Below are 1,153,433 nucleotides of genomic sequence, written 5' to 3'. Positions count from 1 at the left end.
TCAACTTTAATAAAAAAAATTGTTGCTTCTCAGCTGTCAATATCAGGAAGGACTTTTGTAACTGTAGCAATTATCTATCACGATGGTCCTTCAACAACATCAGGACATTACACAGCTTATTTAAAGTCTAAAAACGGCTGGTCATTCTGCAACGATTCTGTTGTAACTTTCAAAAAAAAATTGCCGTTTGACCTTAAAAATTCTTACCTGGTGTTTTTAAAACCAAAATTTTAATGAAAGAATCTCGGGATTTCCTCTGAGGAATTGCAAAAGGTTCATCAAGTAGAGGGAATGTAAGTCTGCAATGCTGTCTAGATTATTGGTCCAAAACTTTTAATTATAATGTCGATTTAAAAATCCAACTATATAAACCTGATGCAAGTAAGTCTGCTTCATAGTAAGCAGTATCAGTGTCATAGGAAAAGGAGAACATGAGTGAGAAAGAAGGGTAAGATATTAGTAGTCCAGGATTGTGAAAATAATCTTAAATGTTTTCTTTTTGAAAGTTGCGAAAATAGAAAATGACGGGATTTGATTGGAAGAATTACAAGAGTTGTGAATCGCTGCAACATGATTTGGCCAAGTGGAAACATGTGGTAGAATGTGAGAAGTCTTTTCTTGTATGTAACATATTTTTCAAAACGATGGAGGTTTTCTTTCAGAAAGTGGCGGGCTGAAAATATTTACAGCACAACAGAGTGGACGCTGTTCATAGGACATCCTTCGACGTCATTGAAAGTAAGTTAATTTTAAGGAGTTTTGAATTCAGATTTCTTAGGTTGAATGGGTTTTTTAAACACAATCATTTTGATTGTGGTTTTTTTCCCCGCTGTTACATGATGAATACCTTCAAGTCACTGATTTAAGTGAAATTTGATACATTCTGAGAACAGCAAAAATAAACCATTTAACATGTATAATTAATGTTCTGCTTTTTGTACTTATGATATACATTTAGAAATGTGAGGTAGATATGGAGAAACTGAGTCTTCTGTAAGTGTCAAAGGTAATGCTTACAGTGCAGTACTTCTGGGTACTGTTTTCTTAAAAAAAACTGAATATACCTCACCTCAAAGAAACCTCTTGAAAGAACACATCTTATTTGCATCCTGAAACAATCATTTACAATGTTAGACACAATTTTATGATGGCTTTACATCTCTTTTGCGCTGCTATTGCATCACTATTGTGAGACATCAGCAATGCAAAAGAAGCACCATGTTCCAAAATAGGCCTCACTTCATCAGCATGAAGATACTGTTTGTTTAAAATAAATATCTTTAGGATTGTGTAGGGGACGTAGAGAAGCAGAGGCTTCTGTAAGTGTCAAAGTTGTTGAAAAACTGTTTCTTCTTGAACCTTTTACCTTCTTTTTTCTAATTTTTAAATACATGTTTTAATATTTTTGGAAATGTTTGTTCTCTCTTTTACAGATTGAAAGTACGAAAAAATATTTTTAAAAGTTAACAAGAATTATAAGGTAAATGTTTTCTACTCTTTTTACCCGCAATGCACTGTTGATGATGTCACTGACCATGTCATGAATGATGTAATAAGAGGACATGACTTACTTCATTGGTAGGCCTTCACATGTATTATCTCCTCTGTATTCTTCAACAAGCGTAAAATTGATATGCAACCCTGAGTAGGCCTCACCTTAAACAAACCTCAGGAGACACCACACCTTATCGTCATCCTGAATTAATTATTTAAAATGTTAGGGACAGATTTATGATATATGTATGTATATTTTGCGCCACTGTGCGTCAGTTTTGTGACACAGTAGCGGTGCAAAAGATATGTTATGAGGCGTCGAAATTACAAATTGATGCATTTAGGCAAATGTGTCATGCTGTTTTAAAACCGTGCCACATGAAACCGATGCAGCACTGATGAAAAAGATGCACCATGTTGCAAGACAGGCCTCACAAGGAGTCATATGTATCAAGCTAATTAGAATACTTTGGCGACATATTTCTGCTGATAAAAAAAGCAAAACTTTTATTGCCTATGTTGATGATATGGCTCTATGTTATTTACATTTCTTTGCTGTTTCAATTAATCTTTTTCAGTTATTTCTTCTTTTCTGTTTTCTATTTTTTCTCTCAGTTATTCCACATGTTTTAATCTTATTTTGAACATTCACTCACATTCTCCAAGAAACTCTTCTTTGTTATTGTTCTACTCTCTTTTTTTTCTTTCACTTCCTTATCCATTTTGTTTTTCACAATTATACCCTCTTCCATCTTTTCTTCGTTAAATAGATCTATTAAACAGTATCTCTGGTTTACTCCCTATAGCTGTCTTTCTTTTAACATTACTCTCTGTTTACTTCCCTTATACTAACTCTTCTTTTTTTTAAAAAAAAAATTTTTGGTTCGCTTCTAGTTCGCGAACCGGGCAGCTAACTGGAAAGCGAACCAAAAGAAATAGAGCTTGCCAGAGTGCTAAACATTCTAGCAATTTTATTTGAAAGGGGAGGTAGTTCTGAAAAGAACTTTTTTTTATGTTTTTGTTGTTTTATTATTTTTTTTTCTAAACATTTTTTGATTTTTTTGTATTTTTTGCACAGTTTTATATATATTTTTTTTTTTGATGGAGGGGAAACAACAAAAAACAGGCATTGAAAAAGGCTCAACAGGAGCAAAAAAAAAATTACTGTTTGGGTGGGTTAGGGCAATTGTGATTCTCGTAAGCAATGTTCATTAAGTTTACGCTCATGTTCCCACATGAAAGCAATGCCCCACAATACAAGCAGGTTAGCTTCATGTGTTTGAAGTTCTTTTGAATGTTTGGCACGGTTTCCTGTGCCTCTCCTCCAGTCAGAGAGATATGCAAGGTTGACCTGGCCACAGGAGTTGTTGGGGGATTATCCTGCAGGTCACGCAACTCTGCACGGCTGTAGTTGAGTGGATGCCACCTGGTCATATGGCGATGCATGGTATAGTTTCCCATGCTATATTTTTTTTCAGTGCCTCTTGATAGCCTTTTTTTACAGATAAGACAGGTGGCATATTTTGCATTGACTTTCTTCTCCCCTCGAGGGATTGAAAAAAACTGCCAGATAAAACTAGTTTTCCGACGGGAAACACAGGGCAACTCCTGTAAGAACTCTTGTTCTTCTCTCTCCTCTTCTTCAAGTTCATCCTCTTCCTCCTCCTCTGTGTTGGCAATGAACCGAGATGATGGTCCTCTCTTCTCATGAGGAGGTGAAGGTGGTGGTGGGGGTGCACCAGCTGAAGCAAGTACAGAAGCCATTGCTCAATTATAGGTAAATGGTCTTTCTCTCACCAAGATGAAAGTCAGAGTGAGGAAAGAAGGAGGGGTTTTCATCATTTGGGAAAAGCAAAAGTTATAAACCAATGAAAAGTGTTAATTTTAGATCACATGACCTAGTATTACATCATTAGGAAACCAAAAGTGAAATGAACCAATGAAAAGTTTTATTAACAAGTCACATGACCTGTTCCGCTCACGTTACGCGGTGCGCGCCGCGTCCCGGATCGTTTCCGGTTCGCGGTCCGGAGCACTTCTGGGAGCCCTAACGCGGCGCGTCATAAGACGCATTACGCGACAAAGTGATACGTCGCGCTTCCGCAAAACGTCACAGTTGCGCAAACGAAACGTTTACCGGTTCGCGGACTAGGTCGCGGCATCAAGATGAGCTAATGGAAAGCTTCCCAGTTCGCGAATCGAAAGCGAAGCAAAAAAATATTTTAAAAAAATTATTAATAAACATCTAAAATATATTTTTGGATTTAAAGAAGAATACATTTTACAGCTTCAGATGTTAGCTTTTAAAAAACCAATCAAATTCACTGAACAAACCATAGGTTATAGACCATATATAGTTAGGAATTAGCATTTACAAAACCAATGAAATTCACTGAAAAAACCATAGGTTATAGACCATATATAGTTAGGAATTAGCATTTACAAAACCTTGAAAATTCACTGAAAAAACCATAGGTTATAGACCATATATAGTTAGGAATTAGCATTTACAAAACCTTAATTTACTCGCACAAAACCATTGAAATTCGCATATATAGTTAGTTGCGCTAACTATATATCGCGCACCCGCAATCCACTGCTGATGATGTCACATATTACATCATTCATGACATGGTCAGTGACATCACTGATGACATCACTGATGACATCTCAAATGACATCACTGATGACATCACTGATGACATCTCATTTGACATTACTTATCACATCACTGATGACATCATTCATGTGATTATACGATGAACCTCTTCAGACTCTGATATAACCTTAGATACACTCAGTGTAAACAGACACTCACAGACTGTCACTCATCCATGGAGTTACTCACACACCTAGTCAGTCATGCAAAGAATCAATCACACGTCCATTTCCTCAACTATACAGTTATACACACCTTACTTATTCGAACATATACTAACACATATTTACTCTTTTATACAATCCCTGATACAAGTTCACAATGATCCATACAGCCACTCACACATTCACTGGCTCTTATGCACAGTAATTTATATATGTGAACTCTCACATGTACTGTGTTTTACATATGTACTTACTTTGACATGTAGCACTGAGATATCCATTCACTCACCAATACACTCGTACACAGTCAACCACCCATACAGCTGTTTCAACATGCAGTTTTGAACCCATAGATCTAGTGAATAAACTGTTCACACATGTATGCACAGAGTCACACACCTCCCAGCCACCCCCACACACACACTCACTCTCCCATACAAATACTTGGACAACCAATCAATAACCCATACAGTTACTCATATAGCTACTGATCAACACATGCAGCAGTTTGTAGAACAACAGATATAATGATGCACAAATTAAGACAGTTTAGTCACTAACCCATGCACTCAGTGAGACACATTTAATCACTCTCTCATACAGTCAGTCATGCACCTACTAAATCCTTCATCCAGACACTTATACATCCACTCATTCTTCAATATGTAAGACATATGTTAACTTTACAGAAACATACAAACACTGGATGATGTCATCAGTGATGTCATCAGTGATGTCACTGACCATGTCATGAATGATGTAATATGTGACATCATCAGCAGTGGATTGCGGGTGCGCGATATATAGTTAGCGCAACTAACTATATATGCGAATTTCAATGGTTTTGTGCGAGTAAATTAAGGTTTTGTAAATGCTAATTCCTAACTATATATGGTCTATAACCTATGGTTTTTTCAGTGAATATATATATATATGTATGTATACATATATAATATGTATACATACATATATATATATATATATATATATATATATATATATATATATATATATATATATATATATATATATATATATATATATATATTCACTGAAAAAACCATAGGTTTCACACCAGTTATAGTTAGGAATTAGCATTTAAAAAACCTATTAAATTCACTGACAAAACCAGTTATAGTTAGCTGGAAATTTTACTGATATAAAACCAATGAAATTCCACGTTATAGTTAGTTGGACTCACTATAACTTGCGCGTGCAATGCACTGCTGATGACGTCACATATTACATCACTCATGACATGGTCAGTGACATCACTCATGACATCACTGATGACACCATCCAGTGAATATGTGTCTTTCTGAAAAATAAATATTAGTGAGTAATGTTTAAATGTTTAAATATATATATTAGTGTTTCACTTTGTGTATAAGTGGCTACATGTGTTGGTAAGTAGCTACATGCGTATGTATATGGGTTATTAGATGTTTCTCTTAGTATCAGTATGAGTATCTATATGGTTTGGTGGGGGTATTACTTAGCACATAGATGCATGAGTGACTGACTCTCTGTTTGTATGTGTTGTGAAGACAGCATATGTGCAGGACTGTATGGGTGGATGAGTGTGTATATGTGTTTGTTAGTGAGTGAATGACTGTCTCACTAGTGTCTTTATCAGTAACTACATATGTTTTAATCTAGTATATGTGAATATTGATGTATATAAGTGAGTATATGTGAGAGTAAGAGATTGTAAGAGTTCCTGTTTAAATAAGTATGTGTTTCTATAAGTGATTGTTTAAGAGAATAAATATGTGTAATTTTCAATACAAGTAAGGTGGAAGTGTGTGTATAACTCTATATTCAAATAAATGGATGTTCAATAGTTTATTTGCACGTGTGAGTATGTGTGTGAGTAACTTTTGGATGACTGTCGGTGTGTAACAGGATGTATAGGTGTATCACTTCATATGATGAGTGAGTATATGTATGAGTGACTAAATAGAACTGTTGGTGAATGACTGGATGTGCATATAGATGGTGGAATTACTGAATTGCTTGTTGTAACTGATATGGGTATCTCAATTTTTTTTTAAATGTCAGTTTCTATTTTTGAATATGTGTTTCAAGGGTTACATTACAGTGAAAGGAGGTCTGTCACTATGTCACAAGGATGGTGTCATCAGTGATGTCATGAGTGATGTCACTGACCATGTCATGAGTGATGTAATATGTGACGTCATCAGCAGTGCATTGCACGCGCAAGTTATAGTGAGTCCAACTAACTATAACGTGGAATTTCATTGGTTTTATATCAGTAAAATTTCCAGCTAACTATAACTGGTTTTGTCAGTGAATTTAATAGGTTTTTTAAATGCTAATTCCTAACTATAACTGGTGTGAAACCTATGTTTTTTTCAGTGAATTTCAAAGGTTTTTTAAATGCTAATTCCTAACTATAACTGGTGTGAAACCTGTGGTTTTTTCAGTGAATTTCAAAGGTTTTTTTAATGCTAATTCCTAACTATATAAGACCTGAAAGCCCACCAGGAATCTCCAGTATGCGCCAGGGGACTGCATTGCAGAGAGGTGTAATGAAGCCACAACCCTTTTTACACCTCTCTGCAACGCAGCCCCCGTGCATGTTTGAAGAGGGGAAACTAATTCCCCCTGCATACTGGGGGCCCCTGGGGGCCAATTAGCCCACCTGGAACCTCCAGTATGCGCCTGGGGCTGCATTGCAGAGGTGTAATGAGACTATGCCCCTTGTTACACCTCTCTGCAACGCAGCCCACTGCCGCGTTTGCAGAGGGGGAACTAATTCCCCTTGCATACTGGGGGTCCCTGAGGTCAACTAGTCCACCAGGAGCCTCCAGTATGCGCGAGGGAGCTGCATTGCAGAGAAGTGTAATGAGACCACACCCTTGTTACACCTCTCTGCAATGCAGGCCACTGGCGCCTTTGCAGAGGGGGGACTAATTCCCCTTGCATACTGGGGGTCCCTGGATCATATCTGCCCAAACACCGATATTCCGAACGATTGTAAATGACTTTTCTTGAGAAACATTTGGATTTGGATTATCATGTCCTATACTTTGGAATTTTTGAAAGACTGACTTTGAGGATGCTATAAATTACTCAAGTCTGCCCGAATTGTGTGGGTAAAATTGATACCTAGTCACTTTTAATAAGAATATACTTATGTCTCGTCTAACATTTGGAAGAAATATCTAGTTATATGACAACGGGATACCGACATAACTTGAAGGAAATAAGAACGCCCTGAAGAAGTTCTGTTGTACAGAACGAAACGTTTCGGCTGGCTGTGGTACATAAACTTAAGGAAAATAAAAGCATTTGAATATACACCAAGAATCAGCGCTTCAATAAGTACTCTAAGTGATATGATTTGATTGGACTCATTGTGAAAGTGGTGCTGTGCCAAACTTTGGAATATTCTCCACTACTCTCTACTACTTACTCTCTCCCACTCTCTACTACTCACTCTCTACTGCTCTCTACTACTCACTCTACTACTTACTCTCTACTACTCTCTACTACTCAGTCTCTACTACTCACTCTCTACTACTCTCTACTACTCACTCTACTATTCACTCTACTACTCTCTACTACTCACTCTGCTACTCTCTCTACTGCTCTCTACTACTCTCTACTACTCACTCTCTACTCTCTATTACTCACTCTCTACTCTCTACCTCTCTACCTCTCTACCTCTACACCTCTACCTCTCTACCTCTCTCTACACGCACACATATAGACATATATGCATATATATATATGTGCATATGCATTTATATATATGTATGTGTATGTATAAAAAAAACAACTAAACATTTTTTTTTCTAATCAGCTACTTTTAAAACTGTCATTCTTTTTCCCCATGGTATGCTCCCCGGTACGCTCCCCGGTGCGCGTACCGGGCGCTCCACCCGCGAAAATCAAAAAAAAAATATTTTTTTTTTTGCCCCGTGGGGCCCTTTTATGGCCCCCACATCAAACCTAGGGGGTCAAGGGGGGTCTACTCTGCCCCATTATGGTCATTTCCCCCTTTGTTTTGGCCACCTCTTGTGTCTCGATCCTACCGAGACACAAGATTTACACCTCATTTTCATAAGTGAGCAGGATAGACTACTCATGATCCCCTAGAAATTCTCAGGGAGTGCTTAAAAGATCTGTTTCTCCTTTCCAGACAGACTATGTTATGAATTCCATATACCACAAAAACATACAATAACAACATGCAAGATATCTACAGAGGAGATGGTGTACATTAAATGAAAGTCTCTGCATTGGTACCTACATGTAGGTACTTACATAAAATAAAAAAAAACAATTAATAAACATACAATTTTTTAAAGTGATTATTTTTCCATAGTACCCTCCTTGGAGCGCTTCCCGGTGCGCGCACCGGGCGCTCCCCCCGCGAAAAACGCAAAAAAAAAAATTTTTTTGGAGGCCCCGCGGGGCCCTTTAATGACCCCCATATCAAACCTAGGGGGTCAGGGGGGGTCTACCCTGCCCCCTTATGGTCAATTCCACCCTTTGTTTTTGCCACCTCTTATGACTAGATTTTACCGATAGACAAGATGGCGGCCGCTCCGGACTGTTTAGAATGTTTACAGACAACTGAGAGCCAATCAGCTTTCTGCGCGCAAGTCGCGTGTCGCGCCGGGAGCGCTCACCGGTGCGCGCACCGGAGAGCGCCTATAGATATATATATTTTTTTGAACGTTAATTTCTCAAAATCCACTGAAGCACATATCTTGAGACATAGCAAAGGCACATCGGGCTACCAGTCCCTACAATTTTGCCAAGTTTGGTGGAAATCCATTCAGCCGTTCGGGCTAAAAGTGAAATCGACCGCCCTATGGAAATTAACATGGGGAAAACGCGTTTTGGGACCCCCCTTTTATCTCGGCCCCCGCTTAACGTATCCCCCCCAAACTTTCAGGGAAGGACCGGAACCCCGCGAGGCCATTTTCAGGAAATTTTCAGGCAGATTCGTCAACCGGCGCCAAAGTTATTCCAAATAGAATTTTCAGATTTAACATTGAAAAAAATCCTAACTATAACTACCTACTGGCGACCGCCAGTAGGTAATATATATATATATATATATATATATATATACATACACATATAGGTCAAAACAATACCCTTGCAGGCATAGAGTGATGCATAAATTATGCAAAAAAGAAGGAGAGAACTCTGGGTAGTTCCCAAGTTTAGGTGGAAGGCAGCTTCTGTATAGAGCACCCTCAACACCTGCGACACTCTAAATTTGCTCACCTCAAATGTCTGCTTTTCTATCAAACTTTTTAAGCATAGCATTAGCACAGTCCTAGCCACACTGAGATGGAAATGGACCAAGTCGTTTGCCATTTGTATAGCAAAGTCATTAAGAATAGGATTAGCAAAGTGCTATCCACGCCAAGTTGTAAAATGACAAAAGCCATTTATCACTCCAGGCACAATATTACACCTTTGAATTGGTAAATACCATCCAAGCCAACCTAAAATGAATAAAAGCAACCCCTGACACGTGTTTCGCTGTCACCACAGCTCTTCAGAGAGGTTTAACTTTGCCCAGACACAAGGGAGCACCCAGTATAAGTCAAAACAATACCCTTGCAGGCATAGAGTGATGCCTGAATAATTCAAAAAAGAATGAGAGAACTCTGGGTAGTTCCCAAGTTTAGGTGGAAGGCAGCTCCTGTATAGAGCACCCTCAACACCAGCAACACTCTAAATTTGCTCACCTCAAATGTCTGCTTTTCTATCAAAGTTTTTAAGCATAGGATTAGCACAGTGCTATCCACACCGAGATAAAAATGGACAAAGTCTTTTGCCATTTGTACAGCAAAGTCTTTAAGCATATGTATATTTGTATGCCAGATGATTATCAAAACAGTGGTAAATTACACATTTTTTACAGCTCACAATGGTGGGTTGAGGGTTGAAACTAGAGACAAGTATAAAAATCTTTGCTCGCATTGTGGCCTAGAGGGCTTTTGCAGTCCAATTCTACAATGTACCTTGTTTCCAGTGCTCGTAAGATGGCCTCCCTGTTGCCTCCCTTTCTAAGGGGGGAAACAGCATCTATCACAGAGTACTGTAACAGCTGACTTTTGTTTTCATGCTTCTCTTTAAAGTGTTGTGCGACTTGGTACGCGGCGTCACTGGTGTTGATGGCCCTAATGTGCTGGAGTATCCATTTGTGAACCTGCAACTTGGTGCTACCAATATATTGCAGGCCACACGGACACTCCAGCACAGACACCGCAAACTCAGTCTTACATGTCAACTGTTTGCTGATAGTACGAGGAATATTAGAAAAAGGAGTAGTGTACTCATTCCGGCTGACCCCGTGCTTGCAGGCTTTACAAGTGGAACACTTTCTAAAGCCCTTACTGGCCTGCAACCATGAAGTATTTGCTGCCACCTCAGGACTTGATTTAACCAAAGCCTTGCTCATAGAGCGAGCTTTCCTGAAGGCTACTTCGGGTTTACCTGACATCAACTCCCACCAAACTACAATTTCTATTAATGATCTTGCGTAGAGCTTGATGCTGCCTGTTATATGTCTAAATAAACCTGGTAGGCTGGATGTTTGTGTTGGGGCCTGCTGCCCAAGTTCTCTTGTATATTAGAGCGTCCTTCCTCGAAATGAGATTGGCATTTCTGATAGCATTGTCTACTGCAGTAGCAGTATACCCTCTAGCTAGGAATCGTACTTTGCTGGCCTCTTGTGCTTGTAGGCATTGCAAGTCCATGCTGCAGATGGGTCTGATCCGCAGCATCTCACCGTAGGGGATACTGTGTATCAGATGCGCCGGATGGTGACTCTTGGCATGCAGCACCGTGTTTCCTGCCGTGGGTTTCCTGTACAAAACTGTCTCTAGTTTATCGTTTTCAGCGACAATTTCCACATCTAAAAAGTAAACACTTTTCTGGCTAATGTTGAAGGTGAAAGCAGGATTAAATGCATTGTGATTAATCAGATCAATGAAATCCACAGCCTGCTGTTTGCTACCTCGCCATATTAAAAATATCTTGTCTATATATCTATACCAATGCATAATGTGTTCAACACAGCTATTGTGAAACGTACCATGGAGGACCTGCTCCTCCCAGCAGCCCATATGCAAACAGGCATAACTGGGAGAAAAGCAGGCCCCCATAGCAACACCCCTGCTCTGTTGGAAATATTGGTTGTTGAACATAAAGAAGTTATTATTCAAACAGTAGGGGATCATGGCTAGCAACATCTTGTTATGCTCAGACATTTTGATAGGTCTGTTACCCAAGTAATACTGAACCGCCCTCAGACCGTCAAGGTGGTGAAGGCTAGTATATTAGGATGAAACATCCAAATTTATTAGCCAACAGTCTGAGTCCCATGTTGCAGAATTGAGTTTCCTCAAAAAGTCACCAGAGTCCTGTATGTAGGATGGCAAGGCACTGACAAACTCCTGAAGAAACAAATCTATATACATGGTCATATTTTCCAAAAGCCCACTGCGTGCAGAAATAATTGGTCTGCCTGGGGGTTTCGCAGGGTTCTTGTGGACCTTTGGAATAAGGTAGAAGATGGGAATTACTGAATGTTCATTTTTAAGGAACTTAAATTCGTCCTGACTCAAAAACCCCGAACTTCGCCAACCCATCAGTTGTGTGTAATTAATCCGCTTGTGCTTTTCTAACTGAGCTGGCATCACACCGCTAGTAACACAGCAAATCATTCAACTGGAGGTAGGCCTCTTCCATGTATAGAGAGCGTGGCCACAGAACAACATTGCACCCTTTACCTGATTGACGGATTATGATGTTGTTGTCCGCTTGTAATTTTTTGACCAAGTTGGCATAGCAGTTGTTTTGTGCTGAATATTCGTGTTTTTCTTTCAATGTTGTTACATAAAGATCTTTGATCCCCTTGATGGCCAGTTCATGAAAGATATAAATATTATCATGCAGCATTAGAGGGGTAAAGTTAGACTTGGGTTTATATTTGGTGTTTCCTGGAGTGTTTAAAACCAAAAGTTCTTCTGAAAAGCCTGAACTCAGGATTTAATTGCGCATTGCTTTGAAATCCTGTATTATTTCCAGATTGTTAACATTCAGGCCAGGTAGAGTGTTAGCTGTTGGTGTCTTATTGGATCTGGGCTGGAATTTGTTGAAAAGAAAATGTTTCTGTAGCTTCAATTTGCGGATGTTTTTAAAAAGATCAATCCTGGTCTTTGCATAATTGAAGTCACTCGCTGGACTATAAGATAGTCCCAGCGAAAGAGTTTGTAGTTCTGCAGTGGTGAGAGCAACATTGGTGAGATTAATAACAGAGGACTCACTTGGATTGGGGCTTGATTTTTCTAGAGCTGGACTTCTTTTGATTCCACCTTTTGTTGGAATCATTCTTTTTATTTGGTTTTTCGTTTGGAGCCAGCTTTGCGGCTCTGGCGTCGGTTTTTGTTGTTGCTTTTGTGTCGCTCTGCTTGGGCCTTCTGGGACGCAGAGTGTAGCGCCTGTCCTGGTGCAGGCAGTCCACCTCCTGTGCCAGCGAAAACCTGGTGAACCCCAATCGGGGGTCATTTCTACTTGCCTCTGTATCCGATTCACTATCGGGCAAAGAGCTTAAATCAGAAGCAGATGATAACAGATGTGATGCTGATGCAGAGTTGTACTGGCCAAAACTGCTGGAGGGTCTAGACGAGTTTTGGATGCTTTAATGGCATCAAATTTCCTTGCGAAGGTGAAGATTCGACCCTGTTGGTAGTCCGTTTTGTCGCGTTGAAATTTGAACACCTTCCTCTTTTGATTACTTCCTCCTCCTTACGCAAATTGACCCACATCTCTTCTCTAAGTTTCGCACACTCAGCCGCTGCCCCTGGATCCAAGGCGTCTATCTCACAGTTAAGTTCCTCAACTTGTGCCTGTAACGCTGCCCAGTCACTCTCCGCATATTTGACTAAAATAGTGACCAATCTGTGTGAGGAATCTAAGTTACATTCCGCCCACTCTCTGAGCATATTGGGGTCCGGTAACTCATAACTGGGTGCCAGCATGATCCTTAACCCGCGGGGAATCCGTCCCACCTCCAGGTATCTGTTCAGAGAACGTTGTTCCCACCATTTTGCTTGCTCTCTTTTCATGAGCTTTTCCAGCTGTTTAAATTTGTTGCGTGTGTTTGAACCCCCCTCACGCACAGTCTCTGAATGCGTAATAGAATTAGACTCCCCAGCCGGGGAATCATCAAATAAATAAAGGGCCGACTTCTCCATGCTTCTTAAAGCATCTGCCGACATGGCGCTTGATGATAAAACACAAATGCGTACTCACAGGACCTGTGGACAGCTGCCGGAATGGCCCTGTCCGATGTCCGCAAACTCCTTCTCTGGACAATCTGCATACAGCACACTCCCTCCGCAGTGAGTATCTGGCAAATGCAAAGGCATCCGTCTCACAGCTCCGGTCTCGTTCTCAGGAGCAAAGAAGCTTGGAGCGGTCCGGGGGCTAGAGCAGTTACTCCGTACTGAAGTCAAAGTGAACTTCCGGAACACCGAAAGTGATAGCTTCCTGCAGCTCTGCCACACGTTGAAGGAGGGGTCGGCTCAGTAACCAGAGAAGCAGAACTGGTTGAAGAAATGCTAGGAGACTCGTTTCTAGAATCCCGAAGACCCCTCGTGCCCGGGACTTCACAGGAAAGAAGCGAAAGCCGACCCAGATATGCAGGTGAGAAATTCTTCTTTATTAAATTTTAAAGCAGCCTGCCAGCATAACGTTTCGGCCTACCCAGAGGCCTTGGTCACACAACGCCAAATCAGAAGCAAGCAACATTTAAAGTGCAGAGTGCAAAGGAAGCTAACACGTAATTGGATGTCACTACAAACAGCAGCATGGGCAGTGAAAAAATACTCACGGGTTCACAACTGCAGAGAACTCCATGGAAATAGGTACATTTACACATAAGAGCAAGCCATTGTAAAAAAAAGAGCATAAAAGCATACCTTTAAAATACATGACTTAATGGATAAATACATGAATAAATTCATTATTTAAACAACATATCCTCTCTGTGCAAATTTAATGCAACTGTGCAAATAAAGCAATGTGCAATAAATAAAACCCCAGTGGGTTAATTTCCAACTAAACCCCTAATCTGTAGTTATAGGGGCAGCTGTGCCCATCTGATGTTCTAGTGGTAGACAAACAAATAATGGTGCAGAATGTGCAAAATAGATAAAAACCGTGTAAATGAGAAATCATTATGTAAAAAAAACCAGATCCAATGTTAAAAAAACATTATAATCAGTGGGAGGGGAGACCACACCATTGAACAACCCAAAGTCAGATGATTGTCAAAACAGTGGGAAATTACACATTTTTTACAGCTCAGAATGGTGGGTTGAGGGTTGAAACTAGAGACAAGTATAAAAATCTTCGCTCGCGTTGAGGCCTACAGGGGTCTTGCAGTCCAATTCTACAATGTACCTTGTTTCCAGTGCTCGTAAGATGGCCTCCCTGTTTCCTCCCCTTCTAAGGGGGAAAACAGCATCTATCACAAAGAACTGTAACAGCTGACTTTTGTTTTCATGCTCCTCTTTAAAGTGTTGTGCGACTGGGTATGCGGCGTCACTGGTGTTGATGGCCCTAATGTGCTGGAGTATCCGTTTGTGAACCTGAAACCTGGTGCTACCAATATATTGCAGGCCACACAGACACTCCAGCACATACACCGCAAACTCAGTCTTTCATGTCAGCTGTTTGCTGAGAGTATGAGGAATATCAGAAAAGGGAGTAGTGTACTTAGTTATTATTCAAACAGTAGGCGATCAGGTCTAGCACAATCTTTTTATGCTCAGACATTTAGATAGGTCTGTTACCCAAGTAATACTGAACAGCCCTCAGACAGTCAAGGTGGTGAATGCTAGTATATGAGTATGAAACATCCAAAATTCTTAGCCATACATATGTGACCTCTCATATTACATCACTAATGACATGGTCAGTGACATCGCTCATGACATTTCAAATCACACAAGATGATGAAATATTCACCCCAGTCACAGATCTGGGTTTAATCCATCGTTATTTTGCTCATACGGCCATATGCAAATTAGTCTTGACCCTGTGCCTCATGGGAACAGTCCAGACCGAAATGCCAAGCCATGTCTTCCCGGAACCGAAATCAAGCATCCTAGGACCGGTTTCTGGCTATCAGCCTTCATCAGCCAGGATAGCTTGACTCCAGTGGCTTGATGAGCACGGGACCCACGTCTGGGCACATCATTCCCACATAGGCTCAACAGCAAAACACACAAGATGATCTATGGAATGTTGCACAATGGCAAAACATTCACCCCCAGTCACAGATCTGGGTTTAATCCATCATTATTTTGCTCACCAAGCCACATCAGTTCAGACATGGCCATATGCAAATCAGTGTTGACCCTGTGCCTCATGGGAACAGTCCAGACCGAACTGCCAAGCCATGTCCTCCCTGGACCGGAATCATGCATCCTAGGACCGGTTTTTGGTTTCAGCCTTCATCAGCCAGGATAGCTTGACTCCAGTGGCTTAGTGAGCACGGGACCCACGTCTGGGCATACACTTCCCACATAGGGTGAACAGCATAAAACACAAGATGATGGACGGAATGTTGCACAATGGCAAAACATTCACCTCCAGTCACAGATCTGGGTTTAATCCATTGTTATTTTGCTCATCAAGCCACCCCAGTTCAGACATGGCCATATGCAAATCAGTGTTGACCCTGTGCCTCATGGGAACAGTCCAGACCGAACTGGCAAGCCATGTCCTCCCTGGACCAGAATCAAGAATCCTAGGACCTGTTTCTAGCTATCAGCCTTCATCAGCCAGGATAGCTTGACTCCAGTGGCTTAGTGAGCAGGGGACCCACGTCTGGGCATACCCTTCCAACATATGGTGAACAGCAAAAAACACAAGATGATGGACGGAACGTTGCACAATGGCAAAACATTCACCCCAGTCACAGATCTGGGTTTAATCCATTGTTATTTTGCTCATCAAGCCACCCCAGTTCAGACATGGCCATATGCAAATCTCCAGATCCCAGATCTCTGTACTGGGGTGAATGTATTAACGCTCCGTCTTACTTTTAAAGCCATTCACAAACAAGGGCCGAAGTTCCTCCAAGAGCAGCTTTAAACTTACCGTCCGACCAGACAATTAGGATCAATGACGCTACATCAACTAGTGGTACCACGCACAAGGTCGGTCACCTGGGGAGACAGACGCTTTACGGTGACAGCAGCCAGACTCTGGAACTCCCTGCCATTAACAATCAGATCGAGTCAATCCCTTCTCCAATTCACAAAATTGTTGAAGACGTGGTTGTTCAACCAGTAATGAGTCTGTTGTCACCCTTTAATGACAGGATGTCACTTTCTTAGGGACTCTAATTGAAATCTCGGCGCCAAGATGCCCATGGGCATACGTATGTGCTTTACAAATTGTAATAATAAATAAATAAATGTATGACATTGTTCAGCATTCTGCCCATCAACTGTTGTTTTTGCATTTGTCACCCCGTGTCGGATGGGTATGCTCAGACGTGAGTCCCGTGCTCTCCACACCACTGGAGTCAAGCTATCCTGGCCGATGACGGCTGAAAGCCAGAAACCGGTCCTAGGATGCTTGATTCCGGTCCAGGGAAGACATAGCTTGGCAGTTCGGGCTGGACTGTTCCCATGAGGCACATGGTCAAGGCTGATTTGCATATGGCCATGTCTGAACTGGGGTGGTGTGGAGTGCAAAAAAACGATGGATTTAGGCCCAGATCTCTGTACTGGGGTGAATGTATGACGTTGTTCTGCATTCTGTCCATCAACTGTTGTTTTTGCATTTGTCACCTCGAGTGGGACGGGTATGCTCAGATGTGAGTCCCGTGCTCTCCACACCACTGGAGTCAAGCTATCCTGGCTGATGACGGCTGATAGCCAGAAACCGGTCCTAGGATGCTTGATTCCGGTCCAGAATGAATGAATGAATGAATGAATGATTATAGCCTTGTATAGCGCAACTTTGACCGAAGGCGTCAAGGCGCTGAAGATGGAAAGAAAAGCTGAGTGTGATAAGAGGAGGAATGCAGGCTAGAGGTAGGCTTCCCTGAAGAGCCAGGTCTTCAAGGCCTTCTGGAACTGAGAATGAGAGGATTGATCCCTAAGTTCCGCAGGAAGGGCGTTCCACATCCTTGGGACAAGGGAGAAGAAAGCTCTCCCGTCCCATCTTGCCTTTAGAGTTCTGGGAACAGCAAGAAGGTTTTTGTTCGCTGAGCGAAGGACCCTACCGGGGACATAGAGGGACACAAGGGAACTGATGTCTTCTGCCCCGAGCCCATGAAGGGCACGATGAGTGAGGCACAAGGCCTTGAAGTCAATCCTGGCTTGCATGGGGAGCCAGTGCAGATCTTTCCTAATGGCTGAGCCTGATGAATGCCTAAGAGCGTCAACAACGAACCTTGCAGCGAGTTTTGCACAATTTGGACACGCTGGACAAGTTGTTTGGTAATTCCCAAATAAAGTACATTACAATAGTCCAGGCGGGAGGCTATGAGGGCTACCGTGACCTGTTAATGGGCTTCGATTGACAGGTAATGTGCGATTTCCTTAGGATTCGCAGAACCCCGCAGCAGGTTGAGGCCATCCTGCTGACCTGCTTGTCGAAGGAAAGCGAGGAGTCAAAGATAACGCCCAGATTCCGAGCAGACTGAGTGGGTGTGGGGCAGGCACCGAGAGCAGAGGGCCACCAGTCCGCAGACCAAGTCTCCAGCTTTCCTCCAAAAATGATCACCTCAGTTTTTTCCCCATTAAGTTTGAGGTAGTTTCTTACCATCCACTCCGCGACTGCCGTCATACAGGCTTTAAAATTAAGGGCAGTGATGTCAGCGGTATGTGAGATGGAAACCATTATCTGGGTGTCGTCAGCGTAGGATACGACTTCCAGACCAAAGGAAGACATGGCAGTTCGGGCTGGACTGTTCCCATGAGGCACAGGGTCAAGGCTGATTTGCATATGGCCATGTCTGAACTGGTGTGGTGTGGAGTGCAAAAAAACGATGGGTTTAGGCCCAGATCTCTGTACTGGGGTGAATGTATGACATTGTTCTGCATTCTGTCCATCAATTATTGTTTTTGCATTTGTAACCCCGAGTAGGACGGGTATGCTCAGACGTGAGTCCTGTGCTCTCCACAACACTGGAGTCAAGCTCTCCTGGCTGATAGCCAGAAACCGGTCCTAGGATGCTTGATTCTGGTCCAGGGAAGACATGGCTTGGCAGTTTGGGCTAGACTGGGTCCATGAGGCACAGGGTCAAGGTTGATTTGCATATGGCCATGTCTGAACTGGGGTGGTGTGGAGGGCAAAAAAACGATGGATTTAGGCCCAGATCTCTGTAATGGGGTGAATGTATGACATTGTTCTGCATTCTGTCCATCAACTGTTATTTTTGCATTTGTCACCCTGAGTCGAATGGGAATGCTCAGACGTGAGTCCCGTGCTCTCCACACCACTGGAGTCAAGCTATCCTGGCCGATGACGGCTGATAGCCAGAAACCGGTCCTAGGATGCTTGATTCCGATCCAGGGAAGACATGGCTTGGCAGTTCTGACTGGACTGTTCCCATGAGGCACAGGGTCAAGGCTGATTTGCATATGGCCATATCTGAACTGGGGTGGTGTGGAGTGCTAAAAAACGATGGATTTAGGCCCAGATCTCTGTACTGGGGTGAATGTATGACATTGTTCTGCATTCTGTCCATCAACTGTTGTTTTTGCACATGACATCTCAAATGGCATGAATGATGACATCACTGATGACGTCTCAACTTAAATAACTGATGACATCATACAGAGAACCACTCACACACCCACTTAGACCCCAATACAAGATCTCATACACCCACTCCCACACAGCCAGTGAAATGCCCTTTTGATGACCCATAAAAACGCTCACAACTCACTGGTTGATAGAACCACTTACACATCAACTCACCCTTAAAGCCACTAAAGCAACCAGTAACTTGAATATACAGCCACTCATGTACCAACTCAATGACCAAGATAGTAACTCACACATCCAATCTTATAGATTTACATACCCAGACATGCACCCATATTGCAACTCACAAACTAAATCAGTCACCCATATAGCTACTCACTCACCCATACAGTCACTCACCATACAGTTACCCACACACCCATTCACTTACTCATTCATATACTAACACATGTAATCTCATCTATACAGTGACTGATACATGCACATACTCTCCCATATAACCTCTCTCACACTAAGTTACTCACCCATACAGCCAGTCACACACTCATTCACTCACCCATATGGCCACTCACACACTCATTTACCCTCTCAATCACCCATACATATGAATATATACCTGTGCAGTCACCCATACAGCCACTCAAGCACCATCTCATTCACCATTTACAACCACCGACACACCTGCACACTCACCCATACAGTCACTCATTCACCCGCTACTTCACCCTGCCAGCCACTTACACACCCACTCGCTCACCTATAGAGTTATTCACACAGCCACTAATTACTAATACACCCAAAGACTCACCCGCTCACTCACCCATACAAAAACGTACATACCCAGTCACTCATGTATACAGTCTGTCAAATACACATTCATTCTTCCATACACCACTTACCCACTCATGCCCACATACAGACACTCCCACAGCTACTTACCTTAGTATATGTGTTTGAAACCCAATTTTCTTTTATAAAATAGACACAATCACTGGATGATGTAATCGGTGATATCATTAGTGATGTCATTTGAGATGTCATCAGTGATGTAATATGTGTATTCATAAGCAGTGATTTGCGGGGGCATTAGTGTTATAGTTAGCTCACCTAACTATAACTGCTGAATTTCTCTTTTTTGTACAAGTGAAGTGTGAGCCTAACTGCAACATCCCTGTAACCTTTGTTTTTTTCCAGTGACTTTCTAAGATTTTTTAAATTCTATTTTCTAACTATAATGCCCCTGTAACCTTTGTTTTTTTTCAGTGAATTTTATGGTATTTAAATGAAGTGGTAGGTTGTTGACAGAACCTCCCTATTGCTAGGCCTGCTAGCCAACCTCCTCCATTGTTCCTCGTTTATAGTACAAGTGAAAAAAGACTCAATAGGTACTGTGGCAAAAATAAAGGAGAAAGTAGTAAAAACCTGGTAAAAGCAATGAGAAAGTACATAAAATAATACAAAAATAGCAAAGAAAAAGCATTAATAATGAGGAAAAAGGAGAAAGTATTCAACTAAATAGAGTAGAAAGACTAAATGCAAAGCAGTGACAATAAGGGCAGAATATGAAGCAGCAAAATACATTCTTTTGGATAAAAAAAGAATATTGTATTTTTAATTTACACATAGCTATTATTACTGTATTTTTTCTGAGTTTTATAATCTTTTAGGATCCGCAGATTTCCCATGGAGCCATTGATTGACCATGGACAGTTCTCTATGTTTTTTGTTTGATCACGTGTTGTAAAGGAGTCCATGGATACCAATCCCAGATTTTCCGATTCCTTAAAAAATTATTTTAGGGATATAGGAGCTTCCAAATTAAATTATATCATGAGGGAGAACATGTTTCAAACATTCTAAAAATTTTTTTTTTTTTTCCCTGTACAAATTAGTTGTTTTAACATTGCAACGAATCCGCAGATCTGCAACGCGATCCACAGATTTGCGCATTGTTAAAAAGAAAAGCTTCATTCCTATTGGCCAATTATCAACCACATCCAACTTTTTCATAATACCACACCCAATACTATTACTGTTAGAATGTCTCTTGTTGGAGAAAGGTGCAAGCCTTTTCCTAAAAAGAAAATATGTCAGAAGGCAATCCTCCAGCTGCATGTATACAGCCAGAGCAGAAAGGTGATCCAGAGGAAGATGTGTCATCAAGAAAGGAGAGTGATGTTTGGGTCTGGTTTACAGAGTCACCAGGAGAGAAAAAGGTGTCTGCTCACTATGGACAATGTAAGCTGTGTGGAAAGTATCTTTCCAGAGGGACTCTCAAGAACTACAGTTATCATGGATGTGGAAAAATGTGAAGACCAACCATGAACGTGCTTGTTTGGCAATGATGAAAGAGAAAGCCACTACTTCAATCCATGCTTGTCTATCAACTTCTGGCCTTGGACAAACCTGCAGGAACATTATTATAGCAGCAACCTGCAGTGAACTTAAACCCATGGTTATTCACGGTTGCAACTGACAAGAACTACTGGTAAAGAAATATGATGACATCATAACCATGTTAGAGAAGGTGAAGATTCATCATTGTTAATATTTCTCACTGTTCAAAAACAGTACTATTAATCAGTATGAAACTATTTCCCATACAATTTCTTTGTTTCCAGTTTTTTGCATTCAATATAGTATTTTTTATAAAAAAAAGAGAAATAGTTGGCTATCAAAACAGATAAAATAAAGATAAAATAAAATAAAAATCTTGTTAGAACCGCTAGAGCTGGTTCTGTCTCATTAGTATTATGTGCCTCTGTATTTCAGTGTGTGCACTAGTAAGTAGTTGGATGCATTAGTGCACAAATGAGTGTGTGTCTGGGTGCATCAGTGTACCTATGAGTATATAGATGAGTGTTTCAGTGAATGCATGAGTATCTACTTGAGTGTGTTTGTGAATGTATTCCTGTGTGCCTGGTTCTGTCGGTGCATGTATGAATGTGTGCCTGAGTGGGTCATTTTATGTATAAATCTGTACCTGGATGTGTCAGTGTATGGATGTGCGCCCAGCTGTGTTAGTATATGAATACGTTTGTGACTGGGTATGTCAGCATATGAATCCGTGTGTATCTCTGGGGCGCGGCTAAGCCAGCAATGGAGTCGGACGTGCTCATGTAGAGCTCCGTCGCAAGCTCCTATTCCTGGCCTTATAGATCCGGTAAAAGACCTACGGAAGAGGTCTCTAACCTCCAAGCGTTTCCTGGGAGCAGAACCAAGGCTCCTGTATTACGGCGAGCAGCGGGGGTCGCGGGTACTCGAGGCGTGCCTCCCAGTCTTCGGAGCCGCTCAGCAGACATCCATGACCCTAGACGCAACACATCACGCTCCGCCCCCTAGGCCTAGACCTGTGGAGCAGCTCCCTACTACGTGCATCAGCCGTCTTTGCCGTGGCCAGCGTGCATGGCAGCCGCATTTCTTTGATATCGGTGATCGTCTATGAGGAGGAGCAGCACGAATGGAGTGGATCTCCCCACTGACGATGCATCTCATATGCTGGTGTGCTGAACCGAGATGCGGCCTTTGACTCTGAATGCCACTTGTTGAGTATCTCCCCCGTGTGGTATGAAGCACGCTCTATTAGCTCCTGAAGGCAGAGAGAAGGGGTTTGGATAAGAGGACACGGCAAAACGAACAGTGAGTACCAATGGTGCAGTGGTAGTGCCACCTGGAGACATTGGCGAGGGAGCACAGGGGTAAGCTCAAACTTGAGGTGCAGACCCTACCGACACGCAGTCCTTTTGCTTAGGAGGAGGCTCCCTGTTCCGACAGCCGCGAACCCATTAACGCGCTGCCCTGCATGTCCGCCTCGCCCTGTCTCGCCGGGGGCTTGCTTCCGGAGACTGTGGGGCAGATGCAATACACGGCAGCCACTGTGTGGAGTGTGGTGAGTGAGTGACGCTGACTTGTGGACACACGGAGTGCCTGACTAGAGAGGAGTGTGCTCCGGGGAGGGAGGAATTGTGAGGAACGGACAGTGGAGATTTCCCTTTCCCCGCGACATCTACGGTGCCGACCAAACTGAACTTTCCAATACCAGCATACGCCACACTGCGGTAGTGCCTTGCCTGCTTCCCAGAGACACAGGGATGCCCCATGTAGCGTGGGGGGCCCACGAAGATAGACACCGGGGGTACAGTGGCCCCACCCCCGCAGACCCAGGCCAGGCAGACAAGATGGCGGGCATGGAAACAGTGGATCCGATGTTGCATAAGCTAAATGCATTGTTGGTGGCAGTTGAAAAACTTGGGGATACCATGAACTAGATTCGCACCTCCCTTGAAGGTAAAATAGACAAAGTGGCAGTTGACCTTACATTGCTCCACGCAGACCACCGAAAACTTGCGACCACACCACATCTGCCGAGGAGATCATTGCTGATGTCTCTCCATGAGTAACCACAGCGGAGAAGCAAATCCAGAGTCTTCTGGACCGAGTGGGATTTCTGGAAGAAAGGGCCGAGGATGCAGAGGCCACACCCGACGCAACAATATACGAGTGGTGGGCCTACCGGAGGGGACTGAGGGGAGAGACGCGTAGCTTATACTTAACAATTGCTTCGCTCGCTACTTCCCTGGGAAACCCTCTCTCCATACTATGTTGTTGAACAGGCGCACAGGGTGCCTGCCAGGCGTCCCCCATTGGGCTCTAACACGCGACCACTCTTAATTTGCCTGCTGAATTACATAGACAGACATGCAGTGCTCCAGGGAATCAGGAAACTACAGGAGGTGCAAGTAGATAACCACAGAGTCATGTTCTTCCCAGACTACACAGTTGAGGTCCAGAGACACCGTTATTTGTACATGGCTGTGAAACTGCGATCTTCGACAATGTGACCTCAAGTACTCGCTGCTGTTCCCGGCGAAGCTTAGGGTGATCACGAATGGAAAGACTAATTTCTTCACAACCTTAGAGGGGGCAGAAGAATGGCTAGACACTTTCGACTCCTCTGGGAATGGTGCTCCCTCTGCCGGCTGGAGGGAGTTGGCCCCGAAGCTTCTTCGCGACATTGCCACAGGGTACAGAAGAAGCCTCAATCCCTAGTCTCTCAGACTCCCGGCCCAGTCCTGGACCTGATCCTGAGCGATCAGCGACAGCTCTACAGGTGGTTGGGGACATCAGCGGGGCACACAAATTAGAGACCAACTCGACCTCCGACCAGCAAGGGACGCCAAGTGATGATGATCTATCGGACAGTTTTCTTGCCTCACAGAACTCCTGTGATCTGCCCCAGATCACCACACAGACTTCCAAGGACATTGACTGAACTCTGGACTCTCTATTGCTTTTCTCTCATGTTTTCTGCTAATCTGACAATGGACAATGTCCCCCGACACGCAAGTATAATGAACACTGCAATTGGATTGTGCACTGCGTTCCCTGACTTATGCTGTCAGGCTTGCATTGTGGTGCTGATGCTATGACTGTGGGTGGGATGCCGGGGTCACGCCGCTCGATCAATCCCGGGACACCTGGGCGAGGTGCCCTTATGGCCCCTGCCCCCAGGTGAATATTGAATATGATATTGAGGTAGTGACCCTATCATGGGCGCACTTGGCCAGGGCAGAGGGGTAACTATCGGAGACAACTCTCCAGCTACTAACGCATTGCATATTGCTGTGCATACTAGTCCCACCAGACGTTGGCTGTATGCTACTTTTGCTTCATGTTTGGGCAGTTGCCTGTTGAACACTCGCCCTTTGGAATTTTTTATTACACATGCTTTGATTGTTTGTTATGCCATCTCTTATGCAACACAGCACGCTGACCGAACTGTTGGCTCGCGTGCCTGCGCAGACTCTACACATACGTTTACCAACACCCCACTGTCTCCCCCCATTCCTGGGCTTGGCAAGGCCCTATGCGCTACTGACTCTCATTCGTCAAGGCACTGATAAGGATAGGATCCTGGAACATGCGAGGTATATAGAACCCATCACAACAATATCTCATTTACTCATATCTGAAATGCCACCACATACAAATAGCACTCCTTCGAGAGACACATTTGCAGAAACCTGAAGTAGCACGACTACACAGAGACTGGGGGGACAATTGTACGCTACAGGTTTCTTGGCATATGCACGGGCGTTCTGGTGTGGGTAAGACCCGGAACACCCTTTCGGGTGGTGGACAGAGGGCAGGTACGTCATTGTTAAACGTGTCCTAGATGGTAGACCGGTGATTCTTGCCTCGCTATATGCACCCAACACTGAACAAGCAGCTTATCTTAAACTCATTTCCCACAAACTGGCCGCATGACATGATACCCCCGTGATATTAGGCGGTGACTATAATAGTGTACTAGACATCTCAATGGACTGTTCCTTTCCTACTTTGCCTGGCACAGCCATACATACTGCCATGAAAGCATTAAATAACTGGACTACGCAATGGGACTTGTCAGACACTTGGCGACACCGTAACCTGTGATATTCGGGGGCGCGCGGCCTTCATGTGGGCCTGGAACGCTTTATGCTATCCAATGATCTCTTATCCTGTATCTCTGGGTCAAACTATATGGGATGTACGCACTCAGATCATAATGCGGATGTGGTGGAGCTGGAGTGGGAAGGTGGGATAACGCCAATTCCTATCTGGCGCCTCCAATCAGATGTCCTGCTAGATGCACCCTTCCGGTACTTATTGGCCACCACCGTAGCACAATATTTTGACGAAAATGCAGGCACAGCCTCATTGCCACTGCTGAAGTGGGACTCTCTAAAGGTATAAAGGTAGTTGTACAGGGGCATTTTTGGGGGGCGCAGGTGGGTATAAGAGTGCAACTGGGGAAGAGCTCACCAAGTTAGAGACACAGTTGGCATCCAGTGAGCAGGAAGCCGATGAGGGTTCCCAGAGACAGCTCGACTGTCACAGGGCAGTACATACCCGACTTATGGAACGGTTACGATGTCTTAAATATGCTGCACACTCGGCACGGACACATCACATGGGGGACAAATCGGAGAAAATGCTCATGTGGCTTATTCGCCAGGATGTATCGCCGGCTCCTGTAGCATGGTACGCACGGCACAAGGGGGTATAGCATACACACAGCGGTAGATACATGATGAGTTTGAGGCACATTATCAGGACCTATACAAATCTCGCATTCAGGTAACACCCACGGAGCTGCAACTCTACCTTGCCACATCCTACACATGCCTAAAAAGAGGAACTAAATGATCCCCTCCTCTCGGAGGAAGTTCGGGACTGCATATTCTCACTATCCAATGGGAAATCGCCGGGACCAGATGGTCCACCAACTGAATTTTACAAGGCCTATGCACATATACTGGTACCGCAGCTGTTGAAAGTGTATGAGAATGCGATTGATGAATCTACACTTGCTGACACATGAAACAAAGCTCTGATGGTGTCTCTACTCAAACCCGATAAGAACCTTGAATCCCTGGCTCTTATCGCCATTTAGCGCTTTTTAATATGGACTACAAGATTTTTGCATCAATACTTGCAAAACGTCTCTCGTCCATAGTAAAAACGTTGGTGCACCCAGATCAGAACGATTTTGTTCCCGCTAGGAGTACCTCACTCAACATTCGTAGGCTCTTCTGGGTACAGCATTATGCGCTACACACGTGACCCCACTCTGGCTGCCTGGTGCTGGACCTAGAGAAGGCCTTTGATTCTTTGGAATGACCCTAGCGTCAATCCTCCATAAATCCAATCTTGGAGACCATTATATAAGTATGGTTCAACTGTTATATCAACGACCCATTGTTCGGGTTAGGACTGGCAAATTAATCTCAGACCCCATTCGAGTAAGGTGAGGGGCACGCCAGGGTTATTCCCTGTCCCTGTCACACTTTTCCCTAGCCATGGAACCGCTAGCGATGATGCTCCGCAACATCAGCGAAGCGTGGGGATTTGAGTTAGGAGACAGTATACATACCGTTTCTCTTTACGCTGATGGCCTGTATTGTATATACATGACATCAATGACATCCCTACATCTATTGCAGATATGCTTAGGGCTTTTGAAGAAGTGTCCGGTCTTCAGGTTAACTGGACCAAATCAGGGGTTTATCCCTTTATCACAGATGCAGTCGAAACAGACGTTCTTCTCGGTGACTCTCCCCTCCCGTGATACTCCACCACAATCCGCTCTCTTGGCATCTTTGTATACAAGACACCTGATGATTTATTAGAAGGGAATTTAACAAGAGCAATTTCACCTGTCAGGGCCCAGATACAGTTCTGGAAATCGCTGAATGTCTTGAGCCGGATTACTTTGATCAAGATGATCGTCCTTCCAAAACTACTATACCATTTCTCGAATCTCCCGATCTATGTCCCGACCAAGAATTTCCACGAGATGGAACGCATGTTCCGTGACCTAATCTGGAACAAAGGCAGACCTCGAGTCGCCCTGTGGAAACTCTATTCCCCCGCCAGTCAGGGAGGTTTGGCAGTCCCTAATATGTAGCGGCCCAGTCACAATGGATGACAAAGTGGCTGAGTGGCAAAGGTCTGGAAGACACGAAAACACTGAAGCAGCCCTGGGCCCAATGCCAAATCTACCACCTTTTCCATCCCGTAGCCAAACCCCCACGGCCCTCCCAATTGCATTTAGCACTGGCGCACAAATGCTACAGGCGGAGCCTACATATTACCCGTGCAACACTCCTGTACGCTCCGATACTACCACTCCTAGGGACGCCCAGAGGGAGGACGGGTACCTCCGAGGAGGCTTCTACAGGATGCAGTAGTTGTAGATACCCTGGGGGACTTGTATTTGGATGGTGCACTAAATATTTTTGATGCCCTAGCAAGAGACAGCGGTTTACCGGCAGGGCAGTTTCGAATGCACGCTTCCCTGATTAGGACCCTATCGACCTCTTGGGGGGCTCTGATGATACATCTGCTACTACAATACTTGCATGTAATGGGGGCGGGATCGCACATAGAGCACTGGCTAGTGGCAGCTCTCCTCACGCAAACACTGAAACCGATGCTAAGTCTCTGCACCAGCTGGGAAGAAGATAGGGGCACACCTTGGATGGAAAAGAAATGGAGTGCTATTCTGGCCAGCTCTTTGTGTATCCCAAGGAGCTCCAAATTCAAACTGATACAAATGTACATTATACAAAGAGCCTACCTTTCACCCAACAACATAAACAGATATTTCAACATAGCCACATCTGCATGCCCCCGGTGCAAGCAACTTAATGCAAACTTGCTTCACCTGCTATGGTCCTGCACCTCCTTACAATTTTATTGGCAAGAAGTTGCCGCGGCACTTGCACTCTGCACTGAAACATCCCAGCCGCACACATGGGAAGTAAGCATATTATGACTTTATGTTAGGTCTAAGAAAAACAAAGTCATGTCACGGTTCCGAGATCTGGGGCGGATAGTAGCGAAGCGCTTAATCACGAAGAGGTGGAAACATAATACACCCCCGGAAATGGTCAGTTGGGAAAGGTCACTTCTGATATGGGCGCATGTGGAAAGTACAACACTACACAGGAAGGAAACAGCGGGGCTCCGCAAGTATCCCATAGCACAGCACTGGGACACCGTACTCATGGCCTTCAAGAGTGGGGGAGGTGGAAACGAAGTAGGTGCTTCACTCGCCAGTACATACGACAACCTCTGGCGGTACCGAGCCTTGAGGCACTAGATATCCATAGACAGTATTACGTCCTATGCTGCAATACATCTGCGACCCTAGTCCACTGCTGAGAGTCTCCCCTCTAATCTCCAACCCAGTTGACCCTGGATAACAGAGGTCTCTAACGCCTTAATGAGTCCCAAAGCTGCCCTGGCGAGCCACCGTAATGTCCAGTTTGAGACACATATTTGAGTGCCTTGTAATGCTATGCATATCCTTTTCGTTCTACCTAGATGGCAGTTCCTTTATTTCATTACTAGTTTTGAGGTTTGATTGACATATGTCTTATTGGCCTACTCCTTATTCTCTGCACAATCTCTCAGTATACTGTTGGCTGTGATACCAGTTCATAACTCCCATATATACTGCCGATTTACACCATATTTTGCAGATGCCTGGCTCAATTAGCCGTGTTTACAATGTTTTGGCCATTACAATTCGCAGGTTGGGAACTGAAGTGCACAAATGGTAACAGGAAGTAGCATGCACCGTTTTGTAAATATAGGCCACCTGCGAGGATAAGTGAGCACTATTGTGTCTGTATTTATATTTATGTAACCAGTTACAGACATGTCAATTGTTTTCATAATGTTAATTCGCATATGCAGATGTGATGCCTCAGATATTCCTGACCTGTTACAAAATTTAAGAAAAACAATAAAGATATTTAAACAAAAAAAATGAAGCAGTGTGTGTCTGGATGTATCAGCGTAGGAATAAGTGTCTGCCTGGGTGCTAGTACATGTACCAGTATGTGCCAGGATGTGTCAGTGTATACATTAGTATGTACCTGGGTGTGTTAGCGTCTGTATTAGTGTGTGCCTGGGTGTGCCAGTGTATGCATTATTGAGTCCATAAGTGTGTCAGTGTATGCACTGAGTGTGTGACTGGATGTCTCAGTGTATGCATCAGTATGTCTCTGGTGTGTCAGTGTATGAATCAGTGTGTGCCTGGGTTTGTTAGTGTATGTGTTAGAACCGGCTGTCTCTAGTTGGCAGAGGTATGCACTTCTGGCAAATAGGGACACTCCTTTTCTAGTCAAGGCAAGGGGATCACACCCTTCGATAACCCCTGCTCACCCCCTCGGTAGCTTGGCAGAGCAGAACAGGCTTATCTCAGAGGCTGTGCGTTAAGCAATTATGACCACATACAGTAACACAGTGAATACGCTACAAATGGACACGACACCGTAGTATTATAAAAATAAGTATTTTTATATAAGGCTTAGCACAAGACCAAAATAACGGCAAAACTGTACACAATCGGAATAAATACGTTCGGGAAGGAAAAAGGATAGTTCAAAGGTAGTTTCTTCTTTAGCACAAAAGTCTTTTAGTATCAAGCAAATCTTCTTCTTGGAAACACAGTTCTTAGCAACAGGGTAACTCACACGGGAGCTACACAACGTCGAGGCAAAGATAATCCACAGGTTCGGCGTCGACCGCGAGGAGCGCTACGTCGGGCCTGGAGTCACACGGACCCCCAACAACACAGTACCTTAGGAAAATGAAGCACACGATGATCGACGGCGTCGGGCAATCCGGCGTCGCGTCTTCGGTGTCGATCAGGCCTCAGCAGGCGTCGTCGATGATGCGGTTGCACAGAGTGAGCAGCGCTCACGGCGTCGAAGGGCACACAGGTGATGCGATCAGCAGCGGCGCAGACACGAGGTCCTCTGGAGCTAGAGCCGTACTCCCACTCACTGGCGTTGCTGCTGGCGTCGGTCGGGCCCAGCGTCCGGTCGTCGTGATTGCTGGTCCTTTCAGAGGTGCTGGATTCACACTTCCAGCAAATAGCACTTTTAGCAGATGAAGTCCTTTAGCCCTGTGACTTCAGCAGGAGACTGGCACTCTTCCAGTCCTTGGAGATTTTCTTAGCAAGCGTGAGAGTACACACACAGTTCCTCTCTCCTGGTTCCTTGGCAAAAATAAAGAAGCACTGCAGGATTCCCCCAACAACAGCACACGGGCAGAAGGGGTAGGCAGTCCTTGAGATCAGCAGGCCTCTTGTCCTTGGTTACAGGGTTCCTTGTCTGAAGTGATCTGATTTCCTAGTTCAGGGGTCCTTCTCTTATACCCCTTTTCGTCTTTGATCCCTTTGTCTATGCCGGGGGTTTCCCAACATCCTGGGTCTGTGGTGGGTGGAGCTAGGCAGTAGCACCTGGCCTATTCATTGAGCCGGGCCGGGTCCTCAGACGCCCCGCAGGAGGCGGAGCCAGCATTGATACTGGCAGGAGCAGAGCTATCGCCCTCCTGGCAGGAGGTGGGGCTAGGATCGTCCATGGCAGGCACAGAGCCATCAGTCGCTTGGCAGGAGGTGGAGCCAGCATTGTATCAGGCAAGGCAGGCTATCAACAACTACTCTCCCCCTACTCTCAACGTAAATGTCCCACTCATCCCACACTGACTCATCCAGACCTCTTGGAGCCACCCAGCTCCTGTCACACACACGCAAGACCAGCAGAGACCAGATATGGTTAGGCAAGAAAATAGACACTTTCTAAAAGTACTATTTTCGAACCCAGAGTCCAAAAACCATCCACACCAACGGATGCGTAATTAAACCCCGAGTTCAGGGATACCAAACTCGACATTGCACCGTACTCTCCGAGCCAGCTAGGATCATAGCATTAATAATCCCGGCGGCCCATTCTAATCAATGGAGAGCAGGCTACCTCGCAATAGTGAAGCACGAAGATGGCGGTACTTCACTATCAGGACATGCCAACTTGGTCAGGCGTGTCCTACCTTACACTTACAATGCACCCTGCCCACGGGCCTACCATAGGGGTGACTAACATGAAGTTAAGGGAAGGTTGGAGGGGCTGGCAAGTAGGTATACTTGCGCAGCCTGCGTGACAGTACAAGACTGCACGTGGGTCTCGCAATGACCGACCCGTAGACATCCTTTTACGAAGCCGCTTCTGTGGGTGGCACAACACGTGCTGCAAGCCCACGAGCGGCATTTGTATTTACAAGCCCCGGCACTCCTGGTGCGCTAGACTAGGGACTGACAGTAAACCAAATAAGCCAAACATGGATACAATAGATACATCATTTTAACATAGGGAGCACTTGCGCTATGGCACTGATCAGCAGTGACACGGCGCCCAAAGCATATACCAGCAAAACATCGTAAAAAAGTAGAGGCAGACAGAAAAAATGGAGGAGAGACTCAAGCCAATGATGTCAGGTCTAACACGTGTCCCCTCCAGCTGAAATGTGGGGAGAACTACCCTTGACCTAGGGAGTCCTCATCACTAAGGCGGAAAAATCTGGACAGACCATCAGCATTGGCGTGATCTGTACCAGGGCGGTGTTCCACCGTAAAGTCCATCCCCTGTAGAGAAATGGACCACCTCAACAGTTTCGGATTCTCACCGCTCATCTGCATCAACCATCTGAGGGGCCTGTGGTCTGTCTGAACCCGGAAGTGAGTCCCAAACAGGTAGGGTCTTAGCTTCTTCAGCGCCCAGACCACAGCAAATGCTTCTCTCTCTATCGCACTCCACCTCGTTTCCCTGGGAAGTAACCTCCTACTGATGAAGGCTACAGGCAAGTCTCGGCCCTCTTCATTCACCTGAGCTAGAACAGCCCCCACGCCATGCTCTGAAGCGTCCGTCTGAACAATGAATTCTTTCGAAAAGTCGGGTGCTTGGAGTATAGGTGCTGTGCACATTGCAGTTTTCAGGGTGTCAAAGGCCGTTTGACATGCATCAGTCCAGATCACGTTTCGTGGCTGCTTCCTGGAAGTCAGCGAAGTCAAGGGGTGCACAATGTTGCTGTAATCCTTGACAAACCTCCTGTAATAACCCGTGAGTCCTAAGAAGGCTCTCACCTGCGTTTGGGTTTTGGGCGGTGCCCAAGCCAGGATGGTATCAATCTTGGGTTGCAGGGGGGCCACCTTACCGCTCCCTACTTGGTGCCCCAAGTACACCACAGAACCCTGCCCAATCTGGCACTTACTGGCTTTGATTGTGAGGCCTGCTCCGCGCAGGGCCAACAACACTTCCTGGAGGTGGCGCAAGTGTTCCTCCCAGCTGGCGCTGAACACTGCGATGTCGTCCAGGTAGGCGGCACTGAATTCCTCCAGTCCAGCCAAGACCTGGTTGACCAACCTCTGGAAGGTGGCAGGGGCATTCTTCATCCCAAAGGGCATTACCCGGAACTGGTATAGCCCATCTGGTGTGGAGAATGCTGACCTCTCCTTTGCCCCATCAGTCAAGGCGATCTGCCAGTACCCAGACGTTAAATCAAACGTACTAAGGTACCGGGCAGCCCCCAACCGATCGATGAGCTCATCAGCTCTGGGGATGGGGTGCGTGTCAGTCTTCGTGACTGAATTGAGCCCTCGGTAGTCCACGCAGAACCGGAGTTCCGGTGAAGCACCAGGCGCTGCAGCCTTCGGGATCAAGACCACTGGGCTGGCCCAAGGACTGCTAGAGGACTCAATCACCCCTAACGCGAACATTTTGGAGACCTCCTCCTTAATGTACGCTCGGACCTTGTCAGTCACCCTGTAAGCCTTGTGCTTCACAGGAGGGCTGTCTCCGGTGTCAACGTCATGGACACACCAATGCGTGACACCCGGAACCAAGGAAAACAGATCCGGGAATTGCCCCAACAGTTGGTGACAATCCTGTTTCTGCTCAAGGGTCAGTGTGTCAGAGAGGACCACACCATCCACTGACCCGTCTTGCTCTTTAGCACACAGGAGGTCAGGAAGAGGCTCACTCTCCTCCTCCATTCCATCATCTGTAGCTAGGAGCATGCCCACTTCGGACCTTTCTAAGTGGGGCTTCAAACGGTTGACATGCAGGACCCGCAAGGGGTTCCTGGGAGATTTCAAGTCCACCAAGTAGGTGACATCGCTCTTCTTCTCCACAACCTTAAACGGTCCAGTCCACCTGTCCTTGAGCGCACAAGGTTCCACAGGGGACATGACCCACACTTCCTGACCAGGCTGAAGCTCTACCAGAGTGGCATTCCGGTCGTACCAACGCTTCATCTCCTCCTGGCTGGCCACCAGATTTGCCTGAGCAAGTTCTCTGAAGCGCTGAGTCTGGTTCCGAAAGGCCAGCATGTAGCTGTATACATCCTGGGGAGGTTTCCTGGGAGATTGCTCCCAGCCTTCCTTGACCAGACTCAAAGGTCCTCTTACCGGGTGACCGTATAAGAGCTCAAAGGGGCTGAACCCTAGAGCCTTCTGCGGCACCTCACGGTAAGCAAACAACAGGCATGGCAAGAGGACGTTCCATTTCCGCCTCATTGGTTCTTCAAGACCCATAATCATGCCTTTCAGGGTCCGGTTGAATCTCTCAACCAGCCCATTTCCTTGAGGGTGGTAAGGAGTGGTGAACTTGTAGGTTACCCCACACTCCTTCCACAGAGACTTCATATAGTTCGAAATGAAGTTGGTGCCTTCGTCGGACACCACCTCTCTGGGGAACCCCATCCGGGAGAAAACACCCATCAGTGCTCGTCCCACCACGGGGGCCGTCACTGTTCGGAGAGGGATGGCCTCCGGGTACCTCGTGGCATGGTCCACCAAGACCAGGATGAACCTGTTGCCCAGGGCTGTCTTGGGGTCCAGGGGCCCAACAATGTCAATACCCACCCGGTCAAAGGGGGTGCTGACCACTGGAAAAGGTTGGAGGGGAGCCTTCTGCTTCCTTCCGCTTTTCCCACTTGCCTGGCAAGTGCGACAAGTCTTGCAATGGATGTCTACATCCCTACGCATCTGAGGCCAATAAAAATGGGTGACAAGCCTGTCATAGGTCTTGTCCTGCCCCAGATGTCCAGCTAACGGAACGTCATGAGCCAAACCCAGTAGGAAGGCTCTGAAGCGCTGGGGTACCACCAGCACACGGGCTGACCCAGGCTCAGCAGCCTTAGGCTCGCTATACAGGAGGTCGTTCTCCCAGTACACAAAATGTGACCCTGACTGATCACCTGAGGATTGGGCTGAGGCCTGCTGCCTCATGCCCACAAGAGAAGGGCACACCTTCTGTTCCGCACAGAATTCCTCCCTGGAAGGACCACCATCCTGCTGCCAGTGGGTCAGCTCGGGCAGATCTCCCAGTTCGGCAATTTGTTCCCCTGTGGGCTCCAGGGCATCCCCCTCAGGGTCTACCTCCTCCTGGACCACGGGAACTACGGGGGCCGGTTTCCCGCGCCTCCTGCCTCTTCTCTTCACAGCTGGGTCCTGGGCCGTACTTTCAGGCTCCGGGACCCCATCAACACCCTTACTCGCTGTCATGGATCGAGTGGTTGCACACACCCACTCTGGCACACCCAACATTTTCAAGTGCGCCGCTCTCTCCACCTTAGCCCAAGGGGAGTCTTCTAAATCATTGCCCAGGAGACAATCGACAGGCATGGCGGGCCTCACATCAACCTGAAGAGTACCTGAAACTCCCCCCCATTCAAAGGAAACCTGAGCCACCTCACACTCTTTCTGGGAGTTATCGGCAGCTATCACGGGGTAGAATGCGTGGGGAACCACCTGCTCTCTGGACACCAAGTGACACTTGACAGCTGTCACACTCACTCCGGTGTCTCTGAGAGCTTCCACTCTATGGCCATTAATGGTCACCCACTGCCTATATTTACTAGTGTTACTAGGCAGAGGGGGTGGAGGGACCATTTGCATGTCTCCTAGCGAGACCAGGGACATTTCTGCGGGACCCCTCCCACCATGGACAACCATCTCCTCCCCTCCCAAGGCTACACTTGCCAACTGACGAGGGGGTGCACGCGGCGGTGCATTTGAATCCTTTTTGGGAAACTGGGGGTCATAAAACCGGTGTCCCACATGCCCACAACCGTAGCAGGTTAGGGGGCCCCTATGAACAGGTTTACCCGTCGGGGCCCCTGACTTCTTCTCAGGGGGAGGCTGGGAACCTTTCCCTTGGTTCCCTTGGGGATTACTTTGGGGCCCTTTCTGAGACTCCTTCTGTTTACCCTTGTCCCCCCCACTCTTCTGCTGGGGACCCTGCCCACCTTTGGCTGAGTCTCCCACTGGACCCTTGTGGACCCTGGTACTGACCCAGCGGTCCGCCTCCTCAGCAAGTTTTCTAGGGTTAGATATCTTGCTATCAATCAGGTGCTGGCGCAGCTCTGGAAAACAGTTATTAGACAAGTGCTCCCAAGCAAACAAATCATAAAGAGCTTCATAACTTTCCACTTTGCTGCCCTTTACCCAACCATCCATGGCTCTGCAAAAATAAGACACATATTCTACCCACGTCGTACCAGGCAACTTCTTACATTCTCTAAAAGCTTGTCTGTACTGTTCGGGGGTTAAGCCATATCGCAACATTAAAGCATCTTTCATATGAGCATACGACATCCTATCCGCAACAGGCATGTCTAACAGGGTATCTCTTCCCTCATTCACAAAGCGACCCCACAACCCCGCTCCCCAATTCTTCTCAGGGACCTGGTGGGCCAACAATGCTAACTCATATGCTTTAAACCATTGACCAATATCTTCATTCTTATTGTAATCTTTGATCACATCTTTCGGGAAGTAAAACTTACTTTCTGCAGGCTCAGATGGAATGCTGCCACCAGAGGGATTCAACTCTAACCTTTTAGCTTGGATATCCAGTTCCCTCAACCTGGCTTCACGCTCCAAAGCTAACTTCTCTCGTTCAAACTCCAACTTTTTGATCTCTAAATCAGCTTCCCTTCTACCTCTTGCATTTTCTAACTCCAACTGCCCATTTATTTTTAGCCTTGCCATCTCCATGTTGTAAGCTCGCTCTTTCGCCCTTTCTTCTCTTTCTTCAGGGGAAAGACCTTTGGAGGAAACACTGCTTCCGGGAGAGGGCACAGGTCCATTCACTGGCACCTCCTCATCCCCTTCCTCTGTGGGTACCACCACCACATCAGAGGGATTTCTGGACTCCCACCAGGCCTGCAATGCTTTATAAAAATCATCTTTTCTCGAGAGGCCGGTGGTAGGAACTTTAAACTGGTCGCAAAAGTTTTTCAGCTCATCTTTCTTGTATTTCTTTAGCTTACTCCTCTCGAACTCCTCCACAACAACGATAGCAGGGGCAGTGACTCCGTTGTCATTCATGGTCAAAACTGGCAGTGTTCAGAAAATCAAGTTTCAGAAAAGCGGAGAACAAAAATAGGATCCTTCCGAATCAGATTGTGACTGCGCTATGGTCTGCTTTCACTACGTAGCGCACACTAATCACTGTACATGGGTCATAAATGCAAAGTCCAAATCCTCACCGCTGACCCACCAATGTTAGAACCGGCTGTCTCTAGTTGGCAGAGGTATGCACTTCTGGCAAATAGGGACACTCCTTTTCTAGTCAGGGCAAGGGGATCACACCCTTCTATAACCCCTGCTCACCCCCTCGGTAGCTTGGCAGAGCAGAACAGGCTTATCTCAGAGGCTGTGCGTTAAGCAATTATGACCACATACAGTAACACAGTGAATACGCTACAAATGGACACGACACCGTAGTATTATAAAAATAAGTATTTTTATATAAGGCTTAGCACAAGACCAAAATAACGGCAAAACTGTACACAATCGGAATAAATACGTTCGGGAAGGAAAAAGGATAGTTCAAAGGTAGTTTCTTCTTTAGCACAAAAGTCTTTTAGTATCAAGCACATCTTCTTCTTGGAAACACAGTTCTTAGCAACAGGGTAACTCACACGGGAGCTACACAACGTCGAGGCAAAGATAATCCACAGGTTCGGCGTCGACCGCGAGGAGCGCTACGTCGGGCCTGGAGTCACACGGACCCCCTACAACACAGTAATTTAGGAAAATGAAGCACACGATGATCGACGGCGTCGGGCAATCCGGCGTCGCGTCTTCGGTGTCGATCAGGCCTCAGCAGGCGTCGTCGATGATGCGGTTGCACAGAGTGAGCAGCGCTCACGGCGTCGAAGGGCACACAGGTGATGCGATCAGCAGCGGCGCAGACACGAGGTCCTCTGGAGCTAGAGCCGTACTCCCACTCACTGGCGTTGCTGCTGGCGTCGGTCGGGCCCAGCGTCCGGTCGTCGTGATTGCTGGTCCTTTCAGAGGTGCTGGATTCACACTTCCAGCAAATAGCACTTTTAGCAGATGAAGTCCTTTAGCCCTGTGACTTCAGCAGGAGACTGGCACTCTTCCAGTCCTTGGAGATTTTCTTAGCAAGCGTGAGAGTACACACACAGTTCCTCTCTCCTGGTTCCTTGGCAAAAATAAAGAAGCACTGCAGGATTCCCCCAACAACAGCACACGGGCAGAAGGGGTAGGCAGTCCTTTAGATCAGCAGGCCTCTTGTCCTTGGTTACAGGGTTCCTGGTCAGAAGTGATCTGATTTCCTAGTTCAGGGGTCCTTCTCTTATACCCCTTTTCGTCTTTGATCCCAAGAAAGAGGAAAAGGACCAAACCACTGCAAACCCCTCTTGACGGAAGAGAGGAAGAAGACGCTACCTTCCCTGACAGGACCCCGAAAGAACCATTTTGTTTTGTTTTTAGTGGACAAACCATCCTGACATTATTTGTTATTCCTAATAAAACTCGCATATATTCACGCTAGTGTCCTTCCTTGCTTCTCACCGCACAAATCGTGGTGTCAGAAGTGGGAAATTGTTACGCCTCCACTAAGGATTACAGTCATGAAGAATCTGATCCAGCAGTTGATACGTGCCCTGGAGAAGCTGGAGTGGCTTGTAGAGAAGCAAATGTCCTCTGCCCAAGCTGATAGGGAGATGTTTAAAGCCTCTTTAAGAAACCAGGCGGAGAACTTGCAAAAGGTCGTAGATGACTGGTTACAATTGTCTGCTCATTCGCAAACCCGTGCTGGGATGAGCCTAATGTGTCACTGCAGAAATGCCAGCCCAGTGAAGACCCAGATGCATTCCTACTAAACTTTGAGAGGGTGGCCAGAGGATCAGATTGGCCCTAAACCAAATGGACCTTTTTTCTGGTCCCTCTTCTTACTGAAGAAGCACAGGCTGCCTATCAGTTAGTCAATTCTAATGGGGACACTCCATGTAACGAGATAAGGGATAACATTCTGGTCCATTTGAGACTTGGCGCAGAAACCTACAGGGTGTGGTTTAGAAAAGAACGGGAACACCCACGGATAACCCAAAGACCCTGTTCTTCAAACTGAAGACTGCGGCTGACAAGTGGTTGAAACCACAAACCAGCACCAAAAAAGAGATCATGTCTTTGATCTATTTGGAACAATTTGTGGAAGCCTTTCCCTTCCCCATCCAATGGTGGCTTAAACAGCATACACACCTGACGGTCGAACAGGGTGTAGAAATGGCCACATTTATTACAGACCCCAACCTCGTTCCTTACCTTGGGATTCCGAGAGAACCACAAGCCCATCAGGACCACCTGTGAAAAAATGAGGAAAAAAAACAGAGACCTGTACTAGAACCCGTGAAGCCCCGTACCTATCGTCCTGATCCAATTTTTGCCAAGGGTCCTCAGTGTTTTGAGCGTGGTGAGTGGGGCCATATCGCCAGGACATGTTCCTGCAAAAAAAAACCAGGACGAACCTATGGACATAAGCTGTATACGCCATTCCTTATATTATACCGAAGAAATGGGACCCGGCTTTTATGTAGGTGTGCTTGTGGAGGGCGCAACCGTAAGAGCATTATTGAATTCAGGCTGTCGCCAATCTGTTATACTTCAGTCTAGTAGGTCCGTTAACCATCCTAACCAGAGACACAGTGCCTATCAGATGCGCCCATGAGGACATCCGTGTTTATCCTCTAGTCCAACTTCCTATTTCTCTACCCAATGGGCAGGTCCTACAAGCCAAACTAGGGGTATTGCCCTCTCTCCCTGAACAAATGATTCTAGGACAGGACAGCCCAACCTTTTTGACCCTGTTGAGGGACAAAGTGCAACCGACAAAACCTCAAGGCCTTGTTCGTCCATCCCTTCTCACCCAAGCCCCCTGGCTCTCGGACAGATATTTTAGGCTCAGCCAAAAACATGATCCTACCCTTCGGGCCGCATGGGAACATGCCTGACTGACTGATCACACACCAAACCCCAAATAGCCATTTATTCTGGTGACAAACAAGCTCCTATACAGGGTTGGGAACCCTGGAGATCCCCTGCAACTGGTAGTTCCCCAGACTTTTCAAGAAAGGTCTTATTTTACACACACTTGCATCTCTTGGCAGGACACAGAGGGGCCCAAATGACTACCCAAATGTTGTTGCAAACTTTTATTGGCCTGGTATCTTCTCACACGTCACTAAGTTTTGTCATGAGTGCGAGTTGTGATCAAAGAAAAACCCTTAAACCTCCAGCTGTTCCCTTACAACCACTTCTGGTTGTCGGTCAACCATTCAAAAGGGTGGGCATGGATCTCATCGGGTCCTTGCCCCGAACCAAGAAGGGCAATCTCTATGCCTTAGTTAGCGTAAATTACACCACAGGGTATCCTGAGGCTTTGCCTTTGCGGGCCCCCACTACTCTAAACATTAGTAACAGAGTGCTAGAACTGTTCTCCTGGGTTGGTTTCCCCCGTGAAATCTTCACGGACCAGGGAACCCCCTTTGTTTCAAAGTTAGTGGCACAGATCTGCAAATCCTTAAACATATCCCACATCAAAACATTAGTTTACCACCCACAAACAGATGACTTATGTGAGCGCTACAACGCTACCCTGAAGCTAACCTTAAAAAAACGATTGCGTGTTGAAGGTGATGCAGCGCTACTCCAGAAATATTTTCTATAACCATATCACCTTTCCTTGTAGTACCAAATCATACATCTACTCATCAGTGGGGCCCATAACACTGTGAATTACTCACATGACACTTTCATCCTACTTCATGGATCAGTGAAATTCAAAGGAGTGTTGCTGTATCATAGTGGAGCATCTAAATCAAAAACTAAATATTTATACTATTTACACCTGCAGTTTAAATGAGTTTTACCATGGTTTTATTTAACACAACATTTATTTAGACACACCACGATTATGGTCGACAAATCTGCTAGTAAAAAATTAGGCGTAGGAAAATACAAGACCAGCTTAATTCTCCATTTATCTAACTTTTATTAAAAGCATGTTTAGCACGTCTAACAGTTAATTCGCTGTATTTCTTTCTTTATTGAAAAGTAACTTTAAAGAGGAAATTTTATCTCAAACAGTTATATTCATTTTATTTCAAAGATTCAGAAAGTAGACATTTTTATTTAGATTTCAGAACATAGGTATTAGCAAAAGAAAGATAGTTCCCAAAATTCATTTTCTCCTGACTTCCCTAACTAATAACCTCAACTCAAGATTCAGTCCTCATTCAAAATAATAGGAACATTATTAAAGCATCTTACATCACAGGAAAATCAACATTCCGACAGCATCTCAGGAGGAAATCGAAAAGGAGTTTTTTCCTAAGTAAAATCAGGGGTTTTTATACACTATTTCACTAACTTTACTATCTAAAAAGTAACTGTCAGTATAAACTCAGATCTTGATTGGACACATTCGAGGGTGGATGGGCATCACCTCATCATTCTAATATCCAGCTTATGCAGCTTCAGCAGAAATCTTTTGTCTTTATTAGCGTCCGACACAGTCACGTCCGCAATTTGCAAGTTTAGACTTTATTCCCACGCTGTACAATAGTGACATCCATTTCTTTTTGGCAGTCATCTGTATTTTCAGGGCATGTCTTCCTTGAACCTCTTTCGTTCAGGCACAGGCAGATCACATTCAATCTCGGTCTCAGCCGCGCATGCGCATTATCTTTCACTGTCACAGTGATCGTAAACCTCCATGTTTTGGTAGGCCTCACGAGCCAGAATGGGAACTATCATAGAAACAAATACAAATAAATGTTAATTATTGAAATATAACCCTTCTGTTCCCCCCCATACTAAGGTTTGCCTGTTAATTATTACCTAGCAAATAAGCAACACATATGCGAATTATACTCACTTATCCTTCGGTTTCTGCCACAAACGCATGCACAAAAAGCACATTTCTGCCGCTTTTGATTAATTTGAAGTTTTGCATTATTACATATCACGACAACAACATTAATTAGTCAGTTATATTGTTGCCATACAAGCAGATTGGTATTCCCACGTGCATTTGTGTGTGCATACTATACTACGTTGGTTAATTTTCCAAACTCACACAATTAATAAAGGTTACAGTTATGAGGAAATGACTTCACAAGAGGTATACAACATTTTGTTTCTCCTGCTCGCTCCATCAAAGGCAAGGAATGGGACATGCTCCTTCCTCTGGCCTTTTACGTCATCAGAAGCCAAACCAGATTGGGGTGCTCCCCTTTCAAGCTCCTCTATCGAAAAGAACCCCGTAGCCTACTAGAGATAACAAAAGAAGTGTAGGAACAAGAGAAGTAAGAGGAAGCAAAATCTTTCCTTGACTATACCTGAAGCCTACATTCCAGATTACATAAAATAAGAGAATTTGCAGACGCCAATTCAGAACATGCCCAAAGAAAGCAACAAGTATTCTATGATAAGAGAAATAAGTGGAGACATTTAAAAGTATGGGCTTGGATCCTGGTCCTTATGCCTTCTACACTGGCAAAGGCGAAATCGGAATGGCAAGGCCCTTACAAAGTTGTGAACAAAGTAGAGTTCATTTCATATTGCATCCAACTCACTCCTCAAAGCACACAACTATACCATTTAAACCTTCTAAAACAATGGTTAGGCTCCCTCCCCAAGGACCTTAATACCAGTATCCCATTACCGTACCCCCATTCCACACTAAAGCAGCTGGTTATTAACCATGAGCTGACACCAGTTCAGGAGAAATCCCTAATGGACACTCTACGCCCTTTTGCTTCCCTGTTTTCCGACCTCCCTGGGTGGACCTATATGGCAGAACATTCTATTGTTACCCAGCCAGGAAAAAACGATAAAACAAAAGCCCTATTGTATCCCTGCTGCCCGGAGGGAGGCGATAAAACAGGAGGTCGAAAACATGATCACCTTTGGTGTGATAAAACCCTCCCGAAGCGAGTGGTCCTCACCGATTGTGTTAGTGGACTGGGATATAGACTCCCAAATTCAGTGGGAGCATTGTCTCCCAATAGATTGGAACCAGGCTAAAGCTAACTCAATGCATCCTTGTCCAAACCTGATTTTTGTCAGCAAATGTTTGCTTAGCCAGGTGACGGGCCGGACTGGGGACACAAACCAGCCCTGGCAATTCAGTTGGAATGGCCCAGGGAGGGGGTGAACTAGTGAGAAGCCCTTTTTCTGCTTTCGTTGCAGTTAGCCGATATTGCAGCACTGCTGTAAAATTGTCCCCAAGTAACAAAAATGGCGCCACCACTCAAAAACTGCCTCTACCCTTCCGGCCCACCGGGAAAATACCCGGTGCCCACTACGGCCTGTCCAACCCTGGCAGGCTATCTCTCTTAAACTCGCCCCACCACTTCTGTTGTGGCCGACTCAATGTCTGTGTTTGCACAATTAGACCCATGCAAGTACACTATGGATCAGCATTGGAAGCAACGCCAAATAAAATTGTTTTCCTTTAGGAACCAGCCAAACTTAAGATTATTAAGGGTGGTGAACACAGTTCGGTCATCCCCGATCAGAGGCAGCACAAGTTCTTAGTCAATGGCAGGGTCTGCCGGTGACTGTCTAATCTGAAATACTGGGGACTTGATTTTGTGTCTATGCTCAATCGTCAGACTTATGATCCATCTTTGAAAAGTATGAATAGGTTTGAATGTGTATACTTAATCTTAACCCCCTATTCTTCTTTTTCCCTTACTTGGTTCTACTTCTTATTCTTCTTGTTATCACCCTTTCTTTCAACTTTTTCTTTTTACTATATAGGAAAAAAATAACCTATTTTAGGTGGGGTGGGGGCGTCTGAGGCAGGCAGAGGCCCCGGTAAAGAATCCACAGCACTGTTACTCCATCTGACAGCACAAAAGTGGGATGATTCCTTTCCTTAGACACAGGGGTGGGAGACAAAGGGGATAGGACTATTTGTCAGATGCGTGATTAGTCCACAGGAGTCGATGATGGTCATACTGCCCCACCACCGCAACCGTCGCCCAAAAATGTATTCTGGGTAATGCCTCAAGCAGGAGGGAAAGTGGAAGTGGAACGAAAAAGAGAGACAGTCTCTGCTTGATGGTGTTGAGTCTTTCTTCACTTATGGTCTATATGGTGTCTTCTTTTGATTTGACCCTGCATAGAAAATACTATGGACAAACATGCAACTAATGCTAATTCAAACAACAATATTCTTTTAGTTCAGATAGGAAAAACCAATGACTTTTACACTGTAGACCCTAGGCCGTTGCTTCTCTCTTGTGAATGATTTTAGTATTGCTTATACAGCATCTGCATAGGGAACAAGACCATGTTACAACATTTAATCTGACTCTCTATAACTCTACAGTCCTTATATAAATATATATATATTTTTTTTTATGCTTTGTCCTAAATCACCTTTTTGCTGCACTTTTAATGTCTTTATAATTCCACTAGTATTTTGTTCGGTATTGAAAATATGGTGCTCTATTTGAAGTTCCTGATAGGGTTATAGCTATTATTGTGCTGACTAACCTTATTTACTTTTCGCATGAATATTCTCTTCAGAAAAACTTCCTATAAAAGTACTTTCAAAGATTCTCTTAGACTAGTCGCCGTACCTTGTTTGTTTTTAGGAATAGACTCTGAAGTTACCGCTAATCTGGAACATGAATATTTCCTCACTGACGGTTGAAGCTACAGGAATGAATTCTCGAGTACTCGTTTTTGGCTTCTGTGGTTTTCTCCCACGTTGCACATGGTTTGAAATCTCTGGCTTCAGTGGTTGAATACGCTGACTGAAAAGAGGCTGAACGCGCCTCACTATTCTGACTAAGATTTCGACAAAAAATATGTGCTGAGGGGAGACACTTGTTCCTCGCATATGGCTACAGTTGAAGTGCGCAGTTCCTTCTTGGAACGTGCACATCAAGCTCAGTGCTGGTCACGTGACATGAAACACTAGACCGCCAACCTGAGTTTGGTCGATCTCTTCATACACTGCCATTTTCCTTACTTGAGTCCTTAATACATTTCAAGCATTGTTTCAAAAAGTGCTTTGTCACTGAATATCTTTTTTTCCAACGTGGATACTTGATCCATTTCTTTAAATGTTTGTTCATTTTACAGCTATGCTCTCAGTGTGTGTGGTTGCCGAGGTAGTCTTGACACTATTGCTCAAAGTTTGCTTGTTGGTGCTTCAGTTTGGGGGTCACTAGGTGTAAAAAAGAGCCAAAGTGGTAATAATATGTTATTTGAAAGGGCAGCTTGCTATGGCAGACACTTGAGAAGTTACCACAGGATAGCTTTATTGAGCACTTATTAACTGTTGTCATGGATCGATTGAAAATTATGGGTTGGAATGTTGATGGCCTGAGTCGCCCTATGAAGCCTAAATTGTTATGAGAGGAGATTATGTTGTACAAACTGTAATTAGTATTAACCCTGGGCAAAGCACTATACTGCTCTTGCGTAGTTTGCGAAGTTTGCGCTACTTTGCACTACGCAAACTGCACGTAGCACAGTGCAAACACACATAGCGTAGCTTAGTGCAGCGGTCATTTTTTGCTTGCTCACGGTCCTCAAAGTCAAGTTGGCGACCGTGAGCAGGCAAAATGACATCCCCGCGAGACTTTTTCCTCGTTCACGTTGCCGATCGCGACCGTGGAAAATAAACCTACCGGCGAGATTCTCAACGCGGGGAGGTCAGGTTTCTCATTGCGAGTGGTCGCGTATGCTCGCGACCGCTCGCGATGAGAAACTACCAGTCCGCGTTGAGAAAGCTGCCGCTCGAGTAAAAATGTACTCGAGTGGCAGTAAAAGACAGCTCGCACTGTGCAAGATGCCATTTTCAATGAGTGCGGACAAGCATCCGGCACTGTGCAATCATTGCGAACAGGGTACTACGCAGTTCGGGTAGTGCTACGCGTAGCTCGCTGAGTGCGAAGTGCACTTCACGTAGCTACGCGTAGCACTACTTCGCGAACTACCTCCAGGGTTAATTAGTATGCCTAACAGAAACAAGTGTTTTCCTTTTTGATAGTCAGAACAGTTTAATTAAACATTCAATTAGCATAAAAGGATACTTTTTATTGTGGCTTTTTGGTTATGAAACTGTTAAATGTACTTTGCAGTCTGCTTCTATACGTGGGGTTACTATAATGCTGGTCAGGCACTCTGAGGTTAAGGTTCCCAAAACTGCAGCTGACCGAAGGAGGAGGTGGGCGATTGCTCACCTCTCACTGGGAGGTCAGAAGTATGGTATCTGTACAGTATATGGTCCAAATTGTGATGATCCATGGATGTTTGATTCTCTATGCTTTAAATTGTTGGGCTGGTTGGGGGATTGAATATTAGTGGGCAATTTTTATTACGTTATAGACTATGGGTTGGAGTCTAGTAATCGAGCTGCTCATCCTTGCATGACAAAAACAGAAGCATCTATCTTAGAAGTTGCCCGTCTGCACGGGTTGATTGATGTTTGACTGGCTTTATGATAAGCCAGTTTATGCCTTCTAAACTTCCCCACCTAAGCAATATTCAAGAATACATTTGATTTTTGCCGAGCACCAGCTGGTGCAAGGTGCTAGAATTGAGGTGTGCCCCAGGATTACTACAGTCCATAACCCAATACTCCTTTCTCTTCAGATAGATACCTGCAGAAAGGAAAACCATCATTTCACTTTCCCACATCATATTCTCTAAATTTTTGATTATTGAACTTATATGCCTAGACTATAGTTCATGAGGTGAAATATTGGAACAGCCCTCTGCCCTCTGCAGGTCATATGGGATGCAATGAAAATGTCCATAGGTGAAATAACGCTGCAGTTCATCTTGAACAAAAAAAACAAGGCTATGCTTGAAGGTGCTATTTAGGTGCTGTAGCAAATAGTGGAGCTAGAGCATTGGCATACACAAACAATTTTAGCTGGAGATCGGGGAGCAAGCTATATATTTGGAGCTGATTGAGTACCGGGGTTTCTAAGATGGGGGGCTTAGGGAAAAGCCACTTCTAGTTTTCCTAAAAACAAAGTTCTTCTGTATGAAAACAGTGAAAATGTGGGCCAAATATTAGCCTACCAGATCTCGGATATAAGATCGATATGTGTGATTAGTAGTATTGAAAGTAGTGATGGAGTCCTGTACACTACCATCCTCCACCCAGGCTATTGCAGAGCAGTTTGCATTGTTTACCTAGAAGTGCATAGTCGGACACAATGAATTAATTGGTCAGATCTCCTGCGATACCTACAGGAGTGCACACTTCCTCATTTAGAAGCTAAGCTGGTGTCTGTACTGGAGAAAGAAATGTCTGAGCTAGCAGTTGATTCTCCTATTAAAACTCCGGAAAGGTGGCTGGTAAAGACACTATCCTGCTTGAATTCTACAAAGTATTTATGGGCATCATGCCACCAGAATTCATTAACTTAATAAGGCATATTGATGGAGGGGGAGAGATTCCTGCCTCATGGAATCCCACTAACATAGCTGTGTTTTTAAAGAAGGCTAAGCCACCAGAGAATTGGGGCTTCTATTGATCTGTTTCTTTGATTAATTTGTACACAAAGGTATTCGTAAAAATATTAGCATTCCGATTGGCGCCTTTAATGGAGAGCCTAGTGCTGCCTCAACAAAATGGCTTTGTACCGGGTAGGGACACCATACGTCATACCAGCATGGCTATTGAGACATTTGATGTGGCTGTAAAGATGGCTAAAAGGGTTGGTATGATCTTATTAGATGCTGAGAAGACGTACGACCGGATCATATGGGAATACCTATGGGCAACAATGGGGGCTTGTGATATTGGTGGCAGGTTTACCAAGTGTTTATAATCCCTCTATAGGAATCCTAGGGCTAAGCTGGTGCCAGGCGAGAATAGTTCTCTTCCGTTCCAGATCTTTATGGCCAGCAGACAGGGATGCTTGCTCTCCCCCCTCTTATTTGCATCATATATCGAGCCATACTTTTGGTCCCTCCTTTTAAATCAGGGAATTCAGCCCTTGATATCCAAAAGCTGTGAGCTTAAAGTCACAGTCCAAGCTGACAACATTGCTATTTTCATGACAAATGCTTCAACTGCTTTTAGGTTATTAACAGAGGAGGCTAACAGGTTTCGAGCATTCTCCGAATACAAATTAAACCTGGCCAAAATGTACTAGTTAATTATACGACTAAGGTTCCAGTTCTGGGTGCTGTAGCAACAGCTACTTATTTAGGGGTTAAGCTAAATGCTCAGGTCGATGACATTATCAAATTCAGTTATGAACCTTTACTGCAGTCAGTAATTGTTGCACTGCAGTTGTGGAATTGGCTTCCTGTCACCATACTTGAACGTTGTAATATTATAAAGATTAATATTCTCCCCAAATGTCTTTACTTGTTTCATGATAATCTCTTTGAGAGTTGTGGAATCCATTTTTAAATGCCAGGAAAGTGTTATTAGTAGTTTGATATGGTAGTGTAGATGGGCCAGGTGGGATATTCAGCTTCTGACACTCCTGTTTAAGCAAGGCGGGCTTCAGCTACCTGACTTTAAACTTTATTTCTGGGCAGCTTTCCCTGTCCGAATATGTAAACTACTAACGGGGTAAGATCCAGACTCATTTATTTTGGGCTACCAGTTGGCTCTTGACCTTGATACTAGGTTCTTCTTGTACAAGCTCGTGGATTGCAGTTACTACACGCGTGTCCGATTTAAGATTCACTGAAACATTGCTTGCATACGGGGGAAATCTGTAGTAGGTATTCCTTAGCCACTTCGCACATATATTAGCCACTTTGGGGTAACAGAGGTATTTCATGCCTCAGTGGGTATTGCCTGGACAAGACTAGGAGTGGAAACAGTAGTGTAGTTAGTTGACCTCAACGGCTTTTGTTCATTTGCCTCCCTACAGACTTTTTTGATCTCCCCCATCAGTTCTTTTTTTTTAAATATTTACAGTTGCTGGACTGCTTTCTCTGTGATTGTAGGGAGTTAATAGATTTAGAGGAATCTGACATTTTGTTTTATTTGTGCAGGGTACCCAGGAAAGCTTTAATTAGTGCATTATACCAGAGGTTTTTCATTCATAGCACTGATGATAGTCTGCTACCTGTGGCCAATTGGAGTAGGATGCTTACTTCAGAAATCCTGTCAGGTGAAATTCAGAATGCTCGGGAGACCGTAGACTATTCTGTCCATTCTGTAAGCTTAAAGTTGCAGCAGTTTAAGACTGCCTGTATCCTATACTATACCACTGAGTGGATCTCAAAACGGAACATGAATTATGGCTCAGACAAGATCCAATGCCCAAAATATGGTTGACGGCAGCTGACATTGTACATATGTTTGCCCTGCATAGTCCAATTGGTAATATCTTGTTCCAGTGGTGGAATCCAGATGTCTAACATGGAGATCATGCTGGGCTGTAAAAGTGAGCACAATTGTAGCTACAGGCTATTGAGTTCCATCATAAGGATCTCCGCCTGGCTTTGCATAGCCAGGTCATGAATATCTTCTTCGTCCTCGAAGGTGGCCGAGTGGTGGGCAATTATCTGCCAAATATATGAGTGTGAGCTCCCTAGGACTAGGGGTCCCAAAGCTGCTATTAGATGATTTCAAAGAACCTGGCTCTGTCTCAATTGGGATTAATTGGGATTTAAAAAAAAGATTGCAAATGCTTGTTCAACAATTTGTTTATGATAATCCTGTCCTGTCTTAGTTTGTATGGTTTAATGTTTATGACTGCTGTAGATTGATTATAAGCAAGTATTACTGATTCTTTGGGTATGATTAGGTGGAAATAAAAAATACAACACACAAAAAAGGTAAGTTAGGGTCAGAGGCCAAAATTTAAAGACTAACTGGAATATGCAGCCCCAAACTGACTTGTACATACAAAATATACTCCAGCGTCTTAAAAATAAGAGAACAAAAAGTGGAAGTTCCTACTGAGAATCAAAATTGTGAAATGGCAAATAGACATAAAAATGTATGTATATGGATTCCCATCATTCACCAAACCTGGTGATCAGCTTCATCATTTGGGTATCCTTTGATGTGCAAAATGACAGACTAGCTCTATGAACATCAGAGCTTACGAATGTCATAAAGGTATATTTACCAAGATGAGCAAGATAGAATATGTGGGACCATGATTTTTTGAAAGATTTTTTAAATGCAGTGAAAAATAGTGGGGTGCAAAAATATAAAATTGGTGCGTGAACAGACTAACAATATTTATTCGTGTCAGTCACGATCATGGATTAAAAACGTGAGTGCCAGGACTAGTTTTAACAAATAGCTGTCCTAAGCAGAGGTGGTCAACATGTTTCAGCACTTTAAGGCAAGAGATTAAGCCATGTGCTTTCGTCAGGACCTGAAAAAAACAAAAATACAATTACTACTATTTACAATACATCAAAAAAGGATTGAGTACAGCATCTCACAATCCCGATTTCCTCTTGATATCTTCAATTTTCTGAAAACATAAATAAAATGAAAAAAAAACACAAAACACATGTGATTCTTAGAAAAGAACAACCAAATAGTCCTCTCATAATATGTGGCCACAAAGCGTTATGCCATCATATATGCCCCTGAATAGTACAAAACTCCATCTTACCTTTGTAATATGGAAGACAAAACCTCATCCCACCTGGCAACGGCTTAGGATATAGGAGGCACCGCTCTAAAAAGAAGAATACACCAAACTAAAATTCTTGTGGTGTATCAGACTTTTACATTAAAATCAGTAACAATTGTCCACAGCACACACGCACAAAACCAGCTAGGAATTAGATACACTCACATTGTGTTTGTATAGTTTGACACTGATGATGGTGGGTAAAGACAGAACCCAAGGATTTCTAAATGCAATATGCTCAAGAGCATACTCTGCAACTATATATGTGCAGAGGGTTCAGTCAGATGAGCCTCAACTGATGGGGTACACTTTAGGGGAAAAGTGCTGTTTTTTCTTTATGAACAGGCAAACTGTGTTCCCCACAATACATTGACCCCTTAGATCTTGTACTGCCAATGCATTAGAAAACAAGCTACTATGGTGATCTACGATCTCGTATCACCTTTCATGAGTCATAGATCTTAGTAATGAAGGAAAAACTATATCAACCCCTTGTCTCTGGGCAATATATGTAAATAGGGTCAAGCTGTCTCAAAAGCTACACTGTCTCGTGTGTTATACAGACTAGCATTTCTAATCTGCCCCCGTAGTTCCAGCATGCGCGGCGTTTTAACCAAAGTTTCCCAACACATATAAAGTGAAACCTTTGCCTACCTTTCCGTCGGTACCTCAGACGGTCAGCAGAGCCGTCGGGGAGGTACCGAACGGATGGGCGACCGTAGTTTAATGTCCTGCGCACCTACGGCAGTCTTCCGGGTCCCGATCAGAGATCTCGCGATACCGCGAGACTCTGATCGGAACTATAAAAAAGATGGGAAATGGAGTACAGGTTTGGCCCTTGAAGGTAGGGGCTTGTTGAACACAGTATGTACACAAAATTTATACATAATGAGAAGACATGGGTTTGATAAATAGTCTTTCACTAATCTACCTGTCAAATAGATATCTCGAAATATCCCGAGTATTAATGGTCGTGTCCAGAATTACCAAGACCTATGGGATATGTAGTTCATGGAATCCGAATCTCTATAAAATAATTATGGAATATTGACCTCAACTCTTCATTCTTTCTTGACACCTCATTCTTTTTTTTTGATAATGTGTATCAATGATGAAATCAGTTTAAGGTAATGCCCAGATGTAATAAAGACATTACTGATTTTGCATTGCACACAGCTTTTAAAACAACAGAAAGGTTTATAGCGATGACCAAGGAATAGAGTCATTCAATCCATTTGTGTCACTTTTGAGTCTAAAAACCCAGCGCTGTTCTCTGAGGAACAGGAATTTGGCGATGTCAGTGACATGCTGAGGGATGTAGGGTTGTTCTAAAATAGTCCATGTCATATCCTCAGGTTTATGGTTCAGTTCTAGAAAATGGGCAGTTAATCTCCTGGCTTGTTTTTTGCACCTTATGGTGCTCATGTGTTCCATAATGCGCAGATTAACCTTGCGTGCCGTCATGCCCACATAGTAAAGTTTGCAGGGGCAGGAAATAAGATAAACCACTCGCTGGCTATTACAGTTGGTCATCTTCTTCTGTACCCATGGGCGTTCAGTGCCTATGTCAACTGTCTTAGATTTCTTTGTCATGGGACACACCTTGCAGGTGCCACAAGGGAAATGACCCTGTAGGTTCGGAGTGCCCCAGATGGTATCTTGTGTAGCTGCTTCGATGGCGCGTGGCCTCGTGTGTACCAGCTTGTCTCGTAGATTGCTATTTCTTTTGAAAGCAAAGAGAGGGAGGGGCAGGTTATCACCTTCAACATTGAGAATTTTCCAGTTCTTCAGAATAGATTTTTTTACATTGTTGGACACCGTTGAAAATGTATTTACAAATTTCAACCTCTGAGGCAAGGTCTGTTTGGTATTAACCTCGAGTAGACTCTCTCGATTGTTATTGCTGGCCTGTTTGACCGCTTGCCTAACAACTTTCTTCGGATAGTTTCTCTCTATTAAATTAGCTGTCAGAGTTTTAGTATGTTTGTGAAAGCTCTCTTTAGTGGAGCAGTTTCTCCGGATACGGAGAAACTGCCCATAAGGCAAGTTATCCCTGAGGGCTACAGGGTGGTGGCTATTGTAGCTCAACAGGGAGTTCCTTGCCATGGGTTTAGTATACAGTTCAGTTTCAAGGGCCTCAGGCGAGGCCGTAATCAGAAGGTCCAGAAAGGGCAGTGTATGTTTATCCATCTCTACTGTGAACCTCAAGAAGTTATTCCTGCCATCTAGCCACATAAGGAACTCGTTCACACTTGCAATGTCCCCTCTCCAGACAACCAAGATATCATCAATATATCGCCTCCAAAGGCGGATGGAGTTGCGATAGGGGTTGTTCTGATTGAGGACATGTTCTTACTCGAACACGTGGACATAGAGATTCGCCATGCTGGGAGCAAAAATGCTCCCCATGCTCGTACCAGATGTTTGGAGGTAGATGGTATCCCCGAATTTAAAGAAATTTTCTTTCATGGCTATTTGTGCACACGCCATGATGAAGTGTGGCGGTGTTATAGAATCTAAGTTGCGTTGTGACAACAAAATATTCACAGAATCGAGAGTCTCGTCCTGTGGGATTGAGGTGTAGAGGGACTCTACATCGAATGACACAAGTATGTCTGTCTCATAGTTATATTCGATGTCAGGGATGAGCCTGAGGACGTCTTTAGTGTCCTGAAGGAAGGTAGGCGTTTCCTTCACCATGGGATTTAAAAAGAAGTCAACAAACATGGAGAGGAGTTCTAGTAAGGACCCAATCCCTGATATGATCGGTCGTCCCAAAGGTGGTCGATTTGGTTTATGAACCTTGGGGAGGACATAAAAATAAGGCATAACAGGTTTGTTAGTGACGAGAAATTTGGCTTCATGTGCTGTTATCATGCTGGGCTGTAAAAGTGAGCACAATACTAGCTACAGGCTATTGAGTTCCATCATAAGGATCTCCGCCTGGCTTTGCATAGCCAGGTCATGAATATTTCCTTCGTCCTCGAAGGTGGCTGAGTGGTGGGCAATTATCTGCCAAATATATGAGTGTGAGATCCCTAGGACTAGGGGTCCCAAAGCTGCTATTAGATGATTTCAAAGAACCTGGCTCTGTCTCAATTGGGATTCATTGGGATTTAAAAAAAAGATTGCAAATGCTTGTTCAGCAATTTGTTTATGATTATCCCGTCCTGTCTTAGTTTGTATGGTTTAATGTTTATGACTGCTGTAGATTGATTATAAGCAAGTATTACTGATTCTTTGGGTATGATTAGGTGGAAATAAAAAATAAACATAAAAACAGGTGGGTGTGTAATAATGCACCCCCACAGCATGTCAGTGAACACACACTCTTATGGGTGCCTATCTCAGAATTCTCTCCCACATGATGTCAGGACAGACACACCTACGAGTGTGTGTCTAAAGGACCCCCCTACACACAACATGTCTGTGCAGTCACCCATTGATGCTTGACTCAGAATGCGCTCCCACAATATGTCAGTACAGTCACACATCAATGAGTGCCTGCTTTGGAATGGGGCTTGGGGGACAGCCAATGGAGGAGCTATCCCCCCCAGACGATTTGGGCGAGGTGCTATAATCCAAGAGGAGTGTACTCACCTCGGGCTTTGTGTGGTAGGGCTGTTTTTGCGGTGCCAGGCACCATTTTGCCATTAGATGATACAGTGGAGTCAGGAATTTCGATTTTGGGAATTCGGTTTTGGGGATGGACCCAAGGGTTATGAAGGTGATGCGGCTGCTCAAGAGGCAGGCCGGATGGCCCCCCTAGCTACTGGCGCAGAGGTGGGCGAGCAGAGTAGAGGGAGTTCATGGCCTGAGCACTGCACTTTAGATGAAGGTGCTAGCTTGCTCGGCGCAGCATGCAAAAATTCTCTAAAACGGGTAGGTGGGGGCTCGACGAGGCGGAGGAGGAGGGGTCCTGGTGAACAGTAGCTGTGGCTGGGTGGGTTGAGGGGGTTTACAGCACCTGGATGCAGGTGTGGCCTGTGCAGTGACCCCTATCTTACAGGGAGGAGCGCGGGGGAGGGGTGGTTAGTAGGAGAGGAGAAGGGGGAAGGAAAGTGCTGCAAGTGACACTTGGGGGCAGGTGAGTCCATATTGGCCTTGCCAGCCAGGCAGGTTGATGATGGGGCAACAGGAGAAAAAAGAGGCAGACATGAAACAGGAATGGCACAGTTTTAAAAGGGGTGAGAGGCGAGGGCATGCAAGGTGTTACAGAGGGGAGATGGAAGGGGACAAGGGAAGGAGCAATGCATGGGAGTGGTCAGGAGGCAGCAGATGTCAGAAATGAGTGGGGGAGTCCCCATTGGACAGTCCGGTTTCTGCATTGGAGCGGGCCTTGCTCGTATGGAGCGCTGAGGAGGAAGCCAGTGTGGGTGATGTTGGAGAGGGGGAGGAGGCAGAAGAATTGGGGGACACTTTTACATTTAGAGAAGGCCTGTGAGTCCCATTAATTGATATGAGTGGAAGGCAGTGGGTAGGGTGGTCACAAGATCGGTGAAAAGGCCACTCAGCGTGGAGGTGGGGGAACGGACAGGAGAGGGGAAGAGTAGGGGGTCTACAGCCAGGGATAAGGGGCAATGTGGGACTGAGGTGGAGCTGCAGGGTGTAGGCGATACAGAGGTCACTGGAGAGGTGGAGGGAAGTCAGAGGCGATGGGTGTGGGTGGAGGAGATTAATGAAGAGGTGGATGGGAGTTCCAGTATACTGGGCATAACATATATGGTGATTCGCTTCCAGGGCAGGTCCTCAGCTTGGAACTGGGAGAGTCTAGTGTAGTTCACATATCCCGTGCAGGAGAGAAGATATGGTCCAGGGTGGCCGACCTGACGGCATAATTGGACCGCGGGGTAACAATGCAAGGAAGGTCTGGCGGGGCATCTTTGGCATCGCAACGGTCAAGGTCTACGGTGGCCTCCCAGGAAAGCAAAGAGCAGCAGGGACAGCGGAATTGATGGTGCATATAGTGGGAGAGGTGTGGCGCCGCGGCACAGGGTGAGTCCGGAATCTGGGGATCACGGTTCGATCCCCGGGGCCGGCGGCAGATTTGCCCAGCACCATGTGACTCTGGGCAATAGCTTGCTTAATCTTCCCGACGGCCCACAGCACCTAGAGACCCTAACAGGTGATGGTTCGCGCTTTACAAATGTGGATTATTATTATTATTATTATTATTATTATTATTATTATTATTATTATTATTATTATTATTTAGGATGATGAAATTCCAAGCACAAGAGGTCTGCAGATGGGCTACATGGATGTGGGAGAATGATTGGTGCTTGATTATGAGAGGGATGAGTTGGAAGAAGGGGATCTGGTTGAGATGCTGGATGAGAGGCAAGTGAAACAAAGGGGTGGACATGACAATCAAGTTGTTATGAGTGTGCTGCAGGAGCCAGTACATGGGACGGCAGTGAAGATGGCAAGAGGGAAGTCTGCGGATGACAGATGACTGGTGTGCCTACAATCTTTCGTGCAGAAGGCAACCTTGAGGCCAGGTAAGAAAGGGATGGCAGCAGGGCGGCCTTTGATGGTTTCCACAGGGATGGGAAGTGAAGGAGATGAACAGAGAGTAGGGAGGCAGGGGTGGCTACGGCAAGGGCCATATGTCAAAAACAAGCAGATTGGGACAGAGAAAATACTGCAACAATCCGGAATAAAGAAGGGCAAAATAAAAAAATGGATGGGGGAGAAGAAGAAAAGAAGGGTGAGAATAAAGTTAAGATGGCAGGGTCAGGTAAACAAAATGATACAGCTGGAGGACAAGGATAAGGACAAAAAAGAAAACCGATAATTGAAGGTCAAGAAATTGCCATATATGGGAATAATGAAGACTTGGGGTCCATTTGATTGGCCCTACCAAAGAGAGAATTTAAAAAGGAGAATACATGGAACTTTTTAAACTTTTTCACAGAGAGGTGAGCGTGAAGGAGGGGGTCCAAAGAAAACAAATATATATTGGCTAAGCAGCCAAGGTTCCCAGTAACAACTGAAAATTGAACGGCTACATTTTTTACTTATGCCAGTGTATACTGTAAGAAATTTCCAAGGACATACGGTACCTTGTTTAAATACATGGATTTTATACAGAAGGCACACATAGAATTCAGGGGCTATGCATGGGTCAGGTGTGATGTAGAATTTCATGCAAGGTTGGTGAAGAATGTATAAGGGCAATGGAGGGAGTTGGACAACAATCTCTGGTTACACAGAATGGGTCCAGGGCCTCAAGGAGGGGTGGGGATAGCAGAATGGGGGCAACCAGGGCAAGGTGTGCATGTTGGACTTTCATAAGAGGATTCTGTAACAGAGAGTACTGTACATTTAGACATGACGCGGCGCAGCACCCAATCATACGTAGCATGGGTTATTCCAGAGGAGCGCAAAGAATGCAGTGAGGGTTGTGGCAGTCACAGGTTCAGCAAGGCGAGCACAGTGGGGTGCAAGGACTCGCAGGAAAAGGCTCCTACTCCAATTAAGGTGCACAGACTGGAATACTGGCTACAGTGTCATGAGAAATGAGAGGATGCCACTTTACTGCTGGATGGTTTTAAAAAGGGTTTAGGCAAGGATGTACAGGTCCTTGATGCTGGCAATTAGGGGAAAAATTAAGCCCGCGAACGGAGCATACTGAAGTAGTAAGGGAGAAATAGGGTAGGGAAGTGAGAGTGGGACAAATGGTGGGCACCTTTGAAGTATGGTTGCTGGAATCACTGATAGTGTTACCTATTAGAGTTGTACCCAAAAGAGAGAAGGACTGGATCAGATTAATACAGCATCTACCTTGGCATGAGGGTCTGTCAGTAAACAACTACACTTCAGAGGACTTCACTTCTGTGTCGTACGCAACAGTAGATGTAGCAATTGACTTGGTGAACAAGGTGGGGACAGGTGTGTTGATGGCTAGAAATGACATAAAATCAGCCTTTAGATTGCTGCCAATGCACCTGAATGACTTTGATATGTTAGGAATCCAATTTGAAGGCAGATGGTAGGTGGACAAAGCATTGACGATGGGATGCTCCATATCTTGTGCATTGTTCGAGACATTTAGTTCCTTTTTACAGTGGCTGTTTACATTTCGTACAAGACACACTGCAGTGACACATTACCTTGATGATTTCTCTTTTGCTGGATATTCTGGTTCAGTGTTCTGCCAACAGATGTTGGACAGTTTTAAGGAGCACATGGGACATGTCAGGGATCCCTCAGCGGACGACAAGGCAGCAGGCCCACAGACAGCATTGAGATTTCTGGGATTTAGATTAATAGGGTGAGGGTGAAAACGAGGCTTCCAGATGACAAGAAAAGGGCGATGATGACACTGATTGACACTGAGGCTGATAGATTTATCACTGCTGCATCATAGACTGAGATTGAAGGCCGGGGTGAAGAAGGATTTGAGAATGCGGTTGGCCTTTCAGTGACATTTCAATGGAATGTCAATGGTGGGGTTTAGGGTCAAGGCTGAATGGAGGATGCACATTTTTTAAATGCTGCAGGAGGTCTGGGATTTGTTCTTCATTGCAAGGAACATTGGGGCACAGAACATTGACCAGAGGAATGGCTGAATGGAAGACAAGAATAGCCTTTTTGGAATTCCTTTCATCAGTGGTAGCATTGACACTATGGAGTGACAATTTGGCTACCAGAAAAGTGCTATTTAATGTGGAGAACATGGCAGTGGTGTATATAGTCAACAGACAGTTGGCTAAAGATACAAAGGTGTAGAACAGTTGAGAGCATTTGTGCTAGGATGCTTGAAAGGAAATGTTGTCTTCAAGGCACGCGTGTACTGGGAATGTATAACAGCATTGCAGATGCTTTGTTTCATTCTCAGTGGCAGAGATTCTGTGGTCTAGGTTCAGGTGCAGATGAGACAGGAAAACTGATGTCAGCCGAGCTGTGGCAGACAGGAGACAGATGAAGCTGCAATTGATAGTGGGCTTCTTTGAACATTCGACAGGACAGGTATACAGGCAAATGTAAAGGGAGTTTTTGCACTCTGGGGCAAGTAGAACAACACAGACAGAGGCTTGACTCTGACATGAGAATGTGGTTAACATTATGATGGACATGATTGGAAAGGATGGTCAAAGGTGACAATTGCAGGAAAGTTGGCAGCTACTGCTTCAGAAGTAGGTACGCCCCATGGGCAGGAGAACTGGGTAAACGGACCATATAAGCATGGGCGCGGGAACGAGGCGCTGGATGTCTTAAGAGAAGGCCATTGCTGTGGACAGTAATGCTAAGTGTTTTGTTAATACTGAGGATGGTTGGGGGGCGGAACTTGCCGGCGTCCATGAAAGACGTGTGAGCGCTGACCTCCTCGCCTGAGCCCCTTTAATATTCGACAAAGCTATCCTTTTGGCACAAGGCTGGCCATAGAAATTGCGGGTATCGCTTCAGCTGCCCCCAGAGCTGGTGGGGGCACCTTCCCCGGTCGAAATCGGTTGTGGTTTCGCTCAGCTGGCCGGCGGAGGTTGACGTGACGGACCAGGCCGCAATCCACGGACTATCCTGAGGGGCTGCCCGACCTGCGTCACGCTGCGTGCGGCGTGTGGTGCCAGTGAGGACTCGGTCTGCCAGATTGCCGACTATCCTGTGGTTCCTCCTGAGTGACTTGAACCTGCGCTTTGGATAGTGGACGCGATCGCACGGCTCCTGGAGGGGTGTTAACTGTGACCCAACTGCAGTGCTCCGGAGAGGCCCGGGAACCCCGCGGCGGGAAACTATATCCTCCAGAAAACAGTTGGCGGAGGACACTTCCACCTTGGACTCCTTGGGGGCTGGCGTGGCACAGTGGCCGGGAGGTGTGCTGGTACTTTTCCCGGGTCATTAGTGAGATTTACACAGTTGTGCGCGCCTGGTGGCTGGCATCGTCGTCCCCCTGGACCCACCCGTAACTAGCTGCGTGCGGCTGCCATTTTGGCTTACATTTTTTGCTACGCAACAACTTGCTCAACGGAGTTCGCTCCCCAGGTGCCCCCATTACACCACGCCGGCACTGACTGGGGTGCCTCGTCAGCGTCCTGTAGGCGACGCTATGGGGGAAGGGCGACAGAAACCAACCCAAACTTTCGTTCGAGCAGCGGAAGACGAAGGGTGCTGAAGGGGCGCCTCCAGAGACCTCGACGCAGGCTGCTGATAGCTCGCTGTGCGCGGACATCCGCGAAATGCTCTGCACTATGGAAAAGGGCTTGCAGGACAGTATGTCAGCGATTGGCACGAAAATTGACGCTCTGTCCTTCAGGATGGACCGCATGTCAGAGAGGGTGGACAAACATGCTGAGCGGCTGGATATGGCGGAGCGGCGGCTGACGGAGGCGGAGGAGGCCCAGACGGAATGGGATAAGGATCGAAAGCAGTTTAGCCGCCTGCTCCAGGTTATACAAGACAAGACGGAGGACCTGGAAGCACGCTCACGGCGCTCCAACGTCCGCATCACGGGTGTGGCGGAATCTACCAATACTGGCAAGATGGAGCTGTTTGTGGAGAAGTTACTCCGCACGCTGCTGGGGGAGGAAGTCTTCTCCCCCATGTTCATCGTCGAGAGGGCCCATCGTACCCTGGGACCGAAGCCGCAACCTGGCCTTCCACCGCAGCCGATCATTGCAAAGCTTTTGAACTACAGGTACCGCGACTTGGCACTGCGGCTGGCGAGGGAGAAAGGGGATCTACAGTTTGAGGGCATGAACATCTCCCTCTACCCTGACTTCACGGCGAGAGTGCAGGAGGAAAGGAAGCGCTTTGCCCCGTATAAAAAGCAGATGAGAGACCTGGGGCTAGACTATGCCATGTTGTACCCAGCGAGACTCAGGATCAACAAGCAGGGGCAATCGCATTTTTTCACGGACCCAGCGGACCTGAAAAAATCTCTTAAGGAATGGGCCAAGGAACAACGTAACAGCCCGAGGGGTCAACGTGCAGACGAGGAGGAGGCCGCCTCTATGGACGGCCAGGGGTGACCCGCCCTATGACCCTGTACCCGGCTTGGCTAAGTCTCCAGTGCTGGTTGTGTTACAACTTCAGGTCCGATGAACTTCTTATTTGACTTTGCGGAGTGTGGTTATTGCTGCTTGGGACATGCTGCTGGGATGTGATATTACTGTGGTTTATTGATTGCCTTTCGTATTGGGGGGGTGCTACCCTAGGACAGTGGGACTTGTTATCCGTCACTCTGCTTTTGCTTGGGCTGGGGGGGGGTGCCGAACGATACCAGGGGGTAAGGTGGGGGAGCTACTGAGGTATTTGTGTCTGGCTGGGAACCTCTGCCCCTACGCTTTCGGCTCTTGACTCTCCAGAGGGTCTTTGGGTTTGTAGTGTGTTGTGTCGGGGAGGGTCCGGGGCGGGTAGTGACGTGCTCTGTCTGACCAGGTTGGGGTTGGTCGGCTGTGGGTGGGTGGACGTTTGTCCTGTTCTTCTGTTGTTGCTCATGCATTGTGGGAAGTTTGGGGACTGTTGGGAGGGGGGTCTGTTTGAGCCAACTACTGGAGTGTGTCCGATGTACCGTCTGCTCTACTCTGATAAGCTATCTGCCTTACTATGTCGAATGTTGAGACTCTAGGGCCGGAGAGCGGCCCATGCTCTCTGCAATTGCTATCATGGAATGTGAGAGGGCTTAACGACTTTCGTAAACTTCGGAAGGTCCTGGCCTACTTGCAGCGGCACCAGATTGATCTTGCCTTGCTGCAGGAAACCCACCTGCCTTTGTCCAGTCCCATGTTGCAGACGAGGGGTCTTGGGAACGCTTGTGTCGCTGCGGGGTTCACCACGCATGCTAGAGGGGTGATCACCTGGGCTAATCCTAAATCTCAGTTGTCGCTACGGCAGGTAGCTGTGGACCCGGAGGGTCGGTATGTGATTGCTCGTTGTGTTGGGAAAGGTCATGATTTGTTGCTGGTAAATGTGTATGGCCCCAACTACGACTCACCTGTTTTCTATGCCTCGCTAGCGCACAGCTGTAGGCAGTATGCGGGCTCTAGGATGCTGTGGGGGGGGGACTTCAATTTAGTGTTGAACCCAGAATTAGACAGGTCGGCGGGCCCCCCCAGGTCCCCGGCTGCCTCGGCACTGCTCCTGTTAACAGAATTCGTGAGGCTTGACCTGCTGGATGTGTGGCGCCATAGGCACTTATTCACGGGGATCCTGGCATCCCACATGTGAAATTGGAACGCCTCTTTGCAGACCCTATCCCTCTCCCGGCCACGATATGCTATCCAGCCGATCGTAGGGTCGGTAACTTGGACTGCCACGAACCACGCTTGGCATGCAATGGTTCGCTCCCGAGAGAGCGTACTGCTGTACTCATCCCTACTCCGAGCGGAGTGGGCAGTATGGTTGGCCCCGCTGACGGAGAATGGCGTCCTGAAAGCGTTGCGAGAGTTGGGCATTGTCACGGTGGGAGATCTCTTCTTAAATGGCAATATGAAGACGTCGCAGCAGGCCCTCCAGTCCTGCCCTGGGGCGACGCTATTACATAGCTTCCAGTACCATAGGGTCCGTAGAGCGGCGCTGGTAACACTGGGTCCGGAATTGGCGGAGCCGCAGGAAGTGCCTGAGCTCACGTATGTAATCAAGACCCCCTCTTCCCGTAAATTGATCACGGCTCTTAAGAAACTGGGTGATGGGCATCGGCAGTGCCCCCCCTGCAGGGCCCGATTGGCCTGGCAAGCCGATCTTCAGACTTCTATCTCGGACAAGATGTGGTGTTATTGCTGCGCGAACACTAGGAAAATTTCACTTAACAGTAGGCACCGCCTAATTCACTTTAAGTACCTACAGCGGGTATATTACACGCCTGACAGGCTGCACAGGTACAGGCTGCGGGAGTCGGCGGAATGTGAGCGCTGCCACTTCCCCACGGCTGATTTTCTCCATATGTCCTGGACTTGTCCTCATATCCATAAGTTTTGGGTAGAGGTCTTCGCGGACCTCAGCTCTATCCTGAGTGTGGAGATTTTGCCCTGCCCGGCGCTGGCATTGCTGGGTTTCTCCAAGCCGCTGCCGGTGGCATTGAGGTGGCTTACTGATATGGCGTTGCTGATGGCCAAGCGTCTGGTTGCGTTGTGCTGGATGAGGGGGCCGGTTCCTACGAAGAAGCGCTGGGAGGCGGAATTGCTTTACTGTTGCACGCAGTCGGAGGTGTACAGTGAACTGCTTCCACCGAAGAGTCGCCCCAAGAAATTCTGGGGTTTGTTAAAGGCGTTCCAGAGCGCGCAGGGGGACAGTGAGTCAGATCCTGAGGGGGAGGAGTTGGATGAGCTGCAGGAGAGTGGGGTGGCGGTGGTTGACTTTGAGGAGAATTGTGGTTGAGTGTTCCTGTGCTGACGGTGGGTGGGGGATCCCGCCTAAGTCTTGACTGTGCTAGGTGCTGGGTGGATGCTTGTGACGGCGGTTCTGGGTGGTGGTTGGCGTAGTCCCTCTCGAACTTTGCTCCGCTCCAATGGGCCCTTGGGTCAGTAGCTATGGATCTTGAGTTTGACTGTGGACGTGGTGTTTGGTGGGAATGGGTGAGTGGACACGGGTTTAGGTAGTCTGGCTAGTTCGTAGGGTGGGGGTCTTGTTTTTGGGTGGGTTTTTAGTGGTTTACTACACCTTTTCCTTTTTTCCCTACCAAGAGACTTTATCCTTAGGTCTTCAAGAAGTTGGTTCAATATGTATATACTGACCGTACTACCTCTGCACACCGAACTGCGATATGGAGTGTCATCACCAACGCCACTGGTTGAACTTTATTTTGTCATATTAAGGTCAGTCATCAACTGCTTCCATGATTCGACATTATTTCACATTTCTTTTCCTACCTCCGATGCGCCGCCAGGCCTCCGGGTTGTTGGTGCCGTGGCTGTGTGTGTTACCTCTACTCAGGGATCTGGGTAGGACCTACTACTGCCGCCGGCCTCCGGGTTGTAGGTAATAACGGCTGTGTGCATGATTTAAAGGTGTAATAAAGTACAAATTTAACAAAAAAAAAATACTGAGCATGGTTTGAAGTAAACATGAAGTGCTGCTATTTTTAGCATTGACATCATGTTTTTTGGTGCCTTTTTGGTATTGGAATTGTTGGGGGATAAGGGTATTGAAGGAGGAGATGAGTGACGAGTCAGTGGTGATATCATTAATGAAATCCAAGATGCATCAAATGGAAAAGGGTCGAAGGTACATTGGGTTTCCTAGTATAACTTCTCTTTTGGTGCCACAGGCTGGGACAGCAGGCGCAGAGTATGTTGGGTCAGGTGTACGTGCTTATGGATGGGGAGGATTTGACAGCTTATCAGTTGCTGGCAGTACTTCCAAATACACAAGGAAAAATGGGCTGTCAGCTGCAGGGTAGGGACACATTCATTTAGAATAGGGGCAGCAACTGAGTCAGGAAAAAGGGGTTGGCCCAGGGAAAGAATAATGCGTCTGGCGAGGTGGTCATGAGGTAGACCATAACTGTTTCTACATCCTTTGTAGATTCCGACCCTGGCTCGCAAAACACTGTGGTTTGAAAATATAGATAGTGGGACATTCTTGTAAAATGGGTGGAAATGCAGTCTGCAAGGAGAACTTTCGGGGAACATTTGGGTTTTGGGGGGCATGGGATAAAGGCAGAATGGCATGGAAAAGGGGGCATGCGGTGGAAGGTATTGTTGTCAATTTATTTTGAACAGGCTTCTAGGGAGCGAAGGATGATTGGATGTGTTAACCATTCACTTAGGTAAAAATGACTTGATGCTTGAAAAAAGATTGGGGATTGGTGACCTGATGAAGGAGGGCCTCCGGGAAATAAAGCGTCTTTGGGCTGGTATGTTTTTTATGCGGACAGAGCCGATACCTAAGAGTGTGTGGAGGGGTATGTTTTGCCCAGGGGCCATTAACAAAGCAAGGAAGAAATTGAACAGGGAATTAGAAGGTTTTGCAGGAAAGAAGTGGTAGGCCTCATTGTGCATCCAGAATGGTGGTTTGAGATGGGGCAATTTGTGGGAGAAAACGGGATGCATTTTTTGTTGAAGGGAATGGACCTATATCTGATGCAGTTGTGTGAAGCCTTTGCAGAAGCAGTAGAAACTTAGTTACGGGAAGGGATGTAACTAAACAGTTTGTGACAAAAAAGGGGGATAGGTGGGCAGAAAAACTTTTGAGGAGTTTTCTGGTTGGCAGTTTGCCCACAGGTTTTATGTGGTTGAATTGGTTGTATTGCTGTTGAGGTGGGAGAAACAGTTAGGGGGGCGGGTAAGTGTACAGTTGCAAAAGCTAAGAAATTAAGGTTTACAGTTGGATGAAATAAGGTTAGCTCAGGTTGTAGAATACAGATATAGTGAAAGGTGTTCAAGCTGAGGGGAACTGTGGGGAGGGAGACCAATTAAGACGTGGTGGTTAGAATTGTCATTAGGTGGGCATTTATGTGTAATGAGATTGTAAGTTTTGTAAGGCAAATTGCCTAGAAATGTTTAGGTTGTTGTTGTGCACCTGCTTCTTAACCCCTTCGGTGCTCATGGCACGGTGCTCGTGTGCTCATGACGAGCTGAGCTCGCCATGACCACACCCAAGATCATTATGGCCCAGCACAGGAGAGGAATATCCTGCACAGCCAAGGTGAGCTCGTCATGAGCCTCGAGGCTCCGGTGCTCATGACGAGCTCAGCTTGTCATGGCCCGTGGAACGCTCACACGCGGGGATAATTCCTCCGCTGTGCTGAACGTTCCACGGAGCCAATGCACCTGTGACGAGTCGAGCTCATCATGAGCACAGGAGCACTGTAGGTCATGACTGGCTCAGCTCGTCATGAACATGCGGGCGCTGTGCGCGCCTCCCCTTCCCCCCAGCACAGCGGGGGATTAACCCCTCAGCGAAGGGGTTAAAGCGCCCTTTTCCACAGTCCGGCCCAGATTCACGATTGTCTGGCATTGGGTTACGTTTACTCTTTAACTCTAACCCCACGCTAAACCTTTTAAGAGATTATCAAACCAAGGCTAATTGGTAATAGCGTTGGTTTGTATAGGAAAGTGACGCAAAACATTGCAAAATGCTGCTTTGCATTAATTTGTGTCATGGGGGCTGTACATGCGTGTTTCCATGCAATCACCCATGCCTTTTGATGCTAAACACTATCTTCCAACATTAGTAGGCAGGGTTTAGTGACAAAAATGAACTCCGCCGGAAAGCAGGCATTAAAAGGAGAACTGTTTTCATTTCTTCTGTTTCTTCCGACTCTGCGTGCATGCTGCACTGTGTAGCACATATACAAAGTAGAAAACCTTTAAGGTATTTTGTACAGGAAGGGTACCCTTCCTGTACATGATCTATAGTAGGCTCAGGCACGCACCTTTGCACTATGGCGCTAAGGTATGTGCCTGGCGCACAGCAGCTGAGATGAGCTCCGGAGCTAGGGAGAGGGGAGAAGAGAGCCATATCTCTGCGTATAAGGTGATCTCCTGCTCTCTCTCCCTTTCACGCAGCGCAGCCTCTTTGCGGTCTACACTGCGTTCCTTGATTTGTTTCAGAATCTGGGCCTTCAAGATGTCAGGGTCTGTGCTGTGCCCTGTTGCCCAATGCACTCTCACAGCAGTCAGCATAGTCACACGCCTATGAATGCCTGTCAGCTTTTGGCGTGTGTCTCAGAGTGCACCCCCATAAGTGTCTTACGAATTTTTGCCATGCACCTTGATGAGTTTCACATTTGAGTAACTGCAATTGTTACATTTTGGAGAACCAGTGTGGCAATTATGTGACTTTGTTCCAAGATTGTTTTGGTATATTCATCTTAGCGCTAAAATCAACACACTGGCCTCAGTAGTTAGTATTTTTTTAATTGTTCATCCACTTAGTCATGTTGTGCAAGCTCTTCACCTCTTGTCTGATGAAAAGTGAAGCGTAACTCTTCCGGTCTGCCATCAGTAAATAAAAACTGTGAAATAAAATGACATAATTAAGAGAATATCAACCAAACCAAATTACTGATTTCAGCATTTTAACATTGTAGGTGTAGTGGTAATAATAACGTCCGTTTGGGTCGAGCTGACTATTCTGTTGCCATTTTTCAAGAAGATAAAGAAACCTTATGCGACACTTTTCATATGTAATACAACAAATCGAGCTGGCGTCGGAATTGTGAATAAACAAAAATAATAGTAACTGCCTGTCACATGGATCGCAAATCTCTTTAGTGTGTCAGGGCTATCGCAAAGCTTTCTGTGGGAAGCACAGTACTTGAGTTGATAAGTCTGCAGCGCCATCTAGCGGTAAATTTGCTTAACGCACATAAGTACACGAACTACCTTCATACAATCAGTACACAATCCTGTTCGGAGGATGACAATAATGTAGAACTGCCCAGTTATGAAGACCACACACAGAAAAAGAAAAAGAAACTAAAAGAGAAACACTTGAGAAGAGAAGCTGGGCTCAAGGCCCCTGAAAACTTGGCATCTGATGAAATGGCTGTTGAAGAATATGATTTTACAGAAACACGACCAGAGCAAAAGAAGAAGAAAGCAAACAAGTCTAAAAACTAAGGAACAATCGGTATCAAGGAAAGATCCACAGGGCGCTTTCTTGGGGAATGTGAAACCCTTAAAAGGACATAATGAATGGGCCATCATCAGTCATTCCATTGTCCTGTATAATTCGCACATATGACTAGTTGGACACAAGCTTCATGCCAGTAGGACCCAAAGGTTTGTTTAACGGAGGCAGTGGCACCTATCGTGCGACTGGTACCTTCAAGCCCCACATTTACCATGAAGCTTGGTCATCTTACAAGATTTGATTTGTTTAAAGCTGGTGGGAGGTAGAAATATTGCACAACACAGCCCCACTACTGGGCCCTGGCCTATGTTGAAATTCCTTACTAGTTTTAGCCCATTCTCTCCTTTTATATGAACAATAACTTAAAAAATCTGAAAGACTATATATATATATTTTTTTTTTCACAGGTACTGAATACATTATTCTCAATAATCACATTCAATGTTCAAAACAGGTATGCATAAACATTTCATGTTCAGAAATATATGTACTAACCGGTACAGGGAAGATGCAAACCCGCAGAATGATGAATGTGGTTTTTGGTAACACTGGCACGTTTTTATTATAAAATTCCCCCTTGTATGCACACGACAGTAATAAGGAGTAGAACAGACATAACCAGTACGAATGTAGTAGGTTGTATCCTTGGTTTCTACTGTAATGTCATAGCAAAATAACAATAAGGGGAATAGCACTGTACTCACGAATGTAGATTATGTGTTGGGTATGGTTGTTATTTTATTGGTATCACTAATTATCACATAATTTGACACATTCACATAAATATAATTCACCTTACACTCATCCCCTATGTAAAAGCGCTCATGCCCTGACCCTACCACCACCATTCACTATTATTTACTTTCCACACTACGGTCAGATTATGAGGGGAGCTCTCCTCAATTGATATACTCAGTACGGACCCACTAAACGTAGGACCCTACTGATTTTTAGTGCCTTATCATAGCGATAACCCATGGGAGCTCCTTTTAATCATCATCATTATATTTTCGGGACTACAGTCTCGAACCCCGTAACGGCACTTACGAAACTACACTTCCCAGTAGGCTTGGCGCCCGTTTGGTTGTTCCTGGGATAAGCTCGTTTTGATTGTTTAGCGGACTATAATTCCATACCTGACGGGTGTCGCATCACACACAAAAAACATTACACGGGACCACACAAGGGAAGATACCTGTGCTATATATATTGATGGGTTTCTGGCCACATTGATCTATGGCGGGCACTTTAAGAACTACATCTCCCCGTTGGCACTGCGCCGGGGGTAGTTCCCAATCATACCTATCTGACCAAACTCGGAACTACAACTCCCGAGAGGCAATGTGGTTTTTGCCAAACGATACATGCTCCAACACACCGACTGCTCTATACTCACTGTACATATATTTCTGAACATGAAATGTTTATGCATACCTGTTTTGAACATTGAATGTGATTATTGAGAATAATGTATTCAGAACAGTGTTTTCTTTATGTTTATGAGCATCGACACCAATGTTGGACTATAAGTTTGGCAAAATACAATATGGTGGTTACTTGAAAAAGGCTTACGCCGAAACGCGTCGTCCTTGGTTAAAGAGTGCACAATAAAGGATTTGTGCAAGATCCCCTGGTGTGCCGTCTCTGTGTCCTTTCAAGAGGTGGGATCCAGTACCTGTGAAAAATTGAGGTAGCGGCTGCTGCTACCGACGGCATCAACGTTGGTTTGGTCGAGGATCGTTCGAGCAGCATTTTGAACGTCATATATATATATATATATATATATATATATATATATATATATATATATATATATATATATATCACACATTTTATTTCATCTTGGATTCATTAAGGATGTCTGCTGTTTCTGTATTTTTTCATGCAGGAAATGGAAGGAAGTACATGCACGAGAAAGTGAAAAAGGGGTGTTGAACAGGAAAGATTGTAGGAGAGAAAAAGGCCATAAATGTCTAACAGAGAGCCAAAATCATTGTTTTTACTCATTTTTCTGACACTGCTAACAGGCCTTGACAAAGCCAATTGGTTTGACTTGTTTTTTGTGCATCCTGAAACGAAGTGCAACCCCAAGAGGTCACACGCAGAGACACATGTAGGTAAGTGTCATTTATTGCAACTCAGCCATTAACTGACTCTATAACTGCCGGACTTACCAATCTTTGTTACTTAGTAGCAACACAGATTCTTAGATGAAGTCTTTTGATGTGTAGTCCACATTAGGATACATGACAAATCTCCATTCTTTACAAACAACAAAAATATACATTTTAAATCACAATTAGCATCTTACATTGTATATGAAATAAATTAATCGCAAACCCATGAATAATAATAAAAATGCCCTGCAAAGTAAAATGGATAAGACATATATGCTGACATATGTATTAAGAAAAACCTTCCCCTAATCACTGACATATACTTCTAAATAGAAAGGACTTCTATGTATTCTAGCACCTTTCTTTATCGACCCCGCACCATTCATCAGTGGACCTCTATTTTGTTCACACCCTTCATTTTCCTCCCTCACATGTTCCCTTACATTGTTTCCAGACCCATCAAAATTGAGCACTACCACTCGACTTTTGTTCTAAATGTTGCCACCATCTGTTCTGATGGCATTCCAAACAATTTGCGACCATTTGGGAATTGGTAAACGGTGACCCTTGAGCACACCACACAGGAGATCTTATTTTCACCTATTCACCAATCCTAACATTAACTTCTTTGACACTCTTTTTAAAATCAAAATAGACTTCCCTCCTGTGTTGTAAGTAAATCTCACACATTCTCCAGGAATCCACACCCTGTTATTTCACACCTTTCCCCCCGATCATCCAACCAGGACATAACACAGTATTGGGAGTCTTCACCCTTGAATAATTCGAAGGGATTTTTTCCCCTGTAAGAATGCTTGGTCATACAATATGCAGTGATTGTACCTTTTTGCTCCTCCCTTCCTCCAGCCAAGACTATTTTTTGGCCAGTTGAATACCCTCTTTCAAAGTCCTAATAAAACTCTGGACAGCACCATTTGTTTTCAGGTGATAATCAAACTTGTTTTGTGAAGAATGTAAACAAAATGGATGTTAGTTGTTTGAGAGAATACACTTAGGAAAACTCTTTCTCTTAAACATCTCCTCCAAATCACACCAGAGCAGGTAATATCTTGTACACACACCGCTTCCACCCACCTTTCCAGCAAAACTATCATATAAGGTGTATGATGCTCACCTCTAAGTGATCAAACAATATCTATAACAACTTCTTTCCATGGGTAATGAGGTGGTTGTATGCACACCGGGGGTATCTGCCATGTAGTTAGAACGTTATCACTGTCCTTACGTTCTTCACACCTACGGACCGCCCTTTTTACCTAAAAATCGATACTGTGCCTTCTGAAATCTGCACTTATCCTCTATTTGGTCTTGATTATGCATAAATGTCCGAGATGAGCTTGTTTTACCAATGTACCTCTTGAATAAGGTGGTAACCAACCGAATGCCTCCTAATAGCATGTTTCTGTCCACCGGTAACTCATTCCGATTCATAATCTGTGGTTTGTCCAATGACCCAAAATGATCATCCTTACACGCTGTTACTGATGGAGCAAGGATTCAAGAAAATGAAACTTGCTCGGATCAATCTCTCATTAACAAGTACTAACCACTAGAATAGAAAAGAAATGAAAAATAACATGCGCACAACATTCACATATGGGGAAAAGAGTTTTAAGCACGCTTAAATAACAAAGAATAATTTGCAACTTGGCCGAATCCCGCATGAAACCGAAAAACGCTTTTGCGCATGTGCAAACCAGAACTACGTAAATAACATTGTGATTAACCCATTTGAGAGGGAAAACTCTCACGCATGCGCAAGAGTTACTAACTGTAGGTCTTGAGGCACTGCATGCCTGGCATATGCTTGCCTGAACTTTAAAAGAAGATGTTGCTGCTAATGCTTTTGATTAAAGAAAGAAAATATATCATGGGATAGAGTAGAAATGGGTAGTGAACAGTGATGATCACATATTTGAGAAATTAACATCTGTTTGTGATTCCTTTATTAATAGAGTACGTTTGGGCCTGATGTGTTAAGCCAAGGGAAAAGATGGCGGTGGAAACGTAAAACAAGCTGAGTCTGCGCACCAGAGTTATGATGTGACCCGCTGACCGGACTGTTGACAGGCTGCCAAGAGCCAAGGACAAGCTACTGTGTAAACACTATCCTCGATCGCAGAATCCTATTGAAGAATTGTTTAAATTGATACAACCAATGCATGGGAAAATAATAAGGCAGAATAATAAATGAGCTAAAGGAGAAATGTATTTATAAACAAAGAAATTAGTTAAGAAATTGAGTATGACAGCATGAGGTGATGACAACTCCCCTACCCTTGTCCAATCACAGTCTTTGATCCACTGATATTTGCAACTTTTAAGGGTGGGACAAGCAGAAATGAAGGGTGCTGCTTAGTGCGATGTGCTTTTAGTGCTGTTAGTGCTGCTGGAGATTGCTGTTATTTGCTGAGAAAGGTGTGGGCGAGAGCTGCTGCTGGAAGAAGAGAACAGACTGGGAAGATTCATTCCTGAAAGTCAACCTGATTAGATTGAGGATTGTGGAAGAATATCGAGGAGGGAGAGAGAGTAAGAGAGGGGTGCACTCCGGTGCGTCTTGTCTTATAGTCTTTGCCCCCTGGTTCTTAATCAGGAGACCTTCACCAGTCCTTTGTTTGGGTTTCCTGTTTCACCATTGGGTAATTATTATTCTGTCTTAAATTTGCATATCTTTTGCAAATGTATGATTTATTATGTCTTTTGTCTCTTCATCTATCCACTCTCAATACATTAAATTGTTGAATGAGTTTGTGAATTGAATGTACTTGATAGATGAATTTTCTCTCCCATGAAAGTTGATGGAGTTTGCACTGTGAATTTGTACAAATGAGCGTTCACTTCTGACTGGGCTCCAGGACTTTCTGGTGTGACTTTAGTTCGCACACCCACCTCCAGGGTCTGTGAACCTAGTGAGTGCCGCCTTTGAAATTCCAACTCGCAGAATTGCTGACATTGCGCATTCTCTTTGGTGGTGAATAGACCTAACCAAGTCTTTCCCCACTGTTGAAAGGGGCCTTGCACCACCTCTGAGTAAAGATGCCATTTGTGATCCATCATGCACCTGTGGCTGAGTTTGTCCGCCCTAGCGTTCAGTTAACCTACCAGGTGTTGAACCACCAGGGATATGCCCTGATGTTCCAGCCATGTCCAGAGGCAAAGGGCCTCTTGAAATAGAGTCCAGAACCCTACCCGCCCGGTTTGTTGCAGTACCCCATGGCAATGGTGTTGTCCATGAACACCTGCACTACTCTTCCCCAGACAGAGGGAAGGAATGCTTTGAGTGCAAGACGAATCACTCGAAGCTCCAGAAAATTGATGTTGAGCCCGGACTCCGCCGGAGACTAGATGCCTCTGATCTCTGCCTTTCTCATGTGGCCAACCCATCCCAGAAGGGATACATATGTCACCACAGTGTGCTCTGGTTCAGGAAGGGAGAGGGATCTGCTGTTGACCCAATCCTGGTGCGTTAGCCACCACTGCAATTGCCGTGCAGTGCCCTACAAGATCTGGATGCAACCAGACAGATTCTCCTGATGCTGCACCCACTGGAACTTTAAGTCCCACTGCAGAGCCCGCATATGCTACCTGGCATGATCTACCAGCAGGATGCAGGAGGCCATGAGGCCTAGCAGCCTCAGGGTCATCTGACCGAAACATGGGATAGAGGCTGAAAAATCGGAATCATAGCCCGAATATCTCGGACTCACTGTTTGGGAGGATAGACCCCAAACTGCGTTGTGTCCAGAACCGCTCTGATGAAGAGGAGCTTCTGAGAGGGAATCAGGTGTGACTTCGGCATGTTGATGGAAAACCCCAGCAAATGCAGGATGTCAGCTGTAGTCTGGAGGTGGAAGACGATAGCCTGGGGTGAGCCCACCTTCAACAGCCAGCCGTCGAGATAGGAGAAGACTTGAACCCCTGATCTGCGCAGATCAGGGGCCACTGCCAACATTTTTGTGAATACCCGAGGGGCACTTGTAAGGCCAAAGGGGAGCACAGTAAACTGAAAATGCTCATGGTCTACTGTGAACCACAGGTAGTGCCAGTGGGCCGAAAGACGGGCATATGAAAGTAAGCATCTTGCAAGTCCAACGCTACCATCAAGTCTCCAGGGTCGAGTGCAGACAGGACCTGAGAGAGCGTCAACATTTTGAACTTCTTCTTCCGGAGGAAGCGATTGATGTTCCCGAGATCCAAAATACGACACAGGCCTTTGTCCTTCTTGGGCACCAGAAAGTAGTGGAAATAGTAACCACAACCTATTTCTGGGACAGGAACGGGCATGATTGATTCCTTGACAGAGAGTGCCAAAACTTCCTGATGGAGAAGGGCCAGATGATCCTCTGACATGCAATGGTACTGAGGTGGCATGGATGTAGGGGCAGTCTCGAAGGGGAGGGAGTAGCCCCTTCGGACTATCTGCAAAACCCACCTGTCCGACGTGATGGTGCGCCAGTGGGGGAGGTGATGGTAAATCCTGCAGCCCATTGGCATTTGGCGGCCCTGAAAGGTCAGACTAGGAGGGTTTGGAGGCTGCTACAAAAGGAGCTGTGGTGGACTGGCCAGCCCGCTGGCCCCCAGAACCATGGCAGTGGTTTCCACATCCCTGGCCGCGCTGGGGCTGGACAGCTTGCACCAGCCTGTGGTCCTGGAGGGAACATGGTGGGACACCCCTTCCGTAGCCACAAAAGGCACACTGCGCAGGGCGGGTGGTGGCAAGGCCCAAGGACCTGGCCATAGCTTGAGAGTCCGTAAAGCGCTCTAGCGCATTGTCTGCCTTGTCGCCGAAAAGGCGACGGCCATTAAAGGACATGTCCATAAAAGTGGATTGGACATCCCCCGAAAAACCAGTCAACCTCAACCAGGCGTAGCGTCGCAGGGCTACTGATGTGGAAATCGGCCTGCCTAGTGAGTCAGTGGTATCCAGCCCACAGCTGATAGTAAACTTCACTGCGTCTCTCCATTCGGTGACTAAGTGGGAGAGCACGGCCGGGGCCTCCTCCGGGCACTGTGGCAGCATTTGCGCTACCGTATCTTATACAGAGTGGGTGTAGCGGCCCAACAGACTGGCTGTGTTTACCGGCCGCAGATCAAGCTAGAGGAAGAAAACATCTTCTACCCAAGGTTGTCCAGCTTTTTGGATTCCCTATCGGGTGGTGCATTAGGGACTGCGTCTTTGGATGTGGAGGCTTGGACCATCAAGCTCTCAGGGGTGGGGTGTTGGGAGAGGAAAGTGGCCGGGCTGTGGTGTCGAGCAATCATCCTGTCCACAAGAGTCCCTGTGTTGGGCCTGGACCAGGTGCCCAAAAGGACGTCTGTGAGTGCTTCATTAAATGGCAGCAGGGGCTCCGAAGAGTTCACTACCGGTTGAACACCTCCATCAGGAGGTTAGTCCTGATATTTATGTCCTCAACTTTGCAGGCAAAACACATCAATTATATATATATATATATATATATATTTCACACATTTTATTTAATCTTGGATTCATTAAGGATGTCTGCTGTTTCTGTATTTTTTCATGCAGGAAATGGAAGGAAGTACATGCAAGAGAAAGTGAAAAAGGGATGTTGAACAGGAAAGATTGTAGGAGAGAAAAAGGCCATAAATGTCTAACAGAGAGCCAAAATCATTGTTTTTACTCATTTTTCTGACACTGCTAACAGGCCTTGACAAAGCCAATTGGTTTGACTTATTTTTTGTGCATCCTGAAACGAAGTGCAACCCCAAGAGGTCACACTCAGAGACACAAGTAGGTAAGTGTCATTTATTGCAACTCAGCCATCAACTGACTCTATAAATGCCGGACTTACCAATCTTTGTTACTTAGTAGCAACACAGATTCTTATAAGGAGTCTTTTGATATGCAGTCCACATTAGGATACATCACACATCTCCATTCTTTACAAACAACAAAAATGTTCATTTTAAATCACAATTAGCATCTTCCATTGTATATGAAATAAATGAATCGCAAACTCATGAATAATAATAAAAATGCCCTGTATAGTAAAATGGATAAGACATATATGCTGACATATGTATTAAGAAAAACCTTCCCCTAATCACTGACATATACTTCTAAATAGAAAGGACTTCTATGTATACTAGCACTTTTCTTTATCGACCCCGCACCATTCATCAGTGGACCTCTATTTTGTTCACACCCTTCATTTTTCTCCTTCACATGTTCCCTTACAGTGTTTCCAGACCCATCAAAATTGAGAACTACCACTCGACTTTTATTCTAAATCTTGCCACCATCTGTTCTGATGGCATTCCTAAACACTTTGCGACCATTTGGGCATTGATAAACGGTGACCCCTGAGCACACCATACAGGAGATCTTATTTACACCTATTCACCAACCCTAACATTAACTTCTTTGACACTCTTTTTAAAATCAAAATAGACTTCCCTCCTGTGTTGTAAGTAAATCTCACACATTCTCCAGGAATCCACACCCTGTTATTTCACACCTTTCCCCCCGATCATCCAACCAGGACATAACACAGTATTGGGAGTCTTCACCCTTGAATAATTCAAAGGGATATTTTCCCCTGTAAGAATGCTTGGTCATACAATATGCAGTGATTGTACCTTTTTGCTCCTCCCTTCCTCCAGCCAAGACTATTTTTTGGCCAGTTGAATACCCTCTTTCAAAGTCCTAATAAAACTCTGGACAGCACCATTTGTTTTCAGGTGATAATCAAACTTGTTTTGTGAAGAATGTAAACAAAATGGATGTTAGTTGTTTGAGAGAATACACTTAGGAAAACTCTTTCTCTTAAACACCTCCTCCAAATCACACCAGAGCAGGTAATATCTTGTACACACACCGCTTCCACCCACCTTTCCAGCTAAACTATCATATAAGGTGTATGATGCACACCTCTAAGTGATCAAACAATATCTATAACAACTTCTTTCCATGGGTAATGAGGTGGTTGCATGCACACCCGGGGTATCTGCCATGTAGTTAGACATTATCACTCTCCTTACATTCTTCACACCTATGGACCGCCCTTTTTACCTAAATATCCATACCTTGCCATCAGAAATCTGCACACAACCTCTATTTGGTCTTGATTATGCATAAATGTCCGAGATGAGCTTGTGTTACCAATGTACCTCTTGAACTAAGGGGGTAACCAACCGAATGCCTCTTAATAGCATGTTTCTGTCCACCGGCAACTCATTCCTATTCATAATCTATGGTTTGTCCAATGAGCCAAAATGATCGCCCTTACACGCTGTTACTGATGGAGCAAGGATTCAAGAAGATGAAACTTGCTCGGATCAATCTCTCATTAACAAGTACTAACCACTAGAATAGAAAAGAAATGAAAAATAACATGCGCACAACATTCACATATGGGGAAAAGAGTTTTAAGCACGCTTAAATAACAAAGAATAATTTACAATGTGGCCGAATCCCGCATGAAACCGAAAAACGCTTTTGCGCATGTGCAAACCAGAACTACGTAAATAACATTGTGATTAACCCATTTGAGAGGGAAAACTCTCACGCATGCGCAAGAGTTACTAACTGTAGGTCTTGAGGCACTGCATGCCTGGCATATGCTTGCCTGAACTTTAAAAGAAGATGTTGCTGCTAATGCTTTTGATTAAAGAAAGAAAATATATCATGGGATAGAGTAGAAAGGGGTAGTGAACAGTGATGATCACATATTTGAGAAATTAACATCTGTTTGTGATTCCTTTATTAATAGAGTACGTTTGGGCCTGATGTGTTAAGCCAAGGGAAAAGATGGCGGTGGAAACGTAAAACAAGCTGAGTCTGCGCACCAGAGTTATGATGTGACTCGCTGACCGGACTGTTGACAGGCTGCCAAGAGCCAAGGACAAGCTACTGTGTAAACACTATCCTCGATCGCAGAATCCTATTGAAGAATTGTTTAAATTGATACAACCAATGCATGGGAAAATAATAAGGCAGAATAATAAATGAGCTAAAGGAGAAATGTATTTCTAAACAAAGAAATTAGTTAAGAAATTGAGTATGACAGCATGAGGTGATGACAACTCCCCTACCCTTGTCCAATCACAGTCTTTGATCCACTGATATTTGCAACTTTTAAGGGTGGGACAAGCAGAAATGAAGGGTGCTGCTTAGTGCGATGTGCTTTTAGTGCTGTTAGTGCTGCTGGAGATTGCTGTTATTTGCTGAGAAAGGTGTGGGCGAGAGCTGCTGCTGGAAGAAGAGAACAGACTGGGAAGATTCATTCCTGAAAGTCAACCTGATTAGATTGAGGATTGCGGAAGAATATCGAGGAGAGAGAGAAAGACAGGGGTGCACTCCGGTGCGTCTTGTCTTATAGTCTTTGCCCCCTGGTTCTTAATCAGGAGACCTTCACCAGTCCTTTGTTTGGGTTTCCTGTTTCACCATTGGGTAATTATTATTCTGTCTTAAATTTGCATATCTTTTGCTAATGTATGATTTATTATGTCTTTTGTCTCTTCATCTATCCACTCTAAATACATTAAATTGTTGAATGAGTTTGTGAATTGAATGTACTTGATAGATGAATTTTCTCTCCCATGAAAGTTGATGGAGTTTGCACTGTGAATTTGTACAAATGAGCGTTCACTTCTGACTGGGCTCCAGGACTTTCTGGTGTGACCTTGGTTCGCACACCCACCTCCAGGGTCTGTGAACCTAGTGAGTGCCGCCTTTGAAATTCCAACTCGCAGAATTGCTGACATTGCGCATTCTCTTTGGTGGTGAATAGACCTAACCAAGTCTTTCCCCACTGTTGAAAGGGGCCTTGCACCACCTCTGAGTAAAGATGCCATTTGTGATCCATCATGCACCTGTGGCTGAGTTTGTCCGCCCTAGCGTTCAGTTAACCTACCAGGTGTTGAACCACCAGGGATATGCCCTGATGTTCCAGCCATGTCCAGAGGCAAAGGGCCTCTTGAAATAGAGTCCAGAACCCTACCCGCCCGGTTTGTTGCAGTACCCCATGGCAATGGTGTTGTCCATGAACACCTGCACTACTCTTCCCCAGACAGAGGGAAGGAATGCTTTGAGTGCAAGACGAATCACCCGAAGCTCCAGAAAATTGATGTTGAGCCCGGACTCCGCCGGAGACTAGAGGCCTCTGATCTCTTGCCTTTCCCATGTGGCCAACCCATCCCAGAAGGGATGCATATGTCACCACAGTGTGCTCTGGTTCAGGAAGGGAGAGGGATCTGCTGTTGACCCAATCCTGGTGCGTTAGCCACCACTGCAATTGCCGTGCAGTGCCCTACAAGATCTGGATGCAACCAGACAGATTCTCCTGATGCTGCACCCACTGGAACTTTAAGTCCCACTGCAGAGCCCGCATATGCTACCTGGCATGATCTACCAGCAGGATGCAGGAGGCCATGAGGCCTAGCAGCCTCAGGGTCATCTGACCGATAGAGGCTGAAAAATCGGAATCATAGCCCGAATATCTCGGACTCACTGTTTGGGAGGATAGACCCCAAACTGCGTTGTGTCCAGAACCGCTCTGATGAAGAGGAGCTTCTGAGAGGGAATCAGGTGTGACTTCGGCATGTTGATGGAAAACCCCAGCAAATGCAGGATGTCAGCTGTAGTCTGGAGGTGGAAGACGATAGCCTGGGGTGAGCCCACCTTCAACAGCCAGCCGTCGAGATAGGAGAAGACTTGAACCCCTGATCTGCGCAGATCAGGGGCCACTGCCAACATTTTTGTGAATACCCGAGGGGCACTTGTAAGGCCAAAGGGGAGCACAGTAAACTGAAAATGCTCATGGTCTACTGTGAACCACAGGTAGTGCCAGTGGGCCGAAAGACGGGCATATGAAAGTAAGCATCTTGCAAGTCCAACGCTACCATCAAGTCTCCAGGGTCGAGTGCAGACAGGACCTGAGAGGGCGTCAACATTTTGAACTTCTTCTTCCGGAGGAAGCGATTGATGTTCCCGAGATCCAAAATACGACACAGGCCTTTGTCCTTCTTGGGCACCAGAAAGTAGTGGGAATAGTAACCACAACCTATTTCTGGGACAGGAACGCGCATGATGGATTCCTTGACAGAGAGTGCCAAAACTTCCTGATGGAGAAGGGCCAGATGATCCTCTGACATGCAATGGTACTGAGGTGGCATGGATGTAGGGGCAGTCTCGAAGGGGAGGGAGTAGCCCCTTCGGACTATCTGCAAAACCCACCTGTCCGACGTGATGGTGCGCCAGTGGGGGAGGTGATGGTAAATCCTGCAGCCCATTGGCATTTGGCGGCCCTGAAAGGTCAGACTAGGAGGGTTTGGAGGCTGCTACAAAAGGAGCTGTGGTGGACTGGCCAGCCCGCTGGCCCCCAGAACCATGGCAGTGGTTTCCACATCCCTGGCCGCGCTGGGGCTGGACAGCTTGCACCAGCCTGTGGTCCTGGAGGGAACATGGTGGGACACCCCTTCCGTAGCCACAAAAGGCACACTGCGCAGGGCGGGTGGTGGCAAGGCCCAAGGACCTGGCCATAGCTTGAGAGTCCGTAAAGCGCTCTAGCGCATTGTCTGCCTTGTCGCCGAAAAGGCGACGGCCATTAAAGGACATGTCCATAAAAGTGGATTGGACATCCCCCGAAAAACCAGTCAACCTCAACCAGGCGTAGCGTCGCAGGGCTACTGATGTGGAAATCGGCCTGCCTAGTGAGTCAGTGGTATCCAGCCCACAGCTGATAGTAAACTTCACTGCGTCTCTCCATTCGGTGACTAAGTGGGAGAGCACGGCCGGGGCCTCCTCCGGGCACTGTGGCAGCATTTGCGCTACCGTATCTTATACAGAGTGGGTGTAGCGGCCCAACAGAATGGCTGTGTTTACCGGCCGCAGATCAAGCTAGAGGAAGAAAACATCTTCTACCCAAGGTTGTCCAGCTTTTTGGATTCCCTATCGGGTGGTGCATTAGGGACTGCGTCTTTGGATGTGGAGGCTTGGACCATCAAGCTCTCAGGGGTGGGGTGTTGGGAGAAGAAAGTGGCCGGGCTGTGGTGTCGAGCAATCATCCTGTCCACAAGAGTCCCTGTGTTGGGCCTGGACCAGGTGCCCAAAAGGACGTCTGTGAGTGCTTCATTAAATGGCAGCAGGGGCTCCGAAGAGTTCACTACCGGTTGAACACCTCCATCAGGAGGTTAGTCCTGACAGCTACCGTAGGTAGCTCGAGGAGGAGAGCCTCAGCCGCCCTATGAAACACCACTGTGTTTGACAGTCCCTCCTCCGTAGCGACTGTAGGAGGAGACAACATGCCAAGGTCTGGGGAGGTATCCAGACCACTGACTTCCCCCAGGTCCTCTCGCTAGTCCGGTTCATAACCTAGCTGGTTAGTTAAAAAGCCCCAGCCCCTCCCAGTCCTCCTCACCCTATTCTGTCTCCCAATTTGGTCTCAAAGAGCCAGGGTAGATCAGGGCACAAAAGTACGCATTGGCGTCGGATCCAGTGTTGGTCGATGCTGGTCACGCTCCGTGTCTACCTTGAGGTGGAGGCCGGGGTTGACGTTGGCTGGGGACACAGCCGACGCCGGTTGCGGATGTGATGCCAGAGGATTCGGCACCGGAGGAGGTGTTAAGAGGTCGACCGGCACCTATCCGGAACCAGGCCTGGGTCCAAGAAGACCCTGCGATGCTGAGGCCGGAGCCGCTGGCGTTGAAAGGCCCAGGGCCCCCAACCAAGGCCGCATGGCCTGAAGGCACACCAACGGAGTCGGGCTGCCCAAAGATGGCATGCATCTCTTTGTAGAAAGCTTGAAGCTGGGCAGGAGTCACTCCGGGTCCCGGGAAGGGAGAGAAGCCCGGAGCCGACCCTGCAGGCTATGCACGCGGATCCGCAGGAGGGGCACCACAACTGCAACCCTCATCGCATTGGCCAACGGATGGAGAGAAGTCAAACTAGCGACAATGCTTCTTCGACTTCTTCTTGTGCTATGAATTACCTGACCCGAGTGCGAATATTTGGAAGAAGAATGGTGTTGGCTCTGCGATCGGTCCCTCGACCTAATACACGACCGGGACCTCGAATGGCGCAGAGCCAACTGCTGGGCCTCGATTTGCTTTCCGGAATGCTCCTGCAAAGACTTCGGGTCATGGTCCGGCAGTCAGAGCACGACATTGGATTGTGGTCACGTTCCAGGCAGTAGAGGCACCTGCGGTGTGGATCCGTCACCAACATCAGTCGGTTTCAGGAACTGCAAGCCTTGAAGCCAGTTATCCCTCGTGCACCAGGAGTCGATGGACTCAAAAAAGGAAGTCAACAAAAGTCGAGAAGAAATAAGTCAAAAAGTAACTGGAGGTACCGCTCTCTCCGGATCTGGGCTTCTTGGTGCAAAAAAAAAAAAGAACTGACGTCAGCGTGTGAGGGTGGTGTCTACGTAGCTACCACAATGTCATCCCAGCGACCACGATGCCGACGATTAATGCAGAGTCGACCAATGCCACCTTCCGATGCGCAGGGGTACTGCTGATGAAAAAACTATCCGGATCCAGTCTGACGCCGGGGGGAATATTCTAAGGTAAGGAATCTATAACTACCTGTTTCTTTCAGATATTTGTTTTAACATAACTCTGTTCCTCATAACATCTGTGCTTTCCAAATCTCCACAAACCATCTTGCTAGCAAACCAATCAGGTGGCAATGTAGACCTCACTTCTCTGCCTCTAAGAGCTTTAAAAGGTGTAATACCCATAGTGGAATTGGGTGTGGTCAAATATGCCCAAACATTGGTGTGAAGAAAAGAAGGGACATCCAAATTTGATGTGACTATTTTCAAAATGCTATTGGCCCTTTCTACTAAACCATTGGAAGCTGGAGTGTAAAGGGCAACCTATGTTTTTCCAAAAATTCTTTCACTTGTCTTGAGACAAAATGTGCACCTTTATCGGTGGCAATATTACATGGTACACCTTCAATAGAAAATACTTCACTTAAGAAAGTTATCACTGTAGCCGAATCTGTTGTTTCAACAAAAGAGTAATAAATCCACTTTGCAAAATAGTTCATAAGCACTATTAAAAATCTACGGTCTCTGGGTAACAAAATAAATGGACCAGCAGAGTCCAAGGCCACCTTAACCCAAACCTTCTCTGGAAGTGGGACAGGGAATCATGGTTTTGAAGTGGACTGCCAATGTTTGCCAGAGCCAATACATTAAGGGTATTTGCCAATAAACAATACCACTTGTTCATCCAATCCTAGTCACTGAAAAATCTGTCTCAGTCTCTTATAAGTAAATGGCTGAAACCCCCATATGACCTTCATGGGAAAACTTGACTTGATGATCTTATTTCTAAGACTATAAGGTGGAACAAACATACCATTACATAGGCATGAATCACTTTCACACGATCATTCCATGGCTACTTGACAAAAGCTTCGCATTTCTGGATCTAAACATTTCTCTGAAGGCCAACCTGTTTAGATGTAAAAAAAAACGTTTTGTCACTTGCCATGGCCATTGCACAGTCATTTTCCAGAATATAACAATTACAAGCAGCAGCAGCATCAATTAAAGCAACAAGGCATTCTGTCTCTGTTTCTCCTATGGGTTCTGTAGACACTGTTAGTGGTAAACGTGATTGGCAATCTGCACGAACATTTCTGCCACCATGAATGTGATTGACTGTTATGTTATATTCCTGCAGTTTAGAAATTAAGCAAACCAAACGAGCAGATGCCTTGCCCAGACCATTACCACTTAATAAGTAGACAAGAGGTTTATGATCAGTGTAGGTATCGAATGCTGTACCCAATATGTAAGTCTTGAACTTTTGAACAACCCAACACATACCAGAGCTTACCTCTTGATGGTACTGTAATTGCTGTCAGTGTCTGACAGTGTTCTGGATGCAAAAGCAATAGTGTGCTCCTCATTATTTACCATTGACCGAATACAGCCCCTAAGCCTTGCATTCACAGAAATGGAGGATTTTCTAGACGGCACAAAATCATCCAAAGATGGGGCATTGAAGGCCAGATTTTTTATGTTTTCGAATGCAACATGTTCAGTCATTCCAGACAAATGTTATACCTTTTTTTAAGGAGGGATCATAAAGGTTGTACCGTTAAAACATAACCTAGTACAAACATGGTGTAGTATTTGCATGACCCCAGAAATTAGTGTAACACATCCTTATCACAAGGTGGCAGAGCGTTCTTAATAGCTTCAATGTTGCAACATTTATTTTTTATACCTTTACTGGAGACTGCATGACCTAGGTATTCCATCTCTTGCAATAGAATGTGCCACTGGATTCAACCTAGCCTGGCTAAAGAAGGGTGACATACCCTGAGACCAGTCCCAGGATGCTTGTTTCCAATCCAGGGAGGACTTGGCCTGGCAGTTCGGTCTGGACTGTTCCCATGAGGCACAGGGTCAAGACTGATTTGCATATGGCTGGATCCAAACTGAGGTAGCGTAATGGGCAAAAGAACGATGGATTTAACCCAGATCTTTTGACTTGGGGAGAATGTTTGCCTTGTCAGCATTCCGTCCATCATTTGTTTGCTGTAACACAAAGTCACCTCTCAGCCTACAATAATCACTTATTAAGGCATCTCCATGTTGAGTTGTTTCTCCTTCAGGGACAGCATCCCATCCTCATCTCCAGTGAAATGAAGTGGCACCCTAAGAAGAAGGAAAATATTGAACACCTCAGCCATCAACTGACTCTATACCTGCCAGTCTTACCATTCTATGTTCCCTAGCAGCAACAGAGATTATAGACTGAATATTATGATGTACAGTCCACATTACCGTCATATTCTTTATTCAGCAAATGCTACCATAAAAGTACACACAGATACAGGTCACATAAAAACGTTAAAACAATCAACTAGATAAAATCCTTAAACCCATGATACAAATAATCTTATATAACAACTTAATCCCAAAAAAAAATTACTAGTCATGGAATTTCCCAGTGCAGCTGGAGCCATTAGCTTGTACTTCTGGGTTCCAGTACCACCTCATTAGGGAGGGTCAATAAATTAGAGGATGGGGCTAAAATTGTATACGGGTCATGTTACCAACAACAATAGACAATGCAGTAGAGTTCTCAGGGCTCAACACTACCCTGACCGATTCTCCATACTCCCATTAAAAAGCGGGACAGACCGAACATGGTCAAGGATGTTGTGTTGGTTCTGAGGATTCTGGAGACAACCCTAAAGTTCTTAATCCCCATACTCTGACAGAGTGGAAGTATCCACTTCTTTGTGTTGGTTGAATAGTGCTGACAGAAAAATATGTGATTAATACATTCTTTCGCCTGCGGACAAAAGGGGCAGGTCTGGTTTGGATGGCTGTCATGAAGCCTCCAGTTAGCAGTGAACGTGCGCAGTGGTAAAATCTTAAATCAAATTTGATGTGCAGTGATTTTTGCCAATGGGGGTTCAAAGGAGTCCCTATATTTTTCCATATGGACATTACCTATGAATTTCAAGAAGGCTAGTGTCAAAGTGCCCAAACTCCTATCCCTACTCAATTCTCCATCTAAATACCTCTGGTATCTTCCCTTAAGTGTAGCCTTTGAAATACAGTTCTATGCTCCCTGGTTAGTTCACATAGGGCTGTATTGTGAGTGGTGGGTGTTTGGACTAGATCCAGTCGTAATGGCAGGAGCGTGGTAGGGATGTTCGTCAATGATCGTATACATTGGTTCTCGCTCACATTTAGTGCAGTGACCTTCTTATGTCTCGACAGTTCTCCCCATCCGCCTAATGCTTGCTAGTTAAAAATGTGGAAGGCTGAGATACAGGTCAAAATCTGGAGCCCTTAGACCCCCTCAAACGATCCACAAGAGCAAGTTAAAGCTTGAACACTATGCCCCCTGCATAATTTTCGAGCTTCCACTTACTCTTGTGGATCTGAGCGGACCAGCCAAAATTATCCGTCAGAATAAGGCCCAAATACTCAAAGGTGCAGACACTCTCAAGGGGAGCACATAGATTTGGGTGGGTTGTATGGCTGGGATTAAAAACAGCGAGGCTCGGGCATCATGATTGCACTTCTCTAATTGGGCTACCAGATCATTATTATATACTAGGAACAGGGCTGGGGCAAGATCACAGCCCTGCCTTACCCCCTTGTGACTGGTATTGATGTTGTTAGCTCCTCGTGTTTGCCATATCTGACCTTTGCATAATTATTTTGTTGTAGCCTCCTGATAACATCTACTAGATAACTTGGGGTGCCCTGTTCCATTAAGACTTTGAATAGAACCTCCCTTGGCACAAGGTTGAAGGCAGTGCAGAGGTCAACAAAGACTACATAAAACCAACCACCTCCCAGAACAACATACTTCCAGTATACAAGTTAAAGTCAAAAAACTTAGTCAATGGTACTGGTGTCTGGTCTGAACCCTGCTTGCAAGGGGCTTAAAAGACCTGCGCCCTCATCCTACTCACACAGCCTATCCAACAGTATACAACAGAAAAACTTTTGGGAACTGTCAATAAGGCTGATTGGCCAAAAAGTAGATGGCTTGAGCTGTGAGCCATTCTTGTAAATTGGTATGATCTTGGCCCCTGCCCAGGTGGGGGGAGGGGGAGTGGTTAAGCCTTCCAGAATACAATTAAAATACTTAGCAAAGCATGAGCCCCAAATTACCTTATCTGCCTTAAAGAGGTCCACATGCAACTTTGTCGAAACCCAGTGCTTTAGTAGCCTTCCTTACAGTAATTAGGGGACATTTGAGCATGGTTGGTTCAGACAGAGCTTCCCTGTTTAGCTCTTTCTCCACACTGCGGGACTCCACTGTCATACCATTGGGGCCCTCAGTACTATCAGAACGGGTCTTTGCTTGCCATTGACCCCCCCCCCCCATAGTACAGACCCGAAAAATGGTTGACCCATGCTGCTGCTAAAATGTAAGAGATTTAGTAAAGCAGCTGAATGCGGAGTCCTACCAGCCAGGGTGTGCCAAAGCAGCTTATGATCTTTCAACTTCACGTTATTCAGCAGGACTCCCCATTTCTCTTCCTCATAATCTCATTTAGTGCTGCCTAGCAAGTCTTTATAAGAGGCTCTTGCTTCCTTAACTAAATCCCTCTTGCTGCTCCTGATGGCCTTTAACAATGTTTTACCGGCAGCCCTACAAGTTTTGGTATACCATAGAGCCACTTTAGCCTTTCTAGGGAGGGACCTAGACTCTAAAATAAAAAAGTCTTTAAATGTGCAAAACATAGAACTGTGGATTATAGCAAGATCACCCCATGGGGAGCCTGTCAATTCATTCCCCACCATTGTAGCACTGCTTACAGAGCCGTAACAAGAGCCTAAGAACTTTGCTTTTGAATGAACGCTGTTGAGGCAATAACACTCCTCCCCAGACTTTGGCGGTAACTCGAGGGGCCAAGCCTCCTAATAAATGATTGATTGGCACTAGAGGAGGCATTAAGCCCCAATGAACGAAGAGTGAGGTCCAGGGCATTATGGTCACAATCTTGCTGCTGTACCCTGCTGATTAAACGTAGCCTTCCCCTCCTTATCTGATAGCGTTCTCCCATTGCATGCTCTCAAACTATTGCCAAGGACAAAAGTAATCAGCTGCATAACAGCAGCTGACCACCTCCTAATTGGGGGTAGGGTAAGAGCAGGTATTGACCATAGTTCATCTTCTTCTCTGCTAATGGGACCAGACCCTGCATCAATTGGTTCAAAGCAATAATTAAAGTCCCCCATTACAATTTTAAGTGCAGCAGGTGGGAGAGGTGCCAGATTGCCGCTAACTAGGTCAATAACTGTTAGGTTGACCTTGTGGTTATCAGTCCCACAATAAAAATTATGCAAAATTGCAAGTGTGATAATGATCCATGTCGCCAAGCCCCCTGATGGTCGGCTTCTCCTGCATGAAGGGCTGGTTGATCAAAGCCGACAAACCTAGTTCAAACTAAGGAACCTGTTGCCCAGGTCTCGTGAAAAGCACAGATTTCCAACTGGACAACCAAGCTTATTCATCAAACCTGCAATGTTCCAGGATAAAAGTTTGTCATTTTCCACTGGGGCGATGGAGAAGATACTTGCCTGGAAGGCACTAGTTTTATCGTGAACCAGTAAATCAGGACCTTTGGCTGCAATGGGATCAATCATTCTTCCCCCCTGCTAGGGGGTAGCAAGCATCATTAGTGCCCTATGATACGACTGCAACAATGTTATCTCTTGTATCTATGACTTTGTCATTTAAGTTGCTCATTGCCCGACCCATCGCTTGGACTGGCACGAGTCAGTTGGCATCCAATCTAAATACAGGCATGAACCTATTTTAGGTCATGACGGGAAAGGCATCCCCCATGTTCTCTCTTTGTAGCTGCGGCCTCAAACCACTGGACTGAGCACGTCTATAAAAAAAGCATAAAGGGACAAAGCCAATGGCTGAACTTGTAGCCCAATGTCTGTGACCTTATTGAATCAGTGATAGTGTCATACTTGGATGCCTGCAATTTATGACCACACAGTCCCCTTCTATGGTTTTGGATGAGTGGTGTATGAATCTAATCCTTCACACCAACACAATGTTGTAGATCTTGTGCATAAAAAAAGTCAACATTATGGACAAACCAGTGGCAGACTTTGTTCTTGAGCTCTGTATCGTTCTCTTCTTTGTCATGTGCTAAGGTAGATACTCCCTCTAAGACTGCCAAATATGCGCAGCAGTCAGGTGAAAGGGACAGATAGTACAAGGAGCCCCTTCTATGTGGCTGCAGCTTTTGTTCCTGTGGAGGTGGCCTATCCCCACCCACGTCCCTTACGTCCGGTGGAAATTTCCTCCCCAAATCCTCATCTCCTTCTGCACTGCAAATTGCTAGGGCTAGTGTTATATCGCCTGGAGCCAAAGTTGAAGGAATAACATCACTGGCACAGGATTACACTGACAGCACATGGTTCGGCTTCATATGGTCATTTTTTGCGATACTGCATGGGCCCACTTCTGCGGACACTTGACTTAGTATTGGGGATGAAGATAAAGGGGCCAGTAGGGTCTCCAATTTCAATGTTAGGGACATTAGGGCTCCCCAGGTCTCTTCTAGTGCACGTATCCTGTCTACTAGAGGTGCAATCACAGCTTCCACGATCTGCTCAACTTTGACAATGACCTCACCACAGCCCACGTTAGTGGTCGCGTCACTGCCGGTTGGGTTGGTGGTCGGTGTCAGCTCTGTCACTGGTATAACCTGATCCATCTGCCTGTAGGACCGGGTGTGGGGGTGGTTATTGGGGTGGGCGTAAGTTCTTGGTTTTTTGGCCAGCTCATTAGCCACTTGCTTAATTTTCCTTTTTTTACTAACCACCCCATCACCCGAGCTAGTGGACAGATTCTGAACGATGTGTGTCGGCGGTTCACTGCCCAGGTCCAACGGAGAGTCTACTCCTATGAGGTCAGAACTTGGTGGCAGATCAGGTACACTAGGGCTTGGGCATGTCCCCTCACAGAGTACATCAGACTGGTTACACAACGATTGAGGCCCTCTCAGAAGAGGTAAATTCTGCCCTGTTTCTATATACAACGATAGATGCCTCTCCAGTAAGTCTATCTCCCTCGCAACAACATTCCCAGCTCATACCAGGAAAGCATCCAAGGTGGCATTACTCCTGGGTGGAACATTAGTACTATCCTATTCCCTGCCTATTTTGCACTTTCCTACAGTCATATGTGAATGAGGGCAATGTTAGGGCAGTAAATCCCCAGGCAGTGATCCCACAAAACACCTTCGCCTGACAAACATCTCAGCCCGACAATCACACGAGAAATGATGCGGCGATACAGAAAATGCAGACAATAGAGGTGAGATGATCAGTGGCAAGCAATAGCAGACGCACAGCACAACAAGCAGTGGTGATGATCAACTTACTTCCCACTGGTCTGGCTGGAGCATCTACCCATACAGGTGAAGTCAATGATGGCGTGATGGAGTGAAGCAAGTTGGAGAAGCAAACTAGGAATTTATCTGAGAATTACTGTGGCATGTGGCACTCTGCACCACTCTGCAGCACTGTGGCTGCCCCACGTGCCTGTCATTCCACTGCCTCACCACCCTGCTATATACTAGTATCTACCTGCCTTAATGAGCGAGCCGGGTACAGTGATGGAGGACAGGTGGACCAGCAGACAAAAAGGCAGCCAGCAATAATACCTCCAGTGATGCAACATTGGCCTTGACTGAACCTCACTGCACTGAAATAGCATGCTCTGGTTGTAGAAAAACCCTGAAATGCACAGTGGTAAGGACTAGCACCACGTGAAAGTACTTCCGGGGTGAAAGCAGCAACCAATCCCTCAAATAGCCCCATCGACCGTCCATGAGACTCCCTTCTTCTCACCACACACTCCAGCTCCCGATTAAGTGTGGGCTGGCACGGCTCGGTGCGACGTCGGGGGAGGGCAAGACATAACACAAACCTGTTACAATGTGATATGTCTGGATGCAATAAGTAATAGCTCAAAGAGAGGCACCAAAATAATCGTCAGGTGGTGCACTATAGGAAGAAAAGGATTTTAGAGGACATGTTTAAAAGCCAGAAGCCAAGGTGACAACCAGGGTGGGATTCAGAATAGCATTCATCAAAACGTTTAATTCCTCACATATTGCTTCCAGCAAGTAGGCATGCCAAACTCTCTGTAGGATGCTTTGGGGAAAGAAAAAACACTTTAGAAAAATGCCAATAAATGATTCATGTTACAGCACAAGCAGCCAAATGTATTAAATACAAATTTTTAAGTTTCATAGATGTGTCTGAAGAGAATTTAATGAAAAAATCAACCTCGTCAGTGTCTGGCTCAATAACTAGAATCTTTATTTGTGTGCAGCAGGACATTGTTTATGTCGTAATAGGAGAAGTGTGCCACTTTCTTGCTCCAGTATGCTTTCACTGCTAGGAGAGTAGAGGATCCTTTGCACATCTTCCCTGACAGTAGCTTCCACCACCCAAAGGTTTTGCTTGCTTCACTTGTATTCTGCTTTTGGAATGGGAATATACCCTTCAAGGTTCAGAAGAGCTTGTACCCCTTCCCTGAGTTCCTTATACAGTAAGTTTCTGGATTTCTACACATACTCATAACAAACATGCATGCTCTCTGTGGTTATCATGGGTAATGGTTAGAGACCCTGAGCAGAGCTCCATGGTACAGTCTATCACCAATAAGTGCATCCATCCATTTGGAGAGGCACCTCTGCCATCTTCCCGGGCTAGAGAAGGTCGGCTGTGTTGCCAGCAATATGATTGTAGTGGAAGAGCTTTTTGATGGGGAATGCAGGCCTCTGCTCCCTTCCCGTTTTCCCATACTGGTGTGGTGAAGACAGGCATGTGTAGTGGTCAGGTAGGGAAGGGCCTCTCTGTCATGCTGCTCTAGTATGTTGCTGCCATGAGACCATGGGAAGAGGAGCCAGCCAGATCAGTTGTATAGAGGTTACCCATAATCCCCATGAAAACAGACACACTGGATGTGGAAGGGGAAATAGGAAGTTCGTGGATGGAGGTCGGACGTATAGGAAAGAAGCTCCTATATGTACTACAGTTACATGATATGCAGCTCAGGGAGCATTTTATGATAGAAAGAATTCAAAAGAACCTGTCAAGTCCCATCATTCAGGACACCACAGCTGATGACAAAATAAGTAAGACGATTCGCGTGCAGCAGGCAGTGTGGAACCAACCAACAGAAAAGACATGCACTCAGCTCAGAATGAGCATGATGGTGATGGAGGACTGCTGCCAATTGAAACTCAAAAGAAAGAGGCAAGTGCACAGGAAATATCCACAGACATCAGCACATATGCATATAAAGTGAAAAAGAGAGCGACTGCTCAAAGCAACCATAGACAAGGTAGCCGAAGAGTGTACAGAAGGCAGCACACAAGCATCTAAACAAAGACAGCAGGACCATGCTAACTAATTTTAAAAAATCTGCTTTGTCTTACTGCTTGCTTTAGAGCAAATGACTGTTGACGAGCAACACACAAAGTGAGAAGACATACTCATTCAAGCAGCATACAAGCGTGACCATGTCTACGTGTTTTGTCTCTTCCAAGTGCTGATTGTGGCAATCCAAATGAAGTGAGCACATCTACAAGTTTTCAAAGAGACACACCAGCGTAATAACTATATGACCCCAAAGAATGTGAAAGGGCAGAAACAACCCAGTGCATGAAGCAATTAAAGAAGAACAAGATATATTGTCCAACCAAGGCCCTAGAGAAATAGTGAAACAAACAATTAAAGAATACTAATTGAACCTTAGGAAAATAAATAGATTAAGACAGCTAGCCCAAAGCCAAGGCTGGGAATTCAAAAGCAGTCAAGAAAGCTAAGCCGACGCCAGCCAAACCCAAAGCAGCCAAGCCTAAAGCAAAAGAAGAAAAAGAGCATCTAAGAAGTAGTAAAGGCTCACACCTAGACTGGGGCAACACCAGTCAACACCTCGAATCACCCTCAACTGGCAGCTCAATTCAGTGACAACAAAGCCCTATCCTGAAGACAGTCTGATTTGCTCCAATGTCCTCAACTGAGGAAGAACTAGAGCCTAGAAGACATCGGAGAACTGTCGCACATAAATGATCAAGCAGAAACTCAAGCAAAGAAAATTGAAGCAGAAAAGCCAAAGAAGTGAGAAAAAGCTTTCTGGCTACAAATCCATGCATGCAGAAAACCAACCAAAGACATGATCACTTTGCTAAATGGGGAGCAAACATTGGCCAAGGTGGACCTCAACAAAGGGTATCATCAATTGGATCTACATGAAGACTCACAATGCATTACGACTTTAATCATTCACTTAGGAAACTTTCAATACTTTCAACTCCGCTTTGAAGTATCGTTGGGAACGGAGATATTACAGGTAGCCATTTCAAGTGCCATCAGCACAGTTGTAAATACACTGAACTACAGCAACAGTATACTGGTACTTGGAACATCATATGAGGAACAGGACCACTTTCCCTAGCAAGTGTGCAAAGCACTAAGAAGAGTAAACCTAACACTGAATGTGAACAAGTGTGAATTTCACAAAATGCCGCTCAAATTCTACTGACATGTCTTTTCAAACAAAGCAATGTGACAAGACCCAGTCAAAGTTAAGGCCCTCAAAGACACCACTGCCCCCAAAGGCATTAGAGAAATCAGATCCTTCCAGGGAATGGCAGCTACTGCACCAGATACTCAAAGACTATACCACCATCAGGAATGCACTGAGAGAACTCAATCAATCAATCAAACAAGCTTTATTCGATTTTAGGCATATAAAATCATAAAAGCAAGCAATTAAAAACATTTCATATTTTTTTATAAAAAATACATATGTAAATATAGATAAATACAAAAGGCATAAAACAGTTCATTTAGCTATAACTAGCTTTGGTACATAAAAATACAGAATGTTTGGGAGCTATACTTGTACTAATCCCTTGAAGGTCTAAACATTTAGGTGTTTCCTTACTCTCAATATACATTTTAGGAAGCCCGACATTGTACCAATGCAATAAAAGTTTTCGAACATCTGTAAATACATAAAAGCAGGGCGACATTGTCTCCATCCTCCCTGTTTTAAGGTAGAACTCACCAAGGAAGGGTACAGGTTCGAGTGGACTTCGACCTGTGGCAAAGCCTTTCAGGAGAGTCAGTGGCACCAACATGTCTTATTGTGACCCTGCACTGTGCACCAAAATAAGAGTATATGCCTGCCCTGTGGGTCTGGAAGCCATACTGGTGGAAAATCGCATAGGGTGTGACAGGAGACAAATCGTGTCCTATGCCAGCAGCAGTCCTTCATATGTCAGTTGTAGGAAAGTCCCTTTTTTGCATGGTTTCCCCAATTATTATGTAATTCACAAAGGAGCTAAGAGGGAAATAAGGGTACCTATGGGATAGCCCTCCACTCAACAGACGTCAATATCAAAAAAAATCCCTGTACCCTGGACATTAGCATTCATCTAATAGGCATCCAATTACTATTTTCTGGAAAAAACTATACTATTTAGATCCAGTCTTGCACCCTCTCTAAATGTAGTTGGGTATATTCTATATCTGCCTAGCTGTCCAAATCAAACCATTGTTTGTAGCTAAAAAGGGAGATTCCGAATGGAATTCAACTCGACACATCCCCAGATGTCTGCTCAACTGAAACAGCACATCCACCCACACTTAAAAATAAATAGAGTGAAAAATGTGTGGTAAAAAAGAATGACACCTCACGGGCGAACAACCCTCGGGGCACTTGGCAGATGTTACCAGTTTACAGCCCCTTTCTCATCATCGGTTGCCATTCCTTTTCAAAGTAAGATGAAGGAAAAGAGTGTCCAAAACAAAACCATACGGTGTTGTGAAAAAGGACAGGTCCAAATCAAAGAGCTCAAGGAATCGCTCCCTGATGTGACATCAAAAGTGATTAAAATCAGCAGACACACCAATAGTACACCTTTATTAATAGATCTGGTGTGTACTGATGAAATAAAAAGGCTGGTAGCTTAACGTCACATACCAATACCTGTAGCCAACATGTTTCACTGCCGTATGCACTTTATGGCAGATTCATCAGAGCTCACCACTCGGTCACTGCACCAGTGTTGGACATCATCATTATGGGAACTGTCGACTTGAAAACACAGCCTTAGTTAAAACCACCTACGAACCAAACTCCTAGCATTCATCATATGTTTGCATACTATTCGTATAGAAAAAGACCAATTACCCTTGTACAGCCACGTCCTCTCGTACCAGCTAGCAAGGGATAGCTCTCTACCCTACTGTCGATCGTCGCATCAATCTAGAAGTAATAAACACGTTGTCACACATGTTGAGCGTTGTTATACTGCAAACGCATTAATTTTTAGCCTGTTGCATGATGCACTTTGACTAGGTGTGCCCTGGGTCCCTGACAATCAGGTTTCCAGGGCCTGTGTTCTTTCCCTAAGCTGTTCCATTATACCCACAATTGGCTTATCTCTGGCCACAGGTAAACCCCTTGTTAAAGGTACCATGGGTACCAAGGGCACTTTGACAAGGGAAGGCCTCTAAGGGCTGCATCACCTATTGTGCCACCCTTAGGGGGCCTGCAATGTAACACCCATTCACTGCCATTGCAAGCTGCGTGTTTTGGTGCAGAGAAAAGTGAAGAGTCAACATGGCACACATCCCTTTGTGCCATGTCCAAAATCCACTGACTGTGGCCGAGGTAAGCCACCCCTGTGCACTAGACTATCGGTGAGGGTATAGTTGGATGAGCACTGTACCCCTACATTGTCTAAATTCATTCTTAGACATTTAAGTGCAGTAAAGCCATAAACAGTATATGGTCTAGGAGTTGGTCATTACGAATTCCCCAGCTCCATAACGGCTTTACTGGACATTGGGAAGTTTGGTAGCAATCATCTCAGCACATTAAACCCACACTGATGCCAGTGTGGGATTTAATGTAAAATGCACACAGATGGTATCTTAGAGATACTCCTGAAAAACGACCACCCATGCTGTGGTTTCAGAATGGCTGCCAGCAATTTGCCACCACCAGACAGGTTTGGTGACCCCTGGGTAGAGAGTCGACGCTCTTTGGGTCCAGAAACAAAGCCCATCCTGGGGGGAGGTGTCATGCCTCCTCCCCCAGGATGGGCTGGGTCTACAAAAGGGGTGCTTTAAAGGCCTGACACCTTTGTAAGCTGTCCCTGCCTTATGCTGCCCCCAGCAACTGGCTCCCACTGGTGCTGACCCCGACATTTTGGCAGGAGAATCAGAGGTAAAACCAAGTTAGGAGGAGAGGTGTGTCGACCTTTGCCAACCCCACCCCTCAAGTGGGGGATGCGAGGTGAAGCACACATCTCAGTCCCCTCCATCTTGAAGATAAGGGGACCCAGCCAATTAGGAAGAGGCTCATGCCCCCTTCCCACTGTGGTGTGCCATAATACTGGATGCACCCACCCCAAGAAAGGGACCCATTGGTCCCAACCTGCTCACTCCTGTAAACAAACCTATGATTAGTATTATGGGGCAACCCGAAACCTTGTCTCCTCACATTTGAAGAAGAAATAAGAACAGAAGAGCCATGCTGACCCAGGAATAAGAGGACACTAACTGCTTTGGCCCAAGCCCTACCGGCCTGCCCCAATTCTGACCTGTTTACAGCAGAAACCCCGGCGTGTCCAGAAGCTATCAGCTTCCCAGAGCCCGGAGGACCTGCCCTGCACCCACCTTACAGACTCTGTCTCCTGTGAGCAAAGGATTTCCCTAAAGACTCACCCACAGAATCCAGATCCAGGCGGCTCAACGATTTTGCACCACTCTGCACCTGACACCCATGGGCCGAGTTTGAAAGGCCCAACACCAAGCAGAGGTCTACCAAATGATCCTGACCTGGGGTCTGGTGATCCCCGACCTCCCTCAAGCTTCAAATTGATGCCTGCAGCCTCAACCTGAAGGGCCCCTCTGACCGCGACCGAAACTGGTAAGAATACCTAACGCCAAAAGACACCCCGATGCCCCACAATCTTGGATGGCCCAACCGACAGTGTCCAGGCATCTCCCAAGAACCCAACTTACCTCTCCAGCTAATGGTTGCCTTCAGGTATTCTCACTGCCCGAGTTTTTAACATCTTTTCCGAACCGAAGATCTCCATTGAAATCCACAGGGTCCCCGATGTCACCTTGGCACTCTTCACCCGGCTGCCCCTGTGCTGCTGGTGGTGCAGATCCTGTGCAGTTTGTTGGCCCCTGCGGTGTAGATCCTAACCCCAGGACCTTTGCTCCCATACCCGTGTGGCTTGTTAGTAAGCGGCCCCTGACCCAAGGCTCCCTTAGCCCCATTGGCTAACATTAAGCCCCTGCACTCTGCACTCGGCCGTCCCAGTGCCGATGGTGGTGCAACTTGAGTGCCTAACTGAATCTTGGGAAATCTTAGTTCTAACTCCCAAAAACTATTCTTGCAGGCAGTTTACTTACCTGCAAACCGGTAACCTTCTTTTTCCCATAGGAACTAATATTGTGATGTTTTGTTCCTAAAAATGTTCTGTCTCTGGCAGAACTTTTGTATGGAAGAAAAGTAACTATATTGCAAACCTAAAGAAGTCTTACTTGCCTTGTATTGTAGGATCTAAGGTGTGGTACCTAGGCGTACCACCCTAACTAGTCAATGTAATCCAAAAGTAATCAAATTAAGGAGACCTTTATGAGCAGAGCAGTAGCTTGTCGCACAAACTAATCAGATTATGGAGCACATTTCCAAGATGGTATGAAAATATGTGTAAAGAAAATAGAGCTTTGCTGTGTTTTACATGGTGTTGTGTATGAAACAATAGAGGACAGATCATTGACTTGTTCAGTTGTCGACTGCTCTTGTAAATACATATAATTGTGTGTACAGTAAAACCAATAAAGATATGTTTTTAAAAAAAGTAATTTTTGTGTAAGTCAAACTGTTTGTAAAGCATATACAAACCTGTAACAATTGCAAATCCATTCCCAATTGCTTTACCGCATAAAGTTTTACAATTGCAAGTGCATTTTACCTACCTGGACCAAGTCCTGCTTGGTTCTAGGAATAAAACATAAGTATAATTTTTTTTATACTTACCTAATTGGTCTGGATTCTGTCTCTGAATGTATGCCATCAGCCTTGATTGAGTGAATACAATAAATGCTTAACACACTCATCCTGATAAACCTAACTGCTCGCCCACACTACCACAAAGAGAGCTGTTAGTATTTGTCTAATTCAGCCTCTGCTATACCTCTGGAGACTCCCTGGACTCTGTGCACATTATACCTTACTTTTGTATACTATATACAGAGCTAGCTTCCTACATTGGTGGATCAGCGGTGGGGTGTAAAGCCTTGCATTTATTGGCCTAACTTAGTCAACCCCTGATCACATGACAAAAATCCCAAAATTGACTTTAGTACAACTCATTTTTTGAACTTACTATTTTGCAAATTTCTAAAAGTTTTATTAGGGCCTTGTATTAAGCCCCTGTAATATTTTTCAGAAATTAAATGTCACTGAAGTTAGGGAAGGAAGTACTTAGAATTGATGAAGGTTTAGTAAAACAATGAGCAACCCAGAGAAGATGGCTGAGGAGCTCAACCTCACCCATTACTCTAACCTAGAGGTTAGAGAGTTAAGGCTTCTCTGTATAGCTAAGCAAATAAGAAGTGGGTCCAACCCTACCATAATGCAACGCCAGGAGTTCCTGGCAGGGTATGCAAAGGTCTACCCCACTGCTGAATGTGAGGGCCTTCAGGAGTATGAGGAGAGCAGTAAGGGTGATGAGGTCTTAAATCACCCACCTCAACTACTTAAGAGGAAGGGAACGTTGTGCCCTACCCTTCAAACCCAAGGAGCACATGGCCTAGATCCTACAGAGGTAGGGATAACTCTGTACCAGTCAGTGAGGCCTTCATTTAGGAGGACAACCTTTTAGTAAGGTTGACCAAAAGGCTAGAGCTTGAGACTGGGCTCCTAGCTCTGGAAAAAGAGAGAACAGAGATGGGCCTAGGACCATTCAGTGGTGGCAGTAATTTAAAAACCCAAGAAAAAGAAGGATCCTATGATCTTAAAATCCCCAATAGGACTGTCCCTAAATTTGAGGATGGTGATGATATCACCAAGTAGTTCACAGCCTTTGAGAGGGCTTGTGAGGCCAGAAAAGTGAGGAAGACTCACTTGGGGAACTCCTTTGGTAAGTGTTCTCTGGTAAGTGTAGAGACAGGCTCCTGACCCTTACTGGGGCAGAAGCAGAGTCTTATGAACTCATGAAAGGCACCATGATTTAGGGATTTAGACTTACTACTGAGGAGTACAGAATCAAATTCAGGGGAACTCAGAAATCTCAGTCAGTCCTGGGTAGAATTTGTAGACTACTCAGTAAAGACACTAGGTTGAAGGTTGACTGGAAGTAAAATGCTGAAATATGAGGAACTCTATAATTTATTCATGAAGGAACACATTTTAAGTAACTGCTTCAATGAAAAGTTGCATCATTATCTGGTACACCTAGGTCCAATTTATGCCCAATAATTGGTGAAAGAAGGTAGAACACTGGGTCATGACAAGGGTGACCAAGACAACCACTGGGTGTGACCAAAGAAAAGAGATTAGAAAACCTTTCCAGGTGAAAGAGGGTGAGAAGTCCAAAGATAAAAGACAAGAGTCTTCTGAAGGCCCCCCAAATTCCTTTCCAGTGATGTGGGCCCACAGACTCTTCCCAGCTCCCTCGTGGGTATAGGGGGACAAATCTTGATCCGGCTAAAGCCTGGTGTTTCTATTGTAACAAGAAGGGACACCAGATTAGAGATCCTGCCTGTCACAACAAACCAGCTCTTAGTCCCCCTTGAGTTTCTACTGGTGTGGCAACTCTCCAGATGGGATCAATAGTGTGCCCTGAGCAAATCATGGTTCACACTGGGGCAGTTTAAGTTTCTGAAGGGGGGGAGGGGTAGCCACTTGGTGTCTAGCCCCCTGATTTAAAGAAATTCCTGCAGTACACCTTAGTGAATTGGACTAAGATAGAAGCCATAAGAGATACCGGTGCCAGCATCACCACAGCGAAAGACACACTGGTTTCCCCAGAGCAATACCTGAGTGGAAAAACGTATCCAGTTACCAATGCTGACATTGTTAACACTAACCATGCCATGGCTATGGTGCCATTATATGGGGGAAGGGGGGTTGCTGGCCTGAAACAGGTAGTAGTCTCTCCCAAACCCCACAGCCGCCTGTCTGCTTGGAAATGATCTGGAAACCTCAGCATGGGCTGAGGTAGAAAGAAAGACACATGCAACCATGCTGCAGATCCTTGCGATTGTGTGTGTGAAGTCAAGAGCACAATGCCTAGAACAGGGTGGCAAAGTAGAGTTGGAGCCCGAAATGATGGCCCAACCTCCCAAGAGAAAAGGTAGGAAGACTAGTAAACAGCTTCCACATAGCACAAGGATCAGGACCCCTCTCCTCAGGAAAAGAACTTGTCAGCCCCACAGGGAACTGAGCCCATGGAGCTTGAACCTTATGAGGTACAGCTTCTGGGCCAAAGGCACGCTTCAAGAGTTGGGCAGTGTCTGCCCCACTCTAGAAGGCCTGAGGCAGCAAGCTGCTGCACAGGAACAGGGGGTGTTAGTGGCTCCCACTAGGTCTATTGGGAGGAAGGGCTCCTGAACAATGAGGCCAGAGGCCCCACCCTGATGCCCATAGGAGAGTGGTAGTGCCTCAGTTGTATAGAAAGTGTATACTCGCACTAGCCCAAGACTTTCCCCTAGCTGGACATCTGAGTCAGACAAAAACTTGGGAAAGACATGTTACCCACTTCTATTGGCCACAAATGTCCCAAAATGTGAAGGAGGTTATAAGCTCATGTGGTACCTGTCAAGCCAGTAGCAAGACAGGAGGACACCAAAAGGCCCTCTTAATTCCACTGCCAGTGGTTGGGGTTCCCTTTGAGAGGGTAGGTGTGGACATAGTGGGTTCACTTGAGCCTCCCACTGCCTCAGGTAACAAATTCATACTGGAGGTAATGAATCATGGCACCAGGTTTCCTGAAGCCATTCCCCTGTGGACTACCACAGCCCCTATAGTAGCCAAGGCCCTCATTGGTGTCTTCACCAGGGTAGGGTTTCCTAAGGAGGTAGCATCAGACAGAGTTTCCAACTTCATGTGTGCATACTTAAAACACATGTGGGATGAGTGTGGAGTGATCAATAAGTTGACAACACCTTACCACCGACAAACCAATGGCCTTATTGAGAGATTCAACAAGCCATTACAACGCATGTTGTTAGAGATACATAAAAGTGCCATTACACTTCGAACCATTACAACGCATAGCAATACAATAAATACTATTACAACACATAATAATTATACCATGTTAAATGTGTTCATATACTACGTGCGAAAACAGTAAACTAAATATTGAAACAAAAATACTTTCCAATTTCTTTTTTAGTTAAAATATTTTGACATATGCATAAACTTTTAGGAATTTAAAAAAACGTGTGAATTCATTACAAAAAACAGCATATATAAACAAATATAAAAACGTGATGTCTTTCCACTATTTCCAATAAAACATCCTAGTCATTATCAACTCTAGAAAAAATGGGATCCTTCCGCCATTTCCACTACATCTGCCTAACCACCATCTATCTAAAATGGCTGTCATTCTGAAGGAGTCATTGGAGGTGTGTGCAATAGTACTCATCCCATTCCACAAGCAGAGCGGTTACTCTTGGGGACACTGTTGGAAGGACCACAGAGCATAACTACTCTGCCTCTGACATGGAGATTGAGGTTTGAGAAAACATAAATCAAATGAAAGAACTTGCATCCACCTCAAATGAACCCTGTGGTGCAGTTTTGAGGGAGGTATCCAAACACATTCCTATGCATGTAGGAAGTTGTATGCCCACAATCCCAAACCTAAACAGAATTATACAGTGAAAAAAAACAGGCAGGTAACCATCCTCGTGTAACACCCCAAACAAACTCTGATATTAACATTCCTCCTGAACTGTCACTGTTACAAATGAAACCTTTCTTTTGCATGACAACAAAAACCCTATAAAAAACAATACTGATCTTTGGCAAACCTTGTAACCTTGTAAAATTGGAGACTTGTGATATTGGTATGATGGATGGGACGTTTAAATCCTCAAAGCATCAATTCACCCAAATATACACCAGTCACGCCTATATTAATAACACTGTAGTTCCCTTAGTGTACAGTTTACTCCCTGATACGCAAACCTCAACTTACGGTGAATTTTAACAATGCTAAAATCAATGATTAACACCATAACCAAAATGTATCCCAAAACCCAAATTCATGGATTGTTTTTCACTTTTTACAGGCGTATTGGTAAAAAAATCTAAAAACATCCTTAGTTGAGGATACATATCAGACAGTAAACTGCAATCTGAATTAGAAAAAACTAACTGTCTTGTGATTTGTTCCTTCTGACTGTGGGGATGAATACTACACATCAATTACTGAATGTGACTATTTTACTACAAATGGAGACAAATTCGGCACTGCACTAAATTACTTTGAGGACACATGGATTGGCCATCTGAGCAGGTCGGGTCGCAGGAGGGATCGAAGGTTACACAACCTGCTTAGAGGGAGGAGCAAAGACCAATAATGCCATAAATGGATGGCACAATTCCTTCAATAAATCAATCGGAATACCTCACTCAAACTTTTATAATTTCTTGGAAATGTTGAAGTAGTAGCAAAGTTCCAAAGAAATGAGAACAGCGCAATCATTGACTGGTAGTCTGATACCACGAATTTCCAAAATAACATTAGAAATGTCCAAGAGACTATTTGGACAAATTCAATAATGTTCATTGATGGGGGGGCCGTGGCTAGCAGCCTAAGGAAATGGCTGCTGCCTAAGAGAGGCTCCGTGACCTACCGGACATCCCCATTAATCCGAAGAATAATCGGCAGCGTATAGCCCCAAAAAGCAGTGAATAAGGCGTCAGAACCAACTGGGCACCAGCAGAGCCTGTCTTGAGCCCCAGATGCTGAATAACAGAGGAATTACGTTGAGGTGAAGAGACGCGGCCTGTGACAAGCGCTCCGGCCAGGTCTCAAGTATAACTGTTCATGAGCAGTGTGGGGCCAGAGGGACCAGGTCCCATCGATTAGCTGTGGGGCGCTAACTGAAGTAGCGCTCCCCGGCTTTGCCCTGCAGGAGACGGACCAGGCCACCGTGTGTGGTCGTCCTGCACAAGTTACTCCTGGTGAAAAGGGAGAGCACTGGTGACACTGTGTGTGCTGGTTGCCAAGAGCGGGCTCCGGAGTGAAATACCCCGAGGTGGTGATTATTGCCTTTGCAACCCATGAAGCCATAGAACTACTTGGCACGCCCATATTGTGCAGGACTGCCCTGAAGCCTGTATACTAACCCGCTAAGGAGCCCCCAGCAGCAGGGATCACGTAAATATTTCCGTGAATATACCTGCATATACATAAACTACGGCGCTTGAGGTAACAAGAGGACAGCGCTGCACCGACAGATATCGGAAGACAGTCTGTGTGCGTAAAGATCTATATGGGCTCCTACTAGATGACCTTGGGGTACAACTCCCTTGTTGAGATAACGACAGTCGGGCACATCGAAGTGACGTGGCCATGTGGGCCCTCTGCAGGTACAGCAATCGGATAGTACTGCAGGCGGTTGGAGGTAAGAAACCCGAAAGGCTGCGTGTGACTAATCATCGCACAGGCAGACATTGGTGACTACTACCACCTACCCACGTCGCACCGCATGACATACCTGCAGATTTGCCGCAATGGGGGTGTCGGGCCAGGGCAGCACACAAGACCCAAAATTAGACAAACATGCCTGCAATAAAGATCCACGGGAACGGTCAGAACAAGACACTAAACGTGTAGTGACCCCCCGGCCCCAGAACCAGCAGAGATCACACTGCAGGACATTATGACTAGACTGAACAATGTTCACACATCCTTAGATTCCCGCATAGGAGCGGCCTCCATGGAAATCGCATTAATCCGAGCAGACTTTAAGAAAATGACCATGAGGGTGATGGAGGACGAAGCAATAACAGCAAGCCTCTCCACGGATACGACCGCTCTTTAATGTCAAATACGTCAACTGGAAGCAGAAAACAAACTTATGGCTGCCAAGCTTGATAATCAAGAAAGGTCGCTCAAGAAGCAATAATGTCAGAAATTTTGGAGTACCGGAGGGAAGGGGGTGTCCGGAACTGAAACTGTTTGTTGAAGACCTCATCAGCAGGGCCGGACTGGGAACTGAAAGCAGCCCTGGCAAATTTTGCAAGACCAGCCCCCGTCCGGTGCGTAGCAGACCAGCCCCCGTCCAGCGCGTAGCATGACGAAGAGGGCAAGAATTCATTCACTCCAACCACCACAGTCCTACTAGGCCCCAGGCATGCCTGCCTGCAAAGGAGGACTAACACGGATAACACAGGGATGACCATTTAGGCCTTCAGGGTGCAGCATTAAGCATGAACTCAAGAGTATTGGAATTGGATTTAAATAGCACTTATTGCCCCTACAAGGTGTTGAGAGGTTTTACAGAAAGGAGTCCGCCCGTCTGGAAAGCAGGGTTAGTGGTTAATGCAGTAGTTATTGAATAAGGTTCATTCTTAGGGAGCAACCAGGGACGTCAGACTTTCTCACAGCATAAGCAAAGTGAAGAACAAAAGAACATTCACTTTTTTTTTTTTAATAGGGTGCATAAGGAGAGCAAAACACTTTTCGAACACGGAGTATACATTTGGAGCAGGCAGTAGCAATTGAGGGTACTCACACATTCCCTGAAACCCATGCTGCCCATCACAGCCCTGGCAACATTCTTGCAAGCATTCCTCACACTGAACAGGTATAACATGAGCAGCAGCAGAAGGTACACACACACACACACACATCCACTTACCATGACGATGTGCATACCATCAAGACACATATATGTTGAATTGAGAATAGTAATATGCACTTACCTAGGTTATGTTGGCGATATAGAGCTAGGGAACGTTCTTCCGTCTACATACTTGTAGGTCGCAATTAGTAACTCTATACTGTATTAGAACATCTATTATGTCTATCATCAGCAAGCAACCCCACACTGCAGACCAGAGCTAATATTAGCAAAAGACACCCTGAGCTGCGCATTAGAACTACTGTGCATTGCGCTAGAATCAGCATCAAATATCCTGCAACGCTCGATAGAAATAGCAACAGCATAGGATACCTGCTCTCTGCATTACAACTAGTACCAGCATCAAATACTCTGCAATGTGCTTTAGAGCTGGTACCAGAAAGAGATACTCACTATGTATCAGAACTATTTTCAGGATCAAATGCCCCACACTGTGCATTAGAACTAGCAAGCATCAGTAATAGATACCCAATGAGCGGTGCTGGTTGTAGGGGCGGAAAGGCTGGGCTCCCCGTGGAGGGCAAGCTTTCTGACCGACGGCGACGACAAGACTATGTACCTGATAAGTTATAACCTCAGTCTCGGGCCGAGACAGGCCTGAGCTGAGCCGAGAGTTTATAACTCAATCAGGTACAAGTCAGTCACGTCCACTGCCACCAGGGCCTGGCCACGTAGCGCTGGAGGAGCAAGCAGCGCAGCTTCTTTACTTTCTCGGGGGGCCGGGCAGAAATTAAAACTGACTGACTCACTCACCTCACTCAGGCGTCGGCCTGCTGTCCAGTGTCTGCTGACTGCTGTTGGTGGGGTCGGTCAGTGTCGGTCACGGACGGTGGCACAGGTCCTGTGGCAGACACAGGGGGGTCGGGCTAGGCCTAGGCGGCGCCTGGCCGGCGCTAGTATCCTCATATTTTAAATCAGTGTTTATTAAATGGTAAATGTACTTTAGCCATTTACCAAAAGTATGCCACGTACAAGTACAAAACAGCGTACTAATTCGCAGTGGAGAAAAAAACGACTTAATTAAAGCATAGCAACGAATGAGCAGATGGGAAACATTCATATATTGCACGGGAGTACCTTTGTTGAATCATTCAACAAAGGTACTCCCGTGCAATATATTTGGAGGTTCGAACATTCCCCAAATTATCCGGAGCGAGTGAACTGCTTTTAAAACCAAAAATCTTTCAAGCTTTCCAGGTCAATGCACAGCACGAGTAATTCATTCAGATCCCAGAATCCAAAAACAAACAAAAAACCCGGACAGAGCGAATGAAGGGACTGGGAAACAGGAAACATCCGAAAAAACATTAATATGAATTTTATGGTGACATTTCACTCCACTCTACAGTTTGTTTGCAGGGGTCCGCGATGTGCTGAGCGTGTAAATCGAAATGCACTGCAGTAATGGGCCATTAAATTCTGCTGCTGGCGCATTAAACAATTACTGATAAGCTATGCCCACCTCTGTCGCAGCAGCAGGCCTCTCCTCAGAAGAAGCTCGGAAGGCTGTGGTGCGTGAGGACGTAGTAGTAGCCAGTCCACTGCCTGTATGTAGCCAGCCACTAGAATAAAATTAATTTATGGGCCTGGCGGGACTCCGACTCCGTGCGCACCGACTGCAGACTGCTCCTCTCGTCAAGCCACAGTGCCGCACCCTAGAGAGACGCGCCGCGCGCAGACGCGGCAGAGGAGGGGGCAGGCATAATTCTGCGCGCTGCGCACAGACACCTCCCCCTTCCTCCTCCATTTGTTTATGTACTGTTAGGTAACGGTTACGGACCCGGTTGCAACTTGCACACTGCACATACAATCAGGCTTGCAGCGCTTGCTGGGGGGGGGGGGGGGGTGTTCGTGCAGGCCTGCATGCATAGAGTCAGACATGATTGATGTGCGAGTGCGACTGCGAGTGCGTGCCCCTGCCCTGAACAAAGTGAGTGAGTGACGCACGCTGCCGGGGGCAAAATCGGCCCCCAGACACAAAACCGGCCCCCCTTTCGGAAACCGGCCCCCAAAACCCTCCAGCCGACCGGGGGATTGCCCGGTGCCCGGACTCACCAGTCCGGGCCTGCATCAGGAACCAGTTGCAGCCACAGGGACTGTCCAACTACTTCTAGTGGAAAGGGCCCACTGAGTACCGGGTGGCAGGCCCAGACCTGGGCCTCCCTAGGTCTATACTTGCCCGCATCTTCAACTTTCGGGCTGCGATGGGATCCTGCAGACGGCCCGAGTTGCTCCACCGGTATGTCTTAAGAACTACAGTGACATTCTTTCCAGACTACACGGCAGTGGTGACGAAACAACGATGCAGCTTCCTTGAAGTAAAAAAGCAACTGAGAAGCTGTGAACTAAAGTATTTAGTGCAATTCCCAGCAAAGCTGAGAGTGGAGGCTGACGGAAAGACCTGGTTCTTTGCAACACAGGAGGAAGCTTGCGACTGGTTGGAGGGATGACGCCGGGCCCCGGGCTCCGGAAGGACAGGCAGGAAACAACAACAGCAAATACTGGACACGACATCATCAGAATCGACAGAGTTAAGTTCAACAGAGGACTCAACGCCGGCGATGGCTAAAGAATGAAGACATGTTTCGGCCACTGAATTTCAGGACTGGGAGTAAATAATGTGACAACATTAACGACTGACAAACACGCAGGACCATTGACACTATTACAAGAGGTAAATGCAGAAGATGTAACTTACTGTGAACTTTGAGACACCTGACGCTTCTCTGCTACAAGATTTACTATATACTGTTACTGTAAAGCAGCCACTGAACTACGTTCTGAACATGGGGATGTTTTGTTGCGGTCATTGGACCATTCTCCCCCTAAATGCAAGTATAGGTTTATGGGAATTAAGCACTCTGCGAAGTTGGGGTGGCGGTTAGTTCTATGTCCGTCATGCAGGGAGGCAGGGAGGTGGGTGGGGGGGGGGAGGAGAAAATTACATGATTCGTTTTTTTGTTTGTCACAAGTTGACGATGCATATACAGAGCTTCCGCACAGTGCACCTAACACAATATCCTGCTCACTCTCATTCTTGCATTGCAGTAAATGCAAAAACAACAACACCGGCTGATTTATCAAACACAACGTCCATGACTCATAATACGGACGGCCCTCCTCTCTATTTTGTTGAATGTAAATGGCCTCTGTGACAAAATAAAGAGATAACTGGTCTAACAATATCTCAAAAGACAAGGACAAGCGGTAGCCCTGATTCAGGAGTCACACTCAGTGGGTTCAGCTTGTAAGGCTCTCAGCAGGTGGGGGTTTAAGATGGTGGCACATTCCGAATTCACCATCGGCTCACAAGGGTAGGGTGTCTTGGTTTGAAAGCACTTCCTACTTATTATTACCAGGTCCTGGAGAGAAAATCCGGGTCAATTCAGAGCAATATCATGTCAATGGGAGAGACGTGCATATAATATAGTCTCAGTATACATCCCGCCGGCATTACATCAGATAGCTTTACAGCCCTCTGTAACTTTCTACTTGCACTTACACAGGGAGAACTAATGATAGGGTGTGACTTCAACACTACATTAGATGATACTATAGACCGTAAACCCCCTAAGGACTGACGAGGTGCAAACCCCCGCCTAGCGGAGTTCCTAGACGCACTTTGTCTCATAGATGTCTGGAGGTCACGATTCCCACAGTAACCGCAGTACACCTTCCACTCCGGGGCACACAATAGTCTTTCCAGAATATAATATATACTCACATCAGCAGATGGCCTGGAAAGGATAGTAGAAATCTCACACCTACCCTGGGGTATCTCCGATCACTCCCCTGTTTTGGTCAAGTGTGCATCCCCCGTCCTGGAACGATGTTGCATGTCCCCCACTTACCCCGGATTTCTTAAAAACCCAGGGATCTGGAAACCATGCAACAGTATTTCGCTGAAAATGAACACTCAGTAACATCCCCAATAATCTTATGGTAAGCATATAAGACAGTACTGTGAGGCCAGGCATTGTCACTAATTACAGGTCATAAAAAGGAAAAATTAAAACAGCTAGAGGCCCTGGAGAGGAAGTTGGTACAGGCTGAGGAAGAACATTCTTTAGACCCTAATGACACCACGGTTCATAAGATAATTTTGAAAAAGCAGGGGTATAGAGACTATATGTGGGAAGAAGCAAAAGCTAAGCTCACGGCCACTCAGCACCACATTTATGAAGTACGGGACAAGGCGAGCAGGCTCCTGGCCTGGTTAGATAAACGTGAACAAGCTAGCCGCTGGGTGGCACAATTGCGTTTAGACTCCAGAGCTACCATCACTGCCCCGCAACAGAGAGCAAACACTCCGTTACAAAAAGGTGTAAACCCCCGACAGCCACTGCCATGCTTCAGGAAACTTTAATGTTTCTCAATGATATACGGATGCCCATGCTTACACCTGACGACATCCAAGCACTAGAAGAAGTCTTTACAGCAGAAGTACGGACACTAGCCATAGGTACTATACAGTCTGGGAAAGCTCTAGGACATAATGGCAAACCGATTGAACTATACAAGAGAGCGGCAACCAAGCTTGCGCCACACCTGCTTAAAATGTATGAAGCCAGCCTAGAGGCAGGAGAAATTCCCAGGGATCAGCGACTAACGACCATAGTGGCAATTCATAAACCAGGCAAGCTACCACAGGACTGCACATCTTACCGGCCAATAGCTCTGCTAAATGCAGAAGCCAAAATACTAGCAAAACCAAACCTCACAATGGATGTACCAATGTGTGGTACATCCAGGCCAGGCTGGATTAATGCTGGGCCGTACTACGGCACTCAATCTAAGGTGCCTGCATAGCATAATGACACGCATACCCTTCATCCAAGAGGACGCGGCCATTCTATCCTTAGATGTACGTATGGCCTTTGATTTGGTCGAATGCCCCATCCTTTTTGCAATCCTTAGACACTTAGATTTTGGCCCCAAGCTCCTTGCCTGGGTCCAGTTATTGCATACAAAACCTCGAGCGCACGTTGCAGCAAATGGGCTGATTTCGGCTGAATTCCCTCTGGGTCGTGAAACAACACAGGGTTGCCCCTTGTCGCCGCTATTTTTCGCCCTTGTGACGGAGCCACTGGTGGCATGGATATTAAGGGATCCGATCATTTGTGGGTTCAAGTGGACGGAGGGGTGGGAAGACCACATTTCTTTATACGTGGACGGCATTCTGCTTTACATGGCATCCCCCAGCCGTTCACTCAGCAAGTATATGGCAGATTCAAGGATACACTATCAATTGGAAAAAACTCTTATGTGTACTGAGTGGTCCCCCCTGCGTCTACCAAAGGGTTGCACGATACAGATTATAGAAGATAGTTTTAAGTACCTGGGACTCCATATTACACCCCAGCTCACAGTGTTTATTGAAAAAATCTCCTGGAGCCCTTAAAAAGGCTCCACCGTGAAGTCAAACATTGGCAATCGCTACCATTGACGCTGCTGGGTAGAGCCGCTCTCTTCAAGATGATGCCACTCCCTAGATATTTATACACCCTACAGAATACCCCATTCCTGGTCCCTCCCACCTAATTTAAAGCAATTGAAGCAGAAGTAAGTAATCTTCTCTGTGACAGGAAACCTGCCGGCATAGCAATGCACAAATTGGTGAAAGGCTGGTACCACAGCGGAATGGCCTTCCCAAATATAAAGGCGTACTACTGGGCTTCCCAGCTAATTGTTATTCATCAGTGGCTACATGCCCCACAAGAGGAACCTGCACTCCACATGGATAAATATATCCTGGGAGACAAAGGTATTGTGGCAGCACTCTATAATAAATCCCGAAAGTCAACTCTCAAGGAACCAACCGCACACACAGTACAAATTGGGTTTACTGCGCTACGCACCCTTGGTTGGGAGGTAGTTTTAACAAAATCCACACCACTGTGAAAAACAAAAAGGTTAGGTAGACTTTGCAATAGTAAAGGTTTCAGGCAATGGGACTTGATAGGTATCTCAAAAATAGAAGATCTCTGGAGCAAGGGAGAAGTTATTACATTTGACCAGCTTCGAGAACAGTATGGGCTGGAGTCAACAGAATTTTCGCTACACGCAGATCAAACATGCACTCACACAGACTATCCCATCGGGCACTGTGATCCTAGAAGCTTCACCATTAGAAGACAGGCTCCAGATGGAACAAATGGATAAAAAAGCCATTTCCCTAACCTATCACAAGATTATCAATAATCATCCAGACCCCACACAACCGATGTAGGGGAACTGGATGAGACAGATTAGCAGGAGGCACTGACATCCCCTTGGGAGGTGGCAATGCCATCCAAATTAAAATTAGTGCAGTTAAAAATAATTCCCCAAATCTATTACACAAGAATAACTATGTTTAGAATGGGAAAATTGATAGCCCACTCTGTTTGCATCAGTGCGAGGCACCCAGTACTTTTTACCATACATTGTGGGAATTCATGGAGATCGAACTATACTGGGGAGCGGTTATGCGAACCATTTCACAAGTTAGCGGAGCCAGCATCTTACAGGAACCCAAGAGATTCCTCTTCAATATTTGGGAACCGACAGATCTCAAACACACGGCTCAAGACTGGGCAACGCTAGGTATGATGTTGGCCAAACGCAACATTGTGAGGCACTGGGGAGCGCAAACAGTTCCAACCCACCGTCAGTGGTGTAGTGATATGGATGGTGCAATGATAGCAGAGAAAGTGCTATATGTACATAGAGGGTGCCCCAAGAAATGGACGCGGGTATGGGGAATATGCAACAACTACAGGGAAAATACCTCCAACTCTACTGTGACAGGGCTGATATAACCATGCTGATGGTTACTAGTGAGGATCAGGAGACAGAGAGTGAACTTCTCCATTACCTCCTCTCTTATATCCTCGAAGATGGGTCAGTAGATGGAGTTGTCTATTCAGATACCCTCTTTGCCCAACGGAAAGCTGGTGGCAGACAAATTCTGCAACGGTATGCACAGCTCTTTTCCTTGGCCAGACTCCCTGGTGTACCCATGATGTGTACACTGAAGATAGCTTGCCTGTCAAAACCAAAGTCTGACCAAGTTAAGGAAAGCATCAAAGCTGAGGTCAGCAAGATACTGGAGTTGGGGTCATTGAGCCATCTGAGAATCCATGGGACAGCCCAGTGGTCCTAGTCCCCAAACCTAACTCACAGGATGGAAAAAGAGAAATTAGTTTTTGTGTGGACTACAGAGGCCTCAATGCTGTCACTAAGACGGATGTACGCCCCATCCCCAGAGATGATGAATTGGTAGATAAGTTAGGGGCAGCCAAATACCTAAGTACCGCTGACTTAACTGCAGGGTACTGGCAGATTGGCATGGCCTCTGGAGCAAAAGGCAAGACAGCATTCTCCACACTCGATGGGCACTTCCAGTTCCCTGTGACGCCCTTTGGTCTAAAGAATACCCCTGCCACCTTCCAGAGGTTGGTGAAACAAGTCCTTACTGGGTTGGAAGGCTTTAGTGCAGCTTATATTGATGATATTGGTGTGTTTAGCTCTTCCTAGCAGGATCACTTGGCCCGCCTAGGAAAGATTTTACAGGTCCTGCAAACTGCAGGCTTAACTATCAAGGTATTCAAGTGTCAGATAGGACAGGGAACTATTATATACCTTGTAGGTGTGAGGTTCCGTGACAATTGTCAGTGATGTTTTCGACTCGCACGAATATGGTCGAGTCTAGTATCTATGAACCGCAAATGACGAGTTTAGTAAGTGTGCGCAGTTTCGCTGTGCTAAACTTAAACCGTTCGTTCGTTACGTGGGTTTTTCATCTGTACCCACGGGTTCCATCTTAGATACGGCATCCATTTTGTCTCTTGCCCTCAAGTAGCCAGCGAACGGACGCTGTCCGTTTCGCGACCCTGGGACTCCCAAGCGGAAGACACATGTTCTTTGAAAGTGTCTTTATGACGAGGGGGTTGCTGCTGTAAGGCAGATGACGCCGCTCGAGGCTCATCTTGCCGCACGGGCTTATTGTCTCAGCCGTGCATCTCATTAGGCACGTCCCTTTGATGCCTGTATCTCGTGCTTCTCGACACTCCCCTTTTACACCCTTTTCCGATCTCCCTACTGTCTCCGTCTTCCTCTGCACCTGTCTTCGTTCCTATTTCGATCTACTTTACTGCTGATTGGAATTTGCTAATGGTGGGAAGATGGGTTTTTACAGTTGGGAACCGCCAAATGTTTCCGCACTTATGTTCCGGACCTTGTGTGTTTCAAAGTGACCAAAGCGACCCCTCTGAGAGCAACTTGTGGGAACCAGGTTGTAAACTATTGTGTATCATGTTATCCTATGGGTAAAAACTGTATAAAAGGAGCGATCCACAAATACAATTTGAAGCAGTCTCCCCGAACTACACTCGATGTACTTCCTGTGACTTCTGTGTTCCCTGCAGTAAATAAACCTTGACTCTTTGACGCCGAAGGAAGTGTCCCGTGTCTCTGTGACTTGTACGCCGGAGCAGGTTACCCACGAAGGTTTCAGGTGTTGTGCCCTGGCACCGCTGGGTCCAAAAGAACCCAGTTCCTTCAGTTGGCGCCCAACGTGGGGCTGCATCAGTGGTACCGGTCCAAGCCCGACGATCGTGAGGAACTTCGTGTGAAATCTCCGAGGGAAGGTGCACCCCGCTTCATCGATCCTGTTGTCGAAATAAGTGGCCCGAAGACTTTTCCCGCGAAGATTCCCGCCTCCTAACGGCTGCGACGGACTGCTGCCCTGACTGTAGACCTGTTTTGGCGCCTGGCGTAGACCTTGGTATAGCGAGACGATTGACGGGCCTTCCTGAGGACGCCATTGATCTTTGAGTTAAGTATTTGTGGGTCGCTCCCAGAGTTCTTGGTTGTAGACACTTTAGCGAGTGTCTTTGTTGTAAACACTTTAGCGAGTGTTTTTGTTGTAGACACTTTAGCGGGTGTCTTTGTTGTACACGCTGTGTGAGTGTTTTTGTCGGTGACACTTTGCTAGCGTACTTTGTTGTTGTTGTATTTGTTTGACGACTGCAGCCGCCAAAAACCGAGGGTTTTGTTCTTTGCTGGGACTTGGTAAATCCCGAAATCCCGTAACCCTTGAAGTTTGTGAAACTCGGCTAGTGTGCAAGATGCCTGGTCGTAGTACTTTGTTCAGTTGCTTTAGACCTTGTGGTGCGGATTCCCTGCTGGAGGACTCGTGTCCGATACCTCCGGTTGGAACTCCTACTTATGATTTATATAGCAAACATGGGCTAGGCCCGATTGCTTTTAACGATTATTGGATGAAATATACAAAGAAAGACGGCGATCTTCGTTGGCCACCTCACGGTAGCTTCGAAGCGTCGATCTTAGATAATTTGGAAATAAAGTTGTTCGAACGTAAATCTAGGCCGGCCATGTTTGATGCCTTTCGGTTCTGGCGCAAAGAAGCCCGACAGAAAGAGATCAGACAAAATAAACGTAGTCAGCGAGATACTGTTGCTGCTATAGTGAAGAAAGCTGAGCAGTTTCAGCGTGATAAGGAGGATAAGGATAAGGAAGTGTTTGAGAGATTACAGCGTATGTCCATAGACAAATGCTATCCTGCTTTGCCTACGGAGTCGGATAAGAAGGAAGAGGCAGTTGAGGATTCTTTAATGTCCTATCTTATGAAGTCGCCACCTCCGTACGTACAGGGTACCGTGGCTCCTGTGGTCCCTGCCGTACCTGTTCTTCCACCTGTTATTCCTCCACCAGTTCCTCAACCTGCACCCGCTCTTCCGCCTGTTCCTGCCCCTTTGCCTATTTCTATTCCTACTGCTCCTCCGCTTCCACATACTCCTGTTCCCGCTACTGCTCCTGTGTTGTTAACCCCTGTTGCTGTTAATGTCTCTACTCCTTCTCTTGTTAGTCCTGTGTCTTATTCTTCTCCCTCTACTCGTAATCGTGATTCTCCCCTTGCGACAAACTTCTTCCAGTCGCTCGGACCTGTTTTTGGGTCTGCTGGTTCTGATGGTCCTCAGAGACGTAGCCAGCTTCCTGGTAATAGAGAACGTGTTGCGCTATACAATATGGCGATGGGTTGGATGATAAACCCTGTTAGAAATCCACCACGTGTTGTCCTCGAAACGTTTGATCAATTCAACATACCTACTCAGAGATATGTGTTTGACGAAATGTGCAAGTTCCTTCATGATCAGATAGTGGCCGTTGCGCCTGACGAGGTGCTGTCCGCCCTGTCCGAACTTCGGCTTCAGTTCGCAAGTGGACTGATAGTCGACACTAATGTCCGACGTGCTATTGAGCGGTTGCTATCTCTTCGTCCCGCTCCTATTCCTCATGCATTGTTCGTTGAGGACATTGAGAAAGGAGATGGGTCTGGCCAATATCCTATGCGTGAAGTTCCGCCAGTTTGGATACCCGCTGATAATACTAATGTTAATGCTCCAGTGGCGGCACATTTCCAGAGAGTGTGGATACACCTCCCTTGGAAACGATCGGAAGTGCTTCAGGTGAAACAAACTTTGCCCGATCCTCGCAAAAATCCTGCTGGGTATTACAAGGAATTATCGCAGCTCGTAGACGCTACGATAATGAATCTTGCCGATATCGACATGTTGTTCGGTAATATCGTACCACAACCGGTATGGGCGAAGATTCGTCACCAAGATCACGCAAATGAATTAGGTGGCGATTGGAATGCCATTACAGCGGCAGACGCTGGACAAGTGGCTGCTACTAAACCCGATCAGTTGATTGAACTTCTTCCCCAACGAATCATTACATTAATGAAAACGCTTATGCCAGCTATGAGGGTAAATTGGGACAAGTTGTCAGCCTGTAAGCAGAAGAAAGATGAGAGTGTTTCCGATTTCTTTACGAGGTTTGAGGAAGCATTCATTGATCATAGTGGACAGGATATGGGTACTGAGGGTGGACAGAGGTTGTTTGTAGATAAATTCGTATCAAACTTATTGCCCGACTTGAGCCATAAATTAAAGAATTCAGAGAGTGCGTGGGCTGTCTCTACCTCAGCTCAGATATTGGCTACGGCACAATATTACGAGAATAGAGAAAAAGAGGAAAATGACCGTGCTGATAAGAAGACGAAAGAGCTAAAAACTAAAGTGTTGTTACAACAAGCGTATCCGCCGCGTTCTAATCAGAATGCGCCTCAGCAGAATAGATCGCAGTCGCAATCGAATCGATCGCAGTCGCGTAATGATTCCTCTTTCCAAAGATCTTCGTTAGGGTACAATCAATGTGCTTATTGTAGACAGGAGGGACACATTAAATTCAATTGTCCTGCTTTAAATGACCGTAGTGGTGGTAATTCGTCTAGAGGAGGTCGTGGTGGTTCACAGAACGCATCACGTGGTAGAGGTCGTGGTGCTCAGAACGATCGCTCTGACCATTCATCAAATTCTAATAACTGTTTCGATCAACGTGGATCATCGCAAGGACGATCTGCGCAGTACAATGTAGACGATTATTATGTCGAACAGGGAACTGACGATAGTAATTACTAGGACAGCCAAAGACATGGAGAGGGAGTGGTATCAGTTCCGGTTGATCAGAGAGGGCCTTACGTCGCAGTTGCTACATCGGGCGTCGTTGAGCCTTTTCTGTTGGACACTGGTGCAGCGAAAAGTTCTATCATCCATTCGAAACTCCCTGGCGCACCTTTGTCTGGCTTAACAAATGTTTCCGTTGGATTTTCTGGCGCCCCCGTTAGCAATCCAGTTTCGCGCCCTTTGCCCCTTAAAATTGGGCCTCGTGAGCTCGAAGCTCCATTGATTTTGTCTACTGGTTGTGGTGAAAATCTTTTGGGTCTGGATCTGCTTAAACGTTTGTATGCAACTTTGTATTGTTCTCCTGCGGGTGTAAAGCTTACGTTAGGAGAGAGAGTAGTCTCTCCCATGTACTTGTCTCTTGATAAGCTTCCACCGGAATTGGATTCTCTTCCCGCGTCTTTGTGGGCGACGGGTCCAAATGACGTGGGCCTACTTGATATCTCCCCTTATGTTGTTCAGTTGAAATCTAATGTGCGATTGCCACGTATTCCCCAATACCGTATCTCCCTTGATGGTGAACGAGCTTTGTTAGCGATCATTTATGACTTGATCGAGAAAGATGTCATTGAAGAAACTCGGGGAAACGTGTGCAATAGTCCTGTACTGCCCATTCTTAAACGCACTGATCCTACCAAACCGCCTGTTTATCGTTTTGTTATCGATTTACGGGAGGTAAATAAAATTGTGGTTCCTCAATTCCCTGTTGTGCCTGACATCACGGCGCTACTGACTCTGATTCCAGCTACTGCTTCATGGTTTTCGGTGATTGATTTGAAAAATGCGTTTTTCAGCATCCCGATTGCCGAAGAGAGTAGGGACCTTTTCGGTTTCTCTCTTGGTGGACGTAGCTTCCGGTTCAAACGCGCTCCTCAGGGCTACTGTGAAAGTCCATCGATTTACAGTCAAGCTTTGAAGGGTCAACTAGATGCGTTTAGGTTGCCGGTTGGTGCGGCTTTAATCCAATACGTTGATGACCTATTGGTGGCTGCCGATACTCAGGACATTTGCAAAATTGCTACAGTGTCGCTGCTGCAACATCTCTGTGAGTTAAATCACAAGGTGTCACCTTCTAAACTCCAATATTGTTGTCAAGAAGTAACCTACCTAGGTCACTTATTGTCAAAGGAGGGAAGGAGATTGACCCCAGAGAGAATTGCAGCGATTGCGCGCATGACTGTGCCACAAACCCAAAGAGATGTGCGTGCCTTTCTAGGTATCACGTCGTACTGCAGGCAGTGGATTCCTAATTTTTCATTGCTAGCGAAACCATTGGTGGCTCTTACGTGCAAGGATGTTTCGACTCCTTTACCATGGACGGAAGAATGTCAGAAAAGTTTTTCTGAATTACGTGATTCATTGTGTTCGGCTCCTGTGTTAGGTACCCCTGATTACAGTAAACCGTTCACGTTATATGTTCACGAGAGGGAAGGTTGTGCTTTGAGTGTTCTAACACAACCTTTTGGTGGTAAACAACGTCCATGTGCATATTTTTCCTCGACCTTAGACCCAGTAGCTAGAGCATTGCCGAGTTGTTTGAGAGCAACTGCGGCAGCTGCGGTCTCCATCCGACAATCAGCAGGATTGGTCATGGATAATATGCTTACGGTGATGGTTCCGCATGCAGTCGATACTCTTTTGAATCGTATGAAAACTCAGCACTTGACGAGTGCGAGGTTATCTGGGTACGAATTGACGCTTTTGGCAAGCCACATTCAGATAAAACGTTGTAATGTCCTAAATCCGGCAACTTTGTTACCAATTAGTGCAGAGTCAGATGAAGTAGCAGAACATGACTGTTACTTGCGGACAGAAGAGGAAACAAAAGGTCGTGTGGACCTTAAAAACACCCCATTGGAAGACCCGGATGGCACCCTGTATGTGGATGGGTCATGTTTTAAGTTGCCAAATGGTGATGTGACTACTGCTTATGCTGTGGTGACATTGAATACTGTTGTTGAGACTGCGAGATTGAATCAGAATTCTGCCCAAGCTGCAGAGCTGATTGCTCTCACTAGAGCATGTGTATTAGCAAAAGGTAAACGTGTGAATGTGTACACCGATAGTCAGTATGCTTTCGGTGTAGCGCATAGTTTTGGACGGTTGTGGAGAGAGCGTGGTTTCTTGACGTCGCATGGCACGAAAATACAGCATGGCCAGCTTGTGAACGATCTTTTGGATGCATTGACTTTGCCTGCTCAAATTGCAATTGTTAAGTGTAGTGCGCATCGTAAAGTGACGGATGATGTTGGTCGTGGTAATGCGTTTGCAGATGAGATTGCTAAGGAGACTGCTCGGAACCTTAGCACTCGAATGTATGTGACGAGTTCGGTTAGGTGGCCTACAGAATCAAGTATGTGTGAAAATACTATAGAGAGTGTGAAAGCAATTCAGAATGAGGCCACCGACACTGAAAAGATGAAGTGGAAAGAAAGTACGGGAAGGTTGGATGTGAGTGGTTGCTGGATTGATTTGTCGGATCAGAAAAGATGGATGTTGCCTGATGCGTATGTACTGGCCGTTGTGCAAATGGCACATGGGTTAGCACATATTAGCGCGAAAGGTATTTGCAAGTTGCTGGCTGATGTGTGGAAGAATGATGGAATTACTAAGTGTGCTGAACGTTTGGTGAAGAATTGTATGGTGTGTATAATGTACAATCCTGGCAAAGGAACCCCAACTCCTCCTGGCAGTTTTGCTCCTCCTTCGTATCCCTTTGAGGTGATCCAATTGGACTTCGTCCATATGGAGCGATGCAATAACCTGAAATATGTTTTGGTTGTGGTTTGCGCATTCTCCCGATGGATTGAGGCCTATCCCCTCAAAGACAATACTGCTTTGTCTACTGCGAAAATCCTACTGAAGGAATACTTTCCTCGGTATGGAATGCCTAGAGTCGTGTGGTCAGATAACGGAAGTGAGTTTGTTGGAAGTGTGATGAAGAGTGTGTGTAAGGGCCTTGGAATCAATCAGAAATTCCATAGCGCCAATCATCCTCAGTCAGCTGGATTGGTTGAAGGGTACAATGGCACCCTTAAACTAAAATTAGCAAAGATTCAAGCTACGACTGGACTTTCGTGGCCTGATGCTTTGCCCCTAGCATTACTGTCAACTAGGGCGACTGTACACTCCCGAATAGGGCTTAGTCCCTATGAAATAGTGTTCGGCCGTCCTGCGAATGTGTGGGGGGTTCCTAGGCCAGGAATATTCTCTGATCTTGAGTTTCCGATGTTGATCGATTACTTACATGACTTGACTGCTAAACTGAGGTTAATTCATCAACAGGTTTACGACGCCTTGCCGACGCAGACGGAGGGTCCAGGCCACCAGCTCCAGCCCGGGAACTGGGTGGTTACTCGTAACTTTTCACGAAAAAACAATCTGGACCCCCGATTCACCGGACCTTACCAGGTGCTCCTGGCCACGAGGACTGCCGTTCGTCTTGAGGGGCGGAAAAATTGGGTACATGCTACCCATTGTAAGCGAGTCCCTATTCCTTTGCCGGCAGACCCGTGGATAAGGAAAGGCATCGCGTCAACAGAAACAGAAACATTGCCGGCGTTTGTACCTTTTAGCGACGCACAGCTTGTTGGAGAACACTCGGCGCAGCAGAAAGCCACTGTTGAACATTTGTCAGCAAAAGACTCAAGACCAGATCAACGAACTGATCAGCAGGACGCTGTCTCTTCAACAGATCCTTTGTTCGACGAGCAGACACGTCCAGGGAAACATCGATATTCTTTGCGATCTCACACTAAGGACAAATAAATTTGCTTGCTTTGCTGAGATTGATAACTGCAATATCCTCGTTTCCCATGATCAATTTTGAACATTCATATCATTGAAAGTTTTTGTATATATATATCAAGCTTCTTCCTTGTATCTTTTTCCTTCCACAGCTGAGAAATATTGTGCTAAATAAATACATGTTGTGTATTGAGGGCCGTAGGGCCGCGCGCGTACTTCCTTCTGGACAGTAGGTCTTGACGCTAGGTTAAAGACCGTCGGTTCCTAGGAACTCCTGGGGATTGACTATTGCTGCACAGAACGAAGTGTGTCAAGAAACGTTGCGGACGGTCGTAGGGAAATGGCATTTTCGAAGCTGAATGATTTGGAAGGAGCTCAGGCGTATAGAGTCAAGCTGCAGAAACTTAGTCGTACGAAATGTTTTGTATCCCAATTGTTTGTTTTGTTTTTGACTGCTTCTGCATTTTTGGCGGGTGGGGTGTATTACACTATGTCTTACGTTTTCCTTGCTCCTCCTACTCCTACTCCTTACCCTAACCTTACTTCTACTGCTTCTCCTCATTCCTTTCACATGTTACCAGAACACGAACAGGCTAGACGTGTAGAATTCCGCAATAATTCCTTTATCCAGCTCCTCCATCAGCATCAGTTAGTGGTTAACACTACTAATTGTTGGGTGTGTGGGTTGATGCCACATACTACGGGTAAGGGAATTCCATATCTGGTGTTACCGTATAGTTCCCAAGGGTCAGCTCGAGCATTCCAAACAATGTTTCGAAGCGCACTGGGTTTCCACCCCACGCAAGAACAACGTTCCCCCAACTTTGGTCCTACCTCGTATCAGAGGCTGCTATCGATGGCTATAGAGGATATGGAAGATGAGATCCATGATCCTTTTCTTATCCCTAAAGAAGAGGTACAAGCTTATAGGGTCCTAAGTAGAGGGGAATATAGTATGTTCACTAATGAAAAGCAGCTTAAAAGCTCGTCTCCAATATGGGTCGTACCCCACACTGGTAATCTTTGTCTTGTGGGTCGTGGCTCGCAAGCCTCACTTGGAGCAAGTGCTTGCACTGAAAGTTACGTCCTGCCAATGTCCCCGTCCCCTGTGTTTCTGGCCGCCAAGGGTACATACTTTATCTGTCATGATCGTGCATACACATGGTTGCCCGCAGACTTCATGGGCTCATGTTTCGTTGCAAATCTGTTGCCTCCGACGTTTACTGTAGATGCCGATTATCATAAGACTAGAGTTGTACGAGGCGTAATTAGCGAAGAGGATACTGCCGGTCAAGAGGCAGGAGACTTTTTCAAGGGTTTCCTCCCGTTTTGGGGACCTATGGTTAATAGTAGGAACCTGAGACATTTGACTCGAGTGGTAGAATCGACAGCTAATATTACTGCCAGTGCCCTTGGTAATATCACCACAGAACTTCAGGCGGAGAGACTTATGACATTACAAAACCGTATGGTTTTAGATGTTGTCCTAGCAGATCGTGGTGGGGTGTGTAAAGTGATCCATTCGAGCTGTTGCATTTTCATTCCAGATAATGCTCCTACTGTCTATCAAGCCATCTCGAAGTTGCATAAGATCTCCGAATCCATACACGTGGATGTAGGGGATTGGACGCTACTTGGTTGGTTTTGGGGCCTGGTGTCGGCTTGGGGTTGGAAGATTCTGACGATCATCGGGGTTGTGGTAGTGTTCCTGTTCACGTGTTGCCTTTGTGTGCAGTGTGGTCTTGCCTTATGTGGCCTCTGTGCTACAACGTGTATGAGACAACCATCTGTTACCAAGGGGACTCGATCGGACAGAGCTATGCTACAACGACATCTTGATGGTCTGATGAATATCGAGTATGATTCCGACTAGTGCTTGCCTACATGAGGGCAAAAGGAGCGTCTGAGGTTCCGTGACAATTGTCAGTGATGTTTTCGACTCGCACGAATATGGTCGAGTCTAGTATCTATGAACCGCAAATGACGAGTTTAGTAAGTGTGCGCAGTTTCGCTGTGCTAAACTTAAACCGTTCGTTCGTTACGTGGGTTTTTCATCTGTACCCACGGGTTCCATCTTAGATACGGCATCCATTTTGTCTCTTGCCCTCAAGTAGCCAGCGAACGGACGCTGTCCGTTTCGCGACCCTGGGACTCCCAAGCGGAAGACACATGTTCTTTGAAAGTGTCTTTATGACGAGGGGGTTGCTGCTGTAAGGCAGATGACGCCGCTCGAGGCTCATCTTGCCGCACGGGCTTATTGTCTCAGCCGTGCATCTCATTAGGCACGTCCCTTTGATGCCTGTATCTCGTGCTTCTCGACACTCCCCTTTTACACCCTTTTCCGATCTCCCTACTGTCTCCGTCTTCCTCTGCACCTGTCTTCGTTCCTATTTCGATCTACTTTACTGCTGATTGGAATTTGCTAATGGTGGGAAGATGGGTTTTTACAGTTGGGAACCGCCAAATGTTTCCGCACTTATGTTCCGGACCTTGTGTGTTTCAAAGTGACCAAAGCGACCCCTCTGAGAGCAACTTGTGGGAACCAGGTTGTAAACTATTGTGTATCATGTTATCCTATGGGTAAAAACTGTATAAAAGGAGCGATCCACAAATACAATTTGAAGCAGTCTCCCCGAACTACACTCGATGTACTTCCTGTGACTTCTGTGTTCCCTGCAGTAAATAAACCTTGACTCTTTGACGCCGAAGGAAGTGTCCCGTGTCTCTGTGACTTGTACGCCGGAGCAGGTTACCCACGAAGGTTTCAGGTGTTGTGCCCTGGCACCGCTGGGTCCAAAAGAACCCAGTTCCTTCAGGTGGAGGCCAGGTTCAACCACTACAGCTCAAAATACAAACCATTCTGGATTGTGAAGCTCCAACTACCCGAACATAAGTCAGGGCATTCTTTAGCTTGACTGGAATTACAGGAGTTTTGTGAAGAACTCACCTCCAACAAGACGTCCAAGAAAGGTAAGTGGGCAGTTGGCTGCCAAAAGGCGTTTGACACCCTAAAAGAGGAGTTGTGCTCAGAACCTATTCTCAAGGCTTCAGATTACTCCAAGCAGTTCATTGTGTGGACTGATGCCTCTGAGCTAGGGATAGGAGCAGTCCTAACCAAGACAAATGATGATGGACAAGACCAACCTGTTGCTTTCATAAGCAGAAGGCTACTCCCCAGGGAGCAGTGTTGGAGTGCCATTGAGAAGGAAGCCTTTGCTGTGGTTTAGTCCTTGAAGCAGCTGAGACCATACCTGTTTGGTACTCAGTTCCTAGTTCAAACTGACCACAGAACTCTCAGGTGGCTAATGCAGATGAAAAGAGACAATCCAGAACTTTTGAGGTGGTCCACCTCCCTACAGGGAATGGACTTCATAGTGGAATATAGACATGGGACTGCCCATGCCAATGCAGATAGCCTTTCCAGATGTTTCCACTTAGACTATGAAGAGCCTCTTAGGAAAGGTTAGTCTCATCCTCTTTCTTTTGGGGGAGGTGTGCAGGAAAGTGCCCATATTGCATGGCTATCCCCCACTATTTGCCTGACACAAAATGCACTTTGACTTGGTGTGCCCTTGGTCCTTGCCAATAAAGTTCCCAGGACCTGTGTTCTTTCCCAAAGCTGTACCTTCGTACCCACAATTGGCTGGCTCATCTCTGGCCTCCGGTAAGCCTCTTGTGAAAGGTAGAATGGGCACGAAGGGTACCAATGGCACCGTGACAAGGGAAGGCCTCTACGGGTTGCAGTACCCATTGTGCCACCCTAAGGGGTCCGCACCATAACACCCACACACTGCCATTACAGGCAGCGTGTTTTGGTGCAGAGGAAAGTTATGTTATGTTATGTTATTTAATTTTTTATATAGCGCACGGATGCCACAGCGAAGTGGCGTCCCGGCGCTTTGGAAAGTTGATAACACAACACATCAGAGGAGATAAAAAGACGAGGGCCTAAATTGTGGAAAAAAGAAAAGTTTTAAGTGCCTTCCTGAAAGGGAGCAAGTCAGGGATGGAGCGAAGAGAAGCTGACAGAGAGTTCCAAAGGGCTGCTGCCAACACTGAGAAAGAGCGTCCGCCCATCCTAGATTTTTTGAAACGTGGCACAATGGCAAGATTGGATCCGGCGGAGCGAAGAGCTCTGGCAGGGACATAGTGCTGAATAGTCTGTGCAAGAATAGGAGGGGAGGCTGATTTGAGAATTTTAAAAGTTAAGCAAAGAGCTTTAAACTTAATTCTCTGCCCCACCGGCAACCAATGGAGATCTTGAATAGTCCGACGAGCCGAAACAAACTACGGGAGGCCAACAAGCATCCTCGCTGCCGCGTTCTGGACTCTCTGAAGGCGGGATAGCTCGGCCTGGTTCAGGCCCAGAAACAGGGAGCTGGCATAGTCCAGCCTGGTAAGAACCAGAGCTTGGACAATAATCTGTCTGGTCTCCGCATCGAAGAACTTAAAAATTGGTCGAAGACCTTGCAGAGTACCAAAACAGGTGCCAGCCACACGTTTTGTGTGTGAGGTGAAAGAGAGCTTGTTGTCGAACCACACCCCGAGATTTCTAACCTCCATCACGGGGGAAGGAACGGGCCAAGATCAGAAGGCCACCACTGATCTCCCCATAATCCACTTTCCCTACCAAAAATAATGACCTCAGTTTTAGAGGCATTCAGTTGGAGCCGATTGTTCGCCATCCAGCCTGCCACAGCTTTTAAAGCTGACTGGAAAGTGGGGGCATCCATGTTGGAGTCGCCATTAAGTGCCACCGCCAGCTGCGTGTCATCGGCGTATGACACCAAGGAGAGACCAAAACTATGGGCTACCTCCGCTAATGGCTGAACATATAAGTTAAACAAGGTAGGGCTAAGGGCCGACCCTTGAGGGACACCCTGAAGTATGGGGCGAGAAGCAGAAACAAAAGGAGGTGTGGAGACCTTGAAGGCTCGGTCCTTAAGAAAGGAACGAAACCACTCGAGTGCCACCTCTCCAACTCCTGCCTCCATCAGACGGTGTAAAAGAATCTGGTGGGACACCGTATCGAAGGCGGCACTGAGATCCAAAAGGATCAGTGCCGCCGTCTGACCCAGGTCCAACAGGTTCCAGATGTGCTCCACCACAGCCAGAAGAGCAGTTTCAGTGCTATGACCTGCACGAAACCCATTTTGGGAATTATCCAATATATTCGCTTCCTGCAGGTGAGATGATAAAATAGCGTTAGCATGTGCTTCTGCTAGTTTGGCTGGCCAGGGGAGAAGGGAGATGGGTCGATAGTGTTCAGGCTTGGTAGGGTCGAGGGCGGGTTTTTTGAGAATTGGAATAACCGTCGCCTGTTTCCAAGCCTTAGGAACACTGCCCGTACTGAAGGACAAATTAATAAGGTCATGCAAAACAGGATAACAGCATTCAGCAGATTCCCTGAATTGAAAGGGTCTCATGGGGTCGTCCGGGGAGCCAGATTTGACTTTTGTCGTTAAGGCTAGAAACTCATCTAAAGTCGGACTGGGAATGATCAATAGTGGTTTATGAACCAGTGTCGTAGAGCTTTCCTCCGCAATGGGAAGTTGAGAGAATGATCTATAGATAGCCTCCACCTTTTCGATAAAAAACGAGGCTAAATCCTCACAGTGTGTCATAGAAGGTTGGGGAGCAGCAGTATCAATCCTTTTGCTAGTAAGGTCCTTACACACCCTAAAGATGACCTTAGTGGGGTTTGTGCTGTTCTTTATCTCCGGAGAGTAAAAAGCAGCCCTAGCCGCGCAAATGGCCCGATGATACACTCTAGTGCAAGCCCTATAGGCTGCCTTGAGGTCAGTATCATAGGTTTTGCGCCACGCGCGTTCAGCTTTTTTGCAGGAGATTTTGAGTTTTTTAAGGGATTCATCATACCAGGGGCTGGAAGGACTAGATCTAGTCTTACTCCACTTAGCCGGAATAAGCAAATCTAATGAGTGATTTAGCCACTCACAGAAGCTGTCATAGCCGCGAGAAACTTCAATAGGAGGTAGAGGATGAAATTTCATCAATAGCTGATGGAAATGCTCTAAATTTAAGTTTCTCCAGGGGCGTTTGAAACTGGCTGGGGGGTTATTTTTGGGAGAGAAAAGAGTAGTTATGATGCGAAATTCAATCAGATGATGGTCCGTCCATGCCATAGGTCTGGGATGGAACACTGAGATATTCGTTGCAAGATTTGTCAGAACGGGGTCTAATAAATGGCCGCCTGTGTGAGTTGGTGATTGTACCATTTGGATCAGTTGGAACGCTTCGAGATCCGCTAACAAGCTATGGACCGAGTTAGAAAATGGGATATCCATATGCATGTTGAGGTCGCCAATGATCGAAAAATTGGCAGTTTTTAAAGCTAAGGAGGAAATCACCTCCGGGAGGCTTTGACGAAAGGCGGCGTCAGGACCAGGAGGCCTATAAATTAGTAGTCCCGTGAAGGTGAAATGGGGATTCACTGAGATGTTGAAAAGAGCACTCTCACAACCAGCTATGGTGATAGGTTTCCAAATGCAGGGGTAGCAAGTTTTTACTGCAACTGCAATACCTCCACCTCTAGCCTTACGAGGGAGAGAGTGCAAAGTGTAGCCCACGGGGAGGGCTAGATTAATGACCTCCATGGACTGATCATGCAGCCAAGTTTCTGTAAAGAAAAAGATATCCGGATTATCATCAGTGATCAGGGAGTAGACTTCTTGGGAGTGACAAGACAATGATCTAACATTCAAGTGCATGACTTTAAGAGTCGATTGATTAACTGTGCCTGTGATATCAGCTGATAGATTGTCAGTTGAGGGCCTCGACTGGAGGTTCATACTACGCAGGGGCATAGGAAGTTTAAAAGGACAAGTGGGGCACTGAAAGGGTCCACTAAGAGGATCCAAGGAGCCAAGACGGCAGTCACATACCTGGCGACGCAGTGAACGCAAGTTCTCAGCAGATATCATCCTGAGAAGTCCAGAGTCCCCTGCCCTAGCCCTGCCTTAGCGCTGACGGGTGCAGACGGGCAGACTCTGGCTCGACTCAGGCGCGAGTCAGGCGCTACCGCTGCGCGTCACCGCTGCGCGACGGAAGTGAGCTTTATATGCCGCCTCACCTGGGCTCCAAACGGAGCACTAGAGCGCTGCTACAAGTGGCGCGCTAAGAACCAGCACCTCCAATATGGCGGCCAAGCGTCACCAGTAAGGGAGGCAAAGAACACGAAGAGCACGAAGAACTCCGCTCTAGAAGCGGTGGGGGGCCCAATTTACAGTGCAAGTCTGTGGACAATGTGCTCAAATTTAAAACCAGAGGTAAGCATTCGAGTAAATTAAAATACACAAAAACGATTAACTTTTAAAAAACACTAGCGCTACAAGCATGTAATGCAAAATGTCACAGAGCGCCTCAGTAAATGCGCGTTAGTCTTTCCTAAGGTCGAGCTGCTCTAAACGCTCGCCTTATATGCCGCCTCACCTGGGCTCCAAACGGAGCACTAGAGCGCTGCTACAAGTGGCGCGCTAAGAACCAGCACCTCCAATATGGCGGCCAAGCGTCACCAGTAAGGGAGGCAAAGAACACGAAGAGCACGAAGAACTCCGCTCTAGAAGCGGTGGGGGGACCAATTTACAGTGCAAGTCTGTGGACAATGTGCTCAAATTTAAAACCAGAGGTAAGCATTCGAGTAAATTAAAATACACAAAAACGATTAACTTTTAAAAAACACTAGCGCTACAAGCATGTAATGCAAAATGTCACAGAGCGCCTCAGTAAATGCGCGTTAGTCTTTCCTAAGGTCGAGCTGCTCTAAACGCTCGCCTTATATGCCGCCTCACCTGGGCTCCAAATGGAGCACTAGAGCGCTGCTACAAGTGGCGCGCTAAGAACCAGCACCTCCAATATGGCGGCCAAGCGTCACCAGTAAGGGAGGCAAAGAACACGAAGAGCACGAAGAACTCCGCTCTAGAAGCGGTGGGGGGCCCAATTTAAGTGAAGTGAAGAGTCAATTTGGCACACCTCCCTGTGTGCCATTCCTGAAATTCAATTCCTGTGGCCTAGGTAAGCCACCCCTCTGGCTGGTTGCAATAGACCACAGGTGAGGGTACAGTGCATGAGCACTGTACCCCTACAGACGGCATCTTAGAGATGCCCCCTGAAAAATGACCAGCCCGGGTGTGGTTCCAGAATGGCTGCCTGCCATTTGCGATCACCAGACAGGTTTCTAGACCCCTGGGTAGAGAGCATCTGCTCTCTAGGTCCAGAAGCAGAGCACATCCTGGGTAGAGGTGTCAAGCCGCCTCCCCTAGGATAGGCTGGGTCCACGAAGGGGAAGCTTCAAAGGCCTGCCACCTTTGTAAACTGGCCCGACCTTTTGCTGCCCCAGTAACTGGCTCCCACCCGTTCTGATCCCCACTTTGGGCGGGAGGATCGGTGGGAAAACCCAGTTAGGAGGAGAGGTGTGTCCACCTTTGCCAACCCCACCCCTCAGGTGGGGGAGGCGAGGTGAACTACACATCTCAGTCTCCTCTTGTAAATGCATATAGTTGTGTGTACCGTAAAACCAATGAAGATATGTTTTTTTTTAAAAAGTACTTTCCATGTAATTTAAACTGTTTTTAAGCATATACAAACCTGTAACGATTGCAAATCCATTCCCAATTGCTTTACCTTGTAAGGTTTTACAACTGCAAGTACATTTTGCCTATCTGTACCGAGTCCTGCTTGGTTCTAGAAATGATACGTAAGTATACCTTTTTTATACTTACCTAATTGTCTCTGAGTGTGTGCCATCAGCCTTGATTGAATGAATACAATACATGCTTAACACACCCTAACTGCTCGCCAACACTTCCACAAAGAGAGCAGTTAGTACTTGTCTAATTTAGCCTCTGCCCTACCTTTGGAGACCCTCTGGACCCTGTGCACACTATACTTTACTTTGTTATAGTATATACAGAGCCATCTTCCATCATCAGTGGCATCATACTTGCAAGCTGAGAAAGAGAGGATAGCAGTTGTTTGGACATGCAGACGTTTTTGTCTATGGCAGGGTTCTCCAAAGTCAGTCCTAGATGTTTTGCATATACCCATTTAGATAAATATAGTTATCCTAAAAATCTGGCATGGATCTGTCCCTCCAGGATGAACTTTGGAGAACCCTTGTCTATGGGAAACACTTTACCATTGTGACTGACTACAAAGTGCTGTTGACGATCTTCAGCAATCCCAGGCAAAGTTGTCACTGCGAATCGAAAGGTGGGGAATCTGAACACAAGAATACTCATACACCATTGCCTACAAGCCTTAGAAGGAAACAACTCTGCTGACTACAAGTCAGGACACCCTACTACATCCAGGTAATGGACCACATCCCTGGCAGCAAAGAACTTCAACTTTATCTTGAACCAAGCAGTTCTGCCATTGATGTAACTGCAATCTAATGAGGATGCCACCAGATGGACTCAATGCTCACTGAGGCCAAAAGAAGAAGTTGGCAAGGGGAATGGCACAAGGGAGTGTGTCACAGATAACTAAAGGCCTTTCAGTTAGTAAATGAGGAATTAACGTCAACCTCCCAAGGAATCCTGTAAAGGACATCCAAATAATAATCATAACACTTCAAAGACAAGTGGTTGACGTAGCCAACATAGGCCTCTTAGGGATTATTTCCACCAAAAGGGTGCTCAAAGGGTGAGTGTGGTTCCCAAGGTTAGAAGAGATAATAGGAGCGATGCGAAGGGACTGTCATCGGTGCCAGCTACTCAGTGAGAGAACCAAACCTCCACTCCTGCAAATGTCTCTACTACTGAAGGGCATCTGATGCAACATTGCCTTAGAGTTATTTGGCCCATACCAATCGGTCACATAAATATTAGTATTAATGGATGAATACTCCCAATTCCCATAGCCAAGCAAATCACGTCCACGAGCACAAAGGTGGTACTCCAAATCCTAGATGGTACATTTGCAGAATTTGGAGTGCCAGAAATAGTCAAAACCAACAACATATCCCTATTCAATTGCCAACTTCACTCATTAGCTAGACTTTCAACATCAAAAGAAAACCCCACTATGACCATAGGCAAATGGCATGATTTAGTGGTTCATGCAGACTCGGAAGAAAACCCTGAAACAAGCTGAAGGCGATCACCGGCCATTACAACAGGCCGCCGCATAGCACCACAGGTCAATGTACAGCTATGCTTGTGTTTGGATGAGAACGTATCACAAGAATACCCAATAGGAATCATGAGAAAACAAAAGCTGATTTGGTAGTGTGGAGGAGAGATGGAAACATTAAAAAGAAGATGAAGACATACGCAGATTCCAAGCAAAGAGCCTGGGGCACAGAGGTTAAAGTAAGATTAAAGTAGGTGAATGGGTCTTGGTGATACAACACTGTTGGCACTAAGCAGATTCTGAATATGAGATGACGCCACTTCAAGTGACAGAGATAAAAGGAACCATAATGACAGCTGAGACTGGATACAAACAACCCAAAAAGTCCCACCAGCTCGAACCATATCACTATCAAGAGCAGGAGGAAGAGCATACACCAGGACACATGAAGTCAGACAGTGAGTGACAGGAGCAGAATCATTAGGAGGAGGAGTCACTAAGTGTGAGACAGTGATCCAAAGTAAGTCAAAAAAGCAACCTCGACTCACTCTAGAGTCATAAAGGGATCACCTGAGATGGTTTCATTCAGGTGTGGGGAGGTGTAATATCGCTGTAAGATGTCGCTGCCATGAGATCTTGGAAAAAGAAACGGATCAAGCAAACAGTCGAGAGGTTGCAACCTTTAACCTCCACGAGAATGAACAAAACAGATGTTGGAGGGAAAAAGGAATTTGAGGACAGGATCTCAGTTTCAGGTTGGCATATTGACTAAGTCCTTGGTGCCAGAGGGTCCAGAAGGCCATTTCCGGGCCATGTTCCGGAAATAAGTCAAGAAAACATATCAAAAGGACACCAGTGGACACATTTGGAGAAAATAGCCTCTGCCTGCCCAGTGGCCCTGGACCTATTTTAAACATCTAGTCAGCCATGATAACAAAGCAACAAGGGAAATGGAAAATGCAAACTCTGAAAACCTCAAACTGACGGACATAGCTATCATTAGTGCAGCAAGACCATTTGCTTGCAGCCTTGTGGTTTAAGAGCCTCACAACACCCAATTGAAAGTACGCTTTTACTAACCTGTGGTGTATTAGTTAGACATATTTCCTTCTTTGTATTCGAACAAATGGCAGTCTTGCTACACCACTGCCAAAACCGCTGTGTCCCTAAGAATTAGACAAAAGCAATAATAATATTGTGATTGAGCCATGTATAGAGGCTCTCAGCTGCCTGTGGACCAACGGCCAACACAAACAGCCGAATGGGAATATTAATGTTGTTGTAAGCCCAACCCTGATCTCACACAAAGATAAGCTACACGAAAGTCAAAAGAGGCACTAAATACAGGGGGTGAACGGTCTATAATCACAGGTCTCTATAGCTCAGGAGAGGATGATAAATCAGTTCCTAGATTGGCAAATGTGAAGCAACAAAAATTAGTGTCATATGCACCTGTGCAAGAGTTTTGACTTTCTTTGGCCCCTTCAAGCAATATTTCCATGGTGTGACAAATGTGTGCTGGCCGCAGGAATGGTTGAAAGGCAGCTAGAAAGCTAAGAAAAGTTGAGGAAGAGAAAAGGATCCATCTGAGAGGCATCTATTCCCCAGCAAGACAGAGCAGTTAAATATATCAATTCAGTTAGGGAAAACTCCTGCATCTTACCCTAGCCTAAACTCTACCCCACCCCATACCACTATTAGCCACACCTAATTCATCCCAGCATACATCACCAACATACATTTCTGTCAAGGAACAGATCGAACCAAGCACTAACCTCTTTTATAGAGACAGGTTTCCTTATAGAAGGGATGTGGTTCCTAGCTCCACCTTCAAAAAGTCTGGGACATCTGAATACAAGACAAACATGAAACCTTCTGAGAATAGGATACGGAAAGGTGGCAATTAGGGATGCTCTTGCTGACTGCTGTTCTTCACTCAGGAGTCTTGCCGAAAATCTAAAGAAAAAACATAATGGGAAGGCGGGTAGAGTATCGGGTCCTAAGGGATTTAGTGCAAACCAAATTTTCTGTCCTCTGTTAAGAGCACCAATATTTATAAACTATACACAATCATAGTTAGTCTCCGTTGAAAAAGTTATAGGTGCATTAGCATTATGTTCTGACACATGCCCGTGCAGCCAAAACAATATAGCAGGGTCTCAGCTCTCTCTGGCAGGTAGGTCCCAACTCTTCAAAGGGAATTTTAATATGTTACATTTTTCATAGTCTTCAGAATATATTTATGTGCAAAGTACTTTCAGTGTTCATGAATGAATGAAGATGAACACATCATAAATTACTTTGGATTGAATTTATTAATTCCTTATTTAAAGTTCCACATTAGTCTTTCATGATAGCCCACACTGGTTGAATACTCAATGGATGTGCACCTTATTCTTACTTCATCAGGAGTATATGCAAATACTCTAACATTTTTAAAGAGTATTAACATTGTGAGACACTTATATAATAAAGGACACACAATGTTATGTCCTGCTTGATACTAAATGTATTCACCTCTGTAGTATGCTTGAGATATATAATCTTTATTTCTCTAACCCAAGTTACACATTCATTATTGATCATTAAAAACTGTTTTCCCTTGCTCATAAAAGCTGAATCCATCTCTTAACTCATTACTCATTTGTATAATCACATCGGTGGTAGCAAAAATGCATGTGCAACACACTTGGTCTTAAGCTGTTTAGGTTTCTGAAAACTACTACGGGTAAAACCTATCTTGATAACGCTTAGGCCTTTCACATATTTAATCACTCAAAGCTACATGCCTCTCAGACAAACCAAATCCTAAACCTAATCCATTCATCCCATAAGGCTGCATTAGTTAACTACGGAGTTAACTTGTCCAAATAAAAGTGTTTCTGGTTATTTACTTGTATTTTGGGTAGCTTTGTCTCAATAAGCTTGGCTTTTTATCTATGGCATGGTTTTGTTTGGTCTGTCCAAACATTAAGGTTGAGTTCCATGGGTCTTCTTATGACTTAGGTTTGTCTGTCTCAAACTAGAATTAAAGGCCTGATTACAATGCTGGTCCACTATGGTGGAAGCAGGATCAACCGACTAGAAGTTGACAGTCCCGCTACCAGGATTACGATGCGACCACCTTCACAGTTGTCGCAATGTGAATATTTTCTATTGCAGCTTGTGCTGCGGGCTGCTGTACACGCCTAGTAGGAAATAAACACATTTAAAGCATCCCTGCACTATGTGCCAGGCACCATGTATAGCTTTCCAAATGGGGCAGGAATGTTTAGGGAGGGTACCATAGGTGCCCCCCATGGCCCATAGCGGGGGTAAGGAGACCTACTAGGGGCCCCCAAAGTCACTTTCCGCCTGCCTTTTCATGGTGGGTGAACTGCCATGAAAGGGCAGGTGGAAAGAGATATTGTAATCCGTACGGTGGAGCCTGAGCAAGCACCGCCCTTATTGTAGGGATTACTGACCCTCCGATGCGCTCCTTGAACCTGTCGGAAGTGTGGAGGAGGATACCTCCTCATCGTAATGTGGCGGGTGGAACACAGGGGCCGATGTCAGTGGGTCCTCCACTGACAAACCGTCGGTGTTGGACTCCCAAATATTTTAATCAGGTCCTCAGTTTCAAAGGTCTACTTATGACTTGGGTTGAGTTATCCCCACAAAGGTAATAAAGTTCTGACTCTTTTTTGCTATGTCATCCCCCAAAGTGGTGAACAGTTATATTATCTTTAGCTCTTTGTCTTTTTACATTGCCTTTTAAATGCCAGTGCGGCACCACATATGTCAGGAACTTATGGAGAGCAGACTATTGATCTCACGGGGTATTTTACATCTGATATCAAGTTCAAGACAAACTCTATCCATGAGCAAGTGTATGTTCCTGTGAAAGGAGATACGGTTTTGAGTTTGCCTCATCAGAGAGATCTAGGGGTGATACTTGGTCCTAATTCTTCTATCCCTGTCAGAATCAAAGAGAAATGTATTAAGGAGATCCAACTGTGCCCAGTACAGGAACTCCGGGATCAACAGAATGACGATACTACAAGTTACTGTGAGGCATTGCCTAAAGTTTTCAGTGAGAAAATGGGGTGCCTAAAGGGTTATGTGCATCAGATAAAAATAAAACAAGTGGCAATACCTGTGGCTGCAATGATACGCTCCATCCCCATCTCCATGAGAGATGCAGTAAAAAGTGAAATCAAGAGGTTGTGTGAGGAAGGAATAAGTGAACCTGTTGAGAGCACTGAATTGGTTGTGCCCATTGTAGTGGGGACACAGGTTGTTTGTGGATTTGACACCTCTCAACAGGTGTGTAATTAGTGGTCATTTTTTCTCTGCCTATCACATAATTATATCAGGATCCTTTAGCTTAATGCAGTGACTGAGTTCTTTATCAAAGAGATCATTTGATATCAAAATCAACCATGCTCCAGAATCAAAAAAAGATTCTACATTCAAATCCCGAACCAGAACCTTATCTTTGGGATACTTCTTCACACTGTCCTTTGTATGCACAGACAAAGTGCAATCGTCTATTAGCTTTCACTGGTTCAGAAGAAGTGTTTTTGAATGAGGTACAACACTTCGCAAAATGCCTCCTTTTATTGCAATTCTTTTGTGTGTTATTCCATGCAGCACATTTTGGAAATGAAGCAAAGTGCCCTGGGTCACCACAACGATAGCACATTTCTTTGAATTTCCCAAGTTGAAGCTGCATTTGTGCTCTTACTTTCTTCCTTGCCTTTGCTTTCACCCTACTTCACATCTACTTTGCTGACAGCAATATTCTTGCCCTTATCAAGTTCCTCAACACAGGCTAAAGCATGCTCAATGTTCAAAACCAAAAAAAGCCTAAACAGCACACCCTTATATTAATTCATCAGTCCAACATTAATATAAGTTGATTAACAAACACAAAAAACATGTAATTATTGGTATATATGAATCTGAAGAAGTCAATACAATCAATAGTCTTCGTGTCCAACAGAAAATTCAAACCCAATCAATTTTTCACAGATTCTTGTCTTTATTTGTTTAAAAAGGATTCCCAGCATAAGACCTAGCCGACACGTGTTTCGTCTGTACTCAGACTTTTTCAAGGCTGGAAAAGTAGATATATACAATAAATATAACATATAAAAACACAGTAGTTGTCCCATTTACAAAATGTAAAAGGCTGTTGATGTCCCAATCTATTATTGAGTAGAGCCATTACAATAAATTCAATTCACATTTAAATAAATACTTGCAAAAAGCCTCAACAATCTTATTGCAAGAACCACTTCAGCTATAAGCAATACTATATACCAAGAACATGCATGAAGTGGAGAAAAAGGACAGATAGAAATGATCCCATTAAGAATAACAGAATAGATCAATGAAACGATTTGTGTTTAATTTAGCCCAAGTGCTCACAGGATAAATGCTCACGAAATGCACACACATAAGTAGAGTGTTTTCAAAGATCAAAGGAAGTAAGTGATATCAGTAGATACCGTAGTTGCCCCTATACCTCATGCCACTTCGAGATTAAGTGTTGGAAGAAAAGCCCATAGACCCAGCTGAAGGTCCAAAGTAAAAAAGCAAAACCCAGCAATCAACAATTTCAAATGTTGATAATTGCTAGTCACAAAGATGATTAGAGGAACATCAAGTCGGGCCTGGTGTGGAATGGCTGTAGAAACCAGTCAATCTAATAAAAACGTATGTAAATAAGAAATACAGCCACATACAGAATCGTGTGATGCAAGGACCAAGGTTTAAAGTGGACGTGAACATATAGATAAGGACCACCATGTGTTAAAAAACTCACCATGATGGACCTGCCTATCAAAATTACAATAGAGGAATTATAACACACTTCCACAGACCTGCGATATGGGTGCACCTAGACAGTATTAACATAGAACCACTTACATGTTCACGTCCACTTTAAACCTTGGTCCTTGCATCACACAATTCTGTATGTGGCTGTATTTATTATTTACTTACGTTTTTTTACCATTAGATTGCATATACAACACGGTGATGCAGCACACGTAATGTAAATTGTTTTATTTATTTAATATTTACCTTACTCCTGTCCGTCATATGTTGGATTCCAATACACCCCCCCCCCCTTGCTCCTCCCCCGGCCCGTCTCACCACCCGGCAGCATTCCCACGGCGAGCGGCCACTGCTCAGCTCACTATCCTCATCTTTCAAATCTGGGAGGTTTTCAAGCATTTCTTGCCCCTTACACCCCTAAAAGTGTAACAACAGAGAAGTTTTCCTCTAACTAGAGAGACCAGCCTGACAAACTCTGGAATAGTGTAGAAATGTTATTTTCCATTTGGACCAAACACTCAGTGGTTCACTAGGGGCAGGAAGAAAAAACAGATGTGGAAAAACATTCTGCATGATAGGTTGAACAATAGGATGAACATATTTATTATTTATTTATTTATTTTAAGTATTTGTATAGCGCAGCTGATACCTTGCAGGCTTCCTGGCGCTGGAGAATACTCTACTGAGGAGAAACCAAAGTAAATAGCGAGCGGCAAGATTTAGGGGAATAACCAGGTCTTGATCCGTTTCCGAAAGGGAAGGAGTTGTGAGATTTGGCGTATGTCGATGGGCAGACTGTTCCATAATTTAGCCGCTGCGACCCTGAATGATCTGCCCCCGGTTCTGGCTTTGTTGTATCTGGGCACTTTTACCAGACAGGCCGAGGACGATCGCAGGGCTCTGGTCGGAGTGTACCACAGTAACAGAGCTTGCAGAGGTCTGGGCCCGAGTCCATGCAGAGCCTTAAAGACAATGCTGCTTCAAAGGTAGTCAATGTAGCTCTGCTAGGGCCGCTGTGGCCGAAGATCTCCTCGTCCAACCGAGAGCTAGCTTGGCAGCGGCTGACTGAATTCTTTGAAGCCGGTCTAGCAGCGTAACTGGAGACTCAAGAAGCAATGCGTTACAATAGTTGAGGCGACTGAGAATAGTGCACCTGACTATCAGCGCCCGAGCTTGTGCTGGGAGGAGTGGCATAATTTTACGCAGGGAACGTAGAAGAGCTGAGCAGGTCCCCACTGTTTTAGCGACCTGGGTTTACATACTCAGCTTGTTATTGAGCATGGCTCCCAAGTTGCGGACCGAGGTAACTGGCTGTGGTTTGTCCCTTGTTTCTGGAGGCCAGAAATCGCTCGGGAACTGGCGAGGTATGTTGTTACCAGCGCAAAACAGAACCTCTGTTTTGGAGGAGTTAAATTGTAGGGAGTTCCTGAGCAACCACCCAGCCGTCTCTCTTAGGCAGTCGTGGAAGGAAGTTAAGGGGATGGAGTCTTCTCCCTCCCAGGAGAGAATGAGCTGGGTGTCGTCAGCATAGTTGATCGTTTTTATCCTGAACGACTTAATTAACGTGATCAAAGGTTTGAGATACACGTTAAAAAGGATGGGACTGATGGAGGAGCCCTGGGGAACTCCCTGGGGCACAGGTGCAAATGCGGATTGGAATGGGGGAAGGGAGACAGCCTGTCTCCTGTCCCGCAGATAGGAATGAAACCATAGCAGAGCCGTGCCATCCACACCTGCCTCACCGAGTCATAGATATAACAGCACTCTTAGAATAAAAGGACGAAAATTATTTAAATTGTCACCCACTGTACAATATACATCCAGAGATTAAAGGCGTGCCTATTGCCACGGTGATGTGGTAGTTCAAAGCATCGCTTCTGGGCCAGAGATTGTTAAGAAAATACCTCAGAAAATTCTCATGATTGGTAGATAGGTGCTCAAGTGGGGTGGCAGTAGTCCAAGAACGATCAGATAATTGACACACATTAATGAAAATGTGTTTTAGGAAGCAAAGAGCTACAGTGGGCATATGGTTCTTTATGGGCCTCTTCTGTCAATAAACAAAAACTTATGATTAACACTGTAACAGAACACAACATCAATTGAAGAGCAAGCAGGAGAAAGGACAAATGAAAGATGAAAGATGAGAAAATGGAAAGGTGAAATGAAGGGTGAAAGGATGGATGGATGGATGTGTGGATAAATGTGTGGGCAGATGGATGAGTGAGTAAAAGTATGAATGAATGGTGAATGGATGTCGGATTAAAGGGTTGGATGCGTGGATGAAAGGATGAGTGAATGAATAGCAGAGTGGATGGATGAATTGGTGGATGAATAAATGATGGATGGAAGAATGGCACGGTGGATGGATGGAAGCATAGCACGGTGGATGGATGGTCCCAGTGAATGAATGGATGGAGGAATGAATGATGGGTAAAAAGACTGAATGAAAGAATGAATGTATGACAGAATGTAAAGGTGAAATATTGGATATGAGTGGGTGAATGGGAGGGTAAAAGGAGGAATGATAGATGCTTGGATGGAAGAGTGCTCTTCTGGGGAGGGTCGGCTCACTTGCCTTGTTTGCTTGATGCCATCTGAAGTTTAGGTCAAAGTAAGGGGTATTTACATGTTTTAGGCTTTTCCTGTCCTTGGTATGTTGTAGAAATCTGAGTTAGGGTTAGTAGAGAGCTCAGCAGATTCACCTCTTTGGCTGAAATGTGAGTTTTTAAAATGCAGTGAATGTGGTTCTAAACAAACATTTTTTTTTGCCTGAGACCAATGTAACCCTGTTTATTACTGTTTTAAAAGTGCAGAAGATTCCCAGCTTGACGAAAGGGAATGATTCAAGCATGTGAATCCATGAAAGATCCAATGCTTGTCCCCAAAACTGAGTGTTGGTGTCCATCTGCAGCACCTGTACTGTGGACACCTCATTTCAATAATATGTTAGAAAATCACCATAGGACTGTAACTAAAAATGGCACAGCAAAAATGGTTCATGTCCTGCACACACTGGTTTATACCATGCTTTTTGTTTATGGATTGACTGCGTTAAGTCGATTTGAAACTGACTTTTAATGTTTAACACAAATGTTTTTGTTTAGTAACAATTTTGTTCTGCCTCCCTTACACAAAAATATACCAGAATCGAAGAGGCTCAGAGAAGTATCTTTCAAATTCGTCTAACTGTGAGGATGGCATAGAAACATGCATTAGGTAAGAAGTCAGTCTATCCAGGTAGGTATATTAGTGTTTGTAGAAAATAAATTGTGACATACTTTGTAATGCACCCTTTAGGGTTTAAAAAAACACAGAACACCAGGACTGCAATAAATCACAGAACACTAATGCCATTATAGTTTTGTCTCACTTCAAGGAATACTCAAGGAAGTTGCAAAACATCAATGGTTCCCAATCCACTCGGTTTTCCTTTTTTTAGGTCGAGGACCGTAGGCTGCGCTTGCGCAGTTCGGTCCGAAGATTTTAGGTCTTCTAGTTAGGGGGCTTGAACCTGCCCCTCTTCTCCATTGGCTGGCTTCCTAAACGGAGGCCAGCCATTGGAGGAGAGGGGAGTCACTTGTGGGACACCCCCGCGCTGCACGGCCACCAGCTGCTGCGTGTGCCCCTTGCCTGCCCTCTGCCTCGCTGCTGCCTCGTTTGCCGGTTGCCGGCTGCCTCCGCTGCGGTTGTTTTTGCCCTTGTTTTGTCGAGAATTTGTGCCTGTTTTGTTTAATTTTCATTTTTCCCTTGTTTTGTCGATAATTTGTGCCTGTTTACTTTTATTTCATTTTCCCCGTGTTTTGGCTTTCCTTCCTTGTTGTCCGCCTACCTCGCCGCCCTCCGCCCTCCCTTCCCGCCACCGCCGCTTTCCCCGCCCCTTTTTCTATTCTGTACCCTCCCCGCTCCCGCCTCCCAGCTGCTCCGCCCACCCGCGCACTTCGCCTTAAATGGCGACCGTGCGAACGCGCAGCGGTCACGCGCAGTGGGCGCGCCGATTGTGCGCCGAAGGCGCGCCAAAGGTAAGCCCGTCTACGCCCGTCCGCGCCTGGATCGCGCCCAGTGCCAGGACCCCTGGCCCACGAGGACCCCGACCGACCCGCCTGACGTACTCCGCCGCCACCCTCACCGCTCTCAACACCGGCCGACTCCCAGAATGCCATCAAGCCACTCCACGACGTACCCACGGACCTTTCAGCTGCCACGCCTGCAAGTTCACCTGCATCCGGACCAGCCTCACACCAGCACCCACCAAGCCGAACACCAGCAGCACCCACCTCAAGTGCATCCTGCTCAACACCTGCTCCGTCCACAGACACGCCATCGAACTCTGGAACCTCCTAGACGCCACAGCCCCTGACGTTGCCTTCCTCACGGAGACCTGGATGAACGCCTCTTCAGCTCCCGACATCGCCATCGCCATCCCAGAGGGCTACAAGATCGTCCGGAGGGACCGAAACGCCAACCAGATGGGAGGAGGCATCGCCATCATCCACAGGAGCACCATCCGTCTCACGACCAGCACCGACAACACCCTGACCAGCGCCGAACACCTGCATTTCCAGATCCACACAAACCCGAACACCACCCTCAGAGGCACCCTGATCTACCGACCCCCTGGACCACGCACGCAATTCAGCGAGGACATCGCCGACTTCGTCAGCCCGCATGCCCTCCCCTCCGCTGACTACATCCTCCTGGGAGACCTCAACTTCCACCTGGAGAACAACAACGACCGCAACACCAGCACCCTGCTCGACAACCTCGCCAACCTGGGACTCAAGCAACTGGTGTCCACCCCCACCCACCTCGCCGGACACACACTCGACGCAGTCTTCTCTTCCAGCACAGACATCGACTTCAGCCACGCCACAGAGCTTCAATGGACGGACCACAGCTGCGTCCACTTCACCTTCAAGAGAACGACGACCCACCAACACCAGCAACAGGCCGCCCGCAGAAGCTGGAACAAGATCACAGCAGACCAGCTCGCCACCTCCCTGAGCCAGCACCCTCCTGCCAGCTCAGCGAACCCCAGCCAGGCCGCCGACAACCTCACGAAGTGGATCAGCAACTGCGCGGACGAACTCGCCCCACTGAGGACCCCGCCTAGCAGACCCGGCAGCAAGAAAGCCCCATGGTTCACCGACGAACTCAAGAGCTCCAAGAAGAACTGCCGAGCCCTCGAGAAAGTCTGGAGAAGGGAACCGACACCGGACAACAGGACCTCCTTCAAACTTGCCACCTGGAAACACCACCAGCTGATCCGCGCCGCCAAGAAAACAGCATTCAAGGACCGGTTGGACAACAACGCACACAACTGCAAGGAACTCTTCAACATTGTGAAAGAGCTTTCCAACCCCAGCGCAGGAAACAACGACATCACCCCATCGCAAGACCTCTGCAACTCCCTCGCTTCATACTTCCACAACAAGATCGCGGACATACACAACAGCTTCAACAACCAACCAACGCACACCATGACCGAGCAACCACCCCCCACCACCACCCTCCACGCCTGGACCCCGATCAGCACCGAAGACACCATCCGCACGATGAACTCCATCCACTCCGGATCACCGACCGACCCCTGCCCTCACCACGTCTTCAACAAGGCCGATGCTGTCATCGCACCCCACCTGCGAGACATCATCAACACATCCTTCGACACCACCATCTTCCCTGAGAGCTGGAAACACGCCGAACTCAGCGCTCTACTCAAGAAACCAACAGCGGACCCCACCGACCTCAAGAATTACCGCCCCATCTCGCTCCTCCCGTTTCCAGCCAAAGTCATCGAGAAGACCGTCAACAAGCAGATGGCCGCTTTCCTCGAGACGAACGGATCCCTCGACCCCTCACAGTCCGGCTTCCGAGCCAACCACAGCACCGAGACCGCCCTCATCGCCGCCACCGATGACATCCGAGCCCTGATGGACAATGGAGAAACAGCGGCCCTCATCCTCCTAGACCTCTCCGCAGCATTCGACACGGTCTGCCACCGCACCCTAGTACGGCGCCTCAGCAACATCGGAATCCAGGACAAGGCGCTGGAATGGATCATCTCCTTCCTCGACGGAAGAACACAGAGAGTCCGCCTACCACCGTACAAGTCAGAGGCCTCCGAAGTCATCTGCGGCGTCCCCCAAGGATCATCTCTGAGCCCCACCCTCTTCAACGTCTACATGAGCCCCCTCGCGGCCATCGTACGCAAACACAACCTCAGCATAATCTCCTACGCCGACGACACCCAGCTGATCCTCTCCCTGACCAACGACCCCGCCGCCGCCAGAGCCAACCTGTACGAAGGGATGAAAGAGGTAGCCGAGTGGATGACGACCAGCCGCCTGAAACTGAACTCGGACAAGACGGAGGTCCTCATCCTGGGCTCCTCACCCTCCGCCTGGGACGACTCCTGGTGGCCTCCCGCCCTGGGCACCGCACCCAAACCGACAGACCATGCACGCAACCTGGGCTTCATCCTGGACCCCTCCCTCTCCATGACCAGGCAAGTCAACAACGTCTCCTCGGCGTGCTTCAACATCCTACGCATGCTACGGAAGATCTTCTGGTGGATCCCCACCGAGACCAGGAAGACCGTCACCCAGGCCCTCGTCACCAGCCGACTGGACTACGGCAATGCCCTCTACGCCGGTACCACCGCCAAGCTCCAGAAGAGACTCCAGCGGATCCAGAACGCCTCAGCCAGACTCATCCTCGACATCCCACGAACCAGCCACATCTCCGGACATCTGAGAGACCTTCACTGGCTCCCCGTCAACAAAAGAATCACCTTCCGCCTCCTCACCCACGCACACAAAGCCCTGCACGACCAAGGCCCGAGCTACCTCAAAAGCCGAGTCAACTTCTACGCTCCCAAACGCCACCTCCGATCAGCCAACCACGCCCTCGCCGCCGTCCCCCGCATCTGAAGAGCGACTACAGGAGGAAGGTCCTTCTCCTACCTGGCCGCCAAGACCTGGAACTCCCTCCCGACCGACCTGCGCCTGACCCAAGACCACCTCTCCTTCAGGAAGAAGCTGAAGACCTGGCTGTTCGAGCAGTAGCGGCACCCCCCCCCCCCCCCAGCGCCTTGAGACCCTACGGGTATGTAGCGCGCTTTATAAGTGTCACTGATTGATTGATTGATTGGTTTAAGCCCCGTCTTTTTCAGATTCGGGGCGTGTTTTTTGCGTTCTTTCTATCTGTGACGTCATCCGTCACTCCGCAAAAAACACGCCCCCGAATCCGAGCTTAATATGAAGCTGTGATCAAAGTGTTTACCTATGAGCACGGGCACTTATGTAATTTTGCTTCCGCTGTGTCTTACACTTCAAAAGAACTGAAAGTGTGTTATTTTGATTAAACTTCCTGCTGCCGCGACATTTTTTAGCAAAACTTTTTTCATGGCATTCATTTGTAGCAAGCAAGGGGGAGAAAGTGATTTGCCCTGAATCCCAGGATGTTCAGCCTACGCCCAAGGTCCGGAGCCGGCAAATCTGGCCATTAAGCCACATCCTGTCTTAGTTCTGTAATGCCAGGCAGAGCAGAGAGCGAGAGAGGGTGCTTGTACCTGGCTTAGATGCTTGCTATGTTGGGCCGGTCAGTGTTTTAGGGTATAACTTACGGAGACACGTCCTTAGCCGTGGGCTGCATGCAGGATACTGCTAAGCTACCAGCTCCTGTTTAACAGGCGCGCACCCACGCACTATACCACTGTTGGTGGTCGGAGGCAGTGTGCTAGCTGAAATTAAGATATTTTGCTTAAACATCCTACGGCCTCGTCAAGTATCAGAAGGACTTTTATGTGATCAAAAAGATTACCTGTGAGCATGGGAATTTATGTAATTTTGATTCCGCCATGTCTTACACTTCAAAAGATCTGAACGTGTGTTATTTTGCAAAAACATCCTGCGGCCGTGGAATTTATCAGCAATACTTCTTCATGACACATTCATTTGTAGCAAGCAAGGGGCAAGTAAGTAATTTGGCCGGAATCACAGGGTATTCAGCCTACGCCCAAGGTCCGGAGCCGGCAAATCTGGCCGTTAAGCCACATCCTATCTAGGTTCTGTAATTCGAGGTAGAGCAGAGAGCACGACCGCGTCAATTATCAGAAATATTTAAATGTAATCAAAGTGTTTACCTATGAGCACGGGCCCGGATGTAATTTAGTTTCCGCCCTTTCTTACACTTCAAAGGATCTGAAAGTGTGTTATTTTGCAAAAACATCCTGCGGCCGTGGAATTTATCAGCAATACTTCTTCATGACACATTCATTTGTAGCAAGCAAGAGGGGAGTAAGTGATTTCTACGGAATCACAGGGTGTTCAGCCTACGCCCAAGGTCCGAAGCCGGCAAATCTGGCCGTTAAGCCACATCCTATCTAGGTTCTGTAATGCGAGGCAGTGCAGAGAGCACGGCCGCGTCAATTATCACAGACACTAAAAGTATGTAAGTTGGCTTCCGACGTGCCCGTCTACCCAGGGGGAGAGTCTACTCTGGGTACAGCCTATTCTACGGTGCAGTCTACCCTGTGGGAGAGTCTACTCGAGTACATCCTACTCTATGGTGCAGTCTACCCAGGGGGAGAGGCTGCTCAGGGTACAGCCGACCCTATGGTGCAGTCTACCCTGGGGGAGAGTCTGTTCGGGGTATAGCCCACTCTAGGGTGTGTGGCTCTGTATGTGTGTGGCTCTGTGTGTGTGTGTGTGTGTGGCTCTCTGTGTGTGGCTGTGTGTGTGGCTCTGTGTGTGTGGCTCTCTGTGTGTATGTGGCTCTGTGTGTCTGTGTGTGTGTGTGTCTTTGTGTGTGTGTGGGTCTGTGTGTGTGTGGGGGGGTCTCTGTGTGTGTCTCTGTGTGTGGGGGGGCTCTGTATGTGTGCGTGTGTGTGGGGGGTGTCTCTCTGTGTGTCTCTGTGTGTGTGGGGCTCTGTATGTGTGTGTGGCTGTGTGTGTGTGGCTGTGTGTGTGGCTCTGTGTGGCTGTGGCTCTGTGTGGATAGCTTTTTGTGTAGGTGGCTCTATGTGTGGGTGGCTCGGTCTGTGTGAGGGTGGCACTGTGTGGGTGGCTCTATGTGAATGACTCTGTGTGGGTGGCTCTGTATGTGTGTGTGGCTCTGTGTGGGTGTAAATGCAATAGGTCATGCATTTGCGAGCGATTAAGCTATTGACATTGTAACTGACAATGCCATTTATTTAACGATTAAGCTATTGGCAATGTAAATGACAATGCTATTTATTTATGATTTTAAAAAAAAGTCATGAGCAATGCCAATAGCTCTACCTTTAATAATGCTGAGACCATTGCATTGTAAATGCTTGTTCAATATGGCCCTTTGAACAAGCAGAAAATGAAGATTAAAATGAAAAAGAAAAAAGAAGCAGAAAGAGAAAATAGATAGAACAGAAATGAAAGGAAGAGAAAAACGCGAAAACGATATTTAAACTAGAAATAAAAACAAAAAGGAGATAAAAAAGAGCATTAAAAAGAATGTTAGAAAATTTGAGAAAGAAAGAATGCATGAAAGAATGAATAACCCAAAGAAAAAGAACAGCGAGACGGATTTAGCAGCAGTCTCTTCCTTGGCATCTGTATTCGGCCGTCATATTTACCATCATAATTATGTAACAATTACATGTCAATAACAAATACCAGCCATGACAATGACTCTTCAGAAAAGGTAATCAGTCTCACCACGAGATAATTTTTTTTAGCCATAATTCACATAATTCTACGTGCATTTTTATGTCAAATGGGGAACTTGTCAATTTTAAAGAATATTCGAAAGGTCTTTCCTATAAGAGCAGATGCACTCTGGCTGTTGGGCTCATATGCTTACACTCATTCCTGTTTGCACACTTTTAGTCTGTCCTTTAGTAAAATACTAGTTGTATTGAAGCTCGGTGAACGTTCAGCTTAAGCCGAGATAAAATGTGTAATTTCTCCTTAATTTGGGGCATATACGGTAGCTACGCTCTCTCTGCACGCGTGGCATGACGCACCTAGTCAGAGGCGATGAATATGTAGCGCGCGCCCAGCCCCACAAAGAGCTTGTGTGAATCGCACCTAGTAGGGCCGCCTCGTGCGTCCGCACAAAGAACCGCCGATGAAAGAGCCCGAAGCTAATGACTTGGTCTTAAATTGTCCTGTGTCTGGGCCTCTGACAAGTCAGCTGTGACATTTCTATTAGGGATGCTGAAAGGCCGCTGCAGGCTTTTTAAACGAAAATCAATTTGTTCTGACCTCCGTCCCCCGGCTGCAGGGCTTCTGTTGATCAGCGTTTCATGGCCGCCACCGGTGTGCTCAATTACACCACCAATCAGACCCAGCGGGTTCACTGGGGGCACCTGCCTTCTCCTCTTTCTTTTCAAAAGGGTCCCATTTATTGCATATGCAGCACAATGAGAAAGCTTTCCGTAGATGTCAATGATGAAGCAGATAAACTGCTGAATACTTAGTTTGGACATAACACTGTTTTTGACACCTTTTGAGAGAAAACGACAAACATGAACAACCTGTGCTCACTATATGTTGGAGAATAATGACAATCACATCATGAAAATAATTGGTTACTGCATCGTAAAAACATGCAGATGAAACTGCGCGTTGGATAACAGATTGATGCTTACTAAACTGCAATGGTGTTGGATAACAGGTTCATGTTTACTAAATGGTCTATTGTTTAAGGTAGACTAGAAAACGTGAAGGTGAAAACTCATGTTATAGAGATTTTATTAAACATTCCACCTTTAAATAATGATATATATGAAGATTTAACGAAGCTAAATGCAAATAAGATAACACTATGGGGCATATTCTCAAGGAACTATCGCCGAGTTATCTGCAGTTTATCGCAGCCAAACTCACAATAAATGTATCACTCCATTCACAAGCAGGTGCTAACAGCCGACTTCACCAGTTTACCCGCGATAGGAGCAGCAAAAAACATTGCTACAGATGACCCCGACAACTATCGCTAATGAGTTGCAAAGTAGGCGTTCTCGTGCCAAAAGCTGCAACAACATGACTCCGCAACATTCTCAACGACCAGCCAGATCAGCGAAAATACCACAAAACATGCAATACGACGTGTTAGCAGTAGGAAACTAACACCTGCTCTGACCTGGTGCAAAGTCGGTCGACAGCCTGCGACACAAAATGGAGCCCAGCCCAGAGCCACACCTGAAGAACAACAGATGCCATGGATCAATTGATCATGCAGCTCGGACACCCAAGAGGGCCACAACACCCACCGCCACCACCCACAGGACCACACCCCACCCACTCCCCCGGGTCCCACCCCGGGCACCCCCCACATTCCCTGGACCAAGACACTGCACATCAACGGCACAAAAACATGAACAAAAGCACCCGCCTGATGTCGCACAATTGCAACATTCACCAAACATGTGAGCACTGAAATCCTGATTCATTCCTTCACTATTGAAAGACCAAACAAAATGTCACATTCTATTTTGGCCCCAAACAACTATTTTGAAGAGTCGTGGCAGGGCATTCCTGAACAATCTGTGACTCACAGCCTGCAAGACAATATCCAAGATATGAAGGTGTGTCAGGCACTCATCAAAGGACAGGGAGAGAGAAAGAGAGAGAGAAAGAGAGAGAGAAAGAAAGAAAGAAAGAAAGAAAGAAAGAAAGAAAGAAAGAAAGAAAGAAAGAAAGAAAGAAAGAAAGAAAGAAAGAAAGAAAGAAAGCGAGAGAGAGAGAGAGAGAGAGAGAGAGAGAGAGAGAGAGAGAGAGAGACTAAACAAGGAGTACAAGGCCAATCGGGCCCTTGGCTCATGCAAACATGCCAACAGCTGCGTGTGTCTAGAAATTTGTGCTCCCCAAATCACAGGTCTGGCATCAAAGTCAGCACAAAGGCCACATCACATTTAAGAAATGCAAGCAGTAATCAGACTAAAATTAGGTATGAAAGCTCCTTTGTCTCAACACACAAGGCGAAGGCCATCCAAACCCCCACCTTGGTCCTGAATGCGGCTGGCACACCCTGCGTGAGATACCATACCAGCCTCCAACGACTCCCACACCACGAACTGCGCTAATGAAAAACCAACATGCCCACACCCCACACACACTTGTCCCTGACCTACACCTGCCAGGGATGCTCTTGACACATTGGTTAAAAATTACCCATACGTCCAAACGTTGCACACACATACGACTCATTGCCCAGAGCTGTGGCATATCGTCCACCGAACTGCAACCCGTCTGAGGAGTGCAGTGCTACGAGTCCAACAAACGCAATGGCAGACATTCCTGGGTACATGCACAACCCCGTCATGTGGAACTGTATTGTGCAGGAATGCTGCATCAGTTGGGATCCCTGTCAATGGCAGTGTTGCAAATCAGTTTCCGTCTAAATTTCAGTATTGCCTAGGTCACCTGCGTCCAGCCCTGGTTCCATTGTCGATAATGAACATTCGAGTGGCCCATGGAGGTCTGCCTATCCAACGCAACGGTAGCTCAATTGGATTATGACCTGACAGTGCGCCCTCTGTTGGTCCACGAACAGAAATGTCACCGGGATAGGAGTGCATGTATTGTATTGTATTGTATGGCACACTTGTAAAGCGCAGCTGTTACCCAACGGGTATCCTGGCGCTGATCTTTGGCATATGTGCTGGCAGTTGTGCATGGGTGATTGCACAACTCCTCGTGTGCAGTGACCACATTGAGGCGCTTCTCTATTGGGCTGTGTTGCAGATTGGGGAAACAGCATGGACTGAGCACATCTGCCCGGACCAGTTAATGGATTGGATCACCCTGGTGTTCCTTGAACCCGACAACAACGTACTATTGGAACACATTGCCCATGAAGCTGCACTGGAATTCATGGACAAGTAACTAGGTTCCTGCAGCCACATCGAATTGTCACCCACAGCACAAATCCCAACAACTTGTTGCATCGTGAGGAATGCTCACATATCCCACCACAACAGTTGACATGTCTGCCTTCATCTGGACTCTGAATGCATGTGCGTGGAACTCCGCGTGTGTACACACACCTATGCAAGGTGCTGCATTTCAATGGTCGGAGCAGAACAGCATCGTCCTGCAACGTTACCAATTTAGACATACTGCTGGGGGGAGAGTACACGCATGGCAATGCAGATCAACATGTGACCTTGTCAAACCCTTTCACCTGATCACTGTCAGCAGAGCAGACAGTCGGCGCAGTCCGGAAGCCGATCACTATGCAGACCCCATGGCCTGAGAGTCTTGTCCCCTCACACAGGGCAATAGGCTGATGCCAAACATCACATAACTCGTCTAGCAAGGCAAGGTGGGCTTAGTCCTTTGCCACCCGTAATGATTTCCTGTACATTTTTGACTCCCCTTTTCTTGCACCTCAACATGTTCCCATGCTGTGTGTAAGTGTCATAAGCATGTCCCTGCATGTTGTAGGCATTGCCTTGTCCGTACTGATACACACATGCCAATAAAGTCTACGCAACTTCACTGGTGTTTAACTGTGATGAGTGTTGATTAGATTGACAAATCGTGTGCCACAAAGAGCATCGTACCTACACAGGGAGGGACTGACTGACCATGTACAATGGGGGTGGGTCCCTTTTGGCAACTCCACCTCTGTGAGCCAGACATTGTTTTGGGATAGTTGCTGGCAGACCTGTGCATATACATGTCTTCAGCAATGTGAGTATGGTGTCCAACCTCTGACCATGTGGAACAATGTTATAAATCAAAACAGAATGTGTCCACATAGATGTGTGTGAGTAGGTATGCGAAGTTAAGTTCTGTTGTCACATGTGATGTAGGACACCACTTCTGGCCTGCTACCGATTTGATCATTCCTACACACAGCCCCATTCAATACATGGACATGTGCCTACATTGGGGGGGTTGCGAGATTGTTGTTAATGTGCAATGAGGACACAGCTAGTACTCACCTTCACAGTCATCCAATTGGCCATGTGGCTCAGGGTTAAACATGCGCATTGATTTCATTTACCAGGGTGTACTTTCTTGTGCAATCATTGTCCCTACATCCATTCATACTTTCATACTTGATTGAACATAGTCATGACACATCTGTGTGATTTTGAATGTTTTATTCACATTCTGGTGAATTCTGGAGCTGGAGCTGTACGTGGCCATGCCAAGCCCACATTACATGGAATCCCAGGGGTGGGCCAACAAGAGTCCTTTGGGGATTGAAAAGTGATTTGGAAGAGGGAGAGTGCAGACTGCAGCAGGATTACTGTGTATTTGTCAACCAGTGAAGATATGGCAGTCCATGTCGGGGTCCAGGTGTATGTCGCAGAGTGTTCCGGAGGTCAGTGGAAGGTGTTGTCCCAGGGCATGATGCATAGGGCAGAACCAGGCAGGGACAGGCCATATGGCGGGGATGGATGCTACTACCTCCTTCCTCACACAGTAATTACCATCCACATCTTACTCCTCTGATACTTCTTCTGAGTCTGGTGTGTCCGGTGTGTATGGCAGTGTAATGGCTGCATCACTGTGTGCCACTGACACGTCAGGGTGCGAAAGTGATAGGGCTGCATCACTGTGTGCTACTGACACATCAGGAGTCAGAGATCTGTGTGTCAAAGTTCACGTTGCAGTTATCTTAGACAGGCTCAGTGGCAGCAATGGCAAGATAATGAACTGCAAGGCATGATAGATCCCAGCTACATCTTGCTGGTGTTCAGCCGTGGCAGCCATACTTCCAGCCTGCATCTGCTCCATGGGCTCCATTGTCCTGAGCATCTGTGCCACCTCTGTGCTGTCATCGCTGGTGCCTGTCTTACTAGTATCCGAGTAATGGCCCCAGCAATGTCAGCCAAGTATTGTCGGGGAGCATGGGTCGGACAGTGGGTGTCTGTTAGGGACTGTAAGTGGTCCCTGATGGGACTCAGACACCCACATATGACATCGAGTTTGGCTGCCATGAGCTCGAAACCCACCCACAGCTGATCAACCAACTCCACCTGGCAACCCAACACTCGGCATTGAAATTCCATGTGTTGTTCGTGGGGTTCCGGGGAGACAGCCGTGGTGGTGTGTGTTTCCTGCTGTGTGGTCTCTGCAGGTGGTGGGGTCACCTCGAGGCAGCTGGGCTGCCCTGCTCCTAGGGTTGTGGTGCCGAGGCTGTCCATTATGAGTTGGAAGGTGTCTGAACATATGTGCAGGTTGTCCTCTTCATCATCACTGATAGGATTTGTGGTCTGCTCTGCAGTAAATGTTGATTGTCCCTCCGCAATGTTTAGGGAAGATGCAGGTTAACAGAGTTTCCCATGTATGTTTACGCTTTGCAGATGTTTACATACAGACTGCATGACAAAGTACATTGTGACTGTTTTGGTGGAGCTGGCTATTTGATGGCAGACAGTGGTATTTTCGACTACATGACGGATGTGTGGTAGTACCTTTACATTATCATCACACAGTGTCAGGCAATGGCAGATGTGAGTTGCCAGTTACTACGCACAAGCGGAACCTGTTGTGACCTCTGTCCTGTGGTGAAGGTGTTGCACTTTGTACCACATTGCCGTCATTGTTGATGTTCTATGATTGCTATGTATGTGTGCTGTATTGTGGGTGAGTAAACCCCTGCAGTTCTGATTTCGTGGACCCTTATCCCTTTGAGGCAGTGTGCCTTTGAATTGTGTGCTTTTCGGGGGCTGAAATGTGTGTGACTTGGGTCATTTGTGCTCTTGGACAGATTTTGTGGCCTTGTGAATTGTTTGTCTGCTGCGTGTATTGGATGGCATGGGTTGTGGGTGCACGTAGATATGTCAGAGTGTGACCTGCTCCTTCACGGATGTGCATGTGTGCCATTGTGCCCACCTTCTCCCGTCCCCCCAGTCCCTGGTCGTTAATCTCCCTGTTGCTGTTGGGTCAGGTCATATCGAGCTGTGTCCAGACCCCTAACTCCTGCCACCGTCTCCATACTGGTGACTGTGGCCACCATTTCCTCCAGCTCATCCAGCATCTCTTGTGATGCAGGACTCCCACCTCCAGTCGCCGTTGCTGCCTTCCTGTTGGCAGCGAGTTTCTGTTTGGTCTGGCTTTGCACGTCATACCAGCGTCTCTTCACCTCCTCCATTGACCTCCTCGACACTCCGGCTGCATTGATGTTGGTGACAATGGTCTGCCATATTTCCGTTTGCGTTGCCAGTGCCGCAGTGAAGGTGACAAACAGTTGTTGATAGTGTTCTATCACCTCCGTGACGATGATCCGATCTTCCAGAGGACTGAACCCAGTCTTCCTCTTCTCCTTGCCCGTCCATGAACATGGGGTTCCATGCTGGTCCTCCGTCGGGCTTGTGGGGTTCGGCTTGTCCTCTGCACTCAGTCCGGGTGCATCCATGGTGCTACGCAGTTTGAATTGATGTGTTTATTTTTTTTTGCTTTTATAGTGCATTTTACCGCATGACGTGGGAATGGCAGGCCTGTCGCTGGTTTTCGCTGATTTTGGTATCGCGCTTTGGGGCATCGCAACTTTTTGGGCGTTCGTGTTTCACATTTTTTGTTTGTCTTGTTGATCTTTACGCGGTCATTTGGCACGTTATCACGCTATTATCGCATGATGCCGCTGGGTTGGGAATTGGGTGTTAAGACGGTGTTATTTTCTTGTGATAGACTGCAATATGCAAAGTTGCATTATGCTAAATTTGCGAAGGTTAACACACGTTCTTGAGAATATGCCCCCTAGAATGTTATTGAAGAGTTTTAGGTTTCAACTCTATCTTTACTCATTTTAAAGTGTGCACCAACCGAGAAGTGGTGATGCACGTTTATAATAATTCCAATTACTTTGAAACTTCTACAGAATAATTTTTATGAACGTACTAATAGGGATTACTAGAAACAATATTGATTTCTTATACTTTGAAATGATTTTGCACGTTATTTTAAAAATATAGTAATATGTCATAATTACACATGCTAATTACAATTAAACTAAATTGCTTTATGAGTGAAAATGAGTTTAAAATTCTATAAGGATCTCAAGACTCTAAATGGAATTAATATTTCCATTATTTTATATTCAATATTTCATAAACTGAATTCAATTTAGACCTGCATTTTCTTTCTCATGCTTCATTCTTTTCTCATAGACAGACTCTGCAAACTTGCATTGGGAGACACAACTATGTTTTAGAGAAAGAGTTCCCATGGACATACTATGACTACTTACTACTAGTTTGCCACTTTAGGAACATCTGCAGTGAGAAACTGTCCTCATGAACCCACTCATGTGCCTTTGCTAGAAGACTATTGTTCACAACTTGCATTTTTGAATGCTTCGACTGCTTAAATGATGATCACTACCTTTTCCCCATAAAATGTGTCTTATTTATGCCGCCTGACAATCATCCTATATGGACTGAGTGGTCTGACCGGATAAGGTCACTCAGGAGGTGTCACCCTGGAACCTGTGAATTAATATACAGTGCCCGACAAAACAATTGCAGAGCTGCTATTGGAGACTCTTACCTTCTCTTTAGAGATCTTGATCTTTTGCGGAGTCTTTTGGCTGACACTTATGCTGTTTAAGTCCTTCCTGGACTTCTTTCCCTCTTGGCAGAGAATCTTTGAGCTGATACGATTCATGCCTGTTCCTGAACTTATCCTCTAGAACTCAGGTAATTAATGTCTCGAAAAAGATTCATTTGATTATTTTGCACTCCTGAATTCAAATGCCTGATAGTGATGTATTTACTCATTACATTTATTGATACCATCTACCATCCTTAAAACCCTGTTTCCATCTTTCTATGAATTGTCCCCAATAATTGAATGTGCATTCCAATTGAGTATTAATGAGGGATGGGAATTAGGATAGAGAGGTCTCTGGTCAATAGATCCTAATGTTATTATTTTGCATAGCTGTAACTGAATTATTGGTTTACATGATTCCATTTTGACTGAATTTCTTGAGGAGACTTAGTCTAGCCGTGATTATTCTGTGCTTGTACAGTTTAGTCTTGAGAGTTATATATATATATGAATTTATTCACTAGTCTGTAGTTCAGTTACACAATTCCTTGTGCTCACTGAATAACTGGATTGGACTCCCTATATCTGACCCCTCTCAGCATGGTTCAAAGTTCCATCGGAGGACTAAGTAAATGACTCTATGGTGTAGCATAAGAAGATAAAGTGAGGTATAAGTAAATAGGCCCGGTGCTACAGCATCAGTAGTATCATTTTCACTATACTGTCAAATGGCTCGTTCAAAAACTGTGCTCCTCTTCGTCCTTCTAAATTATTTTAGCAGGTGCAAGTTGCACAACACAAATATGGCTTTTCTTGACACTGTATCTACAAATGGTTACAGAGACTGTTTTACATTCCAGACAAAATGGCCATATCATCAACCTGTGCATTATATGCGAAATCATGCATATATCACCCTCTTAACATTTTCTAAAATGCTATGATGATTATATGAAATTTACATAATGAAAAAATAAAGTTTTGACCTGGTATCTTGTGTAACATTTCTAGGTAAGGGTATACCGTAAGAGACCATAGGAGGTTCAATAAGACATTTTGTGCTCGAACAGTCTAAAGTGGGGACAAATCATGAGGCATTTCACATTATGCGAAATAAAATACAGTTTGAAAACGTGAAATTAAAAAATTATGCGAGATTATGCCCATGCAATGAAACACCAAACCCAGGGCCAAATGACATTTTATTTGTTTTAGAAAGAACTCCTCTGTGATGGACCCCTACGTGGCAAATAGATGTGCACCAATGCCCTGAGTGTCTAACTTCAAGTGAAACTGGTCTCCTCACTGTTATTTTGGCCCTAGTGACCTGCCCAGTGTAAAGAATGGTGGAGGTGGGGGACGCCAAGCATGCCCTTATGATACTGGACTATTGTCCTTGCCCAGGGTGTAACACAAAGATATGATGGCAGCATACTGTGTTTTAGGATTTGTAGTGTGACCAGACCTTTTTCTATGCGACAGTGTGATCTACTGACCATTCTCATGTTACTCTCTGCTGACATCAAGGGTGCATGAGGAGCGCAAGTACAGTGAGCATACAATACATTTGTGGTAGCAGGACTGAAAACTGAAGCAGATAGAATCCATTTTGGACGACCCTGCTTTAGTATGCATGAGTTAATGAATTAATCCAGCGGAGGCCGCTCCTTCTCTCACATGGCGGCTAAGACCTGGAGCTGTCTCCCCCTCCACCTCAGAGCCTCACACTCGCTCCAGCAGTTCATGAAGGACCTCAAGACCTGGATGTTAAACCAATAGGAACAGGCAGCTAGATCCCGCAACATGATCCCACAGCTCCTCGATGCACTCACCGGTGAATTAGCCGCGCTCTACAAATCCTGATTGATTTCTTGAGTCCATTGAATCCTAATTATCATAATACAGCAGCATTTCTAAAAAGAAAAGGTTAAAAATAGAAACATGAAGTTACTTTTAAAAGGACAACCAGCTTTTGTGTGTTGGTGTTTGCGTTCAACTTCATAAAACTAATGCTTAACAACTATGCAATTATCTCCATGTGATAGTGCAAGGTCTGCATTGATATGGTTCATGTGCATATCTGGGCCAGTGCCTTCCTTTCGTTTGATTTGAAACTGCTGGAATCACATCCACAAGTTGTGTGTATGGTTTAATTTCTTCTTTTGACTTTTTAACTCATTTTGTACAATACGTTTGTCATATGACTCCAGGGTGCATCCAGCATGGCTAGTCTGTACAAATGCACAGTCATCCTTTGCTTGTGAATTTAAAGTGAGTTGATTTTTTTTTTAATAGATGGGAATTTAATGCCGGTTTTGATGCAAGTTTCCACCATTTGATGATTAGTTCTAAATCTCCTGTGGCACTACATAGTGGAGTTGACCACAGGTTTTTGTCAGACATATTGTCTTAAACCCCAACTTAAACGATGTTTCAGATTTTTGAGTAATGCATATCTGAAGTTACAACAGAACTTTAGAAAAGCAGCAGCCAGTTGATACACAGAGAAACTCAGGCGAACAAAACGACACTGCAAGCACCGGCGGTCAAGAGGAGAATGAGCTAAGATGCTGCAGCCAAAAATCAACTTCAAATCCACCACCAGGTCAGGAATACCAAGGGCACAGCACTCCCAGACTGTGTTGACACCAGCACTAACAGAATCAAGGAAATAGACACTGATGTCAAAGACTTCACTTCGCCTTCAGCTGCTCTAGCAGCAGCATCCCCTCACAAGACCTCTGCAACAAACTTGCTGGATTATTCAGCAACAAGATTTGCAACTTCGACCCTCAAGCTAACCATCATAACTCTACTTCCCATTCCACCAGAGAGATGGAACATGATTGCGTGTTCAGCCATCACTATGAATGAGACTGGCACCACCATGAATACCATCTACTAAGGAGCCCAGTTGGACCTCTGGCCTCCTACACCTTCAGCCACCTTCCCAAGTTCCTGGAACACACTGTGGTCATGCCCCACTCCAGAAACCCATGGACCCAGACACACTGTCCAGCTGGAGACCGATCACCCTCCTACCTCACCTGAACAAGTTTCTAGAGAAGGTCATTAACAGATGGCTCACCAACGTCCAGCTCCTCAATGCCATGCAGTCTGGTTTTCAATTACAGTACTGAAACAGCACTCATCACCAGTTCAGGTGACATCCATCTGATCCTGGATAGAGAATATCAGACTTGACCTCTCCGCAGCATGTAACGTGGTTTTCACACCCCATCCTCTTCAGTTGACTCCGTGAGATTAGCAACCAAAGACCCGCTCTCCACTGGTTCTTCTCCTTCTTGACTCACAAAACACAAGTTGTCAGCCCTGCACTATACTCTTCAGCAGAAACCTGCAAACTTATCTGGGGAGTGCACCAAGGTACATCTCTCAGCCCTAACCGTTTAGGATGCCTACAAGACCCCCTCACCAATGTTATCTGCACACTCGACATCAATATCCTCACCAACAATGCACAAGTCATACTCTCTCTCGTTCAAACCCCTCCCCCCATTACTCGGAACAAGTTCACTGCATGCATGACTGAAGTCGCAAGCTGGAATAATGCTAGATGTCTCAAGCTCAAAACTGACAAGAATCTTTGGCAAGAACACATCACCATAGGACTTCAACAGTTGCCGGCCAAACACAGACCCAGTCCCACCTCTGCACCCACAGCAGAAACTTTGGGATCATCACTGACAGAAAGATTAACATCACTGCACAAGTCAACGCGGACACTGCATCCTGCTTTCACACACTGAAAATGTTGAGAATGATCTTCAAATAGATACCAAGTAACATCTGAAAAACTATCACTCAATCCCACATCACACTCCACACCAAGATCACCAAGCAACTCACCAAAAGACTACAAACCATCAGCAACTTGGCATCCAGACTCATCCTCAACCTCCCACGAACAACACATCACACCACACCACAGGGAGCCCCGCTGGCTCTCGATACACAAACACGCTCAGTACAAACTCCTTACTCGCACATTTAAGGCACTACACATTATAGGTCCGCCTACCTGAACAGTGGCATCACCTTCTACCAGCCATCCAGACACCAACTCTGTTCTGGACTCCTATTTAAACACATCCTGCTCATACACAGAACCAGATCTGGAGACTGACTTTCTTGTACATCGCTCCTAAAGCATGGAACAAAGTCCGACCCTACAACAAAACTTCCACATTTCTTCTCGAGTTCTACAAGCAGCTGAAGACCTAGCTCCTTGAGTAAACATGGTCAGGCTAACGCGCTTGCTTAGCGTATGGTTAACACCCCCCCTGGGTGATAGTGCACTCTACAAATATACATAACAAAGCATAACAGCCATAATCTGGTGTTGCCACTGCCGATGGAGGACGAAGCAAGGTCACCACTCACATGGAACCCAGTCAGCCTAGGAATACTGCAACAACCGAAGACATACTATCAAGGACAAATCAAGAGGGCCACCAGAGCCCAGTCTCCACTCTCACCATCTGCAAAGCTATCTAGCAGATAAGGCTTGCCTTAACTCGATGATGAAACAAAGGGGCTACAACTCCAGCCGAAGAATCAAGCATGTGGACTTCAGACTTTCTGCCCAAATTAACATCAGGGTTAAAGACTACTGAACCAAGTTAAGCATCTAAACCCATTAGGGTCACATTTAAGTAACCTGAACCTGTGCCTACCTAATTCATGCATCTGAATAGAGTACTGGAGACTGGGACTATAGTCACCAAGTTCGCCAGGGTGAAGAGAGCACTATTAAAGGTGGGCGTATGGTTAATGGAATTAGTAAACAGGAGTACCACCCTGTATTCGCTAATCCGATTGAATTGTGCATTACCTAGTTCTGCTGTGTAATTAAACAATTTAATTTTACATAAAAGAGCAGCACTGGGTTGAACATTAATTGACAGTTGGCTTCTGACCTCATGCCACCCACATTACCTCCCTCAGAAGCCTGTGACTGCTCACCCTCGCTACCCCTTGAGAGTCCAGTACGAAACAGCTTGTACCGGGTCGTGTTTGCAATGCGGTAGTAGGATGGGCCCCAGGATACTAGTGGCAAAAGACCACGCCCACCACGGCTAGAGCGCAGTAGTCCCTGTCTGATCTGTTCCCCATGCGTGTGACACACATCTTGACACATAGGGGGTCATTAGGATGGAGGATTTTCCGCATCCTCCGGGCCGGCGGAAGCCACCGCCGGCCCGGAGGATGCGGAAAATCCTCTGCAGACCCACCAGGACCCACCGCCACATTAGGATGGCTGGTGGGTCATGGTTTAGGTCCGCAGCTTTTCCGCCGCGGCTGGCTTACAACCGCGGCAGAAAAGCACTAAAATGGTGAAGGTGTCTCTTAGACACCTTCAGCCAGATTAGGATGTGCATGGAAACATGCTTTTCCGCGGCGGCTTTTCCGCCGTGGAAAAGCATGTGTAACTGCACTGCAGGGGCCCATTGCGGGCCCCCTAGGTGTAGTGGGGGGTGCACATGGGGGGTACCTATGGTACCCCCCTGCATTTGCGTGCACAATGCAGCAGGCACCGCGCGGTGCCTGCCGCTTTGTGCACGCAAATGCTGTGCATGCATTTTTAACATTGCTGCGGGTGCAGCTTGAAGCTCCACCCGCAGCAATGTTAAAAATAGAGGATGTGACCGCCACCCTGGCGGTCACATCCTAATCTGCACAGAGGGAACGCCGCAGCCCATGCGGACGTTCCCTCATGCTCTGGGGTCGCGGACGGACTCAAGTCCGTCCGCGATCCTAATGACCCCCTTACTCTTCTTTGTACTTAGATGTTCAGGAAACATTAGTTTGATGCATTTCTTGTAAAGTGTTAGTCATTGCTGTGTGACTCGAGGCTGATTACTCTGTTTATAGGAAACATGTAAAAAAAAATCATCTTTACGTCAAGCTGGCGAGCTAGGGCACAGTCCGGGCACCATTCGTTACATTTTCAAATCATGTTCAGTAATTCAAAAGTTACGTTTCCTTCACCATTTATTTTCTTTAAACTTTTTATTATTCCATCACAACATTTTTAAATATTGTTTGTCCTGTATTTTCCAAAGGCGAACATTCAGCAGCGGTTGCTACAAAATGGGCTAATGGGGGCAACGGCAGAGGAAGGGGAAGGGAACTAAAAATACATTAAAAAAAAAAATCCACTTACCTGGATGGAGCTGCCCGCTGCCTTTCCTCCATCCTCTCGTCCTCTTTCCGGCTTCTGTGGAAGCAGGAAGCAACCAGTTTTCCCAAAGCCAAACACAACGCTGCAATGCAGGGTTGTGATTGGTCTGAGAGCCGTGGTTCGGTGCTCAGACCGGGTATGGGACTCTGGGCATGTCCTCCCTCCAGGCTGTAATGCAGCCTGGGTGTGGAAGATGCAAACTGTGCATGAATGTTTGGCTGGCTCAAGATACATCATTTATCACTTTTAAATGGTACTTTCAGACACATCATTCCATGGAAAAAATCTTCAAGCAAGTCATTATGCATTTCAACCAACCTGCTCTTTATCTTCAGGGAGGGGACAGGACAGTGGTCCCGACAGGCCATTGGGCGTTTTATGGAACTTATCTTTCGTGAATTTGCAAATACAATGAATGTATAACAAAGATCTACTTGAAAGTGATAATAGTTTGCACCTTGGAAATTCCAGTCAAACAATATTTAAAAATCAAAAAAGTTATGACAGGATACAAAAAATACAATTTAATCCACAAAATTGAAGAGAAAAATTAGTGTGGCCTGATTAAACTCTTTTCCACTTGAATGCCTACCTATGCTTGGTTGAATTAACCCTGACCACGCATTGCACCAGTAATGCATGCAGCCCCTTGACAAAATTCAAGGTCATCAGCAGCCAGAACGTCAGCTGAAGGGGCACAAGTTGTGAAAGATTTGCGTCTTCTGATTAGGAAGTGAAGATCCAGTTTGAATAGAACAGAAGTTCCACAGCTCTGTGTACCAGGTCTGTATGGCCCATACAACTGTTACTAGATTAGTGGCACATGGGCCAGTCTTTATCTTAAGCAGGAGGTTTTGGAATCAGGGTAAAGGGTGAAAAAGCATAATCAAATATATTGAACCAGTATATCAAAAATGGTTCCCCCTACATTTCTTGGCAATAGCTAGACTTTGTAAATAATCAACATATAGGGTCCTGCAAAGTGACACATAGATACCACTGCAATGTTCCCCATCACTTCATTAGTTTATGCTACCCCCCACTTGTGAGAATGTTTGTTCATTCTCTGTCATTTGTGACAGAGGGAGGGAAACTGATTAACAAAGAGTGAACTCATGTCCTTTAGCGCCATAACCGTAAGAGTAAAGCCTCTTTTGACACTAAAGGCTTCCTTGTTCTACCTTGTTTTTGTACTTAGAAGATCATGGTCATGCTCTCTGTTCATATTGTGACCTGATACTTTTGCTCATGTTGAAGAAAGGCTTTGAGAGCCGTCCTCGATGCCCTGGCAACACCAGGCTTGCATTTTACCCATGGAGAGCCCTGCTACAGTTCAATTGAATATTCCTCCAAAATGGTACTGGAGTTGTCTGTTGTAAGGAAACACTGCAGTTCCTGTACATGCAATAACTGACCTTATACGGTGCATGTTTTGCCATGTCTCTACACTAGGGCTTTCTTTAGGATTTGTGTCTTGTACCATATTTTCCCAATGTCCTTTAGATTGAGTCACCAGTGTGGTAGGAGGATGATGAATGATGACAAGCAACTCTTCTTTGCATCGTTGCCTACATGATCAGCTGAATGGAATGTGCCAGTCCCATGTCTGCTCCACTCTTTGTGAAGGGATGTGCATTGGATGTGGTAATTTGTAATTTTGTAAAGGAACTTATAGAGTGCCGGACTCACCCCTGAAGGGGTATCTCCAGGCTACAGAGACAACAATGTACAGGTTCAGCTCAAATCAGTCCCAGAATAATTCAGTCTTCAGGAGTTTCCTGAATCGGAGAAGACTAGAACATTTGCGCAGTTCCTCAGGAAGAGTATTCCAATATTTTGGAGCAAGATAAGCGAGGTACTGCCTCCTGCTGGTAGTTTCCTGTAGCGGGGGACTACAAGCAGCCCTTTCCCTATGGATCTAAGAAGCCTACTCGAATGGTAGGGTTTATTTTTGTCTGCCAAATAGCTGGGATATCTGCCATGAAGTGATTTATGTACTAGGAAGCAGAGTTTAAATTTAATTCTCTGTCGAATCGGCAGCAAGTGAGGCTGTCTCAGCAGAGGCATAGAAGAGGTACACGGGGAATTTTGAGAGCCAGACATGCGGCTACATTCTGGACAATCTGCATTCTATTCAAAAGTGATTCGTTTGCAGATGCTAGAAGAGCATTGCAATAATCAAATCGGCCAATACCCAAAGCCTGAATCAAGGTGCAGCGAATTGATAAGGCCAACCAGTGAAACACTTTGCGCAAGAGTCTCAGAGTGTGGTAGCAAGTCCCTATTGTAGTCATGACTTGATCTTTCATGGAGAAAGAGTTATCCAAACGGACCCTTGGTTGAATTGCCCGCTTGGTTGAGCTTTCTCAAATTCTTATGGTACGAGGTGAGAGCTTTTTTAAAATTAAGTTTCTCCATTTCTGTATGTGTTTTGTGCCAAAGTTTCCCCAGGTTTCTGCATTTAGATTTTTCATTACGTAAGTCCTGGGTGTACCAAGCTTCATAGTGTTAATGACTATTAGTTTGTTATAATTTTATGGGGGCAAGAGTATTTATCACTGTGGTTAAAGCCTCATTACAGACCCTACGCTTTTTTTCAATGTCCATATGCTCATCAAATGTAGGGGGCTCAAAGTTTTTGTTAAAGGAGTCACAAGTTACTCTATACCATTGTCTTTTATGATTGTGTTGGTAGTATGCAGGGGCTTGAGTACTAAAACAGTCCTGAATCTGAAATGGAATCAAAGAATGGTCAGACCAAGTCACAGGGCGGGTGGGTACACAAATATATAGGGTGAGTTAGTGAGCAAGATGTCCAACGTGTGACCTGCCGAATGGTTAGGGCCTGTATTGATCTTTACAAGGCCCAATGCCTCCACGTTGGCAAGGAAACTAGCTGTATCTGGTAGGAGAGAAGAATTACTTCTAACTGTTGAGCATCAAGCCTAGGTATATACCATCTGCATTGTAGTTTGCATGAGGCTTTGGCCTGTAAAATTGAATGGGATTGGTTTACGTGAATGGTTACATCTGAGTCTCACTCATGGTGCAGGAAGCGCAGGATATGGAGCAGAACAGAGTGCGCTCGGTTTATTGAAATCGAACGCAGGCGATAAGTGGGTGGAGGTGCAGCAGCCACGTTGAGAAAGGACACTCACTGCAATCAAGCCTTGGGCAAGGGGCCAGAGTAATACTGTTCCAAAGGGCTTCAATAAGGTAATTATGCTGCAATAAGAGATCCTAATTGTGCTGACGGTATGGATGCAGATCTTTGAAACAGATATGATGATGAACCAGTCCTTTATTGGAACAGTAACAAAAGTTCTCCAAAGCGGACCAACGAAAAGCACCTCCAATTTCCAAAGTCCCATAAAATATTAACTTGTCTTGTGCTGTACAACCTCCAAGACCTGCTGTGGTTCGGTCCCACTGGAATCCCAGATAGAAAGTTTAAAGAAATGCGGAGGCAGCACCAACTTGAAGTAATTCGCAAGAGACCACAAGTAATTCAAAAAATGTTTTTCTTTTTCTTTTCGTTTTTTCAATGTGCAGAGGACAGCCAACGCGTTTCGCTCCCCAACCAAGGGAGCTTCGTCAGGCCAGAGTCAATATATATGTCTCCACTGTCAATACAGCTAAGTTGAAAAGATGCTGTGCCACTATAATGGTCCAAGGAGCACACACTACGAGTGAATTCAAAATTACACGACCATATCCAAAACCAGAGGGGCCGCTAAGAATGTAGAACAAATCCAAGGTTGTAAGAGTATCCTCATTCGACTAGTTTAGAGGTCAGAAACATAGTATCGAATGGCAATAACAATGTACAAAAAGAGCAGTCCTTGATAAGCAGCAAACGCGCACGAACTTAATAAAGTCACACAAACGTGCCGGACCCCGTTGGAAAGTACCAAAAACCTTATTGGAACAGACAGCGGCTAACTAAGGTGAGAACACTGTGATAAGGGGTGCCGCTCGCAGTGGTGTTTTCGTGCATTGCTGGGACCCTTGCTGATTGCCTGGCCAGAGGGAGCAACCACAATCACCTGAGCCCCTCCCTCCGCCGCCCTTTGCTTATATTTTTGGTAACACCCCTCCGCTTCGCGGGGCGTGCGCCGGGCGGGCCCATTTGAGCCCGTTCGAGAACGGGACGGGGCCACCCCCTTTCATCTACAACTACCTTACTGTCAAGGTTAGTTCCTATTCACCACGGTTGATTGTGCGGATTGACTCCTTGTTCTTGTTTTATAAGGACAACAGCATCTGTCACAAGGAGTAGCTGCTTCAATTATATCTTGTAATGGCTTCCTCGAAAGTGGGAAAGGGTAGAAAGTCTATCCCTTGTGAGTCGATAGTAGGGACCTTGGTCCAGTTCCTCAATAGGGCATCCTCTGTGCTCGCACATGAAATAGCAATAACAGAAAGGAGGTTATCTATGGATCCCGCCTTTGACAAACGCTCGTCTCTGGGGCGTTTGGCTAAGGCACTAACGCTAAATCGGCTGGGAACTAATGCTACTGCCTCCCTGGGCGACCACGGCGAGGGTCGCCAACAAGTACAAATAGAAAGCGCACCCTCTGATCTTCCAGCCAATGTGGATATTGCACCTATTGTCCAACGTGTTTCCATTCAAGATCCTGACCCTCAGGGTTCACCCATACCTAGACTGCAAACTCGATCTGCTAGCAGCTCTAAAGTGGGAGCTAAAGTTGCTGCTACAGTTCTAAAAGGAAGCGTGGAGGAGCCCCCGCATACAGCAGGAAAGCAAAAATCCTGAAACGCAGTAACATGGGGGAAGGTCCATTATCTACAACTACCAGTAGTCCAGTCCCAGAAAAAGCGCTTACTCGCCCACCGACCCCTGATGCCGTCTGCTTTTCGGAGCTCGGAGAAGACTTTTGGGTTAAAATGGAAAATATTTTCACCAAGTCATGCCTTCCTCTTCATGACAGACTGAACGTCATAGAAAGCAGACTTTCGCCTTTCGAACAATTGTTTGCGGCAGCGCAGTTGGGGGAGGGCGGCTCACAAGCAATTGTTGGTATAGACACTATTGAAAGACCAATAAGGTCTGAGAACTTGGTTTGTCATCTTCCTGTCCTGACTGAAATGAACAACCTTGCTGATACATCTCCCCCAAACGTCTCTGTCAGTGATCATCTAGTTTTACCCAGTGCTAGTACTGTGAATAACAACTTAGTAACGAGTGGAGCCAATGCGACTGAGGGGGGTAGAGGGTCAGAAAATTCACAGCTCCCACCTAGTAGTAGTACCATCATTTATGGCCCAGTCTTAGAATATAAACGTTTAGATCTCCCTCCTGAGTCTGTTCCGTACGTGATGGTTCTCACAGGGGTTCCAGGTCTGCAACAGGGTAAAAGGGAAGACTATGGTGACCTTAAAAACAAATGTATCCATTGGCTGAACACCAACAGGCCACTACCCCCATACGTATCCAGCGAAATTCTTTTTGATCGACGCGTGGGCTGGGTGGGGCCTCGGGTAAAAAATATAAGGGGAGACGGTGTTGTAGTCAATTTCAGGAACAGTCGGGTGGTAGGTTATATCTGCAACTGGGCCACAGTACTCCTTAGAACACAAATCCCATCCCTCCCCTAACATATTTCTATCCTGCTTCCCTTAGCGATTCTAGAGGCGGCCAGCCTTAGGTGAATGGTGATACTTTGGGTTATGGGGTACAGGTTGAGCATGCTGTTTGGAAGGGAGCGAACACCTACACCTTTAGAAGCGATTTGCTCCCTCTGAGCAATAGATATAGTGTTTTAGACCAAATAGACTCACGGCCAAAGAGTGCTCTATCCCCTTCCCCCCACACTGATGCGCAGGGACTCTTAGTAGCCAGAGAAGGCCTGGAGTCAAATGTCTGCTCCATTAATCCATCTAGCTCTCAGGGAGGTGGGCTAGTTAGGGAAGCTACTAGGTGCCTGGGTAGGGGGGCTAGGGGGGTAGTGTCTGGAGTGTCTTTATCAACTATCCAGGAGGATACTAGCGGTGTTGCTTCCCTGTTGGAAGATGGAAGAAATATGATAGGGTGTCACTGGTGAAGGGGCCAAATTCCAGTGGGAATGGGAATTCGACAGATGTCCTGCTTGTTAGGGACGACATCCACAATATAGCACAGATGGAAATTGTGGGGAGGAAGCCCAATAAAACTATCAAAATTCTCTGCTGGAATGTAGCTGGGGTTAAGAATAAACTGTTGGGGAGGAGCTACGTCAGCAAGCAAGATGGCTGCTTAGGCTCCCGGCTCCGCTGACCTCCGTAACCCGCCACGATATCCTGTATATTATCCTGACTTTACTCCTAGTCTCTGTGTGCATGAACTGTTCCGCACTCCGATGGTGAAATCCGGAAACTTTTATCGGCTTGTTTGATGAAGTTTCATCGAGTTGAAGTTTGCGGCCTACTCCAGCGGTGAAGCCGGGGCCTGGAGTACTTTCACAGCCGGGCTGTAGTGCAACAACATCGGTCAGGAGAATCGGGCTGGGTCCGGTCGACCGGAGTGGAGGCTCTAATTCAGCCCGAATTTGGCAGCGATCGTTTTCATTGCTCAGCATCGACCGAGGGGTGAGTCTGCTTGCTGCTGGCTGCCGGTGGGGGCCCCCGTCCCGCGGACTCGGTTTGCGCCCGCCGGGGTTCGGTGGTTCGGGGTCTCTGGCCTGCGGCCTTAACTGGGTTGACCGTGGCGGCAGACAAAGACTGGTCACCCTTCGCATTTGCACGTTCGTGGTCCTGTCTGTCCCCCCCGAGGATGCCAGATTCACCCGTGGAGGTGATTGTGACTGATATTCGGCATGAGAATATGGATGGAACGGTGCATGAGCCATCGCTGAGGTCAATACTGGCAGAACTTTGGGCATTTCGCACAAATGTGGATACTTTGTTGAGCAAGTTGGACACGCGCCTATCTGAGATGCTCCTGGTGGAACCAGGCCCAGCCTTATTTTTGGAACAGGAATCTGCAGCCATTCATACCACGGCCATTTTGACTCCGTGCGAGAACCCCGTGAGGAAAGTCAAGTCAAGTCAAGTCAATAGATTTATATAGCGCGCTACATACCCAGAGGGTCTCAAGGCGCTTGAAGAAGGGTGGGGAGTTACTTGTCAAATATCTATGTTTTGAGTTGCTTTCTGAATGCTAGGTGGTTCTGAGTAAGGCGAAGGTGCGTGGGAAGTGAGTTCCAAGTTTTAGCTGCTAGGTAGGAGAAGGATCTACCTCCCATGGTGGTTTTGTTGATGCGAGGTACAGTGGCAAGGGCTTGGTTGGAGGATCGTAGCTGGCGGGAGGGGGTGTAGAAGGATAGTCGTGTGTTGAGGCATTCGGGTCCTATTTCGTAGAGTGCTTTGTGTGCGTGGGTTAGGAGCCGGAAAGTAATCCTCTTATTGACGGGGAGCCAGTGGAGGTTTTTCAGGTGATCAGAGATGTGTTCTTTACGCGGGATGTCTAATATGAGCCTGGCTGAGGCGTTCTGGATGCGTTGTAGTTTTTTCTGGAGTTTTGCAGTGATGCCGGCGTAGAGGGTGTTTCCGTAGTCCAGTCGGCTTGTGACCAGAGCGTGGGTGACTGTTTTTCTAGTTTCGGTAGGGATCCAGCGAAATGTTTTTTTGAGCATGCGAAGAATGTTGAAGCAAGATGAAGAAACGGCGTTGACTTGTCTGTTCCTCGAGAGTGAGGCATCCAGGATGACGCCCAGGTTCCGTGCGTGGTCCGTCGGGATGGGTGCTTTTCCAAGGGCCTCTGGCCACCAAGAGTCGTCCCAGGCGGAGGGGGAGGTACCTAAGATGAGGACTTCTGTTTTGTCTGAGTTCAGTTTCAGACGGCTGTGCTTCATCCATTCGGCTACTTCTTTCATTCCTTCGTGTAGGTTGGTTTTGGCCGTGTTAGGGTCTCTGGTGAGTGATAGGATCAGTTGAGTGTCGTCGGCGTAGGAGATGATGTTGAGGTTATGTTGGCGTGCGATGGCCGCGAGGGGGCTCATGTAAACGTTGAAGAGGGTGGGACTGAGTGAGGAACCTTGGGGTACGCCGCAGATGACTTCAGTGGCCTCTGATTTGAATGGTGGAAGGCGGACTCTCTGCGTTCTTCCGGAGAGGAACGAGGTGATCCATTCCAGTGCTTTTCCTTGGATTCCGATGTTTTTGAGGCGCTGTAGAAGGGTGCTATGGCAGACCGTGTCGAAGGCTGCGGAGAGGTCGAGGAGGATGAGGGCGACTGTGTCTCCATTGTCCAGTAAAGTTTGAATGTCGTCTGTTGCTGCGATGAGGGCGGTTTCGGTGCTGTGCTTGGCTCGGAAGCCGGATTGTGAAGAGTCGAGGGATTTGTTGGTTTCGAGGAATGCGGCGAGCTGGTTGTTGATAGCTTTCTCGATGACTTTGGCCGGGAAAGGAAGGAGTGAGATAGGGCGATAGTTTTTGAGTTCGGTGGGGTCAGCTGTGGGTTTCTTCAGGAGGGCGCTGAGTTCGGCATGTTTCCAGCTTTCCGGGAAGGTTGCGGAGTTGAGGGAGCAGTTGATGACATCTCGTTGGTGCGGTGCAATAATGGAGTCTGCTTTGTTAAAGATGTGGTGAGGGCAAGGGTCTGTGGGGGATCCTGAATGGATAGAGTTCATCAGACGGATGGTGTCCTCAGTGGAGATTGGCTTCCAGTCATTGAGGATGTTCAGGGGGGGTGGGGGTCCTGAAGTGGATTGGGTGGGTTGGTCTCCGGGTTGGTTGTCGAAGCTGTTGTGGATGTCTGCAATTTTGTTGTGGAAGAATGAGGCTAGGGAGTCGCAGAGGGCTTGAGAGGGGGTGATGTCGTTGGAGTTGGCTGAGGGGTTGGTAAATTCCTTGACGATGTTGAATAATTCCTTGCTGTTGTGAGCGTTGTTATCTAGACGGTCCTTGAAGGCTGTTTTCTTGGCGTTTCGGATTAGTTGGTGGTGTATGCGGGTGGCGTTTTTGAAGGCGTCTTTGGTGCTGGTGGTTGGGTCTTTTTTCCAGGCCTTCTCGAGGGAGCGACAGAGTTTCTTGGATTTCTTAAGGTCATCGTTGAACCAGGAGGCCTTCTTACTGCCTGGTTTTATTTGTCGTTTTTTCAGTGGTGCTAGGGTGTCGGCGCTGTTGGATAACCATTGGGTGAGGTTGGTGGCTGCTTGGTCTGGGTTTGAGGAGTGGGCGGGTGGGTTTTGAAGAAGCGATGAGGAGATCTGGTCGATGGTGATTTTGTTCCAGTTTCTTTGCAGAGTGGGATGGTGGTGGTTGTTGGATGTGGGCTTGTTGTAGGTGAAGTGAACGCAGCTGTGGTCAGTCCAAAGGAGAGCTGTGGTGTGGCTGAAGGAGACATGTTTGCTGGAGGTGAAGATAGGGTCGAGTGTGTGACCTGCGATGTGGGTGGAGGTAGAGACAAGTTGTTTAAGTCCGAGGTTTGCGAGGTTGTCCAAAAGGGTGGTGGTGTTGCGGTCGTTGTTCTTTTCAAGGTGAAAGTTGAGGTCTCCCAAAAGGATGTAGTCCTCGGAGGGGAGTGCGTGTGGGGTGATGAAGTCCGTGATGTCTTCACTAAATTGTGCGCGGGGTCCTGGTGGCCTGTAAAGGAGGGTGCCTCTGAGTGTGGTCTTGGGGTCGATGTGGATCTGGAAGTGAAGGTGTTCAGAGTTGGCGAGATTGACGTCTGAGCTGGTTGAGATGCGGATGGATTTCTTATGGACGATAGCGATGCCTCCTCCTGTGTGTCCGGTACGGTCCTTGCGAATGATCTTATAGCCTTCCGGGATGGCAATGGTGAAGTCTGGGGCTGATGAGGCATTCATCCATGTTTCTGTTAGGAAGGCGACGTCCGGAGAGATGGTGTTGAGTAGATTCCAGAGGTCGATGGCGTGTCTGTGGACCGAGCGGGTGTTGAGCAGGATGCATTGTAGGTGGTTGGGATCGGATATCTGTTGTGTGTTCGTAGATGAGGAGTTGTTATTGGTGCCGTCGAACTTGCAGGAGTAGCAGGAAAAGGGTCCATGGGTGTGTCCAGGAGCGGCTTGGACGCAGATGGGGGAGCGGCCAGGGTTAAGGGCTAGGAGGGTGGTGGCATCGTACGTAATGCGGGAGGGCTGGGCAATGCGAGGGCCAGGGGGTCTGGCGCTGGGCGCGGTCCAGGCGCGGACGGGCGTAGACGGGCTTACCTTTGGCGCACCTTCGGCGCGAATGGGGCGCGATCGCTGCGCGTGAACGCTGCGCGTACAGACATCAGTCATATATGGATAGTGGAGGGGGAGGGGCGAGGGCGGAGCAGCTGGGAGGCGGGAGGCGGGGTGGATATCCGGGGAGGGAAGGCTAAACAGCAACAAGAAACTAGACAAGATGGCAGTCGGCCAAATCCTATGCAGAGATAGGGGCACAGAGTATTAATGACACGCTAAGATACTGTAAATGGGCACAAACAATCAAAATATTGAAATGCAAGGCAATGCACACAAAGCTCAGCGTTGCAGCACACTATGGAAGGCAAGCGCTGTGTTATTATGCTAATTGCTACAATTGGGACTAGCGCAACGCAGCAAAACAAACTTCACAACAACTGAGGTGGTGGAGCGCTATGAAAATAATTACTTAGAATCGGGCGCTATGTGAGTAAATGAATATAATCGGGTGCAGCTCAAAGCAGCTTAAGGCAGGAAATAATTAATAAAAATCGAGCGCTATGTGAGTAAATGAATACAATCGGGTGCAGCTCAGAGCAGCTTAAGGCAGGAAATAATTAATAAAAATCGGGCGCTATGTAACTAAATAGTTGAAATTGGGCGCTGTGGGAGTTAATAATTAGAATCGGGTGCAGCTCAGAGCAGCTCGAGGCAGGTCACAATACCGCACTGAGGTCGGGGTGGCAGCTTGAAAAGGAGCGACCGCTTCTGACGAGTCAGGACGGTCACAGAGGTCTCGTGGAGAGACCGAGCCTGACGAACTGTGGGAGGGCGGAGCAGCTGGGAGGCGGGAGGCGGGGTGGATATCCGGGGAGGGAAGGCTAAACAACAACAAGAAACTAGACAAGATGGCAGTCGGCCAAATCCTATGCAGAGATAGGGGCACAGAGTATTAATGACACGCTAAGATACTGTAAATGGGCACAAACAATCAAAATATTGCAATGCAAGGCAATGCACACAAAGCTCAGCGTTACAGCACACTATGGAAGGCAAGCGCTGTGTTATTATGCTAATTGCTACAATTGGGACTAGCGCTACGCAGCAAAATAAAACTTCACAACAACTGAGGTGGTGGAGCGCTATGAAAATAATTACTTAGAATCGGGCGCTATGGGAGTAAATGAATATAATCGGGTGCAGCTCAAAGCAGCTTAAGGCAGGAAATAATTAATAAAAATCGAGCGCTATGTGAGTAAATGAATACAATCGGGTGCAGCTCAGAGCAGCTTAAGGCAGGAAATAATTAATAAAAATCGGGCGCTATGTAACTAAATAGTTGAAATTGGGCGCTGTGGGAGTTAATAATTAGAATCGGGTGCAGCTCAGAGCAGCTCGAGGCAGGTCACAATACCGCACTGAGGTCGGGGAGGCAGCTTGAAAAGGAGCGACCGCTTCTGACGAGTCAGGACGGTCACAGAGGTCTCGTGGAGAGACCGAGCCTGACGAACTGTGGGAGGGCGGAGCAGCTGGGAGGCGGGAGGCGGGGTGGATATCCGGGGAGGGAAGGCTAAACAACAACAAGAAACTAGACAAGATGGCAGTCGGCCAAATCCTATGCAGAGATAGGGGCACAGAGTATTAATGACACGCTAAGATACTGTAAATGGGCACAAACAATCAAAATATTGAAATGCAAGGCAATGCACACAAAGCTCAGCGTTACAGCACACTATGGAAGGCAAGCGCTGTGTTATTATGCTAATTGCTACAATTGGGACTAGCGCTACGCAGCAAAACAAACTTCACAACAACTGAGGTGGTGGAGCGCTATGAAAATAATTACTTAGAATCGGGCGCTATGTGAGTAAATGAATTTAATCGGGTGCAGCTCAAAGCAGCTTAAGGCAGGAAATAATTAATAAAAATCGAGCGCTATGTGAGTAAATGAATACAATCGGGTGCAGCTCAGAGCAGCTTAAGGCAGGAAATAATTAATAAAAATCGGGCGCTATGTAACTAAATAGTTGAAATTGGGCGCTGTGGGAGTTAATAATTAGAATCGGGTGCAGCTCAGAGCAGCTCGAGGCAGGTCACAATACCGCACTGAGGTCGGGGAGGCAGCTTGAAAAGGAGCGACCGCTTCTGACGAGTCAGGACGGTCACAGAGGTCTCGTGGAGAGACCGAGCCTGACGAACTGTGGGAGGGCGGAGCAGCTGGGAGGCGGGAGGCGGGGTGGATATCCGGGGAGGGAAGGCTAAACAACAACAAGAAACTAGACAAGATGGCAGTCGGCCAAATCCTATGCAGAGATAGGGGCACAGAGTATTAATGACACGCTAAGATACTGTAAATGGGCACAAACAATCAAAATATTGAAATGCAAGGCAATGCACACAAAGCTCAGCGTTACAGCACACTATGGAAGGCAAGCGCTGTGTTATTATGCTAATTGCTACAATTGGGACTAGCGCTACGCAGCAAAACAAACTTCACAACAACTGAGGTGGTGGAGCGCTATGAAAATAATTACTTAGAATCGGGCGCTATGTGAGTAAATGAATATAATCGGGTGCAGCTCAAAGCAGCTTAAGGCAGGAAATAATTAATAAAAATCGGGCGCTATGTAACTAAATAGTTGAAATTGGGCGCTGTGGGAGTTAATAATTAGAATCGGGTGCAGCTCAGAGCAGCTCGAGGCAGGTCACAATACCGCACTGAGGTCGGGGAGGCAGCTTGAAAAGGAGCGACCGCTCGGATGGTGCCCTGGGAGACGGTGTTCCCGAGGATGTCATGGTATTGCTAAACCTTCCACCACCACCGGCTTTGGAGATATCGTCAGGCGTTCCCCTCCCGTAGACTTTTGTTTGTGACTTTCCATTCATTTTGTGGTCATCTTCTCCTTTCCTGGTGACGCTACGACTCCTGTGCAAGACACATTGGGACTGTTCAACTAGGAGGGAGAGTTCGTCTGCGTCTACAGTTCCTGTGGACTCACTGCTTGCCGGTAGCCATGGGCTGATTTCTGATGACTCTCTTCTTTATTGCTTCTTTGTGTGCCTTTGGGTCTCGCTGGGAGGGGTTCGTGTTCTGGTTCGGAAGGGCCAAGGTTAAGATCGACTGGGTCGGGAAGGGTTAGCGTGGCTTTCACAAGTGTTGGACCTGCAACTGTTTGCTCTAAGAGGCTGGGCGGTGTCTCACGGTACCCTCTAATTTCTTCTATATTGTTGTCATAAACTTGTCTTTTAGTGATAGGGGGTAGCTGTTTCAGGCGGGGGTCTAAAGGGGCTGGGAGCACACATGGATATGCCCTCCTCCGTTCTTTCTCCTATCTTTGGGGTTTTAGTTATTAGGGGCGACAGGCACGCTGCTAGTGGGGTCAGGCTGTAGCCATTTGCAGGGGTGCAGGGTGAGGGGCTGGAGGTTTTTTTTTTTCCTTTTTTATTTTCCATGGCCTTTCTTTCTTTCTCTCTCTTTTCTTAAAGGATCAGTATAGCTACAAATCATTCGGATTCTTATCGTGTGCTTGTATTTCGTGCCTATGCTCTTATGATATCCTGATTCCTGGGTGGGCAGGCTTTGAGTACTGGCGCAACATGGAATGTATATTGTGTGTTCTTTTGTACCGATCTATATGCTCTGGCAGCAATTCTCCATTATAGTGGTTATTACATGCATATCCTGTTTCTTACCCTGTCCCCCGTATTCTGTTTGATTGTATGGCACCTGATCCTCTCTTATAAAATATAAAATGAAACCTCTGTCTCATCCTGGAACCCAGTTGTGCATTCTAATACAAGTTTTATCCTGAATCGCTGCCGGACCTTTGGGTTGTCGGCTGATGAGCTGTGTCATACTGTGATATCGGAGATTTTAATTGGTCTAGCGGCCGGCCCCCGTGGTTGTAGGCCCATACTTGTATTATTACTGAATGCTACAATAAAGGTTTTTCAAAAAAAAAATAATAAACTGTTGTGTCCAGACTGGGGATCATTCATGGAAAATTGTGATGTATGTCTATTCCAGGAAACGTGGGCCCTGGAGGATATCCAGAGGAGAGGGTTCTCTACCTTTAGCATATTGGCAACAACGAAGGGTAGGGGTAGACCCTCGAGGGGACTAAGCATCTGGGTGGGTATCCACCTGGGTGCTAATGCAGTGCAGATTCCAACTTGCTCTCCTGACGTGCAGTGCGTCCTCCTAACACTTACAGAAATTAGACAAACTGCCTTAATAAATATCTACTCACGGCCCTCACAGAGTGGGTAGGAGTCTGGAGTCATTGACCAGCTTAGACAGTTCCTTCTAACCCTTGACCCAGCAGTTACTCTAATAGTGGGAGGCGACTTCAACTGCTAGTTCGAGCCCCTTTCTGATGTAAGCATAGACGGCCCAGACGAAGAGGATCAGTACTGGTATATTCCGGAACCACAGATTCCGGTAGTTAGAGCATGGACACCGTTGGTCCTCCAAATTAACTCTCTAATGCTTGTGGCCTCTCTTAGGGCCTGCAATGGGAGAACCAAATCGGATAGACCTGGCCGAATGACTTTTAACAGAGAAGGGCAAAACTCCATTCTGGACTATATCTTGGTGGAACCTCGAACCTGGGATATGATCTAGGATTTCCAGATTCTTTCTAGGAAAGATAGCGATCATAACCCTCTTGTTATGATGCTTAAACCAGGGAGTCTGGGGTTGCTTAACCCAAATTCTGAGCCTAACTCATTAGATCCACCGCTCATGTTAACCAACAACAGGCGGAGAGTCAAATGGCCACATATACGGGGTTCGCCTAAAAAACGTACTAAAATATATCAAAGGGTCTTGCCTCACTTAAGAGATATGGGAGAGGCGGAGGTAATTGCCTCATACCCAGGATCAGAGGATAAGCCTCTGGGAATACATAAACAGCTAATCTTGGAACTCTCCGATGTGTTCCAGCAAGAAGGAAGCAAAAAGGTAAAACCAGTCTCAGTCCTCCCATGGTACAATGCTAAATGCAGGAAAGCAAAAAAAGACTTGATACTTGCGGTAAAAATAAAGGACAAGACAAGGATAAAGCATTGTCGGCTTTTGTATAGGCAGGTCACCCTAAAACAAAAGAAAGAGTTGGAAGCTGATAACTGGGAAGATCTCAGAATTGCACTTATGACCAAAGATTCAAAATTATTTTGGACAATTGTTAGTTGTGGGAGCAGAGAGGGCAAAATGGCAACGGAACCAAAAATAGCTGCGACAGCCTGGGAAGCTCACTTCGGAATTCTGTATGCATACTCGAGCGACGAAGGCCCTGTAACTCCCATCCCAGGCCTCCTCCACGAGCATCGACTGGAGGGGGTCTGTGAGATTACCTCCTTGGAGGTAGAGGTTGCTATTTCAAAAGAAGTTCCCAACAAGGCGCCTGGCTTGGATAAACTACCGGGGGGACTTATTTCGGTCCGAACCAGAAATATGGGTTCCATATCTACGTGTCCTTTTTAATGCCATACTAAAAGGAATGGATCCTCCAGATACTTGGCGCGGTGCCGAAATAGTTCCTATTTATAAAAAAGGCTGTCCTCTCAAACCGTCCAACTACAGGCCCATTAGCCTGATTGACGTTACCCAAAAATTGATGTGACAAATCTTTCTAGATAGAGTACAGAGTTGGATGGAGGAAAATGCGATTTTAACCCCCTATCAGGCTGGTTTTAGGTTGAGTACTTTGACTGTCGACCAGATCTTTAGACTCCTGGTTATATACTGGAAAACGGTAATCGTGGAGGGTGGCAGCCTCTGCACTATTTTCGTTGACCTGCGGTCAGCGTTTGACCTGGTCCCCAGGGACAAATTGTGGAGGGTACTATTAGAAGTTGGGTTACCCTTATATCTCTTGAATGTACTGGTTAGGCTCCATACTGGTACGTACGCGCAGGTTAGGTGTGGGAAGCACAGCGTATTGTCAGCCCGATTCCCTGTGAACCAGGGGATGCGCCAGGGGTGTGTCCTGGCCCCCACCCTTTTCAGCCTATACGTTAATAGGCTTATTAACCACCTCCATGGAGTTAAGGACATTGATGCCCGAGGCTAGTTACAGGTAGGGTGCCCGCTTTGATGTTCGCGGACAACACTTTGTTGTTGTCTAAGACATCAACGGGCATCCAACGAACCTTGGATGGTTTCGCTGACTTTTGTGCAACTAGGGGCCTGGAGATAAACTTAGATAAAATTAAGTTTATGATTTTTAACCCTCCCAGGCATGCACGTCCAAATCCCCTTCTGGGTGGAATCCCACTGGAGCGAGTTAAGACCTCCGAATATTTGGGTATTACCCTGGGAGAACACTTGGAATGGGACACCCAGTTAGCCAAGGCAGCACTTAAGTTTACTAAAGTAGTGGGGGGGGGGGGATCCAGAAACTCCATAGAGGGTCTGAGTTCAAGCCCCCTGCTCCTGTTATTGAAATTTATAACTTGCAGGCCCGATTGGCCGCTCTCTATGGGGCCGAACTGCGGGGGCAGCAAAAATCCACTAACCTTGCGAATGTAGAACATGCATTTTTGAGGAATTTACTGGGTCTCCCAATGAGCACTCCACTTGTACCCCTTCGCATGGATCTAGGTCTACTCCCTATTGAGGAGGAAATGGCACTACGCCCGTTAATGTACTGGAGAAGACTATGGTCTGTGCCTGAATTGGTCTGCTATAAGAATGAATTCTGGGAAATTTGGGATGTTTTGAAAAGCAAGAAAATCTCGTGGTTATCCCACATCAAGGCTACTAGTATCAAGATTGGCCTACCGGAACTTTGGAAAACCCTGATGTAGCCTTCCCAGTGTTAGCTAAGACCGACTGGCTTCCCAGTTCAGGGATCACAATCTAGCAACCCTCCATGCGAGTTCTGAAAGGGGGAGACTGACTATTGAGTTTCTCCAAGTTAAAGTAGAGTATAAAAAGGAAGAATTTTTAGATCTGATCTACCCTTCTCTAGCAAGAAAACTATATATGCAATTTAGGTTGGGTACACTTCCACTAAGGGTGTTCACTTGCAAATGGGACAGAAATAAGAGCTCTGATTGCCCAGCCTGTGAATATCACCTGGAAAATGAAACTCACGTCCTTTTTTTCTGTCCAGCGTATCTAGCAGTACGCAAACGCTGGGTGATACCTATTTGTAGAAATCTAGGCTCCCGCCAGTGTGTCCAAGCATTCAGGGTCCTAAAGTATGACACGCACCCTGCTATCATCTTTACTGTCTCGCGTTTTTTGAATGGAATGTGGCACAAAAGTAGGAAGTTTATTGATTAAGCAATCGGGCACTAGGAACTATTCTGTTTTAAACTGTAATGAAATACTTCGATAAAGAACTAAAATGTTTAGTCAGGTTTTAAGCTACTGGTTGGAGTTATAGTTTTAAAGTTCTAATTATGTGTATTTTTATGATGTGTTTGAATACGAATTTGTATTGGTATTTATTAGTTTAATTGCTGCTATGTGTGTATTTTATCATGTACTTTTATAGTCCATTGAGATCGGAATAAAGTTATCGAAGTTAAAGATAAGGGGTGTGCTGGAGGGGAACCGAAGAAGAACCTGAACAAGCATGTGGCCCTGCAAGCAAGACTGTCGACCATTGTCAAAAAGGTGTCAGTAAGTTCCTGAAGATCATGGTGTGACATACATGGGCTACGATTATGGCAGATTACAGCCATAATTAGATACTCGTGACCCGGTTTTTCATTTGCTTCCTGAGATTTGGTTGATACTTTGATTGCATCTATACCCATATCCTGGGTTAGCGTCTTGTGTATATATCACTGGATTGGACTACGCCCTGAAGAAGCCCGACTGGGTGAAATGCGTTGGCTGTTTTGTGTAACCAACATGTATAAAAACAAGTGATGAAGTAAAAAGAAATTTGACCGCGCAAAGAAATACTTGGTCTCGGTCATCCGGATTCTGTTGCTTTATGGACTTTTCCAATTATTATGCTCAATTGTCTCTATTCGTGTGCCTCTCTATTTGTGTGCAAAAGAAACAATTGATGGACGGAATGCAAACATCCACCCCCAGTCACAAGGATCTGGGTTTAATCCATCATTCGTTTGCTCACCACACCACCCCAGTTTTGACCCTGTTCCTTGTGGGAACAGTCCAGCCCGAACTGCCAAGCCGGGTCCTCCCTGGACCAGAACATGCATCCTGGGACCGGTTTCAGGGCATCACTCTTCATCAGCCAGGTTAGCTTGAATCCAGTGGTGTAGTGAGCACGGGACCCACGTCTGGGCATACCCTTCCCACTGAGGGCGACATATGCAAAAGAAACAATTGATGGACGGAATGCTGGACAAAGCAAACATTCACCCCCAGTCACAAGAATCTGGGTTTAATCCATCATTTTTTAGCTCACCATACCACCCTAGTTTGGACCCAGCCATATAAATCGCCTGACAGTTCGGGCTGAACTGTTCACATTGGGCACAGGGTCAAGACTAATTTGCATATGGCTGGGTCCAAACTGGAATGGCGAGCAAAAAAACGATGGAATTAGGCCCAGATCTCTGTACTGGGGTGAATGTATGACATTGTTCTGCATTCTGTCCATCAATAGTTCTTTTTGCATTTGTCACTCCAAGTGGGACGGGTATGCTCAGACGTGGGTCCCGTGCTCTCCATGCCACTGGAATCAAGCTATCCAGGCTGAAGAGGGATGAAACCCCAAAACCGGTCCTATGATGCTTGTTTCTAGTCCAGGGAGGACCTGGCTTGGCAGTTCGGGGTTGGACTGTTCCCATTGGGCACAGGGTCAAGACTGATTTGCATATGGCTGGGTCCAAACTGGAATGGCATGATGAGCAAAAAAACTATGGATTTAGGCCCAGATCTCAGTACTGGTCTGAATGTATGACATTGTTCTGCATTCTGTCCATCAATAGTTCTTTATGCATTTCTCTATATTTGTGTCAGAATGTTTTATTGAGGACCACTAACGGTGGCTGGTTCGGAGAGATGGGCACTGTTTTGGAGACAAGAAAAGACATAGCAAATTTGTAGTATATTTAGTGAACACAGGTAGCAGTGCATCAAGCTAGACACCCTGCCATCGTGTATCAGTTTGTTTCGGTTCTTGATAAGTCAATTGTCCAATTGAAAACCTGATAGCCAATGATCATAACCCACAAAAACTGCCAGCGCTGAGAGTCGGTGGGAATGTGAAAGTATGAGTCCTACAGATCTATTAATGCTAGGAAGTTGCCCTGGTCTATGTATTGTAAGATGTTCTGCAGAGGGACCATCATTAGACCATGCTTCTTGAGGAACTTGATTATCTTCCTGAGGTACAAGATGAGATGGGTTCAATTCCTGGCTCGGCGGGGTCTTGAGTCCTAAAATGTCCATGGACTCGACAATTCTCGCTCTGGTGCCTGCTCGATTCACGGGTTCACACTCTGCGTCTCTGGGCAATAGCTTGCTTAATCTCCACAACGGCCCCTCGCGGCGGGATGCCTGGCTTTCACCTTGCGGATACCCTGCCGGGGTTATCTCACAGGGGAATACCAGGACGGTTTCCCTAAGCAAGCGCTTAGAAACCGCTCAGTGATTTGCGCTATATAAATTCCTGTACATTTACATTTACATTTACATGGGTCGATCATGAAGGATTAAGCGTCAAAGTATCTGTTTCTTAAACCTTGGTCCACTATCTTGATGGTGTTTTTAACAGTAACTTGGATCTTGCCTTGCACTGCATGCAAATGCTGGTGGTGTTTATTTTTTAGTGATTTTAGAGACACTCAATGGACAAACTACAGTGAAGAGCTTAACTAGATACTGTCTAGACCCCAATTCTCTGAATAAATGTCCTGTCTCTTTAGTAAATGTTTCTGAATTTTTCCCCCCACTGGCAACATTAATCAGGGACGAAGACAATGAGATATTAGATGCACTGACCCTGCTCCAAAAAGAGGCGGATGGGGCAACTCTCTTATTCTGGGTAGGCACGCCTTACTAATTACTGTAAGGCATTTGGCATTAGGTAGAGGGCTGGCATGTCCGAGAGGATCCTTACTGCCTATGTGGGTGAAAAATACCAGGCTATTGATCTCCTCGGTATGTACTTATATCTGCCTCTTGCAAGAGGACTAATTGAATCCAAAAAGCATGCCTAATGGCTTTATGCCTTATAGGGCATCATTCATGCTCTTGCAAAACTAGCTCTAGCCATTAGAGGGCATGTACAATATTTCAATTGGACCTTGGGCCTGAAGGATGTACTCCTCAGCCAGCAATACCACCTAAGCTCAATCCATGCTAGCCAGCTAATAAAAACGGGTGATTTCAGCATCCATGGAGGTGTCAATAACGGAAGAGGAGGAGTGCTTCCCTTGCTTTATGATGGGTTCTGGTTGATTCTTGATTTTTTTCATGAGAGAAGCACACATGATGCAAATGTCAGTTATACTTGGAGAGAATATTTGTGTTTGTTTCTTAAAGGTTGCCTCAAAGGTGTTCAATCTTTTGAACATAGTATCACTACATTATCATATCAGGCAGGATAAACTATGAACAGCAATACAGGATTTCTGAGAATTTCTCTGCTGTGCCTGAGAGGACTGATTGCTCGAGGCAAGCTGCACTGTGAAGTGTTTGTTGACTTGTATTTTTTGCCCCGTTATTGTGGACTGTTGCATGCTGAGCTCGTCATAGAGAGGAGACTCTTCAACCAAGAATGATACTGGATGGCAATAGCATTTTTTCATTTCCCTAACTTGTCATTGAAGGCAAGTAGAAAATAAGGTTTTAAAAAAATATATTTTTATTAACAATCAAAGTCGACTTGACAAGCATTGAAAAAGTACACCTAATTCGAGTCTAGAGCCATCATAAGCATACATAAATAGGTGAATGTGGCTAACAACAATGACTATTGTGTAAGTTTGTCATCTGACACAGGATCAAGGGCGGGGAGCACAGATACTCCCACGGTATTAGTTTCATTTGTTCCATATCAACAATCTGTTTGGGCGCCACCCTACTCAGCTGGCATCTCTCCGCTAAAAGTTGGAGTGCCTCAGGGCTCAGGTTTGAGCTCCACTCTTTTTAATATTGATATTTCACCTCTGGCTGCTGTAGCGGAGAATCTTGGGGCCAAGGTTCTGACCTACGCGGACGATACACAATTGTTGTTTACTTATGAAAAAGATGTGCCGTTTAATGAAGGACAGATATATTTATGTCTGAAGACTGTTTGACTGGTTTCGGCAGAACCAATTATCTTGCAATTCCGCCAAGACCAAAATTATGTTTTTCTGACATAGCCTGGATGATGAATGGCGGAACTGGTGGCCTCAGGACCAACTGGCCCCTTCCAGCCCTGTCACTACTGTTTAAAATCTTGGAGTTATGCTGGATTCTGATTTTTCTATGAAGTCACAGGTGCAGGCTGTGGCTGGTACATGCTTCAGGCTGTTAAAAATGATGAGAAATTTCCTCCCATTACTGCCACTGGCCAATAGAAAGACGGTGGTCCAAGCCTTGATAATATCGAGATTGGACTACGGGAATGTGCTGTATTTAGGAATCCCAAAGTACTTATTGAACAGACTTCAGGTTGTCCAGAATTTGGCCTCCAGAGCAATTTCTATGGTCGGGCCTAGAACACACATGACAAGCCACTTGAGATCACTTCACTGGCTATCAGTCAAACACAGAGTTGAGTTCAAATCTCTGGTGTTAGCCTTTAAGGCGTTGCACAACAGTGGGGCACAGTACATCCGAAAAAGAATTATTCCTTACATTCCAGCTAGGATCTTGAGGTCATTACCCAATATTTGTTGTTAATACCTAAATTCTGTAGGGTAAGGAAGGGGAGGCGCTCCTTCCAGGTGGTAGTGAGTAGCCTATGGAACTCGCTACCTCTACCCTTGAGACAAGAAACTGAACTCTTGAGCTTCAGACGCCAACTTAAGACCTGGCTGTTTCAGCAATAATGGGATCTAGGTAGGAGTGGTGAATTATCGGTGTTGCTCTTTCCAGGGTCTTTTTTCCTTAGCGCCAGGACACTCCTTGGAGTAGCCGCACGCTTGTACACATGCCCCATAACATTAACATATAGAGGACCATTTCTTGGGACATCCCAGGAGATTATAGACCATCTTTTCCCTGAACAAACACCAGTCCATGTAATTATTCCAGGAGTCCACCCTGGGTGAGTCCCCCGCACCCCACAGCTATGCAATGTTTCATTTGGCTATCATCTGTACCAGCGTAGCCCAGAGTTTGTTCCTGCTATTGAGGTCAGTGGGTTCCTAAATATTCAAAAAACACCTTTTGGCCTCTGGTCGTATGGTTACCCCCGAAACATGACTCATACACTTGTGCACTTGTGACCAGTAGGACTGGATAAGGGGGAATTCCCAAAGAATGTGCATGAATGAGCCAAGCTGCCCACATCCACGTCTACAGCTGCCCTCTTCTACCTTTCCCATTTTAACCAGGGTTGGGCCAGAGACAGACTTGGTGGAGGGTCTTTAGCTGGACCAGGCGCAGACTGGAAGAGATTGCAACCTCCCTCGATGAGGCCAGGGCCTCCTGCCACTCCTCGTCATCTATCCCTAGTTGGTCTCCCTCCCAGCGGCTCCTCAAGAGCATCAGAGGATCTGGAGTGTTGTTAATCAGTTTTTTATAGTCAATGATGTAACTCCATCCGGCAGGTAACAGTCCAAGAGTCTGTCCTCTAAAGGCAAAGCGTCAGGGAGGGGGGTGTCTTTGGGTAGGTTAGACTGTAATGCATGCCTAATTTGCAGATGTGGAAGAGCTCCGAATCTGCAAGCTCGTGGCTCTGCTGCAGGACGGAGAACGGTATCATCGCACCATTTTTCCAAAGGTCTCCACTAGTGGAGATTCCGATCAGGTCCCACTTGTCAAACCCTTTTGTGGTGCCCAGTGTGTCCAAACGTCCATAGTCCAATAGAGGGGTAGCCAGAGTGAATTTTGTTTCTCACCCCATGCTCCTGTTGGCAACATGCCAGATTGCCACTGAGTGCTTGGTCGGTCCCGTGAGATGAAATCTCTGTGGACTGGAGTAGAGAGCTCGGTAGTAAGTGCCTCCCGGTAACAACGACATGTCCATTCTGTATGACGTGTCATCCCCTTGTCTATACATACAGTGGTTGATGGCTGCCAGATGTGCGGCCCAGGAGTATCGTTTTATATCTGGTAAACTAGTACCCTGTCATACCAGCCCAGGACCAACTTCTGTAGCGCTATGCGCGGCCGTCCGTCCCATAGCAGATCTCTCTGCAGACTCTCAATCTCGCCAAAGTATCTGGCTGGAACTAAATCAAGGGAGTTTTGTAGAGCGTACAGAAAATGCAGCAGTGACATAATTTTGAATAATGCAGCCCTGCCTAATAGCGAGAGCGGAAGTTTCTTCCTTGTGGTGATATCACGTTTTAGTCTATTGAGTGGGGGGGGGGGGGGGGGGGGGGTAGATTGCGCTCCTATCGGAGCCGGAGGTCTGCTGTGATAAAGATGCCCAGGTAGCGGAAGCCCTCCTTTGCTATTTGTATGGGACAATCATGGGGTAAGTGGGAGGGATCGCCGCTGAGGACATACAGGAGGGACTTACCCCAGTTAATCATGTATCCAGAATATCTCCCGAAGACGATAAAGATGCCGAGCATGACTCGAAGGGACGGCTTGGGGGAGGCCAGTAATAAGAGGGTGTCATCTGTGTATAGCGAGATGCGGTCCTCCCATCCCACCGCCCACTTGAGTCCATGGATGGAGGGATTCCAACCGATCCACACCGCTAGGGGCTCTACGGAGAGGGCGAAAAGGAGAGGCAAAAGGAGACATCCCTGACGGGCCCTCCGGCCCAGGCAAAAGACGTCCGATTTTTATTATTTACTGCCACTTGCGCCAGATTCTCAGAATACAGGAGCCGTACCAAACGGACGTAGCCCATCTTTGTCAGGACAGCGATGAGATAAGACCACTCTATTGTGTCGAACGCCATGGAGGCATCCAATGACATCACCACTGCTCCTTCTCGAATTGTGTTAAGTCTTCCCAGGACACAGTGAAGGCACCGGAGGTTCAACGCCATATTACGATGGGGCATAAAACCCGATTGATGTGGGTGTATCAGCTTACAGATCACTCGGATGAGGCGGCTGGCTAATTCTTTGGCTAGGGTTCGGCGTTTAGTAAGGAGATAGGGCTGTAAGAGGAGCATTGATTCCTGGGTTTCTACTCCCTATGGATCGTTACTATTGTGGCTATTCGCTGGTCGTACAGTAGGAGCCCCTTCTTTCGATTCTCATTGAACATAGAGCGTAGGTGGGGAGCAACAGCATCTGGCTTCTGTTTGTAGAGCTCAATTGGTAGTTCATTGGGGCCTGGGGCCTTGCCAGGGCGAAGGCCCCGGATAGTTTGTGCCAGCTCATCATCCATGAGGGCACCATCGAGTGCATCCCTTTTGTCAGGAGTGAGCGTTGGCATCTGAATATCCCTGAGTAGCCCTTCCGAGTCAGCAACTGAGAGAGCCGAGGTCGAGCTGTACACAGAGCTGTAGTAGGCGGCAAAAACATTTTAGATTGCTTGTGGGTCAGTCACTGTCAGCCCCTTCTCGTCTGTCAATTCAGGGACCAGCCGTTTGGCCACTTCTTTTTTTATCCAACCAGGCCAACAGTTTACTGGCCTTGTCCCCAAGGTTATACAGCCTACCGGCTTTCTCATTTCATAGTGTTTTGGACAAGACTGTGGCAATGCTTCTATACTCATCTCGTTTGAGCTGCAAGGTGTGGAGCTTCTCTGGTGCAAAGTCCTGCGCCTCAGTTTTCTCAAGGCGGAGAATTTCACTCTCCACCTGCACTAGTTCTTTCTGCTTATCCTTCCGAGTCCCAGCAATCGCGGGCAGGGCCTACCCCCTGAGCACTGTCTTAAACGCTTCCCACAGGGCCTGTGCAGACTGGACCGCGCCCTCGCTGTTGCGAAAGTACTTAACAATAGTCTGGAGGAGTGTTTTCTTAACAGCTGGATTACGGAGGTACTAGGGGTTGATAGGCGCAACCCTTCCAACCTACCCCTACCCCACGACCAGATGTGCCCAGAGCAGAGAGTGATCCGATATACCCCTTGCCATGTGCCTAGCCTCCTGCACTTCCGCGATCTGGGCTGCAGGGGTCAACAGATAGTCAATACGGGAGAGGCTTCCATGTGCCTCAAAATAAAATGTATGTTGGAGGGCGTCCAGGTGGAATGTGTGTCAAACATCCACCAATGCCAATGCATACAGAAAGTCGGGGAGCCACCTCTGCGAAGATGTAGTCTCCTGTGGGGGGTGGTGGTCTAGAAGCCCCAAGACCACAGAGTTAAAGTCTCCATCCATTACCAAACGACCTTCAGGGAATGAGAGTAAGAGCACACCCAGATCTTTGAACGTCAGGCTCTGAAGTCCCGGGGGGACATACACTGACAATAGAGTAAGGGATGAACCCTCCCAACGTCTGGACACTGCCGCATATCGCCCCATATCAACAACCGATGTGCGCAGCACAGCTAGTGGAAAAGATTTTTTGATCATAGCTACTCCCCGAGACCCAGTTGTGAACCCAGAGTGTGTTACCAGTCTATAGCCCCATCTGTCCAGCACTTTGCAGGAGTTGCCAACCAGGTGTGTCTCCTGGAGGAGCACCACCTCAGGGGAATGCGGTTTGACATGTTGCAGGACTCTGCTGCATTGTCCCAGACCATTTACGTTCCAGCTTAACAGTCTAAAGTGTCCACGACGGTGGGTCCCCAGCATTACAGAAAGAGTTCATACCTATTTTCTCCAGCTCGAAGAATTGACCAGTCATTGTGTGTAGATAAAGAACAAAAAAAACCAAACTAAAATCCCCCATTTCAACTCAACATCCCCCCACCCTGCTCCCCTGCACTCTGGACCTAAAACTGCAGAGTGCCTGTCACCCGGACTGGTAACTTACTGTAGTTTAACTTGGGGGGCGGAGGCAGTTTCCACGTGAACCCTCCCCTGGACAATAAGAACAATTAGGCTCCTATTTTAGATTTGCAAACTGATAGAACTATGCATTTTCAATACAGTTCCCCATTTAGTAAGAACGAGCCCCCACCCGGGACTCTCCAGGCCCAGAACCTTCGAGCATAGGCCCAACCATCACTTCAAGATTCTCAGTACATCATGCATGTCACAGTTTGGAGACAGTCGGAGACGAAGGGCAGCTTGCGGGCACTCATCTGTGGGCATTATGCTCCTCCGCCCCTCTCCAGCCCTCAAGCCAGTCTCCAGCGACTTCCAGATGATCAAAGAAGTAAAGGCTACCATCCTCCTCAATGCGGAGCCGAGCTGGGAAAAACATTGCATATTTAACCCCCCTATCCCGGAGCTTCTTCTTGACTGCCAAAAATGATTGTCTCTGTTTCTGCACATTGAGGAAAAAATCCAGGAAGAAGGAGATATCAGAGTTCTCATAGAGGAGTGGCGGGCATTCCTGGCGGCCTGAAGGATTACATCTTGATCACTGAAATGTAATAATCTGGCGAATATCGGCCGGGGCGGTGCTCCAGACTCTGGCCTCCCACCCGGGACTCTGTGTGACCTTTCGACTATGAAGAACTTGGACAGTCCCTTGGGCCGGAGGTGCAGAAGGATAAGATCTTCCACAAAAAGATCTGCCGCCTGCCCTTCCATTTTCTCTGGGACCCCGATGATGCGCACGTTGTTGCAATGGGTGCGCCCTTATAGTTGTCCAGCTTCTCCCCAGTCTGGCACAATCAAAGATCCTCGCAGCCGGTGCTAGTGGGACCACGCACCCCCCGGCTGGGGAGTCATGTGTCCTGGAAGAGTCTCTGAGGGAGATGGCAGCGGAGGTCAAGGGCGGGGCTGCCCACCCACTCACCGCACTCAGCCCTGCTGGGTCTGAAGCTACAGAGCCCTATCGGCAACTTGACTGGAGGCGCTCACCTTGTTCCTGCACTGGTGTGTGCACTGGCCTCCCGATGCCGCTAGCACCTCCCCAGCTCCGCTGCCTGAGAGGTTTTGACGTGCTCCGCAGAACACTGCTCCACTTCACTCCGGGCCGGGCGCAGGCCGCAACCACGGCTTTGCATTGGGGGCGGGTCTCCAGCCCAAGTTGCCACGCGCAGTCACTCGCACCTCAGCCCTCGGCAGGGGAAGGCCGATTGGACCTCAATCGGCTTCACTACGACCTATGTGCTGCCCAAGCCTTCGTCGCACACAGGGGTGGTGGCAGCGAGGGTATTTGCGTTTTCCTAACGCAGGTAGAGCCGGATTGTTGTAGCGGATAGTTAGGAGAAAGTCACGGGTGCCGGAGCTCCTCTAGCCCGTGGCCATTTCGCTTTAAGGCTTGGCCACACCCCAAAAAAAAAAAGGTTTTTGAGCCATTGCCAAGTCAATTCTTCTGAGAAGGGCTTGCCCACAAAATTCCATATTATTGAGTGGAGAGCCACTTGATGCTGGATCAGACAAAGCATCTTTCGGTTCCACTTAAACACCAAGAGACTGATGTACCAAGCAATTCTGTCGTTACAAAGGTGAAATTTGAGCCTTTGCAGCTATAAAATATGTTTCTAAATGTAAAAAGCACAAATTGCGATTAGGTAACATGTTACTGAATCACAATTTAGGTTTTAGAATAAATACAGAATTGGTATTTGGAAGCAGCGTGTAAAGGGCGTCCGTTCCATATACAGATTCTTAAGCTTATCTATTCATATTTTGCAACCAAAATCCAGCTGCAAAACAGTTTTTTACCACCAAATCAAAAGTGGTGGTAAGCATTCGCAAATGGGAAGGGCTCGCCAAGAGGCACCTTCCCCTTTGTGAATGTCAAAAAAACAATTTTTTAACGAGCAGGCAGTGGTCCTTGGGACAACTGCTCCTCATAAAAAATATTTATGAAAGTATTTGTTTTCTATTTTAAATGCTTCCAATTTTTTGGGGGGAAAACGGGGTGCATTAAATAAAAAAGATTGCTTTATTTAAAACCTATCACAGACACAGTGGTCTGCTGACCCCAGCAGGCCACAATGCCTGTGACTTTAACCAATCATAGAGGTTCTCAATTTCTGACCTAACTCATGCAAAAAAATGAGGTATGTCGAATTTTAACCCACTACGATCAGTATTTTCCAAACCAACCTATTAATACAAAGGTTGGTTCACAAAATACCAATGCATTCAGCAGAAGTCAGTGTGCAAATTGCACCCATTTCTACCAAATCCATTTTAATGCATTCCTAATAAGAAATCGCAAAATGCAAATGATTATTTGATGCTATTTATTATTTCTTAAAAGTAATCTAAGTATATCAGTCCCTATATTCATTAGCAGTGTCCAGGACTACTGAGGACCATTACCTTGGGCATCATCGTGGTTTTCTTCTTTTTCCTCTCCAGCTTCTTCTCTCAACTTCACAGTCAGAACCGGTGTCCACTAGCAAGTATTACTCTTGTGTGTTTGTGGAAGGGGGCGGGTCAAGACTGGAGTAGGCTTTGTTGGAACCTACAGTATAGGAGGAGTAGACTGTTATTATATCAGAAATGTTCCAGTAGGGAAAATCAGTGGTAGGACCCCTGCATTATATTCTTTATAAAGTCAAAGAACTCTGCCTGGTACTTGGACCATCGGTAGTAGAGAAAAAGACTCATGTTCATAAGTGATGTAATTGCTCCACCTGCTATTTCTTCTTGTCAGTATAACCTTCTGCGAGGAAATGTAAATTGAGATTATGGGGCATGGTTGCCCCATCCTTCTGACTTCTTCCTCCTAGGCTCCTTTGCTAAAGATATGTATTTGCTCCCACTTTACCTCTTCTTATTTCTCTGCTGCTTCTTCAACCCACTCCTAGGAGGGAGGCTCCCCTAATTTTTGGGCTCAAGGCAGTGGCATTATGGTCATTAGAGACGCTTATAGTCTCTGAAACAGGATGGTTGGTCTAATAAGCATTCCCAGAAGTGATGTTGGGACTGGCATCAATAATGTCCCACCAGTAACAATGCAGTTGTCTACAAAGAAATGTGTAGTGTGGTTTTGTCGACAAGAAAGTCTTTATCGAAAATGGCAGCAGTGTTTTTTAATAACTCATGAAAAGATTGTTTTGTCAATTAGGATATTGACAACATCAGCACATTCACACGGACTAGAGGTGCCTTCTTGTGCCTTCAACGTGGCAGAGATGGTAATCGGTACTCTGAGTACCTAGAGGAGGTGAAGAGGGTTTTTCAAGTGACAAAAGTGACACAGGCGTAACTTCCACAAATAAGATCTACCCCGCGCTACAGTGCTCATCAGCTCCCGTTTTCTCTTCTTGGTGGACCCTGATGTGTAACGCCACAAGGGTAGGTTAGAGATACTATGCGCCAACTATTCTCATGAGGAAGCCGGCTAAATAGTGAAGACAGGGCACCCACCCCTCAAGGTATCAGATGAAAGTGTCTTGCAAATGTCAATATTTTGTGATCTGTGGTTGGGCTGCCAGCAGCAGATGCATTGAGAAAGTGGGTTTTCAGTAATATTCTTTTTTGCCCAACATGTAGAATTGGCTTTAAAGAGATACTTCTTAGAGATGTGAACCAAACAGAAGAATCAGGTTCAGCATGGATGAACTCTGAAGGTGAAATGATAGATGTTTACTTCTTCTTAAAAAAGGAGTGGGGGAGGGGTTGAGTGGATGACGAAACACGCAGTTCCAGGAAAAAGGAATGTGAACAAAAAAACACACATGCTGTCAAGTGAGAGAAAACCTTCTGAGGATCCATTCTTGGGCTTGGTATGTATTCTGAGCTATGGAAGGCCCTGGGAGGTAGTATGCTAAAAGTTCTCCACCTCACTGACCAGCGTTTGGGTTCTGCAAAGAGGTAAATAGCTTCAAAAGGTGTAACAAAAGTTTATGTACACTGCTGTCCTAGCACTTATAGAGGATTCCCAGGCCTGTCAAAGGGGGCTAAATCAAGCATTTGCACCTAAGTAATATCCAGTGAGGTAGAATAATATATTCTGAAACATCATAAAAGTGTTGTGCAGTCACAACACTGGCTTGACATTCACCTCTATATTACAACTGCTGTAACGGTGTTGAACTTCTACTCAATTCACCCTGCCCCCCACCCAGCCTCGAAACCACCCCCCCCCCCCGCCCTCAGCGCCCCCACCGCCCACCAGCTATGTCTTGACTGCTCATCAATATCTACATTGAAAGTCATGTCAGATAAGTTTGTAATCCATAATGCAGTTAAAATCGCCCATTATAATGAGTCCCCCCTCCCAATTCAAACGTTCTACGTTCAGATCGTCAAAAACCTTAGGTTCGTCCTTATTTGAACCAGAAACCACATAAAACGTATTTCTGATTTTCAATACTTACCTGGGCAATAGCCCATCTGCCATACTTATCGCAAGCAGTTTTCATAGTTTCCGCCCTAAGTCGTTTGTCTTTAAGGATGGCGACAACTCCAATAGAAGCCCCGAAAGCAGAGCAAATTATAGTATCATATCCCATTTGACCTAGCAGTTTTTTATCCTTTTAAGCGATATGTGTTTCAGATAATAGAACGAAGTGCGGGTTATGCAATCTTAACTCTTCCGACACTAAGCGTCTCTTGCTTTTACTGTTTAACCCCGCAACATTCCAAGCTAAGCATCTTAATTTATACATTCAGAAAAACAAAACAGAGAAGGCATAATTAACCAAGTGGAATGTTTCTGTTCCTGAGCAACAAAAAGCTGTATATCTTCGTTCATACTTTTATTTCCCTTTATCGCATGTCTTCCCATCAGATTGAAAATACATTTTTTTATATTTTTATCCCCCAAACTCCCTGCGGAGAACTGAACCCCCCCTCAACCCCCCTGTCTCCCACCCACCAAGGGGAGAGACCACCCTTCCGCCTCTGCTGCTGCTGAAAAGGCAGCGCCTGAAGTGGTGCGCCTGGTGCAAGCCCTACCCCACTTGACAAAATATTCTAGACGCTACTAAAGAAGGAGAGAGAAAGAGAAAAAAAAGAGGAAGAATCCTAATCCCCCAGAAATTATGTCTTAATCTCCCTTATCTGCAATGCCAGCCTAGTAGTTCAGCCTCTTTAATTAATATAGCTAACGCCAAGCTCAGGTTAGATTAGATAACGCCAGCTCAGCTTCTTTTATATCAGTGAAAAAATAAGTGTGGCTACCTTTAATAACCTTAAGGCGGGCAGGTTCCTGAAGGAAAACTTGCCATTCAATAGATTTAAATGGGTCAATTAGTTTGCGCAGTTGCCATCGTCTGTCCATGGTGGCTTGTCTAAGGTCCGAAAGAACAAAAAGGGAGAAGTTCTCTATAGCTACAGGCGAATTAGGGCGTGCTTTTTGCCAAACAGCCTGTCTTAAAAAAAATTACTGAAACAGATAAGAAAAGGACGAGGAAATGTACTCTCTTTGTTTCTTTGGACTAAAGGTAGGCGGTGTGCTCGCTGAATTTGGGAATCCCAATCCCAGTCGGCTAAATCTGGGAAGGCTTTTTGGTAATAAGTTAACAAGAAAGGCCCTCGGGTCGGACCCTTCGGACCCCTCCGGTACTCCGAAAAGTCTTAAGTTTGATCTTCTCTGCCGGTTTTCCAAGTCTTCAACTTTTAGTTGCAGCGAGATCATCTGAGTGTCATGTTGGATCGCTACAGTATTGATGTGGGTTGCCACCTCCTCTACATTCACCACCCGCTGTTGTAGGTCTTCGATATTCTGCGAGGCCCCTCCAAGTTTTGAGGTTAATTCATGTAAGGAGGACTGTAATTTATTGTTATCTTCCCGAAGCTGAATATAATGTTCTTGTGCCTCTAAACGTTGGTTGGTTAAAGTTTGTAGTATAATGTCCAGGGAGAGGTGTACGTCTCCTGTACATGTTCATGTTCCTGAGGGATATTTGCTAATTTAACAGAAGTCACAGAGGTCGCAGATGTTAATGGAACGGGCGGTAGAAACATTTGAGGTGGTGTTATTAGCGGTTATACCATAGATGTTTGATGCGCTTTTGAGTGTACTTTCAAGTGTAGCTGTCGTCCGGGTAGAGATAGTCAGCGCCGAATCGTTAAGTGTTAAGCTTGGTGACCCCTCGGGCTCCAACACAGACACAGCTTCCTGGTCGAGTGAAGCAGTTGTTATATCAGTACCAGCTTTAGAGATATCGAACTAATTCTCCGAGGGAACAGGGCAGCCTAAAGTAGGTTCGGAATCTGTGGGGCTAGTGCCTGACAACCTTAAGGTCATACTTTTCACAAGTCCTTTTGCCTCAATCCATTTTCTGAGAGGGCTTTTGTCAATAAAGACTTTCCTGGCGTCGCAGTGTTGCTTGTGATCAACCGGTTGGGAGCAATACCTACTTTCCCCCCTTTTTTGCCCTTAGGCTTTTTTTTACCTTTGTGCCTTCTATCTGCCAAAAGTTTCGCTGTGCTATCAGCAGAATCGACCGTCTCTTCCTCCACCTCCTCTTGGTACTCTTCACAAGAGCCTAAATCAGCTCTCTCCTCCACACCCATGGCAATATTGTGGCACAGACCAGACCCATCACCCACCTCTAGGGTAGATGGTCCAGTTTCGTCTGCGAGAAAAATAGTGTCCCGTCCCGAGCCAATAGCAAGTGGCACCTCCAAAGAACCCAAGTCTGAGTTTCCCAACCTCTCAGCATCAGAGGCCACATCAAATGTCCCATCATTTGTATTTTAAGTTATGTTTATGTTTCTATTACCCTCCAGATCCTTTCTGGCCACAACCAGTGCATCTGTAGAATCTACGGTGAACAAACTCTTGAGGGGTTTGTCTGTTGACGGCATAATCAGGCCTGCAACATTGTTAACAATCTGAGATTCTTCAGTAACTTCTGTAATAGCTGTGATAGCAGTTACTTTTGTAGCCATAGCTGGTATGTCTAGCATTGTGTCTGAAGCCGCCAATTCTAACGGGGTGGTTAAGCTGCCCGTTTCACCCCTTTTCACAAGTCCAGACCAAGTCCTGAAGCCCCCAGTTTAGCGGCATTCTTTGCGGTACTTTCCTCCCCGAGGAACACCCCGTAGCAGTCAGCATAGGTGGACGGAGCAAGGGCGTACCCACCGGTATCTGATCAGACCCCTTGGTTACCGTAGCCGCGGAAGTCTCTGCTGTTTCTGATGCCGTGTTTCTCACTCCGGTCTCCACCCCCAAGAAAGCCACAGAAGCCGTAGAAGAAACTGCTGAGGTTGCGATCGCTGTCGTTGTCGTAGAAGCTTCCGTCCCTCCGGGCGGAGGGATGGAACCAACTGCTAACTGGAACCACACACCGTACTAAGTTTATGAGACGCCCTGGACGCAAGGCGTTACCTCAGCTGCACCCGTAAATTTACTGAACAGAACAATTTTCGCTATAAAAATAAGGTTGTGCACAAATCGAACATTATTATTTGTTGTCGTAGAAGCCACAGCTGCCACTGCCGATGCAGTCCCCGAGACATTTTTGGTGTTGCGGGTGGATCGTGGAGGATTCTTCGGCGACATTCTCCGCTCTCCCAGCGCACGGGCAATAGGCTGCAGGCAGTACCAGCCAAACCCCGAGCCAGTGAGCAATCCGTGAATCGATTGCCGGATGACCCGTGAGTGGCCCAGTAACAGCCGGAGCATCAGGTGGAGGGAAGATTTCACCGCTGTTCTGGTAAGTTTCTTGGCGCTCAGATATCTCTTTATCAGCCTTTTTTTCTGTAGTTTTGATCACATATGCAGGCTCTCCGAACTTGAGCGTCTGTAACTCGACTCAATTCATTAGTTCTCATCAGAGGTGGGGAGCGTCCAGGTTAGCTACCACTCGGCGGCGTCCTCATTCCGCCATCTTGAACCCGCCCGATAATGGGCGATTTTAACTGCATTATGGATTACAAACAAGATACCACCAGGCACGGGAGTTTTCAACGGATGCACAAAACCAGGGCTTCCATCCTAGATATCTGCCGTATTCATAACATTAAAGATGCTTGGCGTTACATACATTTAAACACTGCTGGGTACACATATTACTCTGCACCTCACAAATCATGTTCCCGTTTGGATATGGGTCTAGCTAATGATAATTTACTGAACACTAGCTCTATGGAGGTGTGTCCCCGAATCTCTTCGGACCATAACCCGATAATGCTGATATTTTCCACTCCACATAATCGACCTCGCCTCAGATCATTCTCCTTTCCAAGATATATAGTATCAGATTCTGTTTTTATAGCTGAACTTAAAATCCATCTTAATACCTTTATTGAATTTAACCAGAATTCCACCACATGTACCATGGTCTGGGACGCCTGTAAAGCAAGTTTTCAGGGGTTTACACAGGATTATGTGTTCAGACAAAATTTGGATCATCGCAAAATGAATGAATCACTAATCTCCAGTATTGCCGAACAAGAAATATTGCTCGCTACAGCTTTACGGCTAAATCCATCTGCAGTAGCTGAAATAAGTCTGAAATAAGGGAAACTGAAAGCAGACACGAAGGCAAAACTCTTTCAAAAAAACAATTCCAACTTACATAAATTTAGAATTGCGCAATATGAGAGAGGGGATAAAATCGGCAAAATCCTTGCCTACAAGGTTGCAGAGGACAGAGCTAGCACTCTGATCACTAATATTCGAGGATCTGATGATATGCTATATGACCAGCCGACTGATATACTAGAACAATTTGTGGACTTCTATAGCTCCTTGTATACCCCGGAGTCTTCTCCATGTGTTGACATAATACGGGGCTATCTGGATGAGAATGCGATAAATATTGGTAATTTCTCACAAATGGACCAACTTTCGGAAGATATTACCGGACAAGAGCTTAGCCAGGCTATTGCTTCTCTACCTGCTGGGAAGGCCGCAGGGGAAGATACTATCCCTATCGAGATTTATAAAATCTGTTTAGAGGAACTGTCACCTCTACTACTACAAGTCATACAGTCTATTGGGGTAACTAGAAAAGCTCCCAATTCATGGAACAGGGCTAAAATATTTTTTTTTCTTAAAAAGGGCAAACCAAAGGAGGATAGGGGGTCATACAGACCCATCTCTCTGATTAACACTGATGCAAAAATATTTGCAAAAATTCTAGCAACCAGGTTGGCTCCCCTTATGCCTAAAATAGTCAACCCGCAACAGCATGGGTTTGTGATTGGGAGGGATACCACCACTCACGTTAATATGGCCATAACGGCGTTTGATGTGGCAGGGACGGAATCCACCTCACTCGGTATGATCTTGCTGGATGCCGAAAAGCCTTTCGAGCGAGTGGGGTGGGATTATCTCTGGTGTGTCATGACAAAGATGGGGCTCGGGGGGCAATTCGTTAAAGGGGATACGGGCGCTATATGATAATCCTACAGCTTGTATTAGCTATGGAGGGCTGACCTCCTCAGATTTTACCATCTTACGTGGCACCCGCCAAGGCTGCCTCATATCACCTCTATTATTTGCCCTTTCTTTGAAACCATTCCTATATGCTCTTCAGGGACAGCCCCGAATTGCGCCTTTTAGATCCGGCTCACAGACACTGAAAATTACGGCGTACGCCGTCGATATTGCCATCTATTCTTCTGATGTTATAGAGGCCCGACAAGGGATTACTATAGAGGCTTGTACATTTGGAAAAGTTTCCGGCTACAAGCTTAATATAAATAAAACTCAAATTTTAGCTAATTATGCACCAACGGCGGTAGTTCCAGAGATTTGTAAAGTCACCACTTACCTTGGCGTAAAGATCACTTCCAAAATAAGAGAAATTAATCATATTATTACAATGAGCTAATTAAATCTACCACTCTGCTACTAAAAAAATATGGCACAGACTCCCCTTGAACTTATTTGGCAGAATCAACCTAATCAAAATGAAGGTTTTACCTAAATTTCTTTATCTCTTTCGTTCAATCCCATTAGCACTGAATAATCTTTTTTTTAAGCAATTAGATGGAATCTTCAGCAGCTTCATATGGGGATTTCCAAAAGCTCGAAGATCGTTGGCACTGTTAAAAAACAGCTTGGATAAGAGTGGTCTCAACTGCCCTGAAGTCAAATTATATTTCTGGGCCTCGTTTGTTAAGCGTCTCCAGTCTCTACTCAATAGTGAAGACCCGTTTTTTTTCTCCATTTATTTATGTTAAAATCTGATTCAAATATGTTTTTGTTTCGAGTCAGTGACCCCAACTATTTCAAGAGAGTGAAATTTAAGACTGCTAGGGATGCAATTAAGATTTGGTCCAATATATTAGTATACTGTAAGACTACTTTTTACCACCCGAAATTACAGCTTTAGGGTAATCCGGGTTTACCTGGGGTTTTTAATGACGGTATAGCCCTTAGATGGTCTGCTCAGGGTATCAATGTTTTGGGTGACTTGTATGGCGCACTTGTGTTCTTAGATTTTCATACACTGAAAATATTGTATGACCTGCCGGAAACAATGAGATTTAAATATTTACAGATATACGACTTTTTGATACAGAAAAATACAATTTATGAAATCTTAGATTGCGATATCTGGAACGGTCTATATGCATCCAAAAATAAGTCGACTATAAGTGAAGCTTACAGGTGTCTTAGTGCTTTCAAAACGGATGACTGTTTAAAATTAGCAGAGAAATGGAGCAGTAAAATGGGTTTAAATATAACATTCAAGCAGATATCCAGCTCTTTCTCCAATAATAATAATTCCGTACGATCATCAAGTTTAAGGCTGCAACAGTTTAGAACTACATGCATGTTGTATTATACACCGGAAAGGATCTCCAAGTGGTCTCTTAATAATACTTATTGCGATTGTACTAAGTGCCCCAAATGTCAAGTTGTAGCAGCAGACTTGGAACATATGCTGTTTTCTTGCCCAGCCTTAAAGGAATTTTGGGCGGAATTACACAAAGTTTTTGAAATTAAAGAGATTCACCTACCACCTATTACCGCTTTAACAGTACTATTGGATATACATCCTGTTTCTTTGCCTCGGTCAGCACTAGATACGATTCTTTTTTCTTGTGCAAAATTAACACTAGCCAGAGCCTGGATCTCTCCCAAAACTCCTAATATTGGAGACTGGTGGTTATTAGTAAACAAAATTTACTCTATGGAGCTGTCTTTGGAAAAACTCAGAGGTGCCAGGTCACTAGGAAAATTTGGAAATATCTGGGGTGACTGTATCTAACTACTTTCTCTTTGTAATGGGTCTTCAGCTAACCGCAAACCTTGCAATATTCCTGCTGTTTTATTTCTAGTATGAATAATACGAATTGTGTTTTCTGTGTTCCATCTGTGTACTAAGTGGAATATGAAATATGTTCTCGAAATTACTTATACTTATTTTTGTAAACTTTGTCTTTCTTTATTGTATGTGTACTGGTATATTTTCCTCATCAGTTTGTCAATAAAAAAACATTTTTAAAAAAAAGAAAGTCATGTCAGATTAGTTGTCAACTTTCGCCATAGACCAAGTACTTAAAATCATAGCTAGCAGGAAATATCGGTGCTCTCCCCCACGTAGTACATATTTGCCCTAGGATTTCAAGGACAGAGAAAAAACAAGCAGAAGCTGGAAAAAAGCCTAAATACACATAAACAAAAGATTACGGGTATTCAAATAAATACAGTCGAATCAGCACTAAACTTTGGGCTTAGAATCTTTTCCTATGTGTGGCTGGTTAAGTGCATGGAATGTAAGCATTATAATGTTAGTATCATTGTATCATTGTTTACATGCTGCTTCTTTTCATCCCATTCCTTTCCATTCCCTCCCTGACCCATGATAACGTGTATTTTATTTTAAAAAAATAGCCCGTCAACTCTCGAAAAACACAAGCATGACTCAAGAAACGCCTCACATATGCAGTATGCGTGAACATACAATGAGAAAAGTAACAGGTACGAAGACACTCATACAACAGGTCTAAAATTCTATTTCGGACTCTTAATAATTGAAACATTGGACTGATGCCAACACTCACTTCGAGGCAGAGAATCCATGCTGGTCCCAGCTGTTCAGGCCCTTACTGATAACATAGGCCTTTTGTTTGAGCCTCAACAGAAGGAAAAAAAATAATAAGTGGGCCCACTTTGAGCCCGGTTCCAACCCAAAAGCCCACCTAACATTCCCGATGATGGGACCTGCATACGTCAATCTAAAAAAGTAAACACCAGGCATAAACTAAACAAGCATAGGAATAAACACAACATGCTCACACGTTTATAATATCAAAATATAGCAATTTATTCAAGACACTGAATATGATGTTCAATTCTGTCTTTGAAACAGGCGAGTTACAACACACTAGGCAGATTAAGACAAAAGGGCGGGGGGAGTAAATCGGAGGGGGTGTGTAGGAGAAAACTGAACACTTTATCCAAATGAAAATTGGGAATTTCTGAAATTAGAACTGCTTCTGGCTGAAAGTCTGACACAGACAATAAAAAACGCATTTACCAGAATGCAAAAAGTTCATGTTTTTTGGGGGCAGGTGGGGCACACACAAAAAAGCAAAAACTGAAAAAATAAAACAAAGCGGAACCTTACATTTGACGAAGTGCACTTCACTTGGCATTAAACTTAACCACATTTTAAGATATTAAAATAAAACTCCAAAGATGAAAGGTGTGTTTAACTATCAATACTTCCCACTCACCAATACGAATTCTGGGACTTAGGACTTTTGTTTTTAAGAATTGCTCTTGTTCCGGACTCACAAAATATCATAGCAGTAATGGTCTCTTTAAATAAAAATGCAAAAACAAAACAAATACATAGGTAACTACACATATAGTTTGACTTAGCATTGGTTTTAAAATCAGGGAATCCGAATGACAAGCCCACTGATTCGTAAACTCAGTGTAGTATACATCTAATATAGAAGGGAAGAGTCATTTTGAGACACCAATGGACTTAAAACCCAGGGAAAAACATTACCAGCACATTTTTTATTGTAAATTTTGTCTTGGAATCTCAGCCTTTCATATGTAAGGTAAGTCAGAGAAATCATGTTTGGGATGACATGGTGGTTCTAATTTGAGGACTCCATCTTATTTTAACAAAAAGTTTCTTCCATCCTTCCAGGACTGAAAAATCTGCTACCAATCATTAGCTTTTCCTGTATTGACCATTTACTTTTAAAGTTTTCTTCCCCAAAGATTATTGGACAGTATAGGAACTGGGGTTTCTGAAGCACTACAAAGACCATGGACATGGATGAAATATATCGCAAACCATAGAAGCATGACTTTGCTGCGTTCAACTCTGTTTTTCTGCTATCGCCAACTCAACTGCACCATGTCATTATGCCTGAACTCAGAGGGAAACTGCGGACTTCAGCACACAATGTCAAGTTCATGATCAGAGCGTGAGAGGACAGGAAAATATTCTGTATCTATAATCATTAACCATTGACTCCCATAATACATTTGCTGCACTATGGTATGTCTGGATTGGTGATGCAAACTATCAGTCTGAGAATGATAGGAGAAACACTCACATGTTGCAACGAACATTTCAGCCCAATACTGACTGATTCAATTTAAGTTCCCCCGCAGAGATTATTATATACAAGCTTGTCTATTCATGGGAAGGGGGGGAGACGATGACGTGCCATGGCTTGGTTCCTTCGCCGCATGTGTTACTTTGCTTCATAACACCTGGGAATGTCTGCTTATCCAGGTGTTATGAAGAAAAGTCCTGGCTATTATTGCACGAGTACTGGGTTGGCCAACCCCATCCAACTCAAAAGAATTCTTTAATATATCTGTGAAGACACCAACAATAACCTGTATGTGAAACCACTGTTATAACTGTATCTGTGTATGTATGTGTATATAATATACCATGATACAGCTAAACATTGGAGAACTACCAATCCCTTCTCTTTATGAGGTTGCATACAGTGTATGAACAAATGTATGTTCCTTGAAAGACTAATATCAAAAGTTCGATAGTGTAAACGTACGCTTTGTGGTCCTTGGAAAAAAGATTCTCAGATGGACTGATCCTTGGATGAGATAACACGAGGGCAAGAATTACACCTACCAAGTCCCAATTGTATTTATTCCTGCGAGAATTACCTGTAATTGTCACTCATACTAGTCAAGAACGTGAAGAGATTTATTCTTTGTAATATCTGATATGCGTGCATGGTATTTTCTACTTTTGTGTTTCCATTCTAAAAACTGATAAACACATTTATACAAAAACAAAAAACATACAAGCAGTATTGACCTGGGACACCCTGGATTTTTAAATTGTGAACGAAAATACGTGTGAAAGGAGCCATTATTTTCAGGCCAGATAATGCAAAGAACAAAAACAAAACGTCAGAAGCCATAAGAGACAAATGGCTGGAGAAGACTCCAACGAACTTGTAGCTAGTCAGGGATTGGCCCTTCTCACCTATGTTCAGCTCTTCACGACAATAGCCCCCAAGGATATGAACGCGACTCATGATAATTAGTACATCAGGTTTAAGCCTTATTCACAGACAAAGGTCATGGAAAGTGGCACTGCTCACTGCACAGCCTACTGCATGATTTAAAAAAAAAAACACGAACTTAGCCCTGCTCAAATGTACTCGCAGGTACCAGCTTTCCATTCACCTGACAGCAACTACCACAATGGTCAAAGGTTTGGGGGAAAACATTTGGGTGGCCAAGGAGCTTAGCATCCAAATACAACATGAGAATGATCTGAAGAAACTGCTTTTAAATGTCCCGCTCATACCTCAAGAGGCAGCCACTTGTAGAATTCATGATGGGTTTTGTGGCTCCTCTTTACTTGGAATACCGGTGTGGCATTCATCTGTGACATTTCAGCTAAGACCTCTGATTGAAGAAAAAAGTACCCTGGAAACAACCACACTTGTGTGTAATGTTTGCACTTCTAGGGGCCACAGCAGTAAAGCTGCCTTCGCTCAGGACAGAATCCCAACCCTAAATAAAGGATTCTGTGAAAGTGGACATACATAATTATATATAAAAAGAGAACCTAACTTGAAAAGGATTTGGCACGAGTATTATCCATGTGATGGAAGTAGCTGAAGTTTCAAGAAATGTGGAGCGGTTTCTCGAGCAAACTTGTAATACAACTCTTCTTTTAAGCCTCTAAGACTCACTCAAGGAACACCTAGTCACGGAGAGTCAAACACCTGCAGCGATTTCTTCCTTCCGTTTATAAGTCAATTTTTAACCACTCCATCCTATGTATCTAACATAGAGCTGGCTTCAAACTAATTTCACAAATTTCGCAAGCAATTGATAAGTCATCCACTACAGGATAGCCCTCCAGAGGAGAATCCTTCAGCAGAATCCTTGTTGAGGTCAGTGGATTCTACACTTGCGTACTAGTCAATTCACCACAAATCGGCAGACGTGCTATTACTGCCAATTCTGAATCAGCTCCTATGACTTGTTTAAGTGAACATGGACACCTCTGAGTATAATAAATCTAATTTCACATGTGTGGTATGCAAATGCACTCACTCCGATGAACAGACTTGCTATGCAGATACTAGCGGATAGTATTGTCAAAAAAACAGGTAGAAAGTCAATTTCTCAGTCGCATATCCGAGTGCACATTAACATGTCCTGCCTACACAGGAGTACCTTCTGTGTCTGTGGAAACCTCACACAGGAATCTGGGCAAAGCAATAAGGTGCAAGAAGAGTCCTGTCTACATACCATTTTTCTCTATCACATACCAAAATATTTTTTTTCTGTCCAAAATGTGACTGATCAGTGGATTTTGCAAGTCTACGTAGGAGGAGGAGGATAGAAGAACACTCTAGAACAAGAATTGACTGAGCCTGTGGAAGTTACAATGAGAAAAATACTATAGTTTCTGTTTGTGACGTTAAAACAGTTAATGAAAAGCAACGTCTGGTGGATCCGAAGGAGAAGGAGGGGTGCATCAAAGCCTGTAGTCAGAGAAGTTTTTTTTGCCACTGATTAAGTCCTAGATAATCTTGCGAGAGTCCTCTGGGACATAAAGAGGTCTAGAACGAAACAGGATAGATTTCCTTGATGGTTGTGTTTATTCATTTGATGATCGTGCAATGGAGTTAAAAATGGAGACCACGTCTCTATGTAGAAGGCAAAGCACAAGATATAAGAACTGCTGACCCCTCACCTTTATCTTCGCATCAAGTAGTCTCAATAAGCTGGACATTTCTGGTGTGTAAAGAGTGGCACAGTTTAAAGGCCTCGGGAAAATAATGGTTTGCAACTAATCATTTATCAATGGGAGAATGTCTGGATACAAAACACGCTTTGCAGTTATAATGGGAAATTTTGCTAATAAGGGCGGGGCCTCAGCTCTGAGGAGAAATGCCCTGTCCCAGCCCACTTTGCAGTTAAGAAGCCAGTCTTAACTTTGCCTAGTATACCGGTGCCCATCACATGAGATAATTTCAGAAGATAAACCCTTTTTAGTTGGAGATCTTCTTTCCACAAGATTACGGACATGGACTATGCAAGACACAAACTCATGTACCTTTTGGAGTGTCAATTAAAGCTATAATCCACCCAGTGCCCTCTACCAAGCCATGAGGTGTTTCAAAAACATTAAAACTATGTTTTACAATTTTTTCTGGTACCCTAAATGACCCCCCCTGATAAAATCTGACCTTCACATTCCTAGAGAGAAAACGGTGTTGCTGAGATCTCACACATGATAAATTGTCATGGAACTGAACCACTTATTTATTACAACCTGTTTTTAGCCTGATTGCAAAAGACTTCGACTTAGTGAGCATGCAGAACAAAAATGTCCTGCACAGCATAGATGAGGACTAACCAGCATTAACTCATCCAGCTGGTTGGCCCTTAGAAACAGCATGGGATCTCTCGTCATAGCCAGCTTTTTACATTGATGAAAAATCCTCTACTGGACTGGAGAGACTGATCATGAAAGGGGCTGAGTTAGCTGTCAATGGAATAGGCAGTTTAGTACAAAATGCGCATGTCCAAAATAAATCGTGCCTGGTGCAAAGATCAAGAGCAGCTTACCAGCCTCAAACAACTGCAAGAATGGAAGCCTGCCAAAAAAGGCATTTGTTGAAATAAATAGAAACCAACACATCAAAAAGGTTTTAGTCAATATCGGATTAAAAAAATAAACTTCGTTATATGAGAAAAATTGAGCAGAATATCTGATCTGATGTCAAAAATGTGAAACAAGTAAAAAGAGATTTTGGATTACCACCAATATGCAGACTGAGAAATAGTCAACGAGGCATAGCCACACCACACCACTGATTTGGATGGACAATTGCTATATAGCGTATCAGTTTTAATCACAGACTTGTGCTCACAGATGCACATTTTTTAGAGGTGCAGCCAAATTTCAATTTGCATGCTACTACACTTTCTTCTTCATGCAGCGGAGTATGCAAAAGAAGTAAAGAATGCTACCCTATTGAAAGGTATTGGTGAGGCTTGGGTAGGGAGACAAACAGATGGACCTCTGCTCCACAGTAAGGCCTAATTCTCCACGGTTGTTTTTCATCACTAGAAGCTCATGTGCAAGATGAAAGAAGGTATGTCTGCATTCGTTAGGCTGGGGTATGTCTTTTCTCTGGCACTGACATCATGTTATCGACTTGTGAAACAAGGTGCGAGCTGTCATGTGAATCAATTTAGTCCCATCTGCCTTTTTGAATGCACCTTATGGAGCTCTCTGGTTTAAAGTAAGCTATTCAACCCAAAATGTACGTTACCAAGACAAATAAAGGGTTCTTAATGCCCCAGAAATTCAAAAAGTTTGAACAGATTGAAAGCAGAACAAATATGCAATTACAATAAAGAAAACGTATAAATATGTTCGATGCCACCACTTATGGGTCAGAAGAACATTTAGGTCTTGAGTTTTGGCCCTTACATATTTACTGGGCAATGACAAAAGATCATCTTTATGAGGAACTTTTAGGGCAAATACTAATTAGGTTTTCAAACATCTCCACCTCTTATTATTACAGGCCCTCTACCATAACACACACTTTTTGGTACTACAGACAAAGGAACCTTTAATAAAAAAAAATCAAGGGTATACTATTTAATTGATATCTTTGACACAGGCCTAATTGTATCTGCCATTTTGGAACATTATCCATTGAAAGGAATCTTCCATTTTGGAATCTTGCATTTTGAGAGGTATTTACTTTTTGAGCCCTCACTGGCATCCAGTTTAATAGGACTTCATGAAAGAAGCTGAACTTGGGACATTTAAGTATGGCCTTTAGTACCTGGATGGTTTATTTGGGTTGTGCCTTCAACTCAATTCCTTTACGTTTGGTTAAACCAAACACTGTTTTTCCAGCAACCTTCTTTATTTATCAGTTATGGCTAAATTCACAGCCTTACAACATGAAGCCAGTCTAGTAGGTGCCTATTAAGTTAAAATGCTAAAATCAGCCTTGCTCCAAGGCACTTGCGGGTTGTGATCACTCCATAAACTGCTGCAAAGACTTCCTATTGCTTCCCCATTTAAAAAGTACTTTTAACCTACGAGTCGCTACATAGTGAGGTTACAATGAAAGTCCTCAAACTGCTAAACCTTGTCAATGTTTGCTGAATTTTTACAAAAGAGACAAGAGCTGCATCTTCAGTGTGGTTCCCCACATTCCACAATGTGTTAGACCTTTAGAACATAGCTTTAAACATAAAAAATATTTAGTTTTTCAAAAAATACAATGGGATCACTATTTTAAAGTTCATATTTTTCTGTAAAAAGCTTAGCTAGCACTGCATTCTTTCATAGAGCACTTGTTACACAATATGCTGAAAGTGCTGTCGAGGTGCTAAAATCTGAACGATGGCTATTAAAAATCAGAGGGTGAGAATTTGGGGGAAGGAACAGGTGAGGGTTAGGTTGAAGAGGCAAAGAGGAAGCACTCTGTCAAAATTCTGTTGTCAACATAGCTCCTTCTATTGCAGACTTTATAAGCAATTTATCAGTACAATATTAAAGCCTACTGTATTTGAGGCCACCACATTCTCATAGAAAAAGAAAAAAACATGGAACAATAAGTAGTCTAAAAAGTGTTGTGATTACAAAGTCACATATTCCAACAGTACAAAGTGAGCTTGAAAAGTCCTTTGGGATGTCAAGTGTAGTGTCCACATTATAAAGAGAAAAAGAAATAGAAAGCACAAACAGGGAGAGGTTTCCCTTTTGGTTTATCACAGCGTTGTTTTTCTTTTTTTTTCTTTTTTATATTTTTTATTTTCGTTTTTCTTCTTTTTATTTGGCACAGCTACTTAGGCTGTCATAGTGAGCGAGCAAGTTCTGCCATAAGAAACCAAAAAAGTGCAATTTCTGAAGATGATGCATTTCCGGCTTCAAAGTTAGAGCGTGGTCCAAGGTGGTGTCATTCCCACCCCTGTGAAATGACTTGTAGTCTATTTTAATTTTTTTTGTTGTCACCTCCATAAAGATCATGAACAAAATACTTTAGGTTTCTCTGCAATAGACAGAAAATTGAATTGTACATTCTGACTTAGTCAGGTTTGTACGATTCTGGGAGGCTAGCAAAAGTTGAATGTCTAATCCCACACACACTGATGTGGTCCATCTTTGAACATCTTGAAGAAAAGTTCCATTGTCACTTCCGCAAATCAAGAACACAAACCTAAAAGAAGAGAAAAGGAACAATTATACATTTGTTAAAAGAATGTTTCTTCACACTTTTTAACAGATACGTGTTGTTGACTAACTGTAATGAAGCAGCACTCTTAATTATAAGGAAATGCCCCTTTCCAATCATGTTCCTGGAACACAGAGCATTACAATAAGTAGTGTTTTGTCAGAGGAGAAGCCACTCATACTGGATCCAAATTCAATTTATCCATCAATATCTTGGCTGATGGTGTGCTACAGTAGCTGCTAACTCCATTCTGTGTTTCTTAATTGCGGTAGTAGTAGTGTGTTTGCTTTATACCATTTTTTGCTGGGATTAGTTATTTCCAACCTACGATGAAGAATCCATGAAGGGAAAACTTAGATGCTGGATCATGTTGATAAACAAATCCTATGTTTAAATGCACCCTACTTGGACGTGCCTATACATCTGTGGTACAGGCTATGATTTCTATTAACCTACGTCCTAGATCAGAAAATGAAATGTCTCAAGTGTACACAGCCAGCTGATTTGAAGTGGTCAGCAGTGGGGGGGTAAATTAAAGCTTTACATTTTTCATGAAAGGAATTCTGAGTAAGGATGCAAAACAGTAAGGGCCTAATTACGAGCCTGGTGGTGGTAAGGCGGTGGCGGTCCATTCTCCACCGTACCGGAGATCCGACCACCCTATTACGACTTGGGCAGTCAGATCATAATTGGACCGCCGTTAACTGGTGGGGGTGCGGCGTTCAGGGGCTATGTAATATGCAGGTGGTGCTACTGCAGAACCACAATATATATTACAAGTTTCAGGACTGCCAGGGGTTTCATGGAGGTCTTTCCTCCACGAAAATGCAGGTGGGCTGAAACAAAGGGAGCCCTACAGGGCCCGCTGTGCTCCCTCAGCCAGGGGATGCATGCAGGACGGCACAACATGTGCCCCCTTCAGTGCATGCACCCAGGTTTCTGAACAGCATAGACTTTCAAGTCCATACAGTGCTGGAACCCAGTTTGGTGTTCCCATTGCGGAGCCTCTTTCAAAGGCACCGCCACCTTTGAAAGACACATTGTAGCAGAATCGCCACCCCGCCCACTCGCCAGCTAACAAAATTGTCTGTAATCTGGTGGGCGGGCGGCAGCAACCTTCAGCGGAGCGGTGGCACAGAGGTTGGCACCACTGCTCCTACAAAAGTTGTAATTAGGCCCGGAGTGATCACGTGTGGAAGTTTAAATATTTGTGTTGAGAAAACTGACCTTAGTGAAAATTCCCGGTGTGAACTCCACTTGCGTAAGTTGTGTTTTATAATACAGCCATTAGTGATCCCAGCTCATCAGGCCAGACCATCAGAAACAGCCCATACCTCCAAAGGCTATGCATGTGCCATGTCGAGCTGTAGCCTGTGATACTACGTCCAATGTTAAAGCTTTTTCTCCCTAGCAAAGCTAGTACTGCACATTCATTGTGTAGGATATAAACCAAAGTATAATTTACCAAAGATTAATTCCGAGATGCAAAGGTCACAGAGACACAGTCTCAACAATGCATTATCTGCGAATTGTGAGGAAAAGAGGGCATCACAGTCACATTACCCTAGTCCTAGTGGGACCACAAGTACACTCGTCAATGATTTGTTATCACTCATGTGGTATCAAAGTATTCAACGGTTACTGCTTTTGCTTGTTAAGTTGGTAAGCATTCGTATTGTGGAAGGTCTTCATGAGGGACAGCTTACACCATGTGAACAACATGTAAGGCACTCCAAGTAACAGACTAATATCCACCACTGAAATTACCTCATATTTCATCATATTAATTCACCACTAATCCTTTATAGGCTTCCAGAATGCGTCAACAAGTGATAAATAAATATAAACCTTTGTCTTCCTCTATCCTTCTGCTATCATTCCAAATCCAAATAGCTGAATAACCTATCCACCACTTAAAAAGTACTTGCGGAGGAGGAGCCAAGATGGCGGCGGAGACGGACGTGTAGTCGCCCGGCTCCCCGAGCCTGTGATTCCTGCGCCACTACCCTGATCTTAATCCTGCCACGGCGCTACTGCGGGAGGACGAGAGAAACGCGCTGTTGCCGGGGGTGTTTCCCCGGTGTCCCTACCGGCCCGCTAGCTGATGAAATCGAGGTGCTGACGCGATCGCCATTACCGAGCCCTGAGACCGGACCCAGTGTTGCTTTGTTCTGCCGGGGACGGCTTGATCCCCTGAGGGTCGACGGCGGAGCAACTCTGTTATCTCTTCCCCGCTGGCCTGGTGGCTGTGACGGCGCCTGCATTAGCCCCCCTCCACTGGACAGTGTGCTTAGACCGATTGTGGGTCTAGATTGACGTCCCTCCTCAGTGCGGTGCCGAGGTGAGTCGCGCTTCTCCTTTCCTGGCCGGCACGGACCTGGCCGCTTTGGTTTGCTTTTGTGCTTCTCCCTGTTGGTGCCCGCGCGAGGGGGACTCTTGTGTGTCGTCACTTGACGGTGGCTGGCCCGCGTTCCGCTGAGGACGCATTTACACTGTCCGGTGAGGGATTCGCCAAGGGGACCGGTGAGCTCATTAGGGTGCCTAACATGGCGGCTGCTCCCTCTACAGAACTGGCGGACGGCATCTCGGCTCCCGACTGGACTGCCCCGCACAGTCTCGAGAGAAATGTGGAACATTTTGGTGCACCCAGGATTGTAGATACAATGGAACACCAGCCTGCTTTAACCTATGCCTCCGTTATTGCCGCGATTTCCGACTTGAGGGCGGACTGGCGCAAGTGTTTCCAAGCGCTTGGGGCAAAGTTGGATGAAGTTGCTATTGGATCGGGGAGTGTTCTGGATGTCGGCTCTTCTTGTTGCACCGATCAGCCCCCCCTCTGCATCGACAGCGACACATTGTTTCCGCGGAACTGTACAATGGAGCAGCTTTCACACAGTGCTTACTCCAATGGACCGTCGTCAGCTTCTCCTGTGGAGGCTACACTGTTTCCCATCCTGCCACAGTTAACGCAGTCGGATACTGTATCGCTGTGTTTGTTCAAGGCTCCGCTGGCACTGCAACTGTTTTCGTTGACTATGAATGTCACGCATGGTGCGCACTCACTGTGTTATTTTTTGCTACCCCAGGCTGACATTGGAACGGTTTGTTTATGGTTTGCCATCAATGTATGGGACAGGCGGGGTCCATTTTGTGCTTGGGGAACTTTGTCTTGTCGAGGGCGGCCATCTTACCCCTTTGTCCATGCGGGGGCGGGACCATTTTCTAGGCCATGCTCAGGGGGACGATTGAGATCCGGCCAGGGTTAGGGAGGTCCTCTCCTGTGTACTGTGACTGAAGGCGGAGTGGGGACCCGGGTTGGGACGCTTCCTCAACGCGCGCTGTTGCGCTGTGGAATATCTCTCCTTATTTTCTTTAGTTCATGAAGATCCTGGTTTCATCGTTCTGTGAAGGGTGGGGGTATTCAGTGGCCGGGGAGCACGGGAGACTCAGTACTTGGCCCTCATCGAATATTTTGTTGTTAATTGTGGCAATTCCTAATGTGGGGTGGGGGTGGGCACGTCCTATTGTATACTTCACTGAGGGGGTGGTCTTTCATGTGCTGACCCGGTAACCTGGCTGTGATTACTCCTGTTCCCCCCCCTTTTTTTTGATTGTATGCCTACCGAATTCATTGCTCTGCATGGCGTAGGGGTTGCATGGGGCTGGAGGGTCCGGGAGATTCGATCTTGGGTGGGCTCCTCCCCGCCTTCCCTTTTCTCTTTGGGAGTGGTAGAAGGGTTTATTCTTTTTTCCTCCCTATATTTCAAGTGTTAACTTCCCTTTTCTTTCTTTCATCTTCCTTCTCTCTCCCTTCCTTTCTTGGTCTATATTTCGGGTTCTTTACTGGGCGACAGACACACTGCGGGGGGGGGGGGTAGGCCGTAGCCTCCGCATTGGTGTAGGGTGGGGGGTTAGATTTAGGTTTCATCATTTCATTTCTATGGGCCTTATTTTTTCTAATTTTCTGCGCTTTCTTACCTTGTTTCTGTCTTGGGTCCGCGATAGGGGTTAGCAGGGAGTGGGTGGCGCTGTGGGTGGGGCGTAAATACTGACTGACGTTCTTGTTGTTTCCTTTACGCCGCCACATTGCCCGGGGTGTTAAATTTCATTGTGGTTCCATTGATGATGCTGCCTGCTCATGTTGTGAAGCTAATGTACGGACTCAATTCTCCTACGTTCCTATTCTTCACTGCTTATATTTTGACCGAAAAAAAACTTTTATAAAATTAACCTTCACTGCTCCTTTTCCTCGGCGACATAATTCCATTCTGTGCCATGTCCATTGATAGTTGCTAAATCACCTGATGACGCTGGGGAACCGTATTGCTTGCACTTGTGCTTCAAATGTATCGCGGCCGGCCTGACGGTTGTGAGCCCGTATTTGTCTTACTTATGCACAATAAAGGTTTTCCAAAAATTTTAAAAAAAGTACTTGCATGTTTCACTATACTAATTCAACACTAATCCTCTATGGGTCCTGGAGTAGCGTGCTACCCGCTGAAAAAGCGCTTCGACGCTCGTCAGGGGTAGTAAGCGCTATATAAATGCAATTACAATCGAATACAATACAATACAGGGGCTGCAATACAGGCATGTAGCACATACAAATGGCTGCAGAGATGGAGTTCTGGTGTCCCTTGGTGTTCCACAATTTTGCATTCACAGCTGTCAGCAAACAAATTAGTCATTGAATCCTCTCGTATGATTGAGGGTTGAATTTTTGTGAATCTCCGAAACGACTCTATGCACTGGGCTCTTTGATGCAAGACTCTGGCAATGCGTGAATTTAACATTTTTAATCAATTATGTGAGGCTTTTACACAGAAGTAAAATGTCCTAAATTCATAAGCACTATCTGCTAGCACTGAGCTGCAATAATAAAGCAGGACTTACTTAACTTCAAAATTCACAGCATTAATTTAAACTGCAGAATCAGATTTAAGTTTTTTTGTTTTTTTTTCCCAAATACTAGTGGATTGATAGACCAGGCGTGCGGATCATTCCTCGTACTGAGCAAACTGTTTAAAGGCCAGGACAACCAAACATTACAATGGGCAATGTCCCCGTACCTACCATAATAATGTGAAAGGTAACCAATTCTATAGCAAACTGCATTTGCTAATCACTTGAAAAACGGTACCTATAGTTGCTCAACTGAATGGTAGTCATTTTCCTGACTTAGGATAACCAGAATGCTGTGCCTGTCGTATCATGGCTAATCCTGCAAAGGAATGTGTCTTTTTCAGTCATAAACATCCCCTTCTTTACTGTGAAAATAAAGGCAAACCCCAAGCATTCGCAATTGTTTCTCGCAGTCGACAAAAAAGCTAGGACTACTCAGGGGTCAACGCAGCTTCCTAAAAAAAAACAGTATCATAACTAATGTGAAAGCATCAGTGCTTTTGTTCTATGATGACTTGTAGAGGATGATTCATAATTTAACTCATAATTTTTGTCACCATAATCCATAACTTACAATTGATGTCCTTTAAGCAGCACTGATGAATTAAACAAACGTTGAACTAACCTGCAATTCAATGATGTTGCAGCCATTTTAATTAAGCTTTTAAAAACGTTTAACAAGCATTTGCAATGCAATAGGTCTCACAATTTTCGGGATTTTGATCTATTAGATTAACCGTTTCTAAAGAAAGGTCTGCAACCGCTATCAAAGTGAAAATGTGGTATTGGGCGCTTTTACCAAAGAAAGCATTTGTTTGTCAAGTTGACAAACAAGTGCTTTTTTTTGTAACAGCGTCTGTGAAAGCTAACATGGCGCACTAAATGTGCTGAATGTTGCAAGAAAGCATGTAGTGCCTGCAGTAGGAGAAACTCATTCAAGAAAATAGTACTTACAGACTAAATAAGATGTACCGTGTAACAACTGAAGTAAAAGGGCCAGTCGTCATAGGAAGTTCCAAATGAAGACAAGGCGATACTAAGGCGGGACTAACAAGCCAATTATTTAGAAGCTAGCATTTAGGAGGGACAATGATAAGTCAATGTCAAATCTGGGCGGAGAGTGGGCGGGGCTTCAAGTACATACTCGAATACAGCATGCCTCGCAGAGCAGCGCATGCGCTGTCCAGGCTCGACTTAACAAGCACCATGCAATATTAGTCTTACCTTGGTGCAGGAAAGGGTTGCCCCATGTTTTTTTCCATCCTAATTTAACTGTACTTTTATATACAGTTTGTGGCAGGGGGTTCTCCCGTTTGTTTAGATACACATCAAAGTGTGTGTGTAATATCAAAACCAAATATTCAAGTAGAAAGAATGATCACAGGCCAGACACATGCCTTTTTTGCGGCCCATGTGCAATACTTAAGTTTGCACCTGAAACACTCTAAGACATGCTGAACAAGTATATGCAACTACCACCATCAATAAGTGAGTTACTATCTGCAGAAACCGTTTTGCAACATGACCTATATTACAGGCTCACGTCGCTTAGTTAGATTGAAAATGTTGCTTTTCTCTATGTTTTTAAATAGTGGACGTCATCAAAGATCTTGTCAACAATGAGACACACCTAAGATGTTGAATGTGTATTTAAATGCTATGCATATACTATAAAATAATGTTGGTCCTCACTGCACCTATGTTAGAGGTTAGAACCTTCCTACATACTTAAAACACCACATGCCCTGCCTGTGTCTCTGCTGCTGATGTTCAATGAGTACAGTAATGTTTTATAACTGTGGGTGCAGAACTTCAGGCCTTTACTCTGGATAAGCCCAGTAAACGTTGTTATGTTAATTTCTAGAGCACACCCAATCACCTGTGAGGGTATCCAGGCACAGCGTGGGGGGAGGCCTGAGGTGGGAGGAGGAGATCATGCCTGTTTCGTCTGGAACAGCCATGTCTCGAGGTTCTTTCGGAAGTCCCTGAGGGAGGGGGAGGTTCTAAGGTGTTTCTGGCGTGTGGTCAAAATGGGTCAGTGGTACCTTTTTTAGTGTGTTTTGGGACCTGCCCTTAACTCCAATCCTTGTACAAGAAATGGGGTTGTGTCCGTCACTGTAGCCGGGTAGGACAACGTTAACTTTAGAAAATGAGGAACCCGGTCACTGTTTATTTCTACCACTTTTTATTTTGAGCAGGAAAACACCCTGTGGTAATTAATCCTTCGGTGATGAATACACTTTTTTATTTAGGAATACAATTTGCAACACTTTTTTGTGATCTTTTTCAGAAACAGTCTGAGGTTTGTTCGTTGCCATACAAAAAAACATAAATTTACATATTTTCTGAAAACACTTTTTACAATACATACACAATTGAATTAAATTAATCTGTTGAACAAAAACATTTACCACAAAACAACATTTGTGTTAAGCTCCTAGATAGTACCCTACCAACTAATTCTACTACCAGGCCTACGTGATCCTGATTTCATCTGATTTAAGCCTGGTATCGCAAAGGACTAAACTTAGTATACATTCTTCATTCGCAAAGGACTAAACTTAGTATACATTCTTCATTCTATTGCATTCAAAAGAACTTTCTAAGGCCTTTGCGCAGACTGTATTCGTGTTTACGACGAATGTGCCAAAGCTGACGCATTTCCAAGCCTGTGTCTCATTTAGCGGGCCTTTCTTCAGGGCTTATAGTTGGGTACCTGTATAAAAATAGGGGGGGATACTTTAGTGTGGGGTCTTCAAGTATTGCGTCACTGGAAGGGGGTTGTTCACAATTGTTTTTTACCTTCCTGCGTTGTGTGTACAAGTCTGTTCTAGTACATTCAGACTCTTGACTGGCGTTTTGCTTTGTTCTGTAAAATAGAACACAGAAATTGTATCTGTTTTCTGTATTGGGGACATTATGTCACAGGGTTTTGTTTGTGAATCGCTCACAGTGTAACTTACATTTTTATGGTTTCAGTTGCTACATGTCGTCTGATCTACGCTTTCGCGTCTCTGTGTGAGGTGGCTCACCGAGTTCTGAAACATTAAACCAGAACTGGTTTAAACTGATGAATCTAATTGTTTATTAGAGTCTACAAAGAATTTTTCTAAGGGTGGCTATTACTTACTTGAAGAATTCCGTGTGCTGGCGGGACGCCGAACTATCATTTAAGGAAGGGCGTCACCTTTTCTTTTCATCTGTTTTGCCGCATGCACTGTGGAATTTAATAAAATGATCGAGTTAGCGAACTTGTTTACCGCGAAGCGAGGTATATTATTTTCTATCTCTGCTTCGGGTGAGTCATTACCTGTATTGCCCGTCGTAAACACGAATACACTCTGCGCAAAGGCCTTAGAAAGTTCTTTTGAATGCAATAGAATGAAGAATGTAGACTAAGTTTAGTCCTTTGCGATACCAGGCTTAAATCAGATGAAATCAGGATCACGTAGGCCTGGTAGTAGAATTAGTTGGTAGGGTACTATCTTGGAGCTTAACACAAATGTTTTTTTGTGGTAAATGTTTTTGTTCAACAGATTAATTTAATTCAATTGTGTATGTATTGTAAAAAGTATTTTCAGTAAATATGTAAAATTTATGTTTTTTTGTACGGCAACGAACAAACCTCAGACTGTTTCTGAAAAAGATCACAAAAAAGTGTTCGAAATTATATTCCTAAATAAAAAAGTGTATATATCACCCAAGGATTAATTACCTCAGGGTGTTTTTCTGGTCAAAATAAAAAGTGGCAGAAATAAACAGTGACCGGGTTCCTCATTTTCTAAACTTAACTCCAATCCAGCATATTTGAAAAATGTTAAATGTACGGTTAGATCCATCTGGCAATATTAAGCCTTGAGTTTGTCATGCCCGGCCACAGAGCTCTCAACAAACCCCTTCTACTGCCCAAGTCAAAGTGTTATATCTTTGTGAACATGGTGCATTGGGTAAAAAGTGACTAGGGATGTGCGAGGGTGAGGAGCAAGCTAGGCTTCAGATCTCTAAAATGGGTTACCCATTTGTGGTGTGCCAGAAACAGAGGCACTTGTTGGACTGCACCCAAGCATGTTGTCGGTCACCTTGGAGGAGGTGAAGCCACAGCTCTAAAGAGGAAAGCATTGGGACTGTGCCTTTGGTGAGGTCAGGCGTCCTCTTAGAAGTATAAAGAATATGCAAGACCTCAAAGGAAACACCTGCCTGGTTGCGGCTCTGAGGAAAACCCTACAGCAGGGAATCCATTTCCTGAAGCAATGACAGAGAAAGGCGACTCACAGAAAGCAAGCGGCTCAACATGAGGGAGTGAGGTGACTGAGCGAGAGGGGTTAGGGCAATGATCAGTGGGCAGAAGCAGGACTGTACTGAGAGATGACCCGCTAAGAGTGGCGTACAGGTCTCCCCATAATAATATCAGCCTGAGATCTACCACTGAATAGATACCAGTGCTGAGATTCGTTCACATATGAATGAGAAGAGGATTATTTTCCCATCTAGCATCACCATAGCATCTTGGCGTGGTGTGCTGGTACATGCAGTGTAGTCTACCACCATTCCCCATGATATTGAGAAATATGCCGTTCACACTTGGAAGAGGGGTCTGAATCTGGTGACTCACTCTAGTCCTCTGTCGATGCTCTGTAATTCAAAAACACATTCTTAGAGTGCACAGTATGTTGCCTGACACCAGTGGCATTTCATGCTGCGTCATCTGAGAGTGGAAGTGCAGACTCCAGACCTTTAGCTGTTGGGAATCCACATAACTGAGACTGATCTCAATTCTAACACATTGTGGGGCTCTCATTAAACATTTAAGGCCCTTGTGAAACTCTAACTCCAAGGAGCAAGCCCCCCTAACACAAAGGGCATGCATGCAGCAGAGTAACTCGCCATGCAATGCACGAGCCGAGATACTGCCATCTCTTGCCATAATAGCGGCCCCTGATACAAAATCCAATGCTAGTCAACACACTATGAGAGAATTCTCATCTCTACTAGTGAAAAAACCCATAGAGATGGCCTCACTCAATTCAGACGTATGTTTAGTGATGAGCATAGCCAACAATGTCCAAAATGTTTAGAATATGGTCAACCATTTAGAAGTGAAGAGAGACAAAAGCAGATCAATCTGTGGAATAAAAAAATACAACTACTCGAAGATACAAAGACCCTGCTGCACATCTGAGAGGACCCTTTCGAAAATAGATCTTTCCAATTTGGACAATCTGCATATCCATGGAATAGCAGTGGCTTTCAAAAGTTGAGGATCGTGAGGTGGTCGACAGAATTTCAAACTCTGATGAGCATGAGCTACAACTAGATTGCACCCATCAGAGCCTACACAGTGTACTAAACAAAGACAGAGGCATATTTATGAGTGTGCAAGTTAAGGAATACAGGACAAGACAGGATTTGGACGTCAGAAACACAAGTGTAGGAATACTTCAACACACGTTTCATTCAATCGTAGCCAAATGTCACAACATTAAAGAAATCATAGCACACCACTGGAAGGAAAACATCCAATACAGATGGGGTTTGCCCTTTAGGCTTGCCTTCAAACTTGGCGACACCACCCTCGTGACCACCAGGAAGAAAGGAGGTACAGATCATGCTAGGTGTGATGAAAGGATTTTAATGGCACACCTCTCCACGAAGAAGCTCATAGCTACAAGACAAGGATTCAGAACTAAGCAAGACCCAAACTCACTTGTACTGAACAGCCGTAAAATGGATGTAGTAATGGAAGCAAGAAAAGGAGCTTGAACTTGTATCTTGAGTGCAAGAGGTCTCAGCATGGTATATTGAACAAACTGGAGTGATAATATGAATGATTCTTCAATAGAGGGCAGGCTGCATTCGTTATCACTCTCCTGACCTTGCCTGGTTAAGTGGTCTTCTAACACGCACTACTGGACCCTCTGATTTCCATTCAATAATAACTTTTCAGTTCTATGAATATTTGGAGGGGAGTGGTGGTGTTGCAATCTAACCTTTATGCATCTTTCATGACTACGAGTCACTATTGCAGGTAACACAATACCTACTAGAACATCTTCCCACAGTAACAAACACATTGCTTGGGTATCCCTATACACTGTGAATCCTGAGAGGCATGCTTGGGGGGAGGGGAGGAGGGTTATGATAGTAAACAGATGCTAACTTTATAAAACCTGAATTGATATAGACACGGTTGAGAACTTTATGGACTTATGTTTCTTGAAAATATACTTTTTGTTATCTTTAATGTTACAGATAAATTAGAAAAATCATGTCCTCATGAAGGCTCTTATCTCAAAACGTGTCAGTGACCGCTCAGATTGTTCATTGAGGAAACAATGTATAATTTTCTTTAAAATCAGAATACAATGGAATTATTTATATTTATAAATTAACAAATAAAAAACATTGCCATCTTAAAAGACTCTAAGAAATGGATTGTACTGCCATCCATCTATAAGGTGTGCAGTACTACTGGAGGAGACACCTTATATCTATGTTCCATATATTCAAATACCCTGGAGGGCAGGGATTTTCAAAAATGGCACACTTAAAATCAATATATAAAACCTAATGGAATGCAAGTCACAGAATCATAGGTACTAGGTATGCCTAGTGGCCTCATGTGCCACCCCAAGTACCCTCCGACAGTAATCTTTATTGAGTAGTACCGTCAAATTAGAGAACATTCAAAAACAGGTAAGGACAATCTATTTTCACATGGTATGGAGAGCAGTGCCTCTTGCATCAGCAAACTATGGCACCGAACGCCTTCATTCGCATTGATTCTGAAAAGTACAGACATCTCATCAATGAGGGTAAAGTCTGACCAAGAATATGAGGGGATTAAATACTCAGCCTAAGGGGTTGTTACACCAGGAGATGCTCAAAGTTTCTCACTTAGCACTGAATCGTGAGATGCACAGCTTTCAAAGTGGCACAAATCAATGAAAGTCAATTAATTTCTAAGAATTACGCAATCCAAATTTCACTTGAACTACACTTCTCCAATGGCGATTGGGCTGCATTCGTTTGAGCCCTCCACTCGTTTTTTATTATGAGCCCTCATATCACACACGCAGGTGAATTGTGACCACACATACTGAGAGTGAGCAGAATGTGCTTTCAATTATCTGTGACAAAAGTAAATTAGCAATGGCCTTGAAGACACCACAGATTTTTCGGGTGGTTTGTATTTAGCTAATAAAGAAGATATTTAGAGCGCAGGTTTATTCTTTAGCCCACTCCAGCACACTGCAGCTTGACCAATGTCAATGTGCAGACTGTTCTTTTCAAATTGTTATTCTGTCTTCATCTGCTTCTGTACAGCGCTCTGATACCAGAGCTGACTAGCCGCATCAAAAAAGAAAATCATAAAAATGTATAATAAACACATATAGAAAGGGAGAGGTGTGGCGCCGCCGCTAGGGCGAATGACTCCGGAATCTGGGGATCGCGGTTCGATCCCCGGCACCGGCGGCAGATCAGCCCAGCACCACGTGACTCTGGGCAATAGCTTTCTTAATCTTCCCGACGGCCCCCAGCGCCTAGAGACCCTTACGGGTGATTGTGCGCTTTACAAATGTGGACTATAAAGGTAGAGCGGGAGGCCAATTATTTGAATGTGGCACTAATCCAGGAGCACTGCTTCAGCATGGACTTGGTCAATGTATTTTTAGATTAGATGTTTTTAGCGCACTTAGATGCCATCAATGTAAGCCTGTAATGTGACTTGAAATGCTCATTCTTAACCATGAGAAACAGTAGAGTTTATTTACTCCAATGAAAAAGTACCTGCATAGGAAAGTGCATAAGATACCCTTTTCCGGATTGGTGGTCAATGCATTCAGCTGAGGGAATCAAGGTATTAGAGCTTATCATGCTCAACTTTAAGGTTTGGGAATGTCTTCGTCCAGAGGAGGGACTGAATAAGTCAGGAACTATTGGAAGGCAGGTGTCAGTCAATGAACACCACCAGAGGGCATAAATCTTGCCTTCTTTCTGGAATTTAGTCACTCGCATTAGAAGAGCATCGAAAATCTTGGTTTCAAAGCAGGAACATCTTTGTACCCTGGTTTCCATCTGAAAACAGGAGGAAGAGGTGGCCCTTTAAAAGGTGCCGGAGCGCCTCACTTTGTAAAGACTATTGAAGGCTTCATTTCTATTTCAGTGAAACCTTTAAGAAGCCCAATAGCACATGTAGAACCACGCCTCAGTCCTGGTGAGACAATCGCCAACTGCACCAGACAATGTGAGTATACACCAGGAAATAGGTTCTTCAACACATACAATGCATACTTATTATTGTGGGAATGTGAAGAGATGTATGAATGTGGCCTGGTATCGCTAGATATCCAGGACTCTAACGCGCACAACTATGTGAAGAGAGGCAAAAAGGTCTGAGAGGCCTTACCCTTAGGCGCAATGCAAGGATCTCCGTGTTGGGAGGGGTTTCTACTGCACCAGCGATAGCTCATGAGTGAAACAGTTGTATCATTGGTAAAGAGTGACATCTCAATAGCAGCAACTCCAGCAAACCCTAGCAGATCAGGAATTTCCAGTATTCCTAAATCCAACTTTTCGTATATAAAGCCATCAATCAAACCCCACGGCTCACACAATTTAATACAAGACTTCACTCATTTTTTTTCTAGACAGACTTCAAACTTCTTTCAAAAAGGTTGGGTTCTGCTAGGTGACTCTATTGAGTCACTATGATTCTTTTCATGTTCCTCAGCCCCCTTCTTCTTTGATAGCACTGTACCCTCTCTTGTTCCTTCTCTTCCAGCAGTTTCTGTAGAAAAGTCCCACTTCTCCAATTTTGCAATGGGCAGAAGTACTGGAACCTTCAGGATCAATACATTTTCAACTGCCATGTGTGTCATCAGATATTTCTGAACCATAACAGCCTGATGGCACAACAAAAAGCGTAAGTAAAGCATTGCTTCCACCACCAGTGGTCACAAAAGTGGCATTTAAATCCAATTATAACATTGAATGTTGAGCGCTTCGTTGAAGACAATGGAGTGCTCCAGGCTTCTAATGGCTGGTAGAAGCCTGGAGAGCAACATTCCAATGCTTTTTTTTCAATTTCACAGCCGCCACAGCCCGGGAGGATTTAAACTCGCTTGGGCTCAGAGAAGCCATTTCTTTTTTTTTTAGAAAATAGAACATTCTGCCCTCTAGAGGCGGAATATTTGAATAGCTTTAGAGCCCTCCATGGCGGACTCTACTGTACCGCAAGACGGCAAATCATTATTACTTCTCAGTACATTGGCACCCGCAAACATTCAAATATTGCAAGATCCATAACAACATTTTCTACGAATACTAACTGAAGTCCAGAGAAACACAAGTGAGCAATAATGCTTACCGAGCCGTCTGATGCGCTTGCTCCCACTTTATCTCCTCTAGCGTTCCAGCAAACTTCAAATATTCCTCCAGTGCCTCTGTAGCTGTGTACTAAAGCTCCATTCTGAAACGAAAGACCAGCTTTAGTCAGTAACTCCTGATTTCATCATGTATTTTTTCATTATTACCTGGTTGACAGAATACAAATATGGAGTAGAACACGTTCAAAGGAGCATGGAGAAGAAGCTCAAACTCGGAGGACAAACAAGCTTGACTCCTGGGAGGATGACTATTGTTTTACTGTCACAGGAGAAAATGAAACACTCAAGTTCAGAAAAAGTTGGAGGTCTATAATTAGATCTAAAGCACTGGCAAAGCGAACAGGCCCAGTTTTAATGTGGCAACAAAAGTAAACACTGGCCTTCACAATTGCTGGTTACATTTGTTGCAGCTACAATTGCTGTTTATCAATTGAAGCCTGCCCTATTGGACTTTGACATGCTGGAAACTGTAGCAAAAATGATAGCTTTCTGGATAAAATGCACATTGATGATAAAGAATTTAACATGACAGAGTGTGATGAGACACAATATAGTCCATCATGCATTACAATTCATGAACTTTCTTTCTATAAGGTGGAATGATAAAGAAATAACCAATAATATGTGCGACTAAAACTCCTCTCGATGGAGTCAAGGCCAACTCTTTGTATGTATTAAAGACCTGGCAATAATACGTAAAGCACACAGGTGCACTGTCAAGCCTGTCCTAAACAAGAGGACATGTTGATTTTTGGGACAGAACTCAGGCTCAGGTGCTTAGGCCGTCGCCTGCAGTGCCACTTGCTAGGGGCAGGTTGGATGTCAACTTCACCATCTTACCTGCACTGTCCAGAGTGAGACCTGCAATTATATTTTATTCTTTCTAAACTATTCAGTAAATCTGCTCTTTGTTGTCGTCAACTGAACTAATCTCACATGGCCATACACTTCAACAAAATAATTTTCAATATTTTCTGAATTCAAACACTTAGCATTTTGCATACTTGCTGAATGAACTGCTAGCTCTTAGGTTCACTTACAATACCTGCTGTCTTGAAAAAAGTGTGTGTTTTGTTTTTCATGTAACATATTCACAGCTGCCAAGTAAGACACATTCAGTCAGTTCTGCTTTTTAACCAACAGAACTTTGAATGCTGGGATTTTAATCCAAAAGTTTATAAAGACATAAGTTAAAACGCAAGCCCCAGAATTCAAAGTCGAGCTGGCTAAAAAGTGAGGTGTGGCCAAAATATTCCCATTTCGCATGGGTCTCTTAAGCGGGAAAGTAAAAAATAATGTATTGCTGGCTGACTGATGATTCACGTCACATCATGGATATCTACGCTTAATTCTGAAGTATCACATTCATTTGAACATAACTTTTCACTGAAGTGTACTGGAGACTGAAAGAAATCCGGGCATTCGATTGGTTGAGGGCTCCAATAAATAATATAGGTGATGGGGTTAAGACTTAGAGAGGCCTTTACCCAGAAGACCATGTGTAGCCGCCAACTCAGTTTTCAATCTCAGTAAGACAGCTGCACGAGTAAGTGTCTGGTGCAAAGGTCTCCACATAACCACCAGAAAAATTGTGGTTGAACCCTAAAAATGAGACCCACTGTCAACCCTTGGTTTATCTGAGATGATCTTTAACTTCGATGTAAAACAGTCCACTGAGACCCCATATAGTGGTGCCTTCAAATCCTAATTGGTCAATGGGTTTAAAATGTACCTCTTCGCCTCCCAAAATATCCTTGCTGTAGTGCCCCCCCCCTCCACAAAAAAACACATTGGAAAGCAGTCTCTAAATTCTAGACAGTTTTCACTGATGTTTTTGGCCTAGTGTGCCTAAGCAATGCACCATATGCATTAACTATCCCACATTTAATAGGTGAAGAACCTTCCTGTTCAGTGGTTTTTAAATCTCCTCTGGTTTTGCCAAAGCAGCTGCCATAATTTGTACAATATATGCTATTGGCACATGCAAATCAAAGAGGTGGGGCTGAAATAAAATGTGCATTGTTTACAGCACAAGTTACTTGGGATGGTCCTTTGCCATAAAAAAAAACATATTCTGCTCGTACCACCAACCCTCTTTATAAATAGACTGAAATGAAGGTTTTCCATGCAGTGGGTTGCAGACCAAATCACCTTAATATAATCTACTTCATGTGGAAAAAAATAGCCTACTCGAAATTAAAAACGAAAAACAGACAAATCATAGATTTTAACAAAGTAATCAAGATTTGCTACCACCTCAGGGTGAAAGTTTACAATCGAAATTGCACCCACCAATGATAAATAGGTAGCAGGAGCATGATGTTTTTACCACACCTTTTTTCCGTAGAAAAGGCAGAGTAACAGAGTGACTGTATTCTATGGGGAAGGCACACACTATCTAGACGTTTTCTTGGGTGTTTATTTCCATGCTCCCATGTGTTGCTGTCTAGATATCTACTACCTGTGCATGTACTACAAGCTGTGTTAAATGAACTATTTCCTATGGTTCAATTTCATGCGTGGTCGCCACAATTCGCGACATATTCCCCACGACCCTCCTCCCCCGCCCCACTGTCAGAGCCTCAGCCACTCTATCTTCGCTCCTAGTATCTTTCAGGTGTAATTCTTCAGCTAGTGCATAGTCAAGTACATCTCTTTGCTAGTCACTTTCCTTAGCACCTCGAGGTAGCAAACAGCTGACATCTATGCATCACTCTGTCAGCATTAGGCCCAGAGTTGCCAACTTATTGCGGATTTTTCCATTCTTAGGATTTTTTTTTTATAATTCCCCTGAAGGCAGCCGCGGCCGGTGCAGGTAAGAGCGGTGGGGCAGGGTTGGGGGTGGGGAGGAGGGGGCTGGGGGGTATTCGACAGACGATCATGAGGGAAAATTAAATAAATAATTAATTTTTCCTCGCTGTCATCGTCTGAAGAAAGCAATACGGCTCTTACCTGTACGGGCCGCTGTTGCCTGAAGGCACTGTTTAAGAGAGACCTCCATCCTGATACCTGTTACCCTTCTATACCATCGCTTCCCAATAATATTTTACTACCCCACAGTGTGAGAGATTTCGCGCAGCAAAGCTAGCACATTATGCATGTATTTATTTGCTTTGTAGCATGGGTGTGCGACAGACTCCTATTCTGCTCCGAGTACCATGAAGAAAAGATGAAGTAGGAGGGAGCTGAAAGTGGCCTAGAATAGTAAATATGATTCATAGTACAAGGCAGAAAGGCAAGGCTCTTCCTTGAATATTTCTGCAATGGGATATGTTTTAAGCATGCTCGTTTTAGGTAGGGCACCCATTTTTAACCTATCTGTGATTAACACATTTCAAGGTGTGAAACATATGCTGGTTTCAACATAGAAACGTCAAAAGAAGGTAGGCAAATACAGTAAAAACTGTTGATTCTGCTAAAAAGAAAATCCTGGAGTGCCATCCTTTTGCCGCTTATAATTTCATGATCAAGATTATCCTACTGCTGAATCAATACAAAGTTAATAACCATGGCCCAAAACCCTCCTGCTTTTACGAAACTACACCTGTTGATCACAGTTGCTGCCGGCATGGTTCGTGGGGGGGGTCCGAGGGTCAAGCGGGGAGGGGGGGTCGCGCAGAGAGGTTGCGTGGGGGAATGGAGCAGTTTAATTTAATAATTAAAAAAAATATTTTTAAATGTACCTTTCCGCTGGCTGGGTCCCACGTCTTTCTATGCTTCATCTCTTCTGCTCTCCTGCCTCAGGTCAGGATCAGGTAGCAGACGCAGACAGCCAGGCTCCCTCCCCTAAGCCAATCACAAGGCTGCAAGCAGCATTGTGATTGGTCAGGATGTCGCCCAGCCAGGGGCTTATGGGCCATTTTCTCTATGCAGGCTGAGGCGGGAGACTGCGCATGCCTGGATTGTGTGGCCCCAGGGGGCGGACAATCAGTCTTAGTGCACTAGGGACTGGGCAGGCACACCACTCCTCCCCTGCCCTGCTGGCAGAGCAGCAGCCCCCACCTGCCCACCCGCAAACAAATATAAAATGGTAGTCACTGCACAGCGAGAAAGTAGGGGTGACGCTCATCCGCACTAGTGGGAGCCATCCCTGGTTGAGCAATGTCTCAAAAGCGGAGTTGAGGCAAGGCTTGATCAGAGAGTTAATATTAATCAGTGCAAATGCAAAAAAAACACTGTGCAACATATTCCCAGAGTGACCATAGAGATAGATTTTGAAATCTTAGACTGGTACTGAAATGGAGTATGTTGCATAGTACAAAATCAGGGTCAAAAGCTCTCACGTCCTTTTCAAAACTGTTCAGAACTATTCAGGAGATATCCTCTAGCAACCTGAACATGGGAATGTAATCAATGTCTTTTATATTATGGTATACTGCTCGTCACTTTTAAATGCTTAGTGGTTTGGACCTTATACAAGATTCATGCTTTGGTGATAGTTTGAGATGGTGGGATTGTTTAGGGTAGGGTTAGGAATTCAGGAGATAGGAAGGGTAACAACTGGGTCTTAAAAAGAGGAAAGATGGTGTACAAAATTGAGAGGATGGTGAAGGACAATGGGAGGAGGATTGTAAATATTTGCTTTAATCACTTTCAAATCAGCTTTGGCACAGTAATGAGAATGAGCAGATGTGTTCTTACCTGAGTGTTCCATATATGAACACATTTATCAAATGACCCACTAGCCAGGTACTTCCCATCAGGACTAAACGCAACACTGTAGACTGGTTCTTGATGTTTAGTTAATGTATGGATACAAACTCCTCGTTCAACATCCCATAGCCGGACAGTGGAATCAAACGAAGCACTAGGAGAGAGACATACATCAGATGAGACACACTGCTGATTTCAAGAATACAAACTTTCATTTTCACATGTGGTTTTTGGAATTTCGTGAAATTGCAATCATAACTTTTTAAAACAAAACAAAATATGCAGAGTTCACTTTACCTGTGGATTAAAGGAAGGCCAGCTTGCTGCTCTATAATGGCCTAATATTTTGTTAGTCTGGCAGTAGTAAAGAAACTAGTTACTTACCTGTTACAATAGTTGCAGCATGGCACTCAAGATTCACATGCTGTGCATTATTCCACCATGATCTAACTCTTGGGTCCATCCATTTCCTCTACAGTAAAAAGGGTTTTTACTGATGTGCCAATCATAGACTAACTCAGTATGACTCAGTAGGAGGTTAACCGTAAGCCCACGATGCCCCTTTATGAGTTGCATTTAAGATTGGTTTGACAATCAACTAGAACTGAGCAAAGACATCCCTAAATCATTGAAAATAATACCTAAACCCACAGCATGTAGAGCTACAGTGAACAAAGGTGTTGGCTCTATGAGATGGTGTTGTCGTTGATGAAAATGTGCACAGCGTGTGATCTACTGAAGAAATAAGGATCAATGAAATTTTTATTTTGTAAACGTGTAAAAAAGTAAAATTGTACAACTACTGTGAGTGGGGAATGTAGGATGGTGTTAGTACGCTTTTCTCAGGATCTCTGGATCAGGAAAGGTAAATGTTAAGAAGCTGGCCTGGTGCATGATGTCCACTAATGTAAGTGGGCACCTTGCACCAGTCCACACAACCTGTATGGTGATTTAGGAGGTCTTGGACAACCTTAGAAAGCTATCCAAGTGGTAGCTGTGGAGAGCAGCCTTCAGGCTTAGTCTTGAATGAGTGTAAAGCAGCTTGTTTTACCAGAATGCAATCTTATAGCATAGATTAAATTAAAAAGAGCCACACAAAGTATTTATAACAACAACATAACATGTGTATTTGTAAAGCGCACGTTCACCACTACGGGTATCTTGGCGCTGAATAACAGATGTTTGTTGTTACCCAACTCAATGGTACTCATTTTATCGACCTCAGTTGGATGAAAGGCTGAGTGGAACCGTCGGGATTTGAACCTGTGACCATGAGGTCAAACACAGGCCCCTGGAGTAGATGTATCAGTCCACTGAGCCACGAGACCAGGCATATTTATGAAAATATGTATTTATTATATAACACTATCTAGTATGTTACAGTAGCTCCCACACGGAGATAGTCACAAAGCACACAATACCGTAGCAATTAAGTCACAGTAAATAGCACTAATACACAGTGGGCCCCAGGGGGACCAAACCTAATACTAAGAAAGTGGTATTAGAACCACGACCCAAGTCAGGACGATGTCGGGATGACGTAGAATTGTTGGGGACCCACAGCACAACCCAAGGTAAGTAGATAGGGTCCCCACGGAGAGTGTGTGAACACGGCCGCAGTCTACGTGCAAGTCGAGGCTGGATTTGTAAAGATTAGGGACCCTTCCCAGTGGACTCTGAAGAAACCCCTTGGTAGACAAAAGGTTGGAGAGGCATCCAACCCATGGATACTATGGTACCCAAGTTACCTATCCCAGGAAAGCCGGGTGCATAGGTGTGAAGTGGTGTTGGAGACAACAGTCAATCCCAATGGAGGACTTCAGGAAAGTGCCGCTGCTGGAAGAGGAGAAAGTGTCCAGAGGAATCCAAACGTGGATTCATGAAGAGGAGTACCTGTAAGCAGAGGGGACAGAGTCTATGTCACTCAGGGGTGACCAGGAGACTTAGAAGAGGAATGCCCTCGGATGTCGGGTGCTTTAGGGAAGATGTCAATGAACTTGACTCTGCAGTTGTGAGGACCAGGTGACGCTGAGGAAGACCAGGACCCCGTATATGAGCTGTCCCACAAAGGATGTCAAGTGCTGATGGGTCGGTGTCCAGCGGGAGCACCAACAAGCCTTGGCAAATGCAACCCACCCAGGAAGTTGAGAATTTGCAACGCTGGAACCAGCAAGGTCCAGGGGACTCGCCGCAAGCAGAGGAGTCAGAGCAGGCCCCAAGCCATCAGGGGATCAGAAGGAAAACAAAGGTGACCCTTCAAATGGTCACGAGAGGACCTCGAGCAGCTCACCAAAAGGAGCAGGCCACAGTGCCCACAAGGCGTGTGGCTGAAGATCTTGGTGGAAAAAGTTGCAGGAGATTGGAGCTACTTGAAGCCCAATGCACTTGTCGCAAAGTTGCCAACAAGCATTTGCACTTGCAAAAGTATGCGGTGCACAGGGGTTCGGTTAATGCAGTCCCAATGAGGGATTCTGACCTCAAACTTGGTGAGAGGGCAGCTCAGAACTCGAGGGGCGTAGAAAACCACCACCTGTGTTGTTGAACCCTTCAGAGTATGCAGGAGCTCAGGATCAGCAGACCGGTCAACAGTGTTGAGGTGCCTGTAAATGCAAGGAAGGGACTCCTTCACTTCAAGGGAGATTTCTTCAGGTGTCTTGGATGATCCACAGGACCCACACGGATCCTGTATGGTGCACAGACAATGCAGCAGACTGGAAGGGAGATGAATTCAAGCGCAAACTAAGTCCAGAGTGCCCAGATGGTATAAGTGCAGTGGTTTCAGTTCTGAATCTTATCCCACGATGAATATAAAGACCTACACCCAGGTAAGCCCTTAAGTAACCTACGGAAAGGGTTGGGAAGATTCAGGGGACCCTCCCGGGGGAGGGTCTGGACTTGGAGTGACTCATGTCCTTTGTCCAGTTTCACGCCAGAGCAGGCGCCAATGGCACCCAGGACTGGTTTAAACTGAACTGTGCACAGGGACAACAAATGTGCTCTGCATGCAGACTTTCTGGCACTGGCAAGCGCACCCATCCAGCCTTAGTACACTAAATCAAGTCTGGGAGGTGATCACACCTCCCTGTGACAGGATGCCTATTGTTCCACCTTCCTCTGCTCGAACTTGGCTCAGCAGCAGCAGAAATGTGTCTCTGGTTGGCAGCAACTATTCTGTGCTGTCCGGGTCAAGAAGGCTGGTACCAGGAACTCTTTAAAGGAGGGCTCTCCCAGTGCTTGGAAGCATACATCCCACACCATTTACGGTGTGGGGTTATGATTACAACATGTTTGATACCACACAATAGGATTTGTTGCAGCTGATTTTGAGATGGTCATTGTGTGATTACGCAGTGCCCCTCTATATAGTAAATGGCTGCTTCACTGATAAACCGGGAGCATGGACTCCGTAGGCTGAAGGGGTGTCCTGCTCATGCAAGGGCACCCTCTCACTTAGAACCAAGCACCCTGCCTTTAGGATTATAAAGGCCTACTATAGGGGCGCCTTATAGTTTTAAGTGCAGTGACCTTTAGATATAGTAAACCTGTATCTTTAGTAAGTGGTGTATGCACCAATTTACACAGGCTGCAATGGCAAGCCTGTAGTTCAATTTTGAATGGTCTCTCATGGGTGGCATAATACATGCTGCAGCCCATGTGAGACCTTTGGGGTGCCTATGCTCGGGGTGCCTATGCCCTGGGTACATGGGTATCCTACACTAGGGATTGACAAGGGTACCCCAGTACCAACCGGAGATGTACCTAAGTACTGAACACTACAATTTTGGGAGACAGCAGGTAGACATGGGCCCTGATTAGCAGGATCCCAGTTAGACTAGTCCAAAACAGCATCACATCCCAAGCAAAAATTGGGGGTTACCATAAGAAGCAGATCATACTTTCCTACAGTAAATATGTGCAACAGTTTATCAATTTGGAGGAAGGCTAAATAGTCATCCAAAAACTACTATGATGTTTACCAAAGTACAGGAACCTTCCACACACTGTGGTATCCTGGCTGCAAGCTTGGTGTTACTTTTTATATATTGTGCAATTGCCTGTGTTATTTAATGTAATAATTATGTTTTACGCCACAACTGGAAAGAGGACAAATGGAAGAAAAAAACAGAAGAATAGTAAAGATACAAATAATGTAAGAACCTACTAGCTTAAAGAGAAAGGGGTAGAATTAAGGTGCAAAAGTTAAATCTCGTAGCTAAATGGAATACTTATGTGGTCCACCTGAGTAAGTACCCGTGATTACGCTTTAATCCTCTGCTTCCTTTGTGAATAAAGAGACCATTGTTAACTTGTACCACAATTTTCGAGAGAAACATCACAATACTTAACATCCAACTTGTTCTTATCATCCCACCTGAATCAGGCCTGTCACATGACCAAGTAAAGATAAAAAATCAATTTATCTTATACCAAGCAAATACCCACAGTCATTCTGATTCTCATTTTAAACGTGCTTATTTCAGGCAAACCACCAACTATCATTACTAAGATGGCCTCCCCCACTGGCCCAGACATTCTGTCAACAAGTTCTTTAAGGGCTTCCATTAAAATACAGGAGGCGTCTGAAAGAGTGAGAATGTGTCCCAGGCATGCAGTGACTGTACCACAGAAATGGAGGGGCTTGTGACAGAAGAGACTAGCTTTATTCTGCCCACCTCTAAATTTGTGAACAAGAGAAGTCAGCAGCTGGGCCCACAGAAGTGCAAAAAGAACATATGATGGACGGAATGCTGAATCAATCGAACATTCACCCCTGTCACAGATCTGGGTTAAATCCATTGTTTTTGTGCCCGCCACGCCTTTCCAGTTTAGACCCAGCCATATGCAAATTAGTCTTGATCCGATTCCCCATGGGAACAGTCCAGCCTGAATTGCCAAGCCAGGTCCTCCCTGGACCAGGAACAAGCATCCTAGGACCGGTTTTGGGGTTTCACCCCTCATCAGCCAGGATAGCTTGTATCTGGTGGCATAGCGAGTTGGACTATTCCCATAAGGAACATGGTCAAGACAGATTTGCATATGGCTGGGTCCAAACTGGGGTGGCGTGGTGAGCAAAAGAAAGATGGATTAAACCCAGATCTTTGTCACTGGGGGTGAATGTTTGTATTGTTCAGCATTCCGTCCATCAATTGTTCCTTTTGCATTTGGGACCCATAGAAAGGCAGACAAAATTTGCCCGGAATTTTCTCTTTTAGCTTATCATACCTTTATGTTATTATGACTTTTTCTTTCCTGCTAACAGTACAGGGAGATTTTGCATGGAAGAGCCTGTTAAGTGGGGACTGGCAGATGCAACCGTTTTAAGTATTTCCCAAAGGACAAAGGGAATGTTGTGGAGGCTTAAGGGCTTTGCTTGTAAAGTCGACTTAGTGGGATCTGCTCGTCAATGGGGTCTGACATTATTCCTTCAAGAGATCAGGGGAAGTTTGGCATAAAACATGCTTTGATGAAAAGGGTTCCGCAGAAGCACTGAGTTTAGATCGAGCTGTACTTTAGATTGTGCATTTAGTGCAAGCTTGTTCGAGTGGCAGGAAATGGGGTGTGTATGTATAATCATATGCCGTTGACCAAACATTTCACTGCAAAACATTGGTTGAGACAGAAATATGTATACTTCAACTTTAGATAGTATTTGGGTACACACGCATAATGTCAGTACTGTGTGGATAAAAGGTATAATTTGTAACAGGATGGCTTGTCACCCGCTGCAATGGTGGTGGTTTGAACACAACGGCAAACTATTAAATAGAAAGAGTATTCGGCTGGATAGTGTCAACCGCTTTCCATGTAGGCTATGCAAATCAGTCTGGTGATCCTCAGGTTTTAGGAGGCAGAGTTTGCTAACAGTGACATGGTTTTGCAGAAGACCTTGAGATAGAGCTTTTCGGTGTTAGTGATTCAAATCTCATATTGTAGGTTTCATCTACTTTTCCAATTCCAATTGTCCAACTTTTGCTAAGATTGTCTTAAGCTTAACCTGAAAACAAACTTGTGGCTACACCAACAAGTGCCAGAAGAGGCCTGATGCTTTTCATCCACAACTAACAAGTGTGGTCTAACATTTTGGACTGTCACAAACCCTGTGTGTACGTGGTCTTGTATTTATATACACAGTTGGTGTAGCTATGCTGGGGCTAATAAAACATTGTTTAAGTGAATATTATCTAAAACTAGAAGCACCTCTTTTACCTTGCTAGCATGATGCCGGAGTTTGGATTACCAGTCCCAGGGCCTGTAGGACTCCACTTGATTGTATAAATCTCTTTGCTGTGTGCCTGAAGATCATGCACACAAGTATCTTGCTTCATACTCCATATCTGAAAAACAGCACAAAATAAATTTGCAAGACCCCTATTTTTCCAGTTTTTCCATAATGGACCAGTCAGCAACCATGTACGAAACTAATTTCACCAGTCTCACGACGGAGAGAAACACTACATGATGGATGTATATACTTAGTGGTTCTTAATCTTTGAGAATTCCTACACTAGCATTGTTTACCACTGTTTTACCTTGTCAGAGATAGACCCTAAAGATCACACCCCCTCTTCACAGAAATGAAATCCCACCCAAAAGCATTGGCTAAAATAATTGTGCTTGCAGCATTCATTTAAGCCATATCTTGAATATGGGTGAGTAAGATCCTGTCTGTACAGCAATCATTCTAAAACAAAGCATCTGCTTTAACAGCATACGTTTAACAGCCGGTATTCATAATACTACATTGCTTGATTGCAATAAGTGATCAACTTCAAAGTGGCTTAGTATAAAAACCTTCCCAGCAGCAGGTAAAGGTAAACAGAACAGAAAAAAAAACATAAGACGTGATTACGGTGAATGACTGCATGAGGCATGTTTGTTTTTTTACATCTTCCCCTTTATAAAATGTCAATAATACAACAACTATTCTTCCTTGGAAAGCAGGCAAATAAAAATAAGTGGAATTGTCAGCATCACAAAGAGCTAGAATATGCTTTGTGTAGGAAATTAAAGATGGCAAAGCACATGCTAGAAGAACCATCGTCTGCTGAGAAATACAATATTGGAAACAGATTATCTTTATTACATCATACAAATCATACAAGTAGAAGGCACCCAGGAAATGCAGACTTAAGCAGAGGTAACATTTCCATATCCCTATATCATTAACTTGTTCAACAGCATCCTCTGCCCAGAAACAGTGAATGTTATAATAAGTAAACCAGAACTAAAACACAGTTTAATGTGGATTTGTTTTGATATAGAGCTAAGAACAGTCATTTTTCCAATTAGACAAAGCAAGTGGTGTTTTTTTTAAATGTTTACTGTAATCAACAGTGTAATCGTGAAGTATATCAAATCGCTGTCGTCAAGGTAAAGTTAAACAGTCTCTCTACCACATGCAGCCTGGTCCTTTAATTATTATTCACAGTACACACTGGCCAGTCACAGCACTTCTGTACATGGAGGTGAAGGGAGGAAGGAACTGGAGTACACATGTTAGATGCAAAGAAAGCGCATCACACATCTTGCTCCAAAACAGTTAATGTGTTACAGGATCAGACTGCCCATAATGTGGGCACAAGCAGGCATTTTTCATCATGGTGCCAAATGCGAATCGTTTCTTGCTCTCCTAAAAAACAAACACACAAGACCATCGCACTGAATGGCTCATTTTTAGCTTCCACAATGTTCGCTCCTGCTACCAAATGAAGCTGGATACCTGATATGGTTCTATTTATAAATTTCTATATATTCAGGTATTTGCAATCAAAATATTGCAAGTACCATAATGGGCAGAAAGACACAGGACTGGATGTACCACAGACGGCGTATTGGCCAATGTGACACCTCTCTGCCATCACCTTGCCACCCCTACTGCACAACAAATGGTGTCCCATGGTATTCTTCACACCACAGCACACAGAGCCACACTACATGGGCCCACACACAGCACATCTTACAGTGCTTCCTTAATGCACGGTGACAGAGGCAGGGCGGGACTGGGAACCCAGAGCAGCACAGGCAAATTTGATCAGACCATCCCCTATACAGTGCATAGAGAGCGAACAGAGCCTGTGAGCATGACCCCTGCAAGAGGAGTCGAGGGGGGGGGGGGGGGGGGCTCCCTCAAGAAAATGTGGGGGGGGGGGAGGCAAACATAGTGCATTTTACAACACATTCTTCATTACATATTCAAAAGTATTAACTTTTAAAGTATAGTAAATGATGCCCTTTACAACGCACAAGGATGCCCAGCCAGATATTCTTACTCAGAACACCAAAAAGAAAGGCTGTCCAGAGAACAGAATAACACCTCAGGCTCCACAAAGGTACTTCAACCTACACTCCCTTGAGGCACATCACCGTCTGTGCCCTGATGCACAAAGCCTGTACTTCACCTGATAAACACCACCCTGTGTCCTCTACTGCAAACAGATAAGCAGGACTGTTGGTTGGTGAAGTAAAACTGGAATACTTCATTTCAAAGACTATATATAAAACACTACATAATGTGTATTTATTTGTAAAGCGCATGTTCACCCATGGGTATCGTGGCACTGAATAAAAAATATTTATTATTACCCAACTCGATGGTACTCATTTTATCGACCTCAGAAGGATGAAAGGCTGAGGGGACGTGTTGGGATTTGAACCTATGACCATGAGGCCGATCATCAGCTTATACAATGGAAGCATTAGATCACTAAGCCATCAGGCCCAGAAATGGAATTCCTATTTATACTATGTAAAAATATATAAATAAAAATAAATAGTGTTTAAAGTACTACCCTGGAACCCATTACCTGGCTGTGAGCAAGGGACACGACCTTTGGCCATGCTCTATGTTCAACCCCAATGACCTCAATGTCAAGCAGGCTGTGGACAATTTACCTGTCGTCCCCTTATAGTGGGTGCACTGTGATCTGTATAAGCCCAGTAGACAAGGTGCACGTCCTAACTTTTATCTAGGTCACGCACTCAGCACCCCTTCCTCAAAAGCACAATGGGCTAAACCACTGCCATTGGCTATATGCTCTTGCCAAAGGTTCTGGCTGTGGTTGGTTTGCACTTGTATGTATTTGCTGGACATGCCCAATATGCTCTGTCTCCTAGCCCTTAATAGCCATTCTCAGTAAATCATTTTAGATACCTGATGTTGTTCAAGGCCCAGTCTGTGGACCAAAAGTCATCACATTCAGTAGGGACTTGCGAGCTTTGCTCTGTTCACAAACCTAACCTAATTAAAATATGTATTTTTGTATGAATGTGTTTGAACAGCTTTTGATTGTATTTTTTTTGTGAGAGCAACTATAGTGGATCTAATCATTTCTTTTTTGGGACATCACGTCATCCGACGTCAGGAAACTTCATTTCAAACCTATGACTGATAGAAAGACAAAGACCCCCTTAATGAACTGCCATATCATGTAATGGTGAAGGACGTTCAATCTAAAACAGGTAACCAGATTCCGGGTCTTTTGCAAACCTTCCTGATGTTCATAAACAGTACAATGCATGACGGGAAAAAGTTCTGTCCGCCAATTAGATACTTTTTACATTGTCGCTCAAATTCTGAACGCTTGACAACTATCTGTAAACCTTTCGGTCAGAAGTATATCTTCAAATATAAATAACAAAATGTTATATTTTCACAACAACAAACTACTGAACGGATTGATATGAACTTTGAAAAGAACACACAAGAATGTTTCTCTTCGAATCCCTAATTTGCCATTCCATTTTTTCATGCCGATTGCAAAACTTCATATAGGAATTAACATGGCAAAATCACGTTTTCAGACTGCCCACTAACTTTTTTCTCCCCCACACTTCTGCCGAACTGCTTCAAAGATCTACCAAATGTTACTTTGTTTTGGAACTTTCGACACAACTGTCCAGGTTATCATCAAGTAAAACATATTTTCTCATAGATTGGTCCAACAATGTATCAGTCAGCCCAAGTGGTGACTTTTGCCCCTGTTAAAGCATTTAAATCAACTTCAGCTCATTTATTACGGATGTCTATAAATAGAAAAACACGATTCATTCTTTTTCGCTTCTACCTGCAAAATACTGGACTATACTACCTGTTGTTAACTCTATCAGAGCACAATTACATATACTTTTTATTATTATTATTACATTAAATGTATAAGGCGCTCAGCTACTTGGAGGTTTCCCGGCACCATAGGACCAAATGCAACAGAGAGAGCCACATCTACAAGTTGAATAGCCAGATTTTAAGGCCTTTGCGAAAGATCTTATGGCTGGTTTCATGCCGAAGAGATAAAGGTAGCGAGTTCCACAATACAGGGGCCAGATAGAAAAAGGATTGCCCGCCCATACGTGAGAGTTTAAACCTTGGAACTTGAAATTTGGCTTGCGATGAAGAGCGAAGCGAACGCGTTGTAAGATAAGACTGGACTAAGGAACATAGATGCAGTGGTGCTATGCCCTGTTTGATTTTGTGAATATAGCATAGGGCCTTAAATTTGGTCCGGTTCTCTATCCTAAGCCAGTGAAGATCCCGGAGAGCACCTGAGATGGACGATGATTTAGGCACATGGGAAAGCATTCCAGCCGTGAAGTTCGGACCCACTTGTAATTTGCAAACTATCTCCTTGTTGGCTCCTATATACAGGACGTTACCATAGTCCAGCCTAGACATGATCAAGGCTTAGATCACGTTTTTTTTTGGGTGGGACCAGGCAACAACTAAAGTATTTTACGGAGCCATTTTAAGATGGTAAAACAAGTTGATGCAGTCTTGACTACTTGCTGTCTCATAGACAGCTGATTGTCGATCATCATGCCTAGATTGCGTGCAGCTTGCACCGGGGTAGGGGTAGTTTGCCCATTTCTGGCGGCCAATGAAGTGGGCCCCAGAGATCTTTATTTTTCCCCAGGATAAGAACCTCCGTATTTTCATCATTTAACTTAGGCCAGTTTGTATGCATCCAGCTAGCTTTGTTTTGCAGCCCTATCTATAGAGATGACACAGCAGAGGGTTTGTTGGAGGAAAGAGAAAAGAGAAGCTGGGTGTCATGTGCATAAGAAAAGATTGACAAGCCAGCTTCGTCCGCAATAATAGCTAGAGGGCTGACATAGAGATTGAATAGCACCGGGCTAAGAATTGAGCCCGGTGGTACTCCATACGAAAATGTATAGGGCTTGGAGCTGGCAGTAGGCGAAACTCTGTTTCTTTATCTAATCTAGAGCTGAGCAGACTATCCCAATGGACTGGAGTACATTTAAAAGAACTAAGTGAGACACCGTATAAAAAGCGGCACTCAAATCCAATAAAATGAGTGCCATGGTTTCCCCTTCTGCATAAAAATTGTCTTCAATCACGACAGGCTTCCAATTCTCCTTTCTCTTGGTGTTGTTGGGCCCTAGTCCCACACGGTAATGTAAAGACTACACAGACAAAGCATATGGAGTTACTGCAACTGGCCACGAGCATATGCGCTCGGGCCCTTTTGTTAAATGGATCACCTGACTGGTGGCAGCTGTTTTGGGTGGGTGTAAGCTCTGCCCCTAGGGAGGGGCTGCTACATGGGGTGTGCTGCAGGACACTACTTTCCTCCCAAAATCCAAATGAAAGCACAAGTCCAACCTGTGGAAACAAAACAAACTGGATACCATTCAGTCCATCAGCCTCTAGAGTCAATCAGCAGGAAAGAAAAGAAATGTCGATGGATGAAATTGGCTGCACTGGAACATCTTCACTCGGATTCATATTTTAACCTGGTGTTAGATAAGACGCGAGCACTGGGGCAAAGAAGTCTCAGATCTTCAAGCAGCATACCCACTGGAGTCATGTCCATGGAGAATAGACTTGGTCCACCCAGCTGGTGTGCAGGATAGTTTGTGGTTAGTGTCAAACTTTCCAAACGAGTGCATCAGGAGCGTTGTTGGAGACTGTTGGGAATCTTGCCTTGGTGATGCTGCTTGACTCTCTGAAGACAGTCTTTTTGTGCTGCAACCTGTAGCAGCCTCATCTCTGACACCCTATTACCTCCTGGAATCTGTGAGTGAAACTGTGTCAAGTCCATCTCTCACACTAGTAGCGGGCCCTTGCATGGGTTGGCACAGGACTGCATGTGGTCTGTGCTGGAGCTGTGCGAGTGCCCCATCTGCAGGCCTGTAGAGAAGCCAGTGCGTAGTCCTTCCCATAACGGCAGGGGTACATGGGTCATAGTCAAGATGAGCTCCAACCACCAGAATCAGGATGCAGACGAGGTGAGCAAGTAGTCACTGGTCAAATGATTCTTCGGAGTGTCCTTGGCACTACTTGCTTGTTGGTATAAGGATGGTGCTAGACTCCACTCTGGTTGTTTGATGCTCTATGAGTGGTCGTGGAGACGCAGTACACAAGGCCTGCGTGATGAGGTTGCCAGTCATGCGATGAGTTTGTACAACAGGTGGTGACACTTTTAATGGATGTAGGCCTTTTTTCTTGAGTCATCAACAACTTGGATTGATGGTGGCCAGGTGCTTACATCTAATCTTTGTGGAGGCATTTGCATCTTTTAACCTGGATGCTCTGGGTAGCTGAGCCATCGATTACTGGTTCTGGACCGTTGCACTGGGAAACGTGGAGCAGATACGTGTAGCTTACTTTTGGTTCTTTTGCTGGGCTGCTGTCATGTCGTACTCTTTTCACCTCTGTGGCTTGCTTGTGCGTCTTGATGCACTGTGTCAGCAGTTTGAGTCTTCTCCAGCGTACTTTTCAGGTCTGGTAATATTCTGGATCTCTTGGCCTGGCTGTTCCCCTGCTTTGCCTCTGCTAGTCTGTAAGCTCTGTGCCTTGTAGCATGCTGCACCTCTAGTCAGGACTTGGCCTCTGTTGTGGACTGTTCATGCCACCTCTAAGCAGAGCAAGTATAGTTTCTCTTTTTATTCTCCCAGCCTCTCTGTACACATACTGGAGATGAAGCACTTTTACTTTGCTGATGAATTGATGTAGTATCGCTACTCACCAGTGGGGAATGCAATGCCCCAGCAATACAGTCTGTGGAAGGCTGTAGGTTGGAGGCAGTAGAGCTCTTATTTATGTGAGTGCATAGCCCAGGTGCGTTTCTTTCCTCACCTGGTTCTCCTGGCATTGTGGGCTAGTCAGATTGTGCACTCTAGTGGTGAGCTGTGGGTGTAACGCTATCTTTGTGACTGAGCGCAGTTGGCTCAGGGATATGCTGTGAGGTGTGGAGGGCCTATCTTTGCTGTGAAACCTCTTCATGCATTGGGTTGACAGTGCCCAGGTGTGTCTGTCTTGCATGCACACTGCACTGGCTCGAGCACCCAACTTTCCAGGAATACTCCCACCCAGAAGAGCGGCTGTAGGATGGCCAGCCAGCTTATGTGCTTGACGGATAGTCTCCTACCTTGCAGAGCCAGAGTTCACCCATTGCTTGCTCCTCACATTCAGAGGTTTATTTGCTGGTGCTCTAGGGTGCCACAGGAAAAGAAATAGTCTAGTCTCTTCTCCTCCAAGAGGTGGTGCAGATGGCCACCCGGAGGTGTGCGCGGCACTCTCCAAATTCTGTCAAGGCATTTCTTCTGGTTCACACCTATGGGGCACCACTTCCCCAGGTGAGCATGTGCTGCTCCTGGTCCTTCATTTCTCTTTTTTCTTTTCTTATTGTAAGGCACATGTGCCCTTTAGTGGGCAGTGTCCACCACTGCACTGTACTTTGCCACACGAGCGTGGTCATCCCAGAGTTTTTTCTACACATACAGGGGTACGACCTGTGCAGATAGTCTCTGCTTTCTCAGGGCTGGGCATGTTCCTTCATGCCTCACAATGTGCTGACTCCCTTCAATGCACAGCAGTGGCAGGGTCCCGATACCGGGGTAGAAATGGGATCGGCCCATTCCACTTAGTGCCTGCTGACTCTGCCTGGGATGTCTCCTCCACTGAACCACAGATGCAGCTCACTATTTCACCAGAGTAAGTGAGGACAGGCAGGGTAGGGAAAAACACTTGTGACAGCACACCAGCAAAACTAGGAGCGGCTTCACAGTGGTGCTGCAGCTCAACATCCTTTTTTCCCCTCAAAGCCTTCAGCATAGTGCTGCTCGTCTCTGCCTCCTCAGGGTGCCCTGTCTGAAGAATCAGGCCCAGGCTCACGCTTTTACACACTTGGCGAGGCTAAACAGCAGAGTGGTCACACTAGGCAGATAGCAGCTGGAGCAGCGGGGTGAGTGTTGGAAATGGCCCTTTTTGCAGGGTTATCCCCAAACATTTTGCTTCTTCCTCCCTTATTTTTCCCGATCTGTGGTTGTTGGCTACAGGACTCTGGGCACTTTACTACTTCTGATCAGTGCTGAAGTGCATATACTCTCTGTATAAATTGTTATTGTGATTGATTATCCATGATTGGCAGATTTGTCTCATCACTAGGTCTCTAGTAAAGTGCACTGAGTGTGCCAGGGCTGGTGATTCAAGTGCTACTAGTGGGCCAGCAGCACTGATTGTGCCACCCACATGAGTAGCCCTAAAATGGTGTCTAAGGCCTGCCACTGCCGTGCCTGTGTGCAGTTGCTTACTGCCATACTGACCTTACCAGTGTCCCCACTGGCCAGGCCTAAACCCTTCCCTTTCTGTACACATTGGACACCCCTATGGAAGGCCCAAGGACCCCCCTAGGCAGGGTGCAGTGTATGTGAAAGGTAAAGCATGTACTAGTGTGGGTGATATGCTCTGATAGTGAAATACTGCCAATTTTGTTTTTCACTATTGGAAGGCTAGCTTGCCCATAGGCTAGAATGGGGAATGCTGTGTATAATGTTTACCTGCATATCTTCCCATAGGAGCAAGATCGAAAATTAAAGTTTGGTATCCCTGAACTTCGAATTTGATAACCCATCTTTTAGGACGCATGGTTTTTAAATCCTGTGTTTGAAAACAGCACTTTTAGAAAGTGGCACTAGGCAGATAGCAGTAGGAGCAGCGGGTGAGGGTGATTAACAGTCCCTTTATCTCCCTAGGCTGGCACACGGGGCCATATGTATCATTAATGGAAATAGCAATTACCTAATTGCAATTCTCTGCAAATAACAATTAGGCAGTAGCTATTCCTAATGAATGAAACTCAATGAGTTTCATTTTGTGACTACTGGGTAGCTACAGAGTCGCAAATTGACCTTCCTCATGAATATTAAGGAGGAAGGTCGCAATTTGCGACCCGTTAGGAATTGCTAAATTCACAGGGATAGTGGCCTGCTGAGTTCAGCAGACCACCAGGTCTGTAATTGCTTTTAAACAAAGCAATCATTCTTTAAAAAATGCAGCCAAATTTCATTGAAGGAAAACGGGTTGCATTTAAGGAAGAAAAATGAAAACGGTTTCTATTAATTTTTTAAGAGCAGGCAGTAGTTTGTAGCATCACTGCCTGCTCTGCAAAAAAAAAAAATTCCCCACCATTTCCAAAGAGGACCTTTCCATTTGCGAACGGGTTACCACCTTCTTGAAGTAGGTGGTAAAATATGAATGTTTTGCAACAGCATTTCAGTCGCAAAACATCCTTACATACCGCTGCGATTTGGTATTAGGAGGGAATGCCCTAAATACGCCCCTTCCTAAAACCGAATCGGTATGTTTTCGCAATTCCAAATTGCGTTTCGGCAGCATGTTACTGAATGGCAAATTGGAATTCATGCATACCAAAATGCATTTTACCAGTTGCGAACGGCACGACTGCAACCGGTAAAATGCATGATACACATGACCCGCAGTTCCTCGCCTTTACTCCTTCAAGGCGTGATGGAAAACCCTGCATGATTGGGATGTGGCAACAGTCCTGCTCCAGCCCCCCTTCTCACTCAGGGCACTTTTCACTGTGACAGAGCAGCAGGTGGGGTCAGACCCCCCGTCGCCAATGTAATATTTTTTAGTTCTAGGTCCGCATGGAAATGTAAAGACAAGACAGAAACTGCATATGTTGTTACTGCAAATGGACACTAGAATGTGGGTCTGGAACCATTTATTATTAGGGTCCAGGACTCGTGATGACGTGCACCTTGGGAAAGTCTGCTACATGACGTGTCCTGCAGGAGACTAAAGCTGTATCTCTATCAGTAATCAATCAAATATTGTATTCATTTATTGTTGAAGAACTATATGTATGCATAACATTTGTTACTTAGGTAATGATTTAGATTACCTAATAATGATACCAGCAGTTCACAATTACTGGTGCGTCTATAATTTTCTAAATAAAAATTACCTAAAGGTAAAATTATTTTTTCCAATCAAATAGTGAAACAAATAAAATAAATTCTGTTATTCAGTTTAAATGGAGATGTACATTTTAAAGATTACCACTGGAGGGCAGCAAAGTCATACAATCACTACTGGAGAGCAACAAAGTCATACAGATGTTACTCTACGTTTCAGTTGAAATACTTTCGAACTTGGCACTAACCTCAACATTTATAGCAGTGACACTTGCTTCATTTTCACGTGCAATCAACCTTTTCCCCCCTGGGTGCAGGAAAGAGGGACATACTGTCTAGGGTGATAGAAGATCTGGATGCAAGGCAAAGCAGCTTCCAGGAGTCGTGAAATTGTTAAAATATCAATTACAAGATAATATGACCATTTAGTAGCAGTTTCCAATTATAAGGTATTCAAATAAGGAAATAAGAAGGACCATTACTGTTGACAAATTAACCATGTGAGAGCGTCGATGTAAACTTAACTGAATAACAAACCATAAATATGATAACTACCAAAGATATGGAAAGCCAATCTTGTTTTCTAAACAGGGTTTTTGACTTATCAGCACAAAACTTTCCAAAGTAGAAAAAAGTTTCATAGAGAGTCGTCGGGGGCTGATGGTAATGTAATATATATATATGAGAAAGATGGGTTAAAAACATGGACATTAAAACCGGACCCGAGTGAAAAGGGTTTGAATCAGTACTTCTAAGTCCAGTAAGCAGTTTGTAACAGAAAAATCGTGCATTGTGGGTAAAAAGCACAGACTATAAAATTGTTTGAAGTACTGCACCGGGTTTTTGCTGTGTCTCCCCATTTCCCCTGAAGAAATTGCATGAGGCAATGAAACGTGTTGGGAAGCTTTAAAATGAACTGGGGCTGTGATCGTGTTTTAGTGCAATAATAAAAGGAATGTTTCCTATCCTTGCAGAGTGGCGTTCTCATGATCCGGGGCACTTTTGGATGATATATATATATATATATATATATATATAATTTCCCATTTCCTATTTTAACTCCCATTAGATTCTTTGCTCTCTGCTACAGGAAAAATAAAATCTCACTCTCTCTCTTCCCTTCCAACCCCCCTTTAACCCCATGGTTCACAAGCCCCGAGTCAAGGTCCATGAACCAACTGCCAAGGGCTGAAGGACTTCCGTTGGTTCATGAACGTTGTATCAGGTCTGCAAAACCTAGAAGAGGTCCAGTACTGGCCAATGAGTCTGTAAGAGTCACAAACCTAGATTGGGGTTCCTCAAGCAGGATTTGTTGTCAGGAATGGACTGAGCATAGGCACTAAGGTCAAAGTAAGCAGCACAAAGCCAAATTTTGTGTGCTGGTTGTTGGCAGTCTGATGGAGATTGGAAGCTGGGCCTGGCCATATGCTCCTGCCATCCACTGGGGAATGCCATGCACAGGGGGATGGCCAGCAAAGAAGTGCTGGGCACAGGGCTTGGCTGCAGGCCAGAAATTGCAGCTAACCCCGATGTGCACAGGTAAAGACTGTGCACTGGGGAAGGGGGCAGGGGGACGTGTGGCCTTGGCCGTGCTTAGCGTGAGGATGGACGCGGGCCCAGTCCTGAAACCAAACCCTTTCCCCTTACTGCACACAAACCATGCAGAACAGGGGGTTGGGCACACGGCCTGTGTTTCAATTTAGGTAAGGCCGAACTACTCACTTTGTCTAAGGGTCAGAACACCAATATATAAAAATTGGGCCGTTTGCCTTTATGAAGAGGTCAGGATACCCTGACCCTCCATTTCAGAATAAAGGGCCTTCACTGTCTTTCTCAAAAAAAGGACCAATAATTAAAATGAAATGTATTTGTGTTGATTCACACAGTGCAATGTTTTATAAAAATCAGTGTAAAAAATGTAATTAAGTTGAATGGCTCTGGGAGGGAGGCCGTGTGCCCCCTTTCCATTTTTTTAAAGGTGTAGGCCCGGGGGTTGAGAGGACCATACACCCCCTTCCCTTTATGATAATGGCGGCCCGGGGATGAGGCCTTTGGGGACTCTTTGAGGCCTTTAAGTTGTACTCGGCCCTGGGGGGGGGGGGGGGGGGGGGGGGGGGGTGCCCCATGACCTTTCCAGGCTCGGGGAGGGAGGTCGTGAGCCACTCTCCCGTTTTTTTATAATGTAGGCCCCTAGGGGATAAACTTCAACGTTTTTTCAGTTTAGTTATATATGGTTTGAATGGGCCATGGGTGCCACTCCCTGTACAATGGTATTATATAGCAAATCACACACTATTGCACCAACATATATTGTTTATGCCACTGCATTTCTTTCCATGCCTTAAACATTTTTATTTTTTAAACAAGATAAAGGAGGTTACATTTGTGAAGTAAGGAGAGATCATTTAAGCCTTGTAACTATTAGGAGAGTTGTTTCCCTATGTGAAGTAATTACAATTTGCAATTTTTCAGGCAGGGAATATATTTTTTTGTACTTTTTTGTCTTCTAAGTTCAGAAAAAAATTTATTAAAGTAATTTCAGACAAAATAAGCATAATACACCAGAAAAAACATATTACATAGTAATGAATTCGAATATTTTTAAGAAAAAGAAAAGTATACAGAATGTCTTGTGCATGGAACGTAATCTCTGCACTGTGCCAATAAATTTGCTAATGTTTGTTCAACGGTACAGCATCTCTAAATAGTGTCTTATTGGCCAAATTAATTTCACATCCATAGTATATGTGTGTGTGTAGATGTGTATATATATATAGATATATATACACACACACACACACACACACACACACTCCATACATCATGTGTAACTACGTAAGATGGGCCTACAGTGCCATTGAGGATTTCTGGTTGTGGCGTATTTCTGCCGGCGCAAGTGATGGAAACCAACACTCATTTTTGTGGACTGGGACTACATCATCTGACTTTCATCCAGAGAAAGAAAGACAAAAAAGGAGGTAAATATATATAGGAAAACAATGATAAAGGGAGAAAGGATGGATGAAAAAAATCCTTCCAGAGTGAGAAGAAGAGCCAGTAAGTGTACGGTGGCGAAAGAAAGAGGAATAGGGTGGGACCTAGACTGTGTGTCCCTTTATTCACCAACCTCGGCATTCAGCATAGCAAGCAGCGGGCTCTTCAGAAAGAACTTTGGGCCCCTGCACTTAATTTACTTCAGTAGGTACTAATACGTTTAAAGGATTGTATTTTGTTAGTCTTCAACGCTTTCGCGTGTGCTTGTTGCAATACTGTTCAAATCGCACACAATTAAACCCCGCTACGTGACAGCTTCTCTAGCATATTTTGTTATGACCGCCAGCCTAATGAATGCATTGAAAACTTGAGCATTCATGCAGTCAAAGTGTGAGTTGAATATTACAAGCAGCAGCTGCACAGCCTCTAACTTATGCATTCAAATTATATTGTGGCTGCGCCATGACAAGGAGGACCCGTGATGCGCTGACATTACGTGAAGCGTTCAAATAAAAGAAGAGTCGCCCTTTCAGGCCAAAAGGGACAGGACAGAGTCTACAAAGGACAAAAGGTTTCCCTTCTGTGCTGCTGCAATCTATGTGGAACCCACACTTTTATCTCAACAACCCAGTAATAATGTATCAAACATAAATGTAAATCAAATTAAAATTACTATGTCTCCTTTTTTGAAAAAAATGTAAAATCCAAATATTTGTACTCATCCAGATTTAAATAGTGATCAATATAAAAAAATTACATTAAAAGATTCAATAAACAATTTTTTAAGATTTCAGTGTATTAGCGAAATTAAAAACGATATATATATATATATATATATATATATATATATATATATATATATATATATATATACATATACATATAAATATATATAAGAAATCTAATTCTAAATTTACACATCATGCTGTCATGTTTTCATTCATCCTTCTATTAATACGGTCTTCCTTATTGTCTCTTATCATCCGACTTGTCCTAACACAGCACAAATACCAAATAAAGACAAAAGCAAAAATAACCTATCTATATGAAAATCAACATTTTTAAGAACAATAGCTATCACAATATCTGTCACTGGGAAACGACCTAGGGCAATTACTAACTTAAGAAGTGGCAGACAAGAAGGAGAGGAGGGAACTTCACTGGAAAGGATGAGCTGAAGTGCAAAAACGACACAAAATAAAGATACCAACATACTTTAGAAATATACTTAATACAGTTCTTAAACACATGCTCAACCACAAAGGAAAGAGAAATCCCAATCAAGCCAGGAGGCTCAATTTATTCACCTTTAATGTCATGTCGTCCGAGCAGGATGCCAGCAGCATGCCAGAGGGGTCCCACTTTATGGCATTTACCTCATTCTGAAACATAAAAAAAAAGTCTATTTATACACAAACGAGGGCGCTAAACGAAGTGTAATCTAGCAGATAACCAACAGAGGGCGCGAGGGGCACACTTTTGACTGCACTGCATTTTAGACAAACATGGAGTCGGCGTTTCTGTAAATGTAACTCTGCCGACTATTTCAATTCAGCCCCAGGCGACTCTAGTCAGTCATTCACCAGTCACATAAATAAACCAAACATATGATCCGATGGTATAAATTATGTTGTGTGGGCACGGGGTAAGCTGCGACGGCAGCAGGCTGGGTAAGGCGAGGGGGATGGAACTACGTGGGCAGTGGGCACACACGAGGCTGAAACTCCGTCGGATAGCAGTGTTTTTGAATTCTAATCCATTGCTACTATTTAAGGCTCCGGTGGTGCATTTAAAATGTGCAAATTCACACATGAGGTAATGGTAACAAGTACTCGGTATTTTAAGTGTTCAACATTCGGTGTGCTGCCATCACGGGTAAATTACACGTGCAAGTAAAACGACAGAGAAAACATGGTTGCCAACAGAACAGCACAGCCCATACATTTATAAAAAAAGAATAACCAGCACATAATGCAAAGAAAAACTTTTTATATTGCAAAATATACGACATTGGAATATTCTTTTGAGTTAAATAATGTGATTCAAATTTAGACAATGTATGTATGAGATAAAGATAACCAGCATCTCAATATACTTCTCAAGTAAACCAGAAACAATATACATAGGTGAGTGGGAAGAGGCGCAGTGAATATTCAAGTAGGATCTGTTTCAGAGCTCGTGACAATGAAAGTTCGCTTGTATGGGCCCGACATCTGTAAGTTTATTAGAATAGAAGTCAGTCAGCTGGGGCCCACAGCTCTCAAGTTGCTCTCTAGGGCAGTGGTTCTTAACTTTTCGATTTCTGGACCCTCACTTAATCATTACTGGAATAAGGGCCCCCTCTATTGAATCATTACTGGAAACCAGTGATCACATCTTAAGCAATGTTGATTACCTGACCCCAAAATTACGGAAACAAGCAGTCATCAAACAAATGTTGAAATATTTTCTTGAAAAACAGATACATATTTTTTTAAATTAACATTTTAATTTTACTGGAAAGGCTTTTCTAAATTCAACTGGGGTCAGCTATCATTCATACCATATTCTCATTTATGCACTTGCACTGCTCCCACAAATCAATCTGAAGATACCAACTTAATTTTTAGGCTCCAGTTTCTAATTCCTTCATATATACAGAATGCTTCAACATTTAGCTTCTTTATTTAGACTGTATTCATCTATTAATAATATTTTATTTTGTAAGCTGTCTCATCCCTTCATAGTAGGCATCGTGGACCCCAGGATCCTGGACGCAGGTTAAGAACCGCTACAGTAAGGGATCGGGCTCTGCCGGTTTGGATTTGCTCTAGTGTGTGGAGCAATTTTTGTTCCACCACTGCATAGAGAGGGGGGGGGGATACAGTCTTCCCAGTGGGTGGAGATGTGTTAGATAGCAATCAATGTAAGTAGGTCAAGAGGTTTTTAAGAAAATAGTGCTCAGATGCTGTAATTAAAGCCTACTGAGCAACAGCACACGTAACAGGGGGTGTCGCCATGGGAGGTTACAAAATGAGTCCAGACGGTACAAAGGAGGGACTACTAAGCATTTTGCCCAATGAACAACCACAGTTTACAATGGACAATGACACAAGCCAATGGAACATGTGGGCAGATAGTGGGTGGAGCTTCTAGTCCCTACCTCAAAAGAGCATGCCTCGCAGAGCAGCACATGCGCTGCCCAAGCTCGACCCAGAAAATCTCACTGTGGGAGGAGATGGTGGGGTCTGCAGGATGTGCGGCTGGTCCTACAGCGCGATTACTCTCACAAGCTAAGAGGGGTTTCATAGGAGCCAGGGTCATGGGAGGCATGAGCGTTGTGACAAACACTTCCACAGCGCCACTCTACACTCAGCCATACCCCCAGCCCCCCACCCAATAAAGACAAACGTTTCCAAGCCTGCTACTGTCTTCGACACCGAAGCTGTAAACCCACTCAGTGCTGGGGTTTCCAGCTCACGTTGTCTCCCACTGTGTGGAATCAGCTCTTCATCAGCAGACCACTTTCAACTGAGATAATAACATGCAACACGCTGTCACATCCTGTGAGTTGGCAGGGCCAGACTGGCTACCGGGCCTTTCTAAGTAAAGAATGGAAAAACATTTGGTTTTAAAGGACCCATCAACATGAATAAGCTCCCTAGGCAGTAAAATCGGGGCCCAGTTTGGCCGCTGACCAAAACACCCAGTAGCCAAGTCCGGCCCTGTTGGCAGGCCTGTGTTTGGGCACGCAGTTAAACGGGCAAACTCCAAGGGGTAGATGTATCGAGCTTTTTTCTTGCGAATCGCAAAATAGCAGCGTTTGCGACAAGAAAAACGGGAAATGAGATGTATCAGGCAAAATGTTTGCAATATTAAGGATTCCTTAACAATGCGCAACCATTTCAGAAATCACAAATTGCGATTTCTTAAATGCTATGTATGAAACATTTCATTTTAGCGAATTTTGGCTAAGAAATCGCACATTACCACCAACTTGTAGTTGGTGGTAATTTGCGAATTCTTTTACAAATGCACTTTATGCAATTTGTAAAGGTGCCATGTGACGCTCATACATGCCCTTAGGGCAGGTATGTGCGCCATATGCGCACACATGTCATTTTCAGGGGTGCAGCAGGGTGTCCTTGAGACACCCCTGCACCCTTGAAATTATTCTCAATTTGCGATTAGTAAATTGCGAATCGCAAATTGAGAATAATTTCACATTCATTCCTATGGGCCTCCTGGCCCATATAAATGAATGGGAAATTATTCCTTATTTGCGATTAGCAAATTGCTAATCGCAAATAAGGAATTTTAGGAAATAGCAAAAAAATTGCGATATTCTACATACATGCCATTTTGCTATTCCCAAATAGAGATTCCTTAAAACTCGCTATTTGGAAATCGCAAAAGGGTATGTTGATACATCTAGCCCCAAATGACTTAAAATTTGCACCTGCCATGACTCTCCAGAAAGCCGATTAGCTGACAATACTTTGCCAGTGTTCCAGTGAGAGCCCACCAGTGATTTTTTATTTATGCCACTTTACAACGACTGCATGAACCGCTCAGCAAACAAAAAAATGGGTCACTTGCATAAAATACATTATAGAGTAAACCTGGGTTTGATGTAAAGTGCAAGGCCTTTATGTTTAACATGCATGCATTGTGACAGGAAGCCAGCACATCTGAGCTGAATCAAATGCTAGTCATGCTCTCCAGCTGGATGAAACCAGCCTGGGTCACTTACTGTGTGTCCTTGAAATGTTTTCACTGGGCGGTCAGCTCCGAGCCGGCACACATGGATGCACATGTCAGTACTGCAGGATGCGAAGGTAGTGTTGTTCTGCCAGTCCACGTCCAGGGCCGGGGCTGTAAGAGCAAGATCAGACGGGGGTCCCCCCTCAGGTTACAAACCTTGTTTACCTGCATACACCACAGCCAAAACTAGGCCAGTGACTGGAAATGAAAGCTTTTCAGCAAATCAAACGACCCTGCTCATTACCCGTCTGCTCTGATTCGCTCTTTTACCCAACCCCTCTCCCCCTCCCATCTCACTCTCCCTCACCTCACCCCCTTCTATAGCTCTAATTTCAACTCCCCCTGTCCCTTCTACTATTCCTCTTTTCCTTGCCCCATCACTCATGTAACGCAATGTTTTTATCTTTTTTTATTTTTCTATTCACTGTCAATGATATATTGTTTCTTAATATGATCATGTTTATCACTATGTAAAGCGCTCTGATACTCTTGGGTCCAGCAGCACTATATAAAACCTTATAAATAAATAAATAAACATTTTATTTACACAGGTGTCGCGAGAAGGGAACAGCACAGTGGGAAACGGCGTTTCCTGATTACATTTTAATTGACCAGTATAACTGCAATTTCTGCAGAAGCAGTCTTTTATGAATGAATAGTCAGCTGGTTCTTGCTCTCTGTGCCATGCAACACTTTATTGTCACTGAACTGTATATTTGGAAATGTATATAAAGCATGAACCTACCTGTAAAGACACTGGGTGGGGACGCAGGGAGGAGCATCAAGGAGTGGAGAGCTAGCACATGCAGGTAGGACCAGGGGGTTTACCAGGTGGAAGGGCTATACTTCAAATGCTTGAAAAAGACTGTCACCACTTCCTTTCAGAAGTAAGTACGTAATGGCTCTTTCCTGCATTACGGTGGCTAGGGAGTTACAGATTGAATGTCAACTCTGGAATCAATTGGGCGGGGGGATACCCCTGCACAGATCTAATATATGTTCCAGGGAATCTTAAACACAACCTATACTTGCTTGTTTCAGGAATCTAGCCAGCTCTCCCGACCATGGTAATCCCTCAAACTGCAAACCCACTTCACCAGTAAAGTCCAGCCTGATTTATGTTGCAATATCTCATGCCTAGCCTAGAAAGACAATTTAAAAGGTATTCTTTGTTTTTGATTTCACTAATATTGCATGGAATTTAGAGGCTTAGTTAGAGCTTGGCAGAAAGGTTACTCTGTAAAGAACTTAATGGATTTGGTGCCTACTGTAATATAGGTGCATTATAGTAACTAGTACTCTAAACACAGAGGTCAGGACATCCACTACGCCTTTGACCAGGTAACCTGCCAGCCAAACTGTAACCCCCAGGTAACCTGCCCGCCAAACTGTAACCCCCAGGTAACCTGCCCGCCAAACTGTAACCCCCAGGTAACCTGCCCGCCAAACTGTAACCCCCAGGTAACCTGCCCACCAAACTGTAACCCCCGACAGGTAAGCCTTGCCACTAGTTTGGAGGCTTAACAGTAGATACCTGAAAAGAGTTCTGAGAACTAGATGCTTTGGTTGGTTGATACTGTTTAATCAACAATTTCCGGTATCCTGGTGATCTGCGACAAAGGCAAAACTTTAAATTTGTCTCTGACCCCTTTAGTTGGTGCAGATCTTTGAAAATCTGGCATATGTGACATTTACGAGGAAGAGCTTTGATTTCCAAAGCTGCTGTGTCATGAAGAATCTGTAGCTTATTACAATTCTGCCAAGCGGTCCCAAGAAGAACGGCATTTATATCCTTTCTTTTGCACACATTCTTTGATTAGCAATAATACAATTTTCGGATCCAGACAGGAAATAATAAGCCTATTTTAGAAGTGTTAGATGATAATTAGATGAATAAATCATTGAATTTACTTGTTAATCAAGGGACAGCGATCTGGGACTTCCACTCACCTAGGAAAATGTCCAAAGTTTTGCTCTTGCCCTTCGCAAATTGGTATTTATTCAAGTTTGTATTTGTTTTTAATGTTTGTTTGATAAATTCAATATCCTTCTTGATATTGTTGGTGATTGGAAAGACCACCTCGTTGTCAAGACTGCCCAAGCAAACTCAACAGGACATGAAGAGGCATGACTTATATATTAGCCTCTTCAGTGCGGCTCGAATTTTCGCGCTGTGCTGACGATTCGAAAAACGGGTGTGGTCATGACGGAACGGTTCCGTCATCAGCACAGCCCAACCGACGCTGATGACGGAACCGTTCCGCCATAAGCATCGAAGAGGTTAAAGAAGAGAGCAGGTAAACAACATGTCTAAGAATCTTCCAACTAGAATAGTCTTCTCCGCTGTCTCTTAGTTCCTACTATTCACTCCTGCTGCTTTTTGTTAAGAATGAGGAGTACCATCTACCCAGTACATACTACGTGCTGCCTTGCATCCAAACATTTTATTAGGATTCAGCAGTTAGGATGTCGAAAGCAGGTGATAAGTCCAAAAGCATTAAGAATGCTGGCTCTTAATTATTTAGAATGGTAGACAAATTTGTCAGAATGCCAAGAACACCAAGAATGTTCAGAAAATGTTGGGGGTTTACCCAAATGACCCTCCTCTACCTGGGTAAGGAACACTATACTCGTAAATACACAAGGTGGTAAGGAGGAATCCATATATATCAATCTTTTTCAAAAGGGGACTATTAATTCCCATTAATTACAATTGAATGCAGGATTACATATTTTAAGTATTGTAATCCGGAATTACTTCATCCTGTTTTGCAACGCTATTTTCAAATGCACAATATATACATATATATATACACAAACGCCCCCCTCCAGTGCAAGCTAGGCCATGGACTGCTGCCAGGTGCAGCTCGTGACTTCACAAGGAGGCAAGGTCAATGTAATCTTGTCTTACGGCCCGGCGGGCACCTGTACATGGGGCTGGGACGTCAAGGGGACTCAAGGAAGCCTCAGGACATACATCCAAACAGGGACTAACCACTTGGTCACTCAGCGGCTTTGCCTGCAACAACTATGCCCATTCGGACACTGGCCTCTCTGCTTTCCCCACAAACACACTCACACAGGAGTGATGTCTTCTGGGAACTGCAGTTTCCATCTATCTGCAGTAGTCATGTAACCACGTGACTTGGGGACAAGCAGACTCCCACCAATGGGAGAGACATAGAATATTCAAAGGTGGGGGTGGAGCAGCACCCTGTCAGCAGCGGCATCCGAAGAAGGCTTTTCAGCCGAAATGCATCATGCCAGATTCTGCCCATTAAAAGGTCTTTCAAGTTTCCCTGATGTGGCCTCTAATTTCTTTTTACTGGAGAGGTTTACGAATGGATATACACACATATATACAACAATTATATACAAAAAACAAGAAGGACAAACAACTTTCCAATACAACTCATAAATAATAAATTGTTCCTTTTCATACAATTAGTCAAAAAAAGAGAAAAGTGTCCACCTATTCCATACAGGAAGTACAATCTGAGGTAGTCTTATCATGCACAATTGGTTCTATTTACTCCTAAACATAAATTTCAAGATTGTGTCAAAAATACATTCCAAATTCAATCAAATGATAACATCAGACTCCTCATTCCGCAATAAGAAGCCTTGCTAGTCCTGGGGATGATGCTAGATGGGAGGCCTAGGCCGCATGTTGTACCCACAGAATTCATCACAGCCCTTGCTAAGATCTGCCTTAAAAACAACTTTTTTGCTTTTAAAGGTGAGCTGTATATACAAGTGAAAGGTGTGGTAATGGGTGTTGTTTCGCCTGGGACATTGCGAATCTCGTTATGGACGCCTTTGAAAGAAATTTCATTTTTCACGACACTACACCTTTCAAAGCCCATATTATTCTATGGATTCGATTAATCAATGACATTTTCATGGTATGGTCAGGGACGCAGGAACAACTTTCCACATTCCATAATTGGTTGAATGCTCGCAAAGTGGACCTCAAATTTTCCGACACTTTACAAAATGAGGAGTCTGATGATATCATTTGATTGAATTTGGAATTTATTTTTTGACACAATCTTGAAATGTAGGTTTAGGAGTTAATAGAACCGATTGTGTATGATAAGACTACCTTAGAGTGTACTTCCCGTATGGAATAGGTGGACACTCTCTTTTTTTGACTAATTGGGTGAAAAGGAATAATTTATTACTTATGAGTTGCATAGGAAAGTTTTTTGTCCTTGTTTTTTGTATATAATTGCTGTATATATGTGTGTAAATATATATATATATATATATATATATATATATATATATATATATATATATATATATATATATATATATATATATACAAACGTAATCCAGATTAAGGATAAATGGATGAATCCACTGGAGCCATGGCCACAAATAATAATAAACGGTCTCTTTATTTTTGGCTTCGGGTAGACCCGACGCGTTTCGCAGTTACTTCACTGCTTTGTCAAAGGTGGTTCAATAAAGTGCAGTACACACATTTAAAGGTGCAGGGTTCCACTTAATAAACATAGTAAAAATACTTCCGTTTTTCAGCAGAGTAAACACAAATAATTATCGCATTGCCTTTAAACTTATTTGAGCCATTCATAATTCATACATTACTTCTTGAATAGAGCCCCAGTGGGCAAGGCATTAGTTAAATCATCATCTCATATATTAACAATTAAGCTCAACAAATTTCTTTGTGATGTAGCTCAAGTGAGCAATATTCCCCTCTTCTGGGCAAAGCTTCTTTGGAAGTTACATCTTCTATCTGCAGAGAAAACAAACGGAAAAGCTGGCTTTAAAAACTAATGAGAACCCTTAGTGTCCAACAAATATAACTAAAGACTTAAAATTAAACAAAGAAATACAGTAAGCGGAGAATAGGGTACAGAACATGATTCACCTTAGGTGTATAGAAATTTCATTGTCCATATTTAAACCATAAGGAATCACGGTGTTATGGATAGTCGAGCAGCTATATCCCCTCTCTTTAAACCTCGAAACCATCACTTGCTGTTCCAATTCAAAATCCTCAGACAGGCAACTGCACTTTTCTGTAAACCACAACCAAAACCCAAGTCTGCTTAAATTCTGTGTGCTTGACACAATACCCTTGAGAGAGAGAGGGGGGAACCGCACACTAGAATTAAGAAAATTGGAATCAAAGCTAATTATAAAATATAACACCGTGATTCCTTATGGTTTAAATATGGACAATGAAATTTCTATACACCTAAGGTGAATCATGTTCTGTACCCTATTCTCCGCTTACTGTATTTCTTTGTTTAATTTTAAGTCTTTAGTTATATTTGTTGGACACTAAGGGTTCTCATTAGTTTTTAAAGCCAGCTTTTCCGTTTGTTTTCTCTGCAGATAGAAGATGTAACTTCCAAAGAAGCTTTGCCCAGAAGAGGGGAATATTGCTCACTTGAGCTACATCACAAAGAAATTTGTTGAGCTTAATTGTTAATATATGAGATGATGATTTAACTAATGCCTTGCCCACTGGGGCTCTATTCAAGAAGTAATGTATGAATTATGAATGGCTCAAATAAGTTTAAAGGCAATGCGATAATTATTTGTGTTTACTCTGCTGAAAAACGGAAGTATTTTTACTATGTTTATTAAGTGGAACCCTGCACCTTTAAATGTGTGTACTGCACTTTATTGAACCACCTTTGACAAAGCAGTGAAGTAACTGCGAAACGCGTCGGGTCTACCCGAAGCCAAAAATAAAGAGACCGTTTATTATTATTTGTGGCCATGGCTCCAGTGGATTCATCCATTTATCCTTAATCTGGATTACGTTTGTATTTGTGGGAGTGGCATTCCCAGCCGTGTTGCCCGCCGTGAACTGTGGCTTGTTTTCTTGCCAAAACTACGTTGGATATATATATATATATATATAGTGCATTTGAAAATAGCGTTGCAAAACAGTATTTCTGGATTACAATAATAATCCTGCATTTATTAGATTGTTTCTTGTTTAAAGTATATAAAATGAATGACAGGATATTGTTCCAATTATTGGGAAATTAATAGTCCCCTATTGAGAAAGATTGCTATATATATATAGATTCCTTCTTACCACGTCGTGTATTTACAAGAATACCAAGAATGGCGGATTCTGTACATCTATTGATGCAAAAACGTAACTGCCTAGATCTGCATTCTAAAGATACATTAGATAATAATCCGTAGTTCCCTAGATCAGTGGGTTCAAATCTGTTTTTTTTAGGAGTGGTTTTAACAAGGCTTCTTTTTAAATTGACTGGCAAGAAACTTGAAAAGAAGCATTGATTTATAATCTCCACCTTATCCACACTCAAGTTGGATGGTCAAGTATCACCCGTGCATGATTTTGCCTAGTTAAGTTACACAGTTACTTTGTCAAGGGTAGCATCAAAAGGATGACTGCTTTGTGGTTAGTCTGTCACACGTCACCAATAGAATGACTGAATCCTTCTCAGCTGAGTTATTCCTTTATTAAGCTGTTCTATGCGGTATATGATTTTATTGTTCTTAAACTTTTGAAGTTCTTAACACCATTCCTCTGCACACACGTTTGCCGTGCCTTTACCATTCAGGTCAGTACTAGCCTTTAGAGTCCTGACAAAGCGTCTAGCCATACTCTCTGCCTCTCTGATCTGAATTGAAGAGAATATTACTTTGGCATCAGTTATTGCTACTTTATACTCTTTAATGTTGTTATTTAACTTTTGATTTCTAACATCTGATGATGGATCATCCTGCCAGGCTCTCTGAGCTTCTGAGATACGTTTTTATGTGATGTAAATGTGCCATGAACTAAAGGTTCCTTTTGTTCCTTTTCATTAAATGTGGACACTTTGTGATTAGTCTTCCTAACCAGTGAATCCAGATGTGTGTTTGAGGAACTCTTGCATTCAACCTGTAGCCAAGTTTCTATGATTTTCTAAAGAGAACTGCAGGGTTCTGCGGTTCTCATAAATGTCTCTAACATTTCAACATGTAGTCCATTACATTAATGCTGGATCTGCTCTACAGTTGCCTGGATAATGAGTTAGGACTATGTAGGCCCTCTCAGCTAAATTTACTAAGCTCTTGTGCCTGATTTCACTCGTGAGGTTTCAGATGTTAGAACTTTAGACTTTGTATGCAGGTTGTTTGCTTTTATGGGAATTCACTTCTATATTTTCAGAATGACTATGTCTAATTTGGAAAGCAATTTTGTATTATCACACGTTTTGTGATGTGACAATACAAGAGTCCACACAGCTGAATCCTGAGCAATGTCCTCTTCCTGTCAGCTCTTGATTTCTTTTGGCAAAGTCTATGCTTTTGTTTCATCCCCAACCTTTGCACAATAGGTCAGTTGGGTAACACAACAGATATGGTGGGTTTTTCAGGTTTGGGGATCACCAGGCATTAAAGTCACCATTTAATGTTCTGGCCTGAGGGGCAATGGAGTTATTTGGATGTAGTGGAAGTCTTGTACACATTACTTCAGCACATTACTGCTAATTCTTTTACGTCTTTTGCTCTACTCAAACTAAGTTAGTTGGCATCATCCAGGAAAGATGACCTGAAGGCTACAGCAGGGCATTGTCAGAACTGCTGTCTTGTACTTAATAATGTTGGTGTTTATACGACAGCAGGGAATGTAAGAAAAAATGTGATAAAATACGGTCCCCATGTAAGACGTATAGAAACTCAGAAGGGATAGTGCCAGGGTGCGAGTCAGGGGGAATTGGCGAAATCTGTGTATAGAGGCAATCCCAAGTTTAAACTGTTTGTTCTAACCAATGTTAAGGATGTGATAACCCGACAAAACTGGGGTGTACTTTAAATGTGGTACTGGCTATAATGAAACTATATAGACACCAAGGAATTGAACCGATAAATTATGTGTGCTTGTAATGCATTGTATGAGATACCGTCAAACCTGTTTAATAAAAAAGATTTGAAATAAATAAATAAGTATTGCGGGCGTTCACAGGTATTTTTATTTCCCAAGGAGTATGAGGAAAAATGTTTCTTGAAATATCTTGACTTGTGAAAAATTAAATTCCAAATTTTAGCAGTATAATACATCCACACACTTAGTAAAATCAAAACTCCTTATCTCGATTCAGTAAGAAAAATCTGAATTGCAGCAAGATGCTCAGTGAACAATGGGACAGCCATTTAATAAGAATCATGTTATCTGTGAAGCTGGAAGCACAGTGTGTAAGAAAATAAAATAAAACGTTTGAAAAAAATTTAATTAATAGAACTGCCTAACATCATCAGGGGAACAGGCTGGAAGGATAATTTCGGTCAATAATAAAACCTTATTCTACCCCACATACAGTGGTGTACAAAAAAATCGTTTTTTTAACACGCAGAGTTATCACTGGCTTGATGCAAAACCAAGACATGACCTTGTTATCTAGGGCCATTGTTTTTTTAAACTTTTGATAGCCCACTGGTGCCCTTGCTGGATAATACATACAATGGTGTGTTTTGCTTGCTTCTTGAGTCAGGTAGTCACAAACATTGTTTCGAAACTAGTGTATCCACGTTGCAAAGTGAACAAAATAAATCAGTTTAATTATTTTGGATTCACAAACCAAACACTACCATTAAAAGTATTGTTAGAAAGTGGTTCTGACCATCTTAGCCACCCGGAGTTTTAGCTTTTCGAACAACTTATTGTGGGAGAGCCTCATAAGTTGGAACTCACCCACAGTGAACTCATGATGAAAAAGACTGCATGGGGATTTTACTGGTGTCCCACTGGTGAGAGTAGGCCGCTGCGCTGCAGCCTGAGTAAAGGGCACCGGGCTGGTTACATGCAGACATGTGTGTACATGCGTGTGCGCACATGTAGGGGGACTGTACAATCAATTATTGAGTGTTTTTCCTGCGTACTGGTAAACGGTGATTACTAGCCCACACCACTTACCTTGAGTAAGCCTTAGACTGCTCTGCAACCCTACCCTCTGAGAGTCAAGCGCTACAATGGGGTGTTTGGTTCTCAGTGAAGGACATATGTAGTCATGTTATTTGTGCAGGCATCGCAGATAATGCCTCGCTTTCCAACAAGTATAGACTGCAAATGCATTGTGGTCCAGTAATGAAAAGTGACACTGAATCACACTTTTATGTCCGCTACAACCAGAAAAAAAGATATTTCAGGAATTCGGGAGGATGTGGTGAGGGACTCTAAAACAACTGTCAAAAATGTCAGTTAGTAATGTCCAATCTACGCCAAATGTAGACAGCACAACAAATGATGGGTGGAATGACTGAATTGCGAAGGGTATGCCTAACGTGGGGGGCCATGGGACAGCCGTGCAATAGGACTCAAGCTGTATTCTCATGGATGAGGCCCAAAAAGGTACAGTTGCTTTTGTTCATGTGTAGAGGGGGCGTGGCCTGACAGTTCATACTGGATAGGAGCTATTGGAGCACTGTCAAGGCTGAATTGATTAAGGTTGGTCCTTGACTGATCTGACACATTGAGCAAAAAACAACAGACTGCACTACTACTGAGAGTAATTACCAGTGGCTGATAATTGCTCAAGTATTCCACTTATCACATTTTTGTTATTCTCAATCTATTAAACACCTATCACATTATGAGTCTTCCTTATCCCATTCCTCACTATTCGAGTACCCACCCCCATACTCTACTGATTGTGACAAGGAAGAGTATAAAAAGTAGTCATGACGATGAATGAAATGCATTTGGGGCATTATACCTTCTTTGCCATTTTGTACTTTGAAGTAAATCTATGTGAAATATGATTCCAGATGCTACAAAAATACATTTTGATAGATTACCTGAGTGGAATGGGAACTGCTGCTTAGCTTCTCCCGTGTGAGCATCCCAGATTATTGTTGTCTATTTGAAAGGGCAAAAAAAGACATTATTAATTGTGTACATTTATACCATCTCTACACATCCGATATTTGAGTTGGTTTCTAAGAGGCTTTGCTTACACTGTGTTTTTTTTCTTCTGTGGTTTGTGCCATGTTAGTCAGAAGACTTACTTCACCCTCTAACTTTGAGAAGTACCATCTGCTAATCATTAAGAGGAAAGTGAGACATTGTGTTATTAGGATGCTGCACGTAGGAAAATATGATATAATACTGCCAGCTAAATGATGCATTTTGCAACAGAGATTGTGGGAGCTGCTGTGCAGAGACAATAATAGTACTGAAAACTGAAAAGAAAGACATAGTCCAGGGCTGTGGCAAAGGTAAGGCAAGATTAGGTGTACATTTCTATGGTATGATTTCCAAATCGTTTCCTGTCCATTGACAAAGCCCCAAAGCTCTTTCCAGTCATTTGAGCAGATAGCTATTCTGTAGTGTATGTTTGAAAGAGCTTTGGATAAGGTGTGACCTATGACTAATATGTCATTGATATGCTTCTTTAATTTCAGGCGAATTTTATTGAGCAATTTTTCATAAACAAATGAACAGAGAAAAAAGGACAATCAAAGGAAACAAGGGTCCAATTTAAGGTATACAGTTGAGGTGTGTAGAGTTCTGAAGGGTTGATCGGGACCTGAGGGTCTAGATTACAGGGCATAATCCAGGTAGCAGATGGTAAATGAGAGAAAAACCACATATGGAGATTAGATAATCCCATAGGAGCCATGATATGGCGTAAAATTAGGCGATAGAAGTAAATTAAAAGAAGCCAGATAAAAGGGAAAAGGAGGGGCAATAGTAGGTATAGAGACAAAACACATGTATAAGAGTGTAAAATCCAAGAAGGTCCTAATACATATAAATGCAGGTACATTCAAGGTCATATGCTCCACTCAATCCAATAATTCAGTTCAGGGTTTTGGAAGGAGGTGGTATCAGTTCTGAATATCTCTCATATTTGTACCTATGCGAGAGAGGGCAGATGTACAGGAGTATAGGGGTGGGAAAAAGAGAATCACAGTGGTTTGGAATGGGCAAAATAGTTATTAAGGGACTTCCAGATAGATGTATTGCGTATAATCCCCAGGGAGTTTTATAAGAGGTGTTATCTGCCCCGCTTAGAGAAAGGGGATCCAGTTTATCCAGGGACCGATGGAGGGGGTGACAGTGTTTTTCCAGTTAGTTAAAATAAATTTGCAGGCAGCAGTAAGAAGGATATCAATTGGTAGACTGTTGTTGCGGGATCTGATGTTCAGATCTTAAAATCCCTTCAGTAGTGTTAAAAGCGATAGCTCCAGGGGAACTCCGCAGATAGAGTGAATAAAGCTAAACACTGAATACCAAAATGGACCAACTGCTCTACCGTAAAAGGGAAGGTGAGGGAGACCACCCATAGGGTCATTACAGTTCCAGCAACTTTGAGTCTCTCTTAGGGAGAGTTTTTAAAGGCGTGCCAGAGTCCAAAAGGTCCTGTGTAGTAGCCAGAATTTCGTCTGTGCAAGGGAGGGGGATATTTTATATGAGACCACTGACTTCAAAATCTGGTGTCAAGATTGTGACGTAATCGTTTCATTGGGGTACCATTGAGCTGGAGTCTAGAGGATGTGGTGGAGGACTTCGGTTGTATAAGACGATAGAGCTTGGAGGCCTGGTGGCCGGATTTATTAGAGGAGCAGGTCCTGTGTCCATCGAGATGTGAGCAAGGCCCGGAGAATGTGCTCCAGACTTGCCTTAGAAGCGTGTAGAAGCATCTTACACATGACGAACAATGTGGAAAGGAGTTTGAGGGATGGATTGGCAGTTTTCATATCAAACCACTGCACCTATAGCCTAGGATCAAGATGGCTACAATACTAAATGTTGATCTGAGTATTAAGAGATTCAACTGTTTGGATGCTAAGTTAAGTAAACCTAATAATGACAGGGGTTCAACCCTTTGAAGGACAACTGGCAATGAGGCATTATGGCACAAGCCATCCATCTTGGAGAAAAGAGGAACAAACATGAACACACTGTTATACAGTCAACAATATGTCATAAATAGGATACAGAAGTGCATATAATGGATGCATTTTTAAGCAATTGTTTATATGAGGGTTTTTTCACAAAAAAACACAATGGTTAAATTAATGTTATAATTAGGTGAATTTGTCAGTGTGAACATTAATATTTTGAACTGAACAAAATCACAGAATTTCACCAGTTATAGTTAGCAGCATTAACTATAACTTGTGCACCCTGCCATTCATTGCTTGGGACCTCATTTAGAACAACACTCATGACATGCTCTACGACATCATTTATGGTATCACTGATGACATCAATGATGACATCATCCAATGAGTGTGCTCATTTGTTTTATAGTTTAGATTGTGGCAGATAACTACTGTATTTCTTTTCCACTTAATTGTGTACAGTTTGGGTCCAGCTAATGGGTGTAAGTATTTAGAAAACACATGTACTCCTAACGCACCATAGCTGTGTAGATGTTTTGAACATGTTTTCAATCTTTCTGTTCAAGAGTAACTCAGTGTACAAGTGACAGCTGACTCGTGTTCATTATGCTCCACATAAGTATTTTGGCACTGCAGAAAGGTTTCAAGAAGAGCAAAAGAATCTAAATACTACACCATGTATAGGAAGTAGCCTTGAGTTATTGAAGAATTGTCTCAGCATGACAATTTCTACTTAAAACAGAAGACTGTGTGCACCAGGTACTAACCTGTGTACATGTGCTTGTTTTGCTTCAGAAGATGGGCTATCTGTAAAGTTTTCTTTAAAGTATGAATGGTGCAGGTAGTAGAATGTTTACCATCTTCAGATTGTGGTTATCGTTAGCAAATAGTGTATTTTTTTTACAGCTGTTGCATAGAGTATGCACTATATTCTTAGTAGATATGTTTTAACAGTCTGTGGTGAATTTCTTATGAAAATGTCAGCGTTGGCTAAAAGTGTGGTATTAACCCTTTGCGTGCGTGCATCAGCCAACGGCCGTCGCAAGCACTACCTTCGTAGTGCTGCGCACGTTCGTTGGCCGACACGGCCCAGTCCGCGCACGGAAACGTCTGCACTGCAGCAGAGTCTACTCCGCGGTAAAAGGGTTAAATAAATTCCCTCTATAGAGTAAACACTCTTTACAGTACTTGATTCTCTACTGATATCAACTTCATTTCTTAGTGTATGTTTGGTGTGTGTCAGGGATTTGATATAGGTAAAAGCTGTCCATAGTAGGGCATTTGTTTTGGAATTGGCATTCACTATTTTGCCTTTCTCTAAACAGTTGTATATAGATATAACACCATCTTCAATGAGAGTTTCCCATATATCTGTGGTTGATTGTTAATGTGAAATATGTTACATGTAAACCATAGCAACTTATATAGCAATATGTAGGAACACGAAGCTTGGATGATATCATCAATGATGTCATCTGAGATGTCATTAGTGATGTCATAAATGGCATAGAACATGCAACAAGTGATGTAATATGTGAGGTCATAAGCAGTGCACGGCGGGGCGCAAGTTATAGTTAGAGCTGTTAACAATAACCAGTAAATTTCTGTGGGTTTATTTAGTTCACAATGTTGATGTTCACACTGACAAATTCACCTAATTGTAACGTTAATTTAACAGTTGTTTTTTTCAGTGAATTTTAAAGGTTTTTTTGTTAACAAAAACATATTTTTATTGCAATTAAGTATAACATTACTTTAACATTTGTTTTTTGCAGTCAAGTTCCAGGTTTTTTTCTTTTTTTTAAAGAAAAGTAATACGTTTTTGGAGTGTATGTATCGTATAGTGGTTTTATAATACATGTTCTGTTCTGACATTATTTTCGTGAAACATATTTTTTATTGTAACAAATGGTTCACGGTTTGCAAAGTCTTTGTAAAATGTGTGTATTAAACAAATAATTACTCAAAAGAAACTGTTTATTTGCTGAGCTACTGTAACTCTATCAAGACATGTCAAAAGCAATCTTTTTTGAAGTGTCATTACTCTCACAACAACAGGTGTTCATAGTACGATGTTTAGAGGGACTGGGATCTCTGCTGAGACCTCTCTCTGTAAGGATATGGGTGCATAGTAGGATGTGTAGAGGGACTGGCCTCTCCTTTCAGAGCTCTCTCTCAAATGAAGGGTGTGTGTAGTAGGGTGTGGGAAGGGACTGCCCTTTCCTTTTAGCCCTCTTTCTCATAGATGATGGGTGTGTATAGTAGGCTATGTGGAGGGACTGGCCTCTCTGCTGAGACCTCACTCTGTAATGATAGGCGTGCATTGTAGGGTGTAGGGAAGGACAGGGCCCTCCTTACAGATCTCAAGCTCAGATGATGAGTGTGCGTAGTAGGAAGTTTGGACAAGAAGTTACACTTTTCTCACAACTCTTATCAAACCAATGAGCATAAATAGTAGAGTCTGATAAACACTATCTCCAGTAAGACTCAATCAATCAATCAGTAAGACTCCTTCATACCGTAACAAGTGTGCATAGCAGAGTGCATTCAAACATCGTTTTCTTCTTCCTACTTTCTGAATCCCTCGAAAGTCTTGTGAGATTGTGACATTTTAAAAAAAAGATATACCCCAATCATTACAGTAGTAATCTCTCACACACTTCCTTTCAAAAATAAGGACCACAATATGCATTCATACTAATAGAGGGCATTGAGAACTCATCTACCACTTTTTTCTATTCACAATCCTGCAAGAGTTCCTCAAGATTGTAAAAATTAGTTAAAAACAATATACATTTAATATCTTTACAGAAGTTATCCCTTAGACTCCTCCTCTCTAAATCTAGGGGGACAGCCTTCCTTTCTGCTGCCCCCTTATTAAACATTTTTACTCCATTTCCACACCTCCAATATTTCACATTAAACAGTAATGGCGACCATCTCATTTGTAACATTCCAACAGCCTGCCAATCAGATTACTCACTCTCGCGAGACTCACTGGAGCCTCTCGCTCCCATGACAGCAAAAAGGCTCATGGGAAAAATTTGCTCCCAACCAATCACAGGCCTCCATTTTTGATCTTGCACTGTATCGGGATGCCTGCGGGACTTTTATGAGCCAAAATGCTAAAATATACAATTATCTTTTTGCGCTTAATGTCTCAAAAACTAGTGAATGGATTTACATCAAATCACAAAAAGTACAAACTGCGAACCAAGATCTAGTTTTGGGTCAAATTTGATGCAATTCTGTTCAGCAGTTTTTGCTAAAACCTGTCTTAAAGAAGTCCATGGAAAATAAATGGGGATTTGGAGTTTTGGTACACCTTTTGTTTCTCGGCCCCCACTGGACAGATCACCCCAAAACTTTAAAGGAAGGAGCTGAGGCGGATGAACCTCTTGGGAGTGTTTTGTGATGATTTGTCAAATGGTCCAAAGTTATTAGCAAACAAAAAATAATTCTCTGCTTATGGAGAAGCAGAACTAATTATTATTAACTACTGGTGACCGCCGGTAGGTAGGTAGGTAGGTATGTGTATATATGTGTATATATGTGTATATATATATATATATATATATATATATATATATATATATATATATATATATATATATATATATATATATATATATATATATCCATAGGGTGTGATTCAGCAGAATATACTAAGTGCCTCACACTTGAGTACAGTCTGTTCTGTACTTTCATTGCAGCAATTTTGACAGCATAAGAACTGTGTAAAAATTAACTGAGAACCTTAAAAAAGCATGTAAGAGATCTCTGACAAAGGTCTTACAACAATTCACAGATTAATACAGGATCACAAAAGGAGCATCCTGAAGCATCTGTATGATGCAGGACAGAATGAAGCTTTGCTAAGGATATCATAGGAGGATCAACTTCCTGCTGCTCCATCCATTATACCCATGGTCTAGCGGCAAAGTAAGGCATTGATTCAGGTTACATTAGTTTATATGAATTCTGAAAATGATTTGTACATTCAATTTGGAAACTTTACATCATGGTGGGTTAAATGATGACACAGAATACAAAAGATTTTTGTACAAAGGTAACTATAAAGTAACATGAAGACAGACTTTGATTTTGGGATGAAAGCGGCAAACATAAAAAGTAAAATCGGGTACTCCGTTCTTTTTTCCACAGTGGAGTTTTCATCCCGCATACATTTTTTTCTAAAATATAGTCTGTCCATAGAAATTGACTGTTTGTACAGTTTGGATGCTAAATGCTTCTGAAGAAGTGCTAAGCACAAAACGCATTGCGCACAATATACTCAACCACAAGGATTTGTAGAAAAGAAACTGAAGTGAAAGCCCAATCAGCTGCGAATCGAATTTGCTTATTATAAGCCGAAATTTGCATTTTAACAATCTGGTATGCACGAGCACATGTTCTGATTTGGACAGGGGTTGGATTTATGGTGGAAATCCTAAATAAAGTCTTAATGAATTAGAGGAGAGAGTTTTGTCACTAGATTATATAACTGTATTGTACTGTAATTGCATTTATATAGTGCTTACTACCCCCGACGAGGCGTCAAAGCGCTTTTTTTGTGAGTAGCACGCTACTCCTGGACCCAAAGAGGATTAGTGTTGGATTAGTGTTGAATTAGTATAGTCAAACATGCAAGTACATTTTAAGTGGTGGATAGGATAGTCAGTTATTTGGATTCGGAAGGATAGCAGAAAGATAGGAGAGGGAAAAAAAGTTTGTATTTATATAGCGCTTGTTACCCCTGATGGGGTGTTGAAGCCCGCTACTACGGAAACCCATAAAGGATTAGTGGTGAATTAGTAGGTTGATATGGCTTCCAAGCATATGCATATCCAAAATTGTCCTATAAAATTAATCAATAATGTCCCTTTTGGGTAAAAAAGGGGGACGGTCTAGTAAACTTCATCTGAGTTTGTCAGGCTCGCTCGCCCGCTGCACTTGGGGCAATATTGGACTGGTGTTTAAACATTTTCCAAGGCTGCAGTGTGGCAGAACATGCCACATATAAGATCAGTGGCCGCCCTCATGAATTCCAAAAGGTGTGCGGTAAATGGGCGATACACAACCTTAACTAAAATACCTGAGTGACAATGAGGTTAGACTAGGTGGTGGATCGCGACTAAGATGGCGCCTGTATTACTGGGTCAAAGGCATCTCAAATTGAGCACAGGTAGTACACAGACACAGGAAGTTTTAAGAATGCATTTTAACCAATGTCATCATTTCTGAAAAGGTGATGTATTGCTCACGCTGATCCGACTTCCAACTAACCCGTCTGGAAATTGACTTAATAACTTGATGTTTTATATATTTTTGCACTTTTATGATCATAAACCAGCCGAATAAAGTTGATTTGATGATGATGATGACTTAATAAAACAAAATGCTAAAACACATTATGTGAGGCTGCTTTTAGCTACCAGATCAAGCCCATCGCCTATCAAGGAGAAATAACCCATAACATCAGCAGTCTTTGCCTCGATACAAGCGGGCAGGGTTTTAACCAACGTTCCAAAAGGCAGTTTGAAGAGACGGTACGCTCTCTTTGGAACGTTTCACGCATGGAAAGTGTTTTATCGCCTCCTTTTTCCAGGAAATGAATGCTGCACACAGACGCGCTGCCAGGAAGGCTCTCTGTAAGCATGTCAAGGGATACAAAAATAACTTCTGCAGCAGAAGGTGAGCCGGCAAGGAGCAGGTCAGTGTGAGCCAAACCACAGCAGTTCAGAAGACTCGGATTCTCGAACCAAATTAGAAAGGTTTAGGGGCTTTTGTTGAAGGTCAAAGAACAGAGATGTGAAAAGCTTCAGAATCTGCCAAAGCAGTGACTGCACCCACACCTACAGCCATATAAAGAAGAGCACAAAACGGAAAGGAACAACTGATTCTTGAGAAGGAGTACGGTACATTTACTACAATACTTTGTGGCGGGGGCATCAGGCCAGACTGACCTTCAAAGAAGACACAAGGGATGGCTGCTTTTATTTTAAAATGAAAAATATAAAGAAATATTGAGAAATGATAAAAATCACACAAAAACGACTTGTTGTAACTTTTGGAGCAATACGTTCCATGATAAAAACAAACACAATACAGATTATAAAACGAAACATTCAGGGAGCAGGTCCATGTCACAGATATCAGTTTCTACTAAGCTTAAGAGCGATGCACTCTTTGGGAGCAAATGGGAGGGAGCGGTGCGGAGCAGGGATCAGCGGGGCAAATCTTGCCCCAGAACTAACCTCACGCACATCCTGCGCAAAATCCCAATTCAGGTGATTGATTTACTTTGTTGTGCCCATGAGTGGACCTGAGATGGATTGCCGCTATTGTTAGAGCAGGCAAAAGGCACAGAGGATTACGAGACCCCTAAAATTGACACCTTCGGGTAATGTCCGCGCTTTATAAAAATGCACTAAATAAAAAAAATAAGAAAATGTAGCAGGATACAAAGTCGTAGAGGGTTGGAGCCCGAGGAAGAAGTTCTGGATCAGATCTTCATCAGGGCTCACATAGAGCCCTGTTCCTTCTTGGAATGCTGAGGTGGAATCCCAGAGATTGTCTGAATGGGCGGAAAGGCTTATTTCAACAGGTTGCGTGGGCTTCAATTCTAAATACAGAGTGTTTTCTCTGGCGTGAACCAGCAGATCTGTATTGCTGGATTTCACGCTACGCAACAGAGTATACCTCAGAAACTGAGTGAGTAGAAGATGGTGCAGAGGATTTTGTGCCTCTCGAAGCCAATGGAGTTCTTTAACCCCTTCGAAGCTAATGACGAGCTGGGCTCGTCATGGCGCTTACCTGCCGTGCGCGGATGACAAGGCCAGCTCGTCATGATTTATGGTGTTTTACATTTTTTAGCGCAGGACGGGAAAACGCCTAGCAGCCATGTGGTTAAAAGCTAGTGAAATGTGAGCTGATTTTTTAAACATGCAACTTAGTCTGGCTGCTTAATCTTACTGCGTCTACAGTTTCAATACCGCTTTTTTACGATGCTCCAAACTAAACACTGCAGAAGTTCAGGCTCGCCAGACCTGGGCACTGGTCAGCTCAACCTGGTGTGGAAGTCGCGCAGCATCGGTCCCTTTTCAGCAACATGAGATGGGGCAGGATGTCTTTGATTACCGCTGGGGTGTGGCAACCATAAGAGAGATCCAAGTCAAACCATATGGCCAAGATTGGAACTGTTTTAGCAGGGGTCGGCTTTGATGCGATCTTCCAGACAGTTCAAGAGAAAACTGTGACTGGCGGGTCTGCAGCTCACACAATTACAGCTTTCAACACTTGCAGGCAGAGGTAACTCTTCTTCCACCACCAGTTAATTTAATTGAGGAAAGTTGTAATTTTCTTTACAGTGCACCTTGTCGCTGCCCACTCAGGTCTGTAGTTGGATATCATCCACTAACATTGGGGAATGTAACTGGCGATGCAAGATCAGCATTTCATGTATATGCGGAAATCAGAAAGGAGACGTGGAAGCCTGGCAGGACATGGCATACGATGGATTTCACTTACCACAATTATAAACTAACTTGCGTTTGATAGGTTTGATTAGACAAGAAAGAAAGACTGCATTAAATAGCTGCTCTGGAGTCCCTGGCACATTTCCCTAGAAGCATCAAACATGTTCTGTGATTCATGATGCTATAAGACGCAAATGCTATAAGGTGCAGATATTTCTATGAGGTTTTGTATTTCTGAACAACCTGTGTCCATAAAATGTAGCACCTGTCTCTGGATATCAGCAATGATGGATTCAGTCCGTCTCCCTGTTGTGAACTCAGAAGCAAGAAATGTAATAGAAGTCAAAATCAGACAGTTCATAACCAAGGCTGCTGTCCTGTACTTTCTTCAACTGCACAGACAATAAATACAATGCATACTGCTTTAGTTACTCACATACACCTTTGTATATAAGGTGATCGCTCCTACAATTGTAAATAGTTAGTTCTATGCAAAACACACTTCTATTATGTAGCAAAGCAGATGCAAATAGCCATAAGTAGCCATAGGAAACGCTGCATTGCCCACAAAGGACAACATCTGACATCTTGCAAATCATTGCAAAGCAGGGACGGAGAAGAAGCCACACAGGAGACATAGTTTACCACTCATCCATTTCAACGTGGTACTATTACATTGTGGTTTTCACTACGCAAGTCGTTACACCGACTTGCACTGGATGGTGCTGTTCACTAAGGAATTGTGTAAATTACCGTTTCCAACACCTTCCCTACTGTATGTAGACTGGAGTTGGAATAGTAATTCGCGCTATTCCTAAGTCCAGCGCCCCTCCAGGGCAAGTCGATGTAATGACTTGCGTTGTGAAAACCGCGATCTAACAGACCGCGTTGAAATGGCCCTCATTGTATCGTCAAACATCCAGCCACCTCGTAAGAAGTATACAGGCAAGAAATAACGAAGAGGTACACATCTTGCAGTAGGCCTTCGATTAGGTTATGTTCGCCCAAGGAAAACTAAGGTTTTCATCGGTTTCCTAAACTGTAACAGATTAGATTGAGTCCCTGTGGTTAGTGGAAGAATATTCTATTAGTAATAATGTAACGGCTTGTCCTATTGGGCAAAGACATATGATTTTTTTATGCTGCAAGTAACTCCTGCTGCACCTTTGCTATGGGTTGCACACAAAAGCAAACTAAAGAGAGACCCACCAACCACTTTTAATTGTAATCTGAATAGGCGTTAGCAGGCCATTAACACCAGTCACCCAATACTCAGTCATGGAAGCACCCATAAAGGCATGCAGTAGCCAAATTCCTGCCTCAAATCTAATATGCACACACAAGAGGAAATTAGGGTTGAGTATAGAAGCATATTAGTTATTTCCACCATTAAATCATTCATTTGATAATAAGGTTATCCATGAAATTGTGGTTTTGGTGAAACAACTTCTTTGGGATCTTGGTCACTATCACATATTTCTTATCTACCAGCTTCCCAGAACACACCCATTTTCTAGACGTGTATGCCTCAAGCGATACAGTACCCTCCACAGGAAGGCCCTTTGTTCCATACTCACTTTATCCACTCCAGCACTGAGGATGTAGTTGCCCTTTTTATTCCATTTCAGTGCAAAGATGGGACCTTTATGTTGACCTAAAGTGCTTGCCAGGTTACCTGGAATGAAAAAAACACAAATAGCAAATGTGTTTGAGTGGCAGAAACTGCAATATACGAGCACTTCGCAATGCTAGAAACTTTTTCCTCGGCCAGTCAAAGTACTCAGGAAGGCTGAATGTTACTAAGTTTGAAAGGTAATTACTTTAGAATCTACAATTAAATGATACTTGTCAGTGTACTGATTCGGTCTGAGAGACTAAATCTGTAATGGCAATTACATGGTTCATTAATTTAGGCCACTCCTCTTTTGTGGCTCTATACTGCACTGTAATATATGAATTAAAAAACAATATAATGCTGTAATAAAAAAATACATATAGTTAAAAAAAAGAAATACTATCCTCCAAAGTTCAAACAAACTTTGTGAAGTAGACCTTTGTAAATTTTGTGAATTTGTTTAAAAACTTTCCACAATTTCATGAAATGAACAAAAATATATGTATTTCTTAAAAAGGTGAAATATCCAGCCCACTTTTTTCGGAGAAAACCCCCCACAAGCCTGCTTTTTTTTACATGTCATTTTTTATGAAACGGTTGGTTTGTGCAAAAAGTCTCCACACAATGTTTTTGGGGGGGAAACGTTGCACATGGACTCAGTTTTGCAAAGTCGTCAAACTTGGCAACTTCGTAAAGTTGCAACGTTTGTCCCTTGCACAAAACCTGGATGATAAAATTATAATTTTGCACACATCCCTGAAAATAATATTTCAAGTAGGACAGTGTTATCAAATAAAATGTGTCTGCCATGTATTCTCCTCCATCTCACTTTAGTGTGCAATTCATTTTATAACAGTTTACAGATGGGATGTTGTATCAGGGTCCATGAAAATGAATTTTACTAGAGAAAACATTCTCTTTAGCACTGTCCTGAAGGCTACAGGGCAGAGCAAACAGGTTTGGGAGGAAGAAAACGTACAGATCTACGGAGTGCACCTTCTTGAAAAGAAAAGTCACAAGATATTTCCAAAACAATTCAAATGAAAACTAACATAATGAACCGAATGTTTGAATGAAAAACAAAATGCATATGAATAAAGAAACTGGTATTTTCTTGCTCGTGTGCATGTACACTGGAGTAATGAGGCTCTGCAGACAAAGGAAGCAATGTTCTAACTAGGCCTGGTCGGAGTTCGGTGAAGTGGCCAAAAAACTCTTCTACGCTATGAGGAGTTCCGCAAGCGTCCGAGGGGGGGGTTCAGTGAAGCGGCCAAAAAACTCTTCTACTCTATGCGGAGTTCTGCAAGCGGCCGAGGGGTGTTTGGTCATGCCGTTCACATAGATTTTCAGTGTTGGGTGTTTGTCCCACGTGATAAAATCAGCCAGAACGGCACAATGTGCAGCGCAAGAGGGTGCTGCTTCTTTTCTTGCCTGAGCAGCAGCTTTCTCAATGCGAACAGAAAGTTTCTCAGTTGTAACCATCCACGACCGCCCACGTGAGAAACCTCCCCAGGAGGTGGATTTTCCTCTCTCACCAACTTGCTGTTGGAAAGCCAGGAAAAATCTTCGGAACTCTGTGTGCTCCGCGGAGTGCGGGAAACTCTGCAAACTCCACGGCCGGAGTGCACCACCCAGGCCTAGTTCTAACTGCATCATTTAAAATTATCTAGAGCTATGGCAACCCTTATTGTCCTTACTGTCCTCGGAATTCCACAAGGTCACTTGCCCTAGATATCTACGATTGTTGCGCCTCTCTGACACGGAGTAGCTGAAACCCAGCTAGGGGCAGTTTGGGTTTGGTTGAGGATAAGCGGTGGACATTGAACATGGGTGGAGGGTGGGCAGGGATAGGGTGGTGGTGGGGGTTCTGATTATATGGTTTTCTTTGTTTCCCTTCCAATTACAGGATTGCGTATACTAGTCCCTCTCGCTAGTTTAAATTTACACCAGTCCTAATGGACTCATTGGCCTTCTGATCCTTCGTATTTGTTGCACCTACAAATGTATTGGCTCTATCAGTAATGTGTGACAATCTGTGTGGCAATCCTTCAATAAAAATGATTTAATACTAAAATTATCTGAGAGTATTCGTAAAGTACTCTCTTCTGTCCCATTGGGAGAAGTGATTAATGAACCCCTATTTATTTACTAACATTCAACTTAAACAGATGCATCTATGGAAAACAACATTTGAGAAAAAATACATCCTTGGAATGCATGGGTTCAAAAAACTAGAATGAAAAATGTATCCAGAAGGTGAAAATGAACCGGTGCTTTAGACCCAACAAGCATAGTACTGGCCTCGAAACGTACCATCTTCGGTCCATATTCTAGCAAAGCCGTCGTAAGATCCGGTCGCGAGCAGCGTCCCTTCACTCTGTTGGAGAAACAGCCAAAATAATTGCATTAATGGAAAACTAAGTGTTTATCAGCGCTACGAAGCAGCAAGCCTGTGGCAGTGAGCGCTACTAAAGAGCCACCTGTGTTTAATATAATGATAATATGTCGAGACTAAACAGTAGTTCTAAAGACTAAGGGCCAGATGCATCAAAGGGTTTTGCCCATTCTGTGTCTATGGGAAAATGTGTTCATGCATACGGCCCTAATTGCTTCACAAAATGAAAATACGAGAAGTGAATGACAGACGCAAGCTCTGCAACAAGGGACTCAGTTTTAGAGGTCACAAGGGCTATGACAAAGAAGACGACAGGCACATCATTAAATATTCATTTCTGCTTTCAGATGCCCTGTGGTTCAGTTTCATTAACATACAATATCGCTGGCAGTGTGGGCGAAACTGAGCTGTGGCACATGCATTTCAACCCTCTGTATCGTGAGTATGTTTTAGTTTATAATAGTCAGTGCCCCTGTAATTCAGATGGGGTCGAAACAGCAACTAATGTCCGATCGCAATTACAAGACCTGCAAATTTACTGTGTAAATGACATGTTTCAACAGGGACACAGCCTGCTCCAGGCGACCGAAATTTCTGAGTGAAGCTCTGTGGAAAACGAAGAGTATCAGGAGGATCGGGCACAGAATTAATTACAGATGACTCCATTAATTCCTCAATTCTGAGAGCAGCATCAGGGATCCAAATCAAGCCCCCCAGGGATGGGTAATTTAGGGGAGGTGATATGCAGGAAGAATACACAGAATATTGCCAGGGCATTGGTGATGAGACCCTAAAACCCTAATTTGGACGAACTCTACTATCATATAGTATATAGTATCAAATAGTATAGTATAGTGTCATATAATACGATCATGAATGATGTCATATCCATGGTTTGGAAGGAATCCGCACATGCGCATACAACAGCTGTGGGTAGATTTGCTTTCAGGGGAGCAACCGTATGCACAAGAGCAGAGAGTTAAAATGAACTCAAACAACGTAAGACCAACATGATGGAGGCAGCAGAAAACTTACGTTCCAGTCCAATGACGTTACGTCTTTATTGCTAGGCACGTCCTGCCCTCCTTCTCTAATACAGTGCCGTAGAACGAGTTGAGTGGAACCACTGTTGTTGCCTTCATTTAGATTCCATATTCTTGCAGTAGAGTCACCTGATCTAAATAGGGGTAGAAGAATAGAGAACCCATTACAACTCTGTAATCCAAGGGGACTGGCCCAGCATGTCTTATGTCGTGACCAATCACGCAGCGGGTGAATTTAATACATGGAGTCTAAAGCAGGGGAACCTTATAATGCAAGTCAGTAATGTGTTTTGGACATCAAACCTGCAATACTATGGTTGATGAAGTCTCTGAAGCCGAAAAATACATTAGCTGACAGAAAACAAATAGGTAGAAGGCACGGTAACTGACATCCTGCCATTGTGAACTGGCCCAATGCATATAGTCTATATCCTGTACACCTCAGCATTTATTGCAAAATTGTCTCTCACTACAAAACGCGACGAGAGATCCCTACATTTATTTTTATTGAGGCCTCAAACATTTATACAAAGATAACAGGGTGATCATAGGATCACAAAGGGCTCTAGATGATGCGCCCGGTCTATCCTATATGGTTCAAGAGTATTTATGGTGTCCACAAAACAAAAGAATACTCCTTCCTTACTCAAATCCAAATGAGGTCACTGATGAACCACTTTTGGGTTATCTACATTGGATCTCGCTACTTATGGAAACCTGATTTTCCTCCTTTCTTAAAATATGACTCTCTACTAAGGGGCCGCTGCTACAAAGAACATTCTTTACAAAAGCGGGTGTGGCAAGTGAGAGTGAGGAGGACTATTCCCATTAAAGAAGGGGTCTTCAAAGTGGGGGGAAGGCCCCCCCAGGTAGCCACAAGTGATGGTAGGGGGGGCGCGTGCTCTGTCCAAAAATAGCATTATGCTGATAACAGTGCTTTGTTTTCAGTGAGTGTGGGGTTTGGGGTAGGCGCACCTGGGAAGGGCGGGGATGAGCATCAGGAAGCCGTTCTATAATGGGTCATCGCTAACTTCTTTTGTCATTCATATGCTAGCTGGGAGAAGGTGTCAAAAGGGAGGGGACTTCAATATTCTTCAAACCCCCACCCCCGTTCCTAATAGTCACACTGTGGATACTTTTACATGTTAGTAAGGCCTGTCTGACCAGAATAGTATGTTTGTCAATCATGTATTTCATTGCATTTTTAAAACAGTACAGAACTTAACAGCAATGTTTAAATAAGTCTAGACATATGTAAACATTGCTAGTTTAAAGTAATAATTGCGAGAAATTTTTAGGGGGGCCCCCCAATTATTTTGTGTTCCAATGAGGGGGAGGTGGCATGGCATTAAAAAGTTTGAAGATCATTGCTATAGATAACCCTGGCCTAGGTGGACACATTTATCTCCACCGAGGGGGCCCGCAGAAGCACGCATTAGAAATGGACGTCCAGTGTATCAGCAGGAGAGTTCTTTCCAGGCAACTTAAGTGGTTAAAGCCATCTGAAAAGAAAGGAAGACAGGGCAACAGCCATACAAGAAACAACCCAAGGGAAGGGCCAACTGGCTCTCCTTACTTAGTTTCAATGTACCATTACTGTTGTAGCATTTGTTTATTGTGCTACATATACGACTAAAATCAAGCAAGCAGAATACTGTAAAAGCAAGTAAGTATAAACACATTACAAATAGTACACTTTTGATCTAGACCCGAGTGATGAGAGTAAAATTACACAAAAAAGTGTATATACCAAAGATCTCCCTCTTAGTACTCTTTGGTTTTCAGAGACCACAGCCTTCACATCTTGTAAATTACATTGAAATGCTGAAAGCTGGATTTTCATTTAACAATCCTGTGCAGTCCGGAAGATATGGTCCTGATTTACATTGTTTGATCAGTTAGAATTAACACCTGGAAAAATTATAATTTTTTGTGTCATTTTATGCAGAAGGAACCCAGCCCAAGGGCACTGGAGCGTTTTACATAAGCATCAGAAAATGTTACAGGAATTCTATCCATGAGCCTACGGGCAAATACATCGACATGTACCTCCAGCCTATTGTGAAGGGCATGTCCACATACATACGCGACACCACTGATTTCCTTAACCAACTATTGAAAGTGACTTTAGACTGTGACACCACATACACTTTAGTCACCATTGACGTAAGTGCATTGTACACTTCCATACCACACAACAGGGACATTTAGCCATGGAATCCTTTTTACTATCCAACCCTATGGAAGAGGATCTGAAAGTCTTACTGTTAGAGTTGGTACAATTCACCCTGTACCACAGCTATTTCACTTGGGACAACGAATATTACATGCAACTAGTGGGCACGTCAATGGGAAACTGTGCAGACCCCAGCTACGTGAATCTGTTCATGCACCGTCTAGAACTGGACCACATTCTGAACAACACTAATTGGTCTAAGAAAATAAAAACTTATTGGCGATACATAGATGACATTTTTTTGATTTGGGCAGGACCACCTGAAGATATACCTGAATTCATCACTCACATTAATTGTGTTGACGATCACATACGGTTCACCCATTACGCTAGCACCCAGAGTTTACCTTTTCTGGACGTTCTAGTTACTCTGGACAAGGGCAAGATTAAGACTTCACTATTTGAGAAAACCACTGACAGAAACAACGCGTTACTGTAATCCAGTTGTCATCCCACCCTGTTGAAAAAACATTTGCCATACTCACAATTGATGCGGGCCAAAAGAATTTGCTCTAACCCAGAAGAATATTACCATGCCGAATTGAACATTCTACAGAAATATAGGGAGAGAAAATATCCAGAATTCACCTGATAAGCTGCACGTGAAGGCATAGCACTGAAAAGCAGAAACGAGCTCTTAACTTCCATCACCTACCAAACCAGCAATGAGAGGCCTGTATTTGTGTCAAAATATTCTTCTAGAAGCTCAAGCATAAAGAGTATGATTTTGAAAAATTGGCCAATGATTCAATCTGAACCAGATTTTGGAGGAATCTTCAACCATACTCCACTGTTTGCATACCAAAGAGCCAGTAACCTAAAGAACCTTTTTTAATCTAAACCTGTATCGCCGAACGTTGTGTTTCTGGGAACTAGACCTTGTCATAACTGCAGCCACTGCAACAACATCATTAGAGGTAATGTCACCAATCATCCATCATCTGGAAAGCCCATAAAATTAAGGACTAACGCCACCTGTGATTCTAAGAATTTGGTATATTTGCTCAAGTGCCCATGTGGCTTACCTTATGTAGGGAAGACTGAAAGGAAAATCAAAGTTCGTCTTACCGAGCATAAAAGCACCATAAGGAATAAAACTTTGTAATCACATTTAGCTGCACATTTCACCTCATCACAACATAATGTCAGCCAGTTAAGGTTCCTTGTACTGGAGATTGTCCCCACGAGACCAGGCATTGACAGTCGCAAAAAACTTCTACAGCGTGAAACCTTTTGGATAAAGAAATTGGACGCTTGACAACCTAAAGGACTCAATGAGAGGATTGAGTACAGTTGTTTCCTTTGATCCTTTTTACCCCACTCCCTTACCCTCCACCCTCCCTATGTCACCCCATGTATTGTACTTGATATTAATCTGCCTGTGATTCTTATGTAATCTGAACTGAGCTTCTTACACCTATTTACCTTTTTTGTTTAATAGAAATTTCCTTGTTCTTTTTTTACTCCTTTAATGTTATGTTTCTAAGCTTTTGTCTTTGAGTGCATCTCTAACTCGCACTTTTCATAATTTCCTTTCACACCTAGTACTTTCCCTTTGACCTTCTTTGCATTACTCTGTTTGGACTGACCACTTGTGTAACATGTATCCAAGTTGGATTTTATCCCTACTCAAGATGGCCGACACCGTTTGCTCACTGTTTGTTTTTACTGTTTCATTCAACTTTAACTTTATTACTTCATTATTGTTTACCCTGAGATGGCTTAGAGTTTTTTACCATGATGGACACGCATATTCTTTTGACATTTGCCTATCCCTTTTGGGGTGATTAGAGTTTCTTTCCAGCTAACGCTCTATAGCCGAGCAACACCAGTATGTCTTTCATTTCTATTACATTTTTCTATCACGTCCTCTTAAGTGACTCTCACTCCCCACGGCTTGTTTACCTTGAATCCGGAATTCGTTTAAGTCAGTCTTGCATCACTAATCGGTGAGAACCTTGGGCAAATTGAACTTGGGTGTTTGTGCTTTCAGCTCACACTTATGGTCCGTTACGCTTTTTTTGCCGACTCTGGCATAATAGTTCTTGCACATTCTCTCGGCACGCAATGTGGTTCTTTATAACCTCATGACTCTGGGGCTACATTTTCTCTCTTTTCCCTGCACACGATCTACGTTTCTGTCACTCCGGTGATTTTCTGACACCGGTAGAGTCTCAAATTTTGTTTATCTTGTATTCACCTTTGAATTTTGGTTTCACCGACGGAGCTCATATGTATAAATCTCCGCCATTCCACTTTGGGTGGTTTCACTCATGCACTTATATTTCACAGCTTTATTTTGGATGATCGTAGGGTTGTTCCTATATCCTGAATTTGTGTCTATTTCTTGGCAGAGACCCCTGCTGAAGGGACGCTAGTCCCGAAATGCATGGGGATTTCGTTACGTGATGTTTAAAGATTTTGGATATTTACCATTGGAGTCGCTATGAATTAATATGTGACCACGAGAATAAATTCTGAAATTGGATTAAGAACATGGTTTTTCTCCAATCACAAATTGTACCATATTGAAGAACTAGGAGGGTGAATTTGCCCCCGCAGGAGCGCCATAGGAAGCAATGTGGGAGTCTCCTACACTCCACTTGATCAGTTACACGTTCTTTTAAGGCATAGGGAGATAAAAATATTTTTATAGGATCACAGGATGATCAGCTGAGAATTCAAAACGGGTTTCACCAACCCAAGGTGGGCAGCTCTAGCCTCAAGGCCACATCTCCAATGATAATAAATAATAATTCATATTTGTAAAGCGCGCACATGTCACCCCTTAGGGTTTTCAAGGCGCTGGGGGATGTTGGGGCGATTAAGTGAGCTGTTGCTCAGAGTCACATGATGCTGAGCTGAGCTGCTGCAGGTGCCGGGGATCAAACCGCGAGTGGCTCGCTCAAGAGTAAGCCACTCTGGCTGCTGCGCCACACCTCTCCCTTAAATGATCTGTAAAAGAAAAGGCCAGGTTATGCATTTTGCTAAGATGGAATCATGTGGTAGCACTATACACATTTTTGCTATTTCATCTTTCTGAGGTGTTTACTTTAGCAAAAACAGAGATATAGACGTTCTGTTTTTCTCAAATATCCTTAGCTGATATTTAGAATCTTTTCAAATGTGTGTGACAGACATACTAAACGAGTTGTGGACATTTCACCGCAGGCAAACAGAGACTCACCCTCGACGCTGGTGTTTGCCTCACAGGGATTGCTATCTTTGATTCTATTCTTTTTTTTTACAGGGGTTGGGGTTTTCACATGCTCCTCCGCTCCCCTCCCTACACTGCCCAAAGGCATTTCTCCACCTTCAACTGCAGCGCTATATTATAATTCACTGCAGTGCAGGAAGTGAAGTGTTTGTCGTCAATGAAAATACGGCACAAAGCCCATATGCCATAGTAGACCATTTTGCTCTAGCATAGCACTGCTGTGATTCTTGCAGCATTTATTTATTTTGCATCAATAATCTGTCTCACATTTATAACCATATGGATTTTATGTTTTGATATTGTATGGGTATCTATACAGGACATTTTCATACTTTTTGTAAAGCCTAAAGTTCTTTCTTGATATGTATAATTTATACAGTGCTTTGTTGCCCTGTTGCACTTGAGCACTCTGGGATTTTCATCAACTTCCTGAATGCCTTTTGGGTTCATAATTGAAATGATGTTGATTGTAGCTTGGCCTATATGGAAAACTTGGCGCTGTGTGCGCAATTTGGAGGTGGACCAAGGCTGTTTTGCATATGGCTAGGTCTAATCCGAGGAGGCAAGGTGGGCAAAAGAATGATGGGTTGGAGTGCTACACCAGGTGATCGAAGGCGGCTGACAGGTCCAGGAGGATGAGGGCTGATGTTTCGCGGTTGTCTAGTTGGCGCCTGATGTCATCTGTGGCGGCGATGAGGGCTGTCTCGGTGGTGTGGTTTCATCTGAACCCGGCCTGGGACGGGTCCAAGATGTTTTTGTCTTCCACGTGGCGGGCCAGTTGCATGTTGGCGATTTTCTCGTTGACCTTCGCCGGGAACGGGAGCAGGGAGATGGGCCGGAAGTTCTTGAGGTCCTTGGGGTCCGCCTTGGGCTTCTTGAGGAGGGCGTTGATTTCAGCATGCTTCCAGCTTTCCGGGAATGTCACTGTTTCGAAGGAGATGTTGATGACCTTCTGTAGTTGGGGTGCAATGGCTGTGTCTGCTTTGTTGAATACGTGGTGTGGGCACGGGTCTGACGGAGATCCTGAGTGGATGGAGTTCATGACCTTGCGTGTCTCGTCGTCATTGACGTTGGACCAGAAGGTCAGGCGGTTGGCGCTGGTGGTGTTCACAGGAGAGGTGGAGTCTGGCATTTTCGGGGTGGCCGTGGTGTTGAAGCTGTCATGGATGTCAGCGATCTTGCGGTGGAAGTTGATGGCTAGTGAGTCGCACAGTTCTTGTGAGGGCGGGATGTCGTTGGCGCTCTTTGCTGTCGTGTGTGTTGTTATCCAGGCGGTCTTTGAAGGAGGATCTCTTGGCTAATCTGATGAGGTGTTGATGTCTGTGAGTGGCGTCCTTGTAGGCTGCGTGGTTGTCTGGTGTGCGTTTGTGGAGCCATATCTTCTCCAGTTTCTGGCATGCGCGTTTGGAGATCTGGAGCTCGCAGATGAACCAGGAGGCTCTCTTGCTGGGGGGGGGGGGCTGTTGGAGGGTTTCTTGGGCGGGGCGAGGGTGTTGGCGCAGTCGTTGATCCACTGTCTGAGGTTGTGGGCTGCAGTGTCTGGGTTGGTGGGTGGGTTCTGGCCGGGGGTGGTGATCAGCTGTTCTTCGGTGACTTTGCTCCAGCAGCGGAGAGGTAGCTGTTGGGTGCGGTGGTGCGTTGTTGATTTCTTGAAGGTGAAATGGATGCAGCAGTGGTCGGTCCAGTGGAGTTCAGGGGTGTGGTCGAAGGCGACGTGGGTGTCTGTGGAGAAAACGGGGACCAGAGTGTGGCCGGCGGCGTGGGTGGGTGTGGTAATGAGCTGTCTGAGGCTGAGGTTGGCGAGGTTGTCGATCAGGGTGGCGGAGTTGGCGTTGTTGTTGTTCTCGAGGTGGAAGTTCAGGTCCCTGAGAAGGATGTAGTCCATGGAGGAGAGTGCGTGGGTGCTGGCGAGGTCAGCGATGGAGTCGCTGAACTGAGCTCGGGGTCCGGGGGGTCTGTAGATGAGTGTTCCTCTGAGGGTGGTGTTGGGGTCGGTTTGGATCCAGAAGTGCAGGTGTTCGGCGGTGTTGAGGGTGTCGTCTGCATGGGTGGCGACCTTGAGGGTAGACTTGTGGACGATGGCTATACCTCCTCCGATTCCATAGGCGCGATCCCTGCGGGCGATCTTGTAGCCGTCCGGGATGGCTATGGCGATGTGGGGCGCCAAGGAGTCGTTCCACCAGGTCTCGGTCAGGAAGGCCACGTCTGAGGCGGAGGTGTCGAGCAGATTCCAGAGCTTGACGGTGTGATTGCGTGTGGAGCGGGTGTTGAGGAGTATGCAGCGGAGGTGGTTGGGTCTAGTCCTTAGAGGTTTGGTGGTTCTGTCGCAGGTGAAGCTGCAGGTGCGGCAGGAGAAGGGTCCAGGAGTCAGTTTCGGGGCGGCCTGGAAGCAGGTGTGGTTTTGGCTGGCGTTGAGTGCGTGCAGGGTGCTGGCGTCAGTGCGGAGTCTGGTGTTGTGGTGTTCGCGGGGTCCGGGGTTCTGGCGCTGGGCGCGGACGGGCGCAGACGGGCTTGCCTTAGGTGCGCCTTCGGCGCGGCTGCGCAGCATCTAGCATATATGGGGAGGTGGACGGGAGGAGCAGCTGGGAGGCGGAAGCAGTGAGTGGGCAGGGGGCGGGGCCGCAGGGGGGCACATTGGCGGGGAGACACTGGCACAGAGAGCAAAATGAGGCACACAAAAAGGGGAGAAAACGAGTGGCACAGATCAAAAAACGAGACAAGGAGGGGGAGACACTGGCACAGAGAGCAAAATGGGGCACACAAAGTGGGGGGAAATGAGTGGCACAGATCAAAAAACGGGGCACAAGGAGGGGGAGACACTGGCACAGAGAGCAAAATGAGGCACACAAAAAGGGGAGAAAACGAGTGGCACAAATCAAAAAACGAGACAAGAAGGGGGAGACACTGGCACAGAGAGCAAAATGGGGCACAGGAAGGCGGGAGAAATGAGTGGCACAGATCAAAAAAACGGGGCACAAGGAGGGGGAGACACTGGCACAGAGAGCAAAATGGGGCACAGAAAGGGGAAAAAACGAGTGGCACAGATCAAAAAAATGGGGCACAGGGAGGGGGAGACACTGGCACAGAAGCAAGGACAGAGAAGACTTACAAGCGGCAGCGGTAGCAGTTGCACACAGTCGGAGCTGCGTGTAGGGGGAGCGACCTACCAGGAGGGTCAGGGGTCGCTCACCTCGTTGCGCAGCGTCCGGCATATATGGGGAGGTGGGAGGAAGGAGCAGCTGGGAGGCGGGAGCAGCGAGTGGACAGGGGGCAGGGCCGCAGGGGGCACAGCGGCGGGGAGACACTGGCACAGAGAGCAAAATGGGGCACAAAAAAAGGGGGGAAAACGAGTGGAACAGATCAAAAAATGGGGCACAAGGAGGGGGAGACACTGGCACAGAAGGCAAAATGGGGCACAAAAAGGGGGGGAAACGAGTGGCACAGATCAAAAAAACGGGGCACAAGGAGGGAGAGACACTGGCACAGAGCAAAAATGGGGCACAGAAAGGGGGAAAAACGAGTGGCACAGATGAAATAAATGGGCCACAGGGAGGGGGAAAAACACAACCACAAGCACACACACAACCACAACACACACAACCATGCCACAACCAAACACACAACCACACAAACACAACCACACACACAACCACACACACAGCCACAACCACACACACAGCCAGACACACAGCCAGACACACAGCCACACACAGAACCACAACTACACATACAGACACACACCCCCACACAACCATACACACACAACCACACACGCCCACACACACAACCACACACACACAACCACACACACACAGCCACACAACCACACACACAACCATACACACACAAACAACCACACACACACACACACACACACACACACACAATCACACACACACAACCACACATACAACCAAACACAACCACACAGATCTCCTTCCTTTGGAGGCCAGGAAAACAGTAGTGGTCGCACTGGTTACATCTCACCTTGATTACTGTAATGGACTATATGCAGGCACCAATAAGGAGGTCACCCATAGGCTCCAAATGGTGCAGAATTCGGCGGCCAAACTCATATTAAAGTGGCCCAGAAGATCATCAGCGACAGAAGCCCTTAAGACTTTACATTGGCTACCTATCATTAAAAGAATTCTATTTAAAATATTGCTCATCACCTTCAGAGCATTTCATAAACGAGGACCACTGTATCTGCGGAAAAAATTCACCAGATATCATCCAACCCGAATTCTCCGCTCGACCAACGCCAATCTTCTGGCAGCTCAATCATTCAGGCTTAAGACCCGCGGAGGCAAGTCCCTCGCGGTGTTAGGTGCAAAAGCATGGAACACCCTCCCACCTCACATAAGAGCTCTGGATAGAGAAACTGAATTCAGGAAACAATTAAAAACCTGGATCTTTACCCTACCTGACACTACTGCCAGATCCCTAGTGTAAGAATTCTATCTGATCAGCCATACAAGTGGGCGCCAAGATGCTCCTTGGAGCGATAGTTGCGCGGTATAAATAACTCCTTACATTACATTACATTACATTACAGACAACCACAACACACACAACCACACAGACAACCACACACACAACCACACACACAACCACACATACAACCACACACAGAACCACACACAGAACCACACACACCTACAACCACACACACACACACACACACACAAACCATACACACACACACAACCACACACACTCACCCACACACACACGCACACACACAACCACACATAAAACCCCACACAGAACCACACACACCTACAACCACACACACAACCACAACCACACACATAACTACACATACAACTACACATACAACCACACAACACAACCACACACACAACCACACACACATACACACACAACCATACACACAACCACCCACACACTCACCCACAAATACGCGACCACACATACGCAACCGCACACACACAACCGCACACACACACACACACACATACAACCACACACACACAACCACACCAAGCATTGGCATAGCCAATAGGTCTCGCCTTTGGGACCTTATAAGTATTTAGCCATGCAACAGTTGATGTGGTTGCACCAAGGAAATTGTGATGCATAACTAAATACTTACAATGTCCCAAAAGCGAGACCTATTGGCTATGCCAATGCTTGTTTACTAACCTGATTGCGTACCCCAACATTGTAGATGGGGGAATTTCTTTACTTAGTATTTATGGAAGGCTTCTGAATCCTCTACTTTAGAGTTCTAAGATGGCCTCCAAACCTTTGCTGTGCCAGGGAAATTATTGGTGTGGTTGCTGAAAAATCTAGAAGGAATAAATTAACATGTTTTCTGCTTCAGAGCAATAATACTTGGAGGAGGCAGCTCTTGAACTACAGGATTTTTTTCAAGAACCCCACTATACCTATCCGGAACATTCTCTAAAAGCCATTGCTGGGGGGCGTGGCCAAGATGGCGACTGCACAGGACGTGCCTTGCGGACGCTCTGCCCCGCCGAGTGCTAAAGCATTGTTATTGCACTCCATCCTGAGTTTTGACGAGCGGCAGACCCCTGGGACGTCCGGCTGACCTGCGATGCCTGTCGGTGGTCCTGGCTGGCCGCTCCATCCCTCTCACACACTGTGTGGTGCTGCGAGCCTGCTGACCGTGAGGCGCGGCCTGGAGGATAACGACCGGGACCAAGAGCGGGGTGGCCTGGTACCTGCAGCGGGTCTCCCCACTGGGCCCCGCAGACGACCGGTGACCTTGTTGGCTGATCTCGTGGGCCCCAGGTACTGCTGTGCTGTGCAGCCCGTGCGGCCTTTACGGGGTGCTCCTCCGGCGGTCTCCCAAATGCGGCTTCCCGCCAACGGAGCCTTGCTTCCCCCGGGGGCCCTGTTTGCGCTTGGTTCCTGCCTTGGTGGGGGTGGCGCGGGGGCCTGCTCCTGTGTGGCCTGGGATTGTGGACCTATGTAGCGTTATCTGCCCTGGGGTGGGACTTGCCCCCGGGCGCACCACTTGGCAGTTTGGCTTTCTCCCTCTGGTGGCCTCCCTCCTATACATCAAGGCCGCCTCTGCCGAGGCAGTGCCCCTGACTGCGGTTCTGCGCTACAGTCTCACCGCACTCCCGCGTTAGGTGTTGGGGAGATCTCATCTGCACCCGATTGTGGCACCTGTCATCAGCGGCTATATGGGCGGCGGTGATTGACTGACGCGTTCCCCCATGTGGCGGCCTCCACGCATGCATCTATTGGCATCACTGACCTTGGGCTGGAGCAGAAAACCGGACACCGGGATTGTGTGCCTGACTGCTGCACTCCACTACACGTCATTCAAGACTGCGGCTCCGGCCCATAAGCCCCTCCACGAGTGCGACCCCAGTACCAGATCACGCACTCTTCCTGCAGTCCGGGCCTCAGTGCCCACCCCGTCTGTGCCTGACATCTCTGAGTAGCTTGCTGCGTCAACCAGTGACAGAGTCCTCCTATATCAGGCCTTGTGGACAGCGGTCCCTCATGGCGTCGGGACGACCTAGGAAGGATCGCTCGTTAATAGACAAGCTGCAGCCCAAGGTGGTCGGGCGGGGCTCAGAGTCCACTGAAGGGGCGTCGGAAGGAGCGGACGCACCGGCCACAAAGGCCTATATGACCTCGCTCTTTTCAGTACTCAAGGAGGACGTTCTGGAGCTTAAGGACCAACTGGCTGTGGACCTTCACGAGGTCCGCCAAGACGTCTCGGAAATTGGCGACAGAGTTGCGACCCTGGAGGAGCACGAAACCGGGCGCAGTGAAGAAAATAAAGTGTTGCAACTGGAAATTATTCTCAAAGAACAGCATGTTGTACTGCAGGGGCAGGCAGAGGACCTAGAGAACTGCTCCCGCTGCAACAACATACGCATCCGTGGAGTGAAACAGGGAGCGGAGGAAAGTGACATTGGTGGATTTGTACAGGCCCTTTTCCATCATATTTGGGGTCCGAAACACACCACTGAGATCCAAATTGACAGAGTGCATCGAGTGGGTCTCCCCCGCCGAGCCCCTGCACTGCCCCCGGACATCCTGGCATATGGCCACAATTTAAGGAAATGAAGAAACGTATTCTCCACAAAGCTAGGGACTCACACCCTCTGCAGTTCCGCAGCCTTGCTCCGACTCTCTATCAGGACCTTTCTGCAGTCTCCTTGTTCAAGCGGAGAGAATTCAGGCCCATAACACAACACCTGAGGGAGAAGGGGATCCCTTACATTTGGAGCCATCTTTAAATTCGATGGGAAACTGCACCAACTGCGATTTATCCAGGAAGCCTCTGATCTGCTGGGCCTTCCGCCTCCAGATAAGACTCATCCACAAAAATCTTCCACACCCCGTGGCAGCAGGCAAGATCGCTGGCACACTGTAGGCAAGCCTTCCTCGCCGTCTCATGGGCCAAATGCGGCCACTCGAGCTAGGGAGAGGGAAAATATTCTGGCCTCACTGGCAAACAGACCTGCTCATACCTCCCCTGCCTGACTCTCTGATTTAGCACGTTGATGGTACTCTCCTCTCGAGCGGGCCGGAAGACCGGCACCCTTCCACCCACATGGACCTGGTTTGTCGCCACTCCCTTGATCTGTACCCTTCTGACGGAAATGAGTGAACTCTGCACTGTTGCGGGCCTTTCCTTGTTTCTACAGTGGCCGGCCACCCCACGGGCGGTCGGATACAGACAATGCTATTGCAGTTGTTTAGTTTTTGGGGATGTGTTATGTGTTTGGGGGCATGGTGGGTCATCTCCTCAGTGAGTTCCTATGTCAGGTACGCACCTGGTGCCTCTGCACTCTTGTCTATCTTCACCTACAATGTCCTTGATGCCCTCTCCCCCTTGCGGGGTGGATTGCTCCCTTCTAGCGCATCTCTAATTCACACTTCCCCCAACTGGAGCTTAAAATCACCAGTCTCAATGCTCGGGGGTCTTAACAACCCAGTTAAGCAAAGGGCGAAATTATCCCTTTTAGAAAACTCCGGGGGGCGACATTTGCCTCATCCAAGAAACCCATCTGTTACAAAGTGACACTCACCGTATGCACCATAGCCATTTCCCTCCCAGTACTGGTCCTCGGCCAATAGCAAACGGGGTGGAGTAGCCATACTATTAGCTAGACACTTTAAGGGTTCGGTTTTGGGGTCTGTCGCGGAGATCAGAGGGTGCCTTTTGGGTTTGCGGCGCCAAGTCGGCCCCTCCACATGCATTATTGCATCCATCTATTCACCCAATGAACGCCCAGAGAAGTTGCCGATAGACGCCTGCGCTGAGGCGTTACACTCTCCCGATGAAGTAGTGATAGTAGGCGGTGACCCCAATCTGGTGATGCATGGGGAATTAGATGGTTCTGGTTCTCGCTCGGGGGCGCAGGCGCTCTCTCAGCAACAGGGTCAGACTGGCTGCGTGATGCGTGGATTAGGGATGCCTGGCGCTGTTTATACCCAGCTGATAGGGACTTTTCTTACTACTCGGCTGCGCACAAGACCTACGCTTGGCTTGACCATTTCCTAGTTACCTCAGTGGCCTGGTCCTTGGTTACAGGCTCTACTATTGAGGCAAGGACACTTTCTGACCATGAGCTTATTACTCTATCTCTACGCTTCCGTATTCAGTGCTTTGCTGTCACATCGCGATGGCTCCTGCGAGACTCGCTGCTTAGATCTCCCGATGTAGTTGCTGACATTAGGCGATGCATCATAGATTGTATAGCACTTAATGATCGAGAAGATAAGCCACTCACTGTGGTTTGGGAGGCTCTGTAACTGGTGGCGCGGGGGGCTCTCATAGCTAAGGCAGCCTTTGAGAATAAAACCAGACAGATGAAACGCGCTGGCCTAGAGGCGTCAGTAAAGGAACTTGAGGCCATACATAAGCGTACAGGCGCCCCCGTGTTTGGCGGCAATTAGAGAAAGAGTGACTTAAGCTCTGTCGGCTAGATCTAGACCAAGCAGAACACGCGGTGGTACGTCTGTAGTACAAATACTTTGTGGGTTCCAACAAAGGAGGCCGCATGTTAACACTTTGCCTTCGTAGCCAGCAGGAGGCTCACTCGGTTAAGATGTTCCGCGACAGTGACGGCCAAACTATCTCCCGTAGCGCCGACATAGTCTCGACTTTCCAATCCTTTTATAGCTCACACTATGCAGCTGATCCTTCTTTACGCCTTCATCCCTCTCTCTATCTCGGCGGTGCTGCAGTGATGCCTCTGCCGGTGGGAGAGTCCGATGCTCTGGGCTCGCCCATCCGCATAGAAAAGTGATTTCTGCAATTGCGGGGCTGAAGTTACAGAAGGCCCCGGGACCGGATGGCTTTAGTGCCCTTTTTTATAAAACCTTTTGGGTCAAACTCGCCCCTCTGCTAACCCGGTTGTTCAATGCATTCGCAGACACCGGATCCCTCACCCCATCCATGCAGCAAGCTTCTATTTCTGTCATTCCCAAGCCAGGCTCTACTAAAACATTGTTGCCAAACTCTTCTCTAGCATTTTAGAGCACAGACTTAATGCACATATGCCGGGTCTCGTAGACCCGCACCAATCCGGTTTAATCATGGGACAGCAATGTGGGGATAATACCAAACGTATATGTCACCTGATGGATAAAGTACACCGGTCAAAAGAAGAAGCGCTCCTGTTAGCAATCGACGCAGAGAAGGCATTTGACCGTGTACACTGTCCGCATCTCTTCACAACACTTGAGCATTTTGGCTTGGGGCCGCAGTTCCAGAACTGGATTGCAAGTATCTACAGTGCGCCCCAGGCGGCGGTACGGGTCAATGGCATCCTCGCTGCCCCCTCTCTCCCCTGCTTTTTGTCCTCTAAATGGAGCCAATGGCCCAGCTACTCCAGGACAACCCCTTTGCACACAGCATTCCTTTCGGCCTAGATCAACACCTTATTAGCTTATAGGCAGACAACCTAATTTTCTCTGTGGCTCACCTCTTTGCCGGCTATTGTGGACGACCTTCAGACGTTTAGTCAGTTTTCCAGCTTTAAAATAAACATGATGTAATCACAAATACTCAATCTCACTGCCACTCTGCTGATGGAGAGATCACTCCGCAATAGGCTTACCTTCGAGTGCGTGGCAGAAGACATTTCCTACTTTGGGCTGGTCCTCCACAGAAGCTTGGCGCAGACTGCAGAATGGAATTACTTGAACCTCCTGAAACGGATCCGTGTGGATATGAATTGATGGCGCAGCCTTACTCTGACTTGGTTTGGGAGACTGTCAGCGGTTAAAATGAACGTACCACGGCGGGCATTGTATTTATTCCTAACTCTGCCACTTGAACCCTCCGCACACCCTGCGGCAGATGCAATAAGTGATTGAGGGATTTCTCTGGGGCCCGATTGCACCGCAGCTTCCGAAAATCCAGCTTCAACGTCCTAAGAAATTTGGTGGTCTGGCCTTCCCTAATCTCACGCAATATTTTTATGCTTCGCAATTGCGCTTCTTGTTGGAGTGGAACAGCCCCATGACAGAGAAGTATTGGGACTTCACGGACCAGACGGTAGTGGGCCACCACATCTTGTGCGAAGTATGGATGCCGCGACCAGACCGTACTTGGGGCCTCTACTCCTCCCCTGTTACGCGCCCCACAATGCGTGCTTGGGACAAAGTCTCACGTAAGGCGAACGTGACCTCGTTTCCCTCTCCCATGATGCCTATTGTCATGAACCCTGCCTTTCAACCAGGGGTGAATAACAGTGCTGCTTCACAATGGAGTGAGGGGTCTGTAAATGCTTGGGGCACCTTTTCAATCTTGGTGGCCTTATTCCCTTTAAGGTTCTTAAATCGGACTATAACCTATCTGCGTCCAATCTGTATCTGCACTCCCAGTTGACTCACTGGATCTCTAACTCCGCGACGCGCCCCCTCACATTTCGCCCGTTGTTACCATTCGAGAAATGGCTAGTGTCCAAGAATGATTCAAACACCTCATCTTTGAAATGTACTCCTTCCTCTCCTCCGCCCTTCCTCGAACTCGCACTGCGGGTCAGAAGCGCTGGGAGATAGAACTTGGACGCGAGATCTCAGACAAGGAGTGGGAGGATGTTTTTTATCGCAAGCACCACACCACATTTTCCTTGAGCCACACAGAACTGCTTTTAAGATCGCAACTTATTGGTATTATACCCCTGTTAGACTCTCTAAATGGCAACCCAATGCAATGGCCTCTGCTGGCGGGGATGCGGTAGCCCAGGGACACTGATTCATTTGCTTTGGCACTGCCCCAAATTGACCCACTATTGGAAACAGATCCTGGACGACATTGATGCTGCTTTTACTACCTCTATCCCCTGACTCCCGGCATACACACTTTTAGGCCTCCCAAACGCGCTAACCTTCTCTCTGCGTTCACTTAGCGCTTCATTGAATGCTGCATTAAGGGTTATTCTGGCGAGGTGAAAATCAGACCGGGTCCCAGAGCATTTTCACTGGGTGCACCAACTTTGGAATCTTTTGGCAATGGAGAAACTTTCTATGTCAGCAGCAGGGAAAAGTGAAGCCTATGCCGAAACTTGGGCCCCCTTTTTATCTATTCTTACCACAGAATTTAGAGAATTATCCTGTCCACAATACCGCCGCATTCTCAAGCTGATCCCTGAAGATGTCTCAGTCCACCCTTGAGAGCGCTTGACACATGCCCCTTTCCATTTCCTGTAGTGATAGGTCTGGAGCAACATCAAAGAGCACATGCTGACACTTACCCTTTCCCTTTTTGGTTAGATCACTGAGGAGATAGGGTGGGGGGGGGGGGGGGTGTTTCAATGGGATTTTTCAAATTTTCTTGTGTTTTTGTTTCCGTTTATATGTGGCCTATTGCAATTCGCCTTCAGCCCTTATGGGATACCTCACGCAGCTTCAGAACCGACTTGTTTCTCAACTGCTTTTTAGATAACTCTCAACACCGATCACTGCTTGCTTCACTCCTTCAGACGCGGCCGGCCTGAGGGTTGTAGGTGGCTTGCTGTGCTTAACATTTGGATCTTGTATTCATATCATAACTTGACTTGCATATCCTGTTTGAGCTTAGCCGGCCCGCTGGGTTGTAGGCGCAACTATTTTCTTATCTGCATTATATACTGCCAAAAAAAACGATTTAATACTAAAAGCCATTGCCATTCTAGCCATTATAATTCAAATCATATTTATAATTTACCTTCAAGCCCATTTCTTCCAAAAATGAAAAAGAGGTGTTCCCTTTTTAAGAGGTAACACACTCACTCACATAGTGTCTTCTGTTATGACTCAGAGCTCAGAAAAGTGTGCAGACTGGCAAGCATTGCCCCCACACCCAAAAATAATTCAAGGGATCATTGGTGCGGGGTGATACATATGGACACTAATGGCCAGTATAAGTGTACTGTATGGACTCAAACCATTTTACACAAAACATTTTCCAACATACAAATTCTGTAGAATCCGAATGAAGCTCTAGCTTGAAGCCATCATTGTACACACCCCATTGAGAAACACTCTACTAAAAATAAAAAAGAGCCAGAGGGTATCTCTTAAAAAAGAGATGGTTTGGTTAGCAGGCCCGGACAGGTGCCATTTCCATTCAAATGGCCCAGGCATACTAACATCTGGACCCCTGTAAAAAGTCGGACAGGAGAATGTCTACTTTTATTTAGGCACTGAATAAACTTTTTCTATTACTGTTTTACAAATTATAGGCTATGAACAATTCTTTTAAAATCTGAAAGGTAATACACTTAGTTTCATTTGCATTGAACATTTTATGTCTGGATTAACAGTACAGCTATCTGCGAGTGCTGCTGTTTATAATACATATATAGAGTGACTTTTGAGTCAACCTCCTACAACCATTGGTTTATTTGATCAGCTTCTTCAGCCAGTGGATTGAGGCAATATGAATTGAAAGAACAAGGGTATGCAGTTCCTAATGGCGGCAGCAAGGGTGGAGGATGGGGAAGGGGGGTTGATCCAGGTGTCAAAGAAAGAAGGACAGATGGGGAGTAGCTCCTTTAGGAGCAAGAGGTGTCATGCTTCATCATCGAGCAGCTCCTCATGCGGCCGGCGCTGCAAAGCCCAACAGGCAAGACTGATTGAATAAAGCTGCTTTGAAGGCTCCTACGTGGCTGACGAGTTGAAATCCTGAGCAGCGCAATGAGCTGTGCAGCTGTGACCTTGGTGGGACTGCTGGGCGTGGCTGAGCCTGGAGCCAAAGTGCTGAGTTTTCCGGCATTCCTGACTTTCATTCGGCGTGGATAGCTGCCAGGGGCGAGGCTGCGGCTTTGTTGCCCTGAGTGGACCCCTGTGTTCAGGGGGTGCCTGCCTATCCTATATATGTCACACACCTGCGGCGGCAGCACTGAAGGCAGTATATCAGGCCATGGGGCCTGGCGGGTGAAGCAACACCAAAGAGGGGTTGCCGACGGCTGGTGGGGCAGTGTGTATCTGTTTACAGATGCCGCAGGAGTGCGAGAGAGTAATTCAGTGATTGCTTCCCTTGGGGCCTTCAAGGCAATTACTGACTGCCGGACCAGTACGAGGAGCTCCCTGCTAGAAGAGGAAATACATGCCTGCCTTCTGCACTGTCTGCGCTTTGCCTCGAGGTTCACGTTTTTGCTTTTGCTGTCTGGTGGGGCTGCCCCTGTCTCAGGTGCCCTCTCTAAGGTTGGGACTACAGTAGTAGGAGACAGCATCAGCTCCAGTGTGGGGGGCTGTGGTGGCCCAGTTATGAGAGGGAGCTCTGAGGGGTGCAGAAATTAGGCTGCCTGTTTCCAGTAAAGAGTGGACCTAATCAGACAGACTCGCACAGGCTGGAGAAAACAATGGCCTTATCGCTTACAGAGGACTACTATTGCAGACACACTATGACCTGGCCATTGCGGGGACCAGAATATATACTGGCGGTGGTCGAGGAGGTGACTGTTGAGGTGAGTCCGCCCTGGGTGGCAGGAGAGGAGGCACCTGGGTGGAGCCTCTCCTGAATGGACCTTGCTCATGGATTTTGAGTTTTGGTGAGCACTGGGGAAGTACAGTTGACTGCGACTGACTCTCGCGATTAGGGGGGGGCGGTACTGAGAACAGCTGTACTGGAAGCTGCTAGCTGGATGCCTTGTGAATTGTTTGATTTATCTGGCAAGTTAGTCTGTCAATGTTCAGGAGCCTGTGCAGGAATTGTGCAGCGGTGTGTAGGTACAAATATGGGTAAAGACAAACATCCAACTGCATTTAACACTATCATGCAGTACGCCACTCTCCGACAATAGTTGCAGCAGCTGATCGAGAGGGGGGTTGGTCTGGAAAAGCGCCTCCCCAGAGCATGAGGGTGAGTCAAGTCAAGTCAATAAAACTTTATTTGGTTACATATAAATAACCATAAAAGCACACAATAAATACATTGTTAAAATATACAGGGCAGATGTCAATATGTACACCAATTAACACCGTTCTTCATACACAGCAAGATTTCATCATCATAATTATCATATCACAATAATTTTCCTATATCTAAAAACATTTCTATTTAAACGGTAACAGATGCTACAACAAACTCTGTATCTAATTGTTGGCGAGCCACAAAAGCTGGGCGACACGACCTCATACCAAGTGTTTTTAAAACTGGAATAATCCACCTTTTTCTATATACGGAATAAAATTTGCAGAAAAATAGAATGTGTATGGTGGACTGATCAGAAATGTCATCACACGGGAATTTACATAGCTGTTTTGACCAGTCATTAATAGTTGGAAAACTTAAGGATCTATACAGAGTCCACATGCGAAAGCGCATCAATAAAAATGTATCATAGTCGTTAGTTATCAGACATAAGTATGGCTGCATTTTAAAAGTTGTTAATATAAGGTTGTGTGCTTGTACCGTAACCTTACGCAATTCAGCACTAAGTCTCTGTTCACTCAGATAGCACAAGCATTCGTTCTTAAGATCTTTCCTAGAGTGCATTGCCATAGTAGGCGGATCATGAAATTTTCAGTGGCCTAAATTGTATAAAAACATTTTAACATAAGACAGCCATCTAATATTTGCCACTCCATCTAAGCCTGCACAATCTAATAGGATCCCACAATTAAACTTTGTTTCCTCTGTTGTCCATATCCTATGCCACAACAGAACCGGCTGAATTTTTAAGATATCTTCGAAATATGGCAAACCTAGATCTGTGTGGCATTTAAAAGAGGAAGTACCATTAGGGACCTTTATTAAAAATCTCAAAAACTTGTTTTCGGCTGCCAGAAGGGAGCTTACATCTGTGTACCCCCAAATACCACCTCCATATGAAGCTACGGTAACACTTTTTGCCTTATAAATATTCAGTAATTCCACCGTGGGACGTCTGCCTAGTTTCCTACTAAAATTTGCGAGTGCAGATAGAGTTTTTATGTACAATAATCTCCTAGTTTTTACAGCATGCACCCATGACCCTGTACGGTCAAATACAATTCCTAAATAGGAAAATATCTTAGTAATTTCGATCCGTTTTCCCTCGATAAAAATTGATCTAGTTGTGGTATCTCCCTCTTCTGCCTCCCCCCCGGCGGCTCTGCGTGTGATGGTGCTGCTCGCGGTGACATCACTTAGAATGTCACCGCGACCAGCGTTCCAAGGCGAGCGCCGGGGACACCCTGAGGCGACAGCAGCGAGAGAGGCTGTGGCTGAGGTCACGGAGTATGATATCTTCAAATAAACACGGACGTTTGTTCACCGCCTTGAGTCATCAATGGTGTTTTGTTGAACTTCACACTGGCGACGAGGGTTAAAGCCTCTCGTGACCTCAACACGCCCAGAAGCCGTCTGAAGAAAAAAGGAAGAAACACAGCTGAACTTTTAAAACCCGGCCGGCTGGCTGAGAATGGTATCGGATTGCGGCGCTACTGACTGTAGCATCGAGTGCTGAAAGAAGCTACTAGCAGCTGAAGTGGCCGGGGAAGAACGCGTGAAGTCTCCTTCTTACTGGAGGTGAGGTACGCCTATTTACTGACCCTGCGCGCTGCCCTTAGACCCCCGCCCACGTTGTGACTGTGGCGAGCCTCAAGAGGGAAGCGACCTTCCTACTTTGTCAGAGCTGCCAGCGGCATAATTAAGGCACCGCCAGATGAGGGACTGTACGTGAAAGCCAGTGCTCCATCAAAGACTTTCACCGCGCGCCCCTTCTGAATTCGACTTTCACAGCAACAGAGCAGCGCTGTGTGTTGACGCATCTCAGGTGTTGTGAGTCTGATTCCACTGGGTGTACCCTCCCTCCTCACACACCCCTGCGATAGTGACACGTGTCTCTTTGCACCTCTAAGCAGCGTGTGAAGAGAGTATTAGCACATCACTCCTTGCCGCATTTTGACGAGGTAGCAGAGCAGTTTGGCTGATAAAAGGAGTGAACTTGCCAGCGCTGCGTGTTAATAAGGAGCGCGACGTAGGAGGAGAAAAGAGATTAGGAGCACAGCGGGACAGAGCCTCCGATTCTGATAACCCACGCCACACTTGTAAATGACTGGATGTTTATGTGACAGCGCGGCGTGGGAAGTGGAAAAGCATTGGGGAGAACAATTTGGTGCGGTGGCACGTTTTGGAGCACTACAGTAGAACAACTTCGAATGTGCACGGGCCTCGTGCTGAATAGTACTCATCTTATGCGCTAAATAAGTCCAACCCTGTGTTTCCCATCCTCATCCCTGTATGGGTAAAGTCAGGCTACACTAATTTTGGGTACAGCGTAGTGGTGTGCATCACAGGAAACTGACAGTATAACCAGCGCTATTCCTTGGTTAAGACTTCTGCAACTCTCCCCAAGGGAAATAAGGCTGTCTTCTTCACTCTCATCATTAAGTATTGTGCAAGTTTTCTCCTCACCGTTCACTCCTGCTTCTTTGTCACTGTGGGTATTTGAAGCATTGTATGTGTACTTATCATAGTGGTTGCTACTTGCTGTATTGTAAGTGTCATAGTATCTGTTGTGGGTGTGGTTCTCAATAGGCAGTTAGCTACACGGTGGATAGGTACATATTTGAGGGGAAAAATTTCTTTCTGCTTATTGTACATTGAACATGCAAAGTGTGACTCCTCCACCCTTCTTCCTGACCAACCCAGGGGACCCCACCATCTTGTGGAAGAAATGGAAAAAAGTGTTCCTAAATTATGCTACGGTATGTGGGCCAAACTTAGGTCTAGAAAGAAAGGTTGCATTACTGGCCTATTATTTGGGCGCAGAAGGAGAGGAAGTCCTAGACCATCTCCCGGATTTAGGGGCACAGGAGGCAAGAGGTCTGAATGAATTTGAAGTTAGTCTTAAGAAGTTAGATTTGCACTACCTCCCCAAGACCAGCACTATTATGGAGAGGTACCATTTTGGTAAGAGGGCACAAAAAGAGGGGGAGTCTATAGAGGATTTTGTGTCTGAGTTGAGGAAGTTAGCTGCCACGTGCAAGTTTGGGGGAGCAAGCGAGGAGAGGATTAGGGACCAGTTTGTCTTGACCTGCAGGATGGAGCGAGTGCGTGAGGAGCTATGGCTTAAAGATGACCCGCCCTTGAGGGAGGTTCTTATCATAGCCAAGCAGGTAGAGCACATGTTACAGTGCGTCAAGGAAGCAAGATGCAGGGGAGAAGAAGAATGATGAAAGAGCCAATGTCAGTGAGATAGTGACCGAATGCGAGACTGTGTCTGTTGTTAAAGGTCAGAAGGCAGTGAGCAAGGAGCAGAAGGAAAGCAGACCAGGAGGGTCATACAAAGGTACCTGTTACAGGTGTGGGAAACAAGGGCACCTAGCCAACGACAAGGAGTGTCCCGCCCTCAGGTTCACGTGTAACAAGTGTGGTAAGAAAGGCCATTTTAAGCAATACTGCAAGAGTGGGCAGGGGGCCAGTAGGCAGAGTAGAGACAGAACAAATGTGGTGAGCGACGAATTTGTTGTGCAAATACAAGAGTTGAAGGCGCCAGGTCCCAGAATCCCCTTGTGTATAGAAGTTACAGCACAGGTAGAAGAGGAACAAGTTGAAAGTCCCAAAGACACTATAAAAGTTGGGAATGTTGAGATAGACGCATTGTTTGACTCTTGTTCTCGAATAACTATCATTAATGCAAATGAGTTCTCACGTGTGTCTAAAGGCAAAATAATCTTGAGGAGGTTAGACCTGAGACCAGGAGGGTATGCGGGGCGCCCCATCTCCATGAAAGGGTACTTCCTGAGCAAGATCGAGTACAGAAACAGGTCTACTGTCTCCAAGGTATATGTGTCCACTGTAGGAGATAACATTTTGGGGTGGCGTGCACAAAAGGGGTTAGGGGTGTACCTCAATCCCAACAGTAATCCCCAAATTTTGATACAGGAGATACAAGAGGGTGAGGCTAACTTCACAAGAGAATTTGAAGAAGTATTTAGAGAAGGGCTTGGGTGTTTGAAGAACTACTGCCACAAAATCAAATTGAAGAAGGATGCCAAGCCCGTCGTAGCAAAAGTCAGAAGACTCCCCATAGCCATTCAGGAGGAGGTCAGAACTGAGCTTGAAAAACTGTGCAAGGCAGGAGTTATCGAACCTGTGGAAGCGACCGAATGGTTGGCGCCCATCGTGGCAGCGAAGAAAAAGGATGGGTCAGTCCGGCTCTGCATTGATTTGAGGGCACTCAACAAAGAGGTCGTCGTTGACCGATACCCCTTGCCGAACATCACCCAAATGATGAGCATGCTTGAGGGTGCCAAGGTGTTTTCCACCCTCGATCTCACCTCGGCCTATTTCCAGATAAAACTTCACGAGGAGTCTCAAGAACTCACTGCTTTTGTGACACCCATGGGCGCTTACAAGTTCAAGAGGATGCCTTTCGGCCTAGTCTCGGCGGCTGCCGTCTTTCAAAGAATCATGGGCAACATCCTAAAGGGCATCCCGGGCGTCATGTGCTACCAGGATGACGTACTGGTGTTCGCAAAAAAACAAGTTGAGCATGATCAGAGACTTAGATGTGTACTGAAGAGGTTTTTGTCCCAGGGCCTTACCGTGAAGAAGGACAAGTGCGTTTTTAGCTGTGCCGAGTTGGATTTCCTGGGTCACAAGATTACAGCAGGAGGCATACGTCCTAAGGTCGAGCTCCAAGACACCATTGTGAATTTGTCACCACCCAAGAACAAAGACGAGATCAAATCATTCATGGGGATGCTGGAGTTCTATGGCAAGTTCATCAGAAACCTAGCCGGCAGGACTTACGCCATCAGGCTGTTACTGAAGAAAGAAAGCGAGTTCAAATGGAGCCAAGACTGCCAGAGCGAATTCGAGGATGTGAGGAGAGCTCTTGCGGAAGCCCCTAGTTTGAAGTCCTACATGCCCGGCCGGACAACGATCCTCACCACTGATGCAAGTGCAAAAGGGTTGGGAGCGGTTCTTACCCAGAAAGGCGTGGAAGGAGAAGAAACGGTGGCTTTTGCCTCAAGGTCACTCCAAAAATCTGAGAACAACTACTCAGTCATTGAAAAAGAGGCATTGGCGGTATCATGGGCAGTAGGCAAATTCAGAGACTTCCTGTGGGGTACGCAGTTCACCCTCCGAACCGACCACAAACCGTTGGTAGAAGTGTTCAGCAAGAAGGGATTGGATGCCATCTCCAGTAGGATAAGGCGTTGGGTGGTCAGTCTCCAGGAGTATACATTCAATGTCGAGTATGTTCCAGGAACGCAAAACCTTGCAGCTGACTGCCTGTCCAGGCTTGTCAGTGAAGCAGAAGCAAGTGAACTGCGAGACAAAACGGATGAAGATGAAGAGGGACTCATGGTCGAGAATGTCTGCGCCATCCAGAAGGCGTTGGGTGAAGAAGCGTGGAGAAAGGCACAAGAAGAGGACAAGACCATGGAAGAAGTTTGCAGAAGAGTGAGAGATGGATGGAAGCACGGGGACAAACGTGATGAAGACCTGCGGCCTTTCCAGGCTGTAAAGGACGAGTTAACCATTGTCGACGCAAGCCATGAGGGTGAGGAAAGAAGGTTACGACCAACGAAAGGCCACACGGGAGGTTGGCTTCAAAGTTGGAGACAACATCAAAATCAGAGCCCCCACAGGGAAGGCAAGCTGGTCAGAGTACAGCAGTCCCACAAAAATCACAAAACTCTTCAAGAATGCAGTCAAAACCCAAGAAGGAAAGATATGGAACCTAGGGAGAGTTGTAAAGTACCACCCTCCAGTAGAGGTCCCAGAAGGTGCAAAGGGGGGGAAGAGTGGTCCAAGAGTAGATAGGGGGTCCGCCAGCAGGAGGCCGTCTGTTGTCCCTCTCCCAGGTCACAGGCCCAACAGGAGAGTGATCAGACCTCCCAGGCATTTCGACCAATATGTAATGATGTAACTATTGTCATTCTGCCTAATGAAGGTTTTTCTCCATTTTGTTACCTGCAAATTGTTCTATCTATGTTTTCTATTCCTGCAGGGAAGGGGGATGTGTGGTATCTCCCTCTTCTGCCTCCCCCCCGGCGGCTCTGCGTGTGATGGTGCTGCTCGCGGTGACATCACTTAGAATGTCACCGCGACCAGCGTTCCAAGGCGAGCGCCGGGGACACCCTGAGGCGACAGCAGCGAGAGAGGCTGTGGCTGAGGTCACGGAGTATAATATCTTCAAATAAACACGGACGTTTGTTCACCGCCTTGAGTCATCAATGGTGTTTTGTTGAACTTCACACTAGTCTTAATGCATCCAACTCCACAGTTCATAGTAAATGTTTTGGTTAAATTAATTGTAAGTCCCTTTTCTGTCATAAAATTTGCAAAGCTGGATACAACTCTTTGGAGTTCTAGTGGTGAGCCGGCCATTAGGACCGCATTGTCAGCATATAACAATGCAGGAATAGGGCGTTTACCATTCTCTGGCAGGTCGTTACATTCCTTGACTAAAACCTTTTCAAGGCCATTTATATAGAAGGTAAAGAGAAACGGGGCGAGGACGCAGCCTTGCCACGCACCACGTCTTACATTAAGGTGACCTGTGCATTCCCCGCCCACCCCAAATCGTACCCTGGCCTTTGCCCCTAAATATAACTCAATTAGAAAGGAAATTAAAACTGATTCGACACCCGGCTCCTCTAGAATCAACCACAATTTGTTGTGCCTCACGTAGTCAAATGCCGGTGATAAATCAACAAATGCCAAATACAGGGCTCCCTTTTTTGCTTTAATATATTTATTCAGTATAATATCTAAATTCAGGCCTTGCTCAATTGTGCCTAGCTTCTTACGGAAGCCAAACTGCAGATCACTTATCACAGACCTGTCCTCAGCCCAATCCTGGAGTCTATTTAATATGACCCGGCCCATAATTTTCACAGTTGAGTCCAACAACGATATCGGACGATAACAGTACCAGAATGGACTCATTCCATGTCGAGATAAGGCAGGCAAAAATACAAGCATTAAACACTTGTGTCAGCAATGGGCCCCATAAGGTGGTGTTAGCTTTAAAGATGTCGACAGGGACACAATCAGGCCCTGTTGCCATCCCACCCATACTTGAAGCAATGGCTAAATTGACCTTGTTTAGCTCAAAGTGCAGCAAATGTCTTTGACCTCTAAGGGAATTACCTGGCTCCACCATGGTAATTGTACTGTGATATAACCCCGAGCGTAGCTCATCGTACAACTTGGAGAAGTGTTCTATCCACTGGTGCTCTGGAATTGAGGGTGGGTCATTGCGTGCTAATCTATGGGCAGCTATACATGAACATAAGATTGAGATAGTATTTGGAGATGTGGACCTGATTAGGGCTGGTTTAAGAGAAAGTGGCTAAGAAGGTGACGACAGCAGAGAATAACACTGAGTCACTTCAGGGTGAGGTACCCTCTCTAAAGCAACAGATGGCAAGGATGACAACGGTCACAGGGGAGTTAGGGGTTCGGGTGGAGGATACAGAGGGGGCCCACCGTAACCTGCCATTCTTGGCGTTTCCAGAGCATATGGAGGGACCATCTGCAGAAATATTACTGGAATAATGGATCAAACTGCAAAATGAGACCTCATGGGCTGCCATACATATTTGTGGTCAAGAGGGCACAGAGCGCTCTGATGAGGCGTCACCCACCTGCCCCTTACCCTCTCCCAGGTCATTATAACCACAATACTGCATTAAAGGGATAAATACTGTATCTTTAAAGCGGCTAGGGAACATGGAAGCTATAAGATTTGACAATCAAACTATAGCCATTTTACCAGGTTACACGAGGAAAGTTCAGAAGCAGAGCAAATCAGTCCTTGGAGTCAAACAGAAGTTGCGCGCCATGAATCTAAAGTACATCTTACCTTACCCACTACAAACTGAAAAGTTCTCTCAAACAGTAAGACACACTTTTTGAGCGACCACAAGACATATGGGATTGGCTGGAGGTATGAGATGGTGCAACAACTCGTTGACTGGGAGTCTGGAGCAGCTTTGGAGGGCCGTGGGGATTGGAGAGGTGAGTCCCAGGACACTGTTGTCTGTGAACACAGAGGCCCCAGCTGAAAACTTGACCTTCTCTCTGATTGACTCTCCGCTCCATCCAGCAGATATTGTACCAGAGATCAATCTTACTGCAGAGTAATTATTTGCCTCATAATGCTTTTCTTGTAGATTGCAGCTTGAAGTCTTTGTGGGAGGGGGTGATCTTCCTGGGGTGTTTTCTGGGCAACAGTTCTCTCAGGTGTGAGATCTGCACATTTGGAGATAGGAGCATGGGGGGCAATGGAATGGATGAGAGATGGGATGGGGAGTCGGCAGTTGGAGTCTTTATCCCATTTGGATAAGTCAGGGAAATTATGTTGTCCTGGCACATGGTATTGGTGGGCTTACATAGCATGACTGTTCTGCTATGTTTGTCTTGGAGAGGGTGGGTTTGTTTACCTTTTTTTTATTGGTTGATCCGTTTTTCAAGCAGCATTCTAGGCAGGTTGCTGAGAAACTGGGGAGGGTGGATATGCGCGCCTTGGCATATCATACATATAAGAGGACGGTATTATTTACCTGGATTCCCGGAAACTGGGCACTTATGTTAAGAGATATAGAGCCCACTCTTTCTTGAAGAATCACAGGGTCAAAATTATCTGTCTCCAGGAGACACACCTCACAGATGTGGAGATTGACAAAGTGGCGACTAATGTTGACGACCCCCGCTTTTACATCAGGATCTGATGGGTTCTGATGTTGACAGCCCATTCATTTGCTTGGGAGATTTTAATTGTGTCATGGACAAGGAAGCAGGTTAGACGACCTCCCAGGGCTGACACGAAGCCGCAAAATGACTGCGTCATTGCATGAAGTGATGCTTAATTTGGGGTTATTGGATGTTTGGAATGCATGTAGACCTTTGGACAGTGTTTTAATCTGCCATTTGCTCACCCACTACACTTTTAGTTGACTAGATAGAGTGCTGGTGCTGGATTTTGGAGCAGCGCTTAGCCCATTCTCTGTTGGACCATGCACTGGTGCTCGTTGAGTTGGATGGTGAAGGAGGTTGATGTTGATGCACAAAATTGCCACCAGTGTTTTACTGTGGATGTCCTGTTGGGACATGGTGGGCAGAAAAACGCAGCCATTGACTGACTGTCTGCAGGACAACTGGGACTCAGACGTTGCCTGCGCAGCCAAGTGGAATGTTATGAAGGAAGTGATCAAAGGGTAGTTTCATGAATTTGACATACGGAATGAGTAGACAACTGCTGAGGGAGTTTCATAAAGAGGAAGAGGAATTAGTGGGCATGAAGGGGCTCGGATTGACAGACCCAAAGCATCAGCAGGAACAGTTGAGGGCACAGAGGAGTATAGCAGAAAAGTGGGATAGGCTACATGCATACACTCTTACACAGCACCGGCAGTGCTTGCATCTGGAACGATATAAGTTGATTAAATTGCTGGCCTGGCTACTTCAAAGGGAAAGGGCCACACCCCCTGTCATTCATCTGATAGAACCTCGCTGGTTGACCTTCTGGCAGCCTTTCACCTGAATGGGGTATATAAGAGGGCACTCATAACCATCAGTATTTCAGGGTGTTGCTCAAGTGTGGGATTGAGTTGGAGCACTCTATGCATATCATATCACTCTAAGCTGATGGCGCATGGTTTTACCTTAGGGAGCCTGGTACTTTGATGGTGGTTTAATTGGAGCAGCTGCGGGAGATTGGTGAGGTCTCTGGCCTCAAAATGAACAAAGAAAGTCCCTTGTGTTTCCACTGGTGGTGCTGGTTCGAGTGCCCAAGGAACAGTTGCCGGATTCGGGGTCGAGATGGGAGGTAGAGAAGTGTTGTTATCACGGTATGATGGTGGCGAATATGTACAGGAAACAGCTACCGTACAATGTTGCATACTTGGTCCGGTTTTGGAACACTTTGCCGATATCATTTATGGGTACAGTGGCAGTGTCCAAGATGGTGTTGCCTTGATGCCCGTACGTGATATAAAATTCACTATATCCCCTGCATGCTAGTGTGTTCAGTCAGCTGAATTCCCTCCCCACTGCGCTCAGCTGGGCTGGGAAATGGAGTGAGTTGCTCGCCTGGCTTAGATGAAGGGGTATGAGGATGGTGGACTTTGTGTGCCTAATCTGAAATATCACTGTTATGCTTCCCACATGCAGCATGTGGCGAAAAGAATGGAGGAGGGCAAGTGGATTAGACTCGGGGCTTCCAGGCCCCTTGTGAGCTGCCCGGCTAGGGGCAGTGCCAGTGGGGGTACTCGATATGGAGGTTACACTGGAGGAGATTAGGGTGGCTCTGTAATTGCTACCCACGAAAAAGGCTCCAGGGTTGGGGGCAGTTTCCCAGCAGAAATTTATAAGGGATTTACAGTAACACTGACTCAGCCCTCAGAGGTCTTCTTGGCATCCAAGGAGAAGGGGGTGCTCCCGCCTCGTATGTGTTAAGGCCTTATATGCATGCTGCCTAATTCGGGGGGGGGGGTGCTTTTGATCCTGCATTGTACAGACCACTAACAATGATATACACTGATATCAGAATACTCTGTAAGCTCTAGGCTTGTCTGAGTCCAGTGGTGTCTGGACTGGTTCAAGGAGGCCAGTGTGGGTTAATTCCTGGCCACAGCAAGACATTGAATCTGAGGTGCCTGCATGTGCTTCGTGAAGTCAAGTACAGTCAGGAGGACATGGTTTTAGCCTCAATTGATATTAAAATGGTATTCGATACAGTGGACTGAAGGTATCTATTGAAGGTTGTGAGTCATGGTGTTTGACCCAGGTTTAGAGCATGGATTATACTGTTATACACAGGCCCTGGTGCACGGGTGAGAATGAAAATAGCAGAACTGAATCATTGAGCAACATGTAGGTCAAAAACCAATAATGAGACCCTGATGTGGATTTTGATAGTGGGTTAGAGTGGGCAAGTATAGGTCTGACTGATGGGATATAGAATGTGATGCTAGACAGGGATGTCCGCTCTTGCCTCTTTCATATTCCCTGGCAGTAGAGCCATTAGCGGTGTAGGTCCGCAGGGTGTTGCTTGAGTGTGGGATTGAGTTGGGGCACTCTATGCATATCATATCACTCTAAGCTGATGACGCGTGGTTTTATCTTAGGGAGCCTGGTACTTCGATGGTGGAATAATTGGAGCAGCTGCAGGAGATTGGTGAGGTGTCTGGCCTCAAAATGAACAAAAGAAAGTCCCTAGTGTTTCCACTGGTGGTGCTGGTTCGAGTGCCCAAGGAACAGTTGCCAGATTTGGGGCCGAGATGGGAGGCAGAGAAGTTTTGTTATCACGGTATGATGGTGGCGAATACGCACAGGAAATACCTACCGTATAATGTTGCATACTTGGTCCGGTTTTGGAACACTTTGCCCATATCATTTATGGGTACAGTGGCAGTGTCCAAGATGGTGTTGCCTTGATGCCCGTACGTGATCCAAAATTCACTATATCCCCTGCCTGCTAGTGTGTTCCGTAAGCTGAATTCCCTCCCAACCGCGCTCAGCTGGGCTGGGAAACGGAGTGAGTTGCTCGCTTGACTTAGATGAGGGGGTATCAGACTGATGAGGTGCGGCACAGGTTAGTGACAGTGGTTAGGAAGGTACCTTTTTATCGGGAGCTGCCAATATGGATATTGGCACAATTTCGCCAGAAAGAGGATACATCATATGAATCTTGACACGAGGCAGGTTTTGAGTTGGCGGGGGACTTGTATCTAAATTATTTATGTATGTCTTTTGAAGACACTCAGGATCTGTTTATGATAGACCTGGGACAAATCCTACACTATGTGGTTGTTTCAGATACAGTAAGAGTTCTCTGGCTGTCTTATCCTTCAGCTCTGACCACCTCGGTTATATTGGGTGTGATATTGACGCTGGGGTCCGGGCGACATCTCATTTTGTTAATTAATAAGGCACTACAGGCGGACACAATTAGAGGACCTTTGAGAGTGAGGAACGCTTGGGAGACAGATCTCGGGACCCCTATTTCAGATGTGGCATTGGTCCGGACATGTGAGTTGTTTTGGACTGTGCCGGGTAATGCCCGGTTCAAATTAATTCACTTGAAATTTATGCATTGCACCGATAAGAATTGTGGGCTTGAATAGAATTAATCCTGAGGGTGTCCCCGTTGTGCAACAATGGAGGAAGATTTTATGCACCTTGTGTGGGGTTGCTTGCATGTCAGTGACTTCTGGGAGAAGGTACTTATGCAAATAAATCGGACAGCTGCCCTGTGAGCTCAAGCCTCAGCTGAGCCTGTTGGTTCATCTTGTTCTCCCCAAGAAGCATAAAATAACAGTCTGGTTTTGGAAATTGGCACTTCTGTTGGCAATGAGATGAGTTGCCATCATTTGGATGGGGGTTAGAGGTGTCTCAGAACGGGCGGTGGCAGAAAAAACTCAAATGCGATGTGCCAAGTCCGATGCCAAACTTCCAGCTGATTTGGAAACCTAGGGCTTGCTCTGTCAAATGTTTTTGGAACCAGAGAGAAGAGTCTCCAGGGACGAATACACAGGTAGTGAGGGGAAACATAACCGTTTGGGTGTGGGTGTGACAGAGTGGATAGAACTTTAAGACACTGGCCTTCTGATATACTCTGTGGTATCAAAGTGTGGCACTTGCCTCTCCTATTGCATCTTCCTACCGTTCTTTCTAATTTGATGTGGGACAGAAGTGGCTCTTATGCCATTATATTCTACCTTATTGAGGAATTGCTTTGTTATGTGTTTATAAAATGACTAATATCGGTTTGTTTAAATTGTCCTGAGCACTGCATATGCAGCCTATGGACCACTGATTTAGTCTTGGGATAATGAATATGTTTGTTCTAATTTTACTTAACTAATTAAACAAATAGTTATCACCGAGGGCCTGCATTTAAAAAAATACTCCATCACACCTCTTTTAAAGATAACCATGCTGACCTAAAATACCACCCATCTACGCCCCCTATTAAACTATAATGGTCTTTCTTGTACACAGATTTTAATGACACACATTTCCATGAAAGCAGGCGCTGATAAAAGCAAATGTCCTCGAACAAATGTCTTACCCGGAAGCTAGGAGATCGCTGACTGGATTCCAGGCACAAATGAACACCTCGGACTCGTGCCCTCGAAGCACCGTCGCTTTGTTGGGTGGAATTTCAACGTCACCATCGATTTCCATGGGCTCTGAATGATTATCTGCAAGAGACATCAGATGCACATGATCTTCTGTGCATTGCCAAGGCACAACTTGATACTGAGAGCAATGCTTTCTGCAGACGGCGAGCTCATGTCTCTGTAGTCAGAGGCCCTGTGAAGTCAGTGGCAGCTGCCAGGGCCACTGTCAGGGAGACGAAAACAACCTTGCAGCCTGAAGTCTGTGGCTGTGCCCTACACAAAATGGGCGAAAGAAGAGAACAAGGGAGACCCTACTCACAAAGAAACCAGGGTAATGCGTTTATCCAGAAAAACAATGGTTCCTGTGGCATATCACTTATCAATTACTTAATAGACTGAGACTTATTAACAATCCAAATATTAGAGAAAGGGTGGCAACAAGGAGAGAGAAACACCCTTTCTCTAATATTTGGTTTGTTATCAAGTCTCAGTCTATTAAGTAATTGATAAAGTGATATGCCACAGGAACCATTGTTTTTCTGGATAGACGCATTACCCTGGTTCCTTTGTGAGTAGGGTCTCCCTTGTTCTCTTCTTTCGCCCATTAAGTAATTGATAAAGTGATATGACACAGGAACTATTGTTTTTCTACACAAAATGGGGGCCGTGTTACCTTGTTTTCCACAGAGAAAGCGGTAATACCTATATTACAAGTCAACTGAAAAATTAACAGAATCCACTAACTAATGTCTTTTGAAAAAAACAACAAAACAGAATCGCATTATAAAGCATATCCCAGCCTTTCTGCTTATTTGTATAGTATTCAAACAACAGCAATAGCTTCACACCGCACAAACCACCCACAGGATATGCTGAAGGCTGGGACCTGTGGGACTAAGGTCGTAGCTTGCCTGCAGTGGGGCAGAGGGATTGGGAGCAGGGCATTGACAAAGCAAAAGCTTGCTGTGCGAGTACAAAGGCCATTCTCTATTGGGGGAAGGCGGGGTGAAGGACGTGGCCTAAGTCAGCAACATGCGTGTCCTTTAGTTCTAAACGCAGAGTAATTGGTAATTGCAGGCAGTTGCTAAAGTATATCAAAAGAAAGAAATCACACATGATAATTGTGGCTGTCTAATAAAATCAGTAACTAGTCATCATTATTTAAACATTTTTTTTTTTAAAGATTCCGTTTTAAACACTTCAGGTGAAGAGTGGTTATAGTTAGAAGATCCTTGAATCCAGGACTGTTCACCCACAGAGTCTACGGTTAAAAGTTGAAAGTACCCTGAAAAAAGTGCTCTGTGGTCAAAATCTTTCTTTAAGATCTGCATCTTATGTGGCTTACTCTGCACCGTTATTGCTGAATGATTTCGGTGGGCTAGCAGATGGGCTCAGACTGCACTGATCTTCTTTTGGCCTTAGAAAAGCAAGCAACTCCCATGACATCTGAGGAGAGGTCAGCAACATTTCTTGCTGACATCTCCTCAGATGTCCTGGAAGCATCTTTGGTGGTTATAGCACTGCTTGTAGCCGCTAGGCATAGCCAATGAATGTGCAAGGTGAAAGTGGATCCAGCAAAGAAAACCTCTTTATTAAAAATTCCCTCTGAAGGCAGCAAGCTGTTCCGTGAAAGGCTGGATGAGATGATTACAAGGGCATTTAAAGATAGACAGCACGGTCTCTGTTATTAAGAGAAGTATTCTTAATCTTCTTCCAATCAGAAATCATTGGGCCACTCTTCTTGTTCCCCACTCAGGCGAAAGTATAAATCATCTTTATCACAACAAGAAGTTTCATCTCAAGAAACAAATAAAAAGATTTCAAGCCTGGAACATCTAAACAGAAATACTGCCTATTTTGGGCACTCAAAATCAATAGAACATGTTAGCAGCAGACTTCATTTATTTGCAGACATTTGGGTACAAGACTTCTTCAGCGGCAAACAGGTACCAAGGGTCATTCAAAACAGTTACTGGATAGCCTTTTTAAGCATTCCTTCCACGGCAGGGATCCTTTCCACTGCCATTCCCAAGGATTTTATGAAACACAAAACCCTCCTTTCTGAAAATCAGGGTCTAGTCTTTAAAAGAGCTGTTATAAGAGTTCCTCCATCATAACACGGAGAATGCTTCTATTCCATCCTGTTCCTGGTTCAAAAACCCTAGGGTACATATATGCTGGTGCTGGATCTGAAAATAGTATACACCTGGATTCGAAAAGTCATTTAAAATGGTTACCTTGCAATCAATAATTCAAATGGTAAAGGAGGTACACTCTCTCATCACAAAATATTAGGAAAATGCCTATCTCCATATCCCCTCACAGCAGACTTTCAAAAACATTTGAGTTTTGCTATAAGAGGTCACTTCTTTTAGTTTTCAGTTCTCCCCTTCAGGTTGAAATCTGCTCTAAGGGCATTTACAAATGTCCTGGTCACTCTGATCGCTTTGTTTCACCTCAGTGCAGTTTGGCCAGAGGATTCTGACGATTTGCTCATTGATGCACCGTCAAAAGATATGGCCCATTCTCACATTCGGGTGATCTTCACTTTATTGCAAAAGATGGGTGTCTGATAAATTGGGTAAAATCAGAGGCAGTTCAATATCCGGACAAGCTCTTCAAAGGAGGGTGCTTTCACACAGACCAAGAGATAGCAAATCTTCCACAAGCAAGACTGGTAAAACTCCAGACAAGGCTGCACTATCTACTGGCACAGAGGAAAACTGCTATTTCCCAAGCCTACAGGTGCAGAGAGATCATTCTGCAACCATTTTGTTGGTATTGACAGAGCGGGTTTTTTAAAATCTCAAACGTCTAGTGTAATCATCATACAACCCCTCTACTGGTCATATGGACCTTTTTCATCAACAAGTAGAGGGGTTTAGAGTGATCATTTATCTGCATTACCATAAATAGTGAGGACCATTGGGGCTCCACAAGAAATGACAAAGATAATTGAAGTGAGGTTAATGGTTTTATTAACAAATTAAGGTGAGATTAAAGTCATTGATAATCAGGTAATGAAATCTTAAGTAGTAGTGTTACAAATTTAAATTACAAAGTAGACAATATTTTATTACAAGATAAAACAAAAAAGGAATCAAAATGACACTTAGAATATATAAAATACAGAAAGTGTGTTCCAAACAGGAAATCTCCACATCTAAATTAAGAAGAATATGTTGAAAAAGAGCATTTGGTTTGGCAAATGGATAAAGTGTCAGATTCAGAAAAAACAAATAAGGTTTCTGATGAGAGAATAAAAAGGCCTAGGCATAAAGCCTTTGCACTCAAAGTGCAGAGATCAGCAGGGTTAACTTAAAAGGGATTTTTTCAGTTCGAAGTCAGCAATCATCTCCCTAGAGAACAAGAGTGTGCGTGAGTCAAGGAACATGGCAGTCCAGCAATGATGATGATACCCTTGTCTAAGGAACTCAAACTGTTATATTTCAACAAAATCACTAATTGCAACATTTCAGCTCGTTCCCACCTTGAGACCCAATCAGTTTTTGTCCAAACTATGGGAGCAGGTATCTTCCGTTTTCTCATGTCTTAACAATGACCCATGCATAGCTACATAATTGAGTTGTTATACCAGACAATCTTTAGATACAGTCAGCTCTTCCCATGAGTCATCCCTCCTCAAGAGGAGAACCTCACAATCAGTTAAATAATTCATTACAAATGTCTATTCACGAGCTAATAAAAAGGCACCAGAAACATACAGCATCTGCAGTGAGAAGAAAAAAACAATGAGCAAAGCAAGCAAATGCAGCATTTGCAGGCCTTTCAGCCTTTCATGTGTGAAATTAATATTCAAAATGGCATCATTAGGCTAAGCTTAAGTTACACATGCATGTTAATTCAGATGCCACTTTTAATGGTTAAATGAGGTCACCTACTACAAAATATTTTGACTAATATCCATACATTAATGTTTTAAATCATACTTTGTTAATGAATGTGTTTAATGATGCACATTTCGTCAGCAGTTCAGCAGTTTGTGAGATTCTTTCTGTCTCTGTGAGATCGTCTTTTTATGAGTCTCAGCCAGAAAATCTCACAGAGTGCAACATCAGCTACAATGGTGGCTTGTCCTTTAAATCCCTCAAGGGGAATATTCATTCTCTGCAGTCCCTGTTGATCATCACAACAGATGCTAGTCTCTCGGGGTGGGGAGCTTGGCTAGGTATTCATCAAAACCAGGGGGTAAAGACACTTACACAGAGCAGGAGATACTCAAACTGGAGGGAATTAGAAGCTGTTTGACTATCTCTGAAATCTTTCTCTCCTCAAATTTCAGGAAAAGTGGTTCTTGTAAGAACAGACAATATAACCATCAAAGCTTATCTCAACAAGGAATAAGGAATATGATTGCCATCCCTGGTGAAGATTTCAGACAGACGTTTTTATTGGGCAGAGAGACATCCCACATCTCTTTCAGCAAATCACATTGCAGCGGCTCTGAACATCATACCAGACAAATGGTGCAGACACATTCTGTCGTCAACACCCTATCGCCTTCACCCCTCAGTCTTTTCCAAAGTTGTCTGGGGATGGGAATTGCCAATAATAGATCTCTTTGAAACCTAACCAAATGTGCTGGTGGACAGATACTGTTCCAGAACAAGGGTGGATCGAGGTTGGGCAGGGGACGCTCTAACCTGCCAGTGCCCCTCCTCCCCAATCTTCTATTTGCTCTTCCCCACCTTTTCTATCCTGCTGAGCTTTCTTCCAAGAGTCAGGAGGGAGAGCATTGTAGTACTTTGACTGCGGCAACATAGGCCCGCACATAATAGTTTCCTCTACTGACATTTCTGAAAATGGAGAAGGAATTGAGACTTCCCACCAATCAATCTCCATTAGACTTTCCAGTTCTGCATCAGGAGGTTTGAATGAGACTCAAGCTGGCAGTCTAGAAACTGAGAGGAGGTGGATGAGGACGGGTGGTCTTCCTGACATTTTGCTTCCTACTTTACAAGCAACTAGGCAATCTTCCACCTTGAAAGCCAATTCCAGACACTGGGTTTCCTTTAATGAATGGTGTGTGGTGAGGATATTCGACCCGTTCATGGCAGACTTTTTCAAGTTTATGTCATTTTTCACAGATGGGGCGACTTTGGGTTTAGGAATTTCCATTCGTAAAATCCAGCGGGTCTCTATCAGAGCTTTTAGAGCTTCTTGGGGTACACTTTTGATCCAACTGCTTTGGTTCCCAGGATCTTTTTGGAGGTGTTGAATCTCCATCCTGACCCTCCTCATCAGTATTCGTTTTGGGAGCCAATGTTAGTTTGGACGCATTAAAATTTCCCCCTTTGAGCCACTGGGCCAAACTAATCTTAAAACGCCAACAGTGAGGACGTTGTTCCTAGTTCCAATCACATCAGCTGGAAGACTGGGCGAATGGCCGGCGTACTCTTACAGGCACCCTTTTTGCAGGATTTTTGAAGATAAAGTTGTTTTACGTCCTCTTCCCACTTTTTGTTCAAAGGTTAACTCACTTTTTAATTAAGACCAGGAAGTAATATTTATTCAATTGTTTCCTTCTCCAATTTCTGTACAGGAAGATCGGTTCACAAGTTGGATGTTAGAAGAGCCCTCCTTAATTGTCTTGAAAGGACACCATCCTTTAGACAGTCTTAGCGCTCATTTGTTCATTGTGGTCCTGCTCGGAAGAGTTGTAAACCTACTTTAGCTTCAGAAAGTTGTTGGGTCAGATCTCTAATCGTGATGGCTTAAAAGTCAGGTGGTTTCTCTCCTCCGAGTGGTTTTCACGGCTGTTCGACTCGTGGTATGTTTACTTCTGTGTCTGAAATCCATGGGACCTCTATCACAGAGATTTGTAGGGTGGTTTCAACATCCACTTTCATTTAACACTGTAGGGTTGCTCTGGACAGAGTTAGATGATGTTTTCGGTTAAAAAATCGTAGCCTCTATGAACTAATAAAGAGTGTTCTACCAGTACAATTCTTGTGTATTTGTGAATAAACTTTATTTGCTGAAGCATATACATTACAGTTGTCCTCTTTTTCTATGCTTTGTAGAGCTCAAAATAGTAAGGAAAGAAAGTGTGGGTAATGTTTCAATTACTTACTGGTAATCTCACGTCCTCCCTCCCGTTTTCAGGCCACCTGTATGCATACTAAGGGCTGGGTATAGACAGGGGGATCGTTGGGGGCGGGGGGCTTTTTATTTTGAGGATTGGAGTTTGCAATTCGCAATCTAGGGAGGTAGGACTGCCTCAAATTAGTAAGAAAGGAAAGAAAGAAAGGGAAAGGATTATGCAATTATAGGTACTAATTGAAGCGTTAAACACAGTAATGTATATCTGCTGTATCAATGAAAGGATTTAGGGGTCACCACACTACAAATATGGGCAGAACAGGCAGCTGAATTCCATGTTCAAGCAATACCTATCATCATACACACTAAATGCACTTGTAAGGTAACATCAAAAGTCTTTACATGAGACACATACAGAGGAGGACAGCTGCAGCAAGTGCACTCACAGTTCATAGCTAAATCAACAGACATAAAATGCAGTTGCAAGGCTCCAGGGCACTGGCAATATCTAGATGCTCCAGCACAACTTCTATCTGTAATAAATGTTGTCATTACGCTCACAAGCAACAATAATCTTGAAGCATATTAAATCCTGTTATTAGTCTCCATTATCACTGTCAATAGTCAAAGGTCTATGTGGAAATAATATGCCGAAAATTGATCAGATTCCTCTGTCACTAAACACATTAAAAAATGACAAGTGTATGGTATTTCTGCAATGCAGGTCATGATTTCAGTGAAGTTTTATATTAAGTTATACCTTCAAAGGTGCCATTGGTGGTGTCATCTGTGATATTATGTAGGCGGTCAGGAGTAATGCATTGGGGTGTTATGACTGGGAAATGTGTTTGTTTTTTTAATACAAAAAAAATCTTTTATTTTTTGGCTGGCATTATAACGGCAAATCAATTTTGTGATCCTTTTAGACCAAACAGCAAGTTACATATTTCAAAAAAAACAAATTGTTGTCCTTTAGAGAAGAGAATTAAAACCAAACAACACAACGTGCCTCAATAATGGACAAACCCCTCCCCTTCTCCTCCCCCTTGGTTGCACTTTCACTTAGTGTGTCATATTTCATAACCAAGATCATTAGACATGAGCTGATAGGCCCCTAGGTCACAGATATAAAGCTTTCAACTTCCAGATGTCTTCATTATTCAAAAACATTTTACTATCCTGATTTTATATAAATCAGTTTAGAACTTTAAATTGTGGCAGATGTTCTGTTAATTTGGTATTTATAAAGCACACGGCTACTCCCAGGAATGTACCGGCGCCGACAAAAAAAACCACATAACAACCACGGAACAAGAGCGCATAAAAGGCGACCTCAGACCCTGCTCGCAGGCAGGTCGCTCCCCACGCCACCACACGGCTGCCAGCTGCCTCGTACCTGCTCCCTGCCGCCCGCCTGTTTTCCCGCCGTTTACTGCTCCTTACCGTCGCTGCGGCCCCGCCCCCCTGCTCCCCATTGGCCACCCCGCTCCCGCCTCCAAGCTGCTCCTCCCTCCCTATCCCCCTCTTATAGAGGCCGCGCCGCTGGCGCGGTCAAGGCGCGCCGAAGCTAAGCGCGTCTGCGCCTGGACCGCGCCCTGCGCCAGAACCCCTGGACCCCGCGAACGCCACAACACCAGACTCCGCTATGGAACCAGCACCCTTTACGCACTCAACGCCGGCCGAAACCACACCTGCTTCCAAGCCACCCCGAAACGGACTCACAGACTTTTCTCCTGCTACACCTGCAGCTTCACCTGCAACAGAACTACCAAACCTCCAAGGACTGGACCCAACCATCTCCGCTGCATACTCAACGCCTGCTCCGCAACGCAAACACGCCGTCGAGCTTTGGGATCTGCTCGACACCTCTGCCCCAGACGTGGCCTTCCTGACAGAGACCTGGTAGAACAACTCCTCGGCGCCCACCATAGCCATCCAGGACGGCTACAAGATAACCCGCAGGGATCGTGCCAACGGAATCGGAGGAGGAATAGTCATCGTCCACAAGTTCAGCCTCAAAGGCGCCATCCACGCAGACGACACCTTCAACACCGCCGAACACCTGCCCTTCCCGATCCACACCGACCCCAACACCACCCTCAGAGGAACACTTATCTACAGACCCCTCGTACCCCGAGCTCAATTCAGCGACTCCATCGCCGACCTCGCCAGCACCCACGAGCTCGCCTCCACGGACTACATCCTCCTCGGGGACCTGAATTTCCACCTCGAGAAAAACAACAATGCTATCTCCGCCACCCTGATCGCCAACCTCGGCCTCAGACAACCCGTCACCGCACCCACCCATGCCTCTGGCCACACGCTGGACCCCGTCTTCTACACAGGCAACCACACCACTGAACTCTACTGGACCAACCACCGCTGCATCCATTTCACCTTCAATAAACCAACCACGCACCACCGCACCCAACAGCTACCTTGCCGCTGCTGGAGCAAAGTCACCGAAGACCAGCTGATCACCACCCTCGCCCAAAACCCACCTACCGACCCCACCAACCCAGATACCGCAGCCCGCAATCTCAGACAGTGGATTGACGACTGTGCCACCACCCTCGCCCCACTCAAGAAACCCTCCAACAACCACGCCAGCAAGAGAACCACCTGGTTCACCGACGAGCTGAAGACCTCCAAACACGCATGCCGGAAACTGGAGAAGATATGGTTGCACGAACGCACTCCAGACAACCACGCAGCCCACAAGGACGCCACCCGTAGACATCACCACCTCATCAGATTGGCAAAGAGATCCTCCTTCAAAGACCGCCTGGATAACAACGCACACGACAGCAAAGAGCTTTTCAGCATCGTAAAGGAACTCTCCAACCCCAGCGCCAACGCCAACGACATACGGCCTCACAAAAACTGTGCAACTCACTGGCCAAATTCTTCCACCACAAGATCGCTGACATCCATGACAGCTTCAACACCATGACCCCCTGACTACGCCAGACCCCATTTCCCCTGTGAACTCCACCAGGGCCAACCGCCTGACCTCCTGGTCCAACGTCAACAACGATGAGACACGCAAGGTCATGAACTCCATCCCCTCAGGATCTCCGTCAGACCCGTGCCCACACCACGTATTCAACAAAGCAGACGCTGCCATCGCACCACAACTACGGAAGGTCATCAACATCTCCTTCGAAACAGTAACATTCCCGGAAAGCTGGAAACACGCCGAAATCAACGCCCTCCTCAAGAAGCCCAAGGCAGACCCCAGGAACTCAAGGACTTCCGGCCCATCTCCCTGCTCCCGTTCCCGGCGAAGGTCATCGAGAAAATCGTCAACATGCAACTGGCCCGCCTCCTGGAAGACAACAACATCTTGGACCTGTCCCAGTCCGGGTTCAGACGAAACCACAGCACCGAGACAGCCCTCATCGCCCCCACAGACGACATCAGGTGCCAACTAGACAACAGCGAAACATCAGTCCTCATCCTCCTGGACCTGTCAGCCACCTTCGACACGGTCTGCCATCACACTCTAAAGACATGCCTCCTAGAAGCCAAAATCCAAGAGAAGGCCCTTGACTGGACCATGTCCTTCCTCTCCGGCAGAACCCAGAGCGTCCGCCTCCTGCCCTTCCGATCCGAGGCCACCCGCATCATCTGCGGCGTCCCCCAGGGCTCATCCCTCAGCCCGCGCTGTTCAACGTCTACATGGCCCCCTTGCACAAGTGGCCCGCCAACACGACCTAAATATCATCTCCTACGCTGACGACACCCAGCTCATCATCTCCCTCACCAATGACCCACACACCGCCAAAGCCAACCTCCACGAGGGAATGAAGGCCGTCGCAGACTGGATTAGGAACAGCAGTCTGAACCTGAACTCAGACAAGACGGAGGTACTCATCCTCGGACCCACCCCCTCAGCCTGGGACAACCCCTGGTGGCCGACCACACTGGGAAAAACACCGACACCCACCGACCATGCACGTAACCTAGGATTCATCCTCGACTCCTCACTCTCCATGTCTAAACAGGTCAACAACATCTTCTCCTCCTGATACAACACCCTCCACAGGATCTACAAGTGGATCCTGACCGAAACAAGAGGAACGTTGACACAGCCCCTCGTCAGCAGCAGACTGGGCTACAGCAACGCACTCTACGCAGGAATCCCAGATAAACACCTATGACGACTACAACGCATCCAAAACGCCTCCGCCCTACTGATCGTCAATGTCCCCCGCGGCAGCCACATCACCCCCCTCCTGAGAGACCAACACTGGCTCCCTGTTGACAAGAGGATCACCTTCAAGCTCCTCACCCATGCACACAAAGCACTCCACAACGCCGGACCAGCCTACCTGAACAGCAGACTCAGCTTCTACACCCCCACCCGTCAGCTCCGCTCCGCCAGCCTCGCCCTCGCCGCTATTCCACGCATCCAATGAACAACCTCCGGCGGCAGATCCTTCTCCTACCTCGCCGCCAAGACCTGGAACACCCTCCCTACCCACCTACGGCAGACCCAAGACCTACTTGTATTCAGAAGACTCCTCAAGACCTGGCTTTTCGAGCAGTAGAGGCACCCCCTCCCCTCAGCGCCTTAAGACCCTCACGGGTAAGTAGCGCGCCTTACAAGTACTCTGATTGATTGATTGAAAAGGCAGAGACCAGCAAAGCAGATTTGTGTTGGAAAAGCCATGTCTTGAGCTTTGTTCCTAAAGGTGAGCAGGTCCTGAACCTGTCTGAGGGCCAAAGGAGGGCTGTTCCATAAATGGGAGGCAACCACCTGAAAAGAACGACCTCCGACCCAAGTACCTGCAACTTTAGGAACAGGGATCAGGAGTTGAGTAGAGGACCTCAAAGTACGTTGAGGGATATAGTAGGGAAATCTTTGTCTAAGGTAAGGGGCTCCAATCTGATTAAAGGTTTTAAAACCAGAATCAGAGCTTTAAAGTGAATTCTTTTCTGAACAGGAAGCCAATCCAGGGATGACAGAAGAGGGGACATATGATTCCTGGGGCCTGCCAGAAAGATGCCCCTAGCCGCCGTATTTTAAATCACCTGCAAACGAGCAACTAAGTGGCTGGGGATTCCCAAGTACAAAGAGTTAGCATAGTTCAATTGCGAGGTTACCAGAGCTTGATCAATGGTTCATTTAGAGGTCTCTAAGAGATATACTCCAACTACGGACCCGATTTTCTTCAAATCCCATGAACTCTTCATAACATTATGAATCAAATGTTTCGTCACTAGTGTGCTCCGTAATCGGTGACACTTTCCTCCACCAAAATGCTATAGCTAGTTTAGTAGTTCCAAGACAGTCTACATTAGAATTCCATCTGATTTTCTGATAAAGTTCATGTTAGGGAATTAAAGACCCAGTACACAAATTTCTGAGGAGTCTGTAAACATGTATCCCAATATTTCTCTGAAAGCTTTATTTATCTCTTTACAGAATTCAGCCAATTTGTGGAATTCCCACCATATGTTTAGCAGGGTGCTTATTGCTGGCAGTCCCTCCAACACTTGGGAATAGCAGAAAGGAATATTTTATACATCCTGGTAGGAACACTATGCCACCATTAAAAAGCCTCACAATGGATTTCCCTGTTCTATATAGTGAGTGAGCTCTTCTGTATGTTTCTCCACAAAATCTCACCTTTTTGGGTGTTATAACTGTTCCCCTTGGCTTTCTCACTTTTGATTTACCATACACATTTAGTGGCTCCTCGACGTCTAATAGCACTGCATTGATTTTAGAAATTAGGCCTTTAGATGAGGTTTGCGGATTTATCATGAGTAGCTGCATTCTTTATGTTCAGCTGCATTAGCCAATGTCTGAGCTGTGCATATGGTAGTCGCTACGTTTCAATTATTCCAAAAACTTGATTACAATGATTAAACTATTTGATAGTGCCTTAATGAAGCATATCTGAAATTAGCCTGCAACCTCCGTTTAGTCGTTTTTCAAATGCCCCTTGGTGTAGTGCAGTTGTAAAATCTGGGTTTAGGCATATTGGGTATGCGGTGATCAGTAGATAGTGAGCCTCTGGGTTATCCCTACATCATCCAAGGCTTGTAGTAGTAGTAAAATATCTTTATTCGGTTTATGCAAAAAACATTAAAGCTCATCACAAACCTCTACAATAATTTTCCAACCTTCATTCAGTCACATAAAGGCCTATACTTTAAGAGTATTATAAAATAGTAAGCCTGCAGAATATACTATTTTAATCAATAAAACCCAAAACATTGACTAAAAGCAAGTTATCTTATTCATATCCCAATAATTAGTAAGTATCCTTATAGGAGCTTGGGTTTATCTTAATAAACTGGCATGTACCAGAAATCCTGACATAAGATATGAATTTCCATTAGATAACATAGTATAAACCACCACCAGCCGGTGCAGTGAGTGGTCATTGTCATTGTTTTGTAAGGGATTTCATCTTCCTCATTCTTAGTCTCCAAGCATGCAACAGGTATTTGGATAGGGTAAAAACTAACCATTCAGTGCGATCAGTTCTTAGAATTCGAATAGTATCTTTTAAGCGATCTGGCAAAGAAATACGACAAATAGGAAATAGCCAAGTTCGTATGATCGCAGTGTATTCAGGAGAAGAGAACAAGAAATGTACTTCATTTTCTTAGATTGCCGTGCAGGCGAGAATAATGGGCGAAAAACATTAGCAGCAGTCCAGTGACTGCAGAATTTACTGACTGGCAAAATGCCATATCTAAAATTTAAAAACAAGGATTTTGCTAGCTGAGGTTCTATGGTATTCAAAATCTCCTCTTGGTACATATAATCTTTAAAATCCAGGAACCTCCTTGTTAGGTCCTCGGTTCTTCCCCAATTATCTATAAATTATTTATATGGTCCCAATATTTATTTTTTAAATGTGTCAGAGATCTTTTTTTTTTACATTGCTCTCCAGGTTGGTCCAAAACTCACTCAATCCCTATTTAGGCATCCAGATCTTAACTAGGTTGGTGTGTGAGGGTTCTTCTAACAAACCCCTGCGGTGCCGGACACTGCAGTGTCGGTTCTTAATGTACTTTAGCCACGGGTTATTCCCTTTCGTGTCTGGTGCCATCACATCAATCAGTGAGTCTCTCAGGGGAAGTGGGGAATTGTTTGGCCAAACTCGAATCCAAAAGGCTAATGGTCTAAAGCCACATACCTGGACTACATTTTCGAGCCCACGATCCAGGCGCATGGGAATCAGAGGGGCATTTCTTGGGAGTTCCAGGACTGATCTCATAAAAACATTCTCAGTTTTTTAATCAAACTGACAATGTGACCCCATTACTCTGCTCCATATGCCGTGGCTCCAACGTCCTTGGCTTGATAAACTTTAACAAGTGGGGCAACAGGCCTGTAGGCTGACACTTTCATTTTTGTATTTGTGCAGAACTCACACTTTGCAGTATTAGATGGCATTTTGCAACTTGTGGGGCCCATATTAATGAGTTCATCAACCCCAGATAGTCAAATTGTGTCACCCGCTCTAGTGGAGTTTCCCCCATTTTAACCGTCCCCCTAAACGACTTGTGGGGATTAAAGGCCATGAATTTAGTTTTCATTACATTATTTTCCAAGCCAAATTTCCCACGCGATTCTAAGAAGCAATCCAGTAAATTTTTAAGCTCTATTGGTGTCCTAGCAATAAGTAGGGTGTGATCAGCGAAAAGCAGAGATGCCACTGCTTGACCAGCTAATTTAGGAGGATCACCTCTACAGTCTGATAATGTTTCGATTAATCCATTAATATATTGGGTGAACAGAGTGGGCGTCAATGCACATACTTGTCGCACTCCTCTTTTCACCCTGATCTTGTCTGTCAGGTCGCCATTCTTCCCCCATCTCACTTGGGCATAATTCTCCCAGTGTAGTCTAATGATAATTGCTACTAGATAATGTGGGACCCATATTTTATGTAAGACTTCCCAAAGTTTTTCCTAGGGACTAGATCAAAAGCAGCTCGCAAGTCCACGAACACAACATATACATGTTCCTTTTCAATGATCACATATTTCCACAGAATCAATAAAAACCTAAGCAATTGCTCAACAGTGATCAGGTTTTCTCTAAAGCCAGCTTGTAAAGGAGACAGTATTTGCCATTTCCTTATACAGTCTTCGAGCCTCTCCAGTAAGTGCCTCCAAAATAGTGTCTGTGCCGTGTCAATCAGGGTAATAGGCCTATAGTTCGCTAAGTCACTTTTATTCACTTTTTTAAATATTGGTATGACTTCCGCCCCCAACCAGGAGTCTGGCAAAACTGCGCCCTTTAAGATCGCATTGAACTATGATTAAGAATCACGTTCCAAATCTCTGGTTCGATGAGATACAAGTCACCTAGAATTTTATCTAACACTGCGGTTTTACCCTTCTTCATTTTAGCAAGTGCCTTCTGGGTTTTCCTTCAGTGTAAAATCAATCAGATATGCGTCCCTTGCCCTGTCTAAAAGAACCACGGATGTTAATTCACTAATCTCTAGTCTTGTGCTGTTTTCCCTATGTAGCCAAATAGGATAATTTCCAAGTGTTGTCCGGGTGTCTTCCAGGGTAGAGTTGATCAAGTCTACATACCTTATACTTTCAGAAAGGACTTCTGACGTTAATTCTGTACTCTCTAATCTTGTGTTGTTCTCCGATGCATATAAAAGTTTAAAGTCGTTTTACCAGGATTGTGGCTGGATATAATAACCTTCTTCTGCAGTAAGAGCTTTTGTTGCCTTGGCTAATATGTGCCTAAACTGTCTACTGTCCTTAATCCGTAAAGAAGCATACAGGTCTCTCCTAAATCCCTCATGCCAGCTTTTTTTGCTTCATTTTGAGCTGAGTTATAATTTTACCATTTTATAGCAATCATGTTCCTACAACCTGCTTTAATAGCTGCCATCAGTTCTGCGCTGACAGTCTTACATTGCGTGTCATACCACTCATTTTTTGCTACAACTAGATAGCTTAGGTGTCCCTGTCTTGAAAGAAAAACTGCTTAATCTGTGCCTTTAGTGTAATGAATACGTCCAATGTGGGTTGAGCTTCCATTGAACATTTACTTAGATTCACCAAAGACTCAGTTAAAATGGTGTAGATTTGTGCCAAGATATCATCCATTTTGTTGATCATGGTCCACTTGACCTTTTTCCTATCATTACTAACAACTATTGAGTTCATCAAGTGTTCTGCCGGGGGCGGGGGCTGGAGGGGAATAAATATGTCCAACAGTTATAAAGATAGAGCATAGGGTCATGAGCTAGTCTCTCAATGACCTCCATATCGAGAGATTTGCACCATAAGAATACATCCAACAGGATGCAATCAATCCTGGTTTTACTAATGGCTCTTTTAAATGTATATCTAAACTCCTTATTGGAAGATGAACAGCCATTGCAGGCCCTGGGGCTATACTTGATAGTAAAAAAGGCTACTTGGGAAGCTGCCTTCACGTTATTGGCTAGTCTGCTTTGTCCTAGGCTCGAGATGGCCCTCTCAGCATCCTCCTCGTCTGTGACGTTCAGGGTTGGCACAAGGGGCTCATAAGTAATGTTCATATCCCCGGCGATCACCAAGTTGTTAAATACCCTTTCTCTTTCTATGAATTCGTCAAGTGCTACTACAGTAGGTGAGTCCTAATGTTGTGGAGGAAATCTATTATAAATGTTAACCATGAGGAACGAGTCATTAGTAATTGTATTTTTAGGAGCCAAAGCTAGGAGATCGATGGATTTTGTGTCAAGCCATTTAAAGGAGCATTATAAATGGGAATTGATCCAGATAATAAGGCCCCCAGCTAGGCGGCCCTTAGGCGACGGAAGGGCTTCTATGCTGTAACTAGTTAAGCCCATTCTATGCTGTAATTAGTTAAGCCCAAACTACATAATTGAACTGTGGCCCATGACTCCTGAAAAAGGCATATATCATAAGTGTCAATAAACTTCCCGAGCTCATCATAATTGAATTTAGACTTAAAGTCAGATATGTTCCAGGATAGTAACTTTAGGTTCCTAATATGTTTTTAATTTAGACAAGATTGCCTTCCTTTATCCTCTATCAAGGTGCTTTGAGCACTTCCGGGTGGCAACCCCTTTACCCGTCATATATTACCATCTCTGGCCTCTTTTACAAACTGACCTTCATTGATAACATTTTGTCGGATGGCGGATTGATAGGCCCTAGGCCTCACAGTTTCTGGTACGACTATGAATACCTTTTTGAGAGGGGGTGTATATTTAAACTGGATTAACGATCCGTTTGATGCTGGCGTAAGGAGGTCTAGGTTGACCAATCCTTCCCTGAGCGTCCTACTAGTTAAATCCAGCATAATGTAATCATGCTCATTTATCACAGTGCAGTGCTTTACCACTACTTTATCAGAAGTTATTATTGAGAGGCAGTGGATTTGTGTTATCCAATGGATTACTTTGTTTGTAAAGGATTCACTTGTTTCTTCTACATCACCTGTCAATTTGGGGACATTTTCCATAAAATTGTGAAACCTGCCTTCACTATGAGTGTTCTTAAAGTCTCCCCATCCTTTTCCAGACCTAGTCCTACAGTGTTCTTCCATTCGATAGCCACCCCCTGCAAGTAAATACCAGGCACCCCATTGGGAGCATTCACTGTGGTGTGCTGGTGTTCTACCCCACTCTCCCCAGCATCAGGCCTCTTGTGGTGATTCCCACTGGAGTCAATGGTCCAGGATAAGGGATGGCATGTGATGAGACCCTTGCACTGCTCTCCTAGATTTGGATATAGGCACCTCCCTATTAGAAAAATGCTGCATGGGGTCATAATGAATTATAGGAGCCTTAGAGGATGCCATACCCCAGGAAAATGGGTCGATGAATGAATTACTATTTGCATGTCCCATCGCGGGCAATACTCTGTTAGGATATTGGGAAGCTGTGGCTTCTGCAATATCACTCCCCTGTCTAGGTGAGATGCGACTATTGAGTTGCTTGGTGAATATTGCCACAGTGACTCTCAGGTTCGACACATCAGCTACTAATTGTTTAACGATCACTTTGTGGTCTATTAGTTCACCCAGGCAGACACACATGTCCGTGTTAATTGTGCAACCCCCATGCCCTCCCTCCACAGCCCCAGAAATACATGAATCAGCAATGACATCACTGCCAGGCTTCTCTGTCTCAGTAATCATATGGGTCAAGGGCTCATATTGATTGGAACATTCAATGTCACAGGTCCCCAGTTGGCCAGACGGGACTTTGTTAAAACTAGGACTAGAGTCTTGTATTACCAGCCGCGCTATTGAAGAATTGACACCCCCGGCTTGTCACTGGCGGTGTCTCTGGAATTAGTATTGCTGGCACCATCAGGGATGGCAGAGGTAGTTAGAGGTAAAAACAAGTGGAGGTTTCCCAGAGGGGTTCTTCTTCGAAAAAATGTCAGGCGCTCTTCGTTCTGTATTGGTTAGTTTGTTGCGAGTGCCCATCAATTTATCGCGATTATTCAACAAGGACTCTACTTCGTCACTTAGTGTGTCAATATCATTGACTACACAGTTCTCCGCTGCACATGACACAGTCTGTCTGGCCATTTTGGAAACACCAATAGGACTCCCTTTGGCCTTCTTTTTACCCATATTATTAAAGGCCTTATCAGATATGCCCAAGAATTACAATACTTATGACGTCAAGGGACCAAGAACAGAACCCAGAAATAGAACAAAAATCAACAATGTCAGAGTTCACTGTGCATCAATAGCAATTACAGGAAGCGGAGTCCATATATAACATAGCCAACAGCTACTGGAGGCAAAGGAAAACCTCACAATACCTTGCATGAGGTAAGCTGGTGTTCTTGGTTCGACTCAGATGAAAAATGGCCAAAACCAAGGGGGGTAGCCCAGCCTCCTTCTGGCTGAGACGGGTGCAGGACAGGCTCGCCCTTGGCCAGGGCTTCGCCGGGCGTGTCCTGCGTCGCGGGGATACAGCAGCACTTCTATGCATGTTTGCCATGCCCCGCCCCCTCCCGGCAGCTACGTTAAGGCTGGAAAAACACTGGTGGACCCTGGGACTGAGAGTCCCACAATGGTGTTTGTAAGCAAGGGGTAGAGCTGCTCCCAAGATATCTAGTGTCCCAGGCTGGTAAAGCTGTTCATGTTGGTGTGCTTATGTGAGCATTTATGGGTACGGCTCTCTTTGGTACCCAAATAACATCTGAGGGTGGTCTCATCAATACTGCTTTTTACATGTTTGTCCACTTTACTACTGTCTTGACTTATTCCACTATCACCCTTCTTATTTAAGAAACTAGATAACAGACTTTAAAGTCAGGTAGGGCCAAGCTGCCCTGATTTTTGTGATTTTATAGTAATTTAAATGGAACTTTAGATTATGAGCCCTTCTAAATAAATGAACCACTGACTGACTGACTGATGGTATTTCTAAAGCGCACTAATGCCGAGGCGTCTTGGCGCTGAGTAAAGTGACCAACCAGTACTAGCCGAAGCATCAGTAAGTAAAGAGCCATGTCTTAATTTCCTTACTGAACAGTCTACGGTTAGTGATTTGTCTGAGGTTAAGTGGCCAGATGGGAGAAGCCCTTGCCTCCCCAACGTGATCTTTTAATCTTAGGAACCTTAACCAGACACTGGGCAGCAGACCTAAGGGAACGGCTTGGCTGATATCGAGAGAATAGGGATTGAAGATCTAGAGCCCCGTCTCCGGCCAAAGCCTTATGGACCAAGCATAATGCCTTGAACTCCACCCATCGTTGTACTGGAAGCCAGTGTAATTGACTGATAGAGCGGGAAGTAGGATGATACTTGGGCAGGTTGAGAAGTACTCTCGCTGCTGCATTCTGGACTGATTGCAGCTTGGCCAATTGAGCCGTGCCTGCTCCCAGATAAAGGGCGTTCCCGTAATCGATTCTAGAGAGGACGGTAGCAATTATGACTGTTTTCCTGAGAGAGAAGGGGATAAACGGCAATATCTTTCTCAGCCCTTTTAGCATGAAAAAGCACGCTGAGGCCACTTGATTAATCTGTGGCCGCCAGGATATGTCTTTGTCAAACACTATGCCGAGATTCCTAACTTTAGCCACTGGAAGCGGACAGGTCCCCGCTGAGATAGGCCACCAAAGCTGATTCCAGATGGAAGCCTTTTGGCCAAATTCAAGGACTTCTGTTTTTGCAGTGTTCAGCTTTAAAAAGTTCAAATTCATCCAGGACATGACCTTGGACATACACAAGGAGAAATGTCCTTGTGTATTGTCCTTCTTGAAGTGTTTCAATAAACCCACTTTCTACTTTTAATGGCAAGACTTAAAGAAGTAAAATACTCTCAGGAGTATATTAATTTTTACCACATGAATTCTTCCCATTCACGAGATAAACAGGGAGAACCATTAGTGTAATCCTTAAGCAAGGGGGAAGGTGGGGGTAATTTATCTTATATCATTCTTCCACTTTCTGTGTAATTAATAATGACTAGCTATTTAAAGTGGGCTGTAGTTCATCTGAATAGCTATATGTATCAGGCAGTGAGCAACCTCTTTTCTAGGTAAGGTCAACTTCAAGATTTATGCATAATCCTGTATCACACTACCATTTCGAATATCTGCAGTTTTCTGATTAATTCTTCAAAAGATTCAAGATTGACTGAAGACACAATTATGCTATTTGCAAATGTATGTGTATGCTTTCAAAATGTATACATTGTATATCACCGAACGAGGAATATAGGCAGCCAGGTGTGCAATATTTAAGGACAAAGACAAGAGGTATAAGAGGACACCCCTGCCATGTGCCTCTTTGTGACCAATATGGGTGGGACTTTTAGCACTAAGCGTTTTTAGTGCCCTTGGATTGACGTGGTTAGCTGATTTGATTGAGGTAAATTTGGTACCCAGGCCTTTATTTTTAAAGCTCAACCACAGAAAAGGCCAATCCACCCAGTCAAAGACTTTTGTTTACATTTTGGGAAAGCACTTTCTTTCCCAAGCCTTTTCAACCATGCGGATCCTCCTGCAAACATTATCATGAGCCTGCCTCTTAAAGATGAAACATGACTGAGCAGGACAGCTCAATCCTGGGAACAATTCCTCTAATCTATTGGCTAAGATTTGGGTGTACAATTTTATGTCAATATTTTAAAGCGCTCTCTGACTTTATGAGGTGTATTTCTGAAGACATTTCCCCTAGTTTCAATATCACAGTAATATTCACTTTGCACATTGAAGGTAAGACTGCACCTGAGGAAAAAAACTGAAAAGAATTGTAAGTTTCAGTATCAGCTTTGAAGGGAAGATCTGTAGAAGCAGTCCGTGTAGCTGTCTGGCCACTATACCTTCTCCTTTTGAGTTAGATGATCGCCCATTGTATCTCATCCGTAGTTAAAGTGGCTTCGATTTTTTTTATACATGGGTCTATGATATTTCAGTCAAATTAGCCTTTTATTTATTTTATTTATATTTATAGTAACATTTATTGAGCGCATGGCTACCCCCAACGGGGGTGTCCCGGCGCTATGGACCGCAGCAGCAAGAACCTCAACACTAGTAGCCAGAGAATAGCCATGTCTTCAATTTGCCTCTGAACAGGGATTCGGATTTTAGCAAGCGGAGATTGAGTGGAAGGGAGTTCTACAGTTTTGACGTATGTATTCTTCCTTTTTTAGATGAACTCCCATTTCTGACATTAATTCCTTGACAAGGGGGATTTTTCTTTTTTTCATGTAATTGACGCGCTAGTGGGTTCCAACTTTGTAACATGTTCATTTGCATTTTTCTCTAAATGCAGCATCATGATTTCTGCTCTTTTGACAGTTATAACTGTCAAGCTTCCCCTCGGTGCAGTTATTTTCCCAAGGAGTGTTAAAGAACGAGTCTGTTCGTATGCTTCAATTACGTCTTTAAATTCTGTTTTCAGCTTTTTTGTTTCCAAGTTCCAAAACCGGCACAAGTTGGTCATTAAAGAGACAACCTTCCACCCGAATATGGCCTAAAACACCTCTCAAACACCGCCTCAGATATCACTGTCCCCTAATTAAGAGAGAAATAGTCATCCACATGTTCTTTAACTTCTTGTTCTAGTACTGAGTCACATCAGAGGAGGGATGTAACTGCAATTTGCATCACCCTTTTTCCCCAAGTGCCTTTGTCAAGGATTATCCTTGTTGGGGCATTGCCAGAGACTATTTGTCTTATTTTAGAAGGCTGAACCATGGGAGCAAGTTACTGACCACCAGGCAGCTTGTTCTGGACTTGGACTGTGGATGTGTAAAGTTTTCATTGACTGGATATTACAACTTTGCATCATACAAGATATTTTCCTAGTTGCTTTTTGAGTGCATCTTCTACCCCACCAATCCTACCAGACAACAAAAAAATTATGCCAGTCTCGCCAAGCTTACCAATACAATACTTTATGATAAATTTTACCATTTCTGTACATTCCACTTAGAGACAGCTGGAGGACCAGAAGGCCTCCCCTTTACCTCTCTTGAAGATGTGAATGTACGGTGGACATCCTCCCACCGTGACAGCGTCTTATATGTAATGAAGCAGGAAGCTTTTGCTCTCTTCCCGACTACCACTTTCTTCCTACCCCTCGTCCCTTCTAACCCCCCAACCACATTCGTTACATTTTCTCATCTCCTCATCGTTCCTCTAGTCATCTCTTCTAGACTCAATTTTGATAACAACCACATAGGCTTTTTTTAATTATAACCTGTTTCTTTGAAGTAGCAGATTCATTATGAAAGCCCCTTAAGCTATAGCATCTAACTAGCCTTATTAGTCACACCACTTATACCAACTCAGATTTTTCTTAGAGGAATGCATAAGTCACTGCTTTAGAAATGTTCCCAATTATTAGGAACATTTATATTAACACCAGGTAAGAGCTCTCCGCGGGAGGCTACCATTATCGTTTGTCTTCTATCTGTTGAGTAGCTTGACTATTTGTGGTTTTTAAGTGTCCATAGTGTATCCCTCTCAGTCCAACCTAGGTACCTATATGAGTTCGCTGAGCGACTAGAGTTCAGTTTAAGTTGAAGATATATTCTAGCTTTATCTCTCTCATCAAGTCAGCAATTATTTCCTTTTATTGGTTTTCTTTTTGGCTTTGGGCCTGTGTGCGTAAGGATGACTTAACTGTTTGTTGGTTAAGTTTCTTCTCCATTTGTTTCCTGTGGATGTTTTACCTTCTTGAGAGTCATTTGCTTCATTTTTTGTCAGAAAAACAGTTAAACCTACAGTCATTTTTTATTAACAGTATTCCAAACAGGAAGCCCTGTCTGTAACAAATTCCTTACATATTTTAGCTGCACTGTGACATGTTAGATAGATTGTCTCCTCTGAAGGGTAGCATTAGAAATGTCTTGGAACAACTGGCATTTGAAGTTTTGCAAAGAGATCTCTCAATTTCTTACACCATTTTCATAATATCTTCCTTTTTTGTTAAAGTAATGCTGTCAGGCTACTATACGTTCTTTTAAGTTAGATGATCGCCTATTGTAAATCATCCTCAGTTATAGTGGCTTCTGTTTTTTTAGACACATGGGTTTACAGTTGTTCAGTTAAATTAGCCTTGTCTATGTTTTCTTCCTTTTTACGATGGGCTCCAATTTCTGACATTCATTCCAATTTCGCACGCCAATTATGTAAAAATAAGAACATGTAAGGTGTTTAGTCAAATTAAGGCCAACGTAATGTTTCCATAGAGATTTCATAAAATCCAGCAAACACTACTCTAGTAGGCACAAAATATGTATTTCATATCTTCAATATAGTGTCAAACATATTTGTCTTCGGACCACTTTACTTGAAAAAAATATTTGACTGTATGATTCTTCATGTTTTGTACGGAAGTATTCTGTGTTTTTCAGTTTCTTAAGTGCCCGAATTACGATTCGATTAAATCAAACACATTTCAGAATCAAACAAAACCGCGTAATACCCAGGGAGTAATTACCACCTGTTTCCTTACTTAAACATGGTGAGCACACTGTTAAACTTTGGTTCAAATATATCCAGAAGGTACAACTGGGAAAATAACAGCGAGGCATCTATTTAGTGCAGCTGATCCCTCGACAGATGTCTGTTACAAACCATGAAATGTTTATTAGCTTACCTTCCACAATGTGTTACTCGGGATGTTGTCTCTCATATCCACTGGGTGACATGTTCTGGGAGTTATTGTTTCGCAGCAAAGAGCAGTAACCCATTCACATATATTCCATTGTTATCAAGTCAATGTACGTGTGCGTTTAAAAATCATCTGCACAACAAGTTAACTCCCGAGAAATGCGCCTATGGGTGCCATGTTCCTCTGTGGGGGGTTTGGTTTCATTCTATGCCTCTTGCGGTTTACTCAGCTCAGATATCATTTGCTCTAAGGTAAGTGTCTTTTTAGCACCTTTTTCTTTGTGTTTGTTCTGAGCCTGTTTCTTAGTTGCCCGCCCAGCAATATTTGATCAATGTGTTGTCTAGGATGTCTTAGACTGCCCACTCGAGGTCTAGGCACTCTTCACCCTTTCTTGATGCAAGTCTCTGCATTCAGCAGACCATTAAGAGGCACCTATGCCAGCATCCAAGGTCTCCTGCTGGAAGACTTTCAGGTAGATCACTGTCTCTCTGGAGCCTGTGGAAAGCTTGATTGAGGATCAGATACCGACTGCGAAGGTCGCCTTCGCCAGAAGGAACCGAACCTCTAACTGATGTGTATGTCCTTTTTCTGCCTGCCCCAGCTCCTCGTCGCGTACAGACAAGAGATTAGAGCATAGGCATCAAAAACATGGAAGTGCAGGTGCAGAAAACGCTCCCATTTGAAACACATGAAGCAATGCGGAGTCACTAAACTGCATAAGAAAGAGCCCTAAGCTAGAAGTTCCAGATCCTGATCTTCTAGAAGGACAACAGTGGAAGCCTCCGCCACATGGCATTGCTTTTCTCTGCCCCAAGACGTTCTTCTGCCAGGATGCCACAGACTATACCAATATGAGCACACTGGATTCTTGTATGTGAGATAACAATACCAGGCATACAATTGAGGTAATGGCACACTAGACTAAGGCAAACACACAACTAATTCAATATGAAAAAATACATTTTTAATATGATAAAGACATATAATAAAAATCAATACATTGATCCAAATTGATAAAATAACATTGTACTAATACATATGTTGTCACAATAAAAATTCGTTTTTATGAAAAATAGATGGTTTCCTGCCGACACGTTTCGACATACACACTATGCCTTCATCAGGACTTTTACCATCATATTTCTTTCTAAAATTGAAGGGTAGTTTAAGCTGGTATAAAGTTGGATATTCCGCTTTCAAATTTCCAAAATTAGTTTTTCAAATATCATAGTTTTCAAGTAGATTATAACTCCACGGTAAACGAATCAGCGAAATCTTCAAGTTATAATTTTGTAGGAGATTAATCTAAAAAATGATTTTTTGGAAAACTGAAGCGCGGGAATGTGTATGCGGATACGTCGCACCGTTGTTTATTTACTGATATACCGCATATACGGGCTGGGAACAGTGAAATAGAAATCAGCATCTCTCCACCATGAACTGTCGAATTAAAGTGCAACTATCGATATATCGTGCACACGTTTTAGAAGAACGGCCGAATAAGCAATACAAACCCACGCTGTTTCTCGAATCGTTTAGACAAAACAACAAGCTTGAATTTGGACCATTATGGCATAACGCTTCATTTTTTAGATTAATCTCCTACAAAATTATAACTTGAAGATTTCGCTGATTCGTTTACCGTGGAGTTATAATCTACTTGAAAACTATGATATTTGAAAAACTAATTTTGGAAATTTGAAATCGGAATATCCAACTTTATACCAGCTTAAACTACCCTACAATTTTAGAAAGAAATATGATGGTAAAAGTCCTGATGAAGGCATAGTGTGTATGTCGAAACGCGTCGGCAGGAAACCATCTATTTTTCTTAAAAACGAATTTTTATTGTGACAACATATGTATTAGTACAATGTTATTTTATCAATTTGGATCAATGTATTGATTTTTATTATATATCTTTATCATATTAAAAATGTATTTTTTCATATTGAATTAGTTGTGTGTTTGCCTTAGTCTAGTGTGCCATTACCTCAATTGTATGCCTGGGATTGTTATCTCACATATATTGTTTGCCTTGTCCCAGGATATTGATCCATAGCAGGGGTCCTTGTTTTTGTCATAGGCACACTGGATTCTTGGTCAGGGGATTATGTGATATCTTTCAACAATGCTATGTCCCCACCCACCTGCAGAATGCATTTGGATGTACGCACACACCTGCGAAATTCATTTGAACGTGTCCAAGCACCTGTGGGGTTCTGGGAACACTTTTGTGGACTCCAGAGTTCAACTGTAGAGGTCTTCCTCATTTGAGAAGGTACATGTCAGACAGGAAAACAAACCTACACGAGGAAGCCATTCCTTGTTTTTTTTATTATGGGGGTTATTTTTGAAATAGCCAGATCAAAGTAACACTGTATTTCGTTGGAAGCACCACTATTGTTACCCGTTTTGAAGTTGCAGTCTCTGAAAGGGCATAGTGCATACTCTCGGGGGAAAGGCATTGTTGGGGGATCCAGAGGGCTTGACTCTATCAACCTTGCAGTACTGGGAAAGTTCATTACTTCCAGTTAACTGAGCAGAACCCCTAACACTACTGCCTTTCTGAATTTTGTTTGGCTGGAAACTCAATTTTCGTGGATTTATTTTTGAGTCATGAAACGTCTATTGATGGTTTTTCAGATTTTTCAGGTGTATTTTTTGTCGGCACTAGAAGGCTCGGGTCTGGAAGAAATGGGATGAGTTGCCTGGCAGTGCACAGCTCCAGAAGGGTGAAGGGGCCTTGAACTATTCTCTTCTGCCTTAGGGTTGACCAGGACTGCTCCTGCACCGACAGCCACTCCACGGGTCACCAGTGCTCCTGGTTGAGGGGTGTGATGATGACACATTTCACATCTACATGCTCAATGGAAACACATTCAACATCGAGGGTAACAAAAGCCACTATCTTGACATCAAGGTGTTCTTCTCCGTTAAAGTCCTCGATGATGAGGGTCTTGAAGACAAGTAGATTGCCAGTCTTCCACCCTTCAATTTCCAGAAGTCATAACATGAAATCCTGCCAAAAGTTAAAGGCAGTGAGTCATACCATACATGTTCCTCGTTCCATAGAGCCTCAATCCTCTGATGAAGAGGTGTCACTCAGCCCTGGGATGGAGGAGGACTCAACAGCCATCTTGTCACGGAGGGTCCGGCTACATAGGAAGCAACTTTGCTGGTAGATAAATATAAGGTAGTCTGGACTGATGCCCAAAAAATAAAGCACCTTAAATTCCAGCTTCTCTGCTACACATACTTATTGGGTAAGGTCCTAAACTGATTGATCGTTCCATTCACATAAACAACTTGGCCTCACTAAGGGTCCTAGTGATATCTGGGATCATTACCTCGAAGACATCTGCTCTTCCTGAAACTAGTGTGTAACAACATGTATCTCTCAACCAAACTCAACAGGTGCTCACTGTATGTATGGAATCAAGCTGCCTCTGCACAACAGTTACACACGTAACAGACGTCTATGAGTACTCACTCAAACAAAAGTTAACATGGATGTGATTCCTGTTGCAGCCCAGGGTTCTCTTTCTGGTTCTTTCTCAGATCGACCCTGGAGATAAATAACTTTAATTGACTTATACAGACCACTCCTTAAGATCCTGACTTGAGAATTCGCACCGGGCATGCTAAAAAAAAGTGGCCCACATTTGCATATTGCCTTTCCTCAAAATACTACTTCAGCAAAGTTTTATAAACACCTGAAAACAAGTGAGGCCACTTCTGCTCAGGCTCACGCTCACTATGCACACATTAGCGCGAGAAAGTGAGCGACACCTGTGCCCGTTGATAAAAGGGAGGTAATGGATGCCCATCTGCCTCCAGAAAGGCCACTCAGGGCCCCACTGGGCCGCTGGCAACATCTGAACAAACCCGACCAAGCCCGAAATCGGCACCCCAGGCTTCGAAAAAAGCAGGAACTTCGATACTGGCCCCTCCGGCATTGCCCGAGTGCCTGCCTTACCAATCCGACCCCAGTTGCCATCCTGTTGATCGAAGAGGGTTACATAGATCCTACACATGGTGGACTGTATCCAATGCAAGCCAAGACTTGCATGAAATGATCCCCCACAAACTGCTTCATTCTTCGTATGTCTGCACGTCTATCTCATCTCAAGGTGCATTAATTAATCTCTTGACCACAGTTCCCGAATGTAGTGTTCACTATTTACTCCACCTCATTTGTGGCTCTACAGGATAGGCAGAGTAGACATAATCTGGTGTAATCAGGCAGAATCAAAAACACTTCACTATAAACTACAGGTGCCTACTCGCACGGAGCTAAGGCAATATAAGAGTACCAATCTGGCTGCTCTAGCAGGAGAGCCAGAAACTTCACACATACCACCAAGCAATTCCGACACTTACAACCAATCATTTCCTCACCCGTGATACCTGTCCACTAATGCTCTTCAGTGTGCGGACCGTAATTACACCGCTCTTCAGCAGCTGGGAAAATTAAATAAATAATTTGTTTTCCCTCGACGTCTATCAACGCCCCCCCCCCTCCCCCCACCAACACACACACCGCCCAGCAGCTCATGGGGACCAGTGTGGTTTTTAAATAATATGTAGGAGACCACGCATGTCCCTAAGAAAGCAACTATTTGGAAACAACGGTCAATATTTCTAACGTTTTGGCAAACTGACATACATACATGTTGTCGCTCGTTCACTTACTTAATGCATGTGCCCCATTCTCTTCCCCGTTCACAGTGGCCTCCCCGTTCTTTGGTGTGTGCTGCTGTGATGTGACAGTAGTTGCTCCGGCAGCAGTGGTCGCCGTTATGGTGGCGGTGCAGGCTGCTGCACTGGCTTGCTGCTGAGCTAGTTTTTCTCGGAACGCCTGCTGGCGAGATTGTACAACATCTGGCATCACAGCATCTATCAAGGACAGGGATTCTATTGGCCTACCATCAAACACGGTGCCATCCTGAAAAAGAAAATATAACTCAAAGTTAACACATTTCCACTTCTGAGGGAATAGTGTGGTAAAACACAAACAGACAAGGATCTCTTCTCCAATAGAAAACAATAAAAAAGTCTACTCAAAGCAATTGACAGTCATTACCTTCTGGATGACGAGGAGAAACGGTAACACCCTTTGTGTAGTATAAGTAGAATAGAAGAACTGAATGCAGCCAGTAAAAGCAAGCTTTGGCAAAGCCAATAGGTTTCCCCTCTGCGAAATCCATTGATTTTGTCAATTTTATTTAGAAGAAAACGAAGCGCTATGACGCATGTAGTATTGACTGCAACATAGCACTTTTTTTGGTTCACCTCTAAGCTATGTTGCACAGCAGCTCCTGCAAATGTGCAACAAGTAAAAAAAAAAAACACTGACAGAACCAACAGATTTCGGAGAGGTGAAACCCAACGGGTTTGCCAATGCTTGTTTTTTTTTTTTTTTTTTTTTTTTAATTTGTTTATTATGCAAGAATAGCAGCACATTACAATGTACGAGGAGTCCTTCGCCTACAACCCATCACGGGCCGGCAGCGGACTGCCACGCCACAATCATGACATTTACATGTAACAAGCAGAAGGACCAATAGATCAAAGTTAAGGTCTCGGTAGCAATACGGATCAAGCAGGGCAACCCCCGTCCACTATTCCTGTCTGCGTTGCGGTGTGCTTGCGTGTATACAAACAACATTGTACATTTTTATCATTTTCTCCCAACCAAAGCCCTATCCCCTGCACCCCCCCCCCCCCAACTGGTCCCGTGTGTGTGCTTCTCGTGTGTGGTAGTGTGCGACCCGGTGGGGCATTATGGCCCGTGCCACTCTCCAGTCCCCAGTATCCCTGCAGGAGGCTCCTGGTGACTCACATATGCAGCGGTGTGATGGCCTCTCCCACCTAGTGATATGCCATAGTGCAGTGTGCCGTCCTATCCGGGCTCCATGTGTAGGTCATTATCTTGGTCGTCCCCCTCCCCCTCCGTGGAGGCATCCCCGTCTGTTCTGGAGGTTAGGTAGGACTGGTACAGCCCCCAGAAGTTCTTGGGGCGGCTTCTGGGCGGGAGGAGCTCACTGTATGCGTCTGCCTGGGTGTTGCAGTATTTCATGTCACTAGACCATCTCTTCAGTGTAGGGAGGGGACCCCTCATCCAGCACAGTGCCACCACCCTTTTCGCAAGGAGCATGCCCATGCTCACCAGCTTTCTCACCGCGACAGGAATCTGCTTTGTATATCCCATCAGTGCGAGGGCTGGGCTAAGGGCCAAGTCCTGTTCCACTATACTACTGAGTTCTGCGAATACGCAAGCCCAGTACCTCTGTACTCCTGGGCACCACCAGGCTAAATGTAGGAAGTCCGCCACTGGCGCATGACATCTCTCACAGTGTGGCGTGTCCCGCAGGCCGTATCTGTGCAACCGTTCAGGCGTGTGATACACCCGCTGCAAGAATTTAAAGTGAATCAAGCGGTGCCGCCCGTTCAGGGAAATGCGCCTGGAGGCCGCGCAGCAGTACCCCCACATGCCGTCATCGATTGGAGTCCCTAGGTCAGTCTGCCATGCTAATCTCGCCCTGGTGTAGTGCAGTGCCGTGTGCTCATGGCCTATCCTATACAGCCTAGAAATCAGTTTCTTCGGGTTCTCGGTGTCTATGGTGTATACCAGTTCCGGGACTTCTGGGGGTTCCTCCAGGTCGGGGCCCAAGAGATCCAGCAGCGCGCTCCTCACTCTATGATACTGAAAGCGTTGAAGCGCTGTGGCACGCTCCACTCCGTGCGCGAGTTGATCCCACGTCTTCACCTTCCCTTGCAGAAAGAGGTCACCCATGGTGCGTGCGCCTAAGTCGTTGAGGGCCTTGTACACACCAGGCTCCGCCAATGTTGGGAGCCAAAGCGCCCATTGTATCGGCATGTTGGGCGCATACATCAGGACTTTGTCTTGGCGCTGCAAAATAGAGTGCCAAGCGTGGTTAGTGGACAGGAGGGAGTCCAGCACTCCCACTCTGCGGTCCCTGGGTCCGCATATTGTTGCCGGAAGTGGGGTGGGATCCGCGAACAGTCGCTCCAGGATCACATGCGGGATTGCCGGGTCACCATGTATCCAGGTGTGGAGATGGGAGGCCTGTGCAATCCTGTAGTATTGCTCCAGGTCTGGGGCAGCCAGACCTCCCTGCTCGTACGGTAATTGTAGCACCTTCCATTGTACTCTAGGTTGTTTACCGGCCCACGCTAGCCTCACCAGTAGCTTGTTAATGGTCGCAAAGAAAGCCTTCGAGAGGACCAATGGGAGGTTATTGAAGAGAAATAGAAATCTCGGGAGGATTACCATTTTCATCATGGCTATTCTGCCCATCAGCGACAGGGGGAGCTTAATCCAAATCTCCACGTCGTCTACAAGTTTACTGTAGGCTACCCCGTAGTTCTCCCTGAGCATCACTTCTGAATCCGTGTGGAGCATGATGCCTAAATACCTCACCGGTTCCGTGGACCATTGGAGCGGGTAATCCATCTCGAAAGGCTCGGTGATAGGGGTCAGCGGGAAGGCCACTGATTTAGGCCAGTTGACCTTAAGTCCCGAGAGCGCGCCAAACCTCACCACTTCCCTCAAGACCGATGACAAGTTATTGGCCGGGTCTCTGATGTACAGCAGAGTGTCATCCGCGTACGTGGAAATGCCAATCTTGTAAGTAGGGTAGTTGATGGCTTCATAGGAGTGATATTCCCGCATCGCGCACGCTAGTGGCTCCGCCACCAGTGCATAAAGTAGCGGGGAGAGGGGGCACCCCTGTCTCGTGCCTCTGCTAATGGCAATCGGCTCAGAGACAGCGTCCCCTAGCCTGATCCTCGCCGTGGGCATGTGGTAAAGCGCGCCTAGAAGTTGGAGGAATAACTCCCCCAGTCCCAACTTTTTCAGTACCCTACGCATGAAGGGCCACTCCACAGAGTCAAAGGCCTTCTCCATATCGAGGAACACCGCTACAGCCTTGGTGTCATGCCTAGTGTGCTGCATGGCCCCCATGACAGTCCGTATATTATAAGTGAGATTCCTTGCTGGGATAAACCCTGCCTGCTCCGGGGCTACCAACTCCGGGGCTACCAGTGCCAGTCTGGTCGCCAGGACCTTAGCATAAAGCTTAGCGTCCACGTTCAGTAGGGACAGGGGGCGGTATGAACCTGGGAGATCAGGCGGCTTGCCCGGCTTCAAGATTGTGACGATGAGCGCCTCTCTCATCGAGGGAGGCATCGCGCCATACTCGCATATTTCATCAAAGAGGGTGGAGAGGTACGGCAACAACTTGTCCCTGTATGCCTTATAGAATGCCACCGTCAGCCCGTCTATCCCGGGGGCGCTTTCGGGCTTCATGGTGTCTAGCGCGTCCGATATCTCCTCGCGGAGTATAGGGGACATCAGGAATTCCCTCTGCCAGTTATCGAGGAACGGCATCCGAATATAGTCCAAATAGTTGTCAATTTGGGCGTCCACCCCAGTGATCTTGGTAGTATATAGGTCCTCATAGAATCTCCGAAATTCCGCTAGAATGTCATCCTCCGCAGTGACTCTCTCCCCCCCCGGGGTCCGCAGCTCAGGGATTGTCTGCCTGCGCCTAGTGCCCTTCATTATCCTAGCCAGCAGTGCTCCGGGTCGATCTCCTTCTCCATAAGAGCGAGCTGTCGCGTATTTACCCAGGTGCCTAACCTCTCTATCCGCCTCCTCCTGGAACTCTTTTAGCAGGTCCTGCAAGGACTCATCCCCGAGTGGGGCCGGGTCTAATAGCTGGCGGCGTTCAGAGGCCGCAATCTGCGCTTCGAGAGACTTAAGCCTGTTCCTAATAGCCTTGAGGACACTGGAGTGTTTTGCCATGACTACCCCCCTGACGTAAACTTTGAATGCCTCCCAGACTGTCCCGAACCTGTCCACTGAGCCTACGTTAGTGGCGAAGTAGGTGTCTATGTCCTCCCCCAGGCCAGCCCTGAACGCCTCATCTAGTAGGGAGTATGGCGGGAAGCGCCACGTGAACGGAGGGATCCTTTGCTTGGGAGTGGTCAGTACTAGCAGCACTGGGGAGTGGTCCGACAGGGTACGTGGGAGCGCCCTGCAGTCCTGAACCATGGGAAGCAGTGTGTGCGAGGACAGCCAGTAATCTATCCTGGTATGGATGTTATGATACGCGGAGTAGTGTGTGTATCCCCCCTTGTCGGTGTGCCTATCTCTCCAGACGTCTACTAGCCCCAGTCGCAACATTTCAGCCTGCATCTGTAGAGCGGCCGCCGCCGGGCGACGGGGGGGGCCCGCCGACCTTTCCAGCTCTGCATTAAATGTGAAGTTGAAGTCCCCCCCCCAAAGCATTCGGTCAGCGGGGCAGTCGGCACAGTGGGCCGCCATTGCCGCGTAGAAGTCGGGGGCGTCGTAGTTCGGACCGTAGACGTTCATGACTAGTATGTCGTGGCCCTTGCCCACGCACCTGCTCAACACAAACCTCCCTTCCGGGTCCGCTTTCAGTAGTGTGAGAGACAACTTGGATTTCGGGTTGATCCATGTAAGGACCCCCCTTGCGTGTGTAGTGAAGCCCGCGTAAGTGGCGTGTCCCTGAAGCCCCCTGTGCTTGAGCATGTTGCTGGTGTCAGGCAAGTGAGTTTCCTGCAAGAGTGCCAGGTCTATGTGGTGTCGAAGTAGGTACTGCAGCACCTTGCGGAGTTTTCTGTAATCATTTAGCCCCCTAACGTTCCAAGTGACAGCCTTGAGGGTCTCTGTGTCACTCGGGAAGTCATCCTGTGATGCATCAACCATGGTCCCTAAAGAAGCACATTAATGTCAAGGCCCTGCCATACACCTCTCCCCCCCGTCCATAGCAGCCGTCCATGCCCTCCGAGGAGCACAACATTTCAAAGCACAATCTGGACCCCCCCCCCGAACAGTACTGAACCCATACCCCCAACCTCTCCCCCCCCCCACAGTCCACCACCCCCAACCTGGTGCGACCGAGCCCTCCAACTCTCGCGTCCCCCCGCCTCCCACAGTCACCCAACCCCCAACCTGGTGTGACCGAAATTCCAGTGCCCCTCCCCCCCCCCCACATTCAAACCCATGCAACAATTCCCCATTTCAGCTCTAACCGAGCCGTACTCGCTGTAAGCGCTGGGGCAGAGGTAGCCTGTGTAGTCCTTGTGTCGTCCACTACCCCACCGGGACTATCAAACAGTGTCCTTCAGCTTGCCCCTTCGCCAGCGCCTCGTTAACAAGAGTTAGCAGTGTCCGCTACGTTCCACAGTTCACCATAGTGCGCAAGTGCTCACCCCTCCGGCCCCCCCCCCCCAGATTCTGCAGTACCCTCCTGTGTCTCGCATATGGGAGCCAAGTACCGCCTAGGGCAGTGCCAGCAGCGCAAGCGCAGCCCCCCAGTGGTCCCAGTACATGACACACAAATCTCACCCACAGTCCAACGAGTACTAGTCCAGGGCCTGTGGCTGTGCGCCCCTGAGCGGCTATCTCCATTAGACCAACGAGGGGAATCAGGGGTGCTGAAGCGAACAGTTACTCGGATTGCACTGCTGACCGCCCTCCGTTATTCAGTCCTGTTCCTCGAGGTCCCCATCGCAGTTCCGTTCCGCCGATTGTGGGCTCGGACTCCCCTGGGCCTCTTTCATCCAGACCTTCAAGGATTTTTGCAGTTCTTTAGGGTCCGTGAAGAAATGCGAGCGCCCCTGCCTATTGATGCGTAGTCTCGCTGGGTATAACATGGCGTAGTCCAGGCCCAGGACTCTGAGTTGCTGTTTGTACGGAACAAATCTCCGTCTCTCCTCCTGGACCTTCGAAGTGAAGTCGGGGTATAGCGATATGTCCATTCCCTCGTACTGCAGTTTGCCCTTTTCACGGGCCGCTCTGAGGGCAGCGTCTCTATCCCTGTAATTTAGTAATTTAGCTATGATCGGCCTAGGGTTGGTGCCCGGGGGGGGCCTCGGGCCGAGGGTGCGATGGGCGCGTTCCACTATGAACATTGGCGAGAAGGTGTCTTCCCCCAGCATCGTCTTCAGGAGTTTTTCAATAAACAGTTCCATTTTGCCCGTTTGGGTCGATTCAGCCACGCCCGTGACGCGGATGTTGGAGCGCCGGGAACGCGCCTCCAAGTCCTCCGACTTCTCCTGGATGACCTGAAGTAGTCTACCAAATTGCTTACGGTCAGAGTCCCACTCGGTCTGCGCCTCCTCCGCCTCAGTGAGTCTGCGTTCTGCCATGTCCAGTCTCTCCGCGTGCTTGTCCACTCTTTCTGTCATCCGGTCCATCCGGTAGGCCAGTGCATCAATCTTGCTCCCAATGGCCGACATACCCTCCTGCAGCCCTTTCTCCATAGTGGTAAGCATCTCTTTGATTTCGGCACATAGTGAGGGACTCTGGTCACCAGTCGTGTTCGGGGACTGGGCTGCCGGTCGTTCCGGTTCCTTCTGCCTTCGCTGCTCAAACGCCAGCTTCGTTTGCGTCCGGTCTCCCTTGACCATCGTGAAGATTCGGGGAGGCAGTGGCACCTCCCGACGGGGAACCCACTGTATGCCTGATCAATGTGTTTGCACCCTCGCTGGCGGTGTAAGGCTGCAGTGGTGCCGTAATCTGGGCTGCGTGGGGAGCGCGGCCTGCTGGGGCCTGGCGGCGCCACTTATGTGATTGGCCTCCGGGATGGCGAGGGGGTCGCCCTCCAGTCTCCCCAATATGGCCCAGGGCAGCAAAGAAGTCCGTTCTCGCGGGGGGAGACCACTGCCCCACACAGGCTGCTCGCTTCCTGATCAAGGTCCGGCACCCCTCAACTGTGGGGATGTATGCCAGGCAGAGGCCCGGGCCGAGCCTACCTTCTGGGTGTTCCTCGGTCGCCACGTGGTCCGCAACCTGCCCTGCAGTCGCACCGGTGTCGTCCTCGCTGCCCCCTCCGGCTCTCAGGGGTGTGTCAGCCGCTCCGCTGCTGCTCCGGTGCGTGTTTCCGCCGCGTGGGGCAGTCAGGGGGCCAGCCACTGCCAAGTATCGTCCGACCCCCAGCCGACCGCTCGCTCCTGCCGCACGTCGGGTGACGTCGCTCGGCCTCGCCGGGCAGGAAAGGCCGGGGATTCGGGCCTGGTCCGGCGCCGGAAGGGCAGTCAGTCAAAGTAGGGTTTCCCCGGGCCGATTTCGGCCAGGATCGCAGCCGGAGGTCCGTTAGGGAGAGGGGGGACGCGGTCCGCTGGCCAGTTGTGTGTGGCACTGCTGGTGAAGGATAAATGCCGGATAGTCGGTGGCGCTGGCACGGAGCTCCGCTCTTACGCGTCCGCCATTGACGCCGGCTAGCTCCGCCCCCCGGGTTTGCCAATGCTTGTTATCGTATCCATTGTTCCTTGTGCATGTGAACACGTTGGCCTGGGCTGTGCTATCAACTGTATTTGTGTGATGTTACACAGAAGTCGCATGGCAGTGTGCACCGACTGTTAAACCTCTAGAATTATCTTTTTTTCTATTTAACTGAAGCTGTTTGCTTGGGGCACTTATTTGACATTCAATATTAAGAAAATACAAGTGCATTATGCTAACGTACAGAGAAACAGGACGAATTTGCTTATATTGCTTTTTAAAAAAAAATATTTTTGATATTGCTTCAAATGTAGCTCAGTTTTCAAGCTTCCAAATGTGGAAGGTTGTTATCAGTTATACAATTGACAGGTACGGTTTATGCTCTCCTTGCTGGCACAAAACGTAAGTCCATACCCGACTCAGAAGAATGTAAATGAAAAATGCCACCAAGCAGGTACTGTGAAAGGCAGACACCTGTGCTGCTATTTTTTAGATCAAGCCTGGGCAGCTCTTGCGCTGCTCTGAGAGGTATGCTGTATTCAGGTAAGGACTTGAAACTACGCCCACTCTCTGCCCTTATTTTTCATTGGCTTGTGTCATTGTCCTTTGTAAACTGTAGCTTTTCATTGGTCAATAGGCTTAGTAGTCCCTCCTTAGTACCACTTTGTCTCATCTTGTAAACTCCCATTAGGGCTGGCCCCCTTACGTGTATTGTTACTTTGTAGGCCTCCGAGCACTATTTTCTTAAATTGTTTTCACCTGCGTTCTGTTACAGGTAAGACACGCTTTATTTATTTTTATGTGTAAGAACAACAGGAGTAAGACCCATAAACCACGTTGGGATGGGTGTAGAGTATATATAAAACAACAATTCCCAACAGGTATCAATTAAAGGCAATTAAATGATATATGCAAACAGCATTACATGAAAAGAAGAAACAAGGAGACAGGAGGTGGCATGCGCGGACAGGAGATATGCACTCCGTACGCGTGCACATCTCCTGTCTGCGCGTGCCACCTCCTGTCTCCCTTCAGCAGAAAAACCGGCAGCACAGCGCGCGTATCGGGCACTTTCACTTACCCTCCCTCCCTTTCAGACTATGCAGGTCTCCTCCACAAAACAGTTATATTGGGCTCAGGCGAAGAATCCGACTTCCAAGAAATGCACAACTATCACTGTGGTGTGGCGCTTAAAAAAGACATGTAAAGATCTCAAAACTGGAAGTGGCCCAGGGACTGAAAAAGTACTGGAAGACCGATCGCTTTATTATTGATTATACTGGTATTAAAGAAACATATGGCCGGTGTCAGCTTGATGGGGATGACGACTCCCCTTTCCGCCGTGCAACCAGCTCCATCCCTACCCCATTTCTATGCCCCCCCCACCCCTCCGTCTTCTCTGGTGTGCTAGGACTTGTGCCAAGCTACGACATACAATCGGCAACACAGTTTCATGCAACCCCGAAGGCAGGGAGCACACTGGTGCTTCTGCTGTGCACACACTGCCTGAAGATAAGCTGACTCTCCAAATCGCCCCCCCTCCACCCACCAAAAGCAAAACACAAAAAATACACACAGACGCCTAGAGTGACAGGTTATTTAGGGCCTAACAAACGCTGATCCCAGCACCCCAAATTAAATTGCCAGATACATTATGTACCCCCTGCCCACCTGAGCCACAATGTTTCATTTCATCCACACATGTTCTTCTACATTAGCGCAGTGGGACATCGGAGCGTCTACTGGATGCGGAAGTTGTGGTTTCTGCTCCGTATTCCCCAGGACAGGAAACAAGTTTAGGGCTTCGGTGGAAACCCTGCTGCTGTGACCTGCTGTATGAAACGGAAGCAGTTCTGCGCCATATTAGGGAAACTTCGGACTATGAAGGCTGAGCTAATTTCGTTTTTAACAGTTTTCAAGAAGTCAAGTTTCCCACAATTAGGCAAAAAAACTAATATTGAAGTCTGCCTTGTAAGAGGGTCGAGGACCAACAGGAGACATTTCCGGACTCAAATGTGTAGAGGCTTCCTCAGCAAGACCCATCATGCACCGTTCTCAGATACCGGAAACCCCTGACATCAGTGTTCCAGCCCAAGAGGGGCAATGTTTTTTTCCAGCTTAGGTCAGAAGGTGGACGGTCTCAGTATACTTGCCGTTTTTCTGTGCATTGATATTTCAGCAAGATTCTTATTTGTACTTGCTCAAACCCACCAACATCTTTGTCCTTAAAACCAGGCCTGGTTCAAGCGGGTGGGCCGGATGGGCCAGGCCCACTCAAACATGAGCCTGGCCCACCCAAACAGAAGCCCTGGTCCTCACAGTGAGGGCTTGAAGGCAGGCGCGCAACGGCATTGGGATCAAAGGGCTGTGCCGGTTTGTGCGCACCCGGGCTGAGACAGCTTCTGTCCGTTTCGCGACCCTGGGATTCCCAAAACATCCGCGGAAGACACATGTTCTTTGAAAGTGTCTTTATGACGAGGGGGATGATACTGTAAGGCAGATGGCCCCGCTCGAGGCTCATCTTGCCGTGCCGGTCTATTGTCTCAGCCGTGCATCTCATTAGGCACGTCCCTTTGATGCCTGTAGCTCGTGTTTCCTGATACCTCCCCTTTACACCCTTTCCAATCTCCCCACTGTTTCCATCTTCCTCTGCACCTGTCCTTGTTCCTTCTTCGATCTGTTTTACTGCCGATTGGAATGTACTAATGGTGGGAAGATGGGTTTTTACAGTTGGGAACCGCCAAATGTTTCCGCACTTATGCCCCGGACCTTGGATGTATCAAAGTGACCAAAGTGACCCCTCTCGGGGATAATTATGGGAACCGAGTTGTAAACCTTTGTGTACCATGCAACCTTATATGAGAAATTTGTATAAAAGGAGCGATCCTCAGTAGCAATTTGAAGCAGTCTCCTCGAACTTACACTCGTTGTACTTCCTGTGACTTCTGTGTTCCCTGCAGTAAATAAACCTCGAATCTTTGACGCCTAAGGAAGTGTCCCGTGTCTCTGTCATTCGTACGCCGGAGCAGTTTACCCACGAAGGTTTCAGGTGTTGTCCCCTGGCACCGCTGGGTCTTAAATAACCCAGTCCTTCAGTTGGCGCCCACGTGGGGCTGCATCAGTGGTACCGGTCCAAGCCCGACGATCGTGAGGAACTTCGTGTGAAATCTCCGAGGGAAGGTGCACTCCGCTTCATCGATCCTGTTGTCGAAACAAGTGGCCCGAAGACTTTTTCCCGCGAAGATTCCCGCCTCCTGACGGCTGCGACGGACTGCTGCCCTGACTGTAGACCTGTTTTGGCGCCTGGCGTAGACCTTGGTATAGCGAGACGATTGACGGGCCTTCCTGGTGACGCCATCGATCTTTGAGTTAAGTATTTGTGGGTCGCTCCCAGAGTTCTTGGTTGTGGTTGCTTAGTTGTTGCATGGTTCCATTGCATTTGTGGTTCTTGGTACTTTGTTGTGATATTTGACGACTGCAGCCGCCAAAGACCGAGGGTTGTTGCTCTTTGCAGGGACTTGGTAAATCCCGTAACCCTTGACGTTTGTGAAACTCGGCTAGTGTGCAAGATGCCTGGTCGCAGTACTTTGTTCAGTTGTTTTAGACGTTGTGGTACGGATTCCCGACTGGAGGACTCGTGTCCGATACCTCCGGTTGGAACTCCCACTTATGAGCTCTACAGTAAGCACGGGCTAGGCCCGATTACTTTTAATGAATACTGGATTCGTTATACCAAAAAAGATGGTGCCCTTAGTTGGCCACCTCATGGTAGTTTTGAGACCACGATCTTAGATAATCTTGAGGCTAAATTGTTTGAGAAAAAGTCAAGGCCGGCCATGTTTGATGCCTTTCGGTTGTGGCGTAAAGAAGCCCGACAGAAAGAGATCAGACAGACTAAACGTAATCAGAGAGATGGTGTTGCTACTATTGTAAAGAAAGCAGAGCAGTTTCAGCGTGATAAGGAGGATAAGGAAAAGGAAGTGTTTGATAGGCTACAGCGTATGTCCATAGATAAGTGCTATCCTGCTTTGCCTACGGAGTCGGATAAGAAGGAAGAATCAGTTGAGGATCCTTTAATGTCCTATCTTATGAAGTCACCACCTCCGTATGTACAGGGTACCGCAGCTCCTGTGGTCCCCCCTGTACCTGTTCCTCAACCTGTTCCTCAACCTGCACCCGTTCTTCCGACTGTTCCCGCTCCTTTGCCTACTGCTATTCCTACTGCTCCTCCGCTTCCACATACTCCTGCTCCCGCTACTGCTCCTACTCTGCTTACTCCTGTTGCTTCGTCTGTTTCTACCCCTTCTCTCGTTAGTCCCTTGTGCTATACTTCTCCATCTACTCGAAGTCGTACACCTCCTGTTGCGGCTAGCTTCTTCAATTCTCTTGGACCTGTTTTTGGGTCCGCTGGTTCGGACGGTCCTCAAAGACGTAGTCAGCTTCCCGGTAACAGGGAACGTGCTGCGCTATATAACATGGCGATGGGTTGGATGGCGCACCCTCTTAGAAATCCTCCACGTGCTGTACTTAATACGTTCTGTCAATTCAATGTACCGACACAAAGATACGTGTTCGAAGAAATGTGCAAGGTTCTGCGTGATCAGATATCGGCCGATGCCCCTGACGATGTGTTGACCGCCTTGTCTGATCTACAGCTTCAGTTCTCGAACGGACTGATAGTGGATACCAACGTTTGACGCGCTGTTGAGCGGTTGTTATCTTTCCGTCCCACTCCTATACCTCAAGCCTTGTTCGTTGAGGATGTTGAGAGTCAGTTAGATGTGTCTGGTCAGTTCCCCATGCGGGAAGTTCCACCAGTGTGAATGCCAGGCGATCCTAATGCTAACCCCATTATTCCACCATATTTCCAGAGAGTGTGGATACATCTCCCATGGAAACGATCGGAAGTGTTGCAGGTGAAACAATCTTTGCCTGACCCTCGCAAACATCCTGCAGGGTACTATAAAGAATTGTCGCAGCTCGTAGACGCTACGATAATGAATCTTGCCGATATCGACATGCTGTTCGGCAATGTCGTGCCGCAACCGGTATGGGCTAAGATTCGTCAGGAAAATCATGCCAACGAATTAGGTGGTGATTGGGCTGCCATTATAGCGGCGGATGGGTTACAAACTGGTGGAGCTAAACCCGAACAGTTGATTGTTGCTCTCCCTCAGAGAATAATTGCGCTAATGAAAACTCTTATGCCAGCTATGAGGGTGAACTGGGATAAATTGTCAGCTTGTAAACAGAAAAAGGACGAGAGTGTCTCTGATTTCTTTACGAGATTTGAGGAGGCATTCATCGATCATAGTGGTCAGGATATGGGCACTGAGGGTGGTAAACGGTTGTTCGTGGACAAATTTGTCTCTAACTTATTGCCCGATTTGAGCAATAAATTAAAAAACTCTGAGAGTGCGTGGGCCGTTTCTACCTCGGCTCAAATATTGGCTACGGCACAGTATTATGAGAACAGAGAGAAAGAGGAGAACGACCGCGCTGATAAAAAGACGAAAGAACTTAAAACAAAAGTGTTGTTGCAGCAAGCCTATCCTCCGCGTTCGAATCAGAATGCTCCTCAGCAAAATAGATCGCAGTCGCAATCGAATAGGTCACAACCTCGAAATGACTCCTCTTCCCAAAGATCTTCATTAGGGTACAATCAGTGTGCCTATTGTAGACAGGAGGGTCATTTAAAATTTGACTGTCCCGTTCTAAACGATCGTAACAGTGGTAACTCATCTAGAGGAGGTCGTGGTGGTTCTCAGCAGACGTCACGTGGTAGGGGTCGTGGTGTTCAAAATGATCGTTCAGATAACTCATCAAATTCCAATAACTGTTTTGATCAACGTGAATCATCGCAAGGACGATCTGCGCAGTACAATGTAGATGATTATTACGTCGATCAGGGAACTGACGACAGTAATTACTAGGACAGCCATAGACAAGGAGAGGGAGTGGTATCAGTTCCGGTTGATCAGAGAGGGCCTTACGTCGCAGTTGCTATATCGGGCGTCGTTGAGCCTTTTCTGTTGGACACTGGTGCAGTGAAAAGTTCCATAATGCATTCGAAACTCCCTGGCGCACCTTTGTCTGGCTTAACCAATGTTTCCGTTGGATTCTCTGGCGCCCCCGTTAGCAATCCGGTTTCGCGCCCTTTGCCCCTTACAATTGGGCCTCGTGAGCTTCAAGCTCCGTTGATTTTAACTACTGGTTGTGGTGAAAATCTTTTGGGCCTGGATTTGCTAAAACGTTTGTATGCAACTTTGTATTGTTCTCCTGCGGGTGTAAAGCTTACGTTAGGAGAGAGGGTTGTCTCTCCTATGTACTTGTCTCTCGATAAGCTTCCACCGGAATTGAGTTCTCTTCCTGCATCTTTGTGGGCAACAGGTCCCAATGATGTGGGCCTGCTTGACATCTCCCCTTATGTTGTTCAGCTGAAATCTAATGTACGGTTGCCACGTATTCCTCAGTATCGTATCTCCCTTGATGGTGAACGAGCATTGTTAGCGATCATTTACAATCTGATTGAGAAAGATGTTATTGAAGAAACGCGGGGAAACGTGTGCAACAGCCCTGTACTGCCTATTCTGAAACGTACTGATCCTTCTAAACCACCTGTTTATCGTTTTGTTATCGATTTACGGGAGGTAAATAAAATTGTGATTCCTCAGTTCCCTGTTGTGCCTGACATCACGGCGCTACTGACTCTGATTCCAGCTTCTGCATCATGGTTCTCGTGATCGATCTGAAGAATGCTTTCTTTAGCATTCCGATTGCCGAAGTAAGCAGAGACCTTTTCGGTTTCTCCCTTGGTGGTCGTAGCTTCCGGTTTAAACGCGCTCCTCAGGGCTACTGTGAGAGTCCATCGATTTACAGTCAAGCCTTGAAGGGTCAACTGGATGCGTTTTCGTTGCCGGCTGGTGCGGCCTTAATCCAATATGTCGATGACTTATTGGTGGCTGCAGATACTCAGGACATTTGCAAAATTGCTACGGTGTCGTTGCTGCAACATCTCTGTGACTTACATCACAAGGTGTCACCTTCTAAACTCCAATATTGTTGTCAAGAAGTAACCTATCTAGGTCACTTATTGTCAAATGAGGGAAGACGGTTGACCCCAGAGAGAATTGCAGCAATTGCGCGAATGACTGTGCCAACAACCCAAAGAGATGTGCGTGCCTTTCTAGGTATCACGTCGTATTGCAGGCAATGGATTCCAAATTTTTCATTGCTAGCGAAACCATTGGTGGCTCTTACGTGCAAGGATGTTTCAACTCCTTTACCATGGACGGAAGAATGTCAGAAGAGTTTTTCTGAATTGCGTGACTCATTGTGTTCGGCTCCTGTGTTAGGTACCCCTGACTACAGTAAGCCGTTTACATTATATGTTCACGAAAGGGAAGGTTGTGCTTTGAGTGTCTTAACGCAACCTTTTGGTGGTAAGCAACGTCCATGTGCATATTTTTCCTCGACCTTGGACCCGGTAGCTAGAGCATTGCAGAGTTGCTTGAGAGCAACAGCGGCAGCTGCAGTGTCCATCCGACAATCAGCAGGACTGGTCATGGATAATATGCTTACGGTGATGGTTCCGCATGCGGTCGACACTCTTTGGAATCGTACGAAAACTCAGCACTTGACGAGTGCGAGGTTGTCTGGGTACGAGTTGACGCTGTTGGCAAGTCACATTCAGATAAAACGTTGTAATGTTCTGAACCCGGCGACTTTGTTACCAATTAGCACAGAGTCAGATGAAATAGCAGCCCATGACTGCTATCTGAGGACTGAAGAGGAAACAAAAGGTCGAGTGGACCTTAAAAACACTCCTTTGGAAAATCCAGATGGAACTTTGTATGTGGATGGTTCATGTTTTAAATTGCCGAATGGTGATGTGACTACTGCGTATGCTGTTGTGACTTTGAATACTGTTGTGGAAACTGCGAGATTGAATCAGAACTCTGCTCAGGCTGCAGAGCTGATCGCTCTAACTAGAGCGTGTGTGTTAGCGAAAGGGAAATGTGTGAATGTGTTTACCGACACCCAATATGCATTTGGCGTCGCGCATAGCTTTGGACGGTTGTGGAGAGAGAGAAGTTTTATGACGTCGCATGGTACGAAGATTCAGCATGGACAACTTGTGAATGATCTTTTGGATGCACTTACGTTGCCTAAGCAGGTAGCGATTGTTAAATGTAGTGCACATCGTAAGGTGACGGATGATGTTGGTCGTGGTAATGCATTTGCGGATGAGATTGCTTAGGAGACTGCCCGGAACCTTAGCACTAGAATGTATGTGACGAGTTCGGTTAGGTGGCCTACAGAGACTAGTATGTGTGAGGACACTATCGAGAGTGTGAAAGCGATTCAAGATGAGGCCACCGAGACTGAAAAGACGAAGTGGAAAGAAAGTACGGGAAAGTTGGATGCGAATGGTTGTTGGGTTGATTTGTCGGAACATAAGAGATGGATGTTACCGGATGCGTATGTGCTAGCTGTTGTGACAATGGCGCATGGGTTAGCACATATTAGTGTGAAAGGTATTTGTAAGTTGCTGTCCCATGTGTGGAAGAATGATGGTATCACGAAATGTGCTGAACGGTTGGTTAAGAATTGTATGGTATGTATGTTGTACAATCCTGGTAAGGGAACCCCAACTCCTCCTGGCCACTTTGCTCCCCTTCATGTCCTTTTGAGGTGATCCAATTAGACTTCATCCATATGGAGAGATGCAACAACCTGAAATACGTTTTAGTTGTGGTTTGCGCGTTCTCCCGATGGATCGAAGCCTACCCTCTTAAAGACAATACTGCCCTGTCGACTGCGAAAATCCTACTGAAGGAATACTTTCCTCGGTATGGAATGCCTCGGATTGTATGGTCTGATAACGGAAGTGAGTTTGTGGGGAGTGTGATGAAGAGTGTGTGTAAGGGCCTTGGAATTAATCAAAAATTCCATAGCGCCAATCATCCCCAGTCAGCTGGTTTGGTTGAAGGGTATAATGGCACCCTTAAACTAAAGCTAGCAAAGATTCAGGCTACGACTGGTCTTTCGTGGCCTGACGCTCTACCCTTAGCTTTATTGTCAACTAGGGCAACCGTACACTCCCGAGTAGGGCTTAGTCCCTATGAAATAGTGTTCGGTCGTCCTGCGAATGTCTGGGGGGTCCCTAGACCGGGTGTGTTCTCCAGTCTTGAATATCCAATGTTGATTGACTATCTTCATGATCTGACTGCTAAACTGAGGTTAATTCACCAACAGGTTTACGAAGCATTGCCGACGCAGACGGAGGGTCCAGGCCACCAGCTCCAGCCCGGAGACTGGGTGGTAACCAGAAACTTTGCCCGTAAGAAGAATTTGGAACCCCTTTTCACTGGACCCTACCAGGTCCTCCTTGCCACGAGAACTGCCGTCCATTTAGAGGGTCGAAAAAATTGGGTGCATGCCACCCATACGAAGAAAGTTCCTATTCCTTTACCGGCAGACTCGTGGGTGAGGAGGGGCATTGCTTCAACTGAATCCGAAGGATTGCCGGCTTTTGTACCTTTTAGCGACGCACAACCTGTCGGAGAATCCTCAGTGCAGCAGAAAGACACTGTTGAACATTTGTCATCAAAAGACTCGAGACCAGAACATTCGACTGATCAACAGGACTCTGTTCCTTCATCGGATCCTTTGTTTGATGAACATACACGTCCTGGGAAAGCTCGATACTTTTTGCGTTCCAGCACTAAGGACAAATAAAAAGATTCTGTTCTGTCCCTTGACAATTGCATTATCCCGTTTTCCACGATCAGTCTGAACACCCGTATCATTGTAATTATTTTTATATATATTGAGTTTCGTTCCACATGTATTTTTGCTTCCACAGCTGAGAGACATTTTGCATATACATTATAAATAAAGGCCGTAGGGCCGCGCGTGTACTTCCTTCTGGTTAGTAGGTCTTGATGCTAGGTTAAAGACCGTCGGTTCCTGGGAACTCCTAGGGATTGACTACTGCTACACAGAACGAAGTACGTCAAGAAACGTTGCGGACGGTCATAGGGGATGGCGTTTTCAAAGCAGATGGACTTGGAAGAAGCTCAGGCGCAAAGATTCAAGCTACAACAACTTATTCGTACCAAATGTTTTATGTTTCAAATGTTCGTATTGCTTTTGACTGTTTCTGCACTATTGGCGGGTGGGGTGTATTACATGATGTCGTACTTCTTACCTTCTGCCATACCTACTCCTACTTCTGACCCTAAACTTACCTCCACTGCATCCCCTCATTCTTTCCATATCCTACCTGAACACGAGCAGGCTAGACGTGCAGAATTCCGAAATAATTCCTTTATTCAGCTCCTTCATCAGCACCAGTTAGTGGTTAATACTACTAATTGTTGGGTGTGTGGACTGATGCCACATACCACGGATAAGGGAATTCCATATCTGGTCTTACCGTATAGTTCCCAGGGTTCAGCTCGAGCATTCCAAACAATGTTTCGAAGCGCACTAGATTCTTATCCCAGTCGAGAGCCACGTTCTCCCTACTTTGGCCCTGGCTCGTATCATAAGCCTTTGTCCATAGCAATAGAAGATTTAGATAGAGATATCTATGAGCCGTCGCTCATCCCGGAGGAAGAGGTACAAGCCTATAGGGTCCTGAGTAAGGTCGAGTATAGTGTGCTCACGAGTGAAAAACAGCTTAAAAGCTCGCCTCCGATATGGGTCGTACCCCACATTGGTAATTTTTGTCTAATGGGTCGTGGCCGAAGATCGAAAGCCCGACTTGGAGAGAGTGCTTGCACCGAGAATTACATTCTGCCGATGGTCTCGTCCCCTGTGTTTCTGGCTGCCAAGGGTACATACTTTGTTTACAATAAACAGAAGAGAGTTGGAAGGTCTATTAGACAACGTAGCTGAGTCTATGAGGACCTAATAAAGTGACCCTTTTGGATTGCACTGGACCAGGCCCAGTGGTCACATGACACGAATAGGTATTAGAAATCCTATCAGCCCACCCATCTGGCGGAGCCTCGTCATGTAGGACCTCTAACCAGGGTGGTGAGTCCAGGCCCAGATGAATTGGCCAGACAACACACACTACTGGTTGATCTTGTTAACGTGTCCGTGCCACAGAGTGGTGCTGAAAAAGTGCAGTGCAAAACAGGGAATAAAGAATAAGTGAACTAAAATGGCGGTCGAGGCAAAGAAAAAATGTTTTTATTAGAGATATTCACCAGGACGCCAGATTAAAAAGAAGTGTAGAACAGTGTGAAAAAATCACTGTGATGCTTTGCTATGTTGTAAATCAGGCCAACATGTTTCTGCCGAAGGTGAAACTACACCGGCATTCTTCAGGGCCAACTACAAAAAAGAGATTGCTACTGCAAAGGTACACTCAGAAAAGTTATACAAAGTGAGGCGAAAAAAGGAACAGACCAAAATGTTAGTTAAAGACCTGTCCTGACTACTGGTGTGGTCGAATAGACCATCCTACCATATCCTCCGGATTAGAAGTTGATAGAGGAAGTAATCCTAAAATGAAAAAACAACAGGAAACAACAATTGTAGTGCATCATACAGTCAGAAGTAGACTATTCACAATATTAGGAACAAAAAACAGACTCAGCTAGGCAGGTCCTTACTAGGACGGCCATATATTATAAGGGTTTCATATTAAAGTAAACCAACAGTCATTGCTGAACATAAATTTCAAACAGGGTGTGTTGGGACTTACCCAGCAATGTGTGGGAGTCGAGCCTCACCTCACCCGGCAACGGCTCGGAGATTGAGGCCCCGCTCTGTTCACAGAACAAAAAATGTTTTAGAACTAATCAACCTGAGTAGACTCAGAGATCTGTAGTCACAATTAGGTTGTACAATCTGTGCAAAAAACTGGTTGTGTAACTATCCCACCCGAACGCCATCCAATGGGAGACAAGGGGAGGCCTGGCTAATGGACAAAACTAATGTCTAGTAGGTGACTAGCACAGTCCAGCTGGAAAGAGCACCTGTAATGTCTGGTGCCCAATCTATGGTTGTGCAGTAAGTTGTATACTCTGAGCCAAAACCTAGATGTAAACAGTATGGCTCTGAGATATGCTAATATAGACTAGTGGGTCCTCAATAAAACAAACCCCTTTTCCTGTGCCCATATGAAAAGTTCCATACAGTAAAATGAACCTAGACCTTTAATCTGTTGGTGTAAAGGAGTTGCAGCAGCTCAAGGTTAAAATTGAAGCTAAACCTGCGTTTGTTTAAAGGCAAATAACAAACAGAGAAACTGGACCTGCACAGAGGAAAGGGGGGCCAACATCAGGAACATAGGACTAAGCACTGCGCCTAATAATCCAAGCTGCTCACCTCTCCGTCGGTACCCCTAGGCAGATCCTGAGCCGAAGGGGAGGCGACGAGGAGAGGTGAGACTAATGAATTTATACCCCCTTTGATTGGGTAAACGACAGCAGCTGAATGCCTATCGCCGCTGCCGGTATTCATGTCAATATCAATGCGCATGCGCGGTAAAGTACCGCTGCCCAACGTAGTGGGTACAGTCCCAGGCATGCGCGGTAAAAAATCGCCAGCTTCACACTATGAGCGCCGGTCAGGGAGCAGCGCATGCGCGAGAACACGGAGTGAATACGAGAATCTCCGATGTAACGCGCATGCTCAATGATACGCATGCTCAGTTACGCTATGTCAACGCCGATTGTCAAAAAACAATACAAAACGACGGGCATGGCAACACCCAACTAGAACAACCCTGCCACTTTTACCCATTATGCGAGCGCTTGACAAATGGCAACCACGTAGATGGCATGGTGGATCCCAATGTGTAAAAGTCCCTGAAACAACACAGTGCATTACGGGGGCCTATGTACAGCAGCACACTGTGTATATAATGGCAATGAACATAGTGGAAATGGAGACACTAGGTGTTAGGTGTATAGAGAATCAGAATCAGCACGGTACAGTGGCACCTGATGTGTTAAAGACCCTGAGACGAAACAATACATCCAGGGAGCCTATGTTCACCAGCATGCTATGCCTATACAGGTAATGAACATAGTCGTTATGGAAACACGAGAGTACTGACATAGAACAATGATCATTGGCTCTGCACTAGGGTAGATTATACCATAGACATAGAAATCGCGCCAACAGCGTATGCCCAAATGTGATTAACAAATTGGAAATGAGGTTAATACTTCACATACTTATTCTACATTATGTCTACTAGTGGGTCTGCCTAATGTGAATTAGAAGTGAAGCCAACTGAAGAAATTCAACATACTGGAAAGGCGAAAGGCCAATTTCCAAAGTGAGCTACTCTATACCTCTATAACACAGAGGGTCTGTGTCATGTAAAGTAAAGAAGGAGCCACTAGTGGTATATAGAATGATCAGTAGGAGGTGAAGACCAAAAAGGAGACAACGCTGGTCAAATGGACATCCAGGGTATGCTATCATTCAAACCTGAGATGTCAGTTTTCAATTTAAAAATCCAGCGTTGTTCCTTGATGAAGAGAAACCTTGAGATGTCAGTGATGTGCGGTGGGATGAATGGTTGATCCAAAACAATCCACCTGAGATCTTCAGCTTTATGCTTTTTAGTCAAGAAGTGGTTTGTTAGACAGGTGGATTGCTTGTTGCACCGTATTGTGCTCTTATGCTCACTGATGCGGGACTTCACTTTCCTGGTGGTATGCCCAATATAGGCAAGACCACAAGGGCAAGTGATCTTATAGATCACTCTCTCCGAGTTGCAGTTAGTGTGGTGCAACAACTTCCATGGTCTAGCAGTACCAATGTCAACAGAGAGTGTCTTGCTGGTCTGCGGACATACTTTGTTTGCCATGATCGTGCGTATGCATGGTTGCCCTCTGACTTTGTGGGCTCATGTTTTATCGCAAATCTGTTGCCTCCGACGTTCACTGTAGACGCAGACTATCACAAAACTAGAGTTGTGAGAGGCGTAATTAGCGAAGAGGACACTGCCGGTCAAGAGGCAGGAGACTTTTTCAAGGGTTTCCTCCCGTTTTGGGGGCCTATGGTTAATAGTAGGAACCTGAGACAGTTGACTCGAGTGGTGGAATCGACAGCTAATATTACCGCCAGTGCCCTTGGTAATATCACCACAGAACTTCAGGCGGATAGACTTATGACGTTACAAAACTGTATGGTTTTAGACGTGATCTTAGCAGATCGAGGTGGGGTATGTAAGGTGATCCATTCGAGCTGCTGTATTTTCATTCCAGATAACGCTCCGACCGTCTATCAAGCCATCTCAAAGTTGCATAAGATCTCTGAATCCATACACGTGGATGTAGGGGATTGGACGCTACTTGGGTGGTTTTGGGGCCTGATGTCGACTTGGGGTTGGAAGATTCTGATGATCATCGGAGTTGTTGTGGCGTTCCTGTTCACGTGTTGCCTTTGCGTGCAGTGTGGTCCTGCCTTATGTGGCCTCTGCGCTACAACGTGTATAAGACAGCCACCTGTTACCAAGGGGACTCAGTTGGACAGAGCTATGTTACAGCAACATCTAGATGGTTTGATGAATATCGAGTATGATTCCGACTAAGTGCTTGCCTACATGAGGGCAAAAGGAGCGTCTGAGGTTCCGTGACAATTGTAAGTGGTGTTTTCGACTCGCCCGAATATGGTCGAGTCTGGTATCTACGAACCGCAAATGACGAGTTTAGTAAGTGTGCGCAGTTTCGCTGTGCTAACTTAAACCGTTTGTTTGTTACGTGGGTTATTCATCTGTACCCACGGGTTCCATCTTAGATACGGCATCCATTTTGTCTCTTGCCCTCAAGTAGCCAGCGAACGGACGTTGTCCGTTTCGCGACCCTGGGATTTCCAAAACATCCGCGGAAGACACATGTTCTTTGAACGTGTCTTTGTGACGAGGGGGATGATACTGTAAGGCAGATGGCCCCGCTCGAGGCTCATCTTGCCGTGCCGGTCTATTGTCTCAGCCGTGCATCTCATTAGGCACGTCCCTTTGATGCCTGTAGCTCGTGTTTCCTGATACCTCCCCTTTACACCCTTTCCAATCTCCCCACTGTTTCCATCTTCCTCTGCACCTGTCCTTGTTCCTTCTTCGATCTGTTTTACTGCCGATTGGAATGTACTAATGGTGGGAAGATGGGTTTTTACAGTTGGGAACCGCCAAATGTTTCCGCACTTATGCCCCGGACCTTGGATGTATCAAAGTGACCAAAGTGACCCATCTCGGGGATAATTATGGGAACCGAGTTGTAAACCTTTGTGTACCATGCAACCTTATGGGAGAAATTTGTATAAAAGGAGCGATCCTCAGTAGCAATTTGAAGCAGTCTCCTCGAACTTACACTCGTTGTACTTCCTGTGACTTCTGTGTTCCCTGCAGTAAATAAACCTCGAATCTTTGACGCCGAAGGAAGTGTCCCGTGTCTCTGTCATTCGTACGCCGGAGCAGGTTACCCACGAAGGTTTCAGGTGTTGTCCCCTGGCACCGCTGGGTCTTAAATAACCCAGTCCTTCAACACCCGAGTACTTCACAGGTCTTTAAAAGACCATTGATATGTTAACGAGGCTTTGTTTATTTTTTTCACCTCTTCATCTCCACATGGCGAAAGGGGACAAATCCTTTCTTTGACAGCGGTCACCTTTGCCTACTGTTCTGCTGTGTAGATCTTTCATTTTCTATGCGATGCAGGAGAAAAAAAGTTTGTTTATTACTATTCACCTTTCCTGACCCCTGCAGCTGCTTATCAGATTTGGCTGTGACACACAGTTTGTTTTATGGAGTAGGTAAGAGAATGTGTTGCTATTTGTTTTTCTTTTTTAAATCTGATCTGCACAGGCCCAGCAGGACACATACTTCGTGGCACAGTAACTAAACTTTATTAGATGCCTTGATATTTTTTTGCAGTGGTTATTTTTTTAGCTGTTTGCTTTTATGTTTTTCACTTTAATGATTTTAATTAATTGTACAGTTAATAAATAAAGTCAAAGTGTGTGCTTCATTTGAACAGTTTTTATCATTATCATGGCTGATGCAGGACAACAATAAGACAAAACAAAATGCCCAGATAACCCTGGTGATTAATGATCCTACTGGAGAGCAATCGTTTGTCTGTTAGTAGTTTTAAAATGCAGGCGAACTGTATTTTATGTGGAAGCTCAGTGGGTTACTGCCTTTTTTCACAGAAATCCTTGGTTTACTTGCAGTTCAGAAGTTACAATCCTAACATAGAACAGTGACCAATGAACTGTGACCAAAGAGCTGCATACAAACATGAATGGTAGAGTTAGAACTTCGCTTTTTTTGTTTTGTGATATAGTTAGAAGTTCCACAGTCTTTCATTTTTCTAATGTTGCTAAAATGAGTATTTTTCGGCAGATATACATTTTTATCAGTAAAGCTGACCCCCATGGAATACTCTTTAAATCATACGGTTGTGTTTCCCCAGACAAAACCCTCTTAAAATATACTGCTCACCAGTATGGATGATGTGATTCCTACACCTTGTAATCCTCAATGGCTTATGTGACATTCCCTGCAGACTGGTTTACATACCTGCATGATTGATTGTCTATGTATAATGTGTGCATGATGTAAAGTACTGTGACACCCTACCCTGATATAAGTAGCACTATACAACAAATGAAATGCATTTGAGGGAGGGGCTACGGCGAGATGATTGGCGCTGGAGGAGGGTGGTAGTGAAGGTGTCTGAGGAGGAGGTCATGAGGGGGAGGGGCTAAGGAGAGATGAGGGGCACTGGAGGAAGGTGGTAGTAAAGGAGTCTGAGGAGGAGGTCATGAAGGGGGAGGGGCTATAGAGAGATGAGGGGCACTGTTGGAGAGTGGCAGTAAGGGAGTTTGAGAAGGAGGTCAATGGTGGGGCTACGGAGAGATGAGGGGCGCTGGTGGCAGTGAGGAAATCGAAGGAGGAGGTAGTGGGAGGGGTTATGGAGCAATGAGGAGCACTGTTGGAGGGTGACAGTGAGGGAATCCGAGGAAGAGGTCAATGGGTGGAGGGGGAGCTAGGGAGAGATGAGGGCACTGGTGGAGGGTAGTAGTGAGGGAGTCTGATGAGGAGCTCATAAGGGGGAGGGGCTATAGGGAGATGAGGGGCACTTGTGGCGTGTGGCGTGTAGCAGTGAGGGAATCGGAGGAGGAGGTCAATAGGGGTGCCATGGAGGGATGAGGGGCACTGTTGGAAGGTGGTAGTAAAGGTATTTATGGAGAAAGAGGTAATTAGTGTGGCGCCAAAAAAGACTTTCGCATCAGCGCTGAAGCCGGCCCTGTCATGGACTTTCTGTTTTCGTTTATTTAATTAGCAGTCAGGTCATAAGGGCTACTGTGGAACATACTTTAGAGTGCTTATAATCATATTTACTGCTATATTCAATGTTTTAAGTTTGAAGGTGATTTTACTAATGTTTTTACCGGGAAAAATGAAAGTGGAGCCCGATTCGGCCTGATATGGGGCTGGGACCCAAGGTTATCTGTGAGATAAGGTGCACTGTAGAGGAGTAGTGGATAATCGAGCCTGAAAGGGAGTGTGTTGCAGAGTCCGGGGGCAGGTGGAGGTAGTAATGAAGAGTGATTCTCCCTTAAGGCTCGCACAGAGGGAGCCCGAGAAGTGTCACTTGCCTGACACTCCCACCTCAGAAACCTCCTCTTCCAATCAAAAGGAACATTACATGAAAAAAACACTTTTTGAGAGTGATAATATTTAGAAAGAGATTTGGTAAAGAGTGAGTTTTACTGGGCCTTGTAAGACTAAGAAGTGATAAAGGAGGGCCCTGAAGCAGGCCTGCCCAGACATATATGCAACAAATCGAGTCCGCAGTAGCCCATCCAAATGACCTTGGCCCACCCAAATAAAAATTCCTGGAGCCGGGCCTGCTTAAAACCACTGGAGCTGAGAAACTGGGGTAAACTGCCAATGCACACTGCGACACTCCATAGGGCATCTTTGTTTCATTAACTGAGGCCTGCAAACAAGGCCACATAGTAATAGAAGTGAGATGCTAAGGTTTGTGAAAACAAAACCAAATCCATTTGTACCCACCGGATAACATGCACAGATGCTCTATATTTTTTTTACTTTAGGGCAATAACGTAGGAAAAATTAAGTTGGAGTCCTTGTCTCTGTCCGAGAAGGTACAAGGAGCAATCTGTTTTTTTGTGTCCATTACTTTAAAATGTCATCTATTTAATACAAGTAAATTAAAAGGAAACATTCTCAAAAGACGTCAACTTTGAAAGGACACGCTTACGTCCTGTTTCACCGACTAGAAACGCGTAGATTGAAAGGAAATCTTTTCCTTCTTTAAAGCTCACAAGTCTTTCTTCTATTTGTACAGGTTACCACACATGCAAAAATACACTATGTAACCGAGATAGAACAGATCCTCCTTGTTTGATGTCTCTCCACTGTTCTTATAACTGACCCGTATTATCAATTACCTCCACCAACGTTCCAGAGGCAATATATTCAATTTATTTTCCATACAAAAAAATTTAAGGACCGTTTATATTACAGTAGCTACAATTTGGCAATCTCTGGATAATGTTAGCACACGTTTTCTACCCATTAGAATATTTCAAAATAGTTTAAACATGATCATCTTTGAGCAATTTTTTAAAAAATGGTGACGTCTCTTTTATTCCTTAATGGAGCGGTTCCACAGACTTAGAAAATTTAATTTTACAAAATAAATCACAAGTTTAGTTTTCCATTCACCCCATCAGGGTACACCATCAGTAATTATCAATCCACAAACATTGTTTTTGAAGCAATTTCCATTTGATATCCCCTCCCTTTTATGGGCGTTCTACTACTTCACAGTTCAAATGAAACGTTTTGTTATTCTTAATCTTATACCTACGTTACATCTGTGTTCACTCTACTACAGAGCGCCCTTTCGTTCCCTCTTCAGCACATCTGTCACCCCCACCAGGCCCTCTCTCGCTCGAGCAGTGCAGCTTTCACACCACCTGGAGCTCTTTCTCAACTCGAGCAGAGCCCCTCTCACCCTTAGTAGCGCCACTTTCATCCCCAGCAGCACCCCTCACAGCGTCCTCTCACCCCAGCAGCGCCCCTCACACCCTCACAGAGCCCATCACACCCTCGCAGCACCCATCACACCCTCGCAGCGCCCCTCACACCCTCGCAGCGCCCATCACACCCTCGCAGCGCCCATCACACCCTCGCAGCACCCCTCACACCTTCGCAGCACCCCTCACACCCTCGCAGCACCCCTCACACCCTTGCAGCGCCCCTCACACCCCCGCAGCGCTCCTCACATCTCCGCAGTGCCCCTCACAACCTCGCAGCGCCCATCCCACCCTTGCAGTGTCCTCTCACCCCCGAAGTGCCGCTCACACCCTCGCAGTGCCCCTCACACCCCTGCAGCGCCCCTCATACCCCTGCAGCACCCCTCATACCCCCGCAGCGCCCATCACACCCTCGCAGCGCCCATCACACCCTCGCAGCGCCCATCACACCCTAGCAGCACCCATCACACCCCTGCAGCGCCCATCACACCCTTGCAGCGCCCATTACACCCTCACAGTGCCTATCACACCCTCACTTCGTCCTCTCAGCCCTGCAGCACCGCTCACACCCTTGCAGCGCCCATCACACCCTCGCAGTGCCCATCACACCCTCACAGTGCCTATCACACCCTCACTTCGTCCTCTCAGCCATGCAGCATCCATAACACCCTTGCAGTGCCCATTACACTCCTGCAGCGCCCATCACACTCTGCAGCGCCCATCACACTCCGCAGCGCCCATCACACCCTCACAGCGTCCTCTCACCCCTGCAGCACCGCTCACACCTTTGCAGCGCCCATCACACCCTCGCAGCGCTCAGCTCGTCATGACACATGGTTGAGCTGTGCTCATGACGAGCTGAGCTTGTCATGACCATTGGAACGTTCACACGCGGGGATCATTTCCCCGCTGTGCTGAACGTTCCAAAACGTGTGTGGTCGTGAAGAGCTCCGCTCGTCATGAGTGCAGCTCCACTGTGCCTCATGACAAGCCGAGCTCATCACAAGCACAGCGGTGCCGCGTGCGGCCCCTCTCTTACCCGCACAGCAGGTGAAAAGGCCCCGCAGCGAAGGGGTTAAAGAGGTGCAAGGAAGGAGCAAGTCTTACAATGGTTAAAGGGTATTCAAGATCTTCGGTTTGCTCCCTGAGAAGGTGTGCTTGATTGTGGACACGTTTTACTGGATAGTCACCGTTTCTGTTCAAGGTAGGAGGAGCTAGCAAGATATATCTCTTTGTATATGATATAAGGGTTTTATAACTGGAGCAGAATTCAATTACTGGCAACTTGTGGGAGTTTAGGGCAGGATACATTTTGTTAATGTTTTTGTGTGGGTTATAAGTCTTTCTGCAGCATTTTTGTAGGGCAATCTGAGGTTTGTGTGGGTCTGGGCAATCCTTATTCAATACACGATATCAACAGTGCCAGTACAGCAGCTCTGAAGTAATGCACGTAGTGAAGGGTATGATGTTATTGAGCACCTTAAGTGAAACTCTATCCGTGTTTTTGTTATTTGGTGATCAAGACTAAGATTGCTATCCAGAGTGAAGACTATACTATACTATAGAATCTGTAGAGCTATTGGGGACCTGAAGGCATCCCAGCGCTGGTTCGGAACACGACGGCAATGAGGGAAGATGACTATTTGAAGAGCCATGTTTTGAGGGCTTTTCAAAAGCATAGTACTTTATCTACTGCTCGAATAGCTATGGGGAGAGAGTTCCTGAGCTTGGTTGCATTTAAGCTGAAAAATCGTCCGCCACTTCTGGCTCGTTTAACCCTGGGGACTGTAGCCATGTAGAGATTTGAAGATCTAAGAGATCTATTGGGGATGTAGGGGTAATCAAACTGGTGTAGAATAGGTGGGCCTTGTCCCTGCAAATCCCGATCGAAAATACACAGTGACTTAAATTCTATTCTTGGCAAAATGTTGAGCCTGTGAAGGTCTCTGAAGCCCTGCCTGAATAATTACCATCTTGGGACCCCAAGTAATGTGTGTGCGACCGCATTTTGCATGACTTGTAGTTTGCATGTCACTCCTTTAGGAGATCCTAGGTACAGTGAGTTGCCATAGTCTAAACGCGAGAGAACAAGAGCCTCTACGACTGCTCATCTAGAGTTATGTGGGAGCAGGGGCAGGATCTGGCACACCATCCTTAACAATCCAAAGTAACTAGCCAACATTTTGATGGCCTGAGCCTCCATCATTAAGAGTGTTTTCAAACCACACCCCTAGACTTTTTATAACCATTTTAGAGACTGGAGGGGAGTCAATGCTAGTGGGCCAGCCTAGTACGTGTTGAGTGGCGGAGTTGTTTCCAGAATTAAAAGTTCTGTTTTAGATCCATTGAGCCTAAGGCAGGACTTGTTCATCCAGCTGGCCACCTGCTCCAAGCAAGGTCCAAGTGTGGATGGAAAGGTATCCGAGTTTAGAGCAAAAGAGAAGACCAGCTGGGTGTGGTCCACATAGGTGACTATAGAGATCCCATAGGTAGCTATAAGGTCCACCAATGGTTGCTGGTATACATTAAAGAGTGTTGGACTGAGTGAGTACCCTTGAGGGACCCCACAAATAACCAACATGATATCAGAGATTTGGAATGTTCTTTCCCTCAAAAACGGAACTTACCCACTCCAGGGCTTTTGCATGTGATACCAACCGTGCCAGCCCTATCTAAGAGCGTGGGGTGGTCCATGGTATCTAAGGCCACACTGAAGTCCAGGAGTATGATAGCAACCGTGGCCCCCTTGATCCAAAGCCATTTTAACCTCCTCAACCACATCCAGAAGAGCAGTTTCTTTGCTGTATTTTGGACTGGAAGTCCTTTTGCGTGTGGTGGAGAATGGAGTTGGCTTACAGGAAGTCTGATCGACATTTGTTGACATATTTTTCTGCCACTTTGCTGAGACCTGGGAATAGGGAAATTGGGCGATAGTGTCAGGGGACAAGGCAGCTCCACTTGCGAAGGCAAGCGCTGAGGCACGGAAAAGACTACATTTCCCAGCGGCCTCAGCGCAAAGTCTGATGTCAGACGCCGCATCACACGTCAGACGTCGCGTCAAGCGAGTTCTTGAAACCTGTTCACTCCATTTTGGACCTTCGAGGCTGGAGTGTACTTATCGTATTTTTCCCTACGTTGGGGGCGCTCTTCTTATACCTTGCCTGAGCTCTTGTGAGGGAGAAAGTACATTGTTAACTTTTGCTGCTTGCTACATTGCTGTGGATTACCTCGATGTACTATTGTATATTTTCCCTACGTTGGTGAGCTCTTCCCTGTTCTTTGCCCACAGAGTTTATGCGAGGGAAATTTTGGCATTCAGATACATTCATGGTTTAGGGAATCCCTACTACCAGTATTTTATGAAAGGTGCTTACTAACTTGAAGAGTGATGTAACTCTTCCCATTTTGGGTTCTCACCAGCACCTTCTGGATATTATTTGCTCTACGAGATTGAATGCTACTCAGTGTTTATTACGCTATGTTTACTGTTCTATTTCCATGGTGACAATCACTGCTACTCATCTATTTTACTTGTTCTTTTACTTTTGTCCTCCACGGGGGTGTCATAGACAGAGGGTCTTTTGAGGAACAGTGTTTACGTCACAATCTCAGGTAGAACCTTTTAGGCATGGGATGTTAGTAGGTCAAGACAGAAGAATAGGTTTTGATCTGATGAACCTTTATGTTTTCCAGCATACTGTATGGTGATTAGAGGTGACAAGCTCAACACCCCTGTTAGCCGGCAACCTTATCTTTCTTTACAGGTTAGTGGAAGTATGGGCATACAGGGAGATTTAGGAAGAGAGAGAGGTTATAGGTTCAGGTAGTAATTACTTCTCTTTTGTGTCTCCCTCCCTGCTGTCCCCATCCTTCCCTTCCCCCGCTTAACCACCCTTTAGTCTGTGTGTACTCATATCCAGACTTGGGGCTGTGGAGAGGTGGACCCCTAAGAGCATCGTTTCGATCCTGATGATACGTTCAGGCCTGGGACAGCTAGTTCCCTAAATAATCATGGTCTAGGTTGGCTTATTGAGGTCAGCTCTGACAATCGCAGGTTTCCAGGAGAGGGGCACTGTACCAGTCTCCAAGGAAAGATTAACCATGTCTCTTAGAGTGGAGAAAAGTGTTTCAGGCTCAAGAGCGATGATTTTCATGGGTTCTAAAGCAGGCTTCTCCGACCAGTAGCTCGAGAGCTACTCAAAGCTCTTCAGCTACCTCTAAGTACCTCTCCAGTGTGAAGGCCAGTATACTAAACAGGAAGCTTTTGTTTGGTTTGATTAATATATGTACAACAAAATTGAAAAACATGTTTTGAAATGAAAAGGTATGTATTTTCAGAATTTTGCAGGAAGATGATGTTTGGAAAAAATGTGGTAAATTTGCAAAATATATTTAAGCCTGCTATAGGAGCAATGAATCATGATGTGTCGGGTAGACTTGTTGCTCATATTATTACCTTGGTGCCAAGGGCATTGCAGTGATGGCTGTTACGTGTGGACCATCCATCGTTATTCCAGATTGATAGAGCCTTTTTTCACGTTACTTATAGCAACCTTTCCTGATGCACTGAGGGGATCACTGCTGACAACCTTGCATGACGTGGCCACTAATGTTATTTTGTCTTCTATGATTACTGTCAGAGCATAAATGTTACTAGCAGCTCTGGGTGATTTTCATTAAACATATATAGATCTTACTACAGAAACGGTTGGAGACACTTGTTCTAAAGCAGTGATACTCAAAGTACGGCCCGGGTACCGCATGCGGCCCTCCTGACCTTTACATGTGGCCCCCTGGACAGCAGCAGCATTAGGCTACTGTTTACTCGACTCAGCACTAACATGAAAAAAAAAACACTTATTTAAGGTTAATTTGCAGTTAGTGAAAGGAGCTAACTAAGCCCTTACCTTTAGGAAATTCCAAGACAGCCAATAGATATACACGCAATGCTTCCCCTACACCCACTTTACAGCCCCCGCTGGCATCAGGGTGGCCCTCAGTCATACCATAGACCGAAATTTGCGGCCCCCAGAAAAATGCTTGTAAGTACCCATGTTCTAAAGTATATTGTTTCATATCAGGATTAGTTAACTTGTAAAGGTATGCCTTGCTCCAAACAAGCCAGAATACGGTGATATTCGGTGCTACTGCACTCTGGGATGCATTCCCCCCATGTATAGCTTGCATTGGTTTACACATTATTAAAAAAAAGCTATACAAAAAAAGTACTGAAACCCCCACAAAGAGCTATGACCATGTCCCATTGGCAAGAAATACCCTCATTGCAAGGGTCTCTACAATAGCACAGTTACTGGACCCAACGTGTGTTACACTTCTCCTACCTGAGCAATGGTGTTCCTTCCTGGAAAGTGAGCAGGGAGGATATGTGTGTGCGGGGATGTAAGAGTGTACCCAGAGAGCTGTTGAAGGTGATTGATGAACTCTTGGGAAGCTTTCTACGTGGTGTTAAAGATAATGATGCACCTCTTGCTGGCAAACACCAGGTTTTTTACCTAAACACTGGAACACTCCCAAGGCAGACTTAGGGTGTGTGTCTAGGGACCCATCTATTTGGGCATGGAGAATTCAATCAAGGTTGAAGGTGCTGGTGGTGGGTTTTGTAGACTAGTGATAAACACTACAGCATTTACTTTTCGCAAGGTTGCTTTCTTCCTGAGGGCAGACTAACAAGGCATAGGTCATGTTAGGCCTGTGTGGAAAACCATGGAAATAAAATAACATAAAAAAGAAAAGGCCCTTACTTTCCAATGCCTACTAATTCTTACTTCTCGTAAGCAACGACTATAAGTACAAAGTGCGTGTTTGAGCACAGCTTGAAGTTTTCACAACAAATAAATAAAAGTCATTGTAATTTACAATGCCAATAGCTCAAACTCTCGCAAAGGCAAGGCTTATTGCATTGCAAATGCTTGTTGAGCTCTGAGAGGGAGGTAGCAGCAGCCATAGGAAGGCAGGGACTGTGACACCAGCCCAGCAACAATAGGAAGGCAAAGACCAGGACGCTAGGCCCTGCGTTTCAAAAGCAGGAAGGAGGAGAAGACCGCTGCAGCAAAAACACATATCGGTATTTGAATGCACAGCAAATATGGCAAATTAAGAGCAAGATTTACAGCTTCTTTACAACAGAACTCTGTAAACCATGAGCACTGGTCTCGACTGCTCCAACTTATAGAAAGAAATCGTGCTCATAAGCTCTGAGTAACAACACATGTACCAGAGGCCAACCCTGAAAATGGGCGGAGCTTTTAACCTCTTCCGTGCTCATGACGAGCTGAGCTCGTCATGAGACACGGTGGCGATGTGCTCATGACGAGCTGAGCTCGTCACGACCCGCGCGGCACTCACACGCGGGGCTAATTCCCCTGCTGTGCTGAGCGTTCTAAGAAACGGGCGTTGACATGACGAGCTCGGCTCGTCATGAGCACAGCGCCACCGTGCAGCGTGACGAGCTGAGCTTGTCACGAGCACTGCGGCGCTGCGCGCACCCCCTCCCCCCAGCACAGCGGGGGATTAGCCCTGCGGCGAAGGGGTTAAATACAATTTCCAGAAGACAGCATGTCTCTCAGAGACAGCACAAGCGCTGTCTAAGCGAGACCTAAAAATGTGGTTCTAGCTTGCTGTTTTAACAACCCTTGCTATAAAAATATGATCTGTTCTTTCTGGACCCAATATTAATATTTTCAATTAATAACCTGACACCATTCTACAAACGACCCCCTGGCCACAAAACACACACAAGAACGCATGTGCACGTTTGCACTCGCACACCAGCGACCCTAGGCAATCCAGGGTTGCAAATAGAAATGTCTTGTCCCGCTCTTTATCGAAAAACAACTCAATATACTTTAGCTTCCATACTCACTTCGTTGATGCTGATCTCAGCTTCCACATACTGCAGGCCTTTCTGCAGGATTGAGATGAGGGCAGCAGGGGGCACTAGTGTTCCGTTGATGTTAGACTGGCTGATGTGACTTTCAATACCAAATGTGAAGGCTGAATGAGAAAAACCTGTTGATACGAAAAGAGCAAACACGTTAGATTCTAAATTCACTGGAAAGAAACATACACGAGAAAGGCACAATAACGCACCAAGTTTCATCGACTTAAGGGAAAATTGCACAGCTGTAACAGTTTTTGTGCTAAAATCAATAAAAAAGTTGCTAACCTAAATTAATTGGCATGGAAAATCCATTTGTACACATTACTAAGTTTACTGAACATGAATTCAAATTAAAGACAGTTTGACAATGCTGGTCAGAAAGACGGTTCTTCCATGCTGCTCAAAGAATAAGGAGTCATACATTTATAAAGTGTGCATCATCAAAAAGTAAATTTGCACCGCAAGTTGCGGCAATTGCGCTTCACTGGCAGCAGGAAAATTGCGAGTTAACCCTCGCTGCTGACATCTGCTCTGATCTGCCGGCCACGAGTTTGAATCTAGGCAGACTCAACCTAAGTCGGTAAAATAAGAATCCTAGAGTGGAATAACCATAACACCTGTTATTTTACAGAGTTCCCGTGCAGGCATCCTTCTCATGAGCTAACTATATGCTTAGAGAGTGGTTTAATCTGACAACTACGTGCCATGAGCAGCGTTTGCGCATTTGCAGCGAAAACTGATTTCTACTTCACATTAATTAAAATGAGGGCCAGATGGGAAACATTTCACACCCGTTTGGCAATATTTCTTAGAAAAATTTGCAGCACATTTCAAAATTCTGCACTCTTGGTTCTAATTGAAAAACTGACATAAAATGCAGGGATCTCCAATATGTCCATTTGCATTTGCTGTGCTTTCTGTGTTCATCTTGGTCATTTCGTGCCGGAAATAAAATAAATACAAAAAAACTCGGAACCCATGATTTGGGGAGCGAGGGCGTCGGTCATAGCAGAAATGTGGTGGAAGAGTCGTAAAGAAAGGAGTTATGATGAGCACAGACTGACTTACAACTTATGTATTTAGTTTCAAAAACCCTGCCCCCAAATTTAACAAGGAGACCCGTAATAGTTAATAGTCCTGGTTTACTTATCTGGTCACAATCAGGCAGCATTTTCAAATATTCTAAGGGATATAGGCAGGGCACAAGTCCTAAAAAAAGAAGTGGGGGGGACGCTGTCACCGAAAGTGACGTCACGACAGGAAGTGACGTCACGAAAGGTGGTTTGCACCAAGTACAAAGCCTGTACTGTTTACGGGGCCACAGAAAGATATAGGCTGGCCCGAACCCGCTAGCCCCCTCCCCCTAGCAATGCCAATCCCCCCCCCCCCCCCCCCCCCAAGGGGGACACAGCATTTTCCTGGCAGATTCACCATGTGCAGCAAATATCGCTTATCGCAATTTAGGACTGCGCAAGGCCACTGGGACACTCTAAGTAGCGCACACAGGTCGTTATCCTTGCAGCATTACTTATCAAAATTCGACATTTGCCCAAAATACATATGCATAAAAAGAAAAGAAGTCCCTGAGCTTAAGGATATACCTTATGTCGTAATATAGCCAACCTGAGATGTTTGGGGGAGGCTATATTCGACCCAAAAAAGCTAACCTTACAGTCTAGTTATAACTGTAATTATCACTAAATAGTGGCTAACAGTCATTTTGGGAACTCTGTGAACAGTAAATAATGTAATAGAATCCTACAACATTTGAAAACACTCTAATATACACCAGTAGTTAAAATCATCAGTTTATTTCTAAAAATTAGTGCCGTCCACCCTCGTGGTACCCTGACTCGAGACCTGGATGTAGGCGCTTGCTGCAAAGAACTTTGTGACCGAAGTACGTTCCAGGGTATAACTGCGATAAGATAGCTCTGGCGATTAATGCGCTTGCTGGGAAGATGTGTGTGCAATCTAGTCACATATTTGACTTAAATTAATGAACAATGGTTCGTAACCTTTTCACTTATGTGGACCCCCACTTAATCATTACTGGAACCTGGGGACCCGACTAATTAATTATTGGAGCCTGGGGATCCCACTGAGTCAATATTGGAAGCCTGAAACCTAAGCATTTTCATTGATTTGAATTGCAAAACAATACACAAAAAATACAGAAATTAGCATTCCTTAAACAACAATGAAATGTATTTAATTAACAAACAAATATAAAAGAAATCGAAATTTTATTTTAAAAAGGAAGGTGGGAGCTTTCCAAAATTCAATTGAGGTCACTCGTCACAATCATCCTACTATATATACACACTGTTTCATGTATTTGCACTGTTCTCGCAAATAATCCTCAGAATACTAGTGTACTAATGTATACTAATGTATAGCTTACAATTTCATATTTATTATTGTTTTAAAATGTTCATTGTACATTTTACTTATATATTGATACTGATGTTTATATTATTTAATTTTCTAAGCAGTCGCGAACCCTCTGATTAGTCTGATTAGTAATGTCATGATGATGTCACTGACCATGTCATGAGTGATGTAATATCCGAGTTCATAAGCAGTGCATTGCAGGGGCGTAAGTTATAATTAGCTCAGGCAACTATAACTGCACAATTTCACTGGTTTTGTATGAGCGAAATCTGAGGTTCGCTAAAAAAAAAAATGATATGTCATGTTACATTTTTAACTGGGAGAGCGTGGGCCAACTGGTTTTGACTGAGCGAAATGGAGGTTGGCTGCAAAAAAAAAATGATATGTCATGTTACATTTGTAACTGGGAGAGTGTGGGCCAACTGTTTGACCTCTTGGTGCTGTGAGGTGACCCTGCCATCTTCCCAGTAGTATGTTTGAACTCTGTATCTTTAAACAAGATGACTAAGGTAGGATTTCAACTTGTGCCGATTTGAAAATGTTTCAGCTAACAGATGTCTGCACCTACCCGTACCCACTGAGTTTCAACAATCTATTTCCAAATAGTTTCAAGGTTAAAAAACAAAACAGGATTATAGGATAACGAACCCTAAATAAATAAAGGTAACAGAATAGACTAGAGAATAAGTCAATGTCAGATCGAGTAAGGGGTCGATAGGGTTGTGGCATCATTTCCTGTGATACCACTTTCTGTGGTGTTACACTGTTGAGTACTGCTTCTGCTAATTTTGTGATAGGATGTCGCTTTTGGGGAGAGGCCCGAATGGATTTGCATGTTCGGGTTGGTGTAAAAAAATAAAATGAAGGACTTGAATGTATCTCAAAGAATTAAACATTGACTTGGAGCAATTCAAGCATTCATCATCGCATCCTATTTCTTTTAGCTTTAGTTACTATGCGCCACAGGGACCAAAGCAGAAGTCTGTCCAGGTTGCTTGTGTTTCCATTCACCGAAAACTGTACCATGCATTACCGGATGGAGTGTCCCTGTTGGGCTGAGAATTGTAACAGCACAGTGGGGAACTGAAGATGGACTATCATTTACAGTAATTACAAGTGGCTGAGATTAATTCAAGCATTTCACCCATCACATTTTTCTCTTATTAACCCGTTTACCGCGGTGCGGGCGTTCTACTGAGTGGACGGGACTGCGTCGGCCAACGGTCGTGCACAGCACCCAGAAGGTAGTGCTCGTGTCGACCGTAGGCCGACGCGAGCACGGAACGGGTTAATTTCCCTTAAGTATGCCACCTAGCATACCCCGCCCAGCAGACCCGGCAGCAAGAAATCCCCATGGTTCACCGACAAACTCAAGAGCTCCAAGAAGAACTGCCGAGCCCTCGAGAAAGTCTGGAGAAGGGAACCAACACCGAACAACAGGACCACCTTCAAGCTTGCCACCCGGAAGCACCACCAGCTGATCCGCGCCGCCAAGAAAACTGCATTCAAGGACCGGCTGGACAACAACGCACACAACTGCAAGGAACTCTTCAACATCGTGAAAGAGCTTTCCAACCCCAGCGCAGGAAACAACGACATCACCCCATCACAAGACCTCTGCAACTCCCTCGCCTCATACTTCCACAACAAGATCGCGGACATACACAACAGCTTCAACAACCAACCAACGCACACCACGACCGAACCACCACCCCCCACCACCACCCTCCGCGCCTGGACCCCGATCAGCACCGAAGACACAGTCCGCACAATGAACTCCATCCACTCAGGATCTCCGACCGACCCCTGCCCCCACCACGTCTTCAACAAGGCCGACGCTGTCATCGCACCCCACCTGCGAGACATCATCAACACCTCCTTCAACACCGCCACCTTCCCTGAGAGCTGGAAGCACGCTGAACTCAGCGCTCTACTCAAGAAACCCACAGCGGACCCCACCGAACTCAAGAATTACCGCCCCATCTCGCTCCTCCCGTTTCCAGCCAAAGTCATCGAGAAGACCGTCAACAAGCAGCTGGCCGCCTTCCTCGAGACGAATGGATCCCTCGACCCCTCACAGTCTGGCTTCCGAGCCAACCACAGCACCGAGACCGCCCTCATCGCCGTCACCGATGACATCCGAGCCCTGATGGACAACGGAGAAACAGCGGCCCTCATCCTCCTAGACCTCTCCGCGGCATTCGACACTGTCTGCCACCGCACACTAGTACAGCGCCTCAGCAACGTCGGAATCCAGGAGAAGGCTCTGGAATGGATCATCTCCTTCCTCGACGGAAGAACACAGAGAGTCCGCCTACCACCGTACAAGTCAGAGGCCACCGAAGTCATCTGCGGCGTCCCTCAAGGATCCTCGCTGAGCCCCACCCTCTTCAACGTCTACATGAGCCCCCTCGCGGCCATCGCACGCCAACACAACCTCAACATAATCTCCTACGCCAACGACACCCAGTTGATCCTCTCCCTGACCAACGACGCCGCCAGAGCCAATCTGCACGAAGGGATGAAAGAGGTAGCCGAGTGGATGACGACCAGCCGCCTGAAACTGAACTCAGACAAGACGGAGGTCCTCATCCTAGGCTCCTCGCCCTCCGCCTGGGACGACTCCTGGTGGCCTCCCGCCCTGGGCACCGCACCCAAACCAACAGACCACGCACGCAACCTGGGCTTCATCCTGGACTCCTCCCTCTCCATGACCAAGCAAGTCAACGCCATCTCCTCGGCGTGCTTCAACATCCTACGCATGCTACGGAAGATCTTCTGGTGGATCCCCACCGAGACCAGGAAGACGCGTCACCCAGGCCCTCGTCACCAGTCGACTGGACTACGGCAACGCCCTCTACGCCGGCACCACCGCCAAGCTTCAGAAGAGACTCCAGCGGATCCAGAACGCCTCAGCCAGACTCATCCTCGACATCCCACGAAACTGCCACATCTCCGGACATCTGAGAGACCTGCACTGGCTCCCCGTCAACAAAAGAATCACCTTCCGCCTCCTCACCCACGCACACAAAGCCCTACACGACCAAGGCCCGAGCTACCTCAACAACCGAATCAACTTCTACGCTCCCAAACGCCACCTCCGATCAGCCAACCACGCCCTCGCCGCCGTCCCCCGCATCCGAAGAGCGACAACAGGAGGAAGGTCCTTCTCCTACCTGGCCGCCAAGACCTGGAACACCCTCCCGACCGACCTGCGCCTGACCCAAGACCACCTCTCCTTCAGGAAGAAGCTGAAGACCTGGCTGTTCGAGCAGTAACGGCACCCCCTCTCCCCCCAGCGCCTTGAGACCCTACGGGTAAGTAGTGCGCTCTATAAATGTCTTTGATTGATTGATTGATTGACCTAGCCAGTTTCTTATAATCAAGTATTCCTCTTGATCAATGTGGTTTTCATGATCACAATTTCAGACTTCAGGTGCTTTATAGCGCCACAACCCCCAGATTTTGACTTACGTAGGAGTAACTGTGCCAATAAATATGGGTGCCAGCCACATTAATCGTCCATGGTCTTGCCATGCGCACAGAGCCAAGAGACCAAAAATTCCTCTTAATTCTCAGAGGTCAACAAATATATATGGTCACATTTTCCAATGTCCATCAAGCCCAGGGCTTAACCTCGGCGTAGGACTACGCCTCGCTCGTGGAGCGTGCATAGTTTGTGCTACTACGCACTACGCAAATTGCACGTAGAACAGTGCAAAAACACATAGTGGGCATTTTTTTACTTGCTAGCGGTCCTTAACATCAAGTTGGCAACCGCGAGCGAGCAAAATCAACATCCCGGCGATACTTCTTCCTCGTTCGCAATCAGCAACATCAAGTTGCCGATCGCGAGCATGTAAAATAAACCTCATGGCAAGATTCTCAACGCGGGGAGGTCAGGTTTCTCATTGCGAGTGGTCATGTATGCTCGCGACAGCTCCTAATGCGAAACTACCAGTCCGCGTTGAGAAAGCTGCCCCTCGAGTACAAATCTACTCAAGCGGCAGAAAATGACAAATTGTACTGTGCAAGATGCCGTTTGCAATGATTGCACTGTGCGAACAATCATCCGGCACTGTGCAATCAGTGTGAACAGCATTTTCCCTACTGCACTAGGCAGTTCACGTAGCTACGAATAGCTTGCGTAGTGCGAGGTGCACTTTGCGAAACTACACGTAGCGCTACTACGCCTGGGGTTACCAAGGACATTCACAGTGAACCTGGTAAAAACACTCTGCTTGCTTTTCCACACTGGAAGAGAGCATGAATTACGGGTGGGCAACCTTTACATGGATCACAGCTTTTTCATTCTGTGCATGAACACACTTGTTTTACAATGTTACTGGTGCTGATAACTAAATTCTTCGAGATTAGAATTCAATTTCCTTGTGACAACTCCTTTTAATTTAAATCTCAATTCTAAACAATACCCTAGTGATGATCAAGTTGAACTCTCACACTGTAAGTTCCACTAAAATGCTGTGTATTCTTGCACAGACACCCTCCTGCATCACCCCACAGACACCAAACATAATGATTTTCTACTAATACACACAGCGAGGTACCCTTTGGGCGCTAATTTTTCCCATATCTTGGACATTGAAAGCCCAAATCCCCCACCCCACCCCGCCAGGTCAGAACTGCCACCTCCCCGCCTGGGTTCAAGCACAACATTATGATCTACCTCTTAAGACTGGAAAACACAGTCATAAAATTGCATCCAAGCCCTCCATACCTCACGACTATGACTAGCAATCCAATAAAAGAGGCCGCGCCCTGATCTACATATGTACACACATACTCTGAATGCCAATGTAAACATAACGTGCTGATCTGTCTCAATTTCATCACCACAATCCTGTTTTTGTGTCTACATCACAAACCTCCATCAATATACTAATGAGCTTCTATGTACTTCTGGCAGAAGACCTTCCAAATAAATAGTTATGATAGTAAAGTATCGCACCACGGCATTCATTCTTTATTTTCTCATTTTTACACGTTAACACAGTGAGGGCAAAGGTTTTACTTCGATTAATATCACTTTACCATAGAAATACAGCCATAAGAAACTGAAATGTGATCTGGCCTTCCGCTGCACAGTAACACGTGGTAGAGTTTTTAGCCACTTGTTATCCGCTTGCGCTAGAAACACATTTTGTTTGTGAAAATGATGAAGAAAATGATGGCAAGAACAGCAAAGTCACAATTATATGGAAAATGAAGGACACAAAATTACATACTTCCATCGGCGCAGGTTAAGAACACAGAGAAGCAGTGGAATGTGACTAATGTTGTTGAATGTACAGGAAGGGACAACTCAAGATTATAATTTATTTTAAAACAAACCCTCCCAGTGGCCTAGCAAGAGAGCCAAGGGCCCTACTGCAAATTGTGGCCAATGCCCTGGCTTGGTCATAAAAAAACACAAGCATTTCCAATGCAATAGGTCTCGGATTTGAGCTATTGGCACTGTAAATGTCAATAGCTTAAATTCTCGCAAATGCGAGACCTATTGAATTGCAAATATGTTATGTTTCCAAGCGCCCCATGCCGCGCTCGCACTTAATAGAGACCACGTCCCTTTACTTAGACAAGCCACGTCTAAAGAAAAAAATTGGCGCGGCCTCTATTAGGTGCAACTGTGGCATGGGGTGCTTGGAACCAACCCACCAAAATATTTGTAATACAACAAGAATCGCAACAGGTATCGCATTTGCAGCATTTAGCTCAAACTCTCCTAAATGCGAGATCTATAGCATTCGAAAGAAGCAGCCGCCATTGTCCCGGCTGCTTGGAAAGTGAAAGTGCGCATGTCGCGCTGAATGTTGGTGTAAAGCACGTTGTGCCTGCAGTAATACAAAACTCACTAAAGAAATAGTGCTTACAGACTAAATAACACAGACAGTGTAACATCAGAAGTAAAAGGGCCAGACCTCAAGGGAGGTTACAAATGAAGATAATCAAATAAAGAACAAGATGGCTTCCTCAGGGGTTGTATTTATCGCATACTCCTCCTGCAAAGGGGACTCCTGAGGTCGAAACCCTACAGCCGCGGTCCGTGCAGGTAACAGCGGTGGGTAAGTGGGGCTGCATGGGGGGCACTGGATTATGAGACAATGCAAAGAAAATATATGCAACAAACTCTCCAGACACAGCAGGCACATTAAGCAGAATATTCAGTGGAATTATTGCATACTTAGTACATTTCACCACACACAATTATTAACAAAGACCGGTCCTACTGCCTAACAAAATAAAGAGGTTTCCTTAAAAATAAACCTATACCAATTCAGTATATCCCACGAAAGTTATGATTCACCAACAATTAATTATTATTTCCTTGCATTGACACACAGGAACACCCCTGCATTAATAGTGTCCCCTTGCCTTTGACATTACAACAGTTTGTGCTAACCATATATTTTGTTACAAGGAGTGGAACACAAGCTTGCATATATACAGGCTGATTGTAGTAAAAGGCATAGCTTTGGGCTTCCTGTCTACTTTTAAGATCAGTCTCATTAAGCTTATGTTGGCTGTGTTCTATGTTCATATTGTGGGTAACCTGTAAGCACGATTAACAACATGCACACCTACAGAACAATGCCATGCAATGCACTGTTATGTCAGCATCTGACTATGAGGCGCTTTAAGGTTTAAGGCATTACAACTTAAAAAGAGATATAATATGTTTGAGACGCAAGAGCTTTCACCTCCACTTAGAGAACAGCAGAATATTAATTTCATGGAAAATAATGAATCAATACTTCTTTTCTAGGTGAATTCTGTTTAGACCTGTAGGGGACGGCTGATTTCTGCTACAGACACATGCATTATTCTCAATCAATTATTGAGGCTGTTAGCACGACTTGGCAGCAGCGGCCCCCTGCAGGTGAGAGTGGTGAGCCGGTGGGGCCCTGTGGGGGAGGGGGGGATTTCAACGGACGATAACAAGGGAAAATTAAATAACTAATTTTCCCTCATCATCGTCGTTGAAATTCCCCCTCCCACCCCCCCAAAAAAGGTCCCAAATACTCTTACCTGCACCGGCCGCTGCTGCAACTTGGTTAATAAATCATTCCTATTTGTAAAGCGCAAACATGTCACTCTAAAGCAGAGGTCTTCAAACTTTTGGATGCCGAGACCCCCCTGTCAACATTTTCAAACGTAAGGACCCCCTCCTGACAAAAAATTCTAAACCTCTAGGTTATTAGGAAGGTGAGGACCAAATTATGCGACAGGCTTGACTAAATTGTGTGAGTAGAAAATGTAAATAATGTTCTGTGATGCTGCCTATTTTGGGGTAGCATTGCTTTATTATTTAGAATTTTTTTAAACACAGTAATACTGAGGAAAGATTTCACCCCATCAGTACCAGTTTATAACCAAAATACAGCAATTAACTTCAGAAAGATGTCTAGTCAACCTCTGTGAAGGGCCTCCCAATCCGCAGGAATACGCGCTGCCACATTAGAAGCTCACCTGGCCATGGCCGGGAGCAGCAAGGGTGCATTCAAACTGTGGCGGTCTTGTGCAGAGTTAAACAGTTTACCCATGCCCCTTTCCTCTCACCCCCTTCCTTCCATCCCTCTCTTCTCTCCTCTCTCAACCCAGGATCCCTCTCTCACATTGCAGGCAGATGGTTATTAGCCCCAGGACACCTTTTGGGAACAGTAGCGCACTACAAATGTAAATAATAGGCAGAAGCAGGGGCTCCAGTGGACCCGAACTTCGGGGGGAGGGGGGGGGGGGGGGGGGGGTTAACACTCCCAGCCCGGGCTTGTCGAAGCACTGGTCGCACACGGTGCAAAAGTCTTTCCACCTTCTCCATGAATTCCCTCACTACCACTCACCAACAATACACCTCATCTCATTATAGCACCGGTCTGACAAACATTTCATTTTGTTTATAGCGTTACCCATAGTTTACTCACACTCAGTTCTGTGATGTGCATAGTACATCTTCTTTGTACCAGGCACTTTAACCTTCTGCACTGTGTGGGTGACAAGAGTGCCCATGTGACTGCATGGTGAGCAAGGCAACAGTGTGAGAGTAGGGTAAAAGGAGTGACTGCAGGGTGAGTGAGGTGACCATATGAATTTGGGTTCGGCTGTAAGTGCAGAGTGGGACGAATAAGTGCATGGTTAGTGATGGCCTTGTTTGAGTGAGCAAAAGATTGAGCAGTAAGGGGGGGAGGACAGGTGAGTGGAGTGTCACATGAGTGCAGGGTGAGAAGTGTGCTCGTGTGACTGCAGGGTGAGGTACAGAGTGAACAATGCAAGCAAATTTTTAGTGGAAAGTCATCACTGTGAGAGCAGGGTGAGCGGGTGAATGGTGTGAGTGCATGGTGATCACTGTGAGTACATTATGATCACTGAGAGTTCAGGGTGAGCGGGTGAATGGTGTGAGTGCATGGTGATTGGTGTGAGTGCATGGTGATCAGTGTGTGTGCATGGTGATCAGTGTGTGTGCATGGTGATCAGTGTGTGTGCATGGTGATCAGTGTGAGTGCATTGTGATCATTGTAAGTACATTATGATCACAGAGTGCAGGGTGAGCGGGTGAATGGTGTGAGTGCATGGTGATTGGTGTGAGTGCAGGGTGAGCGGGTGAATGATGTGAGTGCATTTCGATCAGTGTGAGTGCATTGTGATCAGTGTGAGTGCATTGTGATCAGTGTGAGTGCATTGTGATCAGTGTGAGTGCATGGTGATCAGTGTGAGTGCATGGTGATCAGTGTGAGTGCATGGTGATCAGTGTGAGTGCATGGTGATCACTGTAGGTGCAGGGTGAGTGGGTGAATGTTGTGAGTGCATGGTGTGAGTGCATGGTGATCAGTGTGAGTGCACTGTGATCAGCGTGAGTGCACTGTGATCAGTGTCAGTGCACTGTGATCACTGTGAGTGCAGGGTGAACGGGTGAATGGTGTGAGTGCATGGTGATTGGTGTGAGTGCATGGTGATTGGTGTGAGTGCATGGTGATCAGTGTGAGTGCAGGGTGAACGTGAAGGCGAGAATGAGAAGTGAGTAGTCTGAAAGCAGGGTGCATTCCCAGAAACTTGAAGCGTAGGGTTTCAGATATAAGTTAAACTATTGCTATAATGGCATTAATCAGGGTTCGAGGGTGGAGGAAATAAATAATGTGCTGATCCTGCAACAAACTTCCAGTCTAATGATTAGGGTTACCAGCTCATTATTTTGATGGCCCAGAAATAAGCAGTCACCTACAGCTGTATTTTTTGCACTTATCTGTGAATACGTAGAACAGCAAATATGAATAGAAAGCACTTTTAGTTGTGTTCGCGGGCTGCCTCAATTATCCATGACTAATAATTAAAGAGAATTAAAACAGAAAAGTCACATAACTAATTAATACATACTTTTTTATTTATAACTCAATTTAGTGTCAAGAGCAGGTCTCTGCAGGATATTTAAACAACACATAGCAGGCATGTTTCTTTTGGCAACACAACTTTATATTTCTTTTCATTAAATGCATTCTCACACTACAGCAGTAAGTGTAAAAATACAAATGTAAGGAATAGGCAGAGTGGGGGCCCAGGGGGTACTGAAACCATAAAAAAATGAAGCGTTGGTAATCAGTTAACAAAGGCATGTAAATATGCTAATGGTCTTAAATGACCTGTGAAAAACTCGGCCGGAGATAAGACTCCAGACACTGCCCAGCTGAGGCCCCAGGAGCGCGAGCTGCACTGCAGCAGCCGGGCTGAGACACAGGATGGGGGAAGAGGGGGGGCTGAAGCCCTGGAGGCCAGGGCAGAAGTGACACTGTGAAGGCGCGACCCCCCTTGCATCGCTCCACGGCCCCCCTGGGGGTCGCGCCCCACAGTTTGAAGACCCCTGCTCTAAAGGTTTCAAGTTAAATAGAAGAAGGCTCCTTGAGGAATCATTTCCAATATCTCAATAATTTCTATTAAGTCTTATACAAGTACTTTACTTCAAAAGAAAACATAAGAAACATGGTATCTCCCAAATTGTTTTATATATATTGTTTAGAAAATGATCCTTTAAATTTTTTACAAGATTCTAGGAGTTCAAATGATAGGCAACACAAACAACACTACAATTTCCTGTACATTTCCTGTAGTGTGGTACACCGTTGGTACAGTATGTAATATACAAATATATACATAGGGTGCTTCTGTACATGCAGTCAGCTAATCCATCAATATAATATATACAAATCCTTGTTTGGATAATTATGAACCAAACGGTGTATATGCGTCGACGTTTCGGTCTCTATTGTATGCTTTTCACCGAGACCATCCTCAGGACTAAACGTTGCACATGGAATTAGACAGGATGTCTTCCAAAGCCTCAATCCACCACTACTTCTCAGGGTAATTGACACCACTCCTCCCCCTTGATTCCACTTGACACTCTTTTATGTCTTGTTTATAATCACGTGCACCAGGGCACTGATTTCTTATGTTTTCTTTTGAAGTAAAGTACTTGTATAAGACTTAATAGAAATTATTGAGATATTGGAAATAATTCCTCAAGGAGCCTTCTTCTATTTAACTTAAATTACCCAGTTCCTTGGGGACTAGTGGGTTGTCCTGTTTCTAAAGGTTTCAAGGCACTGGGGGAACTCGGGGAGATTAAGTGAGCTATTGTCCAGAGTCACACGATGCTGAGCTGCCGCCTGTGCACGGGAGCGAACCGTGGGGCATATTACCAAGCTTGGCGATATAAGATTATCGCCGCTTTAGCGGCCGTTTTCGCCCGCTAAGCGGCGATAATTACAACTCCCTATTAGCAAGCTGTCGCTAACTGATGTTAGCGACAGCTTTGAGGCGATAGCGAGCGGTTTGGGGCCCGCTTTGCATGTCAGCGATATTTATCGCTAATGACATGCAAAGTGGGCGTACCCAAACTGTTAGCGACTGAAAACAGTCGCTAACATCACTATCGCCTATTAGCAAGGCTGGTGTAGCAATGGAAATATTCGCGCTAAGCGCGAATATCTCCAAAAACGAACGCCTGCTCAGACCAGTTCTTAGCCATTATATCCAATGGGAGGTGGATATAATGGCTAAGACCCTGTTAGCGATAATGCGTGAATATCGCTGTATTCTCAGCGGTATTCACGGATTTCGCCGCTATCGCCCGGAATTCTATCGCTTTTGAGATAAATGTTGCTAATAGCACGTTATCTCAGCGATAAAATCCGGCGATGCTTGGTGATAGAAAAATTGTCGCTAAGCCTGTTTAGCTATAATTATCGCTAGTTGTTGGTAATATGCCCCCGTGATCCTGCACTCTGGAGTTAGCCGCTCTTGCCTGGGTGAAGTTCTCATCTTTTTAACACCTAGATATACCAGTCAACAACAGAGAGCTGATCAATTAACTTTAACAAACTGCTTTCCGTATCAGCTTTATAAGTAATTCTTGTGCCAGGTACTATTTTTAATTGAAGTCTAAACACTCTGCAGCAGATGGAAGATTGTGTGGGAAAATCTGCTGGTCCTTAATTATAAGCAAAGCACTGACACCAGAATCGCATAATTCCAGTGTCCCTGATGGTTAATTTGAAAGTTAAATCAATAGCTCACAAAAATACAAAATCATTTTATTTATTTCAGACATCAGAGCGAATTTTCTGGTGTTTTAAATAAATGAAACGTTTTAGTACTTCAGTGAACTGCTAATTTAACAACATTAACCTAGTCAAACCAGCCTTTCCTTTCTAGGTAGCCGGCTTGCCGCCAATTACCATAAAAGAGGACCCTATACCTTTTGCCCTCCTCTCTTAAACCCACCTAACTCGGCCTGCGATTGTCAGTCAGTGTCTGTCGGCCGCTAGGTGTCCTCGCGGGAATAAAAATGAAATGAATCTGGCCTGCCTGGGGAAAAGCGCACAGCAGCACAGTGGAGTGCATTCTTCCATCCGGTGGTCCGTGAGACGGCCATCCAATAAATAATATCGAGAGTGGCTGTGTGTGAGTGTGTTTTATTTGCCAGGCCTCGAGTCGTTCTCGAGGCCTGGCAGGCGGGCGGGCGGGCGGGTACAATCGTCATCATTTCATTCTGTGAGGTGTTTGAGCAATTTGACGCCTGCGCGCACCCCCTACCCCCCCCACCTAGCTTGGTTGGTGGTGTGGTGTGTGCGCCCTGTGGTGGTGACGGTCGACGTGACGCCGGCGTCGCCGGCCTTGAATCTTCTTCTCAGGACTGACAGTGGCAGTGGGTCCCAGGGCCGTCAATCTGGTAGCGCGCGAAAGCGCTACCAATGACGGCCCTGGACATGATTTTTTTGGCCAGCCCCCGCTCAGTGTGACGCACTCAGCATGCGCACACGCCTGCCATACGTGACCTGGGCTGCTGGGCTGAAAGTCAGTCAGTCACTCACACCTGCACTTAACACAGGCGGCGGGCCGCGTGGCGTGGGCTGGGCAGGGCTGCAGCAGGCCAGGCAGGAGTCGGATGACGTCATCTCGGGGCCCCGACCGTCCTCCTCCCTCGTTGAGTCTGTGTGGTGTGTTGACTGTCTTGTCTACGAGTCCGACTACGAACGTTAAGGTAAGAGACGCCAGACACTTTAGGGTGTGCTACAGGTGGTAGTTTATTTGTGTGCATTTTAGCAGAAAGTAGAAGTAAGGGGTCTTTGGATTTGTAGTCATAAGATATTCTGTGCTTCTTTTTTGAAAATCCTACAGGATATTTCCTATGTTGGCTTGCAGTCTAGGGGTAGGATCTGTGCTCAAATGTTCAGAGTATATTGTATCTGAGAGGAGTTTCCAACATTGGGTACGGTAATATTCTTTTTTCAAAAGGATGATCACTGCGCCTTGGTTTGCTGGTTTTCTTATTCAGTGCCGGTCCAAGGCAGCATATGTGTGTGGGCTAATCATTCAAGGAGACGGCAAGTGTTACACTCATGGATATTTGCTCACCTGTTTTCCATTCCCTCTACTTTTGTCCATGTTACTGATATCCACATTAGTTTGCTTCACTGATGCCAAATAACTAAGATCAAAAGTCCCGCGAAGTCACTTTCTGTGATGTCACTTGGAGGGGCCTCACATCTTCCCTTTCGCCCGGGGCCTCAGAAGGCCTAGGACCGGCACTGCTTCTAGCCCAATGAAACCTCTGCAGTGCCTGGGCTGCACCATCCACCCAAAAAGCCTGGGGGTTACTGTTCCCACGTTGTCTTTCCCCATGCTGCAAAACGCTATTAAATTAATTTTCAACAAATCTTGACTATAACTTGTTGCATTTGGAACCAACAAATTATGTCACCATCTTTTACTTTATCTCTCCAAAGCATAAATGCAAATATAACATCGTATGTATGCACTTTTCCTTATAACTGGCCAGGGCCAGTACAGCAGGGAGGGAGAGTATGTTGTTGGGTGAGTTGGCAATCTATCAAATAGGAAATTTATTGAACAACTATTTAAAACGATACAATAAAAGTGTCATCAATCACAATCAGATATAAAAGACCATATAGAGTTTTGAGCATAAACATATATAGAATATAAATATTGGAAAATTAAGCAGGATGTCGAGCCCAAAAGACTGTATTCCCTTCTGTAGGACCAAACCCGCTATTTTTCCCCATCATAAAGGAATCACTTAGAATGAGAACTAATAAAGTTGTTGTGTATTGTTGTTGGTCTGAGCAAAACTGCGTCTATAAATTGAACTAGGTTCGCCGGCATCAGTAAATCTTCACCACTTAAAGCAAATCTCAAAGCCTCTGCTGTGCGTTGAGGTCGGGCCTGGGCAGCGCATGCGCTGCTCTGTGGCATGCTGTATTTGTGTATGTACTTGAAGCCCCATCCACTCACCGCCCATATTTGTCATTGGCTTATGTCATGTCCTTCGTAAATGCTGGCTTCTGATTTGTGAATAGGATTTTTAGTCCCTCCTTAGTACCGCCTTGTCTTCATTTGTATCCTCCCATGAGGAGGACTGGCCCTTTTACCTCTGTTACACTGCACGCCTTATTTAGTCTGTAAGCACTATTTTCTTTAATGAGTTTCTTCTACTGCAGGCATGACATGCTTTCCTGAAAAATTAGCGCTTGCACTATCCAAGCAGTCCGGGACAATGGCAGCTGCTTCTTTTAAATGCAATAGGTCTCGCATTTACAAGAGTTTGAACTATTGGTATTGTAAATGACAATGCCTTTTATTTACGTGTTAATTATCAAAACAAATCAATAAAAGGCATTGTCATTTACAATGCCAATAGCTGAAACTCTCGCGAATGCAAGACCTATTGCACTGCCAGTGCTTGTTGTATTTAGTGCCCCCGTTTCGTAGAAAAGACACATAATCTAGTTGCTTTTAGTATGAAGTTTGAAGTGTGTTTCCGGGTTAGTCCGTATTTTAGACATTCAATGGATATACACGTTATGCCAGTAGGTTGTGCAAAGTTGAACACAGGGCATATAAAGGCTTTCCAGGCATATGCATACTTTTGCACTGCAATGGAGGGACATCAGCCTTCCACCCACAAATGCAAGTCACTTGGGAGCATCATACTAGCGCCGAAGTAGAACTGCACCATCTCATGTTGTCGTTTTGACAGAGTAGCCATGGTAACGACATAGCAAACCAAAGAATCTAAACAGCTGCAGACAATCTATTGGCTGACTGGCACTGAGCGGTCATGAAAAATGTATCAAGTCAACTGGAACAGTTTTGCAATAAAACAAAACAGGGCTTGTCCGAAATAATTTATGAATGCATTGACTGGAGCGTTCACATGCACTCGACATTTCAAGGAAGATGATTTACGTTTGTCATATTTGAGGTAAAAAATATTTAGCTTCAAACTTTCTAAGCAGCACACAAGGGCGGGGGTAATCTCAATTTTAATAAAAAAAACATGCAAAAAATGTATATCAGTTTGAAAAGGTCCTCTTTTTCCAGCTGTTTCTGCAGCATGATTGACGTTATATTTGAAGAGACAAATGTCCAAGATATGTTCCCAAGGGCTATGTCCGATTGTGGAGACCTTTCTCATGGTTGGTATCCGCTAGTTTGTTGTTAGTGAATGCCATGGAAAATATGAATCTACTTCCACAGTCATATAGTGGAAACTGTTGGTATCATTTTCAGTGGATGAGGCAAGGCACTTAATTGTGTATGCATTTATGCTCGGCTTGAGTTCTGTAAGCCCTGATCTAAATTTACTAACATTTGTCTTTTTTTGGTCTGGCGTTAGCGAAGACCTTTTGAGTTTATTAAAATTATATATACGTATAATATATTTACTATAGGGGCTATCAGCCAGACCGCTTCATCAATTGGTCTTTTGTTCTGCCATTCACATTTTTCCTCCTCTCACTACAGCATGCTGCATGGGGGCAATTAGTCAGCCCACCTCAGCCACTAACTCGCTTCACTGTAAGTGGGGGTATTCTGCTCTTTCACAAGACCAAACCTGCTTCCAAAGTGCCAGGGACTACTAAGGCAATGTGTAGTAATGTGGTATTTTTTTTAGGCTAAAACATTTTTTGCTTTTAGACAATTTCTTTTTTTGTATATCTGCAAGGACCTTGTAGGTCTCCTAACAAAGTTTTACAAAAACCATTACTAAACAAGCATTGGCAAATCCGAAAGGCTGCCAGTCAACTCCAGGCATATTAGCATTACCAATGTTTGTTTTCAATGCATGCAGTAAACAATTGTATGCAAAAACTGAGTTGCTGCTATTAGCAGCATCTGTTATCTTTTTACGGTCAACATGTGTTTCTCCAATTTTTTTGAGATTCTACACTACATTTGGGAGCTCTGCAGTTGGAGCTTTTTTCTGATTGAGTTCCTTGAATAGCTGGTTTACTTGCTTTGCGCTTTAGTTGCTCTTTTTTTTCTCCTTGAACCAAAGGCATGGCTCAGTGCGACAGGCCCTCAGCAAACGTTCTAGGTGGTGGGCCAGGGAGGGAGGGCCCTCTCAAGTTTCCTTACACCCAGCATTACTATCTTGGACCTTTTAATTGAGTATGTCTGTAGACCAACTACAGTGAACCGGGAGGTCCAGTGAATTTCCGCTCTGGCAAAGCATAATCTGAGAATGTACTGTGTTTCTGCCAATGGCCATGTAGCAATATCCTTACCTTAACACATAGCCCCAATGGCTTATTTCCATTAGAGTCTAATATGCAATTCCAAAGCAAGAGGCTATACTAAGAAGTGCAATTTAATTACCGGGGTTAGACCTAAAAATCCAATCACATAACAACTATGCTACAGTGCACCCTTTATTTTCCAGCTTTCATTTTTCAATGTCACCATGGCATGATCTGAACCAAAATATTTCGCCACATGGCTTAGCGTGCTACTGACATGGTCATGGCTTCAGCATCCCACTTAGGCGTAGAATGTGCCACTACAATACTTATACAGAGACTAAGTGGGGCTTGCCCTTTTTCAGTGGCTGATCCTCCCCAAACACAGGCAGTAAATGATAGTCTTCTATGAAGGCAAGTTACAGCAATGGGGTCTCTTCTGTTGCGAGGCCTGGCCCTGGCCTAGCCCAGGCAGATCGCAATCACAAGCAGAGTGCTGTCCCTGGTAAACATCTGAGGGGAGATACATAGCATCTCAGTCTGATGTGCAGGCAATTTACAAAGATAGCGTGAAGAGGCCCAGCATTTATCTTACATTTGGTACGGAATGAGAAGACCGAGTCAACCAAAGTTAGACCACCTTTTACTCTTGAACAGTCCATCAGTTTGAAGAGTGCACCTCCTTAAGTCTTCATCTTCATTATCAGTGGTTTCCGTAGGATGGAGTAAACGGGAGGAGTCAAATGGTCAAAAGCTTGAAAACTGCAACGAGATAGTTAGGGTAAAGTCCTTTAGGTTGCTACACAAAGACATGGGGGATGGGAGATGATGGCCCTGTAACAAGGAAGATAGAGTCTAAAAGGACCTGAATTAATATTCTGGAAGCTCACTCAGACACCTATTGGGTTTTATGAAGCAGAGCCCTAGAGAGAGCAGTATGGAGATGGTGATGCATACAAAGTCTTGTGTGTATAAATGTGGAAAGTACACTGATAGAAAGACTCTGGATCATGATAGTATGGTTGGCACCAGACCTTTAGCCTGTTAGATATAAAAGGTGAAAACAAGGATCAGAATAGGCCCCTGAATGAGAAGCAGATATGAACTAATATTATCTGGAGGTATACTCCCTTAGAGATAAACTGCACAGTGGATATGGTGGATTTTAGTAGGTGATAGGCATGGAGAGAAGGGCGTAAACCAAGACAACCACAGGTCCTCAAGTTCATGTACCGATTTGTGACAGCGGTGGAAAGGGAAATGTTTAATCAACAGGGTAGAAATATTATGCTAGGTCTAAATTCCTCTTAAAATACTAATGCACAGGAAGAACCATGAGTGTACTTCTCCAGTGCAGCCTGACCTACGAAGAACATAAGTTCCTCGGATCACCAACACTCTGGGTTCCAAAGGAATCACAAAGAGCTTGTACTATCTGGGAAATAGGGTGAACATATTTCAGGCTGTAATATTTTGAAGTATGCTTAGCACTGTTAAATGTGTTACCACTGTGTACCCGTTGCCGGAAAGCGAGCATCTTCAATTGAAGCTCTGACAATTGGCTTGTAGAGATTAGGGGAAAGGTAAAAGGTGCAGCGTAAGGAGAAGCAGTTCATGATTTCAGGAGATGGGAGGGCCCGGTATATCGGATGCAAAAGAAACAGCATTCAAATGTCAAATTATGAAAACCCAAGAATTTAGCACTAAAGGGAAGACCAGGAAAGAAGACAACTGCTGTCTATCATCTTTTTTGACTTGAAGTGGCTGATTGGACAGATATATTTGCATACCTGCAAAGCATGGTGGAATATGTTTGTTTTAATTCATTTTCTCTAAATGGTTGCCTTATTGAAGAAATAAAGCCTCTTGTTGGAATGTATTTGAATGTTCTTTGACCCTCCTACCAGCAATTCAAGATGGCTGCTTGGTTAGGTAGTGTCCATTCCCACATTGTGACTCACTTAATCAAGATGATATTCACAACCAGCTTGGGTGACATGAAATGCCCATGTAGTTCTTCACGGGGCTTAATGGTTTACCAGATCAATCCTTCTGCTCAAAGGAGCAGACAGACGAACAGCTGTAACCCCTAGGACAGTGATCTTCAAACTTTTTAATGCTAACACAGTTTAAAAAAAGTATTATCAGAGAGCTGCAGAATGAGAAGCACGTTTTCCCGTAATTATTCTATAAAATGTGCAGCTCATATTTAGCAATCCAAACACCAAAGCTATGCTCAGCAATTCCTTTTAAAGATGCAGTCAAAAACATGATAGCGAACATGCTGTCAGCATCAACGCCAAAACTGTAGAAGTATCCACACTGTGATCCGTAATCAGAAATGGGGGAGGGACACTGAGGGGTATTTGGACAACTCCACCCCATCCTCCGGCACCAACTTCCAGCCAGTGAGTGAAAAAGATATTACTGATGGCTAGTTACAGAGCGGATCACAACCACTCCGTTGTATGTCACTAAATGCACAGCACTGTTTTATGGATGATGTTTGCATATGTTCTATAGGCGCATATTAAATGCTCTTCTTGTCAATTCAAAATGGAATCCACTCAAAAGTTAACATTGGTCCCTACTGTGGTGGGGAGCACTTAGTATTTTTAAAATACCCCTCACACACCAACAGGCCCCTTGGTGTCATGCTTCATCATCGTGGTCTTCGCTCCCCTCTACGGGATGCGGCGTGCTGCGACCGACGGATGCGTGGGAGCACTAATATTGGACTATGTGTGGTGTGTGTAGGGTAATAGTTGTCCGTGAGTAGGGAGGTTTGTAAAAGTGAGAAGTGATAGTTAAAAAATACCTGGCTCGTGGGGTGAATTTTTTTTTTATTTAGCCCCCGGGCTGGTATTGTTAAAAATGGTGCAGTGGGAGGTTATTAGTGTATAATTATGTACATTAACCTCTTGTGTGCGTCTACATGACCATGTTTCGTAGTCTAAAACTCCTTCTTCAGGACAGGGTAGCACAAATCCCCACCTTACTCACGTGAATGTAAAAGTGTATAATACAAAAATGGGGTGAACTATAGGATGTACCTAATTCACAGTATAAAGTAGTCTGTAGTCTTTACGTCCAATTGGCGGTAATTCAGAAAGACCTAAAAATTAGAGAAATCATGCATTGTAAACACTATTTAGCCAAGGACAACACCAGTGACAAAGACAGCGTGGGCTCGGACGGGAGTTCCACAGGGTCAAACTCTAGTGGTTATCAACAGAACAGATACCATAGAGGTGGATATAGGCAACAAAGACCACAATACCCACACCAAAGGGGATGGAGAGGCTACCAAGCCGCCCCCCCCAATACAATCAATACCAAGGCCAACCCCAGTACACACAATACCAGTATGGTCCACCACCGATGGGCCCAATGTATCAGCAGTGGGCACACAAATTTACAGGTGGAGTCCAAAACCAACAGCCTTTTCTAGGGTGGGGTCCTGGCCCCCGGCGGGGCAGGAACAAGAAAGGGAAAAATGTAAACTGGCAGTCAGAAGACAAAACCGACCCCAGAGTATACACCAGAAGCATGACGGGGGCCCTAGCAAACCAGGCGTCCACGAGCAAGAGAGGAACTTAGTGATCAACATCACACCGTGGCCACTGACTGAGACACAAAACCAAGTACTCAACAAAGGACTAGGCTACGTACCAACCAATAAATTGGATTCTTTTAGGTTACACACAGAAGTGCAAGATTTCATCAGAACTATAAAATTAAAAGCCTACTTCCACAACCTAGAAACACCTCCTAATAACTCAGACACAGGTTTAAAACCCAAATCAACATTCACACCGCCTGACATCCTACTACCGGTGGAGGTTCTGGTGTTTGAAAAAGCTTTGATGCAAGAACTAAGTGAGCTGGATACCACAAATCACATTAGCTTTCACAACATGAGCCGAAAGGAGAGTGAAGCAATTAAAGAATTATCATTGAACAAAGAACTCACTATCAAACCCGCGGATAAAGGCGGGCGGTGGTGATCCAGACCTCGGTGGCATATTTCCATGAATGCCAAAAACTTTTATCAGACAAAAGAAATTACAGGATCTTAACAAATGACCCCACTGAATCTTTGCGCATCACGATTGGAGCGATGGTAGAAGAAGCATTATCACATGATTGGTTTAAAAAAAGAGGCAGAATTCCTGACACAGAAGAACCCCAGAACCCCGTTATTTCTACAGCATAGCAAAAATACACAAAGACCTACACCATCCACCGGGCAGACCAATTGTCTCCGGTATCGGATCTATCCTAGAGCCTCTGTCAAAATTCGCCGACGCCTTCTTACGCCCTCTCGTCCAGAACACAGACACCTATCTCAAGGACACCAAGGCTGTCCTACAATTACTAAGACTACCCTTTCGACCCAGAATCCCAACTGCTCCTCTGTTTGGATGTGGAGAGTCTGTATACCAGCCTGCCGCATGACAGTCCTCTTTTCAACAACATGGAAATATTAAACTCCAAGGGGGGTAGTCATGGAATGCATCTCCACTGCATTGACAAAGAATTTCTTTGAATGCGCAGGTACTCTGTACCTCCAATGCCACAGGACCAGCATGGGCAGCACCTTCACGCCAAGCCTGGCCGGACTATACGTCGATCACCTTGAATCCACCAAGATTCTTCATCAAAACAACCCCTACAGAGACAGAATCCAGACATGGAAACGGTATATAGATGATGTCCTGGTTATCTGGAATGGGGACATACAGTTGGTCACTGATTTTCTAGCATGGCTGAACAACCAAAATGACTATTTGAAGTTCACCCATTCAGTGTTCAATAAGTCAAAGGTCTTCTTGGACCTTAACATCTACTGTGAAGCTGGTTCCCTTAAAACTGAGACATACTTTAAACCTACAGCAAGGAACTGTCTGTTACGTTTCGATAGCTTCCACCCTCGCCACCTTAGAGAGAATCTTCCCTATGGCCAGTTCCTGCGCCTACGTCACAATTGCAGTGACATAGGCCAGTACAAGTCACAAGCACTGGATTTAAAAAAGAAACTACAACAGAGGAAGTACCCGGAAAAGGTTATAAACACCGCAATGAAGAGGGCACGCAACAATAATCGCGAAGCCCTCTTGGAAGACAAAGTGCAAAAGGAAACAAACATGAACAGACCTGTATTTGTAACCACGTACATACACACTCCAATCAGGTGTCAAAGATGATCAATAAACATTGACAAATTCTGACTAGCGGAGAACTCCATCTGGAAAAAAAACCCTTTTTGCCCACAAACGCAGAAAGAATCTGAAGGACATTCTAGTACATACCAGACCACAGACTACATTTCAACAACAACCAAGGTTGCAAGGGATACAAGGCCACCATCCATGTGGCAATTGTAGCAGTTGCCACCTTACAAAAAAAGAGTCACAACTTGACCTTCAGGAATGGAAGTGAATGGGAGCAACGCAAATTCACTAACTGCAATAGCAGGAACATAGTATACCTGATCACCTGCCAGTGCAGTTTGGAGTATGTGGGAATGACCACCCGGGCTGCCAAGGTAAGAATGAATGAACATAAAAGCAACATAAGGTGTAAAAAGAATACAACTAAAATGGCAGCCTATTTCGTACATGAACAACACTGTCATTGACCTCAACTGGACAATAATCGAGCAGTTACCATCTGAAAAGGGTCTTTTTGAAAAAGAACAGAGATGGGTGTTCCGTCTGGGAACCAACATAAGCGGTCTCAATGACGACATACCTTGAGGTCAATTCCGCTGAGTAACAGTACCCAATCCTACAAAGGAAGGGGATACAAATCATATCAACAAGCATTAAGATACCAGAAATACCACTATGTAACTAGGGTTTATAGACACCCACCTACTTTAAATGTCTCTGTTGAAGTATTGTGATAGCTTACGATGCTGTTGACACACCAACTCATTTTAATTCATGTGGGCCTACCATACAAGGCACATTGTGCCTGCAAACCATCATGTGAGCGACCAGTGCTGTGATAACCAATAAAGCCCTGTAGGTCAGTGGGCACCTTCTGGGTACCTATATTAGTGTATATATCCTTTTCCGAATACTTAGCATTCTCTATCGTCCTCATATTTAACTAACGATATGTTAAATTAGGCAAAGAAGGGACTTTTAAGCCCGCGAATCTGCTTTCTAACCAATACACATGCGCGCTGAGAAGTATATTACTTCCGCTCAAGCGCGTCCCAATGAGCAAAGCCTTTCTCACCCACACATGCGCACAACATCGGACGGACTCCGCGCATGCGCACGGCCCTACAAGGAAGCCCTCCTACCTCGCGTTTGAAAACAATTCAGACCTACGCGCAAAATTCCCGGTTTGCCCATGTTTGAGCACACTTCTGACCTCAACCACCAATTTAGCAATTAAGAGGGCCAAATCCAGTATAAAAAGGTCCTACCGACTCATACTGGCACTTCAAGTGGAGCCGCGTTGAGGGGAGGGAGACTGACCGAGCCCTGCGTAATAGTGAGTAAATAGACTTGAAACAAGGATGGTACCAACAAGACATTGTGAGTTAGAAATCTGAGCAAGTTTTTTTCCTCGCATTTTTACAGGTTGCAAATTTGGCAAGAAGGGAACCCCCAAAAACATCAAGATGCTCATTAACCTAAAGTACTGAGTAAGATATCCCATCATTTGACTTTCCCTTATCACAGGAAAGTATGGAATGAAAAGAATATAGAAGCGTGTGTTTTCTGTTTAATGTACTGTCTGTCTTTTCTCTGTCATTTCTTTTTCAGGGTGCACGATCACTTATAGAATAACTATAATATCTAGACATGGGCAACCCATCACTTTTTCTAGGGTCACTGCAACCTGGATGATACTCATATATCCTTGTAAATAGTGTTTACAATGCATGATTTCTCTCCTTTTTAGGTCTTTCTGAATTAACGCCAAATGGGCGCAAAGACTACGGACTACTTTATACTGTGAATTAGGTACATCCTATAGTTCACCCCATTTTTGTATTATACACTTTTACATTCATGTGAGTAAGGTGGGGATTTGTGCTACCCTGTCCTGAAGGAGTTTTAGACTCCGAAACATGGTCATGTAGACGCACACAAGAGGTTAATGTACATAATTATACACCAATAACCTCCCACTGCACCATTTTTAACAATACCAGCCCAGGGGCTAAATAAAAAAAAAATTCACCCCACGAGCCAGGTATTTTTTAACTATCACTTCTCACTTTTCCAAACCTCACTACTCATGGACAACTATTACCCTACAAACACCACACATAGTTCAATATTAGTGCTCCCACGCATCCGTCGGTCACAGCACGCCGCATCCCGTGGAGGGGTGCGAAGACCCCGATGATGAAGCATGACACCAAGGGGCCTGTTGGTGTGTGAGGGGTATTTTAAAAACACTAAGTGCTCCCCACCACAGAAGGGACAACTGTTAACTTTTGCGTGGATTCCATTTTGTTTACGATATATACCCGGGGAGACCGAATCCACTTTCATTCTCTCCCTCCCTCCTTTGTTATAAACATCTTCTTGTCAATTCAACACCTCCCTTGTGGAGTTCCCCATTTCGAAGTCCTCTGCCCTATGACAGCAAGCAAGGCCACGGATACCAATGAGCTGTCACTGCTGCAAACCGGGTAGCCCGAGCAAGGCCATGGACATTGTCACAACGCTGTGTCAACAGGCATGTGAAATTAACGAAACATGAATAACACTTTACAGAATACTAACCAACAAGAAGCAAATAATAATCGTTCCTAAATATCAAGTATTTTTTCAATCGCAGGATCTGCTTCTTTAAAACACTTGAAATAAGTAGTGTCACCATTCCCAAAACGTAACGTCATAAAAATTGTCAATCTCTAGAAGGATGAAAGGCGGGGTACCTATCCTTTCAACAACTTCCCACCGATACAATATATATTGCGCTAATTCTGACCCATATATCCCTTAATTACAAACCCTGACTACGTTCAATAGTTTTCTTGTGCTTTCCAAAAATATTCTTTGGATATTCATTATGAAATTAGAACAGCTGTAGTCTACGGGATTAAGGTGCTGTTAAATATACTTACAAAATATTCCCCAAACAATTAGAGTGTTTTATATGTACATAAAGCAGGTTCTAAGCATTAGTAGCTTTATATGCTCATGTAAAAGTTCATGCATGCATGATAATGCCTTTCAACCTACTTTAAATACCATTTTCAGGGTACATGTCCACCCCATGGACCTCACAATATGCTACATACATGAATATATTATTGTTCTCTGCCAAGCGACTTCAGCAACCCACAGGGAATGGTACTTTCCTATGGAGGGTGTACCTATACCTTTTATATTTCTTTCGAAACATGCTGTAAACATTTAACAGGTTCAATAGTTTGCTGAAAAACCTTTTCTGGTTTACTGCAAGAAGAATTCTGACATAGAATCTTGTATTTAATGGGCTGGTTCAAATGTGCTGATTTAACAATACTTAAATATCTATGAATATAAAATTATATGAAAATAAAGCATATTTCTCTTTCTGTGGGAAACTAGCAGGAATTTCCCACACAACACTTTTCAACTAATTTGAAACCGTTGACTCAATATGTTTAATGTGAAACTATCTAGATATAAAGGGGTAGATGAGTACCTATACTGGAACGGTTGTATTGTAAGTGACCCATAGTTTTCAGTTTCATTTCTACAAACGGGTCCCTCATTTTGTGATAATGAAGTGAAAGCTCGTCTTTCTTTTATTTCAATGCTTCGAATTTTCAATGTAATCATCTACTGCCTAGTGGACCATGACGTATTCAAGGAGTTTAATGGTTGCATCCTGATCCACATTAGCCTCTGTCATTCTATCAGTTAGGGCCTCATTAGGATGTAGGGCGGACCGCCACCGTCCTACATTCAGAGTATCGGTCCAACCACCGGATTACAATGCCAGCGGTCGGAGTGATTTGGGGAAAGACCACTGCCTCCAACAGGCACAAGGAGTCCATTGGGGTGGCGGTCGGAGCCTAATCCGTTCAATGGGGCTGGTAAGGATTAGGATGTTCCTTTCCTTCTGTATTTACATGGCGGTCCGACCACCATGTAAAGGCAGATGGAAAGGGATTTGAGGGCCCCTAGCAGTGTCCCCGTTCCCCGTGGCCCACCTATATAGGGCCAGGGAGGACACGTGGACCCCCCCCCCCCAACTATCCATGCATCGTGTGCCAGGCACCATATGGTGCTTGGAACACAGTGCATGGATGTTTGAAAGCATCCCTTTATCCGGGCTGCAGCACAAGCTGCAATAGAAAAAGGCATGTTTACGACAACCTGCATGACAGTTCTATTGTAATTGGGTTGTCGGACCGCCAAATCCTTATCACATGATCCCGTGCCCGAAACAATGCCGGTCGGACACTGGTCCAAAGGTGATCGTAATAAGGCCCTTATGTTTGGATGGAGACAACAAAAGGAAGAGAACTTTTTTTGGATGGAGACTGCGAAGGGATGAGAAACTTAAGAACTTTGTGATAACCAGAGCTTTTGGAAGGACAAATACTTTCGAATTCAGAGCTAAAAAAGAAATGCAGGTAAGAGTTGGGGGGTAGCCCTCATTTAGAACTTAACAGTAATTATAGGTAAACGTTGGGGTGCCCATACTTCGGTTACAGTGTACTCTAGCCTTTTATCTACTGCATGTTTTAAAAAGCCTAGCCGAAATTGTGACAAAATGTGCTAAACTTGCATACATTAGTCAAGGACACTGGAATTATGCGCTGCTCACATTATTATGAAATTAACACACTTGCCAGACAGTTCACCCTCTGCTGCACTATTTGCAGATTTCAACAAAATGTTTCTAGATCAAATAAGAAAAACGTTATTAAATAAAAAAAAAACCAAAGTGCCACACGTTGCACCCCGCGTGGCAGGTCCTTTGCAATGGTTAACTGTTCAATTTTCAGAAGGTGGTAGTTATTATGTTCAGATGGCAAACAGGTTGTATATGAAGTTAAACTTTTGCCCAAATAGTATTAATTTGAATTAAAATGATAAAATAATACTTCTACAGACATAGCCAAATGTACCGCAGAATTTTTGTATTGTTGCCACATGTTGAAGCTGACTCTGACACTTAATGTTGCCCTCCACTGCTGCATAATTAAAGAGGCCCTTATTACATTATAAGGGCTATCACTTCCACATGCTGTAATCACCAGATATGCACTGCAGTTGCAAAAGAAACAGAAAGCATCGGACTGGCACACAATGTTATAGATGTCTGAGAATCAGTTCAGCACACGCTATGCAACATTAGGACTTCTTATCAAAGGCACTGCCACAGTCTACTACTCCAACTGCAGGAACACAGCCTCGCTGCCACCACCTGCTGCTGCCGCTTTACAAATATATAGTACATGCAGGGCACACTCCAATTACCAAGCACTTAAATGGAAGACTGTGCAGTACAAGTTAAATGAGGAATATTTTCAGATGCTGACAGAGAAGCTGGTCAAGGAATACAACCGGCTCTTCGGCGTCTCATTGCCACCACCCCAAAGCAGGGTGTGGCAGGCAATCATGAACAAAATAAATGTTGTGGCATCTGTATAATTGGATCATCAAAGGTTTGCACAAAAGGCAGAATGACCTGAAAATCCACATACTCTAAAGAGCCAGAGCATTATTTTATAATTAGGACAGTTTTACCACTGGTAAACACCCTGCCCCAGTGCTGCTGCTACATCAAGGGATTAATATGTCAACTGCCATGGGTTGGCAAGAGCTGAAATAGACTGGCAAGCCACAGGGGAGGGAAGGGCATTACAATGTCCTACATTTAAACCCTAACTTACAAGGTCACACCTAACTGCATGTGTGTATCAACAACCGTGATACTTTCTCTATCCCATGGACCAACTCCCAAGTAGCTCAATGAGCTCACAGATGTCAATGGGCAGTCAAGGTAAACACGTTTGGGCATAATTTAGAGATAGGCAGATGTTTGCCGGATGTCCCATCCTCCTCATTAAGAGTGAATTGATGTGCATGATACGCTAAAAGTCAAGGACGGGACATCCATCATTTTTTGGTGGGATGTGCAACATCCGCCCAACTCTAAATAAGGCCCTTACTCTAAATTTGAAGAGAGCCTAGACTCCTGCCTGGCTCAAAGTCAACCAAAGTGCAGTCCGTCCCTTTAGCTCATGAATTTGAATACCAGAATTGGATGCAGAGGGAGTGTCTGAACACACGGCATACCCGGGGACCATCACCCCCCAGGGCTTGTGAATGTTATGTTGGGGGCCTCTGAGGGCCCCCCAAAGCACTGGGCACCACCACCCCCGGGGTTCAACTTAATTGTTATTGCGAGGGGGCACAATGCCTCCCGCAGCCCCGGGGACCACCACCTCCGGGGCTTTAAAAAAATAATAGCCTGTGTTGGGGGTCTCAAGCCCCCCCCACATGCCCCAGGGACAGCCACCTCCCCGGGACTCTAAATATTCAAATTGGGGGGTCCGTGATGGACCCCCAGCCCCGGGGACCACCACCTTCCTGGGGCTTTGGTTATGTTGCGAGCCCCCCTCCTGGAACTCTGTGATGGCCCTGGAGACTGCCACCCCACATGGACGGCTCCTGCAGTGTCCCGAGGTGCCCACCCCGGGACAGTGCTGTTTGCTATGGCAGGGTGGAAGCCGAGGCTCTCGCCCTGTCATAGCAAAATTGAATTGTATTTTAAAAGAGAGAGCAGGGAAACCTGCTCTCTCATTCAAAATGCAAACCAGATTGCTTTTCCACACGGGGAGCTGCATGTTAGAAGCTCCCCATGTGGAAAAGCAATGCCGGCTCCCGAAGGACGCTTGGATCCAGCTGTGACCTTGGGGGCATTGGGACTCCATGGTCCCCAACGTTGTATATAGGCCCCATGGGATGGGGTCCCTGTGGAGAATAGAAATTAGTGGTAAGGTGCTAGATTTTTTTACAGTAAAATTAGCGCGGCCCCCGGGTGTGCACGCATTGGGTGCACGATTCCTAATGCGCTGGGTGCCGGACCATATTAAAAAGCGGATTGCTGTTGTAAATGTGTAAATGAACCCCAGTCTATAATCTCTGAGATAAGCAGAAACAGCTTTATTGACATGTTTCCTAGCTTTCTCAATCTGTGGACAAAATTGATTGGACTAGTTCCATTTCTGTCTTTGGCATACGTTAGAATAGACAAAGGCAGTTTGGGGGAAAAGTAACATCAATTCTCCAAAGGTGTTCTTCATAAGCATTTCCAGACCTACCCAAGTCAAAGTGCCTAGGTCATTGCCACCACAGTGCACAATTATGAGGTCAGGGTGTGGGAGATGCAAAAAGGATTTAACCAATGGCATCAATTGGTGCCCCTTTAATCCTTTCTGTCCAATCCATTTAATGTCTACATTTGGCAAAGCAAGGTCTCTGTCAATACCTCTGTTTTCTGTATACATTTGGCTCCAGAAAATATAGCTGTGTTCCACAATCCACACTCTCAGCATCTTGAAGGGAGGTTTGGATGCACTCAGAAAGTGTCTGTATGTGAAATGGGCAGTGTGAAAACTAAGAGTTTTCTAAAATGGTGGATTAGATGCAGTTTTAAAGACAAAAGAGAAATGATTGGCTGTTTGAGAACATTATAGACTGAAAAATAGGGTGCATGTTTCTGTGTTTTAAAAGCATGTTTCTTATTGGTTAATGAAAACAGTTGAAAAGGAACATTACATAGAATATGATGATATTTTGAAAAGTCAAGCACACTTGCTGTTTGGATTTGCAACATTATGTGCTGAACTTGTGACCTGTGTGTTCCATGAACTGTTACTATGGTAACAGGCATTAAGCAGAGCGGGGGTAGGGTTCAAAGTTATGTCAATTGGAAAGGGTTGAAATGTGTAACCAATAGAAATGTGTGTTAGCTTTTGAATTAATGTAGGAAGCAATGTGATTTGATATATACATGTATATATGTGTGCAGAATGAGAGGGAAAGTTTACAATTTTTTGATTTTGCTAAGAGCAGTGCTGTACAGACATTCTGTATAAGAAAAGCTGGTGTGTAACTGACCTACTTCTTAATCTACAAATCAATTTGAAAGGTGAGTTATTAATTTGTGAGGGGTTGTATGTGGTGCCTTTGTTTTTGATAAGACTAATGTGTTTCTCCTGCTAAAGTCCAGGGAGTAGTGTTGCTTGTCTAGAATCACATTGTGAGTCTGTCTGCATTTGGGCAACCATTGTGAGAGAAGGATTTGGTAACTTCATGTCTTTGCTGACAGATAACTGCTTTAAAACCTGTCATGTTGTCAAGTTTTAGTAGTATTAGAAGACAGTCATTGCTTATGCATTCCGAAAATGAGTCAGGCTTTCACACTAGAGTGTAGTTCTGAAATATGTAGAATGTGTGCAGTCAACGTACCCCTTCCAGACTAGTGAATGTGTTTTGGTAAAGTGCAAGGAATAGTGTTGCTTGTCTAGAATCCCACTGTGAGTCTGTGTGCATTTGGGCAACCATTGTGAGAGAAGCATTTGGGTACTTCATGTCTTTGCAGACAGATAACTGCTTTAAAACCTGTCAAGTGGGGCAAGAGACTCATGCCTTACAACATGGATTGCTTCAAACGCCTATCCACTATGCATGCAATCCTCTAAAAACACCTACACACTTGTCTTTCACATCTTCAATTACCCAGTCAGTATCCATACACTCCTGCAAACACCCTGTTACTCTCTTTGCACTCCTCTAGCAACCCATTCAGCACCATGTACTAATCCATTCACTGCGCCAAAACCCAATCACTTATAAATTCACCTAGGCACTCTCCTTGCAGTACTCTAATCATTCAGCTAGTACCCAAATATTCATTCAGTGACTTAGAGCCTTATCACATAGACTGCTTCAAACTCCTATCCACTATGCATGCAGTCCTCTAACAATCTACGCACTTGTGTTTGAGGCCTTTAATTTCCCAGTCAGTCTCCTTACACTCCAGGAAACACCCTGTCACTCCCCTTGCAATCCTGTATTGACCCATTCTGCACCATGTACTAATGCATTCACTCTGCCAAAACCCAACTGCTTATAAATTCACCCAGGAATTCTCCTTGCAGTACTCTAATCATTTAATCAGTAGATGCCACTCAAAAAGATTGTGAATCGGCCTTATTTAAACTGACCATCACCCCCCAATTTACGTTGTCAGGACTATTGGTATATCGTCCCCCTGGGACAGCGAGCTCATGGATAACATCATTACCAGATTTCTTAGCTCCAGTACTACTCAAAGCATCGAATTTCACGATCTTAGGGGACCTAAATATACATTTGGAAGACCATGAGTGTCCTTATAGAAATCAGTTTTTCTCCATCCTGGAAGCTTTTAATCTTCAACTTCAAAACACAGGCCCCACACATTGCACCGGCCATCTATTAGACCCGATTCTGTCCAATCTTCCCTTAGACTGTTCTTGAGAAGCCCTACAAATTGCCGGGTCCGACCATTTAGCCGTCCCTTTCTCTTTAGATATGGCTGAAACAGCAAAAACACCTGAGGTGGGAACTGCTAGACCAGCTCGGAATTGGGGCAAGATCAACATGCCAGAACTCAATAATCTGCTGATCAAAACACTTCCGTGCACTGAACTACCAGTTGCTGCACTCAATTGCGCCACTGAACTCTGGCTAAGTAATGCTGTCAATTCGGCGTTACCGATGACATCGAAGTCCGCTTCCTTACATCATCCCCCGGCTCCGTGGTACTCTGAACAACTTAAATGTCCCCGCTCACAATGTAAGACCTTGGAGCGTAAATGGAGACAAGGTTATTCCCCCTCACGTAAAATCATCTATAAAGAAGCCTTGAAAAAGTACCACAATAGCTGCAAAACTGCTAAAGCAGATTATACTAAAAAAAACTGTGACTGATGCACGAAATTGCCCTAAGGTGCTTTTCTCCGTTGTTAAAAAATTGACCGGTGCCAACTCCACTCCTCCCTCTCCGGCACTTGATGCCGCTCAGTGTCAATCCTTGGCAGATTATTTTACAAAGAAAGTTGATCTTATCTATGACCATTTCACCTCACTCCCAGAGACTACCTCTATTGCCCCTGATATGGTCCAGGAACCGGTAAACACCGCCATTGATGCAGTAATTACTACCTGGCAGCCTTTAGATGCCATCTCCTTTGTCTCCTGCTTAAATAGTGTGCGATCGGGCTCCCCACGGGATGCTCTCCCAGCCAAAATACTAAAACAATTAGATCCCCTCACACACCCCATCATCATTAGACTACTAAACGCTTCTCTGAGCGAGGCCCATGTCCCCCAACCTTGGAAACACGCCATGGTTGTACCTTTATTGAAAAAATTGGGTGCAGATTCCTCCAACTCTGCCAATTTCCGCCCTATATCACTGTTGCCTATCTTCTCGAAGATATTGGAGACATATTAATTCCCAGCTTTCCAAACTGGTCGAAAACACTGCCTTTCTCCATCCCTCGCAGTTGGGCTTTCGGCCACGACACTCAACTGAGACAGCCCTCCTGGGGGTAACAGAGAGTCTTAGGCACGGTGTCGATCAGGGTAACACCATGGCGCTCATCCTGCTGGATTTGAGCGCAGCCTTCGACACCGTGTCGCATTCCATCCTTATTGACTCTCTGAAATCCCTAGGTGTGGCAGGCCAGGCCCTGGCCTGGGTAGTGTCGTTCCTTAGCGACCGAACCTTTCAAGTGTTTTCCCCTAAAGCAACTTCCACCATCTGTCCATCTACCCGCGGCGTTCCCCAAGGTTCAATCCTTAGCCCTTCATTATTTAATATTTATGTTAAACCCTTAGCGACCATAGTTGAACAGGCTGGGCTAACCCTGTTCTCCTATGCAGATGACACCCAGATTGTCTTCTCCCTATCAGGGAGAGACGAGAACAACACCTCCGCACTCAAGTCTGGCCTCATTCTTGTGGCCGACTGGATGCGGAGAAATTGTCTCAAGCTGAATGGGGAGAAGACCGAGGTGGTCATTCTGGGTCGGAACAAACATCTTTGGGGCCCCCGTCATTGGCCCATTGAACTGGGCAATGCGCCTACGCCATCCACTGCAGTTCGTAACCCGGGCGTCATTATTGACGACAGGCTAACTATGAAGCAACAGGCTACTAAGGTTGCAGCCATTTGCTTCTCAACGCTGCGGTGGCTTCACAAGATTTTGTGGATGCTCCCCCTCTCCTCTCGCAGAACCGTAGTCCAGGCACTTGTAACATCACGCCTGGACTATGGCAATATTCTCTACCTGGGCGCAGATAAAGCCTCCATACATGTGCTTCAGGTTGTACAAAATGCGGCTGCGCGCCTGTTAAAGAACGTCCCTAGACGCACTTCAGCTGCTGCCCCGTTGCGTGACCTTCATTGGCTGAGCGTTCCCGAACGTGTTAAATTCAAGGCACTTTGTTACATGTTCAAGGCCAAGCAGGGCAGCGCTCCAACTTATATCCAAGGGTTGGTAACACCTTACACACCCTTGCGCTCACTAAGGTCATCGGACACTGGCAATTTCACAGTGCCAAGATTTAAGCTGGCAAGAATGGGAGGCCGCTCCTTCTCTATTTTGGGCCCGAAATATTGGAACTCCCTCCCACTAGCACTAAAGTTAGAGACCAACCTACTCCGCTTCCGTAGGGCTTTGAAGACTCTTCTGTTCACCAAGCGCAGTCAATAGTTGGTTGTGGCCTCAAGTCAGGTGCTGCATTGTCCTTTCTTCTACAGTCTGTCCCTGGCGCCGGGAAACCCACTGTGGGTAGCTGTGCGCGGTAAAAGCTTAAATAAATAAATAAATAAATAAATCAGTACGCAAGTACTCATGCAGTGATCCAGGCTTTAGCACATGGACTGCTTCAAATCTTTATTGAATATGCATGCAGTCCTTTAATCACCTACACACGTATCCTACACACCTTCAATTCCCCCAGACAGTATCCATACACTTCAGCAAACATCCTGTAACTGTCCTTGCACTGTTGTAGTGACCCATTCAGCACTATGTACTAATCCATTCACTTTGACAAAACTGAACCACTTATAAATTGACCCAGGCACTCTCTTTGTAGTATTGTAATGATTGTTTTGCTACCTAACTACTCATACAGTGAGCTAGGCCTTAGCAATGCAATGTGTATAGTAATAGAAAAGTATAATTTATACATTCATTAAAATAAATGTATTTATAATTATTTTTCACAGATATTGTTTATCTTCATTAAAATTAAGTTATCATGCCTGAAAAATCACGAAAGAGAAAACAACAGCAAAAGGACAATTATTTGAAGAAAATTTCATAACAAGTATTGGATGACCAAAATCATGTGGGTGAAAAAACGAAGTCTACCGGTAAGACAACTAAAGAATTCGTAAAACAACTTTCAAAGCCTAGAAATAGTGTGCAGATTTTACAAACTACAAATAATGCTTGGTCCAGAAAAAAGAATATGAGTAAAAAGAAGGGAGTACATGGAAAAGTATATTCATAAGACAAAATGAATGGTAAAAGCAGGCAAAATCAGTATAAAGAAATCAGGAAAAATATTTTTTATAATAGAGTGGTTTTTATCTTGCTACAAGATGTGGAAAAATATAAAAAAAGAACACTATTTTATAAAAAGAAGAAGCATATTGAATCCATGTTCAAAAAGCTTTTGAATTAAAAAGGCAATTATTTATTTTGTTTTTAAACAGAATTCGATCACTAGATAAACCAATTCATTTTATGAAGGCCAAAGTAAGAGGAAAAGAGTAATTAACAGAACTAATGTTTGTGATTTTTTGGGGAGAATGGAAACACAGTTCAAGTTCAGAGCCTTTCTTTAATGAAGAGAGTTATTTTCAGACCAATAATTTATTGCATGAAGTTGATACTAATGGTCGAGCTTAAGAGGTTTGAAATGGTTGTCCAATTGAGAAAGAGAAGATGGTTCACAGAAATGCAGAAGTGTTAGCTGATGAAGTTCTAGGAAGAAGTCTTAAAGCCCCAGTGTACACTTGGGATTGCAGTAGTATTTGTAGTGTACAACAAGAATATATTGATATTTTATGCAATTTCTTAAGACAATACAGTAAAAAAAGCGTTAAAAGGTTAAGATGTTGCAAGGACTAGACCCTTGTAGAGTGAGAAAAAATACTGGACATTCTCTGGCTTGTCTTTCTAGAAAAGTATGTCAAAGTGCTTTTCATCATTTCAGGATGTTAGCAGTACATCATTCTCAAATGCGGAATTCAGTCGGAAGATTGTATTATGCAAAAAGTCCAGCACTTAAATTAAATGAGATGAACAGTGCTCTTTTGCATGGGTCAGTATCAGATGTGAAGAAGGTTTGTGATAAAATGGAGTTTTGTTACTTTGGTCCTGAACAAGAGAGTGCAGAAACCGACACATTAATAGAAGAACATGTTGAAGAGAAAGTGCAACATACTACTACAAAAGAATTTGAAGAACAAATTACAAAGTTTAAGGTGGTTTCAGGTGAAAGGCCAAACTATGCTTGTATTTGTTGTCGGCGAACTCACTATAAAAATCAGACTAGGACTGTTGATCTATATTTAAAAAGTGAAATAGAAAATAATGGTAAGTGGAAGATGTTTGCAACCTATTTGTTCATAGAGAATTGTTTTGATTTGGGTTCTGACCAGCGTATTTGGAAATATTGTTATAACAAATTAGACAAGAATAAAATGCTGCTTTGGTATCGTTACTGCTTGCTGCTCTGTGCCTCTCGCTGCTGCTGCCTGTGATTACGCTAGAAGCAGATTAAATTAATTAATTACCGCGCTTGTGATCTCCTGTGACTGCTCTGTGCCTCTCGCTGCTGCTGCCTGTGATTACGCTAGAAGCAGATTAAATTAATTAATTACCGCGCTTGTGATCTCCTGTGACTGCTCTGTGCCTCTCGCTGCTGCTGCCTGTGATTACGCTAGAAGCAGATTAAATTAATTAATTACCGCGCTTGTGATCTCCTGTGACTGCTCTGTGCCTCTCGCTGCTGCTGCCTGTGATTACGCTAGAAGCGGATTTAATTAATAAACTACCGCGCTTGTGATCTCCTGTGTTGAACCAATCAACCATTGCGCTGTGCACTCCACTAGCTGCCACTCGACTCAACGCTCGAGGGGACTTAATTGCATTTAATATATTTAATTACCGCGCTTGTAGTCCTCCAGCTGCCGCTTGTCACTATTCACAGTGTTGTGCGCTGGGCAGGTAGAATACGCGCTGTTTGTGACTCTGACCCCATTCAAACATCGCGCCATTTTGTTGTTGTTGTGGTTGTACTTCGGAGCCTTCCCCTACGACCTGATCCCGCCTCCCAGCTGATCCTCCCTCCCACTGACCATACAGCCTAGCCCCCACCTCCAGTCGCGCTGTGACCTGCCTGACGCGCTCAGAGAAGGTCGCTCCCCAAGCTGCTGCTTTGGTATCGTTACTGCTTGCTGCTCTGTGCCTCTCGCTGCTGCTGCCTGTGATTACGCTAGAAGCAGATTAAATTAATTAATTACCGCGCTTGTGATCTCCTGTGACTGCTCTGTGCCTCTCGCTGCTGCTGCCTGTGATTACGCTAGAAGCAGATTAAATTAATTAATTACCGCGCTTGTGATCTCCTGTGACTGCTCTGTGCCTCTCGCTGCTGCTGCCTGTGATTACGCTAGAAGCAGATTAAATTAATTAATTACCGCGCTTGTGATCTCCTGTGACTGCTCTGTGCCTCTCGCTGCTGCTGCCTGTGATTACGCTAGAAGCGGATTTAATTAATAAACTACCGCGCTTGTGATCTCCTGTGTTGAACCAATCAACCATTGCGCTGTGCACTCCACTAGCTGCCACTCGACTCAACGCTCGAGGGGACTTAATTGCATTTAATATATTTAATTACTGCGCTTGTAGTCCTCCAGCTGCCGCTTGTCACTATTCACAGTGTTGTGCGCTGGGCAGGTAGAATACGCGCTGTTTGTGACTCTGACCCCATTCAAACATCGCGCCATTTTGTTGTTGTTGTACTTCGGAGCCTTCCCCTACGACCTGATCCCGCCTCCCAGCTGATCCTCCCTCGCCCCTCCCCTCCCACCATCCATATATGACAGTTACTCCCGCGCGCAGCGTTCACGCGCAGCGACCGCGCCCAACCCGCGCCGAAGGTGCGCCAAAGGTAAGCCCGTCTACGCCCGTCCGCGCCTGGACCGCGCCCAGCGCCATACCCCCTGCCCCTCGCGCTGCCCAGCCCCCCCGCATTACCTACGATGCCGCCGCCCTCCTAGCCCTTAACCCCGGTCGCGCCCCCAACTGCGTCCAAGCCGCTCCTGGACGCACCCATGGACCGTTCTCCTGCTTCTCCTGCAAATTTAGCGGCACCGACAACATCTCCGCTCCGACCACACCACAGATTCCCGACCCCAACCACCTACAATGCATCCTTCTCAACACCCGATCGGTCCACAGACACGCCATTGACCTTTGGAACCTACTAGACACCATCTCTCCAGACGTCGCCTTCCTAACGGAAACATGGATGAACGCTTCCTCCGCCCCTGACATCGCCATCGCTATCCCTGACAACTATAAGATCACACGCAAGGACCGCACCGACCATACAGGAGGAGGAATCGCTATCGTCCATAAGAAATCAATCCGCATCTCAACCAGCTCTGACGCCAACCTCGCTAACTCCGAACACCTTCACTTCCAGATCCACATCGACCCCAAGACCACACTCAGAGGCACCCTCCTCTACAGACCACCAGGACCCCGCGCGAAATTCAGTGAAGACATCACGGACTTCATCACCCCGCACGCGCTCCCCTCCAAAGACTACATCCTTCTGGGAGACCTCAACTTCCACCTTGAAAAGATCAACGACCGCAACACCGCCACCCTCTTGGACAACCTCGCCAACCTCGGACTTAAACAACTGGTCACTTCCCCCACCCACATCGCAGGTCACACACTCGACCCCATCTTCACCTCCAGCAACCATGTCTCCTTCAGCCACACTACGGATCTCCTCTGGACTGACCACAGCTGCGTTCACTTCACCTACAACAAGCCGAAACCCATCATCCACCTCCAACCAACTCTACAAAGAAACTGGAACAAAATCACCACGGAGCAGATCTCCACATCGCTCCTTCAAACCTCCCCAGCCCTCTCTTCTAACGCCAACGAAGCCGCCTCCAACCTCACCCTTTGGTTATCCAACACCGCCGACACCTTAGCACCACTGAAAAAACGTCAACACAAACTTGGCATCAAGAAGGCCTCATGGTTCAACGACGACCTCAAGAAGTCCAAGAAACTGTGCCGCTCCCTTGAAAAGGCCTGGAAAAAAGACCCATCCACCTGCAACAAGGACGCCTTCAAAAGCGCCATCCGTACTCACCACCAACTGATCCGGAAAGCCAAGAAAACAGCATTCAAGGATCGACTTGACAACAACGCCCACAACAGCAAGGGACTTTTCAACATCGTCAAGGAATTTTCCAACCCCTCGGCCAACTCCAACGACATCACCCCCTCTCAAACCCTCTGCGACTCCCTTGCCTCTTTTTTCCATAACAAGATTGCTGACATCCACAACAGCTTTGACAGCCAACCCGGAAGCCTACCCACCCTACCATCAGCTGACCATCTTCCCCCCGTTAACACCATTAATGCCTGGAACCCAATCTCCACTGAGGACACCATCCGCCTGATGAATTCCATCCACTCTGGATCCCCCACAGACCCATGCCCCCACCACATCTTCAACAAAGCAGACTCCGTCATAGCTCCGCACCTCCGCGACGTCATCAACTGCTCCTTCAACACCGCTACCTTCCCAGAAGACTGGAAACACGCTGAACTCACCGCCCTTCTGAAAAAACCAACAGCAGACCCCACCGAACTCAAAAACTACCGCCCCATCTCGCTTCTTCCATTCCCGGCCAAAGTCATCGAGAAAGCTGTCAACAACCAGCTCGCCGCCTTCCTCGAAACCAACAAATCACTCGACCCCTCACAATCTGGCTTCCGAGCCAAACACAGCACTGAGACCGCCCTCATCGCAGCAACAGACGACATTCGAACTCTACTGGACAACGGAGACACAGTCGCCCTCATCCTCCTCGACCTCTCTGCAGCATTCGACACAGTCTGCCACAGCACCCTGTTACAACGCCTCAATAACATCGGAATACAAGGAAAAGCACTTGAATGGATCACCTCGTTCCTCACCGGAAGAACCCAGAGAGTCCGCCTCCCACCATTCAAGTCCGAGGCCTCTGAAATCATCTGCGGCGTACCACAAGGATCCTCACTCAGCCCCACCCTCTTCAACGTATACATGAGCCCCCTCGCGGCCATCGCCCACCAACACAACCTCAACATCATCTCTTACGCGGATGACACTCAACTGATCCTTTCTCTCACCAAGGACCCCAGCACCGCCAAAACTAACCTACACGAAGGAATGAAAGAAGTCGCAGAATGGATGAAACAAAGCCGTCTGAAACTGAACTCAGACAAAACAGAAGTCCTCATCTTAGGTAAATCCCCCTCTGCATGGGACGACTCCTGGTGGCCGGAAGCCCTCGGAAATGCACCCATCCCGACAGACCACGCACGGAACCTTGGCGTCATCCTGGATTCTTCACTCTCAATGAACAGACAAGTCAGCGCCGTATCCTCTTCCTGCTTTAACATTCTTCGCATGCTCAGAAAAACATTTCGCTGGATCCCCTCCGAAACAAGGAAAACAGTCGCCCACGCTCTAGTCACGAGCCGACTGGACTACGGAAACACCCTCTACGCAGGTACCACCGCTAAACTCCAGAAGAAACTACAACGAATCCAAAACGCCTCAGCCAGGCTCATATTAGACATCCCACGCAACGAACACATCTCTGGTCACCTTAAAGACCTCCACTGGCTACCCGTCAATAAGAGGATTACTTTCCGACTGCTTACCCACGCACACAAATCACTCTACGACATCGGACCAGATTGCCTCAACTCTCGAATGTCCTTCTACACCCCCTCCCGCCAACTTCGCTCTTCCAGCCAAGCCTTAGCCACTGTACCTCGCATCAACAAGACCACCATGGGAGGCAGATCCTTCTCATACCTGGCTGCCAAAACATGGAACTCACTCCCCGCTTACCTTCGCCTCACCCAGAATCACCTAGCGTTCAGAAAGCAGCTTAAAACGTGGATATTTGACAAATAATCCTCCCCCCCTCCCTAAGCGCCTTGAAACCCTCTGGGTATGTAGTGCGCTATATAAATTTTATGACTTGACTTGACTTGACTAGAACTGATAGATTTAAATTCATATGAGTCTATTCTGATTCAATGTGGCCACCCATTTCAGGCTATTGTTCGTATGGAGCCTAAAACAGGCAACTTGCCTCCTACAGATTTACAGAGAGGATTAAAAGAAAGAGTTGTATATTTACCTCTAGATTTAAAGAAAAACATTGAAACTATTGCTGTAGAGAATATAGAAAGTGAACTATTAGTTATTATTGTTAATGGTGTTCCTACTAAAAGCAAGAAAATCGGGCAACAATTAGTAGATGTTAGGAAAGTGCAAAAGGCAACGTTGTATCTGATAAAAAACAAGTACTATAAAAATGTGTATATATGAGAAGAAGAAATACTTTCAGGAGAAGATACTGAAACGTCAACTCGTCAAATTGCAAAAGTGGATCTGTCCAAAATTGAAGAAATCTATTAACATTACAGTGTACATCCATTTTACTCAAAACAAGTGATGGGGGAATACCATTGAATTATTTCAAATGAAAAAAGCAAAGGGAAGTCACATGAGTATATGGGAAAAAAAATTGGAAGCTCGTTGTTTTCCGCAGTTGTTCCCAACAGGAAAAGGTGGACAATATGATGAACGATCAGTGCAGATTCCTGCATCAGAATATCGGACAACAAGATTGTATGCAGAAGATCCAAGATTTTGACAATGTATCCCATATATATTTCATCTTTTGTTTGAGAGGGACTTGTGTGGACTTTCATATGCAGTCAACCGCATATTGAAAACAGGAGTAAATCTTCTAAATGTTTTGGAAAAAGGAATTTATGGATAAGGTACATCAGAGAGATGATAATTTAGAATCTCAGCTGATTAATTTGATAGCATGTCAGTGTGGTGCTAATGAGTATTGGTACCATCGTCATGGAAAACTTAAATGTATGCTAAGGAACTTCGGAACTCCTACGAGGTTCCTTACCCTAAGCTGTGCTAAATACGTTTGGGATGATTTACTTGAACTTCTTCGAGAGGCAAATTCAAATATAAAAAATATTGAATACAAGACACCTTGAGAATTGCGCTCTTTAGATCCTGTTAATGGATGCAGATATTTCAATCATAGATTTGAAGCTATGATGTCTTTTATCTGCAATAAAAAGAATCCTCCTCTTGGAGAAGTTGTGGATTTCTTTTGGAGAAAGGAGTATCTAGCTAGAGGTGTTCCTCATATACATATGCTGATATGGATCAAGGATGCCCCCAAATTCGGAACTGATTCCGGTGATACTGTTTTATCTTTTATTTAAGAATATGACACATGTGCTATACCGAAAAGAACAGAAGAAAACAACTTAAGACAACAAGTCTTATGATTCCAGAGTCATCGATGTGGAAAATACATCGACGAAAGTACAAGTCTAAGGAAAAGTTTTATACTAAATGTCGTTTTGGATTTCCACGTCCTGTAATACCCAAAGGAAGAGGAAACCGTTTTATATCAGCTATGAGACATACCATCCCTAGAAAGTCTCCCAAAAATACGTCAATTTGAGAAGAAGTGAAGAATCAAAATACATAAATGATTATAATCCGGTTATTCTTTCAATGTGGAATGCTAACATGGATATTCAGTACGTAGTGGATAATTCCATTGCTGTCGCTCAGTATGTAACCTCCTACATTACAAAATCAGAAAAAACGGAATTGAAAGAAATGTGGGAAGAAATTTCTCACGAATAGAGTCTTAGTAAGAAATTATACAGTTTCAGTTTGAAGATGTTATACCATCGAGAAATTGGAGCGAATGAATGCTCAGATCAGTTATCATCTGCAAGTTTATAGTCAAAATCTAGAAGAATCATTTGGGTGAGTCTAGGTCTTGCTGCAACGCGAAATCGTGTACTTAAATCTGTTCAAGAAATCGAATATTTAGCAGAAAAAGATCCAGAAAGTACAGATATTGTGAAAACAAACATGTTGGACACATATCCAAATAGAAGTCATCATCTTGAGAACATATGTCTCTATGAAGTGCTGCAAAACTACACTTTTAATACTACAGAAAACATCAATGATGGAAAATATGCAGTGATTGGTTCCGAACGATGTTTGGTGAAATAAAGGAAAGGAAATTTGATTAAGTACAGAAAACTGAGTTGTGACATTTCAGATAAAAGGGAATTTGCTATTTAGCACTTGTGCAACTGTTCAAACCGTGGCATTCAGAATTGGAATTACTTGGAGATTGTCAGAGCTATGAAGATTCCTTCAATGCTTGTAAAGATACGATAAAATGCACTATTTTTGCAAATTATGTGAAAATGTTGAACAATTAAATTGATCAAGAAGCTACTATTGCAGCTGAGATTGCTAGAGACAGTTCTCAAGACAGTCAAAGTTCTGTTCCACTGAGTCAAGATCCACTAGGACAACCAATTCTTGAAAATGAAGCAGCAATCGCCATGAATGAAGTGGAAAAAGCAATGCATCAAGCTCAAGAAGATATTATGGACTTAGGAAATTCGGAAGAACAACTAAATGTTGAACAGAAAGAAATATATCAGCATGTGCGACAACAGATTGACCATGGATTTCTTCATGAAAAGAAAGAATGCACATGCACCTCATTTCAACCTATCCGAATGTATGTGAGTGGTCAAGCTAGAACAGGAAAAAGTTTCACAATTAAAGTAATGACCAGTTATCTACAGAAACAACTGACTCACATTTGTCTTGTGTTGTAACTGCTCCAACTGGGTTGGCAGCTAACAACATTAAAGGAATTACATTGCATCGTTTACTATTGCTACCTGTGGAGCATGAAAACAAATTGGAATTTCACAAGCTATCTGGAGAAGCTTGTTATGGAGTTTCAAAAGTGCTACAGAAAATGAAACTTCTGATTATTGATGAAGTAAGCATGGTCTCAAACTTAATGCTCACTTTTGCGCATTTAAGAATGCAGCAAATTCTCAAAACAGAGTACGATGTCTTATTTGGAGGAAAACATGTCATAGTTTTTGAAGATCTACTGCAACTTACTCCCGTAAAAGGACAACCAGTATTTAAAACACTTGCGCTTGAAGAAACCAGAAAGTCTTTGGATAGTGTTGGAAACGTTAATATTTGGTCATATTTTGAATACAAAGAACTCATTACAAATATGCGACAGGCAAATGATGCTGAATATGGAACTATTCTTCAAGATATAAGAATTGGAGTACTGACAGAGCATGGCAAACAAGCTTTGCAAAGTCGGTTACTTTCCAATTTGTTTCCAACCGAAAACATAGTTCCTGAGAAAATATATATGAAAATTGCAGAAAATAAATCTATAATCTGCTTAATGCCAACACTGTGCGAGTGTTCTATATTCAATGAACAACTTTTAAAGCTAAAAAATGAAGAAATAATAAAAATGGAAGCCATTGATAAAATAGAGCATGAAGGAATTACTATTATTTTGACAAAAAAATTGAAAATAAAATTGGATTCTTTAGAAAAATCGATATCTAAAACTGCTGGTTTAGAAAAGAATCTATATGCATGTATAAACTGTCGGTATTTTAAGGCGTAATTTGGATGTAGAAAAAGGTTTAGTTAATGGAGCAATGTATAAAGTTGTGGATTTTGTTAATGATCAAAATAGAGATGGAATTGAATTTTTAAAAATTAAATTTGATCAGATTGAAGTAGTAAAACAAATTGGTCGTTGTTCAGTTCGTTTTTTGCTTGTTAAAGATTTATATGTCCGGGGAAAACAATTTCCACTTTCTCTGGCATTTGCAGTGACTATTCATAAATCTCAAGGATTAAGTGTAGACAGTGCTTTAGTGAACATTGGAAGTACAGTGTTTAAAGAGAGTATGGCATATGTTGCTTTGTCCGAGTCAGAACTTTATCTGGTTTGTTTTGGATTGATTTTGATGAGTCAAAGATTACTGCAGATGCAAACTGTGTAAAAGAGTATAAAAGGTTAAGAAGAGCCTATGCTCCCAATTTAGGTCAATATCCTGTATTTGAAAAGAGTGTGGTAGGTCAAAAAAGAAGATATGAGAATATCTGTAGTGAAGTTACAGATAAGGAAAAAAATCAAGATAATGTTGAGATTGCAAGCAAAAAGAAAAAGAACACTGTTGAAGAGATTATTGGTTATCAGTTTGAAAATAGTTCAGGTATCAACTGCTATGCTAATGTAGTGGTCAATGTTGTTTTTTTTCTTGAAAGTTTGCAACAGCAAATTATGGAAAATCGGGAAAAAAGATTTTGTTCCTTGTTGCATTCGGTTTATGAAAAATTGAGAACTGATAAAAGTAAAATGCAGAGCGTTTCTGATATTCGTAATCTTTTGGATATATGTTCTGGTTCTACACAATTTACGCAGAATATCCAACAAGATGCTCAGGAACTTCTAATGTATATTCTTACCGTATTGGAAAATGAAGGCATAGAATTTGAAAATCTTTTTGTCCTTTGTTATAAACGGGAACATCAATGTGAAAATTGTATGTTTACATGTACCACTTACATAGACACTGCAAGATTTATATATTTGACATTACCAGACTGTAAATCAGTGTCTTTCAACAAACTAGTTTAAGCAGCAAATCAAAACATGGAGTGTAGCCAATGAAAATCAGAAATGTTATCAACATTATTTATTCGAAGATATGGGCAATATATAATTTTAGTGATGCAACGTTGTACAGCTGATGGAAGAAAATTGGAAACTTTAATTAAACATTTTGTAGCAAGTCAACTATCAATATCAGGAAGAACTTTTGTAGCAGTAGCAATAATTTTCCATGATGGTCCTTCTACAACATCTGGTCATTACACTGCCTATTTAAAATGCGATAAAGGATGGACATATTGTAATGATGCTCAATTGGTTTTTAAACAACGTTTGCCTCATGAATGACCAAATTCCTGTGACAGTTTAAACTTTTGCAGGTTTCATTACTTTCCATACATCAAAAAATACGATACAGAATAGTGATAATGGATCAAGGGGACTCATGCACCTCTACATCGTCTTGGCGTATCGGGGGTACACAGATATCCCCACTGTAGTGATTCCAATTCTTCCAAACTTTCCCCCACTTTGCAGGACACCCCCTAGCCGCATATACTGAGCGCTCTCTAAACATGCACCAATCCAAATCCTCCACCCATTTCTCTACCCGGGGTGCCTGGCTTGCTCCCCACAACTAAGCAATATTACGCTTCGCTACCATGCATGCCAGCGTCACCCACTGCTTTCTGTATGTATTCAGAACTGTGGGTTCCCATACATTCAGGATACACCTGCTGGCCTCCGGCCTTATCTCTACCACCAGGACCTCCCTGATCTTATCGTGGATCTTCTCCCAAAATGTCTGCACCACTGCACAGTGCCACAAGATATGTATAAACGTACCAAGTTCCCCACATCCTCTCCTGCACCCCCCCTCCCAACGACCCATCCGATTTAACTCGGCCGCGTAACATATGACCTGCGCGCGTTAATAAGTACGAGCGGGTTCTCCGTATTGTTTATGAGCTTCCTCTATATTAAAGAGATGGTTTTCCCAGGGAGGTGACCATCCAATGCCCGGTCTTCAAGGGGAGATGCGTCGGAGAGCAGTATATCTTTGGGAATATGTGCGAGTAGTGCATGTCTAATATGAAGGTAGGGTTAGTGTTCCCGGTAATGTAGGTGATATTGGTGCTGAAGAGACTGAAATGTATGGACTGTGCCCCCTCCCCAGACATCTTTAATCTGTGTGATCCCAATGAGGTCCCATTTATCGAAGCCTTTAGACTTCCATTGACTGCCCAGTTTCTCCGAGCTCCACAATGGGGTGGCGAGTGTAAGCCTCCCCTCCCATTTCAGATATCTGTTGGTCGCATTCCACACCTTAACAGCATGCACCGTGGGTCTCGCTAGCGGGAAGCGACAAGGCTTGGCAGAGAGCGCTCTCGTAAAGTCACCCCAGGCACCTGCCAGCGGTCCATGGTGTATCCCGCGTCTCCGGGGGGACCATAGATAGCGTGATTTACCGCTGCTACCTGCAAGGCCCAGTAGTATTTCCGTTGGTCCGGTAGTCCTATCCCTCCGTCGTACCAAGGAAGAGTAAGTTTAGTGAACGCGATACAGGGCTTACTGTCCCACAGAAGCTGCCTCTGCAGGGACTCTAGGAGGCTGGAACCGGGTTCATTGCATGTTGAAGTGCGTACAAAAACCGGGGAAGGGCCAACATTTTATAAAGCACCGCCCTACCCAGAAGAGAGAGCGGCAGCTCCTTCCAGCGTGCCACATCTCCCCTGGGCCGAGTCAGTGGGGACCCCAGATTGTTAGCAAATCGTAATTTCAGGTCAAGTGTAACAAAAATGCTGAGGTATTTAAAGCCCACCGGTTCAATCCGTATCGCGCAATTATGTAGAACTACCGACGGGTCCCTTCCTGGATACAAAAAGAACCAACTTTGATCAATTCATTGCGAAGCCAGAGTATCTCACAAATATCGCAAGCACATCTAGGAAACATATCAGTGATCCCTTTGGATTAGTAAAATAAAGCAAGATATCATCTGCATATAACAAGATTTTGTCCTCCCAGTCAGAGGATTTTTGATTGTTCATGACAACTCAGGCCAGAGGGGCCACATATACGAGATGCACCCAGGTAGTAAACTAAGGACTAAAACCCATCTTCCCCAATACCGCAAACAAAAAATTCCATTCAACCCTATCAAAAGCCATAGTGGCATCCAAGGACACCAATACCGCCGGCTCCTGAATCGTGGGGGACCTGCCCAGCACCCCATGCAGTAGGTGCAAATTGAGGGCTGTATTTCGTTGTGGCATAAAACCGGACTGATCCGCATTTATCAGGGAGGTGATAACTTTGACCAGTCTTGTCGCCAATAGCTTCGCCAAAACCTTAGGCTCGGCATTCAGTAGAGAGATAGGCCTATAAGACGAACAACTAGTGCTGGGTTTGCCTGCCTTACGAATGACTACAATATTGGCCACCCGCTGATCGTACAGTAGCTGTCCCTCTCCCTGCTCTCCTCATACATAGAGCGGAGGAACAGAGCAAGACGGTTGGAGCTCAACTTATACAGATCTATGGGAATTTCGTTCGGACCTGTGGCATTCCCTGATTGTACCCCCCTTATGTCCTGTGCAACTTCGTCGTCTGTTAACGGCAAGTCCAGATATTTTAAATTTTCTTCAGAGAGCTCGGGCAATTGGATGTCTATGATCATTGCACTATTCTCAGCCTCGATATATCTCTCCGCGTAGGTATATATCTCACTATAGTACTCTGTGAAACTGTCTGCCACCGCCTGTGGGTCTGTGATTTTACAGGCGTCCTCCCTCAGCAACTCCGGTACCAGCCGCTATGCCCACTCGCCCTTTTTAAGCCAAGCTATCAGCTTCTCCGCCTTATCTCCGTGTTCATACACTCTACTCAGTGTCTCCTCATTCTGCACTTTGGCCTTGTCCCTGGCGAGGCCTCTGAACTCATCCTGCTTCAGCTTTAATTGGAGCAAACCCTCCAGTGTGGCTACCTGAACTACCTCCCTTTCCAATCTCAACACTTCCTCTTCCGCCTTTTCCAAGTCTGCCATTCGTTCCTCCTTCTTGACTATCAGGGACAAGGCTTCCCCACGACCATCGTTTTATATGCCTCCCACAGAGTCTGAGCCGAATCCACTGTTTCCTTGTTTTCCTGAAAATACCTGTCTGTAACCTTAATTAATTCCTTCTTAGTGGCGGGGTCCTTCAGATGCCAAGCGCTAATGGGGACAACTCTGCCTACATTAAAATAATCTATCTCCAACCGGAGCCAAACCGGCACATGGTCGAGAGACCTCTCCCGAGGTGCAGCACGTCCCGGACAGTGTAAGCCTCTGCCGATGGCACCAGCACATAATCTATCCTTGACAGGCTACGATGTGCAGCGGAGACATGTGTGTAATGCATCTCACTCGGTCTGCGCATCCTCCAACCATCCACTAGCCCCGTCGTCTCGAGAAAGTCTGGGAGCCACCGCTGTGCCGGCCGCAGTGCTCGAGCGGGCTGCCGATCAACCTCACAGTCCATTACTGCATTAAAGTCACCTCCCATCACTAAGAGGCCCAAGGCAGAGTCAAGAAAATAGAGCCCAAATCATGGAATGTGCCAGATTGCAGACCTGGCGGAACATAAACGGAATAAAAGGTGACCGTCCTCCCCTCCCACTGTCCTGATATTCTGATGTATCTGCTGCGCTTGTCCACCCAGGTAGCCTGGACAGTCAGGGGAAAGGAATTTTTAACCAAATTTCCGACCCCCCTTGACCCCGCATGTGCCACCAATTTATAGCCTCCTTTATGCAAGGCAATGCAACGGTTCCCTACCAGATGTGTCTCTTGTAGTAGCACAATATCCGGGGAGTGCCGTCGAAGAAATTGGCTGACCATCACGCTCCCAATTTTGTCCCCCGAGCCGTTTACATTCCAGCTAAGCACACTTACCCCCAATCCTCGTCTAGTGTTCGACATTGTGTTGGTATGGAAACAGTATACTCACATCCTAGTCACCTGACTAACAAAACCAATCAAAACACAAATAACTCCTTTGACATAGATCTCGAAAAGGTTTGTAAGCCCGTATGAGATTGACCTCGATGGTGACCACATCTAACTTATTGTCCAGTGACTCCACTTTTTGACCCAGGAAGGACTTCAAACCATCTATAGCCGCCATCCCGTCATTCAGGGTCGGTTCAGCCGGCGGGCCAACAGACTCCCCTCCACTCGATTGAATCAGTCTTGAATCTGGCGGCGATCCTCAAGGCATCGTGTACCGGTCAAGTTTATTGGTCTGGACCTGCCGCGACCCTTTAGAGGTTCTTGACTGCTGCCTATCATCTCCGGATTTTGACGCCATCTCAATTGCCCCCTCGGTGGACCCCGGGCCACTCCACTCCGCCCAGACGCAACAATGGCTCACTAGTCACACACCCAGAGGGGGGCGGGCAATCAAGTAGTGTCCCCAGTCGGTTCTGGCCCCAATACAGGCGAGCAGACAGGCTCAGTCTCAAAACTGCAGCCCCCCAAAGGGCTAGTTAGACCTCCAAAGGGCGAGTCCTCCATCTTGGGGGAAGTACAGGGCCAGCAAGGCGCCGTCCCACCTATTCCGAATCGCTACGCCCTGGACCACCCCGGGCGAGCCGGTCCCCACTGCAACCAAAGGATGATTGTTGTGGCTGGCTTTGGCGATCCCAGTCACAACCACACAGCAGGTCTCACTCCCGGGGGCCTCGGCCTCCAACTGCCATCACTCAGTTAGGGGGAGCCCTGTAGGCGACAGTTCTTGATTTGGGGCCAGGCGTCTCCCAGTGCCACCTCTTCTGGCGCTATACACCGGGGACCACTCAGTCAGTCGCCGGGGGGGGGGGGGGGGGGGGAGGGGGGAGGGGGGGTCTCAATCTCGAAGGTTACTCTGCCAGGATAACAAAAAAATAAACGGCCGCCTGTAAATGTACTTTGGCACTGGGGTGCTCAGTGTCTTCCTGCGCACTGCTCTTAGTCGGCAGTCGTGCTCCACGGTCCGCCACCTCTCCTCCTCGCTCAAGCCCCGGGTCAGGAGGACTCTCCGCAGCTTTCTCCTCCACAGCCTCGACACCACTCACACGGAGCCGGCGGGTGGGCCCACTCCGCAGCTCACCTCGTCTCCGCCACTCTCCACTAGACACTGGCGGCAGTAGATCTGCACCAGGGCCCGATTGTCGACTTCCAGTCTGCGGCCCCGGTGTTGTTGAATTTGCGGCCGGCTCCCTCGTCGAATCTAGTCCCCGGCTCCAGCCAGCACACAGGCCTCACAGGACGCGCCGTCTATCTGCGGCCCCCGATATCACAGCGGGGTCGGGTGACATGTGCAAATACGCCCTGTGGCGTGTTTTAGGTTGGGGAAATAATTCCCCTTCAATCCTGAGGGCCCCTGTGGGCTAACTAGCCCACCGGGTGCTTCCAGTAAGAGCCACTGCGCTGCGTTGCAGAGAGGTGGCCCTTTTTACACCTCTCTGTAACACAGCTCTGTGGCACTTACTGGAGGTACCTAGCGGGCCACTTGGACTCCAGGGACCCCGAGTATTCAAGGGGACTTAATCGCCCAAATTAAAACGGACATAGGGCGTGTTTAGACAGTGGTGAAGGGAGGGGATGGTGTAGGAAAGTGACTCTATATATAGTGGACCAAAGTAAAATCATCCAAACTACGAATTCCGATTTACTCACCTGTTATCAGGGAAGACCTCAGTGCTGCATCTTTGAGCGCAGTACTGATCCTGAAATGTAATTCTAACCGTACTTACCAGTAACTTGAATTCCCTTCCATAGGATATCATTGCCTGATTTTTGCTGAAAACGTTTCTAAGTGTTGATTTGTGAAACTTACAAATATTCCTCTAAAATCAGCCGAACTACAAATTCCGATTTACTCACCTGTTATCAGGAGAGACATCAGTGCTGCATCTTTGAGCCCGGTACTGATCCTGAAAAATAATTCTAAACATACTTACGAGTAACTTGAATGTCCTTCCAAAGGCTAACATTGACTGGTTTCACTTGGAAATTCTTCTAAGTGTGGAGATTTGGAACTTTAAAATATTCACCTAAAATCAGCCGGACAATAAATTCCGATTTACTCACCTGTTATCAGGAGAGACCTCAGTGCTGCATCTTTGAGCCCAGTACTGATCCTGAAAAGTAATTCTAACCATACTTACCAGTAACTTGAATTTCCTTCAATAGGCTAACATTGACTGGTTTCACTTGGAAATTCTTCTAAGTGTGGATTTTTGGAACTTTAAAATATTCACCTAAAATCATCCGAACAACGAATTCCGATTTACTAACCTGTTATCAGGAGAGAACCCAGTGCTGCATCTTTTAGCCCAGCACTGATTCAGAAAAGTAATTCTAACCATACTTACCAGTAACTTGTATTTCCTTCCTAGGAATCCACTGTCTGGTTTTCACCAGAAAAGTTTCTAAGTGTCTACTTTCAGTTTCTAAGTGTCTACTTTCACAAACTACAAATATTCCTTAAAAATCGACCGTATGACTAAAACGCACTCTTTCAACGATAACACTACATACCTGCTAAGTGAATTTCCTCCCATAGGATAACATTGGTGATTCTATGTGAAAAAGTTTGTCAACTTTTAAAATACAATAATATTCCTTAAAAATCACTACTGTAACCAAAAAGCTTTTACTCAACTGTTTACAGGAGGTATCCCAGGACTGAATCTAGGATCCAGTCCTGTGGTTAGAAAAGTAATCCATAAAGTAACTCATTGCATTTAACTAGAAATTGCCATTCAGCTCAATGTTGCATTGTGTTTAAAATTGTGTTGCCCATTCCAACAACTGTAACTACTGTACTTAAAAGTCTATTGCCTATTTGCAAAGTATTTAAACCAAAGTCATTCATTCTGAGAAAGTGTATTTTGTAATGTAATGTATAATGTAATTTAAAAAAAAATATCTAAAAATAAATAGTGTAAATAAATGTAGTAAATCAGTATAAAAAAATATAAAGAACAATTAATACATTTAAAAATTGTCATTTACAAAACCTTTGAAATTTACTGAAAAAAAGGATCAATAAGGACAAGACAGATATAATGAGCTGGAATATCCTAGCCCCGGTACCGGAAGCCAAATCAAAAATCAGATACCTGGGAATTCAGCTTACTCATAATCTAGATGACGTCACTAAAACCAGTTGCCAGATGGTGGTTAAGGATGTAAGGAAGCTCTTGACTAGATGGAATACTCTACCTCTTAACATCTATGATAGAGTTAACCTAGTCAAGATGATAATTTTGCCAAAAGTTACTTTCTTATTTAACTCTATTCCTTTACACTTTAATAAAAAAGATATTTCTAACCTTCATAGAAGGATTAGTTCTTTTATTTGGGCGACCAAGTCCCCTAGAATTGCCTGGCAGAAATTAAGAAGGGGGCTGAAACTGGGCTGATTGGCTCTTCCTGATTTACTTTTTTATTGTTATGCTTTTCAATTTAAGAATTTCAGACTCCTAGCAAACAAATTAGACTCTTCCTCACATGGAAGACTTTTCCAGGCCATGCTATCAGACTTGCCACAAGGTTTAGAGTTTTTTCTTTACGAATTTGGGGACCAGAAGTTTTTTAGGAAGGTTCGCCTGAAGCCTCTTAAGACAGCACTTAACATCTGGAAGGCAATCCGTAGAATTTTGGACATACCCTACTACCATTCGCAAGCCCCCATATGGGACTCTCCAGGTACACCAGACTGCCTATTAGATCGGCTGGCTCTTCCTTTGAGAGCTGCAGGTTTAACCAAGAGAGGGGACCTGTGTAATAATTCCGAACTATTAAGTTGGGAATCTTTATCAAATTTAACATGGAGTTCCATTTCCAAGTTCAAATTCTATCAGCGGTCTTCCTGGTGGGGTAGCCAGTGTTGGGCTAATGAGGACGAGATCCCGATTTTGGAATTTATTAATAGGGGGACAGGAAGGAAAGGAGAGGTGTCACTTTCGTACAATGCATTAGTGGGGGCGAAAGAGGAACTAGGAGCTGAAACCATCAAGCTTTGGGATAACCTCGTAACTCAAGACTCTGAAGAGATGCTGAAGGTTTGGACAGACTCATTCACAATTTCTCAAAAAATTATAAAACCATCTAACCTTAGAAGGAACCATTTATTCACAGCATATAGGGTTTACTGGACTCCTGCGAAATTGTCAAGGATTTCGGCAGAAGAATATGTCTGTTCAAGATGCAGGTCTCCAGGCGCAGATGATAGACATATGTTTGTTGACTGCACTGAAATCATCAGTTACTGGAATCAGGTCTGTGGGTTCCTAGAAGAGGTACTATCAAAACCAATCACTTGTTCACCCAGATTGATATTTTTTGGTCTCCTCCTGGACTATAATGTTAGTAACAGCATATCGCAGTTTATCTTTTATGTTATTGTTATAGCCAGAAGGGAGATCTGCAGGGAGTGGAAATCTGTAAGTCCTCCTCGATTTGCAGATTGTCTTAAGAATATTATGGCTGTTAGTCGTTTAGACCTATTGTGTGGAGGGGAAAGTGCTGTTAAGATCTGGTCCCAATTAACTGCATGGTCTGAGAGATAACGGACAAGGTATACAAAACGTCCAATGGTTATGCCAGAGGTTTAGTGGTCCTGTCCTCCCAAAGGGGCACGATACATCATGAATGGGAGTGGGATAAGGAAACGACCTACCTCTGGGTGATCTCCGTTGGCTATCCACGGGATCCAGGGCGGGAACAATTAGCCTGTGTTAGTGGCCCGGAGAAAAGCCCATCTAGAGTTGACAATTTCTGGTGGCATTTATGAGGACAAACAAAGATTTTTTTAAACGAAATAAAAAAAAATACAAAAAAAATTTACTGAAAAAAACAAAAGTTTGACATGTTATAGTTGGAAACTAGCATTTAAAAAAAACTTTGAAATTCACAGAAAAAACATAGGTTTCAGACATGTTATAGTTAGGAATAAGAATTTTAAAAACCTTAGAAATTCACAGAAAAAAACATAGGTTTTAGGGGTGTTATAGTTAGCTGGACATTTCACTTATACAAAACCATTAAAATTCCTCCGTTGACATCACTGATGACATCTCAAATGACATCATCCCCGTGACAATCACTATTACAAGTATACAGTTTTCGATACATTCACTCATACAATCACTGAGTCTTATGTATACTTATTTATATACAACAACTATCACATACACTGCCTTTTATATTTCTAGTTTGTTGGACATGTATCATTGAGAAATATATTTACTCATCACCACACCCATAAAGAGATTCACTCACCCAAACAACTGTTTCCACATACAGTCTTAACCTCATATACCTACTAAATCAACTATTTACACATCTTTGGACAGTCACACACCTCCCACCCAACCACAAACACATTCACTATCCCATACAAATTCTTACTTAAGAAATAAATAGCTAATATAGACTTTCACATAGCTAGTAACCTAGTTATGTAGTAGTTTACACAAGAGATAAAGTGATACAGGTATTCACACAGTTTAATCACTATCCCATATATTTAGTGAAACACCTTAAATTAGTCAGTTAGACATTCAATCACATTGCTACTAAATCCTCCATTCAGACACTTATACATCCACTCAGTCTTCAAGGCAGATTGTTATATATATATAATACTTATTTAATTATCGAACCAAACCACATTCACTGGATGATGTCATCAGTGATGTCATCAGTGATGTCACTGACCATGTCATCAATGATGTAATATGTGACATCAGCAGTGGATTGGGGGTGCGCGTGTTATACTTAGTACAACTAACTATAACAGAGAAATTTCAATGGTTTTGTACGAGTGAAATGTCCAGGTAACTATATCACCCCTAAAACCTATGGTTTTTTCAGTGAATTTCTAAGGTTTTTTAAATGCTAATTCCTAACTATAACATGTCTGAAACCTATGTCTTTTTCAGTGAAAAAAAAATATATATATATACACTGAAAGAAAGCACATATTGCCCATTGTAGTCCATGGCACTTATGGAGATTACTTTATACGTGGATGTGCTCATTGTGATAGGGCAGAATGCCATCACCCATAGTCAGTGGCTCACGTAGGCTGATCCACTGATCCATGCTCTATGCTACAGCATGTGGAATAAAAATGTAAATGACATGTCAGTGGATAATGAGGGTTGGCTGAAGGCGCATTTAGGAAGTACATTATTGATATAGTTTTGATAAAATCAAATGATCTGGCTAAAGGCAGCCCTAAAAATGATATGCCTAAGAGAAATTGGCATTTGAGACCACACAGGTGTTTTCTTGAGATATAAACCTGCATCTGGGTAGACCTGGAGACAGTTTATTATCTCAAAATCCAAAATACTAAATACTAAATCTTGGAATTCATTTGGTTGATTCAACAAACACACACCCTAAAAAGGCATACTTGATTGCTTCCCCAAAAGGTGAGACTATCTGAAATGCAGACAATGACAACGGCTCTCGCCATTTCATACGAGTTTTTAACATATAACTATGCAATGACTACCTTGATTGCTGTGCATTGAACAAATTGACACAATCATCAAAATCAAACATTGGTACAATGGTGGGCAATGCCAAGCAGATAAAATGGACATTGTATGACAAGAAGTATGCATTTTCTCCCACATTAGGTACATGTTTCAAGAGAAACCAATGCAAGTGGTAAACGGGCACTGGCAAAATCAACAGGTTTGGCATTGGAAAGCTTGTGCGATGGTTAATTTTTTTTTCTTTTCTTTTTTATTGGTAGCTTATGAGACAAACATAAAAAAAGGTAAGAAACAAAATATGCCGTCACCTAAACATAGCGATACAAAAGGGGATGATGGACGGAGCGTTTGAGCAAATCAAACACTCAACCCCAGTCAACTGATCTGGGTTTAATCCATCATCTTTAGCTCACTCAGCCACCCCAGTTCAGACATGGCCATATGCAAATCAGTCTGACCCTGTGCCTCATAGGAACAGTCCAGCCCGAACTGCCAAGCCATGTCTTCCCTGGATCGGAAACAAGCATCATAGGACCGGTTTCGGATTCATAATCCTCATCAGCCAGGCTATCTTGAATCCAGTGGCCAAGTGAGCAAGGGACTCACGTCTGAGCATACCCTGCCAACTTAAGGCGAACAAAGCGATACAAAAGGGCCGCCATATGTTTGCAGTAAAATGTGTAAATGTAAACAACATTCACTGATGCAGCTGTTTTACTAGTGATTGTTTTAAACCACAAGGCTTACATTTGTGCGTGGGTTTTATTCTTATTATTTGTGTAGGAGACCAGAATAAATTACCATCTAAACAAGAACTCGAATCCCAGAAGCTACAATGTTAGAATGTCACTAAAACACATTTTATAGAACAAACCTTAAATGAGTGCAGTCAAAAAATTGCCAGTAATAAATACAGATTTTGAAGCAGCTTTGCAAATTAATAGAAATAAACTATTTTAGGGGATGTGAACAGACCTTGTGCAGTTACTCAAAGTGAAAGAAAACAATGGGTAAAGAGGGCTTTACCACTGTCCAAAAGTGTATGTTGTGGCTGGAGGAAAAGAAATACAAATGACAACTTCACAGACAAATGGGTTAAATCTGCTGATTAAAAGCCCCAAACTGTATGTAAGTATGGATGATTTGTTTGGGGGAAAACAACAGTCACGTGGCATTGCTAAAGATGTATCAAGCCAGACCAAAATAAAATAAAAATAAAGATTAACTTCAAAAACTGCTACTATGCATCATCTACTCTTTGCTCCAGGACTCAGTCTTTAGTAGTTTGTGAAGGAAACAAATAGAGATCGAAATTGTTCCATGTCCCTTTTCAAATCTGTGTAACAGACTAATGGCATGATTTAGATCTTGGTGGATCGTGTTCTGTCGTCACTTTTACCCGTCTTCCTGCCCACCCTATTGAGATCTTGGTGGATCCAAAGAATTAAGACCACTACGGTCCAACCGACTTCACCAGGATTTCCCAACCAGGTCGACAGGACTCCAGCCACATTCCAGCCACGTTAATTAAAATGAACCTTTCTACCGTGGCAACTATGGCGGGAACCCATCCGACTTCAAGGTGGTGGAATCGAAAGAAAGTAGGTAAAAACGTACCTTTTTTTCTGCTTCCCGCTTCCTTTTCCATCTTCTATCCCATCATCCAGGTCCCTCTTTTGCTGCACAGACTCCACCTCAACGCCAAACAATTCTATTGTTACCGAGATCTAGGGTAAGCTATATTTACATTTGTCCTATGTATTGTGTATTGATAATTGCTGTAGTTGGTCTGCATTACTCTTACATGCAATATTTTCCTTAGGTGCCATGCAGTACTGTTCAGTTCCCTACTAATCAAGGTAAATTGAACAAACCTGTAATGACACTTAGGAAAAAATATTTGTTGTTGTGGTGTTTGAAGGGGGTTGTGCTAGTGATATCTGTGACTGTGCATTCACTAGTGTTTGTATGTTGTGTGACTGGCATGCAAAAAGAAAAACAAAGGGGTATATCACATTGCCTACATATAGTTAATATGAAAACGTGTATTGACGTACAAATAAGTTGTACTTACCTGTCTCCACACCCCATGACCCTCACTCCGCCAGGACACGGCCAGCACAACAGGACCATCTAAATCGACTCGGTGCAATTCCGCCAGCCTAACGGCGGCAGAGTACTGTCAGCCAGGAGAGAAGGATGATGCAGACCACCACCAACTTGGAGTACTTGGCAATGTCGTGATGATGGCAATGCTACCACGATGTAAATTAAGCCCTATGTAAATTTGGGGGTTCTGGAAAATCCATGTCCCTATTCAATCCACTAAATACATGTAAGGGTATGACCAATCTTTCCACAGAGCGATCCAACTATGTGTTCTCATTAAACTAAGGATTTTCTTGGAGCAGTAATTTACAAACATTCAGAGTTACACACACTCTCTGGACACTGGATATGTTTACACCAGCTCAAGAATGGTTTCAGAAATTAGTCTGGGTTCCAAAGTTTAATTATGGTCTGGCAAGTAAACATTGCGGGCAGTGCTGTCCTACGGGAATGGCAGTCACTAGCACGAGCTTAGACAGCAGACACTCTTACTATTTTAGTATTGTTGATGGAAAAATAGCCAAAAGAGAAGCCTACACCTCGGTGCAGGACTATAAGGCTCATAACCAGATGATCAAAGAAGGGGGAAATGGGTTACTCTCAAGGATGGAAAAGAGGACTTAAAAGATGGGATACAGAAGAAATGGCCAATAAACGAAACAGCCTTTAAGCACCCGATAGATGGAGATGGAGCTTAAAGGCAAAGCTGTAGGTAGATCGAGGAAGGAGGCACATTTTTTTATTTCTCAACAAATTAGCACTTGTGGATCTAAAAAATGCATGTGTTACTTCTACTCAAATTGATAAGTGCTAGTCAAAGCCCTAAATTGTTAAGGTACATATTATGCTGCAATATACTAAACCACTTGAAGTAGCAGTAGTTGCAGAGAGTTGGAGCAATGCAACTTCTTTCTCAGGCACGGAAAAAGCAATGCATTTGATTAAGTTATCCGCTGTCTTCATGCATCTTTTTAAGTAGAGCACATATGCTATGAGTTGGCTTGGTTTTCATCATACACTGGGGCAATAAGCAAATTTGAGGCAAAAACACTGTTGGGTTGGGAATGTCATCTGCATGGTACAAGGCCATGTTCCCCTGCCACGGTTGGCTGACTGGCTTTATTGGGTATAATTTTTGTTTGTAGCGCTAATATAAGCATGTGCGCAAAGGCCTGGGCCTGTGCCTGACTAGCAATAAATCTGGACTTGTCATGTGAAATGGATGGGTGTACTAAAGTGCCCTCATTGTGACAGAGAACCATTGCCACTGCCATGGGCTCAGTACATAAAGCAATGATGTCAGCATACCATGTTTTAAGGATCAACAGTGTTCCCAGCTCTTTTTATCTAGGTCACTGGTGTAGTGGGCCTACCTCCCCATCGATGTTAAGCTTTGCTTCTATGCACTTGCCTAGTACTCTGAGCTAACACACAGTGTGTGTGTTAGGCATGGTATATGAGTGCTCAGTGTAGCACATGCATGGTGAGTGTGAGTAAGCAGGAGTAACGAAGGCCAGTGGCATCCATTTCGGAATTCACTGGCCTGGCACTGCACATGGTGGAGGGTGAGGCCTATACTCCCTGACAGTGAAAGCACATTGCTTATATTCTTGCACCTGGAGGAAGGAGACCTAAACAATGAATTGAGGGAAGTGGCGACAGTGCTTCTACATATATTCTATGATGTTTTTTGGTTTGAGGGCCACCTAAGACTCTCCTTTCTGTTCCTGGTGAGAACAGAGACCCCGTGACTGCCATAGGCTTGGTCAATGCTGTAATTGCGTGACCACTAAATGCTTGTGCTCAGCTGCCCCAGTCAAATTGCAGAGTGCCTGTGAGGGCTAGCATCTACTGAACTGCTGAAGGTGCATGCAAAGTTGCAACTGCCAAATTGCTAAAGGAAAGAACAGGCCTATATTTTCCGATGTGCTGAAGGCTCATCCATGGCTGCATCCACCAAAGTGCTGAATGACCATTTGGGGGGAGTAAAAAGTAAGGGCAGGGCATAGCCATGCGGAACGATCAGTAGGACAAGGTATTTACCTTTGGTAACGCCTTATCTGGTAGAGACCGAATCTAGCCGTAGATTCCTTATCATGGAATAGTCCCCAGGTCAGAACCGGACTCACCGTAGCAGGCACTGGGCATTTTCCCAGTGGGCCTGAGGGGTGGGGGCCAGTTTTGTGGCCACAGGGGAGCTTTTCTGACAGGACAGTTTTGCTGCAGTTCCGCAATATCGGCCCCCTGTAAGAAAAGCAGGAGCAGTGCCTCGCAGCTGCCACCCCTCCACCTCCCTCCCAGGGCCGGCCGAGCAGCAACCTACCAGAACAGGTTGCTGTTCCCAGCCTGGCCTTGCCCCAGGTGCCAGCCTGGATCCTGAGGTTTTTTTTCAGTAGTACCTCTGTGCTTCGGTAGAGGGCATTGAGCAACTCCGCAGCGAGGTCGTATCCCAAATGTGATTTCAACGGAGTCCACATAAGCCGTCCCTGACGTGCTGTTGTCAGTTTCTTTTGTGACTATTTCTGCATCAACAACACTGTGCAACTTAGAGGAACGGTCTCAGGAAACAGTGTGGCAAAAAAGCAAAGATCTTGTATCAACAATTACAGATTAAAAGAATTGTAGTGGGGATCTAGGAGACGTCGGGCACTCAGTTCACAGAGTGGGGAAGATGCGTGGGTTGATAAGGAATCTGCTGCTAGATCCTGTCTCTACTAGATAAAGCATTATGGAAGGTAAGTAACTTGTCCATCTGATAGATACATCTAATTGCAGATTCCTTATCTCAGAATCAGATATCCAAGCAATGCCATCCTTGGAGGAGGGGCTGCGAACTGACCTCCACAAAGATCCCAAAACAGAAAAAACTGCTCACAAATACAGAAAGGGACCGGACTATCAGAAAATTGATAAGTGAAGTAAAGATGCCCAGTGAAGGACTGATCGCCAAGAAAGACTTTGGGAGCCTATAGAGAGTAGAAAGATATAATCCCATGAGAAACACAGTATAGATCAAGTAAAAGAGGCAGTCTCAAAAAGGAATACAACCTATGATCGGGGGATACTAAGGAACCAAGGACAATAGTACTTAGAATCCAAGAAAAAGTAATTAAATACCCCCAGCAAGCAAGGGGTTAATTGGAACTGCTCCCATAGAAAAGGGGGGGACACCACGAAGGCGGGAGTGGAGGGAGGAAAGAGAAAGGAAAGAAAGGGAAACCCAGTCTCTTGTGAAATAAGGATACCAGACAAGGATCCAAACAACCAAGGGGACTGGTGTCCCAGGTGAAGAGAACTGAAAGAACAGCAGACACAACAGCTACCCCACTGGTGCGATGGAAGATATGTATTAAAAAATCCTGCTGGAGGCAACAAGTAGGTAGGTAGAATATCAAAAGGGTAAAAACACATACAAGAACACCAGACTGCTGAATATAAACAGCAGGAGTAGTACGATAAAGTACAAAATAGCCTACACAAGAAAGCAGTGCCCAGGCACAATTCTAAATAATACGCCAAAAAAGGTGGTGATTCCACAAGGGCATTAGGTAGATGGAGTTGTGGAACCCAGTCCGAAACCAATAAGAACACAAATATAACTAGGAGAAAATCCATGTGTCCCACAGAGTAAAACAGAACAAAGGGAAGGTCCACACCAAAGAGGGTCAAAAACCAGAACAAAAGTTAACCAGGCCAGAGTGTGCCTGCCTGTGGTACCAGTGTCGCCCATATGGACATAAGGGGCAGAGAAAACATGAAGTCAAAGTCCCTATAAGGGATACTAAGTGCAATAGTTCACAAAACCCCTCTACGCCATACAAAATCAGGAACCCGATAATGGGTAACAAGGCTTTAGTGCATCTAAACAACACAAATAGAATACCCGTCACAGAGTAAGTATTCAGGTAGGAAAAATCAAGTGGCAAAAAGAAGTTGTAAGAACAGACTTCCACTAAACCTCAAAACAAGATATGTTCCAGATGGCTGGAAAAAAAACCTGTCAATGACAGCATAAATGAGAAGAAAAGTACCTGCAGAAAGCAGGAACACCAAACTGGGTGTAACCCTTGAAGGGATAGAAGTACTCTGCCCTATGAAGGTGGATGAAAATCAAAACAAGGGTAAACAAACTGTCCTCGACATTCCTAGTACAACAACAGAGTTAAGACTCCGTACTACCATGTGACTATCACTGAACTGGCATAAAGCTGAGTCGGCATGCGCACCAAAAAACGGAGGTGCCTTCAAAAGGTATGTCAATTAAAGTAGTTTGCACAACCATCGAATACCAAGTCAAGTAACCAGCTAGACTGAATATGGGGTGGAACTGTGTCCGAAATGGGGGGTACTTCCACCTGTACTACTTCCACAGCCATGGTCCTCAGAAGGAAAAACCAGAGAAAGGGAGTCTGAGACGATCAGCTCCATGGGCGCTGCATCAGGTGCCCTAACCGAAGCTCGCTAACACTGAGAAGGCGACGTACCAATGTTGGAAGGAGCATCAATCCGCACTGATGGCACCACTACAGGAGCCAGCAGACATGAACCTGATGCTGACATTGGAGTCGCCACACCAGAAGCAGGAACCAAAGGTGGGAGCCTCGACTGGCTGTGCTCTGGCGTTGCTAAGGTGCCAGACACAGGAGGCTGACCTGAAGCCAGGGTAGAACCCACCCGGCAGGGTCACAGGCATGACCTCATGCACTTCCGTGGGCCCCAAAGGCACTCCAGAGGGACGTGATGATCCAAGAATAAAATGAAGAGATTGAGAATATAGTCTCATCTGGGTCAAAGATGCCCTGGCCCCAGGATAGGTGGGGTGCCGCAGAGGGGACTCATGCCCCAACACTTCAAAAGAAGAGCGGGGAGCAGCAGTAGGCGATGAAGGTGAGAGGCACACCACTTCAACTGCCAACACCAAGTCTTACCCCCAGATGTTGAAGGGGAATGATGCCAGAGGGAATGTCTCCTAGTGTCGATGCGTGGTTGGTCCATGGAGCACATAGGGGACCGAGGACAATGAGAAGACCTTGATGACTGTGCTATCTGAACCACAAGGAGCTTCATGTGATGTTCCTAGCGTGCTTTCGGTCAGAGCTGGCAACAGGAGTGGCAATCTTCAGAGTCATGGTGCTCACCAGGCACCACATGCAAACTGAGTGAGGGTCCGTGGAGGACATCCGTCGTCCACAGGACTCACAAGGCTTGAACCCCAAGGACATTGAAGAAGGGTAGAAAAAAGGCACACTGCTCTGTCGACGAAAAAACCTCAAGTAGGCCAAAAAACTGCCAGAGGATCTGCAGTGCCGATCCACGTTGCTGGCATGGAAAAGAAGGAACTGCCGTCAGCACTTCAGGGGAGGGCTTATGTGGTATCCGTTGATGTCACATTTGGGAGACAAAGTTGCTGCGAAGTCACTCAACGCCCTCTACGTAGAGCTGCAAAAAAATTCCAGATCCAGTCTGGTGCCTGGGGAAGATTCAAAGATAAGGAATCTGCGGCTAGATGTCTCTATTTACCCATTTGTCAGACATTATGGAAGGTTATACTACATTCGGCCCACAACAAGATCAGTGTGTGCTGCCAAGAGCAAACTAAAGTGGCTACACAGCAAACTAAAGTTCCTACATGGAATGGGGACTGAGCAGATCGGTGTCCCTGTCGGCCACGCGTTGTCTACCAGACCGATTTCTCAGTCCTAAAAAGGACTGATGTGACTTCTTTAGTGACAGCTGATGTCTATACCTCAACCCCTAGAAGTAGCCTCTGAATTTTCTGAATATGAGAACTGTCTAGTAGGGATCAAAAGATCCTCTAGACAGAGATGTGGCTCTACTGCCCTTAAAACACTCAAGGGAAGAATCAGCTTGTTCACCAAAAGAATGTGAGTCATCAAAGGGCATATCTGTGAGACAGGCTTGGGCATTTCCAGAAAATCTTGTGGGACACATCAGTGCCTGGCGGTGAAGCATAACACTGGTACCTATCACCCTTCCCAGGCTATTTGTAGTGTATAGGCCAGCCCGAATCATGTATTTGACTGCATCCTGATCAACTTGAATTGTTTGAGCAGGAAAGATATGACCAATCTCAATGCTGGGCTAGTCGAAGAGAACATTTGTTCATCAAAAGCCTCAATCCTTTTCAACTCTCTGTCTGGAGGGGTCGAAGAGAAAGCTTTGGGGTTAATCCTGCTGGGAAAACCCTGCAACACCAGGCTCACTGGAGTAGGGTGTCTACTGAGAAAATCATGATTGCCTGGCATTGGTCTGTGACACCTTGCCACACGCCTATTCACAGTGGGCATGAACAGGGCTTTGACCAAGTGCCAATCAAGGTATCAGTGAGAGTCTTGTTGGAAAAAGAGCAAAGGCTAAAATGTGGCTGGCTCAGGCTGCAAAATTTCTGTAAGAACATCAGTTTTGGTCCCAACTAAAGACAGCTGCAATGCCAGGACCTTAGCTGCCCATCGCACCACTACCGCAAATGATGCACTATCTTTGATGGTTGCCTAAGTGGCCTTCAGGGGAGGTATTAAGCCCACAAGCCTCTTGCACGTCCAGTAAAAACTGTTATAATAATAATAATGTCAACTTATTAGCGATCAAGAAGGAAGGGTGTACGGTGCAGTTACACCTCCCACACACATGATGCGACTGCACCGTTGTGAGGTTAGTACCTACTTGTATTCATTGGCAATGTGAATGTTTTTAATGAGACCCACTTTAGAACTAATTAAGTGTCTTTTTTAGGTTTCCCTATAAATCACCCCAACCTTTTACCGTCCTGATGAAGACCTGCATGCTAGGACCTAATTGACCGCGTGCAACAGTAGAGTCAAAACGTCAGCAATATTAATCATCCCAGCCTGCATTGACTATTGATACCCTTGTGGGTTCCATCAAGTCACCACCCATTTATGAACAAGAGGCAAAGACAGATTGTGTACATTCCTCAGACAGGCTTCTTGGCCCTGGCTAACTAGATTGTCTCATTGCCAGAGCCATTGAACTATGATTACTCTGTGGATTGTTATTAATTTCTTTTTCCTTTCCTTTCTGATCACTGTGCACATGAGCACTTCTACAAACACATTTTCTTTTCACTCTATTTGGAGCAACCACTATGAAATAAACCCTGGGAGTTTTTATTAATATATTATTAATGACTTTTTGATACATAAAATTGAATGTGACTGTTTGACTCAGTAGTAAATGTGATTCATTTATTGATCATGTTTTTCACTCGCCTACATTGCAAACTAAATGTTGCATCTTTCTTGGATTGCGTGCCAGTAGGACCACAATGTTTAGGTACCATATGCCGGCCAGTCCTAAAGTTAGAGTCCTAACTTTACTACTCCTAAACTGAGAAAAATCCTAACTTTAAGACTTTCGGTATTCACAGAAGGCATTTAGGAGTTCTAAAGTTAGGAGTCCTAACTTCTGTGAATACCGAAATGAGTAAGTGCCTTCTGTGAATACCAAAATGGTAGTAAGTTTAGGATTTTGTCTTAAGTTAGTTCTGTGAATTGGGTCTTATGATGTAGAGTCGGTACTGGACTCCAGGGGCAGATTGCCATGGCAAGCTTTATGACCACGCCCTGCCATTACTGAACAGGCCAATAGCAGCCCACATAAAAAAGAGGAAATGATCTTGCTGTTTAAACAAGGCACGTAACGTTAAGCAAACCCTGTAACATTATAATTGGTGAAATGTTCTGCAGTCAGCAACCAGTGTTCGTCTTCTTGGCTGCAAATGTAAGGGCATTATTCAAACGAGCCCTAATAAAATGCCAGCAGCTTGTTAGACTTCCTGAGAGAACGGGAAAGAGAAAGGCCCACCTAACAAGAACATTTTAATGGCCGTTTATTGAAACAGCCTTGCGTGATACTGTCTGTGTCAACTCAGCTTCAGACGTCACCTGTTGAATAGAAAAAAGCAAGCCTCAGGGATATAAGATGTGACTTTATTTCAGTACCAGTAGGTGGCAGTAGCATACATGGCATCTGATCACAGAGACCAGGGCCAGAGCAGACATGGCAGTCAGAAGCCGCACTTCATTAACAGGTCTGTAAAAGATCATTGCTTATTTTTTAGCTTGCATGACAATGTATTTGAGAGAAACACATTTGTTGGCCTTTTGAGATGTTTTCCATCACTTGTCAAAATGTGTTTTTTTTTAAATTATGCTTGTTCCATTTCTTAACGTTACTATCCCTTTGGACTCCGCTATCTGCTTAAGATGTCTTTATTTAGGTCAGTATTTAGTATAATTACCTCTATAAATAAGGATACAAATGCTTCTTGCAAATATACTAAGGGCCAGATGTAGGTAAATAGTATTTACCGATTCTAAAATACCGAATTTTACCGATTCGGTATTTTAGAATCGGTAAATGCTATGTAACAAAATATTCGGTAAAAATTACCGAAGCGTTAAGGCCTGGAGGCCCATAGGAATGAATGGCAATTACTGAATCGGTAAATACTGATTCGGTAAAATGGGGGACACATTCAAGGGTGCCAGGATGTCACTTTGACACCCTGTTGCACCCCTGAATCGTGCTTGTGTGCAGATGTGGCACACATACATGCCCTAAGGGCATGTATGTCTGCCACATGGCACAGTTGAAAATGCACTGATTTGTATTTTTAAAGGTATTCCTTATTTACTACCAACTTATAGTTGATGGTAAATAACTTATACTAAAATGGGAAAAGCACTCATTTAAGTGCTCCCTATATTGCAAATTCGGTAATTTACTGATTCAGTATTTTAAGGAATCGGTAATTTACAGATTCCTTAAAATACAGAATCGGTAAATTACCGAATTATGAATTTAGGCCCCCTACATCCCAAATGCCCAATACCGGTGGCCGTTACTGACCGGTATTGGGCCACCTACATCTGGCCCTAAGTTTTTTTAAATAGCGCTAGGCATATTCAGACCTGACTGGTTATTTCATTTCCACACACTACTCATGCCTAAGTGGTAGATTATACTTACAGTGTTAGCTTGAATGTTGATCCAAAAGGGCTCTCACTAATACCCTTTTAAGCATTTTATTTTAAGAACATGCTTTCAGGAATTGGCAAAAGAATTAGTTTAACTTTAATTTGTATTTAAATAGAAAATGTGTCAGAGCAATATTGTGCTGTTTCTTTGGGGAAGCACATCCCACATGTGCTCCTGTACCCTCCTGAAATTGTATGAACTGGCTGTATCAGGAGTGTTCCATGTATGCACTGTAGCACCCAAAGAAGCCAGCTGATGCTTTGAAATGCACGGCTTACAGGACACGCAGAGATAACACTTCTGAACTGTGACCGCAGTTGGCCAGGGCAAGTCCAAATAAGCAGAATGTGCATCAACACCTTGACAATAGCTTATTAATGCCCTTTCAGAATTCCTATATTTTTAATCACATGTGCTGTAAAAAGTACTGTTTGGCCTCATTTTCCTCAAAACCTTATTTTGGGGGAAAGAACTCCCCAAATCATCCGGGGTGACGTGGGGTTTGTTTTGCCCTATTGGATTAGTTGAACATGAGATATGTATTTACGCCTCACCATTTTCAAAACTTACTCACTGACACTGTGGACCTGCAACGGGTCTAAAAAGCTCAGATCGTGCAAGAGACAGACCCATCGGCGGAAAACAACTGGAGGGCCCTCTGGTTCCTTGGGGCCTGAAAGCATGGCGAAGGCAGGCAGAAGTGTTCTAAAAATTGGCTGCATGTCTTATTTTTATTTTTTTATTTTAGAAGTTTTCTATAGCGCTGACCAGACCCGGGGATATTGGACCGCTTTACAACAGGAGGAAAAGAAACCATAAACATATACAGTTTGGGAGGAGGATAAATGTGTTCATAATTGTTCACGGGGGAAAAAAATTGTGATGCGTCCGAGGTGCCTCATTGAGGTAGAGAGGTCTAGGGGTCCAGGGTGCGCCGTTGAGGTAGAGAGGGTTAGAGGTAGTCTTGATACATGGACATTTTTGAGTGGAGGATAGGCATAAGTGTTCAAAAGAATACAATTGTGATGTGCGTCCGGGGTGCGTCCTTGAGGTCGGGAGGTCTGGGGGTCCAAGGTGCGCCGTTGAGGTAGAGATGGTTAGAGTAAGTTCAATACATGGACAAAGAGTAGATCTGCAAGATATCCCTGAGCGGCGATGGAGCAAGCCGAGTGGGATAGAGAGAAGGGGTGAGGTAGGTAGTGGATGTGTCCCCTTTGTCATCAATGGCCCAGGAAACGCAGGGCACACAGTGATCAATTGGATGAATCGGCTCTGCGACTGACTGACATTTTGACACACTCTTGCCTTCTCAATGGATACAGAGTGGTGGGATAAGGTTGAGTCCCACTTCTCTATTTTATGCTTTTGTTTGGACTTTGACCGCAAGGTTGACCTCTCATCGGAATGGCTCTGGGGGCGAGAACAAGTCCATGCTTGTGACCTGGAGCTGAAGCAGGACTTACGCAAGGGATTCGACTTTTTCTTATGTTCAGCAACATACAGCTTTGTTTCTTGGTCCAGGATCACCTTCGTATGCATATAGGTACACTTATCGCACACCATGTAGTCGTGTCAAAAATCCAAACACCGGAGGCACTCCTAGAGCGGGTCCGTGACCCAAATCTGTTTTCTACAGTCACAGCAAGGTTTGAAACCTGTGGTTTTAGGAGAGGACACTGTTCAATTGATTTCATTTTAATTTTCGTTGGAGGCCAACAAAGTCGAAAGCCGAACTCTGGATCAACGTTGGACAGCATATACAGAAAGGAATCAACTTGAGCCCGCATGGGAGCTGTTTAAGATGCAGTTCCACTCTGTTACTTATGGGAGCTGTAGCACCAGTACACAGCCGCATGGAGCAACCTAGCAGTGTGGGGGAGATTTGCTGGAAACAGGGTCTGTGAAACATGCACAGACTCAAGTCTGGAGCCTGCACCATATTCTAAGGTGAATAATCTTTAATTGGAAGTATCCATCAAAAGTGTGCAGCATTTATTACAACTGTGAGAATAAAGTACTTTGCTTGCACACCTAGGCACTGATCTGGACATTTAATTTATCAGGTTGGGTGATTGGTTGACTGTTGAGCTCTGCGCTTGAGGCACTACCTCCCTGAGAAGCTTGCGACTTCTTGTCATTGCTACCCTGACACTCAGGTGCAGAGTGGACTGTACTTGGTGCGGTATGCACAGCCATAGTAGGATAGGCCCTCAGATAGCAGTGGCAAAAGACATCAACCTCCAAGGTTGAGTCCCAGTAGTCACCGACTACTTCGTGGCCCCGAAGCGTGGTCTGAAAAACACAATCCTAACCTTAACTTATGGGCTTGACACTGGATTTTCTCTTAGCCACGTACACTGTTCAAGCAGGGTAGAACATTTAGAACTTTAATCGTCAATCTTATCTACTACAGCAAAGGTTCCATATTCTACATTGGTAAAGGAACCACATTACTACACATCTCATCCCTTTCTATCCAACAAGGCCAATAGACAAATCAAAACTACTTAACTGCAAATTGAAAGTTCCAAAAGGCTTAAACTGTGGAACGAAAAAAAACACAGAACGATGAATAAATAGAAAAATAACAATAAAACAAAACTATGCACATACAGGAAGAATCACCCCAAACATATTACTGGTCCTGCATATAGTCCTCCAAATATGCCAGAGGGCTGTGAGTTCTTTAAGACATTTGGGTATAGTTAACACTTTTCACCACACCAGACACATCAGTATCCATCTGGCTAACACTTCTGGTCCCTGGACCATTGTCAGCACATCTTCCAGTTCCAACATCAGAGTTCCTACATAGCTCTGCATCATCAAGCAACATGAGTTGTTGCAACCCTCACTTTTGAACTGTCCCTCATCCTTAACATTCTCACCCCTTTGATACAAATCTACCTTACAGCAATTCACTTGTTGCCATTGCATAGTTCAACATACTCGTCACACACTTTCTTCACTTTAAATGGTCCGCAAAACGTAGACAACCCCCATTCACTCTACCATGCCTCACCTCCACCCAATTACCCGCTCCTATGATCCCTCTAGGTACAGTCTTCTCTTCACTATTCTTACACAATGCCTCACCATTAACTAATCAAGCAGATGTCAAATTGGTGCAAGGCTTCCTTCCACTCACGATTTCTGTAGTGCAATTGGCCCACACCATACTGTTCACCGTACTCGCCACGTTAGTCCCAGCTTGGATACCCATGAGAATGGCTCAGTTGAGCAACTTGTTGGCCCTCTCAACCATCCAATTAGCTTGGGGGTGGTAGAGCGAATGCGACGATGTTTTTACACTACACCCATCCAAATAAGAGTTCATTTCAAATGAAGTGAGTTGTGTCCCATTGTCCATGATAAGCAACTGAGGAAACACTTCCTTAAACAACACCTTCTCAAAAACATCAATAGGACACTTGGTGGTCACTTCCTTCATGAATTCAACACTCAACCATCTGGAATGCACATCAACCATGACCAAAGTGTTTTTGACTTCACTACGCACTCCTTGTATGGGACTAATAAAATCCATACACAATGTACTCCATGCTTTACCCGGATCCTCAATATCTCCCATCACTGCTTGCACTCCGGTTTTGAGTCTCTTCTTATTCTCCTTGCAACTACCACATTCTTTCACCCATGATGTGATCTGGTTGTCTATCCCTGGCCACTAAATATTTTCCCCTGCTCTTTTCAGCTTTAGCATTTTCCCCAGATGCCCTTTAAGCGCAAATCTAAAAATCATCTCCTCCAAACCCCCCGCCGGCACAAACTTGTCATTTCTCATGATTAACTCTTCACCACACATTTTCAATTCTTACAAAATCTTCATAAATAGTCTAACCGGAGAAAAAACTGTACTTTTCCTTCGTCCACTTTTCACCACCATCCACTTGCCCACTGCCAACACCGAGTCATTTTCCACAAAGTCTTTTCATTCCTTTTCTGTGAAAGCTCCACAAGCACACTCCTCTACATCAGACAGCCAAGCCACTGCTCCCTCTTGCATGGGTTCTTATTGCATCCTCTCCACCAAAATGTTCCCCAAACGAAGCCAACTCTGTCTGTTGAATTACTTTATTTGTACAGCTCGGAGAGACGTGATCTTCCCCAGCCAGCCAACCTTCAACTGACACAAGTGGAATCTCAGCCTCTGCAGGACAACACAAGAACACAGCAAAGGTTCCATATTCTGTAATGTTAAAGGAACCACATTAGTACAAGTTCCTATAACCCAGCAGGTTACGTACATGTGCATATTCTCTGCACCGCCCCATTGAAATTTATGTCCCATGGTGCTTTGTGAGGTCCAGCCTGTGCAATCTAAGGGAATGCTACTGAACTTATATTCGTAGGCAGGTATTTCAGGCCAAACAATACAAAGGAGATGAAGCCCGGGCTTCATGTATGTAACGTACAGCACCTCCTGGGGCAGACATCACATGAGATACTGCAGGAGATGTACATCCCAGCTCTGGATGGCCAATGCAGGAGAACAGAGCCAAATCCGAGAAGCCATAAAACCCAGTGCCAGGATCTCAAGAACCTCTGAACCTTTGTAACGGGCCATGCTCTGGATAAATACTGACTTCCGAACCTAGTGCCCTCAGCAGACACTGATTACTTGTGATCCCAGGTACCAGGGAACTTACCCATGGATCCGAAGACAATCACCAGATCTAGAGCACAATTGGACCCTTGGTTCACCACGCAAAATGACTGTCTGGGAGCACATAAAGACAAGGAATGTACAAAGACAATTACAAAGACAATGAAAGTATTCGATAACATGGATGTTTATGAATGACCAATAAAATTGCGAAATGTACAACCATGTTAGGTTTAAATAAACTGCGACCTTTTAAGGCATTAAATCATTTTGTCAGTGGTGTAATTTAAAGGTAAAGGGACACAGTTAAGTGTGCAGGAAGGGAGAGTGGGACTCGTCCGTGGGAGGGGCTGTTCCATTATTTGCATGCTGCTGTCTCGCCTTTTGCCCATGAGTCTGTGCAGTATTGCAGTCAAACGCATGGGCAAAGAGCCACCACACAGCTTGCCAAATGTAGAGTGGACTTTGCGATTGGGCCCCACAGGTTGTAGGCCCTTCCCCCCTACCCCACAGTTGAGTGCTGCCACTAATCCTGGCCTTCAGCAAATGTAGAGTGGGCTTTGCCCGCAGTTAAACATGGAGCTGCAGTTTAACGTGCCATTCCATGTTTCACTACATCCCCATCTCCAGGATTGACCTAGCACATGCACTAAAGAAATAGCACATTTTCTATGTGTTAGACGGGAAACCTGAGGGTCGGCCGAGCAAGGGGGAGAGGCCTCCTGGTGAGGGCCCTCTCCTCGGATCGTACGGACGAGCAACCACCCCCCTACAGATAGACGCCACACAAGAATAGGTTCTTAGCACTTTTATAGGTATTCTTAAGCAGGTTATGGCCGCAATACAGAAGGAACGGGATACGGGGATCCCTCTTAGGTTTAGTCTTTGTGGGAAGGGGGTAGCGGGACAGTCTTAGTACCGGTCTGGTACAGGGATGCCTGACGCACAGCTCTCACTCCTCGAGCTCGAGGGTTCTCTCGTATGGGCCGCGGCAGCGCCAGCAGGACTCCAAGGATGGTTCACGAAGATGAGCCACGGCAGTGCCAGCAGGACTCCAGGAATGGGTGCAAGAAGATGAGTTCGTCTGGGTGTCTCTCGACTCCAGGATACAACTCCCTTCCTGCTCTGGAGCTGCCCCAGTTATAGGGCTGGGGCCCTTAGATGTCCGGACCCTCGCACTTGGAGGTCAGAGGGTCCGGGATGTGCGAGTCCAGACACCCAGCAGGGGGGTGGAGCCAGCGCCCAGGGAGGCTGGGGGCGATCGAAACCAGGCTGATGGGGGTCCATCGAAACGTCTCCCCCAATTGACTTGTCAAGCGGCCTCTTTACCCCCTGGTTGGCTTGTGGTGCCTCGATGTCGGGGTTTTGCTGGGCCTGCAGCTGGGGTCGGGCCGAGGCCACGAGGCCTGGTCGTGGAGGGTCCAAGATGGCGGCTGGGCCGGAGAGGAGGATCCGGGAAAGGGTCCGGACCAGCCGAGAGGGTTGAGGAGATGAGGTCGAGTTCCGTCGGGGGAGAACTGGGGGGGCGGCCCGGAGGGGCGGCACTCGTGGCAGGTGGAAGGTGTTGTTCTTGGCCGGGTAACAGGGGTCGAGGTAGTCCGGGATCCGCCATGTGGGAGGAGTGGGACCACGCCACGAGGCCAGGTCCAACATGCGTCCCCCCCAGCTGAAGGCAGGGAGAGTCACCCATCGTCTTGGGTATTCTCCTCGCCGAGGCGGAAGAAGCGGGACAGGCCGTCTGCGTTGGCCTGGTCGTTGCCGGGGCGATGCTCCACAGTGAAGTCCATCCCTTGCAGGGAGATGGACCAAAGCAAAAGCTTCAGATTTTCTCCTCGCATCTGCATCAGCCATTGCAGAGGTCGGTGGTCAGTTTGTACCCGGAAGTGGGTGCCGAAGAGGTAGGGCCGGAGCTTCTTGAGGGCCCACACCATGGCGAAGGCCTCCCGCTCAATGGTGCTCCAGCGTTGTTTTCGGGCCAGCAGACGTCGGCTAATGAAGGCCACTGGCTGGTCAACTCCCTCTGCATTGATTTGGGAGAGGACTGCTCCGACGCCGTGATCGGAGGCATCGGTCTGTACTATGAATTCCCGGCTGTAGTCGGGGGCTTGGAGCACGGGGGCGGTGCACATTGCTGTCTTGAGGGTCTCAAAGGCGGCCTGACACTCCGGTGTCCAGTGTACCTTCGGTGGGTGTTTCTTCGACGTGAGTTCTGTGAGGGGCCCCACAATGCTGCTGTAGTCCTTCACGAAGCGCCGGTAATATCCTGTGAGCCCCAGGAAGGCTCGGACCTCTGTTTGTGTGACCGGGGGTTCCCAGGCCCGGATGGCGGCGATCTTGGGTTGGAGGGGGGCCACCTGGCCACTTCCCACCTGGTGCCCCAGGTAGGTCACGGACCCTTGGCCGATTTGGCACTTGCTGGCTTTTATTGTTAGCCCTGCCCGTCGGAGGGCGGCCAAGACTTCATGGAGGTGTTGGAGGTGTTCGGCCCAGTGGAGACTGTACACCGCAATATCGTCTAGGTAGGCAGCGCTGAACCCCTCGAGCCCCGCCAGCACCTTATTCACTAGTCTCTGGAACGTGGCGGGGGCGTTTTTCATCCCGAAGGGCATCACCTTGAAGTGGTAGTGGCCATCCGGGGTGGAGAAGGCGGATCGCTCCTGGGCGCCCGGGGTGAGGCCGATCTGCCAGTAGCCTGCAGTTAGGTTGAAGGTGCTCAGGTAGCGGGCGGCCCCCAGGCGGTCGATCAGCTCATCAGCCCGAGGGATGGGGTCAGCGTCTGTTCAGGTGACGGCGTTCAAGCCCGGGTAGTCCACACAAAATCTGAGTTCGGGGGCGGCGGCCTTGGGGACCAGCACGACCGGGCTGGCCCAGGGGCTGTCGGAGGGCTCGATCACTCCCAGAGCCAGCATCTTGGATACTTCCGACTGGATGCAGGCGCGCACCCGATCGGGGACTCAGTAGGCCCGGTGCCAGATAGGGGGGCTATCCCCGGTGTCGACATCGTGGAGACACCATGGGGTGACCCCGGGGGTGAGCGAGAATAGATTGGCAAATTGCTGTAATAAGTCTTGGCAGCCTTGGAGTTGTGCTGGGGTCAGGGTGGAGGAGAGGTTGACTCCTTCCACGGAGCCGTCTTTTCGAGGGTCTTCACGAGGTTGGGTAGGGGCTCGGAGACCTCTTCAACCCCACTGTCGGTAGCCATCAGGAGACTAAGTTCTGAGCGGACAAAGTGGGGCTTGAGTCGATTGGCATGGGGGACCCGGAGGGGGTTCCTGGGGGACTCCATGTCCACCAGGTAGGTGACAGGGCCCTTGCGCTCCACCACTTTAAAGGGCCCCGTCCATTTGTCTTGGAGGGCGCAGGGTTCGACCGGGGACATGACCCAGACCTGCTGTCCCGGCTCGAACTCGATGGATGAGGCGTTTTGATCATACCACCGTTTCATGTCTTCTTGGCTGGCTTCGAGGTTGGCTTTGGCAAGTTCCCTGAACCGCTGAGTCTGGTTCCGGAGGGTCAGGAGGTACCGGTACACATCAGGAGGAGCACTCTGGGGGGTCACCTCCCATCCTTCTTTGACCAGACTTAGGGGACCCCGGACGGGGTGCCCATACAATAGTTCGAAGGGGCTGAATCCCAGGGACTTCTGTGGGACCTCCCGGTAGGCTAATAGGAGGCAGGGTAGCAACACGTCCCATTGGCGTCGTAAGGGTTCTTCCAGACCCATGATCATCCCCTTGAGGGTTCGATTGAAGCGTTCAACCAGTCCGTTCCCTTGCGGGTGGTAGGGGGTCGTGAACTTGTATGTGACCCCGCACTGTTGCCAGAGGGACTTCATGTATATGGAGATGAAGTTCGTGCCTCGATCACTGACGACTTCTCGGGGGAAGCCCACCCGCGAGAAGATCACCATCAGGGCTCGGCCCACCACGGCAGCGGTCACGGTCCGGAGAGGGATGGCTTCGGGATAGCGGGTGGCATGGTCCCGGACGGTCACCTTCAGCATGCCCGACACTCCCCCCCCATTCAAAGGGGACGCGGGCCATCTGGCACAGGCTTTCGGAGTTATCCGCAGATCGTACTGGGCATAGCACATTGGGCAGGATTTGATCCGGGGTCACCAGATGGCAACGGACGGCCGTTACGCTGGCTCCCGTATCGCGGAGGGCTTCGGCCCGGTGTCCATTAATGGTGACCCACTGGCTGTACTTCTGCGTATTGGCCGGGATGGGGGCCCGTGGGACCATGTCTCTTTCGCCCAGACATACCAGGGACTTGGCTGCGTGTTCCCATTCGGGCTGGTACTGTTCACAGTCTTCGACTTCTTCTTCGCCTTGTTCCTCCCCTAGGGAGACGGCGTTGATCTGGCGGTATAGCGGACCCGTGGGGTTGGATGGTTGGTTTCTCGGACAGTTGAGGTCATTGGCGTAATGACCGGGTCGCTGGCATTTGTGCCAGATAACATTGGAGCGGGATCCCGGCCGTACTGGGGGGCTTCCTCTCCCGGCCAGGGACGGGGGAGTGCTAGGGAGAGGCACCATTGTGATGTCTCGTCCCCGGCCCTGGCCTCCTCCTCCTCCTCGCGGACGGTGGGACCCCTGTGATCCTCGGCCTTGATCTCCCGCCCAGTTTCGGGGGACCCGGGTGCTCTCCCATAAGATCCGCTTCAATGACGAGTTTCCGGGGCTCGGTCAGTTTGCTGTCGAGGAGATGCTGCCTTAGTTCGATGAAACAGTTATTGGAGAGGTGTTCCCATACGATGAGATTGAACAATTGCTCGTAGGTGGTGACCTGGCTGCCCTTGATCCACCCTTCTAGGGCTCTGCTAAAAAAGTTCACGTACTCTACCCAGGTGGTACCGGGGATCCTTTTTCAGTCTCTAAATCGCTGCTGGTACATCTCGGGGGTGAGCCCATAGCGAGTGAGGAGGGCGGCTTTCATATGTTCGTATGAGGTCATCTCAGCGTCAGGGAGCTGTAGCAGGGCATCTCTCCCCTCATTGGCGAATCTCCCCCACAACCCAGCCCCCCAGTCTTTTCGCTGAACCCGGTGGGAGGTCATAGCTACTTCGTAGGCCTTAAACCATTGCTGGATGCCGTCGTTCTTGTAGTACTCTCGGACGACATCTTTGGGGATTTGGACCTTAGTGTCTGCAGAGGAAGTGGAGCTTTGGTTTTCGGAGACGCCGAGGTCCTTGTTTTGTTTCCTAATTTCTAGTTCCTTCAAACCGCGCTCGTGTTCGTACGTGAGTTTCTTCTCCTCCAACTCCCTCTGGCTTTTTTTCTCTTCCCGTTCTCCCTGTAATCGTAGGTGTTCAAGGGCTATCTTTTTTTCTGCTAGTTTCAGTTCCCCATCTAAGCATAGTCTAGCCAGTTCCAACTCGTGGAGCCGGCTCCTCTCTCGTTCTCGGGCCTCCTCGTGAGAGAGGCCCGGGTTCCTCTCTTCCTCGGGGGTTGCAAGGTTCTCGGTGATTGCAATGTTTTCGTTTTGTGGAGGAGACGCTCCCGTCTCCACCCAAGTCTGCAGGGCCTGTTTGAGGTCGTCTTTGGTACTTAGTCCTGTGGTAACGGTACCCAAGTCTATGCAGAATTGCTTTAATTCCTTGTGACTGTAATCTTCCAGCCGTTCCATCTGGAATTTCGCGGTTGTTCCGGCTTCTTTTGACGTCATGGTCGCTGCGTGTTTTTCGTCTGTAGTGGGGCGAGCTACTCTCCGTACGATTTGCGTCGGCTCGAATCGCGCCGCTGGCCACCAATGTTAGACGGGAAACCTGAGGGTCAGCCGAGCAAGGGGGAGAGGCCTCCTGGTGAGGGCCCTCTCCTCGGATCGTACGGACGAGCAACCACCCCCCTACAGATAGACGCCACACAAGAATAGGTTCTTAGCACTTTTATAGGTATTCTTAAGCAGGTTATGGCCGCAATACAGAAGGAACGGGATACAGGGATCCCTCTTAGGTTTAGTCTTTGTGGGAAGGGGGTAGCGGGACAGTCTTAGTACCGGTCTGGTACAGGGATGCCTGACGCACAGCTCTCAATCCTCGAGCTGGAGGGTTCTATGGTATGGGCCGCGGCAGCGCCAGCAGGACCCCAAGGATGGTTCACGAAGATGAGCCGCGGCTGCGCCAGCAGGACTCCAAGGATGGTTCACGAAGATGAGCCGCGGCAGCGCCAGCAGGACTCCAAGGATGGTTCACGAAGATGAGCCGCGGCAGCACCAGCAGGACTCCAAGGATGATTCACGAAGATGAGCCGCGGCAGCACCAGCAGGACTCCAAGGATGGTTCACGAAGATGAGCCGCGGCAGCACCAGCAGGACTCCAAGGATGGTTCACGAAGATGAGCCGCGGCAGCGCTAGCAGGACTCCAGGAATGGGTGCAAGAAGATGAGTTTGTCTCTGTGTCTCTCGACTCCAGGATACAACTCCCTTCCTGCTCTGGTGCTGCCCCAGTTATAGGGCTGGGGCCCTTTGATGTCCGGACCCTCGCACTTGGAGGTCGGAGGGTCCGGGATGTGCGAGTCCAGACACCTAGCAGGGGGGTGGAGCCAGCGCCCAGGGAGGCTGGGGGCAATCGAAACCAGGCTGATGGGGGTCCATCGAAACGTCTCCCCCCATTGACTTGTCAAGCGGCCTCTTTACCCCCTGGTTGGCTTGTGGTGCCTCGATGTCGGGGTTTTGCTGGGCCTGCAGCTGGGGTCGGGCCGAGGCCACGAGGCCTGGTCGTGGAGGGTCCAAGATGGCGGCTGGGCCGGAGAGGAGGATCCGGGAAAGGGTCCGGACCAGCCGAGAGGGTTGAGGAGATGAGGTCGAGTTCCGTCGGGGGATAACTGGGGGGCGGCCCGGAGGGGCTCCACTCGCGGCAGGTGGAAGGTGCCGTTCTTGGCCGGGGAACAGGGGTCGAGGTAGTCCAGAATCCGCCATGCGGGAGGAGTGGGACCACGCCATGAGGCCAGGTCCAACACTATGTTATTGTGCATATGCTCCCTGGTCAAGGTAGGTGCATGCGATGAGGGTGGCACTGGCACAGAGGTGCTTAAGGAAGTTATGCTCCTGCTTCGGTCAACATTACCCTGTCTACCACAATGCGTTAACTCCACCCGTTAGTTCACATGCTCTGGACATCGTATCTCAGAATAAGGAAAAGAACAGCCCTTTTGTTTGCCAGGGAACAATATTCCCTACTAAAACTACAGGTTTCAACCCATGATGTTTCAAGCTGTGTGATCTTCAGGGTTAGGGTTAACGTGCTAGCTGTAGACATTGAAATGTCATCTAGCACATGGCTCTGTTCTGGATCTGTGCTCAGGCAATAACAGGGTCTTTATTTATACAACCAAAGGCCCCAGAGACTATGCAGAGTTATGAAGTCTTGCAAAGATATTGTGAGGAAGGAGGGATGTGTTTGAAAAGGCGCTGGAGTCCTGCCAAGCAGAATAGTAGCTCTAGAGTGTGGGCTTCACAGAGGATCAATCATGACGTCAACAAAGACATGTGCTGGAGGTTATTCCCTTTCAAGTGGAACAAAGGGGAAGTTACATCATGAACATGTTTTGCAAGTGCCTTGCTTTTCCCAGAACTTGCACCACATTAACCGAAGCACTGCACTTCTGTTTCATTTCCAAGCATCAGGCCAGCAACATTTAAAATTGTTTTCCTTCTTTACAAGCCATATAAAAGACTTCTGCTTGATACTTAAAAAAAAACACTGTGTAAAATGTATATAAAACCCTTTGATGCTAAGCATGATTTATAAAAAAAAAATATATATTTTTTAAATTGGAAAATAAAAATAATAGATCTACAAAGTAGATGCTAGTGTGGATGGTTATAAAGTGCATATGCAGTGTGGCTTATGTGAAATCTGTTTTCGTGACGTGCATGTATATCAGACACTGACCAAATGGTGTCGTAGTATTCAAGTGTGTGCCTAATCACGGGTGGCGGCCACAAGTGTAAGAAAAGACAAGACGTCCTTACTCAAAGGAGGAATCAATTGCAGTCAATGCTGCACAAAAAATAAACTACTGGAGAGAAAGGTCGAAAATCATTGCCAACGAAAGCAGTGGTCACCACAGTATTGAGAAGACACTTTTGGCAGACTGGCCTGTGTCACTAAAACCAAAGGAGGCTTTAGCACTGGCGCAAGACACCCACCTCCATCACTGAGGCACTAGTCCAGGAGTTCAAAAGGATTGTAAAGAATAGTGTTTATTATTTTCATATAGTATTATCTAAGGACATAGAACTGGATTTAAAAAGCGCAACCTAGGTGGACAGCAATTGAAGGTAGATAAAAACATAACAGGATTTTACAACTCAAATGAACCTGCTTCAGCTCGTCTGTAGAAAACTAAAAGACGGGTATATTGTTACAGAAAATGCAATCTTGCATGATAACAGCTACGGAAAGGCAATGTGCGGTCATCAAAATTATTAAATAAGTTGATGGGTCTACCAAAGCATGGAGCACTGATTTTTCTTTTTTTTTGTCAAAAAAATACTCACAAGAAATATTATTGCATATGTGAGAAGCCCCATTTTCTATTTGTTTAATTATATTTGCATTTTTCGTTATTTTCTGCTATGCTTTTCTTTGGCTTTTACTCTGTGAAATAGTCTTGACATCATGTAACCTTTCATTGCAGTTTAAATCTACATCTGGTTAAATTACTTTACTTGCTGTCCCTTCATCCACCATGTCTCACCCTACTGTGTATCAGACTTCTCTCAGACAAATATGGCTCCCACGGTCTGAAGGGTTGGACATCTGGCCTTTAGTGCAAATTTATGGTCTGTGGTATCCGTGGAGGTCTCTTGTTGTAGACATGGACATGGGACTACATTTAAACATGTCTTGCTTGCTGTAAGTGTGGCTGCAATATTAAAAATAGAATCACACCCATGTGCAATAAAGCTTGCAGCCTGCTGGTGTTTCTGTCTAGCAAATAAGAGAAAGTGCTGCTCATATGCTGGTACACCACTGGGTGTTGAAGCACAATTTCAGGTGGTGGATTAAGAAATGAAAAATAAACAAAGCAACAATATTCACACAGAAAAGTGTTGTATAAATGATAAGAATTTTGCCAAAAAGATAAGAGTTTCAGGTTTAGAAATGGAGGTTCAGGGTAGAACAGGTTACAAAACGGGTTTTACTGTTGTCCGTGTACTCCCTCTCTGTCTGCACCGCTCCTGATCCTATTCTGTGCGAGAAGCTGGAATTGTTAGGATAACTTGAGAAACCAAGCCCAGTGCACCGAAGCCTCATTTAGAGGTCATGCTTGTTACAAGAAAGCAGCGAAGGCTGAAAGGGCACAGTCATGCCTGCAAGAAAGAGAGCCACTAATGAGGTTACAAAGTGGGAATAAAAGAAGCACAGGGGCAGCTTGTCGAGCGTTGAACCCCGGGGGTTTTACAAGTCATTTAAAGAACGGAGGTCAACAAGATGTATAAACTGCCTTACAGGGTTACATCACTTCAAGAGAAACCAAAGAAAAAAGGCTCGAACAATTACACCCGCACTCTGCTCCACTCCCACATGTATACCGCATTTGCCCCTACTGTATTCCTCATCAGGACAATAAAACAGCCAACGTACACGTTTGTCTCGTAGTGGTCATTTGTTGGCAGTAGTTTATTAGGAATACAAAGCAACATGCATATACTTGCATATTTTGCATGTTATGTCCTGTCAAACTTATTTGTTATTGTCTCTTGGCCCCTCTGGGCCGGTTTCTTTGGTAGGTCGGTTTTGCGCGGGGAGGGAGTAGCTTCTGTCCCGGAGTTAGGCCCCCTCGCTACCTTGTCCGACTCTTGTTGTGCCCTGCCTTCCGGCGGGGACTGGGCTGCGAGCGCCATCTCCGTTTACTACCCCTCCGTCTTTGGTAGGCCGACCTCCCAGCCGTGAGACATCCCAGAGTGAGTGGTCCTACATACCTGTCCTTAGGCCAACTCACCCAGCCGTGAGGCATCTGAAGGTGAGTGGACCTATTCTGGCACACCGCCCTCCGGTGTGCCTCCATACCAACCGATATCAGCGTAGTTCTTTACCACGCTTTGCCTATTCCTCAGCCCTGCGACATTGCTGTTCCTTAGGTGTGGGTGGGTGGGACAAAAGTTTGGGTTCCGACGCCGGTGCTGCTCCACTGCTCCGATAAGATAGGAGCTTGCCTGGGGGAGCAGTGCTTATATGCCCCCCGCCCCCCATTCGCCTTCCAGGCCCTGTAGGCCCTATGCCCATTGGGGGGTTTGTATCCCGCCTCGGCCTCCATTGGCCAGGGAGGCCGGTGCCTCTTCGCTGGCCGCCGTGGAATGGGGAGGCATGGGCGTTTCTTTATTTTCTGGTTGTGTTGCGCGCCAAAACTCAGCCCCCGCTAGTTTGTGGCGGGGGGCATGGCGCTAGCTATGGCGCTGGCTCTCAAGTCCCCTTTGGGAGCAGCCTCTGCAATATTGAAATGAAAGGAGCAGCAATTTAATTCACGCAGTAAAGAGGAGCATGATACCAGAAGTCAGGAACTCCATGATCAATTTGCGTTTTCTTATGTCCGCGTATTTATTTGTTGGCGTTCCGGAAGTAAGGGACTCCATGATCAATTTGCTTTTACTTACGACCGAGTATTTATTTTTTGGCGATTTCGCCGCTGTATCAGGGATGGGCCTTTGTAGTGTGTCAAAGGGCAAGGGCACCTCCAGGGACATCTTAAAGATTTTTGGGACCCTGGGCCAAACGGATTTTGGGGGGCCCTGCTCAGAGGATATTTGAATTTAAGATGTGATTTCAGATTTTCACGACCTTTTTGGGCAGGTCACTGACAGCGCACATGCACACTCGTCCAAATTTTAAAATTTGTTTGCATGTAATATTTAAAGATAGTGACATGTGCTTTCAATATTTAACACAGCAGCAGCTCACTAATTTTACTGCAAATAATCACAGGACACCCTCCCATTTCTCATAGGTGAGGTCCTGTTCTGATCTAAAATAAACTTTTTTATGGATGTTGCATGAAACAAACACAGCATTTATTTTTAAATGGTCCCTATTAAACTCTCACACATCACACACATTAAAAATAAATTAAATGAAAACGGCATGTAAAACAATTGGCTTAACCTCATCCATGCTGGTGACGAGCTCAGCTCGTCATGGAGTACAGTTGAGCTGTACTCATGACGAGCTGAGCTCGTCACGGCCGTTGGAACTTTCGCACGCGGGGGTAATTTCCCCGCTGTGCTGAACGTTCTAAAAACGGGTGCGGCCGTGACGAGCTCAGCTTGTCATGAGGCAGCTCCGCTGTGCCTCATGACGAGCTCAGCTCGTCACCAGCATGGGGGCGCTGCGCCCCCGCACCGCAGGGGGGAAACACCCAGCAGCGAAGGGGCTAAGAATTACCCAAGGTCATTAGGGTAAGATTCTCTGCATAACATAGCTGGCTCTATAAATGAGCCCCCTGAAAGTCTGGGGTCCTGGGCCAGAACCCACTTTGCCCATGTCTTAAAACGTCTCTGGGAACCTCACAGAGTATAATTGTATAAACTGGATCGAAGCACATAGAACAGTCAGAGCAGAGGTCTCTTTCAAGAGTGGGGATATTACTGAAACAGTTTTTTTGTATCAAAAATGCTTTGTAATTCGAGTGTGAGGTAAGGGTACACAAACACATTGCGAAAGTGTTCCATTGTGCAGGAACTATTTTTTAAAAATAAACTAAGGATATTTTGCGGATGGGGAATATACAATATGGGACTCAGGACTGTACCTATACAACAAAGAGTGTTCCAAACTGACACAGGAACAGGAGGCGCTTACCAGACACATCTTGACGCCGTGAGGGGAACGGCTGCCCTTGGGTCTTTCTGTGCCACAGCACCAGCAGCTCCAGCGCCGTGAGCGGAACGGCTGCTCCAGTGAGCTTTGCACCGTGAGGGGAACGGTATCGCGGCCATTACCACCGCCACCTACAACTCCCAGGAGCTCCAGGGGAGCAACGTCCCCACCGCGCCGGCCCCAGCTCTCAAAGCGCGCCCGCACCCACACATCGCGGGACGCGCACGGGCGGCGCCGGGAGAAGCCCGGGACAAGTGCAGGACCGTCTGTGCCCGTCCGAGGCCGAGTGAGGTCGGGTTGGGCCACCCCACCAATGCTTCGATATGGGTAAGCGAAAACAACTGTCTAATATCGAGGAGGGGGGGCACGAAGGCTAAGGTCGCAAGGAAGTCGGAATCAATTATATGATATCTGTCCTCTGCAGTGGGGGCTCTGACTAAAGAGATTGCCAACACTGAACAGGTACTTGGCCTGTTTCCCCCTTCCCCACCTCGTGATGCCAACAATAGTGCGATTGTGCCCAGTATACCTCTGGAGCCTGTGGTGGTTGTAAAGAATGCTTCTAACATGTCCAAGCCTGTTAATTCTACATCGGAGGGCGCCAAACATGTGGGGTCTAACGTTCTTACCAACGCAGGGAACGTAAGGGCTGCAAAGAGAAAAAATGCCAAATGGGCAGAAAATCCGGCTGTTTCTGCGAACATTGATGGCCACACAGCGAACAAACTGGGGGACATAATGGAAGAGCTCTTCACCTCATGGATAGAACTGATATTGGTCCGCATTGCCAAAGACATCGTTGAGACTTTAAATGCGTGTGTGGCGGACCTCCTTAAAAAATTTACCCTAATTGATCTCTCAATTAAGGCAGACAGGCCAAACAGTGTACCCGAGGGCCAGCGGGGGGGCCGGGTGGTTTAGCTGTGTCTAAGAGCCATATAAGTCACCGGTCCAATGATAATGCCAAGGGTAGACAACTAAGTGTGGACCCACCTTTTAATATTGACCAGCTACCACCTGGTAGGTCCACTTTAGGTAGTATTCCCCGGGTGGCCAGTGGTCACTCAGTTTTGCCCCCTGTCACGAATGTGATGCAGGAAAGGGGTTGTCAGGTTGTTCTTGATCTTCCCCCGGAAGCTGCACCTTTGGTGGCTGTCTTTATAGGGGTTTCCCCTATCTGTGATGGTGAGGTGGAATCAACTGATGATCTCATATGGGAGGCCAGACTTTGGTGTTCTGATTTTAGTAGTGGAGGTGGGGCTATTTCCCCCAACATCATTATGGCAAGAAGGGTGGGGTGGATTGTGAGGCGGCCGAAGCGGACTGTGGGTGATTGTGTGATAGTGAATTTTAACAGCCCTGACTTAGCTGATAGACTGTTTTGGGATGGGTCAGAAGTAACCCAAATACGAACCAGACCAGTCCCCCTGGGTTATTTTTACCCGCCCTAGGCTATAGATTCTTCTGGTACACGTAGTTTTCCAGAACGTGTGGCACGCAAAACTCCTTCCCCACCTCCAGACTACTCCCTAATCCCCCCCAGTCCACCTTAGTGGGGACCCAGAGGAACCAGTGCCTGTTGAGCGACAGTTACCCACCAATAGTCCTTTTACCCACTCACCCAGTTTGACCTTGAACAACCGATAAAGTCCATTGATCGATCTGGAGGCAAATGATTGACTGGAAGCTTCGGATCAGCCAATCTTACTTAGTACCCCTAATACTGAAATAGAGGCCAGATGTAAAGTCATTAGCTGGAACGTTGCCTGCACTAGAGCAAAGAGGTCAGATCGAATCTGGCTTGACTTTATATCCAAACATGATATAACCGCCATGCAGGAATCGTGGGATTCCTCAACTACTTTTTGTATGGATGGCTATACCAGCTTTTCGATACCAGCTGTTGAGGGTTTGGTGGGGCGTGCAAAAGGCGGTCTAATATTTCTCTTCTCATTACATCTGAAGGGTAATCTAAAACTGTTGGATTCTGGCTCGCACAATTCCCTCATCGTCAAATGGTCTGTCTCTCATTCGCTGAAAATTCTACTGATAAATTTTTATAATTCCAGAGACTGTGTTGATTTTAATCAACATCTAGATGCTCTGCAAAATTTCATTTTAGAATATAGCTTAAATCAAAACACTGGTTTCGAGATTATTGTCATGGGCGATTTTAATGTTCATCCTTGCGGTTCTGATTGTTACATTAGGGACCAAGAGGCACATGATGGGCCATTTTGAGCACACTAAGCACGGGAGGCCCTAGAGGAATTCCTGGCTAAACCAATATTTTTGAGTCTAGCCTCGTGGAGGGGAGGGTTGCCACATATAAAGGCACTAATCCAGGGACAGTGATAGATTACATCTTTATGTCCACGGGGGCCTTAAACAGGGCCCGCGCCTACGAGGTGGTCTTGTCTACATTTAGCGATCATAACCCGGTGTATCTGGAGTTGGACTTAGGTGATGTCTTGGCCTCTAAGCCTATTATCTATCAGAGTGGATCTTCACTGATCCCGAAAAATCAGGGGAGGAGGCCTAAGTGAGCAAAGGTGGTTCCTGCAACCTTTTTAGAGGAACTATGGGCCAAAATCGATGGACCCCTGGCCACTTGCCTCAATAATAATCCGCCTACAGCTGAGGTGGTCAGTGCTTTTGAGGCAATATGTACCCAGATCTCCGAGGACCTGACCACCACTAACACCCCTAGATGTAGGCAGCATGTGGGATGGTTTGATGCTAGTTGTTCTAGGGCCCATTGGGCCTTGTTGAATGCATTAAAAATTAGACCCAGGGACAATAATGTAATTACTGAGCTACGGGGGGCTTATAAACATGCTATTGCCAGGCGGAAAAGTGAAATAAAAAGGGAAGCCTGGGATAATCTCCTCTCAACTGATGTCCTTCGAGACAGTGGGAAGTTCTGGGCTACCATCAATCACCCATTTTTTTCTGCCATGGATGGTACAGACCTGGATTGTGTCATCCGTGACGAACAGTGGTTTCTCCATTTTAGTAACATCTATGGCTCGGTTGGTTCTTGTGCTTTAATGAGTACACTTCCTGAGCTGCAGACCCTGCCCCACTTACTTTTTGACTCTGAGGAGGTGGAGAGAGCAATCAAAGAATCATCTAAAAATAAGGCCCCAGGCCCTGATGGGGTGCCAGCGGATCTATACAGCTACTCCCCAAAACTCTGGGCCAGGATTTTGACAAATGTCTTTAATGCCTCCAGTGGTAATACGTTTCCTGCCTCATGGGCAACTTCATCATTATTCCAATTTTTAAAAAGGGCCAGCGGGCGGATCCCTCCTGTTACAGACCCATTTCCCTGATAGACTCTGCAGTCAAGATCTTGGGCAGGGTGTTACTTCACAAACTCAGGGAAGCTTTAGATGGTTGTGGGGTCGTATCTAACCTGCAATATGGGTTCAGAGAGAAGAGGGGTACCCTCGATCAGTGCATAAATCTTCAGCTTTTAATCAGTAAATATACGGTGGCGAAGGACGGGTCTCTTTTTATGGCTTTCATGGACCTGTCTTCGGCCTTTGATTTGGTCAATCGGGCTAAGCTTTGGTCGATCCTGCTGGAAATGGGTATCGACCCTCCCTTAGTAAGTTTTTAAGCTGCTTTACACAAGGACCTGCTAGCGTCCTTGAGGGTCACCCAGGACGGGAGATGCACGAACCATTTTAGGTCAGAGAGGGGGGTGAGGCAAGGTTGTATCCTTACCCCCCTCCTCTTTACCATTTACATTAATGGCCTGGAAAAGTTCTTGGGCAACCGCAGGGTGGATGTGCCGCGTGTAGGTGAATGTTCTATCCCAGTTCTCTTATACGCGGACGATGCCGTCCTTCTAGCCCGCATGGGTGTGGGGCTCCAGAGATTGCTGGACTCCTTTGGAGTTTTATGGAATCACTGGATCTGAAAGTGAACATCAAGAAATCACATTATATGGTGGTGGGGAAACATCGTAAAAAACTTAAATCTAAGTCTTTCTTTTGTAACGGTGATGAGGTTTCGTGGGTAAATGTCTTTTGTTATTTAGGGGTCCTCTTCGACAATAAAGGTACTTGGGGCCCCCAAATCAAGCTTAAAAGCAATTCTGTTGCGAGGTCTACCTCAGCGCTTATGAGCGTCTCGAAACAGCTGGGGGCTCGACCAATGGAGGCCCTGTTGAGAGTTTATACATCGAAATGCCTGGCCATTGCTACGTAGTGTTCAGCTTTGTGGGGTTATGTCACCCAGGACATTATCCAAGTGTTAGAAAATAGGTTTCTGAGACTTTTGCTCTCAGTTCCTCAGTCCACCCCCACCTTTTCAATCCACTCGGAGGTTGGGCTGGGCTACGTGACAGACAAATTGTTGATGGCCCCACTGATTTGCTGGGCAAAAACATGGTTAAACCAGGAAATCACATTAAACCATCAGATTCTTAATGACATCGTAGCTATGGTCTATGCAAAAAGAATACCCTAGCTGGAATACGTCAGACTGACGTTCTCACGTCTAGGGCGTCCAGAGCTTTATACATCGCCAACTCACATTACCAAGGAGGATGTAACTTGGATTAAGTATCATTTCCTAGAAATGGTAAAACTGGATCAGGAGGAGAGGGAACTAACAAAACCCTTGGTTAGAGCAAATTTGATGCTACTATCCTCGCCCTCGCTGGAACCATACTTAAGAATTGTCTCCAACCCATATCATAGATTTTTATTGATAAGATTCAGATTTAATTTGATCCAGTATTCTTTGGGCTTTTACTCGACCTGGGGCAAGTCTGAATGCAGTAGCCCGTGCAACTGTGACAATTTTTGTTATCAGGACACACTGCATTTCATTATGTTCTGCAGGTTTTATCATGATATTCGGAAAAAATATCTGCTCCCAATTCTAAAAGATGCTGGTTTTACACAAGTTAGACCCGCGTTGATACATTTACAGATGTTAAGCAGCACTCACATCATGTTTAGTATGGCCAGTTTTTAGGTGGCAGCCATGCGGCGCAGATCAAAGATACTTCTTACCGCATGAAACCCTGACTGATTTTATACTGATCGTTTTTATGAACTGTGTTTTTAAATTGTGTTTTTAATTATTGTTGATGTATTGGATGATCATACGACTGTATAATGTAGCCTATGAATTTTGTGCCTTTTATGATTTTTATTAATCGAAATTAAGTGTTTTGACTGACTGACTGACTGACACAGGAACAGCAACCCGCCAAATAGGTTGCGTGATTGAACTCAAAAATATGACTTGAAATAAATATTAAATCCCTAGCAAGCGTTCAAAGCACATCATTCTTCTTATGGGTTGCATACAAAGCCCTATTTGGCAAAATTCAGACCGGGAAGCAAACTGGAGGAACTGGTTTTGCTGTCATCGAAAGCCAACATTATCTGCCACACATCGTCCATATATTTTTTTAATATAAGCACAAATATGCAGGTAAATATACACACACCAATTAACCAAAGTAAATATATGAAGAGAAGAATACCACAACTCATACACATGGCCTCATATACACTGCCCACACCAGCCCCAAAACAACTCAAACCGGCTACAAGTGTTATCAACACAAAACAATAATACAAAGCAATGGCAAAGTCAATGGTTCTGGTCTTGGCAAGTAGGTGCGATAGTATGCAACAAAACTAAAAAGAAGAAAACAAAATATCACCCCTTAAACAGGGTAGCCAAATGCTAGAAATACAAACTTATATAAAGCTATTAACCAGTGCATATTATTTTACCAGAACAGTATCCCTGCTTACTAGCAAACGTGGCCTGAGAACGGGTTCAGAAACCTTTTTTTGTTTTAATGCACATCACAGAGTTCTTATCGGCACAAAGAGGTTATTTTCACTTTGAATTGAGGTTACCTGGCACATGACTTTAGAAAAGGAAAAATAATGTCAGCAACCGTGCAGTACAAGACAGCCAAAGATTTAAGAGAGCTAACCTGCTGCCTAAAAAGTTATAGGGTATGTTATTTGGTATTTATAAAGCGCACATTCACCAAAGTTTTTTGGAAACATAACACGATGAACACAAAACTACTTGGCGTTTAATAAGAACTGAATAAAAAGGAAAGTCATTCATGACTTGTGAAACAAGCACTCGCAAAGACAATAGGTCTCGCCTATGCAAAAGCTATTGGCTATGGCAATATGTTTTAGCCATGTTGTACACCAGTGTGGCTGCTGTTTAACATGGCTAAAAGGTGGATGGGGTGGGGTGGGGTAGAATGGAGGGGGGATATTGGGGTAGAATGGGTAGAGTGGAATGCTAGATTGGGGTTGAGGGGAGTGGGTAGATTCTGATAGAGTGGAGTGGGGAAGACTGGGGTAGTTTTGAGTGAGGTAGAGTGAAGTAGACTGGGTAGTTTGAAGTGTGGAGATTGGGGTAGATTGTACTTTAATACAGTGGGGTAGATTGGAATGGGATAGACTGGGGTGGGATAGATTGGGGTGGGATACAGCAGGGAAGTGTAGAGTGGGGTGGATTAGATTGGAGTGCAGTTGGATGGGTTATGTTCGGACTTGGGTGAAGTGGGGTAGATTAGGGTGCAGTGGGTAGACTGGAGTGGATAGGGGTAGATCAGAGTAAAGAGGGGCAGAGTGGAGTGGGGTAGGTTGGAGTAGACTGGAGTAGATTGGGGTAGATTGGAGTGGAGATTAGAGTGGAGTGGGATAGATTGGAGTGGACTCTGGTATATTTGAGTGAACTAGAGTAGACTGGAGTGGGGTGGATTGGGGCAGATTGCAATGGATTGGAGTGGGGTAGATAGGGTTAGACTGGAGTGGAGTGGGGGAAGATTGGAGTGGCATTTGATAGTGTTTTTTTATATTTGATAGTGTTTATAAAGAGCACAATTTGGCGCTGTTGGCTGCTAGACGTCATAGTGTTTTGGCGCTGTTGCCTGCTAGACGTCATAGTGTATTAATTAGTAGAGTGTTGGTGATGTAAAAAGGCAGGTTTTGCGTTGTATCTTGAAGTGGAGATGGTTAGGTTGGCCGCTGAGGTGCCTAGTAATTTTGTTCCAAAGTTTAAACGTGGTGGAGGTGAAGCTTCGGCCACTCCAGGATGCTTTATGTATTTTAGGGGATCTCAGCTGTTTTTGACAAAGAAGACGGAAGAGCTTAGCAGGGGGTGTACCATTTAAATTTTGTTTTAAGGTACTCCGGGTCTGTATCCTGGAGTGATTTATGGACAGTGCATAAGGCCTTAAAGGCAATACGATTCCAAATGGGAAGCCAATGTAGCTCTGCCAGCAAGTGTGAGGCTGATTTAAACTTAGGAATTCTCATTAAGAGACAGTGGCATTTTGAAGAATCTGCAGTTTGTCCAAAAGTCATTGTTGGGGTCCCATACAGACTGCATTACAATGATCGAGTTTGGATAACACCAGAGCTATGATTATCAGTTTCTGCATTTCGAAGGACTAAACAGGGCAATCAGGAGTGGAGTGGAATAGAGTGGAATTGGGTAAATTGAAGTGGAGTAGGGTAGACTAGGAAGGAGTTGAGTTGTGTAGATCGGTGTACATTGGAGTGGGGTAGACTGGGGAAGAGTGGAGTGGTGTCGGTGCTATAAAGTAGAGTGGAGAGGTGTAGAGTGGGGGGACATAGAGTAGAGTGGTGTGTTGTAGAGTGTCTTAAATTAGAGGGGTTAAGATTGCAGGGGCGTAGATTGGAGGGACCTATCCTAAAGTGGAGAGTCGAAGAGTGAAGTAGAGAGAAATGGAGTCTCGTAGAGTAGAGTGAATAGTTGCAGAATGAAGTGTCGTAGAGTGGAGTGTCATAGAGTGGAGAGGCAGAGAGTGGAGTGTTAGTCAGTGGAGTGGTGTAGAGTGGAGCATGCATGGTGTGGTAGTGCACCGCCAATTACAGACAACATTTTCTCAATTGAAATGACCATTACATTTGCATAGTCATACAGTTTTACCACACACAAACAATAATATGTGGAGAATGTCATCACCTAATGAACTGATGTGTTCTGATCATATTCAAATATTTCTTTCGATCACACGCCAGAAGAACAAAGAAAAATGTGTTTCATTTGTACTTTCCTAGTCTGATATATTCTGAAATATCAGCATTTACAGACATTTAAATGTAGTTGTGTGCCAGAAAAAAAGCCTTTACTTTCACAGCAAGATTGTCACACAAACCTCTCACTTTGAAGTCAGAGAAAAAAAGTAAACACCAAGCTCCCACTGAAGATGGAGTCTGACATTTGACCTCTGTTTTTGAATTCACAGCATATGTGACAAGATGAGAACAATATTTAAAGGCATGTTTACAGAAAGCAAGTTTGTGGATGAATACAGTAAACAGGGCATGGGCCATGGAAGGGATGAACTCAAGCTGGACAGCCTAAAGCACTTAAAGAGGGCAAATAGAAAGCAAGCAACTGTAAGTTACAAACCACAGCGCCAATGATAAGCAATGGGCAGAATGCAATCCCAGGGAAGCTTTCAGACTGCCGACAAGAAGTTATTAGCAAACCAGACAGCTGACCTGTCTGGTACGTTTCAACCTAAACAAGCATTTGCAATGCAATAGGTCTCGCATTAGGAAAGTTTGAGCTATTGGTATTGTAAATGACACATTTTTTATTTATGTGTTGGTTTTGAAAATAGCGAAATTAATAGCTTTGTCATTTACAATGCCAATAGTTTTAACTTTCGCAAATGTGACACCTATAGCATTTGTAATGCAATATGTGTTGTATTTACATGACTTAGATGTATTAATCTTACAAATAACAATGGCTTTTATTTTTTTTACTAACTAAGACTTAAATTAAAGTTATTGTAATTTATAATGGCAATAGTTTAAACTTTTGTAAATAACTTTTGGGAAGATTATGTTCGGTATATTTTATTGTGATGAAAATCCAAGAACAGAAGTGAAATATTATCATCTTTTTGTGACATTTGTAATAAAGCTTGAAACATTGAGAGAACATATTAGAACCAGTTGTTGTTGAATGGTTGCACAGTGATGCTGTTGCGTTCAGTGGTGCTGAGTGATGCTGTGGCCCTCAGTGGTGCTGAGTGATGCTGTGGCCTTCAGTGGCGCTGAGCGATCCTGTGGCGTTCAGTGGTGCTGAGTGATGCTGTGGCGTTCAGTGGTGCTGAGTGATGCTGTGGCGTTCAATGGTGCTGAGTGATGCTGTGGCATTCAGTGGTGCTGAGTGATGCTGTGGCATTCAGTGGTGCTGAGTGATGCTGTGGCATTCAATGGCGCTGAGTGATGCTATGGCATTCAATGGTGCTGTGGCGTTGAGTGGTGCTGTGGCATTGAGTGATGCAGTGGCATTGAGTGATGCGGTGGCATTGAGTGATGCGGTGGCATTGAGTGATGCAGTGGCGTTGAGTGATGCGGTGGCGTTGAGTGATGCGGTGGCGTTGAGTGATGCTGTGGCGTTGAGTGATGCTGTGGCGTTGAGTGATGCTGTGGCATTGAGTGATGCTGTGGCATTGAGTGATGCTGTGGCGTTGAGTGATGCTGTGGCGTTGAGTGATGCTGTGGCGTTGAGTGGTGCTGTGGCGTTGAGTGGTGCTGTGGCGTTGAGTGGTGCTGTGGCGTTGAGTGGTGCTGTGGCGTTGAGTGGTGCTGTGGCGTTGAGTGGTGCTGTGGCATTGAGTGGTGCTGTAGCATTGAGTGGTGCTGTTGCTTTGAGTGGTGCTGTTGCTTTGAGTGGTGCTGTGCCATTGAGTGGTGCTATGCCGTTGAGTGGTGCTGAGTGATGCTGTGGCATTGAGTGATGCTGTGGCATTGAGTGGTGCTGTGGCATTGAGTGGTGCTGTGGCATTGAGTGGTGCTGTGGCATTGAGTGGCGTTGGGTGATGCTGTGGCATTGAGTGATACTGTGGCGTTGAGGGATGCTGTGGCGTTGAGGGATGCTGTGGCGTTGAGGGATGCTGTGGCGTTGAGGGATGCTGTGGCGTTGAGGGATGCTGTGGCGTTGAGGGATGCTGTGGCGTTGAGGGATGCTGTGGCGTTGAGGGATGCTGTGGCGTTGAGGGATGCTGTGGCGTTGAGGGATGCTGTGGCGTTGAGGGATGCTGTGGCGTTGAGGGATGCTGTGGCGTTGAGGGATGCTGTGGCATTGAGGGATGCTGTGGCGTTGAGTGGTGCAATGCAGTAGGTCTCACAATTATGCGGGCTTGAGCTATTGCCTTGTAAATGACAATGCCTTTTATTTATGTTTTTGTTTGTAAAACATTAAAAAAAGGCTTTGTCATTTACAATGGCAATAGCTTAAACTTGCGTAAATGTGAGACCTATTGCATTGTAAATGCTTGTTTGAAGAAGGTTTTGCCTTGTGTGGCCGTATTGTAGGAGTGCTAATAGCTGTAGGGACTATGGCCAGTCACGGGAAGCACGAGGGGAGGAGAACCTGGCAGGGAAGGGTGGTTTAAATTTACAGATGCAGCAGTGCGGCGAGGTGCTCTTGGATGCCGCTCAAACACAAACACATTTTTTTTTAAAGCTGGCTCCACCAAACAAGTAATGCGTGCAACTAAATAAATAATTAAAAGCGGGCAGAAGTGAAAGGGGAGAAGAACCTGGCAGGGAATGGGTGGTTTTAATTTACAGATGCAGCAGTGCGGAGAGGGGATCTTGGGTGGCGCCTGAACACATAAATAAAACAAGATATGTTCATGTGGAAAACAGATCTGGAGGTATTCTATTGGAGAAAATATCCAGTGGTTTAATTGCGCAGGAGTGGACTGTGGACACCTATGAATTAATTAGATTGTCTTCCCATTTTTCTGTGACGCTGCAACATAAATGTAAAGAATAATGTTCAGGATGTCTTAGAATGCTTAAAAATGTGTTGAAAGTAGTCATTGCCTGCTCCCCCTCAAAGCATGCCACAAATGTTTTCTTGCTGGAAAATGTCAACTTTCCTGAATTGCAATAGTCATGTGACAATATAACACAAGAGGCTCCTAACCAAATAAAAAAGGAGTCTTGAAAGCATGCCTGTGCCTCTGCTATTGGGAGTGCTTAAGATCAGTAGTGGGAAATAGTGGAAAGTTATCATGTTGGCTGTAAATATGCTTTTAGTCTTTGTAAATGGGCTGCGGGAGCTTGAGGCGGAAATAACATTGTTTACATCCCGTCCCTCTAGAGAGGCCGTTCGATGAGAAGCTAATGAGAGTCGGTAGGCTGCATGTAATTGACATCTAGATACGTGTCTGACAGGAAGGGAAATTAGATTTCTCTTATTTAAAGGGGAGCTCAGATGCCAGCACCGGAGGGGAAAGCACTGGGTGCGGAATATAGGAACGAGTTAAAGAGACGCACGGCAATGAGAAATGATTTGGCCTTTGGGCAGCAGTCACAGAAAGTGCGTATATATCTGGTTTTCCAAGTTAGATGGGTCAGCTAGTGTCAATCATTTCTTCAGGATACAACATAATCTAGTTAGTGAGGCGTCGCACTTCAAGAGCCTGGTGGGAACGGGGGAGCCAGCGTGTGGGAAGGAGGGAAGGAGCATATGGAGATGGGGTGTGAGTGAGGGGGAGCAGAAGCCTTTGATGTGGTGTGCGAGGCCAAGCGCGTGCTGGAGATGCGTCACACTTCAAGAGTTAACATGTGAACCCAAGAGTTAACCCAAGTGATCAGCACATCACTGATCTAGTTCTGTTAACCTTTGAAAAACGCCTGTCTGAGGCCCGTCAGAAGTGTAAGAAAATGAAGGCATGTACAAGAGTAAACACGCAATGTAGATAACTCCGAGGCAGATTGTTTAAACCTCAGACGTCATATAAATACCAAAATGATTGACATGGAATGAGGAGTTGAAAGGATCGGCTCTCAATAGTGGCCATATTGTGATTGGCTGCAAGTATGCATGTATAGGGATGTGGCTCGAGCTGCCGAGTTTGGGCGTAGGAAACAGTGTTCCGAGTCCCGCCGGCCCTATTTTAAAAATGCAGACGTAATAACTAAATTTAAAGGCATCCAGGATCTGGTAAACAAACATTCTGCAGCAAAATAAAACAAGGGTTGGGGGCAATGCACGGAGCAGGCGCCCTCAAACCGCCCTGATCAAAGACATTCAAATGCTGCTCGAAAGCCAAAGCGGGAGGGGGAAGTGCAGGGATGTATGGAAAAAAGTCCTGGAACCACGTTAGATTAGAAATGCCCTCTGACTGGGTTGGATTAGCTAGGAAACCTAGAAATGCAAATGCTGTGTGTGAGCTCCAAAAGTGAAGAGTCAACCAAAACAAGCTGGGCCTGAAGAGCGGAGAAGGGCAGAAACAAGCTACCAACTTTGGGAGTAGGAAATAGTGTTCGAGTCCCAAAAAACAAGTCGGATGGGGGTGGGGGGTGGGGGAGAAGTGGGAGTGAGCGAGTGGGAGGGAAGCGCTGGTGAAGCGTCGCGCTTCAAGAGCCTGGTGGAGGGGGGGCGGTGGAGCCAGTGAGTAAAAGGGAGGAAAGGAGCATATGGGGATGGGGTGTGAGTGAGGGGGAGCAAAAGTCTTTGATGGTGGTGTGCGAGGCCAAGTGCGCACTGGAGAAGCGTCACGCTTATAGAGTTAACATGCATTGTGAGAAATCCGCATGGAATCTGCTTGGTCAGAGAGTTTGTTTCAACTACATTACTCTTGTCTATTTATCCCTGCGGGATATAATAGTCGAGACCTAAATAGCATAGTAAGAGAATGAAATAATGGTTTCATGAGAGTTTATTTCAATCCTTTGTACCTACCACTGAGAAAGTTCTGTCACCAAACACTACAGATCTGGTTTTGGGAAAATCAGATGAAAATCAGAAAGAAAATGAATAGTATGGTGTGATGTGATCGGTGAAGATGAAATTTCCAAAGCCACAAAATGAGGAACTTTACCATGAATAACCAGATGGACGATTAGCAGAGCTTTAAAGAAGACTTTCTTGTGGGAAGCCAATGAAGGCGCTCCAGAATATGTGAAATATGGTCAAGAATGACCATAATCAAGTCAGGACTGCGCCAAGACAGCAGTGTGATGATCAGTGTCCACTTAATTCAGAATCTTCTTAAAAAGCTGTAGTTGTCAGAAGTTAGATCCGATGTTCCATAGAAAGTTGTGAATCTAGGTAAATCTCTGACCAACGGGTAAAGCTTCATCTGTAGCTGTAATTTTTGGTATTAGGGGGCTTGGTTTTCGCAGGTGTTAACATTAAGAAATACGCAGCCATTCAGTGGCATTCTATTGTTAAAACGCTACAGAGAGACTTTTGAGCTAAGGTGTGAACTGTCTGAGATACCCGTGCAGTGTAGAGCTTGAATATCAGCTGCATGTCGTCTGCATACATATATAAGTAGAGTAGAGGAGTTAGGCCAATGATGGAATGGTAAGAAAAGATTTAATCTACTGGACGAACACATTAGCATCCTAGGTCCCTGATGCTAGCGAATCGTATGGAATGGCCAACAGTATTGAAGGCAGCTGACAGGTCACACAGGACTAATATGCCTGTGACGGGAAACAACCGTTACATTGCAACTTTTACAACGCACTTCTATTACAACACAACTTTTACAACGCTGGATCCATTACATCGCATGCCTTTACAACGCATGACATTACATAGCAGATGCTATTACAACGCATGCCATTACAACGTAAGTATAGGTAAGTATATATATATATATTTTTTATTTAATATTATCTAATTAATTTAATTAATATTAATTATAAATAAATATATTAATTTTTGTTTTTTTATATTATAAATTAAATATATTAATGTAAGTAATTTTAAAAATAAGTATGAGTATAGGAGTATATGTTTTGGGGTACTTTTAGGTTTTAGGGCTGGGTTTGGGTTTTGGGGTACAGGGGTATTTTTAGGTTTTAGGGCTGGGTTTGGGTTTTGGGGTACAGGGGTATTTTTAGGTTTCAGGGCTGGGTTTTGGGGTACAGGGGTATTTTTAGGTTTCAGGTTTGGGTTTGGGGTACAGGGGTATTTTTAGGTTTCAGGGCTGGGTTTGGGTTTTGGGGTACATGGGTATTTTTAGGTTTTAGGGCTGGGTTTGGGTTTTGGGGTACAGGGGTATTTTTAGGTTTTAGGGCTGGGTTTGGGTTTTGGGGTACAGGGGTATTTTTAGGTTTCAGGGCTGGTTTTGGGGTACAGGGGTATTTTTAGGTTTCAGGGCTGGGTTTGGGTTTTGGGGTACAGGGGTATTTTTAGGTTTTAGGGCTGGGTTTGGGTTTTGGGGTACAGGGGTATTTTTAGGTTTCAGGGTTGGGTTTGGGTTTTGGGGTACAGGGGTATTTTTAGGTTTCAGGGCTGGGTTTGGGTTTTGGGGTACAGGGGTATCTTTAGGGTTCAGTTTTAAAAAAAAAACTACTTTAAATAAAATAAATTAATTAAATTGATTAAATTAAATTAAATTAATTAAATTAATTAAAATAAATTATTTACAATTTTAAAATTAATTAAATTAAATTAATTAAATTAAATTAAATTAATTTAATTATATTAATTACAATTTTAAATTTATTAAATTAAATTAATTAAAATAAATTAATTACAATTTAAAAATTAATTAAATTAAATTAATAGAATTACATTTATTAAATTAAATTAATTTCAATTTTAAAATTATTTAAATTAAATTAATTAAAATACATTAATTACAATTTAAAAATTAATTAAATTATATTATTTACAATTTTTAAATTAATTAAAATAAATTAATTTAATTAAATTAATTAAAATAAATTATTTACAATTTTAAAATTAATTAAATTAAATTAATTAAATTAAATTAAATTAATTTAATTATATTAATTACAATTTTAAATTTAATTAAATTAAATTAAATAAACTAAATTAATTACAATTTAAAAATTAATTAAATTAAATTAATAGAATTAAATTTATTAAATTAAATTAATTTCAATTTTAAAATTATTTAAATTAAATTAATTAAATTAAATTAATTAAATTAACTTATTTACATTTTTTTTAAAAAGATATACTTACCTATACTTACGTTGTAATGGCATGCGCTGTAATAGCATCTGCTATGTAATGACATGCGTTGTAAAGGCATGCATTGTAATGGATCCTGCGTTATAAAAATTGCGTTGTAATGGTATGCGATGTAAAATTATGCATTGTAACGCCATACATCCGCCTGTGACTCCACTGCCGCCATACAATCGATGGTTATCTACAAGAGCTGTTAGATGTTATGACTAACTCTGTGCTATTTCCCAAATCCAAAGCCAGCTTGAAAGGGGTGAAACAGATTGTTGGTCTCAACAAATGATTTCAGCTTTTGAAACCCGTTTTTTCAGGGATTTTAGCTAAGAATGTAGGGAGGAGATTGGGCCAAAGTTGTTTGGGCCAGAAGATGAATGGGCGGTTTTTCTTTTTTGTAGACGGTCAGAGAAAATCTAATGCATGCCCTTGTAGCCACCTACCCCTAGTAATGAAGCTCATTTAAGTGCATACCTCACTGCACATTTCCCCTCTGACCCTGAACTCGCGCATACCTAGAAAGTAGCATTAAGAACATAATGCATTCTTCAATCCATGGTTTCCTCCTTGACTTTCACACTTCTTATAATTTGCTCTTTAGCATGGTATATCCAGAATTTCAAGCCAGACACTGAAGTTAGGTGTTTACGGTTAAAATGTAGGAATGCAAACAGCATAGAAAAATAATTATTTCCTTAGGATATTAAGATTACACAAAATTCCAGCCAGAAACATTCCACCTTCTCAGCATAAAAAAGGAAGCATATACATTTACACCACGCCAATAAACACTCTCATTACACAGTAAATGCTTAACACCTTCGCTGTGGCAGCTATTCCGCCGCAGCGCCAACGGTCGCGGGGGGGCGAGCGGCTAACTGCGCGGGTGACAGAACCATTCCGTCACGGCTCGCGGGTGAGCTGTGCTTGTGACGGAACGGTTCCGTCACGGCCCCGCTCGCTTAATGAAACGCGCCGCGCAGGCACGGTGAGCTGGCCGTGACGGAACCGTTCCATCATGAGCACAGCCCACCTGAGGGGCGTGATGAAACGGTTCCGTCAATAGCATCGAAGTGGTTAACCATTCTCTACCCAACTCAGTCAATATGAAAGCATAAACACATGAAACAACACATTCTGCTGTGTATATTTAATATTTAAATTCGATTTGATCTAATTTTAACGAATTCCTACACTTTGCAGATCATCTTTAACACAACATATTTTCAGATGGCAACAAGGTCAAAATGAGCATTTGATGAAGTCTAAAAGGCATGAGAAATGCACCGCCCTAATGATTAAACTATTAAAATCTACAAGAAGCCCAATTATGCTACAGCAACCAAAACCACAATTAAATTGTCAAACGAAAAGAAAATGCCAGGAATTAAGACATTGAGTCATAGTCACAGAGCATAAAAATCATTGTTTTGTCCTACTCTAACCAGAAGAAGCACAGTGGTCTGGCCAAACTGAAGCTTACATCCCACCCCAACACTGAGGGCTCGATTCCGATCCGGTAAAATGCGCTCCGAATCGTCGTACGGAGCAATTTTCCCCGTACGAATCGTACCCGTACACGTCCCCGTACGTACGACGAAGTACGATCTGTACCAGGAGCCAAAGACCGTACGAGTCGTACAGGACTCCGTACGACTAAAATATCCGTACGAGTCTCACTCGGAACCCTCTGTACGTGACATCGCTACGGTTCGCGGCTGGTTCTTACGACCCAGCAAGTACGATTTGTGTCGGGTACGCAACGTACAAGCCTTTTTTTTACGGGAGCTGGAAACAGCCGTAAACGCATAGTTCGCGCCGAAACAAGTACAGAACGCCCCCCCCCCGGGGACGCCGCGTACCCCCCCATGATCGCCGGGGTACGCGACGTACCCCTGCGATCATGTGGGGTACGCGCCGTACACCCAGCGTACATGGGGTACGCACCGTACCCCATGTACGGTGGGTGTACGGTGCGCACCCCATGTACGCTGGGTGTACGGCGCGTACCCCACATGATCGCAGGGGTACGTCGCGTACCCTGGCGATCATGGGGGGCACGCGGCGTACGGTGTGTATGTGATTGAGCGCTTTTCCGTACGAATCGCCCTTACCTGACGCCGACCGTATGAATAGCGTCCTGCTCACCCGGTCCGGATCGTACTCGCCGGGTCGTACGGTGTGTTTACGAGTCGTACGGAAACGGCTACGAATACGACTCGTACGGGGGATTTTTTTTACCGGATCGGAATCGAGCCCTAAGAGTTCAATTATATATGAATTAACGGCCCACCCTCCATACAAGGGAGCTCCAACACAGAAGACACACAAGGGAAATAATTAAACCCGAGCCACAATTTAGGTTTTTTCAAAATCTTTATGAAAACCCTGCAAATGCAAAAATGAGGTTGATATACACGGACCCCATGAGCAAGGACATGCTTGTTAAGCAAAGTCAATTATTGAAAGTAACAAGACTATAAAGGAATTGTAAAATCATAAGTATGCTCCTACACTAACCATTCTGAGTAAGAATCGCAGTAGATATTTTTTGTGGACATCAGTAACAAATTGGACTGTATGCAGTTTGATATGATTTCTAAAACATTGCCACAACACCATATATAATTATTACATTGTAATTCACTATATACAGTTTGAGAATAATTTTGTCAGGAATGTGATTCATGATTTTGTGCTATGTTACTTCTGCATATTTATTGGCACTACACCATGCCACTTATAAATACCTATTAGACACATTTTATGTACTGTATATAAAACCCCATTGAAATATAACAGTGGCTTTGATGAATAAAGAATTTATTCAAACTATATCAAATGAAAAATTCACTCTCTTAAGCACGAGAAACTCTGAATAAAGACAAAGCTTTGGTAAGTCTATAACCACTCTCGGACGATTACTACTCATTGTACGATATATCTTTATAGCTCTCTGACGGGGGCTACACTGGCTGCTAAATGCCCTGAACCAAAGTTATGGGCTCGTACCGCAGGGTTCAGGGCATTTAACAGCCAGTGAAAGGGTTTTTAACAACCGTCATAGCCTGAGGCAGAAGGTCTACAAGAAACATTTCACAGACAAAGGGTACAATATTCCAATTTTAAAAGGAGAAAACATGAAGACAACCAATGGAATGTAGGTCCTCTGGGCCTATACCAGCCATTATTAGCCCGGAGCTACTACACTGCCTTTAATGGAGATCTCAACATTCCAATGTCAAATACATGACACTTTCCATAAAATACAGGAATTGCAACCTCTATATATGCACTAAGCCTAACTTGCAATACCGAGAAGATTCTCAGAAACATAAATTTGGTTTAGAAATTAAAACTGATTAAAAGTTTGGAAAGGGATTTCATTACAAGGCACGAGTTAATAATATACCAATGGTTTGCACCCCTAATTCCAGTCACAAACCTTTGTTCAGTCACTGACTCCAAAGTTGTGGTAGCACCAGATACGCAAATATGGATGTGTCTCCTTTGGACCCTTTCTCCTCTGAGAATCGGGGTGGCTCCATCAGGGGGAAAAGATAGTGGTGAAGGGAACCTCTGACTCCTCTCAATGAAGCTTTCCATAAATTCTTTTTGTTTTGTTGGAAAAGCAGCCTCATTTAGAAAAAGTTATCTTTACAACACCAACAGCAAAGGGAGAAACAAAGTTAATTGAAGATGGGATTTTTCGACCATGGTTTGAGGAAGCAGCAGGGATTAAAAGGACAGAGAACATGGTAGAACAAATTGACCCAGAACCTGAAAAAGAGAGACCACTTAACCCCTTCCCGGCTGGTGACGGAACCACTCCGTCATCAGCCGCGGTCGCGCTCCGTCTTGAGCACAGCGCAACCGCGGCTGTTGACGGAGCGGTTCCGTCACCAGCATGGGCGCGCCGCACGGCCCCCCGCCCCCTTAGCACTGCGGCAGAATACCCGCCGCAGTGAAGGGGTTAGGGAACTCGGGTTAGTTAGAACAGAAAACTGTTTTGGAATACAATCTCAAGGATGGTGGTCTGCTGTCCCTTGCAAGCCACCATCTCTGTGATTGTATCCAACTACAAAGGGGTTGACTCACCTCATAAGTGTTAATTAGGCAGATTGCTCTGTGACACCTATGACTTGTTACTCTATGATGCGACCTATTAGTACATATTTCGGTTTGCAAAATAACATACTGGGTGCAAAAAGTAGGTTTGCAATTGGCGACTTTTTTGTGACCACTATTCTAGAACATCTGGTCGCAAGTTTGGAAATGGATTACTGTTAGAATGGAAGAAGTGCTCTGTGTAATATATACAAGCAAAGTACATTCTTTGCTCGTTTGAGCACTAATGTGGTGCTTTATTTGACATTAAATTCAATATCCACCTCTAGCCCTGTTATTGATGCTTAAATCAACATGTTTAGATCAATGTGCTGTGAATGCAACAGGAGACACATAGTTTGATGTGTGATTCAGGGCTGAGCGTACAACCCAATGCTGTACCGAAGGCATAAATGCCAATGATCTCCAGAAGCCATTAAAAACAATAATAATAACAGCCGAGATCTACTACTTAGCCACTCATTCAGAGTTATGAGGTAATTTTTGCAGGTTTTCTGTGCAATTATCAACCCAGGAAATCAAAAGTTTTACCAGGTTCAAAATTGCAACTGGAAAATCACCTGCTTTTCTGATTACATTTCATTTCCTACTTGAAAGCAGATGGGAAAAGTGATTTCAAATAGACCTGGAATTCTAGAGAGAAAAAATGTGGCATATTTCACATTTCGGCCTTTGAAACTTGCAATGGCAAATGAATGGGATAGAATCTTGGCCAAATATTACTACCCCACATTCCTATCCAACTCAGAATGTGGGCAATAGTGGGAAAGGATAGACATGCATCTTTTTTTAGTTTATTTTCTAATGACATACTTAGTAACAGATAATAGAACCACAAAAATATGCTAAATAATTTATATACCATGCTTTGGATGTTGGATAACGCGCTATTCAAATTCAAGGTGATGGTCAACAGAAAACCCCCAATCCAAGTGTCCCCTAGTCTCAGTGTATATTAATACTATGTGTTTCCATAGAACAACATTAAGTCAATCACTAGCGATCAACCTCCTTTGCTCCTCTCTAACCTTTATTCCTCTACAGTATGGGTGTGGCTGCAGCAGCGCACACATTGTTTGACGTGACTATTTCATTCTGTCGAACACGATACACCCTCTGCCTGCCCCTAGTGTATTGCAGTTTCATGGTCTGCGTGGGCTGCCCCATTCAATTCCCTAGGCCTGCTGTCTCAAGCTCTGGGTAGCAAAGTTACCACTTGCTTACAGTAAACCTTGCCCAGCAGTCTATTCGTATGCAGCACAATAGTCATCTCAATGCTAGTTTTTAGGTTTTATGTGAGACTTTACGGCAGCTACTACCAGGATCGGGAGATTGAGGATGGGAGGCAGAGCTTTCTGCACCTCTGCTTCTAGGCTGTGGAACGAGCTTCCCCAGAACATCAGACAAATTGACAACCTACTGGGTTTCAGAAAGAGCCTGAAAACATGGCTGTTCGCCAAAGTCTAATCCTCGTGATTCTATTTAATAGCTCCGGCGGCTGTTCTATATGTTTTGACAGCTAGTGGATTGTAGTACCATCTGACTACTTCCTGTTGGGCGCCAGGATACCCTTAGGGTGACAGTTGCGCGTTACAAATAATAAATACAATACAAATACAATACAATACAATACTTTTGAGTCACACATTGTATTACGCTTTCTTGAAACATGTGGCTCGGATGCAACATGGCTTTTTGTGAGAAAAAAAACCATCATGAATTTCCAAAAACACAACTATACTTCAATGATGGTGAAAAGAAGTAACACCTTACCCTACATGACATGATCTGCAGTAAGATTAACCGTGGTCATGTACTCGTGTAATCGAGGTATTTGCCCTATTTCTTTTCTTTTTCTTTATTTTTTGTGTGCTTTTTTGTCATTATTTCTTTTTGTTATCAATGTCATTGCCCACATCTAAACTTGTTTTAATGGTGTTTCTTTTTACTTTTTCTCTGTATTTACGCAGGTATTTGATTGTTGATTATTATAGGTTTGATTTTGAAAAAACATGAATAAATAATTGAGACATAAAAAAAGAGTAACTGTGGGTAAAAAGGTACCTGATTCCTGAAGATAGCGATACACCAAGAAATTCACTTCGTCACTGGTTATGCTCATCTTAGCCTCACCTCAGCCTGATGAGGTCTTCAGGAAGTGTGTTCCCTGCTCTGTAGAATCAAAATAAAACATTGAGGTCACACTGTAGCTAGCAGCAACAAAATAATTTGTATTGGAGAAAACAATGCCAGGATCAAAACTAGTTCAACATTCTTCATGGCCAGACATCATTATGTGTCTCAACATTTCACTACAGATGTTCATTCGTTTAATGAGGTGTCTTTCATGCAGATTATTGGAAGCACGGCAAGAGGATCAAATAGTTCAGCTGACAATAAAAGACAACCATTGGCAAAGCCAATAGGTCTGTGAGTGAGCGAGTGAGTGAGTGTTTGTATGTGTAGGCAGTTATGTTATGTTTGAATTTGTGGGTGAATGAAAGAATAACTCAATGGAGGAATGCCAGGATGAGTGGCATGCATGGATGAGTAACTGCATGGATAACAGCAAACATTCTTCCAGCCACTGGCTCCTTTTTCATTCACCCGCCACTCATTCACAAAACCGCTCATGCAAACTCACCAGTCAGTGAAGATGCACTCTCAGTTATAAGCCAGAGCTACTGGATTTGCCAATGCTTGATATTTTTCAGGAAGCATGCTAGTAAAGTAGGATTATTACAACGAAAAAGAAATGCTGTTGCCTTTCACCAAACCCAAAAGTCATAAAGCCAAGATGTGTCATTCGCATGTGTCACTTACTCTTATAAAAAGTAACAAAAGCACAGATTTGAAAAAGGTTTTATTCACCTAAACATCCAAAAGCCTGACAATAGTTAACAATCAAAGCAAGATAAAATTAACCTATAATCTATTGAAGAATACCTATATTGTTCCCCGTGCTAAATGGAAAAATCTGATTCATTACAGGTAAAATTACCTCGTTTAGCGATTCCATTATCTCTGTCATTGACAGAAATTATGCACTGATGATGGTTCTTTTTAAGCGGCAAGAAGACACTTTGTACCGAGAATATTCTATAATGTCTTTCCCTGCCTTTTCTTATACTCATTTATACAAGTATTTCACATATACAATAAAGAGGCTTAGTGTGGTCCATGAACAAGTGTCATTATTCAGCGAGAGGCTTGAATGTAAATATACCCCAAATCCAGTGTTCTATCTCTTTCAATACATATCTGTAAGTACCAAGGTTACACTTTCAATAACAAATATATATTCTCTGTGATCACCAATATAGTGCTTGTTTCACAAACCTATGCCATGTACTGCAGACTACACTCAGTTGCAGGGGGAAACATGACTGTTTTAATACCATCTTTTTACCACTCTGCTCCATCCAGTCAAAGTACCACAACCGGTGTTATGGCCTGATTTAGAGTGAGACGGATTGGTTACTCTATAACAAATGTGCAGTGCTTAATTTGTGATAAAATAAGTGCAGGGGCCCTTGTCAGGCGGCCGTTTGCAGCTTGCACCCCCCCCCATTGCCGTTGCCAAGATCAGTACCAACGCAACGACTAAACGTCGCACTCCTCCAAGTATGACAAGACACACTGTTTCAGTCCTCACAGCTATCAGAATGGCTTGGGAGGCAGGTATTAGTCATTGTTAAGATAAATTCAGGGCCACTCGAATTATGTGATAGTGCAGCTGCGACGGTTTTTGCATAATTATAATTTGGCACGTGCCAAATAATCCATCATCTGCCGCATAATCTGCAGATATTAATCGAAAAAATAAAAATCTAGCTCAAACAGTTCAAAAGTTAATGAAAAAGCAGCAACACATGGTGCCGCATGGTGGAAGTCCCTTTGCAAAACTGGTTTGGTCACCTTTCTATTGCTTATTGACATGTTTAGGTGTTAAATGGGTACTAATGAGGTGCAACCAATGACAAGACAGCATTAACAAGTTAAAAAATGATGAAATAATAAACTAATACTATTACAAAATGTGCTGCATTATCCTGTGTATGTTGGCTTTTCTTGCCGCATAATTTACTCAACCCGCCGCATAATGTGGCCCTCTTCTACCACATTGGATAAACTGAATTAAGAAACAACTGTTGTTGTGCATGTCTTGAAATTAGTCAAACAGTGCTATCCTGTGGCAGTCTATCATAAGTGCCGGTGCGGAGCACCATAAACCACTGGCACAAATTAAGCACTGCAAACGTGACATATATCCGATTCGTCGTGCCAGAAGTGCCACAGGATATAATGCAGTTGAAATAAAGCAAGATGGATCTCGGTCATTTTTGTGACAGTTACCCATTTCCCAAACTCTAAATCAGGTCCATATTGCTCGAATTTGAACTGCGTTCCCAATTTCAAGGCACACATACATTCTACTTTGCAGCTTTGCCTAGTTTCCAGCCCTTTGCTTAGTCTTTAGTCTGGCGACTTATACATTCTATTATTTGAAACAATTATACCGTAGGATGGTACTGTAATCTTAACACATAGGTTTTACATCAATTGTATCTGAAAATGATGCACAACACCCTAAAGTCTCATGGTAATGCTTATATTATTAACCCTATTAAATAAATAATTAAATAAGTATATACATTTCGGTAGGATAAATTATTGGTCATTCTTATCTTTTCATTCTGGGTCCCCAATTTCAAGTTTGACCTTGCATACTCTTATTTAAAGTTTATGAAGATTTTGAACAAGCAGCATTTTCCAGCATAAAAAAAACATATTTAGACCATATGCTAACCACTGAATACACTATTTGTATACATAAGCCCATGTTTTGTTTCATTGATGATACTGGCAGAGTGCCCAACTGTTTCGTCTGGGAGCCTATTAGCATCAAGCGTGGTCTACAGTCTAAGGCTTTAATCCGTCTACATTTTTGGATCCTGTACTTTACTTCATATTTTCTCTAAACCTACTGAAACTCAATAAGTCCACTATTACTTCTGGATGTCTTAAAATATCTCTCCTGAATCTCTTCTGAATATTACTTGCCTCCTTGCCTTAAGTTTTACTGGATATCTGCAAATTTTGCCTGAGTACCTCCTGGATAGCTAAAAAATCCCCTTTTGCCTTATGCATATGGCCTGAATCTTTCTTTAATATCTCCGAAATTTCTCATGAAAATCTCTGCAACCACTTCAGAATCTCTCCTGTAACCGGTCTGAGTATTTCCTCAACTCTCTTGCAGGTTTGGGTTATATCTACCAGCGCCACTTTTTAGGGTACTGTATAGGTGGTCACACTTACACCTCAATGAGGCTTGACCACTACCAAAAAGTGTAGGTAGATCACTTTTATTTTTTTGGTCCTGAGGAATTGCCATCCTTAGATAATAGGCAAGAAACATGTCGACCTTTTATAATAGCACACATTCCCACATACCTTAAAGTGGGAGGGTGCTTTCTTTCGTTTTTAATTAGGGTAGTGACCACACCTCATTAAAATTGTTTTGAGTGGACCACTATTCCCTGTTTTAACCCACATTTACACCATTTCTACACCTACACTCTCACCACACATTAGGGCCCTCACACGCACTGCACCCAACGGCTGCAAAGGAAAAAAGATCTCCGCCAAGTAGGCCTCTTCTTGCGCGCCTGATTGGGTATTGCAGCGCCGACCCGAGTAGGAGCAGACCCAATGATGAAGCAAGACACCTGCTTGTTGGGTGTGTGAGGGTCTCCTTCCGAATAGGAGAGATTCCCTTTCCTGATTTCGCATTTACCCACACAGTAGGGTCCTCTAACCCTCGCCTGCTTATTTCTTTAGGAACTTCATACCCTTTCTAGTTATATTTCCTCAACTGCCCATGAATTACTCAAACAATCCTGAAGCTTTCACTGAAATGATCAAATTCGATTATCACTTTTGGGGAAACAAGAACTCACAGAGCTTCTTCCTCAAGGAATCTTGCTTGTGTTTGCCATTTACTGTCAAATGGCTACAGCCCCAATCCTTGCAGCGACAAGTATTACAAATATGTGAATAGATATTGTGCCTTTACCATGAGCAACTATAGACCTATTACTGTTAAGTGGCCCTTGTACAAAGAGCCCAGAAAAACTGTATCAAACTGTATTACTGCATATTTCTTCTGCCACATCGTTTAAAGTCAGACACATACATTACACTGCACTGGCAAGTTTGGTTCATGTGGTTGTGTGGGTGCATGTGGGCTGGAGTTGTAAACGTCTTTAAATAAATAAAGCCTAGCCAGCAGTAGGAAGCAGCATCAGGTGGTGGATGCTGTTACCTCATCACATGCAGCGTGTATGGACCAATCACACTTTGCAGATAGAAGAGTTGGGATGTGTCAATGTTTTTATCTTTTTGATAGGGAAGAAACACAGTGAAATTCTCAAAATCATAGCTCTAATATTAAAGTATATCTCTAATATTACCACTCACATTGCCTACAGCAATCACAATTAACTGTGCAGTGCCGGCTTTAGGGAAGTGCGACTGGTACGGTCGCACTGGTCGCTGACCTGTGGAGGGTGGAGCCGACGTCAGGGACGGCGCTGCATTTAGCAATAACTTATGATTGAGGAGATGAGGGGTACTTTTGCCCGGTGGTAGTGCGAGAATCCAAGAATGAGGTCATGAGGGTGGGGCGGTGCCAAAAATGATTGTCGCATCGAGTGCCACTAGCGCTATACTTGCCCCTGTACCTGTGGTTCGTTTCACACTTCAGAGACCACCCAAATAGCATATATTAAAATTTCAGTTTACAAACATGGCCCCTTTTTTTTTATTACCCAGTTCATAAATGTGGGCCACTTTTACCATGGTGCCAGGGCCTATTTTCTGCTCCGACCCTGAATGAATGTGCTGTTAGTGCTAGAGAATATACCTGTGAATGGCAGCACTGACCAAGGAAATACCTCAAGTGACTGAGCGGAACAGAGTTTGGTGGACTGCGCCCAGCTCATGTGACATCAGTTACGTGACGACTAAATGTCTTTCAGAGCAGAATCTTTCCACCGGAGAGCTAAAGAAAGCACTCCTGCAAGCTGTAGTGCTGGCACACTCGGAGAGGTAACCAAGGTCCCTGGTATTGGGAATGCAGATGTTGGGCGTCTAAGGCATCACCACCTCCCTCAAGGTCGAAGGTCGTCTTTGTCAACTCATGTGTCTTCACTAGATTACATGACATGGGCCAAGACATGCCTTCATTATGAGGGTGGGGTAGGTCCTGGAGACCCCTGGTTTTCTCCCATACTAGAAAGTCTCAAGTTCCCACCATTTCTTTCTTTTGGCCCTGTACCTGCACTTGCGTTCCCTTTGCACTGGCTTGCCAGATGTTCTCAGCAGAGACCTGAATGCAGAGAAACAAAGTTGTCCCTGACAACTTGGCTCTCCTCCAGGTCTGTGAGGACCACTTCACTGCTATAACCTGTTGTACATTTGATATTTCTTCAAAAAGGAAGTGGGTTCCCCAAAGCACCTCTGCCTCTCTTCAGCCCTGTAGACATGGCTAGATTCAAAATACTGCTCTTTACCCTTCTGGATTGTTTATGTTAGTGCGTAAGTAGACAGACACACAGAAGATTCCCAATCCCAATCCCTGCGCAGAGCAGCGCAGGGATTGGGATTGGCCTGAGCAGGTAGGAAAGACGCCCTGCTAATACCAGGGAGTCTGTGAGGTTTCTCCAGGCCAGCCACTAAATGCAGCTGGGCTGGAGAAAACCTAAGTGCGCATGCGTTTTTTGGTTGGCCTGAAACAGCCGGCCAAACACACAAGCACTTGGGAAGTGTAGTGCACCTAGCACTCCTCCTCCCCCCTCCCATTCCTAGGCCGCGCTGGCTAAGAGCCGACAAATGCAAAATACAACGATGCACAAACATCGTTTTATTCTACATTTGCTGGCTCTGAGCCAGTCAGTGGGGCGAGGCTCCTACGCCATTGCAGAGGAGCCGCCCATGTGCTGCGTTCAGAATTTGCTGGGTGCCATCTAGGCTAATCAAGTGCAGGTATTATAGCTCTCCTAACCGGAACTAACTGGAGCCCCAAAATATGTTACCAATTCACATAAAAGATGTTCTAGCAGATCAGCAGTGCTGCCACAGTTATTTTTTGCTGTGTTTGGAAAGCTCCGACAGCTCGTGCTTAGGTCAAAATCGCTGATCCAATCGCTGATCCAAATAAGAATCCAAATGAGGCAAAAAAGTTTTCAATATGTCAAATTGTAAATGATATACTTGTCTACAACACTTTAACAGCATTACAGTGCCATATGTGGGCCCTCGAAAGGTAAGATCAAGAAGGGAATATTGCTACTGGCTCAGGCAGCGTGTTTCACGGTTTCATGGAAGCACACTGCCCAATCAAAATGTGTACTCTTGTCCATCCACACGTGGTTGGCACTAATGCCTCTCTCTGTAATATTCCTAAGTCTTTTTTTAGTTTGATCACATAAGGTATAAACAGCAGCACTGTCAAGCCAGGCCTAAAATGTAGGAGAGAAAATGCCTTTTTAGAAAAGCAAGTTTCAGTAACTTTAAGCCTTTTTCTAATTGTCAACTCTTTCACAGAGAAATCTACTCACGTCAGTTAGTAATCTTTTTATGCCACAAAATTTGCATCCCAATGTGTCAAGGTGGCCACATTAAAAAAAGTTTCCTCAGCTCAATATTTTATACTGGTGAGAGAGGCACTTGTTTAACTAGCGGATGTCATATGCACCGTGCAGTCCCAAATACACACCTCTCGCCAGTGGTTAATTTGTAACAAAATAAGTACTGTGCCTACATCTGGCACTACCGAAGGCTTGGGTGCCGATTCCCACGGCTGTGTTGTGGATTCCTTCTTTGACCTCTTTCATCCATCTGCTAACACTCCCTGTCCCTTTATCTCACTCTGGTAGCTTCATTTTCATTCATGCTTTCTCCTTTTGTCAGTTTTTCAGTCTTTCGGTTCCTCCTTCTTCCCCTCTTATGTGATATTTTTTAGGTCGAGCCTGGGTAGCACGTGCACTGCTCTGCAAGGCATGCTGTATTCAGGTATGGACTTGAAGTTCCGCCCACTCTCCGCCCATACTTTTAATTGGCTTTTGTCATTATCCTTTAGAAACTAAGACTTTGCATTTGTCAATAGGCTTAGAAGGCCCTCCTTAGTACCGCCTTGTCTCATTTTGTAACCTCCAGGGGCGACACATTCTGTTACATGTGTTGTTACTCTGAAGTCTTTATTTATAGCCTCCAAGCACTATTTCGTTAAATGGCAGGACACGCTCTCTTGCAAAGCTTTATTATTTTTTCCCATAGCACGTGGTGTCTGCGCCTTTGGTTTATTTGTGACGTCGAACGCGGCCGCATGTTTGTTTGTTTTACCATTTATTATTTAAATATTTTTTACATGCCACATGCAGCATTATCTCTTTAATGGCGGCCGCGCCCCTTTTCCTTAGATGAGCACGCCAGCACAACCTCAACATCATCTCCTACACCGACGACACCCAGCTGATTCTCTCCCTCACCAACGACCCCGCCACCGCCAGAGCCAACCTTCACGAAGGGATGAAAGAGGTAGCCGAATGGATGAAGAACAGCCGCCTGAAACTGAACTCGGACAAGACGGAAGTCCTCCTCCTGTGATCCTCACCCTCCGCCTGGGATGACTCCTGGTGGCCCCCCGCCCTAGGCAGCGCACCCAAACCAACAGACCACGCACGCAACCTGGGCTTCATCCTGGACTCCTCCCTCTCCATGACCAGACAAGTCAACGCCGTCTCCTCGTCGTGCTTCAACATCCTGCGCATGCTACATAAGATCTTCCGGTGGATCCCCACCGAGACCAGGAAGACGGTCACCAGCCGTCTGGACTACGGCAACTCCCTCTACGCCGGAACCACCGCCAAACTCCAGAAGAGACTCCAGCGGATCCAGAACGCCTCAGCACGACTCATCCTGGATATCCCCCGTCGCAGCCACATCTCCGGACACCTGAGAGACCTGCACTGGCTCCCGGTCAACAAGAGAATCACCTTCCGACTCCTCACCCACGCACACAAAGCCCTACACAACCAAGGCCCAGGATACCTCAACAGCCGCCTCAACTTCTACGCTCCCAAACGCCAGCTTCGATCGACCGGCCACGCCCTCGCTGCCGTCCCCCGCATCCGAAGAGCCACCACAGGGGGACGGTCCTTCTCCTACCTCGCCGCCAAGACATGGAACTCCCTGCCGACCCACCTCCGCCTGACCCAGGACCACCTCGCCTTCAGGAAGCAACTCAAGACCTGGCTGTTCGAGCAGTAGTGGACCCCCCTCCCCCAGCGCCTTGAGACCCTCTGGGTGAGTAGTGCGCTATATAAATGCTTTGATTGATTGATTGATTGATTGATTGATTGATTGATGAGCCACATCTAAGGAAAGACGCGCAGCCGCCATTAAAAGAGAAACCTCGGCATGGAGCTCTTTTACAACAACTAAAAAAAACTTTGTTTGTCAACTTGACAAACAAATGCTTTTGTTTGTCCTGCATCCTGTCCCTAAATAAACTGCTGCACTTACTGATGGTATGTCTCCCAGTGAAAGCAATGGGCCACAGAGCTTTAGAATTTCAGCAGGGTGTTGGCAAACAGATGTTGTTGTTGGTACCAACATTCTGTCGGATCTGGAAGGGTGTTCGCTCCTTTCAGGTGGTAGTGAGCAGTCTTTGGAACTCGCTGCCTATATTCTTGAGACAAGAATCTGAGCTCTTAAGCTTTAGACTCCAATTTAAGACCTGGCTGTTCCATCAATAGTGTGAATTGCGTTTGACTAAGAGTAATCTGGGTCCCTCTACTTCAGGGTCTTCTTTCTTCTTTCTTTTTCTTTAGCGCCGGGACACTCCTTTGAGTAGCCGTGCGCTTGTATAAATACCCCATAACATTAACATTAACATGAACCGACTTTATGTTATAGCAGTTAATTGGTCCTACTTTCACAACACCCATTTTGATGCTTAGTGTTTTCTTTTGCTATGTTTTTAAGGCATATGTGATGCCGAGTTCCTCTTAACATCATCGAAAGCAGTGGTCACCACAAGCCTGTACCAAAGGGACTGGTCATCGGAAAATAGTTTGAGAGAAAAATATGAAAGCATAATAGCGAGTTAATGTAGGTAGCGTTCAGAGATGCATTTTGACAAATACATCCTGAATTAATTTGATGAAAATAAACAGGTCGTGCTCATTGAGAACTTTGAAAGTTTAACACTGCAGAATTTTTAGGTAGACAGAAGAGATGAATTAATTCACTAATACACCACTTAAATGTAAGTTTTCTTAAAATGCAATCAACTGGATTCAGAATATTAAGACTTCAGCTTTACGACACCCACCAAAATTGAAAGGTAATTACATTCAAAAGGCTTAAACAAGTGGATTACCCCAGTGAGCTATGGCACCAGTTTATGCAACCTTCTTGTATTAAAATATGCAGGGGTTCAAACGTAGAAAGTCGTCAACTGTCGTTTTTTTTGGCGCTGCGACTTCATCCACGTTTTGGAACGAATCCAGATTATAAATTATCTGGAATATATTTTGTCAGCCAATTAATATATTACAAATGTGGGGTCCGGTCAGTAGTTTTACGTCAAATGAAGGTGGTAAAGCCTTTACAACAATCAATGTTTTTATAACCAGGCAGTTACTGGTAGAAAGGAAATATTCATATGATATGAAAGTTTATATTGTCAGCCTTCTGAAGGGATTTATGCAAGCTATTATGCTCTTCAGACATTTTGCCTGCGGCAGGCTCGCTCTCTTCTGCACTTTTACGATACGTGGAACTGATGATTTAAGGACTAACTCTTTTAGTATTCATGTCTCTGCATAATTAAAAAGCTACATGTATCAATATTTCATGAGCTGACTGATTAACAATATGCAACACGTTAAGCCGGTGCAGCAAATCGAGCTGCAGATGTTGCGTACAAACATCGCTCTGCCATAATGAACAGCATTCGATGATCATTCACACTATCGGACCCATGCACTGCAAAGTAACTCATTCAATGGTGTTAAGTCAGAGTGTAAAACACCTTACTCTGAGACGTAAAAATCAATCGCTCTTAAAGTCAATAGTTGATAACACAAAGCCTTTTGGTGGTTCACCAACCATTGCAAGATGGCGTCCATACATACACACTGTAATATATTTTCTGCCTCTTCAATATTTGTGCCCTGCCAGACATCATGAACCTTTGAAAAATTAGCACCTAGACCAGAAAATGTAACCAGATTTGATGAGTGAAAGGAATGACTTAATAAATAAGTAAAACGTTTATGGAGGGAATCTTCTGTCCATTTTAATAGTCAAGTGGGGGGGGGGGGGGTTAATAGTTAAGTGGTGGGGGGGGTGAGTGATTGATGAGGTAAAATAAATGTATACAATAGAGGTAGAAGGGAGCATGTAGGTGATAAGAAAAAGGCCATTGAAACAATGCTGCAAAACATCACAATTTTCAGATATATGTAATACAGGAATTAGTCATGAGACCTGTGTAACAGTGTCTACTTCAGTATCATTGTGTATTAAAAGCTTTCATTGTGCATTTTCATAACTTGTTGTGTGGAAAACGAATTATCTGATCAAAAACAAGATAGATTGTGTTATTTTCATCAATACTATACTGTCTGTTGGAATAAATATGTATGAGAATCACAACCAGACAAAACCCCAATGTGACGCTAGGTGGAATTTCGCCCAAAAGGCCACATACAAATTAAGGCCTTGCAGCAAATCGCCTAACTTTGCAACTAAGAGTTTTGGCAATGTCATGAAATACATATTTAAGAAAGTGATCATTTTTTTATTAGTTGGAAATAACATTTTAAAAATAATATTTAGGACACTCTTCTGTCAGCCATCATGGCTTTTTTGAGAAATGGCTCTAGTAAGTTAAAGTGCTGGGCATTGATCGGATATACATATGAATTTGTAATTAGTGGTTCATCACAGAGACAGCACTGCCATGTGCATTGCCCATTCCCCTGTGACTGTATACGTTGCTTTCCCTTTTGCCACTATGTTGTGCTGCAAAGAATTAAGTAGCACTGTGATCTATAACTGCATAGTACCACTATTTACCTCATTTGTCCCCACTTCAATCATGGAGTGTGTGGTCTTTTACAATATTCTAAAACTCACAATTAACATACTGAAATGGCCAGAAAAAGACCACACATGGTATACCCCTCAAGGTCCCAACCAATGATGTAAAGCCAAGGAAAATAAATCTTTTCTTTTATATGACCCTCACCGACTAATAGTGGCATGCTTCAGTGGAATATACCACTGCAAAACTGCCAAGAGACGTGCACTGTTAATGGCATCCCAAAGGAAGGGCATTGCCTGGTCAAATGAAGGGCCAGAGAGTCCCAAAGAGTTGTGGCATTCACAGTGGAACTAAATACCACTCTGCCACTAAATCCTTCTTCAGGACTGTCTGAAAACCAATCCTGCTCATCATAATAACAATTACAGAGGTGGGATCATACCAAAAGGAAATATTAGAAAAAGCTGAAGCCCTGGTTTGTCAACATCTGAACGGTAGGTTCAATTGAGCAATATAACAAAGTAAAGCATTATCTGGCATCTCAATAAATCTTTTACAGACAACATTGGGAAATCTCTCATTATTGCAGAGGAGTATTTTTTTCTGAATTAATGCTGCGATATATACCCTGTCAAAAAATATAATACAGATTTAATTTAAAATAAAGGCTCTTTAAGAAATTAAAAACGAAGGGCCTAGTTCAGAAAGCATTCCGACAGACTCTGTCTTGGAATTGTTTCCGACCGAATCAGATTCGGGGAGTCCGACCGACTGATTACGATGTTTCCAAACACCTTTCGGTCGGACTCCCATTGACTGCAATGGGAGGCTGTGTTCTGACGGACAACACAAGGTCCCATTAGAAAAAGGGGTGGTCGCGGAAAAACTTGCACCTTGAGGCGGGGACCCCTTGGTGCCAGCCACACTGTGCATGGTTGGAAAGCGGGAACCCATGTGTACCCCCATAGGCCCCAACCAGAGGTCTCCGGGGGAGGGGGAGCCAGCTAAGGGCCCCCAAATTCAGATTCTGACAGCCGATCCATGTCGGCCAAACCGATTCGGAAAACCTGTCCGAATCTGACAACATAAAGCATCGGTTGAATACGCAGTCCATAGATCTGTATGACTCTGCTCTGACTGACTCTGTTTCTCCAAATACCGATCGGACCCGAGTATGAATGACCTAACGGTTTCCGACTGTTGTTATTGGTTGGTCGGATGTGTTTCCGAGTTGGTTGGAAATGCGAGCTGGGAATTGGATTCAGACAAACCGAATGCCGTTCGGAGCCTTTCCGACCAACATCGTAATTGGCCTCATGTGTTCGGAGATCGGAGAAAAGAAAATGTATCAGTATTCTTATAGTGAATTGTCTGCTTTGAATTAATCTGGCGTCCAGAAATACTGCTCTGTTCTGTGACCAACACCAGCCCTGTGCAGATAACCAGAACTGCCAGCTTAATTAAACGTTGGCTGGAATTCGGTCAGGTATCCAACACTCCTTCGACCCCAGAAGTATAGATACTGGTGGCATCCATAATTCAAGTGGGGTGGCATGAGCATAGCTCCTGTCTATTAAGGGGGAATAGCATGGGGGATCCAGTGTTGCCACAGTGATTCCCACACCTTTTAACCCTTTCTCGGTCCGACTTTTACTAGGCAGACAGTAAAAATAGGACCCACTTCTTTGGTAAATATAGTTCTGTTCCCAATAAATCCTGAAAGTGCCACTTTCCTTCATGACCTAGTTTTAACAATGATACATGTCACCGCAACCAAGCTGCATAGGCAAAAATGTTTTTTTCACTGTTTTTTTAAAGAAAGCAATGAGTAGACTATTGTCCTACACAAAATATTCAAGACAATCATGCAGAAGTCGACATGTGGTTAAATATTGCGCAGTACGATGGGCATTTTGTTTCACGCCAGAGCCGAAGAATCAAACCACCTAACAACTAACTTGTCCAGGTGTCCAATAAAATATTTATTTAAACTTAATCTTCCTATGCAGCATACAGACCATTGTTTTTTGGGGGGTTTCAAAATGGAAACTTGTGTACTGGACCTCTTTTTCGGTTCTTGTGTACGTTTTCTGACATTCCTAAATGTAGGGGCCATATTCATGGAGGTTGAAATCAGAAATATTTGTTCGCAGGGGTATTTTGGCATTCACCGTTATTTTAGTTTTAGCTACGTAATTCTTACTGTTTCACACCACAGGACCCATTATGTTAGCTTGTGCAGATAACAAGTCAGGGGTACACAAGGATAGACGGGGTCTACCTCCTATTTTCCCAGGGTGGACACCGACCACCTTGCCAATAGGTTGAGTCCCACTAAAATATGTTGGATTTGTCCCAGTGTAGGTTTGAGACACCTGGACACTTTCAGCAGCGCTTGCACATTATCTGCTTTTATTATGAGCAGCAACGTAGAGGGGAGGAAGGGGAATTTAAATTCCAGCTGGCCCAAAACAAAAGTTGAAGTTAAGGGGACATCAGGCCTCCCTTAGTTAGAGAATCCCAGGTGGGAGGTATCTGGAGCATCACACCTAATGCAATGGAAGGGAAACAAGGGCACACAGCTAATCACTTCACAGAATAGTCAAGAGAGCCATGCTTTTGACTTTGGTCAGTCCATGTAATTAAGAGATATGCATGCACTGTTAGAACGTCAGATGTGTTGGTCTGTCCCGGTATTTACACAAATAACAATTTAAATACAACAATTTTGTTTTATTTCTTTTTTTAGAACTAGTCATCTCAATAGAATGTCATAGTGCTTTACATCGCACGTAAACATTATACATTAACAATAAATCATGTGCGTGTTAATGAATGTACATGAGGTGTTATATAAAACAGTGAGGATTACACAGTGTAGGAATCACATGTCCTTCATAGCTCACTGTGTTATATTAGAAGGAATACAAGTTGTGAACTGTAACAAAATGATCTTTGTGTTAAAAGCAGTACCCCACTTCCCTAGTTACATAAAAAAAATCTGTAACCTGCATGCTAGATGTGATTTTCTTGAGACACATTAACCCTCATTGGTAGGGTGGTACTTTAATTGAAAACTGGAAATAGACAAAATACCGATCTCTCTAGCAAATACGTTAACTTCCAGAGTATTCTTATCATTTTTATTATTCCCTGCAATTTACTGGGCACACAAATATCTCTGCACCAGGTGCCTTAACCCCATAAGATATTTTAAAATGCAGACTTTGCAACCAATAATGTTAACAGATACACTGCCACATTTTCCCTTGCTGCCAATTTCTTTGTAGCAGAGTTTTAACAAAATGTATAAATAAAAGCTCTGATTTTGAGTTGAGTTGCATCACTTTTTTTGCACACCCCAATACAAAGTCTCACTTGTTAAATCTTGGAATGCACTCAAGTGTATTTGTGATAGAACTGCTTAACATATGACTGTGGTGTTAAGATCTGATGTTACTTCATGTAATGTCACGTCCTGTGAGGTCATGGGCTGTGATACCACTTCCTGTGATGCCACGTGCGATGTCCCATGCTATGACGGCATGCACCAATGTCCCTTGCTTACTGCCTCATCTGGTTAGTCCTCCCACTTATTTTTCTTTTTTTTTTAGATATTGTGCCCCGAGCTTGAGGCGAAGTCTGAATTGCATAGTGCCAAATTCAGTACTCCTATACATTCTACCACTACAGAACAGAATGTTCTAACAAATCAAAACAAAGGCCTCACAGAGCCTAAGGGGATTCAAATCCCCTCGGGCTCCATGAGGCCTTTGTTCACAGCAACAGCTGTGAACGACAACATTGGAATGTTGAAGCTCCGGGCTATCAGCCATTAAAGGCTCAGAGCACTCCATTGTTTTCAAAGGAGCTCCCCAACATTCCATTGTTCTAATACAGAGTATTTACAATCCACTATTGTCTTCTGTCTGTAAGATGTGCTTTTTACTATAAATATTTTAGGCCAACTGTCTTTACTGTAACATTTTATAGTAAATAGAGTAGGGTAATAGCCATCATCACTGGCTTACCACCTTATCAAACACATTTGATTATTGAGTATAAGCTTTCCAATAAGGCAAAAAGTGCAATACACACACTTTTTTCCATGGAAGCACATAACGTCTGTCCAATCAAATGCTTTATTCAAGGGAACCAAAATGTGGGAGGGGCCGAGACCACTATCTCAATTGTACTTTTAAAGCTGTTTGCTGTTGATCACATATGGTCCGGTGACAGCTATGCTGTCAAGATGGACAACAAAAGGTAAGGAAATGCCACCAAGTTCTGTGTTACGTAAATCCTTTGTGCATTTTTTGTTCACGTAACATGCCAATAGTTGGCATTCATGGATACAGCTAGTTTTGTGAGTTAAGGCAAAACAAAGTCACAATTTAAAACATCCAGCAATTATTAGCATTTGGTTTCCTATTTCTGTAAATCAAACCTTAGGCATGGAGAAGAACACCAACAAGAAAACCACACGAAAGGTTTCAGAAAATAGAAACAAAGTAAATTTCATTGGGCTGTACCATTAAAACAAAATATTAATACTCATTGGCAAAGTCAAGGCTTCTGAAGTAGGCCACTAGCCTTTTGATTTTTTGTGGTGGAATACGTATTACTACATCTCACTTTTTTTGTGTATAAATTTCATGTAACATATACAAGGTTTTTTTAAACTTAATTTGTAAGTGTTTAATTTTAGATCATTTAGGCATGCTTTATTTTTTTTACCTGACATTAAGAGGCTCTTCCACCTGTGTTGTCATGGGCTCCTTTTTAGGTCGAGGTACTATCCGGTTAGTCAGAACCGGAAGTAGCGAGATCTTATGTCTCTTAGAGGGGCTCTTCATCCCGCCTCTAATTTTGGCTCTCTCCCATTGGCTGGCTTCCTAAACGGAGGCCATCCATTCGAGGAGAGAGCCATCACTCTAAATAGGCTCCGTCCTTTCGGATTTGGAGGTGTGTTCGGTGTTCTTCTTTCCACTTTTTAGCCACGCCCACCGAACACGCCCCCAAATCCGGAAAAAAACTCGGAGATTTTTTCCGCCATTTTGCGAGATCGACGTGCTCATCGGCACGTGTGTGGAGGTGGTTGTGAGCTCGTGAACGTCCTCAGGGCCAAACCGATACCCGGCCGGGACCTGCGACTGCTAAACTCGCCCTGCCGACCTTGGGCGCCTTTCCCCGATCTGCCGCACTTCACCGCCGCGACCTGGGCCCCTGAAATTGACCTAGCAGCTGTTTTCCCCGCTCTGAGATCGTAGAGCCGAAGACGAAGGGGCCGCGACCCGATTGGCCGTTTCTCGGCGGAGCCGCGCTCTAATAGGCCGCTGCTGTGGGCCTGTCCTCAAGAGCCGCGCTCTCATTGGCCGAATCTCCCCGCGCCATCAAAGCCTGGCCCGGGAGCCGCGCTGCGAGTGGCTGACTCCTGGGAACCATCGATGACGTCACCGGGGCTTGCCTGAGAGCTGCGCACTGATTGGTGCAGCGCTCGTTTTATTTACAACTCCAAATTCAAATGTTATTTGCACTATAACTGAAATTAAAAAAATATATATAGATATAAAAATGGAGGCAGTGTCATGTCATTTGTGCATGCATGTATGTTGGTACATGTACATGTTCGAACTAGTTAACTAGAACGGAATGATGCATGCTTACTTGCGCGCGTCAGCGTTTTTAAGAAAAATCTGCTTTTTTAAAATATATATTTTTGCTGATGGTGTCCGGCAGTGGCGTGTAAAACATTACCAAAGCCAGTAGGTCAAAAAGACCAGGCCTGTTTGTTTAGCCACTGGATGTTCGAATACTCTATTACTGGTGTGAGGAGTATCTCTACTGTGAATCAGGACTTCTTTAAACTATTAAATATCAAATTGGGTTTTTTCCAGGCCGCACTTTTTTTAATGAGCGTTTGGGAGCTAGTGGCTATCGAGAGTCCACATAGACTATTTATTGATGCAATTATTTGGGCTTTTAAGCGTGGAAGGGCGATTGCTTTTGCAGTGTGCCTCGTGTAAATGAATAAAGTACCTATGCTGGCTTGCATAGCTTTGTATGCGTGGGCAAAAAAAACTGTGTTTTAAGGGTGAGGCTACAGTGACCACGCACTGGGGGCGTTCTGCATGCCAGATGTAGCTCATGGGCAGAAAAGAGAGCTAAGTGCCTCGTCGGACAGGAAGGTTAAATGCATGCGACGCTTCCCACTTCCGGTTTATTGCTCCCTGCTCACTGGCACCGCGAACCAAGTGTTTACAGTGCCAGTTGCTGTGTGCCGCTCTGTTTAGCTGACGCCAACATATAAAGCACGGCAAGGGGGCAGTTGTGTGCCGTCAGGTCGCAGTAAAAACAGACCAACGGGAAACACCCCTGGCTGACGGGAACCGAGGCCCTGGGCGCTCGAGGCACGTCCTGCTGCAGGCGGCGAGGAAGGAGGAGGAGTGCAGGGGCCCGAAAGAGGAACCAGACCCCGTGGCGGTAACTGACCCCTGGCAGCAGGGACTCGCTTCTGCTGCTCCTGCTGAGCCCAGCCGGGCGCGCGCCTCTGGTGTCACAGGGCTGCCCTCGGACATGGCAGAGAAGATCAATTCCAGAATGAACGCGTCACTTTTTCTCAGCACCTCCCCATACCATGTACTTCTGCCTCGACAATGCTCTGCTCAACCCCCAGCTCATGGCCCTGTTGAAGACCTGATCCCATAATGAGAAGAGCTTTCAGGCGACTTCTGACTGCCACCTTCAATCTATTCAGAATGTGGCCTTACAGCCAGAGCTGCTGACATTAGACCTGGGGAGCCGGGTCGGAGTTTCCCCATCAGCTCTTTATCTTGAGTGTCTCAGCTATTCACGAAATCTTCCCATGGCTAAGAAACAAATGGGTGTAACTTTGTGTAATGCGAAGCGGCTAAAAGCCCTCTGTTGTGCTATCCAAAATGCACAGGGGTTAAATACAGAGTAGAGTGCTGTGGAGTGCTGTGGAGTGCAGTAGAGTGCTGTTGAGTGCAGTAGAGTGCTGTTGAGTGCAGTAGAGTGCTGTTGAGTGCAGTGTGCTGTTGAGTGCAGTGTGCTGTTGAGTGCAGTGTGCTGTTGAGTGCAGTGTGCTGTTAAGTACAGAGTGCTGTTGAGCGTGTCTGTGTGAGGGTGGCTCTGTGTAGGGTGTAGCTATTGGCATTGTCAATGGCAATGCCATTTATATAACGATTAAGCTATTGGCAATGTAAATGACAATGCCATTGATGATTTAAAAAAAAAAAAGAAATGTCATGAGCAATGCCAATAGCTCTACCTTTAATGATGCCGAGACCATTGCATTGTAAATGCTTGTTAAAATGAGCTGTCGCAGAAGAATGTATATTACATTTACTTATTCATGTGTTGCATCTTTTAGATTTAATGCTCTTTATATTGGTCTATGATTAATTTTGTGCTGCTGTACTTTTATGATAAATTATTTTAATAGAATTAAGTATTTGATCTTTTATCAAAGTTTTGTAATACTGGGGCGGTTTCTGCAAAACTGTCCAGGAAGCTTTCATGCCTTCATCTACTTAAAAAAAACAACATTAGCTAAAGCAAAGAAAAATCTAAATATGTTAACTAACCCCAGACAAGCACGTCGTAACCACCCCCTGTGCCACAACCCCGCGCCGCAACCGGGACCCTTTAAACAGAGTGGTTATCTGCAAACTTTCACATTCACTCCAACATAGGACACTTCATATTTGCACTCTTACAACTAGGTAGCACAGTTCATAGTTTAGAGGGAGGGATGGGTTGGGAGTTATGATTGCTGTACTCAATGTCTTAGCTCTCAATTATTTACGTTAGGCATGCCTTTGTATATACTCTGCACGTACTACCTTCTACTACATTATGTACCATGGTGCCTTGTGGACGCACCATGTTCAATGTCTTGTGACTGTATAACATGAAAAAGCAATAAAGGTTATGTGGAAAAAAACTAACGCCAGACCTAAAATGCTTTGGACAATGATTTCATCTGAATAATGGAGGCAACTAAAAGTTACAGGTTATATACAATTGATAAAATATTATGCTTTCAAAACATTTATGTTTAAACTCAAAATCCAAAAAGCAATTAATTAAAACATGAGCACAACGCTTTGATGCCTCGTTAGGGGTAGTAAGAGCTCTATAAATACAATTAAAATTAAAGACTACAATCCTGTAAAATGTGATGGCAAAAGGCATAAACAAAATATTTCATGAGCCAACCTTAAGTCTAATGCTTTCAGCTTAAAGCTGAGGGCTTTGTTACATGGAGTGGCTAGTTGTGTACCCTCAACTACTGCACAACCTTCTAAATGACCTAAACTAAAAATCTGTTTGAGGATAGCTGTGCTTTGTCCATGCCGTAGAAGGTGTCATACTTTAACTAGCTGTGAGTCTAACAATGGCCTACGCCTAAGTGTAATGCCAACCCTGAAATTATCCATATCCCTATGTGCTTCTCACAAGAGTAAGTATAACCATAAGCCAGACTCAAAGACTAATGCTAAGCACAGACACTTGCTTGTGCTAACACTATCCTTGTGTGCTGACCCCAAGACTGAAGTTAAGCATATTGCGAACTTTTAACTTAAACCTACATCTAGCCCAACTCTGAGTCAATCCCAAATTTAATGCTTACCTTAGACAGTTAGCTAAATTGTACCCTTAAAACAACACCCCTGGCTTGCGCCCTGCCCTCAAGATTAATGGTAATTATAGACGCAAGACTGATGAAAAAAATCATTACAAATGTCAGCAATTTTGTTTCCTCAGACAATTCATTATGAAATCACAGCAAACCGTGGGTGGCGGAGGGTTAGCGATCACTGATGAAAAATGCAAATCAGGGCTGCACAATGGGAGTCTATACTCCAATATCAAGACGTTACTCTGCATGCTTTCCTCTGTAAAGAGAAACTCCAATGACCAATATGCTTCACAAGACCTATGATATAATACTTATAATTAGAGCATCATCCAAAGGTCAACAAGAACACTTTACTTGCAGGTTTTAAGAAATGTGAGGTATGAAAGGGGAGGAGAATAGAAGGATACTAATTATGATTTTGGTCTCAGGGAAGGAGCCGGAAAAAAGGGAAGATGACAAGAGTGGTTCATTGCTTCAAAGATGGACACAGCAAGGGCTGTAAACAACCACTGTAGGATTATGTTGTCGATGAGTCGAGAGAGAGAGAGAGAGAGAGAGAGAGAGAGAGAGAGAGAGAGAGAGAGAGAGAGAGAGAGAGAGAGAGAGAGAGAGATAAGCTCTAGAATGGAATGCAGAGTGTGGGCGTTGGAGTGTGAGGAAGGGGACTGTGGGAAGGGAGCAGACAGTTGGTGATAGTACAGAAGTCTCCATAAACACTGCAATAACATACCCATGTCATTGTGTACATTGAAGCTCACCACGTGGTGACATCTGGGATGGGTACGGTCTTGTCCTAGCTGGATAATTGGCAAGAAAAGGTGATTAGTTTTCCATCCAAGACACTCAAGGGGTCAGAATTTCAGTACTTGGTTGCGAAAAGGGAGGCTCTGGCATGAGGAGGGGAGGAAAGTATGACAAGCTCCCCTTTCACCACCAGAAGTTCCCAATGATCCCTGGCAAAAGTTAGGAATCGATATAATGGGGCTTATTGATTTGTTGAGGCCTTCAGAGAGATTAGTGGTACTGGTTGTTGATTATGCTACAAAGTGGGTAACAGGTACATTTTTCGATAATGTCACCTCCAGGACAATAATTGAGTTTTTAAAAGAAAAGTTAAAAAAAGGGGGAGATTTCAAAAAATGTGGTGACAGATAATGGTGTGCAGTTTGTGTCACACGAAATTAGAGATTTCGTTTGTGTGCTAGGAATAAATGTAGAGAAGGGCCTTTTTTGTATAATCACCCCCCTCCCCAACATTTTGTTCCATAGCTTATGGTTATGACTCTGAAAGTGCACTGGAGCCTGCTGCCCAGGCCCCAGTGCCAGTGCTCTCTACCTAAAACGGTTATGTGTAAATTGGCACACCCCATTGAATAGGACTTTATCTCCTTAGTAAAAGAGGTCACATCTCCTTCTTCCCAGGAAAGCTAGTGAAGTGGCACATCAAGGCAGTGAGCTTCAAAGGCTACACTATCACTGATATGCATGTACATCTGCTCTTGGGCACACAGGAAATTAGGTATGCATGAGGGATACACCAATGGGAGGCTAGCCACACTTCTAAGTTGGGCTAATAGGTCTGTCCAGCTAAGGAAGACTTCTGGGGAAACAGTGGGTTCTAGGAAGAAAAGGTGACCTACAACTCTGGATGTGTTCACCTCAGGGGGCGTATTAGCTGCTGGGGAAAGAAGCCAATTGCCCACTTGCAAACACCCCTGGCACCCCTCAATCTAGGATTAAGGGCTACCCCTGACACCAGGACCTCAGTACTGAACATTCTGCATCAAAGAGGACAAAGAATAGACATGGTCTGCGAAAATGGCACAGGCACATACCACAAGAGGGCTACTCTGCACCTGTGGCAATGCTCTTGGAAATGCCTGATCAAGACTCGTTCTAGGCTAACTCTCAGCTCCCCCAGACAGAGGGAACCCTGTGAGAGCCTGAAGCACCCTCGGACTCCCCTGGACTAGTGGATTTATTCCCCTGCAAACTAAAGGTAAAACAGCGCTATGGATCCGAAAAATGACTGGCCATCAGCCCTCCAAGGTTTTGCCCAAATCCAGATGTTCTAGAGCATTGTTGGGACTGTAGTCCTACCTTCCACAAACGTACAGGCAGCTACTGTGTTCCCCGGGACCACTGGACGTCGAAGTACATTTTTCCAAAGTTTACAGTTGCCAAGGCTTATTGATCACCAGTCCTGCAACCGACCCCTGCAGTCGACGCTGCACCTAGGGGTAACTTCATTCAACCTTCGACTGACATCCGCAACTACCCTGTGGTTATGTTTTTGCAGCTTGTTCCCTGCAACACTGTGTAAATGGTAAAAATCAGCTCTTCCTCAGCTCCCATTCAGTACCAGGGACAGACAGGCCAATTTGAACTCTGGCTCCAAGGGCCAGGTAAAATTGAATTGACTGTTGTGGCTTGGTCCTGGGATGTGCATCACCTTTACCCTCCTTGAGTTCCATGCAACTCGACCTGCAAGTGACTGATTGTCACTACCACGTTTTCCCATTGATCACAATGCAAATGTTCTGCAGTACTGAACTGCTGTGATTGATGTTTTCTTCTAAAATCCATAACTCTGGTTGTATATATCTGATTGCATTCCTTTTGGTGTCCACATTGAGTTAGAAATATACTGTATTAAATCTGCAGATAGCAGAAAATGAAAAAGTTTGCCTTCTAAGTCATTTAGATTTTGCAAAAGAACAGCAGATTTGCAGATTAACATTTTAAATTAAAAATCATCATGAATATTAAATATCTTTTTTATATTATCCCAAACTTCAATCCAACATTTTAAAACAAAAGGACAATCAAAAAGCATATGTTGTAATGAACAAGTATGTAATTTACAGTGCCAACAAGTTGAAGACGGAAGACGTTTAGCTTGAAATAAACGTAATCGAGTCCATAAACAGTTGTATAAAATATATGAGTTAGTTTGATAAAGTGAAACAGGTAACCAACCATAAATTCTATTAAGCCAAATATCTTTCCATGTATCAGTAGAAAAAGAGGTAGAAAATCCATTACATCCTATTGGAAAGATGTTTCATTATTGTCAGTTCACGCTTGGTGGTCATGGGTTATTTTTACCAGAAGAAGAGCTCAGTTAACTTTGAATGCTACCAATCATATTCTAATTCTTATCACTCTTTTTGGAAACCTGTTGATATATATTTAACTACTTAAATACATATTTATATCTAGTTATTTATTGCTATTCTGGTAGTCCAATATTCATGTTATAGTAGCTCTATTTTACAGTTATTGTAATATTTTTATAGATGTTTCCTTTCTCTCCCCTTTTGTTTTTTCAATGAATATATATTTACTGTTACCTACTGTAAATTAATTGATGTTCTTGATACCTCTATATTGTAATTGGGTATTTCTCTTTCAGTAATATTTTTGTATTGTCTTTGTTTATTGCTTATTATAATAATTCAATAAATATTTTGAACAATAGAAATACACTTTATTTTTATGAATAGGAGTCAGGATTACTTCGAGTTGTGTCAATTACTTACGGTACATATTCTTCTAGTAAAGTCTGGCTTCTCTTTACCACACTACCAGGACTGAGGTAAGGATTTATTATTGTGTAACCATGGACCATCTTTGGGGTCTATGAGAGTATTGCATGGTGAAGCCTAACCAGCATCACAACGTAATACTCAACCTTCCTACAGTGCATTGTCATACAGCACTCAACCACCCCCCACTAATGGTCTTTCAGAGGTAATAAATAAATTACTGAATTAGTTGCGTACCAAGAGCTTTGTAGAATGGGGTATCCTTGGTAGAGCCATTAACAGAGGCCCTGTGGGCACATAGGACCACTCCTAACAGTGTGACTGAGATAGCCCCATTTGAAGGGATGAGGGGTAGTTTGCTAAAACCAAGTAATGTTTAGATGTATGGTTCCATGGAACTGGTAGTAAAGTTGGTGATGTGAACAGTGAGAGCATTAGAGGCCACCAGTGTAAGGTCTAAAGAAAGAAACTATTCCTTTCATAAAAAGAAGAGTGAAAGATGGAATATGGGAGAAATAGTTTATATCAAGAAATCTAGATTTTTAAAGAAGGGCACCACAAATGTTATGGGAACTTATAAAATTGCTGGAGTTAAAAAGAATGTAGTTATTTTAAACACTGGTGAAGAACAGCACCTGGAGACCCTGACGGGTAAGCAGCCACTCTATACAAACTCCACGTTGATTGATTTATGTGTGGAGTATGTCACTGTTGGTGACAGAAAAAAAAAACAGGGGTGATAATACTACTTACTTTGGATGACTCAGAGTGACTATGTCCGAGCGAGCTCCAAGAAACCACATGGTGAGGAATGTAAAAGTAGAGAGTGGTGAGCATCCCAGTAGACACCGAAGGAAGCTGGGTTGTTCTGTAATTTTGTCTAAGATCCTTAATATCATACTGTGTACAATTGTTAGGTATGTCATTGTATACCATGTTGTGTGATCTTTTAATATACCCAATCACCATTGTACTTTCTGATACATATATATTTTTATTTTCTCATTGTTAGAAATATTATTGACTTATTTACTACCTGTGTTTTCCGATGGAATGCATGGTAAAGCCATTTAACCTTGTATTTTATTTAATCAATTTTGCATTTTAATGTACAAATTTTATGTTCATGCATTGTCCTGATTGATGTTGGGCTCTTTATTTCATTATACTGCACATTTAGTTATTAGTGAATTTTGATGTGCGAAAGTGGACAAGTTGTGGTTGATCCTTGAGAGAGAAAAGCTTGAGAATAGAATTAGGAGTGCGCACATTGGAATGTGAGGACGGGGACTGTGGGCAGGAAGCAGATCGTTGGTGATGGTACGAGAAGTCCCAAAAGAAACTGCAATAACTTACTAGTATCGTTGTGTACATTCAGACTCACGAGATTACATATCCCCTCATCACCCTAGTCCTGTATTATCCTCCATGAAGTCAAACTTGCAGTCGGAGATGATAGCATCAGTAACAGTAAAGGGTGACCCAACAGCAACAATTGCAACCACCAACTACTTCCAAATACAGTACCGGCCAACCCCAGTGGTCTGGTAGTCAGGGAACGAGGAGGATGCAAGTTCCTCTTCTTTCTCAGTTTGTGGAACATACTTTGAATGATGTTAGATGTTATTGGTCAGATCCACATATTAGCTGTGCAAAAAGTGTCCCCACAATTAAAAATGGCAGATCCTGGTGAGGGGACCTTTATGGAACACTCATTTGAATGAACTCCACCAGGTGGCAAGATTTACCACAGCTGTAAGAGTAGAAAAGTAGTGGGAGAATGGGTCTATGGTGAGAAAATGTATCCAGGGTGGTTGTTCTGACCTTTGGAAACACACACAAACAGTCATAGCTTTGTGGAGATTCGCAAACATTCCCAAAGGCATGGCCACCCTTAAATGTACCCTACAAGTTACTTCCAAACAGTGATTGGGGTAAGTGCCATTTAAAGGATGAAAGTCCCCAAAGCACCTATATTTTTCAGGGAGGTGTAGGTGAAAGATTTCTCAGCAAGAAAAAACATGTTTTTAATGCAGTAAAAAAAACAATTGGGGGGGAAATGTGCAGGAGCCTGATTTGGGCCAACAAATGTGCGACTTGAAATCTACAATTTGCAAAGATTTCGGACTGGGGACTCTGTGACTCCCATGAAATATGTAAACCTTGACAGAAGTATGTGGCACTTGTTTTTATTTATGTAACAAAAACTGCCAAAGTGCTTAGGCCTTGCAATGTGTTTAACGAAAATGTGCAAGGAAGCACGTGCATAATTCTGTGAATTAGCAGATTTTTAACCCTGCTAGCCAGAACTACTGATTATATTGTCTTTCTTTGTCTCTTTTTTTTAACCAATAGACAAAGATGAAGAATATTCCAGGTGGTTATTAGAAAAGTCAATGCAGTGATAAATAACTGGTTTGTTTATTACCTGGCAGGCCTATTATTTCTGTACACCTGGACTCAGTCCAAGCATTAGTTATGGTTACTACTGTCTCCCAGCAGGACAGACAGCCCCAGAGCGTTAAGAAAACTCTGGAACGGCGCGGAGCCCGCCCACAGCTCGATGCAGCTGGTGCCACATTGCCTTAGTGCCACTACCACCCTAGCGCCAGTAAAACACACAACATACACAGGTCCCCAAGGAAAAGGGTTGAGGTAGTTCTAGTAAACAACAAGTAGAAAGAACAACAAACCTGTTGTTTGCCTGGAAGCACAGTGTGTCCTTAGAAAACTTATCTTTCTGGTTCTCCCTTTTTTTTATTTAATTGCAACATTCTACCCCAGGTGGGTGGAATGTTCTAATAGCTTTATAGCCCTTCTGCTTCAGGCAATAACGGTTGATAAATGCCTTCTCCCTCTGGCTCTAGCCTATATCTCGGGTTCAGTGCCTTTAACAACAGTCACAACGCTTGAATGCGGGCTATCATGTTTAATTAATATTATTACTGTTTTACTGTTATTATAATTATTGCTGTTGGTATGGCTAGGCTGTGAGCCCAAAACGTCCCCGGAAAATGTTTTCTACCATATAAGTGTTACGGACAAAGCTAAGGTTTTAGTAATGTGGCCTAAGTATTCATTTACAGCACGATGCTTCAACAGCATGGTGCAAAATCCATGCATTCTTGAAAGGAAGCTCGAGGAGATGTTTAATACTACAGAGTCTGACTTCACAACCAGAGGCATTATTGCTCCACATCAGCAAATCATATTTTTAACTATAAAAGTGCTGCTGCTTCATCAATTATGCATTTGGAGCAGGTGGGCATAAATATCGCTAATTCAATGCTTTCCTGAACGCTGCCCGCAGTTTCCCAGCCCAGAGGAATGTCTCACTGTGTTTGCAGGGGTAGGTGAACACTCCATGGCACTTCTATTTTTTTGGGGCAACATTCCATCCCTGTGGTCCAGACTACCCTCTGAGCTCCAATGAATGCATCGACCATTGGAGCTCACACAAGTAAACACACGAGAACTTGCTTAGACGCTATATTATATATATATTTATAAAACTTGTAACCAGACAAATGTGTGAGCTTTAGTTTTCTCATGCATAAGTACTTGAACTCTGGAAGCATTTGCATGTGTCTGCGGCTGAGAGCGGACCGAAGGAGACCCACCTATGCACCGGACCATCAATTTTCTTAAAGAGAACGAGCTATGTTGTACAAACCTGCTGTGGTCTTTCACTATACAAGAAAGAATACCTTCAAAGTAATGAAAATGTAGGCCTGAGTGAAATTTAAACTACAGAAGTGAAAGTTACAAAATTCCTAAATTTAACATTACAAGAAATTCCAAATAGTTCTTGAAATTTCACATTATGCAAATTCACACAATTAACCTAGAGAGACTGGTTCCTTCAGTAAAAGTCTCATTAATATCTAGCATGACTCTTATGTGAAGTACACCAACTATTAAAAAAGAATGTATGAGGGATAAATGCAGTCAATTTCACGCCAAAAGCATATTTAGTTACATTTTTCATGAAAAAAAGAGTCAATTGTGTTCTCCTAAATGAGAAATGCACAAACCACAGATATTTCACGCAAATGTTGATGATATACACACAGAAATGTGCATAAAAGACAAAACTATTATTTCTGCTAGATAAATGTAGTTCATGTGTTGAAAGTGGTAGTGAGTAAAACAGGAATCATTGCAAATCAGACATTATATGGCTGTGACTTTTTTTGTGCATTGATTGCCATGTTCTTTTATCCTCAATATCCATAAATCGCAGTCCCTGCCAAAAATAACTGTCCCTTATGCGTATAGCAAGCCATCGCCTTCAGCAAGCCTAACTTAGGTGTCAGGACAGTAATCCTCCAAAAACACATGATAATTAAAGAAGACGCGTTAGTCATTGCTTTCCCTGTCACAAGTCCTTAGGCGAGAAGGTTCTGCCACTTTCTACAAGATGTGTTACAAAGAATAATGTTAATATAAAGAAAAACACATTTAGCAAATGGGATACAATGATGTGTTCCGCTGCAGTAGATCCCGTCTGAGCCCCCTCCCAACCTCCTCCCACTCCGTTGAACACCTCAGGCAAAGTGAATCACTCACATCTCGCCAGGAAACAGAGAATGTTATTAATGCTAGGAAGGAGAAAACTTGGAGTGAAGGGACAAATACTTGGTAGTATTAATGTATAAAGAAATACATTGTAAAACAATCTGAAACTGATCCGCGTATCTGCAACTTTGAGATGCCCTCATGTAGGTTTGAAGGAAACAAGACATTGACCAAGCGTTTGCAACACCAATGACAAGCCCCTGAAAGATCTCAGTGGGTCAGGGCGTCACACAGGCCGCTGCACCCCTGTGGCGCATGGCGGTGAGGGGACAACCCTTACGGGGTGCCCCAAGCCTTCAGCGGCCTCCCATTCGGCCCAAGGCCCGTGAATATTCTCAGGGGATCTTCATGTTGCATTATGCCACCGCAGGGGGTTAGTGCATGGTCTTGGTCAACAGAAACCCCTGTGTAACCGGCAGATCATGGCTAAAAACCGGCTCATTTCAAAAGAGTCTAACGCAACTAGGTTCAGGGCTTTAAGTAGGCAGGGTCCCGCCGGTGCTGAGCACGGGCAGTTCTAAACAGCAGGTGTCGAGACGGGTCCCTTTCGGTCTCTCCATTTTTACCATCACCCTCTAGGTGAAAAAAAATTCTTAACTCTGCAGCAGTGCCACCCTTAACTGCCTTTGGGGTAACTTCGAAGAGGCTTGTTAAAGTTCTTTCACAACCTCATCATTTCAGAACAGAAGGATTGTCATATTATGCTCAACAAAGTCATATTTGTTGCTTATGCAAATAACAACCATTGACAAAGGCAATAGTTTTGGCTTGCTGAAGGTGTAATGTTACTGGTTGTATTATATATCTGGATGCGCTGACAGAAGAAGCAAAATACCAGTCTGGCGGCACACTAGGCTAAGCACAGAGTTTTCGCTTACGTGTTTAAGCCACACCCTTAATTACATTGGCCCGACCCTTTGAGAGACCCCCGTTTTTTTCATCCTACTTAAAGCCCTGGCGGGGTTACAGTAATACATGCTATTCATAACTTCAGAAGTCCACACATCTGTCACAGCAAGTGCTACACAAAACATGTTGTCATCAATATAGTGCACACTATGGACTAATGGACAACGCTCAGGTAACTATAAAAGTTCGATTAGCAACAAAGAAAAATAAGCAGAGATGTCGCCTCTATAATGCGAGTGCCAAGGTATTGGTTTTGACAATGCTTGTTTGTAGAACATTGCTAGCAAAAAGCAGAAAGGTTTCAAACAGCAAGGCACACACAAACGCAAACACATACCCTTAAAGGTACCTCGAGGCTCAAACTTTATAAATAGAGAAGTTTATTTTACAAATAACGTTTTAGGCAAGAAACTTGGCACAATTTCAAAATGCTCTTTCAAATGACCCAGCATTAAAAATACCACAGAGGATTCGGTGCAGGTACTTAAAAGAGCCCAACAGCTGTCTGAGGCAGTGAATAACGAAGTGTCAGAAATTAAAGGAAACACTTGTCAAGACCTAGCTATTTTTCCCAGAGACTTGCAACTGCAACAAAGGCTTCTGACATTTGCCACCATGCAACAGACCAGGGAGCATGTGTATGGGCCTCCAGGAGAAGATGGTTCTACTTTCTACTTCCATGTCATAATAAATACATCTATTGCCTCAAACACCAGCAGAGTGGGTGCAACAGCCCGCCCATCCCTTTCAAAGCACAGTAACTGTTGCCCTTGTGTGCCTAGGCCAAGGCTTTCATGCAACACGTGGAATGCAGAGGCAGACCAAAACAAGCCCTGCAAAGTCCACTCAAGTGAATCCCCGGGAAAAAGAGTGGGGTCTGTGATCTTGAGGGTGATGCAACAGATGGGAGAGAGAGCAAGAAAACCCATGCACACCCAAGATGTACTCAAAGTAGTTTCCTGATATAAGCTGTCATCCAATTACAAGAATGTTAAAGAAGCTTCCCTCCAAGGGGTGGGTCAAACAAGGCAAGAGCAGTGCTCAATTCGGGCAGGTGGTTTCTGGTGCTCAGCACCAGCACTTAATCATCAACTCTGGCACTTTTCATGAACACCAGTAAGAACACATTCATTTACGCGGACACTAATCAAAGGATGTTGAGTCGATGCCGAGACTCAAACCTGGTTCCCCAGCTACAAAGTTGGTAGATCTGGCCAATACGCCACATCCTCTGTAGTTCATTGGTTTTGTTTTAAGATGCACTAACAGGTGAAATATGTTGATACAAGCTCCTGCCTGACGAGAGCCCGAATCTTTTTTTTTTCTTTTTAACCTAATTAACCACTGGAAAAGGGAAAGGTAACCAATTGACTATGAAGCAAGCATATGAGATTGACAGTAAAGCTAATTTATGATAAACAATGGGCTGGTCCGAAGCCAGTGGCGGCTCCTCTACACGGGTGTTTGGGCGCCACCCCCCTGCTTTCTCGCAGTGCGAGAAGGCAGAAACATAAATGGTAATAACTACCATTTGTTTCTGCCTTCTCGCACGGCGAGAAAGCTGAAGTTCCTGGTTGGGAGTGGGCGGTGTTTCTCGAGGGCAGGGGGGAGTGGCTTGCACAGTCAGTATGAACAACATTGGGCAAGCCACTCCCCCTGCCCTCGAGAAACACCGCCCACTCTCCCTGTTCTCTCTCTATGCTGCAGCATACAGAGAGAAAATGACCCGGTTGGGGCAGCGGCCTCACCAATCACTGCAGAAATGCAATATTTATTTCTTAAATACAAACAAGTTCTCATCAGTTCATGAACTGCTTTAATTGAAACATTCAAATAAAAAATGTGTATTTACAAGCCCCACATGAAAACGGACGACCGGGGAAAAAAAAATCAAGTAGCCATAGGTCATTTTTTTTAATGCCTTAAGAAAAATAATTAAACTTGAACGTAATTTCTAAGCTTGGTCCATATTCAAACTATAATTAAATTGCCTCAACAAGTTGCAAAAAAAAGATACAACTACTTAATTCAGAAAGATTCGGAGGCTGATAATTCCAAAGTTTTTCTATGCTTTAAGAGATAAATATTCTTAAAATGTTGTCAAGCTTCCGTTTCTTCTTAGGGAGAAGTGCTCCACAGATGGCAGTTCACTTTGTGTTTGATTTTCTTCATCGTGATTAAAGCGTTCATAGACATTGGAGGACACGCTGCCGTTTGCTACATGGTCATCCTTCCGGAAGGACACGGGCAAGTTTGAGAGTGTAAAATTAACGTCTTTAAAGGCATGCAATAAGAAGATCCCTACGATGATTGTGAGGAAGCCGCTGAAGGTGCCAATGAGGTCCTCAACCGACATGTGTTGCCATTCTTTGAAGAGAATGGCCGAACACGTTAAAACAGACGTGGTGAAGAACACGTAGTAGATTGGAGTCACTAGGGATGTGTTGAAAATGTCCAGAGCTCGATTCAAATAGTTAATCTGTGTGCTGACGCAGACGATAAGGCTAAGCAGGAGGACCCAAGACAAAGGATGGCTAAGAACTGGCTTTCCTGCAATGAGTTCCTTTATTGCGATCCCCAAGCCTTTGACGCAGGAAACGGACAGCGCTCCAATGACTGAGCAGATTGTTATGTACCCCAGAATGTTAGTCTGTCCATGGCGGGGTCCAACAACAACAAGCATTGGAAATGCAATAGGTCTCGCATTAGAAAAGTTGGAGTTATTGGTCTTGTAAATGACATATTTTATTTATTTGTTGGTTTTTAAAATTGCTAAATTGATGGCTTTGTCATTTACAATGCCAATAGTTATAACTTTCGCGAATGTGACACCTATAGCATTTGGAATGCAATATGTTTTGTATTTACGTGACTTAGATGGCAGCTCTGGTCGTTAGGCCACATCTCTAGAGAGCAGGAGAGTGCAGCAGGGGAGAGAAGCACAGCAATGCAATAGGTCTCGCATTAGGAAAGTTTGAGCTATTGGTATTGTAAAGGACACATTTTTTATTTATGTGCTTGTTTTGAAAATAGCGAATTAATAGCTTTGTTATTTACAATGCCAATAGTTTTATCTTTCGCAAATGTGACACTATTGTAACACAATATGTGTTGTGAGGGTGAGTGAGGGTGAGGGGTTGGAGTGAGGGTGAGGGGTTGAGGGTGAGTGAGGGTGAGTGAGGGTGAGTGAGGGTGAGTGAGTGAAGGTGAGGGTGAGGGGTTGAGGGGGAGGGGTCGAGGGTGAGGGGTTGAGGGTGAGTGAGGATGAGGGGTTGAGGGTGAGTGAGGGTGAGGGGTTGAGGGTGAGTGAGGGTGAGGGGTTGAGGGTGAGTGAGGGTGAGGGGTTGAGGGTGAGTGAGGGTGAGTGAGGGTGAGGGGTTGAGGGTGAGTGAGGATGAGTGAGAGTGAGGGTGAGTGAGGGGTTGAGGGTGAGGGGTTGAGGGTGAGGGGTTGAGGGTGAGTGAGGGTGAGGGGTTGAGGGTGAGTGAGGGTGAGGGTGAGTGAGGGTGAGTGAGGGTGAGGGGTTGAGGGTGAGTGAGGGTGAGTGAGGGTGACGGTGAGTGAGGGTTAGGGAGGGTGAGGGTGAGGGAGGGTGAGGGTGAGGGGTTGAGGGTGAGTGAGGGTGAGTGAGGGTGAGGGTGAGTGAGGGGGAAGGTGAGTGAGGGTGAGGGGTTGAGGGTGAGTGAGGGTGAGTGAGGGTGAGGGGTGAGGGTGAGGGTGAGTGAGGGTGAGGGTGAGGGTGAGGGGTTGAGGGTGAGTGAGGGTGAGGGTGAGTGAGGGTGAGGGGGTGAGGGGTTGAGGGTGAGGGGTTGAGGGTGAGTGAGGGTGAGTGAGGGGAGTGAGGACGAGTGAGGGCGAGTGAGGGCGAGTGAGAGTGAGGGTGAGGGTGAGTGAGGGTGAGGGGTTGAGGGTGAGTGAGGGTGGAGGGAGGGTGAGGGTGGGGTGGTGGAGTGAGGGTGAGGGGTGGGTGAGGGTGGGGTGAGTGAGGGTGAGGGTGAGTGAGGGAGAGTGAGGGTGAGGGGTGAGTGGGAGGGTGAGTGAGGGTGAGGGTGAGGGGGAGTGTGGGTGAGTGAGGGTGAGGGTGAGTGAGGGTGAGTGGGGTGTGTGGGAGGTGTGGGTGAGGGTGAGGGGTTGAGGGTGAGTGAGGGGAGGGGTTGAGGGTGAGTGAGGGAGAGGGAGAGAGAGGGTGAGGGGTGAGGGTGGGTGGGTGAGTTAGGGTGAGGGGTTGGGTGGGTGAGGGTGGGTGAGGGGAGGGGTGAGGGTGAGGGAGGATGAGTGAGAGTGGGGGTGGGGGTGAGGGTGAGGGGTGAGGTGAGAGGGTGAGAGGGAGGTGAGGGAGTGAGGTGAGTGAGGGTGAGTGAGGGTGAGTGAGGGTGAGTGAGGGTGAGTGAGGGTGAGTGGGGGTGTGTGGGTGAGTGAGGGTGAGGGTGAGTGAGGGTGAGGGTGAGTGAGGGTGAGGGGTTGAGGGTGAGTGAGGGTGAGGGGTTGAGGGTGGGGTGGGGTGAGGGGTGGGTGAGGGGGGGGGGTGGGGTGAGTGTGGGTGAGGGGTTGAGGGTGAGTGGAGGGGTGAGGGTGGTGAGGGGTGAGTGAGGGTGGTGGTGAGGGTGGGGGTTGAGGGGGAGGGGTCGAGGGTGAGGGGTGAGGGTGAGTGAGGGTGAGGGGTTGAGGGTGAGTGAGGGTGAGGGGTTGAGGGGGGTGAGGTGTGGGGGTGAGGGTGAGTGGGGTGAGGAGTTGAGGGTGAGTGAGGATGAGTGAGGTGAGGGTGAGGAGGGGTTGAGGGTGGGGGTGGGGTTGAGGGTGAGTGAGGGTGAGGGGTTGAGGGTGAGTGAGGGTGAGGGGTTGGAGGGTGGTGAGGGTGAGGGTGAGTGAGGGTGGGGTGAGTGAGGGTGAGGGGTTGAGGGTGAGTGAGGGTGAGTGAGGGTGAGGGTGAGTGAGGGTGAGGGTGAGTGGGGTGAGGGAGGGTGAGGGTGAGGGTTGAGGGTGAGTGAGGGTGAGGGTGAGTGAGGGTGAGGGGTGAGGGTGAGTGAGGGTGAGGGGTTGAGGGTGAGTGAGAGTGGTGAGGTGGGGTGTGGGGTGAGTGAGGGTGAGGGGTTGAGGGTGAGTGAGGGTGAGTGAGGGTGAGTGAGGGTGGAGTGAGGGTGAGGGGTGAGGGGTTGAGGGTGAGGGGTTGAGGGCGAGGTGAGGGCGAGTGAGGGCGAGTGAGGGCGAGTGAGGGCGAGTGAGGGCGAGTGAGGGTGAGTGAGGGCGAGGGTGAGGGCGAGTGAGAGTGAGGGTGAGTGAGGGAGAGTGAGGGAGAGGGTGAGTGAGGGTGAGGGGGTGAGTGAGGGTGAGGGTGGGTGAGGATGAGGGTGAGTGAGGGTGAGGGGTTGAGGTGAGTGAGGGTGAGGGGTTGAGGGTGAGTGAGGGTGAGGGTGAGTGAGGGTGAGTGAGGGTGAGGGTGAGTGTGGGTGAGGGTGAGGGTGAGTGAGGGTGAGTGAGGGTGAGGATGGGTGAGGGTGAGTGAGGGTGAGGGTGAGTGTGAGTGAGGGTGAGTGAGGGTGAGGGGTTGAGGGTGAGTGAATTTGTGCTGCACAGCGACATTCACAAATTAAAACCGAAGAGTCAGCTGGAAGTTTCTTTAATAAATCAAGGATGACTACAATAAACCAGAATTAACAAAAGCAACAGATCTGCCTTTTGTAAAGAGGATGCATGGAAATACCTTCACTTATGCACACAAAGAGGCCGACATGCGCAAAGTCAACCCACATACAGGTGTCCATGCACACAGACAACACAAGGGGCGCACACACCTGCATAAATGCCATGTGGCCCCTCGTCATGTGACATCTTCAGTCAGTCCTTATTTCTTGGACGACCGCATTACTTGTGCTGTGATTTAAAAAAATTGTACTTGTGAACTTAAAGCAAAAACCTTAAAAGAAAGAAGGCACCTTGTATGGTATAAATACAAGTGGTAGAAGGCATCACAGATGATACAAACTACTTCGGAGCGGAGACATGAGGAACTGCCCACATGACCGGGAGGAAATGGAGCAAAAACAAACGGCTTATCTAGCGAAAAACAGTTCGTGTTTTCTACTTTGCAATCCCCATGCAGTAAATAGAAGTCGTTCCACCTTTGAAACTGCAGTAAATTGCCGAAATGCGACAGCTTAGATTGATAACCCCAATTGCAATACAAAAAATTGTACTTGTGAACTTAAAGTAAAAACCTTAAAAGAAAGAAGGCACCTTGTATGGTATAAATACAAGTGGTAGAAGGCATCACAGATGATACAAACTACTTCGGAGCGGAGACATGAGGAACTGCCCACATGACCGGGAGGAAATGGAGCAAAAACAAACGCTTATCTAGCGAGCGGAGACATGAGGAACTGCCCACATGACCGGGAGGAAATGGAGCAAAAACAAACGGCTTATCTAGCGAAAAACAGTTCGTGTTTTCTACTTTGCAATCCCCATGCAGTAAATAGAAGTCGTTCCATCTTTGAAACTGCAGTAAATTGCCGAAATGCAACAGCTTAGATTGATAACACCAATTGCAATACACATGTCTTTATAGTTAAATAAAAAAAGCAGAGCCCTACCAAGAAAACATTTAACTATAGTAAAAGACAAGACGGAGGGAAGAGAGAGAAGGGGAGGGGGAGGAGAAATGCGACACGGCGGGCAGGGGAGGGGGCGGAGCGGGGAGAGGGAACAGACGGAGGGAAGGCAAATAAGGGGAGGAGAAATGCGACACGGCGGGCAGGGGAGGGGCGGAGCGGGGGCCTGGAGTGCGGCTGAGGGAACTGATGTGCACGCGCTTTTAAGCTCAATGCGCATGCGCATTGAGCTTAAAAGTCACGGGCACTGCAAGGAATCGCCACGATTCCTTGCAAGTTGGATAAAGAGTGGATAAGCCCCCATAGTCTCGCTTGCTCGATGCGCATGCGCATCGACAGGCGAGACCTAAAAATTAACATCAGTGACACAATGACAACACCTGTTGCAAACGCCACAAAACCTGGGTCAACAAGTTTGCGGGCTATCTCATTCAAGGTTTCCAGTTCTTCTTCTTGTGGAGCATGGATTACCATCACAGTTGATCCCAATATACTTAGCAAGCATCCAATCTTGCCATGAAGGTTTAGCTTTTCACTTAAGAAGTAGGATGACAGAATTGCACTTACAAGAACACTAAGAGCTCCGAGTGGTGTTACTAATGTAGCTGGAGCAAAAGCATAGGCAGCAAAGTTAGCAACTTCGCCCGCTCCCATTGACAGGAGTACGGACCACAAAAGCCCTTCTTTGAGGTATGCATGGCCGCCTTGACCAGCTCTCGTGGAGCCCTTCCTGGCCAGGCGCAGGAGTCCTTTCTTCTTCAAAATGAAGCTGCCGCAAATGAAGAGGCTGGAACTGATCGCCAATACCAAACCAATATAGAAGTCATATTTGCCACGGCCCTGGTTCATTTCGTTAGCTGCTTAAGTGTTTAGAACGGTTGCATTGATCGTGGATAGAGGTGGCTGGATGCTTGCAAAGGCGGTGGCTCAATGTGCACTCCTCTCGTGGGCGCAGGGCTTCAGGAGCTGCCGTCTGTCTGGGTCCTACTCGTCCTACTCCCCAGAGCCTCTACTACCGTCGTCTCCTCCATGGGGCCCGAGTACGGCAGCTGCAGCCTCACACCCTTGCTCCTTGTGCTCAGCCTGGGGCCCGGCTCTGCCACTTCCGCGCAGACAGGGCGAGAAGGCAGAAACATAAATGGTAATAACTACCATTTGTTTCTGCCTTCTCGCACGGCGAGAAAGCTGAAGTTCCTGGTTGGGAGTGGGCGGTGTTTCTCGAGGGCAGGGGGGAGTGGCTTGCACAGTCAGTATGAACAATATTGGGCAAGCCACTCCCCCTGCCCTCGAGAAACACCGCCCACTCTCCCTGTTCTCTCTCTATGCTGCAGCATACAAAGAGAAAATGACCCGGTTGGGGCAGCGGCCTCACCAATCACAACGCTGCCATTGCAGCGTTGTGATTGGTGGAGGGGAGGTAGGCTGCCTGCAGCCTTCATGGTGAAAAGCTGCAGAATTTAAAAAGCAGGACGGCGGGAGTCTCCGGGATGGTAAGTTTAACCTTTATTTTATATATATTTTCCCCTTAAACCCCTCCCGCCTCCCCCCATCCCCCCATCCCCTCCGCGGCGCGACAACCCCATTTCAAACCCCCCCCCCCCCCCCCGAAATGCCGGGCGCAAATGCTATCAAGAGAAGAGATGAAGAAGGCTGGCCGGGGACACACATGTAGTGCTTCCTCCCCCCAAAAGGTACAGATGCTGGTTTGTTATTTTATTAATCTTGCGTTGATTATACATTTTTTCACTTCATTTGTTTAGCAAGCAAAGTGTGATGTCACCTCACCTCACCTTGACTTAGAAAGTCGAGGACTAAAAATGTTCTGCGTTTTTATTTCTCCGGTTTTTAGGTTTTGCCTGGCGAAAGCTGCGCTCTGCGCAGCTTTTTCGCGCAGGCGAAAACCTAATGAGAACTGTAGTGTGGGTTTGGGTCGGCCCTCGTCATTCATTGGCTGGCTCCATAAATGGAGCCTAGCCATTGGACGAGGGCCCTGTGCGTCAATGCCGGACCAGATTCGGGGGCGTTCCCGAGATTCTTTGGCTTTTGCCGACGTCACGCGACGTCAGCCAAAAGCCGGGAACGCCCCCGAATCTGTTCCGGCATTGCCGGCACCCGCCTTCCTGCTCCGGCCGTCGTCAGCGTCTCTCCTCCCCCTTTCCCGCCCCCTCCCGCTTGTTTCCTCATGGCCGCCTTCCTGCTCCAAGGCCGTCGTCGGCCGTCGTCAGCGTCTCTCCTCCCCCATGGCACTTACTTTTTTTTAATTAAACACTTGTTTGAGCCGAATTGTATTTCGAAGAGAAGAGCTCTGAGATCTCTTTGGAAGGTAGCATGGCATGCGGTCAGACCGAGGTTTGTAAATATTCAGTTACACTGTTGCATTCGCCCTCCCTATCTCTGACTTGCAAACCCTGTACAACTAGAGCGTATTTCTGGTAAATGTGGCTTAGGAGCTGTGGGCGGACGGACCATGTTAAAGGTCCTGTATTTGGGGAGGACGGTGGGTTGTTTCATGGCTCTGCTGATGAGAGCTGGGTGTAGAGTCAGGAGGGAGGGGGAGGGGAGGGAGGAAGGAAAGTGCGGCGTAAACACAGCATGAAACGGCACCGTAGCACATCTGAAAGCGGGCACTGCAGATCTGCCCTGGTCCGGGGCACGGCAGATCCTACCACAACCACATCACTGCCGCCCCCGACTTCCCCTTCCTGCGGGCGGGCACCGGGAGAGGGGGAGGGGATCCGGCCGTGCGAGCCCAAGAACCGGAGCCCCAGACAGGAGGCACCGGCCTCATGGAAGGCCTCTCGGCCCACAAGCGCTGCTTTCAAGGCACAAGAGATTGCAGCTTTAACGGAGGCCGCAGCATAGGTTTTACATAGGCGACCGTTACTGGGAGGTACGTGTGGGGGGCGGCCCCCTGAGAGGATCATCGCCAGGGACGGACTGCAGGAGAAAATAGGCCCGGGCGGCAAGGTAAACGTGCCCCTCCAGTGAACTAGTGAGCTAAAAAGTGGTCCCTGTTCAAAATGGGGCCGCTTTGAACTTCTAAAGATAGCTGTTTACCTATTTTGCAAGGTCAGGAAAACAACAGTAGACATCGACTCTACAGACCATATAACTGTCTCGCACGTTGACCTTTCAGACTGGCCTGCTGGCCGCTGCCTGGTTGCCATATAGGCTCGTCCGACCCTGGGCGTGGTCATCACAGACACCTTCCCTTCCCCACCCTCTGAAGAACACAGGCCCTTTTCCAACTACATGAAGCAAAGGTGTTTGGAACCGTGGAAGGGTTTTGGGGGAGGGTGGGGGGCGGGGAGATAAAACACCAGGGAACTTGGAAACCCAGCACAGTTCTTAGAATTTCAGGTAGGCAGAGCGCAGCTGAATACCGAGCAGCGCAGGATACCCAAAGTCCCAGCTCCTGATGCCCACACCTCATGATGGTGTTCTTCATATTCGGGTTTTCCTTGGCCATATGGACTGACTGCACTCTAGAATGCGAAGACATAACCCGGCGTGGCTGATGCTTCACATGTCCTTCACGTGACAGCTGGGTCATTTGTAAACACGCCTCTTGCACAGTTCTGGGTACACACACGTGCGCCTCAGAAAGAAGATGAAACCTGCCTGGGTCCGTGAGAATTCTTTCCTGGAAACCCCTCTTCAGTGCCACCCTCCGGCCCTTTGGGCGATGGCTGTCGTTCGTGCAGCAGGTGCAGTGGCACAAGGGCTGTGGAAGACACATCTTGCACTCCAAATATAGCTTTGTTCCACTACCTATTTGAAGGGGGTGGTGTCTGGTGTCCATTCACCATGCTTGCATTAGGCCCCATGTCACTCTCGCTGCTAACACTAGCTGCCCTACAGCTCACCTCAGGGCTCCCTGCTACCCTCATTTTAAACCTTGGTCTGCCCCCTCCTGCTGGCCGGGAGCGGTGTGGCACTGAGGGTTGGCCACGTCGAGGCTCGAGCTGTCACCATATCTCCCTTTGCAGGGCCAGTGTTTACTCTGAGGGCCTCCGAGGAGCTCTGAACAACATTAGGGCAGTGAGGGCTCCCGGGGTACCACTCTCTAGAAGCGGCGAGGAGAGTGATAGGTGTACCCCTCACCCATGCCAGAAGAGGGGCGGCTTCCTGCAGCACACCTTGGCGAGAGGGCTCCAGACCACTAAACAGCCCCCTCCCCGCCGAACATGGCGACTTTGGACAGACATTGTTCTCTGGACACTAATCTGACAATGTAGAGTCCATTAGCAGGCATTAGGGGCTGGCAGTGGCCACGGGCAGGGCGGTGCCCGGACAATAGACAATTAGGGCTGCTAAAGCAGCCCCACTCGGGGCCGTGGCTATAATTCCCCATAATTGTGCCCCCAGCCCCCACCAGGCCCGACGCCTGCCGCACAGGCCTCTAATCGCATCACTACCTGACCTACATCCTGCGCGGGCTTTTGAGGACCCGTTTTATTCCCATCTGGCCTCCCTGCGCCCCCGCTCCCTACAACACCCCCTTCTCTCGGGGGAGGGGCGGCCACGCGTCCAGCTCAATAAGGGTTACCGGGTAGCACATGCAAAAACAATAAGCTAATCATGCTGGGTGATTACACCGGGAGGGGGCACAGGCCTGGCACCGGCAGATCCCCCCCACACACACACGTGTCCTGGGGGTTTTAATGCGATATTGCAATGCTGCGGTCGTCGTGTCATTCATTCTAAAGCGAACACAGCAACGTCCGTCAATAATGGACTTTATGTAAGGATTTCTCACGTATATCGTGTGGGGCGTCGGAAAAAATGTCATTTCCAGTCCCATTGTAGTTTCCAATTGTAATCAACAGTCGTGGGCACGCACCTGTAAAAAGAGGCAGAGCTGCGCGCGCTGGCATGTGCCAGGGCACGGTGGGCGCGTGGCTGCACGTGGAGCGTCAATAAGTCCGCGTGAGCTGTGAGGGCTTGGGAACATGAAGGGGAAGAATGGATGCGTGTGCCCCCCCCCCTTGACATTAAACGTGTTTAACCGCATTTACCGCATTTAAGAGACAATGGACGTATATAAGAGCAGAGCACCCCTTATTGCTAAATTATAAAATGCCTAAGAACCCCAGTTGTTTCCAGTAACGAAGTGGACGCAGCCACGTCACGCTGAGAGCCCTGCAGTGTATTGCGCACACCGTTGTAAAAATGAACGCTGCAGACATTCCATGCTACGTTGACATCGGTCATAGATTCTCAAAATTAAACCACCTGGAAATGGATCGCGCTGTTTCATTTATTTAAAGTTTCTTTACTGGCGCGTAGCGCTTCTTGTCTCCGCGTGGCAGTGTTTTGGCACTAGTCCTGATAAACTGAAGCGGATAAATCATTATTCAGTGTGTGCATGCTTCAGGTGGATTACATGCTTGCTCTGCTGTTGGTTTGCTGGTTTGCGTGTCTGGCCTCCTTCCCTGGTGGTCCCTAGTACAGTGACAGTTTGTGCTCTTGCACTGGTGAAGCTGTGCACAATACCCCAACACTCTGGGGGGTTGGGGGGCAGGTCTGGCATGTTTTCCCATTTGCGGGGTGTGAATGGAGTCTGGGGTTGGCCGCAGCTCCCGTGGGCTTTGGCAATCCGCTCTGGTCGCTTCTGGCTGATGATACGCTGGGCCGGTGGTCCCGCACGGCCCTCCCTCTCGATAGCTGACAAATGGTGCGAGGGTGCATCAGCGGGTTCCAGCTGAGCAGGGCCATCGCGCTCCCCGCAAAGGCGTGTCGGGGGTGTGGGGAAGGCGAACGAACAATCTGCCCCACACCACAGCGACGGATGGGAGCTTCTCTGCTTCCACCCCGTGCGTAAAGCGCCTTGCTCATTTATGGGGCTGGTTTTATAGCTCCTCACGGTCGCTTCATGGTCCTGACTGCCAAATCTTTGTTTTCTCTTATCTTTCTGAGGATCGTGCATGTGGCTGGTACGTACGTTGTGCGAAGTAGAGTGTGTAAAGTAAAAAAATAAAATTAATATAAAACTACGATTGTCAGTTGTTAGTGATTGCTTTATGTATTCTCTTCCTTGTATTCTCCACCTGTTGTGTAGCAATTGCTATTCCTGGGTATAGTTCGGAAGCCCCCCAGCCCTCTCAGGCGCGTGTGCAGGCTTCAGTCCCGAATACTTTATGTTAAAGCTTACATACATTTCTTGGGACATATTACCGCCTGCATCTGTGCAGCAGCTTCATTTCGAGAGAAGGTGCCGGTGTGGGCAGGGGCACCTCCCTCAAAGGTGCAGCAGGTGTAATGCCAACGGGGCCCAGAGGCCCTCGGAACCCTGATCACTGCTGTATTTCACAGTTCAAACAGCGGCCGGTGGGCCTATTTCCTCCCTTGCACCAGGGCCCATGACACAGGGGCAGGGCCACTGGGTGTGAGTACAGTTAACCTCCCGTGAAACATGGCGATTACACTATGTATAACGTAGGCTTAAGTTACTATTGACTGATAATTGGTACAACCCTGTCCCCAGTACTTACACCTGGAGCTGCACGGGCATTGTTTAGTTCCAAGGCCCAGTCGTTGTGTCAGAAAAGCCAGTGTGGCAGTGCCAACACAGTTTAGCAGTGCCAAATGAGCCCCTTAAGAGTGTCTCTGCCAAGTGGCCTCTTGACACGAGCACCGGCCATCAGCACTTTGTGTGCTGAGACACACAGCAATCATGAAAATGCGGAACTACATGCCTCAAAATGCATGGTGCCATCTGTTGAAAAGCCACGTTTGGTTGAATTTTCCAGAGGTGGATGGGGCCACCTGGCAGCGTCAGCTGAAGTAAAAGTGTGAGAGCAGATGACAGCGCATTCTAAACATCAATCGAGCGCATGCGTGTTCGAGCTCCTGAGAGCAGTGGAAAAGTAAATCTGTCACAGAAAGGGCGGAGTTGAGACGCCACACCACGAACGCGCAAATCCATAGCAGTGACGTTGCAGTCAGGTGATCCAAGACGCCACTGTGTTTGTTTCCTGGTGATGGGATCTAGCCGCTACCGTGGCAGGATCTAGTGCTGGCAGACGCAGGCAGATTACACGGCGGAGGGATACCTCGGGGCATAGAGGAGCTTGGAAAAGCGACAGAGTGATGTGTGGATTCGGTGCAACAAGTACCCGTGGTAGCTAAAAGTAGAACCGGCGTATGTTTTTCCAGTATCTGTGCGGGAAGCATTTTCGAGCCGATACTGTAACGAGAGGTCCTCAACATTAAATACATCGCCTCTTACAGAAGAAATAAAGGACAGATGTTTAAACAATCCTCAACAGCCTGCCTTAAACAACAGCAAAGGATTTGAGGTCTACTAAGTCTGGCTGCATTTGTGTATGCATTATAATTTATGTTTTAACCCGTGAAAGAAGCCTGCCCACATGAAATCCATGAATTTTGAAGACTAATTCAGGAGTTTTGATACTTTTTGTCCTGAAAACACTAGAATATTTTAAACACCAATCAGCTGTTTGAATAATTGTTATGCAGCGAATTGCTCGGAATTTTTTATGACCACGCTATTTTAAGTGACATTTTTTTGCGTTAGCTCACAGTGTGTGGGGGGCTCGCAGTGTTTGGTGGGGCTCGCAGTGTGTGGGGGGGGGGCTCTGTGTGGGTATGTGTTGGGGGACATTTGCGAAAGATAAAGCTAGTGGCATTGCAAATAACAATGCCATTTATTTATGTTAAAAAAAATGGTCACAAGCTTTGCCAATAGCTCAAACTTTAACAAAGGCAAAACCATTGCATTGTAAATGCTTGTTGCACTTGCAGCCATTTGGCACATGCGCAAAACATGCATGTGTTGCCCGGAATTATGTAAAAGCATCTGTCCGTATTTATGGTCCTGGACCAGGTACAATTTGCACATACGTACAGTGCATTTAGTTTTCAATGGCCACTGTTCATTCTGTAGCATAATATTATTGGAGACTGAAAGTGGAATTTTCAAACAATGTACCTCAAAATGAAAGTAAAACAAGGAAGTCAGCGCACTGCTTTGTTAAATTGATGCTAAGATTCGTGTACAAAACTGCAAAAGACAGGCGACTAAATGCTTCAACATGGGGGCATAGGCCCACCTTGGCATTGAAAAATTGTCGATTAAATAGATCCTTATTTGCAGCAATGTGAAATGATAGTGCCTGACCACAAACTTTGTAAATCTTGAAAAGCACAGCCTCTAATATCCACTTTACGAAGGCCACAGAAAAGCGCTGAGGTAAAGTGATGTCAGTCTTTCTGGGGGGAGGGGGGGGGGGGGGGGCTCGATGTCTGAGGGATTTTTACTTGGACGCCATGAGTTTAGAGACACAGTGAGTGAGTGAGGGCCTCAGCCTCTCCAACAGACCTTGAATGTATGTGAATTAGTGCTGTGTGCTTTGAATGGGTGTGTGCATGGGTATGTGCTAGCAAATGATGGGTGTATGTGTGCGCGCCTGTGAATGAATGGGTGTGAGTACACATGTAGATGGGTGGGAGTGAGTATGTGTGTGTGGCTGCTTGAGAGGGATGGGAGGAAGTGAGTGTGCTTGTGCATGCCCTCCCCACTATTCGTCGACATTACGAGCCGCCACTATCCGCAGCCACTCCAAGTGTTGAAATTATATAAAATATGTCAGACAGGTGAAAGCTGTCTTTAATGAGAACTAAAAAACATGTCTAAAAGCAGTCAATGGGTTCCTTTCTTGTCCCTAGGCACTGAGACTGAAGCCTAGGGTGTTGCAAAACTACCCTATTAAGGTTCAGGTCGACAGTAATTCAGTGTTGGTATTTCTCCTTATGTGACCTTAAAGGAAATTCTGTAGCATCCTGAACTTGAAGGTGGCTCTTCAGCCTAGTCATCACATATATACAGGGAGAGTTGTGGCGCAGCGGACAGAGTGGCTGATAACGGCGCATGGGGCTCATGGCTCGATCCCCGCACCGGCTGCAGCCCAGCTCAGCATCATGTGACTATGGACTATAACTCACGTAATCGACCTGACGGCCCGACACCTGGTTTGTCCTTTGGGGTGATAAGTTTGCGCTTTACAAATGTGGAAATGTTATATTATTATAAGGGAACTAAACTGGATGCATCAGCTAATCTACCTAGGACAAATCAAACCGCTGCCTTCAGCTACAGTATGTCGTTATTTCCAGCTTCAGCTAAAACTAGCAACTTTTCAAAAGAAAGAATCAATAAATGCGAATGAAATGACCGTGCCCTCCCCACTCTAGGTATCTCTTCAGAGATTTTACTTGAAAAACGTCCAATGTAAATCCATCCGTTTTTGGACATGGAGGGGTGGGTAGGCCTTCTTGGCTAGGAAGGCTGGGGGCCAGTTTACGTATAGATTCAATTACATTACTCAGTATGTAAAACAATAAAATAGGTGCACAGCAAAATCATCCCAGACCTAGCACTCAGGACAAAAATAATCTTCCATCTTGGGGAAATGACAAGTTTTAGCACATCTGCCAGACGGTCTGAAGTTCATTTGTCCAGAATTTCATCTCAACTATCATGCATAGTTTATATGAAAGCGTAATAAAAATAAACATATTTTTATATACAGCTTCCTCTGCATTTAAGCACTATACTCAACTGGGGTTACAAATATCCTATTAAATGATACTAATTTTACTGACTCAAGAAGCATGGAAGGCTGTGCTAGCCTTGCCAGGAATTAAAGGCGTAACAAGCACGTCTTAGCAAATACTAGTGGCAAGACTCTACAGCAAAGCCATCATGGAGGCAAATAGATAATTGTTCAGCTTTTCCAGAAAGCTCTCTGATAGGCAAACCAAAGTATCAGCCTAATGCCAACCATAACCTGGTGCATGCACAACAAAATGGACAGATCAGTCGCTGTAAAATATACTCTTTTTTAGCTCAATCCTACAAGATAGTTCAAGCAGAAGACCTATTGTGGGCTTCTCAAAAATTGCTTAGCATTGGTTGGCTTTATTGGAACTCACAGGTAATCTTGTGTCGGTCCCTCCCCTGGAGCACTGCCTCTTTACCATCTCTCTCACTTGCTGCCTTTTCTCCTTCCATAGCCGAATTTTAGCGAAATGTTTTTACTTTTTGTTTAAACACTCCCTGAGGGGGCATGTGTTTCCCAGCTCCCTCTGCTACCCTCCAACTGGTGCTCCAACCCCTCATGCTTTGTTTCTTTCCAAGTACTTCTCACCCTGGCTCTCCATGTTGTTCTCAATCTAGTGTACTTCCCTGCCAATTCAAGTATTCTTCTCTTACCCACTCCACGCACTGTGTTGTCCACTCCATTTATGCTTCTCACCAACCCCCAGAGTTTCTCTTTATCATTCAATTTCCTATCCCTGCTCCACCCACTCTGCCCATTCACTCCTACATTACCCTCCCCAACCGCCATGGTCCTTTAAAAATGTATTTATTTTTTTAATCAAATTTTCTCTGGGAAAAGACATTTTTTTAAATTGCGGATGCAAATGGCATCTGCCACCTCGGATTGGTAAATCACAAATTAGGGCGAATGGCACCTGCGTCATTCTGCTGGTGTGCACACATTCTGACGCATGCGTGCAAGCATACATCTACACCATCACACCTGGTTGCACAGCAGTCATGTCAATGCAACTTTTTTTTTTTTTTTTACTATGCAACAGAGCATCATGAAACAGTCCAATGCTGTAGAGCTTCGCCAAAAAACATTGGCAATGCCAATAGGACTCAAAGTCGAGTTATAATGGCTTTGCCAATGCTTGTTTTTTTAAATTAGTTTTTCAGATAAGAGAAGCACGTCTTTGGTTTCTTCTGCACAAACCCTTCACCTTGGACTCACCATCTTTGTACGTATGTTACAAGATTTATTGTTATATGGCTTTTAGTCATTAGTTTAGGGCAATATAATCTGACATTAGAAGGTTGATTTCACTCATGAAATCCCAAATTGCTCCACCATTTTTTCATTTAGTGATCCACTCACTACACCCTTCAATAATGATTTATGAAATTTGTCTATTACGATTAAGAGTCTGTATTAGATCCAAGAGTAGGGGTAGTGCGGATCCTGGATCAGATGAAATATCACACGAGCTGGAAAACATTTATTGCCACTCACAAGACAATCTTAATCAGTCTGGGGTACCCGCCATAAGGACTAGGAATACACATTTGATAAAAGAATATCATTTATGTTTTTTACAATGTAGGTCGGATTCACATAGGCAATGTTTGAAGTTAGAAATCCGCTCACAGGGTATTAACCTTTCATTTGCAGTAGATTTACAACATTTTCAGGCTCCATAATGAATATGAGAAGTACTCCTTGAAATCTAGGAAAGGTATAGAGTAGCTTTCCAATTTCCCAAATGTATTCATGAGGAATTACCAACAAGCACAAATTTCCAATAAATAAATGAACCATTTGCACCTGTAATTGTTTTCTTTATCCAGAAGAAAAAAAAATTCTCGGTGGTGAAACCCATCCTGTACAACCCTGTGAAATTTGGAAGTGTTCCCTCCACTTTTCAACTATCAATAGATGCCTCTGACTGGAGCGATTTTGGCATGGGCTTCCTGAGTGGGAAATTATCTGCAAATAATTCATAAATACCAAGACATATCCAAGCTTCTGGTTGCATTTTGCAAATCCTCCTCCCACGAGTAGCAACATTTCAGATGACAGATTTTCCATACATGCAAATGCAATGTATTACAGTAAATGTTACTAACCCTGATTCTATGACTCAGGATGTGGAATTTATTTTTGTCATTTTTTACCATATATACAGCACTTTGTAGGTTTCATACTATAATTTAAATTGATTGACCAATTTTAGAGATTCACAAAATCTCTCCTTGAAAATCTAAATGAAATCTATGCAAATCTGATTTCCAGGCATATTCATAATGGCCTTACCCACCCTTGAGACAATCCATAGGAACAACTATGATGTGCAGTTACTAATTTTACTTCTTCCCTTCGTTGCTCTACTTAAAAAAACGTATTACTTGTGCAGAGAATTGCTCTATAAATGTGCAGTTTTTTGGGACACTGTCACACTTATTCCAACATTTTTTTACCACTAAAGTTAAATGCACAAAGTGAGTAAAATAAAATATTGGGACAGTTTGTTAATACTCACAAAATTACAACTGTGCCATACTGCCAACACAAATGATGGTGACAGGAAAAAACTGGTCATATTGTAAGACTTTTTAGTTCTCGCCTTAGAGTGCATGCCCTGTCTCTTGCAAGATAAATTTTTTCTAGCAGTGGGCTTAGATGCCACCCATTGCTTGTCACTGGTTAGCTTAACTGTCACTGTTATTTGCTTGCTTCTTATTGGCCATCTGCCATAGGCTTACTTTCACTTCATGTTTTGTCTCTCACATGGATCATGGGAGCCTTATTTGTGTTCTTCTACTACTCATTTTAGTGGCTATTGTTTCTTTGTGTTACTTTGGGCACTTTCCCCTCCTCTGTGTTTCTCCCATCCACCAACCCTCCACTATCCATCAAGTTGCCCCCCGCTTTCACTCCATTGCCCATGTTGATCTTGCGGTTTTCCATGTTGCCATCCCACCCATCACCCCTCTCATGCTGTGTTTTCCCTTCGATCGGCTCTATCTCCACTGCCCATGTTGCCCCCACCACCTGCCCTTCGTTCATTGTCCGTATAGCCCTCACCACCCTCCCTTCATCCATATTGCCCCTACTACCTGCCATCTCTTTGTTGTCCTGCCACATTCCTTCTCTCTACTGTGCATGTTGCCCTTGCCACCGGTGCTCCCTCTGTGTCCAAGTTGCCCCCAGGACTCTCTCTCCCTCCCTCCACTGCTCGCATTGCTCCCACCTCCTGTCCTCCCTCCTCCCCATCCACTGCTATGCTGCTGTACAACACAGCTAAAAACATCAACAAAGGCAATACCTTTCGTGAGACCTACGAGAGGTATTGGCTTTGTTGATGCTTTTAGCCATGTTGTAAAGCAGCATAGCAGTTGAATGGGAGGATAGGATTTAGAGACACAAATTCCAGAAAGCATGACTGTGTGAATGAGGACTTAGGAGTTCTGACCAAGAACCAATCGCTTTTTGCAGCTTTATTGGAAATTCACAACCATGATACTTTTGTGAACCAGACTTGTATGTTGGCAGCATATGAGCCAACATTGCACAGTAGGCAGCTTGACAACCTTAAATGATAAAAAGCCAGTGGATCTGTAGCCTTTCAATCTGGAATGATCATGTCATGCTACAAAACTGTTTTTGTTGCCTTCAAATAAACAATCACATGGCATGCAAATTACACAGCAGAATGCTCTATTCTGAATTAAATTGAGAAAGTGTGTCCTTGTAGCAGTATCAGGAACCATATCTTTTCTTTGTGGATGTCTGGTACATTTTAATTACTACATGTCAAAATGCAGGTAACAGCAAAGATAAAATTTGGGCACGACTTTGGAAGGGTTACAATAACTACCCACCAGCCCCACTTTACTATCAGCCTCCTTTCCAGTCACAAGGCCAACAGATGATGCCATGAGGACCAACATGTAACCCTAGGGGCCTATCACTTTTTCCGCAAAACCAGCGCCACCCTTTTTTATCCAAAGGCCAGGGTCGGAGGGGAAGAAGAAAAGGGATACAATGGGACACAGAGGAAAGCAGAAGACATACAAGGAGCATGACCAATGCACAACAGGGTCCGACACATATATAATTTAGTAACCAACTTCACTGAAAAAAATCTTACATCTACACACACCAGGTACTAAATAAAGGACTGAGTTTGGTGAGCACAACCAATTTTGACAGATTCCATTTACATTGAGAATTGGCCAATTTTTTTTTGAAAATTACATTTTGGTGATAAGGAGATCACAGAAGATCTCTCTTCCAATGGCCTGAGAAAGAATTACACTTTTTACCCACCTACTCATACCACTCCAGTGGAGTTAGTGGCTTTTGAACAAGCAGTATATTAGGAAATTGAAGGCACGGACACAAAAACTTAAAACAAATTCCAAAATGTAAGCAATGTAGAAAAACAAGCTCTACATGAATTACAAGCCAACACTGATATCACCATTATACCCGCCGACAAAGGTGGAAGGTTTGTCTTACAGTCCACCACAGCCTACAGCACAGAATGCCTTAGATTATTGGCGGATAAACACAACTACAAGACACTTGTTGTTGATCCCACACCCACATGGAAATCATAGATTTACTCCCTGGTAGAGGAGGCAGAAAGTGAGGGGTGGATCACAAAGCATGAAGGGGATTTTTTTTTTAGAAATACCAGTCTGTTTATACCATATTTTTATACTCTGCCAAAGGTCCACAGAAAATTGTGACCCACCTGCTGGAAGGCCAATTGTATCAGGGATAGGTTCCCCTTCTGGAACCTTTGTCACAATGTTGTGATTTCTTCCTAAAGCCAATACTACAGAAGATTGAGACCTACATAAAAGACACAAAGGACCTATTAGTCCATATCAGAAATATTGAATTTGATGACCAACTAGACCTCCTGAGTTTGGATGTAGAGAGTCTGTGCACAAGCCTCTCCCAAGAAGAAACTCTAGAGGTCAGTAATGGGGTATTCAAGAGTGCAGAATGGGCCTATACCACCCCCAGAAATTCTGTGACGGACTGCGCGTGACTTTCTACAAACCCACTGTACTTCGATGGGGAGTACCTTCGCCCCTAGTGTGGCAGGCTTATGTACACAATTTAGAAAAGAAAAACATCTTACATGAGACCGAAACATACCGGAGTAATATCTCTATTTGGAAACGATATAGAGATGACATTCTGGTGGTATGGAGAGGGGGCATACAGACTGCCTCCAACTTCATTACGTAGCTCAACAACCTGTATAGGAACCTTAAATTCACACATACTATCAGTAGAGAATCACTTACATTCCTAGATGTGGATATCTTCCAAAAGAGAGGGACACTACAGACAGACACATCAGAAACCCACTGCTAAGAACAGTTTGTTACACTTTGACAGTTTTCACCCGAATCTATTGCGGGAAAATCTTTCTTATGGCCAATTCCTCTGCCTGAGGTGGAACTGCAGCCATATAAACAACTTTAAACGACAAGCAGACCATCTGTCAGACAAACTGAGGGCACATAATTACCCTGAGAAAATCATTCAGAAAACAAAAAAGCGAGGAATCAGAATCGAGATGTACTACTAGAAACACCAGCAAAAGAAAAAACATAACATCCTCAGGTATGTGTCACCACATACAGCCTCGCCTCAGACTGCGTTAAAAAGATCATTAAACGCAATAGGCTCATTTTAAACACAGGATTCAGACAGTGGGACTATCCCGTCTTTTCTAACAAAATAGCAAGAAACTTGCGGGATACACGGTCTACACCAGACCCAGAGCCAAATTAAAATCAGAGAATATGATTCACAGTGCACTAGGCCTTCCAGAATTAACAGGTCACTATCTGTGTGGTCAATGCAATGTATGCCACCTGACCGCACCAACGAAAGAAATTGACCTAGTCGTATACACTCTTTGGCAATTACAAAGAAAAACAAACTGCAATACTAAACAGGTCATATAGTGGAGTGGTGTGGCTCACTGGTTAGAGGCGGCAGACCCGGGAGCAGAGGATGGCCCGGGACCAGGGTTCAATTCCCGACGCGGCAGGGTCGTGGACCAGGGTCAGGGGACTCGATAATTCTCACCTCAGTGCCTACTCTAACCGGGGATCACACTCGGCAACTCTGGGCATTAGCTTGCCTCATCTTTACAACGGCCCCCCACATTCGCCGGGGATGCCCGGTTTCACCTCGGAGATACCCAGTAGGGACCATCTCACAGGGATAGCCAGGACCGGTTCCCCAGCGGTCTACAGCGCAACGACGCCTCAGGGCAGCAGTGCGCTTTATCTGGAAAACATACATTACATATACCGGATAACCTGTCCATGCAAACTCAGATATGTAGGCATGATGACTAGACACATAAGTACAAGAACCAGCACACAAAGGAGTAACATCAGGTGTAGACACAATACCACCAAAATGGCAGAACATTACATCACCGCTGGAGACTCTCATTAAAAGACCTCAAATGGGTCATTCGAGAACATGTCATAGCGGAGACAAGGAATCTGGAAAGAATTGTATTTGATGAGGAACAGCGTTGGATTTATAAATTATCCACATTGCATTTATAAATTATCCATGCAGAAAAAAAAAGATGAATGATGGCATCCCATGGTGGAATGTTCTACAATACTATTTACTGCAGCTCACCATCCATTAGCTAGCAATAGTGAATACAGACTGCGGTCTGTCACTGGGTCTGTACAAAGGTGTATTTTTCACCATTTTATTCACATCATTGCATCCTAAAAATATGTTTATCTTTACCCATAGATTTTGGAAAAGGGGGTGGTGATGGACAGAGTTTCTGAATGATGCAGAATACTCTTACCCAGTCAAGAGATCAGGGCTTGATCCATCACCGTTTTTTAGCTCACTGCACCATCCCAGCTCAGAACCTGGCTATATGCAAATTAGTCTGTTCCTGTCCCAGTGCATGATGGGAACAGGGCAAACCAAACTACCAAGCCAATTCTTATACTGGGAAGGAAACAAGCTTCCGGGGACCGGTTTCTGGCATTTCAGCCGTCGTCGGCCCGGCTTGCTTGAATCCTGATGGTGCAATGAGCAAGGGACTCACGTCTGAGTATACCCTCCCACACATAGTGTGGACAAACCGATTTTGGAAAAGGGGGTGGTGATGGACAGAGTTTCTGAATGATGCAGACTACTCTTACCCAGTCAAGAGATCAGGGCTTGATCCATCACCGTTTTTTAGCTCACTGCACCATCCCAGCTCAGAACCTGGCTATATGCAAATTAGTCTGTTCCTGTCCCAGTGCATGATGGGAACAGGGCAAACCAAACTACCAAGCCAATTCTTATACTGGGAAGGAAACAAGCTTCCGGGGACCGGTTTCTGGCATTTCAGCCGTCGTCGGCCCGGCTTGCTTGAATCCTGATGGTGCAATGAGCAGCTTGTCTCCTTCCCAGTTAAAGAATTGGCTTGGTAGTTTGGTTGCCCTGTTCCCATCATGCACTGGGACAGGAACAGACTAATTTGCATATAGCCAGGTTCTGAAGCTGGGATGGTGCAGTGAGCTAAAAAACGGTGATGGATCAAGCCCTGATCTCTTGACTGGGTAGGAGTATTCTGCATCATTCAGAAACTCTGTCCATCACCTTTTCCAAAATTGATTTTATCCACACTATGTGTGGGAGGGTATACTCAGACGTGAGTCCCTAGCTCATTGCACCATCAGGATTCAAGCAAGCCGGGCCGATGAGGCTGAAATGCCAGAAACCGGTCCCCGGTAGCTTGTCTCCTTCCCAGTTAAAGAATTGGCTTGGTAGTTTGGTTGCCCTGTTCCCATCATGCACTGGGACAGGAACAGACTAATTTGCATATAGCCAGGTTCTGAAGCTGGGATGGTGCAGTGAGCTAAAAAACGGTGATGGATCAAGCCCTGATCTCTTGACTGGGTAGGAGTATTCTGCATCATTCAGAAACTCTGTCCATCACCTTTTCCAAAATTGATTTTATCCACACTATGTGTGGGAGGGTATACTCAGACGTGAGTCCCTAGCTCATTGCACCATCAGGATTCAAGCAAGCCGGGCCGATGAGGCTGAAATGCCAGAAACCGGTCCCCGGTAGCTTGTCTCCTTCCCAGTTAAAGAATTGGCTTGGTAGTTTGGTTGCCCTGTTCCCATCATGCACTGGGACAGGAACAGACTAATTTGCATATAGCCAGGTTCTGAAGCTGGGATGGTGCAGTGAGCTAAAAAACGGTGATGGATCAAGCCCTGATCTCTTGACTGGGTAGGAGTATTCTGCATCATTCAGAAACTCTGTCCATCACCTTTTCCAAAATTGATTTTATCCACACTATGTGTGGGAGGGTATACTCAGACGTGAGTCCCTAGCTCATTGCACCATCAGGATTCAAGCAAGCCGGGCCGATGAGGCTGAAATGCCAGAAACCGGTCCCCGGTAGCTTGTCTCCTTCCCAGTTAAAGAATTGGCTTGGTAGTTTGGTTGCCCTGTTCCCATCATGCACTGGGACAGGAACAGACTAATTTGCATATAGCCAGGTTCTGAAGCTGGGATGGTGCAGTGAGCTAAAAAACGGTGATGGATCAAGCCCTGATCTCTTGACTGGGTAGGAGTATTCTGCATCATTCAGAAACTCTGTCCATCACCTTTTCCAAAATTGATTTTATCCACACTATGTGTGGGAGGGTATACTCAGACGTGAGTCCCTAGCTCATTGCACCATCAGGATTCAAGCAAGCCGGGCCGATGAGGCTGAAATGCCAGAAACCGGTCCCCGGTAGCTTGTCTCCTTCCCAGTTAAAGAATTGGCTTGGTAGTTTGGTTGCCCTGTTCCCATCATGCACTGGGACAGGAACAGACTAATTTGCATATAGCCAGGTTCTGAAGCTGGGATGGTGCAGTGAGCTAAAAAACGGTGATGGATCAAGCCCTGATCTCTTGACTGGGTAGGAGTATTCTGCATCATTCAGAAACTCTGTCCATCACCTTTTCCAAAATTGATTTTATCCACACTATGTGTGGGAGGGTATACTCAGACGTGAGTCCCTAGCTCATTGCACCATCAGGATTCAAGCAAGCCGGGCCGATGAGGCTGAAATGCCAGAAACCGGTCCCCGGTAGCTTGTCTCCTTCCCAGTTAAAGAATTGGCTTGGTAGTTTGGTTGCCCTGTTCCCATCATGCACTGGGACAGGAACAGACTAATTTGCATATAGCCAGGTTCTGAAGCTGGGATGGTGCAGTGAGCTAAAAAACGGTGATGGATCAAGCCCTGATCTCTTGACTGGGTAGGAGTATTCTGCATCATTCAGAAACTCTGTCCATCACCTTTTCCAAAATTGATTTTATCCACACTATGTGTGGGAGGGTATACTCAGACGTGAGTCCCTAGCTCATTGCACCATCAGGATTCAAGCAAGCCGGGCCGATGAGGCTGAAATGCCAGAAACCGGTCCCCGGTAGCTTGTCTCCTTCCCAGTTAAAGAATTGGCTTGGTAGTTTGGTTGCCCTGTTCCCATCATGCACTGGGACAGGAACAGACTAATTTGCATATAGCCAGGTTCTGAAGCTGGGATGGTGCAGTGAGCTAAAAAACGGTGATGGATCAAGCCCTGATCTCTTGACTGGGTAGGAGTATTCTGCATCATTCAGAAACTCTGTCCATCACCTTTTCCAAAATTGATTTTATCCACACTATGTGTGGGAGGGTATACTCAGACGTGAGTCCCTAGCTCATTGCACCATCAGGATTCAAGCAAGCCGGGCCGATGAGGCTGAAATGCCAGAAACCGGTCCCCGGTAGCTTGTCTCCTTCCCAGTTAAAGAATTGGCTTGGTAGTTTGGTTGCCCTGTTCCCATCATGCACTGGGACAGGAACAGACTAATTTGCATATAGCCAGGTTCTGAAGCTGGGATGGTGCAGTGAGCTAAAAAACGGTGATGGATCAAGCCCTGATCTCTTGACTGGGTAGGAGTATTCTGCATCATTCAGAAACTCTGTCCATCACCTTTTCCAAAATTGATTTTATCCACACTATGTGTGGGAGGGTATACTCAGACGTGAGTCCCTAGCTCATTGCACCATCAGGATTCAAGCAAGCCGGGCCGATGAGGCTGAAATGCCAGAAACCGGTCCCCGGTAGCTTGTCTCCTTCCCAGTTAAAGAATTGGCTTGGTAGTTTGGTTGCCCTGTTCCCATCATGCACTGGGACAGGAACAGACTAATTTGCATATAGCCAGGTTCTGAAGCTGGGATGGTGCAGTGAGCTAAAAAACGGTGATGGATCAAGCCCTGATCTCTTGACTGGGTAGGAGTATTCTGCATCATTCAGAAACTCTGTCCATCACCTTTTCCAAAATTGATTTTATCCACACTATGTGTGGGAGGGTATACTCAGACGTGAGTCCCTAGCTCATTGCACCATCAGGATTCAAGCAAGCCGGGCCGATGAGGCTGAAATGCCAGAAACCGGTCCCCGGTAGCTTGTCTCCTTCCCAGTTAAAGAATTGGCTTGGTAGTTTGGTTGCCCTGTTCCCATCATGCACTGGGACAGGAACAGACTAATTTGCATATAGCCAGGTTCTGAAGCTGGGATGGTGCAGTGAGCTAAAAAACGGTGATGGATCAAGCCCTGATCTCTTGACTGGGTAGGAGTATTCTGCATCATTCAGAAACTCTGTCCATCACCTTTTCCAAAATTGATTTTATCCACACTATGTGTGGGAGGGTATACTCAGACGTGAGTCCCTAGCTCATTGCACCATCAGGATTCAAGCAAGCCGGGCCGATGAGGCTGAAATGCCAGAAACCGGTCCCCGGTAGCTTGTCTCCTTCCCAGTTAAAGAATTGGCTTGGTAGTTTGGTTGCCCTGTTCCCATCATGCACTGGGACAGGAACAGACTAATTTGCATATAGCCAGGTTCTGAAGCTGGGATGGTGCAGTGAGCTAAAAAACGGTGATGGATCAAGCCCTGATCTCTTGACTGGGTAGGAGTATTCTGCATCATTCAGAAACTCTGTCCATCACCTTTTCCAAAATTGATTTTATCCACACTATGTGTGGGAGGGTATACTCAGACGTGAGTCCCTAGCTCATTGCACCATCAGGATTCAAGCAAGCCGGGCCGATGAGGCTGAAATGCCAGAAACCGGTCCCCGGTAGCTTGTCTCCTTCCCAGTTAAAGAATTGGCTTGGTAGTTTGGTTGCCCTGTTCCCATCATGCACTGGGACAGGAACAGACTAATTTGCATATAGCCAGGTTCTGAAGCTGGGATGGTGCAGTGAGCTAAAAAACGGTGATGGATCAAGCCCTGATCTCTTGACTGGGTAGGAGTATTCTGCATCATTCAGAAACTCTGTCCATCACCTTTTCCAAAATTGATTTTATCCACACTATGTGTGGGAGGGTATACTCAGACGTGAGTCCCTAGCTCATTGCACCATCAGGATTCAAGCAAGCCGGGCCGATGAGGCTGAAATGCCAGAAACCGGTCCCCGGTAGCTTGTCTCCTTCCCAGTTAAAGAATTGGCTTGGTAGTTTGGTTGCCCTGTTCCCATCATGCACTGGGACAGGAACAGACTAATTTGCATATAGCCAGGTTCTGAAGCTGGGATGGTGCAGTGAGCTAAAAAACGGTGATGGATCAAGCCCTGATCTCTTGACTGGGTAGGAGTATTCTGCATCATTCAGAAACTCTGTCCATCACCTTTTCCAAAATTGATTTTATCCACACTATGTGTGGGAGGGTATACTCAGACGTGAGTCCCTAGCTCATTGCACCATCAGGATTCAAGCAAGCCGGGCCGATGAGGCTGAAATGCCAGAAACCGGTCCCCGGTAGCTTGTCTCCTTCCCAGTTAAAGAATTGGCTTGGTAGTTTGGTTGCCCTGTTCCCATCATGCACTGGGACAGGAACAGACTAATTTGCATATAGCCAGGTTCTGAAGCTGGGATGGTGCAGTGAGCTAAAAAACGGTGATGGATCAAGCCCTGATCTCTTGACTGGGTAGGAGTATTCTGCATCATTCAGAAACTCTGTCCATCACCTTTTCCAAAATTGATTTTATCCACACTATGTGTGGGAGGGTATACTCAGACGTGAGTCCCTAGCTCATTGCACCATCAGGATTCAAGCAAGCCGGGCCGATGAGGCTGAAATGCCAGAAACCGGTCCCCGGTAGCTTGTCTCCTTCCCAGTTAAAGAATTGGCTTGGTAGTTTGGTTGCCCTGTTCCCATCATGCACTGGGACAGGAACAGACTAATTTGCATATAGCCAGGTTCTGAAGCTGGGATGGTGCAGTGAGCTAAAAAACGGTGATGGATCAAGCCCTGATCTCTTGACTGGGTAGGAGTATTCTGCATCATTCAGAAACTCTGTCCATCACCTTTTCCAAAATTGATTTTATCCACACTATGTGTGGGAGGGTATACTCAGACGTGAGTCCCTAGCTCATTGCACCATCAGGATTCAAGCAAGCCGGGCCGATGAGGCTGAAATGCCAGAAACCGGTCCCCGGTAGCTTGTCTCCTTCCCAGTTAAAGAATTGGCTTGGTAGTTTGGTTGCCCTGTTCCCATCATGCACTGGGACAGGAACAGACTAATTTGCATATAGCCAGGTTCTGAAGCTGGGATGGTGCAGTGAGCTAAAAAACGGTGATGGATCAAGCCCTGATCTCTTGACTGGGTAGGAGTATTCTGCATCATTCAGAAACTCTGTCCATCACCTTTTCCAAAATTGATTTTATCCACACTATGTGTGGGAGGGTATACTCAGACGTGAGTCCCTAGCTCATTGCACCATCAGGATTCAAGCAAGCCGGGCCGATGAGGCTGAAATGCCAGAAACCGGTCCCCGGTAGCTTGTCTCCTTCCCAGTTAAAGAATTGGCTTGGTAGTTTGGTTGCCCTGTTCCCATCATGCACTGGGACAGGAACAGACTAATTTGCATATAGCCAGGTTCTGAAGCTGGGATGGTGCAGTGAGCTAAAAAACGGTGATGGATCAAGCCCTGATCTCTTGACTGGGTAGGAGTATTCTGCATCATTCAGAAACTCTGTCCATCACCTTTTCCAAAATTGATTTTATCCACACTATGTGTGGGAGGGTATACTCAGACGTGAGTCCCTAGCTCATTGCACCATCAGGATTCAAGCAAGCCGGGCCGATGAGGCTGAAATGCCAGAAACCGGTCCCCGGTAGCTTGTCTCCTTCCCAGTTAAAGAATTGGCTTGGTAGTTTGGTTGCCCTGTTCCCATCATGCACTGGGACAGGAACAGACTAATTTGCATATAGCCAGGTTCTGAAGCTGGGATGGTGCAGTGAGCTAAAAAACGGTGATGGATCAAGCCCTGATCTCTTGACTGGGTAGGAGTATTCTGCATCATTCAGAAACTCTGTCCATCACCTTTTCCAAAATTGATTTTATCCACACTATGTGTGGGAGGGTATACTCAGACGTGAGTCCCTAGCTCATTGCACCATCAGGATTCAAGCAAGCCGGGCCGATGAGGCTGAAATGCCAGAAACCGGTCCCCGGTAGCTTGTCTCCTTCCCAGTTAAAGAATTGGCTTGGTAGTTTGGTTGCCCTGTTCCCATCATGCACTGGGACAGGAACAGACTAATTTGCATATAGCCAGGTTCTGAAGCTGGGATGGTGCAGTGAGCTAAAAAACGGTGATGGATCAAGCCCTGATCTCTTGACTGGGTAGGAGTATTCTGCATCATTCAGAAACTCTGTCCATCACCTTTTCCAAAATTGATTTTATCCACACTATGTGTGGGAGGGTATACTCAGACGTGAGTCCCTAGCTCATTGCACCATCAGGATTCAAGCAAGCCGGGCCGTGAGGCTGAAATGCCAGAAACCGGTCCCCGGTAGCTTGTCTCCTTCCCAGTTAAAGAATTGGCTTGGTAGTTTGGTTGCCCTGTTCCCATCATGCACTGGGACAGGAACAGACTAATTTGCATATAGCCAGGTTCTGAAGCTGGGATGGTGCAGTGAGCTAAAAAACGGTGATGGATCAAGCCCTGATCTCTTGACTGGGTAGGAGTATTCTGCATCATTCAGAAACTCTGTCCATCACCTTTTCCAAAATTGATTTTATCCACACTATGTGTGGGAGGGTATACTCAGACGTGAGTCCCTAGCTCATTGCACCATCAGGATTCAAGCAAGCCGGGCCGATGAGGCTGAAATGCCAGAAACCGGTCCCCGGTAGCTTGTCTCCTTCCCAGTTAAAGAATTGGCTTGGTAGTTTGGTTGCCCTGTTCCCATCATGCACTGGGACAGGAACAGACTAATTTGCATATAGCCAGGTTCTGAAGCTGGGATGGTGCAGTGAGCTAAAAAACGGTGATGGATCAAGCCCTGATCTCTTGACTGGGTAGGAGTATTCTGCATCATTCAGAAACTCTGTCCATCACCTTTTCCAAAATTGATTTTATCCACACTATGTGTGGGAGGGTATACTCAGACGTGAGTCCCTAGCTCATTGCACCATCAGGATTCAAGCAAGCCGGGCCGATGAGGCTGAAATGCCAGAAACCGGTCCCCGGTAGCTTGTCTCCTTCCCAGTTAAAGAATTGGCTTGGTAGTTTGGTTGCCCTGTTCCCATCATGCACTGGGACAGGAACAGACTAATTTGCATATAGCCAGGTTCTGAAGCTGGGATGGTGCAGTGAGCTAAAAAACGGTGATGGATCAAGCCCTGATCTCTTGACTGGGTAGGAGTATTCTGCATCATTCAGAAACTCTGTCCATCACCTTTTCCAAAATTGATTTTATCCACACTATGTGTGGGAGGGTATACTCAGACGTGAGTCCCTAGCTCATTGCACCATCAGGATTCAAGCAAGCCGGGCCGATGAGGCTGAAATGCCAGAAACCGGTCCCCGGTAGCTTGTCTCCTTCCCAGTTAAAGAATTGGCTTGGTAGTTTGGTTGCCCTGTTCCCATCATGCACTGGGACAGGAACAGACTAATTTGCATATAGCCAGGTTCTGAAGCTGGGATGGTGCAGTGAGCTAAAAAACGGTGATGGATCAAGCCCTGATCTCTTGACTGGGTAGGAGTATTCTGCATCATTCAGAAACTCTGTCCATCACCTTTTCCAAAATTGATTTTATCCACACTATGTGTGGGAGGGTATACTCAGACGTGAGTCCCTAGCTCATTGCACCATCAGGATTCAAGCAAGCCGGGCCGATGAGGCTGAAATGCCAGAAACCGGTCCCCGGTAGCTTGTCTCCTTCCCAGTTAAAGAATTGGCTTGGTAGTTTGGTTGCCCTGTTCCCATCATGCACTGGGACAGGAACAGACTAATTTGCATATAGCCAGGTTCTGAAGCTGGGATGGTGCAGTGAGCTAAAAAACGGTGATGGATCAAGCCCTGATCTCTTGACTGGGTAGGAGTATTCTGCATCATTCAGAAACTCTGTCCATCACCTTTTCCAAAATTGATTTTATCCACACTATGTGTGGGAGGGTATACTCAGACGTGAGTCCCTAGCTCATTGCACCATCAGGATTCAAGCAAGCCGGGCCGATGAGGCTGAAATGCCAGAAACCGGTCCCCGGTAGCTTGTCTCCTTCCCAGTTAAAGAATTGGCTTGGTAGTTTGGTTGCCCTGTTCCCATCATGCACTGGGACAGGAACAGATTAATTTGCATATAGCCAGGTTCTGAAGCTGGGATGGTGCAGTGAGCTAAAAAACGGTGATGGATCAAGCCCTGATCTCTTGACTGGGTAGGAGTATTCTGCATCATTCAGAAACTCTGTCCATCACCTTTTCCAAAATTGATTTTATCCACACTATGTGTGGGAGGGTATACTCAGACGTGAGTCCCTAGCTCATTGCACCATCAGGATTCAAGCAAGCCGGGCCGATGAGGCTGAAATGCCAGAAACCGGTCCCCGGTAGCTTGTCTCCTTCCCAGTTAAAGAATTGGCTTGGTAGTTTGGTTGCCCTGTTCCCATCATGCACTGGGACAGGAACAGACTAATTTGCATATAGCCAGGTTCTGAAGCTGGGATGGTGCAGTGAGCTAAAAAACGGTGATGGATCAAGCCCTGATCTCTTGACTGGGTAGGAGTATTCTGCATCATTCAGAAACTCTGTCCATCACCTTTTCCAAAATTGATTTTATCCACACTATGTGTGGGAGGGTATACTCAGACGTGAGTCCCTAGCTCATTGCACCATCAGGATTCAAGCAAGCCGGGCCGATGAGGCTGAAATGCCAGAAACCGGTCCCCGGTAGCTTGTCTCCTTCCCAGTTAAAGAATTGGCTTGGTAGTTTGGTTGCCCTGTTCCCATCATGCACTGGGACAGGAACAGACTAATTTGCATATAGCCAGGTTCTGAAGCTGGGATGGTGCAGTGAGCTAAAAAACGGTGATGGATCAAGCCCTGATCTCTTGACTGGGTAGGAGTATTCTGCATCATTCAGAAACTCTGTCCATCACCTTTTCCAAAATTTATCTTTACCCATAGTACAGTATTTTTTCCTTTTCTCTTCCCCTCTTTTTGTCATTGACTGCTACTACAAGACCACAGATACGGGGAGATGGGACTATATTTCCCATCTACCACTCCCCCCACACACACACGTGACTCTTTCTCCACCAATAGATGAGTTTGGCATTCCCTTTAGGAACCAAGGGAAATTTGGAGCTGAGACTGCATTTCCCAGCAGTCCCGCAGCATGCCAGCACCAACCACTCCTCCTTAATGGACCATGTTTCCGTGGTAAAATGATTTCCTCCCTAAACATAAAAGACAGCTCAATTCAGGTCCAGTCATCGTCGGAGGAGTATGGGGAGTTGAATAGGTGCAAGGGAGGACAATGCCCCTTGGTGTAGTAAGTGCTGGCGAAACAGGATAATTGAGTCCTCTCCTTAGGAAACAAAGGGTAAATACTGTGTTTTCTATTCTCTTAAAGAGTGTTGCGACAGGGATCACCCCACCCCGACTACCTCACGGAGCCTGAATTTTTAGGAGTCATGTAGGTGTCATAAACATGACAAACCTTTTTGAAAATACACCAGCGTGTGCATGCTAATACTACTGGCTATTATAATTTGATTGTATTTACTTTTTGTGTTTGTGTATCTATAAATCTTGTCTGTCATCTGGGAGCAAACTCACGGGTCTGCATGCCCCGTTTGGCACACAATAATCTAAGTGTGCACAAGCATGCAACAAGTATATGATCAGGGATGTGACTCATACCTTAACAAAAAAGCTTTTGTTTTTTCTATTTCAGATTCCACTAGAGGTAAAATGTCCTATATGGTATTTATGACTGCATGCTTCATATTTAGAGTACTGTGTAACCAGCATTAGGCCCTAAGTGGCACTTGTAACAGGCTGAACCATGCTGACCTTACTGAATTATAGATGTTAGGGGTCATTGCAATCATAGAACATCACACTTTTTATCCCAGCTAAAGGACCTTATCATTAAACAAGAATTAGCATCCTGAAGGCTTTTTTTAACTTGCACTTAGGTTTTAGTAACAGCTCAGCTTACAACCCGTGTTGAGCCCACCCATCCACACTAGGGTCCATGGGTGTGGATCCAATGATGAAGCATGCCACTAGTGGCACAAGTGGGTGGGGATCCTACTAATATAGCCATGTGATGCAAGGGTCGCACTGAGTCTCCTGGGTGCAGATTCCTTCCCACTTTGATATATATATTGAGACCAGTTAATTTGACCTCTTAAAACGTTAGGAGTTCATCAGTTGTGAGGCTTTCATTCTCTTGTGTACTGATTTGCACTGTTAAATAGCCTGTAGCAGAAAAATCGTTCTTAATTACACAGGTAAAATCACTTTGAAGAAGAAGTGAAACCACAAACCGATAAAAATAGACCTAGCTGAATAAACAATCCACATAAGTCTCATATAAAACATGTATAAGAGAAACATCCAATTACACTTCCATCCAGAAGCAAGAAGAAAAGGAACACCTCTTGGTGATGTCTGTGACCATAAGATCTTCTTCGGGTTCAGATCATATCTTTCTGAATATATTAATGTTTATTTATTTATAAAGTTTTATATAGCGCAAACTTGGATCCCGAAGGATATCAGAGCGCTTTACAATTTGAGGCAAAGGTAACAAATCAGAACATTAGTCTAACATTGGGAATCTAATGGGCATTGAATCAATTAGTACAAACACGACAGCTCAATATAACCTGAGTGCACGAGTAGGAATGGGCTATGCGATGGAGCATAGAGAGATAAGGGGAGTACGTACAATAATCATATACAGGAATAATAACCAGTACCCAAAACAATAATCGAAACAAGAGTCAAATGGAGAGTCTAAAAGACATGGAATCCAATTTTGAACATCTAACAGATTATTTATACACCTGGGTGATATATATCTCCCGATCTTTCATGTTGTTATGCACTTTTCCATTATTCTTCTCCCAATATGTCACTCTCCTGCCGTCATCTATCTCAAATGTATCTTTTCTGTCTTTACTTCCGATGCCTCCACACCCTCAGAATTCCAGTGCATACCACCGGGTCCAGCTCGACCTTGGCCTCTGGGACAAATTCAGCGAACTAGCCACTAAATGCATCATCAAGATTGTGGAGTTTGCCAAGCGGCTCCCAGGCTTTGCCACTTTGACCATCGCAGACCAGATCACTCTAATGTGCACACGCCGGTGTCAAAAGAGAAAAGTAACAATGTACACACTCTGCTCTGTTGTTTTTGTTGATCAGTTATATGTTATATATTCACATTGTCAAAAAATGTTCCGTCAGACCAATAATGTTCCTTTGAATTTGAGAGCCAGCTGTCAGGTGCCTGCACTTTGAACTCACACTTATGCTAAAATGTTCTTCATTTGATCAAGTCGACAGTCTGAGAAGTGCATCTGGCCTCCATTTTCCTTCCTGCACCTCACCAAAATTCCCCTCTTGTACTCAAACCGGTAACACTTATAACCTGTCAACGGAAATCAAAAATGTTTATACTCATATGTATTTTATTAAAAAAAAATGTGTATAGCATCCCTCCTCGAGGGCTAAAATTAAATAGTTAGCAAAATCAACACCAACGCATCACAATAGCTAACAAATTCAGGAAGGATATAATTTGTAATAGTACACATTTAAGAGGAGAACAAAAAAAAAGAAAACAATTTGTACAACTCGCCAGGTCAAGTAGGGCAAATATTAATTCAACTGTCTTTTTTTAGAAAGTATTCCCAATCTAGGAGTTGTTGGTCTAAATTATACTCTTCGTGTTGTTTTCAACTGTTAATATACAAACCTTACAGGCTCTACGGATTGGGTTCTTGTTTTACATAAATTATAAATCCTGTGTTCTCTGGCTATCCAATTTCATCCACCAACGAGGGTCGAAACTATTACTACAGCTACATTGATGCAGGAAAGACTGTTTGGAAAAAAATGTTTTTAAAATCATGAACACACATATGTACAGCATGCAACTACTGAAGTAATCTAATTGAATTATGGTAGTGGGTACTAGCTACAACATTGTATACAGAGTTAGTTTATTATTGCCTCAAGCAATACATGGTCGGACTGGCTTATAGGGCAATAGGGCAATGTCCGAATGTGTGGTCTGACAGGTCAGTGTGTGGGCTGTTTTGTTTGGCTATTTTTTAGGCCTTTTTTATGGTCTGGTGTGCCAGATTTAACGGATTTCCTTGATATTACCACAAGCATTACCTGCGGCAAGCACAAATACATGAATCTCCTATACCTTGCATAACACTTTTAAAGCTTGTCTTCACACGTTCAAAGCCACCCTGATTTGCAAATGTGGGCCACTTTTTTAGCTATCTGATTCACTAATGGGGGCCAAAGATGTAGCTCTGGCAGGTGCAGCAAGTGCAATGGCACCAGGATCCAGGGGTCTGAGAGCACCCCAAAATCCTGATTATTTCTGTATTTCACAATTCAAACGGCAGCCAGGGGATACATTCCCTTCTTTCACCATGGCCCATGACACACTGGCTACGCTACTGATGGGGGAGACTTTGATTTTCGTGCCCACACTTATTTTCTGTTGCAGCCCGGCCCTAAAGCAATGCACAGCTGTGATGCGAATGTTTTTCACACTCTTTCGGATTACTTTTGTTTCTGCCCCCGCCAGTCTTTTCAGGTTATCCCTGTAGGCAGGCTTCAGACAAATAAGCAGCTGCATAATTATAGGGTACTGTAGATTGGATAACAGGGAGTCTTTAACAACCTGTTTCCATCTCTCTAGGCTAGGAATTTGAACTTAACCTATAACTGAAGACACAGACACACCAGGAAAGAAATAAAATCGAAGACCATCTGCTGTGTTTGTATTTAGCATGATTACTGTTTCCAGGTTTGCCTAGATTATAGTGCCTTGAAATGTTCCCATAGGAAATGACGAAAGAGAAACATTAATGTATATATCTGAAGTACTTGATTACCTCCACCCATGATGGTACAGCCACGGGTATCCACTGGGTGCATCGGTGGAGCTGTGTCGGTGGAGCTGTGTGGTGGGTGCATCGGTGGAGCTGTGTGGTGGGTGCATCGGTGGAGCTGTGTAGGTGGAGCTGTGTGGTGGGTGCATCGGTGGAGCTGTGTGGTGGGTGCATTGGTGGAGCTTAGTTGGAGCTGTGTGGTGGGTGCATTGGTGGAGCTGTGTGGTGGGTGCATCAGTGGAGCTGTGTGGTGGGTGCATCGGTGGAGCTGTGTCGGTGGAGCTGTGTGGTGGGTGCATCAGTGGCGCTGGGTGCATCAGTGGAGCTGTGTAGGTGGAGCTGTGTGGTGGGTGCATGGGTGGAGCTGGGTGGTGGGTGCATCAGTGGAGCTGTGTGGTGGGTGCATCGGTGGTGCTGCACACAGACACTTTAGGAATGTTAACCAGTCATCTTCAGTCGTTTATTGCTGTAGTCCGGCATATAAAGAAGCGACAATGTTACCCAAGATGAATAAACATCCCCCAGTGGAAAGATCTTTGTCCTGAGCAGGAAACAAAAAACGCACGGCCTGATGCACATAAGAGTTTTGCTGTCGTAAAATCTGTAATTTGGAAAATTACAGGCTTTATAGAGAGACAGCCCTAAATCGCAATGTACTTAAGGTTCATTCCAAGACCTAAATAAATGTCTTTGTGACTCACAATGCGTTCTTTGACACATAATATGGATTGATAGGACAAAGGTGGCATAAACTGGGCGTCCCTACTGATTCGAAAATCTTTAATGGGTGTTGGGTCCCCCCACCAAAACTGGGGGTGCCCATTCACAAAGTCGTCCCTGTCTGCGAGCGCCACTTGCATTTTTAAATTTGAGGGTGTGGGGACAGGGGGAAGCATGCAGGGGACCCCCAAATCCGCTTCACTTCACTCCCAGGGGCAGAGGCTGAAATCCATAAAATTAAAGAGCATTTTGCGACTATGACTGCAGGGACGGGGTATGCTGTCCCTCGCAGGCCTCCGTCCCACCCAGTCCTTTCAGTAGGGTTCAGACTCAATCTGCTGGTGTTGCTGCTTGGGGATTCCGGTTTGCAAACCTGTTGGCAGCTGTGCAAGGCCTTGTTGCACGTCGTCTTGGGCGGGGCCCCACTCGCTGGCTGGGATGGGTGGGGGGAGGGTGGTGAGGAGAGATGTGGAGGGAAGTGGAGAGACCAGGAGGAAGAAGAGGATGAGAGAGCATGAAAGGAAGAGAGTCGACGAACGAGAAGCAGACAGACAGACGGAGCGGAGATGGGAGAGAGGAGGGGTGAACACGAGACAGACAGAGGTGTGGACGCGGGTTCAAAGGGGGGGGGGGGGGGGGGCGAGTGGTCAGACCTAGGCTCATCCCGCCCCACCTTCAGCCTCTCATCAGTCAGAGCGGGGCATTAACCCTGCATTAAAGCCTCGCGCGGCACAGGCCTTGAATGTAGTGCGCACTCAAAACGTGATTTACCAAAATAATCTGTGGAGAGAAAAATGCGTAACAAGATAAATCTGTATAAATAGAAGAGTGAAAAGGATTCATTGTGGCGTGAACTTAGAAGAGTGCGGAAGTAGGTACTGAACGCCAGTGGTGTAAAAGGGCGTCAGAGAGCAGCCGGAGCTGCAGACCGGGGGGCAATGGATACTGGGTGTGCTTGAGGGTACAGAGTGCGTCGTTACAAGCAGTGGGACGAGAAGTAGGTTAAAGGTGGGGAGAGTAAGTGGGCACAGCCATTTATAACAAAATAATAAACATTGATTAAAATAAAAGGAGACACGGCCTGGCGGCCGTGAAACTGAAAGTACGGCCGCCAGGCCGTGAATCATTAGGGGATGAGAAATGCGCTGGGAGGAGAAATGCAGAGCGCACGCTGAGAAGCTTGTGGGAGGGAGGCTGGGCTGCCTTTGATGTGGTAATGCGAGGCAGGCAGGCAGGCGGCTGGTGGCATTGTGCACGTGCTTTTTAGGGCTTGCGCTTGCGCAATGACCTAAAAAGCACACGCACTGCATGGAATCGCCAGTGGTTAAACTCTGGATAAGCCACTATAGAGCTTCGCCAGCTATGCGCAAGCGCATCAGCAGGCGAGCCCTAAAAAGAGAACCATGAGAAAAAGGTGTGGACCTGGTGGAAATAATGATAAGGAACACTTATGGGTGAAATGTCATCTTGAGGTCAACAGCAATTCATCAAATGGGTGAGAGTGTGTTGGAGGTACTGGTCTTAGGAGTCTGTCCACCGTGAAGGGAGAGTGTAGAAAGGGGTATGAAAGGAATGAGCTGAGCATCAGTTAGAGGAGGTAGAACTGACTGCTCGGTGTTCCAGGGACACCGGGAACAACCAGAGAGCGTGTAATGGAGGCGTGTGCATATGTACGCCCCTTGACACAATTTCGGAAGAGGGCACCAGAAAACAGGTGGCTGGCTTGTCATCTCTGACCGTCTCAATCAGACCTCTCATGCAAGCCTCTTCCTGACAACCTACATTCACAAGGGTATAAACCACATAATATGATGAATGCAAAGGCTTTCGGCAGATTAAATATTCATGAGGATCAGTTACGGTACTTCACAGTATCAATGATGGAAGATTAAGAAAGCCAAAGAAAAATTAAAGAAACATACAATCCTTTATATTTGCTACACATATTATAGTACACTTTGTTAATGTTAACGTTAATGTTAAGAATAATTTATAGAGCACATGTACACCAGAAGGTTTCATGGCGCTGTGATAGGGTACCGTCCATTACCTGTGGAGAAGTCAGTTGTATGCTTGTGCAAAGAGCCAGGTTTTGAGTAACCTTCTAAATTGCAGGAGGTCAGCGCAAGCGCGAATCTCCGGGGGAAAGGAGTTCCACAGTCTGGGGGCAAGAGCCGCAAATCTGCCGCCTCCCAGCCATTTCCGTTTGAACTTGGGGGTGGAAAGGAGCCAGAGGTGAGCTGAACGGAGGTTGCGGGATGGGGTGTGCTTGAGTATCAATTGTTGATGAATATGGGATTTTGACCGTGCAAGGATTTGAAAATCAAGCATCCAGTTTTAAAAGTGAAGAATTGGAGGATGGGGAGCCAGTGCAGTTTCCTAAGGAGTGGAGGCGCTGGTTGCCACCTGGGTTGTTGAAGGATCAGTCTGGCGGCCTGATTCTGTTTAGCTGTTTAAACAGGTACAGTGGAATGCCCACATAGACAGAGTTTGCGTAGTCCAGGCACGACAGGACCGTGGCTATCACTACCGGGGGGTCAGGGTGTCCGGCGTGAGTAAGCGGCGGATCTTCCTGATCTTTCGCATTTGGAAAAAGCAGTTAGATATGACTGACCCGACCTGAGTTTTAAGTGAGAGGTCGCTGTTAGGGGGAGTCTGAGTGTTTTAACCGAGGAGGACTGAGTGGGTGAGGGCCCTAGCTCTGTCGGCCAATAGTGTGGTCCCCAAAACTTGTGGCTGTCTCCAGTGAGGACTAGCTCTATCTTACCCGGGTTAAGCTTAAGGTGGTTGTGATCCATCCACTCTTGGATGTGCAGCATGGTGGCATGGAATTCGGTGACAGAGCTGTGGGAGTTATCGATCATGAAGACCAGCTGCAGGTCATCCTCGTAGTTGAAAACTGTGACTTTTCTGTCTTTGAGGGACTGAATCAACGGGAGGATGTAGAGGTTGAACAGGTGAGGGGAAAGTGAGGAGCCTTGCGGAACACCACATGTAGTTCTTTGTTTAGGGGCTGTGAAGTGGCCTGCGCGAATGGCCTGGGACTGGTCCTCCAGGAACGAGCTGAGCCAATCGGCCGCGACGCCCTGAATGCCTGCTTGATTGACACGATCTGCCAGTATGGTATGGTCGACCGCGCCGAAGGTGGCAGAAAGGTCAAGCAGTACTAATGCCTGAGGGGAGCTTCTGTCCGCGTTGTCGCGGAGTGAGTCCAAGACTGCTAGTGTCACAGTTTCTGTGGAGTGTGTAGGGCGGAAGCCCGCCTGATGTGGGTCAAGGTATTTTGAATCTTTCATGAAGGTGGACAGACATTTTGCTACATAGACCTCCAGTACTTTCACCAGAAAAGGAAGCAAGGAGACGGGGCGATAGTTAGACAATATAGTGGGTCGGCTCTAGGTTTTTTCAGGAGAGGGACCACTATGGCTTCTTTAAACGCCTTACGAACACGACCAGCCAAAAGTGAGTCTTTCAGCAGGGTGAGGGCAGGGCCCGGGAATGTTGAGGAGTCTTTTAGTATGTGCGGGGGATAGCAGTCCGTGGGGGCTCCTGACTTGACTCTTGCCAGGAGGTCCTGAAAGGTCTCGGTCCTGATGGTTGGGAAGCAGCTGAGTGTGTGGTTGTTACTCTGCGTGGTGAAGGGGGACATGGTGGGAAGGTGTTTAGGGATACTAGCTTTGATGGCAGTGATCTTATCAATAAAATAGTGATTCAATGAGTCACACAGAGCTTGGGTAGGGGTGGCCTTAGGTAGAATTCTATCCAGGTTGAACAAGTCGTTCAAGATTGAGAAGATTTCTTTGAAGTTTTTGTTAGAAGTGAGGATACGTGTGGAGAAGTGAGCGGCTTTGGCCGAGAGGATGGCCTTCATGTATTCTTTCCGTGCTATAGTGTACAGGAGTTTTTTTTCTCAGGGGAATAACTATGTCGCCATTGCCTTTCTGAACGGCGCAAAGACAGTTTTTGGGATTTGAGTTCTGGGGAGAACAATCTCTGGGGGTTGGCGCGGCAGGCAAGTTTAACTTTTTTTAGGGGAGCGTGCTTATCGCTAGCTGCGAGAAGCCAGCCTGTGAGATTTGCTTCAGCTGTATTGATATCTGAGTCAGGTGTCGGGCAGTGCTGACCAGCGCATTGAGGAATTCCTTTTTGTTAATGGAGTTCCATTTCCTAGCCAACCCGCCAGCGACTGTGGGGGTCTTCTCTGTGGCGAGGTTGCCAATGGTAAATTTCAATAGATGGTGATTGGACCAGATGCAGGGGAGAGTAGAAAGGGCAAAAGTGAACGGCCAGTTAGTCCAGACATGATCCAGAATGTGACCTTTAAAGTGAGTGGGTGAAGAGACCTGTTGGGTGAAGTTCATATTAGTGAGGAGATCCGTCATTTCAGACGACTGAGGCCCTTCGAGAGGGTCATTATACCAATAGTTGAAATTGCCCACCTAGAGGATTTTGGCATGGTTGACGACAAGGTTGGTGATCTGTTCACTTAGAGAGAGGGGGAAGAGGGGCATCTGGTGCGGGGGCCTGTAGATAAGCACGCAGATGAAATTATCAGAGGCAGATTCTAGTTTCATTACTATGTTCTCCACCTCCGGGAGGCAGAGAGATGCAAGAGCGCTGAACTTGAGTTTAGTGTTAATGATGGCTGCAGCCCAGCCCCCTGGTTTACCGAACAGGCGGTTGGGCATGGATGATGTAGTAATCAGAGGGTAGCGCCGCCAGCATGCCATCATTATCACCAGTAGTTGTTAATCACAGTGGAGCCTGTGTTTAACGATCGGGTTGCTGGACCTCAGAATTTTTATTTTCCCTCCCCTGTTTTCACTTTGGCTCATGCTGCAAGTGTGGTGTTTGGCACGCCCTCTGACATGCCCCTCTCATGACAGGCTTAAGTCAGCTGATTGCACGTCCACACCGCTGGCACAACAAAGGCAAGACTAAAGCAAGCCCACCTGTGCCCATCCACGCCTGGACCACAACCAGTGCCGGAAACCAGCATACTATTTGGACCAAATAAAATCAGCCAGTGACTCAAATAAAACGCTTTTTCAGACCATAAAAAAATTGACATCACTGTCAGTTAGGAACTCAGCAGCAAATAGCCATGAGATCTATGACTTATTAGCGGGCTTTTTCCAGGATAAAGTAATGGCCATTTTTAATAACTTTAATGCTAAACGCTTTAACTGCCACAACAATTTTCGGCCATTAGAAGGTTGTTCCAGAAGGGTATGCTTTGGCTATTTTGAGGCTATCACAGAGGAGCAACTGAAAACTCTCATCCAAAACATCCAAATCTAGCATGTGTCTTCTTAAAGTAGTGCATCTAGCATCAGAAGCAGTAGCACTATACATCATTGAGATCATTAAGGTTATGTTTGAGATGACTTTTTCCTACCCATTGGAAGTCTGCGTCAGTTCTCCCTTTATTAAAAACAACCAATCTAAATGTGCAGGTCTTGAACAATTATCGACCCATTTCCCGGCTCCCCTACCCAGCCAATCTGGTGGAGAAAATAATGACTGAGCAAACTGCTAATTTCATTGACAAGAATCAGTTCCTAGAAAACACTAAGTTTGGCTTTAGGCAGGGCCATTCACGGAGTTTGCATTGATAGCGGCCATCGAGGAAATTAGAGCAGCCAGCTATGGATGGGGGTGGAATTGCTGCCCTTATTCTGCTAGATCTGTCAGCAGCCTTCGATAGGTCAAACATGATCTCTTGCTTGACCGTATCCGTAGCCTGGGAATAAATGGCCCGGCGTTGGCACTGCTGCAGTATTTTCTCAATGGGCTACTTCAATCAGTATCCTCAGGAGAATTTACCTTAGAACCCTAGTCTTTACCCTGTAGAGTCCCACAGGGATCTTCGTTGAGCTTAACGCTCTTCAATTTGTATGTAATGCCCTTGGCTGCGCTCATAAAATCTTTTTGTTTATTATTAGCATTGTATGCTGATGATAAGCAGAGAGTATTATCTCTTTCAAATAATTACGTCCACTCAAGCGATCGATTTAGGAATTGTATGAGTGCAGTAAGAAAATTGATACACTTCAAAATGTCTAAAGCTTAATTCAGCTAGGACAGAGGTTATTCTCTTCGGGAATAACAATTCTTTCTGGTCCCCTTCATGGTGGCCATCAGATTTGGGTTCACTTCCAGCACGTGTTACGAAGGTTACAAATCTTGGGGTGCTGCTCAATGGCCAACTGAAATATAGAAATCAAGTCAATAAGGTCACTTCATCTTCTTTTGACACACTTCGAAATACTGAAAAAATAATTTCCTTCGATCTCTTAAAAATTATGGTCATTGCATTGGTCTTGCAAGACTGGACTACTGCAACAGTCTCTATTTGGATGTGAGCAAAGGGCTCCTTATACAAACTCCAAATCCTTCAAAATGCTGCGGCCCGTTTTATTCTAAAAATCCCCCAATTCCACTCAGCAAAAGCAGCTATTAGTCAATTGCACTGGTTGGCAGTCAAACAATGTGTTGTCTTTAAAGTCCTATGAATGGCCTATAAGACTCTGAATGAGCAAGGCCCCAGTTACTTCAGGAATAACCTGAGATGGTATGTGCTGAGAAAGGACTCTTAGTTCTAGCTCTGCTATGCACTCAGTGGTGCCATCATTCAAACAGTCATCTTGGGGTGGCACTAGTTAATTCAGGCTGATGGCACTACACTGGAATCGACTCCCTTGCCCCTCTCTTCATATTTGGAAATTCGCTCAAAACTTGGCTCTTCACCCAGCAAACTGACAACTAAGGATTCAATGTTCCAAGTCTCAGAGCGAACAAGACGCCTCCGGGTAATCGCTGCGCTCTACACGTCCTTTCATTCATTCATCAATAATCTGCAAAAAAACTATTCTTTGTTTACAATACATGCTTTTCACATCATATGCACAGAGTTAAAATCGATGTAAGACACCAAGTTATTTTGTCGGGTACAACATCAAGCACATAACACAGACAATCCTGAAATACAACTCTACCTCTTTATGTGGTAGACATTTATAAAGTGCTGTGAGTGGAGAATTGAGTGTAGCAGGTAGCTGCACAAGGCCGACTAACCACCATATATTAATGTCATAATAAGATCCATCGCTCCATCCTACAGAGCGCCAGACCTCTTCTCAAACCACTAGATACAACAAAATTTGATTGGGGAGGGGGGGGGGGGCGGGGGGGGGCATTATTTCTTTTCCTTTTCTCTTCAAGTTTCACTTTCCACGGCCTCTAGTTCATACCTCTCTTTACCACCTCTCCATTCTTTATTTTCCTTCTATCTAATGCTTTTATACCTTCTCCCACTATTCACCTCCTAGTGCATTCCTATTCCTCATTTTGCCTCTCACCCAGTATTTTGCTATCTCATCACTTCCTCCCTTTTTCTCAATATACCTTTCTTCACCCTTTGCTTTAACTCAGCCTCTGCCAACTTATCTCCCTAGCTCAACTGTCTTTAGTTCGCCTCTCTCCCACACCCTCCAACTCAGCTTCCTGCACCTTATTCTCTAGCTCATCATTAAGCCTCTAGGGGGCGTGGCTTGGGCGCCGATGGCGATGGTCGCCTGAGAGCTCGGCTCCGGGACTGAGCCCGGGATTATCCTGTTAATCGGAGACCGCGGGGCACCCTAGCCCCCGCAAATCGTCGTTCGGCCCAACTGGACCCTACTGAGACGCCTGGCACAGCCTGGACGGGTGGTGATCCGCCCGAAACTCGAAGTTTGTGGTCCCGAGGAGAGCGACCCAATATGGCGCCCGGACCCCTTTGTCCCCTTGGACGGGACCATTAGCCTGGAAGAACGTCGCTGGTCATGGCGTGCCCTCCGCTCTTGGGTTTTCCTGGAGAGTGAGGAGCTGGACTTTGCCCTGCTGGGACTCTGATATTGGTGACTGCGCCCGGACGGTCGGAAGCCCCTACCATAGTGAACCCCGGCACACGGATGCCTGGAGGTCCTGACGGTGGTGCCGACCCCCGACGCGGCGCTTGGCTGCATCCCCCGATCGACCCGATCCCATGGGAAGCACAACCCCCTGGCGCCACAAAGTCTCTGGTGGTGTGGGTGGCCCTCGCTCCGGATCCTCGTCAACCAGACGGGCCTGCCCGGCCTGGCGCCGAGTGTCTCCGCCTCCTCCTCAGCGCTCTCAGACGACACGGTGGTGGCGCGAGCCGAAACTGTGGAGATCCACCTGGCCCTGGAGAAGAGGATCACCGGCCCTCACCCCGAGGGCCTGCATTCGGGAGAGTTATAGCCGGCGCCCGCACTCGGTGGCACCTTCATCTGAGTCCACACTGTGCGCTTCCCGCGACATGGGGAAGCCGAGAGGGGCCAAGGGGACTACCCCGGCCGCCTCTGACTCGGAGACCCCGGACAAGGAAGGCCATGGAAACTCGGGAAGTGCTGGTGGCGCGCCGCTGCAGCAACAGTTTGATCGCTTCCTGGAGGCGATTGCGACCACACGCTCGGCCCTTCAGCAGGACATTGCCCAGGTGGCGACGAGCCTGGGCCTCCTCAGGGCGGATCATGGCAAGCTGTCGGACAGGGTCAAAGAAGTGGAAGGCTCGGTGAAAACCTTGGAGCCGGCGCAGCGAACCTTGGCCGCGGCAATGAAAGATGCCCTAACCCGGATTTCTGCCCTGGAGCAGCGAGCGGAGGATGCGGAAGGCCGTAACAGGCGCAACAACATCCGAGTGGTAGGCCTGCCGGAGAAGATCGAGGATGGCGACATGGTGGCCTACTTGGAGGCCTGGCTCCGAGACACGGTGGCCCCGGAGGGCCTATCCTCTTTCTACACCCTTGAACGAGCTCATAGAGTCCCAGCAAGGCCACCGCAACAGGGCCGTGCACCGCGTCCGGTGGTGGCGCGCCTCCTACATTTTCGCGACAGGGACCTCATCCTCAATGCCGCTAGACATAATGGCCCCTTCAAGGTGGAGAACAGCCAGGTGAACATCTTCCCGGACTACACCTATGAAACCCAACGCAGGCGGTTTTCATTCTTGGCGGTCAAGCGCGAGCTCCGGAGCGAGGGCATCCAATACTCGCTCCTATTTCCTGCGAGGCTCCGCTTCATTGTCGATGACAAGACTCAATTTTTTGATACCCCGGAGGATGCCTGTAACTGGCTTGAACTTTATAGAGCTGGGAAAGATGGTTTCGCCTCCACATCTCAGCCAACGGCGGAGCCGGGACAGCGACGGCGATCCACGATGGTGCAGAGTCGCCGGGGCCGGTCGGGCGGCCCTTCTACTGCGGAGACATCGACGGAGCGGAAAGGAGTACTGGAGGTGTTGTCTGCACTATCTGGTTCACGGGAGGATACCATTGTGGAAGAAGAGAACCCTGGTGACGAGGGGGCATCGACGGACTCGGAGAACTCGGTGACAGATAGCATCGGCACACCGGTGATCACGCCAAAATCGGTTGAGGACCTTCTTGATGGACAGGGTTGACGGGGTGAGCTGCATCCTTTTGGGTGGGGGCCCGTAGCGGGGGTGGCGGGAGCCGATGGTTCAGCATGGCCTCCGGAGAAGCGGGGGGTGGGGTGCCTTGCCTTTGCCCCGAGGGTTTCCGTTACTGTATGGGGCTTGCTTTAGTCCTGGTAGCCAGGGCATCGAGGGCCCACTGCCACCACCCAGCCCGCACCTGGCCCTTAAGGCCTTCCTACGGTGGCGACCGTAGGATTAGTTTGGGACGAAGGGTTTTTCTGAGGGCATGGTTTGGATGGGAACTAGATGGAGTTATTTGGGTCCTATTCTGGGGAGGGTGGGCAGGGGTTTGGTTAACGTAAGAGTTGTTGAGTTTTGGTTGGGGGAAATGGCCGCCATCAGTGCTGGGGGGATTGTTGTTCGCTCTTTGTTGAGACCCAAATGGGGAGACTTTGCACGGACAGTATGGGACAATGGCTGACGTTGCTAATGTGAAGTGTATTACTTGGAACGTGCGGGGGCTTCATACCATGTCTAGGCGGTACAAAGTCCACGCTTATTTAGTGCGTAGGGGAATACAAATGGCGCTGCTGCAGGAGACCCATCTGAACAAGGCGGAGGGGGCGGCGCTACAGCGTAGATGGAGGGGGCAGGTCTTCTACACGTCGTACTCAGCGTATGCCAGGGGGGCGCTAATCTGGATTAGGGCTGGGGTTCCCTTCCAGGTCACAAACTCAGTGGTAGATCCAGAGGGGCGCTACGTGGCCATCTCGGGCACTCTGGGGGGGAGGGACCTGAACGTTTGCTGTGTTTACGCACCTAACATGGACCAGATTGCCTTCCTTTCTAGGTTATCGGGCTCGCTGGCCCACTTTTTCACGGGGCCCCTCCTGCTCGGTGGGGACTTCAATTCAGTAGTGGATGTGGAGACCGATCGCTCGCACCCACCCCTCCCTGATTCTCCGGTCCGCCGTGTGGCCAAGGGCCGTAGGGACTGGCAGACACGGTGGGGTCTGACGGATATTTGGAGAGCGCAACACCCCGACGCTAGAGATTACTCCTACTTTTCGGGCCTTCACGAGTTGCACGTTAGGCTGGACGGGTTTCTAGGCTCGACTGAACTGGTTTCAGCGGCCATCCGTTCCGAATACCTGACTAGGACCATTTCGGACCATAACCCCCTCCTGCTGGCCCTTCGCTGGTTTCCGGGGGCGCCGGCGGTGCCCACCTGGAAGTTACGCCCTGAGATCCTCGAGGACACTGTATTCAGAGCGGACTTAGGTGATAAGATCGAGGAGTATTTCGCGTCCAACGGGGGCTCTGCGAGCTCGAGAGCACTGGAATGGGACGCTTTTAAGGTGGTGGTGAGGGGTTATTGCATCACCAAGAAGGTAGGTATGAGGCGGGTTATCCTCGATGACTTGGACGTGGCTGATCGGAGGCTTCGTGAGTTGGAACTCCGCCGCCCCGGGCTCCCTGATCTCCAGGGACGCGCGGCGGAGGCGAAGGAGGCGGTGGCGGCCGAGGTCGAGCGGCTGCGCTGCTTCGACTACAAGGCCTATACGGTTCGGTCCCTTGCAGAAGGGGATAGATCGAGTGCATTGCTGGCATGGCTGGCTAACCCTACGCGCCAGACCTCACTGACGACGTCCATGCGCACGGCGAACGGGACCATGGTGCACACTCAACCGGAGATTTTAGGCTGCTACCGGCACTACTATGACCAGTTATATCGCAGTCGTGCTGCCAAAGACCCTGACCTTCTCGAGGACTATCTGAGGCCCCTAGAGCTCCCGGTGGTGGAGCCTGACGTGGCGAAAGCCCTGGGGTCCGATATTGAACTGGGGGAGATCCGCAGCGCCATTAAAAAGATGGCGCGGAATAAGACCCCAGGGCTAGACGGTCTTCCTGTGGAATTCTACGCGGCCTATGCCGACCTCCTGGCTCCGAGACTGGTGATTGTATATAGAGAGGCGAGGAGGCTTGGCCGACTGCCTGGCTCGATGCGCGAGGCCCTAGTGGTTCCCCTCCTCAAGCCGGGGCGGGACTCAACCGATCCGGCGTCCTACCGTCCCTTATCGATGCTGACGGTCGATTATAAGATCCTGAGCAGCATCCTGGCCTCGAGACTGCTGGGCCACATGACCTCCCTGGTGCATGAGGACCAGGCTGGGTTCATCCCCAAGCGCAACACGACAATGAACATCCGTAGGTTGTTCCGCTTGCTGGGCGAACCGCTAGTGGATGCTCCGTGCCCGGTGGTCCTATCGGTGGACTTAGAGAAGGCGTTTGATAGCCTGGAATGGGACTACCTACACACTGTGTTGCGGCGGTTCGGCCTCGGTGAGGGCTTCATCAGGTGGACCGCGGTCTTATATACCTCCGTATCGGCCAGGGTTCGGGCGGGTCCGTTAATTTCCTCGCAGTACCCGGTAGAAAGAGGCACGAGACAGGGCTGTTCGTTATCCCCACTTCTCTTCGCGCTGGCGGTGGAGCCCCTCGCACTGCTACTCCGCTCGGGGGCGCATTACAGTGGTTTCTGGACACCTTCGGGCCCGCACCACGTTTCGTTATATGCCGATGACCTGTTGCTCTTCCTTGAGGACCCAGTCGAGGCCCTACATGGAGCTGAGACGGCGCTCACGGCGTTTGGGGAGGTCTCGGGCCTACGAGTGAATTGGGCCAAGACATGCCTTTTCCCGGTTCGCAGAGGCACCCCTAGTCCAGTCCTCAATAGAGAGCTTAGATGGGAACCTGACTGCTTCAGGTACCTGGGAGTGTACATCTATCATGATCCATCTGACCTCCTGGACGGTAACATTACCAGATGCAGTCGAGCTCTACGGGGGAATATGGACTTCTGGGCTACGCTACCGCTTTCGTTGGCGGGGCGGGTCGCTCTCCTCAAAATGGTGGCTCTTCCCCGGCTGCTGTACTATTTCCGGGCGCTACCAGTTTGGATCCCGCCAGCCACATTTAGGCTCCTACGGTCGATGATAGTCGGATTCCTCTGGGGCTCGGGCCGCCGTAGAGTGGCCCTTAAGACCCTGATGAGGCCGAAAGCCGAGGGTGGGCTCGCGGTGCCGGATTTTGAGAAATACTATCTGGCGGCGCAGCTCCAGACCCTCACCCAGGAGATTGCCAGGGAATTCCGAGGCCCGGAGGACAGGAGAGGTATAGGGATGGCCAGGCATGTCCTATCCTTCATAGCTCTACGCCAACGTTTGACCTTGCAGGACCTGACGCTGGAGGAGAAGACCATTCGCCTGTGTTGGAACCGGGCTCACGCCCGGGGCCAATTGCGAATACCATATGCGCCTGAAATATCATTGGGGATGTTGACGGCCTTGCCCCATGGCGGTGATTGGTCACGATTGGCGGACTGGGAGGACGCGGGGTTGCAGTTGGTGGGGGATCTTTATGAGGCTGGGGTACTCTTGCCCTTTCAGGAGCTCATTGACCGCTTCGAGATTCCCCGCGGAGACTTCCTGTTGCACTCGGCCTTGGTCCGAGCGATCCAGGCGCATTGGAAAGGCGGACAAGAGGAACCTCCTACGTCTCCAGTGTGCCAATACGTCATGATGTCTGCGGGCACGGTGAAGGCGGTCACCTGCCTCTACGGTAGACTGATCAATGAAGGGCTGACCCCCCTTACGACCCTGAAGGCCCGTTGGGAGGCGGACATAGGCAGGGAAATCCCAGAAGCGACCTGGTCTCAGCTCGTGCGGCGAGCTTGGAAGGGGACGCGCCACGCCCGTTTTCAGTTGGTCCACTATTACATACTCCATCGGGCATACCTGACCCCGGCGAAAATCCAACAGTATTTCGCCACGGGCTCGGCAACCTGCCCCAGATGCCCGGCGCCGGAGGCGGACCTCCTCCATATGTTGTGGGCCTGCCCGGGTTTGTCCTCCTACTGGGTGGAAGTGGAGAGGACCCTGACGGAGGTGACGGGGAGACCCCTATCGGTCGATGCGGCGGTGGGTCTTTTGCATTGGTTTCCACATACCCCCAAAAACAAAATTTCCAGTAAATTTATTGATTTAGGGCTTCTCTTGGCCAAACGAGAGGTGACCAGGAACTGGAAGGCACGTGCTGGTCCGACTGGGAGCAGGTGGCATAGCGAACTCTTGAAGTGGGCGGCGGGAGAAAGCACGCTGAGATACCAACTGGCTGGGAGACAGCGTAACGAAAAAGCACAGGAGGCAGCGCTAGAATGGGAGACACTAGTGCAGGCCCTCAGAGACTATTGCGCCCCTAGCGACTCTGATAGTGAGATTGCAGCGCGCCCTGAGTCCCGATAGGCGATTGCGTTTTCTGTTTCTGATACTCTCATCTTGGGTCCTCTCACGAATCCTCTTGCGGCTGCTACCATACACTGATGGCGGGGTTGGGTTGGGGAGGGATTTCTTTGTAATTTAGTGTTTTGTGGGTGGGTCTTTCTTTTGGGTTTTGGGGCTTGTTTAGAAAAGCAGATGACGGACAGTGGATCATCCGGACCAGCCTTGCTCTCCTGCTAAGCCCCCACTGGATTTTGTCGCCCGACCTTTGGACTGTGGGCTGAATGGTTATGTATGAAAACGTGCTGCGGGGGGTGGGCGGGATGCAGTTAATTGATTGCAGTGGATTTCTGATGCTGGTCATCTATGTAACAGTTTGCTGATTCCTGCAATAAAAATATATTTCACAAAAAAAAAAAATCATTAAGCCTCTACTTTGCTCTAACTCATCCGGCTCGATCTACCTTAGAGTTTCTTGCTTTAAGTGACAGCCTTTCATCCCCAAATCTCTAAAATCTTACGTATCCATATATACGCCACCCTCCCCCCTTCATTTTTCTTTCTCTGCCTGTTCAAATTATCTCTGCACGTCTTGCTATTTACTTCACTTTTTTTTTCATAATCTTGCCTGTCATTTTACCATTATCTTTTAAGCTCACCCTCTAATGGTCTGGTGGAGAGATCTAAAATTCCTGAAAGAGGGCTTACAAACTGCTATTATAACAGATAGGAAGCTGAATGTGTTTTGTGAAGAAAACTATGGTCATATTTAACAACATTGGTGATTGAGTTTTAATAAAGAAACCCAATAAAGTGGATAAGGGAGATACTAAATTCCGCCAAGCTATAAAGGGCCAAAAGGAAAGGGGACGGGGACAGGGTAAAGTAGCTATCCTTTTGGAAGAAAAACACTGGTGGAGCAGGAGGAGTTTGGCTAAAATATCAGATGCACAAGTGAAAATGAAGTTTGATGCTAAAAATGCCTCTGATGACAGTGACTTTGTGGAATTTTATATTTTGCGTAATCAGAATAATATCACTACACATACTATTGAGGCAGTCCCGTCTACACAGTCTTCTGATTATCGTTTGGGTGAAGGAGCAAGTAGCTCTGTTACTTCCAACACTATACGTAAGGATTCAGATTCTCATGTCACAAGGGATTTCTGTAGTGTGGCGGGGCCTTCAGATAATATGAGGGTCCAAAACCATGATTCTCTGCTTACCTGCGATCTTCTCAGATGTTCGCAGATGGAGGAATTCCATACCACCCAAAAACTTTCATGATTAATACTTTTATTAATATGTTACACTTTTATAGTATTCATTGCCTATGCTTGTTTTGAAAATTTTTGGGTGTTCAAAATAGAGAAGGAGATGTTATGTTACATGTAAGTTGTAGTAAGCGGACATCTTTAACAGCATTGCTCGAGCTCGCATGTTTCTTATGTATTGCTCTTGTGTTCATGTTTATTATGGTTAGAAATGTGCTCACTTACCTGCGTATTTTCCTTTCGTCGTTGTTTCATGTTTGGGAACCTAGAACCTACTAGTGTGCGTGATGACCTAGTAGAGAGGATGTGGCATAATGGCCAGAGCCGTGGAACCAGGTTCGAGCCCCACCATTGGCTCAACATTCTGTGACTCTGGGCAAATCACTTAATCCCCCCATGCCTACCAAAAACGGATGTGTCCTTGTGAAATGTAACTGGTGCTCATGTAGAGAGCTCCAATACCTCCGGGTCGAGTTTGCGCCATTTAAAACTGCAAAATTAAATTAATAAAGGGAGTTTGCAGTAATGTCATGTCAGTTGCTGCTGTCTCCCTGCAAAGGGCATCCTGCACTGGTCTTGAGTGTTTTTTCCTTTACGAATAAACATGGATATTCAGCTTATTTATTCATGGTCACGTTGTCACAATCACGTAGAGAGCACAATCCCAGCGACAAAGCAACCCAACTGTTATTGAATTTAAGGTTTAACAATACAAAAACGATTACCCACAGGCGACAAAAGAAACTGTGTGGGATGATGGATTCTTCCAAAGGCAAATGTCAGAGTAAAGACTGCAATGACATGCGTAGGTGGATAACGCAAGATGTGACAAAATGGAAAGATGAGCAGAGATACAGAGCAAGGTAACAGTTTATCAAGTTTCATTAGGTTCTAGCATATTGGGGGCAATGCTTCTTTCACTTGCACAACCATTGCCCGATTTTAGCTAAATTAAAAACAGTAGCAAAAATAAATAAATCAATATAATATTTCATCATTCCACATTTTGCCACTGTACCACAAAATTGAGAAATGATCTGATTATAAAAAATATAATGTCTGTACCATCTAAACTTATTACATAAACACTCAGTCTCAAGAAAGCCAATTCTCATTTTCCATATAGAAACTACTAACTGCTAACTAGAACCACGCAGGTAAAATGAAGAGAAGGTTTCCTTTATTATCTGGCAATGTGAGAAGTACACGTGTTGTATCTCGATTTGCCTCTCACCACAATTGCAACAGAATGAAAATTTGCTTTGGATACTAGATACATTTTCTCTAAAATTACTATCAATCATTGCATCTTCGATTATTTTTATTTTTCAATCTTCAAAAAAGACCAAGTTCAGCAATTAGAGCACTTGATTTATATTGAAAGCAAGCAGAAGACAAAAAAAAAGTAATAATTATAATCTAGAAATGAATGCACAACTTAAGTTCGCAAATTCTGTATAGGGCACTTCTGCTATGATTATGGGGGAACTTTCCCAGAGATGGAGGAAACTTACAGTACATTACATCAGACTGACAATTTCATCAATGTTTCTGGGAAGCAGTGATCAGCCACATTTGTTATGGTGGATATTCGTAAAGTGATTTTCATCTTTTTTGAAGTAACGCAATATATAACTTCTTCACCATAAATGCGTTAGGAGTTGTAACCAGATAAACCAGGAAGAGAAATGTAAAACTTCCAAGCAGTATTTCCAATTTTTTTTTTTTTTTACTGCTGCAAAAGTCAAAATGGTGGCAAGAATGAAAGAATAAAATGACCCTCAAAAGGGTAATCCGCACCAACAGCACATGGCTTTCAAAATGGACTGGGGCTGGTCTGATCTCGGGTATTTATCCATGGAGGCGAAGTTTTTTGCAATGGATTTTAGACGATGGACTAAGCTCAGGTAGACTACTTAGTCTGTGCTTTTCACTCCCAATGAAGCCTGGAAAGATACCACAAGGATGAAGTTTAAATCGTGCATGCAAATTCCAGAAAAGTATTGTTCTTCCTGGAAACTTACTAATAACAGATCTAAGCAGGGCATGCAGAATTAGTAGCCCTTTTTAAGCAATTCATCTGCTCCAGGTATTAACTAATACCTGGAATGTAAAGCCTATCCCATCACAAGCAGAGTATGCTTAGCAACAGAAGTCAAATATACTTGAAATACAGCTTCATCATTTTTAATGCTATAAAACAGTATTTGTAGTTTGTACCAAAATGATAGAAACTTAGGGCCATATGTATGAAGCCAAATAGCGATCGCAAATGCTGAAATTCGCAGAATTTCAGCATTTGCGACCGCAATTTAGGCAGTGTGCAATGTAGCACACAAAAACCCACTCGCAAAATAAGAAATCGCAACATTTGGGATTCCCTATTTTGTAAATGTATTTAAGGAATTCCTTAAATGCAATGTAGGAAGCACCCAAGGTGTGCGATTTTGGCCTAAGGAACGACAAATTACCACCAACTTCAGGTTGGTGGTAATTTGCATTTTCTTTGAAAAATTAACTTTTTTGCATTTTTCAAAGTGCCATGTGGCGCAGATACAAGCCCTTCGGGCGTGTATGTGCGCCACATGTGCACACATGCTTATTTCAGGGGTGCGACAGGGTGTCCTATTGACACCCTTGCAACCTTGCAATTGCATTCTCAATTTGCGATTCTCTAATTGGGAATCGCAAATTGAGAATGTCTTCCCATTCATTCCTATGGACCTACTAGCCCATAGAGATGAATAGGAAGGTATTCCTTATTTGCGAACCTCAATTTGTCATTCGCAAATAAGGAATATGTAGGATTTGCAAAATATTTAGAAAATCCTACATACATTACATTCTGCAATTCTCTAATTGTGATTCCCTAAAAATCGCAATTTGAGAATCGCAAAACATGTTTTTCATATATATGGCCCTTATTCTTCTTCTTTGTATACTGTATTTCGGTTGAATAGACCATAAAAGTGCATGTGGAACAAGCATACAAACATTGAAACAAACCTGATAAAATGTACAATCCAATTAATAAATGAACAGAGTTTTAAAAAAATGTCAAGGTTCAAAATACAATAACCCCAAACAAACCATAGCTTGTTGCATCATTAAACCCAAACAGCCTCTTGCTTCCCACCGGCTAAGTAAATATTTGCCCCATTGTTAAAAACAACTGTGACAAAAATCACTACACACATAATAGAGATGATGACGCTCATACGAGCGAAGGAAATTGGTAACTGTAATTCCTGACATTTGTTTTACGTGTGTTGTGCGAATGAGATAAGATTTGCACTGCCTACCGCTTGATGCTGATACTTGTACCAGAGCAGCGCATACTAAACGACTTCAGGTTTAGGAAGCGCGCCTATTTTACAAACAATGAGCCGATTGATTTTAATAATTAGCACTGTGTAAATTGTATTTTTGTTTTAAAAAAAAACCCTCTCACCTCTGTGACATTTCTCACTCCTGCAGCCCCGGTCCACCGCAAGCGCTAGGCTTGATTGAGTGGAGGGCGCAGGGAGGCACCTTCTTCCGGCTTCCCAGCCGAGGCAGGCACCGATTGGCCGAGCGGGTAGAGGCGGAGCTGATGAAGAGCCCGTCCTCTACTTAAACCTGATGCCACCTATGACACGCAGCGTCCGCGCCGAAGACCCGCCAAAGACCAGCCCGTCTGTGCCCGTCCGTGACAGTACGGGGCACGGGGCACGAACCTATGCTCTATCTAAGCCGCATAATAGAGGTATGACTTCAGAGCACCTTAAATCCTTGCGCCCCAAACTTCACAAAGATTGCGCTGTACTACTGCCTACGCTTACCGGATGCCCCCCATGCGATAATTGCAGTTTTTCTCTCACCAGCCTTCAGCCCTATCCTGATCCCCAACCCAGTAACCCAAAATGTAAACAACACGTAAAATCTGATAACCAAGAATTCTCTTTTTGCCGCGTAAACTGCAGATCTCTGCCACAACATAAGTTAGATATATTTAACTTTCTACTCGACTACAAACCCAGCGCCCTCTTTCTAGCCGAAACATGGCTGCACGAAAGCTCCGGCCCTGACATAGCAACTGCTCTCCCCTCCGATTATGCCATAGTCAGGAGAGACCGTGTTGGTCAAACTGGCGGAGGAATTGCTATCATTTTCAATAGGAAATTTACCTGCACATTAGAATCCACCCACATCCCTGACTGCGAAGCTGCTTTTTTTAAAATGACCCTTAACCACAACTTCACGGCCTCTGGCATCTTAATATATAGACCTCCGGGGAACGCCAGCATATGGGCCGCAAACCTGGCTAACTTCAGTACACCTTTCTATCTCGCCTCAAAAAATTTCTCTCTCCTAGGAGACTTAAATATGCACTTCGATGACCCCACTATTACGGCCTGCACTAACTTATTGGACGATCTAACAGCTCTGAACATATCTCTTCTTAACTCGGGGCCCACTCACAAGGCAGGGCATCCGTTAGATCCCATCTTTTCAAACATTCCTGAACTGAAGTGGACAAACACGTCTCCAATTTGCTGGTCAGACCACCATCCTATCTATTTCAGCCTTAAATTACCCACACCTAAACCTAATACCGCCTGGCCTGTCTCCAGAGACTGGAAACAGCTTGATATTGGTTGCCTCAACAGAACTCTTGCCAATAATCCTCCAGCCCCAGCCTCTGACATAGAAAGCATTGCTCTAGCCACACATTCATGGCTGGAAAGTGCCGTCAACAGCTGCCTCCCACCATCTAGAGTTAAAAATAACACCCACCGCCCCCCAGCCCCCTGGTTTACTGAGCCTTTGAAAATGGAAAAGTCCAAATGCAAAGCCCTTGAAAGAAAGTGGCGAAAAGACTACGCCCACGAAAACAAAGTAACATACCACAAAGCCAGAAACGAAAACCACTCAGCCTGCACAAGAGCCCGAGCACTTTATGTGGCAAACACCATAAACTCGGCGCATAATAAGGCGCAAACGCTTTTCAATACAGTCAAAGACCTCGCAGGGGAAAAAACAACTGCATCGGCCCAGCCGTTGAATAAAAAACAATGCCAAGACCTCGCCTCCTTCTTTTGTGAGAAAATTGAAACAATCATCTCAGGTATAAAAAGCAACCTCCCTACTCATAACCCTGAAGATGACACCCCCCGAGTTTGAGTGTCATTAACACTCTTGAACACTGGCCTGCCATCACCCTGGAATCACTCAATTCCATTCTTAGAACCGTCAAATCAGGTTCCCCTCGTGATCCAATACCTGCCTCTGTTCTTAAGCAAATGGACATTCCCTCTCTGACTATCATCGCTGACACTTTAAACTCCTCACTTCAGCTTTCCGCAGTTCCCTCACTCTGGAAACACGCCATGGTCAGCCCACTCCTAAATAAACCGACAGCTAACCCTGAACTTTTAGCAAATTATCGGCCCATCTCTCTTCTCCCAATATTTTCAAAACTACTGGAACAACACGTTCACACTACCCTTAATCTTTTCACTGAAGAGAACTCTCTCCTTCACTTATCACAGTCCGGCTTCAGAGCGGGTTTCTCTACGGAAACAGCCTTACTAGGAGTTACAGAAAACATCAGAAAACTCCTAGACGACGGCCAGACAGTCGCACTCATTTTGTTAGATTTGAGTGCGGCCTTCGATACCATCTCCCACTCTAAACTTCTGGCCACCCTAGAGAGAATCGGTATTCGTGGTGATGCACATAAATGGATTGCGTCTTTCCTGTCACACAGAACTTTCCAAATCACATCCTCTATAGCTTGCTCAGATTCAGTAAATGCCCCTCATGGAGTACCACAGGGCTCTATCATGAGCCCTTTGTTCTTCAATTTATACCTCAAACCCCTGGCTGACCTAGCTGATAAATTAGGACTAACTCTGATGACATACGCCGATGACTCCCAAATCATCTTCTCCCTATCAGAGTCAAGCCCACTGGCCCCATCTTGTCTCAAACAAGGTCTCCAAAATATATTCAGCTGGATGTCAACTAACCAGCTGAAGTTAAATGGAGACAAGACCGAGGTCCTTCTTCTGGGAAAAAACAAAGACCTTTGGAATCCATCCCACTGGCCTTCCGAACTCGGCTCCATCCCTACTCCGGCCACACACGTGAGAAATCTTGGTGTTATCATTGATAACACCCTCTCAATGAAACAACAGGCAAACAAAGTGGTCGGCCTCTGTTTCACTATCATGAAATGGTTGAGAAAGATCCTATGGATGCTGCCCCTTGCCACCCAGAAGACCGTAGTCAATGCACTTATAACATCTCGGCTTGACTACGGCAACATCATTTACCTGGGCTCCAACCAAGCCGTCACCAAACGCCTGCAACTTGCTCAAAATGCGGCTGCAAGACTGCTCTGCAACATCCCTAAAAAATCTAGTGTGTCTAAACATCGGATTGACCTTCATTGGCTCAGGGTGGAAAACCGCATTAGGTTCAAAGCCCTGATCTACATGTTCAAGATCAAATCTGGCACCGCACCAAAGTATTTACAATCTATTGCAAACCCCTACCTTCCAGCTATAGAACTGCGCTCCCAGACCTCGACATTATTTTCAACCCCGAGATTCAAACTAGCGAGAATGGGAGGGAGTTCTTTCTCAGTACTAGGGCCCACTCTTTGGAACAAGCTCCCGCCTCACATTCGCAAGGAAGACAACTATGCCAGATTTAGAAAGAACCTGAAGACCTGGCTCTTCCAGAAATAAATCCTTTCATTTATCAATCTCCTCCTACTTTTGTCCGATCTGTCATCGGCGCCGGGAAACCCTTCTTGGGTAGCTGTGCGCCATACAAATATAAAAAATAAAATAATAAAATAAATATAGCCCGCCGTAGCGGACTATACCAGCTATTAAAGGCCCGCTCCAGCGTTAAAGGTCCGAGCCGAAGGCGAGGGCATTTAACAAGGGAGAAGGACTTTAATAGCCGGTATAGCCCAGCTACGTAGGGCCATAAGGCTATTAGAACATTCTGCCACTAGAGAGCAGAATGCTCTAATAAATAAAACAAAGGTCTCTCACAGCCCGAGGGGATTTAAATCCCCTCGGGCACCGAGAGGCCTTTGTGAAAACAACATTGGAATGTTGCTTTGCGGGCCTTTACCGGCCAGTAGAAGCTCGGAGCACTCCATTGTATACCATGGAGTGCTCCACATTCCAATGTTCTAATACTTATTCAAAAACTGTTTATTTTCCGCTCAGCTCACTAAAGTGTTAAAAGAACTTTAGCACTGGGTATGCTAATAGGTCTTGCTTATAATTGAAAGTGCCTCTTCAGTCACTGGCGAGTATATGCACTCAACAAGCCAGAGATGCTCTCTATCATTCATGCGTGCACTCATACATCCATTCTTTCACTGACTGACTTAGTCCTACATTCATCAACTTGCCCAGCCACAATAAAACACACAGACACAAACTCAACCACCATATGCAAGATAGATGAAAGGAATAAAAGATAAATAAAGTATGATGCCACCTAAAGGTGACATGGATATGCTTTCATTAAAAAGATTAATTACACATAGCAGCTGGAGGCAGTCTTGCAGTGGTATTGTGCATAATTTATTGCTGTTTTAAATTTCCAGCAAGTCTGCCACATTTACAAGAAAAGAGTTTGCGACCTTGGAGGGTAACATGTTGCACTATGCACAAATTCATTCCATGATGGCTTCTCAGTAAACATTGCAATGGACAGCCATCTTGAAATTGTACTGTGCATAGTGTATAACTGTTGTACTGATCCAGGATGGCTCACATTATGCTTCTAAATGAGGCAATGTCAAGGCCTGGATGCAGACATGGTCTACTGAGTACACTTCTTGATTGCCCAAAGAAAGGATGACAGCCTCCCCTCCCCCCCAGCCCCTCCCCAGTAGTCATGACGCCACCCAACACAGCATAACATGTGAAAGGTGTCAAGTGCCTAGTTAAAATGGTCCCAGTAAGGAGGGGAAAAAAGAAAAGGAAAAAAACTCCATAGTGATACTTGTAACTTGATTAGACAAAGATCTCACTGGAGTAATCAGCAAGGCATCACATTCTCTCGATATCAGGAAGAAGAAAACAGCAAGGGAAATCCAGGTATAGATTCCAGAAGAATGATGCAAACTACCTGAAGCAAAAATCAGGGACGGACTTAGAAGTGAAGATTGCGATGATAAATCAGGGAAAGAATGGGTTGCAAAGTAAATTCCTTTTGAGGTCTCGCGTGGCGTTGCAGCGGCGCCTCCGCGAGAGATTTTGTAAGAGAACACTTTCAGAAAAGGGCTTTAAGCCCGCCCCTCATTTCCATTGGCTGGCATCACCATTTTCTGTTCACGCCCTCTGTTTCCGAGCCGGATTGGCTCACCTGCTTTGCTGCTGTCGCAAAGAAGTTTCTTATCTTTATGAGGCCAAACACATGGCCCCATAAAGATAAGAGAGCCCCATGCGCCAGCTGCATCGCGGTCCTCTTTCACTTCCGGGACCGCGCTTGTAATTTATAGGCAAGGGTAAATGAAGGGCTTTACCCAGGAACTGAATATGGGGAGCCGTGGCGGGTTTGGTGCCTGGCTCCCCGGTGCCAAAGTCAGCTGCTTTGTCTGTTAGGCAACCAGAATTTCGCTTCACATCCTGCTCGTGTGGAGGCACCTGCCTACAATCACGTAGTTATTCGGTGACAAATGTTAACAAATAGTGGGGTTTAATTTCAGGCACAGGTGGCTTGCCTGTTGTTGGGAGCTCAGATATTCTGTATGATGTGTGTTTGTGGCCAATGAACAGCGCTATGATGGCGGCCCTGAAAAGTGGACTGTATTTGCTGGCGAGATACAATAGCAGGAGCAGTCAAAGTTCCTCACCGTTCCCCATATAACCGTAGACACGCAGCACCGTACCAGGGAGTGAGTGCCGATGACGTGCGAGCAGCTGATAAGCCGCCAAAGTGTGATGGTGTTTTTAGAGCAGTTTCCACATGTCTGCGGGTGACAGGTCTGAGGCCAACTCTTTCCACACATGGCGCAGAGCAGCTGTCAGATGCCAGCGAGTTCCCGCCAATGGGGGGCGGGGAGAGATGATCTGGTGACCTAGAGGTGAAAGGCTGAGTAAGCCTGAGCCGAAGCAGCGGACCTTCCAGTCCCCACTGTGATGTGATGTGATGTAATTAATGGACTAACAGCAGCGCTGGTACATCCAGACACAGCTTTGTCGGGGTGCAACGTGAAGGCTGGATAGAGCGCGCTGGGCTGCAGACCAACTTGCTTGAAATGAGCATTTTTTTAACAGGTTTATATAGTGCAAACTCTACCAGAAGGTACTGGAGCATTTTACATGAGCACCAGTTACATTACACAAGGACACATTCATTTTTTGGTAGGCACTGGGAGATTGAGTAATTTAGCTAGAATCACAGGATGTTGAGCCAATGCCGAGGCTCGAAACTGGTCCCCCAGCTCCAAAGACTGCAGCTCTGGCCGTAAGGCCACATCAGTTCCCAAAGGGGAAGGGAGGTAGAGGTTAGTGTCAACTGGGTCTGCCCTCAATGTATATTACAAATAAAACCCGAGGTCTCGGGTTTGAGGACCCAGTAAAAAAAAAAAAAAGGCTCTGGAACGATATGATCAGAAATAGCCTTCAGGTAAGAAAAATTTCTTACTTGAGTCCCCCTCACTCACCAGAGTTTCCCCTTGGTGACATGCTTCATCATTGGGGCCATCCCAGTTCTCTAAGAACTGGGGCATGCTACGACTTGCGGAAACTACGTAGGAGCACTGAAATGGAAGACTATGTGTGGTGCATAGTGTGGTGGAGTGGGTGAAAGTGATTAAAAATACCTTGCTAGTGGACAAAAAGACTATTATCGCTCCTAGGTTGCTATATCTAAAAGGGGGTGTTACACGGAAAAACCTAACTGTAATGGGTAGGAGTTCTGTGTAAGATCAACATGTTTCAAGCCTACCCCTAGTTCTTCATCAGGACCACACAGGGACCAGCCCTATGTTTGCCACTCCTATTAAACCTAAATGTGGAAAATGAAAAATTAAATGAACAAAACGCTGCCACTAATAAAGCATGCATGATTATACATACGATCTCCATGTCACGTAGTGTATCTGTAACAGTAAAAAAAGAACATGGTTAGAGAACAGCCCCCTCTCTCATATGGAGTAGGTGGGTACACATTTTAAAGTACTTCCATGCTGGTGAGGTGCTCCTTAATGGGGCGTGCAGGCTCGCATCGTGGTTGCAACCTAAAAGGTATAAACATGCCCGGCGAACGTGCTGCGTGGTGTATGGTATATGTAAAAACACACAACATATATGAGGTGACTAATACATAACACACATACAGACAGGAAAAACATGATCTCAGAGTAAAAGCACATACTTAGTATTGAGCAGAACTGTGCTTCATGGACTCGAGGGGGGCGGTGTTTCCCTTGGAAAATTATGTTAAAAATAAAGAAAAGAACGGGTAGTAAATCGTTAGCGTTAGAAAAACTACTCGGGAAATCCCTGCGTGGTTCCTGTGGAAGCAAGCGTCACTTACTTCAAAGCAGAGAAAACCTCATTCGGACACCTATTCGTCTCCCCGTCGGACCGCATCTTAGCGTGTCTCCGGCGGGGGACTGAATAAATGTTTCCGCATTCTCCCGCGTCGAGGTCTACAAACAATAGACCGTGGAAGATGTTACAAAATGTTACATGATGGTAGAATATGCAAGCTCCGCGCTATTCTAAAGCTACCCTGTACTCGGTATGTTGTCAATACAGACGCCCAAGCGGAGAAAAATGGAAGGAATATGCTACTTACCAGTATGCATCTGTTCTTGGCATAGAGGGCTGCAGAGTGGTACATTATGAATAGATCGCCATCTGGTGTTGGGCTCGGATGATTGCACTTTGTTTTTCTCTTGGAGAGTCTTTTGTATCTTGGTGACTCCTCCCTTGGTTGGTAGTGCGCATGGGCATCGGCTCCATCCTTAGATTGTTTTGCCATAGTAGGGTTAGATGGAGTAGTATAGTAGAATACAGATAAGAATGCCCTTGTAAGTGTATCTAAATAAGATAATGTTGGAACAGACACAGGTTTCCGGGGAGGCTGGGAGGGCATGTACCACTCTGCAGCCCTCTATGCCAAGAACAGATGCATACTGGTAAGTAGCATATTCCGTTCGAGGCATATGGGCTGCAGATGGTACATTATGAATAGACTATACAGCAGTTCTCTCCCTAGCGGTGGTCGCCCGTGTCTGTTGCAACTGTTTGAAACAAGGTTTTTAATACTGCTTGTCCCACTCTAGCTTGTTGTGTTGTGTGCACATCTACACAATAGTGTTTTGTGAAGGTGTGCGGTGTAACCCAGGTAGCTGCTTTGCATATGTCATCTAGTGGAATGTTTCCCAAAAATGCCATAGATGCTCCTAGTTTACGTGTAGAGTGAGCTCTAGGAGGAACAGTTAATGTTCTCTTTGCCTTTAAGTAGCATATTTGAATGCATTTTACAATCCATCTGGCAATGCCCGCTTTGGAGATGGGATTGCCTTTATGTGTAGGAGAAAACGCAACAAATAGCTGTTTTGTCTTTCTGAAAGTTTGTGTCCTTTCTATGTAGTACAATATGGCCCTTCTAACATCCAACGTATGTAGGGCTCTTTCTGCTACCGTTTGTGGTTTTGGAAAGAAAACCGGTAATTCCACTGACTGATTGATGTGGAATGCTGAAATTACCTTTGGTAAGAATTTTGGGTTTGTTCTAAGAACCACTTTGTTTTGGTGTAACTGCATAAATGTTTCTTGAATCGTAAAAGCCTGCAGTTCACTTACTCTTCTAAGTGACGTGATAGCTATGAGGAATGCCACCTTCCATGTGAGGAATTGTATTTCACACCTATGCATAGGTTCAAATGGTGGCCCTATTAGTCTGGTAAGTACTATGTTGAGATTCCAGACTGGGGAAGGTGGTCTTCTTGGTGGAATGACTCTTTTGAGTCCTTCCATGAAAGCTTTAATTGCTGGTACTTTAAACAGTGAAAGATGTTGCCTGTTTTGTAGGTACGCCGCTATGGCTGCGAGATGAACTCTGATAGAGGTATATGCTAAGTTACATTGCTGCAAGTGTAGTAGATAGCAAATGATTTGTTTAGTGGATGCGTCCAGAGGGTTGATGTGCTTACTGTTACAGTGTATAGCAAACCTCTTCCATTTTGCTGCATAGCATGCTCTGGTGGTAGGACGTCTTGCTTGTTTAATGATTTCCATGCATTCTGGAGGTAAATCTAAATATCCAAACTCTATGACCTCAGGAGCCAGATCGTTAGGTTCAGTTGTTTGGGATCTGGGTGCATTATTTCTCCATGGTTCTGTGTAAGATGCATGGGTAATAATTTTAGCTTTTGATGTGGTACTTGTGAGAGTTGTAGCAGCGTGGTGAACCACGGCTGTCTTGCCCACGTGGGTGCCACTAGTATCATTGTCATTGAGTGTTGCTGCAGTTTCCGAACCAGTAACGGAATTAGTGGTAGAGGAGGGAACGCGTAAGCAAATTTGTTGGACCAATTTATCCATAGTGCATTGCCCTGGGACCGTTGGTGTGGGTACCTGGATGCGAAGTTTTTGCATTTTGCGTTCTGATGATTGGCAAACAGATCTATCTCTGGTTGCCCCCATTTTTGGAAGAATGGCTGCAGTATTTGGTCCTGCAGCTCCCATTCGTGTACCTGTTCTGACTGTCTGCTTAGGATGTCTGCTATCTGATTTTGAACTCCTGGTAGGTGTTCCGCTAACAGGTAGATCTTTTGAGGAATGGCCCATCTCCATATGTCCTGTGCTAGTTTGGATAGTTGGAGAGAGTGTGTCCCCCCCTGTTTTTGAATATAATACATTGCAGTCATGTTGTCTGTTCTGATCAGGACTGCTTTGCCTGTTATTTGTATTTGGAAAGCTTTTAGTGCTAGAAATACTGCTAATAATTCTAGGTAGTTGATGTGCAGTTTCTTTTGCTGCACACTCCACTTCCCCTGCACTGTGTATTTGTCCATATGCGCTCCCCATCCGGAGAGCGATGCGTCCGCTGTTATTATCACTTGTGGAATTGGCTCTAGGAACGACCGTCCCTTGGAAATGTTTTCTGTGTTCCACCACTTCAGAGAGCGATACGTCCGGTCGTTTACCAACACCAGATCTGTAATCTGACCTTGAGCCTGATTCCACTGTGTCGCTAGACACTCCTGTAGTGGACGCATTTGTAGCCTTGCATGTGGTATTAGCAGTATGCAGGAGGACATCATGCCTAATAGTTGCATAAACACTCTTGCTGGTAGTGAGTGTTGTGGTTGAAATCTTTGTATTAACCCAACCATTGTCTGTATCCTGATTGGGTTGGGGTATGCTATTGCCTTTTCTGTGTCTATCGTAGCCCCCAGGTATTGCTGAATCTGGTTTGGTTGCAGGTGTGATTTCTTGTAGTTCACCGTAAACCCTAGGTGGTGCAGCAATTGAATTGTCTTCTGTGTGTTGTGAAGACATTCCTCTTTTGACTTGGCCTTTATTAGCCAGTCGTCCAAGAATGGGAAGACATGTATTTGTTGTCTTCTTAGGTGTGCTGCCACCACAGCTAGGCATTTTGTGAACACTCTCTGTGCTGTTGTGACACCGAACGGAAGGACTTTGAACTGATAGTGTTGTCCTTCTAAAACAAACCTTAGGTATTTTCTGTGGGCTTTGTGAATTGGGATATGAAAGTAAGCGTCTTTTAGATCCAGTGTAGAAAGAAAGTCCCCTTTCTTCAGTAAAGGGAGGACTTGTTGGAGCGTGACCATGTGGAAATGCTCCGAATTTATGTAAGCATTGAGAGGTCTGAGGTCTAATATTGGTCTTAGGGACCCGTCTTTTTTGGGGATTAGGAAGTATAGAGAGTATACTCCTGTTCCTTGTTGATCTTTTGGGACCTTCTCTATTGCATGCTTTTGTAGAAGTGCTAGTACTTCTTCTCTTAATAATGTCAGATGATCTTGACTCATTGGACGCTGTTTGGGGGGGATGTTTGGTGGGGTAGCTGTGAGTTCCAGGCAATAACCATGTTGGATAATTTGTCTCACCCACTTGTCTGATGTGATGTTTTCCCAGACAGGTAGGAACTGTGCTAGACGTCCCCCGACCGGTGTTATGTGGTCTGGGGGGAGTTCTATGAAGTCACTGTTTTGGGGTTGAGGCGTTGCAGTTGTTATTATTTCCGCGGCCTCTACCCTTGTTGTTGTTACCTCTGTAACTTCCTCTTGAATTACCTCTGGGTGATGTTGGTGTGAAAGAGGTGGATTGCTGATTTGTTCCTGTATTCTTTGAGCCCCCTCTATAGGTGGATCTACGAAAGGAACCTCTTTGTGTTGGCTGTTGCAATGCTCCCATTGACTTAGCCGTTTCTGTATCTTTTTTCATTTTCTCTAAGGTCTCATCTGTGCTTGAACCAAACAGTGTCTTTTGATCAAATGGTTTGTTCAGTAGTGCCGTTTGTACTCCCTGTTTGAATCCTGAGATTCTAAGCCATGCATGTCTCCTCAACATTACACTGGTGTTTATGGATCTTGCTGCAGTGTCTGCTGCGTCTAGGGCGCACTTAATGGAAGTATTAGTTATTATTTTTCCTTCCTGTATTAACTGATCTGCCTTTTTCTGATGTTCCTTGGGGAGATGTGTGATGAGTTTTTCTAATTCATCATAATGTGCCCTGTCATAACGTGCGAGTAATGCTTGTGTATTGGCTATACGCCAGCTATTTGCCGCCTGTGATGCTACTCTTTTGCCTGATGCATCTATTAATTTTGACTCTTTATCAGGTGGAGGAGCCTCTCCTGTAGATAATGAGTTTGCTCTTTTACGAGCGTTTGAGACCACCAGCGAGTCCAGGGGTACATGTCCTTTAATAAAGATTGGATCCTTTGGAGCCGCCTTATATTTTTTATCAATTCTTGGGTTTAACACCCTAGCCCTCACTGGGTCTTTGAATATTTCTTCTGTGTGACTGAGAAGACCCTTCAACATAGGAAGAGTACCTGATGTTCTTTGTGCATTAGGTAGCGTCTCTAACAGGAAATCCTCTATTTGGGGTTCTGTATGTATATCTACCTTATGATATTTTGCTGCCCTATTAATGAGCTGCGCAAACCCTGTGTTATGATCAGGTGGTGAAGGCTTTGAGGGATATAACTCTGGGTCGTTATCTTCATCTGACCCTCGGTCATAATTTTCCCATGGGTCCTCCTCATCTGGGATGGTTTCGTCATCCCCTTGAGGTTCTCCCTCCCCTAGATCACTGTCTACATCAGACTGAGGTGTAGATGGTCTTGGTGTGGAAGGTGTAGGAATATTTGGCATAGTGTGAGGAATAGGAGAAGAGGGTGTGACTTTATGTCTAGGAGAAGTAGGAGGAGTTGTATTTGTCCCCAGTGTTCTCTTTTTTGAAGGAAGAGATTTATCTTCTGTCTGTTCATTCTTTCTCTTCTTCGTCACAACTTTGCCAGTTTGCGGATCGATAAACAAGATCTTTTGTTTGGGATCTGTCTGTTGCTCCTGAATCGGTACCGAAGGCCCTGGTTCCGAAAGGTGCTTATGTTTTCGATCGTCAGTGTTCGGTGCTTTCTGCACCGAGTGTCTACTCGATTCCGACTTCCTGGGTATCGAGTGAATCTTGGACGACGAACCATGTTTATGTTTCGACATGGAATGTTTCGGTACCGAGCTTTCCCTTGTATGTAGCCTCGGTGTCGAAGTCGATGTCGCCCTTTTCTCGGATCCGACATGGTGGGAGTCCGAGTGTTTCGGTTTCAGTTTCGGTTTCGTTGCCGGGCCCGAGGGCGGGGCGTCGGAAACTTTTCTCTGCGGTTTGACCGGGCTCGAAGGCAGGGTCGTTACCGCACGGGGTCGGTTTTTCGGTAAGGGGACGTCGTCACTCACGGTTTGTTGCTCGTTGAGTTCTTCAACCTCCGACTGGTCCCCTTCCGACCCCGACTGATCCTCTTCTTCTTCCATTAGCTCGTCTCCGAACAGCTCCGGGATCGCCTCCGACTGCATTCTTGAAACCTCGTGTCTTCGAGCTCGACGATTTCTAATCGTTAGCTTGGAGGAGAATGCTGCGCAGGCTTCGCAGTCCCTGGATTCGTGTTCAGGCGATAGACAGAGGTTGCACACCTCGTGTATGTCCTTGTGTGGGAACTTAGCACCACACGTTGGACATTTCTTGAATGGAGTCCTTTCCATGGACTCCGGGCTTGACTGCGTCGAGAAAGTTCTCCTGTTCGTCGACGTAGGTCTAAGTTTTTTCTTCGATTTTGAATTTGCAACGCGTCGGAATGGAAATGAAACGCGTTCGATAACAATACCGTCGAATTGGAAAGGGAATACGCGCCGATTAATCACTTTTCTCTGAAGTTGATCTGGAGCGTCTCGACCCTCATCCGAACCCGATGGCGGAAAAAAACAATCTAAGGATGGAGCCGATGCCCATGCGCACTACCAACCAAGGGAGGAGTCACCAAGATACAAAAGACTCTCCAAGAGAAAAACAAAGTGCAACCATCCGAGCCCAACACCAGATGGCGATCTATTCATAAGGTACCATCTGCAGCCCATATGCCTCGAACATATACTTCGCCTTGGTGAATAGGGGACATCACAGGTACGTTAGAACTGGGTTGATAGAAATTACTAAAAATTCAAACAAGTATATTTACAGTGAATGCCTGGATAAAATAGCCAGGTGTTGGTGCGAAATATACCCAGTGTATGCCACGAGATGTCCCCGATGTAAATGACACGAGGTTAGTAGGGCAGTGTTACCATCAATGTAATGGAATTGACCAGATGCGAACACTCGAAATGCGTGGAGTCAGGAGGGTGGGGTTCTTCCCATGTGTCTCTACCTCTAGACAGTCATAATCAATGGTGGCTTATGTTATTGTGAATCATGTATGTATACAGATACAGCGGGTACCTGAGGTAGCTCCCCCCCACCCAAGAGGTGAAGCTACCGTGGGTGGATTATTCAATGGATCCTAAAGGTGGTGGCTAAAGGATACCATTTATCAAAATTGGCCCCAGGGAATGTCATTGTTAAGGCCATGGGAGTCAGTGCGAAGTTTGAAAACCCAGCGTTGTTCTTTCTCATGTAACATTTTCCCCAGGTTATCTTTATTTTTGATGTGTTCCAGTACCACCCACCACAAGTCGTAGAACGCCCCAGCTCGTAGAGTACTGGGATAGCCCCAATGATGAAGCATGTCACCGTGGGGAAACCCTGGTGAGTGAGGGGACTCAAGAAATACATTTTTCTTTCCTGAAGGCTATTTCTGATCATATCGTTTCAGAGCCCTTTAAAAAAAAAAAAAACCTCAAACCCAAGACCGCGGGTTTTATTTGTAAGGCCACATCTTCACCAATAAAACTATGAATACACGCTTTGTAATTTAGTGGAATGTGTTGTATAGTTACATAAGAACTTAAGGTTCATATGTCGGATGCTGAGTTATGTATGCTGAGTTATGTATGCATCCAGGTCTGATTTCCAGTTGGCCAGAAAAGCTCTTTATCTGTCCATAAAACGAGATGTGTGGAGCAGGGTACTAGTAAGTAGGGTATTCTAAGAGTTATAAAACTGTGACAACTTGTACTTATATAAGTCAGATATATTTGCTTCTATCATCGTTATTTCTTTAGATGATGGTACTGGTGACGTTGAGTTTTTAATGGTAACATAAAAACTACCGGGATTGTAATTAGCCGACAGAAAAATGCTTCTTGGTCAACAGCTCACGCACAACTTGGGACAGCTTGAAAGGTCTGCACCAACATGGTATTATAAATATTGATTTTTATGTTTTTTTATGACAGTACATCTAGTGGCACAATCAGGGTCGTGGCCTTCGGATCACAACAGATGCCACCGGCGAGCGTTAACTCGCTCAAACAAATTACTCATTCCTGGGCACAGAGTGTGAATGACAAGTTGAAAAAAACAACGGGTCGCGTGCACTAGGGCTTTGGGTTGTGACGTCAGTGCAGCTCTAAGAGAGCAACCGGGAAAATACTGGGGTTTAGGAGAATTCACCAAGTAACCTTTTTTTCCTCAGCGCGCTCGTTTTGCTTAATTAAATGATACTTTGCGGTTGTAACGCCCGTGACCTTTTGCAACCTACGAAGTTGCTCACCGAGAAAATAAAAAACAACAAGCATTTACAATGCAATGGTTTTGCCTTTGTTAAAGTTAGAGCTATTGGCATTGCTCTTGACATTATTTTTATTTATGTTTTTTTTAACATAAATAAATGGCATTGTCATTTACAATGCCACTAGCTTTATCTCTCGCAAATGACACACACAAACACACACAGAGCCCCCCCCACACACCCACACAGAGCCCCCCACACACACAGCCACACAGAGCCCCCCACACACGCAGCCACACAAAGCCCCCCACACACACAGCCACACAAAGCCCCCCACACACACAGCCACACAGAGCCCTCCACACACCCTCACAGAGCCATGCAGGAGCCTTGCAAGAGATGCTGGGCAAGAGGGCAGTAAACCTTCGAGCGAAGCAGGGAAGATGGTAGAGATGCAGGGCGGGAGGGCAGTAACCCTTCAGGGGAAGCAGGGAAGATGCAAGAGATGCAGGGCGAGAGGGCAGTAACCCTTCAGGGAGAAGCAGGGAAGATACAAGAGCCCTGCAAGAGATGCAGGGTGAGAGGGCAGTGAACCTTCGGGAGAAGAAGGGTAGAGTGGCGATCTGCATAAGATGGCGCGGGCTTGCACGAGGAAGAGGCATCCATGCCAGGGTGGGTACAGAACCGCACAGGCCATGAAGGAATTTCAGGTCTGTAGGAGAGAGGCCTGCATGAGACTGGGCCCGTGGGAACAGGGAGCCGTGGGGCCTAGGGATCAGGGGGCATCCCAGTGCATGAGAACTAGCAGCGGCGTGGCTATCACTGTGCACCAGGTGCAGCGGCACCAGTGCTCCCAGAGGCCCACTGCATTCAGATTTTAATTCCCAACCGGGTCACCAGAGGCACTTTTCCTGGTTGGCACCAGGGCCCGTGCCACTGGGCCAGTATCTGGGAGCAGGTGGGGTGCAGAACACGCCGGAGGGAAACCGAGAGAGGGTAAAACACACAGGCGTTTTGCTGAGAAATTACGTTTCTCGTCAGGCGGAGCCTGAGTGGGGCCTGGAGACCTATCCAGGAGCAGAGAGGAGAGAGCCGCCAATAATCCGATTAAAAGCAATTACAGCGAGATTATATAAAGGCAAGTGCCGGGCAGAACAGAGAGGAGAGCAGGGCCAGGGGAGAGGGAGGCTGAAAGCAGAGAGAGAGAGAGAGAGGAGACGGACAGCAGGGACAAATGAGCGCTGAGAGCTGAGACAGGGGAGGCCAGGGGAAGAGACAAATCAGAGACAGAAGGAAAGTGAGAGTCAACAAAAACAAAGGGAGAAGGAAGTAGATGAGGGCTGGGAGCAGAGATCGAGAGAGACACAGAGCAGATGACAAGAATACAAGAATACAGAGAGACAGAGAGCGAGAGGGACAGCGGGCAGAGAGTTACTCCCCGGACAAACACTGTGAGGCCGAGAGAATGGACAGAGGGCAGTAAAGACAGGGGTCTGGGAGAGGCGGCAGAATAGAAAGTTCAGAGTTAAAGCAGAAATGGTTCAGTGATAAAGCATACGAGAAAAGGGAAACAGAGCAGGGACAGGAACGAAAGGGGATAAGAACCTCAAGCCGCGGGGTCAGGGGCGTGGAGTCTGGACTCAGCACACACGCCCATCGGATACACACGGCCATCGGAGCAGCCCCAGCCGGAGCGCACCGGGACCGGCCGGCAGCAACCCCAGGTAGGCAGCCTGGCACCCTGCAGGCACGGTGGAGCTGGGAGAACCGGGCGCCCGTGGGGAGGGGCACACGAGGAACACAGGCAGAGTCTCACGGGACATGGGCACACGGGACAGACAAACGGGACAAAGGCACATTGGACAGGCACACAGACAGAGGCTCACGGGACAGGGGCACATGGGACAGACACACAGGCAGAGGATCACGGGACAGGGGCACATGGGACAGGCACACAGACAGGCTCAAGGGACAGGGAAACTGAACAGAGGAACACGGGACAGGTAAACTGGGCTGGGGCACATTAGGCAGGCACACAGACAGAGTCTCAAGGGACATTGGCACATGGGAAAGGCAAACGGAACAGAGGAACACAGGTCAGGGGTGGCACATGGGACAGGGGCACACAGGAGAGTCACACGGGACATGGGCATACGAGACAGGCAAGGGGGAGGGACAGGAGCACCAGGGCTGAATCACCGGGTCGGGGACCGGAGAACTGTCAACAGAGGCAAAGGGAACAGAGACACGTGGCACTGAGGCAGGGGGCAACTGGGCAAGGGCACGAGGGACTGACACCCTCGAAACAGGGGCACGGGACAGGTGCAGAGGGAAAGGAGGCAGAGGAGCAGGACAAGAGGGAAGGAGGAGGCGCACGGGGATGCACGGGACAGAGGCGCAGGGGACATGGTGACTTCTACCTGAGGAAGGAGCCGAGCAGAAAGGGGCCGCGTGTCTGAGGTCAATAACAATAAAAACAAGTAACACAGGAGGCGTCTTGGCCCCAGCCCAGACTCACCGGGCCTCAGGGGCGGCTCTTCTCCGCTGGCGGTGGGGGCAGGCACCGACAATGTGCCTCGCGCCCCCGCCGCAAGTCTCCGCCTGCCGCTCCTCTCCTCACTCGGGGCTCCCTCTGCACACAGGAGCCCCAGAGGCCGGCCACACTCGTCCTCTCTTCCTTTCTCCGCGGCAGGGGCAGGTACCGACAATGTGCCTCGCGCCCCCTCCGCTACCGCTCCTCCAGGCGCGCCTCCTCCTCCTTCTCCGGGGCTCCCTCAGGTCAGAGGAGCCCCGTAACGGCCGCCATGCTTCCCCCGAGCTCAGGGGCGGGACTTCCGGCCGGCCGCGCTGCAATTGGCCGGCCGGCCGAGCACTTCCGGGTCGCCGCGGGCAGTGCGGCGGCCCGATTCAGACAGGCAGGCGAGCGGCGATCACGGGGATGAAATTGAGGTGGGCTCTCGATCAAGTCGTAAATAATAAAGCGAGGTGGGCTCTCGTGGATTGGCATCAAAAAGCGCTCCCAAGCGCTACGAGGACAATGAAGCGCTCCAAAGCGCTAGGGGCGAACTACAGAGGCAGCGGTAGGGGGGCGGGAACGGGAGCCGGTGCCTTCAATGCCGGACCAGATTCGGGGGCGTTCCCGAGGACAGGCTTTCGGCTGACGTAGCCAAAAGCCAAAAATTCTCGGGAACGCCCCCGAATCTGGTCCGGCATTGACGGACAGAGCCAACTCTCAATGGTTAGCCTCCATTTATGGAGCTAGCCAATGAGAGGAGGGGGCGTAGACCCGACTCCACACACAGAGCATAAGATTTTTTCTAGCCCATGTGTACTTCGTACGCATGCATCGCTAGTCAAAACCTAAAAACAGATATGTCGTAGGCAGTGAACAAGGGGGCGCGGTGAGGACGCACTGTTTTCGATCTGGAATATGTTCACTTGTGCTACTTAATATAGCTTGCGTCTCGCTGACACAACTGCGATTCGTTAAAAACATATATATTTTTAAGTATCTTTCTCTCTCTCCGTGGACAAATAAAGCTACTGGAAAACAACAAGACACACAGAAGTTGCCAGAGGAAAAAAGCCACGTGTTTTAACATACATAATTATGTAAATGACTCTGTTACACCAACTTATAGACATTAACACGCACATTTTAAATAAGTATTTGCAATAGAATAGGCCTTGCATTAATGAATGTTTGAGCTATTGGCGTTGCTAATAATAATGCAACACCAAAAGCTCAAACTTTCAGTAATGCGACACCTATTATATTGTAAATGCTTGTTATATGTTGGTAATAGAAACTAATATCACAGGAAAACACTCTACTGCATTTTAGAGTGGGAACCTCTGACACCCTCCTATGCACACACTATGCCTTGGAAAAGGATATTAATAAGCTTTGACCTCATCTCTTTCCAGAAACTCTTAGCATACGCCGAAAGAACAAAGAAGCTGCCCAGGTCAGATATCCTTCATGCCATGCTGACTTTAGTAGCCCTGCTGCAGCCCCCCTGTTCTGCACGCAACAAGGAAAACTGTAGGTAACCTCAAGTGTGGAGAGGCTCCAGCAATTGAGGGAGTAGGGTCACCCGGCCATGAGCTGATCTCAGCATCTATAATTGAGGTGATGAGCACTGCGTGGAAAAGTTTCTTCCTATGAACTCTTTGTACTGTTTTCAGCACAGATGTAACATAACGCCATTGTTCAATAATAAAGCAATGACGCACTGTGGACAATACAATTCCAAGTTGGCCATGCAGGAGGCAGGGCGCCGCAGATGAAACGAGAGACAAGTGACTAGGTAGCCCAATGTAACAAGCATTTGCAATGCAATAGGTCTTGCATTTGCGAGAGTTTAAGCTATTAGCATTGTAAATGACAATACCTATTATTTTGGTTTTTTAAAACATAAATAAAAGGCATTGTCATTTACAATGCCAATAGCTTAAACTTGCTTAAATGCGAGATCTATTGCATTGCAAATTCTTGTTCTTTTAGCACACAGCAGGACACATCTCAACAAACTATGGCACTGAGGCTACCAGGCAAGATCACCAGAAGCAGGAAATCAGGGAAGCGGGGAAGCAGGGAAAGGCAGGCTGTAAGGAGAGATCACTGTGACTACTGGACCACATCAGCAGAGGTGATTGGGGACTCGGCTGCCATATTCCAAAAGTGTGCACCAACTAGGTCATGGTTACTAGCTGCCTGCTTCAGGCGTGTGCCTCTAGTGAGACGAGGGAGGTTGCGCGCCACCATCCGACATCATCCGAGCACCACCCTCAATCCCTCACCCATCACTATTCTACCCCTACTGCCCAAGTGCGTAAATATACAGGAAAAACCCAGCAAACACCCAGTATGTACACACAATAAGAGGAGAGAGTATCAAGAACAGCGAAAAAAGGGAAAAAAGGAAGAAAAAAAATAAAACACAAATTGTCAAGTGTCACACTTTCTGCAGGCTTAGTTGAACACCCAATACCACTTGGCAGGCTGGAAAAGGTACTTCCACATTTCCTCGTTAAAGTTGCCTTAAATTTGTGCAAGTCAAGTGAGCCGTATCACACCCAACACACTTGCAGACAGCCCTGGCTTTTAAAGCCAATGTTACTTTGCAAGCTGTCCATATAATATAGTGTAAAAAGCTAAACTATAAGTAAGGGCGTCATACATGGTGGCCTTCAGCAACTATTAGTGGTATATTAAAATCTACAAGTCCCAGAATGCATGAGCGGCTGACTTAAAATACAGTCCATGTTAAATGTGGCACACATGAAATATAGTCTAATGGGCAGTCATTTTACATTTAAGCTCTATCCGATTGTCACGTATACACTACTCCTTCTGCTTCAACTAAGACTACCGCCTGTTATCCTTTTGTGACAGTGTCCGGTTACCTGAGGGCTGCTGGTGACCGTCGATCCCCGGGCTGGGGGCCAGGAGCAGGGGCAGCACTTCTCTGGAAATCAAAGTTAGTGAACAGCTCCAACAGCGTCATGGCGGGCCAGCGGGCACAGCGTTCAGCCTCAGCCCCGCTCCCTGCTACCTCTTCCCGGGGCCTCAGGCGCCTGGCAGTCACAAGTCCAGGAGCTCAGCACTCTTCGCTGCGAGTGGATACTTTTGTTTTGCTTTGGTGTTATTGCGGAGCAACAACAGTGGCAAAGAGACACCCCCGCAGCCCATTGGCGCAGCTCGGTGTCTTGAAGCTCCGGCCCCAACCAGAGGAAGAGACAGACACCTGAGACGCCCGGAGAGAGGCATAGTTTACTTGCTGTGAGCCAACAAGGGTCCAAGTTCAGCATCTCTTATCCACCCATCCGTGCAAAGCCTGCAGGCTCCGTGCTACAGAGGCTCGGTGCGATCCGGTGGTCTCGGAACCATAGAGGGCTGTTTCTAGTATGCTTCCAAGATGACCCTCATTTAAGGAAAATCTACACTGCCTGTCGATGTCACGTACGATGCTGCCGAATGGTCAGCTAGCAGTAAAACCTATGCCGACGGTTCCGTCTGCACAGTGAGGTACAGTTTAATTGCCTACACGTCCTGGTTGGCCGGCCCGCACTGGTTCTATCAGTGACCCGCGCTGAGCGGGATGGGGGAGCAATGGTTAACATGCCTGCCTGTGTGAGGTTCACACTGCGCTCAGCACGCAGCAGTGGGCGTGCAGGTAGCGCCCACCAGAAACCGAGGCGCCTGCAGGGCCCATGCCAGTGCTCTCGTCTTCCAGCGGGTGCATCCGGCTCACCCACGCCCTCTTGGTATCCTTGACACCCCGCGGCTGCCCTGCCAGACACCCCCTTCTACTCTACATGCATAAGCTCTGGGGGGCTGGTGGGGGCCGCCTCGGGTCTTTGTGTGCGTGCAGCTGGCACTATTTTCCCTCCTCTCTTCTGGAACACAGTGTGCTGTCATGTCCTAACACGGGGAGATGGGGAGGGAGGGGGCAAGAGCTCCAGGGATGGGGGCTCAGCCTAGAGTTGTCTCACGGAAGAGACAAACACATTCACTTGGAAGAGCTGGTTTCCGGTGTGAAATGACGCGAAGAAGGGGACACACGGCGTGAGTCACCTGATGGCGGGCGGATGCAGCCGGAAGCCGTTGTGTCAGACCAACAACAAGGCCGGGGGCTCCTCGCAGAAAGAGATGCAGTTGGAAGGTGCCGATCAGGAGTGTGATACAGCGCCACCGGTATCAAGCAGACACGCTCGGGCAGAAAGCCTGCAGCGCATCAAACAAATAGACAATAGAGACCGCAGTTGAAAGTACTAGTTAAACGCCAAATTTCAAACAAGGGGCGTGTGCTGAAACGCCTTGGGAGAGAAAGTGAAAGCACGCCATGCCCCGACGACATCGAGAGCAGTGCATGCATGCTGGCAACTTGCCAGGGACCTGGGCGGGGCATGGAGCGCGTGGCAAGAAGTGTTTGGGGCTACCGTGAGCTGAAGAAGCCCCGCGTGTTGCAGCAGTCATGAAGGAGCCCACCCCGCAGAGAGAAGTCCGGCGGGAGACATGAGAAGCCAGCCGTGGAGCAGCGCAGAGTCCACCGGTGAGTGGGGTTGAACGGAAGGCATGCAGCAGATTGTATGGAAGGGAGACAGGAGATGTGCACATTGCGTGACTGTACGTTTAGAGCGCGCGTGTTCACATTTCCAGTCCGGCCTGCGCGTGCCACTCTCCTGTCTCCCTTCCGAGGCAAGTCAGCGACAATAAGTCTTTCGCTGGCGACAGCGCTTCGCGCTGCGTCGCCACGTGCAAGACCTAACGAGGAAGAAAGAAATTAAAGGGGACCCATAAAAGCAGAACATGGAAAACTAAACAACCAGCCCAAGAACTGAGGCACACTCATTCACACGCAGATGTACACATGTTATCGAGCAACATTTCATCACCCACACAGCAATAGAGGCTAAAATAGGCTGACCCATTGTGCCATGCTGTATTCTGACAGACAGAATCAGAATGTGTATGACACTCCAACCAAAACAATTACAGAAGAGTTCTGACTTGAAAAGCCTATTTATGCGTATGTATGTGTATAAAGGTAAACTGACAATCAACTAAGCCCATCAGGTTATCCTAAGAGCATTCAGCAACGATTATCTCAGTGGAAATCTTCTACCCTCACAGTTTGTTAAAGGAGGTAGCCAACACCAAAACCTAAGGTAATCTGTGAGATTCCACATGTGGAGTAGTGTGGCTCACTGGTTAGAGATGGCAGACCCAGAGGCAGAGGTCGGCCCGGGACCCGAGTTCAATTCCCGACGTGGCAGGGTGTTGGGCCAATGTCAGCGGGCTCAATAGGGACCATCTCACAGGGAAAGCCAGGACGGGTTCCCCAGCGTTATACAGCGCCAGGAAACCTACGGGTAGCAGTGCGCTTTACAAGCTCAAAAATTAATTAATTAATTACATAACCAAAATACCTGCCAAAAAGTCTTAACAATCCATCTTTAACAGTTAATTGGCTTTAACATATGCTTATTTTCAGAAGTGGGCGAGCACTCTGTCTACATCTTTTGGCCCCATCCCTTGGACACTCGTTACCTTAACGTGTCCATTTCATGCCGTGATTTGATGGGGCCAGTCGCAATTAGTTTTTAGGTGAGTTGTTTGACCTCACCACTCTTTTACTACTATTTGACCAAGCACTTACCTATTCCACTTGGCACTACAGCTGCACTAATTGTGTTGGACCAATGTGGTGTTAGCATGGCTGATTCCGACTAGGTCTCAGCCACCTTCACAATGTGAGGCTCACCTACGTTACCTGTGTACACATAGTGGAATATTATAGGGGAATATGATGGCGGGATCCATTAAGCAATAATATTTTCATTTATCTTGACTGAAATTCATTTTTCATTTGTCTTTATAGATTGGCTGCCACATCGACAGGTACCACACCTCTTGGTGCACGACAGGTACCACACCTCTTGGTGCAACTTATGGTATTACTAGGTTAAAACACCACATTTTTTTATGTACTGGGGTGAATGTATGACATTGTTCTGCATTCTGTCCATCAACTGTTATTTTTGCATTTGTTACCCCGAGTGGGATGGGTATGCTCAGACGTGAGTCCCATGCTCTCCACACCACTGGAGTCAAGCTATCCTGGCTGAAGACGGCTGATAGCCAGAAACCGGTCCTAGGATGCTTGATTCCGGTCCAGGAAAGACATGGTTTGGCAGTTCGGGCTGGACTGTTCCCATGAGGCACAGGGTCAAGGCTGATTTGCATATGGCCATGTCTGAACTGGGGTGGTGTGGAGTGCAAAAAAACGAAGGATTTAGGCCAAGATATCTGTACTGGGGTGAATGTATGACATTGTTCTGCATTCTGTCCATTAACTATTATTTTCGCATTTGTCTCCCGTGTAATGAGCCCGCAGGGCCGGGCACCTCTAGATTTCGGGCACTGGACATCTCCACTGCAACCACCGCCTGCTCCAAAAGTTTGCTTGAACCCCCCCCCCGGACAAGGGCGCCACAGCTGCTTCGGCCGATGTTAGCTAAAGCGGCCCTAAAGTCGGTGCTATACAGGCCGTCGGCGGAAGCTTCAGAGCTTTCCATCCGCTCACGCCACCATCTTGGCCACGCCCCCTGTTTTTCAACCGTATTTAAAGAAGTAGACTTCAACTACAACTTCCTTTAACAGTTTTTTTCCTAAAAATACATATCTCAGTAAATTATTTAAGCATTTGTACGGATACTTAAAAACTAATAGCACCACATACAAATAGGTAAGATCCCTCAACCTTGTTAGACTCACTACACAACATTTACATTAATTAGCATTGTCCGACCACAAAGGTTGTAGCCCAGCTCAATCTATTAGGCCATGATGCTGACCCCTCTGAATGGGAACACAAGAAACCCCAAGCTATAGACGTCATCATCACAAGTGACGTCAGGGGTGGCTCCTCCGCTATGGTGGAGGAGCATCACCCCACTCCTTAAGGGCAGAAAATGTAAAATAATATGATAATAAAACACTTTTATTATTGTTTTATTTTTCATTGACTCGACCGAGTTTGTCGAGTCCACCATGTCTGGGGCGGGCAGGTTGCAGCATCACTAGCAGGGGTAGGAGGAGTTGTGGACACTGAAAGTGCGCATGTCAGTTTGGCTGGCCATCCACGGCTGACCAAACCAACATGCACACTTGGATATCTCCAGGCTATTCCTTGAAGATATCTGCAGCGCTCAGGACACAGGCTCCAAGTCCCTGATGGAGAGCGAAATCAGCCCACTCTGCCAAATCCCAGCACTTTTCAATTGCGGAGTATAATGGCATGAGAGAAGCGTTGGGATTGCGTGGGAGCTGAAAGCCTGTGCTCATGGGAACTGCAGTGCTGGGAGCAGAGGAGCAGTGAGGGGCCTCGCAGAAGGTAAGTGTGTATTTATTTATATACCACCACCCTGCCCGCGCACTGCCCCATCATGTAGAATGGGCAGGAGCCGCGACTGAGTGACATGCTGCTCAAATCGCTGTGGCACAGCGAGCTTCTTGGTCGCATGCCTGGGCTAGTCTGTGTCACTTAGAGTAGCATCTGTGAACATCATAACAAGTGATTGATGAATTAATAATAATCGGCATGGATCTACTCAATAGTGCCTTGTGAATTGGGAAGGCAAGAGAATGTTTGGGTAGAACACCCCACAGGCACATACCATGAGGCAACAATGCATCAACTTCAAGAGGTAATTTACAGCCTAGTTATGCAGTCTTGTGCACAGACTTTAAAATTCTACCCTCTGCTTGCACTATAACATGCAATACAATAATAAATCCTAATTTATTAATTATATATAATCTAAAAGTATTATTGTGTAAATAAAAATTTCTGAATTTATCACTGCCTTTTGGGGCACTTCCAAACACCTCTACATACCTCACTCAATGATATCAGTTTCTCACCACATTTTTCATTATTACAATAAGAGCTACTTATTACATCAATAGTGTTATAGGTAAAATATATTTCCTGGGTAATACCTGAAATGGAAAACAAGAAATGCTGAGTGTTTCAGATGTGGTCTTAGCTCAGTAATAAACACACTGTTGCAGTGTCTGCCTGCTCACCAGCCGTCATTTCTAAATGACTTTGCGGATACCTTTATTTTCAGCTTGGGTTTTGTAAAGCATCATTCATATAAACTACAATACCTCAGACACAGTTTGTAGAATATATAATTAATCAGACTTCTTATCTGGATTCAGTGTCATACATTTAATGGCCTTCGGGTAGAGTGGGGCGCTGTTTAATAATATTAAGTGTTCTTGTGAACGAAAGGCGGCACAGATAGAATAAACATCAATCGACTTCCGTTTTAGAATTAAGCATGGCATGTGGCATTTTCTGGCAGAATTATGGTTCTAAAGGCCTTTGAGATATAGATTTCAGTTCAATAGTAATGAAGCAATGAATAATTTATTCAAATGTGCGGATGATTTTACCCATTTCACTCATCACTGTGTCACAGTACAGAGTCATCTCATTTATTCCTGTTGGCCTTCTCCGAACAATAGTGACAATCAACAAATGGGTTTCCTAAAGGTCTGGCTGCATCAGTTCATGAGTCACCCTGTCTTCTAATCTGTGTAAATGGGTTGACGCCAAACTGCTATTCATGTATATCTCAGAAGACAAGGTTATCGTTATTCATGAGGTCTTTAGGCAGATGATATGCCTTCACAAAATGTGTCAGTAAATTGTGAGAAATTACTTCAGCACACAAGCAGATTTGTTGGACCTTCAACACACTTTCTTGCTCTAGAAGTCAAACATGCACTGCACCATACATTTCAGAAACCTATCACATAATATAAGCATACTACGTATAAACAGAAACTTAAGGACAAAAAGAGTTCTCAATTGTAATCAAGGAAGGAACTCAAGAAAAAAAAGGCAACGGCAAAGCCAGTAGGGTGGGCCATGGCAAGCGTGCCATTGGGTTTTTTACTTATTTGTTTATGCAAACATAAGCAAAACATTTAGAGACCCCCCGACCCTCTAGCCCTTCTCAGGGGGTCCCAAAAGGACCCCCAAGGGCAAAAAAACAAAAACAAATTCGAAAAAAATCGCAGGGTACGAGCACCGTACGCGTTCAGTACGTGTACCGTGGGCGTACCCCGCGATTTAAAAAAAAAAAAAGATTTTTTTTTTGCACTTGGTGGTCCTTCTGGGACCCCCTGAGAAGGGCTAGGGGGTCAGGGGGTCTCAACCCTGCCCCCTTTTCGCGTTTTCGACTCTTGTTTTGTGCTCTTTTGTGCCTCACTTCTCCTGAGAAACAAGATGGCTGCTCAGGTGGTCCCAGAAGGATAATAACATATATAAACGTTATCCGCTAATAGAATTAGCATTTACAAAACCTTTGAAATTTATTGAAAAAAAATATAGGTTTCACGCCTGATATAGTTAGGAATTAGCATTTTAAAAACCTTGCAAATTCACTGAAAAAACCATAGGTTTCAAGCCTTATATAGTTAGGAATTAGCATATAAAAAACCTTGCAAATTCACTGAAAAAACCATAAGTTTCAGGCCTTATATAGTTAGGAATTAGCATTTTAAAAACCTTGCAAATTCACTTAAAAAACCATAGGTTTCAGGCCTTATATAGTTAGGAATTAGCATTTAAAAAACCATTGAAATTGCTCCTATATAGTTAGTTGTACTTGCTATATTTCGCGCACCGGCAATCCACTGCTGATGATGTCACATATTACACCATTCATAACATGGTCAGTGACATCACTGATGACATCACTGATGACATTTCAAATGACATTACTGATGACATCTCATTTGACTTCACTGATCACATCACTGATGATATCATTCATGTGATAATACGATGCACCTCCTCACGCTCTAATATAACCTTTGATACACCCACTGTTAAATACAGACTACCATTCTTGAAACCATTGACACACCAATACCAGTTACTACATACACTGATTCCTAGGTCTAAAAACACATTCACTCATTCACCCATAGAATCACTCATACATACAGTCACTCATCAATACAACACTATCATATGCACTCATACACCTATACAGACACTCACACACTGCCACTCATCCATGGAGTTACTCACACACCTAGTCAGTCATGCAAAGAATCAATCACACTTCCATTTCCTCAAATATACAGTTATACACACAACACCTTACGTATTCAAACATATATTAACACATACTTACTCAATTATACAATCACTGATACAAGTACACAATGATCCATACAGCCACTCGCACATTCACTGGCTCTCATGTATAGTCATTTATATATGGCAACTCTCACATGCACTGTGTTTTACATATGTACTTACTTGGACATGTAGCACTGAAATATCTATTCACTCACCAACACACCCATGCACACAGTCAACCGCCCATATAGCTGTTTCAACATGCACTCTTGAACTCATACACCTAGTGAATCAACTGCTCACACATCTATGCACAGAGTCACACACCTCCCAGCCACCCACGCACACACTCAGTCTCCCATTGAAATACTTGGGCAATCAATCAATAACCCATATAGCCACTCATATAGCTACTGATTAACACATGCAGCAGCTTACACAACAACAGACATACTGATGCACACATTCAGACAGTTTAGTCACTAACCCATGCATTTAGTAAGACACATTTAATCACTCACTCATACAGTCAGTCACGCACCTACAAAATCCTTCATCCAGACACTTATACATCCACTCATTCTTCAATATGTAAAACATATTTAAACTTTACAGAAACACACAGTCACTGGATGATGTCATCAGTGATGTCAAATGAGATGTCATCAGTGATGTCATTTGAGATGTGATCAGTGATGTCATTTGAGATGTGATCAGTGATGTCATCAGTGATGTCACCGACCATGTCATGAATGATGTAATATGTGACATCATCAGCAGTGGATTGCGGGTGCGCGAAATATAGTTAGTACAACTATATATTTCAATGGTTTTTAAAATGCTAATTCCTAACGATATAAGGCCTGAAACCTATGGTTTTTTAAGTGAACTTGCAAGGTTTTTAAAATGCTAATTCCTAACTATATAAGGCCTGAAACCTATGGTTTTTTAAGTGAATATATATATCTATCTATCTATATATCTCTATCTATCTATCTATCTATATATCTCTATCTATCTATCTATCTATCTATCTATCTATCTATATATATATATATATATATATATATATATATATATATATATATATATATATATATATATATATATATATATATATATATATATATATATATATAGATAGCACGGCACTGCACTCCTTTGACAGCGAATGCAAAATGTTAACCCTCCCAGTCCAAGCTGCCGGTGGATGAAGTCCGCAGATCCCTGGCCCATAATGTATGCTTTGGTGGGCAGAAGCCTTAACAGCATGAACAGAAGAATGAGGAAGGCAATGCATCAAAATCCGGTCTACATACACAAGTATTTTTATTATGATTTTTGGGGGGGGAAACATGAGACTGGCAAAAAACCTAAGCTGTCTCCATGCCATGCCAAAAAATGCAAAGATAATCCTCCGCAGGTGCTGGCTACCCCAAGAACCTGAAAGAGCATTTCCACAGCCCTCTGACCATCAAACTGTTACATAACCTTCAAGAAGCAGTCAAATGATTCCTTATTAAACTGTCCATTGTGCTCACACTGGATCAATCTTCCGAGTCTTGGGCACCATATATAACTTTCAAGAAGAACTAACACAGCAAAAGTTAAGCTAAAATAACCTTTTCTTCCTACAATGGTCATGATGAAACCAAAGATGTACGCAACTCTTGACAAAAAAACTGCAATCTGCTATATTTCTATGCACTCTTATTATTTGTAGATGTATTACTTGAATGCAGTGATGTTTGAAATTGTGTACAGGTCTGAGGATATGTAAAGTGGTCTGTTGTTAATCAACAATCGCATCGTCTGCACTATATAAAAATCATTCAAAAAAGATACAGGCATACTATGGGCAGCAGTAAGGTGCAACAAGTGACATGGAGTCCTTTCTATATTTATATTACTGTTTATCTATCCCTTAGAGCCTCAACTATATCCAACGTGATTTCTACAAACGTCACATAGGATGGGGTCCCTACCCAGCAGGCATGGTAAGCTACAGAGCTTTTCACAAAAAGGTTTGGTGATGACTGGGTTAATTTAACTGCATCTTGACAGGCCTCTAAAATAAAACGGAGACAGGATCCAGAAAATTCAGAATCGGATTGCAAGGAGATGGCATAATATAAGCAAGGCCAGAACAATTTAGCCTTAGAAACCTTGCACTGCATCTCGGCGGAGCGAAGAATCCGATTAAAACTCTGTAGTGTTCACAAAATAAACTTCTAAACGAGTATGTGTTACCTGCACAGGTAACCATCCCACTACATATCAGCAAGCAGCCACCCACTGAGTAATTATTCCAACAACAAACTGTCAAACAGCAAAAGCATGGTGGGTGTTTATTAATGGTGTATGGTACAACTCTCTTTCACGCTTTGGACCCGCGCCTAAGAGCAGACACTGACTATATATGTCTCAATAAACTCCTCAAAGTAGATTTCGTAAGACAATTCTCCTCTGGTGACTAAAAGTGCATTTAGAATGCATGACAGAAAATATTTCCCGCAAACCGTCAGGATTCTTGTTTGAATTCTCAATTTTACTGTCTTCTTACTCATCTGTAACAAACAGCCCAATGATTTATCCAAATCCATTTTGCAATAAATAATCTGACGTAAGATCTCAAAGTGGCTACCCCTACACACGAGACGCACCGTGATACAAGCCCTCATCAACAGCCGACTGGACTACGGCAATGCCCTCTACATCGGAATCGACGCACACCTTCTACAGAGACTTCAGACCATACAGAACACCACATTCAGACTCATCCTCAGCCTTACCTGACAAACCCACATCACACCCCACCTCAGGAACCTCAACTGGCTCCCCGTACAGAAGAGATGTCATTCAAGCTGCTTACCCACGCACACAAAGCTCTACACGACCAATGGCCCGCTAACATTAACCCCAGTCTGAACTTCCACCAACCATCAAGAAGACTATGCTCCGCCTTCCCTTTCACTTGCCCATACTTCTCGCATCTACCGAAGCGGAAGTGGAGAACGCTTCTTCTTCCACATCCCAGCAAAGACCTTGAACAGCTTCCCAACTCAACTCTAGACATCACCTCACGACTGAGCTGTTCGAATAAGCCTCTGTGGCCTGCAAGCGCCTGGATACCTTAGCCGTGCTTTATAAATCTTGATTGAATGATTGATTGACTTTTAGGTAGCTAAGAGGGAGGTATTTCACATGTGAAATAGCTTACCAATGGGCACTAACATGAACAGATCTCAAATTCATTAAAATATATATTTATTTTGCCGCAATAATAAAGAAACGTATAAGAACGAAAAAGTGCAAGCGCTAAAAAGTGCAAGCTGTGCAGTGTTGCATATTATGTCACGCTCAGTTTTACAAAAGCTAAGCAGGCCTAGTATGACCTGGAAGGCCTAAAGAAACAAGTGGCGAGTAAATGATTCCTTCGGTAAGTCCTAAACTATCTGAATGACATTAAAAAGCAACAATAAGGCAGTTGCACGTATTTATATTTTTCAACATAAACCAGAAAGCAATCTAGTTTGAGAGTAAAGGGGGGGGCGTTGAGTGTCTGGTAGCGCATATTGCAATATTCTTACTGGAAGATTTAAGTTAAATGCAGATTATAGGAATCTGAATGTTTGCTAGTATTCTACATTCGCCCTGGAGGGTGAGGGCTCTGAGCTAGGCAGTTGATCGTTGGCTGGCTTGGGAGAACAATGCTCCTGTTGTTGCATTAAATAAACCAGAGTTTAATTACTATTCACTGGTGTTCATGACTGCACAACAAGTTGCTTTTATCATAACATTTCCATTGAATTTTTAACATCAGAAACGAAAGAATAAACGTCTCTGAGAACAGTTAAATGTATATTTCAGTTGTTTCCCCTCACCCCAGACCAGATGGAAAGGCCCCTGCGGCCCACATCAGCAAAATCAGCACTTAACAAGGAACACCATCTGCACTTTTGGTATCACAATACATCTTATTTTCCGGTCATGTTTATTCCTATAATCTTTCACAATACCTATGAATTTCATTAGTTTGTCAAAGACTGCCATGTCCTGGGACTAAACAGTGATGGTGACAATAGTTTCAAATACTCAAAGTTTGGCAGAATGTGCTACAACTTTCATCTCTCGAAACTCAAAGGTGAGCACTACATTTTACAATCTTCGGTACAAATCCCACAAAAAAGCTTTTTTCAAATGAGTTGCTATCATTTGTTGTGCTGCAAGCACACGGACAGTCAAGTCGCCTTTAAAAAATCCTTCTCTCTAGATGGATTGATCAAAGCCCTTTAAAAGTGACACAACGATCATTAAGTGATCAGATACCCTAGAGTGCCCCTACGATGATTAAAGACCTCCTTCACATTTATTTGTAGTTTCAAGCATTTCCATAATTTATGCAATTCTTCACCTGTCTTACAGCAGTCTCTAGCATGTTTAATCATTCTTAGTATAGATTACCCTCAATTTATTTGGTATTGGGGCGCCAGAGAACCTGCACGAAGACTGTGGCTCTTTAAACTTGCTCTGTGGGCTGGATCAATCATCCTTCAGAAATATCTGCCTAATTGAACATTTGTTGCCTAGACATTACCTGCTTAGCCCAGTGAGGTGATGGAGGAGCCGACTGTGCCGTCCTTGAGTTCTGACGAGCAGGTGACACAGTACAGCCGTAGGCAGCACTTCCGCAGTGCAGCTAATGCCCACCGTGAGGTGTGCTGGACTGAGTGGCCCAAGCGGTAGGCCAGAGACGCAGAAACAGCCGGTACACGCAGCCCCTGGGAACTCGCATGACGACAGACTAGCAGGAGGAAGGACTAACTACGCCATGTCAGCAGACAAATTGCATAGGAGGAGACTCGGGGAAGCAAACTGCGCAGACCTGCTGACCCGACACTGGGCCACGTGGAGGTGATTGTGCCCCATCGCTGCTGCCTGATACATGGCCCACCTGCATTGTACCTGGCACATAGGGGTTACATGACATTCTCGAGGGGCAGTGCTGCTTTGTGGAGGGGCCCTGGGCTCGGTCTTGGGTGTCAGGATGCAACAAGGTGAGGCAGTCATACCCCGGGAGGTCCTGTATGATTTGAGGGGGTGTAAACCTGCTGAGGCCCAGATCTAAGACTCTGCGTGACTATGAGGGCTGACCGATTGTCCCTCGGTGCCCTACTGAGGCCCTCAATGAGACACCAATGCATCGCTCTGCTCTGGGCAAAGAATACATGCAATAGCTCTTAATCATGATCCCCTGAACTGCAGACTAGCAGCAACTTTATCACTGTCACTGCTCTTGCCACTATGAACCCCTGGCGGCTTGGTGGACTGCCCTAAACAGCGACATAGGGAGCCCCCATGCGCTTAGTCCCCTAAAACTGTTGGCTTGATATGGTGCAAAGGGTGAGTGTCCTCCTTACTCACAGAATGGTCAAAACGGATAAGCAACTCCGTCTGAATTTTAAAGCCTGCAGAAACCTAAAACACCCGCAACTTGCTGCCCAACGTGCCGGTCGGAATCAACACTAGGTAAATCGCTATCCTCACATGAAGTCAGCTCTCTCCCCTCAGAGATGAATTTCATCCTCTCAACAAATGACACTAAAATTGACTCACTGACCCGCCGGCTGGATGATATTAACCGGTTCCATGCTCATGACGGAGCCGCTCCGTCATGAGCCGCGGTTGCGCTGTGCTCATGACGGAGCGGTTCCGTCATGGCCCTGCCGCCGTGCCTGCGCGGTGCTGATTTCGCGCCTGCGCGACGTGTTCTATTGAGCGGGCGGGGCCATGACGGAACTGCTCCGTCATGAGCAGAGCGCAACCGTAGCTCGTGACGGAGCGGCTCCGTCACGTGCATGCGAGCGCCGCTCGGCCCCCCCCCCCCCAGCGCTGCGGCGGAATTGCCGCAGCAGCGAAGGGGTTAAGGACTGCATGGATCGCCAGAATGTGTGCATAGATATGACAGAGAAGAATATCAGATATGGAGGACGACGTGGCACAACATACCACATTGCTAAAGGAGCTGGAGACAATAATGGAGAAGATCAGAATAAAGTTTGAAGATCTAGATGCCCGATCGCATAGAAGCAACATCAGGATACTTGGCATGGCTGAAACTACATTGATGAGGTGTATAGAAGAAAATATAGAAAAGTTGCTCCAAGGCATATTTGGGACAGAGCCGCTCTCCTGCATGTTGGTGGTAGCGAGAGCTCATTGCGCCTTGGTCCCAAAGTCAACTCCAGAGCTCCACCACACCCCCTGTTTGCAACACTTCTCAATTATAGAGATAGAGATACTGTCCTGAAACTGACACTTGAAAAACTTAACATCCAATATGACAGTGTGTCTTTGTCATCCTCCCCTGATTTTACACAAAGTATAAAGGACGCAATGTGAAAAGTTGCCTCCGTCAAGAAGAAACTACAGGATATGGGGATCCAATATGCCGTGCTTAACCCAACCTAGCACCAGGTCTCTTTGCAGGGCAACACACTGATATTTGTGGACCCAAAGGATGTGGCCTTGATCCGTAACAAGTTCACCAAAAACAAGAGTGCATCACCTTCGGACCCTAGAGTCACATCAAGATCTATCTGATGATGAATAAAAGGTTCGACCTCGCACCAACAATAACTTACACTAATGAATGCAGTTGCTACAGCGTACTGAACATGAGGAGTGTAGACCTGTGAATTATCATCAGGAATGGGTCTGGTGGTCGATAACTGCAACACTAATATCCTTTTCAGACTCCTAACCTCCCCATTCAGCTAATACACTTTTTCTCTTCGGCTGCAGAAACCTATTGCATGACTGTCTTATCTCTTATCCCTGTAGGGAAGGTGCCATCTAACATTCTAGTTACCTATCGCTGCTACTGTTTATGTTTTGCATTGCGTTTGATTGGCTGGGGTTCTTGAGCAACAACCACGGGGCATTTGGGGCCTGGTGTTGGAGAGAGGTGGAAAGGGGTTTAGCTCACTGTTATGATACATGCTCGGCACTCCGATGTGACCCAGGTTTCCCCGGAGGTGATCAACTGCATAATGCCACCACATGCGATGTTCTGCTTCGAACCAAAGCCCTATGCAATTTGGACTCCATATGACTTTTAAGTGTATCACATGAAATATTAGGAATCTGGGCTATCCTCGCAAATGCCACAATGTCCTGCCATATCGGTCACAACATTAGGTTCATGTGGCGTTCCTGCAGGAAACACACACTTAGGACTCATGTGAACTCATGGCTTTGCAAAAGCATGGGGAGAGAACTGCTACTTCGCATGTTATACTACATACTCCCAAGGCGTGGTGATTTTGATCCACCGGAATGATACTTGATAGTCAAAGGGTTGTTTGGCACTACTCACATTACCCCGTTTAATTCCTATGCCCCAAACACATTGTCTGGAGTTTTTCACTCACCTCATGTCTAGACGCACCGTCAATGCAATGGGGGGGCGACCATAATGCAGTTCTCAATCCACTGCTAGATTGCACTAAGGGTTTATCGCATAAACACAATAAATCAGGAGACACTATAGTTTCTATTCTCTGGGACATTTGGAGGGAAATCCACCCTGACTGTAGGGAATACATATTCCACTCCTTGGTCTATGACTCCTCGTTCAGATTAGATGCCTGGTTTAGCACAACAGATGACTTAGGGTGGTAGACAAGTGGCCAACACTGTCAGACCATTCTCCTGTGCTTTTAGATATAAGCCTTCCAGAGAAGCCCTACGCACTGCGACAGTGGGGACTTCAGACTGCAAATTTGCTGAATAAGTCCTTTCTAGTAGAAATAAGGGGTGCCACAAAGCATTACTTCATTGAAAATAAAGACTCCGTGAACTCTGCCTTCATACTGTGGGAGGCTCATAAAGCCATGATACAGGTCGAGTGCATAGCAAAAGTTAATGGGAAATTGAAATCCATCCAGGATGAGGTGACCTAAATAGAACAGGAGATAATATCACTGGAAGCAAAGTATGAATGTGCTGATAGGGTCCTACTGCTGGAGCAAATACAATCTAGAATCCAAGATTATAAGGATGCAGCAGATATGGAAATACACTTCTGCAGCAAATACAGAAGGCACAAATATATGGGGAGGGAGAGCACCCTGGGCACACTCAGGCATCTCTGATCAAACCAAAATGGGCTGCAGCCAATGGCAGGAGAATATGAGTGGCACAAGAGCTGACTGAATATAGCTCGTGCAGTATACTGGGCGCCTTCTACAAGCAGCTCTGCAAGTCCAAATCCGTGTAGTCTCCACAAGACATTCAAATGTTTCAGGATGATGTGCGCCTGGCATGGCTGGCTCCTGGCCAGCGGGACACACTAAATTACGGCAGAGGAGTTAAGGGGCACTACAGCTCAACTAAAAACTGTTACGGTTGCTAGCAGAATTGCACTGATGAAAATGGCAGTGCTGCTGAAACTGTTGTATTTGCTCCAAACCTCTTCCCTCTGTAAGCTGTTCTTTACCCAGTTGCGATCGTTAATGATCACATTGGCTTGGCCTTAAAACAGCCACATATTAGCTGTAGTAGACTGCAGAAGGAGGACGTGGTGCCTTCCACTTTGAATTGTACTACCTTGTAGCACAGGTCCATTTCGCTCATTATTGGATATATAACCAGCGACAGGCTCCACATGTCAACCTGGAGTGTGGACTGGTAGAACCAGTCCAGGCAAAACTATACTCGGTACTCTAGGCCACAACGCCCAGACCGCAAGATTCATATGGTTTGTTGAACCGGGTGGGCTCTCACGTGTTTGGCGGAATTGGGGGGGAGGGGAGGGGGGGGTTGGAGAGGAGGGGATATCAGACTCGGTATTCGTCCTAGGCTTAAATCGTGATTACATATAGGGTCACTTAGACCAAAACACTGTGCTGTTCCCATTGCTCAGCGGTACGAAAGGGGTGGTGATGGACGGAGCATCTGAACCAATCAAACACTCAAACCCAGTCAACAGATCCGGGTTTAATCCATCACCGTTCTTTAGCCCACTCTGCCACCCCAGTTCTGACATGGCCATATGCAAATCAGTGTGGCCCTGTGCCTCATGGGAACAGTCCAGCCCGAACTGCCAAGCCATGCCTTCCCTGGACTGGATTCAAGCTTCCTAGGACCGGTTTCTGGCATTACAGCCGTCTTCAGCCAGGTTCCCATTGCTCAGGCATTAGAAACTCGGAATCATGGGAGACCTCTTCCCAAATCAACAGTCTATATTGCTCAAGGAGCTTCAGGCTCATGCACCGTCATCAATATTAGACAAGCTAAGATACTGCAATCTCAAACACCTGCTGACACAATTCATTCTGATGTTCCTAAAACCCCGGGTGGACTGAGAACGGATGCTATTACAAATTCCATCATTAAACCACCTAGTTATCCAAATGTTTGATAAGGTGCTAAACACAGCTTCATAATCCAAATTGCATGCCCGCACGCTGTGGTCACTAGACTTAGGTAGTGAGATCACAGAAAGACAATGGGCATTCCATTGTGCACAGCACTAGAGAAGTATACTAAGATTGGAATATATAGATTCATACACTTGATATATCTCCTTAGGGCATACCACACACCTGTAATTATGGCCAAGCATGACATATTGACTGACCCCAGTTGCCATCGCTGCGGCCCCTCTACGCACACTTTCTACATCTGGTGTGGAGGTACCCAGCAGTGTTCACCTTTTGGTCACAGTTTATAAAAGTCCTAGGGATAATAATAGCGTGATTCCAATATCCCTCATGATGGTACTGTAGTGTTATGCAATAAAGGCCCTGAAACACTGCAGGAGACTGTTGGCAATGGCGACACTATTGGGTCCTCGCAGGGTAGGCATGACCTTGGGAGGTAGGATGACGCTGCAGTTTAATTGCTGGCCAAAAGACGTGATGCTGTATAGTGAACTAGCAGAACTGTATGCAGGACGCCTCTCACCTGCCTCCAGGCCAGCGGATTACTGGGGGCCACTTTGGGAGTGAGTAGTCGGCCTAGATTCAGATGAACAGCCTGCATAAGGGGCAGGTTTGGTGGCTTCCTTGCAGGGCGGGAGAATAGATATTAGACCCTGAAAGAGAACCTGCCTGTTTTCCATTTATTCATACGGGGTCACCTAGAAGGACAATATTGGAAAGTCATGACACAATCATATTTCAAATATGTCCCTCATTAGTTTAATGTCTCCTCAATATATTTTAATATGTATTACCAGGGGAGGAGCTCAGTGGCTACATTGGAGATAATTGAACCTCTCTGACTTAATTTTTGGGGCTTAATATTCTGCTGATATGGCAAAAATAATGATAAAGGCCTGTCCTCTGCCTCTGGTCGGGGAAGCATCTCTGGCCTTTCCTCCAGTAATCGGTGCACATGTTTCTAGGGCCACATATACATCGCTAAGTAATGAGACATACTCCGGCCCTCTCCAGCATGTATATCTGTTAAGACCAGTTAACATGGTGAACGCTTTTTCAATGCCAAGCGGAACGCAGAACTGTAGGATCTCCGTTCTATGCGATTTTTTCTATGAAATCACTACCTCTCTCAATACTACAGAACGTTTGTCAGTTTTTAACAAATCTAGATTGCATACCTGCCAACTTGAAGAACAATCTCACCGTGTGAGGAAGAGTTGGTGCCTTGACGGGGCGAGCCTAGTGCCGAGAAACACCTATGAGGCGTTTTTTAACCCCACTCCGCCCCACACCCCCTCCTGCCCAAAAAAAACACGCATTTGCAAAGCAATAGGTCTCGTATTAGGAAAGTTTGAGCTATTGGTATTGTAAATGACACATTTTTTATTTATGTTTTGTTTTTGAAAATAGCTAAATTAATAGCTTTGTAATTTACAATGCCAATAGTTATAACTTTCACAAATGTGACACCTATAGCATTTGTAATGCAATATGTGTTGTATTTACGTGACTTACATGTATTGATATTACAAATAACAATGGCTTTTAATTTTTTTTAATAATTAATACTTAAATAAAAGTTATTGTAATTTAGAATGTCAATAGCTTAAACTTTTGTAAATAACCTTGTGAAGATTATGTTCAGTGTATTTTATTGTGACGAAAATCCAAGAACAGAAGTAAAATATTAACATATTTTTGTTACATTTGTAATAAAGCTTGAAACATTGAGAGAACATATTTGAACCAGTTGTTGAATGCTTGCACAGATTAATGCTGTGGTGGAGCTGAATGATGTTGTGATGGTGAATGAGTGATGCTGTTGCGTTCAGTGATGCTGTGGTAGCACATAGTGATGTTGTGGTGCCCCTGAGTGATGTTGTGGTGCCCCTGGGTGATGCTGTGGTGGTGCTGAGTGATGCTGTATGCTATGCTAAGTTTGTTTTGCTATCCTATGTGTTGTTTTGTTATGCTGTGCTATGTTTTGCTATCCTATGCTTTGATTTGTTATGCTATGCTGGGTTTTGTTATGCTATGCTAGGTTTTGTTATGCTATGCAATGTTTAGCTATGCTATGCTTAGTTATGCTATGCTATGTTTTGTTGAGTTTGGTCTGCTATGCTATGTATTGCTATGCTTTTATATGTTTTGTTTTGCTATGCTATGTTTTGTTCAGCTATGCTATGTTTTGTTGTGTTTTGCTATGTTTTGTTATGCTATGTTTTGTTATGTTATGCTATGTTTTGTTTTGCTATCCTATCCTATGCTTTGTTTTGTTATGCTATGCTATGTTTAGTTTTGCTATGCTATGTTTTGTTGTATTTTGTTATGCTATGCTATGTTTTGTTATGCTATGCTATGCTATGTTTTGTTGTGTTTTATTATGTTATGCTTTGTTTAGCTTTGCTATGCTTTGTTATGCTATATTATGCTATGCTATGCTTTGTTATGCTATGTTTTATTATGCTATGCTATGCTAAGCTTTGTTTGTTTATGCTATGCTATGTTGTGTTTTATAATGCTATGCTATGTTTTGCTGAGTTTTGTTATGCTGTGCTATGTTTTGCTATGCTATGTTTTGTTATGCTATGCTGGTGAGGGTGTGTGAGGGGGTGTGAGGGTGAGTGAGGGTGAGTGAGGGGGTGTGGGGGTGTGAGGGGTGAGGGGGTGTGAGGGGGTGAGGGGGTGTGAGGGTGAAGGGGCGTGTGAGGGTGAAGGGGTGTGTTAGGGTGAGAGGGTGAGTGAGGGTGAGGGGGTGTGTGAGGTTGAGGGAGGGTGAGATTGATGGGTGAGGGGGACATGGGTGAGGGTGGGCGAGGGGGTGTGAGGGGGTGAGGGTGTGTGAGGGTGTGAGGGTGAGGGGGTGTGAGGGTGAGTTGGTGTGAGGGGGTGTGTGAGGGTGAGGGTGTGTGAGGGTGAGGGGTGAGGGGCTGTGAGAGTGAGGGGCTGTGAGAGTGAGGGGGTGTAAGGGTGAGAGGGTGAGGGGGTGTGAGGGTGAGGGTGTGAGGGTGTGTGAGGGTGAGAGGGTGTGTGAGGGTGAGAGGGTGTGTGAGGGTGAGAGGGTGTGTGAGGGTGAGAGGGTGAGAGGGTGTGTGAGGGTGAGAGGGTTTGTGAGGGTGAGAGGACGTGTGAGGGTGAGAGGACGTGTGAGGGTGTGAGGGTGAGCGGGTGTGAGGGTGAGCGGGTGTGAGGGTGAGGTCTGAGGGAGAGGGGGTGTGATGGTGAGAGGGGATGTGATGGTGAGAGGGGGTGTGATGGTGAGAGGGTGTGTGAGCGTGAGAGGGTGTGTGAGGGTGAGAGGATGTGTGAGGGTGAGAGGGTGTGTGAGGGTGAGAGGGTGTGTGAGGGGGAGTGAGGGGGAGGGTGTGTCAGGGTGAGGGGGTGTGAGGGTGAGGGGGTGTGAGGGTGAGGGTGTGGGTGTGAGGGTGAGGGGGTGTGATGGTGTGAGGGTGAGTGAGGGTGAGAGGGTGAGTGAGGGACACCATGTGAGGGTGTGTGAGGGTGAGAGGGTGTGTGAGGTTGAGAGGGTGAGTGAGGGTGAAGGTGTGTCAGGGTGAGGGAGGGTGAGGGTGTGAGGGTGAGAGGGTGAGGGGGTGAGAGGATGTGTGAGGGTGAGAGGGTGAGTGAGGGTGAGTGAGGGTGAGAGGGTGGGTGAGGGTGAGAGGGTGGGTGAGAGGGTGAGGGGGTGTGTGAAGGTGAGGGTGTGAGGGAGGGTGAGGGGATGTGAGAGTGAGGGGATGTGAGGGTGAGGGTGTGAGAAGGTGAGGGTGTGAGAAGGTGAGGGTGTGAGAGGGTGTGGGTGTGAGAGGGTGTGGGGGTGTGAGGGTGACGGGGGTGTGAGGGGGTTTGAGGCTGAGGGGGTGTGAGGGTGGGGGTGTGTGAGGGTGGGGGTGTGTGAGTGTGAGGGGGTGTGAGGGTGAGGGGGTGTGAGAGGATGTGTGAGGGTGAGGGGGGGTGAGGGGGGGTGAGGGGGTGTGGGGGTTTGAGGGGGTGTGAGGGTGAGGGTGTGTGTGAGGGTGAGGGTGTGTGTGAGAGTTAGGGTGTGAGGGTGAGAGGGTGTGTGAGGGTGAGAGGGTGTGTGAGGGTGAGAGGGTGGGTGAGAGGGTGGGTGAGAGGGTGAGGGTGTGTGTGAGGGTGAGGGGGTGTGTGAGGGTGAGGGGGTGTGAGGGTGTGAGGGTGTGAGGGAGGGTGAGGGGATGTGAGAGTGAGGGGATGTGAGGGTGAGGGTGTGAGAAGGTGAGGGTGTGAGAGGGTGTGAGGGTGTGAGAGGGTGTGGGGGTGTGAGGGTGACGGGGGTGAGGGGGTGTGAGGGTGAGGGGATTTGAGGCTGAGGGGGTGTGAGGGTGGGGGGTGTGAGGGGGTGTGAGGGTGAGGGGGTGTGAGGGGTGTGAGGGGGTGTGAGAGGTGTGAGGGGGTGTGAGAGGGTGTGTGAGGGTGTGTGAGGGTGAGAGGGTGTGTGAGGGAGAGAGGGTGGGTGAGAGGGTGAGTGAGGGTGAGGGGGTGTGAGGGTGAGGGAGTTTGACTGGGTGAGGGGGTGAGGGTGTGTGAGGGTGAGGGGTGTGAGGGGGTGTGAGGGTGAGGGTGATGGGGTGTGAGGGTGAGGGGTGTGAGGGTGAGTGGGTGTGAGGGTGAGAGGGTGTGTGAGGGTGAGAGGATGTGTGAGGGAGAGGGTGTGTGAGGGTGAGAGGGTAAGTGAGGGTGAGAGGGTAAGTGAGGGTGAGAGGGTAAGTGAGGGTGAGGGTGAAGGTGGGTGAGAGTGTGTGAGAGTGAAGGAGGGTGAGGGGGTGTGAGAGTGAGGGGGTGTGAGGGTGAGGGGGTGAGAGAGGGTGAGGGTGTGAGATAGGGTGTGAGATAGGGTGAGGGGGTGTGAGGGGGTGAGGGTGACGGGGTGTGAGGGTGAGGGGATGTGAGGGTGAGGGAGTGTGTGAGGGTGAGGGGGTGGGTGAGGGGATGTGAGGGTGGGTGAGGGGGTGTGAGGGTGGGTGAGGGTGTGTGAGAGGGTGGGTGAGGGTGAGGGTGAGCGAGTGAGAGGGTGGGTGAGGGTGAGAGGGTTTGTGAGGGTGAAAGGGTGTGTGAGGGAGAGAGGGTGGGTGAGAGGGTGAGTGAGGGTAAGGGGGTGTGAGGGTGCAGGAGTTTGATGGGGTGAGGATGACGGGGTGAGGGGGTGTGAGGGTGAGGGGGTGAGGGTGATAGGGTGAGGGGGTGTGTGAGGGTGAGACGATGTGTGAGGGAGAGCGGGTGTGTGAGGGTGAGAGGGTAAGTGAGGGTAAGAGGCTGTGTGAGGGTGTCTGAGGGTGAAGGTGGGTGAGGGGGTGTTAGGGTGAGGGAGTGGGAGAGTGAGGGAGTGTGAGAGTGAGGGGGAGTGAGGGTAAGGGGGTGTGAGGGTAAGGGGGTGTGAGGGTGAGGGGGTGTGAGGGGGTGAGGGGGGGTGAGGGGGTATGAGGGTGAGTGTGGGTAAGAGGGTGTTCGAACATGAGGGGGTGAGAGGGAGGGTGAGAGGGTGTGTGAGGGTGAGAGGGTGGGTGAGGGTGAGAGGGTGGTTGAGGGGGTGAGGGTGAAGGGATGTGAGGGTGAGGGAGGGTGAGGGGATGTGAGGGAGAGGGGATGGGGAGGGGATGTGAGGGTGAGGGGAGGTGAGGGGGTGTGAGGGTGAGGGGAGGTGAGGGGGTGTGAGGGTGAGGGGGTGAGGGGGTGATGTGAGGTTGCGAGAGGGTGTGTGAGGGTAGGGGGGTGAGGGTGAGGGGGGGTGAGGGTGAGGGTGGGTGAGGGTGTGGGTGGGTGAGGCTGTGAGAATGAGTGAGGGTTAGAGGGTTGTGAGGGTTAGGGGGTGAGGGTAAATGAGGGTGTGTGAGGGTGAGGGTGTGAAGGTGAGTGAGGGTGTGTGAGGGTGGGTGAGGTTGGGCCACGGTGTCTGTGAAAGCAGTTGTTTTCATTTACTTGGCACGGGTTCAGGTCCGATAGAATGAAATGAAACAGGCTAGGCGCATACCTCTGCCGTGAAGCCATCCAAAGAGCCGTTTTAAAGTTAACAGAAGAATTTCCCCCATGGTGTTCTTATCTGTCATTCCGCGAGACGTCTGTTCTCCGAGCGCTCACTCCGTACATTCCTACACATTCGGGATTGCAAAATGCTATGTTTCCGTTCACACGGTAAGAGCACGCTGTCAATTAGGCACCTCGTGCTTGCACAACTATTCCCCCTCCCCCAAAAAAATGTTTATTGTGTGCAGTGATGTGACACATTTAACTTCCACCTAGCAAAAGCATTGTTGTTGTCAGAGTGACTTTAAACATTTCGCAATTCGTGCTCAAATTAAGTTATATTTATTTGTAGCAAGTAGGATTTACGATTTTTTAAAATGAGTGCTGCAAAATGACGTCACCAAAACTTTTCTTGGTTCTTGAGACCAATTTTCTCAGGGAGAGTTTTCGCCGCCAATTTCATCCGAAAAAGCTGCACTAATATTTAAGCACGTGCATTGTTCCACTTTAAATCAAAACGGTGTGAAATTTACCTTAAAATACTTTTAGACATGTTACAGTGAATGAACGCATTTTGCGTTTACACAACCGATTCAAAGTGAAAGTATCAGTGAAGCTCTCGGCATTGCGCTGCGGGGGTGGTCGGGGTGTGTGTGTGTCTGTGGGCTGGGTTAGAGATGAGAGCTGAGTAAAATTAACGAAAAGAGGGTTATAGTGGAGAAGCCTGTGTTAGGGAGCAGGGAAAGTGCACTTTTAGTAAGGCGTATTGGAAACCATAGAATGGCAGAGGAAAGGCAGCGCTGGGAGGGGGGCTGGGCAACCATGCCAGCATTCAGATTCAAGAGCAGATGGTCCTGTTTATAACCTGTGGAGCGCATGAAGTGGCTGGTGGCAAATGGAATCAGAGCGGCCGCGGTTGATGTTCTTGTCTTGCTTTGTGGGAGAGGTAGGGGGAGAGAATTCCTGTGCACGAGCCTGGCTCACATGAACTGTACGCGATCCGCAGTTGGTTTGACTTTTCGGAAGCCTTACTATAAATCTTGCCTACCATCCCTACGGGATAGAATACACGAGACCTAAAAAAGAAGAAGCTTGATGAGACGGATTCCAATGTCCTGGGGTGTTTTCACGCCCTTTAATGAACTTCTGCAGTTCAAAGCCTTGGAAAACCAGCAGGAAAACCACGATTTTCCTTAAGCTTACCCGTCTTTTGAACGAGCGCCAGATTTGCTTATTTGATTGAATGTGCTATTTCACTACAATTAAGAAAGCAACACTTGCAGTGCTAGAAGTGAGGAAAATCACCTATGAAATGAATTGCGGAGACCATCAGATACAGTGCTTTATTAGTCTGTAGCTCCTTAACAGTTCTTTCTATTTCTGTTATAGAAACATCACCGTATAAGTTCATGTCTTTCCATTTGTCACAAAACAGACATAGCTATTTCTTTAAAGGAGGACTTGCCTGGGATTGCAAGACTCCATCCAGTCTGAATTAGTAACTGACTCCCCCAACCACCTCCCCACCCCTGATTCCAACAACATTAAGGGTTCTGGTTTATTCTGTTGTGGGATGTTGCTAAATGCATGTAATGTTGTAGATACTGATGGAAGGCGAGGAGGTTGGGAAGTTTACTGTGATAATGATTAAGAACGTGAATACGACCTCGACAGTGGACAGTAACTACTCATGCAATGTACCGAATATTGTGCCCCTATCGATAATGTGATTTATATGTGGGGGTTTGTGTGTGTTGAAAATCAATCAAAATACTTCTCAAAAAAATTAAGGGTTCTGGTCCTTGCTTTAATAAGTTGTGGCCTGGCTGCAAACAATTTTTGCATGCCATATTGCATTTTTCATAAAAACATTGCTTACTTAATCCTAAAAAAATGCTCTTTCTGTGCGGTGTGTTAGTAGCATTCTAACATGTCCCTTCATGAAATTGAAGCACTTCTGGAGGGTGTGCAAGACACAAGACATTTCTCTGGAAAACAAATAATAAAGCAGGACAACGCCTTTGGGTCATATCATGTATTTTAAAATAAATGCAAGTAAAAGAAGCCCTTGACTGATTGCACTACCATGAACGTTGGTGTTCTAATTGCCTTATCTAGGTTGAGACTTTAGCAGCTATATATATCACATTATGTCCTGCATAATCCCATTTCTACAAAGCTCTTTTGAATGCTCAGACATTTAATATTGTCAAAGGCCTTTTTAATGTGTGGGATTAGAAAAACTTCGTCAGATCAAATACACAAATCCTTTGCTATAACATATCTAAAGTATTTTTGCAAACAAATTAGGGTTTCCTTTCAAAATCAGAGTATACTGAATGGCTCGGGTCAGGCAAATGCTGGCGATATTTTCACGTCTCCATTCAAATGTGGAACTTCTATGTGTAGCTAAGAATTCTATATTTTGATGCCTATGGAACTCTGATAAAAGATTGGATTGCGAAATAACAACAAACACTGGCAACGCTAATAGGTCTAGCCAATGGGCGAATTATTGGCTTTGGTAACAATGAAGAGGTGACAGGACAGTTAAAAAAAAAATTGCACTATTCAGTGACCAGCGCTAGTCGCTTCATATTATTTTTTTTACTTCTGGGAGGGTGGGGAAAACATAAGGATGGAAGTGAGGGACGGCGTTAGGAGAAAGAAACAGTGATGGGAGGGCAGGGGAGAGGGGGGCAAAGAACCAGCATAGAGGTGAGTGGGGAAGGGTAAAAAAAAAATCGCAATGACACAGCCAGGGTTGACCGCGTCATTGCACTCTAAACAAAATTTGTACCTCAATCACAGCAGGTGTCATGGATGGCGATCGGAGTGACAGTAATTGCATTTATTTAATCTGTGATTGGTTCATAAGCCACCGAAACCAAAGGAGTGGCACATGGCAATCGCTGCCTAATTAGAAAGCCACAAAGAAGAGTGGCAACGCCGCAAACGAATGGTAAGCAATGGGCTGGTTCCAAGCCCATTAGAGTATCTGAATTTCGCAAGTGAGAGTGCAAGGCCTAAAAATAAATCTTTAATTGCACACATCTTGTAAAGAGACAATGAAAATTTAAAATTGGTCACTTACAATCATTGCATTCCCAAATATTTTAAATGTGCCTCAAGGAAAAGCCTGCCAAAATTGTTTCTGATTAATATATTGCATACTTAAAGAGTATTATAGGATAGCAAAGCACAGAGTCTACTCACATCTTTCGGATTCTTAAAAATAATGTAAACAAAAATATAATACATTTGGCTGCCTGGCTAAATACGCACTTTTCTTCTAAGTCTTCAGCTGCAGGCATTACACTAAAAGTCTTCCAGATTTACTACCCTAAAAATAAACTGGATTCTTGAATATGAAGTGTCTGCATACCATTCAAGGATCAATTTTTATTTTAGATCAAGCAATCGACAGTAAAAAATAATAATAATAATTCACAATATTTCAGCATAATGTAAAAAAAAAAAACAATCAAATAACATTCAAAAGAAGGTGCAATATACTAAAGATTTTCAAAAGCAATGGATAGCATTGCCCCAAAAATAAAGATTTAGTAGAATGCATAAACGGGACACCTTTCGCAATCGAGCACCAGTAAACAGTGCCTTAACTATCAACACATGTCCTAGCGATATGAACTACAAAACACAATAGAATCAACTTATATAGGGCCTTATTTTTATGTCGGTGGGACCGCCAACGACGGCCGACATCCGGGTCATCGGTCTGACCGCCACATTATGAAGCGGACGGTAAGACCGCAGTGGTCTGTGGGACCGACTGCCGCTTCAGACAGGCTCAAGGAGCCCTTGGGGTGGCGGTCAGACACTAATCCCTACAATGGAGGCAGGGCCTGTGTAGGCACCGCCATAGAGATTAGGATGTCCATTTCCCACAGCCTTTTCATGGCAGTCGCACCACCATTGAAAGGCTGTCGGAAAGGGACTTTAGGGCCCTAAGCAGGGCCCCTGTCCCCAGTGGGCTACGGCTTAGTGGACAGGGGGTACATGTGGGGCCCCCCAAACATCCATGCACTGCGTGCCAGGCACACGGTACACGGATGTTTGAAAAGTGCCTGTTTGTACAGTGCCTTGTGCTGCAGCCCTTTCCTGGGCCGCAGCACAAGCCACAATACAAACAGGCTCATTCTGACCTCTGTGCAGGTGATCAGGGCCGGACTGGGAACCAAAACCGGCCCTGGCAAAGTGCTCAGCCGGCCCCTCCCCCCAGGGGGGTTGTGGGTGCCGCCGAGCACTTTGCCGGGGCCGGTTTTCGGCCAATTTTGTTATAGGGCCGATTTTGCAGCTATGCTGCAAAAACGGCCCTGTAACAAAAACGGCCCACAGGGGCCCAAAACCAGCCCCCACCTGTGCGGCACCCCGGGGGATTGCCCGGTGCCCGCTACGGCCAGTCCGGCCCTGCTGGTGATCCTAGCCTAATCGGGCAAGGTGAGACCGTCAACTCATTGTTCTGCCATCGTAATGAGGCCCATAGTTATCTGAGGAGACAGTAGACTGAAAACACGTGGTCTGTGTCAGCACTAGCAAAGTACATCATGCTTTATCAGTGCAGAGAGGGCCTCCCGCATCTCTCATAAACGTTATCAATCATTCAAGCAATAAAATATATACTTGAATCAAACAACTAGCAATCTTCAAAGCAGCAACGTGCCTAAAAACCCAAGTGTAAAAAAACGAATACAAGACATCTCAAGATCTTGGCTATATTTTACTTATTGCTGAATTCTGAATCACTAACATCAGTAAAACGCTATAGCACAAACGCGAACATTACTGGTTAGCTATGCAATATAAACAAATCAAACATGGATACTTATAACAGAGACAGTTACAGGTAGATCTATATTACAGTTACAGGTAGATCTATATTAGTCTTATGTATTTATATATTATTTATATATTAGTCTTATACATGTCCCCATTGGAGGAGGTCGTCACCCCGTTCGGAGTGAGCATCGTCAGTTATGCGGATGACACACAACTAGTTGTCTCCCTATCCCACCCTAGTCAACAACCTGCGGACCTATTCAACTGCTTGACGCAGATACAAGGGTGGATGAACAACTCAGCCTTAAAGCTGAATGGTTCAAAAACGGACATTCTCCTTCTGGGTCAGAAAGGACTCACCTTCCCCTTGAACATCTGGCCACCTTGTCTGGGTCCCCCCCCTGACCCAAAACAGGAAGTAAAAAGCCTGGGAGTATGGATTGAAACCGACCTTTCATTCACCACGCAGGCCAAAAAAGTTGCCGGTACTTGCTTCGGGCTACTCAAATCGATGAGAAAGATCCTGCCCCTACTTCCACCCACATCGCAAAGACTTCTCATCCAAGGCCTCATACTTTCCAGGCTCGACTATAGCAACGCTATCTACCTGGGCGCACCCGAAGCAACCTTAAACTCCAGAAAATCCAAAATGCGGCGGCCCGGATCCTCACTAACACCCCTGCCAGAGCTTCAGCCAAACCTGCTCTGAAGCTCCTTCACTGGCTCCCAGTGAGGGAACGAGTGATATTCAAAGCCTTATGCCTGGCGCACAAGCTACTGCAGAATCAAGGCCCCCCCTATTCTTAGGAAATTCATAAAACCTTACAAAGCCCCAAGATCCCTTTGATCGGACAAGGAGTCCCTTATCATCCTGCCCAGATTCAAGAAAGCCCGCACGGGTGGAAGACGCTTCTCGGTCCACACCGCACGCCTCTGGAATGCTCTCCCCCGAGACTTGAGGAAAGAACCCAACTACCTACGTTTCAGGAAACGGCTCAAAGCTCACCTGTTCCCTTAATCATAACTTTCTTTCGTCTGAAACCTGTTGTCTCCCCCCCCCTTTTTTCAGCCCCCGAACCCACAGATGTAGGGATCTTTAGCGCTGGGATACCTCAGGGTGACTACGCGCTCTATAAAATTTTTTAATAATAATAATAATGCAGACCAAAGGAAAGCTGCAAGAGTGCACATGTAGCCCGTGAGCAGTACTGTTTCAATTTGGAACACTTTTCTGGTTTGCTCTTGGTCAATTTCTTCCTATGGTTTGTTTCATGTAAAATGTATAGAAAATTAAGTAATGAAAAAAGTTCTGGAGCACGATCACTGCAAACTCCAAGAGCTAGACCTGAAAACCTGGTACCTGCAAAAGTATACCTGCAAGGCATATATGGTTTTACTGTTTCTTAATTGTATGACACAGCTCTGTACATAGTTGTAAACCTAGCGTAAGGAATGCTCAGTGAGAGGCCCAAGGTGGGCTCTGTGATCCCCTTCACATTACTTGTGTAGCTATATGGCCCCCCAGGGGCCACTTCTTAGTACACTTGAAGACGGTGTAGGCTCTTCGGGCACTATGGACCATCTCGAACATCAAACCACCTGAACACTCACTCGTACAATCTATCTAAACTATGAGATCCGGCAGGCACTTGACACTTCAGGGCCATCCTAACTCATGCCACGGCGGACCTCCTGTCTGTGACACAGGGTGAATAGGGAGCTTGAAGTTTGCAGGGCCTTTTACACATTAAAGGTGGCCAAGATCTTAGAATATCTCCATAAACTCTCCTGTCACTCATGTTTTCAATATATTCAATTTAACATACTGCACAGAGCATACCTGACTACCACATGGCTGAAAAAAATGGTTCCCTGATGCTTAATCCAAGAGTCTGGGGTGGCTCACTCTTTAAATTGACTTACTAAACACGTGTAGGGGCTGCTCATATCTGTCCAGCATCTGGAATAAGGTGCTATACCTTTCATCTCATATCACTGGGCTAAAGGGCAGTGGTGGCCAAGTACAACCTGCTGGGTCCCTCCAAACACTCAAAACCTCACAGACCTGAATTCACATTTCATGATTTGTCTATCCTGTTTACTAAGATAGCTATGGCCTTGAAATGGAACAGTAGTCACCCCCATCCCTTTAATACAGCAGTGGCTGGGTGCGGGACTGAAGAGGGCGGAGGTTGAGAGTACAGCATTCCACAGAGAGGAAGCCAGGGACAAACACCCTATAGTAGGCCGCTGGGATGAAATGTTGATTTAACTGCAACAACTTCACACTCTGATGCAGCTCCCTTACTTTGCACCACTGTGTTCAGCCCCTCTATGCCGATTTTCACTCCACCTTGCTCCTCTTCCCCCCTTATGATGTGCACCCTCGCTTAGCAAGATGTCTTAGGGAATGGGGTTCCCAGATTCACCACTAAATAATGGTTTAGGTGCTCCCTCCCCTATACTGTTGCATATCGTCCTAAGTCACTTACAACTATGTCCCATGCTTACTATGCAATTAATTAAAATATGCTCAACTGACTGACATATAGCTGTAGCTGAGCTTTTGTGCATTACACAGGAGGAGGTGTGTTCACCTGGGAGGCATGTTCCACATGTAGGGACCATGTCACATGAAACGCACCATTTGCAACACCAATTGCAAAGATAATCTTTTCGATAGGGGATCCCTGGGCGTGGGAGGTTTATTCTATATGTGGTGATCATGTCACATGGAAAACACTTCTTGACAAGAAAATTATTTCAGGCATAAAAGACGTACTGGAGTTACAATTATGGACACATCAGTTATACCCTTTGACACTATCTACATGGGAGGGATTTACACCAGCACCAAACTAATAACCCACCTACACTTGGTGCCACCCAGGCAGCTACCTTGCAAGCTCCAGAAAAGACACTAATGGATATGTGGTTCCAAAAATCTGGAATAGCTCTCCACATCTCTACAAAATGTAATGATCTATTTTGCTGCAGTATGATATCCATTTCGTCAGTGTATTCAGAGAGAACAGCTAATCCCAAGACAATATTTATTTGAGTCCCAATTATTATTGAAGAATATCTTGTGCCAGTAGTATATGTGTAAACGACTGAGTAGAGTTTGGAATTTAACTTTCACAATATTCAAATATTAACATTTTATCAACTGTTTGATGAGAGGGTGTAAATGCTTTAGCAGAATTTCCTGTTCAAATGTATCCAAATGTGTCTCTCCACAGAAAACCCGGAAATACCGTGATTCACACAATGTGTACTTGAACATGATTTAGGTCTTCACTATGGAGTTTTCTTGTTTTTTAACTGCTTTTACCTCCTCCATCGCAACTCAGAATAATTTATCTGAATTTGAAATCTATTTCATTCTAGTTCAAATGTGTCGTTTTAGAAAAAATGTTTAAGTACAATGGCCCAAATTTCTGGTTCAGCAAGGGACATAGACAAACAGATACTCTTCTATCCAAGTAAATGTCTACCTGTTCTATCCTGATCAATTTGAAAGATTAAAATGAATGAAAGGAGAAAATAGTTAATCAGGATAGCTCAGACTTCTGCTAATGTAGATGCATCGATAAAGTATTACTACATGGCTCCCTTTGTTATTCTAGGGACACCACAAGCTTTCACATATTAGCAGATTGCATGACGCCCATCACTCAAGTGTGTTAGAGCAGCTTCCCGGTCGAGATTGAAAATTAATCGACAATTAATAAGTAAAGCATTGATGTTCCTCGATTTAAGTAAACAGGTGCATTGCTCCAAGTTATTAAGGAGTTGTGGAAAGCGGGGCTGGGTGCCTTACTTTGGTTTCCAGCCAAGCTCAGGTTGAAATGTGGAGTGAGGGATTGCAACTTTTCTGATCTAAAATCTGCAAGGAACTTTTTATAAACAAAAAAGTATACTCTCAGGCAACAAAGTGCAAGGGCACAGAATCCGGGCAAACAGAGGAAACTGTATCAAACAGGAGATAATGCATGGAAACCTTTGGCTTGATTGAGCAAATGAGGGACTAAGACATGTGACGGGAGCCACCACCCACAGGTGAGTTAGCTGAAGAAGATGAGACTACAGCAGAAACATTTGCAGAATACTCCCATACCTTTCAATTATCCAAACTCACTTGAAAAGATAGAAATTTGAAGGACTTCATATCGGACCGCGACATATAGCCAAAGAGCATACATGAAAATTAGAAGAGGACATCATAGTAGCTGAAGTTAATACAGGTCTGTCACAACTGCAATATGGCAAAACACAGGGCCCAAATGTATTACATATAGAATACCATAACAAAATGGTGTGAGGGCTACACCAATGTTAAATACGAATGCATTTTATCTGTCGCCCTGTGAGCAGTGACAATCGTGTTAATTTGCAAGGAAGGGAAATCCAGCAAAGACTTCACATCTCACCGACCAATTTAAATATTAAAACAGAAAAACAAAACTACTAGCCAAATACTGGCCAATAGACTAATCCCAGGGTTTACTAAATTAGTCCACTCAGACCAAAGCTGATTATGAAAGAGCTCCACCACGCTCACTGGTTAGAGGCGGCAGACCCGAGTGCAGAGAACGGCCCGGGACCAGGGTTCGATTCCCGACGCGGCAGGGTCTTGGACCAGGATCAGCGGACTGATAATTCTCGCATCGGTGCCTACTCCGACCAGGGAGCACACTCGGCAACTCTGGGCATTAGCTTGCCTCATCTCCACAACGGCCCCACACAAACGCCGGGGATGCCTGGTTTCACCTTGGAGACCCCCAGGAGGGACTATCTCACAGGGAAAGCCAGGACGGGTTCCCCAGCGGTCTATAGCGCTACGAGGCCTCCGGGTAGCAGTGCGCTTTACAAGACACAACAATTTACAATTACTCAATCTGAGAAGGCAAAATAACCTGGTGGCCTTTGCCACAAAAGAAGAACTGATCACAGTTGCATCGCCACGTACAAAAAGTATTCAATTCGACAGAATGACAATTAATGTTTCTAGATTGTATAGCAGAAAAGATTCTGACCTAATTTACAATCCTGGATCGATCAGGCTAGGGTATATCAAACGACTGGCCAAGGTAAGTGACAAAGGTACTTAGTCTAGAACCTTTAAAATTCATTGCACAGAATAAGGCTCCTGTCACCAATACCATTCACTCTACCGAATGAGTCACTGGTGGAATGCGACAATTCGGGGTGACATTGCACATTACTGGGTGCTCCTCTCACCAAGAGGAAGAGCTACCTTAAATAAAATGATGATGCTCCCAAAATTCTCATACATGCTACATAACACATGATACCCCATAACAGAGGACTTCCCTAAGAGGCTGGATGATATGACAAGACCACTGCTCTTGGCAGGTGGCTTCCCAAGAACTGCATTTTTTGGACACTCATTTCTATTGGGCTTCTTGGTTTAAACAAGTCTTTCCAAAAATGCCCATCTGATATATATATAGCACGAGTAGAATTGGTCATAAAACATAACTGAAATGTTCCTTGGAACGCTTTGTAAGAGCGACCATAATCCCAGGCCTGCGAAATGCTGGCTTCAAAGAAGTCAAGGGTAGAGGCGAGAACATATCTGTACTTATAATCGAAGGTCGATAAAGGACAATAGCTGGTTTACTAAAGAATAACAGGGGAGAAGGCTTAACTGGGCTAGAGAAGAGGTCAATAATGGGCATTCTATGTCTAGTAATCGAGCTAGGGAAGTGGAAAGCAGTCTGCCAGGCTCCAGCCTGTTGAAAATGTACATGGAAAAATACCAAGAGTAGATTTGTTCCCAGGAGTCAGATGTGGGCATTTGTTCCTATCTGTATCTCCAATAAGGGAAGGCAGAGGACTCTTTAAGCATTAAAAATGAGGCGGTGGACTTCTCACAGGTAAGGATATTTTCGGGGTCTTTGTTGGGGCCCTGGGGGTGACACTTCAGGGGGGTAAGGCGTTATTGCCTGGTACCTCCCCCAGGGCCATAACCCATCCCAGCCCTCTTCTATCAAATGCATGCAAAGGCATTTACTATCTTCTCTGTGTAGGGCCTTACTTCCTGCCTGTTCCCAACATAAAACCACATGGTGCCAAGATTCAAAAGAGGGTGGCCTCCATTTACAAGAATTGGCTCTCTTAGCCCGAAGGAGGCAGAGATCTAGGAAATATGCTGCAGTCCTAAAACTCTTCAGGCCCTGAAAAATCCCCAATGTGCATTTTCTCTGGTGGGCTGTAAAATGTATTATGGTACAATTGGCCAAAGCACAGAAGATTTCGTCCCAGAAAGAAGAAAGAGGTTTGCATCTCCGGAGCGTGAGCCGAATGTCGGCATCATGGAAAGAAGATCGTGAACAAGAAGCAGTAGCTCCTGGAGAAATCTTGTTAATCCTGCCAGGGGAAAGGGAAGCCCGGTGCTAAATAAAGAAGTGAATTTGAACCTAGCATTCGGAGAGAAGGTGTGTAAATATCACAATGCCATTGTCCATTCCTTCTTATGGATTACCCTACCAAACTCAGCTTCCTAAGAACTGCATTAAGGATACTTCAGAGACCAATTTATGAAGAAGAATAAGCTCTATCGAATATATGAAGATAATATGAAGCAGCCTAACTCAGCAAAGTGAATGGATGGACGGACGGATGCATATGTCCCTGGAAGATTTCACACTAAGAATGAATAAATAGATACTAGGCAATAAAGGTAACCCACATGCATTGTATGGTGGTACAGTACCTCATAGTGTGCCACCCACAACCACCACAGTTGTGGAATTGTGGGAAAAACTCAATAAGGAAATGTGTTAGAAAAACAGGCTGAGCATAATTGACATGTAGCATGGACTGCTGTGGCCGAAAAGGGGGTCTAAAAACAGTTATGGCCGAGTTATGCTCTCTCTATTATCTGAAGGAACCCCTTCCATTATAGAAAAATCTACTTTACATACTATGGAAGTGTCTTCCCAGTGTGTTCTTGTGGTTTGAGAGTCTGCCATTTATTGCAGTATTATCTTTCTACCTGTGTTTGGTACTCGTGTGTAACATGCACCAGTCACTTTCTCTAGTAACACACTGTTTTCTACCTCTTTCATTTGTTTGTTTTCGATACCTGCACAGGTGCCACCACTGCCTGCGTGGCGTTAGTTCTTGTGCTTGAGTGTCCTCCATGTATAGCAGTATTATACCTCTATGTTTACTTTGTACGCTTTAGTAAACTGCACACGTCACTTTTTCCTCCTGTAATGCACCGTTTGCTACCTCTTATATTTTGTTGATTCACGATTGTCACTTTTGTAATGCATCGATTGCTACCTCTTGTATTCTGTTGGTTCACGATTGTCACTTTTGTAATGCACCGTTTGCTACCTCCTGTATTTTGTTGGCTCACGATTGCCATTTTTGCTTCATTTAATGTAACGTTTGCTTTTGTATTTTGTGCACTTATGATGTTCTCATGGATCGGTTCTGTTCCTATTGTGAAGCGCTCTGACACCTTTGGGTAATGTCCGCGCTATATAAAAACGCATAAATAAATAAATAAAAGAAATTGAAAACGCCTGGAGGAGATGGGCTGAACTCTGTGGCACTGGTTTTAACACAAGACCCTAAATGCAAATGCTACTTACCAGTATGCATCTGTTCTTGGCATGTAGGGCTGCTGACATTCATATCTGTGCATAGATCGCCGCCTAGTGTTGGGTCCGGATGATTGCACATTGTTGTCCTGGAAGAGTCTTCGAAGTATCACGAGATAGGTGGCTCCTCCCCTGGACTACAGTGCGCATGGGCATCGCCTCCATCCCCAGATTGTTTTTAGCCATTGGCAGAGATGGAGTGAAGTATGTGAGTGATGACCATGCTATGAGCATATATATATACATATGAATGAACACTGCAGCTGCTACAGGCGCCGGGGAGGAGGGTGGGCGATATGAATGTCAGCAGCCCTACATGCCAAGAACAGATGCATACTGGTAAGTAGCATTTGCAGTTCGAGGCATGTGGGCTGCTGAATTCATATCTGTGCATAGAATACATAGCAGTCCCTCCATTAGCGGCAGCCGCCCGTGCCAGCTGCAGCAGTCTGAAAAAGTGTCTTGAGAACAGCCTGACCAACAGCTGCCTGCTGTTTGGAGTGCACGTCTACACAGTAGTGTTTAGTGAAAGTATGTGTGGTAGACCATGTGGCTGCTCTACAGATATCTTCTAAGGGAATGTTACCTAGGAAAGCCATAGAGGCCCCCAACTTCCTGGTGGAGTGGGCCCTTGGTGGGATAGTGAGAGTGCGCTTAGCTTTAGCGTAGCAGATTTGAATGCATTTCACGATCCACCTAGCGATCCCCGCTTTGGAGATAGCGTTTCCCTTGTGGTGTGTGGCAAAAGCAACGAAAAGCTGCTTGGTTTTGCAAAAATCTTTTGTCCTGTCTACATAGTACATCAAGGCTCTCTTAACGTCAAGGGTGTGGAGCATCCGCTCCGCCAGCGTCTCTGGGTTCTGGAAAAACACCGGCAACTCAATTGTCTGGTTTATATGGAATTGAGATACAACCTTGGGTAAGAATTTAGGGTTAGTGCGGAGCACAACCCTGTTAGCATGTACCTGGAAGAAAGGTTCTTGGATGGTGAGCGCCTGCAGCTCGCTAACCCTCCGTAGCGATGTGATTGCTACTAAGAACGCAACCTTCCAAGTTAGAAACTGAAGCTCACAAGAGTGCAGTGGCTCGAAGGGAGGACCCATCAGTCTTGTAAGAACCACATTGAGGTTCCATTCTGGAGCTGGTGGGGTCCTTGGCGGAATGACTCTCTTGAGTCCTTCCAAAAAAGCCTTGATAGCAGGGACCTTAAAGAGCGACAGGTGTTGCCTATTCTGGAGGTATGCTGCCATAGCAGACAGGTGAATGAGGATGGAGGAGTACGCCAAATTGCATTGATACAGGTGGAACAGGTAACAAATGATGTTTTGAATGGAAGCATCTGGCGGGTCAATATTGTGGTTAACACAGTAGATGACAAACCTCTTCCATTTAGCCGCATAACAAGCTCTAGTAGTGGGCTTCCTTGCCTCTCGAATGATGTCCATGCAATCGGGAGGAAGATTGAGGTAGCCAAACTCTAGGACTTCAGGAGCCAGATCGCCAGGTTGAGCTGTTGCGGGTCTGGGTGCTGAATGTCGCCATGGCTCTGCGTCAGAAGGCTGGGAGTGAGATGAAGCCTTTGATGCGGTACCACGGAGAGTTCCAGAAACGTGGTGTACCATGGTTGGCGAGCCCACGTTGGAGCAACCAGGATGAGAGTCATCGAGTGCTGCCTGAGCTTGCGTGCCACCAGCGGTATCAGCGGTGCTGGGGGAAAAGCGTACGCAAATCTGCCTGACCAGTTCATCCGCATCGCATTGCCCTGTGACTGCGGGTGTGGGAACCTGGCGGCGAAGCTTTGGCATTTTGCGTTCTCCTTTGTGGCGAACAGGTCTATCTCTGGATGACCCCGCTTTTGGAAGTACGGTTGGAGGACTGATGGATGTATCTCCCACTCGTGCATTTGATGGCTGTGCCTGCTGAGCAGATCCGCCATCTGATTGTCCTTGCCCGGGAGATGCTCTGCCATGAGGAAGATGTTCCTCTGAATGGCCCACTTCCACATGCTCTGAGCCAGATGAGACAGCTGTGGAGAGTGTGTGCCTCCCTGCTTCTGAATGTAGTACATGGCCGTCATGTTGTCCGTCCGGATCAACACGACTTTGTTGCACAGATGTACTTTGAACGCCTTTAAGGCCATGAAGACTGCCATCAGTTCCAACACATTGATGTGCATCTTCCTTTGCTGTAGTGTCCATAGTCCCTGCACTGTGTACTGGAGTACATGCGCTCCCCATCCCTGGAGAGAGGCGTCCGTCATCAGGATAATCTGTGGCACAGGCTCTTGGAATGGTCGGCCCTTGCAAAGGTTTTGTGGATTCCACCAATGCAGAGAGTTGTATGCCCGACCGCTCACCAACACTAGGTCTGTCAGTTGCCCATGAGCCTGAGTCCACTGACGTGCTAGGCACTCCTGAAGCGGACGCATATGTAGTCTCGCGTGCGGGACAATGGAGATGCAGGAGGCCATCATGCCTATCAACTGCATGAACACCTTCGCTGGAAGCGAGTGTTGGGGTCTGAATCGTTGGATCAGCGCCTGGATACTGGCGATTCTCACTGAATTTGGCTGCGCAGTGGCTGCCAGAGTGTTGATTGTCGCGCCCAGATACTGTCGCACGTGGGCGGGCTGGAGATGGGACTTTGGGTAGTTCAGAGAGAATCCCAGATCGTGCAGGAGATGAATGGTGCGTGACACATGGTCGACGCACTGTTGTTCTGTCTTTGCTTGAATGAGCCAGTCGTCCAGGTAGGGGTAGACGTGGACGTTCTGGCGACGGAGATGCGCCGCCACAGTCGCTAGGCACTTTGTAAATACCCTTGGCGCCGTGGTGACCCCGAACGGCAGAACCCTGAACTGGTAATGCTGGTCTTGAATCGTGAATCTGAGATACTTCCTGTGGGAAGGATGCAGGGGGATATGAAAATATGCATCTTTCAGATCCAGCGTAGCCAGGAAGTCCCCCTGCTGAAGCAGAGGGAGCACTTGCTGTAACGTGAGCATATGGAAGTGCTCCGAGAGAATGTACCAGTTGAGGGGCCTGAGGTCCAGGATGGGCCTGAGGGATCCGTCCTTTTTGGGGATTAGAAAATACAGTGAGTAAACCCCTGTTCCCCTTTCCTGCAATGGAACGAGCTCTATTGCCCCTTTTTGCAGCATGACTAGAACTTCCTGCTGCAACAAGGTCAAGTGCTCGCCGGACATAGGACGGCTCCTTGGGGGTATGTTTGGTGGAATGGAAGTAAGTTCCAGACAGTAACCGTACTGGATAAGAGACTTGACCCACCTGTCCGTGGTGATGGATTTCCACGCGGGCAGGAACTGCTGGAGTCTCCCCCCGACCGGTGTTGTATGGTCGGGGGGCAGTGACAAGACGTCACTGCTTGTTGGCGGTGGTGGACCTGGAGCTGTTGTTTCCACGTCCCCTGCCCTTGACGTTATTGCCTCTGTAGCCACCTCTACCCTTGTTGTTGTATGAGGTTTGGGTGTTACTTTTGTAATACTGTGTGGACTGCGATGCCTGACCCCTTGAGGTGCCTCTGGAATTGGAGCGGCGAAAGGAACCCCTCCGAAACTGTTGAGACTGGAGGGCCCCCATAGACTTGGCAGTGTCTGTATCTTTTTTCATTTTTTCCAGCGTCGCATCCACCTCAGGGCCAAACAGGTGGTCAGGATTAACTGTTTGGTTCAGTATTGTCGTTTGAATATCGGGCTTGAACCCTGAAATTCTAAGCCAAGCATGCCGTCTAAGCAACACACTGGTGTTGATTGCCCTGGAGGCTGTATCGGCCACATCCAGCGCACATTTTATGGATGCGTTTATGATGAGCTTTCCTTCCTGAATCAGCATTTCTCCTGCCTCCTTGTACTGGTCAGGCAAGTGTTGCAGTAGTGATTCTAAGGTGTCATAATGAGCCCTATCATAGCGTGCAAGTAGGGCCTGTGTGTTTGAGATTCTCCAAATATTAGCTGCCTGTGCAGCAATTCGTTTCCCTGAGGCCTCGAAGATTTTGGACTCTTTGTCTGGGGGAGGAGCGTCACCAGTGGTCTGCGAGTTCGCCCTCTTCCGAGCGTTGGATACAACCAACGAGTCCAGTGGCAAGTGTTTCTTGATGTATGTTGGATCCGAGGGCGCTGCCTTATATTTTTTGTCAATGCGAGGGTTGATGACACGCGCCCGGGTGGGCTCCTTGAAGACCTCCGTCGCGTGTTTTAGCACCCCCTTAAGCATTGGCAGTGTTTTGACTGACTTTTCGGCTACTGAGAAAGTGTCAAATAAAAAGTCCACATCCACAGGGTCTGAGTGCAGCTCGACATCGTGGTTAGCCGCAGCTCTCTCGATTAGAGCGTTGAAGGCCGCCGAGTCCTCCGTCGGTGATGTCTTGGCCGCAAAAAGCTGCGTGTCCTGGCCCGACTGCGGGTCCTCTGGGTCGCCTCCGGCCGACCAAGGTTCGTGTTCCTCCTCCGGATCCGAGTACGCCGGGTAGTTGTACTCGACGTACTCATCATCAGCATCGCCTGCGGTGGAACGCGTTGGCGAGTGTTGTAGGGCTTGTGGAGACATAGGCTCTATCGGGGCCGAAGACCCCGCAGAGTCCCTCTTATTCTTGAGAGGGATCCGAAAATGTTCCAACACCGGCTCCGTGGTGATTTTCCTCTTGAGGAGAGACAGTTTTCCAGTATTGGCGTCGATGATGACCTCCCGACGCTCCTCTCCAGCCAGTGGCTGGAGCCGAAGCTTCGACACCACCAAGGCTGCTTTTGGTGTCAAGACCTCCTTCGAGGGCCCGCCTTGTTTCGGCGCGAAAGCCTTCGGCGTCGACTTTGGCGGCAGGGTAAAGCGGATAGGCGTTTGCGCCTTCGCAGGCTTCGGCATGTGCTTAGGCGCCACGTCGTCCGAATCGGGAACCACATCGTCCTTCCGTATCCGCTGCAGGGATTCCGCCACCTTCTTCGTTAAGGCCGGAGAGGGCTTGACCGGCTCGAGCGATCTCCCCGAGTCGGGAGTCGGTTCGATGAAAGGCACCTTCTTCGGGGCCGACACCTCACGCGCCTTGTCTCCAAGGGCCGGCGCTGGCTGAGCCCGGGTTGCGGCGTCGCCCTGACGCTTCTTCGGAGCCGTCTTCGGGTCTTCGACCCCGACCGTCTTCGGCGCCGACGCAGCCGCGTCAGACAACTTCGCCTTCGGCGTCGACCCCGATGTTTTCGGGTCGGCCATTTTGGCGCGGCTCTGCAAGTCGGCCATTTTGAATTGTTTGGAAGTTGACGCCTCCAGAACCTTCTGCACCACCGCAACTTTCACTTTCGGTTTTGAAACCAAGGAAGCGTGACCCGATGGCTTCACTTTCGTTTTCTTGGACGGGAGTGTCGCCTTAGAAATGTTCGTGACCGGGCCCGGAGGCGGGGCTGCTGGACTTATAACAAGGTCTTGGGTAAGGCCCGAAGGCGATCCCTCGACCTGGGCCGCATGAAGGGGATTGACCCCCGAGTCTGGTTGGGGATGCTCCTCCTCCGAGCTATCCCCCACGGTGGCAATAGCCCGATCGTCGTCCCCTACCTCGTCGGCGACTTCGTCAAAGTCCTCATCACCCGCGTCGTAGGCATCCCCTTCGGACGCGGGACTAGAGTCCGAAACTTGTACGTCGTCGTCGTCTCCAACAGATTCTTCGAATATGTTGTCTGGTGGGGGCGCCGGGGTAGCCGATAACTTGGCCTGGAGTCTAGCGGCCCGACGAATCTTGAGAGTTTTCTTGCACCGGAATTTCGAACACGCCATGCAGCTGTCTTCGTCATGGTCCGGTGACAAGCATTTATTGCACACGGGGTGCACGTCGAGGTGTGGATATTTGGAGTTACACACCGGACACTTCTTGAACGGAGTCCGCTCCATAGCAGAAGTGTAGTGTAGGCCCGTCCGCGCCGAGAGCACGCGGAAGGGTAGCAAGAGTTCGGAGCTGAGAGTCAGACAAGAAACCCGAACGAAACTATACCGACGCTCAGCCTAAAGACCTTTTGGTCTCGAGTAGAAAAGTTGAACAACTATCGGTTCCGACAGAGGGAACCGAAACACATCCGAACCCAATGGCAGAAAAAAACAATCTGGGGATGGAGGCGATGCCCATGCGCACTGTAGTCCAGGGGAGGAGCCACCTATCTCGTGATACTTCGAAGACTCTTCCAGGACAACAATGTGCAATCATCCGGACCCAACACTAGGCGGCGATCTATGCACAGATATGAATTCAGCAGCCCACATGCCTCGAACATAATTCTTCAGAACAGTTATCCCTTCATGCAGCCTGCATACATTACCAGAAGACCTTAAATGTACAGTTATTGCTAACTTGTTGGACAGAATGTTGCCTCCCACAAAAAAATCACGACAGTAATACAGTTATGATAATTTTGCTTCTGTACCATATCGTGAATCACTGTACTTTTGCCACAATCTGCTAAATGTTTGTAAGTTTTGTCGGAACATTAGCCACATGAGTGGCCTTGTGCAGTATTAATAGGTTAAAAAACAGAATGCTGTATGAAGCTATTTCCAAAATGCGGATGGAGGTCACACCTCACGTTAGCACTGAGCTGCCACGCTAACCTATGTGAAGGTGCTAATTACAATCCCGAACTCACTGTACCACAAGGACTAATAAATTACCCACAGTAGCACGTGTAATGAATCAACCATAATGAACCCAGATGGATCAAACTGTACCCAAGCAGTGTTACGTGGCCAAAAGGCAACAACTTTTACACCTTGAGTGATCACATAAACTAAGAGTGTCCAGAGAGCAGCAGAAATCACAATCCTAGAACAAGAATGTCAAACATGTTGACAACTCTACATATTTGTAGAGTGACCAGATGGTTCAGTGTCACCAGGACGCCACTTTTTTCAATTCCTGGACTTTGTTTTACATATATTGTTGTTACTAGGTGTATTGTTCCAATTGACTCAAATAAAATGAACCAAGACTACAACTTCCAGAGTGCATTGACATGTAAACGCAAAGTACAGGATTGGAAAAGTGGTCTCCGGTGACATGGAGACAACTGGTCACCCTATCCGTCTGGTAAGCGCTGATATACACCACTTGGAGCAAATGGCCCAAAATGATGTAGCTAAAAGAAACAAAAAAATCTATAGCATAAATCTTGTGAGGGTTCCAAGTTGCATCCTCAGGAAGCTGTTTAGATGTGATGCTATGGGATATATATATATATATATATATATATATATATATATATATATATATATATATATATATATATATATATATATATATATATATATATATATATATATATATATATATATATATATATATATATATATATATATATATATATATATATATGGTATTTCTATAGGGCAAACCTAGCCAAAAGGCAGCACCGTAATAAGAAAATTCCTCGCTCATTAGTAATATTACATATGGTACAGAGGATAAAAATAGAAGGCAGTTAAAATGGCGCATCCTGCACCGACATTTTGCATGGTACAATGATATCCCGCTGAAATATAATTGGCATATCTTTTAGAAAGCCAATATGCATCACTTACAGAGATAAAGCCACTTCACAGACAATTAAAATGCCAAAACTACGATAGTAAGGAGTTAGGGGGTGGGGGGTGAGGACTTGATTTATACAAGTCATTAAAAACACAAACAAAGCAGCAGGCGACTAATACTGCATTATTCCGAAACCGACTGCTCTGAGAAACCTCTTACAAGAGAATTACGTTTTATGACTGCAATCTTGTGGCCTCGAGTAAAAATGTCTGGGAACACAATGCCTTTCTGCTCTACTTGCAAAGCTGCGCATGTTCCGATGGTTCGTGTTTGGTAGGGTTACTAACTGACGCTTCTAGCTTGGATGATGCCAAAAAGATGTCATAGTCCAGTAATGCGATTCAGAAAAGGGGGTGGTGATGAACAGAGTGTCTGAATTAAGCAGGCCACTCTTACCCAGTCCAAAGATCAGGGCTTGATCCATCACCGTTATTTATCTCACTGCACCATCCCAGCTCAGAACCTGGCTATATGCAAATCAGTCTGTCCCTGGCCCAGTGCATCATGGGAAAGATTTACTCGCGAGTCCCGTAAGTTGTAAGTAAAGGGATGGCAGCAACAAGTAGGCAGAGTCACGAGGGATGGTGTCATAAGGTGAAGAGACGGATAATCAACAAATAAATTTACTTTTGAAGAACTCTGCCCTCAAAGAAATTAGCAACAAGGACAAATGTGAAATGACATCTCTTCTGGATTACTTTACTGGACCAAACAGGCTGCATTTAAAATAATTTATGAATTAATTCACCTGCTGTAGAGATATTAGTGTACCAACATCCTAATGGCCTGCGCTTGAAGGAGCTGCACCTGCTTGATGACTTTCTTTGGGAGCCAAGTGTAAAGTTTGTTACAGGAATTTTAGTGTACCAACACCAGGCCTCTTGTCATCTTCACCTGGTGGTCAGAGCAGAAGATTGCCTTTATTTAATTTAATAACGAACAGATGATGGGCGGAATGCTGAAAGAATCAACCATTCATCCCAAGTCACAGATCTGTGTTAAATCCATCATCTGTTCATTTTCCTATTATTTAATATAAGACATGTGTAATTATTTTCAAATATGTCAAAGTACACACCAAGTGATAGCCCAAAATTTAATGTGAACGCTGGCAAATTCTATTTTCTCTGTACGAAACTACCTACACACCACATAACAAGGGCAAAGATTTCCTGAATAGTAATTGAGAAATGCTCACACGGGTCGCCATTAGCTGTTTATTTGGGCTTCAATCATCTAGCCCCAACAACGCCATTGAAAGTTATTATTTTCAAGTACCTTGTTCATAATAATTATGGCTAGCAACCTGTCAGTATCAATCTGCTGCTTTCTTTACATTAGCGCATGAGACAATAGGAATTTGGAAAGACCTCATGATTCAGTAAAAGTCTTCTTCTGAGGAGGAGTGAGTGCTGTAGCATTCAAACTGGAAGCCTACATCTGTGTTTTAATTGGATAGATTAGCAACGAACACAGCCACTCTTTAGTGGCAAATTTCCATTCAGTCTGAAATATTAATCAATATGTGATCCCTTGATTTGATTTTTTTTCTTATAATAACGCTTGAATCACCCTTTGGAGGGTATCTCTGTGATTGGGAGATGCAGCAGAAGCAGCGGCAGTGGGCTAAACTGGGAACAGAGCTGTTTTCAAGGCTTTCCTAAATTTCCAATGGTCTGGTCATTGCCTTAAGCCAAGAGGGAGTTGATTCCATATGAGTGGGGCTCGGTAAGAGAAAGACTTGCCTTTTTTATTCTGGGGATTTTGAGAAGAAATTTGGAGCTTGAGCGCAAAGCCCGATGGGGGTGTAATGGTGAAGCCTCTCCACCAGGTAAGAGGGTCCATTTCCCCATATTGCTTTGTGGGTTAGAAAACAGAACTTCACACGCTGTTGTATGGGCAGCCAACGTAGTTGGTGAAGGAGAGGGAGTGAGGCTGATCTGGGGGGGGGGGGGCATTTAGGATCAGGCGAGCCGCAGTATTTTGTATCTTCTGAAGGTGGTTTAATGACGACTTGTTGGCTGCGATTAGTAGGGCATTGCAATAGTCCAGCTCAAAGTAGCCGGACCTTCCCAGAAACTTTATTTGGAAGTTCTATAAAGCTTGTGCATATCTTCTTCAGGGCCTTCCCAACTTGTTCAAACAGACTGAAGTTTAAGATATAAATTCAAAAAGGAAAGGGATGTTTGCAGCACAAACCCTCTCTGTACCGAGCTCATTACGAAGACAAACTGCAAGACTGCTCATGCCTATAAAGGGTTCTCCATTTTGTTTAAAAAAAAAGATATGTTTAAACTCTTTCATCAGTGTATTCATTACTGTGAGGTCACAAAAATCAAACCAGCAAACGTCAGCGACAAACTTCACAGCTGCATTGTTGCTTCGCATTAACTATTGCAAATTATGAGAAATTCAAACGTGACTCCAACCCATAAAGATATGAATAATTCTGAAACGTTTAAACATGCTCTATTTTTTTTCTTTTAGCGTTTTATGTAGCGAGAACTAGACCCGAGACAACGGGTATCAGAGCGCTTTACATGAGCACTAGTTTCGTTACCGAAGGACTCATTTGTTTTTTTAGGTCTCGCTGGTGTTAGCAGCACGAAGCGCTGCACCAGCGAAAGACCTATTGTTGTTGACTTGCCGGGAATGTTGGACAGGGGATGGGCATGCGCTTTCCCAAAGCGATTTCATTGCCTGTACGCGCATGTCCAGGCCGGCGCCATGCACATCCCCTGTCCCACATTCAGAGCAAGTCAGGCTTTCGAAATTGCGCGCACACGCACACAGAGTCACACACACACATACATACGCACAGCTACACACACACACACACCTAAACACGCGCACAGACACAGCTACACCCACACATGCCACCCCCCTCACTCCCCCCCACTCACCGGGCTTTTAGGTCGCGTCACAGGATGTTCTGGGAGTTGGAGGGCCTTCCTCGCTTGTACCGTTATGCCTTGCCTGCTCTCTCCCGGGAACCCCAGCAGTTCCGGAATCCCCGTTTTCTTCTGGGCTCTCCACTACCCACACCCCTCTGCCTCCAAGGTGCCACGCTCCGGGCGAGCTATGCCACCGCGAGCCTGGCCCAAAGGCAGGGCATCTCCCGGATCCTCGCAGGCTCTAAGGAACTTTCCTGTCTATCAAAGCAGAGCCCGCCTCTCTCGCCTGCGGTCCAGGCCTCGCTCGTAACATACGGCCGCCTTCTTTTTTTTTTTTTGTGCCTGCGGACAAGACTCAAGGTTTAGAATGTTCTCTAGGCAGGGTTTGCTGTCTGCGCCGTTTTCAGCTTCGTGCTATGCTGTAGTGCATTTTGTTTGCCAAGTTTGTATTATGTTGTGCTATGTTGGAATGGAGCTCTATGTCGTATGTTCAGTTATGGTTTGCTGCCCAATGTTATGCTCTTACGTTCTTCTATACAATACTGTCCCCTGATAATGCTCAGCTGTAAGAGGCTATTGTGTTATATTGCCTTGCGTTATGTTATAAATTAGGCACAGCGTGGATGCAATGGTGCCATGATTTATAGCTCCTGAACTGGACCAGGTCCGAGGACAAGGTATATAGCACCCTGCATGGATTACTCTTTAAAAATGCTGCGCTGGACAGGCTGCCCTGTGGTGTGTGGGTATTGTCAGGGCGTGCTTTGGAAGGTAACTGTTACGTCTTTCCTGGGGCCTTTGTGCGGGGTCGTAGATATCAATAGTGCAACAGATGGAGTGGCACCAGGTGCCCAGCGACGAGGAGCCCATTGTGATCTTGAAGAATTTCGGGGGCACGGGCAAGACCCGGTTTGGGGGGCCCTGTTCGGAAAAAAAATACAATTGTGTTACCAATTTCCAATTAATGCAAGCATATTTTATGTAAAAGATACTAAATGATCTTAAAATGTGCACACAAAAAAAGAACCTCATGATGACTATGGGTAGGGCGAGAGACCTAGGCAGAAGTGAAGGCAGGCAGCTAGTGAGACCCAGATGCATATTGTACCACGGGAAATGTGTAGCTGTTTCCTACAGGCGTGATGTGGTTTAGTCGGAGGCAATGACGCACCAGGTTCAGCAAATTGCTAAACTAAGGAGTTTCCCGACATACTGTGTCAGTATGTCACGCGCCATTTGTAAAAGACCAGACCTTTTTGTAGGACATGTTTTAGTGATCAGTCACTGTCGGAAATGCCTTCGTTTACACCCCGATTCAAACAGTTTTTTATCGACCTGGCAGCTCTGCTTACACGGAGACAGATTTCTCTGCAGACCAATTACTGTATAACTTATATTTCTGAAGCAAACTGTTGCTATGTTAGGGGTCTACCATCAAAGGTTTGGTGAGATCAACGAGTGTACCTTTGAAATATGATAGGGTAGGTTCACAGCCAGCCACATGTCAGTTTCTGCAAAGCAGTCGTGACTCTGTCCCAGCGATGCAGATACATTATTGGCTAAACAGTGTATTCAACCCTAGTGTGTCCCAGTCGAAAAGGGTTGCCACATGTCCAGTATTTTTATGGCAGTGAAACCCAGTATTTTTCTCTTATGAAATATAAACGTAAAACAGGAAATACATTAACAATTCACTTATAATTATTGGAGAGCTGTGCAAATTATTAAGGCAGAAACACAGAGGATAATGTGCTGCTTGGCTAAATACTTTAAAGTGTTCCTAAAGGCGAGACCGTTGCATTGCAAATGCTTTTTTGTCCTAGCCCAGAGATAGCCAGCTTCGTATAATTAAATAAATAATGAATGAATAAATAAATACTAGCAGACATATAGAGTGGCTTTGGAACAGCCCTCTTTATTCATTGCTCATTTCAAGTGTCAAATAAAATATTGCTTCTACCAGCGCAGAGGACAACATGGGGTAATTCATGGTCAGCTCACTTAAGTCCTTGGCTCTCTTGCACTGTGGGCGATGCATTTTGCCTCAACACTTGCACATCTGCCTAAAAAGATGTACGCTTTAGAGCCAGGAAAGATGCACCAATAAATTACTTTAAACTGCTTCCCTTCATACAGGGCTTTAAGTGGGATGAAAAAACTAGGGGGTCTCTCAAAGGGGCGTGGCTGATGTAATTAGAGCATAGCTTAAAACAGAGTAGCTAAAAATCTGTGCTTAGCATAGAGTGCTGCCCGACTGGTATGTTGCTGCTTCTGTCATTGTATCCACATATATACTACAACTAGTAACATTTTACCTACAACAAGCCAGGACTATTGGCTTTGTCAATGGTTGTTAGGAGCACAAGATAAAAAAAAACAACTATGGCTTTGTTGTATATAATTTTGAAAATGCTTCAGTTCTAAAAAGATGAGACTTTGAAAGAATTATAGCAAGTGTCTTTGAAGTTACATTAAAGGCAGTAACGGGTGTTACTGCTGCAGGGTTACGATGTTTTTTTATTCACCCGAAGCAACTGCTGGTGCTCAAGGCCTGGCCCACTTAAAGTCCTGCCTCTATTCTTTATCGTTTTTATTTTTTTAGACTTGTGTGTTAAAACATATATTTTTAGAAAGGTTCAAAGCCAATAGTTCTTTTTCTGTGCATCAATAAGAATCATTTTTTCCTGTTCTGTGCTTTAAAGCTAAATTATGGTTTTAATGCACGCTCCTGAAACACTTGTTCGCTAAAAAGCACTGGTACTGTATTATTCCAAAAATTTGCAATGGTGAATTCTTTTCATTGTTAATAAACATTTTTATTGGAAGTATATAGTCATCATTTTTATGTCTCAGCATGACATCTGTTCTTTTTTAGCACCATGTGGTATGTGTCTTCAATATAAAACAAGCATTTGCAATGCAGTAAGTCTCGCATTAACGAGACTTTGAGCTATGGGCATTGTAAATGGCAATGCCTTTTAATTATGTGTTGGTTTTCAAAACATAAATAAAAGGCATGGTCATTTACAATGCCAATTGCTTAAACTCTCGCAAATGCGAGACCTAGGGGCAGATGTATCAAGATTCCATTTTGCGATTCCTAAATTGCGATTTTTAAGGAATCCCTATTTAGAATTAGCAAAATGGAATGTATGAATAAAATCGCTATTTATTTGCGATTCCTTAATCTTCCTTATTTGCGAATTCGCATTATGCGAATTCGCAAATAAGGAATAATTTCCCATGCATTCCTATGGGCCAGGAGGCCCATAGGAATGATTGTGAAGTAATTCTCAAATTGCGAATTCGCAATTTGCTAATCGCAATTAGAGAATTATTTCAAGGGTGCAGGGGTGTCTCAAAGACACCCTGCTGCACCCCTGAAATGTACATGTGTGTGCATATGGTGCAAATACATGTCCTATGGGCATGTGTGTGCGTCACATGCCACCATCAAAAATGCTAAATTGTGCATTTTTTAAAGACTTCGCAAATTACCATCAACTACAACTTGGTGGTAATTTGCGAATTCTTAAACATAAATCGCAATTCAAAAATGCTTCATACATAGCATTTAAGGAATCGCAAAATTTCGATTCCTTAAATGCTATGGCAAAATAAGGAATCGCACATTTTTGCTATTCCTTATTTTGCGAATTTTTGATGCATGCCAAAACATGCAAAAAGACCTTTTGCGATACGCAAAGGCTGAAATTCTGCGAATTTCGACCTTTGCGAGTCGCAAAAGGCTTGATACATCTGCCCCCTATTGCATTGCAAATGATTGTTTTAGTTAGGCACGGAAATATTAAGTGATTTGCCCAGAATCACAGACTGCTGAGCGTCGTTGCCGAGACTCGAACCCGGTTGAACCCGGTTCCCGAGCTCGACCACTTCAGCCATAAGGCTACATCCTCTCCCCGTTTTACAACAATATTAGTTATGTGTTACTTTTCCTTTGCCCTTAAACAAGTCAATAGCTCTGGCTTAAATGTGCTAAGACATTCAAACAAAAACCTGAGCAAATGCTTACAGACTGTGTGTGCCGGCTCTCTGCAGCCTGGCTCTTTCTATGCCGCCTATGTCTTTAGTTTAGTCTACAAATGAGCGGTTCAGCATTGAAAGGCTGGACTGTCTATTGAGCCTCTTTGGCATTTTCCCAGTGGGCTGTGGTATACAAGGCTGCTTTCAAAGATGCATGGGCTGCCATGGACACAACCATTAAAGTCTCCAAGCACCTGGTCTAGTCGCGGGCTCCTGCAGATGGAGTTCGACTTAACATTTTTGCCACAGCAGACTTTGATTTCCAAACCATCCATTTAGCATGGAACTAGCATTATACACTTTGCGAATAAAACGTGCAGATTCTTCTACAGGTGACTTTTACTGATGTTACGAAAAGCTGTGCAGAGGTCAATATTCACATAGTACAATGGCACAGTTGACCAACCATATGAAAGCAAGGCAAACCAGGAAATGATATGGAGCCCCGGTCTCTAAGGAGATTGTAGTGCGTTTAGCCATAAGGCCATGAACTTGAAGCTCGGATTTAAAGGCGAACCTAGAAGCACTTGGCTTTACCTTTTCCAAAACAATAAAGTCCACAGAGTATTATGCATATGCTTGGAATCTCCTATTTTTACTTTATGGTCTATATAGGTTTCATTTCCATATATATTCTTTTAGTGATATTTTTTTATTTTTCATTTAACAGCTATTTTATTGATGTTAGTTTACGTTTCCTCTACGATTCTCAGTCTCATTTCATGTGAACAACGTCAATTTCGGACTTTGGCCTAGATTTTAGATAATTGTTTCTGAAATTCACGGTAAACTCCAAACATAGAGAACATGCCAAGTCAATTAGAAGACACTCAATTAACGTGCACAGTGAACTACTGATAACTCTCTCGTGTTGTATATATGGTGACACGGAAGCTCTCTTTCTCTTTTTGCTATACTGTAAGCGCCAATAAAAAATAAATATTAAAACAACGTTCGCGTGCTGTATAGCACCTGAATACCACCACAACTCCATCGTATTACTCAGCATTTAAGAGACGCCCCGAAAAATTACTTCTGAATTTGTTTCCCTATCAAAATTCTTTAATAGTGTTGTCTTCTTGGCCAGTTCAGCCTCGTTATGATGCGCCCCATGTGCCAAGCAACAAAACCCTGAGCACTGGAGACATACCCAACATATTCGTAAACAAAAGGAAAGATACAAATCAGGAATTTTTATGTTACGGACATAGCATGCGAAACTGGCAGCAGGAAAATAAAGTATGCCTGAAATCCAAACACCAGGTGCAACAATCATTGGAAAAGCCAAGAGGTCTGGTATTCCCGGCCTGCCTTTTTGGCTTTGTGAATGTTTGTTTTGTGATGGATTTTGCAAAACGTTATTGTTCGGTTAACAGGAGGGCCCTCATCAATACATTAAAAAAAACACATTGGCTAAAAGCAAAAATTTATATTTTTGCCTGAAAAAACCATTGCCATAGCAGTCCATGACACTGAAGGGAACTCTTTTGTTTGTGAATGTGCAAGTTGTGAACAGGCTGAATGTTGTAATTCCCTCTGAAGTTAGCCAATTGCTGAAGTGGGCTGACTCACTGCCAATAACAGAACAGTGAGTGAACATGACTGGCATGGCTGGCCTATTAGTAAGCATATCATACATTTAATGTTAGTAAAATCAAAAGTCTTGGCCAACGCAAGACATAATAAATCAACTATGTAGGATAATTTTCGCTGATATATTTGCATAATGGAATGTACCACATTGTGTGTTTCCATATCAAACTAAGACACTAGGCAACAGTCAAAGAAGAGATTTATTATTCTAGGTTTCTCTCTTAGCCTTGCTCAATTTACTAAGGGTTCCATAACTACATTGTGATTAAAAACAAACGTTTTACTTTAAACTAAATTTAGCTATTACAGTTTAGTTACAGCTGTGTCTGTGCTACTTTCAATATGCGCTCTTGTTGCAATAAAAACAACTCATTTCACTGTTGTCACTGCTCAACGCGATTTTACAGGTTCCTGACTGCATGGGAACTAAACAAGATACAGATGGGTAGTTTATTCCTAATTATGCACGGAATCAAATGCCAAGACTTGTCATTAATTTATCTGAGCAAAACCATGTCCCAGAAAGCAGTGCAACCCATGAGTTACTTAGTTGCGATATCGGTATGCATGAAAGACTGTATGGGTGTCTAATTATGAGCGTACAACATTGTCTTTTAGCAGCAGAGGCTCCTCCATTAAGGCGGAGAAGAATCACCCCACTGCTCTCTGAGCAGTTCAAAATGGGAAAATAAAATGATAATAACATTGTGTTATCAATTTATTTTTCAGTACTGAGCCGTGGGCTGGGCTGTGCTATCCCGGCAGATAGCAGCAGCCAGCAGGGAGGAGGAGTGGAGGGCACCATAAGTGCCCATGATGGTTTGGCTGGCCGTCTTAGGATGGCTAAACCATCATACATACTGAGCATTTCTCCACCCGGCTGTGGTGCTCAGCCAGGTAGAGAACAGTCCCAAGCACTGTCTGAGCAGCAAACCAGGAAGCTCAGACCAATCACAGTGCTGCTGTCATGCTGGTAATACTATTGTGCATAGTGATTGGTTAGGGAAGTCTGGGAGCCTGTGTGCTGCCTGGAGTCAGGAACAGAAGAGGATGGAGGAGAGGTAGCGGCCGTACTGTACACAGATAAGTGAGTTTTTTTGGTTTTTCTTTTCAACTCCTCTCTGTCCCCCATACCCCAAACCCACTGCCTCACCACTTCTGGTCCATAGCACCCTCAACTGTCTATCAGGTATCTCAGTTGTGGTGTGTGCTACACAGGAAGACCTAACTAATTTGCTGATGCATTTTTAATGCATAATTTATGTTGCCATTTTCAATTAAAAAAAATAGGAAAGTCAATTAGGGTGTCTGACAGTGGATTCATATATTGTTTTGCTCCCTCAAATGGAGCTCTGCCTATGCCGTTTGCCTCCGTAGAGATGGTTTGATAATAGGTGAACTTTTCTAAGGGAGGTGTAAGGATTTCAGTGCTACTTGATGGAAATGTGTTTGTTATCTACCCGAGGAAGAGCCTTATGCTTTTGTGTTATTTTTGCGAGCAAAGGGCAGAAGGTTTTGGTCAATGAGGAATTTGCTGGACTTCTATTTGAAAATTGCAATGAGCGTGGAAATATTGCTTGATGGGTTTGGACTGGCAACAACGTGTACGCATGATAAGCAGGAATGGCTCGTTTCACACTTTTTTCTATGATGTGAGCTGTGTTGTTGTTTGTTGAGTGACTGCAGGTGTTATATTGCCAGGGAGGACTTTGTTTCTGCTCTTTGTAGTATAGTTTCACAGAAGGTGGAAGAAGTGGAGGTAAATGCTATTAGCGTGGTTGAAAGATGTGTTTGTGATGTGGTCTATGAAGTCCTCAAAGGAGCTGTTGGCTTCTACTGGTGTGTAGCTGAGAGGAAATGCACGTGTGAGGGCACAAAGGGGAAGAGCAGTTGACAAAGTAGTTCTTGACTGTGGAGAGTAATGTTTCATTTGAGATGACTACTAGACTGCAGCTGACCATGTGTGTTTAGCCACTGTGCTGTTTGCTCTTTGTTTTATCTAGAGAACGTCAAGAGCATGTGACCACATAGAGGTGTGTGGCTTGTTCCCTTGACAAATAGTGCATCCACATTTTGTATGGCGATGATGTAGTGATGGCTGCAAAGTGGATAGTGGCTGATTAGGCACTGAAGAACATGAGTTGTAATTTTCTTTCTGTGAGAGAGAGGTGTGGTGAGTAATGAGAAAACAGTTTCCTTTGGATAATATTATATCATGTAGACATCATCTATTCTATATATTCCATTCAAACCTGGTTTCTCGCATCCCATTGCACATCATACATACACAAGAAGTTAAGCCGTATATCCCCAACAGATAATCTGAACACCTAAAGTTATAGAAAAATACAAATCGATATATTGATTAAAAACTAATAAAAAGCACAGTTTTGAAAAAGACAGTTGACATAATCCATAACATTGTTAATCAACAACATTCTGTTACAATGTACATTGTCACAAAATAATAACCATAAAACTACAATCAAGTTAAAAAAGAGAGTACATAACATAGACAAAAACAATATGTCATTTACAAGATACACATCCGTGGTGATACAATTTCATGGGCATGGAGCGGGGTACTTTTTAATTTATTAGATACTCGATGGCCACAGTCCTTTTCACTGATTGTGTTGTTTTCAAAGCGTCGACGTGTTTCGATGGATATCTTATACCACAATCTTTTTCAAGACAAGGGTTTTGACTCTCTTTGACATAAGACTTTAGCTTGATCAGTTAAAAACACCTGTGTAGTAGAACACAAATATCAATCAATAACTCCTGGTGTGGTGAGTGCCATGTAATTGACCTACTGTGGACGGAGGCATATGGAGGCAAGAGTGAGTGGGTGAATTTGTTGGATAAAGACCAGAATAGGCTCTTGAGTAGTTGTCATCAGTCGGGTATGTAATTGTGGAGTAATAGGATGTCGTTTGACTAGGACATGCAGTCAGACCTGGCCCCTTCAAAGACAAAACAAAAAATGCTCTTGTCCAAGCACCTTGCTTTCTCCAATGAATTCACCTGTTTGACTAAACTGTAAAATATTGGTTTTAGGACATGGATTATAGCGTGAACTGAAAGGGCATTAATTTCATATTATAGGCCTACAAATGTCGTTCAACTCAAATACAGCTCCCCTTCAGGAGAAAAGCTTCTTTGCTTTTAAGTTTGGTCTAGTCAGCAACAAACTTTGTTCATTTAGGCAACTCTTTCTTGAACACCTGGAAGATGAAACCTTGTCCCCTAATTTACTTATCTGTGTGTGACATGTAGCTGATAGAATACAGACCTAAAAGGTCTTTCTACTGATACTCAAATCTTCTCTGATGAGATGCAACTTCTGAACTGACCTCCAGCTAATACGGGAATTTCAACTAAGCCAAGCCATTTTGTATGAAGGCAAGTAAGCTCTGCTTTGAGTTGTGTATAAATATGCAGAACAAACGTTGATCCGTGTGCATTGTACAATTGCATAGGGATGCATCTTGATTCATTGTACAATTGCCTCACTGGAGTGCGAGTTGTATGGTGTTTCTCGCTAGTGTAATAAATGGCTTAAAAAGTCTGCCTGCAACTCCTCGCACTTTAATTTGTTACTGAAAGTGTAAACATTTAGCTTTCTCAAAATCACACCCTAGTGAGGGCTTTAAAGAGCACTGTGCAAATGATTTTCACAATTCCGAGATATAGATCAAAGAGAACAGCAGACATCACTTCAAACAATCAATATAATCAAATCCACCTTTCAGGTCTAGAAACTATTTGAAAAGCCACCCTTTCTGAAAGTGCTATTTATATTAAATTACTGCTCACCTGAGACCAATGTCCACTGGATTGCTGTTATCCATTTGTAATGTTCATACGGTCTTTATTCCAGGCAAGGGTTAAGTATTTTAATGCGTTTGTGTAGATCTGATGACAAGCCATTCATTCGTTTCAGAGGAGCTTCTGCTGTAAATACAGCACCACAATCTAGAGACCAAGAATACCGTCCCCGTCCCCGGGCACTCGCCCTTTTCAAGAAACAGTGGACAGCAGGAGCGGGCAACTGGGAAATTACCTAGTCCAGCGGGTTTCATGTAAAACGGAAGGAAGTTGTTGGCCACTGACTAAAACCGGACGACAGACGATAGGTTTTGGTTCCACATGATACTTTCTTTCATTAGTTACCTTTTAAAATATAATAATTTCACCTTGTATTCGGCTGAGGTGATTCGCAGGATTGCTCGGTTTTCCAAATTAGAGAGATGTGTTATTTTAATTGCCCAATTACTTGGTTTGCTTTTGTTACCCTCGAAGGTGATCATCAGTCAATGGCAAATGTGTTGTCACAGAGGTTTGTATAACGAAACCATGTATAGCCCCAAACACTGTATCTAAGGTTTGCGAGGTGTCGTGAGCACTATTCATTTCAGGCCACAAACTGGCCAGTGACAAGTGAATCAGCCGCCCTGTCCAAATGGTGCTTGTTGTCCAGGCCAGTGAGTATTGGCCAGAGATTCTGCCTCAACTCTGGTATTTTCCACTGTTTGTTCATAAAGCAGTCTATATGCGCCCTTTAGATGTTTGTCACCAATTCCTCAGTCACAAAACTGCAGTGTCTGCCTTCGGTGGTTTCAATTAGTAATCAAAGCAACAACAAGATGGCTGGCTGAAGGGAGGACCTACCAGTGAAACACAAACACCGGTCCCAAACAAGAGTTCCACGTTCTTTCGGCACTCAGACAGGCCAAGCAGTACTTAAAAATGGGCATGAAGTCCTTCGCAACCACACAGCTATGCTATGCTATCTGATATTTAACCTAAACAAACACCACAGAAAAACGCATACAAAGTTCGGTAGATGTGAAACTTTATATATGTGACAGGTACATTAAAGAGTCCACAGTGAGACAATAATTTTGCTGCAACAAATCCAGTATTTTAGATTTCATAATGGCTCAACCTCAAATGTAATTAATATTATCCCCCATGCTGGTTACAAATCACATTCCCTACTCCTGACCTCAAATTATATCAATAAATGCCTGCTTCAGAAGGTAGATGGATTTGCCCCATTTTCAATTCAACATTGTCAAAATCAGTGCTTTGGTAAAGACAGTAGAAGCTATTCCCTGGGGTACATGATGAAATCAGAAATTGGAAATGGATCACTCACAACATGCATCCCTCCTCTTTCCTGCAGGAGGAAGTATATGTGACACTAAATATCACTGGCGTTCATAGATCATGGCCAAATCAAAGTACTGACTTTCAGTGTGTGCAGAGTTAGATGTAAACTTGGTTTCTGCTTTGCCAGACACGGCCACTGGTTATGAGAACTGTAGAGTAGTCATGGAAATCTTGCAGAGTAGCCGGACAAGACACTTTGACTCCAATCAGGAAGTCTGTCCTTCCAGAATAACCGTCAGTGAACACATTTAATACTTTTGAAGTGAGATTTTGCGGCCTGCAGTAATAATTACGAAAGTCCCTCGCACGCCCCAGACGACAGAAGTGGAGAAGTTGTAGAATGGACTGGCAGTGGGCCAATAAGAAATTCCCAGAAATGTGTAGGAAATGGTGTCCAGGCATGGGGAGGAAAATTTCTGCGGTTTAAATGGGACGATATATCTAATTTAATGGGAATAAAACGCTCGTTAGCTCATTGACAAAAAGTTCAGATTTCACAAGCCTGCCTTACTTTAGTTTTATCCACCTGAGGAGACACAACAAATTACAATTTTTGTAGCATTTCTTCATTGTGGTGTCCTTTGAAGGCATGCTATGAGATGATTGTTGGTCCTTTCACACTGAGAAGCATGTCAGTTTTGCAGCCAAGCTTTTCCTGCAAATGAGTGTTGATATACCATTGGCTAATAGCATAGATGTGCCCAAGCGCTATCTGTTATTCTTTTCAAGGATTCTGGCACACACAGATTAGTTGGACTAAATATACCATGATGCACATGCATAATTACATTGTTTTTTTTACTTTGAGAATTCTGTATTTTCTGAATCCTGTATTATACGAGATGATAAAGTCAATTCATGGCATATGCGGTGAATGGAACTGCTGATCTTTATAATGTTCCAGATTCATACCTCACCCACAGCATTTTCTAATGAGTAGTGCAGAACTATAAAAGAAAACGAAGGCTACATCTGTATAAACAATCAAAGGGGAAGCCAAAGGCGAGTCAATGTGGGTGGAAAAATTAACCGGCACACCCATAACGATATCTCGTCAGACTATAAATTACTATGGCGAGGTGAAAAGAAGGGTGGGGCAGTGAGGTTGATGTTAAAGGGTGGATAGAGCACTCTAAACTTGTTAAAAAAAAATAGGTGGACGGCTCAGTCTCTAATTTATACGTTGATCTCTTTCAGGCAGGGGTCTCATAGTCGGAAAAATGTGTACCTGATTTTGAAACCTACAGATGCACGCATGAGAGGCCACTCGGAAGAGTTCAGAGCACTCTTCAGTATGGGTAGGTACTGGGATTGACCTCCAACATCTATGTGGATAAATATTTTCATTGTGGATAGCGCTGCGGTCATCTTCCTAAACCAGTGTGAGGACAAGACTTCTGTCTTTTTTAAAAATCGGCTCTCTTAATGCACAGAGCACTCCATCAGTCTGGACCGGACGATCTTTCTGCCTGGATTGCCTTTTCCAGTCCGGCTAAAGTGTTGCGCTCCTCGAATAATTATCTGGCCGACATCCCAAGAGTTTGCCTCGCTACTGCAGGTGGCCGTTCCTTTTCTTTTCTGGGTGTGGTTGACTGGAACAAGCTTCCTTCAGATTTGCGTCAATTAAAGAATGAATCTGTTTGTAAGAGAAAGCTCACAACCTGGTTCTTTTTACAGTAATTGTCATTTCTCTTTGTTTCTCACTTTTACCGTATAGCTCGCCGTAAAACACTATTGTGTAGCTGAGCGCTCTATAAATCTCTTTAACAGAACAGAACAGATCCGATGTGTCAGGCAGTTAAGCAAGTTTAGCTGTGTGTTTGAATGTGTAAACGCTGTTGGAAGTCAGCGTACACCATATCTCCAGCCAATCAGGGGCGGCCTTAGGTATGTGCAAGCTGTGTACCTGCTCACGGGACACCAAACCCCAGGGGCCACCACGCCACTATATATCCTTAATATAATAATCCTCTGAGGATGGATACATATTTGTTTGGCGGCCCCTGGCAGGGATTTGGCGGCCTCAGGCTCTGTTCCACTTCTAAACACCATGACCCCCCCCCCCCTCTTTACTGGCCTCCGTGCTCCGCCCGGACCCCCTCTTCCGGGGCCCCCTACCTACGCTCCCTGTCCAGGGCCACCATGAGTCTAGAGCCGCCCCAGAGCCAATACTGATCCAAGGTAGGGCATGACCAGAGTATAAGCACCAAATAGCGATCTATGGCTTTACAATTCCAGCAGGAACTATCCAATTCTAGTTTTGCTTTATGCAACTTGGCATTATTTGCTTAGTGCTTTGAAATAAGCACATTTTAAATTGTCTCTCATATCCATTTAGTAAGGAGTCGCATTTCTCATCACAGTAACAAACAAAGACTGTCTGCCAAAACAGTGTTTTGTTGCCATTTCGACAAGCTCAGAAATATGCTCAGAAAGAAGTGTGCCATAAATACCCAATACCAGTGCCCTGGCTATACCCCACATCTCTAAGTAAGAAAGGACAGGGGATAGCAAAGGCTTCAAGAGGGCCGGGAGAGTCCTTAATGCAATGTGCCAGTATTTCCAATTGATTGGGAGGTATGAGGAATTCAGCTTAGAGGGCAGTCATTAGACCGCCTTTTTTCATCAAATTCATTTAATGTTCAGTAATGAAAAATAGCGAGGTACATGAGTAGTTGACCTGCAAAATCTTAATTTAACCAGCTTGGATGCATACAAACTTATCTTTAAAGATGCACACATGTATTGCAATGCACGCATGTTCACAAGATTGAAATGAATCAATATTCACTAATCAATTAATGCAAGCAATGGACCAAAACAAAAAGCACATATTCCAGACAGTTCACAGTTCTAAATCGTAAGCAATGTCCGAGGGCGACACATGGAGCCCATCATAGCCCTTGCCAACAGCAGCGAGGCGTGAAAGGAAGCGGACCAATATCCAGGTAGGCCACCCACCTGAGAACCTTCAACACTCGCTACAAGTTAGAAAGCAAGCAAAACAGCTGGGAGAGCTGATGTGCCAATTGGTACAGACCCTTGTGAGAGATGAGGATTGTAATAGCACAGAGCTCTTGAGGCAGTGCAATGAACACTTCACCTTTAAACAAAACTGCAATATACATCTTTCACAATAAATCAAATAGGCAGAATGGCATGCAAATTTGTGATCCATTACCAAAATCGGCATAATTTGGCACAGACACACACCCATTGCAACAAATGCTGAATGACGTTTAGGCCATGATGGTGAACCTGGGCCAAGGGTGTCGGCTTGGCTTGTGTTACCAAACAGAGGTGTGGCTACCATTGGTGCAGCAGCACTGGGGCCCATGATAATTGTTGTATTTTACTATCAATAGTCAATAAAATGGAAAAGGGCCCCTCACACCAAGGGGACAGGGCACTACAAAACCAGTAGGATAAAAGCTCCCCTTGGAGACACTGTATCTATTGCACACCAATAATGGCTCAATCATTCACAACACCTCACCAATCGTCCCCCCCAAATAATATGGGTCCTCTTCCCTCGACAAGTAGCACCAAGGTATAGAGTTGCATAAAGCTTTAATATTATGAAAATAACATATAAGTACCCACAATTACATCATATCAACATAGAGAATAATACATTTCACACTTCCATGTAGTTAAAATTCAGTACCATATCACATTGATTTTAAAATAGACCCTTCACTGACTGAACCCCCTGCCCCCCCCCCCCAATACAGCACAACAAACAATTCAAAGATATATAATCAAAAGATTAAAAATACTAAAATCTAATGGGGGCACCCTAAAGGGCGGTACTTCTGCCTCTTTTATATGTGATAACCCGTTATCTCCATCGGTCACGATTCCTGATGAAGTTAAGGTCCTTCATCTATGGTCCCTGGTTGCAGACAAATGCAGTGTAAGAGATTCATCTACACGTTTTGGTAGAATAGTAAACAATTCAACCACCTTCTTCAGGACAATGTAATAAAATAGAAGTCTCCCTCTCTATAGAAATAATTCATTCAATATCTACAAAGAAACATACATGTAACAACAAATTAAAGCTAATATACTCCCGCTACTCCCACCAGCACAGGGGGCCGGGCCTAGATGCATTCCTAATGTGGACCCTACCCCTAAGGGTTAGTGTGTTTTGGTGGATTTTACTAGCCCCACAGCAGTCAGAGGGACCATTGTGCTTGCTTGCTCCAGGGCCCATGACATCATTGCTATGCTTCTGTTACCAAATTACTCTATTTAGTGCATGCCGACCTTCCAGACCTTTGGTCTAATAATGCCACGGTCAATCAGCATGTCACAACACAAAGCAACAATGTTGTCGCTCTGGCGCATGCCATGAACATTTGCAATGCTATGACATTTCTGACGTGCCACATCCGACTACGCTGTTATCGGATCAGAGTTATAACGCAGCAGCTGCTCCGTTGAGGAGATTGGCTGCCTGCCTACTCCGCTTATATCCAATGTGAAAAGACCACGGTTAGAGTGAGCATGCACAACACTTTCACTGTAGTGCACATGCTCTCTCTTGCTTTGCACTTGTAGACTATTTGATTTGGGTAAAGTGTTTATTTGTCGGATTAGAAGTCCAAAAAAATGGGGCTCCCCTGGCAATTCCAGGATGACTGCCACCTATCAAGAAATAATTAAGTTGTGGCAATTTGTAGTGCCGCTGCGTTCAAAGAAATTAGTGCTCCACAAACACCTTTAGCCAACTTCACACATCAGCCCATGGGTTGCGTCATCACAGCAAACACTGAAAGGCAACACCTCCGCCATGATGTAATTTAGCTGGAGTATAGAATAGATGCTTCACAACACAAGCCTTATCCTAGAACATGCCCCTATAAAGAGCACCCCCCATCAAGTTTGGTTAAACATGAGCTGACCACATGTACACCGACCTACAACTCTTCCCCTCAGGACATATAGTACAACCTGACACCCTCACCCAACGTACAGGTCCGTCAGTATTCGTTCCGGATAGTTTTGTGTCCTACAATACATTCTATGGATGGACAGATAAGCAATATACAAACGTTAGGTAACATAATATCAGGGTTATGCCAGTGAAAAAACACACACTCATAAGCACACATTGTACACTCTATGTGTCACTTTTAAAATCAGCCTGCAGACCGTCAATCCAAGTTCATGTAATTATGGAAGCTGGATTTGCGCAAAACTACGTTGAAAATAACTCGACTACAAAGCCAATAACCGGGATGTGGAGTAGGTTGCACCCAAATGCAAGTACTGGTGCAGTGATTAAGAACAAACAAAAAACGAAATAAGACAGTACCTGAAGAAAAGGAAATCAAAATCAGTGCTAGATGCTTAGGAGGAAACATTTCGCAATATGAATAAATAGTTCATATGCAGTGCTTTAAATGGTCCGGTACTGTATTGTACAGAGTACAGGCACTTTTTTATTTTGAGAGGGAGAGTACCAGCACTTCTCAAGAGAGACGGAATACTTTCAATTGGAGAGTACCGGCATTTCTCAAAAACAAGCAGTACCGCACTTCTATTTTTCCATTTCAAGCGCTGTTCATATGGCAGCAGTGGCAGGGAAACAATTTAAAACGACATATATATGTGAACGGGGGATTAGAGGTGGGCTAGCCAATACATTAACAGGGAGACCCACGCCAAGGATCTGTCTCGGATCGGATTCTAGAGCCCGTGCATACGCCGAGCCTTGAAAACATGTGCTATGTACATCCTACAACAAACACCATAGTCAGTGAGTGTGGGGACTGGGTCAAATGTGTGGTTATAAACAGGGCACGAGTCGTGGGACCATGCAGGTGGACGGCGGTGGTGAGTTACTTACCCGCACGGTCGCCCCTAACTTTCTAAGATACTTACCCGCCATCCATCTCCCATCTCCCAACTACAGGGCTGGCTGTCAATCTTGTGTAACGCGCGAAAGCGCTACCTATCAAAGTTCTGCTTTGCCTTCTGCAATGGCCATGACTGGGGGGGGGCCGGGATGGAGCGGGGATAATTTGCTATTGGCAAGCCAGGCCCCCCCCCCTCCCCCTCGTGTGTGTCAGCCCGGCCTGAGACAGCTTCCAGGGGAGACACCAGCTGCTCCCGAGCACTTCAGAGGTCTTTAAAAGACCAATTGCTTGAGAATGAGGCATTGTTGCTTTTCACTCCTTCTTACAGCCCCTGCATCTCCACTCTTGCATACCTAGCAACTCTTCGAAGCTCAGTTTTGAGGAAAACCCCAAACAGAGATGTAGAAATGTGAATGCGCCCTGCAGACGAGAAGACTTTCTCTGATTGCACAGATGATCCAAGTCAGCACAAGGTGACGCTTAAATAAACTGGTGATAAACTGCCAGAGCGAGTAGGAAATCTATCATCCCCCGGAGCAGTCACCTTGCCGGAACTGATAAAGGAAGCTTTCTGTTTGCACTGCAGACCCTCAGCACCACAACACAGCCTTTGAAAGAATTCCGATTTCAGGTTGAAGAGATTTAGACCTGAAGTAGATAGAGGGCGTGAGCCTGGGTAGAGCCACCACAGAGGGAGCTGATGCATAGAAAGCAAGGAATCTGTACAGGAGTGAGGGGTGGGGGGGGTTGGGGGGGGGGGGGAGGCAGGAGGGGTAGAGAAATACAACGAGGAGGGAAATAAAGAGAGGAGTAAAATACAGCGAGGAGGAAAATTCATAAATGGAGCGAGGAATAAAAAACTGAGGGGCCACTTTTACGTCACTTTTAAAATGGATCTTTTAAAATGGGAAAATGATGGAAAATTAGCGCAAGAGCCTAGTAATTCTGCCCCTGTGAGACTAGAAATAATGTGGCGAGTGAAATGCAGCAAGGAGGGAAATGTAGAGAGGTGAGAGATGAAGCAAGAAAGCAAAACTGTGAAGAGGAATAATACGAGGTGTTGCAATTTTCCACGCTGTCCAGCTGCTGGCCCATAATTCATGAAAGACAGCACAGAGAGTCACTTAAAAGTGGGACAACTTTCTGTCTTTATCCACTTTTAAAAATAAATGCAGCCAGAACACACATTGTTTTCTGTCTGTATTTATCTGTAAAAAAAATATGAAAACGGGGTGCCTTACACATAAGCATCCTGAAAACTTGGCATGCCATGGTTTAGTATGCCTCACTTACAGGACTTAATGCTTGACTAATGGAGTTGTACGGCAAACTTCATCCACATTTGGCCTCTTAATTCCTCTGTACAGGGTCCTTAAGTCACAGGTCTAAGTACTGAGCAGCTTCAATTGTTAAATCTTGCATTACGTGCAAATGATAGATCTGCTGCACATGTGATGTCACTTACAGTTGTGATGTCACTCCCTGTTGTGATGGCACTTCCAACCGTGATGTCACTTCCTGTGACACCACCTAACTTGGAGAGTCCCACCACTTCTTTTTTTAGGACTTGTGCCCTGGTTATGAAAAAATGCACTGCAAAGGGATGGGGTTTAACCGGAGAGCCACAGCCTTGAATTCTAGTTGGATCAGTGAAGAATGATATCTGGTGTATTTTTAGTACTTTGAGGTACCAGCCTGTGACAAAGCACTGTGAATAGGTAAGACATTATTTTATACTTGCATTACACAAAGTATAAGATAGATGGGGCGTTTGCCAAGCCGCCGACCAAGATGGCCGTGAGGCACTGAAGCTCCGTCATCCTTCTCCAGCTCCGACGCTATATCCCTGTCAGTTCTGCAATATTCGGCTCCTGCTCGACATGTGCTAACTCCGGATTGCATGGGGCACCTTATGCACCTGCCATTCTGGGAATCGGAGCGCCTGCTGCTGTGAACTCTCTGTGTGGCAGATTGAGGTGGAGTGGCGTGAGGCATCAGATGTGCTGGCCTGCTGCGTATGCCGACGACTGAATCGCTGAGGCTCGGACGGGCTGTAAGGCGTAAGCGGACATCCCCACCTGCGGTGAGTGCCCCGGACATGGGACACTTTGGTAACCCTCCCGCCTACACAGCCGCTCTCCATCTGCCCGGACTTGGCCACTCCAATCCGGCCCTGGCTCCTTAACATGTACCTGCATTCTCCCTAAGGACTCACGGGGAAAGAGCCTTGTGGTATCTGGACTTCTATGTTATGCCTTCCCTCTCTGTGGAATACTCATGTGATGCAATCCTCATGTGATGTCACTTCATAGAATGTTGGGAGTCAGATAACCACAGTTGGCTGGGATGAGCAGCATGCTGGCTGCTCCCGGTGGGGTCTCCCTATGGTCTTGTTCCTTTCTTCTTATCATCCTGTAAATCCTGTAACTATCGTGGAATAAACCATCTCCAAACTTCATGATCACTTGTGGACATTTGATCATTATAATTTGGTGACGATTTTAAGAAAGAACCTACATCTGGCACCTCTACAAGGACTTCAAACAATTTATGGTTATGGGTTCCTACCCATGTGTTTGGGTTCCTACCCAAACGTTCGTTTGCGCACTGTGTAGTAACTCCACATGTGTTGTCCATACACAGACACTTCTCAATTGTTTACCCTATGTAGGGTGTGCGCAACTTGGTTTTTCCTCCTTCCTGAGAGCTATGTAAGGGTGTCCGTCCCTGTGTAATATGTTTATGGGTTCCTACCCATTGTTCCTACTCACAGTTTTGGGTTCCTACCCAAACCTTCACTTTACATTAGTGCACGTTGTGGTAACTCCGCACCACTTGTCCATACACGGACACCTCTTATTGTCAGTCCCTGTGCATTATATTTTGGGTTCTTATCTACTCTATGCTGTCCGTTTCATTCTTTTTACAAGGGAGTTATGCAAAGGTTTGGTCCTTTTGTATTTACATGGGTTTCTACCTTATTACGTCATGAGTATCTACTCATAAGTGGTGTTTATCACATTTACATTCCTACAGTCCTCTGTGTCTGTTTGCTCACATATTTAGGTTATGCTTTACTTTACTGACTGACTTTTATGCTATCATTGCTAAATATGTTCTGTTTATATTGTATTTTTATTACTACCTTTGCACTGTTATCTTTACATTTCATATTTGTCTTTGCTTAAGGATAATGGTGTTTAGATGGGGAACCTTTCATTTTTCCTCATCTTTCTTGCTTGTTTCGTCTTTTCTGTTCTCTTACTTAAGTCTTTTTCTCGTGTCTCTTGTGCACTCTGAGCTTTTCTGTCCCTTTCGGACGTGTATTCTTTATCTCCGTTCGTCGCAGCCTGTTGTCCTGTGCTCTGTTAATTTTTCATTTTCCTGCTCCATTCATTCCTGTTCTGGCCAGTAGGTGTGTTTTGGAGTTGTGTGTTGTACTTTCTTTCCTTCTTTTCTCTTACGTTGCTGCTTCTTTTCTTCTTCTCTGGTGTGTAAGAAGGGGGATGGCTTATATGTTTGATCAGTTCTGTTTGCTCTATTCTCCTCTTCTTCTCATTTCTACCTTCTCTGTTGTTTTTTCTTTTATTAAGGAGAAAGGGGGATATGTGGTATCTGGACTTCTATGTTATGCCTTCCCTCTCTGTGGAATACTCATGTGATGCAATCCTCATGTGATGTCACTTCATAGAATGTTGGGAGTCAGATAGCCACAGTTGGCTGAGCAGCATGCTGGCTGCTCCTGGTGGGGTCTCCTATGGTCTTGTTCCTTTCTTCTTATCATCCTGTAAATCCTGCAACTATCTTGGAATAAACCATCTCCAAACTTCATGATCACTTGTGGACATTTGATCATTACAAGCCTCCTGGGACCCGTGACCCGCTGGCACCCTGCTTTGCTACTCTGTGGGCGCTAAGGTGGGCTCACAGCCCGTGGCGGATCCCGCCCTGTTCTGCAACAGTTTCTCCGCCCCCATCAACAACAACGGCGGAGGGGCTGATGAGGTGGGCATGGACCGGGCTCCCACACGCTAGGACGACCAGCTGTCCAATCACCGGGCTTACTGCTGGGGCCCTTCTGTACCGTACCAGATTCATACTTATTACTCCATTAGCAGGACCGGCGCTGCGGCCAGCCCCCAGGACTGCCTGCTCGATTGTACTGAGGAGGGATATTTTGCTTCGCAGACTCAGTGCCTCCTGCTCACTTCAGGTTGTTTCCCTGTGGCCCTGTGGGTAAGCTGTCTCCTTGATGTGAGGGACTAGTTACCAGTTTATGCTCCCTATGTTTTGCTCTTCACCTTCGCGCCACAGGTCCGCATAGGGGCTCCATATGCTTCATGCGCCTTGACTGGAACCCGTCAGCCATCGCCCACCTGGGGTCCTTCTCTGGTGTACTACTTCTCTGACAGTTCCGCACTGCGCTCCTTGCCCCGCTAGCCATTGTCTTGACACAAGCTCTCGCGGAGTCTATATTCCTCTCCTATACTGGGCATCATACCTAGACGATACTGAGTGCCAGTCCGTTTAGGCCCTCTTGCTAGAATCCTAGTCTGACTGGTGGGCTCGTAGCCTGCAGTCAAGTGGCAATCAGGGCCCAGTACATTGCCCTGCCTTCACTTCCTGCCGCTGATGCCTGGTTTTGCCCAGTCTTCCACTCGCACCCACCCGCTGAGGCCGTTCCACTGCGACTGCACATGCTGGGCCACTTTGCATCATGGGCCGCAAAGATCCGAAGCAGAAGACCCTCCCTTTTGATAAACTCATGGAATAGATCCCATAAGACAGCGGCGGCATGGCTGCAGGCAGGCAGGTGGCGGATCATGTAGAGAACTCTTTTGCCCCATCCTCTTCCCTATTACGAAAGATGAGAGCGGGTTTCAGGGCACGGGATGGGAGGTGTGATGTCCTTGACAAGAATCTGGAGAACTTGGGTGCAAAAATCCAGGTGCATGTCACACGCCTAGACATGGCAGAGGCACCCATCTCAGACATAGAGGATGGTTCTGCACAGTCCCTTAAGAGGTTGGAATGAGTTGAGGGTATCCTCAAAGATGTGGCGATCTAGAACGAAGATCTCGAGGCGCGCAGTCAGTGCCATAATATTCGCGTCCTGGGAATTTCAGAGTCTACCTCCACTGGCCGTGTCAAACTCTTTGTTGAGACACTGCTGACTGGCATGTTCGGGAAAAACTCCTTAACTCCTGGTTTCGTCGTAGAACGCGCTCCCCGCACCTTGGGACCCGGCTCCAACCCGGGATGCCCTCCACAACACATTATCACCTGCATCATGAACTTCAGGAACCGCAATACAGCACTGCGCCTAGCCAGAGAATGCGGCAACACGTCCAGGCAGGGCTCCAAGCTATCCCTCTATCCAGACTTTACTGTCATGGTGCAGGAGGCCCGGTGCAAATATAATGGTGTCAAGGCCACTCTCAGGAACTTGAGTCTGAAATATGGGATGTTATACCTTGCCAGACTGGTCCTAATGGCAGATCACGCATCTTTGATAATCCCACGGAGGTGCAGGAATTATACCGTTTCTACAAGCAGGCCAACACTCAGACGGATGCGAGGGGGAGTGGTCCCTCCCCCCTCACAGTGGCTCCGATGCAAGCATGGAACTCTTCTCTGGGTCCGGGCCGGGCTGATATAACAGCACTGTCTCTTTTTCTACTAGCAGGACTGACTTAGAATACTGTTACTCATCATGTTAAATTGTTGCAATTAGCTGGTTGTCTGACGTTGTGTTGCCACCCCCCCTTGGTGTACACCTTAGGTTTGTCCATGCTTATACAGATGTACAGTTTCAGGGATATCTCGTTCCACTGCAAAGTCAATTGGTACTTAACATATTGTTGCTTGCAATGGGGTTGCCTTGCTTCTTTGGTAGCGAGGGTGGATGTAGGGTGGAGGGGATAATTGCTATTGTATTTCCATTTGTGTTTTGTTTCAGTTTGGTATATTGTCATTGTTCTCATTTAATTGTTGGAGCTTGTTTTTCTCATTTATGCCACTACTAGCAAATGGCTCAGCTGGGTAATATCGTGGGTCCCTTCAGCCTGTTCTTGATGTTTTGGAATGTCAGGGGTCTCAACGATAACCGTAAAAGACGGCATGTTGTCTATTATCTTATGCGTCACAAGGTGGATATTGCTTTCCTACAGGAAATGCACTTACCTAAGTCAGACACTGTTAATTTCGCTTCCAGCGGGGGAGCGCATAGGTACTTTGCCAATTACAGTAACTATGCCAGGGGCACGGCTATTCTTATACATAAGACAGTCCCCTTCCACCCTTGCTCTGTCATAACGGACGCTGATGGTAGATACCTGATCCTCACAGTGTCTCTCATGGGTCACAGTTCAGCTCTGGTCTGCATCTATGCCCAGAACACTGATTGCCCTGAATTTTTCCACTCTCTACACACACAGCTATCAAAGCTAGACCCCATTCTCTTTTTAGTATGAGGGATTTTAATTTACTCCTGAATCCCGCACTGGACACCACTGCTTCCTCTCCCGGCAAAAAGCCATGTGCACACCGCGCTCTCCTCGAACTCTGCTAACACTTTTCTCTTCTAGACATTGGACGCAGGCGCAACCCTTCCCACACTGACTATACACATTATGCCGGCCAACAAAACACCTGGACCAGAATTACATACTGGTTTGTTTACCCTGGCATCGCCAGGTGGGTCCAGTCCCTGATGACACTTCCGCGGACATACTCAGACCACGCCCCGGTTCAGCTGTTTCTCAAGATTTCTCGCCCTGATCGTTTCAACAATGGCACTTCCCAAATAGCGCCCTATACGATGACCTATTCCATGCAGAAGTGTGGGACGTCATTGAAGAATACTTCACTATCGATACAGGCTCGGTCAACACCTGGGCGGTCTTTTGTGAGGGCTTCAAAGCGTACATCAGAGGTGTCTGCACCGCCAAACAGTGCTTCGGGATCTCCACGCTACTCTTCCCCACTTAGAGCGTGACCTGACAGCACTAGATACCACTTCCACACCCACCCATGACACTGACAAGGCGGGTCGACGTTTGGCACTTCTTACCAAGTACAGGGACACTGGGGATCGCAAGATACACTATCTAGGCAAATATCAGACCGCCAGGAGATACGGCGAAGGCGAGCGACCTGACCGTGTACTGGCCCAGATGCCCCAGCCCCCGTATATTAGGGCCTACATTAATGAGCGCTGTTCTTCCACAGATCAGATGCTCTCCGGCACCCTGGAAATTCGTAAACAATTTTCTTATTTTTTTACATCTCTTTACACCTCCAGGGTGGGAAGTAACGCCTCTGCCCAGGAAGCCTACCTATCAGAGCCTGCATTGGTATACCTGGAGAAATACATGCAGGACTTCCTGGGGGAACCAATCTCTGAGGCCGATGTACTTGCCATCGATACTCTGCAATGTTCCTCTGCCCCTCGGCTGGACAGCTTTACAGGGGAGTTCTATAAAGCATATAAAGACCTTTTAGCCCCGCAATTTATTGAAGTATACGCAGTGGCCCTCAAGATGCAAATTCTCCCCCCCCCCAACTCTCCGTGAGGCGGTGGTCATACTTTTCCCTAAGCCAGACAAGGACCCGTCCATATGTGGGTCCTACAGGCCCCTATCCCTCCTGAATTTGGACTATAACATTTTAGTCAAAATAATCGCCAATTGCCTCTCACAACTGACACATAAAATCCGGAAACCAAGAAAAGTCAAGGCGGTGTGGTTTGATTACAATTGTGCTCAGTCATTAAAAAGGTTAAAAATTTTGCTTGATGCCACACCAAGAGACTTCTGTAAGATCAGGGAAGAGCGTCATAATTACAAAACTGCACTATCGAACAGGAAGAAGGAATTGCAGGATGAGGCATGGGCAAAACTAGATCAGGCTGCAGATACCAAAGATCACAAACTTTTTTGGGACACTGTAAATAGTCCGTTCTTGAAGAACGATAACATTCCTGAACTAACCTCGCATGTCAGTTGCCAGGCCTGGATAGCACACTTCACCGGGATTTTTAATTCTGATTTTACCACTGATTTTATCTCTGTTTCAAATTTTAAATGCTTTAACTGATACACCAACCTGTTTTAAATGGGAGAAATTATTGTTTTCAGTGAGTTTAAATGAGGTGATTGAGGCAATTGAGAAGAGTAAGGGGGGGAAAGCCCCGGGCCCAGATGGGGTCCCTATGGACTTCTTCAAATCCGAGATTGATTTATGGGCCCCTATTCTAACACGCTACTTTAATGCTGCAATCGAGGATAAGTTACCAACCTCATGGGGTCAATCCGTCTTGGTGCCACTCTTCAAAAAGGGTTCAAGGGCCGAAGCACGAAATTATTGCCCAATTTCACTTTTAGACTCGTCATTAAAGATTTTGAGTCGCGTGCTTCTGGTAAGATTAGAGTCCTGGGCCGAAGACAAAAATGTCCTTTCACCTATTCAGTATGGATTTCGGAGAGGTCTAGGAACTATGGAGCAGTGCGTGAACCTCGAACTTATTATCGGCAAGTACACAAAAGCCAAGGAGGGGAATTTGTTCATGTGCTTTGCCGATCTAAGTTCCGCATTCGATCTAGTGGAACATGCACTGCTCTGGCCAACACTACTTGCCATGGGCGCACCACCTGAAATTATCCACCTCCTGGCCAGAATGTATAGTAGTCTTTCGAGTAAGGTCAGATTCGGATCAGATGGTGAATGCACCCCCTTTTTTAAAATTGGCAGAGGGATCCGACAAGGGTGTGTGCTTGCTCCCCTTTTATTTTCCCTTTTTATAAACCAGGTTGATCAATTTTTACAAGAATCTCATGCTGATGCCCCCATTATAAATGGAAAACAAATACCCGTCCTTTTATATGCGGACGACGCGGTCCTGATCTCCAGGACCGCGAATGGGCTGCAAAAGCTAATTGAGAAATTTCACATTTTTATTAAGGGCAGAAAGCTTAAAATTAATAAGGGTAAGACTATGACCATGACCTGTGGTAAGAAACTAAAGAAAAATAAGTCATTCTTTTTAGATGGGGATAAACTTGAGTCTGTTCAACATTTTTGTTATTTAGGTATCACCTTCTCAGGAGATGGGAGATGGGTAAACGAGCAATCCTGTGTTAGCATGAAGATGACTAGAAATACAAATTGCATCTTCAGATTCGCCTCTAAATTGGGGGGTCGTAGAATCAAAGAGATGATTTCCATCTACAACTCGAGGTGCATGTCCTCTGCCTTATATGGAGCAGGGATATGGGGATATAATTCTCAGATTGCCCTATCCATCCAGCAAGAGGAAAACATGTACCTGAAACGACTACTATGCCTCCCTGTTTCAGCGTCAAATGAGATCACCCACAGAGAGTTAGGCATAAATTATGTCACCGACCTGATCGCATTGCGTCCCCTTTCTCTTTGGCGGTCCATATGGGCCAAAGAAGAAACTAGGTTCACCCAGGAAGTAATTTTGGACTGTATTAAATTGGATTGGCATTCAAAAATCCCTTGGTTAAAACACATTTACTCCTGGTACAAGATCCTTTTTGGTCAGGACATTTTTAAAGACATTTTAACAGAATCGGTTTTAACGAAGCGTGACCTTAAAACCACCTATTTGGATCACGCAAAAGGGACCAGAATGAAAGAATATGCTATGCAAAGTACGTTCAATTTGTATCTGGAGTATAACCTTAGCACAGGATTCCCATCCTATCTTACATTTGTTAGCATTAACTCCCATCGCTTTGTTCTAGCACGCCTGAGGTTGGGAATAGTCCACCACTTGGTGGCTTTCCCTACTGTAAAAAAACCCGGGTTATGTCTGTGCCCATGCGATGGGAAATGCAAACAGAGTATCTGCCACTTTTTACTCTTTTGTAATTTTTATACTGGTTTTAGAAAGTTTTATTTGAAGCAATTATTTTTAGAACACAACATGTGCAATACAAGAGCTGCCATGCAACTGTTGTTTAACCTGGCTTCCCCGAATGTGTGTTACCGTGTGGCCACCTATATTTTAAAATGTATTTGGCATAGGAAATCAATTATTATATGATTTCTTTTTTGTTACCCCCGTAGGTTATTACATCCTATGACTAACTGTGAGATACTATTGAGCCATGTGCATTCCCTTATATGAATTTTATATTTACTCTGTATTTTTACCTGTTGAAATGTATCTATGGTAATGATTGTCCTCTGGCTTTGCACTTTTGCACTAACGTTTGTACAAACTTTTATACAAATTGCTGCTAAAATACCTAAGTGACCAAACAAAAGTTGCACTTTACTTATAACTTATAACTTTGCATATTTGCACATGCCAACTGCACTTTATGGCTATAACAGGTCTTTTCGATTTTGCACTATTATACTTGGCGTCTTTTGCACTAAACCTTTAACTGCTGCTAAATAATATACAGTGACACAAACGAGATATACCTTCAAGATTGGCATGGATATTGATGTAATTTTAAACGTTTCATTATCTAACTTACATAATTATGATTTCTAACTGTATTGATGTATGTTGCTATATGGTTGTACTTGTACAAACCGAATAAAGCATTTTGAAACGAATGAAACGCCTCTCACAACTGATGTAATTCATCATTTCACCGGCCCAGTCCGATTTCGTCCCCGGTCGATCCACATTCCTGAACCTCATGATGCTTTTCTCCGTCCTAGACAGGATTAGCCAAGAGGTCTCTGCTGCCACGATCTTTCTAGACACAGAGAAGGCTTTTGATTCCTTAGAGTGGCCTTTTTCCATCTCTATCTTGCGCCGTATGGGCATGCCTGCTGGATTCATAGCCACCACGGCCCTATTGTATTGCTGCCCACGGCAAGACTTTGCCTGCATGGCACTCTTTCCCGTCCCGTCTCGCTCTCACGTGGAACCCGGCTGGAGTGTCCTTTGTCCCCTTTATTGTTCATTTTAGCAAAGGACCCCCTGCTTTGTTATTTCCAGGACAAGCCTCTTCAGAGAGGCCTACAGTTCAACACCGGCCCTCTCCTAGTTTTACTCTGTGCAAAAGACACCATCCTTTATGTCAGGGAGCCCCAGGTAAATTTGGAGCCTCTCATTCGAGAGATTATCCGCTTCGGTCAGCACTCTGACCTGGAAATCAACTGGGGAAAGTCAATTATCTTTCCCTTAATGTCTACCACCACTTCATGGGACTGTGAGTTCCCCCGCAAATGGTGTACTGAATCAGTAAGGTATCTGGGCATACACATTAAACTGGAGACCGCTCCGATTATACCCCTCAACTACGGGCGGGCAATCAGCGCCCTTGAGACCTACGTAGACAGATGGCTACGGCTTCCTTTGTTGATTTCTGGGTGGTTGGCCATCATCAAAATGGTAGTGTGCCCTAAATTTCTCAATGTATTTATTTTAATTTTATTTTATTTAATGAGTTTTATATAGTGCTGGCTAGACCCGTAGGTATCAGAGCGCATTACATTAGGTTACACGTTATGTCAATAAGCAAGATATTGAAAGAGGAAAGAGAGGTGAGAGAAGTAGGCGGGAGGGGGGAAGTGTGAAGGGGAGGATGAGGTAAAATACGGCAGGAGAGGCGAAGGGAAGTCTGCCCGAAGACCGATTGGGTAGGTGACGTCTGAGGAGGGAATCCACAGCCCTTCTCCCCTTTAGCTAAACAAGGTAGCTCCATCAGGCATCAGTCAAATAGCTTGGTCTCAACTCATGGGGGAAAGTTCACATAAGAAAGTCCAGTGGATAAACAAATTGGGAACTAAGAGCAAGGTCGGGTGAGGGCAGAGGTCAATAGCAGGAAAGAAGAGAAGGGGAGAGTGGTAGGTATTAGGGTGGAGGGAGATAAGCTCAGGAGAGACGCAGGAGAGTTTTCCCAAAGACTGGCTGGGTAGGTGATGGCCAAGGAGGGAATCCATAGCCCATCTCCCCTTTAGCTCGCGAGGTAGCTCCACCGGGCATCAGTCAAATGGCTGGGGCTCAGCTGTCGATGGAGAGTTCGCAGAGTCAATGACTAAGGTGACCATCTTGACGTCAGGTGGGGGGAGAGAAGTCCTTGATGTACGAATTCAGAGGGTTCCCAAAATTTTCTATAATCCAGATGAAATGGGGTGGAAACTAAGCAGAGGATCAGAATGATGAACATTATACGGTCAGGCACCGCAGGATTTCTCAATCTGATCAGGGTCTAGGTTGCTCCTTCTCTCCTGTACATTTTTTGCCTCCCACGCTGTCTATGGCACTCGCGGAGGTATTGATGCCTGTCTTAGTCCCAGCTGACGCCATTTTGAAGTCAGGCAGCCCCTTGAGCGCTTCCAACTTGTGCAGTGATATAAGCGCACGCTGCAGACAATGTGCAGAGAGTATCATCAAGGTACGAACTTCTTCATAACTTCCAATGCATTAGTCTACCTTGCCTTCCTAGCGCACCTCCTACAAAGTGATTACGCCAGCAGAGGGCAGGTACTGGGTCAGCAGAAGCTCGAAATAGCGGCTGCAGAAGCTCAAAATGGTGGCCGCAGACGCTTTCACCAGCCTTGGTAGATGTCAGCAGGTCTGCCAACTCATCATCGCGCCATATCAAGCCTCCCAATGCACGTATTCCTGTAGCAATCAATACGGTCGTGCTGGATGTATCAGCCGGTGCAGCCACAGATGAATATGCAAAACAGGCAGCCTCCCTGCTGCCGCAAGCGGGCCTCCTTCGCGCTCTCACAAGCAGTGTGGGACTCTAATACACCTCGTAAATGTGTACGGGAGCTCCACACCAGTACTGCCAATGTGAATCGCACAGTGAGGTCGCCGATGTCTGTAGGGGGCAGTGCAGTCAGTGGCACCTTCACTACCCTTTACGGCAACCAGCAAACCGACGGTCGCGCTCCACTCATCGGGCTCCGGAGATCATCACCGGCCTCCTCACCATCTATTGCGCAGTATTGCGGGCCGCTCTCTCTTACCTCAGCCAGCTATGTCCTCAGCTGTCCTGCGATTCCGTCGAAGTAGTCCGCATTTAAAAGCGGCACTCAGTAAATGCTGTAGGTGTCCAGCATCGCCCTCATGACGGCGACTACCATCTTGGCTGATTCAGTGGGAGGTAGGTCGCGGCAAATATATCTGCGGAGATCACTCGGAGAAAGGCGGAATTGGTCTCGGTGTGAGCCGCCTAAGTTCCAGTTCGGAAACTTAGTAGTGGGTGGTGAAAAAAAGCAGTGAAAACAGCGTTCTGGGGCTGTAGGAGGGTACGCAATGGAGCAGTAGCTCTGAGCAGCCATGATGGGAGCTGGATCCTCCTACCATCAATCTATCTTATTAACAATATCCCCATACCCCTCCCCAACAGTTACTTCTCAACATTACGATCTCACCTTATCGTATTGGTCTGGGGGGGGGCAAACATGCACATGTGCACTGGCAGGTGCTCACTCTCCCATACGATAGGGGTGGGCTTAGCATGCCGGATTTCCATTTGTACTACTTGGTGGCTATGTCTTTGCATGGTACCACCCGGACCCCAGAATTCCCTTTCTCCGCCCGGGGCCAACTTTGTCCAGCCCGAGCAGTTAGCCACTGTGTTACCTAAGGGCATACCCAGAGACCCTAATGACATACAGCCCATCTCCACTACCAGTCGGGCCTGGGATAAACTGCGACGTGTCCTGGGTGCCCCTGCACTGTGTTCCATGGCTCTTCCCACCCCCAACACCTGTTGGTTGCCAATCACCGGTGAAAAGCTAGTTCAACGCACTCTCACCAAATTTGACATCTCTAAAATGGGTGACCTATACCCAAATGGCCATATCGTCTCGGTAACAGAAGATGTTCACTTGCACAATGTTGCGTTTATGGACAGCTTTGTTCTTGGCCGAATCCGCTCGGCACTTTGTGTCACTCTTCCTGGTTTCCCATTAGAACTCATTCACACCCCTCTCGCTTATTATTGAAAACGAAAGTGGGGCTCATCTTATATCTCAATTATACAAGGCATGCGTGGCGTTGATCCCGATTAACGACAATAATGTTTGCAAGCTTTGGGTGGAAGACCTAGGTCATTCCATCACTGACGACCAATGGGCTATATGCTGCAAGGTGACGAAGGAAGTGTCTCTCAACAGCAGGCATAAGCTGCTACAAGTTTCTTCGCAGAAGGTACATCACTCCTGCCAGGGTCCACAGGCTGGACTCTTCCAGACCTCACAATTGCCGTAAATGCAATGCTCCACATGCAGATTTTTCTCACCTCACTTGGACCTGCCCAAAACTACAGTCATACTGGGAAGGGGTCCACACCACACTGGACGACATGACTGAGCTGTCCCTCATCCCTACACCTGATGTAGCCCTACTGGGGTATGTAGTTAATTTTCTTAAAAACATCAGGAGGTTTGCATCTCTCAGCCTACTGCTTGCCAAGAGGGAAATTGCTATCCACTGGGGCCGTCGGTCAACTCCCACTTTGCAAGATGGTCAATAGCAAAATATATTCCAACACATTACCTGGCTCTTCCCGCCACAAGGATATCTGGGGTCCTTACAGGTCTTATGTGGAAACAGCTAGACGGGCCACTGACTCCCAGCTGGAACGGGGCATTGTCCCTATGGGAGTTGAGTAATTTAACTGCAATCTTTCTGGCTGATTTAATTCCTATGCCATTTTACCACAAATGGTTTCTGGTTCTGTGCTGTAATGTGTTGTCTGATTCTAGGTGGTGGGACGGGGCTTTCCTGCGGTCTTGCTATAGTGTGGTGGAGATTGCTCTGTATATTGCGGGTGGGGTCCTCGGGTCTGTATTTTTATCTGGCTCTGCTAATGTGTATACATTATTTTTTATTCTATGTGTTCATTACTGCTCTATTGTATGACACTCCATATCTTCTACCACAATTGTATTTCAATGACAGCTACCACACATGACTATTTTCTCTTTACTGTACTATATATTAAAGTTGAATAAATGTATAAGATAGACTGCTACAAATTGTGCAAAAAGGTTTAAGATAAAATAGTGCTTCCAAAACTTAGATTTTAGTAATACCTAGACTGTACACATTTTTTCATATAACTGTCTCTTAAAAGCACACACTTCACAGCTCAGCTGGTAATTCCTTTGACTACCATTGAAAAAGAATAAATCTTTGTTATCACAAAGTGTCAAGTGATTCCATCAATTAAAGCCAATACCAGCTTCCTAGCACCCTTCACAATTGCAGATTAACTAGTTGCGCACATTTGCATTTTTTTAAGGCAAGCAGGCACCCTGAAAAGAAGACTTTTTAGGTTTCGCCTGCATTTTTCTTGAGAAATCTATTGTTTAAATATAAACTTAAAAGGAATTTACATCCTGGCTCCTCTCTTTCTTGGCTTCTCATTGATTCCTGTATGTGCCACTTACCTTTCCTCCATTTCTATTGGCTGTAGCATATGTTCCTGCATTTACCAACGCTTGTTCCTCATATGCTTCTCTAATCAGTTTCCCGCTGCCAAAATACTGTTAAAATCCGCTTTGGTGGAACTATATTTGCATAAAGTTTTGCCTTTTACTCTTGCAGCATATTTATATAACAATTTATCACCCTTAGAGATTACGTGATTTGCATAGAATCATAGGATGGTGCGCCGCGCTGCTAAGACTCAAACCGGGACCCCCAGCTCTCGAATCAGCAGCTCTGGCTGCTGCGCCACAACCTATCCACTCGTGTGTTATCTGTCAGGGAGCTCTTTCCTTCTCCTGGACAAAGATTGATGAAAATAAATCTGTATTCATTACATAGACAACACTGATGCATGTCAAATGCTTGTTCAGCTGTCTCGCCCACCTTCAGTTTCACAGCACTGGAAACTCCCTGCCTGACACTTCTGCTGAAGCATTTAAACTATCAGAAGTAACCCGTTCCAGGACTGTTAACTGGTTTCCATAAATTAAAAAACGTATGGGCACATCATGCCCCTCCAATCCCTCCCACTTCGATCTCTGGTATGAGCTCAAATATTTGAAAGTGTTTTCATACACGATAATGAAGGGGAAAAAAAGAGTTTGGGGAAATAAAATATCTGCTAGAGAGCATGCAATTTAAGCGGGGAAACCACAATGTATCCAGGTTATTTGGTTTCACTTAGTCAAATCAGCAAGGAAATGTTTTTCTTTTACTTTGAGCTTATTTTCTGCAGTTTTTAAATGCAGTGCAAACTCGACCCAAAGGCTTAGAGCTTTACATGAACACCAGGTTACATTACATAAGGTCACATGCATTGTCTGTAGGCACAGGGAAATTAAGTGATGTGCCCAGAATCACAGGATGTCGAGCCAACACAGATACTCAAACCTCTCTCCCTGGGTCCGCAGTCAGCAGCTCTGACAGTAATGTCACAATGGGTCGAGTGAGGCAGGCAGAGGCCATATGAAGGTTTGGCTTGTTTTGGGCTCGAGGTTCCAACAGGACCTCGAACTGAGCTAGAGCCAGGCTTCAGGCTCAAGCCTGGCTCGAGCTTTCAGTGGCTCGCTCAAATCTACGGTGGATAAATAGTCCTTAAGAAGGGAAGCAAAAGTCACACTTTTTGAAAACTCCCTAAATACACAACTATATAATGCAACAAAAAAATCCTCTGTTAAAGCACTAAATCACACACAAACATTCGTAACTAGGCATTCTAATTCACAAATAACCATGTACTTTGCTATTGCATATACTTCTGCTGTGCTAAAAGCCCTTCTACAGCTTGCTTTGCGTTGTATGCTAAGAATTTACATATGTCTTGCATATATTTTTACTGGGCATTTTGAGTTGTGTGGAGCCACGGGTGTTGGGGACCGTGACAGGGTGGCACTGTTTTGGGGACAGCGGAGATGAGCAAGTCATGTCTGTTGACTACCACCATCCCCCTGCCCACAAGAACAAGTCGCCCGTCGGCCACTAGACCCCCCACACCTCCACCAACTAGAATAAGCCATCTGTTGGCCGCCAGCCCCCCTTACCTGCACAGGGCGGCAAACTCAGAGTCCTCCATGGGTGGCATTAGGTCTAGCTACGCCACTGGCGCTCAAGCTGTTCCCCTTAGAGGACGCCCCAAAACAAGGTGTTACTTCAGCATTAAAGAACTAGCATACTGGAATGAAGCAAGTATATTTACTATTCACGACCTTTTTGAGAATAGTTAAATGAAGCAATGATTTAGAAAGATGTATAAATGACAAGGAACGGAATGGCATAATGGCTTATGCCTATAGTGGCTCCAGAAATGCTGCTTTTAAATATATTCCGTTCACTATCCTACAAGAGCATATCTGGTTATGATTTACCTCAATACCAGATATTGGTAGCCAAGATGCTCACAAGACGGGCTGGATTTTGATATATATTTTGGGACTTTCTAGATACAACAGAATACTGGTCACAGATTACACGGACATCGTCGCTGATCACAGAGCATAACAATACACACAATCCTGAATGCTGCCTACCGGAACAGTTTCTTTGACCTGCAGCTGAAAGAGTCACCCACCTTCAGGTTTTTGGACACTTACTAGCGAAATGTATGATTTTCATGCAGTGGGAAGCCACAGTGTCCCTCCGCATTAAGTGATGGAAACTGAAACTACATAAATGGATAGAAGCCAAAACTATTTTATTACATATAGAAGAAATTAGTCGCCCTTAGGAAGTTTCAGTTGTCAGATCATAGGACAAACCATTGGCCAGAGTGGGTGAGCTTAATAGAGATGATATACTGATACCCTGAGACACTTATTTCACCCCACAAACATTATATCAAAACATATTAGAAAGATGATGCCCTTAAATAAAATGATCTGTGCTAAGCTAATAAGGACAATAACAAAAAAAACTACACAAATGTGAATTGTGTTGTACATTGGGAAGGTTTATGAAGTTTTTACTGTTGACTTTGACATGCCCTCATGCCATCTTCAATTTCGACTCGGTCTTCCTTCAGCTTTGCGCACACAGGAAGGCCCCCAAATCACTCACGTTGTTTAAGATATTCACGTTCAAGATTGTTTCCTGTACTCTTGGATAGGTTTTGTACTTTCGTAAGCTTCACTAACATAAGGGGCTGGAATATGTGGGAGCGCAGAAGAATACATGAGAACTCTTCTGCCTTTGGAATGGTTGCATGGAGAGTGGCCAACTCCAGTAAGTTTCATTGGCGCAAAGGAGGTCCTCTCGGAAACCTTTAGTGCTTTGAGATTATAAGAATGGGGTTTGCGGACTTGGAAAGCTGGATTTAGTTTGGACCTAAATGAAGGCAGACACATCAACTTTGGTGTAGCAGTTCCTGGCTTGCTGAGTCACTTGAACTCGGCTGTGAATCCCCAGTCAGGAGTGGGCTAAGATGCAGTGTATGCAGCCGGTGATATATTGCTTTTTATTATTGTCAGTGTGATGTGTGCGTGTGTCTGATGTATTTAGTGTATATATATCTTATATCTTTCCTTTGACAGGGTTTATTCCTTGTGTCTGATTATTTGCATTTAACATAGTTTATTTCTCGCAGTGGACGTCCAGTAATATTATCTACTTGCATTTTATACCATGCATTTAACAGTTGCATTTGCTTACTTTTAAATGTGTTATTATTGCTTGTATATATATATATATATATATATATATATATATATATATATATATATATATATATATATATATATATATATATATATATATATATATATATATATATATATATATATATATATATACATGTATTTGTTGTTTCATTTGGCATCTGGGAAATCCTTTCTGTTAGAGACTGTTGGACAAATAAAACCCCAAGCTTTATTTTGAAAACTGTCTTTCGATGTGAATCATTTTATGCGCTTGAAATCCCTTTCTATGTGTTTTAATTGCTTCGCCATGTGTGTGTCTACGTGTGGGAGTGCAGCATTTTCTATTATTTGCAAGGGTGAAGTAATACACACGCCCAGGTAACTAGCGCACATTGATTGTTTACGATTCTCACCGAGCAAGAGAGATAATACCAGACCGTGTGGGATGAGTACTGTGTCCAAGGTGGAGAATGTGAAAAATTCAGCCTCAGCTCTCATAGGAACCTAGCCAGCTCCGTTGAGTGACCTCGACGCAGAGAGTGTAGCTAGCACCTGCAGTGCAGATAAATGGAGAGGGAGCTTCTAGAAGTCTCTCTCCATGTTAGTAAAGAGCATAAAAAGATGGAGACCTCTTGGTGCTGTGATCGGAAGTCTCCTGGGAGCGGACGTGATGCCCAGGGCTTTTGTGCCCGGTAGAGACCTTTTGTCTGAGACTGTCAATGGGTTCCCCAGTCGGGCTGGCAAGGATGATGCTAAAAAGACAGCTGGTGAGATATTCCATGTACTAATTACTTATTCTTGCGTACATGCATTTATCTTTCTATGCATGTATTCTTGCGTGTAGACATTCACTCTATGCATTTATTTTACCTGTGCATTATTGCCATTTGATATATGGGAACTTGCAGCAATAATTATTCCCCTTTACTTGGCAAATACGGGTTGAGCTTTGTCTGTGTTCTATTTTGGTACTCTAAAGTGTGTAGAGTCATATTTTGAACAGTGTTCGTGTTGTGTTCAGGTATTTTGAAGTCTGGCTCAGGTGTTCAAGAAAAAGCAAGACACCATCTTTCATTACTTGACATATCATTGTGCTTCATAAATAGTAAATGGTTATTGTAATAACTGAGCTTGCAACAACTGTTTTTTATCTATAGCTTGCAAATAAAAGAATAATATGTTTGCACTGAAGGACTGAACATGTGCCAACTAACACAACAGCAAACAATGACTAAAAGGATCCTGGATAGGTCGAAGTATAAAACATTCTGGAATGATAACCTGTACTGAAGAATTACTACATGAAAACGTTTTAACTACAAATCCCAATAAACATGATGCTAAAAAAAATATCCTGCTATTTTATGAAATAGATGTTTACAAAGAAATTAAGGTATATTATTAAAATCAGGCATCAAATAGACTTTATAGTGGTATTACTAGAAGATGCTGAATAATAAGATTATTAAAGGAGGAAGAAAATATATTTACAGTTATTGATTCCAGCCATCCTTTTATTATCTGATTTCTACAACTCAGCCAACTCAAATAATAAAAGGGTAATGAGTTTTTGAATATATGTTTCAGTGGTAAGGCATCAAGCTTTTTAGCTGTTTCCTGGATGCTGCTTCCCAGCAGTACTAAAGTCTTAAATATAATTCTCTGAACATCTAATGTTACCCTTAGAACATCTCATATACAGAACCATTTATCAGACCTAGAGATCACAATAATTTTTTAGATAAAGGCATTTTTCGGCAATATGCCCCTGGTCGAAGGGATGTTTTTGTCAGGTACCATTTTATAAATTACTACCTCAAAAGTTGGGAGGATACTGATTTGTTAATAAAAACAAAGCTGTAATATATTAATAAATCTGGAGTAAAGAACATCACATACATATCAGGAAATAAAACGAAATATATGTGATTGGTTACAACCTTAATACAGCAGCATTCACCTTAAGGCATAAAGGTGCATCAACGTCTGGTTTCGCTTAAGATCCGCAGCACACTGTCTTGTTTTACTTCATGTTTGATTGACACATTACCAATAACTCGAAGGTAAAAACTTCATACAATTTTAGCAATGGCCTTCACTGTAATCTTTAAATATAGGTCTATGAGAATTTTGGTATAACTAACAATACACTATATGGGGCGTATCAGCGGCATAACTTAGTCGTTGTGGTTCGGGTGATGTGAATCTCAATCTTCCCAACTGAAAAATCAGTGGGCCGCACGGTGAAGGGGGTCAGATGAGAAAGGTTTGCGATGTATTGTGCCTATGAGAAGCAGGGTCAGTACCTATTTGCATATGGCAAGCCTCTGGCTAAAGTGGCAAAAGATGGGTTGCAATGGTACCCTGCGATTCATCAGTGGGAAGACTATATGTAAGCTTTCCTCCCATGGGCGTAACAATGTTTGCTAGGGGTGTGCGTAATTCGCATAATTTACTTTTGAATATTTACCTGAAATTTCGGCAAAAAAACACGTAATCACTTGAAATGCAAATATGTCGTTTTGTGCGATATTTGAAAGTAATAATAGTCCATGCATCACTTTTTGATGCATGGGCACATTTTGTGATTTAAAAAAAGAGTGCAAATGAAAAGCACTGTGAGTAACCGCTCCTTGTGATTTGTTCTTCCTGCGTATTTACAGTAAATTTTAACTGTGACTGTCCCGTTCTTAGAGCATTTTTACCATAAATGGCACATAATTAAGTGAGTGCCACAATGGCATCATTTCAGAAATTTTGCATAACAAATGTAACACAACATGTACAAAATTATGCTAATTACCCTGTCATAATTTAAATTTCACCCAAGCCTAGTGTTGAATAGGCAGTAATATAACTGGAAACATGAGACTGACACAGATTTTGTTATTTATTTGTTTAGAATGTTTTATAAAGCATGAACATGACCATTACGGGTATCAGAGCGCTGTACAAAAGGCAAGAGCATGAATAAACTCGGTACAATAGAGGTTAACACAGTGATACAACAAGGAGTACAGATTCCAGATCAGGGACCTGGTATAGGGCCACATTAGAACAAATTCTCCTAGGGTGTAAAATATTTCCTGTAACAATCAGCAAAATAAACACAAGTGAGCTTGACAACATTTTTACAACATAGTAAAATAGGTGACAAAACTGTAGGGTGAGGGCCCTAGGGTAGAATAACAATTGACAACCTAATATAAAATAAATGGAGAACGATATGTTGGGATAAATGTCAAGTCTGTCAACATGGGGACATGTAAAAAAAGAACACAATGAAACAGTTAGTGATCACTCAGGAAAATCAATTTGGCCTGTTTCTTGAAGTAGGCAGTGGATGGATTGGCTCTAATCTCAGCTGGAAGAGTGTTCCAAATTCTATTCGCAAGGCCAGAGAAAGCACGTTTGTACATACTTTTCTTCTTGAATTTTGGCCGATTCAAGAGAAGTGTGGACGTACTTCTTAAGTTCTGACCCGAGCCAGAAAGAACAAGCTTGTTCGCCAGACAGGCCGGAGTATTGTGATACAAGGCTTTATACGTGAGGCAAACTACTTTAAAACGAATCCTTGCTTCAATAGACAGCCAGTTAAGTTGCACAAGGTCAGGTGTAATGTGATCATGTTTTTTGGAGCCTGTGATGAGTCTGGCCCCTAGAAAACTTAGGCCTGGGTGACATTTTCGTTTTGTGAGTGTAATCTTGCGTAATTGTTTTTTACATCTTTTGTTATGCTTGTTACACTTGAAATTATGCTGCTATGCCACGTCGCATAATTTCAGGGCTTTTCCAGTAAAATGTTTATCATGGAAGCACAGGAACAACACGAATGAGCAGAACACGAGTGGCTGTAGTTTTCTACATCTCTTGTATTTGTTTTGCTTTTTTTGTTTTAAGACTAACAAGCGTCCTCACCCACTAAAAGGATAAAGGACACAGTCGAGTTAAAATATAGTGCTTAATTCCAGATTTGATTTTCCATAATGTTTCTGAAATTTTGGGTTAATACACAAAAGGAAAGTATTCAAATGTTGCACACCCCTACTCAAATGCTTTGCTGGACACATTCCCCATTCTTCTAAAGCAATATTGAACAGTCAGATATGTTCAGTAAAACCAAAGGCTATATAATAAAGGAAACAGCATAAATGTTGGTAAGTTACATCTAATAGCTAGCGTAGCACAATTTAACCACCAAGAAATTTCCATAAAACATAAATAAACAAATTGGGCAAGTAGATCAACTGCCAAATCCGTAGGCACCAAAGATTGAAAGTAAAGTTATGATACCAAGGATGAGGATCAGTAGGTGTTGTCAAGCACCGGTCAAATTCAAAATATTGAGGTGAAATATTTGAACACTGGGGAGGTAAAGAGCTAAAGGTGCTTGATATTACATATGTGCATGCTAGATCAGACATTTAATTAAACTTAAGAATCAGGCATCCAATAGGAATTTAGGCACAACCAACAAAATGCTCCAGATTATGATGCCATTGCAGTGGGATTAGGAACGACGACAAGTATTCGGCGGTCCCACCCACCAAATTACGATGCGACCGCCGTGTAGGCGGTCAGAATCCTAGCTTTTCCCATTGTGGCTTGCGACCGACATTCTAATGAGGCTCATTGTATTGGAACAAATGTCTGTCCAACTAAACATATATATATGTAAATGTATGGTACATGGTTAATCCTTTTTATTGTACGTTATTTAACAAAGAAAAGGTCCAACTGTGAATGGTTTAACGTAATTCACAGTGCAGAATGCATTTGCATGATATTTAGCTTACCTAAGCAAATAAAAAAGTTAAACATGGTAGTAGGTCTTTCCTTCAGTGCTGGTCAAAAATGCTTTCACAAAGATGGTGCTGTTCTCAAACCCTTAATCAGCACCACCTGGCAAGCTCAGCCTTGCAGGTTCATCCTTGCTGCAAGACTCTACCAATGATTGTAGCCAGTATGTGAAAAAAACTTTGTAAATGCAGAAGCCTGTCAGCAGAAAGTTTCCCTGTCCCACAATCTATTTTATTTTATTTCTGTATAAATATCTTGTTAAACATTCTCTATAGCCGCCAAGATGATTGCTGCAATGTCATCAGGATGGCCAAAAAGCACTCTAGCACTCAATCTCCATGAATGTAGGCAGAGCATTTGGGGACTGGGGTGAAGAATCAGGGCATCTTGCTACGAAAGCAGCTCCCTTCTCCCTCTGGCAGGAAGGGAAGGCTGAATGCTGAGTGCAAACAGATCAAAATACCAGATCCTCCTTGCAGAGTGTGGGCTTATCAGGATCAGCTGTGCTTGCTCAATCCTCCCACAACTTATGTAGTAGCCGACAGATTTTGGACATTGATCCTTAAGACAGAGGAGTTAAGGCACTTTTTCTTAGGACAAAAGGGAGAAACATTTTGAGGGCAAGACAGACTGGCAAGGGCCGCCTGGGTGCATTGACGTGCAAGTTCTGTTCCAACACACAACAAAGGTCCAATGCCATTATGTCACCAAGATGAGTGCCCCTGCCTAGCAAGGAGCATCCTTCACCTTGTGGAAAATGTGTAATATTTTACTTGGCATAAGTGGCCGCCATTTTGTTTGTGGTGTCCATTTCGTTTCCTTCATAACTCTCCCGCCCTCTGCTGCTCGTCTTTTTACTGTGCTTGTGTTATCTATTTTAGTTAACTTCCTGACTCAGCTAAAAGCAATGTACGTGCTGAGAGTTTGCAGCTGCCAGTACACCTGTTAACTGTCCATCATTTACTGATGCCATAAGTATTTCTGCTCCCACTTTGCTGACCATGTAGTTATTCATCTGCCCTTGTTTGCTGATAACTATTTCTAAAACCTGTTCTTCCTATTTCTGTTCACATGCTTACACTGCACAAAACCTGTATAAAAAGGGCACTGGTTTGTGAAGCCAGTGTACTACCTCCTTGCAGCACTTGAGAGTGCTGTGTGAATGCAGTCCCACTCATGAGTGATTAATAAACGTGTTATTTATTTCCAACTCCAGTGCTGATCTCTATTTTGTTGGTCTTTGAACCCATGGACAAAAGGGTGACCCTGCACCAGTGTACCCCTAAAAAAGGTACATTTCCACAACCTAGTTGGTGTAAGCTTTTGGGTGTCCTAAAAAGCAAACCCTCAGGAGATTCAAGGATCTTTCCACAAGTGCAGATCCTGATTCACCAACTATAAGAACATTTACCTGAATTGAGATACCCCCCAGTATTTCAACTACTACCTCCTGAGACACCATTAAAGGGCTATTATCCACCATCTGACGGGAGGCACCAATGGAATAAGGGACTGCAGATGCAGCACCTGCTGGACCAGGATCCACACATAAAACAGACACATTGGAAACATTGCTTGAATACCTGCGATCCTCCTCAGATGAAGTTAAGCATTTATATAAGGACTGTGTTCAGCACTACCCCAATAAAAGTCAGCTTCTGTGTGAAAGAGAAGTGGGACTACTGAACGCTGATGGAAAAGTTAATGTTGTGGAGGATAGCACTTGTCCATTGGAGATAGTATTGGAACAGCATAATAGACTTCGCATTCACTAGAGAGTCGTTCAAGTAAGTAAATATATGGCCTCCAGACATCTGCAACAGTACCATCTGTCAACACCGCCAGTTTCTGTGTAAAGATGTGTGGCACTGCCATCAGACTGAAAGAAAGGACCACAAACTGAACATTTTGGGACCCACTGTGTACCTCAAGCAATTTGTGTGGGTGGGGAAAGTTGGAAAATTAAAATAGGGGTTCTGGAGATCAAGGGATACCAACCAGTCTTCAGAGTTCAAGGCCAACAGGACCCGACTAAGGAAAACGTATTGAACTTGCCCCTCCAGATGAACACGTTTAGAAGGTAGAGCTCCAGAATAGGACGTTGTCCTCCGTCCTTCTTGTGGACCAGGAAGTAAAGAAGAAAAAATCAGGTGCCCCTCTTTTCCAGAGGCATTACTTCGAAGGCCTCATTTTCCTGAAAAGTGCTACGCAAACAAATGATGGACTGAATGCTGAATAAATCATACATTCACCCCCAGTCAAGAGATTGGAGTTCTGGACTTTTTGGTTCCGTCCAGAGGTGTCAGGGAACAACACCCAAAGACCCCGGAGTTCCACCTGCCTTGGTGCACAAATGAACAGAAACACAGGCTTCTCGATGGTGGCGTCAAAGACCAAAGGTTTATTACTGCAGGGACACAGAAGTCACAGATACTACACACGGGCAGAATCTAGGAGCCTGTTCGATTTGTACAAAGAGGGTTGCTCCTTATATACTGAATTTTAAGCTGGGGGCAAATTCTTTACATGTAATACATTCCCAAAACCTTTGTGTCTAAAACAATAAATATTTGGCGTTACACAGGAACCGTCGATAATATCTGAGGCCAAACATTACGAAGAGAGGGGTTCCCACTAGTTTGTCACAATTCCCTGTCAATATTGCATTCAGGACCCGGACCGCCTCATCGTAAAGTTCGTTACCTCCCCCTAATAAAGATTCAGAAAGAAAGAAACAGAGCCAGGTGTGGAAGATAGAAAAGTGGGATAAGGGATGTTTGTGGGTTGTAAATGGGCAAGGCTACCGGCTTCGGCCGCCTAATCATGATCAGGACAATGGGCACGGAGACCAGTTTGGCAGGACTGGCCTCGGGCAGTGGAGGCAGCCTTTGTCGAGTCATGCAGCTACAGCGTGATCTGGTTTAAGGTGCACGTGTCATGAAAGAGGTGAATCTCCGGCTAAGGTTACGTGTCCTTAATCGAAATGAAGTGATCAGAGGTTATTGCGTATGTGAGGGCAAGAAACACAAAATGGCGGCCATGATCTAAGATGGATGCCGTGGGTAGATCAGAAATGTGTTTATAAAAGGAGTGCTCTTGCTCGTAGCGTAGCGAAAACACCAGGATATACTAAATGGATCATTTGCGGTTCGCTGATACCAATATTATGTATTTCCGACAATGTTGAAAACACGGGTTCAAATCGTCACGGAACCTCAGACCATCCTTTTGCCCTTACATAGGCAATTACTCAGTCTATGTCAGAATCTAATTCTATGCTCATCAGGTCAGTGACATGCTGTTGTATCATCATCCTTTCTCGTGTCTTTTCTCCAAACGCAGGTGGTTTCCTGAGACAAGTTGCAGCACAAAGACTACACAGAGCAGGACCACACTGGATAATCAGACAACATGAGAATAGGAATACTAAGATGACACCAATGACCATCAGAACCTTCCATCCCCACGCTGATATCAGAGTCCAAAACCACTCCATGAAGGACCAGTTTCCCTTGTCTACATGTATGGAGTCGGAAATCTTGTGTAGCTTAGAGATCGCCTCATAGACTGTTGGAGCATTATTAGGAATAAAGACACAGCAGCTCGATTGGATCATTCTGCATACCCCACCTCGATCTGCAAGTATAACGTCTAGAACCATACGGTTCTGCAACGTCATTAGTCTATCCGCCTGAAGCTCAGCTGTCAAGTTGCTAAGGGCACCAGCAGTTTCGGTAATAGTAGATTCAACTACCCGTGTTAGCTGACGTATGTTTCTACTATTGGCCATAGGCCCCCAGAACGGAAGGAAGCCTTTGAAGAAGTCTCCAGCTTCCTGACCAGCGGTATCCTCTTTGCTGAAAACACCTCTCGCTACTCTGGTTCTGTGGTAATCAGATGAAGCAGTGTATGTCGGAGGCAACAATCGAGCAATATAACATGATCCTGAAAAGTCGGCAGGCAACCATGTATAAGCTCTGTCTCGACAAATTAAGTAGGTGCCCCTAGCAGTGAGAAAGGCAGGGGAAGAGTTAGCCGGAAACACATAAGTCTCTACGCACTCACTCCTCCCTAGCTGAGCTCTCGGATTTCTCCCATTACCTTGCAGACAGACCTGACCTCGGTGAGGTACGACCCAGATTGGAGTTGAGCTTTTACGCTTGCTTTCTCCTAAACTAAGGCGATACTCTGAAGTATTCCAACTTAAATACACTCGTAATTCGTCTCTAGGGTATGATGGAGTATTATTGACGTCCTTGACCATGTCAATAATTCCCTGGACTAAGGCTTTGTTGGCAGAGTTATATTTAGTGGAACGCGGTGGACGTGGAGGATAGGTTTCAAGGGCATAAGCAAAGATGGTTTGGAGGGCCTGAAATGATCCATTGTAGCTGAAAGGCAAAACCAGATAGGGAATACCTTTATCCATAGTGTGGGGTATCAAGCCACACACCCAGCAGTCTGTAGTGTTAACTACTAGTTGGTGTTGGTGCAAGAGCTGTACAAAAGTGTTGTTGGTGAATTCTGAGCGTCGAGCTTGCTCATGTTCCGGAAACGAGTGGAAAGAGTGTATAGAAGAAACAGTAGAAATGGCAGGATCAAGGGGAGGTACAGTAATAACTGGCACAAAAATCAAATTTATACTAAAGACGATTCCACCCACCAATGTTGCTAAAATAATCAAGAATGTAATGGCACATTGCATCAAAAAGCATTTGCTATGAAGAATTCTGTAAAGTCTGTTTCTGCGAACATAAATCACGTTTTCTCGTTGCAGCGCAGGAAGCTCCATCTTCTACAATCCGCTCGCGACCACTGATGATGTGTACGTAGGTGAAAATGCCTCTATCAGCCCTGGGAGTTCCCAGAACCAACAGAAAGATCGACCTTGTGTCAGACCCCTGCAGATTCAACTAGGCACACAGCCACGACCCTACGGCTACCCAGACGGCAAGGCAATTTTAAAAACAATAAACAATAGCAAACTTCCTGGCTGAAGGCAAAAGTTCAATATATCAAAATCACAATATGCAGTTGCCTGCTTTATTTGTCCATTTTACGGCTTCTTAAGTTATATCTCTGTTTCGCTGGTACTGTCTGATCGGCAAATAGTGTATCACTAGCAGCTGTTGCAGTGTTTAAGTTCGCAGATGGCAAAGTTTCTTCTGATGCTGGAGACAAATGTTCAGTGTTCAAAGGAGTCTTTTCAGGAGGAGAGTCAGGTTTTAGAGTGTCAGTAATCAATTCGGCATCGCTGAAAGAGATGAACTTCGGTGTGCTTTCAGATTCGGAGGCACCAATTCCCTTCTTCACCCAGTCGTCGTAAGGGAGCGGCAAAGGGACACGCTTAACGTGGGATGCGTGTACCCAGTGCTTGCGGCCAGCTACACGAACTGCTGTCCTCGTTGCAAGTAGGATTTGGAAGGGCCCCACAAATCTCGGCTGAAGGTTCTTCGTCCTCGCGAAGTTCTTGATGACAACGAAGTCTCCCGGTTTCAGCTGATGCCCTGGACTCTCCGGAGGTTTTGGCAAAGCATCGAAAACCTGTTGATGAATAAGACTCAATTTAGCAGTCAAGTCGTAAAGGTAGTCTATCAACATAGGATATTCTATGGAGCAAAATTCTTTAGGCCTTGGCACACCCCAGATATTTGCCGGGCGACCAAAGACTATTTCGTAAGGGCTAAGCCCTATTCTAGAATGTACCGTTGCTCTGGTTGATAACAAGGCCAAAGGAAGTGCGTCTGGCCAGGCTAAACCTGTGGATGCTTGTATTTTAGCTATTTTCAGCTTGAGGGTGCCATTGTAACCCTCCACTAAACCAGCAGACTGGGGATGGTTTGCACTGTGAAATTTCTGTTTCAGCCCTAGGCCGGCACACACACTCTGCATAACTTTCCCTATAAACTCACTTCCGTTATCTGACCATACAATCCGTGGCATTCCAAATCTAGGGAAATATTCTTTGAGAAGAATTTTGGCAGTCGATAGGGCAGTGTTGTCCTTTAGTGGATATGCTTCGATCCACCTGGAAAAAGCACAAACTACCACCAGGACATACTTCAAATTATTGCAGCGCTCCATGTGAATGAAGTCTAACTGAATCACTTCAAAGGGGCAGGAAGGAGGAGCGAAATGACCAGCTGGAGTTGGAGTTCCCTTGCCAGGATTATGCATCAAGCACACCATACAATTTTTCACCACTCTCTCTGCACACTTACTGATTCCCTCATTCCTCCAGACCGGAGCCAACATCTTACAGATCCCTTTAGAACTTATATGCGCTACTCCATGCGCCATCGTCACTACTGCAAGCACATACGCATCGGGCAACATCCAACGCTGCTGTTCCGTCAAATCAATCCAACATCCATTCGAGTCCAACTTGCCCGTACTTTCTCTCCATACACGTTTCTCTTCCTCAGTTGCTTCTTTCTGAATCTCTTTCACACTTTCCATAGTATCCTCGCACATTCCAGACTCAGCAATCCATCTTGCAGACGTAGCAACATACATTCTGCTCATCGTATCTCTAGCTGTCTGTTTAGCAATTTCATCAGCAAAAGCATTCCCACGACCAACATCATCCGTGATTGCTTTATGAGCACTGCACTTCACAATCGCAACTTCAGTCGGCAAGGTTAGAGATTCCAACAAGTCATTAACTAGCTGACCATGTTGGATCTTAGTCCCATGGGACGTAATGAAACCTCTTTCTCTCCACAACCGGCCAAAACTATGGGCCACGCCAAATGCGTACTGACTATCTGTAAAGACATTCACTCTCTTTCCCTTAGCTAAAATACACGCTCTTGTTAGAGCTATTAATTCTGCAGCTTGGGCAGAATTCTGACTCACTCTTGCAGTCTCCACAATCGTCTTCAAAGTCGTTACTGCGTAAGCAGCAGTCACATCACCATTCTCCAATTTAAAACATGATCCGTCCACATACAGCGTACCATCCGGATCGGATAACGGAGTATCCTTCAAGTCAATGCGTCCTTTTGTCTCTTCCTCCGTTTTAAAACAGCAATCATGTGGCTCGGAATCACTCGACTCTTGATCAGTCGGCAACAGTGTTGCTGGATTCAATACATTACATCTTTTGATCTGAATATGACTCGCTAGTAATGTCAGCTCGTAACCAGATAATCTCGCACTAGTAAGGTGTTGTGTCTTCGTTCGGTTCATGAGCGTATCCACTGCATGAGGAACCATGACCACTAGCATGTTGTTCATCACCAAACCAGCAGATTGTCGAATGAAAGCCGCAGCTGCCGCTGTAGCTCTCAAACAACTAGGCAACGCTCTGGCTACCGGATCTAATGTTGATGAGAAATACGCACAAGGGCGTTGTTTATCACCAAACTTCTGTGTCAGAACACTCAACGCGCATCCTTCTCTCTCGTGAACATAGAGCGTGAATGGTTTGCTGTAATCAGGTGTACCCAATACAGGAGCTGAACACAAGGCTTTTCGTAATTCAGTAAAACTCTCTTGACATTCATCAGACCATGGCACTGGACTCGGAACATTTTTCCCAGTCAAGGCTACCAATGGTTTTGCTAAAAGAGAAAAATTTGGGATCCACTGCCTACAGTAAGAGGTAATACCTAGAAAGGCACGTACTTCTCTCTGTGTGCGTGGAACACTCATCTGTGTAATTGCTTTTATTCTCTCTGGGGTCAACTTCCTTCCCTCCTTTGACAAGAGATGACCTAGGTAGGTCACTTCTTGGCAGCAGTATTGCATTTTGGAAGGAGACACCTTGTGATTCAAATTAGACAAATGATGCAATAACGAAATCGTAGCTGCTTTGCAAGTTTCCTTGTCATCGGCAGCCACTAAAAGATCGTCTACATACTGTACTAGAGCAGAACCTGGAGGAAGGACAAAAGAATCTAACTGGCTTTTTAATGCTTGACTATAAATGGATGGGCTCTCACAATAGCCTTGTGGAGCGCGTTTAAATCTGAAACTGCGACCTCCTAGACAGAAGCCGAAAATATCTCTACTTTCTTCGGCTATCGGAATGCTGAAAAAGGCATTCTTCAAGTCGATGACTGAGAACCAAGTAGCTGTAGCAGGAATCAATGTTAACAAGGCAGTAATGTCTGGCACTACAGGAAACTGCGGGACCACAATCTTATTAACTTCTCTAAGGTCTATGACAAACCTATAAACTGGAGGTTTTGTAGGATCAGTTCGTTTCAAAATCGGCAATACAGGACTGTTGCAGACATTTCCTCTCGTTTCTTCGACCACACCTTTCTTAATCAAATCTTGCACAATCAATAGAAGTGCACGCTCACCTTCACTAGATATTTTGTATTGAGGAATTCTTGGAAATTTCACATTTGCTTTCAAAGTCACTACATATGGTGGTATTTCTAAGAGACCTACATCATTAGGACCAGTCGCCCAAAGAGAATCAGGGAGTGCACGCAGCTCTGGCGGGAGTGCATCCATTGACAAGTACATCGGAGAAGTGATATTTTTACCCAATGTAAGCTGTACTCCTTCCGGAGAACAGTACAATGTCGCATATAGTCGTTTTAACAAATCTAAACCAAGCAGATTTTCATTACAACCTGTCGTCAAAATCAGAGGTGCTTTCAAGTGACATGGTCCAACAGAAATAGACAAAGGACCAGATATCGGGTTGTAAACAGGGGCGCCTGAAAAACCTACGGAAACATTTGTTGAGCCGGACAAAGGTGCGCCAGGGAGTTTCGCATGAATGATAGAACTTTTTGCGGCACCAGTATCCAACAGAAATGGTTCGACTACACCTGATGTTGCTACTGCGACATAAGGCCCACTCTGATCCACTGGAACTGATACTACTCCCTCTCTCTGTCCATGGCTGTCCTAGTACCCATTTTGTTGAAATCCCTCATCCACTTCACAATAGTCCTCAACAAGATATTGTTGAGATCTGTTTTGCTGAGTAGATTGTCCATTTCGTTGATCAAAGTGATTGGAAGGACGGTCATTCGTTTGTGGAGGCATAGCACCTCGTCCTCGACCTCTAGAATTTTGCACGAAACCACCACGACCTCTCTGAGCTGCTGCTGCATTATTTTGCGCCAAGATCGGACATTCATTTTTATAGTGACCCTCTTTCTTACAGTACGCACACTGGTTCCACTGATATTGAGGTCTTGATGCACTATAATCTGTCCTTTGGTACGAACCTTGTTGTGTATTACTCTGATTTGTGCGAGGCGGATACGCCTGCTGTAAAAGAACTTTAGTTTTTAAATCTTTCGTTTTCTTTTCTGATTTCTCCTTTTCTTCTTTATCCCTGTTTTCATAGTACTGTGCAGTCGCAAGTATTTGCGCTGTTGTGGATACAGCCCACGCACTTTCTGAGTCTTTTAATTTATTGCATAATTCAGGTAACAAATTATGCACAAATTTATCGACAAATAGTCTTTGTCCTCCTTCTGTACTCATGTCCTGACCACTATGATCTACAAAAGTCTCTTCAAACCTCGTGAAGAAGTCAGAGACACTTTCGTCTTTCTTCTGCCTGCATGCTGACAACTTGTCCCAATTAACACGCAATGCTGGCATCAAGGTCTTCATTAGATCAATTATTCTACCTGGTAGATTAGCAATTAAGGGTTCAGGTTTTGCACCGCCTATTTGCTGACCATCTGCTGCAGTGATAGCTGCCCAATCACCACCTAAGGCAGCTTGATGATCCTCTCTACGAATTTTAGCCCACACTGGTTGCGGAACTACGTTACCAAACAACATATCGATGTCCGCTAGGTTCATTATACAAGCCTCAACTGTCTGTGTTAATTCCTTGTAATATCCAGCAGGATTCTTACGCGGATCTGGCAAGGCCTGTTTCACTGCTAGCACTTCAGCTCGCTTCCATGGAATGTGTATCCACACTCTTTGGAACTGCGCTGGAGCGGCTGCAATACCAGCATTATCATCACGTGCTACTGCTTCGCGCCAGATTGGAGGAACTTCCCTCATAGGATATTGACGACTTAGCTTCATTTTTCCCTTTTCTAAATCTCTTGGCGAACGAAGAGATGGATCATTCCTAAAACTTAAAATAAGTTCCATCGCTTCTTTTATATTCTCACCCACTATCATTCCAGCGGCAAACTCTTTCTGAACTTTAATTAAATCTTCCAAATCTGATTCAACATCATCTTCTTCTATTTCTTCACGTAACAACGAGCACATCTCATCAAAGACATACCGTTGCGTTGGTTCCCCCCACTGCATAAATGTGTCTAGCACATCTCTCGTACTATATCTTCTACTCTTCGAAATCCATCTGAGAGCCGTGGAATCTAAAATTCCCCGTTCTTCAGTACTTGGAAGCTGACTACGTCTCTGAACTGAGTCAGGAGTAGGAGTCTTAATTAAAGTTTTATATAAAGGAGACAGCATATTAGTAACAGAATCAGTGATTCTTCGACGAACAGAAAGTGGAGTTAGCACACTCGCAGACGTGGAGAACGCAGTAGAGGTAGGAATAGATAACGGAACAGTAGGAGTATCGAGAAAAATAGTTTGTGGTATAGTAGGTACAGAAGCTGGCAGTTCAGGAAGAGGAGGAGCTGTAGGAACATTCACATTCATCACAGGAGGTACGGGAACTTGATTCTGAGGGACAGGAGCAGGAACACCAGGTTGTCCAGCAACCGGCAATTGAACATTCGGGACAAGTGGAGCCGTAGCACCTTGTGCGTACGGTGGAGGTGACCGTAACAGATAAGATAACAGAGGATCGTTTTCGGAATCCTCCAGTATCTTAGCCATTTTCGATGGCAAGGCAGGATAGCACTTGTCAATCGCTAAGTTATGTTCTCTAATGGCTACATCTATGGCCTTCTCACACTCGTTAGCCTGCAACTGCTTAGCCGCTTGCTCTAGAGTCAACTCTTCTTGTTCTTTCTGTTCTTTCTTTAACCTTTTCATTTCTCTCTGTTTGGATTCCTTTCGCCAATAACGGAAAGAATCAAACATTGCCGGCCGGGCTTTCTTCCTAAACAATTTCGCTTCTAAATTGTCGAGAATCTCGGGTTCAAAACTACCATGCAGTGGCCAACTAAGGACACCATCCTTCTTACAGTAACGGACCCACACCTCATTATAAGATATAGGACCCACACCAAATTTACAATATAACTCATATAGGGGAGTCCCAATCGGAGGAACCAGACATGCGTCCTCCAATCGTGAATCACTGTTGCAACTAAAACACGACAACATTTTCCGACTTACCATTTTCAGTCCGGAACACAAAACAAACAAAACACGGAACAAATATGTGCACTCGAACCAAACGAACTGATGTATCGATACCCAAACTAAACCAAATAGATTATCGTAACTAGAACAACCAGTGATAATCTTTACAAAACCAAACCAATCCAAGAACCGATCAAGGATTTTAGCAACCCTCACAAAGTAACCAGCTAGCTATCACTAAATACTTAACTGAGGCACTGAAGACGTCACCAAGGAGAAACCCGTCACGTTTCGCCGTACTAAGGACTGCACCTCGGGTCCAAGACAGGGCGACGGTCAAGGCAACGGCCCACTGCAGCCATCCTGAACGGGAAACCCTCGTGGAAGAGAACTTCGGGCCACTTTTGCGATATGCCGGGATCGATGAAGTGGGGCGCCTCCCTCAGGAATCTTCACACGAAGCTTCTCGAACTCTTCAGGCTTTTGGACCGGTACCGAATGACGTCGCCCCACGTTGGGCGCCAATTGGAGTTCTGGACTTTTTGGTTCCGTCCAGAGGTGTCAGGGAACAACACCCAAAGACCCCGGAGTTCCACCTGCCTTGGTGCACAAATGAACAGAAACACGGGCTTCTCGATGGTGGCGTCAAAGACCAAAGGTTTATTACTGCAGGGACACAGAAGTCACAGATACTACACACGGGCAGAATCTAGGAGCCTGTTCGATTTGTACAAAGAGGGTTGCTCCTTATATACTGAATTTTAAGCTGGGGGCAAATTCTTTACATGTAATACATTCCCAAAACCTTTGTGTCTAAAACAATAAATATTTGGCGTTACACAGGAACCGTCGATAATATCTGAGGCCAAACATTACGAAGAGAGGGGTTCCCACTAGTTTGTCACAATTCCCTGTCAATATTGCATTCAGGACCCGGACCGCCTCATCGTAAAGTTCGTTACCTCCCCCTAATAAAGATTCAGAAAGAAAGAAACAGAGCCAGGTGTGGAAGATAGAAAAGTGGGATAAGGGATGTTTGTGGGTTGTAAATGGGCAAGGCTACCGGCTTCGGCCGCCTAATCATGATCAGGACAATGGGCACGGAGACCAGTTTGGCAGGACTGGCCTCGGGCAGTGGAGGCAGCCTTTGTCGAGTCATGCAGCTACAGCGTGATCTGGTTTAAGGTGCACGTGTCATGAAAGAGGTGAATCTCCGGCTAAGGTTACGTGTCCTTAATCGAAATGAAGTGATCAGAGGTTATTGCGTATGTGAGGGCAAGAAACACAAAATGGCGGCCATGATCTAAGATGGATGCCGTGGGTAGATCAGAAATGTGTTTATAAAAGGAGTGCTCTTGCTCGTAGCGTAGCGAAAACACCAGGATATACTAAATGGATCATTTGCGGTTCGCTGATACCAATATTATGTATTTCCGACAATGTTGAAAACACGGGTTCAAATCGTCACGGAACCTCAAGATCTGGGTTAAATCCATTGTTCTTTTGCTCACCAAGCCAAGGAGGACCTGGGCTGGTAGTTTGGACTGGACTTGCACAGTGAGCAAGGGACCCACGTCTGCGCATTCCCATCCCACTTAGGGCGAAAAGTTCAACGCAAAACAAATGATGGACTGAATGCTGAATAAATTATACATTCACACCCAGTCAAGAGATCTGGGTTAAACCCATCATTCTATTGCTCACCAAGCCAGAGAGGACCTGGGCTGGTAGTTCAGGCTAGACAACTCCCATGAGGCACAGGGTCAAGACTGATTTGCAAATGGCTGGGTCTAAACTGGAGTGGCATGGTGAGCAAAAGAACAATGGATCCAACCCAGATCTATTGACACGGCGTGAATGTTTGATTTTCTCTTCATTCTGTCAATCATCTGTGTGTTTTTTCCATTTTCCTGTAAAGCAAGGACCTCTACCTCTAAGACTGATTCTTCAACCTTGCCCTGATTAATAAACTGGATGATTCAACAGTCTGTCATCTCCAAATTAATGACAATATGGGAGACTCTGCACCCACAGAAAGATACTGAGGTAAGGGAGTGGTATTGGTGAGGTCTTGAGGGGGAAGAGCCTACAGAGGTCAGTGAGGCATAGAGAAGAAGAAGAAGGAGGAGAAGAAGACGACGCCAATGATGATGAAGAAGATGACGATGACAACACCTTCCAGATGCATCCTATCTCAATAACAGCAGTACACCTCCTGGGAGATTTGAACAGGTTGAGAATGTTGCCATTATTAGGACTGCACAGACCTATAGTAACCATAGACCTTTCAATATTGTTGATAGAGCGGATGTGCAGGCCAGGTCCAGAGCATGAGCTGTAGCCCTTTTAGTCTTGAAGTGTGCCCATAAGTTTTTGTCTTTCTCTCATATTAGCTGTTCACAGGAAATGTCCATAAGCACAGTCAGGACATCCCTTGAAAATGCCACTGGAATACATCCAAACATGTTAATGCAGCATGACAGCTGTAGCAAAAGACTGGGCAATGGTGTCCACAGAGTCAAACCCACATTTCAAGATCAGTTTTGAGGACACCAAGCCATCACTTACCAGAATAGCGAATGGGATTCCCTGATCTAGTAACCCTTCTGCACAGAGGAACATGTGCACAAATGACTTCACGTATGAAATCGCTCACGCCAAACACTTAACACACAGCGTTTCAATGTGGCTTTGTTGACAAATTAGTCTCAACCAACAAGGCAAATCTATACTAAGCATGTAAAAATACAGGAGATACCAAGAAAGCACTGTGATGAACATTTGAGAGAAAACATATATGTCTACTGGAATGTGCCAACTATAATATTCATTGATTCCACCTATGCATATTTCCATCAAGAACAACTATTTATCGTCATATGGAGGTAATGCATATCGGACAAAATAATATTGGTCACTGTGGTCGAATTCTTTTTCAGCACATCAACATAGTGACCAAATGATTCCATGTCAAGCTGTCCCATACTACATTATCCTGTAGAGAAATGTTTTTACCATATGTTTACGGGTGGACGGGATCCAGCTGCACAAACTCCAGCCCCTTATGTGGGACAAGAATTTAGGCCTCGATTAAATATTGCTCATGCACACGTAATTCCATGACTTGTAACAACCAGTTCTGAGAACCTTTTTGCAATAATTGACATTGGAGTTATTGCTATTTTTATACTTTATATGAAATTTAACATGATCAATTTATAAAATTCCACAAAAAATAATTTAAAAAAAATATTTTTATAAATGAATAGTACATCCATGTCTTAATTCTGTATATGCTTTTCAGGTCCGACAAGATATTTTCGTGTTCCTAATTGTTTTTGATGTCAACTTAAAGGGCAAATGCATAAACGTAAGCTGAAGGACTCTCTAGGGTTTAAAAATGCTATTGAAACTCATTGGTTAAATAAACTGTGTCAAAAAATGCAGATACAAATGAAGCAGCCCCCTATTTTTGGGATTCAGCCTATAAAGACCAAAGAGTTAGGAAGCCCTAAAGCGGGGTTGGTGGGTGAAAGGTGGGGGAACAAGTGGAATTCTAAGGAAAATGTGGCCAGGTCCATGGCTATTAAAGACAATAACTGGGTACAAACCTTGTTTTGGTTATATACTGCCCTGGCTCACTACATATCAGTAACTAAAATTCAGACTGGAAGTTCTTCAAATTGCTTCCCTCATTTATATGTGGTCCAAAGATCAAAATGAGGATGTGGTCCTTTTCAGGCACGTATTCAATCTCAAAAATGAAACATTCGCCCATATTATTCTTTTTTTTAACATTTTGCAGGAAGGCCATCATGATATGGCCGCTTCTGCTTCTTTGTGTTGAGCAAATTAAATTGCTCTCTGGGCCACGCGCTTGGCAGATGATATATAGATAAATTATTATGGATGAATGGTTAGCATCTTCCCAACATAGACCCTGATGTGGTCTTAACAGAGACAGCAGACATGCCTGCCTATATTATAGTACATTTTTCAGAGTTAATTAGGAGGAATACTGTGGACTACATCTTACGAGAAAGTACAGCTCTCCTGACAAAGAGTCTACCTGGAGTTTGACATCAGATCCACTGGTAATGAGTTGGACACCTCTCTGAACACACTTTCACAGAAGAATAAAGAGCATGTGATTCAACCTGCCCATTTGTTTGTGCTGCTCCTCGGATAGGAATAATTTGTTGCCAATGCAACAAGAAACTTCAAGGTCTTAATCGTGTGAGTCCGCTAATGCCAGATCCAAGCTCGGCATTTGGGTACTATAGCACTCCCTTCAAGAGCAGCTATTACATGAAAACGTACAATCACATACTCAAAGGAAATCTTGTCAATACCCCTGGTAAAATCAAATGTCACAATTGGGTCTGAAATGGGATAGGGCTTACAAGTATACACAGCGTAAGGTATTTTCAAGATGAAGCATTCATGGAGATAACCTGAGATTATCTCAAATGAGTGCCAAGTGAGCTGTGACCCACAATGCAATCATGTCTTTCTTGTACCTAATGAATCCCAGAATAAAGGTACACTAGAGAGGCTTTCTTTAACAATATAACAATTTTTAACAAATCTGTGTATGAGATAAATTATAGTAATTCACTATTTTCCATCATCAGTTTGTATCTCTAATGGATGTTGCTTTTGGTTTATGGTCAGCTCTGTGAATGCAGCCATTTTGGTCCAAGCGGTTTCCTTACTAAGAACAGCGCCAGGGCTTTTGATATAGTGCAGTTTCACCCCTTTCCTTCCATGAAGGGCTCTTTACCTGCCTCATATTTCACAACACTAATTCACCACTAATCCTGTTTGGGTTCCGGAACAGATTGCTACTTGACGAAAAAGCGCTTCGACACCTCGTCAGGGGTAGTAAACACTATAAAAATGCAATTACAATTATTCTCAATGAAAGAAGCATTTAAAGTAAAGAGTCAAAGAAGACCCTTTATTCCCGGGTCCCTTGTATTTCTCAGCTTGCACTGCTGTTTCCACATCCCAGGAACCTCCGACATCGGACGCCACCTACGTTTTTTGGTTATGTTGCAACCATTTAGAAATCAGACAGTCTTTTCTCTTGTTTTTTCTGCCCGTGGCTGCACTCATGTTTACGGGTTGCCTGGTTACCACTTATGGGAACTTTTTGACGTTCGGAGCAGATGCCCTGATGTCACTGGAACGCAGAGCCGGACTTTCAATATTCCTGACAGCTCTTGGCTCGGGGCCAACTAAGTCTGTCTTCCACTGCCGTATTTGTCACTGAGGTAATTAGCCTCTTTCACGCGCTCGCCATTCAAATATAAAGAGCCTTCTGATCTCCCACTTCCGCACTCCCCGATCTGCTGACATGCTGTGACCTTACTTTACCAGGTGAGCACGAGCGTACGTACCTTTGTTGTTTCAGCGGGGTGCTACTTTCCACCACTGCCCTTATCTCCCTCACTACCCGCTTACGCTCTGGGGGTCTGTATGTAGGCACTCCGCCCATACGCTTATTGTGCAGCACCCTTCGTCATTTTGTAATTTAGCTCTTTGTTTGCGCGCTCGCTTTTCAAATAAATAGAGATTTGTGATCTGCCAATGCGATACTCCACGATTTGCGTTCATGCCGTGACTTTTTTCTCTCTCCTACCGGTAGAGCACGAAAGCACATACTAATGCTGTACCATCGGGGGGGGTGGGGGCACATTCCATCACTGCCCTTTTCTCTCCTCACCCTCAAACGCTCCGGGTGTCTGTACCTAGGCACTCCGCCTACACGCTTTTGTGTACAGCGCCCTTTTTAGGTCTCACCTATCCCATTCCGCAAGGAATGGATAGTCGAGAATTATAGGAGGCAATAAAGTTCTCAAACCATCGGGCGGATTTCAAACAGTTCACGTGAACACAAGCAGGCGCATTTCCCCACATCAAAGCCATCAGCCTCCCTCCCACAGGCTTCCCCAGCGTGCGCAGTGCGCGCTGGCCTCAATTCTTCTCCCCCCTAATTGCTTTCACTTTCACAGCCACTTCAAAGGAATCCTTTTTTCTTTCGGTGATGTTCTTGTTACATTTATCAGCCCGCAAATCGTTCCTTTTAGTGGTCCGTGCCTCTATTGCGGGTGTCTTCTTGCCTCATGTATTTTAACGTTTGCTTTTATAATTTGTTCACTTGTAATGTTCTCCTAAGGTATCAGTTCTGTTCCTATTGTGAAGCGCTCTGACACCTTCGGGTAAAGTCTGCGCTATATAAAAACGCATAAAATCAAATAAATAAAAATCTCCTCATTTCAGTTGATAGGACCACCATTGTGCAAAAGCTTAATTTAACTTTGTTATGGACCCCACAGCTGTGTACTAGACAAACATAAAACAAAAACACTTCTCTAGACCAGTCAATAATGTAACCCCCTTTCATTCACAAAATTATTTGTATATCTAGCAGCGTGAGCGCAACAGAACTTTCACAAACAAAACAGCAAGCAGAACTGAACTTAGGTTTGAATTTAAAGAGGCGCCAGGATGTACTTTCGTTTCCCTTCTCTGCTTCCAGGTTACTGGCTTGAACCACGAATAGAAATGCTCAAAACGGTTTGTACTATGTTTCGGCCATATCAGAAAAGCGGAGAATCCGGATAATGCGTTGTGAGATCTGCACTGCTCACAAGGTAATTTACAGTATTTAACCAAGAGATAGACTGAAGTGCATAGCGCTATTCATAACCACATTTTATTTTTATGTGCATTATGTTACATCCCTTACACTGAGAAGAAATATAAAATAAAACATACAGTATTCATTTTACCAACACATGGTAATTTTTTTCTTTTGCATAGTCTTGGCCTCGTTCCGAAGCCGTAGTTGATAAGTCCCTATAGCTTTAGACGTGACTCATTTAGGTTACGATAGCTATTGTGCGTCATTTCCTATTTGGTGTCGGAACCAATCCGACAGCTTGGTAGATGAAAGATTGAAAAGGCCTCGGATTGGAGGGCGAGTCTTTCGCTTTAAAAAAATAAATAAATATCTATTTAAATGATTGGCTCGACTTGGTCAAACCTCTTTTCACTTTCATGTGGGTACAACCTGTACCGTGTAGATTGTGACAAAGTAATACTATGTTTTCACTAATGTAAGTCAGGGAGTGCTGGTTTCCTTTAGTGTTCCTGTCATACTGGTAGCTCTTGTTATTCGGTTTGAGTTTGCTATAGCCTAGTTTTCGACTCGGTATCTAAAACTTTAGAAAGGTCTTAAGCTGCCTTTTAGAGTGGCGTTTAGCCGTTTATTTGTAATATTTGCAAAGGTTAAACGGAACACCACGCTCGTCTTGATATACATGTTTGGCAAATCTTGATGTATGTTCGTGGTTGGCAAGTAAGACGTGGGGGCTGTGTGACAGCCTTGTTTGTAAAGATGACCACGGCTTTGGTCAACATTTCTCAGCAGTTGGAAGCTGAAAGTGCATGTTTGATGATGGCAAAGTGAACAGTGGTATTACTAAAGGTGTGCCAAACCGTAATAAAGGGGTGTGAAGTTTAGATTTGCTAGGACAATTTGCAAGGGGTGCAGAAATGTTTGTATCGGGTAAAAATGTGAGCGGATTTTTTAGATTTTATTTTAAACTCTCCTTTAAATCAAGACTTCTTCTGATATATGTCAGAGATTTATAGTATCGCGTGCGATTGCTATTCATATTAGGTTTGGGTTCTAATCCGGGCCACTGAAATTACGCGGCAGGAAGGGCCGGCATGATTATGTAAATTATGGCCGGAAGAAAAGGCAAATCATGCTGATTAATGCAGCCGACTTTGCGATGCCAGTACCAGATTATTTTGGTTTTTTACACTTAAGACTGCACATTGGTTACACCTTAGTACCAGTTTAACAGCCGAATACAGCAATAAGCAACAGATATGTGACCCTTCAACTTTTGTAAATGGCATTTCACTACACCGCAACATGGTACCCCCTTTTTTTATTATAATCCTTCGAACCATTAACATTTTTGGGTTAAATTCTGCATATTTTCCTTGTATACTGTCTAATATCTACCGACTCCCGGAGGACATGGAACCTGGGTAAACAAATAGACTTTTATTTTTATATATACCCAGTTTCCCATTTTGATCAGATGGTGTGCTATTGGGTAGTCCCTTTTTAGGGTGCAACCTACCAGACAGAACTACTATCTGTTATGCAAAAAGACCTCTTGTGAAATTTCTGAAAGTTAACCTAGGAATGCATTCTGTCCGTCGCTTGCCATTGGCTTTGTGGTTTGAAACTCATGTGTTCTGCCTTTCTTTTTGCTGGCTTTATTTGCTTTAGGGTGTAGAGCTTGAGTTTGTACCACCCCATACGAGAGCAGTATGTACAGTATTCTACAAACTCGTTTTCTGTAATAAACAGGCCTGTAAATACTGTTTTGTTCTGGTCATATCTGCTGGGCTTTCAAAGACGGAGGTCAAATGTCAGGCACTCTCTTGAGGTGCTAGTTTTCTTGTTATTGAAACATTCCCTCCTGGTTGATGAGGTGCCTCTGTCTGTAAGAGATCCTTTTAATTTTTCGGTGTACTGTATGCCTATTTAGGGTTTTTATTGCCACAGAAGCATGTGATATTTGACTGTGCTCATGCTACGTTTGCTTAATTTCATCTTTTGAAAACGTTTTTTTGTTCGAGTTAAATCGTGCTTTCATGTAGGACTATATGGCAGGATTTCTTTTTTTAATTAGGTTTTCTCTATTTGGTTGTTGAGAGCAGAAAATACAGCTAGAATTATATGCGGTGTATTCAAAGAGGTGGTGGCATAATGGCAAACTATTCCGTTTATTAAATGGTCTGGTACCCTAAAAGGTCAATAGGTGACCAGTGTCAGACTAGTTACTTACTGATTTACTCCAGCTGGTTTGGCCTTTCAATAAATCTGCTGCTTATCTGGGTTACAGCATGATGACGGAGCATACCACAAAGAGCGGTCTTAAAGGAGCACATGAGTGTCTCCACGAAACGTGTTCCTCGTGATAGATGTTCATCGAGAGACAATGATTTGTATGAGGGCTGTCCGCAAAGATGCCTTAATTCACCCATTTCCTTCTCGCATATAGCATATACATGGGCTCTGTTGCTTCCGACGTTACTATCCCGCCAGCCGCATCCCTTTTCAGTTACCCGCCGCATGTCCCTAAATGTGCACAGCTGATTCCGATGCTACCATCCTGCCAGCCGCATATGCTTAGGTCAACCGCATGGACCAATTTGTGCACAGTTCACTCTCGTGCACACCCTTACCCGTAGCATCTCCTGCCCCATTTCTGCTTCTCCGGTACTTGTGCTCACCGCAGACCCCCTTCACACGGCTCACACCCCTGCATTCAGGTTACCATGCCATTCCCCATCTTTCCCCCAGTGTTTTTTGGGCAGTACGTGTGCACCCATTGGAATCTCGGCCTTTGGCCCGTTTTTAGGTCTAGCTTAGAGCAGCTTGCGTGACTTTTTGTAAAGGGTAAAAAAAGTGCTTCCTACCAGAGTTTAGCTGGCCTGAAGCTTGAGTGCATGTGTGCGTGCACGCGTCGCCATCTGGCTCCTCCGTCACAGGTCATTAAGTTGCTTTCCGATAACTTTCACTTTCGTGGCTTGGATTGTTGTTCAAGATTCAGCAGTGTTTCTGTGTACATTTGTTCCATTTTACATTCCCAGAACTGGGATAGCCAAAATTGTCGAGTCAGTAAGGAAGAATGTATTTAGTTTAGGCCCCTTTAGCTTGCAATATGTTTAAGCATTTTGTCTTTGCTCTTCAAGGTCAAACATGCTCTTACAGTTAAATATATTGTTTTAAAATCTAAAAGGGTCTCCTGTACCGACTTCAAATCTCTGAATGACCTTGGAGGTGAAAAAAAAAAACCAGATCTTTTTATTAGACTTAGCAGGACCGGCATCAAGGACTAACTAAATTAAGGTAATACTGGCATCATTAAGTACTGAATCAGTGAACGTGGCTCTCATGATACGGTGTTCACACGTTTCAAGTTTGGTACATTTAAATAATTAACGTGACTGGTTTCCCGAGCTCTGGCTTTCACCAGCGGAAATCCTTCCTACTAGCCACCCGCATCTTTTTCTCCACTATTCAGTATTCATTTATTAGAAACAGATTTATGCATATGAGTAAGTCATTGCAAAATGTGCACACAGCACATCAAAACTCACGTCTGAAAAGACGTCAGTAAAGGTCAATAGAAAGATCTATGAAAGGCCGATGGGCAAAGGCTTTCATCGCGGCAGGGATAATGCCGATATTCATCCTCCCAAGAACATTGAAATGACCATCGGGTCAATTAAGTAGAAGTCCTTCTGTTCCCAACATTGTTAACAAGCTTGGCACGCTGGATGGACATACTACTGCTCTTATTGAATAGGTCTGCAGTTGTCCTGCTTATTTAATTGTCCCTCAGTTTTACCTAGCCTCAGTTTCTTTTACATTTAAGCTCATTCAGACACCGAACCCTATAGTGTGCCGGTCCAGCTAAAAGTCGCGATAGCAGAATGGCAATCATACACCCTTTGCACGCCGACATTTGCTCCCCGAGCCGCCTGCCTCCAAGAGCTTTACTTCAAAGGGATCCGCTCCCCCGCCCCCTGCTTCACACTTTTCACGGCCGCCAGGCCGTGTCTCGCATTTCTCCTCCTCCCCTCCCCACAGCAATGCCAAGAGCTTGTCTCATTAGTCTCCCAGCGGCCGGCACAGGCTTACTTTCCCCTCTACTGCCTTAGTATCATATTTATTATATTAGCAGCATATACACTGGCTCTGTTGCTTCCGACGTTACTATCCTGCCAGCCACATCCCTTTTCAGTTACCCGCCGCATGTCCCTAAATGTGCACAGCTGATTCCGGTGCTACCGTCCTGCCAGCCGCATATGCTTCGGTCAGCCGCATGGACCAATTTGTGCACAAAAGATGTTAATATTTCACTTCTGTTCGTGGATTTTCATCACAATAAAATACACTGAACATAATCTTCCCAAAAGTTATTTACAAAAGTTTAAGCTATTGCTATTGTAAAATACAATAACTTTTATTTAAGTATTAATTATTAAAAAAAATAAAAGCCATTGTTATTTGTAATATTAATACATCTAAGTCATGTAAATACAACACATATTGAATTACAAGTGTCACGTTTGTGAAAGTTAAAACTATTGGCATTGGAAATGACAAAGCTATTAATTTCGCGATTTTCAAAACCAAAACATAAATAAAAAATGTGTCATTTACAATACCAATACCTCACACTTTCCTAATGTGAGACCTATTGCATTGCAAATGCTTGTTGTTTTCGGGATATGGCAGTTACGGCGGTTAGTGTCCATCCTCTCCTGGCGTTTCCTGATTAGTTTCATTCTCCCCTCCTTTTCCCTTTTATGCTCGGCCACCGCCCCAACACTGTGGAAGTACTCTGTGTCAATTAACGGCAACAACCTCACTTCTCATGCATTTTCCAATCTTAATTTTTCATTTATATATATATTTTCCCTTGTACCACCTGATACTCTGCTGCTGGCCCTTAACATGGAGGCCCACGTCTTTGCTCGGGGACCATACTGAGTGATGCTTTGTGATTTTCAAGATTCGGCTACTGACGTGTTCACTTCACATCATGCTTAGTACGTACCTGCTTTAGCTGCCGCTTCTCGCTTATCCCGTTTGGATACCTTAGGTAGGGGGTGGGAGACCTTTACTCATCAAGCTGCACATATGTTCCCAGTATTTATTTGTCCAGTTCTGGTTCGTTGGTACCGTTTGGTGTTGCCTTTCCCCATGTTTATCATGACATGCCCCTGAAGATGTTAATTATACACTTAATTCTTTGATTAAACGGATTAGACCAGCCTTTTCCAGCTATTTGTATTTGTTTTTCGTGATACTGCAAGTGGTTCCCCTACTCTCACTGGTGTGTTTACATGCTATACTGCCAACATAGCCCCTACCGGATGTAAACATGGCGTAAGAAGCTTAGGTGGCAAACATGTGTGAGATGGATACCCACTGTCTATACTCAAATGTAGTCACAGTTCTCTAATAATATTTATGTTTCTGACGAACAATTTTGTGCTTATGCACAATTCGTTTTTTATACACAGATAATGACTAGCTCCAACCATGGGAGGTTCACTCACGATACTGCGCTCGCCCTTCCCTTCCGCATGTTAGCTTATAGTTCTCCTTCCCTTCCGCATAGTAGCTTATAGTTCTCCTAATGCGCACATGGACAGACACTTTATTGGAACGCATGGTTCGACCAAACAGTACAGATTGCTATTGTAATTAATAGAGTGCCTTATACCACCATACATATACTCAAGGCCCGACATAAGCTCATGCTCATCTCCCACTTCTTGTGAAAACAATAATGATACCCGGGATCGTTACTCTTCCCTCAGGGTGTTAGTCACTACTGTGCTTTTACTTGTATGTTGCACACTTTTTTTTCTTTTGTCTTGTTTATGTACATAACACCCTTTTTCGTATGATGTTTATGTTAGTAATGTATTGTGGTTTTCCACTGTTTACCTTCCTTAGCACTTATGTATATTACAGCCCTGACGAAGTTCACTTCATGAACGAAACGTGTTGGCTAATGTTTGTTTATATGCATTTGGATATTTCTAAATAAAGATTACACCTATGAAGAAACTGATCAAGCTTCATTATTAATGTTACAGCACTCTGGTAGTGCACCGCTCCATTGCCCTCAAAGAGTCATAAAAGACCGACATTCCTTGCATTGAAGTTTCTTATGATAAGTTGTTTCACCATGATCACTTTGATTTCATCACTGTAAAGTATTTGCATGAATATTTTTCACCTGGAGCAGGTTTTCGTATTGGGAAGGTTTACTCAGTTTAGAAAAGAAGTGACGGCGCTCTTTGCCAGTAGATAAGACCTACATCAGCCCAGTTCAAACTGCTTTTCTCTTTGAGTAGGTGTTTGTTAATTACAACTTGGGTGCATCTTAAACCTGAATTTCCAGTAGTCAGTGGCAATTCTGTAAAAAGCTCTGTGAATCGACCCACTCTGGGCGCAGCGCTAGATTCCCCTCCGTGGCTCTTTTACTCGTACAGTGGGTAGTTTCTGGCACTGAACCAGGTAGGCGCCCGGCAAGGTTACAAGGTGATGGGGGCAGGTTCAAAGGGCAAAGCAGAATTTTGATAGGTAGCGCATTCGTGCGCTACACAAGATTGACAGCCAGCCCTGTACTTGGGAGACAGGGCGGTCGTGCGGGCAAGTAACGCCATCATTGAAAGTCCAGCTTTTGGGCAGAGGGGATGGCATCCACCCAGTAAAATACATGGGGGACGCCGTCCACCCACTTGGTACCCCGACTTGTGCCCTGCAGGGGTCGATATTTCAGCACTGCTACAAAACCGGCCCCCAGTGACTAAACTGGCCCCCACGGCCGCAAAACCGGCCCCCACCTTTCCGGCCCATTGAGAAACCGCCTGCTGCCCACTACGGCCAGTCTGGCCCTGGCTGCCAGTGGAGGCTACCGGTACTTATTTTCGGGAACCTGCCCTTATTTTTCTGCATCTCCTATACACAGAGTAAGAAATTGAAAAACTCGGATCTGAAAGACAGAAGAAGAATAAAACGGCAAAACCGTCACAAAAGGAGAACGCAAGAATCTGAAAAAGTGAGATAAAGGGGCAGGGAGTGTCTGACAGTGGATTAAAGGAGTACAACGTGGTTTTAAGACTAGCAGCCTTGGTATTGTGCATACATTTTATTGCACGGGTTGTGGTCTTCTGAACAGAGAAGCGGGCACTGACACAGTATCTTTTACAAGTTAAGTACTGAATGCATGCATAAGATAAGGAAATGTGCGTAACATGATGCAGTATATTTTTGAGGTGTGAAACAGCTCATCATGCACTGTAAGCACTGCATAGGAGGCGGAATGATATACCAAAGCGGCAATAGCCTGAGGTGAGAGGGAGATTCTCCGGAGGGTCAGAGGCAAAGCCCACTGTATCTATATTTTGAATACATTGTAACAAGTACATTAGAGTCGCGCTGCCAAGCCAGATCAAAACACACCGTTTGTGAAAGTGAAATACCACACCCTCGGCTAGGACGAGCCTGGCTATTCAAACCTTAGATTTCATAGAAGTTATTCGAGGCGGGAGACTATAAAGTAACAAAGCAAGAGCAGGCGCAGATTAGGTTTAAAAGTGATTGGTAGATAAACCCAACATCTGGCGTGTTAACACTTAACAAGGGCCTATGAAACAAAACGTGTGGTATGTGTGTAGATAGAAAATAAAAATAAAATTAACTATGATCGATATATTCTCTCAATTAGCATGACTAAGAGCAGACAGTAATTATTTCATTTTGTTTTAAGGTCATGGAGCAACAGCTGAATTTTTCTGTATGTAACTCACAGTGCACGTTCATTAACACACACGCACGCGCGCACAACACAAAAGCTACCTTTGCCAGTGGTACCGTTGCCATTGGCTGGTCACAGGTTACCATCCAGGTTCACAGGGCAATGTCTCCAAATCTTCATGCTGTTATTATAGCTGCAGTTGTTTTGGGCTTTATTCCAGTCCGGGTTAATGTTCAACTGTCTGTTTGGCGTTTCCAGGCAAGCCAGCCGCAACGTGGCCAGCATAAATCACGTCAATAGGCAGCGTGATTGTTTTGTAACTGGATGAAAAAAATAAACAATTATTTCTTTACGACAGAAGAATATTCGAATTACAAACACATTCACAGCACGATATATACGGATAATATTATCAGAATAATAGTGCATTACAGTAATAAAACACTTTAAGCTAGTTTACGATATTGGGTGCAATGGGCAGCAATATATAGACCACTGACTACTTGTAAGTGTGGAAAAGGCGCTTTATTGAAACAGGTGCATAGCACATTAACCTCATCCACCTACGGCCTTACAGAACTAAAACCTCACTATACATAAAAACACCTCCCCTTCCTTATCCCCTCAAAAACTGCTCCCCATATACCTAACCTTCAAACATTAACATTATAACTAGGGCTCCCTGTTTTATGGTATTTATTTTCTTGACATTTTCGTCTGTATTTATCAATTTTTATTTTTTTGCTAATTTTATCTGTATTTATCCATGTTTATTTTGGCCTTTGTACAAAAATGAAGCGGAAATTAGTATTTGTCCACATTTATTTAACCAATAAATATGCACTCATGCCAGATTTCAGTGCTGGGAACACCCCCTAAAGTTAAATCAATGCACTTATATGAAAACATGCATATTTCAGTATCAGCCATGTGTACATCTACTGCTGTTAAAGTCTTTTCACTAAACTCCCCATCTTTTTTAACCCCAATTCCTATCAATCCACACAGTTATTGGCTTGGCAGTCATGGCAGACAGAATTTAGAATTACTCCGAAAACAACCCAATTTCCGTTTTAATCCACATTTAAATAAAAATACAGACACGAAAATAAATTGGGAGCCCTAATTATAATCTACTACACATTGCCTGATGGTCTTACTTTAAACTTCCCCTTCTGCTTAGCCATGAACTAATTAACCTGTGCTCAACTTGTTATTCCTCTGACATAACATTTTAACTCTAGGACTTCAGGTGTGGCCTTGTTGAGACTCAGTTCCTGCCTGCTTGCTTATCCTATATCAACCAAAATAACCTTAAGTGAAGGCCTGAAAACGTGTGGGCCAACTGCCATTTGCACCTGCTTTAAGCAACAAGCAATATGAATCTTTTCCCTTACGCACCTGCAGCAACTATCCTGCCTGATTCCTGGCCAACAAAACAAGCTATTTTTAACCCAAAAGCAACAGAAAAATAGGCGGATGGGTGGACAGGACACATTATTTCCTGCTCTAGGGGGCTGCAACCGTGTTCACCTATTCACAAAATGGTGAGTGGCAGCCCAACACGGAGTCTAATAAGTATTTTGAGCTACATCCTTTACCAGATGTATCCCAAAACCTGCATAGTCATCTAGACTGCGCCTGGTTCCCCCAATACCCCCGGGGGACAGACCTCCCTTAAGTCGTATGTCCCCCAAAGCCTTATTCATATCTAAGATTGACAGGGAGGGTTTGATCCGAATCGCGTGAATAATGTCCTAGTGTTGGATGATAAAGAGTATGATTTTTGCTGTATAATTCAAAGACTGACACTTCACAACAAATAGAAATTGCATAGCCTTTAGCTTTGTGTGCGATATAGGGCTCTAGCTCTAGCAATCCAGGCATAGTACCATGGAGAAGAGAAGTGGAGAAGGACACAGTCTGTTTTACTCCCATAATTGAGGTACCTTCAATGTTTCAAAAACTCCTTATTGGCCAAATCAAAGTTTAACTTCTACAAATGCCAACATTAAGCACAATTATATTGATAAATTATTATAAATGGGTAATGTTTCATAGTACAGAGATTAATATGAATTTTTCAAGGTCCTCCTGACCAATTAGCATCCTGCCTAAATGATTAGTTGATGCTCGTTGAACCGTTCAGCATTAAAAAAAAATCTATTTAGCTGGCAGACTTCTCTATCTGAATTGCACACAGACACGCAAATAACGCTGTTATCATCCAACAGAATGTATCCACTGTAGAAAGATGAAATCATGAGTTGCCATCCTGCAACATGCATTGGCGGCATACAGGTCTGTGGACTGCCTCTCATTTTGCATCTTTCTTTACCAGCAGCTGCCTGGCCTGGTTTGGTGGTCATTCTGAGACATCCTGTCATGTGGCCTTGTGGATAGATCACATGGGCCATACAAGGTAGTCAATATCCAGCCTAAAGGCCAGTTCTGCCTAGAGCCCAAACTAATGAATCACCAGTCAGGTAACATCAGGGCCCTATACTCGGCCAATAGCATGGCAAGTCTAACCTGAACACATCTAAGAAACAGACAAGCCTGAGCCAAATATGGTCCAGTACTGTCCCTTTTAGCATTCAGCTCAGACCTCAGCTCAGTAACAAAATATGGAAAATCAATTTAAGTCCTCTGATTCAGATTATGTCTCAATCAACTTTGAGAACATTGAGAAAAGCACCAAGTGCAGGGATCTAGAATCAATCAAAATATAATGGGACACTTCCACTTAAATGTTGACAATATTTGCCAAAGGTTAGAAGTGCATTATATTAGGTTTGAAAAACCCCATTCTCATTATATGCTTGTTTCGTGCCATAGTAGGTTAGCAGTGTGCGGCTAAATTAGATGTCATTTGTATTCACGTTATGTAACCCACTGAGTTATACTTGTAATGCGCAAAGCTTCAGTTAGCGAGTGCGAGTCCATTTTGTATTTCGCAATCCCCATTAGGCTGAGTCTGAACTAGGCCCTGTTATTTGTCTTGTTTGCCTCAGCTGAACACTGTATTTAGTTATTATTTTCTTTTCTATTCAAGGTTGCCTTCTGACTTACTAATAAATAGGCCATTCTGCCTTTGCATACCTATCCATGTGTGTAGCTCTGCTCTAACGTTAGGAGACGCTGAGACCCGGTACGGCAACCTTGAAACTGTGATTGTGTGTACCCATCTTGCAGGTGGCAGCCCATCCTTCTGTGCCTTCTTTGTTCATGCTCGGCCTAACCCAGTAACTTTCCCCTGTGTGCGTGGTTGGGGGTTCTTGGAAGAATGGTTATGTGTTGCAGACTGTTGGGGGGCCAGTCCCTCAGCAGACTTCTTAGGGTGAAGGTCAGATTGGACTTCTCTGCAGAGTATTACTAATAAATCCTTGTTTGTTTGTATTCTCTACAGTCTGACCGTCTCTTTATTTGGTAGAAGGCAAGTAGGAGGTTGTAAATAACCCAGGTGGCCCCTAAGGGACACTTCCTTCAGTTGGCACCTGAACAGGGACCCGCAAGGTGATCCAACTCACCCTTAATCAGGTTGCAGGGTCGGGCTGCGTCTGGTCGGTCAGGCGGATCGGGGATCCCCAAAAGATAAAAGCTCGGTCCTCTTGCCTGCCCCGTCCGTCTGATCGGGCAGTTCATTGTCTAGTGGTCACCGGCTGGGGTCCTAAAAAGGCAAAACCTTTGATTTGACTGTTTGGTCTAAAGAATCGGCGGTGGAGTATAACCTTGCTTAACCTAAGTGCATCAGGTGAGTGATTTGATTCTTGGAAAAATTGGGCCATTCTTAAACGGAACGAGCCTACAGGCGGTGTCTTGGTACAGTCTCCAGACTGTCTTGGCGCAGTTTTCGGACTGCCTTATTGAATGACACAAGCCCACGGGCTGGGTCATGGTACGGTCTACGAACTGTCTTGGTTTGAACTTGGTGGGTGTGCGGACCCTTACTCTTGAAAAGGTCTGGAGCTGAAGCCTGTCTTCTTGAACCTGGTGCAGTCTCCGGAATGTAAGGTGCAGTCCTCGGACCGTTTAGTTTTGGTTCTCCAGCACTTTTGTTGGTTAGTGTTATATTTGTCTGTTGGGGACAGCGCATGTGTCTTACATTAAGATGCCTTGTCTAAGTAAACTGGGGTATTATGGATGTCGGTGTTGTTCTACTGAGGATCGATTAGAAGAGAGCCAGCCTGCGCCTCAGGTGGGTACCCCAAATTTTGATGTATAAGTCAAGCACAGCATTGGCCCTATTATGTTTAGCACGTTGTGGAATAAATATACAAGGGACAATGTTGATTTACAGGGGCCGCTTACTGGCACATTTGAGGAGCAAAAATTGAATTTCCTACAGGACAAATAGTTTGCTAAAAAGAGCAGGCAGTCGATGTTTGATTCTTTAAGACTATGGCAGAAGGAAGCAAAGCAACGACGTATGAGAGCAGAGAAGGAGGCCCGGAAGAGACAGACGCAAACAATAACGCAGAAAGCTATGGCCTATGATAGAGAAAAGATAGAGAAAGGCATAGAATGTGCAGATAGGAAGTTTTGATTACAGAATGATAAATGTTATATTACTAGAGAGGAAGGTGATGTTTTAGTTGAGGAGTTTTTTGATTCTCGACCCCCACCTCCTTATGCCCCTGAGCGGATATATCCAACAGTTCCAACAGCACAGTCTCTGGCCCCTGGTGACGTTCTCCCTAGTATTTCTGTTTCTAACCCTACTGCTTCTTTACTTATGCAAGTCACAGGGGCGGGAGCCGTTAGCTCTCCGATTTAGTCTACTGGCTTCGCTCCCTTTTACTCCTACAACACAATCTCTGTTCATGATGGTACCTGTCTCTTCATCTGCTCTTTCCTCCTTAAATGCGACACCTAAAACACTGCAAAATGGCAAGACACCTGTGTGTGGGGTGCATTAAGCGAATTGGGCAGCAGCCCGAGACAGTATGGAGAAAGTGTTGGTGCGCTATGCTGTCGGTGATGAGGAAAAGCAAATGGTGGCGAATCAGGTGGCTCAGTGGGCTCGGAACCCGATCAATAGTGTGAAAGATGTGAGGAGGGTGATGAAAAATTATGAGCCATTCATACAGCAGAATGCTCTCAAGCATATGTCGGCTATGCTGATAGGATTGTAGGAGCAGTGTTTTCAGGGTGCTGCGCCGCAGATCATCTATGACATATGGGACCCAATGAGGTTTTCAGTAATGTAACAACATTGGTGGGTTATCAGGGCAGATTGCTCCAAAAGGTTCCGACGATAGGGACACAGCTCCCCATGAGGGAGGTCCAGCCCATTTACCATCCTGAAATACCAGAATTGCGCAATGCAACAAATACAGTAATTAAGCCACAAGTCAATGCTCAGTTTCAGGAACAGTGGATCTATACGCCTTGGAAGAGGACTGAGGTAATATCCCTTAAAGCTCTGTTGCCAGACCCTCAGAAAAATGCAGACTGCGTAATAGAACGTTGGTTGAAGCGGCCTCCTCCACGGCGATGAAGTTAGCTGATATTGAGTTGTTTTTTGGTCTGTTAGTACCGGTACACATATTGAGGCAATTGCATACACAGGATCATGTAGTGGAATTGGGTGGAACATGGGATCAGATTAGGACGTGGGACAAGGAACGCACGCCCGGTGAGAAGCCGAAGGCGTAGTTATTAGCATTGCTGGGTCGCATTATCACTGATAAGCATTCCCTTATCCCGCCAAGATGAGTGGATTGGGACAAGTTGTCTGCATGTTGTCAGAAGAAGGACGAGAGTGTGTCTGATTTCTTTACTAGTTTTGAAAGGGTGTTTCTAGACTTTAGTGGCCAGGATCTGTTGTTGGAGGGTGGTGTCTGGTTGTATGTAAGCAGGTTTGTTAATAACTTGCTTCCCGAGATCTAGGTTGCAGGCTTTGGAAAGTATTTGGAACACCTCCTCCCAGACAGTAATATTGAGCATGGCACAGTACTAGTAGCATAGGGAGAATGAGGAGACAGTGAAGGTGGAGAAAAAGTCACAGGAGTTGACGACTAGGATGTTGATGCAGCAAGGGGCAGTGGAAGAGGCGGAGGTTCGGGTCCGACCCATCGGTTACCCCGTCTAACAGGGGTGGTGCTTCGGGTACGCCTGTTGGGCTCAACCAATGTGCATATTGTAAACAGGAGGGACATTGGCAGAATGAGTGTCCGGAATTATTGCCGAAAGGTGAAGCCCGAGTGGTCGGGGTTTTAGAGGATGTGGAAGAGGAGGAGTTGGAATTGGAAGGTTCTTATATAGCGCATGGCTACTCGGAAGCATCCCAGCGCTTGAAGATAGATAGAAGTTGATGCAGAGACTAGTAAATAGAGAAGACTGGTTTATGGCCTAGGAAACAATGCTGTTTTTAGTTGTTTCCGGAACACCAGAAGGCTGGGTTCTAAACGAAGTGATAGTGGTAGGGCGTTCCACAGTTTTGCTGCATTTCGGGAGAAGAGGCGGTCCCCAGACCGGACTTTGTTGGTCCTGGGCGTTATAAGGAGGTTTTGATGGTTAGAGCGAAGGTGCCTAGATGGAATGTATGGTCTGATCATATCCTTCAGAATGGGGGGGGCGTTCCCATGGAGAGTTTTATGGACCAGACAAAGAGTCTTAAAATGGATTCGCTCCTTTATTGGGAGCCAGTGTAAGGCCCTTAATGCAGGGGCTGTGGTGGTACGACGGCTGGTTCCGGTAAGTAGCCTTGCTGCAGAGTTTTGAGCTATCTGCAGTTGACGGATGACTGAGGTGGCGGCTCCTAAATAGAGAGCATTCCCATAGTCCAGCCTGGATAGAATGAGGGACTGGACTATGGTTTTCTTTGCAGTTTCCGGCAGCTGGGGAAGAATTTTCCGGATGGTTTTTATTAAACCGAAGCACGTAGCCACTGTCTTTTTTGCCTGAGTTTTAAAAGAGAGCTCCGTGTCGAGCCAGAACCCTAGGCTTTTTATCTCCGTTTTGGGGGTGGGCCCGGGTCCCATGCAGGAAGGCCACATGGAGGGGGTGTTCAAGGAGGCCTTTCTTCCGAGCAACATCAGCTCGGTTTTTCCTCCATTCAGTTTTAGATGGGAGGCATCCATCCATCCTGCGACTTCACCCAGGCAGCTACAGAGATTGTTTTGAGGGGAGTCTGTCTGGGTGAGGGAGACTACTAGCTGGGTGTCGTCAGCGTAGCTCACCAATTGGATTCCGAAGGGGGCTACTACCTCTGCCAAGGGGGCCATATACACATTAAACAGTGTGGGGCTAAGGGAAGAACCCTGTGGCACCCCACACTATAATGGTATTGGGAGGGAGCAGTTGGTATCTGAGAAGACTTTGAAGAATCTATTACTGAGAAAAGATTCAAGCCATGCAAGAGCTTTGCCTGTAACTCCAATTCTCTCTAGGCGGGCGAGTAGGACACGGTGATTAACCGTGTCGAAGGCGGCGCTGAGGTCCAGGAGGATAATGGCAGCGCGGAGGAGGCAGAGGGGAGATGAAGTCAGAGAATACATCATATACTCGGCAGAGAGGGAATTATTGTGACGACCCCCGAGGAAGGTAGTACTATCATGATGACTATGAAATGGATGAAGTGACGGGGCAGTACCACAGCTAGGATAGCCAGGGACAAGGCGAGGGAACAGTTTTGGTGCCTGCAGATCAATGTGGACCCTATGTCACTGCGGATCTGCAAGGCACGGCTAAGACATTTCTGATTGACACAGGTGCTATGAATAGCTCTGTTTCTCATTCGCTGGTCCCAGGGGCAGCTCTGTCTGGACAAAATAATGTGTCGAAAGACTTCTCAGGTATGCCGGTTGTAAGTACCATTTCCAAACCTCTTGCTTTGATTATTGGCCCCTTTACGGTTGATTCACCATTTTTGTTAACATCAAATTGTGGGGAGAATTTGATAGGATTGGACTTGTTAAAAATATTACATGCAACAATATTTTGTTTTCCAGACGGCGTTTACATGACCATTGGGCCAAAGGTGGCTCTTTCAAAACAATCCTTCAGAAAAGATGCCCCCCTCCCCGCTGAGTTTAGAGATGTGCCACACACACTGTGGACTATGGGAGACACGGATGTGGGGTTACTCCATATCCAACCCGTCTCTATCCAGATCAAAGACAACGCCGTATTGCAACGTATTCCCCAGTACAAGATATCACAGGCAGGTGAAAAGGCCTTATTGCAAATAATACAGGATCTGATTAAGTCTGGTGTGGTTGAGGAGCTCAGTGGCGAATTTGTGTAATAGCCCTATTCTTCCTATTCTTAAGAAGGCACTTTGGATTCTTCTGATGTTCATCCTGATGTTTATCACTTCGTAATGGACCTTAGAGAGGTTAACAAAATAGTAGTTCCCCAGTATCCTGTAGTTCCAGGCATTACCAGGATCTTGGCAATGATTCCCCCATCAGCAAAATTATTGTCTGTGATCAATTTGAAGAATGCTTTCTTTAGCATTCCGATCCATACAAATAGCAGCTATCTGTTTGAATTTGCCATAGCCGGCAGGAGCTTTATATTTTGTTGTGCTCCACAAGGCTATACAGAGAGCCCTAGTATCTACAGTCAAGCTTTTAAAACTTAATTGGATTCTTTGGTACTTCCCCTTGGTAATGTGCTATTGCAGTACGTTGACGACCTCCTTGTGGCTTCTGATACTGAGGATGGTTGTAAAGATGCTACAGTTACATTGCTGTTGCATTTAGCACATCATGGACAAAAGGTGTCTCTTTCAAAATTTCAATATTGTCGACAGGAGGTCACCTGTTTAGGTCACCTACCGCCGAAGGAGGGTCGCAGACTAACACCTGAACTCATAGCTGCTATCACTAATATGCCTGTTCCTAAGACCCAACGTGAGGTCCGTGCCTTTATTGGTATAACCTCGTAGGGTCGCCAGTAGATTTCTAATGATTCCTTACTAACAAAACCCATCTTTGACCTCACCACTAAAGACGTGCAGGAATCCCTGCCATGGACATCTGCATGCCAACAAGCTTTTAGGCAATTAAAGGTTGCGCTATGCTCTGCTCCTGTGCTTGGTACTCCTGATTACCAGAAGCCTTTTGTGCTCTACGTACACGAGGCGGATGGTTGCGCGCTCTCTGTTCTAACACAGGGTTTCAGTGGTAAGCAGAGACCCTGCGCTTACTTCTCTGCTGTTTTTGATAATGTCGCCAGAGCCCTCCTGAGCTGGCTAAGTTTCTTTCAGAAAATCAGCAGGGCTCGCCCTTGATACTGATCTTACAGTAATGTTACCTCATGCTGCGAATACACTTTTGAATAAGACAAAGACACAGCACCTTTCTAGTGCATGTCTGACTGGATATAAATTGACCTTGTTTGCTCAGCATATTGCCATAAAACGATGTGCTACTCTGAACCCAGCCACGTTACTACCCCTCCCTTTGGAAGAAAAGGACAATGATGTCCATGATTGTTTATTTGGGACTGAAGAAGAAACAAAGGGACGGGTAGACCCGACCACCAAAGGGAACTATATGACAATGGCTCTTGTTTCAAACTACCAGATAGCACTACCACAGCAGGGTATGCAATCACAACGTTACACACTGTAGTTAAGACATCCTGTATCCCATACCAATCGGCCCAAGCTGCAGAGTTGGTCGCCCTCCTTAGGGCTTGTGAGTTGAGTGAGGGACTGACTGTTAATGTTTATACCAACAGCCAGTATTCCTTCGGGGCGGCCCATAATTTCATGAGCCTCTGGGCGGAGAGAGGGTTCTAGACCTCGCATGGATTGCGAATACAGAATGGCCCATTGATACATAGACTGGTCAGCATTGACACTTCCCGATAAGTTGGCAATAATAAAATGCAGTGCCCACAAAGCAATAACCGATGATGTTGGAAGGGGAAATGCGTTCTCAGATCAGACAGCTAAGAAAACAGCTAGATTGAAGATGAAGAAGATGTTTGTGGCAGGTCCCGCTAGGCGGGTCCCAGATAATGGAATGTTCAAGGACACCTTAGAAAATGTCAGGGAAATACAGGGAGCGGCGACCCTAGACAAACTGGCAAAATGGCAGGTGAGTACAGGGCGTTTGGATGATGAAGGGTGCTGGACTGACCTGTTCGGAAAACAGAGACGGTTGCTGCCTAACACCTATGTACTCCCTGTGGTTACCAGGGCCCACAGCCCAGCATTCATTAGGAAAAGGTAAGCTGCTGGACCCAGTATGGCAAAACGATAATCTCTCTAAGGTAGCCACGCATCTAGTGAAACACTGCTTCATATGTATGAGACTTAAACCTCGGAAAGACACTCCTACACCCTCAGGTAACTTTGCATCGCCTTCCTTCCCTTTCGAGGTCCTCCAGATGGATTTAATCGAAATAGAGCATTTGAACAATTTGAAGTATGTGCTGGTCGTGATTTGTGCATTCAGTAAATGGATTGAAGCTTACCCAACTAAAGAGAATGCGGCTGTGGCGACGGCAAAGGCACTCCTAAAAGAGTTCTTCCCGCCCATCGGATTTCCACGTTTGATTTGGAGTGACATCGAAAGTTACTTCAATTAAAAGGTCATCAAATTAGAGTGTGAGGGTCTGCACATTAAACTGAAGTTCCATGCAGCTAACCACACCCATTCAGCGGGTCTCGTGGAGAAATACAACGGGACCCTCAAACTGAAGTTAGCAAAGATACAAGAAAGTACAAGTGCGGTGGCCAGATGCTCTATCTTTGGCTTTGTTATCTACCAGGGCGACAGCGCATTCTAGAACAGGGTTGTCCCCATACGAAGGGTTTTTCGGTCGCCCTGCCATTGTCCGGGGCGTTCCAAGGCCCAAGAGGTTCTCTGAGATAGAGTACCCCCTGCTTGTGGATTATCTGTATAAAGTGACTAAAGATCTTCGTTTTATCCATCAACAGATTCAGGACACACTGCAGCAAGTACCAGAGGGACACAGGATTCAGCTACAGCCCGGTGAATACGTACTCGTAAAAAACTTCCAGAGGAAGAGCAGCCTGGAGCCTCATTGGAAAGGGCCACTGCTGGACCTCCTTGCCAATCGCACTGCGGTGAAGCTCGACGGCCGGAAACACTGGGTGCATTGGACCCACTGCAAGAAAGTTCCTCTCCCACTTCCTTATGACAAGTGGGTCCTGAATGGCATTGCTGACCAGGAGGGGGAGCGAGTGCCCTGTTTCGCTCCCTTCTATTACGCTCGATTGAGGCGGGCGCAGACGGACGAAGAAAGTGAAGCTGCATTGCTAGAGGCGGTCCCCCCCAGAGATAAGGGCCACCCCAGCTTCTCCTGTTTCTGATTCACAAGAAACTGAGTCTCAATGCCCACCTGACCCTGAGTTTTGTTGACGAGACAGTGCTTAGAGACACCATGTATAATCTGCACCCCGGCAGAAGGACAGTGCATCAGAGGGACTGTCTAGGAGTTAAGTAAGGACTTGAGACCAGGTTGTAAGTACCCTGCCTTAGGTACCAGCGATAGAGTAAGGAAAAGAGATTGGTGCACTGGCCGGGACACTGGACAGGATTAGTTGAGGGTGTCTTCCCAGGAGGGAGGGTGACCTATCCTGAAAGAAGAGGATTTTTTTTCAGCAAAGGGCTGCGATCGCACAGCTCCCCCGAGGTAGTGCTTCATAGCACCTTCGTTGATGAACAATACGAGTCTACCAGTGAGACTCTGAAGGTAACTTGTGCCCCTCTGGTTTTGTTGCAGTATTAGCAGCTCCAGTTTGTGATTTTCCTCCGATACATATAAGTTGCTCCTAAGATTCTATAAATGCATCCATTTGGTCGTGCTGTTATGGAAGAAGAACAGAGCCTAGCAGCCCGACTACTAGGGCAGAGTAGTCCTGGTTGGTCTAGCTGGGTAAGATAGTATTAGTGATATTCTTTCTCATACTATTAATCACAATGTTTGGGGTAGTATGATATTTAGAAGAAAACCGTCCAGCACACACTCTGATAGGGACTACCCCGGTTCCACCTGAGCATCTGTTTGGTACATTGACTCCGAACAAGGAGAGACAGCCAGGCATACATTGAAAATGCATTTGTGCAAATGCTTCATCAGGTACACCCCACGACCAATGTGACAAATTGCTGGATGTGTGGGTTACTCCCCTCGGTTGTACACAAGAATGATTTACTGGTGTCTTTACCCTTCTCGTACCTAGGTAGCTGGGAGGCATGGTTTGAGTTGCATTCTATGGTGTTTATTCATTATCATGCGGACGCTATGGATATGAGGGAGTCTGATTGTCAAGCAGCATTAGAGTATGTAGTGGTACATCAGGGTGATACTCCTGGGATAGTGGGAAAGAAGTGTATTCTACATCCAGATGCTTGCATGAATGTCTTTGAGAAGAACAAAAATGTCACATGGCTGCAAGATGGAATGCTGGATTTCCAGGGATTCAATGTCACTGAATACTTTAAATGTTTCCATGCACGAAATATCATTGAAAATGAAATTATGCCAGTACCGGTCATCCATACAGCAGCTAGTTTCTGTGTTAAGGGTTCTGGGAAAATTCCAAAGGGATTCAGCAGATGTAATTACACATATAAATTAAACACCACCAGTAGCCCACCTTTGCTCACACCTCAGAATGTATACTTTGTTTGTGGAGCACATGCTTACACCTGGCTCCCTAGAGGATGGTCTGGCCAGTGTTATCTTTCTTTTCTTTTACCCCCTGTTTACATTGCACCATCTAACTATTACAGAGACCATAGACTGCAGCGAAGGATTGTTCACTTGTCCCGAGTAAGGAGAGTTATTAATACAGCAGACATTGATCAGACTGATACTACTTTACAGCAATTCACAGATGCCATGAAGCGTATTCTGCCTTTCTGGTGACCTATGCATAACAGTCTTAGCATTCCTTGCCTGACCAAAGTTGTAGAAGGGGTTATTAACTCCACAGCAGGTATACTCACTAACATTACAGCTGAGCTCCAGGCTACCAGACTTGTTGTTCTTCAAAATTGGATGGTTTTAGACGTCATCCTTGCAGATAGGGGTGGAGCTTGTTGCGTCATTGGTAGCAGTTGCTTTATTTACATCCCTGACCATGCCGCCTAATGTATATTCTTCGAGTCAGAAGCTACATAAGCTTGCATCTGATATTCATCAAGACAATGGTTCATGGTCCTTGACAGGGTAGTTCTGGGGTCCGATATCCTGGGGTTGGAAGATATTTCTTTTTCTACTAGCTATAGCAGGTGTCATCTTTACGTGCTGCCTGTGTGTCAACTGCCTTCCAGCATGCTCTACTTATTGTGTGAGCAAGCTCACCCCTACCCCATAATTGCCAGAACAAGATAATAAAGTCTCCAATATGATGCTGCAAGGCAGACAGTATATGATGTTGATCGATGAGGGCATTTTCGAACATTAAAGATGTTTGATATACAGGTGCCTTATTTTCTTCCCTGCTTAGAATTGTAAAGACCCTACCGGATAGCGCCAATAAAGCATTTAGCCTCCACTGCTAAAAAGAGGGTCTGTTAGGTTTGAAAAACCCCATTCTCATTATATACTTGTTTCTTGCCATAGTAGGTTAGCAGTGTGCGGCTAAATTAGATCTCATTTGTATTCATGTTATGCAACCCCCTGAGTTATCCTTGCTAAGCATGAAGCTTCAGTTGGTGAATGTGACTCAATTTGGTATTTCGCAATCCCCATTAGGCTGTGTCTGAACTAGGCCCCATTATTCCTCTTGCTTGCCTCAGCTGAACACTGTATTTAGTTATTATCTTCTATTCTGTTCAAGGTTGCCTTCTGACTTACTAAAAATAGGCTGTTCTGTCTTTGCATACCTATCCATATGTCTAGCTCTGCTCCCACGTTAAGAGACGCTGAGGCACGGCAAGCTTGAAACTGCGATTGTGTGTAGCCATCTAGCAGGTGGCAGCCCATCCTTTCTTTTGCCTTATTTGTTCACGCTCGGCCTAAGCCAGTAACTTTCCACTGTAGGCGTGTTTGGGGGGTTCTTGGAGGAATCGTTATGCGTGGCAGACTGTTGGGGGGCCAATCCCTCGGCAAACATCTTAGGGTGCAGGTCAGATCGGACTCCTCTGCAGAGTATTACTAATAAATGCTTGAATGTATTCTCTACTGTCAGACCAACTCTTCATTTGGTAGAAGGCAAACAGGAGGTTGTAAATAACCCGGGTGACCCCTACGGGCCCCTTCCTTCAATTATAAAGGTAGGATTGACTACTGGAATTCTGCATCAGTGCACAGTGAGCAGGGCATGAAAAGTTTCTAAACAGGATACCTTTGGAACATGTAAAAGCTGCTTATATGACACTAAGAGGTAGGGTACTAAAAGCTGATTCAGCAACGTAAACGCTCCACATTGACATCTGATGTCCTCCATAGATCATACATTTGAACCTTAGCAGTGTTGAATCCGTCTTTTATTCTTTTTAGGTCAACAAATTGGACACAAACTTGGGAAACAGAAATTTGTTTTTAAAGCAGCATTAGATTACTAAAATGGCTGTATTATACACCATTAATGATTCTGTTAATATTATTAGATGCTGCCTGGTTGCACAGAGCTCTGTTTAACACTACTGAAATGGATATTAGGCCTATCAGTTCATTTAGTTCCAGCAAGTTTAATCCACCAAAGAAAGACAGGGAGAAATGGAGACAGCATGCATGTGTGGTATTGTTATAGCACACACCTAGTCAAAATGAAGTGGAGCACTGTACAGAATCAAGAGAAGTATAACCTAAGCAAGTGATAGGAGAGGTAGCTGGTTTGCTGACTGTTTATACATTGTGATGTAGTGCTCATTAATGAACCGCACTTTCAACTCTTTCTTAAACTGGAGGAGTAATGGGGAGGTCCTGATGGACGCAGAGATGTTGTTCTAGGTCCTGGGTGGATGGATGTAAAAAACATTCTGCTTTGTTTTTTTTTCGTCTCTTCTTTACACTTCTTCTTATGCAGTCTGATATTGTCCAGCTGTGGGTGTGCCAAGAGAACTTGTCTGAAAGATCAGCAGGTGTACTGGATTTCATGGCTTTGTAAATGATGCAGCTGGTTTTGAAGATGACGCAGGCGGGCAAGGTCAGCCAAAGGAGTTCCATAACAATGGTGGTAATGTGATAATATTTCTTCCTGCTCTGGGTGAGATGGGCTACAGCGAGTAGGATGCCCTTAAGGAAAGTGGCTGACCACATTTTGGTCTCAAACTGAAACGCACGTCAGTGATAACAAAGTGGGGATCTGAAGATTAGCTATTAGGGAAATGTACATCAGAAGATATAGATGATCCATATTACAGGATCTTGAATTCAAATCATCCTTAAAGAATGTTTCAAATGTGGTTATGACAAAAATCATAATATACTGATTTACAAAGGATACTATTTAATGCAAAGAGTTGTAGCAGCGTGTGCATATATAACTCTTTAGCATTTGATAACAAACATGAAATAGCTGACTTGTAAACTGTTCTCTTTTTTGTGTCCAACTAGAAGTCCTTTTTTATTGTTGTGATGGTTGGTTGTGACAAAGGTGTGCTTGACTTATGATTGAGTAAGCGTATGAATGCAGGGTTAGTTTTTAAGTGTATAACGTGTGAAGCAGGGTCTGTATAGCCTTGTAGAAATAATTTCCGAGTATATTTTTGTAGACTGTTATGTAATAATTAGTGTAAACAGAAGAATTGTGTAGATACAAAGAAATATGCTGTTAGAAAAACAATAAAAAAGTGAACAAAAAATACACTGTGTATGCATATATCATGTTGGGCTCAAAATATATGCTTTAAACAAATACTTATCAGTTGACTTATGCAGTTGTAAATAGTTGGGGTAGGCGTTTTTTGTTCTTGTATTGGTCTAGATTCCCCTGGATCTACCCCCGTCATTTATCCTACTCAGCGGCCCTCTTTCCTTCCTTGCCCTTAAGGGGTGCCCATGTGGAGTCAGGGAGGCCCGGAGTAGGGCATTATCACCATCCTGATACCAGAGTACAAGGCAGTTCTGCACTACTGCAGTCGCGTTTTAGAAGAAACTGTTTCTCTTTCTTCAGAAGAGAGAGCTTGTACCAGGCCATCTTTGATTTTTGGCAATGTATTCCTTGATGGTTAGGTTAGTGTCCAGGGTAAATCGAATTGATTTGGCACTCAGTGAACGTTGGAGTTCAAAGTCATCAAGGTTCTCACCACTGAGCCAGGAAAATAACAGGGAGTCTGTCTTGGTTAGGCAGAGCTTTAGATAGCAATGGACATCCAATGGACAATGGACATCCAGGTTTGGATGATGTGCAGGAGAGTTTGAGGTGTTGGATGCCCGAAGCAAAGGAGACTTGCAAGTAAAGTTGTGCATTATCAGTATATTAGTGAATCGTGATGGTGTTGTTGGGTGTGGACACCAAGCAGCTTCACGTAGAGGTTGAAGATGACAGCGGACAACATGGAACACTGGAGTGCTCCCTTAAGTGACCGGGAGGTGCTCTTGTGGGAAAAAAAATTGTCAGTCAGAGTGGTAGAAGGAAACCCAGTGTAGGACACTGCAGGTGAATCTCAATTGAGACTCTAGAGTGTGTATGAGGATAGGATGCTAGACTGTGTTGACTGCACCTGAAACATCTAGAAGTATCAGGAGGCAGGGGTTACCTTTATTTGTGATCTGAGGTCAAGAGGGCACTGTCTACGGTTTGCAAGGTAGCAGTCTCCGAGCTTCGGCATGATCTGAAGCCACACTGGCAGTTATGCAGGAGATGGCTAGCACTAATGTGGTCTTGGAGTTGGAAATAGACTGCTTTTCCAATTAAAACAGTGACGGTTTTAAGAGTTAGGCGGTGACTTAAAGGCTGAGACAGGAAGTGCTTAGTAACAATGTGATACATGAAATATACAGAATAAAGTATACCAAATGGGCAAATAAAACGTTAAAGTAGTCATTTATAAAACAAAAACATTCTCCCGAAAATCATGAAGTACCTCTGTACATTAATGGAATGAGGGAAGTCAAAGAGGGGTACAGAGAGAGTGAGAAGATAAGATTCCCAAAGATCAGTAGGTGTGACTTACACTTGTAGTATTCCTGGCTTAATGATGAATGTCAGGAGTAAGTAAGGAGTTCTCCTGGCTTACACCCGAAATTCTATGGAAAATTCTCAATATAAAAGTTTCTCGGGCAGAAACCAGTTTTTCGCAGATTTTTTTTTTATCACGAGTTGGTAAAGTTTTAAAAAATAATTTTGCACACCACTTAAATTCCTGACCGTAAGCGCTAAATCACTGAAAGCAGAAACCTAAAACTCAGTCCAAAAATCAATGTACAATTATACACCACTCTTGGAACATCAGGACAGGAATTATGGTAAGATATTCATGTGAAAGATGTGAAATTAATTACTCTAACATAGCAACATATTGAGTTTCTAGATCAAATCTAGTCAATCTGAAAAAATAGCATTAGACAGACTAATTTCAAGAATTTCACTCTGATCTCAAGACTCTAGAAAGGCCGAGAACTTGTTTATAAAAACACTTTTAAAAGTACCCACAAGCACTCCTACCCTTCCATTGAAACCAGATCTTAATCTTAGGCATATAATAGTGGTGAGAGCTATGAAACTGCGTTGATACTGGCTCAGGGTACGGATTGTGAATGATCAGGCCCCATATAGTGAATGCCTCACTGTTGTACTTGTAGGCCGAGCATATTTAATTTCCTTGGCTTTCCTACCTAAAAAATGGCTGACAAAATTAGATATGAGGGGGTTTTGGATAAATCCCAAAAGCTTTTATCGAGGTGCCTATGATAATTTAAAAACACACTATTGGGATTATATCATGAAATCAAAGATAATGACTGTGAAAGCAGGGAACCCAACAGATTATTTGTCCATAAAATGCCCTTCAGAATTTGAACCTTGTATGGACTTTACCAGGAACACTTTGGCAAAAGCGCTTTATATAAAGTTTAGGCCAGGCACTTTACCTTTAGCCTCTTTTACCTGCACTTGGTAAAAAAGAAGTACCAATAATAAGTTATGCCCGCGGGGATGCCAGGTGGTAGAGAATGACGAACATATATTGTTCTTTTGTCAGGCGTATAAAAACCAGCGCTTTCACTGGACAGGTTCGTTATTTTGCCTTTTTTGGCTAAATTATCACAATAATGCTTTGATGATATGCAAGACAGATGTCAGTGGTATCGTTGTGTTTTGGTGGCAAGTTACTTGTCCTTAGTCTGGCCTCCTAGGATGAAATCTATAAGGCCAATGGCTAGCGTTTGCCGATAAATCTGGCACTCAAGTACAAGTGGATTATGTGAAAGTCGACTAACTTCCACTAACTGTGCGCTGAAGTTTAACTTGAAACTTTTAGTTGTTTCTTCTCCTAATTTATCTCTTGTTGAAAAAAGTTCATTACTCCATTTTTATCAAACAATTTTGATTTTTATTGATTTTTCCATTTTCTTAATTCATTATCAGGAGTTTTATATATCAATATCGTTGAATAATCAATATGTATTCATTACAACTCTGCCCAATGCATTTCGGGTCAGGTCATGTGACCCTTCGTCAGGGGCCTGTGAAAAGACGAATACAGGACCTTAGCAATCATCATTATGTAAAGAAAAAAATTCGTGCACATATATACAAAACTATAAACACTGCTAATATACAAAATAGGGAACATTTTCATGTGACATTTCACAATTTATACAAGCAGAACAGTGAATGCAGTAATGTGAGCAGAAAATGAGTGTAGTTAAGAAGTAGGGTAGAGCATCGGGGGAAGGTTACGGGAATGGGCTCCAAAGTGACGGAATTGCGCGCATGCGGATAGTAAACACTTACGTGAGTTGGAATCACAGCGGTCACGATCGTACCGAGCGGGTAACCAAGTTCAGTCTCGTGGGTACCGGGTGGGTGAAGGGAAAGTATGCGCGGTGGTGATTTAAAGGGCTGGCGAGTTCCGATCACGTGATCATGTTGACAATGGAAGTCGAGAAAAGACTTCTCAGTTGAATTATGTACTTCGGATCGAGAGAAACAAGTGGTTACAATTGAATATCAGGAGTAAAGTGGTAGAGTTAAATAAATAAAATAAAATAAAGTAATATAGCGTGGGACAATTAACGACCCGAAGTGGGGGTACCGGTGAAACTAAGGAAATAGAGAAAGGACTAAGTCGGGTGAAGGATAAGCAATGAAAATAAAAGTAGGACTCCTCGATATATGAAACGTGTTCTATGTATCCAGTGTGTAGCAAAGCCTTAATGTGTGAATAGTAAGCATATAGTAACTATTCCATCCATTGTTATCATGGATGTCAACAATGATAAAAATCAACAGTAATACAAATCTTGTCAGTAATTACAAACGCCAGTGCGGGCATCAAGTTCATTAATCATATGCTGTTTTCCAAGGATTCAAGGGGGGGGTTAGAATGGTCCTTTTATGATGCCAATTATAGGAAACATGAGTATTCGATCCGGTCATTCATTCCGAATGGCTGAAGACTGTTCAATTTTTTGATCCAAAAGAATTCGGCTCTTAATCTTTGTTTTGTGGGGTCCATATCTCTGCGTTGTGGTATAGTCTCCAATACCGTGAATCTCAGTTGGGAGATTTGATGCTTTGCTTCAAACCAGTGATTAGCTACAGTTGATTTCTGGTTGTGAAGTCGAATGTTTGATTTGTGTTCTGTTATCCGTACTTTAATTTTCCTTTCCGTTTGGCCCACATAGATCTTGCCACATGGGCATTTGATGGCATAGATGGTGTTAGTAGTATCACAGGTGCTGGTATGTTTTAAGTCAATTTCATAGCCTTGAGTAGGATGTCTAAATTTGTTGCCCACTATAACATTATTACAGTGGGTGCAGTTAAAGCATTTGCCCATTCCTTTGAATTTTGATTTTTTCATCTTGTTGGATGTGGTAGTTAGAATTTCTTTCAGGTTTTTTGATCTTCGGAACGCAAATGTAATGTTGTCATTGTACAGATCCTTCAGGTCTGGTTCCATTTTGATTAAGTTCCAGTGGGTGTTGATGATCTTTTTAATTTTCATGGCTTCAGTAGAGAATTTAAGAACACATACTGTTTTTTGTTCTGTTATGTTAGTTTTAGGTATGAAGAGTTTTTCTCTTGGGATAATGTTGATTCTTCTCATAGATTCATCTAGAACAGTAGTGGGATATCCTCTTTCTACATATTTTTTGATTTGGTCTTTCATAGAGATTTCAAGCTGTTGTGGATCTGATGTGATACGTTTCAATCTGATTAGTTGTGATGTGGGTAGATGTTTTTTCAGAGTGATAGGATGAAAGCTTTGGAAACGTAGACTTGAGTTCCTGTCAGTTGGCTTAATGTGAACTTGAGTGGAAAAGTGGAAATCAGTCATGTTGACTTTTACATCCAAAAATACAATGGATTCCTGATGAATATTATGTGTGAATTTGATTCTTTCATATCTGGTATTTAAGAGGCTGATGTTGTTTTCGAGTACCATTTTGTTTCCTTGCCATAGTAGAAAAATATCATCTATGTATCTTCTGAATACAATTAGATTATTTCTCCAGTCTGGGTTGTTGAGAATGAAGTCTGTTTCGAATTTTGACATGAAAATACATGCGTATGCTGGGGCTCCCCCAAAGCCCATAGATGTTCCGTTGCTTTCGTTGTAGAAACACTGTTGCCATTCAAAATAACTGTGAAATAGAGCGAATTGCATTAATTCCAGAAGAAAATTTTTTTGACTTTCTTCCATCTCGTTTTTCTTGAGTAAGCTCCATTCCAGGGCTTCCATTCCTTTGTTATGGGGGATGGAGGTGTAGAGTGAGGTCACGTCTATTGTACATAGCCAGTATTCTTTTCCAGGTGAAAGAGTCACTTCATTAAGTATTTTTAGAAAATCGGTCGTATCCTTTATGTATGTGTTTCCTTCTTGTACTATAGGTTGAAGAAACCAGTCGATGTATTGACCTAACGGTTCAGAGATTGAGCCACAGGCAGAGACTATTGGTCTAAATGGTGGTTTTTTTTTATCCTTGTGGATTTTTGGTAACATATATAGCTTGGGGCGTCTTGGGTATTTTGTTTCCAAAAATTGATGAGTCTTTTTGCTGATTATTTTCATGTCAAGTGCTTTATCTGTTGCAGTATACTCTTGTATTCGTCAGTCGGATCTGTATCGAGTGGCATATATATGTTGATGTCTTTCACATGTGTATTGACACTTTCAAGATAAAAGCTAGTATCCATTACTATTAGAGCTCCCCCTTTGTCGGCTCTTTGGAAGGTTAGTTCTTCATTTAGACTTAAATTTTTAAGAATATTCCATTCACGAGGTGATAGATTCGTTCTCTTTGGTTTTACAAATTTGATTTTTTGTAGATCAGTTAGTATTGATCGTTCAAAGGCTTCAATAGTTTTGTGGGTGATCGGTGCACAGAATGTACTTTTTGGTTTGAATTCTTTAGTTTGACTATCCAATTCTTGAGATGGTATGTTCTCATTGTTTTTGAAAAAATAGCGTAGTTTTAAGTTCCTGAAAAATTTAAAAAGAGCTATTTCTGTTTCAGCTAAGTTAGATTGGTAGGTTGGGACGAACGAAGTGCCTTTGTTCAAGATTTTTATTTCAGTTTCGTTGAGTTGTTTCTTGGAGATGTTGATGACTAAGTCACTTTCGTTTGGCTCCTTGTGACTCTTTTTATTCTTTCCTCTTCCGTTTCTTTTACCTCTCCTTGTTTTGTAGCTTGTGGTGTTTCGTTCGCCGCTGGGCTTACATCTAAAAAAGCCGGTTTTTGAACTTGGGTTTGAGGTTTTTGTGACTCTACTGGTTTTGATGTAGATGGGATTGATTCTTTTGTTTTTAAGATTGGTTCACTTGTCTTTGCAATGTCGGATTCTGAAACTACACTTTCTTGGGATGAGCCCACATTTGATTTTGGTTGCGCTTGAGGTTGTTGCCATTTTCGTTGATTATAAATTTCAGCCCACGTGTACACCTCTTCTAATTTATAATCGATAGTATCACGTCGATATTTTCGAATCTTTCGATCATTCACCTCCTTGGTGTATCTTTCAAGTTTTTTGTTAATATCCTCTACTAGTTGTTGTAGATCTTCCTGTTTGTTCAGTTCTCTTTTTATGCCTTCCAATTCTTCCTCTAGTTCTTTTAGAACTTTTGATAATTCTTCAATTTTTAATAAGATAAGATCTAGAGAGCATTTGTTCAGAATTTGATACCATCTTTCAATAAACCTTTTGTTGTTTTTACATAGCATCGGTTTAAGGGCTATTCTTAGTCCCCGAGGAATTCTTTGGTGCTTATGATAGTGAATCAATGTTGTGGCGTGAAGCCTTTGGTTAATTTCCTTTTTGGAAATGTATTCAAATTGGCGTAGCAATTGAGTTACTGTTGAGATCTGAGGTGTGAAAGCTCTGGTCTCCTGTATCAGTCCGTAAATATCTTTTGCGGCTTCAGGCGTGAATGCCAATGTTTCTGCTTTGTTGGCTGTTATTTGAGCTATGTCATCAAGTTGCATTTTCAAATTAAGTTGTTGGTGCTACAGAGAGAGGATTAGGCAGTAGGTTCAAATGAGAAAAGTTTTTGGTCTCTGTGCACACACCTTATTCAGAAGTTTTCATAGAGGTTTATATGATTTTTTATTTAGCGCTACACGTTGTTACACGATGCCTATTCGTGTCTTTTATGAAAACGGATTATGTGAAAGTCGACTAACTTCCACTAACTGTGCGCTGAAGTTTAACTTGAAACTTTTAGTTGTTTCTTCTCCTAATTTATCTCTTGTTGAAAAAAGTTCATTACTCCATTTTTATCAAACAATTTTGATTTTTATTGATTTTTCCATTTTCTTAATTCATTATCAGGAGTTTTATATATCAATATCGTTGAATAATCAATATGTATTCATTACAACTCTGCCCAATGCATTTCGGGTCAGGTCATGTGACCCTTCGTCAGGGGCCTGTGAAAAGACGAATACAGGACCTTAGCAATCATCATTATGTAAAGAAAAAAATTCGTGCACATATATACAAAACTATAAACACTGCTAATATACAAAATAGGGAACATTTTCATGTGACATTTCACAATTTATAGGAGCAGAACAGTGAATGCAGTAATGTGAGCAGAAAATGAGTGTAGTTAAGAAGTAGGGTAGAGCATCGAGGGAAGGTTACGGGTATGGGCTCCAAAGTGACGGAATTGCGCGCATGCGGATAGTAAACACTTACGTGAGTTGGAATCACAGCGGTCACGATCGTACCGAGCGGGTAACCAAGTTCAGTCTCGTGGGTACCGGGCGGGTGAAGGGAAAATGGTACTCGAAAACAACATCAGCCTCTTAAATACCAGATATGAAAGAATCAAATTCACACATAATATTCATCAGGAATCCATTGTATTATTGGATGTAAAAGTCAACATGACTGATTTCCACTTTTCCACTCAAGTTCACATTAAGCCAACTGACAGGAACTCAAGTCTACTTTTCCAAAGCTTTCATCCTATCACTCTGAAAAAACATCTACCCACATCACAACTAATCAGATTGAAACGTATCACATCAGATCCACAACAGCTTGAAATCTCTATGAAAGACCAAATCAAAAAATATGTAGAAAGAGGATATCCCACTACTGTTCTAGATGAATCTATGAGAAGAATCAACATTATCCCAAGAGAAAAACTCTTCATACCTAAAACTAACATAACAGAACAAAAAACAGTATGTGTTCTTAAATTCTCTACTGAAGCCATGAAAATTAAAAAGATCATCAACACCCACTGGAACTTAATCAAAATGGAACCAGACCTGAAGGATCTGTACAATGACAACATTACATTTGCGTTCCGAAGATCAAAAAACCTGAAAGAAATTCTAACTACCACATCCAACAAGATGAAAAAATCAAAATTCAAAGGAATGGGCAAATGCTTTAACTGCACCCACTGTAATAATGTTATAGTGGGCAACACATTTAGACATCCTACTCAAGGCTATGAAATTGACTTAAAACATACCAGCACCTGTGATACTACTAACACCATCTATGCCATCAAATGCCCATGTGGCAAGATCTATGTGGGCCAAACGGAAAGGAAAATTAAAGTACGGATAACAGAACACAAATCAAACATTCAACTTCACAACCAGAAATCAACTGTAGCTAATCACTGGTTTGAAGCAAAGCATCAAATCTCCCAACTGAGATTCACGGTATTGGAGACTATACCACAACGCAGAGATATGGACCCCACAAAACAAAGATTAAGAGCCGAATTCTTTTGGATCAAAAAATTGAACAGTCTTCAGCCATTCGGAATGAATGACCGGATCGAATACTCATGTTTCCTATAATTGGCATCATAAAAGGACCATTCTAACCCCCCCCTTGAATCCTTGGAAAACAGCATATGATTAATGAACTTGATGCCCGCACTGGCGTTTGTAATTACTGACAAGATTTGTATTACTGTTGATTTTTATCATTGTTGACATCCATGATAACAATGGATGGAATAGTTACTATATGCTTACTATTCACACATTAAGGCTTTGCTACACACTGGATACATAGAACACGTTTCATATATCGAGGAGTCCTACTTTTATTTTCATTGCTTATCCTTCACCCGACTTAGTCCTTTCTCTATTTCCTTAGTTTCACCGGTACCCCCACTTCGGGTCGTTAATTGTCCCACGGTATATTACTTTATTTTATTTTATTTATTTAACTCTACCACTTTACGCCTGATATTCAATTGTAACCACTTGTTTCTCTCGATCCGAAGTACATAATTCAACTGAGAAGTCTTTTCTCGACTTCCATTGTCAACATGATCACGTGATCGGAACTCGCCAGCCCTTTAAATCACCACCGCGCATACTTTCCCTTCACCCGCCCGGTACCCACGAGACTGAACTTGGTTACCCGCTCGGTACGATCGTGACCGCTGTGATTCCAACTCATGTAAGTGTTTACTATCCGCATGCGCGCAATTCCGTCACTTTGGAGCCCATTCCCGTAACCTTCCCCCGATGCTCTACCCTACTTCTTAACTACACTCATTTTCTGCTCACATTACTGCATTCACTGTTCTGCTCGTATAAATTGTGAAATGTCACATGAAAATGTTCCCTATTTTGTATATTAGCAGTGTTTATAGTTTTGTATATATGTGCACGAATTTTTTTCTTTACATAATGATGATTGCTAAGGTCCTGTATTCGTCTTTTCACAGGCCCCTGACGAAGGGTCACATGACCTGACCCGAAATGCATTGGGCAGAGTTGTAATGAATACATATTGATTATTCAACGATATTGATATATAAAACTCCTGATAATGAATTAAGAAAATGGAAAAATCAATAAAAATCAAAATTGTTTGATAAAAATGGAGTAATGAACTTTTTTCAACAAGAGATAAATTAGGAGAAGAAACAACTAAAAGTTTCAAGTTAAACTTCAGCGCACAGTTAGTGGAAGTTGGTCGACTTTCACATAATCCGTTTTCATAAAAGACACGAATAGGCATCGTGTAACAACGTGTAGCGCTAAATAAAAAATCATATAAACCTCTATGAAAACTTCTGAATAAGGTGTGTGCACAGAGACCAAAAACTTTACTCAAGTACAAGTGCCCACAAATGTCAAAGAGCTTGATGCTGGAGTTCTTCCCCCTTTAAGGAACATATTTTTTATTTCCAAATAGTGCTAGGTGGATGTTATAACTGAATGATTTTTAGCAACAATTCTTTTGCAAATATGAACATTTTTATTGCTTTTTAAATGAGATGATTGCAATTGTTTTTATGTAAAGAGTGTCTAGTTTTTATGCGTTGTCTACCTTGTACGGCCTGTAATGGGTCGAAATAAAGGATAAAGAAAGTAGGCATCAACATTGAGAAAACAAATGTGCTCAAGGGCGAACAAAACTGGACGACCTACGGAATCCAGACGCAATCTAAATCCTAGATTGGAGCAGATATATGGATGTCTGGACCTTGACACATACAGAGTATGGTCAGCATAGAACTAAATGGCCAATCAAAAGTGCCTTCACAAATCCTGTATCCACAAACAGTAAGAATACAAATTAACTAATACTATTTTTCCATGTTTGGTTTGTTTGCTGTGTTTTTACTATTGAAAAGGCAATGGCACATATCCACATTTATCAGAGGGCTTTGCAAAGGCTTTGGGCTTTCATAGGACTAACAGTAACTGTTTGTGGAAATACTTTCAGGCTTGGTGGTCAATGAGGGTTTGTTTATTATGCATTCGGCGGTCTAAACAGGGTTTAAAATTGGGAAGGGGGAGCTACAGAGAATAGATATTTCAAAGTGACATTACAGACCAAAGTCAGAGTAAATAAGGACTGGCAAAGCCAAAAGGTCTGCTTTGAGTGCAGCCTTTTGGCTCTGTAAAAGCTTGCTTTGTTTTCTTGTAGTTTTTGGAAAAATGTTCTTGTCGGGTAAGCTGCCAGACCCTTGACAATAAAAAAAATATTGGCTAAAAATAAAAATATCTGTTAAGGCCCAAAATGCAGAAATTACCATTGTATTCCTTGTCAATAAAGTGAATTGATCAGGGTGAGGATCTGCTGCTTGGGAAAGAGCATAATGTATTCTCTCACAGTGAGGTCAGCCAATGCCTGAAGTGGGCTGTACCACTGCCACATGCTGTATGTAGTGACAGAAGTAAAATGTGAAACAAAAAAATATATAAATAAATAATATTTTTAAATATACACACAAACACAGTCGCCACTGAGTAGGTATAGTTAGAATTGTGTTTCCATAGGAGATACTTTTTTTGGTATGCTTAGATTTTTTGCTCTATTTGATAAATCTTCAAAAAACTTTCCAAAATCAAAAATGTTCACCCCAGCTCTTTCCTGGAAAGTTTTGGGGTGATCCCTCAGGAGGGGACTAATAAAAGAGGGGTGGGGGTTTCAAATCACCATATTTCTGAGAAAGCTAGATCTTGGTCTAGAAAGAGTGCTTTTTCTGATTTTGTGTAAATCCGTTCAGTAGTTTTTGAGCAATTAATGCTCTAAAACTTTATATTTCACACTGTGGAGGATCCACTGGAGCGACATGCATCATGTTGAGATCGGACTGGCTGCCACTACATCAACAACAACGTGGTGGCAGCCATCTTGATACTTAGAACTGACTCTCAAGTCCTAGAGAAAAGACAAGAAAAAAGATGAAACGAGGCAAGGTAGGAATACCCAGACCCCCTCTGCCTTGTATTGGGGTCCCAGAGAGACCACACCTGCAGCTTTAAACCTTTTCCTCTAAATGGTGCTGTAAATTCTCCAAGGATCCCCAAATGTGTGGTAATTAATTTTTTTAATAAAAAGCAGGTTCCCACATTATTACACCTCTTCCCTGGGGCGGGCCAGGGACCAGGGCGGGGGTGTTGCTTTTGGGGTGGTGGGCACATGGCCACCGTCCCTGAGCCTGGAGGAAGCCCAGCCTGCGGATCCTATTCCCCGGTGCCGTAGTAATAAATAAGGAGAGTGGGGAATGTTGCCCCCTTCCTGGAGCCTCGTAGAGGCTCCAGGGATGCCACTTCCTGTGAACAGAGTAACAAATGAAGGGAGGTGGGTGCCCGGCCACCCTCCCTGAGCTTTGAGGAGGCCCTGGCCACCTCATTCCAGGAGTCATACTAACATATAAGAAGAGGGGATCATGCAGCTACCCTCCTGAAGCCTTAATGGGCCTCAGAAACCCATCTCATAGAGCCAAATTGAATTTGAAAGGGATAGAGTGCCACACAGCCCCTCCCTTTTTACTGCAATTTGGCACCAGGGGATGGGACCCCCAGGATCGGCTAAGGGAGTGGGACCTTTTGGCCCCTGCCCGAATGGAATTCGGCGCTGGGGATGGGGTTCCCGGGGCCTATTTAGCCTCAGGGAGGAGGGTCATGCACACCCCCCAGGGCCGGACTGAGACCAGCAACCAGCTCTGGCAGGTTGATTCTCCACCGGCCCTGGTAACGGGAGGGGAGGGCGTTAACTGCAAAGCGCTGCTACCGCTTTTCTTACAGAGGGCCGATTTTACAAAACCGGCACTCTGTAAGAAAAGCGGCCCCCTGCGGCCACGAAACCGGCCTCCACCCCTCCAGCCCACCGGGGAAATGCCCGGTGCCCGCAAATGCCAGTCCGGCCCTGACACCCCCTCACTGTATTATTGGAAATCGGCACGGGTGATGGGGTCCCTGGGGCTTATTGAGGCTCGGAGAGGGGGGCTGTGCACCGCCCTTCCCTTGATAATGGAATACGGTTCAACTGGATGGGGTCCTCAGGGCTTAAAGTGGCTTGGGGAGGGGGTTGCGAAACCACACAGCTTCCTCTCCTGAGAGGATACATTTCTGCCCCATAATCCAGCGGACTTTTGAGCAAAACGGTAGTGCCAACGGTGCAACCACCTTTCCAGACATGTTTTCGACTATCCAAGGGGAAATGGATTAGAGCAAGTGATCAGTCTCCACCTAGTCACCCTCCCTAACAGTTACATTTACTGCCTCTTATGTTGCACAGATAGCTTGCTAGGTTGAACTTAAAAGCAAAGGAAATGTGCTATTTGCAGATGGAAAATCTTGAGCTATCTGGGAGATATGATGAGTAGGAGACAATGAAGGAGCACAAAACATGAAAAAATGCACTTTCCAACGGTGAGTCAGTGTAGTTACCTTTAGCACCCTTTGTAAGTCCAACAAAATAAAACATGGAGACATATTACTTTTTCATACAATCAAGGGGTATTTTATTCCAATACACAAATCACAAGGACTGGCTTCCAATACCGGTTATAAATCAACACATGGGACAAAGAGAAGGAAACTAAATACATTGCAGGGAAATGATACTTGATACATGCGGTCTAACTCCTAACCTCCAGTGGGGCAGCTCTGTGAGTATCAATGAGTCACACACCCCAAGACTATCCTTTGCGGCTGTTGGACTTGGCTTATTCAGTAGGTTTACCCCCAAACTTTTTGCTTTTGGGCCTCCTGTTGTTGACCATGTTTTTATTGTTTTTAGGACTCTCTGCACTTTACCTCCAGTGGCAGCTCTGTGAGCTTCAAAGAGTCATCCCCCCCACCCCTCACCCCACCCCACAGACGACACTTTGTCACTGTTAGGCTTGGCACCATCAATTAAACAAAGAAAAATGCTGTGCCTCGTGGATAATGAGGGCGTTTTCTTTCCCTTGCCAGAGGTAAGTGCTAACTGGGAGAGTTGTGTGTAGATATTGACATCCCATCCTCACCTGGTAATGCCCTAAACCCAAGTGTGCTCTTTGAAATGGATGAAAGCCCTCGGTTTGCCACTCAAAGAAGCATAATGCTCTCGAGCACATTAGTAGCTTCTCTTGCCTTCCACCCACGTCAGTGAAGTCAGGTCACTTGGCAACTCAACTCTCTTGAAAGCTTTCGATCGATAATTAGGTCTCCATTAAATGAAAAGAGAAGGGAATGTAAAAGGTGTTTGTCATTCTTTAGCCTAAAATACACTGGCAAACACTTCTCGACTTCTCCGAGTTCCTAATAACACACCGCAGCTGTAAAATTATTGTAAGAATTATATAACAAAAATCACAAACCAAATCATCGCCAGTCGCTTTGCAGGCAGGACAGAATGTCCCAGATTGTTGTTCGGGTCTTAGTCCCTGCAATGAATCGGCCTGTCCCATTGTAGCTGATACAGTCAATCCATACACAGGGAGATAAAACCCCTCGTAAAGATCACACAATCTTGTGAAGTGGTGAGCCGGGATTAGAGTATTCTGATCCACACAGAGGATCTTTGGGCTGGCCTATATCTGCTCCCATTGAGGAGAGTACAAACAGAATGGGAAAACACAGGATGGATGGGAGAAGGGGTGTAGAGATAAACAGGGAGACTGATATGACTAGCAGGAGAGAGATAGGTAGATAGCAGAACAGAGAAAGAAAGAGCATGATAAAGGGAGGCAGATAGCCAGACAGAAACAAAGGAGAGACAAGAGTGGCGGTACAAAATCCAGACAGTGGGAGGAGAAAAAAAAAGAGCGCGAGAATTTGAGCTAGACAATTCGATAAAAGAGAGAGTGAAAGGTATGCTCGGACTGAAGGGAGGAGGCAGTGTTTAGGTTAAAAAGTTGGGTAGAAGGAAAAGGAAATTCCAACAGATGGACAACAAATGACTGGAATGGCATGGAACACATTCCCAGCGCTATAGAGTCACACACTGTCCTGTACAACCTAACAAACCTATGTTGTTTTATAATCTTCAGTGCTAGAAACAAACCCCCGCTACATATTGCAATCACATTTGACCCCGTAGTGCCTGAAAACTGCTTGTGATACTCTGTCCCAAACCTTTACCCAAAGTTGTGTCATCCTCGTTCCCTGACTACCATTCTGTAGTTCCTTTTCCCAATGGCTTTGCTGGATTTCACCCTTCCAGGTTTCTTAACTCTGCGACATCTGCCCGTCAGATCTTTCCCATATTTCTTGGCATCCTCTGCAGACTATCTTTTTAAGTCATGCCATTCCCTAAACCAGACCAATACCCTCCGAGCACACTATTATTACTTCACTCTGAAATTATAGCACAAGTCTTTTTGGCAAATATCTTTTGGCAAATGGCAAGTTATACTCTATTATTAATAAACACTGGCATCTGCTGAAAGCAGACCGAGAATTATTATCATACATTGGTGATAGACCTTCCATTACCTTTAAGAAAGGTAAAATGTTGGCGAATGACTTGAGTCCCAGTTACCCAGTTAAAACCAGTACCTGGCTAACGAGTAAGACAAAAGGATTCCACAAATGTGGACGATGCAATTCGTGCAGATGGGCCAGGAAGAAAGTAACGAGTTTCAGTTAAAATGGTTCAGAGACATATCAGATTGATGCTTTTATAAACTGTGACACCACTTTTGTGGTTTATGTAATAGCCTGCACATGTGGACAAATATATGTAGGTAGCACGATCAGAAGGTTGAGAGATAGAATGACGGAACATTTTCGAGCTTGGAAGAATGGAGACACGAGGTATCCCATTGCTGCTCATTTCATACAGAACAGTGAGAGGAAACAAGAACACCAATTTAGTTACCATGGGATAGAATATGTGACACAGGACCCTCGGGGGGGGGGGGAAATAGATTACTGAAACTCAGGCGCAGAGAGGTAATTTGGATTATGAAATTGAGAGCGGTCGAGAAAGGATTAAATATTGATAATGAATACTAATTTTTTCTGGGACAGGACTAAGAGGTATAGGTTCAAAATTGTAACCATACACATATGGTGGTAATTGAGTTCTTGATCTTATATGGTATATGATATATGAATACCTGTAAGAGGTTGGTACAAATCTGTATACTGATGGAATGAAGTATTACTAATGAAATGTACAGAGAGGTTTAAATAAGAAAGAGTATATATGTACGAATCCATGACCTTGTCGTTCACCTTATATTGAGGTCATAATGAGAAATGTATGGTCTGGTTGTTATCTGTGTATTTGACATTATCAGATAATTGTATTTGAATATAACGCCATAGATTGATATGTATATACAAATGGAATATTAATTATATAGCCCCCTATATGTATACACTGTATTGAATAATCATATTTTACACAGCTCGCAATTGTATTAATACTCGGAAACATATGGAATAGATGAGAGATCTGAAATACTAGTGTGACTCATGGCGGTACTAGCATGCACGGACACTCCTTTAATCCCTCACTCTCTATCCCCTGAAAACCAACTAATATCACGGATATTAATATTCTTTAACTTTATATTTCAATTAACTTTATATCTCAACTAACCTTAGATATGTGTTTGATACACTTTAATCCCCTTTATGCAGGATGATTTACTTGGGATTGACAATATAAGGATTAAGTCGTGGATATTGTAGAGTAGGAACAGGAAAGAATAGAATTGATATTACTCTAAGGACTTGTACGACTATTTTAGGTTTTTTGGAAACTGGAAACATAAGATAATGAGTAATTTAATAGGAACTATTGCACACGCTAAGATGGCGGCCAGCACACTTGGAATACAGAGTTAGTAGGAAGGTCGCAAATATGTAGTGACCGACCGAAAGAAAAGTTAAAGCATACTTGTGATTACAATTGTAGTGACTTATAGTTATATCATGTTGAATTTAATAATTCAGGATGGTAGAAAAACAATACGGGTAAAATACTGGTAGCGTTATTTATTTGAGATTACGGACCTATTACAAGATGGCGCCCACTTAGACTGAAGATAAATATATATTCTAAGATGGCGCCTGTGCTGAACGCCATACGGAGTAGTGAGTATAGTTACTGCCCGAAGAAGACTAAGGACCCCGCAACTTGAGGTGTCGCGCACCGAAGGCGAGTGCTGAATAGCAACACTTTAGGTGTCTGAACGGGCAAGATTTGACATTGACGAAAACAATTGAAATTATTATTATTTTTATTGCAGTCGGGGGATTAGGAATGTGTACATGAAGACTGGGGACTTTCAACCTAGGAACGCTACATGTATGGTAAGTGTAGTTGTATTTAATAAATAGACTGAGACAATAGGTTTAAGAAGCACGAATATAAAAAATGCTTATTTATATTTATTTCAGTTATAACGATACAAGGTGGCAAGTTTCTGAATATAGAAAAGGAGGAAAACGTATACACATTCAGATGTGTCGAATTAAGGTAATAAATCTGGAATATTCGACCTCATGATACTATTAGTAGTTAGGTGGGGACAGTTTAATATAGGGGTGGCAAAGGCTATTGTGAAGATCCCTAGATCCTACTGAATGGATCAATATATGGTATTTAAACGTGAGAGAGAATTGATATAGAGTATAGATTTAATTTGGTTATATATTTTTTCTTAGATTGGATATATGGTTGAACCTAGAGGAGGATATTAATCTTGAGGAAACTATGGATATATAGGTGACTATTGAGTTTTATTGCATGAAATTAAGCATGCTATTCTAATTTCTATAATGGAATGATTTCTTTGGCATGGGATTAGACATATATTCACAAAAAAAAGGGTGTATTGTATACTTGGAGTGGTAACACTATCTTTCCATCTTCTCTTTATACAAACCTATACACTATGCGGAGCTAACACACTTTTGGGTTGTATGTCTTTACCGGACACACCATTAAGTATAAGCCATACGTAGATTGTGTCAAATCTCATGGGTACTGTTTATTTGTTGCAGCCCTGAGGAAGTCAATGTGTTGTATAATCGCATGACGAAACACGTGTTGGCTGAGAATAAATACGGAAGAACTTTGAAAAAGAAACCTTGATTGGAGAAGATTTAGATTACTTATTTTGATTTACTGACCAGTGACATTTGCCAAAAGACATTTGCCAAAATGACTTGTGCTATAATTTCAGAGTGAAGTAATAATAGTGTGCTCGGAGGGTATTGGTTTAGTTTGTTTCTGCACCTGCGGGACTTGTGGATGTTGGATGCACATCCACCTTCTTGATGCACCATATGTGATATATTCTATTAATATACCCTGATAGTAAGTTGTAGCGCGCCCATTAGACTGTTGGTATCCATTCTGTAAATTCCCTAAACCAGACTTCAGTTCATGCCTTGCCAATCCAGTGCCTCATTCTTCTTCCCTTAGGCATTGCCCCCATTCTTGCTATGGTGCAGTGCCTATATGTGACCCTACAAGGGGACGCCTCATCCCAATGGGCACTGCCTTGCCCTTCTGTCTTTCTGATTTATTATAACAATCCAAACTGTTCGGTATCATACCTTTTTGGGTCTCGTCTAAGGCATTGCTTTAGCAATGCTTGTTGGCGAGATTAAAGTAAGGACTTTCAAAAGTGCACCCAAAGTGCGAATAGGGTACAGTGCATGTGAGCACAACCACGCGCATTGTGCACAGCTGCCATTTGCCACCAGACACTTTGTGCGCGCGCGCTGCGCCTCTGTTGCCACTTCAGCTCACCAGGCTGCACACCCCTCCCCCTCTCTCGCCAATGTCCCTTCCACTCTTCCTTTGATCTCAGCCGCGAGTTCTCACAGGCTAATGGCCCTCCCCCAGCACAGAGCGCACATCGCTTGTTTACTCTAGCCTACACACAAATAAACCTGCATGTGCACCGTGCCTGCCTCCTTCTGGAAACAGAGCTACCTATATGACTGCTTTATGGAAACAGTACATACCAGAGTGAGCTGCCTATGCCGCACCTACAGGCAGACATAGCAGCGTGTCTGTGAGCGTGTGTTTGAGTTTCTGTGCATCTGTGATTGTTTGTATGTGTGCTTGTGAGTGTGCTTCCGACTGCGCGTGCCTTCCTCTAACTTTACATTCATATGTACACACGCACGTGCATGGCCATTCCTCTCCCTACCACTGGATCCCTACGCACACACTGTTTGTGTGTCTTTGTACACTTTACCCCGGCTGCCGCCGTGTGTGCTTGTCCACCTGGTTCTCTGTATCCTTGTTGGGAGTGTGCTGCTCTCAAGATCTGTTGTATACATTTTGCGCCAGCCCCCCTCTCTCCCCTCCCACTGCGTGAGGCACGCATGTTTGTTTTCCATGTCCCCGCCCTCCCATTCCAGGCTCTCAAGTGACCTTTCAAATTGGCCCCCTTGTCGTCCAGCCGGACAATAAGCTTCATTCTGAGGACCTCCTCCTCTGCACAGACCCAGACACCTCCTGTTTATTCAGCATAGGTTACTTATCCGATACACCAAGGTCAGGCGCCTTCTATCATGAATGTGAGCAGTAACTGGGGCAGAACTGGCCATAGCAGAGCATGTTACAGCAGATTGAGCCGCAGGCATGTTGTTTGTTTATTTTGGTGACCATAGACAAATGGCGTCTCTTCTGTATTCTACAAGAGTTATTTTTGTCTTCCAGAGTGTGCGTCTGTGTACTACTCGAAAAACCTATTGCGTACTTCGCAACCTTTCGAGTCACGTGGTCTGGTGAGCACGAGAGATTATGGAGGCTTGTCCTTTTGAAATCAATGAAGATTAAACATTTGTGGAGGACGAGGAAGGTTTTCAGGAAATCTATGGAGACATTTGGCTTGGGATGATGGTTTAACTGGAACCTTGCACATTTGCCTGTTTGAACAGATAAGTAGAATTTCTATGGAAATGGCGAATACAATTATACACAGTGCTTTAAATGCGCAGGTACTATCCGGCACTAAGTTCCTGCACTTCTTTAATGTGAAAGGGAGAGCACCTGCACTTCTCAACACTGCTTGAATACATTAGTACGGCAAAGTTGGTGGTAGCGTTTCTCAGGGAGAGAAAACGTCCGCACCTTCCGTTAACGACTATTTTCACTGATCAAGTTACGTGTGTAATATCAAGGATAGAGGTGCACTGAGAACCTGGTGAAACACCCACCACCACGGGTGTGATACAAAGCAACTTAATGCCAGTGTCAATACTTAGGAAGAAACCAAGTTACAACAAGCACCCTCTGAGAAGTCAGGAATCAAAATGAATTCTGCATATCACATTAGTTATTTTACGACTTTTTCATCAGTTTCAGACACAAGTTCATGAGAAGAAAAAGGGGTTTCAAAGTATGGATCCAAAACCGTACGTAGTTCTTCAAAAATTCTTTATTTTAAGCACATTAAAAGTTCTCCAGCTCTGCAATGCCGACACGTGTTTCGCCCACACAGGGGCTTTTTCAAGGCAATCTCACTCAAGATGGACAGGTCTGATTGTCAGGATGATATGATCGGTGTGGCGTGGCCGGTATCGTACAGGAGTGTTAAGAATCCTATTAATTAAAGTGTAGGCGGTAGCGACGTTCAGGATGTAGGTTCAAACATGATAATTAGTGGGGCGGCAGTAGTCACTTAGTGGAGATCAGTTCTAGTTTTCATGTATAGAGTTATGAAGACCTTGGTAAGTCTGTTCAAAGTACGTGTAAACGCCGGATCTCCACTGCTCAGCACTCGAAGGGTGGAGGACGAGGAAGGTTTTCAGGAAATCTATGGAGACATTTGGCTTGGGATGATGGTTTAACTGGAACCTTGCACATTTGCCTGTTTGAACAGATAAGTAGAATTTCTATGGAAATGGCGAATACAATTATACACAGTGCTTTAAATGCGCAGGTACTATCCGGCACTAAGTTCCTGCACTTCTTTAATGTGAAAGGGAGAGCACCTGCACTTCTCAACACTGCTTGAATACATTTAGTGACAGAGTACCGGCACCTCTTAAGAACAAACAGGTACTCTAAAGAGTAAGTACCTGTACTTCTAGATTTCCCTTTAAAGCACTTATTATAAGTAGGGACACTAAGCTTTCAATCCAGTGATAGACATTTCATCCAGACAGTGCACGTCACACAGTGGCGGCTTTAAAGTGCCGGTTTCCAAGAGATGAGTCATTCGTACTCATGTACGTGTTAGATTAAGTGTATTGTAGATGGACGCTGTGGTCATAATACTGCAGCTAGTTGCAAATAGCCTCGATTCTATTCAAAGGTGAAAAGAGCTACTCGAAGCTCAGTTGGTAATACTGTTCCAATATACGTTTAACTTTTGAGTCACAAGCTCTGGCAAGTTTAGAAGCCATTCGAAACAGACATGTCAGATACAATTCTTACCTTAACTTTGCAAACCTGTATGGAATATGCTACTTACCAGTATGCATCTGTTCTTGGCATAGAGGGCTGCAGAGGGGTACATTATGAATAGATCGCCATCTGGTGTTGGGCTCGGATGATTGCACTTTGTTTTTCTCTTGGAGAGTCTTTTGTATCTTGGTGACTCCTCCTTTGGTTGGTAGTGCGCATGGGCATTGGCTCCATCCTTAGATTGTTTTGCCATAGTAGGGTTAGATGGAGTAGTATGATAGAATACAGATAGGAATGCCCATGTAAGTGTATCTAAATAAGATAATGTTGGAACAGACACAGGTTTCCGGGGAGGCTGGGAGGGCATGTACCACTCTGCAGCCCTCTATGCCAAGAACAGATGCATACTGGTAAGTAGCATATTCCGTTCGAGGCATATGGGCTGCAGATGGTACATTATGAATAGACTATACAGCAGTTCTCTCCCTAGCGGTGGTCACCCGTGTCTGTTGCAACTGTTTGAAATAAAGTCTTTAATACAGCTTGTCCCACCCTAGCTTGTTGTGTTGTGTGTACATCTACACAATAGTGCTTTGTGAAGGTGTGCGGTGTAACCCAGGTAGCTGCTTTGCATATGTCATCTAGTGGAGTGTTCCCCAAGAATGCCATAGATGCTCCTAGTTTATGTGTAGAGTGAGCTCTAGGAGGAACAGTTAATGTTCTCTTTGCTTTTAAAGTAGCATATTTGAATACATTTTACAATCCATCTGGCAATGCCCGCTTTAGAGATGGGATTGCCCTTATGTGTAGGAGAAAACGCAACAAATAGCTGTTTTGTCTTTCTGAAAGTTTGTGTTCTTTCTATATAGTACAATATTGCCCTTCTGACATCTAATGTATGTAGGGCCCTTTCCGCTACCGTCTGTGGTTTTGGAAAGAAGACCGGTAATTCCACTGACTGATTGATGTGGAATGCAGAAATTACTTTTGGTAAGAATTTTGGGTTTGTTCTAAGAACCACTTTGTTTTGGTGTAACTGCATGAATGGTTCTTGAATCGTAAAAGCTTGTAACTCACTTACTCTTCTAAGTGACGTGATAGCTATGAGGAAGGCCACCTTCCATGTGAGGAATTGTATTTCACACCTATGCATAGGTTCAAATGGTGGTCCCATTAGTCTGGTAAGTACTATGTTGAGATTCCAGACTGGGGAAGGTGGTCGTCTTGGTGGAATGACTCTTTTGAGTCCCTCCATGAAAGCTTTAATTGCTGGTACTTTAAACAGGGAAAGATGTTGCCTGTTTTGTAGGTATGCCGCTATAGCTGCGAGATGAACCCTGATAGAGGTATATGCTAAGTTACATTGCTGCAAGTGTAGTAAATAGCAAATGATCTGTTTAGTGGATGCGTCCAGAGGGTTGATGTGCCTACTGTTACAGTGTATAGCAAACCTCTTCCATTTTGCTGCATAGCATGCTCTGGTGGTAGGACGCCTTGCTTGTTTAATGATTTCCATACATTCTGGTGGTAAATCTAAATATCCAAACTCTATGACCTCAGGAGCCAGATCGCTAGGTTCAATTGTTTGGGATCTGGGTGTATTATTTCTCCATGGTTCTCTGTAAGGTGCATGGGTAATAATCTTAGCTTTTGATGAGGCACCTGTGAGAGTTGTAGTAGCGTGGTGAACCACGGCTGTCTTGCCCACGTGGGTGCCACTAGTATCATTGTCATTGAGTGCTGCTGCAGTTTCTGAACCACTAACGGAATTAGTGGGAGAGGGGGAAAAGCGTAAGCAAATCTGTTGGACCAATTTATCCATAGTGCATTGCCCTGGGACCGGTGGTGTGGGTACCTGGATGCGAAGTTTTGGCATTTTGCGTTCTGATGATTGGCAAACAGATCTATCTCTGGTTGCCCCCATCTTTGGAAGAATGGCTGCAGTATTTGGTCGTGCAGCTCCCATTCGTGTACTTGTTCTGACTCTCTGCTTAGGATGTCTGCTATCTGATTTTGAACTCCTGGTAGGTGTTCTGCTAACAGATAGATCTTTTGAGGAATGGCCCATCTCCAAATGTCCTGGGCTAGTTTGGATAGGTGGAGAGAGTGTGTCCCCCCCTGTTTTTGAATATAATACATTGCAGTCATGTTGTCTGTTCTGATCAGGACTGCCTTGTTTGTTATTTGCATTTGGAAAGCTTTTAGTGCTAGAAATACTGCCAATAGTTCCAAGTAATTGATGTGCAGTTTCTTTTGCTGCACACTCCACTTCCCCTGCACTGTGTATTTGTCCATATGCGCTCCCCATCCGGAGAGCGATGCGTCCGCTGTTATTATCACTTGTGGAATCGGTTCTAGGAACGACCGTCCCTTGGAAATGTTTGTTGTGTTCCACCACTTCAGAGAGCGATGCGTACGGTCGTCTACCAACACCAGATCTGTAATCTGACCTTGAGCCTGATTCCACTGTGTCGCTAGACACTCCTGTAGTGGACGCATTTGTAGTCTGGCATGTGGTATTAGCAGTATGCAGGAGGACATCATGCCTAACAGCTGCATAAACACTCGTGCTGGTAGTGAGTGTTGTGGTTGAAATCTTTGTATTAACCCGACCATTGTTTGTATCCTGATTGGATTGGGATATGCTATGGCTCTTTCTGTGTCTATAGTAGCCCCCAGATATTGCTGAATTTTGTTTGGTTGCAGGTGTGATTTTTTGTAGTTCACCGTAAACCCTAGGTGGTGCAGCAATTGAATCGTCTTCTGTGTGTTGTGAAGACATTCTTCTTGTGGCTTGGCCTTTATTAACCAATCGTCCAAGTAGGGGAAGACATGTATTTGTTGTCTTCTTAGGTGTGCTGCCACCACAGCTAAGCATTTTGTGAACACTCTTGGTGCCGTTGTGACCCCGAACGGAAGGACTTTGAATTGACAATGTTGTCCTTCCACTACAAACCTTAGGTATTTCCTGTGGGCTTTGTGAATTGGGATATGAAAGTAAGCGTCTTTTAGATCCAGTGTAGAAAGAAAGTCCCCTTTCTTCAGTAAAGGAAGTACCTGTTGGAGCGTGACCATGTGGAAATGTTCCGAATTTATGTATGCATTGAGAGGTCTGAGGTCTAAGATTGGTCTTAGAGACCCATCTTTTTTGGGGATTAGGAAGTATAGAGAGTATACTCCTGTCCCTTGTTGATGCTTTGGAACCTTCTCTATTGCATGTTTTTGTAGCAGTGCTAGTACTTCTTCTTTTAACAAGGTCAGATGATCTTGACTCATTGGACGCTGTTTGGGGGGATGTTTGGTGGGGTAGCTGTGAGTTCTAGGCAATAACCATGTTGGATAATTTGTCTCACCCACTTGTCTGATGTGATGTTTTCCCAGACAGGTAGGAACTGTGATAGACGTCCCCCGACCGGTGTTATGTGGTCCAGGGGAAGTTGTATTAAGTCACTGTTTTGGGGTTGAGGAGTTGCGGATGTTATTATTTCCGCGGCCTCTACCCTTGTTGTTGTTACCTCTGTAACTACCTCTTGAATTACCTTTGGGTGACGTAGGTGTGAAAGAGGTGGATTGCTGATTTGTTCCTGTATTTTTTGAGGCTCCTCTATAGGTGGATCTACGAAAGGAACCCCTTTGTGTTGGCTGTTGCAATGCTCCCATTGACTTAGCCGTTTCTGTATCTTTCTTCATCTTTTCTAAGGTCTCATCTGTGCTTGAGCCAAAAAGTGTTTTGTGATCAAAGGGTTGGTTCAATAAGGATGTTTGTACTTCTTGTTTGAACCCTGAGATTCTAAGCCATGCATGTCTCCTTAACATGACACTGGTGTTGATGGATCTTGCTGCAGTGTCTGCTGCGTCTAGGGCGCACTTAATGGAAGTGTTAGTTATTATCTTTCCTTCCTGTATTAACCTATCTGCCCTCTTCTGATGTTCTTTGGGGAGATGTGTGATGAGTTTTTCTAATTCATCATAATGTGCCCTGTCGTAACGTGCAAGTAGCGCCTGTGTATTGGCTATACGCCAGCTATTTGCCGCTTGTGATGCTACTCTCTTGCCTGATGCATCTATTAATTTTGACTCTTTATCAGGTGGAGGGGCCTCTCCTGTAGATAATGAGTTCGCTCTTTTACGAGCGTTTGAAACTACAAGCAAGTCCAGAGGTACCTGCCCTTTGATAAATATTGGATCCTTTGGAGCCGCCTTATATTTTTTATCAATTCTTGGGTTTAACACCCTAGCCCTCACTGGGTCTTTGAATATTTCTTCTGTGTGACTGAGAAGACCCTTCAGCATAGGTAGAGTACCTGATGTTCTTTGTGCATTAGGTAGTGTCTCTAATAGGAAGTCCTCTATTTGAGGTTCTGTATGTAGATCTACCTTATGATATTTTGCTGCCCTATTAATGAGCTGTACAAACCCTGTGTTATCATCAGGTGGTGAAGGCTTTGAGGGATATAACTCTGGGTCGTTATCATCTGACCCTGCGTTATAATTTTCCCATGGGTCATCCTCATGTGGGATAGTGTCATCATCCCCTTGAGGTTCTCCCTCCCCTGTATCACTGTCTACATCAGACTGAGGTGTAGATGGTCTTGGTGTAGAAGGTGCAGGAATATTTGGCTAGGTGTGAGGAATAGGAGAAGAGGGTGTGACTTTAGGTCGGGGAGAAGTAGGAGGAGTTGTATTTGTATCCAGTGTTCTCTTTTTTGAAGGAAGAGATTTGTCTTCTATCTGTTCATTCTTCCTCTTCTTCGTCACTACTTTGCCAGTTTGTGGATCGATAAACAAAATCTTTTGTTTGGGATCTGTCTGCTGCTCCTGTGTCGGTACCGAAGCCTTCGGTTCCGAAAGGTGCCTTTGTTTTCGATCGTCAATGTTCGGTGTTTTCGTCACCGAGTGTTTGCTCGATTCTGATTTTTTCGGTGTCGAGTGAGTCTTCGACGTCGAATCATGTTTCTGTTTCGACATGGAATGTTTCGATGCCGAGCTTTCCCTTGCATGGAGCTTCGGCGTCGAAGTCGATGTCGACCTCTTCTCGGATCCGACATGGTGGGAGACCGAGTGTTTCGGTTTCAGTTTCGGTTTCGTTGCCGGGCCCGAAGGCGGGGCGTCGGAAACTTTTTTCTGCGGTTTGACCGGGCTCAAAGGCGGGGTCGTTACCACACGGGGTCGGTTTTTTGATAAGGGGACGTCGTCACTCACGGTTTGTTGCACGTCGAGTTCTTCGACATCCGACTCGTCCCCTTCCGACCCCGACTGATCCTCATGATCATCTTCTTCATCAAGTTGCTGGTCTCCGAACAGCTCCGGGATCGCCTCCGACTGCATTCTGGAAACCTCGTGTCTTCGAGCTCGACGATTTCTTATCGTCGACTTGGAGGAGAATGCTGCGCAGGCTTCGCAGTCCCTGGATTCGTGTTCAGGCGATAGGCAGAGGTTGCACACCTCGTGTAGGTCCTTGTGTGGGAACTTAGCACCACACGTTGGACATTTCTTGAATGGAGTCCTTTCCAAGGACTCCGGGCTTGACTACGTCGAGAAAGGCCTCCTGTTCGTCGACGTAGATCAAAGTTTTTTCTTCGATGTTAGAGTCGAAACGCGCCGTAATGGGAATGAAATCGCGTTCGATAACAATACCGTCGAATTGGAAAGGAAATACGCCCGATAAGTCACTTCTTTTCGAAGTCGATCTGGAGCGTCTCAATCCTCATCCGAACCCGATGGCGGAAAAAAACAATCTAAGGATGGAGCCGATGCCCATGCGCACTACCAACCAAAGGAGCAGTCACCAAGATACAAAAGACTCTCCAAGAGAAAAACAAAGTGCAATCATCCGAGCCCAACACCAGATGGCGATCTATTCATAATGTACCATCTGCAGCCCATATGCCTCGAACTGGTTGAATTTTTTTTATTGAAAATCTACGCTATTTATTAAATGGACTTAATTGATACCCTCTCAATCTTGCCTAGCAATCAAGTTAATGTAAAGTGCCTGCTTTCTACACTTTTCTTCTCTTCCCACCGATACATGCATCTGCAATGTGAATGAAAAGAGCACCAATCTGGTCACCCTTGCACAACACAAAAGTGATTTGAATGTGGGCGGCACTTCATTCAGCATGCTTCTAACCAAGCACACTCCCCCTACATTTTAACGTGCTATCCATCTGCCGATTCACTTCAATGTGTTATCAGGGAAGGAAAGTGTATTTTAATGCAATTACAATACAGTCCTACAGCAAAGAATCCCAGATAATATCACTTCCACTTTGTGCCCTGTTTGCCCTACACACTGCTGGATTGTCACCTTGGATTGCACTCACCCCTCCTTTCTCCCCTTTCGGCCGCTTTGATGTTTTGGGCACGCCAAAGGAACTGGCCTCATTAACTACCAAAGAAGTGTCCGTGGCGCTGGAAGGTCAGTCTGGCAGCTCGAAAGTACATTACAGTGCGTTTCCCTTTTTAAAGCTTGGTTGGCTATTTGTCCACTCCCTTTCATTACAAATTCAGAGGTTCCTGAGTATAAAGTGTCATTTTAAAGGTTTGACTGATTCGTTTTTAATTAAAAACAAAAGGAAAGAAAACTGTACCTCTAGATAGGCACATGTTAAACTTTCTCTCTTGGGAAGTGTTCTATTATCTCATGCACTTGAAAAGCTATCAAGTGTCCAGAAAGTGTACAATTAACAAGTTAATTTTTAGCTGCGACCCCAACCTCTTTTACATGACTGCTTTGCTGCAGGCCTGCTTTAGCAGTGAAGAGTTTGCAGCACACTGAATGCAGGGCATCAATTCTACTCTTGCAGTAAGATCAGGTATTCTATTCCTCAAGAGTGACCTCTGCGAACTTCACCTGCCAAGGAAACAAGCATTTACAATGCAATGGTCTCGGCATTATTAAAGGTAGAGCTATTGGCATTGCTCATGACATTTTTTTTCTTTTCTTTTTTTAAAACATAAATAAATGGTATTGTCATTTACAATGGCAATAGGTTAGCATTAGAGAGTAGTAGAGAGTATTCACGGGCACAGACCCACCCACACACACACACACACACACACGCACACGCACACACACACTCAGACATACACACACACACACACACACACACACACACACACACACACCCACACCCACACACACCCACACACACACAGAGCCCCCCCCACACACACACACACACAGAGCCCCCCACACACACACACAGAGCCCCACACACACATACAGAGAGCCCCACACACAGAGAGCCCCACACACACACACAGCCCCACACACACACAGCAAGCCCCCCAAACACACACAGCGAGCACCCCACACACACACACAACGAGCCACACACACAGCGAGCCACACACACACACACAGACACACACACACACACACACACACAGCGAGCCACACACACACAGAGCCTCACACACACACAGAGCCACACACACAGAGCCACCCACACACACAGCCACAGACACACACATGAGCTATTCAGGATGCATAGCTCCTACTGCCACAAATTTACGGTTCAGTACCACTATGAGAGTAGCTGGCTGTGCACATTTCTACAATTTCAGAGACAGGACGAAGACAATACTTGGGTACTTTGGAAAGCCACCTCCTCCAATAAAATGGTTTGAGGGGCGTGAGTTCAACGAAGCCCCTTCCTCACAGGCTGGATCTCCGGTATTTGGGGGGCAACCACCACCACCTCCTCAGACCTAAAAAGACGTGGTGTCGCGGAAGTGATCTTACTACACCTGCAAAACTTATTTATGTAGCGGTTGGATAAGTGGAGACGCTCTACAGATTTTTATACTGAGGACTCCCAGAAATACTGGATGGGGGATTTTGGAACAGAGTACTTCACCAAGTATACATAGATCCTGGGGAGAAAACACCTCAGAAGTCTGGAGGACCTCGGCCGAGCTAGACTACCACACAGCTCCAGGACTTTTAATTGAAGCCCAGAAGGAATAAGAAGATTAAGAATGCCTTCAGCTACTAGTAAACTGCAGGATACAAGCCCTGCGTTAGCCATTTCTGCAGCATTAAGTAACACACTTTCTTAACTACAATGACAGCTACACTCTGTTTCCGTATTTAGCCTGTAATGTGTTGTACAACTAAAGCAACATGAGTTTTAGCCAGTTATAAGTGCCTTGTGCAATGTAAAACTTGCATTAATTCAAACTGTCAGTGAGCATCCCTCATGCAACAAACTTTAATAAAAGTTAGCAGAGGTAACAGTAGGGGCCATCAAAGAAGGTGTGGCCAAATGGCCAGATCTGCCAACTTTGGAACTGTGGAGGTCCCGGCATCGGCTGAATAGCCTGCGATTGTGGGCATTTTTTTTTACTCCGCCCCAAAGAAATTGGCCGCAAGTACAAATGCGGTGTATGTATTTATTAGGATGTTGCCATTTATTTAACTCAGGAATTCGGTGAATCAACTTCCAGCATCGTTAAAGAGTTGCCAAATCACTGTCTGGATGTTTCAGATAGAGTTGGGAGCCCCATCGAGCCCAGACGTTGACTTCATGTATGCCTGAACAGAGGGTGTCAGACATATATTATTGCCTGGTAGAATTGTTGAGACAATTCTCTCTAGTCCACTTCTCACAGACATTTTTACAATACATGCAGATGTCTTCCATATACAGCTTGAAAAAACTTAAAAACCTAGCCGCCCCACACTCAACCCCCTGTCCACAGTTCCATTAGGTGAGCCCCTGCATTAATTTTGTTTCTTTTAAACACCGTGGTGTCGGTAAAAGGAGGAGCCTTATGCTGCTGTGACTAGGAGAGCACACACCATGTTTTTTCCCCTCCAGAATACTTTTTATAAAGATATAACTATTAAATGTCACTAAAGTAAGTTCCTGCAAAAAAGCAAGTGTGCCGCGAAATGACCTAATCAATGGCGCAATATACAGGGAAACGGTCTGTAAAAGGGAGTTGCTTGTCTTTACTAGGGTAAAAAGTATGACGGACCACAATAGGGGACTATAGATGTCCAGCAGTACCTCTATACGGGCTGCGTTAAAAGGAACCACGACTTGTGGACAAACCTTCAAAATGAAGGATGGCTGGCCACCCTTCTCTGCACGTTAATATGACAAACTAATCCTACTCAAGTAAGTCACAAAAGTCCCGATCGCTGTCCCACGTCTCTTCCTAAGGGCCCTATCCCTCGTGTCACCGTCCTCAGTTGCATAGTTCCCGCTTTAATGTATTCAGGACACCCTGTCACTCTCTGAAGGCCCGTATGTTAACGTGCGCGCCCCTGGCACTCACCCGGTGAGCTGGGTAGTTCAGTGGAAGCGAGCAGTGGAAGGCTCCCGGACTCTCCATCCTCGCCCTCTTCTTCCACTTGGTCTGCCCAGCTGGGCTTCGAGCTGTAAAAGAGAGGGATGGGGTAAGACACGGAGCTCCACTCAACCGCCTCTCCCCATGAAAAGAAATACTCCGCAGTCTTCCACCCACTCGTAGTCGCCGGTCGGCATGGCTGCAGGAGGGCCCTCGGAAGAGGAGCCCAATGCTACGAACACAGCCCAAAGAGAAAACCACACGCACGTGTGCGGACCTCGGGCTTCGCTTGGGATCTAGTCTCCTTTCTCTCTCCATGCTCCTGGCTAGTTACCGCGACCGCCCTTTTAGAATGGGGTACATGCATTGACGAGTGAGAGAGACCATATTTAATCGGATTAGAATGCCCTGCAATAGAGGCCTTACTAGTGCTACCTGTTTCTGTAAAAGATGTATACGGAGGCCCCTTTCACTGACAAATTTAAGACTCAGAAACATGCTAATTTTGCTTTTGACAATTGTTTTATAAAGTGGAAAGCGGTGCTGCAGGGGCAGCTAAATATAAAGCAGCGCAAAGTGATGTTTTTCTAGTTTCCAAAAAACAGGCGTTTCTCCGAGCCATTTCTGAATGACCTCGGAGAAACATGGTGGTGTGGAGCGCTCCTTTCTCGCCTTCCGGAGATCGGAAAGCAAGAGAGGAGCGCTCCACACCACCATGTTTCTCCGAGGTCATTCAGATATGGCTCGGAGAAAGCATTGTCTTTTTCAGATTCGGAGCGTGGTTTTCGTTCTCTCCTCTTCCCATTGGCTGGAAGGTAAAATTCCAGCCAATGGGAAGAAGAGAGAAAGAAAACAAGAAAGAAGCTTAAAAAATGCCCCCGAATCCGAAAAAGACGGGGCTTGAACCGAGTGACGCCCCTCTCCTTCAATGGCTGGCCTTCGTTTAGGAAGCCAGCCAATGGAGAAGAGGGGCGGGTTCAAGCCCCCTAACTTAGAAACATTAAATCTCGGAGCTCCGCCCACACTGCTACGCAGTGCATCGCAGTCCTCGACCTAAAAAAGATGAAGCTCTACCGTCGCCTGCAAGGCACCTTCAGAAATACTTCATCAGCCTTCAATCATTTGAAGACGTCTCAAGGAACAGAATAACGTTTGTTTAAAACTGCTTCAAACTGCAGTTTTTTTACCGTTCCTAAGTGCTGTAAACAACAGGGGTTACTGTTAACCAATTTTAGAAAACCCAGTTATCGACCTCAAAAGGATAAATGGCTGAGTTAGCCTTGCCTTGATTGCACCTAGTAGCCTGCATTTAACACCTGATGCCAACAGTGAGCCCTTACATTACCAACCCCTCTTGAAAGCAAAATAGTGAACAGAAGTATCTTCTCATGCTTATGACCGTTTCTTTTTTAATGTTTATATTTATATATTATTTTTTTTACAAACGGTTGTTCAAATGTTTAATGTCATAAAAGGCAATGTATATCCTCAAAAATGTAGTTACAATGGGTATTAATGCCCCACTCGAGTATACACACAGCATGTTGTACGGAAAGTAGCATAAGCTGGCCAATTTCTCATTTAGACAAATCATGAAACTGCCCGGCACTCACTGTACTGCCGAATTAGGATTTCTATGTGTGCTGTGGCTTATAGTTTGATCACCTGCATGCTGAAAATAAGGCCTGCAGCAGTGTTCTGGTGCCCTCTGTTGAACAGAACCACACCACAACCACACACACAACCACAACCACAACCACACACACACACAACCACACATAACGACACACACACACACAACTACACACACGCTACCCCTCAACACACACAACAACAACCACACATACTATACATACCCACACACACTCTACACACTCAAACCACACACCCACACAACCACACCCACACACACACAACCACACACACACAACCACACCGTCAGAGCACACTTTCACCAGGCACAGACACCACCAGCCGTCAGTGCACGCTTTCACCGAGCACAAACATCACCAGCCGTCAGTGCACGCTTTCACCAGGCACAAACACCAACAGCAGTCAGTGCACGCTTCCACCAGGCATACACCACCAGACATCAGTGCACGCTTTCACCAGGCACACACACACCACCAGCCGTCAGTGCACGCTTTCACCAGGCACATACACACCACCAGCAGTCAGTGCACGCTTTCACCAGGCACACACACGACCAGCTATCAGTGCACGCTTCCACTAGGCACACACACCACCAGCCTGCAGTGCACACTTCCACCAGCCATCAGTGCACACATCAATTGTTAATGCATCCACAATTAACTATTGTAGCAATCGCAGTATGGCACACTTTACTTTTAAACATATGCTTCTAAAGCGCAGAATGCAACCATTGCTACAAAAATAAATACACTTTTTTGGCCTCCAATTTATAGACTTTTGTTGCAATTGGTGTTGCAGTATTTCGCAATGCCAATAGCTCAAACTTAATTAATGCGAGACCTATTTCATTGCAAATGCTTGGTTTATTATGCTTGACTTATGTACATGGGACATGGATCTTAGGCACCCTTTGTTTTTGCTCATGAAAAATGAATATTTCTGCCAAATTATGCTGGAAAGTTGGCAGTGATTCGGATAGGGGAGACTGTTTGCTAATCTTCTGGGCCAACCTTACTTGAAGAATGCATAATTTACCCATAACCTCTTAAAATTCGGATCATGCTGGGGTGCGTCGGAAAGTTGGGAAGTCAAACTCCAACAAGTTCGACAATAGTTATTTTTTAAAATACATTTCAAAGGGTTATTTACAGAGGTCTACCACCACCCTGAATTTCTCACACCTCTGGAATCTTGCAGCATCGATGTTATCGTCAATCAAACTAAAAATCATGCTTTCTGGCTCCAAGATCACATGTTCTAAAAACTCTAGTGTAGGACCTGACGTGCTGAACGGATTCAGGAATAAAGTGGATGAGCCAAGCCTCTGCAATACTTAGAAAACTGTTCAGACAAACTCACGTTTATGTATAACTACAAGCAAGACATCCCATACAAAGGATGCACTGTTCTTCAAGGCAGTCATTAAAAGGTACAGCCATGGCATTGAATTCTGCAGCCAGACTTAAAAACCAAGACAGAATCAGGCTGGCCTTCCTACTGTAGACGTCACTTTGTAATGCTGTGAATTGCAGCTTGATTACAGGTGCCACTGTCCTTCACAATGGTACTCTTCTTTTATGGACAATGCGGCCCTCCTGAGATTCAAACTAGTTCTGCACAATATAACCAGATCTGAGCTCAAATAAATTTGGCTATGTAACAGAAATAACTGAAATACAGAACTAGCCGTTCAAGCATCTCCTCACGTACCACGCACCGGGCAACGTCATAGGGCAGCATAGGGCGTTCTTGATTAGTTTTTCTAAGAATGGTGTAAACTGAACTAACAGTCAGATGACACTAAGAGATATGAGGCCAGCCAAGCAAGTATTGGCAAAGCCAATTGGTCTTGCTTGTTATTTTGAGTCCTAACTACAACAATGAAAAACATCTTGCTGCAGTAAAAAACGCAGATAAAACGATTTCTTTCTGCATAAAATAAAATACATCTATGAGATAAAGAAAGTAATGTCTCATCATTTAGACAACTCGAGTTGAAAGTTTGTCCCTCGTGCATTGTAATGTAAGCAAACAACAGAGGAGGAATAAAACGCAAAGCAGCCTGCAGCATTTGGTGAGAGGTACTTATACCTCTGGACAAACAAAATCCCCTCCCCCATGCATACTTAAAAAAAATTGGCAACAACGGGTATTGCAGTGACTTAAGCTATCAACCCAAACCTGAAAAATCTAAAATGCCCATTGGTTCCAAGTTATGAAAAATAGTTTTTGTGTGCAAGGATGATAACGTGGCAAAGAATACTAATGTCATAGTTTCAATAAATCCTATTTAGGCCTCAATCACTCCTTTTTAGGGCTCGTCCTATTAATCCTGCAAGGGATAATAGGACGAGACTATTGGGGCTAAACCAGAGGCTAAACCAGCGGATTTCCGACAGTTCACGATGCGCGCCCACATCAAAGCCATCAGCCTCCCTCCCACAGGCAGCTCGGCCTCAGGCATTCACCCAGGTGCGCGCTCGGCCTCACTTCTCCTCCCCCCTAATTAACATCCCTGATGTTTCGCACTTCTTTCACGGCCGCGAGGCCGTGCTTCAAAGGGATCCGCCCGCCCCCTGCTTTAAGTAAAAGCTTCTTTCTTTGCCTCTTCCCTCTCTGATCTCTTTCGCCCCCATTTTTCACTCTCCCAGCTTGTATTACTCGCTCGCTTTCTTTCTCCCTTTCGCTCTCTTCACCTCTCTTGTTTTTCTCGCCCCCTGCCTCCTATTTCTCCTCTTTTCTTTCATCGTCGTCTTTCTTTTTTGGTAGGGCCTTGGAGTAGTACCAACACGCATTACCCAGCATTGAAGCTCCGCAACTGGACCGGGTTCCCCGACCCGACATCCACTATAGCGCCTTGCAGCTAATGTCAGCTTAGTCCTACCACTCACGCATGCGCAGAGCGTCACATCGCAGCCATAAACCTGGTTGGTGAAAGTGTCTTCGTGACCACCGACCACCCAGCACATGACAACTAACAGACCCCTTCCGCGTCCGTACACACCCGCACGAGGCGCTACAAAGATGTTCACAGGATCAAACAAATTTACCCCTCAAGTAGCGAAACACAAACAAGAATGACCACCTCAAGCAAGTACAAAGAACCACACACAGGAGCAGAGGAAAAGGGCACCCAGATGAGTAAAGGGTATACACCTGTTACAACGCATTCGTTACTCCGCACTACCATTACAACGCGACTTTTACAACGCATACCATTACAACGCATTGCGCTGGGGGGCGCTCTAGGATAGGGAATAAGTATAATTTACTATCCAACACCTTCCCTAGGGTCCACGGGGACTGGAGTTAGAATAGTAAATTATACTTACCACTATCCAGCACCTCAAAGCGCTATGCGTTGTAATGGTATGCGTTGTAATGGTCGCGTTGTAATAGTAGGTAGTTGTAACGGTATGCGTTGTAACATGGTACATCCTGAGTAAAGCACTGTGGTGCCAAGTGAATGATACAGGGTGCTATACACATGCCAAAAGCACAAGCGCCATTATACATGGGGGCATTCTTTCGCCTATGAGCCTTGTCTACTCCTCGTTTTTTTTTTACTTTCACAGAGGGCAGCAGTAAACCACTCGACCAGTGTATTTTTTTTTTTTGTAGCACAAAGTCGTCCGAAGATATTGGAGCGCTTTAGGCGAGTACCAGTTACATTACACATGGACACATTCATTTTAGGTGGGCACGGGGAGATTACGTGATTTGGCCAGAATCACAGGATGTTGAGCTGACGCCGAGACTCGAACCTGGTTCCCCAGTTCCTGAGTGGGCAGCTCCGGCCGTTAGCTCACATTCCCCCCCCTTACGTATGTGTGCTAAACGGCAGGCATATTGTACAGCTATGCAGCAACTATAGTGGCAAGTTTTTAAAAATCAAGTCAATATTGCTCCAAAGGAGTTTCAAAATCATTGGAAAAAAGTAAGATATAAGGATGACAGTCCATATTATGAACAGGTAAGAAGAGGCTGCATAGAGGAGAATGATAAATTAATTCTTACTACAGCTTGATATTTTTAAGCATTTGTTCATCGTCGTCTTTCTTTTTTCGTAGGGCCTTGGAGTAGTACCAACACGCATTACCCATCATCGAAGCTCCGCAACTGGACCGGGTTCACCGACCCGACATCCACTATAGCGCCTTGCAGCTAATGTCAGCTTAGTCCCACCACTCATGCATGGGCAGAGCGTCGCATCGCAGCCATAAACCTGGTTGGTGAAAGTGTAAGCGCGACCACCGACCACCCAGCACATGACTAGTAACAGACCCCTTCAGCGTCCGTACACACCCGCACGAGGCGTTACAAAGATGTTTACAGGATCAAACTAATTTACCCTTCAAGTAGCGAAACACAAACAAGAATGACCACCTCAAGCAAGTACAAAGAACCACACACAGGAGCAGAGGAAAAGGACACCCAGATGAGTAAAGCGCTGTGGTGCCAAGTGAATGCTACAGGGTGCTACACACATGCAAAAAGCACAAGCGCCATCATACATGGGGGGCATTCTTTCGCCTATGAGCCTTGTCTACTCCTCATTTTTCTTTTACTTTCACAGAGGGCAACAGTAAACCACTCGACCAGTGTAATTTTTAGGGCTCGCCTATTAATATCCCGCAAGGATATAATAGGCGAGCCCTATTGGGGTGAAACCAAGAGCTAAACTAAGCTCTCAAAAACAAAGCGGATTTCCAGAAGTGCACGTCCTCGTGCACAAGCTTGCCCGAGCCTTCCAGCAGCATTTCTCCTCCCCTTACCATTTGCTCCTGTCTCCGAGAGCTTCAAAGGGATCTGCTTCCCCGCCCACTGCTTCACACTTCACGGCCGCCAGGCCGTGACTCGCATTTCTCCTTCCTTCGTGCCCAGCCCCCCTCCCAGCGCTGCCTTGTTCTAAAGTCCATCTGTGGCTTCTCTTAATATCGTCCATCTTCCCTTTCTTTCCCTTGCCTTCGATCCCTTCATGCCCTCTCTCTCTTCTTCCCTCCTCCTTTCTCGCCTCCTTTTACACCCCTGCCATTCAGTTTGTTTGAAAAATGTTTCTATCCTGTGTTATTTTGGAGGTGCTGTGAATATGCTGTGGTTTGGTTAATTTGAGGGCAGCGCAGAAACAAATAGTCACTGTTTACCCAAAAGAAAACAAACATACCGTGCCCTAGTGACCTTTACACGCAGGCCAAGCGAGAAACTCCGACTCCTTCCCACCAAGGTTTGGTCAATGTTGTTATAATCCTTCGAACGTGAAATACATATACCTGCATAGCGCCTTGAATGGCCCACTGAATCCAATAAGAAACAGTGCATAGAATTTACATTGCACGCACGACAGTCTTTATAACTTGAGTTTTAGAATGGGCGTCCCTTCCCCCACAAAATCCATTGTACCCTGGTTTCGTTCACAGAATGCTGGTTAAATTGAATGCGTGCACAGATGTGGGCACACAGAAAGGCCTCTTTGTTGAGGCCACAGCGTTAGATGGCTGCCATGATACAGTTTCATTGCCTCAGGTGCTGGCCTCGCGCTGACAAAGTGTGGCCACGGCTAAGGCTCACTGTGCAGTATGCTCGCCTCTCTAATTGGATTACTGGTGATGGTTTTAGAGAATTACAGTCTGGATTATTCTGACGAAGCTTTTACGCTCGCAATAGCTGCAGGTCAGGTGATCCACATTAGCCAACCGCGATTAGACATTGTAGGCCATTCAATAAACTACAAGTACCAGAATGCACAATATTTGACAAGAAGTTCAGACCTATTGAATGTGTCCAACATGTATTGTGGGCTCGACAGCTTTGACCTCTTCTTTGAGTTGAGAAGTCAAAGCAGTGGCTAGCTAGCAGCGGGGCAACATGTACAGGCATAGCATACCAGGGTAGGAGGGTACCCCAATTGCTGTTTTTTTTAAGATCCATACAGGGGTGTGGCTGGGGCGTTTGCTCTGCTTGCGTTAGGGCCCATGGCAGCCGTGCCACTCCACTGAGTAGAATGTGGTGATACCTAGAGCTGAATATGCTATTTCAGAGGGGGTATTAAAAATTCCCAATTCAGAACCGATATATAAAGCATTGTTAGAAGGAGTATATATAGCACAGAATGCAAAGAAACACATTCTATTTGTATTCCAGCAACAGGACAGCCTCGATATGGCACACTCAAAAAAAGCTGCCAAATAAAATACACAACAGACGCCCCTCCCCCGTCCTCACTGGAAGAATAATAGCACCCAGCTTCCAAATCACCCGTGTGGTGTGTGACACCAACAACTGGTCCGGCATTGTCAGTTATTACAGCTCAGCTCTTTGTGATTTTTTAGTGCCCCTTTTAGTTTCGTAGTCTCCTGCAGAGTCCAGCATGCAGAGTGTTTGCCTGAATATACCAACCTTGCATGGGGTCCACTGGCAACCTTGTTAGACCTTCAAGCATGCTACAGGCCCCGCTTGAACGTTCGCTCTTCATTGTAAATTTGTATTTGTTCCTGTACATTCCTCACCCCTGCGTGCTGTGTTGGATTTTGTATTTGCGTACCCTTCATTTTTAGTCTTTGTAATGTTCTATTGTGTACCACTTTTCTCTTGTAACATAACTAGCTCTATTGTACAGCGCTCGGACACCTTCAGGTAATGTCCGACGTGCAGGTTTGTCTTAGGATGCAAAACATGTCTATCTCTCCTGTGGTACACACACACACAACAGATTACACCTACAAGCACACAATAGTTACGAATACAGTATATTCAGACGTCTCTCCGATCGCACAACGTGTAGATCTTCTACGGAGATTACACTATGTGCAGCTGTCCCCTGGGGGTACGCAATGTGCAGGCTTCTCCCAGGTATACACAAAAAACTTATGAGGCGAGGGTATCACAACATGATGCACGGCACACAATACACATTTCTTTACAGGGGCACACAATGAGCAGGTTTCTGAAGATACACAGCATAGGTGCAGAAGTTCGTCTGCAAGAATAGGTCTCTCCCGGGGGCTCACCTTCACACCCACTCACCCTCACACCCCCTCACCCTCCCTCACCCTCACACCCTCCCTCACCCTCACACCCTCACACCCCCTCACCCTCACACCCCCTCACCCTCACACCCCCTCACCATCACACCCTCACACCCCCTCACCCTCACAACCCCTCACTCACCCTCACTCACTCACCCTCCCTCACCCTCACACCCTCAAACCTTCAGCCTCACCCCCCTCACCCTCACACCCCCTTACTCTCACACACTCACCACCCTCACACTCACACCCCCCACACCCTCACACCCCCTCACACCCTGCCACCCTCACACCCCCTCAATCACCCTCACCCTCACACCCCTCACCCTCACCCCCCCTCACACCCTCACCCTCAAACCCCCACACCCTCACACACCCTCACCCTCACACCCCCTCACCCTCACAACCCTCTCACCCTCACACACCCTCACCCACCCTCACCCTCCCTCAATCACCGTTTCTCACAAAAAAGTATAGGATAGCAAAACATAGCATAGCATAACATAACAAAACAAAGCATAGGATAGCAAAACAAAACAAAACATAGCATAGCATAGCACAACAAAGCATAGCATTGCATAACAAAACACAACAAAACATAGCATAGCATAACAAAACATAGCATAGCATAAAAAATCAAAGCATAAGATAGGAAAACATAGCATAGCATAACAAAACAAAACATAGGCTGGCAAAACAAAACATAGCATAGCATACAGCATCACTCAGCACCACCACAGCATCACTTAGGGGCACCACAACATCACTATGTGCTACCACAGCATCACTGAACGCCACAGCATCACTCGTTCGCTATCACAACATCACTCAGCGCCACCACAGCATCAATCTGTGCAACCATTCAACAACAACTGGTTCAAATATGAAATATGTTCTCTCAATGTTTCCAGCTTTATTACAAATGTAACAAAAATGTTAATATTTCACTTCTGTTCTTGGATTTTCGTCACAATAAAATACACTGAACATAATCTTCGCAAAAGTTATTTACAAAAGTTTAAGCTATTGCCATTATAAATTGCAATCACTTTTTTTAAGTATTCATTATTAAAAAAAAATTAAAGCCATTGTTATTTGAAATATCAATACATGTAAGTCAGGTAAATACAACACATCTTGCATTACAAATGCTATAGGTGTCACATTTGCGAAAGTTATAACTCTTGCCATTGTACATGACAAAGCTATTACTTTTGCTATTTTCAAAAACAAAACATAAATACAAGATTTGTCATTTACAATACCAATAGCTCAAACTTTCCTAATGCGAGAACTATTGCATTGCAAATGCTTGTTAGGTCTTGCTTACTAGACAGCAAATGTGTGGTCTCTTGCGAGACATACTGAGGACTTGCCAAGAACATACGTGGTCTTGGTGCCCCTTCACTGTTACCACTGGATGGCTTTCCTGTATTAGCCTTTTTTTACGTCTCGCCTAGCGACGCAGCGCATGCACTGCCTACTTGCAAGACTATTGTCATTGATTTTGCTTCGGAAGCGGGGTGGAAGCTCCACCCATGCTTCTGATTGGCAAGAGTCAAAAATGTGCTCTTTTAATTGGAAGGGAGGCATGTTTGTATCGTCCCTGTCTCCTGTTTGCCGTGCCTGCCCGGACTGGAGATCTGCCCGCATACGGTGGACGCTCATGGCGCGCTTCCACTTTCTTCTTACGGGCGTCTCTCTTTGATCACGGCATTTCAGCACAGCATGCGCATGGTGCCCTTACACTTTCTTTTACTCCATATAGCTTGACCTTGCATGGATGCCGTAGCGTGCCAAAATAAGATTGTTTGTGGGGTGCATCAATGGTTTCCCGTTTTGCATTTATGACGCTACTTTGTTTAAGTTGCTCCAGAGAGGTGAACTGGGGAAAGCAGGTGTTGGTGGAAGTTCATCTAATCTAAAACCACATCTTAAAGGAGCCAGTCATGTGAGAGTATCCCTGCACCCGTCCAAAAGGCCTGTTTCTTCAGATTCCATTCAGAAAAGGGGGTGGTGATGAACAGAGTGTCTGAATTAAGCAGACCACTCTTACCCAGTCCAAAGATCAGGGATTGATCCATTACCGTTTTTTAGCTCACTGCACCATCCCAGCTCAGAACCTGGCTACATGCAAATTAGTCTGACCCTGACCCAGTGCATCATGGGAGCAGGGCAGACCAAACTACCAAGCCAATTCTTATACTGGGAAGGAAACAAGCTTCCGGGGACCGGTTTCTGGCATTTCAGCCGTCTTCGGCCCGGCTTGCTTGAATCCTGATGGTGCAATGAGCAAGGGACTCACATCTGAGTATACCCTTCCACCCATGCTTCTGATTGGCAAGAGTCAAAAATGTGCTCTTTTAATTGGAAGGGAGGCATGTTTGTACAGTCCCTGTCTCCTGTTTGCCGTGCCTGCCCGGACTGGAGATCTGCACGTATACGGTGGACGCGCATGGCGCGCTTCCACTTTCTTCTTGCGGGCGTCTCTCTTTGATCACGGCATTTCAGCACAGCATGCGCATGGTGCCCTTACACTTTCTTTTACTCCATATAGCTTGACCTTGCATGGATGCCGTAGCGTGCCAAAATAAGATTGTTTGTGGGGTGCATCAATGGTTTCCCGTTTTGCATTTATGACACTACTTTGTTTAAGTTGCTCCAGAGAGGTGAACTGGGGAAAGCAGGTGTTGGTGGAAGTTCATCTAATCTAAAAACACATCTTAAAGGAGCCAGTCATGTGAGAGTATCCCTGCACCCATCCAAAAGGCCTGTTTCTTCAGATTCCAGACAGTGAGTCAGAGGCACATGAGCGAGGGATCGCTGGTGGTACAGAAAGGCGGGCAGCGTAGTGATTTCCCGGGTGACAGAAGTTTGCGCGAAGGTAATTAACTTGAAATTGCTGTTTTCCTCGTTTTATAGTACAAATCATATTTTACCCATTTCATGTTTGAGTGGAACATATTCTAAAATTACAAAACTCTCACACAGAGACTGCACATCTCAACCATGAGGCTTGACCATGAAGCATTTGGGCACTTTTACTAGGACAGGGAGACATGGATACTGACAAGGGTACACAGAGCAGGGCAGTGGGCTTTGAGATGAAGGCAAGGGATAGGGAAGCAAGAATGCAGGAGACAAGATGACCCTGGGACAGGTAAACGGATACTAAGAATATACAAAAAAGCATTTGCAATGCAATAGGTCTCGCATTTGCTAGAGTTTGAGCTATTGGCATTGTAAATTACAAAGCTTTTTATTTATGCATGGGTTTTGAAAACAAATAAATAAAAGGCATTGTCATTACAATGCCAATAGCTTAAACTCTGGCAAATGCGAGACCTAATGCATTGCAAATGCTTGTTGTTATTTGCCTCCTACTTAGCTTGTCTTGAGTTTACTCTACCCACGGAGCATATCTGATTTACCATCTGTTTGGATTCGCTGGTTTCTATGCTTTCACTGCTTGCTTTTCAAGCACAACTTTTTTCTTTTGTGATAAACACTCCATGAGAATGCATGCTTTTTCTAGCTGTCTCTCTCGTGTACTTCTCTCCCCCTGCCCTATGTGATGTCTTATGCCTGTGTCCTCCGTCCGATCCCCCATGGCGTGCTCGCCCTCTTGTACTCCCTGTGTTGCTTTCGACCCATGTGCTTCCTCCGTTCACTCCAAGTTGCTCTCACCCATTGCTTTATCTCACCAACGCCCTCCTCCTCTATCCCCTCTTGCTTCTCCTCCCCAACCCTCATTGTCATGTTGCTTCCCGCCAGCTGCAACCTCCTCCCTCGCCTGTTGCTTCTACTCCCCCCGCCCCTGCCCTCTATATTGTTTACGTGCCCACCCTTTCTTCTTCCCACCAGCGCCCTCTGTTTCCCACCACCTCCGTGTTTCACCTCTCACCCACGCCCTCTATGTAGCCAGCCCCCTGTCAGTGCTTTTTTTAATGAATTTTTTTTTCACTTTTTGTACTTTTTTTTTTTACCGATTTAACTTGGTTAAAAAACGCTTACAGAACTCTGTAGGTGCGCATATGTGCATTGTTTGTGCCTACCAAGTGAAGAAAACGCTGCATCATCACACTTTTTTGTTTGTTTGTTCGGGATGCTGAACAGCATGGCTAAAACTAGTGGTAAAGACGAGACCCATTTGGCTTTGTCAATGCTTATTGCAATGTGTAGAGACATACCGTCGCAAATATTATATTTCTAAACAAACAATGCTGCAACATCAAAGGGATCAAGCCAGAAGAAAAGAGTTTCTCTTTCCTTCATAATTTACAGTTTTATATTTTTTAATCATTCCGAAGCTGAAATCGTTGTACAACGGTATCCTCCAAAAGCCTCCTCCTACTGCTATGACATAAAAAAAATAATAAAAAAAATCCTTCAGTCTTCTATTCCTCCACTATCCTTTTCAATCAAAATAACAGACTAACATGTTCACTTCTCAAATTCCATATTCCACTATACTAACACCACTAATCCTTTATGGGTTCCACAGAGGTGTGCTACTCGCCAATAAAGCATTTCAACACCCCATCAGGGTTACAAGCGCTATATATATGCAATTTTTTCCCCTTTTCTACCCCTTCCCAACCCTTCTTAATCCAATTAACTGACAAACATAACCACCACTCAAATTAATTTCATGTTCTCACCATACTAATTCAACACATATCCATATGGGTTTCATAGTAGCATGCTACTCGCTAAAAAAGCGCTTCAAAACCCCATCAGGGGTAGCAAGCTCTATATAAATACAAACCTCTTTCCCTCCTCTATCCCGCCACCTACCCTTCTCTATTCCAATAACTGAATAACATATCCACCTCTCAAATTTACTTCATATTTCACTATACTAATTTGCAACGCTAATCCTTTATGGGTTTCTGAGTAGCGTGCTACTTGCCAGAAAAGCGCTTCAGCACCCATCAGGGGTAACAGGTGCTATATGAATGCAAACTTTCCTCCCCCTTCTATCCCTTCGCTATCCTTCTCACTCCAAATAACTGACTAATATCCACCATTCAAATTACTTTCATATTTCACCATACTAATTCAACACTAATCCTTTATGGGTTTCCGGATTAGCGTGCTTCAACACCCCATCAGGGGTAAAAAGCGCTATATAAATATAAACCTTTTTCCACTTCGATCCTTATGCTATCCTTCAGAATCCAAATAACTGATTAACCTATCCACCACTTATTTATTTATTTTTATTTTGAAAGTTGTATATAGCGCGAACAAGATCTTTGCAGATAACAGAGCGCTTTACAAAGGCATCAGTGAGTGGTAGGGTGGGTACACGGGGGAGCATAGTTAGGAAGGTAAGGTGAGGTAAGGTAAGGTCAATGCAGGTAGCACAAATAGGGGGATCAGGGAAAGTCAGGTAGGTCAAAAAATGTATTCGGATGTTTCACTATACTAATTCAACACTAATCCTCTATAGGTCCAGGAGTAGCGTGCTACTCGCCCAAAAAAAACGCATTTCAATGCCTAGTTAGCGGTAGTAAGCACTATACAAATGCAATTACAATAAATATTGGGGATGACAAAAATGATGCACAGCCCAACTTGCACCCACCCATTAGAACAAAGTCAAAGGAAACCCTTCCACAGGCATACTTCACTTTAAATTTGCTTATTAAAACAAGAAACGGGTGTAAACGTCTGACATACAATTTCATGTTACTTTTTCGCGAGAAAGTTCAATCAGTAACATGTTGATTCTATGTTTTGCCTATAACTCTAGACTCACAGAATTTATTATATTTGTGACTTGGAATTTAAAAAAAATATGCTGTTATTCGCCTTTTAATATTTATGTAGAGAAAAATATACTTAAAAAGAAAAACTGCTGAAGTACGTTTGGGGTAAAAAGACACCCTTCGAATGACAGATCTCAGCCTGCGGTTTAAACGAGGTGCTAGGGAACAAAATCTGGTTGAGAGTTGCATAGTGCTGCTTAGTTTCTGCAGCTTGGGTATTCTGTAAAATGAGTACAGTTTTGGACTTTTTTAAGAGACTTTGTCGAACTCATGACATTATAAGCAAAAATGTTATTTTTTTAAAGTCTGGGAAAGTTGTCATACAAATTGCCATTTCTTTCTGGAGTAGATCACAGCTTGGAGGAGTGCTGCTGCAAACCCCCTCCTCGTTGATCGGCATGAGCAAGTGTACTGAAATGCTACATATTTAGAGGTACCTGTAGGTGACGTCTAGGCAGAAACTGCCACCTTCCTCTGCACAATCGAAGTTGCTCAGACATAGGGAATTCGGTGTTTTTCATTGCTATTGAGTGGTCAATATTTGCACAGTTAGTAATTGCAGGCATATGAAACACCTAAAAGGTTTTTGGTGTTTAGGAGCTGGTGAATCTTTTGTGTGTTCTAGGCCATTTTTTATGTAAACAACTTTATTAGCATTTCAGTGAAGTCATGCAATGGATAAGTATCATCTTGGGCCAATTATAGCAATGTTAGTGTGCCTTGAACGTGAACTTTGACCTGCACACAATTGAATGTTTAGCACAGCGGGTAGAAGCAAATAACCAACACTGGTGAGACACCAGTAAACCACCCTGCAATGTGTTTTAGGTTCTAAAGTATTAAATGATCTGTTTTCTATCATGCTTACTCGTCAATCTGCATTGTAGTTTTTGGTGGTTCGACCTAGGCCTCATTTGAATAACGAAATATTTTAAGATACAAGCCGACGGCCTAAAAAATAAAATTCAAAGCTGTGTTTTTTGCCTGGTCATATTTGCTCGTTCACTGACCCAAAAGTAGGTAGGTTCTACACACCTTAAAACTGTAGAAAGCCATTTGTGAAAAAAAGACCACATCAGAAACTTACAGGACAATCCTTGCACTGCTTGCACTGTTGTTTAGGTCTCGGCTAGCCGCGCGGAAGCGCGTCTCCGCCGAGATCTTTTTTCAGCGAGTGTGCTTCCCAGGAGACACTCCTGGCGCGCGCAGGCGAATCTAAACTGGCACGCGCATTAGTACGAGCGCTGCGCGAGGCTCCCACACAACACACGCATGCGCATACATAGAAACAGAAGCGCTCACGCACGCACATACATACAGAACCCCCCCACTCATACACACACACGCGCGCGCACACACACACACACACACAGACACACACAAGTGCACCGCCCCCCCCCTCTCCCCTTTAACTTACTGTGGCAATCTGGGGGACTCCGCTCTCCGCACCGGCAGGGAGAGTTGACGCTGCGGCTCCTTTCCCGGGACTCCCTCTTGGTCAAGGGAGTCCCGCAACACGTGTGCAACGTCCTGTTGTCGGCCCCGGGGCTCTCCACGCTCGCAGGAGCCCCGGGCCGCTCGACGCATTTCCTCCGCCTGCCTCCTCTTCAGGTCCGGTTGCGGCTCCGTCCCCGTCACAGGCGACCTTGCCTGACTTCCGGTGCGGCTGTGTATGGTGCGTGCACGCCTGACCTGCACGCCATGCAAAATCATACCTATTGAATTTGTCAAGGCTTATTTTGCATTTTAATCTTGCGTGCGTCAGGTAAATTGCACACCCACGAGCGCACACACTCGAACACAGCAAGCATTGGGCATCGTCCAATACGGTAGCACCTTTAATCCTGGACCTTTGCTTCCGCCTCCATTTGAGAATCTTTCTCAATGACCATTGGACAACCAGGTTAATAAGTGTGGAGACAGCCAGCCACTGATCTTATATTCAGTGCTTTAATTGAGTCGGTGCTCTACGCACCTTACCCTTAGCTTTGAAAAAAGATCAGCAGCCGCTGAATATGGAGTAAACAATAATTACAATGATTCACTGTTTTCTCATCCGCGCTGCTATTGTATCACAGACAGCAGAAAAAATTGCTTTGAAAAAGGCCTCGCCGTCTCCCATTTCAGCTCCTTCCAGGAATCTGCCTTTATGTGCCGCGCGCTTTCTTCTGTATGGTCTCCTTTCAGCCGCATAAAAGAGTCCAGATGCACGCCTTTCATGTGAGGGGGGTCCTTCCCTGGTTTATCTTGGTTTATCTGTAGCTACCTCACTGAGGTGCCTTTCTGAATGTCAGCTGTCACTCATTGTGAGTGACACTACAACTCATTGCCATGCCAGATTTGTGCTTGCGTCGGTGTTATGCAATCAATTAAGCACTCTCACGTCTGGCAAACGTCACTCAAAGCAGAGAATTAGCTAAACATGCAAAACAAACAAAATTGCTGAAAACGTTAAATGAAATATTTTTAAACGTTATCTGCCCCTCAGTTTCCATAGATGTGAAATGAATGGTGGTCAGCGATCAGCGGTAGTATTTTTGTGAGAAATGTTTTAAATATGCATCTGCTCCACTTACAATTTTTGAGCACACCTGAAATCTGCTACCACGTCTGTGCTTTCTTGAAAGTAGCCATCCGGGCAAGTAGTGAGTGCAGAGTAGTGAGTGCAGAGTAGTGAGTGCAGAGTGAGTGTGCAGAGTAGTGAGTGCAGAGTATTGAGTGCAGAGTAGTGAGTGCAGAGTGAGTGTGCAGAATGCAGAATAGTGAGTGCAGAGTAGTGAGTGCAGAGTAGTGAGTGCAGAGTAGTGAGTAGTGAGTAGTGAGTGCAGAGTAGTGAGTGCAGAGTAGTGAGTAGTGAGTAGTGAGTGCAGAGTAGTGAGTAGTGAGTGCAGAGTAGTGAGTAGTGAGTGCAGAGTAGTGAGTAGTGAGTGCAGAGTAGTGAGTGCAGAGTAGTGAGTAGTACGTGCAGAGTAGTGAGTAGTGAGTGCAGAGTAGTGAGTGCAGAGTAGTGAGTGCAGAGTAGTGAGTGCAGAGTAGTGAGTAGTGAGTGCAGAGTAGTGAGTAGTGAGTGCAGAGTAGTGAGTAGTGAGTGCAGAGTAGTGAGTAGTGAGTGCAGAGTAGTGAGGGCAGAGTAGTTAGTAGTGAGTGCAGAGTAGTGAGGGCAGAGTGCAGAGTAGTGAGTGCAGAGTAGTGAGTAGTGCGTGCAGAGTAGTGAGTGCAGAGTAGTGAGTGCAGAGTAGTGAGTAGTGAGTGCAGAGTAGTGAGTAGTGATTGCAGAGTAGTGAGTGCAGAGTAGTGAGTAGTGAGTGCAGAGTAGTGAGTAGTGAGTAGTGAGTGCAGAGTAGTAAGTGCAGAGTAGTGAGTAGTGAGTGCAGAGTAGTGAGTAGTGAGTGCAGAGTAGTGAGTGCAGAGTAGTGAGTAGTGAGTGCAGAGTAGTGAGTAGTGAGTAGTGAGTAGTGAGTGCAGAGTAGTGAGTGCAGAGTAGTGAGTGCAGAGTAGTGAGTGCAGAGTAGTGAGTAGTAAGTGCAGAGTAGTGAGTAGTGAGTGCAGAGTAGTGAGTGCAGAGTAGTGAGTAGTGAGTGCAGAGTAGTGAGTGCAGAGTAGTGAGTAGTGAGTGCAGAGTAGTGAGTAGTGAGTGCAAAGTAGTGAGTAGTGAGTGCAGAGTAGTGAGTAGTGAGTGCAGAGTAGTGAGTAGTGAGTGCAGAGTAGTGAGTAGTGAGTGCAGAGTAGTGAGTAGTGAGTGCAGAGTAGTGAGTGCAGAGTAGTGAGTAGTGAGTGCAGAGTAGTGAGTAGTGAGTGCAGAGTAGTGAGTGCAGAGTAGTGAGTAGTGAGTGCAGAGTAGTGAGTAGTGAGTGCAGAGTAGTGAGTGCAGAGTAGTGAGTGCAGAGTAGTGAGTAGTAAGTGCAGAGTAGTGAGTAGTGAGTGCAGAGTAGTGAGTAGTGAGTGCAGAGTAGTGAGTAGTGAGTGCAGAGTAGTGAGTGCAGAGTAGTGAGTAGTGAGGGCAGAGTAGTGAGTAGTGAGTGCAGAGTAGTGAGGGCAGAGTACAGAGTAGTGAGGGCAGAGTACAGAGTAGTGAGGGCAGAGTGCAGAGTAGTGAGGGCACAGTGCAGAGTAGTGAGTGCAGAGTAGTGAGTGCAGAGTAGTGAGTGCAGAGTAGTGAGTGCAGAGTAGTGAGTGCAGAGTAGTGAGTGCAGAGTAGTGAGTAGTGAGTGCAGAGTAGTGAGTAGTGAGTGCAGAGTAGTGAGTGCAGAGTAGTGAGTAGTGAGTGCAGAGTAGTGAGTAGTGAGTGCAGAGTAGTAAGTAGTGAGTGCAGAGTAGTGAGTAGTGAGTAGTGAGTGCAGAGTAGTGAGTGCAGAGTAGTGAGTGCAGAGTAGTGAGTGCAGAGTAGAAAGTGCAGAGTGAGTGTGCAGAGCAGTGAGTGCAGGTGCAGAGTGGTGTGTGCTGTTGAGTGCAGAGTGCTGTGTATTGGCAATGTAAATGACAATGCCATTTATTTATGATTTAAAGAAAAAAAAAGAAATGTCATGAGCAATGCCAATAGCTCTACCTTTAATGATGCCGAGACCATTGCATTGCAAATGCTTGTTTTCTTTGTTATTATGGCATTGACATTTCCAGGAAGATAGCACTTAGTTCATGGAGACAATCCCTGAGCACCGTAGGGGCAGCTAATCTCTTCTGAAGCCCTTCCTAATGCTTGGAGTGGTGCACCTTCCCAGATAGGATCTAAGGTTTTGTGTTCATTGTAAATGTATGCCCACCCTCACCGCCTATAAAGGATGCAAGGTTATGTGTTTTTTTAATCTACGCCTACAATTACTTCTGCTGAAGGCCAAGAGCAGATAATCTAGTGAATGACTAGATACATGACATTTGTTATTTCTCTGCTCTTTTGCGAAAAGAGTGGGCAATTTCGTCACGCAGTATCCTGCTACTTTTTTTTTTTTTTTTTTAAATATCTGAAAAAGGTTAGGGGAATCACCTGTAAATGCAGATCACCTGCAGGGAACGCTCTTTGAACATAGCTTAAATGATATCACAAAACTAATAAATGTGTACCAAATTTTGGCGAACTTTGTTGGTTGTTCCCTTGTCCTAAGATGATATCACGTACAGGTTCTTGAGAGCCAACAGAATCATTGGTTATCTTTAGTTTTATCCCGCAAGATGTAACTGCATTCATGGAAGCTACCAGTAGGTGTGTTATGACAGAGCAGTGATGGTAGTGCAGAGGTTTTGTTTACTGGATGGGTGTTCTCAAGGGAATCTCTGGTCGGTGAACCAGGAAAGTTATTCCTATAATTCTTTTAAATAAATCATCTCTAAATGTAGATAATTTCTGTCATTTTCTGAAAATTTAAATTTGTGTTCATGTGGCTCTGCCCAGCACGTTTTCGCTTGATGGTAGAAACAGCATGCATTTTGTCTGGTGTTAAACACTATTTATGGAAAGTCAAATAGACCGCCTCACAATATTTTGCTGCTTTTCCTCAGTCCCACACATGTGATTTTGTTTTTTTCTCATATCTGTGTCTTTGATTTAAGCCATCATATAATCACATCGTTTATACATGACCTGGCTTTTTCCCATATACTGTTATCTCTAAGTATTTTACTGTGTTTTCTGTGCACCACTTCCAAAAAAGCACCTTACAATAGATGTAATATGTCCCACATTACTAAGGAGGTAGCTTAGTATTTCTTTCTTCCCAGATTTAAAGTTAGAAGTGTTGCATGTTTTGCAGGAAAAAGCTGCAATCCTGGTAAATTAGTGTGTTGACCAGAGAATATGTTGTTTTTAACTCTGTTGTTTTATTGAATAGCATCTATGTTGCATTTATGACCCATCTCTCATAACGTTGACAAAAGCAGCACTTCAAGAGCCACACCTAGGTTATTTTATATGGATTTCTGCTGAATATGATTTTAACAACTCACAGATCTTGTTAGATCCTGTTTTGCTGTCCTTCTTAGAGAATAACTAGTGGTGCTGCTTGGAAATACCCGACTAAGCCTGACCTCTATTTCACCTGTGTTCTGGTTAATATCTTACAGGGAAATGTAGCTTTTGAGCAGAAATCAAATTAGACTGCATTTCACCAAACAATGCCTTTGCGCAGAATTAGTGAGAACCGCTTTTATTTAATGTTTTTCATGACTACTAAAAGAGCTTGCTCTGCAACAAAAATGGAAAAATAGCTCATTGGGGCTTCACGGCAAGGGTTTTTCAAGTGCAGCACGTGTGGGGTTAAGAAGCAGTGAGCGATAGGAGACACATGACTTGGGCTACTATCTATATCAACAGTATCCCGAGGAAACTAGTGCCAAATCGATCTCTGGTAGCTTTCTGTTTCATCATTCATACAAAGGAGCATGGGGTTTCCAGCAGAATCCAAAGATAAGGATAGACGGTGAATGTTTAAACCTGTAGCATTATGGACTTCTGAATTAAGAGTGCAGGTTGTGGGAAGTATTACAGTGCTTAATTTGTAAAACAATAAGTGGCAGGGCCCTCATCAGAAAGCTACTGCAGCTTGCACTCCCTGTTGCCACTGTCAGTGCCACCAACGACAGTACCAACACAACTTCTAACAATCACACTCTTACAAGTGTGACAATTCACACTCTTTCAGGCCCGAACGCTATAAGAACAGCTTGGACGGCAGGTATTAGTGACTTGTGATGTATTTTGAATGCATAAATAACTGTTGTTGTCATCTCTAAATCAGGCGCACACCACCACCATGTGGCAGACAGCCATAAGTGCTGGTGTTATCAATTAAGTGCCAGGTGCTGAGCACTGGAAACCACTGGCACAAATTAAGCACAGTGGGAAGGGATGATTTCATATTTACATGTTCCTCTTAGATGAACGAAAGTGATTTTCACTAATGTTGACAAATAAACTTTGAGTCATATTCACCCATAAAATCTATAACATTTAGGCTTCTCCAATGAGTAGCTCATGAGCTATTGATAGCTCTCTAGATACCCGTTAGTGAGTGCAGCCCAGCTTATTAAATTAGAAACTTTTGCTTGGTTGAATTAATATATGGTCTTCTGTAAAAAAAAAATTATAATAATAACAATTTTGCATACAGACTAATGCTACAGTTTTCCAGTTTCTATGGACGGCTAGAACACGTGATGTTATCCAAATTAATTATTCTTAATTTATTGACCTTTTAAGGATGAAATTCTCTGTTGGCCCTCCTAGCATGGCTAGGCAGGCTCTTTTACGCTTAAAATTAATGCTAATTTTACTGTGAAAGGGCTTCTGGTGTATAGACCTCCCAGTCCTCCTACTCGTTTCCTCCAGAGTCTGGTTGAAGGGACTGCCCACTTGGCATTAAGACGCAATAAGCTTCTGGTATTGGGTGATTTGAACCTGCATCTGGAAGACCCTTTGGATAAGGAGGCCTCTAGCCTTTGCCAGGACCTTTTATCTCTCCCTATGACCTTGAAATCCTATGTACCGACACATCAGCACGGCCACCTTTTAGACCCTGTGTTTGCTAATTGGGAGGATGTAGGAGTCACTTCCCCCTCCCGGTTCCTTGGTCGGATCACTGCGTGATCCCCTTTAAAGTGGGGGTACCAGAGACAGGTGGTCTGGAAAAAGAGCTATGCAATCATCGCGTAAGAAATTGAAAAACTTTGCGCAGGATGATGTTAATAGAGCACTGATAACAGGCGGGCCCCCTGGGGGCACAGATATTGAAACTGCCTGTCTGAACTTGGAGAGACGCATAGACAATGCTCTCAATATGGTGGCCCCGTTACTCCCTAATAAATCTGTGGGTAGGGCTCGGAAATCTGCACCATGGTTTACATCACCTCTGCACATTGCAAAAGCTGAATGTAAATGCCTGGAGAGGCAGTGGAGAAAGGGCTTTCGGTGTCAGGACAAAGTGAAATACACTGAGGAACGAAAAAAATACTATGGCCTTATCAGGAGGGCCAAAGCTACCTACTTTCAGATGAAAATTGGGTCAGCGGAAAATTCCACCAAAGAACCCTTTAAATATATAAGGAGATCTCTTCCCTTGCAGCTACCGCTGCACCAGTAGCTGGCTCGGTGGAGTCATGCAACCGGATTACGAACTTTTTCGCGGAGAAAGTGGAGAAAATCTACTCCTCCTTTCCAGGGATTGGTATGAGGGGTGTGGATTTCGAGGAACAGACTGGGGAAGATGAGGTGGGTCAGAGATTGTATAATTTTGCTATCCCCTCCCCCGAGCTCCTCAGGAAAATCTGTAGTAGCATTAAGTCTGGTTCACCTAGGGACTCTGCCTCACTTAAGGTGTTGGGTGGAAGTGTGGATATTCTGGAGCCCTATATCAGGCATGTTTTGGAGGTCTCATGTAGGTCTCATACGGTGCCTGGTAGGTGGAAAAGGGCCATTGTTCTCCCTCTCCAGAAGAAGCCGAACATCAGCCCAGACATATTGGAAAACCTGCGACCTATCTCACTCCTGCCATATATGGCCAAAATAGCAGAGAAGGTGGTCAATCAACAGCTGATGACCTATGCTGAGAAATCTAGTCTCTTGCACCCGTCCCAATCGGGTTTCCGGGCTTTTCATTCTACGGAGTCTGCATTACTCCGGGCCACGGAATCCATTAGACAGGGGGCAGACGCTGGGCACACTATGGCCTTGGTTATGCTAGACCTTAGCGCTGCCTTTGACACTGTGGCACATTACACCTTGCTGCAGTGTCGGAATAAAGGCGGTGTCTCTGGCCCAGCCCTGAAATGGCTGAAATCATTTCTGGTAGAGCGGAGCTTTCAGGTCAGACAGGGGGCGTATTATTCCAAAGATGTCAATCTGGAGCAGGGTGTGCCTCAGGGCTCTGCCCTTAGCCCTAACCTGTTCAATTTGTATGTTACGCCTCTGGCTGAGATAGCGCAGGATTTTGGAGTAGAGGTTGTCTCATACGCCGACGACACTCAGCTGGTGATCTCCCTATCTCGGGCACCGGAAGTTGCCGCCTTTAACTTTAGGGCATGCATGCAGGAGCTGGCCTCCTGGATGGCGAAGAACTGCCTAAAGTTGAATGGCGGCAAAACGGAGGTGCTCGTGGTGGGGGGAAATGCATCAGGCTGGATGTCGGCGTGGTGGCCTCCCAGTTTGGGCCCTACTCCAGTTCCATGTACCCTGGCGAAAAATCTCAGTATCTGGCTAGACCCCACTCTCTCTTATGAAACACATATCAGACGTGTAGTGGGGAAATGTGTTGGAGTCCTCAAAAATGTACGCAAAACAATGGATCTCCTTCCTATAGAAACGAAGAAGACGCTGGTGCAAGCCCTCATTACATCTCGCCTAGTCTATGGCAATATCCTATATCTGGGCGCTACTGCTAAATGCCTGGGGAGATTGCAGGTGGTGCAGAATGCCGCTGCGAGACTGGTACTGGCGCAGCCGAGGAGGGCTGCTTCCAAACGAGCTCTTGATACTCTGCACTGGTTGCCAATTAGGCAGCAAGTGATGTTTAAAGCACTGTGTGCATGCCATCGCATTACCCAGGACATAGGTCCCTCGTATCTGAAGGACCTTGACACCAGCTATGTACCTGTATGGTCCCTGAGATCTAGTGGGATGGGCCTATTGATGGTGCCTAAAGTCAAGAAGGCCAGAATGGGAGGTAGATCCTTCCGTGCTTTGGCTGCTCAGAACTGGAATAAACTTCCTATCAATCTCTGGATAGAGACCTCTGAAGTTAGGTTTAGGAAGGCGCTTAAAACCCACTTGTTCTCTAGCTAAGTTGGCAGAGGCCTGGGAGGCGGGTCCTGCCATTTTTATCTCACCCTAGCGCAGGGACGCACCGAGATGGCGCAACCATGCGCTCTATACATTTCTTTATTATTTAGCATTTAAACTCTTTCTCCAGCAGTTCAGACATAAATGGTATCAGGAGGCACTTAACCCATGGAGCCATCTAGCTTGCTGGTGCAACTCCTGGAGCAGTTGGTGTTCTTCACACACATAAACCTGCAGAGAGATGTTCCTCTTATGTTGCACAGTAGCACTGCAAGTGCCATGAACCAAAGCTCTACTATGTTGGCAGAAGCTGAAGGGGATGTAAAGGGAAATATGTTCAACAAAAATACGTATCTTGACAGTTCTAGGTGTCTGTAAAAGAGTTTTCTTGTTGTTGTGAGCTTGACTGTTGTGGGTGTGCCTGAATGTGGTTTTAGGCAAAGTGACCAGCTTATTTATTTATTTATTTATTGACATTTGTAGAGCGCGGCGAATACCCGTGGGCGTCTCGGCGCTAGTTAAGGGATGGATCAGCAACTGGGGTAAAGAAGATATACAAGGCTATTGGTCAAATAACCACGTCTTTAGCTGTTTGCGGAATGTGAACAGGGAGGGACTTGCTCGGATATGTGCAGGAAGGGTGTTCCAGAGTCTAGGGGCGGCAACCAGGAAACGCCTGTCGCCCCAGGTGACTGTTCTAGTGCAAGGCACAGCCAAGAAGTTCTGAATAGAGGAACGAAGAGATCGGGTTGGGACATGATGGAGAAGATTCTGTTTGAGAAAGTGGGGACCTTGATTATTGAGTGACTTGTTGTTTTAGACTTTGTGTGTTCTTAGATTGTCCAATTGCAAACAAAACAGGTGATGAACAGAATGTGGATCAATGTCACACATTCACCCCAGTCCAAAGATCTGGGCCCAAATCCATCGTTTTTTTGCACTCCACACCACCCTGGGTTAAACAATGGCGATATGCAAATCAGCTCTGACCCTGTGCCCCATGGGAACAGTCCAGTCCGAACTACAAAAGCCATGTCCTTCCCAGAACGGAATCAAGCATCCGAGGACCGGACCGGTTTCGAGGTAACACCTCTCATCAGCCCGCCTAGCTTGACTCCAGTGGTGTGGAGTGCCTGGGACCCACGTCTGGGTCCCAGGCACTCCACACCACTGGAGTCAAGCTAGCCGGGCTGATGAGAGGTGTTACCTCGAAACCGGTCCGGTCCTCGGATGCTTGATTCCGTTCTGGGAAGGACATGGCTTTTGTAGTTCGGACTGGACTGTTCCCATGGGGCACAGGGTCAGAGCTGATTTGCATATCGCCATTGTCTAACCCGGGGTGGTGTGGAGTGCAAAAAAACGATGGATTTGGGCCCAGATCTTTGGACTGGGTTGAGTGTGTGACATTGATCCACATTCGGTCCATCACCTGTTGTTTTTGCAAATTCCGCCCTAAGTGCGCTGGGGATGCCCAGACGTGGGTCCCAGGCACTCCACACCACTGGAGTCAAGCTAGCCGGGCTGATGAGAGGTGTTACCTCGAAACCGGTCCGGTCCTCGGATGCTTGATTCCGTTCTGGGAAGGACATGGCTTTTGTAGTTCGGACTGGACTGTTCCCATGGGGCACAGGGTCAGAGCTGATTTGCATATCGCCATTGTCTAACCCGGGGTGGTGTGGAGTGCAAAAAAACGATGGATTTGGGCCCAGATCTTTGGACTGGGTTGAGTGTGTGACATTGATCCACATTCGGTCCATCACCTTTTTTTTTCAAATTCCGCCCTAAGTGCGCTGGGGATGCCCAGACGTGGGTCCCAGGCACTCCACACCACTGGAGTCAAGCTAGCCGGGCTGATGAGAGGTGTTACCTCGAAACCGGTCCGGTCCTCGGATGCTTGATTCCGTTCTGGGAAGGACATGGCTTTTGTAGTTCGGACTGGACTGTTCCCATGGGGCACAGGGTCAGAGCTGATTTGCATATCGCCATTGTCTAACCCGGGGTGGTGTGGAGTGCAAAAAAACGATGGATTTGGGCCCAGATCTTTGGACTGGGTTGAGTGTGTGACATTGATCCACATTCGGTCCATCACCTGTTGTTTTTGCAAATTCCGCCCTAAGTGCGCTGGGGATGCCCAGACGTGGGTCCCAGGCACTCCACACCACTGGAGTCAAGCTAGCCGGGCTGATGAGAGGTGTTACCTCGAAACCGGTCCGGTCCTCGGATGCTTGATTCCGTTCTGGGAAGGACATGGCTTTTGTAGTTCGGACTGGACTGTTCCCATGGGGCACAGGGTCAGAGCTGATTTGCATATCGCCATTGTCTAACCCGGGGTGGTGTGGAGTGCAAAAAAACGATGGATTTGGGCCCAGATCTTTGGACTGGGTTGAGTGTGTGACATTGATCCACATTCGGTCCATCACCTGTTGTTTTTGCAAATTCCGCCCTAAGTGCGCTGGGGATGCCCAGACGTGGGTCCCAGGCACTCCACACCACTGGAGTCAAGCTAGCCGGGCTGATGAGGTGTTACCTCGAAACCGGTCCGGTCCTCGGATGCTTGATTCCGTTCTGGGAAGGACATGGCTTTTGTAGTTCGGACTGGACTGTTCCCATGGGGCACAGGGTCAGAGCTGATTTGCATATCGCCATTGTCTAACCCGGGGTGGTGTGGAGTGCAAAAAAACGATGGATTTGGGCCCAGATCTTTGGACTGGGTTGAGTGTGTGACATTGATCTGTAGAAAACGAGCCCATAATCCTATCGATGCCCAGGCCGCTGGCGCAAACCGCCTCTTAGCTCCCATGTTGATCAGTTACCAAAATAAAGAGACGGGCGCTGGAAGCAGGAATCAAGAGCAGAGTTTATTTCTCATGAGGAGAGCATGTCATTTCGGACACGAAGCACAGTGTCTTTCGGGAGGTGCTCTAACAAGTGAGCTGAGACTCTGGCTTTTATACTCTACAGAACACTTGATAACACAATCAGGACTGTATGACGCAAAAGAAAGACATCCCTATAATCCTCGTGGTGATCCTATAATCCTCGTGGTGATCCTACCCATATACATTCACAATGGGGACCCTTGACCTGCTGATAAGAGGGGAGGGCAATCACGCAGCTGAGTGTTTTGTAGGATGTGTACGCCTGATCATAGCCCGGGGGGTGGGGTGGCTAAGACCAATAGAGGATCCTTTGAAGAGGAGTGACTTCATACAATAAGGGCAGTAAATGGTATCTCCTGGCTCAGGCGATGGCCTCGGACATGTGTGGTCAGCTGGACTAGGGGGAAGGGGTCATCAAAGGAGTGGTATTCATGCCGCATGGACAATCAGGCGCAGAGGGAAGGCTTGTCAACAGAGGGGCATTCATGGAAGGGAAGGTGGTGTTGGTCAGGCGCGGCCGCGACTCTCAAGGACAGGGTCTTGCAAAAGAAGGTTTATGACTTGCCTGTGTGAGGAGAAGGGAGGGGGAGCCAGGGTGGACACAGGGACAGAGTCACACAGAGAGAGAGAGATAGATCTTATGGCCCGTACATGAGAGAGCGGGGGCAGTCGGGTGCAGCTGGGGAGGGCTATGTCCGCTAAGGCGAAGGATGCCTCTTCAAGAGGGAATGGGGGGTTTGCGTGGGTCGAGCAAAAGGGGCTGCCTTTCAGGGCAGGGTCGTGTAAAAGGGAGAGGGTTTCATGGTTTATGCATGTGAGGGAGAGAGATTTCGAATACACGCAGAAGGGGAGCCGGTGATTCTAATCTTAGGCGGGCAAAAAGGGCCAGGGTGCCTAAAATGGCTGTCATGTATACATGGGTACAGGCCTTTGCTGGCAGTAGGATGTAGTTAATGCTTTACGGTATTCATGGTACGCGCAGGGAGAGGAGTGGGAAAAGGGAAATGAACGTTGCTTATGTACATCAATATTTCTAATTTTCTACAGTCGCCCCTTTTTACATAGCAAAAGTTCATTTTCGTGATCGATGATGGTACATATAAACAGGCACGGTCGCAGAATTAGCATTGTCAATATTAGCATATGGTATATAATCATGGACAGTTGATGTGTTTGGTAGAATACGGCACATAGGAGATTGCATTTGTCGAGTTCCTATCATTTCAAAGCACTACATAGCATAAATGTTTTCTGAAAAAAAAATGTAACCAATGAACAGTTTTGACCAGGTAGTTGAGAGCGGAATTCAGTTCAATATACAATATTTCTTCGTCCCAGTGTCTTTTTGTCAGTGAGCCATCACTGGTAGGCTCTAGTCCGAGTACTTTCGTTGGCGCTGTTGAGCACCGGCGGTGGAGCTATAGGTCCAGCTCTGTTCTATCCTTTCGCGTTGCAGGGTGCGGTCAGTCCTCTGCTGTTAGACCACAGTCCTGTTCCCTAAACAATCCGGTTGGTGGCGCCTTATGCTCGGCACCCATAGTTCTATGGCAGCACCCTATTCCCAGTGGAATGCAGTTCTTTCCCTTGGCAAAAAGTCACGTGGAAAAGAGGGTGAGTGTGGTTCAAAATGTCGATAGGTGAGAGGGCGGAGTTGGGTCAGAGTTCCTGGGACACGCAAAAGGGACCAAGGGAGCAAAGGATAACAAGCAGGCAGGCCCATCCATCGGGCTCAAGGAAGGGGGACGGAGACTCCAGGCACACGTGGGTTTAGCAGGCGGGTGGCTTCGAGGTGGCCCGCCGTTTTTCATTTTCCACGTTGAAGTTGCGGTCTCGTCCCGTATCCTGTTGCTCTGCGGCTCCACCTTTGGTCGAGGTCACACGAGTCCCAAGATCCGCAGCCAGGCTGTACGTCACTTCTGACCCATCTCCGTCGGTGATCGTGAATCTTTGAATAGGTACAAGACAATGTTTCAGTGAAATGGCAAAAGAAGATATCTACGCATGTGAATTCCTCCCTCAATTCTACGCATTTGGGAGATACGCTCATTGGTCACAGTCAGAGGTCCATTACCAAGCAGTGCATGTGTCAGTATTCCTACTGGGTTCATGGCAGGTCTATTCATCGTCTTATTTATAAATCAAGTGAGGTTCCCATCAACTGTGCATTACATCATATTCAGCATTTTACAGAGCATTTCCCATCAGGACTGGCTAACCTTTTCGAACAGGGCGGGGGTGCCATTATCGAGAGTCAGGCAAAACAGGGTCTTTTCGAGGGTCAACAGCTACTCATGTGCATCAAGTTTATATTCGGGACAGCAATTGGGGTTATCAAAAATGGGGCGGGGATGCTTCGGGCGCTTGCGCTTGGGTGCGAAAGGGGGTGGGGCAATCCGGGCGTTGGGGGTGGGGATGCTTCGGGCGCTTGCGCTTGGGTGCAAAAGGGGGTGGGGCAATCCGGGCGTTAGGGGTTCAATCTGGACGTTGGCGTTCGTCTCTGAAAAACAGACATAAGGTGCCATTGACATACAGTTCCCCTATAAATGGCCAGATTTGGGGGACTTTAGTCGTCTTACCTGTCCTTTCCTTCTCAGCCAATTCAAGTTCATTCATTTTTTCAGAAAGGAGAGGCAGTAATATGGGGAGATACAATCATTTTAGTTTCGGCCAATTTCGCTGAACACCTTCGCGTTCAATATGTATCAAATCAGACTGGTGCCGGTGGGGCACAATTTTACCAATGAGGGAGAGAGAATAGGGAGACTCTCATAGAGAGTGAGAGTCGTCCGCAATCTAAACGAGCCATTCGGTACACGTATGACATGTAGGGAGAGAGAGAGAGAGAGAGAGAGAGAGAGAGAGAGAGAGAGAGAGAGAGAGAGAGAGAGACGTGTACAAAAATAGGTCATTTAGTGCGCTCACGACACGGAACAGCAAAGGTCAGGTAACGCACAGATACAGACAGAGGGAAGACATAAATTCGTACATTTATACACACACAAACTCAGACAGGGAAGACGGCACATGTATTACACATATACAAGACATTCACGACAAGACAGGAAACAATTGTTAGCCTACAAGATCTATTTTTTTTTTTTATGTATATCCTACGTATCTTTACTATCCTGTTTTATCTACGTGCTTAGCTCTTTTCTACCCTTCCCCCCTTTTTCCCTTCTCGCTTGTCACGCCTGCGAGCGTTCCCTATTACCAATACTCACACCTCGGTTGGTCGATCAGTAATTAACCTGGTCGTGCTAGTTACCCATGGTTGGATCTTAAGCCATCTTTCTGTTTCCTCCTTTGGTGGGAAGTTCTTCAGGCTGAGGCAACGGCAAGTATTGATCGGGAGAACAGTCGGACAGCTTGGCTATATCTATAAGAGTGTGAGAAAAGGGGGGCAGTGCATTTTGAACATCAGCAACATTTCTAACTTCCTAGACGGGTGGTGCCGTGGCAACCCTTACCCGTATAATTTTTCTTTGTCCTTTCCCTACCTAGTCATACGTCCAGTTACATTATTTAACACGTCATTTCTAGTCAATTTTTCGTCATTCAGTACCTGTCCAATGTCTATGTCAGTCCATCCTCTCAGTCGCTATGTCCTAAGGAGGAACAGTCATGTTAAGCCTACGTCTTTTAAAAACTTATCGTTACAACGACTAAACACATATTCCCCCTTTCCCTTTTTCGTCGGTGGTCCAACCGTCGCTCTTCCACACCTCAGCCGACGTTCTGACGTGACCTGCAGAAGGGAGGAAAAGAAGGGGTGGGGGGGGCAGCATTCAAAGCACATCATCATGCAGTAGTTCGAAAATGTTTTTACCTACCATATACTCGCCCTATCTCCTCGTACTGCATTCCCTTGCCATCTCGGCATTTCAGCCCAGAGGGACCAGTGGTGCCAGATAGATGATCATTGACGATCTGAGTATCTACATGAGCTACTTGGTCGTAACCGTCTTTATCGGGTGCAAGGGTGACGGTCAGATGGCATTTTCTGTGGTGTCATTTTAAGGGTATCTGAAACACTTTTCCGGTTGCTTGTGGCACATAAGGTAGCTGCTAAATATCTGATCCCTTTTGATCTACATCCTTCATCATACTTACTCTTCGCTCACAGTAGTAAGGCATTCCAAAACTCATTAATGCAACTGCTACGACCATGCTTTCTTCTTCAAAATACTTTTAATAAACGAAATTGGTGGCAGTTCATTGCATAAAGTGCAGCAGTGCAAATAAAATCGTATTAAAATTTCCTTACAGAGCAAGCATGATGCATGTCAAGAATTCATTTTTAATTAATTCAGAAATTCATTTATCCAATACTCATTCGTTATCTAAGTTACACCAATTCATTTTCCAAATCATAATCAGTACCCACCCTAAGTCAATTCATTATCCAAGCACATACTCAACGCCCTTCATATCTACTTTCATTATCCAAAAACTGCACATAGATCTCGGGACAACAAGCTGCGCAACCTGGGTGCAACAAAGTTTATTCAAATACGTTTCATTTTGCGGCGGCGCCATTTTAGGTGGGGTCAGGCAAGTTCCAGCACAGTCAGAAAGTCTCTAGTCTCGCGTGGTTGGCCCAGAACTTTCCGTTGGTAGTTCAAAAAGTTTTGTGCTATGTGGTTAACAGTTTAGCAAATATGGACCATGAGTCAAAGAGTGGGAAGGGCGGCAACAATTTTCCTACCGGGTCATCCTGGCGTTCCTCCGGAACTGAACAAGTCCGTGCCGTGGCTTCTTTTTAGCCATTTCCAATCCGAGGCTGGTGCCGGCAGGAGTTGCACCGGTGTCGTGGTTCCCAGTGAAGGGGGCGGGGGCACCCATGCGGAGGGATCGGGGTGCCCCCCGGCTCTTATAGAATCTTCAAGGTTGAGGGGAGAAGGCATGGAGCGTGTGCCCGTCCTGGGCAGAGGACCGCTTTATGATGTTGACCCTCTTTAAGTAAGAGCATTGGGGTGTCGCTGGAAGCCTCCACCTGGAGGGAGGTGGGGGAGGCTCGTTCGCGTCACCTCCCCCTTCCAGCGACCCCGCGCCGTTACTCGGCTCCGTCGTTTCGATATTGGCCGTGCTGGCTATTGAAGATGGGGGGGGGTGGTCGGCGGCTGAGGCAAGACAGCCCCCCCTTTTCTCTTGACATGTGGCGGGACTATCTGGAACTGTCCAGGCGTCGACATGTGGCAGCACTACCTGTAACTATCCAGGAATTTGACGTGTGGCGGGACTACTTGATTTGCCGCCATTCTCGCCTTTGGCTTCGGCCTTCTTCGTGGGTCGGACCAGGCGAGAGACAGAAGGGGGGGGGTGGTCGGTGGCTGAGGCAAGACAGCCCCCCCCCCGTGGCCTGCAGGGCAGCGGAAGAGGAGAGAAGGAGAGGACTCTGCCATTCTTTGGACCGCCTGCCCAACATCATCTCCTCCCGACCGTGGTCAGGCGAGCCCCTCGTGCCTCGAGGCCTCGCCTTCCGGATGGGCGTAACCGCGGACCTGTTGCACTTTGGGAGCTTCCGGAATGAGGGTAGGTACCTATTGGATTGTTTCTATTTCATGTGACCGTTATTTGGGCGTGACGGGCAATGAGGCAGGCATGTTGGGAGCAGGAACAGGCAGTGAAGCCTAGCTACCTCGTGGCTATTTTTGCTGCCAAACTTTTCGCCATTTTATATTTCTTATTATGAACTATTTCTAATGTTTCTTATTTTTAGTGAAGTCAAAAGCTCATCAGGGGGTTACTGACTTAGCCTGATTTCTTTTTAGTTTTCTTTCTCTTCCTTAGCGTGTTTCGAGCTAAGGCTTTCTGTTAGTAGGGAACGGTGATCACTTCATATTTTTATGTGTCCTTTTCACTAGGGGGTACTTCTGGGCGGACCAGACGAGTTCCCTCCAATAAATGGTCCGGGGTGGAACGAGATTATCGATCAAAAGGGGAACATATATTCCTTCATTGGGGTATCATCCTGGACAGACCGAGCGATGTACTTCCATCTACTAGGGTAGCCTCCTGGACGGACCAGATGGTCTACCTCCACTAAATGGCCCATGAGCGGGGAGTATATGTCCTCCATAAGGGTAGTCTCCTGGGCGGACCATGCGAGCTACCCCCCAAACAGTGGGGAGTGGGTAGGACTGACGAATTCACAAAGGGGCATAACCTACCCTTTACTACTTGCAAAGACTAGATAGAATATTTCTATTCCACGTTGTTTGCAGGCAGAAAATACCTCAAACGAAACAATTCCTGGAACAACAATGTCCAGGCAACCAACCAATCAGTGGGGAGAAAAACAGGCATGACGGATTACAACGGGGACAAATGTCTGCATTACCTGCCCTTCGCTATCCAAAAAGGAAGACAGAATATTTCTACTCGTCTCAGTTTGTAGACAGGGAAGATCTCAAAGAACAACAATCGACTATCAACCGACTTCAAACAATTCTCAAAGAACAACAATCGATTATTAATCGACTTCAACAATTCTTAAAGAACAACAATCGATTATCAATCGACTTCAAACAATTCAGTGGGGAGAAAAGTAGGCATGACGGATTAATACCGGGGACAAAAGTCTACATTACCTACCCTTCTCTATCTGCAAAGAGGGACGACGTTCCTATTCGCCGCTGTTTGAAAACAGAGAATGTCTCGTTCTCAGAAGAGAACCAATATGTCAAGTAGCCCTCAAAGCTAAATGAACCAATACCAACAATTTCGGTATACAAATACCGATTTTCAATACAAACAATCAATCAATCAGGTGGATAGAACCACCCTACCAATCAGGCGTAAAAACGCCCTACTTAATCTTACCCGGACCGGACCATACGGACAGTTCTTCGACTTCCTCCTCCAGCGCCCATTCGTTCTCTTACTCCATGTAGCATTCCTGTGGGATTCCAGTCAGGACAATAGGTCACTTCAAGAGAGGTCCGTTCAGAATTGGTGAAGTTCTGTCGATCGGCAGCCGGGCGAGAGCCCTCTCAAGGCAGGCATGCTCCGATCATTTAGATGTTCACTTCTTCGTCTGGATCTCTCTTACCGCACCCCATGTCACTGATGGACCCCGCGTTGGGACGCCAATTGTAGAAAACGAGCCCATAATCCTATTGATGCCCAGGCCGCTGGCGCAAACCGCCTCTTAGCTTCCATGTTGATCAGTTACCAAAATAAAGAGACGGGCGCTGGAAGCAGGAATCAAGAGCAGAGTTTATTTCTCTTGAGGAGAGCATGTCATTTCGGACACGAAGCACAGTGTCTTTCGGGAGGTGCTCTAACAAGTGAGCTGAGACTCTGGCTTTTATACTCTACAGAACACTTGATAACACAATCAGGACTGTATGACGCAAAAGAAAGACATCCCTATAATCCTCGTGGTGATCCTATAATCCTCGTGGTGATCCTACCCATATACATTCACAATGGGGACCCTTGACCTGCTGATAAGAGGGGAGGGCAATCACGCAGCTGAGTGTTTTGTAGGATGTGTACGCCTGATCATAGCCCGGGGGGTGGGGTGGCTAAGACCAATAGAGGATCCTTTGAAGAGGAGTGACTTCATACAATAAGGGCAGTAAATGGTATCTCCTGGCTCAGGCGATGGCCTCGGACATGTGTGGTCAGCTGGACTAGGGGGAAGGGGTCATCAAAGGAGTGGTATTCATGCCGCATGGACAATCAGGCGCAGAGGGAAGGCTTGTCAACAGAGGGGCATTCATGGAAGGGAAGGTGGTGTTGGTCAGGCGCGGCCGCGACTCTCAAGGACAGGGTCTTGCAAAAGAAGGTTTATGACTTGCCTGTGTGAGGAGAAGGGAGGGGGAGCCAGGGTGGACACAGGGACAGAGTCACACAGAGAGAGAGAGATAGATCTTATGGCCCGTACATGAGAGAGCGGGGGCAGTCGGGTGCAGCTGGGGAGGGCTATGTCCGCTAAGGCGAAGGATGCCTCTTCAAGAGGGAATGGGGGGTTTGCGTGGGTCGAGCAAAAGGGGCTGCCTTTCAGGGCAGGGTCGTGTAAAAGGGAGAGGGTTTCATGGTTTATGCATGTGAGGGAGAGAGATTTCGAATACACGCAGAAGGGGAGCCGGTGATTCTAATCTTAGGCGGGCAAAAAGGGCCAGGGTGCCTAAAATGGCTGTCATGTATACATGGGTACAGGCCTTTGCTGGCAGTAGGATGTAGTTAATGCTTTACGGTATTCATGGTACGCGCAGGGAGAGGAGTGGGAAAAGGGAAATGAACGTTGCTTATGTACATCAATATTTCTAATTTTCTACAGATCCACATTCGGTCCATCACCTGTTGTTTTTGCAAATTCCGCCCTAAGTGCGCTGGGGATGCCCAGACGTGGGTCCCAGGCACTCCACACCACTGGAGTCAAGCTAGCCGGGCTGATGAGAGGTGTTACCTCGAAACCGGTCCGGTCCTCGGATGCTTGATTCCGTTCTGGGAAGGACATGGCTTTTGTAGTTCGGACTGGACTGTTCCCATGGGGCACAGGGTCAGAGCTGATTTGCATATCGCCATTGTCTAACCCGGGGTGGTGTGGAGTGCAAAAAAACGATGGATTTGGGCCCAGATCTTTGGACTGGGTTGAGTGTGTGACATTGATCCACATTCGGTCCATCACCTGTTGTTTTTGCAAATTCGGCCCCAAGTGCGCTGGGGATGTCCAGACGTGGGTCCCAGGCACTCCACACCACTGGAGTCAAGCTAGCCGGGCTGATGAGAGGTGTTACCTCGAAACCGGTCCGGTCCTCGGATGCTTGATTCCGTTCTGGGAAGGACATGGCTTTTGTAGTTCGGACTGGACTGTTCCCATGGGGCACAGGGTCAGAGCTGATTTGCATATCGCCATTGTCTAACCCGGGGTGGTGTGGAGTGCAAAAAAACGATGGATTTGGGCCCAGATCTTTGGACTGGGTTGAGTGTGTGACATTGATCCACATTCGGTCCATCACCTGTTGTTTTTTCTTAGATTGTCCAAGCCACCTGACAAAGAAAACATGTATTCATGTCACAATAGTTACCTTTCTGGAAATCTATCCATCTATCTATCTATCTATCTATCTATCTATCTATCTATCTATCTATGTGCATTGCAGCTTTCTGTATTCTCCACTACACAAATACACTCCACACCACACAATTTCACGCCACACAATTCCACAACTAACAATTCCAATCCAACCCACGTAATTCCACTATACACCACATGCACACACACATGGCTAAAAGACATTGCCATTTACAATGCCATTAGCTCTAACTCAAATAAATCCGAGACCTATTGCATTTACAATGCTTGCTCCACATATATGCGTGTGCACGGGGCTTGCTTTTGACTATTGTAATCTTGTCTGATATGGACACTATTGCAACAATGATAACTTTAGTAGCTCTCAGTGAGTTTTGCTGAGCATAAGTAGCTCTCATTACAGAAAAAGTTGGAGACCTCTGCTGTAAATCAATCAGTTTACCCTTGTTTGTGGGCATTAGTGAGCTTCCGGCTATCCTGCGCCGTTCTGTTCTCCTCAAAGAAAGGAAGTGAAAGCGAAAGTTAATATCGATTAGTATTTTAAAGATTTTTGGGTATGTATCCCTTAGACAATTTTTCTCTTTCGGGACTTGTTTGCAGGAGTGCTTTCCAGACTAACATTTGCAAGATTTCTATACTGGAAACTGGTGAGATCTGAAAATCTTGTCCTAAATACCCACCTTGAACGGCACCAGAGTGAGTTGGTCTTTCTCCAAGGGTCTTTGGGGGACAGGCGAGCCACAAAGAATTTTTGAAGAAAATAAGAGATACAATTATACATTTGATAGCATCATTTTGGCTTATGCCATAGTTCCTGACACGTTCGCTCATGAAATATTCCAACAGTTTTAGTGCAAGCCAAGCCAGTTTGATTGTTCCTATGGATGATGAATATTCTGTAAGAAAACTTTGAATAGAAAATCACAAATAGAAGCATTCTAGCATCGGGAACTACGAGTCCCATGCCTTACTGAGGGCGAGGAGGAGGACATTAGCTTCACCATCACCTGTCCTGCATCACCAACAGTGCTATATAGTGCACAGTTACCTCTTACTGTGCGTGGCCCGGGCAAAGCCTGGGCCAAGGGAAGGCCTGTCAGCACCAGGAAGAGTCAAGGCAAGGCCACACACCTTGGCTCCTGAAAAGGTTATTAACTCCCACTAAGTACTGTGGCCTGTTCTGCTTCAAATCCAGATTCTCTTATTGTTGTGCCCTCCCACTGTGTTGTTAAAACCACTTCCTCTCCTGCACTTTTTAGAGTTCTAATAAAAGGAGAGGCCGAAAGGGCTGCAAGTAGGAGGAATGGGTTGAGTTGCTCTCAACGGGGGCTCTCGTCAACCTCCCACCTGATGGGACCTCGCAGCCGATCTCTGGTCTCACCTCACACTTTAAGTACTTAAAGAGTGGAGAGGCTGTGGGTTGAGAGGAATTTTTTAGACTGGTCTGCGTTGGTACAGTTCTGGTGTCAAGGAATGCCCTGATTGCTTTCCTGGGCCCGCAAGAACAAAGGTAAACAGAGTGCACACACCAGCGCTAGTGTCTATCATAAGGCAAACCTATGCAGTGGGAAGAGAGGGCTGGCGTGATTGCTTTATATTCCCCGCCAACACAGGGGTGTTGGCTGTTTTTTTCTTGTTTTTTTACATTTCTTTGTAGTTAGTATCTTCGTGTTACAGAGGCAAGTTTGTGTGTTGTTATTTGCCACCATATTCTAGCTAAAAAATTGGCAAAAAAGAGGGCAGTGGAAGGGGCTTCGGGGGTAATCAATAGTAAAAAAACAAATCTATACTCGGCAGCTGGCAACTGTGTAATGGACAGGTTTGTTAATCTTTTGTCTGATGTGAAGACATCATTAAACCCAACCCATCTTCTTGCAGTAAGTCTACCAAAGTTATGCCAGCGGTGCCCAGTAAGCGTATACCTCCAATATTTTGTAAATCACAGGTGTGTGTTCGAATGTCTTCCATGGGGGAAATTAATGACTCTTCTCCCATTAATGATCTGGAGAGACCCTCAAATGTATGTAATATAGAAGCAATTGAGTGCCTAAACTGCTTCTCCGCCCTCTATCCTTGTTGGACTTGGCCCTTTTTGCAGGGTCATCCCAGAACTTTTTGCCTTCTTCCTGTATTTTTTTTTTCTGACTAGTTGTTGGTGGTTTTATGACTCTGGGCATTTTATCACTGCTGATCAGTGATAAAGTGTGTGTTCCCTCTCTTGTAAACTTGGTAAGATTGGTCTACACCGGTTTGGCTTATTTAATTTACCTATACGTCCCTTGTACAGTGGTATCCCATCTACCCAGGGCCAGAAAATTAAATGCTACTGGTGAGCTTGCAGCGCTGCTTGAGCCACCCACCGAAGTAGCCTTTCAAATCGGTTTCAGGCCTCTGCCACTGCAGGGCCTGCACGTGCAGTTTACTGCCGCTGTGACGTGACATATAAAGTGGTTGCACGTCTGCAACTCCCCCTTTAACTACATATCAGTCACCCCTAAGGTAGGCCATAGCTAGCCCTATGGGCTGGGTGCGGTGTAGGTAAAAGGTAGGAGACTGTATGGCATGTCCTGGTAGTGACAAACAGCCTATTTGATATGACACTACTGTGAGACTGCCCTTTCATAGGGCTCCATTGGGGATTCCCTGATATGTGCTTCAGTGGTAATTCCCGGAATTAGAGGGGTAGAGTGACAATGTTTGGTATGTTTGGAACAGTAGTGAAATCTTGCCTATTGGTGTAAACAGATATATTTTATTACTATTTTAGAAATGCCACTTTTAGAAGTGAGTATTTCTGTGTGCTCTATGTCTTTGTGCCCTGTCTGGATGTGTATTGACCGTCTGGTTCCAGCTGACAGGGGAGAGGAGATCAGTGGCGAAACAAAACTTCAGGGGGGGCCCCCGCAACGTACGTGGAGGGACCCCTGCTCCGGATTTAATCCGGAGCTCTCAGGCCAGGGTATTATGCTGAGGGGGCCCCCTGCAGCTCAATGGCCCCCGCACCACGGGGGCTGCGGGGGCCAGTGTTACCCCACTGGAGGTGATGTGCATTCACTCCAGCCAGTCCCTGGGGGGGTTGAGGTGTGTCCTGCCCTGCCTGAGTGACTCAGCACTAGGCTGTATAGACCTTGGCTAAAGTAGTGGGAGGAGTTTTACCTTGCACCTGAATAGGCCTGGTCTGCATTTGGATTGGTGGGAGGAGTAGCACCTGCACTTGAATAGGGCTGTGCCTGCCTTCTACAATGCTGGCTCCGCCCCACTGTCGTGTGCCTGGGGCCAAGGCTCACACTGTGAATGGGAGGGTGTTGTGCACTAGTAATTGTGTTTTAAAGTGCCCCCAGAACAAAGACATTAGGACTATAAGCAAAGAGAAGAGGCTGTGACCCCATGTGAAAAAAGAAGACACTGCATTGGCTTGTGACCATAAGTACTGGTTCTGTCTGCTGCCATAGGGGATTGCTGTGCTGCCAGGGACCCCCATCCAGAATTTGCCTATGTGCTGGCCTGAGCCTGCTTTCTGCTCTGGGTCCCTAGTGATCTCACAGGGCTTTTGTGCCTGCTCTGTGGGACTTTAGAACAGCTCGGGTGAGCGCTGTGTTCATCCCCCGGTTTACCTCTCATCCCGTAAGGAGGGCTGCTATTTCATGGACCCTGCAACCCAAGCTTGCGAGGTGAGCGCTTTTGTGGCCACTGGGAGCGCAGGACAAACACGGTGATTTCCCCTTAATTGCAGAGAAAGCATGCAGAGAAAGGCTCTTAAGTAACCCGGCACTGCGTGCAGCACGGCCTTACCCCAAGGGTCCTGGAGGGACGGCAGGGGGGAGCTGAAAGGAAGCAGTGCTTCCCTGCCCGTAACGGCCATGAGGCAATCAGGAGGTGGCCTGGCAACTGGCTGATGCGTAGTGGGACCCCTGTCTGGTTTCCCGAAGCAGGAATCTCAGTGCCGCCCTAGCCGCAAAAGGACCGCTAGATCACACCAGGGGCAAGGAGCGGATATCCGTGTCTCACACACTGGAGATCTAACATAGAGCTCTCAGCAAAGCAGTGGTGTTCTGTCGGAGGTTCCACTCCGGGCAGGGCTGCATTGCTAGTGGGCGGAATCTGGGTCGCGGCCCCACTCAAAGCCATTGCACGAAACCGACGGAGGTCTCTGAAGCATTCCAGTCATTCCTCGCAGCTGAACCACGTGGTCGCGGGCAGCCGCACACTTACCTACTGTTGAGGGGCACTGTCTTTGCATCAGGGGATGGAACCTCAATGGAGGCATCCCTGAGAGGAAGGAATCACCGTAAAAGACTGAATTTCCTGGTGTAGGCGGGCAAGAGGCCCAGAAGCCTACTGGGAAAAGAACAGAACTGCTGCATAACCTGTAATAAGAGCGCATGTGCCGCTCTTAGTGTTGTCCAGGGTTATGTGTTTCTACCTCACATACTGCATTTCAGGCCATAATGGTGGTATATGTATTGGGTTAGTCCCTAAATGGCCTCATCTGAATACTCTGGTGGAGAGATGTAGGATGTGGTTAGGCTGTATATATACACATGCTAATAAATACATTTTTAGGACCTCTATAAATGTGTTCAATGATGGTCATTTTCTAGTGTGTGCACTCGACAAGTATTGACCATAGTGCACTGCTGATGATGTCTAGGCATAATGATTTAAGCTAAGTGTAACATTACCAGTAGTTACTGGTCACCGTAACTGTGATGTTTATGACAATTGCCCGATTGGCAAAGTGGTTTATGTAATGCCTGTGAAGTCATGACAAGTGCCTCGTGGCACAGTGATATATGTGATTGTGATCTAATGTATTTTTATGGATAATACAAAGGATATTTTTATATAACCTTGTGTGGATTTTTTTGTGGTCTGTCTAGTGCGTCACTGCTGTGTGAGTGTGTTGCACAAACATTTTACACATTGCCTCTGTGATAAGCCTGACTGCTCGGCAAAGCTACCAAGGGGGTGAGCAGGCGTTACTTTCAGTGTGTAACTCCCTTGCCCTGACGAGAGTGGTGGGTTCTGCCTGGCTTAAATGCATTCCCTAGCCAACCAGAAACCCCATTTATAACTTTCCTGATGCTGTTTCAACCAAGAGGTCCATAGTCTTTACACTGACGATGGAGAGGTCACTTTGGATGGCCCGCCAGTTGATCCTTGAATAAATCCCAGGGGACTCGAACGTATTCCCGTTCACAGATAAGGAGGTAGAAACAGTATTAGCCGAATAGTCCCAGCAAAAGTAGCAGGGCCTGATGGCCTGCCAGGGGACCTCCTCCGAGCAGTTCCCGCAACCTAGGCAAAATTTTTAGCACTACTTTTAAATGCAATTGATAGGAGCTGTCCGATTCCGGACTCCTGGAAAGGGGCGGAAGTGGTACCAATTTTTAAGAAGGGCACCAGGGATAATCCCGCAAATTATCGCCCTATAAGCCTCTTAGATTCAACGCAAAAGGTGGTAGGATGTGTTTTGATGGAAAGAATCCTAGCTTGGGCAGACGAAAATCAAGTCCTCCCAGACTACCAGGCCGGTTTTTCAGCAGGTATGGGGACAATCGAGCAGGCATTCAGGTTGCTCCTCCTGTACTGGAAGGTGGTGAGAATTGCTTTTATCGACCTGAAGACTGCCTTTGACCTGGTCCCACGCGAGTGCCTGTGGCAGGTCCTGGTATAGCAGGGGGCCCCAAGGCATATTGTAAATATATTAATTCACCTACACCAGGGCAATTTTGCCCAAGGTGAGATGGGGGTCACAGAGGGAAAAAACATCTCGGATACCGGTGAACAGGGGAGTTCGCCAGGGATGTGTGTTAGCTCCCACCCTATTCTCTTTGTATGTGAATGGGGTGGTTGACTTCTTACAGCAAACACCATCCGACGCACCACCCCTGGTGGGCGAAAAGATTCCAACACTCCTGTTCGCCGACGATACCCTCCTCATCTCCAAAACCCCCAGCGGATTGCAGTCCCTCCTGGACAACTTCCAACGCTTCTGCACAGCGAGAGGGCTCTCTATTAACACCACAAAAACAAAGTTCCTTACCCTTAACCCTTCCAAAACTTTTAGGAACCCTCCTGTGTTAAATACCGTCCAGCTAGAAATTTAACCAACTTTGATTATTTGGGCATACGCATTTCCGATTCCATTAATTGGTCTTCGCATACCCAGAAAATGCTCCTGGCCCATAAAAGGGTGGTGGGGTCATTACTAAAAGAACATCGCTCTTCGTTGAGTAGACCAATCGCCCCCGCCCTTACAATTTACAAGGCCAAGGCAGTAAGCTCAGCACTTTATGGCGCTGAACTGTGGGGTTTCTCCAATATAGACCAAATCACACAATCGGAGAACAAATTTCTAAAAGGTTTAATGATGCTCTCCCAGAGGGCTCCCACCAAGCCCCTTTTATATGACTTAGGCTGCCATTCACTGAGGGACACGGCACGACTTTGCCCACTTTTGCTCTGGGTGCGCCGGTGGCGGACCCAAGAGTTATCGAAATATGCAACTGGTCTGGGCGAGATCATGGACATGGACGGGTGGCAGAAAATCCATTGGCTCAAAAATGTAAAGAAACTTCTTTGCGATTTGGGCCTTAGTGAGGATTGGAAGAACAGATCTGCCCCTCCTAAGGCCGAGGTCAAGAGGCTGTATTGGCAGTGGGTCACTAAAAACGATGCTCTAAACACAAGATTAGGCAGACTCACAGAGGAATTCATGCAGCATAAGTCATCCCCCTGCTATGAGCCCTATCTAGATCTCATTCAGCAACCACACGATAGAGCTCTCTACTTTGAGTTTATGATAGGCACACTGCGATTAAGAGAAATGACTCCGCTGTGGTCGCCTCCACACCAAACCACAGCTTCTTGTACATGCTGCGAGGCTATGACCGAGACAATCGCCTACTTTAAGTTCATCTGTCCAGCCTACAAGGTCCCCAGGAGGTGTTGGCTTAAGCCAGTTTGCATTAAGATGTGCACTGGCAGCCACCAAGCCGCTCTGCACATTCTAAAATCAGATTCTCTGGATCTCTATGCTTGTGGTCTTGCCAAATACCTCAAATGGGCATGGGGCATTAGAGCAAGAATTATAAAGTCTAAGCCCTGAAGCATGAACTTTGAAAATGGACTCTGCCACTATATTGTCCCACTCCCCTCTGCCACTACAAAGGTCCATAGTAAGCCTCTTCTTATAAACAAAAACTGTAATCCCATTGCTCATTGTCTGTGTATTACCTATTTTTAAACATTTTATACATACTGTATTTTATGATTTTATAAGATGTGTACTGAATGTCTTTTTCTTGTACTCTTTTATCCGACTGTAGAGCTTTAATGGTATTTATTTATCGAAATAAAGCTTTTGAACAATGAACAACCAAGGGGTCACGCAATATTGTTATTAGTTTTCTCAGTTTGGACTGTTATTCAATGCTTCTAATCTTGATTGGTGTAATTAGGGATATGAGGGACCAGGTTATGGCTTTGATGAAGGTTCTGGATAGTCTTGAAGGGATGCAATGTAGAGAGCAAAATTTGAGCACTACAAAGCGCACTGGGTTGGTGGGAGGTGAAAAGGAGTGGAACCAAAAATCAACCGTAATGGGGATACTCATCCCCTGCATCACACTGCCCCCATCCAGTAGCTTTCACTTGAAAATCTCCCTTAACCACATTCCCGCTACTTACTTCCACTGTCTTTGTAAGAGCTGTAGGTGTGTGGGATCCCAAATAAGTGCTTCCTGGACAGGATCTCCAAATAAGGGGATAAAGGATGGTTTAGAGCTGAGAATGGGAGGCATGGGCCCACAAGATCCCTCCATTGAGAGACCGCACAAGCTACAGCCAACAGGGATGGTACAAAATGGGTACTATATTCCTAGACAGGTAGGAAACTATCGGGACACAATATATCTTAAGTACCTACCCAAGTTGACCAAGGGATCCAGATCTCGATTTGCTCATTAACAAAGTTACACACTGGTTCTGAGAGGTTTGGCATTTTTACTCTATTATAGCACTGACATAGTGGGTGTGGAAAGGCTCTCTACTCCAGAGGGACCATATGTTAGGGTGAAGGCTTGTTTTTCACACAGAAACATCATTGACTGTTTCATGGCCATAGGCTCACAAACTATTCCTCTAGCTAACACCCGCACAATGATCAAATATCGTACCCTGCAGCAGAAACCAGCTTGGCTAGAGGTGGTGCCGACCCAGCAGAGGAGGTTAAAGGCAGTGGAGTACTAGGGTCCTTCCTTGACAAAGTTATGAAGATTATATATGTTGTGCAGGGGTAGATCTGCAACTGGAGAAGGCACGGTCAAACCATCTACTTAGCCCCGATGTTATCCAAAGCAGGGGGGATCCCCCAAAAGCCAACAGTAATTGTTTAATGTTTCCAGGGCTGCCCCTTAGCGAATGACAAGAATAATTCTTGCAGAGGCACGAACATCCGACCTCCTTACATTGCAACCTCGACCCAGCAGCTATTGTTAAAATGTTGTTGTGGAATAGCATGGGTATCCAAATTAATTCACGAGGTGGAATGGAGCCAACTTAATGATTCCCACAACATTTGCCTCTTCCAGGAGACAGAATGTCGGACTCTCTTTCATAGGAGTGGGTTTACTTCCTATTATACAAACGTGGCACAGACTGGAAGGGGTAGGCCCACAGAGGTTAGGAATCTGGGTTAAAACTACTCTACCTTTTAAAACTACTCTACATTCCCATTAATTCCCTTGACATTTTGGCAGTCAGGTTGGTGCTCCCATTCGGATGTCTTCACATTTTTTTAATGTTTACAAGGCAAAATAACATGTAACAGGCCAAGCCACCTTAGTGGAATTGATTATTTCTAGGATGATATACATCTTTGGCCAGTCAATTCAATTAGTCTTAATTCGATCATAAACAATCATAAAAGACACATGTAGACAAACAATATAAAAATACAAGGAGTAACTTTGTGAAAGGTATTAAAAGTGTCACATGTTAAAAAATTAATAAAATAATTCCAATAAAACATATCAGCTTAAAATAGTATATATCCCTATCTCAATAAAACTGGATGAAAGTTCATAATAAAGAGAAGATATGTCCCTAATTACAAAAGTTTTGGTTAGGCACTTCATCATATAAGCAAATTAGATTAAAGGTTGACTAAAGTCACCACAACACTCAATAAAATCAGTTACGTAGTACCATGCAACCTATCTCTTCCAAGGGCCCACGTCCAACTCCAAAATTTAGCTATAGCAAAAGCTATGACTTCGCTGGTATCAGTTTTTAAGATACGCAGCGCCGTTTGGCAGGAGCTTGTTCCTAAGGTGACACAAACCGGCTTGAGCCATTTATGACGGGGGCCCTTGTATGCAGGGCACACATACAGGACATGCGGTATGGTCTCTTCCTCGCATAGGCAAGAATTACATAATGTGTTTTGATCATTCGCCCACTTTTTTGTAAAAGACTTTAGGGGGAGAGCTCCGTCTCTAAATTGGTAAAAGAGCTTCCTATCACCAGGGCTCATGAAGGTATCCCAGTAGGCCTCCAACCTATAGTCAATTTTATGATACAAAAAGAGAACTGTTAAGGAGAAGCCGTTCACCTGCGAAAAAGACTTCTGACAGACCATGTCCCTGTATAAGGCTTTAAAATCTGATTTTGAGGGGATTGAGTTCCCTTCTGGGTCCGACCACAAGTGGATAAGGCCCATATCCAATAAAGTAGCCTTAATTTTTTCATAGCCATATAATTTTATTGAATTCATCAGCTTCTCTGATATACCTAACAGCTTGAGCATAGGGAGCCAACTCGGGGGTAGTCCAAAGCCTTCACCAGTAGGCGAGAGGTCTAAAACCCGCTGCCTCCTCAAAGGAAATGCACCCCAGATCTAAATGTAAGGGTCTAAGTGGTGTCGATGAGGAAGGCCAGTCAGTGTCCTCAAAAACCTGTTCTGGGCTTGCACCAATGGAACTAAGTTTTCGAAGCCCCAGAGATCAGCTCCATAGATTGTTGAGGCTCTAACCTTCCCTTGGTAAATGGTTAGGACCGAAGCAACTGGTTTCGTTTGGGATAGGCGATGTTCTTTCAAAAGGGCCCCTGCAAGTTGATTATGCCTTAAGACTAACAAATCCATCTGAGGCTTCAAGTTCATCCTTTTGCCCATTGTAACACCAAGATAAGTAAATGAGTCAGTTTGTTCAAGGGACGCAGAATTCATTTCTACTCTGGCTCTCACTGTTTTATATTTATGCAATACCATGAATGTTGTCTTGTCATCTTTAACTACAAGATCATGATCATTACAAAAAAAGACAATCTATCAAGGGCTCTTTGCAGACCAATGCGTGTTTTAGACAAGATTAAAGTATCGTCTGCAAACATTAAAAGAGGAACCCTTGAACCAGCGATAGTAGGAGTGTCCGTGGGATATTCAGTGTAGTAAGAGATGACGTTATTAATAAACAAAGAGAAAAGGGTAGGGGCTAAAAACACACCCCTGCCGCACTCCCTTGTGCACAGGGAATCGTTCAGTTACCTCTTCCTGTTGACGCCACGGGACTTGGGCATAGGTGGATTCATGTAGTTTAATGATGAAAGATAAGATCTCAGTGGGCATCCCTATTTCCTTAAGGCTGTCCCATAATTTATTACGGGGCACTAGATCAAATGCAGATTTAAGATCTATAAATGCTGCATAGAGGGTGCCCCAGCTAAGACCACTGTACTCAAATATATCATCATAAATCTGAAACTTGATCAATAGTACTAACATGGGAAGGAAACCCGGCTTGATAGGTGGATAGAATTTCATTATCATCAATCCACCTTTTTACCCTACTTAGCACTAATCTAGCCACAAACTTTTGCATAGTGTCTAGAAGGCTTATTGGTCGATAGTTTGATGGACTAGCACAATCCCATTTTTTTATATATGGGGATGATTTCGGCCCCGTGCCAGGATTCCAGGATGGGAGATCCTCTAGCCAGACCATTGGCAAAAATAAAAATATATTTCAGCCAATTCTCTCGGTCAGATTTAAATGCATTCGCCGGGATGCAGTCCGGGCCCGGGGCTCTACCTGCAGCCACCTATTTCCGCTGAGGTAAATGTTAGGACTAACTCCGGGACTCCATATTGATATTGCCCAGGAGAATTTACATGCGAACACAATTGAGCCACATAATGTGCAACCCAGGCTTCAGGGGGGACATTGTTAACTGGTGCCGAACCCGTGTTATCACCACCCCACTTGATTAGATGCCAGTATCGGCACCAGTTCTTCCCCTTACTTGCATCAAACAAGTCCCTCCATCTGTTTTTATCGTAGGTCTTTTTAGCCTGTTGTTGAGTTGCCTTCTATTCAGATCTCAATTTCCTTACCTCCTGTGTTAAACCTGCTGTTATTGCTTTAGACAAGGCCCTATAGGCATTCCTGCATGTCACGTCAAACCATTTTGCAGATTTATACACAAGATGCCTATTAATTCTTGTTTTAGGTTGCATAAAAAAAATCTCAGTTTGGCAAACAGGGCCTCATGAACTGCTGTAAGGGCTGGTAGAGTATCCTCGTTTGAATCAAGTTGCGAGAGAGCGGTGAGGGAGTCTACAAGTACTGTCTTAATTTGAGTTATGATACCCTCATCCTCAGCAACCTTCGTCCATTAAACCTGCGGCAGTCGTGAGACATGATCACGTCTGCTGTTACAGTATCCATATTACCACTCATGGTCAAGCAACCTTTCACATCTAATGTCAATATAAGGGAATCATGACCACTCTCTGGTCTTTTCACGACCTCCATGTCCCTCACCCTTTGCCAAAATTCTAAGCTAATAGGAAAATAATCAATCCTACTGCTTCTTAGCCCACTAATGTAAGTTGGGTTACCATTGCTGTCAGATTTACATCTTCTTTTAGCTGCACAAAGCCCCCTCTCCAGTGTTAAGCTTTTTAACTGTAGGGCAGCTTCTATCCACTTCATGATAGGGGCGAGCATTAGAGACGGAACACCCCAAATAGCATTCTCATCAATAGTGAGGCTCCAGTCTTCTAAGCCAAGTGTTTTGAACGCGCAGTTAAAGTTCCCCACGATAATCTGATTACATGGCCACACCACCCCCCTGGGCCACTACATCAACATCAGAAACAATGCTCGTCCCATCATACCCCCAGATAAGGGAATTGATGATAAGGGCATTGGGTAGGCTAATAAAGGGGTCACTAATGATAGATATCGATTCAGAGGGTCGCATATTTTCCCCCACTGAGGCCTTAATAGAGCCAAGATTAGATACGACAAACAGTTCAAGATGAGTTAATTTCTCCTCAATTAGTGTTATTCTTTCGTAGATAGGAGATAGGGATGTCGAGATAAGGGCCCCCATTCTGGCCCATGGGGGCCTCTTCAATTTCAAGCACGGGAACGCCAGCTGGATCCATGTTTGGAGCACCCGATGTAAGGTTGGTAGGCTGAGGCTCAATCATGTTGGCAGCATTGGAGTCAGCGACTCACCAGACCTTGTCGTTTTTGGCATCTTTGCATTTTTTTTTGCCTTTGGGGGGCCCCTCTCCATTTTCTCTTTGAGGCCAGCTCGGGTAGTATTTCTGAAACTTAGCCTTTGGTTTGGGCAGAGACCTTGTAGCAACACGTGCTGGGGTGATACAAACCGTGCCATCTTGGACCAAATCTACAGACACAGGGCTAGGTGGTAACTCCAGGATTGTTGATGTGTCCAGCAATTCTGATGGAGATTGGCAATCACCTGCTGCTGTGTTTGGGGGATTTGGGCCCGGAGCCAAACGACGTTCTGGTGAACATGCAGACATCAAACCGCCCAGTGACGATCGTTTTAGTTGCAAAGGATCATCAGATAAACGGCGCTCAGTCAGGGCTATTTCGTGGGCTAAGACAGAACTAGCTCTAATTATAAATTGGTACAGAGTCCCAGCCCCACTTCCGCCCGTGAGAGCGTTCCTCCCCCTTCCCTCCCGAGAATTCATCTTTGACTAGGCACAGTAGCTGCAATGTCCTGAGATTCCAAAACCCAACAAGGAGCAAATGATGACTGACCTTTAAATGTTGCATAAGTAAGAGGGGGGGCCAGCCCGGCCTCAAACGGCCTTGAACGGGCTCAAACGGGCCCGCCCTTGGCCAGGGCTTTGCCCAGGCGCATCCCACGCTGCAGGAGCCCTAGCCCCCTCTGAACGCCTTCTGGCGCTCAGCGTGCGGTGCGCGACGCGCGTGCCACACATGATGATGGGCAATGTAGTCCCGGCGCCTCGCGTTGCAAACAGCGGCAGTGTCCCGGTGAATAGCGGCCAGTAAATGCTGCAGAGAGACAGCGGTGATCCCAGCAGCACCAGTACTCAGGCGGTGAGTAAGAGAGTAACAAATGGGCTCCCGCCCCGCAGGAGCCCTAGTCCCCTCTTGAACGCCTCCTGGCGCTCAGCGTGCGGTGCGTGAACGCCGCATAGGATGATGGGCAATGTAGCCCCGGCACCTTGCGCCTCGCGTTGCAAACATGCAGTGTCCTGGTGAAAAGCGCCCAGTAAATGCAGCAGAGAGACAGCCGTGACCCCAGTAGCACCAGTACTCGGGAGGTGAGTAAGAGAGTAACAAATGGGCTCGTCGTTTCATATATGGTAGTGGTGGATAGATCCGACAGTGACCATCATGCTCTAAGCTTGACACTTTTAGATAACTCAGTCACAAAATGGTACTTAGGGGTAGTATGGAACTGGGGGCGGGGGGTCCTTTACTAAATGAACAATAGGAAGACCATTAGGTGAAACCGGGTGGGAAAAAAACTGCAGCCTTAGAGGTAATTAGGAACAGGGTGGAGAATGAGGCTGAACACCTATCCTGTTTTCCAGTGGAGCATAGGAGTGTAGGGTTGAAATCTACCTACGACTCCCTGTTTTCCCAGATAAGGAATCAGTTAAGTCAAGGAAAACAAGGGGACAAGAAAAGGCACAAGCCTGCTGCCTGGTATAATTGTGCTTGTGCCTGCAGGACAGCTGAAAGAAAGCTCTTAGTTGCAGCTGAAACAAATTTCTGACCAGATCTAGTGAGGTGTAGGACTCGGTATAGGCAGGTATTGGCTCAAGCCAAAAACGAGTGGGAGAGTTCTTTGTGATTTTCTTTACACAAAGCCTTGACTGTTAAAGACATGAAATCCTGCTGGAGGACAGCAGCAGTTTGTTTGAGAGGCCCAAAAATAGAGTTAGTTTTCTGTGTCCACCCCAATGAGTGTGTGTCCCATTTCAGCAAGTTATACACAAGTACGAGCACTATTGAACAAGGGGATAGAGTGTCTTTAGATGAAGGCGGCACCCTAAGCCCTGGGTCCGGAGAAGATTCCAAATGATTTGTACCAGCAAATCATAAGTGTGGTGCCTCCACATAAACCTCTTATCTAGTCCCATCCTCTCTGGAATTAATATTCCCACTTCACTTGAAACTAGTGGAGACTCTCCCAATTTAGAAGAAGAGGGATCAGTCAATCCCAGGGAACTATAGGCCCATAAGGCTGATCGATTCTATAAAACAAATGTGTAAACAGGTGCTGGTACAACTACAGAACTAGATTACAGAAGAGGATGTCCTGTCGGACCTGCAGGCAGTCTCTAGAGGCTATTTTAAAACCTCCAATCAGATCTTCCATTTTTCTTGTATCTACTAAAGAAAGGTACTAGTTGACAAAGGCAAACTTTTTGTTGCCTTTGTTGATTTTCGTTTGGCTTTCAATTTGGTTCCCTGGAGGGTGTTGGAAACAATGGTTAATCCCACTTCTCTATTGAATATCTTGGTGACGTTGCATGCTGATAATATGGCCTAAGTAATCTGTGGACCTCTCCAACACTAGAACCCTATCGGGGCCGCAAAGACCTTATGGTACCTCAATGTACCGAGAAAGTCCCCTGGTCCCGAGCCTTAAAGGTACTACTGCAGTAATTGGGGTTAGAAAACTATCTGTCCTTGCCTGAGAGGATGAATGCCAAACCTTAAGACAGGATCAAATGATACTATTGGGAGTTTGTAGCCATTTAAATTGTGATAAAGAGCAAAGGAATGCGATCATTAGCTTTTATAGACACAAAACCATGTGGTGGAGCAAACTGACCATCGAATAAATTGCTCCTGCCCTAGAACGCAAGTTGTACCTTCAATTTAGATTCAGAACCTTACCCAGTAAATTTTTCAGCAGTAAATGGCAAGAAAAGGGCAAGGTCGATGATCGTGCCCAGTATGTTATGGGGACTCAGAATCATTGACACCCTTGCTACCGCAGCCTTCGGGTTAAGTGGATTGCACCCCTTTGCAGGAACCTGGGTACAAGGAGGTATTTAGAGGCTTTTAGAATGCTGAGCACCAACACAAGCAGAGTAGTGGTGTTCAGTAAGGCTAAATACCTAATAATATTATGGATAATGCATACCAAGAGTATAAAGGGTATTGTTTAAATGCTGGTGGGATATTTTGTATATGATTTGAGTATATGTGTTCTAATTCAATGCTAAGAATGAGCAATAAGAGGGAAGGGGCGATTTCATTTGGCCACAAGTGCACTGGTCACTTTAATTGAAACTGTAGTTTGTAATTATTGTATTGAGAATGTCAGTGCTATCTCTAACTAAATATTCCCCTGGGTTGGCAATTCCATGGAGTTATCATTTACACTTTGCCACCATGGGTAGCTTGATGCTTTGTGTTGCAAATGCTTCTATGGTAGGGATTATTTTTGCACAGGATTTGCAGCTTATTCATAAAAGGCAACGTGCAGCAAGTTTTATGGAGATAGTATCTTGTATACTGCTGCCATAGGCTGCTGGATGCTTAAGGCCAGATGTACGACCATGTCATTTAGCGACTCGCAAATTGCACTCAATTGGGAGTCGCAATTTGCGAGTGGCTCAAATGACATGTACAACAGTGTCTGAGACACTGTTAGCAATTTCTAATGGGTTCGCAAATTGCATGTCACGCAAGTAAAGAGCCACGGGTCCGGATTAGGAGGAGGTTAATTAACTGTTTAGATAAGGTCTGTCATGCAAGATTGGAGGGTTCCTCATGCATATTAATGAGGCACTCACAATTTATGACCCCATTAGGAATGGCTGGCCCTCCCAGGTATGGTGGCCAACTGGCTCAGCAGACCTCCATGTCTGGGACTGCTTTTAAGTAAAGCAGTTTTTTTTCAAATGCAGCACGTTTTCCTTAAAGGAAAACGGGATGCATTTAAAAATAGAAAAATGAAAAGATTTACATTTTTTTCTTTTTTAAGGGCAGGTAGTGGTCTCTGAGACCACTGCCTGCCCCTAAAAAATATTTCCACCCTGTATTCGCAAAGGGGTCCCATATAGACCCCTTCCCATTTGCAAGTGCTTTACCACCCTCTTGAAAAGGGAGGTAATTGCGAGGGTTTTGCTGCGGTTGCAAAACATTCTTTAATAGGCCTCTGACTCGCTATTAGGAAGGGACGCCCTTGGAACGCCCCTTCCTAATAGCGTCTCGCATTAGTGAGTTGCAAATAAATTGTGACTCTGTAAATAGGGATTGTACATTGCCTTATTAGATTTTTGTATGCGCAAATGGGTCGCAAACCCGTTTGCGCATGCAAAATAGGGTTGTACATCTGGCCCCTATTCTATTCCAATTTGTGGCAAAACTGGTATTTTATTTCTGCTGCACAAACTGTAGTTGACTGTAGGCATTTTAAATGTGTTATGTATGACGTACTTGTCTGATCTCAGTGATCGAAAATAAAGTTTATAAAGGTTAAAAAGCATTCTTGAGGAAAACTTCCCGAAAAATTGGATAGATTACCATCTAAAATGCATAGTAGTCAAAGTCAAAAGTAGCTTTATTCGGTTTCAATTACAAGAATCCATAAAAGCACAAATTAAGATACAGTTAAGACATTTCATATCTTTCATTAATACACCAATTATTATAACCCATTATAATAGGGAATCAAAAAAAACGAAATACCACTAATTCCCAAACTAAGTTAAGATTCAAGTTATTGACAATCTGAATCTCAGCATACTTTTTAAAAACATTGAAACACTATACAGAGTGAACTTATCCTCCAACATTTGTAGTCTTAATAGGGCAGGCCTACATTGTCTCAGTCCCCACTTTTTAAATAAAATGAGTATATACCTTCTCCTGATTGTGGTATAGAATTTACAGAACAGGAAACAATGTAGCATTGATTGTTGGGACACATCACAGGGACAAAAAGTCAGGGATTTTGACCAAATGTTCACATCAGGGAAGGTCACGAGTCTAAAGAAGATGCCCCTCCCTAAAACGAGTTAGGAGCATCCGAGTGAAGCTGCTCAGAGTTAGTATAAGGTAATGCTGTAGGCCAGGACCATCTAACATCAGTTGGTTTTGCATTACCGAGGGCTTCTTACCCTCCAGCTGCCACCTAGTGTCTTCTAGGTAAGTAAGAGTACTTTGAGGCAGCAAAGAATTTTCCAGGCCTTACATTTGAGGTATTTGAGATAAGGCAACACAAGCCCCCTTTATTTCTGCCCCTAACTGATGGCTCGGCAGGGGTATGAAAAGAGCGGTAACCATTTATGTGCACTGCCTCCCTCTCCCAGGTTTCCTGAAGACAAATCACAGAAAAGTCATTTACAAAAGTCATGAAAGGCTGATGTCAAGCAAGACAGTACCTCTACCCACTTGGGGATTTAATTGGAAATATTGACAGACACTGAGAAGCCGCCCCATATGGGGAAAACTTTGCGTACTACAATGCCCAGGGTGCCAAGTGATGGACACGCCCACTGAGGCCGGCAGTTGGAACTTATCAGGTGCGTGAAACAGTGCTTCTGGTGATCCTGTAAACGCCACTGAAGAAAGGAATCATACTTCCTGAAACGCGTCTGGCAAATCTATTGTTCACCGAGGTCTGAACTTGAGGGGTTGTCTGCCTGCAAAATACGAAATAAAGAAGAGTGCAATTACCTTCCTGAGGCCTCACTCCTTTGAGGGTTACCTGCTTGTTGGAATATATATACAACGAAGTACAACGGAAAGCATACTACAACTACCAGCATGCTCAGAAGAAGTTGGTCCAAGGTGACGCCCATCAGGGGGTTGAAAACAAAAGAGCAATCAGCTGGTGCCTAGAAAATCGTCAGATGCCTCGCTTCCTCCCTTTGATAAAGGCCAAGGTGGCCGAAATGCACCAGGGAAAACAGAACTTTATTTTTTAAATAAAATGCTAAATTTCACGGCAGAGTGTGAGGCTCAACTCCTTTCCGTGCGTGAGAGGTTGGTGAGATATATCACGGCTTAGTCCGGCCGTGAGCGACGCACCACCGATAAAGAGCTCCATAACTGCCCGACTCTGACTACTTTTGGTGGACGGTGAAAGCCAAACAGGGCAGCGGTAGCCGCCAGGGACAAGACCCTGGTTCGGACCTAAGCAGACCTCGAGTATAGGTGGCAAGGGGCTGCAGTGCAATTCAGCAAAGCTGGAAAATGAAAAATTGCATCGCGTACCAGGTTTAAACAACGAACTGCAACGGAAAGCATACTACAACTACCAGCATGCTCAGAAGAAGTTGGTCCAAGGTGACGCCCATCAGGGGGTTGAAAACAAAAGAGCAATCAGCTGGTGCCTGGAAAATCGGCAGATGCCTCGCTTCCTCCCTTTGAGAAAGGTCAAGGTGGCCGAAATGCATCAGGGAAAATTGAACTTTATTTTTGAAATAAAATGCAAAATTTCACGGCAGAGTGTGCGGCTCAACTCCTTTCCGTGTGTGAGAGGTTGGTGAGATATATATATATGTATATATATATATATATATATATATACACACTGAAAAAAACATAGGTTTCAGGCAGGTTATAGTTAGGAATTAGCATTTAAAAAACCGTAGAAATTCACTGAAAAAACCATAGGTTAGAATGTTATAGTTAGCTGGACATTTCACTTATACAAAACCATTGAAATTCCTCCGTTATAGTTAGTTGTACTAACTGTAACTCTCTCGCCCGCAATGCACTGGTGATGATGTCACATATTACATAATTCATGACATGGTCAGTGACATCACTGATGACATCTCAAATGCCATCACTGATGACATCACTGATGACATCATCCAGTGAATGTCGTTTGGTTCAATATTTAAATATGTATTATATATATATAGCAATCTGCATTGAAGAATCAGTGGATGTATAAGTGTCTAGAAGGACGATTTATTAGCAGTGTGATTGACTATTTACTTGACTAATTTAGTGGAGAAGTGTGGCTCACTGGTTAGAGGAGGCAGACCCTGATGCAGAGCTCAGACCCGGGACCAGGGTTCAATTCCCGACGCGGCAGGGTCTTGAGCTCAAAATGTCCCCGGACTCGATAATTCTTGCCTCAGTGCCTACTCGAATCATGGGTTCACGCTCTGCAACTCTGGGCAATAGTTTGCTTAATCTCCACTACGGCCCCACCGCGATGGGATGCCTGGTCTTCACCTTGGGGATTCCCAGTAGGGGTTATCTCGCAGGGAAAGCCAGGACGGGTTCCCAAAGCAAGCGCTAGGAGACCTGTCGGTCATTTGGCGCTATATAAATCGAAATTAACATAACATAACATAACATAATTTATAGTGTCTCACTAAATATATTGGATAGTGACTAAACTGTGTGAATATCTGTATTACTTTCTCAGTTGTTGTGTAAACTGCTGCACCAGTTAGTTACTAGCTGCGTGAAAGTCTAGATTAGTTATTGGTTAGTTAACTGATTATTTGTATGGGAGAGTAAATCTGTGTGTGGTTCGGTGGGGGTCTGTGACTGCCCAAAGATGTGTCAATAGTTGATTCAGTAGGTATATGATGTTAAGACTAAGTTATAACACTTGTTTGGGTGAGTGAATATGTATATGGATGTGCGGATGAGCAAATATATCTCTCAATGGTACATGTCCTACAAACTAAAATAATAAAAGGCAGTGTATGTGACATTTGTAGTATATAAATAAGTATACATAAGACTCAGTGATTGCATGAGTGACTGCATGGATAACTGTATACTTGTAATAGTGATTTTATAACACACTAAGTATGAGTTACTATCTATATGATTAAATGAAGTGCTGGTTGTATAAGTGTGTAGCTCAGTAAATATAAGTATGATCCATTGTTTGCATAAGTGAGCAGGATGACCGCATTAGTAAATAGGATGTGTGCTGGTGTGTAATGTCAATATAGGTGTATAAGTATATTTCATAGTGTTCTATTGATCATTGACAGCATGTATGAGTGAATCTATAGATGATTGATTACATGTTTGTGTAGATCTAAGAATGACTGAGTGGGGTTTTAGATACTTGTATTGGTGTGTGAATGGACTCAAATATGGTACTCTATATTTTACAGTGAGTGATGAAAGATTATATTTATTTTATGTATGCTAGGCCCTGAAAAATAAGAACGTTTTAATAGCTTTACGGAAGGACAGAAGGCAGTCTAGACGGCGGATCTGCACAGGAAGCGAATTCCATAGTTTAGCAACAAGGTACCGAAAGGACCGACCCCCTGCTCTAAGCCGCTTCACCCGGGGAACCGTGGCAAGAAAAATGCTCGGCCGAGCGTAGCTGGCTTGTAGGTACATAGGGGATCAGCAGATTAGACAGAATCTCAGGAGAGGACCTTTTTAGAATTTTAAAGGTCAGACAAAGTGCCTTAAAATGAATCCTTCGAGGCACAGGCAGCCAGTGCAGGCGACGCAGAGCGCCCGTCGCAGAGCACGTTCTAGGGAGCCGCAAAAGAATTCGGACAGCTGCATTCTGGACCCTTAAAAGGCGCGTGACTTCTGCCTTATTGGCTCCCAATAAAAGTGAACGCAGCCGTTTCTGTGGGTTAAAGGACTCTGGGTTTGATTTCCCTTGCTTCCACGGACATTGAAGGAGCCTGACACCGGGAGGAACTGCCGACTTTGCCATCATCGACGTGTGCTGCAGGGGCCGGGACTGCGAGACCCAGGGTTCATCGCGCTTCACCAACACAGGTCACCTGGTGTCTCTTCCTGCCCCCTGCTCCCTCACAGCTATTTACAGCTCGCGGCCCCCTACCGCGGGAGCCGCTCGCAGCGTTTATGTGGGTTAAAGGACTCTGGCCTTGATTTCCCTTGCTTCCACGGACATTGAAGGAGCCTGACACCGGTAGGAACTGCCGACTTTGCCATCATGGACGTGTGCTGCAGGGGCCGGGACTGCGAGACCCAGGGTTCACCGCGCTTCACCAACACAGCGCACCTGGCGTCTCTTCCCGCCCCCTGCTCCCTCACAGCTATTTACGTCTCACGGCCCCTGCTCCGCGGAAGCCGCTCGCAGCAGTTTCTGTGGGTTAGAGGACTCTGGGCTTGATTTCCCTTGCTTCCACGGACATTGAAGGAGCCTGACACTGGGAGGAACTGCCGACTTTGCCATCATCGACGTGTGCTGCAGGGGCCGGGACTGCGAGACCCAGGGTTCACCGCGCTTCACCAACACAGCGCACCTGGTGTCTCTTCCCGCCCCCAGCTGCACCTATATAATGACGCCCTCCACCTCGACCGCTGGACGCGCGCGCGCAGCGCCGGGCTAGGCCTGGGCAAAGGGCGGGCCGTTTGGAGGCCATTCGAGAACGGCAGAGACCGGGACCGGACCACCCCCTTGTTTCTTGACTTTATTCCAAAGTTCCGTTTCTTCTCATCAAACCCACGAACTATGGCCACTAGAGAGACAAGGAGCAAGAGCACGCTAGCCGCCGGGACGGCAAAAGGTACTCTGGACACTTATTTTGCTAAAGCGGGGTCTCTTCTAATAGATGAAATTACGATTCTTGAAAGGCGTATATCTCAAGAAATAGAATGGGTAAAGAGATCCTCTATAGGCCCTATAGCGCATGCAAAGACCCTAGAAAAGAGATTGGATTGTATAGTGTCAGACAATGGGGATAATGGGGCTAGTGGTACGCTAGTCTTGTCTGACTTAACCAACTCCACCTTTTACAATAACGACATGGATACTAGTGTCCCCGAAGAGTTAAGTCTATTACCCCGACCCCAGCCCACTCCCCCCTACCCATTGCTACTGTCACTATGGTTAACACGGATGATACCACCGATAGAGCTAATCGCCCAAAACAGGGGGAAAGGGAAGGAGCCATCCCAAAAAGGAAAAGAGGGGCACAAAATCCTGGGGGGCGCAAGGCCAAGGTTGCAAAACACAACCCCACGGCGGAGGGTAATAAACTAGGATCAAGCAAAAAGGGACGCACATCACCGAACAAAACCACGGCATTACCCTCTGTGAATCCACCCCTACAGACATCAGATCAGATACCTTCTCGTCCCAGTGTAACCACAGGTGACGAAGAAATTACTCTTATTAACATCGGCGCCATTCTGAGGACCTTGCTAAACCCTCTAGAAGCACACCTATTAAAGATTGAAGCCAGACAAGCAACCATAGAAAAAGCAACGGTGCAACTAGCAGACACTTTTAAAAAAGATAATAACACTGTTAGAGGTTGGGTGGAGCCCAGGAATAAGAAGGCTACACCAGCGCCACCAGCTAAGGAAGGTGGTTTAGCCCCCAAGTCATTACAAATCCAACAGCCCACACCTCACATTGCAACCCCTCAGTTGACTGATTGTGCTGCAACTTCCAGTCTCCCTGCGAGGACAGCTGCAGCCACACAGGGCGCACATGGCATTACCAAAAAACACAGGCCAGTTAACTTGCCGCCAGAGGTGAGCCCATACACAGTTATTTTAGCTGGAGTTCCAGAGCTAAAATCATTCTCTAAAGAACCTGTTGCTGCTCTGAAAAACAAGGTGGTTAATTGGCTTTCCATAAACAGGCCCCTTCCCCATGGAATATCGAGTGAGGTCCTTATGGTGAGGAGAGTCCCATGGTTAGGCAACACAAGGAAATCAATCAATGGAGATTGTGTCCTAATTAATTTTAGGGATCCCATGACCGTTTCACATATATGTAGATGGTCATATCCTGATCAGGGGACATCCATCCCGCCCTTACCTTTATCCTTTTTCTATCCACCACTGACCACGCGTGAGAGGAGGAGGAGGGATGGGAAACAATTCATAGGAGGGAAGGAAGCTGGGGTGACAGAGAGAGAGGAGTCTCCCTTCGTCCTAGACCTCAGCAGCCCGTTTACTTTCCAACCTTCAATAGGTACAGCACCCTGGACATGGTGGACTGACAGAGCTGGGCCAAGAGGGGGGAGGCCGGAGGACGACACAGGGGCTATAAGGAAAGAAAAGCTACTCCCCCCACGCAATGCACTGTCATTTTGCAGGGGATGGTCCACTGCGAGGAGCAAAATATCACCATGATGGCCCACATAACCACTGCCGGGTCCCCACCCAGTACGAGTGAACCCATAGTTAAACAAGGGGAAAGATCTTCCACTGTCATGCCATTGATGGTTTCACTCAACAAGGGCACTCCCCCACCTTTGATCCCGAATCCCAAACCTCCCCTCCTAAAAATACTATCCTGGAACGTGGCTGGCCTGGGGAATAAACTGAACTGCCCTGATTGGAGTTCGAGGGTAAAGATATATGCCTGTTTCAAGAAACCTGGGTGAGAGAGGATGTCTCTCGTACAGGTTTTGCAGCATTTTCCATTCCTGCAAGGTGGGGGGGCAGGGGGCGTCCTTCGGGAGGTCTTGCAACCTGGGTGGCCACTGACCTGGGTTGTATGACCACCGCACTCCCCCTAGCTACAGAGGACATTCTTGGTGTTTTGCTGGAGTGGCCGAACTCGAGTAGACTCGTAGTGGTAAACGTTTATTCTAGGCCGGTAAGCATCACACAAGAGTCACGCACCATCGAGGAACTCTTGGTCGCTCTCAGCGATATCCCCCAGGGCGCCCTACTTGATGACGATATTTAACACTGTTCTGAGGGGTATGGAGGTCCTCTGTACTTGGCTGGGCGCAGAGATTGTTCCCATATTTAAGAAAGGATAGCCTCTGCTCCCAGCCAACTACAAGCCCATCAGCCTCATCGACGTACCCCAGAAAATATTTGGTAGGCTGATAGTTGATCGCCTCCAAAACTAGATAGAGGAATCTGCCATCTTGAGTCCCTACCAGGCAGGATTCAGAAGGGGGGTCTCAACGACGGACCAGATCTTCCGTCAGAATCTCCTGTTCTGGAAGACTGCGGCAATCGAGGGCGGCAGCTTGTACACGGTATTTGTGGACTTGCGAGCAGCCTTCGATTTAGTGGCAAGAGAAAGATTATGGACCGTTCTGGCGGAGCTGGTTATCCCGGCTGACATTCTGTCAATCCTGATAAGACTTCACCAGGGGAACTTCGCTCGGGTCAGGTGTGGTAGAAGCGTGGCACTTTCTGGAAGATTCCCCGTTGACAGAGGGGTGAAACAGGGTTGTGTGCTTGCACCGACCCTGTTCTGCCTCTTTGTCAACGGGGTAATCGACCACCTGAATAGGCTGGGTGACATCGACGTTCCCAAGCTCAACGGCAGCAGGGTGCCCGCTATTATGTTTGCGGACGACACCCTGTTGCTGTCCAAGTCCCCTATGGGTATACAACGGGTCCTGGACGGGTTCTCGACTTTTTGTGTGGAACGTGGGCTTGAGATCAACGCCCTGAAAACTAAATACATGATTCTCAACCCTCCCTCCTCAACTCGCCGAAATCCTACCATAGGCCCACTGAGATTAGAGAGGGTCCTCACTTTCGAATACCTGGGGGTAACCATTAATCAGAATATGACCTGGGACTCGCATCGGACCAAGGCCAACATGAAACTGGTCCAGTTAATGGGTGGCATTTGCAGGATGGCAAGTAGGTCGACCTACAAGCCTTTTGGTCCCCCCCTCCAAATCTATAAAATGCAGGCAAGAGGGGCAGTTACTTATGGGGGAGAATTGTGGAGCCACACACTTGCCCAGAATCTGCTGATCACTGAGAACAACTTCATTAGGCAGCTGGCAGCCCTACCACCAAGCACACCCTTTCTCCCGCTGAGATTAGACCTGGGTCTCAGACCTATTACAGAAGAGCTGGGACTAAAACCAATAACCTTTTGGCGCAGAATCTGGAGCACGCCAGAATTAACGAACTACAGGACCGAGCTCGAACAGATCCTACGCCTACCCAATGCAAAACACATCCCATGGCTGAGATATATTAAACAAACATGCAAGACCTTAGGAAGACCAGAGCTATGGCTAGATCCGGGAAACGCATGCTGTAGGATCCCATGCAAACTTCTTGCGAGGGATTTTTACGAGCAAAAGTTACTTGCCTCAACGGGGAGTACTAGGGAGGGGTCTTTAACAAATTTGTTTATTAAATCCAAAGACTCATACCATCTAGAGCTTGTCCTTGATGGCATCAGTCCCGTTCTGACCAGAAAACGTTTCATGCAGTGGCAATATGGCACCCTCCCTCTTAGAGCATTTACTAATCATTGGGCTCAGCCCCCGCATTCAGCACAGTGCCCGGTATGTTCACACCATCAGGAAAATGACCTGCATATCATATTCTTCTGTAACGCTTACCAAAGATCTAGGAAGCACTGGCTTGTCCGACTTCTAAAAAACTTAGGTTTCAGGCACTACCTTCCAGCTTATAGAATATTAAAAACTGAACTTTCACTTCCGATTGTGTTTGCAGCGGCAAAATTCCTAACAGCGATGTGGCATACCCGTAACCGCTGCATTAAGTCAGATATGATCTACGATAAATGAAATGTATTGATGATTCCCAAATGTAATGTACTGTAACTGATTTTAACAGGCCAATTGTATTGGTTTTTAAACTCTGTTTTTATTTGATACTATTTTATTCCTTCTAAATTAACTGTATTTCTTTTATGATCTAAATAGATCGAAACAAAGATTGAAATGGATAAATGAATTAGCATAGTCCAGCCAGGACAAAATAGTTGCTTGGACTATCAGCTGGCGGGTGAGAGGGTCAAAGAAACCAAGCATAGGTCCTACACCTCGGAGAAGACCGAAGCAGGAGCCAGCGATCTTCTTGGTATACTCTTGGAAATCCAGCTTGGTGTCGAACCAGACCCCCAAGTTTTTTACAGCAGACTTAGGGGTGAGGGCACCACCCATGGAATCTGGTCACCAAGGTTTGCTCCATAGTCCCTTACCTTTCCCACCAATAGCACCTCTGATTTGTTAGCATTGAGTTGCAAGCAGTTAGTGGTCATCCACTGCGTGACCGCTGCAAGGCCAGCCTGAAACTGTGCGGCACCCCGAGTGCGGTCTTCAGAGAGGGCCACCACCAGCTGAGTATCATCGGCGTACAAAATCATTGTCAGACCATGGTCTCTTGCTACCGCCGTCAGAGGTTGCACATAGAGGTTAAACAGGACCGGGCTTAAAGCCGAGCCGTGAGGGACCCCCTGCTTGATGGCATGGGAGAGGAAGGGGGGGCCATGACCTGAAATGATCCGTCAAATAGAAAAGAACGGAACCACTCCAGGGCCGGACCTTCCACCCCCACCACCTCCAAGCGGCGCAAGAGGACCTTATTGGAGACCGCGTTGAACGCTGTGCTGTGGTCGAGCAGGATGAGAGCCACAGTCTGTCCCTCATCCAGGATGGTACGTAGATGTTTACACACTGCTACGAGTGCAGTCTCAGTGCTATGGCCCGGGCGGAACCCATATAGTAGTGTATGATGAGGTGTATTTGATTGTCATGTGGATGATGTCATCAGTGATGTCACTGACCATGTCATGAATGATGTAATATGTGACATCACCACCAGTGGATTGCAGGCGGGAGAGTTACAGTTAGTACAACTAACTATAACAGAGGAATTTCAATGGTTTTGTATGAGTGAAATGTCCAGCTAACTATAACATTCCTAAAACCTATGTTTTTTTCAGTGAATGTCAAAGGTTTTTTAAATGATAATTCCTAACTATAACCTGCCTGAAACCTATGGTTTTTTCAGTGAATGTCAAAGGTTTTTTAAATGATAATTCCTAACTATAACCTGATTGAAACCTATGTTTTTCACTGAATTTCAAAGGTTTTTTAAATAACAATTTCTACTTATTATGATGACCACTTCCCCATATTTTCAACCAGAAACCAAATCTGCAATGCTACATAAAAAATCAGGCAATAGTTCCACTTACCACTAACAAATTAACATCAACATTTAACTACTGTAAGAACGTCGAACATGTACTACGGGAATTACATCCAACTCACAGCCATGTTTAAAGAGCAATATGTGTTAGAGATTGTAATTATACACTTCCGACACCCAACAAAATCACAATACTCAGCGCCACTACCACTACAACCACCTGCACGGACCCTCTCCTTCCTACTACCTCAAAGGCAGTGCAAAACAGGACAATGAACCTTTCCAAAATAATATATCCCCTCAACAGCACACTAACTTAATCTACAGAGATGTGACAAACAAGTATGTATAAGGGAAAGAACTCGGACATCAACAATAATGTACACAACGCTAAGACTACCAGCAAAATACTATACACAATTCACTATAGAAATCAAAAACTTTTCAGTGTGTAGATATACCATTGATACGTGTAGTGTAGTGAATAGTGGATGCAACCACATTATCTGAGACACTGGGAAATATTTTGGTCATGTAGCTGTGTTCACCCCCCCCCTTTGAAACAGAAGCGGAGTAGGCTAGTTCAACGTAAACAAAGTCAACTTACGACTATAAATAATTAGGCTACGCCTTGGGCGTGGTTCACTTCTGCAAAGAGAAGAGACTGCGCCGCAGCGAAGGTCCCCACCCTGCCACGTGGCTGCCGCCATGACCGCATGCTTCCTTGGTACAGGCCGATTGCGAACTCAGCCCCACAGCACCGCAGACTTATGTCTGTATCGAATAGTTGTTTCCATCAACACTGCGGACAGTAGAATTCAGAACTTGAATTCAACTTTGGATCTAAATTTGTCTTCCGTATCTGTGCTGGGAACTGCCTTCAATCTATTCTGCGGTCCGTAGAGTTGACAACTTGATACCAGTTGAATTCAGCTTTGCATCAACACTATAGACAGCATTGAATACAGCCTTGCTTTATTTAAGGCAGAGGCAATTGTACTGTGTCCTCAGATTCTGTTAACTGTGACAAAATAGCATTCATTGATCTTTGTGTCGACTACTGCCTTCAATCTACACTGCATACAACAGGGTTCACAACTTGAATTCAGCTTTCAATCAACACTACGGACAGCATTGAATCCAGCCTTGTTTTAATTAAGGCAGAGACAATTGTACTGCATCCTCAGATTCTGTTAACTGTGACAAAATAGCATTCATCGATCTGTGTGTCGACTACTGCCTTCAATCTACACTGCGTACAACAGGGTTCACAACTTGAATTCAGCTTTCCATCTACACTACTGACAGCATTCAAGATATCCTTGATTTATGTAAGGCAAAGATTAATTTGTTAAAGGATGCCACAAAAAAAATTCCTCAATACTGTAGTGAGTTCTGTTTTCAAATGTACACTGCGATCAAAAGAGTTTACAGCTTGATACCAGTGGCGCATAAGCACTACAGACAACATAAAATTCAGTCTCAATTTATTTAAGGCAGAAAAATAGTACTATGTTGTCAGATTTTGTTAAAGTATCTAACAAAAACAAGCATTCCTCGATGTCTGTGTTAACTACAGCCTTCGATGTACTCTGCGGACAGCAGGGTTCACAACTTGAAGTCACCTTTACATGTATACTACGGACAGTAAGGAATTCAACCTTGATTAATTTAATGCAGAGACAATTGTATTGTATGTGTTCAGATTTTTTCAGACAGAATGACAATTGTACATGACGCATTCCAGTAGACAAGAGACATTATACCACGACGACCCCCCCCCCCGAACCACTAATCATCACAGGGTACACACACACCGATTTCTTTTGGTACCACTAAATCACTGCACCACAAGTCATTTACCCGCAGCCTTATTAAAGCAGAATTGACTAGGCAAAAACATTGCTCCCAGTGCAGCCCCCATGCATTACGCATTATCACAGTGTACATACAAGCTCAGCACCAAAGATACTACTAACTCAGTGCACCATAAATCATCGGAAAGAAGAGTGAACAGTTTTATGTAAGCAATGAGGCTTACTATCACTTTTAAGTGGAATTCATGCAAAATCCAATTGACAAAAGACATTACTTCAACTAATGTGCACCCCCAGACCACGCATCATCGCAGAATATGTACACGCTAAGCACCAAAGGTACTAGTAACTCAGTGCACCAAAAATGATTATCACATGGCCTTACTAAGGCACCATTCACAACACAAAAAACATTACTATCAGTACAGCCTGCCCGGACCACGCATAATCACAGGCTCCACAGAACCTTCTTGTTTTAGATACCACTAACTCAGTAGAAACCAAACTAAGTATAACACCTATCAAACCCTACACAATATCCCTTTATTATGCTTCCTTGAAAAACATAGTTTTTTATCACTTATACAATAGTTGAATAATAAAATGCACACTGCATATATGTTCTATCTTCCACTTCAATCATAATTGCAGATGATGCACTCCACCCTAAGATCTACACTGCGGACAGCAGGGTATACAACTTGAATACACCTTTGCATCTACACTATAGACAGTAGGAAATTCAACCTTGATTTATTTAATGCAGAGACAATTATACTGTATGTATTCAGATTTTGTTAAAATAAGTGAAAAAAACCATTGTTCTATAACTGTACTGACTACTAGCTTCTATGTGCACTGTGCAACGACATCACCCCATCGCAAGACCTCTGCAACTCCCTCGCCTCATACTTCCACAACAAGATCGCGGACATACACAACAGCTTCAACAACCAACCAACGCACACCATGACCGAACAACCACCCCCCACCACCACCCTCCACGCCTGGACCCCGATCAGCACCGAAGACACCATCCGCACGATGAACTCCATCCACTCCGGATCACCGACCGACCCCTGCCCTCACCACGTCTTCAACAAGGCTGACGCTGTCATCGCACCCCACCTTCGAGACATCATCAACACATCCTTCGACACCACCATCTTCCCTGAGAGCTGGAAACACGCCGAACTCAGCGCTCTACTCAAGAAACCAACAGCGGACCCCACCGACCTCAAGAACTACCGCCCCATCTCGCTCCTCCCGTTTCCAGCCAAAGTCATCGAGAAGACCGTCAACAAGCAGATGGCCGCCTTCCTCGAGACAAACGGATCCCTCGACCCCTCACAGTCCGGCTTCCGAGCCAATCACAGCACCGAGACCGCCCTCATCGCCGCCACCGATGACATCCGAGCCCTGATGGACAATGGAGAAACAGCGGCCCTCATCCTCCTAGACCTCTCCGCGGCATTCGACACGGTCTGCCACCGCACCCTAGTACGGCGCCTCAGCAACATCGGAATCCAGGACAAGGCGCTGGAATGGATCATCTCCTTCCTCGACGGAAGAACACAGAGAGTCCGCCTACCACCGTACAAGTCAGAGGCCTCCGAAGTCATCTGCGGCGTCCCTCAAGGATCATCTCTGAGCCCCACCCTCTTCAACGTCTACATGAGCCCCCTCGCGGCCATCGTACGCAAACACAACCTCAGCATAATATCCTACGCCGACGACACCCAGCTGATCCTCTCCCTGACCAACGACCCCGCCGCCGCCAGAGCCAACCTGCACGAAGGGATGAAGGAAGTAGCCGAGTGGATGACGACCAGCCGCCTAAAACTGAACTCGGACAAGACGGAGGTCCTCATCCTGGGCCCCTCACCCTCCGCCTGGGACGACTCCTGGTGGCCTCCCGCCCTGGGCACCGCACCCAAACAAACAGACCATGCACGCAACCTGGGCTTCATCCTGGACTCCTCCCTCTCCATGACCAGGCAAGTCAACAACGTCTCCTCGGCGTGCTTCAACATCCTATGCATGCTACGGAAGATCTTCTGGTGGATCCCCACCGAGACCAGGAGGACCGTCACCCAGGCCCTCGTCACCAGCCGACTGGACTACGGCAACGCCCTCTACGCCGGTACCACCGCCAAGCTCCAGAAGAGACTCCAGCGGATCCAGAACGCCTCAGCCAGACTCATCCTCGACATCCCACGAACCAGTCACATCTCCGGACATCTCAGAGACCTTCACTGGCTCCCCGTCAGCAAAAGAATCACCTTCCGCCTCCTCACCCACGCACACAAAGCCCTACACGACCAAGGCCCGAGCTACCTCAACAGCCGAGTCAACTTCTACGCTCCCAAACGCCACCTCCGATCAGCCAACCACGCCCTCGCCGCCATCCCCCGCATCCGAAGAGCGACTACAGGAGGAAGGTCCTTCTCCTACCTGGCTGCCAAGACCTGGAACTCCCTCCCGACCGACCTGCGCCTGACCCAAGACCACCTCTCCTTCAGGAGGAAGCTGAAGACCTGGCTGTTCGAGCAGTAGCGGCACCCCCCCCCCCCCCATGTGCCCGTACCCACTTCAACTATCTATCTGTGTCTGTGTATTTATTGTGTTTGTAAAATGCTGCTCCTCCGCCCTACTACATTATATTGTGCTATAAATAGCGTATGCAACCATCTTACCTGTGACAGTAAATGTGGGCTATTCCTCCTTTTTTTGTATTTTTTTTTAGCATATTTATATAGCGCAAAATCAACCCAAAACGAAAAAAAATTCAGGCACGCGTACATTTCGTCATTACTCTACAATAACAGGATGTGGACGCAACTCCGAGGCTGGAACAATGATTTCCAGCACCAAGTTCTACAGTGTACCTGAAAAACCACATACGTATATATATATATATATATATATATATATATATATATATATATATATATATATATATATATATATATTAGCATGCCCTTCATGTGCCAAAAACTGCAACTTAAACCTTTCACAGCCCTGTATTACTACAGCTACAACACTCCACCTAATGTACAGAAAACATTCATAATCGCAGAAATGAGTCATGTCCACCATCTTTTATGTGTGCAACTATGAACGACTATAGAGTCAGTAATACCCCGTACCTTCCATGTTGGCCAAGTTGTGGGACTTTACCGATATAATGACAAATTTCTTTTTAAGACCTGGGTGACGTCAGCACTACAAAACGGACACCAGAATCACTTTATTTCTCATATAGCTCACGACGGGACCACACCCATAGCTCCAGAATCATGATTCAGAGCCTCGCGCAGCACTGTCATACGTCAAGCCAGCCCACTCCACTTAAGCTTCCAGGAATACACAACAAGGAAACACTGCCCAGATTTAATTGTAGCGATTTCTTAGTTTCATGTCTAGTTGTCAGAACGGCACACACACACTCCCTCATGGTTGGTAAACACCCACACCCATCCAGAGCATCCGTCACTACACACGTGACCGTACCTATAAAAAAGACGGGGCACACGTGCTCTACGCCATTTTAGAGTTGCTCCCATCCCAAGCGCTGTGTTGGCCCGTCCTAGTGATTCCAACGCCTCATGTAGGCCCGAACCACCGAGTACAGGGGCCCACCACTACGTGTGTGGCCTCTTTGGTCACGGAGTTAGTGGTATCAGAATCAGTGAGCGGGTGAGGAACCTGCGATGATGATGGGAGCACAAGTATGTCGTTCGACATACCGATATGAAGACTCTGCACCATATATGAGACTTCTTAGTGGCAGATCGGGACTACATGATGCAGAAGGTGTCCTGTTCACGAAAAGGTGAGCAGTGAGGCCTGGGTGCGTATCGGAGGGAATCGAAGGGCTGTAGCAGACTGGATACAAAAAAGCGACGCAGTGATTTAGACAAACGCAGTCCTATATAGTGTATCAAATTACATGTACATTTTTTTTTTCCAATATCAGGAACGTTTTTATAATCGCTCAAACCTCCGGAATATAAACTATACAAATAGTTATTTTAAATGTGAGAGGGAAAGTGTGGGAAAGGCGATGTTATTCAACTCCACATTAAAATAGTAACAATTACCAAACATAACATCTTTCTTTTACTATCTTTTAGATGTAGAGCTTCAGGGTGCATTATGTCCCAGCACGTGGTGAAAAACGCACTGGTGACAGAAGGTTGAGCTGCGAATATTCTTTACAGTTACTCTCTCACTTCCTCTCTCCTTTGATACATGCAGTGTCCCGGGGTGTCTACCCCGGGGACACTGCTGTTTGCTTTGAGAGGTCGGGAGTCTCAAGGCTCCCGCCCTCCCATAGCAAACTTAGTAGGCATTTTGAAAGACAGAGCAGAGAAATATAATCTCACTTTCAAAATAAAAAGCAGATTGCATTTCCACATACAAGTTAGCATCTCCCCTTTCGGAAAAGCAATGCTGAATCCCGAAGAACTAAGGAAGCCGGCGGGCCGTGGGGGCATTGTAGCTCCCCTCACGGTCCCCCAACATTTTTTTATAAAACCCGGGGGATAGGGTGCCTGGAAATATTAGAAATTACTGATAGGGGTTATTTTTTTACGGTAAAATTACAAGTCGCGCACCCAGCGCAGCACTTAGTGCGGCCCCCTGGTGTGCACGTGCTGGATGCACGACTCATAATCTGTAGAGTGCGCGACTCCTGCACCTTTGATGCACAACTTCTACGCATTTGGGACTCTGCATTACTTTTCCACATCACGAGTTACTAACATACTAACATACAACTCCCCATGTGGAAAAGCAATCTGATTTTGAAAGAGAGAACAGATTTCCTTGCTATGGGAGTGCGGGATGGACACCCCAGAACACTGCAGGAATCGGCCCTCCCACAATACAGAAAGCCCCGGGGAGTGTTGGTCCCAGGGGCTTTGGAGACCTTACAGGCCCCCTCCCTGGCCATACTTTTTTTTGTAGCCCCAGTGGGTAACGGGCCCTCGAGTACTCCAGGAGGGGAGCCACGTAGTCTCCCTCCCACAATACATAAACCCTGATGGGTGATGGTCCCGCTGCTTTCAGGATCCTTCGACCCCTCCCCCCACCATTTTCTTTCTTTTTAGCCCTGGGCGGCCTCTCTGGGCCACACATAAAATTATATAATTTTGCCCCCGGAATTTAATCCCCCGGAGACAAATTATTTTTTAAAAAACCTGTTTTATTTTATTTATTTTACGGCACAGTCCACGCACCATACACGCATCTCGGTTTCTAGGACCCCCTAAGCAGGTCTAGAGGGTAAAATAATTTCTACCCTGCCCCCTTTCTCTGTTGTTTTGAACACATATTCTCTGACTTCCTCTGCCTCGCTTCTACCGAGGCACAAAATGGCTGCCAACAGTTCCTGTTTTCGAATATTTACAACCGCTTGACAGCCAATTAGCATTGAGAGCTTGATTGGGACGGTACGCTTATGCTACAATGCCAATCCTCGGATCCACTGCACCCATAGATATATAAATGACTTTACCGTAATTTTCTCAGGAACTACTGAACAGATTGACACCATATAAGCAGAAGGCACAAGTCGGAACTGAGGACTACCTCTCTGCCTAATTTGGTGTAATTCCGTTCAGCCGTTCGGGCTGTAGCCGTGGCTTAAGGTCCTATGGGAAACTGCATGGGGAAAACAAGTTTTGGGACCCCCCTTTTTTCTCGGCCCCCGCTTGACCAATCACCCCAAACTTTCAGGGAAGAAGCAGAAGAGCTGGCCAAAAGTTTGGACAATTTGAAGAAGATTCATCAATCAACGCCAAAGTTATTGCCAATAGAATGTTGCGGTTTTCCTATGGATAACAGGTCCTATTACTACCGCCAGTAGGATATGTATATATACGAGCCTCCAACATGAATGTGGCCTTAAGGGGGTAGAATATTTTTTGAACACCAGACCAGCTGAATACGCAATGCGTAATAAGATGTTATTATTGTTTATCACTTGGTGCCTAAATAATATTTTTTTCTCTTTTGGAAAGGATCTGTTCAGACAGAAGCAGGGTGTGGCCATGGGGGCATGCTTTTCCCCGAGCTACGCGTGCTTGCACGTAGGGCTCTGGGAGAGGCGGGTCTTCATGGCCAAATACAGAGACATCTTTGAACAGAAAATTATTTATTGGCTACGTTTTATCGATGACGTTTTTATGATTTGGAAGGGGGACAGCAAAAGTGCGCAGGACTTTATTGATCAGATCAATGAAAATGAGTACAACCTACATTTTACCTCACATAGCAGCTCCACGAATGTTGAATTCCTAGATGTACACATACAGGCAGTGGCCGACAAATTAATTACAAGCGCTTTTAGAAAGCCCATGGCAGGCAACGCATTATTGCATGCAACCAGTACGCACCAAAACATCTAATCGCAAGTATTACCTTTGGAGAACTCTTGCGATTAAAGCGCATCTGCAGTACACCTGAGGAATATGAGAAATGCAAGATTGAGACCTTAAATCTGTTTAGAAGAAGGGGTTATACAGAAAGTGTCCTAAATAAAGCAGTCCAGAAAGCCAATAATAGATCCAGGGAGTCTCTACTTCCAGTCAGCCATGATAATGAGATAGACAAAGGTGCTGACATGGAGGCACCCAGACTGATTACAACTTATAGTCTGCAGGAGCGCAAGATTAAAGCTATTTTAACAAAAAACTGGCCCATAGTATTAACTGATAACATCTTGAAAGAAAGATTACCAGAAAAACCAACGGTAACTTTCAGAAAATGCAAGACCATGGAAGCTCATTTATCTAAACCCGTGGTAGAAGGGGCCTCCGCCAAAACGTGGCTACCTGTAAAACAGGAGTTTTTAAAATGTGCGACCTGCCAAGAGTGTAAATTCGGTGTCAACACCTCAAAACATACCACACCCTTTGGAGAACAAGAATTGACCATCAGAGGCAATTTTGATTGTCGCACAGATTATGCAGTGTACATTCTCATGTGCACCCGTGGGCTCAGGTACCTTGGTAGTACCAAGCACCAGGTGCACGTGAGAATTTTGCAGCATATTAGAGCCATCATTAATTGCGATCCGGCTTATCCGGTTGCGCGGCACTTCAAAATTGTGCACAATAAAGACATCAATTGCTTGAGGTATTTTGTTATTGATCATGTCCCTATGCCTAGGAAAGGGGGCAATAGGGAGATTCTCTTAAGACAACTGGAAACTAAATATATTCTGAATCTCAATAGTAAATTTCCTCATGGTCTGAACAACACAGAGGATTTGCATACATTTTTTTAAGATGATTCTTTGATTTCCTACTATTTATTCACAACCATCCTCTTATATTTTAGAACTGAGAGAAGATATTGAGAAGAAGGACGATTATGAAAAACACCTTTTTCCGCCAACTATTCGAATTTTCCTGCAGGCGTTCAGTGAGTTATATCCTGATATTCTTGGACTAGACAGTTGGTGGAAACGTAAAGGGATGGATATGAATTATATTTATACCTCTCCCTGAAGTAATGCGGAAATGAACTGATAGAATTATATTGTCAAACATGTATAGATCTTCACTGTTATTTTATGTAATATTTTTTTAGGATTCACTCATTTTTTAAGGACACAGCACCTAGCACTTTGATTAAATTTAGGATTAATTGGAACAAGCACTTTAGTGACACCTGGGATCAAGTGTCGATTAATTACATCTGGGAGCTAACTTATTTTGCAGATTTATGTACAGAATGGGATATCATGCATATATAGCGATTTTGCACATAGCAAATGCATAGAGGCAGCAGTTTTGCACATAACCTACGGTATTTAGCAATAGACAAGTGAGTTTAACATGGATTATTGGGATTTAGTCAAAAATTTGCTATAATTTGCACATGTGTTTTTCAGCATTTAGGCTGTAATATTGCACAATTAAAAGTGATTTATTAAATGCTAATGTATATATAGTTGTAAAGATTTATATATATATATCTTTTTTTACTGTACAGAATATTTTATCATGTACATAGATATAAATAGTTTAAAATATGTATAATTATTTACAGTGCAAAAATATTACTATGTTAAGTTATTGCGCAGGTTTGCACGTGTCTGCTATTTGCACCGTTAATGCATTTATGCTGTTAGAATTTGTGGAGACAATTTAGCCAATCAATCAATCACAGACATTTATAGAGTGCACTACTTACCCGGAGGGTCTCAAGGAGCGCTGGGGGGGGGGGGGGGGGGGGAGTGCTGCTACTGCTCGAAGAGCCTGGTCTTGAGCTTCTTAGCCAGGTTCTGAGCTGGGATGGTGCAGTGAGATAAATAACGGTGATGGATCAAGCCCTGATCTTTGGACTGGGTAAGAGTGGTCTGCTTAATTCAGACACTCTGTTCATCACCACCCCCTTTTCTGAATCGTTTTTGGCCACTATAGGTGTGGCAGGGTATACTCAGACATGAGTCCCTTTCTCACTGCACCATCAGGATTCAAGCAAGCCGGGCCGAAGACGGCTGAAATGCCAGAAACCGGTCCCCGGTAGCTTGTCTTCTTTCTGGTGAAGAATTGGCTTGGTAGTTTAGTCTGCCCTGTTCCCATGATGCACTGGGCCAGGGACAGACTGATTTGCATATAGCCAGGTTCTGAGCTGGGATGGTGCAGTGAGATAAATAACGGTGATGGATCAAGCCCTGATCTTTGGACTGGGTAAGAGTGGTCTGCTTAATTCAGACACTCTGTTCATCACCACCCCCTTTTCTGAATCGGGTTACTCGTAAGACAGCAGTTGCGGACTAAGCCCGGGCTATATTTCCCCCTTCCTGGTATTCCCTTCCCCTGAGCACAAAACCCCTCACTACGGCACTAGTTAATTTGTGTGTCACACTTAGTTGGATCCTCACTCCCTCACCCGCAAAACACTAGTAATATCGAACAGACAACTGATATACCGTTGTCTTTTCTCTGTTTCACTCGAGAGGCAAAACGGAACCCGAAGGAGATCTACCACGACGGAAACCCGACAGAGGGCGTAGAACTGCATCTGCCGAATCAGGGATCCGGAAGGCTGCGAGAAGCCGTTCACCGCGAGGAACGATAACAACCCGGAAGAAAAGCTCAGACTCTCTATATTTCAAAATAATACCCACAAAGACTAAAATTAGCGTGTTGCCTATTCCTCCCGCGCCTGTAACATGTTAGTAAATACTGCTCGTAAAAAGAAGTTGCCGTTCACTACACTTACACCAGTATGTTTTCACTTTCTATTATCACGTGGTGTTCAAAGTGAAAAAAATGAGTACTTAGAAATGCCTCGTACACAGATGCCTGTTATGTGATCAAATGTAGCTTCTACCCGAAACGCGTCATGACGAATAAAACCAAGAGGAGTTAATAAACCTACCTGTGTACTGAAGAGCTGTCTGGTGGTCCGTAATTTCTGCATGCCGCATTGGAGAAGCAGGAGTAGTTCGGATATATATATATATATATATATATATATATATATATATATATATATATATATATATATATCCAAAGAACAGCTCTCCAACAAAGAAGCATGAGGACACAGCGGGGAGATTGTCGGGGGTTCTTTATTCAGCAGCTTTTGTGGCATAATGTATTTCTGCTCGCATGAGCCTTCCTCAGATGCCGTAGCTAAAAACAAGGTGAGTCCAACTTCCTTCTTGTACTCCTAGGCCCCTCCCATTGTTGCGAGGTCAGCAGGCTCCTCTGATTGTGTTGCAGCTGTAGTCTATTGTTCCGAACTACAGTTCGCAAAATTCACCTCTCCAGTGAGACCAGGTGCGGAGCTGCGGTGATGTCCTACAATGGACGCTGAATTGCCAGTCAAGGGGGGAAGTTTGATGATGTGGCCAAACCCCAACGCTTGAATCGAGAACTCCCTCGAGTCCCCAACGTTCTGCCCCCGAACACACAGTCAGGCTGGGCTGTGAATCGGTGATACCGTGATCCCTTTTCCCCGTGCAGTCACGGGCTATTATGCACAGCAGACACCAGCAAGGCTTGATCCGGAGGCGATCCTGCAGATTCCGATAACTCAGAGAAACGAGTGCCACATTGCCAGTATGCTGCAGGATACTTGTAGAACGAGGTCCTCAGAACGCGCACTGGCAAGCGCGTGAAATATCCAAAGAACACCTCTCCAACAAAGAAGCATGAGGACACAGCGGGGAGATTGTCGGGGGTTCTTTATTCAGCAGCTTTTGTGGCATAATGCATTTCTGCTCGCATGAGCCTTCCTCAGATGCCGTAGCTATAAACAAGGTGAGTCCAACTTCCTTCTTGTACTGCTAGGCCCCTCCCATTGTTGCGAGGTCAGCAGGCTCCTCTGATTGTGTTGCAGCTGTAGTCTATTGTTCCGAACTACAGTTCCCAAAATTCACCTCTCCAGTGAGACCAGGTGTGGAGCTGCGGTGATGTCCTACAATGGACGCTGAATTGCCAGTCAAGGGGGGAAGTTTGATGATGCGGCCAAACCCCAACGCTTGAATCGAGAACTCCCTCGAGTCCCCAACGTTCTGCCCCCGAACACACAGTCAGGCTGGGCTGTGAATCGGTGATACCGTGATCCCTTTTCCCTGTGTTTTTAGCTACGGCATCTGAGTAAGGCCCAGTCTTACCTTAAAATTAAGGATTTTTGTGATTGAAATATATATATATATATATATATATATATATTACCTACTGGCGGTTGCCAGTAGGTATATATAGTTAGGATTTTTTCCCTATGGGATTTTTGAAAATTCTATGTCTAATAACTTTGGCGTTTGTGGACGGAATTGGCTGAAATTTTCAGGAAAATGGCACATTTTGTTTCTGAGCAGCTCCTGAAAATTTGGGGGGGGGTTCGTCGAGGGGGCGCCGAGAAAAAAGGGGGGTGCCAAAACGTGTTTTTCCCATGTTAATTTCCATAGGGCGGTTGGCCTCACTTTTAGTCCGAACGGCTGAATGGATTTGCACGAAACTTGGCAAAATTGTAGGGACTGTTAGCCCGATGTGCCTTTGCTAGGTCTCAAGATTTGTGCTCCTGTGGATTTTGAGAAATTAACGTTCAAAAAAAGATATATATCTGTAACAGCGCTCCGGGCAGTGCTCCGGTTCGCGTACTTTTTGCGTAACGGAGCTTTGCGAAGCGAAGCTGATTGGCTCTCCGGTGTCTGTCAATATTCTAAACAGTCGGAGCGGCCGCCATCTTGTCTCTCGGTAGGATCGAGAGACAAGAGGAGGCCAAAACAAAGGGGGAAATGTCCATAAGGGGGCATAGTAGATCCTCCCTGACCCCCTAGGGGTGGGGAGCGTTCTATGAGGAAAAAAGAATGATAGACTTTTCAAATATTGTATGTTAATTGATTGTTTGTTTTGTTGATTTTTTTTTATTTACTATGTAACACAAAAAAGTTGCACAGTATATTTTAAGTCATTTTATATAATATCTTTTGGGTACTTTTTCAGCATTTTCAAATAAAAAAGAATAATGTCTGAAACAATTTTAACTTATAAAATTTAAATTTATTGCTCCGATTTCTCAAAATCTAAAAGTATTTGCAACATTATTTCATCTGGTATGTCGTCCTTTTCATTCCATTCTTCAATTTCATCAACACATTTAATTCATTCCTGGTCTACAGTGTCATCCAAAAAGTCTATTTCATCTTTTTCTTCCTTAGGATTGTTATCCATATTTATTTCAAATGAAATATTATTTTCCTTTGGTTGGGCTTCCATTTTCTTGCTGTAAATTGCATAAAAAATAATTATATCAGTAGAGATAGGGCACTGTTGGGTTTAAGTTCAGAGAAGTACTTGTGAGTTTATAACAGAGAAGTTATCTTTGGGCAGTGTATGGTTTCAGGCGTGAAGTAGTACTATTAAAAAGAGCCTGTGAAGAAGCCTAAGTAAATTCATAATTATACAAGCCTTTCTCAATGTTTAACTGTTACAGAGGGACATTATATAACTATCTGAAAATGTTTTTCCAAATTAATTTAAAGTGCATAACATACTTCTCCTTTCAAATGTATAAAATAACATCTTACCTTTAAAAAGAAGTTGAAGTTATTAGTGAAAATCCTATTGAAATGTACACCAGGAAGTAGTAGTCAAAATGGCTGTGTTTCCTTCTCTTCCTTTATATATAGTCAGGTACATAACCAATCAAATGTCAGGTAAAAAAAAAATGAAAATGAAAGTAACATTTTCATTGGTTGTCAATTCCAACACTTCAGATGTGTTTTGTGAAGTAATTTACCTCAGGGTATTTACAGAGGTCCACAAGCTAAATGGCTAAATGGATTACCAAATAAATTTATGAAAATGGTAGGGATTGGTATGTAGTATGAGCTAATCTATATTTGGTGAAAGTGTTTCCAGTCGTTTTTTTGTAAATTACTTTCCCACCTTTTTTAATGGAGCGCTTTCCGGAAAGCGCCCCGGTACGCGAACGAGCAGCGTTACGGGAGTCCACCATTTTGTGTTTCAGTCGAATTAAGATACAAGATGGAGGGCAAAAAATGTTCAGAATGGGTAGAAAGGGGCACGGTAGACGTATCTTGACCCCCTAGGTTTTCTGAGGGTGGCTGAGGAGGCCCATATGTGCGGGAAAAGAAATTTTTTAAAAGAAATCTCGATCGGTTAGCTTCCGGTTCGCGAACCAGGTAGCGCTCCGGGGAGCGTAGTTTGTTGAAAATTTGTGAAAAAAGTTAGAGAAAAATAATAATTGTGAGTGATTAGATGTAGGGTAGCTCTGAGAAGAGCTTTTGGGTTTATGGTACATTTAGGTATTTATAAGTAGGTACCAATGCACAGTCTTAAATTCAAAATGAAAATTCTGTTGCCCTCATCTGAGAAGTGAACTCCATCTCCTCTGTAGATATCTTGCATGCAAAAACGCAAGTTATTGTTGTACATGGAGCCCATTCCATGGTCTCTCATGTAAGCTGAAACAGATTTGTTTACATGCTTCCTCGACTTCTCAATTTGTGGACAAAATTGGTTCGACCACCTCCATTTCTGTCTTTGGCATATATTTGAATATACCAAGGCAGTTTGAGGAAAAAGTGCCATTAATTGTTCAAAGGTGTCCTTTAAAAGCATTTCTAGACCTACCCCAGTCAAAGTGCCCAAATCATTACCTCCACAGTGCACAATTAACAGGTCAGGTTTTGGCAAATGCATAAAGGTTTTCACCAATGGTATCAATTGGTGACATTTTAATCCTCTGTGGCCAAACCACTTAATTTCCACATCTTGTAAATTGAGGTTAGGTAAATTTCTGTTCTCAGCATACCTTTGAGCCCAGTAGATGTAACTATGTCCAACAATCCAGACAGTAAACATGGTGAGAGAAGTTTCTGCTGCAGTCAGATGAAGTGTGGTAATGAAATGGCAGATGAAACAGTAGGAGTTTGTAAAGAAAAAAAACTGTGGAGTTTCAGTGCTAATGATTCACTAGCAGTGATTGGTGGATTTCCATTTCTGAAAACAGAAAGTTAGGGTGCATGGATGTGTTCTTTGAAAGATGTAATTTGAATGGTCAAGGAAAAAACATTTAATGAAAGATTGCACTGGATACGCAGGTGCACTGAGAGTTCAGAGTTCAATTGAAACATTGTTGTATTAACTTGCAAACATCAGAGGTCTTTCAGGAGGTGGTTGCTATGCAAAAAAGGCAGAGAGGGCAGAGGGGGGAAGGGTTTTGATTTGAAAAAAGTGAGGGAAGAGTTTTGATTGGCTAACATGAGAGATATGTGTAATGAATATCAGCATTTCTGTGCTTTCTATAGCTGCAGCCTCTGGAGTGCATACTCTTTGTTCTGCTGAAGACAATTTGGTGTATTTCTGAGACTGTTTTGAAACTCATAAAGAATTTGCTAAGGTGAGAAAAGATTTATTTAATTTAGATAGACTATATTATGCTTTAAGGACAAAATTATGAAGAAAGCTGTGTTTTTAAAATGTTGCTTTGTCTAAAGTGTTTTACAAATAGATGTTGTTTCTTTGAGAAATTGTAATTGAGAATAATGTGAAGTATTAGCACTGTCAGGGTGTTTTTGTACATAGGAGCTGTGCAGTGTTTTCAAATTATTACTTGAAAATCGTTTTTGAGGAAAAGGAATGCTTTTAAAATTTATCACAAGGAAAAAATGGTGTCTGTTTCTTTATAAGGCATTTGAGTATCTCTGATGTTATTTTTCCCATTTTAAATTAAGAGCTTTCGCCGTGGGGCTTGTTCCTTGTAAATATGCTCCCACCTGTGCTTGGCAAATTTAGATTTTGATTCTCTGAGTTACATAGCCATGTTAAAAGTGTCCCAAAAAATGGTGCAAGGGCAATCAAAAACCCCTTTCATGTGTCTTAAGGACATTTTAAGTCATTTCCTCTTGAATGTAGGTATACAATTGATTTATATGTTGTGTTTAAAAACGTTTTTTTTTTAAATCAATTACATTTCTGGATATGTACTGCTAGAGCTTCATAGGTTGTTTGGGGCATATTTATAAGGCATTTAAGTGTCTCTGATGTTATTTTTCCCATTTTAATTTAAGACCTTTCCCCGTGGTGCACGTTCCTTGTAAATATGCTTCCATCTGTGCTTGGCAAATTTAGATTTTGATTATTTGACTTACATAGCCATGTTAAAAGTGATCCAAAAATGGTGCAAAGGCTTTAAAAAAACACTTTCATGTGTCTAAGGGCATTTTAAGTCACTGAAGAAACACAGGTGATGTGATTGTGCAATGAGGAAAAGAAACTCCACATTTTTCAATTACATCACCTGTGTTTCCTAAGTTTATGAATAACATTGTGCAGATGAAGTTTAGGTCTGTCCACGGACACAAAAGAGGTCTGGCCTTTGTTCAAGAGTGAAGTGGACATGACTTACTTCATTGGTAGGCCTTCACATGTATTATCTCCTCTGTACTCTGCAGCGGTGGTGCAAAAGATTTGCTATGTGGCGACATATTTTCAACTTGATGCATCTAGACAGATGTGTCATGCTGTAAAGTCCTGTGCCACATGAAACTTGCGTCAGGTTTCATATAGGTGTTTTGTTGCAGGGTGGGCATTCATTTGCATGAAAGCCCTGTAAAAGTAACACAGTGAAATTTAGAAGATTTCACTGAGTCAGCTATATAGCATTCCTGAATCAAATCCTTATGGCTGTTTGAAACAGGCATAAGGAGTGAAGCACCATGCAATGTGTGGCTTCCTCCTGTGCATTGCAGTAGACATGTCGTGTTTACGATGTGACTTGTGCAATGTGTTGCTTTTGCGGCACTGATGCGTGACGCATCTGTGCAGTTTTTATTTAATGGTGTTCCACAATGTAAATGTGCCACACCATGAGTAGCAGAGCAGTGGTGCACGTTAACTGGTGCATTCCTGGGGATGTGCCAGTTAATATAAATCTGTCCCTATACATTTAAGTATGTGCAGGGGACACAGAGTCGGTGAGGCTTATCCTAGGTTAAGAAGAGATGAGTCCTGTTTACTGAAGACTTAGACATAGGCCTCACCTCTTCAGCATCGCTGGACATGGCTAAATAATAGCTGCAAAATGATACTCTTGTTAAACAATTTTACTATTCTAGTCTCTGAGATTTGTGTCTTAGTCTCCAACATCTCATTGTTGTTCTCTTTTTTTAAAGATAACGACAACATCAAGCATGAGTGATAATGAGCAATCAGTTGATCTCGATCTTATCGATGAACTTGTCATTGAAACGTCAGTGGAAGTAGATCCCTTAGATCATTTCAATTCTGAGGATGATGAAGAATATGATGAGAATGCTGATTTGTCAGAATTGTATGATATAGGGTGGGAAGCTGATCTGCTTGAGCCTATGTAGTAAAAATGTAAACCATTTCATTTAAAATTAAACAAAAGTTCAAAAATAGTTTGTGTGTAGTGTCTTTATTAAAATAATCAAATATGCTCGTAGAATTAGTTCAGATTCACATATAAAACAACACAGGTAAAACAATTAGCAATTGCTACTATTTGTGATTTCTAAATTTGCCAATGCACTAAAAATTATTCTATGTTAAAATAACAAGCAGGGTGTTAAGTTTTTGATGACTGTTACTGATTTACTGTTTGGTAATAGTGATTAATAACATTTTTTATTATATTTTAGCACAGATTCAACTGCAGATTATTTCAAAATTTGAAAATGCCAACTAAGAATCAAATTAGAAAGGCTACAAGACATCAAAGACAGCAGGTCCATCAATTACTGCAGCAGTCCTCTACAAAAAAAACTTGTCAAGTCACCAAGAAAGCACCGGGTAAGACCACAAAATCATTCATAAGAAAAATTTGTAGTAAAAAAAGTATTTCTACAGAAAATGTTTCAGTCCAGAAAAAGAGAAGCAATTTAAACGGAAAGGAAGGGCCAATCAAAAATGTTACTGCTAGAGCAAGAGATAACTCTGTGCATGATAGCAGAAGGAAAGAACAGTTTAGGGACATTCGTAAACGAATGTTCCGCTACAGGATAATTGGCAATTTGTTAAAAAATATTAACAAAGGTCAACAGAAAGTGGTTTTTTATAAGAGAAAAAAAAAAGTTGAGAAAGTTATTGATCAGGCATTTGAAATTAAACGAAAGTTATTTATTTTGATAATCAACAGAATTAGGAAGGTAAACAAGGTAATTTATGATTTCAAAACAAATAGTAGATGGAAGAGAATAATTAATCGTAGTAATTTTTGTGATGTTTTCTCAGGAGACTGGATGCATAGTTCAAGTTCTGAGGCATTTTTTAATGAGGAGAGTTATTTCCAGGATAATGATTTGGTGCATGCAGTTGACACCAGTGGTCGAGCTTATGAAGTGAAAGATGGATGTCCAGTTGAAAAAGAAAAACTTGTGACAACAGAGACAGAAGAGGTGTTAGGTAATGAGGTTTTAGGAAGACGTCCCAAGGGTCCTGTGTACACCTGGAACTGTAGTAGTATTTGCAGTGTGCGACAGGATTCAATTGATTTGCTTTGTGATTTTGTACGGACATTTAATAAGAAAAGTTTGAAGCAGAAAATTAAGTTGTTGCAAGAATTAGATCCTTGCAGAGTGAGAGAAGTGACAGGTTTGCATGGTCATTCACTGGCTTGTCTTTCCAGGAGAGTATGCCAGAGTGTTTTTCATCATTTTAGGATGCTAGCAGTGCATCATAATAAAGTGAGGAAATTAGTTAGAATGTTGTATTATGCTAAGAGTCCAGCAATTATGCTTAAACAATTATGTGCTGCTCTTTTCCATGGTTCTGAAATAGATGTGAAGAATGTTTGTGAAGAAATTGAGTTTTGTTACTTTGGAAGTAAAGAGGAGAATGTTCAAATTGACCCAGAAGAAGAGGGTAATGTTGAAGATAATGTACAGGTTTCCAGTACAGATAATTTTCAGAAGGAAATTGCCACGTTTCAGGTGAAATCAAGTGAGAGGCCTAATTTCACTTGTGTGTGTTGTCGACGCACTTATTATAAGAATCAGACTAAGTTAGTGGATTTATATGCAAAAAGTGAAAGGGAAAATAATAGTGAATGGAAGGATTTCGCAACATACTTGATGGCAGAAAATTGTTTTGATTTGGGATCGGATCAACGTGTGTGTACTTATTGTTGTAACAAATTAAACCAAAACCAGATGCCTGCTAGGGCGGTTCATAATAATCTGGAATTGGTTGAGATTCCTTCTGAATTGAAGGATTTAAATACTTATGAATCTATTTTGATTCAAAGTATCCATCCCTTTCAGGCTATTGTAAGAATGGAGCCAAAGACAGGGAAGTTGCCTCCATCAGATTTACAGAGAGGATTAAAGGGAAGAGTTGTTTATTTGCCTCTAGATTTGAACAAAAACATTAACACAATTGGAGTAGAGAAAGTGGAAGAGGAACCTCTAGTTATCATAGTTAATGGTGTTCCGACAAAGAGTAAGAAAATATGGCAAGATTTAGTGGATGTTAGGAAAGTCAAAAAGGCAACATTGTATTAAAAAAATAATAAGAAGTACTATAAGAATGTATATGTTGCAGAAGAGGAAGTAAGTGAGGAAGAGGATAGCGATTTGTGTCCTGGTCAAATTGAAAAAGTAGAAGCCTCTAAAAAGGAAGAAATATATGAACATTATAGTGTTCATCCTTTGCATTCCAAGGAAGTTATGGGGAATGCTATTGAGTTGTTTCAAATGAAACAAGCCAAAGGGAGTCCCATTAGTGTTTGGGAGGAAAGTTTGGAAGCTCTGTGTTTCCCACAGCTATTTCCAACAGGTCAAGGAGGAAGATATGGTGAGCGACATCATCAAATTCCTGCTTCTGAATACCGGACTTTACGATTGTATGCAGAAGATGCTAGGTTTCGACAATGCATTCCCTATTTGTTTCATCTCCTGTTTGAAAGCTATCTGTCAGGACTGTCATATGCAGTGAACCACATCTTGAAAAGTGGTATACAGATGCGAAACATCTCGGCAAGGGACTTTATGGATAAAGTCAATGTCCAAGACAGTATTTTGGATTCTCACCTAATTAATCTCATGGCGTGTCAGCGTGGTACTAATGAGTACTGGTACCGTCGTCATGGTGATTTAAAATGTATGCTGAGGAACTTAGGAACTCCGACATGGTTCCTCACTCTCAGCTGTGCCGAGTATAGCTGGGAAGACTTACTTGAATTTCTACGAGAGGCAAATGGAAACATTGAAAATATTGAATTCAAGACACCCGGAGAACTGTGCTCTTTTGATCCAGTGAATGTATGCAGGTACTTCAATCATAGATTTGAAGCTATGATGTCTTTCATCATGAATAAGAAGAATCCACCTCTTGGAGAGGTGTTGGATTTCTTCTGGAGAAAGGAGTACCAAGCAAGAGGTGCTCCTCATATACATATGCTGCTGTGGATCAAGGATGCACCTAAATTTGGAACAGATCCGGATGACTTAGTGATGAGTTTCATAGAACAGTATTCTACGTGTGCTGTTCCAAACGCAAAGGAGAAGAAAAGCCTAAGAGAACAAGTTCTACGTTTCCAAAGCCATCGTTGTGGAAAGTACTGTCGTCGTAAATTCAGAAACAAGGACAAGTTCTACACCAAATGTCGTTTCAACTTTCCACGACCGGTGATTTCTAAAGGAAGAGTAAACAGTTTGATGTCTTCGCTGCGACATAATGTGATGAGGAAATCACCCAAAAACACATACAATTTGAAAAGAAACAAAGAGTCCAAGTACATCAACGACTACAACCCAGTGATTTTGTCCATGTGGAATTCTAACATGGATATACAGTTTGTGGCTGACAACTGTATGGCTGTGGCTCGGTATGTGACATCTTACATCACCAAAAAAGAAAAGACAGAATTGAAGGATATGTGGGAGGATATTTCCCATGAAAAGAGCCTCAGCAAGAAGTTGTACAGTTTCAGTTTGAAGATGTTGTCGCATCGAGAAATCGGAGCTTACGAATGTTCTGACCGGTTGTTTTCAGCAAGTCTCTATGCCAAATCCAGGAGTATCGTTTGGGCGAGTCTTGGTCTTGCTGCAACGCGAAATCGAGTTCTAAAACCTGTCCGGGAAATTGAGTATTTGAACGGGATGAATACATTTCCCAGCATGCAACACAAACTGCATATGAACTGTGAACCAATGAAAAGCATGCTTGTAGATGTCGAAAATAAAATTGAGTCTCTGAACTGCACGTACCGAGTTGCCTATGATTAAGGGGCAGGTGGCCCCGAAACGCGTCAGGCACTACAGCTTACCTGTGAGGAAGTGGGGAGAAGTATCCAAATAGGCCGGATGGCAGGCTGAACACGAGTGTGTCCTGGAAAGCTCAAGGGCGTTTGTGATTCTATTTTGCAGCGCGGGGTCCTTACCGCGTCAGGATGCACAGTCTTCTGTCACCGTGAGCGGTAAACAGACAGGAGGGGCTGCGGATTGAAATGTCTTCGTCTGCTCAAGCGAGTGAAGCCGGATCAAAATGAATCTCCACAACTCACGGTATCCCACTTAGGGACTTAAATAATTGCTCGAAACCAGTATGTGACTCGGAGACTTGAACGGGATGAATACATTTCCCAGCATGCAACACAAACTGCATATGAACTGTGAACCAATGAAAAGCATGCTTGTAGATGGCGAAAATAAAATTGAGTCTCTGAACCGAGTTGCCTATGATTTAGGGGCAGGTGGCCCCGAAACGCGTCAGGCACTACAGCTTACCTGTGAGGAAGTGGGGAGAAGTATCCAAATAGGCCGGATGGCAGGCTGAACACGAGTGTGTCCTGGAAAGCTCAAGGGTGTTTGTGATTATATATATATATATATATACATATATATATATATATTTTTTTTTTTCAACGGCTCAGATTGCTTCTTTCTGTCCCCTCAACCCTTCGATAGGTGGTGCGAGATGCCAGCGAAGCCCACTGAACAACTAATGAAGTTCAATAAAGAAAGTATTTGCACTCTCAGGATCGGTACACTGCCAAAGGTTTATTCACCAGTAACGCGTTCCAGCTGTCAAGCAGCCTTGCTCACACACTGGCATATAGAGACAGCATCAGTTTTGAATACACAATCATGGAAACAAACATAGGACATCAAGTTTACAATCTCGAAGGGAAAACAAAAGTCATAATGGCATTACGTTACTGGCGAATAAACCTCTTGTAGTGTACCGATCCTGAGAGCGATTACATGCTTTATTGAAATTATATATATATATATATATATATATATATATATATATATATATATATGCACACCAAAGTAATCCCGTTACCAAGGGCACACTGTTGCACAGCCGGTGCGAGTTCACAGGGACGGGCTTTCCCTGAAGTAAATTCGCCTCCAAACAATTATACTCGCACTCGTCCAGGAATGTTAGATTAGCAGGTTTTATTTTATCATGGTGCCATCACAGCACACAGCATAACAACCTACGCGTTTCGATCACTAGATCTTGGTCACGGTTACAAACAATTGTCCTACTTCTCTTTCAGACTTTTATACCAGCTATTCATATCAGCATGATTATGATGCATTATGGTTCTGGTAGTTACTTTTTACCAACATTTCTATTTTTTTAAATTATTTTTTCACTTTTCGCATGGCATGATGTAGTGCTTAATTACATTTTCATATATCTGGCAAGATGTTTGAAACGTATATTAGTCACAGTTCATTTATAACCAAAGTAATCACAATTGCAGCGCTACTATCGCTTGAAGCAAGAATTTCTCAGTGTTTCTCTGATCAATATATACATTTTAACATATTTTGTTGCCTTGCATGTCAATCATTTATACCCATGTGGCAAAATATTTTTTATGTATTCGCAGGCTATTTACGGGACTCAGTGCCCTTGGTATGTCATATGCATATATTCAAGATCAAAGTTTAGTATGCTTTCTAACATCCGTTCTATCATTGCATACAGCCCTTATATATCACCTTCTCTTGCTTCAATTATGCTCCTAATTTATGCGCTTGTACACAGCAATGTTTTAGGACTTAGTGCCTCTGACAGTTATACGTAGCCCAATAAATTCAATATTCATTAATATCAGCCAGTTTTCAAGAAGATAGTTCAAATCAAAGGTGCACATAGAGTTCTTCATCCCTGTTTAATCCATATGGAATCTTTGTTTTAAATCGAATGATTAATCTTGATTCTAAACGTCGTAATGTCATTAATCTATTCCCACCTCTCTCTTTTAGTGGTACTGTTGCCAACCCACTGTAAGTTATGTTTTTCCATGTCTTTTTATCATGGGTCAGCATGTGTTTGGCCATGGCATATTTGAGATCACGGTTTTCTATTGCTCGGATGTGTTCCAATATCCTTTTGTTTAATGAGCAAATAGTGCTTCCAATGTATCTCTTGCCACAGAAGCATTGCAGTGGATATACAACATGTGTTGTTTTGCATGTAACTGTGCTTTCCACATTGAAGATCTTTCCCTTTAGGTCTTTTAGTTTTGATAGATTTCTTCCCACTTGGCACGCCTTACATTGGCTGCATTTTGTAAAGCCATTTTGTCTCCTTTGCAGCCAGTCTTTTGATTTCTTTTTATTCTCAAAATGGCTGTTAACCAATTTGTCGGACAAGGATGGTGCTTTTCTAAAGGTTACTTGTGGGTGTTTCCCAAGGTCCTTTCCAATGTCTGGATCTTTTTGCACAATATGCCAGTATTTTTCCAATGTCTTTCTTATCTGGTGGCTTTCTTTTGTGTACGTAAGTATCATTCTGATTGGTTTTTGTATCCTCTTTTGCTGAATATATTTGCTATATATGTGTGTGTATATATATATGTGTGTGTGTGTGTGTATATGTGTGTTTATATATAAAATGTATGTGCGTATATATATTATTTCAAGCAGGAGCTACTCCACTCAGAGCTTGCTTCTCAAACTTGTTTTATTTTCGGCACAAGAGTAAAATATGTGTTTTGTCCTCACTCAGCCTTGGTCACATGATCAGTTGGCCATTTTCCAGCACTTTATATTGCCATAATTGCATCATAAGCATAAAAACATACTGCAAAACCCTGCAGATATCCTGCATGTTCAATTTCATATGCACATTATTTGAATGATACATTCTTAGATACTTTTCAGAATATTGTAAACAATTCCATAGTGGTAGGGTCAATCATCATTCAAAATCACGTTATTTGAATGTTACATATTTGAAACAGTCTGTACTGGAAAAAAAGACAATCTACATATCAATTTTTTTTATCCCTAACAAACAATCATACAATCACATTAAAGGTGGCTCAAGTTACCTCTAATTAGTGGCCCGAGAGGCCTATCTCACACACATTCTAAAAAAACATCACTAATCATTCATTTATATATATGGGCCCTAAGGGAGCTTCCTTCTTAGACCTCTTACTATAGAAGCACATGGAGCTCCTCATCCACGTTCATCCCTACTGTTGCTATGCATCCCGAATCTAAAATAAACTTTGATTCCAACTTCCTTAAGGATGCTACCCTATCGCCCCTGGGGTCTTTTGCAGCTGTGTCTATTCCGAAGAACTTTACCTTTATCTAATTTCCATCATGGCAAGTATTAAAAGTGCTTAGCAGTGCTGTTGCTTTGATCATGTTAATTCTGGCTTGTCAATGTTCCAGAATTTGTTTATTTTTTCTGGAAATATGGTCAAGCCAATGTACCACTTCCCACGCGGGCACATAATCCCTTAAACAACAAAATCTTATATGAGATCAACTTAGTTATATACCATTTTTTGTGTATTCAGGCCAATGTAATCTCCTTTACATTATTGCTGTAGTTACAAGCTTTGCATTGGCCACAACGCTTAAACCCCTGTATCTGATTCAGACAGTTCTTTCATTTAGGTGAAAGAGGACTATGGACTGCCAAGTCCAACAAAAATGTATTTCTTTGGAAGGTGACCGCTGGATGTGTACTTATCTTATCTTCCAAGATAGGATCTTGCATCAGTACATCCCATAGTTTTCTCAAAATCTCTCTCAACCGATTCGATTTTTTCATATATTTAGTGATAAAATGAATGGGTTGATTGGTATTCTGTGTCTGTCTGGCTATAGGTTAAAAAAATGCCTAATCAATAATGGCTTCTGTTGGCAGAGCCGGACTGGTCGTAGCGGGCATTGGGCATTTTCCCGGGATACTGGAAGGGTGGGGGACGATTTTACAGCGGTGGGGGCCATTTTTGCAGCGGTGCTGCTACATCAGCCCCCAGTAACAAAAGCAGCAGAGGGGCTGGTCCGTCAAAATTGCCCAGGCTGCTTTGGGTTCCCAGTCCGGCCCTGTCTGTTAGGGCTTTGTTTGTATAACCTCTCACCTTTAACCTTCCAACCATCTCCTTTTTGGTCCTTTGATAATCTTTCTTCGCGCTGCAGTTGGGCTTTGCACATAAAAACTCACTAAATGGGATGCTTTATTTCAGGCTAGGTGGGTGGCAACTGCGTGGGTGTAGAATAGAGTTTCCTGCGGTCTTCTTTCAGAAAAGTTTAATTACCAAAACCCTATTTTCATCAGAAAGACAGATAGCTAGGAATTCAACACTTCTACTGCTGTGAGTCATTGTAAATCGTAAATTTAGATTGCTTACATTCGGAGCTTTAACAAATCGTTTCAAATCCTCCTCTGACCTGTTCCATACACCGAAAATATCGTTGGTACAGCATAGCCAAATGACAATTCTATCTTTCCACTGTTCCATGCCAGAACCCTATAGTACCTGCTCCCCCCATCAACAAATGAGCGCAGCTGGGAGATATGTGTATATATCTTTACTCCTCAATGAAATTCGAGGTAGAGCCCTTAATCATAACCTTTGAAGTGGAGTGCAAACCCTGTAATGTAACTGTCACCTGCTTCCGTCTACTCTATTCTTCCACTGCTATTTAGAGTTCGGAAATTTTGTAATTTGCTTTTGCACGATTATGCAATATTCATCAAAAATTACTGGACATGGGGGAGGAGCTACAACACCAACCAAGATGGCCGCATAGTCTCCCAGCTCCGCTGACCTCCGTCCTACGCTCTACTATCCTGCCACTTATCCTGATTTCCTGCCCCGGATCTGTGTGTGTGACCCGATTTGCACTCAGATGATGTGATCCCAGAGTTTCTCCGACATCGTGGAGCGGAGTAACGTCGAGGACCGATTTGAGGCCTAACCCAGCCGAGAAGCCGGGGTCTCCAGTACTGGCCTAGCCGGGTCCGAGTTGAACAACAACGGACTGTTGAATGCGGTTGGGTCCGGTCTCTGGAACATTCGGAATTTTGGGATTGCTCTGCTACCATCTGCTGCCTGGTGCTCTATAGGAGGTGAGGTGACGAGTGACGCACGGTGCTGTGTTGCGGGGGTCCGGCATCCATATCGCCGGTGCCCCTTGGGTTGGAATCTCACTACGCGCTACTGCACGCTAACAGTCTGTCCCTCATGGCTCATTCCTGTTCCTCCTAATCTTCCCCCGGAGAAGGCGCCTCTCCGTTGGGACCACCATGCCTGAAGAAAAATGGAGGCTGACGGGGCAGGCTCAAAGTGGCCCGTCATTGCGGACGGTGCTGGAGGCTCTTGTGGCACTGCAGGAGACTGTTAAAGCTCAGACCTGCAGCCTGTTGTTGGCGGCGGATGGAATCAAAGGATTGAGACCGGATCCTGACTTGACGCCCGAGACCCGGCGGCCAGCTCGCCTTTCGATTGACGCCCCGGTGGCGTACTTAGACCCGGCGCTGGAAGCTGTATTTGCCCCTATCGCAGTGGAGCTACCCGAAAGTACTGTGCTTGGTGACTCACTTAATCCGTTGGAATCCCCGGTTTTGCAACTGTCGGAACATTTACATGCTTTCCCCACTTCGGTTCCTTTTAATTGGTATTGTGAACTGTTTTGGACTGTGTCGACCCCCCTCCCCAGTCGGTCTATCAAGATGGCGGATGGGATAAAGCCTGGCTTCGGAGACGGGGAGGGGCATCTCTGGTACCAGCTGACTAATTTGGGACCTGCCGTTCTTTTTTCATCTGTGGACCCCTGTTCTGCCAACTTTTGTGTACCATTTGACGTTTTGAGGACAGGGCTTTCTTCCCCTCATGGACTCAGCGAATTTCATCGACGGGGCCAAGGCTGAGATTGTTGTCTGGGTTGTTCATTGTGGTATTATGGTTTACAGAATTGTTTTATTGAATTAACGGAGTCCGGGACGGGGTTGGTTAGGACGGGGGTGAGAGACCGGGAGTGCGTTGAATAAAGCCCTCCTCCATTTCCCCTCTTCGGTTGGGGTTTCATTTCTTTTTCTTTTTTCCCAGTTTCTTCTATATTTCGGGTTTCGGTTCTTGGGCGACAGGCACGCTGCTAGGGGGGTAGGCCGTAGTCATCTGCAGGGGTGCAGGGTGGGGGGTTGGGGGATGGGTGTTTTGTTTTTTATTTGTTTCTATGGCCTTTTTTTCCTTCTTATCTCTCTTTGGCCTTTTCTTTTCTCTTTTTACGGGTCAGTGTAGTGGGTTCATTGTTTGGTCCATCTCTGCTTTCACATCTGTGCCTCTACTCTCGTGATGTTTCGGGGCCATGGGGCGGGCATAAATGTTGGCGCGAACCGTAATAGTATGCTTGTTTATCCGGGTGTCGTCTGCTTAAACGCCACTGGCCTACATGAAAACGAATTAACTGTGGACACACTGCTATTTCGCTCGCCCCCACTTCGTAGCTTGAGATATTGTATGGTACCTGATCCTTCTATCTTATATTATAAAATGAAACCTTTTGTATCCTGTTTCCAATTTGATATGGCTTCCAACCAGAACGCATTGTGGATGTAGCGACTATGCTCCCTGGGAGGCTGGGTCTGAAGTTTTGATCGTAGTATTGTGTTGCAATTGCTTAGCGGCCAGCCCTGGGGGTTGTAGGCCCGTGTCTGTATCTGGTTGAAAATGTCAAATAAAGGTTTTCCAAAAAAAAAAAAAAAAAAAAATTACTGGACATTATTTGAAAAGCATTTAATACTATATCTAAGCATGAAGAGCTTCTGGATTCTAGGAAGCATTTTGTGCAGAAAATGTTGTCCAAAAAATCAAGTGCCATGAACAACAGCTGCTTGCATTCTAGTCATTCATTTTATTACTATGCTACAGCGCGAACATTTTCCTGTTTACACAGCATGGTTAAGCCACATGCCATAATAGTGTCATTGACAATTTTGCATAACATGCATAACACAAAATTATGCAGATGTACGCTAGCTTAACAGAAATGTTGCCAGGCCTTATTAGAAGGTCATGGTTGGCAGACTTAGGTGAAGTACTCCATTTGGACCCTAAATAGTTATTTACACAAACCATTACACAGTCTATATTTCTGTATTGTATTTCTCCTCCATGCATGCTCAAATCTTCCATACAAGAAGGTCACCTTGAGTTTTTCGCGTGTCCCAGATCCTCCTCTGCGTGATGGCAATCAGTAACCCACTCCCCTGCAGACCCCATTCCACAGTATACTTTCCTCTTACACATTTATGACAATGTGCCCATTTACATTAATTATTAACTCTAAACTCTACAAACCTCATAAGCATAGCTGAAATATCTTCCTTTGCATTCTTTTCATTCTTCCAAAGTTGCCCAGCTGATTATCGATACTGATGTACTCTGTAAATAGGCACAGTTTGCATTAAATTAGAAATATAGCAGGGCTGAAGGTAAGAAAACATTTTCTCTGCAAAGTAATGTCACATACATTGAGGATGGTCATTTGTACTAAAACTTGTGCGGAAGTTAATTCCTACAAGAAGAGAGGTAAAAGCACCCATTTACAGGTCGATAAAAAAAATCCTGGAATAACTAATCCTAAAAGTGAAAGCAGTGGAGCACTTTAGTTAGGTATCTCTTTCACAAGTGAAAGCTATTTAAAGAAAACTATTGTCACCTCACTTTGAACGGTTACCTTTAACCTTGGAACTGCTACCAGTGCTATGCAACTTGTTTTCTGGCTCGCTGAAAGCTAAGAACACTACTTCCATTATTCAGCACGGCACCTATTCATGTCCCTGCGAGCCATCAAACCAAATTTGTTCTCCTTGTATATATAATGTATTCACTTTTTTTCTTTTTTAGTCTGGAGGGTGTCAATCTGCATTACAATAAGCTTAAGGACCTCCACACCCAAAACTCAAGTCTAGAGCAGGTGCACGAGAGGTTAGTGTGCCTTTCCTGTCATGTGGTCACATTATTGACTGAGAAGAGTGAAAACTAACAAGTAATTTAAAAAAAGTAGTGACAGAGTCCTTTCAAGGTCCACATTAATAACAAGTAATTTAAAAAAAGTATTGACAGAGTCCTTTCCAGGTTCACATTAGCCGAGTACTCAGCAGAGGCCTTTTTACTGACTGACACTTTGTGTTTGTAGATTCAAGCTTTTTGATGCTAATTGAGTTACATCTTAAAATTATCCCATTGGATTCCTCGCGTGCAAACCTTATGTGGTGCTGACAAGCACGTTGGAACATCTTGACTTATACCATAGCTATTGGGGGCTGACTGAGTTCACACAAAGTGGCACACCATTGAAGGGTACCCACTCGCTTTGGGGTCACGTTTTTTCGTGCACACTGAGTTTCCCCCCCTCCTTTTCACGTCCTGATGAAGACCCGTCCCTGAGGAAAGCAGATACCCTATTTACTTTGGGTCGAAACGTCAACAACTTTCCCCCGAGCCTGTACCTTTATTGCTCTTTCAACGCCCCTTTCCCTTGTGCTAATCTGAATACGGAGGACTTTTTTCAATTACGTGCCAGCAAGAAAGAGTTAATTTTTTTGCAAATATATCAACAAAGGCAGGCTCATTTTTGGTTACACTAAGGATTGAAACCTTAGTTTCTGTTCTAAAAAACCTTATTGTATTTCAACTTATATTCTCTCAAGACCTCTTTGGTCGTTTCACTCACACCAGCACTTATTTTCACTCTTTTCTTTGCACGTTACTTGATAGGGAACCCTTGTGTAAATAGCTGTATTTTTTACTGTATGGAAGCAGATGTCTTTTTTCTAAAGCGTATATTAAATAAGAGAGTCTCTCGGACCTTGGTGAGACAGTTTTTTGCTTCAGGTGTGGTTTGTTGGATCAACGAATATTTTGGGCCAATATATGTTTTCTGTTTTGATTTGAATCAACCATTACAGGATTCAATCGTATGGTGATCAGAAGTAAAATTAATGTTTGATATAACTTGACAGTGCATATTTTGAATCAATGTCTACGACCATTTTTGTTTATAATACTTGATACCCAGGTCCTCTGACTCCAATTGGGTTACCCCTTTGTTATTAACGCTGTCCAAGAGAAGCTAGTCACCTCAAAAATATCAGTCACAAATCTGCATATCCTGAGATACATTTACATTCTGAGGACACTAGGCTTGAGATCCTCACAATGCTCATTTAACGATGTTGAATCTGATGTACATGGACAGTTAAGGATAGTAAAGGAAAGAAGACAGCAGAAGTGGAAGACCGAGCATTTCCCATCATTATCATGTGAGAGCCCTTTAGTGAGAGTGAGCACTGACTTTTGTACCAGTCCAGATTTCCACTGCCCATAAGCCATATTGACTACAATCCAGACAAAAGACAACTGGACTCAAGCAAACCACCTACACTGTAGCTGTGATGCACACGCGATAAAGATGACTGCTACAAAAACCATCCCCTGAAAATTCAAGATTAATAACGGACGTATTACCCAACTGACCATATGCCAAGAACAAGGCCCAATGACTGTGCCTGATCATCAAGAAAACAACATACATTATATAAGGCAGGGCGAGGTGTCTGAGTGGGCCTTGTATCAATTTCCAAGATAGTAGTGATCCACATTCCATTATTTGATGAATATGTCCCCAATGACAACTTTGTCTCGACAACCCTTTGACAAGATCATCCCTAGCACTGCATCTATCTTTAAGCCTATCAGCCACTGGTCACCTCCATATCCAAAAAGAGTTTACACAACAATGGTCGAATGAGGCAGATGAATAGAGCCAAGCCCTCACACTGCTCATTTAGGGGTTTTGTAAGACTAGTGTGGCTCTACCTAGGACCTCATCTCTGACATATATGAGAAATCTTTTGCCCAAATTCCTGAGACCAAAATGTAGGTTCCAGCTCAGAGAGATAAGACCCCATCAGAAACAACCTTTGTACACGCCATTCCGGTCCCGATGAGGCCCTCCGCGTAATACCAGCTGTGGTCTTAGCTAGAATCACCAACCAGACTGAAGACGAGGTATGACACAGGCATGTAAAGTAATGGTGATGTAGAAACAGAGACTATATTGGGGACTTATATGGTCGGCAATGCTATCTAAAGCATGGAAATGGCTATTGAGACCAGCTTGGCAGTCAGAGGACATCAATATGTATAATGGCATACCGTAGAACTTTCCCAGAGATAGAGAATTTCGCTTTTAAAGCAAAATCAAGAAATTAATGCAGTCATATCTGGGCATAATCACATGTGTTACCTTCAAGGAGAACCCCACACTCCGTTAATGTTACACTGCTCTCATATGCCTCATGCTGGGATGTATGTCGTTACAATGCATGCTTTTTCCACGCATGCCTTTACAACGCAGGTTTTGCGTTGCGGGGCGTTGGATAGTGAATAGTTTAATTTACTATTCCAACTCCAGTCCCCGTGGATAGTAGGGAAGGTTTTGGATAGTAAATTAAACTGTTCCCTATCCTACAGCGCCCTCAAGCGCAAGTCGTTGTAACGACTTGCCTTGTAATTCCTGCGTTGTAAAGGTACTGTGTGGAAAAAGTTTTGTTGTAAAGGAGGTTTCCCCTCATGCTGCAAGCCTGCTGTACAGTTCCTACAACATGATAACAGTGTGAGTAATGCACTATTCTCACTGCGATACAATGCATTGGGTCTACATCTTTCAAATGCCCCTCACTCACTGTGCAATTCCCAATGCACTGCTCACACTGCACAGCACACCCTGCAGCTCTCAAACGAGTCCCAATGCTCCGCTTGCATTGTCATCCAACAGCACTTCCACTGCATCACTGTCACTACAATGGTCAAATTGTAAAAGCCATACTATGTTACGCACTGCTTAATTCAAACTTCCCCACACATTAATATAGATAATGCATTGCACAAAATTTACAACATAAGTCACTCCCACTGGACGCACAGTGAGGTGTACCCCCTGTATCCCTGCAACCTTGCCTATACCCAATTGACACGTCAGCACCTGCACTGCGCCTTCACTTATAATTTGATTCAGTTGTATATTGAGTTATTTTGATTTGCTCCATATGGGTCTATACACCACTATAATGGCACTCAGCAGCACCCATGTGTCGTATCGTGATGCAGTCTAGTGGTTGGGGGGCGGAGCTGACAAGCAGGAACAGGAACAGGAGGGACAAGGACCGAGAGGTCAGTGATGAGTAGGACACAGAAGAATAAAGATGTGTCGAATACTACTCCTGGCTCCTGTCATATTTGGGGGGGCATGACACTGGCGACGAGGGTGGGATTATTGCAAAACCCACATTGCCTGAACCCCTGCCGTGTGTGAACGGCCCGAGACGAGAGAGCCTGCAGCCTGTGTCAGCGCCGCGCGTCGGAAGCGCGAAAACGAAACGCGCTACGCGTTGTGCCTGAATGCTGCCCCGTGACATGACAAGTGGGTAAAGTGAAGCTACCCGTACGCTCGGAAGGCCGTCCAGAGCGTCAGCACTTCAAAACAAAGCGGCCGGAAGAAAAGAAACGGCGCGAAAGGCCGTGCAGAGGCTGAAGAAGCCAAGCTCGCCCACGTGTGAGGCTCGAGCGAAAGTGATCACCGGAGCCCACCCGGCGGCAGAAGAAGCCAAGCTCGCCCACGTGTGAGGCTCGAGCAAAAGTGCCCACCGGAGCCCACCCGGCGGCAGAAGTAGTGAAGATCGCCCCACGTGTGAGGAGTGAACAAAGAAACAACCAAAAGCCAACCGGGAGCCCACTCCGGCGGCAAAAGACGAAGAAAAGAAACCTCACCTGCAGCAGTGACTCTGGCGGTGGATCGCGGCTGAAAACGACGAGTGGTGAGTCTAAAATCGAAGCGCCGAGTGAATCTGTGGCTCCGGTTGAAGAAACGACCGAAATCTCGCTGAAAACGAGATTCCCGGCGGCCATCTTGAAGTCAGGCAATATTGACCAATCCCCTGCGAGGGATCATCGGCGGCCATTTTGAAGTCAGGCAAAGAGCCTGAAACAACAGAATAAGACTGACACATACAACAAGCAGTGGTAAATGCGCGACAAACAGGCAATAAAATAAGCCTGCGTAAATACAAAATATAGAATAAGTAAAGCACAAGCAAGGACAACAGTAGAGTAAACAAGCACGAGCGACTGCAAGAGAACAAAATGTAATCAAACAAGCACAAGCAGCTACGAAACAAACACTGGTAAAGACAAGAAGTGAAACACATCAAACACTGGCAAATGCAAGCACAGAAGAAATATCGGACACGAGCACAAGCAGTTACAAGAAGACAGCAAGAAGCACAACGAACACTGACAAAGAAAGAAATGCTGCAAACAAGCACAAGCAACAGCAAGAAACAAAAAAAAGCGGCAAAGACGAGAGGAAACCACAAAAGAGTACAAACAATAAGCATAAGCATATACGAACAAAGAAACATACCGCCAGCGGGTGAGTGACGACCAAGCTGATCTCAAGAAACCAAGCCCGTCCAACTGAAGCGTGCGCATTCCACCATCATGCCAATGAGGAAAGACACGCATAAACCCAACCCTTGCATCGGAGTACCTCCTCCAGTGGCACAGACCAGCGACCACTGTTTAGGTCCCGAGTGGTCAAGGTGGCTGGAGTCGGTGGACGAATTCCTCGCAACGACTGGTGAGCGAAGGGATAGCAAACGTCGACTACTATTGCTTCAGCTGGTGGGTCACGAAGGCCGACGCCTAATCAAAACATTTTCAGCAAAAGACACAGAGACATATAGGGAACTCAGAGAGACACTGCTCGCTTATTTCTACGCAAAGGAGGATGTGGATCATGAACGCATTGCTTTCAATGCAGCACGGCAGGAACCATTAGAATCCTTACCAAGCTTCATTACCCGGCTGCAACGTCTAGTGAAATGTTGCCACTTCGACACTTTCACAAACGAAGATGCAATCCGACTGCGGGTGATTGAAGGCTGTTCAAAACCCGACACCAAGCGCAAGATCATTCAAGGGCGGTTCTCACTAAAAGAGATCATCAGGAGAGCCGAAGTTGGAGAGCGGGTGACAGCAAGGAAAACATCTAAAGAATTTCACCAGGACGCAGGAAAGAAAAAGAGAAGAAAGGAGACATCCTCCACGTCCGCGAGGCAAGCCAAGGAGACAAACAAAACCCGAGAGAGGGAGGGCGACAGCGGACCAGAGACAAGATACCATGAGATACAAAGTGACAGGGAACTCCCTGAGTCAACGATACAAAGGACAAAGGAAAGGAAAAAGATATCCCCCATGTCCGTGATGAAAGCCCAGGAGACAATTAAAACACGAGAGAGGGAGAGAGAAGGCGGACTAGAGAAAGGACAACGTGAGAGACAAAGTGACAGGGAACCCCCTAAGTCACCAACACAAAGGACAATGGATAAGGGTGTACGAAAGACTGGGACAACCAGGAATTGTGGCAGCCTGATTGACATAACGTCGAGAAGTCACCCAACACACTACTCTGGAGAAATATCAAGCAGTGACACAGACCACACAGAGGAGGCCGAAGACAGTCTACTCAACGGTTATGATGAAAACACCAAACACCGGCGAGGGGACAAGTCACGTTATCTCCGGAAACTAACATACTATTCTGGAGAAACATCAAGCAGAGACACAGACCACACAGAGGAGACCGACGACAGTCGACTCAATGGTTATGAGGAAAGGACCAAACACAAGCGAAGGAACAAGCCACGCCATCTCCAAAAACCGATATACACACACACTCGAACAACTCAAGACGCATACACTCGAGCCATCTCTGATCAGGAGAAAACAGAGAAGAGTCGAATATTATCCCAAGACCAAACCAAGGAAGTAGATACACACACTCGAACAACTCAAGACGCATACGCTCGAGCCATCTCTGATCAGGAGAAAACAGAGAAGAGTCGAATATTATCCCAAGACCAAACCAAGGAAGTAGATACGGGGCTAGCAAACAAACCAGCCACAGCAATAACACAAAAGACACTTCAAAAGATGCCCCCAGAGGAGTGTCTCCTCGATAGCATCGACTCCAAGAGTGTGTCATCGCTTCAAGAGATGCACCCAGAGGAGTATCTCCTCGACAGCCTCGACTCTAAGAGTGCGTCATCGACCGACTCAGAAAGCATGTCCGGACAATCACTTAAATCAACAGAATCCTGGTACCGACAACGGTCACGGTGTCCACCACTTGAAAACACAGAGGAAGCAAAGACCGCCATCCCTGTCCGAAACAACACACCTCAGGCCAACAACCTGCAATGCCTGAACTCTCCACAAGACAACATGTCATGCCAGCCCCAGGAACATCATGACGTGAAGAATAAACCGTCACCGCTGAAGGGGTCAGCAAGGCTTACACAAAAGGGACACAAAAGAAGCACCGATGCCGGTGACTGTACCCACTGGGCGGGAAGGGACCATCCAGTCACCCTACCCAGAGGAGCCAACCCGTTGGGAAAGAGAGGTCACTATCATCAGTCAGGAGGGAAACGTGCACCTGGGTTATCTGGTATGCCTGTCCACGGACAGGCGGACAGGGAGGTCCCTGACCGAATAAGACAACGAGGAATAGAAGTGCATGCAGGCGCTCGGAAGAAAACTAAAACAACGGACACTCGTGTAAGAGATCAATTGCCACTCAAACAAGAATTACAAAAGAAAACGGACAGCCGACATCTATCGGAGCCATCAACAGCCACATCACAAGAAGCGACACTCCTGTCAAGACAGCCGGAAAGACACAATGAAGTGTCTCCAACAGACTGCACCCTGCTGACACCTGAGAAACAGAAACAGACCGAGTTTGAGTTTGTAATGGAGATGGGTTTCATGACTCAAACAGGCGGGCCGCAGCCCTGTGCAGCTGATGAAGGAACTATAGACGCCATGAGAATCAACTTTATTTGTTAAAAAGGGGGGAGATGTCGTATCGTGATGCAGTCTAGTGGTTGGGGGGCGGAGCTGACAAGCAGGAACAGGAACAGGAGGGACAAGGACCGAGAGGTCAGTGATGAGTAGGACACAGAAGAATAAAGATGTGTCGAATACTACTCCTGGCTCCTGTCATATTTGGGGGGGCATGACACCATGGAGCATTGCAAGGCACTATTATACCTGCAAGGCCTAAGACCCAATCAGCAGGGAGAGTTTGCCTGCCATCACTCAATACTGCAACCCCCACTCATGTTCCCTTTCAAGCACGGTGACATCATTCACAAGATGAGCCCTGGACAGTCTGTTTCCGTGGACTTCTTCATTATACATTCAATGTCAAAAGAATACATCTCACAGAATACATTTTTTAAACCGGTAAGATAAACGTCTGGTATGATCTTTAAGACTGACTTGCCTAACTATTTCCTAAATTAATAGTACTGAATCAACATGTGAGGTCCGAGTATATTACCCAGATTACGCCAAGTATGATTGCGCTATATTCTTCGGTGAGGACTTATGGATGGGTGCAAGATGTCAGAATTCACATGTTCTTACATAAGGTACCCTCCTATAGAAATTAAGTTTTAAGTAGGAACAAAAACAATAAAATCAGAAGCAGCTCGACAAAAAGAGTTGGAACAACCTCCTGCTATCATTTAACAGGTCTGTTGCAGCCCCCACAAAAAAAGAACAAACGATCTTGCTGTTTACGTAAAGCGCATAACATTAAGCAAATTCTGCAATGTTATGCTACTTGCTGAAGTGTGTTTTGCAGTCAGTAAACAGCGTTTGTCTGCTGTGGCCTCCACATAAGTGCGTCATTCGAACCATTACTAATAAAATACAAGCAGCTTGTTAAGCTGCCTGAGAGAAAGGGCTACATAAATGCCCACTTTATAAGAAAATGTCAGTGGGTGTGTATTCCAACAACCTCGTGTGATATCGTCAGCTCCACGTCAGCCGTCACCTGTTGAACAGAAAGGAGCGATTTGTGGGATAAAAGCAGGAACGGCTGTCTTTTTTCAGGACCAGTGGGAGGCAAGAATACTTGAAGCATCTAATCACACAGAGCAGGGTCAGAGCGGACAAGGCAGTGCAAAGCAGCACAGACTTCACTCACAAGTCTGTGTAAAGCATCATTTGTTTTATTTTTGAGTTTACATGACAATGTGTTCTGTGGAGACACATTTGATGGTGGTGTGAGGGTTTTCTCTCACTTCTTCAAAATTTAATATGTTTTTTGTACCAGTTCTTAACTTCACTATCCCTTTGGAACAGTTCTCTGCTTAAAACGTTAGTGTTGGACCAGGCCCCTTTGGGGTGTTTTTCTCTTTTTTGCTTCTGACCTCCTGTTTTTTTTTTTACTATGTGCTGAACTTCGTTTTGCTGGTTTTAGAGCTCTGGGCACTTTACCACTTCTGATCAGTGCTAAAGTACATATGATCTCTGTCCTAATTGTGTAATGGTGATGGGTTTATCCATGATTGGCATATTTGATTTACTAGCAAGTCCCAAGTAAAATGCAATGCGTGCACCATGGGCCTGTAAATCAAATGCTATTAGTGGGCCTGCAGCACTGATTGTGCCACTCACATAATTGCCCTGCAACCATGTCTCAGGCCAGCCACTGCAGTGTATGTGTGGGAAGTTTTGAACTGCCATGTCAACCTGGCAAGTGCACCCACTTGTCAGACCCAAATTTTCCCTTTTCCTACATGTAAGGTAGGCCCAAGGTAGCTTCAAGGGCAAAGTGCAGTGTATGTGAAAGGTAGGAAATGTTCTGGTGTGTTTTACATGTCGTGATAGTGAAATGCTGCTAATTTAGTTTTTCACTATTGCAAGGATTACCTCTCCCATAGGTTATCATTGGAGCTGCCTTGTAACACCTTTCGAGTATAACTTTCAATTGGAAAGAAATAGAGTTTTGGAGTTTGTGTTCCTTGAACTCAGAATATATAAACATATGTTTCTGTCAAGGTGGTTTTTAAATTGTGTGTTTGAGAATGCCACTGTTAGGAAGTGGGCATTTTCTTGCTTTAACACCCTGTACCTCTGCCTGCCTGTGGAATCCATATCTGGTTTAATCTGACAGTTGGGATGTTTGTGCATTCACTCTAGACAGTCACACAAATAATGCCCTGCATATCCTGACCCATCACCAGGCTGATGGGTCCTCCTGAGTGAGAGTGGTGGGAGGAGTGGTCACTGACACCTGAATAGGGCTGTGTTTGTCCTCACATTAAGCTGTCTCCAACCCCCGTAGTCTGCGAAGCCAGGTCAGGGTAAGGCAGGATATTTGCAATACAAAGACTATCCTTTGAAGTATTCCTACTTCAGAGGCAGAAAGGGGTATACGTAATGGACCTGTGGCACCACATTTTAGAACACTTCTGGACTAAAAGGAGATTCTGCCAAGAAAAGAGCTGGATAAGCTGTAGGGGGGGGGGACTGCCACTCTTCCTTGTTGCAGTGTTGTGCTGGTCTGCTGCTTGCTGCTTCTGTCTTGGAGAGTGAAAGGACTGGACATTGTTTTCATCATCTGCTTTACCAAGGTTCTCCAAGGACTAGTGTGTGTTTGCCTCCTATTAAGAAGTATCAGGGCCATCTAAAACTTCACCTGCAGGCCCCAATCTCTCTACTGGAAGTTCTGGCCTGTCAAGTGCGGCCAATTCCAATTCTGGGTCCTTGAAGTTGGTTTCTGCTGGAAGAAAAGAAGAAAATCCATGCACTGGTCTTCAACAGCTGTTTTTCCTGGTACAAGCTTGCCATGTTGGTGAAAAACCAACACATCGCTGAGATGCGATATAAGAATCAATGCAGCGCCTGTCACACAGCTGCAAGAATACTTCGGTCCGACTCCCGTGTCTCCGACAACCGAGACACCTGCTCAAACTCTGATGCAGGTACTGATATGCATCTGAAGATTCAACACATCACCTGTTCGCAGCTGTGTAAATTGACGCAGCGCCTGTTTTGCCGCCAAATCATCGACCACAGCTAAGGGACCGAGGCTGTGTGTCCAGGAATTGATTCATCACCTCCCTGACAGTAAAGAACTGAAACAAAGTCTCCCTAGGAGTACGGAACAGACACATTGCTTTGTTTTCCAGCGCCTCACCTCCTCTGCGCCTGTTTTCTTCCTTGATTTTGTTACATCTCAGGTACTTTGTGCTAAAAGTGATGCACCCATAGTTTTCTATGGCTGAACTATTTTAAACCTTTTAAAAGTGATATCCTTCCTTATGTATATTGGATTTTGGCTTTGGTCTTGTTTTACTTAGATAAAGATTGATTCTTTTTCTAAAATGGTGTGGTGTCCATTTGTAGTGTTCTCACTATGTTAACATGGTAGTTTATGTACAAATGCCTTACACATTGCCTCTGAGATAAGCTTGACTTCTCGTGCCTAGCTACCCAGGGGGTGAGCAGGGATTATCACCAGTGTAAGCCCCTTACTCTGACTAAAATAAGGGTCCCTAGTTTAACAGGGTGCAAACCACTGCAACCTAGAGACTCCCATTTCTAACAGTATTTACGCTATTATTTGGTGCAAGTGCATCTATAAACAAAGATGTACAGGTGTTCTCTGTTTATAATAGTGCACTAGTCATATTCAGACACGGTTGCTAATTACAATTCCACAAATTGATCAGCCCTGATTGATAGATTATATTTACAGTGCTAGCTTGTACTTTCATCCAATAGGGCTTCTTTCCCTACAAAGGAATTGTTATGTTCACTTTAATCGTTATTAAAGTAGAAACTGTGTCGGATCAATAACGTGCTTTTTCCATGGAGAAGGTTCCACCTGTGCTTGTGTCCTCTTTAAAGTGTGTACACTGGTTGTATCATGGGAGTGTTCCAGGCATGCACTGTAGCAGCCAGAGAAGGCCACTGATGTATTTAAGTGTATAGCTTGCTGGGCACACAGAACCCACACTTTTTTTTAACTGTGACTAGAGATAGTAAGGGGAAAGCAAAATAAGTAATACAAACATTAGCATCTTGCAAAAACGTATTAATGCCCTTTCAGAATCTCTCATTTTTCATCCGGATATGCAAAATGGGCTGCAAAATGTAACATGTGGCCTCATTTTTGGCAAAGATTTTCCCTGTGGTAAGTAAGAGCCCCTCTAATAATTTGGGGTGAAGTGGGGCTTGCTGTGCCTTATTGGCTTAGTTGAACATCAGTATATATTTACGCCCGCCCTTTTCAAAATTAACTAGCTGCCCCTGCATAAAGTAGAAATCAAGAGCAGCTATTGCTAAGAAGATGTCGTTGATAAAGAAATCCATATTCAATGGCAGCCCCTTACAAATTTTATTTGGAAGAATCTTTTGTACACAACATTACAAAATGTGATTTGCATGGGTCTGTCAAACCGAATATTCTTTATAGAAATGGCATTTGAACAGGAAGGCATTCTTTCTACTGTCAATAATGATTATTACAAAATTGGCATTCTAAAGCTACATTTGATTTATGTTGTGCATAATACACCATTTAATTTGCGATATAGACAGCAGGTTAGTGCGTTGCGAGCCCTGGAATAAATTGCAGCAGCGGGGGCAGGAAGAACAATCACCCCTAGAGGTGATTATGTCGACAAGTGCTCAGAGGTAGTGGGCAGACAGTATTTAATCATGAACACTGCTGTTTGCGTCAGTGACCTCAAGGGGCGCGGTAAAACAATCACAGAGACGCAGCAGGGTACCGGTAATTGCTGTGCGTTTTTGTGAAATGTGTTATCGCCCCCACCATTCTCTGTAGCAGATTGTCACCGGAATTCCACATGATTACTTGCATTTTAAAGATTTTTAAAGGGCAATATTTCAAAACTATTTGCAACGTGGAATACTCGCTAAGGTTGTTTCCCTTGAGTGCATTTAGCATTTTTTTTAATGCTGTTTTTTTTCTACAGATGATGTCGCCAAATGCTTTGGCAGGGCAAATATTATGCCTTGCCATCTAATTTCAAGTCAAAGCTTGCATGCAGGGTTCCCTCAAGCGCAAACCACTGATGGGGAGAAAAGTTACAATGCAGCAAACTCCATCAGTGAAGTAGGTTCTCAGTGCACTAGGCACTATTAGACTGTCATGCTACATGAGCCAAGTGTTGAAGAACACGTAGATACTTCTTTGAATGCACCTGACCCAGAAGCACTAGATGTTGTAAGCTCAGCCCTTTTCAGCGATACTCTACTATTGATATTGAAGGAATGCTGCCGAGAAGGCAACACTGATGACACATTGATTTAACAGAATCAAGACCAAGATAACAGGCACTCTCGAGAACTCAAAGGACAGAAAACACAATAATTTAACAAACGGAGAAAACAAACACCAAGCATACACCGTAAAAGCTAACTATAAAGATGAGCATAAAGAAACAGCGACAAATGAAATGTTTCTCGATAACTTTGCCATAACAACAACAAACTCTCACTGAACAAAATACAGACCCCCTCTCAGTATGTTTCACAAGAACAACTATGTCTAAGCCCTACTCTTTTCAACGTTAATATGACTTTATTGGCATATTTGGTCACATCCATTGACATCAAGGTTATATCGTACACCGATGATACGCAGCACCTACCTACAACGGGGATTCAATCAGAAGCTTTTGCCCTCTGCATGAAGGCTTTGCTTCAGTCACTCAGGGCTAATAAATTACAAAGCAACCTAGACAAAACTGAGATCTTATTGTTTGGGTTGGATCCCCTCCCTGGTTAGACAGGAGCCTGGCCCAACAATGCCCCCCCAAACCCCATTCAAAGACACTGGCCTGAAATCTGGGCATTATATTTGACTCTCAACTATACCGAGGTGTCAGCAGTAGTTAAATCTTGCTTTTGGATCTGCTGCATGCTCTGGATATTTCTCAACTTCCTGCCTCATGATGTACAAATTACTGTGATCAGGGCACTGATTCTCTCGAAGCTGGACTATGTCAAAATTCTGGACTTAGAACTGCCAGAATATTTGGTTCAGTGTCCACAAGTAGTCCAGAACATGGCAGTCTGCCTACTCTATAAACTACCCAAGCACGCATCAGTATCTTGGGTTCGTGAAAAGCTTCATTGGTTACCGGTCTGTAAGCGCATTATGTACAAGGCTTTGACACCGAAACATCAAGCCCTCTCCATACCAAGGTGCTCACTTATTAGAAATAGTGGATTAAATAATATAGACCTGGGAGGTAATTGCCCTCTGGTAACGCTGGCTTACTCATTCCCCCGTTTTAAACAAACAAAAAAGAGGGGGTTTCTCTTTCATAGTCAAGGCAGCCAACATGTGATGTGGCCTCAGATGCCTGGGCAACTAAGATCTATCATGGAAGAAACTAGTGTCTCAAGTCCCAGCAGGACAGACGCCTACTACCTTAATGTAGATTACCACTACATCGATCAGGGAAAATATAATATTAAACAGAGTAATTAATTTAACAAAGGGTTGATTTCAAATGATTTAAAATGATGAAGACCAATGCTTACTACAATAGTTTAATTATAGTAAGGGATAAGAGTTTGCATTAAGGAACATTTCAGTTGAATGTAGGGGTTTAAGTTGGTAATACGGTCAGGTTAAAGATATTTATTTATTTTAACTAAGCATTATGGTTTCAACTCCTTTTTAGTAGAAAAAATATGAGGTTTACAGATTTCCTTAACTTGATTTCATTTACATTAATTTGGGGACATGGTTAATATTATGGTAAAGTTATGTAAAATGATTTCAGGGGTTAGCAATAGTATGTCTTGCTTCTCGAAAAATATTTATTTTAAATTATTTTAATCTAAAATTATTGAGGTGTTGGATTAGTTTTACGGATACTTTATGTTAATTTAAATCAATTGGGGAATAGGTTTAGGATTGACAATGATTACAATAAGATAAGTAATTACATTAAATAATAAATATAATTTAAAAGCCAAGGTTACAATTTAGATTGTAAATAGATTCAGTATTTGCTACAAACGAATTAGTATAATTATACTTTAAACAAGATGATTTAGTATCAGGATAACGTGTTAAAGGTGGTGGTAAACAAACTTACAATATCTCAGAGCGGTAGTACCTGGTGATGTAGTGGCATCAATGTAGCAATCCATTGATATAGTGCAGGGGATGTAGCAACACATATCCCTCCATAGAGACCATAGTGAAAGATTCCAATTACATGTAGGTTCGACACAGTGATGTATTTATCTCACGCCGAAAATACCATTATGCTGGGATGCCATATTTACCAGATCTGGTAAATACCTACATTACCAAGCTTCTCATTTGGAATTGAAGCATAACTTGCAGAATCTGTACTTAAATCACCAAATTCTCATCCCATGCTACCCAAGTAGGCAAATGCTCCAGAGCCCGACATAGGGGGTAGTAAGCGCTATATAAATGCTGCAATACAGTACAATACTATGACAGGACAGGGTAACTAACCCTGAAGTTAGCTCCAGCAAAGGTGTCCCTAGTCTCCCAAATGTCTGCAACCTTAAAAGAATACAATGGCATACACAGAGAACAGAATAAGGCAACATATACATTTGACTAAGCACCATTTTAAAGGCACACAAATCGCACTAACAAAACTGGACAGCATACTATTCACCCAGAGTGCAACACAGACACAACCAGGCATAGTGCCCAACAAGCTATACACATATTCAACCCAAGGAAACACCATAAGCTTTGGCAATGCCAAAATGTCTTGCCTATGAAACCTACTGGCTTTGCCGACTTTTTTAATAAGCAATGTTGTATAGCATTGCGGATGCTGTGCAGCATGGGGAAAAAAAGCCAAAAAGTTACAATGACATTTCCTTCTCATCATTTTATAGGCACACATATGTGTTAAAACACATGCAAATTTAAAAAAAGTAGCATGAAAGCGCTTTTTTTCTAAACCGCTTGAAAGATCTTTAAAAAATAAAACAGATGAGCAGGTTTAAAGCACTGGTTGGGGAGCTGCTGGTGAATAAAGAAACAGTGGTGGGCTGAGACAACATGGCAGTTGGGGAAGAAACAACTCAAGGGAGAGAAAAAGGGGGAAGGGAGAAAAGTACAGGCAGAAAAGAGCAGCGTGTACCTTGCCAGGGAGAGATAAGCACAATCGCAAGAGAGAGCAACACAAGAGCAGGTGGGGAGAGAAGCATATGGATGAGAGAGAGATTGCAACACTAGGGGTGGAAGAATAGCACATGAGGGAGACAGATGGAAAACACATGTACTTTAATAGGGTGTTTAAACAAATAGAGAAAACAGTTACCTAAAAGTGAACAGAGGAAGCACAGAACCAGCCAGAAGAGATGGGATAGGAGCTATGCTCCATAGGAGGGGCAAACAAGATTGACAGGATGAAACATGGAAAACCATTCAATAGAAAGCAAGTCAATAAGAGACAGTAAAGCCAACCAATGGCAATCAATGGGTGCATGTAAGCCCCTAATATGTATTTTGCTTGCTCTGTCTGGTAGGTTCGACCTAAAAAACACATAAATAACAAAATACAAATGCCCCTAAAAGTCACACTTCTAAGATAACTATTTGTTTTAGTTTAAACATTCAATTTATTCATGCAACTGACACAAACAATTTTTAGCCAAGTAAAAAGTATGTTACTATGCCAAAAACAAGGAACACATTAGCTGCATACCACATACAACATATGTTGAACATTAATTAAAGACTCTCGTCCTCTACAACACATTTTTAATACACAGATTGTCACACTTATAGGAATGGTCTCGATCTGTGAAACCCTCTTTCAACTCCCTGGCACAATTACTTTATCAACATCCCGTATGTGCCTAATAGAAGGGGTGGAATTCAGGTGATATGATTTATAAACATTAGCAATGACTCATGGACAGACTGCCAAGTATGAGTAACAATCTCATCAGCAAACAGCTGAAATCATATACCATTTGAACCATTACTGTGCCAACTGTAAGATTGTATGCAATGCATCTGCACCGACGACCCAGTCATATCAGTCACTTTGGAGTGTTCCTTGCTCCTTGTGAGTATGTCTCTCATAGACATCTACTGCATTGCAATCTCTGATAGGACTCAACACTACCACTAAAAAATACCAAATACGTTCTGTGTTTTTTTTTTGGTTTTTTTATAGTCCTCATTTTTTTTTTAAATATGTTTTTATTGCAGACAATATAAAATTTACATGTTCCACATTCCATATTTCCAAACTCGGTGGCCGCAACGCACCATACTCTTAGAAACTCGTCACACAGCCCGTGAGCCCACATCCCGGAGGCCGGGCGGCGTGAACCATGAGAAATGAAAGATCTTACAGCAATAGTCAATCGCAGCCGTCTAGTAGGGAGATCTTGTGTCCGCTTTTCCATTTTTCCACAACCTCTCTCAAGAAACCCCCCTCCCCCCAACAAATCCCCACCTCATAACCAACCTCGTGAAACGATTATGAGCAGCCTATCATGCCACGTCTCACCGCTTCCCCCCCCCCTCAACATCTTTCGAGCCCTTAGGCGGGTGGCTATACTCTTCAGGAACCTTTTTTTAATAGTCCTCATTTAAAGATAATATGCTCCATAAAGATCAAGAGAGATGTTTTTTTCTGACCCCTTCAAGTGTACAGAATACGTTCTGATGGTTGATTTTGTTGACGTGCAAAAACAATCAATGGAAACTCGATTCATTTCTATTATCAAGCACAACCCAATGCCTTTCTTCTCCTCCTGTCACACAATAGTACTTTTGGAAGAGGATATTTCAGGCTCTTGCATTAACATCATTGTCTAGACGCAACATTTAAAAGTTCGAGGCAAACACACTTGGTGAGCATAGGTGAAACTCAAAGGTATTGTTTAATCAAGCCGGCCGCCAGCATGTCTCCCAGGTGTAAGTATAAGGTGTGAAGGGTGTGAGGTTCAATGGCTGCTGGCCTACAGAGGTTCATCCTAAAATACCACACGAATTAAAACCGGTTTTGTGGTCACAGACCAGTTTATTATTCCTGACTTGAAACACAAATTGCTACAAACACAAAATGACACCCTAAATTGCACAAAAACAACGCAATTGTTACAATAACTGTCGACAGCATGAGTAACTAAAAGCTAAAAATACACATCAGCTCGAATTTATTTTTAGAGAAGGAAAGAAGAATACATTAGGTGTTACTCATATACTCACTGATTCATCTTCATTTTAACAGTTAGATTCAACATTTATTGTGTTCGCTTTATTAAAAAAAAACTCTTCATAGGTATGAAATGCTCACAAGTAAATATTATTTTAAAACAAGGGAAAGAACAGTGGCGTAGGTATTTTTTCCCCAACCCTTTTTACTGAAGCGGCAAGGTTAAAAAGTTACACTCTACGGTTTGCACCAAATTCACACTCACTAAGTAGATATGGTTAAAGGGAGGGGGGGGGGGGACAGTGAGGAAATTGCATTCCATAATTAATTCTTTACACACTGATTTAAATTCCCTGCTTGGCAGCTCCTCTCCTAAAGGACTCCAGTAACCTCACACCTTGTTAACAGAGAACACCTTATAAACTCCCTACGTATTCAAGCCATGTCACTCTCACATGACTACTCAGACCTCTATGGCCATACCAAATACAATCACCATCTTCATACTCAGGTCACCTCATTCCATAGAAATCAACCATCCCAGACTTTTGCTTTTCATATATATAACTTTTCCTTCGGCCTAGGTCCTTGTGCAGCACTCACGACCCTCCATCCTATTATCTGCTGTATTGGTTTTGCCTTTTCACCATAGTCCTATTTGGGGTTCTGTAGTGATTTTCTTGTGTTTCAAGATGTACAGCGGATGGACCACTCTTCTGATTGCATCCAAATAGATTCCGAATTGCTAACAGCTAATGACAGACTCATTTGTTCAACAGCCTGGCAGGACTCAGAATTCTTGAGCCTCCTACCTCAGACTTCTCCAAACCCGATAACATTACCTCAAACTTTCCTTTGAGAAGTACCAAAGCTCTGAAAAAAACAGACACCTTTCGCTTCAGAAATAGCAAGTACTGCATTTTTGCTTAATGTTGCACCTCCGGTGGGTTATGTCAATGGGTTTGGTCTTCGATCTCAGACCTGTGGTCATGTATAGATATGTTACATCAGCTAGATGATAACACTCTGTGCTCTACATGCTGTTTGACCGACTGAGGCTCTAAGAATAATATTCCTCGTCTCACCATTCCTCCTGCTTTCGCTTGAAAAGATTCAATTAGCAGCACGCTCTTCTCAAATCTCACCCCAAGTCAGGGCCATTGTACAATTACTTATTTTTTTATATATCCGTGCCCGCTTAGAAGGGGGATTCTATGTCTTTCCGGACTTTGTTTTGAAGACCCCTGAGGAAGGGTCCATGGAGTGACCCGAAATGCATTGGGTAATCAAATTCATGTGAAGTACACACAATGATGATTGGATTTGAATATATTTGAGCTCTTGAATAATTTCCTAAAATAAAGAAGATTGGATTCATGAATAAGATGGTTTATGATTATTTTGAACGTCCTATCAAGTATTGATAAGGAACTTCTTTGGTTCCCTGTAACAAGTGCGCACATTCTTCAGGGAAGGATCTTCCTAACCAGATCAGTATCACATTGTACAATTACGACACTGCAGCCATACTTGCTGCAGCTCTCCTCCTTTCCAAGTAAGTCTCAAGGTGCTCAAACCTAACGTTGTTCTCTGGAGTTCTGGTCAGCAAATGTCAACACACGTGGCTGTCAGAGAAATACAACAAGGAACAAGCTTCTCTATTGCACAGTGCCTCATGTTATTTGACACAGACCTCAGATATAGATTCTCTAAACAAGCTCTTTGCTTTAAGTCTCCTGAATCACTGTGCTGTAAGCACATCCCACATGTATCTGTAATTGGAAACCCTTCTGCAAAACTATGGTTCTTTTGATTCAGTAATTTAAGTTGCCAAGTAGTCATAGTCAATTTTATTGTACAGTCAATTAAAACCTTCACAAACAGACAGCAGATGAAAATATACGACATACCGAGTTAAACCATGTGATATTAACAAACAGGGCTGAATAAAGAGAGGATTCAGCTGAATCAGATATATAAAAAATAGATAAAAGAGCAAATAGTGCACTTAAACTTAACAAACCTTTCAGCATAAGTTTAGAAACAATGTGCAAAATACACAAAGCACTGACCTATTGTGAGGCGATAGATCTGTAGAACTGCACCCAGATACAGACCAATTCATCAGGCAGCTTGTCTTAAGCCCAGTGGCCAGTGCAACAGATGTGTAAGGTGGAGAGGCAGTAGGCAGCATGCCTGCAGATGGCCAAGCACCTTACAAATATTCGCCTCACAAGCTTCCACTGGAGAAACAAGTGATAGCCTTGGCAGCGTCACCACTGTCCATTGGGTTTTAAACTGGCAGAGATTAGTAGAGAAATCAATTGAGAAATTCCAGAACCATCAGGAAAGACATACAGATGCTGGTAACATAATCTTTGCTGCCATGCAGCTGTATTGCACTCAATAGAACATAACTGATTATGCTAGGAGAATTCATAAGCAATGACCGCATGGCAAGTCAACACAACTATTTGGCAGTGGATGGTCGGGATCATTACATTCTGGACTAAAACAGCAGGTAGAGCCACCTTAATACAGTAACCTGCGCTATGATGTATACAACACCTGCTATCTGCAACAAGCTCATATGAAATAAAACTGTATCAGGAGAAAGTCAATTGGCATGGGCTAGGCAGAGTACCTCAAGACTCGAACCACCACACAGATGAATCACATACTCCACATTCACAATGGTTGCATTGCAAGGTTACAAGACCACTGTACATCTACATAAGGATAACCTTCACTCCACAAATCACCCATATACATCAAATGTGATTCAGGGATAAATGATCTCTTAATACCTGGACTCTCCAATATGGACAGGCAGGGGCTGGAGAAACCACGGAGATCAGAATAGTGGTCCAATCACTCCCAGGGTGGAAAACCCCTGGCCGTAATGGATACCCGCTCAAATTCTCCAAGAAATATGCATCACATCTGATGGTGTTGATGATGGGAATGTACACTAAGGTTCTCACTTCAGGCTGACTACCTTATGACCTACAGGGTGCCGACATCTCAGTGATCCTAAAACCTGGGAACTGAGCTGCCTCCAAGAGATGTAGGAAGGCAGTGGGGACTTTCGTACACACCATTTGGGAATGCCCCCATATACAAAGGTTTTGGTGTACAATATCCAATATACGGTCCTCTGTAGTGGAAAGGTTGGTGATACCGGAGAACAACTGAGCAGGGTCCCTCTGTGATGGCTTGGATTAATGGTATAGACTATTGCACCAGGGCTGATGGAATATGTATACAAGTCGAGAGGCTGCCCTTAAAAACACAGCAAGATCTGGTGCACACAGAAAGCCTCCTCCACAAACAATGATACATGTATCTAGTGATTGTTACCCTGTGTACGATTATTGTTACAGAGAGTCAGGAAAAGGGTCACCAAGGATATGATATGATTTGTATGACTAATGTGAACATCAACTATGTTGTAAAAATAATAAAAAGAGCTGGGGAAAAAGTGTGGTTCAGGGTTTAATACAGTAGGAAACCTCTGTTGTATTAATCACAGCCACAGACTAAAGTATGTATAAAGTGCCAAGAGGCCAAGGTTATTGGCAAACACTGCACTATATAAATACTCAGTGGCAAAGACAGCACTATGCGAATATCATATAACAGAACATAAGATGATAGTGAACACGTACAATTAAAATCTATACTAGAAAGATCACCGCCAATACCACAAGGAAGCAATTTATTTAAAAATCCAATCTTCAGTTCAATACTGATCGCCAAACGTTAATAAAGTTTGAAAGCGCAGTAAAGGTGCAATCTAATGGTGAATAAAAAGTTAAAATGTGGATAACCATCAGTCAGTTTCTGAAACGAGGCCTGAAGCCAGTCTATGCATCATTCAAGCCAATAGGCTACTCACCACTCAAGCTAGATTAAAAGGAATATCAAGTTCAGGAACATTGACACGAGCAGGGTCACATGCATAAACCAGATAGGAGCCGCTTCCAGTCAGGATAACCCCAATTGTTTGGCGTGCTAGTCTCATTGTGCTGTACGCAAAATGACCAATGAACCAGTAAATGGCTTCCTTTCAGATAATCTGTTTGTAGCTGGAACGGAGAAGCACAAACTCAAATAGAAGCGCATTCAATGCCGGAGTGTCAGGATAACCATAGCTGTAACACGCCTGGACAGAGGGATTCTCAAAGTCAATCATGTTTCACTGATGCTATAGTTCTCTGCGCATTTGCTAGTCTGCTCGAGTGTATTTTACCACACTTTACAACAAAATTAATGCGGGCCATATGAATAAAGAAAATGAATAACAGGATTCTTCTTAAAATACCGTTTTCAAAGATGAGGTTCTGGAAAAGGGGTTGCTAGGTGGTTAAGATCATTAAGCATTCTCCATCTACCTTTTGTTTATCATCGTTCATTTCCCCATAAAACTTCTCACAAAAAATATCATTTCAGTTGGGTCAAAATAGTTATTACGGTGATAATCTGTGCAAATACGGTAAGCATTTAATGAGCATATAACCAGAAATACCCTTTGAGGGGAGCAGTGTAAGAATCTTATAATACTACTGATCTGCTGAGGTGGTATCCCGTGATTATGTTGGATCAATTAAATTACTTTCATATTAATCTCAAGAGATTAATCTCGGAATAATTAATACAGGATAATTAATTTATGTGTAACCAGACATTACATTTGTATTTCTTTTACCTTTGGAAGTCATCCATCTGCCGTGAGAGCTGTTGAGGTAAACTCTTGTTCTTCATTTCCTGCTCTTTACCGTCAAATTCTCCCCACCCCACCCCCGAGACTTCCAACAATCCACTGAGGCCAACAAATCAGATATTTTCTGCACATTACTTTCCCATGCTGACTTCACACTGCTGCCATCTTTTCACTGAGATTGCATCTGCTGTAGAAACAAGAAACAGAAGGGCTGTACAGAAGATAGCTAGCGCTGCCTAAAATTGTGCCAATATGCCCATTGGGCACCTGAGTTCCTTGCAAATAGCCACTAGGCGGATTGTAGATCAGTGAGGTGGCCCTGGTCATTTATTGCACTTAAGCCAATAAGCAGGCGCCCACCATTATTTCATAATGAAATCCAGCATTCATCAGTAAGGTGTGTTTTGGATAAAAGTACAATGGCTCACACCGATCACCATTTCTGTGCCAACGTCGATTTCTAGCTGCTTCACAAACATGGTACTACAAAACATTTTATTAGTCTAAGGGCCTGATTACGACTACGGAGGTCCATAGGAGTGCCGTACTTGCAGTGGCAGTCCAACAACCACAGCACTGCGGGACTGCCTGCAGTAGCACAACTGCGGCGGTCGGACTGCCATGAGACCGCGAACACTGCCGGGATCAAGGATCCTGCTGGGCCGACAGTCTTCAACCCGGCAGGAGTATACCAGCACCAGGAAGCATACTCCTACTTGCCAGTTCACTGCCCTTTTCACCGCTGTGACGCAGTGAAAAGGAGGGTCAGAATGGCAAGAAAGGCTCCCGGCCCGGATTTAGGCCTGGTGGTGCGTGTGGGGGGACACATGTAGCACCCCCCCTTGATTTGGACCCCTATATGCAGGCACCATGCAGGAAGGTGCAGTCAGCACTCGTAGAGTGGAGTTCTGCCTCTTAGGCTCTTTTATGAGCTTGACAGACCGCCGCTATCAGACCACAGCAGGACCACCCACCAGACAAGGATAGAACTCCTGATCTGGCAGGCGGTCTCACCATGGGATTGGCAGCCCCACAGCAGACGGTGTATTGCACTTTCTGCTGTGGGACCACCAAACTCGTAATCGGGCCCTAATTCCATGCTATACCCATCCCGGAAATAGTCTCTCAAATGTCTTTTAAAATGTAGTATTCGTCCGCACTATAAAGGTAGACTGTGGCTTAACTACTGGGCAGGCCACCCGCATACTCAGAACGACTTCTCTAAATGGGTCCCACAACCACGATGCTGTTCTGTGTCTAGCATTTCATTTTTATTCTGCCATTTGTCGTGTTATCTAAGTCACCATCAAAACTGGATTAAAATGCACACCCAGCTGTCACTGCTGAGAGCCCAAGGAATCAATGAGCGTGGAGTCTAAACTGTGCTCCTTTCTCAGACTACAATTCACAGTGGTGAAAAGGTAACACGATGTGTACGCTGCTGTTGAGGATTTCAGAACTCCCACTCTAGCACTCTCACAAGCAACAGATACACATCCTCAGGTTTTTCTAAAGTTATAAAATACAAACAAAACAAGCATTTGCAATGCAATAGGCCTTGCATTTGCGAGAATTTGAGCAATTGTCATTGTAAATGACGATGCCTTTTTATTTACGTATATCTTTTTCAAACATAAATAAAAGGCATCCCCATTTACAATTCCAATTGCTTAAACTCTCACAAAATGCGAGACCTATTGCAGTGCAAATGCTTGTTCATTCCAGTAACAAACAGAATCCACCCCATCTCGTCAGGATATAGGCATTCTTCCCATTTCACTCACCACATACTAATGCATATGTGGAAGACCGTTGGTAGACTTCCATAAATATAGTAAACATTATGGAAAATAAAATGATGACACTTCCAAAAAGTTCAACTCCTCTAGGACACAAACTCGGTTTATTAAACATATAGTGAGTAAACAATCCTACTATACAATGCCTAGATGTAACCCAGGACTACCTTTTGCTACCTGGACTTATGCCAAAAGCACACAATCACAGCTTAAGCAAGTAGAGAGAGCTTTATCGGAAGGAACTATTGGAACAAGTAGCCATGTACACAGGGGCAACTTCACATCACTATAGTACAACATTCCAGTTAAACACACTCTCAATCAACTTAAACAACCACTTGCTTCAGGATACAAGCTGTGGACGACAGCCTACAATAGGACTTTAAAAATACATTCTTTACAAAGATCTTCAAAAAAACAAGCTAGCGCTTGCCTCACCCTATCCAGGAAATTCCAGAGAAGACAAGGAGTTGAGAACTATGCAGAGATACAGATACCCAATCCCACCCACATGACATTTCGAAGCCCTTTAGATTCCTTTCTTGAAACAAAACAGAGATTGATACTGCTTCCCAGTGTTGTCTGTACACATCAATATGCATAAATGCCATTATTAGTAAAAACACCTGTTTGGAAACTGCGTGATTGTTGTTAATATTCAAATTTGACAATGATCAATGCTACTTGTCTGTTGAGATGCTCCAGGATCAGTTTATTTTGTAATTCTCCGAACAGACAAACCAACATGTACAAAACACATACCTCTACGTGTCTGCTGTATTGCTATATCTGGAAACCCCCCCAAAAAATATTTTTTTTAAAACGCATGTATAAATGTTAATAATCAAGTAAAACAAATGTAATCATTTATCAGCAATGAAATGGAGCTAAAAAATAAATAAATAATAAAACACTGAAAACAATAATATAACTATTGCCTTCAGGAGGTAAAATGTATTCCAATGGTGTAGATTGTAGATCAAGAAAATTACAAATGGCATTTAAAAGCAGTGACCCAATTTTAGAAATGCAACAACAAGTTGGGAAATGTGTTAAAAGAAGCATAAATCTTGAATAAAATAAAGGAGGTATATGAAAATAATTCAATCTTTTTTAACATGTTGGTAAAGCACATTAGCCACTAAATAAATTATAATTACAAAGCAACACTTAAGGAAAGCGGTTTGAAGCAATAACTTTGAGACCTGCCCTACTGTTACCTATTGATTTACAAATATCTGCCTGTAAAATTTGGCTTTATTCATAGTGCAATTGTAAAAAACAAAAACAAAAAAATCACTTTATCACCTAATCAAGTGTGTAATGTAGCCACACGTAGTCTCAGGTGAGACGCCAACTGTCGTACCACGTTAGATACTATGTTTTAGCCAGAGTTACTGAAAACTTTTATTTTTGAATTTGAACATTTCTGGAGATAGTTCGTAAATCAGGATTTAAGATTACAACAATGTTGATTTTCACCACTGGTGTCATTAAAGAAAGGAAAGCCCTTAATTGATAATGAGCTGCGTGCAGAAAAGGGACGTGGGATTTACTGCAGGACTCAGACTCCAACAAGGCTCTTTATGAAGCTGTCCCCCATATCAAGTTACGTTACTAGTTGAAAACACAAATCTATTAAAACAGAAGATTGTCCTGGCGCCAACATTATTTTCTTTGCATATTGTCCTGGCGCCAACATTATTTTCTTTGTATATAAACGACGTTGCAAAAATGTTAATTGATTCTAATGTTGACGCTCCTATTCTTGCTGGAGGTAAAATCCCCATATTAATGTTTGCAGACGTTTGTCTTATAGTTTCAAAGACCCCAAGCGGGTTACAGAAGGCTCTGATAATTTTTGAGGATTTCTGTGCCGCCCGTGGTTTGGAAGTTAATGTTCTTAAATCCAAGTACATGTCTTTTAATGCACCCAAAGTAAGTAGGGGCACTGTACACATGAGCACTGGCCCTCTTGAGAAGGTAGAGGCATTTAGTTATCTGGGTATCTGTATTTAACAGGATCTGTCCTGGAGACAACAGATTGATCTGGCCACCCTGAAACATCGCCAACTATCAGGGGCTTTGACTGTAGAGCATTCTAGGTCTCTGACTAGACCAGTAAGTCCGGTGTTAGAGGTCTACAATGGCAAGGTAGTCAGCTCTACTCTGTATGGTGTGGAAATGTGGGGTAGTCAAAAGCTTAATGGGATGACTGTCTCAGAAAACACATTTCTTAGAAAGCTAATAAGGCTACGTCAAAGCACCCCATTACATCCTCTGTTCTATGATTTGGGTAGAACTCCTATAGCCCAAATTGCATCTTTGCGCCCAATACTATACTGGCGGCGAATTTGGACCACACCGGAACTGGAAACATACACTAGAGGGCTGATGGATGTGATTAAAAGTGATGGTTCCCGGAAAGTCAAATGGTTGGGACATATTCAAAATCTTTTAAATGAATTAGGATTAGGTGAATTGTGGAAGGATCCATTGCACACCAGGTTCCCACCGAAGAAGACATTAAAGGCTTTGTATTGGAATATGGTGGCTACAAAGAGTTTTAGTACCACACCCTCACAATCCCTTGCTGGTTTATTTTTAGAAATCAAAGATTGTCCCAAACTTGAGGAATTCTGGGATGTCATTTTAAAGCCCCTTGACCGAAAGCTCTATTTTCAGTTAAGAGTGGGAAGTCTTCCCGTAAGGTCGTTTTCAAACCGATGGTCTAGTGGAGGCATGGTGGTCTGTCCAGTTTGCCCAAGTGTTCCTGAAACCATAGGCCACCTTCTATTTGAGTGCCCAATGTATGCTGCACCAAGGCGGAAGTGGCTAAAGCCGATGTGTAGGTCATTGGGAACAAGGGAAGGAATGACTGCAGTTAGACTTATCCGTACCAGTCCTAATATGTCCGGTTATATTGCGGTGGCAAAATACCTAGGTTGGGCATGGACGATCAGAGCCCGACTTCTGAAAGAATATTGCAGTACTTAACGTTGTAAGCTGGATGCCTCTTGTAAGAACAATATTTTGCTAATTTGTACAGTTCTTAAGGTTTTTTAAGTTTCTTTTTTTTAATTATTTATTAAGAAATTGGCATTTTGTTTTTAAAACGGTTTTACTACTAGAAGTTTATACATGTACTTTTATAGGTGGAACATGCTTTTATGACAATTGTCGAAATAAAGCTTACTTGACTTGATAAAGAGCTGAGTGCAGAAAAGGGACGTGGGATTTACTGCAGGACTCAGACTCCAACAAGGCTCTTTATGAAGCTGTCCCCCATATCAAGTTAAGTTACTAGTTGAAAACACAAATCTATTAAAACAGAAGATTGCATTACAATCCGCTGTAAATCAATACTCGCCAAATGTACCAATTACAAGCGGGCCTGACAGGGAACGGAGCATTTAATGGTGATCTTTTACAAGTACAGAAAGATATATGGGACAAGTCTTCAAGCCCGAAGCGAAGTCATGCCTAGAACAAGTGCGCACGCCTCGCGCTGAAAGCAAAACAAACAAGAGCTGTGAAACACTCGTACTTGTGCGCACACAGTCTGCTCTTTTTCAAAGCACATACTCGTACTTGTGGCGCGCTGCTGCACACTCCCGCAAGACATATGCCGCCACAAGCACGAGTAAGTACTTTGTAAAAAGAGCTGCATGCCGGCTAAAGGTCTCCAATGCAGTGCATGCGCACTGTGTAGGCAAGATCTAAAAATATTCCTCAGTCACTCACCCAAGCAAATGCACAAACACAGGCAAACACATTTAGTATCTTCCCTGACTCTCCTCCACTTTTCGTTAATAGGCAGTCACTAATTTTGCAAACTCTCACAAGTGATTGTGCTAAGTTGGTAAAGCACTTCCTAACTGGGTAAACACGTTCAGATCTCATTGCCGTGATCAAAAGAACTTGCATTGCATTTAACAGGTATTTGGTCTGCATGAAGCTGCACTTCTGATCCTCTTGATGAGTTTGCTTTTAGCCCATCTGACACCAAGTACAGCGCCCCGGAGGCTTCTGTGCTTTTTGAGTGATTTCTATAAAGGGTTTCTAGAATGAAGAGGTTTCAACATTAAAAAGGTTCTCCTCACAAAAGCTATGGCTACCAAAAAGTAACCCTCATATTTCCAAACTACTATAACCCAACAGAACAAACTGTGCCCTTCATTACTTGAATTTGCCCCTAGATATCAACGGAGTAGATATGTCATACTTGAGGGTGAGCTGGGAGTGAATAAAAATATTTTTAGGTCTGGTGTTATTACCCAGACCATTTGATTTGACTAAAATGATACATAATCTTTTTGCTTTCAAGGGACTTCAGCCACCCCCTTCTTTTATTGGTCTGTTTTCACATCATTGTCATTTTTCTTCCGCCCACTTGAGCTTACAACATGGGTCCATTAGTTAACCCACTTCAGTCATTGGCGAACTTCACTGTAGCGGCATTGTGTACTTTCACAAGGAGCACATGCACAAAGTAGTTCCCTTCATTGCCACAGACTACAACTGTTAGGTGTGTTTGTTGAAACCAAAAAATAGGTCTTTGCTTATAGCTAATATATATAGCACTTTAATGTATGCACTTTAGAAACAGCCGCAAAGTAGGCCCATGTGGGCAATAGTATGTAACAAGAGCAATAGGCTTAATAAAGTAATCTAAATTCTAGCTGGTGGTATGATGGTCATGAGAAGAAATGCAATATGGTGGAAAACGCAGAATTAGATGTTAAGATTATCAGTTTTAATCCAGCTTGTTTACAATCGTATGTACTGGATTACCTATTCAGAAATGTATTAACACTTAAATGTGAACATTGCATACTGTGTAAGCAATTGTACAAATTAAGCAAGATGAAATTACTAATATGCTGCTATTTATAGAAATATTTTGAAATTGGACGCTAGTCTGTTTTCAGTATTTACTATGCACTTGTCACTGAAAAAATGAGAAAGTTTCAGTAGCCGCGTCATATGATCAAGGCCTGCAAAGGCCGAAACGCATCATGGAGGAGCACTGAAATAAATGTTATGCAAAAGTGGAGTCCGTTCTTGTTAGATCCATGCTGAAAGGGAACGCAAAAAAACAAAGAATTTAAGATATTATATATATATATATATATATATATATATATATATATATATATATATATATATATATATATATATATATATAATTGTCAAAGACCCAAGACCCACCAGCACACCCAACAATAGTTTTACAGAAAACATGACAAAACTAAATAAACATTGACAAAGCTGGCGGCCAATGCCAGGCCAACTTGGCTTTGCCAGTGCTGGTAATTTTAAGCCTTTTGAGTGATATTAGTTTTAAGCCATTTGCAAGTTATTAATACCTGTATGTTCTTTTCCTGTAGTGATTTGGCAGAACTGCCAAATAGCATCTTCCTGCACAAGCTACATATAGGTCCAGCCTTTGGCATGAGTGAACTGGGGCCATGCACAGGGCACCAACTTTCACAGGTGTGCACTAGGTTGTGTGCATTAATGTCATGAACATTCTTTCTCCAACCTGAATCCAGAGATTCAGCATACACTGCATTTGAATCAAAATTTAGTAAAGACTGTATGAACCCGTGTTTCACATCTCCCCAAACCCCCTAGTTCCTCTCTCATCTTCTGCCACATACCCACACCCATCGCCATTCACCAACAAATTACCACCAGTTCGAAGTAGCTGTGCTTCCTGGTGGATTTGGATGAGATATTTGTGGTCAGAGTCTAGTGACAGCTCTGATGTATAATAATATGTATTCAGTTGGTGACTGACCGATGAATTCAAAAGGGACCGGCTGCTGCCTCATTTTACTCACAAGCAGACTGCAGGAGCATGAATATCGTGGAATATTATGTAATTTGTGGTTTGAGTGAAAAAAGCATGTAGATTGACAAGAGGTGTCTGACTCCTGCAACTCCACCCAAAAAATGGATACTGACAAAGTGACTGGGGTGTGTTAAGTAACCCTGGGCGAAGCACTACGCTACGCTCGCGTAGTTTGCGAAGTTTGCACAACTTCACACTATGCGAGCTGCACGTAGCACAGTGCGAACACGTGTAGCGTAGTGTAGTGCAGCGGTCATTTTTTGCTTGTTCGCGGTCCTCAACGTCATGTTCGCGACCGCGAGCAGGCAAAATGACATCCCGGCGAGATTCTCAACGTGGGGAGGTCAGGTTTCTCATTGCGAGTGGTTGCACATGTCTCGACCGCTTGCGATGAGAAACTACCAGTTCGCGTTGAGAAAGCTGCCGCTCGAGTAAAAATCTACTCGAGCAGCCGAAAACTACAGCTCGCACTGTGCAAGATGCCGTTTTCAATGATTGCACAGTGCCGGATGCCTGTCCGCACTGTGCAATCATTGAAAATGCATCTTGCACAGTGCGAACATGCTACTACGCAGCTCGAGTAGTGCTACGTGAAGTTCGCGTAGCGCAAAGTGCACTTCGCGTAGCTTCGCATAGCGCTACTTCGAGAACTACGCCCACCCTCAGTTTTAAGCTGATTGGATAGAGGAATTGCCAATCTGTTTCTGTCTTTTGCATATGTTGACCGTGGTCATTCTGACCTACGACCTCGGTGAAACGCAAATAAATAGTAGCAAGTCCGCAATGCCAGTGCCAAAGTAAATGACAACAAATTAAAGGCATGTTGAAATGACACACTAAAAGGAATTTGGTTATATTTGCAGTTTCCCTGGGTGCTAAGAAGATTTCAAGAGCATTTCTAGGTCCCATCTCTAAATGCTAGAAAGCTTTAGTGCTGTGTGCCTGTCTGACAGAACATTCTCTTATCAGGCATACAAAATCACATGAGGAATATACACCGTTCAAGAACACTGCTCACTCTCCCTGGGTTGGGCTTCTACCAGCAGAACTCTCCTATGCACACAAGGAAGAGACGGATTATTATTCCTTCTATGGTGAGGAACTCTCTCCAATGAGTTTCTCATGCATCTCCAACATTCCCATAAGCAGTTAAGAAGCAACTCGATGACTCAGTCTTCTTCCCTCATTCCTCCCCTCCACTGAACCCAATCCATCATCACACCCTATGAATGCACCCTTTTCAAAGCACCATGACAAATGGTTACTAGTTGAAATCCAACAGGAAATCAAAAAAATATCCTCTACAATGACGTACATAAAAGATTCTATTGGGTGTAATATCTGGTCATATTACTCCAGGAATGGCTGCTTACGCCTAATAGCACACATTACAATCAAAGTCTCTTGAGTCTGAATTAAGATAAAAATGTGTATTATATATTTATTTCATGTTTACTACATTTCCATCAGTTTTTATGTCATGAAAATGAATGGTTTTTGTTACTCTGAAGCACAGCAGTGCCAAAATGCACATTCTAATTGTTGGTTCAATCCAATGTAATTGAGCCATTTTGGTGGGCTATCTCCGTGTGTGAGTGCCTGCGGCCTGTTGCTGAGGTACGCCATCAAGCAGTATTTCTAAGCCAGTTGTTTTCCAAATGAAATCTATGATCAATTCTGGTGTTGATCCACATCAATTCAAAGCAGCTTTAGAAAATTCCTACATGGAATGAAGGAAAGAACTATACAACCAGATATGTTGGTCAGCAGACATGATTAAGTTCCTGACTGCTCCTCGGCCTCAACTAAAAGCATCTACTTTGTGCTTCAAACATTCAAGGTCCATTCATCCGCATTAACATACATTTTAACCTACCTAATAAGCATGATAGATAATTCTAACTGCCATGCATTTGCATGCTGTTTGCAATCCATGATTGCTTACCATGTACACTCAAAACTTAACACTGTGTGTGTTTTACTGTATCTCCGTTTGTCTTGCTAGAGGTCAAAGCCTTCTTGTGGAGGTGTTTTAATTTTTGGAATTATGAAACTTGCTAGCCCGTCTTGCCCTGAGCCACTTTAGAATGACTCTGAGTCACTTCAGAATAGCTCTGAATCAGCACTGCTTTGTCAGTCTTTAAATGACATCCTACTTACCTGACCAGAAAAGAAATCTGTGTTTTGACATATCCATGGCCATAGAATAAGAACAGTAAAGACTTGAAACCTAAACGGATTCACAAGCTGATTCTGGAAGAAAATGGGAGAAGTCACTTATCCAGAAATGCTGTTTATTTTGATGAGTATAGACCTATTTACTTTATCAAGGGGCCAGTTTATCAACATACATAAAACATACCTATTGTTGTTGTCAAAAAGTCATCAATAACTATAATCAAATCTACATTCTATAGGGAAGCCCTCCAGCCCAAACTCCAGGGGTAGATATCATTGCACAGGGGAGCGTCGATGCAGACCACAGGACATACTAGATTTGGAGACTGTGATTACTGCGTTCTTTCACCACGGCCACCAACCGGATGTTCAACAAGTGCGTAGACAACTAGGCCTAGCACAGCAGCAGTACCATCATGCTCCGAATGGCAAGGCGAGATTGGCATGGCATGCTTCTCAGAGCTGTATCTGTCAGTGGGAGGACAAACCAAGTAAGTTACTTCAAAGGCTATGCCAGGCTACCTCCTGCGCACCCCAAGTTCCATTAATGGGTGAGGCTGATACCCCTAAGAAGGATCTGCATTGAGTGGTCTACGCCAGAAAGAAGTCATTACAGAGACACAAATTGAGGCGTTTGTATGGGTGCTGCCTCTCAAGTCCCTGTCCCCAGCAGCTCACCATGTCCTAGATACTAAGCTCACAGGTGAGGAAGGAATTGCAGCTGTGGTAGATACAAACTTAGGTAAGGCTCCCGGGCCAAATGGCTTTTCAAGTGAATTTTTCAAAGTTTACATGCCTAAGCTTCAGACTCACTTCCTGGAGGCGACATTGTCTGTGGCTGATGCGAGGACCATGCCATTATATTGGCACCATACTGAGACTGTAGTATTTCCTAAACAGGGGTGCCTAGTGGGTGAATCTGCATCATACTGCCTGATCTCCCTCTTCAACTTAGAAGCAAAAATATTGGCCAAGGCTCTGGCAAATAGACTGATTGCCCACATTTAGGATTTAGCCCACCCAGACCAATCAGGGTTTATGCCCCATAGCATACGTAGAGCCTACAATGCATTGGCGATGGTTGATGGGCAGAGGGAACCTGTGATGCTGCTCCTCGCAGACATAGATATGGCCTTTGATTCTGTGAGTTAAACATATTTGTTCCACCTACTTGGGCACCTCAACTTTGGCCCGTGGTTCCTCTCACACCTCCGAATGTTATATACTGACTTAGTAGCTACATTGCAGGTCGCGGGGCTAGGCCCGATATCTTCACTATACAGTGGGGCACGAGGCAAGAAAATCCCTTGTCCTCCTTGTTGTTTGCCATCGCCATGGAACCATTGTCAGATTGGGTTTGGATGGACCCGGAGGTTCAGGGCTTTGAATGGGGTAATGGACAGTCAGACAGATCGCCTAATATGCAGACTATGCATTGTTCTTTATCACAGCGCTCAACATGACCGAGACCCCAGCTGTTGCAGATAATGTACATTTTCAGAGAAACTTTGGGCCTCCACCTCAATCCCTCCAAAAGTTGTACGGCTTGGACTGGGCCCACACAAACTGGACTAGGAGGCGGGTATACAGGTAGCTACGGAAGGGTTCGAATATTAAGGTGCATTTGTCTCTCCGGATGCTGGCATTGCATCGAAAGCCAATGCAGAAACTGTGTTAGCTTTGTTAAATGAGGAGCCAAAGGTGTGGTCAGGACTCCCACTATCCTTGACCGGTCGGCCAGCGATCTTTAAAATGGTCTCACTGTCTAGGTTCCTTTACCAACTGCAAAACATCATGTTTGATATCCCAAGACATTGGTTTTGTAAGTTGAATGCCATTCTAACTACCTTACTATGGGACGGGGTATGTGACGCATGGCTATTTGGATAAAATGCGTTAAAAAAAATCTATATTCTAAAAACTCACACATTACAAAGTTTAATAAAAGTGCTATGATTTTTTGCAATAAAGCCTTATTAAAAAATAACACCAGCATGACTTTGGAGTCTTTCTTTTAACATTTTCAGGATAGAAAGTGCAGCCATACAACCACCCACAATAGGTCCCCACGCTTAAGCTGACGAGCATACAGCTCTAGCTCGGAGTGCTTAAAAACATTTTTCTTATTGTATAAATCTATGACCTAGAAAGCAGTGTGTTTTAAAAAAAAAAATTTCTGGGGGGGCTGCTACACATTAAAAATATATGCTTGGTGGTGCCCCTGCCTCTTCTGGGGAATCACCAGGCTTCAAATAATTTAAAAGAAGAGCCCTCACATGGCATTATGGGGTCGATCCTTCCCTAAAACAGTAAATAATAAATGGCCAGCTTCCTGAGGCCTCATGACGCTCCCAAAAACGAACAATGTGCTGCACCACCGGAACCTGGCTCATCCCGGATGGGGTTTAAAAAATAAAAAAAGAGGCATGGAGATCGCCGTATCATTCTTATTATATTTTTCATAAATCACAGCTGATCCAAGAATCCTCCACAGATCCTTATTGCCGATTTCACAATTCTTATTTTATTTTTATTTAGGGCAGGGGATGACTGAGCTCCAGAACTCTAAAAGTGGCTGCCGACACATCTTTGTTGATGTGGTGGCAGCTAATCAGATCTCATTTCAAGAATTATTGTCCCCTCGGATCTTCATGCAATTTTTATAGAATTTGAGACAATGACTCAAAAACATTTGAGCGGATTTACACAAAAAGCACTCTTTCTGGGCCAAGATCTAGTTTTCTGCAATTTTGTCTGTTACTATGTCTTATTTTACAATGGGAAATGCATGGGGAAAACGTGGTTGGTCCCAGCATGATGGATCACACAAACTTTAAAGGATGGAGCTGAGTTGGATGAACTTTTTTTGGGGAATGTTTCATAACGATACATCAAACACTGCCAAAGTGAAATGAAATGAAAATGTGGGCCTAACTAGAACTACCAAGCATCAACCAAACTACAGGCCCATCTCCTTATTGCCTTACTTGGCAAAAATTCTAGAGGCACACGTGGCGAAAACTCTCTCTAATTTTTTGGAGGAGTCCTCCTGCTTTGACCCTCATCAGGCTGGATTCCGGCCTGCACACTCTACGGAGGCAGTGGTCACTGCAGTTTTGGACACACTTCGAGACTGCGCAGATAGACGTTCTCCCCAGGCCCTGGTGCTTTTGGACCTGTCAGCCGCGTTCGACACGGTCGACCACAACATCCTGGTCGACCGTGTCGGACAGGCCGGCATACAGGGCGTGGCGGCCTGCTGGTTGAGGTCCTTCTTGGAGGATCGCTCCCAAGCGGTGCGTCTGGGGGACTTGACCGGTGTTAAACAGTCCATCCCATGTGGAGTGCCACAGGGTTCCTCCCTGTCACCCCATTATTTTAACATATACATACTCCCCCTTATACAAACCTTGAGGGACAAACAGGTGAGAGTTTTCAATTATGCAGATGACCTGCAGCTACTCTTCACCATTGACAATTACGAAAAATCTATGAGTCATTTCCAGTCAACCATGAGGTTTATTAAATCCTGGATGGATCAAAATCAGCTGAAACTAAATCCAGGTAAAACCGAACTGGTACTGACTGGAGATAGTGCTAAGTACTGGGGTCCTCACTATTGGCCTTCAGATCTGGGTCAAGCTCCGCAACCATCACCATCGGCTAAAACGCTTGGAGTCATTGTGGACAGTGACCTTTCACTAAAAGCACAAGTGGGACAAGTGGTCTCCAAATGCTTTTACCAGCTAAAAAAAATCAGGAAGGTCAGGCGACTACTAACGCCAGAAGCTATTACCCAGGTTGTGATCGCCACTGTTCTGTCCCATCTGGATTACGCGAATGCCATCTACCTGGGTCTCCCAAACTATTTACTCAAGCGTCTCCAGATGGTGCAGAACTATGCTGCTAGGTTGATCCTGGAGCAACCAAGGTGGCAGGCGGTGACTCCTCTTCTCATCAAGCTGCACTGGCTTCCGGTCATACAACGTTGTTCCTTCAAAGCAGGTTGTATGATCTTTACGTCACTACACGGCAAAAGCCCTAAATTCATTAATCAATTAATCACCAGATATGTTCCTTCCCGCAACCTTCGTTCACTCCACCTAGGCCATCTCCAGACCCTCCCTTCAAACTTAAACGTTCTGGTGGACGTAGATTTGCAATATTGGCCCCCTGCTTATGGAACACCTTTCCCCTGGAAATCCGGTCCTGCCAAGATCTCTTACCTTTCCGGAAAGCACTGAAGACCTGGCTTTTTAGACAAGCTTTTTAATCCACTTTCCTACCTTTGATTGTGTTACTGTCAATTTTAGCGCCAAGAAACTAATCAGTGTTAGTGCGCTCAATAAATGATTTAATAACATAACATAACATAATATAACCATCACTGAGTAAGTGTGGGTTAGTCCTTTTTCTCTTTTTTAATCTCGCTCTCTCTCTCTCTCTCTCTCTTCTCTCTCTTCTCTCTCTTCTCTCTCTTCTCTCTCTTCTCTCTCTTCTCTCTCTTCTCTCTCTCCCAAAAAACAAAAAAGGTTAAAGTAAAGTTATAGTTCAGTGAAATGTTCAGCAACAACATAACTGGAATTCACCAGCTATACTTATAGTCATCTCAAGCAAATATAATTCATGCCCTATAGGCACTGAAACTCGCGAGCCAGCCATGCACAGTTTTCCCATCAATAATTTCCATGCATCTGTTGCAGGAATATTATTAATGATGTCATAGAAGAGATCATGAGTGATGTAATATGTTGGGTAATTAGGAATGCATGGTTAGGGAGCATGCAATAGTTAACTTAGGGCACACGAAATAGTTACTTAAGGTTATTTCAGTGATTTTTAGAGTTTAAAATGTTACGTTGTTACTGATCATTTCACTGAACTATAGCATTACTTTACCTTTGATTGTTTCTAGTTTTTTTATTTTACAAGTAGTATTTAATTACGATATGTAATCTCAACTGGCTGCCGCACACACTGCATGCAGCAAACTCCATGCTGCACATGGGGGGTTGGCCACAAAGCTTGCACATAAAGGTAGCCAACCCCACACTGCAGAGGGCCTTTTTTTTTATTAAGGGGAGGTGGGGTCAAGTCGGCCACTTCCCCGAGTTTTATTAGGCTCTGGAGACCCCATCCCACAGGGCTATTTTCTAATTAAAGGGGAGGGGGCTACAACCCCCTCCATGAGACTTATTAGGGCCTGTGGGATGGAGTACCCAGGGCAAAAGAAATCCCGGGAGGGGCATTGCATGCCCTTTCCCCTTAAAAAAAAGACATTGGTCCTGGGGGATGGGGTCCCCAGGCTGAAAACAGCCCTGGGTCAGGGGCTGTGTGCCACCCTACCCCTAAAAAAGATGTTGGGCTCCAGGGGATGAGGTCCCTGGGGCTGAAATGCGCATGGGTGCACCACATGCCCCGTACCCCAGAAATAAGCTGGTAGGCCCTGAAGAGTGAGGCTCCTGGGGCCATAATCTACCTGGGGAGGGGGGCATGTGTGCCGCCCCTCAAAAAAGCCTCCAACGGACCCTGGCCCACCCTTGGGCCGGGGAGCAGAGTTTAAAAAATAAGCCTCCAACAGGTCTAGGGGTATCCCTAGCCCTTCCCCTTATGTCTTTGTTTAAACTGTTTTCAGGACACTGGACGGAGTCCTAAGATGACTGCCAACACTTCTTGGTTAAGGTGGTGTCAGCCAATCAAATCTCAGCTTCAGATCTGTCGTAGATCCGCAGAGCTTTGCTTCCCTACATATACAGTGTTTGTTTTTGAGCATTAATTGTTCAAAAACTACTGACCGGACTTATACCAAAACACAAAAAGCACTTTTTTCTAGACCAAGATCGAGCTTTCTGCCTAGTGTGGCGTAAATCTGTTCAGTAGGTTAGGTTGTATCTATAGTTCCTATGGAAAATTGTATTGGGTAATCGCATTTTAGAACTGCCTTCTTTTTTCTCTGCTCCCACTTGGCGGATCACCCCGAAACCTAACTAGAACTACCCAGAGCCGACCACCACTGGGTAATATATATACAGATTACATAAAATATATATTGCTTAAAGACTTTGCTGTAAAATGGCAAACAGCTTTCTCACTTCCTAGATCAGCATGGATGACACTGTGCTAGGGCCATGCTTAAAAACTCAGCTACAAACACATACATTTGAGGTTAGCAGATTCATTGTGTCTGTGGTGTTGTAGGGTGCTCCATATAAAGGTGCTCCATATAAAGGAGCTGCTCTCCACCTGAACTGCATCCTTTTTTTTGCATTATTTATGTGGCACTCTAAGCATGAAAGGGTATTTTCTTGATATTATATATCATATGCAATTAAAGTAAAAAAATATATCTATATATTTTATTTTTTACCTTAAAAAAAAAGCTCATTTCACTGTGAAAATCTCAGCATACATTTTTGCCACCTAGCTTTATTCCTTTTAGCATTGGTTGTGGAGCAGCAGTTGACCTCTTGAAAGAGTGCAGTTCTGAGGTCTTGTATTCCTGAGTTCGGTATATCTTCTAGAAATATATAATCAGCAATATAGGGTAAACAAGAAAAGTAATTACGTGTGCGGGTCCAGGTTCATGCTGCCAAAGTAACACTAAAGCAGCACATCAGGGTCACAAAAAGAAATTTTGCTTCACATGATGGGGCTCATTTTATTAAGACAAAAAATAATCAAATGCAAGTCACCATCTTTTAAGTTGGCTTTAGCCCAAACCTTTTCATTTATGAAAATTATATGTATAATATATTTATTTATGGAGGCTTTCAGCCATTGGTCTGTTATTGTCATTCACGTATTATTTCCACTAACAACAGAATAGAGCATGGAGCAATGGGTTAGCCCACTTCAACCATTGGTTAACTTCACTGTGATGGTGGATGTCTGCATTTCACAAGGTGCACATATGCAAAAAAATAACTTGTGTTCAGTACCAGAGACTACTATCACAGTGTATGCTTTTTGAGACCCAAAAAATATTTTGCTTTCAGCCGTTTAAAAAAAAACTTTTAATGACTGATGAGGGTGCAGCAGCTCCCCCAACAATGAAGTTTTAGAAATGCCATGACCAAATAACACAAGAGCTGATAAATCAAAAGGGCATATACCCAGTGCTAGATCCAGTATTTTTTTGTTAATTGTTGTTTTTAGCATTGCTATTGTGACCAGCAGCGTGATTGTGGCTCTTGTTGATAAAAGCCCCAACAAACAAGTTTCTATATCTCTATTTAACAAACGCCCATTCAATTGCATTAAGGGAAAAGCTTTCTGATGCTCCACTCCCAAACACCTCTGCTGCGCCCTGCCGCAGAAAGCTTGTTTGTACTTCAGCACAGAATGCCACTTATTTCACTGATGCACCTCAGCTTCAGCCTGAACCCTTCTCTCTCCCTATGTTCAACTCCAGAACATCCAGTGAACCCAGTGCACTTGCTATGGAGGTGACAACCTGACAGGTTGCTGTTTGTTGCACATGCACATACCATCTACCTACCGCCTAGTAACTTGACACCCCACCACTACAAAATGGAGTAGCAACTAATTGTGAAGACCAATAATTTTTGCAACTGGTGATTAATATTTCTCAGAAGAACAATTCACAGGAACTAACCGTATGACCGATAACGGAACCAGGGTACAAACTGTAAACAAACAAAATGCTTTTCTTATATAATCACATAGAAAAGAAGCATTGGAAATGCAATAGGTCTCGCATTAGAAAAGTTGGAGCTATTGGTCTTGTAAATGACAAATATTTTATTTATGTGTTGGTTTTTAAAATAGCTAAATTGATAGCTCGGTCATTTACAATGTCAATAGTTATAACTTTCGCAAATGTGACACCTATAGCATTTGTAATGCAACATGTTTTGTATGTACGTGACTTAGATGGCAGCTCTGGTCGTTAGGCCACATCTCTAGAGAGATGTACGAAGTACTGAGGAAGACAAGATAAACTGCACTTCAATAATGATGTCGAAATTAAGTTAGTACCTCTTTGATCGTTTTACTGCATGAGTGTGGCTGTTGTTTTAGCGGATGCACATGTATAATAAGTGAGAGCTAGTTAGACCTTTCAGTGCGTCCAGACACAAACACACGACCTGAATATTTTCGAAATCTGCAAAGAGCGATGTGTTTGGCTTCATGGTGACAGGCTTGAATCCTAGTGGGTCCACTTAACCATTTATCCTTCAGAGGTCGGACATAGTGCATTGAGTTGTGTAATTGCAAACGTCTGTTATTTTAACACCAAGACACCAGAAGCTGAACATGCGCTTTACGTTATAACACAGCCTTCTACCAGTCTATTTAACTTTTCGTTTGGAACTAAGCACGTCCTTTTGTAATGTAACGGTTCCTATTGTGAAGCGCTCTGACCCCTTCGGGTAAAGTTAGTGCCATATCATAAATAATTGCAAAATGCTGCAGCCTAACATGTCACAAGGTTTTGTTTAGAAGTCTGAGTTCTGCTAATAGCACACGGTCTGCATCCATTTGCATTAGTTCCACTTATTTTCAAGCAGTATTGGAGTTTGGACTGACTTTTAGGCACTGTGACCAACGACATTGTGCAGCAGTTGGTACAGAAGCACATCTAGTTTGTATAAATAAAAAAATGTAAATTCTGCTGTCTGTGGTCAGAGGAGCAGAACCGAGGAAATTCTGCTGACTGGGCACTGCCTTTCACCTTCCTTTTGAAGGAACCAAGTTGGATACCGCAGAGTCTAGGATGATCGTGCTGTTTTATCTGGCACAGTTAATATAGCTGTAACATCACAGCGTTTCCAGCCAGATTATTTCCCCCTGTGCCGCCACAGGTTCTCTTACACAAAGAAGATGGGATACATTTGGCAGGGTTGACAACATTATGCGAGAAGAAAATTCTGCAGGAGATGATGGATATCAGGCAAGTGTTACAAATGTATAATTATGCGGGGAAACGCCACCCCCACCGTAGAACACCATGTGTAGTGGGACGCGCTGTTGGACCTGTTGCTCTGGTTATGAGTGCTAGTGACTCGCTGGCGAAATGTCCATGTACTGTAGCTTGCCTTTGCACTAGCGAGCGGATGCTTTCCCTTCACATACTTCGCGGTACCTGTGAGATGCTGGCTTTGAGGCACTTGTGAGATACTAGGGAGCGGCACCTGTGAGTTGCTAAATTCGCCGCACTTGTGAGATCCTCGCTTCACGGCACTTGTAAGATGCTGGATTCGTGGCGTGAGATGCTGGCCTCGTGGCACTTGAGAGATACTCGCTTCGTGGCACTTGTGAGATACTGGCTTCATGGCACTTGTGAGATGCTGGCTTCGTGGCACTTGTGAGATGCAGGCTTTGTGGCACTTGTGGAGTGCTCTCTAGCTCCCTCTGCACCTGCTGCAACAGCGAGGTGCTGGGTGTCATTGCATCCCTGAATCTCGGCTTTCCATCGACTTGTGAGAGAAGAGGGCTGTGTCTGCACTTCTGACATGCCAGCTGTCTCTGCTGCACCCTTGACATGCTGGCTGTGCCTGTGACATGTTGACTGTCCGTGTGAGATGCTGGTGGCTGTGCTCTTGGTATACTGGCTATGTATGCGACATGTTGACTGTCCCTGTAAAATGCTGGCTGCGCTCTTGACATGTTGACTGTCTCTGTGACGTGATGTAGTGCTGGTATTGAGAATAAAGAGGCAGATCCGGCTTGGAGGATTTCTGGATCGCAGGAACGGAGTGCGCTTTACATCAGAGGGTGTTGGTGGTCCGACGTGTGCGGTGTGGCTGTGGATAGTGTACCAGGGAGGTGTGTACATACACAGGCCTGAAATTACGCGTCATGTGACATATTTTATTTCTAGGGTGCGGCGCCGCAGAAGAGGGGTGTCCGAGCCGTGCTGGTGCCCAGGCAGGCCCTCTAGTTCCCACAGACCAGTGAAAGACATTGTACTGATGGCCTCTGTTAGAAAAGGGACCCTGGCTGGCCAAGACTCGCGTCGAGGTCAGTCAGGGATCACCATTCCTAAGGTCAGGGCAAGGGAGTCACACACCAAGGCAACCCCTACTCGCCCTCTAGGTAACGTGGCGCGAGCAGTCTAGGCTAAACTTGGAGGCGGTATGAGTTAAGTATTTGCGCACGCACCCCAGCAACAACAACCAAAGGCCCACCACAAAGGAAACTCCACACAAGGGTATATATAAAAATAGCCTTTGTATTCCAATAAACATACATTAGATAAAACACACACTTTACATTGTGCCAGAGGCACGGGCAGAATTTACAGGGGATATTTACAAGACAGGACCACCTGGACCACTGTCAGGAATCAGCACTTTTAGAAGTAACACTTTTAAAAATAGCACTTAGGATGTAAACTTGTAGCACAAAGATAACATACAACCAGTCACTACTGGTACCAGGTGAGCACCACCTATGCAACCCTCACTATCTTAGGAGATTACACTAGGGACCTGGGCCTCGCTAGTACCACCTGCACTAGGGAGAAAACAACCACCTAAGTATTACAATACCTGTAGGGGTGTAAGAAAGGAAACACATGATGCATCACAATACATTCAGCGGTGTAAAAGGACAAAGCACATGACGCATAAAAACACATTCAGAGGTGCAAGAGAAACAAGGCACATGATGTATCTACAACACATTCAGAGGTGCAGCAAAGAACACTTCGCATAAATCACATTAGCACATCAATCATAAATGCGCCAGAATCACATTAGCCAGAACTTACATCAAAGTCCAGGGTGCGCCACTGCGCCAAAACCTAAACGTGGCAGCTGCCCACAAAGTGCTGGGCAACTGGTGCAAGCAAGATGGGCCAATCGTGGGAGCCTCACAGGCTCTGCAGAAATAAACAACTGTCCCCTTGAGCCTCCTCTGGGCTCAAAAAACAAAAAGATGCAGCCTCTCTGGGCGGTGGGGTCCCTCACAGGGGACCCGGGAACACTGGGGGTGCCCTGAGCCTCTCTAGGCTGTAAGCACAATTGCGGGCATCGTTGGAGTCCCCCTCCTGGGGACTCGAGAACAAAGGAATGCCCCCTTGAGCCTCGTGGGCTCTTAAAACAATGGTGGCGCCTTAAGGAGCCTCTCAGGCTCTGACCCAATATGCCCCCATGAGCCTCTCCTGGGCTCAACAAGCAGAATGGCACCTCAGAGCCTCTCGCGCTCGTGGCTCAAGGTGGGGGGGGTTAGGCGGAGTCATTCTGGCTCAAAAAGGCGTCGGGGCGGCCCACTGCCACCCGGGGCCGCCCTGAAGGCGGAATGCGCCCTGGTGCACTCACTCGCCCGGAGATCCCGCCACCGCCAGCTTCTACTCACCGGCTCGGGGCAGGACAGGGACGGCAGCCCCCCCCTTCACTCACCGGGACTCGCTGGTTTCCTCTCTGCGGTGGGACTCCTGTCCAGGTGCAGCCACTCTGGCGGTAGCACTCCTCTCCATGTTGGCGGCCCCGGGCTCTCCATATCTCACTGGAGCCCCGGGCCGCGAGACAACATCTCTCGGCCGGCTGTTCGTTTCTTTTTCCCGGCGGCAGCGGGCAGCCAATCGGTGCGCGGCGGCAGGCGGGACTTCCCTCCAAAACCGGAAGTCCCGCCCCGCGTCAGGCACAGTAGTGCCTGGCTTCCTGTTTTGCGGCGCTCGGGCCGCGGCGGTGATTCTCGGGGGCATTTAAGAGGGGTGAGCACCCTCGAAGTGAAAAATCAAGATGCGGCCATAATCGGGGTGGCACCCGACTTTAAATAATTAAATAAGCGGGGCAATGCCGGGTGGGCACCGGCTTTAAAATAACCATAAAGCGAGGTGGGCACTCGTAACCACACAACGAGTGCAGCAGAACTCCACAAATGCCGGGTGGGCACCGGCTTGGCAAACAAAGCGCTCTCAGCGCGCTGTGGCAGAAAGGAAGCGCTCCCAAGCGCTTAGTAGACACTCCAGCGCTCCCAGGCGCTTTAGGGCATTCCACAGTCCCGCAAAGGTCCATTAGGAGTCCAGGGGCTGGGCTGGGCTGGGCCCAGGGAGGCAAGCCTTCCCCCGGGCCCCAGCAGCAGCATGCCCCTGGTCAGATTCAAGTGTCAGAACAAGAACATCTTCATGGGGTCACAGCCCCTCTTTTATACACCTTTTCCCTTTTGTCTGTGGGTGCAGGGTGGGGGCAGAACCAGTCGCAGCTGGTCTGAGAGCACTGTTGATGGCTCAACCACCCCTTTCATTCATCAGGCAGGCTAGGGTCATCAGTCGCACCACAGGGGGCGGAGCCAGCATTGTGTGGGGGAAACCCAGCCTCATTCAGGACACAGGCGCAGCCCCTCCCTCACATCAGCATGCTAATCTCTCCATTCACCACTGGGGCAGACCCACACAGACTCCTGGAGCCTGGCATCCCAGCCAGCTCCAGCCAATCACACGCCAGCACCTTCACAGCACATACACAGCCATGTCTAGAAGTAGATCTTCCGCACAAGACACAACCATGTCATATACATCGTTGCGAAGCATTCACTCTCCCGAGTTTGCACATACCAGACTTGACCATGCACGCCTCACGCATCAGGAACTACCAGGGACACAGACATTCCCCATGCATTCCTATGGGAGAGCAGGCCAATCCCACACATGCACTCAGGGAGAGGACGCACTTTACACTGCGCCAGTGTCAAAGTGCGCAAAGACCAGAAATCACTAGGCAAAAAGTTCAGGGGTGAACCTGCCAGAAGGGCCAAGTCCAACACAACCCCCTTCCAGCCAAAACGCAGGGGAGAACAATCACCACCGTGATGGACTTCCCTGCTTGGGGCGATAGAACACGGACGCGGGCCCGCACTGCAGGGACACCCTCCGGTTCTACGCCACGTTGATCCATAAGACAAGCACATACTTAAAAAAAAACAGGCCCAACTAGGCTACCCCACCGGTACTCCTTAGTTGTCCACGGCTAGGACCAGGCCCTAGGCCATCCAGATACCACTGGTCCCTGCCAATACATAGAGTGGGGGGTAGTAACCCCTGGCCTACAATAGCCATTCTCCACTCCCTTTCTCAGTGTAGTTCCAAACTACCACTGATCCTCCAACCTAGGGTCCGCACCCTCAGGCTGACCAGAGGTCACGGGCAAGAATGCCCCACCCTACCTCTACTTCTGAAGCACCCTCCAGAACAACTCTCCCACCAGTTCGGGACCTTTACTCCCTCAGCAGCAGTGACCACGGTCAGACCAGCACAAGATCGGTGTAGTGAGGCGTTGCACTTTGCGGGTTGCCAGATGCGGCGCAGGCGGCGGCTCGCGGACCGCGTCGAGACGGGGACGGCGAGCGGCATAGGCTGCGCGGCCGAAGGCAGACACGGCTCAGTGCGGTGCCTACAGGACACCAGGCTGGTCATGACAGAGTCACAGCTCCCTTAACTGGTCTACCACCTGGGATTCGAATTCACTCCTCCTTCAGCAGCAAGGCAACCACTGCAGGTCAATCCCCCATACAGCTTACCCGGTTCCTTCTCTTCAGGCAGGAGTTCCTTCAGGACACTACATACCGTTGCCCTTACGTCCAGATCCGGAAACACCGGCTACTGGCTCCCCAACCGAGGGACGTACCCCTTTGGTCAGATGCCTGGCGCACCAGGACTTCCTTGAGGGTGACACATAACTAATGTGTCGTGTACAAGTCTTCCTGACACTCAGGACAGAAGTGGCATCACCCTGGTCACTCTCTGGCGACACAACCCTTCTGGTTGGCCCCTGACCCACTGGTTACTCCACTGGGGAATCTATCCCCCTCGCACCCCTCCATCTGGACTTCTGCACCCTCCCAACTGGAGCGGTACTGCCAGATAACAGAACTACTAGAGCCCTGCTTACAGGCGCTCCACGTTCTCTCCACGCTGGGAGATCTCCCTACAAGGACGCTCCATACGGACATGCTAGGCTCCCTCACCTGGTGTTCCTAAGAAAAAAACACCCAGACTACGAAGACCAGGCTTGTGCTCCTCTGAGCCACTTCCACCACACTGGGCTGGAAGACCAGAACCTTTCCTTAGGGTCACTCCCCAACAATTAAAACAATGGCACAGGGGCAGGGGAAACTCCCATGAGCTTCAGGCCCACCCATGAAATCCTGTTCACTGATGTTCTACGTTCTTCAAATACTGTGGGAGATCTTCCTCAAATGACCTATTGGTACAGCCTAGGCCCCCGACCTGATGTTCCCTTCAGAAACATTCCAGGCCCTGACACTGGGTTTCGGGCACCTGGAGACATGCAGTCCCACCCACTCCTTCTCCTCTTGAGACAGGACGTGAGCCCCTACACCGAGACCTAGCTGGGCTACACTTAACCTCTTCCACCACACTGGGCTGGAAGACACCTCAGCCACTCCTTTTGGAATCACTCCATCCCCTATGCCTCTCTCCTCCCAGAACATTACCAACTCCAAACATCTGTCTCTAAATAGACCACAGAAATCAAAAGCAGGCTCCACTGTCTGCAGACGTTCTTGGGAAAAGTTTAACACACGGAACTTAAATATCTGAGCAAAACATGAGTACACAAGCATTCAGCAAGCTCCCCATCCAGAGAACTCACACACACGTCCAGTGCAACACACCATTCGTCCACACACACACACCCCTCCCCAGACTGGTAAGGCAGTTTCTACCACCCCTGATTTCTCAACCTGACCACACGTGACACAGGTACCATTACTCCAGGGCAGGGACGGGGGACGCATGCACTGAACACACTTATGCTGCCACCACTGGATCCCACCCTCATGGTGAATCCAGAAAACACACTGCACTTAGGGGGATGATCTACCCTCCCGAGCTAGGGACACCTAACTCAAAGTGCACAAGAAACACATTTCCACAGAAATGACATTTTTAGAGAACTCCATACAATAATCCTCAAAAATGTGGTCATCTAAAATGCAGAGTTTTGTAGTGTGGCCAGTTGCCACTGTGGTACAACGCAAACACAAATCCTTATCCTCACCGCTGCGTCCAATGTTAGAAAAGGGACCCTGGCTGGCCAAGACTCGCGTCGAGGTCAGTCAGGGATCACCATTCCTAAGGTCAGGGCAAGGGAGTCACACACCAAGGCAACCCCTACTCGCCCTCTAGGTAACGTGGCGCGAGCAGTCTAGGCTAAACTTGGAGGCGGTATGAGTTAAGTATTTGCGCACGCACCCCAGCAACAACAACCAAAGGCCCACCACAAAGGAAACTCCACACAAGGGTATATATAAAAATAGCCTTTGTATTCCAATAAACATACATTAGATAAAACACACACTTTACATTGTGCCAGAGGCACGGGCAGAATTTACAGGGGATATTTACAAGACAGGACCACCTGGACCACTGTCAGGAATCAGCACTTTTAGAAGTAACACTTTTAAAAATAGCACTTAGGATGTAAACTTGTAGCACAAAGATAACATACAACCAGTCACTACTGGTACCAGGTGAGCACCACCTATGCAACCCTCACTATCTTAGGAGATTACACTAGGGACCTGGGCCTCGCTAGTACCACCTGCACTAGGGAGAAAACAACCACCTAAGTATTACAATACCTGTAGGGGTGTAAGAAAGGAAACACATGATGCATCACAATACATTCAGCGGTGTAAAAGGACAAAGCACATGACGCATAAAAACACATTCAGAGGTGCAAGAGAAACAAGGCACATGATGTATCTACAACACATTCAGAGGTGCAGCAAAGAACACTTCGCATAAATCACATTAGCACATCAATCATAAATGCGCCAGAATCACATTAGCCAGAACTTACATCAAAGTCCAGGGTGCGCCACTGCGCCAAAACCTAAACGTGGCAGCTGCCCACAAAGTGCTGGGCAACTGGTGCAAGCAAGATGGGCCAATCGTGGGAGCCTCACAGGCTCTGCAGAAATAAACAACTGTCCCCTTGAGCCTCCTCTGGGCTCAAAAAACAAAAAGATGCAGCCTCTCTGGGCGGTGGGGTCCCTCACAGGGGACCCGGGAACACTGGGGGTGCCCTGAGCCTCTCTAGGCTGTAAGCACAATTGCGGGCATCGTTGGAGTCCCCCTCCTGGGGACTCGAGAACAAAGGAATGCCCCCTTGAGCCTCGTGGGCTCTTAAAACAATGGTGGCGCCTTAAGGAGCCTCTCAGGCTCTGACCCAATATGCCCCCATGAGCCTCTCCTGGGCTCAACAAGCAGAATGGCACCTCAGAGCCTCTCGCGCTCGTGGCTCAAGGTGGGGGGGGTTAGGCGGAGTCATTCTGGCTCAAAAAGGCGTCGGGGCGGCCCACTGCCACCCGGGGCCGCCCTGAAGGCGGAATGCGCCCTGGTGCACTCACTCGCCCGGAGATCCCGCCACCGCCAGCTTCTACTCACCGGCTCGGGGCAGGACAGGGACGGCAGCCCCCCCCTTCACTCACCGGGACTCGCTGGTTTCCTCTCTGCGGTGGGACTCCTGTCCAGGTGCAGCCACTCTGGCGGTAGCACTCCTCTCCATGTTGGCGGCCCCGGGCTCTCCATATCTCACTGGAGCCCCGGGCCGCGAGACAACATCTCTCGGCCGGCTGTTCGTTTCTTTTTCCCGGCGGCAGCGGGCAGCCAATCGGTGCGCGGCGGCAGGCGGGACTTCCCTCCAAAACCGGAAGTCCCGCCCCGCGTCAGGCACAGTAGTGCCTGGCTTCCTGTTTTGCGGCGCTCGGGCCGCGGCGGTGATTCTCGGGGGCATTTAAGAGGGGTGAGCACCCTCGAAGTGAAAAATCAAGATGCGGCCATAATCGGGGTGGCACCCGACTTTAAATAATTAAATAAGCGGGGCAATGCCGGGTGGGCACCGGCTTTAAAATAACCATAAAGCGAGGTGGGCACTCGTAACCACACAACGAGTGCAGCAGAACTCCACAAATGCCGGGTGGGCACCGGCTTGGCAAACAAAGCGCTCTCAGCGCGCTGTGGCAGAAAGGAAGCGCTCCCAAGCGCTTAGTAGACACTCCAGCGCTCCCAGGCGCTTTAGGGCATTCCACAGTCCCGCAAAGGTCCATTAGGAGTCCAGGGGCTGGGCTGGGCTGGGCCCAGGGAGGCAAGCCTTCCCCCGGGCCCCAGCAGCAGCATGCCCCTGGTCAGATTCAAGTGTCAGAACAAGAACATCTTCATGGGGTCACAGCCCCTCTTTTATACACCTTTTCCCTTTTGTCTGTGGGTGCAGGGTGGGGGCAGAACCAGTCGCAGCTGGTCTGAGAGCACTGTTGATGGCTCAACCACCCCTTTCATTCATCAGGCAGGCTAGGGTCATCAGTCGCACCACAGGGGGCGGAGCCAGCATTGTGTGGGGGAAACCCAGCCTCATTCAGGACACAGGCGCAGCCCCTCCCTCACATCAGCATGCTAATCTCTCCATTCACCACTGGGGCAGACCCACACAGACTCCTGGAGCCTGGCATCCCAGCCAGCTCCAGCCAATCACACGCCAGCACCTTCACAGCACATACACAGCCATGTCTAGAAGTAGATCTTCCGCACAAGACACAACCATGTCATATACATCGTTGCGAAGCATTCACTCTCCCGAGTTTGCACATACCAGACTTGACCATGCACGCCTCACGCATCAGGAACTACCAGGGACACAGACATTCCCCATGCATTCCTATGGGAGAGCAGGCCAATCCCACACATGCACTCAGGGAGAGGACGCACTTTACACTGCGCCAGTGTCAAAGTGCGCAAAGACCAGAAATCACTAGGCAAAAAGTTCAGGGGTGAACCTGCCAGAAGGGCCAAGTCCAACAGCCTCATCATGGACTCAACATGCATGTGCGGGAGCGTGAAAACACGTAGCACAAAAGCACCTCCGAGCCATATCCTGTCCCTGAGTCGGTGTGCGCACATACGTGCGAACATGCGCAGACTTGCGCAATTGCTATGCCGTGTAATGCTGTCAGGCTTTCGAGGGGTTAAAATGCATGTTTTCTCTTTTATTAAAATATATCACATGCTAGGTTACGGCCATGCAACTACAGTCAAAAGGGCCTTTATGTGTTAAGTTTGACAAGCGAGGAATACCTGCAGCCCCAAATTGAAAGATTATTCTGTACACACTCAGCGACCAAATGTCACCCCAAAAAGAAATGTGCCCCTGTATTATCGTAACTAAACACGCTAGGACCCTCTTAAAAATAAGGGGAAATGGCGACTACGTAGCAAATACCCAGTCTGAAACACGATACTGGTAGGCTTTCTGAAATCTCATCATTTAATTAAGAGAAGCATTGACATAATGAAAACAAAAAACTGTGACCAGTCACACACGACATATAGTTATTGAAATACCGAGGTGGCCACGCACATTAGCAAACAGCAAATATAAATATTACTCTGTCTGGGAAGTGTGAAGACTAAAACAAGACAGAGGGCATTGCTGTGGGGAGGGGGGAGGAGAAATGCGCCTCGGCCGCAGCAGGGGGCGGAGCGGGGAGAGAGGCGATGAGGGAGAGACACGGCGAGTGTGAAGCAGCAGGGGCCTTTGAAGTCAAGCTAAGCTTCACTTCAAAGGAGTGGGAGGAGTACTGCTGGGGAACAGATGGCGATTTGATGATGTGCAGGCGCATTTTAGGTCAATGCGCTTGCACATTGACCTAAAAGCGCACAGGCACAGCATCAAATCGCCAGTCTAGGTAAACCTTGTTTAAGCCCCTATAGTCTCGCTCAATGAGCATGCGCGTTGAGAGGCAAGACCTAAAAAGTATATTTAAGAGCAGACTGCTCAGTACTCAAGGTACAGTGCTGTGCAACATTTACAATGGTTCACATGTATGTAAAGGCGGGATGGCTCCAACATTCCATGGACACAAAACCCTCTGAAATGTATTCACTGGTTCCTGTCTTTAATGTAATTGAGCAACACACAATTTCTTCTAAAATTGTCGGCGTTTCGACCCTACATACAATTTACAAGGGTCTCCTCAGGACAAGCCGTGCTGTCCGGTACATACCCATCAGGGCAAACAAGTAGAGACACTAATTTACTATGTGCATCAGACATGTCTGTTCTAATGAAAAATTTACTAAATAAACCAAGACCTACCTCCAAGCAGTGTACATTTTTCATGTGCTGGGGTGGTCAATGATAGTAGGTATCTGGATCACCACTAAAATAAATAGATAAATCATATTAAGTATTCTGAAATGTGGGTACTGCCCTGCATCTCACATCGAAAATACACATCCATGTAGGGGCGATCAAAGCATAACTATGTGACCAACTAAATGGTGTATTAAATCATAAATGTTCACATGTTGTAGTAACTGATTCCCATAACCAATGTCATCAAAATGTAGTCCTATAATTAGTACTGGCGGACAGAAACCCCAGTAATGTGAACACAGGTAGGAAAACCCATCAGGATCCGGACACCATTGAGTCCTACTTTTCTACTTCATAATGTAATAAATCCCAATCCAGTAACCACTAAAAAGAACCCAAGTGCACCCTCACTGTCTAATTGTATAGACATATATTGTCTATCACACCCCAAAAAGTGTTGTGTAGGAGCAGAGCAGACAGTTCAGCACGTCTGCATGTAAACGTTTAAAACAAAAAGGATGCGCAGGGAGAAGCATGCTCTATTTCCTGCGGTCCTCTTTAAGGACTGGACCACTAACTGCGGAGGCCATATTGGGTGTGCTGAGTACCTAGAAATCGAGTATATGCATAGCACACCACCAAATTTCTCAGCCATACTGGAAACAAATAGAATATAACCACTGTGGATCGCAGTCTTCAGTCTCGATCAATAATAGTACATACCTCTATACCATGGACCCCTGCATTGCTATCGACAATATCCAGGACAAGCTAACACCATTTTACTTGTCATGTTCATGACCCTATTCTCATATGCTAGCATCGTCTAAATCATTCACACACATATGTAGATAATATGGCCAATACAGATGTATGATCTTGCTGTATCACTTTGTCTATAGGATCGCATGTCGTGCACAGTTGGCAAACTGCTTCATTGCATGAAAATGTACTTGAGATGGTAATATATATTTATGATCCTATTGTCATATGATGTAACTGGTATTAGTCGTTCAGACAAACATGCAGCTAATCAAGACAGTATAAATGTATGATCTCACGGTCTTCAGGATATTATATCACGATCAGTTGCAACATTGTATCATTTCATTAAGATGTACTAGGGAAGATAACAGTAGAGATCAAATCTCTATTTCTGCATTTCATCATGACACATCAGCAAGCATGGAACTTTCTAGATAACTTTACCTAGAGGCCTGGTCAACATTGGAGGGAAAACATAAGTATATACAGGCTCCTAGGGTAAAGTAGCTGCAGTCCCTTTCAGTTCAAAAATATCGGTCAATCCTTTTTATGTGCTTTTAATATGATCTCGAGTCGCCAATACATCTTGCAGGTTCCCACCTCTTGTGTCTGGTCTTACTGCTTCCAAGAACTGTCACCATAGTATATATCCTCTGTATGTTGTGCCTCGCTGTAATGTTTGACTAGTGGTGCTCGTTAGGTTTTGCATCTAATGTGACTTTGATGCTGACAGATTCTCTGTTTAACCATTTGTGTAGTTTAACCTAAGTAAATCTTTTTACGTTGGTATATGAGAAGGCATACAACAATCCTGTTGTTGCAATTTGAGAGACTTCTTAATTGAATTCTAACTCCTGCTACTTCAATGTTTTTAGTGTGATTCTTGAATTTGCCAACCACACAATTGCCACACCAAAAATGGCTGATAACAGGTTGTAAACCCCAAACCTGTGTGATGGCCTCTGCTTTCTCTTGTTCCCTATCAGCTCTCACTACATGGTCCCTTATGCTCTTATTCTTTTTGTAGACAAACAAAGGAGGGGTCTCCTTCCCCAATTAAATGCCAATGTCTGTTAATGATTTAACGAACAGTGTTACTCACTGGACTGAACGTGGAGACCATAATGGTACATTCCTTGTTTTTGTCAATTTCCTACCTTTGTGTGAGGAGTGTTTCCCTTGGACAGGAGCAAGCTAGTTTTAGTGCTCTATGCACTATAGTTTTGGGGTATCCGTTCTCTACTAGTTTAGTGGTAAGCAGTTCTGCTTCCCTAAAACAGTAATTTCTACATGTGCCAGTCTGTCCAATCCAGAGAATTTGTCCTTAAGGTTAATTATCACGCAGTGATCTCAGGTGAAAACTATCATACGTCAAAAGGTAGTTCTCAGTGGGCTTACAATATAATGTTCTACACATCTTCCCATTCACATGTTTAACTAAAATATCCAATTAGTTAATTTGTTCTTTATTGTAGCTACAAGTGAATTTTAAGTTATGATCCTGTGTATTAAGCCAGGAGACAAAATCCTTGAGACACATATGGTCACTCTCCCTTATGAAAGCATTTGATTTATTTATGGGTTTTTAGCAGAATGCCTGAATCACCCCTGAAGCGGTATCTCTGCGCTTTGGACGGAGCTGCTGGCGGGCTGATGAGAAATGTTAAAATAGGGTGGACTTAAGAAGTTTCCTGAAGCGCAGATAGTCAGGACATTGCATCAGGTGTGTGGGAAGCTGGTTCCAGTACAGAGGAGCGAGGTAGGAAAATGATTTCCCACCTAGTCTTGTTTTCATAACCCTGGGGACTTGGAGAAGTGATTTGTTGCCTGATCTAAGAGTCCTAGAGGGGGCATAGGTTTGAGTTTCCTGGAAATGTAGAGAGGACCTTTATTATGCAGGGGTTAATAGACTGTGCAGCAGACCTTGAATTTGACACGCTTGCGGATTGGAAGCCAGTGAAGTTTGTGGAGCAGGGGAGGGGAAGGGGTTGAAACGGAGAATTTGTGACAAGTCACGAAGCGGTATTCTGGACTGCTGAGGGATGACTCATTCGCAGAGACCAGGAGAGCATTGCAGTAATCGAGACGGCTCATAACCATCAGGGGCGGCCTTAGGCATGTGCAAGCTGTGCACCTGCACAGGGCCACCAAACCCCAGGGGCCACCACACCAATATATATCCTCAATATAATAATCCTCTGAGGATGGATACATATTTGCGTGGTGGCCCCTGGTGGGGATTTAGCGGCCTCCAGCTCTGTTCCACTTCCAAACACCCTGAACACCCCCCCCGCCCCCCTTCACTGGCTTCCGCGCTCCACCCTGCCCGGACCCCCTCTCCGGCGCCCCCTACCCACGCTACTTGCCCAGGGCCTCCATGAGCCTAGAGCTGCCCCTGTAACATGTTTTGTATTAACGTGACTTAGATGTATTGATATTACAAATAACAATGGCTTATCATTTTTTTAAATAATTAATACTTAAATGAAATTGTTTTTAATTTATAGTCAATAGCCTAAACTTTTGTAAATAACTTTTGTGAAGATTAGGTTCAGTGTATTTTATTGTGACGAAAAACCAAGAACAGAAGTGAAATATTAACATCTTTTTGTGACATTTGTAATAAACCTTGAAACATTGAGAGAACATATTTGAATCAGTAATGATGGGTTGTGCTGAGTGATGCTGTGGTTTCGCTGAGTGATGCTGTGGTTGCGCTGAGCGATGCTGTGGTTGCGCTGAGCGATGCTGTGGTTGCGCTGAGCGATGCTGTGGTTGCGCTGAGCGATGCTCTGGTTGCGCTGAGTGATGCTCTGGCTGCGCTGAGTGATGCTGTGGTTGTGCTGAGTGATGCTGTGGTTGCGCTGAGTGGTGCTGTGGTTGAGCTGAGTGGTGCTGTGGTAGTGCTGAGTGGTGCTAAGTGATGCTGTGGTGGTGCTAAGTGATGCTGTGGTGGTGCTTAGTGTTGCTGTGGTGGTGCTGAGTGGTGCTGTGGTGGTGCTGTGGTGATGCTGAGTTATGCTGTGGTGGTGCTGCTGAGTGATGCTGTGGTGGTGCTGAGTGGTGCTGTGGTGGTGCTTAGTGTTGCTGTGGTGGTGCTGAGTGGTGAAGAGTGGTGCTACTGAGTGATGCTGTGGTGGTGCTGCTGAGTGATGCTGTGGTGGTGCTGAGTGGTGTTGTGATGGTGCTGAATCGTGCTAAGTGGTGATGTGGTGGTGTCTGCATGGCAGTGGTGGTGTCTGTGTGTGCATGGCAGTGGTGCTGTCTGTGTGTGCATGGCAGTGGTGGTGTCCGTGTGTGCATGCCAGTGGTGGTGTCCGTGTGTGCATGCCAGTGGTGGTGTCTGTGTGTGCATGCCAGTGGTGGTGTCTGTGTGTGCATGCCAGTGGTGGTGTCTGTGTGTGCATGCCAGTGGTGGTGTCCGTGTGTGCATGCCAGTGGTGGTGTCCGTGTGTGCATGGCAGTGGTGGTGTCCGTGTGTGCATGGCAGTAGTGGTGTCAGTGTGTGCATGGCAGTGGTGGTGTCCGTGTGTGCATGGCAGTGGTGGTGTCCGTGTGTGCATGACAGTGGTGGTGTCCGTGTGTGCATGGCAGTGGTGGTGTCCGTGTGTGCATGGCAGTGGTGGTGTCCGTGTGTGCATGCCAGTGGTGGTGTCTGTGTGTGCATGCCAGTGGTGGTGTCCGTCTGTGCATGGCAGTGGTGGTGTCCGTGTGTGCATGGCAGTGGTGGTGTCCATGTGTGCATGCCAGTGGTGGTGTCCGTGTGTGCATGCCGTGTACAGCCTTCAGAATTCCCCCGAAAAACTGCTTGCTTAAATCTTCCAACGTGCGTTTATCTAATAAATTAGCCCACCTTAGAATAGCTAAAGAAATCTCCAAGATCACGTTCCTCTATCGGAAACGACTATTCCCAGTTAAAGAGTTTACTTGCCAGGGGAAAAAAATGACAAATCAACAAAGGTATACTCCTCTCGTAACAAAAAGTATCAACTCTTAACGTCCCAGTGCCAAAAACTAACACGAAAGACGTTAGCTTCTTCTATCACAGACTTTCAGGAGCCACAAAAGAGACCACTTGCTAAAAAGTAATCCTGGACTCAGAAGACTCACATCTTTGTCTAGGGAGACCCTGGTAACCCCGTTCGTTGTCAGCCGGACACAGGACAACTCGCAGCGCCAATTATCAGGAACATTCCCCGTGCGTACAGGTTCAGACAAATACAATCTAAGCGCATGCGCTACAGTAGGTGGCACTCTCTCACACTTGCGCAGACTTCAGTTTCGCTTTCCGCCTACCGTAAAGACGGAGTCTAATTAAGCCTGACAAGACGGCCATGATGGAATGGGAAACGATCACTATACATATAATTAAAAATATGTTAGTTAAGAAAAATAGAGGCTTCAGTAAGCTGAATGGCCGCAATACGCCCGTTTTGTTCACTTTCCCAACCAATTCCGAAACGAAGGGTCTCAAACGCTGACTTCCACTAAGCGTCTTCGTCCTCTATCGTTCTGTATCACGTCTGTTCGCGCGATGGCCCTGGAAAATAATCACGCTCTGTGTTTCCGCGCGCCCCCTAGCTGTACAGATTGGCAAATGCAGTGCTTTTAGCGTTCTTAGCGGCAAGCGTAGATGATGCGAGGCGAGCTCACGGCGCGAGCTGGAGTGAAGAAAGGGAGCGAAACCAGGAAGTCAGGCATCCTTGCCCGTGACATGGGCGGGGCCTGTGACGTGCCGGAAAAGGCTGGTGTTGCTCGTTGCGCCGGAGAAAAGGAGCTCAGCGAGGGGACGGGACAAAAGAGCACGGTGAGTGGAGGGGGGGATTTGTGAGTCTGTGCGCGTGAGCCCCGTGAGTGGTGGGGGAGGGGGGTGCGTGTGTGTGCGCGCGGGGCGGAGAATGTGTGTGCGCAAGCTGACTTTGCCTGTATGTGTACGCGCGCGATGGCCAGAAGCTGACTTGCGGTGAATGTTGAGAACAGGGGATGTGCACTGCGCCGGCTGGGCGTGCGCGCCCACGAGGTGAAATCGCCGATGGGAAGCTCGTGCACATCCCCTGTCTTCACATTCATCGGAACACGCCAACAAAAGATGTCTCGCAGACAGCAGGCTTCGCCTGCTTTTTACGTCTGCGAGACCTAATAAATGAGTCACCAATAGATCCATATACATTGCACTACTTCTGGCTAAAAGGCTAACAGCAACAACTGGAAAGCTAGGGAAGCAACCTGTAATCTTTAATGGCAACATGAAGTACTGAAATGGGCCGAATGCGAAAGCACCCTCCTCCACGTGGAAATGCAAGGAGGAATGAGAAAATAGAAGCCTGCACAAGCATGAGATGCGATAATGACCGAATTTAGAGGCAATAACACTGATGATTAACATTCCGATCATTGAGTATAAAGTAATCCAAATGGAGCAGGGAAAAAGGAAATTAGGTTCACGCATATGCAAAACCAACTGGTCTTTGTGACCAATTGGATTTGCCAATAGTTTTACACCATGTCACACAGCATCCTCGATGCTGTGCTGCATGGCTAAAGTGAAATTTAAAAAAAAGGTTTATGGGGCAGCCCGTGTCATTTTTAAGGCATTTGCACTGCACAAGCAAATGCAAATGCATACAAAATTAGTCTTTTTGTTTGTTTGTTTTTAATTACCTATCCGAATCAGATCAGTAATTTAAAAAGAAACAAAATTAACAAAATGATTTTGTTATTTTTTTTAAGCGGACGGTGTGGGGTAGTGGTAGGAGCGAGCAGAGGGCGATACAGTGGGGTGAGTGAAAGCAATGTTGGGGAGAGCGTGGGGATAGGGAAGCAACACCGGTTACACAGAAGCAACAATGGAAGGGCAGGAGATGCAGAAGTAACACAGTGGAGTGCAGGGGGACACAGACGCAACAAAGGGGAGGGTGGGAGCAGACGCAACACTCCGAAGCAGATAGGCGAGCCTAACAGGGAGGGGCTGGTTAGCAGCACAAGGGGATAGCCAGCAGCACACTGGGGGAGGCGGAAAAGAAATACACGAGGGAGATGGCTCGAAAACATATGCACTCTCTGTGACTACTTACACAAAAGTAAACAGCAAAGATGTTTCCTTAAATCGTTCACAGACACCACACATTTGGTAAAGAGGGAATGCTCCTTGGGAGGCACAAACAAGGTTGAGAATTTGAGACACAAATAAGAAGTAGGCAAATTAGAGTGACAAGGAAATCCACCCAGTGGTAAGCCATGATTGGGCTCCAAGCTCTCTGTGTTTGTGATAAACCACAATATGCCTCACAACATACAGCGCATGCAAGGCCTAGAAGGTTCGACCTAAAAATGACCAAGAATCTCACCTACCAAGCAATACACACATCCGAATGCACACAGCATAGCCTACATCCAGAACCATTATCCGCACCTTAAGTTGATACCCTGGTTAGCATTATAAATGCACGAATAGCAATAAGAAACAGAGACCAGGTACTGGGTAAAACTGTTGATGTTTTTAGTAATTATATAAGTTTGATTTTTAGAGTGGAAGAGCTGAATCAGTCAAAGCACAATACAATATTAATAAAATTAAAAGGATGTAAAGCAAGTGTCTTTGCAAAAAAACATTAGCAATATTTAAGTTACACTCGTAACAAAGGCAACCTAGAACTTCATTGTAAAACAATACAATTTTGTTTAAAAAAAATGCTACTATATACCCATATTTATTTATACGTACATGCATACACATGCAGTTATAGACACATATCAGTGTTAGTTTGGTTTGCCTCTCAGGGGGTTTGGCTGACATTTGATTGTTCTTTGTGTACATGCTAGAATATATGTATTTTTTTAAACACAGCTGTGCACTGGTGTCCACTCACTCCTTGCATATTTAAAACATTCATGGTTTAAAACTTATCAAAAATACAGATGTCAAGAAACACTAATTTACATGAGCATGGTTTTTGCAACCACATACTTGCTCACTTTTCTTTCCAGGAAAGCCTGAATCATCCTCATAGTTTCCAGTGATGAAGCCATTCCAATTAATTTGTATTACTCAAGCGCACGGATCGGCTTTTTTTCCATTTACCTAGCAGAAGATTTAATTTAGTACATACTGCTACTTACTCAAGGGGCTAATGTGGCCGGTTTCCCAGATTTCCTTCCAGGCTGGTTTCCAATCATCAGTCACCTATGAAGCAGACAAATGAGAAAAAAGAGCAAGTAAGTATAAGTTCAAGAAACAATTATTCACATATTTCACTATCATCAGCAACAATCGGAACCAACTTTCTACAGGCACAGCAGACTTTCCTCACGTTTCTGTGATGAAAAGTTCAGCAAACTTTGCAAATTGACAGAAGACCTAACAGCCACAGTTTTCACACTTCTCCTGATAAAAATAGTACCCCACTTGTGAGGATGAGACTACCACTTGGGGCAGGATAACCCTAACAATGCAACGTTTCATCAAGACGTTTTTCTTAGGATTTCGATCATTTATTTATTTATTTTTAGGAAATTTGTTAAGCGCACAAATACCCAAGGGTGTCTCGGCGCTGAGTGTCCACTATGCTTGTCCATGAATAATTATTGTTTGAAAAGCCAAGTCTTTATCTGTTTACGGAAAGAAAGAAGGGAAGTACAGGTTTTGATATGGCTTGGAAGACTATTCCAAAGTTTGGTAGTGGTCACAATAAAGGACCTGTCGCCCCAAGAGACCTTCTTAGTCCTTGGGACCTGCACAAGACCGGCAGTAGAAGAGCGGAGGGATCTGACAGGATTGTAGGGGCAGAATGCATCCTTTAAGAAAGCAGGTCCTTGAGAGTGAATTGCCTTATACGCAATGCAGAGTGCTTTAAATGTAGCTCTTTTCTTTACTGGCAACCAATGAAGCTGTTCAATAGTGCCAGAGATAGGGGTGTACTTGGGGGTGGCCGTGATCAGTCTGGCCGCAGCATTCTGCACCAGCTGTAGCTTTTTTAAGGCATTATGGGTATAGGAGTGGTAGCAATATTTGGACCGGGTACCCAGGTTCTGCTGGATTCCAGGGAAACCTACCAACATTAGATATTTCTGAAAACTAGACGGGCATTGCAAGGTAATTTGTCATGCATAGATCACACTACCTTTTTAGGTCGAAGCCTACCAGACAGCGCAGCTGTCTGTTTGCAAAGAGGATTTGGGGACATGCTGAAACCTTCCCTAGGGATGCATTCCACCTATTGCTTACCATTGTCTTTGTGTTTTGTAACTCACATTTTCTTGTTTTCTATTGATTTTCTTTATTTGTTTTAGTCTATCCAGTATATATTTGGCCCTCTCGTACAGTATAATCGGTTTACTACCTCTCTCACTGTCTCCCTGTAATCTTTCAGGAATGCTCACTCTCTTCTATTTTTTTTTAATTTTCGCAAGGCACTCCGCAAGAGTTATTGGGTTTTTAGTTGTCTGCCCTGTACTGAGGAAGTAGAAAAGGTGCTGTATTATTATTTTAAAGGGTTTTCTGCCTCCTATCTTTCTGCTTGACGGATTCTACTAATCTCTGCCACTACCAGTTCATCAAGCTCGCATGACTGAGAAACATTGTTCTGTCTATGAGTGAGTGTGCTGAAGAAACCCTAGAATAACCATACTGGAGTTCAGATGTAAGTGAGCTTTAAACAGGCCTTTAAAAATCGTTTTTATATTGCTACATTTGCTGTGCATTCAGAGACAGCGGTCAAATGTTAGGCTCTGCCTTCTAAGGAAGATTGGTGTTTACTTTTCTAAAGGAAAGGCTGTAGGATGTTATTCTTTTCTAGCACACAACAAAATTTAACTGACAGTAAATTAACTGTACAAATATTTCAGAATATATCATAATTAGGAAAGAGGGAAGAACAAACCAAACACATTTATTGTAATTCTAAAGTGGTGTAGAAACAAATATTGTAATACAATCATAACAAAATCAATAAAATAGGTGTTACAGATTTCCACACATTATTATTTGTGCTCTGCATAGTTTTATCAGTACAGCTGTATGTCTGCGCAAACGCAATAGAAGTTTCAATTGAAAATTATTTGTCTGTAATGGCAGCGCAGTACAACACAATGCATACACCATTCTGCGCCACTCCTTGACACTGTATGCCACTCTATGCCATTCTACCCCACTTCACTCCACTCCACTCCACTTTATCCTACACCACTCTACACCATTCCATGAAACTCTTCTTTACTCTACACTACTCCATGCCATTTTACTCCACTCAATTCTGGGCCCCTCCTCCATTCTACACCACTCTATAATACTCCCACTACTCCACAACACTCCACAAAACTCCCTAATACTCCACTCTACAACGCTCTTCTCCACTCTACACCACTCCACTCTACAAAACTCCACTCCATGACACTGTATGCCATACTACCCCACTCTACGCCACTATATTTTACTCTAGATCACACCCATCTGCAACGCTCCAAGCCAGTCTCTTACACACCACTAACTTTTAGACTAGCTGAACAGCAGCAACGCTGGTGTACAATATGCCTAAAAAAATTGGCAAAGCCAATAGCTCTAGCACAGGCAAGACCTTTTGGCTTTGCCAATGCTTGTGTTGCCCAGAGTGTGCTTTAAGTTTCAAGCATCCCAGTACCTTTTCTTGAATCAAATGTTGTCTGTATATCATGAGTACGTCAAAAATAAGTCTAATTTCTGTACCCATCCACCCACATGTGGGGGTACCACCTTTTTTAGCCAGGTCTGGAGGTTTACTGGACGAAAATCCCAGAGAGTCAACACAGCCTTTCATCCTTCTGAAGTCGATAAAATGTGTACCATTAATTTAGTAACAATAAACATCTGTTACTAAGCGCTAAGATACCCTTCTGGGTGAAAGTGCACATTACAAATACACATGTTATGTTAAACGTCCTGTGTGGGGCTGCTGTGGCAGGTAAAGCAGAGTTTTCAGCACAAAATTTGAGATTGCTTTAGAAAGCGACACCTCCTGTCCCCTCTTGGAACCAAAGCAGCCATGAATACAGTCAAATAATCCATCTATGTCTGGACTAGATGTGAAGAGGAGGTGGTCTGTGTGATGCACATATGCACAATCACTGCCACTCCCTATAAGGGAGACTTTGTTCTCCACCCTGGTGTCTTGAACCATAGAGAGTATTCTTGTCACAGAGAATTAAAAACGCACAAGGGGAGTTATCTATCACAATGAACATAGCAATACGAGTTAACACACACAGTGAGATATCTGAGACACCTCCATGGTAACAAAGTGTAATTATTAGGGTATGTCCATGCTAGCCATAGCACAGGGCTCCTCCCAAATAAAGTTTAAGGTGCTTCCATCATCCAACAACAGCATGAAGGACAAAATGGTGCCAACTGGCTCTCAGAATGATGATCTCAGTCTCCACAGCACTGGGCGTAGAGTGGCATAGAGAGTAATGGAATAATGTAAGGTGGTGTAGAATGGAGTGGCATAGAGAGCAGTGGTGCAGAGTAGATTAAAGTGGCATACAGTGGGTTGGTGTACAGTTAAGTGTTGCAGAGTAACGTGCATTGGTGTGCAGTGCAGTGGTGTAGACTGCAGTGTAGCAGAGTGGCATACAGTGTAGATTGAAACGGCCTAGACTGGAGTGGTTCAGAGTGTAGTGGTGTAGAGTAGAGTGACGTGGAATGCCTTGGCATAGGTTAGAGTGGTGCAGAGTAGAGTATATCAGCGCAGAGTGCAGTGGTGTGGTTTGGTGTGAAATGGAGTGGTGCAGAGTAGAGTGGAGTGGCATAGAGTGGAGTATGCATGGTGTGGTAGCGTGCTACCATTATACACAACATATTTCCAACTGAAATGACCATTACATTTGCACAGACTTACAGATGTACTAACAAATATATATAGCGCACAAACCATAATGTGTAGAAATGGCATCACCTAGTGCACTGATTTGATTTGATCACATTAAAGTATTTATTTTCAACACTTCAGAATTAACAAAACAATGTGCTTCATTTGTGCGTTTCTAATTCTAATAAATTCTTGCAACTATGCTTGCAAAGTTCATTTGAATGTTGTTGTTTGCTAAAAAAAACTTTTCTTACATAGAGTTTCCAGTAAGATTGTCACATAAATCCTCTTAGTTTGAAGTCAGAGAAAGAAAATTGAATACCAAGCTCCCTTGGAAGGCAGGCTGACATTTGACCTCTGTCTTTGAATGCAGATCAAATGTGGCAAGATAAGATTAAGATTTACAAACCTGTTTACAGAAAGGAGCACTCATGGAAGAATATAAGGGAAGCTGTTTTCAAAAGGCTTTGCTCCTTGGGCGAGTTGAACTCGCCCTGGAAATCCTAAAACAAATAAAGCCAGCAAATAGAAAGCCAGTAAATGTGAGTTACAAACCACAAAGCCAATTGTAAGCAATGGGAGGAATACATTGCCAGAAGGATAGGAGTTGGTGAACACTCTAAAACATTCGCTTCATTAAACTTAATTCGGTTCACATAATAGGAAACCATAAAAGTTACATAATACCATTAAATTACAAATCGTCTATAAAAATATGCAAGACACAAAGTACATTCCCAAACACACAGTACAGTAATTCCATTCAATTTGGAGATGAAACAAATGTGTTCTTTAATAATGCACCCTTTTCCCCATTTTGTTATTTTGAAGGACATTCCCAAAATTTCTCTTTCAAGGGAGTTAACCACCTTTGGAAGCCATTATTGGACCATGTACTTCTATAACGAAATCACTAACAGATTTTGGGTGTGATGCAACCAGAAGATCACCACATTGTTGTCTCCAGGAATTAGCCACTCTAGTGATTAACTTAATGAATTGCTATCTTCTAATCATACTGGGTGAAGTCAACTCATTTCAGCTCACAAGCACTTCATATATGTCCCATACCCATCCTCAGTTAGAAGAGAAAGCAAATAAGACACACAAGTATCCTGGACTGAATCCCAAGTTCTCAATCGTCACTCTGCCAAGATTAATCCAACAGAACCCAGAACAAGGCAGCCGCATATCTTGTAAAGTGCAAACCTAGCTAGAGAACAACAGAGCATTACGGAGGTGTGGGAGCCCTAAGGTATGATATGTTCCAGCATGTGGCAGGGTGGGGAGGAGGGGGTTAAAAATAATAAAAATAAATAGATAGCACAAAGTTCCACAGAGGGGAATGAATGCCAGTGACTGGAAAAGCTAACACTCACACATCCACGAGAGGAATTAATCGAATAATTATTGGAAACTGCTGAACATAACAATGAAATACCATAAATTCTGCTGATGTGACACATGCCTTTTTTAGAGACAGGTTTTCAATTGATTCTGCTAAGAACAAAGTGTTGTAGCGAGTGAGGATTGAAAACAAGATGTTCCTGAATATTAGTTCAGACTTGAAAGGTCACCGAAAGTGGAACAGCTTAATGATACTTATTACCTATTGCCTCCAGCATAACACATCATTTGGAGAACCGCCTGTGACTGCTGTTACCCTCCCTGGTTACCTGTCGCCTCAAGTATCTGAGGGTGATTCTGGGGGTTCTTTGCTTCCTTTTATCTATACCTTTCTCCATTTGTTATCCACCTCTCCCCCGTTTATCATATTCTTCAATGGGAGAAAATAAGAAAAGGCAACACTAATTGTTTTGTATGTTATTATTATTTTGTATACTTACTGTTGTGATTTGCAGTAGTCCAATCTCTTGTGTGTATCTCCTATTAAACCCTTCTGAGCTGCGTGAATTTTCGCGCTGTGCATGCGTTTTAATGAGTGGCAGGGTGCGGACGGCCCCCGGCCGTCCTCCACCATCGCCCACTGTGACGTTGGATGGCCGGGGGCTGTCCGACACATGGAAGTGGCTAAAGAATATATTGTGAAATGCTGCCCTGCAGCAAATAAAAAAATATAATAATAGGGCCATGGTGGGTTTACCGCAATTTCCTTACTCCGGCATTATGTCTCTATTTGCAGGCAATCCATCAATCCTAGCGTGCAGAAGATTGTATAGATGCCGGTAGGTAGGGGGGGGCGCTAGAGGGCGCACTGCAGAATGGCCGCACTGTCGTGAGGCTCCTGCTGCACGGAGCTTTCATCCGCCTAGGGATCCTGATTACCATCGCTGCGCCCTGATCTGACCCTATAGATCTACTGGGACATCGCCTGACCACCCACGGTCCAACTCCTGGTCCATTCGGAGGTTGCTGACCGAAGTTACGAGGGTTCCAAGTTTCCCCGACTTGCGCTCTGGAGGTCGGATGTTCCTCAGACCGGCGTCATCATTCACGCCAGCCTGTGGCTCTACACGTGGGGTGTAGGCCCTGATCTGCCCCTCTCCACCGGGCACGCTTTCTGGCCGGGCACGCTGTTGGATTCTCCTTTCCATTGGACTGCTCTCTCGGTTCCTACATCTGCCTGCCCAGGTACCATTGCTTACGGAGACACGGCGGATCTCCTTCTGGTCGTCTGGGGGATAACCCCTTTGGTCTGGGAGCGGAGACGGCCATTTTTTGTCGCCGTTGGGAGTGGCGGGGCGCGCTGGCCTGCTCGTGCCCCCACGGCTCTGTTTTAGTCCGTGTCCTTTGTCCGGCCTACATCCTAACTCCTATTTGCTTCGTTCTCCCGCTGCACTACTAGCACATTATTATGGGGAAGCCGGACGCTAAACAATCCAAGTTGTCCTTCGACTCTGGAGTAGCTAGGAGGGGAACGCGATTGCTCCAGGATGCTGGGACTTCGCGGTCACCCCCCCCCGCCTGTCGCTGATAGTGTGCCGCAGCCACCGCCACCGGACTTTCCCCAGATGATGCAGGAGATGAGGCAGGGGTTTGCCACGATAGTGGACAAGGTGGACAAGATATCGTCGCGCATGGATGGGTGGTCCAGAAGCTGGACGTGCATGAGGAGCGCCTGACAACGGCGGAACAGCGCATTTCGGATCACGACGACACGGCAGCTACCCATACCACCCAACTGGCGAGAATGGACAATATACTGCGTGTCATTGCCGCTAGGAACGAGGAGTTGGAGGCGAGGAGTAGGCACAATAACGTTCGCATTGTAGGTGTGCCGGAGTCCACAAATGTGGGCAAGATGGAAACTTATGTGGAGAGACTGCTGGTGGGCGCCATTGGGGCGGAAGCATTCTCAACCCAGTTCATCGTCGAGAGAGCGCATCGGACACTGGGACCTCGGCCGGCCTCTGGGGCCGCTCCGCGCCCCATCATTGCGCGTCTTTTAAACTATCGTGACCGGGACGCTGCCCTCCAGGCTGCCCGCACTAAACGGACCCTCTCCTTCGATGGGGTGTCTTTTACCATGTACCCCGACTTCACGCCGATGGTGCAGGACCAGCGTCGTAAGTTCCTGGGGGTGAAAAAGAAACTTCGAGATCTCCAAGTGGACTACGCTTTGCTTTACCCTGCCAAACTTAGAGTGACGCACCAGGCTAAGCAACATTTTTTCACCAACCCACAGCATGCTGAGGATTTTGCAAAGCGCCTCCAGCGCGAACGAGCGGCTGCAGATCGAAGAGGCGACCGAGACCCTGAGGATGAACAGTCGGCGGCTGAGGAGGAGGTCGCCTGATTATGGTGACTTTGTTCTTAGTTTTGCCCTTTTATTCCTTTTTTCTTGCTTTTTTGGTGTTGGAACATTCTGGACGCTTGCCTTTTGCATTGACTTCTACTGACTTCCTTGCCCGCATTGGTGGCCTACCTGCTATCCGCCTTATTTTTGTTGTTGCGGGGGTCATGTCTTGCCTGAGGTGAGAGTGAATGGATGGCTTTTTTTGGTCGGAGTGGAACCGCAGGATGGTGCTATCTGGCTTCGCGCTCTGGGCACCCACCCCCCCGCGCTGCGCCTGGGGCCGGTTGATACTCGTTGGCTCGGACACTGGCGTGGTGTGAGGGAGTGGTGTCGTGCACCTCTAGAGGGTTCCCCGGAGGGTGTACCCCACTTGTACCTTTGGTTTGGATTCTAGTCCTTTGTTGTTGGACTGGATGTGTGTTGGGGAACGGGGGGGTGGGGGTGCGCATGGCCTGATAGTTGGGGTGTCATCAGGTGGGTGGGTGGGGTGGGGACGGGGCTGACCACGCTTGCTTGCCCAGGCCTCATGGGTCAGTGTAGGGATCGCTGCTACTGTATGGTTGCACGGGCGCGGCTCCGTGCCCGCTGCTTCGGCTGGTCCATCTATCCTTTCGGCGGTGTTGGTTCTGGGGCCCTCGCCCCCGTCCGCCATACGCCCGGATGGAATGGCCGCCATCTTTGGCGGCCACGTGGCGTTGAGCGCTTGGCACGAGGAACGCGTGTGCGAGTTGTGGGCCGTATGAGCTGGATTGGCTGCGTGCTGCGCGCGATGTTTTCTGAGTGCTTGCTGCATGGATGGTTCAGCTGGGGGGGGGGGGTTGTTGTGGTTCTGGTTACTTGGTTTGGAGATGGCTGGGATGTGTGTGGAGTGTATGCGGGGGGACGACTGCTCCCTGGGGTGGGGTCCTGTCGCAGGCTGTTGCTGGGAGTCGGATGCTACGTATTTGCTTGTTGGGTCCTGTGGGATCCGGACACTGGCTAATGTCGACTGCTGTTATGGATCAGATATCGATTTTGTCGTGGAATGTACGGGGACTTAATGATGCCAGGAAATGTCGTGGTGTGATCCAGTATTTGGACAGGCATGCTATTCATGTTGCCCTCCTCCAGGAGACGCATCTGCGTCCCGCTCCTTCCCCCAGCTTTGGTGGGAGGTGGGCTGCGGCTAGGATGTTTGCCTCATACTCTTCTTATGCTCGCGGGGTTGTCTTCCTTGTTAAAAGATCGCTCGCATTACAAGAACTGGAGTCTATTGGGGATCCTGAGGGGCGCTATGTGCTTTTGTGGGGGCGGCTTGGACAGAACACTGTGCTGTTTGTTAATTGCTATGCTCCCAATGTCGATACGGCAGCCTTTTTTGTTACATTGTGGGGTCATGTGCTTGCTGTTGATGCCACTTACATTGTTTGGGGGGGGGGGATTTCAATTTTGCATTTCGTGCCCAGTTGGATAGATCGGAAGGGAGTCCTCAGTATAATGTGCAAGCTAGAGAAGTTCTGCGTGGGGTTGTGGAGGAGGCTGGTTTGATCGACAGCTGGAGGTACACCCACCCTGCCACTAAGGAGGGTACTCATTACACTACACATGCGCGTTCATGGGCGAGGCTGGACTATGTGTTTCTCTCCAGAGGGTTGGTGGCTGGCCTGCGGGAGGCTACACATCTGGCTCGCACGTATTCTGATCACTGTCCGGTGAAGGTCATTTTGTCTGTCCCCGGGCTGCAAAGGCCGCGCCCGCCCTGGCGCCTTTTTCCGACTGCTTTGCTTGACCCGGTGTTCAAGGCGGAGCTTGGCGAGGAGGTGGAGGCGTTCTTCCCTAGAAACAAGGGCTCTGTCGACAGTGTCGAGGTTATATGGGAGGCGTTCAAGGTTACGATCCGGGGAGTCACGATTGCTAAAAGTTGTGGTATGCTTAAACTGATTGTACGGACCCTCGGGGGCTTGGAAGCGGACTTGCGAGACTTAGAACGCAGGATGCAGGTTGACTCTGATCCCGACCTTCTGGCCCAGTTCCGTACTAAACTCTCCGAGTATGAAGAAGAGGCCGCCAGGGAGGCTAAACATAGAGGAAAGTACTGGACGGCGAGGCGATACTGTGAGGGGGAGCGGCCCGGTAAGGTCCTCGCTGCCCTTACTAGGCATCCAAGGCATGGGTCGGACGTGCTAGAATTGGTGTTGCCGGATGGCACTCGCTGTCGGGACACTGCGGAGATTCAGCGTACTTTTATTGACCATTACGCACATCTTTACACGACACAGCAGACTGGGGAAACACTATATGGCGGATTTCTTGATGAACTGGCACTTTGTTGGTTATCGGATGATCACCGAGCGTTCTTAGGTAGGCCCCTAGAGGTGGAGGAGGTCAGGAATGCCATCATTTCTTTGAATAATGGGAAGGCCGCCGGCCTGGATGGCCTTCCTGCTGAATTTTATAAGTGCTACGTGGACATCATGGCCCCTGTTCTCCGCGAGGTCTTTGAGGAGTCCCTGGAGGAGGGGCATCTGCCGAGCTCCATGCGTGAGGTCGCTATTACGTCGCTGCTCAAGCCGGGGAAGGACCTGATGGATGTGGGCTCCTATAGGCCCCTCTCATTGCTCAACTGTGATGTTAAAATTCTCGCGAAGGTCCTGGCGGTGAGACTTGCCGAGCTCATGCCCGTCATTGTACTACCTGATCAGTCGGGGTTTGTGCCCGGCCGTGCCACCTCCCACAATCTTCGCACCTTGTTTTCGCTTGTGTCGACCATTGCTCCTGATATTCCGGTTGCCGCCATTTTTCTTGATGCCACTAAGGCGTTTGACTCCGTTGAGTGGGGCTATCCTATTGATGTTCTCTGTCGTATGGGCTTCCCCCGGATCTTCATCTCATGGGTTAAGCTCTTATACACTGATCCGATGGCGAGGGTGGTGGTGAATGGGGTGCTATCCCCCTCGTTCCCTCTCACAAGGGGGACCCGACAGGGATGCCCCCTCTCGCCCCTCCTATTTGCCATTGCCATTGAGCCTCTGGCCTGCAGAATTCGTCAGCTTCACCAGCAGAGCGCCTTTAATTGTCTCCAGCGGCAGGTCGGAATTTCTTTATACGCTGACGATGTCACGCTTTATGTTAAGGACCCTGAGAACAATCTTAATTCGCTCTTGCGGGAGTTGGTCGCTTTTGGGGGTGTCTCCGGCGTCCATATTAACTGGCGTAAGTCCCAACTTTTCCCCCTTACTGCGACTGTAGCTAGGTTTCCCCTCGATTACCCTCTGGAATGGTGTGATTCGGAGTTGCGATATCTCGGCATTGTCGTATCATTGGATAGAGAAGAAACGGTTCGGCTTAATTATGGTGTGGCTATTACTAAACTTGCAGACGACGTCACCAGATGGATGTCCTTGCCTCTCTCCATGGCTGGTAGGGCGTCACTTATCAAGATGGTGGTTTTGCCCCGCTTTTTGTACCTCTTTCAAAACATTCCATACCACCCTGGTGCTTATTTCTTCCGCAGACTTCGCTCTGAGCTCATACGATTGTTCTGGGGGGGCAAGCAGCCGCGGGTGGCTTGGGCTACCCTGACACTACCTTATTCTGATGGCGGATTCGACGTCCCTGACTTTGAGCTCTATTATCTTAGCGCTCAGACGCATTACGCATATCACTGGATGCGCCCCACGCCGTTTATGCCCCAACTTGCTGCTGAACATTGGGTTGCCCACCCGCTCCCATTGGAGGGGTTAGTATTGGGCAAGGTGTCAGATGTGGAAACGCCTCGTACGACGGTGACGTGCACGGTAGATGCTTGGAAACGGGTGGCTCAATTGCTGGGCGTCTCCTTTCTTTATTCGCCGGTCATGCCTCTGGCTTATCACCCTGATTTGTCTCTGTTGCTGGAAACGGGGTTTCAACGGATGTGTAGGCGGCTCGGTATCCGCACGTGGGGCGACTTGTTTCATGAAGGTGCCTTCCGTACGCAGGCTCATTTCTTCGGAGTAGCTGCCTGCTCCCCTTTGGAGCTGTTCTACTTTGTCCGATTGCGGCAGGGCATGCGTGCATTGTTACCAGATTTCCCTTTGGAGCCGGAGGTTACCCTCCCCCTCCACGTGCTGTTGGTTTCTGATGGGCGACACCTGGTGTCGAAATTATACGGAGCTATTCGCCGACAGCGTTCGGTCCCGGCCAATCGGGTCCGCGAGCAGTGGGTTGCTGAGTTGTGTGCCCCTATTACTGACGAGCAATGGAAGTACTGTTGTGGACTCACGGCCAATGTTTCCTCCAGCTGTCGCCTTAAGATTATCCACTATAAATTTGTCCAGAGGTACTATTACACCCCGCGAGGAAACTTCGTTTTCACTTAGCAGAGGATGACCGATGTGCTAGATGTCGAGCAGAAGGCGCTGACTTTCTGCACTTGGCTTGGAGTTGTGCGGGGGTGCTGGACTATTGGACTCAGGTCCATGAGGCCCTGCAAATTATGGCGGAGGATGGGGTGGCATTCGACCCCTTGGTGATGTTGCTGGGTTACTCTAAGGACGTGCCTGCCTCTCATCGCAGATTTGTTGACGTGGCCCTGCTGCTGGCTAAGCGTAGGGTTGCTTGTTGCTGAGGTCGTGGCAGGGTACCGCGCTTCCAGGATTGGTTGAATGACCTCATATACTGTCAGGACCAATATAACATCTACTCTGAATTGATGCCTGTCAGATGCAGACCGAAGGACTTTTGGAGCCCGCTCCAGGCGTACCTCCTAACTAGAGCTGTGCAGGATTCGGATTCTGAACATGGGGACCGTGTAGGGGTTGGCTGACAGCAGCAGGGTTGTGCTGGGATTTCATTCTACATTTGCTAATCCTTCAGTGTCGGGGGGGGGGGACTGGGCTGCGGCCACTTTCTGCGAGTTTCCGGGGGCTGTGGTTCCTCTTATGACAATTGGATGGTAGGAACTGCGATAGGACCCCTGTCAGGGTTTCTCTTGGCCCTTCTCTCTGAGTCTCCTTTGTTTTATTTCTTGTGAGCTAATAGAGTATGTCCATAATGTATTGTCTTATTGGCTTGCCTGTGCATTCTGGATCATTTCTTTCTCATATGCATTGTACATTTCGCTATGGCTATATGTGTTGACTGATATGCTACCCTGTACTTGAAACTTTTATTTCTCAAATCTGACATACCATTGTAATAGCCATCTATGACTGTATGAATCGTGTATGCACTTCCTTTGTCCTTGCTTATCTCCAAATAAAGGTTTAAAAAAAAAAAAATAGATGCCGGTAGGTAAACATCCTAAAGTATCTCTAACAAAGCTGCTGTCGTGGGTATGGCCACACACAGGCCATCCATCAATTGGCACACCCACGCCTCTGGCCAAGATACCTGTACTGGCCAACATATCTGTACTATCTCACAACTCCCAAACAATTACACTATTGTGCAACAGGAACCATTGGTTCACTTTTCTAGTTAAAGGTAAGACAGGTCAGGGAATGGCTCCTTCATATCAGTGGAGAGGTACAACTAGAATGGCATATAAACTCTGGAAAATGACCATAAAAATAAAGAAAACAAGTTTGGAAAAAGAGTCCGTGATGGGTACAAAACGAATGAAACAGAAATAATTGACAAACCATTAATAGATGGTGTAATCTATGGGAGTATAAGGTAATAGTAGAATGAGCACACATCCCTCTGGAGGCTGTTTTTTGGCCAATACATAGCACATTTTAATGCAGAGCATGATCCAGCAGAAGATGGTTCTCATCTGCACCGCCTTGCCTTTTTTTGCACTTCAAATAGTCCCACAGACAGCTGATCGTCCAGCTCTTTGGTCCGATCAATACAAAGCGCTCTGCCCTCCTGGGGTCTAAAAGATGAAGCCTCCTCCTTACAGGGGTGAGGGAGAGCATAAAACACCGGCAGGGTGATGGCTTGATTGATGTGGAATGGCATGACAGCTTTTAGTAGAAATGTCAGCAGAAATAGTTTGTCTGGGAAGAAGGTAGCGTACAGTGGATTGACACATATAGACCGAAGCTCATCCAGAAGCCATGCCAGGCGACAGCAGCAAAGAACATCATCTTAATCGAGAAGAGCTGTAGGGGAGAGTTTTCATCCAAAAAGTGATAATCAGAGTACGGCCCCATAGGGTATAACAAAGGGAGAAGAGGGAAACACATGTTGAAGCTCTTTCAAAAATGGCATCACCGCTGGTGACTTAAACAACGAGGGCTAAACGGACGACCATAAGAAGGCCGAAAGGGTGAAATATATCCCTAAACCGTGCCCCAAAGCAAAGAGACAAAACAAACAACAGGACATCAGATCACTTGGCCTGGAGAGGGTCAATCTGGGGTGTGCTACACCAAACCACAAATTTGTCACAACAACAGGTGTATACAGTTATTGTTCAGGGATGCCTGGCTGCCAAGATGACATCAACCATCTCTGGAGGAAGGTCTAAAGTGTTGAGCTGTCACCCCTCAATCTCAAAGCATGACGGAGGAGATTGTGAAGAACTCTACCCTCTTGCTTTGATAGCAGGTCCTACCAGTGGGGCAGCCCAATCAGAAGACAGATACTCAAATTCAAGAGTTCTGAATACCATACCCCATACTCTCAATGCCCAATACGGGGCCACTAGGTTTACTTGGGCCTGATCTTCTTCAGAAATTGGTGAATGAGTGGTATCGACCGAAAGGCATACAGGAATCCTGAGTTCCACTTATGGCAGAAACCACCTCTGAGTGTGAGATGCGACAGAAACTCCAATGTGCAGGATCACTGACATTGCATGTTCTCGGTGGTGGTGAATAGATTGGGCCATTGTTCTCCCCATTTGCGGAATAGGCCTTGTACCGCCTCCAAGCATAATTGCCACTCGTGACACACTAGATGCTGACTGATCATCTGCCCTGGCATACAAAAAGCCCGCCAGGCAGTGCTTAATTTGGGCTGGAGCTTTCCGGTGCTGAGCACCGGCACTTAATTGGTTTCCAGTGCTCAGCATCGGCACCTAACTGTCAAGACCACAGTTAGGGCAGTCAGCCACAAGATGGCGCTGCTCATGTAATTTCATTTAGGAAAACAATATACATGCAAAAAATTACTAATACCTCCCTCCCCAGCCATTCCTTTCACTTTGGCGATCTGGAATAATCTTAACTATCATAGTCACATGCGAGAGAGATGGTCAGTGGTTGTTTTGGCAGAGAGGACAGGGGTGATGGGTGGTGCAAGCTGCAGTGGCCTCTTGGTCAGAGCCCTGGCACTTCATATTTTACAAATTAAGCACTGTTGGCCGGTGGTTCGTCACTTGGAAAATGAACTGGTGGTCTGGCAATTTCTAGAAGCACATCGTCCCCTGGCATAGGGTTGAGACCCCACCTCAGGCGGTGGGATTGTTCATGAATAGGGCTCCCGGTTTTAAGGTATTTTTTTTTGCCATTTCCATCTGTATTTATCCATATGTATTTTGGATTTTGTTGAAATTAGTATATTTACACATTTATTTAACGACAAATATGCAGTCACTCTTGAATGTCTGCCAGGTTTCAGTGCTGTGAACACCCGCAGAAGATAAATCAATGCACTTATATGAAAATATGCAAATTTCAGTATCAACCTTGTGCATAGCTACTGCTGTTAAAGCCTCTTTGCAAAAATTCTTCTCTTTTTTAACCCCTTATCTATCAAGCCACACATCTATTGGCCTGGCAGTCATGGCAGACAGTATTTAGAATTACTCAAAAAGCAGCCCAATTTCCGTTTTTATCCACATTTAAAAATAAATACAGAAAAGAAAATGAATGTTTTCTGTCTGCATTTATCTGTAAAAATCAGTCTAAACGGAAACCAGGCAGCCTTATTCATGAACAACTGAACCAGCCTCCCCATGAAGGGTGCGAGGAGGGCTTTCAGTGCCAAATTGATGCCCTTCAGCTACAGGAGGATGATGTGGAGGTAGGACTCGGTCTGAGACCAGAGCCCTTTGATCTCCACCTCTCCCAGCTGGCCGGCACAACCCAGAAGTGATGCATCTGTCACCACTGTCAGTTCTAGGCAGGGTAGAGTCAGGGGCCTGCCTCTGACTCAATCGCGGTCCAACAACCACCACTGCAGGCCTTTTGCGGTCTCCCCCAAAACCTGAATTTGATTGGAGAGATCCCATGGATGTTGGGCCCACTGGGACTTCATATACCACTGCAGAGCCCATATACGCCACTTGGCCTGCTTGATCAACAGGATCTAAGAGGCCATCAGTCCCAGAAGCCTCAGAATTGACCTCACTGGACTCCAGGGCCAAGACTGAAAAATCTGGATCATTGCCTGAATATCCTGGACTCTGTTTCCCAAGGGAAAGGCACAAAACAGAACCATGTCCAGAATTGCTGTAAAGAAAGGGAAAATCTGAGAAAAGAGTCTGGTGTGACTGCGGCAAGTCGATAATGAAATTTAAGGATCATAGAAGGTTCGCCCTAATCTGGAGTCAGTTGAGGACTGCCTTGGGTGGGCACACCGTTAAAAGAGAGCCGTCGATAAATGGGGAAGGCTGGCACCCTTTACCTCCAAAGGTGGGCTGCTACCAGTGCCATCACTTTCATGAACACCTTAAATGCACTGGTGAGACCTTAGGGGAGCACCATAAACAAAGTGCTCCTGTCCCATTACAAAACACAGGTAATTCCTATGGGCCAACAGGATAGGTATATGGAAATAGGCATCCTTCTAATCTTCAGGTTCGAGAGCAGATAAGACCTGGGCTAGGGTGATCACTTTGAATTTCTCCATCCAGAGGAAGGAGTGGAGAGGGTGCAGGTCATCTTTCTTGCGCACCAGTAAGTAGTGGGGATAACAACTGCATGCTACTTCTGGTGCTAGCACCTTGTCAACAACCCCTTTGGCTAAAAAGGGCGTGCACTTCCTGACACAAAATGAAGAGATGGTCCTCTGTTAGTCGATAGGGGGGTGGTGAAAGGAGCCGTGGAGAAGAGAAGATGGGTAGGGCTCATTCTCTGCAAACAAACTGTAGAACCCACCTGCCCAATATTACTGCCTCCCAACCTGAGAAGAAATTAAGAATTTTGACTCCTACCAGGTGACTCTGCTCTTGTAAGGGCACGCTAAAGATGTTTGAGAGGTGGGGCTGCAGGGTGAGGAGTTGACTAAATGGCCCAATCACTGTGTGGGCAGTGGGCACCATGGCTGCAAAACTGCTGGGCTACTTGTGGAGGCTGGACAGGGTGTCAGTATAAGGCACCTCTACCAAATCTGCTAAAGAAACTGTAAAACTGTTGCGGTCCCAGCCCCAGAGACAATGCGGTATCCATGCTCTCTTTAAAAATCTCTAAAGCGGAATCAGCATTGTCCCCAAACAGGCGAGTCCCATTGAAGGGCATGTCCATCAGGGAGGACAGGACATTGCCTGAGAACCAAGTTGATCACTGTCATGCAGGGTGGTTAACGGCAACACTGGTGCCAATGGTCTGCCCAATGGAATCGGTTGTGTACAAGCCACAACGAATTGTTAACCTGGCGACATCACGACTGCCTTGAATTACCTGTACAAGAATAGGTTGGAGATCTTCGGGCACATCAGAAAGCAATTGTGCCACCAAGTCCCAAAAGGTATGGGAATAGTGTCCCAACAGGCAACTGGAATTAACTGGAATTAACTAATCGGAGTGCCAGGCTAGTAGAGGAAAACACTTGCTTCCCAAACCTTTACACTCACTTTAAGAGCCTGTCGGGAGGAGTGGTACTGAAGGTGCTGAGGTTAGACATGCTCATGGAGGCTAGCATAACCAGACTTTCGGGGCTAGGCTGCTGCGAGAGAGAAGCGGGGTCGCTTGTAGCAAGGCTATGGCATCTGGTAATTGGGGGAAAGAAGAAGGTTTGGCCCAAGCCCCCAATATGCTATCTGTCAAGGTCTCAATAAAAGGAAAGGAAACAGGGGGCCAAGAAGAGGTTTGGCCCGGTTGGAGGACTTCTGCAAATACCTTCGTCCTAGCATCCAAGATGGGGATCTAAAGGATAAGTACTTTGGCTTCTCTAATCATTACCGTATGCAAAAGAACCAATTGATGGATGGAATGCTGGTCAATGCAAACATTCACCCCCAGTCACCAGAATCTGGGTTAAATCCATCATCCTTTTGCTCATCACACCACCCCAGTTTGGACCCAGCCATATGCAAATCAGTCTTGACCCTGTTCCTTGTGGGAACAGCCCAGCCCGAACTGCCAAGCCAGGTCCTCCCTGGACCCGAAACAAGCATCCTGGGACCGGTTTCAGGGCATCACCCTTCATCATATAAACAATTGGGAGAGAAAGGGTAGTTAGACCTAAGAGGTTTAGTAAGAACTCCTGGTCCCCTTGGATTTAATAATTAAACAAATAGAGGAGTAACCACTAGGGGTACTGAATACCTGTACATTTATTGCGGTATTGAGGTGCATGCCCTGCGACCCAATCTGGGACAATCCTTTGTCCTTAGAATGAGGGGTCTTCTAAGGGCAAAGGATTGTCCCAGATTGGGTCGCAGGGCATGCACCTCAATACCGCAATAAATGTACAGGTATTCAGTACCCCTAGTGGTTACTCCTCTATTTGTTTAATTATCACCCTTCATCAGCCAGGCTAGCTTCAATCCAGTGGTGTAGTGAGCATGGGAACCACGTCTGGGCATACCTTTCCCACTTAGGGCGACATATGCAAAAGAAACAATTGATGGACAGAATGCTGGTCAATGCATAGGAAATGGATTCCTCAGTGGCTCATCCAGGGGTGAGAGTAGGACCATTTCCGTACAGGTATTGAGACCACTAGCCTCCAGTAAGTTACCGCACTAATTATCATCCTGGTAGGGCTGAGTGTACTCATCATCTGGGTTATATTTGTTGTCCAAGTCCGTACCTAAACAGAAATGTAGTGTGCATGTTTTCCCTTGTGGAAGCAGTAATTTGAGTGTGGTTAAGTGATGCTTCCGGTGGATTTGGGCGCCACTTCGTTCGAGGTCGAACCGGCATCAAATCGGAATCAGAGAGATCTATCAGAACTTCCGCAATGAATGGAATCAGCACTGGCGTTTAAGTGCCTGGGGCCAGCATGGTTTGTAGTTTGGGAATCAGGGTCAGGACTGGAACCGGTGGCAAGATGGTCTCGGAGGGGCCAACTGGAGCACAATGAAAACCCACTGGAGGTATTCCAGATGGAGGACCTTTCGGATTCCTAGGCCTTGAAGTTGCACCAGAAGGAATTGGGCATGGATATGAAGAGCTGGAGCATAGCGGTGCGGAACTCTTCGATCTGATGTGGTGTGGCTGTTGGCCTCAGACTCTTACGCTTTTTTAAAAACCACCTGTGTGACCTTCCTGAAGTCGTTAGTATTCAGGAGTAGATCAAGAGTTGTGGCCCTGACCTCATGTCTGTTCAGACAAATTCAAGTGGCACTAGGGGGTGGAATCCCACTTTGATTTCTTGTGCTTCCGTTTTTTTAATTTATTGGGCCGCGATGAAGACTGGCCTGGAGGGCAGCTTTGTCGGTGCTGGGAATGGGACTGAGATCGAACTTTCAATGCAGACTACGACTTGGAGCAGCCTTGGTGAGAAGTCTTTATGCTTGGACATTTAAAGCATCAACTCATGGTCACTAATGGCCTTCTGGTTCATCGACGCAGAGTCGCTGCATGCCTTAAGAGTCATAGCTAGACTCAGACGCCACCAGTATACCTAGTAGGGCTCCGTACCAGACATTTGTTTGCAACAGTATCTGCAGGGATTAAAACCTGTTGTTTTGGAGAGAGACATCCCTTGCACACTGGAGAAATATTTTAAGGCAAATGTCTCGGAGAGATATAAAGGGAGTTCTGGATCCACAGCTGGAGGCGCCGAAAGATAAGAACGGTTGTTAGAGTTCAGGTGTGACTCATATATGGGCTCCGCACATCATTTCTGTAGAGGAATGGCATCAGTGCGGAGCCAAATGGCAGAGGTACTGCTGAAAAGTTTCAGGATCCAGTCTAATACATGGGGAATATTCAAAAGTTGAAGAATCTGTGCCTAGAGGTCTATCAGAAAAACAATATAGTGCTTGACTAAAAGGGGATCGCTTTGCAGTACTTTCTCTTTCCAGAAACTCTTAACTAAGTATGAAACCTTTTGGGGAAAAGTTTTTGGATAAATCAGTAGAGTGGTGAAAAGAGACATGCTTTCTTTTGGAGGTGGAAGAGAAATTAAGGATAGAAATAATCACTACAAATATTTTTTTTGTGCGGTAGACACCGAAGAGACTGCTGTGAAGGAAAGCTACAAAACGATCAACGATAGCCACCATGTTAGATAATGACAATCAGATCAAAATGGTGGTAAATAAACACAGTTTACGATGAAAAGGATTTTAAAGAAGCATTTACCACAAACCTTCTCACCATCACTTTTTCAGATGAACTTTAAGCCGGTGACCTCTGCACTAAAAGGGGGCGAACCTGCATATCGAGGTGCCAGGCATGGTTTAGGTTTATGATGCTCAACTGTGTAGCAGGGTTGCCAATGACCCTAATTCAAGCAAGGATAATGACCCATCATTCTCTGCTAGATTATTAAAGACAGCTATAACTGGGGTACCCCCGGGGACCCGCTCAACTCCGCTACTGCACCTCTGACAATCACAGCCCTGGAGATGCTAAAGACAAAATGGAAGAAGAAATGGAACATGATTACAGATAACAGTTTACTTTAACGTCTCTGAATTGATGGAAAGGTGGACATCAAATTCGTGCATCACAGAACCCAAGACGTTATGAGTTCCGTACCACCTGACCGAAAATAGTAGTGGCTCTGAAAAATAAATGTCCCTTCAGGATAGGTAAGTACCACCCTACACCGGCTCCGTTTCTGCCAAGTGAAGCCTCCGTGCTCAAGTAGCCCCAAGCACGCCATATGCAGTACTAGAAGAGCCCGGCGTAGGAGGTTAAGGCGTAGGAAAGTTGTCACTGGAGCACAGCAAAGAGTTAACATTCTGCGTCGTGTGCCAGTAATCATCTGTAGTGTCGAAAACATCCACGCTCAGCAGTACCGAGGAGGAGAATTTTTACTTTTTGCCCGAGGGGATTAAGTTGCAGAGAGATCATCGACAGAAAGCTCCTGATGAATTCTGCATGCGGCGCGCGCATCGTGACAGAAAATGTCGCACTTCTTCATCGAGTGGCTTATTAAACAGTCTCCATGGTATCCAGGCCGGGGCTGTAGGATTTTGGCTAGCAACCGGTGCTGCTGTCAAGGTGAAACCGCTCAGCATTGGCAGGAAAATACGTCCGGTCTGGCTTTCCTCCAGTTTGATTCCATTCTGAAAGACCGCCAGTCGCCCGCTGGATCCAAGCCTTTGGCACGTGACTACGCAGAAACGCAAGAGCACTTTTCCCCGTAGCATCTCGAAGCAACAGCTAAAACAATGAGGTTGCCAAAAACGTATCCAGTTCTTAGATTATACCAGTTGTTGCAGGCGGTGTCCATAAACAATAATTTTTTGGCGGTAACAGGGTTGTTTTTGCCCTATCAGACTTCAGAGTTAGAAGGGTACAGAAAAAAAACTCGGGCACCAAAATAAAAGTGCCCCTTATAAGCAAATGAGTTAAATAAAAATCAAAAAAGGACACATATATGCAAATTGGGCAGTTTTGAATCTTTTAAAGACACACCATATAGGCGTTTTGAAAGGTATGGGACTGCATGCGTTAATGCTTGTGCAGGCAATGTTTTTGATGGAAATAAACAGTAGGAACCAGCCCAAGAGACCGCAAAAAGTCCCACAAACAGCCAAAAACACCACCCACACACGGACCTGTCCGATTGCCAGCGCTTAATTTGTGGAAGAAAGAGTGCCTGCGCCAAAAGATCTGCTCTGCAGCTCACGGCAGGACGAGTCCCAAGGCTGCTAGTCTTAAAACCGCCTTGTGCCTCTTTAATTAAATACCAGACACTCCCTGCCCCTGTATCTCACTCTTGTAGGTTTCTGCTTTCGCCCCATGTCATGGTTTTGGCATCTAATTTCCGCCATATTCCTGATCTGAGTGTTCTCCTGCTCTACAAATATCTGATGTGGAAAAATACGTGCAGATGCCCCCTACCTGCAACCACCGGCTCAAATTAAGGACTGCTTATTTTGTCCTACAAGCCAGTCTGACAGTAAGAGAGGAAAAAAATGCAGTAGGAAGGAGGAAGAGAAAGATAGGAAAGCAACCAGAAAGGGAAAAGGCACTGATAAAAAAAGAACCTGTAAAAATTAGATGAGAGTCAGGAAGTGTCGGGTGGTAGAAGTAAGAAGCAGAGTTGGAATCAAGACTCGGCAACCTTGGTATTAGGCACTAACATTCAGCAACTCTTGTTGCAGGCTTCTAAGAAAAAAGTGTGCCCCATGCACTTTATTTGATAAATTATGCTCTGCAGATACCACAGAAATGTGTACTTTCTAACGGAAATAACTGATAAGAGATCAGTGTTGATGCATGAGTTTCAAATGTTTTAGGAACTCACTCAGAGGGCTCCAGTAACCCCAAGGGAGGGCCGGCTTTAGAGCTGGTGGTGCCCGATGTGACAATCGTTTCTGGAATGCAGCCCTCCTACCTATTACCTTTACATTCAATCACTACCCCATCCAACAGTGCACCTCATCTCCCTATAACCCCTCTCTCACATACATTACATTTGTTTGATAGCACTGGTTGGCGTTGGCTTTACTAATAAGAATGTTTATCTACCCAAAAGAACCCTTGTAAGCAACATTAGGACTAGATCAAAACTGTGAAAATACAAAGTCCTAACCTATACATTATGCAGCTTGCATGCATCTCCTTGATGCCAGTTCTTAAGTCACTGTTCTATATTAGGATTGTGCCTTATAAACTGCTGTTTCAAAAGGATCTCTGTGATAAAAGCAGTGATTCAGTGAGCTATCAACATATAAAACTGTTCTGTGATCTGCAAGGAGTGTGCTTTTTGCAGCAGGCATATTAACCCTCTGTGCTACTTATGATGAGTCAAACTACCACTAGACAAAACTCCATTGTCTCTCGAGCAGGAATATCAACTAATGGTTAAAACATGAAACCGGTGAGCTTTGATGGTCTATTGAGGGTGTAAAGGCAACTAGTTTGATACCAACATTAATGTTCCTGAAAAGTTCCTTCATCAGAAAAGGATTGCATACATGGTAGACAGACAACATGGTTATAGGACAACAGTCACAAATTTGAAAAACGTCTTCAAGAAGTAGGAAATGGTACTCAAACTTGGGTATGGACTAGCACGAGTAGAAAGGATGAAGATTGAAAAGAAAATTAAAGAATGGCTTTTATATTATACATTGTTAGAAGGTTTATGCGGAGAGAAAGACATTGTGGCACTTTCTCTTTTTTTAAAACATTTTTATTGATATTGCAAGAGGCACAAAAAATAAATACATTTACAAATCATGACATAGTTATATAGTAGCCATTTTCAAAAAAGAATACGTGAGCATTACAGAGGAGAAAAATAACCATAAAACTTATCAGAAACTACAATGTGGTCTCAACCATCAAATCTACTTTTGGAAAGTTATTCTGATCCAAATATAATGTCCCAAACCCTTTCTTTTTTCCTCAGAGAAATAGGCCCTCTTAGTCTAGCTAAAGCAATCTCCATAGTGTGTATTTCATTCACCAAAGCCCACCATTCCATAACGTGTGGCGGATCTGGCGCTATCCATGCTCTAGCTATAGTTAATCTTGCACAACGAAATAAAATAGAATTCAGATCTTTAATTGGACAATTCAGTTCTTGAATATCTATTAGAATCAATTGAGCTGAGAGAGGCGGAGACACAATATGTTTCCTTTCTAATACATCTGTTACGCCCTTCCAGAACTCTGATAATGCCGGGCATGAGTAGAGCATATGGCCAATATCAGCAGCCTCGAGTTTACATTTAGGACAGTTTGTGCGTTCATTTTTATAATTATCTGATGCCCAGCTAGAAATTCTCTCAGGGGTATAATATAATTGGCAGATAGTCCTATAAAACTGCAATCTAATACTAGAAGACTGTACGACTTGATTAATCTGAAGAAGAGAAGCAGATATTTGCTTAGAAGTTATATTTAATCCGAGCCTGGCCGTCCACTTGGATGCTAATTTTTCACAATCGTCTCCCTTTGCCTGATTCAGAAGTCTGTAGCTTTCACTAATCAGTGATTTATTCCGATCTGAGTACAAACATTGTAAGATGTCCGAGTGTCTTATTTCTTTGACATTCATCTTACGAACAAGAAGTCTTGGAGTTGAACATATTTAAAATACATCCTATCACTTAGATTGTATATTAGTTTAAGCGAAGTAAACCCTAATAGTCCATCAGAGCCATAGAGATCTCCAAGGGTATTAATACCGCAACTAGACCATGCTGTCCCAGCCCCGTCTGAAAAAATTCCAGGAAGTCCTGGATTCCCCCATAGCCTTAATTCAGAGTTAAAATAAGATATCTTATCAAGAGTCATTATCTGTTTCCAAATTTGTACAATATGCCTAGCCATCTTAAATTTTACTCGTTTGAAGTAATTTGGGTCATTAGTTCGATCCATAAATTGTTTGCAATCAGACCCTAACATTAGCTGATGAAAAAATAAGGAGTTATCATCTCTCAATAAACTGTGCATCCGACCAAAAAAGGAAGCAAAAAAATATAATTTAAAATCGGGAAACATTAAACCGCCTTTTTCAGTCGGAAGTTTTAGGAGATTTTTTGCTCTCCTAGCTTATTTGTAACCCCATATATAACTAGAGCAGATTCCGTCAAGTTTTTAAAAAAAAGAATTATTGAGACGTAGCGGAATTGATCTGAATAAATAAAGAAATTTGGGTGCGACTTTCATTTTTATTAAATTTATACGCCCAATCAAGCTGAGCGGTATCTTGTGCCATTTTTTAAGAGATTTAGCAACTTCTTTTAGTAATGGGTCATAGTTGAGGTCTATTATTTCAGTAATCTCTGCTGATATTTTAACCCCCAAATATACAGCATTAGCACATAGGCCCAATACAGTCGTTGAAGGATTATAATTAACGATGACCTGCGTTTTGTTTATATTTAATTTGTACCCGGATACATTGCCAAAGTTTTTTGCTTCTTTTGTTATTGCAGGTATAGCCTTAGCTACATCAGTGGTGAATATCGCTACGTCATCCGCATATGCAGTAATTTTTAGATTGTTCCCCCTATGTTGAAATGGAATAATATCATGTTGTGTTGAAAGTGCGTTCAAAAATGGCTCTAATGATAGCGCAAATAACAGGGGAGAAAGGGGGCGCCCCTGCCGTGTTCCTCTTCCTATTGGAAAACTGAGAGAATTCTTTCCTGCATAGCTACGCTGTGCCATTGGTTGATGATATAATGCCTGAATCCACCCTAGATATTTACCCCCCATGCCAAATGCTTCCAGTACGGCCCATAAATACTCCCACCCCTCTCGGTCAAATGCCTTTTCAGTATCTAGCATGACCATACCGAGTGGGGTGGAGTTAGTTGATGCTACATCAAAAGCCGTAGTAGCCGTATTTATGTGGGCAGTAGTGTCTCGTCCTGTAACAAAACCATGTTGTTGCATATTCACCAATTCAGGCATTAAGGGTGCAAGTCGGTTTGCTAATATTTTAGCAAAGGCCTTAGCATCCGAGTTAATCAGAGATATGGGTGTGTATGACCCACATTCCTCCGCTACCTTTTGTTTTCTTTAGAAAAAATACTATCTTGGGTGTTCTCCAAGAAGAGGGAGCTCTCCGGGTTTCTCCAATATAATCTACAACTAATTTAAATAAAGGAAGTAATTCCGTCAAGCAGGTTTTATAAAGTTCCATGGGGAGTAGATCTTGTCCTGCTGCCTTACCCGAAGGAAGAGATAAAAATGCTGTCTTGATTTCATCTAGTGTAATCTCTGAGTTTAGAGAGTCAACTGCTTCTTTATTTTGTTGTATATTCATATAAGAGCTAAGGTATAATAATATATCTTCCTTACTAGGTACTTGTCCTGAAGTATACAGTTTACGGTAATAATCAGCGAATTGTTCTAGTATCTGATCTGGTTGATTATATGTGACCATATCGCTACCTTTAATTGCTTTAATATTAGTCCTTGTTCTTTTATCTGCCACTTTGTAAGCAAGCACTTTTCCAATCCTATCCCCGCTTTCATACTCTGTCAGATGGTATTTATGAAGCCTGGCGCTGCTTTTCTCCCTCAGGGTCCTCTTAGTATCTGATTGTAATTTCACTAAGTCCATTCTTATCCTATCACTATTCAGCTTCCCCTCCATTAAATCGTTTGCCAAATTTCGTTCCAGAGCCAGAATATTTAAAATAATAGACTTCATCTGCTTCCGGGCCTCAGTGTTTTTTTTAAACACGTATTGTTGGGCAAGGCCTCTTATACTTGCTTTGCATGCATCCCAGACAGTTGTTACTATTGTAGTGTTTAGATTAATATCTATAAATTCCTTAATGTGTTCTTTCAATTGGGAAATGAATGTTTGATCAGAGATAAGAAATCTGGGAAATGTAAATTGCCGTACCTCTCGTTTCTTATTATAATATTAAATTCTAGTAGTAGAGGATTATGGTCAGATGTTACTCTAGGACACAATTCTATACTACATCCTTCCAGAATTCTATTCGTTGTCCAGACCAAGTCTATTCGGGAACATAATTTATGGGGGGCTGAGTAATAAGTAAACCCTGCTACATTAGGATACTTAAATCGCCAGACATCCGTCAAATTATGCAATCGACTGAGTTCCAATATTGCTGCTCTAACTTTGCGCATACGTTGTGAAATACCGTGTCTAGTAGAGTCCACCGCATAATTCATAACACAATTAAAATCCCCCATAATCAACAGCTCCCCTTCCCATTCCAACAGTTCAATATTTAAAAAATCAAACATTTTTGGTTCGTCAATGTTAGGCCCATAAACAACACAAAATACATATTTACTATGTTAAAATGTTGCTTGAGCGATTGCCCATCGCCCTTTTGAATCAGCAGCCGTCTTCGTACATTGGGGCACTTTCTCATGTGGCAAATAAATTAACACTATGAATGGAATGGCGGCACACCTTCTGTAAAAGTTCAACAAGGATCTACTTAAATGCGATTGTAGTCGTGTCTTAGGGTGCCGAGGAAAGAGTCCCTCCTGGCCGGTGGGGGCTCCAAATTTCTACAAAAGAACTGGGGGAGTGCAGGAACTACCTGCACTGCTTCCAATGGCACTCCGGGTGGAGAGGAATTCTCCTTTAAGAACAATTTTATAAATGTAACCAGAGTAGTAAATGAAAATATACTGATCGTCAGTAATCAATTTCTGGTATATTTATCTGGAAAGTCACATATTTTAATTTTAATTTTGAAGTTGCTATGATTAAAATATGTGACTTTCCAAATAAATATACCAGAAATTGATTACTGACGATCATCAGTATATTTTCATTTACTACTCTGGTTACATTTATAAAATTGGTCTTGAAGGAGAATTCCTCTCCACCCGGAGTGCCATTGGAAGCAGTGCAGGTGGTTCCTGCACTCACCCAGTTCTTTTAAACAAATTCACACCACACTCCGAATCACGCAAGTCCAATTTTGTACGATGTCTCACGAAGAGAAACAAATACCTAGGATTTCTCTGAGACTGCTCTCAGAGTTACATCTAGAGAATAAAGCAACAGTAATTACAAAAGGGAATATGTAAAAAAAAAGATCATTCACAGTAAGACAAACAAAGCAATTAAAAGTGTAATAGGTGAGGAATAGCAAGAACAGGAGTTGGTGGCTATTTGACAAATTGTTAATAATAGCACCCAAGGGACGATGGGATTAGTATTCCGATATATAAACTATTTGCATCAAAAGTAATACTACAATTGGCGAAAAAGATTAATCATGCTACAGTGAATACTGAAGTACCAAACTAATTTATTGATGAGATTGCTAGATCCAGGTGTGTCACGCACTTAGATCTGTGTTGCCGAAAGGAGTGGATCTCCCAAAGTCTTTGCCCCTGGAGGATGGTGCCATGGAAAGCGACATTCCTGACATATAAAAAGTTGCTCAACAACACACCTAATGCCTTGCAGCACTAGAGGAAGCAATGCATTCAAGACCCTGAGGAGCTATGAGATGATGAGTGGGCGGAAGCTCTTGCATCCCAGAGGGAGGTGGCTATAGCAACAGGTTTCGGATTGGTTCAATTTAAACTACTACATGGATCCTACTATGCCCAGACTACACTGGTTAAGATGGGTAGAGCAAGGGTGGACAGTGTCAGTGTAATTGTGGGCAAATAGGCATATTTTACCATATTGTGTGGGTAAGACCTGCACCACAAAACTTCTGGGCAGTAGTGGTGGCATGCATGTGAAGTGATTGGGGGCATGATGACTGCCTCTGCAAAATGGTGTCTCCTCAACGTGTGGAGCGCAACGGACCAGAAACGCATGGAACAAATATGGTGGACCTAGGGACTAATGGTTGCTAAACAGAATATTGCAAGACCGTGGGGGGCAGAACATCCGCCACAGCTGGGGAACTGGAAAAGTGATATTGATTGGTCTATGATGGCTGAGAGGGTGTTATATGAAGAATGGGGTTGCCCCTGAAAGTGGACAAAAATGTGTGGGACATGGAATGCTTACAGGGGCAATACTTGCAATGATTTTGCTTCTTCTTGTCTGGTGGGGATGCTGTCAGGTCCAACTGTGGCCCTCACAAGTGTCGGCTGGGTTGGTGGATGGGAAGGGGGTTCTGTTGGGTATATCGAGTGTAGTGATTTTTATTCAATCTATCGAAATGCCAGAGCGCCTTTATGCTATGTACCGGTCTTTTACTGAACTGTCCATAAACAAAGACGTTAAAAAAAGTTATTTGCAAAGTGATACCCCAAAGTTGCTCAGTTGGGGGGGGGGGAGGGAGGGAAGAAATACAAGATATGTTTTACAAAATATTCAAAGGTACTACTATACTCTATCCGTTTAATGTGATGGATATACAACAGGGGAGGAAACATCATAACCTGCCATGGACCAGCTGGGTGTGGATATTAGTGTGAGAGTGAATCAAAGCATCTGAGAAGATGATGCTGCAAGAGAGGAGGAGCTGCAACACTGCGGCCCCTGTTGGTGTGAACAGTCTCAGCCACTACTACGCCCTTTGCCTCAAAAGGTTTGGGTCTGCTACTAATGGCAGATTGTGATGGCTGACAGTGCCAGTAAGCTAGGCCTCTTGAACAGCCCATGAATTTTATTTTCTGCTGATGAAGCTGCTGGGCTGGGGCTAGCAACCCCAAAGTTCGTGCCGAAGCATTTTTAAATCGTTTAAGTGCCAAATCAGCTTTATCTCCAAACAAAAGGGCATGTCCATAAGAGTCACTGGAAAATCCATGGAAATTCTGATTGACTGCATTTAGGCATGATCTCTGAATACAACACAGGTGGCAATAGGTTGGCCTAAACAATCTGAGGTGCACACAACACATACTTTGCTGGGCTGAGTCTGAGTCAGGGGACACTAAAGATTTTTTGAATGATGCCTGATTTTGAGTGGGATCGAGTCCCACTTGGCTTTCTTGCACTTTTAGCACATTATACTGTGATTTACCAAAAGACTTGAGGCGGGGTCAACCTCTTGACCTAGATGGTAAGTGGACCCACAAGTTCAAGGGCAACTTCTTCTTATGTTAAGTGACCGAGATGTGCCTCCTGCTCCCGGAACACATTCAGGAGCATGGAGGCACACTTATTGCACAACTTCAAGTCGTGACAGGAGCCCATGCCATATCATAATGTTGTGAGGGTCCAACATTGACGTCTGCTTACTGCATTCCTAGAGCAGTTTGAATCCTGCAGTGTTTGTTGGAGACATCTTCCCTAGCACACTATACTTAATAATTTGAAAGTAGTCGGAAGATCAGCAAAATTGAGAGTGGAACATCAGATCCTTGATAAGGAGTACAGAAACAAAGGAACTGACATTGAAACACAGAAGTGGCACTTATATGCAGCTCTCCACTTCAAGCGTCACGGCAAAGACATATGGTGCTACTCGGTGGCTTACGAGAGCACTGTTGGAGAATTATCTGCAATAATTCTGGCACCTGTGGATGGTTATTCTAAAGTTGAGGAACCTATGGTTAAACGTATCCATTAGAAATTATTTGGAGTGTTCAGTGATCCTCAGAGTTAGAACATAATTGTAGATTCAAGGATTTCTTGATGAAAATACAGCAGCTCATAAAAGACCATATGTGAAATATATAGAAGGCTTTCAATCGAACTCAACAAAGGACATGAAAATAACGGATAAAAAATAAATACCATAGAAACAAGAGCTCATGTGGATGAATCGTGCACCAACTACACTGTCAGCAGAGTTAGAGTTTCATAATAATAATATTGAAACTAAGAGCTATAACACCATTGTTGTGTCAGCTGAAATAATACCTTCATACAGCCAGATTTATTAGTCCTTGCTGCATAAGGTAAGCCAACAATAAAAGTACTAGTGAAAATTATCATTGTACATTATATGCCCAGCATCAAAAATACACACATTTTTATATTGAAAATGTTTATTGTTATACAAATGGTGGTTTCGTTCGTTGTATTCTGTGTTCTCTCTCGTTTTTTGTGGACCAGGAGAGCAAGCACTTGTTTTTTAAGCAAACGATCAATAGGCACGTTGAATAGGGGAAGATAGCCTCAGTGTTATTGTGCCACCACACTGCATTATCTCCAGATTTACTGTTCACCGATGATTGGGCCATTCTAGCTTGAAGATTGAATGTCCTACGGACCACTATATTGTATGCAAAGGACCAACAACCAAAGTGCTTAAACCAACCCACTTGAAACGTTAAGGAAAATAACAAGCTTTTCTACAATTTGAGGAAAAAATATAGCCTCCCACAAATACCACGGTGAGTCAATATATGACATTGGGAGGAATTAAAGGGACATTTGCAATGCTTCTTCAAAATCTTGGAACTTGGTATCACATATGAGCATCTATCTATACACTGTTGGTGTAGTGAGCGGGGAATCATAACCTTGTTGGCACACGTGTGAATGTCACAGGCATCCAATCAAGCACAGTTGTAAATAATCCCTGTGCTTCAGCACGGCTGACTTCAGAGGTTGTCTGTTACAGGGGCTGGGATCAGGGCTCTAGGGGCCAGATGTATGTATAATGTATCCGATAAACTGGTGGCGTATCACAGTAAAGGGATAAGGAGTCAGAACAAAAAAGCAAGCATGTACTTGTATAAAGTTTTAATAGAAATTTAAGAACAATCAGTGATTAAGACTGGCACTATGCCTTACATGGAGGGTGTGCCTCACCAGTAAGGACTGTGATGACTAAGATTTGGACCTGAAATAAAGAAGACCACCAGTAAGTAATTGAGACATTGAGTCCAACCACGTTGTACTTGTTTTGCAACTGAACACTTGATTTTATTGTGCCACAATTAGGTTGATAGAACACTTTGAAAGTAACTATTCTTTTTTGGTGCATATCACATGTTACTCTAAGTCTTTGAATCCTATCTCCCCCTCTGGGATGGATTGGTACCTGATCTACACAGAAATATGTCAGTAAATCTCTGTCACGTTTATGGTATTGATTAAAATATCGGGTGACAGGATATTACTCGTCTGCGTTTGCAATTGCCCTAAAATATTCGAGAATTCTAATCTTTGCGGGATGTATGGTGCTTCCAATATAGTGGAGCCCACAAGGACAAGTCAGACAATAAACTGTGTATGGAGTAGTACATGTGAGGAACTTGGTTATTCTTTTCGGGGATTTTTAACCAGGAATATGGTATGACAATACACGTTTACTCTTCCTGCACGCCTTGCATTTACCGCAAGGGTAAAAACCATTCAATGCTCCAAACGGGGACTTTGTGTCTGCAGTTTTTTCAAAGCTATGGACCAAACTAAGGGATCTGGCTTTCCTATACGAGATCAAGGGATTAGAAGGTAAGTCTTCTCCTATGACTGTGTCTGAAAGGAGGGTCGGCCAATTCTTTTTCAAAATACGTTTAAGATTACCCTCTTCCTTAGAGAATGTGGTAATCATCCTAAATTGCCCTTTAATTTCTCCCCTCTTGTGTTCACCGTAATCATCAAGAAGATCTCTTCTACTCTTACATTTCACCTTGTTCATTGCCTTCATCAATACATCATCACTCTAGCCACTCTGTTTAAAGTGAATTATGCTTTCCTGGGCTGCTTGTTCAAAATCAAGATCCCTCGTGTTGTTCCTCCATATACGCACTAGCTCGCCATATGGAATACTTTCAATCAGATTATATATATATATATATATATATATATATATATATATATATATATATATATTACTGCTCCCAAAATGCACCAAATAGCGAGTCACTCTCCAGGCGGGTGCCGTCACGCGTTGGTGCTAACGCGTAATATTGCAGCTTCCAAGGATTCTCCTCGTTACAAGGAAAACGACAGCACTCACGGGATGTTGCAGCAAAGCAGTGTTCTTCATTTCACTGACAACAACAGACGCGTTTCGGTAATTCCCTTCTTCTGTGTCCACCCGTGCTATGCACTAGAGCGCCATTTGTAACCCAAGTCATGGTCATCAACAAAGGACTATCAGCGACCCACACTATTGTGGGCGCCATCTTACAACATTGTTGTTAACATTCATTATGTTTATACCTTTCTTTATATGGCTAACAAATAATTGTAGTAAAATTGCCATTACATATTTTCGAAATTATTTCAAAATCGCCCTTTTGAGCAGATCTAAATCCCGCCGTGGATCGGCAATGGCAACCAACTGGTTGCCCTAATGTCCTGTTGCTGTGACCAGGTTATCAAGTTACATATGTTGTATAATACATTTAAGCTACTCATATTCTCATTGAATCGTTTTCTCTCTATTCACTACAACATAGAAAGCACTACAAAGCGCATAGGAAATCAACACACAATTTGGCAAATATCTCAGAATCTCAAAATATCAACATTTCAGAGTTTTCAAAGTTCATACTGCTAAGAAACATCATGTCTCATAAATCTTTCTCATGATTTCTATACACCCAAATGCACTGACAATTCTTCACCCCCATTTAGGCCCTCGGGGCTTTTGGTCTGGAGGTCTACAATATATCTGGACTCCAACCTACGCAGCTTTAGAAGTCTATCTCCACCTCTAGCATTTTCAGGTATGTAATCCAGACAAAAATATTGTAACAGGTTTCTGTTGCTGTTGTGTTTGATGAAGAAATGTCGAGCAACCGGATATGTGAAGTCCTTATTTGCTATGGCACGCATGTGCTCCAAAACTCTCAATTTAGCACATTTGATCGTGCTACCCACATATCTCATCCCGCAAGGGCATTTCAAACAGTACACTGAGAATGTGGTTTGGCAAGACATATACTTCATAATCTTTTTCCCTTCTTTCAGACCCTTCACCTCGTAGGACAGAGTGCGTTTGCTAGCTGAGCAAGCCTTGCACTTCCCACAAGGAAAAAACCCTTTTGCCTCGTACAACGTGCCTTTAGATTTTTTCACAATTGGGTCCAGATGACTGTGGACCAAACCATCTCTTAGGGACCGTGCTTTTCTAAATGTGATCAGAGGATACAGTGGCACATCATTACCAATAATGAAATCTGTTTTTAAAATGTGCCAATGTTTTTTTACAATACCTCTAAACCAGTCTGCATCTTGCGAGAATGTGGTTATTATTCGGAATCTACCATCATCATTTTGTCTCTTTCTTTTTGAAAAGATCCACTCTCGGAATTTTAGATACCTTTTGGAGAGTGGTTGTGAGTAGTTTCGCATCATAACCCATAGCAAGGAATCTATTAAAGCTGTCCTTGGCTGCTGAGTCAAAGTCAGAAGTTACTGAGCAATTCCGTTTTAATCGGAGAAATTCTCCATACGGAATGCTATTGATCAATCTTGGTGAATGGCTGCTCAATGCGTGCAATATACTATTGCCCGCTGTTGGTTTTCTATACAAACAGCAAGTTATCTTGTTCTCCCTGATCTTGACTTGGAGATCCAGATAATTGGCTGTCACCTAACTGATCTGGCCTATAAATCTCAGATTGATTTCATTGAGGTTTAACAATTCAATGTACTCTTCTCCCTCCTGTACTGTGCCATTTCACACCAAAAACAAATCGTCGATATATCTATACCATACGATAATTTTCTCCCTCCATCTCTTATTCTCTGGTGCCCAGGCTACCTGCTCCTCCCACCAGCCAACAAATAAATTCGCATAGCTGGGGGCGAAGCAGGAGCCCATGGCAGTGCCAGAGATTTGTCTGTACAATTCCCCCTGGAAGATAAAGATGTTGTTATACAGGCAATATTGAATGAGTTCCAACAGCATCAAGTTGTGGGTAGCAAATTTCAATTGTCTTTTCTTCAGGAAGTATTCTACTGCAGACAAGCCTTGTTTGTGGTCTATGCAGGTATAGAGACTGGCTATGTCTAAGGTGATCAGGCAGTAGGAGGGTTGCCAGTCGAGTTTTTCAATGTGTTCAATAAAGTCTGTAGTATCTCTAATATAAGACTTTAAGTTCAAGACAGCTTCAAATAGAAAATGGTCCAAATAGCGAGAAAGGTTTTCAGTTAGACTGCCTATTGATGAGACAATAGGTCTCCCGGGAGGCTTTTTCATGTCTTTGTGTACTTTTGGGAGGTGGTAGAATGTTGGCAGTATAGGATTGCTTGTTCTCAGAAACAGGAACTCATCCAAGTCTAGCATCGATTTGTCATGCCACCTGGTCAACAGTTCGTGTAGTTTTGTGATACTGTCGTTATATTCGATTTTTGTGCATAGTTCTTAACAGCTCCGATCATTCAGTTGTCTCATTGTTTCATTCACATATTGTTCTCTTGTGAGAACTACCACGTTTCCTCCCTTGTCCGAGGGTTTGCAGATGATAGTTGTGTCCCCCTCTAGATTTTTCAGGACTGTTCTTTGTGCTTTTGTCAGATTGTCTATGCCCTTCTTCATAGGTTTATTCTCTCTGAACTTCATTAAATCCTTTATGATTAGGTCAGAAAAAGTGTCTATGGAATCAATGGGCATTTGTGGTACAAATTTTGAAGGTAATTTCAGACCACTGAATGGAGCTTCTTGTGTTACTTCAGTATTCCTTAATCGTTGTGTTGATGTGGCCACAGATGTGGTTACTTCGATGGCATTTTCTTTTCGTAAGTCCTCCAATATTTCTAATGATGTTAAGTCATTGACACTTAGTAAATCTGTGTCTTTCCAATTTGATTTGATGATTTTAGCTTCCTTGGAAGTCGGTTTCGTCTTGTGAAACTTATATAATTTCAGTTTCCGAATGAACTTGTATAAGTCAATCCTCGTTTGTGTGTATTCTAAACGGTGGTTGGGACAGAAAGTTAAGCCCAGTCTCAGAACACTCTCTTCAGCCACAGTGAGTGTTTTATGTGAAAGATTTATTATCGTCAGATGTTGATCATTTATTTTCACCATCTCGCCCCTCTTTTGCTTCTTGTTATTCTGGGCGTGCGGTTCGCTCTTGCCCTTCCTCTTCCACCCGCCGCGCCTTGTTTGTCGTCGTCCTCCTCTGGGGGTTTGTTCTTTCCACCCCGCAGCCAAGTTCGGCGGATGACATTGAACTCCTGATGAAAAGGGGTTTTGTGGAGTCTTCTCACAGGGCCTGCTGCATCTTCTCCACTCAGTTCTTCCTCAGTGACTTCTGATTCTGATGTTTCCACTCTTGTCTGGGCATCGTTTCCTGTTGTTTTATTGCCAAGGCTGTTCATCTCTTTGCGTGTCTAATCATACTTTTTGGCAAAAGTTAAGACTCTTCCCATCGCGTAGTCCCTCTCATCGCGGTCAAATTTTTCTTGTTTACGCGATTTGATTTTGTTCTCATATTTCTCCAGATGTTTTTTCATTGCTGCCCTCAGTTGTTCTTGTTGATCTTCATCTGTATTCTGTTTCAATTCCTCCTCGAGTGTCTCAATTTCTTTGAGGGTTTTATCCCTATCGCTCCACGCGAATTGAACAAGAATCTCCAGCATGCCTTTGCAGGAGAGAGCAGTGTGTTTAGACCATGCCTCTAATAAAAGAGGGTCCGGATTTTCATAAGCCGGGATGGTGTAGATTCTCAAGCCTCGCGGCACTCTCTGTACCTCGATGTAACTCTGAAGCGAGGTTCCCTCCCACCATTTTCTCGTTTCTCTTTCGTATAATCTCTCCAATTTTGTGTATTGACCCACCAGAGCGCTCTGCGTCTTTCCTGCTGTGGTGACTAATGGTAGCGAGATATCCGGATTTTTGTTTTTAAATATTCCGGCGGCCGCTGCTCTGCGGTCTGTGACTCTAAACATTGTTTGTCGTGAGGTGTGGTGCTACGAGCCCGTGCCCCACCTCTAAAGAACACCGCCTACGCTGTCAAATCCCTCGCCTGCCCGTAACCAGTCTTTTTGATAAATAGCACATGTAATGCTGACAGGGCTTACCCACTTCGATCGGTTCAGCTTTCACGCTCGGTGGGGTCTCTCCTAATCCTTCTTGACGAACCGGATAGCCAGCCACCTATATCGTTGGTTCAGACGGTGCACTCGCTTAAAACATTACTGCTCCCAAAATGCACCAAATAGCGAGTCAATCTCCAGGCGGGTGCCGTCACGCATTGGTGCTAACGTGTAATATTGCAGCTTCCAAGGATTCTGCTCATTACAAGGAAAACGACAGCACTCACGGGATGTTGCAGCAAAGCAGTGTTCTTTATTTCACTGACAAAAACAGACGCGTTTCGGTAATTCCCTTCTTCTGTGTCCACCCGTGCTATGCACTAGAGCGCCATTTGTAACCCAAGTCATGGTCATCAACAAAGGACTATCAGCGACCCACACTATTGTGGGCGCCATCTTACAACATTGTTGTTAACATTCATTATGTTTATATCTTTCTTTATATGGCTAACAAATAATTGTAGTAAAATTGCCATTACATATTTTCGAAATTATTTCGAAATCGCCCTTTTGAGCAGATTTCGAAATAATTTCGAAAATATGTAATGGCAATTTTACTACAATTATTTGTTAGCCATATAAAGAAAGATATAAACATAATGAATGTTAACAACAATGTTGTAAGATGGCGCCCACAATAGTGTGGGTCGCTGATAGTCCTTTGTTGATGACCATGACTTGGGTTACAAATGGCGCTCTAGTGCATAGCACGGGTGGACACAGAAGAAGGGAATTACCGAAACGCGTCTGTTTTTGTCAGTAAAATAAAGAACACTGCTTTGCTGCAACATCCGTGAGTGCTGTCATTTTCCTTGTAACGAGGAGAATCCTTGGAAGCTGCAATATTACGCGTTAGCACCAACGCGTGACGGCACCCGCCTGGAGAATGACTCGCTATTTGGTGCATTTTGGGAGCAGTAATGTTTTAAGCTAGTGCGCCGCCTGAACCAACGATATAGGTGGCTGGATATCCGGTTCGTCAAGAAGGACGAGGAGAGACCCCACCGAGCGTGAAAGCTGAACCGATCGAAGTGGGTAAGCCCTGTCAGCATTACATGCGCTATTTATCAAAAAGACTGGTTACGGGCAGGCGAGGGATTTGACAGCGGAGGCGGTGTTCTTTAGAGGTGGGGCACGGCTCGTAGCACCACACCTCACGACAAACAATGTTTAGCGTCACAGACCGCAGAGCAGCGGCCGCCGGAATCTTTAAAAACAAAAATCCGGATATCTCGCTACCATTAGTCACCACAGCAGGAAAGACGCAGAGCGCTCTGGTGGGTCAATACACAAAATTGGAGAGATTATACGAAAGAGAAACGAGAAAATGGTGGGAGGGAACCTCGCTTCAGAGTTACATCGAGGTACAGAGAGTGCCGCGAGGCTTGAGAATCTACACCATCCCGGCGTATGAAAATCCGGACCCTCTTTTATTAGAGGCATGGTCTAAACACACTGCTCTCTCCTGCAAAGGCATGCTGGAGATTCTTGTTCAATTCGCGTGGAGCGATAGGGATAAAACCCTCAAAGAAATTGCGACACTCGAGGAGGAATTGAAACAGAATACAGATGAAGATCAACAAGAACAACTGAGGGCAGCAATGAAAAAACGTCTGGAGAAATATGAGAACAAAATCAAATCGCGTAAACAAGAAAAATTTGACCGCGATGAGAGGGACTACGCGATGGGAAGAGTCCTAACTTTTGCCGAAAAGTATGATCAGACACGCAAAGAGATGAACAGCCTTGGCAATAAAACAACAGGAAGCGATGCCCAGACAAGAGTGGAAACATCAGAATCAGAAGTCACTGAGGAAGAGCTGAGTGGAGAAGATGCAGCAGGCCCTGTGAGAAGACTCCCCAAAACCCCTTTTCATCAGGAGTTCAATGTCATCCGCCGAACTTGGCTGCGGGGTGGAAAGAACAAACCCCCAGAGGAGGACGACGACAAACAAGGCGCGGCGGGTGGAAGAGGAAGGGCAAGAGCGAACCGCACTCCCAGAATAACAAGAAGCAAAAGAGGGGCGAGATGGTGAAAATAAATGATCAACATCTGACGATAATAAATCTTTCACATAAAACACTCACTGTGGCTGAAGAGAGTGTTCTGAGACTGGGCTTAACTTTCTGTCCCAACCACCGTTTAGAATACACACAAACGAGGATTGACTTATACAAGTTCATTCAGAAACTGAAATTATATAAATTTCACAAGACGAAACCGACTTCCAAGGAAGCTAAAATCATCAAATCAAATTGGAAAGGCACAGATTTACTAAGTGTCAATGACTTAACATCATTAGAAATATTGGAGGACTTACGAAAAGAAAATGTCATAGAAGTAACCACATCTGTGGCCACATCAACACAACGATTAAGGAATACTGAAGTAACACAAGAAGCTCCATCCAGTGGTCTGAAATTACCTTCAAAATTTGTACCACAAATGCCCATTGATTCCATAGACACTTTTTCTGACCTAATCATAAAGGATTTAATGAAGTTCAGAGAGAATAAACCTATGAAGAAGGGCATAGACAATCTAACAAAAGCACAAAGAACAGCCCTGAAAAATCTAGAGGGGGACACAAAAATCATCTGCAAACCCTCGGACAAGGGAGGAAACGTGGTAGTTCTCACAAGAGAACAATATGTGAATGAAACAATGAGACAACTGAATGATCGGAGCTGTTACGAACTATGCACAAAAATCGAATATAACGACAGTATCACAAAACTACACGAACTGTTGACCAGGTGGCATGACAAATCGATGCTAGACTTGGATGAGTTCCTGTTTCTGAGAACAAGCAATCCTGTACTGCCAACATTCTACCACCTCCCAAAAGTACACAAAGACATGAAACAGCCTCCCGGGAGACCTATTGTCTCATCAATAGGCAGTCTAACTGAAAACCTTTCTCGCTATTTGGACCATTTTCTATTTGAAGCTGTCTTGAACTTAAAGTCTTATATTAGAGATACTACAGACTTTATTGAACACATTGAAAAACTTGACTGGCAACCCTCCTACTGTCTGATCACCTTAGACATAACCAGTCTCTATACCTGCATAGACCACAAACAAGGCTTGTCTGCAGTAGAATACTTCCTGAAGAAAAGACAATTGAAATTTGCTACCCACAACTTGATGCTGTTGGAACTCATTCAATATTGCCTGTATAACAACATCTTTATCTTCCAGGGGGAACTGTACAGACAAATCTCTGGCACTGCCATGGGCTCCTGCTTCGCCCCCAGCTATGCGAATTTATTCGTTGGCTGGTGGGAGGAGCAGGTAGCCTGGGCACCAGAGAATAAGAGATGGAGTGAGAAAATTATCGTATGGTTTAGATATATCGACGATTTGTTTTTGGTGTGGAATGGCACAGTACAGGAGGGAGAAGAGTACATTGGACTGTTAAACCTCAATGAAATCAATCTGAGATTTACAGGCCAGATCAGTCAGGTGACAGCCAATTATCTGGATCTCCAAGTCAAGATCAGGGAGAACAAGATAACTTGCTGTTTGTATGGAAAACCAACAGCAGGCAATAGTATATTGCACGCATCGAGCAGCCATTCACCAAGATTGATCAATAGCATTCCGTATGGAGAATTTCTCCGATTAAAACGGAATTGCTCAGTAACTTCTGACTTTGACTCAGCAGCCAAGGACAGCTTTAATAGATTCCTTGCTAGGGGTTATAATGCGAAACTACTCACAACCACTCTCCAAAAGGTATCTAAAATTCCGAGAGTGGATCTTTTCAAAAAGAAAGAGAGACAAAATGATGATGGTAGATACCGAATAATAACCACATTCTCGCAAGATGCAGACTGGTTTAGAGGTATTGTAAAAAAAACATTGGCACATTTTAAAAACAGATTTCATTATTGGTAATGATGTGCCACTGTATCCTCTGATCACATTTAGAAAAGCACGGTCCCTAAGAGATGGTTTGGTCCACAGTCATCTGGACCCAATTGTGAAAAAATCTAAAGGCACGTTGTACGAGGCAAAAGGGTTTTTTCCTTGTGGGAAGTGCAAGGCTTGCTCAGCTAGCAAACGCACTCTGTCCTACGAGGTGAAGGGTCTGAAAGAAGGGAAAAAGTTTATGAAGTATATGTCTTGCCAAACCACATTCGCAGTGTACTGTTTGAAATGCCCTTGCGGGATGAGATATGTGGGTAGCACGATCAAATGTGTTAAATTGAGAGTTTTGGAGCACATGCGTGCCATAGAAAATAAGGACTTCACATATCCGGTTGCTCGACATTTCTTCATCAAACACAACAGCAACAGAAACCTGTTACAATATTTTTGTCTGGATTACATACCTGAAAATGCTAGAGGTGGAGATAGACTTCTAAAGCTGCGTAGGTTGGAGTCCAGATATATTGTAGACCTCCAGACCAAAAGCCCCGAGGGCCTAAATGGGGGTGAAGAATTGTCAGTACATTTGGGTGTATAGAAATCATGAGAAAGATTTATGAGACATGATGTTTCTTAGCAGTATGAACTTTGAAAACTCTGAAATTTTGATATTTTGAGATTCTGAGATATTTGCCAAATTGTGTGTTGATTTCCTATGCGCTTTGTAGTGCTTTCTATGTTGTAGTGAATAGAGAGAAAATGATTCAATGAGAATATGAGTAGCTTGAATGTATTATACAACATATGTAACTTGATAACCTGGTCACAGCAACAGGACATTAGGGCAACCAGTTGGTTGCCATTGCCGATCCACGGCGAGATTTAGATCTGCTCAAAAGGGCGATTTCGAAATAATTTCGAAAATATGTAATGGCAATTTTACTACAATTATTTGTTAGCCATATAAAGAAAGGTATAAACATAATGAATGTTAACAACAATGTTGTAAGATGGCGCCCACAATAGTGTGGGTCGCTGATAGTCCTTTGTTGATGACCATGACTTGGGTTACAAATGGCGCTCTAGTGCATAGCACGGGTGGACACAGAAGAAGGGAATTACCGAAACGCGTCTGTTTTTGTCAGTGAAATAAAGAACACTGCTTTGCTGCAACATCCCGTGAGTGCTGTCGTTTTCCTTGTAAAGAGGAGAATCCTTGGAAGCTGCAATATATATATATATATATATATATATATATATATATATATATATATATATATATATATATATATATAAATTGATTTGCCAACCAGCTCATTTTTCCACTGCAATATCCACTGGTCCAGAAAGCAAGAGGCACAACTCGGAGGCAATCCATATCCTATTTTCTTTGATTTTTTTAGCTATTTCAAGTAAAGTGCATTGTACAATTCTTTAAAACCATAGCCTATGCGTTTCAGCCAAAGCCTTCCACAGGGCCATAGAGTGCATTACCAGAGTGTACTTTTAAAGGGGAAAACCCCTACTACCACCACCAAGAAAAACTATACATTTGGAGTATGAAACAAAGACAATATTTTTGTATACACAATTTAACAGCTACCAGCTTTAAAATTACTTTTCTTTTGCTTTTCTTACACACTGTTTTCTGTGAAAGATATGCAGAAATATTTTTTTAATTTTCTTTCTGTATATTTTCACTTCAAGATGCCATTTTCTCATTTAATCAGGTAAAGTAGTTAAACCTTTTCACGACATACACTATTCTCTTTTCCTCTTAAAGAATCTTTTTTTCCAAAACATTTTATATATATATATATATATATATATATATATATATATATATATATATATATATATATATATATATATATATATATATATATATATATATATATATATATATATCTAACGAAGAGTCAGTATTAAAACTAGGATTTTCGTTCTGCTCACCGACCAACCTCGAATACACCCAAACAAGAATAGATCTTTTCAAATTTGTCAGAAAATGTAAATTACACAAATACTACAAACTGATACCTACAGTCAAGGAAACCAGACTCCTACAAGACACAATAAGGGAAAGGACATCATACAACTGGATGACCTGACAACATTGGAAGCCTTAGAGGAGCTCAGAACTGAGACTCATATGGAAACACAAGACCTTGAGACCTGGACACAGAGAAGTTGGAATTTGGGAATAGAACAGGAGGCACCAAAAACCAATTTTAAACCCATTTCCCAATTCCTTCCACAGACACCACAAGACGCCATCGATATCTTCAGTGACGCTATGTTAAAAGATCTTAGTGAATTCCGATATAAAGATACATGTAAATGGACCAGGAGCCCACTCACTAAAGGACAATCCCTAGCCTTGAAAAAACTACAGTAGGAACCTAATATAATTTTTAAACCTTCTGACAAGGGCGGCAACGTCGTGCTGCTGACTAGGGAACAATAAGTGGGCGAAGCAATGAAACAACTGAACAATAACAACCATTATGAACGCACGACCCACAAAAAATATCATGAAAGCATCGAGGAATATGGCAAATTGATCCTTAAATGGCACAATAAAAAGATGTTGGACACTGACTAATATCTATTCTTAAGATCAAATCATCCAGTCATACCGACATCCTATCAATTTCCTAAGATCCACAAGGATGCTAAGATGCCACCGGGACGACATATAGTATCCTCTATGGGCAGCCTTACTGAAAACTTGTTAATCTTCATTGATCATTTTCTATTCCAAGCTGTAGTAACTCTACACTCTTATATAAGGGACACTAAAGACTTCATCATGAAACTGGAGAAACTGAAATGGGACAATTGTTACACCTTAATTGTCATGAACATTACGAGTCTCTATACCTGTATTGAACATACTCAAGGTTTGAGGGCAGTTGAGTACTTTATGAAGAAAAGACCACTGAAATTTGCAGGTCACAGTACCATGCTCCTTGAGATGACAGATTTTGTCTATTAAACAACATTTTTCTCTTTGAGGGCAACATGTACAGACAGGTCTCCGGGACCGCGATGGGCACCTGCTTCGCCCCCAGCTACGCAAATTTATTCGTAGGCTGGTGGGAGGAGCAGGTGGCCTGGTCTGACGGTAACCAATCTTGGTCCAACCACATAGTCATCTGGCATAGATACATAAATAACCTTTTTATGGTCTGGGAAGGGTCAACTGAAAGTGCCAGGGACTATAGCAAACATCTGAATGACAATAATTTAAATCTCCGCTTTACAGGCGAGGTCAGCTCAGTGGCAGTGAGCTATCTCGACCTAAGAGTAGAGATTAAGGGAAATGAGGTAACTACATCTCTGTACAGAAAATGTACCGCTGGTAACAGCATATTACATGCTGACAGCTGACATCCAGTTGCCCTCAAGAGAAGTATTCCCTATGGGGAGCTTCTGCTCCTCAAGCGCAATTGCTCCCGAGATGAGGATTTCCTAAGATGCGCTGAGGAGAGCATTTAGAGATTTAAATCTAGGGGGTACGACAGTGCCCTCCTAATAAAAACTCTCAATAAAGTGTCCAAAATTCCACGCCATCAACTGTTGACTGATGCCAAAGCGGATACAAAACAAAGCAAGGAGGATGGCAAATTCCGTCTAATCACATCTTTTTCCGAGAATGCCAGTTTTTTGAAAACCACTCTTAGGAAGAACTGGCATATTCTGAAAACTGATCCTATTATTGGACAAGATATTCCCCAAGGCCCTCTAGTCACCTTTAAGAAGGCCAGATCTATAAAAGACCTTTTGGTGCATAGTCATCTGGATAGCCCCAAAAAGAAAGATAGCACCTTGAAAGACATGAGAGGATTCTTCCCATGTGGGAAATGTAAAGCTTGTGCTTTTAGTAAAAGGGTGTTAGGTTATGATGTGCCAGGATTGCAAGAGCGTAAGAAAATATCCAAATTTATTATCTGTCAAACATCACATGTTGTTTATTGCTTGGTCTGTCCGTGCGATCTCAGATACATCGGGAGCACGGTGAACAATGTCAAGCTAAGAATATTGGAGCATATGCGGGCCATATCAAACAAAGATATGAAATCACCAGTGGCCAGGCATTATGCCATTAAACACAAAAGTGATAGAGATGCCTTGCAATACTTTGGTATTGACCATGTCCCTGACCATGAGAGAGTGGGTGATAGGATGACCAAACTTAGACGTCTCGAATCGAGATATATAATAGATCTCCAGACCAAGACTCCCAAAGGCCTTAACAGCGGGGAGGAACTTGCTGTACACTTGGGGAAGTGAACCTTATCCCTTTTCGATAATACTGTATTACAACAGTACATTCCTGAACTGCTGCTGAATATTTTACAATTAAGGGAGCATCCGGCTGACGGCTTAATTAAGAGGTACATTAGGCGGTTCCTGCTGGAGCCGCCCATGCCGATCCACGGCAAGATTTATCTCTAAACAGGCTGTGCAATAATTAATTGAATGTAGGTCCATAAGAACGGTGGATCCTTGTTACAATAATCATGCTTATAAATTTACTAATTGAATGTTATGCATTGTTTTTAAAGTAATGTTATTTTAATACATATGCATTTAAAACTGTAAATATATCATATTTTTGCACTCTGTAAGATGGCGCTTACTGGTGCTTGCTGGTGAGTAGTCCTACCTCCATTTCCCTTTCTTTGTGACGTGCTGGGTCCCTTTAAAATAAGCTTCCCGGTTTCACTGCGGTGAACACATTGATAAAGGGGTTTCCCGAAACGCGTCTGTGCGAAGCATAAAATAAAACTGAATCTTTGGAAAAACCACCCCGCGAGTGCCGTTTTCCTTCCTTCCCGGCTGGGAGAGGGGGGTCTTGGAGCGAATATATATATATTACCTACTGGCGGTCGCCAGTAGGTAGTTATAGTTAGGATTATTTTGTATAGGGAATTCGCAACATTCTATTGGGAATAACTCTGGCGCCGGTTGAGGAATCTGCCTGAAATTTTCCTCAAATTTGCCTTGCGGCGCTCCGCTCCTTCCCTGTAAGTTTGGGAGGGATTCGTCAAGCGGGGGCCGAGATAAATGGGGGGTCCCAAAACGTGTTATCCCCATGTTAATTTCCATAGGGCGGTTGAACTCACTTTTAGCCCGAACGGCTGAATGGATTTCCACCAAACTTGAAAAAATTGTAGGGACTGGTAGCCCGATGTGCCTTTGCTATGTCTCAAGATATGTGCTCCAGTGGGTTTTGAGTAATTTAGGTTAAAAAATAAATATATATCTATAAGCGCGCCCCGGTACGCTCACCGGGGAGCTCCCCGGGGCGCAAACCAGCGCGCTACGCGAGTTCGCGCGCGGAAAGCTGATTGGCTCTTGAGTGTCTGTCAACATTCTAAACAGTCCGGAGCGGCCGCCATCTTGTGTCTCGGTAGGATCGAGACACAAGAGGTGGCCAAAAACAAAGGGGGAAATGACCAAAAGGGGGCAGGATAGACCCCCCTGACCCCCTAGGTTTGATGTGGGGGCCATAAAGGGCCCCGCAGGGCAAATTATTTTTATTTTTTTTCGATTTGCGCGGGGGAAGCGCCCGGTACGCGCACCGGGGAGCGTACCGGGGAGCGTACAATGGGGGAAAAAGAATGACCGTTTTTTAAAATTTTGCTTTTTTTATATATTGGAGGTAGTTCTAAAAAGAACTGGTTTTTTTCTTTTTGTTGTTTTATTTTTTTTATTGTTTTTTTGAACATTTTGTACTTTTTTTGGCTTTTAAGAACAATTTTATATTTTTTTGTTATTTTTATGGGGAGAAACAAAAAACAGGGAATTGTAAAAGGCTCAACTGGAGCAAAAAAAAATCAGGAAAAAATTAAGGTTTTTTGGGGCAATTGTGGTTGTCACCAGCACGGTTGATAAGCTTTATGCTTTGCTCACCATAGGTAATTGTTTTACCACAAAAAATACAACTGATTTTGTATTCCCCAAACTGGGGTTGTATGTTTGGGACCATCTCCCTTGTCTCTGGTCCGGATGGAGTGGGTTGCTTTCTTTTGGAGGTGCTGGGTGAAGATTGGGGAGGGTTTCTGGCCAGTTCTCGGACCTCTGCCGCAGCATAGTTGTTAGGATGCCGGCGTTGCATGTGGCGAATCATGGTGTTATTGCCAAAAGAGTATTTCTTGTTAGGGTTCCCCCTTGAAAGTTCAGTGCCACAGATTAGGCAAGTAACCCTTGGCGCATTCACTTTTTTGAGGTCCTTTGAGATGGAAAAAAACTCCCAGATAATGTGCTGCTTTGGCCTATATGGGGTATTATCTTCTAGCAGGAACGTCCTCCTCCCCTCCTCCTCCTCCTCTTCTTCTTCATCTCCACCACTGTGGTGTTGTGGTGGTCCTCTTGGTGGTGGTGGTGGTGGTGGTGGCTGAGATGCTCCTGAAGACCTTTTTCAGTCCAAAAAGGTACAGAGAGGTCTATCAACAGGTCTACTTCACTCAAAGTACAAAGTGAGAATGAGGAAAAAAGGTGGGGGCTTTCATCATTAGGAAAAAAAAACTGTCCTGAACCAATGAAAAGTGTTATTTTCAGGTCACATGACCAGGGCTTTCATCATTTGGAAACCAAAACTGTCCTGAACCAATAAAAAGTGTTATTTTTAGGTCACATGACCCAATGCGCTTTCGCTACGCGCCCCGGGGCGCGCACAGGGGCGCATCGCGTAAGCGCGTCAGATGCTTTCGTTGCGAGATCGTATGCGCTCGAGTGCTTCCGGGTGCTTTTACGCCGTGCGTATCACGCGAACACGGCTACGCGATACATCACGATGATGTTTTCGTTGGCAGCAATAGCGCTAACGGGACGCTCACAGGTATGCGCCCTGGGGCGCGCCGCAAGACTGCGCTTACCGGTGCGCTCACCGGGACGCGCATCGGGACGCGCACCGGGAGCACTCCAGGGCAAAAAAAAACCATGAACAATATACATAAAAAAATAGTATTACGTAAATATACAATATAGGATTCATTATAAAAAATATTACATTTCCTACCTATAGAAATTTGCGATTAAAAAACCTTTGAAATTCACTGAAAAAACCATAGGTTTCACACCAGTTATAGTTAGGAATTAGCATTTAAAAAACCTATGAAATTCACTGAAAAAAACATAGGTTTCACACCAGTTTTAGTTAGGAATTAGCATTTAAAAAACCTATTAAATTCACTGAAAAAACCATAGGTTTCAAACCAGTTATAGTTAGCTGGAAATTTTACTGACATAAAACCATTGAAATTCCCACGTTATAGTTAGTTGGACTCACTATAACTTGGGCACCTGCAATGCACTGCTGATGACGTCACATATTACATCACTCATGACATGGTCAGTGACATCACTCATGACATCACTGATGACACCATTAAGAGAATGTGTGTCTTTCTGAAAAATAAATATGTTTTATTTATGTATATGTAAAGGTCGATGGAAGAATAAATGTTTAAATAAGTGTCTTAATGGATGTTTTAAAAAAAAAAATTGATTGGTAAACTGGCTTATTAAGTGTATCTTAGTGAATACATATATTACCGAGTATTGTTTAAATATTTAAATGTTTGTATGAGTGTTTCACTTTGTGTATAAGTGGCTGCATAGGTTGGTGAGTAGCTACATGTGTGTGTATATGGGTTATTAGATGTTTTTTTTAGTATCAGTATGAGTGTCTGTATGGTTTGGTGAGGGTGTTACTTAGCACATAGATGCATCAATGACTAACTCACTGTTTGTATGTGTTTTGAAGACAGCCTATGTGCAGGACGTATGGGTGGATGAGTGTGTATTTGTGTGTGTTAGTGAGTGAATGACTGTCTCACTAGTGTCTTTATCAGTAACTACATATGTTTTAATCTAGTGTATTTTTTTGTTGCTTTAGCCCCCCAAACTGCCTTTGCTAAATGTGCATTTCCCTCATCTGTCTCTCACCGTAAATATACACACATATATTTCTATTTATATGTACCTTTACCCCTTTTATTTTATTAATCCTCTGTTGTACATTTACCATTCCAAAATATTACTAATCTATTTTAAATTAGGTATATACGGTTCTTAAGTGAAAGTGGATACATTTTACTCTTTTAGAATGTGCTGGCAAATTAGAAATAAGTATTTTAAAGGTAAATTTAGTTTTTGAGCCATAGAAAGCAATAATCAATTTGTTCTAAAATGTTATGGAAAAATGTTGCTGAAAGGTAAGTTTTTTTGTCTTTCCTAGGCAGCGCATGCGCAGTGTCTTAGAGACATGCTGTATCCACTCTGTGGGCCTACAGCACGCCCAAAGCTTTTGATTTGTTTCTTCGCTTGTCTTTCCCAAAAGCTAACTTCTGTTGGGTAAACTTTTTGGTCTCTTGCTCTTTCCACAGAGCAGGGGCCTATTACTTGTATCCTTTCGCGATGGTCTATTTCGGTTTGTGTATGCACACAATGTTTTTCCTTGGTTCTGCCCGTCTGTGTTTTCAGTCACTCCGCATTTGCTGTGACAGATGTCGCTCCGAGCCCAGTTCCCGTTTATCATCACATTTGGCCCGTTCCTGTTTATCATCACATATGCCAGATCGCCCTCACATCCCAATGTGGAGACCAACTCTTTATAGAAGGTTCAGTGAGAAGTAAATTGTAATCTTAGCCATCCATACTTATCAGTTTAGGACAGTCACACAAACTGAAATATAAGAAGTATATATAGTTAAACTATAAATAGTCTCACAATGTCAATTGTTTTTAGCTATTCCTACATTCCCAAAATGCTCCTTGGCTATATGCTGAGCATACCCTTATTGGAGGCTTCAACTACCCCACTTTTGTTTGGGCTCCCTGATTAGCTTAACTTAGGAAGATGAAAAAGGACGCTACAGAAGACACCATCTTAGAAGAACGAGATTGCTCCAATTAATAGAGAACTACAGGAAAACAAGCAAAAGTTTTGACTAGTTAAATTGTTGTCATGTGATGCAGGAACCTCATTCACTCATTTTGATCCTGATAAAGCCCAATCCACTAGCAGATCCAGGGCACCTGAGAGTATCCGTCACGGTAGAGGCTGGCTGACAACTGGACCAATGCAAATACTCTCTGTGCATAGCTCGTTACATTCAGCAGGCGCGGCAAGCAATACCAGTAATGGACAGTGGAACGCTAACGGGAAGGTTGAATGTGTAACAACCGGAGCCTATAGGTAGAGTGTCCACACTTTGAGGCTGATTCAACCACCAGCACTTCTAAAGCAGAGGGGCTGCACAGGAGTCCATTTATTCAGCTTATAAAACACAGCGGCGCAGCAATAGAAATGTGGTGCTTTACTCTTAAAAAAGGTTGAAGTCGACTCACTGGTGGAGCAGAGTTAGTGGTCATTGAAATAGGCACACTAAAACCAATGTAGACTCTCAGTGTAACTTATACCAACCTGCTCCTTAAATCATCTTCATTGTCCATTCTCTCCCCTCCCACCCACTGCATCTCTGTTTCTTCTCTACCCCTATTAGCCACCCCCACCTGATTGCCAAAGCCAGTAGCTCGCCCATGGGCGAGACCTATTGGCTTTGTCAATCCTTTTTTTTTTTTAAATAAAAGTTGTTTTGGAAAACTATGCTACCACAAGCTACTGTACTGTCATCATACCAGCAGAGTAAGATACTGTTCTATTTGTCCAAGGTCCTTCAAGCTACACGGTATTGGTAACCTGCAATGCAGCACAGAAGAGCATCTCCTCTCTCAATACACTATCCATTAGGCTTTCCAATTACTCTGACAAGCTGCTAGCCTTTGAAGGCAGTTCCAATATAAAAGGGTTGTTCACTGTAGTAGTTAAGTACAGCAGCAAAACAACCCAGCAAAAAATTGAAATAGCAACTTCAACCTTTTTCTCATTCCCTTTGACAGATTTTTGTTATATTGAGGTCAGCTGGACATCCTTTGCCCTCTTGATTGAATAATTAAATAAGTAGCAACTGAATATGCTTTTATTCTCCTGTGCATTATGTACTGTGATTTTTATCTGTACTGTGATTGAATTTTATGACTTTGTTGTGCTTTTATTATGTTTCTATCATGGTTATATTTATTTTACCTGAATAAAGAATTTATCATACTCTTAATTAGCAACAAGGTTTGCTGTACATCCCTCAAAAACATAGATAAATATACAGTGCGGTGGTGGCATTAACTAGTACTGGTAAGTGATCCATGATACAGGACACTGCATACATTACAGGACATTCACATTCAGCAAACAGATCTATAATGAAAGCAAACAAGAACATTGCATTTGCACCTACACACACACACAGAGCCACACACACACATATAGATGTGGTAGTGGTGGATCTGGGGGATATGGTGGATGTGGTGGTGGTGGTGGTGATGGTGGATGTGGTGGTGATGGTGGTGGATGAGGGGGTGGATGTGGTGGTGGATGTGGTGGTGGTGGTGGAGGTGGTGGATGTGGTGGTGATGTGGTGGATGTGGTGGTTGTGGATGTGGTGAAAGTGGTGGTGGATGTGGTGGTGGAAGTGATGGTGGTGGGTGTGGTGGATGTGGTAGTGGATGTGGTGGTGGTGGATGTGGTGGTGGTGGATGTGGTGGTGGATGTGGTGGTGGATGTGGCGGTGGATGTCATGGTGGATGTGGTGGTGGATGTGATGGTGGCTGTGGTGGTGATGGATGCGGTGGATGCGGTGGTGGTGGATGCGGTGGATGTGGTGGTGGTGGATGCGGTGGTGGTTGTGGTGGCGGATGCGGTGGATGTGGTGGTGGCGGATGCGGTGGATGTGGTGGTGGTGGTGGTGGTGGATGCGGTGGAAGTGGTGATGGTGGATGTGGTGATGGTGGATGCGGTGGTGGTGGTGGATGCGGTGGTGGTGGTAGTGGTGGTTGTAGTGGATGTGGTGGTGGTTGTAGTGGATGTGGTGGTGGATGTAGTGGTGGTGGGTGTGGTGGTGGTGGATGCGGTGGTGGTGTTGGATGCGGTGGTGGATGCGGTGGTGGTGGATGTGGTGGATGTGGTGGTGGTGGATGTGGTGGTGGATGTGGCGGTGGATGTCATGGTGGATGTGGAGGTGATGGTGGATGTGGAGGTGATGGTGGATGTGGTGGTGGTGGATGTGGTGGTGATGGTGGATGTGGTGGTGATGGTGGATGTGGTGGTGGATGTGGTGCTGGATGCGGTGGTGGTGGATGTGGTGGTGGCGGTGGATGCGGTGGTGGCAGTGGATGCGGTGGTGGTGGTGGATGGGGTGGTGGTTGTGGATGGGGTGGATGTGGTGGTGGTGGGTGTGGTGGTGGTGGATGCGGTGGTGGTGGATGTGGAGGTGATGGTGGATGTGGTGGTGGATGTGGAGGTGATGGTGGATGTGATGGTGGATGTGGTGGTGGATGTGATGGTTGATGTGGTGGTGATGGTGGATGTGGGGATGGTGGATGTGGTGGTGGTGGTGGATGCGGTGGTGGTGGTGGATGGGGTGGTGGTGGTGGATGGGGTGGTGGTGGTGGATGGGGTGGTGGTGGGTGTGGTGGATGTGGTGGTGGTGGGTGCACCTACACACACACAGAGCCACACACACATATAGATGTGGTAGTGGTGGATCTGGGGGATATGGTGGTGGTGGATGTGGTGGTGGATGTGGTGGTGGATGTGGTAGTGGTGTTGATGGTGGATGTGGTGGTGATGGTGGTGGATGAGAGGGTGGATGTGGTGGTGGTGGTGGTGGTGGATGTGGTGGTGGATGTGGAGGTGGTGGATGTGGTGGTGATGTGGTGGATGTGGTGGTGGTGGATTTGGTGGTTGTGGATGTGGTGAAAGTGGTGGTGGATGTTGTGGATGAAGTGATGGTGGTGGGTGTGGTGGATGTGGTGGTGGATGTGGTGGTGGATGTGGTGGTGGATGTCATGGTGGATGTGGTGATGGTGGTGGTGGATGTGATGGTGGCTGTGGTGGTGATGGTGGATGTGGTGGTGGATGCGGTGGTGGATGCGGTGGCGGTGGATGTGGTGGTGGATGTGGTGGTGGTTGTGGTGGTGGATGCGGTAGATGTGGTGGTGGTGGATGCGGTGATGTGGTGGTGGATGCGGTGATGTGGTGGTGGATGAGGTGATGTGGTGATGGTGGATGCGGTGGTGGTGGTGGATGCGGTGGTGGTGGTAGTGGTGGTTGTAGTGGATGTGGTGGTGGATGTAGTGGTGGTGGGTGTGGTGGTGGTGGTGGTGGATGCGGTGGTGGTGGTGGATGGGGTGGTGGTGGATGCGGTGGTGGTGGATGCGGTGGTGGTGGATGCGGTGGTGGATGTGGTGGTGGTGGATGTGGTGGTGGATGTGGCGGTGGATGTCATGGTGCATGTGGAGGTGATGGTGGATGTGGTGGTGATGGTGAATGGGGTGGTGGATGTGGTGCTGGATGCGGTGGTGGCGGTGGATGCGGTGGTGGTGGTGGATGGGGTGGTGGTTGTGGTGGATGTGGTGGAGGATGTGGTGGTGGTGGGTGTGGTGGTGGTGGTGGATGCGGTGGTGGTGGGTGTGGTGGTGGTGGTGGATGCGGTAGTGGTGGATGCGGTGGTGGTGGATGTGGTGGTGGATGTGGAGGTGATGGTGGATGTGGAGGTGATGGTGGATGTGGTGGTGGATGTGGAGGTGATGGTGGATGTGATAGTGGATGTGGTGGTGGTGTATGTGATGGTGGATGTGGTGATGGTGGATGCGGTGGTGGTGGTGGATGAGGTGGTGGTGGTGGATGGGGTGGTGGTTGTGGTGGTGGATGTAGTGGTGGTGGATGTGGTGGTGGTGGGTGCACCTACACACACACAGAGCCACACACACATATAGATGTGGTAGTGGTGGATCTGGGGGATATGGTGGTGGTGGATGTGGTGGTGGATGTGGTAGTGGTGTTGATGGTGGATGTGGTGGTGATGGTGGTGGATGAGGGGGTGGATGTGGTGGTGGATGTGGTGGTGGTGGTGGATGTGGTGGTGGATGTGGAGGTGGTGGATGTGGTGGTGATGTGGTGGATGTGGTGGTGGTGGATGTGGTGGTTGTGGATGTGGTGAAAGTGGTGGTGGATGTGGTGGTGGAAGTGATGGTGGTGGGTGTGGTGGATGTGGTGGTGGATGTGGTGGTGGATGCGATAGGTCTCGCCTTTGATTAAGTTAAAGCCAATTACTTTGCTATACAATACCATTAGCAAAGAAAATGGCTGTAACTTAATCAAAGGCGAGACCTATTGCATTTTCAATGCTTGTTTGGAAGAAGGTGCCATGAAGCTTTCAGTTGGCTGGCTGGTAGCTTACCCAACCACATAAAATAGCCTTGTTTTTCTCCACACACATTTACCACAGTTTTTCCAGATTTAAAATGTAAGGGAAAAACACACCGTATTCTACGTTTTGCAGAGTGATACTGGGTTGAACATGAGCAATTACCAAGTTATTCCGATTCTGACCCACGGAGATCGTAAAGGAGGTAATACCACACAGCAGGGCTGCCGGAGGTCTCCAGGCGGTATTAGCTTCCGGTGTTCCAATGCATCCTGTGTGATGCATATTCATTATGAAGCGAAGTATCGCATCGTATAGGCCCAAAAATACAGAAGTATTTCGCAAATGTAATGAAATATCCAATTACAGCTCGCCACACAGCTAATTGTGCTGTGTTGTGATTTATAGAGAAAAAGAAGAATGCATTGTGCTACACAGTAACATGCTACCCTCCCACACGTGCAAACTCTGATATCTTTTAATTCAATGTTCATTGACCCTTAATGGCAACCATCTCGGGTATTGTTATGGGTTTACATTCATATAGTGCTTTATACCCAGAAAAGGCGCCAAAGCGACCTGTTGCATGTCACTTTGTGGAATTGCGTTGTTTGATAGGAAATACCATGGGCAGTGTGTTTCAGTACATTGCTCAATGCTTCGTGAGAAGAGTTGTTCTCGTGCTGTGCTAAGTGCCTGCGCCTCAGCGTGTCAGTATGTGAGGAAGTGAAAATGAGTGGCATGCTTTGAAATGAAGCTTCACTTGTGTGTGAGAGTGATAACGGCATGCTTTGAAGTGAAGCTTCACTTTTGTGTGAGAGGTGTGGGGGGAGTGCGGCTCGGCTGAGCCAGAGCGCACGCTGGGGGAAGCTTGTGGGGCGGAGCTGCTCGGGAACAGATGGCTGGCGATTTGATGCTGTGCACGAGCATTTCACGGGCACAGCACCAAATTGCCAGCTAGTTAAACTTCTGTTTAAGCCCCTTTATATCGAGCTCCTGCTCAATGCGCATGCGCATTGAGATAGGTCGCTCGACCTAAAAACGTTGCGACCACTGCAGCGACAATTCATGTAGTGCAGCAATTTACCTTCCGCTCCCATCCCCCGTTGCCTGTTAACAGCTGCTTGACGTGTGATCTTAACATGCTAATTTAACAACCACACTCCTTCCTGATGTACTTTTAACAGGAAGCGCTGTTGTTAGTAATATGCTTTGTATAATCTGTGGTTTTTCATGCATATGGAGGAAAAAACACAGAATTTTCAGAACGAGTGTGGGTGTAAATATCGGTGTGAACTCCACAATACACCCCCCCCCCCCCCCCCAAGACTTTCTTTTTCTGCCTAAGATTATTCCACCCACTGTGTCATAGTGAACCAGTGCCAAGTATCAGGTCAAAGTATTGCGGTGCTATCAGTATTAGTAGATTCACACATTTGTGTGCATTACAACTATAGTGAACCTGCTACTTTGTTATTTTTGCTTTATGTTTCTTCTTCTTGCGTATTTTTTATAACTTTAGTGCAGCGTTGCACGCTACCTTTGGTTACTTAGGAGCGTAGAAAGAATTGACAATATACAGTTGAATGAAAAAAGGGAGGTTCGAAATCAATCAGATGGTTGGAGCCCTTATCAAATGTTCAATTGTGCACCTTGATCCCTGAAGACTTCAATGAAAAATAAAGTCTGAATACTCTGTCCTTATTATTTTCCTGCATCCTAATCAGGGCCACTGAAATTATGTTATGGGGAAGACTGATGCGGCAGAGATGACTAAATTGTGTAGCTAGAAAATGCAAAGTTTGTGGTGTAATGCAGCACAGTTTCTGATAGTATTACTTTATCATTTTACCTTGTTTACACATTTTTAATATAGGCATAAATAGACCAGAGAGAATGGCTGTATGTAAAAGATTACACAGACATGGGGCTTTTGTCACAATGGGTCCAGATTCCCATCATAGGTGTTATGGGAATTTAAGGAACTTACATGCCCATAATACATTTAAGTGGTACGAATAATGGCAGATGTAATCTCCTAATTTACGCATAATGGATAAAATGTGAAGCCCCTCTCCTGCTGAGAACACTCCATCCCTTTAGGTGGGCGAATGGAGGAATTTGTGAAGGTGTAATGTATCCTCATTTAGATATGCTCCTGGGAGCAGTGGGTGAGGGGGTGAGAGCGGAGAGGGTTATTGAATACTGTGGCCAATAGGCAAGTCCAATTAAGCAAGGGATTTAATTTAACCAGCTTCTAATCTGCCAAAGACGTAGTAAAAAGGCATGTGGTAGAATAAGATTGGTACACCTAACAGCTATCCTGGTCTCCCACCTTTACGTCTGTTATAGACATAACAACCTCTCTAATGTCTGTGGGGGCAGAATTGGGGCACCAGACAATTGTTCAACAGTGTCATGAGAGACATTAAACTCTTTGTACTATGCATACTGAAAGAAAAGAGAACAGCTGAAACACATTTTCCCAGCTGTTCATATTCAACATCAGTCACAGACAAACATCTTTTTAACACATAGGGTGTCAGCGATAGGAGAGTCAACACTTATTACTGTCCTCGTGCAATAGATATAGTAGAAACTAAGACTATCGTTGGTGTCCGGACTATAACAGCTGGGAAGTCACCCATCCTAGTCTTCAACTCTCCCAAAATACTCACTACAAGACATTATAGACATTATCCAGACACCCGAAAAGCCACCAAATTCTTCTTCTAATGACCACAATGGACGTAACAGAAGGATCACTATGAACAACAGGGCAGAAGATAGCTGGAAAATTTCATTTTTCCCAGTTCACACTTCCGTTTCTAGTCTTTCTACAGCAGTGCCTATGCAAACACTACACGCCCACAAACTTAATTCATATTTTGTCAGTGGTTCAGTTCCACACATTTGAAAGGATTTTTCACCCTCCACCCAACTTTTTACAGGGAATACGTTTTTATTGTGAAACTAAGCTATACATTAAAAACTTTAAACTAAAATCATTTTGGATAAATCTCCACCCCCACGAGTTAAAATGTGGTGGAAGCATGGCTGGATCCAATGATATATATAGGATTGTAGGTAAAGATTTATACCATTCGGCATAACCTGTACAGACTCTATGAACTTCCTTGAGGAGCGTTAATGAAAAAAATCTTCACGTCATGAATCAAGTTTTCTTTAGTTTTAAGTCAGGACTCTGTCTGGGCCACTGAAGGGCAGCTACCTTTTGTTTCCGATACCCTCCAGTTAAGTCAAATATTTGCTAGGAGTCACCGACATGCTGAAAAGGGAACTCTCGTGACAGCTGAGAATAGCTGGACTTCTTCAAAGAGGCAAGTTTCCATCAAGGCTTTGTTGAAGTCATTATTGCCCTCTATCGCTGAATTACATTGCCGTGCTAGCGGCGTATTAGCAATGCTTTGCTAACAGGCGATGTACAATCCAGAGATAGACTGCGATAATCATCATTAGCGTGTGAAATCCAGCGAGGATTTCACAGCGCTAATGTAAAGCTTGTTAATAGGGGAGTGTGAACTTAACCAGACAATCCACCTCCCATACAAAACATGCTTGTCAAGTTTTTACCAGGCGTAAGAATTCGCCGATAACCGCAGCTTTTTTTTAATTTTTATTTTTTAATCGCTCTGCGGTTCTGGGGCCGGGTTGTAAATACTGCAATGTCATGTTTGCGACTTTTTTCATATTGTTTTTCGTAGGAACGCCTATTTTGCATCTCATTAGCGATGTATGACGCTAACATGAGAAGCGTTACAAAAACTGCAGGTAACATGCGCTAATGCAGGTTAGCGACACCTTGATGATTGTGCGATTGGAAAATCGCTGATTTTCCGACGAGAAGTGCCGTGTTGATAATATGCTCCTAAATTTGTAAAAAAATGTAGCACAACAACCCAGCTCTTTTTGAAGAATTAGTACAAGTCCCTACCCTGTGCACAGCATTCACTGTTCTCTTAACGTTTCAAGAAACGGTAGTCGTTATTCAGAGCTAGATGTCTTAGAAGGGATTCTGAGGATCAACTTTGCTAAACACATCTCTTGTGTCATATCTCACTTTTAACCTGACTGGGAAACCTAACAATGATTCCAGTCGCTTAGTGTTCAACTCTGCATTAACCTCCAAAAAGAATCTTTTTAGGTCTCGCCTGTCGATGCGCATGCGCATCGAGCAAGGCGAGAGTATTGGCACTTATCCGCTCTTTATCCACACTGCAAGGAATCGTGGCGATTCCTTGCAGTGCACGAGAAATTTAAGCTCAATGCGCATGCGCATTGAGCTTAAATGCGCGTGCACATGCCCCCAGCCGCCTACTCTCTCTCACAGCCTCCCCCAGCTCCGCCCCCTCACTACTTGATTGCACGGCCGCTAGGCCGTGCCTCCCCTACTCTCCTCCCCCCTCCTCCTCTCCTCCCCTGCCTGCCTGCCGCTAGCCTTGCCTACTCTCTCTCGCAGCCTCCCCCAGCTCCGCCCCCTCACTACTTGATTGCACGGCCGCTAGGCCGTGCCTCCCCTACTCTCCTCCCCCCTCCTCCTCCTCTCCTCCCCTGCCTGCCTGCCGCTAGGCCGTGCCTCCCCTACTCTCCTCCCCCCTCCTCCTCCTACTCTCCTCCCCTGCCTGCCTGCCGTGTGTCTCTTTACATGTCTTCCCTCTTTGTTCGTGCTCTCAGCGTGTATCAAAGTGACATGAGCTCTGAGCTCAGTTTCCTTAAGAGTCACAGTGCATGAGAGCCAAGTTTACCTTGATCAGTGACAGTCGCGTTGGCACAGGATATAGGCCGCTCACAAATTCAGTGCGCCCGCTACTGTGTTGAAATTGGGATACAGGCGCACGCCATTTTGGATTGGTCTAGTATCAGGCCGAGACCCGCAGACAGCCAGGAATGTTGGAGAACGCTGATAATGGCTGTGTTTGTGGCTGGTCCCACCAGCACATGCACGATTTGGTCACTTCCTGTTATTCTCTGGCCACATAGACGTCATCCTGGTGAAAGCTGTGACTGTATACAGAACAGGCTCGTGCTCCGCCACCAGCAATCTGTGCTCCGAGCTCCCAGGCGGCCGCGCCGTGGGGATAATTTTGAACAATAATACACACATCCTCTCTTCATTGCAGTGGCGCAGGCCGCCCTGGGCCCACTGATTGCAGCCAGGCCCGGGTGGCTTTCGAAGCGTTAATGGCGGTTGACAGAATACAGACTGTGTTTGCGACATCTGCTTGCTTGGCTGTGAGCAAGGGTTGTTATTTTATTTTTTTTGCCTTGGTCTCCTCGCGGCATCAAGGTTGTGGTGAAAGGAACCGCCCACCCCTGATATGGAGTTAAAAAGCTCAATTGGAACCAAGGGCTCCTCTTCAGCAGGCAGGTAATGAGGGTAACCATGGAAACCCACCAGAGGAAGTGTATTCTGGCAGGAGGACGTTAATCCCCTCAAGGGCATACGAAGGACATCTGGACTTTGCGGGCACTCGGCAGAAATGTGCATTTTAGTTAAAAAAATTACCGCTGTAAGAAACGCCCATCTGTAAAAACTGTGTCCAGCGTTGGAGACACAAGGTCAACTTTAGTCTACACAACACCCTCACTCTCACTCATCCTCACTCACCCTCACCCACCCTCAACCCCTCACCCTCACTCACCCTCACCCACCCTCAACCCCTCACCCTAACTCACCCTCACTCACCCTCAACCCCTCACCCTCACTCACCCTCACTCACCCTCAACCCCTCACCCTCACTCACCCTCAAACCCTCACCCTCACCCACACTCACCCCCACTCACACTCACCCTCACCCACCCTCACTCACCCTCACTCACCCTCACTCACCCTCACCCTCACTCACCCTCAACCCCTCACCCTCACTCACCCTCAACCCCTCACCCACCCTCAACCCCTCACCCTCCCTCACCCTCAACCCCTCACCCTCAACCCCTCACTCACCCTCACTCACCCTCACCCTCACCCTCAACACCTCGGCCTCACCCTCACTCACCCTCAACCACTCACCCTCACTCACCCTCAACCCCTCACCCTCACTCACCCTCAACACCTCACCCTCACTCACCCGCACTCACCCGCACTCACCCGCACTCACCCGCACTCACACTCACCCTCACTCACCCTCACTCACCCTCAACCACTCACCCTCACTCACCCTCACCCTCACCCTCACTCACCCTCACTCACCCTCACTCACCCTCACCCTCACTCACCCTCACTCACCCTCACCCTCACTCACCCTCACTCTCACTCATCCTCACTCACCCTCACCCACCCTCAACCCCTCACCCTCACTCACCCTCACTCACCCTCAACCCCTCACCTCACTCACCCTCAACCCCTCACCCACCCTCAACCCCTCACCCTCACTCACCCTCAACCCCTCACCCTCAACCCCTCACTCACCCTCACTCACCCTCACCACCTCAGCCTCACCCTCACTCACCCTCAACCCCTCACCCTCACTCACCCTCACTCACCCTCAACCTCATGCTAAAGATTTACAAAAAAATCCATAAACAATTCTAAAAGCACTAACTCTAATGCTGCGAGACCTATTGCATTTCTAATGCTTGTTCTGGTGAGCGAGTCTGAACTCAGACACACAGAGAAGAGCAAACAACCTTTTTCTTTAAGAACACAGCTTGCAGTGCTATCTGCTACCACTGTTGTACCATCGACTGAGGAATCTGAAAGTTTGGCGTGAGGGTAACAGGTACACCCTGCACACTAATTGGTGAATTATTCTGTTTTGTAATCTGAAAAGGTCACACAAGAGCATTTTAATCACTGGCTTGGGGACTCTGCAGGAGTTGATAACCTGTAGCTCCTTCAGTGTTTACCATGCCCACCTCATAGTTTCCCTGACTAGACTACGTCTTGCTCACTCAGCCAGTTGGGAGGGGTAGCCTGGTTTTGGTGTTATCATAAACCTTTCACTTCGTAATAATAATATACACTATGCTCCAAGAGGATATTACAGGCATTTTACATGTTCTTATTTCTGGTTATTCCAGGTTCATGATCCATAAAAGATACAATATAAACATACAATCTTATAAAATGATAACATTCTACATATAAAAACAAATACAATTCAGATGTAAAAACAGTGGTTAACTCTTCATGATCCTGTGGAAAATAGCAAATACAATAATTAATTCTGGCGAAAGTAGGGAGCAATTCCTTGAAAAGATGTAGTAAGGTAAGGTTCACATCATGTCAAATTAAGCTCAAGATAAGATTAAGAATTACTAACATAGAATATATCAAGATATAATGTAGTAAAATAAGCAAGTCAACATAAGGCAAGCAATTGCAATGCAATAGGTCTCGCATTCTCGAGAGTTTGAGTTATTAGCATTGTAAATGACAATGCCTTTTATTTATGTTTTGGGTTTTAAAACATTAGTAAAAGGCATTGTCATTTACAGTACTGATAGCTTAAACTCTTGCAAACGCGAAACCTATTGCATTGCAATAAAGGTCCTTCTTGTCATCTTGTTAGATTTTAAATTTCAGAGGAAGAAATATTGGCCTGCGATGTCTTCAAAGTAGTGATAAACAGGGCAGGGAAGAAGATGTGTAAGTGTTGTAAATTACAGACACAAAGTGTGATGTGAGAGTTACATATGATCTGAGCTATAAACACTAACAGAGCGCTCCAACACCTTTCGCGCTGTGATTACACTGTTGCGGCTCAGGAGGAAGAGCAGGAGAGGAGGCTATTTCCTACCCTCGCTGTGATTTGAGTGTGACATTGAGTAATGTCAATGCTATCTTTGCCCAAATAAATACACTCCAGCTGTAGTAGGGCCCTGGCTTCACCTACTGGTGCAGGGAGGGTTGTGCTTTATGGCAGGCATGGAGGGAGTGAGGGATGGTCTTGGCTGCAGCTCCGGCCACGTACGATGCCCCTGCTATTACAAGTGATCGAGAGGCGTGGAGGTGGTGGTATTGGTGGTGGTATTGGTATTGGTGGTGGTGGTATTGGTGGTGGCGGTATTGGTATTGGTGATTGCAGTATTGGTGGTTGTGGTATTGATGGTGGGGGTACTGGTATTGGTGGTGGTATTAGTGGTGGCATTGGTGGTGGTACTGGTATTGGTGGTGGTGGTATTGGTATTGATGGTGGTGGTGTTGGTGGTGGGTTATTGGTGGAGGTATTGGTACTGGTGGTGGTGGTATTGGTGGTGGTGATATTGGTGGTGTTATTTGTGGTGGTGTTATTGGTGGGGGTGGTATTGGTGGTGGTCGTGATATTGGTGGTGATGGTTTTGGTGGTGGTGGTAATGGTGGTGGTGGTATTGCTGGTGGTATTGCTGGCGGTATTGGTATTGGTATTGGTGGTGGTATTGGTAGTGGTGGTATTTTGTGGTGGTATTGGTGGAGGTGGTGGTATTGGTGGTGGGGGTATTGGTTGTGGTAGTGGTATTGGTGGAATTAGCGGTGGTGGTGGTGGTATTGGAGGTGGTGGTATTGGCAGTGGTGGTGGTATTGGTGGTAGTGGTATTGGTGGTGGTGGTATTGATGGTGGTGGTGCTGCTGGTAATGAAACAGGCTTTTGAAAACAACCCATCAGGTGGCTTTAGTATTGGTGGTGATGGTATTGGTGGTGGTGGTATTGGTGGTGGTGGAGGTCTTGGTATTGCTGGTGGTGGTGGTATTGGTGGTGGTGGAGGTCGTGGTATTGATGGTGCTCGTTTGGTATTGGTGCTAGTGCTATTGGCTGTGGTGGTGGTATTGGTGGTGGTGCTATTGGCAGTGGTGGCGGTATTGGTGGTGGTGGTATTGGTGGAAGTGGTGGTACTGGTGGTGGTGGTAATAAAACAGGTTTTTTAAAACAACCCATCAGGTGGCTTTGGTACAGATGACATGTAACACAGATGTGCTGTTGTCAGCTTCAGCCCATTTGTACAGGATTATATGGTACCTGGAATTCACATGACTTAGTTAGCTAATCATTTCTAAATCCATTTTACTTTGGGCCTTGAAACAGACACAAGATAATGCCGGTTTAAAGTGATTGAAAGCAGGCGCCTGTTATGGTAGCAGCTGTGCTGTCTAAAAAAACAGAAGCAGTTTCAGCTGAAGCTGTGCATGTCCGGCCTGCAGTAAGAGAAACGCAATAAAGTAAATAGTGCTTACAGACTAAATAACAGGTCCAGTGTAACAACTGAAGTAAAAGGGCCAGTCGCCATGGGAGGGTACAAATGAAGAGAAGGCCGTACTGAGGTGGGACAAACAAGCCTATTAACAAATCCGAAGGCAGTAATTACAAACGACAATTACACAAGCCAATGAAAAATATGGAAGGAGAGTGGGTGCAGCTTCTCACCCATACTCTACTACAGCAGTCTCGCAGAGCAAGTAGTGTATGCGTGCTGCCGCTAGGCATGACCTTAAAAAAACAAATGCCTTTAGCAAGTGTGGTATGGTATGGTCTTGTTGCAGGGTGAATTTAAAACTTAAAAAATAAAAAAGATAGACTCCTCTCTGGCAATGTACAGACAGCTCTTTGCTGTCATAACAGGGAGATCGACCCCCCTCAGACAGGCAGGCAGCCGGTCTCAATTTCCTGTTTCACAGACAGCTTCTTATATAGAAAATTAGAAAATACTTTATTACAAAAGAGCAAAAATAATTGACTTGATAGTTACAGATCGAGAGTGTAAAAACACTAAAATGCCCGTGACCCTGAAACCCCAAACTCTAACCTAATCCTCTATACATTCTTTTTTTAGTTTACAACAATGCTTACCAAACTAACCATTCTTCGCTCTTGAAAACATGTGTATTCGTGGTAAGTACAATTTTAGTGGTATGTGAGCTTTATCATTGTGTACCTAAGGCCACCATTTGGGCTTGGCTAATTGAATCTCCTACTCCCGTCAGTCACATCAAGTTTCAGTCTTTTTGGAAACACAAAATAAATGCTGGTGAGCCTGTGTGCTAAAGCCGTAAATTCTCTTAAGCTTGCTAAACACGAGTTGCCCTTTAACTGCAAACCTTTCAAGTTATTTATTCTATCATGTCCTATAGTGAACTCTTCACCTATCACTTGTTGGCACAAGATATAGTCCTAAACTGTTCTTTCACTATGTACAGTGTGCAATGCTTTCTGCTGGTGTCCATTGTTGTGCTATGTTTTCATAATTCACATTTCCCACAACATTCCCCCCTCTAGCTGACAGTTCAAATACTGGATCTCAACCTTGGCCTATGCTTGGCACTAAATGATATATACGACCCTGAGGATCTACTACACATGTTGGTGTCCTAACTGGAAACATCACACCCAGCTTTGCACCTATTCTTCTACATGCTAGTTTACAACACAATAAATTAATAATAAGACCTCAATAGTTCCAACAACATTCCCAACAGACCACGAAATCCAGGATGGGAGTAATGACAACCACTCACTAAACCTCTGGGGCACCCCCTTAATCTACCATTTTCTTCTGTAGATTATGAATTGTCTGTATGGCCTCTGATAAAGTTCCATTGTCCGCATCATTCACTTGGATAAATGTTTAGCATGCAGTTCCAGTCTTTTTGCACACGTCCTCCATGCATGGCCGTCATGAGGTCAAGTACATAGCAGTGCTGCATTACCATCATTCTCATAACACACAGCTCTTCCTTTATGGTATTAAATCCATCTTTTGTAATATTGATAGTGTTGAGAATTTCCCATTGAGCTATCTGCAACCCTTAAGCAGTTGCTTTAGCATGAACAAATGGCAGAATGCTTTCAAACAACAACTGAGCATCATTGAATAAATAGTATTCTTAGGGGAACATTGCTCCAAGTGCATGTACCATAATATTCTGCAGTACTCTTCCTTAAATAATGATGCAACAAGGTCGTTGGACGACTCATGGGGTGTTCATGCTAAGCTGACAAATTAATTCCAGGAATTACGAAATCTGGACCATGCAAGATGAGAATCGCACACAGAGGCCACCCCAGTTCGATGGTAACTGGGTGTACAGTAGTTGTCCAAGCTGCCAATAATAGTCCATGAGACTGGAGGTGACCCCCTGCATGTTGTCATTATCTATTGTATTCCTATATTTAATGTTCAGTCATAAATTAAAAGTGCAATTTCCCCTGAAACATGAAGAAACAGAAGTTAGTCTCATGACTGTCTGAGGACCTATTGTGCTATCTATCCAAGTGTAACACGCAATGTTCTCGTCCCAGGTAAGTGTACACTTACCTATTGCATCCTGACTAAAATCAGTGCCATTCCAGAAAGACATACAGGAAAATTCAATATCAGAATGCCATTGATCATGGGCAAAGACAGAACCGGTGACTAAATACTGGCCTACTAACACAATCTGGGGTAAATGATTTACTACCTAGGAGTTACACTCAATGGGTGGGCGTATTACCCCTAAAAATCCTAAATCTAACCCCATCTGGATCTAATCTACAGTGGAAGAACGACCTGTTTTCCTCATACTTGACTTCTCATCCTTGATATCCTGATCTGTCTATCTGTAAGAATGTATAATACTGCAGCTAAAGAGTCATATTTTGTGGCATTAAATTACAAATGTGCTACCTTAACAAGTGTTAATTGCATGTGAGTCTTAATCCTACACAAGTAGAGATGCAATAAGTATAAAGCTGTATGGGGCACTTCTTTCATTGAATTTAGCATATCTGATCCTGTGGCATCAGGAATTAGGGAGCACACAAAACATGATTTGTTGGTACTCTCTGAACCTTTGTCTGACATATGTTGATACCATATATTATCTGACAGTCTGGTATGAACATTAAGTTCTCTTCGCAGGTGCACAATACTAGAACTAGAAGATACATTACATTGCTATGAAAGAGCAAAAATAGAAAATATGTCATTAAGAGACAAAAAAGAAAAGAATAAAAAACAATAATAAAGGACTTTCGTGTTGTTGTTTTTTTTTTTTTATTTGTCCAAAAGCAGAGGTGGAGGAGGTATCTTTACGGTGACAATTTTCTTCCCCCCTCTTGTTCCATTTACATTGTCTATGATGTTTGTTGAATGCTGGGTTCAGACAAACATCTGTAAGATGAAACCAATGCTTCCTAACATCCACCTTGAGGGTAGTAGGGCTCACCATGGTCACTGTGTATGGTATGTCAAATTGTTTTTCCTTCCATTTTCAGACAAAGTTCTGTATAAAGATTGTATCTCCTACATGCATAACCTCAGCGGTGGCGCTCTTTTCCTTCTCTTTAGTTACCTGTTTTTGTTGGACTTGGCCCGCAGGGCAGGTTCACCCCTAGACTTTTTGCCTTATTTGTGACCCTGTGTTAGTGATTTTTGGGTCTCTGCGCACTTTCCCCTGAGTCCCAGAGTGAAAGTGCGTGCGTGTAGTATGGCTGGCCTGCCCTCCCATAGGAATGCATGGGGAATGTGTGTATCCCTGGTAGTTCCTGATGCGTGGGGAGTGCAGGCTCGAGTTTGGTATGCCTGAACTCGTGAGAGTAAATGCTGCAAGATGGTGTCTGCGGCATGTATGTGTCTAGAAGGGAAGTGCTACTTCTGGACATTGAGATATGTGTGCAGTGAGGGTGCTGGAGCGTGATTGGCTGGAGCTGGCTGGCATGCCAGGCTCCAGGAAGTCTGGATTGGTCTGCCCGGTGGTGAGTGGGAGATTAGCATGAGTGATGTGTGGGAGGAGTGTACCTGGGTCCTGGATGGGCTGGGTTTTCCCCACACAATGCTGGCTCCGCCCCCCTGTGGTGTCTCTAATGACCCTAGCCTCCCCAGTGAAAGGAATGGGTGGTTGGGCTATCAAGAGTGCTCCAGAACCAGCTGCGACTGGTTTTCCCCCCACCCTGCACATTGTAACAAAGGAATTTACAGTATAAGAACGGGCTGTGTCCCCACTGAATTTGTTCTTCTTTTGAATCCTGCCAGAGGGGGCTTGTGCCGCTGCTGGGGCCAGAAGGACCGCCACTTGGGGAGTCTCCCTGCCTGGAGACCCAGTGTGCTGGCTCTGGCCCAGCCTTGCCCCCCCTGCCTGCCTCCAGCCCTGCTGGAGCCCTGTCCTGTCCTCCAGTGCTGGGGAGCACTGAGGACTTCGTTGCCTGCAGCCTGAGAGCGCTGCTCTCTGCCCTTCAGCGCTAGGAGCGCTGAGATTGCCTGTCTAGCGCTTGGAAACGCTGGATTTTACCCCTAGCGCCTGGGAGCGCTTTTTGCTGCTGTTTAGCGCTTACGAGCGCTTATTTGTGCCTGCAGTGCTTGGGAGCGCTGGGGTCTGCAGAGGCCGGTGCCCACCCGGCCTCCGATCGCCCCGTGTGGTGGTTTGACGGCACGGCTGCCACCCCGCTCATTGCCGTATTGTTTTGCCCAGGTCCGTGATTTATTGGATTCACGAGGGAGCCCACTCCTCGGATCCTGGGAAGCCGCCTGCCTGCCTAAAACGGGCAGCCGCACTGCCCGCGACGACCCGGAAGTGCTCCGGCCGGCCGGCCAATCAGAGCGCGGCCCCGGAAAGGCCGACCGGAAGTCCCGCCTCCCTCGCCGAGCCGCGAGAGAGCCTGCCGAGGCTCCCCGAGAGGGAAGGAGAGCCCCGGGACCAGCGGGAGAGACCCGCCGCCGCTGGAGAGCCCAGCGTGGACCCGGTGAGTGAAGGTGCCTGCAGAGGAGGGGGGGAGCGTCGGGACACATTGCCGGTGTCCGCCCCGCCCCCTCTCTGTAGCGCGACCTCACGCCTGTAGTCAGTAAGAGCCAGAGAGGCTCTGGGGGCATTTTCTATTGGCGAGCCTTGCGAGGCTCGATTGCCAGCCCCGCGTCCCGAGCCAGAGAGGCTCCAACGAGAGGAAACCTCTCCGCATTCCTGTAGAGCCCCGAGGTGCCCCGGGGGCACCAGTGGAAATAGAGCCCAGCGTGGCTCTTGGCAACATCATCCCTTTGGGTCCCCAGAGAGGGGGACCCCACAGCCCAGCGAGGCTGCACCCTTTTGTTGCTGGAGTCCTGAGAGGCTCAGCAGCCCCCCCCCTTACTGGTGAGAGAGCCTAAGAGAGGCTCACCAGTGCCACAGTGGTGGTTCTTTGAGCCCAGAGAGGCTCCAACTTTGTGCTAACTTTCCCTGCTCCAGTTGCCCAGCACTTTGTGGGCAACTGCCACGTTTAGGCCCTGACATTGGGACACCGGGACAGTCACAGGTGGTGACTGGTGAGTCTGGGGGAAATAGTTAGTGATTTTACACCTCTGAATGTTACGGCATCATGTGTTTTGCTTACACCTCTGAATGGGTAGATTATTCATCATGTGTTCTCTTTGTGCCTTTTACACCTCTGAATGTTACGACATCATGTGTGTTGCTTTTGCACCCCTACAGGTAGTGTGACGTGTAGGTGGTTGTTTTCTCCCTAGTACAGGTGGTGCTAGTGAGGCCCTGTTACCAGTAATTACTGGTTGTATGCTATTACTGAAAGTATTGCTATTACTGAAGGTATTGCTTTATTACTGAAGGTATTGCTAAAGTGCTATGACTGAAAGTATTGCTTTATTACTGAAGGTATTGCTGAAGTGCTATTACTGAAAGTATTGCTTTATTACTGAAGGTATTGCTAAAATGCTATTACTGAAAGTATTGCTTTATTACTGAAGGTATTGCTAAAGTGCTATTGCTGAAAGTATTGCTTTATTACTGAAGGTATTGCTTTATTACTGAAAGTATTGCTGCTAAGAGTGTTGATACCCTTGACAGTGGTTCAAGTGGCCCTGTCCTGTACAAATATCCCTTGTAAATTCCGCCCGTGCCTGATTGGCACAGTGTAATAAGATGTGTGTTTTATCTGATGTATATTTTTATAATACAAAGGCTATTTTTGCATAACCTTGTGTGGAGTGTTTCTTTGTGGTGGGCCTTGGGTGTTGTTGCTGGGGTGCGTGCGCAAATACTTAACTTACATCGCCTCCAAGTTTAGCCTTGACTGCTCGCGCCACGTTACCTAGAGGGCGAGTGAGGGGTTATCTTGGCGTGTAACTCCCTTGCCCTGACACTTAGAACTGGCGATCCCTGACTGACCTCGACGCGAGTCTTGGCCGGCCAGGGTCCCGGTTCTAACATTGGCGGCAAGCGGTGAGGATAAGGATTTGTGTTTGCGTTGTACCACAGTAGCAACTGGCCACTACAAAGCTCTGCATTTTAGATGACCACATTTTTGGGGATTATTGTGTTTTTGGTGAAGTTCCATTATTGCTTCTCCTGAAGAGTGTCATTTGATAATTGTGTTCAGTACATTTGTCCCCCGCCCTGCTTCCAGAGTTTGGTACCTGTGTCACATGTGGTCAGGTTGAGAAGTCAGGGGTGGTAGAAACTGCCTTACCGATCCGAGGGGAGGGTGTGTGTGGATGAATGGTGTGTTTTCCTGGACGCATGAGTGAGTTCTTTTTTTTAAGGAGAGTGTTGAAATTTTGGAATTGTGTACTTCTACTTCAGATTGCTAGTTCCCTTGTGTTGCACGTGTGTGAGCATCCTGTCAAGATGGAATCTCCTTTTAACCTTTGTGGCCTGTTTAAGTACAGTGTGCATGAGTTGGTACGGTTATGTAAGGAGAGAGACATCCCAGTGAGTGAGTCAGACACCCAGTCCAAGCTTAGGGATAACATGATCCTGTGGCAGAAGAGTGACTGGGAGCGTGAGCACAGTGAGAGGGAGAGGGCCCGGACCGCACACCATGAGGGTGGTGGGTCTGAGGGGAGCCCTGAAGAGTCTGATGTGGAGAGTGAGTTTGACAGTGAATGGGCGCCAGCAGAGAGCGAGTACCCCCTAGATAGGGAGTCCCTTGCTGGGTCCAGTGTCAGATGTAGCACCCCATCCCTTTCCCTGTCCCCAGAGGAGTGGATGGATAGGAGAGAAGAGAGGGAGCACCAGCTGGCCATGGAGAAGCTCAGGTTAGAGCATGCCTGGAAGATGGCGCAGCTGGGTGTGAATGAGCGGATTGCAGAGGCTGAGAGGGCCTTGGCCAGGGAGAAGATAGCCCTAGAGTGTAGGTTATCCCCTGCCCGCAGTCCGAATTTTCTGGATCCCCCAGGGAGGGTGGAGTCCAGTGGTGGCAGCTTTTTAAATGTTGGTGTTGACAGTCCCACTCCCAGTTCCCAGGGTATGGTTCCTGTTTCTCCAGAGGAGGAGAATAGGTTGAGGTTTAGGAACCTTAGAAAACCACCTCACCAGGAATGGAAGTATTTTGTGGATGACTGTTCAGATGCAATGTGGGACTGGCTGAAGGATAGCTTGACCGATGAGGTGGATGATGAGGTGGACAATGTGGTAAATATGTTCCTCAAGGAGCAGTTGCTCAGTGTTGTCTGTCCAGAGTTGCGTCAGCACCTGCTGAAGTTGAAGAGTTTTAGTCCTTGGACCCTTGCAAGGGAAGCAGAGCGCTGGGAGAGCGCCAGAGGTTCTGCAGAGTCGCTAGAAAGTGAGTCCAACAGTAGTGGTACAGGGAGCTTCCAGCCCAGCGTGGTGGAAGAGGCTCAGTGTAGCCCAGCTAGGTCCCAGTATAGTGAGAAGGGTGAAGGGGCTGACTGCCTGGCTCAGTGGAGCAGGAGTCAGGGGGTGGCTGAGAGCACCCAGAGGCCCGAAGCCCTGTCTCAGAACTTGGGTGGTTTCTTGAGGGAACACCAGGTTAGGGGCCTAGGCTGTCCTGTTAGTACACTTGAGGAGGATCTCCTAGTGTCTAGGGAACCTGGAGTGTCTGTAACCAGAACTCCAGGGGTCCCAGTGTCCGGCAGTGTCGCTCCAGTTGGGAGGGCACAGAAGTCCGAAGCGAGGAGTGATTGGGGGACGAGTTTCCCAGTGGATGCACCAGTGGACCAGAGACTAGCCAGTTGGGCTAGGTCTTGGGTGGACCCGGGTGGCGCCACTTCTGGTCTGGGGGATCTTTGCGCACTGTCAGGTGGACAGGAGGCGGGAGATCTGCGCCAGACAGACCGTCACACGACACATGGGTCATGTGTCAGCCTCAGGGGGATTGCGTGTGAGTCCCCAGAAGTCCTAGAGTGCCAGGCAATTATTCCACCAAAGGTTTTAGACCGGAGGTTGGGAGGCCAGGTGCAGGTTCGGCCTGACCTGAAGGGTAGGACGACTGTAAGCAGTGTCCTGACCGGTTCTTCCAGGGGAACTTCTCCAGTTGGGAGAGGGCAGACCTCTGGAAGGGGATGCAGAGGGTGGGAAAGCCCACCTCTGACCCCGGCGCAACCTGAGGGGTTAAACCCTGGGTTGGAGTGGCGTTGTAAGGGTAGCCCTCGCAGGAGGAGGAGGAACCCTGGAAGACGAGGTAAGGGGAGGAGAGCCTTCCCTGAGACTCCTGGTCCGCCTGAGGTTGTAGACCAAAGGCTGGTGAACCAGTGGCAGTCTAGTCCTGTCTTGCAGACAGGGAGAGTGGAGAATGGACACTATGTGCCAGGGGTTACTACCCCCCGCTCTGCGAATTGGCAAGGACCGGTGGCACCTGGGTGGCCCAGGGCCGGGTCCTGGCCGCGGACAGCTGAGGAGTACCAGTGGGGTAGCCCAGTTGGTCCTTACAGGAGCTTTAGAAGGAACCCTAGGGGTTCACCGTGGCATAGAACAGGAGAGTGTCCCGGCAGTGGCGGGCCTGCGTCCGTGTTCTATCGCCCCAAGCAGGGAAGTCCATCACGGTGGTGATTGTTCTCCCCTGCGTTTTGGCTGGAAGGGGGTTGTGTTGGACTTGGCCCGCAGGGCAGGTTCACCCCTAGACTTTTTGCCTTATTTGTGACCCTGTGTTAGTGATTTTTGGGTCTCTGCGCACTTTCCCCTGAGTCCCAGAGTGAAAGTGCGTGCGTGTAGTATGGCTGGCCTGCCCTCCCATAGGAATGCATGGGGAATGTGTGTATCCCTGGTAGTTCCTGATGCGTGGGGAGTGCAGGCTCGAGTTTGGTATGCCTGAACTCGTGAGAGTAAATGCTGCAAGATGGTGTCTGCGGCATGTATGTGTCTAGAAGGGAAGTGCTACTTCTGGACATTGAGATATGTGTGCAGTGAGGGTGCTGGAGCGTGATTGGCTGGAGCTGGCTGGCATGCCAGGCTACAGGAAGTCTGGATGGGTCTGCCCGGTGGTGAGTGGGAGATTAGCATGAGTGATGTGTGGGAGGAGTGTACCTGGGTCCTGGATGGGCTGGGTTTTCCCCACACAATGCTGGCTCCGCCCCCCTGTGGTGTGTCTAATGACCCTAGCCTCCCCAGTGAAAGGAATGGGTGGTTGGGCTATCAAGAGTGCTCCAGAACCAGCTGCGACTGGTTTTCCCCCCACCCTGCACATTGTAACAAAGGAATTTACAGTATAAGAACGGGCTGTGTCCCCACTGAATTTGTTCTTCTTTTGAATCCTGCCAGAGGGGGCTTGTGCCGCTGCTGGGGCCAGAAGGACCGCCACTTGGGGAGTCTCCCTGCCTGGAGACCCAGTGTGCTGGCTCTGGCCCAGCCTTGCCCCCCCTGCCTGCCTCCAGCCCTGCTGGAGCCCTGTCCTGTCCTCCAGTGCTGGGGAGCACTGAGGACTTCGTTGCCTGCAGCCTGAGAGCGCTGCTCTCTGCCCTTCAGCGCTAGGAGCGCTGAGATCGCCTGCCTAGCGCTTGGAAACGCTGGATTTTACCCCTAGCGCCTGGGAGCGCTTTTTGCTGCTGTTTAGCGCTTACGAGCGCTTATTTGTGCCTGCAGCGCTTGGGAGCGCTGGGGTCTGCAGAGGCCGGTGCCCACCCGGCCTCCGATCGCCCCGTGTGGTGGTTTGACGGCGCGGGTGCCACCCCGCTCATTGCCGTATTGTTTTGCCCAGGTCCGTGATTTATTGGATTCACAAGGGAGCCCACTCCTCGGATCCTGGGAAGCCGTCTGCCTGCCTAAAACGGGCCGCCGCGCTGCCCGCGACGACCCGGAAGTGCTCCGGCCGGCCGGCCAATCAGAGCGCGGCCCCGGAAAGGCCGACCGGAAGTCCCGCCTCCCTCGCCGAGCCGCGAGAGAGCCTGCCGAGGCTCCCCGAGAGGGAAGGAGAGCCCCGGGACCAGCGGGAGAGACCCGCCGCCGCTGGAGAGCCCAGCGCGGACCCGGTGAGTGAAGGTGCCTGCAGAGGAGGGGGGGAGCGTCGGGACACATTGCCGGTGTCCGCCCCGCCCCTCTCTGTAGCGCGACCTCGCGCCTGTAGTCAGTAAGAGCCAGAGAGGCTCTGGGGGCATTTTCTATTGGCGAGCCTTGCGAGGCTCGATTGCCAGCCCCGCGTCCCGAGCCAGAGAGGCTCCAACGAGAGGAAACCTCTCCGCATTCCTGTAGAGCCCCGAGGTGCCCCGGGGGCACCAGTGGAAATAGAGCCCAGCGTGGCTCTTGGCAACATCATCCCTTTGGGTCCCCAGAGAGGGGGACCCCACAGCCCAGCGAGGCTGCACCCTTTTGTTGCTGGAGTCCTGAGAGGCTCAGCAGCCCCCCCCTTACTGGTGAGAGAGCCTAAGAGAGGCTCACCAGTGCCACAGTGGTGGTTCTTTGAGCCCAGAGAGGCTCCAACTTTGTGCTAACTTTCCCTGCTCCAGTTGCCCAGCACTTTGTGGGCAACTGCCACGTTTAGGCCCTGACATTGGGACACCGGGACAGTCACAGGTGGTGACTGGTGAGTCTGGGGGAAATAGTTAGTGATTTTACACCTCTGAATGTTACGGCATCATGTGTTTTGCTTACACCTCTGAATGGGTAGATTATTCATCATGTGTTCTCTTTGTGCCTTTTACACCTCTGAATGTTACGACATCATGTGTGTTGCTTTTGCACCCCTACAGGTAGTGTGACGTGTAGGTGGTTGTTTTCTCCCTAGTACAGGTGGTGCTAGTGAGGCCCTGTTACCAGTAATTACTGGTTGTATGCTATTACTGAAAGTATTGCTATTACTGAAGGTATTGCTTTATTACTGAAAGTATTGCTAAAGTGCTATGACTGAAAGTATTGCTTTATTACTGAAGGTATTGCTGAAGTGCTATTACTGAAAGTATTGCTTTATTACTGAAGGTATTGCTAAAATGCTATTACTGAAAGTATTGCTTTATTACTGAAGGTATTGCTAAAGTGCTATTGCTGAAAGTATTGCTTTATTACTGAAGGTATTGCTTTATTACTGAAAGTATTGCTGCTAAGAGTGTTGATACCCTTGACAGTGGTTCAAGTGGCCCTGTCCTGTACAAATATCCCTTGTAAATTCCGCCCGTGCCTGATTGGCACAGTGTAATAAGATGTGTGTTTTATCTGATGTATATTTTTATAATACAAAGGCTATTTTTACATAACCTTGTGTGGAGTGTTTCTTTGTGGTGGGCCTTGGGTGTTGTTGCTGGGGTGCGTGCGCAAATACTTAACTTACATCGCCTCCAAGTTTAGCCTTGACTGCTCGCGCCACGTTACCTAGAGGGCGAGTGAGGGGTTATCTTGGCGTGTAACTCCCTTGCCCTGACACTTAGAACTGGCGATCCCTGACTAACCTCGACGCGAGTCTTGGCCGGCCAGGGTCCCGGTTCTAACAGTTTTGAAATAAACTTTGGAGCTTTGATTAATTAAAACAGATACATATTCACTTCATTTAGGATTTCTGCTGTGCTTTTTCCCTGAACATTACCTGTAGTGGCAGGGACTTGTTTGTTCATGGATCTCCCCATCACTACCTGAAAGGGTGTTAGCTGATGGTCAGAACTAGATGTATTCCTAAGGCAAATCGGTGCTAATGGTAGGCAGTACAACCACTTCTTGTGCAATGTAGCACAAAGCATATTGATCTTAATCTTCAAGAGGCTGTTCAGGCGCTTAACGATACCATTACTTTTAGGATGGTATACAGAGGATAATTTATGTTTTATCCCTAACTGTATTGCGATTATGTGAAGACTGCATTCACAAAGTGTGTCCCACCTTCTGGAATTCCCCATTGTGGAATTACTTCACAAGTAAGAAATGTCACTGCTGACTTAGCATCACAATGAACGCTTGGTACAGCTTCAATCCATTGAGAGAAAGGCCAAACCACAAATATGAGGTATCTGATCTATCAGTCATATCCACAAAGTTCATATGGAGTGCTTTAAAAGGACCTTGTGGCCGTGAAATGTAGAATGTATCACTTTCGGTGTGGGATTAGGAAAGAATTGTTGACAGACAATATAGTTATGAAGGTACAAGGTAAGGTAATAAACGCTTGTCCTTAATAAGGTGGTGCAGAATAAGACAGGTCCACCCAAATGCAGCGTCAACACTTTTGCTTTTACTATACTTGTATCAACATTGGTTTGATTCACTGTTTTAAAAAAATTGTTTGTATGGGATTTTGATAATATGTGCAGAGATTCACAGATAAAAATCAGTGTATTAATATTGTGATTTTTAAACGAGTGTAAATAGGAGAAATGACAAAGGAGGCTTTCTGTTTTTGTTTTACATCTTAGTATAAGATTGATTGATTAAAATGTTTTATGAAATATTTATTCGGAATATTGACATGGAGTCTGTGGCTCTGTATATAAATATCAATTATTGTGATTCAGTGTTACATTAATATGAAAGGATTTATTTTTAATAAAGGAGGAGACATCTTTTGCAAATAACAGGTTTTATGTATTTTGAGTATGTATGCATGAATGTGATAATAGAAGAACAATAGGGGTGTGCCACAAGATTGATTGAATCAGCACAAGAGGGACAATAGTTTTTTTCCGGCTAAAGATTAGTTTGCCATCGACATAATGCAACAACATGCTGTCAAACTGGAAATCTGACAAATCATTTTTTACCACTTTTTTAAAAATACTACTGGACTCACACCGTTGGGGCAAACAAGGGTACAAATACTGAGTCTTGCAATAGGAGAACTCAATCAAATAATGTCTGTCTGGATGGAGAGGGATACAAAAAAAAGGCATTTTTTAGATCAATAACAGAAAAATACTTAGCATTTTGGGCAATAGTAGTCAAAATGATGGAAGAGTCAGAAACAATTGGATATCCTGGTACCACTATAGCCTAGCAGTTGGCATACCGGTTTATTACACTTCTTTTGCGAAGATTTGTCTGCATTACAGAAATGGTGCATGGTTTTGGGCTGCAGATTGAATGCTGGGCATAAAATGCTCAAGCCAGAGTGGCTGTAGAATTATGTTTAGGCTGGGACCCATATCTAAATTTTAGATACAGCTGCTTAGGTAGCAGACCTAGGATATTATCAAAAGAGACTTCATATGCTCGATATTTTTGTGATATAGGAACCAATCAGTCAAGCTGTCTATTTTGCAGATCTTGAGCTCCCCCCCCATAGATGGTCCCTAAGCCTATCCTTAATCAGCTGCTTGGCTACTACTGAAGCTTCATTCAGGGAATCCCAGAGAGAATGAAGATCTATGGTGTAGAACCTGTTCTTGATGTATGCCAGCCTGAGTATTCTTAGATGGTCCCGAGAGCCTAGTAGTTCTGAGACGTAATCTATAGGGTTCTAATTCTTCAGTGGACAAAGCTCATGCTAGAACAACAAGGGTCTCAATTGGACAGTTTAAGTGATTGGATACAATCCCATGTCTAAGAGCAATGGGGGAACGAGGAGTACTTTGAGGAAGGATTACTAAGAACCTAAGAAACTTGTTTTCCAACAGGGTTAGTTCTTTATCACTTGGGTGGCCCCAGAGTTCTGCACTGTACAGGGCCAAACGTTTTCCTTTAACATCATAAATTTCAACAGAGAGAGGTTTCTAGAGCTCATTCTCTTTGCCCCTGATTCATGCTGCTGTTTTAGTGCATTTTTGCTTATATGTGCCCTTCATCTAAAATTGTGAGTCAAATTCACTCCAGGCAAATAAAATCATTGCCTTGCACGAGAGGTGTGTTTTGCAATAGGATGCTAGTTTTCACAGCCTCTTATGGATTTATCACCATGAACTGATCAGTACAAAACACTAGGAAACTAACAAGCATAGCCTGGAGACCTGCAGGGGTTTTGGATAGAGGAGAGTGTTGTCTGTGAATAGGAGTGTGGGAATTTTAATTGCACCTATTTTCGGAGCATCATAGCTGGGGAAGTCAAGGAACTGAACTAAATCATTAATATATATTTGTTTTAAATCATTTGGGCCAAAACACAGCCCTAACTCCTTTCTTGATTTTAAGAGTCAGTCAACTCTCCATTATTCCCATACCTTACACATGCAAGGTTATGTACATGGAGTCTAATAAGCATGTATAAGATGTGTTCCGGTATCCCCAGGCTGTCCAGTACCTCCCTGAGTTTGAGGCGGGGAATCAGGTTGATTGCTGACTTCAGGTTAACAATGACAAAGCAAAGACGGCCCTTCCCTAGCAGAACAGTTGCCAATTAGTTGGTACTGAAACGAAACAGTTGATCTAATGTGCTGGCTTTTGGTCTGAACCTGCATGTCCCAAAGAATGTGATTTTCTGTGGCCCAGTCAGTAAGTTTCCCGAGGAGTTGACAACAGAATAACCTCTGAAGACCAGCTCGCACCCCTTCGCAACCCTGACAGACTACGCCCCTTGAAGGCCACCTGGTTCACCACCAACCTCCAAGGGGCCAGACGCTCCTGCAGACGTCTCGAAAAACGATGGAAGTACAGCAAAACCACTGAAGACCAGACCACCTACAAGAAAGCCATGACAGAATACCACTGACTCATCAGATCCACTAAAAGGACCTAAATCTGGAACAAAATCCTCACCAACTCCAGCAACTCAAAGGAACTCTTCAGCATCATCCAGCAATTCACCAAACCTCCCAGCAAAGCCACGGACGTCACGCCCTCCCAGGACCTTTGCAACAAGCTCGGCTCCTACTCCCACTTGGAAATCAAGGCCCTCTATGACAACTTCAGCGAACAGATGCCAGAAACCACCCTTCCTTCCAGGGTCGACAGCCAGCCCACTATCACTGCCTGGACCCCAGTCACCACGAAGACACCACCACGACCCACTCAGGAGCCCCCATCGACCCCTGCCTGCCACACATCTTCAACAGAGCCACCGCCGCTATAGCGCCCGAGCTACATTGCACCATCAGCACCACCTTCAAATCCGGCACTTTCCCCGGCGACTGAAAACAAGCAGGAAACCCTCTGCAGACAGGATGGACCTGAAAAGCTACCAACCCATCTCTCTCCGTCCCTTCGCAGCCAAAGTCACTGAGAGATCATCAATGCCCAGCTGACCAACTTCATTGAAGAGAACACCATCCTCAACTCTTCCCAATCCGGATTCCGCAGTAACCACAGCACCAAGACCGCCCTCCTCGCCTCCTCAGACATCTGCATGCTCCTCGACCTAGGCCCCACTGCAGCCCTCATCTTGCTAGACCTCTCAGAAGCCTTCCACACCACCTCCCACTGCACTCTCGCAGCCAGACTCCACGACGTCAGCAGATAGGGAACCCCTCTTGACTGGCTCCATTCCTTCCTCACCGGCAGAACCCAAAGTATCAGACTCCTGCCTTTCCTCTCCAAACCCACTGAGATCAACTGCAGAGTACTCCAAGGATCATCACTCAGATGCACTATCTTCAACATCTACATGGCCCCCCTCGCCGCCATTGTCAGACAGCATGGACTCAGCATAGTATCCTATGCCGACAACACCCAGATTATCCTCTATCATGAAGGACCCCAAAACCACCAGACTCCGCTTCCAGGAGGTAATGAAAGACATCACAGCTTGGATGAGCAGCAGCTGCCTGAAGCTCAACTTGGAGAAGAGAGAAGTTCTCATCCTTGGACCCACGCCCTCAGATTGGGACAACACCTGGTGGCCCACTGCCCTCTGCAACCCCTCCACCCCCACTGACCATGCCCAGAACCTCAGCATCATACTCGACTTCTCCCTCACCATGACTCGCCAGGTCAACGCGGTCACCTCCTCCTGCTTCAACACCCTCCGCATCCGCCGCAAGACCTTGAAGTGGATCCCCCCGAAGCCAGAAAGACCACCACCCTCGCACTCATAACAAGCAGACTGGACTAAGGAAACACCCTCTACACTGGAATCAACAAATCCCGGCTACACAAACTCCAGACCATTCAGAATACCGCGGTCAAACTCGTCCTCGGCATCCCATGACATGAGCACATCCCCCAACACCTGCAAGACTTCAACTGGCTACCCATCGAGAAGAGAGTAACCTTCAAGCTCCTCACCCATGCTTACAAATCCCTCCACCACACCGGACCCAAATACCTCAACAAAAGAGTCTCCTTCCACTTACCCAAAAGAAACCTCCACTCCGCTGACCTCGCCCTAGCAGCAACCCCGCGCATCTGAAGAACCAGAGTGGGTGGAGAGCCTTCTCCTACATCGCGGCCAAGGTCTGGAACGAGCTCCCAGACAACATCAGACACTCCCCTACTCTGCACACCTTCAGGAAGAGCCTCAAGACCTGGCTGTTCCGCTGATCCAGAGATTCATCCCCCACTCCATCCCGCCCCCACCCCCGAAGCGCCTTGAGACCCTCTTGGGTCTCAAGGCGCTTGGGGGGGGGTTACTGATTGATTGATTGAACTGAACCATCAATTAAGCTGATAGGCCTATTATTACGGAGCTCATCCCGCCAGCTCTTCTTGTACACGGGGACAATCTCAGTGCTCTGCCATGATTTTGGTATGAGGCCACCATCCAAGATTGCCCGTGTGAGGACATTGTTCTCAACCCATCCACTTTTCAATACCATTTCATAACTTTGTCATTAGCTTTTCTCGAAAAATCCTCCGTACTCATGGTAGGATCTTTTCTATGAAACACTACCCCAAAGAAGGAACTTACACACACTGCTGGGTTTATCCAGAAATCACATTTATCACTACAATTTAACACAGTGAAAGATAATTAATTTGAGTGATGTTGACGGTGATACACTGTCCATGAATTAAGTTAGGAATGCTATTAAGCTGGGATCTTACAGTTATCCAAACAAGCTATTTAGTTTTAATATATTTCAAAACGAATCTTTATTAAAAGTAACCCAATTGTAGCAGTGTGTATCTGTAAAGTTTAACACTCAAATGCAATACTTAAATAATTTCAAGTATGGAGGAGAGCATGTATCAAAAAACACCACTTTAGGAAATATATTCAATTTCATTTTAAAAACCTTACATTTTACCCACTGTAGAATCAATACCCCAACAGCATTAGGAGTTTTTATTTTTAATTAGTTTCCTAGAACGAGGTAGAATATTGGGTTCATATCAAAGGTATGGGGTAGAATGTGTAGATTAATGAAAATGAATGCACTTCTGTTGTGGGCTTTAAAGCAATCAGAGTTGAAATGGAGAAAGGGAGTGCAGACTTTATATATACACACTATATTATATGGCATGAGTGTGAAAAACTTTCTACCCTTGGCCGATTGGCTGCCCCTGCAGAACAATAATGGTAAAAATTTACTGCACAGCCCTGTGAGGCCTTTTCTCATTGCAAGGCTATATCAGAAAAAGACCACATTAGCCTACCTCTATCTGTATTGCACAAGTAGCAATACCCGGAAGGGGATTGGTGATGTCTGTGAGAAATATAGGTCTGAAAACCTGCAACAGATTCAGCTACAAGTTCATAGCAAGTTAATGGAACAAGAGCAGGCCCTCAATTATTCATAGTTTAATAGCAATTAATTGGGTATATCATGACTAATCATATGCAAAATCCAACCACCACTTCTAAGGTACATCAGGCAATCAGTCAAACATATAAATAATAATAATAATAAGTCATTTGTAAAGCGCCTGGCTACACAAAGAACAGTGTGTCCCCGCGCTGCCTGCTGATAGATTTCGAGAGGCAGATATTGAAAAGCCCTAGGGGGGGTTTACATGATAGGGAACAAAAACGTTTTGAGTTTTCCCCAGAATCTTAATTCAGATGGTTCCATCCGAAGATGAAGCGGGAGTGCATTCCACTGTTTGGAGGCTAAGTACCTAAAGGAGCGGCCGCCCATTCTGGTCCTGAAGATACGAGGAGGTTTAAACAACATCGCACCGGATGATCTTAAATTCCGAGTGGGGCGATGTATAGTGAGGAGGTTCTTTAGATAATCAGGGCCTTTGCCCTGGGCGATGCGATGCGCATAACAAAGGGTTTTTAATGTAATCCGCTCCCTAACCGGAAGCCAGTGGAGCTTAGCCAGGGCGCTATTGTTGCTCTAAAAACCTTCTTCTCGTGTCTAGAGATCTTCAGAGTCCAAATTCCAGGCTTACGTCTCTGGTAGAGAGGCCTAATCAAGCCTCAATATAATGCTTTTGCATTTTTTGATCTACCAAGATCTGTGTTTGAGAAACCAATGCTTGGTTGTTTAAACCAGACTTGAGGGGACCCCCGATAAGCCTCAATATAATGCTATTGCATATGCATATTACTCTCAAGAAGAGATCAATGGGGTGTTCAGCAGGTAGTATTCCACTCTGCAGACCACAAGCCAGATGAAATATATAACTAACGCAGGACAAGTATCCTTGAATGAACACCTTATTGAGGAGCTGGAGGCCCCAGTGTTGCTCCAGAAGATTCAAAAGCAATTTCTTGATTGGTCATGGGTAAAATTGGTGGGTCAGATGCCCTACCACTGGAATTTGTAATCATGTATATGAACAAACTGGCACCAAAACTGCTCAATATATATGGCGCAGAAAAATCGAAGGGCATACCTCCTCTGCCAACTGATGCCCTGATTTCCATGCCGTGTCCAGCCAGCAACACTCAAGTGGTGCTACAGTATAAGCCACTGCTGAGGCTCAATATTAATTATAAGATATTGGATAAGGGATCATATGGCTGCATTGCTTCCCTCCGTCATTGACGCAAATTTAAGTCGGTTTATGCTGGGGAGGAACATGTGCCCTAATAATAAAAGGTTGTTTCACGTCATTGGTGAGGTGCAAACCAATGTGAGTGCTCTGTAGTAATCTTTTCTTGTACATCATTTTATTTAGTTTTGATTTTATTACACAAAACATACCAGATACTATTAACAGACAATAAATAATTCGACATTTAGGGCAATCTTTATCCATGTAATCTTGTCTTGAGTGTGTTTAATGATTAAACATTATTTTCGGCATATTCTTGAGTGGTATGTAGATCACCTTTGATTGTGTGGAATGAAGGTGCATGCATGGCCCCACAGATCAGGTGTTTGCGCTTTTTGTGATGACGAGTGTTTACTGCTGCTGTCCTGTTTATGCTACAGCTAGTCGTTTGTTAGTTTTTCCCTATTTGCAAGGTTTGTCCCATGTTTGTTCTGTAAGTGTTTCATCTATATTTGACATCCATCTTCTTTGGGCCACTTCTGCTTACTGAATTCTACCAGACTTCTCTATTTTCACACACTAACACCTCTATGCAACATTATGGCTAACACTGAAATCTAGTATACTTCTGAGATTAATCATTGTTCTTTCCTCCCTCTTAACAAACGATATACAAAGCAGTTAGTTACTGAAAATTGTTGCAGAAGAGTGTAAAAAATAACTTTCTAATGTACTTCGTATTGGGGTGGATATATTTAATTACAGACAAATTCTAAAATTAAGCTGCGCATAGTGCTCGTGTTTTGTGGGTATTCTCTTATGCAGCTTTTATACAACTTGGAAATTAAAGCAGCTTTCAGGTTTATTTGGGCAAGAGCACATTGGAAAGAAGACAGAAAATAAAATATATTTTAAAAAAAATACAAACTCAAAAACATATCAGATGCCATTTCTTCAGACACACGCACCAATATATATCCAATCTAGATCACAGCGAAGATAGATATGTCTTCTCAGCAGACAGAGTACCAACAAACCTATATTCAAACGATGGGCTACTTATGTTACCACAAGGTACATCAGCCGACTACATTACAACATTAGGATTTAAAACTCTTTCATATCTTTCAGAGTGCAGCTACTGGGATCCAGGAAATGCACTCACGATAACCGCAGCCACCCCAGCAGACAGAGACAACTGCCAAGAAGACAATTTCAAGAGTTTTCTAAGAGCAAAATATTATGCAAGAGCCTGAAGCATCTCGAGCCAATGGGAGATTCCTTTAATATGAAGGACGTTGCTCTTATTTATTTTCTGTTGCACTTAGGAGTTCAAGCAATTGCCTCCTGCTGTGCCGGAAGCCTTAGCAAAATAAAAGCAAAACGCAGAGACCACAGTTATGCATCCAGGAGGGAGGTGGGGGTGAGGGGGAGGGTGGAGGTAAAAAGTGAGAAAAAGGTCGTTGATATTATATATAGCATTCAGAATTATAGCTGGGTAATAGTAAATACCAGAGCTGTTTTTCACTGAGAGGTTCTGAATAAAATCTGGTTTTCAGCCATGAATAAATGTATGTCTTGTATGGCTCCCAAAATCATCTGCCCATGCTTTCAAACACATGGGTAGAATAGTAGCCATGCATAATCCAGCTTTTTACCAGGTTCCAAAAGGAACAATTATTGGCACAGCCAATAAGGCTTGCCTATGTGAGAGCTACTGGCTTTGCCAATGTCTTTTAGCAATGTGGCCGAGCACTGCGGCTGCTGTGCAGCATGGCTAACAGTTAAAAACAAGCATAGGCAAAGCCAATGTGTCTCAGCAAAAGCCAACGGGTCTCTGAAATCCAGTTAAAGTGGTATTGTCTGAAAATACCACCAAGTTTTCAATTTGTGGGAGGAACGCTTACATTGAAGGAGAGATAAACAGAGGCTGTAAAGCCGGAGTAGAGGGCAGTCTGAAGTACCAAATTTGGCATGCATTTCATGGGTACTTTATGTGGCAAAGCACTGGCATTGCTAGAAACAGTTCACCACACGTTCTGAAATGCGTCAACAGCTGGATTAAAACAAGTATACCACGAAAATAAAATCAATGCATTCCTAGACTACATTATAGCAGAACAATTAACTAACTCTTAAAACACACTCTGTCACTGGTGAGCAAGATTAAATCCACAGAGCAAATTCAGAGGCAATAAAATGACTGGAGCTGGGCTCAGATATATAATGCGCACACGAGGGTCATGAAATCAAAAACGAATGCCTAGAGCTGTCCAGACCAGCCCCACTAACAGACATTTCAACAAGACCTTAAAATCTCCTGGATGTTTGGTCTTTTTTGAGTTCCCACACAGTATGATAGGTCTTCTTTCCTGAAAGAGCAGGGTAAGAGACTGCACGGGACCCGGTGCAGATGAATACACTGAGGAGCTAAGGGAGATGTATGGACAGTGAGCACCACAGGCACTGGACAGCAAGGGGGATATTAGGAAGGTGGGTTTCCTGTTGTTTGCAGAGAGCCTTTGCACGAGTTTTTGGCCTGAGTGGGGGTACCTTCTCAGATACAGCAACCAGGGTCTCCTTCTTAGGATACTTTGTCTATGAGGTCGGAATGGGAGGTGCAGTTCCTGCAGCTGTATGAGACGCACACTGAACAGATTGTGCATGAGGCACTAGGGTTGGTTTATATATCTCTGAAGTTGCACAGGATTCCTATTACTTGCTGTAAGTGTTTCTGGAGCATGCAAAAGAGCCGCATTGCATGGGTTGTGCACTGGTCTCCCTTCGCTGGGGTTTGCATGGGTTCACCATCCTCCGCAGAACGACGCATTCTCTTGAGTTTGCCTAGGAGCTATATTATCTGGTGCTTGCACAGGAGTTGTATGCATCATATGAGGGTGACTGCACAGGGCTGGTTATTTAGGGTAGGTATGGGTGCACATGCCCTGTGTTTTAGCTATGTTGTATGGGGTTGGGTCGGCATGGGTAGGCGTTCCGAAACATCTGCACAGGCTTCACATTGTTGGCGGCAAACACAACGGCAGGAGTCTGTATCTGACAATTCGTTTACTTGGGTATTTTCGGTCACAAAACTGAATCATGCACAGTCCGGCACTTTCTGCCCTTGCCCTCAACATGAACAACAAACTTTGCTGCCCGCACTCACCTGACAACAGGCTGGCCACACCACACTGCTTTTTTCTTCTTATGGGACGTAAGGGAAGGCAATACCAAGGAAGGGCGACACCAAGGAAGGGTGGGTTGGAAACGGGCAACAAGAACAATTGGAGGGGGATAAGTAACAAGGACAACGGGAGGAGGGTGGGAAGGGATGGTCAACAAGGGCAATGGGAGGAGTGTGGGAGGGGCATGGGCAACAAGGACAGAGGGAGGGTGGGAAGGGATAGGCAGCAAGGACAGAGGGACGGTGGATGGGAGGTTAGCAGGCAATATGAACAGTAGGAGGGAGGGTGGGAGGGAAACATGCAACACGAACAACAGGAGGTAGAGTGGGAGGGAACAGGAAATGCTGCAGTAAAAAAATTAAAATGAAAATATGGCAGGATCCTATCGCTTTTTATGGGGGGGTGGGGGAGAGGGGCCCAACACAGACAACAGTAGGGTGGGCGGGACGAAGCAACAGGGACAAAAGGTGGTAGGAGTGGAAGAAGCAAAACGGACAACAGAGGGGTGGCAAGGGAAGAAGGAGCAGGGATATGGGGGTTGGGGTGGTGGAGGAAGCAGCAATGACGACAATGGGGATAGAGGGAAAAAGCAACATGGACAGAGGACAATGAAGTCAACAAATAAAACAAAATGGGTGGGCTTCAAGCCCCTTATTTGATACCGTATCTCTCGCAAGTGACAGTGCATGTATGTTGTGTTGGGCGGCCTTAGGCATGTGCAAGCTGCGCACCTGCACAGGGCCACCAAACTCCAGGGGCCATCACGCCAATATATATCCTTAATATAATAATCCTCTGAGGAGGGATACATATTTGTGTGGCAGCCCCTGGCAGGGATTTGGCGGCCTCCGGCTCTGTTCCACTTCCAAACACCCTGACCCCCCCCCCTTCACTGGCCTCCGCGCTCCGCCCCACCCGGACGCCCTCTTCCGGGGCCCCTACCTACACTCCCTGCCCAGGGCCACCATGAGCCTAGAGCCACCCCTGTAGGCGAGACATAAAAAAAAAAAGGCCTCAGTCACCAAACCACCACGCTGTCTGATATCCCAACCACGCCCTCCCGAAGCTGTGCCCTCTGCTTTCCATGAAAGTTACAGAGTATGCTCTGCGCTGGCGGCTCTCAGTCAGCCTCGTCAGAGAAGCACAGAATTCCTTCATGACGGAGCAACAATGTTACCCACTGTTGCTATTTCTTAGCAGTGAATAACCAGATTTAGAATAACAGCATATTTCCCGAAGTAAGTATTGCTGCTAAAAGTCAACAGCTTTCTAAACCACTTGAATCAAAGTACATAAACTAAACCTGCCTTTTTATGGCATCTTAAGCCTTTGAGGTCTGTATTCAGATAGTTTAGGGATGGGTTTGGTACCTAAATCTTGTCCTTTCTGCTGCACTATAAACCAGTTTCATATAGGCATTACTTAGATTCAGCCTTTGCCAATTACCTTTTGCCCTTCTTTTTGAAACATTTGCTTTGACTCCTCTGGAAACTTTATGGGCTGAAGTGAGAAAGGTAGAACTAATCAGGTGTTTTTGAACGTGATGATGGAAAAGGCAACTTGAGCCCCAGTCATCCATTGCTTATCACCCCACATATAACATCACTTGAGAAATGTAAAATGACACATTATCTACCTCAATGGCACTATGTGAAATGATTGAAATGATTACGCACTTGTATAGCGCACGACTACCCGTAGGCATCTCGGCGCTTGTACGAATACCGCTGAGCAACCCTTCCTGGCCTTTCCCTGTGAGGAGCCCACTCCTGGGCACCCCCAAGGTGAAGTCAGGCATCCTCAGCGTTGTTGGGGCCGTTGTAGAGATTAAGCAAGCTATTGCCCAGAGGTGCAGAGTGGGACTCCTGATTAGAATAGGCACCGAAGCGAGAATTATCAGGTCCGCGGAAATTGAGCCCGAGACCCGCCGAGGCGGGAATTGAACCCTTGTCCCGGCCAGACTACTGCATCAGGGTCTGCCGCTCTAACCATTGAGCCACACTTCTCTACTCTACTCTACTATATCGTACCATATTCTACCATCTGAACATTAACTTTGTGAAGGATATTTTAAACATGGCAGACAGAGATTCTATCACAAAGATTGTTGGTGCTGGCTGGCAAAGGTAATTTTATACATCTTAAAATTACATTTACTATTTGGGGTATACAGATATACGGATTACAGGAGAAACACTGTCTGCATCAACATAACATATAAAGCATCAGCATGGCAAACCACAGCAACACAGTTAAGTTGTTCCCTCAAAGAAGAGTGTTATGAAAAGGAGTCAGACGATTACATTTATTTTGTAAATAGTGTACTTAAAAGGCTTACACAGCACATTATTATATGTAAATTGATAAAGGGGCATTATTTTTGTTTTTATTTGTGAACAAAAACCAGTGAATCCAAAAGCATGTTATCCTGATGTGTACATGTGAGAAGGACTAGTGAATAATAATTGTAATTGCATTTACATAGCGCTTAATACCCCTGACAGTACAGTATCTTCATGTCAGGCTGAGGCATGCAGACAGCACACACATCCTAAACAAAAAGCCAAAAGCCATTAAAATAAAAGGTTACAATGGCAGCAAAGCAAATGCATCAAAGTCCACACACTATCTTTAGTCTAACAAAAAGAGTACTCAATGTCACATAACCAAAACCCAATCGAAACAAATGGGGCAATGTATCCATCCAAGAAATGCCATGGCCTTGATGGCCAACTCATCCAAACAATGGTACACAATGAGAAACACATGGAAATCCATGGCCAAAGGGGGCAGACCCAAATCCCACTTCTCTCTCTGTACTTAGTGTACTTTAAAAAAAAAAAGTGTTTATGACTTCAGGATATCCTTAGAGATAAAGTCGTTTCTGGCCATATATTTATATGGCCACGAACAATTCGGTCACATTGATTGTGACTGAGAACCCATAGTTCCCAGTCACATTCAATGAATTTCTGACATGGTTAGTAAACTCACAGGAATGTGATTTTTGCTACTTTAAAAAATTCAGGTTTCCCATTAACCAATATAAGTTTCAAAAAATAATTCCGCAGCAAGCTATCTTTCAATAACATATTGCAAGGAGTATCAGTTTAAAGAAAAGGGGATTCAGTGGTTAATTTGTAAAATAAAAAGTACAGGAGCTCTCCTTAGGAGGCAGCGCCTAACAAGAGAAATGTGCTGGTGCAAACTGTCTCCTAATTAGAGCCCCGGCTCTTATTATATTGGAGAGGACTTGGCCTAATGGCTAGAGCTGCGGATTTTGGAGCTGGGGAACAGGGTTCTAGTCTCAGAGTGGCTCAACATCCTGTGATTCTGTGTAAAATCATGTGCCTTCCAAATTAGTGTGTCCTTAACTGGTGCTATAAACTACCGGTGCTGAGGATTAGGTGCTGGTGCTGAGCACCTGAAAGCACCTGCTTAAATTAAGCACCGAGGGGACTGCAACATCAGATTACAAAAAACACTTAAATGAAAAGTTTAAAATTTATATTTTCAAATGTCTGACCTCTAATACTGATCAAATAACTCCAAAAATGCATGTCTTGTTTAATCAACTGCAGTAAACAGTTGTGTCTATGTAGAAGTTTAAAGTAATAAACAATTAAATGAATCAGCATTATGCAGCACATTTCCAAGGATTATTATTTTGATCAATTTAAGCTAGAGACATTTTTGTTGAAATACGATAATTATTTTACAAGAGTGCTTAATCCACAATTATTCGGTTTATGCCACAACTCAATAACAGCATTATTCCACTAGCCTAGTTATTGTCTACAGTTTTATCAACAACCTGTTCATGAAAGGAAACAAAACCTAAGCAATCTAATTCGGATCAGTTTCCATTGTTTGTTATAAAAGACCAATGGGGCTGACCAAGATTCAGCACTTCTATTCCAAAATAACGAAAAGTCCTTTTTCCTTGCACATCCGTCCGGAGCTTGCCGCACTTTCACTCCACTGAGGATCAGACAAAACGTGAGGGTAAGAACGGTGCACCCTGAACGAAGTCAAAGAGGACTTCAAGTGTATCCAAAAATATCCTTTATTCCTTAAGTAACATTTTTTTTAAATTGAACCACAGCCAACGGGTTTCGTTCTTTTGAACTTCGTCAGGGCTCTGAAATAGCACGTAGATCAGATCATGCAGCAAATCCCGTATATATGCAGAGTATAGAGTGGTACAAAGTATCAATTGCCATTCCTCCATTCAAGACTGGAGGTTTATTCAAGTCACCCCAACATATACTTGTAGGTGACTGGGCCAATATTGCGGCCTGCTAACCTCCGTGAGGAACCAGAGATGTAGTCTTGGGGATAGTGGTAACCCCAGAAAGTAATTAAGATTGGATTGGGCAGGGTAGCAGCCCACCATCCTTATTGGCAAAGATCCGTTCAGTTTCTATTGTTTGCAGTACCTTGAAGATATCGGATTCAACAATCTCCTCCTTCTAAAGACAAAATGGCCCTGGATGAGCATCCGACCAGCATCATGTCAGGGTGGAAACCAACTGAATTGTAGTCAGCGGTTCCATCCGACAAATTAGGATGCGACCGCCCCTGAGGCGGTCGGAAGCATCCATATTTCAATGGCGGCTTGTGCAGCAACTGGAAAAGGGCCACAGCACAAGCCGCATTGGGAAAATGGATGTTTGCAAACATCCATGCACCGTGTGCCAGGTACCAAATGGTGCCTGGCACACGGGGTATGGATGTTTTGGGTGGCATCACATGTGCTCCTCAGGCTTCATAGGGGAGGCCGCGAAGTGACAGGGGCCCTGCTAGGGACCCCTAAAGTCAGTTTTCTACAGCCTTTCAATGGCGGTCGGATTGCCACTGAAAGTCTTTCTGAAAGGGACATCTCTATGGTGGTGCCTGAGCAGGCACTCGCCTTATTGATGGAATTACATTCTGAACAATGGTCGGACAAGCTCCTTGAGCCTGTTTGAATCATCGGTGGGTCCCACCGCATTGCCTCCCACAGCTGCACTTTATTATGCCGCCGTCGGACTGTAGCACCAGATGTCGGTTGGACCGCAACCGACAGCATGTCGGTTGCGATCTGACCAACATCATTAGGAGAGTCCATGTGTTTTTGATAGTGCACATGGAAAAGGTTCTACATTATTAACTATATAATTAAATACTATTCTATCCTTTTTACTGCATACAACCAAACAGGACAGTCCAATATTTAATTTACTAATGTCAACAAACATTACCATGATTGGAAAAAGACATTACAAGGTAAGTAACTCAAAATAAACAAGTAACAATAGAAATATACGAGTAATTTGCAATATGTTCCTACATGGCCATCAAGAAGTTCTGATGGCATTCCCACACAACTCTGCATTCATAATCCTAATTGATGATTTTACTAAAATGGAAATTTTGAACCAAATTCCATTGTAACCCATTATGATTATGTAAATTCACTGACAAAAAAACACCCACATATTTTAAAGTGCAATTCTGGCACAAAGCAAAACCTAAAACCACTACTGCGCACAACCTCTAGCCCAGTGAAGTAATGGTTGGGCGCAGGTCCTGCACCCAACCTCAATGGGTGATCAAGCCCTGCTAGACATGGCCTTCCACTCTGCACAGTGAGGGTTAGCCGCAGGGTCTGACCTACAGGTAAGCTTGCACCAACTACTTTTCAGCAGCCAAACCCAATCACCTTTGACCTTTCGCTGGGCTCAAAAGCCTTTGGCCAGGCGCTACACCCAACCTTCTATAGGCAGCCTACTTCCGCTTTGAACAGCGAAAGAGCATGTGCAGCAGAGGTTATCCAGCTCTAGTGCCCAAAATATGAGGGGGAGTGAAGTTTATAATTTTTTTCAGGACTCATGAATCTTATGCCGTATTTGCGACAACAAAAATATTTCTGTGATGGTCAGGCAACCAGAGCTCAGCGGATTCCCAAATTTGCAATGGCCAGCCGAAGAAAAAGCTTCTTAGTCCAAAAGTTTGCCTTTATTTGTAGGTCGAGCCAAGGCAGGGCGCATGTGATGTATGCAACACCTGCTGTAAGCAGTATAATGAGTGTAATCCCGCCTGCTGCTTGCCATTGGTTAACTCCTGAACTACTCTTCCTTCCTGGTTCCTTATCGGTTGGTGCTCTCGATACATCACTTTCGTTTAATCAGAAGAAGCAATGAGCAACTACAATTTTATCACGCTGTAAGTGTTCCTATGTTGTGTTTAGGGGCTACTTGTTTTTTTTGTGCTGCTGATATTCTGTCACTGCGGCGCATAGCACGGCGCCCGGTTTCGTGTTTCATTATTTTATGAAAATGGAGCCCACTCCACAGGTGCTATGAACAAAAGTAAAATATGCAAGCAACCTGCTTTCATCATAATTTTTTTATTACTGTGCATGGCCGCCAAGCGTTATGTTTTACCTCAGTGGCCGCTTTTATATTTACAACACGGGCACCACACTTTATGTTTGAGCACAGCGCCACTTTTATGTTTAAAAAACACCCAATAGATTTAAATCTCGCAAATGCGAGACCTATTGCATTGCAAATGCTTGTTTTAATTGGGATTCCCAAATCCTCGGTTAATTAATTAATGGCTCAGCTATTGCTAACAGTTAACCTTTTCAAGCTCAGACAAGAATTCTTTTTAAATGCTAATGTCACTAACATTAGTGACTAGATTTACAGTACACCCAGCAAAGGCACTTCCTGGAGTAAGGTTCTACCTTATTGCCAAGTTACAAAAACAAAAAGTTACGTTATAGTTTGGTGGAAATTTCAGTGACGTGACATTTTAAGCTTTAAAAAAACATTGAAATTTACCGGTTATAGCTCTCTCAAGTAATTATAGCTTATGTCCTAAAGTAACTATGACTCGTCCTAAAGTAATTATAATTTGTGCCCCCGCCATGCACGTCTTATCATCGATTATGTATTTCAGATGTTGCAGTCATGTTTTCACTGATGTCACAGATCATGTCATGAGTAAAATGTGGGGAAATTAGCAGTGCATGGTGAGGGCGTAAGTTATAGTTACTTTAAGGCATGGATCCAACCCATCACAGGCAAGCAGCCCCACCCCTGCGAGTACCCTTCCCCATCCCTGCACATAGCCTTTGGTCATGCACAGTGTGGGGTTAGGCACAAGGACTGTCCTGAAACCAGGCCCTGCACCCAACCACCTACTATCTTCCACAGCAAACTGCCTGCTGGCATGTGGAGTCTGCTGCTGCGTTAGAAGGTCCTGGTCGCACAAAGGTATACTTACTGACTTTGTTAAAGAGTCACAAAACTACTTTTAAAAAGTGGGCCTGTTGGCTTTATCAAGGGGTAAGCTTATCAATATAAAAGTAGATCATCTTTGTTAAAAAACACCAATATTTTTTCATCAAATGTATATTTCAGTAATTCACAACAGTGATTAATATGTAAATGTTAAATAAAGTTTTAGCTACAAACACAAAATAAAATGTCTGCGAGTGTTTCTTTTAACGGTTTTGATGATAGATGAAAAAAAATAAAAGAAAAACTCAGACATGTTTTTTTTTTTAAAACAAATCAACATATTTCTGATCAATTATTTTTATACATTTTTCAGCCCCCAAAACGCAATCATAAAAACGGCCAAAAGACAGCTTTGAATTCCAGCTGAACATCGTAAAGGTCCGCCTAAGACTACTTTAAAAATATGGTAAGTTAACAGGGGCTCATGGGATTAATGACCTTGGAGAATATGGTTTCTTTTTTTTATATGTTGCTGAGGGGCTGCTGCACTCCCTGCAGCCCCCAAAAACATAAAAATGGAGAAAAAAATGTTGAGCCCCTTCCTCTTCTACAGACATCACAAGCTAAAAAGAAATTGTAAATAGCCCTTGCAGGGCATTCTAGGGTGACCCTCAAGAAGCAATGATTAAACAAGCATTTGCAATGCAATAGGTCTCGCAATTACTAAGTTTGAGCTATTGGCATTGCAAATGAATTTTTATTTATTTATGATTTTGTTTTTAAAACCTAAATAAAAGGCATTGGTGTTGATAATGTCAATTGATTAAATGTGAGTAAATGCGCAACCTATTGCATAGCAAATGTTTGGTTTTGTTAGGTACAGAGAGATTAAGTGGAGGGGTAGTGAGGGGTAGAAGAGGGGTAGAGGGGTAGTAGAGGTGTAATATAGTGTTAGAGTGGTGGTAGAGGTGTGGAATGGTGGTAGAAGAGTTGAGCTGTAGAAGAGTGGTAGAATAGTAGAAGGGTAGAAGAATGATAGAAGAGGGATAGAGGTGTAGAAGAGAGTTATAGTGGTAGAAGAGGTGGTGAGGGGTAGTATAGGTGTAGAAAAGTGTTAGAAGAGGGGTATAGTGGACTGTAGAGGGGTAGCAGGGTAGAAAGGTAGTAGAGGGGTAGAGGTGTAGAAAAGGGTTAATTTGGTGTGGAAAAGCTGTAGAGGGGCAGGTAGAAGAAGTGTTGAGGTGTTGAAGGGTGGAAGAGGGGTAGAAGGGTGTAGTAGAGGGTTAGTAGAGTGGTAGAGGGGTGGTACAAGAGTATAAAAGTAGAAGAGGGGTAGAAGGGGATTAGTAGAGGGGTAGAAGAGGGATAGAAGATGGGTAGAAGAGGGTTAGAAGAGGGGTAGAGTGTTAGAAGAGGGGTAGAGGGGTCGTAGAGGTGTAATAGAGGGGTGGTAGTAGTGTGGAAGGGTGATAGAAGAGTAGAGTGGTAGAAGAGTAGAGGGGTAGTGTACTCACAAGGAATTTCTGCTGTCAAGGTTGCAGAGAAAAAACACAAAATCCACAAAGCTCGGGGACACACTGTACTCACTCTCTCTAAACCTATGTTCTGGAAATATGAAAAAACGCTTGCCACTTCTTTAGAAGCCAGTGCTTACTATTGTACTACCTGTTCCCCTAATGTTCTCACTGTACTTAACGTACTAAAACAAACCATGAATATAGTTGCAAAAAGTGAAAGTTTAATTGTAAATACATTTTTTAACTACTAAAGCCTTACATGGACAGATGACACATTCAGTTAAAGTGCAAGTAACTACATTTTAAGTCATACTCGTCCGGCCTAGATAATCATGAGTCTACTTGCCATCTTACGGCATGTTTACACCTGACCCGCTGTTCGTGGTTGTGTGGGGTTGTGTGTGTGGTTGTGGTTGTGTGTTCGTGTGTGTGGTTGTGGTTGTGTGGTTGTGGTTGTGGGTGTGTGGTTGTGTGTGTGTGGGTTCAACAGTAATTTAATTGATTCTTTGTGAAGGCACTTTTTACAACAGTGAGAGTGATTTTTGAGAGTTAGCGAGATTCGGTTAGTGAGAGAGTCAGTTAGTCAGTGAGAGAGTGAGAGCGGTAGTGAGAGAGTGAGAGTCAGTAAGAGAGAGAGAGAGTTAGTCAGTTAAAGTGAGAGAGTCAGTTAGTGAATGAGAGAGTCAGTCAGTTAGTTAGTGAGAGGCAGTCAGTTAGTGAGAGAGTTAGTCAGTGAGGGTGAGAGTTAGTCGGTGAGAGTGAATGAGAGTGAGTTTATTTCCGGAGTGAAAGAGAGTGAGTTACTGAAAGTGAGTCCGTTTTTTGCGAGTGTTAGTCAGTGTTTTAAGAAGAGTCATTCAGTTAGTGAGAGAGAGAGTCAGTGAGAGAGAATCAGTCAGTGAGAGAGAGTTAGTTATTGAGAGAGAGTGAATTAGTCAGAGTGAATTATTCAGTGAGAGTGAGTCAGTCAGTTAGTGAGAAAGAGTGGGAGAGTCAGTTAGTGATAGAGTGAAAGAGTGTTAGTGTAAGTCTGTCAGTGAGAGTGAATTAGTGAGTCTGTCATTGAGAGTGAGTGGGAGAGGTTTGTGTCCTGTAGACCTAGGTCAGATGTAGTGTGAGAGGTGTATGCAGCGCCTATAAATGTATTTGATGTATTGAGAGTAATGTGTTAATCAATGCAACTTCAATAAAGTTATTTCAAAATCACTTTGCTTATTAGTTTTTTTAGGGAGGGTGTGGTGTATCAGTTTTTCTGATTAATATGAGGTGCAGTGTAAGAGGTGTGTTCAGTGCATACCCACTGAAGATTTAATGTGCGATGTATGTGCAGTGTGGATAGACCTGAAGTTCAGTAAGCAGTGTGAGGGATATACTTAAAAGTGCATTAGGAAAGCTGTGTGCATTATAAGGGACAGACCAGAGGTGCAGTGTTAAAGGTGTGGGCACTATGGCTAAAATGTGTGAAGTGCATTGGAAGATCTATATGCATTTTTACGGAGTGAGGTAATGTTCAGTATGAAAGGTATCTGTAACGTCGGCATAAATGCAGTGAGTGAGAGTTTAGAGGTGCATTACAGCACAATGTTCTGCCGGAGGGACAAATACTTTGCACTCGAAACTGTAGGTGCAGTCTCAACTAACTTGCGAAGCACCTGATAAACAGTCTAGCTTTCCTTTAACCCTATAGTATATTTGAAGCAGAACTAAAAGTTAATGTAAAAAATGTTTTTAAAATGGCAAGCAGAGAAACTAACGAGAATGTAGCATTTTTTAAAACTGTATTGTGGAATGCTTTGACATGCATTGACACCTTGCTTAAAAAGACTCCCAAGTGTAGCCTCCATGCAGTCTGCACTGGTGTGAAACGTCAGAACAGTTACTACCTGTGGTTAAATTGGAGACTGCCGCAGCTGAATAAAAACAATGGTTTCCTCCTCGTAAAGATCAGTATCAGCGTTAGGAGAGGCAAATGTGGTGCCAATGCATCAGCACATATGGGTGAAGTATTAAAAGCAAGAAAGGATGTTTGTAGCAGTGAAAAGCAGAGACCGAAATAAAGATGTGCAATAAGAAAGTCAAAAACAGTAATTTGTAAAAAAAAAAACATATGTATTGTGCTCTCTCTGTGACGTGATGTTTATGTCACAATGCTCCAAATTTGTTATGCCCTGCATCTCCACTCTTAACCAGAAAAAGTAAACAGAGCAACTTGGATGTTTTTTTTTTTGTTTGTGATCACTTTCGCGGCAGCTTTGATGTTCTCAGTGGCCGCGCGGCTCACTGATTATAGAGTGTTACTTATATAATGCTGGCCAAGCTTCAAAGCAATGATGTGCTTCTTCTGCGGGTGTTCTGCGGGTGTTCTGTAAATGAAAATTATCTTGGATGGAGGATGCATTAGGGTGCAACAAGCATTGGCAAAGCCAATAGGTCAAGGCTTTGGGAACTATTGGCTTTTCGAATGGTTTTAGTCATGTTGTACAGCATGCTGTGTAGCATGGCTAAGAAAGGGAATTTAAAAAATGTGGATCGTAAACAAACCAAAAAAAGTAGTACAAGAAATTGTTGGAAGCACCACATAGTTGTTATACTCACAAAGGGCAGGGAGTTGCAATATGGTTAAGGCACAAAAAAAACAGTAGTGTGGGGGAAGCAATTGGCTAAAGGTATTATGAACAGGGCAGCAAATGTAGGAGAGAGGGCAATGTAGAGCTTGAAGGAGAAGCATACAGGCTGGAAAGCAAAGTAGGGGAAAAGCACACAAGGGCGAGAACATTACGGTGCCGGGAGAAACATGTGTGCAGAGAAAGAGCAACACACCTCAAAGGAGCAGAATGTAATGATAATTAAGGCGAGTGGTTCTGCGACTTACAGAATCCTTCGGATGGCAAATGGTGATCACTTTCGCGGCCGCTTTGATGTTCTCAGTGGCCGCGCGGCTCACTGAGAACATCAAAGCGGCAGCGAAAGGGATCATGCAGGCTGACAAATGGTGCGCGCGCCCGGCGCACATGCACTGTACCCGATCCTCCTGCAGACTTTGGGAGCACTTTCAAAAGCCCCTTACTAAATATCTTGCATAGCATCACTTACGCGATAGCTAGGCGAGACCTAAAAATGCGCGGCTACTGCTGCTCATTTATTATTCACTTTTTGGTTATTTAACTTTTTTTGTGGGTGTCTCGTGCTCAATCTAGTTTGGGCCATGGCAGGAACCCCAGGTCCCCCGCAGCCCCATCTTGCTCCTATCAGGTATGCTGGCGGGAGACGGCATGATATTTATTAAGTGGGTGCTCCTGTGCCCCCTTGGGGCACCAACAGCTCCATTTCCGTAGGGAGTCACAAGGGGAGCGCCAGCATCCTCACGTCCCAGCAAGCTCCCTAGCCAGCACTAAACTGGGTGCTGGTGGGTGCCAGCGCTTTCTTTTTTACTCTCGCTCGGGCTGAAGCAGCAGTTTTTAACTGCTCCCACTGGCAGAAGCAAAGGTTGAGTTCCCTTCCCAGGTAGAATATGGGTGGAATATGCCTCTGCTCTTCTGGGCAGAGAACTACAGTGTTCCAGGAGTGGTCTACTGGGACACTGTAAATTATTGGCCACGGGGATGTGATTCTTGGGGCAGATACCAGCACAAGGAGCAGGGCACATGGCTGCCTTCCCATTTTAAAATAAATTCAGCTCTAGAGGATGGGATCCCTGGGGTCGGTACCAGCACAGGAAGGAGAACACGTGGCCACCCTTCCATTTTCAAAATAAACTGAGCCCTGGGGGATGAGGGCCAAGGGGCCTGGGCAGGCTCTGAAAGGGGGGGGGGGGGGCGCATGCGCCCTCCTCGCCTTTAATTATAATTGAGCGGTGGGGATGGGGTACTCTGGAACTGTAGATGCTAGGAGAGGGAGACTGCATGCCCCCCTTTGCTTCATTTGCATATTGGACCCGGGGATGGGCTCCCTGGAGTCTCAACAAGGCTTTGGGAGGGAGGCCGCATGCCCCCTCCCCAAATTTATTGATTCAGTCATGGAGAGATCCCCCCCCCTCCAATTATAATCTAAACTGACCCCGGGGGCCTGGCTGGCCCTTGGGGGTCATATTATATGAAAAAAAAGGTACTGCCATTTTCTTTTCTTGTGCCGCGATCCCACTGGAGCACAGTAAGAGCATAGCAAAAACACACATTTGTTTTTCAAACTTTTGGCCAGGGGGCTCCCAGGGACACCCCAACAAAGGGTTAGGGGGACAGGGTATCTCTACCTTTGCCTTCTTAAATTGTATTTATTTCTTTCATTTTCATTTTCAGAAAAGGGGACTAAGGGCCAGATGTAGGAGCCCAAATACTGGTCGGTAACGGCGGAATTCGGCCGTTACCGACCAGTATTTGGTGATTGGGATGTAGGGGCATCATTTTACAGATTCTGTAAATTTACCGAATCTGTAAATTTACCGATTCTGTAAAATACCGAATCAGTAATTTTACCGATTCGGTAAAACCCAGATGTAGGTAGCACTGTTGACAGTGCTACAGGCCTTTAAGATTCGGTATTTTACCACCCAATCCAATTGGGTGGTAAAATACCGAATTAAGGTGTACATTCACATCTGTGCATGTACACCTGTGCCATGTGACACACAGACATGCCCTTAGGGCATGTATGTGTGCCACATGGCACACAAGCCTGTATTTGGGGTGCTAGAGGGTGTCAAAGTGACACCCCCTGCACCCTTGCAGGATTCGGTATTTACCGATTCGGTAAATACCGAATCGGTATTGCCCATTGATTCCAATGGGTTTCATGGCCCATAGGAATCAATGGGCAATACCGATTCGGTATTTACCGCATCGGTAAATACCGAATTCTACAGATTCGGTAATTCTAAAATTAGAATTACCTACATCTCCCCCCTTCCTATTTACCGACTCTTAAATACCGAATCGGTAAAATTTGGTATTTAAGAGTCGGTAAATAGGAATTACCTACATCTGGCCCTTAGTCCCTGTAGTCTCCTAATAGGTGCCCCAACATTTTTTTCTTGTTGCGGCCAACAAATATTATTCCGTAGGTGAAACAGAATGCTTTATTTTTTTTAAGTTAAGCTTACAGGACTCTTGCAAGGGTCCCTCGAATCCAACCGTCCAGGTATACAAATTTTTTTGTACCTGAAATTCTCAAAAACTACTGAACGGATTTACACCAAATCACAAAAGGCAAGATTTTCGGAACAAATTCTAGCCTCCTGCCAAACTAGGTGTATTTCAGTTTTTGAGGTATCGCGCTCCAAAAAATTCTATCGAAAAGGCATGGAGGTTTTACGTTTTGGAACCCTCCCCTGTTCTCGGATCCCACTTGGCATCACCCTGAAACTTTTCGGGAAGGAGCTAACCAAAAAAGAGCACTTTTATGGAACGTTTCGTAAAATGGAGCTAAAATTATTATCAGACGAAGAAAAGGATTTCTTATGTAAACACAGACCTAACAATAACTACCCTGGGTTGACCAGCACTGGGTAATATTTATATATCTATCTATACACATGCCCAACACACATACATACATACATGTATATATATATTCACTGAAAAAACCATAGGTTATAGACCATATATAGTTAGGGATTAACATTTACAAAACCTTATTTTATTTGCACAAAACCATTGAAATTCCATATATAGTTAGTTGCACTAACTATATATCGCGGACCCGCAATCCACTGCTAATGATGTCACATATTACATCATTCATGACATGGTCAGTGACATCACTGATGACATCACTGATGACATCTCAAATGACATCACTGATGACATCTGAAATGACATCACTGATGACATCACTGACATCTCATTTGACATTACTGATTACATCACTGATGATATCATTTATGTGATAATACATCTTCAGACTCTAATATAACCTTAGATACACTCAGTGTAAACAGGCACTCACAGACTGTCACACATCCATGGAGTTACTCACACACCTAGTCAGTCATGCAAAGAATCAATCACATCTCCATTTCCTCAACTATACAGTTATACACACCTTACTTATTAAAACATATACTAACACATATTTACTCTCTTATACAATCCCTGATACAAGTTCACAATGATTCATACACCCACTCTCACATTCACTGGCTCTTATGTTCAGTTATTTATATATGTCAACTCTCACATGGACTGTGTTTTACATATGTACTTACTTTGACATGTAGCACTGAGATATCCATTCAGTCACCAATACACTCATGCACACAGTCAACTGTCCATACAGCTGTTTCTACATGCACTTTTGAACCCATACACCTAGGGAATCAACTGCTCACACATCTAGCACAGAGTTATACACCTCCCAGCCACCCACACACATACTCAGTCTCCCATACAAATACTTGGGCAACCATTCAATAACCCATATAGTTACTGATATAGCTACTGATTTAAACATGCAGCAGTTTACAGAACAACATATATAATGATTGCCAAATTAAGACACTTTAATCACTAACCCATGCACTCAGTGAGACACATTTAATCATTCTCTCATACAGTCAGTCATGCACCTACTAAATCCTTCATCCAGACACTTATACATCCACTCATTCTTCAATATGTAAGACATATTTTAACTTTACAGAAACATACAGTCACTGGGTGTTGTCATCAGTGATGTCATCAGTGAGGTCATCAGTGATGTCATTTGAGATGTCATCAGTGATGTCATCAGTGATGTCACTGACCATGTCATGAATGATGTAATATGTGACATCATTAGCAGTGGATTGCGGGTCCGCGATATATAGTTAGTGCAACTAACTATATATGGAATTTCAATGGTTTTATGCAAATAAAATAAGGTTTTGTAAATTCTAATCCCTAACTATATATGGTCTATAACCTATGGTTTTTTCTGTGAATTTCATTGGTTTTTTAAAAGCTAATATCTATAGCTGTAAAATATATTCTTTATTAAATGACGTATCACGTAGCCCGTGAGACGCCTCATGATGCATCGCATAACCGTGACGTATCGTCTCTGCAGCGCAAACCAAACCCAAAACGTAAGCGCGCCAGAGCACGCTTAAAGATATATATATATTTTTTTAACCTTAATTAGACAAAATCCACACGTGCACATATCACAAACGTTCAAAACACACAATATGTCGGACTCCCGTTACGCTGCCGGTTAGCTGCCCGGTTAACGTACCGGGAAGCACCTTTACCGCGAAAAATCGCAATTGTTTTTTTCTTTTGCCCCGCAGGGAATTTTAATAGCCCCCTCATCAATCCTAGGGGTTCAGGAGGGGTCTGCCTTACCCCTTTCATTAATTTACACCTTTTTTTTCCACCTCTTGTCTCTCGATCCCACAGAGAGACAAGATGGCGGCCGCTCCAGACTGTTTACAATGTTAAGAGCCAATCAGCTTCTCCTCAGACTCCCGTTACACTGCCGGTTAGCTTCCCGGTTAGCTTCCCGGTTAGCTGCCCGGTTTGCGTACCAAGACGCGTCTCTACGGCGAAAAAAATCTGATTTTTTTTTTTTTTTTGGGCCCCGCGTGGCTTTATAATATCCCCCTCATCAATCCTAGGGGGTCAGAAGGGGTCTACCTTGCCCTCTTTCCTTCATTTCCCCCTTTGTTTTGGCCTCCTCTTGTCTCTCGATCCTACCGAGAGACAAGATGGCGGCCGCTCCGGACTGTTTACAATGTTGACAGCCAATCAGCTACTCCTCAGACTCCCGTTACACTGCCGGTTAGCTTCCCGGTTAGCTGCCCGGTTCGTGTACCAAGACGCGTCTCTACGGCGAAAAAATCGGAATTTTTTTTTGGGCCCCGCGTGGCTCTATAATATCCCCCTCATCAATCCTAGGGGGTCAGAAGGGGTCTACCTTGTCCCCTTTCCTTCATTTCCCCCTTTGTTTTGGCCTCCTCTTGTCTCTCGATCCTACCGAGAGACAAGATGGCGGCCGCTCCGGACTGTTTAGAATGTTGACAGACACCGGAGAGCCAATCAGCTTCGCATCGCAAAGTTCCGTTACGCGAAAAGTACGCGAACCGGAGCGCTGCCCGGAGCGCTGTTACAGATATATATCTTATTTTAAACGTTAATTTCTCAAAATCCACTGAAGCACATATATTGAGACCTAGCAAAGGCACATCGGGCTAACAGTCCCTACAATTTTGCCAAGTTTCGTGCAAATCCATTCAGCCGTTCGAGCTAAAAGTGAGGCCAACCGCCCTATGGAAAAATGAATGGGAAAAACGCGTTTTGGGACCCCCCTTTTTTCTCGGCCCCCCCTTGACGACCCCCCCAAATTTTCAGGGGCTGCTCAGAAACAAAATGTGCCATTTTCCTGAAAATTTCAGCCAATTCCGTCCACAAACGCCAAAGTTATTAGACATAGAATTTTCAAAAGTTCCATAGAGAAAAAATCCTAACTATATATACCTACTGGCTATCGCCAGTAGGTAATATATATATATATTTACACACACATATACATGTATGTATATTACACAGCGGCAGTAGCCACTGTTTGGTTATAGTTAGGTCACAGTTCCTATAGGAAGACCATTTTTTTTGTTTAACTAATAACTTTGGTGCCGTTTGACAAATCTACACAAAACTTTCCAAAAACAAACAAGCATTGGCATAGCCAATAGGTCTCGCCTTTGGGACCTTTTAAGTATTTAGCCACGAGGCACATCATCCTGGATGATGCAACATCTACTGTTCTCATTCAGCCTTAAACAATGTCCTGTAAGTGAAACACCATTTGGAACTCGTAAGCAATGCATTGAAGCAACGCATTTTTCAAGTTCTTCAACGCCTTATAATGCAGTATATAAATACAATAAAATACGACGTTTCAAGAGGCACAGTCCATTCACTATGTGTACATTAAGGGAATAGAGACAAAACAAGGACAAGATGTGGTCTAGTGCCCAGGCTGAACTCCAAGAACAAATACTATGCAGAAATAATGCAATTATTCAGCATAGAAATGGCTAGATATCATTCGGAACGTGGTGTTATGCAACGTTAATATTTTCACAGGCATACAAATAAGGTTGTTAAAAGTAGTATCACTACAGAAATACCATCTGTATTTCTTAATGTTCCATTCAGTATTATTTCCATATGGAAAGTGCTCAGAAGCAACTATTGTGTGCTGCTATATTACCAACAAAATCTGTTTAACACAGAGTAAAAAATAATGCACCTATGTTTCGCTGATTATGATAAAGGGGTTCAACGTCAGTGGTACCAATATAGATTGTTTATTTATGCATGTTAGTCACAGTTTTATCTAAGGGTACAGAAAAGTGACACTAATTTCAGGTGGGCTTGGCGTTCGCACTATCAGCCGCTGCAGGACATATGTTATGCTGTTTTGTATAGCGCGCTATTCACAAGTTTGGGTGTGCAGGCTCTTGCTAGACATATACACAGGCAAGAACTGTAATGTGTGAAATTGATATTCGACGAAGGATGGATGTGCTGTTTATGCGTACGAATCTTCAGTGTGTATGAAAGCATGTATGGATGGATGTGCTGTTTACAAGCGCAAACCTTCAGCTGTGTATAAAGGTAGATGTTGTTTACACGTGCAAACCTGGCTGAAAGGAAGTACAAAGGCAGAAGAGCACTGCACAGGTGCAAAGACGCCCTAAATATGGGATTAAAAGACATAGCTGGTTTCTGGACTCTTATTACAACACAATGCAGTGTTTTTTTAAAGAAGTGAGTCAATGTTGACAGCAGCAAATATTTAGCCTTAAAGCTGCCCGCTTTTCTGCTAATTATAACATTAATTGTCAATAAGGTGGGCTCAGCATTGGTGGCAGTAAAACAAAAAAAAACGAGCCACCCAACGAATAGTTCAGTGGGGTGGGGCAGTGTTAACCGCCTTGACGTGCATTGTTGGGCGAATTTATACACTATAGCCTGTGGACTTGAAAAGCAGTGTGATGTCTCCTAGTATTCACCAGTTAGTATCAGGCTGTCTAAATTGTGGGAGAATTTCACACAGCCTCCACACCACTGGAGTCAAGCTAGCCGGGCTGATGAGAGGTGTTACCTCGAAACCGGTCCGGTCCTCGGATGCTTGATTCCGGTCTGGGAAAGATATGGCTGTTGTAGTTCGGACTGGACTGTTTCCATGGGGCACAGGGATAAGAGCTGATTTGCATAAAGCCATTATCTGACCCAGGGTGGTGTGGAGTGCAAAAAACGATGGATTTAGGCCCAGATCCTTGTACTGGGGTGAATGTAAGACATTGATCTACATTCTGTCCATCAAATTGTTTTTTGTAATTTTCTCTCTGAGAATTTCACACTATGCCACAATCTTCGGCTTTCCGCTCAGACTGGAAAACGGGTTAGGCAGTGCTATTAAAAAGTAGCAGACGGAAGTTAAGCACAAATGAGGAGAGGGTCAACACTTTTAAGTATTTGCCCATGCAGCACATTATCCTTGGAAACTTACTCTTACACCGCGTTCAAACGATCATGCCACCTCTGTCAGCGCTTCTGAGCCTAAGCTGATGGAGTGCATGATAAGAGAGCCCGTTTGTGGAGGTTGCGCCCCTTGCAAGTCACAAAGTAAAATTACTGGGCCATCTTGGACTGAATCCAATGCGCATGTGGCTATTTTAATTCCCTCCGGAATGGATAATTATTTTAAAATAGCCATGCGACAAAGTGCTGCCGGGCAGCTAGTTGGAAGTACAATATCTCACTAAAAAAAATACTCCCCCCCACTAAATAGGCGTATTTATACCACTCCATCTATTCACTGTGGTTATTTACACAGCACGCACAATGACCAAGGAAGGAAGGCGGGACGAGAAAAGAAGAACTAATTGAAAAAAGAAAGAAAGCAAGAGACAAAAAGAATGAAGGAGGGTGGAGGTGTTAAATCAGGAAAGAGAAAGGGAAACAAAGAGGGATAATGTAAGGAAGAATGGGCATGATGGATATGCAAACAAAGAAAAGGAGGAGAAAGAGAAAAGGAAGAGGCTAGGCGAGAGGTACGGAGAATGAGGCAAGGAAATGCTTAGGATAAAGAGGGCAGGCAATGAGAGGAGGGGGATGAGAGAAGTGGGGTGAAAGAGGAATGGTGAAGAGAAGGGAAATCGAGGTGGAGGAGGCAAAGGCTGAAAGAAATTGAACAAGAGGAATTAAAGGAAAGGAAAGCGGTAGAGTGGACAAAAAGAAAACAAGCACGCGAGTGGTGCGTACGTGTGCGCACCTCGCGCTAAATGTTTTAAAAAAATATATATTTAAAAGGGGGCACGTCTGTCGGGTGGTGTGCGATGTGCGCACGCTGTAAGGGTGCCCACGAGCGATGCTCTTAATGAGCCATGGGGAGAGAGGAAAACCAGATGGTGCCTGCGCACGTAACTGTGCGCGTAACCGCAAGCTTCAGGCCACAAGCAAAAGCGTGTGGTGAGCTTTTTAAAGACCATTTACTAAAAGTCTCGCCAGAGCAGTGCATGCGCTGGCACAGGCGAGACCTAAAAAAGGTTCATCCACCTCAGTGCCTTCCTGGAAAGCTAAGTGGTGAAGTGGGGCCGAGAAAAAGGGGGATGGTCTCAAAATGTTGATATCCCATGTTAGTTCCTGCAGGAAAATTTGGGAGCAATACAGAAACAAGCATTGGCATAGGCAATAGGTCTCACTTTTGGGACCTTAAAAGTATTTAGTTATGCAGCATAATATCCTTGGTGCAACAACATCAACTGTTGCACAGCTAAACCCATATAAGGTTTCCAAAGGCGAGACCTGTTGGCTGTGCCAATGCTTGTTGTTCAAGTTAGCAGGTCTGGTACCAGAGAGTTGGTCCAGAAAACAAGTAAAACGCAGTTGCTGATCTGCACCCTGCTTACCGGGTTTGTAAGCCTCAGGAGAAGGAGGTCAGTTTTAAAGACATTGCAGCGAAAGTGTCAAAACATGATACGGTTTCTTCAAAATTGAAGAAGTCTACTTCATTAACAAACAGAGCCGTTTCACCTTAGTACATCAGATTACATCAGTGCTTTGAGAAATGTATATATCTTTTTTTTTAAGTGATAGTTTTCAAACATAAATTTAGAAACATTCACGCTTTCCTCCCACCCTGGCAACAAGGCCAATAGAGAACTAGGAGGCAAGTCAGTTGTTATGTGCACACTTTGGGTGGCCTGGGTTAGTATTAGAGATGAATAACATTATAGTTTATTAAATCAAACACAGGAGGTTTTGTACAGCGCACATTCTGAAGTCGTTTATTTTAAGGTCCTCTTATATGTGATGTTGAAGATGAAGTGAAATAAAACAATAGTCTAGGATCACACAATTTGGTCAAGTGCTGAGGCCCGGGCTGATTCCAGGTTTTCTGATTTCTCACTGCAATTCAGCCACTAGAATACACATGCTTAACTTCCCCCACACCCATCTTAACCCTGCACCTTACTGGCATCAATACGGCCCTCTGTCACATCACGAACCAAACTTTCTGACCCCTGGGAAAATGTCTGCGAGTACCCATGGACTAGAGACGAAATCTATACCATTCACATACACAGTGATAGCAAACACCAGACGAGGCTATATGATCAAGCGCAAAATGAAAGCAAAGTTCGGATCCTCGTACAGTAACGTAATGACAGCTGAGGTTAAGCAATTGAACAATACACACACCCAGAATGACAGCTGAAACTAATTCTACCACAAAACTGAAAGCAGACAATAGACCAATCGTTCACTACATTTGTAAAACGAAAACAGAAATCAAAAGTGTTCAAATCTATATCTACATAATAAAGTCAATCATACAACACATACCATTAAAACAACAACAAAAATTATAATCACATAATAAGCAATCAGTGAACCAAACAGCACGGATTCATAAAGGTAAACGCGCTGGATTTTGCTCCGCCTGCCGTGAGGGAAACGGCCTGCTTTAATCGCCTGCCTGAGGGGAACGGCTCGCTTCTATCTCTGCATCCACCTGCCCCTCCAGGGGGCGACCCGCATCGCCACACCGCCGTGATGGGAACGGCTGGGCAGCGGACTTTGACAACCAGAGGGCCTTGCGTGGCACGGGGGTGAGGACGTTAGTAGAGGGCCCAAGAGGCCCTCTTATTGAGCGTGGCCCTCACGCAGCGCGGGACGTGCACAGGCATGGCCGGGCGAGGCCCGGGCCCGCCCTTGGCGGTCCAAGCCCATCGGAGACTGGAAGAGACTGGGCTGGACCACCTCCCTTTCACTGGAGTTTTGCTGATCTCACTCTTTAAGGCGAGCCAAGTATATTTTGCCCTATCTATTACATATATGTGCTAATGTGACTATGGGGAAGTGTGTGGGCCAGCCAGACTTTAGGCCTGCCACAACAAGTATTGATAGTATGTTAGAAAGAGCAATCAGCATTTTTAGTAATGAAATCGAACTGACCGAGAGGCGCCCCTCTCTCGGCTTCCCCCTATTTCCAACAGTGGAGGGCACCAATTTAAACACTAGCGCATTAGACAATTCTATCATCAATTGCGAGGCCCCCAGAGGCGGCACCATACCCCATACCCTTCATCAGACACTAACATACCAGACATTTCAATGAGCACCGATGCACCCACTCGGGAGAAGCGTAAAAGGAAGCCAGCTAAGGCAGTAAGCGCTAAGAGGAAGCAACCGACTCGACTTTGCTTATCTCGCACATCGCTGAGCTCTTGGATATGCCCATCTATTAATTCTACCACGGTCGTGGCCCAGGTGGACACACCAGTCATTGATCCCCCTCTGTTGTTCTATTGGAACTCAGACTCAGACTGATTTGTTTTTTACTGATAACAGTAGAAGGAGTCAAGCGGTCATAAGCCATATTATGGATACCATTACTGAATGTGTTAAGGGCGCGCTTGATAGTTTTCTTGTTACTTTGAGGGACTGTTTGCCCATACCTCAACCTGTGTCCTCTATGGCTCGGTTTGTATTTTCTAATACTGTTCCCACTGCGCAAGCTAGTATGACTGCGCCTACTTCTTTGGGAATGTCAACTACACCGCCGAATAACGTCCCAATTCATCAACAGACCAAGATTGATGCGCTTAACTTGAATCTAGGGTCTTTTCCCTGTGATATGTGTAAAAAAATGTGGTTGTGTTTTGCATCTAGGGGTAATGGTGGGGTAAACAGGAACATTGTGAATGGCGGCATAAACCGCACTCTTGATGGAAATGTGACACGCCTGTTACTGGTATCCCCTCTGCGGTTTCAATTAATAATGCTGCTGGAAACACACTGCAAGAGGGTGTCACAGACTCCACCTGTCTGCCAGACCTCATGGGTGATAGGGAGGTGTTAAATCTACCTCCTGAGGCATGCCCCTATGTTGTGGTTTTAGCATGTGTGCCCCTTTAAGGCCTGAACAAACAGAATCATGGGAGCAATTACGCCACAAGTGTTTGGCCTGGCTTTCCAAACATAAAAGGTTTAGGGCGTCACTAATAAATAATATTATTATGGTACGGAGAGTAGGATGGGTAGGTCTGTCCCCAAAATGTATCAAGGGAGATTGTATAGTTATTAACTTTCGCAGACCATCTGTGGCCAAAGCAATACTATCACTGCAGGAGGATTAGGCTAATTTAACTGTACTTAATGTAGATTCTACCCTTAAAATACGGAGTTGGAATGTCACAGGTCTGGCATCTAAATTAAATTTACCAGACTGGTTTGGAGTTGGTACACACTCAAGACATCGTAATGTTTCAAAAGACCTGGGCAACCCGGGAGTTATTTTTGGAGTTTTTTGAATGTTTTAACATTGTAGCCCCTAGCCCAGACTCGGGAGGCTGGCCGGAGGCCTTTCAACCTGGATTAATATTAGGGCAGGGGCCATGCCAGGGTCCTCCAAACTAATAATGACAATTTTCAGGCCATAATTTACACACAGTGGATCCCGTTTTATTTATTTAATTTTTATAATAACAATTTTAAGAATGTTCCCAATATGAACTTTATCAAGTTGTTTACCTTTATTTCTAATTTACAGACAGCCAATTGTGGTGTTAAAGCAAAGGGCATTTGCTTAGGAGGCGATTTTAATGTAAAAATGTCAAAGGGTATTTATTCAGCCATTTACCCTACTGATATGGCACCGTTATGCCACAGGGGGGACCAGTTACTAGATCTCCTAAGTTCTAATAACTTTCTAGATGTTATGGAGCTTGCAGCTGTGCCAACGAGGGATGGCCACATAGAACCTACCTATAGAGGCAGGGGTTCGAACTCCACTATTGATTATGTTTTTATCACTCCTTGCCTAGAAAATTGTGTGTTAAAAGCGGAGGTTATTCCCATAGTTTAGGGGGACCACAATCCGATTAATTTAACACTGAGTCTCGCGTCCAGACCAATTTATGATAATGTGCAGGGTGCTAGGGACTTGACCCCCACTACTGACAACCTTAGATTGGTTTGGCGTGGTATAGACAATAAAGTGGTATTTGATATGATGGTAAGATCTTATCCTGATCTGATTAACACTTGTTTGACGTTCAAAGAATGTAACCCGGAGGTAGTTGGTGCTTTTTCAGAGCTTTGTACCGGTATTAAATCCTTGTTGTCTAGGCCCAGTAAGAAAATTCACTTAGACCCAGGTTGGTTTAACACTGACTGCTCCCTAGCTAATATAGCCCTTCCAGTGGCGCTTGCTAATAAACCCAGAGATCGCTCTCTCATCAAATCTCTTAGGTTAAGTTACAAAAGAGCTATAGCAATCAGAACGGAGGAGATTACAAAAGAGCATTGGGAAAACCTCGCTCGGGCCAACACTCTAATAAATGGCAAGGATTTCTGGCTGGCCGTTAAAGGCATGAGGTCTCTGAGAAACCCCATGTCGTCAATCAGTTGCAATATCTCTAGTGAGTCTTGGGAAGCTCATTTTAGCAAGATCTATGCTGCCCCGGCTCCATCCTCCGCTATTTAAGAGTACACACTAACTACTAGGGTCCCAATTGATTTATCAGAGGTTGAGGAGGCTAATCGACCAGAGCCTGGGATCCAAAGCCCTCGGGCCCGATGGTTTGCCTATTGACATTATTAAATGCTACCCAGATTTTTGTGCGCCTACATTGCTAAATGTTTTTATTAATTTAATTAATTCTCCTATACCTCACACTTGGTGCACCAGTATTATCGTGCCGATTTTCAAGAAGGGGGACCGCTCAAACCAGAGTTGCTACAGGCCGATCTCCCTGATCAAGAATACTCTGAAAATTCTGGGGAGGGTCTTGTACAATAAGATTAGGTCATGGGCCGAGGAATGTCAGATTTAAATTTGTGTCAGTTGGGGTTTAGGAGCAACATATGCACTGTGGAACAATGCCTTAACCTCAACTTGATTATTAGCAAATACAACATAGCTAAGAAAACACCTGTATATCTGGCATTCATGGACCTTACGACGGCCTTTGATGTTGTCAATAGATCTCGGCTGTGGCCACTCTTTTAAATTATGGGCTGGAGGAGTCCCTCGTATCTTTTTTAGCATATTTGCACAAAGATCTACACGCCCGGGTACGCATTAGCACGGATGGTTAGGTTTCCAAAGCCATTGAGGTAGGTAGGGGGGTCAGGCAGGGCTGTGTCCTGGCCCCCTCCTATTTATTTTATATATTAATGATTTAAACAAGCCTCTGGTAACATTAACTCAGGATGTTCCATGCATCAATGGTAATAAAGTTCCTGCACGGTTATATGCCAACGATGCGGTGCTGATGGGGCGTACCCCAAAAGCACTCCGCATCCTGGTGCATTGTTTCGTAGAGTTTATGGCAGCCCTGGATCTATGCACCAATTTAAAAAAAATCTTTTTTAATGGCGTGTGGGTCTAAGAAGTATTTTAATTCATCCATAGTTTTAAATTCTAACAGTTTACAGAGCACTCACACTTTCCCATATCTTGGTTTGGTACTCGCATCTAACGGGTTGTGGACTGATCATGTGGCCTATTGTAGGAGGAAGTTCACAAACTCTATTAACATGATACTTGGGCTTCCAAAGCCGAGGAACACAGAGGTGGTATCTGCCACTGTAAAGATTTTTAGAATTCAAGGCATACCAATTGCAACCTATGGTGCGGGAGTTTGGGGGCATGTTAACAGTGGCAGCATCCAGGGTGAAGAGAATAGATTTTGTCTTAAAATCCTGGGTACACCCATCTCATCATCCAAATGTTATGTTATGTTATGTTAATTGAGTTTGTAGAGCGCCTGGTTACACTGACCCAGTGTGTCCCCGCGCTAAGGTGGCAGCCAAAGGACCGGAAAGCCACAACAGAAATAGTCAACAGCACACCAGATTAACCTACAGGAAATAGAAAGGTCTTCAGACCTTTACGTAAGATGGATTCAGATTCCTCCAGCCGGAGACTCTGAGGGAGGGTATTCCACATCTGGGCCGCCACATAGCAAAACGAGCGGCCACCCATTCGAGCTTTCCTGATCTTAGGGATGTGCACCTTACCTCTCCCACTTGACCTAAGCAGTCAAGTAGGTGCTTAAGGAGTAAGAAGGTTGTGTAAGTACACAGGGCCCTTTTTCTGTAAAATCCGATGGCTTACACACATAGCCTTGAACTTCACTCTCTCCCTAATGGGAAGCCAATGAAGGGATGCAAGCACTTTCTTTACAGACTCTCTCCTAGGTAACATAAGAACAAGTCTTGCAGCTGCATTCTGGATACCCTGCAATCTCCGTATGCACTTGTCAGTTGCACCCAGATACAGGAGATTGCAGTAGTCCAGGCGCGAGGTCACCAGGGCATGCACCATGATCTTTCTGGATGCAATAGAGAGGGTATCCAGGGTCTTCCGTAGCCCACGTAGGATGCCAAAACACGTGACTGTCACCCGCCTGGTGTGGTAGTCGAAAGACAGTTTGTTATCCACCCATACACCAAGGTTTTTTGCTTGTTCACACGGTGTCGGGGTAGAACCGAACGTCTGAGGCCACCATGCCGATGACCGGACTGACGGAGCCTTCCCTATTACCAGTACCTTGGTCTTAGTGCCATTAAGCTTAAGACAATTATGTGCCAGCCACTCAGCCAGTTCTTGCAGGCACATATAAAGTTAACGGCCGAATCGGGCTGAGCCTGAGTCAGGGAAACCACTAGCTGAGTGTCATCTGCATTAATCCCAAATTTATCCGCTATTTTTGCCAGGGGGGCGACAGAGATTAAACAGAGTCGGGCTCAAGGTTGAGCCCTGAGGCACCCCCTGCCTCAGCTTGATGTTCCTAGAATAGTGGGCCCCTTGCATTACTTGAAAGCTACGCTCAGTCAGAAAAGATTCCAGCCATTTCAGAGCCCCATCAATGACACCACCTATCTTTAAAGCTTGCAACAAAGTATGGTGGGCAACAGTATCAAACGCGGCATTTAGATCTAGCAAAATTAGTGCCGCTGTTTGTCTGTCGTCCATGTATTTCTGAATGATCTCGGTGGAATGCAGTAGTGCCGACTCGGTGGAATGGAGGGTATGAAAACCAGACTGAGAGGGGTGGAGGAGGTTATTCTTGCAGATGTGCTCTGTCAACTGTATATTCACAATCTTCTCCGCTACCTTAGCAAAATAAGGAAGTAGAGAGATGGGTCGCAGGTTGTCTAATTGCTCCATATTAATATGGGCTTCTTTTGTAAAGGAAGCACCATTGCCTCCTTCCATCTGTTAGGAACCACTCCTGCGCTAAAAGACATGCAAATAAGATGTCTAATGAAGGGCTCTAATGTGTCCAAACTCCCTCTAAGCACCCTAGGGGTCCCAGGATCCCTGGGTGATCCTGATTTGATAGTGCTCGCTACCTTTTTAAGAGTATCCGGTGCTGGCACCAAAAATCTATGGAGATCCTGAATTATAGGAGCATCCCCTTGTTCCCCCTCCCCTTCCACGCTAGCGTGAGCAGAGCCAGGTAAAGAGGAATAGATCTGTTCTACCTTTGCCGTAAAATACTCTGCAATCCGATTGCAGGATGCCTCAGATCCCACAACGGGAGGAGAAATCGATGCCAAGGAGGAAATTTCTTTAAAAACCTTAAAAAGCTCCTTAGTGAAATTTTCGGCTGTTTGGATTCTCTCCTTAAAATAGGCTGACTTTGCCTTCTTAATGAGCGAGTGATAGGACTTAATACAGCTTTTGTAATCCTCTTCCACAAGGGCGGAGACATCTTTCCTCCATCGTCTTTCAAGAAGCTTGCAGTTTGTTTTGGCAGTCCTGAGTTCTTCCCCAAACCAGGGGGCAGATTTACGTTTTTTTGTGGACACCTTATTAGACCAGGGTGCTATGCAGTCCAGAGCGTCAGTAATACGCTGCGCTAATGCTTCGCACACCTGATTTACGTCTGATCCAGACGGTGGTGCATCTCTCATAAGGGCCTGGTTAAAAGCCTCCAGGGAGAAGCTAACCCACTTCCTGCTTTTAATACCTGTTCTAACTTTCTCCTTTTCTTTGGGGGTCGGGAGTTGTATAGTGAAAGGTATCCAAAAATGATCTGACCACGGCACCGGACAAGGGGAATCAACCACCAGAGCATCCCAGTTGGCAATAATGGGATCAAGTAGATGTCTCTGCTTATGTGTGGGGCATTCCGACTGCAGTGCTAGTTGAAGTGTCGCTAAATCCTGACCCCAACTCTTGTGCACCTAGGCTGAGTGCATCATCCAGGTGCAAATTAAGGTCGCCCAGCACCAATAGTTTATCGTACCTTAGAGCCAGTTGCACCAGATAGTCAGTTAAGCTAAGGGAAAACCTAGTGTGGGGCACCGGGGGTCAGTAGACCAATAAGCCTTTAATAGCATAGTTCGTGGCCGTCCTGAGTGTAAATAGTCCCGCTTCACTGTCCTCAATCGCAGCTGGCTTGAGGGAGCATTGAATGGAATGTTTATATATGATAGCAATGCCCCCACCTCTGCCCGATAATCTGTCCAATCTCATTATCTCATATCCAACAGGAAGGGCCTCCAATATGTCCGGTGCAGAGTCAGTATCTAACCATGTATCAGTGACAAATAGGACATCCGTTTGTCCTTCCATGAGTTGGTCATGTATCTCAATCTTATGCTTCCTCATAGACCTACAATTAATTAGAGAAAGGGCGAGCTGGGGGCCTGCCTTCCTATTCTCCAACAACACCTTCGCTTCAAATGGCCAGTGTTCTCACTGCCAACATTTACTATCTAAAATTATACTATGCTTACACTGCGCTTTCATCATGGGACACAGTGTACGGAGTGTCTGGGCGCTATAGTGGATGGCAGGCCCAAATCCAGCAGGGGTTCTGGCCCCTAGACCTGGTCTGCCGCGGACGGGCACAGACGGGCTTGCCTTTGGTGTGCCAACGGCGCGCCCCCTGCGCACATCCGCTGCGCGGCCACAGAGCCATGGTCAATTTGTAGGCTACCTCGCCCAACACTAGAGTGCTGCCCCCGCCGGAAGTGCCTCTTAATTCAAACCAGTATTGCCCACAAGTTAAAATAATGTCACGTTTATATTTAAAAGAAAGTGAGCCTGTCAGCCCAGCCGCACCTCAAGCGGACTCAGTAACTCTGCAACCGTCCCTTGTCCACTGCACGGCCACAGAGGAATGCTCTATTTGTAGGTCACCTAGCCCAAAACTAGAGCCCTGCCCCCGCTGGAAGTGCCTGTCTCTGTCTGCCCACCCTCCGCGTACTGGTAAACACTGTGTCGGACCAAGGCGGGAAGACCAAGGAATCGAGAACAGGCAAGTGCGCCCAAGCCCCTTACCTCTGATAATTCAAACCAGTATTGCCCACAAGTTAAAATAATGTCACGTTTATATTTAAAAGAAAGTGAGCCTGTCAGCCCAGCTGCACCTCAAGCGGACTCGGGAACTCTGTCACCGTCCCTCGTATGCTAGTCACTGCGAGCTAGACTTGCCATATACTGAAGATTACATCAAGGCTCGTCCTGTCCTATTTTGGTTGAGAATCTGGAAAAATCCCGCAGCTCAACTTACCAGAGGGATAATTTCAGACTGTCTGAAATGTGATAGGGGGATGGATATACCCTGGCTGGCTGCGTTTCACAAAAGTTTAGTTAGTGTGAATCACGAATCTGTATTTATTTTTAAATCCCTCAGACCTTGGTACCATTAGCAGCAAATCCCTTCAAAGGTACCTCAATGCGTCGTACAAAAATGCTAGACTTGTCTTTAGATATATGCACATTGAGAATGTCTCTTACGCGGTTCCCAGCGATCTGTTAAAACCGATCGGCCGTTGGGAAAGGGGTTTACTCTTCCGGCTGAGGACTGCCACTATGAAATTTATGCTCTCATTTCCCGTGGGTTTTACTCCTAATCTTGATCTCTTGCCATGTCCATGCAATAACCAACATAAACAATTGATGCTGCACTTTTTATTTTTCTGTTCTTATTATTTACTTCTTACTAAAAGGTTTTTGATTCCTTATTTCAAAGCTTCATCTGAGATTGATTATAAGGCAGCTTATGGGATGGTCATTGCTCTAAATGACGATGAACTAACCTTTCGGGTTGGTTCTTTTCTAAAGGCGGCAGTGCACACTCGTAACTCTATGTGCCCCTGCTGAATTATAACGCTTTATTCCATCGTTTTTAACCTGAATGTCACGTGTTTTTAATGATTTGTTTTATTATCAGTCTGTGCACTGTATTACTGGAGGTCCAATTTTAATTTGAATCTTAGTGGATGTCTCAATTTGTTTTTCTGTCTTTGTAGTTTTATGGATATGCATTTTTTCCGAATAAAGTTTATATTGATTGATTGATTGAAAAGTAAACACATTATGAGATCAAGACCAAACAAACATATTCTGCACTAAACTAATGACTGCAGAGGTGAAAGATTCATGCAATACCCACATACCCAAGGATAGGTGACAGCTGAGACTGTACAAATTGAAACTGACAAGAGGTTAAGAAAGAACATATGTGCAGGGGTTAGCACCGATGGTCACAAGGGGGAGGAGTGTTCACAAAGCCTTTACTGGTCTTAATTCATGGCAAAGTAGTAAGACATGAAATGTGAACATTCGTGCTGATAGATTTCCCTTTCTCTCAACTACTCTTACAACACGTAATCCCCGGTTTTCGGTGGTTTATTTAATTAACGTGTATACATGTTGACGTTTTAGACAAGTGTTTTTGGGTACTTACTTTATATATATATAACTCAATACGGGCTAGGGATGAGATCCTTTGACATAAAAATCTCCGTATAGGTGAAGAGAGTGCCCATCTAGACAAAGTAACTCTATGGTGAAAATCTCAAAACAGACAACAGATACCGCTAGAGAAAGCATACACAAAGAGCTTCCCTGCCCCCTCCCTCTTTCCATAAAGCAGCGCTCCGACTTAGAATAGACCCGAGGGAGAAGACGTCTCACTTCCCCCTAGGCAATGCGTGATCTCTGGAACGGCAATGTCCCAGAGCCCTGGGGCACGCAGTGTTCCTGGAGCCTACAGCAACCTTCAAACCCTGCAATGACCACACTGAGGAGGACAGGGTCTCATTGTGAGACAGTAGGAGCATCCTCCTCTCCAGTCACCCCCCACCCTCCCCGCCACCCCCGATCCGGCCCAGATCTTGAACAGGATGTAAACAGCAAACACCAATAATGCCAGACACCCGAGAACAAGCAGGGCTCCTTACTCTCCAGCTTTCAAAAGCACTTCTAACTGAGTCTGGAATATGACTAATAGCCACTAAATAATAAGCAAGGGTGAGCAACTGGGCACGTGATAGGCTATTGCCCTGGGGGAAGACTCGACCTACACCGGGACCTCACTCGCTGGTCTAGAGAGAGCATGTTGCTGGGCAGAGGCCACAGTCAAAGATAACATTAGAAGAGCAGCAGGCAGCAGGCAGCAGGCAGCAGGCAGCAGGCAGCAGGCAGCAGGCAGCAGGCAGCAGGCAGCAGGCAGCAGGCAGCAGGCAGCAGGCAGCAGGCAGCAGGCAGCAGGCAGCAGGCAGCAGGCAGCAGGCAGCAGGCAGCAGGGGCACGCCCGCCTCGCGCGGGAGCGATAATTGCTACCATATGGCGGCGCTCTCTCCCGCAAGGGAATCGCGACACGTGCATGCGTTGTCATTGAAGGCAATGGAACGCGTGCACGTTTAAGCCTGAAAAAGGCAATCGATGGCTACAGGTCTCTTTTGCCGGTGCAGCGCATGCGCGCTGCATAGGCGAAACCTAAAGAACGGCTGAACTGAATTACACCAAATTTGGCAGAATGTTTCCACTTTACTTAGAAATTCTGCTTTTCGTTAAGTGGCATAAATGCATTCAGCTGTTTCAAGCTATTCGTGTTTAATAAAGTGCTCGGTGGTCAGGAGTTAAAAAAATAGGTATATCTGGGCTGCTTGTGTCCAGATATGCTTAGACTGGCTGCTTTAAAGATAACTAGTCAATCTTGATTGGCTGGCCACAACCTGAAAAATATGTTTGGGCAGCCATTACAGGGCTCATGGTCACTGCATCCTGTAAATTAATTTAAAAAATACATGAGGTGGTGGCTTAGCACTTACTGACCCCAAGGCAACTTACGATTAGATGTTGAATAAAGCCCAAAAACACCTCTGAAATTCACCACTTCTAGTTTACTGAGCAAACTAGAACTTGAACCCTCACCATGCACTACTGAGGATCTCACATATGACATCACTCATGAAATGTAAATGACAGAATTGATGACATAACTGATTAAATCAGTGATAACACCATAGTCATATACAGCACAGAGCTACTGAGTGTACACGTGCGAGTCAATAACATGGAAATAACTAAGACCAGATAGAAGAGTAATTGGGCTTTTTAAAATGTATACAGTGAACTGTTTACAATCACTAACGTTGGGGGTGGAAGAAGTACTCCATGTTAAAAAATGTTGATGTGGGTTGAAAAAGTATATTTGAAAGTGGGTTGTGGCTTAAATCCAAAGCCTTTTCTAAACAATCTTTGAGAAAGGCCAAAACTAGTGTTGCCAATACATTAACCACTAGAGGATATCTATCCATGGGCCCATGTTAAATATGTGTAATACAGTGGCATAAACATATTTTATAAACTGTGCGTGTTTATTTCTACAACTTCACTAAAGATTCTGAGGCACTGCAGATTATTGAATAATGTGGAAGGTAGGGGTGTCCCACTTGGAGGTTGAGTATCTCATACTGGTGGTGTAAGCATGGCTCTAAGTCTGTAAGCCATTATGCCCATCTCCTGAGTGTGTGTAGTGTATTTTACTACTGAGTGTTGTCCCATAGGGCCTGACAGAAGGTTTCTTTCAAGTGGCAAATGTATACCTGTCAATTTCTTGACTTAAAATTACAGATCACATGAAGTCTTTAAGGGGGTTATCTCATTAAGATGAATGGAAAATTGTCCACAGGTGAAGCATGTTGAATTACTTTAAGTCCACAACTCTATAGAACGGTGTCAAAAGGTTTGATGTTGATTACCTACGGTTCAGGAAACAACTTAAGACCTGTTTGTTCACCTTGGGCTTCAATTAGACGCTACTCTGCCTAACTCTTCCCCACTCAAATTCCCCAGTGCCAAGCGACATGTTGGTGACGTGCGCTATATAAATACCCATGTAACATAACAAGAATAAAAATGAGGAATTACCACTGGAACAGAGACACCACTGCAGCACTGCCTGGAGGACTTAGAATGGATTAGTTGCCGACTGCACCAGAGAAGCAGCTGGCAGTACTGTCTACAGGACTTAGAATGAGGAATTACCACTGGGACCAGAGAGGTAGCTAGCAGCACAGACTTAAGGACTTAGAAAGAAGGAGTTACTGACAGGACCATGGAAGACGCTTTTAGCAAAGTATGGCGGACTTACAATGGGGAAATAACTAATGAGGCCATAGAAACAGCTACAGCACTGGATCCGGATTGACTCAATTTAAATGTCCGCACAATGTCTGTTTTACATAGAAAAGATGTGAAACATGGACGTGAGCAAGAACAATACATGTTTGAGGAGACAGGCTAACCTTGAGCTGTACAACCCTACACTCTCATTGGATACCAGTGCAGGAGCTGCACAACCCTACACGCTCATTGGATACCAGGTAGAAGGATGGTAGAGAGGGACAGATGAGAAAGTGGCAAGCAGCTGCTATGGAGAATTCTGCAGCAAGAGCAGTCTGCTGGGTCCTCCCTCCCCATATTTACATCTGGAGATGGCAGCGTCTTCACAGCCAGGGCCTGGCTGAGGCTGTTCCAGGGCATTGCTTTACATGTAGGCTGGTGTCAGTGCTATGGAATATTATATTTTAGCCCCTGAGGCTTCCTTTTATATGCCTTTTTCATCTGTATCTTCAACGGGCAAGCAGCGACCTAGAGGGTGCGTGCTGCGAAGAAGGAGGAAGGTGCCGTACTGGCAACTGAGTGCTACTGCAAACACAAAAGAACCCACAAAAAATAAAGAAGAGAAGATAAGCACGAAGCACCTTGTTGTTCATGCAGCTGGCAAGCCACAAAAAAAGAAATTATGCTCACAGAGTACCATAAATAACTGTAAAAGGAAGAGCTCACGTAACAGGGGCAATCACTTTGGGAGGTTACACAAGCCCAAAAAGAGGGACTAGTAAGCTATTTAACCAATCAAAAGCGAAATTTACCAAGGGCAGAAAGAGGACCCAATGCAGCGCAGCGCATGAGCTGCCTAGTAAAAAACTAGTAACAAATGTGCCCATTTAACTGCAATACCAGCAAGCGTGTACCATCACTGTAGACTTCACTCACCACTGGTAGATTGCAGTAAATAGAGCATTTGTGCTTTTCTAACACAGATATATTTTGCTGCGCCCCTCTGGCTTTTTAAACTGTAAATAATCGCATCTGGCAAGCTCTTAACTGTGTCACTTTACAGAGGAGCCCTGTTCTGAAGCAGCAAATCAGGCAGAATGAGTCCCTCTCATTGTACAGTCATCGTCCACCACCGCAATTACAGGCCTGCTCATCGGGTCATGTAAGGTCACGAAGCGCATTCGGAATGAAGGTTACATAAACCATTGTTGTTGCAATGCTTCTGCTGAGCTTTTGTTTCAAATAGGAAAGTACGACAAAACGACGATGTAATTCCTTGGTCAAATCGTTTGCTTTTTTTCTCAACCCAGACAAGATAAAAACAATACAAGTTCTAAAAATGTTGTATAAACATTATTTATTTTGTATTTCAAGACTAATGAAAAAACCTGAAGAATGTGTATTAAATATCTCTGGTACAATGCAAAGTGTTTTAATAGCATCTGTTCGTTTTCTTTTAAATTCGCCATTTGACCTCCAATATTCTGATGTTTAATTTATAATAGCAATACGAACACTTAAAACAAATACTTTATTTCCTTAGATGTTCTTCAGAATGTTACCCTACAGTTGCTGTGTTCTAAACAATATCTATCCCGCAATTATTAACACTAGTAAACAAATATTAGTGTTTACAGTGCTGCTTCTATGAATATCTGTTTATTCCTCACTGTGGATTTCATGGTATGGGACAGGCTCACCTGCAAAAAAACTATTCATGATCAGCTTCAGAAGAAACCTTGGTGCCTTGATGGAGCTGTGAATTAGAATCCCTGCTTTAACGAATCTCACCATAGTGGGTCAACATTCTCTGTTCAGACTGTAAAGATCCAATATCCTTCCAGTTCAATCAGGAACATTCTAGACTACATTCTGTCTGCATGGACGGAGGACCATAGAATGGGTGTCTGAAACTTTACTGAACTCCAGATGTCATTCCAAGGTGAATTTAATTCAACTTTCCTTTGACATAATCATCCTTTAAGATGTCATGAATGTGTTTGGGACAGTGTTTGGGGTATCAGTCTGGTCATTATGCAAGAAATCCATCTCTTCCCACAAAAAGGCAAGCTCCAACCATACAACGTCCTACTGCAAAAAGGCAACAGAACTCCAAAGAAACGCTTATGCCTTCTACTCATTGAATGAAACAAATTACAAAACTGAGAGATGGACTGGCATCTACTGGTGAACACTGTTTATGCAAACAAATTGAAAACCTTAGCTCGCTCGTGTAGGATGCCAAGCAGAGGACCATACCTACTGTCTGAGAGTGTATATGTGTACTCTGCAAGGATCTGTTGGTTGCCAAAGGCTTCTGCTAAAGGAGGGATTTGGAAGCAATGAAGCATCCAATCCCTCCTGATTCAGACACCAAAATGCAGTAAAAAGTTGACTTGTGTGCTCCTTCAAGGCAGAACATGGGTATCATGAGAAAGACATTGACTCCGGGCCTCAATGCCTTTAAATCTCGAACTCTAGCATGCAGGATCAAGTATTATCTGTCTCTGTGCCTTGGACATCATGCAGCTCTCTGGCACGCTCTGCTCCTCCTGGTCACCAAAGTGCCATTCTGCAAACCTTGCACAGCTTGTTACCACACCAGTGCATGCTGCCCCAGTGCCTAACAACTGCTTCAACTTTCAAGCACCCTCAGCCACAGTGATTCACATTGATTTCACTTCACAGCACAATGCCTAGAATATCAACTATGACTTGTGCAATGAAAACCTCCCCAATAATGGGTTCAACACAAACCTACACATCAACATATCCCTAGGTCAAGTAATTCAGTCAGCATATCTCACTAACAGTCACTTTTTCCCACATTTCATAGATATGAAAGGAATCTAAGATGCAACATCTGTTTCTTCAAAGCACTCATGGGATACAGCTCCACATACACTATGAAGACACTAGACTCTTGGTTTTGCCTATGCTCATTTAATTTCTTTCAGGTTCATTTTATATTCTGCCTGCCCACGTGGCTCATGGAAAGATATGAGACAGCACATCATATTTTGGCATAGAATGCAGATTCAAGTAGCTTACAATCCTCAGGGTTTTAATTCAGCTGTAATTAGAAACATGGAGCATCTGCTGGGAAAGGATTGATTGAATCATCAGCAGCAAAATGTGTCTCATTTTCAGAAGAGGACAGCAGTAAACTAAGGCTCCTTTGATAACGATACATCCCAAACGTTGATCAACTTGCACAATGCCTCAATCTTGAGTAATTGTGGACTGCAACTGTGTACAAGTTCGCCTGTACTCTCTCCTACACAGAAAGAACAAGTTTACATATTTTCTTGCAGGAAATTGGTTCCTTGTCTTCGGTCTTGCATGAATCAATTATAGATGTCAGATGAACGTTTTGGTAAATGACCTTGAGCAATGAATGACGAAATACCAGTATAGACATTTGGACATAATACAATTTGACAGCAGCTTTGATTGCCGCAGGTGGTCTAAAGTCACAATTTATTGTCTCACTTTTGTGTCTATCTTGTCCACTCGCACAGTTGTGAAGCCTCTCCATAGAGGAAGAGGTGTGGCACAGCGGCCAGGGCAGCTGACTCTGGAACATGGGGCTCACACTTCGAGCCCGGGCACCGGGTCAGCCCAGCACCATGTGACTCTGGGCCATAGCTCGCTTAATCTTTAAGCGCTTTGAGACCCTTAGGGGTGATTAGTTAGTGTTGGTGCTCAAAAAGCAGGTTATTTATTTATAGTGGAGGAGTCAGTGGATTGAACAACTTGAGAAGTTGAAGGGGTTGTTATCAGGGCTCGAGTCGGGGTACCACACGGGTGGACAGCGCCCCCCCAATTATTTTACCAGGAGCTCGATAACTGGAGCAAATGGAGCCACACATTCGCTCTTTGGCCTCTCTGGGGCGAGATCGGAGCTCATTCATAACGCTGCTCACGCACTGGCTTCATTGATGCAATTGCATCTAAGGGGTGAGCGAGGGGAGGCAATGAGTCTGATGGTGCAAGATGGTGCAAGCCACCTTTCATGACGTCACTTCCGGTCGTGAAGTCAGCGTCTCCCCAATTCTGTTTTTTAGGACTTGTGCCCTGGTTGTTATTGCCTTCTCGATGCACCACCATTATGAGAGGAGACCAGGGTAGTGGAGCAGTATCGTCTTCAAAGTGCTGCTGAACTGCAGCAAATCTTGTTCCGGGCTGAGATGAAGCCAGAGCGTGGGCGGAATTTGAGAAAGAGATAATAAAAATATTAACCTTCCAATCTACTGCCCGGCAGATAGATGCAGGTTTTCTTTAGTTTTGTTTGCAAGCCCAACACTGCAAAACACATTTATATATGAATACAGAAAGGATTCAGATAGACATCATTCTCACCAATCTATTACTGTGATTTCTATTCATTTTGTTCTAATGTTTTAGCTCTACGTTTAATCAAGTTTTCATGTTCAAGAGCACTATATCAGAATTTTGACAACATCCAGCTATATAAAAAAAATCCAGTCAGTAGACACCTTGAGAAATGTGCATGAAGTGAGGGTATACAATAAGCACAAAGAGCAGCAGAGGTAAAATGGGGTAACGTAAAATAGGCAAAATAATTTTTTTTTTAAACTAAATCTTTGTGAAAATCCACAGCAATTTATGAAAAAACATTTAGAGCTAACTTTTCGCTAACTACTCACTCTTGCATTCGTTTTCGTTCAGCTGTATTGTTATGTAACGACTTGCTCATTAAACTCAGCACATATGTATAAAAAACTAGGCAAAAGTTGCAAATGTCTTACCTTTGGCACTTCACTTTACAGTATTGACTTTGTCATCACATATGTTGTAGATATCCTTATTTGAACACTAACAAAGTGGTTCTCCCTCGGATATACTGGAAAAAACAGTGGCATGCTTTTACTGGCACGGTGGACCCAAATAAATCGCAAAAGGTAAACTTGAAGGGACACATGCTGCAAACATTGACTACTGTGCATATAAAGGTTTTATGAAGGTAAACTTGCAGAGACGTATTCTTCATTCCTAGCTTTTCTTGATTACGGTCACAATAGTCTCCGAATGCAGTGAAATAATCTCACAATGTGGCATTAAAATGCATGGCCGTGGTAAACTGGGAAACTTTGCAGTCATTGCAAATGGCGAAAATTGGGAAATTGGAAAACTTTGCAGTAGAATAAAACACCTCCTCATAAGAGTGCATGCCCCTATTCGACATATGAAGGTTCGAGGTGTAAATCTGAAAGAGGGTGCAGCCGTGCACATTTATCCTTTGGCTTTACAACATAAATAAGTGCACAGTGAGCAGTTTGGGCTCGAGAGACCTTTTGGATGTATCGCTACCCAATAGCCTCAAATGGAGCAGGCTCTGTCATTCCGGCAGTCAGACTGTATCACAGTGGATGATGATTGGGGTGGGTGCAATTAGAGCACACTATACACTGTTAAGACTAATGATAAGAAACAGTGTGCACTCTTTAAATGAAGCGTAGAGTTATGTCATAAATAATTACTGTGAATGGCACACATGCAGGTAGGTTGCAGTCAAGAATCCTTAATGTGATAAATTCTGTCTAACAGAGTTTATCACAGGCTAGCATTACAAACAAGCATTTACAATGCAATGGTCTCAGCATTATTAAAGGTAGAGCTATTGGCATTGCTTATGACTTTTTTTTTTTATCATAAATAAATGACATTGTCATTTACATTGCCAATAGCTTAATCGTTAAATAAATGGCATTGTCATTTACAATGCCAATAGCTTAATCGCTCACATATGCATGACCTATTGCATTTACACCCACAGAGCCACACACACAAAGCCACCCACACACACATACAGAGCCACCCACACAGAGCCCCCCAGACAGTCATTCACATAGAGCCACCTACACAGAGCCACGCACAGACAGAGCCACACACAGACAGAGCCACGCACAGACAGAGCCACGCACAGACAGAGCCAGTCAAAATATTGCAGTGCATATTAATTTAAACTGAGGAGAACTGATGTCATGTCTCCCAACCGGAAACTCTTTCATCATCATGCCACCAGCCCCCAACCACCAGGCAATGCAAAAGATGCGGAAAAAATCTAGGACACACATGAATGCAAGTTTCCTATTATGCTGCCATGACAAATGTAAACTGATTTTTTCTTTAACCAGAAATCTCAACTGGTGAATTCTAAAGAGCGGACTTTAGTTTTTTACAAGTCAAATATAATTTATTCACAATAGGGCAACCTGCATTTCACTCACCTTCGCTTGCACTAATCTACGGCTGTTTACATAGCACCTGCAATAGCACTGAGCGAACTTCTGAGCACTACAGTATTTTGGTAGACCTGCAAAGTGGATCAGAAAGTGATAATCTGCCTATGAGCAATGCATGTATTCAAGCGGGGGCAGGACGGGCTAGAACTGTGATCTGGAGCCAGTCAGCAAAATGACAGCCAGCCTCCATCTCCTAGCAACTGAAAACCCGCTGGCCTACTGCAGAGGGCACCCTTACAAGATGCAATTAATACTGTCTGTGTACCCATCATTCCCCCCAAACTGTGAAATCATTTCCTTATCGAAATAAGAAAGACCTCTGTCTCCGCTCTTTTTTCCATACTGGGGGCGGTAAATCTCTGGAAGACCCCAAATCGCTCAAAAACATGCGTTCTTCTGTAAGTAAGGTTGGTTCCTCCCATATAGTGTGGGTGGTGTAAGCTATGGAGCAGAGCGTCAACAAGCGTTACCTCAGCAAGGCTGGGGGCAGGGGACCAGTGAAGTGCCAGGGCAATAAAAGGAGAAAGTGAAGGCCAATCACTAACACGAAGCAGTGGGTCGAGAATGAAGGGCAATGGATGGAGAAGACCTTGTTTGTGTATGGGGGCGGGAGGGCAGAAAATGTGGAATGCGGGTAGGAGAGGGAATCGGTGAATGCGTCGGGGCAGTGGACCTAAAGACTGGAAGGTCTGTAAAGGCAGGGGACGGGCAGGGTGGGCAGTGAATAGGTAGGGTATGTTAGTGAGAATTAATTTGGAAGGGAGAACGTGTATGTGGGGGGGCGAGGCGAGAATAGATCCTATGATCGAGAGGGGCAGTAAATTGAGGAGGTTGTCGTGGAAGGGGGCAAAGACACAGACAGTGAGTGTTACACGTTGCGGTGGGCTTGAAGAAAAGGGTGGCAGTGTAAGGGAGGGGGTTGGCTTGGATAGATAGTGGCGAACTGGTTGGGTGGGTACTGGGAAGGGCAGTAAATGGGGGGGTCAGAAGTAAATGAGGAGAGACGAGGGTCAAGTAAAGGAAATGAGCAGTGGCCATGGGGTAGTTAAAGCAAAGGGGCAATAGATGTGAAGTAATTCAGTAGACACAGGGACCGTCGGGGAGGGGGGGGTCGGGACGAGCATGGTGGCATAAAGCAGATGGAGCAGCAACGGCGGGTGGAACCCGGGGTGGCAGGCAGGTGACCACAGACCTCTTAACTTGATCCTAGCTCCTATGCCTCAAAGTTTCCGCGGCGTGCCAGTGATGCCGTGCAGAAGGTGACCAGCAGGAGACCAGACCCTGATCTCCCGAGTGCAATCATACACGGACAGCGGGGCAGAAGTCAAGAAAAACAGGAGTGTATCAGGGGGAAGAAGGCAAGACAAGTCCTGTTGCTCTCCCACTTGGCGGATTTCATGCAGGAGAGACGAGGGTCAAGTAAAGGAAATGAGCAGTGGCCATGGGGGAGTTAAAGGAAAGGGGCAATAAATGTGAAGTGAATCAGTAGACACAGGGACCGTCGGGGAGTGGTTGGGGAGGGGGGTCGGGCCGAGGAGGGTGGCATAAAGCAGATGGAGCAGCAAAGGTGGGTGGAACAGGCAGGTGACCACAGACCTCTTACCTTGATCCTGGCTCCTATGCCTCGAAGTTTCTGCGGCATGCCAGTGATGCCGTGCAGAAGGTGACCAGCAGGAGACCAGACCCTGATCTTCCGAGTGCAATCACTTAGTGAAGTAGTGTGGCTCACTGGTTAGAGGCGGCAGACCCGAGAGCAGAGGACGGCCCGGGACCAGGGTTCGATTCCCGGCGCGGCAGGTTTCTGGACCAGGGTCAGCGGACTCGATAATTCTCTCGCCTCGGTGCCCACTCTGATCAGCGATCACACTCGGCAACTCTGGGCATTAGCTTGCCTCATCTTCACTAACGGCCCCACCAGACCGCCGGGGATGCCTGGTCTCACCCTGGAGATACCCATTAAGGGACCATCTCTCAGGGAAGCCAGGAAGGGTTTCGCAGCGGTCGAAGCGCCTTGGGACCCTCCGGGTAAGTAGTGCGCTATATAAATGCCTATACATTTACATTTACACGGACAGCGGGGCAGAAGTCAAGAAAAACACGAGTGCAATCAGGGGGAAGAAGGCAAGACAAGTCCTGTTGCTCTCCCACTCGGCGGATTTCATGCTCGGCTCCCCGACCGCAAACCCTTCACGGGGCAGCCAGCGCGTTAACCCCTGCGGCCCCGGAGAGCAGAGGAATGCGAGCACAGGGGCCAGGAGCGCTGCGTCCCGTCCGCGTTGCCACCGAAGAGGGTTTTGAGTCCGTGCATCACCCACCAGCAGAGCGCTACAGCGACGTCTCAAAGCCCTGCCACAGAAAGGACACTCTGGAGGTTTTATAGAATGTCACAACCTCAATATAACGGCATCTAGGGAAAGAGTCCTTGACGAGCTGCCGAACACAGCTAAGCACAGCAACAACAACAACAAAAAAATGGCGGCCGCAAACATCCGAACATTTTCGGATTCGGGGGCGTGTTTTGCTGTTCTGAGTGACGGATGACGTCACCATTGAAAGAACAGCAAAACTTACGCCCCCGAATCCGAAAGAGACGGGGCTCGTTTTGAGTGACGCCTCTCTCCTCCAATGGCTGGCCTCCGTTTAGGAAGCCAGCCAATGGAGGAGAGACGGAGGAGAGAGGAGGGTCAAACATCCTACTAAAGTACATTAAATCTCTTCCCGGAGACTGTGCAAGCGCAGCCTTCTCGGTCCTCGACCTAAAAACCACACACAAGTAATTTCCCAAATTTTGAAGATTTTAAAAAGAGAATTCAAAATGGACAATTCTGATAACAATTTGTATATTTTCAAAAAGGGATATAAAGTAGTGCAATTCAGCACCTTGTGGTGATGAGGCAGTTTTCAGATGTGTAGTGTGCTCCTATGAAGCAAACCTCAGACTCAGCATAATTTGAACGATGTTCCTTTCCTCTCTCACAAACTCATATACCTTCATCCACTGAAGTTTGATCACTCCCCCAAAAAGTGTTCACTTTCATGGACTAGAATGTTATCACCCGCACTCTGGCAAATCAATAGGTTAAGACGCATGCCTAGGAGGAGGTTCTGTTACTGAACGCAAATATACAGCTTTTTATATAAAATCAAAACACGAGAGGCTTCGTACGATCAGTATAGTCTGAGTGGTCCTCGGCCACAAATTAATAACCAGTGTGCTATCCTATAACTTTGACTTTTTCCTTCTAATGTGTGTGCACCTTTTCTCTGCGCTTACTGGCGCATCAGTGAGGCCACCAATCGTCCATACTTCATTCTGTTAGCTGTACTTGTGCTGCTCACACAATTCAAAGCCTCTAGTTTAAAATCCTTTCACATTTACATAATATAGCATTGTCCATTTTGCTTTTTTCTGCCTGTATACTGTATTAATCGGTTAATATTTAATTTCTAAAACAGATTTCTCCTAAATTGGTTCTGGAGGGCCAGATTTATTCCAGATTTTTAGCATATCTCCATTTAGATGAATGTGGTTATCTTAAAACCTGGTATAGATCCGGCCCTCCAAGACCGACTTTGGAGAACCCTGTTCTAAACAGTCTCGGACCCTACTGAATAGGTGGTGTCACAAACCCCTGGTTAAGAACTTCTGCCCTAAACTAATTTAAGATTGTCGTTGCCATATAAACCTAGTACGAATGCCTTTCATGGTTGTTCATGAGGTCACAGTGCTACATCGTTAGTTCATTCCACAATAGGTCGGCGTAATAGCTATTCTTCAGTAGGAGTGCTGCTAGCATGAAATAACTCATCATCAGCATCTCAGCTGTTATTTACAGTTTCAGTCAACCAGATACAAGTTTCCGGAACGCTGGAGTAGAACAAAAACGTATTAAAAGACTTGTCTGGTAGAAATTACCAACTGAGCAAAAGTGCTTGCAATGGATTACATATGTGTTTCTACAGGAAGACCACGAGCAACACATCACATTCCTGGTAGGACTGCTATTGCATTTGATCATCATGTCAAGTTTTGCAATGTTTCGAAACCTGAAACTCATTAGTGTCATTAAATGCTGGTGATTAAGTGCATCATCATATTAAACAGTGGCAAATAGGTTCTCACTAATAGAACAGTACAGTGAATACCAAGATTTGGCTAGAAATTGTTTTTGTGAGAAAACATTTTAACTGACAATCTCAAGCTATCATTGGTCCATTGAGACAAATCACAAATCTAACAGGCATTTACAATGCAACAGTCTCGCCTTTGCAAAAGTTAGAGTCATTGGCATTGTAAGTGAAGCAAGCCTCTAACCGGGTTGAGGCGGGCGGGTATCATGGCTCTACACAGGGTCAGCTCTGGGGGAGGTGGGGAGCCGGGCCTGTCACCTGGAGCGTGCCTGTCACTGGGCAGGCGGAGGCTGTCACAGGCAGGAAGCGGGAAGCCGTGCCTCTCAGGAAAGAGGGCGGGGACACGGACTATCACCCACAGGGGGTACAGCAGTCTTCCTTCCCTGCACACTCAGCAGCGGAGCCAGGCGAGCGAGACTGCTGCAGGCCGCGACACCCCCTCATAGCTTGAGCTCTGCTCTGTCGGCCCCTTCAGCCCGGCGCAATCGCAGCCTCCTTTTCTCCGGCAGGCTCACTTGGGACAAAATGGCTTTCGTTCACTCTCCGCTCCAGTCTCACGTCTGCCCCTGCTAAGCGCATGAGCAGTCTGCTGCCGGGGGACATGAAACACTACCACTGGCTCGCGAGCGTGGGAATCCTTACAGTCCGGCGCAGTCACCACAGTGAGGTGCGACGACGAGCGGGTCTGTGGCCCTCAACACCCCCAGGGATAGTTAGTACCTGGCCGCCTGCATCAGGGGCCTTCAGCCGCAGTGGTTCCTGCTCTCCACGGCTGCCCCCTTGCGCAGGAGGAAGCACACCAGGGGCTCCCAGCTGCAGCGCCGTGTTGCTGTCCTAGTCAGTGCAGTCCACTGGCAGCAGCGGAAAGGAGCCTGACAAACCCTCCGGCAGGACCTCCCAGGGAAGACGCCCGCCGCACTGGGACGAGCAGCTGCCAACGCTGCCGCCCTCGGGCTCCAGCAGCCGTCGGGCGCCTTCGCAGTGCCCCTTCTTGCAGGCGCACAGCAGGCTGCCCTCCAAGCGGCGCCGGTGAGGGCACCCTGCAGCCCCATTACTCAGACCCTCTGATCTTGATTGGTGTCCCAACGACCTACAGCACGACCAGACGGCGTGCCAGGCACCAAAATACCTTACAATGCAGCTGTATCCACATCGACTTGCGGTCACCCTTTACTATCAAGCGATGCCCAAAAAAAACAAGCGCTCGCCATGACACAGCCCCGTCCCTTTCAGACTGACTTCCTGCTGACGTAAAAGGTTCCTTATCTTCTTTATGGGGCGAAACAGATAGCCCCATAAAGAAGATAAGAAACCTTTTATGCCACCAGTAAGTCAAGTAAGCCAGTCTGAAAATGACGGGGCTTAGAGGGAAAGAAGAACGTTACTAGCACCTCTTCTCCAATGGCTGGCCACCGTTTAGCATGAACGGTGACGCCAGCCAATGGAGAAGAGGGGCGGGGCTTAACCTCGCTAGTGGAAAATACTGAATATCATTCAATCTTGCCGGCTCGACGGTGCATGAGCGCAGTCTTTGCAGGCCGAGACCTAAAAAGGTAGGAGTGGGGTCTAGTATGGAAAACCAAATAGTGCAGAGACAGAATGGTGCCATTCCCACTTTTATCTAAACCAGTGAGAAACTGGTAAAGCACAACAAACTGCAAGATAAATAAATAAATACAAGTTTAAAGTTTCTGCATGACAAAGGTCCATGCTGAAAATACTCCAAATTCAAACCGAATTACTGGGAAGGAGTCTGTTGCCGTGCTAAAGACTGGCACAAAACCAGGTCCTCATCCGATGATGTAATGACATGTAGCAAACTAGGCAGCCATAGATAGGCCAATAAGCGACATATTCTTTTTATATTGAGCCAGCAGGTATTCCTCACAACACAGCTCAGACTTTTTCTTGTATCTTACATTTTATAACATGCCTAAATACATTCTTTCAAACCAAGTTGCGCACCAAAAAGAATTTAATTTCAGATAAGAAGAGTATCAAGACGCTCCACTTAAAGCACTTTCTATGCACAAAAGTTGTGAATGTGTAATTGACGGAAGGTATATTTGCATTCTCTTCACAGCTATATCTAGACATTTTTCCTGTGGATCTGCACTCACCAAACTAGTGATCAATCAAATCTCATTCTATTCATGACTGCCAATTGTCCAACCTAGTTATGTTATGTTATGTTAAAATGGTGCTTGTATAGCGCACGGCTACTCCGTGGAGTGTCCCGGCGCTGACGGATCCTCCCAAGACAAGGAGGGAAGCAGATGGGAAAAAAAACAGGCCGTAAGAGTCAAGGGAAACAGAGCATGGAAAGAAAAAGACTTATTGCTGAAATAGTGTATTGTGCAATTGTGCTGTACCATTATAGCTTTTAAAGTTTTGCATCTGCAAGACCCTGCACCCTTCTCTCCAGAATCATAAATCTGGTTAATTGAATCCAAACCATCCAAAATTTATATTTGCCATATTAACTTGGTTAACAACTTATCTAACTATGTGACCTAAATAATCATAGATATTACTTTAAAGATAAACGTTATGGGAGTATCATTATTCTGCTAATGGTTACCCATCTGTGAAATTAGAGGTTTGCTCTGCAAAGTTACTGAACCTCAATTTGCTTCCGATTTATCAATACAATTCTGCTTAAGCAGGTGAATAATTTAATGAAAAAACATACTTCCATTCCACGTACTGGAAAGACAATGGCTCCCACAGTATCTGATCTATGTTTCCTTAAGTGTTTCTGCAGTGTAATCGATAACAAAGAAAATGTAGTCCTGTTAATGACAAAGTATGTTGTTATTCATCAATGGAGGTTGAGCCTTATATCTTGGAAGAATATTACATCTAAGATTGACAAACCCTTTGCTTCACAACTAGAGCAATGAGCGGAGGGGAAACACATATTTCTGCTGAATGGCCCTCTACAGCTTCCAAGCAGCACAATATGATATCCCTGAGCTTACACTGCCAAACAGATCACACGTTAAAGAGCTGTTCAATATTAACTGGCACCTGTTTTTCGGTCAGATCAAATAAAGCTGCTTTCCTTATCAGTGGTCATACAGCAGACTAGTTGTAAGAACAAGAGGTATCCCCGACTAAGATTCCTAAACCGGGATAGACAAATGATTTAATAAGTGTATATTTAGAGGACTACAGCTAGATACACTATCATTCAAACACGTTATAACATGGCCGCTACTGATCCCATGTGCCGGATTAGATATTTCCTTTCAATTTCAACCAATCTTTGAATTATAGTAGTTGTCTCTGTATTACCGCTCCTCTCTATGAGAGACACATTTTCTACCATCTTTAAAAACTGTGTGCAACTCCACATTTAAAACATTTTAAGCATCTCAAGTAATCCCTGGATAGAGATAATCTTTACAACTGGGTGCAATTCTCCATCTTAAACACCGCACCGTATCTTAAGCAATCTCTGGATAGAGATAATTTTCTTCATGCATATTTTTCGTCCTCCTTTATATTTAGTGTACGTTTAGAGTTCAAAATACTGGGCTAACAAGTGCATACATTTGCGCCAAAGGCATACATATTTTTATCGACAACACTTTCCAATATGGCCGCCATAGACGCTAGGTGCCTTATCAGCACCTCCTTCTATATTTGAACAGTTCCGGGACACGGAGTATTCACTTCCGCTTTTTCACGCAGGATTGGGTCAACTACTAAGTTTAAAAGCCAGAGCAATATTGCCAGCCAGCCATGCTGTAACCGATCTGGCACCGGTACAGAGCTCTCTTCGCGAACTCTGGACGAGACGAATAGAGACTGCGTAAAGATACAACGAGCTCGGTAAGCACAATCGCGTTTGAGTTGAACTGCATTTGAATGGTGCAATTGGTGCCATTATATTTAGTCCGAAATGCTATTCACTCAAACTTCTTAGACCCTGTTCAATTTTTCTATTTAAGGGACTACGGCCGGAAACGAAACGGCCCACAGGGGGTACGAGGAACCGAGGGTCGAGATTGTTTTTTCAATTTCAATGACTAGACGTGTTTCACCTTCGAGGCACTTATTTGATACAAGCTTGGTAAGTGACCGCATATAACGGAACGGGCAAGTAAATGAACGGTGCCTATACATTTTTAAAAGAAAACCCAGTGGATGCCCTGAACCCACTCAATAGTTAAGGGGTTTATCCTTTTGCTCTTCTTCCCCCTTTTTCTTAAAGGACCACATCCCAGATTAACGGGCTGCACTCTATTTTGAGGCTGTTATTATTGAAAAATCGGCAGATATTGAATACTGAAAACGGAGTGTACACATAATTTAACCAATTGGTAAGTTGTTCACCTTTTAGGATACATACCACACATCAACTCTTCTTTGAAATTATGAATGCTCACACATTTCTATTTCCTTTCAAGCTATTGGTTCTCTGTTGGCTTGGTGGTCTACAAACCTTTTCCCAATACCGGTGTTCCGAGTATTAGAAAAGAAAAGAACACACCCTCAGTACAGTGATTAAATCTAGGGTAAGGGCCACATATATAGCTAATTGTTTCAGCTTAGATTAAAACCTGGCAAGATAACCTGATCATAAAGAGTGTATCTGGATTAAAACAACAGTAAGCCTGCAGAACCACCTATCTCTATATATAACCCCATAAAGGAGACAAATTCATACATAGTGATAGGGCATTATATAAGAACACATCCTAAGTGCAGAGATTGCATCTCTGGTAAGGGCCACAAAATATAGCTAATTGCTTCAGCCTAGACCGAAACCTGGGAATATAACCCGATTAAAAAGAGTATATCTGTATTAAAACAACAGTTAGCCTGCAGAACCATCCATCTATATATATTGTTCCTTACCATGGAGAAGCATTTAAGCATAGGAATAGGGTATAACCCCTTACACATTGGCCAGTTAAGAAAACCTTAAGCAAGCGCAACTCATGCTTTACTATCTGTGAATATCCCTTTTCTTTCCTTCTCTTTTCTCTTTTCTTGGTTTTCGTGATTTTCGCTTAGACCCTGTTTATTATGCGCCTCTCTCATAAATCTAAACTGTAATGGATATAGGACAATATTTTATGAAGTCACATGATGAAGGTGATAGGGTGTTCGGTATTAAATGACATGGACCCTCTTAACTATGGGTAGCCTTTTTAGGACTGTTAGAAATAGGTTTCTACGACTGTTAATTTGTGTTGCTGAATTCATTGTAAATATTGTACTATGGATATGATATGTTTTTAATTGTGTATATAGGACCGTGTTATGACACTGATGTGGAATTTTGGTTATTTTTGTTTTGTTTAGGTATTTCTTGAATTCACATCATGGCTTCCTGACGAAGGCTGATAGCCGAAACGCGCGAAGCAATTATAAAACTCTTAGCCATGTTAATAATGATTGCATTCTGCTTCCTAAACGTGTCCGGTCAGAAGTGACGAACTTTGAAAGTGACTATTGCACCATACTTGCTGTGATGATTAAATATAGATTAACACAGTAGTATTATTATAAACATTGGACATTTAGATAACATTTGTTGAAGCGGTTTATATGAAATAGAAAAATAAATATGAAATACATTTTGAATTCTGGTTTGTTGTCTATTAGAAGATATTTGATGATATGATTTAATAGGGTAACGATTACCACATCGTGTTTGTCTAGGTCCATAATTTTATATATGTTTCCTACACATTATTCTTTCAAATCATACAGCAGACTAGAACACCTGAGATAGAACCTCCACAAATCACAAGAACATCAAGCAGCAAGAAGCTTCAAATCCTGGGAACACTACAATCTAAGTCCTCTGGACTTTTGAATCAGAAGAAAAACCAGCACTGAAAACAAGAGGTGCACCTGGTTTAACAGAGTTTACTAAATTATTTAGGAGGCTGTGGGAAGAGAACTGTGGCTAAAGATGGAAACAAGAGCTTGAAGGAAGAGGGTAATTAGTAAAGAGAAGCGAGGGGGCAGAATATGGCGTTAAAAAGGAGAAGTGCTAGGGTGAAAACAGAACACTAAGATGAAGGGATGAGGGAAAACAAATCTGGGTTAGAGAAAGTAGTTGAGGAGGAGGGTGAATTCTGCTCAGAGAATGGTAGCAAGAGTTAAGAGAAGAAATTGATCTTTTTGTTCCCAAGCCCAGTAAACCACTGACGGTGTTGGCTGAATTGCAATGATGTTAACATATCACCCTTTTTATTCGTCTTAAACATTTGAGGCCTATAGGACTGGGCTATTCCCAGTAACCCTGCTCACAGAATAAATTGGGTACTGAGCAAAAGTCAGATCCATTAGTTCAACATTATTAGAACACTGAAGTGTTGGGAGCTCCACTGGAAACTATTGAGGGCTACGGCCTTCTAATGACCAGCTACGTTGGGCTCCAAGCCTATAGTAAAGATATGCAGGTATCACTTTGCAGACATTTAAAAAATGTCACGGTCTAAAAACAGAAATTGTCCTGACAAGCGGTCTTTTTGCATTGTCTTGACCCACCCATGTTTCTTCATGGGCCTCCCAGAGTAAAAAGAATCATGGAGCCGGGCAGGAGGCTGCTCGACCTTTGGGACCAACCTGCTGAATTTTTAATAAACACTTACATTCTTTAAACCCGAAATTCTATACAGCAAAAAAACAAACTGTATTGATAAACATTCTAGCTCAAAATGTATTTTGTGTTTGAAGAAAAAAAAATCTTTGATAAAATGCTCTTGTTACGTGACGGCTTTATTTGCTTTGTGTATGTTGGTATATGCCTCCTGACACTGCAAACGCAGGCAATAATGAAAGATATGAATAAATCCCTGCATGTGAGTGGGTGGGTCTGCACACTGATCGATGTAATTTAAGCTTGAACTTTAGGAACAGCTGTACAGTGCTCCCCTTCCCCCAACAGAGGAAACAGATCTAGGAACCAAAATAAAACAGGAATGCTGCTGTGCAAGCCAAGGCATGCTGGCTCCGGCTACACAAGTGTCCTCTGTGCCAAACGAAAAAAAAAACCTAGAAAGATTTAACACTTCAATGGTACTCTGACCATTTCAAACAAAGGGTTCCTGCTGGTGCCATCAAGCAATGCAAATCCAACAGCACTTGATTACATACTTTTTATGATTGTAATCTATTCTGTTAAATCATACACCAGCTAGTATGTGGCCAGATTTTAAAACATTTGCCTTTTGTCCACCCCAGAGGGACACGAAATCGATTGCTAGAAACTGGTTACTTTTTTTATGGCAACTGGCCCTGAAACTTTTGGTCAAGGTCCTTCACCTTCTTAACCGTACAAAAGTAATAAGACCAGCTCTGGCCTCTGATCCCAACTACAAGCAAGCATTGGCAACGCAAATTGATTTAGCCTATGGGACTTATTGGCTTTGCTGATCTTCATTTGCGATGCTGTGAAGCATGGCTATAGAGAAAAAGAAAAGTAAAAAAGGTGCTATGATTCGCTTGCTTTATTTTGTATTAACACGCAACATACATTTGCGTGTGTACAAATTGATGTGGTGTTTTTTATTTTTATATAAGAAAAAAATTGTGCAAAAGCATGTTTTTCCTTTAGAAATGGGTGAAGGAAGTGATATGGACATCATTCGTGGGTTGGCAACAATGAGGTCAGGGAGAAGAAATAGAGGACATTAGAGCAGAAGCAACACTACACGGGTGAGAGAGAGAGAGCATTGTAGAGCGGGAAAGAGACAGGAACACGGGCAAAAGACAGCGCTGTGGAGCAGGCGGGGAAGAAGTATACTGATGAGAAGGCATTGCAGGGCGAAGCACACTTGGGTGAGCCAACATGGAGGAATGTCAGGAGAGAAGCACATGGGCAAGAGAGGGCAACACAGAGTGGATGGGGAGAGAAGTACATGAGGTGAACAGAAGCAATGCATGCACGCTCATGGAGTGCGTAACCAAAGAGTAACAAGCATTTACAATGCAATGGTCTCGCCTTTGCAATAGTCAGAGCTAGTGACATTGTAAATGACAACATTTATATTTATGTGTTGGTTTTGAAAACAGATAAATAAATGGCATTGTCATTTACAATGCCAATAGCTTAATCTCTCGCAAATGCGAGACCTATTGCATTTGCACACACACACACACACAGAGCCACACACACACACAGAGCCCCCCCCACACACACACACAGAACCCCACGCACATACACACAGAGCCCCAAACACATACACACAGAGCCCCACACACATACGCACAGAGCCCCACACACACACAGAGCCACACACACACAGAGCCACACACACACAGAGCCACACAACACACACAGAGCCACAAACACACACACAGAGCCACACACACAGAGCCACACATACATACACAGAGCCCCAGAGCATAATTCCAAGAGCCAATGTAGTTTAAAAAGGACTTGTGAAGAAGCATCCGGGGCACCGTGGAGGCGCTGACAGCTCATTTGCTACCGTGCGCCCGGGGGTCCATCACTGGGTGCTGAGGTTAACACCCTGCATCACGAAGCCACCAGAGACCTAAAAAAAAGCCCCAATACTCCCACACCCCGCCCTTCCTGTCACACACTGAAAACATTTGAAAGCATTTTAGCAGATTATGTCACAAAGATGTGTGCGGGGGGAGGACACTTTTTTTGGTAAATGAGTGCTCGGCTTAAAAGGGAATGAAGAACCTGTGACCATAGATTGGTCATTACCTATATCGGAAAATCTATGAAGCCGATAGATGTTGCTTGTAGGTAACTCCATGTCACTGAAATACATGATGTTTAATGAACGGAGTGTATTCTGGGAGCGGTAGTCTTCATTGGGGTATAAATAAACTTGGAATAAACATGCTGAATATTGTCAGAGCATACAGGAAGCAGTCACCAAGGCAAAAGAAAGAAACTGCAACAGGTAAAGGCATCCCAAGAGCAGCTTAGCAGAAAACCCCACTTCTCCCAGGCCCCGCCCCTCCTCTCATGCAATGAGCGAGCACCAGCACTGCGCCCCCCACCAAGCCCCACTCACGGAGCTCTCGGGGGTCCCTCGACGACTGGACATGCACAGCTCGCACCGCGGCTGCGGGAGCCCTGCCTCTGGGATTCCTGAAAGCTTTGTTGGGGCAACGTCGCGGGGCAGGGTTCAGGTAGGAGGCATCAAGGGCAGCAGAGAGGCAGGAGAGTGAGGGATGCACGGGGTTCAGGTAGGAGGCATCAAGGGCAGCAGGGAGGCAGGGGAGTGAGGGATGCACAGGGTTCAGCTAGGAGGCATCAAGGGGAGCAGGGAGGCAGGGAAGTGAGGGATGCACGGGGTTCAGCTAGGAGGCATCAAGGGCAGGGGGAGTGAGGGATACACAGGGTTTAGCTAGAAGGCATCAAGGGCAGGGGGAGTGAGGGACACATGGGGTTCAGGTAGGAGGCATCAAGGGCAGCAGGGGAGTGAGGGATGCACGGGGTTCAGGTAGGAGGCATCAAGGGCGGCAGGCGAGTGAGGGATGCACGGGGTTCAGGTAGGAGGCATCAAGGGCAGCAGGGAGGCACAGGAGTTCAGAGAGGACACAGGGTATGCACACGGTACAGAGATCCAACAAGGGCAGAGATGGAGTATGAAGGGCGTTGAGGAGGCACAGGGGGCAGCAGTGAGGCCTGGGCCCATAATTTAATGATCTGCCGGCCTACAGGTCTTGGAAACTGAGTGATAGGGCAGGTGTTGTATTGCCTAACTCACCTTCACGAGACAGCAGGCTCCGGCGCTGGGGGCCCAGAGCAGCTCCCGTCACCATCATGTATAATGCACAGCCCCCCTGCATTCAGTGCGCAAACCTTAGAAATAGTCACATCTCCAGCTACAATACTCTTGTTTTTTACACCGCATCTCACAAACTTATGATGCCATTAAGGATTAGTTACTTACCTGTAATTCTAGTTCTCTTCCAGGGGTATCCTCATCAAAGTCATAAGCATTAGAATATTCCCGCATATGTGCGGGACCCCGGAAACACTATATTATATGTGCCCCACATATAAATACACATATATATATATAAATAATATATATATAAAAAACAAGCAATAGCAGCCAAATCACATTAGAGCTGAAATATGCTGTGAAGAATTTCCACCATACATGAATAATAAGCATTAGAAACAGGAGAAAACAACACCAAAGTTTGTTTAGGAATTGTTTTAATGCTCAGAAAGCAGTAGAAATTCTCAGAACTCACTGGAAGCATAGGAAGCTCCCAGGCTGCATTGCAAACACACACAGTCTAACCAGATTGAAAAGCTAACCTGTAGCTAAATAACAAAAAACTGACACTGTGCCTTTAAGGCACTCATGACCCCCTGAATCCCATCATGCCTCAGGAGTGGCAGTTAGGTCAGTTGTTCTTTTCGGAGACTGAAAACCAAACCCAATAACACATAGGTCAACAATATCTCCTTATGAACGAGTATCCTTTGCCCGGGGAAGCGGGAGGGTTGCTTATGACTTTGATGAGGATACCCCTGGAAGAGAACTAGGATTACAGGTAAGTAACTAATCCTTCTCTTCCAGGGGATCCTCATCAATAGTCATAAGCATTACAATAGAATAGCGAGCCTCTCCTCATCTCTGCGGGCAAAGGAAAGATAAGACAGAAATCTCATCAATAAGCTTGAGTAGACAAAACAGACTACCCAAACAGATTCCTCAAGGAGGCTTGCCCTACTTGAGTGTCAGTCCTGGAATCAGAGTCGAGGCAGTAATGTCTCGTAAAGGTATGCACTGATTTCCAGGTCGCGGCCTTGCATATTTCTGACATGGGAACGTCATGCAAGGAAGCCACTGTAGCCGCCTTCCCTCTAGTGGAATGCGCTTTTGGAGACATCAACAAAGGTTTTCCTGCTAGTTGATAGGCCAACTTAATGCAAGAGACAATCCACCTGGAAATGGACCTCTTTGCCGCTGGAAAGCCAGTTCTCATTGCACCATAGTTCACAAACAGTTGGTCCGTTTTCCTAATCCCTTTAGTCTTTTCCAAATAAAACTTCAGCACTCTTTTAAGATCTAAGGAGTGAAGAGACCGCTCAGCCGGGGTCGTCGGATTTGGAAAAAAGGAAGGGAGGGAAATAGACTGATTTATATGAAAATCAGAGATGACCTTAGGCAAGAAAGAGGGGTGAGCCCTTAGAACTACACTGTTATGGTGGAATACCGTATAAGGTTCCTTTGCACAGAGCGCCTGTATCTCACTGACCCTGCGTGCAGAGGTAATTGCCACCAAAAAGGCTGCCTTCCAAGAGAGATGTTGTAAGGAAGCCTTGTGGATGGGCTCAAAAGGTGGAGACATTAACCGAGATAGAACCAGGTTTAATTCCCACGGAGGAGAAGGATTGCGCACAGGGGGATACACTTTCTTCAAACCCTGAAGGAAATCCTTGACCACCGGAACTTGAAAGAAAGACACCTGGTCAGGGGACTTCGTATAGGCCACAATAGCTGACAAATGTACTCTAATGGAAGCGTACTTCAAACCAGCCGTTGCGAGGGAAAGGAGGTTTGGTAAGATGACGTCCTCCTGCCCTTTAATAGGATCCAAATGATGGTCCCTACACCACAAATAAAACCTTTTCCACTTGAAGGCATAGGATGCCCTCGTGGACGGCCTCTTAGCCTCCCTCAAAATGCTCATGCAGTCTGGAGGCAGGTTCAAATGTCTGTATTGCAGGACCTCAGGAGCCATGCTGTTAGGTTCAATGATGGGAGGTTGGGATGCATTATCCTCCCGTTCATTTTGCTCAACCGGTCTGGTCTGCAAGGGAGTCGGTTGTGTGGACACACAGACAGTTGTAGAAGGTCCGGATACCACCACTGCCGAGGCCAGTCTGGAGCAATCAGGATCATCTCCATGTTCGTCCTGAGGAGCTTGGACACCACTCTCGGGATCAGAGCCAGGGGAGGAAACGCGTACGCGAACATCCCTGCCCAATCCAACAGAAGAGCGTTCCCCAGCGTCCCTGGTCTGTGGAACCTGGACGCGAAGGCGTGGCACTTGGTGTTTTCGTCGTCTGCAAACAAGTCTATGGACGGACGTCCCCAGCAACGAAAAAGCTCTTCTACTACTTCGTTGTTTAGCACCCAGTCTGGCTGATCTTCGAAGTGCCTGCTGAGTGCGTCTGCTTTGACGTTCAACTCGCCCGGAAGATGCACCGCCATCACTGTGAGACCTCGAGCGAGGAGCCAATGCCATATTGTCTGAGCCTCTCGAGACAGTGGGCGAGATTTTGTGCCTCCTTGTTTGTTCAGATAGAACATGGTTGTCGTATTGTCCGTCTGAACCAGGACTGAGTTGGAGGTGATCGCTGGCAGGAAAGCTTTGAGAGCCAGGAATACCGCTCTGAGTTCCAGCATGTTGATGTGGTATGTCTGCTCCTGCGCAGACCACCGGCCTTGAATCTGAAGCGGACCCATGTGTGCTCCCCAGCCGTGCAGGGAGGCATCTGTCACTATAGATAGGGACGGAATGGGTTGATGAAACGGCACTCCCACCATCACATTGTGTCTCCGAGTCCACCATCTGACGGACTCTTTTGTCGCCTGGGAAAGATGGATATGGTCCTCCCAACGACCTGTTGCCTGGTCCCATTGATCCTCCAGGGCCTGTTGCAGAGGACGCATTCTCAGTCTGGCGTGTGGGATGAGAAAAATGCAGGACGCCATGGAACCCAGCAGAGACGCCACCTGTCGTGCTGTTGGAGGACGAGACTCCAGCAGAATCCCGCACTTCAGGTTCATGGAAGAAAGTCTCTCCACCGAAGGAAACGCTCTTCCCACGCTTGTGTCCAGAACGGAGCCTAGGTAGTGGATGGATTGCGTAGGCCGCAGGACTGACTTCTCCAGGTTCACATGGAGGCCGAGCCTGTGAAGCTGTTGCAGGCACAGATGCAGATCTTGTGTTACCCGTACCGGGGATGGACCCTTCAGGAGCCAGTCGTCCAGATATGGGTAAACGAAGAGACCCTTCTTGTGAAGAAAAGCCGCCACCACCGCCATGCATTTGGTGAAGACTCGTGGTGCGGACTTGAGACCGAAGGGTAACACCTTGTACTGGTAGTGTTTGTGCCCCACGACAAACCTCAGGTACTTTCGATGTTGCTGCGCAATCGGGATGTGAAAGTACGCATCTTGTAGATCCACCGAACACATCCAATCTCCGGCTTGTAGATGAGGACATATTTGGTGAAGCGCCAACATGCGGAACTTTTCCTTGACGATAACCTTGTTTAGGAGTCGTAGGTCGAGTATGGGTCTGAACTTGTCCTCCTGATCTTTTTTGGGGACAAGGAAATATCTGGAGTAAACTCCTTTGCCTCTTAGAGCGCGAGGAACTTCTTCTATCGCTCTTTTCTGCAGCAGGATCGTCACCTCTCGTCGGAGCAAGCTCAGTTGGTGAGGGCAAGAGCTCTTCGGAGGGATGCTCTTTGGAAGAGCACGGAAACGTATCCTGTAACCATTTCGCAGTATATTCAGCACCCACTGATCTCTTGTGATGCTGACCCACTCTTCCAGGTGTTGTGATGCACTTCCTCCCACTGGAGTGGGCAACGGTGTCAGAGGAAGCCACTGTTCAGGCCTTTCCTCCTCTCGGGGCGTTGGAGGACTGCTGGTGGCCCCCTCTGCCCCTGCTGGGCTTACCACGAAACTGGGGTTTTCCCTGAGCTTTGTTCTGCGACCACTGAGGGGTTTGAACCCTCTGTTGGGCCCCTCTCCCCTTGTTGGACTTGAAGCGGCGCTTGAACTCCTTCTTCTTCTCCAAGCCCACCGCTTTCACCGTGTCCAGCTCAGTCTTCATTCGGGTCATCTCTTCGTCCGCGTGTTCCCCGAAGAGGGCGGAACCCGAAAAGGGGAGATTCAGAATCCGATGCTGGGCATCCGGCTTCAGCCCTGTAAGGCGCAACCAGGCCGATCGTCTGGCACAAACTCCATGGGAATAGGAATGAGCCGAAAGCACCGCCCCATCCGCGGCCGTGCTGATCATCTGGTTAGCCACCAGACACCCCTCCGTAACAGTTTCCTCAAAGTCCTGCTGGTCTTCTTTCGGCAGCTTGGCTTTGAATCTCTCCATCGAGTCCCATAAGGCTCTGTCATACCGACCCAGGAGCGCAGCTGCACTGGCGACTTTAAGAGTGGAAGCAGCAGAGTTGCAAACCTTCCGACCCCAGGAGTCTTGGGTCTTGCTGTCCTTATCTGGCGGGACTGAAGATGAACCAGCAACCGCATGTGTCTTTCTCGCCGCTGCCACGATGACAGAGTCCGCGGAGGGTCAGACTTCACAAACACCGGGTCAGAAGCCGCCGGTTTGTACTTCTTTGTAATGCGTGCTGGCACTGCTCTGATTGTCGCTGGGGTTAGGAAAACTTCCTTGACAGGGTCCATAATCCCCGGAACCAAGGGCAGCAGAGGTCTGGAGATGGCCTTTTTGTGCAAGGTTTCGAAAATGACCGTTGTCGTCACTTGAGGGACAGACATTTCGATGTTCAGTTTAAGCGCACCTCTCTACAGAACGTCCAGGTACGTGCCAATATCATCCACAGGGGAGGACCTGGACGTTGGACTGTCCGTCAAAGTCGGAGAGTAGCCCCTCTTTGACGATCTGGTAGATGAAGTGGAAGAGGTAGACGGGGTACCTCTACGTCGATGGTGAGGACTGCGTCCCCGCTCCCTCGACTTCCTGGAACGCTCCTCCCGTCTAGGAGAGCGAGACCTGACCCGATCTCCTGGACGATGGCCTCTTCTAGGGGATCGGGACGCCCTGGGGGATCTGGCCGGCGACCGCACAGGAGATCTGCCCCGGGGAGGGACAGAGGTCTTCCGACCATCCAGTCTAGGATCCTTTGCAGGCGATCTAGATCTTCCCCGACCATCCCGTCTAACTTCCCTTGTAGGCGAACGGGACCTCCTTGGCGCTTTGGTGGGTAGATTCACAGGCGTTGAGCGCCTGGGAGGGCTACGCTTGTCCATCTCCTCCACCAGGTCCTGGAGAGCTGACCTGTGGCGTGGGCTGGCATATTCCTGCATATGCCTGGTAGGCCCATCGTCTCTCCAATGGTCCAAGGACCTGTACCACCTCGGCGACAGCCTGATGCGCCCCGCAGAAGGATCTGGACGACGTTCAGGAGTCCTGTGCACAGGGCTTCTGGATCTTGAATGCGCAGTAGAGGAGCCCGAGGACCGATAAGATGAATGGTGAGAAGCAGATTCCGTCACCATGATCGTATCCGAGTGCCTCGACGCCGAGCGCTCACTTCTCGCAGCCGACCGCTTCCGAGGAGTTGGGGGATCAAACAATCTCGACCTCGAATGTCCTTGAGAATGTTCGTAGTCTCTCGACGTCGAGAGGCGATGAGCAACCGCCGACGGAGCCTTCTGCCTCGACGTCGAACGGTGGTGTCCGGTCGTCGGCGGTGACCTCAGCCCCGACGTCGAACGACGATGTCCTGTCGCCGACGGAGGCTTCTCTCTTGACGTCGAACGGTCTCGCCCTGTCGTTGACGGAGCTTTTTGCCTCGACGTCGAACGGCGATGGGCAGTCGCCGACGTAGAGCCATGCCTCGACGTCGGATGCCTGTGCGACGACGGCGGAGGGATATTGGGCACCCTCGACGCCGAGCGCTGCTGCTGCACCGACGGAGACCGCGTCCTCGACGCCGATCGACGAGCACCTGTCGACGGCGGAGGAGTCACCCTTCTCGACGCCGATCGTCGCCTGGTTGACGACGGCGAGGTGACGTCCCTCGACGCCGGTCGTCGCCTGGTTGACGACGGCGGAGGGGTAATGGATCTCGACGCCGACCGTCGCACGGTTGACGGCCGCGGAGTAGCCTTCCTCGACGCCGATCGCCGCCCGGTTGACGACGGCGGAGGCGATTTCGAAGATGGCGCCGGTGCCTTTGATGTCGTGGACGTACCTGGCCTTCCTCCCGACGGCGAGCCCGCCGTCGACGGCAGCTTCCCAGAGGAAAGTCCCTCTTGTGGATCTTTTCTCAGCGCCGAGCCCGACGCTGAGGTAGAAGGGTGTGAAGACTTCTTCTTTGAAGACGAATGGGCCTTCTTGGAGCCCTTCTTCACTGGAGATCTCCCTCTCGAAGCTCTGTGGGCCAGGCCATAAATCCGAATTCTCTCCCTGTCCTTGAGAGTCCTTCCTGACAGGTTCTCACAATGTGGACAGGTGTCTGGATCATGGTCACCAGGCAGGCAAACGATACAGACCTCGTGGCTGTCTGTCTTGGCCTTCTTGCTGTTACAAGAAGGACATTTATCAAATAGAGAAGGCATTTTCGAAGTAAAATGCCCTCCAAACTGCTCAAAACAAGCAGTATCTTACTTGACCAGGTGTAAGACGTCGAAGTAAGAGTAAAAGTTGTCAAAAAGAAGCAATTTTTCTGCAAAAAATCAGAAAATTAGTGGAGCTGTGAAACCAGGGTCCTTCACTGAAGGAGCCGGAAAGAACAACTGACCTAACTGCCACTCCTGAGGCATGATGGGATTCAGGGGGTCATGAGTGCCTTAAAGGCACAGTGTCAGTTTTCTGTTATTTAGCTACAGGTTAGCTTTTCAGTCTGGTTAGACTGTGTGTGTTTGCAATGCAGCCTGGGAGCTTCCTATGCTTCCAGTGAGTTCTGAGAATTTCTACTGCTTTCTGAGCATTAAAACAATTCCTAAACAAACTTTGGTGTTGTTTTCTCCTGTTTCTAATGCTTATTATTCATGTATGGTGGAAATTCTTCACAGCATATTTCAGCTCTAATGTGATTTGGCTGCTATTGCTTGTTTTTTATATATATATTATTTATATATATATGTGTATTTATATTTGGGGCACATATAATATAATGTTTCCGGGGTCCCGCACATAGGCGGGAATATTCTAATGCTTATGACTATTGATGAGGATCCCCTGGAAGAGAAATTATGATTATCGTGAAGGATGAACGTCTGCAGCTACAGGATACTTCCATTTTTACAACCACGAGGTGGCAATCCCAGAGTGCTCTAAAGTATGCAAATCTTGAACGGAATATCATCTCCAGCTACAGGAGCCTTCTGTTTTTAAACCACATAACGTCAGTTTAGAGGACCCCAAAAATTAGGTTTTGTAAATTGTAGGCAGCTTTCAGAGATCCCCCCGGCCTTTTGACCAATTTTTAATGAAATGTCTCACCTTGCTCTGGGGAGTAACGGCAAAGGGAGCAGGGGCAGTGGCAGCAGGAAAGTGATGACGGACATTAAGCTACCACAGCCGCTTCCAGAAAGCCAGGGCCATGTGGGCGATTACGGACGAAAGGATGAGGCAATCGGACGGTGGCGGCAGACAATGAAGCTCTGAGTCCGCAACGTGGGGCGCCCTCACAGCTGCAGTGCACGTGTTGCAGCTCCAGCCCGCCAGTCACACAGCAGCTTTCCATGATCATGCTCCTTCCAAGGTTCAAGTTGGTGAGGCGCGTACCTAGTCCCCTCACCTCCTCGGCATGATGTTAGAGTAGCCCCAAGGCTTGGTTCAGGCTGGTAGATGGCCATCGTTGGCGCGGTGGACGGGCCGGTCGGGGACGACATGATGATCGCTGAGAGACACACTGCAGGCAGCACACGTGAAGTCGCCTCCATGTCCCCGCCCGCCGCTTCTGACTCGAGTCTCACTTCCTGCTTCCTGTGTGTAACAGGACTTGACATGGGCTCCAGGCCGCGCCGCTACAGAAACCAGTCAAGGAAAATGCTCGACCACTTGAAGGCAGGCCAGCCGCCCCGCCGCCCCGCCGCTGGGTCTTATTGGGCAGGTGGTGAGTCAGTCGAGTGGGATCACGTCGTCAGTGCGTCGTGGGCGCCGGGAAATCATTCAGCCAGCAGCCTGCTGCCTGCCCTGTGCCCACGGCCCATTAATTTTGCAACATTGTAGGCTTGTAGCAGCACAGTCAGAGATAATGGCTGAGAGCAGCAACATTGTCAATTACGGAGCTGAGCAGCCGCCGTAATGCCACAGTGGTCAGAGACACCACCAGACAGTACGCGCCGCCCGCTACCTACACCCAGGGCATTATGGTTTTTTTGCGTTTCTGCGCTGTCAGCAGAGTTTTCAAAAATGCGTGACAATGCATTTCATTGCTTTGATGCGGATCACCGCACTGAAATGCGTGAGCGTCACGGCTGTTGCGTGATACTTGGCAGGACTGAGAGCAGCACGTACAGCTATAGCATTCCTTAATTATTAAAGCCAATCCTTCTAGAGTAATAGATGAATTGTGCTAATCTTTAACAGATTTGTGTTGTTTACAAAATAAACATATTTAGAAGAGCAGCACGTACAGCTATAGCATTCCTTTAATATAAAAGCCAATCCTTCTAGAGTAATAGATGCATTGTGCTAATCTTTAAAAGATTTTCATGTACAACTAGGATGTTATATTTTAAATATGATCGTCACGAAAAATATAGATTAATTTATGAAACGGTGACTTATACAGCTATAGCCTTCTGTTATTGTTAAAGCCATTTCCCAGAGTAATCGATATATTGCGCTCATCCTTGACAGAGTGACATCTTCAGCCTCAGCATTATTTTATTGTACAAGGCCATGAATCGAGTCGTATGTAAATTGTGCTAATCTTTGTCAATCTAACATCTACAGCTACAACATTATTTTGCAGATAAAACCAGTTGATTGAATAATTGGTAAATTGCGCTAATTTTAAACATAGCAACAAAAACCTGCAAGTGTGACATGAGGAAATAGGCAGCGCAGACTGAGGTGGAAATTAAGGTTACACAGTCTTGCTAGGCCATTGAGCAGCTCCCTAGACAGGTTCCAGAATAAAACTTTAGGCCACCACACTTTTTTTAACACAAATTAAGCACTTCAAACAGCCCTGAAAGTTCTGCTATGGGGCCTTTGTTTTGATTCCCTGCTGCCTCTCCTCCATGCTGTCAGTTAGACCCAGAGCTTCCCCTCGCCTTCTACATATACAGGAAGTTAAACTCCCGGGTCACAGAGCGAGAGCATATTTGCTTAAGAATAAGAGACCGTACCGTGCGCCATAGCGGAGTACACGTTAGGCCGGTCTCCGAGGAGCACGAGCTGGCTGAACGCGGCGAATGGACGTCAGATGTTTTAATAGCTGTAAGCGGTTCATTTTTCGGTGAACTCTAAAAGCAGAAAAGAAGTCCAATGCCAAGCCAATGCAAAGCAGGACACACCGAGCCTCAGTGTTAAACGAGAATAATTGCACACAAGATCGAACAATACAGTCACATTGTTGTCTGGTGCTAAGTTAAAGGTCATGAGTTTACATGCATAAACATAATGCATTCTGGGAGTTGTGGTATCCGTACATTTCAGCAGAGCTAGAGATGTAGACTAGAATGATTTGTTAAAAAAACCCTGGATGTGGAAAGACGTCAACCTGGCCACCATGCAGTCATTTGGTAACTTCCAACTCAAGAATTCAGTTGTCAGAGCCCAGCTCTCGCTTTTCTAGTTTTACTGGATAATGGCATGCAGTTATTGTTACTGATTTGTGACATTTGCAGAGCACACAATCTGCAATTAGCATCACAGCACAGTGCTTTTCGGCAGGTTGGGGTGTGACTTTCCTCACGCTGGGGGGATTTTAATGACAGACCATAGTGTGTGCAGAGAATGCCCCGGTTACTTACCGGTAATCTTCATTACTCCGAGTCCTTGTCTTCCTCGCCACAGTATTAACCTTTGAGCCTCCGGCTTCCACAGAAACTCCAAGCAAAACTTAGCGCTCTAGTCTCCCTCTCCCTCCCTCCAAGATGGCCCCCAGTGGCTACAGCAAATCCCATAAAGGGATACAGAAAACAGCCAAACAACCTGAAATCCAAGCCGCAGACATGAAGCCACCAAGAGGACCGGGAGGGAAGGGAAACTATACTGTGACGAGGAAGTCAAGGACTCAGAGTTATGAAGATTACCGGTATGTAACCGGGGCATTACCTCCTCGTCCGTCTTCCTCCCCACAGTATTAACCATTGAGCCAATACCAAAGAATATCAGCTTCATGCAAGGAAAAACAGCCCACAACACGAAGGCAGTCAAACAACAAGTTTATTAACAAGAGGCAGACAAACAAAAGAAATCCCCTCAAGGAACACCAGCAGTCAGCACAGAAGAGGCAAAGGAAACAGAGCCCCCACCCCCAACCTGAAGGCGGTAACATGAAGGTATGAGGGGACGACCAAGTGGCAGCCCTGCAAACATCCTCCATGGAGACCCCCTTAAACGCCGCCCAAGAGACAGCAACAGACCTGGTGGAATGGCCCTGAATAGGAAGAGAAGGAAGGAACCTCGGAAACAGGACCATACGCCTACAAAATAGTCTCCTTAATCCAACGACTGACCGTGGAAAGGGAAGGTTTCAAGCCCTGACGGGACAAACCAAAATTGACAAATAGATTGTCCACCTTACAGAAGGAAGACGTGCGGGATAAATAAACCAACAAGGCACCTCGAACATCTAACAGATGTAAAAAACACTCCTCATCCGAGGAAGGATCCGGGCAAAGAACAGGAAGGACCAACTCAGCGGACAGATGAAAGAAGGAATCAACCTTCGCACAAACGTAGGATGAGGGCGCAAGACCACACAATCCATCAAAACAACCAAAAACGGAGCAGACCGCAGCAAAGCCCCCAACTCCCCAATACGCCTGGCAGAAGCAATAGCCACAAGAAAGACTACTTTAAGCGTCAAAAACTTCAAATCAACCGTCTCCAAAGGCTCGAAAGGAGCAGATTGCAATGAACATAAGACCAAAGGAAGGTCCCAAGGAGGAGGACACAGGATAGGCTGGGGCCGCTGGAAAGACAGAGACTTAAAAACCCGCGCCACCAAAGGAGCCACCGAAACCAAAGGAAGGACATGAAACGCCCGAATGGCGGCCCACTGAGCACGAAGAGTAGAAATGGCCAAACCCAACTCAAAACCCTCATTCATAAAATCAAGAACGCGAGCAGGGTCCAAAGAAGCCACTGACAGATCGCGACAAAGATACCAAGAAGCAAAGTTGTCCCAATGCTTAGCATAGGATTTTAACGTAGAAGGCCTCCGGGACTGCTGAATAACACCAGCAACAGCCATTGAACAACCACCACGGATCAGTGATTTCCTCTCAAGAGCCAGGCCCGCAGACCCAGGGACCTGAACACAGGCAGCGGAAGTAGAGGGCCTAACAGAGGGAAAGGCATGAATGGCAAGGCCCACCCCGGTGTCACAGCCAATTCCAACAACAGAGGATACCAAGGGCGACGACACCACCCCGGAACAATCAGAAGGACAAAGGAACCCTCCCTCTTGATTTTCTGCAAGAAAGCCGGAATCTGGGGAACGAGGGGAAAGGCATACAAGAGTCCCCGCGGCCAATGGAACGACAGAGCATCCACCCTCCAAGTATCCCGGCAAGGCATAATTGTGCAAAAAGCAGCGGACTTTGGCATTGGACTGGGACGCAAAGAGGTCTACAATCGGAGACCCAAACATCCGCCTCAACCTCCCGAACATCAAGTGCGTCAGGGACAAAGACCCCATGGATGGAAAAACACTGCTCAGACAGTCCGCCACAGTGTTCTCCCTACCAGGTAGGAAAATCGCAGACAATGACGCCAGGTGCAACTCCCCCCAAGAACATAATCCGATGACTGAGGCAACTGAGGGAAAGAACCCTGCAACCCCCCTGATGGTTGATATATGACATCACCATCTGATTGTCCGTCCGGACCTGCACATGGTGACCCTGAAGAAGATCCGAAAAGGCCAACAGACTCAACTGAACCGCCTTCAATTCCTTGTAGTGTGGCCGAACAGGACATCACAGAGCGAGACTAAATCCCCTGTCGTTGAATCCCCCAGAGTAGCACCCCAGCCCAGCAGGCTGGCATCTGTAGTGAGAATGCGAGACGGAAAAAACAGAAATGGGCGACCCAGAGACAGATGAACCTCGTCCAACCACCAACCCAGGACTACCCGAACCTCGGAGGACACAGGGATCAAAACATCCATATCTAGGGAACAGGGGTCCCAATGCAACAAAATGTGGGACACCACCAGATACATGTGAAGGCGAGCCCACGGTACTGTCAACAAAGACGCGGAGATTAGACCCTGCACTCTCAACCACAGGCTCACAGGATGAGAAGGCCCCAACAACAGGGAACGAACAGCAGAGATCAGGGACAGAATCCGAGCAGGGGGCAGGAACACCATCCCCAACTGAGTCTTGAAAAGAGCCCCAATGTAAGTCAATTCCTGTGCAGGAACCAGGGAGTACTTCGGAACATTCACCAGGAATCCGTGATGCTCCAGGACATGGCACACCCTCCGGACATGCAACTCCGCCTTCGAAAGAGAAGAAGCAGAAATCAAAATCTCGTCCAGAGAAGGAAAAACACTAATGCCCTCCCTCGTTTTCTTCTTAAGGGCTCCCATGAGCCTCCAAGCTGACGAACTTTTGGAGACACACCTGCGCGCCGGAAAAGGCAACGAGGCCTGTGACGGTTACTTGGCGGCCTTCTAATCCACCCCAAATACTTTCTCTACATGATGAGGGAAACTATCCCGAAACCCGGGCCATGCCTCAGGTCTAGAGATCTTGGGAACAATAAGTACTTACTTACACCAACCTTGGTGTACCACTTACGAACTTTGTGTCAACTCTTCATACTTCACGCACTACGAATACCAGAGTGCATAGGGGCGATCCGGAGGAGGGGGTAGCGGTGTGCGATCCATCGTTTTCTACTTATGGGCTCCCATGAGCCTCCAAGCTGACGAGCTTTTGGAGACACACCTGTGCACCGGAAAAGGCAACGAGGCCTGTGACCGTTACTTGGCGGCCTTCTCATCCACCCCAAATACATTCTCTACATGATGAGGGAAACTATCCCGAAACCCGGGCCATGCCTCGGGTCTAGAGATCTTGGGAACAATAAGTACTTACTTACACCAACCTTGGTGTACCACTTACGAACTTTGTGTCAACTCTTCATACTTCCCGCACTACGAATACCAGAGTGCATAGGAGTGGCTAGCGGTGTGCGATCCATCATTGTTTTCAGCTTATGGTCCTCCGCCGTCTTCTTAACCATAAAACCAAAGGGGAACCAGACAGCTTAACACCAGTAAATGGGATCTTCATCAACAGACCCTTCTGTGTAGCATCAGCCTTCCAGGAGCGGAGCCGCAACTGCCTCCTCGCAGCAACAGAAGACCCCCGCCGCAGAAGCAGCCACCCCCAATGAATCGAAAGACACATCAGAAAGCAGACCAACCTGCTGCTCTATCATCACCAGCGTAGAAGACACATCTTCCTCTTGGTCCAATAATTCTGCCAACGGCTGAAAGTCTTTAAGCAAAGATTGGATGGCGTAAGAAGAATAGGCCGCCGCCCGGATGGAAAAATTAGCAGCAGCAAAAGTGTGTTTCACCGCACCATCCACCTTACGATCCACTGGGTCAGCAGGAGAGGAATCCTCAGAAACAACAGTCCCATTAGAGGACATAGTAGCGATAAAGGAATCAACCTTAAGAGAGGAAGGAAACTTCATGGAAAAGTCTTGCAAAGGATAACGTTTATTCAAAAAACGTGGAAAAAAGCCCTTGTCCACATCCTTCCATTCCGATTCCAAAACCTTCAAAACAGAAGAATGAAGGGGCAAAGATTCAGGTTCAGGACGATGATATTGCGCGAACAAATCATCCTCCAAAGGCACAACAGAATCAGGAAAAACCAAATTCTAGTGAATGTGACCAAGCACCACCTTAAGGTCGGCACCCTGCACAAAACGTCCTCAGACGTCAACATCCTCCTCCGTCTCAGAGCCAAGAGCAGGAGCATCATCAGCCTTCACCTTCTTAGCAGGTGGAATAGCCACCTTGTCCTGCAAAGCAGTAGCCACCGCAGAATCAATCATCTTTTGTAACATATCCAAAGAAGGTATTGTCACGCCAGAACCAGAAGCCATATCCAAGGAGCCAGGAGCAGCCCCAGCAGAAGAACCACTCTCCATGACCAGCAAAACTAAAATGAAACAGACAGGCATCAAACAGCAAACAACACCAGTAGAAAAAGGCTACAAGTCGCCATGGCAACGCCCCCAACAGAAGCATAAAAATGGAGGAAGTCCGGCGAGCCTCCCTAATGAAGCCATCAGACCCTCCCCCTAAAGAGACATGCAGCGGAGCACCATTATTAAACAGGTAAGACAAAGCGAAGAAGCTTAGCAGCACCGCTTGCCAACGGGAGAATCATCACGCAATGTCCGCTTTGCAGGACGCGCGTCTAGTCACAAAGCAACATGAGGAAAAAAAGACCGCTAAAGCAGGTCAAAGACGCTCGCATCCCCGCAAATATTAACAAATAAGCAGACAGAGGCCGGTTCCCAAACGAACAAACCCCCTCGAAACCCAGAGTCCGCTAGAGCACGACCAGAGAAACAGGCAGATGAGGGGGAACAGAAAAGTAAACACAGCCAACATTCCCCAACACCATACCCCACAGTGACCAGAGCCCAGCTAATCGCTGGACCCAGCCACACTTACCCGCATCGCAGGCACACAGCACTCAGAGTAGTGTAGAAACGAAAAAACAGGTCGTTTGGCTGTTTTCTGTATCCCTTTACGGGATTGGCTGTAGCCACTGGGGGCCATCTTGGAGGGAGGGAGACTAGAGCGCTAAGTTTTGCTTGGAGTTTCTGTGGGAGCCGGAGCTCAATGGTTAATACTGTGGCGAGGAAGACTGACGAGGAGGTAATGATGATGTATGTCTGTTTGGGGAATGTGCAGAATTAAAGGACAGAGCCCTCAAGTATCATGCCATTTAACAGTCAGTAAGGCTCCAATTCGTAAATTCAGAGCCTTTCCAACCTCAAAATGGCACGCCGCTTCAGGTTAATGTACCGGCGATACTGGAAAGGGGCTGCGGGCGGTCTTTGCTGCGGGGGGGAGGGGGGGGGGGGGGGTGGGTTTGCACTCACCAGAGTCTGTCTTGGCCGGGGCCGCTCCGAGTACATGAGGCCTCGGGTATCAGGATAGAAGACGGGAGTCGATCCTGTGGACTGGGAGCCATGTCGCAGGGCCAGATACTGTCAGTAACTCGGTTGCTGAGCCCATTTAATTATAAACGGCCCTCTCCTCAGAGTGCAAAGCCCATGGGATAAAAGGGCTCCCCCCACACTCCATGACACAGCCTTTTGTCTTTGAGCCCCGTCCCTTTCAGACTGACTTCCTGCTGGCGTAAAAACTTTCTCATCTTCTTTATGGGGCCATCTGTTGGCCCCATAAAGACGATAAGAAAGCTTTAACGCCAGCAGGAAGTCAAGTAAGCCAGTCTATAAAGGACGGGGCTTAGCGAGAAAAGAGAACATCACTAGGACCTCTTCTCCAATGGCTGGCCACCGTTTAGGAGGCCAGCCAATGGAGAAGAGGGGCGGAGCTTAACCCTCGCTAGTGAGGTACACCTAAAAACATAAAATTTTGCGAGCTCGACTGTGCATGCGCGCAGTACGCCACGCAAGACCTAAAAAGTAGTGACTGAAAAGTAAGCAGTGGAAAGACACAAGTAATGAGGCATGCACTATAGGATAAACAAAACACAAGAGGAATGAAAACCCACACAAGCTAATGAATAAAAATAAGCAAAAGTTTGACAATAAAGTCAATTGATGGTAACCAACGGGCAAGTTCTAAGCCCACTGTAGGCTGAACATTGTTTTTTTCAAACAGATAGCTTGCGCTGTCTGGTAGGCGAGACCTAAAAAGAAGCATGGAAGCTTCGAAGACTAGTTCAATAGGCATTACTTAACCAACTCCTGACAAGAGAGTACATAATGTCTGCACTCCTTGCGCTGCAGCCAGCTTTGTCAAACAATCCCGGCAGGAAGAAAAAAATGCAAAAATCTTTTGGTAATCTTTCCTTAACATATTCTAATCTGGTGGGCAGAGCTTTGCTAGTGGGCTTAAGCGCCTGCCTTGAAAGAAAGAAAAATTGTGCTTGATCTAATAAGGCATGTGTGAAAAATGTTTATCGAAGCACAGTTTAACGGGTGGCTATCCAGTTTGGACTGGAAAATTTAGCAGTTGAAGCAATGGATTAGACAGCAACTACTCTATTTTTCTTTTATACCATTTGAGGTGAACGGAGGTATCGTGAGTTACAAATAGTGCATTAAACTGCTTACAATTTATACCTAGATTGTGAACTGGCTCTGATGGTCTCAAAAAGCCAGCTCAATGGTGTAGCGCTGATTCATAACGCTCAGACTGCAGGGTATCCACTCTCCTCCCCTCTTATAAAACATCCGATTAGAGTCGGTATTCTGAAAAGAGCGGTAAAAAGCTGCAATCAAGTGAGGTCTATGGACAAACTTATGGCTCTACCTAATTAGATGTAGTATGAATGTAGAGGGAGTAACATAACGAGGTGAGCACTGATGGCTGGGTGTGTTATTCTGCATTCTACAAAAGAGGTCTAGATGATATACGACAGCAAGACCACTGTTGTTGTAAATATGTTGCAAATATCGTGGATGCCACAATACAATTGAGTCTGAAACACACACAAACACACACAAAAAATGGTTAAGGCACCTGAGAATGAATATCATTTGTGAATAGTCATGTCGCTATAGAAACAATGTTTTGTCTTGTTTCTAACTACTTGTTTATTGTCAGTGTACCAATAGTGTACTGAGGTTCCAGTGGAAAGAGTCCAGGTGATCTCCTCATATACTCATAAGATAGGTGAGTGCTCGAAGTAGGTTTTTAATTTAATTTTAAATCAATATGTAATAAACACTTACAGGCAATGAAAGATGCCCCAGTAAAGGAGAGGGTCTCATAGTCTGTTAGTTTGTCCCTGACACTTATTTGTTTCCTTCTCTGCAGGTGAAGCTGATTTAGCAGAGGGACTGGCAGGGTTACAGTTTTTACCCTTGAGGCATGGTGTGAATGTATCACATGCAAGGGAAGACCTGGCTTGGCAGTTTCGGCTGGACTGTTCCTATGAGGAACATAGTCAAGACTGATTTGCATATGGCTGGGTCTGAACTGCGGTGGCGAAATGAGCTAAAGAACGATGAGGGATTCAACCCAGATCTGTGACTAGGGGTGTGTCTTTGAAAAGTTTCAGTGCTTCGTCCATCATCTCTTTGTGTTTGCATGGTTTGAATGTATACCATAGCATAATTACCCTGAAGAGGACCCTAGACCTTGTTTGGCTCGAAGAGTGATCAAAACATGTTGGTAATGGAATGATTTCAGGCCAGGTGATTCATTGCAATTAACCAGTTGACAGACATCCTTCTTATGCTTTTAACCATACCAGAGGTACTCACCAAATAAAGGAATCCCTAGAGTACACCTCTAGGTAAATTTTAAATCAATTTTTCTCTTGCCCCCAAAAAACAGGGCCAAGTGCCTTGTCCTGATCATAGATTTATAGGAACTCCCAGGGTTAACTATCCTCCTTTGGTTGAGTTTGCCAGGGTGGCATTGTTCCTACCCCGGTGTGGGAGGCAGTCAACTGATGAAACATGCCTCGATAAGTTGAGGATAAGATGACCTCTCAAAAATCTTTTGACGACCCACTCTCTGGAATAAACCCAAACAAACACTAAGTCTGTGGAAACCCCTAAAGTGACCTTGTTCCTGTTCTATAGCTTTTGGAGGATATACTTGAGGTTGAACCTCCCTTACTCTTCCTTACGTGATTCATCTGCTGGTTAATGCCCCTGCTACTAAGATGAAGATATCACATGTTTGACACCCAAAAGGGGTGGGCAGCTCATTCTTTTGATCAATAGTTTGACTACCACTGACTTTGTTAAGCTGCTTCTGAGACTTCAGCATGGATTACAAATAAACCAAGTTCAAATTTCTACTTTCTGGCAACATTTAGATCTTCATAATTTAAGTAAAATGTGACCTACAGAGAACATTTCTATCAATTAAGTTCTATCCAAAAACAGGAGTAGAAAGTTCACAACATGAATTAGAATAGCCCAAAACATGAAAACAAACCAGTGAAAAACAGATGTACCTTACTTCGCATCTGACAAAGTTCTGCATCATTCCTTGATAAATACTTGAGCAAACACCCACTGTTCTGGCGGATACAAAATGATTTATCCCATTTTAAAAGCCTGGCTGTAGGTGTGTGGCCAGGTGAGGATGCATCAGAATGGGTCCTCGTAAAGCTCTATATGTGCCGCTCAGCCAGGGCCCTGTGGGGCACCTATGAGCTCTTCTTCCGTGCAGAGGGGGCTGATTATGAGGCACACAGACTACAGAACTAGGCGGAGGTGCTGGAGATTCTCTCTGGTAATGCAGGGTTCGTAGAGCCTCAAAAATCCAAGATGTTGCCCATCACAATGCAGAGGATACAGTACCGGCTGGGGGCCTCTATAATGGGTCCACAGCAATTGGCGTGGGAGCCTATGGTTGATAGCCTACACTCTTATCAATAGCAGAGAGAAATTGAGCCTAGACTGCTGATGGATGGGATTGTGCCGTAGCTTGGTGTCCCCTCCCTGATAATGCCCACAATGATTAGCTGGCCTATCAAGTAAGTGGAGAAGCAGCCTGAGAGTGCTTTTGACAGGCAATGTGTGGCCAGGTCGCCTGGAGGGGAGGGCACATATTGTTTCTCCCTAATAGGGGCCACGCATGTGAGGGGAACAGAGGGCTTTGACTGAAGGGATAGGAATGCACTGAGATCTCCCCACCTTCACTCACTTTATACTGTACAGTATGCATGCAAATGATATTCACAAAACATTCTCTCCTGCACACAGGCCTGGGACTAAGGCGTGACACCGACCCTGTGTAGCTGTTGAAACACAGGGATTATGTTTCCTCCTTGAAGATCCTGGTCTTTGGCCAACTCAGGGTCCTCCAAACCCCTACAGAGCCCTGACCTTAAAGTGAACATTCTGGCTGCACTCGCTTGGGGTTAAGAAAACCGCACATTGAGGACCAAACAAATACGCAATGGAGGAATGAGGGGGCGACAACTTGAGATCTTCTCCTCTTCCCTTCCTTTAAATTTGGCCATGGTTGCAAACAGGCAAAAAGCATCCAAAACCTCGTAGATAAAATATTTGATGCAGCATCACAGACAACAAAAGCCTGACAGCATGGAGCCCCTCCTCACTTGAGAAGAACAGCCTAGTTTGACATCACAGGATGCTCTGGCAGTCCAGGTCCCGGCAACTAGTGGCGGCATTCACCTTCTCATCAAAGAATTAAAAAACAAAATTTCGACCCTGCAGCAGGAACTGGTACAGTCAAAATTGGAATAAGAACAGAGCTTAGAACATGCAGATTGGTGACTAGATCAGGTTGAAATGTTCACTGCAGAGCAGGCCCACAAACTGGATTTCCTTGAAGAGAGGGTGGCAGCATTGGAAGCCCAATGCACCCTGAACTAAAAAAACTTGAAGATGGAGAAAACAGGTTCAGAGAAACAGCAGGACAAGGGGTGTCTATCTGGAACCCTCTAGCACAGAGCTTGAACAACACCTCAAGGATCTATTTCGGGACATTCTATGCGATAATGAGTCTTTGGACATACTACTTGGGCACTGAGTTTACTCTGCCTACCAACCTTATCAAAAACTGCCTCTTCACAGGTTCACCATAGTGCACTTTTACAACCTGAAGGAATACATCATGGCTGAATCAAGAAAACCAGGCTCCTTCACATTTAAGGGAGACTGTCTCCGACAACCTTTGTGAAACATAAAACTTCCAACGAAATCACTTCACTATTACTCAAAAAAAATTATCCATTGTCATGGGGGTACCTTTGCCCTTGAAGGACAATAATGCACTGTTATCGGTCTTGAATTCAAGGTCTATTGTGGACAGTGCTGCCAAGGGATCAGATAAACACTGCCGTCAACTGCTGAGGGTGAAACCACTAACCCCTAAATCCTATAGAGAAGCTTGAAGTCAGAGAAGTAACAGGAACAGATACACGCACCAGGCTACCTCAGAAAATGATTGAGCCCTTACCTCTATTAATGGCTTATTATCAGTAGCATGCTGCTTTATTGATGATTTTGCTTAGTCAACTTACACAGGCATACCATGGCTTGCCCAAATCCCTGACTTGTTTCATTAATCCTTACCTCTTATATCTGACACCAGCAGAATTGAGTTCCCATATCAATGGTGCCCTGCAGGGTCACAAGCGGGGGATCTCCAGCTGTGTTGTCTAGATGCTTCCCACCTTTGTGTGGGTGCCATTAGAAATTCTGTTCGATCTGAATATTGGGACAAATGTTATATTGTCGCTTCAAATGATGCTAAGCAATCATTGTTATGTTAGAGCAGACTAGGTGCTGAGTGGGTGTAGGAGGGCATGGGCACAAGAGGAGGAAATCAAGGACGGTGTTACAACAGGAACCAATGATTGTAAAGGCAAGAATGTAAACAGGCTTGGTTGGGATGAGATAGCCACTGCATCTGAAAGCTACATGTGTATGATTAACTTTACTGAACAGATATTGAGCAAGCCCAAATCCCCGACAGACATTAAGATAGTTACATTAAATGTCCAAGGCCTTAATTCCCCAAAGAGATGCACCTCCTTCGGCAAGACGAATTCCACCTTAAATGAAAATGGTTGCCCAGCAATATCACACCCATGCAACCAACAAAACAAAGGGCTTGACAATACTACTGAGAAGAGACTTAGCATTTCAATTCGACACCCTTTTACTTGCTACCACAGGCAGACTGGCTGCCATTAGATGTAGGATAAATAATAAAGAACTGACTATCTTTTTGAATAACGGCCCCAACAAGGAGAGAAATACTTCCTATCAAGCGCTATTAGCATGCATTAAAACCTTCTTGTGAGGTTTGCTAATAATAGGGAGCAATTATAATGCAGTTCATTATGAACTAGATGGGTCAATATACAGATTGAACCATTGCCCTTCCTGAGCGGGTGACTTAGGTAATGGTAGGCAGGTACTACATGGTGGCTCCCCCCTATGCGGACGTTTACTTTCTTTAACTACGATGCCAGATGCCCTACAAGATTAAACAATACTTAACACAGAGTTGGAGGATGGAGCGACATGTTTGATGGTGGGAGGGGGTGGGAAGAGTTAGAGGGGGGAGGGGGTATTTTGTTAATCAATTGACTGTTGAGATAGATATGAGTGAGGACTAGCACAGATGCTGATGAAATTATTTCCCAAGATAGAGATATAGATCACAATTTTCCTGGGACTGTTGTTAAGATGGATGAACACAGGAGCACTTTACAAAGCAGAGACATTAGACGAGACGATGTTTGTAGGAATATATAATCGTTAACGTAAATGTTGCTAATTAATTCAACAATACGTGGGCACTGTTTTATCCTTTTATGGTACCTGTTTGATGAGCTGTAAATGAATAAAGTGTGTTTACAAAAAAAACAAATGAACTAGATGGGTCAATCCCAAGACAGGGTACCTACAAGACTATCAAGGCTATCTACTCCCTGGAACTCTTGGATGCCTGGTGCCTGCAACATGACCATGAGAAAGACTATACTCTTTACTCCAGAGTACATAAAACCCTCACTAAGGCAGATTTTTTTCAGACCAACAGGTATTAACTACAGAATTTGAGGTCTGTACTCTATCAAACCACTCCTCTGTGGTTCTTTGTCTGGATCTTTTCGAACCTAAACCTTCAACTATGAAAACATGGAGCTTGAATGAAATGGCCTTCAGGAACATTTCCTGAAATCCTTCAGGAACTGGAAATACTCATCACTAGAAGTTGTGCTGGCCATACTGGGAATATCGCATAATAACGTTGCTGGCCCAGAGAGTTTCCCCCTGACATTTTACAAATCATTCCAGAGCATTTTATCAGAACCTATCGGCAAATGGTTTAAGTCCAGGGAAAAGGGTTAAAGATCCATGCTTTACACTGTTATTGCGGTCTTTCTGAAACCTGGGAAAGATCCCTTAAGCTGTGAATCTCATTGCTGTACACCCCTTATCAATAATGACAAAGATTTTCACAAGGATCTCAGCAACAAGGCTCAATAGGGTTTGGTCAGAATTGGTTTCCCCTTTCCCATCAGGTTTTGTTAGAGGGTGTCATGATCACAACAACACAAGGCTGCCTGTGAATCTCATTGCTAAAGCCACTAAAAATTGAGCCCTAATGGTGCTTCACTCACAGTGAGCAGAAAAGGCTTCCATAGAGTTGATAGGCAGTATATCCAAAAGGTCCTCTCCAAAACCTTCACAGTCCCAGTCATTAATTCTTTCATCACAACAAATTATGTAAAACTGGTAGCCCAGGAAGAAATCAAAGAAGAACTATCTCATAGCATTAGACTTCAGCGAGGAACGTGGCAGGGATACTCCCTGTCCCCTTCAATATTTGCTCTGACCTAGGAAGGACCCCCCTCATTCACCAAATAACCCGAAATCAAGCAATACAAAACATTGCTATCAAAGGTAGGATATACAAAGTGGAGTTCTTTGTTGATGACATGCTTTGTTTCTGGATCAACCTTGCTGAGTTCCTTCCGGCTCTCAGAAAAGAACTGGTAGCTTTCTCCACTGTATACGGCTTTTGCATTAATTACAAAAAGTCTTTCCGGATAGCAGTGGTAGATCTGACCACAACATATGATTCTACCGATAAAACTGATAGTTTTACATACATTGAAGGACTCTAGCATTATGTAGGGATATGTCTACCCGCACAATGCTACAGAATATATAATTGTAATTCGATAGTCATGGGTGTCGCCAAATACATGGGTTGGGTCTGGGCGATAAGACGACGGTCCTTAGGGGATTGCAGGTAATTTAGGGATTCCTTTTAATAAATTAATAAACTTTTATGTATTGGTATAAATTGTTTTATCTGTAATGTTGTATGAGCTGCACTGTGTTTAATGAATTTTTACTCTGTATTATGTATTTTGTGTAACTGTTCTGATTTTATGTGCTTTTATGAGAATTGTCTCGAATAAAGCTTATACATACATACATACATAATTGTAATATACCTCCATTGTTGGACACTCTCTTTAAAGACCTGTATTGCTGGAGTTAGGCTAGAATGGTCTTGGATCAGTAGAATGAAAAGCATTAAGATCAACTTTCTCCCTCTACTATTATATGAGGTGTTAGCAGGTTCTCTAATCTTTGCAAAACCAGCCCTACAAATATGTACATTTCATCTGTTGACCTCCATATGGGAAAGTAAATCTCTTAGAATTGCAAAAGCCACCCTTTTTAAGAGACAGGAAGAGGAAGCCTTAGTCTACCTAATATTACTCACTATATAAGGGCCACCCAGATTTGACCGGCCATAGAAATGATAAAACACCTGAAGACAAAGCCTTGGCTAGCGACAAAAGGAGACGTTCACCTATTCCTCTGTAATATTTGCTATGGCTACCCACACATCATAGGTCATCAAGGAGGCTCTCCCATTTCCATATACATTATTAGAGTACAGGAATAGCCTGACATGTATGGCTGGGAATACATCATTTTCACACCCCTTATGGCTGTTGACATTCAACCCTGACTTTTCATCGGGTGAACAAGGCCATGTTTTTTTAAAAACCATGAGAGGTCGAGTTTTTGTAGTTTACGTGACTTTTTTTTATATTGGAACCCTAAAAACAAAAGAGGACTATGAAGCCTCTTCCCAAATACAAAGACGGGATGAGTTCAAACTCGACACTGAGTGGGTACAGTTTTTAAGCAGACCGAACAACAACATTACATGAATAACATTTCAGGAGGAATTGGTAAAGGACATAGATGACCAGGAGGCTATTTGGCAAAGGGCAGCAACAGCTTCTATTTCCACTAAATATAAACAAAATGTCTTCAAGGTACTCACCAGGTGATATTTGATTCCGGTCAGACTTAAGGCCATGTTTCGGACCACAGACATATGAGGGAATGTCAGGTGAGGCACACAATGATCCACATTTGGTGGCTTGGCTACAATCCTGGTACTTTTAGACAACATTGTTAAATTTTGGAAAAGCAATCACAAAAAATGCCCTCCCCAGTAGTGATCCTTCTTGACCATCCCAGAGAGGATAGAGTGGATAGAGTGTACCCTGTTAATCCTCCTATGGGGTGGCCATTTAATGTTTTCTTTTATATAGGTAGATTATCCTTATCCCACTGCTGTAAGCAGAAAGCCCCGCCGCCTCCATTAGGCTTGTGGACGAGGAAGGTCTGGCACAATTACATGATAGAAAAATGGACTGTGCTATAGGCAGATAAATTGTCCAAATCTGAAAACACTTGGACACCGTTCAAGTCTTCTATAAGGACACAGAATGGGGGCTGGAAAATGTCACAAAATGTCCTAGATTTTGTGAGAAAGAGTCCCCATCAATGAATGTCTGGCTCTTTAGAACGTGATCGTACTGACCCAGAATAATCAATTGCCCTAATTCTAACGCAATAAAAACATTTTAGGCCTACAAGCTTCCCCTCCAATGTGATAATATTGTATTATCTTTGTCACTCCTCATAAGGATGAACTTTAATGTCTCGTCCTAAGAGCCCTCCTCTGAGTTTCCCTTTTTCTTCTTCTTTTTCTATTACTCTGCGATATTACACTGCACCACAGTCGGAAGCTAAATTGTATTGTGTATGTTGTAAAACCTCAAAATAAAGTATGGAAAAAAAGCATGACTGTAAAATAGTTGAGTGAGGCATGTTCTGCTTTCACCTCATTTCAGATGATTTTGCCTCAAATAAAGAATTATAGAAAATCTGTCCACCAGTTTTCTGGGGTGGAGGTTAAGTGATTAACATCGTTTCATACAGTGCCAAAAGACAGCTGTCTTCATGCACTCGCTATTTTCACAGCAGATCTGACTGGTATTTCTGGGACTGTGCCAACGTGAACATACATGCCTGCCTGGAAGCAGAAGCATTTGCTGAGGGGACATGGGAGTGGAGATCTTACTTTTGGCTTTCCTGCCCAACTTGCACATCGACCTGAGGGCATCAGTCCAATATGGTCCCTTGGGAAAATGCACGGAGCACGTTACCTTGGGTTGGGGATTCGCCAAGGGTGTTTTGTGTGCTCTTTATATTGTACATTAATCAGAGCGATTTTTGTGAAAAACTGTAAAGATGCCCCATGGGTAAACAACCGACCGATTCCGGCCTTTTCTGCACGCGGATGATACTGTAATAAAGGCACGTACAGCAAATGGCCTGCCACTCTTAACACATTTTTTGCATGATTTCATTGTTTTATTGTTCAATATTGATTCTTATCAGTTTATCTCTTACTACCAATAGATGTGTTTAGTTTTGTTCCTTCAATCCCAGACTACAATGTAATTCCCTAATAGGTCCCAAGTTCTTACCACAGGTAAAAATATATTTTCAGTGAAGGACAAATGTGTCATGTTATTTGTGCAGGCCTCACTAATGTTCTGATTTGTTACCTTTGTCTCAAATTGTAAAGCGCTCTGATATCCTTTGGGATCAAGTTTGCGCTATATAAAACTTTATAAATGAAATAAATAATTACATAAATTAGGCCTAAAAACTAATTTCTCAAAATCTGATGTTATGGTGATCGGTCCTAAAACTGTTAACATAATGACTTTTAAGATTGACGGCCATATTATATAAAACATTAATCAATTTTGTTACCTGGATATTTACTTGGATTGCAAATTGAACTGGGACCCGTTATTGAGAATCTATGTGCAGTCCTTTAATGGAGTTGCTTAGAGTATTGAGGGCTTTGCAAGATATCGGGGTCATGTTCATTCAAATCTATTTTATGTCTTTATAGAGCAAAATATGTCCGATCAGTTTCTTTTGGGTCAGACGTTTTGGGATATGAATCCTGTCACCCTATCCAGGTAGCTAAATTTTTTAGAAGGTTCTAGAGGTTGCCTAGGAGTGTTCCAATGGAGATGGTCCATGCAGAATTAGGGGCCGATTTATTTCAGATCTTATTACAGTTCGCCCCATACTATTATGGATGAATGATTGGCTAAACAATGAACTGGACCAAAACAGATTCATCCTGAAAAATAGTTTGACATTGGAATAAAGTCATCATATTCCGTGGATTCATTATCTCAATTGTACCCTAGATGACCTGGATATTCCACATTTGTTTTTTAACCCTGAGCAAATCTCTAAGCTAGATGTGGCACGGGTTGGGGAGACGTTTTTGATAAATGCACATGAATCAAGATATATTAGTATGATGGCTAAATAAATGTGGCAGACTATTTTAGTATTGAATCTATGAGTAATATAGAACGTATCTGACTTTAGATATGGCAATTTTGCACAGACGACTGCTATCATACTTTCGCTTGAATTGGTTTCAACAATTGTTAGTAGGATGGCAAAGTCCCTCTGAGATGCCAATCAGTTCTTGTAATATGGCCAGTGCAATCTTCACATTACACATAGTTTTTATACGCCACAAGTATGTATCTTTACGAGACAAGAATATTTGCCCTCATTTTATAAATAAGGATTGTAATCAATTTCGGCCAGCTTTGTTACATTTGCAATTTTTATAGAATGAAAAGTAATGTTGTAATATATCAATGTTTTTAGCTGGGGTTTTTCATTCTGATCTGACATGCTTGGTGATATTTCTCAGATGTGAGACCCTTGCTCATTGCACCATCAGGATTCAAGCAAACCGGGCCGAAGACGGCTGTAATGCCAGAAACCGGTCCCCGGGAGCTTGTTTCCTTCCCAGTGTAAGAATTGGCTTTTGTAGTTTGGTTTGCCCTGTTCCCATCATGCACTGGGACAGGAACAGACTAATTTGCATACAGCCAGGTTCTGAAACTGGGATGGTGCAGTGAGCTAAAAAACGGTGTTGGATCTAGCCCTGATCTCTTGACGGGGTGAGAGCTTTCTGCTTTATTCAGAGACTCTGTCCCTCACCACCCCTTGTTGTAAATATTTTTTGTCCACCCTAAGCGTGGAAGGGTATTCTCAGATGTGAGACCCTTGCTCATTGCACCATCAGGATTCAAGCAAACCGGGCCGAAGACGGCTGTAATGCCAGAAACCGGTCCCCGGGAGCTTGTTTCCTTCCCAGTGTATGCTGAAAAATGGTAAATGGGTGCGTTCCGACAATTATTATTTTTTGACAGCAAAGATGCTGTGTCCAGAAATGTTATGTTTAGCTGAACCACCAAGGAGTTAAGCCCAACAAGGAAATGGTGCAATGCACTTGATGCTCAAGTGCTGACCAGTATGCATACTTGGCTGAAAATGTCCCTCTAGGTAAGTAAAAGTGTTTTATGTGTTTGCTACGTTAACTCTGCATTAATTTTTAACAATACAGAGATGAAATGTTCAGCTCATCAGTTACTACAATTTTGAGTCTAAACAAACCAGTAATCTGATAAAAAATAACACTGGAACATATTAAAGATGGATCTCATATTAAGAGCAATATTGAACAACCATGCGGCTATCACGTACAATAGACCACTGGAAGAAAGTGAATTATTAATTGAGGTGGATCTTAGTCCACCAAAAGTAATAGTCACCAACCTGTCAAGCCCAACACAGGTTTCAATCATTTATATCTAAGCTCAACCTCTTATAGCAACATCACAAAGCAGACAGGCTTTCTTAAGAGAAACTGTGTGAATCATTTCTTTAAATGCACCAATACAGTTAAAAAGAAAAAACACAAAAATATAATTCCAATAAATACAAATAGAGAACAATTGAATAAACACTACTGCCACTAAAACTACCAGATTCTAGCAATAGCAACTGGAGATATTACGTTTTAAATACTTTAAAAAAATGTTTTAAAGACTTAGGAGAAAAAGCGTCAAGAAAAAGTAAGGAGCCAATAGAAAGTACAGTTTCTACATGACCAGGAGCTAGGCGCAATTTCAGGCCACCCACCGGGCAAGTTTGCACGGGTCAAACATTTTTACCTTCTGAATACTCTAAAGTCTCTAAAATGGAAGTCAAACCCCTCCAGAGGGGCAAGGCAGCAGGCTTAATTCGCTGAAGTTCCTTCGAAGTTGGCTAATCATTGAGCAAGGTCCCTCTGAAGCCATTGGTTTCGACAAGAAATGCTCAGAACCCAGGGAAGTCCTCTAAAAGGTAGGATACTTTGCCCTGCACGCAGACACCCTTGCACTAGGGCTGCCTTGTAAATAAGGCCCCCTTTTACGCTATGCTTAGTGTGAAAGGGGTGGGCAGTGGGTGTTGCAGTTGGCTTTCCATAGCAACATCCATTGATTTTGAGGCCGCCCCCTATTTACACGAGCAGCGTAAATATGAGGCAGTGCCAAAATTAAGACTAGGGAAATCCTGGTCTTAAGTTGGCGAAACGAGGAGAAATGCTATATTTCTCCTCGTGATTGCTTTTTCCATGTGTGCTGCCTTGTGCAGCACACATGAAAAAAGCTAAAAGCCTTTTATTGTTTATGTACATGAAGGTCCCACATCCTGCACATAAACAATCTTTAAAAAAAAACATTTTGTGATTTTCATGTGTGCTGCATTAAGCAGCACACATAGAAGTGACAAAAAGGCATTTCAAGATTGTTTATGTACAGGAAGGGGGACTTTCCTGTAGATAAGCAATCTTTGCCCTGCACGCAAACACCCTTGCACCATGGTTCAAGGGTGCCTATGTTGGAGCTGCACTGCTAAGTGTAGTGCCAACACAGGGGGAAACGTAAGGCTGCACCATATTGTTGTAAATATGGTGCAGCCTTGCGATTCTGAAGTGGCGATGTATGGCGCTAGCACCCTTGAAAAAATACAAATAAATATGGAAAAAGTTTGAAGAACATCCACGAGTCCGCATGGAATATAACAACGTGTTCGGAGCCACAGTCTAAAAAAGTGGTGATTGCTAATATGGAAGTTTAAACAAGCATCGTAAATCCACATTGATCACAGACATTTTTTAAAGTGGTTTTCTTAAATAAACGTTATTAGATCAAACGCTATCTGTTATAAGCATTATGTTGCACTATGGGACATGTAGTTGTCGGTTCCAGCAGAGAACGCATGAAATTTGGGGAGGAGATGGGCGGAGCAGGGTGTAGCCATAAAAAGTGAATGTTAACACGTGTGAGAGATTCTTTTTCCTGCAACGCGCAGCGCGGGTTGAATGAAGCAACTAACATAGCAGGTATGACGGGCACAAGCACGGTTGTTTTGTAACTCTAATATGCAGCAAGAGGCCAAAAGTTTAATATATACTGCACTAGCATGCAAGAAAGACTTAAAGATCGTAGTCTGCGATAAGCGCACAAATGGGTAAAAGTAATATTTGTTAATAACCGTTCATAAGCGGGGTTACTATTGTTATGCTTAACAAGTTGTGTTAATGCCTGTTTAAAAAAAAAAAAAAAAAAAAAAAAAACCCTCCGAAGTCGGGTAGAATGGACTCCCTAAGATAATGGAAGTTTAGCTTGTTGCATAGATTGCCATAGGGATGCGTTTGATATATTTGGATAGCATTGAGATATGTCGTATGTAATAACATTTGGAATAAGATCGGTTGTGGCATAAATGATATGTTAAGATGTTGTTTTTTTAAAAAAAACAGTCACAATTAATAATGTTACTACTCAAAATTAAAATATTGCTTGTAATTATTCACTTCCAGCTACCCCTGACGAAGGGCTGAACCGCAGCCCGAAATGCATTGGGTTTTAAAATGAAATAAAAGATTGCTGCTCTGAACAATTTGATGTATTTGGATCTTATTTTTACAAGAGGTCCGGATGGACACATGGAAATATGAGAAGTTGCCAAAATACAGTATGAATATCGTGTGGATTGGTCAAAAGTGACAAGAACATAACGTTAAAAACGTCAAAAAAGTAATGAAGAAAAAGTGTAAATTGTGAAAAAAGTTGAAATGGTTGAAACTGACGTTGGATTTGGAATCCTTATCAGCAGTGCACCTGGGAGTGGAGTGTGTCTTTACGCACTCCCCTTATGTTTATACTTGTATGGCGTTAAGCCATGACTGTTAACGCCTCACTCCGCCACTTCTGTTGTACATATCCCCCTTCATCTCTTTTTGAGGTCAGACCTCTGCAGCGGAGCGAGGCAGCAGGCTATATCCAGGAAGGTTGCACAGAAAAAGGATAGGCTTGTGTCATGGATTCCCTGACATTGATTTTCAAGAGGCAAAAAGCTCAGAGCAGGACCACCCTGTCCAGCAAGGTCGTGCCTTGGTATTGCCTTGGGTGGTTGGTCCAAGTCCTTCAGAGATCTAGGAGACCAAAATCTATTTACATCCAAGTTTTTCAGCGATGTCAGAGTAAGGCCTTCCAAGCACCCCCAAGGACCTAGATCTACTCCAGCAGCAGAGGCCACCAGCAGGGTCCAGCTCTCTTCCAGTTGCAACTGTGTTCTCAAGGGAAAAAGTCCTTTATATAGATTTGGAGTCCCTGTTGCCATACAGGTCAGCCCACTATCCCTTGGAGACTACTTCCTTGTCCTGGGTACAGGTGGAAACAGATCCAGCCCGCAGGAATCCTTACACGTTTCAGATAAAGGTTCAATCATTTTCTGTTCTTTCATATGTCCAGAAAGTGAATTGTGGGAGAGGAGCCAGCCTTGTAGATTTCACAAGCCAGTGTGGCGCAGGGGTGCAACCCCTGCACACTCTCCAACCTATGAGGAAAAGGTTCCTGGGGCAGCCCAAACTACTTTTGCAGCACTTCATGTTTGCCTTACTGAAACATCCAAGATGGCACATGCCTTTTTCTTCTGAAAGTAGAATGTGTGTCATATTGTGGTGTGTTTTGGTAAATAAATGTGCAGTCCCCTCGTCCTCAGCTACAACAAATTGATTCTCACTGGTATGGGGCCTAATCAGCTAATTAGTTCCAAAACATCAAAGGCTTTCCTATCTCACACTTCTCCTTACACTTGACTGAAAATGGGCCAGTCAAACCCTTGTCTCTTTCAAGCAAATTACAATTCTGAAACCTTCCAGCTGCTCTACCTGGGCTAATAGGTGTCACATAACTCACCGTAAGACCAGTCAGTAAACAGGCCTTAGTCACTGTCCCTACTCTTGAGGCAGTTTTCACACCCCTTTCACACCCCATTAAGGGCAAGCTCTTGCAGGGGAAGTTGCTGGAAAGCTGATGTGATTTAGTCTCTAGGAGCTTCAGGCAAGGAAAAGGTAACTTTCTAAAAGTTACTTTTCCTAAATATTTATAAAGTATATAACTTTGCCATTGAATCAGACTTTCAATGACTATTACAAATTGTGGTTGAATCATTTCTTTCGCTTGCCCCAAACCAGAATTAACAAAATTAATATGTTAATCTGCACTTTAGTTTTCCTCATGGGAGAGCCAGAGGCTTCCAAAGTGAAAATAGCTTTAGGGTTTTTCGTAACTGTAGTGACAAGGCATCATTCATTTTCCACATATCCCTCTTTTAAATACAAGCCCTCCTACAGGGTATCTATATGGTCTAGTTAGAAGTGACTTATTTATATTTAACCCTTAGCGTGCATTACCGTCGCGAGCACTACCTCTGTAGTGCTGCGAACATCCGTTGGCCGACGGGCCCCACCCACTCCGCTAATCCGCCACACCGCGGCGGAATTGCCACCACGGTTAAGCGGTTAAAAGGTATTATGACTTCCTCTCAGAAGGTTATTTTGACTGATTGGGTTAGCAGTATAAACTGCAGTAGTCAAGCTACATTGGTAGGTGCGAACCATCCTTGTTTTCACTAGTAAATGGCACGACAGGTGTTGCAGTCCACAGGTGACATTTAACATACCATGATATGGGTTAACTTTATACACCATATACTACACCCCTACTGGGAAAATAAATGTGCCAATAAGGAGTAATGCTATTGTACTAAGTTTTTGGGGTCAGTGCACAGAACAGTGGATGGCAGCACCCCAGTGTGCAGTCTAAAAGCAAAAAAACGAAGCTAATAAATGGGGTGAACACGCAGCAGGGGCATTTATTCACAATCAGGTTTATTTAGATGTTCTTGTAAATAGTAATCTCAACAGCATGTCCAAAGGTTGTATTAACCAAACCTCCAATCCAGTGTGGTTCCATACCAGAAACTCCTGTATCAACACTTTCATCACAAGTAACAGACTACGTAGTTTGTATCAAGGTATGCTGATGTGGGAAGAACTGTGTCAGCAGCACAATAGCTGCGGTCAAAAAGAGCATCCTGAAACATAAACGTGCAAACAAAAACAAGGACTTCATGTGCCCAGTAGCGAGTTCTTTTCATCAGAACATCAAGGTGATACAGGCTACTGGTGTAGTATGACAAAGACACTGCCAGACTAGACATCAGAAGTGGAAATAGGACACTGAAATCAAGTACACTAGAATGAGAGTACATAATAACTCCCGAGAGTAAACATCCTGGAGGCCTGCATCTTGATAATGAGATTAGCATACACAGACTCTGGATAATGTCTACAGAAAAAGAAAACTTGAGATTAAAGACAGACATCAGCCATTTTTGATTCATAGGACAGTAAAATGTACGTATATATGCAATACATCGAAAGGTTTCTACTGCTGATAACATTGTATATTTGTTTATGGCTTAATTAAATCGAATAAATTATTGTTTAATTGTACCTGTAGGCAATTTTCTTTTCTCGACTTTGTAAAACACTTTCTACATCTCTAGCTAATTCTTATTTCATACTCGATTTTTTCTTCGTATTTTTCCTTGCTCTTTTAACTCTATTGGTTGTCATAATGTAGGTTCATACTACTGAAACACAGTATTAGACCCCAGGAAGTTGAATGTTGAGTAAATAGGTGAAAAAGATTTCATAAATTATATTTAACACGGAGGAACTACAGCGCATGGAAAAACAAGTAGTCAGAAAAAATCATAGAGAAATGTCAAGCTGATCAAAATATTTAAAAGCAGAAACAAAAAAAGAGAAAATAACCCATCTGAGTAGACTGGGAGAAAGTCGTTATATCTCCAGTGAACAAGGACAGATTGGCCTATTGGGCAATCTGGCAGTACCAAAAGGGTGTGGGTTGAGAGGTGGGCTACGTTTTGGCTACTCATAGGCCTGCTTAAGGTCTGGCAGGCTTTCCTCTATTTTTGATTTCCACAATATTACCACAAACATTGCCTGCAGCAAGCACAACTGCATGCAGTCTCTCATACCTTGTGTAGTGAGCGCTCTAGTGTTGCACGTCACGTAACTACGTGACGTGCGGTGGCCATGTTAGGCTGCGCGCGCAGTGAAGGCAGAAGCGCGAGAGCCGGCTGAGCAACGGACGTGCTCGGCGCTCCTTGTAACGGCAACTTGTTAAATAAATACAACGAACAGCAACCCGACTCTGAGAGTTATTGGGGGAGGAGAGTACATCTCTACAGTGGCGACGAGGGTGGGATACAGCGGCCCCCGACCCCCCACGACATAGAAAACACGACGGTGCTGAGGAAACAGAGCAGAGTCATGGAGCAGAGCGTGTAGAAGGCCCGAGGGGTACACACAGTGACCACACCCCGACCTGGGCACCACAAGGAGCGTGGCAGAGCCAATAAGTGCGCAGAAGAGTGCACAGCAGACTCGCAGTGAGTGACTTACCTGGAACTGCGACGATTAGCGCGCCGGAAGCTAGCCACGACCACGGCCTACAGGGAACCGCACTGGCTACTCCACCTGAGCGGGAAGGGGCTGAAAGGGACAGCCCCCCACCCCTAGTTATCGGCGAAGAACAAGACAACGTGCCAGGGAGCCCGAGAGGCCTGGAAAGTGCGCCACCCACCGCTAAGGGCGAGAGGATGAGCGTGCAGGCGGGGTTCGCGATGGCGCCAGTCCAGTTCCTTCCCAGACCGGGGGAACCCCTCATGAAATGGGAGGACTGGAAGGAATACATAGACAATTTTATAGAAGTTCTGGAAGATGAAAGTGAAGAAAAGTTCAAACCACCGAGAAAGAAACGTATCTTACTGTTGAACCTGGGCCCGGAAGGCCCGAGGATCTACAAAAGCCTGGTTCCTAAGAAGAGAGAATCGACAGACGACGATGTGTACGCGCACACAATGGAAGACCTGGATAAACACTTCAAACCATCGATATGTGTCTCGGTGGACAGGTTTAACTTCCAACAAAGAAAACAACAACCAGGAGAGACGGTGGAGGAGTACGTGGCGGCGCTGAGGAAGCTAGCGTCCTCATGCAGGTACGCCAACTGGGAAAGTGAATTCATAAAGGACCAAGTGGTGATGCACACCACATGCACGAGTGTGCAGGACAAGCTATGGGCTGCGGGCGACACCTCGCTCAAAGATGTACTAGTGATGGTCAAGAGGGCCGAACTAGCGCGACGATGCGCAGCAGCCACGAAGAAAGAAACAACGCCCAGCGGCGTAGTGAACAAAGTGGACAACGAAGAGCACCACAGAGACCACCAAACACTATGACGCACGGAAGAACGTAAAAAACACAGCATTGGAAAAAGGAGAATGGGTGAGAGTAAAACTGGCCACATTACAAAAAAAAAGGAGATAGTAAGTACAGCAAGCCCATGCAGGTGAAGGAAGTAAGGGGCAGGGCGGCCCTACTGAGCGATGGCAATGTTTGGTCGCAAGACCGCATGGCCAGATGCAACAAAATATTATGCTGGAATGACAACAGAACAGATGGAGGAAGTGAGGATGGAAGTGAGACCCCCCGTGAATATGGGGGAGAGGACTTAGACATTGGAGAGGCACAACAAGAGGCTAGTGGGACCAGCTTGGAACAGCCGAACGAAGAGGATAGGAGCAGTGGTGAGCCTAGCGCGGCTGCGCTAGGAAGTGGTAACAGAAGCGAAGCAACAACCGCCATGACCCCGGTAAGAATGACAAGAAGGGGAAGGGCGGTGGTCCAGCCGGCGAGATTCAGAGACTATGACATGAGTCAGGACTTGTACATATAGTTTGGTTGGGAAAAAAGGGAGCTATGTAGTGAGCGCTCTAGTGTTGCACGTCACGTAACTACGTGACGTGCGGCGGCCATGTTAGGCTGCGCGCGCAGTGTAGGCAGAAGCGCGAGAGCCGGCTGAGCAACGGACGTGCTCGGCGCTCCTTGTAACGGCAACTTGTTAAATAAATACAACGAACAGCAACCCGACTCTGAGAGTTATTGGGGGAGGAGAGTACATCTCTACACCTTGCAAAACACCTATACGGTGTGTCTTTACACATTCAAAGCTGCCCCGATTTGTAAATGTGTGCCACTTTTAAAAGCCCATTCGCGAATGGTGGGCAGTTTTATTCGGATGCCCAGGCCTACTTACTGTTCCTGTCCTACCCTGCCAGATAATTCATGTTTTTTACATGAGCACTCCCCAAACACTCAAACTCACTTGATAGAACAAACATCTATCCAGCATCACCACCCCCAACACGCCAAAGATTCACAGAAAACATGGAGTTCAAGTTAGAAGCTTGTAGCAATCAGATTTCTTTCAAACAACAAACGGAACTGCTGCAAAAGTTTAATGCAATAAACAACATATGAAATATGCCGCTTCAGATTCTTAAATCAATAAATAGTGATTTAAAAAACATCAAATATGACAACCCACCCCTCACAATACACACACAATGATATTCCCTCGATCTCAAGGTTCGAAAGCCCCACTTGTTTTGGAAGTTCGAAATTCAAAGTTACTTTTGAGGTAGTCATAAAAGGGTCACATTACCACTTCTGGGTGAAATTTTAATTGGCAAGCAACATTTGCATTACACAAGCGGCGCAAAAATTCAGAAATGTCAGCTTAAACGATTGTGCATAATTTCCATTTGTGCAGAAGAGGCCTTGTTCAAGAGCCATTTTCAGCTCCTGTGTCTTGCCTGTAGTATCTCGCATGACTTACACGACCCTCGGAAGAAATCGTCCCTTGCGATTTCACATTTTGCATAATTTCCAAAAAATGTTAAGGGGAAAAAACACGTGATTCAAGTACAGCTGGCCATAAACGGAAAAAGCATTCAGGAAGAAAAGTGATGTGCTGATTGGTTGGTCTACTGAGCATATTTTGCAGGAAGAAGAAAAGAGAAGAATTCAAATTCCCCTGTTGTAAAGTAGGACAGGTAAACTTGCCAGGTGCACAAGGCCGACTCAGATGGGCTTATATGAGAATGAACACAAACCATAAGCACAAGAGGAACTCCTCAAATGCACATCAGTTTTTTATAATAAATGCAGGAAAAACAAAATTTCTTGCAAGAATTACACCTTTTCTATGAAACGGCCTATTTTTAACTGCTGGCGTTCAGACATACAGCTAAAAATTGTATTTCTCTAGGAAGAAGCCGAGTAATTATTTTACACAAATGAAGTGTATCAAAATCCAACTTTTTTTTAGTACACTGGTGTTGTGAGCGCTTCTAATAGCTGGAATACAAAAGGATTACCCTCTATAAAAGTAGGGTGCAATGCTGGTTGTCAGGACATGTTACAAGTACAACTGATATGCTACACTTTCTGTGGTTGTGCAGGAAAAGGAAATGACTGCTGATGAGAGTAGATAAAGCCAAGGTATATCCCACAGCAAGACTGCTGAAGATGGTTAGTTTTGCTTTTTGGAAAATAATCATAGTTCTAGTATCACACTGTTTTCAGTGGCACTGGGTAAATAAATCAAGGCTGGTGCCAAAATAATGCCATGCAAGCAAAATGATGTAGTAAGGGATATAGTTTGTAGTATAAACCATCCTGTGCAGAGGTAATCGTAATCACCCTTAGCCAACATTCAAAAAAACCTTTAAGCGCCAAAGTCATTGTGCTAATATTCCAACATTAACATTAGTCAAAGACACAAATATTTGAAAAATCAAACTGGGGAGCTGCGGCAGATTTGTTGGTGGCCATATGAAAGGGGACTTTAACACTCACAACTATCAGGGCTCCAGGAGGCAGATCCGGGCAACGAGCAGAGCCTATGCGGCAGCTTTGTTGGTGGCCATATGCGAGGGGACTTCAACGTTCACTACTATCAGGGCTCCAGGAGGCGGACCCTGCAATGAGTAGCACCTGGGTAGCATTGACAGCGATATATAGTGCATCACTTAGTCCCACAGTACAAGACGCACCTGGGCGAAGAGTGGGCCCGTCTGGGCCTCTCTGCAGCCGAATGAGGCTGGCCTGGGCCACCTCCCCGACATTTAGCCCCAAGGGAATAGGGTGAGGGACTGGTCGTACATTTGGTTTGACCTATTTTGTGACTGAGGTCAAATACAGTTTGTTGATATAATCACTCTCCAGTAACATTTTGGGGTCGAGGTGCCACTACAGGGGGCCCATTTTTTACCTTGCGGCCCCACCATCCAGTTACTGATCCTGTGTTTAGTGTGTGTGTTAGTGAGTCATAACAGGGAAGTGGAAATGTCCTGGAGGGCCCCCGCCTGTCCCCCCACCCTGCTAAACCAACATTGATTGATAAAATGCTGCAAAAGGCAATAGGGGCTGTGACCATGGAAATTGAGCTGGTGGATAGGCGTCTCTCTGTGAGGAATGGTGCACAAATGCCTTCACAGGCATGGCCATCAGATTTACCTGTAACCACTACTGCCCCAGGAAGTGGGGAAAGCACAATTACTGGGTCCTATAACCCTCTGTTAATTGCAGACAATGGAGCCCACGTTTTGGATAATAGCGGTGCTGAATCACAACAAATAGTAAAGAAAAGTAGCAAGGCTATGTGTAAAAAACAGAAAAAGCATTTGCAATGCAATAGGTCTTGTATTTACGATTGGCACTATTGTCTATGTAAATAGCTTAAATTCTTGCAAATGCAAGACCTATTGAATTGCAAAAATGGTTTGTTTCCTAGCGCCCCATGTAGCACTTGCACTTAATATAGGTCATGCCCCTTTCTTTAGATGACTCGCGGCCGAATGGAGCATGGCCTCTATTAAGTGCAAGTGCGGCATGGGGGGCTTGGATACAACCCACCCAAAAAATATTTGTAAAGCAATAGGTGTTGCATATTTGCGAGAGTTTAAGCTATTATCATTTACAATGCCAATAGCTCAAACTCTCCTAAATGCGAGACCTATGGCATTCCAAAGAAGCGGCTGCAATTGTCCCGGCTGCTTGGAAAGTGAAAGCATGCATAGTGCACTTAATTTTGTTCCAAAGCACGTTGTGCTTCAGTAGGACAAAACTCACTAAAGAAATAGTGCTTACAGGCTAAATAACACAGAGGTGTAACAACAGAAGTAAAAGGGCCAGTACTCATGGGATGTTGTAAATGATGACAAGGCGGTACTAAGGAGGGACTAACAAGTCGATTACCGAATCAGAAGCCAGCATTTACCAAGGGCAAAGACAAAGCTAATTAAAAATATGGGTGGAGAGAGGGCAGAGCTTCAAGTGCATACTCTAATACAGCGTGCCTCGTAGAGCAGTGCATGTGCTGCCCAGACTCAACCAAATAAGAGAAGAGCATTAAGTTTAGATTCTGTCTCTACAGGAATGGCTGGACGATTTACAGCCAAGTTGGATGACACAGTTAGAGGTGGAGATTAATGAGACAGTTAAAACTATTTTAGCTATGGAACATACGCCACTATTAACCAGCCTTGCAACAGGAGAACAGTTGTGTAAGGATATCTTAAAGCAACGTCCTCCTACAAAAGGACCAAAAATTGATGGAGAAGTAGAACAAAGCAATTCTACTGTACCATCTGGGGTCAAAGGCTTATGCTCTAATCACAGGAAGTCCCCATCGACTGCACCATCAGCACCATCAGTTATAATTGGGGTGATTTCATCAAACCATGACATTCTTCACTTGGAAGGCACATTAAGGTCCCAACTCAGAACAAGGTAAAACATGAGGAGAGTCGTAATATGATGGAGCAGGACCATAATAACGATCTACTGATTATTTATTTGCTGCCAGCGTCCTGCCCTTTTGTAGCAATCATGTCAGAGGTTCCCATATTGAACAAGGCCAAAAAGAAACACAGGAGGAACTGACAAACAAGTGCCTACACTGGTTAGTAAGGAATAAGAAATATCAGGCTCCACTGGCCCAAAATATACTCCTAACATGTTGAGTAAGGTGGATTGAGATGGGTCGATTGATCATCCGGGTAACTGTATTTTTATTAATTTTAGAGACCCCATTCTGGTTTGAAGGCTTCTAGTGGATGAACTGTACAAGAGGGACAGAGTTCAGTCATCATTCTTCTACCACTGGGCTACTTTTACAAACCTCCCCCACATGCCAGAAACAATCATTTGGCATAATCAACACAGTTCACCCTGCCTAATGGGGCCAACGGCTAGATAAGTGTGCCACAATAGGTTTTGTACTATCCCGAATGCTAATAGATTTGATGATCTGGAGGTTGTTAACTGACTCATTAATAAAGAGGGATTTAATAGCACTGAGGTGTGGGAGGGAAATGGAGGGTCCACATGATGATGGGCCTTGTGGTATCGACAGTGGGAAGAGAACACTTCTCAAACATTAACAGGCTAAAGACACAGCTCTAAAGGATAAGTATATTGAGCCAGGAGACAGCCAATTGAAGGGGTTGCCCATGATAGCCAAAACAGACTTCACTATTTCTCCTGCACAACAGCAGACACCTCATGCAACTGGTGAGACAGGTTATGGAGATAAACAATCACGCTCAATTGAAATAGCAAATATTAGTAGAGTGTGCTCTGATAGCTGTGGTGCGAGAGCACTGCCAGTGCTTCTGGCCAGGAAGGGCAAGCTGGAACAAATATCATCCGGAATACTGTGCAGAACAACATAGTGGTAAGATTGTTGGCCTGGAAAGTCGCTGGTCTTGGTAGTGAACTCAATTGTACCAACTGGGGATGTATATAGGCCTAAAACCTGGCAGACAAAGGAGGCACATCAAGTTAGGTTTGCTTCCTCTAGTAAAAAGGCAATGGGGGGGGGGGGGGGGGGGGGGTTAGGGGAATACCGTCAGGGAGCTTGATTATGTGGATTGACATGCATCTTAGTTGCTCAGTGTCCTTTGTACACATCTGTTATTTCCATCCCAGTTAAATGTCTTTGTGTACAATATTTACTCAAGATCTGTGGGCTTTGGGCAGGAATCTCCAATAGTGGAAATTCTAGGTGCACACATGGCCTCTCTTCCAGGGACAGTTTACAAGGTAGTGGATGGTGATTTCAACTGATAATTTAAACCCCTTGATGTAAATTTTGAGGACATCAAATCAAGAGAGATCAACTCTAGGCTGGTTCCGGACTGGTCTATACCCCCTTTTAAAACATAGTCCCCATTGACCCTACAAATCTACACACTTAAGCTTAATCAATTTGTGTGAGATTGTAATGGGAGAATGCTGTCAGATAGGAATGGGATGCATAGCTACAATCTGACTGGGAGTTCAAGTTTGATAGATTATATCTTAGTTGATGATAGACTTTGGCCTTGTGTTACTGATAAGTCTATTGTTTTAAGGCATATTAGTGATCCTAGCACTCAAGAAGGACTAAGGCTGATCTATCAGGCGGTTGAGAAAAGCTTAAGAGTTGTGAATAATCTAGGAGTATCCACGGAGTGATACAGACATACTACAGAGGATTACCGAGACCCACACCCTGCTCTACAGTGAACTAAAGGATATCTTCTATGCTGTGGCTAAACATTTGGGAGTTAGAAATATCCCACTCTTGGTTTAACAAACAGTGTGGACAAGCTAAATTGTTATGAATTAATGCTATAATGTCCCATGACAAAAAAGTTTAATTCAAGCTATGCAAGCGGCTTATAAAAAATCCATGAATAACGCTAAGAAGGAAAAAGGACCAGGGCGGGTGGGAAGGCCTTCTTAACCCTAAAAAATTTAATGACCACACCGAATTTTGGAATATGGTTTCAACAGGGAATTCAGAGGGCATCATGACTATAGGAAACAATATAGCAGCTGATGTCTGAAACGCACATTTTTAAAGTTTATATGGCGATCTTATAGCGGATTCTGTTCCTTTAGGCACGTCAAACGCCAATGACAAGATAAGATCAGAGGTCGTATGTCTTAAAGTGGGTATCCTGTATTCACGATCGGCTAAGTAATTATGGCCATAAAAAATAGACTGCCCTCAACAAAGCACCAGGTATTGACAAAATACCCGGAGCTTTATTCTTGTCAGAATAGGAGGTGTGGGGCCCCGTACTTTTAGCTCCTATTTAATGCCATTATGGAAGGGATGCCCATACTATATTCAATGGATGGAGCCCAAATCATCGCCATTTATAAAAAGGTTCACCTCTGCTCCCCACAAAATATTGTCCCGTCAATTTAATAGATACAACACAAAAAATATTTTCTAGAGTCTTGGAGGATAACGAGATTCAATTCTAAGCTCCTTGCAAGCTGGCTTTCACCAAAATACCTCAACGATTGATCAGGTGTGAAATCTGCAGCTTCTTTGTTGGAAACCGTAGTACTGAAAAGGGGGGTGGATAGTATTTGTAGACTTGAGGTCAGCATTTGACCTGGTCCCCTGGAGAATTTTGTGGCAGGTCTTGCCTCATATGGCGGTCCCATCCTATCTTCTATCCATCATAAAAAGACTACACTAACAGAATCTTTGCACAGGTGTGTTGCAGTAGGCTAGGGGATGTGACTGAACCTTTCTTGATCAATGGGGGAGTTAGGCAGGGTTGTGTGCTGGTGCCCACTCTCTTTTCCCCGTTTATAAACAGTCTTGTCGACCATTTAAAATGTATGCGACAATGACGGCCCTAGGTTAACATCTATGAAAGTGTCAGCACTTATGTTTGCGGATGATACCCTCCTTCTTTCTAGATCACACATGGGCATACAGAAGTTTCTCAACAAATTTTGTAATTTCTGTGCACTAAGGGGATTTGAAATAAATGTGAGTAAAATCACATTTATGGTTGGTTTCTTTTTCTTCAAAAACCTTTGTTGATAGACTTGCACATTAAGTTACAATGTACGTAGGCGGGAATTCCGCACTCAAAGACGGGAACCACATCTGTTACATGCATCATAGGAGCAATTGTACATAAGCAGCTCATAACAGTACCTGGAGCGACGTGACAGGAGATGGAGTGAAAAAGGCTTAAAGGAATGCCCTGGGAAGTCAAGTGCTGTTGAGAGAGGCCGCAAGGGGCCAGCAGAGCGCATGGAGGGGGAGGCCACACTCTACAAGCCAACAACAGCGGCCGCCACGGGCAGAGAGCCGGCGGGGGCCGTGGGAGAGGCTGCAGAGGCCAAAGCGCTCTGGTGCAGGAGGTAAGAGATGAAGGGACCCCAGATGTGAAGCGGGCAGGAAGCTGCCAGCATCAAATCCCAGAATTCGGACTGAAGCGTCTGACAACGCGCAGCATCCTCAAGTCAAGCGCCAACCTTGGGTGCAGGTCTCAGTCACCAATGCATCTCTACCCTGCGCCATGCGAGAACGAGTAGCATAGCAGTGAGCCTGCGGGAGACGTCCGGACAATTTTTTACCAAAGCCTAAAAGACAGAGCAGCAGGTCTGGCACTACAGGTGTAGAGTTGATCTCAGTGATGGTGGTGCACACATCACGCCAATATGCAGATACCTTTGGGCACAGCCAAGCAAGATGGGAGAAGTCAGCAGCGGGGGCTGAGCATTGGAGACATCTATCGCTGGTAGTGAGGCCCATTTTGAGCAGCTGGGCAGGTGTACGATACAGTCTATGCCGATATTTAAATGTATGAGGCGCAGGCGGTAGTTAGGGGACAGACGTTTGTTCTGCTTACAACAGTACAGCCAGACCTCCTGCGAGAGATGGGTGCCTAGGTCTTCGCTCCAGGCAGCGCGGTCTGCAGAATTCTGGGATGCTGCCTGCGTAAGGGCATAAAGTCTGGAGACCAGTTTGCGTGTGGAGGCAGATGTGTATGCAAAGTCGAGGGCAGCCAACGGAGGAGGGGGCTGAGGAAATGCGGGGTGCATCTCCCTGCAGGATGCTCCAAGATGGTAATACAGAAGAGTTGTCCATGGGGCCAGGCTCATCTGGAAGGGAAAAAAGCTGCCAGCTGGGTAGAGGTCAGATAATGTGGATAGCCCTAGGTGCTTTGCACGTTTGACCATCCCGGCAGTTTGCAAAGGTGGGAATACCGGATTGTGTGTGATGGGCATGGCATTGGCTGAGAGCATACTAGCTCCAGAGTATCTCTGGAGGCCATCCCAGGCCCAGCACAGGGTCTCCACAGTTTCGATCTCACCGTGCGGGGTTATGCAGGGGCAAAGATAGCGGTCTGGAGCAGCCAGGGGGCTGCAAGATCAGCTTCCACCGCCACGTGAGGTTGAAAAGGCGTCAGATGAAGCCAGAAGTGGAGGAAGCTGGTGTGGGCGCTAAGGGAGTATAATTTGAAAATCTAGGGCACCCAGTCCGCCACACGATGAGGGAAGCGTGAGGATATTGTGAGCGATTCTAGGCTGAGACAAGCGAGATAATAAAGGAGGGAAGTTTACGAAAAAAATGAACCGTGAGGGGGATGGGTATGTTCAAAAACAAATAAAGAAAGTTTGGGAGCACCACCATCTTGGCGATAGCTATACGCCCGCCAAGGACAAGGGCAGGCGCCGCCAGAGGTGGATCTTGGATTCCAACCAGTCGACCGTCCGGCCGAAATTCGCCCTCCAGAGTTCGTCCACCTCCCTGCTGAGCCAAACGCCCATACAAACGGATAATCTGTGGTTAAGGGAACAGTGGCCTCCATCGGGGAAGAGAAAAGACTTACCCCAGTAGACCTTGATTCCAAACAAACCCCCAAAGCGCACCACCTCGTGGACCATGGGGCCAAGATTTTGTTGGGGTTTGCAGACATAGTGTGACGTCGTCCGCATACATGGAGACGACCAAGGCATGAGCCGCAAAGCCAAGACCCCTGTGGGTGTGATGCTGCTGGAGCCTAGCGGCGAGGGGCTCCATAGCTACAGCGAAGAGCCTGGGTGAGAGTGGGCACCCCTGCCTCGTGCCCCTAACGACAGGGATAGGCTCTGTGATCTGACCATTGATCCGAAGGCGAGCTGTAGGGAGGGAATAAAGAAGGTGGATCTTGCGCACAAACACCAGGTTGAAGCCTTAGCGCGGAAGGGCCACTCAAGAGTATCAAAGACTTTAGAGGCATCCAGGAGGGCAGCCACAGCCGGGAGCGCGGAGTTGATTTGATGTAGAACGGCAAATATAGTCCGGAGATTATGCGACGTGGCGTGGCCAGGGATGAAACCGGACTGGTCTGGCCGAGCTATCAGGGAAATGAGCGGAAGAAGGCGGGAGGCCAACAATTTGGTGAAAATCTTATTATCGGTGTTGATGAGAGACAGAGGGCGATAAGAGTTCCGGAGCTCGGGGGACTGGTCTGGCTTCAAGAGAAAGGTTAACAGGGCCTCGCGAAGCCAAGGAGGGAAGTGGCCACACTAAAAGAAGTCGTTGTACATAGCGGCAAGGTGCAGGACTAGAAGGGGCGCAAAGGCTTTGTAAAAGGATGCAGATAAACCGACGGAGCCCGGAGCCTTATCACTGGGCAGACCATTAATAGCTGCCAGGATCGCCTCCTTGGAGAAGGGTTCGTCGAGGTACTACCGGTGGCTGTTGCCAAGCCAGAGGAGCTCCAGAGTGTCGAAGTATTGGTCATGGATGTCGCGCGAGGGCGCAGCCCCAGCGGTGTAGAGTTGAGAATGGAAGGCGATGAATTTAGCCACCAACTCCTCGGGAGAGGTTGTTCCTTTCCGGGCCATCGTCCTGGAGTGCAGTGATATAAGAAGCAGCAAGAGGCTATTGTAGCCGATTAGCTAGAGTCTTGCCCGGGCGATCCCCCTCACCAAAGCGGCGCGCCCTCGCCTCCATACCCAGAAAGGAAAGCTCCCTATTGGCCTCATCATTACATTTGTAGAGTTTACCCCTAAGCTGCGCAAGTATGTCGGGATTAGGGCTAAGAGAATGCAAAGAGTCAAGAGCCTTGATTTGTTATTGTTATTGTTATTGTTATTTTTGATTTGTAGCGCGCTCAATCACCTACAGGCCTCTAAGCGCTCGGGAATCGATGCTAAACAACAACTTTGACAGTACAGAGGGCATCCACTAGCCTACGTGGCTCACAGGGCTCTCCTGAACAACAGCGTTTTCAGCCCCTTTCTGAAACGTAGGAGGTTTCCTTCCTTTCGTAGTGGCTCAGGTAGTGATTTGTCCCTTTAATCATTCAAGAACACCACAAATAGAGTGCAGTACACCGGCCTGCTTAGAGATACATTCGCCCCGAATCACCACCTTAAAACCTTCCCAAAGTGTGGAAGGGGAGTTGACGGAGCCGGCGTTTAAGTTGAATTAGTTCACAATTGCGGTTTGGATCTCGTAACAGAACACAGAGTCCCGGAGTGCATTAGGGGGCAGCCGTCAGGCAAACATGCGCCGCGGGGAGAGCAAACTAAGGCGGAAGGGAGCGTGGTCAGAGAGGGTGCGCGCCATATGCTGAGGGTGTAATGTTGAAATATCCCCCCCAAAACAGTGCTTCAGGGCCCATGGAAGAGCTGTGTCATCGGAGTTAGGACCCTATATCGCTGCAAGGATCAGGGGTTGGGCCAGGAGAGTGCCATGCAGAATGACAAAGCACCCCCAGGGTCCGCAATGACCTGAGATGTATGCCAGGGAAGCTCTTTGCGCAATAGGATGGATACCTCGAAAAAATAGCAAGAGTAGAAAGAGGAGTGAATTTCGCCCCAATGTCTAGCGAGAAGCCTGGAGGATGTAGCAGGCAGCAGGTGGGTCTCCTGAAGGAAGCAGATGTCAACCTTGTGTGCTGGTGCCCACTCTGTTTTCCCTGTTTATAAACGGTCTTGGCGACTATTTAAATGTACGCGACAATGACGGCCCTAGGTTAACATCGCCCTAGGTTCCACGTCCAGAGTGTGGTGCTCGTCATATCGCTGTGCCAGGAAAGTGAATGGCGGATGAGGACAGATGCAAAAAAGGAAGCCAGATGTGATTGGGAAGGGATGTGCAGTGCAGAAGTCAATGTAGCAAATGACAAGTTACAGAACAAATCATGAAACAGTGAAACCAACCCCCCAATCAGGTTGAGAAACCATACTCACCCACCCAGGTGAACCCAAACAAAGAAGGAGAGGATCAAAAAGAGGCAATGTCTAAGAGTATATACCTGCCCCAACCCCCCACCCACTCCAACCCCCCCCCAAATACAGGTTGAGTCCCCAATCCCACCCCCCAGGGAAACCCCAATTGGGGAAGGAATAATCACAAGAACAACAGGGGGTCATCCTGTTGAGGCATGGCTCAGCCAGGCATACCCCCACCACAATGACAGGGTGGCCAGGCCACAGAGAAGGGCAGACATTAATTATTATAGCAAAAACATACAGTGCAACCCCCCTGCATCAAGGGGAAATCACCACAGAGTATAGCAGGAAGCGAACATCAATAAGCAGTCGGGAGCCATCAGCAAATGTATAAAGTAAAGTTGGGGAGGGACAGCGTCCAGAGGGTAGTCGTAAAATGGGCCCAAGGACATGGACAACTGTGACCGGTAAACGTGAGGCAAACCAGGTGCAGTTACAAGGACACGCAATAGACAAGCTGCAATTAAGAGGACGTCAAGGCAGACAGATAACAAAGCAGTGACCCCAATAGCGATGGCTAGAGTCAGTCATTATCACTCGTGCCACCCCCATCCACCGGGCTGGAACCGGGGGGGAGGGAGGGGGGGGGAGGCTACCACTGCTGCTTGTCCAGTTTCTTCGCGTAGGCCAGGGCAGCTTTCGGCTCAGTAAAAATGTGCATGCGCGCACCGCTTTTAACACGCAGTTTGGCCGGATAGGCGAGGGAGTAGGAGACTTCATGCTTCTGGAGCAGCCGCTTGGCCGGGAGGAATTCTCATTGGGCGGCCTGCACGCCATCGTATAGTCGGGGTAAAAGGCGAGAGTTCCTATGACGGATTTCACTTTTATCTCGGGCAGCGCGGAGGATCGCATTGCGGTCCCGAAAGTTCAGCAATTTAGTGAAGATTGGGCGAGCAGGCAGACCTGGGCCTGGCTGTGGACCCAAAGAGCGGTGCGTCCGCTCAACAATAAAACAGAGGACACAGAGGATTTGCCAAAGAGATCTCGAAGGAGTTGCTAGACAAAGTCCTCCATTTTGGGGATGTTGGAGGATTCGGGCACGCCCGTAATGCAAAGGTTGCTCCTACGGGAGCACAGCCCTGAATCCTCATTAGTTTTTTTTTACAAGTTACAGCACTTTGTCCATCTGAAGTATCTTTTGGTGATCCCCAGCCATGGCGCCCTTAACGTTGGAGACTCTCACCTCCACCTGGGCCAGCTGCGCATCATGAGAGTCCACCCTGGCCTTGACTGTGTTCAGACGGCCACCAGCTGGTCAAGCTGAGCAGCGATACCAGAAACTGTGACCTTGACATCCAACATGATCGTTTTAAGGTCATCTTCACGCGTCGGGCAGCTTCTGATTGGGTAGTAGGTTCCACTAGTGTCCAAAGCAGCCCCATCTTGCCGGGTCAATCTGCGCTGGTCAAAGGACAGCTTGGGCTGTTTAGGGTCTGCCTTTCCCATGCCTAAGCCGCCACAGCCATCCGAGCCCCCCCACGACCCAACAGCAGGACAGATGCAAGTGGGAAATCCGCAGCGCAATGGGCGAATGCAACCAGAGCGGGGCTCCTGACAAGGAGCTGCAACCGAGACAGGGGGGCAAACCAGTGGTCCAGTTAGGCACAAGGCAGAGCTGCGAATCCGGGCTACGCACGGCAAGGCACCAAAGCAGCCAGCGCATGCTCAAGATGTGGGGCAAGGCAGCATCACTGCCGGGCGCCCTCAGGAGATGGCCGTCCGCAGGAGGAGGAAGAAGGAACAGGCTCGAGTCCCCACCGAGAGTAAAGCAGTATGAGAGCAGGACAAGGAGGCAGAAGATCAGACAGGAGGCGGCCTGGAGGCTGGAAGCGGCTTAAGCGGCACCCCGGAGAAGAGCAAGCAGGAACAGGGCGGTCCACCCGTAGCACGCAGGAAGCCGGTGGGCCTCAAGACGATAGAGCCAAGACAGTAAGACTGTGGCAGAAGGCTTGCAACCGGGGGGTGGAGCAGAGAGCAGCGGGGGGGACGTGAGGAGTGCGCCGCCGGTGTTTCAGGACCTGGATCCGGACAGGAGAGGCTATGAGTTAGTAAGCGCCAAGGCAAGCGCTCACCAGCAGGGGTCTTAACCGCAGGCCCCACGGTACAGCACAACCGCCCCTAATCCCGCCGCCAACTGCCACGGACACGCACTGTCCTTCCAGGCAGAAGGATCGGTTGGTCAGCATGTACCAGCAACGAGGCAACCCAGCCTCGGCAATGAGGTCCGGGCAGGATCGGCTACTCGCAGCACCACGTTGAAGCCCCAGGCTGCGCACCCCAGGGCAGGCACGGCCGTCACACGCAGGCCGATGTCGTTCGTCAGTTCCTTAGTGCCTGGGAGAATGCGGTCACCAGCGAGGGGATCAGCCAGAGCCCCGTGATGCCGGGGGTCCGGATCAGCAGGGGTGGAGAGTCAGCCCCGCCCCAATCCGCAGGATGATGACTGATAGAAAGGCTTGGCCGGCAAGCCCAATCAAAATGCGCCCATCTTGCAGCCGGTTAAGCCATGCCCCTCTACCCCCCAAATTATGGTTGCTAATTCTTGCTGCTCAACACGGTCAAATCACATTCTAAAATGAGAGTTTACTAGACCAGGTACACATTTTTTAATATCTTGGTATTAGCCTTAATGATCAGATGGATTGTTGTCAACACACATCTCTAAGCAAAGAATCATATTGGTAGGCTCCTAAAGGTGAATCGGGGGTCCTTCTTTAAGCTTATCTCCCAGCTATTAAGATCTATATACATCAAGGTTTGAGGGTTGTATTGTATGGGGCGGAGCTCCGAGGTCACAAACCAACAAATACCCTTGGCCTGTCAGAGAATATCTTCTTGCAGCAATTGTTGAACCTTCCAGTTGGCACACTACTGGTCCCACTTAAACTGGGTGCGTCCAATGTTAGAGGGGATTGCCCTCCGGCCTTTTCTCTATTGGAGAAGAGTTTGAATAACTCCTGAACTGATTTCAAACAGACAAGGCCTGGAAAAGATATTTGGTATCCAGGCGCTGGCAAATTTCCTTGGGTCAGTTTCATCAGAGATATTTCGAAAAACATGGGGAAACATAGTCTGTTGGATAGAGCCTGTTTATATATTTCCAAAGCCGAATAAAAAAAGAGTTACAAAAACTTTAACTTAAGTTTGCTTTTGGCTAGCTCCACATTGGGTTCATTGACAGACAGATTGTTGTTGAACAAGGATTTGTTATGTTATGTTGAATTATATTTATAGAGCAACAATCACGGGAAGGTCTCTAAGTGCAGAGGCCCAGGATCCTTTCACGCAGCTATACTCAACACACAGCACAGTAAACTTATCCAAACTCCTCGTAAACAGAAGGATTTTAAGTCTCCTCCAAAACCGTAGTAGCCTGGCTTCCTTACGCATACCGTCCAGTAGTTTGTTCCAGAACTGGGGGATGGTAACTGAGAATGCCCGGCCCCCTAGGGTTGTTGTATTAAAACGTGGGCGGACTAACCAGCAAGACTCTGATGATCAAAGATAGCGTCCGGGCACATAAGGCCTCAAGCGGTCTTTGATATATTTGGGTGCCTCTCCAACCTTGATACTTGTGTGCAATGCACAACCCCTTAAATGTAACCCTTTGCTTGATGGGAAGCCAATCTAACTTCTGCAGCAGAGGGGTGGTATGGGCTCTTCTTGGCAATTTATACATCAACCTTGCCGCATCATTCATAACCACCTGGAGCTTCCCAAGGAGTTTTTCGGGAAGCCCAGTGTAGACTGCATTGCCATAGTCTAAGCGTGACAGGATTAATGCAGTCACGACCATCTGCATGTTGGAAAAAGACACCCCACAACAGCAGATAACTGGCAATTTAGGGTTAATCCAGTGTCCAACTTTATACCCAGACTCTTCACTGCTGACGCCGGTGTTGGAGTGGTGCCCAGCTCTTGAGGCCAAAAAAAACTGGACCAGGGCGAGACCACTGAAGTAAGAGCAAGTTATCTGGATTTACCTTCAGTGAATTAGAGGTCATCCAGTTCATAGTGAACTGGAGGATATTCTGGGCGTTACGCTGTGAGTCGGGAGAGATGTCAATTCACACAATTAACTGGGTATAATAATAATAATACTAATAATAATACATTTTATAAAGCGCATGGTTACACTGGGAGCAGTGTGTCCCCGCGCTGAGTGTGGCAGGCCCTAACCAACAGACGAATCATCCCCACCCAGTTCTCTCCTACTAACCTCCTCATTCTCTAAACAGAGGAAACAGGTAGGTTTTGAGTTGTTTCCGGAAGATACGTTCCGACGTCTCTAATCTCATTTCATGTGGGAGTTTATTCCAGTGTTGGGTAGCTAGTACTCTGAAGGAGCGTGCGCCCATCCGAGCTCTTCTGAACCTAGGAACCTTCATCAGCCATTTCCCGGAAGATCTCAAGTCACGGCCCGGGATGTAAGGGTTCAGTAGATCCAACAGGTAGGATGGCCCCTTTCCCTGCATGATACGATGGCTGAGCAGTAAGGTCTTATAGAGCACCCGTTCTTTGATCGGAAGCCAGTGGAGGGATTCCAGAGCTTTCTTAGATGATGCTCTTCTGGGTAGTTTCAAGATCATGCGGGCCGCCATATTCTGTATCGGCTGAAGCCTAGTGATTCATTTGTTGATGGCTCCTAAATACAGAACGTTCCCATAGTCCAATCTCGAAGTAACAAGAGCATGGACTATGGTCTTTCTGGCTGTTGTGGGGAGTAAGTCCAATGTTATTCGCATATTTCTCAAAATGCCGAAACATTGTCCGGCCACCCGAGTGGTGTGTTCCTCAATGGAGATCTTGTTATCTATCCAGATACCCAGGTTCTTCACTTGTTAACTAGGTGAGGGTAGAGGCCCTAGCACTTGTGGCCACCATGCCGATGTCCACACCGATGGTGCATGTCCCACCACCAGCACCTCTGTCTTACTGCCATTTAATTTCAAGCAGTTATTAGCCATCCAGACTGCTACAGCTTGGAGGCACCCTGAGAAGTTGTTCGCTGCTGCCCCATCCAACTGTGCAAGAGACACCACAAGTTGGGTGTCATCTGCGTAGGTCACTACTTGAACCCCAAACCTCTCCGTAATCTCTGCTATAGGTGTTACATAGAGATTGAAGAGGGTGGGTCTCAAGCTAGACCCTTGTGGCACTCCCTGATTTAGTATAATACTAATATAATATAATAATAATCATCAGCGTAATTAAATACCTGACAATGTGTTTTGGGTTGTGCGTCTATCATAGGCGGAGGGTAAATATTAAAAAGCAGAGGGGACAGTGCGGAGCCCTGCGGGACCCCCCGCATTGTAGGTTGCCCTGCTTAGACGTGCAATTTCCTAATTAGACTGAGTCCGATCCGCCAAAAAGGTGGTATTCCTTTGGGAGGACCATACCAGTGACTTCCAGCCGGCGGACACGGGCTAATAACTGCACGTGATTCACCGTGTCAAATGCGGCTGAGAGGTCCAATATGATTAGAGCTGAGGGGGTCTTCTTATAGGCTGCAAGACGCAGGTCATCCAGCACTGACAGCATCACCAACTCAGTGCTGTTGTGCGCCCCAAAACCGGTTTGCCGAGTATGTAACAGCTGATGTTGTTCAACGAAAGATGAGGACTCTGAGTAAATGTTTTTTAATAACTTTAGCCAGAAAGGGGGGTCTGGAAAAGGATCTGAAGTTTTTGAGAATCTTGGTGTCCGCCCCTGCCTTTTTCAGCAACTGGATCACCAAGGCTTCCTTAAACTTCTGTGGTACCCTTCCTGTTGCCAAAGCCAGATTTATAAATGTGAGTGATTCTTGGATGCAATTAAACCTAATTTGGCCAGGAAGTAGTGTGTACAATTTAGACTTGGTACTCTCCCTCTGTGCACATATACCAACAATTGGGAGACTACCTGGACCATTGAGAAGCAGGCGTGTCCGTCTTGTGGAAATTCATGTTCTTTTCTTCTGCCCAGTAATGGCAGAGCTAGAAGAAAATGGATAGCTCCCACGAGCAGGAACCATGAGACCTCTCAGCATAATGAGGCGTACAGAATTTTTAAAAATGGACACGAGGAAAGCTGTAGTATTTGCAGTTTCAAAATACTTATTTGTAATGTGGTGCACAAGAAGTAAACTAGCACCGTCAATAGACGGTACTCAAACGGTCTAATAAACTAGCTTGTGCGTCTACCATTCTGGAAAGAAATAGGTTATATCTATTGGCACCCAATAAGTGTAATATCAGTGGATTTTTTTAATTTAATGGTCGAAAGAGCAACCAACGTACAAAGACAGGATATGTATTTTCTCCGCGTATCACGAGGAGGGGCTGTGAATTGTTTATTATCCGCTATATATTTTTAGTGTTTAACCGCTTAACCAAGGTAGAAATTCCGCCGCAGTGATTCCGCCGCGGTGCAGCGATTTGGTTAGGTGGGTGGGTTCGCGTCGGCCAACAGACGTGCACAGCACTACGAAGTTAGTGCTCGCGACGGCCGTTGGCCGACGGGCGCATTGAAAGGGATAATGATCGATTAATATGTGCAAAACGAATGATCTTTGTTTCTCTTCAAGAATAATTCTGAACATATTTAATCGGTATACACTACTGTCTAATGATACGTGACTTATTCTTTTAGTATGATGATGCATTGGTTGAGAAATAAATGCTATCTTTTTTAATATCTACAATTTTATTGTCTTAGTGCTAGTATAGCAAAAATACTTTTATTTTGCATTTCAGTTTATGACTAAGCTACATTTTGCACTGTATTGCTTTTTAATTATCCATTTGTCTTTTATGGCGAAATGACGAAAGAAACCGCATTTGAGGATGTTGAGGAAAAAGTCATACAAGACACGATTTTACAAAAAGAGTTTCAAATAAATGGGAAAATATACATTATACAAATTCGTGTAATGGGGATGCTAAATTGCAAACAATGATTTGTCAGTAGACATCATCTGTACAACGAGCCTTTTGAAACATGTTTCAAGCTCAAAAGTTTATCATTTGAAAAATTGCTTTCATCAGGAGAATTTAACACTGGCTTTAACTCAGACAGATGGGCTGGGTGATTGGTTTAGCTACCAACTTGTGCTTAAACTAGAACGGTTTATTATTGGAGAGTCAATTTTACCCGAGTGACCACAAAGCATGGAGTCCAAATGGTACAGCTGAGAGGCTACATGATTTATTGGAAGTGGTACTCAGTAAGGCTAGTGGCACAAGGAGCGGTTCCCCCAGACTCGAAAATGGAGTGACTGGAATAGTGGATAAACTACCACAACAGCGACCAGGAGAAGCCAAACTAGAAGAGTTTTAGGGAAACAACAGGAATCTAGGGGCAGAACACCAAAATGAATGAATCAATGGGCTGGGAGAAAAACTGTTGCTGTTGTTCATCTTGGCTTACATGAGGTGCCGTGGATTTGGGCAAATTTATCACAATTTCTTTTGCGGAAAATATGCAAAATGCCTAAAACAATTCACAAAAATATGCATTATTACGCTGTTATGGATTTTTCTGCTTTTCTGTTGGCGTCCAAAACACATTTTGTGTATGGCAAACAGTGCAAAATCACACAATAGCCATTCGCTCTCTATTTTTTATCCAGCGGATCCAGAACGCCTCAGCCAGACTCATCCTCGACATCCCACGACACAGCCACATCTCCGGACATCTGAGAGACCTGCATTGGCTCCCCGTCAACAAAAGAATCACCTTCCGTCTCCTCACCCACGCACACAAAGCCCTACACGATCAAGGCCCGAGCTATCTCAACAACCGCATCAACTTCTACGCTCCCAAACGTCATCTCCGATCAGCCAGCCACGCCCTCGCCGCCGTCCCCCGCATCCGAAGAACGACAACAGGAGGAAGGTCCTTCTCCTACCTGGCCGCCAAGACCTGGAACTCCCTCCCGATCGACCTGTGCCTGACCCAAGACCACCTCTCCTTCAGGAACAAGCTGGCTATTCGAGCAGTGGCAGCCCCCCCCCCTCCCCCCAGGCGCCTTGAGACCCTCCGGGTAAGTAGTGCGCTCTATAAATGTCTGTGATTGATTGATTGATTCTTCCTGTGCTTCTGCAAAAGTTTTTTTTCACCTTACTAAATCACATTTATGTAGCATGAGACAATTGCATAACCTCTGGCATTTCACCTTGTAGCACATTGGCAATACAGTTGTGGAGGAAACCTCTGCAAACTATAACCAAATGCCTCTCTTTTGCGATATAGATAGGGCCATGATGAAGACTACACAGCATTTTATCCCTAGTAACGATAAATACATATCTGGGAGCTGAGCAGGGGGGAAATGAGCAGCTTTGGTCAGAAAAAGAAGTCTCACTAGTAGTCCTGGTTGAGAAAAATGACTGAAAATGAGAAGTACAACTACGGAGCCATTGCCACCATTCAACCACGTATCACCGCCATGCTCGGATGTAGACTCTAATAGTAAACATACTGAAACGGCCATCCAAATGATTCCTCTGAAGCAGAACAGCATGGCAAGTTTTCAGCCAGTACATTGTTGCACAGTGTAAAATCCACTTTTCTAAACAAGGATGTTCAACAAAACTTTGTCATAATAGGCCTGGACTACTAGGAAAACAACTTTTGTATGGGGGCCACTGATAACTTTAATAATGCAACATCCACCTGGCTATATTAAAGGCGATAGAGGAGAAAAAAGAATAAGCTATAGTTTTTATAGGATATTTAATTACTGAAAACCATGGTTCTCACAGATCTTTACTCCTCTTTTCAGGCATAAATACTTTTGTCCTTGTTTTTCAACTTTATATTGCCAAATATGTCACTCCAAAGAGATTTTAGTGTGTTGTGCTTGGTGGCAGGGGCTTCGATGTAATATACTTTCAAACACTATTAAGTCTACCTCACTCTCACTTACTCGTTGACAGGGTGAGGTACAGTGGCAGTTTGGGTGAACAATGCTACTACTGATCTGTTTTGAACCATGTATTCCTGAGCTATATAGTGTATTTCAATATTAGGATTACTCTTTTCACAAGATTCCGCAGACCACAACCATTTTCACTTCAACATCACTTTCTTAATCACATTGTTATATAAGTAGACTATATGCCAATTCCCACCAAAGCCTATTGTGTCATAAATAGCTTTGTGAAACAGATGGTGCGCAATAGCCTGCCAATGTAATGGGCACAAGTGACTGAATGAATGATAAACATCTATTCCCGTTCACAAAGGCTCCGAAAAAATGGTGATAAAACACACAAAAGTACTTTCCATGTGTTCTTGGTAGCACCACTTAAACTGTTGCACACCAGAAACAGGATGCAAGTAAACAGGTATTCCCCCACGTACTCTAGGCCGGCCCTCCTTGGCACATGGTCACTCAATGCACCTCAGGGTAAAGAAGGCTACCATTACCATATAGAAGACCCTTCATCCATAAAACCAGGAGATGTAGTTAACTAAACATCTCCCTCAAATTAATTACACCTAGACTGAACAGCTAGAGCTTGCTGTCCCATTCTTTAAATTGTGAAATTTATCTGAAGGTCAACAAGCAAAATCATTCTGATTTATGGTTTGAATCTACCAAGGTTTGCCTCATACAGTTTGGGCTGACGAGGTGCGATCAAAGAAAACATCTGACAAACAGGCACTCCTGCATTGCTCCAGTCTGGAGGATCTGCTCAGGTCTGAGGGAAGCGCTATCAAGACAAGGGCAGGACAGAATTGTGATGTACCAAATGATCAGTAAATAGGTATCTACAAGGTCAACGATGTATTTGGATATTAGTTGGTAGGAAGGTCTAAAAAAAGCCAGGGCGACAGGAATTATGCGATTGGGCAGCGGCATCGATTTTCGTATAATTATAGCTTTGTCGCATTGGCCACATAGTCCATCATCACTTTAACCAGAAAAAATAGTTTCTAGATCAAAGGGCTCAATAGTTATTAAAAATGCGACAACTCGTGTTGCACCACAGTGGAAGGCTTTCTGTTGCTTATTGCTATATTTGGGTGCTAACCTGGTACTACTGAGGTGCAACGAGTGCCAAGAGAGCGTTATCAAGTTTAAAATGACAAAACAATGAAGTGATACTATTACAAAATGTTCCACATTATGCTGCATAATTTGCATTTTCTTGCCGCATAATTTACTCAACCCTGCTGCATAATTTGGCCCACTCCTGCTACATAATAACAGAAACCCTGATTAAAGCCAAGACATACAACCAGAATTTAGTATTACTGATTTGTTCAAGTACCCACACAATGGGATTTCTGAAATGAAAAAGATCTGAGTGTTCACAGAACTCGAGAAAGCTTCATATAGTATTGGTTAGGTTTCATGTCACAACCATTGGCAACTGATTATCTGATGCTGATGCATAGAAGCCTGTCTATGTATTTGTCTAAGCGGATCAGCAGCTATCGTGGATCTGGTCTGACACCCTGACTGGTCTTTATAAAAGTATTTTCTCCCAGCGTCATTTTCGTCTGGCAGCATTTCTGTCCTTATTTTTTATAACAAACATAACAAAATATTCAAGAATAATAAAACCTTCCGCCACCTGAACATGGTAGCTGTGTAAGTGAAATAAAAATGTTGAATTTAGAAAAATATCCTTTGTATATAATGTAAGGAGCACAGTGTTTCCTATCAGATAAGGTCTAAAAAAAACTTTTAATAAAGGAATGCACATTACAGGAAAATATGATTCTTATTATTTAAAACGATAAGAGAGCAATGAATAAACTATTAATAAAGTGCTGGCACTGAAGTGCGCTTCCTCTGAGGCGAATGTAGAAGTGATCTGGTAAAAATTGCTGTAAACCACAGTGCACAGAGCCAATACCTGGGGTGGGCAGAACAACTGCCTCATGCCTACCGTTATAAAAGGAAACAAATTGTGAATGACAGATGAACAGGCCAATGGATGACGAGAGCTGACCCACATATATAAAGATTTTCATTTGTGATTGTTGTTTTTTTTTTATTACAGAGGGCTGACGGGGGAAAAAAACTTAGACTGTTTCGAATTCATACCAAAAGAAACAGTGATAAACAACATGAATCAATTCCGTGGGCCCAAGAGGTGAGGGAGACTTGCAAGATACAACTAATTGTGTACTTAGAAGTCCTTTGCAAACGGTTCTTAGAGGGGCGGCAATCGGAACAGTGTCCCAGCTTGTAGAATGAATTAACAGCCGGATGTGCGGCATTAAAAACATCTAGGGCCCGATGTAGGTAAACGGGATTTTCCGATTTCAAAATACCGAGGCGGGCCGAATCGGTATTCTGAAATCGGAAAACGAGATGTAGGAAAAAAATACCGAATGAAAACCGATTCGGTCGGCATCGGTAATGAGATTCGGTACGTTCCGATTCAGCTCGGTCCGAATCGGAAATTACCGAATCGGCCAACAACGAATCGGAAAATACCGAATCGGCTACCACCGAATCGGATATTTCCGATTCGGCGAATACCGATTCGGTAAAAGCCGATTCGGTAAAAACCGAATCGGCAATCATAGACCCATGGCGAAAAAGCCCATAGGAATGCATTGCATGACCCGATTCGGCTTTTACCGAATCGGATAATACCGAATCGGATTTTACCGATTCGGATTTTACCGAATCGGTAAAAGCAGACTCGGCAATAGGCGATTCAGCCAATGAGGTGGCTCCCCCTCCCCCACCCAAACAGGGAGTGGCAACCCTGGCAGGTGCAGCCAATTAAGAAGTTTCTAGAAGTTTCTGGAAAGCCTGCCTGAGCCCAACACACAGTTAGCAGCAGTGGGAGAAGGAGGTTGCAGACTGAGCAGGAGCAGGAGAATATGGCAGATCAGGCAGGAAGCCAGAAGTCCTCCCAAAAGAGGAAGCCCAAATTCACCACCACAGAACTACAGGTGCTGGTTGAGGAGGTGGTGAGGGTGCACCGCCAGCTCTTTGGCAAGCTGTCCCTCAACGTGCCAGACAGCACCAAGAGGAGATTGTGGGCAGACATCGCCCAGAAGGTCAATGCTGCTGGAGTCACCCCCAGGTCCATTGAGGAACTTAAGAAAAGGTTTTATGACCTCCGCAGCCTCACGAAGAGGAAGCTGGCCGACCTCCAAAGGCAGGCTGGACTCACCGGAGGAGGCAAGAACCCGGCGCCACCCCTCACCGAGCTGGAGGAAATTGTCTCCAGCACCATCGAGAGGGAGAGCATCGTAGGGATCGGGACCCTGGACAGCACTGCGATGGCCACAGCTACAGGTAAGAAGCATGCACATCATGACACACCCTACCAGACACCTCCCCATTAGACACAATGCATAGGCAAACACCAGCACTGTACTGTCACCAACATACAAGAGACAAGCATCATGGTACATGTAGTCAGCAGAAGTTAGCCAAATATGTCAGTGCAGAATCACAAGACAGGAAACAGTGTGACACGGTGTAAGGAGATGCAAGGACATGTGGAATGCCATAATTGTACTGACTGTAATACATCGGCACTCAGTTTACAAATGCTTCTTTGTACCTAGGGGCACCATCAGGCGGCACCACTGTGGCAGCAGAGGGAGCTTCGACATCACATACTGCAGTGGCAGGGCCGAGCACCAGCCAGCCTGGCCAGGAGGAGGAGGATGAGGATGAGGAAGGAGACACCCCAGGGCTTGGAATGGAGGGAGTCCTGGTGATTGATTTCCAGGCAGTGCACTCCCCAGTACTGCCCAGCTCACCCCCCTTGCAATTTTCACCATACAACTCCCCAACAAGGCAGACCATTCCGCCGACAACAGCTCCTGCCACAACCGTGGCCTTGCCACCCGTCCTACCTGTCCTGGGAGCAGGGGCTCCGGGACCGGCCAGCACCACACCACCACCAGTGGCACCCCAGCCCACTCAGCAGGCCGGAGGCAGCAGTGCCAGACGCCGTGCCACCACCACCACCACCACCACCACTGCTGCTGCACCAGCACGGGAGGGCAGTGTGTTCCTGGGCCTGGAGGGCCAGATGGTCAAAATCCAGCGCCAACAGGCCAGATCCACCATGGCCTGCCAACGCCAGCTCCTGCAGCACAACCTGCAGATGGGGGAGTTGGTGAAGGGGTTCCAGGCTGTTGTGGACAGCAACAAGGAGGTGGCAGCAGGGTTGGGCAGGCTGACCACTGCCATCACCCACTCCTCTGCCAGGCAGGAGGAGCATGAGGTTGCGCGCAGGAGGGATGCCCGGGTGCTCAACCGGGCCATGGCCCGCCTTGCAGCGGCGACCGCACAGCTGTGCCATCGTAGCTCAAATCAGGAGTCGGTGCTGAGTCAGCATACGGCTGAGCTGACCAGGGGGATGGCCAGGATCACCACGGCCATGGAGGCCATGTTAATATCAAACGCCGCCTCCAATCCTGCCCTGGACCTGGGTGATGCTGGAGACAGCAGCAGCCGCAGCAGCCCGGCCAGCGCTGCATCAGAGCCAAGGAGGAGCACCAGGCGATCCGCTGATGCTGCAGGCCATTCGGAGGGGGCCGAGGGACACCCCAGTGGGTCTGGAAAGCGGGCCAAAAAATAGGCTGGCAAGGGGGGATGATCAAACCAGAACCCTGGACTTTATTTGTTTTGACAGACTCCATTTTTTGATGCACTTCAGTGATGTAACTGTGGTGCATCACTATTAAAAATTTTATTTTCCAAGCAACATTTAGCTGTTTTTGCATCTGTACTCAGTCAGAAATAGTTCTCAGTGATCTCCTCACGTCTGTATCTGCCATCACATGGCGTACACACCCCAGCTGGCTGTGTCAGTGGCACAGCTTCGTCGTCGTCATAGTCCTCGTAGTCAGACAACTCCACCTCAGTGCCCTTCTTGACCGCAAGGTTGTGTAACATTGCACATACAGCTATGATCTTGCAGCAGGTGATGGGGGTATACTGCCTTGCACCTCCACTCTTGTGCAGGCATCTGAATCTACTTTTCCAGATGCCAAAGGTCCGTTCAACAACATTCCTGGTGCGTATGTGGGCACGGTTATACCTCCTTTGGCTGGGTGTGGAGGGGTTGAGGTAGGGGGTGAGTATGAATGAGCGGAGGGCATATGCACTGTCGCCTGGAAGAGAAAGGGGTCACATTAGACACATGCATACATGTATTACACCTACCTACTATGTGTTATGGGGGTCTGATGATGTGGCTCACCTAGGAGGTATCCTTCTCCAAAATCGCCAGCCATCAGCCGTGCATATATGCCGCTCTGTTGGAATATATAGGAGTCATGGGTACTCCCTGGAAATTTTGCTACCAGGTCTGTGATGGTGCACTTGGCATTGCAGATCACCTGCACGTTGATGGTGTGTGTCGATTTCCGATTGCGGTATATGTATTCGGTGTCCGCTGGTGGGCAAATCGGAATATGCGTGCCATCTATGCAACCGATGACTTGGGGAAAGTGTGCCATCTGGTAGAAGTCCGCTTTGGTTTGTAGCAGTTCTGCGTGGGTTGCAGGGAATGAGATGTATTGGTCCATCCTGTCTATCATGGCGTCAAGGAATATGTGGAAGAACCTTGACAGGCTGCTCTGGCTCACCCCTCCTGCTGCTGCTACTCCACTTTGATAGCTGCCAGACGCTACCAGGTGTAGGCTGCATAGCACCTGGACGTGCGCAGGGATGGCGTGTGCCCTTGGGGTGTGGTGGTCCAAGAATGGCTTAAGGTCCCTGATGAGCTCAAGTATGGTGTCAGAGTCCAGCCTGTATCTCTGTAGGATCTCAGCCTCAGTGAGCATGAACAGGGTTATCCTCTGTCTGTAGACCTGTTCATTTCGCAGCCATTCCCTCTGTTCTTCCTGCTGTAGCCGTAGCCGCCTCGCAATGACATAGAAAGCTGCCATCCTGCAAGTTGCAATGCATTTTGGGACTGTTTATATGGGTTGGAGTTGGTTACCACCTGATTGCAATCCATGGTAAATACCGAGTGAATTCTACCGATTTTGAGCCGATTTCGGTGTTTCTGTGCCTCCCTACATCTCCCCAACTGTCGGAATCGGGGAATTTCCCGATCGGAGATTCATACGAATCGGCATGTTTTCCGATTCGGATCATGTCCGAATCGGTATTTTTTCCGATTCGGTACATGGACCGAATCAGTGATTTTCCGAATCGGTGTCACTAACGAATCGGTAGTAGGACCGATTCGGTGATTTTCCGATTCGGTGTCACTAACGAATCGGTAGTGGGACCGAATCGGTGATTTTCCGATTCGGTGTCACTAACGATTCGGTACATGGACCGATTCGGTCTTTGTAACCGAATCGGTGTTTTTCCGATTCGTTACATATCCGATTTTCGGTATGTACGTATCGGATTCTTTCACATTCGGTACACATTCCGAATCGGTTTTCTATCCGATTCGTTCTGTTTTTGGTTCCCTACATCTCGATGGCTGTTTACCGATCGGTAAGGGCCAAAAATCGGTATTTTCGGCCGATACCGATCGGTAAAGCCCTACCTACATCGGGCCCCTAATGCGTGACAAATGTAACACCTAGGGAAGCTAGCACAGTTACCAAAAATATTTAACACACTGGAGTACTGTGCTGCAATACGTTAAAGTGGACAAACAACAAAAGATAAAATAACAAGTACAGCCTTAAAGAAGAAAAAACATCGTAAATAATATATTGGTGGTTTTGCACATCAAAGGCAACCGTTATTTGCCCTGGTTATGAATGGTTTGTGTTTCCTTTCTGGCAGCCTTCAAGGAAGAGCATCCCAAAACCGATCAATCACTGCTGTCACAAAACACAACACCTATTGATTGATCTGCTAACAACAAACACACCGGCCTGACTGATCTTGAATTCTTTACAAATGGTAAATATTAGAGCTCTTGCGTTGAACACAGTAAAAACAACTAGCCAACATCCGGAAATAGAATAAGGATGTGGGCCTCAACAGGAGCGGAGCTATCAATGGTGCAGCAGGTGCAATGGCACCGGGTATCAACGTTGAGGAGGCACCAAAACGCCAATTATGGAAGTCTTTTCATGTCTAAATGGAATGGGAGCCCATTTCCTTATTCGCATTAACAACCTCAATGCCCACACTATGTACCCGTCTATACTAAATGGTCTCAGAAGAGCAGAGTCTTTGTACTGCAGCATTTATATAGTGGTTACTAACCCAATGTGGGGCGCTGAAGCACTCGTCTACATGAGTAGCATGTGCGGTTCGATGTTGCTTTTGTTTTGATCTTATGTGGGAAGTGTTTCCATGTCATGCCTGATGACCATCCAGATGCAGTTATCATGTTATGGGACACCGTGCGTAAGTGCGGTTATCATGTTATGGGAGGCAGTGCATAAGTGTGTTGGATGACGATGTGCAGGAGACAACAGGCGTGCAGTTTTAGGTTTCAGCTACATAGAGCCGGTCCTCTGTTTACTGGAGCAAATATGAAACTCCCCAGCACACAAAATATATGAAGTAGCGCTTGCTGAGATTTAGAAGTCTTGCTTTGTCTCAGCTTTACTTTATAGGACAATACTTGTTGTGTCTGTTGCTTGATTGTTGGGTTCTGAACCCTTACCTCCCTCAATTCCTCCCAGAGAAGCCTTTAACTGTTCACCTTTGCTAATGTAAGAGACAATTGTGGAAAGAGCATATTTGGACAGCTTGGCAGAGCCACTGTAGGACGAACCCTAGAACGAGAAGCAAACAACTAAAGCCCCTCAATGGATGTGGCCCAGTACTCTGGTCTACCCCGAAAGGGGTCTGATAGCTATTTTGAATACTTGTAGCAGAATACCAACACTTCAGAAGAACAGAGACCTAGTTTTCATGTGGGGTTGCTACCATTGTTTGTTTCAATATGAGCTGCCGAACAGAGCAACAAAAACAGGAGGGGGTTATGGCAAAAATAATAGATTCTTAACATGGACCACATTGCATTAGGTTAATCATTCTTTTTAAACATTCAGTAGGAAGATGTATAAACAATCCGGGTCCTACTCATCATTCTAGTATTGTAATTACTATATGCTTGATCACAAACCTTATTAAAAACTCATTGCTTTAGTTGTCAAATTATACTATTTCACCAGCTGAACACTGGTTTTGAGCAATGGAAATATCAGGTTAGAAACTCGTGATAATATAGCTTGCAATAACATAAGGTCTTTTCCTCTTGGAATTTAGAGCAGTCTCTCTTTCGATCCATTGTAGTTTGAATATTCAATTTTTTCTTTATGCTTGCAGATCCCAAGTTCAACTCCATACATTATATACATAATTCCCGATCCCTATCAAGCCCATTCCTTTTTTTGTATCTACAGCTAACCATATCTCAAGGTCTGCTCTTTTGTATCAAGCAAAACTTGAATGCTTCTATGAAAATCTCACTCGCACTCAGTAAGCGAACCAATCTACTAAACAGCGCCTCATTAAATTATTCACCAAGCACCTATGTGTGGAAGATAAAACAAGCAGAGGTTTGGTGGAAAAAAAGCAGCAAGTTAATAGCCTCACTCAATTAACATCTGTGAAAGACCTCCATGTACTGGCAAATGAAAGATCGAAAACAGTGTTATAACATCTTAACATAAGATTTCAAGTCCACCCAGGAAACAGTTTGATAAATTCTCAAGCATTTTATGATCCGATTTTTTGAACTTGGTATATTTCTTTCTCCCTGCTCAGACCCAATAGAAGAAAGCCAGCATCTAAGGACAAATAGTCTCTCATCACACATTGGTCACATCCGACTGTGCTCAGCACATTAAATCGTGTATTACCTACAACTGAATTCCTTGAATTGTCTTTTCCACTTGTACGCACAGTGGCATCAATCAATCAATCAATCAATAAATCAATCAGGCTTCTCTATAATCCCCCCTGCATATGTAACACTTGTTTAAAATAGGGAGCAAGCATTCTGCTCACTCTACTTCTACTGTACCATCTAACTTCACATTCTTGAAATATAAAAGTGGTTGGGGTCTATAGATCTTCTACGTCTAGGTAAAACAACAGACTTTGGTTAAATTTAGAGTAGATTCAAATTTATAAAATGCTTGCCATATGCAGTAAAAAGATCACAAAAAATATCCACTACATGCAGCATAGCACAAAACAACAACCAATAAAATGCTCAAGCAGCTGGTGACCACCCCCACCCACTACGCCGGACACACACTCGACCCTGTGTTCTCATCCAGCAAGGACATCACCTTCAGCCACGCCACCGGACTCCACTGGACGGACCACAGCTGCATCCACTTCAGCTTCAGAAGGAACACGATCCACCACCACCAACAACAGGTGGCACACAGAAGCTGGAACAAGATTACAGCCGACCAGCTCACGAACTCCCTGAGCATGAACCCTCCCACCAGCGCAACTACCAACCTCACGAAGTGGATCAGCAACTGCACAGACGACCTCGCTCCTCTGAAGACCCCGCCTAGCAGACCCGGCAGCAAGAAAGCCCCATGGTTCACCGACGAACTCAAGAGCTCCAAGAAGAACTGCCGAGCACTCGAGAAAGCCTGGCGCACCAAACACCGAACAACATGACTGCCCTCAAGCTCGCCACCCGAAAACACCACCAACTGATCCACGCCACCAAGAAAACTGCATTCAAGGAACGACTGGACAACAACGCACACAACAGCAAGAAACTCTTCAACATCGTTAAAGAGCTCTCCAACCCCAATGCCGGAAACAACGACATCACCCCTTCGCAAGACCTCTGCAACTCCCTCGCCTCCTACTACCACAACAAGATCGCGGACATACACAACAGCTTCAGCACTCAACCGACGCACGCCACGACTGAACCACCGCCCCCCACCACCACCCTCCGCGCCTGGACCCCGATCAGCACCGAAGACACCATCCGCACGATGAACTCCATCCACTCCGGATCTCCGACCGACCCCTGCCCTCACCACGTCTTCAACAAGGCCGACGCTGGCATCGCACCCCACCTGCGGGACATCATCAACACCTCCTTCAACACTGCTACCTTCCCGAATAGCTGGAAGCACGTCAAACTCAGCGCTCTACTAAAGAAGCCATCAAGCGACCCCACCGACCTCAAGAACTACCGCCACATCTCGCTGCTCCAGTTTCCTGCAAAAGTCATCGAGAAGACCGTCAACAAGCAGCTGGCCGCCTTCCTCGACACGAACGGATCCCTCGACCTCTCGCAGTCTGGCTTCCCGGCCAACCACTGCACCGAGACCGCCCTGATCGCAGCCACCGATGACATCCGAGCCCTGCTCGACAACGGAGAAACAGCGGCCCTCCTCCTCCTAGACCTCTCCGCGGCCTTCGACACTGTCTGCCCCCGTACCCTAGTGCGGCGCCTCAGCAACGTCTGAATCCAGGAGAAGGCACTGGAATGGATCATCTCGTTCCTCGCCTGAAGGACACAGAGTCTGCTTCCCCCCGTTCAGACCAGAAGCCACCGAAGTCATCTGCGGCGTTCCCCAAGGCTCCTCGCTCAGCCCAACCTTCTTCAGCGTCTACATGAGCCCCCTCGCAGCCATCGCACGCCAACACAACCACAACATCATCTCCTACGCCGACGACCCCCAGCTGATCCTCTCCCTCACCAACGACCCCGCCACTGCCAGAGCCAACCTACACGAAGGGATGACAGACGTAGCCAAGTGGATGATGAACAGCCGCCTGAAACTGAATTCGGACAAGACGGAAGTCCTCATCCTGGGATCTTCTCCCTCCCCCTGGGACGACTCCTGGTGGCCCCCCGCCCTGGGCAACGCACCCAAACCAACAGACCACGCACGCAACCTGGGCTTCATCCTGGACTCCTCCCTCTCCATGACCAGACAAGTCAACGCCGTCTCCTCGTCGTGCTTCAACATCCTGCGCATGCTACGTAAGATCCTCCGGTGAATCCCCACCGAGACCAGGAAGACGGTCACCCGCATCGGAAGAGCCACCACAGGAGGAAGGTCCTTCTCCTACCTGGCCGCCAAGACTTGGAACTCCCTCCCGACCCACCTCCGCCTGACCCAGGACCACCTTGCCTTCAGGAAGCAGCTCAAGACCAGGCTGTTCGAGCAGTAGCGGACCCCCCCTCCCCTAGCGCCTTGAGACCCTCCGGGTGAGTAGTGCGCTATATAAAAGCTTTGATTGAAGGTAGAATATGCAAAAACAACAGTTGATGGACAGAATGCAGAACAATGTCATACATTCACCCCAGTACAGAGATCTGGGCCTAAATCCATCGCTTTTTTGCACTCCACACCACCCCAGTTCAGACATGGCCATATGCAAATCAGCCTTGACCCTGTGCCTCATGGGAACAGTCCAGCCCGAACTGCCAAGCCATGTCTTTACTGGACCGGAATCAAGCATCCTAGGACCGGTGTCTCCACACCACTGGAGTCAAGCTATCCTGGCTGAAGACGGCTGATAGCCAGAAACCGGTCCTATGATGCTTGATTCTGGTCCAGGGAAGACATGGCTTGGCAGTTGGCTTATTTGCGTCGCCACAGGTTCCAGGTGGCCTTTCTTTAGAAGGCGCATTTGTCCCAAGTCCAGATTGTAGATACACAGCCACAATGGATATGCATCACTATTTTTCTCACTATAGCTACTACTTGCGTGTGGTGTTCATTCTAATACACAGCAGTGTCCCGGTTTGTAATAGGCGAGTTGGCAGGTCGCACAGTGTTACTAATCAATGTCTATGCACCAAACACAGACTCCCCTGATTTCTTTAGATTTGTTATCATAGATCAGTCAATACCAGACTGACTAGATTTTAATGGGCGACGACTTGAATCTCACCCGACATTCGGAGCTTAATCTCACTGGCTCTGCAACCATTTCCAGACCTCATTCTTTACAGACCGTCCCAGACTTCCTTGACACATTCCCTTTGACAGATGCATGGCGCCATAAATTTCCGAAACAGCGGGAGTATTCTCTACTATGCCCCGCACAACATGTGGACTCGCATTGACTATTGGTACATGTCTCCAAGCGTGCTCTTGTGGTGAAACTATTGCTCATTTCCCCCTCACGCTGTCAGACCACACACCTGTTGTGAGCACACTACACATACTCGTATGTGTCCCTATGTTTTGACAGTGGTGCTTTCCTTCTACCGCGCTCTAGGACACAGTTTTTCACTCAAAACTTCGAGATGCTATTGCAGAATTTTTCTCCACAAATACTGGCTCTGTTGAGAGTCCCTCTACACTGGGGGAAGCCTTTAATGTCTATGAGCGAGTAGTGTGCATCTTGAAGCATGCAAGGGGGCTTCGCAGTTGCATGCCGACCTTGCAAACGTGCATGCTAGGATGCCTGTGCTTGACTCTACTAACTGGGACGCAACCCATGACTATCCACTACACAATAGATAGAAATTATTGCATGAGTTCCATGACCTCGCTCAACTTGTGGTCACAAATTTAGAAAAATATACTAGAACATGTTGGTACGGTGAAGGTGAACATCCGGGCCACACACTGGCACGTTTGCTTCGTCCCCCATATCATGTTACACACATAACACACTTGCGGCGACGAGAAGGCACTAAAGTCATTGATGCAGCGGCTATCCTTGCAGACTTTACTGACTACTAGAAGATGCTTTACATGACCCGTCCAGGCGCTGGCTAACTACCTGTACGAAATTGCCATGGTGTGGCATGAGACTGGCCAACAGCAATTTGTTGCCACTTCTATCAAATGTGAGGAGATCTCAAAGGAGATAGACTTGAGCGGATCCACAGCGCCTGGCTTGGATGGATTCACCAGCGACTTCTACAAGGCATATAAATATATACTGAGCCTGCATTTATGAGAAATGTATGCGGAATCTCTTGAGCGTGGCCACTTACCCTCCACTCTGGGCGAAGCAGTCATCGCAATCCTGCTCAAGCCTAACAAGCCTTCTTACCACTGCACTTCATATCGGCCATTTTCCCTTCTCAATTTTGACACTAAAATATTGGCAAAAGTCTTAGCTACCCGCCTTTCTCTATTAATGGATTGCATAATGTACCCCATGCAATCAGGCTTTGTACCATACCGCTCCACCTCAATTAATCTCTGTACCCTATTTGCTGTGATAAACCAAATCTACCCTACTCCTCCCTCAGTAGTTGCACTATTAGATGCCGAAAAGGCATTCGCTTCCCCCGAGTGGGCCTTTTTGCATGCAACACAAGCAAAACTGGGCATGCCCAACAGTTTTCATAAAGTGATTTGTCTGTTATATCAGGACCTATTGGCCCGGATGACCCTAAATCGTACACTCACAGAACCTTTCCCCTTAATGCATGGTACACAACAGGGGTGCCCACCTTCTCCACATTTGTTTATAATCACCATGGACCCTCTTGTCTGCCATCTCCGAGAAAGACATAGGGGCCTCAAATTCTCTCATGGGACACTAATAGCTTCCCTTTACACAGCAGACATAATGTTATTTGTTTGCGTCCCGTAGTCAATTTGCCCCCACTTGTGTAAGAGATGCATGGATTCTGCGATTTCTCTGGATTGTGTCTTAACTGGAGTAAGTCAGAGTTATTTCCACTCACAGACGCCACTGTGCCGTGTGATCTTACTTTTCCCCTGCAATGGTGCACAGACTGTGCTAGATATCTGGGCATTCATATTCACAGGGAGCATTCAGAAGTAATACGCCGCAACTATGGACCTGCTTTTACGAAACTTAAGACACAGGTGGAAAGGTGGATTAATCTTCTGCTGGGCATATAGTATAGCAATTACTAAATTGATCGTGCAGCCCTGCTTTCTTTATCTTGTTTTAAACATTGTCATGGCCCTTAATAGCAGTTTCTTTACCTCCCTGTGTGGGCTGCTCATTCGACTAATATGGGATGATTCCCGGCCTCTCATCTGCTGGGAGGTGCTCACACTTCTATTTTTATGTAGTCCAAGCGCATTATGCCTATTACTGGTATCATCCGGATGCCCGGTTGCCATTTCTCAAACATGAACTACCACATCTGCCCCATATCACCATACTGCCTCAAGGACTACCGTGCAACCCCAAAACAATTCAAACGCTAGCCACTACTAGTTGGGCATGGTTTAAACTAGTTGGGCATGGTTCGCAGTGGGAATCTCTTTATTCCCCTCATATTCCACTCATAAGCAACTCTTGGCTTCCGCTCACTCTTGACCATTGAATACAGGGTATGCTTGAAGTGCACCAGCTGCGGGTCATGGGGGACCTATTTCTAGAAGATGTGCTCAAGTTCATCTGCACGTTGGCTAAAGCAGATTAATCATCGATTATAAATAGATTTACATTTCATGGTTTACACAGTACATTACGGGCAGTGCTGCCTACCTACCCGTCTCAACCCAAAGACTTATCACCAATTACATTACTGATCGCTCAACAGAAAATTGCATCTGGTGACTAAACTATAGAGCCAGGGCAGCACGGGAACATGACCTGGGTACTCCTATTTCGGATAAGGTTTGCTAATACTGCTGTATGCAGACTAAACTCTTGTCAGGTAATCATATTAGTCGAAGGAGCAGCCCACACAGGGACCATGCAAACTTCTTCCATTTGACATGGACTTGCGAGATTATAGCAACTTCTGAAAGGATATATTTTCCACATTCGCTGACCCCTTTATGGCTTTATTCAGGTATGTTAAGTCATTACCACTGGAGCGGAGTAGTTTTACTGTAATTGCTCTACTTTTAAGCTAAGCAACATATTTCAATTCATTAGGAGGCTCAAAACCCCCACCCTACCCTCATGGTGGCAGCTTGGCTGAAAGACTTGTCCTACTGTGACTCTACTTCCAAAGTGTAAGCTTCACTGCAGCCAATTACATCATGGCCTAAAGATAGTTGGAAACCACAGCGGAATTATTTGCGGTCCATGGTTGATTCTGCAGATGATGTATCAACGGATTAGTCATAAGTCCTCTGTGTCTATTGTATTTGACAACCCCTGTATCATTGCATGGTGGCTAATGTGCTTTTATTCCCCCCTTTTTGTGGTATGTTCTGCTATATGGAGTCCTCCCTTTGCCTGTGTCACTTAACCTCGAATATTTGTGCCATTCCTTCTTTGGGTAACCGGTTGTACCTCATATATAACCTTTTATTTTACTGCCAATATAGTAACTGGCTTCACTGTAGGTATTTGTTGAGAAAGGATAATGTTAAAAAAAGGTCAGGTCAAAGATCTTCCAAAGGGAGATGGACAATTGATGCTTTTATATCTTCTCTTCCTCCTTTTCCCAAAGTAGTAAGCAGGTACATGGAAAACATTCTATTATCTATAATAGTAGCTGAGGCAGTTTCTCTTTGTATACAGCCTTTAATGAATAAACATATTTGCAAGCAACATTGACAAAAAAACTATTTCAACTCATAACCGACTTTCCACAATAGATTTGAGGTGACTGTGACCAATAGGTATAAGAATCTGACTTTTGTGTCACTAGTATTTGGTAACATTGGCTCACAATGTCAAGTAATCAGCCATTTACTTGTTTACAATCATGTGGCACAAGATTTGCAGACACTTTGAATTTAGAAAGTCTATATGGAGACCAATATGCCCTGTGGATGGTAAACAAAAGATTTCGCCTTAGGTTTGCAGGTTTAACAATACTATAGAGCATAGACATAGTTACTTGCCATTGGTTTTCTGTCGCGATCCTTGGCAAGCTGTCCATCCACAGGGTCTCTGGCAAAACGAATGGTCCATCTTCCATTTCTAGAATCTGCCAATACCAAAAGGCCACTTCCTTCTTAAAGATCCCTGTCTCCAACTTTAACTCAAAATCATTTTCAATTCCAATCCCTGTTTCCAAGTCATTTACCCAGCTTTGGATCTGTAAGTATTTATATTTTGAAAAAACCGGACCCCACATTTGCTGGCAAAAACCCCATGTTATAAGTTTGCCATCTTGAAACAAATCTTTCCACCTTTGCAAAGCAGGTTCCTTTTTCAGGTGTAGTGCTAGCGCGTCTTTTGTCCAGGAAGGAGCACCAGGGGACTCCCATATTGGAGCCATATAGCTAAAATAAGGCAATTTTAATACTTTTCTGATTTTATGCCATATCTCAGCCAAGTCTCTCAAAGTCTTAAGTCTCACCTTTTTAAAAAATTTAGGATCCGCAAACTTATACAAAAAACCAAAATCGTGATATCCAGACCTTTTCAGCAATATTCCAAACATTTCGCCGATCGGAGAAGTAGGGTACCCAACAACCTCCTGCAATTTTTTAGGCAGAAAGCCCATGCGTAAATTTGTATATCTGGGGCCGCCAACCCTCCTTTATTGATTCTCCTCCTTATTTTCTTCCATGAAAACCGAGAGCCCTTTGACGCCCAAATAAAAGATGTTATCGTGCTCTGTAACTTAACCAGCCATTCCTTTTTAAAACCCAGCGGGATAGTCTCAAACAGAAAAGTAATTTTCGGTACTATCACCATTTTTACTAGATTAGATCGTCCATATATTGAAAGTGGTAGATTCATCCATCCTTTTAAAGTATCAACAACTTCTTTTTTAACCCTATCAAAATTAGTTTTTGCCAGATCTTCAATTTTTTGTGTAATCCTAACCCCGAGGTATCTCATTTCTGCTGTGGTTTTTACCCCCTCTGTGTTAAGATTCCAGGCCACTATTTCGGTCTTGTCTTAATTTATCTGATAATCAGAGATCTTTCCAAATTCCTTCGTTATTTTAACTAAATTTTCCAAAGAACGCAACAGATTTGAAGAGTAAACAATAATATCATCTGCATATAATCCAAGTTTCTTTGACCAGTCCATCACAACAAAAGGGGGTATCTCTTCTGAAGCTCTAATTTTGCAGGCAAGATGTTCTATATACAAATTAAAAAGCAAGGGTGATAGAGGGCACCCTTGTCTGGTGCCCCGCATTACTTTGATAGGGTGTGTGAGAGTCCCATTAACCAACACACGTGATGTTGGTGAACAATACAAAGCAAAAAGAGATTGCGTGAATTTATCACCTAAGTTAAGGAATTGCAAAAGTGTTTTTAGATATGTAAAGTTAACCCGATCAAAAGCCTTGGCAGCGTCTAACGCGATCGCTGCCAAGGGATACTCATAATTGGAGGCTATGTCTATCATTCCTATCAATGAGTATGTTAGTTCCTTTAGGTATCTCGTCTTGATAAAACCCCTTTGGTCTTCGTGGATCAACTTATGGATAATTTTACCGAGTCTGTCAGCTAGAATTTTTGAGAAGAATTTATAGTCACAATTTAAAAGTGAGATAGGTCTATAGGCATCCAAACTCCTTGGTGATTTCCCTGGTTTAAGTATTAAAGTAATAGTTGCCTCATTCCATGAGCTTGGTATGATTACCTCTCCTCTAAAAAATGTATTATATAGATGACATAATGTGGGAGCGATTGTGTCTCCTAACACTTTGTATACTTCTCCTGGGAGGCCATCTGGTCCAGGGGCTTTCCCTCTTTTACTCTCCTTAATCACTTTAATCACCTCGTCTCAAGTGATTTCCTTATTTAGCCCCCGCATATAATCCTCTGAAAGTGGTTTCACTAAGGGTAGCCAACTTTCTATCTCTACTTTACTTGGACAAAGATCCTCTGTATACACATTCACAAAATGGTCATAAAATGCTTCTACAAATTGTTTCCTCTCTGTTATGACTTCACCTGTATCCGCCTTCTTAATCTCTTTAATTTGATTACGTATGAAGTCTTTCTTGGCTTTCCACGCTAGTAACTTGCCACATCCTTCTCCATATGAAAAATGTGCCAACTGACTAGCTTCCCATCTTTCTTTAACTCTTTGAGCAAGTACTGCCGTAAGTTGTATTTTTAAATCTAAAAGTTTATTCTTAACTGCCTCTTCTGAAATATTACCTCCCTGAGCAGTTGGACTGCTTTCGCATTTTCAAATTTCATTTTTCAAATTAGTAACCAAGCTATGATACTGTCTCCGCTTCTTGGCCCCCTGAGCTCCCAGTCTCCCTCTCATAAACGCTTTGCAAGTTTCCCATACTATATCCTCCTTAGCTGATCCAACATTCACATCTAAGAAGACTCGTACCTCATCTTTTAAAGCTTCTAGAAATTCTTCATCTACTAAAATAGTTCGATCTAATCTCCAGACAGAACTTATTTCATCTGTTTCCAATCTTAGGTTTAGACTCACAGCAGAATGATCTGATAGATGTGCCCCTATATGTTACACTTTCGTGACCCGTTCTTTCAACCTAATGTCAACCAAGAAAAAAATCTATCCGTGAACTATGCTTGTATTTTTTATTATAAAAAGTAAATCCTGTCTGTTGTGCAGCTTTCAGTCTCCAAATATCACATAGCCCTTGCTGTGCCATAATTGACCTTAACTTTGCTGTCATTTTACTATTTACTATTGCCCTGTCATTCCCAGTTCTATCGAGCTTACGATCTACTACTGTATTGAAGTCTCCAGCCATAATTATTTTAGCTGAGAATTCCAACAACTCCGCTTCGATTTTATCTAATATTGTTGGATCATCAACATTCGGGCCATAATAACCCACTATAACAAGAGCTTCCCCTGCCAATCTTAACTTAACGATCACCCATCTACCTCTTCTATCTACCGATTTATTTTCAACTACTATGTCAGCTCCTTTCCTAATCAAAATAGCCACCCCTTTCGTAACCAAATCTTGAGATGTAAAAATAGCATTAGCAATCCACTTTTGAGTACTAAAAATCTCCTTACTTTCATTTTCAGTTAAATGCGTCTCTTGTATAATAATCACCTGGGCAGGAGAATCTTCTAAGTATTTCAATATTGATAGTCTCCTCATTTTAACCCGGAGACCATTCACATTCCATGTAAGGAACCTTAGCTCCTTATTAGTAGTCCCACTCATAATACGCTACCCATGTTTCCCTTCTACTTGTTTGACGGTAAGGTAACTCCTGAGGAATATTTTTTCTTATTTTCTCCCTTAGCCCACCCCCTCCCAACCCTCCCACTACCCCTACCCCTACCCTTCCCCCACAGCCCACTTTTCCTACCCCCCCCCTCTTTCCTCCCTGGAAAACCCAACCAAAACTCCCATGGCCTAGGCCGGTGGATGTCACAGTGGTAATGTCTCTTTCTATTATTTATCTATACATGGTCAATGATCTACTCTTATCCATCCTGAGAGCTATCCAGAAAGGCGTCTACATCTTCAACTGTGCGGAAAGTATACATCTTGTTTTGCCACATAAGTTTCAGGAAAGCAGGAAATTTCAACTGGGCTGTAGCCCCTATTTCTCTTAAGGGTATCAATCGTTTTCCTAATTCCCACTGCCTGTTTGCTGTAGCAGGGGACAAGTCTGACCTAATATCCACTACAGTTCCATCTACCATTATAGAATTGTTGGGTGTCCAAAATGTAAAGCCCCAAATGTGGATGATTTGCATATGTTTGTGTCCTGTCCAAAAATTGTGCAATTCTGGATAGATGTAAGTAACTCTCTCTCCAAATCTCTGAACCAACGCATTGAGGTAAGCCCTGAATTAATTATTACGGGGAGATATGATTTGGAAAACAGATTTATGAATAACAATGTTAGACTTATTTTTTATGCTATGTTGCTAGCGCGTCGAGAGATATGTAAACTATGGGTCTCACCGCTTAGTCCCAGTTTAATGGATTGGATTTTAGCTATGAGGTATATGGCTAAGCTTGATATTTTAGACCATTCTAAGAGAAATAGAGGATTTTGGATACCCTTCCTGTTATGTTTTGGTTGAATAATTTTTGTGTTGAAGTCCGATGATTAAGCCCGTGCCTATCTCGCTGGTATATGGTATTTCAGGACGAAAAATAGAGATGGAGGAGGACACACTTGTTGAGTCAGGTGGCTAAGAGGGATAGTTCGGAGAAAGGCCAGACTCAAGAATAGGTGATGTCCATGCCCCATTACTCTAAACCAGCCTATAAGATAAAAAGCCCAGTGGTGGACTAAGATAGAAGCTATGGGTGGCGAGGTGGCAAATGAGGATAAAACAAAACAAAAAAAAAAAAAAGATTTGCAGACACTGTTAGTGTGCTTTATGGCAAACTAGTCATGGAGTACGGAAGTTAACCCACTAGCAAGTAACTTTGAATATAAAAATAAAGCAGTATAAGGACAAACAATCAATGTGTACAAATGCAAAATATATGATACCACGTACAAAACACTTCACCTTTTTTTTCTTAGCACCTCAAGCTTTTCTCTTTCCTCTAGTTTCACAACACCACTCCTAGGTTTATTCAAATTTCCAAAAGGGTTATAATCTGCAATGTTGGGTTGCCCACAATATCTGCTTCTGAACAGACTTTAGAACAGCTTAGTGCAAGTCTTGTGAGCAATCTGAGAATAGAAACAATCCAATTGAGTAAAGTGGCTGCATCTTCAAACTAATGAAAAACATTTGTGGGTGCATATACAAAATAAAGCGTTTTCTTGTTTCTAGCTCTACAAAGACAAGTTTGCTTTAAACTTGTTATAGTATAGAGCAGGAACAAAATGTTGGGATAAGCCCAACAAGTTAGAGGATCACCAGGCCTAGTCTACATTTTCCAAAGCAAGAAACTAGAAGAGGGAAATAGATTCTTTTTTTTTTTATTGGAAAACCTTTATTAATACTTCAACCAGTTACAAGTATGGGCCTACAACCACCAGGGCTGGCCGCTAAACAATGTCATCGCAACAAGGCAATTAGAACCAGTCTCGGCCTCCCGGGAGGCGAATACAGTAGAACTTCAATTAAAACTGGCATCAGATCATACTATACGAATATCAATACTAAAGGCTCCATTTTATAATATAAAGATAGAAGGATCAGGAGCCATACAATATCACAAAGGCGCATAAAGGGCGGGGAAAACAGTAGGAGGTCTACAATTAGTTCGATCTCATTCGAGACAGTGGCGCTAAAGCATACTATTCAGGATAAACAAGCCTACAATTACTGTTCGCACCAGTTAAGCGCCCGCCCAATGGTACTGAAGTACCGTGAAGGTATAGGCACAGATAAAAAGTTGACAAAAGAATAGACCCACTACGCTGACCCGAAAAAGAAAGACACAAAAGAAAAAGCGAAGAAATATAAGAAGAAAAAAGGCCATTGAAACAAATGGTAAAAACAAAATTCCCCTCCCCCAACCCCCCACCCTGCACCCCTGCAGATGACTACGGCCTACCCCCCTAGCAGCGTGCCTGTCGCCCCGTAAATGAACCCGAAATATAGAAAGAACAAAGGGAAAAAAGGGAAAGAAAGAAGAGACTAAAACCCTGCCCGAAAAGGAGAAATGGAGGAGGGCTATGTCATACACATTCCCGGACCCCCCCCCCCTCCCCCCCCCGCCTTGACGAAGAATCCCCCACAATGCTGACATGATCAAGCAGACCACAATAAAATAGTACACCAGAGGAAACTAAAAATCCCGCCCCGGACTCGGTTAACCCAATAAAGCAATCCCGTTACCGATAAGACAATAATGTGAAATCTCAAACAACAGTCTCAGCCTTGGCCCCGTCGATCAAATTTGCTGATCCCCTCCGATAAGTAGAGCCCCACCGTAAAGTTGTCAAAGTGCACACAGAAGTCGCCGAAACATGGTCTATCAGACGAATAAAGGATGGCAAGTCCCAAAGTAGACGCTCGGGTCCAACGATGCCCCTCCCCGACACCAAGACCAGGCACTATCCCGTCCGCCATCTTGATGGACCAGCTGGGAAGGGGGTGCAACACAGTCCAACACAGTTCACAGTTACGATCAAAAGTATCCAAATCGGGAACAGCAGTGAAATGTTCCGCCAATTGCAATTCCAAAGATTCCGACCTTGTAGGTGCATCGCCAATCTCCACATGTTCGAACCGTTCCACTTCTGTAGGGGCAGGTATAGCTCCAAGCACCGGGTCCTATTGCACCGCCGGGGCAACTATAGGGGAATGAACTGGCCACCGGGTCTCGGGCAGCAAGTCAGAGTCCGGTCCCGATCCTCTAATTCCGTCCGCTGCCGACATCAGATTCCAGGCCTGGGTCTCCATAGTCGCCTGAAGTGCCTCAAGGGCTGCCATCACTGACCGCAATGACGGGCCGCACTTAACCCGCTCCACCGGGCTCCGCATAGCATCAGGCATAGTGAGCCCCACGGAGAGGCGCTTTCCCCGGGGTAGGTTTAGGCGGAGCAGGAATGAACCGTGAGGGACCGGTCGTCAATAAGCATTAGTGCGCACCAAGTCTCCGACCCAACGGCACCGGCGCTACGAACGCCAGGCCCCCGGGTCCCAGACACTCACCACACCACCTCGGGCGTCACTCGGCTCCTCACCTCCAGTACAGTTCCAGGCAGCAGATCGGCAGCAAAGCAATCATAAAGATGTCGGAAGTTCCATGGACCGGACCCTGCCGCTCTCTCCGGTCCGCTGTTGTTCAACTAGGACCCGGCTAGGCCAACACTTGAGACCCCGGCTTCCAGACTGGGTTAGGCCTCAAATCAAGCCTCGACATTACTCCACTCCACCATGTCGGAAAAATCTCGGGATTGCTCCATTAGTCTGCAGAGTAGTTCATGCACCTGGATATGGGGCAAGAAATCAGGATATACGACAGGATCTTCGAGAAAAAGACGGAGGTCGGCGGAGCCGGGAAGCTATGCGGCCATCTTGCTTGCTGTCGTAGCTCCTCCCCCGGGAAATAGATTCTTGGCCTAGTTCAGAAACCTTTTGTCCACATTTTCAGGGGCCAGAGATAAGTGCAAATGTATGGCCACAAAGTACGGATTCAGGATTGAGACCTGCTGCCAGACCGCAGGTGAATATATTGCTCTGAATTAGGGCCTATGTATTGAGAGGTAATAACACAATATATAATTACACCCCATAACTGATTTTGGCTTTTTCTGGTACAGCATGTCTAATATGTCATGTTATGGTACACTGGGAGAAGGTAGTTATAAAGTTGCCCATCAATTCTGGCACTACCTGCTGAATTTGAAATAGAGCATGGTAAACGTTTGAAAATAAATCCCTGCTACAGGTCAGAAAAGCCTCCAACCAATATCAGCTCCACTAAGGTTCCTTTCTCAGAGTGTTTTTAGCCTATTCTCCCTAGCCTAAAATATTCCTGCGCTTTTCTAAGAGAGCATCAGCAAGCGAAATGATGAGCTATCTACAAGCATGGGAACTGAATGAGGTACATTCAAAATCCATTCACAAATACCAAGCCATTAAGGAAGAAGAAAAATAGTACAACTGTCAACATGAAGTCACTAGGTCAGTAAATGTTCCACTGTCACTTCAGTTTTAAAAAGCATTGTCAAAGTCAATAGGTATCATCTATCCAGGAAATATTAACGTTGACAATGCTTTTAGCCATGTTACACATGACTCTGGTTGCTATTCGGTATGGTTAAATGTTAGTGGAGTAGAGGATGTTGGCGTGGAGCAAAGTGGTGTGGAGTGGAATGTTGTAGACTGGAGTGGGGTAGTTTTCATACATGGGTGGGGAAGCAACATGGAAGGCGAGGGTGGGGGAAGATTACAGAGAGAGAGCAATGTAGGACCCTGAGGGTACAAAATGGGCAAAATGGGAGCAGTAGGGAGCAGGCGAGGAGAAACAGAATGGTGAGAAAGCAACAGAGGGAGAATGCAAGGGCGAGCACAAAATAGAGGAGAGTGAGGGGTAGTACATGGGCAACAAAACATATATACCTCAATGGAGTGCTTATCCCTAAATTGGTTGCCATTTGAAGCAAGAATACAACTGCATGACTCACAAGCCCTCCATTTCAATACTCCCTGTTACCTGGCGCAACAGCTAGAATTATCAGGAGTGGGTAGACCATCAAGAAGTGCAAACTCTTTCCTCTTGAAACCACAGATTATCAGCAAAAAGAGAATGAGGCATAGAGCTTTCTCAGGCTCGGCCCGAAGATCTGGAACGCTCTCCCACCGGACGTCCGCAGAATCTCATGAACGGCTTCTTTCAAAAAGGAAGTAAAAATAATCCTTATGAACAAGTTTTTGTCTTAAATGACCATGGCTCGTCTGTCTCACTCACCGCACTAGGATTAACTACAATATTAGACTATCACTTGTGAAGCTTAGAGTTGTTCGGTTATACTCTCATAAGTTACGTTTGTTCTTCTGCCAGTCCGCTTTGTATTATTTAAATGTGATGTTCTCAGATACTCCCTCTGTCACTGTTCCTTGCATGCATTCTCAAACGACGTTGGTTTCTCCCTTTCTTATTTATGACACTCCAAATTGTGAAGCTTTCTGATACCCATCTGGGACTTGTTTGCGCTATACAAAACTTTATAAATAAATAAATAAAATAAATAAACCCAAACGAAAAACTGTTAAATAGGAAGCTGTGGAAGCACAGACACCAACCAATCAAGAGATGTGTAAGAAATCTGCTTTTTCTGCATAGTCACTCTAGATTTTTAACCATATGCTGGCACTGTATATTTACTAACTTTAGAACTTTTGCTAACTTTACAACTCTGTGCACTTCACCTTTGCAAAATAGTGTATGCCCTCTTAAAAAGGTCAATTTGGCAAACTCCTAATGGTATATTTTACTTGCTTAGAAGTTCCTATTATATGGAACAAAATGTATCCATGGCCTGGAAGTTCAATGCCATCAGTGGATTGCAGGGCCAATTGTGCCATCCGTTACAGTAGCAGAGCAAACATGGCTTCCAGTCTACCAGTGTAGCCAGACTGTAACAGTGTAAAAACTGCATCTTAACCTGTAAACAAAAGTCCTTCTGACAGGTCAAAACCTTCCTTTTACATATTAAGAAGTCTTCCCTGTGTAAGGCTTTGATGCAAACAAGGCAGAGTGCAGGGTATTTAAAAGCAGGACATGTAGAAAGTTAATGTTAACATGCCCTAACAGTTACTAGCACCCCAAAAACATTTTTCACTGAGGAAGACCTAATCGCCCTTTGTAGAAAACCAGACTGCAGATTAAAATCCTAATACTGTAACTCAGGAATGGGAACAGCCTACAAAAATAATTTAACAGCTATTAGTTATTGGAAATCAAACCTAACAATGAAGTCGAATTTTAAATCAACATCAAGGAAAAGTACCTTATAGAAAGTTTTCTTTTCCCTACCGGACGCAACTCTGATTTTACCAGACTGTGCTTCTGTCTCTTGGTTTACATATACCCGTTGGGGCACACTTAAAAGGGGAGAGAACAGGAGGCTTGGGGAATTCTTGTAGATTCACTGTCTGGTTGCTGAAGATCTCTTGTCCTACCATACGTCTGTTGCTGAGTGTGGGGTGGCTACAGTACCTGCTCTTAACTAAATTTTCGAAATAGATATGAAAGGTCAATAGGATTACCATAGTACACTCCCCCGCACACTCCAGCCCTCAGAGCCCCAATTTAGTGTGGCTGAAGACTTTTGCCATCTTTAAAATGCCTTAAGTTTGGTAGGTTTTTCCCCGAGAACCTTTACCCCATTAGTTAAAACAGACCAGGAGTCACCCCACCCACTGACTTGTTCCAGCCACAAATGTAGCACCTACAGGCAGCCACATCAGAACACTTCCTGGACCTGCAAAATATCAGATGGGGACTGAGCCTGCTGCCAGTGACCTGAGAGGAGCTCTGAAGGACTGGGCCTACTCCCTCTTGTAACAAAGATAAAGATCTGGACTCCAAGGGTCATTAGGATGATCCTGTTCAAGCTAAAGGAATACAACAAGCTACAATAGGCCTTTTCCTGGAAGTGCCAAGATGACCAGTGGCAACTGGACCTGGACTGGACCTTGCTGCTGGCCTCTGCCTCATATCCTGTGAGTCTCTAAGTGCCTCCTGTGAGGTCCTGGGGGGAACGTATAAGCCTGTGGTGGATTGGGACATATAGGACTAAGTCAAAAGTCAAATCTATGATCAGCACAAATCGAGTTGATGTATTTGACCCATGCTCTATCGCGGTCAGCCTCAAATTGCAACTAGGCCCCAGTCTACAGTGAAAATTATTGGCGCTGTGTGTTTTTGGGCACTAGTTTCTCTTAAATCTTAAAAAACTCCTATCTCCAGTTTCGCTTGCTGGAGTTTTGACATTATTTGTGTTTGTATCTATTTATATGCACTTTATATTTATTCTGCACATTTGCACCTTCCAAAAGTACCTTATGGTAATGACTGTCTTCCGGTTCTTGCATTTTTGCACTGGCGTTTTGCACAAACCTTTATTGTAAACAAATTGTTGCTAAAATGTTTAAAGCGATCAAACAGACGTTGCACTTTATCTTTAATACTGCATATTTGCACATGTCAATAGCACTTTATGCATATAACAGGTCTTTCCGATTTTGCACTTTAGATTGGCGTTTTTTTGCACTAACTTTTTCTATAACAACTGCTGCTAAAACGTATACATTGACCAAATCTAACTTGTACTCAAATGAGACATACCTTATTGAACTAAAATAAGATTGGCATGGATATCGATGTAATTTTAATTGTTTCATTATCTAACTTACATAAATACGATTTGAAACTGTACTTATGTATGTTGCTATATGGTTGTACTTGTACAAACCGAATAAAGCATTTTGAAACTGAAACTGACATTATTTGTGTAATTTTGTACATTAAATGTTTCTCATCCTTTGATTCAGATGTTTATTGTTCTGCATTTTGAATGGATTACTGTTTTGGTAGTGCATAAATATTTTACACATTGCCCGAAGTTAAACTTGTATGCTTTGTGCCATAGCTTCCAGGCGATTGAGTTCAGGTTAATTTAGTGACTTTGAAGGTTCACCCTCACAAGAGTTACGATTGTTTCTTGAGGTGTGTAGTCACCCACCCCAAATAATAATCCAATTTCTTATAAGATCATAAAGAGACAATGCTCCATATGAGGGACATAAACACGATTGACAATCAGGGACACGAATAAGAAGCAGACAAATGACAACAACAGGAAAGCCATCACAATAGTAAGCAACAGCCAAGCTCAAAGTCCCAGTATGTTCTGGGTAAGCCCACAATAGGTCTTGCAAAAGACCCTGCATGCGCTCTCTAGTAGGCAAGACTAGAAAAAAAATCATACTCAGCAGTCGCATGCATAAATAAGTCCTCATATGTATCTCTTCTGAAAAAATACATGAAACACTTAGGACTAACAAATACAGAGATTAGCTTTTTTTTTACTATTTTGTTTGTGTCAATTAATTAACATTGGTTCAAGTTAATTCAGAATAAAACAAAGTATCAAAATAAAAATCACTATAAATGTATGTAAACAAAACAAAGTAGTGCAAATCAATGTGAAACACCCCATGACGCCCAATTACTAAATGTTAAATTTGCTCTAAGTACTGAAAGAACGACTGTTCTTCAGCCAAGTTTACTAATAAAAATGTTGAGTTTCGTTGTGACCTGATGGCTCTAAGAATTGTATTGACAAATTTTCCAAAGCATGCCAAGTGGTCATGCAAAATTTAAGTTTCTCAATGCAGGTCAAAACCTCCTTCTGCAAGAACATGGGTATTAATATTTGTTAGAAGGGGTGATCCCAGAGGCCAGGTTGTGTCTACCCGACTCCTCCGTGACCCACCTCTCCCACCAATAATGCTGAGCCTTATGAGAGATCTCCACCGGGTAAGACCTCAGGTAGCGAATCGTACACACGAGGACCACACCACACTTACGATTAGACACCACACCGTGGGTTTCGTTATCAACTTCTTTATAATCACATAAAAAGTGTTATCACTCTCAGGTACAATGATCGAGGGATCGCAGAGAGTCTCAAGTCTTTAGGGAAGGGGTAGCGGGACAGTCTTAGTGTCATAGGCCAGTACTTAGCGTACCCTGCGCACAGCTCTCAATCCTCGAGCCGGGGGGATACGGAGGATGGTAACCGCACTGGTGATCCTACTCACTTGAGGATGGTTCAACTTGAGTTGGTAGCGTTGATAGTCCAGCCGGACTAGAGTGTTCTTCGAGCCGCGATGACGTTAGCAGGGCTCGCTCTGGAGGAAGTTCTGGGGGAGCCGCGACCACGTCAGCAGGGCTCGGAGGGTTCGGAATAGGTCTTCAAGATTCAAGCTCGAGCCGCGACGAGGTCAGCAGGGATCCGATGGTTCAGTTCCAAGAACGAGCCGAGACAGCATCAGCAGGGCTCAAAGAGTTCACGAGGTTCAGTTCAGCCGCGATCAGATCAGCAGGGCTTCCTTGTCCAAGATACAACTGCCGCTAGTTCAGGGGTGGGCCTTGATATAGTTCAGTGGTCCTTTGATGTCCGGACCCTCACAGGCGGAGGTCCAAGGCTTTGGGGGCGGCCCGTGGGTGAGGTCCGGCGGTTGGTCATTTGATCCCTTTGAGGATGCGTCCGGGAATTCCCAGACGCCCAGCAGGTCTGGAGCCAGCACTCGGGGAGGCCAGAGATGCAATCGAAACTGGCCCCCAGGGGAAGGCCAGAGGTGTGATAGAAACCAGTCTCTCAGGGGAGGCCGGAGGCGCCACCGAAACTCCTTGTCTTCTCTCACTAGGGTAGCCCTCACCCTCCCAACGGGGGCTGGCGCGTCTGGAGCCTACGCTGCGCTGGGGCTGGGGTCATGCTAGGCCAACGGAGTCAGGGATCTCGGGAAGGGAAAATGGCTGCCGGGGGGCTTACGGGGCCTTGTGGGTTCCGGGCGCGTGGGCTGGGAAGGTGGCCGGGGACAGGCCAATGCGGGTCATGGGCGTTTGGTCGGACATGGGCAGGGCAGCTAGGGGTTTCTAGGTACGGAGCTGGGCTAACGGGGAGCTGTGTCGCAGGGGGGGGGGGGGACCACGCCACGAGGCCAGGTCCAACAATAATGTGCAACATGCAGTAAAAATCTCTGGGCAATAGCACAGCAGCTGCAGCATAGTCTCTCTTCTGTAGTCACTAAAGCGACAGGCTGATACCAAACCTAGAAGCCCAGAGCGATAATCATTAATCAGAAGTACCATAAGCTGCACACGCAGAATATAGAGCCTCATTTCCTTGCCTCAAGCTGCCTTGAGAAACGGTTGTGGCTTCATTTCTCTACATGATTTTTAGGTCTCGGCCTATTTCCATTCCGCAGGAATGGAATAGGACGAGTCTATAGCAGTGAAACCAAGAGTTTCACCTTGAGCCCAAAAAAGAGGTTTTTCACGAGTGCATGTGCTCTCGAGCACGAGCTTGCCCGAGCCTTCTGCCGGCCTCCTGCCTTGAAGACAATCTGCTTCTCCGCCCCCTGCTGTTCCCTCCCACTCGCTCGCACATCAAAGGCTGCTCACTCAAACACCATAAGCCAGCTCCCCACCCCCGCCCCCCACCAGACTTCATTGGAATGTGCTACGTGCATTCTCCCCTCCCTTTCAGCCCTTTTAGCCTCTTTCCCAGCTCCCAGCCGGACCCTCCTTTCGTCTATCTCGTTATCTTCTCCACTCGTTTTATTTATCTGAAATTGCTGGAATGTAAATACAGCCCCTTGCAAAGTGCTGTTCTGGGCCTGGAAGTACAGTCACTGCACTTCCCCGGCATATGGTAACATTTTCTGTCATGTTAAGCGGTGGAGGGTGTGTTTTTGTAATGGCTCCAAAGTGGCTTCATAGTTCTTTCCTTTGTTAGGACTTCATTTAGTCAATTTAAACAAACCTTAGCCGAGAATCCTGTGTCCATAAACAGGGTCGCCCGGTCTCTCCTGAACCAAAGTATCCATCCACATCTTTGGTTTGAACTACTCCGAGATGCTCATATGAAAACACCCTCAAAACTGACAAGCAACATGCGACATCAAGTGCGATACCACATGATTCACGGGTCTGCCACATGCCAGCCGGACGCCCATCTATGCACGGAGTTGGAGATTCAACGTGCAACAACTTCCTGCAGTGCCTACATTTCACACGCACAGTGGTACAGCGTTTGGCGCTGCTAAAAAGCAGTGCGGGACTGGTATCCTTTTATTAACATGGATTTATTCAGGGTAGTGAGGAGCAAATGCTTAAGATTTTTTACTGCACATTACCGCTAAAAAATAAAGGAGGCGCCGTTAAATCTGCTGGTCGACCCCTTGGTGCAAGTCACTGGCTCAAAGCCCAACGAGGCTCCTCAGCCTTTCATCCTTCAGAGGTCGATAAGAGGAGTACCAAGCAGCTGGGTATAAAATGCACACGTTCAACTCTTAGTTTTTTATAGTCAGACCTGCAGGACTCAATCGTTTGCATATCAGCTGATGCTTTGGGATTTAAAGTCCAGTGTTAGGAAAATACAGTTTGTATTACTTCTTTTCTTTGTGACAGCTGAGCATCAACTTATAGCGCCATGTTTGGTCGATAAGTAATGCATTCGCCGCCTCTTGTCTAATTATCTTTCACTTTCGTGAAAGTTTGCAGCCCCGTTTCTTTGCAGCCAGTGAGCCCTGTCGTCCATCTGCGCAGCCATTAAGAGAAGTAAGTCTTTCCACTTTACTCCTATCTGTGGTTTTATGCCGAGCATTTATCAGCAATACGGCACCACTCGCCCCGTTCATTCAGGGCATTGTTTTTTTTGTTTGTTTTGTTCAGGAAGAGGCAATGGCATCTCTATTTTCTGCATCACAGGTTCTTGGTTAACACTGCCACATGCCAGCTGGACACCCATCAATGCACGGAGCTGGAGATTAAACGTGCAAGCCTTCCTGGAGTGCCTACATTTCACACGCACGGTGGTGCAGCGTTTGGCGCTGCTAAAAAGCAGTGCGGGACTGGTATCCCTTTACTAGTATGGATTTCTTCAGGGTAGTCAGGAGCAATTGCTTTAGATTTTTTACTGCACATCAACGCAAAAAAATAAAGGGAGGCGCCATTAAATCTGCGAATCGAGGCCTTGGTGCAAGTCACCGGCCCAAAGGTCAACGAGGCTCCTCAGCCTTTCATCCTTCAGAGGTCGATAAGATGAGTACCAAGCAGCTGGGTATAAAATGCACACTATCAACTCCTAGTTTTTCATAGTCAGACCTGCAGGACTCAATCGTTTGCATATCAGCGGGTGCTTTGGGATTTAAAGTCCAATGTTGGGAAAATACGGTTTTTATTACTTCTTTTCTTTGACAGCTGAGCATCAACTTATAGCGCCATGTTTTTTTAGAATTTTTTCACACTACAAAGCCTCCACGGTTCTGCAACCAGGAACACACGAGTTCCCCTTCAGCTTTGAGTAGACAGAGTAAGCTACTTTTTGTGACTTCCAATAGTATATGATTGATTACAGCTTGGGATGGGAGTAGTGACATAATAAAAAACAAGCATTGGCATAGCCAATAGGTCTCCGTTTTGGGACCTTGGAAGTATTTAGACAAGCAACAGTTGGCTTGTGGCTCTGGTTGAGCCAGAGCAGGACATCTGACTCGAACCAGGCTCGAGCCTTCAGTGACATCCAACATTTGATCTTTTATGCACACTTTCATCTATGTCACCTTCATTATTACAACAGTTTTCCTTTCCTATGTAACCTCTTGAATGTTGGCGTTCTTAGACATGCATTTCTCAGTGTTTCCATTTCACACAAAACACCCTTGTAAATGTTAATTTAACTTTCCATTCGCTCCCCCCCCCATGAGACTTGAAAGGAAGCCGCCCGAACACCACCATTTGTCGACTTGAAAGGATGCCGCTCCCCCGCCCATCAGACTTCACAGTAATGTGCTCCCGAACTTACTGGCCTCGCTCTCGTGAGCGTTTTTTTACTTGTTTTAATTGTTGCCTACTTATTTGCTGTGGTTTTCTTGACAACCTGACTCTTATCTGTGTATTTTAATGTTACGCGTGGAAACCGCTTATCTCCGATTTCTGCAAAACAATAATAATGGGAAGCCGGATATTTATCATTGTCTTCTTTAATTTCTCAATCATTCTTAACTGGTTCAGCACTCCCATTGGTCGATTCTCTGCTACTTATTTTAAGGTCCCACTCTACATTTAGGCAGAGAATTCATGGAGCAATCCGCGCCAGGGACTGGCGTGGCCCTGAGACCTCAAACTCGTGTTGAGCTGGAAAACAAATTGTCATGTGACCACTCTCTCACGTTCCCTCATTCTCCATCTGCCTCAGAGGCTGCCTCGCCTTCCTCATCCTCCTTATACTGTGCTAATTGTTTTAATCTCCATGTTTACTCATCTGACAATATGATGTTTAAATATTTTTTTTAATCTTTAGATTAATAGGACGTCATACTCTCACACTTCATTTTTAATATTTGAAATTGTTCATAACCTAGTTTGCTTGCAATAATTTTAATTAAGTGTGCAATAAAACATTATCTATTATCCCTCTTTGCGTCTTTTAGTCTCAATCGTTTCTCCTTGGGACTCCCTTCTCTTTTTCTCTCCTTTATCTTCTGTCTCTTTCTGATTACTTCCTCTGCTGTTCCTCCCTTTACCAGTCTTTCTCTTCCATCCACTGTCTCTTTCTTTCACTGTCCATCCTTGGGCACCACTCCCTCTCTCCTTCCATCCCTCTCATGCACTGTCACGTCATTCATCGCAGACAGGCTGTTGTGTACTTTTGCATTTTGATTGTGAAAATGTGAATAATCAACTGCCCTGGCTAGCCCCTCTTGTACTGCACACAAGAGGCTTTGGAGAATATAGTGACTGTGCACGGAGTGGTGCAAGGGAGTCGGAAACTATCATCTTGGATTATTTTTGGTTTGTGGGTCTGGTTGAGCCAGAGCAGGACATCTGACTCGAACCAGGCTCGAGCCTTCAGTGACATCCAACATTTGATCTTTTACGCAAACTTTCATCTTTGTCACCTTTATTATTACAGCAGTCTTCCTTTTCTATAACACCTTGAATGTTGGCATTCTTAGACATGCAGTTCTCAGTGTTTCCATTTGGCACAAAACACCCTTTTAAATGTTAATTTAACTTTTATTTAATTTAAAGTCATAATCCGTTGATTTCTGTAATGTTGGGAATTAACTCAGGACAGAGCAAGTAAGGCACCTGGGATTAGTGACTGAAGTCTCCATGTGAGCGTAGCACTTCCCTCATGTACCTGGTTACTTGTTCTTTTTTGGTATTGTTTCCGGCTTTGATTTTCCCACACGGATTTATGGCTGTCGCGCTCGAGCCGCAGCCCTATCTCCTTATTAGGGATTAGCATTCTGTGACTCGTATCTTTGCCTGTTCACTAGAAACAACTCAATAGAAGAGTTGCGTCACTCACTGTACTGGCTTTTTCAAATAACAATGCCTTTTTTTTTTGTTTTCATTTTAAAAACATAAAGGGCTTTGTCATTTACAAAACCAATAGCTCCAACTTTCCTACTGCGAGACCTATTGGCAACGCCAGTGCTGGTTATATTGTTGTGGCATAAGTGATGCTGTGCTCTGTTGCTAGGTCGGCCTCCATTGAAAGAGTCACTGCTTGCTTCTTCAAGATGAGCATTATTCTTGAATGTGAAATAGTTGAGGTCGCCAGTTGAACTGTGTTGAGGTTTAGGTTGTTTTCCACCATTCTAAGATACTCAGACCAGGGATTAATCGTGACAGTGAAAATTACTTGAAGGGTCTGTTTTTTAAAGTCTCTGGTTTGGCTTTTTGAACTGCACTGCACGATAGTATTTAGAAGTGAGGCCTTGCAGTCAAAGTCCTGGCCAGTTAGGCAAAACTCCAGGCGAAGCAGCGAGTGACAAGTACATAAAAAACAGCCTGCTATTGGCATTACATTGAAGCTTTTTCTGTAAAGGAGGGACTTGCCCAGGGTAGACATGTTGGCCATAAATAAGAATTAGAAGTAGCTTCGCTTGCATGACTCACAAGTTGGCCACCGTCGTTGGCGAATATAATTGAGAGTTTAATCTGCAGAAGGCAAATGTAACTGCCTGAGCCTTCCTGGTAATGTGTTTGAGGTGGAAGCCGAGTTTCCCAGAGTCTGGAAACTAGACTCCAAGATAATTATACTTAAATGTTTGTGAGATGGTTAATTAAGTTCCTCAGCCTCCTTCTTGATTTTGGCTTGTTCTTTTAACTGCCTATGATCCGATGAAACTAAAGTGATGAATTGGCCACCAGCTTATTCGCAGTGCTGTAGATATGATGTTGATTACGGGCGCACTGCACACCCATTTTCGTATGATACAAGATAAGCAACTCATCTGCATATTGCATCATGGGAAGCCTGTTGGAATACATTTTTGAGGAGAAGGTCTTTCCCATGACCAATGAAAAGCCATTATCAGCTTTACATAAATTGAACAGCAAGGGGGCTCGATGTGTCCAAATAGAAGGAGATAATTGCTTAAGTAGGACGGGGGAATACCCCACTCTGCCAATTTGAGATACCTACGTTAATACTAGACACAATCCATGAGAACCAATCCACAACCACCACCCCCCATGAATTCTAAAATAAAGTGGCACGCAATTATAGCACTATTTGGCATATTATAAAAAACGACAGACTATCCAAAACGGGTGGAGGCCTAGCGATCATAGCTAACAACTCTCTGGATGTAAAAGGCTCCCCGGCAGGCAGCAGCTCGGACTGCGAGCTGCCTTCCTTCCAAATCACTCGAAGTGCTAATTACACCTTCAACGGCACACTACTATACAGACCACCATGCATGAAAAATAAATGTAAATTTGAAGAAAATAATCAGCCCAATATTAGAATCCAGCAACTGACTCTGAGGACTACTGCATACTATTTGATTTCAACTATCACCTCGCAAACTTAGAAGACCATAATACATTATCACTAATACAGGTTATGGCCAATGCCATGATGGGGCAGAAAGGCATGCACCCCACACATGACGCAGTTCACACCTTGGATGGGTTATTTACATCCAACCCCCACCTTAAAATACAGAGGTTATGCCAGTTCCATGGTCAGATCACAGAGCCATCCTGTTCACTGTAACTATCACACACCACATTCCCAACCCACATATATCCCATAAGACATGCAAAAGACGCAATTTGAAGTACATCACCCCCCATCAGTTGCAATGTACCCTAGCATCCTCCTATCCTGACCTGAAACCTGAGTCAAACCTAGCGGCAGACAGCTTTTCCAACTGGTTTAAGTCTGCAGTAGACTTGCTGGCACCGGAAAAAAGCGTTACCAGCAAGCGCACAAAGAAATCTGAACCCTGGTTCTGTGATGCCTTGCGCAAACAGAAGCAAATCTGTAAGAAAGCTGAGCGGCACTGGAGAAGCAACTACACTGTTGCCGAAAGAGAAATATATTCCCAATCACTGAACACTTATAAAAAGATGATAATGGACAAGAATATACTTCTCAGATAAAATACAACAAGCAGGCAACTCCAGTAAAGAACTATTTTCAACACTGAAGAAACTAGTCAAACTTCCAGAACCACGAAATAAAGACACTAGCGTAGCATTCTGCAACCAACTTGAAGATTATTTTAAGGGAAAAGTGCTTATCATCTTTGAATTGCTCTCAGACTGGGATGACGACATGACAAACACTTCCGCTTCAAACATCCCATGTCCCATAAGCGTCCTAGACTCCTTTGATCCACCTAGCATTGAACTAATAACACAAACTATCAAATCCATAAAATCTGGAGCACCATCGGATCCATGCTCACCATGATATTCCATATGGCACCAGACATATTCAGTGAACAACTTTGTATACTCTACAAAGAAATCATAACATCTGGCGTCTATTCAGATGCTTGAAAAACGGTGTCAGTTCTGCCTGTACTAAAAAAAAACAATTCAGATCCCAATGATCACAGCAATTAAAGACCTATAGCCAGGATTCCTTTCCCGGCCAAAGTAATGGAAAAAATCCTCAATTCCCAACTAACAACCTTCATCTCGTCGGCAGACCTACCGGATTCCTCCCAGTACATGTTCCGACAAGGGCACGGCACAGAAACTGCCCTGGTTATGGCAGCCGGAGAGATCTGGGCAATTCTGGACACAGGAGCCAGGGCCGCCCTAATCCTATTGGATCTGTCGGCGGCTTTTGACACCGTGAACCATGATATACTAATCAAACGGATCGAAGAAACAGGAGTCAAGAACTCTGCCCTAAAACTGGTCAAATTCTATCTGAACAGTAGATATCAATACGATCAGGTCGGCAGCTCCCGCTCAGAGCAGTTTACGTGCCCATGTGGAGTGCTGCAGGGCTCCACGCTGAGCCCCACCCTGTTTAACATTTACGTGACTCCTCTGGCCAACATCATTAGGAAATATGGATTTACAGCAATATCTTATGCGGATGACACCCAAATCGTGGTGTCAATATCAAGCAGCCCTGAAGGCACTGCCGATAGCTTTAAACAATGTATGTACAACATAAACTAATGGATGGGGTCGATTTGTTTAAAGATTAACGGCACCAAAACAGAGGTCCTCCTATTCGGATCAGATACCTCTTTTTGGGCTCAGAACTGGTGGCCCCATAGCATGGGCGTGCTCCCCACCCCAGTTCAAAAAGCTAGGAATTTGGGCGTCATCTTTGATGACAAATTGTCCTTTCAACATCAGGTCAACAAAGTTGTATCAATGACATTCCTGACTTTAAAATCCATACGTAAAATACGCACTTTCATTCCCCCTGAAACAGTAAAAACTTTAGTCGCAGTTCTAGCCTTGACCAGACTGGACTACGGAAATGCCCTATGCATATGCATCCAAAAACAGCACATGGCCAAGCTCCAGCGGACTCAAAAGGCAGCCGCCAGAGTAATACTGAACATCCATAAATTTCAGCCCATATCGGAAGGCCTTAAAAAACTCCATTAGCTCCCCATGAAAAAGAGAATAGATTTTAAGGCCCTCTGTCTAGCATATAAGGCATTACATGGAAAGGGACCAGCATTTCTGAAACACCATCTCACCTGGTACCATCCTCCAAGACACCTTCGCTCAGCACAAAGCAAACTCCTCCGGACTCCAAAATTTTAGAAAGTCAACTGGGGCGGAAGAAGCTTTATCCTGGGCACAGCAAAACTATGGAACTCACTCCCAATAAACATCAAAAGCTGTCCAACGCTACTCGGATTCAGAAAGCTTTTAAAGACATAGCTTTTCTCAAATTAATTTAACCTAAATTACCCACACCTGAAACGCAGGCACTTTCCTCCGCTATGAGCGCCAAGACACCAATGGGCATTGGTGCGCTATATAAATCTCTCAAACATCACATCGCATAATATCAGTCCCTTCTCTTTATAATCACAACCCAACCTTGCCCACAAACTAGAAAGGGAGTGTGGACCACACCATCTAGGACTACAACTAGTGTCATACAAGAGCTGAATTTCCAAACAGAGCATTTCCAGAATACTGAAACCCAACAGCCAAACTGAGAGGCATGGGTAAGTGAAAAGGACAACACTCAACACACTTAAACAACTAAAAACAGTGAGCATATTAAAATCTAAACCAATCAAGATCCCCCCTCGCCCTCATCACAAGAGAACCACTCACTTGATTTCAACAAAGTTCTCAAAGAAAGCAAGCGCCAAACAGCAGGCCTAAAAGGAATTTATTCAATTCAGGCTAAAGTTGTGTGCTCCATGTTTCATCTTTAAGAGGTAGTACATTTTAATATACATACATGTCCCCTGGCACAGCTAAGTGTATACCACCACCTGCACATACTGATGTACATGTACAATACTCATAACTACTTCTGCTTAGAAGCTTAAGCAGGAAATCATTGCTACATCACAGAGAGCTTAAATCAAATTACCTTTGGATGATGGAACATACATATGGCACAATGCCACTGAGAATCAATTTCTACTACTGGGCAAGAATTCCCCATTCAGGGATCTGGAATCCTTATAGCCTATCACTCAGGATATACTGTTTGAGGTTAAGGACAACAAGTCTTGGTGTTTATTTTGTGCAAGGAATAAGTAGCCCCAACTCCCTTCTACACAAACCCTTTAGTAGCCAGTTTACACAGTACAATTATGGAAAACAGGACTGTCGGCTGCAAAGGCAATACTAGCATTGTATCTATAAGATGGTCAAAATTGTATACATGGTTCGTTAATGGAAACCGTTTACTATTGGGCTGAGCACTTTAAGGTGTTAGCTAAGTTTGCATTACTGACATTGGCTGCAATGTGAAAACATGTATGTAAAGTTAATTTGTGGCCATTTATAATGCTCCTTCATTATATGCCAATAAATACAGAAAAACTGAGGCAAATTTGGAGTTAGACTTAGTGGAAAACCAGTGCTACCAACGTGCATACACAATATATTAAGGAGCAAATTCTTAAAGTGACAAAAGTGACCTTAAACGGTTATTTTGTTACTTTGTTGCCAGCCTGCCAGATTGTACGGAGCCGGGAGAACTGAACTGATACTTTGTTGCTGGGCTGCACGGAGTCGGGGGAACTACATTGCCCAGCGCGTATAGCGGCAGGAGCCGCAAGTGATGGATTTTCCCACGTCATCCAGCGCTCATAACCAAGCTCGGGCTCCCGCAGCACGGGCCCATCGTGGACCTGCCCTGGCGAAGTCCGAGCGAAGCCCGGACCGAGAGAGGGGCCGTCCGAGCCCGTCAGTGGTCGAAGGAGGCCGGACTGGGCCACACTACCAACATTACAAAAAGGACCGGAAGACTGTAATTCACCGATGAGTTCTCATTCTTGGCCCACTACTGGAGATCTTCCCTACACCCCGAGTAGAGTCACACGCTTATCTTGGTTATCTGCCAGTGATCCTTTGGTAAACCCCACAACATTAGTGGAGAAGGACTGTAAGCCAGTAATTGATCTGCCACACTTTGCAGCTTGCCGTCAGGAGGGAACTGCAACTACGAGCCCCAGGAAACAAGGTGGACTCACTGCATCTCCACAACAGGCCTGGAGGCCTGTGGATTTCCTCGCTGGTTAAAACTTCCCATCTGTGGCAAAAAGGTAAAGGAGGTTTTCTGGACTGAACAGCTATCATGGTCGGGACAATTAATCTATACCCCATAACACTGGTTAAATACATCTATACAGTCTTCAGGAGGATTTGAGGACCTATCATAAATATTTATTTATTTGGTGAATATTTTGTTAACTTGACAGTATCTGTATCTGTCCATGTGAATGTAACTAATCCACCTTCCCGCTGAGAAATATTGTATATGGTACTGTTTTTCTCATTCATGTGTTGGAGGAATAGAAAAGTTTGTACTGCACAAGGCACAAGTGCAATACCGGATCAAATGTGAGCCCTGGGGTTCTCTATAATTGTATGCTTTTTGATTGTTTCGGACTGTTTTTGTGGTCACAGTAGGGTTGAAGTGTAATAGAGTAGCGTAGCAAACCACTTTAACGAAGTGGGAGGCGTAGTACAGCCGGCGCTACTGGCTCTGCAGTAACCATGGGGGACCCACCTGAAAGTGGTTGCTTGCTGCCGTTTGGACCCACGCTACTCCTACTGTCTGCTACTGGGTTGTAAATCACCGCTGCTCCTCGCCGCACCCGCTCCGCGGGTGCCGCTTCGCGGTTGAAGAAGGGAGAGGAGATCTGCGCGCCGCACCTGGGAGGCGCCTGGAAGCCCAATCTCGCCGGCGCTAAGCAGGGACTCAGTAGACCAGGAGTCCCTGCTTCCCCAGACCGGAGAGCGGACGCGCCCACCTTCTGACACGCCCCCACCTGCAACGCCCTCTACTTAACAAACTGCCTGACGCTTAGCGGGACGCGAGCGGGACGCCGAGCGAAGCCCGAGCAAAGGGCGGGCAGTCTGTGGCAGTCAGGGGCTGTCCGAGGCTGGGCTGGGCCACCCCCCTTTTTCATCGACCTCCACGTCTTCTATCCCCCCGAGTCTATCTGCAGGCTTCGGATTCACCATGTCCACCAGATATGGTAAAGCCTTGAGGGGTGGTGGAGCAATTGCTATAGGGGGTTCCACGATGATTGGAACAATGGACAAATTCATCACCCGGGTGGCTAACGTCATTGAAAAGGAGATCGCAATGACGGAACGCCGCCTCTCACTTGACCTCCTTCCATCTAAGCGCTCCTCTTTGGGAACTGTGGCTCATGCTCTATCGCCGCCTATCCCCTCTGCCATCTTGCCCCAACCTGATGAGCATCACATTGCAGTGCTAGAGGCTGGACTAGACAGGATAGAAAGCCTCATATCACTTCCCTCTCCAGGTAGTCGCTGCATCGAGGCTATTGCTTCTGGCCCATCCTCACACACAACCAGCCCTCCCGACAACAGGTCTATTGCGGACCCCATTGTTCCCTCTCCTCTCACATCACCTCTTCCCCAGATTCCATCTCCGCGGGTCCATAGGAAAAGGAAAAGGGGAATCAACACTCGGAGGGGGAATTATTCCATGCTCCACAAGCGTTCTAGGACAAAGCTTAATAGGGGTACTACACACCAAGGTACTGGGGAGCTGGAACCCCTTAGGATTGCAGGTCCCCCCCAGCATGCAGCCGAGCCCCCGACACTGTCCCTCCTGCCCCCAGCCACACCGGCTCTAGCAAACCAGGTTACTTCTCTCGAGTCTCTCGAGAATTTGTTAAAATCTCTGTTTAATCCGCTACTTGACCAAGTTAGGAGCCTGGGGGTTAGACTCGACAATTTTGAACAGGCCACTAGGGACAACTTTTTCTCTCTGAAAACCCTGCTGAAAGTGCAATCTAGACCTTCTGAATTCATCCCAGATAGGAATGTGGTTAAGGAGGTCCCAGTAGGTCAAACAACTAGAGCCCAGTCGTCACTGCCGGCTAAAACACCGGCCTCGGGGAAAGCCCTTACCCCTGTCCCTCTGGCCGGTGCGAAGCGGGCGACGACTGGTGAACTCACCCACGTAGCTCAGGTGCACGGCACTCCCCCCTCAGTAGCAACGGCACTTGTGCCGAACCCCGCCCAAAAGATCCCACAGAAGAAAGGGACCGGCCCAAGTGCCCACTCGGCAATTGCTGCGCCTGTTAAAACCAACGGAGCAGCACCTACCTCTAGGGCTACCAAACCAACCTCTCCACCCATAAATCCGCCTCTGTCTAAAATCCCCTCCTTGCCAAAAAAATCCTCCCCTAGCGGCCCCCGAGCATATTCCGCCACGCAAGTGCCCTCCGGTAAATCTCCCACCAGAATGTCACCCTTATGTTGTTGTCCTCACCAAAGTCCCCCTCCTAAAAGAATCACAACAGGAAACACACCAGGCGCTGAAAAACAAAGTCATCCACTGGATGAAAACTAATAGACCTCTTCCAGTGGGTGTAGACGGCCTGATCCTTGGGGTGCGCAGGGTGAGTTGGATTGGCCACCGGAAAAAACTTTTTGAGGGCGATTGCGTGGTGGTTAATTTTCAAGATATAAGAGCTGCCCACGCAATATGCTCCCAAGGCCGTACGGCTGGAATGGGGGTCGATGCTGTCGACCTATCCTTCTTTTACCCAAGAACGATCCCGACCACTCCTCTATGCCCTGTCGGGCCCCCTACTCTAAACAACGCCCATGGCTTCCCCTCCCCGGGAGTCTTCGCACAGCGGCTCTACCCAGCGCCAGTGATGCAGAACTGGGGCTTCTGGGGCTGCTGACTCCTTGACGTTCCCGGGGATGATCCTGAGGTTCCAAGTCCTGCTGTTGAGCCCATCCCCTCCCCTAAAATCTGTTGCCCCTCGACTGCACTACAAAGCCAGGTTACCGCCAAGTATGTTTCAGAGCAAGGGGAAATCAGCGAACCTCCCGGCTTACTGGTTGGCCTTCCTGTTGTGGGGGCTGTGGAGACGTTGCCCCCCGTCGGGAACCGCAGCATTGCAGCTGTGACGGACCCCTTGTTTAGGGTTTTCAGCTGGAATGTGGCGGGCCTCGAGAGGAAGTTAGCACTCCCAGACTGGAACTCGCTGGTGGAGCAATACTCCATATGCCTGTTCCAGGAAACCTGGAGCGGGGTGCCCCTGCATAAGGCAGGTTACTCCACCCACTTTCTGCCAGCAGCCCCTAGTGCAACCGGCAGGGGCCGCCCTTCGGGTGGCCTCTTAATTTGGGTGGCTTCAGAACTCAACTGCAGGGTGGTGGAGCGGAATACTAAATGCCCGGATCTCCTGAACATAGTGTTGAAAAACTCCCAAGGCCGAGTTATTTTAAATATTTTTAACATTTACGCCCGAGGCACAAAGGGGGGCAGAGAATCTCCGGTAATATCTTGCTTAGAAGCCCAGCTCCGCTTATCACCTCATAGGTCCTGCACCCTGGTGGGGGGGCGATCTTAACTGCACCTTCGAGCCCCTGGACCTTGAAATCTTATCTGATCAAGAGGAACTCGATGCCAGGTGGGGGATCCCGTCCCTTGAACTGAATCCCATCAAAAAGTGGACAGAAGTGGCCCTCCAGATCAACTCGATAGCCATGGAGTTCGGCCTGAGGGCTGCCAATGGCAGGACCAGGTCTGACAAAGCTGGGGCCCACACCTACAATAGGCCAGGGCACACGTCACGGATTGACTATTTCCTCCTTGACATACACCTGTGGAGCATGGTGGAGGACATGGTGATCATACCATCTGTCGAGAGTGATCACAATCTTCTCTCTCTCACCATGTCTCACAGGTGGATATCCTGCCCTGTGACTAGAACTTCCTGTAATCCCCTCCCGGACCTGTCAGTAGTCGCCAACTGTGGCCGGCGGCTAAAGTGGGCAAAGCTAGCACTCTCAGAGGAGAAAACCTCTGCCATCAGGCAGCTTCTTGCTTCAGCCCTATCCAACTTTGACCACCAGGTGGACGGGTTGTCGGAGGTGGCCTCGAGGTTCTGCACTATAACCCAGGCTATTAGTGATCTTTTCGTAGTGCCAGCTAACACGAATAGAAGGAAACCTAGCCCACGAGGCAGATTGGGCTGGTTCAATCAGAAGTGCAGGGAGGCGAAGTCACTTCTCATTGAAGCAGTAAAGTCCAAATTACCATCTAGGACTAGGGTGGCCAGGAGGCACTACGCACTCTGCCAAAAAAACGCCAAGATGGAGTGGGAGGATAACTTCTGGCAGGACCTTCTGACCGCCAGTCGAGGGAAAGACGCAAAATGCTTTTGGGATTTGGTGGGCACCAGGAACCGTCCTGACGATACTTCGAGGCCCTGTACCATCAACGCCCAAACTTGGTTCTCCCACTTCCAAAAACTCTACTCTGCCATTGAAGGCTCACTAAATGACCCCTTTGACCCCCCGCCCTCTAGTCTGGCCCAAGACCTGGAATCCTTTTCTGTTTTGGATGTTACAAAACAGATCAAAACCCTGGTCCCACTTAAAGCAGCTGGCCCGGATGGCCTCCCAGGCGATATCCTTCGAGCATACCCGGAAGAGTGGGGGGTAATAATTTCTGCACTCCTTAACGCAATTGTCGCGGGAGGCCCGGTGCCAGATTCCTGGAGAGGTGCTGAGGTGGTCCCCATTTACAAGAAGGGCAGTAGGGACTTACCTGGGAACTATAGGCCTATAAGCCTAATAGATTCGTCCCAGAAATTGGCGGGGAAAGTGATTTTGGGGAGGATCTCGCAATGGGTGGATGAAAACCACATCCTGTCCGACATGCAAGCCGGGTTCCGCTCAGGCACCGGAACCATTGAACAGGTATTTAGGCTCCTGTTACTACACTGGAAGGTGGTGGAGCTAGGCAAAGGCAGTCTCTATTTGGCCTTTATTGACCTAAAGACTGCCTTTGACCTGGTTCCCAGGGAGGAACTCTGGAGGGTGCTACACGATCTAGGGATGCCCCCGTATTTATTAAACCTCCTTATTAAACTGCACAAAAACACCTATGCCCAGGTTAGATGGGGGTTGAACGGGGGAAAAGACCGATAAGATCAGGGTCGAGAGGGGAGTAAGGCAAGGCTGTGTTCTGGCCCCCACCCTATTTTCCCTCTATATCAATGGGGTGGTAGACCATCTACTCGGCGAACCAGCAGACGCTCCCACCTTGGGAGGCGTAAAAATTCCAACCTTGCTGTTCGCCGACGACACCCTCCTCATCTCTAAAACCCCCCAAGGTCTCCAGACATTACTAAATCGCTTCCAGGACTTTTGCACCTCCAGGGGCCTTGTCATCAATGTGGAAAAGACCAAGTACTTAGTTTTGCACCCGCCCCGCAAACTTGGCCGCCCCCCTAATTTGAATTCTATACCCTTAGAAAGAGTGGCAGAATTCGACTACTTGGGAATTCGACTCAACGACGCGATGAACTGGTCCGCCCACATCAACAAAATGGTATTGTCCCATAAAAGTGTGGGGGGGGGCTCTCCTCAAAGAGTTTAACAACTCAACTAAACACTGTGTTGCCCTTCTACTTGATATATATAAAGCTCGTGCGGTCCCTGGGTCATTATATGGAGCTGAATTGTGGGGTCTGGACAAAGTGGATCTACTGTGCAAGGCGGAAAACAAATTCATTAAAGATCTCCTTGCCATACCATCGAGTAGTCCGACTATTCCAGTGCTCATGGATGCTGGCTGTAAAGCAATAGGGGACCAGGCTCGCCTTCGACCACTCTTGCTCTGGGCCCGTCTGTGGAAGGTACCGGAGCTAAAACCCTACGCTGACGGCCTTGCCGAGGTGATGCACTCCGACGGTTGGCACAGTATCAAATGGTTGAAGAACATCAAACACCTTCTAGGGGACCTAGGCCTGGACTCTTGTTGGCATAGTCACTCCGCCCCCCCGAAGGAGACCCTAAAAAAACTGTTCTGGGAGTGGGTCCGCGTGTAGCGCATCAGCAATCAGCAGCACTGCAAAACCACCGCAGCTTTTCTGCTGATAAAAGATGTCGTTGCCTACGAGCCATACATGGACCTAATAACAATTGCCATGGACCGGTCCCTGTACATCAAATTCCGGCTGGGGTTGTTACCCTTGGCTGACCTCTGTTCCAGGTGGAATAAATCCCAGCCCTCTTCACGATACTGTGCTCTCTGTCCCGATAAACCAGAGACTGTGCCACATTTTCTTTTTGAATGCCCAGATTACGGCCGACCAAGATCACGTTGGCTTGGACCTATCTGCAGAGAATTGGGCACTCGCCAGCACTCTGTCGCCCTTCGGATTCTTTTAACTAATACAGCTCCTCCGATTGTTTGTGCCGTTGCCAAGTTTTTAAAATGGGCCTGGTTGATTAGACTTAGAAGACTGTCCATATCAATTTAATCTTCTTTTAACTAATTTATGACAATCTAATGTGTTTTAATGTTTTCTACTTATTGTACAGTCATACTCTTTTCGACATGCTGTTTTAATCTTTTGTATCGCTTTTATGATATATGCATATCGAAATAAAGCAATCAACCAACCAAGTAACCATGGGTTCGTTTTTAAAGCTGGCAGCATTGGTGCTGGACAAAGAGATAGAGAGATAGTCCTAGTAAATAAGCGCTTATCAAGTTCTCCCATAACCTCACATCTCTCCAACCCTTCAGCTAAAACTTGTCCTGTGGAAAAAAATGCTGATGCACCCGAGATCTTGCCTCTACTGGAGTTAGATTTACCAGACTGTGCATCCAGTTATTTTCACGAAAAAAAAAGCAGGTACCTCTCAGTCCCACTATTTTAACAATTACCACTGGGGGGGGGGGGGGTGCTTGGAGGGGGGAATGCAAAGGCATTTTTGTCAAACAGTGCTTTGGGGGGGTAAAAATACTGGTCCCTCACTAAATTCACCTATTAATAGACCAGTTACCCATGGGAGGCCAGGAGGGGTGGAGTGTGCAAACCAAGGGCCATGTGTGAAAAGGAAAAAAGCCAGCTACCTGGAGGGAAGGCAAAATGTTCGAGGGTGGAACCACCTACCAAGAATACACCCGTAACCCAGGGGTTGACCAAGGAAGATTTGAAGTTATTCTTTGAATCCATGCAGAACACACTCAACGATATTATGGATAGCAAGTTAGGCCCAATTATCCAGCGGTTGACCTCAATTGAAAAGAGTATCTCTAAATTTACAAATAGCACATTAAGGAAGGCAGAAATAAATCCCCATTTGGCTCCCTTGACATGGAACAGATTACATTTAGAAACTTTAACTATAACCCCTAAGGATAATCCACCCTCCAAACCAAGGCCCGATTACAATAAAGTACACTCTCGACTGGCCTCGTCCCGGCTCCTTACCCCAGGCCTAGATGAAGGTTTGGGTGCACGAAACCAACAACGAAGGAATATAAACGAGAACCAAAATACAAAAGTAAATAAGGATGTCCCGAAAAATTCTATGTATAGTTTGCTTAATATCCATTTACCACCATACGTGATGGTATAGGGAAATGTGCCCACTCTCCCCCAGGGTGGGAGGGAGGGTTATAGACAATTAAAAAATAAGGTACTACACTGGTTAACATAAAATACGGCACTTGGTAAAAGGGCAGACAGATACATAAATATGGTGACTAGGGTTAATTGGGTGGGTAGTTCCCGTAAATGTTTTCATGGTGATCGTGTCATCATTAATTTTAACCAACCGCACTTTGTAGAAAGGATTTTGTTTTCTACCACTGATCACTTATCCCATGCCAACAAATTATCGATTATGGCCCTCCCCCTAGGTTTTTTTTATAAACCCCAATCCATGGGGCATAACCTCTTGGCCAATACTGTAAATGGCACCGAAAATACTGTTATGTCATTAGGCCAAACCACAAGGAATACGGTTATTAACCGAGCACCAGAAATAATGCACTCGAAAAATCGTGGATATGGTCTGCGGGATCCACTATTGTCCTTTTATCCAGACTTTGAATTAGCTTGTCATTTTGCACCCCTGACAACCCTGGATGCCTGCGATTGACTTAGCCCTGAACCAGACTCACCAAATCCAGTGACACCACACAGCTTGGCCTTTGTCTGTTGGAACATAACGGGCGTAAATACAAAATTAAATGTTAATGTATGGCCACATTTTTTTAAAACCTCACAAATTATTGGTATACAGGAAACCTGGCACACTGAACCTTTTTATATTGACGGCTTCTCAATAATTGAAACGCAAGCAACACCTTCACGAAATGGAAGGGCAAAGGGTGGTTTAGCATTTCTACTTTCGGTTACATATCCGTTAACCCTGAAGAAAGTATATACCAGCTCACCCTATTTCCAAATGTTGCTGCTATACTCAAATGATTCTCAGTTTTTTGTGGTAATACATTTTTATAATGTTTTTGATAACCAAGTCATTATATCTCTAGAGAAGGAGCTTGACATTTTTCTGAACCAGGTTAAGAGTGATTATTTTTTGATTTGGGCTGGAGATTTTAATGTCAAGAGATGTAGCGACGTAGATGGAAAATTATGTGGACGTGGGGCTAGGGAAGATGGAAATTATACACATTCCCACACAACACATACGGCGAAGCAATTAATATGATAATCAATAAATACAATCAAGAAGTGGTGGACCAATCGCTTTCAGAGGCCACTTTAGAGCTACCAACCTTTGTAGGACACGGTCAATGCTCAATTATTGATCATATACTAATCTCAGCACACAGCAAAATACAAATATTGGAAATGGAGGTAAAAAAGGGTTGCCTAAGCGATCCATTGATCTTAACTATTAGATTATATTTAATACTCCAGACAGGGCCATGCCTTGCACAGACTATAACAACGCAGGGGGAACAGTATCTCGATTAAATGTTCTGGCATAAATCCAAACATATTGGTGGAGAGATTGCTGACTGCTTGCAAAAATGATATAGAAATATGTAACAGGGAGGATTCATCTAATAAACAGATCATTTGGGTTTTCCGTAACATTGCCTCTTGTAATTTCCCAACAGTTAGCTGGTTTGACTCACAATGTACGGACGCTAACCAGCAACTAAGAAATGCTCTGAAAATTAAACCCAGAGTTAGAGGACAGGTTAAAAACCGTAGGCTGATATATAAACAAACCATTAGAAAGACACAAAAGGGAAATTCAAAATGAGGCATGGGAAAAATTGATGTAGGCTGGAGATATAAGGGATTCATCGCTCTTTTGGAAAACAATAAATTACCCCTATTTTAAAAATAGCGGTGCTGTTAAAATTGAAAGTTTAGTACAATCCCAAGACTGGATAAGTCATTTTACAAAGGTTTTTAATTCAGATAAGGAATCTTACATTTCATCAGTAAACAATTTTGTAAATGATGTTTCTGATCCAACAGACTTAAATGTGAATTATATAACTATTGATACCCCAAATATGGACCCTATTACTCTTGAAGAAGTTACGGTGGCCCTGGAAAAAAGTGCATTTTCATCTTTGCTTTCTTGATCTTACGAGCGCTTTTGATTTGGTTAATCATTCTAAGATGTGTCAAACACTAACTCACATGGGTGCCCCAAAAGATATTATTGCATACCTCTCAAAATTCTATAGTCACTAAAGCGCTAGAGTTCGCTATGTGTTGGACGGAAAGTGCGCCACAAGATTTAGGGTACCCCGGGATATCAGACAGCGTTGTGTGCTTGCCCCTCTTCTCTTCTCACTGTATATAAATGGGGTTGATAAAGAGTTACAACAACTAATTGCCGACGCACGAAAAGTTGGTAAACGCAAGTTCCAATTTGACTGTATGCGGAGGACGCAGTTTCTCTTATCGAGAACTGCAAAACGGGCTTCAGCCCCTCATAGAAAAATATGCAGATCTTATGTCTGAAAAAGACTTGGTACTAAATCTGAAAAAAAAACATTCACAATGGGAGGTGGGAAAGGAAGAGCAAAAACAAAGATCCACCATGTACACAATTTGTCCCTATTGAACAAACAAACTCTTGTATACATAGGTCTAATCTTTACAGCCAGCGGAGGCTGGAGAGCCCACATCCAGCAATGTAAACAAAAATTTGCTGTAACGACTGAGGCACTTTTTAGATTTTCCAAAAAGATGGGTAGCAAACCTTTCAGAGAAATTATGACATTATATAAGAGTAAGTGCACCCGTGGTACCTGTTATGGTGCAGCACTATGGGGAGCAGCAAATTCTACAAGCATTCAAACACAAGAAAATGCTTTTTTCCAAAGGCTGCGTGCGGTACCCAATTCAACCCCTACCTACAGCGTTCATAGAGAATTGGGGGCCGCGTACATATACGATTTCATAAGCACTACAAGTATAAACACATGGCACAGGATATGGCATAAAGAGGGCACAAAATTCACACAGGGTGTTATCAAAGATTCTGTTGCATTAGAACATGGTAAGAAAATCCCATGGCTGATATATATCAAAAGTCTTTTAAATGAATGTACTACAAACACTGAATTAGATAACCCCTCCCAAATACAAGATTATGATAAAAAACGCTGGAGACTAATTTGATCAACTCACGTACATGGTTGAGGGAAGTCGATGCTAATACAAAACAAATGACGAAGGAGTAATGCGACAGAACACTTGGGACAGGGGTACAAAATTATCTAATACTGGTCACAAACTGATCACATAGATTTTGTCTCACAAGATTAAGTATGGGACTGGCCCATTTTTTAATAACTTATCCGAAAATGGGCAAGTGGAATTGTACTTTGCCAAAGTGCCCATGTGACGGTATATCAAACCAGACAACGTTGCACTTTATCCTTTTTTGTGATTTTTATAGAAGGATTAGGAAAGAATATTTAAGCCCACTGTTTAGAAGTGAGAGGCTATTTTCTTATAAACCTGCCTTCGAATACATATGTAGATTAGCAAATTTAAAAGTTTGTAGTGCAGTTGTGGCCTTTATGCAAGTGGCAATTAAAATAAGACGTAACAATTCCCATTTGGAGGCCCGTTATATGAGATCTCTTGGTCACAAAATGACATACAATGATTTAGGGTAAGGAAAAGCCGAGAACCTGATTAAATGTCTCGAGACTGATATGTGAGATAATAATTAGCAAACTGGTCACAAAATGATGTTGTTTTAAGGACAAACTTTGTATTACTGCGTTCTTGTTTCTTGAACTTTGCAGTGGCCTTTCAGAGTCAAATTCCCAATGGAAAATGGTGGTTATTGCACATTTGCACTTTATCTTCTTTTATGGTCATTGATCCATGGAATTGCAATAAACCGCTTGGTTATTTTAAACATTGTCTATTGTATAGTACCAAGAATTAGAAAATTGTATATATCATGTTAATTGCACGATCTGTTGATGGTACCTTTGGCCTTGTAAATTTGATCTGAAATTTTTAATTGAATTTTAAGATTTTTAAATGCGTTTATGTAGTATGCTTTTATGGTTTCTGTTTTTAAACCGAATAAAGCTTTGGAATTTGAAATTTTGTTATTAGCAAGAAAATTATTACAGTCACAAAAGTGCACTGACAGACATCAGACCTTTCATGGTTGCAAATTTACAACTTTCATAAATTCAAATGAGTATGACATTCACATGAATTTACAGAGGCAAGTCTAGAAACTATAGTCTTAGCAAACATATATTAATTCTATTCTTGCCTGAGCAAATATACATGCATATATTTGCTCATGCAAAAATCTGCGGAGCAAGTGCAAATTCACTTGTTAAAACTTGTTTTTCTCTGTGGTGCAGTAGCGGCTGGTGTCCGCGATGAGTGGCGGACCATGGGGGAGGGAGGTGGGAAAGCAACAATTGCAAAAACAAAAAAAGTACCTGTTCGTCCTGCTGCATTGCTGCTGTTCTCTTCACCACCACAGACTCCCAGAATCCCCTGCAGCCAATCCTGACGAGAGCAGTGTCAGGATTTGCCTGAGCGTACTTGATTTCACTCTCAGGGATACTAGGAGCCTGCGTCTGGCGTCTCCAACACAGCAATGCATCTGGGATTGGCGAAGAGCTTCGGTGTGCATGACGCTTTGGCTGGCCTGATAAGGTCGGCCAAACGGCCATGTACACTGATCACAGTGCCCACCACTCTCCCTCAATGACTGCCCCTCCCTTGCGATGGCCCTGCCCCCAAGATTCACCAGAGAGAGAAAAATGAAATGATAATAAACCTGGTTTATTATCCTTTTAATTTTTGCAGATGCTGGTGGGGGAGATACCGTCCCTCCACCACAGCAGCGTAGAAGCCGCTGCTGTGGTGGAAATATTTTGCACCTTGCAGGAAAAAAGAAATCCCTTTCTTTAATCCCCCACAGTTTTTGGAAGGAGGTAAGGTCCCTTCTCATCCTGTAAAAAAGTTTGCTCCTGCCCTTATCAGGAGTACATTTCCTATGGTGGAAAGCAATTGGACAGGAGTTGGTGGATACCTATAAATGTGTAGGTGTGCAGTAACTAACGGGGAATTCCAGTTCTGGACCTATCACATTCTTCCTAATTCCAGTCCCTGTGAGTAGATACGCTCACACAAAAATGTTCATCTCCAACTTTTATAGGTGTAAGACAAACTTACATGCATAAATAACTAAGGTTTGAGCCCTTATCATTTTCGTACCAGGCCTTGAAGAGTTAGTCTAATATAGACATGTAAACCATAGTTTCACATGCATGGCAAGCAACAGAACTGACGCACAGCGATATGAAGCGATTTAACGAATTACATTTGGTCAAGTATAGAGTCAGACTGCAAGGGGTCTCAATAACCCTCAGCTTGCAACCTAGGCACTGAACTGCAAATCTAATCTGGATGTACAGTCACATTTTGTAAAATCAAGTTAATGTTTAAAAGAACAGTTGCTAAAGCAGTTTACAAGACTCTTTTCTCACAAATGAATAAAAAAGAGAGCAACCGTATGAAGAAAACAATAATATGCTTAACACTGCTATAATCTACGTTATCAAAGTGCTGGTAATTTTAAAGCCCTACATTGATCAGAAAGATGGCCTAAGCAGAGCTTGTTCATAAAATAGAGCCCTGATACAGTTCGGAGTTATGTATGATCATAAATAATCAAAGCCATGCTAGAATCCAAACACAAACAAAACTGTACCCAGAAACAATGTTGGAAGCGGAAATAAAGCCCTGATATAAGGAGAACAGAGCCATCATTTGTCACCTCAAAGCATGGGAAAAGTTACAAGACAAGTAAATGAAGCATTCTGTCCCTTGAACAGGTAAGTATTTTATAAAATGCCACACCCCTGCCCAGTGCCCATCCTATAAGGCCAGAGAACAGTCCAAAGCCCAGCTCAAAATCTAGAAGTAGTTTCTGAATATACATTTCATCCCCAAAGTCAATTCTGAAGTAAAAGTGGCCAACTTCCTATTACTGCTGTTTCAGAAGGAACTGTCACTCTTCAAATGAAGTGCAGAATGGAGGTAACCAGATCAAATGGTACAGCCTGGCAAACTAAGTAATGTCAATGTGGTCAGCACAGGCCTACCCTAAAAGTCGAAACATAAAATAAGGAAACAAGACTCTGCCTTTAATAAACAGATCGAACAACATCAGGCACATTATATAAGCAGCCCACTCTCCCTTGATGGAAGCCTTATGTAGGTGTAAAGGTATATTTATCTCGGACAAAAGTACTGCATCATAGGACAAAAATTCATGTAGGGCCTGCCAACACCTGATCTGCCAGTGCTAAAGTACAAAAAACAAAGCAAGGGTGCAAACTCTTGTAGAGGACAAGGCCCAAGAGTTTAAACTATTGTCCGCAACCATGAGGACACATTGACAACACAAATTTTAGGCAACTTTTTAACTAAGCTATTTAAACACTTTGATCAAAAGCATATCAATAGCATAAAGTGCTACATTCCTGGCAGGTAACACTAACACAGACACCCATTACCCAAGTCACTTCCACCACACACTCAACTATGTCAACTGTCAACATTGGTCAGTGCATGTTAAACTACTTTTTGTGTGGTTCTATGGTTAACTCAAGTTTAGTTTATTTGATTCAGTTCTCTTGCGAGAACAACAACTTTTTAGCAATAAAATTACAATTTTGGTTTGAAAATGATCTATCTAATACAATTTTAAAAATTATTTTAAAAAGTTATACACTTTGATACACACAAATTCATTGGGTGGAGCATTGCAAAGGGTAATCAAATTCTGAACAAAATTTTTATTACATTTGATTTTGATAGGTGTTATATATGGTTAACTCAATAACAAACTAACTACACTGGCCACTCTATCATCTCGTAACATTGTGACAATGGAGAAGGAGACGCAGGCCTCTCAAGGGGCATGCAAAGCTATCAACAATCACTTTGCCTTGTCAAAGTAAGAAACATCAACTTCCGAGCAACACACACAGTCAGTCAAGTTACTCAATTGTGAACCTAAGTACTAAACTTTTACAAGTCTGTAAAACGCCGCCCCGAGTTTTCATTGGCCTGCTGGAAGTTAGTGAGTTAACCTCATACAATGTGTGTTTTTAAGGGCAGAATAAAACCGCCACAAAAAAAAAAATCCTGTTTGCTTAGTATGAATTGCCTTTCTGACAGCAGCCTCCCTGCTCGGGGTACTGTAAATAAATCGGATCCACCCTCTTCTCCACCCAAGGTCAGGTGACTGGAAACTCCACACACCACCAACAGAGTGAATAACTTTAAATTAGACAATACTTTAAAGAGGGCATTCTTCAAATACGTTTGTAAACAATAGCCATATGGTGAGGCGGTAAGTGACAATATACCAGTTTACTTGCAAAACATGGACAGTGACGCCTTTTGCTGTCTCCGAATGCAGTCTGATTCCCTTCCCCCGCGCACTAAATTGCGCGACCCACGATTTCACAACGACCCCACAGGAAGCAACCACGACATTTTTTCCAGTTAATATGTCAATAAATGAAACAGAAACCCCAACGTCCACATGTGATGCAACAAACGATCAGTCGTTATTACCAGCCAAAAGAACTCCCAGTATTTATAAAGGGGCACAGTGAGGAAGTTGTTCCACTCATCATATAAACAACCGAGCATCTGAGCGCAAGTCCTAAATATGCGCTCTAAAAACTCACCTCTCACACCCCAAGGGAGGGATCCCAGTCCCAGATTTTCACTTGTCGGAGCGGTGGGAGGGGGGAGTCACGTTCTTTGCAGAAAGGCACACTCATGCACAACCCAGACTCTTTCGATGGCTCTTTTTTTTTTCACTTCCCCGGCATGGTAACTCTTCTGTAAATCCTGTCAACCATTCATGAGGTGGGGCAGCTGCAAACTCCCTCTCTCTGCCCAGGAGGTCGTTTCCCTTTGACACAGAAACGTTAAACTGATTGAAAGGGAAGTCCCGGAGCCGGAGGGGGAAGGGAACTCGGAGGAGTCCCCCCTCCCCCAATACCAGTGTCTGATGTGATATGGCGGTTATAGGAGGTGCTTCACTGGGAGATTCGATGAGTGCGCGCGAGCGGGTGTGTGTTTCTGAGGAAGAGGAGCAGCAGCAGCTAAAAATTGAATAATATCTTCATAATACACACACACGCGCCAGCCTCAAACTAAGGAGCTCAGCCAGTGACCTGGGGGAAAAGAAGACAAGTCACTCATTTGGGTTTAGAGAGGTGGAGGAAGCAGACAAATCTTCTCGGTTACACACCTCCCCGCCCCCTTCGGAGCCTAGAGTGCACTAAAGTAACCCCCGTCTGCTAATGTATTATTAGGCTGGAGTGCTCGCTGCTGCTCAACGTGCCCGCCCAGACTCCCGCCCTGCCCCCTCAGGAAACGGGCACGTTGTGATGTGCATTTACCGCTTTATGAAACACATAAACATTGCTTTCAGTAAGTGGATACATGTCATTTTTTTCTTGTTCAAAATAAATTCATTTTGTTGGTTCCCGGTATTAAATTATTGTGGAGGCGTTTCTCTTGGCCGATAACCTTTGTACACAGTAACGAAAGGAAGTGACAAGCACTCAGCCCTATGCTTGTAAACACATTATTATATGCTAGGTACGATTCACCCAGCGAAGTCAAGGATGCATCCATTCCATACGAGCCACAAAGCATGTTCTTCCTGTTACAAAACCAAACATACAATTGAGCCAGGGGGCGTGAAGTTCAACATCCCTTCTGCTGAAAATGTAAACAGACAAAATGTTCCACTTCGCAGTGACCCTGACATTCATACCACACCAGGAAATCAGCTTGAGAAAAGGTCCCCAGGTCCACATAAAACTGAGAGGAAGGTACCAGTGAAACACAATTATAGTTTTTAAAGACACACAAGAAAATAGCGCACTTACAGTATCTTTCCATAGCTGTGATTCAGCAATATAGAATTCAGCAACAAATCCGCTACAATCCAAGCCCCCGGGGTCATCTCCCTCGGCGTTCTGTATGCGCTATGCTTTGTTGTTATTTTTCTCTGATTTCAGACAGATTAAGAGCTGCGAACATTACATCCAATCGAGGGGAAAAGACAGCAATACAACCCAGCGTAAAGTAAATGATGCAACATTGCCCTGGTTACATGTGCTTTTCCCTTCCCCCACATTGCTGGCTTCTAAGACTTGCAGTGTTTTTTCCGCCTGTTGGGTCACATTGTGGCTGATTGATTCTCCTTTCGCCTTGCTCAGTCATTCAGATTCGGAAAGTAAATAACAAGTTGACATCATTACAGCTCTCTGCATTACTGTGACACATTCCTCGCTTTACCATAGCACGCCTACTATCAGCGCACTAAAAAATTGAGCTGGGAGAAGTTGCAGACCAGTGATATCTATATAAACTAAACGCAGAAAAAGAGAAATGGAATTTTGCATGCTTTGGTTGTGACAAACTATTGTGATGCCTTGGTACCTTTATATCTTGTACGGGTTTTAATTTTCACCTAAATATGCTTTGACTAAATACCCGTAATTTTTTTTTCTGAGCATTTTTTTCTGGGATCGTTCAGATATCATGTCAGATCAAAATCTTTACCACTTTTTTTGTTAAAATTAATTTTTGGGGGATGTTTAGTAATGCAAAAATTATTGCAAAGAAGAACAACAAGGGGGAGAAGAAAAAAACAGCTAGCAGAAATCATGATCAATGTCAAGATTTGTACCTCATTGTGTTCTTATGATTAACATCAGTAAATGTAGGCTGTTGTACTTTCCTAAGAGTTGCAACGGGATTATAGGTTGAGACAATAACATTGGTATGTGGGAGAGATATGTATCAATAGGCAGTAGTAGATATGGTTAGTCTCAAGGGAATGTCTCAGCAGCATATGAGAGTCCTAGCACCGTTGTAGGTGTGGTCTGGTTCAGGAACTGAGAATGGGTGAGGGGAGAGTCAGTGTAATGTGGTTCGAAAGGAAGGGTGTTAGAGTATGGGGATGGGAAAAATCATTTGTGGCCATGAGGGATTAGCTGTGGAGGATTTCCCATTTTGATGGTGTGTTGCGGTTATTAAAGAGCTCTAGTGTCTCCCAAATACTTTGGGATGTTAGAAGGTAACCTTTGTTACTAGATTGAGTTTTGTGGGTGCTTCTTAGGTAGGTGATCCAAGCCCACCAGGTGTGGTATAACACTGTTACTAGATTTCCAATCAATCAATATTACTTTGATGGTGATAGTGAGTATGAGGTCAAGGAGGGAAACATCTGTGTCAGAGAGATTGGTTAGAGGATCTGCAAAATGTGGTCCTAGTACAATAAGCTGGAACGATAGCGTGACAGGCGCTTTGCATATTTTTCTGTGGTTGGAGGAAGACAGCTCGTCTATAGGTGCCTAGATGGGGGCAAGAGAAGAATATATGTTCTTCGTCGCTGGGTGACAAGTCACATGCCCAGCATGTGTTTGCGTCTTTGAGCTTGAGGAGGAATAGTTTTGCCGGGGTCCAATATATGAAGTGTGCAAAGAAAATTTGGTCTGGGAGGGTATCAACTTATATCGAAGTAAATGTAATCCTATTTTTGTCTAGGTGTCCTCGCTTGGAAAAGCATGGTCTCTAGTGGAGCGTTAGGAAGCCCATTTCTGTGCTGAGAGGGCAATGCAGGTTTTTACCAGCAGTAAGTATTTTGTAGAATTTAGACGCAGCATGACACTTCCAAATTATCAGATGGAGTTTCTGTATTAGGGGTGATTTATGGGTGGCGCCAAGTTTGGATATCTTGGCTTTAATTTGAAGAAAGTGGTAGAAGTCAATGTTAGAGAGGCGATTGCAAGCAGTTAGAAGGTAGTGTAGAGATCTGATGTTGTTGAATTCCCTCTGGCGATTGTTGGAGAGTTGGGAATGTGTAATGTTTTTTAAAATATCATAAAGATGTGAGAGTTGACTAATGGATATATGTTGTCAGGTCCCTGTCAAATGAAAGAATGGCAGCTATGGTGTCTCTGAATATTGTGCTGAATTGGCAATAAGGATAGTTTGCCATCGTCAGTGTGGACAGGAGAGACAAGGGGTGGCAGATGGAGTATTTTAACGGGTACGTTTCAAACCATTGTGAACCTTGGGCTTGCGGCCCAAGGTTCACAATGGTTTGAAACTTACCCATAGGCAGTTTGATAGGTAGACCAATTAGATAAGTTATACCACCTACTTTCGTGGGCGTTCTCAGCTTTTTAAGACTAATTCTAGATTTTTTTGTACTCCCAAAGGAAGGTAGTAACAAACTCGTTGGTCTTGAGAAAGAAGTCAGAGGAAAGTCAGGGAGGAATCATGCAGGACACAAAGTTGATCAGAGGTGAGAACATCATCTTGATATATGCTTTGGTGACGAAGTTGAGAGTAAGTCCTTGATTTTATCTAGGATTTTGTTTTCATTGATGGAGACCGATTCAGCCAGATGCCTACAAAACCATACTCAAATGTATTTGATGGTAGACTTGCATTGGAAGTTGCAGGCGCCAACAACTGAGGGATGGCAGTGGAAGTTCAGAGGAAGGATCACCTATTTATTCATGTTCAGGGAGTAATCCGAGAAGAGGGAGAACTGAACGATACTGGATAGGATGGCCGTAATTGCAGTGTCAGGTGATTCTGTAAAAATTTGGATGTCTTCAGCGTATGCAGCTGTTTTATATGTTATGTTGTTGACAGAAATGCCTCGGATGTCAGGTGATTCGTTTAGCATTAGGAGTAAAGGGTCAATTGCAATGAGGAACAGGACAGGTGACAAGAGACAGCCTTGTCAGGTTCCTTCTTTTGGCAGAAAGGGTTGGGACAGAGCTCCATTAATCCTGATTCTGGCTGAGGGAGTGGAGTATAAGGTCATGGTCATCCAAATAAACTCGTCCCCTAGGGCGTGTCTCAAAAGAACAGCTTTGAGGAATGGCCATGAGACTTTGTCGAAAGCCTTCTCAAAGTCTAGGGCAATACATGCTAGGCAACCTTTGATGCAGCTGGATTGTGTGGGAATCAGAAGAACGAGGTGGTTTGAGAGGATTTTAGCATAGATTTTGGGTTCTATGTTAAAGAGGGATAAAGGTCTAAACATTTTAGAGTCGGAGAGGTCCTTATCCTCCTTGGGGATAACAACGATGATGGCTTCGGAGGCAGACTCTGATATTGAGCCAGTGGCAGCGAAGTGAGATAGGGTCTGTTGTAGTCTGTCAAAAAGTGAGTGGGCAAAGGTTTTATAAAATTTAATTGGGAAGCCGTCTAGTCCTGAAACCTTACTAGAGAGGATACTTCTGATGGCGTGGTTGATCTCTTCTTTTGTAATTGGGTTGGAAAGGTATGTTCGCTTGGAGTTAGAGTTTTGTTTGATTGGTAGGGGTTCCAAGAATTTTGAACAGGTGTCAAGCAAGGGGTGTCTTAACTGTAGATGTGTATAATTTAGTGTAAAATCATTGGAATATTTTAGGAATCACATCAGTTGAAGTTTGAAGTACATTGTATTCATTCCTCATCGTTTGGAAGAGGGTGGAGTTGTGCTTAAACTTTAGGTAGACTGCAAGGGATCTTCTTGCTTTGTTTATGTAGAATAGTTTTTCGCCTTTTTGGATGTGGACCCAAAGGTGTGCGCATTTTCTGACTATGGAGTTAAATTTGTATTTGAGATGTTTCAGGGCTGCCAGGGGGTTTGGTTCATTGGTTCGCCAGATGCTCAACTCAGCTCCTTGGCTTTTACTTCCAAAGTCAAGTGTTCTCGAGAATGTAGACAGCTACATACAATAAGGAACAGACTCTGTTAGCTCTTAGGAAGAGGAACCATTTATTAACATGAAAAGGGGCTAGCTGGCATAGAAACCAAGTGTTCAATTTTGCAGAAGTTCAGCACGATCTTTTATTCCTGCAAACCACAAAAAGGTGTTTCAGTACATGTCCAATAATATCACAAGTACAAGAGAATTTCTCTGCAACTGTTGACCAATACATCACATGTCAATCGTCATATGGCACAAATTACACAGTTATTAAATACAGAGCCAATCAGAAGAAGCTATTAGTGCGTGCCCCCTGCAAGATGCAGTGTGGTGCATCCCACATGTCCAGATTGTGACAGTAGGGTATTTCCAAGCCTACACAAAGCAGTAAGCCAATCAGAGGTGGAGGCTTTGTTTCATCCATAGATGGTGTGCTCACAAGGCCTAACAGTGCCTTGTTGTTGGGCTCATATGCAATTGCAAGTAAAGGGTGATGTTTTTGGGCAAGCCTTGTGTTGTGTTGCTTTAGAAGCTGTTTACCTCAGCACAGTACATTAGTGTACCAAAGGTCATGTATTTTCAGTGCACGTTCTACAGCCCTTATTATCATTGAATATAATAGAACTAAGTAAAGAAAAGGGATTCCATGCATGACAGAAAAACAAAATTCCACATTCCACCCTTGGATAATCAATGATGCATCTTATACCTTTTCTACCATTGGTAATTTGCCTCCCTCCTCTCCCGCTTCCTGTTTTGCATCTTTTGTGTATATTCTCTTCATTTTCTCATAGCTCCTGGAATGTGACGGGGAAGTGGTATTGTTGCAGCAGTTATTTAGCAGTATATTTATGCATTCTGGGAATACCTGTATTAAAACACACATAGTTATCAGCCCTACCACCCCTACTATCAGTGCCTTCAGCAGCCATGCACCCCAGCTCCTAAACTTTGATCCTACTGATCCCCACATACCACCCATGTTTCCTGTTTTCTTCCTTCTGTACCTTTCTGATGTTGTCTATCTGTTGATATTATTGCTTTTGTCTGGCCTGTAGGAACAGCAGGTCTGGTGTACTACTTGGCATACTCCCACTCCTTGGCCAGGAGACTGTCTAAAGCAATGCGATTCTGGATCACTACAGCACTCAATATAGTACGCTCCACTGTTATGTATCCCAAGGCTGCCGATGCGGATCCTGCCAGGTGTTCTATTAACCTAGCCAACTCACTTATTCAATAAGTGGCAGGGGCCAGCCATGCTGGGGGCAATAGGACTCCCAATTCCTGTCATCATGTTGAGAGTTGACTTGGGTGTTCTTTAAGCGCCAAGGTGCGCTCACTGTGCCCTCCACTGTTCGACTTGGTATCCCTATGCCCTCCACCCTCTTATTCCCTGGGAGTGCCGAGCTGCTGGGTCTGTTCCCCTGCCCATCCCTATCCTTTGGCTTGTGTCAAATCACTTCAACAGTAACTGATCCCCCTTTTTTTCTTGGCTGCATGTTCATGCACGGTGACGTTTCAGGTGTGGGGTGGCTGGAACTTGGCAGGGCAACCCACACAGAAGGTGCAGAAGATGTAGTTGTACCCATAGATGTGCGACATGCTTTTATTGACATATTGTGTTGGATCAGTAACATATCCCTCACCATGGTACAGCCTGCATACTTTCTCACTGGAAATACATTCTATAGTTTTTTCTTCTGCATGTGTTGGAGAAGTGTGCAGACATAAAATCCTGATACATTAATTATCTTCACATACATTATCAACATTTGTACATATCTGTTTTCTTCATATTATTCCCAAATCATTTTCTCCTTACCCCCATACCTCCCAATACACTTGTAGAAATAGAAATTCCTACAGCGACTCCATCTTGTGAAATGACTCCCTTTCGCACAAAAGAGACTGAAATAGACACACCATTTAAATATGTGCTGAAACCGGAGTTTCAGTACATGGGCTAGTCATAGGTTTGGGGGTTGTGCACTTTGGTAAAAAGAACACACACAGTTCCAAGAAATAACCTACTGACTTAAGCACTCAGCTGAGCATATATGGCCATGAGGGAAGTTAGTGGTTAGCTCAGACATGAATAACAGGCACTCACAGTACGAACAGGATGGTGTGACTTTTATGATCAAAAGATGTGCTTGTGGTGAGCTTCAGAATGTGGCCAAGAGGCAACCATTGTACCCAATATTAGATGAAATTTATATAAAGTATGCACAATCAGATATGCTTGGAGACTCCTCGTAGTGTCTTTGAATGTGATACTTCTGTCATATATATATATATCAATAGCCTGTATGCTGTGTTAAGTTAGCATGAGCTTTTTAGGAGTTTAAACGCCATTTTACCTTTCTGCTGCTTTTTCACACAACACATAGCTGTTGCTTTAGCTTTGAGCCTAGTAGAATGTTTTTGATTCATGCGAGAATAATATGTTGTTACTCTGATATCAGTCTTGTTTGGCGAGCTGTGTCTGTACAATGAGTGCAGAAACCTTCAAGGATATCTCAACACAGTGGTTGTTGTGAGCACTGATCTTCGCACGTTCCTAGACATAACATACATGCAGCTGCAGCCAAGTTCTGGCTTTAGGCACGTTTTATATTGCTTTGCACAAGAGCATACAAACACACTTGATGGTGCTTCGCATGCAGAGAGCTGGTGGCTGATGATGTGATCCCTTACCACTAGGATCTTGAGGTATGGGGCCGCTCTTCTAAAACCCAAAGAGACCTTCTTAGATATAATATAATATACTAGCTAGGGAGGGTGAGAATTAGGTTTTGTTAAACCCTATTCATTTTAGCATAATACCATGCTTTCACCGTTTGTGTTCTATGGACTAGTGACTATGCTGATTACTTTGTTTCTTATAATATGTTTGCTTGTATTAGCTAAGATACTGCGTTTGAGAACACTGCATTAGTGAATAAACATTTAAAATATGCACGTGTTCTCTTTTACTCCTTGTTCTGGATTGAAATGATTGTATAACGAAAGAGTGTTCATGTGTTCCACGTTACCTGAGGTGTACTAAGTGCATGTTCTGGTTTGTCTAAGCATTGGGAGTTTATGATAACCAATGAGACACTGATTGCTAGTCTGGTAGGGGATTTATGTGTACTAAGGTGAGTTTTGGTACACCCTAATTCACTGAGGTTCCAAGCCTCTATGCACAGTTCTGTCTGAGCACGGAATCCCTGCGACATGGCGCCCAATCGTTGGTGGTCTTATTGCATGATACTTGAGTAGTATATCATTCGGTCCTTAACACCTTCACTATTGTTTCCGGTTAACGGTAGTGTCGGACAAACCTACCTGTATTCGTAAGGTCCTTTCAAGCTTGAATCTTTCTAAAACGGTTTCATTGAGTTACTACCCAGTTGTGCTACAAAGTTTCCTTTGTCCCTTTTTTCTTTCTGTGTCACTATGGCTGCAGTGGACATTGTGCAACATAGCCGCATTGCGGTGCGCAATCATTTACAGACTTATAATGTACCCGAAGATGGTATGGCCTTGATCTTGGTAGTGAGTGCAGAGGTGGCTTACCCGTATGAGATCTTCTACTCATGGGTGACCTTCCCGGCTTTGAATGCAAATACCCGTGTGTTCGACACGTACACTCCCACGGCTGTGCCAGCAGAATATGCACCATATAGGGCACAGAAGATTCCTATTGATACTTGGCAGCATCAAGTTTGGTTTAATGGCGCCCTACCCCATTCATTATTAGCTCCGAGGTTAGGTCCTTTGTCCATTCCAGGCGCAACTTGGCCTGTTTTGGCTGGATTTACGCCTCATCCTCAGCACGGAGCATGTAACGTGGCTGAGTTAAGACGACTACATGTAGTTGCAATTAGCGTTATTCGGTCGTTGGTGCAATACATTACCCGTAATCTCCCGGGTGGTGTGGTGCTTCCTGCCGGACAGGGCGGAATGAAGCTCAGTCCCGGTATGGTCAACGCTGTGATGGGCAAGCGCCCCCAAGAAAAGGAGGATTTTCCTTTCTGGCTTGCCGAGAAGTTTGACCAGCTGGAAGCAGTATTTCCTAACACGTCTCCTAGTGAAAAACACAGGATTCTGACAATTAGCTTACCGAAAGACTTGTCCCCCGAAATCGGTGACTGTGAGACCTGGGGAAAGACATTTGCAGCGGTCTACGCGAGGTGTTACGCCGACCGTCCTTAAACGCGTTCAGGATGAACACGGACAGGAGGCTGCGGTTGAATTGGGTTGCGTCTCTGTGGCACCTTTGATGTGGTTTACGATCTCATACTTGCTAATGTCAAGGGGTATGCGGTGAACTTTCAGGTTGCCAATGCTTTGCAGGCGATTCCTGATGCCGAAAAACCCCGACAGTTGGCGAGGATTATGGTGGCGGCTTATAAAACCGTGGGTCGCAATAGTAGGGGTCTCAAGCCTTTTTCTACTAAAGAGAAAAAACTACCCCAAGGGCAGAAGTCGGAAACCGACGACCAGCCCAAGTCCAAAAAACAAAATTGGCCTAAAAAACAAAAACAGGGAAAGCAACAACAACAACAGAAACGGGAGTCTCGTCCTGCGTCTCCATTGCCTGCGCCCACAGAACGTGTTTATGACTTGCGCGATGATAAAATCACCTGATCGTTTTCAGGTTTCTGACCAATGCTCTCCTCATTCTTTTCAGGAGTCATCTGCCTTTTCGTCCGGTGGTGGAGGAGGCGGCAGGGGTCGGGGTGGCCAGCAAGGACGTGACCAGCCCCGCCCGAAAGACGGTAAAGGCAAGCCGGACGAGTCTACACCGAAGAGACCCCAGTTTCAGAAAAAGAAAGTCGCTGCTTTAACAGCACACAGATATGCCACAGATAGTGAGAACCCAGCTTCGGAATCAGACATGGGTGCTGACCTTGCTGGAAAGCGCGGCGGAGATTACCATAGTGCGAGAGGCCCTGCGTCCACTACTGAAGATGACAGCGACTGACCGTTATGTTGTTGTGGAAACAGCTGACACTAGAGTAGCTCCCCCTGACAGACTCTATGAAATAGTCTTATTAATTGAAGGTGACATTCAACGTACCATAGAAGGTGTATTTTGGGAGAATCTTACGACTACCTATGACATTTTGTTAGCGGAGGCTGACTGGCCCCCACCTTTTGTGCTCGCAGCTCCGAGAGGGGAGGAGGTAATCCTCCCTAGTTTCGCGCACACGGTCTCAAAGGAGCATGCGCTGAATTTTGCAGAAGAGTGGGCTAAGGCCCTTGCGCCGGCTCTGTACCGTACTCACTGTGGATGGGATATATTTTCCCCTCACCACGAGATTCCTTTGAGGTCTATGCCTTAGCCTCAACCTCAATATCCCTTAAAGCGCGAAGCGAAGGCTTCCGTTGCGGAAATCCATGAACAATTAGAATATCAGGGTGTTATTGAAACTTGTGTGTCACCAATGAATAACCCTCTTTTTACTGTGACCAAGCCTGATGGTTCATTTCGTTTGGCATTGGATTACCAGCATTTAAACTCGCATAACCGTACCTGTGCAGTACAGAATACTCACAGCTCTGCTTTAGTGAACAGTCTCGTGCGCAAGCGGTTTAAAACCATGCTTGACATTTCCAACGGTTTTTATGCCCACCATTTGGATGGTGTGAGTTCCCAATGGACCTCCTTTACTTGCGGCGGTGTACACAACATTTCAAACGTTTACCGATGGGCTACTAAATAGTCCTGGAGTGTTTGCTGCCCGCATAGTCTCTCTCTTAGAGAGAGTTGACCCAGATGCTTGTTCGTATGTGGATGACATTTATCTCACGGATGATGAACTGTGGAAGCATCTGTGTCCAGTTGACCTCTTAATTTGTAGCTTTGCGGACTTCGGTTACAAATTCAACTTTGCAAAATCGCACATTGCAGAGTACACATTGTTTTTCTTGGGCTACGAGCTCAACAATGAAGGTCGAGGATTAGCTCCTCACTTCTTGGAGAAATGCGCACAATTGTGCACTCCGACAACTCTGAAGAAATTACAGCCTTTGCTGGGATTTTTAAATTTCGGGAGGACATACATACCTGAATATGCCCAACGTATCAAGCCCTTGTATGTTTTGATACAACCAAATTTTACAAAATCAAACTGGCTGCCTGAGCACTCGGCTATACTGCAATCTTTGCAGGCTGATCTGCTTGCTTCTAAATACTTATTGACTTGTGATAATCACACCAACCTGGTGATAAGAATCATCCCTGGGATGGTGGGTTTCACATACCTTACTTTTAACGAAGGAGATATAGTACCTATTGCTTACAAGTCACACTTGTACACTTGGGTTGAAATGCGATTTTCCACTGTGGAGAAAGTTTTGACGGCTGTGCAGATGGCGATTCTAAAGGAACGCGCTCTGTCACAGGGAAAACGCATGTTGGTTGTTACCCGTGTCCTGCTTTGGAAGCAGTTACGAAAGCCAGTGTACCAAATTCTAAAGCTTTGCACCCTTGGAGGATACAATGGGCAGCATCATTGACGTCTCCGGATGTCACGTTCATTTTTGATGCCTCCTTACGGTCGCAGGAGTTTTTGCAATATGAGTTTGTTCACCCTGCACCTTTGGCTATTCGGCCTTTGGAGGATTTCCATTGCATCATATACACTGATGGTTCGGCGCAGGTTGCGCATGGTGCTAAACATACCTACGTTTCTGCATGCGCCATTGTGGTAGGTCATCTGGGAGGGCAACGAGGACACTCTGAGTCAATTCCTAACATGGATTAATGACCGTGATACTTATCTCCGGTTTACCTGTACTAGCAGCTCAACTGAGCTAGCATTCCTGGACCTCAACATCAAGGCAGAGCAAAATGGCTTGATTACCACCACATACTACAAGCCTACCGCACGCAACTCCTTATTGCGCTTTGACAGCTTCCATCCTAGGCCACTCAGGGAAAATCTTCCCTTTGGCCAGTTCTTACGCATAAGGCGAAATTGCAGTAAGATTCAAGACTATAAATCACAGTCGAAAGCATTAGTCCACAAGCTGGAGGAGCGCGGTTATCCCACCAAAATCATCTCCAAGACCTGCAAAAGGGCATGCAATCAGAACAGGGAGGCACTCCTTGACACTGTAATTAAACCATCTGAGTCACCCATCATGACTTGCGTGACCACTTATAACACTGCTTCAAATCAGGTGTCCAACATAATTAAGAAAAACTGGAAAATAATCAATTCAGGATCAAGGTAGTGGGACCTTCCTCGTTTTGCCTATAAGAGAGCAAAAAACTTGAAAGACCAGCTGGTGTCCACAAGACCAAGAACATACCCACGACCCACAGACAACACTATCCTCAATGCATGGGGTCTACCTAAACTCACTGGACACCAACCTTGCAACAATTGCAGTGTCTGCCATCTCACCTCTCCCTCAAAGACACTAAATTTGGAAAATGGCAAAATTTGGACACAACGTCAGTTCACAAATTGTAACTCCTCCAACTTGGTATATCTGATCATATGCCGTTGTGGCCTCAGATACATCGCATGACCACCAGGAAAGTAAGAACTAGAATGACTGGGCATAGGAGCACCATGAGATGTGGCAAAAATATAAGTAAACTGACAGAACACTTTCTGTCCCACAATCACACCCCCAACGATTTCACATGGACTGTAATTGAACAATTTGAAAACTGTGATGAAAAAACTCTCCACACAAGAGAACAACGGTGGATTTACCGCCTTTCCACTCATCTAACCGGACTCAACGATTCCATACCATGGAATTCACTGAATACTTGAATCCCTGTCTCCGTTTGGACTCGTGGTTTGGTCCCAGTCTGTACGTTTTATCAGTGCTATGTCCTCTATCTCTCAACCAATACTTGGGAATAAATGATGCACTAACCGCATACCAGCACCAATACGCATGCTCTATCCATGAACACACTGCGCATACTGTGACGCTGTATTGACACTGATCATGCGCACATGCGCAGCTTAGTAAACGAATAGGCGCATTCCATATAGCCGCGCCCATTGCCCCACCCCTCTGCAGGTGCCGCCCTCACGAAGGACTATAAATACCCGACCGTGATTTACCAGTCAGTCACTCGGGACACCGCAGCAGGACTACAGGTTTACGGAGCTCGCAGACCGACAATTTCGTGAGTATAGAGACAACCTCAGCACGACTGCCTAGGTAAGCAGCTTTTTCTCCCAACAGGATTGGCTCTGAATCTTTGCCTTCTATAATACCTAGGGTCCTCTCTCCCCCTGCCAGGTGACCCATGAGGCTTTAACAGCTAATAGCGAGTGTGAGGAAAAAGAAATGTTCTTACCTGTTTCTCACCCTTTGTCTATTTTTCGCTGTTTAGTCCACCACTTACACCCCGTTTTTAACCGCTTTGTAGTCACAACCGCCATGCAACTCTCATGGCCACGTTCCAACCCGCCGGTAGAGGTCGTTCACACACCTTAACTTGCCGGCAACATGTTGTGTTATAAGTATATCATACTTATTGACTCTACCTTGTACGTCTGTCTTTGTCTTTCTTGTTTTGTGTACAGTAAAGCGTAGGGAATCCCCCTCCACACACGTATAGCACCTTAGCGTGTGCGACACTTTTTAAACAACACGTATCACTTAATATAATTTATAGTTTTTTCACCCACACACTCATTGGTCCTGAGGAAAGCCAGATGTAAATATATAAGGCCTGGCTGAAACATGTCGACCACATAGGACGTGGGAGTTCATAATTCACTCCACTGCGTCCGTTTGCCTTTTTATTCGCTAGCGTGGGCCCAGATATTAAAGTTTTCTATATACCCTCGGGAACTGGGACCCACTGCATAGCTTTTAAATCACTTTCTTACACACCCCCTCACAGCAAACTCAGAGAAGTATACCAGCTCCTCAGTAATCTGGAGTCGAAGCACACCCGGGACACATTCGGTGTCACTGTGGTGGGCCCGATGATGAAGCATGCCACCAACTAGGTTGGTGGGTGAGGGCTTAACAACCAAACCAAATGGTTTGCCATCATACGTACTGAGTCTCCCTATAAACACAACAAAGCTAGTCCTTTATTGATAAGTACCATTGTGGTAGGTGCCATGGTGAACGATGAGTTCAAGTCCAGAGTCGTGCACACGCAGACTCTAGGGGACTGCACCACACAATTGGCAGAGCTTCGTGCTCTGATGCTTGCATTGGAGTACGCTGATCCTACTGTGACAACACTTATCGTAAGTGATTCTTAATACTGTATCCAGTCTTACAATGAGACCTTGTTCTTTTGGATTCTTTTCGTGATTCCAAGGGTAGCACAATAAAACATAAAATGATCTGGGTCCAAGTGGCTGAGCTTAAAGAGCAGTTGCCACTCATGTTTGTAATTCACACTCTCGGTCACCAGCGCATGGGAGACCACGCTGTTGGCCACTCGCTTGCTGATGAAGCAGCGAAATCAGCAGTATTGACATATTTAGTTGCAGCTGTCACACGGTCCAAAAGTAAGATTGATGATATCTTGGCGGCTGTTGCTGCCACTGAGAAGGGAGGTAAATATCCTACGGGGTTCCCTTCGAAGTACACATACCACTTAAGTTCCGATAAGGTTCCTTATGTGAAAATTCCTGAAGTTGGGGAGAGGTTGATTCCCAGCTTGGATCGCAGAAATACACTGATCACAGCGGCTTATGAAGGTGTTGCGTCTGCGCATGTGGGCATTTCAGCCACTGTGTCTCAATTACAACAACGTTTTTGGTGGCGGGGACTGTACAAACAGACGTGTGACTATGTCCTTCAATGTGACATTTGCCAGCAGATTAAACCTTCAACTGCTACGCGTCCGCCCCAAACACAGTTGTTCATTTCTAATAAGCCATTAGGTTGTGTTTATTTAGATCACTGCGGTCCTTTTTCTTCTGATACTGCGTATAAGTACATCTTAGTAGCAGTTGATTCATGCACACTCTTTGTATGGGTCTGGCCTCATCGCAGCGCTGATTCACAGACTGACATCAGGGATTTGCGTGTCTTTATTTATTTATTTATTTATAAAGTTTTATATAGCGGAAACTTGATCCCGAAGGATATCAGAGCGCTTTACAATTTGAGGCAAAAGTTGGTATTCATTCACCCTAGCATTCAGCAACATTAGCGATGGGCTCCTGAAAAGCCTTTGGGGCCTGAGAACACTACAACTACTACTACTACTACTACTACTACTACTACTACTACTACTACTACTACTACTACTGCTACTACTTCTTCTTCGATTCAGCACTGCTAAGACGCCTCACCTCTTGTCTATACTATGGCTAGATGTACCCCATAAAGTAAGGGAGCAGTTTAGTCTGAATGCTACTAGGCTCTGACAGCTGCTGACATTAATTTCCATTTTGGCTGAAACAGCAAGTCCATAGCAGTCTCCTTGGGGAGGAATGCTAAAAGATTCATCAATTGTGATGCTGAGGGCGAGGCACACATGCGTGGGCCAGCCATCATATTAATGCTTTATGAAGACAGCCGCTTTCGCTCTTCCTATCTCTCGTGCTGATGAGAGTTGGCATTTAGTTCCTGCTTTCTGCACATGTTGAGCGACCTCAGATGTAGTTTCTGTAAGTCCAGCAGCATCGAACTGTAATCATCCAGGGCACTTTTTAAAAGGGAAGAAAGTGGAAATAGAAAAATGATGTGGGAGGTAATAACAAAATCTGAGATTTTTTTGGAGTGAAGGCAGCGACGGCTTCCCCGCTGTGGCGGAGGAGAGCCCTTCCCCCCCCCCCACCAGCAGCCTCAAAAGTTGAAAAATAAAATGATAATAAAACAATTTATAATCCTATTATTTTTCAACTTCTAAGTTGTAAATCTGGGGTGCAGTGCCATCACAGGGGCAGTCATGGAGCGCAGGGCAAGTGTAGTGGGCACTGCTATCGGTTTAGCTGACCATCTTGGGACTTTGTAGGGATATTTGCCTGTGGTACCTTCCATTCGGACCAGGGTCCTGCTTTCGCCTCTAAGGCGTATAGGGCGTGCCATGGCTTCGATGGGGGTCCAAGTCAAGTTTTCGTCTCCATACCGACCTGAGGGTAATAGTGTTGTGGAACGAATGAACCGTGACTTAAAGCAATCACTGACAGCTCGAGTTATAGGCACTGGCGGAAATTGGCTGACCCATCTTAATGGCGTGCAGCGTGCTCTTAATAATCTCCCTAGAAGGTCTCTGGGTGGGCGGACCCCATACGAAATGCTCTTTGGTATCAAGATGTATGTCCCGGACCTTGACCGTCTAGACACGGTTGGTTCGGCTGCCTCCTTTGACGTAGATCAATCAATCAATCAATCAAAGACATTTATAGAGCGCACTACTTACCCGGAGGGTCTCAAGGCGCTTGGGGGGGGGGGGGGGGGTGCTGCTACTGCTCGAACAGCCAGGTCTTGAGCTTCTTCCTGAAGGAGAGGTGGTCTTGGGTCAGGCGCAGGTCGGGAGGGAGGGAGTTCCAGGTCTTGGCGGCCAGGTAGGAGAAGGACCTTCCTCCTGTTGTCGTTCTTCGGATGCGGGGGACCGCGGCGAGGGTGTGACTGGCTGATCGGAGGTGGCGTTTGGGAGCGTAGAAGTTGATGCGGTTGTTGAGGTAGCTCGGGCCTTGATCGTGTAGGGCTTTGTGTGCATGGGTGAGGAGACGGAAGGTGATTCTTTTGTTGACGGGGAGCCAATGCAGGTCTCTCAGATGTCCGGAGATGTGGCTGTTTCGTGGGATGTCGAGGATGAGTCTGGCTGAGGTGTTCTGGATCCGCTGGAGTCTCTTCTGGAGCTTGGAGGTGGTTCCGGCATAGAGGGCGTTGCCGTAGTCCAGTCGGCTGGTGACGAGGGCCTGGGTGACCGTCTTCCTGGTCTCGGTGGGGATCCACCGGAAGATCTTCCGTAGCATGCGCAGGATGTTGAAGCACGACGAGGAGACGGCGTTGACTTGTCTGGTCATGGAGAGGGAGGAGTCCAGGATGAAGCCCAGGTTGCGTGCGTGGTCTGTCGGTTTGGGTGCGGTGCCCAGGGCGGGGGGCCACCAGAAGTCGTCCCAGGCGGAGGGCGAGGAGCCCAGGATGAGGACTTCCGTCTTGTCTGAGTTCAGTTTCAGGCGGCTGGTCGTCATCCACTCGGCTACATCTTTCATCCCTTCGTGAAGCTTTGCTCTGGCGGTGGCGGGGTCGTTGGTCAGGGAGAGGATCAGCTGGGTGTCGTCGGCGTAGGAGATGATGTTGAGGTTGTGTTGGCGTGCGATGGCCGCGAGGGGGCTCATGTAGACGTTGAAGAGGGTGGGGCTCAGCGAGGATCCTTGAGGGACGCCGCAGATGACTTCGGTGGCCTCTGACTTGTACGGTGGTAGACGGACTCTCTGTGTTCTTCCGTCGAGGAAGGAGATGATCCATTCCAGTGCCTTCTCCTGGATTCCAACGTTGCTGAGGCGCTGCACCAGGGTGCGGTGGCAGACAGTGTTGAATGCCGCGGAGAGGTCTAGGAGGATGAGGGCCGCTGTTTCTCCGTTGTCCATCAGGGCTCGGATGTCATCGGTGGCAGCGATGAGGGCGGTCTCGGTGCTGTGGTTGGCTCGGAAGCCAGACTGTGAGGGGTCGAGGGATCCATTTGTCTCGAGGAAGGCGGCCAGCTGTTTGTTGACGGTCTTCTCGATGACTTTGGCTGGAAACGGGAGGAGCGAGATGGGGCGGTAATTCTTGAGTTCGGTGGGGTCCGCTGTTGGTTTCTTTAGTAGAGCGCTGAGTTCGGCGTGCTTCCAGCTCTCCGGGAAGGTGGCGGTGTCGAAGGAGGTGTTGATGATGTCCCGCAGGTGGGGTGCGATGACAGCGTCGGCCTTGTTGAAGACGTGGTGAGGGCAGGGGTCGGTCGGAGATCCGGAGTGGATGGAGTTCATCATGCGGACGGTGTCTTTGGTGCTGATCGGAGTCCAGGCGCGGAGGGTGGTGGTGGGGGGCGTTGCTGCGGTCGTGGCGTGCGTCGGTTGAATGCTGAAGCTGTTGTGTATGTCCGCGATCTTGTTGTGGAAGTAGGAGGCGAGGGAGTTGCAGAGGTCTTGCGATGGGGTGATGTTGTTGTTTCCGGCGTTGGGGTTGGAGAGCTCTTTCACGATGTTGAAGAGTTCCTTGCAGTTGTGTGCGTTGTTGTCCAGCCGGTCCTTGAATGCATTTTTCTTGGTGGCGCGGATCAGTTGGTGGTGCTTCCGGGTGGCAAGCTTGAGGGTGGTCATGTTGTCCGGTGTTGGTTCCCTTCTCCAGACTTTCTCGAGGGCTCGGCAGTTCTTCTTGGAGCTCTTGAGTTCGTCGGTGAACCATGGGGCTTTCTTGCTGCCGGGTCTGCTGGGCGGGGTCCTCAGTGGGGGGAGTTCGTCCGCGCAGTTGCTGATCCACTTCGTGAGGTTGTCGGCGGCCTGGCTGGGGTTCGCTGAGCTGGCGGGAGGGTGCTGGCTCAGGTAAGCGGCGAGCTGGTCGGCTGTGATCTTGTTCCAGCTTCTTCGGGCAACCTGTTGCTGGTGGTGGTGGATCGTCGTTCTTCTGAAGGTGAAGTGGACGCAGCTGTGGTCCGTCCAGTGGAGTCCTGTGGCGTGGCTGAAGGCGATGTCTTTGCTGGATGAGAAGACGGCGTCAAGTGTGTGTCCGGCGAGGTGGGTGGGGGTGGACACCAGCTGCTTGAATCCGAGGTTGGCGAGGTTGTCGAGCAGGGTGATGGTGTTGCGGTCGCTGTTGTTCTCCAGGTGGAAGTTGAGGTCCCCCAGGAGGATGTAGTCAGCGGAGGGGAGGGCATGCGGGCTGACGAAGTCGGCGATGTCCTCGCTGAATTGTGTGCGTGGTCCCGGGGGTCGGTAGATCAGGGTGCCTCTGAGGGTGGTCTTCGGGTCGGTGTGGATCTGGAAGTGTAGGTGTTCGGCGGTGGTCAGGGTGTCGTCGGTGTTGGTCGTGATGCGGATGGTGTCCCTGTGGATGATGGCGATGCCTCCTCCCATCTGGTTGGCGGTGCGGTCCCTCCGGGTGATCTTGTAGCCCTCTGGGATGGCGATGGCGATGGCGGGCGCTGAGGAGCATGAACATTGCAATGTTTTACAGACTCTACAAGAGACGAGAGACAGTCTTGCAAAGGAACATTTGCCCTCTACTTCGGATGATGCGTTGCAGATCCTGGTAGTTGGCTGGCTACCCCAAGTTGGAGGACTGGTTTGGGAGAAGATCGATAACAAGAAGGAATTTGGTCCCTCATACCGTGCTCCGGTTCCCGTGCTTGGTGTGAAGGGCACAAGAACAGTCATTTTACCACCACTTCCAGGTCATAAAGAAAACAGGTATATCTCCATTGACAATGTCAAAATAAATACACAGAATGGCCGATTCTTCTTAGCATGACACCGGCAGTCTCATGTCCTTCGATGGTGAGAAATTCGGCATTGGCCTCTGCTTCGGATCATGCACCGGAGGTGGCCCTTGAGATGCCTGCAGTTTCAAGTCCTTTATTGAGTGCTTTGCCTGGTACTCGCCTTGATGATACAGATTACACCTGCCCAACTGACTTATCAATGCCTGATTTGCAAACTCGTTTAGCCACAGAATCCAGATTTTCATTTGACACTATTTTACATACTTCAGGGAAGCCCACAAGGCTAAGGGCCTACGCGACTTTGTTTAAAAAACATTTCTTGATTCCCCCTTGGACTTACATTTGGCTGGGGCTTTTTGCTCTCTATCTTTTTATGTCAATTGGTTTTGTGTTTTATTTTCTTCGATGTATTAATGGACATTATGTCGAGGAGAGAACATGCATTAGACATCTGAATGGAACATTGGCTCCCCACTCCTCATCACATTCAGCCCACAGATTGAAAAGAGACTTGGCCTTTGTTAACATCACCTCGTGACCTGTCCTGGATGGAATAGTGTGGGATGCAGTTACATTTCAAATCCATGGCCCGACTGAAGTTATTAATGTTCCTAATGTGCTTAGAGTTAACATGGGGGATGTGGTTCAACAAAGCATACGTTCTGATGATTGGGATGTTCAGGCCGTAGAGGCTTTGTTTGCTGATTTGAAGTATTATGCTGCCTTTGATGCTGAAGATTTATATTTAGAATCTGCTAATTATGGTGATTTGTTTTGCTTCCAACATTTTGGCAATCACTTCCTGCATAAAACTAATTCTAGGAGAGGTACTGTGAATTATACCCAATGGGAACATTGCCCAGCTCCTTTAAGAGGCAGTTCAAACACATTTTTGAAAAAATACACTTATTTTACTGAGTTTAATCAGTCCAATCCTGACTCGTTTTATTTTAAAATGACAGATAAATCCATGTCCAAGGTTAGACTTACCGATACTAAGCTATTGTATTCGAAGTCCTTTCTAGACCAGCTAGCTGTTGGTGGCTACGAGTTGTGGAAGGAAACTATTGACCTTAAATCAGTTTGGGGTTCTAAAAATTGGCAGGTACGAGGCACTGAGGCTTTGCACCGTGCATGTCTCATCCCAAATCATATGTTGTGTTTGAATTCTACTATCTCACAGACAACATGCTTTGGATTGGCTACTTCTAAAAAATTAAATGCTCCTTCCTTCCCTGATTTGGAAGAATATTCGGGTTGGGAAAATTCAACAAAATTTTAAATTAGAGAGTTGCAGACCCTTTTGCTAAATTCATCCTTTAACATATGCAGTTTGGATCCCAAGGGTTGGTTGATGTGGCACAGAAGTGCAGATTCGTGCCAGCATCGTTTTTTGGGCCTGGCTGAGGGTTTTACACAGGTCAGAGTAGATCCCTGTTTTGAGAGTGACCATTCTGTAACCACTTATTCAGTAGGCAAATTGTGTCAGAATTGGCTCAAACACTCTACATTGGCGTCAGTAAAATTGCATTTGTCTAAACTGACTGACGAGGTTGACTTGAATGATTTCATAAAGGGCCCGGCTAAAGGTAGATCTAAAAGATGGATCTATGCAGTTTATAATGAACTCTGGAAAACATCACAGATTGAAGCGGCTACCCGCCTTAGGGCTATTGATCAAGCTAATTTGGAAAAAGTGCTTGCAGTTGTGGATAACAGCATTAACACCCTTTCCTCCCGCATTTACACATTGGATAATATTGTGTCATCTGTTGTTGAAAGTGTACAGGATGAAGTTTCTGTTTTGTACCATGGTCAAAATCAATTGCGTTCTATTATGCAGTTTGCATGGACCCTGCAGACACTAAAAAACGGAAAAGTGC

General features: G+C 45.2%; 2 protein-coding genes across 12 annotated transcripts; both read right to left on the bottom strand.

The window, feature by feature from the left end:
- Positions 1 to 203,719: 203,719 nt before the first annotated feature.
- Positions 203,720 to 1,133,687, bottom strand: LOC147697229 (F-box-like/WD repeat-containing protein TBL1X). 11 transcript variants are annotated; one of them, XM_086934311.1, is made up of 19 exons: positions 1,132,125 to 1,132,600; positions 884,864 to 884,927; positions 876,980 to 877,043; positions 825,564 to 825,647; positions 687,532 to 687,750; positions 471,449 to 471,556; positions 365,769 to 365,914; positions 332,254 to 332,506; positions 304,343 to 304,475; positions 271,409 to 271,550; positions 270,292 to 270,355; positions 267,941 to 268,038; positions 256,834 to 256,894; positions 247,019 to 247,140; positions 243,594 to 243,668; positions 229,321 to 229,448; positions 223,102 to 223,267; positions 218,442 to 218,543; positions 203,720 to 204,157 (listed from the first exon to the last, which is right to left on the bottom strand). In XM_086934311.1, the coding sequence occupies exons 6-19, from the start codon at positions 471,504 to 471,506 to the stop codon at positions 204,131 to 204,133; spliced, it is 1,575 nt and encodes a 524-aa protein (XP_086790437.1). In that variant the 5' UTR covers positions 471,507 to 471,556; positions 687,532 to 687,750; positions 825,564 to 825,647; positions 876,980 to 877,043; positions 884,864 to 884,927; positions 1,132,125 to 1,132,600; the 3' UTR covers positions 203,720 to 204,130. The 11 variants fall into 11 exon arrangements, with proteins under 11 accessions (XP_086790437.1, XP_086790442.1, XP_086790439.1 ...); XM_086934313.1 differs by lacking the exon at positions 1,132,125 to 1,132,600 and adding an exon at positions 1,133,343 to 1,133,673 and having other exon boundaries at positions 203,736 to 204,157; XM_086934314.1 differs by lacking the exon at positions 1,132,125 to 1,132,600 and adding an exon at positions 888,995 to 889,090 and having other exon boundaries at positions 203,736 to 204,157.
- Positions 502,001 to 507,920, bottom strand: LOC147697230 (magnesium transporter NIPA2-like). The gene is made up of 2 exons (XM_086934310.1): positions 507,156 to 507,920; positions 502,001 to 502,900 (listed from the first exon to the last, which is right to left on the bottom strand). Exons 1-2 carry the CDS (start codon positions 507,656 to 507,658, stop codon positions 502,291 to 502,293), a joined length of 1,113 nt encoding a protein of 370 aa, XP_086790436.1. The 5' UTR covers positions 507,659 to 507,920; the 3' UTR covers positions 502,001 to 502,290.
- Positions 1,133,688 to 1,153,433: the final 19,746 nt, after the last annotated feature.

Source organism: Lissotriton vulgaris, chromosome 8 (assembly GCF_964263255.1).
Source record: "Lissotriton vulgaris chromosome 8, aLisVul1.2, whole genome shotgun sequence".
Taxonomy (NCBI): domain Eukaryota; kingdom Metazoa; phylum Chordata; class Amphibia; order Caudata; family Salamandridae; genus Lissotriton; species Lissotriton vulgaris.
Note: the sequence above shows the minus strand (reverse complement) of the source record. Positions and strands in the feature narration are given on the sequence as shown.

What these genes read in the sequence shown, in the direction of transcription:
- LOC147697230 (XM_086934310.1), bottom strand. Translation starts at nt 507,658, where the DNA reads ATGAACCAGGGCCGTGGCAAATATGACTTCTATATTGGTTTGGTATTG. An exon ending in TCACTGATGTTAATTTTTAG is followed by an intron (nt 502,901 to 507,155) that starts GTCTCGCCTGTC and finishes TTCTAATGCGAG; the next exon opens with ACCTATTGCATTTCCAATGC.
- LOC147697229 (XM_086934318.1), bottom strand. Translation starts at nt 471,506, where the DNA reads ATGAGCATAACCAGTGACGAAGTGAATTTCTTGGTGTATCGCTATCTT. An exon ending in GAATGGGGCACATGCATTAA is followed by an intron (nt 304,476 to 332,253) that starts GTAAGTGAACGA and finishes TGTCTCTTGCAG; the next exon opens with ATAATCATTCAGAGCCCATG. An exon ending in GCAGTTCCCATTCCACTCAG is followed by an intron (nt 247,141 to 256,833) that starts GTAATCTATCAA and finishes TTGCTCTTACAG; the next exon opens with CCCCGGCCCTGGACGTGGAC.